Genomic DNA, 1,153,433 nt, shown 5'->3' with positions numbered 1-1,153,433 from the left:
TTTCGTTTTAATGTTTTATGTATTCCTTCAGTTTCCAAACACATGCACAGGTCCTTGAAGCAGTGTCAGTTCTCCGGGTGACAGATACAACAACACGTTGTAAATTATAATAAATTATATTACATGTTGCTACAAAGAAACAGCTGATGATTTATTATTTCTTTTGGAGTGGTCACTTTTTATTAAGTATAAAAGCTAATAACATAAAAGCAGAGATAAAATGAATATGTACCAGAGGTTATTAATATACAACCACTCAAAATACAGAAATATGTTTTTTTCATGTACACATACATGAAATAAAGTAATACCATAACAGAAGGGTGCTGTATCTGTGTTTAAAGAGGAGGTTGTTGGCAAACAGCACAGCTCACTTTTGCTGCAATGTACACAACTGATATATGCAGCACAGAGAGCTGGCACCGAGGGCTTACAACCTTAATTTGCCTGCAAGAAGGAACAGCCATTTACCTTCAGAGCACGTTCCTGATTGTTTTCAGCCGTCGGACGTCTCGTGTTGTTTGCTGAAGTCTGGTTCTGCTCTTTCAGACGATGAAGCTCCTGGTGCAGCCGTTTGCACTGTCACAAGGGAAGAATCCCATTAAGTAAAGGAGTTAGCATATTTTTTTAAACCAGGCCATATGAATTAATGTAAATAACACCACTGTATTCTCTCAAAGACAAGGGGTTTGTTTTTTGCAATGACAATGGTGGGGAAAATACAGTTGCATACAAATAAAATAATACTATTAACTTTGTTAATTCAGTTCCAATTTTCAATTAGTCTTATTATAAAGATTATTCTGAAAACATTTAGTTATACAAAATTAAGGTCAAACTATATTCAAGTTATTCTACCCACTGGCCAAATATTTTTAGTTACACACTCAATGCTGAATTAAAAGCATGCATCTAAATTCTCATCGAATTTTTAGTAAACCATAATAATATAGTCTATGATCAACTTCTTTTAATGTTTTAAAAACAAAAATGTGTTAAGGATAATCCAGATTTTTTTATTTATTTGAAACATTATACATAATAACTATAGCAACTATACAATAATATGTTGCAAATGACATGGCATTAGATGGGAAATTTGCTAAAGCAATAAAATATCAAACCAATGGTTCAGTAAAGAAATTAAAAATTATTCCTTACTTTGTCTATTTTAAAATGGTATATTTGAGTAATAATCAATACATTTGCATATTGATTAATAATCTGGACAATACGCTTTCTAGACAACTTGATAAATGGCTACTTGCCATAATGAATAAAAAATGATTCCTTTTCAGAGTGTAATCAAAATGCAGCTATAATCCATATTGATACTTCTTACTCAAACCTCGACTCTATCAACTGTAGCAGTACTTCCTTGTAGTAATATACAAATTGTTTGAAAAGAAAGAGTCTTAACAGTCTCTTGGTGTTGATTTAGATTACATGATGTTGATATAAATACATAAAATTGACTGTACACAGCTCATGCATACAAAATACTATATTAGGACATTTACAAATTAAACAGACTAGCCACAAAAAAATCAAGATATTTAAGGTTTAACCTGATTGCTGATTGCTTTGTTTTAGATAAATTCTGGGTGGCTGAGGAGATGGCTTGGGAGAAAAATTGTTTGCTGTATAAATGAGGCCCTGAGTTTGCATCAGCAGCAACAGTCACATGTCTGTAATCGCAGTTCTCCTTTGGCACAGTGGGATGTGAATACAGGAGAATGCCAGGAAGCCTGTGGTCCAGCCAGCTTGTCTCAAATCAAGTGGGAAATGAGGACTGACACCTGATGTCCTCAACACTCCACATGTATGCCATGGCATGGTCATGCCTCTACTCACTTTAATGAAAATGCAAATATATATGTATGTACATATCACACACACAGGCAAGAATATTCTGAAGATCTGATGTAGTGCTCACTGGCTCAGTGACAGTAGTCTTGAATGGCCATGTTCATTCTACCACGTGTTATGTGACAACCTAATCCACCTATCATATTTTTAAAATAATGTGAAAACTTTGTGACAAATCTCTAATTTTTATTTGGAGAGAACACATGATTATCATTACAGTTTATCTATTTTTTTAGCTCATAACAACAAATATTTTGTCTTCGTGGTAAAGACAAAAATTATGACCCATGAGAATAAATGACAAAAATATCAAGACAGCTTTTATTCTACTATGATCATATGTTTCAATTAATTTTATAATTACATGATTAAGTGCCAAAAATTAAAGACAAAATGACCTATGGAAGTTCAAAGGCAAAGTAAATAATTTCAGTTGTAGAATAAAAATTGATTTTCGTGAAATAGAGTAATAAGGATATAGACTTATTTCAGATATATTATCCTGTAAGAAGAAACTGAAGAAACAGAATGAAGGTAGAAGCATCAAGGGACTATTAGAAAAATGAAGATCAAAAGTTGTCTGACCCAAGGGAACTTTATCCATGATGTCTAAGCAGCATGGCTGTCTAAACTAGACCTGAAGATGACCACACATAGTCATGCTAACACTAAAGGGAAAAAATTCTCATGGTGCCCCACCCAAAGATAAAGGACTACAGGCAACCAATGAGAGCAGGAAAGTAGTCTTCCTTACTGGCTATCCAATAACAAGCGCTCATCCCTGAAATAATATACATACAAGCAACACTAAACAGGCTGAGCAGGCTGTATTTACATATTTACATACATCAACACACACACACACACACACACACACACACACACAGAGACCCCAATAAGTATTAAAAGAGGCCCTGTTTCTGAGAGGAAACAAGGTAAGTGTAGGGTGTGTAGGAAGGGGTCGGAGGGGGTGGAGTGAGAAGAGGGAAGGAAGAAAATGACGTAGTTATATTTTAATTTAAAATTTTAGAAGGAGTTGTCTGGTTACCTGTTCTTTTTATTACAGGAAATCTAAAATGACTTCAAAATAAAAACTTTTGCCACACACTTGAGGCAAAAACAATAATAAAACATATTCTTTGATTAAGATCTATGTGTTGAACTTATTTTCTTTGATAATGATTTGGATTTAATATTAATCTGAAATTCAGAAAGTTAGAGACAAGCAATTGTTCTAAAATAAGAACAGAATAAAAGCTTTTACTACATATACACTTATCATTTATATTTAACTATATGAAGATTTCTTTAGACCTACTTAATCCTATATGATTTCTTTATGTAATTCTATATTTTCCAAGTTGAATATACTTCCCACAATGAAATATTCACACATTTTTTTCCTTTTTCTTATTTTTTGTAAAGTCTTTTTTCTTGAAATTTATTTTGAAACTGGTTTAAATGTTTATCCACCAGCAGGTGTGATATCATATTGTTGTAATTTATGATTTTAAATATTTGTAAAATAGATAAAGATCTTAACCTTTTAATCTATACTGCAATTTTCTTTGGCACTTAAAATTTTAATTTGTGGTATAAAATATGAAGATAGAGATAATGACACAACAGAGACTTATACCTAGAGGGCGGACAGATAACAAATGAAAATTATAATAGTTTAGGTTATAAAAAATGAAACATATGTAACAAATATATTTCTTCTTGTACTTTGCTAATTTTTTCTAAAAAAAAAAACCCCACCTATTCTCAAGTGCTTTTTCATTAAACCAATATATATTAATCAATTACTTCGTTAGGTAGTTACATGTGATGAGGATATAGAATTTGACAAAGTAAATAAAAATATGCATGCTCAGAAAAAGAGAAAATGAACACAAAATATAGTACAATGAAGATGAAAATGTTACAGAGAAAAACTGAAGCTTGGGGAGTACTAAGAAAATAAGGAAATAATTTCTAATTTAAATAAAGACATAATGGAGAAAAAGATGTGTGAAAAGGGTCTAAAAACACGATGTAGTAAGATCTTTGTGCGACAGCATGTCTTTGTTAAGAGTGACTGAAGCAGAAGAAACAACCGTGCAAAGGCTCTGAGGTGGAAGCCTGTCTGATGTCCTAAGTATCAGCATAAGCTATGGCAGCAGAATAAGGCAAAACAGAAGAACAAATGAAATTAAAGCTGAGTTCCCTAGAAAGTCAAAGCTTTAACAGCTTGAAGCTATAACCTGTAGGCCTCAGAATCTACATCTAAAAGAGTGAGCTTGTATGTCTACCTCATAACTCTGGGGCTGCCATCACTAAGAGAACTGCTCTTTGCCTATTTCTGATTTCTTCTCCAATAGAACAAAAGGGCTTTCATCCATGGTGTCACAAAGTATAGAATTTCTGAAGTCTATAGAATTTGAAAACGACACCAGGTGTCCCATGATCTTATGGAATTATCATCTTTATGATGCAATGGCACTGTGGTTATTATGGTTTGAATGTAAAACAACCTATAAAGACTATGTGCTTCAGACCCATAGACGTTAAGTAACAAGGAAGACCCAAGGAGGAATGCATGGATCTCACTATGAAGGGGAAAACAGAACACACATCACTAGAGGATGGGGAGGGGATCTGGATGTGCTGGGAATGGGAACGCAAGTATACAGGTACACGGAGGATGGAAGGAGAGTTTAGGATGAGACAACTGGAATCAAAAGGCATCTCTGAGTCAGTTAGAAACGCAAGGCAATGCAAACTCCCAGGAATCTATGAGGGTGCCCCTTGCTAAGACTCCTAGTAATAGGGGATAAAGAGCCTGAAGCAGCCACCTCCTCTACCCAGTCAAGACATCCAGAGGAGCGACTGAGATATCAACCCAGCCTTTTGACCTACATACAATCTCTTCTGCCTACAAGAGGTGCTGGGGTAAAAGTGGTGCAGAAACTGTGGGATTGGCCAACTGATTTTTTCAGCTTGAGACCCATGCTATGAGGAGTGCATCCCTGCTACTGCCTAAAGGGCCAGGAACCAGAGCCTGGAAAGCACAGAGACCCATGATAGAACCATATAAGGACAGCAAAAAAAAAAAAAAAAAAAAAAAAAAGTCAATTAAATGGTTCCTAGTGATATTTTGCTGTACTCATATTTTGGTATCTAGCCTAACTGTCATCAGAAAGCTTTCACCCAGTAAATAATGGAAACAGATGTAGACACTCACAGTTAAACACTAGGTGGAGATAGGATAGGGAATCCTGTAGATAGGATAGGGAGGAAAAATTGTTGGAGCTAGAGGGATCAAGGACACCACAAGAAAAGCCATAGACTCAAGTATCAAGCCCACAGAGGCTGGACTGGCAACCAGAGAGCCTGAATGGGTTTAACCTAGGCACTATGCAGACACATTACAGCTGTGTAGTTTGGTCTTCTTGTGAGATTCCTAAGAGGGAGCAGGGGATATCTCTGACTCTAGTGCCTGCCTTTGGGACCTTTCCTCCTACTGGTCTACCAAAAAGAGGGGAGATGCCTACCTAGTCCTACTGCAACTTGATACATGTTGAGTTGATATCCATGGAATGCCTGACCTTTTTTGAAGAGAAATGGAAGAGGAGTGGAATGAGGAAGGGGAAGAGGGAAGATCAGGGGAATGACTGCGAGGAGAGGAGAGAGGCAAATAGGTTGGGATGTAAAGATGAATAAATAAATAAACATGGTAATAATTTTTAAAAATTTTTCAAATTACAAAGCAAAATTTCTCCCTTTGTTTAAAGATTATATGGACGAAAGAGAGAGAGTGATTGATTGATTGATTGATTGATTATGTGTTTCAAGACGTTGTCACCAGACCAGTGCAATTCTGGAAGTTTATGAGACCGTAGGATATGGGCTTCCTGATAAAAGTGTCACTGCAAGTGGGACTTTGAGCTTGATAGCATTGTCACATTTCCTGTCATTTCTCCACCTCCTGACTGAAGACTGATAAATCAAGGTGACCAACAGAACACTACTCCAGCCAGCATGCTTTCTTCCCTATGATAGACTGAGTCCCTTCTTCAACTGTAAGTCAAATAAACCATTCCTCCCTTAAGCTGCACCTTGTCAAGACAGAACAGAGACAGAAGTAACTAATAGGGATTATGTTTTAAAGGAGTTCATTCACATCAGCGATACATAAAAAAGTTACAGATAAAAAAAAAGAATATATTTGAGATTGCCCTTAAAATAATAGGAGTAATAAATGAAAAACATACTTTTGTTTTGAATTTCTGAAGTAGGTCTGGCTGTGTAGAAAAAGCTATTCTCCAACCCCTGATCCTGCTGCCTCAGTCTCTAGGCGCTTGGCTTATACATTTGTGACACAAAGTCTGACTTTAGAATTTAAAAGATAATTATGGGAGGATGAAATTCTTACAGAAATTCATGACAGCAGATCAATGATAACAAGAAAAAATATTTAACTTGTCAATGTAAATAGACATGAGAAAATATAACAAACAAAGAAAGCAAAACATAAAGAAGCCATGGTGAAATTTTATAAAACAAAGTCATTGTATAATAAATTTCTACTTATTGTCTTAGCTAGGGATTCCATTGCTGTAAAGAGACACGATGACCATGACAACTCTTACAAAGGAAATCATTTAATTGAAGCCTGGCTTATAGATCAGAGGCTTAGTCCTTTGTCATCATGGTGGGGAACATGGTGGCATGCAGGCAGACATGGTGCTGGAGAAGGAGCTGAGAGTTCGACATCTAAATCCAAAGCATCAGAAGAGACACTAACACTGGGACTGGCTTGAGCATCTAAAACCTCAAAGCCCACCCCGCAGTGACACATTTCCCCTAACAAAGCTACACATACTGCACCAAGGCCATACCCCCTAATAGTACCACTGCCTATGGGCCAAGCATTCAAACACATGAGTCTATGGGGAATGTACCTAATCAAACCACCACCTTAAAAAGTATGAATTCTTAAATATTTTATCAAATCCTGCTATAGTTACTTTTCTTCATGTTTTCTTTACATTTTAAAAGACTGGATAAATTTGCCTTTGCTTCCTAGCAAACAGTTCAGCAAAGTTGTTTCAGATTTAGTCACAAGAGCTATTTCTCTTTCTGTACAAATTGCTTTGAGCAGCAAGTCACTGTAACTGCACTGTACTTAAACATCTTACTACTTGGATGCTATTACTACTGTAAACTATTTGTTTACAGACAAAAACACCACACTCTTCCAGTGAAAGCAGACGGTAAACCTTGGTGTCACTGTGAATTCTGCATCCTCAAAAGCACTTGGAACTGAATATGCTTTTGTTCCTTTACATACTGGAAAAACTGTTTAAAAATCATGTTATATTTTAAAATGATAACCACAGTGCTTTTCCAACAATATGCTTAAAAAGAACTGAAAGAGAAGAAATAACTTGAAAAAAAAAACTAACAAAACAAATCAACAATTTAGGTTTCGATAGTTGTGATGGTTTGTATATGCTTGGCCCAGGGAGTGGCACTACAGAAGGTGTGGCCTTGTTGAAGAAAAAGTGTGGCCTTGTTGGAGTAGGTGTGTCACTGTGGGTGTGGGCTTTAAGACCCTCATTTTAGCTGTCTGTGAGTCAGTACTCTGCTAGCAGCCTTCAGATGAAGATGTAGAACTCTCAGCTCCTCCTGTACCATGCTTGCCTGGATGCTGCCTGTTCCCGCCTTCATGATAATGGACGAAACCTCTGAACCTGTAAGCCAGCCCCAATTAAATGTTGTCTTTATAAGAGTTGTCTTGGTCATAGTGTCTGTTCACAGCAGTAAAACCCTAACTAAGACAATAGTTTTATGAAGAAAGATTAAAAAGAAAAAATCATTATATACATCTCTGAAATGATAGTTGCTACCTATAATAGCTTGAATCAGAATGAGCCCAATAGGTTCATACAGTTGAATGCCTAGTCACCAGAGAGTGGCATTACTTGAGAAGGATTAAGAAGTGTGGCCTTGTTGGAGTATGTCCTTGCTGGAGGAATTGTGGCACTGGGACAATGGGGGGCTTTGAGGTTTCAAAGGTCCAGTCTGTTTCTTTCTCCCTATGGATCAGGATATAGAACTCATAGCTAGGTCTCTAGCACCATGCCTGCCTGCATGCCAACATGTTCCCTGCCAGGATGATAACAGACTGACCCCTGAAATTGTAAACAAGCCTCCAATTAAATGCTTTCTTTTTAAAGAGCTTCCTTGATCATGGTGTTTCCTCACAGGAAGAGAACAGTAACTAAGATGGGGGTAGTAGCAGAAAGTAGGACAGTGCTGTGACAGCCTGACAACATTGTTTGTTTGAGAAACATAGAAGACTGTGGGACTCTGGACTACATCAACAGTTGGCTGCTTTAAGCAGGGATTGGTGGGCCATACCTGTAGGAGCATGGAAAATGGTCATGCTAAGAATAATGTAGATTATGACATCCCACCTTGTGATGGTTTGTATATTCTTGGACCAGGGAGTGGTGCCATTTGGAGGTGTGGCTTTGTTGGAATGGGTGTGTCACTGTGGGTGTGGGTTTAATACCTTCACCCTAGTTGCCTGGAAGTCAGTCTTCCAGTAGCAGCCTTTGGATGAACACGTAGAACTCTCAGCTCTGTCTGCACCATCCCTGCCTGGATGCTGCCATGCTCCCACCTTGATGATAATGAACTGAACCTCTGAACCTGTAAGCCAGCCCCAATTAAATGATGTTTTTGGTTTTTTTTTTTTTTTTTATAAGACTTGCCTTGGTCATGGTGTCTGTTCACAGCAGTAAAACCCTAACTAAGACACACCTCAAGAGGTTGCATAGGGAAAGAAAATTAATAAGTGGCCTAGAGACCATTCTTACGATATTTTGAAAAAGTATGTGTCTATTTTCTGCCCTTGTCTGAAGAATCTGCCTGAGGCGAATTGAAAAATTTTAGCTTATTAACCTTGGCAGAGGAGATTTCAAGGCAGCCTAATGTTGACAGTATTGTGTATTCATTAATAGTCACTCATACACAGATCCGTAGTGAAAAGGAACAAGCTCTATAAAGAGAGATCCAAACTGTGCAGAGAAGAATGAGCACCACACAGTGTAATGGAGCTAAGTTCAGTGCTCAAGTAGATTTAAAAAAAAAATTAAAAGCTGATGCTAAGTGAAATAATGGGGGTGGTGACCTCAGAGCAAGATCCCACCCAGCTAAGCTTCCAATTTCTGAAAAGGAATTAAAAGCTTAAGCAAGGAGTAAACCATATACAAATATAATCGAACAAGTGAGCCAAATTTCAACCCCATTAAACAACAGAACTTGGCAGCTCTGGCCATATGATCCTGACTTTTGAGTCAAAGATTCAAGAATGTTGTAGAATCTCCTTTCTCAGCAAAGGAAAGCAACTGAGGCCAGACATTTGTCAGGGGTGTCCCTGTACAGAGGCCCAGAAAGGCCATTGTGTGAAGCTGTGAAAGTGAAGCCTGAATTGTGTTGGAGACTCCCAAATCTTGGACATGTCAGCATGTTGGGGTACAAAGAGAACTGCAGACTGAATGTGGAACCAGCCCGAGACAGACAGGTGTGAAGTCAACAAAGCTGAAATGAGTTGGGGGTTTTGAAGAGCCCTATCACATCAGACATGGAGATACAGAGTCTAGTTTTCCCTGTTGGATTTCAGACTTGGTGTGGTCCAGTACCTCCTCACCACGCTCCCTTTCCTCCCTTGGGAATAGCAACGTATACTCTGTGCAACAGTACATTGGAAGTATATGATCACACTTTGATTTTGACTTTAGAGGTGGCTATAGTTAAGAGACTGCTAAGAGTCTCAGAAGAGACTAAACTTAAGACTGTTAAACAATGTTGAGACTATGATAGACTAACGGGGGACCTTTGACTGAATGCACTTTTACATAATGATATGGCTAGAAGCCTACGGGGGTCGGAGAGTGCAATGTGGTGGTTTGGATAAGACTGACACCCATATTCATATATTTGAATGCACAGTCACCAGGGTGTGGGTCCATATGAGGAGGAGGAGGAGGTGTGGATTTGTTGAAATAGGTGTAGCCTTGTTGGAAGAAGTGTGTCACTGGGGACAGGCTTAGAGGTTTTAAAGCCCACAGCCAGTCTCATGGGCATTCTCTCTTCCTGCTTCTTGTGGGTCTAGATATAGAAGTGTGAATTATTTCTTCTGTCAAATGCCTACCTGCATGCTGCCATGCTCCCTAACATGATGATAATGGACTGACCTCTGAAACTGTAAGTCCTCAATTAAATGCTTTCTCTTATGAAAACTGACTATGTCCTGGTGTCTCTGCACAGTACTAGAACAGGGAGTAAGATGCTACTGGTTTATATGCATATGTATATAAAACATAACCAAATTGTTCAATCAATATTAACAGAACATTTGCTAGACAACATACAATATGCCAGACAAGAATATGTTTCTAAGTAGTTATACAAAGATACGCACACGCACAAACACACAGACACATACATCTATCATGTGAAAGTAAATAAAAAAGAGTTTAATAACTAATAAAGTAACTGTGGTCATGTTAAAGTATTAAATTATTCTGGAAACAGCATAAAGGTACATTTAATTATAAAACAAAATGATTAGTAAGCATTGTTATTATTTATTAGTAAAAATTATTAGAGGATACCAATATAATTAATATCATAAAATATTTTTAATTTTATTTTGTAAGCTGTATTCATAACAAGTTATTCATTCTATTCACATTCATACATGACTTATTGATTATATTAATAATTATAAAGTTATTTGAACCCATGACTATACATCTATCACAATATAATTAGAAACTAACTTGTGATAAGAAGGAGGAAATGGACATGCAAAGGGAGAAGAGAATAAAAAGGGTCACAATAGAGTGACGACGGGGAGGAGGGCTATCAAATATGTCTTCTATACATGACATGAAAGCTGAATACGTGAACTTACAGTAGGAACTTCACAAGACCAAGCTAGTTAAGATTCCAGCACAAATTGGGGGAGGGGCTTTCAAGACCCCACACCTAGCTGAAGAACTACTGGTAATTGAAGTCTGCTGAGGAGGAATCATTTTTCTTCAGGAAAATGGCCTATGCTACTTCAAGAGGGTGACTTATGCTTCAGTGAATGGTCCCACACCCATGCACATATGGACAACATTAATCAGACTCAGTGGGTTATATTTACATGTGTATGTATATATTTTATATTTTATGTAAAAAGTCATTTCTTTGAGATTAGCCATCAATCAAGACAAAAATAATATAAATATATCATATATTTAATATACATTTATATTTAGTTTTTTATATCATAGCTATATAGTATAGTTATAAATTTATATTGTGTTTTATATTAGTACGTAATATTTCAACAAGTATATTTATATTGTGTTTTAATATGATAACAATTATATATATATATATATGTGTGTGTGTGTGGACATGAAGCCTGGGGACGTGTGGGAAGATCGTGTGTGTGTATGTGTGTGTGTGTGTGTGTGTGTGTGGACATGAAGCCTGGGGATGTGTGGGAAGATCTGGAGGAAGTTGGTGGGAGTAGGAGGTGACATCATCAAGATGAACTCTTTATGCTGGAAGTTTTCAAAGAACAAATTAAAAATATTTAAAAACAAAAGAAAAACTGTATGTTCAGGAAATACATATCACCAAAGTACATCTAATACAGCTACATATGAAATTGTCACAGTGAATCTCATTTCTGTATAAGGTTTGGAAACGCTGGGTTGCCATTTCCTAGTTTTCAGATACTTAGGACAGTCCTTTAAAACTGTTTGCTATCTAAATGGACTTGAGGTTATAATTACATGAATTTGACTGAAAGTAGAAATTCCTTAATAATAGTTCCTCCTTAAGTTCAATAATAAATGTAAAAATTCCAGAACTGTTCTGAATTTTTCATTTTGATACCAAATCCATCATAAAAGTATTAACATTTCTGTAGTTTAATATGAATAATCAGAAAGTAATTAAAATGAAGAACAATATTTTATAACTGAAATGATTAAAATAAAGATAATTATGAAATTATCACATAAATGAGGTTTGATGAAGCTTATTAATTTTCTATAATCTCTTCCGTGCTGCAAAGGCCTTTATTTCTAAGGTGATTACTTTAGTTCCCTGGCTAGTGCAGCTGGAAGGGTGTGGCATTCTGATTCCTTTTTATGCACTGTGTGTTGCTGAACTCTGCAGTTAGCTGATGGTCAGGAAAACAAAACTCAGTAAATAATACCATTGTAATGAGTTGCTTCTTACGTAAACATGAGTGCATTTAAAAAACACAAACAATAGTCCAACTTAATGCAAAGTTGGCAGTTGCTGCATAAATGGACAGTGAAGCTTCGTGTACTGTTGTACAACAAGAGCTGAGTGAGTATTAGTGCTCACTGGATGCTGGCCACACTATAATTCTTTATTAAGCCCTTCTTCAGTTATGGCATTCTTGGAACCACTGAGGCTTCATTCTGGTTTGCAAACTTTGTTTGTTTGCCATAAGGAATGTTGAAATCTCCATAGAGCTGTCAATTACTTACGTGCTCATTGTTAATTCTCTTTTCATAAAATCTGTTGCCCAAACATTGTTAAATCCTAACAGAAGCCACTCTGAGTTCTAAGATTACAATGAGAGAAAAACTAAAAACTTTTTGCAAAAACCTCAGTAACAATCAGTTGCATCTTATATAAAAAGTCATTCTCTTTGAGAATAGCCATGGCACTCCTCTAACAAAAATGTAAGGTAATTCAAACATCAAGATTTTTATAAAGGAGTACACATAGCTCCAGCTGCATATGTAGCAGAGGATGGCCTCATCAGGCATCAATGAGAGGAGAGGTCCTTGGTTCTATGAAGGCTTGAGAGACGCCCCAGTGTAGGGGAATACAGGGTGGGGAGGTGGGAGTGGGTGGGTGGGTGAAGGAACTCCCTCATAGAAGTAGGGAGAGGGAGGGTGTTTCAGGGAAGGAGGGAAACTGGGAAAGGGAATAACATTTTAAATGTAAATAAAAGATCCAACCAAAAATATTATAGCTCAAACTTAATGTACAGCTCATTAGTTATATAACATAAATCCCAACAAGGATGGGAAAGGGAGGTAGGAAGACCCAAACATAGCAAAGATGCTGTTAGCTTTGCTAGCTGCTAGGAGATGAAGACTCACTTTTCTTCCCTGGTGTCATTCCCTGGACCACAATCCAGAGCAGAACCCACATCCAGGAAAAGGTGGTAGTTGGCTAAAACAAAATGAACTCAACTAGTTTAAATGGGGAATAAATATGAAGTTGGGTAAGTCAGACTGTGGGAATGGGCCTTTGAGGAGTTGGTGGAGAAGGGGAAACATGATCAAAATACCTACATGAAACTCTCAAAGATGTAATTGCAGCATCCTAAAATAAATCACTACACTCCGGCAGACTAATAGGCAACATCTGATAATTCATAGGGTTATCCCTAAGCTTTAAGTTCTGGTGAAAATAAAACAAAACCACGAGGGTCATAATTCACTGGAATTGATTTTTCTACAAAATTTCTGTGCTTATGAAAATTCTCCTCCATGAGATCAAAAATTCCTTTACAGTTTCTTAACGATTTGAACTTGTCATTACTAATGCCATCTCTATTTGTATTTATTGTCTATGAACGTTTCTTATCCACAGTTCTATTGCTGCAACACATTAGTACAGTCAAGGTAGGCAGGATCCATTATACAAATTTTAAAATACTACTTCTGGTATGATCTACATTTTTCCAGCTTCATGCTAATCCATTTATGACTAACTAGATTTCTACCTAAAACTCCATAGAAGTTTTGTTCACCTCAAGAATCAAAGCCTATTTGGTTCTCAAATTGAAGTTTCACTCTATTGGCTAATAGTCATAGAACTTGAAATGCTATATTCAATACAGCAGAAGAAAAATAGAGTTGAATATCATCCAATTCTGAACCATATGAGCTACAGTAATAATGAGCCTGTAAGATATGGCCACTGGTACAATAGTGGCACAAATGTCAAGTAAGCAACCAAACACTTTCAAAAATTTGACTTAAGGCTTTTTCTATTAGATGGAACAAATGATATGTGAGTAAGCAAACAGTTTTTTATTAGATTTAAGGCCCACTTAGTTGAAACCCACATTGTCAAGATGACCTTGCAATTGTGGGTAGACAGAGCTCATTGGCTCATTTGGGAAGCTTATTATTGTTATTCTGCTAAATGGACATAAAAATAAATGGCTATTCCCATAGATAAGTACATTATGTAACTCTCCTCAGAGAAACTTCTTGCAGTAGATAGTAGTTAACACAGAAACCTTTACAGTTTATGCAAAGAATAAGAGATTATGCAATGATCAGACCTAAATAGAATGTCAATAACACCCTTCTACTTAAGGCTCATGGATCTATGCAGAAGCAAGGGAGAAAAGACTTTAGGAGCTAGAAGTGATGGACGATTTCAAGGAAACAAACTTTTTCAGGACAACGGGGCATATGCAGCATATAAGTGCAAGGGCTGACAGCACGTACAAGGGCAAGTCAGAAAAAGTCTCAGAAACAAGTAAGAGAAGTGGACAAAGTCCCGCCCCTAGCTAAGAAGCAAGTTATAATTGACAGTTGTGAGAATGAAATTAAAAAAAAACAAACAAAAAAAAAACAATGTTTTTCAATGGAGTGACACTAGATGTATCAACCACGTCCCAGGACAGGCCCTGTGCTTAGTAGTCAGCCAATGCAAACAATGGATATTGAACTTTTTTCTCTTTCTCTCTCTTTTTTTAAAGAGAAAGAATATAAAGTTGGGCTAGTGCAGCAGTGGAAGAGGATCTGGGATAGGAAAAAATATGATCAAACTATATTGTGTAACATTCTTATAGAATAATAAAAACACTATTAACATATATTTTCTTATGGATGATAAAGTAAGAAAATAATGGCAAGTTGTTATATTAGAACATTGTTATTATGGGAAGCAGCATCCTGTGTGATTACTAGAACACTCCCTATGGACACAGATTTGCCTTTCCCAAACACATACTTTTGGCAAAAGAAATTTCTATGAAGTCACAGAATATATTATCTATAGACATGGTATCCTCACATAGCATTGCTTCTGATCAAGAAACTCACTTCACAGCAAATGCTGTAGGACAAGGAGGCTCAGGGAATTTACCTGGTTTTCCCACATTCTCACCAGTCTCTTCTGGCTCCCCATGCCCATGGATCTAACACCATCTCACTCATAACCTTACCAGAAATCATTTGGACATAAAAAGATCTAAATATAAAATTTACAGGAAATGCAAATAGAATAACTAAGTCAAGCCTTTTTAATAAAGTGAAGCTGACAGCCTTGAGATACCTGACTACAAAGTTTACAGTTACCAGGTCAATGACGCTGACATAGAAACAGAAAAAGAATCACTAGAGTAAAATGACTTAATCTGACACAGACACAGTAAAATGGAAAATTAATTGTCAGAAAATATCACCAGAGCCATTTAGTAGGAAAAAATATTTCCACCAAGAACCAGGTATTTGTCTGTCACACATATTAAAAATAAATCACAAAAATAAAAATTAAATCAACTTCAAAGAAGAAAGTATAAGAGAATATATTTGGACTCTTGAAGTAAGTAAATTTTTTTTTTTAGAAAAAAAAAAAAAGCGAAAATCAGTAAGAATGATAAAAAAAAAAAAAGCAAACAAAACAAAAACAAAACACATGAGTAGTTAGATTTGACCAGTAAAACCAAAAACTTCTATCCTGGGGAGATGGCTCAGAAGTACTCACACTGTCACTTTTCCGGATGATACACATTTAATTCCCAAGTCCTACATGGCGACTCGCAACCATCTGTAACACGGGGTCAAGTGAAGTTGATGCCTGTTGTGGACTGTGAGGGTACTGCATGCATGTGGTATATGGACATACGTGCAAGCAAAACACTCATATGCATAAGGGAAAAATAAAGGTTAATTTTTTTTGAAAATATTTTTAATAAAATAAAATGAACAGGTAAATAAATATGCTAGGAGAAAGTATGATCAATAAACATAATTCATCCAGAATCCATAACTCTCTATAAGCCAACAATAAAAAGAAAAATTGCCAAATGAAAAATTTGTAAAAGATTTAAAGAAATATTTCAAAGAGAAAAGCATGACTACTGGACAGTAAATAAATAAAATGTTCAACACCATTAGTCACTGAGAAATGGATATTAAATAGAGAATGTCATACCACTGCACATTTACTGAAATGACCATGATTAACAAAAGATTGATTAGTATATGTCGGGGGAAGTTGAACTTCAATTACTGAGTATAAAATAATGCAGTCTCTTCTATAAATATGTATATTTTATTTTGAAATTAGTATATTTCTCTTTTATGACTCAGGTATTTGACCAGGAAAAGAAAATATGCATCCACACAAAGAAATCCTTGTATGGGAACTGTCAAAGTCATTTTACATGGTAATAACTGGAATGATTGTAATGAGCATTTACAAAATACTGAATACAAATGTAATATTAAACAATGAACAATGTTACTTTCTAATAAAATGAATAAACTTATGGAAAAATGAATACACAAATATTTTGCTAACGAAATGATTATGTGTACATGAAGTTCTATAAATAAAAAGTAAATCTGTAGTTTAAACAGATCAGAGAAGCCCTCTGGATTGAGCAGGGGTAATGGAAAAGGATATAAATAATAGAAACCTCTTAGAATATTAAGACATAGAAGTGTTCTAGATACTCACAGGGATGTGGTGATATGAGTATAAGCATCAAATTACCCATTTAATAATTCCATGTTTTAGTTGTGTCTGTAAATTTTATCTAAAATCAACATTGTGAATGAATAAAAATCAGTTACTAAAAATAAAAAGTACTTTGATTTTTCTTTTTTTTTTAAATCATATTTTTTATTACATATTTTCCTCAATTACATTTCCAATGCTCTCCCAAAAGTCCCCCATACCCTCCCCCCCACTTCCCTACCCACCCATTCCCATTTTTTGGCCCTGGCGTTCCCCTGTACTGGGGCATATAAAGTTTGTGTATCCAATGGGCCTCTCTTTCCAGTGATGGCTGACTAGGCCATCTTTTGATACATATGCAGCTAGAGTCAAGAGCTCCGGGGTACTGGTTAGTTCAGAATGTTGTTCCACCTATAGGGTTGCAGATCCCTTTAGCTCCTTGGGTAATTTCTCTAACTCCTCCATTGGGGGCCGTGTGATCCATCTAATAGCTGACTGTGATCATCCACTTCTGTGTTTGCTAGGCCCCGGCAGAGTCTCACAAGAGACAGCTATATCTGGGTCCTTTCAGCAAAATCTTGCTAGTGTATGCAATGGTGTCAGCGTTTGGAAGCTGATTATGGGATGGATCCCTGGATATGCCCCTTCTTAGAAATGGGAACAAAACACCCATGGAAGGAGTTACAGAGACAAAATTTGGAGCTGTGACGAAAGGATGGACCATCTAGTGATTGCCATATGCAGGGATCCATCCCATAATCAGCTTCCAAACGCTGACACCATTGCATACTTTGATTTTTCAATGATAATTTAAAAAAACCTCTGAAAACTCAACTTCCTTTACATATTTATGAGTTATACACTTATCAGACATTTTAGATGGAATAAAATTTAAATATATGCATTAGTACATAATTTAATTGTATTTTACTAATATTGTCACAATTTTTACATGGAGAGATCAGAATAATGAATTAATATGAAACTTTGTTTTTAAGGGATCATACTAAAATAGTCTACTAGTAACAAAAAAAAAACCAGTGTTTTTCTGAATCTTTCTAAGGTTTTGACATTAAATATTTAAATTAATTCCAGGAAGAGGTTGGGGAGTCTGATCGTTTATGATCCCAAAGCTTAGCATTATGATAGAGAAGTCAAGTAGCAATTAATCAAGCAAACCTGTATGCAAATGTACAGGCAGAGCCAGCATCCTTTCCAATCGCTAGGAGGCTTGAGAACACTAGGTTTAGGTTGACACATGCAGGTCTCAAGACTAAAGACCAGGAGACTGCTAGAGAGATCTGCATCCTCCTGGACCAGCTGCAGAAGCAGGTGAAATATTTTAAATAACTATTTGTTTCTTTAAACAAAAAAATGCAATACCTGTGCCCATCTAATACATTAAGGTATTAAGTGAAAATTTTTCTCATAACAGCAGAGAATGAATAAAAAGCCCAGTTTGAATTTTGTAAATGGGTTTATAAAAGCTGCCAAGTTGTTTCTTCAAACGCCTGCTATACACTTCAGCACCCTTTCCAAATCCCATCTATGGAAAAGTGAAACCAAAGTAAGGTTTTACTTTTTTTTTTCTTTTATTTTTTTTTACTTTTTTCAATTAATCATTCCATTTATTTACATCTCAAATCATATCCCCCTCTGGGTTACCCCCTCCACAGCCCCACACTGCCCCCTTCCCTTTACTTCTATGAGGGCCCCCCCATCCACACCCGCCCCAATTCTGCAGTATTTAGTCACTCTTAGTATCAAACATGTTCAACAGGAGTTCCCAGTTTACGTCCACACTCTCTGCAGTCTTTTTTTTTTTGATTTTTTTTTTGATTTTTAATATTTTTATTACATATTTTCCTCAATTACATTTCCAATGCTATCCCAAAAGTCCCCCATAGCGCCCCCTACTTCCCTACCCACCCATTCCCATTCTTTTGGCCCTGGCATTCCCCTATATTGGGGCATATAAAGTTTGCAAGTCCAATGGGCCTCTCTTTCCATTGATGGCCAACTAGGCCATCTTTCTATACATATGCAGCTAGAGACAAGAGCTCCGGGGTTCCGGTTAGTACATCATGTTGTTCCAACAATAGGGTTGCAGATCCCTTTAGCTCCTTGGGTACTTTCTCTAGCTTCTCCATTGGGAGCCCTGTGATACATCCAATAGCTGACTGTGAACATCCACTCCTGTGTTTGCTAGGCCCCGGCATCGTCTCACAAGAGACAGCTATATTTGGGTCCTTTCAGCAAAATCTTGCTAGTGTATGCAATGGTGTCAGCGTTTAGAAGCTGCTTATGGGATGGATCCCTGGATACGGCAGTCTCTAAATGGTCCATCCTTTCATCACAGCTACGAACTTTGTCTCTGTAACTCCTTCCCTGGGTGTTTTGTTCCCAATTCTAAGAAGGTGCACAGTGTCCACACTTTGGTCTTCATTTTTCTTGAGTTTCATGCGTTTATCAAATTGTATCTTATATCTTGGGTATCCTAAGTTTTGGGCTAATATCCACTTATCAGTGAATACATATTGTGTGAGTTCTTTTGTGATTGTGTTATTTCACTCAAGATGATGCCCTCCAGGTCCATCCATTTGGCTAGGAATTTCATAAATTCATTCTTTTTAATAGCTGAGTAGTACTCCATTGTGTAAATGTACCATAATTTCTGTATCCATTCCTCTGTTGAGGGACATCTGGGTTCTTTCCAGCTTCTGGCTATTATAAATAGGGCTGCTATGAACATAGTGGAGCATGTGTCCTTTTTACCGGTTGGGACATCTTCTGGATATATACCCAGGAGAGGTATTGCTGGATCCTCCGGTAGTACTATGTCCAATTTTCTGAGGAACCGCCAGACTGATTTCCAGAGTGGTTGTACAAGCTTGCAATCCCACCAACAATGGAGGAGTGTTCCTCTTTCTCCACATCCTCGCCAGCATCTGCTGTCACCTGAATTTTTGATCTTAGCCATTCTGACTGGTGTGAGGTGGAATCTCAGGGTTGTTTTGATTTGCATTTCCCTGATGATTAAGGATGTTGAACATTTTTTCAGGTGTTTCTCTGCCATTCGGTATTCCTCAGGTGAGAATTCTTTGTTCAGTTCTGAGCCCCATTTTTTAATGGGGTTACTTGACTTTCTGGAGTCCACCTTCTTGAGTTCTTTATATATATTGATATTAGTCCCTTATCTGATTTAGGATAGGTGAAGATCCTTTCCCAATCTGTTGGTGGTTTTTTTGTCTTATTGATGGTGTCTTTAGCCTTGCAGAAGCTTTGTAGTTTCATGAGGTCCCACTTGTCAATTCTCGATGTTACAGCACAAGCCATTACTGTTCTATTCAGGAATTTTTCCCCTGTGCCCATATCTTCAAGGCTTTTCCCCACTTTCTCCTCTATAAGTTTCAGTGTCTCTGGTTTTATGTGAAGTTCCTTGATCCACTTAGACTTGACCTTAGTACAAGGAGATAGGAATGGATCGATTCGCATTCTTCTACATGTTAACAACCAGTTGTGCCAGCACCATTTGTTGAAAATGCTGTCTTTCTTCCACTGGATGTTTTTAGCTCCCTTGTCGAAGATCAAGTGACCATAGGTGTGTGGGTTCATTTCTGGGTCTTCAATTCTATTCCATTGGTCTATTTGTCTGTCACTATACCTGTACCATGCAGTTTTTATCACAATTGCTCTGTAGTAGAGCTTTAGGTCCGGCATGGTGATTCCACCAGAGGTTCTTTTATCCTTGAGAAGAGTTTTTGCTATCCTAGGTTTTTTGTTATTCCAGATGAATTTGCAGATTGCACTTTCTAATTCGTTGAAGAATTGATTTGGAATTTTGATGGGGATTGCATTGAATCTGTAGATTGCTTTTGGCAAGATAGCCATTTTTACAATGTTGATCCTGCCAATCCATGAGCATGGGAGATCTTTCCATCTTCTGAGATCTTCTATAATTTCTTTCTTCAGAGACTTGAAGTTTTTATTATACAGATCTTTCACTTCCTTAGTTAGAGTCACGCCAAGATATTTTATATTATTTGTGACTATTGAGAAGGGTGTTGTTTCCCTAATTTCTTTCTCAGCCTGTTTATTCTTTGTGTAGAGAAAGGCCATTGATTTGTTTGAGTTAATTTTATATCCAGCTACTTCACCGAAGCTGTTTATCAGGCTTAGGAGTTCTCTGGTGGAATTTTTAGGGTCACTTATATATACTATCATATCATCTGCAAAGAGAGATATTTTGACTTCATCTTTTCCAATTTGTATTCCTTTGATCTCCTTTTGTTGTCGAATTGCTCTGGCTAGGACTTCAAGTACAATGTTGAATAGGTATGGAGAAAGTAGACAGCCTTGTCTAGTCCCTGATTTTAGAGGGATTGCTTCAAGCTTCTCACCATTTACTTTGATGTTGGCTACTGGTTTGCTGTAGATTGCTTTTATCATGTTTAGGTATGGGCCTTGAATTCCTGATCTTTCCAAGACTTTTATCATGAATGGGTGTTGGATCTTGTCAAATACTTTTTCCGCATCTAACGAGATGACCATGTGGTTTTTGTCTTTGAGTTTGTTTATATACTGGATTACATTGATGGATTTCCGTATATTGAACCATCCCTGCATCCCTAGGATGAAACCTACTTGGTCAGGATGGATGATTGTTTTGATGTGTTCTTGGATTTGGTTAGCAAGAACTTTATTGAGGATTTTTGCATCAATATTCATAAGGGATATTGGTCTGAAGTTTTCTATCTTTGTTGGGTCTTTTTGTGGTTTAGGTATCAGAGTAATTGTGGCTTCATAGAATGAGTTGGGTAGAGTACCTTCTGTTTCTATTTTGTGGAATAGTTTGTGAAGAACTGGGATTAGATCTTCTTTGAAGGTCTGATAGAACTCTGCACTAAACCCATCTGGTCCTGGGCTTTTTTTAGTTGGGAGACTATTAATGACTGCTTCTATTTCTTTGGGGGATATAGGGCTGTTTAGATCATTAACCTGATCTTGATTCAACTTTGGTACCTGGTATCTGTCTAGGAACTTCTCCATTTCATCCAGGTTCTCCAGTTTTGTTGAGTATAGCCTTTGGTAGAAGGATCTGATGGTGTTTTGGATGTCTTCAGGATCTGTTGTTATGTCTCCTTTTTCATTTCTGATTTTGTTAATTAGGATGCTTTCCCTGTGCCCTCTAGTGAGTCTGGCTAAGGGTTTATCTATCTTGTTGATTTTCTCAAAGAACCAACTCCTTGATTGTTGATTCTTTGAATAGTTTTTCTTGTTTCCACTTGGTTGATTTCACCCCTGAGTTTGATTATTTCCTGCCGTCTACTCCTCTTGGGTGAATTTGCTTCCTTTTTTTCTAGTGCTTTTAGGTGTGTTGTCAAGCTGCTAATGTGTGCTCTCTCTAGTTTCCTTTTGGAGGCACTCAGAGCTATGAGTTTTCCTCTTAGAAATGCTTTCATTGCTTCCCATAAGTTTGGGTATGATGTGGCTTCATTTTCATTGAACTCTAAAAAGTCCTTAATTTCTTTCTTTATTCCTTCCTTGACCAAGGTATCATTGAGAAGAGTGTTGTTCAGTTTCCACGTGAAGGTTGGCTTTCTATTATTTATTTTGTTATTGAAGATCAGCCTTAGTCCATGGTGATCTGATAGGATGCATGGGACAATTTCAATATTTTTGTATCTGTTGAGGCCTGTTTTGTGACCAATTATGTGGTCAATTTTGGAGAAGGTACCATGAGGTGCTGAGAAGAAGGTATATCCTTTTGTTTTAGGATAGAATGTTCTGTAGATATCTGCCAGATCCATTTGATTCATATTTCTCTTAGTTTCTCTGTGTCCCTGTTTAGTTTCTGTTTCCATGATCTGTCCATTGGTGAAAGTGGTGTGTTGAAGTCTCCCACTATTATTGTATGAGGTGCAATGTGTGCTTTGAGATTTACTAAAGTTTCTTTAATGAATGTGGCTGCCTTTGTATTTGGAGCATAGATATTCAGGATTGATAGTTCCTCTTGGAGGATTTTACCTTTGATGAGTATGAAGTGTCCCTCCCTGTCTTTTTTAATGACTTTGGGTTGGAAGTCAATCTTATCAGATATTAGAATGGCTACTCCAGCTTGTTTCTTCATGCCATTTGCTTGGAAAATTGTTTTCCAGCCTTTCATTCTGAGGTAGTGTCTATCCTTTTCTCTGAGATGAGTTTCCTGTAAGCAGCAAAATGTTGGGTCTTGTTTGTGTAGCCAGTTTGTTAGTCTATGTCTTTTTATCGGGGAGTTGAGTCCATTGATATTAAGAGATATTAAGGAAAAGTAATTGTTGTTTCCTGTTATTTTTGTTGTTAAAGTTGGCATTCTGTTCTTGTGGCTGTCTTCTTTTAGGTTTGTTGAGGGATTACCTTCTTGTTGTTTCTAGGGCGTGGTTCCTGTCCTTGTATTGGTTTTTTTCTGTTATTATCCTTTGAAGGGCTGGATTCGTGGAGAGATAATGTGTGAATTTGGTTTTGTCGTGGAATACTTTGGTTTCTCCATCTATGTTAATTGAGAGTTTAGCTGGGTATAGTAGCCTGGGCTGGAATTTGTGTTCTTTTAGTGTCTGTATAACATCCGTCCAGGATCTTCTGGCTTTCATAGTCTCTGGTGAAAAATCTGGTGTAATTCTGATAGGCTTGCCTTTATATGTTACTTGGCCTTTTTCTCTTACTGCTTTTAGTATTCTATCTTTATTTAGAGCATTTGTTGTTCTGATTATTATGTGTCGGGAGGTATTTCTTTTCTGGTCCAGTCTATTTGGAGTTCTGTAGGCTTCTTGTATGTTCATGGGCATCTCTTTCTTTAGATTTGGGAAGTTTTCTTCTATAATTTTGTTGAAGATGTTTGCTGGTCCTTTGAGTTGAAAATCTTCATTCTCATCCACTCCTATTATCCGTAGGTTTGGTCTTCTCATTGTGTCCTGTATTTCTTGGATGTTTTGAGTTAGGATCTTTTTGCATTTTACATTTTCCTTGATTGTTGTGCCGATGTTCTCTATGGAATCTTCTGCACCTGAGATTCTCTCTTCCATCTCTTGTATTCTGTTGCTGATGCTGGTATCTATGGTTCCAGATTTCTTTCCTAGGGTTTCTATCTCCAGTGTTGCCTCATTTTGGGTTTTCTTTATTGTGTCTACTTCCCTTTTTAGGTCTAGTATGGTTTTATTCATTTCCATCATCTGTTTGGATGTGTTTTCCTGTTTTTCTGTAAGGACCTCTACCTGTTTGATTATGTTATCCTGTTTTTCTTTAAGGATTTGTAACTCTTTAGCAGTGTTCTCCTGCAATTCTTTTTTTTTTTTTATATTAAAAACTGGTTGCTGTTGCCATTACTTTTTTTTTATTTTTATTACATATTTTCCTCAATTACATTTCCAATACTATCCCAAAAGTCCCCCATAGCGCCCCCCACTTCCCTACCCACCCATTCCCATTCTTTTGGCCCTGGCATTCCCCTATATTGGGGCATATAAAGTTTGCAAGTCCAATGGGCCTCTCTTTCCATTGATGGCCGACTAGGCCATCTTTCCATACATATGCAGCTAGAGACAAGAGCTCCAGGGTTCTGGTTAGTACATCATGTTGTTCCAACAATAGGGTTGCAGATCCCTTTAGCTCCTTGGGTACTTTCTCTAGCTTCTCCATTGGGAGCCCTGTGATACATCCAATAGCTGACTGTGAACATCCACTCCTGTGTTTGCTAGGCCCCGGCATCGTCTCACAAGAGACAGCTATATTTGGGTCCTTTCAGCAAAATCTTGCTAGTGTATGCAATGGTGTCAGCGTTTAGAAGCTGATTATGGGACGGATCCCTGGATACAGCAGTCTCTAAATGGTCCATCCTTTCATCACAGCTACGAACTTTGTCTCTGTAACTCCTTCCCTGGGTGTTTTGTCCCCAATTCTAAGAAGGTGCACAGTGTCCACACTTTGGTCTTCATTCTTCTTGAGTTTCATGCATTTATCAAATTGTATCTTATATCTTGGGTATCCTAAGTTTTGGGCTAATATCCACTTATCAATGAATACATATTGTGTGAGTTCTTTTGTGATTGTGTTACTTCACTCAAGATGATGCCCTCCAGGTCCATCCATTTGACTAGGAATTTCATATATTCATTCTTTTTAATAGCTGAGTAGTACTCCATTGTGTAAATGTACCATAATTTCTGTATCCATTCCTATGTTGAGGGACATCTGGGTTCTTTCCAGCTTCTGGCTATTATAAATAGGGCTGCTATGAACATAGTGGAGCATGTGTCCCATGAGGTGCTGAGAAGAAGGTATATACTTTTGTTTTAGGATAAAATGTTCTGTAGATATCTGTTAAGTCCATTTGTTTCATAACTTCTGTTAGTTTCACTGTGTCCCTGTTTAGTTTCTGTTTCCACAATCTGTCCAATGATAAAAGTGGTGTGTTGAAGTCTCCCACTATTATTGTGTGAGGTGCAATGTGTGATTTGACCTTTACTAAAGTGTCTTTAATGAATGTGGCTGCCCTTGCATTTGGAGCATAGATATTCAGAATTGAGAGTTCCTCTTGGAGGATTTTACCTTTGATGGGTATGAAGTGTCCCTCCTTGTCTTTTTTGATAACTTTGGGTTGGAAGTCGATTTTATTCGATATTAGGATGGCTACTCCAGCTTGTTTCTTCAGACCATTTGCTTGCAAATTTGTTTTCCAGCCTTTCACTCTGAGGTAGTGTCTGTCTTTTTCCCTGAGGTTGGTTTCCTGTAAGCAGCAGAATGTTGGGTCCTGTTTGTGTAGCCAGTCTGTTAGTCTATGTCTTTTTATTGGGGAATTGAGTCCATTGATATTAAGAGATATTAAGGAAAAGTAATTGTTGCTTCCTATTATTTTTGTTTTTAGAGATGGCATTCTGTTCTTGTGGCTGTCTTCTTTTTGGTTTGTTGAGGGATTACTTTCTTGCTTTTTCTAGGGCGTGATTTCTGTCCTTGTATTGGTTTTTTTCTGTTATTATCCTTTGAAGGTCTGGATTCATGGAAAGATAATGTGTGAATTTCGTTTTGTCGTGGAAAACTTTGGTTTCTCCATCAATGGTAATTGAGAGTTTGGCTTTTCAAACTAGGCTGGAATTTGTGTTCTCTTAGGGTCTGTATAACGTCTGTCCAGGATCTTCTGGCTTTCATAGTCTCTGGTGAAAAGTCTGGTGTAATTCTGATAGGCCTGCCTTTATATGTTACTTGATCTTTTTCCCTTACTGCTTTTAATATTCTATCTTTAGTTAGTGCATTTGTTGTTCTGATTATTATGTGTCAGGAGGAATTTCTTTTCTGGTCCAGTCTATTTGGAGTTCTGTAGGCTTCTTGTATGTTCATGGGCATCTCTTTCTTTAGGTTTGGGAAGTTTTCTTCTATAATTTTGTTGAAGATATTTGCTGGCCCTTTAAGTTGAAAATCTTCATTCTCATCTACTCCTATTATCCGTAGGTTTGGTCTTCTCATTGTGTCCTGGATTTCCTGGATGTTTTGAGTTAGGATCTTTTTGCATTTTGTATTTTCTTTGATTGTTGTGCCGATGCTCTCTATGGAATCTTCTGCACCTGAGATTCTCTCTTCCATCTCTTGTACTCTGTTGCAGATGCTTGCATCTATAGTTCCAGATTTCTTTCCAAGGTTTTCTATCTCCAGCATTGCCTCACTTTGGGTTTTCTTTATAGTGTTTACTTCCCTTTTTAGGTCTTGGATGGTTTTATTCAATTCCATCACCTGTTTGGTCATGTTTTCTTGCAATACTTTAAGGGAATTTTGTGCTTCCTCTTTAAGGTCTTCTACCTGTTTAGCCATGTTCTCCTGTATTTCTTTTAGTGAGTTATTAAAGTCCTTCTTGATGTCCTCTACCATCATCATGAGATATGCTTTTAAATCCCAGTCTAGTTTTTCGGGTGTGTTGACGTGCCCAGGACTGGGTGGGGTGGGAGTGTTGCGTTCTGATGATGGTGAGTGGTCTTAGTTTCTGTTAGTAAGATTCTTACATTTGCCTTTCACCATCTGGTAATCTCTGGAGTTAGTTGTTGTAGTTGTCTCTGGTTAGATCTTGTTCCTCAGGTGTTTATGTTAGCCTCTATCAGCAGACCTGGGATTCTAGCTCTCTCCTGAGTTTCAGTGCTCAGAGTACTCTCTGCAGGTAGGCTCTCCTCTTGCAGGGAAGGTGCCCAGATATCTGGTGTTCGAACCTGCTTCCTGGCAGAAGTTGTGATCCACTCACAGAAGTCTTAAGATCCTGTGGAGGGTCCTGTGTATACCTAACGGGTGTCCGCAGGCTCTACGCCCAAGGTACCCCTGTGCTGGTGTGGACCAGAAGGGACTTGTGTCCCTGATCAGGCCAGGTTTTCTGCTTCCCTAATTAATGCAGTCTCAGGTCCCACGTGATTGGATTGAAGCAGATACTGTGTTCCACTCACCAGAGGTCTTAAGATACCATGACAGTTCTTGTGGGTAGTTGGCGGGTATCAGCTGACTCTGCACCCTAGCTACCCCCTGTTCGTTTGTTTTTTAAGTGGAAAATGGTGTGGTGAAGAATGTTTTATAGCTAAAGAAATACTGGGGGAAAAGGCAACACTAGATTATTGCACTATCATAGACTGAGACAGAAAAATACTGTCACAGATACAGAGCATATTTCAGAAATAAAGAAATGCCATCAATGCAATAGAATGGAGTTCAGTGACAGATCCGTGGAAAGTCACCTGACTTCCTACATGGTTCCATTATAACTTTATAAGCATGCGGTTATGGATCAAACCAACTACTATTCATATGAAGAAAATGCATAACTGGATACAAGAACCAACAGAACAGTGAGATTTATTCGTAAAGTATCACAGCCTTAATTAACTATATGCTGAAGACACAATAGACAACTCCTTGATCAATTTTACTTTATCTTACTAAATATTTTCATCCTCCCCCAAAACAGCTTTCCACAACAGCAAATATTGAGAGTGTCTGAGACCAAATAATGGAGGTCAGCCATGTCTTTCTGCCCATACCCAACCCATTTTCAAAGTTCTATTTATAGAGCTTTCAAAATGCTTTCTGAACGAGTTCCATTTTCTAGGCCTGGTTTTGCTCCTCTAAGAAAGACACCATGCATGCTGTCTTTACTGAGACCAGTCCAATGCTTTCTCTCTGATTTCTAGTTTAAACACTATTTCTCCTGCTGATGAGATCTACTTACAGGAAAATTCAGATCTGTCCGCTGCCTATGTCTTTACTCCATCACCTTCTAATGAAATCCTGATGTATAATTCTTCACATAAAATAAATTTAAAATTGAATATAAGTTCAAAGTATAAAGCTATAAACTCAAACACACTAGCTTCTTGTGCACATGGTACCATTGATTCCTTTCTGTCTGAAGGCGTGCATTCTCTATGTATTTCTGCATGGCTAAATCATTTTATTTTCAAAACATAATTCGTCTATTTACCTTAACAGAGTCCTTCTTTGATCACCTCATTAATTCCACCAACAGCCACAGTTCTTCTCCATTATCTTTTTGTTTTAATTATACCACTTTTTAATAATACTTTTATTTGCTCACTTTTTATATCTCATTACAAAATTATAAGTTCTACAAGAGTCAGAACTCTTTATCATCAGATGGTGATAACCTCGGGATTACTGCCAAGACCCAACATAAGGCACATAACTGGCACTGTGTAGAACATGAACAGATGGATAATATTTCACCACTCTGATTACAACACTTTGAAATTGATTGAAAACTGTCCATTTATGCATCAATTTAATAAAACTAATAAGCTCAACAGTTCATCAATTCAGCAGATACATATTTAATAGCTATAATATCAAAGGGCTATCACAGACAAAACAAACAAAAATAGTTCCTATCTTCATGATAGAAAATATGATAGCCATAAAAAATTTTTTTAAGATTTATTTATTTATTATATGTAAGTACACTGTAGCTATCTTCAGACACTCCAGAAGAGGGTGCCAGATCTTGTTAAGGATGGTTGTGAGCCACCATGTGGTTGCTGGGATCTGAACTCTGGACCTTCAGAAGAGCAGTCGGGTGCTCTTACCCACTGAGCCATCTCACCAGCCCCGATAGCCATAAAATTAACTAATCATAGTACAGTAGGGCAAGTGCTGTAACAGGGTACAAAGTGAAGTACAAGACGAAAGGACAGCATCACTCATAAAAGAAATGTTATGGAAGAAATATTCAAACTGGTCTTGAAATGAAGAACAGAAGGAAGACTAACCAGAGAATTATGTTCAGTGACAGGGGTAACTGTGCATAAAGCCAAATAGTTTTACAAAACAACAGGTCAGCGCGCTTTCCACAATGATTAAATGTCTTCCTCAGTTCTGTGTTCACATCTGTACTGGATGTTCGGGAGCTGAAGCATGGTGTGTTGTATGAGCACGGGCTTACTGGGAGACAGAAACCTGGCTAGGGAGCTGCTTAGCTGAATTTCTTTGGTTACTCCAGTGATAACCCTTTGGTTTCTCTCTGCCTTTTGTATTTGTCTGCTCTGGACACAAAAGAGCTATGACTTGGATTATTTCTTTTAGCCTAGGCAAAATAACAAAAAGTGTTATATCCAATATAAATTCAGTTATATAAGTTATTTAAAAATATTTTGGAGACTAGATAGCCCAGAAACATAGGGGAAGACTATTAGTTTTAGGGGAAAAAAACCAGGTAGCAATAAAATAACCACTACTAATGATATTCTACTTCCTGCTCCACCAACATCAGAGAAGTGTCCTCCTGCAGCAGATGGGAACAAATACAGAGAGCCACAGCCAGATATTATGCAGAGCATGAGAAACCTTGGAACACTCTGCCCTAAATGGGAAGTCTCCATCAAATCTTTCCCCTCAAAACTCAGGAAACTTCACAGAAGAGGAGGAAAGGCTGTAAGCATCAGAGGTCATGGAGGACACCAAGGGAACAAGGACCTCTAAGTCAACATGATCAAAGCTCATATGAACTTACAGAGATGGAGGCAGCATTCAGAGGTCTACAGGGGTCTTTTGCACACACATACACACACACACACAAACACACATATAATGGCTACCAGTTTAGAGTATTTATTTATGGGACTCCTGAGTATGTGAATGTATAGGTCTCTGAATCTTGTGTCTTCTCTTGGGATCTTAACTTTATTATGTTTGTTTTGTCCAATTCTGATATTATAGTTTTTGCTTTTATTTTATTATATTTGATTTTGCTATTTGTTTTATAATGAGAGAAAGAGAGGGAGTGGATCAGATAGATGAGAGGTGGTAGGAAAGGGAGGGCAGACTGGAATCAGGAACACATGTGAGAAACATCTATTTTCAATGAAGGGCAAAAAACCAAATGTCTCAAAACTAAGCAATTTTTAAAACAAACAAATTGAAAGAGTTCATCCTGAATTTAGATATTTGAAATTACCTACTCCTAGAAAGTATTGTAAGTTAAGATTCTTTGAATAGTATTGAGAGGATAGAGATATTTGATGCTCATCAAGCTTTAATATACTACCAAGATACCAAAGTACAAGATACTAAAGTAAAGGAAATCCAGGGAATGTTTAAACATTGCTAAGATGTTCTGCCTAGAAAGAGAGAAGCCTTGCAGTGCCTGGATTGTCCCTTTGTGCTTCAATCCTCGGCTGTCAATCATAGCCTCTTTGCTTCTCTGAAACTATTTCTGAGAAGCTTCGGCTCAAACCTGACAGCATAGACAAAGTCTCTATCTGTGGAAAAGAAGAATTAATCCAAGAGTCATTCCTATTATATCCACCACGTGTGAGCTGGGTATTAAACACTCATGTATACAGAAAATTTACCCCTTGCTTTCTTCATCCCCTCTGTACTGTAAGTCTCTGTGACAATGCGGTGGCCTTACTGTTTTGAGCACACTTTAGTCTACTCTCTAACACACTATTTAAATACTCTCTGGGTCACTTGGCTAACTTCCATATATCAACCCCCATTCCTACACACATGTCTCAAGGTCTAGGCTCTCAGCTAGCAACTAAGGTTCCAGCTGTAACCCAATTAATGAAAACCTACAAAACATATTCCACAAACTACAACTACTAAGTGAAGCCCATTTAAGTCCTTTTCCTATACCAGTAACAAAACACACAAAACTGGTAATGAGAAAAAAATTCCCCTTATTCACAGTTATAGAGTCTGGAGTATAAGACTAGGAAGCAGTATTTTTTTAGCCTTGGCTAAGGATCTCTTGTTGAGTCTAAACATGGTGGGAAGGCAGAAGACTAGCAAGCATTTGTGAAAGAGAAAAAAGAGGCAGTATTGAAGAAGCCAAACTTGGGTGAATCTGATCTTCTATTACCTACCCTAGTGCTGGAGAGACTGACTTTGGCCATTCTCATTTATGTCACTAATTTTTCTATGAAACCTTATCTATAATATGACAATACCCACAAAGTCCCTTACCAACATCACCACACTGTTTCATCAAGAGACCTGGTAGAGAAATAACTATATTCAAACGACAGCAAAGCCCAAGCTTCCTTATGCCAAGACTGCCTTTAGATTTAGGTATGTAAAAACTAACCTAAATCTAACCTAATGTTTCCACATCAGTTCCTGCTACTAATATAAATATTGAATTAGCTAATACTAATGCTAAAAATCTCCACCAGATATTATGATTCTGTTGTTGCTTATTTATATCTAACATGGACCCAGCTGTATCTCTTAGCACCATAGCAAACAACTAAAAAAATCAATAATATGGATATTTGAATATATTTGAAACAATTTATCTGTGAAATCATGAAAGTTATGCGAGCACCAATGGCTAGGGGGATATGGGATAAACTGAAAATTATCATTGATAAACTTCTTAATTTAGTAGTTTGGTTTATCTTAAGTTTACTTTATCTCCAGGGTTCTACAAAGTTCTTAAATATTTGAATCTGTGAAAATCCTTACACACACACACACACACACACACACAATTAATTAAATGGATATTTTATTTATGTATAATTCAAATGTTATCCCCTTTCCCAGTTTCCCCTCTGCAAACCCCTATCCCATCCCTACTTACCCTTCTTATGGGAGGGTGTTCCCCCACCGACATACCCACTCCTGCCTCACAGCCCTAGCATTCCTATATACTGGGGCATCAAGCCATCAAAGGACCAAGGGCCCCTCCCACTGATGCCATATAAGGCCCCTCCAGCTTCTTCAGTCCTTCCCCTAATTCCTCCATTAGGGTTACTGTGCTCATTCCGATGGTTGGCTGCCAGCATTCGAATCTCCATTGGTTGGGATCTGGCAGAGCGTCTCAGGAGACAGCATCTGCAATAGTGTCACAAACTTAATGCTTTATTAATGAGGTTTGGTTATGGGCCAAATGTGTCTTCTAAAGGAACTTTGGGCTACAGTGTGTGGCAGTGTCGGGAAGGGTAGAACTTATAAGAGATGGAGCCAAATGAAAGGTTTTCAAGTCATTTAGTGAACTGTCATTGGAAAAGATTAACATACATATCTTTGTGTAACTGTGGGACATTTATCAGATTCTATTAGAGGCAGCTGTTTCAGAAAGGGCAAAGCTGGCACACGAATCTCTCAAACTTTTTGTCTAACCATGTGTTGCTTTCCCACAAAGTACTTCAATTACTCAAAAGATGAGGCCATCCAACCTAGAATTTGCAGTCTACAAAGCTATCCATTAAGTAGTCCTCTTTTTGATTAAGTACCCAGCCTCACACATTTTGTTATGACAACAGAAAAAGGACTGAAGGCTATGGAATGATAAAGTGAAGGATCCAACAGAAGCATCTGGAGCAATGCAGTTCTGCTGTGTCTTCTCTGTCCAGGGATTTCAGCAATGTATGTAACATATGAGCACGAGCCAACCAAGTGATGAAGAAGGAAGAAGAGGTGGGATTTACGATGCCTTGTGGATCAAATAAATTGTTAATTATAAACACCAATTATCCTTCCAAAGAATTAAAGGTTTTCTATACTCGGCTGGAAAGAATTTGTTATAAATAAAAGTACAGTATAAATAAATGCTAACACTGATTTGAAATATAACTTATCAAATTATGAAATTATCATTGAGTAAGAAAATGGTCAGTATATTAAGAATGAGACTACAGTTTTCATGGAATTATGTAGAAGCAATGTGGCTAAAATTACATAATTATTTAAATAGCTTTAAAAGTAAAGAGATATCAATTTGGTATTTATACAAAACTCAAAATCTAACTTAATTATGACAAAAGTACGAATAATTTAAAGATATTTTACAAACATCATGCAAAACTTCTCAAAGAAAGGGAAGATCAGGAAATCATCACAGAGTTGAGGGGACAGGGTAGAAACAATGACTGCGACCTGGTACCAGGATTGATCCTGTAGCAATAAGATGTTAATTAAAAACTGGTGAAATCTGAATGATGTGGATTTGAATTAAAGTATCCACGTAGTTTCTTCTTTTATTAATAATATGTTCAATAATTCTTTGAGAATTTCATGTAATGTATTTTGATTATATTAACTTCCAACTTCTCCCAAATACCATCTCCAAACTCTCAACCACCCTACCAACCAAATTATGAGATCTCTTATTTTTCTCCATAGAGTCAGTAAGTGTTGTTTAACTATTTCAAAATTTTATCTTACACCCCTCAGATTGCTAAGATTAATTTTAAAAACTGACAGCCCACACTAGTAAGGACGAAGAGAAAGGGAAATACTCAACCATTACCAATCATCATGAAAACTTGTAGAGCCACTATGAAAATCAGTTCAGCTGTTCCTCAGAAGATGGGTATCAATCTACCATAAGATCCAGCTATACCACCCTTGGATATATACCCCAAAGACACTCTATCCTATGATAGAGACACTTGCTTAACCATGTGCATAGCAGCTCTATTCATAACAGCCAAAAACTGGAAACGACCTAGATGACTCTCAACAGATGACTAATGAAAAAGTAGCACATTAATAAACTGGAATAGTACTAACATGTAAAAAAGTAAAATAAAATTGACCCTCAGCTGCCCTGAAGTGCTTGCTAACCCCAGCAGACCTTCCACTAGCCTGTCACCTTTCCATCTACCTACATCAGACCTGCTGATCCAGAACCATACAGGTTGGATTCCATCCTGGCACCCATATTCCCTGACCACTAAATCCTCTCAGGCACTTCAAACTGCCCTGAGCAGCTTGTTATCCCTGCTGGACCCCTACTCTTCTTCCACCTCTTTACCTACTCTCATCAGACCTGTGATTCAGAACTATGCAGACCAAGGACACCCATCAGAGGCTTGCCACACCAGGATCATTGAGGTTAGGCCCCCTCCCAATACCTACTACAATAGGAACATCCAGGGATTAAAGTCATCCAGAGGGTTAAAGACCCATGAAAGAACACAATCAACAAAAGCCAGGGCAACATGATACCTTCAGAGCACAGCTACCCTACTATAGCAAGCACTGGATAGCCTAACACAACCAAAACACAAGAAAATGATCTTAAATCCAATCTTATAAAGATAGAGGCCTTTAAAAAGGAAATGAATAAATCCCTTAAAGAAACACAGAAAAATACTGGCAAACAGGTAGAGGCCTTTAAAGAGGAAAAAAATATATCCTTTAAATAAAGATAAATACAAAAAGAAACAGGTGAAGGAAATTAATAGAACTGTTCAAGACCTGAAAATGGAAACAGAGCAGCAAAGAACACACAAACTGAGTGAATCCTGGAGATGGAAAACCTAGGGAAGAGAACAGGAACAACAGATGCAAGCATCACCAACAGAATAAAAGAGAATCTCCGGCATAGAAAATACAATAGAAGAAAATGATACATTAATTAAAGAAAATATTACGCCAGGGCCAAGAAGTGGGAGTGGGGGTGGGGTGGGGGAGTGGGTGGAGGAGTGTGTGTGGGACTTTTGGGATAGCATTGGAAATGTAAATGAAATAAATACCCAATTAAAAAAATTAAAGAAAATGTTACATCTAAAAAATTCCTGACACCAAGCATCCAAGAAATCTGGGATACCATGAAAAAACTTAATTTATGAATGATAGGAAGAGAAGAAGGTGAAAGTCCCAGCTCCAAGGACCAGAAAATATTCTTAACAAAATCATAAAAGAAAACTTTCCCAACCTAAAGAAAGAGATGCCTATAAACATACAAGAAGCTTATAGAACACGAATGAGACTGAACAAGAGAGAAAATCCTCCTTCCACATAATAATCAAAATGTAAAATCTACAGAATAAACAAAGATTATTAAAAGTAACAGGTAGGGTTGGAGAGATGACTCAGTGTTTAAGAGCACTGACTGCTCTTCCAGAGGTCATGAGTTCAATTCCCAGCAACCATGTTGTGGCTCACAAATATCTGTAATGGAATCTGGCATCCTCTTCTGGTATGTCTTAAGTCAATGACAGTGTACTTACATATAGTGTAAGTACAGTGTACTTACATAAACAAACACATCTTTTGAAAAAGAGCTGTCTCCTGTGAGGCTATACCAGTGCCTGGCAAATAAAGAAGTGGATGCTCACAGTCATCTATTGGATGGAGCACAGTGTTCCCAATGAAGGAACTAGAGAAAGTACCAAAGGAGCTGAAGGGATCTGTAGCCCTATATGAACTAACCAGTACTCCCAGAGCTCCCTGGACTAAACCATCAATCAAAGAAAACACATGGTGGGACTCGTGTATATGTAACAGAGGATGGTCTAGCTGCATATGTAGCAGAAGATGGTCTAGTTGGCCATCAATGGGAGGAGAGGCCCTTGGTCTTGTGAAGATTCTATGCCCCAGTACAGGGGAATGCCAGGGCCAGGAAGCAGGAGTGGGTGAGTTGGGGAACAGGGGGAGAGGGGAGAGGATAGGGGATTTTCAAAGAGGAAACTAGGAAAGGGGATAGCATTTGAAATGTAAATGAAGAAAATATCTAATAAAGAATATAAAAAAAGAAACAGAATGACTTGTTTGTATTCAATGAATGACAATAAATTACAGTTGAACAACAACAAAAAAGAGATTTTTGTTTTTGTTTGTTTGTTTATTTTTTTAAGTAACCAGTAACACACAAAGGCAAACTATCAGAATTACAACTGCCTTCTCAACAAAGACTCTAAAAGCTAGAAGAGCCTGGACAGATGTTTTGCAACCTGTAAGAAACAAAAGATAACAACCTAGACTACTATACCTAGCAAAACTCTTAATCACCATAGATGGAGAAAACAATTATTTAGAGACAAATCCACTTTTAAACAATATCTGTCCACAAATCCAACCCTACAGAAAATTGAAGGAAAACTCCAAGTCAAGGAGGATAATGACTTCCAAAAAAACCACAGGAAATAAGTAATTCCTTACCAGCAAAAATAAGGGAGGCACTTAAAGAAATGCTCAAGGTCCTTAGTCATCAGGGAACTGCAAATCAAAACAACTCTGGGATTCCATCTTAAATCATGAGAATGGCAAAGATCCAAAACTCAAGTGGCAGCACATGCTGGTGAGGATTTGGAATAAGGGAAACACTCCTCCATTGCTGGTGGGAGTGCAAACATATACAACCATGTTGGAAATCTGGTGGTTTCTCAGAAAATTGGGAGTAGTTCTACCTCAAGACCCAGCTATACCAATCTTGGGTATATACCCAAAAGAAGCCCCACTATACCACAAAGACACTTGTTAAATTATGTTCTTAGAAGCTTTGTTTGTAATAGCCAGAAACTGGAAACAACCCATATGTCCCTCAAATGAAGAATGGATAATGAAACTGTGGTACATCTATGCAATGAAATACTATTCACCAATTTAAAAAAAAAAAAAAAAAGACATCATGAACTTTGCAGGCAAATGAATGCATCTTGAGAATATCATCCTGAATGAGGTAATTCAGACCCAAAGGACATGCATGATATGTACTCACTTATAAGAGATATTAGTCATAAAATATATGATACCAACACTACACTCCACAGACCCAAATAAGCTAAACAAGAAGGAAGGCCCAAGCTAGGATACTTGAATGTCACAAAGAAGGAGTAATAAAATAGATGTAGAAGGCAGATGGAGAGAAGAAACTGGGTAGGAGAGGGGATGGAGGAGGGATGGGGAGAGTCCACCCAGCAGCTGACTCAGACTGATCTAGTGACCCACAGCCAAACATTGAATGGAGCTTGGGGATCTTTCAGAAGAGGTGAAGAAATGACTGAGGGCCTGGAAGGGATAGGAACTTCACAGGAAGACCAATAGAGCTAACTAACCTGGACCCTTGGGGGCTCTCAGAGATTGAACCACCAACCAAATAGCATATACAGGCTGAATGTAACCACTCCCTTCCTCCAGCAACCCTGCCACCGCCCCAAAACACACACACACACACACACACACACACACACACACACACACACACACACACACACACACAATCAGATGTGCAGCTTGGTCTTCATGTATGTCCTGAACAACTGGAGCAGGGGCTATTCCTGAAGCTATTTCTTGTCTGCGGAATGGATTCTTCTATTTGGGATGCCTTGTGTGACCTCTGTGGGGCCTTGGAAAGACTTAATGTGCCAGAGTTGGGGCTACCTAGGGAAGGCTCCAAAGGTAGGGGCATAGGGGGAAAGATTGTGGGAAAGAACAGCAGTCAGGTGTAAAGTGAATAAATAAATTTAAAAAAGAGAAAAACAATAAAAATAATAAAACAAAACACATAGGTAATGGATGGAACTAGGAAATACCGAGTGAGGCAACCCACATCTAGAAAGACAAACATGGTATATATTCATGTATTTGTGAAGATTAGCTATTAAGCCAATGATAAGCAACCTACAATCCAAAGACTCAAAAAGATTCTATACAGAATAAGAGAACAGAGAGGGGTACATTTCTCTAGGAAGGGAAAATAGAACTTTTAGTTATAGATGTAGTAGGGAAAGGGGGCTGTAACAAAGGGTTAGGTGAAAGAAGTAAGGGAAGGTGAGAGAAGAGGAGAATGAGGGAGGGAATGCAGAAATAAACAGCTAAAGTTAAGGTCATTTCAGGGGTAGTATGGAAACCTAATGCAGGAGAAACCTACTGAAATATATATATATATATATATATGAAGGTGACCGAAATGAAATTGCCAAATAATTGGGGGAAACAGAAATAATTCCCCAACTGGAAGTCTCTTGGCACCAAATGAAGTTTCCAAAACTAGAAATGAGTCACATCTAATTGATTTACTGGCCAACAGCGTAGCCATGGGGATCCCCCAAACAATCCAGGCTATTGTCAAAGCTATAGCTCCTGTGCACAAATTGACAAAAAGTCCCTATTGATAAAGACACCTATACAAGTCTTCGAACATGGAGAAATCAAGCTATTGCCTACTTGCCTACTTAAAATACTCATCCCTAGCCCTAGGTGAGGGCTTTGGGAACCAAAAGATAGCAAAGGAGAAACATAAACCTCAACCCAGATACAAATCCTCTGATTTATAATGGTGTCCTGTGAAGCGTGAGGTGGAAATTTCTGGTTTCTTTGGAGACTCAGTCAGGTCATGTGATATTTTTCTGGAAACTGTCTTATGAGAGGATGTTTTTACTGAAGCAGATGCATGGGGTTTTGGTGAGAACAGACAGGTGGTGTTTTTCTGGATGTAACCTGGAAAATGGGCATGTGATGTTTTGCTAGAGCAGACACTTGAGAGAACATGTGATGTTTGGAAAAGGTATAAATATAAACCAACAGACAGCGGACAATGCTGTGTGGTATTGGTTCACCTTGCCACTCTTAGTTGGTCATCATTCCTTATGACTTTGTAGAGAAAAACACATTAAAGAACTTCTGCTGGTGTTCTTGTGGCTTCTTGGTGCTTCTGAGGACTCAGGCCTCCACAGAACCTTGAGGTTTCTGATTTGCAAACGGTGTTTGTAAGTGGATTGAGCTACTGCTGCTGATTTGTGTGAACTGAACTGCTGATATCCTGACAACACAGACTGGATTCACTCCAAAGAACTATTTGTCAGCAAATCCACACCCTCCTTTATCCTGTTAACCTTTCCTCTCCACTACCTCTGGCAGGTGGTGGGCTAGAAGGGAGGTTAAAGCACTTAAGAACACGTATTAAAGTAGGATTTGAAAAATAAGCTTCCAGTCCTGCCTTCAGGATATGCTAGTGCAATTCTGCCATACACTTTTGGGAGCAACCAACCAATATCTGATTTCACTTAAAGCCCACTCTATGAGATTGAACCCATACCATGGCATGAGTATAAATCTGAGATTAGATGAACCAGGGACCAAGGGAGAAAACAAATATTACTGTTTTATAATCACGTCTAATGGAGGTTACAATCACAGGAGAAGCTTCCTCCCACAGTAGATGGGAATGAAAATAAAAACCCACAGCTAGGTGGAGGTTCCTCTTTCTCCACATCCTCTCCAACATGTGTTGTCACCTGAGGTTTTGATCTTAGCCATTCTGATTGGTGCAAGGTAGAAACTCGGGTTGTTTTGATTTGCATTTCTCTGATGGTTAAGGACTTTGAACATTTCTTTAGGTGCTTCTCAGCCATTCGAGATTCCCCAGTTGTGAATTCTCAGTTTAGTTCTGTATTCCCTTTTTTGATTGGGTTGTTTTTTTTTGGTGATTAACTTTTTGTGTTCTTCATATATTTTGGATATTAGCCCTCTATCAGATGTGGAGTTAGTGAAGATTTTTTTCCCAATCTATAAGGTTGCTCATTTGTCTTACTATGTCCTTTGCTTACAGAGGCTTTTCAGTTTCATGAGGTCCCATTTATCAATTGTTGATCTTAGAGCATGAGCCACTGGAGTTCTGTTTAGAGAATTTTCCCCTGTGCCTATGAGTTCAAGTCTCTTTCTCACTTTCTTTTCTGTTAGGTTTAGTGTATCTGATTTTATGTTGAGGTCCTTGATCCACTTGGACTTGAGCTTTGTACAAGGTGACAAATATGGGTCTATTTTCACTCTTCTACATGCAGACAGCCAGTTAGAACAGCAGCATTTATTGAAGATGCTTTCTTTTTTCCATTGTATATTTTTGGTGTCTTTGTCAAAGATCAAGTGACCATAAGTGTGAGGTTTAACTTCTGGGTCTTCACTTTTATTCCATTGATCAAAAACTCAATTTGCACCGGGTGTGGTGGCTCACGCCTTTAATCCCAGCACTTGGGAGGCAGAGGCAGGCGGATCTCTGAGTTCAAGGCCAGCCTGGTCTACAAAGTGAGTTCCAGGACAGCCAGGGCTACACAGAGAAACCCTGTCTCGAAAAAAACCAAAAAACCAAAACAAACAAACAAACAAAAAAAAAAAAAAAAAAACCCGAACAAACAAACCTCAATCTGCAACACTGTTGGAGAGGATGTGGAGAAAGAGGAACACTCCTCAATTGCTGGTGGGATTGCAAACTGACACAACCCCTGGAAGTAAATCTGGAGGTTCCTCAGAAAATTAGAAATAGATCTACTTGAAGATCCAGCTATACCATTCTTGGGAATATACCCATCATGCCACAGGGGCACATGTTCCACTATGTTCATAGCAGCCTTATTTGTGATAGCCAGAAGCTGGAAAAAACCTAGATGTCCCATGACAGAAGAATGAATACAGAAAATGTGGTTCATTTACACAATGAACTCAGCTATTAAGAACGAAAACATCTTGAGTTTTGCAGGCAAATGGATGGAACTAGAAAATATCATCCTGAGTGAGGTAACTCGGACCCTAAAGGACATGCGTGGTATGTACTCACTAATAAATGGATATTAGCCAAAAAAAAAAACCCCAAAAACAAAAACACAAAACAAAACAAAAACAAAACAAACAAACAAAACCAAGCCAAAACATATCGAATACACAAGATACAGTCCACAGAACTCAAAAAGCTCAACAAGCTGAAGTGCCCAAGTGAGGACACTGCAGTCCCATGTGGGAAAGGGAAGAAAGCAATCATAAATGGGGAGAGAGTGAGGGACCTGGGAGGGAAAGTGGATAAGTGGGAGCGAGCTGGGGCTGATCTGATATTGGGTGAGGGAAAAGGACTGAAGTCCTGAAGGCCATCAGAAAGAATGCACCAGAGACCTAGGAGGTAAGAGACGCTCAAGACTCAAAGTGAGGAACCTTAGATGAAACAACCTACAGTGGGAAGAGGGAACTTAATAGAGCCCATCTCTAGCAGGAAGACAGGACATCAAGTGAGGGATGGAGTTACCAACCTACAGCCATATCTCTGACCCATAATTGTTCCTGTCTGAAAAAATTACAGGGATGGAAATGGAGAGGAGCCTGTGGAAAAGAAGGTCCAGTGGCAGGCCCAAAGTGGGATCCAGCTCAACGGGAGGTCCCAAGGTCTGACACTATTACTGAGGCTATGGGACCTATCATGACTGCCCTCTGAAAGATCCAACAAGCAGCTGAAAGAGTCAGATGAAGATCTGAATGAGGAAAGGTTGAAAGAAGCTGAGGAAAAGGGCGATCCTATAGGAGGACCAGCAGTCTCAATTAATCTGGACCCCCCAAGATCTTTCAAACACTGGATCACCAAACAGACAGCATACACCAGCTGATATGAGGCCCCCAACACACATACAGTAGAGGACTCCTGGGTCTGTGTTCATTCAGAGATGATGCACCTAACCCTCAAGAGACAGGAGGCCCCAGGAATTTAGAGGTCAGGTGGGGTGGGGGCTGGGGGCATCCATGTGGAGATGGGGCAGGGTGGGGAGGAGGTGTGGGATGTGGAGCAGAGGAAGGGTAGATGGGGGTGCGGGGAATGGAATATGGGGTGTAAAAAATAAATTAAAAATAAAATAAAATTTACAAAAAAAAAAAAAAAACGATCCACAGCTAGACAATATGCAGAGAGTAAGAGACCTTGGAATACCCAGTGCTAAATGGCATAGCTCTATCAAATCCATCCCCTCAGGCCTCAGGCCTACCTTTGAAAGAGAAAGTGAGGAAAGTGTAAGAAGCTTCAGGGAATGGAGAACACCATGGGGACAAGGCCTTCTAAACACAAGAGGACTGACACACGTGAACTCACAGAGACGGAGGCAGCATGCATGAATATGCACGAGATGGGGTCCTAGAGCCGAAAGAAGTGGACAAAGCTCATCATTCCCACTCCAGAAGCTATCTCCAATTGACAAACCACATCTGAATGAAAATTTAGTTTTATCCAGGGGAGTCTCATTGGGAAATCAAACTGCTCTCAAACGTAGACCACAGAAAATAAGCTGAAAAGCATATTTGGAGATTCCTTATCTAACAACGCCATATCATTTTTATTTTTCTTATTTTTTTCTCCTTAAATTTTATCTTTGAAATTTATTTTTATTTTTTACCCCACAGATCCTTTGCTTATGTATTATGACTTCCAGTTTTGGTTTTTTTTGGGGATTCCTGAGTGTGAATGAATGGGTCTCTGCATCTGTATCTGTTTCTAGTGGCTTACACTCTATTTGCTGTTTCTGTTTGGTTTGTCCTATTTCAATGTGGTTTTTTTTACTAATATATATATATACATATATATACACATACACATATACACACACACACACACATATATATATATATATATATATATATATATATATTACATATAATATGATATGATAATCTCTTGGGTGCCTGTTTGTTTTCTCATGAGAAAGAGATGGTAGATACAGATGGAAGAAAACATAGGAAAGAACTGAGATGAATAGGTAATTCCTTAGAAATTCTTGTAAAAAAAAATCAAAGTTTTATAACTGAAAGTAGAAGCAATTTTTATGATATTAATCTGCATTTTCACTGGATTGTAGATATCAATCAATGAAAGTGTTACCTTTTTGTGGAGGGTTTTTTTCATGAGGGAATGGGTAGCAGCCAATATTTAATCATGCAACATGCACTTTTTTTTCATAAACTTAGGAAGATAATTGATAAAATTTCTAACGTCTATACTCTATTTTCCAAGTAATTAGAAATATATTCAGGTATCTCCTAAGCAGTAGAATGATTTAAAATTAAATACACTTGGTAGTGAACAAAATTTTCAAAAGCAGTATCTGATTTATAAGATTATTTTAATGACATCTAGATTGGTCAGATTTACTTGTAGATCTAAAGATTCTAGTCAGGGAGTATGCTGGCATATGCCTCTCCTTCCACTGGAGGCATAAGAATCTGTCACCTTCACGGCCAGCCTGCACTACAGGCAAGTTCAGGGAAAGCTAAGCAGTAAGAAGTTGTCTACTGTCTTTCTAACCTGAGAGAAAGGCCCCAGATCTTAGGTATGGAGGGTAGCTGAGGAATGGAACCGTGGTAGGTAGAGAACTTCTGAGGTGGTGCAGGACTGACAGGATATTATTGCAAGAATAGTGTTTTGAAGTCTTGGAATGAGGAGACAGACACAAGAATATGGGTTGTATGAGAAATAGAGAGTCCTTATGAGCACTTAGCTCTCAGTTCAAGTGACCTCCCCAAAGTACAAGAGTAAAATTCAACTAGACCAAGACATACCTCTAGCCACAACAAAGAGCATAGCATCTGAGACAAAGAAAAGCTGAATTAATAGAACCACTTTATGAATTAGAAAACATGTAGTTAAGTGGTAACACAAACTAAAAGTGAAGTAGAAAGGTGGTCTTTAAACGAAGGCATACAGTAAAAGATGTAAAGCAGACGATGCAACCTTCCTTCCTAATGCTGCAACCCTACCTAATGCTGCAACCCTTCCTAATGCTGCAACCCTTCCTCTTTTTTTTAATATTTTTTATTACGTATTTTCCTCATTTACATTTCCAATGCTATCCCAAAAGTCCCCATACCACCCCCCCCCACACTCCCCTACCCACCCACTCCCACTTTTTGGCCCTGACGTTCCCCTGTACTGGGGCATATAAAGTTTGCGTGTCCAATGGGCCTCTCTTTCCAGTGATGGCCAACTAGGCCATCTTTTGATACATATGCAGCTAGAGTCAAGAGCTCCGGGGTACTGGTTAGTTCATATTGTTGTTTCACCTATAGGGTTGCAGTTCCCTTTAGCTCCTTGGGTACTTTCTCTAGCTCCTCCATTGGGGGCTGTGTGATCCATCCAATAGCTGACTGTGAGCATCCACTTATGTGTTTGCTAGGCCCCGGCATAGTCTCACAAGAGACAGCTATATCAGGGTCCTTTCAGCAAATGTTTGCTAGTGTATGCAATGGTGTCATCGTTTGGAGGCTAATTATGGGATGGATCCCTGGATATGGCAGTCTCTAGATGGTCCATCCTTTTGTCTCAGCTCCAAACTTTGTCTCTGTAACTCCCTCCATGGGTGTTTTGTTCCCAATTCTAAGAAGGGGCAAAGTGTCCACACTTTGGTCTTCATTCTTCTTCAGTTTCATGTGTTTTGCAAATTGTATCTTATATCTCGGGTATACTAAGTTTCTGGGCTACTATCCACTTATCAGTGAGTACATATCATTTGAGTTCTTTTGTAATTGTGTTACCTCACTCAGGATGATGCCCTCCAGGTTCAACCATTTGCCTAGGAATTTCATAAATTCATTCCTTTTAATAGCTGAGTAGTACTCCATTGTGTAAATGTACCACATTTTCTGTATTCATTCCTCTGTTGAGGGGCATCTGGGTTCTTTCCAGCTTCTGGCTATTATAAATAAGGCTGCTATGAACATAGTGGAGCATGTGTCCTTCTTACCGGTTGGGACATCTTCAGGATATATGCCCAGGAGAGGTATTGCGGGATCCTCAGGTAGTACTATGTCCAATTTTCTGAGGAACTGCCAGACTGATTTCCAGAGTGGTTGTACAAGCTTGCAATCCCACCAACAGTGGAGGAGTGTTCCTCTTTCTCCACATCCTCACCAGCATCTGCTGTCACCTGAATTTTTGATTTTAGCCATTCTGACTGGTGTGAGATGGAATCTCAGGGTTGTTTTGATTTGCATTTCTCTGATGATTAAGGATGCTGGACATTTTCTCAGGTGTTTCTCAGACATTCGGTATTCCTCAGGTGAGAATTCTTTGTTTAGCTCTGAGCCCCGTTTTTTTAATGGGGTTATTTGATTTTCTGGAGTCCACCTTCTTGAGTTCTTTATATATATATTGGATATTAGTCCCCTATCTGATTTAGGATAGGTAAAGATCCTTTCCCAATCTGTTGGTGGCCTTTTTGTCTTATTGATGGTGTCTTTTGCCTTATAGAAGCTTGCTGCAACCCTTCCTTCCTAATGCTGCAACCCTTCCTTCCTAATGCTGCAACCCTACCTAATTGTGCAACCCTTCCTTCCTAATGCTGCAACCCTTCCTTCCTAATGCTGCAACCCTTCCTTCCTAATGCTGCAACCCTTCCTTCCTAATGCTGCAACCCTTCCTTCCTAATGCTGCAACCCTACCTAATGCTGCAACCCTTCCTAATTCTGCAACCCTTCCTTCCTAATTCTGCAACCCTTCCTTCCTAATGCTGCAACCCTTCCTTCCTAATGCTGCAACCCTACCTAATTGTGCAACCCTTCCTTCCTAATGCTGCAACCCTTCCTTTCTAATGCTTCAACCCTTCCTTCCTAATGCTGCAAACCCTTCCTTCCTAATGCTGCAACCCTTCCTTCCTAATGCTGCAACCCTTCCTTCCTAATGCTGCAACCCTACCTAATTCTGCAACCCTTCCTTCCTAATGCTGCAACCCTTCCTTCCTAATGCTGCAACCCTTCCTTCTTAATGCTGCAACCCTTCCTTCCTAATGCTGCAACCCTACCTAATTGTGCAACCCTTCCTTCCTAATGCTGCAACCCTTCCTTCCTAATGCTGCAACCCTTCCTTCCTAATGCTGCAACCCTTCCTTCCTAATGCTGCAACCCTTCCTTCCTAATGCTGCAACCCTACCTAATTCTGCAACCCTTCCTTCCTAATGCTGCAACCCTTCCTTCCTAATGCTGCAACCCTTCCTTCCTAATGCTGCAACCCTTCCTTCCTAATGCTGCAACCCTTCCTTCCTAATGCTGCAACCCTTCCTTCCTAATGCTGCAACCCTTCCTTCCTAATGCTGCAACCCTTCCTTCCTAATGCTGCAACCCTTCCTTCCTAATGCTGCAACCCTTCCTTCCTAATGCTGCAACCCTACCTAATGCTGCAACCCTTCCTTCCTAATGCTGCAACCCTACCTAATGCTGCAACCCTTCCTTCCTAATGCTGCAACCCTTCCTTCCTAATGCTGCAACCCTTCCTTCCTAATGCTGCAACCCTTCCTTCCTAATGCTGCAACCCTTCCTTCCTAATGCTTCAACCTTTCCTAATGCTGCAACCCTTCCTTCCTAATGCTGCAACCCTACCTAATGCTGCAACCCTTCCTAATGCTGCAACCCTTCCTGATGCTGCAGCTCTACCTAGTGCTGCAACCCTACCTAATGCTGTAACCCTTCCTTCCTAATGCTGCAACCCTTCCTTCTTAATGCTGCAACCCTTTAATGCATTTCCTCAAGTTGTGGAGACTCCAAACTATAAAATTATTTTCATTGCTACTCATAACTATAATTTTGCTACTGATATGAATCATTACATAAATACCTGTGTTTTCTGATGGTGTTACATGGCCCTTGTGAAAGGCTTATTTATCCCCCAAAGGAGTCACAATCCACAGACTGAAAACCACTGATGTAAAGGAAAAAGATAGAGGACATAGGTCAAGTGCAATGAGGCAGAGAGATGCTGAAATTGCTAAGGATATGCAAAGTCCTCTTCTTGGATGATGTAGAGGTACATGAAAAGACAAGGAATTCAAATGTCCTCCATAGGTTAAAGTGTTACTAGAAAGTAAGAGTATTGCAAACCAATAAGAGGCTATTTGCTCACAATGCTCATGAAAATTCAGTTCAGTTTACAAGTTTGTATGAATTCCCCTTGCCATACAAAGATGTGAAATGGAGATTAAGTATGTTTTCATTGAACCTGTCAAATAAGACAAAAAAAAAAGAAAAAAAGGAAAACATGTTAATACTGAGCTGTTTCTCCAGAAACATGGCTAAAAGCACAAACTGCTGAGAAATAAGCGGTAGGTGATGAGTGCTTAGCCCTAAACTAGTCACTTATGGCATCTCCATGAGAATCGGGAACACTGTAGAACAAGGGTGTATAAATAACCTAAGGGTCTTCCACCCAAACACTAACCAGACCCAATCCAGCTTAGCTTCCACAATCAGATGAGATTGGTCCAGACTGCAAATAGATCCATATTTATCACCCTGCATAAAACTCAAGTCCAGTTAGATCAAAGACCTCAACGTAAAACCAGAAACAATAAATCTAATAGAACAATAAATCTAATAGAAGACAAAGCGGGGAACAGCTTTCAATACATTGGTACAGGAGACAACATCCTGAACAGAACATCAATAGGTCGAGCACTAGATCAACAATTAATAAACTGAACCTCATAAAATTGAAGTTTTTATAAGGCAAAGGACACAGTCAATAGGACAAAACCATACCCTACAGAATGGGAAAAGACCATCTGCACATCTTACAGAGGACTAATATCCAAAATATATAAAGAACTTAGACACCAACAAACCAACTAACCCAATTTAAAGATGGGGTGCAGAACTCAACAGAGAATTTTCAACAGAGGATCCTCTAATGGCTAAGAAACACTTAAAACTATGTCAACACCCTTAGTCGTCAGGGAAATATAAATCCAAATGATTCTGCGATTCTACCTTATGCCCATCAGAATGGCTAAGATTAAAAACTCAAGAGCAAGAACACGCTGGGGAGGAACACTCCGACATTGCTGGTAGGAGTGCAAACTTATACAGCCACTGTGGAAATCAATTTGGTGGTTTCTCAGAAAACTGGGAACAGTGCTACAAAGACCTAGCTATATCACTCTTGAGCATCTCTCCAAAAGACACCCCACCATACCTCAAGTGCACGTGTTCCACTATGTTCATAGCAGCCTTATTTGTAATAGCCAGAAGCTGGAAACAACACAGATATCCCTCAACCAAAGAATGGAGAAAGAAAATGTGGTTTATTTACACAACAGAATACTATTTGGCTTAAAAATAAGGATATCATGAAGTTTTCAGGCAAATGGATGGAACTAGAAAACATCCTGAGTGAGGTTAATCCAGACGGCAAAGGGCATGCATGGTATGTACTCACTTGCAAGTAGAAATTAGCTATCAAGTACTGGATAACCACACAATAATCCATAGACGCATAGAAGCTAAATAACATGGAGGGCCAAAGGGGGTATGCTTGAATCTCACTCAGAAGGGGAAATAAAATAGTCATCAGAGTTGGATGGATGGAGGGACTAAGAGGGACAGAAGATGTGGAGGGAATAGGGGGATTATCAAATGTAGGGAGAGCCAGAAAGAGAGGACCTGGAGAGTGAACTGATATTGGCAGTGGGTGGGCCAAATAGGGTACGTACGTAGGGAGGTGAAGTATCTCAAGAATATGCCAGCGACCTAGAATGGGAAGGCTCCAGGGGGTTTATGAGGGTGGCTCTTGCTGAGATTCCTAGAAGCTGGGAATATGGCAACTGAAGTGGCCCCCTTCTGTAGCCAGGCAGGACCCCTAGTGCAGGGATAAGGACACCAACCCACCTACAAAACCTTCCACCCAAAGTTTGTCCCGCCTACAAGAAGTTCAGGGACAGAGATGTAGCAGAGACCAAAGGAACAACCAACCAATAACAGGCCCAATTTGAGACCCATCTCATGAGCAAGAACCAATTCCTGACATTAATAATGATACTCTGTTATGTTTGAAGACAAGAGACTAGCATATCTGTCATCTAGGAGGCTCCACCCAGCAGCTGACCAAAACAGATACAGATACCCACAGCCAAACATTAGATGGAGCTTTGGGATTCTTGTGGAAGAGCTAGGCAAAGAACTGAAGGACCCAGAGGAAATAGGGACTCCATAGAAGACCAACAAAGCAAATAACATAGACATTGTGGGGCTGCCAGAGACTGAACCATCAACCAAAACAGCACAAATGGCCTGGACCTACCCCCAAGTCCCTGCACATTTGAGGCAGATGTGCAGCTTAATGTTCATGCCAGTTCCCCAACAACTAGGCTGAGGGCTGTTCCTGAATCCTGCCTACCTATGGATCCTGTTCCCTTAACTTGTCTGACCTCGGTGGAAGAGGATATGCCTGGTCTGCAGTGACGTGGTGTGCCAGGGTGGGTTGGTACCCAAGGGGCATCACCCTTATCAGAGAAATGAAGGGGCTTTCTGAGGGGGAACTGGGAGGAGAGGGGGGTCCTGTGATCAGGATGTAAAGTAAATACATAAATTAATTAATGGGAAAAAGGAACAAAGAGTAAGAAACGAAGGAGAGCAGCTGTGAAATACTTCTTAGTAAGACATAGCTATTCCAAGCAGAGGCTCACAGCAGCTGTGGATGACTGCACTGGTCTGAACAAGATCATGGGCTCTTCAGCAATCACACATGGGGGGAAAAAGATGCATGTAGCCCTCCCCCTCATTGATGATAATAATGATTAAGAATAAGAGAAAGAGAATATTGTGACTCCAACACCACACTCCAATGCATAGTTCCAATCCATTTTTAACAGAAAACCCTGGTTAAAATCTCTCTCTCTCTCTCTCTCTCTCTCTCTCTCTCTCTCTCTCTCTCTCTCACACACACACACACACACACACACACACACACACACAGAATCATGAATCTGGGAAAGTAATGGTAGTGGGCAGTGTAGTCAGGGATTAAAAAAAGATTCAGAATAGACAATGGAGACAGTAACCAAAATACATTATACAGAAGTAGGAAAGTGTTAAATACCAAAACATGTTACAAAGAAGAGAGAGGTGAGTTATACAAAAATTGGTGACGATTATTCTGCACAAAGGTAGCCATGATAGCTGAGGTGACAAATGGACACAAACGATTTGAGATTTAAAAAATGACTCAGCAAGATCCATTGGAACAGGTACTAAAGAAGGTGAAAACACCATGGAATCAGAGTTCAAAAAAAAAAAAAAAAAAAAACCTGACAAAACTGACCTAGAAGGCTGGAGGCCATCAATGAATATGCTTGAAATGGAGAACAATACTAAGAGCAGGATATGGCCACTGGCTACTGAGCAAACAGAGTGATATGGCACACATCAGATAAAGGAAATAGGAGGCTGGTAAAGTGGCAGGAGTAGACAGAAGAGAAAAATGGTGAGACAGATCCTAAAATGGTCACAGAGAAGGGGATGCAGTACCACCTATGTAGTGAGCACAGTCACAGCGTATGGTAAGGAGTATTTTCTTGTACATAATTTCAAAGTTGCGTTTGGGAAGGACAAAAGGAGCAAGACAAAATGCATTAAGGAGGAACCAGGGTACAGGCCCTGTGGTGCAGCTCTTAGGGAAACTTGAAACTCCTTAAGAGGACTGTGATAGACTGAGAATCCTCAGAGGGAAGGAGAGAGTTGAGCTAGAACAGGAAACTGGAACTATGTTCTTAAAAGAATATGCTCATTTTGAATTAAAATGTAACAAGTCAGGCAATAGGAATAAAACCTAAAAAACAAACAAATATCAACAATAAAAAAAAACTGTCTTATCACATGCAAAAGTGCAATGTAAGGAAGAAATGTAATATAAAGTGACTAAAGAATGCATGTGTATTTTATGGCAATTTAACATTTTATAAGATATTTTGTTTTACCAAGAAAATATTCACTAACATATTTTTAAAGAGGGTGCATATTCATAAAAGTGGTTCAAAATGGAAATATTTTAATATATTGAAATATTACTATTTGACTATACTAATTGACTATATACTGTAAAGTAATGTGAATTAGAGATCAGATAGTAACAAAGTATAATTTATGTGTGTGTGTATGTGTGTGTGCATGAACTGTCACAAGGAAATGCACATCTTTATATGATTAAATATTGTAAAAGGGAAGTAGAGAATATTTGTGCAAAATTCACTGTTTCGGGGTTTTAAAACAGAGAAGGCCCTGTGCACTTCTCTGGTAGAAGCAGTTACCTGAGACAAAGCCGCATCCCGCTCCTCTAGGACTGCATTCATTTCTTCTGCGGTTATTCTCTTCCTACACTCCTTGGTCTTGTAGATTGTATCCACAATCACAGCTCCATTCTTCTGAATAGCTATCCCAGTGTCTGCATTGTTTATTCTGTTCAGTAATTCCTGTAATGTCTACCAACACCATTATATGTTAGTCAGACATGAGGTTTTAATATATTTTATTTAATATAGGGTTTTAATTAATAGGCACATGTGAATTGTAAATTGACTGAGTGAAGTTATTGAATTTTCATATTGCAGCAAAGATGTACATTATTAGTGTGTCAATTCTTCTTTTTCCCACATCTTAGTTCTTGAAACCCACTCAATTGAACTTAAGCCTCTAAGATATAAGACTGACATCAAGAAATCTCCTCAGAGAATGGCTTACCATGTCATTTTCTTCAGGGTTAATATTTTCTAGCCTAGAAAAAAGGGACACAGAAAGCCTGATCAGTAGCATTTCTTTAGTGCGGCAAAATGAGTTCGCTTTTTAAATCTTTAGAACCTCAAGTAATTTCATTCGACTAGTCTTTAGAGCCAACCATGACACTGAACATATTAAAGTGGCACCTGCCCGACTCCATCTTTCAATAATGCTCTCTATCTTCTGCTCTGACTTCAGACTGTTAAGTTATTAATGTTTACTGCTATATATGACTACAAGGATCAATTGTTCATATGTGTTTAGATGAAGAAAGTTCCCCAGTGATAGAAGCACTCTTTCTCATCATGATATTTATTCCTGTTCTTTCAATTCTTATCAGAAACTATTTCCTTTCTTTCCTTGGACACTGTCACATGTAAAAACAAACCAAGCATTTTTCTTACAAAGTTTATGTTCCTTCAAACAATGGCAAATAATTACACTAAATTAAATCTGAAAATACACTGCTACGCCTGTGATACAAACACACCAAATACACAGGCTGACCAAAATTGGACCATATTTTTTTCCATTTTCATATTTTATGGAATCACTCAATTGAAAGAGAAAGACAATTCATCTCTTCATAAACACATTTTCTAAACAAATTGTTTTCTGAAATGCTTGTTAATATGGATGAATTAAATAAATGTACTAACAGTAACAACATTCTGAATGATATATCAGAAAACAGAATTTATGCAATGATTAATTCAAGTAAATTAAAAGACAAACTGTGATAGGTATTACTAAATGGCAGAGATTTAAAAGTAATCGATGTTATTTTAATATATACTAAAAAGTTACAGTTCAATTTCCTGTCTTCTGAGGCCCACTCATGTTGACTCTTGTGAGATTTAATAGTTATCACAAAAAGGAAGACAGGAAACATAATAAAGACAACTAGTAAGTATGCTGCAAAGTTGTTCCAAATGTCACAACTGGATAAAAAAAAAAAATCACTACAACCAGAAAAAGTGGTTGTTTTTAAACAGAGATTTAACAGAAAAACACATAGCAGGAAAAGCTAAGTCTGTACACACGGGCATACTATGAATCACTACTAAGATCTAGTGACCCTAATTAGACACAAAGAGCGGCTCACAAACGTCTAGTAGCTGCTTCAATCACATCGCCAGAAGAACAAATATTCTTGTCTTTTGTAGAGTTTCTCCAAAATAAATTACATTTCAAACATACTGCTTAGTAAGAGCTTGCTTGAAACAAAAATCAAAAGTAACCTAATGTTTTGTACTCATTTTAAAAGCACAGCAGAAATCTATAATACAATTTTGGTCCTTATGGTCACAGAGAAAGTGCTTGAGCACTGGTAGCATTTGCCGTCACATCCTGGTTACCTAGGAAAACTTTACATGGCGCCATGTACTGCACAACAGCACAGTGTGAAGCTTTTGCACAGGAATGAGACTATGAGCTGATCACTGTAATTTCCAAAAAATTCAGTAGGAATATTTCAAAATTTCATAATTATTAAACATAAAATTAAAGTGTCATTGGATTGAGGATAAAATTTACATTGGCTGACTTCTGGTAATATTTAAAATATTTTGATAACTATGTTATAAGCTTGAATCTTAGTTTCAAAGAATTATATAAAGCCAGGTGAAAATATAATATAGTTATGTTATCTGATTTGTATATCTGAGATACTTAGCAGAAGACAAGGTAGGTGAGATTTCTACATAAAGCTTACAGTGGTTTGAGGAGTACTGTAGTATTAAAAAGTCGTTAAATTAAAGAGAGAAAAATGAAGAATTCAAATGCTTTAAATCAATAAGTCATCACATTTTTGAAACATTTAAGATAATTGAATTTAGTCTATTATTAAAGTCTACAGCTAGTAATGAACAATTTTAAGTTAAAATTGATTTCTTATCAAAGGCTAAATGATCATTAGGTATGAGGACTTATCTTTCAGACCTTAAAGAATTTGTGGGATCAGTCCTAAAATAGCATGTAATGAGTTTTAATTTGCTATTAAATAAACTTGAACGGCTGTAGGGAGGTTTGTGTGCATCTGACATGCTAAGTGGAAGCACGCATAACCAACCACTTTGCTTTTTGTTCTCAATCACATTTTATTATCGTTGTTGTATTACTATTTAAAATTAATCTGAGAAAAGCTTAAAATTTATACATTTGTATATTTTCATGGAAACATAAATAAACTTAAATTAGAAAGAAAAGAGACTGCTGTTCCTATTTTGCTTATGAAATATTGGGGATGTGTTTCTTACAGACATCAAATGTTAATGACATAATATTATCTCAATTAAAATTAAGTAGAACAGGAATTAGTAAATTTTTCCTCTCTTAGGAGGCAGACACCAAATATTTTTGGATTAGCTCATATATCTCCTAAATCATGCCTTTGTAGTGCTGAAACATGTATATACAACAGGCTGAACGGGCTGCCTGGGTTGTCATGGCACTTTATGAACACATACAGGTTATAATATAATATCATCATTGTCTGTTTCTGACACATGGTATTAAGAAGTAAGACCAGAGCTGGGCGTGGTGTCGCACGCCTTTAATCCCAGCACTCGGGAGGCAGAGGCAGGCGGATTTCTGAGTTCGAGGCCAGCCTGGTCTACAAAGTGAGTTCCAGGACAGCCAGAGCTATACAGAGAAACCCTGTCTCGAAAAACCAAAAAAAAAAAAAAAAAAAAAAAAAAAGAAGTAAGACCAGGTTTAATGTTAATACATTATAAGATGCAAGTTAATATTTTGACATAAGATTCTGAATTGGATCATTCATCATCCTGCTAAAGATGAATTAAGAAGTCAACAAAATTATTTTCAGAAAAATTAAACTGAGGCCTTCAATACTGTACCACTTACTGTCATACCAAAATTAAACATTGAGTCTTTTCAAAAGAAGTAATATAAAACAAACAAAATATATAAGGTCTTCAGTTTTATATAAAATAATCTTTGGTTAATATAATTTAATAGAAGCATGTATGAAACAACAACAATTTCTGGTTTAATTACAGATTTACAGTAATAAATGATATATAAAATATAGTCAACAAACACTAGATTATCTCATATAGGGGCTTAGAAATATACAAAAGAATTTTAACCCTTTGTAAACTCATAATAATGCCTACTACAGTCTAACTTAACATAGTTAGGATAATTAGTTAAGAATTTCGCTGAAGTAACTGTCTGTGGGCTCAAGTTTCAATTGATTTCCTATAGCATGCAAATTCTGACTGACAACTTTGCAATCTAAGTGAAAAACCTATGCATGAAATGCCACATTTCTTAAGTTATCCCTTGATCCATCAATATTACTTTCTTCTTGTCTGAAAGTTAGGGCCAACAGTACGATTCAGAACAATAACCTCAAATGATAAAGAGTTTGTGATCCAAAAAATACAAATAAAAACATTTGAGCCTAGGAAAATGTCCTACAGATATAAACAAAATGATTTTAAAATATATTTATGGCAGTAAAAGTACTAGAATGGTTGATTACATGATTCTGTAATAAAAAAGTTGGGGGATCACATATGATTTAAGGCATAAAAAATTCAGAAGTTAAGACTGGCAAAGAGAGAGACACACATATAAATGGGACAACACAATCTAGTCTACAAAAAAAATCCCACATGCATATGACAAAATTATGTTTGACAAAAGTACAAAGAAAACTCTGATACAATAATAGGTAGGCTTTAATATGAAATGATTATGTTATTGAACCTGTCATTTGTATCTGATCATAAAGTGCCATGACAACCCAGGCATCCCACTCTCTAGCCTATTGTATATGCATGCTTCAGCACTACCAAGGCGAGATTTAGGAGGTAAGACCAAGAATATAAGCTAATCCAAAAATTATTTAGTCTATCTGACAGAAAAAAAAATTACTAATTCATCTTCTATTTAATTGAGATAATCTCATAATTACAAATGCTAATTTTAGTAATGGAATAAGTGAGTGTCACTATACAGAAAAAAGTAACAAAATAAGAACAAAGACATGTACCTTATACCTTTTGTAAAACCTAAAATTGGACCACATGTTGTAATGGTTTGAAACTGAACTATTTCCCACTAGGCTCATTTTTGTTTCCAAGAATGTTTCTGGTGACCGTGGAACCCATACGAGGCTAACCTTACTCAAAGTAGAGAACTGGAAACGGAACTTAAAAGGCTCTACACAACCCCCTATTCCTTGTACCTTCTGAGCCCTATCTGCAGCAGAGCAACCATCACTGCCAAATGCTCCTACTTCATGAACTGAGCCACTCCACAATGCACCCTCTATCATCAACTGTGCCACACTAAACCGGGAGCTAAAGTAAACTCTTGATTTCTTAAGTTGATTCTATCAAGTGTTGTGGTCACAGAAACACAGACATCACTAATATGGAAATCTAGTGCAGAGAAGTTGGTTTGTCATTGTAATAAATCTGTGATGTTCTCAGGTTTTTGGAACTGCTTTGTGGGAGGAATATACAAGAGTTACAAGATACAAACTGCAGTGACTCATGAATGCTATAAGTAGTATTTAATGAGTGATTCCGTTAGGAATATAAAGACCACATCACTAAGAGAAATTCACGCATTAAAAGCTAGGCTTGTGGGGTTTGAGGCTAGAGCAGGACTTTACTGGCAACTGAAATATACAACATTAGTGTTACCATTGGGTAAATAATTTATACCTGAGCACATCCTGAAAACCTGAGCAATGATGAATTTTAAAATATTGGACTAATTATTTGATGGGGAAAATATCAAGATAGGATAGTGCCTAGGCAATAGCATAGTCATTGCTGTCTCATCTTACCTAGATTTAGTGTAAGAATCAAGAGCAAAAGGCAGAGGAGTTGTAAAATACAACTTGGCTAGAAAAGGAGTGTATATGGGGTGGGGCTTGAGAGCCAAAAGGTACAAAGTCTATGAGTTAAACTAGCCAGTGTTATTAAATAGATTAGCACCATTAGAAGTGCTGTGTGTTTTCAACTGGAATAATAGGAAAGGCACTTCGTGAAAAGATGGTGTCCAGAAAGAAAGCTTCAGGGGTACCCTGCTTGGGCTGACCTTCCTAGAGCACTTCGGTTTCATTATACAGCCTTGGCTTGCCTAGAACTCACTATATACAGACCCAGCTGTTCTAAAACTCAAAGATGACCACCAGCCTTTGGCTCTGGAATCATGAGATTAAAGACATGCACAACCATGCTTGGGGTTAGGTAACATTTGTGCAGAGTTCAGAACTTGGTATCTTCCACTTGATGCTGGTTTTACAGACATCTAGTATGCATGTTATGGCGACTGTGGTGGTTTGACTATGCTTGGCCCAGGGAATTGCACTATTAGAAAGTGTGGCCTTGTTGGAGGAAGTCTGTCACTGTGGGGCGGGCTTTGAGACCTTCTTCCTAGCTGTCTGAGGACAGTTTGCTCCTTCCCTCCTCTGGATGAAAATATAGGTAGAACTCTTACCTCCTCCAGAACCAGGCCTACCTGGACACTACCAAATTTCGTGCCTTGATGATAATGTACAGAACCTCTGAACTTGTAAACCAGCCCCAATGAAATGTTGTCCTTTGTAAGAGTTGCCTTGGTCATGGTCTCTGTTCACAGCAGTAAAACCCAAACGGAGATAGAAGTTGGTACCAGACACTAGAGTATTGCTGTGATCAGCCTGACATACGTTCATTTGGAGGAATGTGGATTTGGGGACTTTGGAAAGCAGTGATATGCTTTAAGTGGGGCTTAATGAGCTATCCTAGTAGGAATATGGCGGTCATTGGTGGTGAGGATGATTTGAACGCTGCAGACCTGGCCCAAGAGGTTTCAGTAGAGAAGAACTTCAATATGTGGCCTAGAGATGTTTTTGTGGTATTTTGGTGAAGAATGTGGGCATTTATTGCCCTGGTCTGAAGAATCTACCTGAGGCTAAGGTTTATACTAATTGCATTGACAAAGGAAGTCTCAAAAAAGCACAGTAGAGACATTGTTCTCTGGCTTAGTCTCATGAAGAAATTCTGATCAAACAGCAAAATTAAAAAGAAATACATAAAATGTGTGCTTTAGTAATACATCTTATTAAAGGGCAACAGGAGTGAAATGGAGCTGGATCCTGTGTTCAAGGAGATAAACAGATTAAGGGAATGATGACTTTTGAGCAAAATCCCACCCAGAGAAGTTTATTGTTTATTTGTTTGCCATTGAACAAGGAATAGTTATATCACATTAGGATTATTATTACTTGGTTATTGTTTTTACTTGGACTTTTATTCTGGAGTGAATTACAACGCAGAGATGAAAGAAATGGGCTTTTGATTTGGGTCTTGAGGCACAGTTGCCAGGAGAAAGTTAGGTCCAGGCAAGGTGGTACCTTTATCTAGGAGACAAATTCAAGAAGATCTCTGAGTTCAAAGGCAGCCCTAGGCCAAATTATCGAAACCTACACAGACTTTATAATGCTCCTGATATTACAATTTTAAATGTATACGCACATTTTTAGTGACATTTCCATATGTTTCACACGTGCAATGGCTTCATCTCTCTCCTCGAGGGCTAACTGCAGTCGGCACATAATAGCTTCATCACGTTCTCGCTGTGCAAAATACACTTCTTCAACCAAAGCTACAAAACAAGAGAACTCATAATCAATTAAGAAATAATAGAGAAATTATAAATAAAAGTAATTCTATGTTAAGGGGTATTTATCTAATTAAGCTACCCTCAGTGAGTGACTTGTGGAAGCATTTTTAATCACTATTGCAAAATGAAAATATTTGGCATGTGTAAAAGGAGAAAAGATTAAAAGGCCTGGTCCCCATCCCAAATGTGTTTGTTAAAAACAATGAGACTCATAAATACTACAATTACATGTATATGTTATAGCATGTGAAGAACAAATGAACATTATTAAAATCAAATATGTTGCTATTATAATCTAGAAAAATCTCTGGTATACAATGTAAAGGAATTCAAACACAAGTGGAAAAGAAAACACATAAAAGTATTGATTGTGGTATCTTCTATAACAACAAAAACTCAGAAATCATCTAAATATCCATCAACACAAACAGGAAAGGAAATATTCAGAAAGAGATGCCTCCTGGCATTTGAAATCAATTATCTATGGGGAAGCAGACAAAAAGAAATACAATAGCAAGTTACAAACTGAGGCAAATTCACCATTGATGCACATGCACAACAGAACGGCAGGTCAGTCACTGAGATGGCGAGTGGACACTGCACAGGGCACACAACAGGAAGCACCTTTGATGCAAATTATATTACAAACGGCATCTCTTCCTCTTCTGAGAGCTCTGATGCTACTGACTTTCCAAATGTATGACTTTTGAAACCTTGCAAGAATCTTAAAATATTACAAAATGATAAGCAATATGGCCTTAAAGAAGTAGACAGCTGTCATACATTTTATTTAAACAGTCAAGCCATAAAGTAAACTTAGAAAATATGTAAAATATCTGGGCTGAAGAGATAGCTCAGTGGTTAAGAGCACTGACTGCTCTTCCGAAGGTCCTGAGTTCAAATCCCAGCAACCACATGGTGGCTCACAACCATCTGTAATGGGATCTGACGCCCTCTTCTGGTGTGTCTGAAGACAGCTACAGTGTATTTACATATAATAATAAGTAAATCTTTAAAAAATATGTGAAATATCATTTATTTTATAAAATAGGTTCATGTCACAGCTGTTAGATGTGAATAAAGCCATTCTAGACAGCTACTGGCTTACTTAACTTAAAAGTGTTGGTGAAGAAACATCCTGAGGAGAACCTACACCCTCCACTTTACTAAACCAGAATAACCCCTAATTATATTCCAAGCATCTGTCCATAGCACCCACAGATCAGGGCAGACTTCAACCCTCATCAAGGACACCTCTCTGCTGCAGACAGAGACCAATACAGAAGACCACAACCAGCCAAAATGAGAAGCTGAAGATCCCCAGTGATAGAACTACAAAAGAACTCCTGCATGTAAGGCTCAGAGAACACTGTGGAGGAAGGACATAAAGATGTAATAGCAAGAGGAACAGACAGGGAGTCTGCTGTGAGATTCTATCATCTGGTGACCCCTAAAATCTCACCAACGTGCCTGTGTAAACGTGACCTCTTTTAATGACATTGACATAAAAAGACATTCTCATATGAAGGGATGAATCCACAGACAGTAAATGCAACTAAAAGGAAATGGGAAAGAAAATCTTCAAATGGATGGAAAAATGATAAAAAAGAGGATATCGAGAAAAGCACCAGGGTAGCTAGGGCGCAGGGTCAGCTGACACTCGCCAGCTACCCACAACACCCGCCACAGGATCTTAAGACTTCTGGTGAGTGGAACACAGCTTCTGCTCCAATCAAATTGCGCATGGGACCTGAGACTGCATTAGTTAGGGAAGCAGAAACCGGCCAGAGGAGGGCCACAGGCCTCATCCGGCCGGATCAGCACCAGGGTAGCTAGAGCCCAGGGTCGGCTGACATCCACCAGCTACCCATGACCCCCGCCACAGGATTTTGAGACTGCTGGTGAGTGGAACACAGCTTCTGCTCCAGTCCAATCACGCGGGACCTGAGACTGCTCTGGTTGGTGAGAGAAAAATCCGGCCTACATAGGGCCATAAGCCTCTTCCGGTCAGAAAAGCACCAGGGTAACAAGGGCGCAGGGTCAGCTGACACTCGCCAGCTACCCACAACACCCGCCACAGGAACTTAAGACTTCTGGTGAGTGGAACACAGCTTCTGCTCCAATCCAATTGCGCGCAGGACCTGAGACTGCATTAGTTAGGGAAGCAGAAACCGGCCTGAGTAGGGCCACAGGCCTCATCCGGCCGGATCAGCACCGGGGTAGCTAGAGTGCAGGGTCGGCTGACACCCGCCAGCTACACACGACCCCCGCCACAGGATTTTGAGACTGCTGGTGAGTGGAACACAGCTTCTGCTCCAGTCCAATCACGCGGGACCTGAGACTGCTTTGGTTGGGGAGGGAGAAATCCGGCCTACATAGGGCCACAAGCCTCTTCCGGTCAGAAAAGCACCAGGGTACCTAGGGCGCAGGGTCGGCTGACACTCGCCAGCTACCCACAACACCCGCCACAGGATCTTAAGACTTCTGGAGAGTGGAACACAGCTTCTGCTCCAATCCTATTGCGCGCGGGACCTGAGACTGCATTAGTTAGGGAAGCAGAAAACCAGCCTGAGTAGGAACACAGGCCTCTTCCGGCTGGACCAGCACCGGGGTACTGCCAGCTACCCACGACCCCCGCCACAGGATTTTGAGACTGCTGGTGAGTGGAACACAGCTTCTGCTCCAATTTTTAAACAGTGACAACGACAACAACTAACCCCAGAGATTACCAGATGGAGAAAGGTAAACGTAATAATCTTACTAACAGAAACCAAGACCACTCACCATCATCAGAACCCAGCACTCCCACTTCGCCCAGTCCAGGGCACCCCAACACACCGGAAAAGCTAGACACGGATCTAAAAGCATATCTCCTGATGATGGTAGAGGACTTCAAGAAGGACTTTAATAACACAATTAAAGAAATACAAAGGAACACTGGAAAACAGGTAGAAGACAATAAAGGGGAAGCACAAAAATCCCTTAAAGAATTGCAGGAGAACACTGCTAAAGAGTTACAAATCCTTAAAGAAAAACAGGATAACATAATCAAACAGGTAGAAGTCCTTAATGAAAAACAGGAAAACACATCCAAACAGATGATGGAAATGAACAAAACCATACTAGACCTAAAAAGGGAAGTAGACACAATAAAGAAAACCCAAAATGAGGCAACACTGGAGATAGAAACCCTAGGAAAGAAATCTGGAACCATAGATACCAGCATCAGCAACAGAATACAAGAGATGGAAGAGAGAATCTCAGGTGCAGAAGATTCCATAGAAAACATCGGCACAACAATCAAGGAAAATGTAAAATGCAAAAAGATCCTAACTCAAAACATCCAAGAAATACAGGACACAATGAGAAGACCAAACCTACGGATAATAGGAGTGGATGAGAATGAAGATTTTCAACTCAAAGGACCAGCAAACATCTTCAACAAAATTATAGAAGAAAACTTCCCAAATCTAAAGAAAGAGATGCCCATGAACATACAAGAAGCCTACAGAACTCCAAATAGACTGGACCAGAAAAGAAATACCTCCCGACACATAATAATCAGAACAACAAATGCTCTAAATAAAGATAGAATACTAAAAGCAGTAAGAGAAAAAGGCCAAGTAACATATAAAGGCAAGCCTATCAGAATTACACCAGATTTTTCACCAGAGACTATGAAAGCCAGAAGATCCTGGACGGATGTTATACAGACACTAAAAGTACACAAATTCCCCCCCCGGCTACTATACCCACCCAAACTCTCAATTAACATAGATGGAGAAACCAAAGTATTAGACGACAAAAGCAAATTCACACATTATCTCTCCACGAATCCAGCCCTACAAAGGATAATAACAGAAAAAAACCAATACAAGGACAGGAACCACGCCCTAGAAACAACAAGAAGGTAATCCCTCAACAAACCTAAAAGAAGACAGCCACAAGAACAGAATGCCAACTTTAACAACAAAAATAACAGGAAACAACAATTACTTTTCCTTAATATCTCTTAATATCAATGGACTCAACTCCCCGATAAAAAGACATAGACTAACAAACTGGCTACACAAACAAGACCCAACATTTTGCTGCTTACAGGAAACTCATCTCAGAGAAAAAGATAGACACTACCTCAGAATGAAAGGCTGGAAAACAATTTTCCAAGCAAATGGTATGAAGAAACAAGCTGGAGTAGCCATTCTAATATCTGATAAGATTGACTTCCAACCCAAAGTCATTAAAAAAGACAGGGAGGGACACTTCAAACTCATCAAAGGTAAAATCCTCCAAGAGGAACTATCAATCCTGAATATCTATGCTCCAAATACAAAGGCAGCCACATTCATTAAAGAAACTTTAGTAAATCTCAAAGCACACATTGCACCTCATACAATAATAGTGGGAGACTTCAACACACCACTTTCACCAATGGACAGATCATGGAAACAGAAACTAAACAGGGACACAGAGAAACTAAGAGAAATATGAATCAAATGGATCTGGCAGATATCTACAGAACATTCTATCCTAAAACAAAAGGATATACCTTCTTCTCAGCACCTCATGGTACCTTCTCCAAAATTGACCACATAATTGGTCACAAAGCAGGCCTCAACAGATACAAAAATATTGAAATTGTCCCATGCATCCTATCAGATCACCATGGACTAAGGCTGATCTTCAATAACAAAATAAATAATAGAAAGCCAACCTTCACGTGGAAACTGAACAACACTCTTCTCAATGATACCTTGGTCAAGGAAGGAATAAAGAAAGAAATTAAGGACTTTTTAAGAGTTCAATGAAAATGAAGCCACAACATACCCAAACTTATGGGACGCAATGAAAGCATTTCTAAGAGGAAAACTCATAGCTCTGAGTGCCTCCAAAAGGAAACTAAAGAGAGCACACATTAGCAGCTTGACAACATACCTAAAAGCACTAGAACAAAAAGGAAGCAAATTTACCCAAGAGGAGTAGACAGCAGGAAATAATCAAACTCAGGGGCGAAATCAACCAAGTGGAAACAAGAAAAACTATTCAAAGAATCAACCAATCAAGGAGCTGGTTCTTTGAGAAAATCAACAAGATAGATAAACCCTTAGCCAGACTCACTAGAGGGCACAGGGAAAGCATCCTAATTAACAAAATCAGAAATGAAAAAGGAGACATAACAACAGATCCTGAAGACATCCAAAACACCATCAGATCCTTCTACCAAAGGCTATACTCAACAAAACTGGAGAACCTGGATGAAATGGAGAAGTTCCTAGACAGATACCAGGTACCAAAGTTGAATCAAGATCAGGCTAATGATCTAAACAGCCCTATATCCCCCAAAGAAATAGAAGCAGTCATTAATAGTCTCCCAACTAAAAAAAGCCCAGGACCAGATGGGTTTAGTGCAGAGTTCTATCAGACCTTCAAAGAAGATCTAATCCCAGTTCTTCACAAACTATTCCACAAAATAGAAACATGAGGTACTCTACCCAACTCATTCTATGAAGCCACAATTACTCTGATACCTAAACCACAAAAAGACCCAACAAAGATAGAAAACTTCAGACCAATATCCCTTATGAATATTGATGCAAAAATCCTCAATAAAGTTCTTGCTAACCGAATCCAAGAACACATCAAAACAATCATCCATCCTGACCAAGTAGGTTTCATCCCAGGGATGCAGGGATGGTTCAATATACGGAAATCCATCAACGTAATCCAGTATATAAACAAACTCAAAGACAAAAACCACATGGTCATCTCGTTAAATGCGGAAAAAGCATTTGACAAGATCCAATACCCATTCATGATAAAAGTCTTGGAAAGATCAGGAATTCAAGGCCCATACCTAAACATGATAAAAGCAATCTACAGCAAACCAGTAGCCAACATCAAAGTAAATGGTCAGAAGCTTGAAGCAATCCCTCTAAAATCAGGGACTAGACAAGGCTGTCCACTTTCTCCATACCTATTCAACATTGTACTTGAAGTCCTAGCCAGAGCAATTCGACAACAAAAGGAGATCAAAGGGATACAAATTGGAAAAGATGAAGTCAAAATATCACTCTTTGCAGATGATATGATAGTATATATAAGTGACCCTAAAAATTCCACCAGAGAACTCCTAAGCCTGATAAACAGCTTCGGTGAAGTAGCTGGATATAAAATTAACTCAAAAAAATCAAAGGCCTTTCTCTACACAAAGAATAAACAGGCTGAGAAAGAAATTAGGGAAACAACACCCTTCTCAATAGTCACAAATAATATAAAATATCTTGGCGTGACTCTAACTAAGGAAGTGAAAGATCTGTATAATAAAAACTTCAAGTCTCTGAAGAAAGAAATTCTAGAAGATCTCAGAAGATGGAAAGATCTCCCATGCTCATGGATTGGCAGGATCAACATTGTAAAAATGGCTATCTTGCCAAAAGCAATCTACAGATTCAATGCAATCCCCATCAAAATTCCAAATCAATTCTTCAACGAATTAGAAAGTGCAATCTGCAAATTCATCTGGAATAACAAAAAACCTAGGATAGCAAAAACTCTTCTCAAGGATAAAAGAACCTCTGGTGGAATCACCATGCCGGACTACTACAGAGCAATTGTGATAAAAACTGCATGGTACTGGTATAGTGACAGACAAATAGACCAATGGAATAGAATTGAAGACCCAGAAATGAACCCACACACCTATGGTCACTTGATCTTCGACAAGGGAGCTAAAAACATCCAGTGGAAGAAAGACAGCATTTTCAACAAATGGTGCTGGCACAACTGGTTGTTAACATGTAGAAGAATGCGAATCGATCCATTCCTATCTCCTTGTACTAAGGTCAAGTCTAAGTGGATCAAGGAACTTCACATAAAACCAGAGACACTGAAACTTATAGAGGAGAAAGTGGGGAAAAGCCTTGAAGATATGGGCACAGGGGAAAAATTCCTGAATAGAACAGTAATGGCTTGTGCTGTAAGATCGAGAATTGACAAGTGGGACCTCATGAAACTACAAAGCTTCTGCAAGGCTAAAGACACCATCAATAAGACAAAAAAACCACCAACAGATTGGGAAAGGATCTTCACCTATCCTAAATCAGATAAGGGACTAATATCCAATATATATAAAGAACTCAAGAAGGTGGACTCCAGAAAGTCAAATAACCCCATTAAAAAATGGGGCTCAGAACTGAACAAAGAATTCTCACCTGAGGAATACCGAATGGCAGAGAAGCACCTGAAAAAATGTTCAACATCCTTAATCATCAGGGAAATGCAAATCAAAACAACCCTGAGATTCCACCTCACACCAGTCAGAATGGCTAAGATCAAAAATTCAGGTGACAGCAGATGCTGGCGAGGATGTGGAGAAAGAGGAACACTCCTCCATTGTTGGTGGGATTGCAAGCTTGTACAACCACTCTGGAAATCAGTCTGGCGGTTTCTTCAGAAAATTGGACATAGTACTACCGGAGGATCCAGCAATACCTCTCCTGGGCATATATCCAGAAGATGTCCCAACCGGTAAAAAGGACACATGCTCCACTATGTTCATAGCAGCCCTATTTATAATAGCCAGAAGCTGGAAAGAACCCAGATGTCCCTCAACAGAGGAATGGATACAGAAATTATGGTACATTTACACAATGGAGTACTACTCAGCTATTAAAAAGAATGAATTTATGAAATTCCTAGCCAAATGGATGGACCTGGAGGGCATCATCTTGAGTGAAGTAACACAATCACAAAAGAACTCACACAATATGTATTCACTGATAAGTGGATATTAGTCCAAAACTTAGGATACCCAAGATATAAGATACAATTTGCTAAACGCATGAAACTCAAGAAGAATGAAGACCAAAGTGTGGACACTGTGCACCTTCTTAGAATTGGGAACAAAACACCCAGGGAAGGAGTTACAGAGACAAAGTTTCAAGCTGTGATGAAAGGATGGACCATTTAGAGACTGCCGTATCCAGGGATCCATCCCATAATCAGCTTCTAAACGCTGACACCATTGCATACACTAGCAAGATTTTGCTGAAAGGACCCAAATATAGCTGTCTCTTGTGAGATGATGCAGGGGCCTAGCAAACACAGGAGTGGATGTCACAGTCAGCTATTGGATGTATCACAGGGCTCCCAATGGAGAAGCTAGAGAAAGTACCCAAGGAGCCAAAGGGATCTGCAACCCTATTGTTGGAACAACATGATGTACTAACCAGAACCCCGGAGCTCTTGTCTCTAGCTGCATATGTATCGAAAGATGACCTAGTCGGCCATCAATGGAAAGCGAGGCCCATTGTACTTGCAAACTTTATATGCCCCAATATAGGGGAATGCCAGGGCCAAAAGAATGGGAATGGGTGGGTAGGGAAGTGGGGGGCACTATGGGGGACTTTTGGGATAGCATTGGAAATGTAATTGAGGAAAATATGTAATAAAAATATTAAAAATTAAAAAATAAATAAATAAAAGATAAAAAAAGAGGATATCATTAAGAATGTAGGAAAAACAACAAAAGTAGTAAATATAATGAATATAGTAAAGTATGCTGACTGCATTCAATAATTTTGTGGCTAAAAGCAAAAACATTGGTGGGGTTTTCAGTAAAAACAAATTTTCTTTCTTTCCTTCTCTTTCTTTTTAAACTTACTTTTATATTTTTACTTATTCACTTTACACTGCTCACTGCCTGCCTCCTGGTTTCCCTATCCCACAATCTTTCCCCCATCTTCTCATCTCCTTCTCCTCTGAGCTGGTGGGGCACCGTCTAGGTATTCACCCACCCTGGCAAGCCAAGTCTTTTCGAGGCTAGGCACTTTATCTCCGACTGAGACCAGACAAGGCAGTCCAGCTAGAAGATCGTATAGGCAACAGCTTTTGAGATACTCCCCTTTCTAGTTGTTCAGGATCCGCATGAAGATCAAGCTTCCCTATGGAAGCCTAGATCCTGCCTATATGTGATCTTTGGTTGGTGGTTCAGACTCTAAGAGCCCAAAAGGGTTAGTTAACTATGTTGGTCTTCCTTGTAGAGTTCTTATCCCCACAAATTTAATACATTAAAAGACGGGCTGTCTCCTGATGGAAATTCTAAGTTTTCAGTAGTTGTTCAGTCCCCAAGGCCAGATGTCTCAGCTGGTCTTCAGTATAAATTGGAATCCCAAAGAAACAGGCTCTAATATCAGCAAGGACTGCCTCAGCAGCAGGATACATGAACTTGCCAGTAAGACTGAGGGAGGGAAAGCAGGCAACAGCAAATAGCTTCCTTTTTCCATGTCCTTTTATAGAGGCTGCCACTAAAAGCAGCTTAGATTTAGGATAGGTCTTCATACATTAAATGATCCAGATTTGGAGTGGGCTTCTCAGGTCAAAGATTCAATCAAGAAAAATCCCTCACAAGTGAGGTCAGCTGCTTGGGTTTTAATTTATTCCAGATGTAGTCAGCTTGATAACAGAAATTAGCCATCATAAATCCACCCTTTGTCAATATGACTTGCAATTATATATCCTATATTTTCCTTAATTTCCAAATGAAAATAAGCAATTCATAATTATGCCCAAAGTTACATGACTATCCCTTGTACAACAATAAACACATTATATATTTAAAATAGATGTCAAATTCCCTTGAGGGACATTCTTCAATATCTTATCATTTACATATGATAATCACTGATAATATCTCTACTGATGTCACATTATATAATAAAGCCATACAGGACAAAAAACACAAATATAAGTTTAATATGTATATATTTATGTACAAACATTCTTAATGAAATACTACAGAAACACTCATATCAATTGTAATCATCATTTCTGCAATTGATCACATGGTCTTAATTGATAATTAACTATTATCCTCTACTACCCATTCTATATTTCCTCTCAACTCAGCAAGCACCTCAGCAGGTCTTGGCTCTTTTCCTAGAGGAATGAACTATACCTTCATTTCAGAAGAATATGTGCCTTTTGTCATCCTGGATGGATGGGATTTCTGTAGATTTCCATTGACTTTATAACCAGAGGACATAGTAGAACCAAGAGATACCCCAAAGGATCTTCCTTCCTCCAGACACAATCTTCCTTATCTCCAATGTTAAGAAGCAACCTAATTTTTCCCTGTTAGTCTGGATCAATCACTCTACCTAACACTGTTATTCATTTCTTAGCTTGTTGGCTTAAGAGAATAATGTAGCCAGGGGAAAGTCTGAGCTTCCAGTTCAATAGAATGTTTGTTGTGTCTCCTGGCAGAAACACTTCCCATTATGGAACCAAAACTTCTAGTCAAGCATAACTCAAGGTCATGGGAACAGAAAGCAAAAGCTTTCCTGATGTCTAACTAGGGTGATAGTCAGTGGAACTATTCCCTTTAGTGACCCTTAATTACTGGACCTGTGGATCCTGGCTATGGAAGAAACTTTACCATATAATGAATATAAATTTAAAAATTATACTACCTTCTGGAGAATCCTAGCCCAGCCCTCTAGGCTACTAACACCTAATTGGGCTCTGTGACTGTTGTCTTCCAAAGGCCATTCCATGATTCTGTCACACCAGTTGCTTCAAGTTGGTGGGCAACAGAGTAAGATCAGTGAGTTCCATGAGCCTAGGCCCACTACTGCACTTCTCTTCCTGTGGTGTAAGATCATTGGTCAGAAGAAATGATGTGTGAAATCTGGGACCATGGATGGATAAGGCATGGTAGCTTAGGTAGAAAACTTACACAGGAAAGACGAATCCAAAGCCAGGATAAGTATCTACCCCAGACGAATCCAAAGCCAGGATAAGTATCTACCCCAGACAAATCCAAAGCCAGGATAAGTATCTACCCCAGTAAGGACAAAGCACTTTCTGTTCCATGAAGGAAAAGGCCCAATGTAGTAACCCTGTCACCAGGCCACCGGCTGATCACTCTGGGGAATGGTGCCATATCAGGGACTCAGTATTGGTCTCTGCTGTTGGTGGATCTCAGCAGCAGCAGAAGGCAGGTCAGCATTGGTTATGAAGTCTATACATTCCCTCCACTTCTGCCACCATGGCCGCTGTATTCATGGGCCAATCAGGCAATGACAAGATGGCTGGATTAAGAGGCTGAATGATCAAAGAGGTCATTCTACTTGATTACTGAGCTCCTCAGCTGAAGGCACCTTTCAAGGAGCATCTGTAAGGAGCACAAGTGTCTTCCAATCCTTACACATTTGGAGAGATCTATCCACATACTTCACAGATAATCTTTCTCACTAATTTTCCACAATTCGGCTCTTTGTAATTCCCTGGCAATCCAGCCAATCCACTGACTACAGCGCATCGATCAGTGAACAACTGCACGTCTGGTTATTTCACCTTCCAAACAACATGTACAACCATATGTACTACCTGAGCTTCCCACTGTGGATATTTACCTTTACCAGGTTCTCTCCGGGGTGTCCCAGCAAGGCGTTGTAATGTACCTCCCCACTTCTGGGTGCTGTCTGCATAACAGTGTTCCAGACCCTCATCCTCTCCTCCTCAGTGAGCCAATCATAGGATACAGCTCACGAGGCAATAGCTTTCGCTTCTATTTGATAATGGGTTGCTGCTGTTCATGCCCTAAGTAATGGCTTGATGAGTCAGATACTCTCTTCATCATGGTGGAAAGCCCAGAGCACATGGTAACCTGATAGAGCATTGTTAAATGTTCATTTTTCCATTAAGGACCAGTAGCAGGCCACGAGCTGTCTCTCAAAGTGAGAACAACTGTCTGCAGATGATAGGTCATTGCTCCAAAATTCCAAAAATCTCTTCTGTAAGTCATTTATAAGGGCCTGTCTAAAGAGTCCAAATATCATCCCAATCTGCCACTGAGTCTATTGGATTATGGTGAGAAGCCTTTTCCTATTAGAGTCCCTACTCAATGCCAGAACCTTTCTGAGTCACCTGGTATATGGGTTGAAATGAGGAATGTTGTTTCCAGAATATAAAAAGGAACACTAAACATTGTGCTACTTTCTTGGTGGTTGGAGAGGCCAGGTGCAATAACTTTCCCTTTTTCTTAGAATGTGTCTATATGGTCTACATCACTGGACTCCTAAAAATTTGAATGAGTTCAAGGGCATGTGAACTTTGGATGGATGTATTTCCCATCCTCTGATGGACATATGCATTATCAAGGCAAAGTGGTTGCTATTTCCAGCTCTCTTGGTCCAATCACCATAATCTCAACAATATAGTAGATGGGTGTGATATTATGTCAAAGAGGCCAATGATGAAGATTCCTTCAAACAAGGTTATGACACAGGGCTGGGGAATTAATATACCGTTGAGGTAAAAGATATACTTCTGGGTTTGCCAACTAAATTGCTTCTGGTGGTCCTTCTGGACAGGTACCAAGACAAAGTCATTTGCTAGATCAATAGCTATAACCATCTACCAGATGTGTTAATCTGTTCAAGTACGCACCTAACACCTAGTACAGTCACTGCAATTGGACTCACTACTTGACTGAGATTAATAAATTGTCATTCTGCATGATCCATCTATTTTCTTCACAGTCTACATAGAAGAGTTAAAGGACGATGTTGTGGGAAGTACCTCACATTCCTCCAGGAATGCAATGATAGTCTTGGTTCACTATTTTTCCATTGGTTTAACTTTGGCCTTTCTAACCATAATAGCCTTCACTCTGCAGGTCAGGGAGCCAATCTGAGCACCCTATCTACTTCAAAGTATATCTATGCCAATTATTCATGATGGAATTGGAAGGAAAATCACAGAATGAGTTCAGGGACCAACTGAACCTACAATGAGTCAGACTTCAGCCAAAATTCCACTAATCACCTGACCTTCATAAGCTCTTACTCTAACTGGAAGACCCTAATGCTTCGTGGATTCTCACAGATTTAGTGTTAATTCAGAATAAGTATGCAATAGACTCAGAAAAGTCTGATTGTGTTCTTCCTCCCAGTGTACAGTTACCCTTGAAAAAAGACGGAGAAGGAAGGGAGAAAAGATAATAGTAAAACTCGGGGCCTGGAGAGATGTCTCAGCGGTTAAGAGGACTGACTGCTCTTCCAAAGGTCCTGAGTTCAAATCCCAGCAACCACATGGTGGCTCACTACCAGCCATAATGATATCTGATGCCTCCTTCTGGTGTGTCTGAAGACAGCTACAGTGTACTTATATATAATAATAAATAAATCTTTAAAAAAAGATAATAATAAAACTCTTAGGTATTTTAACATGATCCTTCCTCAAGGGTCCTGGAAGTCCCTTCAATCAAGGGGTTCTGGGTCTGCAAACTATCCCAAGTCTGGAGATTGGTTCACAGATAGAGATTCTCTATGGCCACAATCCAATGTAGCTTTAGTTATTTGAGTTTTTTTTTTCACAAATAAATCAAATAAAATGTAGTAGGTTTCTTATCTACCAAATGACTTGAAACACAATAAATGATTAGCCAGTATCCCACCATAAAAATCCCTTTGACTGTGCTGCCCATTACAGATACTACTGTGTGCTGTACAAATATTACTTTGCCTATGCTGCCCATTATGATAACCATGCTCATCATTGTCTTTGGTCAATCGATGTTTTCACTTCGTACCTGCTACTGTGGGGCCCACTTAACTCCACTGCATTTAGTTCATTCAACTGAGCAACAGCATCTGTAACCTTAAGACAGTGGTACTTTTTTAAATTATATTTTTTCACTTATTCACTTTACATCCTGCTCACTGCCCCTCTCCTGGCCAACCCCTCCCACAATCCTTCCATCATACACCCTCTGAGCAGGTGGGGACCACCTTGGCATTCCCCCATTTCAAGTCTTTGAGCACTTCAAATCTCAAAGTAGTGGTTCTTAACCTGTGGATCACAACCCCTTTGGGGATCGAGCAATCCTTTCACAGGGGTCACCAAAGACCATCAGAAAACACAAATAGTTGTAATATGATTAAAATTTTATGGTTGGGATCATCACAACTTGAGGGACTGTATTAAAGGGTGGCAGCATTAGGAATATTGAGAACTGCTGTGTTATAGGGAGATCTCATATCATCACCTAAGCTCTCCCATCCCTCCTGTTATGTAGCTGGCTTTTATCTATACTATTCTGCTTCCATGAATCAATGCATGATGTAATTTTAAAAGAAACTTCTATCTAGAAGGGGGGACCCTAAAATATTTACCTTTCCTTTTAATACTAACAACTGTCTTCCCATAACCATGGCCCTTAATAGCTTAGAAAAATAAAACATTGTCTTACATGGCATAGAAAGTTCATCAACCTTCTTTTGAAATAACTGAAGTAATTTTAGACACTGTGCAAGTATATAAAAGGACACTAATACAACCACTAGTGATTGTTTTTAAATTAGACAAAAACTTCTTGATCAAATAAGAACAAAAAAATCCTCAACAAATAGTATTTTCATTCCACTACTGTCAAAACACTTAACTGACATACTCAAAATAAGACTTCGCTCCGAATCATATTATAATGTGACTTAGGGCAGTAGAGTAGCCTCAGGAGTTAAGAGTAATTATTGCTCTTGTAGAAGACCTAGATTGGTTCCCAGCACCCACATTGTGGGTAACAATCATCTAAAACTCCACTTCTAGGGAATCAAATGACTACTTCTGACCTCTGTGGGTACCAGGCATGCATGTGGGGTGAGTGTGTGTGTGTGTGTGTACACACACACTCACATGCATATATATGTATAAGCAGGCAAAACACTCTTACACATAAAATAAGCAAATCTAAAAGTTTTAAGTGTGATTTTGACAATTTATATGTAAAAACAGAATTCAAAATAGCTCTTTTTAAATATTTTACAGTGGCAGCAAAATAAGAAAGAGAGGCAAAAAATAAACCTTACTCAATGTTCATTGCCAGCAGTATACCATGATGACTCAGTTCATACAAAATACTAGTATCTACAGAAGTGGATGCTCACAGTCAGCTAGTGGATGGAACACAGGGCCCCCAATGGAGGAGCTAGAGAAAGTACCCAAGAGCTCAAGGGGCCTGCAACCCTATAGGTGGAACAACAATATGAACTAACCAGTACCCCCAGAACTTGTGTCTCTAGCTGCATATGTAGCAGAAGATGGCCTAATTGGCCATCATTGGGAAGAGAGGCCCCTTGGTCTAGCAAACTTTATATGCCCCAGTACAGGGGAAAGCCAGGGCCAAGAAGTAGGAGTGAGTGAGTAGGGGAGCAGGGCGTGGGGGGAGGGTATAGGGGACTTTTGGGACAACATTTGAAATGTAAATGAAGAAAATGTCCAATAAAAAAAAAAAAGAAAAGCTTCTGCAAGACAAAGGACACTGTCAATAGGACAAAATGGCAACCCACAGACTGGGAAAAGATCTTTACCAACTCTACATCCCACAGAAGGCTAATATCCAAAATATACAAAGAACTCAAGAAGTTAGACTCCAGAGAACCAAATAACCCTATAATAATGAGGTACAGAGCTAATCAAAAAATTCTATACTGAGGAATTTCAAATGACTGAGAAGCACTTAAGGAAATGTTCAACATCTTTAGTCATCAGGAAATGGAAATCAAAATGATCCTGTGATTCTACCTCACGCCAGTCACAATAGCTAAGATAAAAAACTCGGGTGTCAGCAGATGCTGGCAAGGATGTGGAGAAAGAGGAACACTCCTCCATTGCTGGTGAGACTGTGGAAATCAATCTAGTTGTTTCTCAAAAAATTGGTAATAGTTCTCCCTGAGGACCCAGCTATACCCCTCCTAGGCATATATCTAAAGATGCTCCAACTTGTAACAAGGACACATGCTCCACTATGTTCATAGCAGTCATATTTATAATAGCCAGGAGCTGGAAAGAACCCAGATGTCCTTCAACAGAGGAATGGATACAGAAAATGTGATACATTCACACAATGGAGTACTACTCAGCTATAAAAAACAATGAATATATGAAATTCTCAGGCAAATGGATGGAACTAGGAAATTTCATCCCAAGTGAGGTAAAATCAGTCACAAAAGAATGGTATGTACTCTCTGATAACTGGATATTAGCTCCAAAGCTCAGAATAACCATTATACAACTCACAAACCTTATACAGCTTAAGAAGAAGGAAGACCAAATTATAGATGCTTCAATCCTACATAGAACAGGGAAGAGAAATAAAAAACAAAAAAGAAAAAAAACAAATAAAAATAAATAAATAAATAAATAAATAAATAAATAAATACAAAAAAAAAAAAAGAACAGGGAACAGAATAATCACGAGCTAGAGGGAGGGAGGGACCTAGGAGGAGGGGAGGGGAAAAAAAGGGACAGCAACAGTTATTGGAGTGACAGGAAAGAAGTTCAGAGTGTCAGAATATTGAATGGAAACATGTAGCAGAGGGAGATGGGCAACTGGGATAGCCACTAGGAAGTCCCTGACTCCAGGGAAGGGAGAGGTTCCCAGGAGCCAATGGCATCGACTTTAGCTGAAATACCCAACAAAGGGGAGATAAAACATGTAGAGACCACCTCTAGTAGACAGGCACAGCCCCCCTATTGAGGGATGCAGCCACCCATGCATCTCAAAATTTTAAACCCAGAAATTTTCCTATCCAAAGGAAAGACAGGGACAAAAAGTGGAACAGAGACTGAAGGAAAGGCCATCCAGAGACTACCCCACCTAGGGATCCTTCCCATCTGCAGACACCAACCCCCTGATATGGCTGTTCCCTAAGAGTTTCTACCAGCACCTGACTAATACAGATGCAGATACTCACAGGGAACCATTGGACTCAGCCACGGAACCCCAAATGAAGAGCTAGGGGAAAGGCTGAATGAGCTGAAGGGGTTTTCAACCCCTTAAGAAGAACAATATCAACTAACTAGTCCACTCAGAACTCCCAGGGACTAAACCACAAACCAAAGAGTATATATAGAGGGAGAAAGGACTCCAGATACATATGTAGCAGAGGATGGTCTTAACTGACATCAATGGGAGAGGAGTGCGTCTTGATGCCCCAGTGTAGGGGAATGCTTGAGGGGTGAGGCACGTGAGTAGGTGAATGGGTGGAGGAGCACCCTCATAGAGGCAAAGGGGGCGGAATTGGGGGGATAGTCTGGGGGGTTGTTGGAGGGGTGAGTGGAAAGAGGGATATAATTTGAAATGTAAATGAATAAAATGATTAATAAAAAGGAGAAAAACAAAAAGAAAAAAGAAAAAATACTAGTATTCTAATTTTTTACATTATATACTAATTATAATATGTAAGCTAGACAAGATGTAAAATATAGGTAAAATTACAAATCAGAACATATATATATATATATATATATATATATCACTCTGAATATTGTGCAAAACTTTTGTATACAATATAAAAATATTGGTTACATTTTAAAGGCCAACAGGCTTCTAAAAAGTTGACCAAATCTGGTTATTAAATTTACCTTGTTTATTAGATATGATATTCTAAATAGCTCATGTATTGCATGCATGTTACATATGATGGCACTCGATAAAAACCGTAAGAATGACAACTCATCTCTATGGTTAGAGCTAAAAGTGCCCATTCGGTTCTACACAATTAATTACAATAGGTTTAATCTTATAAAAAGTAGTTAAAATTCAAATATCTATATGTGTAATTAAAGATCAACGTGTACATATTTGAACATTAGATTTAAAATGCTTCAAACACATACAAATATGTTACATTCAAAAATCTAGTTATGGGACTAGAGAAATGGCTCCGCAGTTAAGAGCATTTTCTGTTCTTTCAGAGGATCAAGGTTTGGTTCCCAGCATCCACAACAGGTGGTTCAAGATGACCTATAACTCCAGGTTCAGAGGATCTGGGTCTGATGCCCTCTCCTGGCCTCTGAGAGTGTACAGAAATGAATGGGGTCAAAATACTAATGCAAATAGACATTTAAAAAGTTAAATCTGGTAATATAATTAATAAGAAATTTATTCAAAATTAAAGTATTGCTGAATGGTTGTTTTATCACAGTTTTTAGGTTTATATGAGATTCTCAGAGTTTATAAATCACCCAATTCTTTCTAGAATGCTATACTTTCAAAGGATCAATATACAACTCTCAAATATTTTTAGTAAAGAAAACTTAATGGTAAACACTGAGCTTTTCCAAGGTAGATGACTATGACAAAGTTCACTAGAAAATCAATATAGCATTTTAGTTGGAATTTGCTCATTAAACACCCACAGCTCTAATGCAAATTATGATGGAATGAATAAAGCAAATACGCATGCTTCTTTCTTTTTATTAAATGTAAAATCTACTGTTAATTGCATCTCGTATGTCATACAAACTTTTCTCCTTAACTATTAAATAGAAGCTTTAACAAAAGTCATTAGAGATTCTTTCTTTGACTTGAATAAATTTCAATATTTGTTCAGTAAAGGTTCACAGCAGTTAAATTACATTAACAAATATTATTAGCTACTATGTAAGCCAACCAAGTAAAATACTTATATTGTAGGTAAAACAAATCATTGGGTGTTTACAATAATATTTGGATATCTCCATTTTTAAACATGGTTATCAAATACCCTATAATTCTTACTCAAATGAGAAAGATTCCAAGAGGATCACCCTCACCCCACCACTACCAAGTACTCACATTTGTTTAGTAAGCTAATTGTTTTCTAATATGGGCAAGGGTAAATATGAAGAGGCTGAACCGCACTAAGTATGAGTTTATTGAGTCAAGGCAGAGTACATATTTCCTTAGCAGAACCCAAGTCTATTGACAAACCCATATTCTACAGTTTTCAAACCACTTTAAAAACACAGTAGGAAGAAGACAGTGTATTAAAAAAATATTCCAGTTTAAACACTGGATCATGATTCTCTAAGTAACATAATTTGAAGGATAGATATTTCTCTAAAAACATAACATCTGTGTGGTGGCTATTTAAATATTACAGGCTGAGTGTAAGCGAGAGAGGAAATCAGGCGAATTTCTCGTAATAATGCCAGTGAAAACAATCATCATCCTCGAGTAGACACAATCTGCAGAAAACGTGGTATTCATAAACAAGCCTTTCATTCTCTGAATATTTACTGTTGTGGTTTATATGAGGGTCAACAACTTTGGGAGACCCAATGATGTGAAATGGAGTCCTTCCAAATATGACAATTGTTTCATGAAATCAGCCCATGAATATTGCATACAATAGATATAAGACGTGTTTTACATATGTAATTTACCTTCCTTTAGCATAAACTGTTTGTCAAAACCTTGAAATAGAGATTCCCTGAGGCCTGAGAACTGTAAGGAAACCCCACCGCAGGTAGTCTGCGGGTTCTCTTGCTGCCATCACATTCAGAGCTGCTTTTGCAGAACAGACTCTTAAGGGACCCATCATGACTGCTCTCCTAAAAACCCAACAAGCAGTTGAAACAGTCACATGCAGATATTTGCACCTAGCCAATGAAGCAGCTGACCCCTGTTGTTGAATTAGGGAAGACTGAAAGAAGCTAAGGAGAAGCTGCAGGAGGACCAGCAGTCTCAATTAATCTGGACCCCAAGATCTCTCAAACACTGGACCACCAAAGAGTCATCATATACCAGCTGATATGAGGCCTCCAACACACATACAGTAGAGGACTTCCTAGTCTGTGTTCATTCAGAGATGATGCACCTAACCCTCATGAGACTGGAGACCCCACGGAGGTCAGGTGGGATTTGGATGGGGAGGAGGTGTGGGATGTGAAGCAGTCAGAGAGTGGATGGGGGTGCGAGGAATGGAATATGGAGTGTAAAAAATAAATTAAATCAGGTTCCACTCTCACCCCTACTGTCCCCCGCCCCATCTGCTTTCCCTCCCAAGACCTTCCCTCCCTCCCCACTTATGATTGCTTTCTTCTCTTTCCCAAGTGGGACTGAGGTGTCCTCACTTGGGCACTATAGTTTGTTGAGTCTTTTGAATTCTGTGGACTGTATCTTGGGTATTCTGTATTTTTTTTCTAATATTCACTTATTAGTGAGTACATACCATGCATGTCCTTTTGGGTCTGAATTACCTCACTCAGGATGATATTTTCTAGTTCCATCCATTTGCCTGAAAAAGTCAGGATGTCCTCATTCTTAATAGCTGAGTAGTATTCCATTGTGTAAATGAAACATAATTTCTGTATCCATTCTTCTGTCATGAGACATCTAGGTTGTTTTCAGCTTCTGGCTACCACAAATAAGGCTGCTACAAACATAGTGGAACACGTGCCCCTGTGGCAAGGTGGAGCATCTTTTGAGTATATTCCCAAGAGTGGCATAGCTGGGTCTTCAGGTAAAACTATTTCCAATTTTCTGAGGAACCTCCAGATTTATTTCCAGAGTGGTTATAACAGTCTGCAATCCCACCAGCAATGGAGAAGTGTTCCATTTTCTCCACATCCTCTCCAATCTGTCACCTGAGATTTTGATCTTAGCCATTTTGACTGGTGTAAGGTGGAATGTCAGGGGATTCGATTTGCATTTCTATGATCACTAAGAACTTTGAACATTTCTTTAGGTGCTTCTCAGCCATTCGAGATTCCTTAGTTGTGAATTCTTGGTTTAGTTCTATACCCCATTTTTTGATTGGGTTGTTTGGTTTTTTGATGATTAACTTCTTGAGTTCTTTGCAGAAAGAATGTAAACAGACAACCTCAGGAAATAGGAGGTTGGGGGGACCCCCGACCCAGAGTGCACCAGAGACCTGGAAGGTGAGAGACTCCCAGGACTCAAAGGGAAGAAACTTAGATGAAATGCCTAACAGTACGGAGAGGAAACTCATAGTGCCCACCTCCAACAGGAAGACATCATGTGAGGGATGGAGTTGACATCCTTCAGTTACATCTCTGACACATAATTGTTCCTGTCTAAAAGAATTACAGGGATGGACATGGAGAGGAGCCTAAGGAAAAGAAGGTCCAGCGACAGGCCCAAAGTGGGATCCAGCTCAAGGGGAGGTCCCAAGACCTGACACTGAGGCTATGGAGTGCTCACAAAAAGGGATCTATCATGACTGCCCTCAGAAAGACCCAGCAAGCAGCTGAAAGAGTCACATGCAGATATTTGCACCCAGCCAATGGACAGAAGCAGCTGAGCCCTGTTGTTGAATTAGGGAAGACTGAAAGAAGCTGAGAAGGGAGACCCTGTAGGAGGACCAGTAATCTCAAATAATCTGGACCCCTGAGATCTCTCAAACACTGAACCACCAAAGAGTCATCATATACCAGATGATTTGAGGCCCCCAACACACATACAGTAGAGGACTTCCTGGTCTGTGTTCATTCAGAGATGATGCACCTAACCCTCAAGAAACTCCCTGGAGGCCCCAGGGAGTTTAGAGGTCAGGTGGGGTTGAGGGTGGGGGCAACCATGTGGAGATGGGGTGTGGTGGGGAGCAGGTGTGGGATGTGGAGCAGTTGGAGGGTGGGAGGGAAGGGGTGGGAAATGGAATATGGAGTGTAAAAAGTGAATTACAAATAAAATTATATTTTAAAAAAGAAAATTAAAAATTAATTAAAAACAAAATTTAAATGAATAAAATAAATTGTTCAAAAGGTTAAAAAATTCTAACACAGGATTTAATTTTTCAAAAAACTATGAATTAAAAATACTTATCATCATTGTGTATTTCTTTATTTTCTATTTAACTGCACAGATTAGTATATATCACATCTATATTTAAAGAGAAAAGAATGTGCAATTAAAAAGAAGAGGCACTGTAACTGCATTGTCAATACAAGTAAGGTATGCAAGATGACAACCCTCATATGTTAAAATGTAGCAAGGTAGATAATAGATACAGATAGATCGATAGGTAGGTAGGTAGGTAGATAGATAGATAGATAGATAGATAGATAGATAGATAGATAGATAGGAGAGATAGATACATACATACATAGGAGAGATAGATGGATAGATAGATAGATAGATAGATAGATAGATAGATAGATAGATAGATGAGATAGATAGATAGATAGATAGATAGATAGATAGATAGATAGATAGATAGATAGATAGGAGAAATAGAAATAACGAATGATAGATAATAGAAGATAGATAGATAGATAGATAGATAGATAGATAGATAGATAGATAGATAGATGATAGACTTATGGAGTCTGTGAAGGTTTTTTTTTTAACCTTTTGTGGAGTTGTTTTTCTATTTTCACCTTTATGTGCATTTTGAAGAAAAAAAGCCATGATTTCCTGTGGTACAATGTTTATTTTCCACATTACCAAGTCAGGAGTCTTCATATGTGTGGATATGTACTCTATATTTTGAGAATTTATATTGTCTCTGAATAGAAAAACTGGGACTGTTAACTGTCAACCTCTTAACAATCACAATGAAACTTCTTTGCTCTTGAGAAAAGCAAATTTATATTCTCTACTATAAGAATGAACTAACTTTATGTGTAAAATAATTGAAATGGGAGTGTTCAGAAAAGAATGTATATTTAAAGAAAAGAGGCACTGTAAGCAATTGCACTGTCAATACAAGTAAGTTACTCAAGATATATAACCATTAAATTATATGTTAAATATACTAAGATAGATAATAGACATAAATGGTAGATAGATAGATAGATAGATAGATAGATAGATAGATAGATAGATAGATAGATGATAGACTTATAAACACGAGACTTAAAAACTAAGGAGTTCTTTTGGCTAAAATCCAATATTGTCTTTATTTCAGTTTAATTGGAAGAGGATCTCAAATTCATCTCCTCCATGAGATATCAGGAACCTGGATTTCTCTTTGTACCAAAGGTTAATAAGAAATGTGTCTGCAAAAGTCAAACAGCATTAAATACCAAAAACTGATTATTATTCTACAGGAGCTGTTCTGTCATTCATAATCTCTCCATGCTTCAATCGGCCACAGCTAATCTTTAATGGATGACATTCAAGAAGGAAAAAAACTAACACATAAAGCGGAGGCTCTATCGTGAGCTTTTAAGAAATAAAAAATAAGGCCTTTGAAAAAATATCAGTGTTTAGACATTATAAAATACTACTAAAATACTGTTACACAAAATATCCCCAGTATCTGTATAATAGTACTAATAGTAACACAAAGAGACAGTACGTGCAGGGCCAGGCCACAGGAATGTTAGAATGGAAAGATATTCAAATAAACAGTATGTGTTTAAAAGTAAACACCACATCACTAACATCAAAGAAATGAGTGGCTGCAATCAGGACACAGAATGTCTTACTGTCAAACTACATAAACACAATCTTTAAATGTTTGGTATTTAGGCACTGTTTTCAGTTGAAAAGAGATAATATAAAAGTGATGTTTCAGCTATTTTTCTCTAAAATACACAAAATATCTGCAGGTCATCAATAATTCTTTAAAATAATATTATACACGTGTGTACTTTAAATGAGTCAAAATGAATGCGTCCTCAATAGGCACAACAAACAAATACTCCTTAAATTAAACACATGGAGAGGAATTCCTTTTCCACTAAAGTCAAGTAAAATCCTGTTAATGGTACATTTCTCCTTTTCTTTCTTTCTTTTCTTTTCTCTTCTTATAGAGGTCAGTGTTTCAAAGGCAGGTGTATATAGAGCTCAGGCTTGCTCTGAACTCAAAGTTTGTAAGATCCAGCTAAGTCTTAACTAGAATCCTCCCAAATGCTAAGATTAATGGTATATATGGCCAAGCCATGTTTCTTACAGATATAACAAACTTTCTCATGTGGTAAGTTTCTCAAATAAGAAGCTGGATGAGAATGTGTGGGCAGCAGGGAGCCACAGAGACAGCCTATGTCTTAGTTTCTGGTTGAGTGGCCTGCTAGTGTATTATAGTCAGCCTTCAACATGAAACCTGTTTAAAAAAATAATAAAGATAACAAAATATCTTAATATATATTTAAAAAATAAAAACAAAACAAAGACAAAAACAAGCAAAAATGTGTACTTGACTGCATTTTATAAGTAGGCGATTTACAGTATCAAATCTTCAGAGATTTTGTGGCTTTTCACCACATATCTATAAAACAGGGAAGGTCAGAATGTATGGCTCCACCCACAAAAAGTGATCAATTGATTTTAAAAAGTGATTGTAATTAAATTTTAAAAATTGGTTTTCCTTATAGGATAATACTCTTAGTGCTGGGCAGCAGCAATGTCAACACAACAGCTAGAAACAGTGGTTATGCAATAATTAGAAGAGTACTAAATAATTTTTTTAAAAAAGGAAAATTGGGGAAAAAGAAAAAACTATGGCAGTCAAATTAAATAATAAATACTCTAACTACTATAAAGTAACACAGATAACTTCTCTGTAACACAGATTAGGTATAAACACAGAGCAGTTACCTGTTGTTAGGCTGAGCAAGAACTTACACAACTACAAATCTGATGAGCTTTCTAATGGTGTCCATTTGATGAAGAGCTCCAGAAAACAATATGGTGGCATTTATTGAGACCTTCTCTGAGTCACAAGAATTGGTTTGAAAATAAAAGACACCTATAACAGATTTCAACCAGTGCTGAGTGAGACTGTAATTACTCAAGTGAGAAAAATGTTGGAAAAATGTATGGTTCCAGTGTGGACACTTGGCCACACCAATATCGGTATCCTGTGCTGTGACTGAAAAGTGCTTGCAAGGTAGAAGGAAAAGCTTGACATTTCACATTTTTCTTTTAATCTCTGATGTGCAGTCAATACCTAATGTTCATAATGAAGCATCAATGTACAGTTCTTTGATTTCAAATGAAGTTTGCATTTTTTCTTAAAAACCATTTAGGATCTGGAAAAATATCAGAGGCCATGATAACAATGACATTTCTTCCTGAAAAGGAGGAGCAAGTAAAGACTAGGGCACACGAGAAGCCTTGTGGTGGCCAACACAACTGAGTTTCAGATGCTCATGAGAGCAAGCAGAATGATACTATTCACATCGTGTAAAGGTCTATAGAGAAACAAATGAAGCTAAATAACAACATACGTGAAGGTTTGAGATCATTATACAAAGCCAAGCATTTTCTGTGTTGTTTCTCTTATTTTGGATTCACAATTTAGCAAAATGCTATGAAATATATACATGTCAATAGTAATTTTTCTTAAACCCAATCTCCTTTTTCCAAAATTTCTAACATAATTTTCAGTGTACCTCCCTGAAGTGTATTCACAGTGAATCACTAATGGTGCTGTGGGTGGCAAAGGGCAGAAACTGTCAAGTATTTCCACTACTGCTCTAGATGTAGGCATAAAGACAGGGCCACCTTCTAAAGCAGAACCTTGACTTCACAGGCCAGCAGGCCAGCAGGTGCCAGGCCTTTCCTCGCTCACCACCCCAGGGTCCTGGGCATCCCAACTCGGCTTTATTTAAAGACCAACATAATTCATCTTTCATTCAACATATGTGCATAAATATGATTTTACCAAAATCATGTTACAAACGGTATTTTCTTACCACTTCTTTCACTTAATTTAGAGACAGGAAAGATTTTGCGTATCATCCAATTTTACTCAGAAAATTCTTAATTATTGTAACACATCTCACAGCATAAATGTATCATAATTCATTTAATACTTTCCTCACTATATTTTTTATTCTTTCTTTTTTTTAATTTTTTCGAGACAGGGTTTCTCTGTGTAGCTCTGGCTGTCCTGGAACTCACTCTGTAGACCAGGCTGGCCTCGAACTCAGAAATCCACCTGCCTCTGCCTCCCAAGTGCTGGGATTAAAGGCGTGAACCACCACTCCTGGCTAGATTTTTTTATTCTTATACTCAGAACTAACACAATAAAAATATTCTTATAAATTTTAACATTTAACATACTCTAAGAAAATGGCTACTAGAAGGGGATATTTATCACATATTAACAAATTTTAAAGCTACAAACATTTTTGCATCATATTTGCTATTTCCAACATTAGTTTGGTGTTCATTCATTATTTACTTTTATAGGGAATCTCTTTTGTAAAGATAAATATTTTGTTTATAAACATTAAAGTAGATCCATGCACATTCATCTTTATACTTCCACAGATACATATTTTAAATAAGATGTGTGAGGTGGAGATATAAAACACGAGCATCCCCTTACATGGACCAGCAGTTCCTCTGTGTTATAAGGAGTGGAGCATCACTGAGATGCACTCAGAGTCCCACAGTGCTTCTCTGTCTATTACTGTGCTGACGTAACTGCACTGTTTTCTAGCGTTTTGCTTTGGATCCACTTTATAATACTAGGAAGAGTATGAGTTTATCAAAATTTTGTATCCACTTAGAAATGATAAAAAATTTCAAGGATGCACCAGGGACAAAAGTTTTTAAGAGTTTCAAATCATTTTTTTTACCTTTTTACATTCCAGAATTTACCCCCATCCACCCTCCAACTGTTCCACATCCCATACCTCCTCCCCACTCCCTGTCTCCATGAGGATGTCCCCACCCTCCACCCACCCCCCATCTGACCTCTAAACTCCCTGTGGCCTCCAGTCTCTTGAGGGTTAGGTGCATCATCTCTAAATGAACACAGACCCAGCAGGCCTCTACTGTATGTGTGTTGGGAGCCTCATATCAGCTGGTGTATGCTGCCTGTTTGGTGGTCCAGTGTGTGAGAGACTTTGGGGGTCCACATTCTCCCTGTTTGCTTTTTATTTTTATCTCTTTAATTCACTGTATGTTTCAGAGGAACTATATGACCCTGTTATTTTTATCAGTTAGGTGAAAGTAAGACATTTAAAACTTTCTACACGTAGTAAAACAATATTCTGTTGTGAATGAAAAATATTACTAATAAGAACAATTGAATTCCATCCATTTTTGCATGTATTATTCAACTTGTTCCATAATGAATTCTTAAATACATAACAATAAATAAATATTTGAACTACATGCTAAACTGTATTATTCAAAAGTTAAATCGTAAATATTACTGCTCAATGAGTCTCTTCAAGAAATAGACTACTTAGTTATATAAAATCATTACTGTCATGATAGCCCCAAATATATTCAATTATTTTTGTACTACATACAAAATGTTTAAAAACCAAATCTATTTATTACAACACTGGCTTTACATTCATGTTTTAAAGTCAGGAAAGTTTTAAATTGTTTTAAACTTCTACTTGTTAATATATTATTAATTTTCCTTAAGATATATTCTTATATTTCCCTATCATCACAAAGAAACAAAAAGTTTATGGTTATTTGTCACTAAAAGACAAGTTGTCATCCAGTATCCAACTAGATTATTTATTTATTTGTGGTCATCTGAATTACATCATTACAATGGTATTTATTTAAATTACTTTCCACGGTGATTTGAAGATAAACTGCATTAATCATCTCTGTGATCTAAAATTCCCCAATTCTTTCATATATATAAAACCAAGTTAAGTATTTAAAATATTATGACCTGGATCTAAACACTGAATGATTTCATAAAATATAAATTGTTAATCATGAAATCTCTAAAATACTTCTATATACTTATTTATCATTTTACAAATTCTTACTTTTCTTAACAGAAAAATAGTGCAAGGAAAAGAATGGTTGCAATGGACTACATAGATGGAAATTCAAAATCCAGTGGCCAACTCTATTCCTAGCATACAAGTATGTTTTAAATTTTCTCTTTGCAAAGACCTGTGCGTGAGAAGATAGTTTCCAAAATATACGGCAGTTATGTACAAGATTAAACTGACACATCCTTTCTCTTTAATCTTAGGGAAACATTCCCTCTATCATCACCTGCATCATCAGATATTAACCTGTTAACTGCATGAAACAGGTTTTTTTAATCAAATGTAGGCTTCCAATGGTAATGAATATAGGACTACCTTAATAAAAAGGAGAAGTACTTCCTCTCTGAGAACTAAAACAGTAAGTGGTATTTGAACTGCTGGTTGAAAGGCAGAGACACTGGTAATCATGATTTCCCCTTGTTTGTTCAGGCCCTTCCAACAAAACAAACAACCTTTTTGTGATTGGATTGACATGGTGTTAACAATGCATTTAATGCCCAAATCAGTGTGAATACAGGTAAAGCCCTCACTAATACCAGTACCAGGATGTTAAAGCCACCTATTTTCTAAGCAGCCAAAAGGGAAAAAAAGCTTCTCCTCCCTTGGCAAACAAGGCAATGAGCTGGTCTCCACCAGCACACAGCACACAATCACCTTCGAGCTTACTGTGAACACTCATCCACTACCTGCAGTCCTTTCCGCAATGCCAGCCTCCGCGGCTTTCTCTTGGAGTTCCAACTTAAGCTTCAGTCTTCTCTTTTCTTTATCTTCCTTAGCCAATTTCTCTTGAAGCTAAAACACATTAGAAAAAAAAACTGTTCTTATCTAATAAATGCTTTCCATATATAAATAATTCTAACATAGGATTTTATTGTTCTTAAATCCTTATATAGTATTTAACTGTTTAAATACACTGATTTGAGAGGGCAAAATTAAGGTTGCAATATACTCTCTGAGTAACGAAAAACTGAAATTATAGAAAATGGAAAATATTAATCCACATGTATATGTGCAGACAGTCATAAAACAGGAATGTCATTCATTCCTTTGCCTTAAAGCAAAGGATGCTGAAAGACTCTACTAATCCTAAAATACTGGACCGTAGGATTACACTTCTCTTAGTCATTCCAATATTTGGAAACAAAATCAATTAAGATTATAATTTTAATATCTGATATAAACCTGACTGTGAATACTGCCTCAGCACATTCCATTTGAATTGGTACTGTCTGTCACTGATTTAAATATGGTATGTAAGAACTGCTAAATCAAAGTACAGAAAATATCTCATGCTCCAACAGAATGTTTCTTTTTACTTTCATCCATTCTTCCTTACATTTTTGTCATTTGTCTTGTTTCCCTTCAGAAACAATATTCAGGCTTCAGTCTGATTAGGTCAAACAACAAAATTAGTAAGGTCAGAAAACTGTATAGAAATTTTAACAGAACCCATAGGAAGTGAATATTGTTTAATAAAATTATTTACAGACCAGGGGAGTTGGAGTTAGAACCAGAGAAGAATAAACATTACATGTGCATTGAGCTGGATGCATGTAATGGTAGAGTAGGATCCAGGGCATATAACACCGTCTGCATCTTTGATGTGTGATTGCATATATTACTGACATGAAAGCATGTGTAGGTACTAAAAATAAAGAAAAATAAACAGAATAGCATGAAATTGGCTGATAATGTAGCCCACATTCCATAATGGTGAATCAAATGAAATATGAGTATTGTTAATAACATAAATTACAAGCAAAGATTTATGAAAATGGGTGATATTACATAAACCAAAAAAGCTTATTTTCATAGCCAATCACTTAACTAAATCATACCAGGATGACAAAGCAACACAAAGCTACCATTGAAGAATTAAAACATGAAATAAAACTGAATGCTAAAGGACAACAGAGAAAACTGGAACTGTAGACAGTTAAGACACTGTTTATAGCAATTAGACTTCTACATTTCTATACCTTTGTATTGCTTGCTCTGAGAATTTCCAATTCTTTTTGAAGATATGCTACTGATGTCTCTTTATTTAAGTCTGGGATAACTTGATGAGAAATCACAGGTTCATAATTCTTTCCACATTCCACAATACTGTAAATAAAGAAGATTTTAAATAATTAATATACATGATTCCATACAGGAATACATTTCTTATTAACAATGAATAAGAAAAGATACTAAAGTTTAAACTTTTATGTAGTTAACGTACGATGACTACAAAACAATAAATATATCAACAGATATACAGATACATCAATTTACAGATATATCAATTTACAATGGAAAAAACCACACAGTGATCCCAAAGAGACTCTGGTTCAGTCTGATTAGGTCTGGTTCAGTATACTTGACAAGAGTTCAGATTAGAAGCTATAAATGTTTTGATTTGTAGTTCTATTTGGGATTAATTTATATATTTTTTTGCTTTTCTGATAATGGAAACAATCATCTCCCCAATGTTATGAAAGGAGTATCATATTCACATTTTTATTATTAATTGAAAGACATTAAATTAATATCTATTCCCCAAAGAGTTAATAGTAAATACATTCTAAAAGACCCTGAAGAGACCATATCCAGAGAGGTTAAGCAAGGCCACTGATTGGGAGATGGAGCCACCCACTCATCTCCAAATTTTTAAACCAGAAGGGCTACTGTCTAAAGGAAATACAGGGACAAAGTATGGAGCAGAGACTGAAGGAAAGGCCATCCAGAGACTGCCCCACCTGGGGATCCATCCCATATACAGTCAGCAAACCCAGACACTATTGCAGATGCCAAAAAGTGCTTGCTGACAGGAGCCTGATATAGCTGTCTCCTGAGAGGCTCTGCCAGAGGTGGATGCTTTCAGTCAACCATTGGACTTAGCACTGGTCCTCAATGGAGGAGTTAGAGAAAGGATGGAAGAAGCAGAAAGGGTTTGTAACTCCATAGGAAGAACAACAGTATCAACCAACCAACCCCCCCCCCAAATTCCCAGGGACTAAACCACCAACCAAGGAGTACACATAGGGGGACCGATGGCTCCAGTTGCATATGTAGCAGAGGCTGGTCTTGTCTGGCATCAATGAGAGGAGAGGCCCTTGGTCCTGTGAAAGCTCCATGCCCCAGTGTAGGGGAATGCCAGTACGGGAAGGGGTGGAAGAACACCTTCATAGAAGCAGGGGGAAGGGGGATGGTAGAGGGGGGTTCTGGAGGGGAAACCAGGAAAGGGGATAACATTTGAAATGTAAATACATAAAATATCCAATAAAATAAAATAAGTATATATTTGGATTGCATGTGGTCCATAAGAAAGAAAGAAAGAGAGAAAGAAGGGAGGGAGGGAGGGAGGGAGGGAGGGAAGACTGCTTGGGAAAAAAAAACACAGCTGACAATAATCTCAACCTATAAGCAGGAAGTATAATGAAGAAATGAGAAAAAGTTGACTTGTTTCTGAGGTATTAAATATTAAGCACTGAGTGTGTGACCTAAGCTGGTCTTTGGCACTGAGTCTTGGGACAGCCAGTGAGCATAGGGCTCTCATGCCCCCTTACTGAATTATCCCACAGAGCTCTTGGCAGGAGCATAAGCTCTACCATTTACGTTTCTTATAAATATGTTTATCCATTCTCCCATCATCCTTGTCTCTATACCCTAAAATATACTCCCAATTGTACTTCAGTAAGAATCTGACACTAAGCAGAAGGAACACCAATACAGTTATTGATTTTATTATGTATTGATATCAATGAATATATCTGAACAATTTTGAACAGAATAGCAACTCCACAAAACTTTTAAAATAAAACTCCAGAAAATACAAAAATCAGAATTATGTTGTCGTTTTTAAGATCTAGTGTTATCTTTACTACACATGATTAATTATCAAAGTAGCATAATCTCACTCATAATAAACACAGGTATCATAGACTCAAAATTCTTCACAGACGATGACTTAAAGGCACAGAATATAGAATAATAAGAAAGGCAAAAGATAGATAGAGCACAGGATTACTCTAAAAGCATTCAAATCACCCAAAACAGAGTACATGGTGATGGAAAAATAAACACCTTTGGGCAGGTTTGAGCTTTAATGAATAATACACCATTTACACGAGTTTCACAAGTATCCTTATATGATAAACTCACAGAAAATAATACTGAATAGGAAACAAATTTCATTGCTTTCTTTAAACCCATCTTGTGCTATCTCTCAGCAATCTGGATACATTATATCAATACCATGGCAGTAATGGAAGCCCTTATAGAGACCTGAAATTGTTTATTAAACTAATTAACTATTTTATTTCTTTACATCCCAACTGTTGCTCCCCCTCCTAGCTCCCTCTCTCAGAGTTCTTCCCCCTTCCCCCGCCCCTTCACACTGAAATGGTTTCCAAGTCACTAGAACATTAAATTTATCTGACACCAAAAATGAAGAAGAGGGAAAATGTATTAAGGAAAGCATGTTGTTCCCAATCTTACTTTTTAGATGAAAACACTAAAATCAGCACGCACCTGCACTTTGCAGATGACCCTTCATCCGGACAAGGGCGGAGGACCTGAAAATTGCTGGGTTTTCTTCCTGGTAGTTCAAGGTCTTCAGATGGGTCTTCATTGCCTAATTCGTGCATGCTCTGCTCAGAATTCATAGTCAGCTGCTCATCTACTGGTGCCCGCTCACTTGCCACTGAGCTCTCTTGTGCAAGACAAATATGGCTATATCTGCATGAAACAAATGACACATGGTTTATAAAAGGACATAGCCACATAGGAAAATTGTCGAGTCAAACAACTATCCTCATGAAAACAAACTCATGGACTTTAACACAGTTCCTAGGGTCACTCTGCAAATTAAGTATGCGCAGTGCAGCATTTGCCACCCACATCCCCATGTCCCTGAGCAGAAGACATTTAGATCAGTGGTTCTCAACCTTCCTAATGCTGTGACCCTTTATAACACTTCCTTATGTTATGGTCACCCCCAACCATAAACTTATTTTGCTGTTAATTCATAGCTGTAATTTTGCTACAGTTATGAATTGTAATGCAAATATCTGATTTGCAGGATAGCTGATATGTGACCACCATGAAAAGATCATTCAACTCCAGAAAGTTGAGAACTCTTGTTTAAAGTAATAGCTTACAAGTCAGGCTCACACTACGACCTCAGTTTCTAAAACTTGGCAGAGAGGCCACACCTGGCTAACTGAATCAAAACCTCTGAAAGTGGAGTCAGCTTCTATGCTCTACATTGCCTAAATGATGACAGTTAATGTAGAGGAACATTAATTTAAACATATACTTAAAATAGCAAATATAAGAATATGATGATAGTGAATCAATACCATACAATGGAACTGTGATTCACAGCCTTAATAAGTGTATAATGCAGTACAAAATGTTTAACATATCATTTCCTGTCTATAAAATGTAAATTAATGAGTCGGGGTGCCTGACATTCCAGTAAAGATGATTTATTTCAGTAAACATCATCATAATATAAGATGAATGCAATAAATTTAACATCAGTGTCATCAAAAATACAATATATTATACAAACTACTGTGTATGCCTAATTATATCACAAGGTTACTTAAGTTGTATCCACTAAGAAATATTTATTTTAAAGAGATTAAAATATATCTCATAGAATAATAAAGTTTGGGAGAAAATCATCATTACTAAAATTAAAAGGTACAACTATGGATTGCAGCGTGTACTTTATTAACTCCGGAAGAAGTAATTCTTCACCTTTAAAAAGTAGCCTTGGTGATGAGCTTGGGAATCTACAAACAAAATCCTTTTGAGACACAAAAGTAATATTAACACAGAGACAAACTTTGGTACAAAAGTAACTCTCACAAAACTTCATTCTATGTTTCGTTTGTATTAACTGTAGATAATAAAAACTTCAAGTACAGATATTATTCATATTGGTAAATGAAAGACACATAACCAAGTTATTTTCATTCTCTTTGTTGGGGACACAGTTAGAAGAATCATTGTATCATAACTGCATACTGTGAAGTAACTGACAATTCAACATAATACTATCCAGAAATGTTATACTTAAAGATTAGCAATTAATTTTAGAGATCTGAAAACTCATCGTTTGCTTTATGTGTTTATTCACCATTCTGTTTTCCTGAAGTAACTGACATAAGAATGGAACCCTCAAACTCTAAAAAATCTTAGAGGCACAAATCAGACAGTCTATCATAAATAGGTCTAGCTTTATAACATAAATATATATTTCTATAAGTAAGTCAAAAAAGATCATTATATAAATAACAAAATCTCCCTTCAGAGACATTTCATTAAAAACCTTTATAGTCTTATGCTGTCCTTCTGTTTATGAGGAGCAAAGGCTCCTCATAAAAGAGGCAGGATAGGCCGTGAACACTGAGGTTATAAAAGCCCCCACATCCCTGTGACAACAACTCTTGTAATGTGTTAGATTTGTAAGATTCTGACCCTTTAAGAACAGTTATACTACTATCTACAACTTGGTCCAGTTATCTAATGTATGCATTATTAGGCCTACTTCAGGATCTTTCTCCATCCAGTGTTTTATTCTTAGTGTTCTGCTTTTATTGTTGTTCTTGTTTTATGTTTACAACACGTATAGTTTTTCTGCTGATTTAACCTGTCAGGTTATAAGACTCCTTGAATTCTTTGAGAATCGCCAGTGAGTATTTCTCTGTGACCATCATCCATTCCAAACTTCTGGAGGAGATAGAGAAGCTTCCAAATAAGATGGGATTTGGTTTCCTCCCAGATCTTAGTAGTGATGATACCTGAAGCAATAAAATGCACACATTTCTGACACTTCTTTTTAGTTTTTTTAAATTTATTTTATGTGTATGGACATTTTGCCTGACGTGTGTCTGTCTATGATGCATGACAAATGTACCACTGGGTGCCCAGCATACATGAAGGTCAGACGAGGGCACTGGACCCACCACAACTAGAGTTACAGTTGTGAATCACCATGTGGTTGCTGGGCCTTGTTACACTGATCCTCTGGAAGAGCAGTCACTGTTCTTAACTCCTGAGACATCTCTAACAGCCCCCATTTCTGAGACCTCTTCATTTTAATTCTAAAATGTTTTAAAGCAATGGTTTAGAGGTCATGGCAGGAGGATTTCTAGATAGTGAATTTCAGGCCAGCCTAGCTCCAGAGTAAGACCCTGTACTAACAATATCACCCTCCCTCAAAAGAAAAATCCAAAAGTTAATATTTGAAACATTTAATATATAAGGAACCCATACTGTGTGGTTTAGCTCTATATCTAATTTTGTTCAGTCATAAAACCTTTTAGATGCCTAATTTGAACTGTTCATCTGACATTTGGAACCTGCTCTGCAAATCAAACTATCTATACTCTTTTATTGAGAATTTAATTTTACTTCAGAGTAAACAAGGCTGATTTATAAAATCTTTCTGCTTGCCTGCCTGCATTTTATTTTTTTAACAAATCATTTTTGAGAAATGCTATCTCACCAAAATAGTGCTAAATATTGGAAAGGCTTTCAAATGTTCTTCTTTAGTACATTTCCCTGTATAAGTATTCAACCATTATACTGAAATTTTCATCTTTTAAATTCTACTACTTATTCAGTATTTTGATATTTGTTTGTGGAGACCAGGCTGTGATATATATACCCTGTGGCAGAGTCCTGAGACAAAATATGAGTGATGACCTGAAACCTCTAGTACAGACTCTAGCACAATTACCATTATAAAAATCAATGTAATGATTTGAGTATTAGAATGTAACAAGGCCCAGGCAAGAGATATACAACTGATTATATGTAACATATATGCATACTCAAAATGTATACTCTGGGAAGACTTATAAAGGTATTTGCTCCAAAATTTAAAAAGCAAGATTATGCAAATAAATGAACTGTCAAACGGTTAGTTCAGAAACCAAAAAGTTGACAGATGGCAAGAATAACACCTTAAGAAAACTAATCTTCAGGGATCGCTGTAGAAGATAAGGCAGAAAGATTTTGAAGAGCCAGAGGAATAGGAAGTTCACTGTGAAGTTGCATCTCCTGGAAATTTCAGAAGCTAGACCAATCAAGTCTCACCTCAGCAATCTGAGTGACTAAACATGAAATGAATTGCTAATGTAGTCTGGGGAGATCCTTCCAAAAGAATTACAAGCAAATAAGGACTAGTCCTCCCTAGTGAAGATCACACTAATTGGCTAGCCAAGACCAAATGGTCAGTCCTGAAAACGTGTACAAGTAATGGTAAGCAGACAGAGTAGCTTGGAGTTATGTATTCAGGAATATGCATACATATATCAACAAGAGAGCAGAGGAATACACAGAATAATTTAGAGGAGAAACAATGTGACTGTATCATAATTTCTCTCTATGTATAAATATATGACCATATATTACTATACAGTATGATTACATATATGATATATATTCTCATAAATATGTTGCCTTCTCATATGTGTATATATATACATATATATACGTGTGTGTATATAATATATATATATATATATTCATGTGTGTGTGTATGTATGAGAATCAGATGTGGTTTCAAGAGCCTGTAATCCTAGCACTTTTGAGTGGAAACAGAACTGCCACAGGACCAAGGCCAGCTTTGTCTTACTAAGCTCTAGGCCAGCCAAAGCTACAAAGTTAGATCTTATCTTTAAAAGGCTCCTAAATAATAGAATGTATTTTAATAATATTTTAAAGAATGTTAGCTACTAAAATCGAGGAGGAAAGTATCCTTTAATTGGGGATTCTCTGATAATTAAGAACTTTAACAAGCCAAGTATTTCTTGTATTATATTTGACTGAAAACTTCTAAAATGAGTAGCAGGGCAGAGATCAAGATGTGGCTAATCTAGAAAAAAAGAGGTGAAATGAACTACTGGTAGAGATACTTGGAGAAGAGGTAGTCAAAGTTAAAGATGCCGAAAATGTCACTTTTGGAGGCACCAAGGTCACTGAGAAATGGCAGGAAATAAAGAGGAAGAAATAGGAAACAAATGTAAATCTCTTCGGAGACTACAAAAGCATGTTGAAGAAGGAGACATAAAATTAAAAACACAATTGGTAATCGGTAAAACTCCTTCATTTTTTTCCATTTTAAAACTAACAAGCCAACAAACAGAGACTATCCTGCCAGCCCTCTGCCTGCATTCCTCTAGCCCTCTCTGACAGTCTACTCCTGTTCTAACTCTATGCCCTTCCACATTTGCTTTCCTGAAACCCTTGAGACTACATTTCAGGCATGAACTTAGACGTTTGGTAGTTAAGGTTGTAATCTACTATTTCGAATATATCTTGAAATGTTGTTATTACTATCTAATGCCATCACGGTTGTGTTAACTTATACTGCAACGATCTGGAACACTCTGGATAGCTCTCACCGGGTGTTTCTCTAAAATGCCATGTGGTGCTACTGCCAAAGGAAGTGTATGCATCTGGGCCTCCTGAGCAGAAGTGATGCTCACCTTTTGAAATCAGTACCTATTGTAGGGTAGCTACAATATAAACCTTGAAAATCTTGTCTCTCTAGAATGGACTTAGGCACCATTTCAAGAAATGATTTTCATGACTGAAATAATTCTGATTTTACTTATGAAGATATCAAGATTGTGAACAGGTTCCGTGTCAATGTGTTTAAACACTAGACTCCTTAACCAATAAATAATTTGGTATAAAATAAACCAAATTATGACACCATTTTCTTATTTAGAAAAGAAAGCTCTAACATTCTCTTTGGACTCACTTCTCCATACAATTACACAGAAATGTATAATATCTGATGCTATCCAAGAAATTATAATTCACAGCCCAAACTAAAAATTACTCCATGACTATTACACAGAAATGATAGGGTGGCTAGAATCAAAAGGGGATTCTCAGAAGCTGGGAAAGTCGGGCTTTGTAAATAGTTTGTGACAACTGGTATCTGTGTAAATGGATTTGATGGTCCCCTCGGGGGTCAATATTGTTTACAGAGCTGTTTCCTCCGGAGAGGCTGAACTAGAATCATCCCTAGGGATCCTACCAGGTTACTAAGAATAGCAGTGACCAAGTCACCTGAGAGCTCAAGAATAGAAAAAGACAAGCAAACAGAAGGAATAATGGCAAATATACAATAGAATAAATGAACCACTGTTTCTTTTTAAAGCTTCTTTTCTTTTTGAGACTATAATTACATCATTTCTCCCTTCTCTTTCTTTCCTTCAAACTATCCCCCATACTCTTCCTTGATATCTATTAAATTCATGGTCTCCTTTTTCATTGTTAGTGTGTGTGTCTGTTTGTGTCTGTGTGTGTCTGTGTGTGTACATAAATATTCCTAATATAACCCATTCAGTCTATATAAAGTATAACTTAGAATTCATACCAAAATTGACAGTAACAGGCAAGTAGTTTCTGTGCTTCTGACACCTGCAAGCAATTTATAAGCACTTCTTTAGATTCTGATTTGAGGGGGAAGAGGAAGTAGAAATTATTACATTTAGCAACTGATTCTATAAATATAACAATTAAGCCCTGTTGTTCATTGCCTTTCCTTCCTATGCTGTCTCCAGGTTTCTGCTATTAGATTACAAACGAGATATAGTGAAAGACTTGCCACAGTGTCTCACATTTTAAAGGCTCTTTACAAATGAACACTAGTTTCAAAATACCAGAAGACTAATAAATAGCTAGAGGCTCCTAATAACACCTGCTAGTTTTAAGTAATTTAAAAGTAAATGTATATATGTGTGGACAGATATGTCTATCTGTACAAAGATTACTTTGTTCAGTTAGTATGTATTTCCATGCTCTGTCTCCTTTTCTTCAGGAGTGGAAAAACAGTATCCCACATAGATGCTTACTACATGTGTTCCCCCTGACACACACAAAAGAGGAAGAAAAAACTATCAAAAATATTGCAGTAATTCCCTTAACAAGGGTAACCAGAGAACGCTTACTTTTTAAGCTTTCTTAGCTATAACTCCCACACACTGATGGATTGTGAGTTTCCAAGCAGAAGTACAGTTCATAAGGTGATTCTGAGAACAGGCTGAGGTTTAAATTCTTTTTTTTTAATTTTTAATATTTTTTTAATTACGTATTTTCCTCAATTACATTTCCAATGCTATCCCAAAAGTCCCCCATACCCTCCTCCCCCACTCCCCTACCCACCCATTTCCACTTTTTGGCCCTGGCGTTCCCCTGTACTGGGGCATATAAAGTTTGCGTGTCCAATGGGCCTCTCTTTCCAGTGATGGCCGACTAGGCCATAATCTGTAATAAATACTATTACTCACTAACTTATTTGTTCTTCTCACTGAATAGGTTAAGGCTGGGCTGGGTGGACAGCTCAATCAACAGCATTCTTGTTATGTAAGCATGAGAACCTGAGTTCAAATCCCCAGAACCCGTGTAAAGGCTGGCCATGATGGCATGAGATCGTGTCCCTAGTATGAGCCAGGTAGAGACAGGGGTATCTGAGAACCCAGTGACCAGCCAGGCTCACCAAAACAGTAGGCTCTAGCTTTGATTAGAGACCCTGTCTCAAAAACTACGATAGAAATCAACAGAAAAGCATACCACCATCAAAGTCTAGTGTTCACAAGCACACTTATAAGTGAGCACATACGTATGCACAGACAGACAAATATGAATGAATGAATGAATGAATGAGAGTTTGACCTTGAATTCATGATCCTACTGTCCTAGCTTTCCCATTGTTAGGATTTCAGGTATGCATCACATGTCTGGCTACTAACAAATTAACCTTTATTAATTTCCCTACCGGTAAAGTAGAAAAAATATCCCCCTCAAAAAGTGCTTAGGATCAGTAAATTATAGAAGCCTCTTAGCAAAGTATTAACACAGAACATAGACTCAATAAATATTATTTCCTTTAAATCTTCTCTGTGAACAGTTACATTCTCTATTTTTATTTCCAAATCTTCCCATCTTTTGGTGAAATGAGTACAAATGACATCAAATTCAAACTTAAAATTCTATTTTATTTTAATTATTTTTTTCTTAAATATTAAGAAAAGCAAAAATTATATTTATTGTCCTAATATTAATCCAACTTTTATATTGTACAACCACTCTGGAAATCAGTCTGGCGGTTCCTCAGAAAATTGGGCATAGTACTACCAGAAGATCCAGCAATACCTCTCCTGGGCATATACCCAGAAGATGTTCCAACTGGTAATAAGGATACATGCTCCACTATTTTCATAGCAGCCTTATTTATAATAGCCAGAAGCTGGAAAAAATCCAGATGTCAGCCGGGTGGTGGTGGTGCATGCCTTTAATCCCAGTACTTGGGAGGCAGAGATAGGCAGATTTCTGAGTTCGAGGCCAGCCTAGTCTACAGAGTGAGTTCCAGGACAGCCAGGGCTACACAGAGAAACCCTGTCTCGAAAAAACAAACAAACAAACAAAACCAACAAAAAAGCCCAAATGTCCCTCAACAGAAGAATAGATACAGAAAATGTGTTACATTTACACAATGGAGTACTACTCAGCTATTAAAAACAATGAATTTATGAAATTCTTAGGCAAATGGATGTATCTGGAGGATATCATCCTGAGTGAGGTAACCCAATCACAAAAGAAGTCACTTGATATGCACTCACTGATAAGTGGATATTAGCCCAGAATCTTAGAACACCTAAGATACAATTTGCAAAACACAAGAAAATCAAGAAGACCAACATGTGGATACTTCATTCCTCCTTAGAATAGAGAACAAGACACCCATAGAAGGAGCTACAGAGGCAAAGTTTGGAGCTAAGACGAAAGGATGGACTATCCAGAGACTACCCCACCCTGCAGTTCATCCCATAATCAGCTACCAAACCTAGACACTATTGCATATGCCAGCAAGATTTTGCTGAAAGGACCCTGATATAGCTGTCTCTTGTGAGGCTATGCCGGGGCCTAGCAAACACAGAAGTGGATGCTCACAGTCAGCTATTGGATGGAACAAAGGGCCCCCAAAGAAGGAGCTAGAGAAAGTACCCAAGTAGCTGAAGGGGTCTGCAACCCTATAGGTGGAACAACAATATGAACTAACCAGTACCCTGGAGCTCATGTCTCTAGCTGCATATGTAGCAGAAGATGGCCTAGTCGGCCATCATTGAGAAGAGGGGCCCCTTGGTCTTGCAAACTTTATATGCCCCAGTACAGGGGAACACCAGGGCCAAGAAGTGGGAGTGGGTGGGTAGGGAGCAGGGCGGGGTAGGGGATAGGGGACTTTCGGGATAGCATTTGAAATGTAAATGAAGAAAATATCTAATAAAATATTTTTAAAAAAAGAATGCAAACTTTATACCTGGGCACTGTATGCTCACACTGACTTTATATGTGGGTTTCATACTGACTATTTAAACATGGGCACTGTATTCCTATACCAACTTTATACATGGGTAACATATGCTCACACTGACTTTATCCATGGATTCTGTATGCTCACACTGACTTTATGCAGGGTACCATATACTTGCACTGACTTTATACGTGGGTATTGTATGCTCACACTGATTTCATACATAGGTACTTTATACTTATACAGACTTTATACATGGGTCCTGTATGTACACACTGACTTTATACAGTTATTGCATACTCACACTGACTATATGTGGGTACTGTATATTCACACTGACTTTATTTGAATTCAGGTTTCAAAAATCATGACTTAAGCAACATTATGAGTTTTAACAGTTTCTTTGCACATTTAATGCCCTTCGTGTAAGCTTCAACATATCTGCCTATATTATTTTTAGGTTATCCCTATACATATATACAGCAAAAATAAAATTATGCAGTAATCTTTTTGTCTATATTTCAATATCATCATCAAGTTAATAATAAACTTGTGGTTAAAAACATCACAAAAAAAGAATCACATAGATGTGTTCTCTAATCTTTATGGTCTTATATAAGACTCATCTGCAGACCCATTATGTGCCCATCTGCATATACTGAGTATAAAGTCTATTATACTCATCTCCTTAAAGTACATACTAAAAGAAAGTAAACATATTAGATTGTTTCATCATTGAAATGAATCAGTGGAAGAAAAAAATGACTTTTAAAAGCATCTCGAAGATATGTAGAAACCACATAGGCAGTAAAAATGTGTATTTGTGAATGTGGTAGCATAAACTAACTGGTAATCACATCACTCAAGATGCTGAAGCAGTGTGACTAAATTTGATGCCAGCCTCGTACTCCAGGTTCAAGACAAGATCTATTGCTGTAACTCAGTCACAGTTTGTGTAGCAAAATTCCCAGTACCCTGGAGCTCTTGACTCTAACTGCATATGTATCAAAAGATGGCCTAGTCAGCCATCACTGGAAAGAGAGGCCCATTGGACACACAAACTTTATATGCCCCAGTACAGGGGAACGCCAGGGCCAATAAAATGGGAATGGGTGGGTAGGGAAGTGGGGGGAGGGGGTATGGGGGACTTTTGGGATAGTATTGGAAATGTAATTGAGGAAAATACGTAATAAAAAATATTAAAAATTTAAAAAAAAAAGAAGAGGGAACAAAATTCTCACAGGAGAAAATACGAAGACAAAGTATGGAGCAGAGACTGAATGAAAGGCCATCCAGAGACTGCCCCACCTGGGGATCCATCCCATATACAGTCACCAAACCCAGACACTATTGCAGATGCCAAGAAATGCTTGCTGACAGGAGCCTGATATAGTTGGACTGAGCACGGGGTCACCAATGGAGGAGTTACAGAAAGGACCGAAGGAACTGAAGGGGTTTGCAGCCCCATAGGAAGAACAACAATATTAACCAACAAGACCTCCCCAGAGCTACCAGGGACTAAAACACTAACCAAAAAGTATACATGGAGGGACCCATGGCTCCATCCGCATATGGAGCAGAGGATGGCCTTGTCAGGCATCAATGGGAGGAGAGACCTGGAGGGCTTGATGCCTCAATGTAGGGAAATTTCAGGGCAGGGAGGTGTTGGGGGAGGGGAGTGCAATCTCATAGAAGCATGGGGATGGGGGATGGGATAGGGAGTTTCTGGAGGGGAAACCAGGAAAGGGGAAAACATTTGAAATGTAAATAAAGAAAATATCCAATAAAAGAAAAAAAGACTCACTGAAAACAAAACAAACAAAAGAAGAAGAGAAAGAAAACAGAAAAGAAAATTTGAAAAAATACTGAATAAAACTTACTAAGCACAAAGATGCTGCCAGATATTAAACAAGATTTAAAGGTAAATGATAAAGTATATATGTTATCAGGGGAAATGGCAAAGATTCAGGGAGACAAACAACAGAATAGCAAAAAGAGATACACAAAAGGTTGGTGGCAATTCGGTCCCAGTAACAAATTCTGTTAAGACCAGAACTACCCATAAGGCACTCATATCATTTAGAATGCTCAGTAATCACATAATCAAAGAATAAGAAACAAGTAATAGCAACATTGCAAACACTGCTGCAATATGCAATATAAAATCATTTTGAGATATCTTGCACCTTACATTCTTTTTATAGTATATTTACAGCATATTTCCCTGAAGAGTATCGATACAGCTATATAATTCTGAAAGCTTTTTGAAAGTTTTGTTAAGTCCCCCACCCCAAGCCTACAATATTGTCAAGAGTATTCACTTGGATACTAGAATTAGTATCAGGACAAATGCATCCTTTGAGCTCATCCTGGATGAGTAAACACATCAAAAAGAAGTGCTGAGGTGATTTATCTCTGATTATGACAATCCATTGATTTGGATTCAAATCACCCCTGGCTATTCACAGAAATAACTTTACTGGAATTTTCTTATTTTACTATGTAAGAGCAACTTCAAGTGGCAATCCTGCACTAACTCTTTATAAACTTTTTGTATCGACAAACTAAAATGGTCATAAACACAACAGTATTTAGTCTATAAAAAAGTTCAGATTTATAATCAAGAACTATTTATAATATATAAATATTCATAAAATTCTATCCTAAAATTTAAGATTTTTAGTTTTAATGTCTTTTTTTTTTGATGTAGTGAGTGAACAGACTAAAATAATGTAATCCATTTCCTAGTGCTTAAAATAGTTACACTAGAAATGAGGCTTTGTAAAACTCCTATCACCCTAATTAAAATACTAAAAATATTCTTTAACTTGAAGTAACTATTAAAACTGTCCCAAAAATTGATAAAATAGTACAACAGTAAGTTTTATTCTTTCACTTTCCTTGTCATGAACTATCTGTAATTTATAATATATTTCAGTTTTTCAGGCTTTCTCAAATTTTCTAAGAGTAATTCATGTAAGGTAACTAAAAACATGAACAAACTCGGTAGATTTTCAGCTTTTACAACAAGTAAATAAGTTTAATCATATTTTTGTCTTAAGTTAAATGGGTAGCTATTATAAACTCAAATTCTGATAGCATTCACTGGAGACAAAAACTCTTATAAGTATAAAGAGAAAACCAGATTTTCTTCCAGGTCCTTTTCATTTTGTTTAAGAATATCTTTAGAATCAGAAATAAAACAGATGAACCACCACTCAGATACTAATCGAGACTCACTGACATAAACCCCTACTTCTAATGGATGGATGATTGTGTTTGGTCTTTTGAAACTTTGAAGTATAGGTAAGTCTTGATCACACAAATTAATAAATCCTAAAGCTGGAGTTAACAATAACCATTACACCCAAATTCTGCAGCTTAGCCCAGCCAATTTTTCAAAAGGTCAGGTTGTGAACTGGAGAAGATCAGGGAGGTCCACCGCATAGCTTTGTTGCCAGGCATCTCTCGTCTGGATTGTTGCAGGCGTTTATTAGTATTCGTCAGCAGACTCAACAAAGCAAACAAGAAATTCAAGCACGAATAATAAAATGAAATGCTGCTATATAACCCTTTGTCATTCAGCAAATATGGGACTTTTTAGCTACATTGTTCCTAAACCTGGGTTACTACTTTAATTTTTCTCCACAGTGCTGACTGAATGAGTATGCATGTGTGTTAAATGCGCAGCTCCCCTAACAACTGCAGGACTGCCATTTAATCTGTTGGTAGATGGACCATTTCCTGTGGGAACCCTGGCTATGATTTCCAGATCCACCAAATAAATCTCAGATTAAGATTCCAAATGAAACCTGCCTTTGGCAGATAAAAAATGTCAAGATGGATATAAACAGTAAAATTATAAATTATCTAGGTGTTGCATGACAAACTAATGTTCAATTTTTTTTGTTGACATCTACTCAGATACCAAAACTATATGAGACATTCATCAAATGTCACACTTTCATAATACTGGAGGCATCATTAAAACTGTTTGACTAAGGACCTCAAAGTGTTTAAGCAGTAGCTCTAAAGTATATTTGTGCAAAGTAGAAGAATAAATTTACATATCAGCAGCAGCTCATAAGGGATGGGTAAATATTCTGTTTATCTCTTATTATAATTCAGGTTACTTTAAATACAAGGTTTTAGGAAATCATTATACTCAATAAGGCATTATTACATAATTTTCTATGCAAATGATGTGTTTTATTCAAATTTCCCATCATTAGTTAGAAAAACAAAAACAAAATCATAAACTACAGTGGTAGGAGGGCTATGGGGGCTATTTCACTAATGACTAGTGACTACTGCGCTGGTACCAGGCTAGTGACAAGAAAGCACCATTAGCCCGGGTAGAGGTGACATTTTAAACTTTTCAAAGTCCTTGGATCCTTGAGTCATTAAGATTTAAAAAGGAAGAAAAGAAAAAGAAAAAGAAAGAAAAGCCTCAGACTCGAAAGGTAAATTTGTTTTTGATAATGTGCTCATCTCAAATGACCTGAGAAGGAGCACAGGCTTTTTTAAAAAGGTAAGAAAAGGTTAATATAGACCATTTTAGAAGCAAATGGCGATTAAAATGCACACTAAGTCCCTGTTGCTCAGCTCTTTTAGAATCTCAGTAGCTCTAGAACTACTTCTTCAATGACCTTTTTAGGGTTGGAATGGAGTCTCTGCTTGTCTAACCGGAGCTAATATAACCCTGTCCTAATCTTAAAGTCTGTATTAGTTGATTATAAAATACAAACAAATGAAGATTTCTGAAGGAAAGATTCCACTAACGTATTTATTTTTCTGACTTCCAACTCTTAAAAACAATTGAATAAAAGTTCTTGGTGTTTCAAAGTTGTATACTACTTGGTTTTAAGAAAACAATTTAAATAATATAGTTAAAATAGATTTTTTCAAATTGTAATTTTCACTAAACTGGGAAAAATACAGAATACTTATTCTCCATTTCCAGCCTTAACGTAAGTATGAAACCTTAAGGATTATATTTGTATTGTGTCTTCTTGATCAAAAATGCTCCTAGTAATACAGATTGTATTATAAGAAAACTAATCCTAAGTTAGCTCTAACTACCCTAACATTCTAAAGCCTGACACTAAGACACACTTTGAAAAATACTTTTAGGGCAGTTGAGAAAATTAATTTAAAAGAAAATAACTATCTTATGCTTACCTTGTTTGTTTTGTCCTACTAACAATGCTCAAAGCAATGAACAATGCTAGTTACATTAGGCTACTAAGTTAGATAATTTCAGAACACAACAAATTAACAGCCACAACTGAAAAGAGGCCTAATTTACAATTTTAAAAATGTCAAATAACAAAACTTATACATGATTTTCTAGGCACCAAACATATTTTATCAATATGAAATGAGTAATTTTCTTTTTTAGTCCTTAATTTTTCAGGTACTGAAAGTTTATATTTGAATACAAGAACAAACCAAAATCTAAATATGAAAGGTAAAGTATGATTCTTTAAAAATTATTCTTTCTTACGCTTCTAATCAATACAATCGTTAGATATGACCAAGTGCTATCAATTTCACCTAACAGATTCAGACTAATTTGGGAGTATCACTGGATTCTGAATACAGAGTCTCACAGTCACTAAGCTCATGAGCTACATCACAGCCACCTTAGACTATGTTTAATTCACACACACACACACAGACACACACACACAGACACACAAAATCTACTTAACCAATTTCAACATTTTGAGGCCTGATGTTTAATTTTTTTTCATATTATCCTAACACGACAAAACAGACTGAAAAATAGTATCTGAAATTCTCCCCCAAAAGAATGTCCTATATGATAAGAAACCAAGGTAACAAAAGCTGGAATATTTTGGTAACTCCTTCAAAACTTTTTCTACTACTAGATACTTATACACAACCAATCACGCTGAGTACATGTACATTATACCATACAGCTTTGCCATCTAAGCGCAATCCGAGAAAGTTTCCCAAGGGCCTTCAACCCAGAAAGTCAGCCCTGCCAAGCCAGTTCTGTATTCTACCAGGATAACTCAGTAACTCACCTTAGTATCAGTATATATAATGTAAACTAATTTCCTCAATCAAAATAACAGTGAAAATCAGAACAGTATATTAATGACTATAAGAACACAGTATTGTTTTAAAAAGTCATGAAGTTTAATTTATTAAAATTAAAGATCCAAGAATAACATATGATGGGTTGTGTTATGAGTAAACATTGTGGGAGTACTCTAAAATAAAATGCAATAGCCAGAAATAAATAAGAATTTTCACTGAAGAAAAGAGAATATTATCTAAAGAAACTGAAGCAACAACTTACAAGCTCAAGCAGTATTTTCATGGCCTACCATTAAACTTGACAGAGTGTCCACATTTCAAAGTAGAATCTTAAGGGGCGGGGAGTTGGATTGATCTGGCAGCAGAAATTAAGGGAGGGGAAAGAAGATGGTCAAAATGTATTGTTTGACATTCTCAAGAATAATAAAAGTATTTTAAAAGTTAAAGAAAAGGGGGAGAATTATATCAATGGGACAGAAGTATGGGAAAGGAGAGCCTATGAAAGATGTATTTACCATTTTCTTCTTTATCAGAGTGAAGGTCATTTTTGTAAGCTGAAAGACCAAAAGTGAATTAAGAATTCTATATGGACAATTATAACCACAACTGATTTAAAGTGTTTTTTAATTTTGAGGAAAGAAGAAAGAGAGGGAGGCAGATACTCCTATTCTCTCAAAAGTTCCCCTTACGGAGAATTTAGGGTAGGTTTGGGGGTTATAACCAACATCCCACCGTGACCAGCATGTCTGTAGTAAAAGGGATTGTGCATATGTGGAAACAGGAGGGAGATGGGAACACTGTGGCATTCTCTCAGTTGGGGTGGAATCTGAAAGAAATGAAGCTAATAAGAACAACTGCCAAGAAATACTTTTTAAAAGAACCTACTACAAATTCATCTGCATGACATATTCATATCAGAAATGATGCCTGTGAAGTCAGTCCATACTAAATGTCATAACTACCCTGTTATGACATAACTGTTACCCTATACAAATAGTTTATACAGAATTCCGTTCTTCCACTGAGGCACAAGTAAAAACAGACTTATTCATACTAAACTTTAAAAATAAAGAAACACAGAATCTTATTAAATATACTAAAATAAATTATATTTTAGAAAACTACACTCTACGTCACTGCTTTAAGGCAGTGCTCAACCTACCTGATGGCGCGACCATTTAACACAGTTCCCCATGTTGTGGTGATCCACAATCATAAAATTATTTTGATTGCTTTCTATACTATGTTTTGAATCATAATGTAAATATCTGATATTCAGGATATCTAACATGCGACCCCTGTGTAAGGCTCATTTGATCCCCAAAGGGATCGTGACCTACAGGTTGAAGATCACTGTTCTAAGGGGAGAGTCCACAGTTCCTCAGGCAGCCAATCCTTGTTGGCCACCTGCCACAATCCTCCATCCCTCCATCTGATATTCTAGACGTTCATCTATAGAAGCTACTAGCACTCTGTTAAGCCAAGTCATATGAAGCTAAACAGTAAAGTTAATTACACTGCAGCCCTGCTCTTTATACAACTTTTAAAAATGCATAAAATCATAAAATAAAATTTTAAATTTGTACTAATTTGTACTTGTAGAAATGAATAGGTATTTAAGCCTGTATGCCAATGGTACTGGTCTAAAGGTTTTTACTGCAATCAGAATCAGTTATTACTGATTCTATATTCTATATACTATATTCTATATAAATACATATTCATATATTCTATATGAATTTTTGAGTTTATATTGTATATACTTCTTTGAAAAATCAAGTTTCTAGTGATATACTGAACATAAAATACAAATATAAAATTATTAAACTACTAATCATAAATGATATTGTTTATGATATTTTTGAACTTTTAATAAATTGATTATTTGTAGATAAGGAATATATCACAATTTATTTAAAGGCTTCATAAAATATGTCAACAATCTTTTATATTGTTTCTAGATCTCTAACCACTTTCATCACTTAAGTGAAAATGATATTTATCACATACATAACATATATGTTAATACCCATTAAATAACCTCACTTTTGTTTTGGAAATTGATATTCCAAATTTGATATTCTTAATAGCAATAAAGAACAGCCTCCTCATTAACCCACAAGTACGGTAAACATTACAAAACTTGCACCAAAGTCTAGGTGTGTGCTAAACAAGTAAATACAACTTACAGTGTGGAACTCTGCTTTTCTCACTCCCAAATCGGTGGTGTTCCTATCATTCCATTTTATTGAAATTAATAAAATGCAAGTGCAATGTGTCTTCTTTCAAACACAGGCAGCAAATAAAGTCACACTTACTTATTTAGGAAAAGCACATCATTGCTTACAACAAAGCCATTTATTAAATATAATTTAATTTCTACAGTTCAGAACAGAATGGCTATCTATCAAACTTGCAGTGTAAAGAAGTATATAATCATGATGTCCAAGGGATATAATTTTTCTACTAGCTATCTCACTGGAGGGAAACAAATATCTCCCCTAATTAATAACTGTTTTCTTTCTCCTTCCTCAACATAATCAATTACTTCACAAAACTGAGATTCTATTCATGATGATCAATGTTGTCATCATAGATGTTTTTCTAGTATGCTTCCTTAGTTGTCTCCTTATAAAATGTTAACAAATCATACTTGGAATTCCATTACAAGAACCAAACTTGACAACACATGAGAGGCCACATACACCTTGCAGAGACAAATAGGAGCTAGGCCATCGTTACGAGGCAGATGGTAGCACAGACTCGGCGTGTCAGCAAGGAAACGAACTCTGACTCAGAAAGAAGCTAACATAACACTTCAGAGTCATCGTCTGCCTGTTTCATTTACTAATTTATTTAAGACAAGGTCTCATGTCGCCCAGGCTGTCTTGAGCCCATTATGTAGCTAAGTATGGCCTTGAACTCCTGATTTGCTTGCAACTAGTTCCCAAGTGCTGGGATTATAGGTATACACCACTATAGCCAGTTTATTTATTTTATTGAAAAAAAAAAAACAAGAACCATAGCTGTATAAGATATTATCTAGACTAATTTTAAAATAGGAAGATAACAGTTGAATTTTAATTAATTTACTAAGATAATATTTCTGAAAATATTTTTGAACTCCAATCAAATGCAATAAGTAGATTTATTAGCATAAGCAGTTTGGGTGGTGGGTTTCCACAGTGTTACATAAGTCTAATGACTCCTGATGTAGAATCACAGACATTTTAAGACACTGAACCTAAAAAAAAAAGAAGTTTAAAGTTCTGTAGCCCATGGAGGGTTAGACTGAGAAAATGTGTAAGTGAACAAAGCTCCTATTTGTATAAAGTGAATACTAAATATGATTCTGTGAAACATTAAAACCAAAGATAATATTGAAAAATCATGAAATTATTTATTTATTGAAAAAAAAGAAAGAGTTCCACAATGTAAACAGAGTCCTGGTTTTACTTAAAGCTTCCTCAAGCTGGCTGATTCACACCACATCTTACCTTCAAATAGTAAGAAATATTCCAAAGACAGGAGATTTAATGTGTTTCTGATATGCACTGTAGCCTTTTTTAACCTTTCTTAGGGAACACTGACCCCTAAAGGTTCTAAATTTAAATAAATTTCACAATTTTCTAAAGGTAACTGCTACCTAGCACTTGTTAGCAGTGTGTGTGTGTGTGTGTGTGTGTGTGTGTGTGTGTGTGTGTGTGTGTGAGCGCACTATGGCAAATATATCTACCCACACATAATACATAAACCATTCCCAAATGATTGCTTGAACTTTATATCAAACCCATAGATCACACTTCTATGAAAGAACAACCCAAACCAGTATAAGAAATACTTGGGAATATATAATGCTATTCCAAATTACTATATATAAGAGACTTACAACTTCTTTAATATGAAAGAGGATATTGGTTCTATGACGTCCCATCGATACCAAAGCCTGTAGGTAAGTTTCTTAAACAAAGTGGCATAGAGTGCACATAACCTACAGCCACGCCTTCCCAGTACTCCAAGTCCTTTAAGGCTGATTGTAATGCATAATGCTACACAAATAGTCACCTTTCTTCAGAGAATAACTTGAAAGATATTCTGTACCTTTTCACTGCAGGCACAGTTTTCCTCAAACTGTTTTCCAGCCAGCTGCCTGGCTCTATGATGCACAGATATAAATAAAAACCCTAAACCACCAACCATAAAACTACCTACACTAACAAATGTTTACATACTTCCTGATGTTTCACTTTACTTTAAAAAAACAAAAAACAAAAAGAACCCTGTAAAACAGAAACTTTTAAGAATCCAGAAGATTGCATCAGTGCTCGTGTGGCTCTGCTGCTTCTAGGGATACAGACTCAGGCCATTCTTTTCATCAAGGTTCACTTCACCCGCTTAACAAAACTTGAAGATGCTTTTAAGCACCTTCACCACGTATTTCATATCTTCACACATATGGGAGGGGGGGTGTGGGGGGTGTGACAACTATAAAGAAAAAGAGGCCATAAGTTTGAGAGGGAGTGAGTGGAGATACATGAAAGGGGTTGGTGGAATAAAACAGAAATGGGAAAGTAATGTAATTATATCTTAATTAAAATCATATTTAAGAAGAAATACAAAAAAAGGCCACATCTGTATTTCTTATGAAATTTAAGGCAATAAAAAGACATGGCTGCATGGTATAAGTTTTAATTAGGCCACTTTTCTTTTACAAAGGTAAAATAAAATTCAATAAGATAATTAAGAATAGGCTTTAATATCTCTGTGTGATAGAACTTTAAGTAATCTAAGATTAATGCTGTGACCTTTAGGATCAAGATAACATGTGAGAGTTTACTGCGGAAGCATGCACTACCACAACACTGTCTGACCTAGGACGAGAGAATGTGAGTACGAGGCACATCATTATTTGTCTTATTTTATTTTGTACCTAAGTTAAGTGGTATGCCTTTCAGCTATTCAAAATAAGAAAGTTTGCTTGTTTACTTTAATAAGAGAAGAAAACATCCACAACAAATTAGTTCCAGTTCACACCAAAAATTCCTATCACAAACTTAAGAAAGTTGACCAATATTAAGTGCAAATAGTCCAGACACAAAACTATTATCTTTACAATGAAGCCATATGCATATACAATGTATACTACCACTTGAAACAAAACTCCATCAGTCACCTGAATTATAAACTCATCAAAAGCAGCCAAGAGTGTAAGACAATAAAGTAAATCACTAATGGCAGAATAAATAGAAAGTTTTAACTATGAAAATCAAAATCAAACAAAGAAGTCAGAAAACATATTCATAAACCACAGTATTTTCTACACTTCAAAACAATATGTAGGAACTTACTCGGTGATCATCAGAGCACCCCTTAAATTAGCTTCCAACCTTCTTTTCTCTAACTATATAGTAACGACTTTTATTAGAAGTAAAGTTCCCCAAACCAAGAGAAAAGACTGAAGTCTTTTAGTGAAAATCCTATTTTTACATGATAAAACTGAGATGAAATAAAAATAGATTCATTTAAAACATTTAAAGCTTAAACATTTTAAACCTTAAACTATATGTAACATGTTCAAAATAATTTATTTCCTAAGAATTACAAATGCCCAGAACTTTACTGGAATCCATATTAAACTTCCTATATATCCCTTTCCCCTTCAGCATTTAATAGCCTGCCTCAACATTTAGACTGTTACTATGTTTCTGTCTGCATACCTATGTCTTCTCTCTGTATCTCTGCCTGTGTCTGTCTGTCTGTAAGTCAATCTTTGCACATCTGCACATCTCTGAGCACTGCTGTCTCTGCAGATCTGACTTGTGTCCCTCAAGAGTTCCTCTGGGTGTGCCTTACTGTATGCATGCTCCTGCTTTTCCTTCTATCTCGGTCTGTACCCTGTGTTTCTCTTGTTGTGTACCCTTCCCTGTCCCTATGTACACGTTAATCTCCCTATCCCCCAATCTTCCATTCGGGGTATCTTTTGCCTCTTCGAGTTGCTATGCTTTTCTGTGTATATATACACGCCTGTGCCTTTCTCTTTTGTGTACTTTCTTCCCTTTCTCGATTTCACTGTATATTGCTGTCTCCTCCACGATGTGTGTCTCTCCTACTCCGGTATCTCTCCTTTTCTTTGAGCCACTGTGTCTTTCTCTCTGTGCACCTCCATGTGTATACCTCTGTCTTTCTGAGTCCTCCTCAAGTATGTCCCCTCCTCTGTCTCCTATGTCCCTTAGTGTGCCTCCACATGTCTCTGTCTCAATCATTGCCCCAGACACCTCCATCCTTTTATGTCTACATATTTCTTTTTCTATGTATCCTTTTTTCTCTTCTCTTCTTGAAGCCTTTTCTTTGTCTTTCTCTTTGTGAGTACATATGATTCCCTTGGGGTATTTGTGTATGTCTCTGTGTCTTTCTGTGCATCTCTTTTGCAATAAATCTCTTTGTGTGGGTCTCCTTTGTGTCTGTGTGTTTGTGTGTGTGTGTGTGTGTGTGTACATGTGTGTGTGCAGGTGCATGAGAGTGTGTGTACTTGTTATTCTAGAATAACATATTGGTAGGACAAACGCACTTGGTTCCATGCCTTGAACTGGGCCCACACCAAGTGCTTGATTGTAATACTGAGAATCTCACCTTCTGCCCAGCCCTTCCTCCGTGTGCACTTCTGCCCCTGTTTGCTCTGGCACTGTCTCTGCTTTTGGCTCCAAGACTGAAGCTAAAATAAAGCCATCTCTAGATAAATAAACTTAAGACAATATATCAAAACTCTCCTAAATCTTACCTTTATTTAACATACTTACAGGATAAATGGCTTTCTAAAACATCTATGGTAGGAAAATTAACTGTCTTTCAACAGGTGAAATTGAGTCTTTTTCTCAGAAAAATGTTATTTCTTCACAGATATGTTTTCATAAATACAGATTAAGAATGTTTTACACACCCTTCCTTCTTGGGTTATATAATTTATTTGACTTACTTCTCCAACTACAACCTCATGTGTTTAAAAACTTTATTATTTATGCTATAAACTTCATATCTAAAACTTCAAATTTATTGATTTGAATGTACTACACAGATATTCATATAAATCACTTATGACCTATAAAGGAAACTTGAGATTGCTATTCTATATTTTTTAAATCATAAACTTATGAAATCATTGGGATTTTCTTTTGTATTTGTTTAATAAACATGATAAAAATACAGGTTTTACTTCCTTCCTTCTGATTTTCCTTTTATCATCCTTTCTTTTTAAAGGAGAATGAAATTAGATTTACCTCGTAGCTAGAACCCTGTGTTCTTTAAAAAGTACTTAAATAAAGCTGTAGTAAGCTTCTCCTTTTCCAATTTTCTCTAAATATGTTGGTCTGGAGTTGGCAATCTTTCTCTAAGTTCCTCATTTACCTTTGGATTAGCTGAAAATATAGGAAGTTATTAATATCAGAGAAATATGTTCTAGTCAATGAAGCTATTTCCCTACATATTGCCCAAAAAGGTTAATAATAATTGCAGTATTTTAATAAGAGATTCATATAGCAAGACATGTAGAAAATACAGTCTTTAATAACCTCTGGAGTATTTTAAAGCATGTCTTACAGGCCTTAATGTGCTTAGTAATATACTATTTAAAACCATAATTTTATCCCTTTGCAATATACAGTCACTCTTCCTCATCATTTACCCAGCTAATGAATGCCAGCAATTAGTAAAATGTAATCCCATTGCACAATCATTTTAATGCTTTTAGCACTCAGAAAAGTAAACACCAAATTAATACTGCTCAAGCCATATCAGATCCTAGTTGGAAGCAGGCAATTATAGTTCAGCTCCTCAGGTGTAATTAAATGATTGGAATGATTTAGTTCCATAAATGCAAGTTAATTCATAAGCAAGCAACAAATATACTGGGAGTAATTACAAGAAACATTGACAGCCTAAGCAGGGCAGGTTTTTTAATAAGCCTGATGTAGTAAAATGCTGCCCTCTCCTGGGCAGATAAGTGAATTTCTCAGGGCCAAAGATTTCCACTTAAAAAAAAGTAAGTAAATGGCATGTTAATTTTTTACATTGTTTTGTATCTTACAAGCTCAGATAAATATATTGTAGTAGAGCAATTTATAGTCAATAAAATTAATTCTTCCCTCAGTAAAAACCTTTCAGTCTGAACCTCAAACGTACTGAGCAATTTCCAAACTAGAAGACGGCATGCTGTATAGCACTGACGGACTGTAAGTGAACCTTCTTGCACCCATTGGGATGCCCATGCTGGCGTATATGTCAAGACTAAGCTATGCTTTCACAAGCTGCAAGATCTGTGTGAAAAAAATGTAAATTGACTTGGTGTATTACGACTTTAGATCATGGCCTAAAATTGCTTTTAGTTCAATAAGATAAATAAATGACTGGCAGAATTGTCATAAGAATAATTTTAAGGATTATGCATGCTTGTATGTGCATTGGTACCATACATGTGTGCATGCCTGTAGAGACCAAAAGAAAGTGTCTGCTGATGCCTTGGGGCTGGAGTAGCAGGCAGTTGTTAGCTGCCCAGGCAGATGTTGGGAATCAAGCTCAGGTCCCCTGAAAGAGCAGCAAGTGCTCTTAACTATGGATTCAGTTAACAAGCGTGGGAATAATTTAAAACATAAAAAAAAAAAAAAAATAGGAACAGTACAGTAAATGCTGGTCTTATTTACAGAGTTCCCAACTTTTTACCTTCTTACCCTAAAATTAAGGAGGAACCAACTTAAGATGATGATCCTTAATGTCACACATTTAAGAACCTTCCTTATTATATTCTAAGGATGATACAGTCAATGTCTAAGTTAAAACATCTATTTATAGCCCAAGCTCTAACCTGTATCCCTTTGCATTTTCTGCAGGACTGGATGTGTTCTCTAATAAAATTCTGCAGTTACCACAAATGTTTGTCTTCAATAAATGCAAACAGATAATGTTTACCACTACACCATCATCCTTTGGGAAGGTAAAAAATTCTAAGCCAATGCGCTTCTAATTTGCTCTCAAATGCATTAAAATCATATTCAAAATAATTTCTTATGTAAACTATAAAAATAAATCAAAATATTAGAATGTCCTGCCACTAAGTTTAAAATGTACAGCACATTTTCTTTGACCTTGATGTCAGAATCTTATTTCCCAATTCATATCTTGTACACTGTAAGTTAATTGCTTCTGGAAAGTACTTATTATTCATGTAAAAATTAATGTGCCAATGTGTTTAAATCCTCTTAAATGACCATTCATGCATCTATCTTCTTTAAGTACCAATGAAATCTGTCAAAAGACATCAATGCAAAATGATCTCTAAGAAAGTTTTAATAGAGATTTTTTTTCTGCTAACACGATTTTCATATTCACCAACTTTACTTAAATTCCATTAATTTTTTAAGCTACTTTTAATAAATTCACCAAGTAAAAATTTTAGGCCTCATAGTCTGTCATTTGTGTTCCAGCTGACATTATGAATATTAATAACTGTGTTATCCTGATTAAATAGGCTTCATATGAAATCCCTGTAAACCCTATAGCTCAGACATCTCATTTTTCCAACTCTTTATGAATTTGGATTCAGACATTAAACTGGAAAAATCTTAAAAAGCAGATTTAATGGCACATTTGCATATTCTTAAGCAAAAAATTAGATGTTTTAGAGATCCAAACAATTAAGATATCCCTATATACTGTAACAGGAATATATGTCTATGAATGTATAACATATTTTACCCTACTATCCTTTTGAAGCTTAGGGTTAAGGATAATAAAATACTGATATTGTCCTTAAAAACTTCCTATTAACAACTTAGTTTCAGAAAAATATAGATTTACATTAAAGATAATTGAATTATTTTAGAGTAGGCAATCAGATAAATTCAGTTTAATAAAAAATGTTAACTTATAGACAATAAAAGTCAATTGCTTAATTATTAGTAATTTCAATAAGCAAAATAAAATTAACTTCAACGAAAATGATAAGTTGTACTAGAACTATTTTTGAAAAACTAATAAAATGAACAGTATAACATTATCATTTGTTAGTTAAAGTCTCCATCTAAAATTCCTAATCTCAGTCCTCCAAGTTACTTTGAATTCTCCAATGAATGAGTTTTGTTATAAAGAATAAAAGAAAAATAAAAAATTAAGCAAATGGTCCACCCCCTTTTCTCTTTAAACACATGAGAATCTCAGTTGTGACACAATTACCTACACATAAAAATGTAAATTGAAAATATTTAAACAAACATCTCTATGCTTTCAAATGTGGCTACCTGTGTTTTTACTCAGCACTAAAACACTTCATGAGAGAAAATTTGTTCATAGACTAGTCTGAAATTTCAGATTTGTCTAAAAAAAAAAAAATCAAAGTAATTCTAACATTTGACCTTTAAAAGTTAATACTTTTATAGAGAAGAGTTTTTAGAATGGGATCTCATTGTCCAGTGTTACAGCACCCAGGATGTTTTAATTATGCATATAGGTGTTTGGTTTGCCTGTATATACCGGCATGGATGCCTCAGTCCCTACTGAGGCCAGAGGAGGCATTAGATCCCCTGAGACTGAAGTCAGATGGCTGTCAGCCAGCACATGGGTACTGGGAACTGAACCCAATCCCCTGAAGAGCATCCATTGCTCTTAACCACTGAGCCATCTCTCCAGGCCCTGTAGAGTTTTTTAAAAAAAAATTATTTTAAATATGAAATAACTTTTCTTCATAACAACTACAATTTCACAAGTATGTTGGGGTTTTCTGTTATTTTTTTTTTACTGACTTTGACTGGTTGCATATTGAAAAAAATAATGTCCTCCTGATCGAATCATGAGTTTATATGTTAAATCTAAGTGTCAAAATAGCAATCATTTTTAATAATACAGTATATCCAACTATTAACTCCAGATTTTGTGTTTTCTAGATTGAGGTATGTTGACAGTTTCTTTATGGCAACAGTTTCAATAACTGACCAAAGAGGATCACCATGAATTCAAGATCCAATGACTTCTGTTATGTGATATGACATACGGACAATCTAAGCATATGCTCTACCTAGCTTTTCATCTTACTGCAGAAAATTCCCTCAAATATTATAATCCCTGGTGCATTCTTTTTCCAAAGGAATTTCTTTCAGCCAACTGCCTACTTACTGCCACACTGCAGCAATTAATGTTCCTCAAAAACAGGGGAACAAGAGGTTCAAAGGGAAAATATACAGAATAAATGTGGCCCTGGCCCAAACTGCTAAAAGAAAAAAAAAAGTTCACGTATTATTTGACCTTACAGTTCTAAAACTTAATGTGTTTATTTAAAAAATTGTGAATGTTTCTATGTAAAAAAAAAAAAATGATCACAGCAGTATCTCTAATATTCCTCTAGTCATTCTGGATTTCTATTCCACATACTCGCCTAACTTATTCTTGCTCTGATGTCTCTATACTCACTATTCCCTCAACCTAGACTCTTCTCTAGACCTCTGAACAGTTCTTCTCATTATTTAGGCTAGGACAAGAAGTCACCACTGTAGAGAGAAGCTGTCTACCCATCTTGTCCAAAGATGAAATTACCTACGCTGCTGTCTCTATGAAGCTAATTTAGGTAGGTTTTTTTTCTTTGTTTCTGATATATCTCAACAGCTTTATACATGGCTGTTACACAGAAACAGGCCCCTGACGTGTCTGAATCTCTACAGTCTTGGAGAATGTGCAATAAGCACTTGGTATGTGATGAACAGTTGCAGGGCGGAAAGAAGACAAATGGAACTGGAACGAGCATGAATTTCCATCAACAAAGAACTGGTCAAATAAAATGTGATCCAACTATGATATATTCAATCTGTAAGGTTTATACCATAAACATAAGAGCCATACATTTAATGTATGGAAGGTTCTTCTAAAAAATACTGTTAACAGTTATATACTAGGAACCAGATACTGCTCTAACAGACACAAAAGAAGAATAAAGCTAGAGGAGTTGGGGCTACATTCTGTCTTTCTGTTTTGTTTGAATCATTTGAATAAAGGTAGAACTTGGTGACTGTTATATCAATATTTCCTTCTGGGAGATTAAAGGAAAAAGTTATATGTGTGCTTTTAAAAAAAGAAAAGAAATATATTCTTTGTCAAAACAATACAGACAAATAGTATATGAATACATGAAAACCAAAAAATTTTAAATATATTTATATTTGAATATGCTTAAATAGGTACAGTATTTTTCTTTAAAATGGACACAAATAAAATTACTTGTTGTGAATTAACTATCTACAGAAAAGATCTTAGAGTTAGAGATGGTGAAAATCAGAGAAAGAATTGTTCATATCTGTAAGTATAATGTTATTTTACTGTGTATCTTCATTTTTATTTAAAATTTAAATATTTATAAGTAACTCTGTGATTTGCCTGGGAACCATTATGGCATCACATTCCACCAAAGAGAGCCAATACAAATAGAAAGTAAGCTATCTTTAATGACTCTCTTGAAACACTGAAAACATTATTGCCCAACTAGCCTTTTATACTTACAGTTTGTTAGTTATTTGCTTGCTTGGGTTATGTATATGAAAAAGCTCAAAACATATTAATAGCTATGTATGGTAGGGGTTCCTGGCATTTAACCAAGCTTGTATTACAGTCCTGAGGAATAAGTCTAGGGCCTGGCACATAGGCACGGACCAGTCATTGAGCTACATACCATCCCTTGGATTTTTTCAGCATGCTGTCCTTGAACTCTACATAGAGCAGGATGGTTTCAAATTCAAGTCTTTCTGGCTTAGGCCCCTGAGCAGAGGGATCACAGACTCATTTAAAAGGATATATCAAAATGTCTGACACAACTGTTTCTTAAAATTGTATTTCTTGGATCAACAAGAAACCTCTCCTCAGAATTCAGGAGTCGAAAGTTTTAAAATGTATAATGAAAATAAATTATTCTACATTATGACTATTTTGCTACATCATATAATTCCTCTTTAGTATGTTACTTTAGTCATAACAAGTTTCTTTTCTTTTCTTTTCTTTTCTTTTCTTTTCTTTTCTTTTCAAGACTACTTCCTATCAGTAAAGCCATTGTGATAAAGACTATATCTGTCAACTTGGCTAGATTGGCTGCTTAATCAAGGAATTTATGTCCTGAGGATGTATCTGGATAAGCCCACCATCTGAAATCAACAGACGAGGTAAAATAGACTGTCCTTCCTTATCAGTGGGCTGTACAGTCAGTCAGTGGGAGACCTGCAGAACAAAACGAAAGGCTGAGCACTACAGAGAGAAAACTGTCTGGCTGTCTTCAGACTACAATAGTCTTCACACTCGGTGCTAGCTTGTTTGGTCAAGGATGCTAGGCTTCACACTTGGAACTACACCATAAGGGCCCCTGGTCCTCGGGCCTACAGACTGGGGATGGAACTATGCTACAGGGCTTCCATACTTACCAGGGAACTGCAAATCATGTGACTTGTCAGCATTCCTAAAGCCAAGTGCCAATTCCTTACACTCTAAATCCCACGCATTCATTCAAATTCATTCATTCCTCTATCACCCCTCCCCTCTCTGAGCAACCCCAATAATCATGAGAGGTCATCAAATTAGGAAAAAAATGAACATCTACTGTTCTACATTTTCAAAATTTACAAAGAAAATGAACATATGCCGTTTTGAATTATGACTAATGCAAGTTACAAAAAACACTTGAAAATACATAACATGGCACAGCCCAGTGATTAAAAAAAAAAAAAAAAAGCAAAACTTTAAAACTAGTATTATTTTCACAGGGCTAATCATATACCAGGATTTTATAAAATATCCTGAAACGTTTTGCCCCAAGCCAAACTAAACTAAATCACTTAATCTACAACAGAATAGACTATAAAAACAGTCAGCATATAGAATAGTTTCTTGGGGGAACAAACAGCCTGTTTTCTTAAGATTCATGTGAGTGCCAAGTTCTGATGCAATGGCATACTCCTGCACACAAAAGCTTACATTGCCACACAACCAACTGGAGTTCTTGGCATAGCAAAGGTAAAAAGCATTAGAGCAAGTCAAATCAATCTCTAATGACAATTGTTAAGCACAGCCACTTGAAATCAAGTAAAACAGCTACCAGAGAAATCCTTCTAAAATAAATTTTAAAACTAAGCATAGAGAGTATCCAAATGACTCTATATCACAGTAATAACTAGTTTTCTCTCACTGAAAAAAAATCCACTTAATACTCCATGGTTTTAAAAGTTTAACTATAAACAGTAACCGAGAAAGATGTTAACAGAGGCATGTTTATGAGAATAGGCACAGTGCTAACTAATACAAAGAGTTAAACTGAGTCTTGAACATGTGAACAGCTACATAACTCACAGTGCTTAGTTAAGCAAGTCCCAAAGACAGCATAACCAACTTGTTTCTAATGAGCAGTGGTGCATGCAAGCTATGCATTTCACAGTGTCAATTGTAAAGCTTCTAAATTAATGGAATAAACTGCTAGGAACAAGGTTTAAATATACTAAAATAACTATCTGCATTATAGCTTGAATTTCTTATATAATAACAACAAGGTTGCAGCTAATACCATCCATATTTCAGAGAAACTACAACAACCTCAAGTATCTTTTAGAGTCAACTTAATAAACTAACAAACTATTCCATTAATAAAAAGTATGTATATGATCCGAAAATAGTTATTCTATAGCTAAGATTAAAATAATCAATGTGACAAGGAAAACCATAAATAAGAGGTCAACCTATAAGGGTATTTTTTTGAAGAAGAAGAAGAAAGAAAATGTAATTACAAATTAAATTTGTTATGATATCTCTGTTTTACCAAACTATAAAGAGTTTTGGAGGCTAGAGAGATGACTCAGTGGTTAAGAGCACTCACTGCTCTTCCAAAAGATCCTGAGTTCAATTCCCAGCACCCACATGGCAGCTGACACCTGTCTGATGTTGTCCTCTGGTGTGCAGATATACATGCATACAAAGTACCCAAATACATAAATAAACAAGCCTTTAAAAAAGGTGTTTCTTAGGACAGAGATGTACACATTCAATCAAAACTGTTTTTTTTTAATTTTCAAAAACTATCTCAAATTAGAAAATTAACTGAATTTAAAATATTACCTACAAAATTAAGGAATACAATTGTACAGAATCCAGAAAAAGTATTTAATAAATTAATTAATATATGCTATTTTTTCAAGTTCTTCATGTTTTAATATATAAATGATTGAGTACAATTAATGTAGCCCATATGCTCATGGGGACAAATCTAATAACTTATTGTGTAATGACATAAACTGAATTTTTTCTCTTTTAGCAGCCATCACCTGTATGAAGCTTCTCTTCTAGAATATGATCTTGTGACTCTTTCCTCCATCATGCTAGGATATTGTGTGGTATGGTCCAGTTGATTTATACACATTATTGGTTGAATGTAAAGTAGAGATAGTTACTATGCCAATAAGGTAAACTATTAAATTATTATTGATATTGTTGCTACACAAATTATATTAAAGCTAATATATATTTATATGCTATTTTAAAAAGACACCTTTCTCTTCTAGCACACTGCAGTCTTTCACTTTAAAAAGAGTATGCTACATCATTCCGGAAATTTAATTCATATAATGTGCAAATTTGTGAAACATAATAATTGCTACAAAATACTTTCTTGTATTAATAACTTGACATTTTGAGTTTTGTAAGAAAATCACTTATAAAACTACAAATAAGAAAACAGAAGCTGCTGATCCCTGTGGTTGAATTAGGGAAAACCTAGTAGAAGCTGAGGAGAAGGGCGACTCTGTAGGAGAACCAGCAGTCTCAATTAACCTGGACCCCCGAGATCTCTCAGACGCTGGATCACCAACCAGGCAGCATACACCAGCTGATATGAGCCCCCAACACACATACAGTAGAGGACTGCGGGGTCTGTGTTCATTCAGAGAAGATGCACCTAACCCTCAAGAGACTGGAGAACCCAGAGTTTAGAGGTCTGGTGGGGTAGGAGGTGGGGGTTGAAGATATCCTTGTGGAGACCAGGGGGTGGGGAGGAGGTATGGGATGGGGAACAGTCAGAGGGTGGACCAGAGGGGGATAAAGTCTGAAGTGTTAAAAAAAAAAAAAAAGATTAAGTAAAAAGAAAACAGAAAATAAATTTTAGCCTGTTTTAAGTATTGAAACTATTTCAAAATCAAGCAAATATTTATGTTTCTTGACAGATTTCTCAGCTCTATTATTCATATTTTAAAGATTTATTTACTTATTTTATGTATATAAGTACACTGTAATTGTCTTCAGACACACGAGAAGAGGGCATCAGATCACAATGCAGATGATTGTGAGCCACCATGTGGTTGCTGGGAATTGAACTCAGGACCTTTGGAAGAGCAATCAGTGCTCTTAAACACTGAGCCATCTTTCTAGCCCAGTTCTATTATTCTTGAGTAAGAAGAAAATAAGGAGAGACAGGAGCAGACAGAAGAATGTGGGGGTGTGAATCATTAAAAAAAAAAAAAAAAAAAAGTGTAGTTGCCTTCTGGTCTGAGCCAGTGCCCTAAGCAGACCTTGGTCTGGGCACTAGCTCGGTACCCAGTCCCACAACACCCAGAGGAAGCCCCACAGGATCATAGGTGCTCTAACTCTCCCAGGATCACAGGATCTCAGGAGCTTGGTCACACCAGGATTTCAGGATCCCAGAGACAGCTTGACTCCCAGGAGCTCTGACACACCCAGAAACAGCTGGACTCTGAGGAGTTCTGACACAACCAGAATCAAAGGAGACAATGAGGGCAGGTAGCACTGGAGATAACCAGGTGGTGAGAGGCAAGTGCAAGCAACAGAAACCAAGATTACTTGGTCTCATCAGGACCCAGTTCTAGCACCATAGCAAGTCCTGGATACCCCATCACACCAGAAAAGCAAGATTCTGATTTAAAATCACTTCTCATAATGATGATAGAGGACTTTAAGAAGAACATAAATAACTCCTTTAAAGAAATATAGGAGAAATGTTGGCTGAGTCGGTCTCACTGCTCCCCTCGGTCTCTTTTGGGCACTTTCCTGGTATAGGGCGATGACCATCAAAACTGAGGCTGCTTGAAGCACCCCCACCTGCTCCAGAATGAGGGGGATGGTAGCGGTTCTAATCACTTTTATGAAACCGTGAAGGATGGGCCTGAACAATTTTACTCAGAAGATTGGCAGCAACTCCCATGCATGCAAACACACTGAAGTTCAGTCCGTTTTGAAAAGGCGTAAGAATGCCAACCCCTCTCCTCCACCAAGTCCCTGTCAACAAATCAACCTGGGTCAGTCCTCCAATCCCGACACCAAACCCTTTGACTTTCACTTCTTGAAAGTGACCGGAAAGGGCAGCTTTGGAAAGGTTCTTCCGGCAAGGTACAAGGCAAAAAAAGAAAGCCATCCTGAAGAAGGAGGAGGAGAAACATATTGTCAATGTGAAGCAGCCTTTCCTGGTGGGGCTTCACTTCTCATTCCAGACCGCTGACAAACTCTACTTTGTCCTTCATTAATGGTGGTCCTACATTGACTACATTAATGGTAGAGAGCTGTTCTACCATCTCCAGGGGGAGCGCTACTTCCTGGAACCACAGGCTCGCTTCTTTGTGCACCTGAAACATCCAGCGTTCCCCTAACCATCGTTTATAGAAACTTAAAGCCAGAGAATAGTCTCTCAGACTCCCAAGGACACATCGTCCTCACTGACTATGGACTCTCCAGGGAGAATACCAAGCACAAGGGGACAACATCCACCTTCCGTGGCACGCTTGAGTATTTTGCTCCTGAGGTCCTCCATAAGCCGCTGTTTGATGGGACGGTGGACTGGCGGTGCCTTGTGCCTGTTTACATGAGGTGCTCTACGGCTTGCCTCGGTTTCATAGCTGGAACACAGCTGAGATGTATGGCAATATTCTGAACAAGCCTCTCCAGTTGAAACCAAAAATTACAAACTCAGCAATGCACCTACTGGAAGGCCTCCTGCAGAAGGACTGGACCAAGGGGCTGAGTGCCATGGATGACTTTATGGAGATTAAGAGTCATATTTTCTTCTCTTTAATTAACTGGGATGACTCCATGAATAAGATTACACAACCATTTAACCCAAATGTAAGCGGGCCCAGTTACCTTCAGCACTTCAGTCCCAAGCTCCATCAGCAGATCCCCTGACAGCATCCTTGTCACAGCCAGTGGGAAGGAGGCTGCAGAAGCCTTTCTCCGCTTCTCCTACACACCTCCCATGGACTCATTCTGAATGCTCCCTGGATGGTTCTGAAGGATTTCCTCAGCATTTTCTAGTGTTTTAGTTAGCCTTTGGTGGAGTTGCCAGCTGACAGAACATCTTAAAAGAATCTGCACACCTGGTGGCTTGGCAGTCTCGTCCACCCAGAGCACACTGCTTGACAGAAGCTTTCCAAAGAGCACATCCTCCTCTCAGCAAGCTTGTGAGGTCTTTATTTCTTTTCTTCCTTCCAACGTGGAGCTAGGTCTAAAGGAGCATGAAATTTCGGCCTGAGACAAACACCTTGGTCTGGATGGAAGATGCAAGTCTAAGAGGAAACCCCTGCAAGTCTGGAATATTCTGCAATGTGCCTTTTCTGGGGATGTTAGCTCCAAAGCTTTTCCTATTGCAGAATGTTCACTTTTGTTTGTTTTTGTTTCCCTTGCAGATTTCCCATGTGTGCAGTAGTGTAAGTGTGCTATGCCAGATCACAGCTGTTTTTGTTGTAAGCATCAATGTGACACTTGCAGGAAACTACAATGAGGGACATTGTTTCTTCCTCATTGGGAAGATAAATGTATGTGCAGACTGGCTTTTGTAAGATATAGTTAATAACTAAAACCTATTGAAACAGTCTTGCAATGACGAACATCCAGATGCTTAAGGAAAGCATTGCTGATACAAATATTTCTTTTTTGTTTTAAATATTTTTTATTACGTATTTTCCTCAATTACACATCCAATGCTATCCCAAAGTCCCCCATTCCCTCCCCCCTACTCCCCTACCCACCAATTCCCACTTTTTGGCCCTGGCGTTCCCCTGTACACGCATATAAAGTTTGCTTATCCAATGGGCCTCTCTTTCCACTGATGGCCAACTAGGCCACCTTTTGATACATATGCAGCTAGAGTCAAGAGCTCCGGGGTACTGGTTAGTTCATAATGTTGTTGCACCTACAGGGTTGCAGATCTCTTTAGCTCCTTGGATACTTTCTCTAGCTCCTCCATTGGGGGCCATGTGATCCATCCAATAGCTGACAGTGAGCATCCACTCCTGTGTTTGCTAGGCCCCGGCATAGTCTCACAAGAGACAGCTATATCAGGATCCTTTCAGCAAACGCTTGCTAGTGTATGCAATGGTGTCATCGTTTGGAGGCTAATTGTGTGATGGATCCCTGGATATGGCAGTCTCTAAATGGTCCATCATTTTGTCTCAGCTCCAAACTTTGTCTCTGTAACTCCTTCCATGGGTGATTGTTTCCAATTCTAAGAAGGGGCAAAGTGTTCACACTTTGGTCTTCGTTCTACTTCAGTTTCATGTGTTTTGCAAATTGTACCTTATATCTCGGGTATACTAAGTTTCTGGGCTAATATCCACTTATCAGTAAGTACATATCATTTGAGTTCTTTTGTGATTGTGTTACCTTACTCAGGATGATGCCCTCCAGGTCCAACCATTGCCTAGGAATTTCATAAATTCATTCCTTTTAATAGCTGAGTAGTACTCCATTGTGTAAATGTAACACATTTTTTGTATTCATTCCTCTGTTGAGGGGCGTATGGGTTCTTTCCAGCTGCTGGCTATTATAAATAAGGCCTTGATGAACATAGTGGAGTATGTGTCCTTCTTACTGGTTAGAACATCTTCTGGATATATGCCCAGGAGAGGTATTGTGGCATCCTCGGGTAGTACTATGTTCAAATTTCTGAGGACCGCCAGACTGATTTCCAGAGTGGTTGTACAAGCATGCCATCCCAACAACAATGGAGGAGTGTTCCTCTTTCTCCACATCCTCGCCAGCATCTGCTGTCACCTGAATTTTTCATCTTAGCCATTCTGACTGGTGTGAGGTGGAATCTCAGGGTTGTTTTGATTTGCATTTCCCTGATGATTAAGGATGTTGAACATTTTTTCAGGTGTTTCTCTGCCATTCGGTATTCCTCAGGTGAGAATTCTTTGTTTAGCTCTGAGCCCCATTTTTTAATGGGGTTATTTGATTTTCTGGAGTCCACCTTCTTGAGTTCTTTATATATATTGGATATTAGTCCCCTATCTGATTTAGGATAGGTAAAGATCCTTTCCCAATCTGTTGGTTGCCTTTTTGTCTTATTGACAGTGTATTTTGCCTTGCAGAAGCTTTGCACTTTCATGAGGTCCCATTTGTCAATTCTCAATCTTATAGCACAAGCCATTGCTGTTCTATTCAGGAATTTGTCCCCTGTGCACATATCTTCAAAGCTTTTCCCCACTTTCTCCTCTATAAGTTTCAGTGTCTTGGTTTTATGTGGAGTTCCTTGATCAACTTACATTTGACCTTAGTACAAGGAGATAGGAATGAATTAATTCCCATTCTTCTACATGATAACCACCAGTTGTGCCAGCACCATTTGTTGAAAATGCTGTCTTTCTTCCACTGGTAGGTTTTAGCTCCCTTGTCGAAGATCAAGTGACCATAGGTGTGTGGGTTCATTTCTGGGTCTTCAATTCTATTCCATTGGTCTACTTGTCTGTCCCTATACCAGTACCATGCAGTTTTTCTGACAATTGCTCTATAGTAAAGCTTTAGGTCAGGCAGGGTGATTCCACCAGAGGTTCTTTTATCCTTGAGAAGAGTTTTTGCTATCCTAGGTTTTTTGTTATTCCAGATGAATTTGCAGATTGCTCTTTCAAATTCATTGAAGAATTGAGTTGGAATTTTGATGGGGATTGCATTGAACCTGTAGATTGCTTTTGGCAAGATAGCCATTTTTACAATGTTGATCCTGCCAATCCATGAGCATGAGAGATCTTTCCATCTTCTGAGATCTTTAATTTCATTCTTCAGAGACTTGAAGTTCTTATCATATAGATCTTCCACGTCCTTAGTTAGAGTCACGCCAAGATATTTTATATTATTTGTGACTATTGGGACGGGTGTTGTTTCCCTAATTTCTTTCTCAGCTTGTTTATTCTTTGTGTAGAGAAAGGCCATTGACTTGTTAATTTTATATCCAGCTACTTCACCGAAGCTGTTTATCAGGCTTAGGAGTTCTCTGGTGGAATTTTTAGGATCACTTATATATACTATCATATCATCTGCAAAAAGTGATATTTTGACTTCATCTTTTCCAATTTGTATCCCCTTGATCTCCTTTTGTTGTCGAATTGCTCTGGCTAGGACTTCAAGTACTATGTTGAATAGGTAGGGAGAAAGTGGGCAGCCTTGTCTAGTCCCTGATTTTAGTGGGATTGCTTCCAGCTTCTCACCATTTACTTTGATTTTGGCTACTGGTTTGCTGTAGATTGCTTTTATCATGTTTAGGTATGGGCATTGAATTCCTGATCTTTCCAAGACTTTTATCATGAATGGGTGTTGGATCTTGTCGAATGCTTTTTCTGCATCTAACGAGATGATCATGTGATTTTTGTCTTTGAGTTTGTTTATATAATGGATTGCGTTGATGGATTTCCGTATATTAAACCATCCCTGCATCCCTGGAATGAAACCTACTTGGTCAGGATGGATGATTGTTTTGATGTGTTCTTGGATTTGGTTAGTGAGAATTTTATTGAGTATTTTTGCATCGATATTCATAAGGGAAATTGGTCTGAAGTTCTCTATCTTTGTTGGATCTTTCTGTGGTTTAGCTATCAGAGTAATTGTGGCTTCATAGAATGAGTTGGGTAGAGTTCCTTCTACTTCTGTTTTGTGGAATAGTTTGTGCAGAACTGGAATTAGTTCTTCTTTGAAGGTCTGATAGAACTCTGCACTAAACCCATCTGTTCCTGGGTTTGTTTTTTTTTTTTTGGTTTTTTTTTTTTGTTTGTTTGTTTGTTTTTTTTTTTTTTTTTTTGGCTGGGAGAATATTAATGACTGCATCTATTTCTTTAGGGGCTATGGGACTGTTTAGATCGTTAACTTGATCCTGATTTAACTTTGGTACCTGGTATCTGTCTAGAAATTTGTCCATTTCGTCCAGATTTTCCAGTTTTGTTGAGTATAGCCTTTTGTAGAAGGATCTGATGGTGTTTTGGATTTCTTCAGGATCTGTTGTTATGTCTCCCTTTTCATTTCTGAGTTTGTTAATTAGGATGCTGTCCCTGTGCCCTCTAGTGAGTCTAGCTAAGGGTTTATCTATCTTGTTGATTTGCTCAAAGAACCAACTCCTCGTTTGGTTAATTCTTTGAATAGTTCTTCTTGTTTCCACTTGGTTGATATCACCCCTGAGTTTGATTATTTCTTGCCATCTACTCCTCTTGGGTGAATTTTCTTCCTTTTTTTACTACAGCTTTTAGATGTGTTGTCAAGCTGCTAGTGTGTGCTCTCTCTAGTTTCTTTTTGGAGGCACTCAGAGCTATAAGTTTCCCTCTTAGAAATGCTTTCATTGTGTCCCATAGGTTTGGGTATGTTGTGGCTTCATTTTCATTAAACTCTAAAAAGTCTTCAATTTCTTTCTTTATTCCTTCCTTGACCAAGGTATCATTAAGAAGAGTGTTGTTCAGTTTCCACATGAACGTTGGCTTTCCATTATTTATGTTGTTATTGAAGATCAGCCTTAGTCCATGGTGGTCTGATAAGATGCATGGGACAATTGCAATATTTTTGTATCTGTTGAGGCCTGTTTTGTGACCAATTATATGGTCAATTTTGGAGAAGGTCCTGTGAGGTGCTGATAAGAAGGTATATCCTTTTGTTTTAGGATAAAATGTTCTGTAGATATCTGTTAAGTCCATTTGTTTCATAACTTCTGTTAGTTTCACTGTGTCCCTGTTTAGTTTCTGTTTCCACGATCTGTCCATTGATGAAAGTGGTATGTTGAAGTCTCCCACTATTATTATGTGAGGTTCAATATCTGCTTTGAGCTTTATTAAAGTTTCTTTAATGAATGTGGCTTCTCTTGCATTTGGAGCATAGATATTCAGAATTGAGAGTTCCTCTTGGAGGATTTTACCTTTGATGAGTATGAAGTGTCCCTCCTTGTCTATTTTGATAACTTTGGGTTGGAAGTCGATTTTATTCGATATTAGAATGGCTACTCCAGCTTGTTTCTTCAGACCATTTGCTTGGAAAATTGTTATCCAGCCTTTCACTCTGAGGTAGTGTCTGTCCTTTTCCCTGAGGTTGGTTTCCTGTAAGCAGCAGAATGTTGGGTCCTGTTTGTGTAGCCAGTCTGTTAGTCTATGTCTTTTTATTGGGGAATTGAGTCCATTGATATTAAGAGATATTAAGGAAAAGTAATTGTTGCTTCCTATTATTTTTGTTTTTAGAGATGGCATTCTGTTCTTGTGGCTGTCTTCTTTTTGGTTTCTTGAGGGATAACTTTCTTGCTTTTTCTAGGGCGTGATTTCCGTCCTTGTATTGGTTTTTTTTTTCCCTGTTATTATCCTTTGAAGGGCTGGATTCATGGAAAGATAATGTGTGAATTTGGTTTTGTTGTGGAATACTTTGGTTTCTCCATCTATGGTAATTGAGAGTTTGGCCGGGTATAGTAGCCTGGGCTGGCATTTGTGTTCTCTTAGTGTCTGTATAACATCTGTCCAGGCTCTTCTGGCTTTCATAGTCTCTGGTGAAAAGTCTGGTGTAATTCTGATAGGCCTGCCTTTATATGTTACTTGACCTTTCTCCCTTACTGCTTTTAATATTCTATCTTTATTTAGTGCATTTGTTGTTCTGATTATTATGTGTCGGGAGGAATTTCTTTTCTGGTCCAGTCTATTTGGAGTTCTGTAGGCTTCTTATATGTTCATGGGCATGTCATTCTTTAGGTTTGGGAAGTTTTCTTCTATAATTTTGTTGAAGATATTTGCTGGCCCTTTAAGTTGAAAATCTTCATTCTCATCAACTCCTATTATCCATAGGTTTGGTCTTCTCATTGTGTCCTGGATTTCCTGGATGTTTTGAGTTAGGATCTTTTTGCATTTTGTATTTTCTTTGTTTGTTGTGCCGATGTTCTCTATGGAATCTTCTGCACCTGAGATTCTTTCTTCCATCTCTTGTAAGCTCCGATCTATGGTTCCAGATTTCTTTCCTAGGGTTTCTATCTCCAGTGTTGCCTCACTTTGGGCTTTCTTTATTGTGTCTACTTCCCTTTTTAGGTCTTGGATGGTTTTATTCAATTCCATCACCTGTTTGGTCGTGTTTTCCTACAATTCTTTAAGGGATTTTTGTGCTTCCTCTTTAAGATCTTCTACCTGTTTAGCAGTGTTTTCCTGTATTTCTTTTAGTGAGTTATTAAAGTCCTTCTTGATGTCCTCTACCATCATCATGAGATATGCTTTTAAATCCGGGTATAGCTTTTCGGGTGTGTTGGGGTGCCCTGGATTGGGAGAGGTGGGAGTGCTGGGTTCTGGTGATGGTGAGTGGTCTTGGTTTCTGTTAGTAAGATTCTTATGTTTACCTTTCGCCATCTGGTAATCTCTGGAGTTAGTTGATTTAGTTGTCTCTGGTTAGAGCTTGTTTCTCAGGTGATTCTGTTAGCCTCTATCAGCAGACCTGGGAGACTAGTTCTCTCCTTTGAGTTTCAGTGGTCAGAGTACTCTCTACAGGCAAGCTCTCCTCTTGCAGGGAAGGTGCCCAATGGTGTTCGAATCTGCCTCCTGGCAGAAGTTGTGTTCCACTCACCAGAGGTCTTAAGATCCTGTGGAGGGTCCTGTGAGGACCTTGGGGGTGTCCAGAAACTCTGTGCGCAAGGAACCCCGGTGCTGGAGTGGACAGGAAGGGACTTGTGCCCCTGATCAGGCCAGGTTATCTGCTTCCCTAGTTAATGCAGTCTCAGGTCCCGTGTGATTGGATTGGAGCAGATGCTGTGTTCCACTCACCAGAGGTCTTAAGATCCCGTGGCAGATCCTGTGTGGGTCCCTGCGGGTGTCCAGAGACTCCTCAGGCCAACTATTTCTATTCATAAAAGAAACTTTACCAAAACTCAAAGAACACATTGCACCTCACACAATAATAGTGAGAGACTTCAACACCCCACTTTCAGCAATGAACAGATCATGAAAACAGAAACTAAACAGAGACCCAGTGAAACTAACAGAAGTTATGAAACAAATAGATTTCATATATATATATATATATATATATATATACATATATATAAACATTTTATCGTAAAACAAAAGAATATACCTTCTTCTTAGCACCTCATGGTACCTTCTCCAAAATTGACCATAAAACCGGTCACAAAACAGGCCTCAACAGATACAAGAAGATTGAAATTATCCCATGCATCCTATCAGATCACCACAGATGATGGCTGGTCTTCAATAACAACAAAAACAATGGAAAGCACACATACATGTGGAAGCAGAACAACACTCTACTCAGTGATAACTCGATCAAGGAAGAAATAAAGAAAGAAATTAAAGACTTTTTAGAATTTAATGAAAAAAATTAAAGCACATCATATCAAATCTTATGAGACACAATGAAAGCAGTCCTAAGAGGAAAACTCATACATAGCTCAAAGTGCCTCCAAAAAGAAACTGGAGAGAGCATACACTAGCAGCTTGACAGCACACCTGAAAGCTCTACCCCCAGAGCTCGTGTCTCTAGCTGCATATGTAGCAGAAGATGGCCTAGTCGGCCATCATTGGGAAGAGGAGCCCCTTGGTATTGCAAACTTTATATGCCCCAGTACAGGGGAACGCCAGGGCCAAGAAGTGGGAGTGGGTGGGTAGGGGAGCAGGACGGGGGGGGGGGGTATAGGGAAGTTTCGGGATAGCATTTGAAATGTAAATAAAGAAAATATCTAATAAAAAAAGAATTAAAAAAAAAAAAGAAGTAAATACACCCAAGAGGAGCAGACTGCAGGAAATAAGCAAACTTGGGCCTGAAATTAACCAAGTAGAAACAAAAAACTATACAAAGAATCAACAAAACCAGAAGCTGGTTCTTTGAGAAAATCAACATCACAGATAAACCCTTAGCCAGACTAACCAGAGGGCACAGAGTCAGTATCCAAATTAATAAAATCAAAAATGAAAAGGAAGACATAACAACAGAAAGCGAGGAAATTCAAAAAATCATCAGATCCTACTATAAAAGCCTATACTCAACAAAACTAGAAAATCTGAATGAAATAGACAATTTTTCTAGACCAGGTGCCAAAGTTAAATCAGGATCAGATAAACCATCTAAACAGTCCCATAACCCCTCAAGAAATAGCAGCAGTTATTAAAAGTCTCCAACCAAAACAAAGCCCAGGAGCAGATGAATTTAGTGCAGAATTCTATCAGACCTTCAAAGAAGACCTAATTCCAATTCTCCTCAAACGATTCCACAAAATAGAAACAGAAGGAACACTTCCACAATTCGTTCTATAGTGCCATAATTACACTTATACCTAAACTACACAAAGACTCAACAAAGAAAGAGAACTTTAGACCAATTTCCCTTATGAATATTGTTGCAAAAATACTCAATAAAATTCTAGATCTATGCCCCAGTATAAGGGAATACCAGGACTAGGAATGGGAGTGGGTGGGTTGGGGAGCATGGGGAGGGGGGAGGGGATAGTGGATTTTCGGAAGGGAAAATAGGAAAGGGGATAACATTTGAAATGCAAATAAAGAAAATATCTAATTAAGAAGAAAGAAAGAAAGAAAGAAAGAAAGAAAGAAAGAAAGAAAGAAAGAAAGAGTGAGTTAGTTTAGTTAACATGGTCATAAAGGATGAATTTTGTTTTTTTCCTTAATCACTTTACATTCTGCTCAGTGCTCCCCCTTCTCCTCTGAGTGCCCCCCCTTGTTATCTCTCCACCCTGGTACATCAAGTCTCTGCAAAGTTAGGTGCATCTTCTCCCACTGAGGCTACACAAGGCAGCCCAGCTAGAAGAACATATCTCACAAACAGCCAATCGCTTTTGGGATAGTACCCATTCCAGTTATTCCTGATCCACATGAAGGTCAAGCTGCACATTAGCTACATGTGAGAAGGCAGGCCTAGGTCCAGCCCATGGACGTTCTCTGGTTGGTGGTTCAGTCTCTGAGGGCCCCAAGGGTCCAGGTTAGTTGACTGCTGATCTTCCTGTGAATTCTTATCCACTTTGGGACCCACAATCGTAAAGGATGACTTTTAAAGATTGGTAAAATGATGTTCATCATTTCTGGCTAAGATTGCAATCTTCCATAACAAATTGTGTATTTAAAAATAAGAATGCATAGAATTCACTGTCCAGAAAAACTCACTAAACAATTTGTTCAAGAAACAACAATGAGCATTCTCTTCTGCCATTTTTATTATTTCATTTTATATTAGAATATCTAATAAGCGATATACACATGTAATATACTATAGACATACCTACCCCACAGGATTTCACAACATATGTCATTTACAGAAAAGCCTACAAATTTCATTTTAGCAAGAAGGAACTAAAAGAAAATGTGTTTAGTTGATTGCATGTATTTTACTCAAACATCTTGAAATTACTCCCTACCTTATATTTAACAATCAAGAAATGTTTAAGTTATTAACAATAGTCTAGTGCATATGACAAATAAGGTAAATACTCTGTCACCTTTAGCAAGCATTTTTCTCACTGTCTTATGTATTGTTCTGTTGGTGTGAAGAGATATCATTGCCTTGGCAAGTCTTGTATAGGAAAGCATTTAATTGGAGACATGCTTATAGTTTCAGTCTTAGTCTATTATCATCATAGTAGGAAGCATGGTGGCAGGCCAGTGTGGTCTCAGAGAAGTAGCTAAGAGCTACATCCTGATCCAAAGCCAAGGACTGGACCTGGTGTGGGCGTTTTAATGCCTCAAAGCCTACCCCTAGTGAAGTACTTCTTCCAAAAAGGCCATACCTCCTACTCCTTCTCAAAGAGTGCCACTCCCTAATGCCTAAGCATTCAAATATATAAGCCTATGGGAGCTATTCTTACTCAAACCACTACACTCACTAAGTTACTCAGAGGCCACATGCTTCACCTTGAAGAGCATCTTAATTACTTACAGTGTAAGTCATCATCAAATTTATTACCTGTTCATCTCATAACTTTAGGAATCCAAAATATTCCGTATTTTATTTTAAAGGACATACTCATTCTAAATGGTTCCTTTTTATAGAACCATATATTTCTTAAATATGTACAATAATTGCTAACTAATACAGTTATGAATACCCAAGATACAAGATACAATTTGCAAAACACATGAAACTCAAGAACAAAGACGAAAGTATCAACACTTTGCTCCTTCTTAGAATTGGGAACAAAACACCCATGGAAGGAGTTACAGAGAAAAAGAATGGAGCTGAGATAAAAGGATGGACCATCTAGAGACTGCCATACCCGGGGATCCATCCCATAATCAGCCTCCAAACGCTGACACCATTGCACACACTAGCAAGATGTTGCTGAAAGGACCCTGATATAGCTGTCTCTTGCAAGGCTATGCCGGGGCCTAGCAAACACATGAGTGGAGGCTCACAGTCAGCTATTGGATGGATCACAGGGCCCCCAATGGAAGAGCTAGAGAAAGTACCCAAAGAGCTAAAGGAGTCTGCAACCCTATAGGTGGAACAACAATATGAACTAACCAGTACCCCCTCAGAGCTCGTGTCTCTAGCTGCATATGTATAAGAAGATGGCCTAGTCAGCCATCAGTGGAAAGAGGCCCATTGGTCTTGCAAACTTTATATGTCTCAGTACAGGGGAACCCTAGGGCCAAGAAGTGAGACTGGGGCGGGGGGGGGGGGGGGCGGGAGTGGGAGGGGTTTGGGAGATTTATGGGGTAGCATTGGAAATGTAAATGAAGAAAACACCTAATTAATAAAAATAAAAAACAAAAAAGGAATCATAAATATGTATATTTATGATAAATAGAGTGATAGAGTGATAGGGACTATACAGTTCTGCTTCAAATTTTCAAACCCTTTTATCAATGTTTATAAAAACTAGATGTTGTAACTCATTCAGGCTGACGTAGAACTGACATGTGTTCAAGGTCAATACGTTCTACTATATTCCTTGCTACTGAGTGGAGCCCTGTCACCAAAAAGTTAATAATTGTAAAGATACATTTATATACACACTACTGTTTATTAATCAAGACAGAGTTTTAAAAGGATCATCTTTTAGGCAATGCCTCTAGGCATATGCAGGCTATGACATCATGATCTCCATATTCAAGAACCTTTATAAGGACCCTGACTGCTGACACATGAATGAAGATGGATGCCTTTGGAAAGAAACCAATGACTATACTTCAGCATACTGTCAGAAAGATAGCAGCAGAGAACCAAAATCTGTCTAATGTAAATGTCAGTACATTTTAGGATTATAAGCAAGCTTGTCTTGTGCCTAGTCAGAAACTGTACCTATTATCAAAGGTCACCAAGCAATTCTGAGTTCATAAAATTTCACCATGTCCTGGGTCTGTCACTCATTCAAATAAAGCCATTATATGTGCTGGTGTGCTTTTTCCCTCAAGGGCTCCTGTGTTAGAAGCTCAGTCTCCACGGTAGTAAGGTGGAAGGCAGTGGAACCTTTAAGAGGCAGGGCCCAAGCCAGGCATGGTGGCACACGCCTTTAATCCCAGCACTCAGGAGGCAGAGGCAGGCGGATTTCTGAGTTCGAGGCCAGCCTAGTCTACAAAGTGAGTTCCAGGACAGCCAGGGCTATACAGAGAAACCCTGTCTCAAAAACAAACAACAAACAAACAAACAAACAAACAAAAAGAGGCAGGGCCCAGTGGGAGGTTTTTAGATCATTAAGGGTCTACCTTAGGAAAATAATGCTTATTTCCTGGCATGGATTATTGAAAGAACAACCTGACTCCTCCCAACTCTTTAGCTGCCTATTTCACCATGATCACTCATCCCTGCATGTGTTCTTCACATTGTGGTGTTATCTACCATGAGGTAATACAGCAGAGGACCCTATGCAGAACTAGTACAGCCTCCAAATGCTGACACCATTGCACACACTAGCAAGATTTTGCTGAAGGGACCCAGATATAGCTGTCTCATGTGAGACTATGTCGGGGCCTAGCAAACACAGAAGTGGATGCTCACAGTCAGCTATTGGATGGATCACAGGGCCCAATGGAGGTGCTAGAGAAAGTACCCAAGGAGCTAAAGGGATCTGCAACCCTATAGGTGGAACAACAATATGAACTACCCAGTACCCCCCAGAGCTGGTGTCTCTAGCTGCATATGTATCAAAAGATGGCCTAGTTGGCCATCAGTGGAAAGAGAGGCCCATTGGTCGTGCAAACTTTATATGCCTCAGTACAGGGGAACGCCAGGGCCACGAAGTGGGAATGGGTGGGTGGGGGAGCGGATTGGGGGAATGGGTGGGGGACTTTTGGGATAGCATTGGAAATGTAAATGAAATAAATGCCTAATTCAAAAAACAAAAAAAAAAAAGGAAAGAAATCCCTCCACTGTAGAAGCTTCCAAATATATATATTCATATATACACATATATATGAAAGAAGGAAGGAAGGAAGGAAGGAAGGAAGGAAGGAAGGAAGGAAGGAAGGAAGGAAGGAAGGGAATATAATGGGGAGAGAATGCCCCAACAAGGCATCAATGCCACCAATTAAAACTTTCAGTGTTAGGAATGATGGGTTAGGTGGGCATGGTGGCACATGCCTTTAATCCCCGCACTCAGGAGGCAGAGGCAGGCGGATTTCTGAGTTCGAGGCCAGCCTGGTCTACAAAGGACAGCCAGGGCCATACAGAGAAACCATGTCTCAAAAAACAAAAACAAACAAACAAAAAAAAACAAATAAACAAAAAAAGGAAAGATGGGTTAGAGCTTGCTGACTCACTTTCCTAAACTGCAGACTACAACCAAGCCTATATTGCCAAGGCTACTGGTTACTCTGTACAACCTGATGGTAAAGTCTTATTTCTGAAGACATCACTTCCTTATGTCACTGAACATAGAGAAATTGAACTGGTACCCACTAGAAGTTTCAGTTCTATTGACTAGTGTTCATGATGCTGCAAGGTGCTCTGGATCCTACTAGAGGAGATGAGTAATCAACACTATCGTCCAGCTACAACCCTCAAGACCTCCAGTAACAACATTCCTGTAAGACATTCTGGTATAACAGTGTTCCATATCATGGCACTCATACCTGAAACCACTAATGGCACTCATATCTGAAACCACTAAAGTGGCCAAGAACCTAGATAGGTCATGGTCCCTAGAAGAAAACCTATTACCATTATTCTACTATAGGAACATAAGTATAAAGTGACTCCTAATGGCATATTGCTATGCCTATGTATCATGACCAAACTCCGATCAGAGAAGCTTCCTTTTGTACAGAATTAACACAGAGATCCACCAACTGGACAACATGGAGAGAGTAATAAGTTTTGGGACACTCAGCCCAAAATGGGATGTCTTTAAACCCATTTTCTCAAGGCTCGGGAATCTATGAACCAAAGGAAGCAGAAAGCTTCTAAGAGCCAGAGGTAGTCAATGACTCCAGGGACTCCAAAGAAACAGTGTCTTCCAAACACAAAAGGAGAGATACTCAGATATATACTCAGAGAAACGGACAGTGTATACAAGACTTACACAGATGCAAACCAACAAAACTCCCAGCACTGAAAAGGGATGTGAGTTTCACTCCTATTTGCAAATTGATACTGGATGGGAAAGAGAAACCCATTCTTCTTTATTGGTATGTCACTGGCTATATCAACTATACTCCAGGGCTGGCCTCATGCCCAGAAATGGATGGCTAACAATAGACTCATGGATTTTTGTGGTTGCTGTTGGTTTTATTCCTGTATTCCTGTTTGTATGTATGTATGTATGTATGTATACACTATATATGCGCATATATATGTGTAAATACATATGTATATATGTACATATATAGTGTATGTTTATGTGTGTGCACATATACACTTTTGTTTGGTTTGGTATTTAGAAGGAATATGGTTTTTTCCCTTGAGAGAAAGAGAGAGAAGGAAGGGAGGGAGGGAGGGAGAGAGGGAGGGAGGGAGGGAGAACATGAAGGCATGATGCTGAGTAGATAGGGAGGTAGGGACTCTGAAAGGAATTAGGAAGGAAGATTATGATCAAAATATAATAATAAATATAAGGAAGTTTCATGGCATTTCCCACTGAATCTTCTTGAATGTTCTCTGTGTAGTGGCGCCACTGCTCCTGAAGTAACTTCTTACGTGTAACAGTGATGTAAATTCCTGTGCAAATCTGTACTAACCTGTTCTCTCAGATGAGTAATGCAAACCATTCCTTTCTGTTTTGTTCAACTCAGAACCCATGCAGGGAAAGCAGTAAGCACAGAGCCACAGGGTCCAGGACAAACACTTACAAGTGGTGATATATGATAAACCATGGAAGGACCAGAGAGAACACTGAAGAGGCTGTGGCAAGTCAACAAACGTGGAACCCAGAAAGTACACAGGTATTTAGAAAGCTACATATTCCAGACCTGTAGTTTCCAAAATGTGTACAAAGGGTATACCCAAAAAAATGAAGCAAAGTTCATATTTTAAATTTTCATGGGAAACAGTGACACCTATTGAACACTGTATGAACTACTACTTCAATTACTTACTATTTAGCTATAACTACTTGCCTTGTAGTTATTTCACATCTTTCAGACCTGTTTGCTGTTCCTAGTGGAATAAAAAGCAAGCAACAGGGCTGGTGAGATGGCTCAGTGGGTAAGAGCACCCGACTGCTCTTCCGAAGGTCCAGAGTTCAAATCCCAGCAACCACATGGTGGCTCACAACCATCCGTAACGAGATCTGGCACCCTCTTCTGGAGTGTCTGAAGACAGCTACAGTGTACTTACATATAATAAATAAATCTTAAAAAAAAAAAGAAAGAAAGAAAAAAAAAGCAAGCAACATACTGGACAGCTCATGTGGCAAGTGCTTACCATGAAAACATGAGGACCTAAGTTCAATTTCCAGACCCAATAAAAAATTGCTACTCTGTGGCAGCAGGAGCTTGTATTCCCAGAACTGGGGAGGTTGAGACAGGAAGACCCCTGAGACTTGCTGGTCAGCCTATCTGGCTTAACTGGTGATCTGCAGGCCAATGAAAGAGGATGTCTCAAAGGAAGTTGGTGATATCTCTAGTATGACATTCAAGGTTGTCCTCTGGTTTTCACACACTCCCACACCTGAACACATTAACAGGCATGCACACACACATGCACATCTAATTACTACACAGAAATCACTCATGAACAAAAGATGAAGGCAGCAGAAAACAGCAAGAAAATATTACAAAGCCATCATGATAAAGAGTTTAGGAAGTAGAGTTTTAAAAATTCAGCAAGTGTAGAGACAAAGGCATTCAGAATGTCTCCCTCCAATACAAAGACTTAAACAAAACAATAACAAGGAGCTGCATCACTGGAGTATTTAAAAAAGAAAACCAAAATGCAGATGGTCTTAATAGCACAGCATCTTCTGTCTGATATGTACATCAAACCATCACTTATTATCAAAGAAATGAAAAGGAAACCATTGTATCATCTCAGTCAGAAAAGGTTACTATCAAAGACAAAAAGTACAGATGCTAAAGGAAATTTAGAGAAAGGGAGTTTTATATGCTGTTCGAAAAACACAAATTAGTACAACCACTATGGAAAACAAAGTGGAGTATCTGAGAAAATGAAAACCAAAATCACCATATGTCACAGGAACTCTTTCTCATATAGCTAAAGAAAACAAAATCAGACGTGTGAGATATCTGCACTCCCACATGTATTATACAGCCCTATTCTTTTTTATTAGATATTTTCTTTATTTACATTTCAAATGTTATTCCCTTTCCTAGTTTCCCCTCTGAAAATCCCCTATCCCCTCCCTACTCCCCATGCTCCCCAACTCACCCACTCCCTCTGTATACAGCACTATTCTTAGCATCAACAGGGAAACAAACTAGGTGCTTCCCACTGGACGAATGTATAAAGAAACTATGATTAAACACCTGGCTAGCTTTGTAGCTATAATGTAAGTATCTATAAATAAATACACCATCATTCGGACCATCATTGGTGGAATTAAATTAAGTGAAAGTAAGTCAGTCACAAAAGGACAAAAGTTCATGTTGCTACTTATATGTGGAAGCTAAAGTTCTTTAAGAATTAAAATATAGCCGGGCGTGGTGGCACACGCCTTTAATCCCAGCACTCAGGAGGCAGAGGCAGGCAGATTTCTGAGTTCGAGGCCAGCCTGGTCTACAAAGTGAGTTCCAGGACAGCCAGGGCTATACAAAGAAACCCTGTCTCGAAAATCCAAAAAAAAAAAAAAGAATTAAAAAATAAAGAATTTACCATAACCTAGAAAAACAAGAGGAACAGATAAAGAAAATTTCTGAGGTGCAATAAAGTGGTACATCTGCATAGTGAAATAACTAGGGCTGATAATAATTAAATGGCTATTTCAAAATGACTAACAAAGACGGTTTCAATGTCCCAACAACACAAATGTCTGATGTGATGTATACACCAATTTGTCTGATCCTCATCACACATCACTCATCACACATGTACTGTCATATTACACTGCACACCACAGATATATATAGCACAGCATTTCAATCACAAAGAAAAAGGTTTGGAACATGGAATCTCTTATTAATTTCATCTACCTGTACATATTTCCTATTATATTACATAAAATGTTATGAAATATTGAACAATACACTCTTTATTTACATCTGTCATTGTCTTGCCGAAAATTGGCGTGAACAATTAAAACCCTTCTTTTTCAAAATAATAGGAGAAAATTCAAGACTAACTTAATTTGTTCTAAGTTTAAATATGTGAGAAATTAAAATGACTTTCCTGGAAAGATTTCTAGGACACAAAAGTGGCAATGAGACAATTCACAACTCTCACTTTCCAACCTCATAAACCTTTGTTTCCTTTTGGCAGGCCATGCTGTATATTAGGATCTAATTACACTACCAGCAGAGGGAGATGTTCTTGCACATGGTATATCATAGCAACCTGTACTCTCTAACTCTAAAATGTGCTCGCTAACACTTTGTTGATAACTAACTTTAATAAAGATATTTTTAAAGATTTATTTTATGTATATGAGTACACTGTAGCTGTTTCCAGACACACCAGAAGAGGGCAACAGATCCCATTACAGATGGTTGTGAGCCACCATGTGGTTGCTGGGAATTGAACTCAGGACCTCTGGCAGAGCAGTCAGTGCTCTTAACCACTAAGACATCTCTCCAGCCCAATAACTAACTTTATGTTTAAAAGTTTAACATTATTGTGCTTGAGACAACTATAAAGCAAAACTGGACTTCCAAGTGTTAAGGGCTGTTTGTGTAATTGCCTGGCCTTGAACAATTTAGCAGAAGTTTTGTTGCTGTTGCTGTTGTTGTTGCTGTTACTGTTGTTGTTGTTGTTGTTGCTGTTGTTGTTGTTGCTGTTGTTGTTGCTGTTGTTGTTGTTGCTGTTGTTGTTACTGCTGCTGTTGTTGCTGTTGCTGTTGTTGTTGTTGCTGTTGTTGTTGTTGTTGTTGTTGCTGTTGTTGTTGTTACTGTTGCTGTTGTTGCTGTTGCTGTTGCTGTTGTTGCTGTTGCTGTTGTTGCTGTTGCTGTTGTTGCTGTTGCTGTTGTTGTTGTTGTATGTGAGATAGTAAGGTTAGCTGCTGATTTGGCTTCTGTTAACAGAGGCTTCTTGTGCTGGAGACAGCTAAGATTTACAAAGCAGAAGGTAGCTTTCTTGTTGCAGGTAACAGAATATAACTTTATGTTCTTTGCCTTTAGAATCCCACAGCAAGTGTGGCTAGGAGATACATTTGGGAATCTCAAGTCCCTGGGGTAGACCTTGTGCCAGTATTTTAATAAAAGTGTCTTCTTTGTTTAAAACTTAATTAATGGTCAGACTGGTGAATCCCTAATCCCAGACCCATAATAGAAATTGTATAACTCCATCCTATGTACCTAATAAACACTATTTGTGGGAGTTAGTCCATCAACAAGTCTACTCCTATAATAGTTTTGTTGCTTTAGTATTTTGACACTAAGTCTGGATGTAGTGTAGGTTGCCATGTACCACTGCACCAACTGCCAGTATTACAATTACCTCTGTACCAAATCATGTAAAGCTTTCCTGGGGATTTAAAACAACAACAAAAAACAAAAAACAAACAAACAAAACCAGAGTTGCCTGTCTCTTGTCTTAGCAACACGAGTGGGAGAGCATTTGGAGCGCGGGCTGGCAAAGAGATTCCACCAGTTGTATGAAAACGGCAGACAAGTTTGACATGGGGAAAATCACACCAGCTTTCAAAAATCCAAGCTGACAAAAACAGATGCAGGAGAGGCACACCCTGCCAAGCACAGAGACTCCTGGGCAGGAAAAGTGGAGTGCAATGTCCTAAAAGCCTAGGCTATAGGACGTCTTTCACCCCACCTCACTTGAGCCGGGCACCTCCAAGACCCCATCATGATATGGAAGAACTATCTACAAGATAGATATGAACCACAAGCTGCACTGTGAACCCAGGCACTCTGATGCCACCAATACATGGATTTCTGAAGGGAGACCTCTTACTAATTGTACTGCTAAATTAAGCACCTTTACCCTGTGATAGTATAGAAAACCACCTATACGATTGATGAAAACATACCTTGTACCACCCCCCCCACTGCCAAATAAAGAAAAGAAAAATCAGAGATATGCTGAACTGCCCACCACATAGATATGCTATGTAGGCAACTCAAGGCATACATAAGGAAGACAAATTGCTAACTGAATTGAATAATAACACAAACAAACAAAAGCCCCAGCAAACAGTAATGAGAATAAACAGGCCATAAGGAAGAATGTTATTACTTTCCCCAGGAGTACTCAAAATAAAAGGCAACTAACTCATTTGCTTAATTATGAAGACTAAACCAATGCTGACTTATGAAAAGCATTTGATGATTCAATCTGGGTGATTTGGAGGAAAGTGTAATGGCCACCCCTCCCACCCACCCCCTACCAACCCCCTTAGACCTTAGCATAACAGACTGTATGATGGAAATAGCATTCAAGCCATAAAATTCAGCACACAGACAGCACTAAGACCTAATCCACCAAATTCCATAGTTCTGAGAATATCGCTAAATGTACTAACCTTGCTTTTTAGATTCTGTAGTTCTGCTTCTAGCTAGTTCCTGTTAACTGAAGTATGTCAACCCAGGATATGTTTTTTGTGCTTAAAAGTCGACCCTGAGGGGAAAAAAAGCATCTGAAATACATGGTGTCTTGAACAATAGGGACTTACCGTCAACCAGTTGGAAGCAACCCAAGGCAGTAGCACCAGTCTATATTTGAATCAACAACTGAGAAGAGAGTTTCTCATGCAAGGCATTTCGGGTTTTGTTAGATAATCTATGGCCCTTGGGGGAAGCATTACATCCCAAGTGGGATAACTTTATTTTTAAAACTCTTTAAAAAAACAAACAAAACAACAGTACTACACGTTAAATCACAAATTGACCCTCACACACTGATACTGGGAGACTTCAATACACACTCTCACCAATTAACATGCTATCCAGACAAAAACCAGAGAAACGCTGGAGCTAACAGACGTTATAAATGGTCTCAACTGACATTTGCAAAATGTTTTACCCAAACACAAAGAATATGCCTTCTTCTCAGAAACTCATGGAATTTCTCCAAAATGACCACATAACTTGGATGTAAAGCAAGTCTTAACAGATACAAGTAACACCTTGCGTCCTATCTGACTATCATGAGTATCTACCAAGCTGGATATCAACAAGAACAAAAACAAGAAAAAGCTTATAAACTCATGGGAACTGAAAAACTCACCACTGAATGAAAAATGGATCAAGACAAAAATTAAGTTAAAAACTTAGGACTTTCTGAAATTGAATGAAAATAAATACACAATATATACAAATGTATATAAGAAGCAAGTTCATAGCACTAAGTGCCTGCATTAAAAAAAAAAAAAAACTGGAAAGATCTCATACTACTAACCTAGTAGCACACCGAAAACTTCTAGAATTAAAAAGAAAAAAAAAAAATCAAACCCAAAAGGAATTCAAACTTAGAGTTGAAATCAATAAATAGAAAAAATACAAAAAGAAAGAATCGGTTCTTTAAAAAAAAAAAAACAGTAAGATACAAATATGCTTATTCAAATTAACTAAAAGGCAAAATGGGAAAATCTAAATTTTAAAAAAACTAAATATAAAAAGGACATAACAAATACCAAAAAGTAAATCCTGAGAATTCTAAGAATATACTTTAAAAAAACTACTCTACCAAATTGGAAAATTTTACAAGATAGATACTTTTCTCAACACACACCACTTACCAATGCTAAATCAAAAGGCCAGGGTCAGATAATTTTCATGCCAAATTCTACCAGACTTTCAATGAAGTGTTAATGGCAATACTCCTCAAATTGTTCCACAATATAGAAACAGAAGGAGCTCTGCCAAATTCATTTGATGAGGACAGAGTTAAGCTTATCCCAAACCACATAAAGACCAAAGAAAGAAAGAAAATTACAGACCAATTCCCCTTATGGACATGGATACAAAAATTCTCAACAAAATTCTTGTAAATCTGGGATTGCAAGGTTGTACAACCACTCTGGAAATCAGTCTGGCGGTTCCTTAGAAAATTAGACATAGTACTACCAGAGGATCCAGTGCTACCTCTCCTGGGCATATATTCAGAAGATGTCCCAACCGGTAAGAAGGACACATGCTCCACTATGTTCATAGCAGCCTTATTTATAATAGCCAGAAGCTGGAAAGAACCCAGATGCCCCTCAACAGAGGAATGGATACAAAAAATGTGGTACATTTACACAATGGAGTACTACTCAGCTATTAAAAAGAATGAATTTATGAAATTCCTAGGCAAATGGTTGGACCTGTAGGGCATCATCCTGAGTGAGGTAACACAATCACAAAAGAACTCAAATGATATGTACTCACTGATAAGTGGATATTAGCCCAGAAACTTATTATACTCGAGATATAAGAGACAATTTGTAAAACAATACGTAATAAAATATATATATAAAAAAATTCTTGTAAATCAAATCCAAGAACACATCAAAAAGATCATCCATTATGATCATGGTAGGCTTCATCACAGATTCAGGAATGGTTCAACACGCTTAAATTGAAAAATGTAATACAGTAAATAAACAGGCTGAAAGACAAAATCCATACAATCATTTCATTAGATGCAGAGAAGACCTTTGAAAAATCTAACACCCTTCCATGCATGATAAAAGACCTTGGAAGATCATCAACATCAGGGAAATAACTAATCATAATAAGCAGCTTAGCCAAGCCAATAGCCAACATCAGCTTAAACAGAGAGGAACTGAAAGCTGATTCCACTAAAATCAGGAACAAGTCGAGTTTGTCCACTCTTTCCATATCTATTCAATATGGCTCCTGACGTTCTTTTTTTTTAATTTTTAATATTTTTTTATTACGTATTTTCCTCAATTACATTTCCAATGCTATCCCAAAAGTCCCCCATACCCTCACCCCCACTTCCCCACCCACCCATTCCCATTTTTTTGTCCCTGGCGTTCCCCTGTACTGGGGCATATAAAGTTTGTGTGTCCAATGGGCCTCTCTTTCCAGTGATGGCCGACTAGGCCATCTTTTGATACATATGCAGCTAGAGTCAAGAGCTCCGGGGTACTGGTTAGTTCATAATGTTGTTCCACCTATAGGGTTGCAGATCCCTTTAGCTCCTTGGTTACTTTCTCTAGCACCTCCATTGGGAGCCCTGTGATCCATCCACTAGCCGACTGTGAGCATCCACTTCTGTGTTTGCTAGGCCCCGGCATAGTCTCACAAGAGACAGCTATATCTGGGTCCGGCTCCTGACGTGCTAATAAGAGCAGTGAGACAACTGCAGGAGATCAGGGGATATAAACTGAAAAGGAAGAAATTGAAGTACCTTTATTATCAGATGATATATCAGTATACATAAGCTACCCTAAAATTTTCATCAAGGAACTTCAACAGCTGATAAAGTCTCAGCAGAACAGCTATATAAAAATTAAAAATTAACTCACAAAAATCAGTAGCCCTTTTATATACAAATGGCAAATGCACTCAATGCACAGGAGAAGACCTTCTGAACAGAATATTACTAGCACTAAGATCAAAAATTAATAAATGGGACCTCATGAGAGGCACTGCACAGCAAAAGACACTGTCATTTGAACAAAGCAGAAACCAACAGAATGAGAAAAGATTTTTGCCAATTACACAACTGTAGAGGGCTAGTTTACAATATATTTAAAAAAAAAAAAAACTCAAAAACTAGACATCAAGAAAACAAATAATCTAAAAATGAGGTACAGACCTGTCATGGTTTGAATACACTTGGCCCAGGGAGTGGCACAATTTGGAGGTGTGGCCTTGTTGGAGTAGGTGTGACCCTGTGGGTGTGGGCTTAAGACCCTCACCCTAGCTATCTGGAAGTCAGTCTTCCACTAGCAGCCTTCAGATGAAGATGTTGAACTCTCAGCTTTGCCTACACCATGCTTGCCTGGATGATTCCATGCTCTTACCTTGATGATGATGGACTGAACCTCTGAACCTGTCAGCCAGCCCCAATTAAATGTTGTCCTTTATAAGACTTGCCTTGGTCATGGTGTCTGTTCACAGCAGTAAAACCATAACTAAGACAAGACCTAAACAGAGAGTTCTCAAAAGAGGAACTCAAATGGTTGAAACACTTAAATGTTCAACATTCTTAGTCATCGGGGAAATGCAAACCAAAACCTACTTTGAGAGTTCATCTTATACCTTTCAGAATGGCTAAGATCAATAAAATAAATGACAGCTCATGCTGTTGAGGATGTGGAACGCTCATTCATTGCAGGTGAGAGTACAAACTTGTACAGCTACTATAGAAATCAATAGGGCAATTCCTCAAGAAGATGCCCATTGATTCTCCCTCTAGATCCAGCTATAGCACACTCATGTGCATATACCCAATGATGCTTCATACTAACACAAAGATATTAGTTTACCATGTTCATTGCTGCTCTATTAATAAAAGCCAGAAATTAGAAACAACCTAAATGTTTCTCAACTGGATAAAGAAAATGTGGTATATTTACAAAATGGAATACTACTCAGCGTTTAAAAAGATGATAGCATGAGATATCCACTTACAAGTGGATATTAGCAGTTAAGTCAATGATAACCATACAGGGTAAATATAGCATAGGGGACTGGAGAGTCCAGATAGATCTCAATAGGAAAGGGAAATAGAATAGATAATTATGGCCAGGTGGTAATGACTGGAATGGGAGGATTAAGCAGGAAAGGGAAGGGATTTAAAGGAGGGAATATAGGAAGAGATGAGGGGTAAGATGGAAATTTAATACAGCAAAAACTTTCTAAAATATAGAAATATGAAGATGGTCTAAATGAAATCACCATATGAGAGAGACAGAGACCCAACTGGCTATCTCTTGATACCAAACAAAGCCTCACCTAATGGAAGTGGCTTACATCTAGGTGTGTTGCTGGCTAAAGGGGTAGGTACTATGGGAATCAACAAAACTCCCACGATGTTGCCAAGACAATAGATTGCTCTCCACAAACTGACAGAAAGCCCCTATTTCTGAATACAACACCTACATAACTCATTGAATATGGAGAAGTCTGTCTGGTGCCAACATAGAGCCTTCACCTATCCCCGTTCTTGCACCCATGAACTAGAGTCTTTTCTACAGGAAGGTGTTCTGCAGTCTACATAACGAGAAACATAACCACCAAGCCAGCCGCAAACCCTTTGGTCCATAATTCTATCCTGTGTTCAAGATCTGCTAGAGCAATGGTGGCACAAAGCTTGTGAGAGTGATGTGTGATTTAATTTAAGGCCCATTCCACAAGATAGAACCCATACCCAACACTACTTGGGGACTGAGATCCAGAGGTTAGCTAGCCCAAGGACCAGGGTAAAACCAAATACTACTTGTCTAAAAGGCAAACAAAATGTAGAATATCCTAGAGATATTCTGCTCATGTATCAGTGCCTTGATCTGGCATCATCAGAGATGCTTCCTCCTGTAGCAGATGGGAACAAATAAAGAGATCCACATCGAAACATTATGTAGAGTGGGAGATCTTGGAACACTCAGTCCTAAACAGGATGTCTCTATCAAATTCCTCCTCGCAAAACTAAGGGAACGCTAAAGAAGGTATGATAAATATAAGAGCCAAAGGGAATGGAGGACACCAAGAAAACAAGGCCATCTAAATCAACATTATCAAAGCTCATATAAACTCAGAGATTGACAAAGCATGCACAGGGTCTGTACAGGTTTGCACCAGGTTCTCTATGTACATATTATGGTTTCCAATTTATTGTTTTATGAGATTCTTGAGTGTGGGAATCAGCGGGTCTGTGATTCTTGTAGCTTCTCTTGGCCATTTTCCCAAGAAAATGGGAAACATTGGTTTGACTTTTTCAACTTTGATGACATAGTTTTTGCTTTGTCTTATTACATTTTATTTTGCCATGTTTTGTTGTTCTCTCTCCAAAGTCTGCTCTTTTCTAATGAGACAGAAAGGCAGTGAGATCCTTCAGATGGGAGGGGAGTTGGGGAGGAAATGGGAGTAGTACGAGGAGGGGAAACCAGAATCAGGATATATTATGTGAGAGAAGAATCTATTTTCTTTTTCTTTTTTAGTGAGAGAAGAATCTATTTTCTTTTTCTTTTTTAGAATTATTTATTTTATGTATATGAGTACAGTGTAGCTGTACTCATATACTGTAGCTGTCTTCAGACACACCAGAAGAGGGCATCAGATCCTATTGCAGATGGTTGTGAGCCACCATGTGGTTGCTGGGAATTGAACTCGGGACCTCTGGAAGAACAGTCAGTGCTCTTAACCGCTGAGCCATCTCTCCAGCCCAAGAAGAACCTATTTTCAATAAAAGGAAAACTACATTACAAGTTAGTATGATGGCTGGGTAGTTAGAAGCACTAGCTGCTTTGCTGCAGAGCCAGATTGAGTCTCAAGACACTCACCTGATGGTTGATGAGCACCCAGTAACACCAGTTGCAGGAGATCCAATGCCCTCTCTTTATATCAGCAGACACCAGGCATGCACTGCCTAGGCCAGCGTGGCCCTGGTGGGGACACAGTGACATAGTTCTACCTCTGGGACAGGGCCCCGATGTGAGCCTCCATTAAGTGTTGAGGGCTGCTGTGGGCATAAGGCTTGTTTGTGTTATAATGTACATATTTTCTGGACCCACTAGCAATGGAAGACTCTTTCCTTCTAAGGCATGTCCTCTGTTAATGTTCATGATTCCATAATAATTAGAAGCAGCACAAGTCCAGGAGTTAAGGGTGTGGCTATGTCTCAGCAAAATGGTAAACACTGGGACCTTAAGGACAGGCCTTAAAGCTATGGGAAAGAGCTCTAAATACAAGAGTTCAAAAATCTATACTTTCTCAACTATGTAAAAACTAAGGATATAAAATGAATTATATGAGAGGCTTCACAGATCTAAAGGAACAGAGGTAGCTACATTATGAGCCAGCTTATCAGAAAGATATAAAAACAGACAGATACAAATGCAAGCAGATTCCTGAGTTCAAAGTCAGCCTGTGACACAGGGACTTCCAAATCCTGGCATGGTAGAAATGGTAATTTCAGGACAGGGTCCTACCCAACTAGCTTATCATCTGTGCTTAACGAAGGCAGATAGATCTCTGAATTCTATTGCGATGTTAAGAAAAAAAAAAATATATATATATAAAAATATATAATAAATAAATAAATATATATATACATATATATATATATATATATATATATATATATATATATATATATATGCTTGCTGTCTCCCAAGAATTAAAAGGCTGGGGTCATAGGATGCTGATTCATAATATAATCAAAAGGAAACATGGAGTAAATGACTAGATTAATATGTAAAATAAAAGACTGGATCTGTGTTCTTCAGGACATGAGCTATCCAGATAATTTTTTAGGATAAAAAGAGAGAACTGCTTAGAGAACAGAGACACAGACACACACACACACACACACACACACACACACACACACATACACAAGCAAGCAGGACATAGACAGAGAGACCTGTTAGAATAGCAAGCAAGCAGAATTACAGACAAATCTCCAGAGAGAAAGCAGAAGATAGAAGCAGACTGGAAAAGCTGTATCAAGCAGAACACAGGTCATCAGCTTGAACCTACAATTTGACGTCGAGTTCTTTTTGCTGTTCCTAGATACCCCATCTCATAAGCCCTCTTTAAATTGAGGCTGGTCAGCCGGGCGGTGGTGGCGCACGCCTTTAATCCCAGCACTTGGGAGGCAGAGGCAGGCAGATTTCTGAGTTCGAGGCCAGCCTGGTCTACAAAGTGAGTTCCAGGACAGCCAGGGCTATACAGAGAAACCCTGTCTCGAAAAACCAAAAAAAAAAAAAAAAAATTGAGGCTGGTCCTTGGCAATGCACATGAGCATATATGTAAATAGATAAAATACACACACATATGTGTGTGTGTGTATAATAAAACTGAAAAATATATTACTATATTACAGATCTACATTAAAATAAATTCATAAAAGTTTTAAAAAAAATAGAAAAGAAAAAAAAATTACCAGTGCTGGGCAGTGGTGGCACACATCTTTAATTCCAGCACTTGGGAGGCAGAGGCAGGCAGATTTCTGAGTTTGAGGCCAGCCTAATCTACAGAGTGAGTTCCAGGACAGCCAAGGCTACACAGAGAAACCCTGTCTGGAAAAACCAAAAAAAAAAAAAAAAAAAAACTTCATAAAAAACTTGAAATTTCAGTCTTTTTCAGTGCCTAATATATATCATATATGCATAGGATACAATATCCAGCCATCAAAAGAACTTAACTATTGATTTATGTAATAAATGATTTTCAAAACATTAAGTTCAGCAAAAGTAGCCAGCATAAGAGAAAAAAAACTGCATTTACAACTGCATTTACACAACGTTCGTGTTAACAGCGTAACTACAGTACTAGGCAACAGATGAGTATTTACTAAACAATGTGGGTACTAGAGAATCTGAGTAGAAAGGATAGCACACCAAGGGATAATTTCAGGTGTTGACTCACTGAGTCCTGACTACAGAAGTGTCTACATCAATCTTTAATTCATTAACAATTCTTAAGACTATATTCCCAAATTCACAACACATATTTTAAAAGAAAAGATTCCAGAGAAATACTTGTCAACTATAACTAAAGTAGTACCTGAAGGCAAACGTGTATGTGTAACAGAAAATTAACAAATTAAATATGCATAATGAGAAACATTTATAACAAAAGCAAATAAACCCTAACAGAATAAACAAATTTAAGGCCAGAAAATAATTAAATAAGAAATAAATATAAGGTCCAGGTATGGTGGCACATGTCTTTAACCCAAGGACTTGGGAGGCAAAGGCAGGTGTTTGAGACCAAAATGGTCTACAAAGTGAATTCCATATTAGCCAGAATGAAAAAGTGAGACACTCTCTCAGAAAATTAATTAATACACCACAAAGATTAATATTATTATGAAGACAGCGATGAACTAAGATAAGGAAACAGTCAAAGAGAACAATCACAAACAAAACAATATAAAGAATGTTAAAACATTAACATATTCATGATAATGTATTTGAAATTTTCCATGTAATAGATAAATCTTTAGGAAAATAATATATAAAAAAGTCACTCGGTAATTACATAAATCTTAAATAATTGTGTATCCATCAAAGAAATTAATCAGAAATAGAAAATCGCCCTGGGAAGAAGCATATTATAAAAATGCTTCAACCTTATTTGGAATTATTTTCACTTTACCTAAAAATAATTTACTCTTTGTTTAAAGATTTCATTTTAGGGCTGGTGAGATGGCTCAGCAGGTAAGCACACTATCTGCTCTTCTGAAGGTCTTCAGTTCAAATCCCAGCAACCACATGGTGGCTCACAAGCAACATAATGAGATATGACACCCTCTTCTGGTGCATCTGAAGACAGCTACAATGCACTTAATTATAATAATAAATAAAACTTTGGGCTGGAGCAAGCAAGCGGGGTTGACCGGAGTGAGCAGAGGTCCTAAAAATTCAATTCCCAACAACCACATGAAGGCTCACAACCATCCGCTCAGCTACAGTACAGATAGATAGATAGACAGACAGACAGACAGATGATAGATAGATAGATAGATAGATAGATAGATAGATAGATAGATAGATAGATAGATAGATAGATAGATAGAGATAGAGATAGAGATAGAGATAATAAATAAAAATAATCTTTAGGGCTGGGCGTGGTGGCACACGCCTTTAATCCCAGCACTTGGGAGGCAGAGGCGGGCAGATTTCTGAGTTCAAGGCCAGCCAAGGCTATACAGAGAAACCCTGTCTTTAAAAAAAAAAAATTACCTTTCCATGTGAGCGGGGAAATTCATTAAGACACAATGTATTAAAGGGAAGTGAAACTACAAGATGTGTAACAGACTATGTTAAAGGCCAACCCAGAGGGAAGCTCATTAGACTCAAAAAGATAACTGATAGGTTCAGGAGGTTCCTGGGATTCACCAGACTCACTAGGCTCCTCCTTCTCCTAGCACAGTAAAAGTAAGAGTCAACTCTCAGACAAGCTGAGTTCCAGCAGAGCTGTCTGGAAGGGATTCAGCCAACTGAACACTCATCAACCTGTGGAACTACCTGAAGGACACTTTCCAACATGCAGAGCTACCTGCAAGCTGTGCAGCTTACCTGAGGTTTCTAGCATTTGTGAGCTGTCATTATGCTTGAGTTGGCTTTAAGATGAAACTGTCTTTGAGTCATTTCTGCTCTTGTACATAACTCCTTACCCATATTCTTGTAAGTAACTGTGATGGTTTGAATAGGTTTGGCCCCATTGACTTCTATGTTGAAATGCTTGGCCCAATGACAGTGACATTAGGAGGTGTGGCCTTGTTAGAGGAAGTGTGTCAATGGGTGAGTGGGCTTTGAGGTTGATGCTCAGGCTCCCGACCAGTGTGAAAGAGAGCTTCCTCTTGGAAGCCTGCAGAAGACAGTCCCTGTTCTGCTGCCTGTGGATCAAGACAATGAACTCAAAAAAAAAAAAAAAAAAAAACCTCTCATACTCCCCAGCTCATTGCCTGCCTGCCTGCTGCCATGCTTCCCACCATGATAATGTTCTGAACCTCTGAAATTGTAAGTGAGCCCCAATTAAATATTTTCTTTTTAAGAGTTGTCTTGTTCATGGTGTCTCTTTACAGCAATGAAACCCTAACTAAGGCTTAACCCCAATAAAACTCACTGGCTTGGTCTATGATCAGTTCCCTACGTGTTTACATTTCTACAGGAATGTCACACAAATATATCATACATACATACACATATCTAAGTATATCTTTGCATGTATGTATACGTAAGTTTCATATGTACGGGAAAATGTAAACTACTTGTTTAACTCTGGCTTAGCTACTACAGTTCCATCCACTTTCCTTTGCATGATTTGGCTACATAAAACTCCAATGTGTATATATACCACATTCTCCTTATACATATCCAATTCTCCTTATATATATCCAATTTGTTGACATCTAGGCTGATTCTATAGCAGCATAAACCTGAATAAACCTGTGGTATGCTGACTTAGAGTGCAGTGAGTCATATAGTAATTCTATTTTTTATGAACTCCCATACCAATTTCCACAGTAATTGCTATAGATCTCTTGATCTTATTCCTACCTCAAAGTTTGCATCCTTTGATCCTTATCTCCTCCCATACTCCTGGTCACTTCTGGGAACCACCCATTCACCTCTCTAGTTGTCTTCCACTTTTCCGTATTTAATATATAAATGAGAGTACGGGATAGTCATCATTATGTTACAAACACTTTAAAACAATGCCAAAATGGTAACCATTAATGGAACTAAAATTCAAGGCAAATTAAATTCTTTTTTTTTTTTAGTTTAGAATTTTGTACAATGTCTTTTGACTATATTTACCTCTTCCCAGGCCCACCTCCTCCTTCCATATCCACTTTCTATTCTTTTAATTCATCAAGTCTAATTTGTGCTGCCTATATATTCCTAAACATGTGGCCTTCAACTGGAAGTGGTCAATATACATGAGGCAACACTCAAAGGACTTGATTTTCCCTCTCTCAGGGGCTGTCAACTGCCAGTAAGTAGTGGCACACGCGCACAAATATTTTACAAATATTCATTTTTATCAGAATATTCTATCACTTTCCAAACATTCACTTTAGTGTTTAATAGTCCACTGGATGGCAATAGCTTAGCTTTCTATTCTAAACATTAGTATAAAACCTTTTGGCAAGTTTTAAAAATACCACTAATAGTAAATGTGATATGTTAAAGAGTAGCCTAGGGCTGGTGAGATGGCTCAGCAGGTAAGAGCACCCGACTGCTCTTCCAAAGGTCCTTAGTTCAAATCCCAGCAACCACATGGTGGCTCATAACCATCCGTAACAAGATCTGACTCCCTCTTCTGGTGTGTCTGAAGACAGCTACCGTGTACTTACATGTAATAAATAAATTTAAAAAAAAAAAAAAAAGAGTAGCCTAAAATTTCTTGTCACTAATAATTACATGATATATTCTCTTGATTTTCCAAAATTATTTTGTGATTGTAAATACATTTTAAGAGAAAAATATATTCAAGGCTTTAATGAGAAAAATTTCTTCATTGTTTAAGATATATTTACAGGTAGACTATGAGCTTGCCAAACCAAGTAATTAGTAATCAGCATGATAGCATAGTTTTAAATAAGATTGTAATTCTAAATGATTAGCAAACAAAACAGACCATTAAAGATAATATACGGACTTTAATTGAAAAGAAGATCAAATTAATAATCAGAATGGAATAAGGACAATAGAAATTAAGATGCTGAAATTCTAAACCCAGTTTTTATCATTACAGAATTGTAAAAACTGACAGAATATTTTTGTACATTAACTCCAAAGCTTCAGTTCATTTACCCAAATGAATTACAATAATCCTGCCCACTGTGCCAGCTCATGCCAGGGAATAAAATGTTCTGCTTTGGAATGTTGTAAGGTAGAGCACACAGTATCTGCAGCTCCCAGGCTGGCAATAAGCTTTTTGACACAAATTATGAAAGTGGCTTAAATTTACATTAAATTCCGAAGGTAATAAAAGTATCGAAATACCAATCAGTTTCAAGATATGCTAGTTTAAAATTTATCAGAAAGCAATAATTAAAAAGAAATTTAAATTTATTTTAGATTGTATGTACAACTGAGACAATGAAAAACACCATTCTAATAGTCTGATTTGATATCTGTAAGAAATTACAATCCAAATTCTACCAAAGTAAAACAAGGCAAAATTGTTTTCAGTTATGATGAGTATTGAGATGCTTGTGCTTCACCAACAACTAACTAATACCTAAGCAATAACAACACACACAGATGAAAACAGTCCACAAATTACCACTTTTAAATGATATGACTCAAAATAATTGACAGAGTAGGAAAAAAGGATGTAAACAAGATAAAGTAAAATGAAAAAAATATACTAAATCTAAAAAAGTATATAAAAGCATCAAACCCACTCCCCAGACATAAACGATCCTAATATGAAAAGCTGTAACTTATAAACATCAAACACTTCTGGTGAAAAGAACCTGGGAAGGCAGTAGTTAAGGGCACCTGCCAAACAATTGTGAATCCAGAGTTTGGATTCCAGCATCCACATGTAAAGTGGAGCATCCTGGTGCATGCCTATAATCCAAGCCTTCTTGTCTCTTGGATGGAGACAAGATGAGAGTTTAGTTTTGTTGACCTGCACCTACCTGAACCAACGGGAGGCCTAGAGTCAGGGAAGAACCCTGCTACAAAAAAAAAAAAAAAAATAGAGAGCAATAAAGGACACCTAACACACGGGTGTGTGCATAAACACACAATCGTGAGTATTTGTAAATGTACAACTTAGAGGACAAACAAGGACATAACTGTAGCTGGACGCTTCACCACATCTCTTACTAAACTGGAGAGAGAGTAAGACCCAGATGAGTCAAGTTATAGAAAAGCTAATACTATGAATGATAAAAACCAAACTTAATCTTAGAATCATCTACTCTATTAGGTTTCAACCTTCAGCCCAGTGTTTGTCTCTGCCTAGCTCAGCTTTAACAAGAATCTTGCTTAGAGTTTTGAGGCTCTCACATCTTGAAAAATCTCATAAACCCTGGTTTGCCTTCATGATTGTCAGATTTAACCACAAATTCCCTCTACATGGATGATGTTTTCATCCAGTGACTCTGATCCTACTCCTAACCTCTAACTTTCCTTGTCCTTGATTTATTTGAAAAAAAGCCTGACTCTACATTTGCCCCCCCCCCCCACTGCAATGGCTTCTGAATAAAAATTGCTAGGAACTTTACTGCCCACTTGGCTTTAGAATACTGTCAGGGTTTGAATTTAAAATGTCCCCCTGAAGGCTTAGTTGCCACATAATGGATTATAAAGGTGAATGAATCTTGAGGACTCTTAGAGGAAGGGCTTGAACTGAGGAATGAGCCACTCAGGTCAGCCTTTGAAGGGTTCATGCTGTCCCCAACTTAGCAGCTGTGCTGAAACTAACATGCTCTCCCACAAGGTTTTATCTCCATCCAAGAATGGAGCCCAAAACACTGAAGTCAAAATAAATCTTTGTTTTTCTTGGGTATTATTTTAACAGTGACAAAACAAGCAAACAAACTTTACAGAATCCTTTTTTTTTGCACACATGACAGACATTTTATTAAGTTTTTTCTACACAAGATCAAATTGTTTAGCACAAATATGTTCAATTGAGAGGACAAACAGATCTAAGGAAGATGAAAGCTAAATACTTAAGTTAATCAAAAGGCACCGAAAACCCACCAGTTTAACTCCTACTCAGTGGTAGGAGGCTAAGGAAGATTACCTAATGTGAATGCTAGCAGTTACATAGCAAGAAGCAACTTTGTCTTACAAAAGATTGTGTTACAATAATCACTGAGTCCAGGATATTTGGCCAAGAAAGTATCAAGATAGCTAAAGGTAAATAAAGCCAACTGGAAAGGAATAGGTGTAGAGAATCTAAGCTATACAGTTAAAAAGATAGTAATGGGTTAGGCTTTTTCCTTCCAAAAATTAATTACTGCATTGAGTTACCTACCCCTGCCTTACAGGATGCTCAACTGCTGAACTATGTGTAAGGATGCTCAGGGTTCTTACTGTAGACCTCTGAAAACGTATTACTCATGGGCTAGCTTTGTTGCTAGTTATTCTGAATGAGAAAAAGCATTCCCATGCAATGGAGTCTGAGCTTTGTCAATCATGTCTTAAGGACCATGTGGAATACTCTCAACACCTTTCAAGAGCTGAGCTCAACTTAAAGCTGCAAGGCTCACAAAATAGACAAGAAAGCCAGGATCCAACAATGCAGGTAGGGCATCCTAGCAGTTAGTAACAATCTGTCTTTCTCCAATTTACAATAAATTCAAATTTAGCTAATGTGAGATGTAAAAAGCTATTCTGAAGCAAGCTGGGTTTTCTGCTAAACTCACCAATACCAAGAAAAACAAGGGGTGGGTTTGGTTTTATTTTCAAACTGCTTCAGAAGTTCTATTATAAAGGAACATGGCTGAACAGGTAGGAGACAGATTCTCCATTGTGGGTTCTCCTGATGGCTTCTGCAAGGATCATAGAGATGTCAATCACCTGTATTTTGGAGCAGTGCTTCATCTTGTCTTCCTGAGGTATGGTATTGGTAACTACTACTGCTTCAAAGCATGCATTGTTGATGCGAGAAATGGCAGGGCCAGAAAAGATTCCGTGCGTCAAGATAGCATAAACTCTGGTAGCTCCAGCTGAGAGAAGTTTGTCAGCAGCATGACAAATTGTACCGCAAGTGTCAGCCATGTCATCCACAAGTATAGCCACACGATCCTTCACATCTCCTACTAGTACCATGCGGTCTACTTCATTGGCCTTCTTCCGTTCCTTGTGAATCAAAGCAAAATCCACATTCAATCGGTCTGCAATGGAGGTCACTCTCTTGGCTCCACCAGCATCAGGTGAGACAATAGTACAGTTTCTCCACTCAGATATATTCTCCCGTATCCACTTTAGCACAGCTGGCTCTGCATATAAATTGTCCACCGGGATATCAAAGAAACCCTGAATTTGAGATGCATGTAGATCCATGGTGATAATATGATCCGCACCTGCTACAGATAGCATATTTGCAACAAGCTTAGCTGAGATTGGAGCCCGGCTCTTATCCTTCTTGTCTTGGCGGGCATAAGGGAAGCATGGGATGACTGCAGTAACCCTGCTGGCTGAAGCAATCTTGCAAGCATTAATCATGATCAAAAGCTCCATTAGGTTGTCATTTATCTCACCACATCCACTCTGAACAATGTAGACATCCTCTCCACGAACGCTTTCCCCAATTTCCACACAGGTCTCCTGGTTGCTGAATTTCTTAGTCACCACCTTGCCTAGCTCCAAGCCCAGGCGGTCAGCTATTTTCTGGGATAAGTCCTGGTGCGAGCTCCCGCTGAAGATTTTGATATTCGACATCTTGGGCAATTACTGTTCAGTGGTCACTGCCGTCACTGTCACCGCTTGCCTCCGCCGCCGACACTGGAACGGAAGTCAACAGGGAGCCTGAACACCAACAGTACCTCGTTGCTACTCCACCATCTACAGTATTTTTTCCAGTATATACACCACATTTTTCTGGTCAACCAGACCTGAATACATTTGTTAGAACTAAAAATCATAAAAATTGGTGTTATTTTTTCTGCTGAAATAAACTAGAAATCAATAACAAAAAGATCTAGAAAAATCCATTAGCAAACCCATAGTTCAAAATAGAAGTTAAATCTTAAAATATTTTTAAATAAATAAAAATTGTAAGATGATGTGTTAAAATTCATGATATGTACATAACAGTTCAATCTGAGAGAAATCTATAGCACTGAGTTCATAGACTCAAAAAGACTCTCATCAATACATGAGCCTCCAACAACAAAAAAGGTCTCTCTTTATCAAGGCCACAGTGGATATTTGAAACCATATATAATACTGAACAGCATATATATTATGGTATACTATACATACTTAGTTGTGATGAACTTAAGCACAATCAATCCAGAGCACTTAAAAAATTTAGATATAGTAAAATATTAATAGAACTAGAAATAATACAATAATCATAATTGTATACTGTTAGAGTTATTCTATAAACTTCACTTTATTAAACTAGTGTAATGTTTAAATGCATTCTAACTATCTGTCATTATATCCACAGATAAGTCAGTTCTCACTTTAACCAAGGAAACTTCTCTTTGCAAGACAGACCAGCACAGAAAGAAAACCAAACCTAATCAAAATACAGAGTTGTTGAGATAAATCTACAAAACTCCTGCTAACTAAGGTTCAGGGATCACTGGGGAAGTGGGAGAGGAAAGATTGTAAGAGTCAGAAGAGGGGCTGGAGTGATGGCCTAGCCGTCTCTGACTGCTCTTCCAAAGGTCCTGAGTTCAAATCCCACCAACCACATGGTGGCTCACAGCCATATGTAACAAAATCTGACTCCCTCGTCTGGAGTGTCTGAAGACAGCTACAGTGTATTCACATATAATAAATAAATAAATAAATCTTAAAAAAAAAAAGAGTCAGAAGAACAAGAAGTTCAGTTCAATGTGAGATTGTATCTCCTAACAATATCAGAAGCTATAATTACCAAGTCTCACCCAACACAGCTGCCTAAATATGACCTGAACAAGGATGACACCCGTAGACCTGCTCACATGGATAGGGTTGAGAGGGAACTAGACAAAGAACAGCAGGCAACTAAAGAATGCTGAGAGTGAGAGAAAGAGTTTCCCCAGGGAACAGTGTACCGATTGGTTATCCAATACCAAATGGAAACATACACGTAAGTAACATTACACAGACTGAGCAGGTTGTATTAATTATTACAGAGAGAGAAGAAAAAGAGGTCATTAATTTGAAAGAGAGTTGGGAGGAGAGTTCAGGAGGGTTTGTTTAGAAGGAGAAAAGAGAAGGGGAAAATAATGTAATGCTATTTGATTTTTTCTTTTTTTTTTTTTTCTTTTAATTGTTTTTAATCTTTTTTTACAGTCCAGTAGTTATCCCCCTCCTAATTCATTCTGCTCCCCTGTCTCCAAGAGGATATTCTCAGACCCCCACCCCACCAGACCTCCCCACTCCCTGGGGCCTCAAGTCTCTCCAGGGTTAGGTGTGTCTTCTCTCATTGAGGCAGACCAGGCAGTCCTCTGCTATATAAGAGTACTGGGGCCCTTATACTCTTGGGTTTGATTTTTTGTTTTTGTTTTTTGTTTTGTTTTGTTTTTCTGAGACAAGGTTTCACGTATAGCACTGGCTGTCCTTAGACCAGGCTGGCCTTGAACTCAGAGATCCATTTGCCTCTGCTTTCAAAATACCAGGATTAAAGGTGTGTAAATAACCTCTAAAAAGAATTTAAAAGTTATTTTAACACATGGATTATTTAAGTTCTCCACTTAATATTTTCTCTTATTAATCTCAGATAACAGACTTTATAAACTAGATAAAGGTGCTGGGGGACTATATTTTTAAAACTTCATAGTTTACATAATATAGACAAAAAAAACCAAACAACCCAAACTCATTTAAAACTAAACAATCAGTATCACATCAATGACAAGACAGAAACCCTGAAGAGTCTGTATGTATTAACAAAATCAAATTCATAATGTAAAAGTCTGACAAAAATAATTTGAGCCAACCTATTAAAATACCCTTAACTGCCTGGATATCTATTTTAGGAGGATCTCTGATCTAAATTGCTTGTTCTGGGGCCTGCTATACAGCTGTCAGTCAACACTGCCTTGGGCTTTTCCTAGATATATTTTTACTGCTTTATTTTAATAGACTGGAACTTCCAGAATTTTCAGAGGCTTTCTCTGTCTAGAAATGTCTTTAGCCTGCATCAATCTCACTGATTCCCAACTTTCTACTATAGGTGGGGAGTCTGAAAAGTCTTGCCCTTCAAAACTTTCAAATGGCTGCAACATTGTATTTCAGCAGCTGTAGTGCTAGCAAGAAGACTGGACTGGCAGAGCCAAAGCTCTTGTTTTGTACTGACAGCCCAAGTTCTCTCTGAAAATATTCAGGACTTCCTTTTTCTGCTTGATGTTAGCAACCTTCATACGCAGATGCCAGTCATAAGGTTTCTCTTACTTTAAGCACAAGCACAAGAAGACAGACTACAGTACAACTAGTTTTAATGAAGGTTTTGTGTTTGTTTGCCTTAAAAAGTTTAAACTAAATATTTATACTTTATAAATATTTATATATTTCAAAGAAAAAAGTATTCTCCCAAACATGTCTTAGGGCTTTAAATGTGAAAACTGTTTAAGTCCATGTCATGGTTTGCATATGCTTGGCCTAGAGTGGCACTGTTTGGAGGTGTGGCCTTGTCAGAGTAGGCGTGTCACTGTGGGCGTGGGCTTTTACTAGCCCTAGCTACCTGGGAGCCAGTATTCCACTAGCAGCCCTCAGATGAAGATGTAGAACTTTCAGCTCTGCCTTCATCATGCCTGCCTGGATGCTGCCATGTTCTTGCCTTGATGATAATTGACTGAACCTCTGAACCTGTAAGGCAGCTCCAACTAAATGTCCTAAACAGTCCACAATTTTATTTGTAGAAAACTTCTTACAAAAGGCAAAATGTGTGTGTGTGCAAGAATATAAACTGAAGCCGGGCGTGGTGGCGCACGTCTTTAATCCCAGCACTCGGGGGGCAGAGGCAGGTGGATTTCTGAGTTCAAGGCCAGCCTGGTCTACAAAGTGAGTTCCAAGACAGCCACGGCTATACAGAGAAACCCTGTCTCGAAAAAAAAAAAAAATAAAAAAATAAAAAGACTATAAACTGCAGTGCTGTTTACAATACTAAAAGATTAGCACATCCCAGTGCTCATGTAGGGGATAAAGGACGCTATCATCTCTATGGTAAAAGACCGTTAAAGCACATGCACCTTCAAAACAACAGAGTACAAAAGGGACAATAAAAATATGTAAGTAGTGAGATGATTCACCCAAGACTAAACTATTTAGTTGGGAGCATGAAGCTGATCCACTGAGTTTCAAAATATCCAATAGTGGGGCTGGAGAGATGGCTCAACAGTCAAGAGAAAGGGACCAGTACACTTCCCAGCATCCACACGGTGAGCTCACAATAGTCTTAACTCCAGTTCCAGTGAAGCCAATGCCCTCCTGTGGCCTCTGCAAACACCAACAAGGCTTACATGCTACACAGACATCATTTTTAAATGCTTAGCATATATGCAATTATACACAAGAAAACCAAAAGATGGCTGGCATAACTACATCAAAGTAGAAAAAGAAAGAAGAGGTCGGAAAAGACTTAAACATGATAGCTGTCTGGCACGGTGCCACACACCTTTATTCCCAGCACTTGGGAGGCAGAGGCAAGAAGATCACTGTAGGTTCAAGGCCAATCTGGTCTTCAGAGACAGTTCCTGGGCACTCAGGGATACACAGAGAAATTCTGTTTCAAATAATAAAAAAAAAAAAAAAATTAAAAAAAAGAAAGAAATACATCAACAAAATATCCAGATTGGTTCCTAGAATACAAAAAGACTAAAACAGAAAAAAAAAAAAATTAGTTATATCCAGACTACAATTTAATAAAAAGTATTATTCACTGATTACAACAGTGTTTAGTCAATATATTTATAGTTTATATAAGAGTTAGGCCTTTAATCCCAGCACTTGGGAGGCAGAGGCAGGTGGATTTCTGAGTTCTAGGACACTGTGGTCTACAAAGTGAGTTCCAGGACAGCCAGGGCTATACAGAGAAACCCCGTCTTGGAAAAAAAAAAAAAAAAAGAGTTAGTGAAGTACATTTGTCCATTATACCCATTGAATATTAATGTTAACATTAAAAGTATTATCCAGGGAATACAGAATTCTAGAAAGATAGAAAGATGTTCTTTGACTTCTGATGAATTACATCCAAAAAAATATATCAAAAAGGCATATAATACACCTAAGCTATCAAATACCAGAGCTGAACACAATGTACCAAAGACCACTAGTTGTTGGTTCTCCTCATACCACCTAGGAACTGCAGCTTGCAGCCACTGTCTAGTGTCATGAATTAGTATCTACCCCAGACTAAATAAAGATTAAAAATACAAATGCGGAGGCTGGCGAGATGGCTCAGTAGTTAAGAGTGCCGACTGCTCTTCCGAAGGTCCGGAGTTCAGGTCGCGGCAACCACATACATGGTGGCTCACAGCCATCTGTAATGAGATCTGATGCCCTCTTCTGGAGTGTCTGAGGACAGCTACAGTGTACTTATATATAATAAATAAATAAATCTAAAAAAAAAAAAAAATACAAATGCAAGATAGCACTTCTATTGACTATCAGTTTCTCACCATCCCAAAGGCAAAAAATCTTAATGTGAAAGATAGTAAGACAGAGACAATATATACTATTTTTTTCAGCTTCTCAACAAGACAAACTATTTTTTTAAAAAAAGAAATTGGACAAGGCTTTAAAACAAAAAGTATCACAAAGGATGAACTGAGTCACTGATAAAAGACGATGTCTGGCTTACAGAAAGATAGATTAATCATAAAGCTGTATACTATGAATAGCATGACCTCAAAAATTAGATATGTACATATACATATGTATGTATGTATGTATGTGTGCATATGTGTGTGTGTATATGTATGTGTGGATGGCTGGGTGGGTGTGCATCCAGGGAGAAATAGTCTCCATTATTACAAAAGGAGTTTTAACATATAGCAAATTGTCAGCACTTATTACTACTAAAACACATTATATATACAATCCATCCACTGACAAATCCATATCACTTGTGCAGACATATTTTATAAACAGCTACATACAGATTAGTAACAAGTTTTAGTGATTATTCATTTGAATAAAGAATTAAAAAGTCCATGTTTTATATACTTCTTTCTATATGAATTATATTTCACAATAAAGATTTTAAAAGTTATTATCAAGTTTTTTCTATTTTTCAAAGTTCATTCCACAGTAGCAAAATCCTCAAGATAAAATACAAAAAAGCCCTGTGGAATGGTGCCCTCATTTAATCCCAGCACTTGGGAGGCAGAGGCAGGATAATTTCCCTGAGTTCAAGTTCAGTTTGGTCTACATAGCAACTTCTCAAACAGTCATACTAAAAAGAGAGAATGTCTTAAGAAAGAGACGGAGACAGATGTTGGTATGTTTTAAGAAGAAACAAGAAGAATATTCAAGATTATGAACTACAGTAAACTGAACCCTGTTATAGTCTAGTTATTTCTAAAATGTAGACATATTACGCATAACAAAAGCAATCTCAATGTACATACACAAATCTAATGTAGTACTTTAAATTTATACTATATGACATACCTATATATATTAAAATTAAATTTCAAGACATAATTCTACTTCATAAAAATGCAATAAATTGTACACAGGACTTAAGCATGGTTTTGTAGGTTTATTAAGCTTTCAAACTTATCACGCAAAGATTTTTATTTTATACTGTCTTTGAAGAATAATGTACATGTCCTATTCATATTTGCTTTGCCATTATTACTTTTATCTAATGAAATAATTCATATTATCTCACTTTTACAAACTTTGCCTCCATTAAATAAATGTATTGCCTGGGCTGTAGAGATGGCTCAGCGGTTAAGCGCACTGACTCTTCCAGAAGTCCTGAGTTCAATTCCTAACAACCACATGGTAGCTCACAACCATTTGTAATGGGATCTGATGCCCTCTTATGGTGTGTCTAAAGAGAGCAACAGTTTATTCACATACATAAATCTTTAAAGTGTATATATATATATATATATTGCTAAATTATTTTCATAGGATTGGATCTAGGTTGGTTTCTTTCAATTTGACAAGACTACCATGACCAAAAACAAACATAGTGGAGGGTCAGCATCCATCGCCATCCAGGGCGACAAGGCAAAAATTCAAGGCTGGAACATGGTAACAGGAACTGAAGCAGAGACCAGGGAGTAACCTTGCTTACTGGCTTGCTCTCCATAGCATGCTTGGTTTGCTTCCTTATACAACTGCGGTCCAACCTGCCCGGGCTGAAAAAACCCAGTGATCTGGGCCCTCTCATATCAATCATTAATCAAGAAAATGTTCCCAATCTGATGGAGGCAATTCCTCCTTTCACTACCCTCCTCTCAAGTCACTCTAGTTTGAGGCACATTGAGGTACAGGATGGTAGCCTATGTAATGATTATGTAACTAACTGTCCTTTGATGTGAGGTTCATTCCAGATGGCAATACGAAACTTTGCCAAGTGAGGTAACTCGTGAGACAGGTTAAAGCTGTCCTTCTTTAGTTGTCTACCACCATCGGGAACTAACGGTCATCAAAACGCTCAAGGAGCCCTTCCAAAGGCCTATTCTCTTAGAAACCTAGTCTATCCTTTCTATCTTGTAGTTTACCCAACTTCAAGTACTTCACCAATACCACTGGGTGGTGTCATCCTCCAGTTAGAAAAACCAGCTCTTGGCCGGGTGTGGTGACGCACACCTTTAATCCCAGCACTCGGGAGGCAGAGGCAGGCGGATTTCTGAGCTCAAGGCCACCCTGGTCTACAAAGTGAGTTCCAGGACAGCCAGGGCTACACAGAGAAACCCTGTCTCGAAAAAAAAAAAAAAAAACAAAACAAAAAAAAACAAAAACAAAAACAAAAAGAAGAAAAAAAAAAAAGAAAGAAAGAAAAGCCAGCTCTTGAATGTAGTGAAGGCAGAGTTTGCAGCTGCATCTTACTAATGTAGGCGCCGGGCATACTAAGCTATACTGGGGTTCTCGCTCGCACTTTGAAGGGTGAGAACTGTGAATCGCTCAAGTGTCCCGCAAAAGCAGAGTGGATCCGCGGTCCCGCCAGGACTGAAACCCTAACTCGTCAAAGCTTAGAGGAAAAACAGCCCACAATTCTGAGTCAATGGTCGGCCCTTCTTAACTTTTGAAAGCCTATGACGCCATGAGGCCGAAACCTGGAGAAGGAGCCGTGTTGTCACCTGAGGACGCCGCGACGCGGGCCACGCAGCGCTCCTGCACCTCCAGGGGCCGCGGCCGGAAGTCCCGGGCGGGCTGCAGGCCACCCTGAGGTTCTCTCCCCTCCCCCAGCCGCTCCCGGTCCACGCCGTTACCTGAGGAGCCGCGGGATCCTTAAGCGCCCACTCCGCTCGCGTAGTTGCCCGGGCCTGTGGCGCCGCCACCGAGACAGCCAATCGTCGCGCGAGACGCTGCGCGTGCCCCTGAGTGACCAAAAAGAGCAGAGCGGGCGAGAGGAAGCGCGCGAGAGCACGCGGGGACAGGCTGCGCGCAGCGAGCATGCGCGAGCCCGCGGGCTGCCGCGGGGCGGGGCTTCCGGCGAGCTGGAGGGCTCAAGGATGGTTCCCCGCTGCTGGAAAGGAAGGCGACCTCGAGGTGGCGTTCTGTGGGAGGAGCTGACAACCACTGCGCGCTAACTCTGGGGAAATGTGTGGTTCACGGGCTCAGTCTCCCGTGGAGGATCTTCACTGGGCAGTGGTTTCCTTCTGTGTGCAGTGCTTTGGGGGGACAGAAGGAAAGGTCCTGCGAAGTGAGCCAGAATGAAACTTAGGCATCGGCCCATGGTTTCAGAAAAGCTTTAAGGCTGGTGACATTTTGACTTCAGGACTAGAAAGGGTGTGTTCAGAATGTTCAATCGCAGAACTTAAAAGAAAAGGCTGAACGCCAGGGATATTTTTAATGCGAAGTATAGGAGTAATGTGGAATTCTATTAGATGATATAACTGGTAATGATTCGCATATTTTTCTCCTTTTAAAGAAAGAGAAGTGGTGTCCCTATGCTGCCCTATCTAATCTAGAACTCCTGCACCCCCTCCCCCAGCCTTGTTGCTGAGACTACAGGCCACTGATGCTCTGGTTATTTAGTATTGAGCTATTGAAGTCACTTCAACTTACTTATATATTTATTGAGGGCATACTACATGCCAAGTAGTCTTCTGGATGCTGGGGTAACAGTAATAATAGTAATTTTTTACACCCACAGCAGAAAATTATATTTATTTTCTGAGTTAATAAACACAGTTCGTGAAAGACTTTATTTTGGCTTATAGTACAATACGAGATCCGTGTCCACCATGCTAATGAAGGCAGGATGGCAAAGTGGCTAGCCATCCAGTCAAAAAACAAGAGAATAGAAAATGGAGCTGGACTCTATAACCAAAAACCAGTGACCCATTTCCTCTAGCAAAGGTTCACCTTTCAGAAGTGTCACATACTCCACAAAGTAGGTGGCAGGAGGAATGAAGTATGGAAAAAAGGATGAGATGACCAGATGGAAATTATTTGGAATAAATAGAGCATAATACTAAAAAAAAAAAAAAAAGGTTTCATTATTTATGTAACTAATGACTAGTGCTAGTGACTTGTGACAGATTCAGGCTTTAAATGCATTTTTAAATTTTATTTATTACTTTACATTAGTCGGGGTTGAATCATATTTTATGTAAACAAACCACCACTAAAAAAATATGATTATGGTGGTACACATCTGTAATTCTGAACCTTTGAAGAGTGATCGTGAATTCCAGGACAGCCTGGGATACATAGCAAAAGTTTCCAAAAAAAGAGGCCACACTAACTTCTAAAATATGAGCCCTAGCCGGGCAGTGGTGGTGCACGCCTTTAATCCCAGCACTTGGGAGGCAGAGGCAAGCCAATTTCTGGGCTCAAGGCCAGCATGGTCTACAAAGTGAGTTCCAGGACAGACAGGGCTACAGAGAAACCGTCTCAAAAAAAAAAAAAAAAAAAAGAAAAGAAAAGAAAAAAATGAGCCCCCATAAAATGAAAAATTGTGTACTTTCAGTATACAGTAGTGTTCCAGAGATTAAGATAGCAAGGGAAGATCAAGTAAGAAAAACACTGAAATTCAGCACAGCAGACATAACATCTTGAAGCTCCAAATTCAACACCTGAATTCTTTGGACTCCAATGAGCTTGCACAACCCTGTGGGCACTAGCTCTCCTGCCTATAAGTCATGTAGCCTTCCATCCACACCTGCACCTCAGTGGATGTCCCACGGTTGTAGTATCTCCAACATCATCTCCCCAGCGTCATACAAGAGCCTCTCAGGACCTCTTCAGGAGTGAAGGGATTTGTGCAGGCCTGTGCTATAAAGTTCCAGAAAGCTGAGGAGACCAGCATCTTTCATGTGGCATCTTTCATGCCTGATAATCAGTGCCACTCAGACAAAACTGCCAAGTTCTTGGCCATCTTGGAATAGAGGTGCAGTGGCCACTGTGTACTTTTAAGGCTGATCTGAGAAAACATTGTAATGGGTGCTTGTTTTATGCAGAGAGTGGTATTCTCAGTTCACCCTCTCTCCATTCAGATGAATTTGCAAATTCTCAAGTTGGAGGCTTTGATGGTTGGGTCTTACTCACGGGACACCTTTGCTACTGTCCCGGTGCAAAGTAGATTTCTATTTAGTGCCACAGATCTCTTAAATGATCACAGCTGCTTTGTCAGCAGCCATTTCTTGTCTGCAGCTTTAAACTTGCTCACAAAATGGCACGTTTTTCATATCTTTATGTTCTGCTTCCTGCTCTTTCTCAGTGTGGACCTGAATAAAAGCAGTGGGAGATCATGTGTAACAGTCGTGCAGCAGGGTCTTCATGTGTGACTCGTACAGCAGGAGCAAGGGCTGTCTCTGCCTACACTGCCAGCCTTCCCGCTAACTGGACCGCCTCATCTCCCAGCAATAGAAGATGCGCCTAGTCTTACTGCAACTTGATATGCCAAGGCTTGTCTGTGGGAGGCCTGCCCTCTTCTGAGAAGGGAAGGAGGGAGGAGTGACTGCAGAGGGAGGGGAGAGAAGGAGAAGAGAGGAGGGAGGGGAAGCATCTTCGATCTGGGTGGAAATTAAAAAAAAAAAAAAAAAAAAGCCAGGCATGGCGGCGTACACCTTTAATCCCAGCACTTGGGAGGCAGAAGCAGGCAGATTTCTGAGTTCGAGGCCAGCCTGGTCTACAAAGTGAGTTCCAGGACAGCCAGGGCCATACAGAGAAACTCTGTCTCGAAAAACAAAAACAAACAAACAAACAAAAAAAGCAGTGAACAGTGGCCATAACATAGCCCTTTTCTGCTGTGACCAAATAGCCAACAACAAAAGCAACTTAGAGAGGCTTTATTTTGGTTTGCAGTACAAGACAGTGTTCACCATGGTGATGAAGGCAGCATGGCAAAGTGGTTAGTCTTCCAGTTAAAAAGCGGAGAACAAGTGGAAACTGGGCCCTACGACCAGTGACCCACTTCCTCTAGCAAAGGCTCACCTTCCAGGCGTCCCACAACTCCCTAACTCCAACAAGCCAGGCTTAGTCACGGATCTTTAATAAGCCACAACTAATAACGGGAGTCAGGAAAAAAAAATGTAATCAGCGTGGACAGAATGTGAAGAGGAACATGGAGAGCCAGTGACCTCTCCCCATTTCCCAAGTCTATTTCTAGGGCACTAATTAGAGGGCAGCAGGTAAGCAGGCCCAATCAAAAGTGTGGTTCTGCCCTTCAACATCAAACTCTTCTGCAAAGTGTTCTGTCAAGTTGATAAACCTGTGTGAACTCCCTTTCTAGGAAACAAGATCTTCCTCTAGCTGAATCTTTATGTTGTCTTCCATGAGACTTCTGGGAAGATTCCAAATTCTCAGGGTCCATTGCCTCAGTAGTCTGGTAGCCAAAAGGAAGGACACAAGTGTCTCTTTAGGATATTTCCATTCCCGCCATAACTGTGTTGCGTGAAATATAAAAAAAGCATCCCACGCTATTGCCAGCTAGGCACGGGCAGACCGCCTAGGTCTGTCTCCAGCCCAGCGGGCAGGCCAAGCCCATTTTTCCTTTTAGCCAGAGCCTGTCTCACCCACGCTAAGCTCCCATGGCTGGCTATTGCCACGCCAGCTCCACGCTTCCTAATTCCTGCTGCAGACGTGGATGTACTTTGGTACACACCCACTCTGCCGCCATACCTTTCTCTGGAACCCAGTTGAGTTGCTGCGTGAAGGAAAACACCACACAATCTTAGTTTAGAGTAAACAGGTAACACAATTCTACATTCTGTCTGCCTCCCTTCCCCCTTCCTAAAAGGAAATTCCTTTCTCCTGCCTCTCCTCTTCCTCTTCCAGACCAGGAAGTCCTGCCTACTCATCTAGTGATTGGTCCTTTGAAATCTTTATTCATTAGGGGAAGGGTCTGCCACATAACTGTAACAGGACTAAGTATTCAAGCATGTGAGTCTACGTCGGACATTTTATATTCAAGCTGTAGCAATTGTAAGGAGTGAGTTACCTGATGAAGATTTAAGGGAGTTTGTCAGCAACTCGATATTCCATTCACATGTAATGTGTTCTGGATTGGAATGAAGATAACAATTTAGAGTCACATACAGTAAACATAATAGCTACTATTCAAATTCCCTAATTGAATTGATTTGTGATTGTTCATGGTCTTGCTTCAGAGCACCCACCTATCGGTTTACAATAGTTATTCTATTACAGCTTGCCAGGCTAGACCCCCAAACACACACTTGCTCCCATTTCCTATAAAACCTTGCCCTACTGAGGATTCAAGGCTGCTCTGCCTTCCTATCCTGCTGTGTCAGGGTTGGCTTAGAAAACAGCCCAAGCTCGAGCTTGTGATAAAGAGACCCTAGTGCAGTTGCATCAGAAAGGGCTCATTGGTGGTCTTTTTGGAGTTTGCAAATACTTCAGGGCACAACAGAATCTCATAACATAAATTTCTCTTTACCGCAGCCTTTTTATTTTAAGACAAGGTCTCACTGTGGAGTCCAGACTGGACTTGAACAGCCTTCTCTCTCAGCCTCCCAGGTGGTAATGTACAAGTATGCATCACCATGCTGGGCTCTAGACTTTCTAAAAACAGTTTAAGCTTACAGATACTTGAACAGATTGTAGAGTTCTCGTGTTGCACTTTTGTTTCTCTATCTGTTTGCTTGTTTGTTTTTTCAAGACAGGGTCTCTTTGTATAGCCCTGGCTGTCCTGAAACTCACTCTATAGATCAAGCTAGTCTTGAACTCACAGAGATCCATCTACCTCTGCCTCCCAAGTGCTGGGATTAAAAGTGTATGCCATCACTGTTCAACTTCATGCTGCACGTTTGCCTTATACTTTCCTGTATTATTAAGTCCTTTCATTACTATGATGTATTTGTAATAACTGATGAAAAAGACTTGGGACTGACGAGATGGCTCAATGGATATGAGCACTGACTGCACTTCTGAAGATCCTGAGTTCAAATCCCAGCAACCACATGGTGGCTCACAACCATCTGTAATAAGATCCGATGCCCTCTTCTGATGTGTCTGAAGACAGCTACAGTGTACTTATTTATAATAATAAATAAATCTTTGGGCCAGAGTGAGCAGGGACCCAGAGAGTAGGATCAATCAGAGCGAGCAGAATTCCTAAATTCAATTCCTAACAACCACATAAAGGCTCATAACCATCTGTACAGCTACAGTGTACTCATATACATAAAATAATTTTTTTATTTTGTTTTTTTTTGAGACAGGGTTTCTCTGCATAGCCCTGGCTGTCCTGGAACTCACTCTGTAGACCAGGCTGGCCTCGAACTCAGAAATCCACCTGCTTCTGCCTCCCAAGTGCTGGGATTAAAGGCGTGCTCCACCACGCCCGGCATAAAATAAATTTTAAAAGAAAAAGACTGATACATTCTTTAGTGTTTTGAAAAGGAATGGCCCCCATAGGGTCCTATATTTGAATGGGTGGTCATTCGAGATTTGCTTGAGAGGGATTAGAAGGTGTAGACTGTGGCGTAGGGATGGCTTTGTTGGAGGAAGTATATCATTGGGGGTGGGCTTTAGGATTTCAAAAGCTAAAGCCAGGACCAGTATCTTTTTCTTCCCGATGCCTGCAGATCCAGGAGTAGAACTTTAGCTACTTCTATAGCACGGTGGCTACTTGTATGCCACCATGCTTCCTGCCATGAAGATAATGAACTAAACATCCCAGCTCCAATTAAATGCTTTCCTTTACAAGAGTTGCCGTGGTCATGGTGTCTCTTCACAGCAATAGAACACAGAGATGCATTATAACTTAAGTCCATTATAACTTAAGTTTATTTGGGTAAAGAGTGCGCACTCACACGGCGGTTCCACTGTTTTGTTATATGTAAAAGTAGGCCTTTCTATGCCCACCTCAGTTTCCAAATAATGATTGTTTATTTATAAGCTTTTGGTTGTAGAGCTAGGCATTGTTTTCCACTAGCTTGTAACTCAATTATTCCATTTATATTAAACTAAGTCCTGCCAAATGGCTAGTTAGTTACCTGTCTTTCCCTCCTGGCCTCCTTCTTCCGCATGTCTCGCTGACTGAATCTCCCATCTGACTCCCTCCCAAAGTTCCTCTCTTTCCGGAAGTCCCACTTTATTATTCTGCTTTTTGCTAGAGGTCATAGGCATTTCGTTTTAACCAGTCAGAAGGTGATGGGGAATACTGTTTGCAAAACACTAAGGCAGGAAATGCTCAACAAAACCAAAATGCAGCCTATAATCAGATCTCTGTTGGTTCAGAAATCAGTATTTGAATAATACAAGGATAATCTTTACCCAGTGTGGTGCACAAAATATTATTCCAACAGGTGTATGGTATAGAACAATTTGTTTTTCACCCACCTGCTGAAGGACATCCTGACCATTCCCAGGTTTGGACAATCATGAATAAAATTTCTATAGACATCTGTCTGACATATGTGGAAATATGTGTTATATTAATCTGGGTAACAAAACGAGTACACATTTTCTGAACCACTTGAGCAGAGTCACAGTCAGAGATCAAGTGTGACAAGCTTGACAAAGTCAAAATCATAAATATTGTTTTGGGACTAGAATGCAGAGGGTTAAAATAAGGCATAACATTGAGACATTTATTCAATAGAGCATTGAAATGCCATCAAATTGAATTTGTTCTTAATGCAATTGAAAGCCACTGCAGGCTCTCAATAGGAACTGTAATGGTCTATTTTACATTATTGAGAAACTGTGGTAAATAATGAGTAGAGAACAATCTAGAAGCTTTTCAGTAATCCAACTAAACTATAATATACCTCAACTAATGTGATGGTGGTAGAGATAGAAATTGAACAAACTTGGAGGAATTTTAAAAGTAAAACTTGCAGTGTGTGCTACTGGCAAGATATGAAGAGATTAGAAAATCTCTTCTAAAAAAAAAAAAATCTTCTAATCCTAGAGATAAGATTCCTGTGTTTTAAAAACATTGGGTGGATGGTGGTGTCATTTCAAAATTAGGAGAAGAAAGCAGAGGAAATGGTTTGGTGGGCTGCTATAAAAAGTTATGCCAACTTCAATGGATTTTTATTTCTACCTGTACCCAATTAAGAATGTTAGTCCATATTATTGGTTGTTTAATCCCAGAGCCTGGGGCATCAGTTGTTTCCTTTTACATCTGGTAACAAGAGTGGTAGAGTCATCAGTGTTGGATATTGGCTTTAAGACAGGACCTAGATGAGGTCACTTGAAGAGAAAATACTTAGAAACAAAAGTATCTGACAACAATCTCTGGAGGATTCCAATTTCTTTAAAGACTGCCTATAAGGAAAGGGTTAACAGAGAAGGATATGATTAGATTATTATCCAGAAAAGTATAGTGTCATAGTAGCCAGAAGACATAATGCTCAAAAAAGGGGAGTGATTAATGCTTTCAAATACTGCTGAGTAAGTTAATCAAATGAGGTCAGAGATATAACCTTTGGACTTAGCAACACAGCAGTGGTTGTTGACATTTCTTTCATTTCTTTCCATGAATTGTCCTGATAGAAAATTGCTGTAAAGATGTGGGAAATAAATTAGGTGAGGGTAGATATAGATGATACAATACATACACACATACACATACATACATTATACACACACACATCTTATATAACAATAATATATATACTCATATATATGTGTGTGTGTATATATATGAAGAAATCAGGGGCCAGGCAGTGGTGGCACATGCCTTTAATCCCAGCACTTGGGAGGCAGAGGCAGGCAAATTTCTGAGTTCGAGGCCAACCTGGTCTACAGAGTGAGTTCCAGGATGTCCAGGGCTACACAGAGAAACCCTGTCTAGAAAGGAAAAAAAAAAAGAAAAAGAAAAAGGAAAAGGAAAAAGAAAAAAAGAAGAAAAAGAAATCAGGGAAACAATCCCACTCACAAAAATAATAAAATACCCAGAAACATAAACATAACCAGGGAAACTAAAGACTTCTACAACATAAGCTTTCAGACATGAGAAAGAGAAACTACGGGCTGGTGAGATGGCTCAGTGGGTAAGAGCACCCGACTGCTCTTCTGAAGGTCCAGAGTTCAAATCCCAGCAACCACATGGTGGCTCGCAACCATCCGCAACGAGACCTGGCGCCCTCTTCTGGAGTGTCTGAAGACAGCTACAGTGTACTTACATATAATAAATAAATCTTTAAAAAAAAAAAAAAGAAAAAAGAAAGAGAAACTACAAATTCAGTACTCTCTCATAACTCAATAAAAATTCCAGGGCAGTTATTCATAGACATAGAAAAAAATCCTGCAAACTTCATAGAGTCACAAAAGACCAAAGTAACCTTGTTGGAAGTCTGCTTCCCTGACATAACTGCAGCCATTTTATTTCATGCTTGCCAGCCACTTCCATTATTGCTGAAGTTGACAACATACCCTGTAATGTTCTGAGGTTTCCTTAAGAAATTCCACAACCTGCCAGGCGTGGTGGCCCACGCCTTTAATTCCAGCACTCGGGAGGCAGAGGCAGGTGGATTTCTGAGTTCAAGGCCAGCCTGGTCTACAAAGTGAGTTCCAGGGCAGCCAGGGCTATCAGAGAAACCCTGTCTCGAAAAACCAAAAATGAAAAAGAAAAAAAAAAAAAAAAAAGAAAGAAAGAAAATCCACAATCGGCTGGGCGGTGGTGGTGCATGCCTTTAATCCCAGCACTTGGGAGGCAGAGGCAGGCAGATTTCTGAGTTCGAGGCCAGCCTGGTCTACAGAGTGAGTTCCAGGACAGCCAGGGCTATACAGAGAAACTCTGTCTCGAAAAAAAAAAGAAAAAAAGAAAAAAGAAAAGAAAAAACAAAACAAAAACAACAACAACAATAGAAGAAATTCCACAACCATAAGCTCCATTTTGAACCGAAAGGTCAGTTAGAACTGTGTTGTCAAGCCAGTCAAATAGCTTGAGTCAGATCCAATCAGTGGGCGGCACTTCCTGCACCTGCACATGAACTCATTGTGGGTTTGAATTTTAAAAACCATCCCAGGAAAATATTGACGGACTTGTTCTTAGCTCTGAGTCTAAGGCTGTACCACTGAACTGTCGTCCTTGGTGTGTATGTTCAATAAACTATGCTTGCTTAACTGAGATCAGATTTCTGAGTGGTTTGTGTGACGATTCCTGGACCCCAACAAACCAAAACAATCCTGAACAAAAGTAATACTGCAGGAAGAATCATACCTGATTTTGTGTTATACTACATAGCAATAGTAATAAAAACAGTATTTGTTGGTAAGAAGAAAACAGACATATTAATGGAGTAGAATTGAGTAGATAGGTGTAAGTCCAAGCAACTACACTCTAATAGTTTGGGCTCTCAAATTTACACAAACCTGGAGTCATCTGGGTAGAGAGAACCTGAAGAGCAGCTCTAATCAGATTGACCTGTGACCATAACAGTAAAGCATTTTCCTAATTGCCAGTTACTGTGGAAGGAATCAGGCCACTGTGGGTGAGCTTAGGCTACAAAGAAAGTTAACTGAGCAAGACGAGAAGCATTGTTTCTCTGTTGTTTCTGCCTCAAGCTCCTGCCTTAACTCCCTTCAATGTTGAACTCTTCAACAATGTTGAAGCTGAAATTGTTGGAGTTTGTCAGAAGACCCTCACTAACAAAGACCACAAAGATCACCATCGCTGCAAACCGCATGAGGATTTTTTTATTATTCTAACATGTTGGGGACTCTTCTCTTAGCACGCAGGCCAGAGGATAGACACAGAACAAAGAAAGAACACACTTTTTATACCTTTGTAAGGGACAGATTTGAGCAATAAGATAGCTGGCTTAGTCTCATTGGTGTAGCAAGTAACCTTTTTAGGCATTGATTGGTTTGCATAGTGACTACCTCTGGCCAAGTGACTCACTTTGCTTACCCCCATGGTGGATTATTATGGTTTGGTCAGCAAAGTAATAGTACACTTTGAACTTTTGGGTCAGCTATTAACGTCACAGCTTTTTTTTTTTAAACCTTTTTTTTTTAAAGATTTATTTATTATTATATCTACGTACACTGTAGCTGTCCTCAGACACACCAGAAGAGGGTGTCAGATCTCATTTTGGATGGTTGTGAGCCACCATGTGGTTGATGGGATTTGAACTCAGGACCTTTGGAAGAACAGTCAGTGCTCTGAACCACTGAGCCATCTCTCCAGCCCCATATCACAGCTCTTAATGTTACAGGGAATCCTAGCAAGGTCAGGGCAGTTTGTGGTCTTTTGTCAGAATTCAGTGTGGGGCGGAGGGGGTGGGCGGGGGGGAGGAGAATTCTTCTGAGAACTGTTATTTTTGTTATGGTTATTTTTCTGAGAACAGCTAATATTATTTTGGCAGCTTGCAGGCTTAATAATTTTGACTGCTAAAACTATGTTTTTACATTTGTTTAGTCAGCCAGCTTCCTTATCTGGCTGGCTCTGCACTTGGCCTGCTAGTACAGTTTGGAAAGTCCTTTTCAAAAGGGGAAGGTACTGAGTGGTCTTGAATTCATTTTGGATATTACAAAATAAATGCCCTTTCTTCTCCAAGTTGCTTTTGGTCATGGTATTTATCACAGCAACCAAAATCTATCTGCTTTTAAACAAAGATGCCAAAAATATATACTCAAGAAAAGACAGAATTGTTACAGGATGTTTGATCATACTGTGAATGAACCCCAAGATTGTGTTATTTACAAAAAGAAAAAGAAAAAAACTTGTTGTGGTATGGCTCAGCCCTAGCACACACCTTTAACCCAAGAGCTTTCTGTAAACAAGGCTTAAATAAAGTCAGCTCTAGGTTAAAAGGCAAAGCAAGCAACCAGCCAACAGGAAGTGAACACAAATAAACAGAAAGAAGGGCATTTCTGAAGTGTATTTAAGACAGCCTGGAGAAAGAACCTTTTTCCTTCTGGGATGAGAATGGAGTAGGAAGGTCAGCTGAGTGCTTTCTCTGTCTCTCTGAGCTACCAGGCTTCCACTACAGCATCTGACTTCTGTGTCATCATTTGGTAAACCATGGTTAAAAAATGGTTGCGATTTTTTGTTTATAAAACAACACAGCATCTTCAACAAACTAAGCTTTGAAAAGTTGAATATCAACATGTAGAAGAATGAAACTAGATCTTTTAATTTTTACCCTGCACAAAACTCAATTGCAAATGGATCAAGGACCTCAACACGAGACCTGATATTGAGAAACTACTAGAGAAAAAAGTAGGGAGTACCCTTAAACACATGTAGATAAGGACTTTCTTAAGGACTGCCATAGTCCAGGAAAACAGGATCAACAATCAACAAATAGGATCTTGAAAACTAAAAGGCATTTGTACAGGAAACCAAAGACAACTAAAAATGTAGCCTGTAGAATGGTGACAAATCCTTAACAGCTGTACATGTGACAGAGGGTTGGCCACTAGAATATATAAAGAACTCAAGAAACTAAATACCAAGACAACAACTCAATTAAAAAATGGGCAATAGGTCATAATAGAAAGTTCTCAAAAGGAGGAATACAAAATGCTGATTGCTATGCACGCTCCAGTGAAGTTTGCTTGGCAGGCCGAGAGGCCTGGGAGCACTCATGAGGCAAAGAGTTTCACTCACCGCCTGGAATTTGGCGTTCTCATAACCCATATACTCATACCCTATCCCTGAGTTAATCTGGTGTATGGATCCACGTGCTCTCTTTTAGTATTATTTTATTATAAGTGCCTTTTAAGATTGAATTCTGACATAGCTAAGCCTTTGCCAGTGTTCCGATGTCCCAGAAAAACCTTGAAGCCAAGACAAACTGGGAATTCAGTAGGAATTCAATGAGAAGGTTATCTATTCAATAACATTTAAATTCATTTCTAGTAGAGACAGTGAAACTAATTAGGCGTTACAAAGAACCGAGCTGGGAATAGCTCAGGGCTAGTCTGCAGAGTGATTACTTAGGACAGTAGCCAGTCTCACCCAAACACAATGGCCTAGCTAATAGGTGGGTTTTCCGTGAAAGAGTTAGGGAATCCCACTGAGACAGGAATCTTCACTACAGCCAGGTATAGCAGGCTACATTGCATATTAGAAACAAGTTGGTGAATTCTTCTGACAAATGGAGATTCTCCACAGTTACTTAAAAGTTATACTCATACAAGAATTTACCAAGGCCTAGGAAATAGGGGGGTTGTGGTATTGCACTATTCATGAGAAGGTCTGCTAGAGAAGAACCCCCTGGTGCTAGCTTTCACAAGGCTCAAAGGAGTAGCACAAATTGTGACTAGGGTGTGAAATCCTTACCTGTCATTAAGCTGACCCTAGGCAGGACTGCTTTATCTTTACTGTAAACATTTACCTGGTTCCTATAAGTCCTTTTGAAGTCATTCCTTTGTTTTGTGTCAGGTAACTTCAATGTACTTTGCCTGCTGTGACATCCTACCCCCTTTATTTTCTGTACTATATAAGACTGGTGTTCACTTTGTGACAATACATTCAGATTCTACACAATCTTGCGTGTTGATCGTGTTGATCTGTCTGTCATTCGCCAACTCTTTACCCATCTGCAACCAGAGACCCCAATATATGCAGACAAGGGACCAAGAGGGTCTGTGGCAGTTTATAAACTCTTAGAAGTGTTCAACATCTTTAACCATCAGGGTAATGTAGATTACAACTTTTCCCAATATTTCACCACACCCCATCTAGGATGGTCAGCATCAAGAAAACAAATGACAGAAAATGTTTCAATGGCTATGAGGAAAGGAGTTGCAGTCACATTGGAAATTACCTTGGGTTCCTTTTTAAACATCTAGAACCTAAACTACCATATAAATTATCTGAATAACTTAAAGAAGAGTGTATTCTTCTATAGACCTCATCTATGTCCACTTCCACTCTATTCATACTAGCTAGGAAATTGAGAAGCCTAGATAGCACCAACAGATAAATAACTATTCATATGGTTATATACAATGGACTTTTTATTGGGGTATAAAAAATAAAATAAAACTTCAAGAAAATGGATGGAAAGTGAATAAGGAAATGCTAAGTGAGGTAACCAGGTCTGGAAAGTCAAAGGCTGCATATTTTTAACATGTGGATCAAATATTGCAATGTTTTTAATTGGTTGTCTAAATTGGAACAAGAGATTGATGATATGAAAATAAAAGGCGGGAATGTGAGGCGTGGGAAGGTTTAAACAGGGGTGGGAAGGATGGGAGAAAAGATAAGTATATGGGAATGAGTAACCAAAACTGATGCTTGATGGAGAAGCCATGAAGAAACCCACTGTAATGGGTTAAATCCTAATGCCAGATGTGGAAAACCACCCTAGGAGTGCTTCATGGGTCCCCCACACTGTATAGGTTATACCCATTACCATCGGATGACCACCAGAACTACTTAGTAAGACCTTAGTTTGAGGACACACCTTGATCTCAGAATACAGAAAAACCATGCTGTAATTGAGCCGCAAGTTTCTTCCTACTGGCCAGTAACTGGAGGAGAAAAGTCAGCAACCATTTCTCAAGCTTTAAACCTTGCATGCTACAATGCCAACTTGCCAGGCAAGAGGTAAAATAGTAACATGACTGTTTCGGGGATAACTGTACTATTTTTCTGTTGCTGTGATAAAATGCCATTACCAAGGTCACTTATATAATAAAAAGTTTATTTGGGCATATGATTCTAGAGGGATAAAAGCCCATGATAACAGTGCAGAGCCATGACAGTAAGCAGCATGACAGGTATATATAGGATATAAGCATGAAGCAGAGTCTGAAAACTAGGGGGAAAAAGTCCCACCTTTTAAATTTCAAATTCTGACCCTGGTAATATACTTCCTCCAACAAGACTGCATCGCCTAGACCTAAGAAAACACCAGATGAGTAGCAAGTGTTCAAATGGCTGAGACTGTGGAGAACCTTTTTCATTCAAACCACCACAGTAACCAACAGATTTTTATTGGATCTGAGGCCCACTCTAGTGGTGGTGGTGGAGGTGGGGATACTCATGCCCACCACTTTGAACCTGTTCAAAGGCCTGAGGCTGAAGAAGTGATATGAACTAGGGGTAAAACTACCTCTTTTGTTTTGACATGTCAAACTCTCTCCTAAATATTTACCCAAATACTAGTGCTTCACTCAGTTTTGATCCAAGAACCTTCTCTCTGCAGTGAATGGCAGTTAATACAGAGACACATGCCTGCCCAAGGTGCGGAGAACAAGTGGCTATTGAATGTTTGGCATTAAGTGGGATACCGACATCACCCTCTTTAAGGCTCAGAGAATATCAGAGAAGAGGAAGTGGAAAGGATGTTGAATGAAGAGAGTTGAATGATAGAGAAGAGGACATAAAACACTGCTGTGGTGGTTTTAATAAAAGCTGTCACATATGTCCACAGGGAGTGGCACTATTAGGAGGTATGGCCTTGTTGAAGGAGGTATTGTCACTGGGGCAGGCTTTAAGATCTCATATGCTCAGATTACACCTTGTGCAGGGCATGGTGGCGCATGCCTTTAATCCCAGCACTCGGGAGGCAGAGGCAGGCAGATTTCTGAGTTCGAGGCCAGCCTGGTCTACAAAGTGAGTTCCAGGACAGCCAGGGCTATACAGAGAAATCCTATCTCGAAAAACAAAACAAAACAAAAAACAAATTGCACCTTGTACTGGCTGGTTTTGTGTGTCAACTTGACATAGGCTGGAGTTATCACAGAGAAAGGAGCTTCAGTTGGGGAAGTGCCTCCATGAGATCCATCTGTGGGGCATTTTCTCAATTAGTGATCAAGGGGGAAAGGCCCCTTGTGGGTGGGACCATCTCTGGGCTGGTAGTCTTCGTTCTATAAGAGAGCAGGCTGAGCAAGCCAGAGGAGGCAAGCCAGTAAAGAACATCCCTCCATGGCCTCTGCATCAGCTCCTGCTTCCTGACCTGCTTGAGTTCCAGTCCTGACTTCCTTGGTGATGAACAGCACTGTGGAAGTGTAAGCTGAATAAACCCCTTCCTCCCAACTGCTTCTTGGTCACGATGTTTGTGCAGGAATAGAGACCCTGACTAAGACAAGCCTATTGTGGTCTTCTCTTTCTGCTGCCTGCAGGTCAATAGGTCGAACTCTCAGCACCTTCTCCAGCACCATGCCTGGCCCTATGTCCCATGTTTTCCTGCCATGACAACAATGAACTAACCCTTTGGACTATATAAGCTGGCCCCATTTAACTGTTTTCCCTTATAAGAGTTGCTGTGGCAATAAAACCCTAACTGAACCAACTGTCTAATGCACATTACCTGGTCATGGCGCTCACTAGTTCTTGATTACTGGGGTTGCCTGCATAGGACACTAGAATGAGCCAGTAAACATTCAGTCACAGATGGGGAAAGGGCTCATGGGTCGCACCCAGTGACATAACCTTTGGTTAGTTACTCATGCTCTAGTGAACAGCTTCATGCCTGTCCCCACCCAAGTGGCCCTGGTTAAAGCTATTGAGTCACAAAGCAAAAACAAAAGATAGAAAGACACAAAAGTGATAGGGAGGAAGAGTGTGACTGGTAGTGGTAGAAGAAGAAAGAGAGGCAAAGGGACATATGGGGCCAGAATGTGACATGTAATAGTTCATATATGTATATATATATATATATATATATATATATATATATATACATACATACATATACATATATATATACATAAATATGTGTGAGTGTGTGTATGTCTGCCTACCTTCCTACCTATCTGTCTACCTAGTGCATCCTGCCTCCAGCTTGTGGCTTGTGACTCACTTAGTCTAGGTAGAGTGGGGAGTGGAAATCAGTATCTAAAACAAGTTATCCAGAAAAGCTTATATATCATATAGAAGGGAGTAGGGGAGTTTTTTTTTGTTTTGTTTTATCGATAGTATTATTTGAGGCTCTAAAATGGGCTTGTGTGTTGATGGGGGAGGGGTCATCTAAGAAAAAATAAGAAACCAATGATATGAGGTTTGGTATAACAAGAGACAGCCATTTTCTTTCTTTCTTTCTTTCTTTCTTTCTTTCTTTCTTTCTTTCTTTCTTTCTTTCTTCCTTCCTTCCTTCCTTCATTCCTTCCTTTCTTTCTTTTTTTTTTTTTTTTTTTTCGAGAGACAGGGTTTCTCTGTGTAGCCCTGGCTGTCCTGGAACTTAGAAATCCTCCTGCCTCTGTCTCCCAAGTGCTGGGATTAAAGGTGTGGGCCACCACCACCCGGCTGAGACAGTCATTTTAAAGTGAACAGTCAGTGCCACTTAGTACATTCACAGTGTTGTGGAGCCACCATCTTTATCTAGCTTCCAAGTATTTCCTTCAACCCTCTGTAGGTTCTCAGAATCAAATGAGTCACTTGTTTCAAACCATAATCAAACAGCAAATTAAATCTTATTAGTTGGAAATGGGAGCCCCCATGTACACATACCTAAGATAAAAATTGTTACAGAAGTTCCCTGAAGTGTTCTTTTATTTATAAGCTTGTAACAACACTTCCAGAACACTTTCCATTCTGAAGTTTCCCACAGGAGTCAAGGACAGCTGGCCTAATACACACAATAACTTGCATAATATGCTGTCTCTATAGCGGAACTGTTTCAGAACAAATAATATGAACTTCTCTCTTTTGCCTCTACAAATTTCTTCTTACCTCAATCTCGCTGGACTGACTCTTAGACCCCTGTGGTCTGTGTGTTCTGTATTATAATTCTCTCATTTAATCCCAAATAATTTCATTGCTTTTAGAGATGCTCTGCTATCATTCAGACAGATAGACCAAAAAAGAAATAAGGTACTTATTAAGTGGTCATCTTTTTCTTCTCTTTGCTAGCATTTTTGTCTAAGCTCTGCCTGACTCACTATAAAAGGGACTCCTTGCCCCCTCCTCTCTCTCTCTCTTGCTCTTGCCTTCTTGCTCCCTCTCTCTCCCCTCCCATTCCCCTCCCCCCTCTCTCCACGTGCTCCTGGTCAGCCTCTTCTCTCTCTCCCTCTCCCTCTCCCTCTCCCTCTCCCTCTCCCTCTCCCTCTCCCTCTCCCTCTCCCTCTCCCTCTCCCTCTCCCTCTCCCTCTCCCTCTCCCTCTCCCTCTCCCTCTCCCTCTCCCTCTCCCTCTCCCTCTCCCTCTCCCTCTCCTTCTCCTTCTCCTCCCCCCCAACTACCCTCTTGACTCCCCCCCTCCCCATGCCCTGAATAAACTCTATTCTACACTATACTGTTGCGTGTGTGGTCCCTCAGAGAGAAGGATCCCTCAGCATGGGCCTACCGAGGGACCCCCTTCCCCTACACCTGACTACACCTCCACAGAACCCCAGCCGGGCGGTGGAGGCACACACTTTTAATCCCAGCACTTGGGAGGCAGAGGCAGGCAGATTTCTGAGTTTGAGGCTAACCTGGTCTACAGAGTGAGTTCCAGGACAGCCAGGGCTATACAGAGAAACCGTGTCTCGAAAAAAAACAAACAACAAACAAAACCAAACAAACAACAAAACAAAACAAAACATATCCCCCCTCTCTTTAATTATTTTATTTTATTTTATTTTGTTATGAACACATCATATGATGCGAATCTCTACAGGTTTGCATCCCTCCTACTATCACAGGACCCTGCCCCTTGCGTTCTGCCACGTTGCTTTCCTATGCTGACCATCTGGTGCCCCTATACTTGAAATCTCTCCTGAGTGGGACTCCTGCGCTCTGCCCGCCAAGGCTGGCACCACCCCTGCCTGGCTGCTTAGCTCGCAGCCTCGGGAAAAACAGCTATGGCCCTGCCTGCTCTATTTGCCCCTGTTGCTGTCGCCACTGCCTTCTTTGTCCACTCTGAACACTATTGTAGCTGCTTTTGGATGTCCTTGTTGCCTGGCTGCCCGCCTCAGCTGCGAGAAAAACGGTTTTCGCCCTGTCCAAGAAGCCACATGCCTGTACTTGTTCACACTCGCCCACAAGGGCGTGTGAGTTCTCTCTCTCTCTCTCTCTCTCTCTCTCTCTCTCTCTCTCTCTCTCTCTCTCTCCCTCCCTCCCTCCTCCCCCTCTCTCCTCTCTCCGTCTCTCTTCTCTCTCTCCTCTCTCTTGGGAACTGAGCGGCTAGTCCCGCCACTGGCCACAAGAATACCCTGGCCACAAGAATAGTGCACAAGTTACTAGGATATGGGATGCTACTTCAGGCTCTCCCCGCCCCCCGCTCCCCGCCCCGCCCCCGCCCCCAAGCACTGGGTCGCTGCTTCCTGCTGCTAGGAGGAAGTCCCACCCTGCTCGATCTAAGTAAACACTCTGCACAACTTCCCGCTGCTGCTGTCACCGCCGCTGTCTCGAAATGAAGGCAGCGACAGCCAGTCTCTCTTGAGTGCCATCTGGCCTATTTTGCCTCCTAGCGATCTGTGCTTTTCAGACTGTGCAGGTGTCCCATGCCACCAGCCAGCCAGGGTATGCGAGCCTGGTGCCTCAACAGCACATACCGGCGCACCTGTCTCCGCGGCCCTGTCCAGCCAGCTCTCTTTACAATCCAGTTCATCTGCGATACATGCCTGTGCCTGCAGCCTCTTCTCACAGCCTGCCCACTGACTTTGTGTCACAGGCCTGGACCCACCTGGACAAGCTCACTTTCTGTCACCATGATCTTATGCCACTGCTGTCAGCTCTCTGGTCCACACCAACATTAAGCCAAGTGTTTCTCGACTACTGCAAAGCCAAATATTTCTCTGCTAATGCAAAACGTGTTTTTCTTTACTTACACCACATGTCAAAGTTACTTAAGATTTTCGTTCCGGGGCTGGTGAGATGGCTCAGTGGGTAAGAGCACCTGACTGCTCTTCCGAAGGTCCAGAGTTCAAATCCCAGCAACCACATGGTGGCTCACAACCACCCGTAACGAGATCTGGCGCCCTCTTCTGGAGTGTCTGAAGACAGCTACAGTGTACATATAATAAATAAATAAATCTTAAAAAAAAAAAAAAGATTTTCGTTCCTATCCTGTCTTGATAAATAATGATTTTTGCTACTGCCATTAAATTATGGTGTGCTCTATTCAGATATGACCAATTGATATAGCTCTCAATCTTGTCAGAAGTCTGCTAATTATTAATATACTTAAGTTTATGACAGACAGAATCTCCCAAGACCTAACAGCTTACCCCCAAGGTCTCAGAGGATATGGACACAACTACAAGAGGCTGCCTGGGTTGTGGTATGATAACCACTGAGAAACACAGTGGACAAAACTGGATACCCTGAGTTAAATGACATATATGGTCTAAATCAAGGTAAGCCATTTCTCACACTTGTCCATTCCACGGGAAAAAGAAAAAAGCCCTCCACCTTCTGGGCTTGAAAGCCAGACTGACTATGCCCACATTGCCATTGAGACCATCGAGACCATAGGGAACTGTTAGAACTATAGGTACATTCTGTCACTTTTAAAAATAATATATGACTGCTAGATTATAACTTATTCTTCCTCAGATATATGACTACATTGACAGCTAAGGTAACTGTAGCTTGACAGATAGAAAACAGACCTAGCTCTTCACCTAAACTCCCTTTCTAGGGATTAGTTCAGCTGTAAGCTTTCACAGATGTAATCTGTTATTTCTTACATAAACTCAGTTTCCATCAACTAAATGTTTCATATTTCCTCTTTTTTGCTATGTCACTGTCCTAACATTATTCGAGTTCTTATAAATTTGCCTAACTCTAATAAAACATTCCACTATACGATCCAACGATATAATCACAAATTCTTGTTCTTTCTGTTCCACAAAAAGCTCATCTTAAAGAATGTGTGTGTTATTCAGTCATGTTGTTATCTCTTTTATAAACTCATAAGCTACAGGAAACCCACTCAGACCTACCTCTCATGGACCAGATAGACTCCATCCAGATAAGTATATCTGCTAATCAATAGCCTACAGTTCCCACTTACTACCTATTCCAGAGGATGGGATTCCTCTGGGTTTCAAATGTACATCTAAGAAAAAAAAAATTCTTTCTCCTAAACGCACTTAGTCTTATTCTCTACCTATGATACATGTATGTGTGTACCAGCATCTTGTGAAGTCCAGCACTTACGACATCAAAGACAGCTCCAGAGACGTGACCTACAGATGCTCCAGCCTTCTCTCAGAGACAGAGATGCTTCTAGTGGACTTCTTCCTTCTGATCTATCCACAGACCCTGGGCAGCAAGGAAACAGCCAACTCTTCTAAGGCTGGACCAACATCCCCAACCCCATTTCCTTAGGTTTCCTAGAGACATGTCACCCCAAAGCCAGCAGTAATTAGTTGAAGATTACGACAACCCTATTCCTGCTCCACCATCACTTCCTCCTAATTTTTTCTCTTTAATTAAACCAAAATGGGGGACTGTTAGCATTTTGTTTAAGCTCTGCCCCACAGTTACCAGGCAACAGCTGGGTGTGTCTGACTCATTATAAAAGGGGCTGCTTGCCCCCTCCTGTCCCCCCCCCTCTCCCTCTCTTTTGGTTTTTTGAGGCAGGGTTTCTCTTTATAGCTCTGGCTGTCCTGGAATTCACTTTGTAGACCAGGCTGGCCTCGAACTCAGAAATCCACCTGTCTCTGCCTCCCGAGTGCTGGGATTAAAGGAGTGCACCACCACGTCCGATACCCCTCCTCTCTTTCTTGCTTTCTCTTGTTCTTCCCTTCCTGCTTCCACTTCTCTCCCCATTCTCCTCCCCTCTCTCTTTCCACGTGCATGATCATGCTCTCTCTCTCTCTCTCTCTCTCTCTCTCTCTCTCTCTCCCCTCTCTTTCTCCCCCCGCCCCCCTCTCTGCCTCTACTACTCTCTTGACTCCCCATCCCCATGCCCTGAATAAACTCTATTCTATACCATACTATTGTGTAGCTGGTCCCTCGGGGGAAAGAATGCCTTGGCATCCCTTCCCCCTTTCTATGTCTTTTTCTAAACACATCACTCTTCCCACATCCCTGCAACCACCAAGCTGATTTCTGACTGATGCATTTATCTGCTTGGATATTTCAAATAAGTGAAATTGTACAATATGTAGTTATGTGTGTCTGAATGAAAGAATTTCATAAAAAATAAGCCAGTTTTTCCCATTGTGACAAGAGAAAAATCAAGAATGTGAGTATAAATCTTGAAAGACACATCGATTTAGAGGTCAGAAGATGAAGCAGTGTTGACTGCCTCTGTCAGATGGATGGGTAATAAAAAAGACAAAATTAATAAACGGGGACAGGTGTTTAATGAACTGGAGATGAGAGTAGGTGAGGAAGTCTGAGGTTGTAAGATGGTCATCTCGAGAGTGGTAAGTGAATTGATTAATCAAATGTATATAATAAGGGAGATAATTTTGCTTCAACAGAGTTGTGAGGTTTTAGGAAAGCAGTAGAAGAGGGTAAGTGCAGAGAATTAATTATAATAACAGATCCTAGATTCTATTGACATGTTAAAGTGGGGAAAAACGTAGGATAGGTAGGTATTGAGAAATATCCAAGCCCATGTATTAGAATACTTGTGACAAAAAAAAATTGTTACAGTGTAATTCTAAAAAGTATTAGAAGTGTTTGGGGTGGCGATCACAGTTGGAATATTTAAAACCAGTATTTTATAGGTACTGCTGCCATGCTGATAACACAGTCCATATATTAAAAGCCAAGAAGTAGACTAAAGGTCTGGAGAGATGGCTTACTCAATAAAGTTCTTGTTAAATGATCAGAAGAACTCAGTTCAGCTCTCTAGCGTCCAATGTGAAAAGCCATGCACTGTGGTTTGTACCAGGAATCCTGTTCCCAAGAAGGTAGAGACATACGAACCTTTGCGGCTTATTAGCTAGCTAGTCTTGTTAAATCAGTAAGTCCTGGGCTCAGCACCAGACCCTGTCTCAATAAAATTAAGTGGAGAGCTAAAGAGAAAGACACCCAACATTGACCTCTGACCTCTACACACGTGATCATACACAAAACTGTTATTTTAGGCTCACTTTTGCTATTACAATAAAACACCCTGACAGGGGCTGGTGAGATGGCTCAGTGGGTAAGAGTACCTGACTGCTCTTCCAAAGGTCCGTAGTTCAAATCCCAGCAACCACATGGTGGCTCACAACCATCCGTAATGAGATCTGACTCCCTCTTCTGGAGTGTCTGAAGACAGCTACAGTGTATTTACATATAATCAATAAATAAATCGTAAAAAAAAAAAAACAAAAAAAAACCAAAAAAACAAAACACCCTGACAAAAGTAACTAAGGGGAGAAATGGCTTCTTTTTTTTTTTTAACTCAAAATATCAAGTTTTGGGGTTGGAGAGATGGCTCAGTGGTTAAGAGTGCTGTCTGCTTTTCCAGAGTTCCTGAGTTCGATTCCCAGCAACCACATGATGGCTCATGTGGAATCTGTATCATGTATCATATGTAATGGGATCTTCTGGCATGCAGGCATACATGCAGATAGAGCACTCATGCATAAAATTAAAAATACATAAAATCTTTTAAAAAAATCAAGTTCTGATCTGTTCCAGTGACAGAGTCATATTGGCAGAAGCTTGAGAAAGCTGCGAACATCACAACCACAGTGAAAAGCAGAGAGAAAGGAACCTAGGAATGAAGGCCAAGGGAACAAAGAAGCAAAACCCTTCTGTGTCTTTTCATCTGGGCTGCCACCAGAGGCATCACTGTGCATATAGGTCAGGTCTTTCCAAATGACTTAGGAACCCCTGTCTTAGTCCTCCACAGACATGTCCACAGGCCAATCTGGTGTCGACAGTCTCTCATTGAAAGTTTCTTCCCAGGGGATTCTAGGTTGTGCTAACCAGAGAACTATAACTAGCTGCCAAACATGAACATACATATACTGATATGTTTACAGAAAGATAGAGAGAGATAAGAGGACATGTTCTATGGAGGTGTGGTGAGGTATGGAGGAAGGGGATGTCTCAGTGGACCCAGGCGGAGGCATCCCTTCCCCCTGAGGGACCAGCCACACAATGGTATAGTATAGAATAGAGTTTATTCAGGGCACGGGGAGGAGAGTTAAGAGGGTAGTAAACGTCAGGTGTGGTGGTGCACGCCTTTAATCCCAGCACTCCGGAGGCAGAGGCAGGTGGATTTCTGAGTTTGAGGCCAGCCTGGTCTACAAAGTGAGTTCCAGGACAGCCAGGGCTACACAGAGAAACCCTGTCTCGAAACACCAAAAAAAAAAAAAAAAAAAAAAAAAAAAAAAGGTAGTAGAGGCAGAGAAAGGGAGAGAGAGAGAGAGAGAGAGAGAGAGAGAGAGAGAGAGAGAGAGAGAGAGAGAAAGAGAGAGAGAGAGAGAGAGAGAGAGAGAGAGAGAGAGAGAGAGAGAGACACTGGCCATGGCCATGATAAGCACATGGAGAGAGGAGTGGGGGAAGGGAATGGGAAGGGGAGAGGAAGAGCGAGAAAGAGAGAGCAAGAGTGGGAGGAGAGAGCAAGCAGCCCAGTTTTATAGAGGGTCAGGCCTACCTGGCTATTGCCAGGTAACTGTGGGGAAGACAGAATGCTAACATGCACACTACACACACAAAAGAAGTGGGCTAAGAAAAGATCACTGGAAATGAGGGAGCCTGTCTAGGAAGAAAATTCTTTATGTATCTCTGGCATCTGTGCATGTGCTGGACTAATGGTTGTTCTGGGCTGTTTTCTTAAGGACATTGTATAGTCAATAGTCTCAGAAGACAAATACTGCGTTTCACTTCAGTGTAGAGGACAGATAGGTTACTTGGTAGCAAATACAGACATTGTCTTCTTTGGGGAAAAGGTTGTGAAGTTTGCCAACACATTCCCTTTTACGTTTGGCCCTCAGTTCTGACAAACTCCACTATGTGTGCAGCGTTTGCTCAGGCATCTTCAGTGTCTCCATGGAGTTTGGGGGGAGAGACTTAAAGTGATGGAAGTTTAATAACTTCCATCATGAGGAATAAAGTTACAGATGTCTGCCCCAGGAAGCTCATATTTCCTGCCAAAATGTATGATTCTATAGCAATCTAAAATTAATTATCCAGGAAGAATATCTTTAATAGATTTTCAGGCAACATGGTGAAACTAGTTAATAACAGTACATTTTATTTGTTTTAAGTTCTAAGGACATGTGTTTCAAAAACAAAAATGTTAAAACTATGTGCTAAGCACCTAAATTTGGCCATCCCATGATGTACACATATTTCAATACAACACAAACATGATAAATATACAAAAAATGTCAATTAAAATGTTTATTGAAGAGCTGGGCAGTGGTGGTGCATGCCTTTAACCCTAGCACTGGGGAGGCAGAGGCAGGTGGATTTCTGAGTTTGAGGCCAGCCTGGACTACAGAGTGAGTTCCAAGACAGCCAGGGCTTCACAGAGAAACCCTGTCTCGAAACCCCCCCCCCAAAAAAAAAGAAAAACCAAAAAAAAAAAAAAAAAAGGTCAACTTAAAGACAAGGATATGGTTTTGAGTGGAGTTTAATAATATGGAAAATATGGAAATAGTCAATCACTTCAGAAGATTGTAAGGAAATGAATGTCTTCTAAGCGAAAACACCTTTCAGCTGGACCTTGTTGAGGCATTTTCTCAATTGTGGTTCCCTTCTGTCCAGTGTCAAGTTTGTGTCAAGTTGACATATAAACAAGCCAGCGGGGCCCCTGAAGTTTGATTCCCCTGGATTTACAAGATAGACTGGCAGAACTGACTTCAGCACACTGTTCTCTAACCTCCACTTAGACAGAGGTGTGCCTGTGAGCGTGGGAAAATGAATGAATGAATAAATAAATAACCAACCAAAATGCCATTCATAAAACTTCTTCAAAGAGAAAAATAAGCCTTTCCGTTTACAGGAGACAAATGAAAGAGCGGCCGAGAATTTATAAAAAGCCTTTGAATGTAAAATGATAGACTAAAAGCTGCCTCTGTATGCATGAAAAAGCCCAGGGTAGAAAAGGATTGATTTCATCCAAGATAGAGAGATGGGGGGCTGGTGAGATGGCTCAGTGGGTAAGAGCACCCGACTGCTCTTCCGAAGGTCCGGAGTTCAAATCCCAGCAACCACATGGTGGTTCACAACCATCCGTAACGAGATCTGACTCCCTCTTCTGGAGTGTCTGAAGACAGCTACAGTGTACTTACATATAATCAATAAATAAATCTTTAAAAAAAAAGATAGAGAGATGGGAGGAGTATTAAAATTAAAAGAAAAATGGTGATAAAATGGTGGAAAAGCAGAGAAACCCAAAACTGCGCGCTGAGGAAGAGCGACAGCTCACACTGCAGCTCCGGCTTCCCAGGAGAGGAAAGGAAAAACATTAATTTCAACCAAATGTCAGGAGGAGGCCCTGACAAAGGGATACTAGGATACGTCTGCAATTCCCATAAGCATCAAAACCCAGATGGAAAATTTGGTATGGCTGGTCAACTTTGGAGGCAAAACACATTTTATCACTCCCGTATCTCAGCAGCCTTTACACAGGTACTCTCTCTTTTTTTTTTTTCTTTTTTTTTTTATTACATATTTTCCTCAATTACATTTCCAATGCTATCCCAAAAGTCCCCCATACCGCCCCCCACTTCCCTACCCTCCCATTCCCATTCTTTTGGCCCTGGCATTCCCCTATATTGGGGCATATAAAGTTTGCAAGTCCAATGGGCCTCTATTTCCAGTGATGGCCGACTAGGCCATCTTTCGATACATATGCAGCTAGAGACAAGAGCTCCGGGGTACTGGTTAGTTCATCATGTTGTTCCAACTATAGGGTTGCAGATCCCTTTAGCTCCTTGGGTACTTTCTCTAGCTTCTCCATTGGGAGCCCTGTGATACATCCAATAGCTGACTGTGAGCATCCACTCCTGTGTTTGCTAGGCCCCTGCATAGTCTCACAAGAGACAGCTATCTTTGGGTCCTTTCAGCAAAATCTTGCTAGTGTATGCAATGGTGTCAGCGTTTAGAAGCTGATTATGGGATGGATCCCTGGATACGGCAGTCTCTAGATGGTCCATCCTTTCATCACAGCTCCAAACTTTGTCTCTGTAATTCCTTCCATGGGTGTTTTGTTCCCAATTCTAAGAAGGGGCACAGTGTCCACATTTTGGTCTTCATTCTTCTTGAGTTTCATGCGTTTAGCAAATTGTATCTTATATCTTGGGTATCCTAAGTTTTGGGCTAATATCCACTTATCAGTGAATACATATTGTGTGAGTTCCTTTGTGATTGTGTTACCTCACTCAAGATGATGCCCTCCAGGTCCATCCATTTGGCTAGGAATTTCATAAATTCATTCTTTTTAATAGCTGAGTAGTACTCCATTGTGTAAATGTACCATAATTTCTGTATCCATTCCTCTGTTGAGGGACATCTGGGTTCTTTCCAGCTTCTGGCTATTATAAATAGGGCTGCTATGAACATAGTGGAGCATGTGTCCTTCTTACCGGTTGGGACATCTTCTGGATATATGCCCAGAAGAGGTATTGCTGGATCCTCCGGTAGTACTATGTCCAATTTTCTGAGGAACCGCCAGACTGATTTCCAGAGTGGTTGTACAAGCTTGCAATCCCACCAACAATGGAGGAGTGTTCCTCTTTCTCCACATCCTCGCCAGCATCTGCTGTCACCTGAATTTTTGATCTTAGCCATTCTGACTGGTGTGAGGTGGAATCTCAGGGTTGTTTTGATTTGCATTTCCCTGATGATTAAGGATGTTGAACATTTTTTCAGGTGCTTCTCTGCCATTTTGTATTCTTCAGGTGAGAATTCTTTGTTCAATTTTGAGCCCCATTTTTTAATGGGGTTATTTGACTTTCTGGAGTCCACCTTCTTGAGTTCCTTATATATATTGGATATTAGACCCTTATCTGATTTAGGATACGTAAAGATCCTTTCCCAATCTGTTGGTGGTTTTTTTGTCTTATTGATGGTGTCTTTTGCCTTGCAGAAGCTTTGCAGTTTCATGAGGTCCCACTTGTCAATTCTCGATCTTACAGCACAAGCCATTGCTGTTCTATTCAAGAATTTTTCCCCTGTGCCCATATCTTCAAGGCTTTTCCCCACTTTCTCCTCTATAAGTTTCAGTGTCTCTGGTTTTATGTGAAGTTCCTTGATCCACTTAGACTTGACCGAAGTACAAGGAGATAGGAATGGATCTATTCGCATTCTTCTACATGATAACAACCAGTTGTGCCAGCACCATTTGTTGAAAATGCTGTCTTTCTTCCACTGGATGTTTTTAGCTCCCTTGTCGAAGATCAAGTGACCGTAGGTGTGTGGGTTCATTTCTGGGTCTTCAATTCTATTCCATTGGTCTATTTGTCTGTCACTATACCAGTACCACGCAGTTTTTATCACAATTGCTCTGTAGTAAAGCTTTAGGTCTGGCATGGTGATTCCACCAGAGGTTCTTTTATCCTTGAGAAGAGTTTTTGCTATCCTAGGTTTTTTGTTATTCCAGATGAATTTGCAGATTGCACTTTCTAATTCGTTGAAGAATCCTAGGTTTTTTGTTATTCCAGATGAATTTGCAGATTGCACTTTCTAATTCGTTGAAGAATTGAGTTGGAATTTTGATGGGGATTGCATTGAATCTGTAGATTGCTTTTGGCAAGATAGCCATTTTTACAATGTTGATCCTGCCAATCCATGAGCATGGGAGATCTTTCCATCTTCTGAGATCTTCTATAATTTCTTTCTTCAGAGACTTGAAGTTTTTATTATACAGATCTTTCACTTCCTTAGTTAGAGTCACGCCAAGATATTTTATATTATTTGTGACTATTGAGAAGGGTGTTGTTTCCCTAATTTCTTTCTCAGCCTGTTTATTCTTTGTGTAGAGAAAGGCCATTGATTTGTTTGAGTTAATTTTATATCCAGCTACTTCACCGAAGCTGTTTATCAGGCTTAGGAGTTCTCTGGTGGAATTTTTAGGGTCACTTATATATACTATCATATCATCTGCAAAGAGAGATATTTTGACTTCATCTTTTCCAATTTGTATCCCTTTGATCTCCTTTTGTTGTCGAATTGCTCTGGCTAGGACTTCAAGTACAATGTTGAATAGGTATGGAGAAAGTGGACAGCCTTGTCTAGTCCCTGATTTTAGAGGGATTGCTTCAAGCTTCTGACCATTTACTTTGATGTTGGCTACTGGTTTGCTGTAGATTGCTTTTATCATGTTTAGGTATGGGCCTTGAATTCCTGATCTTTCCAAGACTTTTATCATGAATGGGTGTTGGATCTTGTCAAATGCTTTTTCCGCATCTAACGAGATGACCATGTGGTTTTTGTCTTTGAGTTTGTTTATATACTGGATTACGTTGATGGATTTCTGTATATTGAACCATCCCTGCATCCCTGGGATGAAACCTACTTGGTCAGGATGGATGATTGTTTTGATGTGTTTTTGGATTCGGTTAGCAAGAACTTTATTGAGGATTTTTGCATCAATATTCATAAGGGATATTGGTCTGAAGTTTTCTATCTTTGTTGGGTCTTTTTGTGGTTTAGGTATCAGAGTAATTGTGGCTTCATAGAATGAGTTGGGTAGAGTACCTTCTGTTTCTATTTTGTGGAATAGTTTGTGAAGAACTGGGATTAGATCTTCTTTGAAGGTCTGATAGAACTCTGCACTAAACCCATCTGGTCCTGGGCTTTTTTTGGTTGGGAGACTATTAATGACTGCTTCTATTTCTTTGGGGGATATAGGGCTGTTTAGATCATTAACCTGATCTTGGTTCAACTTTGGTACCTGGTATCTGTCTAGAAACTTGTCCATTTCATCCAGGTTCTCCAGTTTTGTTGAGTATAGCCTTTGGTAGAAGGATCTGATGGTGTTTTGGATGTCTTCAGGATCTGTTGTTATGTCTCCTTTTTCATTTCTGATTTTGTTAATTAGAATGCTTTCCCTGTGCCCTCTAGTGAGTCTGGCTAAGGGTTTATCTATCTTGTTGATTTTCTCAAAGAACCAGCTCCTTGATTGGTTGATTCTTTGAATAGTTCTTTTTGTTTCCACTTGATTGATTTCGCCCCTGAGTTTGATTATTTCCTGCCGTCTACTCCTCTTGGGTGAATTTCCTTCCTTTTGTTCTAGTGCTTTTAGGTGTGTTGTCAAGCTGCTAATGTGTGCTCTTTCTAGTTTCTTTTTGGAGGCACTCAGAGCTATGAGTTTTCCTCTTAGAAATGCTTTCATTGCGTCCCATAAGTTTGGGTATGTTGTGGCTTCATTTTCATTGAACTCTAAAAAGTCCTTGATTTCTTTCTTTATTCCTTCCTTGACCAAGGTATCATTGAGAAGAGTGTTGTTCAGTTTCCACGTGAATGTTGGCTTTCTATTATTTAGTTTGTTATTGAAGATCAGCCTTAGTCCATGGTGATCTGATAGGATGCATGGGACAATTTCAATATTTTTGTATCTGTTGAGTCCTGTTTTGTGCCCAATTACGTGGTCAATTTTGGAGAAGGTACCATGAGGTGCTGAGAAGACGGTGTATCCTTTTGTTTTAGGGTAAAATGTTCTGTAGATATCTGCCAGATCCATTTGATCCATAACTTCTGTTAGTTTCACTGTGTCCCTGTTTAGTTTCTGTTTCCATGATCTGTCCATTGGTGAAAGTGGTGTGTTGAAGTCTCCCACTATTATTGTATGAGGTGCAATGTGTGCTTTGAGATTTACTAAAGTTTCTTTAATGAATGAGGCTGCCTTTGTATTTGGAGCATAGATATTCAGGATTGATAGTTCCTCTTGGAGGATTTTACCTTTGATGAGTATGAAGTGCCCCTCCCTGTCTTTTTTGATGACTTTGGGTTGGAAGTCAATCTTATCAGATATTAGAATGGCTACTCCAGCTTGTTTCTTCATACCATTTGCTTGGAAATTTGTTTTCCAGCCTTTCATTCTGAGGTAGTGTCTATCTTTTTCTCTGAGATGAGTTTCCTGCAAGCAGCAAAATGTTGGGTCTTGTTTGTGTAGCCAGTTTGTTAGTCTATGTCTTTTTATCGGGGAGTTGAGTCCATTGATATTAAGAGATATTAAGGAAAAGTAATTGTTGTTTCCTGTTATTTTTGTTGTTAAAGTTGGCATTCTGTTCTTGTGGCTGTCTTCTTTTAGGTTTGTTGAGGGATTACCTTCTTGTTGTTTCTAGGGCGTGGTTCCTGTCCTTGTATTGGTTTTTTTCTGTTATTATCCTTTGAAGGGCTGGATTCGTGGAGAGATAATATGTGAATTTGGTTTTGTCGTGGAATACTTTGGTTTCTCCATCTATGTTAATTGAGAGTTTGGCTGGGTATAGTAGCCTGGGCTGGAATTTGTGTTCTTTTAGTGTCTGTATAACATCCGTCCAGGATCTTCTGGCTTTCATAGTCTCTGGTGAAAAATCTGGTGTAATTCTGATAGGCTTGCCTTTATATGTTACTTGGCCTTTTTCTCTTACTGCTTTTAGTATTCTATCTTTATTTAGAGCATTTGTTGTTCTGATTATTATGTGTCGGGAGGTATTTCTTTTCTGGTCCAGTCTATTTGGAGTTCTGTAGGCTTCTTGTATGTTCATGGGCATCTCTTTCTTTAGATTTGGGAAGTTTTCTTCTATAATTTTGTTGAAGATGTTTGCTGGTCCTTTGAGTTGAAAATCTTCATTCTCATCCACTCCTATTATCCGTAGGTTTGGTCTTCTCATTGTGTCCTGTATTTCTTGGATGTTTTGAGTTAGGATCTTTTTGCATTTTACATTTTCCTTGATTGTTGTGCCGATGTTCTCTATGGAATCTTCTGCACCTGAGATTCTCTCTTCCATCTCTTGTATTCTGTTGCTGATGCTGGTATCTATGGTTCCAGATTTCTTTCCTAGGGTTTCTATCTCCAGTGTTGCCTCATTTTGGGTTTTCTTTATTGTGTCTACTTCCCTTTTTAGGTCTAGTATGGTTTTGTTCATTTCCATCATCTGATTGGATGTGTTTTCCTGCTTCTCTTTAAGGACTTCTACCAGTTTGGTTGTGTTTTCCTCTTTTTTTTTAAGGACTTGTAACTCTTTAGCCATGTTCTCCTGTAGTTCTTTAAAGTCCTTCTTGATGTCCTCTACCATCATCATGAGATATGCTTTTAAATCCAGGTCTAGCTTTTCAGGTGTGTTGGGGTGCCCTGGACTGGGGGAAGTGGGAGTGCTGGGTCCTGATGATGGTGAGTGGTCTTGGTTTTTGTTAATAGGATTCTTACGTTTACCTCTCGCCATCTGGTAATCTCTGGAGTTGTTATAGTTGTCTCTGTTCAGAGGTTGTTCTTCTGGTGATTCTGAGTATTGTCTGTCAGCAGACCTGGGAGACAGGCTCTCTCCTCTGAGTTTCAGTGGTTAGAGCACTCCCTGCTGACAAGCTTTCCTCTTAAAGGGAAGGTGTACAGATATCTGGCGTTTGGACCTCCTCCTGGCCGAAGAAGAAGGCGGAAAACAGGACCTTTCCCAGATGCTGTGTTGCTTTGGCAGGTCACAGAAGCTGTAGGCTTCTGTGGTGCACTCTCTCAGCTGTGCAGACTAACTTCCTAAGTTCAGTGGAGTTCTGGATCCAAGATGTGCTCCCTGCTCCTGAGGCAGAGGGCTCCTGTGCAGGGCAGACCACTGTCTTCCAGCTGGGAGGGTGCCGGATGTCTGCGGCCCCAAAAGGGTGCTGCCTCAGCGGCTCTGTGGCTCCCGCCTGTCCCAGAAGCTGTCTGCCTCTGTGGTCCTCACTATAACCTGTACAGACTAAGTTCGGCGGAGTCCCGGAGCCAAGATGGCGCTCCCTGCAGGGCAGATCACTGTCCTCCGGCTGGGAGGGTGCCGGATGTCAGTGGCCCCAAAAGGGTGCTGCCTCAGCAGCTCTGTGGCTCCCGCCTGTCCCAGAAGCTGTCTGCCTCTGTGGTCCTCACTCTCACCTGTACAGACTAAGTTCGGCGGAGTCCCGGAGCCAAGATGGCGCTCCCTGCAGGGCAGGTCACTGTCCTCCGGCTGGGAGGGTGCTGGATCCACAGGTACTCTCTTGAGAGGATGCCTCTGGTTTGAGACTGAGCTACCCTCTAAGCCTGAAAACACAAAACACTTATAAGTCAGAGAGACTAGTGACAGCCACAGCCTGTGGGTGGGAGGTGGGCACACTGAGTTCAGGAAGCAAAATGTTGTGAAGGGAATTATGGTTGATGGCTCTGCCCTCTGTAGCAAGAAGCAAAGTCCACCAGCCTGAGGCTAATATAGAACAGTAGCGGAGGATCTGCTGTCATGGCTTTCCAGACTGGAAGCGCCTCTCCACCTCAGGGCTTACTGTGAGTCGGACAAAGAACTCTTTTTTTTGTTTTTGTTTTTTGTTTGTTTGTTTGTTTTTTTTTTTTTTTTTTTGAGACAGGGTTTCTCTGTATAGCCCTGGCTGACCTGGAACTCACTTTGTAGACCAGGCTGGCCTCGAACTCAAATCCGCCTGCCTCTGCCTCCAGAGTGCTGGGATTTAAGGCGTGTGGCACCACGCCCGGCAGGACAAAGAACTCTTGATGCTGGGTCCTGTAGCCGAATTTTCCAGCTATTTTGAGGGTTCCTCTTTTTCACCATTTTCAACTGCCTAACACTAGGTAGGAGAGAAAAGAAAAAAAGGATCACAGGCAAAGGGGGCGGGGCTACCACCAGACTACTTCTCCCTGATTCGTGGTGTTCAGTAGCTTGGGACAAGTGGGATTGATTCTTGTGCCTTCTCTTGGACTTGTTTTCTTCTGTTAATTTATCTTCTCCAACTTTGATGTAATAATTTTTGTTTTTATTATTTATAGTTTATATTTTATTATTATCTCTTAGAAAGTGGATTTGGATAAGAGTTTGAAGAGGAACTGGTAGGAACTGAGAGGAAGGAGAAACCTTAATCAGGATCTGTTATGTGAGAAAAGAATATTTTCAATAAACAGAAAAGCAAGAGATATAAGCTCTCAGCTACTGCTTCACTACCATGTCTGCCTGCCCGCTGCCATATTCTCCTTCATGAGCGTCGTGGGCTCAGCCTCTGAAACTGGAAGCCTCCAATAAAATTTTTTCTTTTGTAAGTTGCATTGGCCATGGGATTTTGTCAGGCCAATAGGAAAACAACTAAGATAATTCACAAGAGACATTTAGAATCTCAAGTAGGCATGACCAAAATAGAACCCCTGTATTGTATATTATAATTAAAATGCTTAGGTAAATAAGCAATGTTAAACGCTGTGAAAGGAAATGCCAAGTCTTAAAGTGAGACTTGTCAGAGCATCGGACCTTTCAGCAGAAACCTTAGAAACCAGGAAAGCAGACGACGACATATCTCAAGCCCTGTAGGTAAAACCACTCCCAGATTAATATAAACCTGCAAAGTTACCTTTCAAAATCAATGGAGAACCTTGCAAGATAAGCAGAAGCAATTCATGACTATTGTGTCCACCTCGCTGAAGATGCCTAAAAGGAATCCAGCACACAGAAATCACAAAATCATCTCAGTCAATGCAGAAAAGACCTTTGACAAAGTTACATTTCCCTTAATGATAAAGCACTGAAGAAACCATGAATGGGGGCGGGGGACATACTTTAGTCTGTTGAGAGCTAAATATGACAAATATATGGCCTACATTATGCTAAATGAGAAAACTAAAAACATTTTTCCCCAAATCATCAATGAGTGAGCTTGTCCACATCCTTATTCACTAAATTTTTTAAGTAGATAGATTGTGTCATATAATAATAATAATAATAATAATAATAATAAATAATAATAATCAGTGGACCAGGAACCCTCTAAGAATCAGGGAAGTACTAAAATGTACAGTACACATGCAAATGTACAAATTTTCTGTCCTCTAATTCAAGGTTTCTCATCAAAGGTGCTGTTGGCAGATGATGATGATGATGATGATTTAAGATTTATTTATTATATGTGAGTCCACTGTAGCTGTCTTCAGACACCCCAGAAGAGGGCATCAGATCTCAATAAGGATGGTTGTGAGCCACCATATGGTTTCAGGGATTTGAACTCAGGACCTTTGGAAGAGCAGTCAGTGCTCTTAACTGCTGAGTCATCTCTCCAGCCCGGCAGATGATTATTTATTGAAGTTTATTATTATTATTATTATTGTTATTATTTTATTATTATTATTAGCCGGGCAGTGGAGGCGCATGCCTTTAATCCCAGCACTTGGGAGACAGAGGCAGGTGGATTTCTGAGTTCGAGGCCAACCTGGTCTACAGAGTGAGTTCCAGGACAGCCAGGGCTACACAGAGAAAATTTGTCTCGAAAAACCAAAACCAAAACCAAAACCAAAACCAAAACCAAAACCAAAACCAAAACCAAAACCAAAACCAAAAAAAATTATTAGGCATTTAACAGCGTCCTTGGTCTCTATCCAGTCGATGCCAAAAGTAACTCCCTCCCCATTTATAATATCAGAATTTGTCTCCAGATATTACCTAATATAGCCAACTTAATGGAAAACCTGATTTAGAATTGCTGCTTTAAACAGGAAGTATAATAGTAAAGTCTACTTAAGCTCATGAAATCCTAGAGTACATGGCCGAGGATTTCTTATTAACAGTTTCTTGTTTACAGGAGAGGGGATTAAAGTGTGAAGGAATTGAGACCTTTGCCCAAACTACCAGTTTATTTAAGGATATGTTGCATAGCAGAACAGACATATCTGCATTTTAAAACAGACGTCTAGGCACTATAAACTTGCTATAAACTGAATCAAGAATAGACTACAGTAGCCATCATGATCTTTTCATGATATCCTTCAAGTGATATCAACTTGCTCTAAGCTATGTCGTGGCTTCTCATAACTCCTAAAATAATAGCCACGGTCCTAGTTCTAAGATCACAGTAATGGGTACTCACATCCTTTTACTTTGCTCCTAATCACAGTCATGGGTATCCACAATTACTTGCTCCTAATGCTTTTCTTTTTCTTTAGATATTCCTGTATTTTGGCTTCTTAATTTTTTTCAAGCCTTTACACAAACATTGTTTTAGCAGGGAAGTTTTCTCTGTATAAAATAGCATGTTTGCTCAATCGTCTTACATCTAGGTAACAAAGAGAGGTGTCAGCAGGGTTGGGTTCCAGTGAGGCCTCTTGGCTTACAGGAAGTCACCTTTTCATCCTGTGTTCTCATGGCTTTCCTTAGAGTTGGAGAAAAAAAAGAGATGAGGAAGAGGAGAGGGAAGAAGAGAGGACGAGGACAAAGAGGAAGAAAAGAAGAGGGATCGAGGGAGGGGAGAATCTAATGTCTCTTCTTACAAACATGCCAACCCGTTTTACTCCTAAGTTCTTATTATCTAGCTTAGCTTTAGTTATCCTTGAGTACCCTTCTCAAACTTTGTCTCATCAGTATTTAGGACTATAATATGAATGGCAGCCTCGTTCAATTTATAAGCAGGTTCATATCTATCATTAAATTAAAGAAATGTTGACTATTTTCTTATTAAAATATCTTCCATGAGTAACAGCTCTGAAGGGAAAGGCTTCCCCGATGGAGGTGTTACAGCTCTGAGCATGGAAAGTTTCCCCTCTGCAAGAGTTACAGCTCTAAAGGGAAAAGCATCCTGGCAGTCCACAACCAAGGAACAGCACAAAGTCACACCACACAACAAACCTCCCACAAGAGATTTATTGGGAAAGACAAGAGGATGCCTGCCTCTGCTCCGGTGAGAGCAGCAGGGAACTGGGCAGGAGACATGCTTAGATAGGACTTCTTGGAGGTGGAGTTTTCCAAGATGAAGATTTTCAGGGTGGGGATTGGTGAGATTCCAAGTCCTGAGCTTGGGTCAAGTCCAGGGATCGGTGGGATTTCAAGCTAAGAGGTGAGTTTTCCAGTTTAGAGATTGGTAGGCTTTAGCGGGTTTTCAAACTCGAAAGTGAGCTTGGACCTTTTACCCTACACCTTCCCTTTTTCTATATTATTTTCTTAGGACTCTGTGATGAATAAGTCATCACACTTTATGATAGCCAACAGCACCCGTAGACCTTGTTCAGTTTTCTTTATTCTTTCTTTATGATCCTCAGACTGGGTTGTTCGGTTACCTGGCATCCTGGTTCTTTTTGTCAACTTAACAAACTTGAGTCATCTGAGAAGATCCTCAACAATGAACTGCATCCACCAGATTGGCCTCTGGGGCCATGTATTTGAGGCATTTTCTTAATTAATGATTGATATGGAAGGGTTTACCTCAAATACCTCTGGGCCAGTGGTCCTGTACAGGAAAATAACGGAGAGGTAGCCTAGCAAGCCCGGGGGAGCAAGTCAAAGAGCATGGTTCTTCTGCTGTCTGTTTCGGATCATACCTCGTGTTTCCTTGATGATGGACTGTAAAATGTACGGTGAAATTAATATGTTTCCCCCAAAGTTCCTTTTGGTTATGGTATTCACCACAGCAATAGAAAACAAGCTAGAACAGACAATGATAACAGGAGCATGGGTTACTACTGTGATGAACAGACTATGTGTCTCATTGAAGAGATGGTGGAGATTTGGTATACATAAAGCTTTTGAGTTCTCAGAACGTAATGGACTCTTATGGGAGTTGGAAAATACAGATATTATGAGAGACACTGCAAACAATGGAGGCCTGGCCTATGAAGTTTCCCCGAGAGAAGAAAGATTCTATCAGTGCCATTCGTGTGATGCTCTGTGTTATTAACACAAAGTGTTTGAAGTTTAAGAAGGAAGAAGAGATTGTTCATTAACAGTGATGTACTCTTCAACAGTGCTGTGGTGGTAAGTGGGGGCAGAAAAAAGTTAATTCTGTAATTTTTAACCGATTTCAGGCAAATAAATAATTTTAAAATATAAGCTCATTATTTCAGCAGTTTTCTTCTGAGTATCAGTACATTTAAACATTTTTTAAATAGTTTTACTTATTTACATTCCGACTGTTGCCCTCCTTCCTGGTCCCCCCTCTAAGAGTTCTTCATCCCATCCCCCATTGCCTTTGCCTCTGAGGGGGTGCTCCCTCACCCACTCCACTCACCCAGCCACACCCCCACCTCACAAGCCTCCTCCCCATCTCTCTTCCCTTAGGGATCAAGTCTCTATAGGATTAGTCACATCCTCTTCCACTGAGGCCAGACAAGGCAGTCCTCTGATTATATCATATATGCTGGGGGCCATGGACCAGCCCATGTATGCTCTTTGTTTGATGACTTAGTCTTTGGGAGGTCTGAGGGATCTGGAATAGTTGATTCTGCCGTTCTTCCCATGGGCTTGCCATCCTCTTCAGCTCTTTCAGTACTTACTTCCCTTAACTCTTGCATAGGGGTCCCTGACCTCAGTCCAATGGTTGGCTATGAATATCTGCATCTGTCTCAGTCAGCTGCTGGCAGAGCCTCTCGGAGGACAATGGTAGAAATATGATGAATTGCTGAAGAAATCTCAAACAGTAGGTAGGTCAAACAATCATTACTAGTTTTGTTACTCTAGACCTTGTAGTAGCTCCAGTGTAATCCTGGGCACATTTAGTTGCAGATAAAAACTCCTCATCAAGGAGCCAGGCATGTGTGGTGGCGCATGCCTTTGATCCCAGCACTCAGAAGGCAGAGACAGGCGGATTTCTGAGTTCAAGGCCAGCCTGGTCTACAGAGTGACTGCCAGGACAGCCAGGGCTACACAGAGAAACCCTGTCTCGAAAAACCAAAAACAAACAAACAAACAAACAAACAAACAAAAAAACTCTTCATCAGCAATCTTAGCTCTGTGTTTCTTGCTGACTCTGACCTTTACTGAGTTCCAGGCTTCAGCATGCTGTTACATATGGGACCTATTTCAGTTGCTGTAGAATTGTAAGACTGGACTATTGGGCCATTAAACCTTGCATAAATTTACTCAGAGAATTCTGACCTTGTCCAAAGGGGTTTAAAAAGAGGAGGCCTGGGCTGGCCAGATGGCTCAGTGGGTAAGAGCCCCCAACTGCTTTTCCGAAGGTTCTGAGTTCAAATCCGAGCAACCACACGGCGGCTCACAACCACCCGTAATGAGATCTGATGCCCTCTTCTGGTGCGTTTGAAGTTAGCTACAGTTAAATACAGTAATAAATAACTCTGAAAAAGGGGGGGGGGGTGGCTGGAGAGATGGCTCAGCAGTTAAGAGCACTGACTGCTCTTCCAAAGGTCCTGAGTTCAAAACCCAGCAACCACATGGTGGCTCACAACCATCTGTAACAAGATCTGACGCCCTCTTCTGGTATGTCTGAAGACAGCTACAGTGCACTCACATATAATAAATAGATAAATTTTAAAAAGAAAAAAAAATAGGAGGTATGTGTGTGTGTGTTTATTGTGTGTTGAGGGGAGTTCAATGAGACCACAAATCCATGTTCATGTTCTGAGGATAGGATATTGAGGAGTAAAAAGAGATCATGACCGTACAGCATCAACGTGCTCCCTTCAAATAGTGACTTGAAGGTATTAGATGTTCTGAGATAATCCAGGAGAGGTAAAAGCTTTGATTACAAAAGGGTAGGATCTCTTCCACTAGGTTCGACAGTCCATGATGAAGAGATGCTTAGTGTTAGAAGTTGCTAATGCTAGGGAAGTGCTTAAAGGTAAGGTTTCTACGGATGGATACATGGTTTGGTTGAGTGGGCACCTTAGGATATCCTACTTGTAACATTTTCATTCTGTATTTGGGGCCTGTGAGATGGTTCAGTGATAAAGGGAACTGTTGCAGCCTTCTGGTCCGAATTTTCTGAACTGGATTGCTGGGACTCACAAGTGGGAGGAGAGAACCCACTTCCTCAAGTTGTGTTCTGGCCTGCATTTGCTGTGGCTTGCATGCATCCACACATGAGTACACTCAACAAATAAATGCAAAAAGATTTTGTGGTTATTTTTTTTCTTTTTTCTTTTTACAAAACAAAGAAAGGTCTATATTTTACATACAAATAGAATTAACTTAGGAAAGGTCATTACTTTAGTTTTCTGTATGACAGAATGCACTTGGCCTGGGTTTACCATTTGAATCTGTAGTCCCACTGTTTTCAAAATGAAAAACTCACATAAATGATTGCTCCTTTTATCATCTTGAAAAACATAATTCCTGCTTTTCACAATGAAATGCTTTTGTAAGCTTTGAAATTTTGGGACTATGTCTAAAATGTGATAGATCCTCAATATTTGTTGAAGAAATGGTTTATATTGTATTTAAGATCCTATATTTTGGGCTGGCGAGATGGCTCAGGGGGTAAAAACACTGACTGTTCTTGCGAAGGTCCTGAGTTCAAATCCCAGTAACAACATGGTGGCTCACAACCACCCATAATGAGATCTGATGCCCTGTTCTGGTACTTATTTATAATATGTTATTTATTTATAATAATTTATTTATAATAATAAATCAATCTTTGGGCCTGAGCAGGGCTGACCAGAGCGAAGCAGAGGCACTAATCAATCCCCAACAACCACATGGAGGCTCACAACCATCTGTACAGTTACAGTGTACTCATATACAAAAAATAAATAAATCTTTAAAAAATCCTATATTTAATTAGTAAAATATAGTTCTCAAAACCTTTTATTTGCTTAGTGATAGAGGAGCAGGAGAGAGGGCTTTTTTTTTGTAACCAACTTAATTTTTGCCATTAGAGTTTTATTTTTATTTTTGATGATTTATTTTTGAGATTTTAATATGAGTACACGTTTCCCTTTTACTCCCTCCACACTCTCGCTTGGACTCTTTCTTGCTGTCTTTAAATCCATATTTTTTTCATTAATTGCTGCCCCAAGCATATGTTTATGTACATAATATACATTCCTAAATATAACCTGCTCAATATGTATAATATGACTTGTATGTATGTTTTCAGACCTGTCCATTTGGTATTGATGGATATTTTCAATCTGGAAAATTTTATTTTATTTTTTCGAGACAGGGTTTCTCTGTGTAGCCCTGACTGTCCTGGAACTCACTCTGTAGACCAGGCTGGCCTCGAACTCAGAAATCCACCTGCCTCTGCCTCCCGAGTGCTGTGATTAAAGGCGCGCGCCACCATGCCCGGCAGAAAATTAAAAAAAAAAAAAAAAAAAGAGAGAGAGAAACTATTTTTGTGTATCTGATCACGTAAGCAGCACATTTACCCAATTCCTCATGGTATGTAACTTTCCTAGTCAGGTGGTACAGGCACATAACAGTGTGTGTACATGTGGGGTGTGTGTCTGTACATGTGGGGTGTGTGTGTGTGTCTACATGTGGGGTGTGTATCCATGTGGTTTATGTGTACATGTGGTGTGTGTATGTGTGTGTCTATGTGGTATGTGTGTGTCCATGTGGTAGATGTGTGTCCATGTGGGGTGTGTGTGTATGTATGCATGTGTACATGTGGTGTGTGAGTGTGCATGTGTGTGTGTGTGTGTGAGCAGATACATGCAACAGGAGTGTTTGGTAGCTAGAGGTTCCTGTTGGGGATCTTCAGTTGTTCTCCATTTTACCTTCGGAGACAAGACCTATAACTGCACTGAACTGAACTGTTTGGCTAGACCTCACCAACCAGACAGCTCCAGGGATCTGCCTATCTTTGCCTTCTCAGCGCTAGGATTACAGACCCAGACGAATACTGCCTTACATGTGCAGGGAAACTGGATTTTGGTTCTTAGGCTTGCATGACAAGCACTTTACTGACTGAGCCATCTCCTCAGCTCACTACCACCAACATTTAATAGCTCAAAGAGTGAAAATAAGATATAAGTATTCATTTCGTATATTTCATTTGACATTGTATTATTTTAAATTGCACATACCCATGTTTTTGACAGAGAACAACGGCAGTTTATATGGCCCAGAATATATGTATTAAACACTACGTTTTAGAAATAACAACAGTGGGGTTTCCACAGTACTTTCTCTTATCATCTCCGGCCTGTCAGGGGTGTGGTGAGCATTCTAAATATCTGACTCCTGTGTTTCTCTTATACTGCAGTTTGCACCTTGTGGTTCACTAACAGGCACTAACTGGTACTTTTGTCAGTGATTCTAAAGGGCTAGTGTGAGTAATTCCACATTTTGTAGAAAGAAATAAGCAGGATATTGGTGCTCCTCTTTCACGTCTACCTACTGTCCCTAACAGAGAACTGCTTAAAACAGGTTTCAAGGCCCTAAGCCCAAAGAACTCGGCTTTCTGACAAGTCTGTCATATTGTGCGCAGCATGGTGACCCTGTGAACTGGGCACAGGACACTTGAATAACAAGGCCTTTATGGTTTTCAGTAAGTAAAACTCAGTTTATTATGCATGAAATAAAAGTCCAAAACCACTTCCCCCGCACAGTTACTGCACTTTGTAAGTCAGATCTGCTCTGATCTAGTTGCCGTGGCCTTCAATTTCTGGTTGACTAACTTGGAGGAATTTCCTCACTATCCCTTCTTTTGAATAGTACCGTATTTTAGCCTGCCTGGAGGGCAAGGGTCGCCCGCGGCTACATCACAGTCGCCGCTAGCTAAGGCAGCCCTTAGATAAGCAGCCAGCTAAACAAACTCCGCAGTAGGTCTCGATAGGCAAATTCATAAGCCCCTATCTTGAAGCTCGAGCCTGACCCACCGAGCTAGGTCAAGTCTACCCAGCCCCCAGTTGTCAGTGTTCCCCCTCCGGCGCCCCGGTGGAAAGGGCAGCCTCAGGCAGCGCTGGGCAAGTTCGGACCCCCTCCGCCGACCTCGCGGCGACTCGGTGCCCGAACCGCCGCCTTTAGCTGGATCGCAGCCACACCGGGAAGAGTTCAGCCCCAGGACCGACGGGGCCCGGTCTCCATCGGCGGCGGCCTTCAGAGGAGCTCGCTCGGGCAACTTGGTCACCCGGTCCCCTGGTCGCGAAGATGTCGGCCCCCAACGTCAGCTTGCTGCACGAGACCTCCCGGCAGGTCGCGGCCGGAGGGTCTGCAGGTAAGGCTGTCCGCTCGCTCCCCGCGCGCCCGCCGCTCCTCCGCCGCACCGCCCGACAACTGTCCCCCAGGCTCGCCTTCCAACCGAAGTTTTGTGTGCGAGTGCGTCCTCCTAAATCTTCCACTCTGACTCCTCTGCGAAGAGCCGAGGAGGCGAGCAGCCGGCGGCGGCGGCTCTTTTGGGTGCAGTCCCCACTAGCTGCTCTGCTCTCAGGTTCCCGGGGTTCTCTGTTCCTAGAGTGGAGCACGAAAGGATTCGCCAGTCCCTGAAACTTACTGTGACTTTGAGAAAGCTTCCCACTCCCGTCCTTTTCTTCGCTTTGACAGCTATTTTACACAAAAAAGGATTCAGTGCCAGTTCGGTCTTAAGTTTCTTAGCAAGTTTCTTCCAAGCCCTAATAGGCTAAAGAGGATCTTAGCATAGCTCTCTTCGCAGGGATTCTTTATACTGTGCGTCTTGGGGATCTATGCATGCCATAAATATATTAAAATTAAACGCTCGTGCTAACAAATGTAAACACCTTTGATGTAATGGACTCACATTAATCTGTGGAGAGACTGTAATGATGTGGGAGAGACTTTACAAAAAGATCTGTTAAAACCAGCTTGGTAGTAATTACTGTCAAATGCAACTTGGAAGAAGTTGCTCGCCATTAAATTATGCGTATGCCTAATTTTTAATATTTTTAATATTAAGCTGTAACAAGTTCATAAGTTTGGTTATTTTAATAAATTATTATAACAATGATAAATAGTATTAAGATTGATTAAAAGATACTCAATATATACTTAGTAACATTTACTATTTACTTCCAAGAAAATATGAACTTTTAAATAATCGACTGCTTCAAGCTGTGAGTAGTTTTATGTCATGAACTAGCTGCATTTCAGGGGTATCAAAAGCATCCAGATATGTCACATAATTTGCACACTTTAACATGATACAGTTATGAATATGAAGAACACAGACATACACACACATATATATATATACATGCTTGACCATAGGGAAAGCGAAGTTGGTTAACATCCCAGGCTGTGCCCAGTGACTTACAGGTATCTCTGTTGGTTTGTATAATCACAACATGTATTAGGCACAGTTAAACTCAAAGACTGTTAAAATAGATCAGACCTAATCCTGTTTTTGCTGCATATTTCTGGATAAATATTTGGCACAGATGCATTTATGTTTTTTTGTTTTTGTTTTTTTTTTTTCGAGACAGGGTTTCTCTGTGTAGCCCTGGCTGTCCTGGAACTCACTCTGTAGACAGGCTGGACCCGAACTCAGAAATCTGCCTGCCTCTGCCTCCCGAGTGCTGGGATTACAGGCATGGGCCACCACGCCCGGCATTGCATTTATGTTATTATGCATCGTTATTAATGTAAATGGAATTAATCAGTTAACATGGCTTAATGTTAAGCCATTTATAAGATAACTTTAAAATCGGCTGGTTGATTCCTATAGTTTACATTGTGGCACTGTTGATAGGTAAGAAGGATAATAAATGTTTTCATCACTCTGAAGTCATATTTTCTTCTACTTGGCCTTTAAAAGCATAATAACAAAAATTAAATTTATTGAAGCTGTAGTAAAGTAGGCTGAGCCTATTACATTACTAGAGCAAGGGCCAGAAAGAAAAAGTAGAGTTTTTATAAAACTAGGGTGTATTTGGATCTCTAATACTAGACTTCTGATTACTGGTGCTAACATGTCTCTCTCTGTGAATTATCATGGTCTTCAGGTCGCAAAGGTCAATGTCGTCCTCTAAAAGAAAGTTCTCTTATGGAAAAAAAGTAAAGAAGTGGGAGTGGTTTATCAGGAAGAGAAAAGTGTCTCATGGTATTCAGGGTCTAGTGCCATTTATTCCCTTGAGCAACTAGAACACTCAGGAGAAAGCAGGATGCAATGTTTCTTCATCTTGTCTATGCCAGTGGGCCATTACCCTCAAGGCAGGACTGTGTGTGTCTAGTCCCCAGGGAGGCCACTAGAGGGTGATAGAACCTCTGGAACTAGAGTTACAGACAGCTGTGAGACACCAAGTAGGAATGGAAGTTTGGTCCTCCGAAAGATCTGAACCACTGAATTATTTCTCTAGCCCTTATCTTCCTTTGACAAAGAGACATCTCTTTGGCATTCTGCCAAGCAGACTGGTGCGCCATGCCAACTGCCTTCTGTGGAGATGTACAAGGGGGTAAGGGTGCCAATTTGACAGAGATATTTCACTATGTGGTCGTAGAGACTGGAGAAGGTTTTTGTTTTTTGTTTTCTCTCTCACAATTAACTGTTGCTTTGCGGTTTTCCTTCCATGTATTAGAATTTGGTTTCCAACAGCTTCCAAGTATTCACGCTCCTGAATGATCTTCCTGGGGGCAGGGGTGGGAGGGAACTTGTAATTTTATTTTTAGTTCAAAATCCTAGTAATAGACTCAAAATTACCCAAATAGGAACCCACCTCTATCAATTAACAATAATCGCCTGTCCCCATTGGATGGGTGGTACAAACAGCTTGGAGATTCTCAAAGAAAAGCAGGAAAAAAAAGTAGATACACCATGAAAAGATTAATATATGTATATTATAATACATCACTCTTTTATTACAAGAGGGCTTGTGACATTTGCATTTATTTTTTAAAGATTTATTTATTTTATGTATAGGAGTGTACACTATAGCTGTACAGATAGCTGTGAGCCTTCATCTGGTTGTTGGAATTGAATTGAGGATCTCTGCTCCCTCTCTCTGGTCAGCCCCACTCGCTCAGTCCCTGCTCGCTCTGGCCCAAAGATTTATTTATTATTATTAATAAAGTACACCGTAGCTGCCTTTAGACACCCCAGAAGAGGGCATCAGATCTCAATAAGAATGGTTGTGAGCCACCACGTGGTTGCTGGGATTTGAATTCAGGACTTTCAGAAGAACAGTCAGTGCTCTTACCCACTGAGCCATCTCACCAGCCCCCAATATTTTCATTTAAAGACTGGAGGTATGCTTAGCAGCTGTTAACATGCATCTAATAGCATATATCTAAAACCTCTGTTAGGGTGTGCCATTATAGCTAGACCTTGCAGAATAGATAGAGCTTGCTACTAGTGACAACTATGTTTTGAATAAGCATAGCAAGCTTAGAAAGGAGGAATATAAAATATATAGTATATATAGGGGCATCAGGCAGTGAAATGGAGCTGAATCCTGTGTTTAAGGATATTAAATTGAATTAATGGATTGGTGGCCTTGGCAAGATCCTCCCCAGCTAAATTTAGATCCAGGAAGGGTGGTACACACCTGGAGACAGACATGAAAATCTCTGAGTTCAAGGTCAATTTACAGAGCAAGATCCAGGACAGCCAAGCTTTGGCATTGAAGGAGTTGGAAAAGAGGAAGCTAGTGATGTAAGAGAACAAGGGAACCATGTTCCAGCTCCTGCAAGCAGCACCTTTAATCCCAACACTTGGGAAGCAGAGGCAGGCAATTAACTCTCAGTTGAATTCCAGGCCAGCCTGGTCTATATAGTGAGACTCTAAAAAGGAAAAAAATGAATAAAAAGAAAAAGGGAAAAAAAAGTTCTCCCATAAACAAATAAAAAGCAATAAACAAAGAAGAAATATATAGTGGCATCTAGAAATTTGTTTAAAATGTTGGACTTCAGGCTTCCAAGTATGACTGACTGTACTGAATCTACATTCTAGGTAGGCTTCAGGTTATTGGCTTGTATTTTTATTTTAAAAGTACTGTGTTAGATCTTTGAGCAAAAGCACTCCCCAGAGTGAGAGGGCACAATTCTTATGGCAGAGGATTGCAAGTAAAATGTTTTTGGCTTTCACTGTGGATGAGAGTGGGCATGGAGGTGGGAAGAGAACGGATTGTGTAGCCTCTATAATGTACCCCTGTGTTGGCTTCCAGGGATACCTTCCATCCTTTATATTTCATTTGGTTCTGTTAAATAAGCTGTCGGCACTTTTATTTCCAGTGCCTGGCATATGTGCCTCTTGCTTTTCCCTCTCTCTGTTGAAATATTGACCACTTCCCTGGCTTGAGAATACCCTCTCCCTAATATTTTGCAAGTGATTTCCTCTTTAGGTTCTTCCAGCTTTAACATTCTCATTAACATGCAAATATGCAAATGTTAAACTAGCTAATGTCTATTGAATGCTAAATGCCAGTCAGCCCTGTGCTAAGGCCTATTGAATGTTAAGTGCCAATCAGTTCTAGGCTAAGGCCTTATCTTAGTTTAGATTACTAAACTAATTAAACTAGATTACTAGTTTAGATGACAAAACACCATCAACAAAAACCATTTGGGGAGGAAAGGTCTCACTTGGTTTATATTTCCATATTACTGTTCATTATTGAAGGAAGTCAGGGCAGGAACCTAGAGGCAGGAACTGATAGGAGGCCATGGAGGGCTACAGCTTACTTGGCTTGCTCAACCTACTTTGTTAGAGCACCCAGGACAACCAATCCAGGGGTGGTTCCACCCATAATGGTCTGGGCCCTCCTCCATCAATCGCTAATTAAGAAAATGCTCTACAGACTTTTCTACAGCTCAATCTTTTTTTTTTTTTTTTTTTTTGTTTTTTTGAGACAGGGTTTCTCTGTATAGCCCTGGCCTGTGCTGGAACTCACTTTGTAGACCAGGCTGGCCTCAAACTCAGAAATCTGCCTGCCTCTGCCTCCCGAGTACTGGGATTACAGGCGTGCACCACCACGCCCGGCTGTCTACAGCTCAATCTTATGGAGACATTTTTTCAATAGCGGCTTTTCTCCTCTCAGATGACTCTAGCCTATGTCAAGTTAACAAAATTAGCCAGCAGATGCCCACTGAGTGTGTAATGCCAGTCAGTTCTATGCTTCTCAGGAATTCATATCTTTAATCTCATGACTCCAGAAGGCAGATGACATCACAATTGCCATCACAGAAGAAGGAACTGACACACAGCGTTAGAGGGCTCATGCATGCACCCAATTACTCTCTGTTGCTCCTATTAATGCACATTTCTTAAAGAGCACTTATCTACAAGTACAATTCTTTAAATGTGTTCACGCAATATCATCCTTATCTAGAGCCAACATGATTCACTTTTATCCAAAATAAACTCCATTTATTTTAGTGGCAATTCACTCAGCGCATCCAACTGCAGCTGGGCACATTTTGGACTGAAAAGGGGCTCTGGTTGAGGGCCGAGGAGCCCGTGCTCAGCATTGGATTATCCTAAAGCTCTGCTTTATTATTATTTTCTTCTTTTCCCCTGCTACTTACAAATCTACCTAGGATTATCAGCAAGCATGACGAAAACAATCTCAGAATTCCTCACACCGGTTTGACTCCTAACATCCTTAGATTCAAATGAGTTCTAGGTGGCTTCTCCATCATTTACCCGGTCAGCTCTTCCTGGGTTCTAGGACCACTTGAGTCACTTCAGACAGAACCCTCTTCCTTATCCTCTTCTAAATGAAGATTTATTTTATTATTTTCAGTTATGCATATGTGTGTGGTCTGTGTATGGGCACGTGCACATGAAGGCCAGAGGCCTGGGATTTGGCCAAAGCGGGTGCTGGGGATGGAATTTCCACAGAAGTAGTTTATTCTTTTAACTGCTGAGCCTTCTCTCCAGCTCTGCTTCTTCTTTGTTAATAGTTTGTGCCCCTCTACATGTTCTAAAAGTCCATGGGGTTGTTCTTTTCTTTTTTCTTTCTTTTTTTTCTTTTTTTTTTTTTTTTTTTTTTTTGGTTTTTCGAGACAGGGTTTCTCTGTAGCCCTGGCTGTCCTGGAACTCACTCTGTAGACCAGGCTGGCCTCGAACTCAGAAATCCACCTGCCTCTGCCTCCCGAGTGCTGGGATTAAAGGCGTGTGCCACCACGCCGGGCGGTTTTTTGTTTGTTTGTTTGTTTGTTTGTTTCTTTTTTCTTTTTTTTTTTATTTTTCTCTCTCCACGTCACATATGATCCTTTCTGGTCCACTCAGATGCTTATTTACCCCAAACTCTCTTATTGACCCAAATTCAGAATCTCTGGAGTGCTGCGATGAAGTTGCACTGGCATCCTAGGAAGTCTTTCTCTTACAGGGGCCTGTTCGGTTTTCTTGTAAATTTACCAGTAGACTATACACACCCTTTCACGTTGGCAAACTTGGGGGGCCTCTGCAGTCTCTCAGAAACTTCCTCCTCAAGATTTCCAGCCCTACCCATAATGCTGCCCTAGACCTTATTCCTCCTGCGGTGGGTCACTGGGCTGGGAGGACACCAATTCTCCAACCAATTCTCTTTGTTCACCTACCCCAGCCTCATCCTGGTCCTTCGTGATTTGTAGGTATACATCCCATTCTTCATCCTCTACCTTGTATACATCTCTTCGGTTGAAATGAACTGTTCTGGAAAAAAAGAGTTTTCCAATTTTGTGTTAAGTACAGTTCAAGTACTTTGTAAATTGTAATCTCCTTAACAACCTTTTAGCAAATGAGTAAAGTGTCAGACCCTTCTGGGAGGGGAAACCCGAGATTCATGATTGGGCTTCAAGAGATTAATTCTGAGAGCATTTAAAATTATTTCTTATTCTAACAGGGAGAAAGTATGAGATTTTCAACCACAAATGGCTAAAATGATGTGGAAAAATTTTAAATCTTTTTTTTTTTTAAAGATTGGATCTTTTAATATCTTAAATGTTTATTTTTCATAGTATTTTTCCATTTTTATTCTATTGTAATGGTTTGAATATACTTAAAGGTGATGCATTAATGGTACATATCCTAGACGTCTTCTGGATTTTAATTTGTAGTAGGTAATAAAAGGGCTGATACACCAGGGGGTAGTCAAGCTTACATTTTTGATCAAGGAAATTTCTTTTTTAGAATGAGTGCAAAGGGGGCACACATGTGATTTGGATAAATGACACCTTTGGAAATTCGGGATTTGAGGAACTATAATTGTTTGATAATAAATAGCAGGTTGTAGTGAAACAGGTGAGCCCTTGTGACACATCAAAGGGAGGCTGGAACCCATTATCTGGATAATTAGGGAGAAAAAAAATTCCCCCTTATTTTAACCACAGAGGAGGAAGCAACCCTATTGCTCAAATTAATTATAAAATACCTTTAAGGGGTGTATGTTAATTATGAGTAGTTTTGTCTCTCTTTAGGAAAATCTAGTCTTCAAGAATATGCATTAAAGAACAAAACCAGGAGCTGAGTATCTACACTCGAAGAATTTCTCATTTTATTCTTGTGAATGAGATTTTAGAAGCTTTGCTACTGTCAGTATGTGGGCATTACTCAGTTGACATAAAACAACTTTCCCCAATGTTTTAGAATCAGGCTGCTAAATCAGCCCTTGTTCTCCCTTCCACCAGCTTGACCACAGAGGCTAACTCGTACAACGTTCATTTATTCTTGGCTCCACTTCCAAAGAGAGAAGTCATCACAGGTTCTAATAATTCTTAAGAATGAACTGCAACAGTACTAAGAACAACGTTTTATTTCAACTACTTAGTAAATAATGTGAAAAAAAATATTTCTGGGTCTAAAATCTTTGCCACTTCTCATAGCAATGTAATTTAATATTTCAGAATTCCAAAATCAAAAAAAAAAGATGCTACAAATCATTACCAAATACCTAAAACCTTTTTATTCCATTTCATTTTCTATTGTGCATGTGTGCATGTGTGTTTCTATTGTGTACATGCAGGTCCATGTAAGTCATGTGTCATGGCATGCAGATAGCAATTAGAGGACAACTTGCAAGAGTGGGGTATTCACTATTTAGTGGGTCCAAAGGATCGAACTCAGGCCACCAGGCTTGTCCTTCAGCCACATCCTGGCCCATTTTCAGATATCTTTATGATTTAAGTAGTGATGTCTTTAAAGTGTAAATGAAAAAAGACTGAATGAAAGGAACGAGATTCTGAAACTCCTACCTGAATTTCACACTAGAAGTAGACTGAATTCTTTCTTCTTTGTAGTGGTGATGTTTGAACTCTGGGCTTCCCATCACTGAACTGCATCCCTAGACTGTACTTGGACTTTCTCATCAGTGTCTCTTATCCCCTGGCTTTCATTCTGACATTGGTGTTATATCTAAACTGGAAAATTGTTATTTTTCAAGGAACTAGAATGTCTAAATTGTTGCAGTGTAGATGGTCGCTAGATCCTGATATGATCATAATTTTTATGCCTTAAAGATTCTTTAAGATCTGCATATCTTGGTTGTTTTTATTTTGATACAGGCTTATGTTAACTTGCTAGTGCTGACAAAACAACATCACGGGACGTTTATCCTTTCAAAATATTTGGGGCTAGAAGTCCAAAATGAGGGTTGTCAAGGCAGTCACTGTATGCTTCTCTTTCCTTCAGTCCTTGATTGTAGATTTGTTTGTCCAGTGTCTGAATCCATCCTCACACGACACCTTCTTCACACCAGTCTCTGTGTTTATGTCCAGATTCCCCAGCTTAGAAATCCCACTCTAATCCTGTACGTCCTCTTCATCTGCAAAGCTTTAGCCACAAAACTTTATTTTCGAATAAGGAAGGCCACATTCACTGACACCAAGGATTTGCACTTAAACATATCTCCCCTTCCCCCCTCACATACACATATATATGCACATACGTGTGTCGTGAATGTGCACATGGTGTGAGTACTATCACCCCTTCAGGAGTGTGAACCAGAGTTTGACCTTGGTGTCCTCCTCTGTCGATCTCCACCTTAGTTTTTGAGACAGGGTCTCTGACTGAACCTGATGACACTGTTTGGCCTGATGGTCTCTCTCCTGTCCCCTGAGATTCCAGAAAAGTGGCCTCTCACACACAGTTTTTCCCTGAAGGCTGAGGATTCAAATGCAGGTCCCCACGCTTGCCACATATGGAGTCAGTACCCCAGCTTCCTGGTATAGGAGCTCAGGTGGTCTCACGCTTCCCTTATATTGCGTTTCTCAAGGTCATATCTCATACCTCAATCTGGTTTTATGGTCTTTGTTCTTCCATTTCAACCTCTCTGAAAGTATTCTCACTTGATCTTCAACTTAGTATAATTGGTGGGTGTATTTTTACTCTTTTTGCTGAAAATTTTACCTGCCATTTTTCACATTTTTCATTCTCAACTTTATCTCATCATTGTAGGATTTCACACCTTTTTAAAATTTTCCCTTAATGTTGTTCTTGTGGTCCGTTTACAACCTTCTTCCTTTCTTTCTTTTGTTTTTTTTTTTTTTTTGAGACAGGGTTTCTCTTTGTAGCCCTGGCTGTCCTGGAACTCACTCTGTAGACCAGGCTGTCCTCGAACTCAGAAATCCACCTGCTTCTGCTTCTCAAGTGCTGGGATTAAAGGCATGTGCCACCACTGCCTGGCTACAACCGTCTTCCTATTTGCTCATTCATTTATTTTGACAGGATCTGTCTCAATCTGTAGCTGGGGCTGCCAGGCTTCTCACGATGCATGAGACTGGCCTTGAGTTTGTGGCAGTTCTGTAGTCTGCCTCCAGAGTTCAGATTTTTGCTGCTGTACCCAGTTTCTGAGTCCTTCACTGTCTCCCTTGCTGACTCTCCAGGCTTGTCTGTTACCGTCTTGGTAAAGGCCATCTGCCCTCTGGCTGACTTGTAACTCCTTACAGTGACTCCCAGGTCTATGTCTGCAACTCTGTTATTCCTCGAAGAGTGCCATTTATATTTTTAAAATATAATATTAATTTTTTGAGAAGTTCATGCATGCATATGATGTAGTTTGAACAGCCCGCCAGTTCTCTTTTCCCCACTCTTCCCAGATCACCCTTCACTTTCTACCCACGCCCACCTCTTGTCTTTAACCTGCTGAACTGAATTTGTGCCGCCTTACACTGATGGGAACTGGCCACACCCTTAACTTTTTGCTTCCTCCTACCGGAAGCTATCGGCTGCTCAGGGCTCCTTAGCTAGATGAGCGGGCTGATGAGCCACTCCCATCCACGTTGTACTTTTGCAGAGCCACACTGCTAAAGTATGCGATAGAAATTGATACTTGGTTAGGACTCTAGTGATTCTCAAAGACAATCTAGAAGTGTATTTTGAAATTACCACCTCAAATGCTACTTTCTCTTGTTGTATGGTTGTATTCATTGTGATTTTTGACTTCAGTCATTTTCATACTTTTTGCCAACTCAAGTAGTCATAAATGGATTGTATGTGTTTACTTAGCTGGGTAGATATTTTGTAGTTATCATAGTCAATAAGCATGATAAAATTAATAAAAACTGATAAGACAAATCTTATCTTCTTGAGTGCTGATAACACTTACTATTTACTGTGTTCACTTTGCTTAAATCACCTGTGTTAATTTGTGATTTCTTTTTTTTTTTGGTTTTTCAAGACAGGGTTTCTCTGTATAGCCCTGGCTGTCCTGGAACTCACTCTGTAGACCAGGCTGGCCTCGAACTCAGAAATCCGCCTGCCTCTGCCTCCCGAGTGCTGGGATTAAAGGCGTGCGCCACCACGCCCGGCAATTTGTGATTTCTTAAATAGGAGGAAAGTAAATCTCTGAGAAATGCTGTTTGTTCAAGATTAGTGACAAAGCATAGAACCCAAATTCTGCATTCTCTCTCTCTCTCTCTCTTATCTATCTATCTATCTATCTATCTATCTATCTATCTATCTATCTATCTATCATCTATATAACATCTATCTGTCTGTCTGTCTATCTATCTATCTTAATTTTTTTCACAGCTCAAACTCTCAGCTGCTGCTCTACACTCCGTAGGGTGCAGTGTGGGTTGAGAATGCTGCTTTGGGAAGTTGACTAGAGCAGAACATTACAGGATCTTTAAATATCAGACCTTAGCTCACGTGTGAGTCACCTTGCACAGAACAGATCTCAAGTATTTCACTTCTGTTGTCCAATACATATGCTTAGTTAAGGCTCTTCTAAGCCTTATCATCATATGTCATTCATGAAACCCTTATCCAACCAAGTAAGACGCATGCATGCCTTACTGTAAGATCTTCCCTACAGAACACACTGAAGCTTAGCCATGAGAAGGGAAAGAACCTTAAGTTTTTGAAGTGTGTGTATTTTCAACCCCCTACCCCCAGAATAATAGTAGCCAGTTTGTGTTAGATGAAAGAGTGGACTTAGCTTTTTGTATATAAGACCTATAGTATCGTAGAGTGAATATATATCTTCCTCTTCTGTGTTTTTATTTTTTAACAGAATTAGATGACATCCACAGTGAAATTATGCCCACAAAGAGTTTTATAGGATGAACGCATTAGGGAGAGAAAAGATGATTATTAGCATGCTAATATTTCTTCATTATTTATGGACCACAAAGAGTGAAACAATTGTAGAAAAGTGTTGTTTCTTTTTTGTTGTTGTTGCTGCTGTTATTGTTATTTTGGAAAATTATTGTAGTGAAACATGAAAGCACTTTGCTATAACCTAATACTATCTCCTGAGGTTCGAGGGTGAACAGGATTAATTTTGAGCTTTCTAGGAGGGCTAGAGGATCACAGTCATTCCTATCAAAATCTAAACCAATCCTTCTCTACTCATGCAGACCTATAGATGGCGCTGTCTTCCTATGACTTAGATGAATTGCTTAAGAAACAAGGTAGATTTAGATCTAGAGATGCTTACTTCTAATTAGACTCCATCATCACAAAGCATTTGGTACAGATTCATTCCTTCAGATGCCTTGCAGAGAATCTAGAACACTCTATAGTTGAAAGATACAAAGGACTATATTTTAGAATTAAAGCTTTCTTTAGTTAGAATTAAAGTATGGTTTTCAGTTATGTGTGGGAAAATAAGCTAGATGTAGAAATAGAAAAACCATTTCTATTTACTATAATATTGATTTTTTTTAATGGAAGTTTTTGCGATGTAATCCTGGGTCCAAAATTGTTGATCAATTTGAATAAATATCATATAGATTTTTTTAAAGATGTTATAGGTCACTTGAAACTTCTGGATTCTGTAACTGGGTTTTTCAAGGTTTTCATAGCTAGAGGGTGCATTATGGTATTAGTAAATTATAAACTTCGTCAGCAAGATCAGGAGTACCGAGTACACAGCTGTTTTATTTTTGCATCAGAGTCAGCTTTTGAGGATGTTTCTTGTTTTAAAGCAGTGGCATTTACCATAAGAAATTGAAGACATTGTGAATAATAATTGTCCTTAAATATAAATTTCAAATAAAAAATTACATTGATTCATACTGGGTTGTAAATTTTGTTTGTTAGGAAATACTGAACGTTGGTTTCTGTAAACACACCTTTAGCCACATGATGGCAGTACAGCTTTTTTTATGGCTTTTTAGTTTAATGATTATGAAATTAAACTTTTTCATCCTTTCTTAGTGAGAAATGCATGTGGGTAAGGGGTTTTGAGACAATTGTAATGAGGATAAATTCTGAAGGTGCTTAATAAAAGAAGGTAGAAGAGATTGGTTAGCAATTTGCTTATTGATTGATTGATTGATTGATGAGGCAGTTTTTAGTTGTAGTAAGAAACCATACTCTTCAAAATTGGGACTTTGATAATACCAAAGTGGTAAGTCTATTGGGAGTTTTCTCCCAGACAGCAATCAGCTCTCACCAGCACCTTGTTTGCTGATAAGCATTCAGTGGCTGCTGTTTAGATTAGAAGCTCAGCAGAGAGAAAGGGAAGAATGTAAGAACAAACCTAGAGATCTGGCATTCAAGTTCAAAAACAAAGCAGCAGCACTGTCTTTAATGCCAGTGTAAATGTTGTTGGATTTACATGTTCTGTAGTTAGAAGGTCCATCTGCCCTGTCAATAGCTATAAACTAATATCATATGAACTTACAATTTCTTCATGTCTACACTTACATCATATGCAATATATAATGTACAAAATTATTTTCAGTCTTCAAGTGTGTTTTCCACCATTACTTTGGTTTTTATGTTTGTTTGTTTGTTTCCTCCATTAGCTGAAAACCTTGCATGGTGAAGATCCTGCAAAGAGAGACTGCCTGTTTGGTAGAGATTGTATTTTCTTTATTTTGTGTCTCCTGGACAGCAAGTGGCTGGCTGACATCCACTCAGTTAATGTAGTGTTTTCTATAGAGCAATACAATTCCATGTTTATGTGTCTTTGTCTCTGCAGAATGACTATGTCAGCAGTAAAGAAAATAACTCCTGCTCTGGTGGCTCGGAGCCCGTTCACGACAGCCTAGCTTTCCTTGAGGGAACAGTCGGTGTTTGTTTGTTTGCTTTTTTTTTTTTTTGCTTTTTGCCAACTTCAAAACCTTTTGGTTTTGGAGCTAGGGTATATCTAAATGAGAGTGATTCTGTGTTAGCCAATGTGATTTGCTCTCTCTAAAGGAATGTCTGATATGTCATTGATAAAAGACTTAAGGTTGTTTGTATGCAAATATACACAGAAATGCTTTCTTTTCTTTCTTTTTCTTTTCTTTCTTTCTCTTTTTGGTTTTTCGAGACACAATTTCTCTGTGTAGCTCTAGCTGTCCTGGAACTCACTTTGTAGACTAGGCTGGCCTCGAACTCAGAAATCTGCCTGCCTCTGCCTCCTGAGTGCTGGGATTAAAGGCATGCATCACCACCGCCTGGCATACAGAAATGCTTTCTATTGTAAACTATTTTCTACATTCTATTACTTAAATAATTAGGAGGGGAGTATACAGTTTTGTAAAGTCTCTCTCTCTCTCTCTCTCTCTCTTGCTTTTTTTTCGAGAAAGGTCTCTGTATAGCCTTGGCTGTCCTGAAACTCACTCTGTAGACCAGACTGTCCTCGAACTCAGAAATCTGCCTGCCTCTAACTCCCGGTGCTGGGATTAAAGGCGTGCGCCATCACTGTCCAGCTAAGTATTTTGAAAGAGTGGATCATGTATTTTGGCTACACTGAGCTCAACCAATTCTCTCACTCTTGAGTTGCTGGAAGTAAAGGTTTGCACCTGGCTCTGTAGAGTCATTTTTTTTTTAATGGGTGTGTTGAGTCTTTAGAAATCATCCCAGCCGGTCGGCGGTGGTGCATGCCTTTAATCCCAGCACTCAGGAGGCAGAGGCAGGCAGATTTCTGAGTTCGAGGCCAGCCTGGTCTACAAAGTGAGTTCCAGGACAGCCAGGGCTACACAGAGAAACCCTGTCTTGAAAAACAAAAAAACAAAAACAAAACAAAAAGATGATTGAGATTTCTATTTGTAAAAGGTACAGAGAAAATACAAGTGAGTGTGTGCATTTGTGTGTGTGTGTGTGTGTGTGTGTGTGATAGTGCCTTAAGTACATGGATATTTTTACAGAAATGTGTTGCTTTAGGTGAATAGTTTGATATCAAGATGCATTTCTCTGTAGAATGTGCTCCACTTTTGAAAACACATATTAGAAGTAAGATAGTACTGATTAGAGCTTTAAGTCCCATAGCATTTAGGATTCTTCTTTTTTTTTGTTTGTTTTTTGAGACAGGGTTTCTCTGTGTAGCCCTGGCTGTCCTGGAACTCACTTTGTAGACCAGGTTGGCCTCGAACTCAGAGATCCACCTGTCTCTACCTCCCGAGTGCTGGGATTAAAGGCATGCACCACCATGCCTGGCTGGATTCTTCTTCTTCTTCTTTTTTTATATATATATATTTTTTATTACATCTTTTCCTCAATTACATTTCCAATACTATCCCAAAAGTCCCCCATACCCTGCCCCCCACTTCCCTACCCACCCATTCCCATTTTTTTGGCCCTGGGGTACTGGTTAGTTCATAATGTTGTTCCACCCATAGGGTTGCGGATCCCTTCAGTTCCTTGGGTACTTTCTCCAGCTCCTCCATTGGGGGCCATTCACTAGCTGACTGTGAGCATTCACTTCTGTGTTTGCCAGGCCCCCGCATAGTCTCACAAGAGACAGCTATATCTGGGTCCTTTCAGCAAAATCTTGCTAGTGAATGCAATGGTGTCAGCGTTTGGATGCTGATCATGGGATGGATCTCTGGATATGGCAGTCAGATTCTTCTTCTTTTAAAAGATTTATTTCTTTATTTTATGTATATGAGTACACTGTAGCTGTCTTCAGACACACACCAGAAGAGGGCATCAGATCTCATTACAGATGGTTGTGAGCCACCATGTGGTTGCTGGGAATTGAACTCAGGACCTTTTGAAGAGCAGTCAGTGCTCTTAACTGCTGAGCCATCTCTCTAGCCCCACATTTTGGATTCTTTTTTTTTTTAATATTTTTATTACATATTTTCCTCAATTACATTTCCAATACTATCCCAAAAGTCCCCCATAGCGCCCCCCACTTCCCTACCCACCCATTCCCATTCTTTTGGCCCTGGCATTCCCCTATATTGGGGCATATAAAGCTTGCAAGTCCAATGGGCCTCTCTTTCCATTGATGGCCGACTAGGCCATCTTTCGATACATATGCAGCTAGAGACAAGAGCTCCGGGGTTCTGGTTAGTACATCATGTTGTTCCAACAATAGGGTTGCAGATCCCTTTAGCTCCTTGGGTACTTTCTCTAGCTTCTCCATTGGGAGCCCTGTGATACATCCAATAGCTGACTGTGAACATCCACTCCTGTGTTTGCTAGGCCCCGGCATCGTCTCACAAGAGACAGCTATATTTGGGTCCTTTCAGCAAAATCTTGCTAGTGTATGCAATGGTGTCAGCGTTTAAAAGCTGGTTATGGGACGGATCCCTGGATACAGCAGTCTCTAAATGGTCCATCCTTTCATCACAGCTACGAACTTTGTCTCTGTAACTCCTTCCCTGGGTGTTTTGTTCCCAATTCTAAGAAGGTGCACAGTGTCCACATTTTTGTCTTCATTCTTCTTGAGTTTCATGCGTTTATAAAAATTGTATCTTATATCTTGGGTATCCTAAGTTTTGGGCTAATATCCACTTATCAATGAATACATATTGTGTGAGTTCTTTTGTGATTGTGTTACTTCACTCAAGATGATGCCCTCCAGGTCCATCCATTTGGCTATGAATTTCATAAATTCATTCTTTTTAATAGCTGAGTAGTACTCCATTGTGTAAATGTACCATAATTTCTGTATCCATTCCTCTGTTGAGGGACATCTGGGTTCTTTCCAGCTTCTGGCTATTATAAATAGGGCTGCTATGAACATAGTGGAGCATGTGTCCTTTTTACCGGTTGGGACATCTTCTGGATATATGCCCAGGAGAGGTATTGCTGGATCCTCCGGTAGTACTATGTCCAATTTTCTGAGGAACCGCCAGACTGATTTCCAGAGTGGTTGTACAAGCTTGCAATCCCACCAACAATGGAGGAGTGTTCCTCTTTCTCCACATCCTCGCCAGCATCTGCTGTCACCTGAATTTTTGATCTTAGCCATTCTGACTGGTGTGAGGTGGAATCTCAGGGTTGTCTTGATTTGCATTTCCCTGATGATTAAGGATGTTGAACATTTTTTCAGGTGCTTCTCTGCCATTCGGTATTCCTCAGGTGAGAATTCTTTGTTCAGTTCTGAGCCCCATTTTTTAATGGGGTTATTTGACTTTCTGGAGTCCACCTTCTTGAGTTCTTTATATATATTGGATATTAGTCCCTTATCTGATTTAGGATAGGTGAAGATCCTTTCCCAATCTGTTGGTGGTTTTTTTGTCTTATTGATGGTGTCTTTAGCCTTGCAGAAGCTTTGTAGTTTCATGAGGTCCCACTTGTCAATTCTCGATCTTACAGCACAAGCCATTACTGTTCTATTCAGGAATTTTTCCCCTGTGCCCATGTCTTCAAGGCTTTTCCCCACTTTCTCCTCTATAAGTTTCAGTGTCTCTGGTTTTATGTGAAGTTCCTTGATCCACTTAGACTTGACCTTAGTACAAGGAGAAAGGAATGGATCGATTCGCATTCTTCTACATGTTAACCACATTTTGGATTCTTAACCTTACTAAACGTGTACTGTTTCCCCTTCTAAAGCTAGCTTCCAGTGGGGTTTTATAAATTCTAGTGTGAAATCAATGAGATCAACTTATTTAGATGTTACATTATCTAGGTTTTTTTTTTTTTTTTTTTTTTTTTTTTTTTTTTTGCCAGTGAGATGGGAAGGTGCCAGCAACCAGGAATAAGGCAGAGCCCGCAGGACTGGATTAATGGGACATCACATCTAGAGGGCTTCGGACCTGCAGTTCTCCCAGCTGCACCTAGACAAGGACTGTTTCTTTTCTCACTGTAGTTGTGTGGGTTAAAACTGTGACTCTGTGGCAGTGCTCTTTGAACATCCTTGCCTGTGCCTCTCCTTCTCACCCATAAAATAGAGATATGGCACAGTCTACTTCAAATGCTTGTTGGCAGGACCCAAGAATGGACAAAAATGTAAATGTCCATTACATTTAGGGTACTTATTATTTAACCTTAAGTATCTAAGTGTCTTTTAACAGTTTTCTTTAAATTTTTACAAATGGTAGCTTTATATAAATATGTGCCTATATATGAACTATGATTCCGAATTTACTATATAAAATGTATTTTTCTGATTTAGTGTCTAGAAAGTTAACCTTATTTCATTGAACTCAAAATTCAGTTTCCTTCTCAAAGTTGGACATCATTAGTGTTAATTTTTCCTTTCACCAGTCAAAGTGATCTTTTTATTTCCTCAATGTAGTCATTATGCTGGTTCTGGAGATGTCTAAGTCCCATAGTAGGTCAAGGGGAGAAATTCTTTTGAAATTTTACTTTAGGTCAACATATGATGCTTAAATGGACTTACGGGATAAAGAATTTTGCTTAATTCATAGCGTCATAGTTACTTTACTAAATATTTAGGGTCTCCCCAAGATCATTTATTTTAACAAGGGATTTATGTTGTAGACATTCTATTATTTTTATCATTCGTAAGATTATTTGAGGTGTCAAAATTATCTAATATTATTGTGAATACATTTTCTTGATCATTATTAATCAAGGTGACAAATAAAGACCCCACCTTATGAAGTGTATTATTCCTGTATCCCTGGAGAGAAAAGATGACCCAAATGCTCAGGCAGGTCTCAAACATCTCTCCTTTCCTCCTGGTTCCTCCCATTTAAACAACACACACGCACACACACTCCACTCCTCCTTCCCCATGCACACCCACTCCATCACATACGCAGATGCATTAAAATAGTTCCTCTCTGGGCTCCAAGCAGCTCTCCTGTTATGTACATGCCAGCATTACTTTGTCACCGTGTCCATGAGCTGATTTTTCAAGTCTTTTCAAAACTGACACCCTGAATATCTATGAATTCACTCAGGAAACATTTCTTGAGTGTTCTGTGTCTGCCAAACCTTGTGCTAACAGGTTTGGTGGCTGTTCTGATTTTAACCATGTGGATTGTACTGTGAAGAAAGGGCGGTAACAGTTAGCCAAGCCTGTTTGCCAGAAGGCGTGGGCTTGATTCACCAGGCTTCACTACAAGTTGATATTTTGCTTTTGGAAGTTAGAAGCATTGCAAGAAAATACTGCCAGCTCCTTTTCCTGTTCCATCCAAACTTATTTTTTTTTTTTAAACTTGCAAAGGAATCTGAGTGTGTAAAACTTTCCATTATAAGCCACCTGTAAACTTAAAGCAGTCCAACTGTTTTTTCAGCTGCCTACAGCTCTGTTTCTCAGCTGACTAACACTGACAGATAAAGATGACTTTCCCCTGAGATGGGCTGTTCTGTTCCTGGCTGTTCTGTCACCACCAGGAGGGACAGCTCCCCGGATCCACAGGGAACATAGAAAATGCAGTTTACAGATGCAATCACATGCTGACTAGCAACTAAAATAATAATAGTCAAATAATGATTTCATTGTTCCTCCGTGTCCATGGCAACTGGGAGGTATGCAGTTAGGCTTAGACACTGCCTGGGATTTGTTCTTCCCCTCAGATACTATTGTTCTGAGAAAATTTACAATCCATTCTGACATTCAGGCTGAAGAGGTCAACCCCTACCCTACATTTACTATAGTGGTTTAGGATCCTGGAGGTAATTACTTTGTCTTTTATATTCACAAGCCCTTGTCTTTTTAAAGTTCTACTTCCTGGCTGTTTGTACCTCTTGTATAGTTAGTGATAGTCTCCGTGCTGGAATTGGACAGAGCTCTGTGGGTTCTGCCCTATCCAATTAACACCACTGAGACCTTAGACAAATTTCTGAATTTTTCTATTTTTCATGTTCTTATTTAAAAAAAAAACTTGTGATAACAACAGAATCTTTCTTCATAGGTTTTTGTAAGTTAAATGAAATAATACACATAAAATACATATTCTATTTATTTGGCCAAGCAGCCACATGAGCAATGAATGCTAATCTTCTGGGCAAGACTCCCAAAGCAGTGTTCTTAGCCTGGACACTTGGGAATCAGTTAGGTAACTTTAAAAGAGACTAATGCCAAGGCCACACCCTAGACAAGCTCAATCAGTCTCCAAGGATTGAACTAAGTACTCACCAGTGTTTAAATTGCTCCATTTGATTCCAGTGTGTAGTAGAAGTTGAGCAATACTGTGTTTAAGGGTAAGGCCTCACCATATTAATGTGCCCAGAAAAAATATGTGCATGAGAAATTTACTAATGATGATATTTTGATAAGAAAGTGATAAGATAGCTGGGCAGTGGTGGTGCACGCCTTTAATCCTAGCACTTGGGAGGCAGAGGCAGGTGGATTTCTGAGTTCAAGGCCAGCCTGGTCTACAGAGTGAGTTCCAGGACAGCGAGGGCTACACAGAGAAACCCTGTCTTGAAAAACCAAAAAAAGAAAGTGATAAGATATAGAAAAACACAAGAAGTGTTGCATGTTGGGGGGGGGGGTGTTGATTTTGAGCAATTGACTTTATTTTACTAAGTATCAATTCTAGATTTTTTTTTTCTTTCTCCCTTTTTGTCTTGCCACAGGGTCTTATTCTGTAGTAGTAGTTAGCCCGGAATATGAAGTCTAGACTGGTCTCAAAGTCATGATGACCCTGAGTGTTGAGACCATAGGTATGAAGCACAATGTCTAGGCAGTTTCTAGTTCCTTTATTCTATCAAGAGAATTCCATTATATTTCAATAGTCATTTTGTCTTAGTAGACATGTTAGTGACTTCAACTTTAAACTTCGGTAAGAGTTTAAAAATAAACATTTACTCTAACCCTTTTTCCCCTCGAGACAGGGTTTCTCTGCATAGCCCTGTCTGTACTGGAACTCACTCTGTAGACCAGGCTAGGCTGGTCTCGAACTCAGAAATCCTTCTGCCTCTGCCTCCCGAGTGCTGGGATTAAAGGCGTTCGGCAGTACTGTCCTGGCTACTCTAACACTTCATATTTGCTTCTCTGGATGGATATGCAGTTTTGAACTGAATGTATCACTGGCCATAATCATTACAGCTGTTTGCTAGGGTGGGCATTATTGTTGTTACTCTTCTGCATACGTTCTCCTTCAGTTCTGAGCAGTGCAGCGACGGTGGAGGTCAGAGACAAGCGTCGTTTTGAAGATGGGGAAACTAACACAGCTCAGTAGTAGACAGCTCAGCAGAAGCAGAGCGACACTCCCGAGTCTTACTCCAGAGTCTTCCCTGAAATCGGGAATTTGTGCAAATATGTGTTGAATTAAGTCCTAGTTATGCTTACCCACGGTAACCCACAGATCTTGCATTAAGGAGCTCTATACACGGTGCTCCGAATGCACGAGAGAACATGTGATTTGAAATTGCCGTGGCCAAAGCTAGCAACACCATTATATAAGCAGGAGAGAAAATGAGATGAAGACATGCTTCAGAAGGTCGTAACTACACCTTGTGAGGTCATTCATGTGATAGTCCACCAAACGCACCACAAACCACGGGACTGGTCTCCTTGGCAGCTGGGTTATCTGGTGATGTCTGCACCATATTTTATTTAGAGAATATATTTTATTTACTTTAGCTTTTCAACTTTCCATCTTAATACTGGTAGAAACTATCTTAGATTTGATTTGCTTCTATTTTTTTTTAATTTAAATATATAAGTGGGCTGGAGAGATGGCTCAGTGGTTAAGAACATTGACTGCTCTTCCAGAGGTCCTGAGTTCAAATCCCAGCAACCACATGGTGGCTCACAACTCTGTAATGGGATCTGATGCCCTCTCCTGGTGTGTCGGCTACAGTGTACTCATATACATAAGAAAAATAAATAATATTTCAAATGTTTTGTGTGTGTGTGTGTGTGTGTGTACCAAATTCATGAATTCCTGCCTGGTGTTTGCAGAAGGCAGATACCCTTGGAGTGAATTTAGTGTTTTACTTGTCTTTTGTAATTAGCTATATTCTTTTTCATTTAAAGCATAATACAAATGGTCAATAGATTGGTCTTCTTCAATTCTCTCCGAGAAGCTAGTGTTGCTTAGAAAATTATTAAGTAAAAAGATTCTGGTTTTAAATTTTCCCTTCGATACTTTACGATTGGAAATACATAGTTAAATTAGTCTTTCCTCTGAATAAAATTTTATCAGGTACTGTTGAAAATGAAGACATATTATCAAGCAACAAATCAATGAAATACCCCTTACCTTGTCTGAAACTATTTTAGCTTGATGTCAATAAAGTTTAAATTAGTTCAGACTTTTCCTATTACAATAAATGTTTCCTTTTTTAAATGCATGATAATCATAATCAAGACAAAATTTGTCCTGTTATTTATTTTCAAAATGATTGTACATGTTTAGCCGACTTTTGATTTAAATCCTCACTGATATATTGAAGACAGATGTTTAGATGACCTCATGTTTAAAGTACTGTTGTATTTGGACACGAGATTCAATTTTCCTTAAAATCTCTTCTCATAAGCTAAACTCTATGGTAGAATACACAAACTAATCAATGATTTTTCAGTGGGCTAATGCAATTCCTATATTTTGAATAAAAATTCTATCTTTTATGGAATTCCACATAGTACAAAAGCGTTGATTATGAAACAGCTGTTTACAAATGAAAATATTGTTTTTGGCTGGCCAGCTAAATGGGAAACAGATTTGAAAAGTTCCAAGAATTTGAATGCAAATTTACCATATCATTTATACTGAACCAAGAACATTGGTAAGATTGCAACATAGTTTATAAAATAATTCAGTGGAAGACTGTTTTGTAGTATATAAATATGAACAGTGAAACAGCTTTTTAAAATTTTTTTAAACTATTTTTTTTTTTTCTGTGTGAAAATCAGTGTAGAGCATGTGGCTAGTGTACTTCAGAGGGCTTTTTTTGGTTTTGTTTCTTTTTTCTTTTTTGGACTGATGAACTTTTTTTCTAACGTTTCAATGAAGAGAGATTAGCAAATGGAGCAATTAGCATGTATAGGCAATTGGATGTAATGCAAAGGACTTCTCAAACAGTTAGTTAATATCTAGGAGTAGGTATGCATGAGAAAGAGCTATTTAAGCATTAGCAAACTGTCAATTTTATCAACAAGCAAGACACTGTAGAGTTAAAGTGATATTTCTCTGGGAATTTTAATTTTTCATAAGTGATTTACCCAGAAAACCTTCACAATTTCTCCTTAAAATATTCTATTAGTAAATTTTGCTCCTTCACAGTTTTATACATGTACCCTGCGTATTTTGTTCCCTCTTTCCCAGATCGTCTATTTTCCTCACCCCCTACTAGCCACCCTCTCAATAAATATCTTCCTCTTTTCTACTGTTCCTCATACCGTTGCCTTTGTTATAATTATGTATAGCAGTAATCATGCAAGGATGCGGGCTTTTCATTAAGCATGCATTTAAGGTCTTGCCATAGCTACAAGCTTATTTCTTTTCTCTCTACATAATATTGTGTTGTATAGGATGCACAGCAGTTGGATTACTCATTCCCCTGTGGGAGGACACCTGCGTGCTTCTGAGGTTTGGCGATGATGGGTAAAGCTGCTGTGGCCATTAGTGTGTGTGTTCCTGTGTGAATATGTTTCATTCGTGTGTGTGTGTGTGTGTGTGTGTGTGTTCTTGTGTGAATATGTTTTCAGCTCACTTGGGTACATGTCTAAAGCATGTGATTGCTGAGTTGTTGAAATCTTGTTAAACGAACTTAACTCTGGTATAGAAATATGAAAGTCTTTGTTTCATATTAAAAGGATAATAGTTTCCTGTATTCACAAGGCTCAATTCTGGATAAATATCAATTGTATATTTCTTGCTCAGTTCATGGTCATGCATAGGTCTAAAAGGCTATTCAGATTCATATCTTTTTACCACCTACTTCTTTTGATGAATTCCAAAGTGAGATAAAGTCATACCTTGGTAAAATTGATGTCTGAAAAAAAATTTTTTTTTTAAATGGCAGACATAGCATGCAATAAAGTGACTGCTGAAGTGTGCTCAGGCAATTGGGGTGTTTCTCTTGTTTTTCAAAGTTTGTTTCTACGTTACTTTTAGTAGGGTAGAATTCTGTGTTAGCCGTGATTCAAAGCCTTTGATTAATCTGAGTCTTGGTGATGCACATCTATAATCTTAGTATTTTTGAAGCCAAGACTACAGGATTGGGAGTAGGTGACTGGTTTACATAATGAGTTCTAAGTCCCCTTGGGATACCTGTATAGTAAAATTTGTCTCAAAACCAAACCGGAATAAAAAAACATTTATTCAGATGCCATTGTAAGATTAGAGCAAAAACAGATTTTGAGGGACTTGTTAATAATTAATGGTAATTAAATGATAATAAAATTTTACAAATACAGAAAATGAGTGACTATTGCACACATGGTCAGTGATCGCCTTCAAGCCTGAACAGTATGGATTCCAAAACCTCATGAAAAATTGTAAGAATATTCCATCTTCTCTTTTCCACAGATGGTTAAGTTATTTTCAGAAAGGTGTAAATATTTATACTTGTCTGATCAATGATGTGGGTCCTTTAGGACTTACATTTAAAGAAGGCCTCTATGCGGAGTGAAGTGATTCGATAATATGATGTTGTATGGATTTGCTGAGGGTACAAGGGCAGAAGCTATAGAAGCAATGGAAAATATTGAGCTTGGCTTTGAGGCTCCTTTCAAGGAAACCTATCTGTAAACACTCTGTACATCTTTTTAAATGTCTTTCTGGACTATATGATTTTCAAATTCAGAACATGAAATCTAATGAAGTGCTTGCTGCTCTACAGTGAGGAAAGTTCTGTCAGCACGCATGCTTTGTAATCACAACCTTGCCATCAAAGACTCTAGGATCACTATTTTATCCAAGGCTGCTCAAAATTCTGTGATTACTTGAAATTTTTTTCACATAAATTGAAGATTGGCATGATGATTATAGAGACCCACTTTTCATTAATTTCTGTTATTATTTATTAAGCACCATCTTTTAAATCTCGGGAGTATAAAATATTAGCCATTACTGCCTTGTTCTATTGTGTGCATCGCTCACTGACACTATCCCTCATCTCTAGGGCCAGCCTTTTTCTGACCCTCGTGGTTTTGGTTTTATACAGTTTCCTGGCAGGATAACAACAATGGATGTTGAGACTCAGTCCTTCAACCTCCATTTAACAAACACACCGCGCATGTACGGTATCCCCTGAGCATGACACAAGAAGACAGCATGGAATATGGATGGTTGGGGCTAGATAATACCACCTACTGGTATATTCTATACTGGTATGGACCTCTTGGTTGAGGTCCAAATGGGAAGAACAGAATGTTTTTTTTTTTTTTTTTCCTGAGGAAGTAAAGCATCGTGTTGGCTGCCAGTAGAGAACTGAGGAAAGGCTTGGCTATTATTCCTGGAGCATGATTTAGAACCCAGGGCAGTGCCTATGTGAAAGAGAATGAATGACCATTGGTTTTAAAAAGCCAAAAATATAGGTTGGACTTGGTAGTTGATTAAATTTGGGTAGCTAACTGTAAAAGAGCCTCATAGATCTTGGGTGCTATTGGATTCTGATATTATTCATTATGACAGGGCCTGGAAAATTAGTAGCCCCATCCCATGTGTCTGAAGTTTGAATTATCCAATAAGTAGCTGGAAATTTGGTAGTTTACCAAAGATTCAACAGTTGGTGATTCTCAAAGCGTGACAGCGTGTCTCTGTGCACTGGGGATGTGTGTGCTGTGGTGAGTTTGTATGTCTTCATGTGTGGCCCTTTGTTTTGGTGTGTGTGTGTCTGTGCCTTGAGGTATATGATTGTGTTTGGATTCCCTGAAGACATTTTAAAACCACACCCTAAGGAGATAATTAACCATTCCCTGTACTAAATTCCTGCTAGACAGTAAATGTCCTCATTATCTGGCAGCGCCCATTCCAGAAGTGATTAACTTTCTTAAAGTCATCTACCATAAAGCCATAGTGCTATCCTCTAAAAAAAAACAAGCAACCCCCCAAAACAAACAAACAAACAATCAAAACCTGTCCTCGAGGTCCTTTACTCCCAAGCACCATGGGATAGGCCTTCCTTAAAAACTGTTCCTAAGCTTGATTCTCCTGTGGGGGTTGGGGACGGGGATGGGGGGTGGTGGGAGAAGAAGATTCACAGTTGGAGAAGTCAGAAGAAATAGGTAGGACCTTCCTAAACTGCCAGGACGGAAAGGGGCATCCGTTACTTAAGGCTTCTCTACTTTAAATTTGTAAACATCTATCCACTTATCCTCTCCTAAATTTTCAGGGAGATGTTAAGGCATTGTTAAGTTGTTAAGAACCAGGCTGCCTGGCTTCAAATCCCAGTGCCTCCATTTAATGTAGTGACATTTTAAAGAATTATGAAAATTTGCTTTCTCTAAAAAACACAGAAGTATCGTAAGAATGTGCTTTTCTCTTAAATCCCAGGTATAGGGATGTGGTACTGTTCCATACTGCCCACGAACAGCTGACTATGATTTGCCTCATGCTCTAGCAAATGCATGGTTTTACCAGCTGTAGATAATTTCTGCAATTGTGTAATGTTTGGAATTCTGGGAACTTTCCAGAAGGCACATAAACTCGAAGATCCCAAGATGGGGGTCAGTGGTTGTTGGTCCACTAGGGAGGTTGGTTTCAGTTTGTTGGTGACCACAGTCAAGAAACAAAAGGAAAGAAACTAGATTCAGAGATTTTCCTAATCTGTCTGCCCCCCCCCCCCCCGCTTCTTTAATGGAGGGTGGGAAAAAGAACCCAGAGTAGCAAAGACCAGCTGCAAGGTAACATCAAGTTCTATGGACCATGGAACATTCACATTCCTGTATTTTTGGATTCATGAAAACTGAAGTTTCATGGGCCTGCTTTAAAGGTTACAGTGAGTCAGTGCAAAAAAGTTTGTCTTCTGCATAGCGCTCAATTATTTTTATGTGTTGAAGATAAAAATATTACTAGTTCCCTATTTTCCTAATTACCTAATCTTTTTTCAAAGTACTCTACTAGCAAGATAGTATCCTTAAGGGCTTCATCACTTAGGGTTGAAGAGAATGAAAGGCTATTATGGAAATAATTATGAGTCTTCTCCCTCTAAAGCATTGTAGAAGTGAGTCAATCATAGAAATAGCTACTATCAGGATAAATAGCACTGGCTTTCCTAAGCCTAAGAAGAGGTCCCCAAACAAAGTGAAGTTCTAATTTGGATGGAAACTTCCTGATTCTTTGAAAACCACAGATCTAATCTGGTCTCTCCATATGACCTTCAATCTGTAATCTAGCAGGTTGATTCTAAGTATCAGACCTCTTTGCTCATTTTCATATTTATCTTCTTTACTTTCTCCCCATGTGAAATAGCTTTGTGAAAGACTGTCATCCTAAATTTTAATCTGACCAGTGTTTTTCCTCTTTGGCTGTTCATTAGAATCATCTGGAGAGTTAGGAGAGACATCTCAAGTACCAGGTCATGTCTGACATTAATTAAATCTGAATCTCAAGTGTCAGTGCTTTAAAACCTCCGCAGGTAATTCCACTGAGCAGGAAAGTGGACCACCGGTTTAAACTAGCTACCTATTCCCTGTGATTAATTTAGACAGTCACTCCCTTTTGAATTTACATTATGGTACAGGAAAAGGGCTGTGTGTCACTTTTCCCTCACTGCAGACAGAATACTGCTGATGCAGACAGTGCTTCACATCTCTGATGACTCTTTACATAGAGCTGCTGGTAGTTTTAGATAACCAAACCTAAAATGTAGTAGCGATCTTGGGATAATGCCTGCCATAGCAGAATGTTTACAAAAAAGCTCCATTAAAAAAAAAAAAAGCCAACATGTGTTTGACCCAATGACACACTCTAGTGTTTCACTACGCAGATTCCTGTATTGTTGCTTTTTCCATAAAAATCTCCAAATTCTGAAGTTATTCTCTATTATTCTTTGTTGAAGGATAGGGACATTTAAGTACTTATATTTAAAAAAAATAAGTCTAACATATATACATCAATCAGCATAAATTATAAATCTAGAGATTGCTAAATTATTCAGTGTACTAACTTGTGTAGCTACAGCTCTAAGAAACGGTCACATCAGTAGCCAAGACACCCCTGCCCCCCACTGTGTCCCTTCCTTTTCTCATGGCCTTCCCCTTTCTCCACAGCAGTAGGGAACTTAACCATGACCTTTTGTTCTTTGTGTGGTGCATCCCCTTAACTTTTTTCATTGAAGTGTATTTTGCTTGCCCATTAGAAGAAGCCTTTTACAATGTGGCCAAAGTCATCATCTCTTTTTCTATGGTTATTTTCCCCATCTGTTTAGAATTCACATCCACATTGCATTGTTGCCTCATCTAATCAGGCGGGAGAATGTCTCGAGAGTATGTGTGCCATAAACTACTCAATTTTGAGATGCAACTGCCAGCAGCTTAATGAGAAACCACCAAAGCTCCTTTGGCGATAAGTCCTTTGTGAAGCCTTTATTTGGGAGAACAGCGTAGTATGCGCAAGCTGCTATACATTCTCGAAGACAATTTCCTTTTATTGTTTGTTTATATAAGAGTTTTTGTCATGTTTGTATCCATGTAATATACTTTATTGCTTGTATTCATGTTTTTGCTTTAAGCACCAACATGTTGCTTATGCTTATTATAATGAGAAAAGTGAAAAACTATCAAGACAGAATCTGAATGTTAATACAGGGCATGCGTATTATCTGTCTCCCAAGAAGTATGTCATGATGTCACTTGCCCATTTCTCTCAGTCTGGTACACAATGAATCTAGACAGTTTTAATAGCAGGACTAAGTTTTGTTTTCATTCTTAGCAATTTTGATAGAATTATGACTGATATTGAGTCCTTACTTATCTTTAAAGTCTTTTAGCAATGCAAAAGACATTGGCCTTAAGAAAATTATTAAAACAAATCTTAAACAGATTTGGTGATTTTTTTTTTTTTAATTTCAGGAAAAAAACTAGTAACATAATTGCTGTACAATAAGATAAACAGAAATATATACTAAGTGGAAAAAACTTATCTGAGGATCAGATCATAAGAAATTTGAGACTCTGTAATAAAAACAAGGTCTTATTACTTAATCCCAGCTAACTTGAAATTTGCTATATAGACCAGGTGGCCTTGACACTATATACGACACTCTTAGCCAGCAGCACACTAGAATTGAACTCAGGACCTATGGAAGAGCATTCAGTGCTCTTAACTACTAAGCCATCTCTCCAGCCCTATAAATAATTTTCAGTCTCCTAATAATTATAATGTGAAATGGACAGCAGCAACTATAATCTGGTATCATAAGCAGAAATTAAGGATAAATGGTTTATTGTGGGAAGCCATTCCGGACTTCCTGGCCAGCCAGATGGAAACTGCTCCAGGCTGTAAACAAGCCCATGTTTGGTGGATGGCCCGCCCTTAATCCCTGATTGGCTGAGCAAGCCTGCCTGGTGAGGTGATGTGACCTGTGGTGGTTGGTGGGGGCATGGTTGTGGCTGGAGTGGAGAAAAACACTTGTAACCAGGGAGGCTGGGGGATTTGAAGAAAGAAGCTGCCTGAGTAAAACTGCTTTAAGAAGAACCGGTGGTTGCATTTTGCTTGCCGGTCGAGTTGGACGCAACAGTTTATGAATGTTTAAATAAATTATACAAAATAATTTCTTTCCTTAGCATTGGAAATGATCACACTCTATGTCAGTGGCTCTGGTAAAGCCACAGTGTTGCCAGATTGACTCTGGTGCATTGTTTTGTTGTTGTTGTTGTTTTTCAAGACAGGGTTTTTCTGTGTAGCCCTGGCTGTCCTGGAACTCACTCTACAGACCAGGCTGACCTTGAACTCAGAAATCCGCCTGCCTCTGCCTCCCAAGTGCTGGGATTACAGGCGTGTGCCACCACGCCTGGCTTCTGGTGCATTGTTAATTTAGTGTCAGTGAGTTGCCAGTGTGGAACAGCACAGCTAATGTTCATCATAGTCCTCGTTAATTATAATTATACCTGAATGTGGTATACATACAGCACATGTGCAGAGAGAACAGATACTGACCAGGCCAGAGTGGACCAGTGCCCTGACTTAAGATCAGAAGAAAGGATCAGACAGGCAATATTCTAATCACTGCCTTTGCAGTGCATCCAAAACTTCTGTCTTCTTCACCAAATGAAGAAGAGTAAGTAAAGTTGTCTACTGTGTGTGTGTGTGTGTGTGTGTGTGTGTGTGTGTGTGTGCATGTGCCACAGCCTGCATGTGGAGGTCAGAGGACAGTTTGTGAGACTTGTTTTCTACAACTGTGTAGGATCAAACTCAGAACCTCAAACTTGTTGACAAGCACATTTACTCTCTCAACCACCTCTCTAGCTTCAACTCCAGCTCTTTAACTTATGTATAAGATGGAACGGAGATATGATATAAAATTTTGAGACCATATACGAGCATATCTTTGAAAATGATTATGTCATTAAGTGGTCCAATCAGAATTAGAAAATACTATCACTTCTAATTAGAAAATAGAATATTTCTTTTGAATTGTTACATTTTTGGAGTTTCTTTTTGATACATACGCAACACAATGAAATGTATTTGGGGAACCTTAAATTAACTACAATTACTGTATATTCCAGCTGATTCTTCTGAACAGTACTAACTATAAACTTATAAATGTATTTAATTGGTATACAAACTTGGAGTTATTTGAAACAGAAAAAAAGGGTTTCTAACCATTGTAAACATCCACAGGGGACTGCTGGTCCTAGGCCGCATTAGTGGTGTGAATCTGGAATGTACCTCACAGGCATATGCTTTGGACATTGTGTTCCTAGCCTGCTATGTTATTTTAAAAGTTGTGCCTGGCAGAAATAGGTCACTAGGGACTGACCATTGAAGATTCTAACTGCCCCTGGCTCTGGCAATGGCCTCTGCTTCCTGGCTGGTCTCAGTGTAAAGTGCCCCTCCTCTTGCTCCTGCTGACAGAGGAAATCCCATTGCCATACTGAACTGAAACTGTGACCCAGATGGATCTTAACCTCTTATGTTGCTTTTGGGAGGTATTTTGGTCACAGCAATGCATCCCTACCCCAAAGAACAGTACTAATCATAATTCATAAAGTGGCAGTTTAGCATTTTCTGGTTGCCAGAAAATACTAATAGGTCTTTGAGTTAATTACTATGTTAAAGTAATATAATAGTTAAGACTTGAGTAATTGATTTTCTGCTTCTTAACCTAAATATAATTATTTTTTCTTAAAAAAATCACTAGCAGTCCTACTATTAACTTGAAGTTACTGTCAATGATTCGTCTACCAAATTATATAACTGAATAAAATCTAACCATCTGTAAAATGTTGGAGAAGTCACATTTGCTTTAAGTCATTTTGTGCTTCTTCCCTTTATTTCCCTTAAACCCTTATTTGAATCCAGAACTGCAGGACCTAGAAACCCCATCTTGCTGCTTTGTTTTATAGTGGCCTAGAAGGTAAAAAGAGTTTTTCAGAAAACACACTCTTAGCTAGCAGCACACTAGATAGAGGCTGATAGATTGGGGGTTTTCGGACCATTGAAGAATACTTTCATAGAGAATGGCAGAGAAAGCACAGACAGACGGTGAAGCTGTGTGGGTAGGGAGCTAGGAGAATCTAGGAGAGTTGCAGGGTGAGCGGGAAGACATGATCAAAATATAGTGTATGAAAACATTTAATTAACACTAAACCAAAATAGGATTTTGATTAATATGTGACTTTCTAATATTGATCAGTCTTTAAACAAGTAAATCATTTCATTCCCCAATTTTACATGCATGGAAACTGATGCCCTCCCTGAGTGGTACCTGCCCGAGGGCACATGGCTATTGAGGAGAATAACCACTACCAGAGATTTGCTAGCCTGGCATCTACCTATTCCCAGATTCTTCCAGCGCAATGGCAACCATATAGATCCCAGGCACTGTTTCCCCTAGACTTGTACACTGGTGACACTTCCAATAACAGATGGTCTTCCTAATATTTTCATCTTGGAAATCAAATTACCAAGCCCAAGAAGGAAAGCATTACAAGCATAGCCACATCAGGATTAAATTTTGTCTCTGCTACAGCTAACTATAGTTCATAGGGAAAAATCTACCTAATGGTGAATGTAAAGAGGTAACAGTCATAGGCCTTCAGTAACAAGCTCTGGACAGATGTCCTCAGGCAAGAAGACATGAAGTGGAACATTCATTTACCATTTTTGTTCTCTGCAGGAAAAACAAAAGAAAAATAATTTAAGAAAATATTATTTTAAAACCAATGTAACTTAATTTGAGGACTATAAAAAACCATCATGAAGAAAATTAAAACTGGTTATTCTTCTACCACCAAGTGATAATCATGATTATTTTGATATATTTCTTAGAGCTTTTAAATTATGTGTTTATAAGTATGCTTATAGTATTATCACGTGGATTTTATACAGCTTCATATTACATTATAATTATATGTCATTTTACATTATGAGTATACATTTATTTTTTAAATTAAGTTTTAGAATTTATTTTTCTAGAATTTTATGAGTATTGTGTTTACATTATTTTTCCTGTTCCTCCTCCTCCCTCCAAGTCTTACAATGTCACTTTCTACCCTCTCCTCAAATTCATAACCTCTTATCTCATGATTATTGTCTTACATACACACACACACACAAACATATGCATATATATACATATACACAACACACACACACACACACACACATATATATATATATATATATATATATATATATATATATATATATATATCAGAAAATGTACACAGCCTGCTGAATCCATGTTATTCATACATACATGTTTAGGGCTGGCCACTTGGTATTGGATAACCAATTAGGGAGTTCATTGCTAGAAAAGACTGATTGACCCTCTCAGCAATCATTAATTTTCATTTAAAGGTAGAGCACACTGACATATCAACTGGTATTATCATTGTCCAGGTCTTACTTTGATAGCTGTCTTAGCGAGATTTTTAATGAGTGCTGCTTTCCTGCCATATATAGAAGACATTATTATCTCAAAGCAGTCTTTTGGCTCTTAAAACCTTTCCACCTCTTTATCAGTATTCCCTGAATGACAGGGTCTCACTGTGTAGACCTGGCTGGCCTAGAACTCATTATGTAAACCAGGCTGGGTTTGAGACACACTTTATATTAAAGGGCATTAAAAGGTGTGTACTACTATGCCTGGCTTAAGGGAAACCTTAAGCAGTTTTTATTTAATCAACCCCCTGTTTGACAATATTGTATTGTTGTTTTCCACTTTATTTACTTACTTACTTGTTTATTTATTTTACTGTTAAATAGTAGAATTGGGGAGTTGGAGTAGAAGGAGTCTCTCTCATCAGGCAATAACATTGTTGATGGAGTTTACAATGCCTTTTTCTTGTTTTAAATTTGTCTTACAACAGAGGAAGTCACATTCTTTGCTGGAACATTCCTTTCTTATCAGTTATAGGTTCTTGTTTTCATTTAGTTGTTGACGAGTGAAACTGAGGAATTAGACAGACAATTAGTCCCAAGCAGACTCACCAGGCTTGGCTCCCTTCAGTGTTGCTACTCTCTATTTCCTGATCTTGGAGATTAAGTTACCCCAAGAAATAACTTGGACCATTTTGCAATAATCTTTATATTTTCTTTTCCTAAATGCTGAAGTCTTTAGTTACCAAAATGCTTTAGAAAACAACCAACTTACATGTTTAACATTCTTTTCACTAATAATAATAATGTAAGAATATCCTGAATTTCCTGATATCCATGAATATAAGACTTAAAGATTCACAGCTAATGCTCTATCCCAGAATTATTTTCTAGAGAAGTATGTGTTTTTTTCATCCTAGATTCTAAAGAAGGCATAGTAACAAATTGTTACCAAGTATGTACAGACCTATATCCAAAAGCATACAAATTAATTTTCAAAGGAGGAAGTTGGGGCCATGTAGATGTTATGATAGCTGACATTTGGGGAAATGCCTTCTGAATTATTGGGTCAAGAAAGCTGGTAAAACATGTAGACGATTTCTTTTCTTGGGCAAAAGGGAGAAGAAATGCAGACCTTCTGCTGAAGTGTCCCTGATATATAAAAACAGAGTTCCTTTTCTTCTTTCTAATCTACACAGAATTCAAATGCTGTAGCCATCACACTAGAATATGGCTACACTCAAAGCTTCCACATGGAGATATTCTGGCTGGGCACTGTATTGCATTTTGAATCTCTTCTGTATGACTAGTGTGCATGACTCTTGTCTATTTTCCTCACAAAGTAAGCAGCACCTTGACAGAAAGGGGTTAATTGGATTATACTCATTTGTCTGCCTAGCACTTAGCAAGCGCCTGTCTCATGCTAGCTGTCATTATTTCCTTTGGCACTAAAAGGAAAGGGATGCACTGCAGTCAAGCCTAACAGAGCAAGGCACCATCCTCACTGTTCTGAAGATAAGCAAAGCAATTCTGTTCCTCTAGAAATGAAAGCACACAGGTATGATAAAGGGAAAGAGAATGGCTATTCTTACTACGTAGGGGTCAAAAGTTTCATCCTGTCTCTGGGCTTTGAGACAGACGCCCTTGGTGAAGGGCGTGGCTTTGTTGCTGTTCTTGAAAGTAGGAGGCATTAGCACATGAGCCAAGGTGGCTGAGAAGGAAAGGGGTCGTCTCTGTCATTGTGAATTTTCCTCAGCATTTGATGAATCAGCACTGTCTGCCTAAGGCGAATTGCGCACTTTTACCCATGTAGCGTTGACTCGCTGTGTCTCTCTCACCTTATGTCTCTCTCTCTCTCTCTCTCTCTCTCTCTCTCTCTCTCTCTCTCTCTCTCGTCTTGTTTGCGTTGACATGTTCTTATATTCCCACTCAATGAACAATGAGATTATGAACACTAAATTAATTGAGCTATGTTCAAATAATTTATAATAATTCAGAGGAAACTACACTATGCATCGTGTAATCACCAAAAGAACAAATATCATAGAGGAGTGCTTCATTTTTCAGTGTTTTCATGAGCTGTATGTAGGATGAAGTGGGGTTGTTATGCTTTTTGAGCAGCATAACTACTGTGGAATTTGTAAGAAGGTTGAAAATCACTTTTAAAGGGTGCACGATCACTACAGGCATTACCCTTTGGGCATTTCCTTGGGTCGCTTAAGGTTAACAGGCCTTGCCCATAAAATGTTCTGCAAAATAAATATTTGGCCCATTTATGAGTTTCAGACTGTCCTCATCTAAGTGAGGGATCTTCACAGCACTCCCAGAACTCTTCTCAGCTTTCACTATTAAAAGGACTGACAGAGGGGTGGGTATACATGCTGATGCTTATACTAGTTAGGACATTTTTGTTCTTTGAGTTTCAGAATACATATTCTTTTATCTTTTAATATGATGATACTTCCGTATAACGCTCTGCCATTTCTGAACCTTTTAATGAGAATTCTTCTAATTTACAAATGTCAAGGAGAGGGAGCAAGGAAAAACCCCACTTCTCTCTCGGTGCCTTTCTTTGCCCATCTATTTCCACATAATTAAGGATGTACCTCATAATAGTACTTTATAGACAGCAGACAGACTGTGATGTGGGATGTCTTCTTTTCATAATATTTTTATTGATTATTTGGAAATTTCACATCATGAACCCCAGCATACTCACATCCCAGTTCTCCCAGGCCACTCCCCCTTTGCCCCTGCAAAAGAAGGAGAGCTAAGAGGAAGAGGAAGAGGCAGAGGAGGAGGAGAAGAGGGGGAGAAGGAAGAAGAAGAGAAGAGGAGGGTGAAGAAGAGGAGGAAGGGAAGAACATATTCACTGGAGTATTGTCAAACTCCCATTAGGCTGCCCCTTAAAGAAAGCAAACTCCTTCCCCACCCTCATCTCTGCCAGAAGCCATCAACTGTGGATATCTACGCTTTGGCATCCACATCACAATTTTGAATTCTCTTCAATGGCTTTCTGTCTAGGCTGTTACTTGGTAGGGGGTGGGGTGCAGTTAGGGGTTGTCACAGAGCCTTCTATGTCTTTCTCAGCTGTAAGTCTGTAGTCATCAATAGCTTCCTTGCTCTTTACACTCAGCAGGACCACGGATCATGGACTTATACGTGGTTTCTGCTGACAGCACCTGCCACAGACCTCAAGTGTTAGTAGAGATTGCAGACATGAGTATAGACCCCTGGGTGCATAGGACCACAGTTCTAGACATCACGGACTCGACTCAACATGGCCCCAAGGTGTCTGCACACTATGCTCACATCAACATGGCCCCATGGAAGCATAGTTTACGGAGATCCATATGGCCATCAACAGTAACTCAGGCCAAGGTCATCAACACAGCTCCCAGCTGAGAGGACCATGGACATCCACATGAACCTCAAGTTTCAACATGGCCTGGGACAGCCAAAGTGGCCTCCAGAGGCAGAACTGACATCCAAGATCTTTCTAGGAGGTCCAACCAGAAAAGAAGCCATTCTTCACCTGCACATCCTGTTCTTGCTCAGCACTAGGGCTTTCACATGGCTGGGCAGCGTGGCTGGAGGCTGAGTCAGAGCGCAAGCTAGGTTGTGGCTCACCACCCTGCTGGCCTACTCCGCAACGACAAGTTCTCCCTTCCGACACAGTCCTCTCTCTCATGAGTGTGCGTTTATTCAGGGAGCAGGTGAAACAGTTGGGTTGGTGGTGATGGACAACTCACCCATCTTCTGCTCTGCAGAGTTAAGTTAGCGTTCTGTTCCTTTTCTTATGAAACAGGAAGGACTGTAAGTTGCCCCAGGCTGCTTCAGAGAGCTAAAGAGCAGCAGGGAGGAACACAATGCCAGCACCACACCCCCATGGTAATTTTAAGGAGCATATTGTGTTTTCCTTTAGAAACAAAGTTTATAATGCCTTTTCAAGATAGGTTCTTTTGAGTGACATCAATTGCACATAAGTGTGTGTTTTTCATTAAAAAGCCTAAAGCCCGGCTTGTTTACAACAGTCTCATTAGACTTGGAGGTGGTGGGTGAGGAGGTAATTTGCTTCAGTAACTCTCACGGAAAGATTCCCAGTTATTAGCGGAAAAGGAAGCTCCCTCAAAGCTTGATTTCACGTCAAACTTTAAGAAGAACTTAAGTTTTGAGTTATTAAAATTAAAAAAAAACTATGAGATGTTATATTTTGCGGCTAAATGTAATGTAATTCTTAGGATTTATATGAAATATGTTTTTAGATAGATTTCCAGAAATGTTTTTTATTTTCTATTTTCTGTAGATCTAAGTACCGAGTCTCCAGCCACCATGTCAGAGCTCTGGCTCCTTAATGTTTGTGTCTTTGGCAAGCCTGGCTATGCATAGCTTTTTCCTTTGAGTCTAAAGACTTCCTTGAATTGAACCCCCACCCTGAAGGATGTGGTTCTGGTGTGTCACCAGAGTAAAGAGAGCCATCATGTCGATGAGTAACTGCCCCAGCAACTATTGTGACATGCTGTTTCCCTGGGTTCACACATGGATATCTCAGCACAAGAGGAAGGAGACATGTTTTGTTGGACAGGGTCAGGGGAAATCCTGCTCGGGAATGGAGAGGCATCTAACCTGGTTCTCTCAAGTCGGATTCTCTGCCCCTTCCTCTTTGCTTTGGAGCGGAGAATGGCTGCAATAGTAATAACATGTTGTTTGGGATTACAGCGGTTACAAATTAGTGCCTTTGTTCTTTGAAAAAATTGCATTACTCAAAAGTGCAGTGAAAATCAGCGTGTTGTTCTAGGGTACTTCCGCTAACCAAATGGCTATTTTATAATTTTCAACTTTGTTGCATTATACATAAGGTTTTGTCTTTCAAGTCGTATTATTATTTTAGGATTACACACCTATGCTATTACAGTCAAGAGAGTACATATGAACCTATACTACATAAAATTAGGTAAAGTGTATAAAACTTGATAAAATCTATGTTTTTTTCCCTTTTTGTCTTTATGTTGTTATGCAGCTTGTTATTTTGGGATTATTATTGTTGTTATTATTATTATGGTTCTTTTAAAGCTAGTCTTGTAATCTGGGCTAACCTGGAAATTGCTGTGTCGTGCAGGCTGTCCTCATATTCCTAATCCTCTCAACTCAGCCTCCCAAGGGTTGGGTTGTAGGATTATAGTTACTGTATCTGACTGTTTGTTATTTTTCAATTTACTACTTGTCCTTAAATATGTTTATTATAAGACACTATGTCATATCATACCCCCTCACATTTACCATACTTTTTGATCGTATCAAGTGCCCACATCAAGCAGTCGACCTACGTACCATGCGGGCTTGTGTGAATACACATCGTGATGTTGACACAAGTGAGTCACCCATTGTCTTCATCAGCTCTTACCCCAATCAGGAATCCAGTCAGTGCAGTTCCTCAGGAGCCACTTTCTCTTTCAAGCTGGATCCAGTCCTTACTTCCCATCACCCCCACTTTGGTGGTGACCTCTGTTTGGAACAAGGTCTCTTATCCCTTGCTAAACCTTACCTTTAGGAAGGGAATTGAGGCAAAGCAGGGATGACCATATATTTTGTGACTGAAAAGGGAGTTTTAAATAATTATTCTGAGTCAACAGACACAAAGTGGCATTGTCCAGATACACATTGTCACTGTACCTGAAACAAACAAACAACAACAACAACAACAAAGCTGTGATTTAATAGTTGATCAAACCAGACGAAGTTGCCTTTGTGGAAGGAATTTGTACTTTAACAGAGCTGAAGCTGTTAAATTAAAAAAAATAAAAAGTTTCTACTCAGGGAATGAATAAGACAGCCTTAAAACAAAGACAGGCTAATGAATTACTCTGCCTATGCTTAAGACTGACTTTGTATATTACCTTAGCATCACTTAAACACTTAAAGATCATCAAAATAAAAACTAAGTCTATTGATAATAGCATTAAAGGAACACTCACCAACTAATCATGCTGCAGCTTTAAAATATGTGCTAATTCAGTTAAACCTCATAGACACCACTTTTAGTGATAGGGCTTTCCTATAAATAACAAACATAAAAAGTAATCATGTGGTTGTTGAGATTGCTTCTTGTATTTCTGCATTTCAGAAGGAGATGGCAGTATTGAGCCTCGGCTCTGAGGCTCCACCATTTGAAGGAGCTTGCAATTCTTGGTAGGGAAAAAGTATCATTTTAGTTAAGCTCAGTTCATCTCCTGGGATTTTATTTTCTACCATCTTTCTTCTAAGTAGAACAGGAGAGTACTCTAATGAATCTTTTATTAAATCTGCTATAGAAGACTACTATTAAATTACTCATCGGCAGACGTCTAAGAATGCCAGCTTAAGGCACATATAGAAAACAACTTCTAAAATAAAACTGGGGCCAACTCTAAAATGCAGCGAGAGGTATGTTTATGATGTGATTATTTTCCTACGGCCTTGACAGGAAGAATTAACCTACATTCCCCGTCCTCAGTACCCTTTACTGAGCCGCATCGAATGGTAAATGAATTTGCTCTCTGGGAATACACTTCAAGTTTTCTTCCCTTTGAGGGAGAGGGCACTAGGATACTGCTAAGAAAGAGACTTTCTCCAGGGCTGATGCTCTGAAGAACTGTTTAGATGATGAGGAATTATTTACTTCCTCTCTCTCAGACCCACGGTTAAGCCTGCATTCCAAACCGAAGGGGAGGAAACGAGTGAACAGGAGGAGTAACAGTGCTCTTTGTCAATAGTCAAAAGGAATTGAGCAGTGCAATTTTAAGGCTGTAAATGACTGGAGAAAAAAAAAAGAAAGAAAGAAAGAAAAAAAAGAACACTACCGTGTTTATCACCAGGTCTTAGTAAGTTGTTTTTAAATGTGTAAGCCAAGATTAGCAAAGCAAGCTGCCATTGCCTAAGGACCTGAATGGCATTTGGAACAGCACCCAGTTCTGCAAGTTGTGTCTGAAACAGTTGTCCCTACCAGGCTTAAAAGAAGTACTTGAATGCATGAAATTGAAAGGTTTTTGAAATCTGGACAATTAAATAACATACACAAAAGATGTATAAGTGTTTAGTTTGGTTATCATAGATTGCAAGATTTTCTTTTGTATCTTACCTTTTATATGTTTAAAATTATTGTTGAAATGTTATGTGACAAATAATTTATGGATTTAGCTAAGCCAGCCATCCTGTTTGGTTTCCAACATAAGGGAAGGACCCAACAACAACATCTTCATTTCATATTGTTCCGATAAATTGAATGATATTATTTTTTTTTAACCAAAAGGAAATTTCTTCTGGACTCTTTGACTGTAGGTTTTGATCACAAACTTTGAAAATGAGAACATAGCTATTATTTTTTATTAAAAAGATATGTTCTGGTTAGTTTGGAAGGGCCTGACAAGCCAAGGCTTCCAACAGCATGTCCAAAACCTTAAAATGTAGTGCTGAAGTTAGAGGGAATAACATACTTTTTCTAGTACGGATGTGTATTAAGTGTTGTAAGAGGCGTATAAAGTGGCTCTATAGGCATTGCTAGGAAGCAATTCCTAGCCTCAAATCTACAACTAATAGTAGGCTTATTAAAATTAGATACTGTGTGATTGATTTAGGTATGGACAGTCACTACCAAGCTTCCCTTGAGAGACAGGTAGAAGCTGGTGGTTGTCGTTTCTGTCATGTGCTATAATTGAAGCACGCTGTCTTACATGTAACACATAGTCTCTAACGTTTACTGATCATGCCCTTGCTTGGCGGTATGTAGATGCTCCCTCTCTCTCTCTTCTCCCTCTGCCCAGCCTCCCACCCCCGTGTGTGTGTGTGTGTGTGTGTGTGTGTGTGTGTATGTATGCATGTGAGTGCGTATCTTATACTTGGATTGAATTCATGGCCTCATGACAAGTGAACTGTCAACTAAGCTATATTGCTACCCCACTTTCTCTTTGAAATGCCTTAAATTGTCTTTTTTGTCGTATATATTTGTGTGTGTGTGTGCACATGAAAACAGGTCCCCTTGGAAGCTAGCAGAGGCTGTTGGATGCCCTGGAGCTGGAGTTGTGAACTACCATGTGGGTGTTGGAAACTGAGCTTCCGTCTTCTGGTAGAGCAATATACATCCTTAACCACTGAGCTGTCCTTCCAGCTTCCAGTTCCTCTTCAAAATTTCTCATCCTTTGTGTGTTCTCATACACACACACACACACACACACACACATATATATATTCCTGTTTTCTGTAAATAAATCTACAATATGAACCTCTGCATAGATTGCTGATACTTAACTTTTTTCAATGTAGTTTTTAAGCAGAAGAAACATTTGAAATCTTTAAACACTTTGGCTGGAGTGCTGAATTGTTATTGCAGTCATAGTACCTGAAGCACTCATTCATTTTTTAGCTCAGCTAAAATATGGTAGTTTTGCAATGTGAGTAACCTTATGCTTTGCAGAGTGAAGCAAGTGAGTAAACTGGATGGTTTAGCCAGTCATTAGCTGTTCTGTTATTTTTCAGTCCTGGTGAGGATGAATGATGTCATCTGCATAATCTTCCTTAACTCCTTCTTCAACTGCTTAAATAGGGAGATAGCAAAATCAGATCCTTCTGGGAGGAGTTAACCCCTGTTGAGACCATGAACTTGAGTCTGTTAATTTCTGCATCAGGTAAAGAAACCACGTGAGAGTCCTTACATTCTTTTTCTCTTTCCTTTTTCTAGCTTAATAACCTGTCCTGCACTTTCCATGTTGGGTGCAGTAGAGGCTCATGTGTATCCGAGTTGATGTATGAAAGGGAGACAAAATTCCATGGAGTCGTTCAAATGTGCATTGTCTCCTCTGGAAGTTAGTGACGTGGAGAACTGACAAGGACCCGTCCTGTTTTCAATACTCTGTAGCATCAATTCTTGGCAAAGTTCAGTGGGACCTTGGCAAGGCTCACTTCCCAGACCTGGGCTTCATTATGGTGTATAAAGAGTCACCTCTCTTAGCTGGGCTTGTCTGGATATAGCCCCAGGGAAAAGACGCCAGAGAGTCTAGGACACTGGGGCTTAAAGACACTCTCCGAGATTGAGCGGTCAGAGGACGAGTGTTAGCCAAAGGCTTGATGATATGCTGGTATCTGGCCATCCCGCATTTGGAGCAGGATGCAGCTCTGGATAACAGCGTCATTGCCCCAGTTTCCTCTCAGCCATAGCAATCGCTCTGTTCTGCTGAAATGCCTGTCATGCTTAGATGGCTTGCATGACACAACTTTACCTAACCCTTTTTTTTTTTTTTTTAGCATGGCATAGAAACTTGACTTATACAGAGGGAGAAACACTGAACTTCTTATACTTAAATCCAGGAACGAAATCCAACAAGATTCTCTCCATAACAGGAACTTAGGCTGCGTTGGCCCTCATTTCTGTATGGTGACAATGAGAGTGGAACTTGGTGAAGTACTGATAATGTGAAATTAAACAGATTGTTTACTCACTGTTAGAAATAGCATGTCTTATTAGAGCAACCTCAGAGGACCATTACAGAAATGATTTAAGAATTTGGACAGCAACAAATAATAGAGTCTAATAAAACTAGATTTTTTTTATCTTTAAAGCTTCTAATATACTTGGTCTATTTAGAAAGCAAACACATTTAATTGTTTCCATTATTAACTATGTCTAGTGAGTTCAGCCTTTAGTTGCTGTGTAAATCTATGGCTCCTAGTTGCATTGCTTTGTTTCAAACATCATTTCAAATTAGAGCTTAATGTGGTTTGAAGGTCTTGCCAGAATCCTCATCCTGCTTTTGTCTGAGGCTGGTTGATTACTTTTATCTTTTCCAGCTTATGAATGCCAATATGCTTAGAAGAAGGCAAACCCAGCCCCGAGACCATTTGTCATCACACATTGATTGTTACTCTGTGTTTTCTTATGGCATACAGGAAGAAAGCCAAAGGCCTGAAGGAAAATGCAAGGTCAAGAGCCTACACATTTTTGCTACATCACAATGTTTGCCTATTTTTTTTTCTATACCATTTAAATGGCTTTCTACATAGTTTATTAAAAAATATGTGTATCCTTTTCAATGTTGGACTAAAATAGCTTTTAGATATCTCGGTAGCAAATGCCCATGAAAATAAAATACACCAAATGAAAGAGAGGAGCTGTGTTAGTTAGTTACTATTCTCCTGCTGTCACAAAATCTTATAAAATCAACCTGAGGAAGGGTTACATTTGGCTCCCAGTTTAAGGGGATACAGTTTCCTCTCGGTGTGGGAAGCACAGCCGTGGGGGTGTCAGTACTCAGGAAATAGAGATAAAGGCCGGTGTCCAGCTGGCTTTCTCATCTCTCTAGTTTTTATTCTGGTCAGGGACCCAGCCCATGGGTGGGGCTTCTAACATTCAGGGAGATATTCCCTTCTCAGTTCATCTTGTCTGGAAACACCTTCACATAGACATTCAGACCAGTGTCTCCTAGGCGACTCCAAATCCAGTCATATGGATAATGGAGATTAGGCATTTCAAGGCATAGTTTTAATCATTGCATGCATGTAATATTCTCCAAAGTACTAGAGAAAGCTTCTGCAGAAACAAATCAATTTCAATGATAAAATACAGTCATTTTTGCATATTTACATAGGCTGTAGGCACTGAGCCTCTGCACACCTGGTTGGTGTGCACAGTCTTTTTTTTTCATTTTTTAATGAGATATTTTCTTTATTTACATTTGAAATGTTATCCCCCTTCCTAGTTTCCCCTCTGAAAATACCCCATGCCCTCTCCACCTCCCCCTGCTCCCCAACCCATCCACTCCTGCTTCCTGGCCCTGGCATTCCCCTATACTGGGACATAGAACCTTCACAGGGCCAAGGGCCTCTCCTCCCATTGATGACTGACTAGGTCATCCTCTGCTACATATGCAGCTAGAGTCATGGTGATCCATTCACTCCCTCTCTATTTCATTGTCGAGAGGAATGGGATTAAAGAGTGTAGAACATAGTTGTATTTCATGCTTAATAAATTTCCATACCACACTCAACCACTAAATAGAATATCCAGGCAGAGCTATTTGTCATAACAAAAAGGTAATTTTAGCTGCACATAGTAGGAAAACAGCACATACCCAGAGTACTGTGGGACTGCAGTGTATGATTTCAGATTCCTGCTAAGATTTCTTTGGGCTTTTGAAATATGACCTACCTGAAATCTCCACAGAAACCCTCAAAACCATTTTACAAAGCTTTCTTAGTGTGACCTGACACTCTAAAACCCAATCTAGAGTTAAGACTCCCTGAGGATTTTAACCCCTGGAACAAAAAAGGCAGAGACCCTTAATGACCACTGTCTTTCTGTGCCTGTTTCTTTTACTTTCCTTTTGTAAGTAATTAATTAGGTAGGAAAAAAAAAACCTGTCTACTTGTTAGGGTGAAATCTAAGCTCTTGTTCCAAGGAGACCCTAAAATGTACCGGATCAGGAAAGGAAGAAGGCATTTAGGAGTTTCAGCCATAATTCAAGAAATCTATATTCTAATATTATCTGGCTCTCCCTAGAATATAATTCTCAGTTGCACAATAAAAGGTGAGTTATACCACTATATTCTCATCCCAACCTGAGTTGCAAAGGGGAGCGAAAACATCCTATTAATCATGATAGGACTAGAAATCAATTACACCGCTACCTTTCACACCCTGTGGTCTGGAGCTTTGTCATGAGACCACAGATTAAGTAATAAGGACTTTTGGATAGGTAGTTTGAACATAGCTTTGCGGATACGTAGTGATGAATATAGCTAAATGTGAGAGACAATGGAGAACATGTCACTGTGAGGAAGATGGAAGAAAGGAAGGGAGGGAGGGAGGCAGGGAGGGAGGAAGGGAGGGAGGGAGGGAAGAAGGAAGGAAGGAAGGAAGGAAGGAAGGAAGGAAGGAAGGAAGGAAGGAAGGAAGGAAGGAAGGGCGGGCAGATAGCTCTTTGAAGAACTATGAACTCTGCTGAAGTGCTGTGAAATGTCCGATTTTCCTTCATTTCTTTTCCTTTTATAACTCCCCTCTCCATTCTTCCTTCTGCTTGTTTGTTTTGAGACAGGGTCTCTCTATGTAACTCTGACTGTCCTGGAATTCTACGTAGACCAGATGGCATCAAACTCACAGGAGATCTGCCTGCCTCTGCCTCCCAAGTACTGGGATTAAAGGCCAGTACTCTGCGAGATGTGCTTGAAAATTTTATGCATACACCAGTTATATTTGGGTTTCTTTAGAGGAGAATGAACTGGAATAGATAAGAAGTATTACAGTTATTACAATAAATTTGTTCTTTATCATCGATACTGTTATTCAATTCTCTGGTTCTCAATCTAGAAGTGAGTAGTAGTAAAATAACAGACACTTTCTGGAGTGAGGTTCTAGCAAGCAGAGCATGGTTGTATTGAGACAGGGCCTTCACTTCATCCTTTCCTGTCCGAAACTCTGAACCTCATACAGTTGTGGGATTACTCTCTTTGTAGATTCTCTTTGCTGTCCACCTGGACTCACAGAAATGACCTTGGCTGTTCTGAAGCACAGTAGCTTGCAGTCTGGAACAAGGTACTTGAATCCCCGTTCTCATTTCAGCTACAGCATGGTCACCACGTCAGTTTCTCAGGTACACTGCATTAGCAAATTTTGGTCAAGAAGGGATTCTCATCCTATGCAAAGTTTAGTCTTTCTTTTGAAGCCAATATTAAGGATTAGAGAAGTTTTCAAAAGTTTAAAGCGTTTACATCTTTTTCTTAGGCTAGATTTTCTTCTCATTATAATGTATGTTAAATTTTTCTACAAGATCCTTCCATTAGTGATTTCATTGGTGTTCTTTAAAAACTGATTGGTATGTGTTTTTTCTTTTTTCTTTTCTTTTCTTTTCTTTTCTTTTCTTTTCTTTTCTTTTCTTTTCTTTCTTTCTTTCTTTTTCTTTTTTTTTTTTAATTTTTTGGCTATATACTGGCTTGGCATAGAAGAAACCAAACTCTTCCCAATAGTTTTAGTCTCCCTTCAACCAAGTTATACGTAACTGTTAGGCCAGCTTCTGTTCCTTCATTATGAATACTGTATCTAATTGTTAATATGTGTAGTTCCATAGAAGAAAAGAAAACCATTGCTCTGAATTCAACTGTAAGAATTATCAACAATATGGTAAAATAACTCATAAAATCATGATTGTGGGGAGATGTTATATGGGTAGAACCGACTCTGTCAAGGGGAGCTTGGCCTGGAGAGAAATCCATAAGAAGTCACACTGTCACCCACCCTTCTGAGCTTTTTCCTCCTTAAGTCAGCTTCTGCACCGTATCTTTATTATAACTTCATGTCTGTCATACTGATTTCTTTCTGCAAAAGCAAAGAACATGAACACTTCATATATGAACATTTCATACATATGAATAATTGGAAGGGCTTGTCTATTCCTTATCTATTCCCTGTTTCACGTAGGCTCAGCTCACTCACCTTCTTTCTGTAAGCCTGTCAGGTAATTTTGGTAAATAGCAGAATTGCCTTCATTTTAGTATCTTGTTTTGCATTTAATAATAAAACAAGTACTCTAGGGACTAGTTTTCTGGCTAATTCATGCTTGTGCAAACCACTGCAACCTCCTGACATAGAACATAAGTCATACCAGTTCAGAGGAAATGAACTGTTTGGCTCCCTAGGGTATGATTAGAAAGTCTGACACAGCATTCACAGGCTATTGCTTTACCATAATTAGACATTTTTTTTCACAGGTATGAAAATGGTTCTCATGGAAAAGCACATGTCAACATAAAGTCAAAAGCTATGGTTCCAGAATACCATGATGTTAAAAAGACTAACCAGGAAGTGTTTTTTAACTACACACACACACACACACACACACGCACACGCACACACACACACACACATGATTTTGCTTTGACATGAAATCTCAAGTGACGTTAATAATGTCACATCTCAGAGAAACAAAATTTGTACTTCTTCCTCATTAAATGGTATTTAAAATTGTTTCTTTATAACATCCGCTGGTTACCCACAGGAAAAAGTAGTCAACTATTCGACAGTTTCACAATTTACAGAAAGGTTCAAAGACCCCCAAATATATTTCACCTCTTCCCATTATTTCCGATTCTGGATGCTTCAAGAACCATGAGAAAACCCAGGCCTATAGCAACCACATGACTTGTTAGCTGTTGGAGCAGTTAGTAAGTAGATCTAAAACTAGCACACAGGGCACCCTGCTGTGCAGAACTAGTTGCTTTCAGAGAAAAGTTTCAGGTAAAGAGAAAATGGAATTTCAAAAAGTCAAAATTGCTTTGCTCTCTCTTGGCTTTCTGTATCTTTGGCTTTCATTTTATTGACTAAGAGGTCCATTTTCGCTGGAGCTAGACAAGGAAGAGAATGCCAAAAACCGGCACTTGCTGCTTTTATATGACAGTGGTTAGTGTTTTTCTGGTTCCTCTGCTTCAATCTTGTTTCTCTTGTTGCCTCAGGGGGTTTATTTCTTAACTGAAAGCTCTTGGACCAGTTATTTAACCTCCCTTGCTTCCATTTGTCCGTGAATTAGGGATAATGATGATAATTCATTATGTAGTTGTGTATATGGATTGAATGAACAGCATAGAATAGTACGAAGTGTTTAGTATGGATCGTATGTATTTGGTCAACTAAATATAAATGCTGACTATGATTATTATTTTTTAATATAGGAAAACCTTAAAGAACACTTTATGTTCAAAGAGCACTTTCCTAAATTGGTTATTAAACTATAATTTTGCCTACATTGTATTGTGCTTTGAATGGTCATTGCTGCAGTTATGAATGCCTAGATTAGTGCAATTGGGTGATGTATAATTTTTAAGAATTATTTTTATTTTATATATATGAATTTTTCATGCCTGCTGTTTCTGGGTCACTAATATGCAAGAGCTCACAGACCAAACAGGTCACAGAGTAGTCAGACGGGCAGTTGGACCCTCCATGGACTTCCTAAAATATTAGCAGTTAGTGTGGCATTAAGGTTGAGTACACAAGAGCTCAAGTCAGTTTTACTTAGAGCAGACTCAGGCTTGGTAGCCTCTTACCTATGTTGTCTTGAGCAAAACAATGATTTCTCTAAACCCTAATGTCCTTATCTGTAAATGTGGTCAGAAGTGGGGTGGTTGCAAAATAGTTATCTGTTTTATGTGCATGATTGATTACATAATGCATCAAAATCTCAAATCATAGTTGTTCAGTATGTGATGTGAGTTAAGTTTGTGCTTTTAGCCATAGAGATTTTTGCATTATTTTTATAAAATTAAAATATTTGTTCATGAAATAGCTTTTGGGAAAAAAAAACAAATTATTTTTATCCATTTTTCAATGCTTTAAACCTTCACACTGGTTTTAATTCCCTGTCACAGTTCATTCAGATGGCACTGATAAAATCTCTTCGATTTGATAATTTTGTGAAAAGCAGAAATTTATTCCTCATAGTTCTGAAGGTGGAGAAGGCTGCAGTTGAGATAACAATGGATTTATGGATTGGTCAGGGTTGCGGATAAATGGCATAATCTTGCTGAGTCTTCAAATAGTGGAAATGGAAAGCACCCTCCCTCCGGTTCTTATACCATTTATGAGGACCTCACGAATGACTTAATCATCTTCCCAAGGACCTCTATCTCTTCCTACTATTTGGTACACAAAAATATTCACACCTCAATGTTCTTGTAAACAGTGACTATTTAATAATTTAAATGTTAACATTTCTAACAAAATAAATGCATTACTATTCTGATAATAGAATCCAATGATTTCAGAACCCCCTCTGTGTCCATTCTTAGTTGGAGGAATTGGTCATTGGATGACCTACTCTGGATGTAGTGATGTTCCATGTAACAGATCTGATATGTACCCCTCCCTATCTGAATATGTACCATTCTCCTTCCAAGAGAGCAGTCTAGCTTTTACGTTGGTAAAACTAAAAGTCTGGCTTAGGGTTAGTTGTGGCTTGCTTTGTAATGAATATGAGTGGGAGCTAAAGACCGTGAGAGTGCTCTGGAAAAATTGCAAGAGCCTGATAAGTCCTTTATAACTGAGGGAAGTTATGGGAGATGCATCTTTGCTGTGTTTGGACATCCATGTATAATCACTGAACATTTCAGAATGCTGTCCTCATTTTTTACTGTTAGAGCTATACTTCAAATATTGGATGGAAAGCAATACATTTATATCCTCCTAATAATAAATCTTTGCTTCTTAACTTAGTTAATATAATTATCAAAATATGGATCATAGTTGATAACTGGCTCGTCTCAACAACTTATAAATAAGTGGTCTTTGATATGAGACTAGGCTGTCACTGTCTCCATTGTGAAATTTAGGGCTTTGGGGTAGTCAAATTAGCATGAAGAGCCTGGTTGGTTATATAGAAAGCTAGGGACAATAACTTGAGTTTTGAAGCAAGGACACTGAAAACAGTATTTGAATGTATCTTGGAAGTATCTGAAAGCTGTATCTCCTGTGTACTCTTTAATGTTGAAACAGTGACTCAGTTTCTCCAAGCCTTCATCTCTTCATAAGCATAAAAAATGACCCTGCCCATTGAAATAGTTTAATGAAATGAAGTAATATTTTACTAGAGCTAGAAACACAGTGGTGCTCTGTGGAGACTCTTTTCATTTTGAAGCCAAATCCAGACCATGCTTTAGATTTTGCCTAAATCCCTGATACAGGCTCTTGTGGTATTTAGAATCCATCAGTCAGTTCGGGACCAGGACCAGTTTAGAAGGCAAGAATCAGAAACCTCAGCTGTACATAATTTAGTGTAATCTCTTCAAATCCCTTACCCTCAGGGGAGAGGAAGCGACATGCTTGTCTTCCCTCCTCCTCCTCCTCTCCCTCCTCCTCCTTCTCCTTCCCATCCTCACCTTCCTCATACTCCTCCTTTTCCTCCTCCCTCCCGCCACCCCTAGCATTTAGGGTAGGATAAAAGATCCATTTCCTCCAGCACCTTCTTTCATACAGCACCTTGTACGCACATCCCTCCCTCACCAGGTGGGCACTGCCTTTTACCCTTCTATAATGCTTGTCATAAATATTGCTGAAATCTACATTGTGTTACTAAGTATCATTGTTTGGCTTTGATGAACACTGTAGCTCTTCTAGAAGATGAGCAAGATAGTTAAAATGGTTGGATCGGGTTCTAAAGTTATTATTTGACCTATGGCCTCTCTTCTGGTAGGATTTTTAGGAATAATAATGCCATAGCTCTGGGTGGTAAAAGAACAAGGCAAAGTTCTAGAAAAAAAAGCTACGTGTTCTTTACATAAAACAAAACCAAAAAAATTCCTTTAAAGAAACAGTTTTTTTTTTTTTTTACTAACAAGCCCTGTAATTCTCATATAGATTTAGATTATTTTTCAATAATTTTATATAACTATAGGCCTCATGACACTTTGGTCAATGACAGGGTACAGATGACAGTGGTGCCATGAAATGAGAGTGGAGCTGAGAAGCCTGGTGAGCTAATTTCATCTCAGCTGTTGTAGCAACAGTGAACACTGGACCACTTATGCTCAGTCAGTGCTGACATAAATAAACTTACCAGGCTCCAGCTTAGGAAATGAGCAGTGTGTACAATTATGCGGGCCATCTATCTGATAATAATGAACAACTGTGTTACTGATCTATGTATTTACTCTGTTATATCTTTCCATAGTCCTTATATTTTTTTTTAAAAAAGATTTATTTATTCATTTATTTTCTACATATGAGTACACCACCATTACACTCTTCAGACACACCAGAAGACAGACGCCATTACGGATGGTTGTGAGCCACCATGTGGTTGCTGGGAGTTGAACTTGGGACCTCTGGAAGAGCAGTCGGTGCTCTTAACTGCTGAGCCATCTCTCCAGCCCTAGTCCTTATATTGTATTTCTAAAAACTTAACACTACCTGCCTTATGCAAGTATTTCAGAAGATTTTATTTATTGTAGGAGATGGTAGTCTCATGAATGTTATTGTCCCTAAAGACCTCCCAGTAGCCGGAAATAGAGGTGTAAGGATGAAAGACCATGACATTGACAATCTTCACCTTGTGCAAGCCTAGGATAATGTGTGTGCTGTGTCTTATTTTAAAAAACAAAACAAAACAAAACTTTAAGATGTAGAAAAAGAAAACTTAAAATAGGAAAAAGTGGAACTCGTCACAAGCACAGTGGGAGAGTACGTGCTTTAACACCAGACAGCTTGAGCCCAGCAGAGAGAAAAGTAAAAATAGAATTTTGTAGACTCAAGATAGAAAGAAAAGAAAGATTTTCATGCATTTACTTGCTTTAAGCAGTGTTATTAGAACTGAATCACTAGTTAAAGGAGATTGAAACTCGATAAAGTACCATACAGGAACGTTTATTACCAAAGAACAAAAGTATTTTGTTTTGAATTTGGTGCAGCCTAAGTGTAGTGCTTCCTCCCCACTCCCAGGCTACCTAGGAGGAACTGCGGGACCTCCAATAGCTGTTCATGGACCGTGCATCTCATATCTGCGCCAAGGTCAACGTTTGTATCATAGTTTTGTAGCTTCTGTATGACTAGATGCATTTATTTTATTGGCAATACTTATTTTTTTAAACCTGTATCTTATGAATGACAGGCAAGATCTATGTTCCCAGACACTTATATTGTGTTCAGATACACTTACACTCACAACTGTGCTAAAAATGCCAGCAGTATTTAACACAGTAGCATGCAGTAGCCGATAACTTACCACTCAGGTGTATATTAGGCTATAAACAATATAGGTTTTTTAAAAAAGATTTATTCCATTTATATGAATACACTGTAGATGTCTTCAGACACACCAGAAGAGGGCATCAGATCCCATTACAGATGTGGTTGCTGGGAATTGAACTCCGGACCTCGGGAAGAACAGTCAGTGCTCTCAACCTCTGAGCCATCTCTCTAGCTCCTACTTGGTGGGTCTTTGCAAGCCTACTCTTTGCACAGTGGTGAAATTGACTTTTAAAGCATTTCCATAGACATTTGTATTATTAACTTTTGAGTATATTTGAATATTACTTTAAAGCTTGATTGATCAGGTAATTATCTTGTCTATTGTCATAATGAGTGCATTATAAAATGTACCACTATAAAGAAGTGCTTTAGTCTTTGTTTCATGGATGAGTATTTGACATGTGAAGAGATACACATAAAGGTTGTGATAAAGTTAATAAAAGTAAACACTGGGAGAAATTTACAAAGAAAGAAATAAAAAACGCCTGTAGTTAACTCATTACATACTTCTGTCTTTTGTTTCTACTGGGTTCCTCTAAATATGAGAGGATTTGTGAAATAGCAATTAGATCTATGTGGTTCTATAATCTGTTTGCCTTTTCATTTTATCATTATATTTTAATTTCACTTTAAAAACCTTGAAAACCTTCATTTACAATCCACCTTTATTCAACACATTTATTGAACTGGCTTTTCAGAATTTAAATATCAATTGTTTACATATCAGTACTTCTGTTTTCTACTCATCACACTGGGATAGGTGTCTGGGTTTTAAAAGCATGATCTGGAACTTTTCATTGGTGACCTTAGCCCAGATCCTCACGATGCTCTGCAGTCACCTAACAGGTAATGCCTTGCATGGAAGGTGACTTTATTCCTTTAGCATCTCGAGTATCTGTGTGCCCACACAGAGTCAGACAAGCAGGCTTCGGAAAAGTCAGAAACAGGAAGATGTGAGCCTGCTCATCTCCATCTGCCCTGTCCACGATGCTCAGAATGGGAAACTCACCAGTGAGCGACACAGTTCCACCTCAGTCTGAAGCAAGACCAATTCAGTGACACATAGCTGTCAAGCATCTAACCTGGGCTTGCTTCTAGGAAGACAAAGGAGACTGTGGCATGTACTGTGGGCTTTAGGGATCACAGTCAGACATGGCATAAAAAGAATGGTTATGTTGAAGAATAGAAAATGTGACAGAGGATGTGAAGAACTGTAAGGAGAGAAGAAGCCTTCCTAGAGGAGGTGGCACTTGCGCAGGGATGGATATTGTTACCAGAGAGCCAAGAGGCAAGGGGAATTTGTCCACAAGGCTTCTCTTTACATTTGGGAGTTATAGTGCTGTGTGTCCCCTGTTAAAGCATAAAAAGAGAAGTGTAGGATTTATAGTAAGCGAGGCCTAGGTTTTTATTGATCATGTGACTTTGGGTACTTTTTTTTTTTTTTTTACTTCTGAATCTGGAAATGTAGGGAAAAGGTTAAAGGAGGTACATAGAGGCTTCCAGCACAGAGCCTAGCATCCCTGGTGAACAACAGCAGGAACTAACACTTTGTTACATGACTAAAAACAGGTAGTTTACATGGAAGAGTGTCTTAAAGAGGGGAAAGTCCTGACGAGGTCTACCAAATGAATGAGGATTAAAAGTCAGCAGAAACCCATCCTCCTGGAGTTCCAATTTCATCTGCAGAGGCCAAGAGTGAGAGCCCTTAAAAAGACTCTGGAGGATTATTGAGACAAGTGCCTTGTTTCAAGGGAGTACGCTTGATGTGTTAAATGTAAACTACCCAGAAGCAAATGGATTAAATTTCCTTTCAGCAATGCATGGCTTAGATGTTAAGGGGGAAGAAACCTGTAAATGGAGGAGTCCACAGTCAGGAATGGCTGGTCACCTCTGCGGCGCACAGAAGAGGTTAAGAAACACTTCCGGTGAGGAGGAGGAGGAGGAGGATCAGGGACAGGATACATCCTGCTTTAGTCCAGCTTTGAGAATCACGTGACCATCACAGGTTTAAAAATATCCAAGATCCATGAAATGAATCCTGTGAAATCATGGCTGGGAAGAGCCATCTTTTCCATGTGGATCCCACAGTTCAGAAGAACTCTTTTAGTTAAAGGAAAGCTAAAACATCTTTTGTAACGAGTCTGCTTGGGAAGAAATGGTTGGCATACCTTACATGATCAGCACCTTGAAGAACTGCTGTTTACCAAGATGAGATGAGCCAGGCCTGGTGGCACAGGCCTTTAATCTCAGAACTTAGGGGGCTGAGGCAGGTCTCTGTGAGTTGGAGGTCAGCTTGCTCTACAGGGTGAGTTCCAGGACAGCTAGGGCTACATAGTGAGACCCTGTCTCAAGAAATAAAAAAAGAAATAGATGATTAACTGGTCCACTTGACACCCCCTTGTGAGGTGGTGGCATAGCTTTTAGTAGGAGCCTCTTTTCTGAAGAAGTCCATACTTGAGGATAAAGCTCCTTGATCAAGGGTTCATCCTGAGCTGTTCTTCTTATGGCTGGCAGTGAAGGAAACAGAAATCATGGTTCATAACCTTCTTCTAGGACACACTGATATGACCCCACTGTCTTAAGACTGCCCACTAAGCATCTCAAAGGGGTTACCACCTCCCAATAGTGTTTGGTAGTGATTCTTCAACACATGGGCCTTTTGGAAGCATTTTACATGTACAGTGCAAGACCAAGCATGCTGCAGTGAGCACCTCGTAGGGAGGTATATATCTCTAGATGCACACATGCTTATGTGTGTGTGGACATGTCTGTAACTGACATGTTTGTGTATATGTGTGAGTATAAATTTCTTTATTTGTTGAAAGATTCATAAAAGCGGGATTCATGGCTCAAACATATTTATTCTGACATCCTGATATATGCTTCCAAATTTCCCTCTAAATTTTGCTAATACATGAAATATCAGTGTTTAAGTATCTTCCTATCCTTACCAAACTGCTCGCAGTCAAATGTTTTTTTTTTTTTTTTTTTTTTTTAATAAAAACATCATGTTAGCTAGGTAGTAATGAGATCTACTTATTTTTGAACTTGGTATACCAGATTGGACTAAGCAGTCTCCAAACTTGAGATCGTCCTGCTTCAGTTTCCCAGTTCTGGGATTCCAGGCATGTGCTCCTCTGGGCTGGCTGTTTGTTTGTTTGTTTACTTTATTTTGATTGTGACTGTGTTAGCTTCATCTGAGGAGCAGAGCAACTGATCCCAGCATAACGACCTAGAAAACGTGCCCTGCATCTGATTCAGAAAGTGGTCTTTAAAGTGTAAATTGCACAACCGACTCCACACTGTTATGAAGAAGAAACATTTTCTACGGTGTACAGTCATTTTAGTATGCCGCTAATGACATATTACAGCCATAGAAAAATAACTGAAACAGGAAAGCACATTCGGATGTGCGTGACCCTTGGATGACGGTGTTTTATGGGATAAAGCATAGTTTTCAAAATGACTAGAGTATCACACAGATTTCCCAAAGCTTTATGGCAGGCTAAAGAGAGAATATGAGCTCATTTCAGATGATGGAGCTTACTTAAAATGTTTACTAAGGTGAATTGAGTCCTCAGTTCCATCTCCTTATGATTTTTATTGATACATAATTATTGCACATATTTTTGGATACGGTGTGAGATTTCAGTACATGTATACAATGTGCACTGGTCAGAACAAGGAGATTGGTGCTCCCAGATCTCTACTGTTATCTCATATTTGGAGCCTTTGAGGTCTTCTCATAATTATGCATTAAAGGTAAATTTATTTTGTGGGGAGAAATGGATGGAATTTCACTACCTTGGAAAAAGCAAAGTCGATGGTGATTCTGTTGTTTGTTAAGGAAACCATGGGTTATTTTTCATTTCTCAATTATCCTCTATCCTTCCTTCCTTGAAGTCCTCTCTCGTCTGTCTTCTAAACAGTAGGTATGGCTGTTTTGAACAGGACATCTTTCTCCAGTGGATTTTTTTTTTTCTGCTAGGGGCTAATTACCAAAGCAGTTGGCCACCTGTGAAAGTAATTAGTCACTTGTCAGTTGTTCTGAGGTCAGGCAGTTGCAGTTACCATTCATTGTAATGTAGTCCTGCATCCACAAATAGTAATGCTTACTAAACCCACCAATAAAGCAAGGAAGGGCCGGGCTACTGCTTTAAAAATCTGGCTTGTTAATAAATGAAGCTTGAAGCTTTTGTGATACAGGTTTTATAAAGTAAGAAACTTGTCAATGAAGGAAATTACGATGAGTAAGTAAGTTCTTAATTAAGATAACTGTGGTGAGACCTCTATGGTGTGTTCCTGAGTGAGCAGCAGTGGTGCAGGACCCATCCTGCTAAGTCATTCTGTCACGACTGTGGTATGCTGTTTACTGGTCCACCTGAGAAACTGAAACCTGTTTTACTAAGTGAAGACAAGTATCCATCAGTGGCTGATATATGCCAGTCATGATGCCCTGAACTAAAGCATAAGGTGAGCAAAACATAATTCAATGAAATTATCCCCCTCCCATTTGTGTGTGCACACAGGTGTGCATGCCTGCATCCATGTATGCCTTTGCTTATGTTAGGAGCAGAAAGGAAACCAGCAGGTAAATACATTAGGGTTTCTTGGGTATAAGAAAAACAAAACTTTACCCAAGCTCTAAATAATTAACATGATTTATTAGCTATTTAATTGAAAAAATAGGGTGAAGAAATACGAACCCTTTTTAGCTGTGTAATCCCACCAAGGGCCCAGTTTCTTTCTCCCTTTGGCTTTCTATAATGCCTGCTTCATTCTGAGGCTGGGTCCTCAGGATCCGTCGCTACTGTAGGCCCATTTTGCTTGATGTACTCAGCAAATATCTCTGATATGTCATTTGCTCAGACTGAGTCTTGTCCTTGTTTTTGAAGGAATCACTGTGACCAAGGGGATGACATACACCAATCAGTTTTAAAGCCTGTATCCCCCTCGAAAATGTGTGAAGGAAGTCTGTGGCCATATACTTCATCAATTAACTTGCAAACACCCCAGTTCACAGTTAGGCTATGCCTTTTGCTTTTCTGAGAAAAACCTCAGACAACTGCAGAGGGGAATGTGAGGGGAGAATATATCCGTAAACGTCGTACGTGCAGTTGATATTCATATTCATAGATCCCATGGTTCTTAATTTACATCATCACGACCACCATGTCTCTCTCTGTAATGTCCAAATAAAGACTTGGGATGTTTCTTGGTTATTTACAATGTGCTGAGTAGTGAAAACCTTGAGCCATCTGATGTTGAACAGGATAGTGCATGGCTGTCTTCTCTCAGCTCCTGACCTTTCAAAGATCTGTTCAGCACCACATTCCTCTCATCTTTGTACTTGGAGCATGATTGCATTGCTTACAGAGACCTCCAAGTGTGCTGCTGAAGTGCTGTCTAGTGTGTCTAAATGTTAGACTATGTTGTTCCTTATAGGAACACCATGTGGTAGGGGAGCTTCACTCTCCAACATGCTGTAGTCCTGCAGTCGGTTGTGAGTTCTGTCTTGAAGAATCAACAATTCATTGTAAATAAGGTCCTTCACAGAGGGCCATGCATTAAATAAGGTTTTGGTTTGATTGAGTAAGAAAAATATTTGACCTGTGGCCCAGAGGAACTTTGCCTTCTATTTCTTCCGAGTAGTTCAGGAAGAGTTAACTCAGTGTTCATGGTGACTTTATAGAGACTGAAAGCATCAAAAAGCATGAGAATTAACCATCTGTCTGATGACATCTACACAACAGAGAAAATAATACCTTGGTTCACTGTCAGAGCCAGGATTTAAATATAGCACGTGAAGATAGACTAGTAATCAAGTTCTGTTTAGTCCCCGAGTTGAAAGGTAAGAGTTTGGAGTGTTTAGGTAATATGAAGGACCACACCTATCTGTCGCAAGCTGTTTCTTCATTGGGACCCTGCTGGTCACATCTCTGTCAATTTCTCTGTGATGGTAGAGCAGGATTTACAGCCTTCAGCTAAATATCCAGAGCTATGTAACACTAGCCTTGTAGGATGGGGCGAAAATTAGCATGTTAAAATCCACAGTCTTGTCGCAGACCACATTTTTACCTCCCTGTCCTTTGTCACATCCAAACCAACCAAAGCAAAGCTCTGAGCTGCAATGGGAGAGCAAGAAGGTCGATGCTCACACCTGGGTGCCACTGGGGCTGGATAGAGGGTGTCTTCAGGGTGCAGGGCTGTTAGCCTCCTTCTCTCGGACTTCCGTTACTCTAAATCTTGGGGCTGAGTTGCCAGCAGCAAGGATGCTGACTGAAAACTGTCACAGCAGCAATCATTACAGTCTGGGGCCAAGTTTGACTGCAACATATGTCTTCAATTTTAATAGCTCAGTTCCCCAGATGCCCTAAAGGAGAATATTGCCTGAGAAGGAGCTTTTCATGTAAGAATAATTTGTGTTAAGTAGCTCAGTGATCTGTTTGTTAGGTTAGAGCTGACAGTTTGTTTATATTTCTAAAGGGGTATGATGAATGGGGGAGAAGTTGATGCTAATTAGCCCAAATTGTTCCTAAGAATGTAGAGGCCTTTGCCAGTTTCATTGTTTCTGTTTCTTTGCACATTTTAAATAATTGAATGGAGCTCAGACCATTCATCATCATTTCAGGAAAGATGGAAATAAATGAATTTAGCAAAGGCCTTGCATGCGTGATGGAAGGTGTCACTTTAAAGGGCAATTAGATAAGACATCAACTTGGGCTGATGCAGACTAGTCTAACTCATTGGCATAAAATATCAAACATCAACGTTTTCATTTACTTCATTAATTATCTCTGTCATCATAGAAGGATATAGCTTTTCGATTTGAAGCCCCCTCCCAACCCCCACTTCCTTAAAGAAGTAGCTGTCTATACCAAATTGAGCCCTCAGCTTCTGGACAGAAAGGATGTGTGTCGACATCTCATATGAAATCTTCCTTCCATTCTGTGGCATCAAACAGCACAAAGCAAGTTGTCTGAAGATGAGGTCCACACCTGGCCAGGGTGATTTTGACAAAAGAAACACATGGGGCTTCATATAAATGTATGAATTGTACAGTGAGAGGCAACCTGCTAGTGAGGTGGTTTTTGAAGAATTCTCCTTTTCTTATTTCCCTATATGTTAGATTTCATAGTGATACAATCCGAATTCTAGGATATTGCTTCTGTGTTGACCCAACACCTCTGTGTAATTAAAGGAATATGAACGGATTATTTCATAAACATGTAGAAATATAAATATATATATGTTGTGAATGCATATATTGAGAGTGGAAATAAAATTGAACTAAATTTAGAAAGTTTATGACTTTTCCCCCTATATTTTATTCCTCTTTGAAAGACATTCTTTTTTAATTTATGCACATAAAATACCACAGGAAGAGATGGTATAAATTTGTGGACTGTGGAGAATGAGAGAACATTTTTGAATCAGAATCTTTAAAAGGGGTGAAATTTGAGTATGATTAAGTTAGGAAAAAGCCTCGCTTAGAGCGGAAGTCAGAGACTCTGTATACATTATGGGCATGTCATGGCTTTTAAAAAGTTATGTTAGACTTCTATACAAATTGTGAAGGAATTTGTATAACCCCAAACAAAATTCTGTGTGGTTCTGAACTCTTAAGTAGGAGAGAGACAAAGAGACAGAGACAGACAGACAGAGAGAGAGAGACACACACACACACACACACACACTGTGTGGGTGGAGGTGGAGGTGGGGGTCCGGGAGAGAGAATGAGTGAGTAGTGGAGTTAGAATTCTGGTCAGAAGCAAGCCTTACTGTTGGCGGCCTGGTCATTAGCACTGCCTGGGTGTTTTCTTGATCAGTAATTTTCTTGGGAGGAAATGATCTTATGACTTATGCTGTCTATGCCACGTTTGTGCATATATGCCCTGTAATTGGCATTTATTAAGGAGACCTTCAGTTTGATGGATGACTGTCAGAGCTGTGCTTGCTGGCTTTGAAGAACATTGATTTGCTTGAGTTTAGTTACATTAACTCATTAGAACTCTGCACTGCTTCAACCACTCTTTATTTACTTTCTCATAATTAAGATTTTTGAACAACTGATTTCAGAGGGTTGGCAGGAGCCCACTCTGCACTTGGAGATTTAGCCTGACAGACAGGTTTGCAACAAAATAAATATCCACATTAGGAACCTATAAGTTTTAAAAACAAGTTTTCTATTAACTAATTATAAATATAAAATGACTAATTATCTTTATACCATTAGTCACCTTGCTTCTAATTTCTTATAGTGAAAATCCTACAAAAATAATTTGTAAGAATAGTTTAAAATCAAGTTGCTTAAAATTAGAGCTTGTAAGTATCATGGTATATTAGCAACAATGTAAAAAAATAATTAGGAAAGTGAAAGATCATGTAATATAAAGACATAACCTAAAATATAATGTATACCAATATTTTATGTAAATAACCAAAGTAATGACCTCAATTATATTTTTAAAGTTTATTTTCATTTTTTTCAATTATATGTGCTGTAAAGGATAGGTGCATAAAAATACAGGTTCCCTTACACATCAAATGTGTCAAAGCTCCCTAGAGCCGAAGTTACTGAAGGTTGTGAACTACTTGACATAGGTGCCAGGAATTAAAAGAGATCATTTATAAGATCAGGATGCAGTCTGATACTGGTGAGCCGTATTTTCAGCCCCTCAATTGTATTTTTAAAGGTTAATAATAATAATACAATATTATACAATCATTATTGTGCGTATAATATATAATTATGTAATAATACTTTTTATATTAATAATTTATTGTCTGTGTATCTCTGTGTGTGTGTGTGTGTGTGTGTATGTGTGTGTATGTGTGTGTGTGCATGATGTGAGTCTAGGCTTTGTTCTTCCAGAGTGGGTCTGTGCATAGAACTCAGACTACCAGGCTTACACAGCAATTGCTTCTCCCATTTGACTGTTGCACCTGCTTCTCAACTGTATTTTAAATTTGATGATATGAAAATCACCTAAGCAGTGCTGACACAAAGTTAAAAGTCCTCCTTAGGTTTTTCTTTTGGGACCCCCAAAATAGTGCCTTGGAAAATTAAAAACAAAATAAAACAATATTTTCTTTCATAAATATATTGGTGGAATACAGCATGCTCTCCAATTGGGATGAAGTGCCTCCTACTCGTTGTCTACAGGGCACACGGTGGCAAGGTATTTGCTTCTTCAGATACATTTAAGTTGATATCTACCAAAATTAAACCACTGTGGAAAAGGATATGCTTTTACATAAAGCAAACATCACTGGCGAGCATTTGCCCCAAGGCAATAGGTTCACTCTTTGCTGTCTCTTTTGTGAGTTGAAGCTAGCAGATAAGTTGATAATCTTGAAGTTAGTAGCCTTGGAAGTAGACCTGTTTCTTACAGTATATGAACCCCAGGTTCCACAAGAAAGTAACATTTAACTTGAATGAAGAAGAAAAATTAAAAATCTTATTTTTTTGTGCAAATGGTCTTACATGGGGTAATAATTTGTAGAAATGTTAGGTAATGAGTCCTTGAAGTGATGTTATAGGATGTGTCTATACTGAATAGGCCTGAATCACTGGACCAACCTTCACAAGCAAAAGACAAAACAAAACTCAAATGATTTCAAGTCACTGAAAATTCAAGAGTTCTTTACTCTCTAAATGGAACTTGAGAACAGAAAAATGATTTATTTTCTTGCCGTTGAAGAAAATCTTTTAAGCTTAGTGATAAAATTCATGCATCCGTATTTCAGTTAGATAATACAAAAATGTAAGTACTTAGCTTCTTACTGGATCTAGGATAATTAATAATGAATACCAGGTTTTTGCTCAATTAAAGGATGTATTCATGGATCAGACCCTGTTTTTTAGAGGTTGGCATTATTCAAAAGAGCCTTTAAAAAGCAGGTTGAGGAAGAAATATGTGACTATTTGAGAGTTATCACTTTGTCTATGATGGTAAATATATCCATACATGCAAAGCCTCAACTAGAAGAGTCTTTCTGCCAATTTCATATTTACAGTATGTGTTTGCATTTAAAAATTTTAACTGACATAATATAGATAACCAAGATTTCAATTTTAAATTACTTTTCTTTGAACATAAATCAATGATTAGTACTTTTTAACACTGTACTATGTAACAACCACTGTTTTAAGGACCTCTGCCCTGGTTATCATCACAGTTACTTGGTGTGGGAACTTTAGTGACTGGTTTTTGAAGGTGATGAATACTGAGTTGTAGAAAAGATGAAAACTTGGCTAAGGTCACACAACCAGTGAGTGGCAGATGGGATGAACGTCACTATCTGAGCCTGCATTGGAGAGTTAAATACAGACATCGAATATCTGTTTTCTTGCCTCTTCAGTACAAACTTTAGTTTGGTTAAAGATTTAGACAGAAACATCTAAAATCACTGTCTTAGTCAGGGTTTCTATTCCTGCACAAACATCATGACCAAGAAGCAAGTTGGGGAGGAAAGGGTTTATTCGGCTTACACTTCCATGCTGCTGTTCATCACCAAAGGAAGTCAGGACTGGAACTCAAGCAGGTCAGAAAGCAGGAGCTGATGCAGAGGCCATGGAGGGATGTTCCTTACTGGCTTGCCTCCTCTGGCTTGCTCAGCCTGCTCTCTTATAGAACCCAAGACTACCAGCCCAGAGATGGTCCCACCCACAAGGGGCCCTTCCCCCTTGATCACTAATTGAGAAAATGCCTTACAGTTGGATTTCATGGAGGCATTTCCTCAACTGAAGCTCCTTTCTCTGTGGTAACTCAGCTGTGTCAAGTTGACACAGAACCAGCCAGTACAGTCACCGAATGTAGTATTAAACTCCAGAATGGTTTTCACGAGACTATGACTGATGGTTTGAATGCGAATGGCCTCCGTATGCTCATTTATTGGAATACTTGTTGGAACTGTTTGGGAAGCAGTAGGAGGTGTGTCCTTGTTGGGGAGGTGTGTCACTGGGCTGAGCCATTCCCAGTTAGCTCTCTCACCCCTGTGTTTGTGAAACAATGTAAGCTGCTCTCAGCTATGGCTCCAGTGTTGTGCCTGTCTGCCTGGTGCTTTACTCCCCACCAGGTCGGTTACAGACACTAACTCTTTGGAACCATGAGCCCCAAGTTTAATGCTTTCTTTTCTAAGTGCCTTGGTTATAGAATTTTGTCATGGTAATGTAAAAGAAACTAAGACAATGTCATTATTTTAAAAGGCTTTATATAGTATAAATATTATCTTAACACGTCTACACATGTATTAAATATTTTATCTTAATTTCATATTTTAGCATATGAATAACATAAGAGTTGTTGGTTAATGGTGTGGAATTCCATACTGTGTGAAAGGAATATGATTGATCTATTTCCATTTACTCAATAGCTGTGATACTGATCATATTGTAACAGATATTCCATGTTTAAAAACCATTATTTTGAAAAAGTTGAAAAGCAACAGTAGTTAAAAACAATTACACCTCAAGAAGTAGTTTCTAAGTTTTTTCCAAGTTTCCAAAAGTATTTTAAAGTTTGTTGTAGAAGGCCAGCAGTATTTAGGTTCAATAAGCAAGACTGGTTTTTCACCACTACACTCAAATAAAAAATTTAGAGATAATCTAGGCTTCATTAGCATAAAAATGCTTATAGAGTTTTTGTCTTTTTGTTTTGCAAACTTTAAGGGAGAGACCTTGTAAAAGTTGAGCCAACAGTAGCTCATAAAGATTACTGAAGATAATGAAAAGATACAAAGTACCATCTATGTTGGATTTAAACTCCTAGAAAAACTGGTATCCTGATACCGTTGCATTTTCTAAGAAGAATACAATGTTACTAGATTGTAACTAGGAGTTACTCTGATGAAGCCAAGGCAGAGAATCCATGTGCTTATCACAGGGTAATAAAAACCTCAGTACTAAGTAATAAGAACCCAAAAATAGATTTTCTTTTATTTGTACTTTATTAATTAGTTTTTAAAATTACAGATTTAGTACATGACAAAGTAGGAGAAGAATCAAAGAACCAGACCATGTTGCACTGTAATTTCTATACATGTGTGCACGTAGAAGGGTCATAGATAATGAACAGGTACATTTCTCAGTGAGAGTTATGGTCTCCCGGGATACCATGGGGTATTAAGATGACATGACATATCATGTCGGCGTTGAGAGTAGAGTGCATATGAAAGGAGACATACATATAGAGATCAAGGGGTAAACTGTGGACAGAGGAGTCTCAGTAAGCCGGAAGTGTGACAGATACAACGATGACTTTTGACCGAATCTATTGCTCTGAGGCTCATGAGGAACCACTATGTCTTTCTGTAGAATCGTACATGATTACTTGTAAGGTTTTTTTTTCCCTCACACACAAGGAGAAACCACTATAGGAATTAAAATAGGGAAGTATATAATTTAATTTGTTTTAAAACAAATTACCTTAGATGATGTGTAGAAAAGGATTCACTTTTTTTTTTTTTTTTTTAAAGAATAAGAAGGACTGGTGAGATGGGTCAGCAGTTAAGAGCACTGACTGCTCTTCTGAAGGTCCTGAGTTCAAATCCCAGCAACCTTATGGTGGCTCACAACCATCCATAACAAGATCTGACACCCTCTTCTAGAGTGTCTGAAGATAGCAATAAATCTTAAAAAAAATGAAGACCTAAAAAAGAAAAGTGTTTGGAAAGGGGTTTATTATTAGAAAGTACCAAGACTGTTACTGCCCATTCTCCTGTCCTTTTCTTTCCTCTAAACCCTTCCATATACCCCTCATTGCTCTCCTTCAAATTTATGGCCTCTTTTTCTTCATTGGTTATTGTTATATACATTTAAGTATTTGTATAAGCATATATATTTTAAAGGAATAAATCCAACTTGCTCAGTCTGTTTAATGTTACTTGTGTGTGTGTAATATACATGTGTAATATATATTACACACACAAATAATGTATATATATATATATATATATATATATATATCACATATATTCTCTTGGGAAGACTATTTCTCTTGCTCTCATCATTCCTTGGTTATCCATAGTTCTTGCAAGGCCGAGGCCTTGTGAGCTTCATTCCATCTATGTTAGCAAGCATATCGTTATAGTCCCTGTTCAGTTTGTGTTTAGGTAGTCACATTGATGGCACTTGATAGGTGTATCTTCTGAAATTCCTAGAAGACACAATCTTATAGCAAACTCTCTGCTCCTTTTGCTTTTGCAATCTGTCTACCCCAAGTTATGCAATTATCCCCGAGCCTTGGATGAAGGATCTGTGTTGTAGATATGTCACAGGGAACTGGGGCTCCACAGTTTTATATTTTGAGCAGTTTTTTTTTTGTTGTTGTTGTTGTGTTTTGTTTTGTTTTGTTTTGTTTTTGGTAATGGTCTTCATCTGTTGCAAAGAGAGGTTTCTTTGATGAAGGGTGAGGACTACACTTATTTGTGGGTATAAGGATAAATATTTAGAATTCAGTTAGGGATTGTACTAGCTTAGTATAATGGAGGTAATAAGTTTTCCTTCAAGTTCCATGACTTCATTAGCTCTTGTGGTTGCCTAGTTTTTATTACCAGGTATTATTTCTGCCTTGTCCAATTAGAGAGCCGTTGTCAAGGATGTGTGCCACTAGTGCAACCGTAGGGTTATTGTGTCAGGAAGGCTGCCCTTGGTTGCTCCAGTCTTTTGGAAGCTTGAATGGTGCCTTCTAGTAATATGAAAACGTGTCCTCAGGGGGAGACATTCAGGTCAGGTCACACTTAAAAACCTCTAAACCCTTTGTCTAAATGCATGGTGGGTTTAACATTAAGTCAACTTTTCACAAACTTCTGCACTCAGACCAGAGGAAGGCTTTGATATTCCCATGATGCTGTGCACATACTTTGAACATTTCTGAGTCTGATCAGGGGAAGACTTTGCTATTCCCATGGATATGAGGTATTGGGTTGTTGACATGGCCATCATCAAGTCAATCATATACACTATTTCAGGGCTTTCTCTGTGGCTGTGCACATATTTTGAACATTTCACAGAAGAGAAATCATTTCATTATTTATTTATTTTATTTTTATCCCCCCCCCCCACCTAGACACACACACACACAGACCAATTGGAAGTAAATGTTTTTTTTCCCCCTGTGGATTTTCAAACATCCTTAAAGTTCCTTATTGCTCTATGTCTCTTTTTGTGTTGCCCTCCTTCCCTAGGTAAGTCTCTCTTTTTTCCCTACTGTCTCTCTAATTTTCTCATTCAAAGTGCCTGTGTTCTGTGTTCTGTTATCCTCTTTCTAGAGCTCTTCCTTCACTATAATTCTCTTTACTTTCCTGTTATAAAGCTTCAGAGCTCGTATTTTCATATACGAGTTATTTATTTCTCTGGGTTTGAGTCACTTCCTTCAGTATATTTTCTTGTTGTTGCTCAGTCATCTTCTGTGAAATGACAGTAGTATATTTTATTTATCCCTCCATTAATTTATGAACAGCTGTTTTTTTTATTTTGGGGGCTTCTATGAACATGCATATATAAGCTTTAATATAGACATATGTTCATCTTTTTGGGTATATATCTATGAATAGAATTTCTGGATCATGTGGCAGCTCTATGTCTAATCTTTCAGAAACTTCCAGGCTACTCTCCAAAGCGCTTTCTTCTTTCTATATTTCCCATAGCAAGGTATGAGATGTCAAACATCTTCTCTTTATCCTGGCTAACAGTTCATATTAGACTGATGTGTATGGAGTGATAGCTCATTGCAGTTATGGTTTTCATTTTCTTGTTGTTTTACGGTGTTTACTGTTTTGGTTTTCTTGTTGACCATGTACCTATGTAACAAATATGTGCTTATGTATGAGAACATTTTCTCATTTTGTTATTATTTGCCCATCTGTCACTGAGTTTGCTAGTATTTCCATGTTCCAAGTGTTATCATTTCTCTCTCTTTTCACACTTCAATTTTAAAGCAATGATGAGTTTAAAGACATTGAAATTAGCACTACGTTATGAAGTTGAGTGATATTTAAAGTTGAGTATGATAAATTCTTCAACTTAGATTCCTTCAAAGACAGTTTTGTCTAGTCTGCTTTTCCTGACTTTCTCATTTTATATTTTGAGCACAGGTAAAACATATAACTTGATATAATGTTGGAGAGCCTGGCAGCCATAGCTTTGTAGTTACACCAACCACAAGTTCTGTAGTCCATCTGCTAGTACTTCTGAGTGACAGTGACCACTATTAAAAATCCCTTTGTGAACACAGATTTAATGGATTCTTCCAGAAATATTAGAATGAACAGTTATATTAAAAGATAGGACTCAGTGTTTAAAGTATTTAGAATACAATCAATAAAGACATCGATGAGGGCTAAATGGTGGTATTTAACAAGGAAGCAATAAAAGGACACCACCATTCGTCTTCTAGGAGTTAGAAAGACAGTAGGAGGCACCATGTGATGGTTTAGAGCACTGCTTATCAAGGTCAGCTTGTCCTGAGAATCACATGGAGTGCTTGATAGAGCATACTTTTGTGGTGACCCCAAGCTAGGATTCCATAGGTTTTCATTTCTGGTAAGATCCCAGCATCTGTTAATATTGCCAGTCCACGGAGGACTGATGTGGGTAGCCGGCTTTGAACTCAGAGAGTTCAAAAGAGTTCAAGTCAGAGTTGGCTTTATTTCTGTTTGCTCGCTTCCTAGCTGTGTAACCTCGGACAAGCTAGATGCAGTCATCCCTCCTGTATTTGCAGTTTTACAGTCTACAGTTTCAGTTAGTGTGATCAATTACTTTCCCAGAATATTAATATTTGTCTTGATGATTTCAAGTAAGAGATAGCTTTTCTATTAACTTTTATTAAGCTATGTTAAGACAGACTGGTTATATTACTATTATGCTTTTCATTGTAATTTATTATAGCTAATATCTTACTTATCATGATATATGTAGAATTTTGTGCTTTCCATCATCTCAGCATCCACTAGGAATCTTGGACAGGAGGGTTCTATTGTACTTTTTATTTTACATCTAGTCTTATCCCCATTTCATAAAATGGGATACAAATCCTTGTTAGACACTCACACACATATACACATGGTATATATATATATATATATATATGTAAACACACACACACATATATGCACACATATTATCTGTAGAGAAACAAACTAAAATAGTTTTGATTGTGCCTGATATTATTGTAAAAAAATATGTATTATTCTCCTTGTCATTTGAAAATATAATTGTTGGTAATATTGATAAATCTTGAACATGTTTCAGATGTAGAATTGCCAGTCAGGTCTGGAAACATGACTACAACTTCATTGTCTAGAATGGCACACTAATGACTGGCAAACAGTAGACTCAATGCTTGGCTGAATAAATGATTAACTGTACTGTGTACACAGGAAAATGTGATTGTCATCCTATGGTGCTTGTTTATTTTCAACATGTACCTTTATGTGCATGTCCAATAGGACCCAGAGTCAATAAGATTCTATGTCTTTATTATGAACAACTCGGTTTATTAAGCCAGTTAGGCTAGATTTAAGCTTGCATTCGATGAATTATTTACATTTTATCTTTCCTAGTGTTTCGCTATGCAATTAAGTTGAGATAATAATCCTAGTGCAATGTTTAATTAGAGATCAGGTAAATATGTAGACACATACTTTAAAATTTAGTTTTATTTAGTTTACTGAGTGCATTGTATCTGTGTTTAACACTAGTTTACAAAATATCTTTTAATATTACTAAGTCAACACGTTAAGGGAAAAAAAAGACAGGAATAATATCAGATCAAACTATGACAAGTAAAGACCTTTACAATGAAGTCAGGTCATATCACATTTAGTTAATTTATTTTTATTTTGTTCAGTAGCTACTTCATTCCCACATGGTAAAGTAGGTATTTGAAGATGGGAAAGGCAGCAAGCATTTTTGAATGGCTGCTGCTCTATTGTGCACTAGGAAGTTAGTGCATTCGAATTAATTCACTGTGAATAGAATCACTCTGTTTTAGTTTTGGATAACTAATGTTTAAAGGACACAAAGAGAAATGTGTGAAATCAAGTTTCTTGTTTCAGGATTTAAACAAATCCCCCTTCCTTTTCACCACTCTTCTTGCAAAAGTCATGTCTATAGATCTATCACTGTAGATGCTCTTGAATGCTAAGAGCAAGTTGGCAATAACCTAAACAAAACTTGCATCAAATATACCTATTCTAGTGAACAAAGCTTTGAGCCACAGCACACATCTTGGGTGCTAACTATGAGTAGCTGCTTGGGTACTGCGGCTCATTGCTGCTGCCCAGAATCGAAAGATAATATTTTAACTGAGAATAAGTAAAGATGCAAACAGTAGTTTCTGCTGTGGTTGCATTGCATTTGCATCATTGTGAAGTTGAACAACTGTGAATCAAATCACAGCAAACAAGAAGCCATCTGTATGTGATGGTCCACAACCATGACAGAGCCACATTTTGTGGTTTCCTAGCATGTTATTAAGACATCCTATGTACTGGAGAAACGCTGCTGTCGTAATTGAATGTGATAATTCTTCCTGAACCTTTGTTTATTCACGGTGGATCTAATCCATTCCATGACTTTTCATTTCTATGTAGCATTGTAAGCTTCAGCTGCTGTATTGGAATTAAACACTGACAATATTGTAATCACTAATTATTCCTATATTTTATCGCATTAAAGGAATAGTAACACAGCTGATCTGCTTATAATGCTTCTTGCCTTAATAACACAGTCTGTCCCTTGGTACTAGTGCACTTTTAGCATAAATTAGACCACCACCACCACCAGAAACTGGCATTTGATGTCATCTTGGGAAATGGGGGCTACTTAGAGATGCGACACAAACAAGGAGCAAAGCATGGGGTGTCTATCTTCATGTCTGTTGCTGCGATAAAATAACCTGAGAAACAGCAGCTTTAGGGGGGAAGGATTGCAGTTCCAGGGTATAGTCATTATTGTTGGGAAATGAAAAATGCAGGACCTCAAAGTCGTTTGTCACATCACAGTCAAGAGCTTGCATAATTGTTGGTGCTCAGCTTCCTCTATGCACTTAGGCAGTCTAGGATCTCCTACTTAGAGAATAGTGTCAGCCACATCAGGTGACAATCAATGTGGTCTCCTCACAAGCCATACTGATCTATACAGTCCCTCACTGAGATCTCTTCCAAGGTGAATCTGAGTTGTATCGAGTTGACAGAACTAACCACCATACGGTTAGGGATGGAATGCTAGTTATAGAGTGAACCCACTGCAGGTGGTATGATATTGTCTGGGTTACACGAGGCTCATTTTTACCTGAGTTGTGTCATCTTCCATGAATTTTAAATAATATTGTATTTTCTAATAGTTATAGCTATTTCAAGAGGTTGTGACTCTCCTCCCATTTAACAGCAGAGGAGACATTTTCAAGTATTAAATGAGTTAAAATAGGTCATTTTAAAATATTTTCTCATCCTTCCAAATAAGGTTTAGAAGAGTTCATAAAAGAGTTCGGCTGGAAATCTTGTCAGTGTCAATAGTAATAAGCATCTTTAGAATGAGAATTAAGAGGTGGCAAAATATTCTTACAGCTTTGTAGCACTTTCAATATCCTCCTACATGTCTTGAAACTTAGTGAGCAGATCATGGATAAGAAGGCAGAGACAGTGGATATCCATATCATTGCCCAATCTTTCAACTATAGCCTCAAAACCAAGCTTCTTATTGAGCATGGAAATTGACCTTGCTCCCTTCCTGTTCACTTACTAGATTTGGTGAGGCTTATGAATTTGGCAAGATGCTTTTGTGCAGCCAGATTCGGTTTCTCTCTGAGCTGGCTCGTAGTTCCTCTGTATCGAGTGTTTCAGCTATTGATGATTATACAACAGATCATGTGGTCTGGCTGTGTTGGTAAAGAAAGGAACAATTAGCAAACACCTTCTCTTCTTTAACTAGCAGTCATTAAATACTAACAGCAGTGGACCAGGTTAGTAAGACTAACATGGTCCCTACCCTTAAGCTAACAGAAAATAGCAGAAAATACTAACCAGTTACAACAGTATATGGTGGTTGATAGCACTAAAAGGGCAATTGCAAGGATTTCTGGGGACTTGATCAGGGAAAAGAATGGCATGTATGAGTAGCTTTTTTTTTTTTTTTATTTTCCCCAATATGGCTGTTACAAGAAAATGCCTCAACCTTAACATTTTATATATATATATATATATATATATATATATATATATATATATATATATGTGTGTGTGTGTGTGTGTGTGTGTGTGTGTGTTATTTTCTACACTTTAGAGACTAGAAAGTTAAGACTGGCACTGGCAGATTTGGTGTTTGACAGGGATGGTATTCTTTCTGGCTCCTAGGTGGCTCCTTCTCACTATCTCACATCCTGGAATGGGCTAGATTGTTCTCTAGGGTCTTTTATAAAGTCACTAATCCCACTCTTCACCTCTTAGACATAAACAGCTGCCCGATCTCTAATGCCATCACCTTGGGAATAGGTTTCAACATAGGAATACTGGGAAAAATAAAGTATATTAGCATATGAATAAATTATATTTATATATAAGTATATATACATATATTTATATATTATAACAAAAATAAAAAATGTGTATCACTATGAGATGCTTCATTATATCGGAGAGAAGCAGTGAGAACAGGGTTTTAGTTTAAGTATTTGATATTTTCTAAGGACTGAAGGAAGTATGATGAATGGAAAGTCACAACCACCACTCTGGAAAGGGAGTACAGTGAAGCAATGAATATTTTATGTCATAGCCAGATACTTGACATTTATTACGAGGATAAGGAAAATTACTGAAGGGCTTAAGTTAGACTGTCATGTGGCTAATGTTTGAGAATCACTCCAACAAGTGAAGCCCCAAGCGCACGGAAGGAAAATGGATCAAATGGGAGAAAAGGTGGTGAGCATGAGACTGGTCAAGGTGCTGGTTCAGTAAAACTTGTCAGAAATAGCCATACATTAGGGTCCTGGTTATGGAGTGAAAATATAGACACATGCAAATGAAAGTGATACCAGGGAGGAAGATTGGCAGGACTAGTCTTTAGTTAGATAAAGCAAAGGAGGCTGGGCAATTCTTGGATTAATTATTCAGACACAGGAGAAAGCTCAGAGTTGGGAGAAAGGCAGGGAAGGAGGGCTTGGTTCAGTTCTGAACATGATATGTTTAGGGGCTTATTAGCTGCTGACTAGATGTCCATTAAACAAACAAGTAGTTCTTGATATTAGCAGATCTGGGCTGGGGGTTGAAACAGAAGGAGGGAGATGGTCAGTGTGTGTGTGTGTGTGTGTGTGTGTGTGTGTGTGTGTGTGTGTGTGGTGAGGGAGGTGATTAAAGGGCTGCATGTTCATAGAGGCACTAAGACTAGGAAAGCCTCATGGAGCATCGAACCTGAAAGGACCTTCTTGTAAGACACTATTTAAATATAGCATTAGATGGAAACACATTTAAATTGCATGTGTGTGTGTGTGTGTGTGTGTGTGTGAAAAGAGGACTTGTGAGCCTAACCTACCTAGGCTTCTTCCAAAATAGATTTCCACCCCTACCCCATCAAGTTGTTATACAAATTCCAAATCATGTGGTTAACTTGATTTTAAAACATTTAAAAGCATGCAATGAGAAAAATAGAAAATAAAGAAAAATAAGTCACCAAATAATCTAAGAAAAAACAATTAAATCTAGTATAGAGTCAAAGCAGCCACAAGAGGGAGTGTTGCCAAGAGTCAGAACTGGCCACGAAGGACCTGGTTTTTTCCCACTCCTTGTACCTCTGACTTCTCTTTCTCTTTCAGTAAACTCCTTTCCAGAGAGGGATCTGTAGTGTCCCTCACCTTAAGCTCACAGGTGTGTGGCAGAGCCAGGAAGAATAACAGCTCCCAAGGTACTCTTCTTTAACTAATTGGAAAGGACTTCTAAGGGCGAAGCCACTCTCCGTCTTTGGGACAAGCCTGTGCCCACACAATCCTGATTGTTGGTGTGATGGCAGTGAGGCTGTTCCTCTCTCAGCCAGGCATATCATCCAGCTTTGTTTTTGTTTCCCCTCTGGAAAGATAATGTGGTTTACATTCCTTTAGAAGTCCTGGCTATCAAAAATTTTGAGGTCTGCCTAACTAGGGAAGTGAAGGAAAGAATGTCAGCTAACGCAGTGGTGAAACTCAGGAGTGTGCTCTGTAAAGCACTCCTCACTTTTCCTCTCCTCCTGCTTGTATATTAACCACAAATTATCTGCAGGCTTTAAGTGAACCTCACAAGAAGACAGCAAGAAAAATGCAAAGCATCTCAAAATCTCCAAGAAAGTCCTGGACTGACTTGCTTGAATGATGATCATCTGTCTTAGTCACTTACTGACTCCTGTTGACAAATTTTAAGAACTCAGGAAACCTAACAGAAGAAAAGTTCCTAACGTCTCTAAGGCAGCATTTCAATGAAGAGAATGCACATGAAGGGCCAGAGCACAACAAAACTGCCCTCACAAGTACTTGGATATTGATAGTTTATAGACAACTCCCAAGTATAGGAAAATAAATATCTTTATTTTGAAATTTAAGAAGATTCTAAAATGTGTTTGTATTTAAGTCTTTTGATTTAGAAAGAAAGAAAGCAAACGCCTCTTGGGATGGGTTAACATTGAGGTTCCTGCTCTCAACAAACAGGTCGTAATATGCCATCTTCTTTAATCACAATAATTGGGATTTATGGACCATTATGTTAATACTTATTTTGGATATAGACAAAGTTCACAAACATACATATATATATATATATATATATATATATATATATGCAAACATCCCTTTAATTCATTAGGAAATATTTTATACTATCTAAGATTTTAGGCTCAACAACACATTGTCACAGTGTAAGAATGAGAGAAGGCTGTGAGTACTTTAATATGGGGTTTGTTCCTTCCACATCTTGTCTTTCTCTTGAGGTGCCTTCCATGTTCTAGGTCATATGACCCAGAATTCATTGCTCATATGCTCTGGACATTTTCATGTGGTTATAGATTGTGTCTCGGTATATAACTCACTGTGAAGATAGTCAAGTCAAGAAATAGGCAAAGAGAAAGCAAAGAAATTCAGTTAAAACCCAGAGAACTTTATAATGCCGAAAAGTAAGTAAAAACAGATGTTTCGAAGTTTTGAAAATCAAGACATTATTTTTTGTTTCCATTGAATTTTTAAAAGCATTATAAATAAGCTTTGAAGCAATACAAGATCCTCTGTTTGTTTTGCTGATAGCATCTTTTCTAAAAAGAAAACTATCGATGCATGCTTAAGTTAGAGTCTAAATCATACCTCAATATAGTGAAAGGACTGACTGTATTTGCCAGAGTATGCTGCTGCTGTCCTGAAATTGCTTACAAGGTCCGAGTCACTTATCAGTCCATTTGATTAGATCTTTGGAGCCTAATTTTAAACAGGCTAATGTAAGACCTAATATTTCACCATTCACACGCCTTACACTTAGTTTTATATTTCTTGCTGAGTATATTCTCTGTAAAAGCAAAAACTCGTTTTCTTAGTCTGTGTAGTTTATTCTTAAGAAAATTGCTGACAAGTTTGACAGTGGGCCTAGCAGTCTGGACCTCTTCCTAGCTTCACTCCCTTTCTTCAGACTTTAGGATGCCTCACAACGTGGTCTCTAGATAGGGATGCTACCTCAAATGAGCTGTAATGCTTGAGTTTGAATCCTGAACCTACGGCCTGAACAGCTCGTGGGAACTCTTACTGCCAGAATAAGGTGCTTGTTGCTTCTAGCAGCATAAGTCTGGCTTCAGGCAGCTGCCCATCTTTCCCTTCTCCAGTAGCCCCATTGTGTGCAGTCACGGAATGTCTTCCAGCTGTGAGAGAATGTCCCGGGCTCAAAACTGCATCCCTGCTGAGTATCCTCCCAGGGTCTAAACCAATTGTGGAAATGACTGGCTGCTAAAATATGGAACAAGGGAAATCAGTTCATATCAACAACATAAACTATCATCTGTCTGTTATTACATTCATTCAGCTGGGTCACATATGACTCAATAATCAAATTACCACCCTATATATCTCAAATCTGTACATTCATTCAAACACCATGTGGACATGGGAAAACAAAGGTAATCTAAAATGTCATCTCTTTATTTTTTTTTTAAAAAAACTATGTCTTCTTTTCTGTTGTACATAAGTGAAAATTCATGTAAAAATGTGAACACTATAAAATAAAATAAGTTAAGGTCCTCAGTGAGCCCCTTCCATAATTTGACATGCTGTTAACAGTTTGATACTTAGTTATTGCTTCTTCATATAATACATTATTCTATTGTTAATATTGTACAGATGTAATTGTCTATTAAATTTAAGTGATTTTAAGTGAAATTTTGTTTATAATGCATTAATATAGGTCTTCAAAGGTGAATAAAATTTAAGTGGAGAAATACAATGTAATTTGTTTTCATTATTTATGCCCCAGCTTGGTTAAAGCAGCATTTGAAATATACAAAAAACAAACAAACAAACAAATAAAAACAGTGCAGGGAGAGGAGAGGAGAGGAGAGGAGAGGAGAGGAGAGGAGAGGAGAGGAGAGGAGAGGAGAGGAGAGGAGAGGAGAGGAGAGGAGAGGAGAGAATCTGGCCACAACCATTCAATAAGTAAACCAGTAAGAAAAAGGAAATAATCAGAAAATTGAAATGTAAAGTAGTATTGGTGGAAAGGTTTACCAGATAGCCCACTGGAAGGCAAAGGTGAGGAAGATCCTGGGACTGAAGCAGAACCAGATAAAGAACTAACAAAAGAGTATAGAACATCCAGGCCTGACAATATGCAACCGGTACTGCCCATGGTTATTGCTAATGTGCAAGAAGCAGTCTGCCTACTAGGTTATGTGGCCTTAATAATGGGCACTAAGCTCAAAACTGTGCTTGGAGAACTGGATGCTGGGGAAATAAATAACCAGCCCTCCAATTCCCTTTGCCTTCATAATCTCGGGGGTGAGTCCCACGGGCTGAACCGAGTTAGAAGGCAGAAGGCAAATGTTACAGTTGGCAAGGAAGAGGAATGCCTCTTTCTAAGCCAGGGCTCAATAAGGACAAAGCCATGTTCAGCTGAAGTGCCAAAAACGTGGAACTCAACAGCGAAGAGCCAGACAAGTTGGGTTGGCATCTGCCAGGTGCTGCATAAGCTAGAGATGAACTCAGACCTCAAGATACAGCTGTAAAAACTCAACATCACAGCTGCCAAAGAAATTAGAGTTGGTGGTGGTGGGAAAGTGATCACACCACCAAGTTCTTCAGCTGAAATCTCTGCAGAGAACCCGAGATTGCTAGTGTGTGAATTGGAAAAAAAAAATAGGGAGAGTCATGTCGATTTTATTGTTTGGGGTAGCATTCTGCTTAAGCCAACTTGAAAACATGTCCCAGAAGCGATTCCACCTTTGAAGACTTTTTTCCAAGTGACACTGTGTGCAAGGAGATCGTTGTGAAACTGCACAGCCCCAGCTCATAACGTTTCATTTAGACAGTGCAGTGTGTAAGAGGCTCATGGGCAAGCATGTTAAATGCGAACTTCCAGTGTTGATTGTAAACAGAAATGACAGAATAAAGCATCACTGACAGTAAGCCTGAGATTTAAGGCAGGCTGAAAAGGTGGGGAACATCGGCTGTGGGGGATGGATGAAGAATGTGTAGGATATCAAGTTACTTATTTTTAGCTCCTTCTGGAGAGCTGTCCTGTCTCATTTTCATTCAGTAGTGTGATGTTATATATCACAAAACCCTACACAACGGTAGTTTCAACTCTGGAAGAGTTCTGACTCACTAGAAGTATCTTTCTCATTATAGGACAAAATAGTTTTTCTTTTTACCACAATTGGATTATTTTATTGGTAGGATGCATCAAAGGAGGTGAAAATGTTTGTCTATCTCTGTGTAGTTATGTGGAGAAACTCTTTCTCTGTATTTTCCAATCTAAGCACCACCTGACACAATCAGATAAAGATGAGCACTGTTCTGGGGAGGTAGAGACTGGGTCTAGTAGAAACTGGTTCCAGACAGGATAGATGAGGGGGGTTCCTAGGACTATTACTAGAAATATCTATGTGGGCTATATCATATATGCAAAAATGTTTTTTTCCACCCTGTGGGCAAAGGGCAGAAGGCTTTTTGTTTTTGTTTTATTTGGTTTGTTTCACAACAGATAAGTCTGAAGAATACAGGAAATCTGGAGAAATAGTTACATTCTGCAGTTAGTCAGGGAGCAATAAACTCACAGGAAGGCAGCACTCATCGAGTCCAAAGATGGCAAGTCAGCACTTTTTCTTGAACTGATGCCAAAGTGCCCATGGCAGGAAATTAACCTGGGTGAAGATAAGAGAGCCTGTTGGCTCCAGGAATGGCAGGAGGGAAGAGCATATTTGGCAGGGATAGGCAGTAATGAATGTTTCTGGGGGACCAACCAAGAGTGACATGTTGTCTTGGGACAAAGTGGTCACATAGGTATCAGTATTTTCTATCATTGCTGCCAATCATGCCTTTGGGAATTAAAGATGCCACATGTGACGGTAGCTGGGTTAACCCATACCTGCATGTGTGGGACCATTGTCTAACTAGCAGCTTCTTATTAAGTTTGTTTCTCAAGTGCTGTCATTGAGATTTTTCTTAAGATTATGCCTCTTTGTCCGGGCATGGTGGCGCACGCCTTTAATCCCAGCACTCGGGAGGCAGAGGTAGGATTTCTGAGTTCGAGGCCAGCCTGGTCTACAGAGTGAGTTCCAGGACAGCCAGGGCTACACAGAGAAACCCTGTCTCGAAAAAACAAAAACAACAACAACAACAAAAACCCACACCTGAACTGGAGAGTGAGATTCTGTCTCACGTGAGATAACTTCATGATACTTCCTGATGAGAATTTGCTTTTGGGCGGGCCCAAATGTGTGTGCAAACCACAGTGAGGATACCTGGGTGAAACAGGCTCTCAGAATTTAAAAAAAGCATGCTCAGAATGAAAGCTTTGTATCTTGGTCTTCAAAGTATTGTAATGCTTTTAACATCTCTGAAGTCATGTTGTATTTACTGATTTTAGCAGCCTTGAAATTAATTAGTAAAACATTTTTCTCTTTTAGTGATACATTAAACAGGGTGGTGCACTTGACGGTTAATGATATTTTAGAGTTGAGGAAATAAAAATTAGTTGAAAAAGTAGAACTCTGAAAGGGCATTTGTGAACTCAAGTTTTTGTATTTTTCTAGTCTGCTTTGGGTAACCATAACATATCTCTGGAAATTTTTATTTGAAAAGGTGAAACCTGCTAATTATGCTCTGATTTGCACATGTACCAGATTTATTTTTCCTTATGGCTCAATTTGGCCTAATTTGTGATGTTTACCAAAAATACCATGTGAAGTAAAACATTCTGAAGTTTCATTCTGGCTCAGGGTTGGTTTCATTTATAAAATCTTTAATGGATAAGGGAACCAGAAAATGGCTACAAGTGAGCCAACCACGAGACATTGTCTTTATTGAGTGTATTCTAGAAAAGAATTTAAAAAATTAATAACAAATAGCTATTTATCCAGTGTTTTCAAGATCTCTGAAAAATTTTGTCTGATAGGCATGGTTTTCTGGTAATAGCTCTGATGTCTTGTATTCTTCCATAGCATTAACTTAACATGTTTTTCCATTTGCATCAATACCATGTAAACATCTTTGCTTTGATTCTATACTTGCCAAGAAACCTTCTGAGTTAGCTTTCCAGGGGATTTACATCCTTGAAGATCGATTGGAGGGTTCGTAACTGGGTAATCACTTTGGAATGTGGCTTAATGCGAACACAAGCTGACAGATATTCTAGTACTTCGTCCTGTCTCTGTACCTTAACTTGTCTTACAAAGATATCTTGATTTCAAGTTCATTCTGCTTCCAAAGAAACAAGCCCATTTTGGGGCCTCATGTGAAGAAGCTTTACCCTAGAAAGGCTAATGTGGCAGCTTGTCCCACGGGGAAGACAGCCCGGGATTAGGGGAGATGAGCCTGACAGGAGTCGCTTGCTTCTCACTTCTGTACTCTGTCTTTATTGACAAGCACAATTTCACCCAAAGCCCTTCTTGATTTTGCTGTATGTGGTGATTCCTCAAGTATCTTAATCATTTCCAGGCTTGCTTAGAAATTGTTTTAGAATAAACAATCTCTCTTTATACTCATTATGCCCTGTCCCAGGAACATGATGTACACTTCTGGTAAGCAACCCTCAATGAAGACATGATTAAACTAAGAGTCCAGAGAAAGTTAACTAACATGAGCAGGGAAATAGGCCTCTATACTGATTAATTAGCTGAAGTTGGTGAATTTCTTTATTAAACATTTTTTTCTGAGTGTAGCAGAAAAAGAAGAGAGCTCTATTTACAAAGGAAGAAGGCTGAGAAAGGGGATATGAATAAAATCTATAAAATTATGGAAACTATGCTTTCTTATTTATTAAATCCGGATATACTAGGACTCAGGGCACTCTCAAAAGCTTAAATGAGGTCTACAATGAATAGAAACTTGTGGAATGCATTATCCCAGGATGTGGCACAGATTGAAAACATAAAGAGATTTATTAAAAGTCTAGATAAGCTCATGGATAGCAGATTGAGGAGACAATGACATCTTGGGGTATTCCACACACTTGAAGGAGGTCAGCCCTAATCTTCCATCACATGTCCCTTGATGTGCCCATCAAAAGAAGGTGAATGAGCATGGGTAAGATATATTAGGGTCTGATTAGGCCAGTAAGGCAATTGCTAAATGTGGAAAAATTGAATCCATTGTATTACTCAGATTCCAGAGAAAATTACTGCCTGTGAGTCCTAGGGCAGTGTTGTGCAGAGTCTCCATGGAGCAAGAACCTTCCCAGTGGTCCAGGGCCATCTGATCTTTGTTATCAGAAGAACAACGTACAATATGTTGAGTGCAGGCAGGATTAGGGATTCTTTCTTCCATAGACCGCCATGTTGCTTGTGTCAACCCCTCCTCCCCTTTTTTTTAAACGCAAATGACCAGGGTTTTGTCTCCGGATTAATGTGTAATAAATGGGATCCAGTAATATATGTGTGTATATATAACAGAAATAAAAGTTTCCTTTAAGTTATATATTTCCTTTTAAAATGTTCCTGGAAAAAGGTCCTCTATTCTTTTATTTAAAGCAAATCTGGAAATGTGGTAGAAATATTTTTGTAGTAATTTTTTTTTTTTACAAATAAATTTTATTGGTATCCTTTGTTGTCTCTCCCAGTATGAATTAGTTCCTTGCATGATTTACTTCTGTTTTCAGCTGAGAAGGCTGCAAGTAATTTTGAGTCAGCCTGCAGCCGTGCTGTTAGGATGCGTGTGGTACGGCCTCGCACCTCCTAGTTTCATGGATGAGAATAATAGTTTTTTTCTTTCACGAGTATGTTGGCATGTTTTAAAAGGGCATCTCCACATGCATGCATAAACGTATATTTGCATACACAGGGGGGAGAGAATAATATAAAACTATGAGGGGATAATCAATTGCCGACATGGCCCTTGCCTTACTGCCTAGCACTCTGCAGGATAGCATACCCAAGCTATGTTTTCAATATTTTGTGGTTGCAGATACTGTGCTCTTGAAAACTATAATGTCAAATATGAAAAGAATGAATTAATATCCTTATATATTTTTTATATCACATATAGTAAAAATGACTATCTTAACTTTTAATCAAATAATTCCTTTTAGCTAGTTTGTAATCGTTTGCAAGCCTCAAGAACTAGAACAGAAGATGAGATTTGATTTCAGGTCTTTTTCCCATCATGTTGATAGCCTTTCTTACATATGCTACATAAGGTGTGCATGTTAGACAGTAATAAGACATCATATCTGAACCATGCATACCTCTGGTTTTGTAACTGAACAGGCTAAGGAATTATACTTAATTACCAGCATCTGGAAGCATTTTAAAACCTAAAATAGGTTTCAATCTATTACCAATTAAATCACATTGAAATATAGATAGGAAATGATTTTTTTTCATATAACTAAGTGGTACAATTGCAAAAGATATTGTCTTAATATTAAAGAGCAACAGAAGCTAAGGAGGAAAAACATAAAACTTTCTAAGAGATTCATTTCAGGAATATTTTCAGTTAAAATTATCATACCACAGATTCTTGTGTTTCTAGAATATAAGGAACATGGTATTGTCCATTATTTGATCTGACCCACAAAGAACTCCGGGTGAATTATCAATCCCACCTAATAGGAAAAGAAAGGAGTCTCAGACACCCCCCCCCCCCCCCCCCGCCCACGCGGGCCTCTTAATTTGCATCCCGTCTGTCTGGTTTCTCTCTATTCTCTTTACCTATCTCACCGCCTGAGTTACATCTTCACTACCTAAAGGCTTTCTGAAGCATCCAGTGTTTGCATATTCACGTGCTAAGGGGGTGACAAAGGAGCTCTTTTCTAGCCTGTGGTCAACCTGTGTTCAAGTCCGAGGGCTGGCAAACTTTCCCTGTAGAGGACCCGTACCACTGCCCCAACTCTACCACTGTTGCTTATCTCTGCTGTGTCCTAAAAACAGTCAACAGGCATAGTTACCACAAAAACAATGAGCACCACCATGCTCTAACTTCTACAAGAACAATTGGTATGCCAGATTCAGGCGCCAGTCAGAGTTCACCACCACTCACCGTTACAGTGCAGGCCCCTAGAATGTGGGGAAAGGGTCAGGGGCTCTAAGCATTTGTAATAACACTCTGAAGATTTAATTTTATATTTCAGTGATATAATATATTCACAAGTAAGTCTGTGTACACGTGCCTAGCTTTACGTTTTGTGCTAGGTCAGGTTGAGAGACTGATGGTCCGAATGCTCACGCTCTTGCTGCGTCTCTGCTTTTCCTCAGGCTCTCGCTCACGCTCATGGGGTGGGAGCATTGCCTCTCATGCCTCCCGACAGCTCAGGCTGTCCATCTGGGATCACTTTGCTGCTTCTCTGAAATTCCGTACTCCGTGCCTGATGCTGGGAACATCCCTATATTTTTCCAAGAACATTTTTAGTGTGTGTGTGTGTGTGTGTTAATGCAGTACAACTGTAAGTTGACAGCTCTTTTCTGTCAAATCTGTGGTGTTTAAGAGTTAATTTGTCCCTCTCTCCTATGCCTGCCTTCACTGTTTCTCATGGTGTAAAGTACTTTTATAATGCTCTAAGTGAAAAGTTGGCTTTGTATGCCATCTTTATTTACAGTGTCACCGGGACTCATGAATTTGTGACCCATGGCTTTCATTCCATTGGTTCTAAAGTATTGTCAGTCAGCTTTTCAGACTTTATTTCCATTATTTTTCCTTCTCTTTTCCTAGAAACTTGGTTAAGTATCTACTAACCTCATTCCTCAGCCCATGTACTCTGATCTCTTTTTATATTGCATTTTCCTCATTGTCTTGGATTTTGAGTAATTTCTCTGTGTTATTTTTATTTTTTCTTTTCTTTTTTAAAATTAGATATTTTTTTTATTTACATTTCAAATGTTATCTGCTTTCCTGGTTTTCCCTCCAAAAACCAACTAGCCCCTCTCCTCCCAAACCCCACCAACCCCCCCACCAACCCACCCACTCCTGCTTCCTGGCCCTGGTGTTCCCTTACACTGGGGCATAGAGATTTCACAGGTCCAAGGGTCTCTCCTCCCATTAATGACCAACAAGGCCATCCTCTGCTACATATGCAGCTGGAGCCATGAGTCCACCATGTGTACTCTTTGGTTGGTGATTTAGTCCCTGGGAGCTCGGGGGTACTGGTTAGTTCATATTGTTGTTCCTCCTATGGGGCTGCAATCCCCTTCAGCTTCTTGGGTCCTTTTTCTATCTCTTCCATTGGGGACCATGTTCTCAGTGCAATGGTTGGCTGAGAGCATCCACCTCTGTATTTGGCAGGCACTGGTAGAGCCTCTCAGCAGACAACTATATCAGGCTCCTGTCAGCAAGCACTTATTGGAATCCACAATAGTGTCTGGGGTTGGAAATTGTGTATGGGATGGATCCACAGGTGGGGCAGTCTCTGGATGGCCTTTCCTCCAGTCTCTGCTCTACACTTTGTCTCTTTAACTTCTTCCGTGGGTATTTTTTTTCTTTTCTTTTTTTTTTTTTTTTAAGATTTATTTATTTATTATATGTAAGTACACTGTAGCTGTCTTCAGACACTCCAGGAGAGGGCGCCAGATCTCGTTACGGATGGTTGTGAGCCACCATGTGGTTGCTGGGATTTGAACTCTGGACCTTCGGAAGAGCAGTCGGGTGCTCTTACCCACTGAGCCATCTCACCAGCCCGGTATTTTTTTTCTTAATGTACTGTTTTCTTCATTTGTATCTAGAGTGCAGTTGAATCCATCTATCAAGTCTTTTAAAAAAATTCATTTCAGCCGGGCGTGGTGGCGCATGCCTTTAATCCTAGCACTCGGGAGGCAGAGGTAGGAGGATTTCTGAGTTCGAGGCCAGCCTGGTCTACAGCGTGAGTTCCAGGACAGCCAAGGCTATCAGAGAAACCCTGCCTCGAAAAACAAAAAAAACAACAACAACAAAAAAAAATTCATTTCATTTAGGAATACTTTGAAGCATTTAAAACTTATAGGTTGATTTTAAAATATAAACAATAAAATGATCACTTCTGAACCTTATCCCTAGATCCACCTTTTACCAATACTTTACTTCGTTTTACCAATTTCCCTTTTTGTTATGTATAATCACATAATTTTATACACGAGTATATGGGTATAAGTGTATACATGGACTCATTATGAACCACATATGTGTATATGCCCATATTCATGACTTCCAATGTTTATTTCTGAAGAACAAAAATATTTCGTATAACTATGGAAACATATGATATAGTTATCAATATCAATACACTTTTACATGGTAAAAGTAATGATTTTAAATATGTTCCTAGAAGGTTTCCATGTGACAAATGACATCACTATTATATGTTCTGTTTTCAGTCAACCACATCTTGTTCTTGATCATATTTCTTTTTCCTCAAGCACCATGCGCAGACACAAGCGATCAGGTATTTCAAGCAATTCTCATTGATTTAAACTTCTTCAACCTGGAACACTGTCCAAGCCTCGCTTTTTATCTTTCATGACAGTTACATTTAGAAAGACTATGGCCCCTGTCCTGTTGCTTTTTAAACAGAAAATTCCTGAAGGTTTGCCTACTGTTAGATTTGTTTCTCATATGAAGGTTCGTTAGTGGTATCATATCTTTGGTAGCACATTATATCTAAAAGTGGTGATAGGAATTATGATCAAACACGTAGGTTACATTATTCCTCTAATATGTCATTATCCTCCTCCCTTGATGGTAACATTTTATGATCTCAGGAATATCCTTCTCCTTAGAATCTTCCATTTAGTTGGATTTATTATTTAGAAAGGTTGCTTGTCTGTGACACGTGATACCTCAGTTATGGCAAAATCCATTTTTTGCTTAGTTGTATTTGATAACTCTAAAGCACGCGTTCAGTTCCTTTCAAACCAGCAGGAGCGCACTTTGATAAGTTTCCTTCCCTTTGGATTTCACGCCCTGCTCTGTTTTACAACCTTCATTCAGTATGGTGGAATTTAGGACTATTTGTCAATGACACAGTGATTGAGGCTGTAAAGATCAGTTTCTGCCTGTTGCTGTAGTTAGGTTTTTTGTTATATATTATCTGTTCTAAGTGATGCAATTTTGTCTGAAGCTCAAGGAAGGGCCACTATCTAGTCATGGCTTCTGTGGACTTTTATCTCTGCTCCTTCTGTCACAGCCAACCCTCTTTAGACTCTCCATGGGATTGGAAAGTGATGGAGTGAACTCGCTGTGTGATCTGTGGAGGAAATAATTTGTTGTTGGAAGGCTCTTCGGTTTCTTTCCCCACCTTGTTGCACCCAAACTTCAAGTTCTGTTTCCCCGGCTGTAAACTGTCTGCTATATATATATTTTTTTCCTAAGTTACCTCCATGAAATATGTCCCTGGGCAACAGTATCTAAGTTTGCTTCTCTGAGTTCTGCATCAGTTACTTGAGCTTGGTTATTCCTTACACATTTCAGCTTTCCAATAGGCTTAAGAATTTGTTTTTTATACTTCATTTAATATTATTTCAAGTGGGAAGTCTCCTCACAGACCTAGGCTACCATATTTTCCCATAGTGGGATATCTACACTCAGTGTTCTTGATTTTTTTTTCCTGCTTCTCAAATCCTTATCTATCTCTCAAGTCCAAATTAAGGCATCACCTCTTCCATTAAGAGTTCTTTGAACAATTCCTTCCTCCAATGGATTATAAATCAGTATTTGCTAATGTTAGCTGGCTCATGTGTGCAAACAGTATAGGGCTGATTTTGCTTTCCTGTGTTTTCAAAGAAGGTGGGGTGCCAAATTCATTGAGAACAGGCACAGTGTTTTATATCTCCTGTATCTGCAGGACCTAGAGCACTGGGTGATATATAAAAGAATATATGTATATGAAATGAGTAAAAAGTAAAATCAGATCTCACTTTCTGTGCTCTTTGGGGAATTGGCATGTTTTACCTTTATATCTCCTTGCTTAGTTTGATGTCCATCAGTCATATAAATATCTAATAATTATTTGTAGAAAGATATCCCTTTATAAACATGGAATTGAGAAGGGTAATAGATAGAGTGATTAGTAGATATAAAGACTAGGAATTGTGGCTTGATTCGCATAGTGTGGTATTGGTGTGCTCACTAGTTTTATGTTAGCTGTACTCAAGTTAAAGTCATCAGAGAGAAGGGAGCCTTATGTGAGAAAATGCCTCCATGAGATCTGGCTGTAGGGAAACCTGTATGGCATTTTCTTAATTAGTGACTGTTGAGTGCCCAGCCTATTGTGGGCTACTAGTCCTGGGTTCTATAAGAAAACATGCTGTGTGAGCTAAGGTGAGTAAGCCAGTAAGCAGCACTCCTTTATGGCTTCTGTATCAGCAATTACCTCCAGTGTCTGGCCCTGCTTGAGTTCCTGCCCTGACTTCCTTCAGTGATGAAATACTATATAGAAGTACAAGCCAAACATCCCCTTTCCTCCCAAACTTGCTTTTGTTTATCACAATACTGGTGACCCTAAGATAGCCATGGTGTAGGCAATAGTAGCCAAATTGCTATAATGGTGAAGGAATAAGATCTGGTTGTGTTTTGTTTGTTTATTTATTTTTTGTTACCAAATAGAAGTAAGTTTGGTATGTTTGGAATTTCACAACTTTTGGTTGGAAAGTATTTAGAGAGAAGGCAGCATTGAACAAATTCCAGATTTAGAACAGGTAGGCAATAATTATCTTATTCGAAATTCTCTAGAGCATCAGAACCAATAGGAAAGAGGTTGATTATAGACATGTTTGTAGATATAGGAAAAGAAGAGATTTATTAGAAGAAGTGGGAGCAGGAGAGATGGCTCAATGGTTAAGGGTTTGCAGAAAATCTGGGTTTTGTTCCTAGCACCTACATGGTGGGTGGCTCACAGCTTCCTATAACTCTAGTTACAGGAGATCTAATTCCCTTTTCTGACCTCTGTGGGCACTGCATGCATGTGGTTCACAGACTTGCATGCAGGAAAAGCACGCATAAAATTAGTCAAAAATTTAAAGATTTATCTCACCTGTTTATGGGTCCTGAGAAGCCCTACACATGGTTGTCTGCAGCTTGGGACCCTGAGATATCCAGCAGCATGGCTCAGCCTGAGTCTGAAAGATCGGATATGGCAGAACTGATGATGTCAGTCAAGGTCTGAAGCCTCCAACTCTAAGCCACCCCTGGTGTAAGTCCTAGAATCAAAGTTCCAGAGAGCCTGGAATGTCACTGTCTAAGCCAGAGTTGTTAAGACTCTAGGAAAGAAAGAGAAAGGAAAAGGGAAGGAAGCAGAGGCTGGTGTTGAGATCTTGTGTTTGCTTTGTCCACCTCTCTAGTCAAGAAGGTGGTGTCTGCTCACATGGCAGGATGATCGTCACACCCTGACCCATCAGATTCCTCTAAACAGCCTCACGGACACACTCAGCTGCAAGGCCTTACTACTTCTCTAAAGGTTTCTCAATCCGGTCAAATTGGCATTTCAAGGTGACTTTCACAGTGATATTCAGCAACACAAATTGACAAAGTCTTTGGTTTTCATTCAGGTCCTAACACCTGATAATCATGTAGTGGTGGTGTGTGTTTTGAGCCTAGCAACATCTAAGCTCATGCTTACCATGAGGCCAGTATCTTTTGTATTAGTTCTTGCACCAAGGCCTAAGTTCTCTGCAAAGAGATTTTTCTTCCTACCAGTCCCACTCTTAAACATTTAGAACTTGACTCCTCCTAACTGGATTCAGCTGGCTGCCCCTTCCCCATAGGTTCCAGTTATGCCAAAAGCTCCAAAGTCCTATACCAACCAGCTGTTCTTGCTCTGTCTTCACAGTGGGATCCTAGTTGGTGACTTGACTATAATGCTTTCTTGCTCCGTTATGTCTTTCTCTGTGTTTACTTAGGGATGAGAGACAACTGACATCCTCTCTAAGGAAGCTAGTCTTGTAGCCCATGGACTACACTCCCATAGTTCATCTGAAACTTCAGCATTTTGCATTTAATGACATGCTTCCTAATTTTTTTTGTGTCTTTCCTCTTTCAAATCTTGGCTGTTGGTTTCTCAAATACCTTGAGTGTTCATCTTCAGTTCTCCCTGGCAGCCCAATGATCGAGTCATGGCACTGGCCCTGCATGTAAAACCTACTTGTTGACCGGTTGCTTATAACACAGCAAGCATCTGAATAGCTCTCAAATCTTCAGCTCTTCCTGCCTCTCCACCGATAAAAATCTCAGGATATTCTAGGAGTTGGGTTGACCAGAGGGTCATTTTGGTTGGCTTTTTTCAGTCTTTGCTTTGCAAATGGCTGCATGTTGCAGTTTAGCAGCTTTGGTCAGTTAAGAATTGAAGTCTGTGAGTGGCAGCACCAGGATGACAACCGAAGCACAATGGCCATGGGTTAGGACGACTTAGTCTTTTGATTCTTCTCTGAAAACACAGACACAGCATCGTTTACCCTGTAATAGGTAAAGTACTGTAGGATGTGGTGTTGATTTCCTTTCCTGGCTTCCAATGGCTATAGATTTGGTTTAAATCAACACATTGGTGAAAGCTATACCAATTGGATTTGTTTAATCCATATGGAGCTAAAAAAAAAAAAAATCAAAGACTCACCAAAACAAAGTATTTTATTACTTCTGTTCTGTTTACAGGTCTCTCTCAGTGTTTTATTTAGACAGCTACAGCTACTTTGTACATAGCAGAACCTATCAGTGGATTAGAATATGTGGGGTGTCTACAGGGGGGACGTGTTGCTCTGACCATTTTCCCATGGAAATCTTTGCCAGCCCTTACAGTTCCCTGGTGCGTTAAGTCTACTTTTGGAGGTGGCCTCCCCTTAGGCAGCCATTCCTAAGAGCCTTTCAAGAACCTAAAATGTTGCCATTGGACCATTTCCCAGAAGGAAATTGAACCACAATTTTTTTTGAAGTGCAGGGAACTCTCTACTAGGAGTATGTCATGTGTCTAGACATATTCTGATGTGTTTTTCATTACAATAATGCAATAACACAAGCTGTACCAAATGATAGGGTAAATTCATTAAGCTTGTTTTCTCATCCGTTTCTTACACAACACTCAGTAAAAGGACAGAAATGAACTACCTACATGGGGCATATCATTTTTTCCCCTTTCCTTTCTGATCCCTTTGAACTTGATTCCCTTTCTCTATCATCCTCTCTCTCTCTCTCTCTCTCTCTCTCTCTCTTCCTCCCTCCCTTCCTCCCTCCCTCCCTCCCTCCCTCTTCTAAAAAGGGTTGAAAAGTCAGAGTTTATCAATTCTACCTTATTTTCTCAGTTGATTACAGAGGAGCAAAGACATCATCCTGGACTGACTAATACAGAACTTGGGAATTACAAATAAATCAACAGATGCATGAGGGAGAGAATGAAATTTAACTAAGGAAATTGGGGCCTCTGCTGCCATGAAGAAAATAAATGAGACAATGTAGAGTCATTATAAGAGGACTGGGTGGTCCACAAGAAAGAGGCCAGATTGTGCAAACTGACATTTGAGGAATCAGCCTGAATGTTGTTCCTTGGGAGCAGTGGGTATCACAGCAAAGTGTGCTTTATTCGTGGAATGCCTGAGCCTTGGCAGACAAGGGAGACTCTGAAATATAGGAGGGCTTAACCTCCTCGCCTCCAAACTGTGCTTCCTATTTAGAGTGGAAAGTTCAGGAACCCTTGCCTGAGAATCTCCCTGGCATCTCAGCTAGACTGCCCCTGCCCTAGCACGGATCACAGCACACCTACAGGGAAAGAGTTTCTTTTCTAACTGCCTCCTCTGACTTCCTTGTGGAAACAGTAGCTAGAGGGCTTCAGTTTAAAAAGTAGCAAGGACAACTATCCTAGAAACAAAAAGACTCCTGGCTCAGGCCCCCTTGTGAAGTTTGGATTTTTTGTTCCATGGTCATAAGCATTGGAATTTCTGGCTTTGGGGCTCTCTCTCTCTCTCTAAGGTATATTTCCTTCTCCTTACCCTGCCTAACTTCCTAAATTCTACTTTCTGTTTTGTTTCAGAGTACAGCTAACTCACCAAGCTTTCCCATGTAGTGGCTTCCCATTTTTAATGCAACATTTTATCAACTCTTTGAGACACTCATAAATGTGTATAATGTATTTTGATTTATCCCTACTCCTTTATTCCTTCTGGACCCACCCCATTTCCCTCCCAACCTCAGGTCCTAATTTTTTTTTATCTAATAACTCAACTGAGTTAAAACTGTGTTTTTCATATATACCCGTGTATGATGCACAGCCCTCCCCTGGGGCAAGGTGGGACGTACCAGGGACACTCACTCTCAAACAAAACTGGCTTTCATTGGCTCTCCCTGTCACGAGCAGCCATCAACTATCCACACCTCCTCAGCTAGAGGTAGGATCTTGTGAGCCTCTCCCTACCCTATGCTGAAGGGCTAAGTGCATTGATCTTGTACAGGTTGTGTGTAGGCCACCAGAGACTCAGTGAGTAAATGAGTGAGCACAGTGGTTAGGCCATGTCCAGAAAACTCTATTTGTCTCTAGTTTTTGCCTTGCAGGTGGGTGGCGTCTCCCATTTTCTAATGTTAAGAGAGCTTGGAGTCCCTCTGACAAGGTTGCTGCCGTGGCCTATGAGCCACACTGACCTTGGGCTCTGTTACACTTGGCATACTTAGGCTTTATTTTCATGGGTTTATATTAAAGAAGTAAATTGCAGTGTTTTTGAAAACAGGAAAAAATTCACATTAGATCAAATTTCTGACTTTTCAATGAAACATTGGAGGACTTGGCAACCAATGGCTACGTAGGTACTCTATCTCAGTTCAGCATAGTTTGTCCCCGCTATGCTTCACTGTTATAATTATTCTTAAGGAAAATCTTCATCAGCTCAAGATGCTGTATCAAAAACTCCGTGATCTAGAAGGTTTACGAGAAACGCAGATCTTACAGTTCTAGAGAACAGAAGTCTGAGGTCTGGGCGCCAGTGTTTGGCGAAGGCTATCTTCCAGAAAGAAAACTAGACTTTGAGGTGTCCTAATCACGAGGACTCTAGTTCCTTGTGACCTGAATCAGGTCTCACCACTGCCCTTTTGAGGTTAGTTATTTTAACATGTGACTTTTAGGAGAACACACCTATTCAGTCAACTGTATAAAAAGAGAGAAGTAAAATGCATCTTTTAGCTAAATGATTTCTCTGGCCCAATGCCTTCTAACCTTGTTTGCCCACTGCTGGATCTCATTAGCAGCACTTGAACTTGAGACTGCTCTTCAGAGCTTCCTGGAATGGAGCCTGCTGCTTATTCACTCCTGGGTCTTGAACCCTTTCTCAACACACTTCTAATTTCTACTGAGCCCCACTCCTTAGTGTTAGTAGCTTAGCTGGTCATCTAAGATACCTAGTGATTATGCCATCCGGTGGCAAACTTTGCAAGAGGCCATCCCAGAGAGCAGATGCATTCCATGGAGGGCCCGTTTGTTGTATCTATGCAGATCTGTTTTATATATATATATATATATATATATATATATATATATATATATATGCCTAAAATGTGCCTTGAGTATTTTTTCCTGGTGGTAGATATTAAATCAGGGTTATATTTTTCATACTTTTTGTTCATCTAAGTCCTCTCAGATGGAACTAAAGCTGTATTTTAAGAACCCAATTCTATTTCCTGTAACTCACAGAATGATTGCCCTCCGAAAAGGGGTGTGTGTGATTGGTGTAGTAACATAAAGAGGAACGTTATCACACCATATATAATACTAATAGACATAAAATAAAAACTAATAAACCAGTAAAACAAAAGGGAAAACAAGCTGATAATCTAGTAAATATAATAGTCAGTAATGCAGACTCCAGAGCTATGCACTTTTAGATTCACATTCCGGCTCTGCCACTACATAGGTGAATATTACATTCAATAAGTTACTACACCCATGACAGTTTTTTCAAATGTAATATAATTAAAATATGTATATATTCACAAGGTTTGCAAAAGGGTGGAAATATGATACTATTTTACGTGTCTGACAGTTTGCCTACATTTGTGTCTGTGTTCCACATATGTGCCTGTTACTATGGGAGGTCAGGAGAGGGTGCTGAATCCCCAGGAACTGTTATCAGATGGTTTTAAATTGCCATGTGGATGCTGGGAACTAAATCCAAGTCCCTAGGAAGAGCTGCCAGTACTCTTAACTGCTGAGCCATCTCTCCAGCCCCATGATATTTATTTTAAAGCACTTGATTCACCACAAGCACCCTATAAGTGTTGCAGTTAACTATTTCTGATGCAAAGTTTCTTCTGTTTTGTTTTTATTTTTAAGATAAGTTTTTACTTAGTCACTATATGTAGACTAGGGTTTCTTTGAATTCATTGAAATGTGCCCGCCTCTGCTTCCCTAGTGCTGGGATTAAAGGCATGTGCCATTATGTCCAGCTGCTGGACAAAACCAAAACCAAAACCAAAAACACCCAAAAAACAAAAAAAACCTTAGCATACAAATCAGCTACCAACTTCAGCCGGGTTTCACCATGTAGGTTTCATGTCCTTGTAAAATTTTCATAGAAGCAGGGGGAGGGAAAATGGGATAGGGGGTTTCCAGAGGGGAAACTGGGACGACACTTGAAATGCAAATAAATAAAATATCCAATAAAAATCCTAACATCCAAAGAGGGTAAAAATCAATTTATGGTTTTGGATATTGTAATAAAGCGCCTAATTAGCATTTTCTAGATGAGATAAGTGGAACTCAATCTAGACAGTATAAAGCCAGACGATCCCTTTCATTACCATCTGCTGTAATCCTTCTACCTTGCATCCACAGCCATCTGAATCCATGTAGGAAAAAATATAACTAACATTTTATGAAATAGTCAATTATTGTATCTGTCAGGTCAGGACTAAGAAAGACAAATGAAAGTACTATTTTACATTACTGAGAGTGGAGTTAAAACAAAGATTTCCAAAGATTTCCACCGGAGGAATCTTGCTTAATAGTTTTATACACAGTTGCAAAAGAGTTGTGTCTGTAACAGTTAAATGTCTACCAAAAGAGTTAACACACTCTATTGGTAATAGACAAGCTATGGGTGCATTTAGTAAGTATGGATCATATTTCATTATCATCAATAAATACTCTCTGAATTGATTTTAATAGAAATGTATGAATATGTACATGTTAGTAAGTATAGAGAATAATTTCCCATTAATATGGTCCATTCACTTTTTTTGGAATTTTGAGACTTTTGAATGGACAGAGTGAGGCTTTCTGTCTCCTTTAGACTGGGATACTGCTAGCTATTGGACCTCATGAACAGATCCTAATTTGACAGTTGTGTGGGTGTGATCATTTCTGTGTGGGAAGAAAGCAATTCATATACCAATGATAAAATTGCAAACCACTCTGGATACTGTGATGTTTGGGCTAAAGGTTCATCTACATAAGCATATAAAAGTGGCAACACTGAGGACTGAGGAGAAATGTTTTGTTGAGAAAATGTTAGTGAAAGTATGGCAATCTATGATCTTAAGCATTTCCAAAAGAAGCCAGCACTGGGAGCCAGAGATGGGTGGAGAAAGTGGGAGTTCAGATTGGTTTACTCTCATTTATACATGAGTGAGTATTAACCAGAAATAGTCAAGGCTACATACTTTTTTTTTTTTTTAAAGGATTGCTGAATGCCTGTTGGTTTAATCAGGAGAATTTCATATTATTTTTTTATCTTGTACTATTTGGTTGAGTATTTGAAAAGAAAGTTAGGGGGAAAAAAAAGCAGTGAAACCCCCTCAATTATAATATTTTTTGTATTTTTGGTAGTTTGACTTGTAAATATTACAGTTTAAATTTATGCCATAATTAGTTTGTCAGACGAGGAAACTATTATGTAAGGGACATGATACTCAAAACCCATATGTAAAGTTTTTTAAGTCCCAACTGTCATTGTATTATAGATGAAAGCCAAACAACACTGTTTTTTAAAGAATGAGATGAAAGGAGGTGAGGGGTACTCAGTACTCTAAAGGCTAGAAACAGAGAGCCCGTGACTACAGAGAGGGTGTCTCGGCCATGTGTGCATTATCAGGATTCTGAACCCAAGGAAGAAAATGGAGCTACATTTTTCCATATGTAATGGCAGAAATGCAAAGGGAGGGGCTTTTGCATTAAGTTGAAAATAAAAATATAATCAAAACTTGTTAACTCTTCCATAAAATGGTCTTTAGCTTACTTTTATGAGGGAGTATAAGGAACAAACTCTAGTTCTCAGTGTGTGCCAATTCATCCACTGTTCCCAGAGAAGGGAGTGAAAAGATTATAAAGGGTTTCTGGTCTCCTTGGATCTGGGCTGCAGTCAGTACCATGTCCAGATGAAGATTTTTCGGAAGTTTGTATGGGAGAAAGAAAAGCCCGATGGTTTGGAAAGGTGTGATGGATATGGATGAGTGCTTGCCCCTCGTGTGTGAAAATAAATTATCCTTCAGTGTTGACTTGGCTGCAGACTCCAAGTCTGTGTATAGCTGGAGGTCAGCGCACAGCAGGGTGGCCAGAATGCAAGGAAGAAAACTGTTGGGCCCTTCATGTATGGGTGGATTGAATCATAGACATGAAGATGTATTAAAGATGGAAATGTGTATGTTTATATCTTCTTAGGGACAAATAGGATTCAATATATTACCAAATTTATAATCCTTACAAAACTTCAATCTCTTCCCTTGGGCCTTTGCCTAATCTTTTAAAGAACAAGCAGCTATGGAAATTTTTGTTCCCAATTTGCATTGTGGATTCACATGTCTAGCTTCTTTGTTGGAGAGGATGGGGGATGGGAATTGAGAGACTGGGCTCAGTTAGGCTGTATCCTAGAAAGTCTGCAGCATATTTTGGAGTATCGAGCTCTCAGAGTAGTTGGACTTCCATGCCTGGCAACTCAGAACTACCTGGATGGATGCTTTAAGAAGCATGGGTAGATACCATTAGCTTCCTCATCTGAAGAGGTTCTAAGAGGTTCTTTGCCTGCCTTCTTTGGTCAAGCAATCTGTTGAGTTTCGAAATCTCACCATACTTCAAGATAAAGGAATGATATTCCACCATTTCAAGGGAGGAGGAATTTGGATTTAATATGTGTCCCTTACAGGTTCCTGTGTTTGAATGCTTGTTTTCCAGCATGACGGGAATCAGTGGAGCCTTAATCAAATGTGGTCTGCTCTGTGGAATTCGTAACCCTTAGGAAAGAATTAGTAAAATAACTAGTCACACCAACCCCTGCCTTCTGCCCATGCTCTGGGTGGTTCTGGTGGGAGCTTGGAAGACCTGAGCATTCCTAGAAACAGAGACAGTAAGGCGTCAGGTGGGAACATGAAATCTTGGGGATTATGATAGGGACCATTCATGTTAATATTCTGACAAAGAATCAGCCTATGCTTTATCAATATTCTGAAGATACAAGTGTAGCTTTTTAAAAAGTAATGGCCTAATTGATTGGCAGAGAAAATTTTAAGACAGCATGGCATGCCGACCCTGCCATGGACATTACCCATTGCTTTTATCAAACGTTACAGGAAGGATTGCACAGAAAAGGCAGAACTGAAAGATTTGAAGACCGTGCATTGTGAGAGTGAGTGTGAATGCATTTACAGTTACAGAAAAGGCAAGTGAAGACAGTTGTTACAGAAACTGCTGCCATTAAAGAGAAGCCTCCAATGTTGTACTAGGATGGTAAGAATAACCCATTAGGCCCTGTTTATAGCATTCCAGGGTTTCTCTGGCCACAGCTCCAGACTGTCCCACATTCTTCTTGCAAACCATTTCCAAAGGCCTAAGAATCACGTGGTCATGTTTGTCAAAGCAATAAGCTTATTCTCGGGATCCACATCTGTGCTGATTCCCTTTCTTTTTCTGTGACCAAAAATACTGACAGAAACAACTGATCTATCTTGGTTCACAGTTTCAGAGGGTATACTCTATTCTGGAGGGGGAGGCACTGCAGAGGCCCGATAAAAGGAACACGTAGCAGAAGCTTCCTCACATGAGGTAAGAGTTCACGCTGGAGCCAGAGCCATTTGGCTGCTTTATTCTCCTTGATGATCTTCCAGCTTCTGCCTACCACGCACATTAAACCCAAGGCCTTGTGTTCTAGGGTTTTATTACCACTGAACATTGTTTTTAGGCACAACATTTTCTTCTAGTTCTCTATTATGTATAATAACTTTAAATACAATAGATCACAACAAGGAAGCATTCTATTACATGATATGGTTTTATAGATTAAGGGCTTAGCTGGGGAATTCTTTTGCTCCAGGCAGTATCAGTTGTGGTCACTTGGTGGTATTCAGCTGTGTATAAATTTGAGAAATTCTCAATTGGGATTGTCAACTACAACTATCTAAGAAGAGATATCAGTTCAGACTTCCCAGAGAAAACATTCCAAGAAAAATAAATTTGGAAAATGCTTGGGATATTGTGCATCAGACTTTGAGGTTAGCTCAGTGGTAGAGCACACTCCTAGTATTTGCAATATCCTAGGTCAGCTCTCTAGGACTACTCACAGAGAATGCTACTGTCTGCATTTCTTACTCAGATGATAACAAACTAGCTCATATCTGAGGGAAATAGAAATAGATTTCATGTCCTATTTCATAGCAAAGAATTTTTTGGGAATCTAGAATTTATCACATTTACCTTACAGTGACCTAAATATTACTAATTCATGGATCTTAATATATTCATGTGTTTTAATCCTTAATCCTTGGTAGGTCTAATAATATTTTTGTTGTTGTTGTTGATGGTTTTTTTTTTTGTTTTGTTTTGGTTTTGGTTTTTCGAGGCATGGTTTCTCTGTGTAGTCCTGGCTGTCCTGGAACTCACTCACTCTGTTGACCTGGTTGGCCTTAACTCAGAAATCCGCCTGCCTCTGCCTCCCAAGTGCTGGGATTAAAGGTGTGTGCCATCACTGCCTGGCTCTAATGATATTCTTATTCTCATATCTTTTCCTAGTATGTGACATCTTCTAGTGTGTATGTGCATGTGTGTGCATTTCTGTGGGTTTGTTCTTGTTGTGTGTGTGTAGTAGTAGCAGTAGCAGCAGCAGCAGCAGCAACAGCAGCAGCAGCAACAGCAGCAGCAGCAACAGCAGCAGCAGTAGTGGAGTAGTAATAGTGGATAGGTGTGTGTCTATGAGTGCATGCATATTGAGGTAGGCTCTTTCATTGAACCTGGAACTCACTAATTAGCTAACCTAACGCGCCAGCAGTCACTAGGATTCTCCTTGACTGCACATTCTAGTGCTGGGATTACAGGCAGACATTGCCACACACAGCTTTTTATGTTAACATTGGAGATCTGAACTCTGGTACTCCTGCTTGCATAGCAAGCTTCTTATCTGTGGAGCCATCTGTTCAGGCCCCAAGACCTTCAGTTTAAGGCCAAAAAGAAAATACTGAATACAGTTATTTTGCATATATTTTACCCATTTTCTCAATAAAAGTGGTTGAACAATAACCACACTAACAGAATGTATAGTCACGTTAACCTCTTTCAACTCGTATTTGGTATTAGTTGGACATTAGTTGATGTCTTCCTAGTCATTTGATTTCATAGACCTTGTTCTCTAGGAGTCTCCTCTTAAGAACACAAGGAAGTAGCGCTTTGCAATTATTAGGTGGCATAAACAGCATGTTGGTGCTTACCATATTTGAGTTAGTTGAGACTTTGGCAAAATGCTTCACTCTTTTCCTTTTTTGGTTCTCATGAAAGTGTCACTCTATTTTCATATGAGAGGAGGCATTGCTTTCTGAATATTCCTTCTTTGGCGAGATGGAAACACTTCTGCCCTCCCCTTGTAAATCGCCAACAACAAACAAAATTCTGCCAAAGTTAGCCTGGGAAGCCAACAGTTTTATTGGGCTTATTTAGAGAGCACGAGTTAGGGGATGCTGACAGGAATTTGGGTGACCCTAAAGCAGCCACAGCATTGAAAGTTTTCATATCTGCATGGATGACAACTTTTCCCATAGATGCTTAAAGAGGCAATTAACCTTCCCCAATCTATATACTGTTGCACTGCCAGAGACCACAAAGCCATGTGCAATCAGTGCAGAATTATATACAAATTTCTGGAAGATTCAGGAGGAGTGTCCTGAATATCACACAGAGGGTCCAGTGGCCTTCCCTTTTGTTCTGTGGGAATATCAACATTCTATAGGCCTGAGCCTGACACCCCTCATGCAAGAGCACAGCTGCTCTGATAAAAGTGGCAAATGGGTTTTCTCAAAGGGCTGTGTCCTACAACAGCTACTGACAATCCTGGCAAATTAATTTTTTTCTACTAAATAGGCATTTATTTTTGCCTGGATGCTAAGAATATTTTTAAAACTGTCTCAAGTCAAAATAGTCACCTATATTGGCATATAACTTATCTGATGTAATTCCTTTAAGGAATCCATCAACACTTGTGTTTAGATTATAAAAAGATAAGTTATATATAGGCTAAAATGTTACTTTTATAGTTTTGCTGATGGGTTTTTAAAGTTTGAAAAAAAGATGTTTCACTTGATGTGTAATTCAGAATAGCACAAATTAAACATGCACTTACAAAGACCCTTTAAAACAATCTGAGACATGGAAACTTTGAAAGGAAATTCTAAAATGTTTTAACAATTTGTGTAATATGTTTCTGTGCCTTCCTCTCAATAACCAAAGATAACAGGGCAGAGGTGGGTGGAGCCAGGAGTCTGTTGTTTGGAGGTGGTCGGTCATCAGATCACCTGGCACACAGCCAGGTTTGAACCTCTGGCCTAAAGTTGGTATTGTCATTTTTTTAAATGTTTTATAAAATTATCACAGCATTACATTGTGATTTTTAGTTCTTCACTTAAATACCTTTAAATGCTCTATCAGACTTGTACTTTAAAGCTGTAGATTCAGCTGTTTGTCATGTTAACAGAAGTCAGAGCCAGACTGGGTTGCAGGGCTGGGAGGAGGCAGTGGACATGGGGTCCCACCCTAGCCAAGAAGGTATTTGCAGTTGATTTGGGCTGCCAAAGGAAAATCACACTGGGTGTATTAACCACGCCTCAGGAAAGTTCCCATGCCCAGGAGTTGTTGGTCTACACAAAAGGAACTCAATGGTGTTTTTGTTGATTGTTTTTTCTTTTCTTTTCTCCATTATTGGTCTTTTCCTTGTTTTGATTTCTGTGAATTTCCTTTTTTTGTTGAGAGAGAGAGAGAGAGAGAGAGAGAGAGAGAGAGAGAGAGAGAGAGAGAGAGAGAGAGAGAGAGAGAGGATGTAAAATGGAGTAGATGGGAAAGTGAGGAGAGCTCTGTGGGGGTAGAAAACAAGACCATTGAATTAAAAAAATTATTTTTGGTTAATTTTTGCATAATATGTATTATGCACATAGCTTATCTTTTGAACATGGCAACAACAATTCTGTGTTTAATTTATACAATGGTAGAACTTAAGAGTCAAGCATGAGTCATGTGGCCCCTTCCTTAAGGGTTGTGTTTCCTGCACATGTCCACTGACCCTTCACCCTCTCCTGCCCTTGAGCCTCTGCTTACTCCCTTTAGTCAGGGGCTGGCAGTAGATGAGACAGGTAGGAGAATGGGCATTTATCCGCCGCTTCTCCACTTATCTGATCTCTGGTTTGATTGTGTTTACTGGACAAATCCAAAACTTCTACCCGGTAACCTTTTCTATTATTAGCAACTGTCCTCATGGGATTCTGGCACTAGGTTAGCAGTATGAACAGCTTTGCTTATTTCACAGAATTTTGAATGCAGATGTTTCTCGTGTACAGCTGATGAATTAGACAAAGAGACTTGCTAAGCAGAGAGAAAGAACAAGTTTTCAACCCCAATTGCCATTTTGAGTGAGAGTATCCACACAATGCCAAAAATGCCGATCTCTCTGTGCTGCCTACCTAAACAGTTACATTGCCCTTTTGACTTACTTAATATATACAGGACAGATAAAAGATGCATGAATGCCATGAAAATCAACATGCTTTTACTGCTACCCAGTTTATTTGATGCAAAATTCTAAATGTTTAATTCATAGACACACACTGATTATAAATCTCTGTATGTCCTAAGAATGTTTCTGTAAATGTACAAGTTGTGTTCCTGTGAGAGTATATCACTTAGTGTTCTCTCTCTCATATATACATATATATATATATATGTATATATATATATGTATATATATATATACAGCCCTGGGCCTACAAGGAGGCCAGAGCCGTCTGGTTCTTAGGCTCTTGGGCACCCAGGTGCCATCTAGCCCAGGGTCGAGGGGGAAAGGAGGGGAACTCTGCTGGATCTGGTGGAGAGAGTTCTTGGCTTGTCAGTAGCAGTGAGTTTGAACTTAGTCTTGATGGTGGCTATGGCTGGGAGTGTAGAAAGGCCTTTTACAGGAGGTTAGACACAGGCTCTTTAAGCAAAGACTTTCTCCATTGCTCCCTACGGTAGATTTCGGTGAAAAGAGACAGTCCGTGGTTTTAAGGCATTTATCGTCATGGCAGAAAGTGGATGAGTAAAACTGTATACCCTTTCTCAGGGCGGGCCTGAGGTTAAATACCTTTTGCAGGGAGGAGTGTCTGGGAAGGAAAGATTAATTCGACAAGTCCTTCAGGCCTTTAGGTACCTCATTAAAATGGAGATCCTGAGCCTACATGATCTGTGGTCATTTCCTCTACATGTGGAGGGGGTTGGGCGTTGCCCTTACAAGACTCCTTACATGGCTGATGGCCACAAATCTAGGAAGGGATGCGGGGGAGGGGCTGTAGCTACATGACAAGAGCCGGGTGCCTAGGAGCCGGGCAAAACGCCTTTCAGTCCATTCAGGGACCAGGCTACCTTTCATGGTCCTACAGTTTGTGGAATTTGTCATTGCCCGAATTACTTCATATGGCAGCCAATTAGTGTTGCAAAGATACATGAAGAATTATATGTAGTATTTTAGTGAGTATGGCTTCACATAATAACATAATATTTGTCGCAGTTTACTACTCTCCAATATAGTGAGTGCATCTGGTCATTAAGCATTGGGATTTTTGCTCATTCAAATCTAAAGTGAGCTGTGCTCTAAATATAGAAACCTTATCCCACTTTTATAGAAACTAATATAATGTTTTTTATAAGCTGAAATATAATTTTATATAATAAAATGAGTTATTAATGTAAATTTTATGTTTTTTGTTCCTTTTATAAATTAGAGCACTAGAAAATTACAAATTATATATCTGCCTCAAGTGTGTTGCTTTTGTTAAAATTCTACACACACACACACACACACACATATATATATATATATATATATATATATATATATATATATATATATATATGACTTGGGATCTTACTACAAGCCATGGAGAAATAGCTATCTTCCAGCTGTTGGCTGTCACAGGCTTGTCACTGTGGATACATATATGTTTAAGTCTGATGAATAACAGATATATTTCAGGCGCAAGGTACATGCCTTTATTCTACAAAACTAAGACATAGGAATTTAGCATTGCTTTTTCCTTCCTCCAGTCACATGGTTGGCTTTAGGTAGCAGTTGGTCGAGATGCATGAAGCAGTAATTTTCCATGTATAAGCTACTAGAAAGTGGTGGTTAGGATGTGAGGAATGGAACAACCTCAGGGAGAAATAAACATTTGTGTGGTTTATGTTCATCTTACAAATCCTAAATATGTTGCTATGCTTTTGGACTCTCAAGAGACAGTATTTTTCTAGTAAATTCTTTGTGGCTTTTCCCCCCTGATATTACATTGAATGAGGAATAGAAGTAATGGACACCTTTTAAAACCCTTAATAATTGTACAAATGTCATACACATTAAAAGAGATTTTTCTGAATGGGTTTGTGAAGAGTGTATTTTTAAGAATATTTTTTCTGTCTAAAATATAAAGACAACTTCAATTATTAGGTAGTTATGGTGGCTCTCATACTTTAATTTTATTTTTTTCCTAAAATATTACTAGTCTATATGTTTATATATTTTTAAATACTGTTATTAATCCAGCACCTGCTCTGGATAATAGTTAATAGTCTGGACAATGTTTAATAGTTCTGTACTATTAATTAATTTGTATTGTTTTACCCAATTCAACCTGACAAAGACCATTTTGGAGTCTGGTATTGAAGGCTCATGTACTTTGCATGAATTCAAGAAAGTTTTGCCTCTGTCACCACATATAGATATCAATAACCCACGTTTGTTTTCCAAGAGCAAACCAAATCTAAAACCCCAATACTGCAGTTTGTTTTTTAATCAGCGTGGACTTCTTTAGTGTTCCATTTCAAGACTCTGCTGGGAATGATTTGATAGCTCTTGCTATATTGCCCAGTTTCTGTTTCTGGAAGGATTGTGCTGTGCTGTTTGATAAAGAACGACTCAGCCTTCACTCCTGTATTTTGCATCAGCATCTGGGTTTGGTGAGACCTGGAGCCTCCTGCCTGTGCCCTTTAGTCCAGTTCCAGCAATGGGCCTTGCTCTGATCTTCGCTGCACTGACACTTCAGGGCTTGTTTCTCTTATTGCTCCCTAATTTTCACCTTGGTTCCAGCCCCCCAGGAGTTGTTTGCATTGGTGAACCCCTGTTAGTGCACAAAATGTACATTGCAGACATGCAACCCTCACCCTGGAAAAACTGTTTCTTTAGTCTGCTCCAGGGCTCTGGGCTTCACATGGAGATCGGGTTCCTCCAGTATGCAGTGCACTATTTAAAAAGTCATGTGGTTTGGTTCCAGATAGGCTTGGAGTTAACACAACCACAACAGTGTGTATTCCCTTAGCTTCAAGGTCTCTCAAACTCTGACTCATGGGAGACTTTGAAAAGCTTTGGGCGAGCTGCTAGCACAGTTATTTCACAGGTCTTGCATGAGAGATCTCTCTGGGATGTATGCTGTTGAGCTGTGTGTTTGAACTGTTAAGCAGCTTCTTTGCACTGTGAGGTCGTAGAGCAAGCTCTGCAGAAGGCCAAACAAGACTCCACTGTCCTGTTTGCCCCTGTTTAAGGCAGACCCAGAGCATCCTTAGAGTAGAAACCAGGAACTTTAAATGTGGCAGAAGCAGTTGAACTTTTGCAGCTACTCTCAACAGTGCCACTGTGTGCTTTAATTGTTTTCTTCTTTCCTTTGGGACCTGACATTCCTCTTTGCTGTACAGTCTGATGGCAGCATAACTAAAGTCCGAGCAGAGAGCAGACACAGATGCCTGTGAGCTTTCACAAAATATTCATGTCATTAATTAAACAGATCTAATCTTATAAGCTTGTTGGCACCTGGTATTCAACTATTAGTAAAGAAAGTTTAGGAGTTGACCAGAAGTTTAATTATCAAAAATGACTATAGAAATTGATATTTAACATGTCAACTCTCCCTTTATTCCAAATATACACAAATCAAAGAATAGAAAAAAATCAGTTTTAAATGCCACCTTTAAGCTATTAAACTTTTTCTCTACCTAAATACCTGCGCCTCATAGGGCAACCATGTTCTTCTGTGTGGTGGAGGAGGAGTATACATTTATATACTATAGTCCATGATTGTGTGAGCCAAATCTAGAGTTGGTTGTTCTTATCAAACAGGTAAGTGAGAGTAAATATGCTCCAGCTTAACCTTCCCCATAGCACTGAATCTGGTACAGCGTGGGAACTAACATGGACGTATAGCATTGCAGAAGGTGAGGGCCCTGTAGCTCTGCCACTCCTGGGCTGTACCACTTAGGACAAGTACTTGTTTGTGATCTTGTCATTTCATTTGTCAGTGAAGACCATAGTATACTTCTCTAATAATGTCTTTGTGACCATTGAAATTAATTTATCTACAGTCTTAGACTAGGACTTGGCAGAAATAATCCATTAGTAAGACAATATTTGTTGTCCCAAACTATTGAAACTAAAAGACTAGCTGGGTGCAGGGACACATACCTGAAATCCTGGCTTCTCAGAAGGCTGAGGATGGAGGATGGTTTTTAACCCAAGACCTGTGTGATGTAGTGATATTCAGTCAAAAGTAAATTGGACATCAGCCTTGTACTTTATATTTCCAAGTGCCAATAAGTGCAAATTGCTGTAGTGCTCTGGACAGCATGCTCTCCATTAGTGCTCTGTTGCCGAGAGGGGTAGGTCATTTCTCAGCTATTCTGGAGTTGAGAAATAGTGACTCTTCAAGAATCTCAGTGTGGGTTGATTAGAGATTCAGATAGAGAACCCAGGCTTCCTAACTCCTCGTCAGGTGCTGGACAGCGATCAGGATGGCTGCTGGGGAACAATGGCTTGACTGTTCACAGGCTGACCTTCCAGGTCCAAATGGAGATTCCAAAACAAACAAACATGAGTTCTTGTTTTTGTTACCCTGGGGTGGAAACTGCTTGAGACTTTGGGGAATTCAGTTCATTACTTTGAGTCTCTGACTGTCTCAGGCTCTCTTGCAGCTGAGTTCCTGTCATGACTTTGTAGTCCTCCATCAAACACGCTCCTCACTCTCTAGCACTGAGGTCTTAGTGAAGGATTTGTTGTCCCCAGTACTTAAGCTTCCCATCCAAATTCACATGCCCTCATACACTCGCCTAACATGTGAAAAACTGCAGACTTTACAGAAAAGAGTTACAGGATCGATCAGTTCTGCCAAAATGATTTCCACAAGCCTTTCCTTTATTATTGTAGTCACTTAACTGCCTTTCTTATTGTAGTGTAGATTTTTTTATAGTCTCTAGCAATTTTCAGAGGAGACAGTAGGCTGTAGACTTAGAAAAATGCTGGTAAATGTTAGAACCATATGACCTGTTCCTTGAAATCAGTCTTTGGGGACTTTGTAGAAAAGACCCTTTACAACCAAATGTTCTAAGACACTGGACAGTTGAGACACCACGCCTTGTGGTACAAAGAGAGCATGGCCTCCTTTTTTGTGTCTCACCAACTGAAAACTGAAAAGAATATCTTAGATGTGTTGATCACCTTTATAGTAAAAGACCAACTAGGTTTTTCCATCGGAATAAGGTTTGGGAAATGCCAATCACGAGACCTTTTTCTCATTTGCCAGGAGAAAATGAATTGGTGAATAAATGCCTTAGCATTGAGGGTTGGGGTGCAGGTTCCCTAATCTAAAAGCCAAAGACCACAGACATCACTTCTTAAGACAGAGCTGCATAAAGAACATTTTTCATTAGGAAGCCTAAAAATTTGCCTTTCCCTCTTCTCCCTTGAGCCTGAAGTCTTTCTCAGTTTTCAGTGACTCGTAACATTTCCCTTTCCTTGGAAAACCCAACACTATACATCAAAATTCAAGTTTAAACTGAAAACAATTAAAACTAACAATCAATTAAAAATTAATCACTTTACTCAAAGGCAGAGTTCCTACAAATATTGAGGAAAATATTTTGATGTTATTCTAGAAATATTCTGGCAGCAGTGAGATTTCTACTTGTAGATAAGTATACTTTTAGCTCAAAACTAAAATTTCTGCTATTGGTTTTCATCAGGAGAAATATGTTTGTAATTAAATAATAGAAGTAAATATGTAGTTTTGTTTTCTTGCTCCAGGCAGACTATGTCTATGCAACCGAACTTTGTCTACAAGTTACTGTGTAGCCCAGGCTAGCCTATAGAACCTTTAGCTCCCAATTTCATCTCCATAAGTGCTAAAATTATAGGCATTTTCTGCCATGCATAATAGTTTTCCTTTTTATATATTGAGAAACTAAAGTTATTAGACAACTTTAAAAGAGAAATATCAACACATTGTGAATTAAAGGATATCCCATAACAAAATGGAAAAATCACCTTCGGTCTTTGCTTGACCTTTCTTGGAGGACTTTGATATATTGGCTTTATTTGCTCACATGTTTACTATGTGCTAGATTTTAATCTTGCTGCTTTAGATAAAATGGAATATAAAATACCACCTTCTGCCCTTAGGATGATTGTAGGATATAAGGAGACAGCTGTGAAATGAGGGCTGTGTTAAAGAGGAAGTGGAGAGCTAACAGGTATTTGCATACCAAATGCACTAAGAGGCAGTGGAGGAAGTAAGAGGAGGAACCATCTTGTTAAGAAGGTGAAGATAGCAGATAGGTGTGTTTGAGGGTGCACGTATATTGATAGACAGAAGCAGGAACACTTGAGTTGTGTCTGTGACTCAATGTGTGGCTAAAATGGGATTACCCCAGAGTCCAAGTCACTGGATGCTAGTTCCCAAGTTTTCCTAAAATAATGAATTATATGAACAGAGTTTGGTTGATGGAGTGATGCTGTCAGTGCTGAAGTCTTCCGTGTTGGATTTTTCATGGTTAAATAAATGGAGATGCCTCATGAGGAGTTTAATATATTGTGAAAAAGATCTGACTAGGTGTTACAGATGCTAGGCTCTAGCATGTTGGAGGAAATACAAAGAAAAGAAAATGAAAGCATGAATTGTTATAAAAATTCACACATTTCTTGGTTTATGTAATGACTGTGTAAACACATACTTCCCTAAGTTCACAGATGGGCTGGTAACTCAGCTCTGTGTGAAAGAGTGATTGCTGTGCAAACATGAGTACGCAGGGTCGAACCCCCAACACCTACATGGTCAACTGTGCTTGTAACCCAGTGCTGTGGTACAGACACAGCAGGGTGCTTGGAATTCTCTGGCTAGCCAGTCTAGCTGAAAAGAAGAGCTTGAGGTTCAATGAGAGACCTTGCTTGCCTCAGAGAGTAATATGAAGAAAGATAGAGGAGACCTCTGGCCTTTACACATGTGCATGGGCATACATACCCACACACTTCCATACAAGAAATAACGTTTACTGAAATACTAATATTCTTTGATCTTTTATGACGCAAAGCACTTTCCTTTTATAATTAATCATCTTCTTTAAAAGAATTATGAATACTAAAATTTCTTAGGAGATGTGTAATCAATATTTTGATTGTCAGTAAATGCCTCTGGACCCGAAATTACATTATTGTTTTCTATCTTGAAAAAGAAACTTATAGGGTTGCAGACCCCTTCAGCTCCTTGGGTACTTTCTCTAGCTTCTCTATTGGGGGCCCTGTGTTCCATCCAATAGATGACTGTGAGCATCCACTTATGTATTTGCCAGGCACTGGCATAGCCTCACAAGAGACAGCTATATCAGGGTCCTTTTAGCAAAATCTTGCCGGCATATGCAATAGTGTCTGTGTTTGGTGGCTGATTATGGGATGCCCTATAGGTGGAACAACAATATGAACTAACCAGTACCCCCAGAGCTTGTGTCTCTAGCTACATATGTATCAAAAGATGGCCTAGTTGGCCATCACTGGGAAGAGAGACCCCTAGGTCTTGTAAACTTTATATGCCCCAGTACAGGGAATGCCAGGGCCAAGACGTGGGAGTGGATAGGTAGGGGAGCAGGGTGGGGGGGAGGGTATAGGGAACTTTCAGGATAGCATTTGAAATGTAAATAAAGAAGATATCAAATAAAAAAAAATTAAAAAAAAAGAAACTTAAAGCATTTTTTTTTTTTTTGCAGATTGTTAGACATCATTTGGTAGATTAAGTCCATTGTTTTCATTTCATTTTTAGAGTTGTCCACTTAGAAGAAATGGAGAGTGTTTTGGAAGTAATGATATGATATCAAATATAAAAACTTTCCTGCTCCACATAACTTAATAATTTTGCTGTTTTTGGAAATCAGAATAGACAATTTTCTATGTCCTCAAAAGCTTCCAGCGATCTATGTGGCAGTGGAAGCCAAAATTTCCACGTTCTGCACTGTGTTTGCTTGCCAGCTTTAAAAACATATCAACAAGCTAGGAGGATCAAATTTACAGTCTGTTTTTCTATGGCAAGCAAAGGTTACCCCTGGATGCAGTGTGGGGGAGATTACAGAGGACAGCAGTTATGGGGAGCCTGTCCCTCAGAGAAGTCATTTCAACCTTAGCCTCTAAACTTGATTTGGGGGAAAAAAAACGGCTTCACTAGATTTTCTGGACCTCCTTGCAGTCGTTTGCCTTATGGTAATCAAGTTTGAAGGTAGAACAATATGTAGAATTTTTAGATCTAATATACCTCAGGATGGCTTTTCTGGCTTTGTGGGAAATGCTGTTTAGAGATCAGAACTGCTAATCCTTTAGTCAAAAAATGTATTCAGTTTGTCACCTGCTAATATTCTATGATGTATAAAATTAGGGAAATGAGTGCCTCTTGTTCTGGCTGACTGTTTACTTACTGTGCATTTAACCCCACTCCTGAACTTTCATGAATTCTGTCAAAATAGTATTACTAGGTTTGAAGTGGGAGTAATTTACCCCTTTTACATATTTCTTTCAGAAAACAAATGCTCCTACCTATAAACTTCTATATGTCAAATCTATGTAGTGTTAGTAAATCTAAATCATGACCACTTCCACATCAGTTATTTAAGAGTCACTGAAGGTTGATTTCACAGACCCTAATGATAAACTCCCAGATGCTGTATATATTCTTAATTCGCAATGAATGGGTTCTTAGATCCCTCCCTTGGAAGCACTGACTCTAAGGTTAAGTACCCCCCCCACCTTACTTCAAGAATCTATCAATTTAAGATTATAGATAAATATGAACCAATGTAGCTAATTTTCCCACAAATACAGCAACTCTAATAGATTTATTTGAAGTCATATTCTTATATCAATTATCTTCTTCTTGCACTTATGAATATGAGAAAAAGTCTATCTTTATCTCCAAATGCCTGTGTAGTGTAAGCCATATGTTTACCCATCTAGTTTCTGAATTTTTCTAAACACTTCCACTTTGAATTCAGATATTCAAATGAAGATGGCATCTTCCCTAACTCTGTTTTCATTCTTTAATCCAATTCCTATTTGTCTAGATACTAAACATCAAATATAAGAATCTTTTTGGATGAATTCTTTCTTTATTTTTTTTATTTCTGAGATTATAACTCCCACATTTCTCCATTCTATAGCAATGCCGTTTTGTTTTCTTAACTGAATCACGTTACGATGCTAAGATTGAAGAGATCTCTCTTAGGGAAAGGGATGGCTGTAACTGCTGTCCTCTGTGTTCTGCCCACAGTGCATCCAGGGGTAACCTTTACTTACTCTAGATAAACAGACTATAAATTTGATCTTCCCAGTGCATACAGGCATACATGTTGGCAAAGCACTCATAAGTAAGTAAATTTACATAAAAAAAACTAAAAAAATTTAAGATATAATTTACTCATCTTACCCAGTGTGGAAGGTCCTTCATGTTGTATTTATCTACCACATGTCATGGCATTCACTCTGAACCAATAATAGCTCTTTGACCTCATTTCTTGTGCATCATACCCTCCTCAAGCATAAGTTTCTCTAAGAAGCCTTCTGAAACCTTGAATCTGACATGGTTTTGGTAAGGTTTCAATTTCCTGTAATCACTTACATTATGGAATAAATTTTGTCATTTGATTAGTCAGTTTTCTTGCTATTGTGACCAAATACTCAAAAAGAAACCTCTGAAGTTAGAGGGTTTTGTTTGACTTATGAGTTGAGGGAATTCTGCATGGTGGGCATGGTTGGCAGCAGGGATATGAGGCAGCTAGCCACACCGTGTCTGCAGTTGGGAAGCACAAGGTAGAAGAAAGTATGGACTGGTCATAAAACCTGAAGGCCCTCCTCCAGTGACCCTCTTCCTCTTAAAGATTCCACAACTTTCCAAAGCAGAGTCACCAGCAGGCAAAAAATGCTCGAAAAATTGAGCCTATAAGTTATATGCCACCTACAAACCACAGTAGTCATAATCATCAAGCTATTTATTTCAGATGCATTTATATTAGGTACCAGATAAGTTCCCTGAAGTCCAGCTGCTAGTGCTGTGTATTCCAGCATCCAGTACAGCAGCTATCATATGGAAAGGCCCGGTAAAGGCCCCCAAGATAGACACATCCTCCCAACAGAAGACTAGTTAGTAATATAAGCAAACCTAGTAGTGGAATATGCAACAGCACACATGGATAACATAAAAAGTATATACCATAGAGTCTTGTGTAAATTTGAACAAAATTAAAATTAATTTGCTGTGACATACATAAATTTGTTCAGAGGGATTAATAGCAAAGGAGGATGAGAACATTTATGAGGGAGAGGAATATTTTCCTGAGAATATTGAGTATAGCAGTAGTTTAATGAACATATATTTATAATACACATATAAGTGGTTAAAAATATCCAGTTTGTTACATGTTAGTGATACTTCAAGTTAAAGATCACACTTCAAAGAAAAGGAGTGACCCCTCCAGTGTATGCCTTTAAAAGTTTTTGAGATAGCACCTCAGTGACTCAGGTAAAGAGAAAGGAAGCTATTTGTTAGAACATGTTTCCCCCCTTACCTGGGCACTGGCACCCTACCTGATCATCACTGATGATCCCATCCACCCACCTTACAATTACGGTTCCTCACTGAAATCCTATATGATTACTATTCCCTGTTCCTGAGCCAGTGTCAGAGGCAATGTTTGGGGCACAGAAAGTAGCTAAAACTGTGGCTCATGCCCTTATGAATAATAGTCTAGATGAAACAAACAACAAAAAAAGGATGTGCGTAAGGGCCTCTTTTTGTTCATTCGTGTGGGTGATGGGACATGTGCACCGCAGTAATGCCTGGTGTCTGTGAATCCAAGAACAGGATTTTTGTATGAAAGAAAATACTCTGGGAGCCTCTTACTAAGAAAATCATTCCACCAAACAAATGAAACGATTTCACTTTATGGTCTGTAATACTAGAACTAAATTCAGCATGCTTTTAAAGCCATGGGGAATGCTCTGTTCACCCCTTACACATGATATTCTTATTTTATCACTCTCCCCTAAACTCTCTTACCATGAGATAGAGACACCAAAGCCACAACAGAAAGTAAGGATTAAAATAAACAGCTCCCTAAGTGTGAAATCACAGGTGCATGTGGGGGCCCACGTGTGAGCATCTGGGTGTGTGTGGAGGCAAGAGGTCAAACTCAACCAATATTCCTCAAGCTGTCTTTCATCTGACTTTTTCACATGGGAGCTCTCACTGGGACTGGGGACTAACCAGGGTGACAAATGAGCCCCAGAGATCTGCCTGTCTCCACCTCCCCTGTACTAGGATTACCGTCGTGTGGCACCACGACTCTTCATGTGGGTTCTGGGGATTGAACTCAAGCCCTCAAGGTATCCTAGCAAATAAATCAGCAACTGAACCATTTCCTAAGCTGCCAAAATTGAAAACTCTTAAAGAATGAATTATTTGGGACAATTAATTTCAACAAGTGTAAATAGTACCATATATTGCTATAGGCGGGGGGTGTAGAAATTATTAAAGTCACATAACTGACTTCGGGGAATTATTGTAGACTGTTATAACAGGGTGGAAGAGAAGACAAGAAAGACAAATTTTCAGATATTCTCTTGCTAGCTCTGCTTTTCTGTATCACTTTAGAAACTAAGCACAAGGTTGTGACTAATATATCTGACTGAGGATAGAAAACATTACATGGTCATTTATAAACTCTTAGCTTCCAAATGCAACTAACAGAACACAACAGGCAGGAACAAAAGGCCATCATTCATGGAAAATTACCTGGAGAATACAGAACTGTTTTTCTGAGCCATCTTTCCCATCCATGTGCAAACGAGATTGTTGAAGTTTTTCAACTGAACAGAGCCATATGGGGTTAGTTTGGAAGATGATTCTGGCAGTATTTTGAAGGAAAACGTATATGCTTTGACACTGATGATCTGTGAAAACTTCTGGGCTCAGGGAACGTAGAGCCACAAGCAAGAGATTTTAAATGTTCCTGAAGTGTGAAATGTGCCAAGAATCAGATACTGGTGGAACATAAGTAGACAGGTCCCTGGGAAGAAAAGGTCTGAACATTGGAAAGACAAAGAGGAACCAGCAAAATCTTTGCTAAAGAAAAGATGTCATGCAACAAGACCAAATAAAAGAATAAATGTGACTAATATGAAAACCAAGGAGGCAAGGTGGGGATGGGCCAAGGAATAAGGAAAGAGAGAAGGCCCTTTAACCCGTGTGGTGTCAGATAAGGACTCCTGTGATGAAGACTTTGCATCTTGCCTGTGGAGAGGATCCTGCTGAAATTCACAACCAAGTCACTGCTTTTAAAAATAACCAACCATCTGTGGTTAGATCAAGGTGATAGTTCCGTGGAACTCAAGAGTTGGAAACAAAAAGGGATCCTCTGGGGGGCGGGGGGAGTGAATCAAGATTGCTACAATGCAAGACTCACCAGATATCAAGAGATTATGCCAAATGACAGAAGTTGGAAAAGAGTGTGTGCGCCAGACTGGTGCCACATGAAGCCAGTATGTTGGCTCACACCTATGATCCTATACAGACGGGCTAAAACAGGTTGATTCCCTTGAATTTAAAGCCAGCCTGTCCTACAAAGTACAAAGTGCAGCACCCATTGCCTCCAAAAATAGATAGATAGATAGATAGATAGATAGATAGATAGATAGATAGATGACAAATGATTAATAAATAAAAATGAAGCAAAGAAATAAAGGGTAAGTAACTCGTCTCTTAGAGAAAATATGTGAAAATTAAGTGGGTTATGTTTCAGCCAAGAACCCTCAAATAGTTCCTTAACACCACTACAACCACCTCTAGCTGTTGGCTACAGCCACCTCCTCCGCTTTTACTTGACACTATCTCTAGACTTCCAACTTGTCGTAATGAATATCCTAGGACACATTGGAAAATGATTTGACATTCCTTTATGGAGAGAGAAAACATCTCCTAAATCTTCTTTCTGGGCCACCTGTTAAAGCAGTGACAGGGCAAGCTAAGTAAACAGGAAAGCCAGTGTCCCCTGGTCAGACACCGAGCACACAAAGACTGATTTTCTGCATGGTACATCACTGAGGATCCACATCTGAACATCTGCTTTCTCAGCCTCCCTTCTCCCTTGATGTGTAAGCTCTCAGACATTATTCTTTGCTCTAGTGCAAAGGCTCCCTTTATCAATAATAAAATGGAACATCGTTTAGCATATGAATGTAAGAATGAGGGACACCGAATTTTCCCCAAGTGTAGGGGTGGGCAGGGAGTAATGCAATTATTTGTCTGGGTCCTAGGGTATAAATAATCTAAAGAATGCATCATAGAGACTTCAGCATTGTAGCCAATTTTCAAACTCAGAAAATACTCCATCTTCCTTGTAAATCTTGGGTATGTATGATGCAGACACTGACAGAGCAGGTGAATTTTAAGACATTGCAGCTAACAGACAGGAATGGTGAGCTCTACCTATCTTGACAGGAACAGTTTTGGGCCTCTGTATCTCACTTTTCATTCTAGATCTGCAGTTAACTTTTGATTATACTACAGTCTAGGCAGCAGAATCCAACTTGCTAACAGTATAAAAGGAGGAAAAATAAAAAGGACCTCTGGCATTTCCTGTTGCTTGGAAGCTGTTTGGCTTTCTGCATTAGTATTTAGTGTTATCATTGGCCAAGCACCTTTGCTGGGTAGAAAAATACTGGTGCAAATTTTACTGGTAAGGTGGGAATAGAAGTCATAAAAATTCTCAATTTCCCTTTTAAAAACTTAACTCATTTGTCCAAGAGGAATGAACACAGAAGGACAAGAGATTTTAAACTTCCCGTACATCTGGGCACAGCCTTGTATTTTGACTCCAAGCACAATAAAACAACCTTACTTGCTGGTGGTATATGACATAATGACCCAAATATGTTTTTAAAAAATCATTTATTGCTGTACATAAACAGCAAAGTTAGCGCAAGGGATGATAAAATAACACGGGTAATTCTTCCCTGTGCTGGGAACCATCGGCGGCCCATTAGGATTCCAGATGTAGCTCTCCCCCATTTGTTTTCCAATGTCTAGTGCTTAGACCCTTGGTACCTTGACGGTGGTTGTCAAGCATGTTGGCTTTTCAGCTTGAGGTCTTCCTTGGAGAAACACACTGATCTGGCCCAGGGCTATAAAGCACACTATTGTCTTGGGCCCAGTTTGTTGAGAATATGAGACCCAGGGCAGCCTCCTGCCAAAGGTCAAATACCAGTTTGACCCAAGTTCCTCAAATCAACACTAGACCTCCCCCAAATAAGAGACACTTCAGCTCTTCTTGCCAAAGAGAGAGAGAGAGAGAGAGAGAAAAGTGGTTTTATATTTTTATTGCTGTAATATTAGGATTACTATTTACTGGAGCACTGATAAACATAAGAACACTTATTGCCACTCATGAAAAAAAAAAGAGGGGGGCATAATGCCAGAGTCATAAATAAAAAAAAAAAAGAAAAAAGCCTTATATCAATGTTTTGGACCCTGTAAAGAAGCAAATTCCAAGTTCAAAAGACATTCTATGGAGCAGTAGTGGAGGGCAGTGGTAAAACTGCTGTACAGATAGAATCACTGTATTTTAGGCAGAGAAAGCAAGCAGCTAAAAATAGGACCATAGCTAATTTAGCTAGCATTCATACTGCCAAAAATGCATGTCTGAAATCAGGTGGGTGTTTCTTTATGAGCCACTTAGCCAAATATAAAGTTTATAGCCCAGTCTTGTCCAGACTCTTGCAAAGATTCAGAGCATCAGTTTATTACAGGGCTACTATTAAGGATGCTTAAAATTCCCCAGCTTTGCATTGCTCACCCCAGGGGGCTAGCCTTAGCTAGTTATGATTGGGTCTGGCTCAAATACTCTTACTAGGTAGGGGTGTTAAGTCTTCAACAAGACAGTTAGGCCTGTTATGGGGAGCCGAATGTTCCTCCTCATGGGGAGCGGGACTCCCTCCTCCTGTGTCCAACAGCAGCACCCCGGTTTGCTTGTTACCACTATTCACCTGTGCCCTAGCTTAACAAATCAAGGGAAATAATGCTTAAAGCAAACAAAATAAATAGCAGATGGTTGAGTGTACGCTGGGATGAATAAATTATGACTGTGGAGGAAAAAAGAGCCAGTGAATGCACACGAGTGTATTTGTCGATGACATACAGGATGCTCAACACACTGACCTCAACATGTACCAGGTCCACCACCATTAATCACTCCACCTAATGGAAGCCAGAAATTTAAAGAGGAGCCCAGGGGATCTGTGGCCCCTTGGAGTGGGAGAGGGAGGTGAGAAAGTCAACGAGATGCAAAAGAAATACAAATGGCCAAAGCAGCTCCAAAATACCAAGCACAAGATGGCAGAGGCTTCCTCATGCCCTAGAAACTCAAATGATTTTGGACAGAGAACCCAGCAGGTGGATTATAGTCATCTGAAGGACATGATCCTTTTTGGTAGATTCATTCTTTTAATAAATACTGAATTATCCCTCCAGGATAGCAGCATGCCATTTGTAGATTTTTTTCTGAAGTGTTCAATGGAATACAAGTCCTCTGTATCTTAGCAATTTAACGGTTTATCAAATCTGTCACCAAGAGAAACCACAGAATACCTTCAACATCAAGTTTCTCTTCTACATTTGATATTAAAAATAATTTAAACATAATTTTATAAAATCTGAAAAAATAGCCTTCTTCCAGGTCTCATTGATCCATGGTTCCTTATCACTTGAACAATATTCTTACATCCATACTTCTGGACTAAAGGGATTAGGGTTCCTTTATATCCATCAACATACTTTTGATAGTTCCATCAGAAGTCATTAAATAGTAAGAAAGGTGAGAGTAGAAAAATAACTGTAGCCGCACTGAATGATTTTCATTTGGGTATGAATAATTTGCCACATGACAAAACGAACAGCTTGTAAACAGACTTTGTGTGCAGGCTTGAATATTCTTTTTTCTTGCTGACTTTCATTTACTTAGAAAATACTCTACAAAGATGAAGACTTTTAGGCAAAAAGAATGCAAGTGTCCAATGTTTCAGAGTTTATAAATGGAAAGATTCTGTCACAAGCTCCACAGTGGTTGAATTCAGAAGATACTGCACTAAGTGAAACAAGCCAGTCACAGAAAGATACTGTATAGTTCTACTTATAGGACGTTTCTAACACAGTAAACAAAGGTAGAATGGCGGTTGCCTGGGGCTGGAGGAGGAGACAGACTGTTGATACCTCATGGTAGAGTTTTAGTTTTGTAAAATGGAAACATTCTAGAGATAACATCATACAACAATATGAACATACTTAATGTTAATTTACTGTATATTTAAAATACTTTAAACGTAATTTTTAGATTTTAAGTAATAAAGTTTTAAAAAGATGAAAGACTTTAGCTTCTTTTGATACTGATTAGAATGGTCTATGCATGATAATGGAACCTTTTTCAGTCTTCCAAAAGCACAACACACATATAATCTAAAATAAGCACATTGGTTTCACCTGAATAACAAAATAACTCAACACACCCATATATTTATCACAATTGTAATTTTATAACAACAGTTAAATTATAACCATAGATAAAATTTCATTAATATTGTTTCCCCCATCCTTTTTCTTTTTCTGAATATTCCAAAACTATTGAGAGGTTAAATTACAGTCTAAACACTTCTTTCAGGAATTCAGAATATCTTGTTACATAAAAATAGTATATGGAATTTAAATGTTATATTTTTCATAGTGCTTTGAATTCTTCAAATATAGAACACCAATAGCTACATGGGAAAGACTACAGTGACATCTCGCAATTACAGGAATAGAAATGTAGAGTGGCCGGGCGTGGTGGCGCACGCCTTTAATCCCAGCACTCGGGAGGCAGAGGCAGGCGGATTTCTGAGTTCGAGGCCAGCCTGGTCTACAAAGTGAGTGCCAGGACAGCCAGGGCTATACAGAGAAACCCTGTCTCGAAAAACCAAAAAAAAAAAAAAAAAAAAAAGAAATGTAGAGTGGAAAGGACCTGCCTTGATATGCCGAGGAACTACTTGATTGTTATGACCTGATTTTTTAAAGGGGAACATCTTTATTTCTTACAGATAAAATAAGAGGTAGATTATCTTTTAAAACTTGATTTTTTTTTTTTAAATCACTGCTGGTCACCAAAAAGAAAGAGCCATTCTCACCCAGTGATGATGTAAATTCCTGTCTCAGGGCCTTGTTATGTTTATATGTTGAATAAAATGGTGCTACTGAAAAGATAGTTGCTTATTTTGGCTAACTCAAGAATCTTACAATTTGAGAGTGGGAAAAGATATTTTATTATAAAACATTTTGATAGGTTAAACTCAAAGATAAATTTCACATAGTAAAGCCCTAGTTATCTATATAGTTGCCACTATTTATATAATATGAAAGTGAAATATTGTTTCACATCTCAAATATCATTCTGATATCTGGGGGAAAAGAGAACCTGCATTTGCTTTTTATGCTGTGATGAAATACATGATGTAATCAGCTTAAGAAGAGGGAAGCTTTCTTTATTGGTTGGTTCATGATTTAGGACTATTTGGACCAAGGCATAGCCATGGTTGGAAGGAGAGGAGTGTGGCAGAGCAAGTATGCCTATTTTGTGAGATCCTGGAAGCCAACAATATAGAAGCGGGATAGGAATAATGTCCTTTTTAAAGAATGTGGGTTCATGGTTTAACTTCTTAGGTTCTACCTTCTAAAAGTTCCACCACCTCCTGACACTGGCATGGCTGAAAACTAAGCCTTTAACATTACAGACTTTGGGGGACGTTCCCAATCCTGACTATGGTACTGCTGGTGATACAAAATAACTTGTGTTAAGTCTGAAGAGCTTTCTGGGTTCTTTACCAGAGCTAGAATTTGGTTCTATTATGTTCTCGTTTTATACTCTAGAAAGCAATACTTAACAAAATAATTTGAACTAAGAAGTTACTTGGTTCTTTTAAGGTGTGCCAAAGAGTCATTTTATAAAGGAATAAAAGGAAAACAGAGAAATTGGAAAATATATAATGAAATGGTTGCATGCAGTACTGCTGAGCGAATGGAACAGGCACCACTCAGCGTTTACGTGGAAGCTTTCTTCCCGGTCGTCTGTGTAGGCCATCTATCTAATTTCCTCTCATCTTCTGTCTCTGCACAGATGTTATGCCATCCCTCAACAACCACGGGAAGGCTTTCTCTCTTCAAAAGTTTGGAGTTGATGGGAATTGGCTCCTTGTTAGGGTCCAGAGGAAGACAGGGAGGATGCTTAAAGTATTACAATCCTTGGAAACTTCTATCTTCTGCTCCACTTCAGGCTACCACGTGCTACACTATCAAGTAGTGGTGACACTGGTTAAAGGATTCCTTGCCAGTGAGTACCACTCATGACAGGAGGTCTTCATCATAGCGGTCAGCACTGGTGTCAACTCTCTCCCTCTCCACAGAGGCTGTTCTTTCTGAAGCTGAACATAAGGACAGGACAATGTTGCCTAAACCAAACAAAGATTTTAAAAAAGCGTTTATGTTGATTTAATAGTCGAAGGACTATGAAATTTATACCAAGATTCTGTCAAGAAAGGGCATGGGAGAAATAGACTATAGAATCTTAATTGATTAGCCCAGAGGGGAAAAAAAAGTGTACTTCGGATTTCTGAGTTCAAGGCCAGCCTGGTCTACAGAGTGAGTTCCAGGACAGCCAGAGCTACACAGAGAAACCCTCTCTCGAAAAACCAAAGGAAAAAAAAAAAGTGTACTTATGTGGGACTAAATATAAAAGGTGAAAATTCAGAGAACATTTGTCCCCAATGTGGAATTCATAACTTTACAGCAACAAAATGATTATTCAAAAGTTGAGCTAGAGAGAAATAGGGTCTCAAAGGAAACATTTCAGAGTAAGGGAAGGGATTTCAGGGCAGAAAGCTGTCCCTTCCACATAGGAAATGACTGCCACCCTAATCATACTAGTGGAAACTGTCACAGGGAGACTCAAGACTGACCTTGTAATTTAGTTCAACAATTAATGGGTGCTGCTTGAAACTGCCCAGTTTTCCTTACGTTTGCATTAATGATATTTACCTGTTCACAGAGACTCATTCAGTAAGAGCTGTGCACATGCTTTTAGTTTTTTGAAAGGAAAGTCCTGGCTGTGTGGTGATAGAAGTATTCTTCTCTTTCCTTCTTAAGGATCTTTTTTTTTTTTTTTTCTTTCGAGACAGGGTTTCTCTGCATAGCCCTGGTTTTACTGGAACTTACTTTGTAGACCAGGCTGGCCTTGAACTCAGAAATCCGCCTGCCTTTGCCTCCCGAGTGCTAGGATTAAAGGCATGTGCCACCACACCCGACCCTTTTTATGGATCTTAGTTATTAGTCTTAACTGTTTGAAAGGAAAAAAAATAAAATTGTTCAGTTTCTTCTTAATCTTTAAGTAAATTATATCCTTCTATGGAGTTTCACAGCTCAGTTTTTAACTAACGAGCCTAAACATGATATGTTATTTTATTTAAAAGTAAATTGATATCAAAAAAGATACAGAGCTAAGAACATGTAACTGTTGTTTGTTTCTCTGATGTGCTGCAAAGCATTATTTGGACTAATTGCCAAGAACTAGTGAGAAATATAATTTAGACTCAGGAAAGCTGCAAACCTGGGTCCCATTGGAAGGTAAATATGTCCTGCATTGTGTCGGAAACAGTAATTATCAGAAGAACATCTGAAACTTTCCCCTTTGCTTTAAACTACTTATGCAACTGCTCTCAGTATGATGTACTATTTATTGAGAACTGAGTTAAATGTACATAACGGAAACAAAACACCCATCGAAGGAGTTACAGAGACAAAGTTTGGAGCTGAGATGAAAGGATGGACCATCTAGAGACTGCCATATCCGGGGATCCATCCCATAATCAGGTTCCAAACGCTGATACCACTGAATACACTAACAAGATTTTGCTGAAAGGACCCAGATATAGCTGTCTCTTGTGAGACTATGCCGGGGTCTAGCAAACACAGAAGTGGATGCTCACAGTCAGCTATTGGATGAATCACAGGGCCCCCAATGGAGGAGCTAGAGAAAGTACCCAAGGAGCTAAAGGGGTCTGCAACCCTATAGGTGGAACAATATGAACTATCCAGTACTCCCCCCAGCTCGTGTCTCTAGCTGCATATGTATCAGAAAATGGCCTAGTCAGCCATCAGTGGAAAGAGAGGCCCATTGGTCGTGCTAACTTTATATGCCCCAGTACAGGGGAACGCCAGGGCCAAGAAGTGGGAGTGGGTGGGGGACTTTTGGGTTAGCATTGGAAATGTAAATGAAATAGATACCTAATAAAAAGAAAGAAAATACACTTAAAATATGACTAATGAAGGAACAGTCTATAATGTAATATTTTACCAGTGTTTGAAAATCAGTTAATGTTACTCTGTATTAATATTTACTACTTCAGTGCTGGGACATGCTAGGCATGTGCTCTATCACAGAGTTATCTCTTTTTCCTATACATATACATGTAAGTAATTTATTAGAGTTCCGCATGTGGAAGCACGTGTGTATGTTAATATGTGTGTATGTTTGTGTGAGTATCTGTATGTGTGCTTGTCTATGTGCATGCCTGTGTGTGTGCATATTTGTGTGTCTGTGTGTGAGAGTGTGTATGACCACACGTGTGCATGTCTGTGTGTAATGTGTGAGAATGTGCATGATTGTGTGTGAGTGTGCATGTATGTGAGACTGTGTGTGCATGTGAGCATGCAGGTGTGTGTGGAGGTGTTGCTAGAGTTTGAACTTACAGTTTGCACATAACTGGCAAGTGTCCAACCATATAACAACATTCTTACCCCTGAAATATTTTTTTTAATATTTATTTTTACTATCCTTAGTTATGTGAATGTGTTTGGATATGGGTATGCCACAAGAGTTCAAGTAGTGCAAGAACTGTATGCGCTCATACTTGTATGTGCCGAGCTATCTTCCCAATCTTCTGGGTGGGTGAATTATTTTATTCTGAATATTGCAAATCATAGAAATCTCTTCCACGAGTATATCCTTTCACTCTGCTTCCTTATTAATAATTGTTTTTCTTCTAAACCATCACTGGTATGCCATGGATTCATTGAAAAACATTTGTACTACCAGAGTAGACTTCTCTAGGGGCATAAAAGGTGGCTATTCTTTGGTTGCTCTTCATAAAAAGTTCTCCATATAAAAATTATCTTTTTAGTTATTTGGAAATGAGGATATATCATTTCAGCAAAATTTGAAAAACACTATTTTAAAGTTAATGCTAGAATATTTTTATCAACATAGATACTAGAGGTTCTTACTATAATGTAATTATATATTGTGCAATTATGTCTTGGAAGATTTAATCAATTAGTATTTGAAAACGCTTATAGGTAAAGTTTTTAGAAGATTACGTTTCTTGAATTCTTTATACAGTGGAATTTCTGATGCTACAGTAAATTAAAAAGTTGGATGATTCTCATGTGAGCTCTTATTTCACCAATACAGAACAACCTTGAGCCACACTAGAGCAATAATTACTTAACCTAAATCAGAGACCAGCCCAGGCCAGACAGCTGGTTTCATTTTGTTAGGAGATCCATTTGATTTACTCTTTGAGTCAGCTTTCATTACTGCAGAAGACAGAACTCCACTTGAGTTTTTAACCCTGAATTCTCTGCCTTGTTTGCTGCCTGCTATAAAATTGCATGGTTGAGCTGCCACAGCCGCTGCACACACGCTCAAGCTACTGTACGTCTGTCTGCAGGAGCTCCACCAACGCTTGGAAAAGGGGGAGCTTCCCAAAAAGAGATAAAATCTGGGTCCTTCTCACAGCCGTACCAAAACAAAAGAACAAAAAAGCAAAACAAAACAAAATAAAAATCCCTGACTGTGGGAGTCTAGGGATAACTATTTGGAGTTGATAACTGATTTGAGTTCCTTTAGGAGCAAAAAGAGCCATCTAAAAAACAGTCAGTTACAAAGCACTGTGTCTGTCATTGCTTAGTCATCTTGAAAACTGGACAAATGGATATCAGAGACTCAAGCAAAAAAACTCATTTTAAATATCAGTTACCGGTAGCTACATTTATCTATCTATCTATCTATCTATCTATCTATCTATCTATCTATCTATCTATCTATCTATTCATTTTAAAGCTTTATTTATTTATTTTATGTATGTAAGTATATACTGTAGCTGTACAGATGGTTGTGAGCCTTCATGTGGTTGTTGGGAATTGAATTTTTTAGGACCTCTGCTTGCTCCAGCCAGCCCCGTTTGCTCCGGCCCAAAGATTTTATTTATTACTATACATATGTACACTGTAGCTGACTTCAGACACACCAGAAGAGGACATCGGATCTCATTACGGGTGGTTGTGAGCCACCATGTGGTTGTTGGGATTTGAACTCTGGACCTTTGAAAGAGCAGTCAGCCCTCTTACCAGCTGAGCCATCTCTCCAGCCCTACAGATATATTTATTAGGTATCAAGTAATGACCTTTAAAAACTTGCCTTATATGATATCGTGTGTCTTCATTTAAATCATGACTCAAGTCCACATGGACACGAGGATATACTAATATTTCTTATGCGGTTCTTATAATCCCATGAGTGTGGTTTTCCAGGTTCTAATCTTAGACTTGCGATGTTGTAGTAAGGTAGCTTAAAACACTTGGTAAGATTGTTGTCATTTGGGTAAAAATCTCTTGGATTTGATGGGTATGATCACCTCTCTTACCTCGAAACTGCCTGTACTCTTTATATAAAGCCACCAGGAAAATAAATTCTCTGTGGCAATATAGAAAAATGTAAATGGCATAAGCCGCAGTCTGGCAACTATAGCCTTCTGCCATAGAGGACAGTATTCCTGTCTGGAGTATATAACATTCTATCCTGTTGTGATCCTGTAGCTCTGTCATTTGTTCGAGGAGATCCTGCGATGTTCAAATAGTGAAGAAATCACTTAATGTGTGGGTCTCAGGGTATATCCTGGTCTTAAGGAGTGTACACCTGTATTAAAAGTCTTACCACACTCTTTGATATATTTCTGTTGACTACACCGCTTCCAGATTTTTACAGTTTTTCTAAAGGGAGGGTTTCATGGTCAAATAAATGTTATAAATTTTTCTGGTAGTGGCGTTATAAACATGGTAATACACCATGATAATATATTGTAACTCTGAGCTACTTAGAGAAAAAAAAGCTACTTGATATAGTTTAATTTATTGTTTTTGAGTATAAGACACTATATCACTTTATTTGATACTATAATATCTCATACAATAACTCACAAAACTTTTGATATTGCTTTGTATTGGGCATAACTATCTAGATAATCTGATTTTGTATTTTCTCCAAACACACAAATATACACACACACACACACACACACACACACACACACAGAGCAGTGCAATATTGTGGCTAGTTTTAAAAAATGTGGATTGCTTTCTTAGTACCACAGAGAAAAAATATGTAATAAATATAAACATCTAAAAATGTTGGGGGCAAGGATATTCTTCTTGAACCTATTTTGAAAAAAAAATATCTTAGAGGACTTGTGGCTGCCAAGCAAGAGATGTACTTATGAAGTTAGCAATGTGACTAGGGTTCTTTATAAATGCCTTTCTAAAGAATAATTGTTTTCTTATAAACCAAGTATGTTGATGGCACTACCTTTTTACCAACTCATATAATATATTTGGAAAAGAGTCATAAGAAATGCTAAAACTAATGACAATCAAAAGAAATATTTGCTCTTTGCAGCATAATATGACTGTCACTTGAAACTGAACTTTCTAGTTCTATGCAGCAATCCACCAGAGAGAAAGCTGGCTGAAGGTCGAGTTTTTACTTACGAAGTTTAGTCTTTGAAAAGAAAACAAGTGTCCTCTAGTTGCTGCCCATTATCTAAAACACAGTGGATTTACTGACTGATGTGTGGATTAGCTCCTGACCCCAGTCGTTAAGTTGTAAACAGCTGTGTATACCGTCTCAGGTTTAATCCGTTTGCTTCAAGGGCTGAAAGTTGCCACCTCATTTTTATACACACCAATTTGAATATGTATTAGCCCCTTTGATATTTCCCTTTTTCTCTTCTGTCTTTATTTTTTTAAAGATATATAAACAATAAATGTTGAAATTGCATCGGCAGCAAAGCAAATCAAGGAAGCCTCCGGCTAAAACAACTATGTCTGCAGTTCAACCTTTTCACAGTCAATTTAATAAAATATGATTGACGTTTGATAATAACTTTGTCCTTCAAGAGTGAAGAGGAAATCTGAAGAGAAAAGGAGTAATTTTAAGGAATGCGAACTGAAGTCTTTCTCTAGCACAGCTGTGCATTATATATGTCTTTTCATATTTTCATTATAAACTAAGTTTTTCATTTGGTATCAAAACAATCATTTGAGCCTCACAGGTGGTGAAATCTGAACAAAAATTAGCTTGTTATGATGATGCTGATCATGTTTACTAGCTGCAGAGTGCTAGCATTGCCTGCCGTGGTGATCATGAGACCACCATCACCATCAATACCCATAGGTATCTAATATCCATGGGCACTATAGTTTCTAAAGTATTTCATGCTTGTTGTCTCATCCTTGCAAGAACTGCAGGCCTTTGGACAAAAGTGAAGGGAAGATAAGTTGAGTTGATCATTCTTAGGTAGTTGATGACTGGAGACAAGACTTGTCTCTTTCTTCATGCTGTCCAATGTAATGAAGTTCCCATTCTATCTGATTGTGAGTTTTCCGTGAACAATTTGTTTGACTGTTGTTGACTTTTAAAAATACTTGTCATTTCTTTAAGCCTTTATAGTATAAATGACTCTGAATGTATGACTATTAATTTTGAATACAGTAAAAATAACCAATGTATTTCTCAGTTCCTCTTGGTTAATAGTTACTTGTAAATTGACAAATCCTCAAGCTGTGCTCTCTCATAAAACAAAGGCTGTTTTTTCAATTTCAGAAGCTACACACACACACATACACATATCAAGTGGCAAGGGGTTAAAGGTCAAATATTAAAATTTTAAATCTGTATCTTAGATGGTTGAGTAAGTTTTTCAATTAGACCAATACAAATGGGCCAGAACACAAAATTGTGCTAACAAAAATATACTATAGATAATATAGTTGGTGGATTAATAGTTTTATCCTTTGACAATCTTTAATGTTCAGTAATGATTTCTCTTCATCTCAAAGGATAAACAGATGGAAAAGTTCCACTTTGCTTCTCATCTAGAGGATCATTCAGAGTTAATTTAGAGAAACAATGTCTAAAATTTGAACTTAATAGTTCATGGTGCTGACTGTTGAATTAAGAAGAGGCCAGGCTCACTACATTAGTGGGATACGGTCCTTTAAGTGTCCTTTAAGTTATTAATATACTGCCCTCAGCTGATCATATTTAGATTCAGTGGCATTTGTATGAGACTCTAAGGATTTGAATGCAGTTTTTGTTTTGAATGTCAGAAGTGTATGGTGCATGTAGCATGGCTACAAAACAGATGGCTGTTCAAATGGAAAGCAGGGAGAGTATACGGTGGCCCACAGAGGTCACCTTTCCATTCACAAAGCTGTGCATTACTCTGAAATGATGGATTAGTTCAGTTAGGCAAAATTTTGCTTACTCATTTAACCCAAATTAGCACATTTTCTGTCCTCAGTGACCTGGATAATTACTTCATTTTACTGCTGTCCTCTGTTTATGGTGGCCTGGCCTTAGCCAGCAATTAACATGACCTGATTGCAATTTGTCAGTCCAAATCAATTTAGCAAATCAATTTATGGAACTCCTAGTATATGTTAAGCACTCTACAGCATTATAATATTCTCAGGTTAGCAAATCACTGTTCTGCCTCTCTTAGGCTTGGCAGACTAAACTGACAAAGAAGAAACAAATGCGTCTAACCATTTCAGTCCAATACTTGTGCTAAATTATTATCGGGGAACAGCTATTCTGTGAGGACACGCACAAGACCACACTGTTCAAAGTCAAAGAAGCTTGACTTGAAATAAGTGTTAGCAGGAGTAAAGGGGCTCGGAAGGGACCTCTGGAGTTTTCAGCATTCATTGTTCACATTTGAGACTGAAAGTGTTGGGTGGCTAAGACATTGAAGTTCTTTACCACAGACGCAAAAATCGTTTTAGAAGAAAATGTAGTTACTTTTAAACTATAGATGAAGAAAGGGGAATCCTTTGGTTTTAAGTTTCTCATCTATTGCTAAGGTAAGCTGGTGTTCTTTCCAGCAGAGGAAGTAACTATGAACTCTTGACCAAAGGTGCAAGGAAATTGGATCTTTTAAACACATTTTTTTTAAGGTCCCTCTTGAACTTTAGCAATGGAGCACCAATTTAAAACAAACAGACCATTCTTAAAGCAGCAAATGGGTGCCCAATTGTGCCCTAAGGCTTTTTCTTTCATTAAAAATGTTCAGTCTGAAGTTTTCTGTCAACACAGAGAAGTCCCTATGTAATGTCTGCTAGGGAAAGAAACATTGACTTTTGGAAAACTTGAAATAAGACAATAGAACTCCCTTCCAGAAAACCAACTTCAGCAAGTAATTGTAAACGTCACTTCAGCTTTCACCAGGGGACTAAAATTGTCCTGGAGGTGTGTTTAGTCTATAAGCAGGCAAAGTTTGAAGATTAAAATGGTGGTCCAATGGATAAAACAAAGGAGCATGTAGGAAATTATCTTAAATCAGTGATCATGCCTGCAGCAAGGGTTCCTTTGGTTTAGTAATTGCTTGCTAGTATTTTAAAGCTAAAATATGATATTGACCAGTGATTTCCAGTGTTTTCTTTGAGCATATTGTGCAGAAATATTTGTTCCAAAGTTTTCCCTCATTCATTGCATTATAAATCCCAGTGTTAGTTTTCTGAATATTTGAGTATAGACAACAATTCTTTCCTGAGACTACAGATCTGAGCAAGGCCAAGCATCTCAGATTCCAGACCTCATCAGCCCATGATTAGAGTAACATCATAGGAGGATTAATCAGAAATGTTTGCATAGGCAGAAGATCTGGAGAAAACTCAAAGCAAATATGTTACACAAAATAAAATAAAATAAAAACAACCTATAGTAGTCTATGATTGAGATGATGAAATATGAGATCATGGTAGTAGAAGTGAAAATTGAAAAACAAAAGACCCTAACAAATAAAAAAGAAAAACACATGAGAAAAGCACGAAGGGAAGATTAGCCTAGTCTGGGAAATAACTGAACATAAGCACAGTAAGATACAGGGAGGAGGTGGAGTACCAGCCACAGAAGTGGACAGGAAGAGGAGTTAAAGAGCATTTGAGGGGATAGGTTGGAGAATGGAATGCTAGTTTAAGGCCAACTGGAACAAACTTCTCTAAGACATTGATGAGACAGGCACTGCATAAGCAGACACTAGCAGAAGAAGTGCTGGCTAAATACAGGTGACTACATCCCATATGGAACTGAGCCGCCAGGAGCCATCTCATCTGGGATATAGAGTTGTCTTCCCCAGTCCTCGTAAAAATTGGTTCAACCTGAACACATTATTTGAGATTTTCATAATGGACTCTGTTCTCTAATGCGGTCAGTAAGGTTATAAAAATGCAAGCTGCTCCTCCAAGCGACTTTGACAAAGAGTAAAGTTTGCCTTTGTCCAGAACTCCACACAAAAAAAAAAAAAAAAAAAAAGAGAGAGAGAGAGAGAGAGAGAGAGAGAGAGAGAGAAGAAAAGAAAAAAGAAAAAAAATGGAAATGATCATCATTACAAACAAGCTTTTATAAAAGTATGCTCTGTATTATACTCATCGTATTTATTAACCATCCATTTATATATGATCTGCAGTATACAAAATATACCAGAGATATCCAACTTTATTTCTCTTTACCAGTGTTTGGTAAAGAACTTTTACTCTTTCGAATAAGAAAGGCATGTAAAACCCTTCAGAGGTTTACTTAGAAATGACACCCTCCTAAATGTGTATGATCGTTCTGCTTCTTAACCATCATTCAGCGTACTCACACATGCATGTGTTCACCTGGGCTTGCACGTGTATCTGGGGGTGCAGATGCATATATGTGGAGGTCAGAGATCAACCTTAGGTGTCATCCTCAAGACAAGGTCGCTGGCTGGGAGCTAGAGCTCACTGATTAGGGAAGCTGGCTGGCTGACCATCAGGCCCCAAGGACCAGCCTTGGCATAGAGAGGGGTTCTGAGAGATGGGGTGTCTGGGATCGGCAAAAACAAATGTCCCAAAGTCAAATCATGGGCCCAAGGGAGTGGACTAGGTTAGGCTGAGACGGCAGTCTCTCTCTCTTTCTCCCCAACCCCACTGTGTGTGTGTGTGTGTGTGCGTGTGTATTCTGCTCTGCTCTGCTCTAGAGAGCTTTTTCTTGCTGTTCTAAAAACTCTGGTTAAGGCAGCTCTCTCTGCTAGTAAAAATTCTAAAAGCTATCTGGGTAGCTCATGGGTTTTCTGACCAAAGTCAGAAAAGCTGCTATTAAAAAATTCTTGGATCTTGTGACCAAGTCAAAAATCCTGTTAGGAAAAAATTCTTGAAGAGCTGTTTTTGCTCTCCAGAGATCTCCAGATAGCTCAGCTCTCCCTTGAGAAAATTCTAAAGAACTGCAATTGCTTTCTGCCAGCTCATCTCCAAAGGCCCAGTTTTTATTTACATATCAATTCAGTATTCCATTTTTCCTTTTGATGATCCTATGAATCAACATACTGTGAGCCCAGTCCTCCCATTTTTAGGACACTGCAAGGATACATTTTCTTTTAACACTGCAAAAGAGTTTGCCTGCCTCTGATAAGTACAGATAATAAACTAGTTGGATGAGACCCTGTCCTGAAATTACCATTTCTCCCACACGTGGGTCTAAACTCAGGGATCTGCCTGCTTCTGTTTCTATCTGCCTGCCTTTGCATATTTCTGACAAGCTGGCTCTTCGTGCAGTTGCCTTTGCTTTTTTAGATGTGTGAAGCCCTTCATAATTCATATTGCATCTTTATATTTTTGCATAACTGAGAAATAATACATTTTTGAACTCAAGTATTTAGAGTTATTTCCCATAGCCTTAAGGGCTGTCCTGAAGGTCCCAAAATCTTTACCATTTTGCTGAGACATTAGCCACACCTTCGACTCCTGGACTGATGCTATCTCAGATAATCTTGGAGTCGTTAATGTTAACAGAGAGGACATTTCTTGGAGTAATGCGAAATATATACATTATTACACAAACAACCTTAAGTTCACAGCAAGCCATTAACACTTGTGAAGGCTCACATGGGGCCTTCAAACCCAGGGGCAGGAACCATGTCACTTTGTCCCCACCAGGGTCACTCTGGGCTAGGCTTTTTGTGAGGAAGGTGAAGGTTAGACTCATGTCTTTGTGCTTGTTTAGCAAGCACTTTACTGACTAAGCTATCTCTCTAGTCCCTAATTTAACTGTCTTTGAAGATGTTCTGTTTACAACCCAGTCTCTAAAAAAGACTTTAGCCTAGCATCCCTTTTTCTCTACCAAGGCACAACAGTCACTGGGAGAAAGTAGACACACCAGCTGTCAGAAACTCTTTTTCTGGAGCCTATTTTGATACCAAACTCCCCCCCCCCCCCCCACACTTCTGGCCCTACCAATTTGCAAGTTGTGCCAGCCTAACCCATGCAGGGATTTAAAGTCTTTTAGTAAGCTCAGACTGTTGATTTACAGAGCTGAAGTCTGCCGAGGAATCATTTGTAATGGGATTCTCTGCTCCCTGGAGAGACATTACACAGTAAAGCTGTAAATTACTGAAGAAAGAGGAGGGGGAAGAGGAAGGAAAAGGGAGTGTACTCTCTAAAACTAAGACATCTATTGGTCAGAGCATCATCTTTTAAGTTTTTTCTCTTTTTACCATAAAAGTAAGTGGTCACTCTGAGAAAAGAGTGGCTATTTAAGAGATTAAGTTGCAATTGTTTTCCCATTTGCTAAGTTCAAGATATTTTTACTTTACTGATTTACCAGTTGTCTATTAGTATATTCTCCATCCCTACCCCCAGGACTTTTCTATAGGCATTGGTTTTAAATCTATATGGCACTGTTTCAGAACCATTTGCAACCAGGAGTCATCCTATCAGCCTTTTGACCTTTCTGTATTATCCCTGAATCACACTACAATGCTGGCTTGCTTAGGGTAATGTACAAGGCGTCCTAAATACAGCATTCTGAGTGAAAAGGCTCTAAATGCATTGCCAGTGCAGTGCAACTGGCCAACAGAGAGTAGATGACCTCAGGAAACGTCTGGCTTAACAAATGTATATCTTTAAATTGGAAATCTAATTATTTGCCTTAGATTTGCACTGCTGGGAACTTAATGCAAGACCATGTTAAATAAACTTATTATTTCCGTTTTTCATTTAACCTGTGGGTTGTAGTATGACCAATCTGTTTTATATCCTCAATCAACAGATGATTGTATTTGGTAATAATTTATCAAGAATAAAAATCTGTTTTTGAAACTAATCACCTCATGTTAGGTCTGCCCTTTTTCAAAACCACCATCTGATATTCATTTTGTCTGCAAGACAAACATGCTGATGAAAACGTGTATACCACAGGATACAGCCAGTGGAATGAAGCATTTCCACTCTTTGTATATATTTAGAACATTTTCTGTTTTCCCAACAGATGGACCAAATTTTAGTATTAAAGAAAAAAAATCAATTTTACATAGTACAAACAAATTGAACAAGTACACTGTGTATTTCTGATTGCTTTGTAACAGCATGTCCATTGGAATTTGGGGTCATATCAGGTCATATCTAAACTCCATAACTTAAGAAAAATGTGAGTTTTCCATATAGAAATCCACAGTTAACTAGTGTTTTTTTTCCTTCAGATTAAAAACACATCTCCAAATAAAAAATACTAGGCTTTATTATAAATATATTTCAAATACTTTTGAAGTTTTTTAATTTAGTGACATTTGTTTATATACTAGTATCTTTAAAAGTTTTGTTTGTTTTTCTATAAATATGAAACTTAACTATAAGAAGTCCACTGTACCAAACAGATTATAATCATTTTTTTCTTTTATTGTTTAAATCAGATGATTCTGCCCCTCTGCTTATAAGGTAGTTGCAGAGACTTTTATCCAGCCCAGTTTTAACACTAGTGTCTTTGGAAAATTATCCAATACTTCCCAAAATATATTATTTTTTAAAGTAAGTTTTGTTTGCTTGTTTGTTTTATGTTTTTATGGGGGTAATAGAAGAGAGGTAGTAATTTGCTTGACTTGTGCAAAACCCTGGGTTTCCTCCCATAACCTCCCCTGCAAAATTTAGTCTATGTGAAGTTACACTACATGTTTACATGCACTTTTCCTGCATATTCAACTTCAGTTAAAATTATACATATTTCATCTCCTGTATTTTAGACTGGCCTTTCAGATATTTAATAATGAGGAGATTTGCACTGGATTTCTATACTCTTTCTTTATTTTATGCCATCCATTAATATAGATCATAAATTTAGTGGTCCATTCCTGGTCTTCTAAACATGTTGTGGTTGGTAGTAACAACAAAAGCAACACAAAGCAACAACAACAACAACAGCAACCCCCATAGTCGTTCATAGTCAGTCTACTCTCACTTTTTGAAACTCAGTGTCTCCTACTTCTTAGATCCCCTTCATCAATGTTCTTCTTAATGTAGAATTATTTTCTTCATTACCTCCCTCCATGCATTCCCTTACCTTCAGGCCTTAATGCTGTTTTAGAAGGTGGTTTTCTAACTCCTCAAGCACGATTCAGAGATCCCTTGTATGTGTTGTGCATATCACATTCAGAGCTTTAGAAAGACAGGTGGGAAGTAAATCATTTAATTTTAAGAATGCTATATGAATGACTTAGTAGACTGCAATGAGGAAGATAAGGAGAGGCAGGCTATTTGCTGGAAAATGAGAACCATACAAAACCATGAAGAGTTGCAAACTCAGAGGAATACAGAAAGCTCCTATGTAAAAACAAATGGGTGTGTTTTAACAGCAGAGAGGAGGCTACTTGAAAAGAGTATAGAAACCCAAAACAAAACAAAGCAAAACACAACAACAACAAGTTAGATAGTGGTAGTGTAAGGAAGGGTTCATAATTCGCCAAATAATGACACCCTGGAATCAAATAGTCTGTAAACCAAAGGGTGTTTTACTGTGCAGAAGTCCAGCATGCTGAGGTCTCTCGTTACCAAGATAGAGAGACAACCAAGTGAGCTTGCAGGTCTGTTTTAAAGCATACTCGGGGATTTTGGATAACTGACCTCCATCTCTAGGGACATTCCATTACTGGGGCATGGGGGCTGGAAACTGTTGCTGAGGAAGTCTGGAAACTGTTGCTGACCCATTGTCCTTGCCTCAGGCCAGGTGGTGGAGCACCTTCTGAAGCCTAGACTTGCCTGGACTTGCCCAGTTCTTGAAAACAGAGATTTAGGACTGAACTGCCTGACAATTTGAAGCCTGTCATGGAGTCAGTCTGTGTCAGTAGCTTAGGTGGTCACTGACCATTGGAAGTTGATAAGCAATAAACTGTTTGGTTTGTTTGTTGTTTGTTTCATGAAGGACCATGAAACTTACTTTCAAATCATAGATCCTTGGAGTGTTTCTAATCATTGTCTCTCTTAAATGGTTCTTTGAAACCTGAATGGGAAAGTACTAAATCACATTATTAATTGCTGTTATAAAATTAATGCCATTGATTGGAGGGGCTGTTAGTGTTACAATTCAGAAAGTAGTAATGGATCAGGAAAAGACTACAGATTCTGTAAGTGTAAGATGCAGAAAGATAAGACCGATATAAAAAAATGTAAAAAGAATTTAAATATAGAAATTTTCAAAATGGAAAAAAAAAGGGTCTTAGACAATGGCAATGATAATGGCAATCATAAGGAAGAGGTAAGTTAGACTGGACAGAAGGGATATGAACAAGAGGCTTAGGCCTCCTCCCTTCATAGTGAGCATAATGAACAACTAAAAATCACATATATTTATGGGCTACAGTGTGATATTTTGAAATATTTATATATTCTGAAATCAATGCTTTAATCAAGCCAACTAACTGATCCACCACATCACAGCCCAAATTTCTGGAATGAGCAAGCAAGTAGACAGAAGTGGCAGTGAGCAAGAGAGGGATGCTGTTAGGGAAAGGGCAGCAGGTCTGAATCTGAGTTTCACAGTAGAGATTTTATATTGGCCCCAAATAAACAGGTCTGACAAATACCCATACATGTATTTGTAGGAAATGAAAAACTCACTTTGTGTTATTCTGCTAATGCTCATTTTGCTTAAAAAATGATATTAGCATTCTTTTTTAAAGATTTATTTATTTATGTATATGAGGACACTGTAGCTGTACAAATGGTCGTGAGCCTTCATGTGGTTGTTGGGCTCCGGTCAATGCCACTTGCTCTGGTTGGCCCCACTGGCTCCGGCCCAAAGATTTATTATTATAATTAAGTACACTGTAGCTGTCTTCAGACGTGACAGAAGAGGGGGTTAGGTCTCATTACAGATGGTTGTGAGTCATCATATGGTACTTGGATTTGAACTCAGGACCTTCCAAAGAGCAGTCAGTGCTCTTACCTGCTGAGTCACCTCACCAGCCTTCTTTTATATTTACAATATAGCATTCTTTTACATTTATAATATAGATCTACTTGATCACCCTTTAAAGTTACTATGTTTGTGCAATTTTATTCTTTTTAAAATTTACTTAATTCATTTTATTTATTTTGTATCCTGACCACAATTTCCCTCCCTCCTCTCCTCCCATTCCTCCTTCTACCTCCCTTCTTATATAAAAGGTTTATTTTTATTGTTTTTCATTATGCATTGTGGTGTGTGTTTGTATGTATATCTGTGCACATCTGAGTCCCGGTGCCTTCAGAGACCAGATATGTCAGCCAGATCTTCTAGAAGAAGAACAAGTGCTCTTAAAAACTAGGTCATCTTTCCAGTCTGTTACTCTTAATTTAATCATCAATTTTTTTGTTTTTTGTTTTTTGAGACAGGGTTTCTCTGTATAGCTCTGGCTGTCCTGGAACTCACTTTGTAGACCAGGCTGGTCTCGAACTCAGAAATCTGCCTGACTCTGCCTCCCAAGGTGCTGGGATTAAAGGCGTGCGCCACCAACACCTAGTCTAATCATCAATTTTAATATCTAACCATAAGTGGGTGTCATTAGAGTATCACACATATTTTTATAGTATAGTTTTCAAAAATTAGAACTTCTGCATTACAAGGTAAACAAATTTTGGTTAGAAACTGCCACACTGAGAGAGTTTATATACATAATTCCATTTATAGATAGAGTCAGCTTCCCAACACTGAGCAGCGTTGCCATTCTGACAGTGGGGATAGTAAGTTAAACACAGACCAGCTTTCATGTGTTTTAAAGTGGTTGGTTTATTATGAAGACTAAGCACTTTAAACCAAATATCTGCTTCTTAAGTTGGGAAATCTTGCTGTCATGTACATGCAAACACCACTCTAAAAACAAAATGTACATTAAATGATAGAACTGAAATTATTAGTATCATAATTGGATTAAAAATTGTCAAAACTCTGCAAAGTACTACATTTCTTTCTGATGACAGCTTGAAACTGGTGTTAACTTTTCTATGCTAATTGACAGTGATGGTTGAGTTCTACCTGTATAGTTTATATTGTTGGCAGGCATGTTTTTACTTGGATATATAATTTAGCTTATAATTGCCTAATCAGCTCATTCTTAGGGTGCTAGTGGCAAAAGTTCCCATAAACTTGTTGTGGTGGTGGTTGTTGTTGTAGGCTTAGAGAATGTGAAATGTCTTCCATGGACTCCCGTGTTTGGGGACTTACTCCACAGATGGTGACACTGTTTGGGAAGGTTATAGAATACTAATTAGGTGAAACCTTGCCTGGCTTTATTTCCTGTTGGCTCTCTACTCTGGGCTGCTGATGTTGTTGCGTGACCTGCAGCCTCATGCTCCAGTCAGCTATGCCTTCCCTGTTATGATATGCTCTATCTCCTCTGGATCAATAAACCAATGAAACCCCTCCTCCCCTAAGTTGCTTTGTTCAGGGCATTTTATCACAGGAACAGAAACAAAATTAATCCACTATATGGTTTACATGTAAAAATAGCACCGTTGTTACTACAAGATGACATGAAAATAAATTTGATAGAAGTCACTTTTAAATCTAGTTCTTCAATCTCAGTAGTATTACTATATAGCTTATATGTCATGTTGCCCTTTAACTTCAATGATCACAGACAAAACACACCTTTGAATTTAATATCCTTTATTTCACTCTATACATGTTGCCCAACTTCTAGGGAATGCTCATTTTCATCTGGCTAAAGCATAGTTAGACTGCTGTAGGAGAAAATCAAAAAATTTTGAAAGTAACTAATTCTTACTGATGGTGTTTTACTTAGTTTATGAGATAACTGGTAGTCATTATATGAACTGAAGATTCAAAGGACTGAAAAAAAGCATACACAATTATCTTTAACTCTGTGCCAGCAAAGACCTGGCTAATGTAAATACGACTCACCTGTTAGAAAATCACCGACTGCTCTTCTGGAGGTCATGAGTTCAAATCCCATCAACCACATGGTGGCATACAACCAGCTGTAATGAGAATCAAATAAAAAAGAACCTGCGGAGCCAGGAGCAAGTGAAGTAAGAGGGAGAAAGGGGAGGGCAGAAACTAAATAAAAAAATAAAATCTAAAAAAAAAAAAATAAAATAAAATCTAAAAAAATAATAAAGAAAGAAAGAAGAAGAAAAAGAATAATCTAAAAAAGAGAGAGAGAATATAATATATTCATTTCTTTGTGGTGATGATAACCTGCATTTAATATTGGTAATAGTGTCTATCAATACATGCCATAAAGGTGTGTTAATGGTGATCTGATGTTGGTGATGGGGTGGGGGCTCTACACCAGTTCTTACCAGACACTTTAGTGCCTGCATCTGCCTTACCACATGTAAGACACCAAGTTTCTGATGACCTGTCCTTGAGTTCACGGTAAGTACATGAAATTGGAATGTTTGGTGTGGTTTTATTCCACACTGTTGAGGTTCTACATTGTATTCTCTCAGAATTACTGGTGTGGAAGTGTACACTGCTTTTATATTGTCACAACCCACAGTTTAGAATTATGTAAGAACATTCTAAGACTGTTACAATATTTTAATATTTTATTCTTTAAGTTGTATCTGAAAACATCTCCTATGCCATGCTTTTTAGACTCCTATTCTGACTGAAGCATTCCAAGTGCTGTGTGTTCCTGATGCCCCTCTCAGGCACTCCTTGCCTTCTGCCTGCTGCAGTGTGCTACCAACTGCATCATTTGACAGGCATTGGTGTGTGTGTGTGTAATTATTTTGCATTTCTGTTACTGTTGGGATACAAACCTATTGAGGAAAATTGTAGCCTTTCAAAAATGTACACATCAATTTCAAATCATTTCATTTTGCCAATAGGAGATCATAGAATTCTTAACATCAAGTAATGCCAATTTTAAGTAGTGGTTATATCACAAAGAATTATTAGTTTCTTCATACATACACATATGTGAAGGTTTGAAATTATACATTGATGGCAAATAACCATACTGCAAAAAATTGCTATTGAAATTAAGTATGGTGTTTCAAGTACCATTCTATTTGATTTTATTTGTCTCATATTTATAAATCTTCTCAAAAAACCAATCATATATTGTCTTTAGTTTGTTTTTCTGATAAGGAATGTAAGGATAAAAGAGGTAGTAGATAACAAATGACATAGTGAAACTTAGGCCCAAAATGTGGCTGTTGTTTTTTCTATATTGTTCATACCAAATTCCCAATGCTGATGTCACCTAGACTAGATAATATTTGATTTCTAGAAGCATTTTTCCATGTTTTGTTAAATTTTTAATGTATATTGCTATTTAATGTAATGCTATATTACTGAACTTTTCTCTAATTATCAATAATAAAGATTATAATGGATTTTGGCCTATCTAGGCCAATATCCAATTGGCCTATCTAGGCCAATCTAGGTACAATAATACCTGTGCTAACTGGACCACTAGATAATGTCAAGACATCTATTCATCTATTGCATTAATCAGTCATTCTGTGGTTAGAATGATAATTTTATTAGAAAATGAATACATTTCTTAGAGAGTAATGGAATTAAAAGATTTTTGTTATATTTGAATACCACACATTAATTCAAGATGCCACCAAGGATGGCAATGATCTGTGTCTTTCCAGCTCTCTTTTCTTTCCCAATAAACCTGCATTAAGATTTTCTTACATCGGGCGTGGTGGCGCACGCCTTTAATCCCAGCACTCGGGAGGCAGAGGCAGGCGGATTTCTGAGTTCGAGGCCAGCCTGGTCTACAAAGTGAGTGCCAGGACAGCCAGGGCTACACAGAGAAACCCTGTCTCGAAAAAAACCAAAAAAAAAAAAAAAAAGATTTTCTTACAAGAAAACCAAAACTATCTACATATCAGATTTGTTTCTTCCAAATGAGCTATATGAAGACGGCTACTGGGGTAAATGAATGGGTTCTGTGATGTTGGCAGAACATATTTAAAAGCTAAAGGGGGAAAAGGGTTAATAAGCGAGGCTTCCTGTTTGTATTGCTGTATGTTCACCTTATCTGGAATCCTGGATTCTTATTAAATGCTTAAGCTCCATGTACTTCCTCCTACAGACATACTACTCCTTCACACTAGGATTGCCTCATAGTTGCTTGCTGGGATTTCTTTGCTCACACAAAACAGAAATTGTGATATAAAACAATTGTACTTAATATAAGATTACCTTGATGCAGATCTTTGATCTAATTTGGTTGCACCGGAGACAACAACGTTAAAGAATACAGCTTAAAATGGAAGAAAAATTATCATTTAAAGGATTCCTCCTTTTTCTCACTGTCATGCTGTCCTAATTGGTGATGAGCATCTTATATGAGCATCTTATCTCTTTATAAAGCCATCTTAGCTTGATACAACATAGTTAAAACTATGAAGTACTGTCTAAAATGTGAACTAGGAAGTTGTGGTGGGTCTTTATAACATGTAGTTTAAAAATCAACGCCAATTTGTGTGTGATGGTGTACAACTCTTTTGTCTAACAGTGAAGAGGCACAGGTAGGAGAATCTTGGGTTGAAAAGGGCAGCCCAAGATACATAGTAAGATCCTATCTAAAATCACTAAGTCAATGTCAGGGGAGGCGCCTCTCTGATTTCCAGTTGTGATGGTGGATGACTGTGAAGTTGGGGGCTACACTTTCCTGCTGAAGTGGCTCAGGTCCACTTTTTATCAAGATGTAGGTGAACAAAGCAGTTTCAATGCAACATCTATATTTAACTTGTATATGTCCCATGAAACCTTGGATAGAGATAGAAAAGGCAAATATCCATTATTCTAACTCAGTTAACTATAAAACGAATAACTCGTGGGTCAGAGAATACATGCAAGGGATCTTTAGAGCAAGTAGAACCTAGCAAATTGACTGCATAGTCTCCCTTTTAATAGTCAATTTCGGGTACTCTGACAAGATCTACAGTTCTTTGGCCTCCTAAGTTTTATGAAGCTGGTGAGTAAAAAATGATATTTAGAGTCTGAGCAACGTTTATAAAGACACATTTTCAGAATACCCAGAAGTAAATGCAGACTCTCAGTAGCAGGTATTGCAAATGATATTCAATCTACTTTTAAATATGTCCTGGATTACAATTCTGTTGAAAGGTTGAAAGGATGCATAATTTAATATACTCTTGATTGTCTCTTCCTTTAAACTGTGCTTGTAAAATTAAGATATATGAATAAGCTCCCCCCAACCCCTTATCTAAAGAAGTGGATTTCTTGGGCAAGGCATGCTAAGTGCCATGCCTGACATTTCTGTAGTTTCAATTCCAAAATGAATCCCAGGCCACCAGGTCGGCCTTCTAGCCAAGGCTTTTGCCCGGTCAGTTTCTAAAAATGCAGCGCTTAGTCTGTCCACGCGAACACAGGGCCAGTTCTTGGAATTACATCCTGCCATCTCACAGGAGAGCACACTGCAACAGATGATTCACGATGTCAATTTGACTTCATGATTTCTTCAGTCCATGTTTCTTTGTCTCTATCATCTAACCCTCTAACCACAAAATCAGTCTCAGATGTTTTCGTGATAACTGATGGGGCCCAAGATGATGTTGTTCCTTTACTTTAGAAAACTAGAACTATCCCATTTTGACTGTGTTGAAGAGTAAGTAACAAGTATTACTGGGGAAAAAAATGACAAATTCAAAAGCATGAACTACTTCTTTGGTTCTAAACCTTTATCACTTTTCAGACCTGACATTGTTTTATAGAACGGGACCTGCAGTAAAATTAATGTGTTCTTTGTAAGACTGACTAAGTTTTAGAAACAGTAAAACCTTTGAGGAAATAGGAATTAGAGAAATCAAGGTATTTGGCATTCTGAAGAAGTTTTTTCGAAATGAAGTCAAGGTATCCAGATCTTGTGGTTACTGTGCCCTGGCACCTTCTAGTGAGTCCTGCTTTGCACAAGGCTTTCCACAGTAGCCGTGTTTCAGCGAGCCAATTAGTAACTGTACAGATATATTTGGTTGCACTTTAAGGTTCAAATTTAATGAGGGATAAGGAAAGTAGAGCTATTCTACTTCAAAATAAAATGATGAAACTAATGATAACATTTTTATTGTCAGAAAATACTATATAAAGTTTAGGAGAAGGCACATACCCACCATTTACTATAAATAGCATATTGTGAATCATAATTCACAAGTGTCTAACATATATACATAGCCATATTTATAAAGAAACACTTGTTAAAAACCATTTATGTTTTATTTAATGTGTTGGTGTTTGTAAATTTTTGACAAGTGTTTTTTTCCATCTTTTCATTAATTATTTAATTTATTTACATTTTAAATGCTGGCCCCACTCACAGAGTTCCCCCCTCTGTTTCACCTCTGAGAGAGTGTCTTTCCCCCCAACCCCAGTCCCCCCTACCTTGGGGCATCAAGAACAGGATTAGGCGCATCCTCTCTCTATGAAGCCAGACAAGACAGCCCTCTGCTCTCTATGTGCCAGTGGCCTCAGATGAGCCTGTGTATGTTCTTTGGTTAGTGGCTCAGTCTCCAGGGGTCCTTGAGGGGTCCAGGTTATTTGACACTGTTGGTCTTCCTGTGCAGATGCTTACCTCCTTCAGTTCCTTCCATCTTTGCCTTAATTCTTCCATAGGGGTCCCTAACCTCCAGCCTATGCTTTACTGTGGGTATCTGCCTCTGTCTCAGTCAACTGCTGGGTAGAGCCTCTCAGAGGACAGATATGCTAGGCTCCTATCTGCAAGCACAACACAGCATCATAGTATCAGGGGTTGGTGCTCCCCACCTCAGATGGATTCAAAGTTGGATTGGTCACTGGTTGACTATTCCTTCAGTCTCTGCTCCATTTTTGTCCCTGCATTTGTTTTTTTAGACAGGAGCAATTTTGGGGTTGACATTTTTATAGGTAGATTCATGTCCCCATTCGTCTACTGGGGAACCTGTCTGGTTACTGGAGGTGGTCACTTCAGGTTCCATATCCCTGCTGTTAGGCATTTTGGCTAAGGCTAGCAGGATTGAGTCCTTGCAGCCTCCCTCATCCCAGGTCTCTGGGACTTCCTAGAGATTTTCCCTACCCCACAACCTGATTGCTATACATTTTCATTCATTCTGCTGGCCCTCTGTGCCTGTCTTCTCGTCTCTCTTCATACCTGATCCTGCCCCACCCTATACTCCTCACCCCTTCTCCCACCCAGGTCCCTCCCTCCCTCCCTCCCTGTGCCTCCTGTGACTCTTTTGTTCACCCTTCTAAGTGGGATTCAAGCATCCTCATTTGGGCCTTTCTTCTTGTTTAACTTTTTGCGTCTATGGGGTGCATCATGAGTATTCTGTACTTTTAAGCTAATATCCATGTCCTTTTGGGGTCTGGGTTACCTCACTCAGGATGATATTTTATAGTTCTATCCATTTGCTTGCAATATTCACGATGTCCTTTTTTTAATAGCTGAATAGCACTCCATTGTGTAAATGAACCACACTTTCTGTATCTGTTCTTCAGTTGAGGGGTATCAGGGTTGCTTACAATTTATGGCTATTATGAATAAAGCTGCTATGAACATAGTGGAGCATAAGTCCTCGTGGTATGGTGGAGCATCTTTTGGGTATATGCCCAGGAAATGGTATGCTGTGTCTTTAGGTATAACTAATTTCAGTTTTCTGAGAAACTACCAGATTGTACAAATTTGTAATCCCACCAGCAATGGAGGAGTGTTCCCGTTTCTCTAAATCCTTGGTAGCATGTGCTATATCACTTGAGATTTTGATCTCAGCTATTCTGATTGAGGTGGAATCTCAGGGTCTTTTTGATTTTCACTTCCCCTATGACTAAGATGTTGAATATTTCTTTAAGTGCTTCTTGGCCATTTGTGATTACTCTATTGAGAATTCCCTGTTTAGCTCTGTACCCCATTTTTTAAAATTGGGTTATTTGGTTTTTGGACTCCTACTTCTTGAGTTCTTTATATATTAGCCCTCTGTTGAATGCAGGGTTAGTGAAGATCTTTCCCAATTTTTAGGCTGCAATTTTGTCCTATTGATAGTATCCTTTGCCTTACAGAACCTTTTCAGTTCCAAGAAGTCCTGTTTATCAATTATTGATCTCAGAGCCTGAGCCATTGGTATTCTGTTCAGGAAATTTCCCCTGTTCCAATGCATCCAAGGCTCTTTCCCACTTGCTCTTCTATTACATTCAGTGTATCTGGTTTTATGTGGAGGTCCTTGATCCACTTGGGTTTGAGCTTTATACAGGGTGATAAATATGGATCAATTTGCATTCTTCTACATGTTGACCACCAGTTAACCTAGCACCATTTGTTGATGATGTTTTTATTTTTCCACTGGATGGTTTGGGCTTCTTTGTTAAAAATCTCTAAGTATGTGGGGATACTTCTGGGTCTTTGATTCGATTCCATTGCTAATCCTGCTTGTTTCTATATCAGTACCATGCAGTTTTTGATCACAATTGCTCTGTAGTACCGCTTGAGGTCAAGAATGATGATTTCTCAAGAAGTTAGTTGGTAGGACAGACATTTTTACATGTGAATCCTTCTGATCCATGAGCTTGAGAGATCTTTCCACCTTCTGAGATCTTCTTGGATTTCTTCAGGGACTTGAAGTTCTTATCATACAGGTCTTTCACTTGCTTGCTTAGAGTTACACAAAGGTATTCTACATTATTTGCGACTTTTGTGAAGGGTGTTGTTTCCTTACTTTCTTTTTCAGCCTATTTAACCTTGTATAAGGGAGAAGTACTAATTTCTTATTATATTATTATTATTATATCCAGTCACTTTGCTGAAGTTGTTTATCAGCTGTAGGAGTTGTGTGTCAGAATTTTCAGCATCACTTATCATATCATTTTCGAAAAGTGATGCATTGATCCCCTTTGTTGTTTTATTGCTCTAGCTAGAACTTCAAGTAGTATATTGAATAGTTACTCTGGAGCCTTGTCTTGAACATAATTTTATTGGGATTCCTTCAAGTTTTTCTCCATTTAATTTCATGTTGACTATTATTGTCTTGCTGTACATTGCTTTTATTATATTTAGGTATGTGCCTTGAATCCCCAATCTTTCCAAGACTTTTAACATGAAGGGATGTTTGTTTTTGCCAAAGACCTTTCAGCATCTAATGAGATGATCATGTAATTTTTTCTTTGAGATTGATTATTTAGTGGGTTACATTGTGGATTTTCCTATATTGAACCATCCCTGAATCCCTGGGATGAAGCCTACTTGATCATGGTGAATGATGTGTTCTTGCATTTGGTTTAATAAGAATTTTACTTATATTTCCATGGATATTCATAAGCAAAATTGATCTGAAGTTCTCTTCTTTGTTGGGTCTTTGTGTGGTTTATATTTCAGGGTAAATGTGGCTTCATAGAATGGATTAGGTTGTGTTTCTTTTTTATTTTTTTTTTTATTTCTAATATTTTTATTACATATTTTCCTCAATTACATTTCCAATGCTATCCCAAAAGTCCCCCATAGCGCCCCCCACTTCCCTACCCACCCATTCCCATTCTTTTGGCCCTGGCATTCCCCTATATTGGGGCATATAAAGTTTGCAAGTCCAATGGGCCTCTCTTTCCAGTGATGGCCGACTAGGTCATCTTTCGATACATATGCAGCTAGAGACAAGAGCTCCGGGGTTCTGGTTAGTACATCCTGTTGTTCCAACAATAGGGTTGCAGATCCCTTTAGCTCCTTGGGTACTTTCTCTAGCTTCTCCATTGGGAGCCCTGTGATACATCCAATAGCTGACTGTGAACATGCACTCCTGTGTTTGCTAGGCCCCGGCATCGTCTCACAAGAGACAGCTATATTTGGGTCCTTTCAGCAAAATCTTGCTAGTGTATGCAATGGTGTCAGCGTTTAGAAGCTGCTTATGGGATGGATCCCTGGATACGGCAGTCTCTAAATGGTCCATCCTTTCATCACAGCTACGAACTTTGTCTCTGTAACTCCTTCCCTGGGTGTTTTGTTCCCAATTCTAAGAAGGGGCACAGTGTCCACACTTCGGTCTTCATTCTTCTTGAGTTTCATGCGTTTAGCAAATTGTATCTTATATCTTGGGTATCCTAAGTTTTGGGCTAATATCCACTTATCAGTGAATACATATTGTGTGAGTTCTTTTGTGATTGTGTTACTTCACTCAAGATGATGCCCTCCAGGTCCATCCATTTGGCTAAAAATTTCATAAATTCATTCTTTTTAATAGCTGAGTAGTACTCCATTATGTAAATGTACCATAATTTCTGTATCCATTCCTCTGTTGAGGGACATCTGGGTTCTTTCCAGCTTCTGGCTATTATAAATAGGGCTGCTATGAACATAGTGGAGCATGTGTCCTTCTTACCAGTTGGGACATCTTCTGGATATATGCCTAGAAGAGGTATTGCTGGATCCTCCGGTAGTACTCTGTCCAATTTTCTAAGGAACCGCCAGACTGATTTCCAGAGTGGTTGTACAAGCTTGCAATCCCACCAACAATGGAGGAGTGTTCCTCTTTCTCCACATCCTCGCCAGCATCTGCTGTCACCTGAATTTTTGATCTTAGTCATTCTGACTGGTGTGAGGTGGAATCTCAGGGTTGTTTTGATTTGCATTTCCCTGATGATTAAGGATGTTGAACATTTTTTCAGGTGCTTCTCTGCCATTCGGTATTCCTCAGGTGAGAATTCTTTGTTCAGTTCTGAGCCCCATTTTTTAATGGGGTTATTTGACTTTCTGGAGTCCACCTTCTTGAGTTCTTTATATATATTGGATATTAGTCCCTTATCTGATTTAGGATAGGTGAAGATCCTTTCCCAATCTGTTGGTGTTTTTTTTGTCTTATTGATGGTGTCTTTAGCCTTGCAGAAGCTTTGCAGTTTCATGAGGTCCTACTTGTCAATTCTCGATCTTACAGCACAAGCCATTACTGTTCTATTCAAGAATTTTTCCCCTGTGCCCATATCTTCAAGGCTTTTCCCCACTTTCTCCTCTATAAGTTTCAGTGTCTCTGGTTTTATGTGAAGTTCCTTGATCCACTTAGACTTGACGTTAGTACAAGGAGATAGGAATGGATCGATTTGCATTCTTCTACATGTTAACAACCAGTTGTGCCAGCACCATTTGTTGAAAATGCTGTCTTTCTTCCACTGGATGTTTTTAGCTCCCTTGTCGAAGATCAAGTGACCGTAGGTGTGTGGGTTCATTTCTGGGTCTTCAATTCTATTCCATTGGTCTATTTGTCTGTCACTATACCAGTACCATGCAGTTTTTATCACAATTGCTCTGTAGTAAAGCTTTAGGTCTGGCATGGTGATTCCACCAGAGGTTCTTTTATCCTTGAGAAGAGTTTTCACTATCCTAGGTTTTTTGTTATTCCAGATGAATTTGCAGATTGCACTTTCTAATTCGTTGAAGAATTGAGTTGGAATTTTGATGGGGATTGCATTGAATCTATAGATTGCTTTTGGCAAGATAGCCATTTTTAAAATGTTGATCCTGCCAATCCATGAGCATGGGAGATCTTTCCATCTTCTGAGATCTTCTAGAATTTCTTTCTTCAGAGACTTGAAGTTCTTATTATACAGATCTTTCACTTCCTTAGTTAGAGTCACGCCAAGATATTTTATATTGTTTGTGACTGTTGAGAAGGGTGTTCTTTCCCTAATTTCTTTCTCAGCCTGTTTATTCTTTGTGTAGAGAAAGGCCATTGATTTGTTTGAGTTAATTTTATATCCAGCTACTTCACTGAAACTGTTTATCAGGCTTAGGAGTTCTCTGGTGGAATTTTTAGGGTCACTTATATATACTATCATATCATCTGCAAAAAGTGATATTTTGACTTCATCTTTTCCAATTTGTATCCCTTTGATCTCCTTTTGTTGTCGAATTGCTCTGGCTAGGACTTCAAGTACAATGTTGAATAGGTATGGAGAAAGTGGACAGCCTTGTCTAGTCCCTGATTTTAGAGGGATTGCTTCAAGCTTCTCACCATTTACTTTGATGTTGGCTACTGGTTTGCTGTAGATTGCTTTTATCATGTTTAGGTATGGGCCTTGAATTCCTGATCTTTCCAAGACTTTTATCATGAATGGGTGTTGGATCTTGTCAAATGCTTTTTCCGCATCTAACGAGATGACCATGTGGTTTTTGTCTTTGAGTTTGTTTATATACTGGATTACGTTGATGGATTTCCGTATATTGAACCATCCCTGCATCCCTGGGATGAAACCTACTTGGTCAGGATGGATGATTGTTTTGATGTGTTCTTGGATTCGGTTAGCAAGAACTTTATTGAGGATTTTTGCATCAATATTCATAAGGGATATTGGTCTGAAGTTTTCTATCTTTGTTGGGTCTTTTTGTGGTTTAGGTATCAGAGTAATTGTGGCTTCATAGAATGAGTTGGGTAGAGTACCTTCTGTTTCTATTTTGTGGAATAGTTTGTGAAGAACTGGGATTAGATCTTCTTTGAAGGTCTGATAGAACTCTGCACTAAACCCATCTGGTCCTGGGCTTTTTTTAGTTGGGAGACTATTAATGACTGCTTCTATTTCTTTGGGGGATATAGGGCTGTTTAGATCATTAACCTGATCTTGATTCAACTTTGGTACCTGGTATCTGTCTAGGAACTTCTCCATTTCATCCAGATTCTCCAGTTTTGTTGAGTATAGCCTTTGGTAGAAGGATCTGATGGTGTTTTGGATGTCTTCAGGATCTGTTGTTATGTCTCCTTTTTCATTTCTGATTTTGTTAATTAGGATGCTTTCCCTTTGCCCTCTACTGAGTCTGGCTAAGGGTTTATCTATCTTGTTGATTTTCTCAAAGAACCAGCTCCTTGATTGGTTGATTCTTTGAATAGTTCTTCTTGTTTCCACTTGGTTGATTTCGCCCCTGAGTTTGATTATTTCCTGCCGTCTACTCCTCTTGGGTGAATTTGCTTCCTTTTGTTCTAGTGCTTTTAAGTATGTTGTCAAGCTGCTAATGTGTGCTCTCTCTAGTTTCCTTTTGGAGGCACTCAGAGCTATGAGTTTTCCTCTTAGAAATGCTTTCATTGGGTCCCATAAGTTTGGGTATGTTGTGGCTTCATTTTCATTGAACTCTAAAAAGTCCTTAATTTCTTTCTTTATTCCTTCCTTGACCAAGGTATCATTGAGAAGAGTGTTGTTCAGTTTCCACGTGAAGGTTGGCTTTCTATTATTTATTTTGTTATTGAAGATCGGCCTTAGTCCATGGTGATCTGATAGGATGCATGGGGCAATTTCAATATTTTTGTATCTGTTGAGGCCTGTTTTGTGACCAATTATGTGGTCAATTTTGGAGAAGGTACCATGAGGTGTTGAAAAGAAGGTATATCCTTTTGTTTTAGAATAGAATGTTCTGTAGATATCTGCCAGATCCATTTGATTCATAATTTCTGTTAGTTTCACTGTGTCCCTGTTTAGTTTCTGTTTCCATGATCTGTCCATTGGTGAAAGTGGTGTGTTGAAGTCTCCCACTATTATTTTATGAGGTGCAATGTGTGCTTTGAGATTTACTAAAGTTTCTTTAATGAATGTGGCTGCCTTTGTATTTGGAGCATAGATATTCAGGATTGATAGTTCCTCTTGGAAGATTTTACCTTTGATGAGTATGAAGTTTCCCTCTCTGTCTTTTTTAATGACTTTGGGTTGGAAGTCAATCTTATCAGATATTAGAATGGCTACTCCAGCTTGTTTCTTCATACCATTTGCTTGGAAAATTGTTTTCCAGCCTTTCATTCTGAGGTAGTGTCTATCTTTTTCTCTGAGATGAGTTTCCTGTAAGCAGCAAAATGTTGGGTCTTGTTTGTGTAGCCAGTTTGTTAGTCTATGTCTTTTTATCGGGGAGTTGAGTCCATTGATATTAAGAGATATTAAGGAAAAGTAATTGTTGTTTCCTGTTATTTTTGTTGTTAAAGTTGGCATTCTGTTTTTGTGGCTGTCTTCTTTTAGGTTTGTTGAGGGATTACCTTCTTGTAGTTTCTAGGGTGTGGTTCCTGTCCTTGTATTGGTTTTTTTCTGTTATTATCCTTTGAAGGGCTGGATTCGTGGAGAGATAATGTGTGAATTTGGTTTTTTCGTGGAATGCTTTGGTTTCTCCATCTATGTTAATTGAGAGTTTGGCTGGGTATAGTAGCCTGGGCTGGAGTTTGTGCTCTTTTAGTGTCTGTATAAGATCCGTCCAGGATCTTCTGGCTTTCATAGTCTCTGGTGAGAAATCTGGTGTAATTCTGATAGGTTTGCCTTTATATGTTACTTGGCCTTTTTCTCTTACTGCTTTTAGTATTCTATCTTTATTTAGAGCATTTGTTGTTCTGATTATTATGTGTCGGGAGGTATTTCTTTTCTGGTCCAGTCTATTTGGAGTTCTGTAGGCTTCTAGTATGTTCATGGGCATCTCTTTAGATTTGGGAAGTTTTCTTCTATAATTTTGTTGAAGATGTTTGCTGGTCCTTTGAGTTGAAAATCTTCATTCTAATCCACTCCTATTATCCATAGGTTTGGTCTTCTCATTGTGTCCTGTATTTCTTGGATGTTTTGAGTTAGGATCTTTTTGCATTTTACATTTTCCTTGATTGTTGTGCCGATGTTCTCTATGGAATCTTCTGCACCTGAGATTCTCTCTTCCATCTCTTGTATTCTGTTGCTGATGCTCGTATCTATGGTTCCAGATTTCTTTCCTAGGGTTTCTATCTCCAGTGTTGCCTCATTTTGGGTTTTCTTTATTGTGTCTACTTCCCTTTTTAGGTCTAGTATGGTTTTCTTCATTTCCATCATTCGTTTGGATGTGTTTTCCTGTTTTTCTGTAAGGACTTCTACCTGTTTGATTATGTTATCCTGTTTTTCTTTAAGGATTTGTAACTCTTTAGCAGTGTTCTCCTGCAATTCTTTAAGGGATTTTTGTGCTTCCTCTTTACTGTCTTCTACCTGTTTACCAGTGTTCCTTTGTATTTCTTTAAGTGTGTTATTAAAGTCCTTCTTGAAGTCCTCTACCAACATCATGAGATATACTTTTAGATCCGTGTCTAGCTTTTCCGGTGTGTTGGGGTGCCCTGCACTGGGCGAAGTGGGAGTGCTGGGTTCTGATGATGGTGAGTGGTCTTGGTTTCTGTTAGTAAGATTATTACGTTTACCTTTCGCCATCTGGTAATCTCTGGGGTTAGTTGTTGTCGTTGTAACTGTTTAAAGATTGGAGCAGAAGCTGTATTCCACTCACCAGCAGTCTCAAAATCCTGTGGCGGGAGTCGTGGGTAGCTGGCGGGTGTCAGCCGACCCTGCGCTCTAGCTACCCCTGTGCTGGTCTGGCCGGAAGAGGCCTGTGGTCCTACTCAGGCCGGTTTTCTGCTTCCCTAACTAATGCAGTCTCAGGTCCCGCGCGCAATTGGATTGGAGCAGAAGCTGTGTTCCACTCACCAGAAGTCTTAAGATCCTTTGGCGGGTGGTGTGGGTAGCTGGCGAGTGTCAGCTGACCCTGTGCCCTAGCTACCCCAGCGCTTTTCTGACCGGAGAGGCTTGTGGCCCTATTCAGGCTGGATTTCTGCCTCCCCAACCAAAGCAGTCTCCGGTTGTGTTTCTTCTGCTTTTATTTTGGAATAGTTTGAAGAGTTAGAATTCTGCACTAAAACCATCTGGTCTTGAGCTTTCTTTGGTTGGTTTTTAATGACTGCTTCTACTTCCTTTGGGGTTATGGGACTGTTTAGATAGTTTATCTGATCTCAATTTAACCTTGGTATGTAGTATCTGTCTAGAAAATCATCCATTTCATTTAGATTTTTCAGTTTTGTCAAGTACAGGCTTTTAAAGTAAGATTTGGTGATTTTTTTTTAATTTCCTCAGTTTCTGATTATGTTAATTTGGATGCTGTCTATGTGTCTTTTAGTTTGGCTAAGGGTTTGTCTATCTTGTTGATTTTCTCAAAGAATTCTTTGTTTTGCTGATTCTTTATATTTCTTTCTTTATTTGTAATTGATTCATTTCACCCCTGAGTTTGACTATTTTCTGCCATCTACTCCTCTTGGCTATGTTTGCTTCTTTTTGTTCAAGAACTTTCAGGTTGCTGTTAAGTTGCTAGTATACGATCTCTCTGATTTCTTTATGAAGGCAAACATTTTCTTCTTAACACTGCCTTCATTGTGTACCACAAGTTTGGGTGTATTATGTCTTCATTTCATTGAAATCTAGAAAGTCTTTAATTTCTTTCTTTTTCTTCCCTGACCAAGTTATGATTGAATAGAGAATTGTTCATCTTCCATGAGCATGTGGGCATTCTGTTGTTTCTGTTGTTGAAGTGATCTGATAGAATGCAAGGGGTTATTTCAATTTTCTTATATCTGTTCAGGCTTGTTTTGTGTCCAATTGTATGGCCAATTTTGGAGAAGGTTCTGTGAGGTGCTGAGAAGAAGGTATATTCTTTTGTTTTTGGGTGAAATGTTTTGTATATATCTATTGTATTGAAAGACCCACAACATGAGGACTCCCTCAAGCTCTGACTCAGGAGAGGCAACATCCCAAATCACTCACAAGAAATGGTCTTGATGCAAATTGCAAGAAGACTTTTATTTCAAGAGTGCTCTTGGGCCCACAGTCATACACCACACAGGGGTAGAGGACAGTGGCGCCCCGAGATGGGGTGTTTAAAGGAAAAAAACCACAACTCAAGGGGGTGGGAAGGGCATTGTTGGAAAATACCAAAAATACCAGTTAAGAGTCACGAGGGAGTGGTAGTCACAAGAGTCACAAGGAATATCTGGTAATTGTGCAGTTATTTCTCAAGACAGTTTATATGAGCCCCTAACAATAGCACATTTGCATAGTTGGTTCCAAGAATGGTCAGGGTGGTCCTTTTTGAATAAACACTTCCAGAACCTAGGAAGCAAGCAGGTAAGTGGAGGAATGTAGGTATCTGTTTTATGATTAGCATGCCTTGGAGCAATGAGTCACAAAGGTCACATTCTCAAACCTGGGCCTAAAGGCCTAGTTTTCTTTTTTGTTTTTATATTACATGTTTTCAGTATGTCTCTGTCTCTGTTTAGTTTCTGTTTCAATGGCCTGTGAATTGGTGAGAGTGGTGTTGAAGTCTCCCACTATTATTGTGTGTGGTTCAATGTGTGTGTTGAGCTTTAGTAAAGTTTCTTTTATAAATGTAGGTACCCTTGTATTTGAGGCATAGATGTTCAGAATTGAGACTTCATCTTGGTGGAATTTTCCTTTGAGTATGAAGTGTCCTTCTCCATCTCTTTTGCTTAGCTTTGGTTGAAAGCTTATTTTATTAGGTATTGGAATGGCTACTCCAACTTGTTTTTTGGGACTATAGCTTGGTAAACCTTTTTCCTGCCCTTTAAACTGAGGTAGTGTCTTTGTTTCTAAGGTATGTTTCTTGTATGCCACAGAATGATGGGTCTTGTTTAAGTATCCAGTCAATTAATCTGTGTCTTTTTACCAGTGAATTGGGTCCATCAATGTTGAGAGATACTAGTGACCACTGATTGTTAGTTCTTGTTACTTTGTTATTGGATGCAGTACTATGAGTTTGTGATTTTCTTCTTTTGGGTTTGTTGTGAGATGATTAATCTTTTAGTGTTTCCTTGGGTGTAGTTACCCTTCTTGTGTTTTCCTTCTAGTGCCCACTGTAGGGCTGGATTAGTAGACAGGTATTATTTATAGTTGCTTTTGTCATGTAGTATCTTGGATTTTCTATTTATGGTTACTGACAGTTTTGCTGGGTATATTAGTCTGGGCTGGCATCTGTGTTCTCTTGTGTTTTCCTTCTAGTGCCCACTGTAGGGCTGGATTAGTAGACAGGTATTATTTATAGTTGCTTTTGTCATGTAGTATCTTGGATTTTCTATTTATGGTTACTGACAGTTTTGCTGGGTATATTAGTCTGGGCTGGCATCTGTGTTCTCTTAGGGTCTGCAAGACATGTGTCTAGGACCTTCTGGCTTTTACAGTCTCTGTATGGGTCTGTCTTTATATTTTATTTGTTCTTTTCCCCTTGCATGTTTCAATATTCTTTCATTGTTTTGTATACTTAATGTTTTGATTATTAAGAGGATTTTCTTTTCTGATCCAGTCTATTTGGTATAAATGAAGGCCATCTCTTTCTTTAGGTTAGAGAAGTTTGTGTCTATGATTTGCTGAAGATTTTTTTCTGGCCCTTTGAACTGGGAATCTTCACCCTCTTCTATTCCTATTATTATTATTATTATTATTATTATTATTATTATTGGGTTTTTTGAGACAGGGTTTCTCTGTATAGCCCTGGCTGTCCTAGAACTCAATTTGTAGACCAGGCTGGCCTCAAACTCAGAAATCTGCCTGCCTTTGCTTCCCAAGTGCTGGGATTAAAGGCGTGTGCCACCACTGCCCTGTTATTCCTATTATTCTTATGTTTGGTCATTTATTAATTTTCTAAATTTCCTGGATTAGTGTTAGGCACTTTTTACATTTGGCATTTTCTTTGACCAATGTATCAGTTTCTTCTTCGGTATCTTCTATGCCTGATATTTTCTCTTCCATCTCTCTGTATGTGATGCTTGCATTCTTAGTTCCTGTTCTCTTTTCTAGGTTTTCTGTCTCCAGTGTTGTGTCCATTTGTGTTTTCTTTATTGCTCCTATTTCCATTTTTAGGTCTTGGATCAGTTTGTTAATTTCTTTCACTGTTTGATTTTCTTTTCCTATATTTTTTTCAGGGATTTGTTTCTTCTTTAAGGGCTTCTAATTGTTTGGTATTTTCCTGTAAAGGAATTATTTATATCCTCTTTAAAGGCCTCTATTATCTTCATGAGATGAGATTTAAGGACAGATCTTGCTATTCAGGTGTTAGGTTATGCAGGGCTTGCTTTAGTAGGAGAGCTGTGTTCTGTTGATTATGATTCTGAGTTTACCTCTTACTGTCTCATTGTCTCTGGTGTTAGCTTGCCTGGGGTTTGGAGCAGGCCTCCCAGGAGGCATTTAGCACTATGTGTCCTGGTTAGAGCAGGCCTCCTGGTAGACAGGCAGAGCTGTGTCTCTGGTTTGAGCAGGCGTCCTATGTCCCTCCTTGATGATAGGAAGGGCTGTGTGTGGGGGTGTGGGTGGGTGGGGAGTAGGAGTGGTTTTGGGGTGTACCAGTCTGACTTGAGTGCAGGTGAAGGTTTGGTGCTTGCTCTTTTTCTTAAAGATTTGTTTGTTCATTTATTTATTTATTTGTGTGTGTGTGTGTGTATGTGTGTGTGTGTGTGTGTGTGTGTGTGTGTGTGTATGTGTGTGTGTGTATGGGTTTGTATGCCTGTGCATGAATATACATGGAAATGTGCACACAAGTGCCCCGGGAGGCTATTAGAGGACATTGACTCTCTTGGAGCAGCAGCTATAGGCAGTGTTCCTGACTGCTCATGCTGGGAACTCAACCTGAGTCCTCATCAGGAACAAGTACTACTAACCTCTGAGCCTCTCTCCAGGCTCTAGTGTAGTGGTTCTCAACTTGTGGGTGGTGACCCCACCAGATATTTTGCATATCAGGTATTTACATCATATTCATAACAGTTATAAAGTTACAGTTATGAAGGAGCAACACAAACAGTTTTATGGTTTGGGGTCATTACAGCATGAAGAACTATATTAAAGGGTGGCAGCATTACAAGGGTGAGAGACACTGAGCTAGTGTTTGTTTCTTATTCAAATCTGGGTTAACTGGTGTTTTAGACCCATGAACTAAGATTCATACTATTTATCTACCCAATTATTTTTTACAGAGAGAATTTTTTTCTTACTCTACAAACCACAATGGACTTAATTTTGCAGAAGAAAGAAGTTCAAACAACAAAGCAAGGTCATAATGGAGTTACAATGGCCATAGGCTTTGATTTACTATTATACATGAAGTACAGGATGTTCATGCTCAATGTTATAAATCTTTTCATTAGCTGATAGTCTACTTTAATTCCATATGCACTAACTTGGAATGTAAAGCTATGGAAAAAAAAAACAACCTTAAGTTTGAATTATATACCGGGTATGCATGCATATATATGAAAGGAATATAATATACAGAATAGGAAGATAATGGAAAAATATACACAAAGCAAATGTAATCCATAAGCAAACTGTATTAAAACCAACATTTATGATAACTGGCCAAGTAAACTCAATTTTAACCGATATTATCCTTATATTTCCTCTTTTGCACAAAATCCTTTATTAAAAACTTGCACCTCACTTATGATATGACTGAGGTTATTTAATACTGGCAAGGCTCTTAGACAAGATGTCCCCGTGCCTAGCACACAGGGATCAACAATCCCCAAAATAGAAGATTACGTTGGATGTGCCTCCTGAGCACTTATGGCTTTTCTGACCTGATTTCTTCAGATTTTTCTTTTTATCATGTTGTGAAGGGGCGTGTGTGTGTGTGTGTGTGTGTGTGTGTGTGTGTGTGTGTGTGTGTGCATGCCCTTGGATGGCAGGGAGTGCACATGCATGCATCCTCAGGTGTTTCTGAGGAAGTTAGCCTGTAAGCAGGGGAAGGGAAGATGCAGCCTTCCAGAGGTGCAGCAGCTTGGCCCCTGCGCTAGAAACACCCCCCACCTTCCCCCCAACCTCGCCCCAGAAGCCTTGCCCTGTTCTCACTAGACACAGGAGGTAGCCAGAGGATGACTGGAACAAATCTGGAGTTTGTTTTGCTCAGAGGTGTTTACCTGATCATTAGCTGTTTGGTGGCACAGAAAATGTTCAATCCATCCATCTTCCTGTCTAGTGACCTTTTCTGTTAGCCCATGAGTTATGTATTTTCAGTAACTTAACCCGTAACCTTGGCCCAGGTGCTCTCCAATGCTTCACTAACATGAAAGGCATGTGCTGACTCGGTAAGCGGTTTTATTTCTGTCTGAGACAGGTTTTAGTTTAGCAGATAAAACATTCTTGACATCTTTAATACCCTTTATAGGGTCTTCTATAAATAATAATTGTCAGTCAACAGTTTTTTCCATAAGCACTGAAATGTTAAAATAGAGTGAGGTGGGTGGCTACAGGTTGTTATTGGAAAATAAAAACCACCTATTTACTTGTTTTTCCATCAAATGCCTCATTCATTATTTTGCCATTTTGAAAATGGTGTTGTAATGCCACAAGGGATATGTGGCACCAATGAGCTAATCATAGTCAAAGAAAACATATACTGTAAGAGAATATGCAGACAGATCATTAAAGCTTAGTGTGTAGAACCTTTAAGTTGGCATTGGTTGGCATGATACACAAAGCAAAGGAACATAGTACCTATGTGATTGGCAGTCAGAGAGATTTGTAAAATTTGAAGGGGACACTTTATAAATGGATAAAATAATCAAGGAAGTGAATATCTTTTTAGGTCTTATTTTAAAGTAAGTGTGTGTGTGTGTTTGGTATGGATTTGAGCATGTAAGTACAGTGATAGGCTAAGTAAGCCAGTTGAATGTATCAGATCCCCTGGACCTGAAATTACAGGTGATTGTGAGCCACCTCATGTGAGTGCTAGGCACTAAACTTGGATCTTCTGCAAAGGTACTGTACATAGTTTTAACTGATCAGCCATCTTTCCTGTCTGCAAGGTGTGCATCCTAATGTGCAGTTAGATTAGTGCTCCTGCACGCTAGCCCCAGAAAGCACGGAAGACAGAAGCAGTTGAACACAAAGGCCCTGAAGCTGAGCTCTGTGTATTTTAATCTCCATTGCTCCTACCTGAATTGAGTTTGTTGCCCTCCCCTATGTGTCCTCCCACTCTGGTACACTTCAAGTCCCTGTGAGGCTAGGCACATCTTCTCCCACTGAGGCCAGACAAAGCAGCTAAGTTAAAAGAGCTGTATACGCAAGCAAGATTTTGCTGAAAGGACCCTGATATAGCTGTCTCTTGTGAGGCTTTGCCAGTGCCTGGCAAATACAGAAGTGGATGCTCACAGTCATCCATTGGACGGAGCACAGGGCCCCCCAATGGAGGAGCTAGAGAAAGTACCCAAGAGCTGAAGCGGTCTGCAACCCTATAGGTGGAACAACAACAATATGAACTAACCAGTACTCCCAGAGCTCATATCTGTAGCTGCATATGTATCAGAAGATGGCCTAGTCAACCATCATTGGGAAGAGAGGCCTCTTGGTCTAGCAAACTTTATATGATCCAGTACAGGGGAATGCCAGGGCCAAGAAGTGGGAGTGAGTGGGTAGGAGAGCAGGGTGGGGGAAGGGTATAGGGGACTTTTGGGATAGCATTTGAAATGTAAATGAAGAAAATATCTAATAAAAGAACCCTCAAATGGCTAAGAAATATTCAGCCTCCATAACCATAAGGGAATGCAAATCTAGTTTTGATTCATATTGAGATTTACTTTGAGATTTGATCTTACTACTTTATGAATCCCTAAAATTAATAATAAAAGTAACAACTCATGAAAATAAAAAAAGAGCATATCCCACTGGCCCACTGACAGGCAACAGCTTTTGGGATAGCCCCTGCTCCAGTTGTTCAGGACCCACATGAAGACCAAACTGTATCTCTGTTACATGTGTGCAAGGAGGCCAAGGTCCAGCTTGTGTATGTTTGTTTGGTGGTTCAGACTCTGAGAGCCCCCCCAATCCAGGTTGGTTGACTTGGTTTGGTCTTCCTTTGGTGTTCCTATCTGCTTTAGAGTCACCGTTCTTCCGTCTTTTCTAACATCGGAGTTCCCAAGCTGCATCCACTGTTTGGTTGTGGGTGTCTGCAACTGTCTAAAACAGTTACTGGGTGGAGCCTCTCAGAGGACAACCATGCTACACACTCTTGGCAATCTCTGATCTCTTCCTGTCTAGATTGCCTTCTCTAGAGTGCTGTTTAACCAGAACCATGCCTTTCTGTAACGTTTTTAGACTGGCCTCTTCACTTCAATAATATGAATTTAAGGTTCTCCCTTCCCTTCCCATATATTCCCACCCCTTCCCTCCTTCCCTTTCCTGAGAATAACATTGAAAAACAACGAATAACATTCCATTGTCTGAATGTTCTACAACTTTAGCTTCCAAAGAGTTAGCAAATTGTCTTCCATTACAGCTACACCATTTTATGTTCCTACCACCAATGAATGAGAATTCTGCCTACTTCCCTTTCTTGTCACCATTTTGCTATGGACTTGGGCCATTCTGTTTATAATAACTCTTGTTGTTTCCGTCTGCTTTTCCCTTGTGGCATAGGATGCAGAGCACCTTTAATATGCTTATTTGCCATCACATAGCATCCCTGGTGAGACATCTCATGGTCACACATTAGACTAAATGCTGTCTAGAGCTATTATGTCTAAATCATCCATAATGATACACCTTAACCATAATGATACTTATACACCTCATACATATTCTGAAAGCACATTTATTCCTAACCAGTGTAGTAAATACTGTCTCACACCAAGTATGTGATGTGCACTTGTTATCAACAGGCAAGCATGAAGCATGTCCTCCTGAATTCTGTCTTACACCTGGCCTCTCTTCTCCCTCTTTGCTCTTTGTGACTTATAGGGAAGTGCCTCCTCTCTGAAGAGGAGCACCACAAGAGCACAGGCTGCCCCCAGAGCCTGTAGCCTTGCAAGGTGCAGGCTGCCCCAAGAACCTGGCACTTAGGATCCAAATGCAAGATTGCTCTATGTTTCTGAATTACATCACTGTTTTCAATTTTTGTACCCACAGTGCTGGGGAGGGGCTCCGTCTTTCATCCTGAATGTGTTTATCATCAGGGTTCCCACAACATAATCCTTCCCTGACTTTGCTTTCATTCTAGTTCTGAGAACAAATTGTCCTGTGGTTCCTTCGGAGCACTGCCTGCCTCCCTACTGTGATTTAGCCTGTCTCTTCTAGCCTCTTACCTCCCCTTCCCTTACTGAAGTCAGATGCAGATCAGCAGGAGTAAGTGAGACTTCCTTCTTTCCTTTTAAATGAATTGCTCCTTACTTTGATTAATTTTTCATTTCATTTTTATCCATACATTAGTGTTTGAAGACACAGTGAGGAAACAGCTTTTAATATCATCATGTTATTGTTCTTCAGTGAAACTGAAGGCATGGCAAAGTATAAGCTAAGACAGTTTTCTCCAGACGGAAAAACCTCATGTTTCAAAACTATGGTCCTATTAATTTCTTAACAGTTCAATGTCCCACAATATACCCCAGGAGATACAAATGTTGGTTCAGAGAGATGCTTGGTTAGATATTAGATCATGAAACTGTAAAGTTAGAGGCCCAGGGAAGAAGTACCTTAGTCCTGGATGCCACTTGAGAACATAAACAATAGTGAGAAAAGGAATAAAAAGTATTACAAATTATCCCACATTTCTGTCTTTCTCACAGAAGGTATGTATCCTGAGGACAATAGAGACCTATAGCTCCGAGTCTTCTGTTGAGCAATAATTGTTTGACTTGAGGAAGGTTGAGCCTACAGACTTGCATGCTGTTGTGGCAAATGTCTCCATCTCAAATATGCACTGGCAATGAAAACACAACTCAATTAATATGAATCCATGCTGTGTGCCTAGATTGGGCAGATCTACTGCTACACTACCATCTTCCACATCTGTGAGACCCCCTTAGAACTTGTGGTTTCTCCAGGCCATGTGCTTCTGCTCCGTTCGTTTTTCTTCTTCCTCCTCCTATGTGTCCTCTCCCTCTTCCATTTTCTCCTTCTCCCCTCCATCTTCTGTTCCACCTTCCCTTTTTTTCTGCCCAATCATCAGCTCTCCTTTATTTTACAAATTAAGGTGGGAAGCAGGTTTACAGGAAATCACCTGAGTGCTGACTCATTCCTCCTTTGCAGTCACTCACAGGAGAATGGAATTAACATCAAATATAATTATCTTCAGTGCTATCCACAATGGCATGCTCTAGGCCAGTCTCTCCCACTGAGCTGCATGCCCTGTCCTGGAACTTACTATAATAGTTACACATTCCTGTTTGCTATGACAGAGCACCTGACAGTGAGGGATAGCAATTTCAAACCCCTATTTACTGTTGTATCGAGATTGGTTTGTTTGTTTGTTTGTTTGTTTGTTTGTAGAACTCCCAGAAATTATGATTCTTAAAAATATTTTTTAGGTTTTTGAATATTAAATACTTATGAGTTTTATTTTAATGCATAAAATTTCATTTTTACTTAAATTATTTTAATAGCAGCATATAAATAATTGTAGAATTCAGGGACAAAATTAATTTTGACAACTTCTATGCAGTTATGTATTATAAATTATCAGTTTTCTATTCTATATTATGCTCCATCAATTGTCCATGTCTCAAACTGAAAAACTTGACTCTTATCTTCATCCAATTAGTTCATTTAATTATACTTTTGTGCATTGTCATTTCCTTTTATTAACAGAGTTAATTATATATAATAAATATTCTACAAATGGGAAAACCACAACAGAAGCAAACCAGTATAGTTTTGGTAACCCAGAGTACAAATTATACTAAATTATATTAAAACAAACCCTAAAGTAAACTACACTTTTTTTTCTACCTTGTGCTTACTAGATCTTGTTCTTGACACTTTACCTATATTGTGCCTAATTTGCAATTTTCTATAGATGGGGGAGTATGGGTTTGATTGTTTGCTTTCTTAGGCTTCTCTTGCTGTGATGAACACCCTGACTGACAAGAGCATCTCTGGTGGAAGGGCTTTCTTTGTCTTACCTATTTACAGTTCATCCTGAGAGAAGCTAAGACAGAAACTCAGGGCAGGAGCTTGGAGGCAGAAACTGAAGCAGAGGCCACAGAAGAATGCTGCTCGCTGCTTTGCATATCCTGGCTCACTCAGTTTTTACTTTTTTATAGTTCTCAGCGATATTGTGGTATAGCAAAAAAAAAATGAGCCACTGTAGGCAGTCTTACCCAGGAAATGGGATGGTCAGTCAAACTCAGGGTCCAGCACAGATCTTGTTGTCAGTTATGAAGGCTTGGACTGTATTTACATACTTATTTGCAATTGCACTTTTATTTATTTTTTTATTTCACCTATTATATCTTGACAAATCCAAATAATAGAACTAATAGGCAGATAGTTTCCTATGGAGAAGTGTAAAAAGATACTCATTCTCAGAGGGAATACACATTGAAGGAAAATATATGATAATTATGTTAAAACCCATAGACCTGACTCAGCCATATGTTTTGAATGAATTCAAAACATTATGCTTTTAAAAGGATCCTCCGAGTACAGAGTCCAATTTGCCAAGTCCTAGATAGGTTGTTAATGGCTATGGAGCTTTGCATTCATATTTAAAATTGCCATGTTTGGAAGACACTGTTTTACCCCAGGTCATTGCACTTCCAATTGCAAGCAGAAGTAAAATCAAGTGTTCGTTCCTTTCTTGTAAGTAGCCTCTGAGCTGCTTTCAACTCCTTTTCATCAAAGAAAATATCTTCCTGGTATTTATTTGGGGTAAAATGTGATAATAACAACTCTAATTCTCACTGTATATTTTTATTCTCAATGAACTTGTTTCAAGAACTTCTACTGTTTCTCAAACTTAGTATATCTTATATGTTGCAAAGTCGGGGGGGGCGCAAGGGACTTCAAAATTGCACAGATAACCAGCTTTAATCATTAATAATAATTATAAAACTGTGAGAGGCTTGAAATGGCCAAGTATAGCTCAGTGATTTGTTCTTTCTTGGTTATACCCAGCACTGATGATCCAAGGAGGTAGTTACATCATGGACTAATGTTGGGGTTCTCCAAGGAGAAAATAAGTTGACAGCTTTACAAGCAATTTACTGGATAAAATAAAGACCAACTTCATAGGTGAGGTCTCTGTGCAATTGCACAGAACCTTTTGGTCAAAACGCTACAGGGTTAAGTGTGTGCATTATGGACTCTTTGTATCTCTCAAATTCATAACAGATCCTAAGTCTGTAGTATTAGGAGGTAGGGTCTTGAAAAGTCACAAGGGTTCAGGATATATTGAGTTGGTTCCCATACAAGAAGAACATAAAGAGATTGTCTTGCTTTCCTCGATGTGAGGATATCATGAGAAGACAATGGTCTGCAAACTCGCAAATGCATTCTTGCTACATACCAGACATGCTAGCACTTGGACTTCTATCTAGCCCTTTATCATTGTGAGAGATTATGGTCAAAGCTTCCAGTCTATATTTTGTTACAGCAGCCTGAACTTTGATATTAAGTCCAAATATTAAGGATTTGATATTAAGATACTTTGCTATTATTATTTTGAAATTCTTTAAACTTTTCAAAGAAGAGGCACTGTATTTTTATTTATCTATTATTCTACCTCTTCATTTATTTATTTATTTATATTCAAATTATATCACAGTTCCTGGGTTGAAAGCATATGGAGGAAGGTTAAGTGGAAACGTCATTTTCCACAGCAGATCCATGTTCATAGGGCACTGGAGATTTCTTATGCCAAATCTGGCAGTCAGAAGAGTGTCACTCAAGATCCAATCACCTCAGTATCACTGAGCAGTTGAGAAGGAACTTCTAAGTCCACACTAAGTCTAAGATGGGAGTCAGAGCACTCTTGTAGCCCAGTTCAGTCACACACTGTGGCTAGAGTTCCTCAAAGTGCAATCTCATGAAGCAGTTAAATATTCTCCATTCCCCTGATCCCGGTTGAATCTAAAATCTTGGAAATAACGTCAGTATTTGTAGTACTTCTACACTTCTGTATTGCTGCTGCCCTGAACTGTCAACAACAGCTTAAAGCCATTTCTGTCTTACTAATCCGTCAGGAGTCAGACATGCATTTGGTTGGCCAACACAGGCGCTGACAGGGTAACCTTCTTTTGTGGCAGCTTTAAGAAAGAATGCAGTGTGTTGTCTTTCCACTTTCTGGAGGGCTCTGGGATTTCCACACTCCTCGGCTCCTTTCTACATATTTCCTGTATCTGTTGAGCCTTTCTTCTGCAGTTAGGAATCCCCTAAATCAAAGCTGGGAAATTTGCTCTGATATAAAACAAAACAAAACAAAACAAAACTATATTTCGCCTACTTTACAGCCCACATTAGCCCTCCATCTAACATCTTTACAGGCAATACAACAGAATTGAATATTTTTAGGGCCTGTTACTTGCTATATTTCTTTTCCCTGGAAACTCTCTTCCCCAAATTTCTCCCTCATTTTCTACAATTGACATTCTTTCTGTAAGAGAGTATTTTGTTTGATTTGAAACCAACTAGGTAATGACATTTTGTAACATCTACAACAAATCCTATAAGTGTCAAATAAATGTGGGAATGAATGGATCACTGAGCAAAACATTGTTTCATTTCAGACCAATGGTAGGACCAGAAAAAGCATTACCATACATTCACTGCTTGCGTCTAGGTTACCTTTGTCTCCTTTCCTTTGAAGGTAGTGCCTTTGGAGTGAGGATCTACACTAGCTTCCACTGGGGAGTTTGTTAAGAAGTCTGAAGCTGAGTATTTCACATGTCACTTATATCAGTATATTGGGCTGGGACCAAATTGCTGCTCTTTTTCTGGAGTTCCCTGTCCAGTGTGTGTTCTGGGACCAAACTCTAGTCCTCTGCAGGAGTTGTGACTCCTTTTAACCTACAGAATCTCTCCAGACCCCTGTTGGTATTTAAAAGGATTCTAGGTAACTCCAATTCGTAGGGTTATGATGTTTTATATGTCCTAAGCCATGTGCCTTATATGTTAAACTTGGGCAGCTACAATTTAATAGTTCTTTAGAGAGATTTTCACAGTAGATGTTCTTTGTGTTGACTTGCTTTGCTTTTTAATGTTTTAACAGAATGGTGATTTTGTTTGTCACAGACAGCCCATCATGACCTTCAGTCTGACTTTAATGGCATCAGTAACTAATTTGGGTTTTACAATCAAAGTTATTTACTCATATTTTCTCAGCAGAAGACAAAGTCCCATAAAAACCTGAAAAAAAAAACCTATTGCTATTATAGGTAATAGGAGCAAAAAAAGTTAACAAACCAAGCTGATATTAAAATTGTACAAGTGGAAAAATAATGCATAACTAGAAGGCTTAACGTAAGAACTTTTGGGGAATCCACAATTATAAATGAGAAATTGTGGGATATTTTCTTTATTGTTAAGTTCCTATGATCCTAAGATTTTCTAGTTATTATATTAAATTGGATAAAACAGCACTGCTTTAACACACTTGGTGAGTGTAACAGAACATAAAAATAATCCCAAAGACTACTCAAGCCAGACGTGAAAGGGTATCATTTCCGACAAACTTGAGGAGCTGCTTGACCGGGTACTGGGGAAACGGAAAGAGGGCTTCCTTCATTTGCTTATTTAACTATTTTAAAAGACATAATTAGTTCTATTAAATTATTGCTGCAGAGGAAGGATAGAAACCTGAGAACCAGTGAAAAGAGGGGGCTATAAAGGCAATGTTAACTCATCTTGAAAATTTCAAGAGCTACATAAAGTGGCCAGCACACAAGGCCATGCTGGCTTCCTTTTGTTTACTGCTGCGGACTGAAAAGAAGGTCCGTGGGGCTGAAGGTAGTATTGATTAATGAGCCTGATTTCACTTGAATCCAGGATTTGGAGGTGAGCAGCTATGGGCAGATGTACAGAGGTGATCAACTGCTTTCTGTGCTCATTGTCAGTTGATGGCTGGTTCACTTAGTAACTCAGACTCCCATCATACCTACTATATAACAGATTTTGTCATAAAGCTGCCCAGAAATAACAGAGAAGCATCCACCTACATATTATGTTGAGACCCCTGCTTTATTTTCTTCAGTGACTATGAAACATTTAATGGTCATTTTATTGAAGTCCTGAATAGGAACTGTGGAAAGGAAGTGTCTGATTGTATAATCTCTTCATTCTTACAAAGACTTAAGTTTCTCCCCCTTTCTCTGCCTTTTTTTCTGCTCTTCTTTCCTGATGGGAATAAACAGAACAGAGTCTGTTCTTTGTCTGCAGCCATCTCTAAGCCATCGCTTTTTCTCTTTGAGGCTTCTTTCCACACCGTGAAGCAGATAGATAATATAACTGGGGAAAACACAACTTCCAGTCACAACAGCTAAGCACTTAGCTTTTTATTCACGTTTTTCTAATGAGTAGTGACTGATACAAGTCAGTTAGGAGAGAGAACATCTTCATAGAGCACTGTTGTGAACTATCCTTTCATGGGTACAGAGATGCTCATCTCCTTCCAGTAAGTGGAATGCCCTGTGTAGACTTACTTCACTCCTGCAATGCTCATCTAGTGTAGTAAGTGTAGGTCAAGGATTGTCAGCCGCAGTCAGGGATACATGGAAATGCTTCTTTCCCTCCTTTTAAATTTACCATGAAGTATAGGTTCCTGGGACTTTTTTACAAAACACAAAAGGCTGTATTTGTTCCACATTAGTTATCATTCATGATGAATACAATAATTTAAAAAAATGTATTGTCTGAAAATGAACATAGAAATCCCTCATAACTAATTTGTCTGTTTTGCTTCGGTACAACCTCAATCAAAATGGAGTTAATCAGGAGTGACCTCATAGGGTCAGTAACTCTAAAATTAATTCTGGTTTTAATGATATATGTCTCTAATTTATACCTTAAAAGTGTGGACCACCTGTGTTGTTGATGGGCTGTGATCATCTTGAGACCTAAGGGATTTCTACCAAGAGAAAACCCAGACACGCAGGATACATGTTTCTTTAAAGTGATGCTATAAAATTATTTTCTCAATTAAATCTAAGTGATTCACTTTTTATTTTTAAAGCCATAAAACTTGTGGCTTCGAGATGATTGAATATATGTTTGTGATTTGTTTTCACTGGCCTCTTTCCTTATTACCCTTCTCCAGTGACACCATTCCTGTAGCATAACCACAAGACTTAAAGTGCATTTTGTAGACAGGACCCCATTTGGCATTAGGCTATAGCTTGCAGTAATGCAATTTTATAGAAAATAGCAGTATTAATTAGCTGTGTTCTGGTAAGCTGGAAGGACATGTTTATGATTATTGTCTAAAGCCAAACAGGAAAATGTAAAAGCAATAATAAATATGTTCTTTCTCATTCCAGTATACCAGCTTAGGCAAAATTTTGACTGGAAAAGCATAAGTGAGTAATTAGATAATTGCTGCCTTGATTGAGCTTAATAGGAAACATTTCAATTAGGCTAAAACTACACAGAAAGGAAGTGGTTTTTTTTTACAAAGGGAAACATTCCTTGTCATGCAACTGTCAGCTTGTGCCCACACTAAGAGATGGGATTAAGTGGATCTGTGCAAAGGAAACAAAAAAAGAAATGATTGCTGTAATTAGACCTATACTTAAACATTGTGTCTTCTGATAGAATTTCTTGATGATTCTAACGTTGATAACATAGCCCCTATCAATGCCTGTAACAAATTAGTGCCTTAAATCTACCACAATGCAAGTTCCTGGGGAAAGAAAGTCATAGTTTTCCCATCGTGCAAAGACTAACATTCTAGAGTTGCGGTCATCTCTGAGCCACCTGCATGCTAACCAATAATCAGAAAATCCATTTGGGGCTCGTTTGCATGGTTAATAGATTCTCCCTAGCATACCTGGAGTGTGTATCTGTTTGCTGACTCAGGACCCGGGCCAGATGTTAAAAGGTTCCTTTCTCGAGTGGGTATCCTAGCAACAGTACTATTCTTAGTACCCTGGGGCTTGAGGTATTAGTATGACCTCTCTGACCTGCTGTCCACGGAGAGGTCTTTATCAATGTAAACTTTTGACGAGTTCATTGCTTCACCCAAAGGCCATTTTAAGTTCTTCGGTTTGATTTAGTTACTTCATGCCTCAACCCCTGCAATGTCACACAGACTGACGAACACACAGACAATGACTCCTTAATGTTGTTTTGATACTGCTTGTTAAGCCAGACACAAAGAAGCCAGGATATAAAACACTAGGCCACTCATTAGGAGGTGAAGATGTTAAACATTCTTGACTTGCCTGTAATAGTAGTGGCTGATAGCATGGACTTTGAAAACCAATAAGGCTGGTTTAAAATGTGGGCTCTGTTACTACCTGTGATCTTAGAAAATGTATTTAAACTTTTAAAATCTGTTTCTTGGTCATAAAATAGGGATAACCATCACCTCCCTCTATAGATGTTGGTGGGAAATTTACAAAGAAATCCTTGTAGCACTCTGCACAGCTCAAAATTCTCAACTGCTAGTTTGACTATAGAGCACCGATTCTTAAGCGAGCCAGTGCTTTTGAAATCAATGATACCAAGAGTTCACATTTCTATGTTCTTCTCCTATGATAAGCAAGTCCATAATTTTGAGAGCTGTGTGCCTCCATCATTTCTCTTCTGCTTCATCTTGGTATAATACAAAGCCAGTATGCAGTTAGAGGAGCCAAAACCAAGATGAGCTGGTCTCCATTAACAGTCCTCCCAGCCTGATGAATGCTGCCTGCTACCTCCCACCATGGTCCATAGCTCTGTACATAAAGCAGTCCTCATCGGCTTCTACCCAGGTGAAGCCTGTGTGTGTGTGTGTGTGTGTGTGTGTGTGTGTGTGTGTGTGTGTGTGATGTTCTCTGGGTGCTAATGATCAAAAAGTCTCTGTTTGACTATTTACATTATTAGAACTTTAACATAAAACAGGCTTCAGCCGTATTTAACTTTTACAAGAGTCCATCTGAAGGGACAACTGTAAAATGTTTGGTGGAGTGGTTTGCACTGATGTGTTTTCCAGCACATGGGAGCAAGAACTCCAAGTCCACTGACCACAAAATTAAAAAGCCTGGGACAGGGCTGACATTACATTCTCAAACTGGGGTCAATAATTTGTAGTTTGCATGATAGCCATGGTAGTGAAAGTTTCTTTTAAGGATAATTTATAAGCATTTCATTTCCTCATACAGAATTATTATTTTTGCCTGTCTTTAAGACCAGCTATAGTAGGTTGAACTGAAAAGCATTTCAGACTCTCATTTCGTGTCTACACCTGAAATGGTTTGTCCTTCTCTGCTAAGGTGAGCTAAGAGAGGTGTACTTGGAGGGAGACCGGAAGAAGTGCTGTTGGGGGCAGGGAAGGATTATGGAGTTTGACTGGCTTGGCTTTTTGGAAATTGCAGCTAGAAATTTTTCACAGTCACTGTCTTTTTGTGCCTAGACTGTGATGAGCCATTCCAGTCTGAAATTTCAAGTGGCAGATGCCGATCTTGTATCAAGACTTAGTGTTTGGTGCTGAAGGATAGGAAATGCTTGTCTTTTTCTAGTGCATTTTTTTCATGTGTGGATCAGCATCCAGCACTACATCTTGGGGTGAGGAGAGGTGGTGGGCAGCTGGGAGGAGTGAAGGGAGGGGAAACTAGTCAAGAGGTATTGCATGAAAGATGAATATGTTAAGAAAAGAAAGGTAGCCGGGCGTGGCGGCACACTCCTTTAATCCCAGCACTCGGGAGGCAGAGGCAGGCGGATTTCTGAGTTTGAGGCCAGCCTGGTCTACGGAGTGCCAGGACACTCCGCCCAGGACAGCCAGGACTATACAGAGAAAACCTGTCTCAAACAAAACAAAACAAAACAAAACAAAAAACAAACAAGCAAACCAAAAACAACAACAACAACAAAAAACAAAAACCCCAAACCAAAAATAAATAAATAAAAGAAAGGAAGGAAGGAAGGAAGAATCTATCTATCTATCTATCTATCTATCTATCTATCTATCTATCTATCTATCTATGAAATTCTTTCTCTTGAAACCTCTTTGACAACTCTACTGTGTGAGAGCAACTTGGGGTCTGCAGGAGGTTTAAAATAAATATCAATGGTGATATTTTCCCCATGGTCACTCTCTTTTGCTTGCTCCTCACCCCACCCCCACCCATGCATACACACACACACACACACACACACACACACACACACACACACACACACACACGGAAAGTTATATGCTCATATCCTAACTTGTCCCACTAGAGAGTCAATTACAAAAGGTTGGCCATAAATCTAATCCAAGAAAACCAGAAGGAACTGTGGTACTGGATACCAGGGAGCTCTGGATCCAGCATGAATGTTCAGAACATGTCAGCTGGGAACCCAGGGCCTGAAGTGATATTTTAGGCCTGTGTTTTCCAGTGAGGCCCTAGATGAACAGAAGTCAATCTGGTGTCTTTATATCATTAGTTTCCCCACCCCCAGCTTCTTAAAAAGTTAACACTGTACCATTTTAAAAGTTCATTAAGAAGCTGCTCACTATCAAAATTCAATATTAATCTCATGGTTTAATGACATCCATTTCTGAGCTCTTAAACATCACCCCTGTCTCGATTGTATCCCTCAACAATTTTAACATCTAGTAACCCCACTCCAGTGCTTAGATATCAGACACTAAGGTGAGGGATCCTCATGCAGTTGATAGTAATAATAAGGTTAGGTCTGTACAGGTAAGCATTTGTGTGTGGCTACTCTCTGAGAACTTCCTTTTCAAATCATCTGCACCTCTGCTTGTAACTAGTTTTGTAAACACAGACAGTGAGGCCACCTTAGTGTACCACAGAAGAAAGGGACTGCACCCTAGCAGAACTCACTTGCTTTAGGAGTGGAGCAAATGCCACACACTCTTTGCCCTTCATTCAGCAAGAACCAAGACCCTGTTTTCTCATCCTTTAAAGACAAAGTAGCAAGGACTCCTTGAATGGCTGCAATTGCTTTAAATATAATTTCTATTTTCTCTTAGAAAATAGAAAGACAACTTTCTCTTACATTTCTCTTGCAACTTTTTCTAAGCATTTAGAATACATCCTGGAAATATGCAACACAAACCTTCATCCTGCTATTACCAAACCATGTGATATTTAGTAAGTAACTGACATTCTTTCCATTGAAACCTGAATTTCTTTACTTGTAAATCTGTAAGGGCAGAGTGTTTAATTACAGATTTAGATGACCAATTCCAGCTCTTACATCACAAAATCTAGGAACCGAGTTATCCATCAAACCTCAACTTTGGCTGCAAATCAACATTGGCTGGGGAGCTTTAAGAACTTCCAGATACTTGAGCCCATACAAAAGAGATTCCGATCCAATAAGTCTTCATGTGATTGTTAGAACTTTTTAAAAAGTAGATGTGTAGCCAGAAATGAAGGCCTCTGCAATAGATAATTCGATCATTGCCAGACTGTACTGTGTTCCTAGGCAGAGCAGTCTGATATAACTAGTTCAATAACAGTGAAATCTATCTATGGAAACCTAGCATTTGAGCTTCTATTGCCTGCAATCCCCTACATATCCTCCTCTTGTCTGGCACTTTGAAAGCCCGACTTGTTCATACTCTGCGTACCCCTGAATATCCCTACCCCTGCTGGTACTTCAGATTACAAACTTGCAAACATTCACTATATCAACTAAGCAGGTCATTGACTGATAGCAGAGTCAATGTGCCTGTTGCAGCACCCTACATTAGTTTGTCTAGTTCTTTAAATAGTCTCGTGTATTGAAATTTATGCTTTATAAAAGGATTAATTAGGTGATGAATAAGTATTTGGCATTTTAAGTGAGTCCAACAAAGCTTATCTTCTTTATTAGAGAAGGAAGGACCATGTATGATCTCAGAGTTGCCTCTTCCCTAGGACATGCTACCACAGTGTGTGGGAGGAAGGCCATTCTGTACAAACAGGTCTCTCCATGTGTTCCTCTGATCCTCTTTCTATGCATTTACCTGGAGGACCAGCCTGGTGCCGTGGTCTTTGTAATGCAGTAGCCTACTGACTTTAAACTCCAGGGAAACAATGAAGAGGAGCACTGTCATGTATTTCTTAACAGCAAGGGTATCTCTGCGTGTCTGTTGAGTTTATTATTATGTGAATAATACAGAGCATAGGTATACAACCTGATAGTAGTCACAAAGGGATTAAAACTTAGGAGACTCTTGTCAGATGTGTGATCTATCATTTATCAGTATACTAAAGTGTATGATCATGATCAAACACATATGAAAGAATTACAGTAAGGAGTAAGGACAAAGAGAGAAAGGACAGGTTCTCTTACCCAAGAATGTAGTATAGACTTATCCTTTTCTGCTCAGAAGAAATTTGGTAGCATATATCAGAAATCTTAATTTCATTCACCTTCTTTGCTCAAGTAAATGTACGTCTAGGATTCTTACCTAAGGAAACAGCACCATGGGCTAACACTGATAAACACAAATGTGCTTCAGACTATGATATATAGCAGGAAAAAAAAAATAGAAACAACCTACTTAGCGAAGGTGAATAGTTCACTCTATGTAAGTACATCCATATGATTAAATATTATGTAGCATTAAAATAATGCTGATGAAGAGTTTTTAATGAGGTGAAGAAATACTAATGATACATTGTGTGAAAAAGATACAGAACTATATGGTATGATCTCAGCAATGAAAATAAAGGATGTAAGATTAAAAAGAACATGTTAACAGTAGTCGTGTGTAGGTCATAACATTATAACATTTAGTATTTTCATTTCTATATTTAATTTTCCTCAAATGATAATAAAATTATTTTAATAAGTGGACAACGTTAACATATTCTTACAAAATTTTTACTAGTTGATTAGATAGAAAGATTATACAAATATAAATTATGGTGGTAGAATTAAGGACTCAACTCTAAATAAATGGAAGGCTACCCACCAAAATTTCATTTTCTTTGGCAAAAACCCATCTTGTTGTTTGGAGTTTCTTTCCCCATGTGCCAAATCAGGGTAATCTGGAAAAGGATGTTAATAGCCCTTTAATCATTATGATACAAACTGACCTAATCTTATCACAATATTGTTAGATTTTATATAATATCTTGTAGTTCAAGGGCATTGACACTTTGGTAAAGTAAGTAAAGAAAAAAATAAAGTGAAGCATTTAGACACAATTTCAAAATATTGTGACTTAGCTATGCCAAAGGACTCTATGCTTTATACTAGTGAATATGGACAAATGATTCCTTTTTTTGCAGTGCTGGAGTTCAGATGCATGGTCTCTTACACTTTAGACAGCACTCTGCCCCTGAGCTGCACACCAAACCTCTGGATCTGAACCAATGAGATGCATAAGAAGCAGGAATTCCTGGGATTGCAAGGAGCAGAAGGAAGTCTTTCAGGAGAAAAACAAAGAATTAAAGAAACAATTCTACAGCATAGAAGATAGGCAGAACCAAAGAACACCACACCCTAAAAATAATCTTTCTGTAGAACCCAAAAGAACTGACCTCAGCAGTCAGTACTGAGATTGGAAGAGTCAGGCTGAGGCTTGTTGTAACAGGAGCTTGATTAGGATCTAACCTACGAACCTGGATTAACTGGGCTCTTCTGCATGGACTTAATAAGGATTACACAGGTAGTGAACTGGACTCTTGGCAGAAGGAAATACAAATCCCCTCTCTTGGAAAGCAACTTCACTGTAGGATTTCAGGATTCTCCCAGATCAAGTCCAATTAAATATGAACTCATCAGGCTCTGCCTAGCAACCAACCCGGTGTGAGTTGATTAAAGTCAGGACACTGACTACATAAAGGAGAACTTAACGAAGGTGTTGATGCATTCTGGGTAATGGAATGAGACTTCTCTCAATTTAAATGAAAGTAAGAAAATACATTTGTTATGTTGTAGTGAATTTTAGGTACCATTAGGTACTTAAGGATAGGCAGGTAGGCAGATTGGTGACAGACAAATGTAAGATATCTATATGTAGATGTGTAAATAGCTCTGTATCATGCCTATATCTTGTTGGTCTTATTGAAAGACCTATTAGTAAAGGCGCATTTCCTAGATCTTGTTTTCTAAGTATGATTTGCCACTAAAAAGACTAAGGGCTTTCTGGAGAACCATATGATTTCAGAGTTGAGGCAGAAGCTGTGTATGTTTGGTATGTTTAGTAAGAATAAACTCAGAAAATAACTGGGACATGTTAAGAGGAAATTTAAAGCAGTTTGAAGAGGCTCTGGCCCAGTCTGGACCAACGTGAGGATTATAAGTAAGCATCGTATTAGTAGATAATGTCACATGAATATTAATAGAAACCCATGAATCTTCCTTGATACAAATGAATGAATAAATACATGAAGAAAAGAGAAGACTCTTTCTTACAGTGCAGTGCTACTAAATGTAGTGTGGTATAAATTTTAAATGATGGCAGCTATTATAATACAAGTTAATTCAATGAGAAAACACTAATTTGACATAATCTGCTTTGTATATGATCTAGAATAAACATACTACTCCCATGCATCATGCAGAATTAAGCAATGTATATAACAAAAACACCAAAGACAAGAATAGCCTCTGGAAAATAGCCAAAGGCAAATTAAAGAAGAATGCACTGGGCATGCTGGTGCATCCCTTTAATCCTAGCACTTGGGAGGTAGTGACAGGTCTATCTCTGTGAGTTCAAGGCCAGCCTGGTCTGCAGGGCATGCTCCAGGGTTGCTGCATAGAGAATTTCTGTCTCAAAAGCATGATGATGATGATGATGATAATAATAATAATAATAAGGAAGAAAGAAAGAAAGAAAGAAAGAAAGAAAAAGGAAGGAAGAAAGGAAGAAAGACAGAGAGAGGGGGGGGGGGAAGGGGAGGGACAAGGGGGAGGGAAGGGGAGGGGAAGGGAGAACCAAAGTTGAGCAATAGTAGACTTTTCAGCAACAATGCAAGCCAGGAGGTAGTAGCATTGCAATTTTATAATATGAACCTAGAATTTTCTAACCTGACAAATTATGATTTAATAATGAGTGGAAGTGCCGGGCGTGGTGGCGCACGCCTTTAATCCCAGCACTCAGGAGGCAGAGGCAGGAGGATTTCTGAGTTGGAGGCCAGCCTGGTCTACAGGAGTTCCAGGACAGCCAGGGCTACACAGAGAAACCCTGTCTCAAAAAAACAAAAAACAAAAAAATAATAATAATAAAATAAAATTAAAAAAATGAGTGGAAGTAAACATATTTATTGATTTTTCTTTTTTCTTTTCCCTCCTTCCTTTCCATCTTTGTTTTGTTTTTCTTTGTTCCTTTCTTTTTCCTTCTCTCTCTCTCTCTCTCTCTCTCTCTCTCTCTCTCTCTCTTCCTTCATTTCTTTCTCTTCTTTTTAAAGACAGAATCTTTAGTCTCCACTATGTACCCTTAGCTAGGTAGACCAGGCTGGCCTTGAACTCATAGAGATCTACCTGCCTCTGTCTCCCAAGTCCTAGGATTAAAGGTGTACACTACCACATCTGGCTCATATTTATGGATGAAAACATAATTTAGCAGTAGTGGTGGTATGCACTGAGCTGAGTGTCTTCTTTCCTGCCCACCCTCCAAAAAATTATGTTGTTGAAGTCCTAGCTCATACTACAACAGAATGTGACTATGTTTGGAGACAAGGGCTATAACTAGATAACTAAAAGAAATGGGGGCATTCTGATGGCTCTGTTTCTGTCTGACTTTCATTCTTAACTTTTTAGAAGCAGATTAGATACATAAACGGGGATATATATACAAGGCACAGATATGTGTTCAAAAAGTAGTGAGAAGAAAGCAGTCTTTGGAGAAACCAGCTTTGTCAGCCTTTCATCTTAGATCTCCAGGCTCCAGAGCTACAAGGAAATAACTTTCTGTTGTTTAACTCTCCCATATTCTGGCATTTTGTTATAGCAACTCTAGCTCATTACTAACACAATGAAAAAAATTCCTGCTTTTGTAGGCATTCTTTATATTTCGAGAAAGAATGATTTCATCACAAGTATCTGAGATGAAGGATTGTGAATAAATATAACCCCAAATATCACAGAAAGCAGCAGTGGCATGCACTTTGAACCTTTGGAGCAGAGAGCAGTAGCTTAGAAACAGATTATGCCTGTCTTATGTTTTTGTCTGCTTGGCCTATGTTGTGACTTTCCTCTGAATAGTAATGGCTTCACAATGTGCCCCAGCCTATCTACAAGCCACTAGAGAATTAGAACTGTTAAGGGGAACAATATTGCAATATTACTGAGATAGTCCCAGGGGGTGAGGTTAAATGTTTCACTTCCAGCTAAATTTTCCTTTCCCCATGGATAACCTTAGAGGATCAAGGTTGATTTTTTTTTCCTAATGAAGCCAGTTTTACTATTTCTATTTAATGGTATTTCAGTTTTAAAATTTCGCAGCCTCACCTGGACTTACAATAGGGTCAGAGTTGATAGAAGTGATTTTCAAGCTGTTTTTGTCAACTTGACACAAGCTGGATTCGTCTGGGAAGAGGACATCTCATTGGAAGAATTGCCTCCATCAGCACGTGGGCACGTCTGTGCAGCATTTTCTTGATTAATGGTTGGTGTGGGAGAGACCAGCCAATTATGTGTGGTACCCGCCCTGGGCAGGTCGGTCTTGGGGTAGATAAGAAAGGCAGCTGAGCCAGTAAGCTACACTTTTACGAAGCCACAGAGAATTCAACCAAAACAGGTATTTATGTGTACCAAGGAATGTCAGATCATGCCCTTTCATCACACTTAAGCTTGACCTAAGCTAATGAGACATGTTTCACACTAACAAGTCGCAAATGAGAGCAGGAAACATGGTTTTTAAACTTAAGAACTTCTAGGCGTGTGCTGAGAGAATGCTCGCTTTCCTGTCTATGAGCTGAAAATTCTTGGATAACTCTGTTGAGAACCAGTGAAGAATGAAGCCGTCGTGTCTGAACATCCCCTCCCTTTTGAGTACGCTCTCTCACATATGCTCTTAGGATCATTCTCTCAGATAGCATCTTCAGCAGTTTCACACGGTGACAGTGTCATTACAACTCTCTTCTACCACACTGTCACATAGCCTTACAGAGGCAGCTAAAGGCCAGCCATGAAGTGCTCAGCTTCCAGCTGCCTTTGCCACTATTCTGTAGTCGCTGGACTGTATTACTATATATAATGAGATCAGAAAGGCAAAATAATATAAACCTGGCAGGAGAAGCCTTGGAGGTTTTTTTTTTTTCCTAGAATTTTTATTACTGCATGTTAGTATCTCCACCAATATAGCATATGACAAGCACCCACAAATATTTGTGAGATAAGCTAGTTATAAGTGTGGTAAGCCGGCTGTGGTTCACCCTTCCATATCTAATTTTAAGTTGGGAAAAAGGCAATAGTGCTAAGATGTGACTTCATCTGTATGGACATTCACTGAAAACTCTCCCATTAACACACACTGTTGGACAGAAATCCATACCATGTCCTTAGGTTTTATATTTAAGACTAGTATAAAGAACAATAAATCTCTTTAAAAACTCATGTTGGCTTCTAAGCCTAGATACACTTAATCTTTGACAAAGTATGAAATTTTTGGAGCATTATTCTTATATATTCCTTTGGGCTAATTTTAAGAGGGAAAAACAAAGTATATGTTCTTTTGTTTGTTTGTTTGTTTTTGTTTTTGTTTTTCCAGACAGGGTTTCTCTATATAGCCCTGACTGTCCCTGAACACACTTTGTAGACCAGGCTGGCCTCGAACTCAGAAATCTGCATGCCTCTGCCTCCCAAGTGCTGGGATTAAAGGTGTGCGCCACCTCTCCTGGCCAAAGTATATGTTCTTAAAATGCAGATGTGGAAAATGAAAATACTACAAACCCATTTGTCCTCTTCTAATAACGAGCATATTATTTCGTTAGGTGTACCCACAGAGGCTAATTTTTCAAAAGTGATCTACTTAAGCTATGACCCCTTTAATAACAGAATTAATGAATTCTTTGTTTTGTGTGCATAAGCCCAATAGAAACCAGGCTCCTGTGTTGTGATGGTTGAATGCTATTGAGCACTAATGTGTTAGTTTTGTGCATGGATGCTCATTCCCTAAGGAGGGTTCTGAGTGGGAGTGAAGCTGCGAGTGTTATGCATTGGTCACTTCTATGTCTTCGGTGATTCATAACCTTCAGTTGTGCTACATTTTGAAACAACTTCCTCTTAGCATAAAGTCCTAAAGTTTAAAGGTTCTAAGAATTGGTTCTGAAGTTCATTTTGGAGATAAAATTTTGTTACCTACAAATAATAATCTCACATTATAACAGACATTGTGCTTTTAGGTTATTTGATTTTGGGGATTACTGTCATCAGGAGATAATTGGAACAAGCATCAGAAACAATGTTTATACACAACCCCAAAAAAGACAGATCAGTGAATTTTAAAAGAATAAATTTAGGTAATACATCCGTAAGTCTGTGCACTAGAGTGGCCCAAATACTCACTTCACTAGTCAGTCTGTACAGGCCCTGCCTACATCTTATTGAATAACCATAAAAAAACAAAACAAAACAAAACAAAAACCCCTATACTTCTTGAATGGTCTCATCCCACAAGCCACAGAGCATGTCCCCAGACTCAGGGTTTGCCTAGATCTGAGGGTGCATTCAGAGGATGCCCTGTCTCCACGCCCTTCAGGGTTTTATAGTCTTTCTACAGGAAATGTTTTTGTTTGATTGAGAACTAGCTTCTGGCAGCAAACTGGGGAGTGTGTTTTAACTTCAGTTTGCGTCTCTGTGGTCTCAGAGTTGCTGCGACAGCTCTGCTCTGCAGATCTTTCCTCCTGAACAGAGTATTCCTCACCCATCGTCAGAGATGAGAGTGCTGTATTTCATTTACACACAAAGGTTAAAAGTAGGGTCTGGAGGATCTGAATTATTGTGTGACCTGTCATTTCTTTAGCTAACTAAAAGTTGTTTAGACAATGTATGAAAGGTTTAAAAACTATGATCTCAGCTGGTTATTTAGATTACCTTATAGTTTTCTATATTAATGCACTGTTATTTTTGGCTGACTTATTTTCTAATATAATAACTGGAAAATAACCCAACATTCTGCTTTGAGTACCTTGAAAAGACCAGGTACTTGGCAAAGACTTGTGTCTGGCAAAGATCAGCACAATGCTGTCTAACCTGTTCGAGTGTATTGTTAGCTTAAGACTAAAATTAGCTGGTTGACAGAACCAAACAATGATCCTAGTTATCCGCCCAATTAACTGTCAGTGAATGGCTTAGGCAACAGGATCTTGTGAGTCTTCCCAGAAGAGACACTTCAATCGAGGTTGAGAGTAGCCAAATCTAACCAGGAGATGGTGCACAGTGTATAAAACTCAGTTTCCTAAATCAAGCACTTATACCTCGTATGAGGTATCCGGGCATTATATTTGCAGTTTTGTGTTATGGATGGTCTTGAACCTGACTTTAATAATAAGTGCCATCATAATTTAGAATTTAAATGGCTATATAAACCTTAACCGTCAAAACCACCATCTTAGAACTAACTGTTGGAATAGATCTTTTAGAGTTAGTTTGTGGTGATAACTTGGTACTTAGCCAAATGCTGTACAGCTTGATTTTGTTGTTGTCAATAGTTGTCTGCAGATGTCATCCAATATTTAAAACACTTGAGTACTCAAAGGCAAACTTTGTGTATCATTGAGGAAGGTGTAGTTGCAGGGGTGTGTGTGTTGTGGGGGTTATAAAGAATGAATGGAGAGGTAGCTTACTTGGTAAATAAAGTGTTTGGCTTGCAAGCATATATAGAACTGAGCTTCATTCCCCACTATGAATCAATTTAGAATAAAAAAATTAGGTGTGGTGGGGCTTGTTTGTAATCTCAGCACATGGTGAGAGAAGATGGACAGCTTTCTGGGACTGGATGAACAACAGGCCTAGCCTGATAGGTAAGCTCTGGGCCAGGGAGAAACCCTGTCTCAAAAGAGGATGAGAAGTGCCAAGAAAGACATCCAGGGTTTTCCTCTGGTTTCCACAAACATATGTGTTTGAACATATATCCAGATATAAGCACACATGCACATACACACACAGGCATATGAAAGGAATACCCAGCAGTGAAATTTTAAACATGCTAAAGAGAGAAGCTAATAAGAATACCACTGTGGATCGCCAACTGGATGGTTCAGCAGGTCAAAAGTCCAGGGACCCTTAGTTCAATGTGAAATGCATGGCAGAAGCAAAAACCCATCACAAATACACACAATGATGATAATATTATAAGCGATAGGTACTCTGCAATACACATTCACATTACATTAAAAATCATATAGAGACACATATAGAGACAGAGACAGACAGAGAGACAGACAGACACACAAACACACACACACACACACACACACACACAAAGAAAGAGAGAGGAGAGAGAGAGAGAGAGAGAGAGAGAGAGAGAGAGAGAGAGAGAGAGCAAGCTGTCACCAGCCCCTATGCATTCACAGGCGTTTGGAAGACCTGGGCCTCCATTGCAGAGCTAGTCCCTTTTTTGGGTTTTATCCTGCATGATTTCTGGTGGTTTTGTAACAGAGCAGGGATTTTAAGCAAAACTTCTCACAATCCTTTGCAATTTGCTCACACATTGGAGCATTTGTTACCTGCCTTTGGAAGACAATGGAGGACAATACTAATAATTGTATAATGACATTCCAATCACAGTCTCCCCTTCCTCCTCTTCTCCCAGCCCCCACCCCTATCCATCCACTCCTCTTTTCTTCAGAAAAGGACAGGCCTCCCATGGCCATCAACCAGTCCTGCATGTAAAGTATCAGTAAGAATAGACACCTCCTCCATTAAGACTGGATACAGCAACCCAGTATGAGGGAGGAATCCTAAAGCTGGCAAAAGACTCAGAAGCAAGCCTTATTCCTACTGTTAATAGTCCCTCAATAAGGGCAAACTAGATTCTATTTGTTTGCTTTATTCTTTTCTGGGGGGAGTGGGGGGTGACCTAACTTCTGCCTGTAGGACACAAGTCACTGCAGGACACAAGTGACAGACTATACAATAAAACATTAGGTCAGAGTAATAAGCTAAAGGAGGGTGGTTCCAGTAACTAAATGAAATTAGAAAAAAAAAAAAAGACAAAAACTATGGATGCCTTGAAAGCTTGAGAAGCAATTCTTAAATAGATGAGTGTGATGTGCTGAAGAAGAAATACAGCTTTCGTGAATATCTTGTTCTTGTGCACATTGAGAGGGCATGCTTTTGAAAGATGAATATTTCTTTAATTACATGTATGGCAGAGTACCTGTGCTCTGGCTGGAAGATGACTTGAGCTACTGAGGTGATGACTGGCCATTGGGAAGGGCAGGATCTGTGTTTGTGGGCTGCAGAGTAGGAGGAAAGGATGGCAGGTGCTTTGCCTGGAGGCTTTCAAAAGCCAAAGGATGAACTTGCACAGGGTGGCAGGCAGGTGTGGCCTCAAAAGTAAGGGAAGTGTTCCTGGGGTGCAGATCCTGAATGACATGTCTCTTCTGCAGCCTAGGTTCTGCTCTTCTGCCTGGTTGCTGGCAAGTGACTCAGCATTTCCAGGAGCCATGTCTTGCGTCAGCTTCACCTATGGGTGAGGGCCGCTTAAAGCTAAGACAGTCAGGGCGGTGAGGCCAGATCCTCTCATCATGTCCTACATTCATTGCACTGGCAAATTCTGCATTTGCTTTAAAGAGACCAGTAATTATTTAATTTCAGTGATGCCTAAAATGTGGGCTAAACAAAATCAAGTGATTTCATAGGCAACAACAAAGAGAAGCTGTGAGCCTTTTGAAATATTTGGAATAGGTTAAGATTTGCCTGCTGAAATTACTCAGGTCCACAGGGAACGTTCTGACCACCACTTAGATTATACTGATCTTGACTTCATGTGTGCTCATATGACTTGCACATGTGAAGGACACCCACCACTTGCTGGGACCTGCCCACAATCATTGCCCGTCTCCTTTCTCCTATGCTGCATGATTGGTGGTCTGCTGTACACTGTGCAGATGTTTCTCCTGGGCTATTTCATGATTATTTTTCAAGTGGCCTCTTAGCCAAGGGATGGCAGGTCAGCACATGGAAACATCTGCTCTGACCATTTTTCTAAGCAAACAGCAGATGGCATTGCTGTTGTCCTTTTGATCTGGAGCAAAAATTCCCAAGCCTGAGGTGTTGGTTTACATTGACTGCCTGGCAAGGAACTGCCTGAGAGCTCAGTTCGCCTCCCCCAACAGTAGCACTTCTTACAGATGTTTGCTCCGCAACTCTCCTGCTTAGTTTGTTTCTTTCTGTGACTCTACCCTTGTGGGATGTCATGAACTTTGATTCTCCCTCCTGTGACTGTTACTAAGTCACTGCATTAACAATTGTTGTCCTTCCAGTGTCTCCCATGTGTTGGGTCTGGGGCTACCAATAGTTCTACCAAGAAGGAGAGAGTAACAGGTCTAGGTCACCAGAGGATTTATTTGAACCCTGAATGTCCATGGCCCATAGATTATCTGGAAATGGATGCACCATCAAGCTCTTTCCAGTGACTTCTCAGCCAAAGACCATCTTGATACTACATTTTAGCTGCTGGGCTTGTAAAACTTAATGAATATACGTGTGCACCCCTCGAGCAATGACTTGTACAAATATCATCTGTATTAACAATGCAAGTACTCAAACACACAAGATCCTTCTTTAATGCTTTAAATAGAGGATAGCCTTTGGGAGAAAAAAAAAGATGACTTTCTTAGATTTTCCATTGGTTTATATTGATTTCAATGGATACTTTTATTGTTATGTGACTTTAATGAATTTGATGCACACCCGTGTTCTCTACTGCATTTCATTTGTGGATGTTTCTTCTTTGGTTACTATTCATCTTCTGACTTTCCTTCTTCTACCATGTCTTGTATATCCAACTATTCCAGGAATCACCAGTTTCCTTATTTAGGAAATAAAGATGATTGAAATATTTTCCACATAAGGTTGTTGTAAGGACTAAATTAGATTGTGTGCTAAGAAAGTGCTGTAAAAACTGGCATTGTCATCACCATCCTAGAATCAAATTCATCCCCATCAGCTTCATTGTCATTATTGTGTTATTCTAGCACAGGAGGTTAGAGGACCAAACTAGACCATTTCTCTAGGCAGAAATCTTGAGTACTTATCTAATGTCTTCCTTCTGCTCTAGGTCCAGAGTTCATTGACTCTTATTACAATATTTCTTGTTGGGTTTGGCTTTTGTTGTGGCTCTGATTTTCTCTTCTCTTTCTTTCTTCTCTTCTTCTCTTCTCTTCTCTTCTCTTCTCTTCTCTTCTCTTCTCTTCTCTTCTCTTCTCTTCTCTTCTCTTCTCTTCTCTTCTCTTCTCTTCTCTTCTCTTCTCTCCTCTCCTCTCCTCTCCTCTCCTCTCCTCTCCTCTCCTCTCCTCTCCTCTCCTCTCCTCTCCTCTCCTCCCCTCCCCTCCCCTCCCCTCCCCTCCCCTCCCCTCCCCTCCCCTCCCCTCCCCTCCCCTCCCCTCCCCTCCTCTTCTCTTTTTCTTCTTTTCCTTGGTCTCATTATTTAGGCCACATTGAAATCAATCTTTGTACTTATTTACAAAAGAAAAAGAGGCATGTCTTTCCCAGAAAAACTAGAGTATATTTAATCATGCTTCGGAATGTCCCATTCTTCCTTGCATATGACCAATTTGCTTCAGTTGGCCTCAGAGCTCTGCCTCCTTCAGCCTGTGTCTACGGCATGCATAAACACAGCATGGCAGGCTCACATTCATGCACTATGTGCATGCTGCTGTTGCTTAAGATGACCAAGTGTTCCCTATCAATTAATAACAATTTGTATCCTTTAGAAGTCAGCCAAGAGATCCGTCCATTGTTCTAAAATATTTTATAGCAAAATATTTGGTAGCTCAGAAAATATATGCTTTTTTTTTTTTTTGTAATCACCTGACGTTTCTAGGTAAAAATGAAATGCACAGGACTGGTGGGTTTTGTTGTTGTTATTGTTGCTTTTGAGACAGGGTCTCATGCATTCCAGGCTGGCCTCAGAACTGGCTATCTAACTGATGGCTATACTGAACTCCTAATCCCCCTGCCTTCACCTCCAATGTGCAGGGATCATCCTTCTATAGCTCAGATCTGGCTAAATTAGTGCTACTCCTGTAAGGCAAGATCTCAGATCTGCACAATTTGTTAAAACACAGATCTTTATGCATGCCCCTTTTTATTAGCAAGTAAAAAGGGAAGCAGAGAGGGGATCTTAAGAGAAGGAGTGACTCACATTTCTGACAAGACAGGGCAGCTACCAGCTGACTGTGTGGAAACAGAGCTGGAGCGTGTGTGCGAGCATCTCAGTCACTTCAGGACTCAGGATTACCAAGATCAGTAAACCTTAAGTACTGGTGATTAGTTTATGTAACACTGGAAACACAGATCTCCTCCTGTTCCTTCAAGCAGCCCATCCCAATAGCCTTTTATTTCACTTCCAATCATTTCTTTTGGAGTTGGTAAAAATCCTCTTATTACAGTGTTTTTATTGTTTCTTCTATGAAAATTTAGAGTTATGTCAAATAATCTTTTAAAAATACATTTAGAATGTATGTGCACGCACATGCACATGTGCACTGACACACATGAATGTTTATGTGCCGCAGCAAGTATGTGGAAGTCAGCGACCAATGTATAGGAGTCAGCTTTTTCCATCATGTAGGTTCTGGAGACTGAGCCAGGTTGCAAGGTTGTCCACAAGTACCTTTGCCTACTAAGCCGTTTTATCAGACCATCTCAAACATACATATCCATTTTTAACTATGTTCTTTCTTAGTGTAAGAAATAACATTTGCCTGTATCCTTGTAAAAATTTTGTTTTGAAAATTATTTTTGTCCAACGTTTCCTTTTGCCTTAGTCAGCCTCCCACCCATCTTTCCCTATTTTCTTTCTTTTTCCTGTGAGGTCAAAGTACACCTCTCCACTCATTATCTGTTCTTAAATCTTTAAATTTTATTTTATAATCAAACTAATTTAAATCTATACTATATTCGTTGTCCTTTAAGTTGAGTTTTCCCAGTTAAGAATTTCCTTTATCTTAATTTCATGTTCACTAAATCAATAAACTGAAAATCTATTAATTTTCAGCTGTAGAAGATTGGCTTTCAAATTGGCTTCTTCCTGTCTCCTGAGTTAACTTCCTCACCCTGCTGAGCACCATCTCACACACGTGTCCCACAAGCATGAGGAACTTATCCACCCTGTTTCATCCTCACCTGAAGCTGTGGCATCTTCCCACTGTATGCCTCCTTTTGTTCTGTGTTTAACTGTGTTTCACCACATTCCATGAGTCATCCCGTGCTGTGTTACATATGTGCACACGCACATAAGCACAGGCACAGACACTATCGTGCATGTATACAGACATACACACTCACATGTGCACTCACACATGTAAGCACATTCAATCATGCACACATGCCAGTAAACACACATGCATACATACCTGCCCATATGTATGCACACACACACATACATACACATTTGCACAGATACAAGCACACACATGTGAGTAAACAGACACACACATGCTCACACACACACAAACTACACATTCCATTTTTCTTGCCCCTCATGTTCCAGAAACTATAGCTGTTGGAATTTTCTTCCTAAAATATAACTTTAATAGTTTTTTTATAAGCTCCCAAACTTTTTTTTTCTTTTATGATGTATGTCTCATTTTCTTTTTTTCTTTTTTCTTTTTTTTTAATGTTTTTTTATTACGTATTTTCCTCAATTACATTTCCAATGCTATCCCAAAAGTCCCCCATGCCCTCCCCCCCACTTCACTACCCACCCATTCCCATTGTTTTTTGGCCCTGGCATTCCCCTGTACTGGGGCATATAAAGTTTGTGTGTCCAATGGGCCTCTCTTTCCAGTGATGGCCGACTAGGCCATCTTTTGATGCATATGCAGCTAGAGTGAAGAGCTCCGGGGTACTGGTTAGTTTATAATGTTGCACCTGTCTGAAGAATGCATTCACAATTTTTTTAATTGGATATTTTCTTTATTTACATTTCAAATGTTATCCCCTTTCCTGGTTTCCCCTCTGAAAAACACCCAGCCCCACCCCCACACCCCCTGCTCACCAACCCACCCACTCCAGCTTTCTGGCCCTGGCATTCCCCTATACTGGGCATAGAGACTTCATAGGACAAAGGGCCTCTCCTCCCATTGATGACTGTCTAGGCCATCCTCTGCTGCATATGGTTGGTGGTTTAGTCCCTGGGAGCTCTGAGGGTACTGACTAGTTCATATTGTTGTCCCTCCTATGCAGCTGCAAACCCCTTCAGCTCCTTGGGTCCTTTCTCTAGCTCCTTCATTGGGGACCCTATGCTCAGTCCAAGGGATGGCTGTGAGCATCCACCTCTGTATTTGTGAGGCACACATTTACAACTTTGATGACAACAATCATCTAGATTTTCGTCCCAACTGATCTCTGTTTTTCCTGCAGGCCGGTCTCTGTAATCTGTGTTTTCTTGGCAGTTTTACATTTCTTCGGTTTTATTGTGCTTCTCTAGTTCATGCCATCCATGCCTGACTCCTGAGTTGTTGTCTCTGAACTCTCTGACTCTCCCAATCTTGGTGACTATTTTGAGCATGCTCAAATATCATTTTCCACGAAGCCACCTTTGATTATACTGCCTTGTGTCCTGCAAATGTGCTGCCTGGCCAGTCAATTTGCCCTCTTCCCTGGTCTGTCAGCAAACACCTTCCTTACCTTATTTATAATTTGATATATCTATCTGGTTTTATCTTTCTGCCTATAACTTAATATCCTTGAAGGTTAGGACCTATTTATATATGTTTGCTGCTTGGTAAAGATTTTTAGCTATCTGTGTATTCTAGTTAAATGCACATAATTAAAACTTAATCTCCATATTCCCGTTTGTGTATGTGTGTGTGTGTGTGTGTTTATTCTCTTTCGAGACATGGTCTTCCATGTAACCCAGGCTGGCTTTACACTCATATAATTTAGCCAGAACTTCTGGGGCTTACTTAACTGTACCCAGCTTTGTGTCTTCTTTAATAACATAATAATCATAAACAGTCTTTCATTACTGTATAATACTATGAGACTCATAATTCTCCCATCTTCAGAAAAGCCTGGTACTTTGAGCAGGAACAAGGGAATTAATCACTCAGCAGCTTGCCATTGTCACTGCTGTGCTAACTGGGAAATGTGGAAGGCACTCAGAAAGTTTCCCAGGTTATATCAGCTCCTTAGCTTCTTTTACTTGAACTATCAAAATCTCCGTTTACTGTCCTGACACCTTAGCACTGGAGAGGCTAAAGCAAGAAGACCAGCCTATGCTGTATAAAGATATCTTGTCTCAAAACAATCAGCAAGCTGACGATTTTGAAGAGCTTAATTTGCTTATGTGTTTATCTCCTCTGCTACAAGGAGACAGTTGAGTCACTTTGGGCAAGAGCCAATTAAATACATTCAAGGCAAGGGTATTTAAGTATGCAAATAGTATGTAAAATGCAAAGATGCTGTGTATTTTAAGGATTTCTTCTATGGGGTAGTGCTGGGAATTGAATCCAGTACCTTCAAAATCTAGGCATTTGCTCTATTTACTGAGCTATCCTCAATTCAAAAAAAAAAATCTTGAAAAATTATTCAAAGAATTAAACATTAGTAATATTCCTAAAAGCAATTTATCACCTTTCCTTTAAAGTCATCAGGAAGCTATCTAAATGCAACTATTGGGCTGAGTTACATGAAACTGAAAATAGTTGATAACCGAAACCCACTCACTTCAAATGGCTCAGCCTCTGTAGGCATGGACTAAATCTTTGGACTTAGTGCTGAGTCCTTCTGGCTTGTTTTTGTTTTTGTTTTTGTTTTGCCCTATACTGGCTCTTTATTTTAATTGTCCTTTGACTCACCCTGTGATACTAACATACTCATTAGTAATGTTATTCTTCAGTTATTATTGGTAATTATTGACTTAATTTCTTTTTGTTATTGGCACATAATTAGTCCATAATTATTTGGTTTTATTATACTAGTAATTAAAATATAAAATTAATTGAAGGTTTCCTTTACGTTGAAGCTGTTCTAAAGGTATACACATGTATGAGGTAACTTCAGGTTGGTGCATTCTCAAGTAAATTATGATTTGTGGCTCATCTATCCACTCAAGATTAGCGATTCCGTAGCCAAAATTTCCTTTTCTTATTTTATTTGTTTGTTTGATTGTTTGTTTGCTTTTGTTTTGATTGGATCTTACTATGTTGCCCTGACTGGCCTGAAACTCTCCAAGACCTGCCTACCCCTGGTTCCCAAAGTGCTGGGATCAAAGGTGTACACCACCACCACCACTCCAGGTTCAACCTGTTTCTTAAACACCTATCCTGGACATCCTGTGGTAAGGAGCTATCATATCTCAGGGAGAAAAGATATGAAACCTACCCAGTCTATGATCACTGTGCTGTATGGTGATGATCCCGAAACACAGTTATAAGAATTTCTTCTTCATATTATAAAAAAAAAATTGTTGATGCATCATATTGTTTTTTTCTCCTGGAATTTTCATGGCTAAGGAAATTGAGTGAAATCCAAGAAGACAAGTCCATTAAATTAATACTAACTCTCAACAGTTTTATAAAAACTTATTTGTCTATTTGTTCAAGGCTAGCAGAGACAATCACCTTTGTAGCCTTGCCCAAAGGTGCTAACACATTTCAACTGGGAAGGGCATGGACCAGCAGAATTCTGCTTTCCTTCTTCTGCCTAGAGCAGAAGAATGAGGCCAGTGCTCAGCGTTTGGCTTTTCTCTAACACTCCTCTCAGTTTGAAGAACTAGAAACCACGGTGTGAATTCAGACATCCTTATGCCAAGAAGACTGCAGTCTGTGGTTCAGCCTCATTTCATGAAGTTCTGTTGACTGTATGGGAAACAGGCTCTAAGATAAGGTAGGAAAATCCTGAATAGTCTGCCGCTAGCTCTTAGAAAAACACCCCCCCCCCCCCAGCCTAAGGAGCAGAAGGTCTGGAATATCAACCCCAGGCATCAAATGAAATATATTTATTTGAATAATTTGTGTTGGTTTGGTGGATATGCCTTATAATTTTTAACTTAATTGGATTGTTGTGAAAAGTATTTAAAAGGTTGAAATCTGAATCTTCAAATGTTTCGACTTTGCTCATTTCTAACACCATCCTTTGGGTTTTCATGTCTCTGAAACTTTATGGTTAAAAAGAAATTAAATCTTAGGTGACCTCTAAAGGCCTATGATCTTATTTGACTTGTTAATTCTGGTTTATTGAGAAGACCGGGCTTCTGGCTGCGTCATGCAGGGATTGGACTGTATTTCACGGTATATTCTTTGATATGCGTACAGTAAAACACTAGACCTTAAAATACAAATCCCTGGCTGAGCTTCTTCTCCCTGGGAAAGAATACATTTTATGACCAGATGGAATGGCATCATGTCTCACTGTTGGGGTAGCTCAGAAAAGATAACATCATGGAACGATTTCCATTCTCATCGGCAGGCTCCTTAGTTTAGTCAGGTGCTGTGACTTGGACCCAACACTGAGCTGCAGCTCAGGAGACAAAACAGTTGGAAAACTCGAAGAACGGCTCTAAGGGTCAGTGAAATTTACTGTGGGCAGCTGCTGCTTCAAAGCCGCTCTCTGTGCAGAAGCCTATTAAGGAGTAGTAGGTTATGTCCCCGCCGTTTCCCCCAGCGTGATGGATGACGCTCTGACAAGAGAAAAGACTTCCTGTTTCATGGAGGTGGCTTTTGCTCTGTGCGCCTAAGCTCCTTTCTCAGGCTTTCTCCATCCCTTTCTAACCATTGCATTCACTGCTCCACTACATGAAATAATAACCTGGAACTGTCAGGAATGATGGACTGTGACTCACCAGTGAATACCTGTCAATCAACAGGACCTCCCACCCTCAGGATTGGGGTTAGCTCTGCTCTCTGGCTATGAAAGGAAAGAACCCTACTGCATGTGGATTAATAATTGATGTAAATTTAGAATTTGCTCCACGTTTTCTCTTTTTCTTTTTCCTTCCTTCAGGAATATTTGACTTTACTTCATGGTGTGAATATTCCTTACCGGCCTACCCTCCCATTCCAGTTTATGCACACTTATTCATTCCTTTGAGCACAGATGCACTAACTTGGCTATGCATACCTTTCTGATTGCTTTACTTCTTAATTGCTTCTCAGCTTCCCATTCTCAGAGCTCTCAATGTCCCGATTTCTTGGGGAACGTTCAAGGGATGTCATTTCAATAATCTGATACTGAGAATTGTAACACATACACATAGAAATGCACACCCCAATACACTATGTCCTCCTTCCTTATCTCATTTTGATGTCTCCAGTATCCACCACTCAGTGCCAGTCTGTTGTTGCTGGTTACCATGGACATGTAATTGGTACATCATTGAGAAAGTGGAAACTGTTATTACATCTAGTTCATATGCCTTGCGATGCAATAGTAGCAAGAGGCACCTTTTAAGAGTGAGACAGATTTGCTTGCTTGGCAACAGACAACATCTGCCTGCAGTCCCTCCCTAATGGGTGGGGAGAGGCTATGTGCAATTTACAAGACCAATACAACTCTGTCTTACCAACCCTATTGAGTAATGGTTACCAAGTAGGATTAATAGCTTGTGTTTAAACAGAAACTTGCTACATTTAGAGTCAAAAGTTACATAGACAAGAAGCCCTACTAAGACTTATCATGTAAAAAAGGCAGGACATAAAGACCAGTAAAGAAAGAGTTCATTGTGGGAATGTGAGAGACAGATAAATATGCAGACATGCCTGACTCTTTCCTAGGCTGGAGGGTCAGGTCTATGGCATGACCTATAAGGCTTGGCCTTTACTCTCCACAAACCAAGATAAAAACCAAGTTATCTTACAAGATTCAAGGTAGACGAAGATATATCTAGATTAAGCGAAAGAGTTACTTTTCAGAGAAATAAAAAATCACAGGGAAATGTCTTTTTGTTGTATAGAGGGTTTCATTGTCTGTGGAATCCCTTGAGGGGAGTTTTTTCCTTGCTATCTGATTCAGACATTTGTTGTTTATTTACTCATTGCAGAATTCCACAAAGGTCATTGAAGGAGGTGCCAAGAAAGGAGGTGATAGTGAAGAGATAAGGCTCTAGTCCCTCCCAAATCTATCTGATTTGAAGAAATCTACTACTGAGTTTGCTAATTGTAAATTGCCAACGTTAAGAAACTTTCACACAGGACAGATGAGAGTGGGTAGTCAAGTGTAGTGCCGGGGAATCAGAAACAGTGAGTGGTGAGGTATAAGAATCATGCGCACACACAGAGAGAAGTGGAGACGCTTCCTGTGAACCGCTCAGTGACAGAACTAGCAAAATCCGGAGCTCTTGACCCTGACTCTTGATTGGAAGAGGCACTCACTCAGGACACGCAATAGTTTTTGTTTCTGATATCTGAGCTGAATACATTTAAAAACAAAACAAAACAAAACAAACAAAACAAAACATTCTAATGAGTCCTTTGAATAACTCAGGAATTTAGTAATTTGATTTATGTTCATGTTTCTTGGAGGTCATTTCTCCCTGCACCAACTGGTGTGATGTTTGTGAAGTAATATTGAAGGGCACACCTGCTTGTGACACAGACACACACAGACACACACAGACACACACAGACACACACACACACACACTTTTCTTTCTCTTTATCTTGCTTGGAAGTGCTTTCTTGAAATACTTCTCCTGGGGTAGCAAGTGAGGGAGATAAGACACCTTGAAAATGTCACCTGTTGTTAGTCGTGACCATTGCTTAACACGCGTGCAGATGGTGCTTGTGACTCTCAATGTCTGCAAGCCTTCCCTTACCAACACCTTGTGTCGCTCTTATCCCGCACCCAAAACCTAGTCACAAATTGCTGTCAAACGCTTAGGAATCTAACATTATTTCTAACAAAAATTTATTTGAATCAACCCAGAAAGAAAATAGTTCTCTCTAAGAAATACTGGCCTTGATCCAGAATATTCTACTTTTATTTGTAATATGAACCAATCATAATATTACAGTTGATTGTTTCAACTTTTGTTGTCTTCTTTTAAAAAGAACATTAGTGTGTATTGTACAAAGTGTTATGCTTCCTAATACTATTTATTGTTCAACTTTGTACTTTGACCATAGTCACTCTGCCATTTTTGTCTATCCCACCTGTCACCAGTTTCTTTTCAAACTGCTCCCATTCAACACTCACATCACATGTACCTGCATGTGCATTTATGTGTGTGTGCCTGTGTGTGTCCACACTCTATACTTATAAGCTTAAAACAAATGAGCCTCTTTAAGAGTTGAAATTAGATGTTCTGTAAGTCCCACTACTTCATGAGATCTATATCTTTTATTAAAATTAAGAACTCAATTTCTTAAATATTTGTGTTTTTCTCCTTTTGCTGCCCTAGTCACTATAGCAAAGAACTGAATCAGCCTATACATGTTATCAACAGATGAATTAATAATGAAGTTTTAGTGTGTATCCATGTATATATATATGAGTGTGTATTTATGCACATATAAACACTATTCAGATGTAAAGAAACCTAGCATATTATACATATATATGTACACACACACTGTATATATATATATATATATATATATATATATATATATATATATTATAACAGAAAAGAAAACAAGAAAAGCTAATGACTGTGGGTAAGGAATGACTGAATGAAGGTAATGGACATAAGTTATGAAGAAAGATATAAATCGAATTTTCTCATTCTAACTCTGTCATGGATTTCCCAGTTTTGGGTGGTGGGTAAGTACTTGAAAATATATTTGATAGAGAATGTGTGAAATTCCGCACAAGACCCAAGAGCTTCTGAACTTCCACTTCTAACTGATTAGAAGTTCATTGATATGCTTAGGGTTTGTGTCTGGTTCATTTTGGTGTGGTTTTTTTATTATAGATTTTTTTATAATAAGTTAATTTAAAAATAAAGGGAATAAAAATTGTAAGAACTGAATTAGTAAGAATTTGTAAGAATAATGAATAAATTAATTTGGAGCCAGTAGGAAGGCTCTGTGGGTGTAAGTGTTCACTGCCGAACCTGAACTCGAGTTCTGTCCCCAGAACTATACAATGAAAGGAGAGACCCAATTTTCCAGTGTTGTCCTTTGACCTCCAAAAGTGCACTGTGTCACATGTGTGCCCACACATCAGCACATGCACACATACACAATGTAAAAAATTAAATGTGGAGACATTTTAAGGAATTTTTAAATGATTAAAAAAAACACTTGTACTGGACAGTGGTGGCACACACCTTTAATCCCAGCATGAAGGAGGCAGAGGCAGGTGGATCTCCAGCCTGATCTACAGAGTAAGTTCCAGAACAGCAAGGGCTACACAGGGAAACCAGTCCTAACATAAGTAAATAAGTAAATAAATAAATAAGCAAGCAGTCAGTCAGTCAGTGTGATTAAGAGGAAACATTAAAAATAAAACCCAAATCTCTAAGATAAAATTGAGTGGAGTGAGAAAAATATATAATATTAGTGTGTGTATATAACAACTGTGGAATTGTAAATTTATTATGTTGTGTATAATGTAAAATAGGATGGCCTTTGATTGAAACATAGCTGTATCTTGTGGATCAGCATATAACGGGCTAATTGAATTTATCCTCAGTTTAATACTTTCTGGAGATGCTAAGGGGGAAACTAAGCTAAGAGAAATTTGGGGGGAAAATCAAGCTAGCATTCTAGCAGGCAGTGGATCCACACCCCTGTAATCACCTTTAAATTACCTTGAGCTTTCAAATCTGAATGGGGATTAGAAAACTGAAAGACAGAGCTGGAGCTAAAGTAGAACAATAACTTAGATAACTTAGGAAATATATATAACAATCCAAATGGAAAGAGAAAATTGAAGTTTCAAGTCAGAATGAGATTGATGAACCGGAGCTAAGAAAATTGTTGCATTTCCCATCATAAGCACATCTGTAATTTTGATTTAATAAAGCCAAGTAGATATGTACATAATGGATAGTTTATAATTTTGAAGTGTGCAACTAAATTATAGTTCCAAGAGATCACACTAACTGGAATTATCTGATTATACACAGGTACCAATTCAATTGCTAATTATAGCTACTCTTGCTTTATGCCCAAGAGCACCCCTTGAGTGTTAGTGGCGCACAGTCAGGGTACATTGAGTGTTGGTGGCACACAGTCAGGGTACTTTGCCCTTTTCCTGTGCCTCTAGCAGGAAGATGATTAGAGCTTGACTGGTGTTAGTGTGGTACTCCCAGAATTATTCTTCCTGTCTTCTAATGGAGGAAACTGCTTCCCATGGATATAATTGAGTTGTTCAAAGACTGCAAGTAGTTCTCTAAGGGGCCTACAAAGCCTCTTATGATTTCAGGGCTGGGCTCTTTCACCCATGAGATCAGCACTTGAAGGAGGTACTCCATGATGGCTTCCAGCAGAGAGCAGTCATATGAACCACATAAAATTAAGCATTCCTGAACATCCATGAGGGATCTGCTTTGTAGAGTCCCTAATGAAAGGGTTCACCAAGAAAATGAACGCAGATACAGAGAGAAATGCTTAGTCTACTGTGTAGAGTTGCTGACAAGAATTTTATGTTCATTGATTTGTACTTAATATGTGGATTATTAACAAGCTATTAATTCACAAGTTAGGATGAGTATACTTAGAAATGGTTCATTGATATTTGATTTCAGTCCATGATAGTTAATTTATAAGAAAGTGGTAAGACCATTTTCATTACAACATGGGGTTTTTTGTTTTGTTTTGTTTTGTTTTGTTTTTTGTTTTTTGTTTTTTTGTTTTTTGAGACAGGGTTTCTCTGTATAGCCCTGGCTGTCCTGGAACTCACTTTGTAGACCAGGCTGGCCTCGAACTCAGAAATCCGCCTCCCTCTGCCTCCCAAGTGCTGGGATTAAAGGCGTGCGCCACCACGCCCGGCATTCATTACAATGTTTACCTATTGTCTTTTTTTTTTTTTTTTTAATGGACTCAACTATGAAATCTCATACATATGTACAAAAGAAGCTTTGGAAAAGGAAGGCGGCAGTTACCCTCTGAAACCCAGGGAAGTACAGCCCGTAAAGGGTTCAAAGGAGAGATGGAAAAGACATGAGAGCAGCAAAAACTACGCTCACCAAGTGCCTGCGGCGTGTGTCTACTGTAGCTAGAAACTCTCTGCACAGGGGACGTCCTCGTGTCATCCCTGAGGGGTGCAGAGTCACGAGGTCAAAGGTTGCACATGCCTCTTTTCTGCAGGGAGGCATCAAACCTCACTTTCTACCAAGGGAATTCTTAGAGCCAGGGAAAGGCCTCTCTGGCCATGGATGTTAATTCTGACCCTATGCATGGCTTTGTATCTCTGTGATAAAAGAAATAGAGCTATTATTGTCCCTGCACCAATAATCTATTGTTTTAAAATATAAATTTTCTCATTAATCTGTCAGCTGTAAATACCTTGTCTGCTGACATGCTGCTCAGAGTCACCCTAAACTGTCAAAGGCCATTTTATACCCTCTGGCCACGTGAGCTAAGTAGTGAGTTTGCATGGCCTTAGGGAATAAAACAGGAAAGGGGGCATTTTAAAAATAGAACAAATGTAATGCCTTTTTCACTTATCTTTGCTTTAACTTCTTTAACATACTGTGTGTGTCTGTGTGTGTGTGTGTGTGTGTGTGTGTGTGTGTGTGTGTGTGTGTGCACTATGTGTTTGTAGAAACTATAACTAGAAGAAATGAGAAAATATTTCTGGAACATTTAGACTTTTTTCAATCTCTTTAATGACTCAAAAATAAAAAAGGCCATAATAAGACTTTAAATGCTGCTGCCAAGTCAGGTCTCACAATCACTTTCCTGCCAAAAATCTGAACATACTTCTATTCATATTAATGGTTCTATCCAACTGCTAACAGGAAATTTCTGGCTAATTCAGAACAATATGTCTTTTAACTTCTACCTCCAGTTCTAGAATCATTAAAGGACCATTAGCATCATATTATAATTATAAATTATTAAAGGTACATTTCATTGTGTTTGATAGGTCTAGCTTCACCAAAGAATCTATTACCCTCAGGAGACAAGACAGGCCAGTGAATTATGTTATATTTTATTATTACAAATCAAGCTAGCAGATAAGTTCTACTTTACTTTTTAGATAAAACCAACTTCTGTATTAGTTCTCTAGAGTCACAGAACTTATGGGTCTCTGTATAGTAAGGGAATCTGTTGATGACTTACAATCTGTAGTCCAACTTCCAACAATGGTCAGCAGCAGCTGTGAATAGAAGTCCAAGGATCTAGCAGTTGCTCAGTCCTACAAGGCAAGCTGTCAAAGAGGAGAGAGTGGACTTTTCTAATCATTTCTAGATTCTTCAGTAACTGTGTTAAATGTGGTACTCTTTACCTGTGTTTTTAAAACACCATGCCTGGGAATAGATTGAACCCTCTATAATGAAACACGGATGCGAACAAAAATACCAACTGAAGTGTGTGGACTGTGGTAGCAGGAAAGAACAGGATGAGAAGTAGGAAAGGTTGAGGATAGTGGTTGTCCTCGAAGTCACTACACTTGTCCCAGATAGCATCTGACAAGAATTCAATATAGGGATATGGTATGTTTCCAAGAAGGGGCAAGGCTTTTTAATGACTGACATGAGGCTCTAATTCTCCTGCTAGCACTGTCCCTGGGGAAGTTGTATTTCCAGTGTTGAGAGGGACCATGCCAGTCCTTCAGATAGCTCTTCCTAGTGCACTAGCTTGAGTCAGTGTTCAGGGAGGTAATGTGCTCTGTTTGTCGTGGTATTCATGTGCACAGGGTAAAGGCATTGTTTTCCAACTGTAGAAGGACACGCATTTCCCTTCCCTTCCCTCACAGTGACCCACATTCTTAAGGGCCAGCTGCAGATCTTACTACTTACCAGCAATGGAGCTGGGATGGTAGAAAGGTCAACGTTACTAGAACTTGCAGGATGAGACTGAAGCCACGGACACTAAGGGAGCCAATATGAGGACTGGCTTTAAAAAAAAAAAAAAAAGACCAGTCACTCCATGGACCATGCCCCTTTGAAAGAACTTCTGGGACCTGTTTAATTAAGGTCATTTTTTTTTTCTCAGCAAAGTTTCAGAACAGGGTAGAAGTGTGGTTCTTGAGTGTCCTTTATAGAAAATATTCAAGAAAGGCTTAAGCTACAATAACTAGTTCTCTTACAGTAGTGAGAGCATCCCATGTAAGAATTTATCAGAATTCCACATGAGCAATCAGGTCGCTGTGTTCTACACTTATGGACTTCCCTCTTCATAATGACTGGGGCAAAGCAAAAGTCATCTGTAATTAGAGTGGCTCTATGCCTGAAGCATAGAGCCTGAAGATGGGTGTATGCCTGTTTAGATCAACGTTTCCATAGATATTGGTGCTTATTTGGGCAATGACCATGTTTGGTGCTGGTAAACAGGGCTACGCACATAGCTGTGGTTCATCGCTCTATGAATCTTGTGCTATAAATTGCAGGGAATTCAGGGAATGATGAGGAGGTCATATTTAGAGAAGCTGAGTCTCAAAATGCAAGAAGGACCAGGATGAATTAAGCATGGGGCAGGAAGGAAGAATCAGAAGAGAAGGTGAGGCGGTGCCATTGGCGGGGAGACTGGAGGATGAGACAGATGCAGTTGCCTGTGGTGACTCTCAGCCCTTGGAAGGCTGAGCTAGGAGGATCACCATGTCAAGGCTAGCCTGGCCTACAATAGCAAGATCCAGACTAGCCTGGTCTACATGAGACCATATCTCAAAAAACAAAAGGCAATTTATAATTAAATGGCATTTGAGATACATAATGAATTAAGTATAAATCTTACTATAATTTGAAAAGTCTGAGTCCATTTCCTATTCCCACCATGTCTACGTATTCCCTTCCCCTTTTCCTTTTCACCCCCATCATTTGCCTCAAACGTGGTAATATGGCTTTCAGTTTAATAAAAGCTGAATTTTCTCAACTATTCATTCTCCCTATTATCCTAGGAATTCTGAGTGAATTTCTCAATTCCCCAAACCATGGTAACACATAGTTAATTGCTAAAAATAATGAAATGATACAATTAGATAGGAATGGCATCCTGATGATTACACAAAGAGCAACAGAGTTAGCTGTGAAGCTAGATAATGGTTGAAGTTTGCATTAGATAATATGATTACACATTTTCCTTCTAAATCACAAAATCAGAAAAGGTGCATCTGTGAACCTGTCCAACACAGTCGTAGATTTCACATCCACCCCGTCTCAATAGTCTAGCAGGAACAGTGCACTGTCATCATTGAACAGGTGAAAAATCTAAGAACCAGAGAATTAAGTGAGCTGCTGGACAGTATCTGATCAGCTACTAGCAAGAGGACCCCAGCCCATTTCTTCTGGTTAAAAGTGCAACGGTCTTTTTTCCCATGCACTTTTATTTTCTTCCAGAGGAAGACAGGCATTCAGGCTACTCCTTGATCACTGGTTTTATTACTTTGTAAGTCTATATGGTGTGTGTGTGTGTGTGTATGCTTGTGTGTGTGTTTGTATGTGTATGCTTGTGTGTGCATGCTTGTGTGTGCATGTGTATGCTGTGTGTGTGTGTTTGTATGAGGAGGACAGAGAGCAACCCTGGATTAGATCTTTCCTTTACTCCTTGTTATGATATTTGCTACTGTGTACACTAGACTAGCTGATCTGCCAGCTCCCAGGTACTGCCCTGTCTTTGCAGTACAATGGTCCTAACAGTACCAGAATAACAGATATGTACCACTATGCCTGGTTTTGCATGGGATCTGGAGAATCAAATGTGGGTCCTTACACTGTGGCAAATTCCTTCCTTAGCCCTGATATGTTATTGCTAAGCACAGGGCCATGTATCATCTTTCATATGATTACTGAGAAGCAACAGGAGTCATAGTCTAATCTACAAATCTAGATGCAAGAAATTCATACAGTCCCTGAAGTTAAAGTGGATGAAAATATCCGATAAAACAATTCCTTCTCTTGTCATCTTTTGCTCCCTCGTGATCTGTGACTGGATTATGCCCACCTTCCCTTCCTTCCTTCTTGGCTTTATGAGGAGCTACACTTACTAAGAGGCCTAGGTCCTAAGAAACCTGGACAGACAGACAGTGCACGTTCTTCTGGTTTAGAAGCTTTATTTCGCAAGCTGTAAAAACAGATGGAAGCATCACCCCTCTGCCTGCATCAGTATAGCAGGCTAGGAACTGGAATGTTTAGTAACTTCTCAGAGATGCTCGGGAGGGGAGTGTCCTGTTTTGAGTTAGTCCTGTTGGATGCAGATGGCTCAGGGTCCAGAAGTCAAACCAGTTCCCTCCACCATCCTTCACTTATCTTGAAGCCTACACTGATGGCAGTTTTTGTTTTTTTGTTTTTTTGTATTTAGCAGGGGCCACATACTTCCTTAGACCACCAGCCAAAAATGTCCTGTGAGTGAGTCAAGGTAATGTGACCACTCTATAAAGCATCTTATTGAATGATAAAATATTCAACATAAACAGTTCATCGATCCAAATTTTGGAGGCGGCACCATCACCATCCTCCCTTTTGTTTTCACGACTATTCCTATAATTTGTGCCTTAATGTGGCTAGAATCCTCACATAAACTCATAGATACCGATTAAAATGATTCTACGTCAGTTGAAGCCCTTTCATCTACATAATGTAGATATGTGGTATTTTACGGTTAGTAGAATAGACGGGTGAATTAATGAGTGAATGGATGCTGTGAAGTTGAAGGCAGTTGATTAAATTAACAGAGGTTGGACTGGTTTTAGGGATAAAATCCTGAGCGACACTGGCCTGGTGCTGTTTGGTGACACAGTAAGGTACAGTGCGCATTACCAACCTCATTAAGTTCCAAATAAAACTCTATACTTTACACCGTTTCTACAGGAGGTTTTATTAGATTTCCTTAACTGGTGTCATATTTTTTGGCCAGGGCATTTTTAACCAGCTTCACATAAATAAAGTTCTATTTTGTCACCATGTCATAGTAAAATAAACTGCTTGTACTACGCATCCCTGCCAAGGCCAGAGCAGACGGGGAAAGGATATAAATGTGTCAGTATTCAGGGGGAGAAAACACATAAGTGCACATGGCGACTCTCTTACCTCCGAGGCGCAGCATGATGCTAATTCACTTGGGTGACATTTAGAAAGCTACCCCCAACATAAATAATGTACATATAGTGGGGGGTATCTCTGACAGACACCAAGTTGAAAAAAATGGCCTGAAAGAATGCACATCAGATTTTACAGGTGCTGGGGACGTTAATGTACAGTGATGAATGACCTTTGTGCCGGAGGCTGACATAATGCTGACTGGAATGTTTTGTTTATATTTGGGATCACGTTTATTGACCAGCACCGAAGGCTGGGACCAAGCTGGGATTTGAACATTCTCTACTCTCTTTTCTTTCTTTTTTTCCTTTCGTGTAAACTGTTTTCTGTCTCCCTCTCCCGCACACGCAGCAGTCCCTAAGCTGTTTCACAGATATCATCCCAGAAGATGGATTACTGTCTTAAAGAAAAAAAAAAAGTTAGAGTTAAGTATTCATTACCAGAGGTGCTATTTTTGATGGATAAGGATGAAAAATTAAGCAGAGAAGGGTTTTTAAAGCTACATTTATCATATATCTTTAATCTTAGTTTGTCATCTCTAATGTGTCTACAGTTAAGCTGCTCATGATTAATAGTGAGAGGGCCTGTAGATAAAAATCACAAAAATCAGAAATGTAAGAGAACGCTAAGTCAGCCATGCCATCTGAGTCATAGCGAAGGCTTGTCTCCATATCAGCCTCTCCAGTGTGCAGAGATACAAAGTTACAGTGATGGGAACTTTTACATATAGACACCCAGAGATAATTTCTTTTTGTCACTAAGTGTGGAAAATGATCAGCCTTTGGGATTTTTTTCTAAGTCCTTCTCAGCACAACATTTCTCTCTTAATGTAAGCTACTGCGTCCAATTCCCATAACTCCTTGAGTGAGGATGAGCTGTCACCATTGTACCAAGTGTGGCTGCCAAGTTAGTTTTGCTGTGTTGTTCTTTCATTGCTTTTAGTCATTTGCTCACTTGTTTACACTGTCATTTATTCATTCACTTGACAAATATTCACTAAATATTTATACTTTCTCAAATTTCCAAAAGGATATGGAGATGTAACAAAGCTCTTACAGATGGTTTAAAAATGATAGGATCAATAAGGCAGGTACAAAACACGCTGAACACAAAATCAAAGAACTTCCAAGTCCTTAAGAGGTGGCAGCATGCACAACGGGCAGGTCAGAGAGAGAACCGATCATTAGCTTTCATGGGGAATCTCTGGTTCTAGGCCTGAGAAGTGGTCATTTCTGTGCCGAGCCTTAAAGGGGACCTGAACTCCAGAGACCAGGACAGAAAAAGTTGTGCAGGTGCAAAGAAGACAAAGAAGGGCAGGAAGGAAGAGAAGGAGGCGACTCTGGGAAAAGTGGATGCATCTGCCACGGCACTGTTTCTTGAACTCACTTAACATCCGCTCTGTGGTGTCCTTTAGACTCTATGGAATTATCACATACTATAGTCTCCAGACTGAATAATGGCTTGCTTGCATTATGTCAGGATAATCTGTAATATGTGATAAGCATATATAATTTTGCCAATTAAAATTAGATAATATGAATGTAAAACTTCTTAAAGAAGATGAAGCAGTAGAAACTAAGTTAGGACCACAGAAGCAAAGACCTAAGAGGCCAAAGACCTTAGTCTATAGTAAGTAATGAAGAATGGGAAATCTTTCTCAAAAACACCTTTGGCCCCAATTGTACCAAAAGGAAGTGCTGTGTATGATTGGAAGAAAGAGATCTCAGATGATGAAGCCTCAAGGAGAAGGATATGATTCTTGTTGAGGAGGCTGGAGAAGCCCCAGCAGATCAGAAACATGTTGACTGGAGGCACTGCAGTGTGATAGACCTCCAGGCTTTAGCCACAGAGTCGGGGAGCTAATAGACTTAGGAATAGAATAGCAGGGACTGGATAGTGGGCTGAGTTCTATTTCTGCAGAGTTCTGTTGTGTTCATCTTCAAATCCTTGACTTCTAACACAGTATAGAGGAGCATTGAATCACAGTGGTACTGACAAAAGCTAGTTTGCTGTTATTATGCCTGAAGTAACATTATATCACTGACTCACCTCTTTCCTCTGCCCCAGTTCCTCCCAGTGACCTTCAGACAAACACTCTTGTAGGGTCATACTCTCAACTTTACATTCTCTTTGACTGTATTTGTTATATAAATATATGTGTATACACAAATCTGTTTATCATCTGTCTGTCTGTCTATCTATCCATCCATATATTCACAGAGAGAGAGCCTGCTGAATCTGTTTGTGAGTTTACGATTTCAAGGCTGAAATCTTTTAGTTTGATAGTTTAAAGTACTTTATTTTTCCAACCAAACTAAGCATAACACAGGCTGAATATTCCTCATCTGAAATATTTGAGGTCTGAACTGTTGCATTATTTTATATTATTCTTAATCTCCAGAATATATGATAAGCTGTATTGTGGCAAGACTTGAGTTTAAACACAAATTTATTTGTTTTGGGTACATCTCAAGCGCATGTTCTGTAGATCATCTTATTTAGTATTTTTAGTTTGCCTACCTTTTGAGTTCTATTCATCCCATGAGATAGGTACATGTGTAGAATGTTTCACTTGCAGAATTGGTGTTCAAAAGTTATATATTTTGGAACATTTCCTATTTGGGATTTTTCATTAGAAGTGGTCAACCTATATTTGAAATATATGCTCTAACACTGAGAAAAAATATGCAGAGGACTTTGAGCCAAAATTAGTTTCTGTCAAAAAGAAGCACTAAAATTTTAAGCCACTTGCTCATGTTTTAAAGTAAATTGTTTAAAAGATTCTGCCACATATTGAATGTAAAACTTCACTTTGTAGTAACTCACATTTTTCAGTGTGGAGCTAAGGCTTGTAAGCATTCATATCCTGTTTTGTGCTCTGTTCATTTTCCTCTGTATTCTAGTTTTCTGGCTTCTAGAGACTTTAAGATCATAACTGGTGTGTAACAATTTTCCATGTCAGTGTCACTGCCAGAAATAATGTTAAAGAGATTGAATTCAACACTTAGTATTTATCCCAGTTTGTTATTTCCAAAAGAACCCCACTATATCCTGCCATATTTATATAAAACTCAAAGGTCAATGATTAATAAGCATCTTAAAGCTCTAGCACTGTTGGTTAGTGATCACTTACGGGGCATCTTGTCATCATTAACTAAATATTGTCTGACATTCAACCTTTGATAAACAAAGCAGCATTTAGACACAGACCATGATATAGGCACCTGATACTTCAAAAGCTTAGATAAGTGCAGGCCAAAGTAGAATAGCCAAATGATAAACATGAAATTCCACACCACCACAGAAGGAGCCAAAGAACCCTGGGTTTCCACAGCTTGATGACAGATGAGCACCCACATCTCAATGTTTTGGAAATACCCAGGCGAGGTGTTTTGAATATTGCTTTCTTCCCACTGAAATGTGTCAGCGTGGACACTGTGGTTTTAGGAGGTGTGGTCCTTTTCCTTAACACTATGTTCCTTTGGACTGAATAAAAATAAAGCTCTTGTATTTACTAATGAGGCACATCTTTTTTGCTTTTCTTCTTGTTGTTGTTCTTACTCTTAATTATTGTAGGGTCACATTTATACTCCAGGATTCTGCCAGCTGTGGTACATATAGATCTGGCCTTCTGTTTAGCAGTTTGCTTCTAATTGTGGTTCACTTTCTCTGAAAGGATCATCTGCCATCTATTTGTGCATCCTTCATTTAATAACATTAAGTTCCATTAATAACACTAGAGTTGCATATTTGGGAAATTTATCCACAGAAACTATAAAAACATGCAAATATAAGAGCCTTTAGCAAGAACAAACAATAGATATCTCTTCCTTTACCCACATTGATTGTTTCCTGCTTCACTGTTAAGACCTGAAAGGAAGAATAGAGTCAGTGGTGTGTGATTTGCTATTTGTATGAGGGGCTAAATGTATTTGTGTCTGCACAGGTAGAGACTAGAGGAAAACTTTAGGTGTCATCTTCAGTAATGCCATCCACCCTTCTGAGACAGGGTCTTATTTGGGTGTAGATCATCAGTTAAGCTGGGTTGACTCCGGACCAGTGAGCCCCAGGCACTGACATTACACATAAACATGTGCTACTGTGCCCGAGTATTGGGAATCAAACTTTGGTATTAGTGCCTGTGGGACAAACACATGAGCGATTGAGTTATCTTCCCAACTCCCTGGCAGCATCCTTTTCAGACTGGTCCAAATTACCCTGCTAATAACTGAGGGAAGCATGAAGAACAATGAAGCCATTGCAGGAGTCTGCTGTATATTTTATGTAGGGTTCTAAACACAGCCCTGGCTATTGGAATCTTTGGATAACCCAAAAATCTGTATCAGAATCTCTGTATCTGTCCTGGTGTGCTTGTGTGTGTAAGTGCATGTGTGTACGTATGTGCACATGCATGTGCATAGTGGAATGGTCAGTTTTAGATGAATAATAAATGGTTTATCTCACAGTTATAATTTTTCTTTCAAGACCATCTACTCTACATTAAAAAAAAATGTAATGTTGTTAACTGTGTCTCCGTGTTTCCTAAGAGATCTCTCCTCAAATTTATTCTCCCCGATGATGCATTTCTTTGCCATGTTGCCTCCTCTTCATCCCGTCTGACTTAATATGCACACATGACTATATCAGTACAAGTGCACACGTGTTATCTGTGTAAATTTCAGCCTTGCTTCTTTCTAATTCCTGGTTTTATCTTTCCAGCCACAGGCACTGACCATTGTTTGAGTTGTATTTATTTTTGTTATTTATATAAAAAATTCACAACTTAGCTGGGAAATTTTATGATCATTAAAATTTAAGTAGATCTAGCCTATTTTCATATTGTATAATGATTTATCTAAAATGCAGAATTTTAAAATATGATAGCGGATGTTTTAAAGATAGGTCTACAGTTTAAGTCTCAAGGAAAAACCTTTAGGGTATTTGGGAACATTTTATAGGTCAAATAATCACGTCCTTCATTTTGAGGATGAAAAAATGGGCTCAAAGCATGCATGTGGCTTCTTAAAGATTGCTACCTAAGTCTACGTTAGATTAACCTACAAATTATATTGTTTAAGTGTCTATATGTTTAAATTGTTGTTAATGTTTTAAAATATAATTCTTACCCCAAAATCAATCTTTCCCTTGCACAAATATTTAGATAAAATAATTTTGCTGAGTGGACAGGTCTGTAGAAAGAGAAAGCATGTGTTTCTTTTATGGGCTGCAGTCACATGGCTAGTGTAAAAGATCTGTGCTGGTTCATAATGGAAGCCTATGCAAACTTAAGCCAGACAAAATCCCAGCACAGAGCCGGAGGGTGTTCCTGAGCTTGCACCGCTGGCTGAGGACCTGCAGGCCGGCCGTTGATAGATGCTGGAAGATGCAAACTTTGTTCTTTTAAGATGCGCCTTCTGGGGGCTCACCATGTCCCCGGGTGACCTCACACCCAAGTGTGTATGAATGACACAAATTGGACTCATTTTTTAAAAGAAGACAGATAATTGGGTAGATAGGGAAGGGGTACGCAGATCTAGGATGGGTTGGGGGAGGGGTGAATTTTGAAAGAGAAAGATTTTTAATGTTTCTTTCTCATTTTACAAATACATCAGTTTTATCAGGTTAAGGTCCAATGGTTGACCTTGTTTAACCTTAATTGCTTCTTTAAAGGCACTGACTGCAAATATAGTCATATTGAAGAGGTGAGGAGGATTCAATAGGAAGGAGTTAGCAGAGGAGGGCACAGTAAGCCAGCTCGCTTGTTGGATAATTAGCTTAAATAAATAAAAAAAAATCGGTCCTTTTTGACAATGAATTTTCCTGGTCTAGGGTTTCTGAAAATATATTCTAAGGATATCAATTTCTCAGATATTCTTTATAACAAGATTTGTATGGCTTAAATAGATTTGGAAAACGCTGCACACTCGGAGAGTCACATTGTATATTAGCATGTCAAAATTTCTGAGATATATTTCAGAAAAAAAGCCATTTAATTTTATTTAATCCAATTTCTTTCTATATATTGAATGCAAAGTCAGTCCAGACCCCCTCTCCCTGTTAAAAATACAAGTCTGAAGCTGAATATTTTTTACTTTGGACAATGTATCCATACCCATATTGAAATTAGAGGAGCATTAACTCACTGGCTTTTATTTTTTTCCACTTATTGTCTTGACTTCACTCTATACTACCAGGAAACAGGATGCTATACACAGACATTTCTATAGAAACAAAACCAAACTTGATGTCATGGTGATAACAACAAAACTTAAAATCCTGTCTATTAAAAGAGAAGATTAACCTTATACATATGGAAACCATATGGAATGGAGAAGGCTTTTTGGTGTATATAAGTTTGGAAATTGATAAAAAAAATTAGAGATGAGAGAAAACAGGAGAGAGAATTCTCAAGAATACCTGCAGCTACTGTGAACACGTGGCCTCTTCTCTTCTGTGTTTAAGGATACATTTAAAGCTTGTTTTAAACTGGTTTGTGCATTAACACAAGCAATCTTTGGCTCTATCCACGTTGGCAGAAAAGGTGGGCGTTCACTCTTCCACATAGACAGAGTCAATGGGATTTTGCAAATTTTTTCTTTGACAATTTATCCATTGGTGGGCACGTAAAAATCAGTTAATAATTTTGTTCACTTTCTAAATAATTTAACCACACACAGGATTCTAAATCCTTCACTGAGATACAAAAAAAAAAAAAAATTTCACAGTGTGTCAACAGGATGTCTGGGGTAAATGTTCACCATCAAAGTCAAGGGGAGAAAGAAATGGTCATGTAGGTGACTCTAAGCCAACTGAAAGGTTCAAAGGATGAGATGGTTTGTTTTGTTTCAAAACTGCCTCAAAGGAACATACCTCCTGGGTGTGGTTTTAAAATTTTTTATTGTTTCTCCTTTATGGCGAGCCTAGGGAGAAAATATGGGTTTCTAACTGGAGCCTGGACTCTAACAGAACTCACCACTGATTAGAGGTCAGCCCAGAGCTGCTTCTCAGTCTAGCTAAGCCTTATTTCCCTTGTCTGTCAAATGTTTTGACAACATGTCCTGTAAGTTCACACTCACTAATTGTATTCCCTACTGTTCGTTAAGCCAAATTTTCCAGCAGAAATTTAACACAGACTTGCCACATTCCTCAGTTGAACTTTTGAGTAGTCATATTCAAAATTACAAACAGATAAAATTGATAACCATTTATTTTACCACAGTCAATTAAAAAAATTTGAACATAACATATAAATGTGGGGTTCTGCATTTTGCCTTTAATATTAGGTCTATGAAAGTGACTTCTCAGAGCTTGTCACAGCTTAGACTAGCCATGCTCCAAGTCACATTTTAGGGGCTCAATCTCCGCTGTGGGTAGCTGTTGGCATAGCTGCAGCATAGCATTACATCGGGACAACTGGACAGCCCAACTCTCTGTCATGACACCTTGGAGGGACTTTATTTTTTCTATGTTGACTGTCTTGGAACATTCGCCTGGAAGTTTAGCATTCCATTATCTTCACACAGGCTTTTTTTTTTCTAGATGATTCTATACACTATTTTCATACTTGTTTATTTATAACTACCAAACAATTCTCTCGGCAAACTAGTCAGTTATATCAAGCTGTCCTAGCTAGGTTTGTAACCCATCTCTGCTAAGACTAATAATAAGCTAAGTAAGCATTTGTATCTCCATTTAGCATCTCAACTCATGTCCATTTACATATATATGGAACATACATAAATCTTTGTTCTCTTTATTGAAATCATATTACCCCAGTTGAGTAGGGTGCAGTTTGCCAAAGTGAGGCATTTGACTCTTACACACAACCCGTGCCTTCGTTGTGTTGGGCATTTCATGGGCTTCTGGTCATGTTTGGGTTTCAGTGCACATGTACGGTAGAGTTGAAATTGTATTTATGTATATAGAAACCAGGACTTCTGAATTGCCATGTTCCAACTTTTCTCAAGATGGAAGACTTCCTTACTAATACTACACATATTCTATATCCTTCTTAAAATAATCCAGACTTGGAAATGATCACGACCCCTCTTGAGATGAAGAAAATGAAAATTAAATTTACCAAGACTGAACATGTCTGGAATCTCACATTTATTTTCACATACATATTGCTTAGAATAGAGAATGCCTTCAATATGTTTTGGGTGCAATGATTCTAAGTCTTAAAGAGCAGTCTCTTCTAAGGGGAAAATGAATCTCACATTTCTGAGTTAATAAAACCTGAGCCGACTTTGCTATATATGCTCAGTGTATTGTTAATATGTTCTGAGCATCACACTGGAGAGAGAAAGTGTGAGTAGCTGACCCAAGCCCTCTGGGTTTAGTGACACAAAGGTAAGTCAGACTGAAAACATCATCCAAGCCATGTGTCTGTCTGAGAAAGAGAACATTTTATGACAGTGTGCGCCCTGCATTTCAGAGCAGACATGGTAAATCTTAGCAGAGGACCACCACTGTGCGTGAGGGCCAAGAATCCAGGCTTTATTTGCGGGATAATAAATGACCGCGGCTGTGGAAAGAACTCAACTGCTTCAGACTGGCCAAAGACAGACCGTCTGAGTCCAACCCCCCCCCCATCCACCTGTACGCACCCCACCTTAGTCTTCGGCTGTTAAGCAGAAGTGCGTTTTTGTCTTCCAGGCTGAAAGGCCCTTTAGTTTAAATTATGAAGTTTCTCTGGTTTTCTTTTTAAAAGTAAAATAAATGCTGTAGTGGCTACTAGTGTAAGAAGTTGTTAAAATACACAGGTTCTGCCCCATTTCCTGCGAAACTCTGTGACAAGAATGCTTGTTTATTGTTACTTGGGCTGAAGCTGAATTGTGCAGGTAGACGAGGCGAGCTTCCCTCTCTCCTTCCCTGTGCATTTCATTGTCACTTGCAGGCTGTCCCCGGAGTCTGTAGATAGAACTGCAAAGCCTAAAGTGCCAAGCAACTTAGAACACTGGCTGTCACACTGGGGTGGACTGAGGAGGGCTGCAGCCTATGGGGTAGACTAAGTTCCCAGAGCTTAAAAAAAAAAAAAAAAAAAAAAAAACAACAAAAACCAGTCATTGCTCAAGGGGAACTGTTTCCAACATCGAACTGTTACAGGACAGATGGAGAAAGTGGAAATTTGTGTTTAATGAACACATAGAAAAATATGAAAATCTGCTCTGAGCACAGGTTGGTTTGAATTAATAATTCACTTCCATTATCTGTCAAGTTGGATTTTATGGGCAGGCCATGGTGTGCTGAAACAGAAAGGAGTATTAAGGTTGCTGGGGTGGCCATCTTTCATGGGATTGCTAGTTGGACAGTTGCTGAGAAAAAAAAATGGCTTTTCTTGAATTTTAATTAATTGGCCAGCTGAGAATTATGATGACGTGTTTGAAATAATGATTTATAGGAGGAAAGCTCCCCGTTCCCAGCATTTAGCAGATCTTTTTAAAAACTCTGATCCCACCAGGCAGGCAGCTGTATTTATAGAATTTCGGGAGGTGACTGGGTAATGTCATTATAAGATTTAAATATACAAAAAGTAAAACTTTGCAAGATTAGTTATATATTGATTGGAAGTGTTAAAAAGTAAAGGTAGCGGTTTGGAACAGGGGGGAAAGTTTTGTGTTTGTTTTTGAGTTTTTGTTTTTCCCAAGACCTTTGCTTGGTAAAAGCAATGCTAGAGCCCTTGCTTCCGTAGACTAAAATTGGAACATTTCAGAGATTAACAGGCAAAGATCACATAAAAAAATTTGTGAATCATTTCATATTTTGTTCTTGCCTGCAGATAAAATCAATAAAGTGTTCCCCATATAAATAAGAGAGCAATGAAGAGAAATGGAGAAACAAACAGGATTTAGCATGTTCTTAGCTGCTATGGACTGGATCTTATATAAAGCACCATATATTTCAGTTTGGAACTTAGAATGAGTTTACACAACAGTAAACTGGTGGGAGAATCAGTTACCGACAAGGAACCAAATTTAGGGCTCCAAGTCTCGGGTCTGTGCTGTGGTTTGTCGTCTGAAACTTCACTTACTTCACGGAACAAAAGCAGGAGCGGTAACCTGCCTTGGAGGGAAAAAAGGAGTTACCTGTGACCTCTTGGAACTTAGAAACACTTTATAAATGCCCCTTAGACATATTAAACAGGGCAGTCATGGTATTTGTGTATAGTAGGCCCTGGCCCTTCCAGACAGAAGACTGGGACAGATGCCTTGTTATCATATGCAAAATTTCCTCATGGCAGTTTGCTTTTCTCTCCAGTGCAGTTTATTTAAGCCTTGGTCATTTCTCAAGGTCTAGCTCTTGCTGTGCAGAGTCTTTCCTGGTGTTCTCCAATCCAGCTCATTCCAGGACAAAGGCAGAGTCATCTAGACTCCCACAACAATCCCTCTAAGTCAGCTGTGACAATCATCTTGTCTTGTTACTTGCCACACGCGTGTCCTTCCTGGCTCCTGTTTCTCTTCACTGCCCCTAGGTCAGGACCCATAGGTGGCAGGTTTTAGGATATTGCCCCAACCACTGGGACACCTCTTCTTACCTCTGGCCACTCTTGAGCAAGTGGCAGAGGTGGAGAAGGGGCCCTGGCTTTGTGCTGCACCCAGAGTAGGAGTGTCCTTGTTTCTTTGAAATTGGAATCTCAGAGGTGCTTGGCTCATTCCTTAAAGGAGACCCTTTATTCTCATTAGGATCTCATTAGTTAGGATCTACCTTGCCCCTTCCTTTCTCCTTCATTTTATTGATTATAAATGTAGTGATGATCGTTTTATATTTGATACAAAACGTCTTATATACTAGATTTTCAACGACTCATCATCTTTGCTACCAGGAGATAAGACTAGTTTTCTTAGCCTGCTTTCTGAGTGTTGGGCTTGTATTCACTGGGAAACACTGATGGGAAGTGTGATGTAATGTCCTGCTTCCGTTTCTCAAGAAGCCATTCTGATTAGACTTTGCAGTACTTTCAAGTCTGGACTGAGCAAGCTTTGGGCTTACACGAACCTAGGGGCTCCGTGTAAATGGGCAGCCCTTAACTAAACCAAATTTACAGGAAGTGATAGGTTTTTGAAAGTGGAGAGGATTGTTATTAAAGCCTCGTCTCATTGGGTGCATAGGATAAGACATATGAACCTTAGGTTGAACTATAATTAAAGACAACAAGGCAAGGCTTATCCACGAGCAAGAATGTGCTCCTGGACAATTCTCATGTATGAAGGAAACTTTAAGCCAACTGTCTATGTAAATGCTTGATGAACTAAAGAAAATCTAGCATCAATAAGAGAACACTTACATTTTAAAAATCAAAGTCACTACTCAGTTACAGAAACTTGACTCCCCAATTACCACCATGCAAGCCCAGTATGAACTGGCCCTTCTGTGTCTGTGCAAAACAGTTATTACCCATCCCCCAACCACCACAAATATAGGCACAAATTAAAACTTGGGAAACGAACTAACATCCATACATTAAAATCTTTTCTTTAGGGAACCATAGATGCTGACAGTAAGGGGGGACCCTAGCGTGAGTTTATTTGATGAGATGAGCTGATGTTTCTCTCCACGACAGATGTAACAGTTATTATGTCTTTCCTTCTGTCAGCCTATGAGCTCATTGGTCGCTTCTGAGAAAGAAACTTCCATAGAAATAGCCTTTCCCCAGTCCCTAGGATGAGAGTTTAGTGGGGATGGGGCCCAGGGTTTACATTTTTCTATTTAACATGTCACAAATGGAAAGTGACTATCCCCCTACATGTAATGTTTGGCAATTTTAAAACTCCAAGTTTAGTCCCAACTAGTCCTAAATATTGTTTGGTGACTTATGACCAGATAAAGACAAGACTTCAAGCATACAGCATGTTACTTAATTTCATAACTTTTTTTGGCTGGTTGGAAAGAGACTAGTGTGATCCTGTTTGGGTAAACATACGATGGAAAAGGGCATTGCGTGATCCTTACGTTTATTGTGACATTCCCCCCCGCTCCCCCCCCACTGGTTGCATCCCTCCCCAACGCTTTCACCACCTTCCAAGATTTCTTTCTTTCCCTGCAGAAGATTAAAGTCACAATATTTTGTTGCATAACTAGACACAATCACTGAAAATACTTTTTATTGGTCTTTCTATCAAATATATGTGATAAAAAGCCTAGATTAAAATAATTAAAAAGTTTTCCACAGCAAGCCTTCGAGGCAAAAGCAGAAAACTGTAGTACCGTCTTTCTCCACTAGGTGCCAGCACGGCTCTGCTTCCTGTTCCAGTCCCTTCAGGGACAGTTTTCTTACTCCCTGGTTATTAAACTCTTGTACCTGCGCAGACAGTATTTTTATTTGTTTACTTTGTTCCTGGAATTTTAAAAATTTAACCAAAATTATTCATATCACAATAATTTATTGCTGAACATTTTAGATAAAAGAATAAAAGCATGTGCTGTCCCATTGAATTCTAGGAATTGGAAAATGAATTTAGGTCTCAAAAAGCAATTTCCTTTCTTGTTCGACTTTTGTGAGTTTAGTATTGATCATAAAAGATGAGCCACGCTTAAAATAAGTGAAAATAAAGAACATGTGTAATATAAATAAACGGAAAATGATGCTAAAATAGTTGCAGCATATTGAGAGCAAAATTTTCCAAGTTTTGTTTTTGTAGGGTTACTTTTGAAGTTGATACAGTTGTTTTTATCTTGGTGTTGTGAATATAACTTCATACACCTTTGCTTTGTTTCATCTAATTATACTTTAACTTAATTTGGAGAGATTCTCAACATGTCACACATTTTTATGCAAACTTTTGCTTGTTATAGCAGGTTGGAAGCAAACCCTAAAATAAGCATTTAAAACACTTATTACACACACTTCTAAAAGGTTTCCTTATTTCCTTGAGTTTCTTGAAACAAACCACGAATTTTTTCTAAATTCAACAAAAGTTCAACTTTATTTAATTTTATATATTCTAAACTACACAGGGAAAACACAATATAAAAATTTTATGCAGCAACTAAGTATACACAAAGACCTTCATTATAGAAATCACCACTAAAGCCCCAAGCAATAAGATAAAATCACTTATCTAAAGCTGGGATCTATGATTGAAGATTTATATTAAAAGTACTTGATCTTCATTTGAACTTCTTGATGGAGTCATCTTGATATTTTAAAGGCTAGTTCTGTTAGTGTAGTATTTCTGTTTCCATTGTCAAATACATAGAAGATATTTTCTCAGCACTATTTTGTGCAATTTAAAAACAAAGAAAGTCACAAAATGTGAGCATCTTAGAGTGTATATTAAACTAATGTAATGAATAGATTTTTTTTTAAATTGATAGAGGATTGCTTTCATGCATTATGGGATAGCTGGCTGATCTCCCTGGTTGTGTGCGCTTCAGGAAAGACTTTGCTGTGTCCTCCCTGGTTCCACGTTACTTTGTTTCTTTGTGTCAGAATTCTTGTTTTGTTTTTTTTTTTTTTAAAGCTTGGTTTATTCTGAACCTCTGTGCTGACATCCACAGTACAGCATTCTCTTCTTTGGGTTCATTTGTTCCTTTGATTCTGCAGAAGTATCTGCGTTCTTAAGAAGGAGAAGGGACGGGATGAAGTGCTGCTTAATCTGAAACAGAGGTCCTTAAACTCCGTCTCAGAAGCAAGATCAAATGACCTAGCCAGTCATTCTAGATCTGCATTTCCTTCCCAGCACTTTTCTTGGGTTTCTCAGATCAGCCCAAATCCTGGTTGGAATACTGCACCCTTCCCCAGTATCATACAATCATGATATGGTCCCGGTTCTTCTGTCCAACTTCAAAGATGCTCATCTGTACGTTTGAAATTCTTTGTTGTTGTGTTCAATAAAGAGATTTCAGCGTTGAATTCAACCCAGACCACAGAGTGATTAAATTCATTGTTTTTGATATGTTGCATGGTAAGATATTGTGTAATCAACTTGCTTGTAATTTTGCAACTTATTTTCTTAAAAGAAAAATAGCCAGGCTGTTAACTCTGTATGGTAGTTTGAAAATGCAGAGAGCATCCTGACTTTCTGTTAGATTTCAGCATCTGCAGTGTAACACTAGTCGTGCCTTTAAAATCAAAATGTTGTCATCTTCACTATTGGCCCACAGTTTTAAAAGTTTTGGTTTAAAACTCTACCTTGGTTTTAAGAAAAATATCTTAACCTACACTCCAAGTTAGTAATTTTTTTAATCTCAAAGAAAATGTCATTAAGACCCTGTGGCTTAGTTCTTTTTAATTCAGAAGTAAACCATGAAAAGAAGTCAGTTGTTTCAAACACAATTTGGTTATTTTTTCTTTCTTTTTTCTTTTTTCTTTTCTTTTTTTTTTTTAGCTCTCAAGTAGTTTAGACACATGGGAAATTGTGACTTAATGTGTTATTTCAAAGCTGCGACTGATAACAATTTTCAAATTTGACCTTATACCAGTACTTTTATGAAGCCGCCACAATAGGCCCTTGGGAGGGCACATTTTAAAAGTACATGTATAGACTATGTGACAAAATACACTTGCGCATAGGTAGGGTGATTTTATAAAGTTGACCTTGGTTACACTATATGTATATACGTTCAGTGAATAGAAAAGTCTCAGTAGAAAGTGGCATGGGAGAGACACAGATGCGAAAAAGGCATTTGGAATAGCTATAAACTAGATGTCCCTGCTTGTTTGAGTTCACATTCGTAGGAAACAATGCTGTGCATAGCTTCTGATCGTTCATTCTACCGTTTTAACGGAGCTAATTTTGTTTAAGGATTTTGTGCACTTTCCCCCCAAACCCTTTCCATTTTCATTTTATAAACTTAATAAACTGAAAGTTGGAGTCTATGCTCTATCTATCTATCTATCTATCTATCTATCTATCTATCTATCTATCTATCTATCTATCTCCCCCTCAAACAAGCCATTAGTCTTTTGAGTATTTAAAAAAAGTCTTTTTTTTTTTTTTTCTTTTTTTAATGGGACAACGAGGGGCATGTTGCAGTGAATGACGTTGGGTTCCGGGAGACTGAGCAAGGGAACCTGGAGATAGCATGTCAGGGAGATTTAGGGGGACAACAAGGTGGCTATGGCTAAGAGAAAGAGGAACACAAATCATGTTTACCTGACAGCCATTTGCCGAGAATGCCTGCCGTCTTCAGGAGCAGTGCTTGTGAGCATATTCATCATACCATAGTCAGAGCCCTCACAAAAGGAAATCTTCACTATGGAGATGGAGCCGCTCTGTTTACACTTCATCCCTCTGCTTCCAAGGTTTTTGATTAGGAAAAAATGAGCTGCCATCTCCCTACTTCTTAAAAACAGGTGAACATGGCTTTCTTGTATTTTCCTGTGAATGAGTCTGACCACAAATTTAGGTCTACTGAAAATTGTTACAAATTAGACAGAAATTTTCAGAAAACCCTCACTTTAAAGCAAACATGTAATTCCTCCTCTTAAACCACGGCTTGTTTGAGGGTTTCTTATTGATTACAAACATTCCTAAAACAAATAATGCACTGTATTAATGTATCTAAGACACGTCACAAAGTTTCCATCTACTCAAAACCTTTCAGAAGTACAAGATGACCAGAACAAGTACAATACAAAGGGTCTCATCCCAGATCTCAACGAGGAAAATAGATGTCCAGAGTCATCGTGTGTGTGTGTGTGTGTGTATGGATGTTTTAATCATCATATGTACTGAAACACACACATCTTCAATTGACTGATTTTTGTCAGATTTTGTTTGGAAGTTTATGAGATGAACAAAAACTCTTTGCAGTTGATTCTGTTTGGTGTTTAAATGAGTAAAATAACCAGATGCAATCTCTGGATTGCAATCAAATCTGACCGTCTGTTCGCTGACCCAATGGATTGTTACTATGTATGGGAAACACAAAACCCATAAAGCGGGCAGGAGCAAGCCTGGTTGACTGTGTGTAGGGTGAGCTGAACGGGATGCAGACGTCTAAAGGGAGTCACCGCAGATCCCCTGGCCTCCTTCTCTGCTCCTATTACCCAGCGCTCCAAAGACTCAAGCACTGCACACAATCAAGGTAGACCTTCCCTTATGTGGAGCTCTGTCATCCTCAGCAAGGAAACGCTGCCAAGTTGGAGCCCTCCATCGGGAGATTCCTGTGGGATCCTGGTTACTGCCCGGGGCACAGGCTGCTCTGTTCCCAGCAGAGCTGCTGTGCTGCCATACAAGGATCTGCTTAAGTTTAAAGTCTATGTTGCTGTGGGAAGACTTCTTCAAGTGCTAGGAAGGCAAGAAGGGATTCAGTTCTAGGCGTCTGTCACCAGGGTGTGTTTGACAAAAATAAGCCCAAACACTGGTAAAGAGGCAAGAGGCTCAAGCCATGCATGCTATAGCAGCTTCCTAAGAACCAGGATGGGGGATGTGCTGGACATATTGAATGCTCATAAGAAAATAATAGTGATCCTCTCTCAAGGACGTGTTTGAGTGAACAGGCTGATCTAGAATGGGACCTACTTAGTTAACCTATGCATGCTTATTATCACTTCCTTTGTTTACTAGCTGTTCTAGGGAAACCATTCAAAGCAGTAGAAATGTCAACAAACCAACAAAAGACCCTTTTCCTCTGGGCCTGTGCTTTGGCACTTTGTATGACTTCTTGCCCCTCAGTTTGCACACTCTGGGCGCTCTGTTTGGCTTGCTTTTCTGGCCTTTATTGTACTCTTTGCTTGCAAACACACCACCCTATGCATATCCCTCTAGCCATCTCTACCCTGTTTCTCTATTCAAACTTGTTAGCTTTTCATTTTCTTCCCAGTCCGAGACTACGATGTGGTGACTCACTTTATCTACTGCTTTTAGCCATTATATATCTTTCCCCATAAGTCTCATCAGGACACTGGGCAGGTTCGGAAGGAGGTTTACCTGAGTGATTGCCCATACACTTAACAGTTGATGACAAGAGAGCCACCCTACTGTGCTTTCCCAAGGAATCTGCCCCAGCCTGAAAGATATCCCTCTCAACAAGAACAGCATCTCCCATAGCTCCTGGATGGGAAGATAGCGAGGACTGCTATAGCCTTAACATCCTTCTGACTTACTCAGAGCAGCTGCTACAGTACAAATGCAGGGTTTTGTCAAGAGACAGGCTTTCAATCAACTAGCCAAAGAAAACTCAGCAATGCCCCAAAGGGAAGCAAATGCTTAGCAAACTCGCCCCCACCCAGCCCTCAATCCTTGATTTCTCTCTGTCTCCCTAGATAAAATGTTATAGCATCTCTCCTCATTATACCAGCAAGCGAGCTCTGGCTTGGCCCGTGTATCTGCAGCCACAGTGCTAGAAATGAGGCCCCAGTAGCAGGAATGCAGGTGGCGGGCTGAACGGAAGCCTTTGATCTTGTGCCACGCGGGCATTCACTCTGATGCTCAGTGAAAAATTTAGAAGTCTTCTAGGATATCAAATTCACAAGTCACATGATTTTCTTCTTCTTGGTACATATGCTAAAGGGGGGGGGGAGCAAAAAACAAAATTAATTGTAAAAACAAAACCAAATCCACTGTGCATACCTGTGTGGCTGTTCTTGATCTCCCTGCTGGCTAAAGAACCATGAGGAAAGAACTTACTTCACAAGTGCCCTGAACACAACTATGGATCAAGTCCTAAGGATGCAGCTCCCAAGGACGCCTTTGGGAGAGTTTCATTTGTTCAAAGAGGTTCGTTCTGGTTCGTGATTCTATTCTTGACTTGCATAGTCAACATTTCCAGCACACCTCAGTTGCCAAACATGGAAAAGATGCTAGTGGCTTTGAAAGCCAATGCGGAGTGTTAGTGGTCACTTAAAAAGCCTTATCTGTCTGTCTTGGTCAACACAGAAACTGAGAAAAGGCAAATAGTCCCCTTGCTGGCGAGGGCATAGGAGATGGAGAGAGGATGTGCAGGGGGCTGGGAATGGCTGTGAAAAGCATTCCAGTCGGTTCAGGTTCCTCCCCAGCCCTAATGAGATAATAGCTCATCCAGTCAAGCGCTTTCCTTACCTCCAGGAAGTCCCACACAGGTAAATGAAGAAATTATTTGAAGAGGGATCACGAAGGGTGTGGACTGTTTGTGATTCAGCTTGGGAGAAATGCAGACGTGAGTTTCTTTGGCTTGACTGGGGTTGATTTTCCCTGATGGGGCTCGCTCAGCTTCTGTGATTATTGGTCCTAGGTTTTCAATAGTGGTAGTGTGAATAGATTTTTTTTAAAAAAAATCTGGTACCAGGAATAGAATAAAACAGTTTAAGTGACAGCCATTCTATCACTTAAAAACAAATCATTGATTTCTGGACATTCAAGCCATCGGAATTTTACTTTACTACACGTCCAGGCCTCTTTTAATAGAGAATACATACACATTTGTCCTTTGAAAGGATAGCTTTATTTATTTCATAGACCCTTGTCATTAACAATGACAGACATGGCTGAGAGAGATTTGTGAGCATAAGGGTTAGGCAGAGCAGCCACCATTATGAGTGCACTTGAAGCGACACACCTGGCCTCCAGGGTCTTTGGCTAGATCTATAAGTGATGGTTCAAATATGGTATAGTCTGATATATTAAAGAAAGCAGCAGTGAGGTAAAACTTGCGAAACGAATAGGCTGAGTGTTAAAAAACAATGGCACCCATGAAGTCATGGGGATTTATTCTGTTAAAATAGTCACAATGAGGACAGGCATTGGGTGCTGTCTATACGAAGCTCTTTGCTTCTAAAAATATTACACTGAACTCTGAGTGGTCAGATAGATAGTCACAGCATTCAGAGTCAGTCTGAGCATAGAGAACTGTTTTAAGGCAGATGTCATATCATTAGGCCAGTGGTAGAGGCACAGGCAGGCTCCCTGAGCCAAGCCTTGAATCAGTTGAGAGCTTGTCCAAATCTTGTTCCGTTTGGCCAGATGCACTGACATTAAAAAGAATGGAAATTTGATTAGGACTTGAAGTTAAGCTGTAGGAGATTCTCGGAGACCATCACGAGGCTTAGGTGTGGCAGCATTTTAGAAGATCTGTAGCAGTCCAGGGTTTAGAAGTAGCAATGGTGAACTATGGAATTCAAGCTAGCCGGAGAGTCAGGCAGTATCTATATACTATGACCTTCTCTATTTACAGTCTGCTAAGTAGCATGGCAGACTTTCCTCTGTCTGCTTACAGCCCTTTCGAGGAGGACAAGGAGCCATGGGGGTGCAAGCAGTGTGTTAGCTCTGGGTTTGTCTCTTTTCCCTTCCTCCCCTTCCCTCCTGAAGGACAGTACCTGGAAAACACAATAAGAGCTTAATAAATGTTAATGTACCTTGAATAAAACTTGGTAGTAATATGATCCCAGACATAAAAATGTTAACTTCCATACTGTTCATATCTGCATATATGTAAAGTCTAATCCCAGAGCAACACTGGGGATTTGATATATTATTTGATATAACAGTATTTTATAAACTAATAGGAACATTTTGTCACCTTTTCACCCGGTAAGTTCTGAGGGATTGGAAGTCAAGTGGGAATGGCATAGGAGCTGGGATATTAATTTCAGCCACCAGCTGGTAGCTAGTGAGTTATAGCTTTAATAAAAGGGAAGAGGTAATTCTCAGGAGATGCCATTCTCTTAATTTTTTATTTTTTTTTTATTTTTTTGATCTACCAAGATAAAAGATACAGTTTAGGTGTAAGGGGAAATACGATTCGAAGTTACTTAAAACCTTGGACTGTGTGGCTTAGAAAGTTGTGTAACTTGGTAGAACCTGTGGCTTTGCCTGTGATTCAAACCTTCAGTGACAAGAGATTAGCCTTGTCAAAGAGATTCATTCACCTTTAAAGAATCATGTGATGTTCCAAGATCCTAAACCCCAGTAAAAGGCATCTGCCATGTTTCAGATTCAGTGTGGTTTTTACGGAAGCCCTAAAAGATCTCCAGTACTGCAAATTGTACTTGTTGTCCAAATAAACCCAAGGAAAACATATATTTTGCTTACGGTTTCAGAAATTTCAATCCACCAACCTTGTCTATGTTGATTCTGGGCCTAGGCAAGGCAGCTCATCCTGTAGGAGGCTCTTCCCCTCTTGGTGGCCAGCAAGCAGAGAATGGCAGCAGGAGTCAGGGGCCTGGTCTAGTTAGGGCTCCCAGGGTCAGGCCTGTAGGGATCTGCTCCCTCCAACCAGGCCCCGCCCGTTTCAAACAATTCGGGCTTAACTCACTGTGGATTATAAAAACATGATTTGAGTATTAAAAACAGCCCAGTTAAAACTGCTGGGAGACGGCTAGGTCAGTTCAGCGCTGCTGTGCCAAGCACAAGGATCGGGATTTCAGTGGTTAAAAGCACATGCTGCTCTTGCAGAACCCCGGCTCCGTTCCCAAGCAGCCACATGGCAGCTCACCTTAGGTCCAGAGGAGATGATGTTCTTTTATGAACACTTTGTGCACATTGTGCCCAGACAGACGAGTCATTTTAAAACTAAATATGGGCTCAGATGTACTGACACTCTGTAAGCTGAGGCAAGAGGATGATGTTGAGAGACTAACATGGGCTACATAGTGATACCTTGTCTCAATAAATAGCACATGGTCATAGATAGGTAGACAGCCAGTCAGCCAGCCAGCCAGCCAGGCAGGCAGACAGGCAGACAGACAGACAGACAGACAGACAGACAGACAGACACAGGCAGACAGACACAGGCAGTTAAAAAGTTAAGACTGGCCAACACAGGTAGGGGTCAAGCTGGCATTTGCTTTGCCTTAGTCCAGACTTACAGGCAGAAAGTTAGCATCTTACACATTGTATCTTTCAGTAGATCAGTTCCACAGCCAGTGCTCCTGAGCACATCGCACCAGGGTGTGGCCTTGTTTATTTATCTTACCTTCTTTCATCTTGGGACTTGAATTTCCATTAGAATAATTCCAGTAGGCTTTAGACTTTAATGTGATTTTATATGGCACTACTAAACAATACCTAATATTTATTTAGTGCATTTTTAAGGTTGAAAGTAATTAGTATGCTTTTACTTATCTAGTTCACATGTAAGGAATCTTAGAAGTTGACAGATTATCTCTATTTTATAGTTAAAGAAGCCAGAGTCACAAAGTAGTGAATTTGCAAATGGTCTGTGTTGCAGGCACACTCATGACAAGTTTTCTTGCCTTTCTCTCTCTGGGGACCTTGTTGCCTTGCTATACACTATAAATACATTACACAGTGTATAATTTTACTATCCTCAGGTCCATCAAGTTTAATGGGAGAGCCTGGCGTGGTTCCTAGAGCAGGATCATGTACATGATAAATATTTCTTTATAAGATGATGTGTTTGGGCTTATATATGGTTTACAGATTTTAAAAGTAACAAAAGGGAGTTGTCTCATTTAATTTTGTTTCACCTATATCTAATGTAATCCCTGGCACATAGTAGGTACTTGTATTTGTTGAGAAAATGAAAGCGCCACATTGGAAAATAATGTGACAACAAACAAGGATTAAGTGGGATGAAATGGAAGTACCGGAAGTACCGCCTCACTCAGCAGGAAGTGCTTAAGTAAGACAGTCTCCCTCCACCATAAATCCCTGGGTTCTTGCTGGGGATCAGCCACTGGCCCGGCCCAGGAGAATGTGTCTGCCCTGACTTATGGAGCCGAGCCGTTGGTTTTGGAGCTGAAACGGCCATTTGAAATCATTTAAGCCTTCTCCTTTTAAAAAATATTGTTTTTAGTAGAGGAGGAAATTGAGATTGTATTTCATCTTGCTTTTAGGAAACAGAAATTACCGTGCAGACAAATTTACTTTTGAATCACTTTATTAAATTACTGTGAGGCACATATATATTTTTGATTTATACAAAAGAATTTGCAAGACTGGGGTGCAGAAGGTTTAAATGACTCTTTGGGGTTACATATTAAATCCTTGGCATAATCAAATGATTCTATTTAATAAATTAGCAAAGGATGTCCTTTTAAAACATGTTCCCTCACGCAAATACATTGTGAAAGTCTCAGAAATCCTTAAGAATTCTTTAAACTGTAATCTGGGATCATCACCCACGTAAAAACCTAGAGCAAAGCCTGAGGTGAGGTGTCCTAGGTAGGTGGCTTTCCTGTTTATCAGTCAGTTACCAAAGCCTGTTGATCCAAATTCTGTATCTTGAATTAACCTGCATCACTATCCTGGGCTCTTCATTTCTACCTGCTGTCCCTCCTGTAATCACTTCTCCATGCTTTAGGCATTCTGACAAAGTGTCTCTCCAATCTGTTCATGGGTCCCCCTGCCCTCTGCCCTCGGATGCAACATAATGTCTTCCTCACAGTGTCCTTCCATGTCTTCCCATCATGCTCACAGTCTGTCTTTACTCTCTAAAGAAATAGCCACATTTATCTACGTATGCACTGCAAACCAAGTGGGATTTTCTCTCATCTTTGCATGTTTGCAAAGGCTTCTGCTAGCATAGCTCCAACTCCTCCTGCTCCCAGGCATGCCATCATTCTCCTTCCCAGGGTTCTGACCAGAGTGAGCACCTCTGACAAGATTCTCGTTGGACTCTGATTTGAAACATTAGCAGGAGAAGCAACTCCCCACTCACTGCAGGAAGATATATGTGTGTTTGCTGCATAAATACAAATGCTTGGCTTCCAACAATTCATTTATGACTTTAAAAGATACCTACTGGAGGGATGTGGTCCTAGGCGCTTTTACTCTAAATGGTTGGAGGAAGAAAAACAATTCAAGAGCACTGAGCTCTGGAGACAAAAATCCAGAACCCATGGGAGCTCAGAAAAGAAGTCTCAACATTAGACAGAGCTTCCTGGAAGCTGTGCCTTTAAAGTGAATTTTGAAGAATGAGTATGAGTTACTTAAATGAAGAAGTGGGGGAGTATGTATTATGAGCTAAATAAAAAGTGTGTGGGCAAACACTGCGGAGGTACCTACCTCTGCAGCATGCCTCAAGAGTTTATTTGCAGAAAAGTCAGTGTAGCTAGATGGACATATGGGAGACATATGGCAGATAACGAGACAGGAGAGTTTAATGGACATCAAGCAACCGAGGCCCTCAGTACGAGAGTGAGGAATCTGAACTTCATTATAATAGTTATTGAGAATTGTCAAAAAATTTTCATATAGGCATGTGAGAAGCTTGAATTTTTTGGTTAAAAGAATGGTTGTGGTGTGAAGAAGAGAGGTAGGGTTGAGTTTCAGATGATGGAGCAGGAGTCTGGGGAGCCAGAGATAGATGGGATAAAGCGATGGATAGTACCGTGCAGTTTCAGTATTAAACACTGTTAAAGTTTGGTATAAGGCTGTGCCATGTAAAGGAGCAGTGGTAGCTGGAATCAAGCAGTACTCAGAGGGCGAGCCCAGAATGTGGCCATTGACTAGGTGAGTGAAACTCGAGAGCTGAATAAGACTCTCAAGTTTATTGATTTTAGCAACTTGTGCAGTGATCAGGCATTAGTTAAGCTCCTACTGTGTATTATTCCAAAATTTTACTCGTTTTAAAAGCATCAGCAATAGGATAATGGTTTTATCCTGAAAAGATGACAAATGTTGACTTTAGTGGTCCTCAACACACAAAGCCAGTTTCTTATCATTTCCTGATCCACTTGACAGATGGGCTCAACAAGGCAGTTCTTACTTCGAGTTCCTCCCGCAGTGTAGCTAGATGAAGTGAGAGCTACCCAAAGATGCTAATCCACATGCCCAATGACTGGCACTGAAGGTTGGGCTGTTAGGCTGGCCTCTCCACGTGACTACTTGGGGTTTCTCACATTAAAATTGACTTGTCACAGAAGGACATGTTCCCCAGAAGCCAAGCGAAAACAGCAAGCTTTCTTAGAACCACAAGCTGAAATTCATGGTACCTTAGTCTGCAGACAAAACAGTCATCAGCTAAGCATGTAAAATAATCGATCTGGATACTGGTTGGGTATATAGAGAAGAACACGTGTGGTCTATACCAGCCTCTTGCCACAACCGTGTTCACATTATCAGCGTACCTCCCACCATTTTCCCCTAATCATTCTTGTGCATATGAAACAATGGCAGGCAAACTCCAGGAATTTGAGAAACATTCTAAGTTATCCAATGTTTTGGACTATCTATATTGTATTGATTTTATCCAACATTTTAGCCCCATCCACTCCTTATACACCATATGACCCTGTAAACTCCCTATAATCACACACACAAACTTCCTTTTAAAAACTAGTTTTCTCTGATTAGAAAAACAGGCACATTTTAAGAAAAATATATAAATAATTATGATGTCTACTTTGTTTTTGTTTTTTTGTTTTTTGAGACAGGGTTTCTCTGTATAGCCCTGGCTGTCCTGGAACTCACTCTGTAGACCAGGCTGGCCTCAAACTCAGAAATCTGCCTGCCTCTGCCTCCCAAGTTCTGGGATTAAAGGCATGCGCCACCACGCCTGGCTGATGTCTATATTTTTTAATTCCATCCAAGTCATGGATAGCCAGTAACCTAAAGAAAAAAACAAAACAAAACATACTTAAATAGTACTAATCTTATTCATAGATTTCTGTGAAAAGCTCTATTAAAATCTACTTGACATGCAGTCTATGCTTCTGAGACCCTTTTTTAAAAAATAGGACCAAAATTTCCTTGGAATGTGAGTATGATGTTACTCCATTCATCCAACATCGTTACTATTTTCCTGTTCCCAGGTGTCATGTGACGTGAGACCACCTCACTCTTTGCTATACGCTTTCATATTTAGAGTTTATTTTTCAATTAATTTCTTATGGAGATCTTAGACTATATGAATAAAGATACTAGTGCATTGCATTTTCTATTTCCGAAAGATGTTATATATTTGTCCACTATATCCAGAAATCATTGGCAATTGGTCCATGGTGACTTGAAACTTTAAAACAATGCTCCAGAGTATAAGAATAAATGCGACATTTCTGTGTGCAGGTATTTCCAACAAGCTCTCTATTATGCAGGATGAGGGAATTCTTTCTCCAGCTACCTCAAAGTGCTGTTGATAGTTATAGTGTTGGGTTTTGCCCTCCCTGGCAAATAAACTCTTTAGACAACAAAGAGAACTGTTCACATTTCTCCAGAATGACTTTTAGCCAAGAAAATGGGGTGCATTTCGGGAAGAGAATTTTTCTTTGCAGGGATTTTATTCTGATTGAATAGCCAGATGGAGAGTCACGGATTTGAAAATGTTTAGCTGAGCAATTCAGCATTCTCGACTGGGTTCCACAGCAGGATGCCAAATAAAAATCACAATCTGAGCTGTTATGAATTAATGAGAGTCTACAATACACATACCTACTTATTCTGACCCAGACCCTAGTGTGCATGCATTGTGGGTAACACATCTGAGGATAACCGTAGATCCGTAATGTACAACATTAACCTCCCATTAGTTTGCCATAGTAAAGTTTGGGAAAGTGCTTCCATTATTTAAAACGAAAAACAACACACTACTTACAAGCTTAATCCTGCCATAAAAATTGATTGAAATTTGGCACAAAACAAAACAAATAGTAATCAAATTAACCAAATTTTATTTAGAAGCAAAAAACTGTTGCATTTAATGCCTCTGACATCATTCTTAAGGATATTAGTTCTCTGAGATCATTCCTCGGGATATTAATCTTCTGCAGAGGACCTGTTAATTTCCCATATGTGACAATTATACATTTTTATTCTGTGACCATTTCTAAGACAAGTGGATTATTTTGAGTTGTTTTAAAGATAAAGGAATCAGCTCAACCCTGGCATTATGAGCCAGGCAGTACCCGTGTCGGGTAGAGAGAACCGTGCCCTATAAAGTTTAGATGCTCTAAGAAGCAAACAGGAGTTCTAGGCATCTGAGATGTTCCTAAGAAATTATTATCTTAGAGCCCTGTCTGCCATTTCTGCAGTTATATGCGGGTCACAAAGTACATTGATATAGGCGGACTTACATTTAATGAAGGAATAGGGAGACGTTGTTTTTCATGTACTGCCCCTAAGACTACTGGCTTCTACTTTCAGACAGGATAGGCCAGGTTTTCAGGGTTGATGCTGGAGGAGCTTGTACAAAGCAGGGTTTAAGTTAATGGTAGTGCCTGTTCCCATGCTCATATTAGGTGAGGCACTATAGAAGCACTTCCTAGGATAACACACACACACACACACACACCGAGTAAGTCTTGTCCATATTAGTAGAGTAGACATTTCTTCATCACCAAGCTACATAGAACACCAGAAGTGCCAGTAGGTAAAATAGGGGTACAAATAGAACTTTCAAATTCCTTGTACTTTGTATGGATGCCCCCGGGATCTGCTGGAGCCTTATCAATCTCCTCCGTGTTTCATAGATCAAGGTGAGGAGAAGTCCCTGCATCCCATCACCTCCTAGTCTTCGGAATACCTGTCATGGAGGGGAGGCTTGGAAGAGAAAATAAGTGAGAGGCTATAGATTTAGGGTCTCCTTCTGGTTGATGCATCTAAAGGCTCACTGAATCTTTCTAATTCAGTTGACTAAAATACCAGTTTGATGAGTTCAATAATTTGAGTATTCATTGTGAGTGGTATCCGCTAGGAAATATCCCTACTTGGCCACAATGAAGAAACAAGCTATATCTCACAAAAGTTTGGTGATGATAACTTCAGGTGGTATGAATTCTGATACACTCACCAGGCTAAATTTAGTTGAAAGCATGGTGGATGGCTTTCGCAATTCATCTGTTATGGATACAGCATTCAGAAACTAAGGTACTATATAATGACTTACTCCATATGTGTCAATTAAATACCCATGATTGCATGTGCTACAGGTATAAACAACGTCCTCCACACCCACATCATTTCCCTCATCCAGATCTCTGTCACACACTGAATTTGGTGGCTTCTCTCACTCATGTTACCCTTCAGGACTGCCTCTTGCCTGTATCATCAGTCTTCTTACTAGGCATTTCAGGAGCACCACCCAACTTTTTGTCGACATCATCGTTTAAAATCCCACCCCCTCTCATTGCTCCCTTCTCAGGATCTTCCTCTGCTCACCCTCAAATGTCTCTGCTTACACATATCTTTGTTTTCTCTTATACTGCATATGTGTGCCTGTCCTGTCTATAACATTTTATATCCCAAGCTCAAGTTTTGATATTTCTTGTTTCCCATTTTCAACTAAAAATATTTTCTGATTTGTTATGTTTTCTTAGTGATGAGTTATTTTAGTCTGTGTTTATTACTTTCTGGATATGTAGAGATTTTTCCAGACATGTGTGTCTTTATTTTGAAATTGTAATTCTAATTATTCCTTTCTTCCTTTGTTCCTTTCCTTCCCTCCCTCTCTGTCCGTCTGCCTGTCTGTATGTCTTTGTCTTTTCCCTCTCTCATGAATGTGTTTCACTGAGCTATAGCACAAATGGGACACTTATAATAGCGAATAAATTAAAAAAAAATATTTTCATATCTGCTTCTGGGAAAGAACTAGTTAACATTCTGCCTGTTTACCCCTGATTTATTCTTATTGATTTTTAAGTGTTAATTTATTCTCTAAATAATTATCTTGTTTATATTTATTACAAATACTTTTTTTTTTTTTACTTTTTAAACTATGCTTTTCTTGACATTTTTGATGTAATATAACCGAATATAGCTATTTCTTGAGACAAGGTCTTGTTGTGTAGCCCAAGCTTGCTTGGAACTTCCTATGTAGCCCAGGATATCCTTTAACTCACCATCCTAGTGTCTCAGTCCCACGAGGGCTAGTGATTCACATGTGTGTTGCTCAGCTTTCTTTTGTATTCCCTTTATTTGTACAATGCCCTCTGTTTCTCGATCATGTTCCTGGTGATACTTTTCCATCAGTTTTCTAGAAGACTTTTATGGTTTTGCTTTTAATGTTTAATTTTATAATCCACCCTGACTTGATTTTATGTATGATATAATGTAGTGGCTAGACTCATTTTTTCCTTTGTATATCTAGTCGTCGCAGCACTGTTTCCTGGAAAGACTTTTCTTTCCCAGCTCCTCCTCACAGGCATCCCAGTTGAAAGTCATAAGATTCTACCTGCGCGTAGACTTAGTTGTGGAATTTAAAATACTGTTATAGCAGTCTGTTTCTTGTCTCAGTATTTTCTTTTTATTATTTTCATTTTATCATTATCATTATTGTTTCTGCTCTCTCTGAAGGTTCCCTTCCCTTGTTCCTCCCAGCACCACCCCTCCAACACACACAAACAAATCTCTAAAGGGTCACAAAATCAGAAACCATAATAAACAAGCAAAAAGCACGTAACGTTTTTTTTGTTCTTTTGTTTTTTTTTTTTTTAAAACTTGCCCAAAGAAAGCACTATGAGAAAAAAAAAATCTACAAACCCACCATGGTTTTGTGTTGGGTATTTACTGTTGGGCATGGGGCATGCCGTCTGCCCTTAAGAATGGTTTGGATATCCAGTGAGACCGTTTTGGAGACATATAACTTTTCCTCTGCAAATGGTTATCAGTTGGAGATAGCTTCTGGGTTAGGGGTGTGGACTTGTGTTTACTTCCCCTCTCAGTTCTGGGACCATCTGTCTTAGACATGTGCAGGCCTGGTGAGCATCTCCCACAGTCTGTGTGAGCTGTTAAGTTCATCAGATCTGTTGTGTCTGAAAGACACCATTTCCATTGTGTCTTCCCTTCACTGGCTCTCACAAAATCTTTCTGTTTTCACTTCTATATAGTTCCCAGGGCCCAAGGTCTCTCACTCTCTGCATGTTGCCCAATTTTGGGTCCTTGGATCAGTTTCCATCTCCAGCAGGAGGGAACTTCTCGATAAGGGCTGAGTAAGGCACTGATCTATGAGTTTAGCAGAATGTTCTTTGAAGTTATTTTAGTTCTGTGTTCCTTAGACAGCACGGTAGTATTTGGTTCCCCCATAGGTCCATGGCTTATCCGGCTCTTCACACAAGCAGTGTCCAGCATGGGTTTCATCTTAGGGACAGAGGCTTTAATCTACTCATAGAATACTGTGGTTGGTTACTCCTATAATGTGTGCACCACTATTGCACCATGGTACTGTACAGACAGGTCTTTGGTTTGTTCGTTTGTTTTATGACCATAGGTTTTTACACCTTGCTGAGCAAGCATTCCTACTGTGTTTCTTAATATGATATCCTTAGCTAATCTTGCCTTCTACATTGATTTTCACATGAACTTAACTACTAATGCATCACTTTCTAACACATCATATTTTTCTATTTAGTTTTCCCTGCGTAGGCTTCAATATGCCCTCAACGTAGAAAGGGCTCAACATATATAATCTGAATGAGCAAATGAAATACTACATTCTTCCAAGGGGAAACTGTAGGTTCTTCTATCTTTGACTCTTTTTGTTGTTGTTGTTTTGTTTTGTTTTGTTTTTCGAAACAGGGTTTCTCTGTATAGCCCTGGCTGTCCTGGAACTCATTTTGTAGACCAGGCTGGCCTCGAACTCAGAAATCCGCCTGTCTCTGCCTCCCAAGTGCTGGGATTAAAGTAGTGTGCCACCACCTCCCAGTTATTTTTGACTTGTATACAGAATATGACTCTTAAAGTTATTTAACAACAGACTCAATTCACTCTCAGTTGGAGCATGGTCCATTGAGTTACAGTTTCTGGTTTGTATCTGAGAAGAGGTTAAGGACAACATCACAGAAAGACTTGAGTTTTAGGGACAACCAGTTCTAAAAATCTGTGCTACTGTGCTACTCATGCAAGGTTCAGGGCTAGCTCCCCCAAGTGCTATAGCCATTGAGGTATCAGGGCTAGCTCTTCTGCTCTTATAACCCCAGGACCAAGCTTCCTCACTACTCTAGGTGGCAAAGGGAGAGGGCATCACCCTGCACCCACATCACCTCATGGCAGAAAAGTGGCAGGGCCAGCTCTCTGGCACCCAGCTCTCCCACACTCTTGCTCTCAAGACTGGCCCTCCTGCATCCTCTCCACCAGGGCCAGTGCTCCTGATTGCTGCAGTTGATGAGGGACAAGTGGGGCACTGCCTCACCCCTCCACCCATGCCACCTCACTTTTGATGAGTGCCCTCCCCCATCGGGGACAACTCTGCTGTGCTGTCCAGGCAAGGTGAAGGGACCATTCTTTCCAGTGAGAGTGGTGGAGCTGTTGAGGAGTAGAGATAGCTCTCCTGAGCTCGTGACCCAGTGGGTCGCTTTCCTGACCCCAGTACCTGCTGCCGCCAGTAAGAGATGGGGCCACCTGTCCTGAGTGCTGCATCCAGGGGTGGGGTCAATTATGCACAGCCACTGGACATCCAACTGGTCCCTGGTTGCTGCTCTGACCAGGAATATCTCCATGTTCTCTAGTGAGCTGGAGACATTGTAGCCACTCATTCTGACATGGCTTTTAGTGGGAGTTCAAGCTGCAACCTCACTGTGCCTCCAGGTGGCAAGGCTGGCCACTCACAATAGGCTACTCCTCTCTACCCTTGAGTCTCCAGGAAGGTCTGTGGGTAGCATGGATTTCCATAGGTCTCTGTCTGTCTTCCTCTTCCTGCACTGTGCTGCCTGTATTTGATTTGATTTTTTTTTTTTTTTATGAGTCCTAGACAGAAGACAGCTTTGGCCACCAAGCCATGCATCAAGCTAGGACTAGTCGGCCATCACTGGAAAGAGAGGCCCATTGGACACGCAAACTTTATATGCCCGAGTACAGGGGAATGCCAGGGCCAAAAAAAATGGGAATGGGTGGGTAGGGAAGTGGGGGGGGGAGGGTATGGGGGACTTTTCGAATAGCATTGGAAATGTAATTGAGGAAAATACATAATAAAAAATATTTAAAAAAATGAAAAAAAAAAAAGAACGGACTGCTGTCAGCTTTGCCCCTTACTGATAAAAGAACACCACCACCAAGGTGTTTCCTTGCTCACAGATAGAAAGGACTGTTGTTATGTTTTAGTTGTCTATTTGTAGAGAGAGGGAGAAAGAAAGGCTGTGGATTTGAGTGGGTGGGGAAATAGAGAGGATCTTTGTAATCAGAATATATTGTAGGACAAAAGCAATTTTCAACTTAAAAAGATTAAGTGAATTTGTTTAGAAATTCTGTTAGGATAGCTGCCTTCATTAGAAAGAATATTTGACTTGCTGCAATTGAAGAACCATGTAAATATAAGCATAGTTAAACTGGTTTGAATCCATATTAAAATATGAACATATTTGAGCCACCTGTGTATTTACATTTTGAAGGGAGCATTTTCTTATAGCTTCCTATGGAAATAAACGGTAACTGATACCAATATTATTTTACCCAAAACTTTAGTATTTTCACTCATTTATTTCTTAGCAAGGGGGTATGTTGATTAAGAGGACATAAATGAAATTAGAGAAAGAACTTGTCCCACTTTCTTAGCACAGCAACACTTGCTTCTTCAGCGGTGTATTCTGTGCTTGTGTTTATTTGACTGATTTCCAGAGCTGAAATTAGCAATCAGAAAAGAAAAGCTTGGAGAACTAACAAAACAAAATATCTTCAGGACATCTGTACAGAATGAGAGCTTTCATGGAAGTGTGATTTCACCACCCGAGCGCAGTCCACGGGCGAGGGCTCGGCTTTCATCTCTCAGTGTCGTTTGTGTTCTTGTCTTTAGGTATGAGACATGATGATGCGGTCTGTGGCCTTCAGGGAGAAAACATTTTGATTGCAAATCAAGAGAGTATAGTACTTCAATTCAATCAAAGTTTCTACTGTCTATTTCTTAGCTTCTTGAATAATAACCTAATGTGGCCTCTGGATATTGCAAGTCTTTTGAGCACAGACAGGTAGATAGATGGATAGACATCTAGATAGATAGATAGATAGATAGATAGATAGATAGATAGATAGATAGATAGATAGATAGATTTCTTGGTTTTCATGTTTTGGGATTGGTAATTTTCTAGGCATATACCTAGAAATAGCAATTGAACTAGATACAGCTATACTATCCATATATGTATCTGTAGTGTGTGTGTGTGTGTGTGTGTGTATGTGTACCAAATATCAAGAAGATTTTAAACCTTTTCAGAGAAAGAGCAATTGCTTTTCTATTCCACAGTGATGCCTTCTTCCATGGACAGCTTGCTATGCCTCTAAACAGTTAACATGCACCTAGAATTGATCCAGTTCACCTAAAGGTAGCCTATAAGTTTTAATCCAAAAGTATTCGTCTATATATTAGTTATGTTCAAACATGAACAAAGAAACCTAGTGAGGATCCCTTAGTTTCAAACATAGCAGAAGCTGCTCATCTGAACTGACGTAGTTTAAAGTATACAGCTAATTTCCCTGATGTATTTGGAGACAATCTTCAATTGGGATGTTGAGAATGAGAGCTTATCTCTAAGATCAGTATAAAACTGTGAAACCTCGGCTTGGTCTCTCTCTGGACTGGTTTTTACTGTCTGTTTCCCTCAGTTTTCACTACTATTTTTCAGACTGATCACATAAAACCTTCTTTTCACAGAGGAGAGTTGTTTTTAAAAAAGAGCGAAAGAAAAATTTATGTGTCTTACACTTAAAAGGATCTTCTGGACTTTTCCTTTTTATGGCTCCTCTCTTTCCTCTTGTTTTAGTTTTTTTTTTTTGGTGAATGTTTTTCATTAGTTATTTTTAAAGGTAATAAAGATGTGTGACAAAGTTATAGTTTCTGCATTTTTCCTATTTTTATAGTTGTATTGGCTTCTAGTCATCTACATTGAGGAGTCTGACATTTATTTGTATCCAATTGGTGATTTCTAGAAAATGGCTATAGATTCACACAGTTATTCTTGTCCTCGGTAGAGCTGGCCCTTTCTCATTTTTCAGTTTGGGAAACAGTCTTGTCTCAAGTCCAGCCAATTCCTGAGATTTAGGTCAGGAGTGCGTAGTAAATTTTGTTTCTCAGAAAGGATTTAAATCAACTCAAGGATGATAGCTTTTCAATAAGATATTTAGGAGATTGGGAAGCTTGATAAATACCTACTTATCACTTCAATTTTAGCACCATGAGAGAAGCCAGGGCATCCTGCACACTGCCTTGATCATGGTGAGGACATTTGTCTCCGGAGTGGGTGACTGAGGGGGTCCGACTGTAGCAGGGCTGTTTGTTGACATCTGGAACCTAAAGTCTGCTGAACATCTGCTGTACTGATGTTCCACGTCTTCAGCAACGCTTCCAGTTCAGTCTCTATAGTAAATCTTATGGCACAGGGAAGCCAAGAAACTCATGAGGCCTTCCCATTTTATTTTTCTTTGTAGAGAGCATATGCCTGCATCACAGAGTCACAGAAGGCATCTATACCTCTTCCCCAAGGCCATGTGCTTTGAACACTGTTAATTATTCACACACACACACACACACACACACACACACACACACACACACGATACAGAATCACATACCTATCCTCTAGAAACTCTTTTAAGTGTGAAATGGCAAAAAAGCAATAGGCACATATGCCACTCTCAGCTTTTCAGATGGTAATATTCAGCATCTTTTAGTTGGGCTGTAATTTAAAATGAAATCCAGGGGCTGGGGGATAGTTCAGCAGTTAACAGTGCTTATTGCTCTTGCAGAGAAGGGGAGTTCAGTTCCCATGCTAGGCAGAGCTACAGGGGACATGACATTCTCTTCTAGACTCTTTAGGGCACCTGGATATACAAACACACACCGTTAAAAATAAATACAAACATAATCTTTTTCAAAATTAAAGCCTACAATTCCTGACACCTCAACTGTATCTGTAAATACTTTTAGACATTTCTGATAGTGTTTGATGAACTAAGTTTGCTTTATAGTTTCTGCCCTGTTTATGTAGCTTTGACTCTAGGAACTGCAGCATTTTTTAATCAGATGTTTAATCTGTCCAGCACTACTAAATTACTACTCTGCACCATGCATTATGTTGGACACTGTGGACAGAAACATGGCCAAACAGGTCCCAGTGTCTGAGGAGCTCTCAATTTTGTGAGGAAAGGTGCAGATGCGAACCCCTACCTTGATGCCATTTCGAAGGCAGACAAGCAACATAGGATATTCCAACCCTTGATGATCAGAAGGAAAGGGTCATGCAGGAGCCTCACTGAGTCTAGAAAGCAGGAGGATGTCTGAGGGCTGGAAAGGGACAGGGTTGTGGGTAAAGAACTAATGGAAGCTTTGGCGGATCTCTTGTTATTGGTGGTTAGCAGTCACTGAGGAAGTAGAACAGAGAGAACATTCTATGTGGAGAGAAATGAGACTTGAAACAGAAAGAGCCCAAATGGAAGATATGATTTAAAAAATCACAAAGACTCACCTTTGGTCTAGCAGGTAGAAATGGAAAGAAGGGCAGAGATTTGATTAACAATTGCGAAGGGCTGGCCTCCATGAGTGCTGGTTTCTGGGTGAACTGGAGGCAATGGGGATGTTTTCTAGGGCTACTAAATGCCACACTCCTTGATTTTCAGCCTTTTGATCTGCATTAATCTGCTAAAGTAACCACTGCTCACTGAGAAGTGGTTTTTCTGAGAATGGCTGGGAGCCTCATTTATCTATGGGTATAAATATAAATATTTAGAAGGCTGTTCTGACACTTTGCCCACTTAGCAAAAACGGTAGTAGTAGTAGAAGATCCATCCCTATGACCCAGGACCTCTAAAGATACCAGCTTTTGATTGGTTTTATGTTCACAGTACCAGGCCTGAGTTTCTAAGTATGGAACAGGCCTCGAATCCAGTCAGAACATGGTTGGTTATCTCATAGTAGCAAGCTACTGTTGCACCAGTAGGCAAATCTTGTTAAGTAGGTGGTTGGTGGAGTAGCTCAGTGGGTCATAGTTGATTAGGAATGTGGATCACTTTTCTCCCACAGTAGCTTGCATAGCTAGCATATTCTGGCACTATGAAAGCTATTTGGCAGGGAGGAGACTTCAAGGGTAGTTGAAGCTTGATTTTTCTGTTTTGTAACCCAGGCTCCTATTGTCACTGTCCTTCGAGTCCTATTTATACCCTCCAAACATCACGTGTCTTGCCTTAGCAAGTGCGTCTGTCTCAGCTGACATCACTCTCCCAATCAGTCCTTGGAAGTGGCAAGAAACTGCAGCACACCAACAGAAGATTTTTTGGTGTTTCTTTTTTTTTTTTGGCTTTTTGAGACAGGGTTTCTCTGTGTAGCCCTGGCTGTCCTAGAACTCACTCTGTAGACCAGGCTGGCCTTGAACTCAGAAATCCGCCTGCCTCTGCCTCCCGAGTGCTGGGATAAAGGCGTGGGCCACCATGCCTGGCTGGTGTTTCTTTTTATGGAGTCCTGAAAATGCAGCTCAACTACACAATGTAAGGAGGACCAAAACATGCGTGTTGTTAACAAAGAATCCTTCATCATGTTCTTTTCACATACCGACTTTAGCAGAACATCCTTTCACCTGTGTCTGCTTCAGCTAAATGTTCCTTTACATGTTTGCCCCAGCAAAACACCAACTGCCTTTCCAAAGAACCCTTGTTTCCACTTCACAGAGGCAATGGCCTTAATGCCTAAAAGAGATGCCTGCCTTATGGGGAAGTTCCCCAAACATGGTTCTAGGACTTTTGTTTAATAATATGTCTTGCTGGGCGGTGGTGGCACACGCCTTTAATCCCAGCACTCGGGAGGCAGAGGCAGGCGGATTTCTGAGTTCGAGGCCAGCCTGGTCTACAAAGTGAGTTCCAGGACAGCCAGGGCTATACAGAGAAACCCTGTCTTGAAAAACCAAATATATATATATATATATATATAAATATATATATATATGTCTTCTTGTGGGGAGTACCATCCAGTCATATGCAATGCCTCCATTCAAACTTGAAAAAAATATTTTAATTGACCTACAAAATACTAGTTTTCCACCAGGCTTTTCCATTCCTTCCTACTTTTAGGTAACCTCTCTCTCCATCACCACCTGATTCTCTCCATCCCACTTAACCCTTTCCATTCATCAGCATGCCCCATACTTTACTTCCATAGTTCATGTATTTTGCTACCCCTTCCCCTCTTCCTTAAGACCTCTTTCCCTCTTCCTCTCCAACGGCACCTTTCTAATTTCTTGGTCTTTACAGACACACCAAGTCATACACAATAGTCTAAAATTCTGAGGCCAGGATTCACATATTAGAGAGAACATGTCTGTGTGTCTCAAGTGGTTTGCTAGTTTTACATGCAACTCGATCGTGATGTGCAATTAGAGAACAGCTTTTAAAGTATTGCAACAGACCCCAGCATCTTATTTACATTATCTGCAGTTGCTAAATGGCGAGTTTGACTGAAGCTGAATCAAAACAATGCTGGAAATACACTGTGTATTAAAACAATACCAATAGCCAAGAGATAAATAAATTGAAAAGAAAGGACAAGGGATAAGTATGCTTATTTTCCCCGATGATGAAGAAGAATATTAAACACATTTTTAAAGTACAATGAATAGATAGCCCAAATGAGAAGTGATATCTTCAAGAGGTGACTTCTGAGCACCTTCCCATGTCCTTTTTTTATCCCCAGGATACCGATGTTAAATAGTATTTATCTGCAGAGGTCATCATAGTGAAGACAGACCAGATTGCCTTTCTCTGTGAATTTTTCTCACACAGTAGAATTGTTTCCATCCATGGCTCCTGCTGTTGTTTTTTATTGGACAGCTACCTTTTGTCCTTTGTTTTCTCAAGTAGTACCAGAACTTTTGCACATTCCTTCGCCTTTCCAGCTTTTCTATGGAAATCCCCATGAGCCCATTTCAGACCCAAGAAAAACTTCAGGTATGCAGAAACCAGTGTCTCTCCAGCCTTTGGCTCCTGGTCAACGTGCCTCTGACAAATTATTTAGAGATGCTGATTAGGTTTCGTGGGGTCCTGACCTTCCAGGTCTTGGCTGATTTGTCATGCAGTTATTGGTCATTTTCCAAGATCAGCAGGAGGGGCAGTGCTGAGAGAAGCCATCTATAGAACATTACTTGGCCTGAGACACAATGCTGACCTCTTGTCATTAAGGGGCTATGGGGCCAATCACAGCCAAAGTTAACGTCTGATGCTACCTCTAGGACAGATATATCACAGCAGGAACCTCCATAGCTGGTCAATTAAAGTCAGATGTTCCACCACAAGAAGGGACATGGCATGTGTCACAACAAACTAAAGGGTCTAAGGCTTTCACTTGGGAGGGACAGTTTTCCTCATATAGTCACATGGTTCTTAATTAAAGGAGCTTGTGCCTTGAAACATGAACAGTATCATTTTCTGGTTCGATAGTGCAGCATTATGTTTGGTGGGCTTTATCCGATTATTCTCTCTCTCTCTCTCTCTCTCTCTCTCTCTCTCTCTCTCTCTCTCTCTCTCCCCCCCTCCCCCCCTCTTTTGAAGCGTCTCAGGACCTGCTTGTCCAACCCCTCCCCTCCCCCTTTCTGCTTATGCTTTTGCTATATTTAAGAGAGAATGTGGGAATTTGCCCTTGTTAAAGCCATGTTAATTCTAGACATGGCTTTACATGTTGACATTTCCCAGTTCGCTCACAGCTCGTACTAGAATTCTGTTGAAACTGTGCCACGATGCACTGCCAGCAAGTGGGAGTGGTGAAAAATACGAGGAAGGCTAGTGACGGCTAAAATAACACAAAAGAGCAGCGCTGTCATCACCTGTGCTGACAATGCAGACCTTACTAAAAGCACCACGGGAAGACCCCTGTGTATCGGATACCTTTTTTTTTTTTTCCGAGGGATAGTTTCTGCATGGTTCTGATCATTTTTAGAGTAAGAAAACTAGTGAGTTTTTGTTTCTTCAAAGAAACGACTCTCCTTACATTAAACAAGCTGACCCTAAGTGGTTTACCTCCTCCTCATATTTATTTTTATTTAAAATGCCGTGTTGCTATTATTCCTTTCAGTTTGAAATCAACTTTCAGTTTCTTTCCTTTGGGGAGAAGACAATCCTTCAGTCCTTTAAAGTACTTGCTTTGTGTGATAGCCAAATTTTAAGGAAATATAAATTAAAACCACTTGCAACGATTAAACCTGAAACTAACAAATACTTCCATGCATGTAACATAACTAATTTTTTTTCTTTTACTAACATGACTGTTTAGTGCAAGATATTCTATTTGTAAAACGTTTGCACTTGGCTCATCATGAAAGGTGTTTTTTCCCCCTCCTGAAAAATACCAATTAGCCCTGATTTTTATGTTGTCACTTCATGTTCTTTTTCCAATGCAAAGAAAAAATAAACGAAACATAGATGTTGATCTTAAATATCAAAAAATCAAACCAGATGAAGAAAAAAAAATGCATTACCCTATGTACTCGTGGAAATTAAAATACAAAGAGCTCCAAAGAGCCCTGCTTTATGTAACGCCGCTGGGAAGAGCATGTTTATATTATTCATCCTCCTCTGTAGCTTCCACTGGCAGCCAAACGCTGCCTCTCAGCTGTGGGAGCTTCCCGCCCCGGGACTGCTGACACTGGGCAGTATTGGAAAGTGTTTCTCAAGCCCTGAATGAGCCAGACGGAGACGATACTGTCTGCTGAAGCCAGGACAGAAATCGCTTATTAATTTCCATTACGTTTCATTACGGTGATTACAAGCCGTCAGGTGTAATTGAACCTGGATGGAAAGTGTACGCGTTCATTCTGAGCTAAAAGCTTACCTGGATGTCTTCCTGAGTTTCAGAAAGTTTGTATTCGTTTATTCTTGCCCCACTTCTGTTGATTTCATTCAGCTGTGTGGTAAACTTGAATTGGAAAAGCAGTGTGCTAAGAAAAATCCTTATATAATAGCAAGTGTGCTATGTGATTTTGGTAACGTGACATAGTCATATACTATGAATTTAATGTCTCTACGTCTTTTGACACTTTTAGAATAGGAAGAAGAAGGAAGCTGTGCGCGACAGTGATGATTCATGAAATCCCAGCTTATCGGATTGTGAAATGTACACTCATGAAATATACACTCATGTGTTACTTTCCATTCAAATTTAAACATCTAACGTTGCATTTAAGATGATCAGCACTTAGTGGTTGTGGATTAATTCATTCTGACCCATAAGAAGGCTTTTCTGCATTTATCTTAGGCTATGGATGTCTTCATTCAGACACAGCCTCTGTTTTCTGAGATGAATTGTGGAAACGGTGGGTGGCAGATGTCTCCTGAAGCACTTTCTTCTGCATCACAGCTCAGTCCAATCATCACTAACTTCTCCTTCCTCCAATGGCAGCTTTCATTTTAATTAAACAATATACAGACTTCTGTACCAGCTTTTGTATTGGGAATTTTCCATTTTAAAAATTATTTTGTGATCTTTGAGCTTCTATTGCTAATTGTTAAATGATTTTTAAATAGAAATAGGAAAAATTATTTCAAAGTAATGAAAACATAGGCTTTTTACTATTGTCTATAAACAGAAGGACCAAACTTTCTCAACTGATAGTAAATAGAAGAATTACTCAGGTAGGTTTCTGGGAAGAGGATCAGAAATGTCTGGAGGAGACTTGGGTATTTGTTCTTATACTAACATCTATGACAACACAGATAATGGATGTCTTTTTCCAGTGCACTCATATGCCAGCTTGGATAGGAGAGAAGGAGAGGCAGACATGTGGATGAAAAAAATTAGAATTTAACACGAAGCATGTTTAGTATGCTTCTCATAATTTAATATGAGAGATCCAGTGGGCACCATTGAGGCTGGCTTAGAGCAGGTGTCACCCGTGGCCACAGGTACCTCACCTGGTGCATCTTAAACAGTGTTCAGTGGTGAATGTCTGTAGCCTGTGCAGTGTGCACATTTTAATATGATATTTGTGCAAAACAAACATGTTAGCTGTTTGTTGGATGTGTGAACAAGTGAGTCATAGCATTGTTACAAGTCTTTAATCCTGTCTAGAAATGGGTTCTTAAAGTCAAATGAACAGTTCATTTAATGCATGGTAAAGTTTTAAATCTTAGGAAACATTTTTGGATTTGATGTAAGAATAAATAATAGAAAATACATATAGTATACCACACTGAAAGGACAGTCTGTAAATACAGGTTTACAACAGTAAATGCTTGCAAACACATAAGTAAATGCCAAATAACTTGGGTTTACTCTGCTGCAGCAATGTCAACCTAGAGGACTAAATGTTTGAGAGCAGAAACCGGGAGGAAGCTTAGAGGTGTTTTGCTGTTTCTCATGGCTTAGGTTTCCCGGGGCTCATTTGCTCAGTTCTTTTGCTGGATTCATTTGGAATCCTTGCCATTGCAGTCAGATGGTGGTAGGACTGCCACAGTCCTGACAAATGCCACACACTGGGGTGTCTTAGTGGTCTTCCACAGGCCACTGCAGGTGGCTGAAACCTTTCTACACATGGCAGGTGGCTCCCCCAAAGAAGAGGTCCACTGAGAGCAGACACCCCTGGAACAGCAGCTTAACAAACCCCTGCTTACATTACATATGCTAACCAACCGTCAGCTTGTGCAAAGTAAGCCTCTAACTAGGTGCAGGAGGGGGCTGGATCAGACTGGTTTATAGAGAGGTGTGGTTGACTAGCGACCCCAAGATTGGATCCCAAGTTCTTTCTGGGAGTATCCTTAAGGGCCAGTTAGTCATTCTCCCTGTGACTCAGTCTTCTTGAAGTGCAGGGGCAAATGTTAGGATTCTTTTTAAAGGCTTCCTGAGAACGGTGCACAGTCATCAATGAGATAACCAATTATACGTATGAGATACATTGTGCATAAATGCTCATAGTAAAGCCAGCCAGGTTTAGTAGTGGAGGGAGTACTAGTTTCAGCCATAGGAACAGAATCATTACTGGTAGCAGTGCTTGTTGGAGTGACAAGAAATAGCAGCTTAGCTACAGTATCTATCTCATGGCAACAGGTGGAAGGCTTTAAAAATGGAATCTATGAAATGATCATCCTTAAGAAAAATAACAGTGTAGGATTTTTCTTTCTTTTGGCCATTTTAAAAACCACTAAAGCTTCTACCCCACTACAATGGGATAGAAAGCACACACTGTGAGATAGATACCATTCATTTAGAGAGAAAAAAATCAGAATTTACAAAGCACCTTGGATGTACCTATGATAAAAGGAAGAGTGTGACCAGAATATATTTCATACACATATGAAACTGTCAAAAAATTAATTTAAAAGGAATTAGTTTAAAGTGCTTTTCCTGGTTCACTGACAAAGTTTACAGATCATTAGCTTCTTGACAGGCTGCTCAATGCAGAGACAACTGCAATTCGAAACTAAGCCACCAACCCAGGCCTGCTTAGCTCTTCATGATTGTTTAAAATAGGGACACAAACATAGGTTAAGAAATTATTAATATTTACCCTTTGGGATCAAAAATGTTTGTTCAAAAGATGCTCGCTGCTGAGAATGTCAACCTGAGTATGACTCCTAGAACTCACAGGATGGAAGGAGAAAACTGACTCCTGAAAGTTATTCTCTGACACAATGAGTGCCCCAGGCACATGAGCATACACACACACACACACACACACACACACAAACCTATGACAACTCCCACAGGTCCAGACATGCACATGTACACACACATGTACAAAAGCAGGCATGCACACATGCACATGTACACATGCATACACATGCATGTATGTACACACATATGCATGCATGCACACACACATATGTACACCACCCCACACCACTATATAAAGAACCATGTCTCCCCAATGTGCCTAGGTCATAGGTAATAACCTCAGACTTATTCCTCAAGCTCCACACGAACGTTTTAGTGTCTTCCCCCCTAATCATTTTCTTCTCCATACCCCACACTATTTCCCAACTTCTGGCATCTGTTTTATGAAGGTAATGTTTTAAAAGTCTCCTAATTGGGCGGGAACCTCTCTATACTCTAGTTCTGCTGGAAGAGTGATGCCGGATAGTTCAGATGAGGACCTCTGCCTTCCACCCCAGATAAGCATCCCCTGCATTTGGGCCTTTCTTTTCCATACCTGAAAGATTCACTCTGCTCCCTGTGATGATAAAGGCCGTCTATATTGGTAATGCATCATAGATACTAATAGTAGTGTTTGTTGAAAGAGAGAATTCCCCAGTGTGTGGTCTATTATGTCTTATGGAGAAATGTCTGTTGCATTTCTTTAAAATCTCAGATGATTTTTGTATTTTTATTGCTTCCTATTTTTACAATGAAGTAATATTTTAGTCAATTCATTTTATCTCTCCAAATAAGAGAATGTAGCAGTGAGAAATGCCCAGCTAGACGAGTGTTGGATTTATACCTGTGGGTATCTCACAACCACAAGCTAAGTGAAGCTCCACCTGCCAGCATTTAAGTTCATGTAGAGAAATCTGTTTATGAAGAAAGATAAACTATAGATCCCTCAAACGATATCATAGGTACTTATCTAGGAGTCTTTGCATTGTGTTTATATTTTTACAAAGTGTGTGTTTCTTTGTTTCATGGTATAATTAATGATTGCTGCTTTGCTGATGGTGTGTCAGATGTATGTAAGAGGGGGCTCTGAACACTTACTTGGTAAATTTAGAAGAGAATAGCACTCAAGAATTTCTTTAAAAATAAATGTGTTTTTATTAATTTCTTTTAAATTTGCCAAAATACTTTCTGGATGTCAAAGTATATTAAGACCGACTAGGATAGTGGGAAAGAATCTGAAAGTTTGCTTGCTGAATGTAAGCTGTAGGGTGCTGAATCCATTAGCTGGCAGCTTTTAATTAGAAATTAGATAAATGTTGCAAATTAATATTTGCCTTGCAAAAAATGCAGGAAAAAATATCAAATCATGTCAAGACATCAGTGTTCCTTGAAGTTCTGTGTTGGGCCATCTCTCATTTGCAGATTCATTCTCAATAGTCTCATCCCCTCCCAGGACCTGGGTGATCCTGACATATACATGTCTCTCAAATAAGGATCTTATCATTTGGTACCCAGCAGTTCCTCACTCAGTGCCTAGCACCCACATCCACAGTTCTCTGCTTCACATGCCCATCCCTTCTGCCCCGTTTCTATTATGAATTCATACTTTCCTCCACCCTCATAACAGCGGAGCGCCCCCCCTCCCCCGGCCTAACCACCTTTCAGACCCCTCTGCCTAATACCATCACAGCAGTGACTGAATGCTGATTTGAACTTGGGAAGAGGAAACATTCAGGCTCAGCAATATCTAAGATGAAATCATTCAGACCACGTTGCTCCTGGGTTCACCACTCTTGGTTCCACCTGAGGCTTCATTCTCTGCAGAAACAAAGACCTGCCGCTTTAGAGTACATAAAAATGTATGCCACGAGCTAAATGCACTCTCATAGGGCCTCAAAAGGTTTGAAACAGTGGCAGTGCCTTTTTAATATGCTACAGATGGCTAGGTTGGTAAGTTTATGTTAGTTCAAACTGGTAAGTTTCTTTGTGAAAACACACACACACACACACACATACATCACATCAAAAATGATCACTTTATTTGTCCTTTCTTTAGATTTTGACAGCTGGTAGTTTGGACACAATGTGTAGTGTAAAGGTGAACTACTTTTTAAATATTTACTGGTGCTATATCTGTTTATACGCTGCACATCTAGGTACACGGTAAACATTCAAAAGTAGGCCCTAGTTGATTTTCCGGGCCTTCTACAGCATCCCAATAAGTGTTTATATTAGGTCAGACTTTGCAGTGTCCACCGCATTCCTGCAGCTATAATCCCTCCATTCCCTCATACGGTCCTGTGAATTAGGCATGTTCTCTAGAATGCCCAGCCTCGACCCAAGAGAAAGTGATGGTTAGTACAGGGTATGTGTGGTTCTGAGCCTGTAGTGGGTTATCTGATAGCCAGAGGCAGGACCTGTTCACTCACAGTGGGGACTGGGACTTGTCTCTAACATATTCTGTAGATCCATTGTTAAGGGCCACTGTGGACCTTGATAGCCATGTTTACTGTTGTTGATAGAGATCAAATGATTTGCCAGAACTCCAACCTTTTACTTCATCATCTGTTCATGACACTTAGACACCTTGGCCGTCTGCAAACAGTCTCACAGTGCCAAAATACTTCTTGATTTTAAGGTTTTTAAAGTAGAAACATTTTTTATAAAATCATAGGGATATGCCCAAGTTTTCTCAGTTCAAGTTCTTTCGATCATAACAATGTGTATATTGCAATTGACCTTGTGAGTGTTTGCTACCTTTAGCACTCGGTAGCAAAGCAGTTTTCAATCTGAAGAAACACTCTATGGTCTGGAGAAACACTGCCATTCTCTCACTTCCCAGCAGACAACACTTAAAACAAACCTGCCTCCACGTTATTTCCTCTCTCTCAAGCCACACCCTGGACACTCTTCCCTTTTCTCCACTCGTCTATAGCCTATAACTTGAAACATATCCAATTCTCAGGTTTGGCGACGGTTCAGGACCAAGGGACAAGGTCACAGAGATTATAGACTGTTGAATGTGTGACGAGGCGGCTCATAAAGACTCTGGTCAGATGTCCTTCATTTGCCTTTAATTAACTACAGCTGCATTTTATGTTGCAAGCTGATCTTTGATCTGTTTTCCCCTTCAGACCTCTGTGCTCAAGGTAGTTAAAAACAAACTAGGAGGCCAATTTTAAAGACAAAAAGAAAAAAAAAAAGAAGAAGAAGAAGAAAGAAAAAAAAAGAAAGGAAAAATCCCTCCGGGATAATCAAGTGACAGTTGAAGCAACCATGAGCTGTTAGCTTTATTCATTAGAGAATTTTAAACATGTCAAGAACTAGAATAATGTCCCTGCTGTTAGAGCAGCTTCAACAATGAAGATTACAACAGCTTTGGGACACATGAGTGGGCAAACTTTCTCGTGAAAACAGTTTATTGAGGAGCATTTTACTACAGTGGCACCGCATCTAGCTTACACAGTTTCACAGGAGAAAGATTGGTTCAATATGCATTGTGAACGCCGGACCTCTAATAAGAGTGGCAGATTTATTGTTCAACCTTGCTCTAACCCAAATGGCCCCTGCAATTAGGTTTAGAAAAACGTCCTGCAGGTTCTCCAGTAGAAGTGTCTAGCCTCTGCTTTTTTCACAGAGCTTGTGCTGAGCCAGCTATAGTGCATGATGCAGCCTGGGTTTTAGCGTGGTAATTACCATATAAACTCTGATGTCTTTTGTAGTTTTGTGTCATTGACAAACTCTTCTTCCACCTTGGAAGAATGCTGCAGTCCCACCAACTTTAGAAAACATTAGCCGGGCGTGGTGGTGCACACCTTTAATCCCAGCACTCGGGAGGCAGAGGCAGGCGGATTTCTGAGTTCGAGGCCAGCCTGGTCTACAAAGTGAGCTCCAGGACAACCAGGGCTAAACAGAGAAACCCTGTCTCGAAAAAAAAAACAAAAAACAAAAAAACAAAAAAACCAAACAAAAAGAAAGAAAGAAAGAGAGAAGAGAAGAGAAGAGAAGAGAAGAGAAGAGAAGGGAAAAAGAAAACATTAGATCCTGTAATGAAGTCTTGAACAGTAGCTTTAGAAAGATGTTAGGCAGGAACCGATCCCAATCACAGCCAAGTGGTGTGTTTCCTGTGCCATGTTTCCCAGTCGTTGAACTCCAAAGCAGCATTCTCATGGTTGCGGAATGTTGGATTTCAAAGGGAACTCCACTCCACGCGCATTCATCACTCACCACTGTATCTTCTTCACAGCGCTCTTCCTCACTGATGCCAGAGAAGACTTGGCCTTGCCACTTCTACTGTAACCCTCGACATCTAAAGGAAACTAACACCATTCTGTAGTTGACAATATTTTGTGTCCTTAAAAAGAGATGTTGATGCCCAGGACAAAAATAAGAGGCCTTTTTTTAAAAGTAGCTAATTCACTTAGGTTCTGCCAAACGATATATATTCCATCTATGTCTCTGTACATGTGGACCTGCCCACCATCAACCAAAAACCGTTGCGAGCATTTCCCAGTCTACAGTGCTCACCTTACCATATCACCTGTCTCTTTCTTGGACCTTAGAATCATGTCAGGGATCTTGTCATTTCTTTCTGATAGAGGACTTTTTTTTTTTTGGTGAAGAATTCACCCATGGAAAAACAATGTCTGTGGGAAATGTAGACAGTTGTCCTCACTAACTGAATATTTTCTTATTAATATAATTTTTGCTGATTCTTTTTGATTTTCACATCATGCACCCCAATCTCACCCATTTGTCAATTCTTCCATATCCATGCTTCACCCTTATAACCTCCCCCAAAATAAAAAATAATATATCTAACTATTTTGTGTTTGGATTTTCTAAGAACAAAAACAGAGAAAATGTAAAAAAAAAAAAAAAAATCATCAAGGAAACCAGGTTGGAAGCCAGATGTGAGTGGGGAAAGCTCAGCTGAGCTTCATTCCAGTTTGATCTAGAGCTCTGCTTCCTAATTTAGCAACTGACCCTTTAATGCAGTTTCTCACTTTGTAGTGACCCCCAACTGTCAAATTATTTTCATTGCTAATTCACAACTGTAGTGTTGTTACTATTATAAACTATAATGTGAATATCTGTGTTTTCTGGCAATCTTAGGTAACTACTGCAAAAGGGTTAGAAACCCCAAAGGGATTACTACCCACAGGTTAAAAAATGACTTCCTAGAGGAAGGTTTTGTTTTGTTTTGTTTTAAAGGAAAAGAGAAATCTGATTTTAAAAATGAAAATTCATTCTCAATATTGAAAACAAACTCAGTTTGAAAAGAACACCCCTGGGGTGCAGGCAGGGGACGGCTCAGTGCTTTGCTTCCCTAAACTTACTTCAGGAGGCTCACAGATAACTTTAACTTCTGACCTCCCCTAGCATGAGGCACTCAGTATGCGTTCCCACATACACATACAGTCACACATATACATAAAATAAAAATAATAACCACATCTATAGACCATCTTTGAGACATGGGGATCAAACATTTTGATTGCTAACTTCCTAGGAAATCTTCATTGTTAACTTGACACACTTGTGAAGAAAGAACCTAAATTGAGGGATTGCCTCCATGAGATTGGCTTGTGGGCATCTTTATGGGATATTTTATTGGTTGCTCAATGATGGAGGATGGCCTACCCCACTGTGAGCAGTGCCACCCCCGGCAGGCGATTCTCGGTCTTATAGGAAAAGGTAGGTGAGCAGACACGGAGGTGGAAAGCCAGCAAGCAGCATTGCTCATGGTTTCTGCTCCAGTCCCTGCCTTGAGCTCCTGCCCCAGCTTCTCTGGAAGATGGAGCTGTAAACCAAAGAAACCCTTCCTTCACCAACAAGCTTTTGGTCAGTGTTTTATCACAGCAACCAAAACCTAACTAGTCCAGGGAAGCTAGGAATGACATGACTCCTCAGAAGAAGACAGCTGATTCTGCGTTCCCACAGATGACACGATGTGACCAGAACTGATCACATGACAGAAGATGGTGATAGAAGTTTGGCACAGCAATCTGTGTGACAAAATGACTTCCCCCAGGCAGCTCTGTGACAGTGATAGGACAGTGATTGTCTTTATGATTTAGCGGAATGAACTGAAAGTTGGTGAGTAATTACTGAGCATTTGAGGGGCATAAGTCTTTGGAGAAATTGTCAAAACTTCTTGCCATAAAAAATCCATTAAAACAAAACTCCCAACGTAAAAGTTTTAGAAACACGTGGACACTTTGGTCTCCCCAAAGTCCAACCACAACTTAAGAACCTCTGAGCAGGTCGATAAGAAACTGTAATTAAGATTCAGAACCTATGTGCATGTTTGTGTGTATGTGTGCGGTATGTACATGTGCTGTGGTACATGTGTTGTGCTTGTGGTATGTATATGCATAGCAAGTGTGGTAGACACATGATGTGTGTGGTGTGTGTGTATAATGTATGTGTGTTGTATATGGTATGCATAGAGTATGTGTGTGGTGTTGTATATAATGTGTAGTGTGTGTGTATGTAATATGTGTGTTGTATGTGGTATATGTATGGTATGCATATAGAGTGTATGTATGTATGTGTGTGCTTGTGTGTGGTCTGCTGTGTATGATGTATAGGGTATGCGTAGTGTGCGTATATATGGTATGAGTATTGAATGTGTTGTGTGTGTTTTTTGATAAGGTTTGGTCTACTGCTATGTATTGTAGTGCTAAATTCTATACCTGAAGGTGCTGAATTTAGTACAGTTTTTATGCCCACTTACACAGATGACAGTCTAACAATTTCCTTTTAAGAAACCAGGGATAATTTTAGATAACATGAATTTTCAAAACACTATGAACTGTATAAAGCAAAAGAAAAAATATAACTTAACTCAATGTATCAGAACTTGTAATATTCATTATATATGTATATATGTAAGCATATATATTTTCACTGCTAAATCCCAAAAACTATAAAACATATATTATTTTCACTTTTCTTTACTAGTCATGCCAAATCATTAAACAATCCCACTAAATCTCTAAGACTTTTGAGAAAGTTTTGTCTTTACTTTATTCTTATGGATTTACTTTATTCTTCATATTATTATATGTGTCACAAAATCAAAATCTGATACCTGTCAAATTTAAATGCGGAGACCCGAAACAGAGAACACAAGACACACACACTTAATCAGTTCATTATGTAGAAAACTTCAATATGCAAAATCATATCCCCTAAAAGAATTTTGCAGCTTTTAGTTAGTTATGTAAGTCATCTGCTAAATGCATAGTCACAGGGTTCATGGAATTTAAATTCCTGTCACATACACTGCATGGAAGACCAATGCACCATACAGATGACACCTGACAGAAACTGAAGCCTTAGGTTCACATTCAGAATTTAGAACTTGTCTTCTAAAACATATCTTCCTGATATTTAATTTAGGAGCAAAATAAAATAAAAATAACTGTTTTGACACAATGATTCAATGTATTTATAAGAACAGTGTGGTATTTCAAACACATGTACAGTGTTTGTGTATTTATTTGTGTTAAAAATGTTCAAATTTCGCACAACCCTCTTCCAGTCAGAAAAGCACCAGGGCAGCTGGGGCGCAGGGTCTGCTGACACTCACCAGCTACCCACAACACCCGCCACAGGATCTTAAGACTTCTGGTGAGTGGAGCACAGCTTCTGCTCCAATCCAATTGCGCGGGACCTGAGACTGCATTAGTTAGGGAAGCAGAAACCGGCCTGAGTAGGGCCACAGGCCTCATCCGGCCGGATCAGCGCCAGGGTAGCGGGAGCGCAGGGTTGCCTGACACCCGCCAGCTACCCACGACCCCCGCCGCAGGATTTTGGGACTGCTGGTGAGTGGAACACAGCTTCTGCTCCAGTCCAATCACGCGGGACCTGAGACTGCTCTGGTTGGGGAGAGAGAAATCCGGCCTACATAGGGCCACAACCCTCTTCCGGTCAGAAAAGCACCGGGGCAGCTGGGGCGCAGGGTCTGCTGACACTCGCCAGCTACCCACAACACCCCCCACAGGATCTTAAGACTTCTGGTGAGTGGAGCACAGCTTCTGCTCCAATCCAATTGCGCGGGACCTGAGACTGCATTAGTTAGGGAAGCAGAAACCGGCCTGAGTAGGACCACAGGCCTCATCCGGCTGGATCAGCGCTGGGGTAGAGGGAGCGCAGGGTTGCCTGACACCCGCCAGCTACCCACGACCCCCGCCACAGGATTTTGGGACTGCTGGTGAGTGGAACACAGCTTCTGCTCCAATCCAATTGCACGGGACCTGAGACTGCTCTGGTTGGGGAGAGAGAAATCCGGCCTACATAGGGCCACAACCCTCTTCCGGTCAGAAAAGCACCGGGGCAGCTGGGGCGCAGGGTCGGCTGACACTCACCAGCTACCCACAACACCCACCACAGGATCTTAAGACTTCTGGAGAGTGGAACACAGCTTCTGCTCCAATCCAATTGCACGCGGGACCAGAGACTGCATTAGTTAGGGAAGCAGAAAAACGGCCTGAGTAGGACCACAGGCCTCTTCCGGCTGGACCAGCACCGGGGTACCTTCAGCTACCCACGACCCCCCCCCCCCCGCAGGATTTAGAGACTGCTGGTGAGTGGAACACAGCTTCTGCTCCAATCTTTAAACAGTGACAACGATAACAACTAACCCCAGAGATTACCAGATGGCGAAAGGTAAATGTAATAATCTTACTAACAGAAACCAAGACCACTCACCATCATCAGAACCCAGCACCCCCACTTCGCCCAGTCCAGGGCACCCCAACACAACCGGAAAAGCTAGACACGGATTTAAAAGCATATCTCCTGATGATGATAGAGGACTTCAAGAAGGACTTTAATAACACACTTAAAGAAATGCAGGAGAACACTGCTAAACAGGCAGAAGACAATAAAGAGGAAGCACAAAAATCCCTTAAAGAATTGCAGGAGAACACTGCTAAAGAGTTACAAATCCTTAAAGAAAAACAGGATAACATAATCAAACAGGTAGAAGTCCTTACAGAAAAACAGGAAAACACATCCAAACAGATGATGGAAATGAACAAAACCATACTAGACCTAAAAAGGGAAGTAGACACAATAAAGAAAACCCAAAATGAGGCAACACTGGAGATAGAAACCCTAGGAAAGAAATCTGGAACCATAGATACGAGCATCAGCAACAGAATACAAGAGATGGAAGAGAGAATCTCAGGTGCAGAAGATTCCATAGAGAACATCGGCACAACAATCAAGGAAAATGTAAAATGCAAAAAGATCCTAACTCAAAACATCCAAGAAATACAGGACACAATGAGAAGACCAAACCTACGGATAATAGGAATGGATGAGAATGAAGATTTTCAACTCAAAGGACCAGCAAACATCTTCAACAAAATTATAGAAGAAAACTTCCCAAATCTAAAGAAAGAGATGCCCATGAACATACAAGAAGCCTACAGAACTCCAAATAGACTGGACCAGAAAAGAAATACCTCCTGACACATAATAATCAGAGCAAAAAATGCTCTAAATAAAGATAGAATACTAAAAGCAGTAAGAGAAAAAGGCCAAGTAACATATAAAGGCAAGCCTATCAGAATTACACCAGATTTTTCACCAGAGACTATGAAAGCCAGAAGATCCTGGACGGATGTTATACAGACACTAAAAGAACACAAATTCCAGCTCAGGCTACTATACCCAGCCAAACTCTCAATTAACATAGATGGAGAAACCAAAGTATTCCACAACAAAACCAAATTCACACATTATCTCTCCACGAATCCAGCCCTTCAAAGGATAATAACAGAAAAAAACCAATACAAGGACAGGAACCACGCCCTAGAAACAACAAGAAGGTAATCCCTCAACAAACCTAAAAGAAGACAGCCACAAGAACAAAATGCCAACTTTAACAACAAAAATAACAGGAAACAACAATTACTTTTCCTTAATATCTCTTAATATCAATGGACTCAACTCCCCGATAAAAAGACATAGACTAACAAACTGGCTACACAAACAAGACCCAACATTTTGCTGCTTACAGGAAACTCATCTCAGAGAAAAGGATAGACACTACCTCAGAATGAAAGGCTGGAAAACAATTTTCCAAGCAAATGGCATGAAGAAACAAGCTGGAGTAGCCATTCTAATATCTGATAAGATTGACTTCCAACCCAAAGTCATTAAAAAAGACAGGGAGGGACACTTCATACTCATCAAAGGTAAAATCCTCCAAGAGGAACTATCAATCCTGAATATCTATGCTCCAAATACAAAGGCAGCCACATTCATTAAAGAAACTTTAGTAAAGCTCAAAGCACACATTGCACCTCATACAATAATAGTGGGAGACTTCAACACACCACTTTCACCAATGGACAGATCATGGAAACAGAAACTAAACAGGGACACAGTGAAACTAAGAGAAATTATGAATCAAATGGATCTGGCAGATATCTACAGAACATTCTATCCTAAAACAAAAGGATATACCTTCTTCTCAGCACCTCATGGTACCTTCTCCAAAATTGACCACATAATTGGTCACAAAGCAGGCCTCAACAGATATAAAAATATTGAAATTGTCCCATGCATCCTATCAGATCACCATGGCCTAAGGCTGATCTTCAATAACAAAATAAATAATAGAAAGCCAACCTTCACGTGGAAACTGAACAACACTCTTCTCAATGATACCTTGGTCAAGGAAGGAATAAAGAAAGAAATTAAGGACTTTTTAGAGTTCAATGAAAATGAAGCCACAACATACCCAAACTTATGGGACGCAATGAAAGCATTTCTAAGAGGAAAACTCATAGCTCTGAGTGCCTCCAAAAGGAAACTAGAGAGAGCACACATTAGCAGCTTGACAACACACCTAAAAGCACTAGAACAAAAGGAAGCAAATTCACCCAAGAGGAGTAGACGGCAGGAAATAATCAAACTCAGGGGTGAAATCAACCAAGTGGAAACAAGAAAAACTATTCAAAGAATCAACCAATCAAGGAGCTGGTTCTTTGAGAAAATCAACAAGATAGATAAACCCTTAGCCAGACTCACTAGAGGGCACAGGGAAAGCATCCTAATTAACAAAATCAGAAATGAAAAAGGAGACATAACAACAGATCCTGAAGACATCCAAAACACCATCAGATCCTTCTACCAAAGGCTATACTCAACAAAACTGGAGAACCTGGATGAAATGGAGAAGTTCCTAGACAGACACCAGGTACCAAAGTTGAATCAAGATCAGGTTAATGATCTAAACAGCCCTATATCCCCCAAAGAAATAGAAGCAGTCATTAATAGTCTCCCAACTAAAAAAAGCTCAGGACCAGATGGGTTTAGTGCAGAGTTCTATCAGACCTTCAAAGAAGATCTAATCCCAGTTCTTCACAAACTATTCCACAAAATAGAAACAGAAGGTACTCTACCCAACTCATTCTATGAAGCCACAATTACTCTGATACCTAAACCACAAAAAGACCCAACAAAGATAGAAAACTTCAGACCAATATCCCTTATGAATATTGATGCAAAATCCTCAATAAAGTTCTTGCTAACCGAATCCAAGAACACATCAAAACAATCATCCATCCTGACCAAGTAGGTTTCATCCCAGGGATGCAGGGATGGTTCAATATACGGAAATCCATCAACGTAATCCAGTATATAAACAAACTCAAAGACAAAAACCACATGGTCATCTCGTTAGATGCGGAAAAAGCATTTGGCAAGATCCAACACCCATTCATGATAAAAGTCTTGGAAAGATCAGGAATTCAAGGCCCATACATACCTAAACATGATAAAAGCAATCTACAGCAAACCAGTAGCCAACATCAAAGTAAATGGTCAGAAGCTTGAAGCAATCCCTATAAAATCAGGGACTAGACAAGGCTGTCCACTTTCTCCATACCTATTCAACATTGTACTTGAAGTCCTAGCCAGAGCAATTCGACAACAAAAGGAGATCAAAGGGATACAAATTGGAAAAGATGAAGTCAAAATATCACTTTTTGCAGATGATATGATAGTATATATAAGTGACCCTAAAAATTCCACCAGAGAACTCCTAAGCCTGATAAACAGCTTCGGTGAAGTAGCTGGATATAAAATTAACTCAAACAAATCAATGGCCTTTCTCTACACAAAGAATAAACAGGCTGAGAAAGAAATTAGGGAAACAACACCCTTCTCAATAGTCACAAATAATATAAAATATCTTGGCGTGACTCTAACTAAGGAAGTGAAAGATCTATATAATAAAAACTTCAAGTCTCTGAAGAAAGAAATTATAGAAGATCTCAGAGGATGGAAAGATCTCCCATGCTCATGGATTGGCAGGATCAACATTGTAAAAATGGCTATCTTGCCAAAAGCAATCTACAGATTCAATGCAATCCCCATCTAAATTCCAAATCAATTCTTCAACGAATTAGAAAGTGCAATCTGCAAATTCATCTGGAATAACAAAAAACCTAGGATAGCAAAAACTCTTCTCAAGGATAAAAGAACCTCTGGTGGAATCACCATGCCAGACCTAAAGCTCTACTACAGAGCAATTGTGATAAAAACTGCATGGTACTGGTATAGTGACAGACAAATAGACCAATGGAATAGAATTGAAGACCCAGAAATGAACCCACACACCTATGGTCACTTGATCTTCGACAAGGGAGCTAAAAACATCCAGTGGAAGAAAGACAGCATTTTCAACAAATGGTGCTGGCACAACTGGTTGTTAACATGTAGAAGAATGCGAATCGATCCATTCCTATCTCCTTGTACTAAGGTCAAGTCTAAGTGGATCAAGGAACTTCACATAAAACCAGAGACACTGAAACTTATAGAGGAGAAAGTGGGGAAAAGCCTTGAAGATATGGGCACAGGGGAAAAATTCCTGAATAGAACAGTAATGGCTTGTGCTGTAAGATCGAGAATTGACAAGTGGGACCTCATGAAACTACAAAGCTTCTGCAAGGCTAAAGACACCATCAATAAGACAAAAAAACCACCAACAGATTGGGAAAGGATCTTCACCTATCCTAAATCAGATAAGGGACTAATATCCAATATATATAAAGAACTCAAGAAGGTGGACTCCAGAAAGTCAAATAACCCCATTAAAAAATGGGGCTCAGAACTGAACAAAGAATTCTCACCTGAGGAATACCGAATGGCAGAGAAGCACCTGAAAAAATGTTCAACATCCTTAATCATCAGGGAAATGCAAATCAAAACAACCCTGAGATTCCACCTCACACCAGTCAGAATGGCTAAGATCAAAAATTCAGGTGACAGCAGATGCTGGCGAGGATGTGGAGAAAGAGGAACACTCCTCCATTGTTGGTGGGATTGCAAGCTTGTACAACCACTCTGGAAATCAGTCTGGCGGTTCCTCAGAAAATTGGACATAGTACTACGGGAGGATCCAGCAATACCTCTCCTGGGCATATATCCAGAAGATGTCCCAACCGGTAAAAAGGACACATGCTCCACTATGTTCATAGCAGCCCTATTTATAATAGCCAGAAGCTGGAAAGAACCCAGATGTCCCTCAACAGAGGAATGGATACAGAAATTATGGTACATTTACACAATGGAGTACTACTCAGCTATTAAAAAGAATGAATTTATGAAATTCCTAGCCAAATGGATGGACCTGGAGGGCATCATCTTGAGTGAAGTAACACAATCACAAAAGAACTCACACAATATGTATTCATTGATAAGTGGATATTAGCCCAAAACTTAGGATACCCAAGATATAAGATACAATTTGATAAACGCATGAAACTCAAGAAGAATGAAGACCAAAGTGTGGACACTGTGCACCTTCTTAGAATTGGGAACAAAACACCCAGGGAAGGAGTTACAGAGACAAAGTTCGTAGCTGTGATGAAAGGATGGACCATTTAGAGACTGCTGTATCCAGGGATCCGTCCCATAATCAGCTTCTAAATGCTGACACCATTGCATACACTAGCAAGATTTTGCTGAAAGGACCCAAATATAGCTGTCTCTTGTGAGACGATGCCAGGGCCTAGCAAACACAGGAGTGGATGTTCACAGTCAGCTATTGGATGTATCACAGGGCTCCCAATGGAGAAGCTAGAGAAAGTACCCAAGGAGCTAAAGGGATCTGCAACCCTATTGTTGGAACAACATGATGTACTAACCAGAACCCTGGAGCTCTTGTCTCTAGCTGCATATGTATCGAAAGATGGCCTAGTCGGCCATCAATGGAAAGAGAGGCCCATTGGACTTGCAAACTTTATATGCCCCAATATAGGGGAATGCCAGGGCCAAAAGAATGGGAATGGGTGGGTAGGGAAGTGGGGGGCGCTATGGGGGACTTTTGGGATAGTATTGGAAATGTAATTGAGGAAAATATGTAATAAAAATATTAAAAAAAAAAAAAGAGAGCAACACAATGAGCCTTCTCCTGACACACAGCTAATGGTATTTGTATCTATAACTTTACTCAGTTGTTCATCCATCCACCTCAACTGTATTATTATGAAGCAATACAAGACATTCTGTCATTCTAACTATAGATATCTAATTCAATGTAATCATTAAAAGATCTGGATCACTTATCACAAAAAAAAAAAAAATTCAGGTGACAGCAGATGCTGGCGAGGATGTGGAGAAAGAGGAACACTCCTCCATTGTTGGTGGGATTGCAAGCTTGTACAACCACTCTGGAAATCAGTCTGGCGGGTCCTCAGAAAATTGGACATAGTACTACCGGAGGATCCAGCAATACCTCTCCTGGGCATATATCCAGAAGATGTCCCAACCGGTAAAAAGGACACATGCTCCACTATGTTCATAGCAGCCCTATTTATAATAGCCAGAAGCTGGAAAGAACCCAGATGTCCCTCAACAGAGGAATGGATACAGAAATTATGGTACATTTACACAATGGAGTACTACTCAGCTATTAAAAAGAATGAATTTATGAAATTCCTAGCCAAATGGATGGACCTGGAGGGCATCATCTTGAGTGAAGTAACACAATCACAAAAGAACTCACACAATATGTATTCATTGATAAGTGGATATTAGCCCAAAACTTAGGATACCCAAGATATAAGATACAATTTGATAAACGCATGAAACTCAAGAAGAATGAAGACCAAAGTGTGGACACTGTGCACCTTCTTAGAATTGGGAACAAAACACCCAGGGAAGGAGTTACAGAGACAAAGTTCGTAGCTGTGATGAAAGGATGGACCATTTAGAGACTGCTGTATCCAGGGATCCGTCCCATAATCAGCTTCTAAATGCTGACACCATTGCATACACTAGCAAGATTTTGCTGAAAGGACCCAAATATAGCTGTCTCTTGTGAGACGATGCCAGGGCCTAGCAAACACAGGAGTGGATGTTCACAGTCAGCTATTGGATGTATCACAGGGCTCCCAATGGAGAAGCTAGAGAAAGTACCCAAGGAGCTAAAGGGATCTGCAACCCTATTGTTGGAACAACATGATGTACTAACCAGAACCCTGGAGCTCTTGTCTCTAGCTGCATATGTATCGAAAGATGGCCTAGTCGGCCATCAATGGAAAGAGAGGCCCATTGGACTTGCAAACTTTATATGCACCAATATAGGGGAATGCCAGGGCCAAAAGAATGGGAATGGGTGGGTAGGGAAGTGGGGGGCGCTATGGGGGACTTTTGGGATAGTATTGGAAATGTAATTGAGGAAAATATGTAATAAAAATATTAAAAAAAAAAGAGAGCAACACAATGAGCCTTCTCCTGACACACAGCTAATGGTATTTGTATCTATAACTTTACTCAGTTGTTCATCCATCCACCTCAACTGTATTATTATGAAGCAATACAAGACATTCTGTCATTCTAACTATAGATATCTAATTCAATGTAATCATTAAAAGATCTGGATCACTTATCACAAAAAAAAAAAAATTCAGGTGACAGCAGATGCTGGCGAGGATGTGGAGAAAGAGGAACACTCCTCCATTGTTGGTGGGATTGCAAGCTTGTACAACCACTCTGGAAATCAGTCTGGCGGGTCCTCAGAAAATTGGACATAGTACTACCGGAGGATCCAGCAATACCTCTCCTGGGCATATATCCAGAAGATGTCCCAACCGGTAAAAAGGACACATGCTCCACTATGTTCATAGCAGCCCTATTTATAATAGCCAGAAGCTGGAAAGAACCCAGATGTCCCTCAACAGAGGAATGGATACAGAAATTATGGTACATTTACACAATGGAGTACTACTCAGCTATTAAAAAGAATGAATTTATGAAATTCCTAGCCAAATGGATGGACCTGGAGGGCATCATCTTGAGTGAAGTAACACAATCACAAAAGAACTCACACAATATGTATTCATTGATAAGTGGATATTAGCCCAAAACTTAGGATACCCAAGATATAAGATACAATTTGATAAACGCATGAAACTCAAGAAGAATGAAGACCAAAGTGTGGACACTGTGCACCTTCTTAGAATTGGGAACAAAACACCCAGGGAAGGAGTTACAGAGACAAAGTTCGTAGCTGTGATGAAAGGATGGACCATTTAGAGACTGCTGTATCCAGGGATCCGTCCCATAATCAGCTTCTAAATGCTGACACCATTGCATACACTAGCAAGATTTTGCTGAAAGGACCCAAATATAGCTGTCTCTTGTGAGACGATGCTGGGGCCTAGCAAACACAGGAGTGGATGTTCACAGTCAGCTATTGGATGTATCACAGGGCTCCCAATGGAGAAGCTAGAGAAAGTACCCAAGGAGCTAAAGGGATCTGCAACCCTATTGGAACAACATGATGTACTAACCAGAACCCTGGAGCTCTTGTCTCTAGCAGCATATGTATCAAAAGATGGCCTAGTCGGCCATCAATGGAAAGAGAGGCCCATTGGACTTGCAAACTTTATATGCCCCAATATAGGGGAATGCCAGGGCCAAAAGAATGGGAATGGGTGGGTAGGGAAGTGGGGGGCGCTATGGGGGTCTTTTGGGATAGTATTGGAAATGTAATTGAGGAAAATATGTAATAAAAATATTAAAAAAAATGTTCAAATTTCTCTCTTAAAGTGCTAGAGAACATTTGAACTTGGTTCTCTTTATATATATATATATATACACATATATGTACACACATATATACATATACATATATACATATATGTGTGTGTGTATATATATATATATATATAAAATGTGTGTGTATATATGTGTATATATATATAATATGTGTGTGTATATATATTACTAATGGAATTTCATTTGACAAATGAAGTGAAAGAACATAAAGCTGTCTTAATAATCATTCCTTAGGTATAATTTTCTATTAACTGTTACTTCAACAATTAAATTAAAACCTAAGCTAATATTTTAACACTTCTTAAAAACCAGTGAGGAGCTGGTCATGGTGGCTCACATCTTTAATCATAGCACTTGGGAGACAGAGGCAGGTGGATCTGTGTGAGTTCTAGGCTTGCCTGGTTTACATACTGAGTTCCAGGGCAGGTAGGACAAAATGACACTGTCTAAAAAGAAAGAAAAAAGTCAATAAGGATTCTAAAAGCAAATGGCCTAATTGAATTTTTTTGTTACATATTTTATGAAATTCATGTTTTTATGCAGTTTAGGCTGTTTATGCATATGAAGCTCAAGCAATATACATATTCCTCTATTTTTTTAAGTCGTTCCTGATGATTTGAAATTTGGTATTTTATTGCACTTATTCTATAAAAAGGAAAAGCATCTTCTACCTAATTTCACCACACTTGGGTTGTTTATCATCTTTTACCTCACATTTGTTTTTATTCACTCAAATTCTTCTACTTCTTTAGGATTATTTAGAACAATTGTCTCAATGACTTGGTTAGGGTTTCTGTTGCTGTGAAGAGACACCATGACCATGGAAACTCTTATAAAGAAAACCATTTAATTGGGGCTGCCTCACAGTTTCAGAGGTTTAGTCCATTGTCAGCATGGTGGCATGTAGGCAGACAAGGCGCTGGAGAAGTTGCGGAGAGTTCGACATCAGAATAGGTAGGACACAGGAGAAAATGAATCATACTTCCTCCAAGGCCACACCCACTTTGACAAGGCCACACCCACTCTCACACCTCCTTACAGTGCCACTCCATATGAATCTATGGGGCCATTTCTATTTGAACTACTCACACTCACCTTCACCTTGTTTCAGGGGAAATTAGCTGATGTGCCTTTAACTCATTTCTAAATCTTATGTATCAGTGTTCCAGTCTTACCATCTTCCTTTCTTCTTTCTTCCTGCCCAGTACTCCTGTCTCCTAAATTCCCCTTTGGATTTTCATCTTATGACCTCATGCTTTGGAATTTTTTTTTCCATGAAGCAGTGTTTGCACACAGATGTTCTGTAATGTATAGCATATCTTGGCTGGAGAATGGAAATTTAACTTCTGTAAAGTGCTTTGGGATACACTTTTATGCAAGATGCTATGCCAAATTGCACTGTGGATTGTAACATGCAGCCAGTTACCTGTGTTTTCCCTCCAGGAAGCAGTTTACAGTTTAATAATTACAATGCCCCATTGCAATGGCTCCTAGAATTATTCTGGTAAACCTTTGGCAGGGCTTGTGTGCTGCCTGTTTCTGTACACCTTTCCTGATATGATACTATTAGAATTTTAAGTTTATGTCAGCTGGCCTTATCCATAAGTTACCATATATCATCTTATGAAGTGCATGTGCATTTAAAACTTGAGTCATTTCCTTTCCTTTCCAGCTTGCTAACCTCATAGGGATATAGAATAACCAAGCTATAGACTAGACCCCCTAGCAGGAAAGTGATTTTTGAGACATACTATAGCAATTCTGCCTAATACCTTTTTCTTGCATCATTAGAATTGTGGAGAGTCAGTTAATTAGGGTCAAAACTTCATGAAATGTGAAGAATGTTACTTAAACATCACAAAAACAATCTCATAATTTTTCAGATTTTTGAAAGTAAGTATTGCAAGAAGATATAAAAGAGAGTCATCCATCCAGAGACACAAAAGTTCTTCCAGTCAGAAGTTTCCTTCCAATGGGCTGGCGACTGTGACTGGCCAGAGAGTCATATGACTAAAGTGCGTCAGTTAGAGCTTTTCAAGAACATTTTCTGTTGAAGCCAGGACAAAACGAGTCCCCTTGTGTCTTGTAAAAAAGACAAGATGGGAACTGGGGGCCCCTGAGATTCTTGTACTCATCTGTGTTAGAAAGCACTGTACCCAAAGTGGAAAACAAGCCAAGACAAAGCAGGAGAGGGAGGTGTTGAGGACTTCTTAGAGGCAAACAACCTCACCAGTTTCTTAACTTCAATTATGAACCAGCAGATTCCACTTTTGTACTTAAACCAATTTGTGTAGAATTTTGTCTCAAACGCCAAGGGTCTAGACAGATGATTTTTGCTGGAATGGACCAGCTAAATGTCACACAAGTTCTTCCCACTTCTCACTAGTAAGACAACAATGTGTTCACACTGGAGAATGTCATTTTAAGATGGGTAGCATCTTTTAGTGTCTCATGTTGCATGAAACAAATATTGAATAGATTACACTGCAGCACAAGAAGCAAGATTCTTTGTATTCTGATAATGACCTTTTAAACTCATTGTTCACTTTAATTATTATGTCATTGCAGAACCATAATCATAGATTTTTCACAAGGAGATTCAATCTCCCTCCTGCTTTTGACTCCATTCTGCAACTCTCAAACCCATTCCAAGGCAAGATGGGGTGTAAGTGCAACTTGAGTGAACCCTTGGAAACTTCTGGCCCTGAACTGGTAGATACATAATGATTCCCTTTTCTTTGGAGGTGGGAAAGGTAGCCCCCTGTGATTGTTTGTATATGCTTGGCCCCGGGAAGTGGCACCATTTAGAGGTGTTGCCTTGTTGGAGTAGGTGTGGCCTTGTTGGAGGACATGTGTCACTGTGGATGTGGACCTTGAGACCCTCATACTAGCTGCCTAGAAGTCAGTCTTCCCCTAGCAGCCTTCAGATGAAGATGTAGAACTCTCATTCCTCCTACACCATACCTGTCTGGATGCTGCCATGCTCCTGTCTTGATGATAATGGACTTAACTTCTGAACCTGTAAGCCAGCCCCACTTAAATGTTGTTCTTATAAGAGTTGCCTTGGTCATAGTGTCTGTTCACAGTATTAAAAGCCTAACTAAGGCAGAAGTTGGTACCAGGGACTACACCTCCATGGCTGATGTCAAAGCAATATTGAGATCTCCACCTCCTTTTAAATCTTTGTTAACTGCAACAAACTTCTTTCTCCTGGGCTAGTTCCAGTCCCTATTAGCAACCTTCCTCAGCAGATATCCCAGGACTCTGACATCTTGAACATCTTTGGGTCTATAAGTCAGCTTCAACATTACAGCTTTGTGTTTCAATGTCATGATCCATACATGATTTTCTGGATTCCTCCAAAGGTCTTAGTTCACATCTCCATCTCCGCCCTCTGTAGTACTCTAGGTTCTGGTTCACTCCACTCCACTGCTGCTGCTGTTCTTGGCGATCATCCCATGGTACTGGCATCTCCAATATGCTGGGGTATTCAACTGCAACTGGGCTTCACCAATAGTCTCTCATAGGCTCTTTTCATGGTGCCAAGGCTCAACTCCTTCAGACTTGGGCCATCATCTGCAACTGAGATGCACCTTCACCAATGACCTTCCATGGTCTCTCATAGTGCCAAGCCTCAGCTACCCTTCATGGCCCCTTTATCCCTCAAAACCAGTACCACCTGGTGATGCTTACACATTACCAAGTCCAGCTAAAGCATAAGGTACAACCTTGGCTATCTCTAGAACATAGGATTCAGTTCCATTCTACTTCCTCATACCCCTTTAATACTCAAACCATATATTTTATATTTTTCCTTTCTAAGCTTGCTATGCTGTTCAAAATACTTTTCATGAGACTTAACTAGAACAAAGTCTCTGCTGGGCTTTTTTGAGTCTTCCTTTGTCAATGCAGTTAATATAAATCTCTTTACCTTAGCTTTGGGTAGTCTCTTCAGACAGGGCAAAATGCAGTCATTCTTTTCAACAATATATCACACACAACAGTCTTTTGGCCACATACTAAAATTCTTCTACTCGGGAACCTCTAGAGCCAGGCTTCCACAGTTCAAATCACCCTCAGCAACAATTCCTTCCAATTCCTACTAGGATGGCTCAGTAAGCCCCACTTAAAGCATTCCACTGCTTTCCAAATCCAAAGTCCCCAAATCCACTTTTTTCCAGACAAAAGCATGGTCAGGCCTATCACAGCAATAGGATTACAGTTGAGCGACTGAATAAAATTCAGAAGAGACTTTGAACATTGTTGAGACTGCTATAGAACCCAGGGACTTTTGAAGTTGGACTAAATATATTTTGAGTTATGCTATGTTTTGGTATGGATCCCATAGACTCATATCCCCAATTAAATGCTGTTTTTTTAGAGGTACCTTGGTGATGGTGTCTGGTCACAGCAGTAAAACCCTAAGTCACCCCTCTGTACTCAAATGATAAGTTGAAATTAGTATAGTGCTATTGTGTTCATATTCAAGAAAATGGTAAAAGTCCACCTTATATGCACATTATCTATAACTTGCCTTAATCTTTTTGACCATTGGGATGTGTTTTGAGATATTATTTGCAGTTTGTATTCTGGCAATAAACTTGTATATATTTATTGTAGTACCTGAGCACAATGATGCCACAAGAGCCATCACAGCCGTGGTCCCTCCTTCCTGCCTGTGTCTGCTGTACAGTACCACCAAAGCAGCTGTCAGTCAAAATAGGTTAAATTCCTCAGCCTGCTGCCATCATGAAGTGCCTCCACAGGAGCTGTCCATGGTGGTATCGTCTCTTCTCCAGCCTCCCCAAGTAGCTCAGTAGTAAGGGCAGCTCAGCTAAAGCAACCCATGACCAGCAAGGTCTTCCCATCCCAACTCATGGGCCCGATATAGGAAAAGGGGTGAAAAAAAAGCCCCCAGTCCCTGAGCAGAAACACCCACCAGTCCTTTGGTTTCTGCCTCCCACATTTTGCAGCCAACGACCAAGACTTTAGTTATGTGACAACATACAAAAGATGCCAGGAAGTGCAGCATCCTGAGATTGCATGGTGCAATTGTTTTCAGTTAGGGATTCCCACATGGTACATTAGTGTTTAGATCACTACAGCGTAAGGAAGCACATATGCTAAAGTCATGTCAGAAGTACTGATCTTTGCATTTCACACTGGTGGTTAGATACAGGCACTGGGTATACACAGAAATCAGTCTCCTATGGTGAAATCCAGTAACAATGTACCTCACAACACCAGTGGAAACTCTTTATCTCTGCCTTCCCACTCCTTGGCTACCCTGCAGAATTCCAGAGCAGATTGTCAGAGTTTTCATCTCCATCCACCAATAGATTCTTTTAGCTCAGACATGTTATAAAATACTTGATAGAACTTTGAAATACCTTTCTTATGGGGATTAATTAAAATCATTAAAAAACTTAATTAGCTGGGCAGTGGTGGCACACACCTTTAATCCGAGCACTCAGGAGGCAGAGGCAGGCAGATTTCTGAGTTCGAGGCCAGCCTGGTCTACAAAGTGAGTTCCAGGACAGCCAGGGCTACACAGAGAAACCCTGTCTTGAAAAACCAAAACCAAAGCAAAACAAAAACAAACAAACAAACAAAAACCCCAACAACTTAATTAATATACCATCTTGCTTGAAAATAGATTATAATTCTTCCAAAGTGGCTGTGTTTTAATACTTAGCATTTGGACTTCTGCGTTTGCTTATTCAACGGCTTCATTCTGCATTTCTTCTACTTCTTCTATATGTCTATATTAACATTTCTTTCAGGCATACACATTTTCAGGTCATTATAGAATTTCAGTTAAATAGATTCAAAGGACTCTTGAAGAGCAAGGTTAATCCAAGAAGAGCACCTGCTGAGGCCAGCTCTGGGAGTTCTTGTTTATGTTCCACACCTGTTGTTGTTTTTCACATACCTGTTACCAGTCAATCAGAATTTGGTCTGCTATCTGCTAGCATTTTTATTAAAAGTGGGTATGAGTCCAACACAGGAGATATAAAGTTTTAAAACCAAGACTGCATTACTGTATATTAATAAAAGTGTTATATACAAACACTCCTAACATAACTCCATCTCTTTCAGCATCTCCCCTTCCTGGTACCGAGATGCTGATTCATCATTGCTCCAGCGTCACATCCTCACATCCTTTGTCCAGCTTCCGTTCAGTGGTTAAGCATTTATTCTTTTGACCTTTCTCTTCTTCATATCCACTTGGCAAAAGCTCATCTTGATTTTATCCTACTCTTGCTGTGTCTTTCCCAACATGACTAGAGGTTTCTGGTAGAATAACACTAGTTGCATAGATATTTGGGCCCTGGTGTTGCCAGATGATGATCCTACATTTTTTCTAACTCAGCCCCGTCCTCACTCCTACTAAGGGCTATTTCCTATACTCTCTGATGTCTTCTTTTGATCATCAGGCTTAATTGATGGCTTTTCTTCCTAGTCCCTCAATAAAGAAGAAAAAAGTAGAGCCAATGTCTGAAACTGCCCCATGTTCAGAGTAGGAACTCAGAGTATTTTGAGTAAAAACCCTCCTAGGCACAGACTTTACCCATATCCTAGAGACTGATATTAATCCTAGTACCTGTACAGTAGCAAGGAAGCATCCCAGTGTGCTGGTTACGGTGAAGGTACAGAGGCAAACATTGCCCAATGAGCTTGCAATTGAAACATTAAACTGAAACCAAGCATTGATCTCTATTTAGTCAATATTTTTATCAGTAGTAATATATATGTATGTGTGTGTATATATATATATATATATATGTATATATATATATATATTGAGAGAGAGAGAGAATGTCACTGCAGATAAATAATGTGAAATGTCTCCCTCTTGTATAGAGCTTACTCTTTTTAAAAAATTTTTTTATTAGGTATTTTCCTCATTTACATTTCCAATGCTATCCCAAAAGTCCCCCATACCCCCCCCCCACTCCCCTACCCACTCCCACTTCTTGGCCCTGGCATTCCCCTGTACTGAGGCATATAAAGTTTGCACGACCAATGGGCCTCTCTTTCCACTGATGACCTACTAGGCCATCTTCTGATACATATGCAACTAGAGACATGAGCTCCGGGGTTACTGGTTAGTTCATATTGTTGTTCTACCTATGTCCCAGTAATGCTGTTCAGTTGGTAGCTGCATGAAGGATGCTTTAATCTTTGTGAGTTGATCATATGGAATAAAAACTAACCAAATTAATCGGCATAGTAGAAATCCTGTGCAGCTGAACCTAATGTATTGGTGATTGTGTAAATGGAAGAAGTCTCTAAAACGGAATCAGCTTTTTCTCTTCCTCCACAAGTCAGACCTTGACAGGAATGTGGTTTCTGGAATAACCTGGAATAACTTAGTAAGCTGAACCTCATGGGAGCTTGGCATGGAGTCTGGTTTGAAATAACAGCTCAAAAGTAAGTTGTGTAGCATTGGTTCCAGGTCATTCAACAAGTATAAAATTAAGAGTTAACACATAAAGATAAGTGAGATTAATGAAATGAAGGAAATCTTGGCTCAACATTAGGGAAAGGGTACGGCAGTAAGTGTTTCAAAACCAGAAATCATTCACTGTATCGTGCTGTATATGACCGCAAGTCATGCTACTTGGGATGAAGGGAAACTTACCACTCCAGTCTGCCTTTCCTTTGATGGCAATCAGGTCAGTGCCTTAGAGAAAGAAAGAATTCACTGCTTAAGACTTAAAACCCAAAAAACTTTTAGTGAGATTCTGTAAACACAAGTTAGCTGACTTTTCTCTTCCTGTAAGGGTCTCACACTTTAGAAAGGAAAGGAAATTATTTGTTTTAGAAATGGGAAACTTGCTATCATTTGTGTCTCTATGTGGTCAAAATACTAGAAGCATCTTCATCATAGTGTAGCAAAGAAATTTTAGGTATGGTGCTTAGATTGCAGGGGTAAAAATTCATAAGAAACAAAAACTTTGATATAAGACCTTAATATTTTTAGTGAATTATGCTAAACAAATAGTATGAATTTCAGATTGACTTTTTGGTGCCTGTGAGAACTTATGCAAGAAGCAGTAATAACAAATTATTGGAGGATTAGAAAAAGCACTGTTCCTCTCTGTATAATCATTTGAAGTCTATTTGAACACAGGCTGGGTAACAGCATAGATTTTGGCAAGAATGTGCTAGAATTTGTTTGATAATCAGCTCTCTGGATTACATGCAAATGAAAACATTGCTTTATAACAGAAATTGCCCATCTCTTTAATATAAATCCTTTTCTGGCACCAATGTCAAGTTTCCTCTGTGAGGGAAAGGGACACATATTGACTTGAAAGCATTGGCATCAACACAAGGCCTGGTTGTAGCTCTTCTAAACTAGATGCTCCTAGATATGCATTTATCATTCTGATTCACATCAGGGCAGAAAAGTCCCCGGAAGTGGGCAGGGCTTCATAGATCTGACTGTAGACCTCATGTTCATTCTGTAAGTGACCCTCTCCTCTATGCCTCATGGAACTGAAGCCTCTTTTGACTTGTATCTAGGTTTTGATGAACTTCGACAACTTGAACATTAAAAAAATACCATATGGACTTTCTTTTTTCTATTATATATTTCTCTTTAAAGCCACTTTTTTTGTATACCTCTGGAAAGATTTCACCATCTGCCAGATAATTCACAGCTTATTTTTTTCCTTGGATTGTACTGTATTGTGTAAAGCTCTTAGCTTTCAACAAGGGAATAACACTCCTGGGAGTGGAACCTGCATCTAATTGCATGTGGAGCTTTCTTGGGGTATTATACAGAGTTACATTGTGGGAGAGTGGAAGGATGAAGCAAGGGGGAAGGAAGTTCAAATATCTTCTGTTAAAGAATCAATCCGTCATTTAAAACACATTGTACTGAGCTGAAATTGAGCACAAATTAATTAACCAAAAGACATAAATATTGAAAAACATAATTAGTAATAGTTTAATAATTTTCAATCTGCTTTTTTGCCTTAAAAGTAAGATTTGGAAAAAAAATCACTTATTTGTAAAAGTTTTCTCTCTTCCAAGTCATAGAGGTTAATGTGTTCATACGTCTTTAACTCTGAAACACATCTCCATACGTTCTTAGGCAGGGAGGTTGTCAACTGTGACAGTCTAGAGAATGCAATGTGGAAACTATTGCATTCCCTGCAATCATGTGCTGACAGCAACTGCTCAGTGTTAGGTTCTTAAAAAAAAGACAAAACACACATTCATGTTAAACCTGTATGGTTTCACTTCACATTTTTTGAGGGGCGATATGGTTTATCCAGACACATAATCTCAAAAAATCTTTCCAATTTGCCAAACGTGTTGCCTCGTTGGCCAAGTCAGTGTGCATCATGTGCCAGTTACTATACCACAATGCTAGAGCACCTTAGCTGTTACTGGGGGGAAGTGTAATATATTTGATTTCCCTTTATGAGACTCACATTGCTTATAATCCAGTGGGGCTACCACATTTTCTGGGCAGGCTATCAAATAGGATGCTGTAATGATTTGCTTGACTAGTGGAGTAGATGAAAAAAAAATACTAGTTCTGTCTGGAGCTGTTCTATTTTTGAATTGGAAATTTGCACAGCATGAAGCCATTCCCCCACAATCCTCTCTAGATGTTAAAATTGTTTAACACTTTAAGATTTAAAAGTATGACACAAAATCAGTTAAGTAAATGGATGAAAGAGCATGAATATCAGAAAACAAACGTGGGGTCTGGGACTTAGTAGATTCTTTGGCATGACAGAAGGAAAGCAGAGGTTTATGGTGGACCTGGTAATGGAGGAGGGACTCCTGCTTGCTTGGTTCTCAGCACTGTTCTGAAGTTCTTTGAAATGGGGAGATATTTCCTGCTTAGTGAAATGCTAGCTACCAAGGCTCTTGGCATTAGCTCATCCTACTTAAAAAAAAAAAAAAGACATGAACTCGACATCTATTAGTAATAATTTTTCAGTTCAGCTTCTACTAATGGCACTTTATAGACAAAAAAACAAAAATCCCCAAATTCATCTGGAATCATAAAAGGCCCCATATAACCAAGAAAATTTGATATAAAAAGAATTAAAGTAGGCAACTTATTACCTATGATCGCTAACCTTGGTAGTCTGCTTGACCACATCTGGAATCAACTAAAACATGAGCTACTGGGCACGCCTGGGAGGAATTTTCTTGATCAGATCATTTGAAACGGAAAGACCCACTCTAAATCTCAGCCACACTTTCAGGTGACAGCCCAGATGAGTAGACATGGAAGGAAGCTTTGCTGTCCTCTCTTTCCCTGGCAAGTCGATCTATCCTGTTTCTGTGCTATTGCTTCACCAATATAAAGCCAGCTTCTTTAAATTATAACATAGATTGAAGACCAGTAGCTTCTAGGAATCCTCCAGTCCTCCAGTCCTTCAGGACTAGGTTAAGATTACAGAAACAAGAGCATTATAGACTGAGCAACTACTGGATTTGCAGGCTCTCTGATGTGAGACAGCCATAGCTGGACTGCCTGGACTGCATTCTGTAAGCCAATCTAATAAACCCCTTATATATAACATATATATATATATATATATACTCATACCCATCAGTTCTCTTTCCTTAAAGAACATGGACTCATATACTACCTGACTTTAAAATGTATTCCAAACCTGTAGTAACTAAAACACCATGGCATAGGCATAAAAGCTGACCAATGGAATAGGCCCAGGAGCCCATAAATAACCCTCCACATTAATAATGAGATAACTTTTGACAGAGGTGCCAAGAGTGTGCAATGCATGCACCTGTTTCTCCAGTAAAATGTGTTTCACTTGTAGATGGCCACACACAGAGAACAATGAAATGGGATTGGAGCAGTCTTTTGCATGAAATGGTGACTGCCATCACCAGCACTGTATGTTGAACATTGCTGGAAGACGAGATTTCAATAAGATTGCTAAGTGTGAAAGGTTATGAACCAGTAATTAACTTTAATTAACTCTTCCAATGATTTGCAATATATATATATATATATATATATATATATATATATATCACACCAGCTCCCATACAAACACAATCACCTAAAAGTAAAAGTTGCAAAGCAAGTATTATCATAGTTTATAAAACTATCATGAATTCATGAATTATATAGTATGGTAAATTCTTAAAATACCACACCCTGCATGCCACTGGAAAGGAAAGTGGTCACAGTGCGTCACTGCACAGTTCAGCTTCCACGTCAACATTAGTACAAGCGTGCGCTATGGAAAGGCACATGTTCCTATGTGTGTGTGCATGATTTACCAAAGTATAGCAAGCTAAATGCTATTTCAACATATTTAATTCACCTGAAATTGATTTCTATTGTAATATTATATAAGTGGAATATATTACCAAATTGTAGAAAACAAATAATGAAATGACCTAGTCAAAAATAAGTGGAATAAATTTGCAAAACTTTGCGATCCAAAGTATGTAAAAACATTATATCCTTAAATTCAAAATTATGACGGTAGCTCAAGGATCATTCAACATTGTTCTTTAATCAGTTGTGCTCAAGGCTTCTTTGGGGTGCTCAGTTTGTCTCTCTTGTCCCTTCACCCTGCTATAAAAAGGGTCACTGGAGCATGTTGTCATATAGCTCCAGAGTGAAGGCAGAGTGGGGTGGGAAGGAGTCATAGAATGGCTTCCGTTCTCTGTGCTTCAGGCTTACCAGGGTTAACATGACGGCTCAGACCATACCATCCATAGTCTGTCTGCTGATGCAGTGACACACTTGCTGTTACTCCCTTTATGTGGCCAGGTTCTAAAGGGAGGGGTTAAAAAGTGAGTCAACTGCTCTGTGGAGCACACATTGAAATGGTCTGGAAAGTAAGAGCAGTCCATTCCTCTCTGAAGAGTGATGACCTGGATGTGGCTTCTTGCTTCTAGCTCTGAGGAAAAGCCACATCGTCAAGTCATGAGATATCTATCTATCTATCTATGGTTCTTGGCACAGTAATTGAAAACAGTAAGAATTTCTTGGTAACACACACACACACACACACACACACACATCTTTTTTATAGAATATCCCAAATGCAAAGAATACACAAGATTAGTTAAAATTGCTTATGCTTTCTATTATTAGTCTTATAATTACTATAGCATACATCCTTGACAAGAGTCCACAATAATTTGGGGCAAAAATAAATTACTATATAATTATTATATAATTGATGCAAACCCAAAAACATTTAAATAGCAGCACCAGTCACTGAAACATGGCTTCATGAAGGTTGCCTTCCTCACTGTGATACTTCTGTGGTGACCTTTGAAGACCACCCACCCTTGGTTCTGTATCAGGATGGGCTTCAGCACCCACTACAGTATGTTTTACATACCCAGCTCTCAACAGTCACTTGCCAGTTCATTAGATACCTATTGGCTTGCACCCTGCCAACACTCACATACCAGCAGAGCATCTGTATATGCTCACTGTATTGCAATTCTCTATCCAAGTACCCAAGTACTTCATCCAATTCTGTTTTACAACTACTTCCCCATCCTTATCTGCTTATTTGTAGGAAGCTCGAACTAGTGAAATAAATATCTAATAAATAGCTGCCAGTTTACTTTATTTTGAAGACTGGTTAGCATAATCACATATGCACAGACTCCAATCAATATTGATTTACTTATTCAACAAATATTTACTGAGCTTATCGAGTGCCTGCCATTGTGCAAAGTGGTGAGGATGGGAAGATTAAGTGACAGATACATCATCTACCTGCAGGTAGCCTTCAGCAAGGAGACAGAATGCAATGCCAAGCAAGGTCAGGCTACTGTTGGAGACATAGCCAAAGACTCCATGGCAGACCTGAGTAGGTCTTCTGCAGCTCATCTTCAGTTTAAAGAAACTGGATTCTCTCTCTCTCTCTTTCTTTCTTTTTTCTAAAACATACAGAGGTAGACAACAGGAACTTGAAAAATGCCAGGAACAGCCTTGTATTATTTCTTTTACTGTTGGGTGCTATGCCCCTAAGTCACCTTGTACAAGACAGCTGTCTCAGCCCAAAATCTGTATTCTACAGCAGGCAGGAAGGGTGATGAGAAGAGCAGCAGAAGGGATGGAAATGGGGCTGGTGATCTCTGAGGGTGTGTGATTGATTGTCCCAGTAGATTCTCAGAAAAGATGAAAACTGGGAGAAACATTTATAGGAGGATACTAACCCTCCCTCAGTTATATTGGTTTAGGTGAAGACCAATAATTGAACCAGTTCAAAGAATGCGACATTGTTCTAGAAATACAAATTACAGGTTCAGAGATGTGATGGTTAATCTTGCTGGTCAGCTTGCCATACCTGGAAAGATAGAATACCAATGAAGAATTGCCTCAGTCAGATTGATCTGTGGGCACATGTGTTGGGCATTTTCTTCATTTTCTCATTCTGCTCATACATTTCAAGTTTAAATGCAAGCATGAAACATTCATCAAAAAATCTACAGAGCACTTCAGAAAATATTTCTTTTCTGTGATCATAGTTAGGAGTGTGAGGAGTCCTCTGTTAAGAGCAGGCCCATTCTCTCTTTGCATCTTCTGATTTTCTGTGAAGTCCTGTACAGTTGTATAGAGGTAATACCTTTATAGTGAGAAGCAAGCTTAGTGGTCACAAACACACCAAATTAACATTGAAATCCAATTAGAAACTTATCTGTTTTCCGTGTGTCTATTCCCTTTACAAAATAGTTCAGAAAAAAAACAAACAAGCTTGAACTTATTTAAAGGGAAAAACAATTCCTTTAAAAGAGTAATTTGCCAGCATTTGCCCTTGAAATGGGAACTTTTACTATTTCTAAAGTTCAAGTCAGAAAATGATTAACAACAACAACTTTACTTAGAGGTAAATCCCTCTTCCCCCAATATTAGTATAAAAGACAGCATTGAATCTGTCATTGCCAAATTATTAGTGAATGCACAGTTCAGATTTGCTGGACATTTTCTTCATTTTCAACTGATGGAGAAGAGCCCAGTGCAGTATGGGTGGTACCTTCTCAAGACAGGTGGACCTGGCCTATAAACACTTGCTGAGAAACCAATTGGAGCATGCCGGTAAGCAGCATTCCTCCAAGGTCTCTGCTTTGCTTTCAACTGCAGGAGTTCTTGCCTTAGCATCCTTCAAGGATGGACTGTAACCTGTAAGCTAAACATCTTCTTCACCAACATTGCCTCGGTTAGTGTTCTCTCAGAGAAAGCTAGGGCTAACCATGTCCTTCACAATCCACTGGGATTTCATTTAAATCATAAAGTAGTCACATCCATTAAGGTGTGGTGAATCTGCCAAGGGGAGAAAACAGTTAAAATAAAATTGAAAACAGTTAGAAAAGGCAAAATTTGCATTGCTTGTTTACACTGTTTCTTATTCACAAAACATCCTTACTGACTACTGATGCATTTAATAGTAATCCTTTTTGCTTGTCGTGATAAATCAATCATTTTAGGATTCTTACAAAAAGTATTTGGAAATAAATATTTTAGTTTATCTAGGTTCTTTTGCATTCCTTTTTCATTCTTTGTCTCTTTTTTCCTCCTTCCCTCCCTCCCTCCCTCCCTCCCTCCCTCCCTCCCTCCCTCCCTCCCTCCCTCCCTCCCTCCCTCCCTCCCTCCTTCCCTCCCTCCCTTTCTTCCTTCTCTCTCGCTCTTGTTCTTTCTTTCCTTTTTTCCTCTTTCTTTTCTTATGAAAGAGTGTCACTATGTAGGCCTAGCTAGCCTAGAACTCACATGTAGACTATGTTGGCCTCAAACCCACTAAGATGCACCTCACTCTGTTTCCCGAATGCTTGGGTTAAAGGGATGGAGCACCAAGCCCGGTTACTTTTTTTAATCTTTAATTGAACATTTAAATAACCCTGGACTTTGTTAAATAAACTGCCAACTCAGTTCTGTGCCTCCTCCTGTGTATCATTATTTGTTCTTACGTGTCTGTTCTCTTTGCTAGGCTTAGTCCTCAATACTGAACACACAGGAGGCAACCAATATGAAATTTCTGGGTGAATACATGGAACTTTGATGAAACCTGGAGATTAGAAAATAGCTTAACTACAAAATTATAACATATAGTCTATGGGAAAGTAGAACAATTTTTCAAATAAGAAAATGACTTTATATTTATGTAAACTTATTCCCCATGTAGTGCTATTAATTTTAATTGGTGGTTGGTGCTGTTGGTTATTTTAGTAAACATTTTGGGTGATACAACATATGGTGCTGTTTGGCATTATTTTTTCTTTCCTCTAATGTTGAGAAAGTAAGAGAGGCATTGTGTGCATTCTTTGGTAAGCAATCCTGCCGGTCTTGTTTGTAGAACCTGACTTAACTGATGACTGTGGTGGTCCTTGGCAGCCATGCTGTCTTGAAGGTTGAGTTTCCAGGGACAATTTTGTTCACTGGACTCTGGCTTTATGCTAATTAGCAAACCTCAATTTTGAAATGTATGTTAAATGGGCGTTTGTTGAATTTAAGAATAAGGGGGCACAGAGTTTTAGATCTTGAATTTATTCTGGACCACGTACTCTTTCCATTTACTGATAGGGAACTGATAACCTCATGGAAAATGACTGTTCCTTAGAGGAACCAGGGAAACAATTCTGGTTACTTCATTCTTCCAGATGAATGTAAAGTTCTAAGCGAGGATAATTGTATGGGAACATGACAAGATGCACCAGTGCTTTCTTGAGTGATTCAACTTTCTTAATAAAGATAAAGGCTTGCTCCAGAGGCTTGGTTGCTGTTCCTCAGAGCCCAGCCAGCCCTGCTTCTTTGTGTCTTTCTCTTCTTTGGGAAACCATGTTTGTTAAAAGCCCATGGTCCTAACCATTACCCACTAGGAGAACACATAGCTTCTTGCAGATGAAACTATAGAAAAGTTTTGTCTTCCAGAGAAACTGCTAGTTTATAAATTATCAGCTTATTAATGTATCCAACAGTAGGGGCTTAAGTAGTTTTACAGCTTAGCACCCATAAAACTAGCTGTAATATTTATAAGCATTACAGTAACAATAATCACATCAGTCAGTTCACTCGGCACTTCTGTGTAATGATGACCATTTAGCATATGTTATCATGGGCATGTACAGCTTAGTGCTGGTACGCATTGCCAGTCTCTGTATAAGTAAAGGTTATAAATATGAAGCTCATTTTCCCAGAGGCCACATAAAATTATAGTATTTGTAGGTAGCTTCTTATGCCACGTACATCTACCACATTTGCAAACTAAGTCAATTTGAGTTTGGCTGTGATTTAGATTCCCAACCCATCCCATATTTATACACAGGAATGTATTTATAGAGAGTTTATATGTATAGACATGTAAGAATTTATCTTTATTACCAAAGATCAATTAGTTAAGAAAGTATTGGTGCAGCTGGACAACTTGTTCTTACTCCACACATCCAGATTTGCTTAAGAATTTACATTCATCTGGAAATAAGAATCAGTCAGAATTCCCTGATACCTCTAGGGAGGAGTCATTTAACCCCGAGAGGCATTAGTTTTTTTGTTTTTGTTTTTGTTTGTTTGTTTAGTTTCTTATCAGAAACTGAACCAGGAATACAGCTCAGCGTGGTGGGGCCAAAGCCTGAAGAACTAGGTTGGATTACAACCGACATAGTGGAAAGAGAAAACTGGCTCTTGTAGATTGTTCTCTAACCTCCACATACACTCTATAATATTTGTGCCTGTAGGTACACGCGCACACACACACACACACACACACACACACACACACACACACACACGCACGCGCACACACTGAACAAAAGCTTTGCAATCTGTGGCAGCTTAGGAAAATTACTTAATCTCGCATACTCCAGCGTCAATCATCTTGTCTATAAGATTCTCATACACATTGTCAATTTGATATATTTCCTTTATTAAGCTAATGGTATCTAATACCTGCTTTATCAAGTAAGAGTCATAGTCATCTTTATTTTGTGGATGTTAGACCTAAGCCTTAGGTTGTGCCAAGTCAGTGGGAGATCTCTGACTCCTCCCCTTTCTTCCCGCTTCTCCTTAGACTTCCCTGCTCCTGGGTTGGGATACAGAATTTCTGTTTAATTATTTGTAATTTTGTGTGATTATGTGTTTCCCCACCTCCCTGCCAGAGTTAAAAGAAATACTTGATCACATCTTTATCCCATTGAAATAAATTATTTGATAACTAGCGACTTCTAGTAGCTGTTCTGTCCAGTGTTCTAAATTTTTTTTAATAACTGAAAATAGATTCTTCTATCATACAATGCATCCCGACCACAATTTCCCCTCCCTCCCTTCCTCCTTCCCAGCTCCCCACCACCCCCCTTCTCCCTGAGATCCATTCCACCTCCACCTAAAATCTTTGTTGTAATCTTAATTTTTAGGAATCACTAGGTGTCTGTGTGTTCATTGACATTTTCTTTATTATCTTTCAGGTCTTGTAGAAATTTGCCTGATGCATCCTCTCGATGTGGTGAAAACCAGGTAAGGTTTTGCATGAACAAGTTTTATTGACCTTGGCTGATAGCCAAGTTAAGATCTGTCAGAACACTAAATGCTAGAACTTGTCCCAGGCCGGTAGCTTCTCCCTATAATGGCATCTAAATTTGCTTTTCAAAGAAAGTACCACTTGACAGATAAAATGTGAACAGTGAGAAGCATCTTTGGTGAAAGGTCGTTGGAGGGTACACAGCGCTTTCTGCTGTCACAGGCCAGTTGGAAGGTATGATTTGTGATACACTGCTCCATGAGGCTAATTCATCAAATTGGTGTAAAAACTTAATGTTATCTAAAGAACGATGACAGCAGCTTTTCATTTGGCATTGTACATAATAGATTGATGTCTAATAGTCAGCATTTTTATTTCAGGTGAGCTTTGTAAATGACATCTAAAGAATTTATTCCTATAACTCTGTGCCAATGCAGAATGCTGCATTTCCATGAAGATGCTCTAGGAAGGAGAAAACCTAGGTCATTGTATTGAACCTATCTACCAGGAAGAAAAACAATATAAAAGGCAAAACCAAAAATAACAAAACTGTACAGTTTAATCTGACCACAGTAGAGGCAGGGATGGGGGGCACAGAAGTCTTTAATTTTTTTTTTTTGACTTGTAATATGTCATTTCCCCTTTACTTTCTCCCTCCAAACTCTTCCATATATACATTCCTCATGTGTTCACTTTCAAATTCAGGGACTCTTTTTTCTTTTATTATTATTGGTCATCCCCCACCCCCGCATAATGTCACTTGTGTTTATGTTTTGAATAACCAATTGGTAAACTTTTTTCTGGGGGAGGAAATTTTTATAAGTTTATAAGTTTAAAATCTGGCTAAATTATTCATTCACCTTTTTTTTTGAAATGACAAGATTTTAGTGTATAATAAATATTTCCCTATATTTGCATCATATAAAACCTAAGTGATAGGGCTAAGCCCCTGATAAAACCCTGTTCAAGTGGGAGGTTTATTGGGGTAGGTGATACCGAGGCAGCCTCTGTGAGAAAGGAAAGCAGAGAGTTGGGGCAGGGAGAATGTAATTTTTATTGGGACACTGGCATATGTGCAGGACATGCAACAGGAGTGACAGTGTCACCTCTTAGGCAACTAGAGCTGACAAGTCTAGTCGCTGGATCCCTAGAAAGCTGGCTGTAAAGATGTCTGATTGTTGTGGGGTCACATTTAGCTGTCCATGGACGTGCCTGATTGCTAACGCTAAGAACAACACCAGCTTATGTTGTAGCCTCCTAGCAAATGTTACAACACTAATTCTGTGGTTGAACAAATCATTGCTTCCTTGGTTAGGAATTACTTGGTGAGTCAGATTGGTCATTTGATGGATATTATATTTAATTTACCTAAAGATGCCTCTTAATTTAAATTTTCTTAACTCTTTTTTCTTAGATATATTCTTTATTACATTTCAAATGTTATCCTCTTCCCTGGTTTCCCCTCCGAAAACCCACTATCCCATTTCCCCTCCCCCTACTCCTCAACCCACACACTCCTGCTTCCTGTCCCTGGCATTCCCCTATATTGGGGCATAGAACCTTCACAGGACCAAGGGCCTCTCCTCCCATTGATGACTGACGAGGTCATCCTTTGCTACATATACAGCTGGAGACACACGAGTCCCACCATGTGTTTTCTTTTGTTGGTAGTAATACCAGGGAACTCTGGTATTACTGGTTAGTTCATAATGTTGTTCCTCCTATGGAGCTGCAAACCCCTTCAGCTCATTGAGTCCTTTCTCCAGCTCCTTCATTGGGGATCCTGTTCTTAGTCCAGTGGATGGCTGTGAGCATCCACTTCTGTATTTGTCAGGCACTGGCAGAGCCTCTTAGGAGACAGCTATATCAGGCTCCTGTCAGCAAGCTCTTGTTGGCATCCACAATAGTGTCTGGGTTTGGTGGTTGTATAAGGGATGGATTGATTTAATGAATGTGTATGTGTGTAAATGTGTGTGTGCGTGTGCTTGTCATGTGCATTCCATGGCACACTCTTTAGACACAGTTATTGGACTCAGTGAACAACTTATGGGATTGAGTTCTCTTTCCACTCTGTCAAGTCCATAAATCAGAGTCATGTCATCAGCCCTGGTAACAAGTGTCCTCACTCACTGAGCCATCTGGCCAGACTTTAAGAGTGGTTGATGATGAAAACAGGAGAAAGTGATTTTTACATGAAAATAATATCAGAGATTAACCAAAAGCCATTTAGTTCCCATATGTTGGGAAGCTAGGAAGTTCAAGATCAAGGTTGGGACCCTCTCCATTCTTACTGCAAGCCCTCTTTTCCAGTTCGAAAACATGGCACTCTCGGGCAGAGAAGCTCTGTAGTCTCTTATTTTCCTTGTGTAGTCCTTGATTCTGTCACGGTGACTCCATGCGAACCTATCACCTCCCAGAGTCAGCGTTTAGATGTTACTACATTGGTGGTTTGAGTTTGGGCAGAATGCAAACAATCAATAGCTTCAAGATATTAAATGAGAACAAATCACAGATTATACCCAAATGAGGGACATTGACCTCTACACCATCTCCTGGGGGGGGGGGGGTTGAAAGAGAAAGCAAAACCTACTGATATTTTCCCCTTAGATTCCTCTAACCATCTATGAAGCACCAAGATGTTACTGCTAGTCTTGCTGAGTATAGATTTTCTTTTTATAAAGCAGAGTTTCCTTAAGCTTAGAGAAATAAGAACAATCTAATTAATGCATGACACTAAAATTATGATCATTCCATCATTCCTACGGTCTTCAATCATCCACTCAACAGTGAATGCTCAGTATCATACTGCAGGTTCCAGGATAAACATACTTTTAAGAGTCTCCAATTCTATGAAGAGTCTCATCGACATAAACCTCAAGAGTTACCACGTTTCCTTTGGCTGGATTTGAATTATACATTGCTTGAAATACATTTACCAAGTGACTTGTGCCTTACATGTTCTTTGCCATATATCAATATTCTTATAAAAATAACAATTATTAATTGGGATTGGTTACGTTCCATTGCTTATCTTGAAGAGAGAAGGATAGCACCACCATTGCAGGTGTCCCAAAAGAGTTGAATGATAAATGACAGTTTACCTGTGTGATAGCAGAAGTTATACCGAATGAACACCCTATTTACAGCCTAAGCTTAATAATATATGTAGAACTTCTTTTGCAAGTGAAATGGACTATGTGAGACTTATAGGACTTAACCACTCAGCTACTAACAACATAGCCAATGGGCAGAAACAGATAAAATTGCTGGGCTCTTCACTGTTATGGTCTGTAAGAGATGAGTTCCTTTCTTAAAGTGTAAGACATGACTTAAAGTGTTTTGGGAATTAAAAATTAGAAAGGAAAATTTGTAAAACACATGAAACTCAAGAAGAACAAAGACCAAAGTGTGGACACTTTTCCCCTTCATAGAATTGGGAACAAAACACCCATGGAAAGAGTTACAGAGACAAAGTTTGGAGCTGAGACGAAAGGATGGACCATCTAGAGACTGCCATATCCAGGGATCCATCCCATAATCAACTCCCAAACGCTGACACCATTGCATACACTAGCAAGATTTTGCTGAAAGGACCCAAAGATAGCTGTCTCTTGTGAGACTATGCAGGGGCCTAGCAAACACATAAGTGGATGCTCACAGTCAGCTATTGGATGGAGCACAGGGCCCCCAATGGAGGAGCTAGAGAGAGTACCTAAAGGAGCTAAAGGGGTCTGCAACCCTATAGGTGGAACAACAATATGAACTAACCAGTAACCCCCCCTTCCCCTGGAGCTCGTGTCTCTAGCTGCATATGTATCAGAAGATGGCCTGGTCAGCCATCATTGGAAAGAGAGGCCCATTGGTCTTGCAAACTTTATATGCCTAAGTACAGGGGAATGCCAGGGCCAAGAAGTGAGAGGGGGTGAGTGGGGGGGGGCATGGGGGACTTTTGGGATAGCATTGGAAATGTAAATGAAGAAAATATCTAATTAAAAAAAGGAAAGAAAAAATTAGAAAATTGGAACACTACATAGAAACCTCGTGAATGCATGTGGTTTGTGCATGAAGACTCTCAAAGTTATCTTTTGGAAACATTTACTGACAACGTTTTCAGTTAGAATGCCTTCTTTTTATTTTCAACTTGAGGAAAGGTTTTATTTGGCTTATGTTTCTATATTGCAGTCCATCATTGGATGAAGGATAGGAAATGAAACAGGTCAGGAACTGGGAAGCAGGAGTTGATGCAGGTGCCATGGAGGTGTGTGCTTTCTGACTTTCTAATCATGGCTTGTTCTGTTAACTTTCGTAAAGAACAGAGGCTTAGGGAAAACACCAACCATAATGGACAGGCCCTCCCCCTTCAATCTCTAGTCACAAAAATGTCCTGCAGCCAGATATTACGAATGCATTTTCTCAATTGAGGTTCTCTCCTTTCAGATAACTCTATTTTGTGTCAATTAATGTAAAAGTAGTTAGCAAAGAACCATTTGAGTTTGATGGCAATTGACCTATTTGATAGGCCTATTGGAAACCAAACGTGTATCTTTTTGAATATATAAAACACATGCCTAAATATAGATGTTTCAGTAATTTGGAGCTAATTCAAGTTACCTCCATGTTACCTTAAGTTGGATATTATGAAAACTATACTTCTTGAGTTAAGGATAGAATAGGAAGATTTCCATCTTCCATCTCTGTAGCTCTCCTGAATTAGTTTGGAAGTGAGACACAACATTAATTTTTTTCTCAACAGCATGGCAAATAAACACAGGAAAATAATTTACTGGTGTTGTTGAAAGGCAAGCTGAAGCCAGCTGTGATATTTAGTCTAATTCTGACTGTGGATAGTTTCTTTTTTTTTTTATTATGAGAAATACAATGTTTAATAAACAGGCTTTAAAAGTACAATTACTAAAAAGAGATAAAAGCAAAATCCAACCATGAAAACCAAACAAGAACATATAACTTCAGCAAAACCTAAAAAAACCTGAAGTTGTTGGGTCTTATGGTTGCTGGTCTGCTCCTGTTCGTCTTTACCATTCAGGTTCAAGTCAACCAAATATTTCTCAGTGAGAGCACAGTCAATTTGTACTTCCTCGATCTCTCGCTTCAGTGTGTCGGACATCTTAGTAAGATTCTTCTCCATCATGAGCCAGCTATGTAGGTTTCTGGAAACACCCTCTGCATAGTAAGATCCTGCAGCCTCCTCTTATCATTCTTTTTTTTTTTTTTTAAGATTACTGTATTTCTTTTCTCTAGTAGAAGCACAGAGATCTAACCATGAGGTACTCTTGCTACAACAGTCAGTAACTGAACCTAGGCAAACTTCAACTTTCTTTTTTTTTTTTTTTAGGTATTTTCCTCATTTACATTTCCAATGCTATCCCAAAAGTCCCCCATACCCACCCCACCCCCCACCAAACTTCGACTTTTAATCTAACCTAGGAGGTTATAGGAAGTAAAGGATTTGGAGGATTACATTATATCTTTATTTTAAATTATGTGTTATTCCCTCAGGTTAAATTCAGATATAACAAGTTCTTAGTTAATAAGAGTGGCAGCTTCAAAATGTGTACTGATCATTCATTCTCTGGTGGCATTTGTATAAGGGTCTTTCACCAATTAAAAAACTTCCAAAAGGTTTATTTTAGCATGATTTTTTTTTTTCACCACAGTGTGGCCACATTTCCTGATCGTGATTATATAAAAAAATTGATATCAACAAAAAAACAGGTGAAAATCATCATCCAGGTACTAAAATAAACAAATTAATTATACATAGAATGACTATTTATATTGGGAATTTAAAAACCATCAACTAAGATATATTCACAACCAGATGCATGCGGCATTCGGAATGTTTCAACAGGATAAAGTCTGACGTCAATCCACTAGAACCAGTTTGGACAACCTAAAGTACTCATTCTTTATAATGAGTTCTCCAAGGCAATTCATACTACAGCACGAAACAGTTTGAAATTGGAATACATTCATACCAAGGGACACAGAATTATTTACAGAGAGGAAAAATATTTTCGAATAATAGGAAAGAGGTGTTTATCATCCTCTGTTCTTCATTCAGTCAAGGAAAGGATGAGACACAGTGGAAGTCAGAAAGGAAAGACCAGGTTCTGTAAAGTAAACCCTTTTATCCGACTTTCCTCCGGCACATGAGATATCACAGGCAGGAAGTAAGCCATATCCACAGGTCAAGATTAACCAGTGCATCAATCTTCAAGCCAGAATACCTAAGGGAAATGGAGAAATGCTGAGAACAATGTAGGCATGAGCCCTTCTGCCCAGTGCCTGTAACAATGCAGAGGTCGCTCCCCATAGAGAACACACCATTACAGCGCAGCCCGCCACAACAGCCAGCATTCAGTGGCCTCCAGTCTCATTTCCTAAGTTAGTCTCATTCACTTTTTGATTCATCAAAACAATAAGTGTTCATTGTATCAAATTTAAATAATGCTCTTGTGTCAGCCAAGACAGGTTAGGTTCTAACAGGCCTGAATTACAGGAGATTCCAGCACAGAATCTTTTTCTAATCCCCACCTCATGTCCAATATGAACAGATGCCATAGTCCATTTCAGCTGCTGTAATTAAATACCATAAACTGAATTCTTGTAATCAAAAGAAAATGTCCAGTTATGGGACCTGGCTTCTACAAGTTTCTTTTCTCTACAGGTTTCATAGCTGTCCTCTGGAGGAGGCCTCTTTCCTCATTCACAGACAGCATCTTTTCATTTGGTTCTCATATAGCAGAAGAAGAAAGATACCACCTGGAGTCACTGTTATAGGGACACTAACCCTATTCACTAGGGCCTCCAACTACTCACTTCCCAGGATCCACCACTTCACACCTTGGAGAAGTCAGGATTTACACACATGGATTTGGGAGATGGAACCCATTTAGAACGAAATAATGGTGCACGATGCTTGCTTAAGTCATTCAGGCTGGCGGAACCTCCACTTCACTGTGCTTTCCATTGTACATGGCAGAAAGTGGAGAGCCCTATGGTCTCTTTCTGCTGAGAATTATGATTCATATCTACTCATTTGACCATACGTAGCCAACCAGCAGTAGAAGTACGATCATCCTATTTGATTGGGAGGATGAAGGTATCAAGATGCTGTAGACACTCAGGTCCATTCCTAGCTGTATGCAAAGAAACATCACCAACTTACACTTACTAGTTCCCCTTTTAGACGTGAAAACATGATGGCTTTAGCTGCTTCTTTTAAAATCCACTCCCACATTTCTAAATGTTCTGCTCATCCTGACATTGGTTTCAATCATGCTTTTGCCCTAGTTCATGTCCTGTGTGGAATCTCCAAAGATAACCTTTGGAAACAGAGTCTCTGTGGATATAATTAGCCCTGGAGAAGTTATATTAGAGTTGGGGAGGCTATAAATTCAATATACTTCCTATCCTTACAAGAAGAGACTCAGATAGAGAGAGAGAGAGAGGGGGAGAGGAGTGAGTGGGGGAAGGAGGTTTGGAGGGAGACCGGGGGGGAGAGAAGTCACATCCAATGAAGGTGGTCATTGGAATTATGCACCTGCATGCCAGTGCAAGTGTTGCTTCACCAGTAACTTACAGAGACAGAGATGGTAGAATAGAAGAGATTTAGGAACTAATTCAGGATGCTGCCCTATGTTATCATTTTTAAATATTACTCATGATACGTATACCCTTCACCCTCCATGGTAAAAATGCACTCAATTAATATCACTTATTGTCTGTTTCATTGTTTGTCAATGCAGTTGTTTATAGCCAAGCCAAGGGATGATCAATGACCCGATCTCCTGCAGTTGGTTTCTTTTCCTTTTCATTCCTCAGCCTCTGCATGGTTGTTGCCAATTCTTATTTCTCCCAAGATGCTTCTTTAAGTTTCTTCCCCGTTCAATCTTCAGAGAGTAAGCCGCTAGGTCTTCAGTTAAGTGAGCAAGGAGACATTTATAGACTTCCCAAAAGTTCATTTTCCCCCAATTACATTTAAATGCCATCCATGGTATCGGATTTTCCAATATTTTCCAAAGGGCTTCGAATGCCCTTTGCTGATGGCTCCCTCCTTGAGTACTTTGGGTGTAGCTCTCTCTGCTCTGCTCATGCTGACCTCCATCCAATTCCTCTTTTCATTTCTGTTGTACAAAAGTGTGTTGACATCACACAGCTATAGCTATTTCTTGCTGTCCTCTTTGTTCTTATGAGTTTATACTTATTTTGTAATTCCCCTACTAACTATATTTATTAGTCAGAGCCAAAGCAGGAGAATCCACCCACTCTGAGCATTCAAAACAAAGGGAATTTAATGCAAGGAATTAGTTACTCAGATGCTAGACCTGTGTAGGATCCAACAAAAGTCTGTGAGGCAACCCAGAGATTAACAGTAGAGCCACAACCCCAGATTGGCTAAACAAAGCAAAGAGGTGTTACCATCATCCCGGTAATTATGGATGGAGCCTCAGAAGAGAAAGAGCCACCAACACATCCTCTACCTGAGGCCAACAGGAACAAGGCCAGGGCTCTGGGTTCTTTCTTCTTACCACCTTCAGCTTCCCACCACCACTGTACCATCTTGTTGAGTCATGGTATCCTGGGAGGTACTGAAGCTTTGCAGTGATCATTCCTTCTACATTAGAACAGGAAGAAAAATCAAGAGATAGATCTAAACAAATAGAACCAGAATTTGTACACTGTCACTTTTTAAGCTTTCTTTAATTTATAATTTTCTCTATATGATATTATTGCCACTCCAAATCCTCCAAGGTCCTTCCTACCCACCCCCATCCATCTTTATAGTCTTTCTCTCTGTCTCTTTAAAAAAGCAAGAAAGAAAACAAACAAACAAAAAAAAAAAACAAAGGAAGAAAGAAAGAGGAAATCAACATAAACAAAAAGACAAAAACACCAAGCCAAACAAAAACTACATACAAAAACATGAAGTCTGTTTTGTGTTGGCCAATTACTGCTGGGCATGGAGTCTGCCCTAAAGTGTGGCTGATATACCCAGTGACACTCTACTGGGAAAAAATGTTTTGTTTTCCCTTTCTTGGAAGGTGTCAATTGTAAATACTTTCTTTGTCAGGGGTAGACTTTGGGTCTACTTCCCATTCCCCTTGCTGGGACTTCGTATGTTTTGAATTTGTGTTGATCTGATGGTGTTAAGACCCTACTGGAGCTTCAGCTTACTTATGTCATTAAACCTGCAGAAATCAAGCTAGTGTGCAACTAAAAGCACCCATGGTGCTGAAAGTGCGCGACTAAAAGCTCCATTCCTACTAACACCCATGGTGCTGGGCGTTACATTGCGTCCCTCCAAAGAAAAGAAATAATCACCATATCACCCAGCTACAAACCCTGTGACCTGCATCAGCGACCCACATACAAGATATGCAAGATTTGTGTCATGGTGCAATCATGAAACAAATGTTATGGGTGTGACCCATAACAATCACTTCTTGTTTGAACTTAAGGTACTTGTTGATACAGAACCCATTCTTGACACTGTTAAAATGATCAAGGGTCCCTTAGGGAAAATCTATTACCATTATTCTCATAAAGGAACATATCAATAAAATGACTGATAGTGACATATTGCTTTATCCATAGACCAGACTATTGCTCAACCCTCATAAGAGAAGCATATTCTTAGAGAAGATGGTGATTTTTTCCTTCTTTTTTAAATATTAGATATTTTCTTTACATTTCAAATGTTTCCCCTTTCCTTGTTTCCCTTTAGAAAGCCCCCTATCCTCTTCCCCTTCCCCCTGCTCACCAACCCACCCACTCCTACTTCCTGGCCCTGGCATTCCCCTACACTGGGGCATGGAGCTGAGAAGACGGTGATTAACACAGAGACCCACAGCTAGACAATGTACAGAGAGAGAAACTCTAGGACTCTCAGCCTTAAATGGATTGTCTTCAAACTCCCCCCTTTAAGGCTCAGGCATCTATATGGAAATGAGTAGAAAGAGTGTAAGAACCCGAGTGGTTGATGACTCTAAAGAAACAATGTCATCCAAACACAAGACTCATACACATGTGCACATAGAGACAGCATGTAAAAGATCTGCACAGGTTCATTTTAGTAAGCTTCGAAAAATGCAAAAATAAGCATGCATTTCCAACCAATCATATTGAACCAAAACTTATGTTACATCTAAAAAGATGATATTTTATAACCCCACCGAGAGGGTCAGGCATTGTACTGCTTCCTTTATATAGGAAACAACTTGTTCTGCTTAAGGTAAGTATGGCTTCAGGTATAGAAAGACCATCGTGGTCAGAGGCTATCCAAATGACCACAGGTTTGTTTGAGGTGTTCCCACTGAAATTTAGCAAAGAATATTTACTGAGGTAATGAACACATTACAGGTGCATCGAGTCAAGGTCTCTTTTGAAATTCTCTCTAGAGATTGGCCTTTATAGTGACTTATAATTTTGTTTCTACTCCAATAACCTCTGCATAATTGTGTTTAAAGTCTTTCACTAAGACTCTGACTACAAATAGTAGAAAAATCTATTTCTTCACTTGGAAGACTAGAAAAATCAAAGGTCCACAGTTTTCTATTCTCCTGGGTTTAAGGTAGATAGTCCATAATAGTTCTTTTTCCTGTATCCATTCAGATTTCCTTTTTTCTGAGCAGGTTTCATTATGGGCCGGTGCTTTCACAGGGTGAGAGCCTCATTGGCTCCCTGCTGCTTCCTGCTCAAGTACTCTTTCTGCTCTAGAGCAAGGTTGTCTGGGTTTGAATCCTGACTCCTTTACTCATCACTTGTTTGGTTTCCTTAAGTTAAGGAGCTTGACTGAGCCTCAGTTTCCTCTAATTGGAAGCAAGAATAGCATCCACATCATCCTGGAAATAATTGAGCCACACACAAAAGGCACACACATGGGCTTGGACACACGGAGTAGCACATACACACACACACACACACACACACACACACACACACACACACACACACACAAAGTATTGTGTTTGCTTCTAGGTTAGCAAAGAAAGGGGAAATGTGAAGAAAAATGGAGTTTTTAAGGTAGCCAGGGAAACATATGGCAATATACAAAGTATAGGAGAGGGGAAACGTTTAATATGGAGTCAAGTGGTTTCAAGTTCCAAGCCGGAAAAAAGCGTGTTATATGAGCACTCCATTTAAACCCTTCCACAGAAGGTGTTTGCAAGCAGAGAAGTCTCCTGGGTCTGAGGGCAGGAGAGCATTGGTTTAGTGCTTATGTTCCTACTGACGTCATTCCACACATTCCACACATCATCTTAGCTGCGTGCTGACATTATTACATATCCCCAAAGACTATCACAGTACCTGACCTCCAGGAGGTGTCCAGTGAGTGCTGTTAGATGAAAGAATAAAATAGTATTCATTAATAATCAGAAATCGCAATGCCAGCTATGTAACCATTCTGGACTATGTAGAAAGTTAGTAACAGGCAGATGTATTATCTTTGTTGAGAAATGTAAGATTTCATGGAAGAGCCAGAAAATAGAAGTCTATTGAAATAGAGGGAGTGGCATGGTAGTCAGGAACATTTCAAGCCTGTGGTAGAGTTGCAGACATTAACATGGGGGTAAGGAGGTTTCTTTTGGGAGTGTTCAGATGAGAAGTAGGTGAACTAAGTCAGGAGAGAGGACAGAGGTGCTGGAGTTGCATAAGAAACGAGCTCTGCGATGTGAGGCCAAATGTGAAACTTCATCCCAATCAGAGCCAGAATATGGACATAAACTGCAGGACTCATTCATGACTTGTATGTTTTCTAAGATCCACATTTGAAGAAAATAAACAAAAGAGGGTAAAATTAACATTAATAACATAGCTTACCAAACCTATGTTTAAAATATTGCCTTAAAAACGTACCAATAGAATGAAATGATTTCCAATCCATTTCTACACTAGGTCATTAAATCTGGAACCCATTTCACATGTAGATTCACATCTTAGTACAGATTAGCTAGCTTGCAATAGCCACATGGGGCTATGGCTCCTGGATTCCATAGCACAGGCAATTCTATAGCATGCTTTGGGATGAGGTGCTATGGGAAGAAGAAGTCCTTTTGTGGTGATAAGGACAACTGTTCACTGATTCCCTCATAAGAGCATCCTCTCTTAGAATGGGCTGACAATGGCCCACAAGTAGGATTCCAGTTTGCATCGGGGTAGGGGAGGAGTAAACTGCATATATATTTGTAGGTTTGTGTCCCAGTTCTGTAAAGAATCTCCTTTCTAAAAAGTGTTAATCATCTCACTCATCCGTGGCCTTGTTCATTTCATTTATCTGAATGCTGTCCTCAAAGTGTGCAGAGGTGGAAGGGGAAAGCTCACCTTGTAGACCAGGTTCTCCGGTTTGCGAGTTAATATGGAAATATATGTTTCTAGAGCCAGAAATGATGAATTTTTGTCCTACTGAGTGGAGTCGTGGGGGCAAAGCTAAGCACCAGGGGAGAGAAGAGCAACAGCAGCTACTGCTCCAGGAAGAAGATAAATAAAAGTCTCTGGTGGTTAAGCATGACTGAGGGACAGAAGCCTGTCACAAACTTTATTAAGGATGAAATCTGAGGACAGGCAGTACTGAGCTTTGTGGGGAGTTCAACAGAGACCAAGGCGCCAGGACTGGGAACATCCACAGCCCCATTGACCAGAGAGGAAGCAGACATAGAAATGGCTTTTAAAGTGAGCATTTCAGAGGTTGGAGAGGGGCCACTGAGAAGCCACTGCAGCCAACAGAACAGAGGGTGGAAAGGAGGAACGCATCTCTTTCAGTACATTGTTTTGTTTTTATGCTAAGGAATCCTTTTAAAATAAGAGCCTTGGGGGAGTTAAGATGGGGTATCCAGTAGCACCACCACACCCTAAATCATAAACAAGCATCCGGGGAGGTGATTTTCAGGTGTTAGTGACTGGCTAAGGTTATAAAGCAGCGACTGTACACTCAAGGCTAGGCCATGGTTATGGCTGACTTGCCACTATAGATAGACAACTGGGGTTAGATCACGATTGTGGCTTCTTCCTAACCATGGGAATTAAGTGTCTAAAGCACAAGGAGTAGATCCACATTTGCTTAAAGTGTATTTTTATTGAGACTCTGTCATGTAGCTAGGACGATCCGTGGCCTGTGTAATGGTATGAAGAGGTGACAGTAGCCTGTCCATATGACTTGGGTTTGGAAGTTGTTACCATAGTAGGATGCTGTGGTTTGGATCTGTAATGTCCCACAGAAGCTGGTACTGCTATTTGGAGGGGATGGAAAGGTTGGAAGCTGGGTCTTTTTGGAGAACATTCACTGGTGTTGTCCCTTTGAAAAGAATCTGATAGCCTCTACTCTCCCCAGACAGGTCACTCTCACAGCCCGAGTACAGCTTTACTATATGCCCCCTTCCATCATGACAGCCTTGTCCCAAAGTGACAGGGCCAATGTACTAAAGTCTCAGAAGCAAAAAAAAAAAAAAAAACAAAAAAACAAAAAAAAACCCAATATCAATCTTTTCTTCATCTTTAAATGGTTTCTTTCTCATATTTTGTCCAATCAAGGAAGGCTAACACATGTAATTCCCCTGGGACTGCTTTTATTTAGCCAAAATAGTTTTAATGTTTCCCATGTCAAAGCAAGAAGATATTAGATTATGGGGAGCCTTGTAACTGTATTGACTATACCATCAATAAATATTTGTTAACAGTCAAACTTAAAAGGTACAGAAGATGGAAGTGCAGATAGTTGGAAGGAATAAATGTGCATTCCTTGGCACACCATACAGCTACTTTGAATGTATGTTAAGTAAATACATGCTTTCTAAAATAGCATTTGTGCTATTAGGGAGGTGGCTCAGTGGACAGAGCTCTTGTTACAAGTGTGAAGTATAGAGTTTTGATCTCCAGAACCCATGTTAAAGCTAAAAAAGTGAGCTTTCTTAAGGAAGCTAAGGTCTCCTGTCATCCTCGATCTTGGGAAGTATAGACAGGTTACCAAACCAGACAAGATGTCTAGCTAGATTAGCTGGAATTGGTGAGCACTTGGTTCAAGGAGAAACCCTGCATCAAGTGGAGAGAGATTGAGGAAGACAGGCAACATCAACTTTGTGTCTTCATGTTCATGAGGGCTCGTGTGCACACACACACCTTCCCAAGCACCTGCATGCATATTTATCCCACACATACACACCTCACATACAACTCAAACATACCTACAAATATACAGGCCACCCCCAAAATGTCATTTGTCCCCAAGCAAGAGTGTTATTTCAAATTCATCCTTATCTATGAATTCACACACAAAAAAACTTTAAAATATCTCACAGTTTTACAGGGAGTAATATGACCTAAGAATGACCCTGAAACTAAAAATATATATAATCTTATTTTACACATCGTTACAGAATACTGCATGTCTACATTCCCAGTTTGTATATCTCTCTGGAGCAAGGCAATGGATTTGGGGTTGATAGACCATGAAAAGTTGTCATTAAAATGATGTCTGGGATTTTCCCTTTGACAGCATCCCCCCTTCTTTAGGACAGCATGAGCTTTATCCAAGTTCCAGTAAGCTCAGAAGGAGGCACAAGGAAGTCTTGGCACTCTACTTTCCTTGCACTTTAGTGGTCCTGCTGAGCATATAAACTTAAGCAATAGACTGGCTTGGTGAACATAGCTGCCTTGTCCATATGGAGGAGTCCACATGTGCTGGCATTTGCTGCCTCCGAACAGTGTGATTATTTCTCCAGCGCATAGCGAGGAAGACAAAGCAGACTCGAGAAGACTGATGCATTGTGGGGAACCAAACTCACAGATTTTCTCAAGAGCTCCTGGAACTATGGACTAAAATTATCTTTCAGGAGAAAATTCTTGCTTAAAAACAAAATCAAACCAATTCTTTAAGTTTCCATTGTAACTGACTCACTTTCTAACCCTAATGTGTTCCCAAATATATCTATTATCCTCATCTACCTATCAGTCAGCCTTGCTATCTAATGGAACTAGTTTTCAAATCACTTCTTAGAAAAACATGCTTTTTTTTAATGAAATATGTTACATAATATTTGTAAACTAATCTCATTAATTTGCCCTTAGCTAAATTTTTTTAACTAGGTCCATCAATATCACAAAGGCCATTATGGTTCAACTCCTTAGCCTTAGAAGAGTCCTTCCTTACTGACAAGACGTTCTGGGTACTTCTTACCTCTTTTCTTTGCTTCACTTCAAAGGTATCCAGGTCAACTCCAAAAAAAGCTGCTTCTTATTAGAAACAAAATTGCCCTATCATGTATGCCTGCTTTTTAGTGGCCCCCACAATCAGCAGGTGCCTATCCTAAAAGGGCTAGAATATTCCTTACAGGTACTATTGTGAGACAGGAAAGGGGGCTTGAAAAAGCTTGTGGAGATGGCAGCAGAATCTATAATAGGAAGGGAAGGAAGAGGGAAGAAGGTCCCGTCAGGAAGGGTGGAGACAGGACAGTAGACACATGAATAAGGAGGAGGAACTGCATGTGATGTGTGTATTTTTTTAATCTTTCTTTCATCAATACTATATTTACATAACATTTATGTTGTATTAGATACTATAAAAAGGAAACAGAATTATTAATTATTTTTCTCAATGCTGTGACAGGAACAAAAAGTCAAGTGTTACCTAGACATGTTGGTGTGTACACACCAGTAATGCCAGCACCCAGGAAATAGAGGCAGGGCAATAAGCAGTTCAGGGCTAGCCTTAGGGTAAAGTAAGTTTCAGGCTAGCCTGGCTACTCTATCTCAATAGAAAAGAAAAATGTGCCATGGAGTAAAAGTTTTAGATACATACCTAGGTTCTCCTGTTGTGTGAAAAGAGATGACTGTATACGCATAGAGAGAGGGATGCTTGAGATGAGAAAACTGTAGCTAGCAATATCCGGTCTCTTTACCATGTCTCCAGGAAAGCTGACTTTCAGTTGTATGTTTAGTAAGAGTCAAGCCTAATGAAGTAGAAAATTGGAATTCTGGTCCAGTTGGAAAAGATGGCTACCATGGCTATCTTAGGAGACTGTTTTCCTTTGTGTAAAGCAAGAATACAATTTCTAAATTACTTTCAACAAACATAAATTTGATGCTAATAATATAGTATGCTAACCACAAACTTTAACCAAAAAACTATAAAGTGTGTAACTTTCTTGGAAAATTGATGAATTCCCAGAATATCCTTGTTGGGGTAGATAACATAGCCTGTATTGCTTTTGGTTTGTAGTTGGGGCACAGCTGAGATTTAGTTCTGACATAATGAAGAAATTTGTAAGATGATAAATAGAGCTGGCTACAACTTGCATGTCCTGGGCCAAGTTCCTGCAGAAAAAAAAATGTTCCATTTGGGGGTTATTGAATATTTTCTCCAGTGAAACTTTGGTATCTAGTAGGTTACATATCTCACTATTGCAAAAATAAATCTGAAATTAAATATATTACCATATTTAACCTATTATAGCTAACTTCTTGTTAGATATAATTCAGCATTGCTAAATACTAAAAGAAGAAAACTTGAAATTTTAAATTATCTCTGCCTTTATGTCTTTTGAAATCATGGAATTTGAAATAATATCTGCATTTAGGTCTTTTGAAATCCTGACATTTGAATTGGTTAGAATTCCGTTGCATCGTCAAGGAATATCAGGTTATCATCAGACATGATCGTATCAATAGTTATGTATCATCTCAGAGGAGGCCATATGGGAAGGTCATGTTCTGAGCACACGAGATCAGCATTTCTATGTCAGTACTCTAGGCTCTAGCTAAGTGAGTCAAGAATAGAGCTCATGGATTTGATTCCTGAGAATTGAGAATATCCCCCCCAAAGCCTTGGGAGTGTCTTCCTATATAATGTGGCGTGTTTTCTGAGCTGTTTTCACCTCTGCCTTCCTGAAGCAAGTGGGCTCAGAGGCCTCCTGTGTCTGCTGCCAGCATTCTCCGCTGGATGCTGCTCTTTGCTGCCATGATGAAAATACCTCCCATAATAATCTCCTAGATAGCACTGATCAAACACATACACCCATTCGAAGAAAGACAGGTTAGCAGACTTTATTTTATTGCAAATAACAAATCCGGAAGGAGTAGCTGGAGTTACCTCATATGGAGCAATCACTGAGCTCATGGACACTCAGAACAGGTGTTATAGACAAGGGCAGAGATGAGGCCAGTGAGTAGAGCTCTAGTCAGAATGCTGATGTCATCATTCAGATCATTCAGTGTGTGTGTGTGTGTGTGTGTGTGTGTGTGTGTATGTGTGTGTATGTGTGTGTGTGTATATATATATATATTAAACATATATACTGTATGCATATATACATACATACACACACACACATTCGCCTTCTAGAAAGCCTGTTCCTGGTAGTACTTATCTGCAAACTTGGCAAAAATTCCCCTAAATTGTTGCCTCAAAAATCAGGGAAAGCCCACTGTAGCATTTCTAGCTCACATCACCCCCAAGCATCATTCTAAGTCATGATGCCTGTTGGGATGCAGAGACCCTGTGGCTGGCATTTTGCATCAGCCTTGCCACGCTTGGGAAAGGGCCCAGGACCTAAGTGTAAGAATGATTATTTCTGCCTTGGGTTAAAAGTTTTCTTCTTAGTGGTCAAAGGGAAAGGCCAGAGACAAGAGACCGTGCCCTTAGTGGACACGAAGCAGAAACTGGTGAAGTTGGAAGACAGAAACTTATTAATATGGTGAAATAAATTTTCCAAAGGCCTTCACACCATTAATATCACTGGGTGAACACCACTGAATAGCAAAGTGACAACGTCCACTTTAGCCAAGTGAGGCATCTGTTTGCCAAAGCTGGAATGGCCGAGGCAGATCTGCCCATTCTCCCATTTTAATGCATGTCAGTCTACAGGTACAGTGGTTTGCTCAGGAACAACATGTAGAATGGGGTCATTTGTTCTACTCTATCTCTGTAATATAATTAGTGAATTTCAAGTACTGACATTTAAGATAATTCACACTCCTCAATGGAGCGGTATTTTTCTCGTACTGAAAAAAAATGTATACATACAGTATATTCTGATCATTTTGTTTTTATTAACATCTCCTCAGGTTCCACCCTTATAAATCCTTCCTCCCATTACCCCATACCCTTTACTGAGGGGAAGGGGAAGCCTCCATTGGGGATCACCCAGCCCTGAGACATCTTGTTCCAATAGGACTAAGCACACGCCCATTGAAGCCCAACCATTTCAATCCAGTGGCAGGCAACAGAGTCAGGGATAGTCCTCACTCCAATTGTTAAAGGACCCATATGAAGATCAAGCAGTATATCTGCTACCAATGTATAGAGGGTATAAGCCCAGCCCTTGCATGTTCTCTGGTTGATGGTTCAGTCTCTGTGAGCCCCCATGGGCCCAGGCTATTTGACTCTGTAGTCTTCTTGTGTCCTTGATCCCTCTGGCTCACTCAATCCTATCTCCCACTCTTCCACAAGATTCCCCAAGCTCTGCCTGATGTTTGGCTATGTGTCTCTGGATCTGTTTCCATCCTTTGTTGGATGGAGCCTCTCTGGAGACAGTTATGCTAGGCTCCTATCTGCAAGCATATCAGAGAATCATTAATAGTGTCAGGGGTTGGCTCTCTCACATGGGATGGGTCTCAACTGGGGCAATCATTGGTTGGCTGTTTCCTCAATCTCTGCTCCATCTTTATCTCTGCTCATCTTGTAGACAGGACTTGAAGGTTTTGTGGGTTGGTTGATGTCCTCCTCCCTCCACTGGAGGTCCATCCTGACCATGGGAGGGGAGGTGGCCACTTCAGTGTTCATATCCTTAGCTGGTAGAAATCTAGGTTTGACTCCATAGTTTCCTGGGAGAGTCCTTATCCCAGGTCTGCAGCTAATACTGGAGATGCCACCCCCCAACTGATTTTCATTCTCACTCCCAGCCCTCTCCTGCCCCTCTCATCTGATCACCACCCCATTATCCTCCTCATCCCCTCTTTTACCCAGTTCCCTCTCTCCATCCACCTCTGATGAGTATTTTATTTCCCCTTCTAAGTGAGATTCTCATATCTTCCCTTGGACCCTCCTTATTACCCAGTTTCTTTGCATCTATGTATTATAGCATGGTTATACACCCAAAAGACACCTCACTATCCTACAAGAACACTTCCTCAACTATGTCATAGCAACTTATAAGTGGACATCAGCCATTAAAGAACCCGTTCCTTCTACAGTAGCCATAATTTACCAATAATGTCTTTGAGTGGAGGTGGACCTTCCTGAGCCCTTCACCCATCCACATTAGGATTTTGGCTGACTTGATTTTGTATATTTTCTTCACATACCATCACTTCTCTTCATGCATGTATGCATCATTCCCATCCAGCCAATAGGACTTCACTGAGGCATCTCCTACGTGGGCCTTACGATATTCCCACATCCTCTTCTATGATGTGGAAAAGCTTTTTCTGAAAAACAAACAGAATTACTACAGAAGTATCAAGCAGGAAACAGTCCAATCTGAAGCAAGTAATGTATCATATATGGAAGTTATGCTTTCTACTCTTCATATTGAGGCAGAGTGTAACCTGTGCTTTGGAACGGGTAATCTAGGAACATGTTTTGGGATTTTGCTGATATCTGGTCCTAAAATGTTTCTGTTTCCTTGATATATATTGAAAACCTAGGTAAATTATTTGACTTTATTTTTAGTGCTGAAATAGGGAAACGATTAAGTTAAATAAGAAAAAAAAATGACCCTGAAATTTGTCCTCAAGTTGCAGAATTGGCAAAATGCTGGTGCTTTCTATTTTGATTTCTCGGTGTATAGGAAAGCTGTCCCTGTCCAGATGCTTGCCAAGTTCCGAGAGAGCACACTGGGGTGTTTGCTGTGCAGCACAGGAAGATAGCCTGGGTCTTGTGTGCGGGTGTTCCAGGTTTCAAGCTGTAGCAGGGGAATGGGAGAAGAGAAGGAAACATTCCCAAATTAAACATTACTTGCAGGAAATGAGCCAGAACACCTGTGAGAGGTCAGGGTTCAGAAAATACCAAACTCAGAGTTCAATATTTTGATCTCACAGCACAAAAGAAAATGGTTAGAGAGAGCAAAGGGAATCTGGAGTCTAACCAGGGGGGACTTGAGAATTAAGACTCTGTCATTCTGAAGGCCTTTTCTCCCAGGACTCTATGAGGCTTCAAAATGTATTTTCAGGACTGACATGGAAAAGTTTTGGTGGTCCCTTTGCTTAAATATCAAGTTGAGAAGTTATTTATCTCTTTCTTTCAACTCCCAGAAGATCACTTGTGCATTCTTTGCCAGGTTCTTACAAGGCTCTTAGGCTGGGAAGGCGGCTGTCCAGCAGTTTGTCCAGCCGTTAGTGACGAGGAGACAGTGCAGCCCTGAAACACTAGGAATTGACTTCTAGGGAGAGAAGAGATTTTGCTAAATGCTTCTTCATGGGACCTCCTAGGGAAATGGAGGGTGTTTTTCCATCTCATTTCCCAGCTCCTAACTTCTCTGAAATGGGCTTGATTTTTTGCCAGGTGTCAAATTATAACCTCCCTTGTCAACCACAAATGACTAACGATTAACCTATGACTATGGCAAAGTTTGAAACTCACATTCACATTGTAACTTTCTGGCTACATTGTGTTTTCATAAATTGTGAAAAAAATTCTCTCTCAAGCCAATACAAACAAAGACTTAGAGTCTTAGTTGCAATGCTCGCTCACAGTTTCTGACCCTGTAGGTCTCGAGGAGAAACAAGACTGAGCTGCTGCGGACCCACCTTCAGGCCTGCTGCTGGCCAGCCCAGAAAATGACGCTAGTGCCCCTCTCCTGGGGAGAGTTAAGTGATGTCAGAGGCACCGGGCAGAGCAGCATTTGACCCTTAAACTGCTATACAAGCAGCTGTTTTCCTCCTTCCACCATTCCCTGGGAATCCCAACAGTTGAAAGAAATCTCTGGTATTCTGTGCCTTTTCCCCCCTCAGATAAAGTCAACGTTTCCGTTAATTGAACGATGCTCACTGGTCATTTGCTGAGAGGGTGATAATTCTCACAAAGCCTCTTCATTGTTTTCTTTTCTATCCATTTTATGGAAAAGGAGCAGGGTCTCAGCAAGTTCCCTCCATATTTACGCCTGGCCCCGCTGTGTGCGCGTTGAGAGCTCATAAAAACAAGCCTGCCTGCCAACCAGCAGTTGGTAATGGGAGCTGGAGCCTCTTTCTTCAAGGTCACCTGTTTAAATAGACTCCCATGGTGCTGCCTAAAAGGCCTTTCCATCCCAGAGCTACTGGCTTGCTCCCTGCCTGTGCTTTAGGAAGCAGCTCCAGCATGGTCCTGTCCCCACTTAGCAGCTTGTCCTGCTGTTCAGCTCCCTAGCATTTGATGAAAAGCACTGGAGACCAAAACCAAGCTGTCCCAGACCCCAGGCCTAAGTTGGAGCTTATAGACGACATTATGAAGAATTTCCTCATTAATAAAAGCAAGCGTTTACATTCAATTAGGCTCTGGGTTATGTTACGCAGTCATCACACAGTGACAAATATGTAAAGATTCCCAGGGAAATGGAATGACTATAAAAAGGCATCCTGTAAAAAGATGCCAAGCACCCACTTGTCTGGGCAGCTTTTGAATCCTAGAAAGTAGGAATTAGAGGTCTTCATGCCCTTCAGGCTCCATATATCTACTGTTGGGCATTTCAGCTAAGATCACTCACACTGACTCCTGGGAGCCTCCCCTATTCCAGATCTCTAGGACTTCCTAGAGATTCCCCCTACCCCTCACCCCCGACCCTTGGTAGCTACAGATTCATGATATTCTTGTTTCTAAGAGCTGAATAGTATTCCATTGTCTAAATGAACCACATGTTCTGTTTCTATTCTTTGGCTCAGGGACATCTGGGTTTCTTCCAGTTTCTGGTTATTAAGAATAAAACTGCTGTGAACATAGTGGAGCATGTGTAGTAGCCAGATAGGACCCCCCCCCCCAGTGGAGGGATAGGGATACCAACCCACCTATAAAACTTTTCACTAAAAATTTGTCCTGTCTAAAAGAAATTCAGGGGCAAAGATGGAGCAGAGACTGAAGGAATGGCCAACCAGTGACTGGCCCAACTTGAGACACATCCCATGGGCAAGCACCAATCACTGACACTATTAGTGATGCTATGCTGTCCTCTGACAGACTCTACCAGCAGCTGGCTGAGACAGATGCAGATACCCAAAGGCAAATATTGGGTGAAGGTCAGAGACCCCTATGGGAGAGTTAGGGCAAGGATTGAAGGCCCTGAAGGAGATAGCAACCCCACAGGAAGGCTAACAGTGTTAACTAATCTGGACCCCTGGGAGCTCCCAGAGACTAAGCCACCAACCAAAGAGCATACACGGGCTGATCAGAGGCCCCTGGCACATATATAACAGACAACTGCCTTGTCTGGGCTCAGTGGGAGAGGATGTGCCTAATCCTCCAGAAACTTGATGCACCATAGTGGAGGGATACCCACCACAGGGGGACACCCTCTCAGAGACAAAGGAGAGGGGAAGAGGAAGGAGGAATTCTCTGAGGGGGCATTGAGAAGGAGGAGGGACAGCATTTGGGATATAAATTAATTATTATAATAATAGAAAGAAGAAGTCTTAGTGTAGTGCTAGTGAGCTTCCTTGGCAGACATGGTAGTCAAACTTCCCCAGACTACACGAAGAGACAGCAAGCCAAACTCCTGCAGTAGTTGTGACACTACTTGGTTCTTTCCATCTCTTTCCACATCTTCTGCATGGGGTAAGCATTTAGTTCTATATCTTCCATGTCCCTCTATCCCATAAGCAAACCTTGTTATTTCTAGAAAAATCCTCTTGTTCAATAGACGTGTCTTGTTACCACCACCAGAACAGCTATGTCCCAGAGTGTGGGCTACAGAGACTTCCACACATCACTCACCCATGTGCCTGGCTTGCTGCCCTACTAAGCTCCAAGCTCCTCTCCAGGGTGGCTCTCAGTCAGTGATGTAACAACGGATGGGATATACATCCAGCACTCATGGGTACTTCGACTTTAGCACTGCAGAAAGATTGTCACCCCAGCTAACAAAACCAGCAATACAGGCACACACCCATGCACAGAGGCATGTATGGGAATGAGTGTGCGCATGCGCACACATACATATGCCCAAAACTCGCTCTTGCAAACCATGTCTGAGAAGGTAGGACTGACTAAAAGCTAAGATCCGGATCAAGACTGGCCAGACAGCTTCAAAATCAAAGACTGAAGTGAGGCTAGAAACAACATACAGAAAGACAAGCTGAAGAGGGAAAGCAAACAATGCCAGCAGTTCCTGGGTAGGGTCATAAAGCTCTAACTTCCTCTTCGGACCAACAGCAAACAGAGGGAGTCACCAATCAGTAAACATTCCTTACCACAGTAGTGTGGATTTGTGTTCAAAGACACCAGATCGGTGCCGACTTGTCCTCCCTGTTTTCCCTCCACCCAGCTTAATGGGGATCCTAAAGAAGTCTCCTTCCTTGTAAGGTTAGCCAGGCTTTCTCAATCCCAGCTCTATTGACACTTTGGGTTGCACAGCCCTTTGTTTCAGGATCTGTCTTGGGTGGTTAGGAATGTTTTACCAGTGTCCGCTGGTGTCCTTACTAGATGCCAGTCATATCAACTTAGCAGGCAAAACCATCTCTAGACAGTGCCAAAAATTCAAGACACAAAATCACCTTGTCCTCCTATTGAGAACCACTGAGTTAAACAAAGGAATTAGTCCATTGGCCTAAATGAGACACAAATAGTATGTGACAAACACCATGAGCCCCAGCAAGGCATCCACCTGATTCAGAGGGCATGATGCTCAGAGGATTGCTCCACAGACAAGGATGCCTGTGATTCCCAGTGTCACTGACCTGAAACACTGGCTAAGGCCTAGGTGGCTGGCACCCAGCACACAGGTACTCTTTCCGTCTGCCTGTCATGAAGACCAGTCATTTACAAAAAGCACTTAACCCAGCTATACACGACGCAGGGACATTGTTCAAGCCCCTTCCTTCCATTTTAAATTCTCATCTCCACACCTTCCTCTTGACAGCCAGTGTTTTCTGGATTCTTCTTCAGAAGTTTTAGCTGGCCATGCATTTATTTATTTTTTTTTAAACCTATTGTCCACCAGAAGCATCTCAGACTGTTTCTGCTCTTTGGTCAAACTTTACGTCTGACTGTCTGTTCCTGGAGCTCACTCCCATGCCCAAGAGCCAGGGAGCACTAACCAAGGAGCCAGCTTCAGGATGCCAGCTAATCCTCCGACTTACGAAACAAACTCCCGAGCCGCACAATGCCAACGGGTGTCTAGTCCGGTAACCGGGATCTTATTGCATCACTGATATTATTAAAAAATTAGTAAGGTATGGTGATATAAAAGCAAGCCAGTATGGTGTGTGTGTGTGTGTGTGTGTGTGTGTGTGTGTGTGTGTGTGTGTTTTAATTTTGTGCAGGTCCTGGGAAATGGCTCAGACGGTTAGGGCATTTAGCCTGAGCTCAATCTCCTGACTCCCACAAGTTGTTCACTGACCCCCCCACACACACACACACAATGTACATAGGAAATGAATAAATACATTTTAATAATTTCGGTACAGAGTGCACTCCTTTATTGTCTTGACAACTTTCACCACCTTGACTTCAGCGAAAGGTCGAAAGGTCTAAGCGTAGAAAACTTCTCCCATCCTAGGAAAGCACAAAGCTTACCATGTACCATCTCCAACACACACTTGTCTGATGATGATGCGTGATTCCCCTTTCTTAATAAAATCAATTCCTATCTCCTTAGAATGACATATAAGGTCTTCTGTGTCCCACTCTGCCTCCTTCCAAAACTCACCGTGTATCTACAAGCTCTGATGTACTTATATTTAATTCACACCAAACTGCCATTTATTGCTTTCTAAACACAACCTGTGAGTGTGTACGGTAGTGATAACAGTGATGGGCAGTATTAACTAAGTCACTTGGCTTTCATTGTGTGCTCTACCCTGTGCCTTGCTATGTAGTCAATCTTATTCTAGCCAAGAAGCTCATGGATGAGGAACATTATCACTCCATAAGACTGTGAAGCTTAGTTCAAGAAACAAAAGAGAGTCTCAGAATTTCACCTCAGCCAATTAACCTTTATTCTGTAGCATTTATGTTGTCCTCAATTATTCCTGCCAGGGAGCTCTTCCCAGGGGCAGTTCTTTTATCCCTGGAGGACCAGCTCAACTCTAACCATATCTGTGGATCCTCTTCTCCATCTCTAGGGGGATTAGCCGTTCCTTTCTGGTGCTAGATAAAACTCTATGTGCCTATGTGTATTAGAGTGTTAGAGTCTTATAATGACTACTGTTGCAATGGAAGGTCACACTGCATATGTACCCGTACTCCTAATATCTAGTACTGTATCACAGAGGAAGTGTGATAACTGAGTTATCACACTGTATGCCTGCTACTTAGGTATCCAACTGTGTGGCTGATATCACAAAGGTCATGTTATATTACTGAATGAATGAATGATAGAATGATATCCCAATTTTATTGCCTGTACACAGCTCATGTCAGTTATTAATGGTCAACCCTGAGTTGAAATCAACATTTAAACATATACTGGTTCCTGAAGTTAAAAAAAAAAATTTCACCTATACATTTTTGTATGAAAATGGAGGAACAGCCATCACCATGGGCTGTGCTTTCTAATTGAAATGAAACTACAATGTAGACACATAATGCAACAGTGTTTGTTGGAGGGTCTCAGGGGATACCTAAGACCTCCAAATATAGGGTGTTGGCTGAAGAAAGTCCCAGAGGTCAGATCCTTCAAGAGCCGTGGTATTTGTCACTGGCCCAACAAAACCAAACAGCTCCAGCCATTGCAACTAATTTTTCTTACGTGTGTTGAGCAGAACTGAGGGAGACCAGATGCTGCCAGCTAGGCTGGGAGCAAGAGTCTCGGAGGTGAGGGAATCAAGGTGGCACCTGGCAAAAAGATTTCTAGTTGCTAGAAGGGAACATTCTGATACAAAATACCAAGTCCTGTTCTTAAAAGTACCAGATGTTAGCAAGGGCCAGTAAGCAAGGGCTCGGAAGAAGGTGGGGAAGGAAAGCAGCATCGTCGGGACAGCTGGCCTTCACTCGGGCAACATCTCAGATTCTGTGACTTTGGGGTTGTTGCAGGAAGATTTTAAGGGAAGCAGATTCCAGTAGAATATAATTCTTACTTTATTGTTAAAGTCTTCAAATGGACAATTTAATTATCCTGCTTTCCCCTTGAGCATACATTGTTTTGCTTTTATTGTCAGTTCACAGTAATATTCTGTTTTGGTTGCTGAGATGATCTTATGGTACAACTGCTTTCCAAGCACGGTTGTGTTTTTTTTTTTTTCCCCAATAGAAAAGTCACAATTTATTACTAGGGGTATATGTTCTAGCAGATGTAAATTTTTCCTATTTCAGTGTATGGAAACAATTTGATCCCATTTCATGTTTATGATATTCATTATATTCAAATTTAATATATTTGGTTTCCATGTAAAAATTTAGGACTATTTCCTGTATGGTTTCTTAATGTATATATTTAAACCTGAATGTGGTTAGCTGTGTATTTACCTTGGACATATTAGCATAATGATTTTTTTTAAATCCAAAATGTCATTTACTGTAGGAAATACATAAGAGTATCCCACAAAGGATAGTGCGACCATATCCTAAGCACACACAAAAGAAGACAATATGAATTTACAATTTTATGTAAAGATATACTTCAATTTTTTTAACTTTAAAATACTCCATAATTTTGTGGAAACTGCATATTTCACAGAATATGTGCATTTGGGGAGTTGTAAAGAAGTTGAGTCCAAGTACATCATGCTAGGAACTACAATTATTATTTCACTATTGCATAATGCACAGGAATTACACAGACACTTTAACTCCTGTCACTTTACGATTGTGCACAAAGTATGAACAGACCACAGGACACTACGCAGGTGTGTCTGCTTGTCATAGTTTCTTTGCCTAAATACCAGTGGTATGCAGAACCCCAAAAGCAAGTGAACTCACCTTTGCTGAGAGGTGGAAATGAACCCGACATGGTTGCCTTCTGTGTGAGTGCATTTGCATTGTTGGCGGTGTCTTTCTCCGTGGAGTGGAAGATGGAGTAGAAAGCCCATTCAGCCGGATCTGCAATGCGTGTGTTTCCAGCCATCTGCACTTTGCAGCCACAAAGATAACCTGATGTTGATGGGCTTGGAAGGGGGAACTAGATCTAGATTATTATTATTTAAAATATGTCACAGTGTTTTCATTTATTCCTCAAAACATTTAATATGTTTAGTTTACTTCTGAATTACCATATTCAATATTAAGGAACATTCTTTTTTTTTAATTTTTTATTAGGTATTTTCTTCGTTTACATTTCCAATGCTATCCCAAAAGTCCCCCATACCCACCATCCCCCCACTCCCCTACCCACCCACTCCCCCTTTTTGGCCCTGGCGTTCCCCTGTACTGGGGCATATAAAGTTTGCAAGTCCAATGGGCCTCTCTTTCCAGTGATGGCCTACTAGGTCATCTTTTGATACATATGCAGCTAGAGACAAGAGCTCCGGGGTACTGGTTAGTTCATAATGTTGTTCCACCTATAGGGTTGCACTTCCCTTTAGCTCCTTGGGTACTTTCTCTAGCTCCTGCATTGGGGGCCCTGTGATCCATCCAATAGCTGACTGTGAACATCCACTTCTGTGTTTGCTAGGCCCCGGCACAGTCTCACAAGAGACAGCTATATCAGGGTCCTATCAGCACAATCTTGCTAGTGTATGCAATGGTGTCAGCGTTTGGAAGCTGATTATGGGATGGATCCCTGGATATGGCAGTCACTAGATGGTCCATCCGTTCGTCACAGCTCCAAATTTTGTCTCTGTAACTCCTTCCATGGGTGTTTTGTTCCCATTTCTAAGAAGGGGCAAAGTGTCCACACTTTGGTCTTCGTTCTTCTTGAGTTTCATGCGTTTAGCAATTGAGGAACATTCTTAAAGTAGCTGAGCTACCTCAGGAAATGACGCTTTGGAATGTGGTCATCAAGGTAAAAGTGTAGACAACAACACTAGTGTTTGCAAAGCAACTCCACATGGGATCCTGGGAAAACTTCTGACTTCTCATTTGATAAATAATAATCCAAACAAAAGAAAAAATGAAAAGTGAAAGAGAGAACTTTAACCAGACATGGTACCACTGGGAGTAATGGTGTCAACACTCTCTACTTCCCATTTTTGTACAGCTTATCAATTTATTTAATAAGCAATCGTATTCAATTGTTCAATGCTAGTTTTATATAAAGTGTTTTGTTGCCTAGCAAATCACATTATTCATAAAAATCAGTCTGCCTTATCCCAAGCTGACAGGTGTCCCAGCTCCTTAAAATGATCCAGTTTCAAGCTCCTGAGACAGTCAATGTGATTCTCCTTCCTGGGTTCTTAATAATTGCTCCCTGATTATAGAAACTCATGGGTATCAACTTGTTAGGCAGACTCTAGTTAAGGTAAAGGAATTCTGATCAGTTTGCTTAGAATTGTCTCCAGCTGTGCAGGTTTCCGTCCTTGCTAGAACAGAAGCTAGCCAAACTCTCCCTTAATTGCTTGCCGCTTTTTCTTCAGCCACTGAAATTAGGTGTGATTGGGCTCTAGCATCATGTGACGCATATGGCTCCCAGGTAATCTTACATCCTCATTTTGAGCATAATAAAGACCAAGTTTAATAAACTATTAATGACTCCAGCAAACAAAGCATGCTTATAACAAGAACATTCCCCCTTAGCCAGAGATAGTGAACAAGTCTCTATCAGAGCATATGCTGCGCTGTAAACCTGAAACCTTACCGTGTTGGATGGGGACTGTAGCGTGTCCTGATCTAAATCCCCATTTTCACCACTACCATGAGTAGCAGAGAAAAATCGGTGGAAGCCACGGCTTTCTGTCACCTGCAACCCTGTGTGTGCTCTCTGGATTATTCATTAAGACTGAAGCTGTACTCTGAGAGACAGAGTCCTGTGGGGCACAATCAAGACGAAAATATTGCTTTCCATAGATGCAGACCCCCTGTTCTGCTTCTTTGGCTAAATGGTGCTAAAAATCTAATCCAGGAACAAAAATAATCCATTCGTGCCCTGTTAGCTTGGTTAGCTGCCCAGAGAGCACAGGTAATGGAGAATTTAACACTTTACAACAAGCCACAGTCTGTCAGTCAGTTTTCCATAAAGATTACAGGAACCCCTGTGAAAGGCAGTAAAATCGAATTCAGTAGCTTTCTGGGATGCAGCCCTTTTTCTCTGAGAAAGGTGGTGACAGCGCTTTCTTCTGCTGGTGCAGCCTGTTGGAGTGTAGGAAATGGGACAGGCCTGAGTCTGATTACAGATCCTAACACTGTGACTTACTGACCATGTGACTTGGTGATTGTTTACCTGGTCTCTGGCTTTGTAATCGGCAGAGTGAGAGGGTTGTCATCCAATCCAGTGGCATGCCTGTGTCACAAACGATGGAAGGTGTCAACTGCAGTGTAGTTTCTGTCAAAAGCCAATTTCTTGTAGCAGTCTATAATTTTCTGTAAATGCAAATTGATGTGATTGGAGGCACGCATGCATAGCCCTTTTTTTTGTTTTGTTTTGTTTTGTTTTGTTTTGTTTTGTTTTGTTTTGTTGGTTTTTTTTCTCTCTCTTAGGGAGTGTGTTTGGACATAGCTCAAGCTTCTCAGACACGCCTGGCCCCAGCATGCTCTGTGGCTCCCTACAGCTCCACTGCTGCATTTCTCCCTGAGCTCAGGGCCCCAATGCCGGGCTCCTGTTTGCACCTTGCCCCTGTTTCATCTCTACTTGGAACACTGTGTTCTTCCCATTTCAACTCCTTCTGCTTGGTAGATTGCAGGCTTTCCTAACAGAAACACACCATGCTTTCTGGAAGGGGCCTCCTCCAACCTGCCCCCATTTTCCTCCTGCTCCGATGAACAATCCCCTTCTCTCTTACTGCTCTGCACACCAGACTGAAGGTGCTGTGGTCACAGGGATGTGTGGTGCTGACTTGCTCCTGGATACGCCTTATAAACTGTACAAAAATAAGATTTGACTAATTAGTTAACTAGCATATTAATAAGAAAATAGGAGTAAATAAAATAATATTGCCTTTCAGAGTCTAAGCCCTCGGTTGGGCATGGTATTGCATGCCTGTAGGGTTTGAGGCATAGATCCAGGAGGATCTGGAGTTCAAGACTAAGGTCTACAACCTGAGCTCAAGGGTGGTCTAATTGTGAAACTTTGTGGAAAAAAAATAAAAGGTCTGAGCTTTTGATTATGAGCAATTAACTGAGCAGGTTATCAGACCTTAAAAGTTTGTTGTGGCCTTAATGTGAGTTTGAGCAGGGAACATCTCTGGATACTGATTTTCAACGTTCTCAGAGACCTAACTAAACTATTCACACATATCAGTATAGGCCAAAGGTTTAAAATTGCAGTTCCTGTCTTACTTTATTTTGTGTCACCTAAAGTTATTATCAGAGTGTCGAGTCCACAAAGAGCAACCCCAGAAGCGCTCATCTTATTGCAGTGATGTAAAAGGAACTAAGATCTTCCTTACCCCTTTACAGTGGCAATTGTAAAATAGTTTATGTCAACCATACTGCAGTGATCACGAATCTCTTCTTCTTAGACCAGTGGTGATAGTTTCTGCTTATGCTGACATATAGCTATAAAAAGCCCTCTCATCACCGGTTCCTCCTCACTATCAGCATGCCATGTCACAAACATGCCTGTCGTCCCATTGTATCCTGAAGGATTCATCAAGGCAGGGCTCCATGAGAAGATTCCCTAATGCCCCTTCCATGCCAGATGTGAAGAGATGAGAACAGATGCAGAGCGGCAGGTGGTGATGGGAGAGATTAGTGAGGTGCTGTCTACGGACATTCCTCAGCTGGTTCACAGCAAACACAACTGACCATGTTTTATATCTCAAGATGATTTTAATATTGCCTTCTGCATCATAAGATATCTCTTTTGGTGCCCAGGGAGAGGGCTCAGTGGTTAAGAGAATCAGCTTGTTCTTCCAGTGGACCTCAGCCCCGCTCTCCACATCCACACTGGGAACTTCACAAGAACTTGTACTTCCAGGTCCAGGGAATCCAAACCCTTCTTCTGGCTTCAATGGGCACTTGCATACCTCTGTCTCTGTCTCTGTCTCTGTCTCTGTCTCTGTCTCTGTCTCTGTCTCTGTGTTTCTGTCTCTCTGTCTTTCTGCCTCTCTCTCTCTCTCTCTCTCTCTCTCTCTCTCTCTCACACACACACACACAGTTTTTTTTTATTATTACGTATTTTCCTCAATTACATTTCCAATGCTATCCCAAAAGTCCCCCATACCCCCCCCCACTTCCCTACCCACCCATTCCCACTTTTTGGCCCTGGCGTTCCCCTGTACTGGGGCATATAAAGTTTGCATGTCCAATGGGCCTCTCTTTCCAGTGATGGCCTACTAGGCCATCTTTTGATACATATGCAGCTAGAGTCAAGAGCTCCGGGTTACTGGTTAGTTCATAATGTTGTTGCACCTACAGGGTTACAGATCTCTATAGCTCCTTGGGTACTTTCTCTAGCTCTTCCATTGGGGGCCCTGTGATCCATCCAATAGCTGACTGTGAGCATCCACTTCTGTGTTTGCTAGGCCCTGGCATTGTCTCACAAGAGACAGCTATATCTGGGTCCTTTCAGCAAAATCTTGCTAGTGTATGCAATGGTGTCAGCGTTTGGAAGCTGATTATGGGATGGATCCCTGGATATGGCAGTCTTTAGATGGTCCATCCTTTCGTCACAGCTCCAAACTTTATCTCTGTAACTCTTTCCATGGGTGTTTTAATCCCAATTCTAAGAAGGGGCACAGTGTCCACACTTTGGTCTTCGTTCTTCTTGAGTTTCATGCGTTTAACAAATTGTATCTTATATCTTGGGTATCCTAAGTTTTTGAGCTAATATCCACTTATCAGTGAGTACATATTGTGTGAGTTCCTTTGTGATTGTGTTACCTCACTCAGGATGATGCCCTCCAGGTCCATCCATTTGGCTAGGAATTTCATAAATTCATTCCTTTTAATTGCTGAGTAGTACTCCATTGTGTAAATGTACCACATTTTCTGTATCCATTCCTCTGTTGAGGGGCATCTGGGTTCTTTCCAGCTTCTGGCTATTATAAATAAGGCTGCTATGAACATAGTGGAGCATGTGTCCTTCTTACCGGTTGGAACATCTTCTGGATATATGCCCAGGAGAGGTATTGCTGGATCCTCTGGTAGTATTATGTCCAATTTTTTGAGGAACCGCCAAACTGATTTCCAGAGTGGTTGTACAAACTTGCAATCCCACCAACAATGAAGGAGTGTTCCTCTTTCTCCACATCCTCGCCAGCATCTGCTGTCACCTGAATTTTTGAACCTAGCCATTCTGACTGGTGTGAGGTGGAATCTCAGGGTTGTTTTGAGTTGCATTTCCCTGATGATTAAGGAAGTTGAACATTTTTTCAGGTGCTTCTCTGCCATTCGGTATTCCTCAGGTGAGAACACACACAGTTTTAAGAAGATAGCATACTTACATTTATCAAAAAACTTTAAATACTTCGGAGCTCCACATATATCCCATGTAAACTTTATAACTTGCAAATCTCTTGTACTTGTATACTTGCTAGGTGGAAAACAGAGGACTTGTAAGTTATGAAAGAGAATTTACTATAAACCAAATGGGCCTGTACTAAGAGAAAGAGCAAAAAGTCAGATTTTATTTGGTTGTAAAAGCGACCCTTCAAAATGGTCAAATTTAAAATCCCCTAAAGAAAAAGAAATGTTAGCATAGGAGATTTGTAACATTCCGGACAATCTGATTCAGCTCTGTTTCATAGTTTATTAATCTATTTATATGTGAAAAAGTAGTGGATGTTCTGCTTTAAACTACCATCCCACAATCAGGTATTACGGAAGTCATTACTGAAATAAGCAATGCAATTTGAAATACACAACCTATTTTCCAGGACATAGGACTGCTATTGATTCTGTTCACAAATGTCTTTTGTAAGCGAAAGAAATCTGTTGACCATTTAGGGATAAGAATGGCTTGACTGCACTTCTACTGAGAGGGGATGAGACGCTGCTCTTAGCCAAGTTCCATTTTGAGGAATTGCATTCCACAAACCCATGTGCTACAAGGAGTTCCATGGAGATTCCACATCCTCTCTCTTGCTCTGTCCCCCTTGCAGACGGCTGCTGACAGCTGTTGGACAGCTGAGGCAATTCACCTCCAAAGTTGCATAATTTGGAAAGTGCTTTGGGATCCATTGAGTTGAAAGGTTGTTAATTATGATGATTTATGACACTGGAAACCAATCTGGGCCCTGACAGTATGGAGAATATACTTAATGTGTAATTCTTCTCCTGTCCATTGGAAAGTCCCCAAGTACAAGACAAAAAATTATTCTCGTTTGGCCCTATGAACTGGATCCATGGTTGTGTCAAAGAGAATATCACTGACTTTTAGAGTTAGAACAGGAACTTAAGAAAAGAACATCTGGAGGTGTGTGTGTGTGAGTGTGTCTGAGTGTGTGTTTGTGACTGTGTTTTGTGTGTATTTATGTTTGTGTGTGTTGTTTGAGAGTGTGTGTTTGTAAATGTGTGTGAGTGTGTTTGTGAGTGTGCGTTTGTGTGTGCATGTGTGTATGTGTGTGTTTGTTTTTAGTCGCACCTTCAACTATCTCAAGCTGTGATGTTCTTCTCAACCCTGATTCTTCCATTTGCCCACTTCACATCTGTGGTCCCTACAGTATTTGTTCCTCCCCAGTGTGCCCTCCCCCTCACTTGCTGTTTCAGGCTTCATCATCTCTTCTCTGGGGTCTGCCTACTCCTGTTCATCCATGCTTAATGCCAACCCACCCACTGTTTCCAAGGTATCCCCCGGAACAATACATGTTAAAGAGCAGAAAACTGACTTTCAATTCTTTCCGTGCCCAAAAGTCCCCTCACAGGGCGACCCTTGGGCCTTCTTATGATGACATTCTTTGCTACATCAGGCCAGTGCACCCTCTGTTACCACCACATCAGGCCAGTGCACCCTCTGTTACCACCACATCAGGCCAGTGCACCCTCTGTTACCACCACATCAGGCCAGTGCACCCTCTGTTACCACCACATCAGGCCAGTGCACCCTCTGTTACCACCACATCAGGCCAGTGCACCCTCTGTTACCACCACAGATGCTGTTTGACCTTCCCTCCAAATGCTGCATCCTTGGCTCAGGTTTGGAAAGCCTTAGAAAATAGAAATCCCCTGATAAAGGGTCCCCTCTGGCTGCCACTGCCCAGCAAACACCCAAGTGCACCTCACGTGCACATTTTCTATCCACTTCTCCCAGGCAGAAAAATGTGATTGTGGCAGTCCTTAAATATATGACATCTGCCATAGTTAGGGTCACTACTGCTGTGAAGAAACCCCATGACCCAAAGCAACTCGGGAAGGAAACCGATTATTAGGTTTACAGATCCCTAGTCACAGGCCACTGAGGGAAGCCAAGGCAGGAACTCAAACTGCAGGAACCTGGCGGCAGGAGCCAATCCAGGGCCATTAGGAATGCTGGCTCCTCATGGCTTGTTTAGGCTTCTTTCTTATAGAACCCAGGACAGCCTGCCCAGAAGTGATACTACCCACAATGGGCGGGGCTCTCCCAAATCAGTCACTAATTTAAAAGGAAAAAAAGAAATGTCCTACAGGCTTGCCTACAGCCAGATCTTACAGGGGCATTTCCCTCCTCTCAGATAACTCCAGCTGCGTCAAGTTAACAGTAAACTATTGATTGAGCACAACACCCTTCCATTTCAGACCTATCTCTCCAATCACATTACGCTTTACATAATCTCATTTCTGTTTCCATAGTTTACGAAGTCAATACTGACACTAAACCAATGGCTTGTTAGGTTTTATGTTAAGCCACTGAACAATATACAAGTTTATCTAGCAACCGAATATTTTAATACAAGTATGAATGAGCTAGAAAAGTAGATCAGTTAGTAATGTGCTCATTGCACTAGCAAGAGAATCACTAACCAGTCCGTGGGATAAGAGCTTGGGAGGGTACCATGTTCTCTTAATCCCAGCGCTGGGGGAGGGGAGAGAGCTAGGCTAGTCTAATCAGTGATTCCCCCCCGCAGGTCCCAGTAGGAGACCCTACCCCCCAAAATTAAGGGGCTATCTCCTGACAAATGACACATGAAGTTTATATCTAGCCTTTAAGTATGTGTTGGGGTGGGGTGGGGGTGGCACACTTCAGGTAAGGTTTTGCTGCCAGATAGGTTTATGAGAAAAGCACAATTTTTTTAAAATTTGAATTTAGGTATTTTGAGACTGATATCACTATGTGCTTTCCTATTTGTGATTTCTTCATCTCCTTCCTTCACATAGAAACTCTCAGCAGTGGATTTGTCCTTCACCACCACCGCACCGATGTGTAACACTGTGTGTGAGCTCAAAGTCATTAGTCAAATGGGCAGATGGACAGATGGACAGATAAATGTGGGAATTAAAAGCTTTCTCATGTGAAAGAGAGGCTGCACATAGAGACTGTTAGTTAGCATTTCCTGCCTTTATTCTTGTCTCAGACTGTGATTCTCATTGGTATACTTTGGTTGGATTCTGCCTTGCTCCCTGATATTTTACATACTTAGCAAGTAATGTTTTCATGTAAGAAATTAGGTGTGAATCTGTTGAAGAAAATTAAGATTCAGAGAGTTCACTGAGTTGCAAGGTAGAGTAGTGTGGGTTGGAGGTTATCATTAATTCTTTGCTGGAGTCAAGGACAGAGGGCTAAGGTAAGTCAATGTCCAATCACCATGGTTTAGAAATATATCGCTTCACACTCCACTTTACTACCCACATCCAGGACTAAACTATAAACTTTTATTTCCCTCAGACAAGCCCCCAAAACATTTACCACATTAAAAATGAATTATCTGTTATACTCCAACCATAAACCAGATAATAAACAGAGGCAGAAATTATGACCTCTGAAGAACTGGGAGGTGCCAATGTATGATCATAATATCCTGCCCCATAAATCTCTGAGTTCATATTTGTGCTGAATTCGCGGCCTTACCTACTGAGAAGATATCTAAATGTACAGCTATTGTTTTATAAAAAATAGGTAGAAACCAGTAAGAAGTGTTATTTGTTAGCAGAAGAGATTTGAGGCAAATATGATAATTTGGCAATCAATTCGATTATATTCTTTCATAAGATTTTTTTTAAAAATCTAAAATAGCTCATCTTGAGGCCCTCCTCAATGTGGAAATATTCTCTGTGTGCCTGAACATACCACTGCCTCCTGCCTTCACATATTTCATATTCCTAGGCATAGGCAAGAATGTCTCTAGCAAGGTTTGACTTACAACATATCAAAGTCCATATGCTATGTCACCGAGGCATCCTGTCTACTATAATTTTAAATGGATGTCAGGGGTATCACCATGAATTCACACAGAAAAGTTCTATAGATTTTTTTTTTACATGAACTCTGAAAATAAGTCAGTTTCAGAAATCTATCTACTCTTATGTTGCTATTGTACGCAATTAGTTCATTTCTAAATTTAGAACATTTAGAAGTGATATAAGTGATTTTAGAAGTGACATCCACAATTGATGTTCAAAAGTGTGAACTTTTCCAGGGTTAGAATTTGCTAAATCATTGGCTTGTGTTGCCTGTGTATGTCCCTAGTAAGACAGAGAAGACTTTTGGCAGCCCATTTTTATACTATCATGTGATTGCAATAGGTCAAGCCTGACATGGTGTTGAAAGAGCGTTCCTTTTGCAGATAATTAATGAAATGCAGCACAAAAGCACACCATCACCTAATAAAACCATCAGCTTGTGAGAAATGTTTACAGCCCTTCTCACAACTCCCCCCACCTTGGATGTGGGCACGTGGAATATTACATTTCACGTAGGATGTGGCTTTCCGTGCTCTTGTCTCGGCTATGGGAAGTCTGGGTAAGGAAACCGTTAGCTGTTGGCCAGTCTCAGGCTCCTGGTTTAAAATGACCAGGGTCCGTTACTTCATTACTGTGATGAATGAGGTTTCTTCGGACCAGGAGATGCCATGACCCTCTGTCCAGATTTTCAAATGGTGCTGATGCTTCTCATTAACCCAGAAGCCTTTTATTACAAGGTTCACAGCCTGGGTTCTGCTCACTTGAAGTAACAACTGGTGTCGGGGCAGGAGGGCAGTGAGGGTCTCCTAAATTCCTCTTCAGTGTCCACCTGACTGGGCAGCTCAACGTTTTACCTCCTGCCTCACTGGATAAAATAAAATAGATGACTGAGCCCCCAGGAGTCCTGTTTCTCTTTTGTCTTGGTCTCTTCTTGGAGCTTCTTTTGAATGCCACAGCCAGCGATACAGGATCTGTGGTTTCCTCCCTTGAATGCTGCTGGCATTGCTTGTCCTGCGTGATAAGAAAGCCCACAGAAAGGAACAGCAGATGGTGCTGAACCACAGGGGTCCCACCAAGAGTGGCAAAGTATCAGACACTTGTCCTCGTATTTTTCTAATCACAGAAGAACTGTAAATTACATAGAATAAGTTCTTAAGACATGTTAAAAAAAAATCACACCAAAGACAGTGACTAAGCTGACCAATGCTGAGTTGACATGCTGATAGCATTAATACCAGAAAACATCAGAATTTTTTTTCTTTGCCCATCAAGGATCAGCTGACATTGTCTATCTGCTTAGTGTCATATGCTGAATAAACCACAATGTCACCTATGAAGCAATTTTTTGTTTGTTTGTTTTTGTTTTTTTAGACAGGGTTTCTCTGTGTAGCCCTGGCTGTCCTGGAACTCACTCTGTAGACCAGGCTGGCCTCGAACTCAGAAATCTGCCTGCCTCTGCCTCCCGAGTGCTGGGATTAAAGGCGTGCGCCACCACACCTGGCTATGAAGCAATTTTTAAAGAAAACTTTTATATTGAACTTGAAAAAATGGCAAAGAACCAATTAATCAAAATCAAATTGTGTGCCCCGAATGCTTACTCCAGAGGGCACCACGCAAGCTTTCAAAGGAAGGAAGCAACCTACAGCCCAGGCCAGCTAAGAACCCTTTGAACCACCTCAATGACCAGCATCTGCAATGACCCTAAGGATGCAGGAATGGTACACACACCGTGGCAGTAACCAACAGTTCTCTAAGTAGCCTTAAATCTTAATCAACAAGAGAGATACCATGCCTGGTACTGGAAACCAACTCAGGGCTAGTGAAGTTATGGATATTGGAGTAGAACCTATAACCACTACTTTTACAAATCAACACAATCCCTAACTGCATTCTAAACACACATCCTTATACACACAGATAAGTGCGGTACGCACTCCTTATAAATACCAAGAGTGAATTTATGGAATGTGGTTTTGTTGGAAGATGTTTTGGTTCTTAAAAGAAGTATGCTAGGGCTGGAGAGATGGCTCAGTGGTTAAGAGCACTGACTGCTCTTCTAGAAGTCATGAGTTCAAATCCCAGCAACCACATGGTGGCTCACAACCATCTGTAATGAGATCTGATGCTATCTTCTGGTGTGTCTGAAGACAGCTACAGTGTACTTCTTATATATATGATAAGTTAATTAATTAAAAAAGAAGTATACTAAAGTTCTTAAGCATGGGATGTAATTTGTCAAAAATATGTTATAGACCTATAACTATAGACCTATATCTATACAAAAAGACAGACAGACACACACACACACACACACAGAGGAAGGAAAAGAGAGAGAAGGGAAAATAGTATTGGGAAAATGTTAAAAATTGGTGACTCTAGATAAATACATTTTATATATGAGACATTACATTTATCTTTACAGGACTGTTTTAACAACTACAAATTATGTAAGTTAGGTGAATATCCTTATAAGCTTAGTGATAGCTGCTGCTGCTGCCAGTCATACACGGAGTGATTTATTGATGAGCCATTCCTTCCTTGGGTCAACTACAGAATTTCGATAATATTATATTTGATAATGATTTTTAAATTAATAATATCTGTCCAGTGTTAAACCAAGCTCCAGCCCACATGATACCACAAAATATCCTCTGGCAGTTTCTTCTTGCTCACTTTTCTGGGGTCAAGCTTCTCTGAGAGTAAGACTGGGGTGTCCAGGTACCTCCAACTCCCAAACCCATATCCTCCAGCCTCCCCAGGTAGGGGCCTCCAGGCTGCAGCAGCACAGTGTGTGTTCTAAGTGGGGTCTCTCTGTGATTTGCTGTGTCTTTTTCTCAGCTTTCAGATTTGTCCCACTTTAACCTTTTCCTAAGTGACTATACTGAAAGCTAAGGCTTCCTCCTCCCCTTATCCTATCTTCTACTCAAACCTCCTTCATCAGTGCTGGCATAAGTTAGGGAACATGCACAGCTGGGAAGAATCAGGATTCCCTTCCTTCCAAACCCAGAGCTTAGACCTACAGAGTCATCCGAGGCCTACCCCTCTAGTTCTGCCTTTCCTATCCTCTATGGCTATCATCCCTTTAAGTGATGGAACTTGGTGATGTGCAGTGGCTGCAAGAACTCCATCTATATATCTAGTTTTCCAAAAGAAAACAGAAGGAAGGCAGAAAAGACAAAGGTAACAGGCTCCCCGAGCGCATGAGCTGTCCTAAGGGAAGCTCCTCTAATCATTTCTGGTTTAAAAAAAGAATCTCGCCTTGTCTGTAGATACACTGTTGGCCTAAACAACATGAAGTAAATCATTAGAAAGAAAAGGAATACCACTGTGTATTGATACAGAACTAAAAATCGGTGTGACAACATGTCAGTGTGTGGAGTCACATGTTTGTTACGTGTGGACTCTGAGAGAGAAAATACGATCTCTCTCTACAGCACCTTACCCACTGTGGACTTACAATTTGCTTTAAGGAGACGAAATGTGTGTAAAGAAAACCTATAGAGAAGAGAGTTTGGCACTCATATAAATGGACCTCAGAGAAAGGAGAGAACAAAGTCCTCAGACTAGTTTTCTGGTTTTGTAGATTTCAATCAAAGTTTTCAGTAGAGAATTTTCCAAAGGAAAGAAACTGAACAAATAAAGCATAAAGGAGGGACCTGAACAGGGAGGGCAGCGTGAGGTGATCACCAGGGCTCATTTACCAGTCTGCTGTGACAGGTGGATAGAGGTGGGTGCTGGAGGATAGTGGACCCCTGGTGCGTCTGGCTCTGGTAGACTTAGACGTAAGAGAACCACTGTGGGTTCTTGACCAGGTATTAGTAGGAGAAAGTCACATTCAAGGTAGAAAACATCAAAAAAGGTTAAAGCTATTTAATAAAGATAGTCGTAAATTAACATATGCCTCATACGGAAAAATCTGTGTAAATTCCAATGGAATGGGAAAGCTGAAAGCCGCTGCCAGGGGAAATCTGTGAGAAATGTTCAGAAAACTAGGTCTCTTCTCAGTCACACTGAAGGCTTGACTCCCACAGCCTTACCTTGGTGATAGCCTAGGTAATAACTTAATAGAGATAATTTGATTTTAAAAACCCACTGTGCTTCGGATAAAGGGGAGTGGACACAACGTCCCTCCCCTAACCAAGAAGTTATTTGCAATCATGGCTGGAGGGACAGGGAAAATACGTTTTCTTGAGCGATGTGACCCTGGGTATATTAACTAACCACATCCCAGGTCAGGCCCTTTGTTGGTGTGGTTTTATTTTGTTTGTGGCTTTCTTTCTCTCTCTCTCTTTCTTTCTTCTTTTTTTTTTTAAAGAAAGATAAAAAACTTGAAATGGGGGATCTAGGAGGAGTTGGGGAAGGAAAAATACTAATCTTTTGTATAAAATATATTGTATGAAAACAACTGAAGTGTGTATTAGAAACCCCTCTGTGCCTTTACTGCTGTCCGAGTTCACTTCTCTCCGGAGGTGTGACAGTGAAGGCTGTGAAGGAGCATTCCTGTGGTGCTCATCCTATGTGGCCCACTTCCTTCTGGAAGCCTGCCTTTGTGCCTTTGTGCTGCTGTGTAAGGGCTGAGGGCAGGATGCTTCCTGCTCTTCTTGTCACTGTCAGGCTGTCATCTTCTGGAAGTCCTATCTGTCTCTCCATCCGCATCTCCAGGACACAGGTGTTCTTCCCTGTTGGAGACCCTTTTCCTGGGGGTCCTTGTCACCCGTTGGCAGGATTTAATACCAAATACAGGGATGGATCATTTTCACACTGATGAATTTAGCTTTTGGAGCCAAAGGTGTCACTTAGTGCTAGAGGGTGGCATTTTACAAATTGAACTACATAAACATTAATTTGGTCCCCCCTTGTCAGTTTTTAAGTTATGAAGATGATTGTCAAAGTCGTGTGGACACCACAGTGTGCTGCTAGTGTTGGATATCTCAAAGGTTTCTCCAATTATAGAAATGGGAACATTACTTATGTCTGAATTTTGGGTTGAGAGATAAGTGTTTATGAGTCAAGTATAAGGCTTTGTAATGCAACCCGTTTTATATAATTTTAACAAGAGCCCCTTCATGTTTAACTGTAAATGCATTTTAATTAAGGTTAATAACTGTCATATGGAAAATGGTAAATAATCATGAGTAAGCGACCGTGGATAAACTTCCAGTGAGTACTTTAAAAGAAACACCAAGTGAAAATCTACTAAACACAGTATTTACAGTAATTATGTAGATTAAAGAATGTCGCTCAGCTGAGTGCTTTTTGGCAGGTTAGAATACACGCTGCACCTGAAGTGGAGCAAGGAAATGCTGCAAACACTGTAACTATTAGGAGCCTAGTGTACTTAACTAATTAAAACGTCTATTGAGATGGAAAGACGTGTCTCTGCTGACTTCTACTGGAAACCCACATTCTGCATCATCGTCGTGTCACATGACCATGAACAAGAACGTTGGCTAGGGCACAAATTATCTTATGATAATGTACAAAGGCTTTTGTGTAAAGCCGTGTAAATCTTCTCTCAGGACGGTTTTCTCATAACTTCCAATCTCTCTGAAATAAAAATGTTCATGTCTCTTAAACTGACTTCCTGTGGACCAGGCCACGTTTCTAAGATACAGGACTTTTCCTACATCTTGATTTGAACACCTTAGACCTCAGCAGGCTGCAGCATGTCAGGAAGAGACCAAGCTAGCCGAGCACTGTAAATCCACACAGCAGTGCTTTTCAGTTAGCAAAAGATGAGGAAGCTTGACATACATCTGGGATTCTCTGTTCATCAGATGAACTTTCTGTTGGGAAGGTTCTCCTAGAGGCAGAGCTGGGGGAGGACCCTGAGACTTGTACACACTACCCACACTAGTCACCCTTAGTCCCTGCATCCTACCTCCCGACTATGGCTGTGATCAGTCACCCGCAGGGAAAGCCGCAACAGCAGCACACCTCAGTCATTCCTCTTGGACCTGGAATGGTGATGTGATTTGTGGAGGCCGTCTGCAGGCCCTGCTGTCCTGGGACAGAGTAGTGGAGATAGCAGTGGAGAGTGGATCTTTGGACTGGAGAATTAGTTCACAAGGAAAAGCACTGGGACAAGATGGCACGGAATCAACGTGAAATCATAGAACCCGAAAATTTTCCAGTGCAGCAAGGTCAACCCCAGCTCTGGAAGACTAGACCAGTGTGGACACAGAGTCTCTAATAGACCTAACAGACAAAGGAGCAACCGATCCAGGGAATCTACACCCCTGCAAGCTCTCTAATCAAGTCGGTCTGACAGGGTAATCCCTGGGCCCAACAACACTCAACTCACTAGCCTTTCTGCACACACTGGATGAGCCTCTAGAACCCTCAATGACGTCACCAGGCTTGTAACCTCACTGCCACCAGACATCTCACCTTGTATTCTCACAGATCCTGCACTACCTTCGCTTTCTCTCAACACCAACCTGCCCAGGTGGTCACTTCCCAGTGTCAGATGAGACACCCCCACTCTTCTTGGGTTTAGATTGCTGTGTATGTGCGCATATGCTTCATCTCTTCAGAACAGCTGCCCTTCAAAACACTCTTCCCAGGCTTCCCCTGCCTTCTGATGTCACATGACTTCCCCTGGACTTGCTTAATCAGCCATTTCAGTCACGTATAACCCTAAGTTCCATGCCAAGGTCTCTGGCCTCACTACAACTTGGCAAACTTCAATTATTATTTTTATTTTTGAAGACCCACTCTACTTCCTCTGCAAGTTCTCTCCTGGCTAGACCCTGCAACATGGTTCTCCAGAGACATATCGCCCATCACTCTACAAATGGATTTATTTTCTTATCTCCTAATGTGACCTCTTTCAAAAGTCCTCTGTACTGACATAACCTGAGTCTTCACTTGCTTTTTAAAATTCGACTTTTCTTTTAAAAAGAAAAGAAAAATCAATGGAATGAAATTGAAGATCCAGGAAAAAATCCACACGCCTGTAGATACCTATTTTTTTTCCACAAAGATACCAAAAATACACCTTGGAAAAAGCATCTTCAATGAGGGATGCTGCTTGGATTAGATGGTTGTCTATAGAGGAATGTATGTAGACCCTACTTATCACCATACATAAAACTCAACTCCAAAGGCATCAAAGACTTCACCATAAGACCAGATCACTGAATCTGATAGAAGAGAAAATGGGGAATAGCCTTTAACTCATTGGCACAGCAAAGGACTTTCTGAATAGAACACGGTTAGCACAGGCACTAAGATCAACTTAATAAATTGGACCTCATAAAACTGAAAAGCCTCTGCATAGCGAAAGATACATTTATGCAGGCAAAGCATCAGCCTATAAAATTGGGAAATATTTTTCTTATTATAATCCAATGCAGAATTAGTATCAAAAATATCTGAAAATTTTAAAAAAATTGGATATTAAAAATCAAATAACCCAGTTAAAAATGGTATACACAACTAAGCAATGCGTTCTCAAATGATGGGACACAAATGGCTCATAAACACTTAAAGAAGTGCTCAACATCCTTAGCCATCAGGGAAACGCAAGTTTAAATAAAGTACTTTGAGATTTCATTTGGCCAAGTCAGCATGGCCAAGATCAATAAAATAAATGACAGCTCCTGTTGGTAAGGGTATAGGGAAAGGAGAACACTTATTCATTTCTGCTGGGAGAACAAATCAGTGGGGCAGTTACTATATTCAGCTATATCACTCTCAGGCATGTAACCAAAGACCTCTACATCGTACTACAGAGATACTCGTCCTTCGTACTGCTGCCCTATTCGTAATAGCTAGAAATTGGAAATATTCTAAATGCTACCAACTGATGAAATGTTAATAAAAATTGTGATGCATTTACATGATGGAATATTATTCAGTTGTTTAAAAAAAGAAATTATGAGATTTACAAGTAAATGGGTGGAGCTAGAAAAAAAATCATCCTGAGGTAACCCAGACCTCAAAAGACAAGCATTGTATGTTTCCTATCCTCTGTGGAGGTTAGCTTTTAAGCCCTTAGAATACATACTACAAATGGAATTACCACAAGGGTTAAGGGCCTAGTAAGGTCCTAGGGTAAAGGAAGGGACCTCCCAAGGAAGGAGAAGTAGAACATATTGTAATGGAGAGACAGGGAGGGAGCCTGGAGTGGGTGGATTAAACGAGGTGAGGAACGGAAGAGGAAGGGGGAAACATAGGGAAGGACACTAAAGTCCACTTGAAGGGCCATATGGGAACCTATTACTATAGAAGATTCCGTGTATGTGTGTGTGTGTGTGTGCAAGTGTGAAATAAATCTAAATGGTATCATCAAGTGTTGAAGGAGACAAGGCTCCAATTAGACATCTCTCATTACCAAGTGAAATTTTCAGTGGTAGCAATGGGATTTACCTAGTTGGTTGATTCAGTGCCCAAAGGTATAAAAATCCCTGAACATGTTAGGCTATTGCCAAGGCTATTGGCTATTTTCCACGAACTGATGGTAAGACCTTATTGATGAAGACAACATTAACAGATCTCGTTGAACGTGAAGAAGTCAACCTGGAGGCTTCAGCCCCACTAACTAAATTCATGTTACTGGAAAGTACTCTTCATACTACTAGAGAAGAAAGGTAGCAAGCTTTCCAGTTATAAACCTGTATCCTATAATGGCAACCTGCCTGCAAATTACGCTAGTGTAACAGTGGCACAAACATCGAAAGAGTAACCACCTCTCTGTGATTGTATTTAATACACTCTCCACAAGACGGAAGCCATGCCTAACCCTGCTCAGGTGAACAAGAACCTGAGACCAGATAGGCCATGGCCTAGGAGAAAACAGATACTACTGTTCTGCTAAAGGAACATAGCAATCAAATGATTTCCAATGACATTCTGCTATTCTCATAGATTAGTGTATCGTGAGGCCATCATTACAGAACCCTTTCTTGTAGTCTATGTGAACTAGCATACCCACAACTGGACAGTATATTGAGAGTGAGATTTTGGGGCCCTCCGTCCTAACTGAGATACCTTAATCCAATCCCTCCCCTCAGGGACCATGAAACTATGTTGAAAAGCAGGCAGAAAGATTCTAGGAGGAGAGGGGGTGGATAACTCCTAGACAACAGTGTCTTCTAGACACAACAGGTGTGATACACACAGGAATTCACAGAGACTAAGTTAATATGCAGAGGACCTATACATGGTCAAGCTGACAGGGTCACAGCACTAAGAGGGAGAAGCTGACATGTGCTCCCATCTTAACTCTAGTTGGCCAACACAAAATGAACTCAATGGTGGTTGTGTAGACTTTTTGTCTCGTTTTGTTTTGTTTTGTTGTCTTTGTCTTACTGGTCTTTTTCTTGTATATTATGGCTTCTTGATTTTGTGGTTTTGGGGAGTTCCATATTTTTGGGTTTTTGGGGGCAATGGTTTGTTGTTATTTTGTTTACTTACTTGTGTTTTTTATAGCTAGAAAGAAAGGGCTTGGATTAGGATGGTGGAGAATTTGGAATGACCTGGAGGGAGTTCAGGGAGGAGAAAGCAGGATCAAAATATAGTGTATGTACTTTTTCTCAATTCAAAAAATTAAAATATATTTTATTTTATAGTCTAATGTTTTAAAATATCATATGCGATTACTTTATTTATCTAATTACTACTTCCTTTCTCCCTCTCTAGCTCTGCCAGTGTCCCTGGGCTCCTCTCAAAACTCTAACTTCATTATTATTATTATTACTTATTATTATTATTATTATTTACAATAGCAGTGTTGCTCATATGTATCTGTGCTTAGATCTGACCATGTAGATAACCTATCAGGGATCACCCCTAGAGGAAACTGATTCTCCCTACTTCAGAAGCCATTAATTGCCTGAAGCTCTTCATGTAGTGATGTGACTAGCTTTTTTTTTTTTTTTTAAGCATTATTTGTTTATGTATGTGAGCACACTGTCACTTTCTTCAAACACCAGAAGAGGACATCAGATCCCATTACAGATGGTTGTGAACCACCATGTAGTTGCTAGGATTTGAACTCAGGACCTCTGGAATAGCAGCTCAGCTAACTAGATTTTATAGTGCTGGAAAGTTCTATGCTTGCTACCAGAGGACAAAAATAATCATCAGGTATGAATGCTGTGAGCCACAAGAATGGCTGGCTGGTCATCAAGACAAGCATGCAGATGCAAGGGTGGTGTGGCTGTCAGGAGAATAACCAACCACTTTCAGATTGGATTGTAAGAGCCAGGGGTTATAAATAAATACAAGGCAGGGCGGCCATTCATAGGAAGTAGCATGTCTGTGACACCATGCACAAAACCTGTTCAAGCCTAAACCAGATCAAATCCTAGGGATCCTCTGGAGGTTGGCTGTGAAGCCCCAGCCCTAGCTCAGGGGCTATGGGCAACTTACAGCGTCTGGAAGAGGAAGAGTCAGTTTTCTCTAAAATATAACCCTTAGTAAATCAACCCCAATCCAGCAGAAGACCACATCTAAGATTATTTGGGAAGAACAAAATTAGTCTTGATGGATTTTAAAAAATAGACACAAATTTGGATGTGTAGGGAAGAGGGTAGATCTGGGAAGAGTTGTATGAAAGCAGTAAATATGATCAAAACATGTATGAAGTTCTCAAATCACTAATAAAAAATAAAACAAAAGCATTCTTGTTTCTCACATTTTAAGGCAAAAATATATTTTGTGTTAATTTTTCTCATTATAGAGTATCCCCTTTTATAAAGATAACCACACTTACTGCTTATATATATAGATAGATAGATAGATAGATAGATACATATAGATATATATTTTTTTCTCTGACACCCATTCAGTTCTTCACTCAGGTTCCAGATGCCCACATCCATGGTTCTCCTCAAACTCCCTTCTCCAGTGCAGATGTATATGGTGCTTCAGTGTTGGAAGCCCAGAAATCGATGGAGACATCCATGCTTGACCATGGCCCTGTGAAGTACTCTATATTCCCTATATCGTGTTTCATTGGAGCTTCCAACACATTTGTGTTTGAGAGTTACAGGCTCTGTTAGTCAAAGAACAAACATGAAGTACAACATTATCATGGACCCAATTCTGCAATCTTCATGCTGACAAGAAAGTGAACTTTTAGCAGCATTATTTACTTTCTTAATAAGAGCAAATTTTTTTACAGACATGTACTGATCTATACAATAAGATCACTATTTTGTATAAGATTGAGCTTTGTACCAACAAATATCAATGAAGCCCTAAATAATATTAATCGTCCAGCTGCAGTTTAGTAACAAATAAGAAATGTAGCAGCTCTTACTTTGAAAGCAGTTATCCCATTCAGTGACAGAGTAGGTTCTTTTTTTGTTTTTGTTTGTTTTGGGGTTTGGTTTTTTTTTTTTTTTTTTTTTTGGTTTTTTGGTTTTTTGGTTTTGGGGTTTTGGGTTTTTTTTTGTTTTGACAGGGTTTCTCTGTATAGCCCTGGCTGTCCTGGAACTCACTTTGTAGACCAGGATGGTTTCAAACTTAGAAATCTGCCTGCCTGTGCCTCAGGAGTGCTGGGATTAAAGGTGTGCACCACCACACCTGGCTACAGAGTAGGGTCTTAATAAGAACATTCTTAATCTATAGTAAACATTCATAAGTTATAACTTCCTGGTTTACCCCTTAGATTGTTCTGCTCTGTTCATTGGATAGAGTCAGAAAACTGCAATAAAATGTAGAAATTGCTTAGTCCATTTGGAAAGTAGTCACTGAGTGTCTAGTCTGAGAAGACAGTAGAGGGACTCAAAGGTAAGATATCATGAACTCCTTGCCCTAAGGAAGTATAGCCAAGTAGAACTAAGATACCTAAGTAGCAGAACACAGACCACGGTGAGTACAGTTCAGAGAAGGGAGAGCCATTCCACAGGAAGAGCAAGCTTCCTTGCAAAATCCAGCCCAGTAAGGTAGAGGAAAGCACAAATTTTGACATCTATGAATATCTCCATTATTTGACAAAATATCTGTTCATATTATGTGCATCAGGAATCTCTCTGGACATGTTGCAATTCATTTTAGCAAATTATTGATGATATTCTGATCCGTGTAAGTTTGCTTCTAAAATATCTTTCCCATGTTTACTGTTTCTGTTAAGACTTTCCTACCTTTCAGCTTTGTGTCCAGTTAGTCTTTATGGCCTTGGGATGTTTTCTGCAGGGAGGCAGGGCCCTGTGGAGACAAACTGCCTTGTGTTTCCCAGTGGGAGGTCGGGCTCTTGCAGACAAGTTTAATAGACACTCATGCACCAAGAAGATCTTATCTCCTGTCCTATTGCTTTGGGGTCACTTGCTGGCTCACATTATATTGGGAGGTAGGGGAGAGAAGGAATAATTTGTTAATGTCTCCTAGGATGAACTTGGTCGGGAAGGGAAGCGTACCTACTTTATAAACACAAGTGTTTCCTCGATAATCCCTTGGCAGGTTCATTATCTTCGAAGCCCCGGGCAATGGTTAGCCTATCATGAAAGGGAAATTTAACCCTCAGCATGAAATTAATCCTCAAAGACTTATGCTTGCTCAGTCTAGAAATGAATACATTTTAAGTGATTTTATAATCCCTGACTCTTTCTTTACGTGGAGGTGCTAAATTGTTATGGAGACATTATAGCCCATGCTAGGAAATTGATTTTGGTTTGCTTAAGAAGACTGAACAAATCTATAAGAATGGAGGCTGATTTTCTTCCAGTTCCTCCTTACATAAAGTTGTAAGCCTGATGTGTTAGAATCTGGCTATCTCTTGAGTATTAGCAAGGTGATCATGTCTGTTCTGTGTTTTGCCCAATATGTGTGGTAAAAACATTAAAAAAAAAATCACTTGTCACAGAAGCTCTTTGGTACAGCTAATACACATGCACACGCACACCCATCCACCCCATGAAATGCTGTGAGAATGTCAAGTGAGTGGGAATGGTTTTGAGTGAGAGGACCTTTACCAGGGTTTTAAGAGCATCAGGAAGTGTGGCTGATCCAGTTCCTGCTTCATCAGGCAGGGCTTTGTTCTTAGCCTTACTTTATCTTTCCTTCCAAGCTGGATGGGCAGTTAAGGATGGAGAAGGAGGGAAAGTTTGCAGTTAGAAGATGATGGCACTGAGCTCTTGTTTACTGAGAAATAAAGATACCGTGCAAAATATTCCTATTTTCATAGTAATCCACAATACAATCCTGAGAAGGCTAAAAAAATACAAAAAACTGGTTAAACCTTGCCCATTTGAAATTTAACACCCACCCCCTCAACACGCACAACCATGAGAGATGGTTGCAAAGCAGCTTCTTGCATTTTAGGGCAGTAATGGTTCATTGTTGGGCTGTAAGACTCACTGCTCACTGCACTTTAGGTTGCTGTTAGTTCTCTGTATGTCCCCATTGCCAATTGATCCATACCTCCCCATTGCCAATTGATCCATACCTCCCCAATAATGCTTTAAACACAAGTGAGGAGTGCTGGAAAGAGGGCTCAGGAATTAAGAGCAATGGCTGTTCTTCCAGAACCTTGGAGTTTGATCCTGGCACCCACATAGCAACACACAACCAACTGCAATTGCAGCTCCAGGGAATCTGACGTCCTCTTCTGGCTCCCGGGGGCACTGCACACGTGTGTACACACATACATGTAGGTAAAATGCCCATATGCATCATTTTTTAATAAAAAATAAAGATAAATATGAAATAAATGAGAAAATGAACAGTGGGAACTATTGACTTCTTTATTTCTAGATATTTCAAAAAAAGAGAGGTCTTTTCCAAATGTAGAAAGTTTGTCTAGTTTTCTGTTTTGATTCAGCAAATACACTTTTCTTGGCAGTCAAATTCCGTTCCATTCTCTATATCGCACAGTTGTAGAAAGATCTGTTTAGAGTGCAAAGCTTACCCTGTAAAGGAAGTGGGACCTCCAGGGTTCCTTACCTTAGCTCACCCCTTGTCAAATTTGCACTCCAGAGTTTTTGCTCTTTCATGCCTGACTGACCAGTTGTAACTGGCTTGTTTTGTTCCTATTGTTTCCTTTTGGTTGGCATAGCTGTCCCTTTTGGTTGGCACTCAGGAGCCATTCCTGCTACTGTGAGGAAATGGAATTGGTCTAGCAGTCTCCCCTCTGCAGAGTCAGTTTTGATGGATGGCAATGCCCTCTCCTAAGTAAATAGAAGTCGCCTGTTTAAATAGTTGATGCCCCTCCCTGTCTAACATGCAGGGACTTCAGTTTTCCTCTACATGTGACTGTTTTCTTAAACTTTTTAGAATGTCTCGCCTAAGCTTTCAAAAGCATAAATCTCATGGTTAAAGAAAAGGTGTCAGTCACCACTGCATTTGTGTGTCTACTCTAAAGTATCCTCCGTGCAGTCTTCTGTCGGTGGGAAACCTTGCCCACAGTTCCAGAGCTGCCTCCTGCCACACCAAGCTCACCCCTTCATAGACTGCCCCCATCTCATTTACCTTCCAGCCCATCAGTTTGGCTTGTATATATTATCTCCTATATGTGTTCATTTATTTTCTGTGTACATGTGTAAAATTATGTTAGTGCTTCTGTAGATTTACTTTGAATTCTCTTCTCATTGCCTCTGCTTTTTAAAAGTACTTAAATTTATTATCTGGGGATACTGGTACATAGTTTGTTATACACTTTATAGATGCACTGAAAATTTGACTTTAATAAACATGTACAAAATAATTTTTTAATGAAATGGCTTTATTTTTCAATTTGAAGCAATGTGAAATTATTCAAACATTTACTAAATGAATACTGACTTTAGAAATTGAAAGTAGGCCCTCATAAAATGTTCTTTATTGTTTAATCACACACAAAATAAGAGGTAGACTCGACTTTGTTTTCTGATATTTGTTTAGACATCGTAAAGCCTGCCACAAGACGTCCCTTTGAAGTAACGGTTTTCACAAGGGTAGAAACAGTCATTTATAGTGTTTAAAAAATAATCTTAAAAAGGCATAAAGTTGCAAACAGGTAGTAAAAATTTGTTGCAAAGTATGTTCTTTTGGGTGCCCTAGAATGTCTCACTGTTGGCATTTGTTTACAATTTTGTTTTTTGTTTTTAATTACTTCCAAATTGTCCACCTTCGGAAAAGCATGAAAGGTGTAATAATTGTGCATTGGCTCCATTAAGTTAATACAGAATATTATGGAAAATGGTTTTCACTCTTGAAAATCCCCCTTCAACTATAAAAGTGCAAATGAGATTGTCCCTGCTGATTTAGGCAGACCCATGAGCCTCAAAGCAATTGGATATTTATAAGAAAATTCCAGACATAGCCGTGCCGCTGTGATCCACGTGACCCAAACACTCCAGGTTTTGTCTCTTGTACTGTCTGAGGAAAAACAAAAGAGACATACAATCTCTATTGGAGGAAGTCAAATCACTGCTGTGGCTTGTTATGGTGAATCATATGGGCTGTTTTATAGAATCACTGAGTTTATTTAGAGGAGAGTGCCTTCTGCAGTGTCACGGTGTTGTCTCCACTAACAACTGCAGCTACTTGCCCTGGGTTCTCAGAAACTGACCCTCCCCCTGGTCCTGGAAGGGATTTAGATTTCTATGTCCACTGCACGTTTACCAAACTAACAAAGACACTGGAACGGAAGGAAAGCATATCTGCGTATTGATCTCTGATTCTGAACTTGGAGCAATTGTTGCTGCTGTCTTTAACTGTAGCTCACATGGCTGGAAGGAAAGGACTATTGTGTAATTAAGAGTCATTTCAATTCTCCTAATTTGATTGGGAATCTAATTTAGTAGATTACTTTTGGGTTTTTCAGGAAACATTTTGCCAGCCTTATAGGCACTGCACCTTCATGCCAAGGTTGAGACATCTCATAAAGATTTGTCTAAAGAACACCAACGGGGCCACGTGGATCTTTTCAGCTCAAAGCAGGCCTCATAAAATTATCTCGTTGTAGAACCTTTTTATTTCAAACCTATATAAATGACTCAAGTAGTGAAGGGACTTTACAATTAGTAACATCAAGTTTCTGTGAGGAAAGCAGAATTTAGAAAGTCAGGGTTGAACTTTGATATTTTCTTAACATATCTATTCCATGTTCCATGATGTCACCACACTTACTGATAAGAATACACACACACACACACACACACACACATATATATATACATATATATACATATATATATACATATATATATTCAGGAATAGCTCTTTGGCCTTTAAAGTAAAAAGTTCCAAAAAATATATAATATGATCTAGACATATATAATGAATACATTTAGAAGTACCTATGTTTAAAAATATAGTACCATATTTGATAATCTAAAATAAAAGCAAGTAGTAGTTCTCAAAAAACAATGAAACTATATTTATTGGAAAATAGTCTACCTTTCTTACATTTAAATATAAACAAATTAAATAAAATGAAGTCAGTTCATCTCCTTGGTTGCACCTTTGAACTGCTTAGTCACCACAACAATTTAGGGTAGAGGTTTTAGGTTTTAAGTGAATTTTATTCAAAACTGATATATTTTAATGTCTTCTTATAGTATATCCTCATTTTTAAAGGAAAAATAAAAAAACAAAGAAAAATACCTTTCTAAGTCTCAAATCTAAGTATCTAAAGAAAGAAACTTGCATAAATAAAATGTTTTTCTGCTGGACTGTTCTTTCTGTTTTAACTATGCATGTGTGTGCTATGTATGGATATGGGATGGGGGGGGGAATCGAAATCATTTGACCAGCTCTGACTTTTAGAAGTTAATAAGCACTTCTCAATTTGTATTAGCATGTAAAGACTTAGAGTCCAAAAAGCATTGTACTGAGAATATGTGTTCTTCAACACACATAATGTGCTTTCTGAGGTAAAGAAGACCACGAGACAGGAATGTGGGGACAGACAGAAGCAAGCAGGTAGTGGAAGAGGCATAAAAGGACAATTTTCCAAGAAAATGTGAGCTTATTCTATGTAATGTCCTGTTTTAAGATGCCTAGACATACTTTCCTGCCCCTGATGGTATCCCCTTACCTAGTGGTTCTCAACTTCCCTAATGCTGTGATCAATTACTACAGTTCCTCATGCTGTGGTAACTCCCAACCATAAATTTATTTTGTTGCTACTCATAATTGTAATTTTGTTACTGTTATAAATCCTAATGTAAATATCTGACATACAGGATATCTGATATGTGACCTCCAAAGAGGTCGAAACCCACAGGTTTGAGAACTGCTGCCCTAAGCAGTTCCATGTTAGAATGCTTACCAAAGACTTAGCCTGAAGTTTTAATTATAATATGACCTTGCAGTAACCAACACAAAAGACGTGGTGCCCTCAGATTCTGATGATGTGAACAGAATTTATATATGAGTTAATTGCAATGCTATGGGCAAAGAGTAAGGAAACACTAGGAATAATGCAACCCTTGGGGACAGCGACAGGAGCTAAACTGTCACTACCTCTAAACCCAAAGGTATGCATGTAGAGAAAGGGGACAGGTGCCCCAAAGATGCAAGTCTCAGGGACAGCTCCTTGGCAGGAGCATGAATTTCTGTTGGCAGGGACAGCAGACGTGGGGAAGTATCACAGTAAGGGACCCTCCTTCCTTCTCTCTCCTGTCACCTGCCACAGTTCCTCATTGAGCAAGTCTAACTGGAAGACAGATAACATAGGAGCCTTATGACAACCAATTCTAATAACCTTGTAGACCTGGGGAAGCAGAGCTAGATACTTACCACCTAGTGTTGCAAGAAAAAGAACCCAGTGGTACAGGCTGGGCAATCATCAGAGTATACCAGCTTCAGGGTTGTGAAGAGGCTGGGAACATGGATGCCTGGAGGGAATCAGTCTACAAGGAAAACACAGGGAGAGTATAATGTTGACTTCCATGTTAGTAAAAACAAACCCGAGTAGCCACAAACACACTGATTTCAGTGATTTAACACAGTCTATGACCCATACAATGACCGGCGCAGGTTAGTCTGGGTAACAGGATGTCTTCTGTACCATGTAGTTTTCAATACAGTGTCTTTACATCTTGTGGTTCTGCACTCAGTAGAACTTCCAAGCAGATGACCTGGTCTAGATATAAGATGCATCCTCTAAGATAAATCTTTCAGGCTGTCTTAGTCAGAGTTTCTATTCCTGCACAAACATCATGACCAAGAAACAAGTTGGGGAGGAAAGGGTTTATTCGGCTTACACTTCCATACTGCTGTTCATCACCAAAGGAAGTCAGGACCGGAACTCAAGCAGGTCATAGAGCAGGAGCTGATGCAGAGGCCATGGAGGGATGTTCCTTACTGGCTTGCTTCCCCTGGCTTACTCAGCCTGCTCTCTTATAGAACCCAAGACTACCAGCCCAGAGATGGTCCCACCCACAAGGGGCCTTTTCCCCTTGATCACTAATTGAGAAAATGCCTTACAGGTGGATCTCATGGAGGCATTTCCTCAAATGAAGCTTTCTCTGTGATAACTCCAGCTGTGTCAAGTTGACACAAAACTAGCCAATACAATTGAACCCTTGTCAGCTTGACACACAAACACATCACTAGTAAGTCTCAACCCTTACATTCTTATTCATCCCCAAGGACTAAATAACTTTAAATGTCCCACAGTCTTTACATATTCTTAAAATTTCAATCTCTTTAAAATATCCATCTCTTTTAAAATCCAAAGTCTTTTTTACCATTAAGTCTCTTAACTGTGGGCTCCACTAAAATAGTTTCTTCCTTAAAGAGGGAAAATATCAGGGCACAGTCACAATCAAAAGCAAAAATCAATCTCTAACCATCCAATGTCTGGGATCCAACTCAGGATCTTCTGGGCTCCTCCAAGGGCTTGGGTCACTTCTCCAGTCATGACCTTTGTAGCACATGTGTTGTCCTCTAGGCTCCAGATGCCTGTACTCCACTGCTGCTGCTGCTGCTCTTGGTGGTCATCTCATGGTACTGGCATCTCCAAAACACTGCATGACCCATTCAGTCCTGGGCCGTCAACTGCAACTGAGGCTGCACCTTCACCAATGGCCTTCCATGGCCTTTCATAATGCCGAGCCTCAGCTGCTCTGTGTGACTCCTTCATGCCTTCAAAACCAGTACCACCTGGGAGACCCTTACACATTACCAAGTCCCGCTGCAGCAAGAATACAACCTTGGCTATCTCTGGAACACAGTCTCTTTGTGCTTTCAGAAAACACTTCCCAGAAGATGTCACCTCAACGATGCTGGTCTCTTCTTAATCACCACTAATTTCTTAGCTCCAGCTAACCAGCATCAATAGTCCCAGTAATGCAAAAGTTTCACTTTAGTAGTTCTGGTATCTTGTTAATCACAGCTGATTCTTCAGCCCCAGCTAACCAAAACCACAGAATAATCAAACTCCAAAATAGCAATGGCCCTGAAAAGAGTCTTTAAGTTTCCCTCTGAAATTTCACAAGCCAGGCCTCCATCTTCTGCACTGTTCTCAACATTATCTTCCAAACTCCTACACAACATCTGACAGAACTCTTAACACCGAATGGATCTTCTAGCCAAAAGTTCCAAAGTCCTTCCACAGTCCTCCCCAAAATATGGTCAGGTTGTCACAGGAATACCCCACTCCAAATACCAATTTGTCTTAGGGTTTCTATTCCTGCACAAACATCATGACCAAGAAACAAGTTGGGGAGGAAAGGGTTTATTTGGCTTACACTTCCATACTGCTGTTCATCACCAAAGAAAGTCAGGACTGGAACTCAAGCAGGTCAGGGAGCAGGAGCTGATGCAGAGGCCATGGAGGGATGTTCCTTACTGGCTTGCTTCCCCTGGCTTGCTCAGCCTGCTCTCTTATAAAACCAAGACTGCAAGCCCAGGGATGGTCCCACCCACAAGGGGCCCTTCCCCCTTGATCACTAATTGAGAAAATGCCTTACAGGTGGATCTCATGGAGGCATTTCCTCAAATGAAGCTTTCTCTGTGATAACTCCAGCTGTGTCAAGTTGACACAAAACTAGCCAGTACACAGGCAAAACAGAAAAAAATACGAATGAAGCTCCACTTAATTTTATTGAAAGCCTCAGTCCAAAATTGACACATGACACTTTGGCTTATTCTACCTATAGGGCCAGTTACATGACCTACCCATAGGGCCAGTCACATGACCTAGTCACACACTTGCTTATATAGAGAACAGGATGTGCTTTGGATTAGGTAGTTGTCTTTAGTTGAATAAATACACATAGACATGCATAGCACACACAGACATGCACACACACACACACACACACACACACACACACACAGAAGGGAGAGTGAGGGGAGTGGGAAGGGGGAAGGGGGAAGGGAGGTTTCTTTGTTTTGTTTTGTTTTTTAATCAATTCTGCCACAGATCATAGATCCTGGTGTTATTCCATATCAGTCTTAGGTTTCAGAGACAACCTTGTTATGTCTTCTTGTTACACACTAAACAACCATTTTATCCCCTGTAATTGACCCTGAGACTTGTCGGCCTTATCAGCCAAGACCCTTGGTTAAGGAAAGTCCCAATAGAACAAATTACCTACTTATGTTGTCAAACTTCTAGAAGGTTTAAAATTTGAGATACAGAATATCTTTCACTATCTTATTTGAATACCAAAACATGGTATTACCAATTCTATGCATATTATGTCAAAAATTTTTAAATCACTTTCAGAAACCGCATGGCTTTTGTTTACATTTGTTTATATTTGCTATTATTATTATTATTATTTTGTGAGGGGAGGAGGAGAGGTGCTGTGATTGGAGGTATGGTGTGTGTGTTTGTTAGTGTGAGTATGCCCACATTTTCTTGCTAGTACACATGGTCATGTGCACGGGAACATGTGGAGGAGGACAGATGTTAATTAGAGATGTCTTCCTCCATTGCTCTCCACTTTCATTTTTGGAACATTGTCTCCAACAGAACTAGAGGCTTAGAGGTTGGTTAGGTCAGGCCAATGAGCTTCAGTGATCTGATGCCTGGCCCTACATCCACAGCTGCCACCACAGCACTGGTGTTACAGGGACAGGTTTCCATACCTGGGTTTTATGTGGCATCTGGAGATCCAAACTCAGGTCTGCATAATTTCATGGCAAGCCCTTCACTGTCTGAGCCATATCTCCAGCTCTTGCATTTATTTTTAATCCGCACAAAATTGTATGCTCTTGTCCTAAAAACGTGTTTTAATTATTGAGGTAGTCAAAACCCAGCACAATGCAAGCAATACTTGTAAGAGACATATTTCTTCAACAAAAAAACAAACAAACAAACAAACAAAATTCTCAGTCAAAATTATTATTTCAGACACCTTCTGGGTAGATGTAGCTACAGTGAGAAAAATTATAAGGCCTAGAAATTAAAGAAACAACTCTTACTGGATAACTGTACTTAGGAAGCACTTGGCAGGTGGCAAAGAAAAGAAATTGCTGAAATTAAATAGATTGCCAATAAAACAAATGATTAATCCAAGAAGTTACAGCAATTAGAGTGTCATTTAAAATAAAATTTTAAAAAAGAGGCCTTTGATGTAGCACCTTCAAATATTTGATGATGATTTCTTTTGGGCAAAATGAAAGTGGCCAGAAAGATGGACAAAGTATGGTGGTGAAACCATACTAACTTCAGGTGTGCCCATGGAAGATAATATACAAGGAACAGGTGCCAATAGCCAAACAGAAAAATGAACGAGAAAGTCATCCCTTGCAGAGTTAAGATCCAGTACCTATACAAGTTTCTCTTCTAGCATTGCATCGCTGTTCCAAATAAGTAACCACCTTGTTTGGCAGTTTGTTGTCTTCCAAATTACTCAACCACTGAATTTTGTATATGTGAGTACCCAGAGGAGTATTGAGAGACAAGATACCTTGTTTTCTGATCTATTACCCATATCCCAATCTAGTCTCCATCTAGATCAGATGGCAGTAAATGATACTACCCAGAAATACTGGATTTAGGCATAAACAAAAGAATAAAGTCAGAAATGCACGTCATCTTCCAGGTGTGGAGAGTGAATCTCTTCTATATGCAGAAATAAGATGTAATAGTTTGAATTGTCAACTTAACACAACGCAGGATCATTGGGGAATAGAGTCTCTCTGAGGTACTATTGGTTAGCTCAAGCTAGTCTTGAGCATGTCTGTGTGGAATTGTCTGATCACATTGAGGTGGGAGGAACCCTTCCCTCATTCCCTAGGCAAGGGATTCTGACCTATATAAAAGTGGAAAAGTTGAGAATAGGCACTTATTTGTTTGTTTGATTGTTTATTATTGCTTTTTTTTTTTTTACTATAAATGTGACTAATTAAAAAAAAAAAAAGAAACACATTTCTTTGGGCCAGTCTTCATGTAGAACATTCTCTTGACATCATGTAGAGTTGTAGATATATTGACTTCACCATTGGAGAGACTCAGCTCTGTCTGTGCTTTATTTTAAAAATTGTGTACAAGAGAATGAAAATGGAAGGGGGCCCCTGCCAACTCTCTTATAAATTACATCAAGATCTGTAGGAGATTTCAGAGCTTGAGGCTGCAGCTGTCCAGTCATTTTTGCCAGGACTTGACCTAACACTCATGAGACGCATGAGCTTCCTGGTTTCAGAAGGTGTAGTGGCTTTTATCTGAAGAAACATACAGGAACAGAATTCACAACACAACCACAGGAACAGAGAAGGAACTATTTAGGCACGTTAGATATGCCCTGTGCCACCAGCCTTATCTGCTCTATCAGTTATAAACTAGATCTAAATTAGGTCTTGTTCGACTTCAAGGGGCCATGGAACACTTTACAAAGTCTTTGGAGTGGAGGGATTCAGAAGGGATCAGAGTGTGCAACAGCAGACCTTCTTTCCAAATGGAGGACAGATGGAGCCACCATAGGTATATTACCTGGTGTCTCCACCAGAACCTATGGGCAGCAGTATTTGTAAGGGAGCATCAGGTGGCTGGCTTTTCCTTCCTTTTGTCACAGCTCATTCTTAGACAAAGTTCAAACCCAACCAGAGGCCGCGTACCTCTGGCATAGAACAAAGAAACAAACCACATGCCATAACGATCTCTGTACATGCAAAAGTCTGTTTCAAAGGCCAGACAGTAATGGCCGTGGACTTGACTCATGAGATGCCCCCTCCTGAGCCCTCACTAAAATCCAGGGCCAAACTGTGTTTTCTGGTCCTTGGCCCATTTCTGATTTCAAGTGATGGAATAAAACATACCACAGGAATGGACACAGGAGACAGAGAGTGGGAGAGCCTGAAGTGAGCAGGGGGTGAGGCTTAGAGGCAGATATGCTAATATCCGAGAAATCCTTCCTTCTCAGTAGAGGAATACAGAGAAGACATTGCACAGTAAACAAGGAATCCGAGAAGTTCCATGAGGCCATTAGTGTGAGGCCTCCTCTGCTTAAGCCTAGCCAAGACAGAGAAGAGCACAGCAGGATGTGGTAGCACACACCTGCAATCCTGGCATTTGATAGGCTGAGGCATGACAATCAACAGTTTGAGGCCAACCTGATCTAGAGAGCAGGAGTTTCCTCAGAAACAAAAAGCAAGATGAAACAAAGAAACAGCAACAAAAGACATAGCTGGCCCTGAGAACCCTGTGTTGGGTTCCTTGTCCTACGGGGAAGGCAAACAAAAGCATTACTAACAAGGGTAGCTTACCTGATATTAATGCTTTCACATTACATATTTGTCCCTGCTAGGAGTGTCAATTTTTCAGGTCAATAATTTAGCTAAGACAAGTATAACATTTTGGTTGTCCTGTTCATCACTGACATACAGTAAATTTTACTTTGCTTGAATTCATACAAACTTCACTATTAAGGAATATCGTTTGTTCTTTGTTACCTGTAAGAAGAAAGATGAAACTTCCATCTATCTAGTCTTCCACCCAGCCTTCCTGCTCGTTAGTACAGTGTGGATGAGGACAGCTGTGATGGACCTATGAACGCATCCCAACAGAACCAGAACCAGATGCTTCACCCCTCACATGTTCATTGTAGATGGGTCCCATTTCTAATGGATGTTCTCTTCTGTTCAGCACTTAGCATTCTAGAACTTAGGTTGCCCAAGATCTCCAATCATCTGGATTCTAATTTGTAACACAATCATCCAGATTTTACTTTGTAACACAGACTTGGTTTTAAAGGTAATTATGCTGTAATATGCAAAGTTATGTAGAAGTTGCTAATTACAGTAAGATCTGAGCTTTATAAAATCAAATGACTTGAACGGCCTTACAGTGTTTCGTTGCTTGCCAAAGTGCCTACCTGTAATACTGCCAAACTATGAGTGGCCTTTCATTAAGCATCTATTTAACTAGTGAAACATAGTTTCCTATACATGTTCTACAGACAGGTTAGGCCTGCTCCTGAGTCAAATTAATTCATGAATCCCTTGAATTGCTAGAGTTTAGAACATTTAAAGTAGCCTTTAACTTGATACTTGAAACTGATAAAACCTCACCCTGTTGAATGGGGCTGTTTTGAACATAAGTTCATAAAATAATGGAGTATTCAGTATGAAAATAGTTTAACTAGGGAAAATAGTATGTGTGTGAAAGAGAAAAGGGTAGGGGAAGAGAAAGGAGGGGAAGGGAGGTGAGGGCTTGGGGAGGGAAGAGAGCAAGAGATGAGAAGGAGAGTTCAGTAGTTGCTGTTGGCCTTGACAGTGTTCTCTAGGCACACACTAGAGACCCATACACTTGGAAATAATTAAAAATATTCAATAGAAGCTAGATATGTTGATGTTTGTTATGTTATAATACTGGTCCACTCCACCAGAAGGATCACAAATGTCTCTGTTCTTTAAGCATAACATCATCTAAACCTCCCTACAAGGACATCCGTCCACCCATCCCACCTCACTGTGACAATTCTTCCTCCACCCATAGTCTCACATCCTGCCACATGAGGAAGCAGATTAAATGAACAGGGTCTTGGAAGGCTGCTTTTTTCACCACACTATTGGGAATCCAGATGCAAAGATCAATAGCAGGTAGATGATATACAAGTCCCATTATCTTCTTACCTGAGAGGAGCGGTTGCATTGGCCACTCGCTGACCAGGGGATATATTCCTAGTATAGAACCCAAGGGACCTGCTCCCTCTAAGTCTGACACATTTAAGGCCCAAGTTAGTACTCTTGTTTTGTTTTTCAAGTGATTATAAGCACACACTACAAGAAAACTGAAATTAAAGGACACTCTGATATCAGAAAACTTATTTTAAATTGCACTAAAAGCTAAAAGGGATGTATGCATAAGCATTGATGGATATTTCTTCATGACTTGAGGTCCTGTCCACCTATAATGTGCCTTTTCCCTCATTTGAAATGATCACAATGTATGCAAATCTTAGTGACCCATAAGGTCAACCTTGATTAAAATAAAATAATAAAATTTTCATTGTAGTATGTCTCAGCCCAAGCACACAACTTTAACCCAAGACCTTCTGTTTATCATAAAAAAATAGTCATTGTGGTGTGGCTCAGCCCTACTAGTACACACTTTTAATCCAAGAGTTTTCTGTTTAATGTAAACAAGTAGTTGTGGTGTGGCTTGGTCCCATCACACACCTTTAACCCAAGAGCGAAATAAAGTCAACCCTAGGTCAAGAGGCGGAGCAAGCAACCAGCTGACAGGAAGTGAACATAAGTAAGCAGAAAGGAGAAACAGAGTTGAAGGGCGTTTAAGACAGAGTGGAGACGGAGCTTTTCCTTCTGGGACCCTGGTGGAGTAGGAAGGTCAGCTGGGTGCTTTCTCTGCCTCTCTGAGCTAGCAGGGTTTCACCAAGCATCTGGTTCCTAAGTCTTCATTGGTAAAATTGAATTGCTGGGATTTTTGTTTTTAAAACAATTTTCTCCTCTATGATAAGCACATTTTCTTCCTGATTTGCCAACTTTAACATCTCCACTGAAGGAGATTCTTCCCAACATCCATGCTCAGGAATGCAAAGAACACACTTGCTCTTTAATACTTCTTCTCTGATAGACTTTCTTATCAATGCTAAATAAACCATACCATGGACTCATTTGATCCATTCTAATAAAATGCAGTAATCTCTCAGGTCTCTGACTCTGTGTTCTCTAGCTCTTTGTCTCACTGACTCTGGCTCAGGGTCTCTAGTGTATAATTAGTTTCCACAAAATGGCTCAGTTCCCAGAGCCAGTGAGGGGTTCTGGCAGATTTGACCACATTTTAATTTTGTTCTGGAAAACTTTTATGGTAGCCAGAAACCAAGTCTCATCTTGAACTGTAGCAAGCTAAATCTAACACCTAAGGACGGTCTCTGTAGTCAAGTAGACTGTAGTAGCAGTGATGCTAGAAATAAGCTTATATACAGGGAGGGAGACAGGAAGGACAGGTAGAAAAAGGATATGACCAGCTTTTGTGGAGGTGGGTGTTAGCGAATTATTTTTTGGAATATGGGGAAGCTATGAAATGCATTAAGTATGATAAGTTTAATATTTGATGACTGAAATTAATGCAGCCTCCTCTATTTTTGTTACCTTTCTAGTAAATTCTGTTTCTGATCTCTTCCCTCATTCTCAAGTACGAGCTAGTTACATGCTAAGTAACCACTGCAATGGCTAGCCTAGATCAACATACTTGTAAGAATGCTGAGAGGGACACATCTGGGTGAAATTATCTGTTGGCATTAATTATGAGGTCTGATTAAATGTGTGTGTGTTTGTGTGTGTATGTGTGTGTGTGTGTGTGTGTGTGTGTGTGTATACATATGTACACTCAGACTGGCCACACTACAACCTGATTTTAAGCATAGTTTTGTTTCGATTTTGTGTTTTGTTGTTGTTGTTTTGATGTGGCGTATGTCTTACAAAACAAAATAATTGAAATTCATGCTGGTGAAGCCTTCATTTAATTGAGACCAGTTTATGCCTAGAGCACTTTAATTATACAGCCATGTTAATTAGTCTATTTTATTATTTGTGGCTTAGCATTATTAGATTAGGTCGTAATCTCTAGCGATCATTTGCCTTTGAGTTGTTAACTAGCATGTTGTCATTAAACTAAGTTTTAGAATTAGATCATCAATGCTCTTAGTCATACTCATGAAACCACATAAACAATTGGAAAAATTGGTGCCCGGTGGTACAATGAACCTTATCACAGTTCATTTTTGCGATATTATATATTTCCATAGGATCTAAACTAGAAATGCCTTATAATGATGCAAAATAGTCAAAAGGGGATATAATATACTTTACTACACTAAGAGACACTGAGTAGATGTTTATTGTAACAAAATGTGTGGTTGGCAAGAAATGAACCATTTATAGGATACTTAACTTACTGTTAATTATAAATTGTAAAATATACAGCTACAACATATTAGCCTTTAACTGTTCCTGGCTCCTGTGAAGAGCTACAGGTAGACATACCTAGGATCACAGAAAATTACTTAAAATATAATGAGGCTATTAGGACTGATCTGATTTTTTAGAGAGATATTTTTTTTGAAGCTCTGTTTTTTAAAGTGTTCCAAATTACATGACACAGAGAGTTTTCTTTGCTTTTGAAGCTTTGCCAAAATGCCACGGCCTTATCTGTAGTAATTATCTAGGCCAACAAGTGCCCCAGGTTACATATTTTTTTCAAATTATAAACAGTTTTATAATAACAGAGAAATGGATTGGTCTCATTCAGCTTTGCAGATTCTAAGCCAAACCATAGCCCAGTGCACCTGTGTGTACTAAAGACATATGAGACAGGCATAACGGCTTGGCAGACAGAAAAGAAGAAAAGGACTAACCGACAACCGGGAGCATTCTCTCTCCTCAACGTTTTAGAACAATGCATAGCCAAATATGTATGGGCATAGCTTTTGAGTGCCAGTCGTCAATCACTGCTCAGCCAGAGTACAACACTGCTGGACCTGCTAGCTTTACTTTAGAGTGTTACCTGATGTCAGGCTGTGACCATGTGTCCAGTGGGCACATGCAATGCCTAGATCCCAGGTGAACCACACTCCAACTCTCTAGTGGACACACATGCCAAGCTGTTTTGGAGTCGATTACTAACATTGAGCCTATGTTCCTCTGTTTCTTCTATCCCAGAGGACAGAATTCATAAACCATTCATCTTTGCTTCCCTAAAATCCTTATCTCTTACCCCTCTACAGATGGAAAAATCTCTGTTAGTTTTAAGGCCATACTCTATATCCATCCTACATGGCTTAAAGACTCTTGAACTTTTTCAGTTTCCAAGACAAAGTTATATGTAGTTTAGGTTATGATACTTAATCTAAAGTAAAACAAAATATTCTTGACTAGATTTTCAAAAAAAAAATCACATGGATACTCACTAGTGACTTAACAAGTGAAATGTAAGGTATGGATAGAGATGAGTGTTTGGAGGATGCCATTTTCTGGGCTTACAAAAGATTCAGAGAATGGTTTGGGCAGGCACATATGCCGTGGTACCTGTCAGCACATACACACGTGTGCACGGAAATGCATAAATAAATGTAATTAAAGATGAAGAGAACCATCTTTTAGAAATCATCCTGAGTGCCCGACCACCTGCATGACAATTTTGCAAGGATGGTAAGTGTGGGTCCCCAAAGTATGTCTCTCCACAGGAAGGGAGCATGTCATCTGTCATCAAGTGATTTTTTTCAGGACCCAGGAAAGGAGTGCATTTGGTGGGAAACTGTCTATCTCTATGCAGTATAGGGCCTTTCCCCAAATGTGAGGTAGATACATAGAAATACGTTTCAAAGCCTCTGACATGCCTTTGCCTGTTTGATCTGACATTGGCGGTGTTCATCCGATGAGCAAGAAAGCAAACATACTCTGTAAGAGCAACATCTTATTTCAGTAAGGTTGACTAATTACAGTGACTTAAAATCTTTATTTAATCTTCCCATAGTTATCCTTTTAATGTGTTCTGTAATTGCAAACCCTTTGGTCTGTTAATCTCTGATTCATTAGTGGGCTCCTTAAGTGTTTATTAAGAAGCTCATGTAATATTCTGGTAATTACTAATAATCTCTGTTCATAGCACATTTACAAAGATCTCTGCAGGGAGCTGCATTAGGGCTCATCAGCACATAACAGGCTGCAGATCCTATTAGCAGTATTGTACTCCTGAGAAGTAGAGAGGACGTATACAGTAGCACAGAATGTCCTTTCTCTCTCTGACCAAGAAACTCCAAAATTAAATCCGACTGTTGTTCTTCCTCCAAAATTCAGTATTCCCCTGCCGTCTGATGTTCTGCCGTTTCACTGAGGAGAAAGGCAGACAGGGATTGCATTACACATCACTAGAATTATAACTGGGGATGCCTAGTCTGTGTCTCCAGTGTGCCTCATCTCCTTTGACACAAGGGTGCAATTACTGTATGGGCTAATGCGTTGTGGTGGCATACAATGCCATTGAAGGAGAACAAAGTGCCACTTAGAGCTTTGGTACCCAGGATCTCTGCATCCCCACCCTGAACAAAGCCAACCCTTGCCACCCCCTTCTTGGAAGCAAAATCCCTTTAATAGAGGACAAGCTTTGACAGACAACACTTCAAAGTAAAAGTGATGATAAGCAGAGTTTGGTGTGAATGGTTTCTGAGGGCCAGGTCCAATGGGAAAGAGGACAGGAAAGAACACTAACTGCTAACCGAGAAGGTGACCTTGCGGAGGTGATACCAGAAACCAACACCGACCATCACTCAAATCCACCTGGGTTTGGCAACTGTGCAGAGAGATGACTCACAACAGCTTTTGCCCCCAAATTTTCTTCAGCCCCCTCCTCCGCAAATGCTCACCAAATAACCTCATTAAAAAGTACTCTGGGAGCTAATGACGTGGCTCACTGGGTCATCTCCAGGCCTGAGCATCTGAGTCTGATCCCCTGGAACCACACAGTAAAAGAAGAGACCAGACTTCCGCAAGCTGTCCTCTGACCTCTGCATGAAGGCAGGTACATGCACATGTAAACACATACACACACACACACACACACACACACACACACACACACACACAGAATTTAAAAAGTTAAAAGCAAAAACAAAACCCCAAATTAAAATGAATAAAAACTTGAAACAGAGCGTGTAGCGTGCAGATATACATGCATTGCTTGGAGATAACTCCACCCCTTTATCAGTCCAAATCTTTGCGGTTAGATGCTATCTATTCTCACAAAGATATAAATATATAGTGTATACATCCTGCAACCTTTAATCCTTTGGGAATGAGACACTGCACAAACCTGACAATATTTCTGCACAGATTTTGACATTTTTAAACAGTTTCATCCTGAGTCTTTCAAGACAGCAAAGCCATTTCACTTCTCATTGACATCTTTCTTATGGCTGTGTCTCAGAAGTACTCTAACGTGCTGAAGCATTGCATCTCACTGTCTCCTTAAAACCTGCAAGAGTTTTAAATGGCTCTTTCCAAACACATGTCTAAGAGAGTGGGGCCTGCACAACCATTTCTTGAGTCTGTGAAAACAAAGGCACTACCATGCATCAGGTGGCTTGTATGTGGACATTTCGAGGCCCTTCCTGGCCCTGGTAGTTACTATAGTAACTTGCTTAGTACTCCCGCTGGAGCAGATGCTAGGGCCCATTTCTCCCATTGCTAAGTGCAAGCAATCTTGCACAGGCAGGCCCCATGGCTGACTGTTCACCTTGGCTCCTTTGCAGAGCTCTAAAGGTTTGAGCCATGTTCCTTTCCATTGTGTTTGATTCTGAGTGGATGTTAGGCACCGATCTCAAATGTACTGTCCAGTCTGTGTCTTTGGCAGCAACCATTCTTTCTACTAAAGGGAGTTACTTGGATGGAGAGTCCGCATGTGACCAAACTACGCTTACAAAAACAATAGAGAGGTCCAAGTTTTTCTTCTCAACAAAAGTGAGAGAGAAAGAAACTTACTCGAGAATTGTGTCCCAAAGCATAAAGAGAATTTATCAGCACAAAATGCAGCTTGGAAAATGCTGAGATTATGCAGAAAGGAGGAAGGAAATTGCTGGTTTACATGACTGCATTGTAATTATATCAACTTAAAACAGCTTCCTCAGAACTGATAGCTCTCTCATCAGATTAAGTCATGTGTTGTGGAGCTAAAATTCACCCATGTTCCTGTGCAGAGTGCAGCATGCTGTCTCTGAGATGTAAGTAGGAAAGGTGTTGCTCTCTGACTTTGGTGTGTCTGGCCTCTGACTGCTTCTGTCTGCAGAGTAGAAAGTGCTCTGAGCCTTGCTGTTAACTGCGCCCTCCCTCCTCTGCATTGCTCATGCAGTGCAGCTGTGGTCATTTGGCCTCTGTGTCTCCTGCCTGCCAAGAATGCGGGATCATTCATTAGACCACCAGCTTCTCCATGAAGCACTCCCAACCATCCCACTGACCACTGGTGAGTGCCTGCTCTGAAATGGGACTGAGAAGTAGTGAGTGAGGTTCAGTCCAAAGACATCAGATCCTTGCCTTCCCTTTCTACAAAGTACCGTCTTTTGTCAGCAACAGTCAACCCCCAGGAAGTTCATCTTCAGTATCAGGATAGTGAGTGACTGGCATCTGACATCCCAAAACGCCATTTCTAGGCATTGTTATTTGCATTGATATCATCTTTTTACCTGTCCCCTTAACCTAACCACACGTTTCTAAAAGATAGAACCATGTCTAAAATACAGAGCATACACCCTAAAGAGTGGATAGGACACAGTAGTACATGTGACACAATAATGCTCAGTAACTCACATTAATTGAATGTAAAATGGATTGCAATTGTTACTTTTTATTCTGGAAAAGAAAAGGGTATTTCACCTAGGTAGTAAATTGCCTATATGTCTACAATATCTGAAGTTATCAATACCTTAAACAAAGCTGCAGTTTCTTAACCTCGGAGTCAACAAGAGGTTAAAATCGACCAGAATTTGGATGTGCCCTTATTGGCCCATACGCTGACTCATAGTTCTGTCTAAAAGCAGGGTCACCCATCTGTAAGGTGGCCACCCAGAGAGCTGAAATGCTTAGCTACAGAGCTGAGGAAAGATAAATGCTCTCTGCAGGGCTTTGACCTTTTCTCTCTTGAGTACTCCCCATCACCACCCCCATAAGCCTGATTAAGTCTGAATGCATCCTGAGCAAACCACCTGTGTTAGCAGAGTGTGTGGTGTCTTCCTGAAGGAAACCCGGGCAGGTTGCAATGCTTCCCTCATTTCTCCATTAGGAGGCACAGCTTTCCCTCAGTGGCCTTTGTTCCTCTCCCCACCTGGCCCGCTTTCCACTAGTTGGTTCTATTTCCCTTTTGAATCCCTTGAGGACCAACTCAAACCCTTTCCCTTTCCTGAATCTCGTGCTGAGCCTTTGCAGAGAGCAGTAATCCCACCTCCAGTCCCAGTCTGGAGCACCTGGACCACATGATACCGGTGCTGCTTAACATTTCAGGTGTTTGAGGTTAGCAGGGACTCTTAAATTTTTAGTTCAGTTTTCTTGCATTTCTTTCTTATACTTGTTAAAAGTGGACATAATGTGCAGAATAATTGTGAACATCCTGTTTCATGTGGCACACGTTAAGAAAAAGCTTGGCAGATTAGAAGAAAAGCATCAACAAAAGAACGTGACTGAGGTAAAAATGTATTTAGTGGATGATTTTTACAGATATTGTGAGAAATACATATGTAATAAAATGGTTTTTACAGTAAATGAATATGTTGTAAGTGATTCTCAATAGAAGAGTCTCATTTCTCAGCAGAACTGAGAAAACTTTTAAGTCCCAGCACTGAACTCAGGCTACAAATGTGCACATGTGGACGCTTATTTGCATAAAAGCCAAAATCATATTTTGGCATTTGGTCTGTATACTTCAGTTATTTGTCGTACAAACCTATATATAATTCTCCTATTGCATTGATTTCTGTGGAGTGTTAAACTATTTTAAAACACGAAGTTATCTCATCTACATGCTATAGTCCAGAAATGTCCAAACCATCAAAGTGTGTTCTTATACTAGACAGACCTCTTACTGAGTGTTTCAAGCCAGTGGTACATACACACAGATGTGCCTCTGCATCTTAAACAGCCCGAGTAAGCCAGCTGTTTGAGCTCATACTCTCCTGATAAGTTCTATATAATTTAGTTTTTGTGTATGCATGTATGCTTGTGTGTGTGTGTTCATGTATTCCTATATATGTAGGAGCACATATATGTGCAGAATCACATGTGCACGTGCAAATGAAGGCCAGGGAAAACCTTGAATGTCATTCCTCAAGTTCAGTCCGCTTTGATTTTTCAAGGCAGGGTTTCTCACTAGTTTTGGGCTCACTAAGTGGGTGAGAGTGGTTGCCCAGTAAGCCACAGGAATCCTCCTGTCTCCACCTCTCCAGTGCTAGAAATCCAAGTGAGTACTACCATGCCTGGCTTTTTCACATGGGTCCTGGGGAATGAAGGTGGGTTCCTAAGATTTCACAGCAAGGGATTGATAGGCTGAGCTATCTGCACAGCTCTGCACAATTTAAACTTAAGAATGTAGTTCTTGCTCAGAAACTAAGCTTCTAAACTGATCGTGCCAGTGTGCCTGCAACTTTGACTAAAAGCCCCACACAATTAAGATGAACATGACATTTTAAAGTTTCACAGTAGTCAGCCCACTGTTGTGGAGTATTACTTTCTGGGTTAAAGATGAGCAGAACGTGTTAAAATATAAACCAAAAATGAGTTAAAGACAAAAGAGACTACCCCAAATTCACACATGTCTGCTGCCTCTGCATTCTGGCAAGTGCATCATATGGAGGTTCATACAGCCTTCACAACTGTTCTCTACTCTACAGTCCCATTTAAACTACTATGTCAGCCAATGAATACTATTAGTTTGGGGATTTGTTTGTGCCAGGAACTTTCCTGGGAGATTCAACTGACACATCCCTAAATAGATGCAACCTTGCTCCCCCAAATGATCAACTTTCCACTTTATAGAACCCAGGTAATTTCAGCTTTACTTCAGTTGCCCATTGAGTTCAAGCAGCATGAAGCATTCACTTGTGTCTGAGATGAGTCTGGGTTTTCAGCATATTCCCCCAGGAACTAGAACTTCAAAGAACAGAGAAGAAGAAGAAGAAGAAGAAGAAGAAGAAGAAGAAGAAGAAGAAGAAGAAGAAGAAGAAGAAGAAGAAGAAGAAGAAGAAGAAGAAGAAGAAGAAGAAGAAGAAGAAGGAGGAGGAAGAGGAGGAGGAGGAGGAGGAGGAGGAGGAGGAGGAGGAGGAGAAGAAAGAAAGAAAGAAAGAAAGAAAGAAAGAAAGAAAGAAAGAAAGAAAGAAAGAAAGAAAGAAGAAAGAAGAAAAGAAGGAAGAAAGAATAAATAAGAAAGAAAAGAAGAAAGGAAGAAGGAAGAAGGAAGAAAGAAGAAAAGAAAGAAGAAAGAAAGAAGGAGAAAGAAGAAGGAGGAGGAGGAGGAGAAGGAGGAGGAGAAGGAGGAGGAAGGAGAAGGAGGAGGAAGGAGAAGGAGGAGGAAGGAGAAGGAGGAGGAAGGAGGAAGAGGAGGAGGAGAAGGAGAAGAAAGGAGGAGGAGGAGGAGAAGGAAGAAGAGAAGAAGAAGAAGAAGAAGAAGAAGAAGAAGAAGAAGAAGAAGAAGAAGAAGAAGAAGAAGAAGAAGAAGAAGAAGAAGAAGAAGATATGACTACCATAATGATAATAATATGGAAAATATCTTGAACTAGATAATAAAAGGGGTAATTCTAAAAAGTAGCTACAGGGGAAAAAAGGAAATAGATTGAATTGTGGCAAGAAGCAGAGGAGGGAGAATGACTTTGAAGCACAGTTTAGGATAAAAAGATAAAACTGAGTGATGAACAGACTAAATAAACAGGAGAGTGTACTGAAAGTGGCATGTAGTAAAATGAACATTTATTATCACATCTTTAGAAATAAACCCGAGAGCAAACACAAAGAAAAGGTAAACTGTCATGTTGTTTCTGCCTTCGGTGCACTACAGTGGAAGATAAACAATGATACCGTGAAAACAGCAGGTGACAGAGGACAGCTTTCAGAAATGAAACCATCTTCCCCGAGCAACAGCCATGTGCAGACCAATGCACTTGTGCAGAGACCTTGCCATGGTGATGTCACGATGGTAAATCGTAGCCTGACATGCACCTGCAAGGCCACAAGCACCTGTCTGGCAGAATTAGTTCCAAGTTCACACTCAGAATCTAACTTGTATTAATCCCCCTGTCCTACTAAACTTTGTATTAATACCCATTGTGGAACGTTAAGTAAGGCTTGTACTATGTATTTTTTTTCATACACATCTTCAGATTATTCTTTCAGATGAAGACAATGTATGGTATCTGTGCATGATTTTCACACACACACACACACACACACACAAAATCTAAATGCCCTGAGTAAGAAACAGAAACCTGAGCTCTCATAAAGTACAAATTAATACCAATAAGGTAATAACAGAAATAAGGCAAAGGTTATATAAGAACAATAAAGTAATAAAATCTATAGTAATGATGAAAATATTTTAAATTACTCTGGAAATGCTACATTTTTAAAACTTTAAAAACAAGGAAAGTTAGCGAAATTTTTAATGTGTGTTTATTCTGTTGTTGCTTGATTTCTTTCTAGGTTCCAGGTGCAGAGAAGTGTAACAGACCCACAAAGTTATAGAACTGTAAGAGGCAGCTTCCAGATGATCTTCCGAACAGAAGGGTATGTGATGCCTTTTGTACAGGGTCTGTATATTGATATGGTCATTTTAATGTACTTGCACTTGACAAATTTTCTTGTTTTCCATAGTTTGCTTTCCTGTCCTAGTCTTACTAGGGAAAACATTCTGGAAAGTGTGCCTTCCTATTTTTATAAAATAATTTCCTAATTTGAATGAAAATCAAATATGTATATAGTAGAAACTACTATAAAGCTATGAAGTTTTCTTATTTGTATTATCTAAACTTAATAGCTATTTTTACTGTGGGACTTAAATATAATGTCATTCTTCCTCTTTAGCCCTCCTCCATTCCCTAGAGTCAGCCACTCACTCACAGAAACGCTTTCTACCAGGAATTCCTCAGTGACTGTCCTGGACTTAGAGTCATGTAGATATTTTTACTGGCCTTCCTGTCTCTTATTACCATCTCTCCAGACTTGTTCTTAGTCCTGTAGAAGCCTTCTTGCAGGAGTCCATTCCTAGTCCACCTTCATTGCCAGGAGACTCCACCTCTTGGTGCAGATCCCAGACTCCCTCTCCCATGGTCCCTCTCAGCCTTTCTTCCTAGTCCATCTCCAATCCCTTATCACTCTCAGACCTTCAGAAGCACTGTCTCTCTCTGGGACCGCAAAGCCACCACATTTGCCTAGGATCCAAAGCAAGGAACAGACAATGCCCAGATACTGACCCCGAGAAACACTCAAATGATGTAACTCCAGATGCTTAGGCCCCTGCACAAAACACCAACACGTCCGTGCCAAGACAATCTGCCTCCTCTAGAAGTCAGAAACCTTATTGCAGCAGGCCCTGAGAAGTGCAATTCAGCTGGAGCACAGAGAGGGACTTCAAAGATAGAGGTTATGAATATACTCAAGGACTTCAGGGAAGACTGGATAAACCCCATAGTGAAGCCTGTGAAAGCTCAAAAAGTCAAAATAAGACATGAAAGCAGAATGTAACAAAGAAATAGAATCACTAAAGAAAGCCCACCCTGAAATAAATCTGCAAAAATTAAGGGCATCAAACACAAACCTCAGACGTAAGACTCACTCAGGGATTATAAAGCATGGAAGAAAGAATCTCGGGGGGAGGTGGAGGACAAGATGAAAGAAATGGATCCCTTGGTCAGAGAAAATAATGGAACTAGGAACCACAAAAAAAAAAAAAAAAAAAAGAGGAGACATGCAATGTTTATCTTTCTGAGTGTGGGTCACTTCCCTCAGAACAGTTTTCTAGTTCCATCCATTTACCTGCAGGTTCCATCACTTCACTTTCCCCTTGCAGCTGAGTAGTACTTCACTTTCTAGATGGACCACATTTGCACTTACGTTTTCCTATTTTATAGCTATTGCAAACAGAGCAGCAGCAAATATGGCCACGCACATCTGTATAGAGGGATGAGGAGTCCTTTGGGAGTATGACAAGGAATACTGTGGCTGGGCCATGTGGTAGATGGATTTATAGCTTCTCAGGGGGTCGCCACAGTGACTTCCAGAGTCACTGCACCAGTGGTAAAGCGTAGGTCCCCTCCTTTCTCCATTTCCTCATCAGCATTTGTTATCAATTGTTGTCTTGATTTCAGTCACTCTGGGTTAAGATGAGATCTACTGTGTGTGTGTATGTGTGCACACCCATGTGCACATAAACCGAAGCCTGTGCGTAGCAATCAGAGGACCACTTGTGGAAGCTGGTTCTCTCTTTCCACCATGTAGATTCCAGGGACTGAACTTGGGCTGTCGGGACTGTCAGCAAGTGCCTCTACATCAGTGGCATTTTAAATAGGATCACTATACATACTCTGAATTCACCATGCAATTCTACGAAGTAGAACAGATAAAGGAACTAGGACTTAAGAGGTTAGCAACAAGTGTTAGGGATGTATTGGATGCAAAGCTAGATCTACTTAGGCTGAAAGCCCTGGCAGTTCACCATTGAATTCAATTCCTCATTTGTCAGGTGACACTTTCAATGCCATTTTGCTTAATTATTATTTCAGTAAAAACTCTATGAGGGATATCTCGCCATGCCAACATAATTTATTTATCTGTGTACTATAGTTTATAAAATGAATCTCTTTGTGTTTTTTCCCACATTTTCACTATTATAAACAACATACTCATTTATATGCTTACATATTTTATATACTTATGAACCTATAAGACCAAATGTTATGTACATTTTATTTTACATATACTAAGAAATTATTATTTTTATATGGACTGGCATTGTGCCCGCAATATTTAAAAATTTTCATTTCTTCCCATTCTCAAGTGGGACAATATGAATATTTGGGGAATCTGTCAGTAACATGCATCTCCTGTTCACCATCTGATACATAAAGAAATGAAGCTATATTAAATATTACTGGGGCTCAACACAGTTTTAAATCATTAGGGTCATTTCTTGCATGAATTAGTGGTTTGTAGCTTTTACCCATTTCTCGTGGATTAGTCCTTTTTTATTATTACTAACTTGTAGGAGGTTAGTATAGATTATATTGTATACAAAATTCTTTGTTACGTATATCAAAAGCTTTTTTCCTCATGTGACGTTTATCTTACAACTGTAATCTATTAGTGGTTTTAGAGTTTATGATGTTCCATATCATGATTTTGGTGGCAATATATATTTTTCCTTTGAGCAGAATAGCACACTAAAAAGAATTTAAAAAAAATCACATTCTCAACTACAAGATAATAAAGTTTTTCTCTGGCATTTTATATTGACATTTTTAATTCATCCAGCAATTCTTGCTATAGTCTTGTGTATAAGCATTATATTTCATTATTAAATGATTAGTCAATTATCCAAATATCACCTGAAAGAAACCCACCCTTCATTTACTAAGAGTGGATTCTACACTCCAATTAACAAACTTGTATGTGCTCACTATCTTGGCTTTGGACACTGTTTCCATGTCCTGTTGTTTCCTTGCATTGTCTAACTGTGTGCAGGCATCATGCATTCTAACAATTTATCTCTGCCAGTACCATACTGTTTAAATTATTGTATCAGCAAAGAATTGGGGGACCATGTAAAAACAAGTTTTGTGGTATAAAGTTCAAATCCTTGTCATGGTATGCAGAACTGTTACTATCACATGGACCTTCCTCTTTAGGCTCATTTTCATATACAGATATGCTATAGGAAAAGCCAACAAACAGCGTGTAGGCTTCTCATCTCTCCATCGTAGAACTTTAGCATGTTGTCTTTCTGAAATTCCTAATCCATCTTCTTCATTCAATAATAGTGACTTCACATTTCATCACCCCTGACCACCTTTTCTCTGGCACATGCTAGATCGTTCTCCCTCCGTCCCCATATATATGCTGCATAAAATATGCCCTATCTTGAGCATCCTAAACCCTCAAAATATGTTTCCCTAAAGGTCATTTCTCATTTAGCTTTGCATTCCCAATGCAGTGTTTGGTCTGAGGAGAGACAGCATAAGTCTACTAAACAGGCAATACTCACAGCTGAAGTCCTCACAGCGGTACTGCACTGCTGTAAATCACACCGAGACAGTGAGTCATGCTGAGGGCCACACTCTGCGATGTGATAACAAGGAGCCAGACATTGCCAGTGTGCCTGTATTGATGACAAGGACTATAACTGGTGCTTGTCTTGTTCAATAGATATATAAAATTAAAGAAATCATAGAGTATTATTTAGTCACCAAGACGTCCCTTTACAGGAAGAGTCCTGTTAGCATTAGCAAGCTCTGTAAACTGTAATGGATATCTCTGAATTAGATACGGGTGATCCTTAGCCAGGCTCTTTACTTCATTTATGTTTTAGGGAAAACTGATGTCTCTGCTTTGATATCAAATAATACAGCAAATGCACAGTGTGTGTGGTCCCTGTAAAACAAAATTGGCCTTTTCCTATTCTGTATATATAATTGCTTCTATAGCAAATTGGCATTTCTCTGCAGTGCCTGTAGATCTGGGCATGCTGTTGCCCAAAGATCAGAGGGCTCTGTTCTTAGAAATGGAAATATTTGTTAAATAAATAAAAAAAATTACAAAGGAAAAGGCAGCGTGTAGGTTTTGATGCCCAACACGACCACTTAATAGCTTTAAACTAAATAAAGACCAACAAACAAAACTGAATAAAAGTAAGCCTTTTAATATATACTGTTAATCTTTTCTTACTAAAAGTAAGAGATTTTTATTCCCTTACTTGGTTTTTTGAGTGTACAGTGTTCTCAGGCATGGTTTCCATATTCTGGTGCGTAGAGGCCTGCTTGAGATCCGGGAGGAGAGCTCTGTTTCATTTGATGATCACATTTCTCTAGGTTAAAGGTGGTGAAAGCTTAAAGACTAAAATCTTCGTTTGCCTAGGTTCTGCACACCCACATTCCTTGTGTAGGCATAAAGAGGGGTCCTTACTATTCTTCTCAGCAAAGTGTCCAGATTTCGGCATACTATAAAGAAGACCATGCTCAGACACTGCAGGCTCTGTTCCTTCTACTCTGCATTTTCTTCTTAAACACATAGCTTGCATTTTTGTTAAAGATGTAGCCTTTTTTTTATTCCAGATTTAAAGAGTCACTTAATTTAATTTTCTTTAAGCTTTATAAGTGCCGGAAATTTTCATAGTTTGTAATTCTCATAACCTGCTTTCACCAAAGAGACTGCTGCATCTAATGTAAAAAGGGGAACTCAGAAAATGAATGTAAGAAAGAGATTTGTCCCTGTCACTGTGATTCTCATTCTCTCTCTCTCTCTCTCTCTCTCTCTCTCTCTCTCTCTCTCTCTCTCTCTCTCTGTCTCTCTCTCTCTCTGTGTCTCTCTGTCTCTCTCTCTCTCTCTCTGTCTCTCTCTCTCTGTCTCTCTCTCATCTCAGAAGTAAACTATCCAAATAGATCCATCTACTGTAATACAGTAATCCCAAAAGACAAAGGGCACCACCAACTTGATTAGGGGCCTTTAAAGCCACTACGTTTCACATGCAAGCTTACCTGAACATCCATGACTGGCATCCCTGTCTCTGTGTGTCCCTGCAGAAGGTGATCCTTACAGGAGAAGATGCTATTATTACTCCTCAGCCGAGCTGAGCTCTGCAGAAGGAAGCAGGAGGGGGAGAGGAGGGCTGAAATGTTCCAATTCAGTAGAAAGAGGTGGAGATTATGTTAGTAAACTCAGGACAGTCTGCCCACCTCCACCCCTATTCTTCCGCCATTGCTCTAGTGTCTATTCTTCCTGAAATAAAGAGAAAACTGGGAATTTAACAGAACTTAACTTATCCTTATAGGACATGGAAAGAGGACATGGAACAATCTGTAACGTCATCAGCATTGCACACAGTATACCAGGGTTTCTCATATGTTATTGTCAAACACAGCCTATCAGCACATCATCTTGTATTTTTTCTGAGGTTACTGAAGATCGGGGAAGATAATGACCATGTCATAACTATGTTTTTTCTACTATACTGTGTTGCTTTTCACTAAAAGAGCACATTTTATTACTTATTGATTAGAAAGAAGATGATATAGAAATAGTAGGTATTATAAAGTTACGATTTTCAAGTAGCTATTATATAATTTTTTGGCATTTCTGCTTTCAAATCACACAGCAATTTAAATCATCCTTTGTCTCTTCCTCAAGTGACTATGAAAGCCCCCAACAAGTAGTCTATATTCAGTCAAGCAAATCTGGGTGATTCTGTGGCACCCCCCCCCAAGCCCCTGCAACTCAGGACTTAATCCAATCATGCCACATTCCTTGCAGCCAAGGGCATAAGTTCGTGGTTTTTAGTCAGTCAGCTCTCATCTTGTACGATCCTTAGCTCTCTTATGACAATAATTCTTGGGCACTGGTATGCTCAAGGCCAGTAACTAGGAAACAAGTAGGTCAGATTAAACTCAGCTTCAAATGAGAAACATGTTGATTGCTGGTGCCTTCCGAAATATGGTATTCTTCAGAAAGTATTGCTGTAGAAAATATGTGGTTGCTTTGGGGAGAGCATCGGAACTGTGTTTTGCTTTGCGATTTGTTTTCCGTAACCACTGATGCTGCACCAAATATCATCTTACAATCAGAGCACTTGGTGATTATAATATTTTCTAGTTAAATGACATTTAAGGCCTCATTTTATGAGCTCCAGCATAATTGGCTAATTTGGTAAACTCCAGATGTGTGAGATAATGTGCCACTCATTTAAGTGCCTTTCAGACGGCATAAATGGCACAGCCCCAGGAGGTATAATCACTCCTTCTTGTTTTCATTAAGAAGAGGAGTGAGTGGCTGGTGACACAGACAAAGGAAGGAGGATTCTGCCAGTCTAAATCAACAACTTGGTATGATTTGGAGGTTCTATTTTTCATCAGTGGACTCACACAAAGACCTTCGGCTAAAGTGTCTCAGTGAGTCTCTCCTTTTCAAAAAGTGGTTTGCTGAACCACTAACATGGCTAGCTGGCTCTCAAGCGGTCTTGGAAAAACAGATCTACTCAAGAAAGTGCCTTGAAACTGCCACTCATCTTCTGTAAAGGGAAGCATTGGTGCTGAACAGACAGGGCCAAAAGCTAACTCATCCCAGAGCTGTGAATTGTAGTTCTTTTGGTAATCAATAGCTTTACCACCTAACAGGTTGCAGCTTCCCAAGGTCCATTAGTCAATGCTGCTGCTTTTTTCTTTTAAGAGAAATCAGCTCATCCATCCAGCATTGCTAAGCTAACCTAGAATAGCTGGCTTCCTCATCCTGTGCCTAGACACTCTGACTGTAGATCTCAAAATATGGCACCAAGCAGACTGAAGCCATTGACTTCTTCTGTTTCTTCTACTTGGAAAAGGAAGACAAGAGATGCTTAATTATGGATGACATAGATGCAGTGTTATCTTTCTTAAATGATCTCTGTTCCTTTGACAGGTTGTGTGCATGTCTCTCAATATGATGTACTGAAGTATAAACAATTTGTCAAAGAAATACAGCTCATTGAAGAATGATAATGCATATGTATCATCCACAATTGAGCATTATTATCTGTCTTCTTTGATGTCCTCGGGGGATTGACACCAGGATAATTGACTCCAAGATGCCAGCAGTTATCCTACATAGGGGTTTAACAATACAGGATAAAGGAGTTGATATTCTCTCTTCATTGCTGATCTCATGCCGTTCTGGAATAGTCGTTTGATACTGGCTTTGTTTGTCACACATCTTCCAGATGGAAGAGGAAGGCTCAGACACTCTCCCTGCAGTATTGTTGTATTTACAACTGTAGTCTGGCCTCTACCATTTATGAAATGTGTCCATGTGCATTACTACACCTGATACTCACAAGTAGACAGGTGGGAAAGGTAATTGTAATTGTAGTTTTCTCACCACCTCAAGTATTTGTATATCTTGTGTCTACCCTTTTGAATATCTTGTCATCTTATTTTTATTTTTTCTGTTTTTTTATTATTTAAATACATTTTATACATCAGACATTAATAATATTGAGTATTTTGAGAACCAAATAATGCATAAAATATTTGTTCAACTTTTATATTCATATCCTTTCATATCCTAAAAATATCATCAATGAACATTTAATACTATCAATACCTGAGGATCCTAGGTCTAATGTTGAATACTAAATTGTTTCAAAACATACAAAATATTTTTTGGGAATTAAGCATAGTATACAAGCATAAAATAATAACAGTGAATCACTTTAAAATATATTCAAAAGCCCTTCTATGACACCACCTGACATAGTGAGAGAGCATTTAAAATGCATTACATACCTGTGTATAATGTATAATTATAAGTTTACTTTAAAAATATTATCAGTGTTTCTAAGAGAGAATTATTTATCAGTACATACAAAAACTCCTTGAAGTTAAACATTAAGAAAATGCTGATTTCAAGCACAGTGAGAAAAATTATCAATAATATTTCCATGATGTTTGTCAAACATGATTTTAATATTTTCAGCTACTAATATTCAACAAGCTGAAAAATTATTTTAAGATATATTTTATTGTTGTCTTCCTTTTTATTTCTGATTTTGTTAATTTGCATACTGTCTCTGTGCTCTCCCGTTAGTCTGGCTAAGGGTTTATCTATCTTGTTGATTTTCTTAAAGAACCAGCTACTGGTTTTGTTGATTCTTTGTACAGTTTTTTGTTTGTTTGTTTGTTTGCTTCTATTTAGTTGATTTCAGCCCTGAGTTTGATTATTTCCTGCTGTCTACTCCTCTTGCATGTATTTACTTCTTTTTGTTCTAGAGCTTTCAGGTGTGCTGCCAAGCTGCTCTCCAGTTTGCTGTAAGCTCTCTCTGGTTTCTTTTTGGAGGTACTTAGAGCTATGAGCTTTCCTCTTACCACTGCTTTTGTTGTGTCCCATAAGTTTTGGTATGATGTGTCCTCATTTTCATTAAATTCTATAAAGCCTTTAATCTTTTTCTTTATTTCTTCCTTGACCAAGTTATTGTTGAGTAGATCATTGCTCAGCTTCCATATGTATGTGTGCTTTCTGTTGTTTTTGTTGGTATTTAAGACAACAAAATCGGTGATCTGATAGGGTGCATGGGATTATTTCAATCTTCTTGCATCTGTTGAGGGCTGTTTTGTGACTGATTATATGGTCAGTTTTGAAGAAGGCACCATGAGGTTCTGAGAAGAAGGTATATTCTTTGCTTTAGGATGAAATATTCTATAAATAAGTGTTATATTCATTTGGTTAATAACTTCTGTTAGTTTCACTGTGTCTCAGTTTCATGTGCATCCATTGCTGAGAGTGGGGTATTGAAGTTTCCCACTATTATTGTGTGAGGTGCAATGTGTGCTTTGAGCTTTAGCAAAGTTTCTTTTATGAATGTGGATGCCCTTGCATTTGAAGCATAGATGTTCAGAATTGAGAGTTCATCTTGGTAGATTTTTCTTTTGACCAGTATGAAATGTCCTTCCTTATCTTTTCTGATAATTTTTAGTTGAAAGTTGACTTTATTTGATATTAGAATGGCTACTCCATCTTGTTTCTTGGGACCATTTTCTTGGAAAATTGTTTTCCAACCAATTCCAACTCTGAGGTAGTATCTGTCTTTGTCACTGAGGTGGGTTTCCTCTATGCAGCAAAATGTTGAGTCCTGTCTAGGTCTCCAGTCTGTTAACCTATGTCTTTTTATTGGGGAATTGAGTTCGTTGATGTTAAGAGATATTAAGGAAAAGGGATTGCTACTTCCTGTTATTTTTATTGTTAAAGGTAGAATTATGTTTGTGTGGCTATCTTCTTTTGGATTTGTTGGAAGATGACTTTCTTGCTTTTTTCTAGGGTGTAGTTTCCCACCTTGTGTTGGTGTTCTCCATCTATTATCCTTTGTAAGATTGGATTTATGAAAAGATACTGTGTAAATTTGGTTCTGTCATGGAATATCTTATTTTCTCCATCTATAGTAATTGAAAGTTTTGCTGGGCATATTAGTGTGGGTTGACATTTGTGTTCTCTCAGGTTCTGTATCCTCCACAGAATCTTCTGGCTTTCATAGTCTCTGGTGAGAAGTCTGTTGTAATTCTGATAGGTCTGCCTTTTATGTTACTTGACCTTTTTCCCTTACTGCTTTTAATATTCTTTCTTTGTTTAGTGCATTTGGTGTTTTGATTATCATGTGACAAGAGATATTTCTTTTCTGGTTCAGTCTATTTGGAGTTCTGAAGGCTTTTTGTACATTCATGGCCATCTCTTTCTTTAGGTTAGGGAAATTTTCTTCTATAATTTTGTTGAAGATATTTGCTGGCCCTTTAAGTTGGAAATCTTCGTTCTCATATATACCCATTATCCTTAGGTTTGGTCTTCTCATTGTGTCCTGGATTTCCTGGATGTTTTGGGTTAGGATCATTTTGCTTTTTGTATTTTTTTGACTATTGTATCAATGTCTTCTATGGTATCTTCTGCGCCTGAGATTCTCTCTTCTATCTCTTGTATTCTCTTTTTAATGCTTGCATCTATAACTCCTGATCTCTTTCCTAGGTTTTCTAACTCCAGGATTGTCTCCTTTTGTGATTTCTTTATTGTTTCTATTTCCAGTTGTAGATCTTGGATGGTTTTGTTCATTTCCTTCACCTGTTATCTTATGTTTTCCTGTAATTCTTTAAGGGATTTTTCTGTTTCCTCTTTTCTGTTTTTTTTTTCCCCTTACCTGTGTTCTTCTGTATTTCTTTAAGGCAGTTATTTATGTCCTGCTTAAAGTCCTCTATCATCATCATGAGAAGTGATTTTTAGATCAGAATCTTGCTTTTCCAGTGTGATGGTGTATCCAGGGTTTGCTATGGTAGGAGAATTGGCTTCTGATGATGCCAACAGTAACCTTGGTTTCTGTTGCTTATGTCCTTATGCTTGCCTCCTGCCAACTGATTATCTTTAGTGCTACCTGCTCTCACTATATCTGACTGGAGCCTTCCTTCCTGTGATCCTGATTGTGTTAGAACTCCTCAGAGTTCAGCTCTCTCTGTGATCCTGTGATCTGAGATCCTGGGTATGTCACAGCTCCTAGATGTCAAGCTGCCTCTGGGACCCTGAGATCCTTGTGTGACCAAGTTCCTGGAATCATGTAATCCTGTGATCCTGTGGCCCTGGGTGTGTTAGAGTGCCTGCTTTCTCTGGTTGTTGTGGGACTGACTGTGGAATTCTCACCCAACATCTGCTCAGGACACTGGCCTAGACAGGAAAGAACTTGTACCACTGGTCAGGTGGAGTTCCTGGGTGCCTGGGTCCAGCTGGTCCCAGTTACTCCTTGGTGTTGGGGCAGATGTGTCCTCCTCACCTATGATGCTATTAAGTCATCTTTTGATAACTTGTAATATCAAATATACTATAAATATGTTATACATGATTATGCTACATCATTTAAGAGAAAACAACCAAAGGAAAGTCTTTATTTATAATCAATACAAATATATAGTGTGTCTTAGTTAGCATTACTATTCCTGTAATGAAACACCATGACCAAAAGCAAGTTGGGGAAGAAAGTTAAGTTGGCTTCCAAATCATAATCCCTCTTTGAAAGAAGTCAGGACAGGAAATCAAACAGGACTGGTACCTAGAAGCAGAAGCTGGTGTAGAAGCCATGGGGGAATGCTGCTTGCTGGTTTGCTTCTCTTGACTTGCTCAGTCTGCTTTCTTGTAGAACCCAGGACCACCAGCCCAAGAATGGCAACACCCAACATAGACTGGACCATCCCCCATCAGTCACAAATTAAGGAAATGCCTTACAGCCAGGTCTTATGAAGGCATTTTCTCAATTGAGGTTCCCTCCTTTTAGATAACTCTAGCTTGAGTCAAGCTGATGTAAAACTATCCCAAACACAGTATTTTTAGATTTTTGACCTATAGTTTATTGATTCCCTAGATACAGAATTTGTACATATAGATGGCCAGTTGTAATCTCTTTTCCTAAAAAAAAAAAAAAAAAAAAAAGAAAGAAAGAAAGGTTGTGTGGCTAACAATTTGAAGTTTTGGTTGACCAGCAATTCAGTGTTGTGCATAATTGGAGAAAGGGTAAGAAGAAACAATATCTTTTAAAAACTCAATGACTTATTTCAATTTAAAAAACAAGACAAACCCTTGAATTGTGTTATATCACCTGTCCTTTCTTACTTGCCAGATTATTTGTCACCACTGCTCAGTTGGGGTCAGCTGCTCTGGCTGGTAATGTGGAGTGGGACTTCCCCAATCTCAACAGTCAGAGAACAGATGCTGAGTTTTCAATATCCAGTGAACATAGTTCTATCTTTCCATGACCCAGGGATCTGCCTCCTTTTCTCATAATCAGGGTGTGGTATCAGCCAGCTCCTAGACCTTCCTGCTATCATCACTGCAGATCATGAGCTGACAGTCAACCCAGATGCCTGCAACCTTGCAGTGACGATGATTTCTGACTTAACCATCTGGTCCCCAGTAAGGATTTAACTGTTGCCACAAGATAAGTGAAAACTTCTGTAGTAATGTCAGCCCATAAGCAAGGGCTGATTAAGATACCAAACACAGCCTCTCTACATGCTTAGTGCTGACAGCAAGAAAAAGTTTCTAATAGACTAAAAATGTCATTTTGGCAGGGAAAAAATGCTTTTACTCAAACCAAAATTCATCTTCAGATAAGAATAAGGAAGAAAAGTTTCTAAAAGCATTGTTTTTCCTGGGCCCAATTCTCTAACCATAGGACATCCCTAGGGATATACAGGGAAATAGCAGGATGGTTCTTTTCTATGCCTCACTGAGCTCATGCAGATTTGGGATCGGTCCATGATGTTAGCTGTGTTTTTTCACACATGTCCTCTAGGTGATTTGTAACCTGAGGGAGGGGAAAGAAGACTCAGACACTAGAACTCCAATAGTGATATATTTACAACTGCATTCTTGCCTTTTCAGGTTGTAAAATGTGTCTACATGTATTACTGTACCTAACACTCATAAGACCTTATGGGTAGATATATAAGACATATACTTGCATTTCCTTTATGAGCAAAGTGATAAGAAGTACCAGAAGTTGTAGAGAATTCATCCATTAGATGATGTTTGTGGCAGGTGGTATGTCTAAGTCTTCTTCCCACTCTATGATGCTGTCTACTTTGTAAATAACTTGAGAATTCTACTAGTAGTAAGAGAAGCAAAGCTTCAGATGTAGTCTTCCCTATGTGGGTTTAAAGCATTAACATATCCCATTAACTGGGTGAATAGCATATAGGGGGTAGGGAAGAGATATGACTGATTATAAAGGGGGGGTGTCTCTGGTCATAGGGAACTTAGGTGCAAAGGTGTTTAAAAGAAGATTGGACATGGAGAATAGCACCATAAGATACATTTAAATTTTGTTAGATAATGAAGAGAAATGAAAAGAGTAAATAAAAGTGGACATCATGTACTCTGAAGAATGATGCTATTGTCTCATGAGACTGAGATAAAGGTACATGATCATTTCAAAATAATGTCACCAACTGTAGGTTGAAGTTGAGTCTTACTGAACAAACAGTACAGACATACAACTTGTTGGTATTTTTTCCTAAGTTATAATATTGAGTAATAACCATTAAAACCTTATGAAACATGAGCTACACCACTTATTTCCAGTTATTTGGATAAATAGAGCCAGAAGAGAGTCCAAAAAATCATAGGACTGCCATCGATGTCACTTAAACCTGGGGAAAATGTCAGTCAGCTGTTACATGAAATGACTTTGCTCTTCTGCTAATCAGCCCTGTGCTTGTAATTCTACTTGTCTGACAACAGAGTACTCACAGGAAAACAAAGCCCTGGGTAGCAAGAATGCTAATGAGATTTTAATATTGGTGATAGAATAAGCAAATTAGTAAATAATTCCATTTAATAAACATTATTGTTATATGGATATACACAAAATTCAAAACAAATAAATATTCTTAATATAATATGTTTATGGATCCTTTATATCTAGTTTTATCTTACGCAGACAATATATGCATCTTAGGTTCTAGCTTTTCTGAACCAACTGTATTGGGAAGAGGGATAGAGAGAGAGATAAAGAGAACAGAGGGTTAAAATATTTTGGAAATGCTTAAGAAGAGGTTGTAAGTTGATTGTTAAACTGGCTTCTAAAATTTCTTAATTTAAAGATCTTCCTATGTTATAAAAGAATCAAAACCAATAATTAGAGTAAAAACCATATGCTGGATTTACTATGTAAGAAAAATAAATTTCCAGAGACAGGTAGTCTTTTAAAAAGCCAAATCTTTAAAAATGTTAAAATTTAATCCATTAAATAACAGGACATACTGATGCCCAGAATCTGACTTCATTTAGTTCCCAGAAATAAACATGTGTTTATTCCAAGATGTTTCTTAAGGACACTCCTTTGTCCCCATGACCTGGTTCTGACTACAATATATTTTCAGTATATTTCCTAGAGGCCAACACAGGCTTCCTATCTTCCATTACATCGTGAGATACAATGATTATAAGATGTGCTATTATTCTTAGGAAACAAAGGCACTGACAGTTAAGTTAGTTACAACTCCTTAACAATGGACATGGCTGTTGAGTAAGGAGAAGTTTGGGCAACTTCCTAGTTGTACTAATGACTAGTGATGGCTAAATACTGTTACATACTCAGACATTGTAAATGTCTGAATTTTAGAATTTCTTTTATTTATTCTTTAACAATTTTATCCATGTACCAAGTGTATCTTGATGCTATCCACTCCCAATTCCCTCCCCCACACCATCACTTTTACCCCTCGCAACTTGTCCCCCATTCTACCTTCTTGCATTCTCCTTTCTTTTCCCATGACCCTAATTAGTGGTACCTGCTTATTGATTTTGTTAGCTTGACTTGTGCAGGTCTCATACAGGTTTTGTGCAGGTAACCACAGCTTCTGTGAGTTCATGAGGGCACCCACCATGGCATGAGAAGACAACATTCCCTTGTACCTGGATCCTCTGGATTGTCCTCTCTTTTGCAGTCTGTCCTGATCTTTGGAGGAGAGTTGCTATAGATGCCCCATTTAGAACTAAGCAGTCACAGAGCACTTATTCTCAGCACATTTAGCAGTTAAAAGTGGTTGTATTAGCTACTTCTCACTGCAAAAAAACGAAGCTTCTCTGGCCAGGGTTAAGGACAGCACTAATCTGTGTGTGTGTAGACAAAAATATCTAGAAAGCAGCTTGAAACTATGCCCACTTTCCAAGACAACAGTAGTAGGTTCCACGCTTAGGGTCTATGACCTCCTGAGTCTTTAATGTTTTCATTGGTCCATGTGATTGGCAGTCACTAAGATGATCTCAGTGGTCATCATGTGTGTGTATTCGCAGCTTTGTATAATCCTTTCCTTTGAGCATGGGCTGGAATTATTTAGTCTCTTCTAATAAAAACAAGATAGAAGAAGTAATGAGATACCACTTCCAGGGTGAGTGATAATGGCAGTGTCTTCCATAATGAGGGATCCCTTCTTAGGCTCTTTGTTCTTGGCCTTTTGATTTTTCATTGCTGTGAGTTGAGGTGCCCTGTGAAGAAGCCCATGTGTCTAGAAACCAAGGATGGCTCCAGCTATTAACCAGTGAGGAAAGGAACCCCTCCCTCCTGCAAGATAACGAAAATAACTGACCTTTGAAATGAGTCTTCCAGAATCCCTTACATAATCTGGTTTACAACCAATGTGAGTGTCATCTTATGACAAACTCAATAAGAGACAGTTAGTGAAACTTTTTCTTGACTCATGAACTATAGAAATTATGATGGTAAGGTTTTGCAGTTAAATATTGGGGGAAATTTGTTGCATAGAATATTCTACTGGTGCAATATATAAAAACAAATCAAAAGTCTTGACGTGATGTGTTTATGGACCCTTTATAGCTTGTTTGAGATTTTTAAGTTTTATTTTACCAAGTGACATATTCATATTAGATTGTAGGTTTTCCAATAAGAATGTCAAACCGTGTGTTCTGGTTGTAAATATGGGTCATAACCTTGTTTTTGAAATTTCCTTTATTAAAAGGTGTATTATTAATTATTTGAGAATTTCATACAATGTATTTGGATTGTATTCATCATTTTCCCAGCTCCTCTCATCTCTCTGACCTCATCTTCCTACCCACACAACCTCAAGGGTTTTTTCTTTCTTTAACCCATCAAGACTAATTTGTGTTGTCTAGCTACTCTTGGCATGGAGCCTGCCCTAGGGTGTGGTCAATCTATCAGCGGTAATATCTTTAAACAAAACTGACACTATCTCTCCCAGCAGCTATCAAATGTCAATACTTTCTCAGCTAATAGTGGGATTATATGTGTACTTCCACCATTCATGTTGGGAGCTATGGCTTGATCTTGCACAGATTGAGTGCATAATGTCACAACTGCAACAAACTGCCCTATTGTGTCTGGAAAACATTGTTTTTAAAGTTATTCATTATTTCTTGTCCTTACAGTCTTTCTGCCCACTCTTCCTGACCCTTAGGGTAGACGGGTGTAATATACACCAAGAGATTAAGTACTCCATGATTTTTCCCCCTCTGGTCAATGACTAGCAGATGGTCTCTGTGTTACTTACCATCTACTACAAGAAGATTCCCTAAAGAGAGCTGAGAGTTTGCAATACCAAGGGGCCTCTCTTCCCTGTGATGGCTGACTAGGTCATCTTCTGCTACATATGCAGCTAGAGATATGAGCTCTGGGGGTACTGGTTTGTTCCTTTGGTATTGTAAACTTTATATGCCCCAGTCCAGGGGAATGCCAGGGCCAAGAAGCAGGAGTGGGTGGGTAGGGGAGCAGGGCAGAAGGAGGGTATAGGGAACTTTCGGGATAGCATTTGAAATGTATATAAAGAAAATATCTAATAAAATAAATTAAAAAAAGAGAGAATAACCACTGGAACCATACACTAGACAACTCTAGGAATGAATCCAGGAATAAACCTTGCAGGTGCGAGAGAGAGAGAGAGAGAGAGAGAGAGAGAGAGAGAGAGAGAGAGAGAGAGAGAGAGAGAGAGAGAGAGAGAGAGAGAGAGAGAGAGCTAAGAGGCACATCTGTGGGTGTAGCAATAAATCCTTAGTTGTTTTAATAGTGTATCCATTTATCAGAAAATATTGAGCTCTTCCCTAAGGACTATTACCAACCAACCTACAGGTTCTTGGCCTCATTCCTGATGCCTGGTACGGATTCCATCTCATTGAGTGGGCAGGCTTTAGATGTAATCAGAGACCTGTTGGTTCCACCAATTACATTCTTGCCATTGTTGCACGAGTGCTCATTTCTGCTCAGGTCAGCCACTGTTGTAGCTTACAGGGTTCAAAGTTAGGTGAATCCTATGATTATATCACTCCTCTGCTAGTGATCATGGAACCATCTGGAACTAGGGAAGCAAGATAAGAGGAATGAAGCTCGTGATTCTCAGCCACCAGGTGCCTTTCACCTACACCCCTTCAATACCTATCTTTCTATCCTGCTTCAATTCACCCTTTGTAACTTCAAGCACTTAATCTGAATGGTTCACAACTGCCAAGGTTCCATTTTATGAAGCTTTTCACTCTTAAAAGGGAATAAAGTCTAATATCAAGGGGTTGAAAGTCTCAACATGGTTTATCTAAGTGAGGAGAACACAAGAAGGCCCAAGCTTGGACCTCTGGAGGATCTTCTTGATTAGGAATGTAGAAGAAACAATGTCATTGTGTGAGACATCATACTGCACAAACAGTAACGTGTAGAGTTCACTGCTCTGCCTACACTAAAAACAGAATCAAAACAGAAACCCACTTTGATTTATGGCTTTCTCTAGTCTAATAAGTGATAAAACTTCATAAAACTACTCCCACATTGGAGCATGGAATTTGGGTAAACTAAATCTGTGTTCTTGGGCATAGTCTTTCAAATATGGCTTCAAAATGAACTCTCTCTTATCTTTTAAAAGACAGGGGTAGAGAAGAGACCTTTTCTACATGAGGTTCCTGAGATGTTAATAAATCATCAAAACACAGAGAACAATCTGACATAGATTTAGCTTGGGTAGGAAATTATTAGAGGAGTGAAGAGCACATTGCTCAAGTTAAGAGCATGTACAGAGCATTTCACCATGACCAAGGTGACTGCCCCTGTGCTTCCATCAAGGCTTTGTAGAGTGGTTGTCCTCATCATCTTCATTTTGAAGTTTAAGAGTAGGACCTCTGCACTTGGAAGATGGCTCTTCACATCTGGCACTTGCTGCCACACCTGACCTCTTAAGTTTGTTCCCTCAGACCCACATGTTACGTGAGAACCAATTGACTTCCACAAGTTGTCCTCCGACTTCCAAATGTGCACCACAGTATATAATAAATTAATTTTAAAAAGTGTTTTTAAGAGTAAAGCCTCTTGGGCTGTAAAAATAAAATAGCCTTTTGATGGTTATTCAATGAAAATCAATGCCAGACAGATGGCATGCACTTTTAATCCCAGAACTTGGGAGGCATAGGCCAGGGGATCTCAGATTTTGAGACCAGCCTAGTCTACAGAGTGAGTTCCAGGACAGCTACATCTACACAGAGAAATCTTTTCTCGAAAAACAAAACAAAACAAAACAATGAGAAAAAAAGAAAACAAGAGAAAATTAATGCCACGTTTCTGTTACTCCACTTTGATTCTGTCGCCATTCAAAGTGGAAATATTGCTAAATTTCATAACCATACATATACAGTCAAGCTGTACTCATATAGAAAATAGAATCAAATCAAAACAAATATTAAAAAAATTCCTGAACAGAACAGCAATGGCTTGTTCTGTAAGATCTAGAATGGACAAATGGGACCTCATAAAATTGCGAAGCTTCTATAAGGGAAAAGACATTGTCAACTAGACAAAAAGGCTACTAACAGATTGGGAAAGGATCTTTACCAATCCTAAATCAGATAGGGGACTGATATCCAATATATATAAAGAACTCAAGAAGATGGACTCCAGAAAATCAAATAACCCTATTAAAAAATGGGATACAGTGTTAAACAAAGAATTCTCAACTGAGGAATACCAAAAGGCTGAGAAGCACCTGAAAAAAATGTTCAACATCCTTAATCATCAGGGAAATGCAAATCAAAACAACCCTGAGATTCCACCTCACACCAGTCAGAATGGCTAAGATCAAAAATTCAGGTGACAGCAGATGCTGGCGAGGATGTGGAGTAAGAGGGACTCTCCTCCATTGTTGGTGGGATTGCAAGCTGGTACAACCACTCTGGAAATCAGTGTGGCGGCTCCTCAGAAAATTGGACATAGTACTACTGGGAGATCCAGCAATTCCTCTCCTGGGCATATACCCAGAAGGTGTTCCAACTTGTAATAAGGACACATGCTCCACTATGTTCATAGCAGCCTTATTTATAATAGCTAGGAGCTGTCCCTCAACAGAGGAATGGATACAGAAAATGTGGTACATTTGCACAATGGAGTACTACTCAGCAATTAAAAACAATGAATTCATGAAATTCTTAGGAAAATGGATGCATCTGGAGGATATCATCCTGAGTGAGGAAACCCAATCACAAAAGAACACACATGATATGCACTCACTGATAAGCGGATATTAGCCCAGAAACCTAGAATATCCAAGATACAATTTTCAAAACACATAAAACTCAAGAAGAAGGAAGAACAAAGTGGATACTTCGCTCCTTCTTAGAATGGGGAACAAAATACCCTTGAAAGGAGTTACAGAGACAAAGTTCGGAGCTGAGACAGAAGGAAGGACCATCCAGAGACTGCCCCACCCTGGGATCCATTCCATATATAACCACCAAACCCAGACACTATTGCATATGTCAAAATGATTTTGCTGACAGGACCCTGATATAGCTCTTTCTTGTGAGGCTATGCCAATGACTGGCAAATTACAGAAGTGGATGCTCACAGTCATCTATTGGATGGAACACAGGGCCCCTAATGAAGGAGCTAGAGAAAGTACCCAAAGCGCTAAAGGGGTCTGCAATCCTATAGGAGGAACAACAATATGAACTAACCAGTACCGCCCCCCCACCCCAGAGCTGTGTCTCTAGTTGCATATGTAGCAGAGGATGGCCTAGTCAGCCATCAATGGGAGGAGAGGCCCTTGGTATTGCGAAGATCATATGCCCCAGTACAGGGAAATGCCAGGGCCAGGAAGCAGGAGTGGGTGGGTTGGGGAGCAGGGTGGAGGGAGGGTATAGAGGGCTTTAGGGATAGCATTTGAAATGTAAATGAAGAAAATATCTTTTAAAAAAAATGCCTTAAAATAAAAGAAAATGCCATGACTGTCATGGTGTCATTGAAACCATGATAATTTGTCAAGTTTTAACCATCATAGAAAGAGAGTATTATTACTTAATGTTGTGCAGGTATTTAAAGATGAATGCTAGTTTGGGGTATATAGTTTTTTAATTTATGGGATCCAACTTTGTGATATTGGGGGATCTCAACAGGGAATCTTGGAAGGACCCAGTGAAGTGCACATCAGTACATTTCTATTGCTTTATATTTTCCTGTCTTTGCTGTCATTCTTTTTATGACATTTCCATCATCATGGGAGAAAAGCACAAATAGTTAATATGAGAGGTAAACAATGGAATATTCAAATTTGGGAATCATCTCTCTGTCTCTCTCTGTCTCTCTGTCTCTCCCTCCACCCCCACCCCCCGTGCACACGCTCACGCGGGCTCGTGCGCATGTGTGTGTGTGTGCTGGTGCATGTGTGAGTATATTATGTGTGGAAGACAGACCTCGGACTGTGGTTATTGGGCACTGTTCACCTTGTTTTGGAAACGGCCACACTCTCTGCTCGGGAACTCACCATTCAGGGTAGGCTGGCTGGCCAATGAGTCCCAGGGATCCTCCTCTTTCTGCCTTTCGTGCTCTGAGATTGTAAGCACACAACACCACTTCTGGCATTTTTATGTAGCTTCTGGGAGTTAAGCATAGATCCTTGTGTTTGTTAGGCAGGAACATTATGAACTGAAATAAGTCCCCAGCCCCCAGGCAGGGACTTCTTAATGTTATTTTTATTCTGATAAACTGTATGTAACACAAAAGTTATCATTTTAGTTATTTTTTAAAACATACAATTTGATGGCAACAAGTATTTTAATAGTTGTGCAGCTGCTCACCTCTAGACACCTCTTTAATTTTGCCAGACTGAAATTGTACCCATGAAACAATAATTCCCCATTCGCCCCATCCCTTCTCACAGACCCTGCCAGCCACCACTTTACTTTGACTCTTCTTTATAGTTTGTGTAATATTATTATATTATTGTGCAATATAATATGTTATAAAGCATTTGTCCTTTTATGATGAGTTGACTCGTTTCACTTAGCATAAGCTGTTCCACATTTATCTATCTTATAGCATGGGTCAGAATTTAGCTCCTGTTTAAGGTTGAATGTCTTGTCAGAAGTTCACGCTGCACCTTTTTCTATATGCTCACACCCAGTGTCAATGTACGTTTGTGTTGTTTCCACCTCTGAGCTATTGTAAATGTTACCTTTTATATCATGGGTATAGAGATCTGCCAAGACCCTGCCTGCTTTCAGTTCTTTGGGAACAGTAACTGTGAGTGGAATGGCCAGATTCTATAATTCTCTGTGTAACCAATACTTTTTTTAAAAAATTTGTAATAAATATTTTCAAGAACATGGGGGTTGTGATTTTTAACAGAGACTTGAAAACTGTAAATAAATAGATCAAAACAAAGAAGTCTCTCATAGAAATATTAAAAACATTATAATGTAAAATATTCGAACCACAAGTGTTCAAGCAACGTGGTATATTAACATTCAGTTTGCTAATCATTTTATAATCTTGAGTATCAGACAAGGCACTGTATATAAGCATATCAGACAGCATGTAGTATGTGGTAGTAGCTAAGCAAAATTGCACTTAGTTGATTGTAGAGTTACAATAAAATAATAATTCATATGCTTTTAGGATAAATCATAATATTTTATAAATACTAATTTCAAGATAATAAAACAATATTATTAGCTTGCCAGGTGCCAGGCACCTTGCTAGGCGCTTTGTCTACACCAATTCATGTTGTCATAGCAACATTGTCATTGATGAGGAACTGCAATTCTTTCCATTCTATTGCCAAGTCAACCAAATCCAACACATTTATGTAACTTGTACAGTTACTCTTTGTTTGTAGCATTTGGACTCAGGTGACTTGAGTCCAGATATTGACTGCTAGTATTTTAAAAGACACACTTTTAAAATGAGTAAATTATATATTTTTTTGGCTAGATAGATGGTTGCTATGCTTAGAAAAAAAGTAGTAACTGGGGAAATCAAATTTCTCAGTGACATCTTCCGAAGAGCTTACCTCATCTTACAATGTGACCTTTTCTTTTTTTCTCATCTTCTCCTTCTTCTTTTTTTTTTTTTTTTTAAAAAAAAAGCTGCTCCTTCATGATGATATGGACACTACTGAATATATTTTGGCATGGGCTTGGTTACGCATGTCTGACATGGGAAAAATACCACCGTGCTGAACAGAGTGTCCTGTCTTTCTCCTTAAAGCTTCCATTGCTCAAGGCCACTAGATACGAGCCATGGGCTTAAACCTGAGCCTCTCATTTCCTCCTCTCATGTTTGTGGATCTCAATCTCAGAATGCTGACATTTTACCTTCCCTCCACCCCTGACCCCACTCCTTCCTCTGCACCATCACCTGTCTGAGGAGCTTAATCTTTTTCCTATACCTTCTCAGAACACGATGCTTTTGATGGCAGCCATCCCCAGGAATGGGGACATTCCTTGGGGAAATCCACTTTTATTCAGTCCTGGCAGGGAAAACCATACAGTGGTTACTAGAACAAAGGAAGTATTCATCCAACCTGAAGATTCTCAATATTTTTGCCTTCAGCTTTCGTTTTTTCAAACCCTTTGTTCACCCAGTTTACACCCCTAAGTGACCTAGCTCTTATTTTCACCTTATCTTGGATCTTCTAAGTGTAAAACTCCCTCTGTCTTTGTCTCTGTCTCTGTCTCTGTCTCTGTCTCTGTCTCTGTCTCTGTCTCTGTCTCTGTCTCTGTCTCAAAACAAGCTACTCGTTTCATAGAAATAATTACAATGAACAGTGAACAGCTCTTTTGTGATTGTGGACAATAATCATTGCAACTTAATTATTTTTTTCTGTGCAATATCCAATTTAATGTTTACAAATCCCGAGGATATAGGGGATAAAGGACAAACAGCATAATTTTACCTAAATGTAGTCACTGGCAGCTGTTCTGTACTTTATAACTTTCCTTACCAGCCTCATAAGAATACCTAGCAAGCAGAGAGGGCCTCCCATATAGACTCTGTCCTCTACTGGGCAGCACACCCACACAAGGAACAGAACCCAATAGCCTTTGAAATGCTTGACTCTACAGTAAAATGATGCTTCAACAACAACAACAAAAATAACTATTTCAGTTCCGTGAAATAAAATAATCTGTTAATGTTAAGGAACTCCAAAGGTGGGCACTTCAGCCCTTGGAAAGCACATGCCAATACCTTCACATGCCCTCACAATCAGGACCATTCTGGATTATAGGGAGGAAGAAGAAAAGACACCAAGACTAGGAATGGACTTTCCAGACAGGAACAAACTGCCCCTGTGGGAATTAAAGATCTTCAAAGTGCTCCTTTCATTGAACTTGTCTCTCTTCCTTCAACAAATGGACACATCACACATAAAACTTAATTGAGAGAAACTCAAGTCAGGGTCTAGCTTACCTGAACAGGGCAGGTTATAGCATCCCATCACAGCAACACCAGGGTGCTAACAACACACTGACTACCTTATATTGCATGATATGGAACTTGTAATCACCACTTACTACCTAGAGGACCATTTATTTAGAATTTCAACAGCTTCCCATTACACTCTGCCATGTGGTTCCACATCCACGTTTTCTTTTCCTGTGTTTGCTTTAAGAGTCGGCACACATATTGACAATTCTTTGACAGAGAAGGAAAAGCCACCAGGAGTGTATCTGTTTATTGAGGACTGACAGCTTTATAGCGAACATAAAAATAATCTAATGTTTATTGGGGCAAATGTTTGGGCTGAGGATTATGTAGAACTACCAAGTAGAACAAGACTATTCAGACTTCCCAAATAAGGTTTGTGATCTCCTACATAAAAAACACTTTGTGCTGATTTCCCCAATTCTCTTCCCTTCTTTCAACCCACCACCTTCTGCTACGCTTCACAAATTATGTTACAAGAGGGGTCTTGACACAAATAAATTATAAGGTAAAAAAGAGGGAGATGCGACTTTTCAGAGACCTGTTGCTATTAGCCTCTATGGTCCAGACACTCCTTCCCAAGAACGGTGAAGCAAAAGGAAGATTTACACAGCTCATCAGACGCCATCCCTGCTCCTGGTTTATGGCACTTGTAGATAATAAGAGCCCGAGAACCTCTGTTGTTGGTTTGACTTGTTGTTTTTATGTCTTATTCATTGAGAGTGGAAGGCAGAATCATTTGAAGCTGTTCTAAACTCACTGAGGACGGTTGAAGAATATGAATTCTGTTTTGTCTTCTGCCAAGTATCAATACTAGAGTGCTGTTTTAATTTTTATGAGCCATTAGAAAGATTTTTAGATGCTTCACTGTTTTCTGTAGATGGAAAGGTTTCTGTGTGAAGTGATCCTTTAGGTTAAAAGGTTAATTACTATATTGTTATATTGGTAGTGCTTACCTTCATTTTAATTAATATAATTATCCCTAAGCTTCTTTCCTTCTAAAATATAAATGAAAAATGTATATTCATCCAGCACACCCTAGTGAGAGTCAGGCAAGCAATCACTTCTCCCTTTCTCACACTCCCTTTCTCAAGCCCTTTCCTGATGTCGTTTTCTGTCAAGTAAATTACAGCAATAAATAAATAAATAAATAAATAAATAAATAAATAAATAAATAAATAAATAAATAAATAAATAAGACAATAAGGGTCACAAGGAGTGGCTGCAGAGCTAGAAACGGAGAGCGGGTTTCCCAGCAGAACTGACACCGTGTGGCTGCTGAATAAAGAGCCCTGATATTTTCTGCTCTATCCACTGGTAAAGCTTACCCGTAAGTGTTCAGGATTCAGGTACTTCGGTTTTCCATTGCATCACAAGAATTAAACATCCCCATGGCTGTTTGTAGGTTGCTGCATGTCTACTTGTGAACAAGCTGAGGAGAATCTAAACATGCTAGGGTCTTGTAACAGCTGTATTGTGCCTTTCCAAGATGTTTTGTTCCAGGTGGGTACCTAAAACAAAGGAACACTTCACAGCAAGGGAATAGCGAGCTACCCAAGGGTCAGAACCCCATGTCCCACTGCTGTTGTCCTTGGAACCCGACAGAAGTTCTGGATTGCACATGGATTTCAGCAGCTATTTGTTAGATTTGGTCCTGGAAAAAAAAAAAAGAAAGAAAGAAAGAAAGAAAGAAAGAAAGAAAGAAAGAAAGAAAGAAAGAAAGAAAGAAAGAAAGAAAGAAAGAAAATGACATATTACCTTTTTATTTACAAAGTAGAACATGTAATACATTCTTTAGTAGATGAAACTTATTCTTGAATCTTTTCTGCATCGTGCCATGATAGTGATAACTGCTACATTTTAACGTATTAATTGCCTTAACATGAAGGAATTACTAATTAGCTGGCAATTAAGGAGTACATGGAATTTCCTTTGGTTCCTATGAAGTCGATCTGTTGATTCTTTTTTTTTTTTTTTTTTTTTTAAGGAGGAAAGGGTTTATTTGCTTTACTTTTTTTTTTTAAAGTTTTGGTCTCATTTACTTTTTTTTTTTTAGGTATTTTCTTCATTTACATTTCCAATGCTATCTCAAAAGTCCCCCATACCCTCCTCTCACTCCCTCCCCCCCCCACACACACACACACTTCTTGGCCCTGGCTTCCCCTGTACTGAGGCATATAAAGTTTGCATGACCAATGGGCTTCTCTTTCCGCTGATGGCCAACTAGGCCATCTTCTGATACATATGCAGCTAGAGACACGAGCTCCAGGTGGGTACTGGTTAGTTCATATTATTGTTCCACCTATAGGATTGCAGATCCCTTCAGCAACTTGGGTACTTTCTCTAGCTCCTCCATTGGGGGCCCTGTGATCCATCCAATAGCTGACTGTGAGCATCCACTTCTGTGTTTGCTAGGCCCGGGCATAGTCTCACAAGAGACAGCTATATCAGGGTCCTTTCAGCAAAATGTTGCTACTGTATGTCAGTGTTTGGAGGCTGATTATGGGATGGATCCCCAGAGCGAAGACCAAAGTGTGGACACTTTGCCCCTTCTTAGAATTGGGAACAAAACACCCATGGAAGGCGTTACAGAGACAAAGTTTGGAGCTGAGACAAAAGGATGGACGATCTGTTGATTCTTAGGAGCCAGCTGACTCAGGAGCCTGTGGACCCACTGATGTCTCTTGTGCTAAGGTCTGCATCTTATCTCTCATGCAGATGTCATGTCTATTACACTCCCTGTGGCTACCACAGTGTGAGCATTTTGAGTACAGGTGTATAGCTTCAGAAGAATTCTGAACCGCCCCTGTCCCCAGCTCATCTTTGTGAAGTGTCTGTTGCTTTCAGACACAGCTCAAGGCACTGATGTGGTTTTCAGTTCCCCTCTAAGGATTTGACCCCCAGTTCTTTCTTTAGGTTGCTGACAGTCATCCGGACAAACTGACACACCTCCTGCCAATCATCCTGGCAACAAGAACTGATAATGCCCAGCAGGGGTGTGAAAGGCACAAGTGTGTGATACAGAGCTCCACCGTCCATCTCAGATCCATACCGGTCCCGGTTTTAGCAATAAATTTCCTCAGCTTTGAGCTTCTGTGATCAGAAATCTTGGAGGTTTTACAAAACTTGTTACAAATCTATCCTTATATCCAAGTACAAGTGACTGGCATTTTACTTTTCACTTTCTATAGGATGTAGGGCTTCGCTGGAATCTGTTAAGCTCTCAGAGTTGTCACACACAGGCATACAGCACTCTCACCTCAGGATGCTGGGTTTTGAAGTTGACTCAGGTAGTATAAGAAGACCACGCCCTGGGCAACACTCTACTCTTATTAGGTTAGTGTACTTATTGTTTAAACCTGACTCTATGGATCAGGGCATTTAGGATCCTTATGCTCTCAGGACAAGGTCACAAGTATGCTAGAGACGTGTACTACTTGGCAGCACTTCAAATCCCTGTAGCAGAAAGAGCAATTTAAAATTATTTTTTTAAAAAAAACTCCGTCTCTAAGATTATCATAATAGCTATAGTCTTGTTAGAGTGACCTAAAACATTTCTCATTTCCCTATCATTGACAGAGTCACACTGAATGAGATTTTCACTAGGATTCCCAAGTGGCACCAGATAAGAAACAAAGAGCGTATGATAAGAACAAATGCAGTGCATTCAGAAAAACACACCAAAGTAAACTTTGAAATGGCTCATTTTATAGTGTTGATTTTGAGTCAGTTTCACATATGTACTGAGTGACTAACAGAGTGAACTTTTAATTTTTATTCCTTAGACATGACTCTCATTTTCCTAGAGTCTTTATAACCCTGTCAGTAAACAGCTCTGCAGCTACATTTTTGATTCATTGCATAATTATATTTTCTAATCTTGTTTTAATCTGGGGAAAGCATATGACATAATAGGGTTGAAACCTAATTAAAAGACTCATGGCAATTCATTTATTAAATGTTATTATAAAATGAGGACTAACTTTTCTCTTTTATTGTTGTAAGGAAATAAAAGTACCTTTACCGAGAAATGAAAAAGTGCACTTGCTAACTAGGAAATGCTTTAATACTTACTTCTACTCCCCTGTTAATGTTCCAAGCACATGTCCTTGACTGTATGATGTGGTCACTGTCTACCTTGTATCTTATAGACTTCACACACACACACACACACCTTATTGTGCACTAACTGAGAACTTCATCCCTCTTAACCACTTCCTTTCTGTAGTGCTTTTAAATTTGTATCATATTCTATTTTCAAGTCTGCATCCTTTTCACAGCTCACTAGGTTAAATGTGTCTCACAAACTTCTTTCCTTTGCTGCTTTTCCTTTGCTTTCCTTTTTTTCCTTTGCCAAAAAAAAAAAAAAATGTTTTCTACATCTTTACTGATCTTCACAATGAACATTTTAACTCCGGGTCTCTTAAAGGCATGTGTGAGTGGATGAAACTCTACTGTATACATAGAGCCAAGCCAAAACTTGCCATGTGAAAGATAAAGCCAGAAGAGAATAAAGGCCATGTGTCAATACAGAGGACAAGACTGACTGCAGCTATTCTCCCCTTGCTCGGTGTTTATACTTGTTTCCATGGAAACTGCACGTGGATTCCTGAGGATTGAATTTGACCCTGGGGATGTACACAAGGAACTTTAGAACATTTGCTCCATTAACGTGGGGCTCATCATCCACTTAGGCTTGTCTTTCTGGACTCCTGACTGCAAATAGCACACAGTGTATGAGACTACCATGCTGTTCATGTTGGGGAAGAGGGGGCGCTTGGGGGAGGGGTGTGTGAGTGAAGGATTATGGGAAGCTTCCATTCCTCACTGAGGCAGTAGCCTGTTTGGCTTCCTAATCCGTACTTCCTTGCTATGCAGACATAAGAACCCTCCGCTTATTCTGTTCATATTTTCTGTTTAAGAGACATTGCCAAAAACAAAAACAGCTTGCCCATCTGTGTCTTCTTTTCCCTCCTATCTGCATCCTACCTTTCTTTTCTTTCAGCTGACTTAGAGATTTCTGGTTGCGTGGGAATCTGTTGCAAGCACCTTTCCATACTGAGCCATCTCACCACACCGAAGTTGATAGTTTTGTTTTACTTGGCTCAGACCAAGAGAAGTAATGGCAATTATAAGTCGTCATTTTAGAATGTGAGAGGCCTAGAGGAAGGCAAGTCTCATGGGGGAGTGGGGAGCAGAAAGAAGCATTTTAGTAAGGGAGAAAGTACGCAGAAAAGCAACAGTGAGCGCTTTGAACTGATGAGTTAAACGCTAGAGTTTTAAAGACCAAAAATTCATGGAAGAAGTGTGGAAATGAAGTTTTAAGTATGTGTAGGTTGCCACTTCATGCTACCGACTCCAGAGTTTCCAGGGAGCTGCTAGTTGAATGGCGTTCCATGCGCCCATCATTTCAGGCAGTTCAGACATTTCACGGCTTATTAGCAAATTGACTGGTTACAAACCGGTTTTTCTAATTATTTAATACTTGGCCAACAGTTGGATGGGGTAGAGGTGTGCTGCGGCTCTTCATAGTGGGCTTCAATGTGGTCTGCCCCCCTTAATAGGAAACAGTGGGAGCTGGGTGTGTAGAACGTAGGCTCTCAGCCATCAGAAAAATACTGCTAGAAGCATGGATTTTACAGGATTCTTAAAACCTCTTCAACAGGATCATGTTTGGGTGGAGATTTCATACATGTGACTTCCCTTCCTTAAAGGTCTCTCTCCTAGAGTGTAGGATATTACCCTACTCTATCCTTGTCAGGACCAGAATGCTACTGGCAAAACTGTAAGTTCTTTAGCCATATGCTTTCGAGAGGGTAGTTGCTGACCAAAATATAACTCCTAGTACCCCCCCACACACACACACACACACTGAGAATACTTACCTAGTTTTATGAAAAGACTTTCATTCTGTTGCAAAACAAAAGGACAAAATCTAATTGCTTTCTAGGGCTTTTTATTAAAGTATAGCGTAAAACAGGGGTGTGCAGTTCAGTGAGTTTTCACAAGCTGAAGACTGTGAATGAGCGCTCATACCAAGGCAGGCTGTAGCTCCCACAGGCCTCTGCCCTCTCCTTCCAATCACTTCCCTGCCCCACCCCCACAGAAGGTAAGGACCATACCCATGTTGACTTTTTTTAGTTTTCAAATATGCCATAGTTTTCTCGCCAGGTTTATTGGCCGATGTTTTGTGGGAGAGCAAAGGGGGGTGGCTAATCCCCTATAGCTGGCTTCTTTGCATTGTGGGATTTTCCTAGCTGTTAATTATTAACTTTTCCTTAAAATAAAACTTGCATTGTGTGGGGAGAAAAGCCTCGTGAGCGCAGTGCACGTGATATAAATCACTTTTATGTCTGCGAAACAGCTGAGTTTACATTTTTATTACATTGTTTGAAAAAGTATCTTTTCATCTGGAAAGAATCAGTTTAAAATGTGATTGTCAACACACACACACACACACACAGTGAAGGTTTTCTGTTTAAAATGGCTGCCAGTTGAGCTAAGGACTATTATTAGATTTTTGTTTGTAGATACTAGTAACTAAAATGAGTTTTCGCTGAGACTTTCCAAAGAATGTCTTTCTTCTAAAAGCAGATAAGGTTTTTTGTTGTTGTTGTTGTTTTGTTTTTTTGTTTTTTGTTTTTTGTTTTCATAGAGAAAGTAAGTAACTGAGGGGTGGGCTTATTACCATAAAGAGCTCTGTGCTTTCCTGAGAATGGTGATGTAGCTAGCTGTATGAAGTCAAACTTAAAGCAATGTCTGTTTATATAAAGTGTTGTCTAAATTGAATAATTTACTTTGAAAGGGATGTGTATTTTGTTCCTAATTAGCAAGTAGTGCTAATTTTCCTCTAAAACGTTTTCATTTAATTCTGAAAGAAAATATACTATAGTTCTTTTATATTAGCCATTCTTTTATATGTATAATGAAAGTCTGTAGCTCTTTGGTATGCCCACTAATTATATGAGATTTACCTTGAATGATAAGATGGAAAACTAAGTTTAAACTTTACTGGTAACTGACAATGGCATGTTCACTGGCACCTTGGAAGATGCTGAGGACACCGAGCGCACATCCTCTTTGTACACAACAATGCCAGAGTGTGCAACTTTATTTTCATTCAACTCTGCCTGCTTTGTAGGTTTAGTTTTTGAAACACAAGGCAGTCATCAGCCTATGTACATCTTAAACCAAACTTTGAAACTATGATTCTTCTATGGATTTTTTTTTTCTTTAAGCAGAGGAGTAATGTAGGCTCAAAAGTGTCACAAGCTATTTGGAGAACAAAGGTTCTCCATAATCCATAACTGAGTCAACTGTAAAAAATGATCTAACTACAGGCAGAGCAGACAGCATCCTGACTATCTGTCCAAAATACGTTTTGGATCGAAAAGACGCCGTGCATCTGATGTTAAATCCATGTTCCTTCTTACATGCTAAAATGGAGTAAACTCACCATCCCACGTGTGACATGGCAGGAGTAGATGTCTGGCCACTAGGAAGGCCAAGGGAGGGGTGTGGGAAACTTTCCAGATTTAAATATAAGCCACCCATCCTCAAAGCTTGGACTACAGTCACTGAGGGTTTTGCACAAATTTGAGCCCTTGATGCTGATAACGTATTTGGTTTGGGTGTTTCCTTTGAGTTAGTAATACCCACTGTTCTACTCATCACCAAAAATGGATTTCACTTCAGCAAAGTGGCTTCAGCCAGAGCATTTTCCTTTTTATCCGCTGTCCTTTTACCTCCTGTCACAACAGCTTAAGTGCTTTTGAATGCGCTCACAAAGCAGGAACAGACAAACTCTATATAGGCAGAGCCTTTTCCCGGCCTCTCTTTGCCGGGAAAGTTTGTAAGTTTTCCTTAAGCATTTTTCTCTCCTCCCTCTACCCCCACCCCCTCACCTGTGTACAGATGTGTTTGTGTTGGATGTTAGTCATGGGATGTGGTGGATGCTGCCTATATCCATCCGGGAGCCTGAAAGAACTGAAATTTCAAAAAAGGACTCTGAAAATGAAACCACAGTCGCTACTTTAAATACCTTTAACTGCCATGATTTTCTGGAAAAGAAGGGTCAGGCTCCTTCTGCCTTTGGTCCATCTCTGGTTTCTCCTGAAGATATCTGCTTTTGTTCTCTCAGAAAGAAAGAAAGAAAGAAAGAAAGAAAGAAAGAAAGAAAGAAAGAAAGAAAGAAAGAAAGAAAGAAAGAAAGAAAGGAAAGAAAGGTAATTCAGCTACCTTTAAAGCATTTTTATTTCTGCCATAAAAGTAGCGCTTTTATTTCTCTTATAAATTTAATATTTATATGCATTGTACTTATCAGCCCATAAATGAAATTAAGTGGGCAATGTTAACATTCAGTCAAATATTAATATCTCATTGAAATAAGACCCATGAACAAGAAAAACAAGTAATTATTTTCTGGGAAATCTATAGATATTTGGTTAAGACAATAAAAATGAGCAAAACCATATCTCCAAAGTTTCTAGTTTCACCTAGAATTTATTAATTTGACAAGTCCCTTAAGCCATACCCACCCACCCACCCCCAGTTGTTAGAAAGGTGATATTCTCTAAGTCAGCAGAATAACTAGAGAAAAAACATGACTTACTCTTCTTGGAAAACCAAACCAGTAAGACAAGTTTAGTTCTCTGGGGTATGAGGTCCTCTCAGAAGAGGAGAGGGGTAAGCAACCCCAACACGGTCTCTTCAGTATCAACAGAACCCAAAGATTCCCCACCAGGACACCAAACAGATGTATATTCCTTAGTTAGCTGTGAAAATATGAAAATAGATACTTTATAGTCTTCCAAAAGATGTTCATCAGGGCAAATAGATTTGAGGTGCAGCGTTGCCTCTGTGCTTATCCTTAATTCAAGGCAGCCTGGTCCTTGGGCTCCAGAGATCCGTAAAGGAATGGGTTGTGAGAGTCAGCATCCTCTTTACCTGCAGGACCGTAGGCCACTCTTTGTTGAAAATTCTTGGCAGTGGCAGCAGTTTGCAGTTTCAGATAAGAGCTTCAGGTAGTGCCCTCCATCAGAGCCTTGATGACAGACTGTGGAGAGCAAGTTTTCTCAGGTGCTCTGCTTGCTCACTAATCCTTCAGTGCCGGCTCCTCCAGCAAGAGAGAGGGACCCATCAGTAATGGACATCAGCCATTAAGCTCCTAATATTTGTCATTTATCAGGTTACCGCTTTGTTACTCCCAAGTGATGAATGGGTGCTGTGATGCCTTAAGAAAATAAAGCAATGCTATAAATATGCCCAGGCTTACGAGAGCGGCCGCTTTATTTCTTCCGTGTCTTGAGAAGTAAACTCAAAGTATTCCTGAAATGCTTGGCTTTTCACTTCAGACTCCACAGTGCAATGTGCTTTACGTTAGTGTTTGTATTTGCCCAGAGTCCATATCAAACAAATTACCGTCGTAGCATCCACTGCATGTTTCAGCAGGGTTTCATACAACTCAGTTTGAGCTTTGCACAGCATTCTGATTAAAGCAGACCTGCTTGCCAGGCACAGTTCCCCGAAACCCTTTGCACTCACACGGATGGAAATCAAAAAGGTTAGGGCGATGTTAAAAATAGCACGGCCTTTCCTTAAGTGATTCTCTGCATTCTTTACGCCTATGGGGCTTGGTATGTTTTGACGTCACAGGAGGAAAGAATAATTTTAAGGACTTCTTGCTGCCATTTGGTAGGTTTCAAAAAACTATGTCACACTTAACACTGTTTTGCACACTACATTGACATCTGTCTTGTTGATGTTTTTTTCTAACAATTGCCTGGAATAATGCTAATTCTCTATAAGACCGACCTTACCTTTACTTTCATCTTTTCCTAATCAAATGTTAATTTCTGCATTAATGTTTGAACTTCTCTAAGAATGTTGACCATGTTTCAAAGCATCCAGACACTGAGGCCTAAAGCTAGTATACCTATGTGTGCTCCAAAACCGGCTGAGTTTTCACACACCGTTTTTGTTGTTCTCTTTTTGAAATCTCATTGTGTTTAAAGGGGAAACCAATGGTGGCAGGTCCCAAGGTAAGAGAATAAATGAATTCAGCCAGGAGTTGAATAAATCTGTCTCCTAATGCCCACCATAGTTTCCACTGCCTTTCAGGGTATCCCGGGGGGGGGGGGGGAAGCTCCAGAGCTGTTCAGCTGAGTCTTATAATAGCACCTATTCTCTTCCTTCTTAACTACTGCTCCCACCAACTAGTCAAGTACCCCAAAGCAGGTACCTGAAATTATGTGTGAATACAGCCCCTTCAGGGCCTTGAATAAATGCAAAAGCTCACCGTTCTGGGCTCTGCCCCAGCACTGTGACTTTCATTTTCAAGGTGCTTGGTGTTGCTTTTGTAACCCTCAAGCAAGAAAAAAAAATCTTATGGAGGACAGTGGCTGTGTGTGTGTGTTTATTTTACTACCATAGGCTCATAATTGCCCAAGAGGTGAGGGGCCTCCCTTCCATCAGCTCTAATTGCTGCGAAGGCCCCTGAGCCTCTACCAAGGTCTCAGCATAGCCTGGAACATTTCCTGTAAGGAGGCTGGAACCTGGGGTGCAGGGCTATGTGCCAAAGTCTTTCAACATTCCCAACCCCCATCTTTATACAATTTCCCCATCCATTTCTAGACTGTCCTTTAAAGAGCATTTCAAAGCTTCAGGGGCATCTAATACTCTACAGGGAACAGCTCAGGACCTTGTCCGCAGGAAAGAACCAGGCTCATCTCAGGACCCAAGAAAAGTACTTTTACATTGAGAATACTGTACAAGTTAAACTCCTGATGAATTTAAACTGGACCTGAAAATGATGTCTCTAGGAACTGAGACACAAATTAGGAATGAGCTGGCATGGATTTTGTGATGAAGCCTGATTAATTTTCGTATGAATCTGTTTTAACAGATTGGCCTTATTGTGAAAATACTACAGAATGTTTTTAGTACATGACCTCTGAAAAAGATCATTACCTCTGGCTTGTTGGGTGTTTAAGTTCAAGTATTCAAACACAATCTTAAAAAGAAAAAGAGGAAAAAAAAACTAGTATATCAATAGTATTTGAAGAACACTATAAGGGCTTGAAACGTGCCAAACAGCAGGGAACAGGAATAATGTTTAATGAGAACCTATTCTGGTGCTGGGTCCTTTACACACATTACATTATCCGTTCTTCACAACAACCTTTGAGGTGGGTTTTATTGTCCCCATTTTATAGGTGGAAACCGAGGTGCCCGAGGTCCCACAGCTAATAAATAAACCCATGCATGTCTGATTCCAGAGCCCACGCTCTCTCCTGTTCACCAGGGTGCCTTCCAAGAATCAAACCCACAGTTTTGCTCTTAAATGACAAGAAATGCCACGCCCGTCCTTCAGAAATCATGTCCAGTGGCACCACGTTCTTTTCCTACCAAAATGCCTCACTTATCAAAGGAAAACTTCAGTATCCGTATCCAGCTGGTCTCAGGCCACATAATTTGCACATTAAGCAGATTAATAAAGGCTTGTGAGAGCACCCCAACCTCACTGCAGTGGGACTGTGTAATATAAACATGTATTAGAGAAACAAGAGCTCAGAAATCCATTTTCCACAGGTGTTACCTATACATGTCTGTTCTTGCAACACTCGTTATTCTTCTTGCAGGGTAACTCCACTTGGCCCCCAGAATGTGCTTTCATCAAAAGAATGCTTTGCTATAGGACCTAGCCTGCAAAGACAACCAACTCAAATCAGAGTTCAACTATTCAGGAAACTGACACACTGATGTATATAACCTGTTCTGCATATTGTAGTTTTAAACCATGTAACAATGATAATTCTAATAATAATTTGTATTCCAGCAGCGCCTTTTGGCAAGAAGCTCAAACAGCTTTATGGCTATTGTCTCAATAATCCTCTTGCCATCCCTCTTAGTTAGTAAAGAGAACCAGGTACATTTTCCCATCACATGCAAGTTACTCTCTGGGTGCCTGGCAGAGAGGTCTAACAGACCATTTCATGCATGTTAATGATCCAACAAACATTTTTGTTTGTTTGTTTCCTTGCAAGTAGGTCTGCAGCCCTGTTTGGTTGTGTTTTGTTGTCAAATATAAAACCCAAACAGAATCAGAATTCCCTGTGTTCAACATAAGAGGGCTCACATTAATGCCAGAGATGGGTGGTCAGGTCACAAATTAATTTCACAGATTTGTTCCTATATATAGGGACTGATGGCATTTGTGAGATAGCTTTTGTTTCCTAAAATGATAGAAAAAAAATGCATTGATACTCTGTTGGATAACCTTTCCCCTAACTACCAGCCTACCTGATAGCTTTTGAGGCCAAAGAATTATTGAAATAATTCATTAATCGGTCTTTTCATGTGGGAGCCAGGAATAGTGAAAGTATAGGGCATTCCACAGAGCATCTAAAAATATTTTCTCTAAAGCAGTACTACACTTCTCTTCACACTACAGAATTGCTTTATTTTTAAGTGAATACTGCCTGCCGTGTGTGTGTGTGTGTGTGTGTGTGTGTGTGTGTGTGTTTGTGTGTGTAGAACCCAGAGATCATCTGTAAAATGGGATCAGCCTGTTAGTAGAGTCAGGGAATAAGATGACAAATGCCTCGCACTCGTTGAGCGCTCTGTGTTTCTGTTCCCACCTCTTCTTCCCTCTGATAGAGAAAAGAGGAACGAGGAGCCAAATCACTATCATCTGTTTCTTTGACCTCTTGTTTTGCTACTAGACATCATCTGATTGCCCTTAGCATATCAGTCCACTATGAAACAGAACGGCTTTGCTTCATGCTGTGGACACATGAGGTTGCTACTTCTAGTGAAGTCCTTTGCAGTCCATCTCTCTCAATGAAAAGATTTTGGTTGATCTTGAAGACACCAGGGCACTGGGCATAGTAATCCAGGCAGTTAGGAGACTGAGGCAAGAGGATTCTGAGTTCGAGTACAGACTAGAAAAACAAGGGATGGTGGTGATATCTGCTATGGAAAGGACCATGTCCTTCTTAGAAGAGCTCTGGGGTCTCCTACACTGAGCCAAAGTCATAGGAGAATGAACTTGAAATGTCTGCAGCCTGGGGAATAAAAATGACAAGGGTCAACAAATCATGTACGCTGCACGGGTATATTTATTTCTATTAGAAACTATTAAAACTTCTTGTTTAACACACCTGATTTAAAACATTGTTTCTTGTGCTCAGAGTCAGTGGAGATCAGATGTGTCTATGGAATTCTGTACTCAAAAATACCACAAGCCATTAATAAAATGGCTTAATAGAAACACTAATCTGTCCTTTGGAACTCACGGCTGGTGCCTGGGCTCTGTGCTTAAAACTGATAACTAAAAACGACACCCAAGAGCCCACTTTGGTCTTGCCTACATGGTGGCCCTAAGAAAGACACTTAAATGCCCACCACAGTCCCTCTATTCAGGGCTGCCAGAAGGAAGACACCCAAGTACCTACTACAGGCACCACAACAGTGGACAAAGGAGTGATGGAGAGATGGGAAAGATAGGAGTGTGTGGTGGAGAGATGCAAGAGGAAGCAAAGCTGCAGGGTTCATACACTGTGGAGAAAAGTGGAACTGGAGACTCAACAGCAGTGAAGAACAGGCAGATGTGAGGAGACCATGTCGAGGTCCTAACTCAAGCTGCTCCCAAGAGCCATGTGGAGTCTGTGGTCCTGCCGCAGCTGGGGTTTGTGTCTATGTCTGTAGCCCAACTACTACCAAAAGCCAGGCAGATATCTGTGGTATGGGTTGCCACCTGAGACCATGTGGATATCTGGGGGCCACGTTGCCACAAGAGGATATGCTGACCTGAGTGGTCTACACTACCACCTGAGGTGATGGAGACCTCTGGACCCATGTTGCTGCCAGAGCCCAGATCTGGGTCCTATGGCAGCAGAAGTCTGTGTAGATGTTCCAGGCCTGTGTTACCATCAAAGGCCATGCAGATGCCCCTGAACTGGACTGCCACTGAGGCACTGCGCTGAACTGGTCCTAATCCTCATCAGTCACCACACTGAGGAGAGCTGGCCCTGCCCCTCACCTGGGCAGCACAGTAGAGATGACCCTGATCCCTGATGGTAGGGGGTGAGGGAAGTAGGAGCAGGGAGCCAACCCCACCCCTAGTCTGCTGAGGGGTAGCTTGAGCAAGGGAGGGATGCCCTCCCCCTACCTTACTCCTTGACACCTGTGGCAGGCAAGAGAGCTGGCCCTGGGGTCATGAGAGCAGGAGAGCTATCCCTGCCCTTTACTAGCTGAAGCTCTTTGGAGAATGGGGTCCTGAATTTCACCTGGACACCAGGATAGAGCTGGCCCTGGTGGCAAAGGTGCAGGTGAGCAGGCTGAGGACATAAAAGTAGGAGAGCTGACCCTGCCTCTTGCTCACTACGGCATTAGATGAGCTAGCCAGAACAGTGCTGAAGAGCTCACCATGGTGGTGTGAGCACAGGAGAGCTGACAGGCTGGCCAACTCAACTACCTTCCAGGTCTAGATCCAGGGATTTGAGTTGATCCACTCCATCATCTACCCCATATATGATCTACTGGAACACATGCAGGCTTTTGGATCTCCTGGACCTCCGTAACACAGGGCAACAACACAAAATCTTAAAAGAGTCCTCATGTGGATGCAAATATTGATAGTGTAGCAGAAGCCTTAAAACAGACTAATGACTCATTGCAATAAGCATTTTCAAGTAAAGATGTGTGGGCAAAAGGGTATACTGTGTAACGCCACCGCTTCCAGGATGAGATGATTATAATGATAATGATTGTTATTGCTATTACTACTTCTTATTTTATTTTCCTTTGGAGGTAGCTTGCAAGGACAGTGGTCAGATACAAAGCAATTGGGAGGTGAGTGGGATTGGGGTGCATGATGTGAAATTCACAAAGAATCAAAAAAAAGTTAAAAAATTGATTACTATGTTCACAAAATGTCTGATAATCTAGATAGTCATATTGTTGATTGTGAGGAAACTTTTAACCAAAACAACATGCAAAGCTCTGAGCTCTTGAATTGTTTATCTTAGAAAAGCAGTATAAATTGGGACTGTCTCGCTGACTGAAGACTCTAGAGGAGGGAATATATTACAGGACGTGTACTAATTCATACTTACTGTGTAAGAATAATATCAATAAGGATAGAGGTCCCCCCCCCCCCCCCCCGCTGGTGAACTGGGTTTGATAATCACTCACAGACAAGTGAGTTTATTCACTGTGAAGACGTTCTGAAACACTTCCGTTGGGGTAAGGATCTAAAATTAAACCTGCTGAAGAGGGTCTTAAGAATGGTTTTACGCTATCTGCATCATTCCTCCCCAAGTAAGGTGCATTATTCCTTCCCCCTAAGGTAGTATACCTACCTCAAGTGCCAAGATGGACCCTTCTCAGCTCAGGGTTCGCCCGAGGAGGAACTGAGAGTGTAGTAACCAAGTATCAACTTCCCAAACTGTGGATCATGCTACCCAGGAGACCCACCTCTCCCTTGCCCCACCTGAGATGATGACATCAATGTGTCTGAGTGACTAGGAAAGGATGGGAACTGGAAAGAGGCTTGGCACTCACAATAAACAGGCTTAAAAATCCAATAAATGGCTACTGTTGGCGGCTTCCAGGACTCCACGAGGAGGCATGCCCGTGAACCACGTAGGGAGGATGTCATGCCTGTCAACACGGCTACAACTGGTCCATTGGCTTTCCCAAACACTATGTATGCTACACCCCACCACAACTGTTTTTTTTTTTTTCCAGGTGGCTCAAAAGCATATACAGTCCTCTAGTTCAGCTATACAAGACTGGATGAATGCACACAATCTTGTTTCAAAGCACTACTCTAGCACATGATTCTCATTACCTAGAATGGCTTTGCAAAGTTGAAACAAAGCCTACAACTGTCAGAATCCTCCACAGTGAACAGCAAGAGACATCCAGTGCGTGCAACCACAGAGAATGTGGATCCCTGTGTGGCAATACAGTCAAGACATATTTCTTCTGCACCCAGTCAATGAAAACTGGAGGAAATGAGTGCCTTTTCAAGTACAGAACACAATATGAATTCTTTAAAACTAGAGGAAAGAAAATCAAGGAACCACGATGCCACCGGTGAACACAGTGACTTTCCAGTAACTGATCCCAGAGAAATGGAGACAGTAGTGTCTGGCAAATAATTTGAAATAATTATTTTTATAAGTCCTATAAAGCTACAAGCAGCTACAGTAAATGTCTTAGGGTTTCTAATGCTGTGATGAAACACCATGGCCAAAAACCTCTTGGGGAGCAAGGGGCTTATTCAACTTACACTTCCACATCATGAAAGAAAATCAGGGCAGGAACTCAAGCAGGGCAAGAACTTGGAGAAAAGAGGAGCTAGAGGCCATGGACAGGTGCTGCTTATTGGCTTGCTCCTCATGGCTTGCTCTGCCTGCTTTCTTATAAAATCCAGGACCACAAGCCCAGGAATAGCACCACCCACAATGAGTCAGCACTAAAAAAAAGTACCTAACCTTACAAACAAAAGTCCCAAAAAACAAAAGAAGAAGATCCTACCATCCACGAGATTGCAGGTGAACCTAGATGACCTTTTGCTTAGAGAAACGACTATAGTTCAAAGACAGTTACTTACACATGACATATGAAAAGCCCATAAAAAGCAAGGAATACAACAATAGCTGTGAGAGGCTGGCATGCAGGGGAGCCAAGAAAACGTTGATCAAATGGATTCAATTCATGTTTTAGGATGATCAAGTTCTGATGCAAACCTCATATATAGCATTTTCACTGCAATTAGTTATCACGTGTTAAACACTTAGAGTTTACTGAGAATAGAAGTTAGGTTATCACACAGTAACCCTCTGAGACAGTGGGTATTTGAATTAGCTCGATCATAGAAATCATTTTACAGTGTATTGATTATGCTATATCACTATACTGAAATACCTAACAGTTAAAAATGAGATAAGATTCCCTGTAGATCTTTTTATTTGTGGTTTGGGTGGACCATCAAGGCAGCAGGGGCATGTGACAGCGGCACGCCTTCAGCTCATTTCAGACAGGAAGCAGAGAGGAAGCAAGAAGTTCATATGGACAAGAGACAACCCCCCCCCCTCCCCAAAGATCTTCCTAGCTATCTATTTCCTTCAGTTATCCAACATCTAATGTTTCTAGAATCTTCCAAACTATCACCTATTGGGGATAGATGCTCTAGTACAGGACCTGTTGGGGGATGGTTTCTATTTGAACCATAGCATACAGTATATGGATGCTTTAACTATCTTACTAATAGACCTTAGGTATAAACTTTTTTTTTCAATCATACGTCAATAAAACAGGAGACATTCGCCTTGACTCCCCCAGTCTAGAGCTAGTTATGTTTCCTCCTGGCTCGCCATTCTAATCAATATAATGGACTGATGGTAAAACCACGTCCTCTGCACATTCTGAACACAGTCTCCCTGCATCTTGTCTTCCTCTAAATGGTTTGAACCCAGAAGTAACAAAGTTAACAGTGAAGCAATGCCCTCAATAACTCACAACCTAAATTTAAGTCTGATCCTAATTTAACTTAAACTTGATTGGGCTAAATGGATAATGTTTCAGACACGAAAATACTTTATCTTATCCCAGTGTAGAAAAAAGTTACAAAATCCTGTAGTTTCTGTCACTGTCGTCTCAAGCTCCGCTTTGTCCTCTATGCACCATTTCTATGGAAATATATTTAGAAGCAAAGAGAACACCATAGGCAAAAGTGTGGAATATGAGAGTATATTTTATATTGTACAACAGTACAGAGATCTGATGTGTGAGGTAAATATGAAGGATACAAGGAACCCAAGGGAGGGTAGACAAAGACAGAAGATAAAATAACCCATATGCTAACGCTGACAGCCTTACAGAGTCATTGAAGGCCAGAATGTGGACATTTTTCAAATGTATAGTCAAAAGCCTCCGGTTTGGTTTTGGATCACCCACAATGATCCAGGATGATCTCTTCTTGAACAGTTCATTTAACTATGGCTTGTTTGCAAAGACACTATTTCCAGTTAATGTCCAACTCGCAGATACTAAAAGTTAGGACTCAGACACTGTGGCACCATTACTGAACTCAGAAAAGAGGTCAGCTTAGTTTCACGTTGGAAGGACATTAAGCCACATTTTAGGTGAGAAGGGAGGGACTGGTGTGGCAGTGCTGGCAGAGATGTGTATTTTCACAGGGGGAGAGGTCTTTAAATCTTGGCAACAGGATATGTGAAGGAAAACAGACTTTAGAGGTAAGGAGTTGGCTAGTAAGAGATATCTTCCCTGATAACCAGTATTTACTCTGTGAAACAGAAGCCAAGACTATCAGATGAGAGTAAAGAGACAACTTCAGAAAGGCGGTATGAAGTTTACAAATAGCACCTTGAAGAACGGGTGAGATAAAACAAGAGCATCATTAAAGACTGTCAGGAGTTGGCCGAGCTTCCATCTGGCATGGGAAACATACAGGTGATGGAGCACAGCTCTCAGGTCATGTTGCCATTCCCAAGGGTTTGAGAGGCAAAGAAGTCAGTTGATGGAAAACTTCAATAGGTGATGGATTGACATGCTCATAGACTGAAAGAAGTAATACTATGAAATTGGCTGTCCTACCAAAAGCAACGTACATATTTAAGGCAATCCCTATCAACATACCTTTGCTATTCTTCTCAGAAATTGAAAATAGCAATTAGATAGCCCAAACAATCCTATGCAAAAAGAATAATGCTAGATGTACCATCATATTTAATTTTAAGTTATACTACAGAGTCATAGTAAAAAAAAAAAAAACTGATGTTTCTAGCACAAGAACAGGTATATTAATTCATACAAGAGGATAAAACATCCAGCTGTCAACCAACAAAGCTATAGCCAGCTGATTTGGGGCTAAAAAGGACAGCCCCTTTAACAAACAATATTAAGAAGTAGAATATCTAACAGGTAGAAGAATAAAACTGGATGCTTATTTTTCACCTTACATAAAATCAACTATAAATGGATCAAATATCTCATGCAAAGAACTTAAATTCTAAATTCTAAAATTCTAGAGGAAGCAGAGGAAAGACTCCAAGATCTGAACATAAAAGGGATTTTATGATGAGGACTCTATAGTCACTCAGTAAATAGTGCCAACAGGAACTCATCAACCTTTTAAAGAGGCTTCGGTACAGCAGGGGACAGAGTTAAGTGACAGGTAGGTCTGCAGAACGAAAAATGTTTATCAAATGTATGTCTGATAAAGGATCAATATCTAGAATTTAAAATACTCAAAAAACTAAGCAATACAAATGGAACAACCCAATCAATAAGTGGATAATTTGCAAAGGTTGAAATTCTAACAGCCAATAAGCACATGAACGATTCTTCAACCACACCAGCCACCAGAGAGATGCAAATCAAAACCACATTGAGAATCTGTCTTACCCGAGTCAGAATGTCAGTCCCTAAGAAAACAAACAACAACAAATTCTACATGGGATATAGACAGAAAGGAAGCTTTATACACTGCTGGTGGCACTCTAAACTAGTCTGCCCACTGTGCAAGTCAGAATGGAAGTGATAAACAAATTAACGAAAAACTAAAAATAAACTTTCCCTATGACCCAGCTATACTGCTCTTGGCTATTGCTCCAGGACTCCAAGTAAACGTATCACAAAGACACTTTCACATCGATGTTTTCTGCTGCACTGCCTGCAACAGCTAAGTTATGGAACCAACCTAAGTGTCCAACAACGGGAATAAAGAAAAGGTGGCATAGATTCACAATTGAACTTTTAGCATTATGTCAGTTTCAGGAAAATTGATGCAACTGGAGACAGTCATAGTATGTGAACCAGTGCAGTTTCAAAATGACAAACAGTATGTGTTTTCTCTCAGTTGTCCTAGAGTTTATATAGTCACATAAATCAAAAAATCTCTATAGAAAAGGAAAATCAGGGAGAAAGTAAGAAATTAGAGCATAGAAGAATAATGAAGACATTTGTTCAATCAATACACTCAACTTTCAATGTGTGTATGTGTGTGTGAATGAATTTTAATTATATAAATTAAGTTTATAAATGGTACCCATTAAATTCTTAAATATTAATAGGTTGAGAGTTATGCTTAAAAAGGAATAGAAAAAATATACAAAAATAAGACAAAAGGAGAACTGAGAAGCAGTTCCAGTTGTCCTGAGTGGGAGAGATAGGAGGAGCTGATATAGATGAGGATGGGGGGGGGTGGCAGAACAAAGCAGGAAAATGTCCCCAAGTGTCTCAGATCCAAGAGATACAATGCCCAAGCCTTGGGAATAGGCTGCTAAATTGAGGTGGTGGTAAAGAAATTTGAAGTTAACTTATGAAAGAAATCATGGGTGTCAGGTAGAGGTGTGCGATGGGTTTGCTGTTAAAAATTACAAGTGAAAAAATTACAACTAATATTGAGGAATGCAAACTGGAAGAATTTCATTCCCCATGAAATGTGGACAGCCTACAGAGAGTTGCTGGCAGCCATGAACACTGGGAGAAAGCAGTGGTGGTCTTTTTACCTGAGAACAGGAGAGAAGAGTCAGTTTGTAGTTGTCTGTTCATGAACATAAAGAAAGGCATTGTAGGGAGGAGCATTAAGCATGGTATCTAGATACCTGAAACTGTCACATCAAGAACAAATAATCTAAGATATTAATATGCATTAATTTATAATAACGCTATGGGAACTCAAGTTACCTTTTTGACTCTGGGATGACATAAGACCACCAAAAGCAACTTACAGAAGGAAGGGTTTATTTGGGGCTTACAGTTCCAGAGGGTGGGTCCACAGTAGTAGAGAAGGTATGGTGGTATGTGGCCAAAGCAGCTAGCTGAGAAATCAGATCTTTAATCACAAATGTGAAGCAGGAAAAGTGAACTGGAAGTGGGATGAGGTTATAAACACTCCAGTCTGACCCCAGTACTTCCTTCAGCAAGGCTGTACCTCCCCATAACCTCCCCACATGGTGGTACCAAATGGGAACCCGGTGTTCAGCTATGAAAACGTATGGATGATATTTCTCATGTAAACGATGATACTTCTCATGTAAACGCCCGCAGTGATAGAAAGAAGAATGTATTGAGACTGCTTCATGGAGACAGTGTTCCTTGAGATGAACCTTGAAAGATAGTGTTTACGTGAATATAAAAACAAAACAAAACAAAAACTAAGAAAGAAAAAGCTGTCTGTCTTTTAATGTTAGTTTGGGTTTTATGCCCTTCATTCAGCCTTCCAATTTAGCTCTCCTGTCTCTGCCAGCAACCTCAACAATGGAGAAGTTCTCCTTCTCTGGGTAGTCCAACACCAAAGCCAGTATCTCTCTTTTAACTTAGATTCTCCTCAATTCAAAAAATTATGTAAATTAGCTGTAGAAACATTTATTCTAGATGGCTGAACAGACTTTAACGTCCCTGGCTGCTTTAAATGGTATATACGATCTAATGGTGAATCGATTTAATCACCTGGGAGCCAATTTTAAGGATAAGTTTGAAATTTATTCCCCTGACCCCTTTTCCCACTGTTGATCCCCAGACACCAACCACCCCTTACCAAGCTGAACATCCTGGTTTTAATGACTCCTATGAGAATCAACTTCTTTCCAAAGAGTTCACTGGAAGTAAGCTGTTGTAGAAGGAACTCTATGCAACTCGTGTTCATAAGACCAACATACACAATAGTTATATTTATTAAAACTGTTATACTACAAAAACAAAGTAATATTGTACATGAATTAAAATAGTTCATTAAAATAGTTGAAATAGTGTATAGTTCCTGAAACATTTTTTTTTTATTTTAGCTTGTAGCAGTTTTGTATCGGTACCTTGGCATAACAGTTGACACAACACAACACGTATCACAGAGGAACAATGGTTTGTAAATTCAGTCTGCATCCTCAAAGGCCTGAAGGCAGTATGCAATCTTATTTTAAGTTTTTGGTTTTTGTCTAAAATTCTACTTTAAAATAAACAACATTTGTTAGTTCTATGGCTGTAGAATCTCCTTTCTAACCGAGAATTTGCAACTCAGAAGTTGTTATTAAAATCTCTATAGCTTATTGTCTAACCTTTTCCTCTGAATGGCTTTCCCTGGGAGTGATCAGAGGAAATAATTTCACTTTTTCTGCTTTTTAAAGTAGTGTCTCAAGTGTCACAAAGATTAATGTCTGTTAATATATAATCTGAAGCAATGTATAGAAACCTTCAATGTGATCAATGAAATCAAGAACATATACACCTACAGAGTCATTAATCTTATCTTCAGAATGTTCCAAGGCTGAGTTCTTTCTATATAGAAAGCACTTCTATATAGAAGCACTTGATAAATTAAACAACTAAGTCTTATGTACAGAAACCTGGAGTCTAATAGAGGGCATTATAATAAGAACACAAATCACTACAATAAATGGCAGAAAGTGACAGGCTGCTTAAGGAACACTTAGAAAACATTCCTAGAGATTGCCTATGTAAGGGGAGGAGGGAGGAGCGCCTGGAGCTGGCAGCTGTGAGGCCTTCCCACCTGCTCCATGGAGGCATGCACGTTAGCCCAAGACATCTACAACTACGCATCTTATGGGCACTGAACTCACCTCACATTTATTGCTGAAGCATCAGTGAATGCCTTTGGAACTTACTACACTTCTGTCTTTCCCTGATGCTATGCAGAGGTGGGGTGGAAGCGTTTATATGTGTATAATATAATGGTGAATTGTGTGTTGTGGAACCACAAAAAGTTGTTAGATAAGTACCTCAGATTCTCTAAAATTCAGTCTTCTTGTCTCCCACACATGGACAACAGAATGCTGTCTAGGGATAATTCCTTATTATTCTTAGGACCAACAAAAGTGTACCCATGGTGCATCCAATGTGCTCTAGACCACATGACTGTTCTGTTTTCTATTGGTGCACTGCTTTTTGTCAACACAAGAATCTGAAAATTGTGAACAAATATATATCTTAATTTTTAATGAAATAGTTACATATGATATTTTGACAATTACCATCTTTGAATTTTTAAATAATTTGACCTCTTGGGACAAAGGAATAAATAAAATCAATATATTTATTTTTCTTTTTTAAATCATTCAAAAATAAATATTCAATAATTATGTATTACTTTGACTTTAAATTTTCCTAACACATTCCCTTTGAGATTAATGAAGTCTGAGATTGAGTGTGGAGCACTCACCCACCACACATTCTATTTCTGACTTAAGGATTATGTGCCCTTCAGTGTTCTCCCCAGATAAACAGTGTTTGATTGGACCTTAGTGACATGGATACTTTATACAGTGAGCTTCGCATCCCAGCACTGTCTGCTAAGACTAACTCATCACTCAGCCAAGACACAAACATTCCACTTGTTTAGCTACACAGTGACTGATTTTTTTTTTAACATCTCAAAATCTGTCATCATGCACAGAACCAGGCAAAGTATTTAAAGTTTATTTTGAAAGAACATAAAATCCCTGAAGAATGCTGGAAGATGTGAAATACTTTTTTAGTTTGCTGTTAAATGTAAAATATTCTTTCTTAGCAGTAGTAAAGAGACCTATTACCTGATTTTTCTCCTGAACAGTGTTGGGCAATTACAATTACTGTATTTGCAATATAACTTTTTACTATGTATACTCAAGACAGAGATTCATATAGACAATGGCTGTGTTAGTTTAAAGTGTGTTTTTTCTTTAATTTTTACTGCTCTTTGGATTGAAACAAAGGAAGATGCAGTTTATGATCGTTTCCATTCCCAACAGCAACCTGGATTTCTCACCCCAAATTATGTAACACTGAACTGCCAGAGAGCTGTGCAGGAGAGTCTTGGTATTTGCCGATTTAACACTCTAGGTTTTGAATATTTGCAATCGACCATGAAGGTTTGTGATGTGTTAATTGGCAGTTTTGCTGAGGTTCAAATTCGAATCATATGTACTTTGAACCCAGTGAGTGACTGAGGGACTGGTGGGTTAGCCCTGCAGCCAGGATGCCGCCTCTCTCTCCACTCAAACTGTTGTTGCTGATGTTGTTGCTGTTGTTCTCTTTTCCTGACAGGAAGCATCTCCTAAGTGATTAAAATCTTGTTGTCTATGAAAAACTAAAACAGGTCATCACATGAAAGGCCAAACATGAAGCTTTCAATAATGTTTGCTTGGTTTGGGGAAATGGTGTATCATGAGAATAAGTGTCTCAATGAAGATTATTGGAAAATGCTGAAGTCTAGATAAATACTTCCACGGGTGTGCATTTAGACATCTTGTTTTTCACGTCTTTGGATTTATCCCTTGCAACTAGCAAGACTTTATAGATATGTATTTCAGATGCTCTGGATGAGATTTTTAAGGACTAAAATATTTCCTTGGCTTTGCTACATTTGCAATATGTCTGCTGAGCCTCAGACAAAAGTCCCATGAGGGCTTTCAGTGCGAGATGTTCCTCTGAAAAGCCCCATAGCACTCATGAGCTATGTGTGCATCATGCCACCACAGTCCAGCAGCACAGACGAGGAAAGGGAGGTCTTAGGCTTTGGCAAGCTTTCCCATTGCTTGACTCTAAAGACGATCCTCCCCCGAATGCTGCCCTGAGCTCAGACTTTCGCTCATCACCCATGGGCATCTACAACACCAGGGAGAGGCCAGTGGTCCCAAAACACTATACTGTATGTGACAGTATGTTCTTATGGTATGTGGCATAATAAGAAACAATTTTTGCAAGGCTTGTGTTCTATTTAAAGGGCTAGTATTTATTAATACATTTTGTGTCAAATGAATTTTAATGAAACAGCAGATAGTGATCAGTGGTTTTGGCTTTTATTATTTCTTATTTGGCAAGATTAAAACCTAGCAACTTTACATAAGAGTCCCTAAAGTTCTTGAAATTTTTCTTAGCTGGGAGTTGAGTAAACTATACATGGCTCTAAGACTGTACAAAAAGACTCTACATCTAAGTAGAGTAGACTTCTGAGGAGCCCTCAAGGTTGTCTTCACAAACAGGAACAGATACAGTGTGGACTCAGATTCTTTTACACAAAAGCATGTGAGTCCCTGGGTTGCCCTTAAACCCATCTCCTCCCATCAGTGTCACTCAAACTATTGGACCAGCTGTGTTTACATATCTCGAGCCATTCAAAGCAAGTGATCTTTGTTCCAGTAACAATGGAGGGAGGAGCACTCCGTATTCATAAGCACCATCAAAACATCCATTCTTGGCTTTCACCCAAAAATGACAATTGTAAAAAATAAGATTGGGTCAGTGATTTATTTTGTACTTTGCCTGTGTAATGTTTGCATCTCTGTAAGCCATTTGTGGTATTGGGATAATGCTCAGGTTGGAAAATTAAGAGAATTGGGTAATTTTTTAAAAAGCATATTAAAGTTTACATATAGTAGTTATGCGAAAGAACAGATGAATTGCCAGATAACAAATCTTGTACTACCTCTTGAATGGCTCTTGACAGCCTATGTCTTCACCTGCTGTTCACCAGAATGGAATGCTAACATAGCAGTTAGTGTGGGGTGTGTGCAGCACCTAAGGTCTGATCCCCAGGTAGGGTCTTTGTACTAGGTTTACTTGATATGGAAGATAAGTAGACTAGCCTTACATTGAAGCATAATGTGGACATCAGTGTAAAAGTTCAACAAAACAGATAGACAGAAAATCAAGATGGCTACATGATTGATATAATACAGACAACATTTTGTTTCTTTTGTTTTATTGAGATAGGGTTTCTCTTTGTAACCCTGGTTGTCCTGGGCTCTGTAGACCAGCCTGGCCTTGAACTCATGGAGTTCTTGCTTCTGCCAAGTGCTGGGATTAAAGGGATGGGCTACCACACATAGCTGGCCAACAAAGTTTTAAGACTGGCTATGTTCATAACATAATTATGTATGGCAAAATGAAACACAGGCAGCCTCCAAAGTTGCAATGCTCTCAGTATAGGCAACCTAAGTAAGAAAGACATAAATCACATCTGATTTCCTCATAGAAACAGTTATATTAGAGGATTATATGCCTCACCAAGAGTCTGATGCCAACATTTTATAGAAATCACCAGAAATCACAAATAATCAACAACAAATGCTATATATACAGCAGAATGCTTTTTCAAGTACCATAAGCCAAGCAGGGAATTTTGTCAGGTCCCAGTCTTAGAGACCATTTCTACCTAGACTGGAGTCTGCTGACTGAGTTGAAGATAGATTCTAGAAAGTTCTCTAAAAAATATGTGGCCCCCATCAAGAACACAAAAGTCACTGGTTTGAAATAACAAATTAGTGTCCTTTTTCACACAAGGCTCTATAATAGGTTCTACAAAGAAGAAAATAATGTTCCCAAAGAGGTATAAGAGTAAGAAGTTTTAATTAAAGAAACGTATACACGACCATATCCCTTAAATAGCAGCACACATGGTCTTTCATATTCTGAGAGTTGTTATTGTTTTTTCCTGTCATGAACTCCTTTCTTATAGAAAAAATATAAATATATGCATTTTTTAAAGTATTTTAAGCAGCTAAGCAAAGTTCAAGCATCCTATTAGAAGAAAAAGGTAATCATGGGCCATACAAACTTAAGTTTCCATTCTTATTAGGCCTTCTGAAAACATAGAAATAAGCCAAAACAAAACAAAAACAAACACAAAACAAAAAAAAACAAAAACCAAAAACCATGTCCAATGCTTTCATCTTGAGATTTTGAGTATTTTAGCTATGTTTCATAAACACTGGAGCTCAAAAAAATTTATCAAATGTTGGTTGATGAAAATTTCCCAAATTCTGAAAAAAAAAATCAAAATTTGTAAGATCCTTAAAACTGAAATTCTTGGAAAGCCACTGAAAACTTCTTCAGAGAAAAGGCCTTCAGCTCATGAGAATGCTGAAGGGTGAGAACAATCTGCCTGCCCTGGTTAGTCCCAGAGAGAGGCACCAGCTGCCAGTGCTGGGAAAGGAAAAGAAACACCCAGGACAGCTCGGCAGGAGACTGAAGTGGCCTGAGGCTCGTGGTCTAGAGAGCGCTGCTGTCTAAGGAGTGTGTCTTGTCTCAGCTTCCTCAGGATGCAGTCCCAGATGGAGGAGATGCACTCCTCTCAGGGTCAGCGGCAACCAAACCAAGTACCATTGCACCACGATGCTGGGTGAAGGAAATAGTACACCAATCTAGCATGTAGGATTGGAGCAATGATTACCACAGCTACCCCTTTCTAGGTACTTAGCAAGTGGCACACACTCCCTTGGTTCATGCTTTATACTCTAGGCAACCCAGCTTCTCTTACTATCTCACCTAATAGATGAAAGTTAAGATTGGAACCCAGATCTTCCATTCAACCAAAATTAATCTGCAGCAATATGCCCCAGCGTCAACAGAGTATTGATGTAACAAGATTTCTCCAGAATCGATGAGAAAGACTGTGTAAGAAGAGATTGTAGGAACAGAATAAGAAAGTTACACAGTGATACTGTGGGGGGAAAATGTCATTAATAGCATTTTAAAGCAATTTTTAATAATTAAAATATAACCAAAGTGGGAGTCAAGCTAAGTCATTGTCACTTTTCTCTTTGTTATTTTAAAGCTTTAAAGTGACCCAGTTGTTGTACACCGCATTCCTTTTGCCTAGTAACACTGATGTGAGCTCTCTCTCTCTCTCTCTCTCTCTCTCTCTCTCTCTCTCTCTCTCGTTGCTCTTTTTTAAAGGATGGCTGGATCAGTGTACCACCTCCTTCTTGATTAAGAGGCTGGGTCTCAGGCTCCTCCTTTGCCATTTACAATCTAGAAGCCAAAGTGTGATAAAAGCCACTAAGCAATGGCAATTTCCAGTTTGTGATTCCAGGGCCACAGGAATGTGAACCACCAGTCAGGGTGGGGGTGGGGGGATGCTGCAGGTTCTTAGAGGGAAGATCTTCAGGCTGCTGCATGTCCTCCCAAACTGCAGCATTCAGTGAAGCAATGCATGGCCTCAGCCCAGATGTGAGTCAGGTCTGCAACAACCCAGTCACAGTAGTATTTGCAGTGCCAGATGTCCAGTGTAAGAGAGTTAAGACTGCAGATCCAAAGCATGTTTTACCACCTCCTTAGTGAGACAATCCTTCATGATTACCTCATTATTCATCACCTCCCTGCAGATACCATCAGACTTGATTTGCTGAGCTAGAAATCCGTGTAGGTGTCATGTGTCAGCTAAACAGGCTTAGTTACAATAGAGCCTGACTAGCTTTCACCTTGGCCTCATAAAATGTGGCATGTGTATTAGCATAATGGATTAGGAGGTAAAGAGCCTCAGTACAGAAGTGAGTAAGTGTGGTCCTGGGGTTTACAGACTTGATCTTCAGTGCATTTGACTCATTCCAACGTTTCAAGATTAGAAGGCCTTTTTCCCTGTCCAAAATAAGTAGTTGCATATTCATCTTTCCAGTGTTGATACTGGATTTACCAAAGTACCATACAGAATTTAGGAAGTGGATCTCCCACCTCTCTCCTTGGCAAATAGTACTGCCCCAGTCTAAGAAGAAGGTCGTACGCATTCTGACCTGAAATGACCGTCATGCAGCCACTCTATGAGGTTAGAAACAAGTCAGAACTCACTGCAATGGGTCTATGCAGGACCCACAGAGGCGAAACATCCCAGTGGGTAGCATTTACACTTGTGAAGATCATTCTTCTAAATATCATGAAAAGCTCCAGATAGCATTAAAAATAACCTCTGATCTAGAAATGGGAAGCCCCCAAAAGGCTAGCCAACATAGGAATTACCAAACACAAATAAAGAAATTAAGATGGAGTTCCAAATAACAAATAGGCATGGGTGTTTTCAGTGTGCCTGATATTAGGCTGTAATTGTTTATGCTTAGAGCAACATCAATTGTAGCTAAATAGTTTTGAACTAGATATTACCCCACAGTATTGTTTTGAAAATGCTGTCAAGAGAACCTGAGTAAGATATATAAGAATTCCGGGTACCACATATTGTACTGAATGAGCTATAAGCATGACCACAGGTGACCTTCATGTCAGCCTTTACAAGGTCCCCTTCTTACATGCAAGGGGGTTCTTTCTCTAGATCTTACAGTCTGTCTAGAAACTGCAAGACTTGACCCTTTCCACTTTGCCACACGATCTCCTCAGCACTGGAAATATGGATTTGTGGGTAAAGCAGAGCAGGGAATGGGTACGTGTTAGCTTGAATCCCAGGAGCCAGAAAGTATGGATCGATTCCGAAAACAGAAAATAACCTGCTTGGGGTAGGAGTTTGTTGAAAGGGGGTTAGAGGATAAGCTGGGAAGAGATCCAGGCTACAGCAGGGCTGAGAACCCTGGCTGAGAATGGATAGATACTTCATTTCATATTAGTGGCAATGGGCCATCAGAGACATTGAACATTGCAGTCATATGACCAGACCCAAACCACCGGTTCACCAGTTTGACTATCATCTTTCTTTGTTCAAACCCACTGCAGGAAATACACTTTCAAGTGGCACCTGGTACAAGCATATTTAACGATACATATTTTGATGGAGACAAAAAATGTAAAACCTAATACCTTTCCCATCTGCAAGATACTGGCATTTGCTGTGAAACTTTGTTCTATTATTTTATCTTCAATTGATTTTTATTTTTATTTTATCTATCTATCATCTATTTATCTATTTATTATTAGTGCCTGCTCTCTGGCACTTGTCCACTAAATCACTGGTGCTTCCAGTTGTCTTTTGCTGTGTCATGAGCTACCCCAGAACACTAAATCTTCAAAATGACCATGTCATTCTGTTCAGTCCTTTGTACGTGAGGAATTCTGGGAGGGCTTGGCTAGGTGTAGCCTCTTAGCTCCACATGGGACTTGGAGGCAGCTATAGCTGAGTGATGTCTTCCAACACAGTTTCCTTGCTTGCACATCTGATCCCTTGACAGCCCCTTTGACGCTTTGCTCTGCTTGCATGGGGTCTCACCTTCCAGGGTGGCTTCCTGTGTCCTAAAGGCCCTTAGAGCAGGACCACCTTGGCATCCCCTGTTCTTCCACAAGGTGCTTCAGAAGACCAAGAATAAGCATCGCAAGAGGCAAGGAGAAGTTTCCCGTTGTGTAAGGCCTGGAGATTGGTCCTGCATAACTTTGTCCAAAAGCTAGTCATAGAGTCCACCCACATTTGTAAAGAAGGGGTGTGGGTGTTCATGCCTCTCAACCAGTCTTCATGAATGGTCTCATAAAAAGCAACCTTACAGCCAGTAACCTTACAGCCAACCATCCTATTCTTCCTTCTTCTGATGCGTACATAATGACATTGGCAACTCATAAGTAGGGAACCTTCATGCTTGCCCTACTAGGCATCTTCCATATAAACAGTATTTTTGGACCAGGAGAGCACTGTCTCTCCTCTCAGTGAAACCTGTGCTTGTTGGTGTTTCTGCTTGTGGAATGTGTGATATTAGACTGCTGCCTGAGCTTCTGGAGACCTGAATCCATCAAAGCCATGTTGAGTGATATCCCCCTGTCTCTGACTCTCTCTCTCTCTCTTTCTGTTTCTTTCTGTCTCTCTCTCTCTCTCTGTCTCTCTGTCTCTGTATGTCTCTCTGTCTCTCTCTGTCTCTCTCTGTCTCTCTCTGTCTCTGTCTCTCTCTCTCTCTCTCTCTCTCTCTCTCTCTCTCTCTCTCTCGTGTGTGTGTGTGTGTGTGTGTGTGTGTGTGTGTGTGTGTGTATACTGAGAACGGATATGCAATTCTTACCTTTGTCTCCAAGGAATTTGTCATGGAACATACATGTGAGAATAACTCTTCTTGGACTGGCTTTTCTTTTCTCCTGAACTGTTTGTTTATAAATCATGGCTGACCTCCCCAGGACACAATTTCTATTGCAGGCTCAGGCTGGGTTGGAGGAGAAATCTCATGAAAGGTAGCCTCCTACCCCAGAGCCATAACCTTATCACTGTGCAAGTGAGTGCTCCTGGCCGGGTCTAGATCATTTTCTTTCTCGGAAGGCTTCGATGTCTGCGGTAAAGGGTGTGGTATTTGCTTCCTTTGTTCTTCTGAATGTGCTCCAGTGTGTTTGGTTCCAACATGAGCACCACTTCTAGTCAAGCAAGGACCCAACAGCAAAAATGAAAACAGTCTATGTCAAGTTCCTGCTTCCCTCCACCACCAATGATCCAGGCGATGTAGCAAGAGTTTATTTTCATTAATTTTCTAAAGTTTATTCATGCATTGCATAAAATGGGTGTCTCCCCTATGCATATATGTCTGTGCACCACCTATATCCTGGTGTCCAAAAAGGGCTAATGAGGACATCCAGTCCCCCAGGAATGGAGTTACAGATGGTTGTGAGCTACCATGCATATGGGTACTAGACATCTAACCTGGGTCCTCTGGAAAAGCAGCCACTGCTCTGAACCTCTGAGCCATCTCTCTAGCCCCATAAAGTATTTCTCATTCAACACAGCAACTCGGTATCCTTTCTGTTCGCAAAGACGGAGGTCAATCCATTATCTCAGGCACCTTCTAGGCTCAGCAGGGTAGCACTCTAAATATTTGTCAAATCAAAAAAGAGAGAGAGAGAGAGAAACTAAATGAGTGGGTGAAGAAAATGAATGTAACACTCTGTAAGTCATCCCAGAGAAAAATCCATAGCTGAGCCTCTGTAGTAATAACTAAACCCCACAGCAGAATCAGCCTATGCAGTTGTCATTCGTTGTCTGGAAGTCTATACTAAGTGTGCTTCAGTTAACATGTTTTACTTGTGTTTAAAATGACAGTGTTCATCTCTGAACATCTGAGACTCAGTCTCTTTGTTTGGCAATATTCAGCTGCTTTTAGCAACAAGAGGATAACTATGACAAGATGTTCGCCTTATAGTATTTGTAACCTCATGTGTCATGTAAACACCGGGCTCTATATAATTTAATAATGAGTTTATCTTTGCTAAACTGTCTGAATAAGCATGTTGGATTAACTCAAGATAATGGTGTATTCTTGTGGTCTATTTTATGCTATATATATAGGCTAGTACTAATAGTTACTAAGGGCTTACTGAGTACCAGACACAGATGTACGTTCTTTATTAACATTGTCTGAACTAATCCCCATAACAACTCACAGGCAGCCATGATGACATGCCATCCCAATGACAGATACTTTCAGAGTGAAATCTTAGAAATATCCTCGTTCAAAGCTACATAGCTACAAAGCACCAGAACTGGGATTGAACAAGAATCGAGCTCCTGCTTCAAAGCTTGGACGGGCCTGAGTTACCCTTCAGTCTCTGTGATAAAATATTTCAGGTGATTAGCATTTATTAAAATAAGGAAAAATAATTCATTTTGGCTCATGATTTCAAAGGTGCAGTTAGATGATCCTTTTGCTTTGAGTTTGTGGCAGACATTACATCATGGAGAAGTATGTATTGGGAAACTAGCATCTCAGGGCCATGGAGCAATGAAAGAGAGAAGGGGAAGCAGAGACTAACATGTCCTTCCAGAGTGCTCTCCCAGTGGTATACTTTCTTCCACCTAAGGATCACTTCTTAAAAGTTCTACAGCCACCTATAGCCAAGCAAACAGACTGGGGCCCAAGCCTTCAATACATGGGCCTTTGGGGTCACTCAAAGTGAAGACTATAGCATCCAAGTTATATTAGATCTGAGAGTAGCACATATTTCCAAACTCATATTACTCTGCAATGTTCAAGAAAATAGGAGCTCTCAGAATACTCCATGTCACTGGCATTATACATATCATTTCAAATCCATGTGATTTATGTGACTTTGGGCAACTCTCATAGCTGCTGTCTATTCCCACTGGGACTGGAGCAATGTCCCCACAAGGAAGTAAAGGATACCTTGCCCTGGCACTGTGGCTGAGCTCAGACTCATTCGAAAGTAGAACTGAGAAAGTACCTCAGGATGACTCTGAGAGCTGAAGGACAGCTAACCTGATGTCTTACAGACAAAAGAGCCATGCTCTAGTACGACTTGTCATTGGTGTGATCCATGTTCCTGTAGTGGGTGTGACAGGTCCGTTGTGATATCAGCTGATGAGGGAGCACCTCACTTCCGTGCGAGGTGAACTAGCTGGTGCCCCCTCCCCTGCACCCCAATCTCTCCTAACCTAATCCTTGCAAAGATAATTTATAATCAGTCATGGCTATTTATAATTTGAAAGATAAAAATAAACAGATTGGGCAAGGGGCAGTACACTCTCTCCACTCTTGTCTATATTCTGATTCAAAACAGTAATATAAACAGAAGTCTGGAACAGGGAGGAGCAAAAGAACAAAGTAAAATTGAGCCCAGATATATCTATACAGGATAAATAACCAGCACCTAATAATGAGAATGCATTGAGCCCTGGAGTCTTCCTTTAGATGATTAGATAACTTGATCAAACTTTTCTTTTTTTTTTTTGATTTTTAATATTTTTATTACATATTTTCCTCAATTACATTTCCAATGCTATCCCAAAAGTCCCCCATAGCGCCCCCCACTTCCCTACCCACCCATTCCCATTCTTTTGGCCCTGGCATTCCCCTATATTGGGGCATATAAAGTTTGCAAGTCCAATGGGCCTCTCTTTCCATTGATGGCCGACTAGGCCATCTTTCGATACATATGCAGCTAGAGACAAGAGCTCCGGGGTTCTGGTTAGTACATCATGTTGTTCCAACAATAGGGTTGCAGATCCCTTTAGCTCCTTGGGTACTTTCTCTAGCTTCTCCATTGGAAGCCCTGTGATACATCCAATAGCTGACTGTGAACATCCACTCCTGTGTTTGCTAGGCCCCGGCATCATCTCACAAGAGACAGCTATATTTGGGTCCTTTCAGCAAAATCTTGCTAGTGTATGCAATGGTGTCAGCGTTTAGAAGCTGATTATGGGATGGATCCCTGGATACGGCAGTCTCTAAATGGTCCATCCTTTCATCACAGCTACGAACTTTGTCTCTGTAACTCCTTCCCTGGGTGTTTTGTTCCCAATTATAAGAAGGTGCACAGTGTCCACACTTTGGTCTTCATTCTTCTTGAGTTTCATGCGTTTATCAAATTTTATCTTATATCTTGGGTATCCTAAGTTTTGGGCTAATATCCACTTATCAATGAATACATATTGTGTGAGTTCTTTTGTGATTGTGTTACTTCACTCAAGATGATGCCCTCCAGGTCCATCCATTTGGCTAGGAATTTCATAAATTCATTCTTTTTAATAGCTGAGTAGTACTCCATTGTGTAAATGTACCATAATTTCTGTATCCATTCCTCTGTTGAGGGACATCTGGGTTCTTTCCAGCTTCTGGCTATTATAAATAGGGCTGCTATGAACATAGTGGAGCATGTGTCCTTTTTACCGGTTGGGACATCTTCTGGATATATGCCCAGGAGAGGTATTGCTGGATCCTCCGGTAGTACTATGTCCAATTTTCTGAGGAACCGCCAGACTGATTTCCAGAGTGGTTGTACAAGCTTGCAATCCCACCAACAATGGAGGAGTGTTCCTCTTTCTCCACATCCTCGCCAGCATCTGCTGTCACCTGAATTTTTGATCTTAGCCATTCTGACTGGTGTGAGGTGGAATCTCAGGGTTGTTTTGAGTTGCATTTCCCTGATGATTAAGGATGTTGAACATTTTTTCAGGTGCTTCTCTGCCATTCGGTATTCCTCAGGTGAGAATTCTTTGTTCAGTTCTGAGCCCCATTTTTTAATGGGGTTATTTGACTTTCTGGAGTCCACCTTCTTGAGTTCTTTATATATATTGGATATTAGTCCCTTATCTGATTTAGGATAGGTGAAGATCCTTTCCCAATCAGTTGGTGGCTTTTTTGTCTTATTGATGGTGTCTTTAGCCTTGCAGAAGCTTTGTAGTTTCATGAGGTCCCACTTGTCAATTCTCGATCTTACAGCACAAGCCATTACTGTTCTATTCAGGAATTTTTCCCCTGTGCCCATATCTTCAAGGCTTTTCCCCACTTTCTCCTCTATAAGTTTCAGTGTCTCTGGTTTTATGTGAAGTTCCTTGATCCACTTAGACTTGACCTTAGTACAAGGAGATAGGAATGGATCGATTCGCATTCTTCTACATGTTAACAACCAGTTGTGCCAGCACCATTTGTTGAAAATGCTGTCTTTCTTCCACTGGATGTTTTTAGCTCCCTTGTCGAAGATCAAGTGACCATAGGTGTGTGGGTTCATTTCTGGGTCTTCAATTCTATTCCATTGGTCTATTTGTCTGTCACTATACCAGTACCAGGCAGTTTTTATCACAATTGCTCTGTAGTAGACCTTTAGGTCCGGCATGGTGATTCCACCAGAGGTTCTTTTATCCTTGAGAAGAGTTTTTGCTATCCTAGGTTTTTTGTTATTCCAGATGAATTTGCAGATTGCACTTTCTAATTCGTTGAAGAATTGATTTGGAATTTTGATGGGGATTGCATTGAATCTGTAGATTGCTTTTGGCAAGATAGCCATTTTTACAATGTTGATCCTGCCAATCCATGAGCATGGGAGATCTTTCCATCTTCTGAGATCTTCTAGAATTTCTTTCTTCAGAGACTTGAAGTTTTTATTATACAGATCTTTCACTTCCTTAGTTAGAGTCACGCCAAGATATTTTATATTATTTGTGACTATTGAGAAGGGTGTTGTTTCCCTAATTTCTTTCTCAGCCTGTTTATTCTTTGTGTAGAGAAAGGCCATTGATTTGTTTGAGTTAATTTTATATCCAACTACTTCACCGAAGCTGTTTATCAGGCTTAGGAGTTCTCTGGTGGAATTTTTAGGGTCACTTATATATACTATCATATCATCTGCAAAAAGTGATATTTTGACTTCATCTTTTCCAATTTGTATCCCTTTGATCTCCTTTTGTTGTCGAATTGCTCTGGCTAGGACTTCAAGTACAATGTTGAATAGGTATGGAGAAAGTGGACAGCCTTGTCTAGTCCCTGATTTTAGAGGGATTGCTTCAAGCTTCTCACCATTTACTTTGATGTTGGCTACTGGTTTGCTGTAGATTGCTTTTATCATGTTTAGGTATGGGCCTTGAATTCCTGATCTTTCCAAGACTTTTATCATGAATGGGTGTTGGATCTTGTCAAATGCTTTTTCCGCATCTAACGAGATGACCATGTGGTTTTTGTCTTTGAGTTTGTTTATATACTGGATTACGTTGATGGATTTCCGTATATTGAACCATCCCTGCATCCCTGGGATGAAACCTACTTGGTCAGGATGGATGATTGTTTTGATGTGTTCTTGGATTCGGTTAGCAAGAATTTTATTGAGGATTTTTGCATCAATATTCAAAAGGGATATTGGTCTGAAGTTTTCTATCTTTGTTGGGTCTTTTTGTGGTTTAGGTATCAGAGTAATTGTGGCTTCATAGAATGAGTTGGGTAGAGTACCTTCTGTTTCTATTTTGTGGAATAGTTTGTGAAGAAAGGATTAGATCTTCTTTGAAGGTCTGATAGAACTCTGCACTAAACCCATCTGGTCCTGGGCTTTTTTTGGTTGGGAGACTATTAATGACTGCTTCTATTTCTTTGGGGGATATAGGGCTGTTTAGATCATTAACCTGATCTTGATTCAACTTTGGTACCTGGTATCTGTCTAGGAACTTCTCCATTTCATCCAGGTTCTCCAGTTTTGTTGAGTATAGCCTTTGGTAGAAGGATCTGATGGTGTTTTGGATGTCTTCAGGATCTGTTGTTATGTCTCCTTTTTCATTTCTGATTTTGTTAATTAGGATGCTTTCCGTGTGCCCTCTAGTGAGTCTGGCTAAGGGTTTATCTATCTTGTTGATTTTCTCAAAGAACCAGCTCCTTGATTGGTTGATTCTTTGAATAGTTTTTCTTGTTTCCACTTGGTTGATTTCACCCCTGAGTTTGATTATTTCCTGCCGTCTACTCCTCTTGGGTGAATTTGCTTCCTTTTGTTCTAGTGCTTTTAGGTGTGTTGTCAAGCTGCTAATGTGTGCTCTCTCTAGTTTCCTTTTGGAGGCACTCAGAGCTATGAGTTTTCCTCTTAGAAATGCTTTCATTGCGTCCCATAAGTTTGGGTATGTTGTGGCTTCATTTTCATTGAACTCTAAAAAGTCCTTAATTTCTTTCTTTATTCCTTCCTTGACCAAGGTATCATTGAGAAGAGTGTTGTTCAGTTTCCACGTGAAGGTTGGCTTTCTATTATTTATTTTGTTATTGAAGATCAGCCTTAGTCCATGGTGATCTGATAGGATGCATGGGACAATTTCAATATTTTTGTATCTGTTGAGGCCTGCTTTGTGACCAATTATGTGGTCAATTTTGGAGAAGGTACCATGAGGTGCTGAGAAGAAGGTATATCCTTTTGTTTTAGGATAGAATATTCTGTAGATATCTGCCAGATCCATTTGATTCATAATTTCTCTTAGTTTCACTGTGTCCCTGTTTAGTTTCTGTTTCCATGATCTGTCCATTGGTGAAAGTGGTGTGTTGAAGTCTCCCACTATTATTGTATGAGGTGCAATGTGTGCTTTGAGATTTACTAAAGTTTCTTTAATGAATGTGGCTGCCTTTGTATTTGGAGCATAGATATTCAGGATTGATAGTTCCTCTTGGAGGATTTTACCTTTGATGAGTATGAAGTGTCCCTCCCTGTCTTTTTTAATGACTTTGGGTTGGAAGTCAATCTTATCAGATATTAGAATGGCTACTCCAGCTTGTTTCTTCATACCATTTGCTTGGAAAATTGTTTTCCAGCCTTTCATTCTGAGGTAGTGTCTATCCTTTTCTCTGAGATGAGTTTCCTGTAAGCAGCAAAATGTTGGGTCTTGTTTGTGTAGCCAGTTTGTTAGTCTATGTCTTTTTATCGGGGAGTTGAGTCCACTGATATTAAGAGATATTAAGGAAAAGTAATTGTTGTTTCCTGTTATTTTTGTTGTTAAAGTTGGCATTCTGTTCTTGTGGCTGTCTTCTTTTAGGTTTGTTGAGGGATTACCTTCTTGTTGTTTCTAGGGCGTGGTTCCTGTCCTTGTATTGGTTTTTTTCTGTTATTATCCTTTGAAGGGCTGGATTCGTGGAGAGATAATGTGTGAATTTGGTTTTGTCGTGGAATACTTTGGTTTCTCCATCTATGTTAATTGAGAGTTTGGCTGGCTATAGTAGCCTGGGCTGGAATTTGTGTTCTTTTAGTGTCTGTATAACATCCGTCCAGGATCTTCTGGCTTTCATAGTCTCTGGTGAAAAATCTGGTGTAATTCTGATAGGCTTGCCTTTATATGTTACTTGGCCTTTTTCTCTTACTGCTTTTAGTATTCTATCTTTATTTAGAGCATTTGTTGTTCTGATTATAATGTGTCGGGAGGTATTTCTTTTCTGGTCCAGTCTATTTGGAGTTCTGTAGGCTTCTTGTATGTTCATGGGCATCTCTTTCTTTAGATTTGGGAAGTTTTCTTCTATAATTTTGTTGAAGATGTTTGCTGGTCCTTTGAGTTGAAAATCTTCATTCTCATCCACTCCTATTATCCGTAGGTTTGGTCTTCTCATTGTGTCCTGTATTTCTTGGATGTTTTGAGTTAGGATCTTTTTGCATTTTACATTTTCCTTGATTGTTGTGCCGATGTTCTCTATGGAATCTTCTGCACCTGAGATTCTCTCTTCCATCTCTTGTATTCTGTTGCTGATGCTCGTATCTATGGTTCCAGATTTCTTTCCTAGGGTTTCTATCTCCAGTGTTGCCTCATTTTGGGTTTTCTTTATTGTGTCTACTTCCCTTTTTAGGTCTAGTATGGTTTTGTTCATTTCCATCATCTGTTTGGATGTGTTTTCCTGTTTTTCTGTAAGGACTTCTACCTGTTTGATTATGTTATCCTGTTTTTCTTTAAGGATTTGTAACTCTTTAGCAGTGTTCTCCTGCAATTCTTTAAGGGATTTTTGTGCATCCTCTTTATTGTCTTCTGCCTGTTTAGCAGTGTTCTCCTGCATTTCTTTAAGTGTGTTATTAAAGTCCTTCTTGAAGTCCTCTATCATCATCAGGAGATATGCTTTTAAATCCGTGTCTAGCTTTTCCGGTGTGTTGGGGTGCCCTGGACTGGGCGAAGTGGGGGTGCTGGGTTCTGATGATGGTGAGTGGTCTTGTTTTCTGTTAGTAAGATTATTACGTTTACCTTTCGCCATCTGGTAATCTCTGGGGTTAGTTGTTATCGTTGTCACTGTTTAAAGATTGGAGCAGAAGCTGTGTTCCACTCACCAGCAGTCCCAAAATCCTGCGGCGGGGGTCGTGGGTAGCTGGCGGGTGTCAGGCAACCCTGCGCTCCCGCTACCCCGGTGCTGATCCGGCCGGATGAGGCCTGTGGCCCTTCTCAGGCCAGTTTCTGCTTCCCTAACTAATGCAGTCTCAGGTCCCGTGCAATTGGATTGGAGCAGAAGCTGTGCTCCACTCACCAGAGGTCTTAAGATCCTGTGGCGGGTGTTGTGGGTAGCTGGCGAGTCGATCAAACTTTTCTAACTGCAATATTAATCTACATTTTATATGTCATTTTTTATTAGTACAGGCCTATTCCACATTAATTCTTATGTTACTTTTATGCAAATGCATCCTAATATCAGGAGACTGGAATGATGATTCATGAGCTGGCCCTTCTCCAACTTGCTGTGTGGCCTCTGAGAAATCAGTGAATATCACTGAGTTGCTACTGTTGCTACACAAAGCACTTTATGATCCCCTATGAAAATTTGTGGAGATTCACTGAGGTACTATGTAGCAGTCTGTGCATGGGAGTGAGATGGAGTAAGCTAACTTTATGAGAAAGACAAAGAGATTACCAAATGGTTTGTTGGGTGATTTATTTTTGCTGTTGTACTTTTTTTTTTCAATATGCATCTTTTGAGGGGGACCATGGTGGGGGGGGTGCAACCACTCAAGGAAGTTGCCTGAAGTAAATGCTGTCATGAAGAACACGTCTGGCACCAAGTAGGCCACTAATGTGATATGTGCTCAAGAGAACAAATAGAGCCTGAGAGGACCAGAGGCACACCCCCTGGTTGGCTGTGCCAACCTAAGCAAGGCGAAAACACTTAGGGCTTCTGTTTGGATGCACAAACTGAATGGAAGGCAGCGTGTATAACCTTTCAGGAGACGATGGCGAGGGTTGAGCTCCTCAGAGGCACAAGATGAAAGAGAAGAGGAACATCTCTGTGGCTGTAATTAAAGAAAAGCTTTTAACCCTGTCTAGACATAGTTGGTCTTCAAGGAACAACCTTTATATCCTCTAAGTATATGCCAAATAATTTTGGCAAGAGTGAAAATTAATGATGAGGGAAACTTACCTCTTCTTCCTTCACCTCCTCCACTTCCTTCTTCTCTCCTCTCTGTCTCTGTCTCTCTCTCCATACCTTTCCTCTTTCATTGCTGCCTATGGAACCAACAAGGTTACAAAATTTAAAAATACCATGGTTGATGCCTTGATGCATCCTAATAGGACATCACTGTCACCGGCATCTCCTCCTTCTACACAGTACATTGTATTTCTCTTTATTTCATCTCATGAGGATCATTTGAAACGCTACAGTGTTTTGTTTGCTGTGAGAGCATCTCTCCAGAGTATAGATCTCATGAATCAGCCTGTACGCAGACAATGTGATTCCCTTCATATTGATTTTTCCATTAAAGACACATTTATATTAGTTCATTTAAGTTGACCTCAGCCTCAGTTATTCTTATGTGAGATATGATCGCACCAGTCTTCAGCATAGTAACTGAAGCTGGTGAAGCTGAACCAATGTTCCAGAGAAGATCTGATGAAGGTGAAAAAGGTGTAACCCTTTAGGAACCTGTGGGCTCACACCACTGGTAATCTCTGATTTGATAGCAAATATCATTTCAAGCACCCAGGAATTTCTGGCTCTTCTCGTCATCTAGGACCTAGATTCCAGACTGTTCAGATCTCAGTCTTATGCACCTGCTTGTATTCCTTGTGATGAGGGTGAGTTCTTTCCTTGCTTTTCAAAATTTTTAGGAAAATTTCACCCTTAGACACTTTCCCTTCAGAGTCCTGAAATTCTTTACTTGTTTTGTTTTCTTCTTAAAAGATTATAGCTCCTTCAATTTGCTTCTCTTCCATACTCATGGCTCCACACAGAAAAGGCCTCCATTCTCTTTCCTTGAGATCCACTCTGCTCCATTGATTTTTCCCCTCTCCCTCCCCACCCACCCTTGATAGAATAATTGAGAAGAAGGCAATACTCTCTTAAAAACACATCTTGGCATACAATATCATCAGTAGATTAAAAAAAGAAAAAGGATTAGATGGGAGGTGAAAAGGTTTTCCAAAAACAAAATCACAATGTGAGGTAGCTCTCTGCTCCAAGATGCTCTAACTAAGCTACTCTCTGTACAACAGACAAATCTTGGGTATTTAAGCAAACTCTCAGGGAGTCCATTTGGAGCTCTCAGAACCTTCCTGAAGACAGGCAGAGAACTATGCTTAGACCAGTGTTTACCTTTTCACTCCCACTAAACTTCAAAGATCAAGCTCTCCTTGCCTATTAAAACAATGAAAAGTCCATTGTATACTTCCCCCCAAAGCATTGATTCTGTACAGTCTTCCTTCCTGTCTTAGTTTGGGTTTCTATTGCTATGACAAAGCATGGTGACCAAAAAGCAAGTTGAGGAGGAAAGGGTTTATTCTGCTTACATTTTCACAGTACTCATTATCTTTAAAGGAAGTCGAACCAGGAACTCAAACATAGCAGGAACCTGGAGGCAGGAGCTGATGCAGAGGCCATGAAGGGGTGCTACTTACTAGCTTGTTCACCATGGCTTGCTCATCTTGCTTTCTGATAGAACCCAGGACTACCAGCCAAAGGATGGCACCATCCACAATGAACTGGACTCTGTCAGTCAATCACTAATTAAGAAAATGCTCTATAGCTTGATCATATGTAGGCATTTTCTCAAATGAGGTTCCCTTCCTTCAGATAACTGTAGATCGTGTCAAGTCAACAAAAACTACCCAGCATCTATCCTTCTTTCCTTCCTTCCTTCCTTCCTTCCTTCCTTCCTTCCTTCCTTCCTTCCTTCCTTCCTTCCTTCCTTCCCTCCCTTCCTCCCTCCCTCTTTCCTTCCTTCCTTCTTTCCTTCCATCCATCCTTGTTCTCTCTTTTCCTTTATCTCCCTCTCTCTTTTCCCTCTTTCCTTTCTTTCTTTCATATTATTTTTTACAGCTAAAGAAACCAACCACAGAATAATTAAGGTAATTTAGTTCTTCCTGATAAAGGTGCTTTGGGCTGGCTTTGCCAAAATAGGTGGCTTTGCAGAGCAAAACATTGCCTAAGCCCCTGTCACAAGTAAGGTCGTCCCTACTACTCCTCCAATATGGTCCTAGGTGATGTGCCATAAAACTGCTAGATTCTTTTCTCTGTACCTCCGGGGGGTGGGGACACACACACAAGAGGAACACTGACTTATTTCTTGTCGTAACAATAAAACTGCCCTGGGTATAGCAGTTAGCTTTCCTAACTGCATCTGTCACTGTCGTCTGGAACTGAGAACTACATGGTGACTGAAATAACACAAAAAGGCATTTTCTGCTTGTGTTCTCTGAGAGATTCTGTAATCTTGGCATTTCTCCTTCTAAGATGTAGTTGTCTTCTCTGAAAAACAGACATGAGGTCACCTCAGGCCACAGGGCTCTAAGAGAGCATGCATCCTGGTCTCCCCTGTAACCAAGATTGTCACAACAGCAAAGATGTATGTAGAGCATCCTCATCAGGGTAGTCTTGAAGACAGAGAATTTGAATTCAAGTAGCAGAATTTCCATGTCAGTATGGAGTTATAAGGACTTTGCAATGAAGCTATTTACAAGGAAACAGTCTCTCTGCTTTTTTGCAAAAGAAACTCTGCACACATTGAACATTGCTTTCCCCAGACTCAGAAGACAACTTTGCTTGAAAACAAAAGAGACTGAGACTAGGAACGGTGCCCACTCAAAAGAGCACATTCAGATAAAAAAGAAAACATTTCTTCAGGGATATGTAAACCAGGCCTGCTGAGGCACGTCTGCACTCCAAGGGCTTTGTGCAGTGTAAAAAAAAAAAAAAAAAAAAAACCCTCTGTAGGAGTTCTGCACTGGGGGCTGACAGATCACCGAGGAAATGTCAGCCTGAGCCTCCTCCCAGAGCATGTGATGGTTCAACACAGAATGGCATCCCAGAGTCCAGACTGAGTGTGAGAAAAAAAGAAACCACACATATCTGGTTGCTGGCCCAGAATTGGGGCTGAATTCACACTCTAAGCCTTGATGGGGTTCACTCATTCTTGCTTGAAGTGGATTTCACCAGATTCAGTCTGGTCTCTTCACCTTCTTTCAGTATGCATCTAGTTCTCAAAAGGAGGTTCCCATGTCCTTGTCAGACTTTGGGAACCATAGCATCTCTGTTCTCCTCTGAGAATGCCCAGGGAGTTACCACTGTCCTCCTCTTCAAGGTTGGCTAACCCAAGTAGATGACTTTCATGGTCCAAACATAGCTAACCCAGTAGATAAGAAAACTTGTATTTCTGCTTTGGCAATTTTGCCTTCAAAACAAAATCTTCTCCAGTTCTCTATATGTGCCCAGAGAGCTGACATAATTGGCTATGCTGGTAACATCTGAAATATAAGCATCAGAAATGTTACTCCCCTTTCCTGGGTCATGCCCTATGCCCAAAGCAGGTCATGCTCAAATTCTCAGGTTCATCCTGACTAGACCTGCCTGCCTGAGGGTGGAGTATGGCTTACCAACACAAAGCTAAGTGCTGCCACAGCAGACCCCATGAACTTCTAGCAACAGTGTGAAAGCTTACACAGCTAAGTCTTCACAGCAACAAGTGATTATTCAGCAACAGTACACTGAGAGAGAAGAACTGGGGCTGAAGTGTGATTTGGGCTCTCTGTTCCACCTGGAGCTCCTGTGTTCATGACTGAATATGCACTTTCCTTCCCCTTAGTGAGAAAGCCTGTCCATCCCAGGATCCATCTGCACCTTCCTGACATGACATGCAACTCTATTCTATGAAGGGCGTGCCTTATCCTGCGTGTGGCAACGAATGTTGATTCAGTCATTTCACCACTGGTGTGACTCTCACAGAGATCAACAATAACCTTTGGGCTACAAAAGAGTTTGCTTTCGCACATAAACCAGAAATTCCAGGAGGAGCTACTGGCCACTTGAATATCAAAAGATACAAGGGAATACAGTAAGAAAGCATAGCTTACCAATTACTAGCTCCATCACCAGCAGTGTGTGTGTGTGTGTGTGTGTGTGTGTGTGTGTGTGTGTGTGTAAGTTTGGCTATAAACAGAATCTAGAAACCAACTGTGAGTCTGTAAAGGTTCAGGTTAGCTAGTCTTTTTTTTTTTTTTTAAGTGTAGCCTTTATACCAGGAAGTACCAGGAGCATAACAAAAAAAAAAAAAAAAAGACTCGGCTACAGGCTAGAGAGATGACTCTGCAGACAAGAACATTTACTGTGCCTGCAGAGAATCTGAGGTCATTTCTCAGAAGCTACTGCACAGCTCACAACTACCTATAACTCCAGCTCCAGAAAATCCAATATCCATTCTGGCCTCTCAAGGCTCTGCATTCCTGTCCATACAAACTAGCACACACATATACCTGTGATTAATTAAAATAAAAATAAAAACACTTAAGAAAAGACTAACTTAGGTAACTATTTTAAGAACTGATATAAAAGATGTCCAAAATATTAAGATCAAAAATGAGACAGTCAAGCGGGCATGGAGTCTGGTCTTCTTATAATCTCTTTAGTTCTGTATGTTCACATGCTTGATCTACACAGAAGGTTCATAATCTCCGGGGGAAAAATGGTACCCAGAACGGCTACAGAAATTATGAGCATTTAGAAATGCTAAAGCACTTTAAAGTTGCTATGATGTGTGCTGTCTGCTGAAGCTAGGGCAAAAAAAAAAAAAAAAAAGAAGAAGAAGAGCTTGCTTGCTTTTAAATGTCTTTGGATGCTTTTTGTAATTATTCTAACAGCTTTTTCTTCTTTTTTTTCTTTTTTTTTTATTGTGTTTTATGGAAATAGTGGCCTTCAACTACTGGATGCTAGGAAACATTATTCCTCTATCACTGGATGCTTTAGAGCCACATGGGTGGACATAGGAAGAGATTGCCACTCACTTCTGCAGCTCTTTCCGTCTCTATCCTATCTTTAATTTTTTCCTTTGAAATTTTATTTTTCAGTGTGTATTGCTTTAATGTTTAAACATTTGGAAAGGTTTAGATTTGTTTTTTAGAAAATGTATCGGGTTAATGAGTTTGTCTGGTGCATTCTTCGATTGTTTGTCCTAACACCTCACCTCAGCCACGAGAGCAGAAATGGCCCAAGCTTCAAAATGAAGCATCTCCTTGAGAAGGTAAAAGAGAGCCAAGAGAAATGAGAAGGTAGCAATAAATAAACAAAGACTGCCCACATAGTGTAAAAAAGAAAAGAAAAGAAAAAGAAAGAAAAGGAAAAAAAGAAAAGAAAAGAAAAAGAGAAAGAAGAAAAAGAAAAAGAAGAAGAAAAAGAAAAAGAAAAAACTTTTTCTGCATCCTTGAGCACAGCTGGAGTGTGAGGTTCCCTCACAGATGAGAAAGCAAACTCCGGTCTCATTAAAACCTCCTCACTGGATTACAGACTCCAAATCCTCTGGGGAGCCTTGTGAACCACGTAATGTTGCTCGCTTTGCATCCTCAATTATGCATCTTTGATTTAGTTGATCGATGTGAAGCCTGTGCCTAGCCAAGCAATCCCCCGGTGGCTGCACATGTGAAGAGGGGGGATGCAAAGCCCCGTCTTCCAGCTCCATCTGGCACAGGCTCCCAATCACTCAGAGCATCGATTCTCTATCCACCTTCTCCCAGCCCTTTTTCCTCCTCCACCCAGGCCCTGGCATGGATTGGATGAACACACCCGCTTATACTCGAGCCCACCCTTCCCTTGGAGAGACTCCCAAAGCAAATGGGAATGGTGTGCTGATCAGAGGGACCACCTCCTTTATTAAAGGATGGCACTGCCCCAGCATTCCATCAAGCTTTTCAGTGTAGAAATGAGGCTAAATTCTGGCTCTTCCCCAGGACATGGCTGCCAGGATCATATAGAGAAACATCTGGCGGGACAGTTTGAAGTGCTTGGCTTGGCCACGAAGGAAATCCACTTTCAACCCCGTGTTCCAGGCTCCCATTTGCCTTCCTGGTTGGAGATGCCACGCTTGCTCCAGAGAATTTCATTTGCCTTCCAGGGGAAGAAGTGAAGCTCTGGGGGCCTTGACTGTTGTTACTTGTATGACTGAATACCTGACCTGACCAAGAACAGCGTCAGGGAAGAGGAGTTTATTTTGGCTCCTGATCTGAAGGTGCGTTATATCACGTTATATCACGGCAGGGAAGAGTATCCAGCAGCAGCATGAAGCAGAATCCTCACATCTGACAGGATCAGCAATCAGGGACCTGACAGAACGTGGGGCCGGGCGGTAAACCTCAAACCTCCAACCCCCGAGTGACCTGCTTCCTGTAGCTAGATGGCATCTCCTAAAGGTTCCCAAACATCAACGCCAGCTGAAGATCATGTGTCCAAACACTTGCATCTGTGGAAGATATTTTACACATATGATAACAACCCATAGGGTCCGAAGTGGCTCTTAGCATGGCTTTGTGGCCATGCCACAGCCACAGAGCACTGACAGGGATGAAGGAGGAAGCCATGTGACTGTGCTCCCATGAGGCTCACATAAGTGCCCAGGTACACACTGCTCACTTTTGGAGCAGCACTAGGTTTTCATGGTTGGCAGTGACTAGATTCTCCTTGGCAGAAGTGTTACAGTTTCTTCTATAAATAGGGAGTCTCTGCACTTGTGGTTTCTAGACATTTTTCTAAAATGTTGACAGGTAGCGAATTTGCCCCAGTTCTTCATGTTGAGGGGACTGGTTTGGAACATAGTTTTTGAAGGAAATGACATTCTCTGATTTATGTTTCTTATAACTTGTACTTTTTGGTCATTTTAAAAATTGTATTATAGTGTACCTAACAAAATTTTCAAGTTTAGGTATTTTAAGTGTGTATTTCAGTGATATTAAAGGCATACACATTGCTGTGCAACCAACACACCTTACATCCCCAGGATATTTCCATCTTCTCAAAATGAAACTCTACCCACGCCTCCCATTCTCCAGTCTCTGGCAACTGGCATTTCCATCTCTTTGACTTGGTTTCTATAGGCATCTCATGTAAAGGGAAATACACAACATTTGTTCTTTAATATATAACTTATTCCATGTAGTATAGTGTCTTCAAATTCATCAGTGTTTTGGTGTGCCTCAGAACTGCCCCCCTTTTAAAGATGAATAATTCTCATGTATTTATATACTATAGTTTTGTCTCACTTTCACCTCTGGGTTATTAGGAACAATGCTTTTATTTTATTTTATTTATGAGAATTCTCTGTCACATTACAATATTTTGATCAGTGACAGACCACATGTAGGACTGCAGTCTCATGAGGTCACAATGAAGTGCAATTATAATACCTGATGATGCTGTGACCACTGTAAGGTCACAGAGCAATGTATTACCCATGCCTTTTGTGTTGTTGGACTAAACACACCTCATAAAAGTATAGTGCATAGCAGCTGGAGACACAGCTCTGTAGTTAAGAGTGCATACTAGTCTTGCAGAAAACTGGAGTTTGATTACAGCACCACCCCCTCAGGTAGCTCATACCCATCTGCAATGCCAGTTCCAGGGAGAGCCAATGCTTCTAGTCTCTGCAGACATCTGCACTTATATATACATACACTCCCACACACCACACACACACATGCTTAATTGAAAATAAAATATATCTTTTTAAAAAGTATAACACATGGAATTATTTAAAATGTATATTCAGTAATTTAAAAATGACTATATTTCTGGTTTTCAAGTTGCATGTGACTACACGGTATTTTGTCATTATTTTAGGGTGTACTGTTTTTTAAAAGGTTATTGTAAACCAGTGACCTCATACATCTTTCACTTACTTCAAGAATCTCTCAGTTACATCAAAAGCCCACATAAGGAACTGACTTAGACTACACAGCTTTGATAAACCTCACCATGATGCTTGCCTGGCTCTATTAAAAGGTCATAGACTCTTTGAGCATAAAGAATGTGTCTGCCTTGTTCACATCTTAGACCTGATCTATATGTCACATGGCAGATACCCAACTATTTAACAAATAGGAATGGATTTATTGATTCAGAAATATTCAAGCTCCAAATACAGACTGCAAGTCAGGCACTCAAGTTTTGTCTGAGAAAACTCAATGACATCTGCCATTCAGTCATCTGTGGAAAATATACCTGTCTTCCTTGTCTCACAAGCAAAATTATCTGGATTAATAGTATGTTGTGGCCAATTCTTTCTAGCGTCTGGACTTGACAATTAAAAAAACTGAAGCATGTTTGCTACTTGCATGATAAAACTAGGTGTACTGTAGATATTTACTGTGTACTAGGTACTGAATAAATACTGGAGATAGCGACAAATGGATGGGGCTGAAAAGTCCATGCATGATACTGATTTGAGGGGATGGGCGGCGGTGGGGAGGTTGTAGAAGGAATCGAGATGGATTGTGACAGACAAAGGCTCTGATGGGAAATAATGAAATCCTCATCAGTGGGAAAGTCTCACAACCTTCATTTTTTTTTTCAGCTCAGCCATCAATTAATAAACTAAATCTACTGCCACACACACTTCCTGTGCGGTATCGATGCTCTGGGTATCAGCCACCCTCAGAGCATCAAGAGCAGTCAGACCCCTTGTAGGTTTATTCCAAAAAGCATGGGTGAGGTTGTCCTACATTGTTCACCTCATAGAGCCACAGGTACAGTCCTGCTGGCCATGCAGCAGTGTGACTCCCTGCTGTGTGTGCTGTGAGAAGCACTGGACTCTTAGCAGAACGAGGAGAGTGCTCTCATTTAAAATCTGGCCTGTGTTGTTTAAATAGAGAACATGCTTTTGCCAACTGAGATTCCTCTCAGTCTTAATAGACAGTGGTGGGATGAAACATTAATCTCGTTTGAAAAGTTGTAGGCAGGATAATAACCTGGCATTGGTATGCCTCAGTGTTGTTCTTAAAGAGACATAAAAGGGATCCCAGAGGTAGGCCTCAGATCAGCAAAGTGCACAGCCAGCCAGTCATTGGAGGTTGCATTATTGCTACGTGTTCGGTGAAGGTAGCTGGTAGCATTCCTGTAGCAGGCTTGGAGGACAGAAAAGGCTGCCACACAAGCACAGTGCAGAGCAGCAATCAGAAGTCGGCTTTCCCCAAGTATGAAAATACTCCCGCAAAGAAAGCAGGGATGGATAGTCTCTGGGGACAAAACAGTTTGACTTGCTTCCTGCAGATAGATACTTGGGTAAGACCAGCCCAGGTGTATTTATGCTTTTGAATATATATTTCGTGGGCCTTTACACCAGAATTAGGAGCGGTATTCCCAAACCTCTCTCAGATTTACCAATTCAGAGTCTCAAGAGGTGAAGCACAATAAAATAGATGTTTTAAAGATGAAAAGCTTCTCTGAAAAGCCCCCACAAGTTTCCTTGGCTGACAGTCACACCTTCATATCTCATACAATCACCAGCCAGGAAAATATGTCCAAGGATTATGTCAAACACACCAAGGACAGAGAGTGTCCCCTTTACTGAACACATGAGCTCAAAGGTGTGAAGCTGGAATCTGTTTTGCTGTCACAGTGAAGAGTACTGGAGAGGGCAGGGGTAGCAGTAGCCTTTGACCACAGCATAGTTGCTGGTGGGGACGGCGACTCACATGGGGTTTTGTATTCCTTGGTTGCCTCTTCTTTAACTCAACTTTTATGTATTATATCAAATGTCAAAAAAAAACTAGTTTTCCCCATTAATAAGCATTTTTTTGACATCTAGAAGGCACCAGAGAAGCCAGACAGAATTGAAATTTGGGAAGAAAATGAAAGCAATTGATTTTAGGATAATTTAAAATGCCACATATAATTTTTTTTTTGGATCACATACCACCAGCATAAATCGCTGGCATATAAGCCTTGCTGGTGTGTTATTGCTGTGTAGCCTTTACTAGTATAGAACTGAAATGACTATATAGCCCAGGTTATCCTCAACTTCCGAACAGGGTCATTCACACCTGTAGGTATAATGCATCTAACCTTTTATTCAACAAATAGTTGCTGAGTAGCATCCAGATGTTGTATTTGGCCCTGGGGAGACATCATCAAATAACAGACAAAAAGCTCTGTTCTGTCCCCATGGAGCTGATATCCTTAAGGGTGTGACAGAGAATAAATCAGTCAGACAAGCTGGTTAGCATGCTGGAAGACATAAGTTCTATAAAGAGAAATAAAGCTGATAGAACACAAAAGTAACACCTGAGTAGAATTGCTGGAATTTTGATAGAGGAAAGTCGAGATCAAATCTCCCTGAAAAGAGAACACGTGTGCAAAGATGGGGAGAAAACGAGCAGTGAGCCATGCAGACATGGAAGGGCAAGGACACAGAGGAGGCATAGCATGTGAACAGATACTGGAGTGAGTGTGCCTGACCCAAGAGCAACAGGAAGGAAATAAATGAGGCTGGAGGAAAGTGAAGACAGAGCAAAGAACTCATGGGTTACAGGGAAGATGGATCATAGGACAGGCTAGAAGAGGGAACATGGTGCATGGACTTAGGTTTTACTTTGAAGAGAGGGAAGAACAGTGGAAGACTGAAAGATGGGAGCCATCTGATCCATTTTTTTCCTTTTTTCATGTTTTTTTAAATTAGGTATTTTCTTCATTTACATTTCCAATGCTATCCCAAAAGTCCCCCATACTCTCCACCCCCACTCCCACTTCTTGACCCTGGCATTCCCCTGTACTGAGGCATATAAAATTTGCAAGACCAATGGGCCTCTCTTCCCAATGATGGCCGACTAGGCCATCTTCTGATACATATGCAGCTAGAGACACGAGCTCTGGGGGGGGGGGTGGGTAACTGGTTAGTTCATATTATTGTTCCCCCATAGGGTTGCAGACCCCTTTAGCTCCTTGGGTACTTTCTCTAGCTCCTCCATTGGGAGCCCTGTGATCCATCCAATAGCTGACTGTGAGCATCCACTTCTGTGAGCATCCCCGGCATAGTCTCACAAGAGACAGCTATATCTAGGTCCTTTCAGCAAAAATCTTGCTAGTGTATGCAATGGTGTCAGCGTTTGGAGGCTGATTATGGGATGGAGATTCTACCTCACAACAGTCAGATTAGTTAAGATCAAAAATTCAGGTGACAGCAGATGCTGGTGAGGATGTGGAGAAAGAGGAACACTCCTCCATTGTTGGTGGGATTGCAAGCTTGTACAATCACTCTGGAAATCAGTCTGGCGGTTCCTTAGAAAATTGGACATAGTACTACAGGAAGATCCAGCAATACCTCTCCTGGGCATATATCCAGAAGATGTCCCAACCAGTAAGAAGGGCACATGCTCCACTATGTTCATAGCAGCCTTATTTATAATAGCCAGAAGCTGGAAAGAACCCAGATGTCCCTCAACAGAGGAATGGATACAGAAAATGTGGTACATCTACACAATGGAGTACTAATCAGCTATTAAAAAGAATGAATTTATGAAATTCCTAGGCAAATGGATGGACCTGGAGGGCATCATCCTGAGTGAGATAACCCAATCACAAAGGAACTCACACAATATGTATTCACTGATAAGTGGATATTAGTCCAGAAACTTAGAATACCCAAGATACAAGATACAATTTGCAAAACACATGAAACTCAAGAAGAACGAAAACGAAAAAACTTTGCCCCTTCTTAGAATTGGGAACAAAACACCCATGGAAGAGTTAAAGAGACAAAGTTTGGAGCTGAGATGAAAGGATGGAACATCTAGAGATTGATCCTTTTTTTTTTTTTTTCACTGTGATAACACCATTGAGAACATCTCTTGACAACAGGCTACAATGAAGGCCAGTTACACTTATTCAGGGCTGGTCATGACTTGAGTAAAGGCCTGATACTTTCCTCCAGGTGAAATATATTCATGACTTAGACTAGGACAATGAGCAACAGAAGGATGTGTTCAAGGCCTCTAGCCTGAGTAATGGTAAAGGAGGCGTCACTTTCTGTTAACTGGCCTGGAGACAGTTGAGAGTGAAACAAGTGTGTGGAGAGAAAGATCTGTAACTGCTTTAAACATGCTAACTATGCAGTAACCATGAGCTAGTCAAGTAGATGGTAGCTGAAGGTATACCACCCTTGTCAGCATATGAGTGATGACTAAGGTCAAAGGACTGGATGGCAGTAATCTGGCATTGTTTTTCAAGGGTTTAAGAACTACCCAATTCATCCAACTAGTGGTTTTCTAGCACATTAAAGGAATTAAGCAAAAAAAAAAAAATAGTTAAACTCCATGCATCACAATAATAATATGAAGTTATCACTTTGTCAAAGTAATATGGAAGAATGCATACTCAGAACCCCACAGAGTGTGTGCATATGGGTTTTAGCTTATTAAATTCACATGACTCAGGGACTACCCATTGATGTTGGTTTAGTCAGCTGGTAAGAACCCAAGCCCTTAACAATTGGAACAGAGGTCTATCAAAGACAACAGGAACTGCCCTGGCTCAGCTTCTCCAATCAAAACCCAAATATCTTAGCTCCTCCTAGAAACTAAGCAAAGCTTGATCAGGGGCCGTGCTCTGATCTCATGCCACCATTTCCTAGCTCTTTTACTTCTTAGTCTGTATTCTCCTAAAGTGGAGATGCTACCATCTACTTCACGTAAGCCTTGAATAGAATAACAATTGTGAAGTATTTTACAATTACCCTTTTGATTTCTAACTTGGTCCCCAATAGTCTTAATTACAATAAAAGTCCAGAGTGTCCCAACACTTTTTCTTTGCAGACTTTTAGTAAATTGAAAGGTGACTAAATCAGACTACAACTTGTAATTTTAGAAAGTTCCTGGTCCAGTGAATAGTTAGTAGTGATAATTGCTGAGTTCTCGTTAACTCTGAGACCACCAGGGGGCACCTCAAGAAATTAACTTTGAAAAAGGAGTACACTAGTTGAAGACTGTAAGGAGCTTGTGAACTTTCAAATAAGACCTGCACTTTGGAAGCAGAGAACACGGTGCTCTTGATATACACATCTTACGATTTAAATTCCTTGCTCACAGCAAAATTCCATACAGGCTGTGAATCCCTTGGACTAGGTCACATACTTGGGATAAGATTGCAATTGTGAAGGACATCTGGGTCTTTCTTCTTCAGCTGCAGTCAAATATGACCCTGCTGCTAGACCAGGCTATTAAATCAAACAACTAAGTCATTTCCAGAGAACAGGCATAGTGGATGCCTCTATTTTAACAGTGATGTTGGAGAATTAGTTTGTTAACTCTGTTGTACCAATTCTTTTTCTCATAGTGGATAAATAGATAATGTATAATTGAGCCAAGCTGATGGCTAAGTTGTGTAGCTTCATAGCCCCAAATCACATTGCCTTTATTGACAAGTAACCTTGAATTACTAGTAATAAATGACTAGAAGGTTTATTGTTTCTTCAGCATGTTATAACTTTAACTAAATAAAGTAAGTAATTAGATGCATAATGTGTATTCTATTCAGTTAAAATTATACAAGTCAAAAAAATTATACAAGTCACTCAGACTATTGATACAGATCTAAGTCAGATATGTGGATCTGTCTATCTACAAATAGATCTATATGTGTACATGTCTAGATTATATATGAATATATGTACATGTGTATGTATTTAATATTTAAATATCACCTAAATGTTCCTACATGCTATATCTAATAACATAATATTTAGGGTATCACATTCACCAAACAATGTAGGCCAAGTACAGTAACAAGAATGGAGTTTTTGTTCTGCCAAGTCTGAGAAGTCTTCATGGAGAAAATAAAAGTGTCAGTTAATATAGGACAATGGAACTACTGTGTTAACATGTGGGCCTAGAAATAGGTTTAACACAACATATTTATGAATGGATAGATGAATGATAGTCACTTCATGAATGGGAAAGAGAGAAATTAAATACAGAGGACAAACTATAGATGAGAACACAATGTTTTCTGAACAGAACAAGGGAATCTCTCTGGAGACTTATTTACCAGTGGCCTTACTTACCAGGAAGCTGGCCAATGGAGAACGTGCCAGCTTATCTTTGCTTTTCTGTTTTGCTTTACTTTGTCTTTCTGTCCCTTTTCACAGTCAGTGCCTCCATATAAGGGAAAGACTGAGTCTTATTTCCAAAGAGAAGAGTGCTCATTATGAGCAAGGTAATTTACTGTCACCAACAAGTGATATATTTATTGTGTAGCTGGTTATAACTAAGTCTTCTGTTGAGTGATAGGGGAGTTAACACCTGCATTTTACCAGTGTCATTCACCACTCTGGTTGCTTCCCAAGGCTATTTTCACTTTTTCTATCCTTAGCATTTCCTTCAGGACTCTGGACATGAATGCTTTCTCCCTTGGCCTGAATGGAGCAGCCTGCTTAGTGAGTAGAGCTCTCTGCCAGCTTCCCAGGGATGGAGCCACAGACCCACCTCCTAAATGATAAAGACAGCCAAACTTATCTTTTGTGCTTTAGAAAGGAGAAGTCATAGGTTTTTGTTTTTGTTTTTGTTTTTGTTTTTTTAGACACATTAGAAAAACTTGAATTATTCTGATAAATTCATACTGAAGATTCAACTTTAAACATGTATTCATAAAAAACTTTAAAGAATTCTTCTATATCACCTACAATCAAATTGGTATGGTTTAAATAAAAAAAAATCAAAGGACTATAACCAGAAACGTTATTCAATTAATTCTCAGTAATGGATTAATAAAAATTATTGTCTATGAGACCCACCACTGGACAAAGTGCAGAATGAGAGACTTTGAGGGTTTGTTAATGAGAGTCTTAAATGGGGTTTATTCATTTAAGCCCTCTCCTCAAGGCTCAGGGATCTATTCAGAAGAGGAGGCAAAAATACTGTAAGAGCCAGAGCTGGTGAATGACTCCAAGGAAAGGGTGTCTTCCAGACATGACTGGAGTGCGGCAGCACACAAAAGGCCTGCACAGGTTCCAGCCAGCTGGGTCCCAGCACTAAGAAGAGGAAGTGGACACAGGCTCCCATTGCTACCCAGAAACTATCTGCAATTGATAGCTGCCAGCAAAGGAACTCAGTTTTCTCCAAAGGATTCTCTCTGGGTATAGTGACCACACTTCCTGGGAAGCCCCATGACCAGAACTCAATTGTATTTTTGTCTCATTTTGCTTTATTTGGGCCATTGTTGTTGTTCTCTCATTTTGCTTCTTTATTTTGATGTTTTTGGGGTTTTTTTTAATGTGGCTATCTATTTGTTCATTGTTCTTTTGTTTTTGTTTTGTTTTTTTTTTTTGAGAGAGAGAGAGAGAACATAAACTTGGGAAGTATGGAGGCAGAGAAGATCTGAGAGGAATTAGGAGAGGGGAAAACATGATCAAAATATATTGTATAAAATTGTTTTTCAATTAAAAATTTTATCTGTGTCTGAAGACCTAATGTGAATTGAATAGTGAAAACTTTTTATTATTATTATTATGTTTTTGGTTAGAACTAAAAGTTTCATCACGGTGGTCTTTATTGAGTTGGTTTTTGGTTGGTTGGTTGGTTGGTTGGTTGGTTGGTCTTAATTGTTTTGCTTTTCTTAAACAAAGAATCCACTTAATTTAATACTTCTAAACTGTTTTCTTTTCTTTGAAAGATATACCATTTTCCCACTCTACTGACTACATGAAAATGACCCCAACTGCCCCTAAAATGTTTTTAGCTTCAAATCACAGAGTCTATGTCATTCAAATAACACTGCTGTAAAACCTCCTTCTGCTAACTGAAGGGGATGGCAACCCCATAGGAAGACCAACAACATCAACTAACCTGAACCCCTGGGAGCTCCCAGAGACTGACTGACAACCAAAGAGCATACAGGGGCTGGTCCATGGTTCCCAGCACATATGTAGCAGGGGACTGTCTTGTCTGGTCTCAGTGGGAGAGCATGCCCCTAATCCTGTAAAGACTTGATGCCCCAGGGTGAGGGGGATATGGAGGTTGGTCTCTCAAAGGCAAAGGAGAGGGTGGATAGGGGAGAAACTCTGAGAGGGGGACAGGGAAGGACAATATTTGGGATATAAATAAATAAAATAGTTAATTTATACTAAGTAAACAAACAAACAAACACTCCTTATTTCCATCCTGTGAATTACTGAGACTTGTGGGGTGTAAACAATGTCAGATAACAACCTAACATGTCACGTCTGATATACCCTGCCCATCCAGGATTGGAAGCCATTCACACATAGTCCAGGACTGGACGAAGGCCTTGCTGTGTTAGTTACACAGCGACTGCATGTGGATGAGAAACTAGGGTGTAACAGTGAATAAAAACCTTCAGTCAGCTTTGTATCGGGAGAGCTTTACAGGAGAATGATGTGAAGGGAAAGGGGAAGAAAACCAAGCAGCACAAGATCCCTGTTTCAGCACAACTTGGAGAGAATGACTGATTTGGGTTGGTCTTGTTGCCAAAAGGGATGACTCAGGCGTTCCAAACCAGAGCTGGAAATCAGGAGGATGCCTGAAGCCTGAAGGGAGAACAAATTGTCAGGATGTGATTGACCGTAAGGCTTCAAAATCAACTGCACCAAAGATGAGCTTGGACAGTTGCCCAGAACACAACTGAATGGTGATGTTCATTTAGGCCCTGACTGTGGAAATAAAATAAAATGTAGTGATTGTACTCTGTTAGACATACAGATGTGCTCACGCTTTCCAATTTCCCCAACTGGGGATCTGGTGTCGCTCTCCCTGTCGCTGCTGTTTCATGCTTCACCTGTATTGCTGTAGCTTTGGATGCTTACTGACTGCCAGGTACTTGGCAAAGAAGTAGGCTCCAGGTGGAGGTAGCCTTCTCATGGCTGTGTGCATTGCAGGTGGCTGGGGAAGGGCTTTTCACCTTGGAAATGATTTCTGTATTTGCGTTGCAGTCTCGGAGAGTGTGTATGTCTGTGCTGGCCTTTCCAGGGTTAACTGTTCCTAGATTTGGCCTATGAATCTGGCCTCTTTTAAGGCATGATACCATTTTTTTCTCTGGGAATACCAGAAGAAGACTGGGTTTGCATGGCCAGGAGAAGATTTGCCTCTCTCTCTCTCTCTCTCTCTCTCTCTCTCTCTCTCTCTCTCTCTCTCTCTCTCTGTGTGTGTGTGTGTGTGTGTGTGTGTGTGTGTGTGTGTGAGCTCACATGTGTGTTCCAGTTCTGCACATACATCCTAAAGTCACACTCCACCTTATTTGGTTGGTAAGAAGTAGGAGTTTGAGGCAGTTTCTCAGGTAGCCCCGGCTGGCCTGGAACTCACTGGGTTCTTAAACCTCTGATCCTCCTTCCTTCCTCCCTCCCCAGGGCTGTGATTGGAAGTTGTGTCTCTACACCCATTTCTTGGAGCATTAAGGATCATAACTAGGTCCATGGATAATGAGCAAGCACTCACAGGAATCACACCCAGGAAGTTGTACAACCCAGCACTCTACCCACTTCCCCAGCCTCTTGTGTTTTGAGACAGGGTCATTCACTGAGCCTGGAACTCTGTCACTAGGTTAACTGGCCATTGAGTCCCAGGAATCTGCCTCTCCAGAGCTGGGATATAAGCTTTTCTGTGGGCTCTGGGGAATCTGAACTCTGGTCTTTATGTTTGCATCTCCCCAGCCTTAAGCTGGAAATGTCTTTTATCTGCTATTTCCTTGCTTAATGAATGCTTTCTTTAAAAAAAAAAAAAAAAAAAGGCAAAAAACCAAAAATACAAAAAAAACTTATCAATTGAATTGATAATAAGCTTTCTGATGTCTGAGGTTTGCCTCTCTGTAAAAGTCAGTCTCAAGGAAGCTACACTGCTTTTCTTTGTCTTGAGAAACCACAAAGAAGGAAGTAGCCCTCATTACTGTCCCTAACACAAAGCCTCCTGAAAGCAACTCAGAAAATGTCTCAGCCTGACTGTAAGAGTCCAGCTCTATAGAACAAACAAGTTTCTGATAAGTAGTTTTTACATACTGTATTTAAAAACAAAAAAACAAAAACCACTGAAACCAGCAAGGTGGTGACTCAGGCAAAGAAGGGGAGGGTAGAACGTGAGATTTCTTTCCACTCCTTATTATAAGTTTCTCCACCTGAGTCAGACTTGGAGAATGTTGGGCCCTGCCCCGTCTTTACTCACTCCTCACCACAGTCTAAAGTTTTCAGGAGCTAACTTAAAGCAAGTGGGGATTTTTCCATCTACCCAAGTGGAAACGGTGTTGTAAGATACTCGAAGGTTTATTGGTCTCTATCTGGATACTTGTTCTCTTCATGTCTAAAGTTTAGTTTAAAATAGGATAACCAAAACCTGTCCCTCATAACTAGCAACAGCAGGAAAGTGTCTTTGAAGGCTTGACTTGCTATAGGTGAACCACCAAAGCTGACGCAAGCCAAACAAAGGATCCCACATCTCCTCCGTTCATGCAGTCTCTATCTTTCATTGGTTCTTTGATGACCTTTTAGTCACCCATATGTCAAATTGTATTGTACCTTAAAAGCAAGATAGGAAGAAAAGTGAGGTAAACTTACTTCCTGCTCTTGGCACAAACGTGTTTTAAATAAGCTACGTGTGAGCTGTGTCTTTGGGAAGAACACGTGCAATGTAGTTTTTGATCTTCGTTTTATAGATGTACATAAGTACTACAAGGCCTGTTTTGATTGTACAATTGAAAACAAATGTGATCCAAATTCGTAGCACTCTGTGTCTAACAGGTTTGTAAATAACAGCTCTCGTTAAGCATGTGACATGCTAAGCATTGTAAGCTAATGGCTTTGGAAACCTGGAATATCCTCACATTTATTATGGCTTTGGTCTGCTAATAACCCATTTTGCACTGTATCCTTGGGCTCTCTCATAGGCTAAGGTTGTAATACATCATGTGTTCTCAGAAAAAAAGGGAGCCTAATCCGTTTATTTTGCAATGACCTCAGTCACTTTCTGCTAAGTGCTTTATTTACTGCATTGGTTTGAGCTTTATTGCTGTGAAGAGACACCATGACCAAGGCAACTCTTATAACAGAAAACCTTTAATTGGGTCTGGCTTATAGGTTCAGAGGTTTAATCTGTTATCATCATGGCAGGAAACACGGCAATCTGCAGGCAGACATAGTGCTGGAGGAACTGAGAGTTCTATATCTTGGTCTGAAGACAGGAGACTGAAATTCCACACACTAGGAGGAGACTGAGTATAGAAGACCTCAAGGCTTCACCCCATAGTAACACATGTCCTCCAATAAGACCACACCCACCCCAACAAGGCCACACTACTAGTGCCACTCTCTATGGGACAAACATTCAAACATATGAATCTATGGGGGTCAAACCTATTCAAACCACCACACTTAGAAATTAACAAGTATCTCTAATAAAAGTATTGCTTAAGAATTATGGTTTCAAGGACTGGAGAATTGGCAGAACACTAGTGAACTGTCCTGGCTAATCTTCCAAAAGACCTGATTTGATTCTCTAATTTTTGCTCTGAAACAGCAAACCAAACTAATACAAGCCAGAAGCACAGGAAATTGACAATGCAGGCAGTCAAAGACAAGGGTAGAAAAATATCTTTCACAAAAAACGTCATTCCTTTTTTGAAGTTTTGAAATCTGTGTATCATATTTTGCAAAAGGAAACTTTAATCAACTATCAAATCAAGCTAGAGAGACAGTATCCGCTTGGGACTTTCTCACATTCTCCTTTCCACATTTTGTATGTAGCTCTTCCTTTTGTTCCAAGGGACAATTCTAACAGGTTAAAAAAAAAATCTTTAGAGGACATGGTATCAAAGGTCTGCAGAAAGCCATGCTGGCTATTGGTACCTTAAGGAGTATTTTCTGGATCCACAACTCTGGACTATTAATAGTCAGCATAGTTCAATTGTATTTAGGTAAATTTTTTACTGCAGATTTTACAGGGTATCTCAGAGAATTAAAATCAGAGGTAAATATCCAAAAGTTGTCTATATATAACTAAGTTTAAAGAAATCTCTATTGCCGATTCATATACCCAGCACCAGCATTCTCTTCCTTTTCTTGCTTCCAATCTTCCTGAATATCGAATTGGTATCCATGACAAGAGGAATCCAGATTACTTCACTTCCTCCTCCTCTTCCTCCTCCTCTTTCTCCTCCTCCTTCTCCTTGTCCTCCTCCTGCTTCCCTTCCTCCTCACAGCAGATTGGCTTCTTCCAAATAACAGAAGCATGTCTACTGTTGCTTTGCTGGTTTTATGTTTCAGAGCTTTAACCATACCAAGCAAGATGACTGTTCATTACCAACTTCTAACTCCTGGAGAAAAGCTCAGATAGGACTAGCTTGAATTGTATTAAAGAATTAGAATACCCTTTGGGTCCATTTGAACAAGGTGTCTAGCCATCTCCTTCCTCCCAGATGTCTCATACTGTGTAAATAAGTTGGTTCCCATGATTTAAACAGACTGGGTGTGGTAGTTCCTCACAGAAGAAGTGCTGGCATGACCATCGGTACATGGCTACTGTTGCATAGATAGTGTATGCAAACAATGCAGGAAATTGGGTGATTCTAGAGTCCCATTTACTAGCTAATGTTGCCTAGGATCTTTTAGAATGGTTAAAACTGTGTTGCATAAAGTTCAGGATGGTGGGACAAGGTTACTGTACATAAAAGGAGCTTAGCAGAGAGAAGAGGAGGACACAGCCATGGAACATCGCCAACATGAAGCAGAGGGCCCTGGACCTCCTGGCTCTTTACACATTAAACCCTTATGTTTCTCCCAGCTGCCTCTCTGTTCCCTCCTGCCTTACACCTCTTTTTAATATTTTCTCCCAAATGAAGTCCTTGTGTGTTACTTATAAGTCAGTCCTCTTCCAGAAAAGCCACACTGTACTTGAGACAAACATCTAAAAATAAGGAAAATCTTGTGTCCCCTTGTTCTTTTCTTGGGATCACAGAATCTGGTGATTTAAAAAGACCAACCTTGAGAACCATCACACCCACACATTGCCAAATCTCACTTCTGGTATCCATGACAAGAGGAATCCAGGCAGCTTGACCATATGTCAAAGTAGAACCTACCACTTTTCAGGAAAAGCCATTCACTCTTTAGACTGGTTATCCTATTAGAAGTACTACTTTCAAGAACCTCCAGCTGGCTGAAGTTCATCTTCCTTTGCTGCTTCCATCTCTTGGTGCCAGTTCTTCCACCTGGAAACAGAGGGTTCCAGTATCTTCCCACCATGTCTTTCAAGAGAGCCACTCTGTTCACTGCATTGCTATCGAAGATTATTGTCGCAATTCAGCATCTTTTCAAACTGTTCTCTATTTCTGTAATATAGGACATCAAGTCCACCATTACCGTGAGGATTTTCTTTTTAAAACTTTGCTTATGTATTTCTCTTACTTCCCCCCTCATATCTACTAGTAATTTTTCAGATATGGAAAGACCTGGACAGAAAGAACAATACTAGTCACTGCTTTCATTATAGCTAAAGAACCTCCAGTCACAAAAATTATTGTTCCCAGTAGGAAGACCATACCTGTGCTCTCATGCTCAAGAGTGGAGAGTAATTTGGTTAAATTAAGTTTAAATGATTAAAAGGTATTTAAGTTTTACAAGTGTGCTGCCAGGAGGAGGGAGTGTTGTGAAAATTTAGGTATCAGTAGTTAAAATTGGGATGAAATGGGATGTGGCAATTTACAAATTCTTATAATTCTTAAAATTGAGCTTTCTTTATTTCTAATACTAGCACTCATATGCTCTATTAAGTCAAAGCCCGTGAGCAAAGTAAACCTATATCAGGAGTCACACTTAACAAGCTTTTGTTTTAAGTGCAAAAAGAACTTGAAGGTAAGATTCCAAAGAGCAAACGACCCTGGAGGAACTAACAGTTTAGAAACTATAACACAATCCTTTGCTCCCTCCTTAAGGGTGCCATTTAAGCCAACGAACTGATAAAAGCAAGAGACTACAGTGTTGGGGTGGTGTCATAGTCAGAGTTTCTATTCCTGCACTAACATCATGACCAAGAAGCAAGTTGGGAAGGAAAGGGTTTATTTAGCTTACACTTCCACATTGCTGTTCATCACCAAAGGAAGTCAGGACTGGAATTCAAGCAGGTCTGAAAGCAGGAGCTGATGCAGAGGCCATTGGAGGGATATTTCTTACTGGCTTGCTTTCCCTGGCTTGCTCAGCTTGCTTTCTTATAGAACCCAAGACTACCAGCCCAGGGATGGTACCACCCACAAGGGGACCTCCCCCCTTGATCATTAATTGAGAAAAATGCCCCACAGCTGGAACTCATGGAGGCACTTCCCCAACTGAAGCTCCTTTCTCTGTGATAACACCATCCTGTGTCAAGTTGACACATAACACTAGCCAGTTCAGGTGGGTAACACAACATGGGAGGTTAGCTGAAAGAGGCTCATAATTTTTTGTTCTAGAAACATAAAGAAAAGCAGACTCAATTTGAGGAAGTGGGAGTGAGGGTTGGAATCATTCAGAGGCACTTCTGACTCATGTAAAACAGACATAGTAGATCTCACTCTTATTTGTAGCCACTTAGGGACTCATCAAGAGGAGAGTTACTTCAGAAAATAGAACAGGATATTCTATTTCTATAATTATAATATCAATAAATTCTATTTTATTTTAGTCTAAATTAATTAGGCACAGTAGCCTCAATGCTGACATCGAGGGACTTTTCCCCTACCAATCTTCATAATCCTAAACCTGGCCCTCCTCCTTCTTGCTCCCCTCCTACTAAGGGAGTTCAAAAATACACATAACAAGCGAAGGATAGAATGGGTGACCTAACCCCACAGACTCAGAACTAACCAGTAAAGTGAAAATTAAAGGTTATGCTGCCTTGCTGACCTCACAAGGTTCAATCCACTGTGTTTGGGTTTAACCCTAATCCCATTTGGTTACCAAATTTAAGGGAATAAACAGCCTCCAACAGCTTGAAGTGGCCCACGACACAGAGAAAATAAAAACCCCTTAGAGTGAGAAGAGTCTGTGCATCGATAGGTAGAGTTTGTGGCCACATTTCTCAGGCTACTCTCAACAATCCAGACCCAGGATCACTTAGCCACCCTCCTAGTGTCATAAGGGCATAGACAGGATTCTTATTGTCACTCTAGAATTACAAACTTCATACTTAGCATTCTGGATTGGATATTCATTTTCTTTATTCATAAACAAAAGCAGAATCACCTAAGTGTCAATTTCCTTACTTATATAAAATTATTTTCTTTCTCCAATAGGTTGTTTGGCTTTTACAAGGGAATTATCCCACCCATTTTAGCTGAAACACCAAAAAGAGCTGTCAAGGTAAGTACTGTGTGCTTTCCCTCCAAATGTCAACAGAGGTCGGCAATAGCTTCAGTACCAAGGCACCCATGGTAATCAAGAGAAGGCTTCATTCACTTCCCTTAACTCACATCACTTAAACACTAAAAATTTTAATGCAGAAATTATAGGATAATACTTATCATAATTAGACTTGGACTGTCTCTCAAATATAAATATTTGTTTGTAAGGGTTTTTTTTTTCCAGCAAAGGTGTAATGAGGAACACACACACACAAATAAAAAAACAGTGTCTAAAACTCATTTAATTAAATCACAAATCCACAAAAATGCTTGGACCTTTTCTCAAGCAATTCAGAGATATCAATTTGGAGCAATGAATATTAAAGAAAAACATGTAGAGTATCCTGAAATAATTTCTGTCTTATGAAATAGACTACTTATTTGTGGATGGTTATCAAATAATATTTTTAACAAGTCAACTTTTGCTCCCTTTAATATCTTCTGTTAAAATTCTCTGTTGTTGTCTACAGAATTCTTATTTGCATTTCTTTAATGTATAACTCTGGAGATTTGTGCACTATTTGTTGGCGATCAGGGCACGACCGAGAATGTGTGCCAGACCCTTGAAGGATAAAAGACCTGCACACTGTTTCCCATGTGTTCTTCCAGGCAAAACTCCTAGTTGCAGTGGCTCTAACTGGCATGGCTCTCCCATCCACCCCCATCACTGACATCACCAAATGCAGCTTTGTCTTTTTATAAAAATAGCCTAAGAATAGACATAAAGACTTCCTTTCCAACTTTATGCCACTTATTTTAATGACATCAAGCTTTTTCACATACTCAATTTTTATCCCCAATATTCCTGAAAAGCAAGAAGGAGCAGCTTACACACTGTGACTGAGTAAGTGAAGAGGTTGACTGGGCTTCAAAAACATGATGAAGTAACTAACATATATACACAAACATCAAACTTTTGCATTATGTCAAATAGTAATGTAATAGAATTTAGTCTCAGGTCTCAAGTTCAGAGAAGAAAGCTTCCCAGCATGCTCCCCCTATAACCGTGTTGTCTTTGTTGCCCTGGTTTTTTGTGCTTTCCTTGTATTATTGCTTCAACCCAAATTTCATTACGAGGATCGGAATCGCAGTCGAGGATCTGGAAAAAGTTCACCAAAGTACACAAAAGGGCTGAATTGAATTATGAAATGGCTTCACTTGATAAAAGATTGCCCAAGTAAACAAACAGAACAGAGTTCCTGTTCAAAAGGAAAGTCACTTTGTCTCCCTGGAATAATATATTCATTTGTTCAGTGTTTTCCATGTGTAAATAAAGTGAATTGTAATTAGCCTTCTTCCTGTAGCCATTTCCCTTAACGCTATATATTGGAGACAATTTACACTTTAAGAGGATTAAGTTTTATCAATGTTGAACAATCTTTTACAAAAAGAGAAAGAAAAAAAAAACCTGAGCTTTGTAAAACTGAGTAAGTCTGAAAAAAACCATAACAAAGCAGTGTTCCATGCCAGAACAATGGTTAACAGATGAACTGCTGGGCAGCTGGGTCTGGTGGATGTGTCCCAGACATCTTGTAGCAAGTAGATTTTACCTTAAAATTATTGAGACATATGGTAAGTACGTTGGCTTTTTAAGTTGAAGTTATAGTGAAGTGTATCTTTGCCAGATGGATAACACCAGTTTTTCAACACAAATTATGAAAACATTCATTTTATAGATATTTATCCTAGGATTTGTGAGGAAAGCAGCCCCCTTATTATAACCATTTCATACCTCATAAACTATTTCATTGTGTGTCATCGAAGTTTGTCTCAGAAAAAAATATTCAAAAATTGCGGGGGGGGGGGGGGGCATCTACATGCATATACCATGCAGGTATGTCTCCCTTGGGATGAACACTTTAGTTACAATTGTTACTATAATCAGAAACTGACAACTTTATGCTTGTCTGTATTTTATTGTTTGAAATGAGGTTCATCATTATAGTAGTAAGACTTGTAAATAAATTAAATTTCTCCTTTCAACAATGAATGCAGAATCAAACTGCAATCAATGAACAGAAGGGAAGACTTGAGCAGAGGCACTGGGAGGTGGCAGACAGCAAGTTCTGGCTTCTATTCCTGCAGTCTTCTATTTGGCATCCCAAGGCTAGAAATGAAATTGTTTTCTGTGTTCAAATCTCCAAGGACTCTTTACCATGACCAAACTAAAGAGGGTTATAAACTGTGAAGGCTTCTTGTTCCCTATTGTGTTTCTGCACCTACTGTGTGCAGAACATAGTTGGTGTATAAATGAGTAAATGAAACAGGAAGAAATTTATAGGGAAAAGAATTTGTATGTGGAGATGATCTCTTCCATTTCTCCAAATCCTCATATTTATTATTCAAAGTTTCTTGAATGCCAAGACCTCACTTCTGATTGGGATACAGTAACAGGACCAGATTAACTGTCCCACATGAGCAACAGCATGAACAGTACCAACGAGCAAAGTACATGAAACAAGGGTTTTGTCTTCGAGACACTGACATCACATAATAAAGGACACTAACATCTGCGAGAGAGGAAACAAACAAGGTGGGCCCTATGAGTGACCCAGTGTACTGCCCTGAGCAGGTTTTTAAGGCCCTAAGTAAGGAGAGGAAATAAAGACCGAAACCAGTAGTGTCCTTAGTTCAATCAGACTGTAGGAATAGTAATGTTTCTAGAGTTGATGAGATGGGGGAAGAAGGGACTGAGGTCTTCAGAGAAACCCTCTCAAGTATTCAGCCTTAGAAGCCTGTGAGAGAACTCCTACCATCCAAGAAAGGACAGACTATCTAAGAGATCAGAGGATCCTATGATAGTGCACAGGGCTAGCAGGAGTCCCTGTGCCTGCCAGCCACTCTGGAAAGCCTGTTTTCCAAGGGCAATGAGAAGAGTGCTCAGAAGGATCCTGCCCTAAGAGTGGAGATGAGCACTTCTCATTGATTAGAAGATTCGAATGGCTTTCGCACAACCCAACTGTGTCTGAGCACAGAATAGCCAGGATAGTAGGTGTCTCAATGGGTTGGTTAATGAGCACGGTCTGAAAAGAAAAAAGAAAAACAGAGACAGAAAAATGAAGGACTAGAATTGTCCCCAGGCATCCACTTGGAAAGCCTCATAAGTGTGGATAGAGTTATGGGCTGAGTCCACATCCCTAGACTTCTTATCATTCCAGTTTTGTCTTTAATCTTCAAAACAGCAGAAAGCCCGAGAGGGAAAAAAGACAAACACACATTGAACAAACGCATCTCACACCATAAATTCCTAAGGAAATAGGGATTTCCATGAGGCCTATCACCTCCCAAAACATTCAGGACCCAACACCAGCATGGAGAAATGCTTCCAAGATGATGCATAGGACAGGAAAGTCAACACAGCGACTAATGTGATGATGCTCATGAGTATGTGCTGGCCTTTTTTTTTTTTAACTAGAGATTGAACACAGGACTTTACTAGGCTAGGAAAGCACAATCACCATGACTGAGCTGCAGCCACAGCCCACAGCCTACCCCAGTAGCTCTCAACCTATGGGTTGCAACCCCCTTGAGGATCAAACAACCCTTTCACAGTGCTCACCTAAGACTACCAGGAAACACAGATATTTACATTAAGATTCATAACAGTAGCAAATTACAGTTATGAAGTAACAATGAAAATACAACAACAGGAGGAACTATATATTAAAGAGTCTCAGCATTAGGAAGATTGCCCTACCCTCCTGTTTGATAAAATTGACATCTGGATTCACTACAGTAGCACATACAAGTAGCTCAAACAAACAAACAAGCAAAGAAACAAAATCCCTAAGACTACTTCGTTTTTTCCTTCCAGGATGAATTCTAGAGTTTCTACTGTTCTCTTATCAAAACAACCCAGGGGGGGCGGGGGATCAGCAAAGCACAAGTGTGTGCTAAGTTTACTGTATTTCTAGTGCCTAGAATGGAAGGAATGTAATAAACATTTAGTTAATTGAACAAATAAAACCCTTGTTCTAGGAAAGTCTATGTGCATACTTCATCTGAAACACCACGGCAACGTTCTCGTTCTTTAAAATAAGAAGAGTCAATCTGCTGCTAAATGACTCTTGGGTTACCCCAGGATTCCAATGGTCATGTACCCAGGAAACACCTCTTTCTAATAATACACTGTAACTAGTCCCCAAACTTCATTATTTTCTTTTTCTTGCCCTATTTTACTAGGCTTTAAAGTAATAGCATGATTTATCATCCTATTTCTTAGTTCTTATGAATCAGATAGTACAGATCCTAAGAATACACCTTATTATCATTGATGTTGGTAGTAACTCAGTTCAGTGCTCAGGCACAAAATACCCTTCCCAAGCAGAGTTCTTTCCCAAAATATAGAGTACAGGGGAAGAAAAAAGAAATATATTATATGAAGGAATTATTTCATTTTGTCGAGAAAAAAAATGTGTTTGTACAACTCGGTACCGTCTTCTGAAGTTGCCAACAATGTCATTCTGTTAATGATCCCTTCTTCAGTGTCACATTCTTAAGATCCTAAAGGAAGGAATAAGGTTGATGACAGTCTGTCACTGAGGCAAGGGGGTAGACCAGATAACCTTGATGAGCCCTATCCTAGTTTATCATGGCATCTTTGCGATCACTTAATGTTTAAAAATTCCATGGAGCTGTCAGGAGAACAAGCATTATACATGTCAGTTAAGGCTGAGAAGTGGATGTCTTCTACAAATGTGTTAGAAAATGGGGCATTTTCTTGGAAAGTGGTTCATCGAGAATGCATACAAGGATTTCAGGTCTCTGAGCCTATAATTTTGAATCACTGCCATAAGAAAGAAGTCTATTGATGTCTGGGGAGACTGCAAATGCTCATGGTAAATGGAGGTTGTATGGTTCATTTACTGCTATAAGGGATTCCATCAGATTTTCTGTAAGTTATTATAACTACATTTGAAAAATGTGAATGTTAAAATGGGATCTAATAGCAACTGCCCCAGACAGGATTAAAAGCTGTGTTAGATGGTTCATCATTTTAAAGTACTGATTAATATAATGATTTACTGAGGGTCTTTCAGCCAATTAGAGAGTTTGTTGCAGGAAATTGTTATAAATCTCTAGGTTTGGTTTTGTTTCACAGTTTTCTACCTTTGAGCTGTACAAGAAATTTCTGGGCTATATGTCACTATCACCAGGACTGGTAAGTGAGAATATTTATTATACTTAAGTGTGTATGTTATTTCATAAAGCAAAATCCAGAAACAAAAACTCTTTTGATTCCCAAATCCCAGCTACTAAAATATGAATTTGAGTTATTCAATGTTCAGCTACTTGTTGAAAGCTATCTTCATAATAACTCACAATCTGGCTATTTTATGGCTCTCAGTGATGAATTTATGATAATAATGATATGTCTGGAAAGGTCTCTATGAGATATGGTCAAGAATATAAAATAAAGACTACATTCACCTTTAGAAACCAAAGCATGCATTTGTTTACTTACACACTGCATGTATCTATTTATGCAAAAGTCAACATGCCTAAGATTATTTCCTAACAGGTCAGTTTCCCAGCTGTTGCAGAAGCTGTAGTAAATATAGGACCTCAAGTCACTTGGGATAAAATCACTCTGTGGTCAGAGGCAGACTGAGGGCCTTTTATTGGAATGACCGTGAACAGCTCAGCCGGGAAGAATAGCGGTCCTACAATGACACAGCTCAGGTATTTCACAAGGCTCACTTGGTGACTGGCCACTGCCCTGTGCCATTGCTCCCTGCTTGGTGACTTTGCTCCCTTTCATAAAGCGTGTTAAATTCTGTTGACCAAATATGTGTGCACTGAAAGCAAGCAACTGCATGACCCTCCCCCTCCCCCGAACCTGCAAAGGAAACCGTGAAGCCGCTTATTGTCACTCTATGTGGCAATGAAACTCTGAGCCCTGGGAAAAGCCCTATTTGGTGGCTAAAACCTCAAAATTCCACTGGAAAGGCAATGATCTTGCCTCTAGCTCTTTAATTATAGGTGTGTCTCCATGTATGGTGGAGTTGCAGCTGATAAAACTTCTGTAAGTCAAAAAGTATGGGGTACATCCAACCCACCAAACTTCACAGCTAAGCGGCAGAAGACATGATAAAGAATTGGTTGCTGACTTTTCCTGAAGGGACAGACAGCTGAGAATTGTAGTTTACTTCTCCTACCCAGCATCATGCACTCTTATAGCACTGCTGGCCTAGGGGATGATCAAAATCCAAAGTGTGGACTGTGTTTTATTTCTGCATTGTCATAAACAACAACGACAACAACAATAGTGTATATCAAGCTATTGTGTATCGGGAGCCATATATCCTTGTCTCATAAAGTTTGTCTCAGAATGTTTACTTTGACAAACAGACTGTCAAAGAAGAAGTATTTCTTATCCTCAAAATTCTTACATGCCCACTTTCTAGAAAGAAATCCGTTTCTAGACAAAAGCTTCCAAACCAGCCTCTGGACTAAATGGGGTAACGGCAAGGCAGGCTTAAATTCCAAGCTTGGAGCGGTGGCCTCACACCTTCAATCCCAGCATTCAAGAAGCAGAGGCAGCAAATGGATTTCCATAAGTACAAGGCTAACCTGGTCCACATAGTGAGTTCTATGTGGAACAACGTATATAGATATAGATATAGAACAACTAGAGATAGATGGTGAAATCCTGTCGCAAAAACAAATATGCATGTGTGTATGTATGTATGTATGTATGTATGTATGTATGTATATGCATGAATGTATGTATGGAAATGTGTCATTATGTAGTTTTTCACAGTATTTTTCCAAAACTCATTCTTAATTCTGGAAACATCTTGAGGAAAAAAGAGATTAAAGACGTCCCAGTGAGAGTAAATAAAACAGAGTCTCCGGATGCCTAGCTGGCTGTTTCGGAGACTCTGCAGGTCTTTTGACTCAAGATTTGAAATGGAAAAGTATTTGGCCATTCTATCTCCTATAAATGAAATTGTGTAGACCGTATCTGGCCCTTTTCTTTTCTTGAACTCATTTACTCTGGATTCCTGTTTGATACAGTGAGGCACTTAGCCATTAAATATGCCCTGGTGCTCACACAAAAGCCAGGGAGACTGGAAACCTGACAGCAAAAGCATGTCTCTGCAGCAATCCAAGTAACACGATCTGCTGATATCTGATCAATTCTTTTGACAAGGGACTGCTGAGCACTAGTTCTGACAGCAAATGTAGCTAAGCTTTATAGAGGGACAAAAAAGTGAGTTGCTTAGAAGATTGCATGTAGTGAGTAATAAAAACCCAGCATCTGGATTTTAACTTTCCCAGTCAGAAGAGTTTGAAACTTTTTTTCCCCGCCCCCTCCCTGCTTTTTTGGACTCCATGATAAAAGTCTGAGATAAATGAGAAAATATTTGGTCATTTACCCTATACAAATTATGCTTAAGATTGTAACGAAGTGGGATAGATACATGGAAAACATCACTAGTATTCCATCTCTCCTAGAATCTGTGTGCAGCTCCATTCTTCCTCTTTTCCACAGGACACCAGAGCAGCCATGTTTGGAAAGTGATTTAAAAGTTCTTCCATGCACGACTTGACCCCTGTAGAGAAACAAGAGTCACCATCTCTATTTTACAGTTGAGGGGATGGGAGCGTCCAGAGTTCTGTGGTTGGCATACAGCCGTAGCAGCACAGAGAACCTGTGTGACCACCACTCCTCCTGACCTGTCTCTCTGTGCCTACGCTTTGAAGTGTCGACTGGATTTCAGCCTCCCAGTCCCCTGGACCTCAGCCAACCCCACCTCCACTTTAAAGATACAGAACATTTATTACCCCCATCTTTCTTCTCGTCACTTATTTTGGAATTATTAGAGACACTAATAAGAATAAGAAGCATGTGAAGCCAGGCATGGCAAGCATGGCACATGTTTGTAATTCCAGTTTTTGAAAGGCTGGGGCAGGAGGATCACTATGAGAGTCCAAGAACAGCCTGGACTCTAAAGGTCTTGTCTCAAAAACTGAAAGAAATGAATGAATGAATGAATGAATGAATGAGATAGAAGATATCCATTTCCCATGTGTTTTTATTCCTCTATTTGGACACAAAACTGAGCTTCCCGGGATTAGTTTAATAGCAAGAAATTTTGAAGGGTAAAAATCTCTCTCTCTCTCTCTCTCTCTCTCTCTCTGTGTGTGTGTGTGTGTGTGTGTGTGTGTAAGTATGTATGAATGTCTGTTGATTAATTATTATCCTTGTTTTTAATGTGCATTTTCTGGAAAACTTATAGGTTGTCTTTGTAGAATAAAATTATATGAAATTTTTATTTTATATTACTAATACTTTTTGAGATGATGTCCCTTTATGTAGTCCTGGATATCCTAGAACTTGCTATGTAGAACCAGGCTAGCATCACACTCAAGAGATCTGCCCTCCTCTGCCTCCCAAGTGCTGGGGTTAGGCTTTTATTGCTGGAATTCAACCCATCAACAAAAAGAACCTGGCATGCAATCATCCTTTGAGAAATGTTCTAGATTTTAGTGGAGCCCCTCCAGAACAACCTAGATATTTTTAATCCGTTTTTATTACTCCGCTTCTGGGTGCAAAAATAGAGTAATCACTCCTTGAAAAACAAAAAAAAAAACAGCTGAGATGTAACTCAGTGTAGAGCTTTGCCTACTGTGTGAAAGGCCCTGACTGTGAGCCTCGGGGTTGAGAATAAAATAGAGACTGAATGAAAATAATTTTGTTTGTTAATAATCTTTAGCAGTAGCTCTAAGAATATGACTATTCATTTGAATGGTTCCAGTTATGAACCTGGAAGGTGGCTTCTTTTTTTTTCTTTTTCTTTTTTTGGTTTTTCGAGACAGGGTTTCTCTGTATAGCCCTGGCTGTCCTGGAACTCACTTTGTAGACCAGGCTGGCCTCGAACTCAGAAATCCGCCTGCCTCTGCCTCCCGAGTGCTGGGATTAAAGACGTGCGCCACCACGCCCGGCTGGAAGGTGGCTTCTTAATAAACATTTTATTTGCAGTTCTGTTCAAAAAATGCATCTAAGTAGAGATTTAAAAATGGAGCTCTTCCTTTACAATTTAAACTCATTATAAACATGATGATGTTTTAGGACCCACCTTTAACCAATCAAACAGCCTCCACTTTTGTTAAAGGAAAGCAACATTGTTGATGGGACTTTGACATTTTATTTTGAAAACACTAGGATGTGGTTTGTGGCTTCTGTAATTTCTTCTCCTTGAATTGTCAGCATCTAATCAAGAATTCAAGCTGTTTAAGTAATAGTGTATGGTACACTTGGAGGGTTTCTTCCTTGTTGTCCTAACTTCTGCTGCACTGCATAAGAAATAGAATGTTTAGTCCAACAGGCATGATCAGTTGTTTTAAAGCATTGATTGACTTATTTTTCTAGACATTTCTCATCGCTGGCTTAGGATCGGGACTAACAGAAGCTGTCGTGGTTAACCCTTTCGAGGTGGTAAAAGTTGGCTTGCAAGTCAATCGGAACTTGTTCAAAGAGGTAACCAGTTCATGTTTTCCTACTGTTAAGGGAATCTAATAAAAAGGTGTGTGTATGCATACATAAAATTATAAACCCTCATACACTTACAAAACCAGAAAAACATCCTTTAAGAAGTAGAATAAGAAAAAGTCGATTATATCCTGCAAAGCATCACAAATCCATTAAGATGTGATAGATAAACAAGCAGATACATTTTTTAGAGTGCTAATGAAAGTTATAGTGACTTGGTAGAACTTTCCCCTAAATTTACTTTTACAGGACATGAGAAGATGCTGTAGCAAACTCACTGAGGTGATAGCATTATTATGCTTTTAGAAAGATGAAGTCATTTTTTTTTAAATTAGCTCACTCCTTTCTTCACCCCACCCATAACCCACCCCAAAAGTTTCTGATAATCTGTCAAAATTGTCTTTGGGTTAAACCTGAATGAGCAAGTGTTGAAGCCTGCATAGACGTCACCACTTGCACAATGATGGCTCTTGACATCTAATCACTGATACGCAGTGTTCCATGTAGACAGCTTCTCTTGGTATGTTCTGCCTTCACTTCCTTCTGGTTACCTAATAATTCCCTTTACACTGCCAACTCTCACAGTTCCTGCTGTATTCTTTTTGGATTCTAAACACAAAGCACAGGGGAAACAAGGGGATTAACATTCCAGATCCCTTTCTAGCCTTTAAGTTCATAAGTGGGTAGCATGTGGTATGGATTGGTCTGGGGTGTCTGCTGACCTGGATTTTTCTACTGAAAAAAAAAAAAATATATATATATATATATATATATATATATATATATATATATATATATATATATATCCCTACCTACTACTTAAGCAGCTGGTAATGGGTGGAGACCCCCTCATCACCAGCCCACTTCCTGCCTGCTGATAATGCCTGGGAGGTTCCTGACAGCTTCTTTGGCAGGGGAGTTGGGATAAAGGGGCCTTACTCACCTGTTTCTGCCAAGACCCAGAGTAGGGGAGATTGGGAAGGGTAGGGCTGTTGTACCAGATGGTATCTACTCAGATGAACTCAATCTAATCCAAAAAGTTACATTTTGGTTTGGGGGGTTGGGATTTTTGCTTTTGTTTGTTTGTTTGTTTGTTTGTTTTGTTTCCATGGTTTTCTGAACATCAGAAAGGCCTGAAAAAACTCTCAGTGTAGCCCTAGATTTTTTTTTTAATGTTCTGTTTTCCAGTCTTTCTAGATTAAGGGAAAATGAAGGTGAAACTTAGGAATATAAAAGGAGAAGGGTCCTTTTCAAATGCCCCCATCAGCAGGTAGCGTCTAAAACAGTTCCCATGAAATCAGCCTAAAAAAACTAGTTTATTAGAGTAGGAAAATGACCAGCAAGAAGAAAATTTTGGAGTTCACCACTCAATGCCTTATTTTGCCCATGAGGAAGCTTGTCCCAGAGCAAGGGGAGCCAAGGAACAAACAGGTTTTCAGCTGAAGGTCTTTGTCCAGGCAACATGTGACACAGAAACCAAAACAGGGAAGAGTACCAAGGAACACTCACTAGAATAAAAATAAGAAGTGTCCACAGGACTGTGTTTATTCCTAATGTTCTTTGTGTCTCTCTGGCTCCCAAGGAGAGCCCAGGTAAGAACTCAGGCTGCACACACCAATCCTTTGCTAGAGCATGGTAAGCACCATGCCCACACAAAAACTTTCTGCACGTGAGCACAGTCCAGGACCTTTTGTGCAATCCATGTAAACTGCTTGTGTATTTCAGTCATCCTTTAACTGAGGGATAGAGGGAGCTTGCTAGGAGTAATTTATTTTACAGAATTCACCGAACTATACCTTGCCTCATATTTACTTAGGATAAAATTTACTTTCTGCATTATAAATATTTCATAAATGTTGACAAATCAGGATTTAACAAAATGACCATGACTGTCATTTAGATGATCTAGACCAGGGTTTACTCACAGTAACTCAGGAGCTGAGCTAAGGTTTCATTTTGATGTGATGCTTTCTAGGCAGTATCACACAAATTGAAAATGCACTTAGCAGTGAGGGTAACCAGGCATGTAATAAGCCATCAACTGCCCATAGGTCCCCAGCTAGAGATGGGGGCTCATAAACCCCCTCTCCCCATGCTAGAATGTCAACGAGTTTGATCTTGTTCAGGTGTCTTGCGGGCAGCCTCAGCTGCTGTGAGTTCAGGGGCGTGATAGTCCTGTCACGTCCAGAAGACAGTTTTGTGAGTGTCCTCCCAACCCTGGCTCTTATAATCCTTCTGTCCTGTTTTCCATGATAGTCCCTGAGGCTTAAGAGTGGGTGGAATATAGATGCCCTTTTCTTGGCTGAGCATTCCATGGAGAATTATGCGCTGAGCTTCTACCAACCGTGAACTTCATTAACCAGAGTCTACACAGAGAAATTTCTCTGAAGAAGTCTGAGAGGTACATTCTACAAGTGGTAGCAGATTCACCCATTGGACCTGGGTAGCAGATTCAATCATGGGCGCATGGAAGATTTACAGTGGCAGGCATGGGTTTCCTCCTGCAGCATCCAACAAGAAAGTGCTTAGTTACCTCCATCATATTTATGCCACTGTGTTTTTAAAATATTTATTGACAAGTTGTGGCTTTTTTAACATACTATTCATTTCACCATCCTGGTTACTGATTGGCAGATATTTAATTTTTATAAGTTTTCATGTATTCTAGATGTTAACTATGAAGCATAGCTAGAGGAGATTTCTCTCCTATTCTTTAGGTTGCCTGTTCTCTGCAGATAGTTTCATTTGCCATGCAGAAACCTCTAGTTTCATGTATTCTCATTCATTGATTCTTCGAACTATTTTTATAGTTTTATGCAGGAGGGTTTTATGCAGAAAGTTATTGAACATACATGCACATATTCAAGGGTATTCCCTGTATTTTCCCCTATAGAAGTCGCAGAGTTTAAAGTTTTAAATTAAACTCTTTTGTTTTACTTTTAACATTTTTTGTTTTATTCTGTGCACAGATGCTCTGCCTGCATGAGTCTCTGCATCACATGTATGATTGGTGCCGGCAAAGTCCAACACCACTTCCTGATGTGCTCTCTTTTTTCCTTGACTCTTTGGGCATAGTTATATGGGTTTGTTTCTTGCTCATATATCCGATTGTTCTACCTTTCTGATTTTATGTTGACACCGTGTTCATTTGTCACTGTACTTCTGAGGTATACTCTGAGGAATCCTTATCCACTATTGGTGAGAGTGTAAACTAGTACAATCACTGTAGAAATCAGTATGGAAGATCCTCAAAATATTAAAAATAGAGTTACCATGTGACCCCCATACACCACTTGTGGGCATATCCATGAAAGATGCTATAACCCAGCACAGATACAGTTGCACAACCGTGTTTGTTACATGTGCTATTCACAACAGCGAGGGAAAGGAACCAACTTAGATGCCACCCAAAAAAAAAGAACCCTTACAAAAATGTGGCAGCTATGAACAATGAGTGTTTTACTTAGTTTATAAAGAAAACCAAAATAATGAAAATTTGAGCAAAATGAATGGATTTAGAATCATATTAAGTGAGGTGACCCAGTCTCAAAGACAAAAAGCTCATGTTTTTTTTCTCATACTAAAATCTAATGCTTACAAATGACAGGTATAGACTAGGAACTGGATAGGGGGCCACAATAGTGGAAGGAAATGTTTTGATGGGGAGGAAAAGGAGTTTCATGTGGCATGAAAATGCCAAGCAGTCTACTAAGGATAAGGAGAACGCAAAAGGGAAGTGGGGTGCCGGTGGAGAAAGGGCAGAAGGAGACAAAGGCAAATTTTGATGGTTGGGGTATTTGGAGACAAGGTAGAAACCTAGCACAGTGAAAACTTCATGACACCTAAGACCATAACCCTATAAAAGACTCCTAGTAATGAGGGGCATGGAGCCTGAACCCCCACCACCACCATCCTCTGAAACCAGGTAAGGCCTCAGGTGGAGGAATTGGAATAGCAACCCACCCACAAAACCTTAGGTCTTCAGTTTGTCCTGCCTTCAGAGTTTTCTGGAACTGCAGCCTAGTATAATCATCATCAGAGTGTAGAGAAGCCCCACACAGCAACTAGTGCGAGCAGACACAGAGTTCAAGAGCCAATCATTAGGCAGAGCTCAGGGGATCCTGTTGAGTAGGTGAGAACGGATTATCAAAGGAACCAAATGGTTCAGGAATTCCACAAGCTCACAGAATCAACTGACCAGGGCTTATGGGGTCTAGCAGAGATCAGGGAGTCTATAGGCGTCTGACCTAGATCTTCTGCATATATGTTAGGGCTCAGTAGCTTGAGGAATTCCTAACAGTGGATATAGGGTCTATCTATGACCCTTTGCCTGCCTGCTTGTGGAACCCTGTTCCTCCTACAGTGTTGCTGTGTCCAGCCTTGATGTGATGATGTATGCCTGGTCTTATTTTAGCTTGTTATGCTGTATTTGTCTGATGACCCTGAGAGATCTGTTCCTTTCTGTGGGAAGGTGGAGGCAGTGTGAATCTGGTAGAGAGGGGAGGGAGGGTAAACTGCAGTCAAGATGTAATATATTAGAGATAAATAAAATTAAAAATAAAGTAAAAATAATAATGAAATCTACCTTTCCGTAACTGTGGTGGTTTTATTAGGTATGGTCCCCATAAACTTATGTGTTTGAATGCTTGGCCCATAGGAAAGGGCACTCTTAGGAGGTGCAGCCTTACTGGAATAGATGTGGCCTTGCTGGAGTAGGTGTGGCCTTGCTGGAGTAGGTGTGGCCTTGCTGGAGTAGGTGTGGCCTTGCTGGAGTAGGTGTGGTCTTGTTGGAGGAAGTGTGTCACCGTGGGGGCAGTCTTTGAGTTCTCCTATGCTCAAGTTCTACCCAGTGTAGAATCCAGTCTCTTCCTTGCTGCCTGTGGATCAATATGTGGAAATCAAGGCTCTATTTCCAGAACTATACTTGCCTGCATGATGCCATGCTTCTTGCCATGATGATAATTGACTAAGCCTCTGAAATTGTAAGCCCCAATTAAATGTTTTCTTTATATGAGTTGCTTAGGTAATGGTGTCTTTTCACAGCAATGAAACCCTAACTAAGACAGTAACTAATAATTGTTTTTATCTATCTGAGTATAAAATGATGAATACTTTTAATAAAATGCCCAAAAATTATATCTTTCTGTTATGTACATATGTATGTATGTATGGAAATATTACAAAGAGTAATCCAGACTCTAGGGCAGTCAGTTCTGGCTCAATAGAAACATAATTCAAACCATATTCCCTAGTAGTAAAATGAAAAAAAGTGAAGAGAACCAGGTGAATTTAATTTAATAACGTATTTTACATAACTCAATATATACAAAGTATTTTTAGAAAGTTATCTTTTTAGATCAATTTCAGAAGTTTAGATTAATAGGAAAAACAACAAAATCCACCCTTCTATCTGAATGTCTTCCTTATTGTCAACATCACCCACCAGAATAACTCATTACAGCTAATAAACCTCTATCAGCACATTACCACCCAAACGGTGTAGCTTACAGTAGGGCTCATCCTTGGTATTGTCTATTCTATTTGTTTAGATAAATTTGTGACATGTGTTCACCATAAAAATATAATACTCAGGCTTGAGAGGTGACTCGCTGGGTAAAGAGTTGCTGCACTGAATTCAGTTCCCCAAAACCCATGTAAGGCCAGACATGGTAGCACACATGTATAATCGCAGCACTCCTGTGATGAGATGGGATGTGAGACCGTGGGTAGACTGGCATGTGAAGCAGTAGCAGAAGAAACCTTGTCAAATAAGGTGGAAGGTGAGGACCAACCCCTGAGGTTACCTTCTGACCTCCACACATGTACAGCAGCACAGACGTATCTACACATATGACTGTGCATTCATATACACACATAAATCATAAGCACACACAGATGCGAATAAAAATGTAATGAGAGGAGTCTTTGCTGCTATCCTATTGCTTTGAAGAGACTCCATGACTAAGGGAATTTATAGAAAAAGGCGTCTAATTGGGATTTGCTTATAGATTCAGAAGAGGATTAGTCCATTGTCATCAGGGCAGGGAGCACAATAATAGGAGGGGAGGGAGAAGGAGAGAGAACGAGAGAGAGGGGGGAGGGACTGTGCCTCTCCCCCATTTCCAGTGACTTTCTTCACAGGCCACACCTACTCCAACAAAGGCCACATCCCCTAATCCTTCTCAAACAGTTGCATGCCCTGGTGACTAAGAATTCATAGATGAGTCCCTGTGGGCCATCCTCACTCAACCCCCACAGCGCTGAACACTTTCACTGTCTCCTCTTCTCCTCTCTGTTCCGTTCACCTGTCTCTCGATCCTAGTCCCTGAGAACTGCTTGAGATTTTTTTTTTTTTTTACTTTTTCATTCCAACACCGACTATTTTCATTTCAACACTTAATCAGTGTAAAAGCTATATAATATTAGTTCCTTACTAAAATTTTACTAGAGTATTTTGAGTGCTCAGTGGCCAAAGTGGGTAGTTGCTTCCACATAAAACAGTGAACGTCTAAATAAATCCCTGTAAACTAACGAGCTGGCTTTAAAGAGGGGACTAAAACGATGCCAATAATGCTAAATGTTTAAGTCAAGGACTTTTATAAATAGTTGAAAGTCTTGATATGAGATGTAGTTACACTTTCTCTGTGAATAGTTGCTTTTAAACACAGTACCTGCTCATTGAAAAAGAAAAAAAATACAGAAATGCATAAGGAAAATATGTATTTGCAAAGAAATGTATATAATGTCTCTGCCAAGGTCAAGGCCCACCTTTGGAGAACTCTGCTGTTAACTGGGTAGGAATGGCTTGCTGGCCCATCTTGGGGGTCAATCTTGCACAATTCAGGTTTCATAACTTCATTTATAGTAAGAATACCCATTTTTTCCCTGCACTAATTTCTAACAAGGTTTAAACTTTGTGAGCAAATTTTTTGCAGAATATATATATATAATCAGAATGGGAAGCTAACTAGAGAAAAAGCAAAGCTGGCCCATGGTTTGGGAAATTCACAGGAAAGCTCCTGCAATAATTTGTACCATTTTCTAACAGGATTGCCTTGAACATAGTACTTGCAGTTCCCCCAATGGCAAAAACATGATTGTCAGGGAAGCAAGGCCTTTTGGTGTAGAGGTTAGAAGCACACCCTGGAGAGACTTCTCAGTCTACCTGGTGCCCTCATATTTCCTACTCTTCTGGTACACAAGGATATTAAAATGTCCATGTTGGTGTCCGAAGGTTCAAGTACACAAATGTACATAATTAAATGTGTATGATATATGAAGCTGCTAATGCAATGTGTGTATAGTGATGATTTAATAAATGTGGTGGATATTATAGCATTTTTTGTGATAGTTGAAATGTGATTATGTACAGAGAGATCTTCACAAGAGTCTGGCAAATAGTAGGCATGAACCATTGATAACTATTCATGGGTGTGAGTTGACCATATAAGTCCTTTAGTTCAACAAGAGACAGATTTATCATGAAATATTGTACCCCTTAATATTGAGCAGCTGCCTCTAGTCACCAAAACAAATTCAGCATACTTAATGATGGCCAGTCCTTTCTCTGTCCACTTTAAGTCATTCTTGGATAAAAGTACCATCAATTCAGACTGAATTCTTCTTGTTACTTCATTTCACTTTTACTTTGCTTATAACTGACATATAATTGTACAGATTTATTGGCTACACAATAATGGTTTTATAAACACACACATATAATCATAATTAGATCACAACCTATTCGTGTTTATTATTTATTATTATAAGAACAATTTTGAAATGCTGAATACAATATTGCTTACCATAGCCACTCTACTATTAAACAGAACATTAGAATTTGTTCCTACTATCCAACTGTAGCATGGAAGTTTCTTTTAAAAAGTAAAAGCAAAGCTATCAATTTATTCAACAGTTCCAAAGAAAATAAAGCTTGGTGTGGCAGTGCATGCCTTTAACCCCAGCACTCGAAAGGCAGATGTAAATTTCTTTGAGTTCAAGACCAGCATGGGATGTGGATTGGGGGGGGGTGTAAAATATGGAGTGTAAAAAAATTAATCAATTAATTAATTAATTTAAAAGACCAGCCTGGTTTATGTAGCAAGTTCTAGGCCACCAGAGCTGTATAGTGAGATCCTGTCAGAGAGAGAGAGAGACAGAGAGAGAGACAGAGAGAGAGACAGAGATTGAGAGAGAGAGAGAGAGAGAGAGAGAGAGAGAGAGAGAGAGGAAGAGAGGGAGAGACATTAAATCAGTATGCCAAAGAAATAGTCTCACCCTCATATCAATTGCAACATTTTTTTATAATAATCAGGATATGTAGTCAACCTAAGTTCCCACTGACAAAGAATGGTGAAATAAATACAGCACACACACACACACACACACACACACACACACACACACACACGCAAAATGGAATACTAGCCAACCACAAGAAGGAAGAAATTCATCCTTTGTGGTAACATTGATGATCCTGGAGGACATTATATTAAGTGAAATAAGTCAGACTCGAAAAGACAAATGCCACATGGTCTTAATTGTATGTGAACTCTGAAAAAGTTAGGACCATAGAAATATAGAGTATTAAAGTGGTGACCATAGCCTGGGGAGCAGGGGATAGAAAAAGAAGGCAGTTGGTGAGTCAGACTTCTATTCTAGCCAGATCAGCCTGCTTTCAAGCTGCTTACAGGTTTTAAGTTCCAGTGCAGGTCAGTATCATTAAGAGAAGGAACTCTTGATCTGTTGGCTGTGGACTACAGCAGCAATTAGTGATGAAACTAGAAACATTGGAGGCCATTTAAGAAGACCTTGGCCACCATCAAGAACCTCTTCCTCTGCAACGGTTGTGTGGTGTGAACATGGATTCTTCATCACTGTTCACTCCGGACAGTGGGTTCCCAGAAGGCTGAATTCATTTTCAGTCAATCCCAGCTACAGTTGTGGAAGAACAGTGTATGTGTGGTCTACATGCAGAATGACCAGCTGGGTCCACACTTTATAGAGAAGCAGGGATGGGCTGCCCGGTCGAGGCTTCTTCTGCAGTCAGATAGCTCTTGTCCCGCCATCTGTGTGAATTTCTCAGGCATCCTGTCTATGCTCCTTGCTGCCCTCATGTCTGGGATATGAACTGCCACGGAACCCAACACGGACTATTTTGAATTTTCTTATTTCCTCAGCCTGAGGTGGTGAATCAATGTGATCTTTTAAATAAGACAATTTCCAAGAAGTTCCCACAGCTGTGAGGGAGCCGGCTGCAGTGGAAGGGAGCCTAAGAAAACAGCAGGCTATGCTGTGTTCAGTGCTATGCTTAGATTCTCCTAAGCACGGGTAGAGTGCTAAAGATACGGTAGAAGGACCCCCGTCTGTCCGTCCTTGATGCACAAAACATAGTCTAGGAGGAGGTGTGAGGTGTTAGTGGATGGCATCACTAAGGAAGGGCCAGAACCCTCTGAAACCTGGGGTCCAGGGCAAAGGCCACCTAGGTCCAAGGGCTGGCTGAATGAAAGCAAACCTCCCTTTTCAATGATCCTGGTAGTTGAGTGAGAGGAGCCACAGTGTGGGGACTCTGGTGCCATTCCATCAGACCCTCTCAGGCAGGCGGACATTGTACTGACTCCCAACTCTCCCCGTTGTGCTCCCTGCGGTCTAGCAGATTCTTTAGCCAGTCAGAAATATGTTACCCACTAAATACGCCTTCCCACCCGGTTTAACCATAAACTATTCCAGCAATGTAAAGGAAATTGTGGTTCCTCTGGTTCCTAACATCGCCCTCACATCCTTAGAACTCATGTATAAAACATTTCGATCGGTGTGCTTGTCTTCCTTTGCTCTCTTAATTACCACCACATCGTTTAAGGGCCATAATCCCTGCCGCACTTCTGTCAATTCCAACGCCAGAACCTTGGCCAGCATCTTAAAACTTGCAGCAAGTAAAGCAAACTGGTCTCTAATTTAAATATGCTTGACCTTCTGTGGGGAGCAAAGTAAGCGCAGCTTTGTCATGCTCCGGTTTGGTTCAGTGGGTATAAAAACATGTTCAGATAAAACTGAGATAGACCCATATTTCCCCCTGTCCTTCAAACTAAACCTAAGTAAAGAGTTGTTCGCATTTGTAATCTCTTTGGCTTAGAACTAAGCTTGCCCATGGATTTCTGTTTTGGAGGTGGTTCACTCTTCCGGTGTTGCCAGAAGTGTGACTTTGTAGCTTCTTCCCTCAGTACCTTTCTGTCTCTACCTGGATGCCTTAGCTTGTTGTCTGTGTCAGGAGCAGTGCCCCCATCACTTATACTAAGCTCAGTGATGTTTGGCATGCTCTCTGCTAGTTTGGAAAATGTGACTTTTTTCCCCGGGAGCAAAATCCTGTATGAATTGCTTCCCAGTTTTTCTCTCCCCTTTGAAATCTACTTCAAAGTTATTATTTGGCTAAAGGGTTATTTTCCTTCCCTGAGGTCTATAGGATTTGCCCCTGATGTGTGGCTGGGACACAGGTTTTCCTTTTCCTTTGTCTTTTTTGTCTGCATTGCACATGAACATAATCATTCTCACCCCCAAATATTAAACCAAACCTTTAGACAATTGAAAAGGCCTGTCTTGCTTCTATTTAGTCTTTAAAGATATCTAATCCCAGAAAGAAATGGTCTTCTACCTACTTGCTCTGTAATTGTAATTTTAAGGCTTGATGAACAGATAGCAAATGGGTAACCGGTGGTGAATCTTTGAAGACAGAATATTTTAATTAGTTCAGGATTTGCTTGTGGTTTTAGATAATACTACTAAATATAGTTCTGCACACTTTATTGTAGAGTCTCAATCTACCAGAAACCAAATTAGATCATATGTATGTATGCATGTATGTATGTGTGTATGTATGTATGTATGTATGTATGTGTGTATGTATGTATGTGTGTATGTATGTGTGTGTGTATGTGTGTATGTATGTATGTGTGTATGTATGTGTGTATGTATGTATGTGTGTATGTGTGTATGTATATATGTGTATGTATGTGTATGTGTGTATGTATGTATGTGTGTGTGTATGTATGTATGTATAATCCCAGAAGGCTTAGTGATTACTTTCTCTGTAGATAATCAACAAATCCTTTATTAAACTTAATTATACTAGGGTCAGCATAAGTACGTGTGTTTCCTGAGCAGTTCTTTTAAAAAAGAAAACAAGAAGTTTGTGACATAGAACTAGCGGGTGGCTGTGTTTAGGAAACGTTAGAATCCAGTGATGGAATTGCCGACATCCATGATGCAGATTTTTCTCGAGTCACTGTATGAGGCACTGCCTAGCCACTATTTAGCACCTAAATTGTTCTTTTCAGTCTGATGTAGAGGGAGAACAGAGAATTCATTCTTATAGTTATCTTTCAATGAAGCCATCAAGTTGCCTCTCTATTACCATCCACAGAAAATACACTTTAGTCTTTCACTTTCCTGGCGGTGCCAGGTTCCCTAGATTTTTATTTTCAAAAACCAAGACTTTAAAGCAATAATAGCTCCCATTTATACAACATCTATATGCCAGACACTGCAAGGTGCCTTACATGATTTTCCCTTTTGCTTAATATTGGGAATGTGTTATGTACAGTTATAAACTACTAAAGCAATCTATATTGCTTTCATAAATCAAATAAGAGATCGAGAGCAGGAAAAGTCCTAGCCGAGCACACCCATTTTCTCTCATTGTACCCTGCTAGTAGTCAACATGTAACGTCATCTGCTTTTTCCTACACTAATCTGAATTTCAGACCCTCCCAGTAGCTCTGTCATGGTAAGGTTTGTCCCTATTTTGTAAGTAGAATAAGATTCTTCATGTTGGTAATTCTAAGGAACTGACCGTTAAACACAAGCATCACTTCTGAGCCAGCCATGTTGCTTCTGTTGAAATCAAGAAGCCCAGATAATCAACCATTCTTCCCTTCAGTTCCATGGGATCCAACATCTTCTTCTGACCACTGTAGGCACCAGCAATGCATGTGGTACACATATATGCATACACATAGTCAAAATATTCATATAAACAAAACAAAATATAAATAAATAAGTACAAGAAAAAGAGACTAAAGACAATCGCATTGTGCTGGAGGTATCTTTTGTTTTCATAATCATACCCAGTTAAAATAAACTACAGTGGTTAATTAATGCAATATCTAGGCTAAAATAAATGTGTACTTTGAAGCACAAATGCTTCCTTTCACATACATTTTATTCCTATGTGGAAGGAAGGTTTTTCTTTCTTTTTTTTCCTCCTTTCAAATTTATGGAAATGCTTTAAGACCTGATTTGAGTAATGACATGTATAGAAAGCTGCCTATCTCCTGAAGAGCCAGCATATTTTCCTACCTAAATGTGGCAACTGGGTTTCCCTTTCACGAAGCTGTGTTTCTCCCAAGGTTAACTTACAGAGCCTCAATCCACTGAACAACAGCAACAAAAACCTCACCATGTTTGCTTTCCAGCCTCCTGATGCTACACAAAGCAACGTTCCTGCTCACTCAGCATTAAGATACCCCACCACTCATCTTGCCGATGAAGGAACACAACTGTGTTCTCAGAGCTCTTTTCTTGGCCTTAGAGGTGGAGGAAACTAGCTACATCATGTGCCTATACTACTGGCCACATCCTGATAGCTATGTACTCAGGAAACAATGCCTAAAACCTCTGTCTGTGATCACACACGCTGGTCAGAGCCAACTCTGGTCAGTAGTTAGATGGAACAACTCCAGGAAAAATAGCCCAGGCTGTCATAAATGATCTTTGTGATTTGTAGGTAGTCCTGGGCTCTCAAAGGGTAAGGGATAGTGCCTCAGTGGTACCTGAAAGCAGAATTTAGGAAAAAGATCATTTCCTCTCTTAAATGTAGTCTTTGAACTTTTAAGTTTTATTATTTAAATTAATTTCATTGCATATATTTGAGATTTCCAAGATAATGAATGTCTAGGGATGCTAATAGATAATAAGGTGGTTACAAGGCAGGAGAAATGGCTCTTCCAGAGGAGTCGGGCTTTAGCACCCACGTTTGGCGCCTTACAATTACTTACAACTCCAGATCCAGGGTACATACACAATGTACTTTTCTGGCCTTTGTGGGCACCTACACAGACGTGCACATACACACACAGGAGAGGTGAATACACACACATCAATAAAAATAAGGCTTAAATAAAATGATTACTACACTGAAACAAATCAGCACATCATCTTACATATTTTTTACATAACAAGAGTAACAAAAATCTACTTGTTTAACAAGTAGCACCCACCCCATCAAAGTACAACTTTCTCCACAATGGTTCGAACCTTCATCCTACATATCTGCTCTTCGTTGACCTACATCTCCCCACTTCCTATACTTCTCTCATGCCCTGGTAATTATGGTTTGATTCTCCATCTCTGTATATACGGCCTTTTGGGTTTGTTTTTAGATTTTGCTTATATGGATAGCACAGAGGCCATAAAGTCCTACTGCACACAGAGGAGCTGTTGGCAACTGATCGCCGAGAGGGAGGTAACGTCAGTTTTCTTCTGGGGATGCGACTCCTTTGTGGCAGACATATGCCAGTAAAACTTCTCAGAAAAAAAAAAAAAGTGAAACCACACAAAATGTTTCTGTGTTATAGATTGTTTTATTGGGGTTCTTCTTTTTTGACTAAAACTCTTTTTTGTTTTGTTTTGTTTTGTTTTGTTTTGTTTTGTTTTGTTTTTTTGAGACAGGGCTTCTCTGTGTAGCCCTAACTGTCCTGGAACTCACTCTGTAGACCAGGCTGACCTCGAACTCAGAAATCTGCCTGCCTCTGCCTCCCAAGTGCTGGGATTAAAGTCATGCGCCACCACTGCCCGGCTTGACTAAAACTCTTAAGGACATTTTACCATGAATTTTATTCCATAGTTCAATTAGTGGAACCTTTTGATAATGTGTGCAAAAAATATAAGCGTAGTTCTCCAAATCAAAAATAAAGCAAAGTATTACTGCTCCATTTCTAGAATGTAAGCGAAGCACTATCTATGCTAGATCTTTCGTGTGGTCTATGGGAGCAATGGGCATTCAATATGTCTGGAAGAACAGAGATTTCCATCATTAGCATTTGCCAGTCACCAAAGTCAGTTAAAAACTTGGAGTCGGGCGCTCACTCCTGTCATCCCAGCACTGTAGAGAGACTTACCTATCAATATCATCGACATCCTGTAACACTACCTACATCCCAATCCACTTGTTTCCCCATAACACAGCTCTGAAGCTGTTGGGGGATGTTACATTTAGGAAACTTAGAAGGCAGTTGGTCCACAGTCGGTAACTAAATACAAAAATTGCACTGAATCTAAATTTCCCAGGGAAACTGACCTGATGCCTGGACGGACAGTGCTGGAGTCATTTGGCTGGTGACACTAATCACCCACCATTCCATTTTGAAAGGGAAGCCCAGTAATCAAATAAGTTTAGTAAAATCCCTTGTGTTTACAGAGATCTAGTCAAAATGATCCTACATTTTACTATTTAATGCATCCAAGTGGAAGTCATGTTTTCCCATTCTAATTGAATATTTGCTTACATGTGTGTGACACAGGATCCCTGAATGAAGCAAAATATAGTCTAGCATACTCCTAATTCTTTTTAGGTACCGGATATATATATATATATATATATATATATATATATATATATATATGTGTGTGTGTGTGTGTGTGTGTGTGTGTGTGTGTGTGTGTGTGTGTATAATAACTTCAACTTTCATGAAAAAAAATTACAGAGGGTATTGTATCTGCTGCCTGTGGTGATTGGGAATAGTGAGCCCTGAAAATCATATCACCTATTACAAGGATAAGCATTAAGGAAAAAAAAAAACACTTAGATGCAAATTCTGGTCAAGCTATTTGTGAGCAGCATTTCCTTAGGAACTCTGCTTCATTAGGCTTGGTCCTCTCTCTTAGAAACTGATAGTATAGGGTGCCTGCCACCAATTTTATAGGGTCAGTAAGAAAAGCAACTTAACTCATTAGGATCCCAGAAACGAGTCAAGGGTTCAGGCATCTCTGCATGAGCTCTGACATTACCACCTGCTTTGTGATGTCAGGTATCTGGTACACTGAAGCCCCACAGTAGAGATTCAGACCGTGTGCTCCTCCATTGCCAACATTCATTCTCTCACAGTCCTTCTTCCAGTGGGGTTACCAAATAGTGACTTCTCTTTTTGTAAATTAATTAATTTACTTATATCCCAAATGCTGCCTATCTTCCCAGTTTCCCAACCCCACTCACCTTCACAGAGCCCTTCTCCCCATTCCCCTCCCCTTCTCTCTGAGAGGGTCCCCCCCCCTTGGTATTCCCCATCCTGGCACGTAAAGTCTCTGCAGGATTAAGCACATCCTCTCCCAAGCAGGCCAGACAAGGTCTGTTAGGGAACTGAATCCACAGTTTTAGGATCAGGCCCTGCTCCTGTTGTTGGTACACGTCTGCTACATATGTGCTGGGGGTCCTCATTCCAGCCTATGTACCCTCTTTGGTTAGTGGATCAGTCTCTGGGAGTTGCCAGGGGTCCGTGTTAGCTGACTCTGTTGGTCTTCCTGTGGAGGTCTTATCCCCTACAGGACCCTCAGTCCTCTCCCAATGCTTCCTCAAGACTTCCTGAGCTCTGTCTAATGTTTCACTGCAGGTCTCTGCATCTGTTTCAGTCAGCTGCTGGGGAGAGCCTCTCAGAGGGCAGTTATGCGAGGCTTCTGTCTGCAAGCATAAAACAGCATCATTAATATTGTGAGGGATTGGTGCTTGCCCATGGGATGGGTCTCAAATTGGGCCGGTTATTGGTTGGCCATTTCTTCAGCCTCTGCTCCATCTTTGTCCCTGCATTTCTTTTAGACAGGGCAAAGTTTAGGTCAAAACTTTTGTGGGTGGGTTGGTGTCATTATCCCTCCACTGGGGGTACCTGCCTAGCTACAGGAGGTGGCCTCAGGTTCCATATCCCTACTGTTAGGCACCTCAGCTAAGGTCACCTGCATTGACTCCTGGGAGCCTCCCCCAGCACAGGAGATTCACCACCCCCAACCCTCACCCCTGAAACTGCAGATTTCCATTAATTCTCCTGTCCCTCTCTTCTGTCTCTCCCTACACCTGATCCTGACTCCTCCCTCATACCCCTTCCCAGCCCCTCTCTCAGCCAGTTTCCTCCCTCCATCCACCTCCAAAGACTCTTTTATTCCCTCTTCTAAGTAAGATTCAAGCATCCTCACTTGAACCTTCCCTCTTATTTAACTTCTTTAGGTCTATGGGGTATATCATGGATATCCCGTACTTTGTAGCTAATATTCACTTACCAGTGAGTACATACTATGCATGTCCTTTGGGGACTTGGTAACCTCACTCAGGATAATATTTTCTAGTTTGATCCATTTGCCTACAAAATTCTTGATGTCCTTGTTTTTAATTGCCAAATAATATTCCACTGTGTAAATGAACCACATTTTCTCTTTCCATACTTTGGTTGAGGGACATCTGGGTTGCTTTCAGTTTCTGGCTATTATGAATATGGCTGCTATGAACACAGTGGAGCATGTTTCCTTGTAGTATGGTGGAGCATTTTTGGCTATATGCTTAGGAGTGGCATAGCTGGTTCTTCAGGTAGACTTTTTCCAATTTTCTGAGAAACTGACAGATTGATTTCTAGAGAAGTTGTACAAGTTTGCAATCCCACCAGCAATGGAAGAGTGTTACCCTTTCTCCACATCCTTACCAGCATGTGCTGTGGATTGAGTTTTTAATCTTAACCATTCTGATTGGTGTAAGTTGGACTCTCGGGGTCATTTTGATTTGCATTTCCCTGATGATTAAGGACTTTGAACATTTCTTTAAGTACTTCTTGGCCATTCAAGATTCTCTGTTGAGAATTTTCAGTTTATCTCTGTATCCCATTTTTTAATTGAGTTATTTGATTTGTTGGAGTCTAACTTTTTGAGTTTTTTATATATTTTGGATATTAGCCCTCTGTCAGACATCTGGTTAGTGAAGATCTTTTCCCAACTAGTAGAGTGCCATTTGTCCTATTAATATATTTGCATTTCAGTTTCATAAGTTCCCAGTTATCAATTATTGATCTTTGACACACTGGTGTTCTGTTCAAGAAATTGTCTCCTATACCAGTGTGTTCAAGGATATTTCCCACTTTCTCTTATATTAGATTTAATTTATCCAGTTTTATGTTGAGGTCCTTGATCCACTTGGAATTGAGTTTTGTGCATGGTGATAAATATGGATCTATTTGCATCTTTCTACATTCAGACATTTACTTAAACCAGCACCATTAGTTGAAAATGCTTTCTGTTTTCCACTGTATGGTTTTGGCTTCTTTGTCAAAAATCAAGGGTCCATAGGTGTGTAGGTTTATTTCTGATTCTTTGATTCTATTCCACTGATCACCCTGTTTGTCTCTATACCAATGTCATGCAGTTTTTATCACTATTGCTCTGTAGTACAGCTTGAGATCAGGGATGATGGTTCCTCCAGAAATTCTTTTATTGTTCAGGGTTGTTTTAGCTATCATGGATTTTTGTTTTGTTTTGTTTTGTTTTGTTTTTGTTTTTCCATATGAAGCTGAGAGGTGCCTTTTCAAGGTCTGTAAAAAAAAAATTGTGTTGGAATGTTGATAGGAATTGCATTGAATCTTGTGATGGTTTGTATATGCTTTCCCCAGGGAGTGGTACTATTAAGAGGTGTGGCCTTGTTGAAGTAGGTGTGTCACTGTGGGCTTGAGACTCTTACCCTACCTGCCTGGAAGTCAGCCTTCCACTAGCAGCCTTCAGATGAAGAGGTAAAACCCTCAGCTCCTTCTGCACCATGGCTATCTGGATATTGCTATGCTCCTGCCTTGATGATAATGGGCTGAACCTCTAAACCTGTAAGCCAGCCCCAATTAAATATTGTCCTTTATAAGACTTGCATTGGTCATGGTATCTGTTCTCAGCAGTAAAACCCTAACTAAAACAAATCTATAGATTGCATTTGGTAAGACTATCATTTTTACTAAAACAATAAGACAACCAAAGGAGATCACTGGGATAAAAATTGGAAAAGAAGAAATCAAAGTATCACTATTCACACATGATATTATATAGTATACATAAGCAACCCAAAAAATTCTAACCCAGAACTCCTACAGCTGATAAACAAGTTCAGCAAAGTGGATGGATATAAAATTAATGCAAATAATTCAATAATTCCCCTTTAAACAAATGATAAATGAGCTGAGAAAGAAATTAGGGAAACAACACCCTTCACAATAGCCACAATTACTATAAAATAGTTTGGTATAACTTTAACCAAACAAGTGAAAGATCTGTATGACAAGAACTTCAAGTCCCTAAAAAGAGAAATTGAAGGAGATATCAGAAGATGGAAATATCTCCCAACCTCATGGATCAGTAGGACTAACGAAGTAGGCACTTCTTAATACCAGGCAGCCACTCCTTGCAAGGGTATGTAGGACCTACAGCTGCCTGCAAAAAGGAGAGCAGGCACTGATGTGAAGTGCCATGCCAGGAGGAGCCTTAGCTAGTTCTTGGATTAGTTTGGATCTTGGAAGAAGTGGATCTTGCATACATTTCTGGAGAATTTCGTCAGGATCCAGGAATCTGAGAAAAGAAAAGAACAGACAAAGGTGTACGGAGAAGCATGTCCTTCCTCCCCCTCCAACCAGCTTCACCTTTTCGCTTTATGTGTGTGAGTGGTTTGCCTGCAGTTATATCCATGCACTGTGGGTGCTAGGAATTGACCCCAGGTCCTCTGTGAATGCAGCCTGTCCATTGCCACTGTTTTAACTAGCAAGAACTTTGTATCCATTATTTTATTATCATAACTTATTACTGCCAGTAGTAACTGGTGTTCTTATTAAAAAAAAAAAAAGTAAACAATGGTGAGGGCTTACATTGCAGTCAGTCCATAGACTTAGTTATTGTAACAGCAATCCTATGAAGAGGATTCTGTTATTATCCTTGTTTACAAATAAGTGGCATTGAAGATAAATCAGACAGGGTGAAATATGGTGAAATACTTACCAAAGTTAGTAAACGATGTTGCTGAGCCTCTGACCTGGGACTGTCTGACTCGAGAGTCCTGTTTCTAATTAGTCTGTTAGGCTCTGAAATATTTAATTAACAGTTACAGTTCAAACTCACAAATATGAGTTCAAAAATCTGAGTTTCAGTTTATTGTACAACCCAGTACATATGAGTGAATCTCATGGAATGGTCAGTCAACAAATACCATTTGAATATTTCACTGAGATATGTTTTCAAAATAAGAAGAAACAATACTATCCAAATTAATATTTAAATTTAGTCATCTCAATTCTGATGATTCAATAAGCTGTGGACATTTTTAATGGTCATACATTTATTTATTGCATTTCTATAATTAGACATTGGCAAATTTCAGATTATTCTAAACATTACTTTTCAAATTTTTGCGTGGAGACTGAAGGGTAATATTTTATCTCCATTAATTTATTTACCTATTCACTTTACATCCCAATTGCAGCCCCTCTCTCTCTTCCCAGTCCCCCTCACAAAGCCCTTCCCCATCACCTCTCCCCTTCCTCTCTGATAAAAGAGAGACACCCCACCCCCACCTTGGTACCAACCTACCCTGGCACAGCAAGTCACTGCAGGCATAACCAGACAAACCAGCCCAGTTAATGGAAGAGGATTCATAGACAGAAAACAGAGTCAGGGACAGTCCCTGCTCCAGTTGTTGGGGGACCTGCATGAAGGCAAAGCTGCACATCTGCCACATTATGTGTAAGGGCTTGGGGGGCTTAGGTCCAACCCATGCTTGCTCTTTTGTTGATGATTCAGTCCCACAGGTTCGGGTTAGTTAACTCTGTTGGTCTTCTTGTAGAGACACTAACCCCTCCAGGTTCCTCAATCATTCCCCCAATTCTTCCACAAGACTCCCTGAACTCTGTCTAATGTCTGGCTGTGGGCATCTGCATCTGTTTCAGTCAGCTGCTCAGTGGAGCCTCTCAGAGGACAGTTATGTTAGGCTCCTAGATGCACATACAACAGAGTGTCATTAATAGTGTCAGGGACTGGTGCTTGCTCATGGGATGAGTTTTAGGTTGGACCTGCCATCAGTTGGCAATTCTCTCAGTCTCTGCTCCATCTTTGTCCCTGCACTTGTAGGTAGGAAAGATTTTCAGTCAAAGTTTTTGTGGGTGGGCTGGTGTCCTTGTTATTTAGCTTCTTTGGGTTGGTGGATTGTAGCCTGGGTATCCTGTATTTTACAGCTAAAGTTCGCTTACAAGTGAGTATATACCATTCATGTTCTTTTGGGTCTGGGTTACTTCACTCAGTATATTTTCTACTTCCATCAATTTACCTGCAAAATTCATGATGTCTTTGTTTTTAATTGCTGATAGTATTTCATTGCATAAATGAACCACACTTTCTTTATCCATTCTTCAGCAAACTATGGTTTTTAAACAGCAAAACCCTATCCAGACTATTTGAAGAGCAGTGGTTTCCTTATTTTCTATAATATCCTTTGAACCTGGGTATGGTAATATACATCCTTAATCCGAAAACTTAGGAGACAGAAGCAGGTGGATTTCTGTAAGTTCAAGGCAAGCCTGGTCTACATAGTGAGTTCCATAACATAACTACACAAACAAACAAACAACAAAACAAAAAAAGAATATCCTTTGAAGAGATGACTCAGTGATTAGGAGCACTGGTTGCTCTTCCAGATGACCCAAATTCAGTTCCTAGCACCCACATGGTGCCTCACAACCAACTATAATTCCAGTTCTAGGGGATCCTAGGCTGTCTTCTGGTCTCCTTGGGCTCTCTCTCTCTCTCTCTCTCTCTCTCTCTCTCTCACACACACACACACACACACACACACACACTACAATACAGAGACCTACATGTGGACAACTACATGCAGACAAAACATTTAGATCCATAAAATAAAAATTAGTGGAAATTAAAAGCCCCCTCCTGCCCCTGGAATGTTAGATGACAGAGGATAAAGAAGAGGAGGAGATCACACTTGCATCTGGGACTACTCATGTCTGCCCTGTTCCTCCTGTCCCTAAGGACTCCCTTATCCTTCCCTGACTCTGTTCTGCCTTCCTCAGAGGGAGCAGAAGCTTATGTAGCTTGCTCAGCACCTCCAGACATGAACTGGTAGACAACTTCTCATCACATTTTGGAACTGAAATAATTTGGGTGTTAGTCAACACACCAAAGCACACATAAAAAGGCCTCACTGTAGAACACAGAATAGACTTTAACCTCAAGAGAATTTTCTCGGTTTGTGAGATGAATTTTGTTGCTTCAAGGTACATTCTCTTGTGGTGTTTTCACATTACAAAGAAGGGCTTGCTTAGGGTGACTTCTTGTGATTAATCCTCATAAATAAAAAGAGATAGAGCTAATTATAGAATTGTAGCTGGTAGGAACTTTTAAAAAATATATTAGTGAAAACTATACCATTTACTATATAAATAAGCACATTTAAATGTATTTTGCTAATCACATAGCATAAATTACCAGTTGGGTGAAAAGCCTTGGTTGCTTTTCTTCCCTTCTATTCAGCTGCTGGTGTGGTTTTAATTGCAAATAATAGGGGAATACTTTGAATCAAAAGTGTGGCACACTGCTGTGGCCATTGCAGCATCATGTTCCAACAGAACACTGAGCGGATGTCATGTGAGCTTGTCTCAGGAGGGAAAAGCTAAAAGCTAAGAGGAGAAGAGGGATCTCCTTTGTGAAGTAACTCCAAAGAAGAGACAGTCACTCGTACTATTAAACATGTGTGTGAATGCTTATAACTGTACTGCAATGAACTGTAAATCTCAGAGAGAATCAGAGTGCACTATTTAGCAAGCTCCAAAGGCAACAGCAGATTGGATTCCAGCAGGCAAGGTATTTCAGTCTTGGTAATAACCACAGGGTTGGAAAGGAACAAATTAAAGATAACCTCTTACTCCCAGTTCCACTGGTTGATGAGGTATCACACTCAGCAAGTCACATATACACTAATCGCCCACCTATGTGAAGAGATGTTTATCCACGGTTGGTTTCTAAACTAGCATGAGTTAAAATCACTGAGGCAATGGATTTGAAATGAATTTTAAAATTAGCTTGGGGAAAAAAAAGCATAATGTATAAAATAAACATTCTAGATGGAGTAGCCAAGAATAAATTCCTTTTGGATGACATGGAGTTATGAATTATTAACATATCTATATGGATAATCTCTCCTTTAGAGTGGGTAATCCAGAACTGGATACAATTATTTACATGTTGAAATGATGGTAATTATTACATGACATTAGTTTTATTAGCTCCACAAAAGATTGTTTTTCTTTGCTAACAATTCTCTATAAAGTCTGCTGTTGTACATAAAGTTTTGGGGGTCTAGGGGGCTGGGAAGGAGATCTAGTTTTTTGGGTTTTTTTTTCCTGTTTTGGAAAATAGTTTCCAAATAATTCTGGCATGAAAGGGCATTAGTGTAGTAGTTTGTTGTCTCCCATGGTCCCAAAATGATGTCTCTTGCTCGGTTTCTTTCTTACACAGCAACCATCTACTTTTGCTTATGCAAGACAAATCATTAAGAAGGAAGGCTTGGGGTTCCAGGGCCTCAACAAAGGATTGACAGCAACTCTGGGACGTCACGGAATTTTCAACATGATTTATTTTGGCTTCTATCACAACGTCAAAAATATTATTCCATCCAGTAAGGTAACTATGCAATCATTTAAGTTCTGTTGGGTGGAAACATATTAATGTTTGTAGCTTTGTCTATAGAGTATTTATCATGTCCAACCAAATTCACATCCATTATCAATTTGCCCCCATCAGCCTATGTGTTGAGTGCTGTTATGTCCCTTTCAAATCCAGAAACTGAGACTTCTGAAGGTCAGTAGAAAAGCTGAGTCTGAACTCAAGTCTTGACGGGGAGGTTAATCTCCACGAAGAATATCTCACATAGATATTTTCCATTCAATCGCTACTAGAAATTTCTACAAACATCATAATCACTTCATTTCTACCTCACTCATATCACTTTCCCAAAACCGTGGAGTTGGGTTGGTTTGTTTGTCTTTGTTTTGTTTTCTTTTGTTTTGTTTTGTTTTGTTTTGTTTTGTTTTGTTTTGTTTCATACTCCAAATCAGTTGAGCTCACAAGGGAAAAATAAGGTTATATTTCAAATGGTAGGTTAATACTCACTGTAAAATTACTTCAGTTAATTTAGGTGCGAGGTAAACCATTCCTCTGGAGTCGTTTGCTCTTATTATAATATAAAAATGGTGGTTATTCCATTATCTCTTAATGATAACCTACCATAGCCAAAAGTCTCCCAACTCCTACACATTAAAACTGCCTATGGTGTAGCTGTAAGCACACACCCCAGTGTTTTCCCTCCTTGGAGTTTGACATTTATGATTACGATTCTGCCTTTTAGACTCTGACAAAAGCAGTTCACAGAACATTAGAGAGGTGGTTAAGTCCTTCATTTCTCTAACTACCAAAAGACTTCAGCCAGCTGTAAAGTACCTACAATAAGTTGGTTATATAATGATTTACAAAAATTAAATACTGATCTATCATAATACATTACAACTTTATTTTAATGTATAGTTATTAAGGTAAAATGAAATTATTTTTTATTTAAGAAATCTGAGATCAATAAGATATATATATATATGTGTGTGTGTGTATATATATATATATATATATATATATATATATATATATATATATAGTCACATGTTACTAGGTATTTTTTAATGGAAGGGGAACAGTTGGGGACAGAGGAACCAGCAAGGGTTAGAAGGGATGAGAGAGGCTAGTCGTGAACGTGACCACAGTGCTTTCTATACATGCAAGTGACTATCAGAAATAATGAAAGAATCCACAAGGAGTAGCTCGTGCGTGGAATCTCAGTGCACTGGCGGCTGAGGTAGGAGCTTCAGCACTCCCTGGAAGCCAACCTGAGCCACATAACAAGGCCTTATCTTTAAAACACCAGTAAGTAAATATCTACAACTTCAAACTTTTCTCTGGAGTGAAGCCGTCTACAATTAACTTAGTATATAAATAAAAAGGACCAGAAACCTAGCAGTTTCTTTCTTTTAATAAATAAATAAATAAATAAATAAATAAATAAATAAATAAATAAATAAAGGCAAACAACAGACAGAGCCATTTTTCTTGCCTGTTTGCAAATCAACTTTTGTTACTAATACGAACACAATGTTTTATTTCAATAAGCACTGTAATTAAGCACCTCTCATGGGTTAAAGAGATGGCTCAGCCATTAAAGGCTAGGCTCACAACCAAAATGTCAGGTGCTTCTCTCTGTATACCAGGCACTCTATAAAGTGTGCCCTTTCCTCAAAGACGCTCTCAAGAAGCCAGGAAAAAGGCCACTGAACAGGCATATTGAAAATGTTTGATTGTATTTAGACGAGCAATGTGTTCAGAGCCATTAGTTAATAATACTTCTTATTCGTGTATGAAAAAAAAATGCTTTTTACAAACTCTCAAATTCCATTTTTCTAAATTTGGACTGCTATTCTAAAAACAAATCCCATCGCATTTTTTTAACATGTTATAAATCAATGTTGTCTAAAAACAATGGGTTTTTCTAGCATTTATCCCTCCAGCATGCCAAGTTCTGCACTGCTCTCACCCCTCAGTCCCTTTTATAAAGCACACATAAAAATGGAAGTTAATAAGGACAGAGGCTTTTCATGGATTTTTTTTCCCACTGCTGTGTCCTCAGAGATTAAAACAGTTCCTAGTACAGTGCAGGTCCTCAGGAAATCTATATTAAACGAATCACATGAACGAAGGAAGAAATGAATGGAAAGGGTGTTTCCTTTCACTGCATACCTTAGGGATACCTTGGCATTTGAGAGAACCACTATATTAATTGGTGTTAGTGTATAGGAAGCTGGAAGGGAGTTTACAGTTGAATGGCTTAGAGCTAGAGTGAGTCTCACCCTAATCAAACAGAACCCCAAGAAAAAGAGAATAGCACAAGAGGGTCTTTGTATCCAGGAGGTGAGATGTTTGGTTTTGGAAATGCTTCTTAAAATGGAGATTTTCACATTGCTGAGATAAGTTTCCCTACACTACCTCAGTAGACTGCCAAAGCAGACATTTTGGCAATAGCCAAAATCTTAATGACCTCTGCGGTATAGACAGGCTACCACGGTGCAGAAAAAGCTCCAGAGAAAAGAACGGAAAGGCATGGCGTGAACTGCTTTCCCAAGACTCCCTAGACTCCGTTATCTGTCCAGTGTGTGTGTGTGTGTAAATCTGTTTAGTAAAATGTCAATAAGTGTTTAACAAAGGAATTTTCTTTTAGCTAACATTCCCTGTGTTGAGACTAGACTAATAAACAAAGGCTTAATTTATTAACAAGGACCCTGAGGAATATTAAGTTCTCTCCCAACTCTTTAAACAAAAGATATGAGCTGAAAAGATGGCCCAGCGATTAAGGGCACTTGTTGCTATTGCAATGGACTCAGGTTCAATTCCCAGAACCCACATGGCAGCTGACAACTGCCCTCCGTGGCCTCTGTGGGTAAGTGTGCAGTGTACATAGATGCAGGAAAAGCACTCATGCACATGAAATAAAAACTAACAAGAAACATCTTTTAAAGATATATGTTTATTAATGTTTTAGCTTTTTATGCTTAGTCATTTTTATTGGATATTTTATTTTACATTTCAAGTGTTATCCCCTTTCCTGATCCCCCCAGCAACCCCCTATCCCATCCCCCCTCCTCCTGCTTCTATGAGGTTGTGCTCCCACTCACCCATTCCCACCTCCCTACCCTGGGACATGAAGCCTTCATGGGACCAAGGGCCTCTTCTCCCATTAATGCCTGACAAGGCCATCCTCTGTCATATATGAGGCTAGAGTCATGGCTCCCTCCATGTGTACTGCTTGGTTGGTGGCTTAGACCCTGGGAGCTCTGGTTGGTTGATATTGTTGTTCTTCCTATGGAGTTGCAAACCCCTTCAACTCCTTCAGTCTTTTCTCTAACTCCTGCACTGGGGACCCCATGATATGTTTTAGCTTTTTTGGCACAGTCCTGCTCTGGACTTGAACCTCCTATATAGGCAGAACTAGCTTTAACCTCGTGATCCTCATGCTTCAACCTCTTGAACAGAATTGGAAGTGACTTTTTAAATTTGTGCTATAGTTCTATCAAAATAAAGACTCAAGGCCAGACTTTTCACCCTCTCCCACACTACTCAAAGTAGCTTCTGATAAGGAAGCTGTGGAAATGCTGGCTATAATTATTTTTAAAAGTAAATGTTGCTAAGTATGGTGGCTCACGCCTATAATTCCAGCACTTAGGAGACTGAAGCGGGGGGGGGGGGGGTTTGTGGACCTGGGCTAGCTAGTGAGTTCTAGGGAAGCCTCAACTACAAAATGAGACCCTGTCTCAATATACAGTGAAGGGCCAATAAACCCTACTGTAACCCTTTCTACACCTTTTCACTAGTGGAGAAAGCCAAGAAATTGCTCCCTAGATATCTGACTATCAATGCTTTGAAATCATAATCTTTGGGCACCATACCAGTTGATGATATTTGCTATGCGGGCTCAGAATTTCATTCCCACACTTTAGTTCCCAAACTAAAATAACGTGTTCCTTTTTTGTTTAATGATCTTGGCACTTGGGCCCCGTATATGGGTGGGTAGGAGGAATGCTGTGCATAAAGTCTGGGGTGATCAGGTCTGAATGTCACTCTAACATTTTATTTTCTGAGTGATTGACAGGTGGCAGACCCCGTGGTGAGTACCAAGGAATACAGAAATGAGAAGCTGTCATAATCGAGGGCTTTCAAGATAAAAGAGAACAATCAATAGCAAAACCCACACACACAGTTATGAATGATCCCCACCTGGAGTCAGGAAAGGCTTCTTCCCTAAGGAAATGAATGGCGTTGGAGCTGACAGGATCGCCCTTAGCCAGAGACAGAAATGGATAGAAGTATTGTAACATATAGGACATACAGGGTCAAGGCTCTAAATTGGGAGGGGGTTGATGGCCCTGGATAAATGAAAGATACCCCATGTAATAAATGCAAAAACGTTAGGCCAGGAATATGGCTATATAAGGCCACACTGACCATTGTAAGATACACTGAGAATTGGTGTCTTTACCTAAAAAGCAAAAATGTCTTCATTCATTATCTATTGTTATAGAAAAACACTTGAGACTGGATAATATATACAAAAGAGGTTTATTTGGGTGTCACATCTAGTGAGGTTCTTCTACCTCACAGTAAAATGGCAGGGGCAGAAGAAAACCCAGAAAGTACACATGCATACTTTGGGGAACAAAAGAGTCCAAGCACTTCACAATAACCCATTCTCAGAACAGTACTGATTCTTTTCTAAAGGAGAGCCTCCGTGATCCAAACACCTCTGAAACTGCTCTCCACCTCTCAGAACCATCACCCTGGCAATTAAATCTCAAAATCAAATTTTAAGGAAATAACATTTTCTAGACACAACAGGGCCAACCCACATTTAAACTCACCTAGACTGTGACAGCATGCATAAGACGTGCACAAGCTCAGGCCACACAAAACACCTGCACAAAGTGGGGAGGTGTGGTTTTGGTGCCTTTTTTTTTCTTTTGCGTCTGCATTTCTTTGTTAAGAGTGAGTAGTTAGTGAACACAAAAGGAACTCAATGTTTGGGGTTCTTTTGTGGACCTGTTTCAGTTTATTTTGGTGCTTTTGGGTTTCTTGTTGGTTTGTTTCTTTGTTTTTCTTATTTTTTTTTTAAATTCATTCTTGTGAGGTTTTTCTTTTTCTAAAACTAAAAGAATGGAGGAAGAGTCAGAAGGAGAGAGAGTGCATAAAAATGGGTAGGTAGGGAGATGGAGACAATCTGGGAGGAATCTGGGAGGGAAATGTGATCAAAATATATCATGTAACAATGAAAAATGATCCCAAAAAATGATAAAGAAGTTGGGTGGGGGGAAGGTCTGAGAGAGTTTGGGGAGAGAGAAGAATGTTAATAAAACATAAGAATTTTTTTAAATTATAGAATCAGTTGGAATGAGGGAAAATATCCAAACCAGAGTAGCTAGGAAGCCAACAAGAGAGTTTAGGCACAGGAATCGCCTGCTTACTTTGGTTCCAGTGGGAAATGGGTACAGTGCTCCTGGGAGAGAAGGGTGGGATGCGTGCTTGGAGACTGTCCCAATCTGAGAACACAGGGACTGAAGACCAGTGTCGTAAAGACAGGAAAGAATGAGAAATGTACACGATGTGGTGGTAGAATATATGGACATGCTGAGATCATATGTCGAGGTGATAAAATTTATACTTAGATTTTTTTTTTTAAATTGGCAGCTAAAAGGGTAATGATGCCCTTCACTAAGGAAAACATGCTGAGAGAGAAACCAGCTGGTAGAAGAAAGTATAGGCTCAATCAGGAAACTGAGTCTAACTGTGTTTGGGACTGCAGCAGACAGACATGGAGTCTATTTGCTGGATGTGGGTTCTGGGGTTTGAGAGAAGGGGTCTAAGTTGGAGATACACAACTAAAGCATCAGTTAGTGTCCATGGGAAGAGAGGGCCCCATTTGGTCATAGTTAAATGACCTTGAGCCAATCACTTTGCTGCTCTGAGCTGCAGGCATTTCATTTATAAAATGAAAAGCTATGGTTGTTCTTTATATTGGGTAAGTCACTTTGAGAATTAAAATAAACAATATACAAAGTAGTTTGTAAATGTTAAGACACCATAAAAGTGCTAAGTGTGGTGGTGCTGATGACGACAGTGGGAGGCAGGAGAGGTGCTGTGGGCAGCGGTGGGCACAGTTAGCATGTAGAACTTCGTGAGGAGGTTTTCCCTGGGACTATTCTTTTTGCACTTAAATGAACACTATGTTTTCCTTGCCTAGAACAAAGTCATTGATTTTATGTGCTCTGTAATCTAAGCCTGACTCAAAACTGGGAAACCACTATTCTTTACATCTAAACCATAATAAATCAATCCTTTGTGAAGGGGAAGGTATGATAATCATTAAAACATGTTGAAGGACGTCATCGTGTTGTTATAAAGCACGATGAGGAGGTGGTGCTGGTGCTCCTTGAAGGCATTATCCCCTCTTGGCTGTAGGCAGGCTGCCTTGCCATTCACTTTGGACAGCCTGTTTACGGGGTATTGTTTCAGTCCCTTCATCCGGCAATTGCTCGTTCTCTTGTTCCAAGGGAACTTGAGATTTCATCAGCTCTGACTGGCATGATCTATTTCTAGATTTTTCTTTAATTTTTTTTAATCTCTAATGCTTTGCTGAAATTTTTTTCCATCTTCAAAGGATTTGATTTTGCAAGAAACAGTTCATAATCATTAGCTCAGAGTAAAAATTGAGATTGTGTGTGTGTGTGTGTGTGTGTGTGTGTGTGTGTGTGTGTGTGTGTGTGTTGCACAAACAGAAACAGAGACACAGTGACAGACAGAGATTGGCCGTTGAGTATAAGAAATTGGGGAAGTCATCCTTATACATTCTCCTAAACAGTGGAAAGCTTTTACTTTTAATGTGCATTAATTTTATAATAGAAATAAATCAATAAAAATTTTAATGGGGACTTTTAAAACAGGTTGTCCAAGTCACTTTTGAATATTTTAATCAATTGTAAAGTATGTCTGCAGAGGTAAAATAGGAATTTGAAACACTAAGCCCAGATAATTCAGGTCAGATTTCTAAGCCAAAACCCATTTAACTAGCTCTTCAGATTGGTGGTCTCTGGTACATAAATATTTCAAATATCATTATTCTGACTTTTTATTCCATTTCACTATTAAAACCACTTTTGTAGGCTTTATTATTTTACATAATTCTCATCATGATAACTCGTTTTCTGCTAAGACCAAGTGGGAAGTTAGGGCTCAAAAGTGAAAATTACTAACATAATTAATCTAAGCCAGATACCAAAATTCTTCAGTATAGCCTGTAATGTCCTAACTAATTCCCAACTCCACATTTTATTTTATATTTTGTTACACATAAATGATCTCTCTAAAAGGATTATAACATTTACTGGCTGGACAGCTGGCTCAGTAGTTAAGAGCACTTTCTAAGAGGCCCCAGTATGATTCCCAGCACCCCTGAAAGGCAGCTCGCAATCACGTGCTAACCCCAGCTCTCCGGATTCAGATGCCTCCAGCGTCCTCTCATACCTGCACAAACCTTGTGTGCTTGTGTGTGCATGTGTGCATGTGCATGTGTTTTAAAACAATTAAAGTCATTTTTAAATAATGAATTTTTGAGCAAGTAAACTAGCTAAAATGTCCAGACTATATAACAAAATTCTTCTTCATTCTTTTTTTTTTTCATTTTTTTAATTAGATATTTTCCTCATTTATATTTCCAATGCTATCCCAAAAGTCCCCCATACCCCCGCCCACTCCCCGACCCACCCACTCCCACTTTTTGGCCCTGGCGTTCCCCTGTACTGGGGCATATAAAGTTTGCAAGTCCAATGGGCCTCTCTTTCCAGTGATGGCCGACTAGGCCATCTTTTGATACATATGCAGCTAGAGTCAAGAGCTCCGGGGTACTGGTTAGTTCATAATGTTGTTCCACCTATAGGGTTGCAGATCCCTTTAGCTCCTTGGATATTTTCTCTAGCTCCTCCATTGGGGGCCCTGTGATCCATCCAATAGCTGACTGTGAGCATCCACTTATGTGTTTGCTAGGCCCCGGTGTAGTCTCACTAGAGACAGCTATATCAGGGTCCTATCAGCAAAATCTTGCTAGTGTATGCAATGATGTCAGCGTTTGAAGGCTGATTATGGGATGGATCCCTGGATATGGCAGTCTTTAGATGGTCCATCCTTTTGTCTCAGCTCCAAACTTTGTCTCTGTAACTCCTTCCATGGCTGTTTTGTTCCCAATTCTAAGAAGGGGCAAGTGTCCACACTTTGGTCTTTGTTCTTCTTGAGTTTCATGTGTTTTGCAAATTGTAACTTATATCTTGGGTATTCTAAGTTTCTGGGCTAATATCCACTTATCAGTGAGTACATATCATTTGAGTTCTTTTGTGATTGGGTTACCTCACTCAGGATAATGACTATATAACAAAATTATTCTTCTTCAATTTTTTTTGATATTTTTTGTTTGTTTTGGTTTTTGGTTTTTTTTGGGGGGGGGTTTTTTTGTTTTTTTTTTTTTGTTTTTTCCGAGACAGGGTTTCTCTGTATAGCCCTGGCTGTCCTGGAACTCACTTTGTAGACCAGGCTAGCCTCGAACTCAGAAATCCACCTGCCTCTGCCTCCCGAGTACTGTGAGTGTGCACCATCATTCTTACCTGAAACCTGCCACTGCCTCTACACCCCTGCTGGCCTTCACATCTATACTTTGTAATCTCTAGACACAGAACTATAGACGTAGCCCTGGAAGAACTGAACTTCACCAGTTTGAAATGATGCCCTGGGCTGGATTCTGTCAGGTATTTTTTAGGATCTGGCATTAGTGTTTGTAGAGTAAGTAGCTGCAACCCAGAAAGGCCGTTTGGGATATTAACACAGAACTCAGTTAGTGGGGCACTCATTCACATCTTGCAGAAATAAAACAGAATTCCAGCATGAAGAATTATTCTTCCTCCCCAGAAAGAGTCTATCACGTCTCATAGTAAAGCCCACTTGAAACAAATATCCATTAACTTAAATACTGACATCCTTTTTTTCAAACAGCTACAGGTGTAAGTTTTCATTGTAAAAAAGAAAAAACCTTCCATTCCCATCCCACTGTGGGGCTCCTCATAGTGTACTATTTGTTATGGTGACACACAAATTAGAATCCTAAGATAAAGTACTCCAGGCCTCTGATGATTTTGTTCTCTATTTCTATATCTGCTTTTTCTTCAGCTACTTTCATAAGTAAAATATTAGTAGGTATCAACTCTTTAAAATAATAGCTGTCAGAAATACTAAACTGTGTTTTTTAGTTTGCCTTCCAACTAAGGATGTTTTCAGGTATTGTGCCAAAAATAACAGAGGTTTTTTTGTGTGTTAAATTCTGTCCTGATATAAATTGCATGTGTGGGTTGGAGAGAACAATTTTTCATCTATTCAACATTTCTTGCTTAATAAACCATCGAGGCCTGCCCCTATCATTGTTTGAGACAGCATTAAGTCAAGCAAAATTTGTTTTCTTCTGATACAGCAGCCATAGAAGACTGCCTTCCATGGATGCAAATACTTTTCTTGTTCTTATTATTATCTTTCTTTTTGCAAACCCCATAGAAAGAGCCAGCCGCCCTTTGGTTTATCAGCAGAAACATTCAGTGGTGTTGGCTGCATGATTGAGAGCTACTTCTTTCCCTAAGGTGTACATTGAGCTGAATGGAAAATACACATCTGCGTTTGAGTGGAGAACATACACTGGGCTGTTTGTATTTTGAAGAGAGGGCTCTCAATAGAATTAGATGATGGTAGGGTTTAATTTATGACAGTTCCTTTCTCTGATTCTGCCTCACTTGGTCATCGGTCTTTCCAATCATGCAGCAATGGGAAGGGCAGGAACATTAAACTTTCATTAAGAACAACTCTCCTTTCTATGGACCACTTGGGGGAAATTATAAGTACATCGTTTCTATGAAATTCCAGGATATGTGACAAGAAGCTGTGGTAAAAGAGTATCTTTCATTGGCAGTTTTCACAGACTCCCTGGAGTGTATGTGTTGGGAGAAGGGAGTATGGGGGAAGGCGGAGAGGAAGGGGCAGGGATTCAGACACTTTCTTAAATAAACGTCAGACAAAATTTTTTCCATTCAGGCACCACCCAAGTGGGTGTAAATGAAACACAAGTAACCTAAGTCACCAGCGGATCCATTCTATCTGTGCATTCAACAAGCATCAGTGGTGCCATCCACCATGCACCAAGCACAGTCTTTCTAAGCATCTCCACTGCCCCTGCCTTAGTGGGGTTTACAGTCTAATGGAAGATAGTGGGGTTTACAGTCTAATGGAAGAAAGTGGCAATAAACCCATTATCAAGAGAAACTGAGTCTTCTCCATTGCAGTAAGTGTCATGAAGATGGCTAGAAAGCTGGGGAAACCTGACGAGCTCTCTAATCTCAATGCATGGTGAAGTAGGGTAAGGAGGGAGAGAGGCCCGACTTCAGTAACAATGTGCAGGCTTGCAGTCACGATGAGAATTAGCCATGCCAAGGCAAAGAGCATGAGGCAAACAGAGCAAACACGGTGTTTCTGCTCTAAAGCAGGAGAGTGAGGGCCCTGGGGAGAGACAGAGCTTGAGGGCTGCTGGTGTGGAGAGAAGCAGAGGCAGCAACTGCAACCTGGACTGGGACATTCTAGAGATGTAGGTGTAAGATAATTTATTCCTCTTAAATGTTTTGATCAGTGGCTCTATCAACATATGTTACCTAAGCAAGTGTGGGAAGTTTGCATGAACAAAGATACAGAAGTGGAATCTCAAGGCAGATCCAACCCAAAGCCTTCTGCTTGATCATCTGCCTAGCAAATCATCTCAGCCAGGCCCCTGCCTTGATGCCACAACCTTCAGAATTTTGTCTTGGGACTTCTGGTTGGCTAGTTTTCCTAGAAGTCGGTGTTTACATTGAGGTAACGAACAGACAGAGCATGCCAAAATATAAAAACCCAACTGGCTTCCAAGTGTAAACACTGGCTTCTATTTTGTATGATAATACCCAAAGACTTATTTAGCTCTCTGAAGGTATTAGCTAACCATGTAAATGTATGGGTAACACGTAATTACAAAGAACATATTGTATATGAAACTTACACAAAGCAATCAAGTGATACCTGTTATGCTTAAATCATAAATCATTTTGACATTTTGTACATTTTATAACTTGAGCTAAGTGGCTAAGGCCTTGAAAATTATTTTACATTTCGGAATACTTTAAAGAGCAGATAGCTTTGTCGGGGGAAGGAATTTTCATGGCTATTTTCTGAACAGCTACATTTAGATGCAGCACTCGTAACAAGACTTTGATTTCATTCCAAAAGCCAGAGCCCTGCAAGGATAGAATCTTGGGAATACTCCACATTCCTTAAAGAATGCTTATCAATTAAACCATCTCATTCTAGTTTAGTGACCTTTTGTGGAGCGGGGAGCTAGCGTTTCCCCCAAATTATCTCACATGAAGAGAAAACAAACACTCTAATAGATTCTTCTGATAGCTGTCAAGTGGAAACAACTGTATTTTTTTAATTAAGCTTCAATAACAGATTTTTTTTTCCACTGAGGACAAAACAGTATGATTGGATGATATCAGAAGAAAAAAATGCTTTTGTCAAAAGTTTGTGAACAAAGCAACAGAGGGGAGCCGAGGTTAGACAGAATGGACGGGTATATGGAACACCAACTACAAAGGGAGCCCAGGTTAGACAGAAAGAAAGGGTTTATGGAACACTAACCACCCCTCGTTGACATGGACCCATTGAGACCAACATCTATAATACAAATTCCTTCTATAAAAAGAAAGAAAAACAGTTCACCCTCACACAGGCTGCTCCTCATTCAGTCACCAGGAGGCAACTGTGATTTCAACACACCACATCATTTCCATGGCCACCACTGCCAGCTGTGGGGACAGCAATGATGAGCTGCTGTTATTTGCCTTGTGGTCATGACCAGGTGCTTAACCAGTGTGTATAGGTACCTCCTAGTGATTTGCTTCTGAACCCGTGGCTCCTTTGTCTATTGTGTCTTCTCATAGGAGAGCTAAAGCCCTGGTTAAACATCTACGCTGGGCCAGGCCTGGTATATCTGATGAGGGGTGTGACATGGTATATCCTTTTCCCTTAAAAGGTTCCAATGAAGATACCCCAAAGAGTCCAGTGCCCATCTCTACAAACTTCTACTAGAATGAATGCGGGCAATCAAAGGTCTACACTCATGCTGTTAGTCTTTTTTTTTTTTTTTTTTGTATATCTCTTCAAATGTGTGGGTACACAAGCCCTTGAGTCTTCTTTGTTGGAATTATCTGTAATAAATCTAGTGGTGTGGTTCTCTGTCTGGTCTGTCTCTTTCCACTATAAGGTGCATCCAAGGTGAAACATTGCCTGTTTCAGAGTTAAACACTGCTATAATTTTGAGATGACCAACTCTGAATACGTATCATATTATTGTTTTGAAATCTTTGTCCATGCATATAATGATGTTTTTATCAAATACAGCTTCATTTTGCTCTCCACAAACCCTCCCCTATCACCATACTACTTTTCCCTCCAAACTTCCTGTGCTTATTTTTTGCTTTATTAAAATATAATTACATCACTTTCTGCCTCTCTTTCCTGCCTCCAATCCCCACGTCACCCTCCCTTTAACTTCTCTCATGCCCTCCCTCAATCCCTCTCAAGTTTATTTTTTTCTTGTACTTATATTGTTATATCTATATAAGCATAAATATATAAATAGCAACCTGTTCAGTCTGTTTAGTGTTGCAGATGTGTCTGTGGGCTCAGGACAGACCATTCAGTATTGGATAACCTATTGCTGGTTCATCCCTGAGAACGACTAATACCCTCTCTTTCAGCAGTTACTAGTTGCCTAGAGTTCTTTGTCCAAGGGCAGGGCCCTATGTCCTATGTAAGATTCCCTCCTTCCAGCTTATCTTGGATATTGTCAGCATCATTGTACAGGTCTTTTTTCGGCAGACATGTTGTTGAGGTATCAGGAGTGAAGCTTCTGTGTCATTTCAGAAGGCAACAGTCTTACAGCAAACATCATGGCCCTCTGGTTTTTACAGTATGTCTGACCCTTCCTCCATGATTTTCTCTGAACCTTCGGAGTCATGTTTTAGATGTATCCATTGGGACTTGTCACCCTCAATCAGTTAATCATCGCATTTTGACCAGTTGTGATTTTTTTTTTGTAATGGTCTCCATCTGCTACAAAGGGAAGCTTCTTTGATAAGACTTTGGTATAATTTTTTAACCCATTGAGTCCACTTGGTGCTGTGTGTCCTTGGGTGTATAGCATCTACTGGAGCACGGGCAGCCTCTCAAGAGCCACATCTCTAAAGAAGACTGACTCTCCCTCTCGCAGAAGCAATCAGTTGCCAGTAGCTCCTCAGTATGGGTAGAATTCCATCCATGCTGGGCTTTCAGCGGCCTTGATCTTGGTCTTGTGTGAGCGAGCAGTCATAACCATTATGAGTCTGTATGTGTAATTGTGTTGAGTCAATATGTTATGTCATAGCACATAGAATGTGCTGTTGTGTGGAGGAAATGTGTTATGTCGCAGTCATACACAACTTCCAGCTCTTACAATCTTTCTGCTCCTTCTTTAACAATTTTTCCCTGGACTTTATGGGGAGGGACATGATGTAAATGTTCCATTTAGCCTATCACTCCATAGTCTCTTATTCTCTATACAGTGACCAGCTCTGTAGTGATCTCCATCTACACAAATCTATAGGTATAACAATATGAATTTTTGGAGAAGTTTATTACTTTAGCAGAATAATAGCATTAGGTTCTCTGCTCAGGCCTCTGACTAACTGGCCATGTTTTTTGTTTGTTTCTTTGCTGTGCTTTGCTCCCCACCTCCACCCCTATCTAGTGGTATCAGGCCTGAGTTGCATGCTGACAGTTGGTTTTAAATCCAGTTATAAAATGGTTGAGCAGGTCTATAACATCGATGCCATTTCTGCATCATAATTGTCATATCTTGCTAGGTCAGTTGTTATTGGATCTTGATAGAACAGGTAAAGCTGTTGGTTATTTTTCTCCTGTAGCATTGTATAACAGCACTTCCCAATACCATGAAAGCTATTTAACAGGGAAGAAGTGTCCAGGTCCACATGTTCCACTATGTTCATAGCAGCCTTATTAATAATAGCCAGAAGCTGGAAAGAACCCAGATGCCCCTCAACAGAGGAATGGATACAGAAAATGTGGTACATTTACACAATGGAGTACTACTCAGCTATTAAAAAGAATGAATTTATGAAATTCCTAGCCAAATGGATGGACCTGGAGGGCATCATCCTGAGTGAGGTAACACAATCACAAAGGAACTCACACAATATGTACTCACTGATAAGTGGATATTAGCCCAAAACTTAGGATACCGAAGATAAAAGATACAATTTGCTAAACGCATGAAACTCAAGAAGAATGAAGACCAAAGTGTGGACACTGTGCCCCTTCTTAGAATTGGGAACAAAACACCCATGGAAGGAGTTACAGAGACAAACTTTGGAACTGTGACGAAAGGATGGACCATCTAGAGACTGCCATATCCAGGGATCCATCCCATAATCAGCTTCCAAACGCTGACACCATTGCATACACTAGCAAGATTTTGCTGAAAGGACCCAGATATAGCTGTCTCTTGTGAGACTACACCGGGGCCTAGCAAACACAGAAGTGGATGCTCACAGTCAGCTAGTGGATGGATCACAGGGCTCCCAATGGAAGAGCTAGAGAAAGTACCTAAAGAGCTAAAGGGATCCGCAACCCTATAGGTGGAACAACATTATGAACTAACCAGTACCCCGGAGCTCTTGACTCTAGCTGCATATGTATCAAAAGATGGCCTAGTTGGCCATCACTGGAAAGAGAGGCCCATTGGACTTGCAAACTTTATATGCCCCAGTACAGGGGAATGCCAGGGCCAAAAAACAATGGGAATGGGTGGGTAGGGAAGTGGGGGGGAGGGTATGGGGGACTTTTGGGATAGCATTGGAAATGTAATTGAGAAAAATACGTAATAAAAAATATTAAAAATTAAAAAAAAAAACAGAAGTGTCCAGGTCAGTACAATCTTGATCTTTTCAGGTCCTATGACTGAATGTTTATAATGCCTTTGGCTTCAGCCTCAAGGAAATGAAAGCCTTTGTCATAGCACATCTCAGCCCTCCACAGTAATATGCTTCTAAACCAAATAAAAAAAATCAAGTTCTTCAGAGAAGTGCATATACTCACAGGTCATGTGAGTTCTCATCTTTGCTTGATGCGTTACCAGGAGAAACTAAAGGGTGGTAACTGGGAGGAAGAGAGAAAATGTAGGTTGAGCTGACATAGGTGGGAAGATTCTCAGACAAACTTTCAGTATTCAGATTGATGTCCTGAGTCCCCTTAAATGTAAAGCTGCAAGCCGGGCGGAGGTGGTGCACACCTTTAATCCCAACACTTGGGAGGCAGAGACAGGCAGATTTCTGAGTTCGAGGCCAGCCTGGTCTTCAGAGTGAGTTTCAGGACAGCTCAGGCTACACAGAGAAACCCTGTCTCGGTAAAGACAAAAAAGAAAAAGAAAAAAAAAAATAGGAAAGCTGCATTGCTGTGCTCTCCTCAATAGCAGACGTCCTGCGATTTCCCAAACCACCAGTCCTCACTAGTTAAAAAAAAACCACTCTCCCATCTTCTTCAACCCCTCCTTCTGGACTCTTTGTGGAATGTCATCTTAAAGCCACCAGAACCTAATCACAAAGGTCTGTGAGATGGACAGCGGTTTTTTGTTTACCAAGCTAGCAGCCAGCAGGTCAGTTACTACAAAAGGCATCAGAGCCCAAGCCACAGAAGGTAAAGGATAAGGGGATGACTCTTCATCAAGACAGTCTCATAATAACCTCCAGTACCATTGCCTTAGACTGCTGGTGTGTCTTTAGCTGATGACTGTACAGTGTGAATTAGATGTTTTCATTAATAACAAATATGTAGCATTTTGATCATTAAGTGCATTTGGGTCATAGATCACACTTCTGATGACTCCTTTTGTGGAATTTTCGTAAGTGCCAGGCAGTGGTGGTCCATACTTTTAATCCTGGCACTTGGGAGGCAGAAGAGGAGGCAGGCAGATCTCTGAGTGAGGCTAGCTTGGTCTACAAATACAGTTCCAGGACAGTCAAGGTAATGCAGAGAAAAATTGTCTCAAAAAAAAAACAAAAACAAAAACAAAAGAAAAAACAAAAAGAAAGAATATAAAGAAAAAGGAAGCTTCAAAAGTAAAATTTAAAAAGAAGAAGGAAAAGGAAGAAAAGGAAAAAGAAGAGAGAGGAGGAAGAGGAAGACAACATACAGGAAAAGTTTCCTAATTAGTGACAAATTATGGAATCCTGTTAGACATTATTTTGCTTAAATTTTTTTTCATATGGATATTTTGATTGCATTATTTTCCTTCCTTTTATTTCTCCCAGATCCTCCTACCCCATGGTCTACCCACACAACTTCAAGTTCTTCTCTCTCTCTCTCTCTCTCTCTCTCTCTCTCTCTCTCTCTCTCTCTGTCTCTCTCTCTCTTCCCCTCTCCCTCTCCCACTCTCTCTCCCTTTCCCTCCCCCTCTCTCTCAAATAGTGAAACACAAACAAACAACAGATAGAAAACCAAAACAGACAAATTTTAAAAAGAAGAAAGAATTAACTCTACCACCACATGAGTATTTACTTACATAGTTCCATGCTCTCATGACTGTGTTAAGCAGCCGACACTGAATTCAGTAAAAGTCCCTCAGATTTTCATAGACTCTGGGATTTTACTTTCTCCTTCTAAAGCTTTTCCTTGGTCTGAGAAATAATGTCTGTGGATGTTGACTTGGGTACATCTAGAGATGCAAGTACACCTGTCTCTACAATTGCTGGCTAGGCATGGCAGTCTCAAGGATCCTCAATACATTGAACTTATCATTTTTCCATAATAGACCCCTTTGGGCTCATTCAAGTTTATATCCAGTTAGGAAATTAAGGAACTTTCCATAAGACTCAGAAATCTCACCTGCTCAGGAATGTTATGAGGATTTAATACATAGAAATCACAGTGCCTGCCACACAGTGAGTATCTGATCATCTTCCTTTTACTCCAGTCCTTGAAATAAATGAATGCAACTGAAAATCCAGGTACGAGGAGACATAATGGACCATCCTTTTAGCTAAAACATGGTGATTGGCAAGAACGATGTTCCTTCACTGACTCCACAGTGGCCAAGCTTTTAAGAAGCAAGAGCTAGATTCTGTATCACGGATTTCAACACGTAAACTCCAGGAGTGATTTCCCTTTCCCTGTCACATGTTTCCTTCTGCACTCTGCTCATCTGATCGCATTGCGTGGATGACTGGCCATGCACACACTCCATCCTGCTCTGGATTTATTGAGCTACATACATCCTTGGGTGGGCGCCCAGGATCTTGCAAAAGAAGCTGAAGACTTAATTAGTAAAGGTCTGCACAGAGGCTACCACCCAAGCTCATCTCTGCTGCTGAGTCAAGGCAGCTCCATTCAGCTTGGCTTTCCTTACCCATGAGCACTTGCTTCAGCATGGCCACTGCTCCTCTCCACCCGCATCGCCCAGAGCTCACCTGAGGTCAGTGGAGCAGACTTCTGTGCTGCTTACTTCCCTCTCTCTCCCAAGTTCCTAAATTAAGAACTCCTTATTTTGCCTGGCAGTGGCAGCACATGCCATTAATCCCAGCACATAGAAGGTAAAGGCAAAAGGATCACTTTTTTTAAATCTGTGTATAAAACTTTTTTAAAATTATTTTTATTAGATATTTTCTTTATATACATTTCAAATGCTATCCCGAAAGTTCCCTATACCCTCCCTCCGCCCTGCTCCCCTACCTACCCACTCCTGCTTCTTGGCCCTGGCATTCCCTGTATTGGGGCATATAAAGTTTGCAATACCAAGGGGCCTCTCTTCCCAGTGATGGCCAACTAGGCCATCTTCTGCTACATATGCAGCTAGAGGTATGAGCTCTGGGGGTACTGGTTAGTTCATATTGTTGTTCCACTTATAGGGTTGCATACCCCTTCAGCTCCTTGAGTGGTTTCTCTAGCTTCTCCATTGGGGGCCCTGTGTTCCATCTTACAGATGACTGTGAGCACCCAGTGCAAAGTAATAGCCCATAGAATCTTTTCCCTGGGATGCCTCTACTTGCCTGTTAGATAACAAGTACAATGCATGCTCTCCCTGCCTTACACCTATCTTACAGGGAATCTCACCACTTTGAGAAAATGGAGAACATGTCACTCCATAGGTATGAAGCAATGACCACATTCAAAGACTAAGGTTGGGCTTCATTCTTCATCATCACTGTCCTTGCCCCAACCCTCCAAAGTCCTGAGAATACAAGCGGGCTGTCCGTTACAGCAGCAGTCCATATGGGTTCAGCAGTGTTGTACTGCTGAGGGCTGTATCTGTACCATCCATAACCCTGGGCAGGCAGCATCTATAACCCTGAGAACAGCCTTGGAGAGAAGTGCTGTCACCTAGCCACAAAGAGAGTACCAGACTGTAAGGCTTGGCGTTGATAGGATAGATGCCTTCTTTGACCACAACCGCAGTGCAAGTGAAACTTTCTTGTCTCCGGGAGGACTCATTCATCCTCCCTGCCCCAATCCCTCCCTCCCTGCTTCTTTTCTCTCCACCATCCTCTTTCCTTGCCTTTCTCCCTTTCTCTCTTTTCATTCTTTAGAGTTCTAGTTACAACAATCCTCCCACTTTTTAAATTACATTTACTTGTTTATTTATTTTGTGTACAAGCACAGGTGTGGACAGACAAGGCAAAAGAGTTGTAATGCATAGTTCAGGACCTTGTGGACTCACAACCTGCTGTGAAAGATAGCTATGTGCAAAAGAAACCAGACATAAGATGGTCAGACTGAGGGTTGTGGTTAAGACAGTATCTGGGATTTACAGAAGAAAAATTTCTGATGTAAAGATCCCAAACTTGCTTGCACATGGTGGTGTAGTGAGGGCATGGGAGCCAAGGTGAGAGTGTTGGCTGACTGTGGTCCACCAGCCCTAACTGGATTCTAGCACAAAACAGATTATGAAGGCCAAAGAACAGACTGGCCGTGGATTCAGAGACCAGTTGATAAGAGATATTATTTTGGCCATACCACAAGAACATTAATACCCACAAGCGTAGTGACTGACACCCCTCTCCATTTTGCCTATTAAGAGCACTAAATTTACTGGTTTCCAACATGGGTCTTAATATCTCATTCATTCATTCATTCATTCATTTGGAGTGTGTGTGTGTGTGTGTGTGTCAGTGTCTCGCAGGCATGTGTGTAAAGGTCAAAAAACAATAATCAAGGGTCAGTTCTGTCCTACCTACCACCTTGTAACATTCAGGTTTCCAACTCAAGTTGCCAGGTTTGAGTCTAAACAAGAGCCTGTACCTGCTGAGCCCCACATAAAACCATCTTCAGTCTTCTTCCCACAGAGGAAGAAAGCTGATCTGGGAAGTTAAGATAGGTCTGAAGTGGGATCCAGACTTCACAGCTGTGTTTAGGAGCTACCATGGGGTCTTTCCATCATGCTGGGGACAAGGGTTTGGCAGTATTTGTGCCAGCAAGCACAATGCTGGCATGGAGGTCTGCACGGTCTCAGACTCCAACAGTGTCTCATGCACAGAGTGCTTCTCTTGGTGTGGTAGATTAACGTCCAACCCCTCCCTCCCCTCCCTCTCCCCCAGTCCTTGACAAATAGATCAAGAGATAGGAAGGACTGGATGTTTGATGAGGTCCCCTGACCCTCCCATCCAGCTGTGCATACAGATCATCGTTTCTGCCATCATCCTGAATAGGAAAAAAAAAGGCGGGGGAGGGGATTTCAGCTTAGTCACAGGGACACTAGGAGAGCATTTGTTTACAGGATGTTTTATGTTTAAAGAAAACATGGTTCATGAAGCTGCCAAGATGGCCAGGACTTGCCCCTAACCCTGTCTCCCTGAGTTCCATACCTAGAACCTACACGGCAGAAGAACTAACTCCTGAAAACTGTTTTCTGACCCCCACATACTTGCCATGGCATGAGTGAACACACATGTATAGACTAGCAAATATATAATATTTGTTTAAGAAAGAAAGCATGGTTCACTCTAGCACTCTGCTTTCTGCCAGTCTTACATAGCACTCAGAACACTGGGCATGCACCATCGAGTGCATGAATGATGTAGCCGTCAAGGACCCCCCACCCCCACCCCGTGCACTGTGCTCTAAGGGGTTTAATGACTCATCCTTGCTCAGACAACTTGAGCAGGTGCTAACTTTGCCCCCTCAGGAGCTCAGGTGCTTCTGTATAGCAATGCAGGGCAGCATCAAGGCATTCTTCTCTCCTTGTAAAAGGGAAAGACTAGGGATGGAGAATTATTTAAACACAGCTCAGCCGTTCGAGGTCCCAGCATTGTTTCTCCTGCAGAAACACCCTGTTGATTTTTAAATCCCTTTAAAACCCCTGGCACCTGTATGGCCCACATCCAAACAGTATTACCTAATCCCTTGCTCTTGCTTTTTATATTTAACCTCACAGGCACTTCAGTGATTGTGACCCCTGGTTTAGTTGAGAATTTAGGGCCCTACAGAAATATTTCTTCTCCCATGGAAGCTAGAATCACATAGTGCTCAGACCCCGATATAAGTAAGAACGTATCCATTCCCATCCCTCACCACCGCCATTTTCTTATCCAAGAATGGATATTCACAAACATACGCACTTTACTTCTGCTAGATTAGAAAGAAAAAGAAAAGATGTAATCGCAGGACCTGTGGCTCCAGGGTGACAATGACTCTGAAATATGGATTACAAGAGTCAGAGGAAGGTGGCGTGGGGTGGCTGTCAGGGTCAGCCACTCATAGTATCTGATACAGCGTCCTTTCAGGACAAAAACGAAGGCTGCAAACATAATGAGAACTTCCCAGCAAATTCATTATAACAAAGAGTAATGCAAGTTCTCTGGCCACAAAAATAGACCCAAGAAAAGTGACTCCCATGTAAGATCTAATTAAATCCTTTGATGTCAGAAAGCAGGGCAAGGAGGATTGGAAAGTCAAGTCCCACCAACTCACATGGGGAAAAAAAAAAAAGGAGTTTCCTTCTCTTCTTCCTTCTCTTTCTCTTTCTTCTTCTCCTCCTTTCTCTCTCTCTCTCTCTCTCTCTCTCTCTCTCTCTCTCTCTCTCTCTCTCTCTCTCTCTTCCATTCCTTCCTGACCCCTTTTCTTCCCTTCCATGAAGGAAGAGTAAGATTCAGGAACAATGGGTTGTAAATTCTTGAGCCAATTAGCCCAGTGACTTACTACTGTTTCTAATGCACAGAATGTCACAGGCTGTTTTGCAGCCACCCCAAGTCGGTTTGTTAATAACAGGAAGCTAGCACTTCTCAGTACAGTGGATCAAGCTACACGTGAAAATAAATGCAAAAAATCTGGAGGGGACTAGCAGCAGACCAGGGGTAGCCTTGATTTAATTTAACATTCGGGGTCCGCACACATGAGCGTTTTAGTAGGCTTCATGGTGGAAGTTGCTGTCATTTGTAAAATATTCTGGCCAATTAGCTAATAGTGTGCTTGGATTTCTCCTGTTTTGATACAGTAATACTAAGTACATTGTGAAGCCCAATTATACAAATCATCCCCATATGCCGTACCAGTCTTTCTTTATGAACTGTGTTTATAAATCCTGTGTGAGGAAATGTGTACTTCAGCAATTTAGACCATGTGTAAAAACATAGCCAATGGGATTGTCAAGAAAACAAGTTCCAGCCTAGGAAATCCTAATGTGCGCGGCTGGAATAACAGGAGGGTGCCGGGCGGGCGAGGGCTATGGGGCGATGGGGCAATGGGGCGGGCGGGCGATGCTCTCTCTGCTCACATACTTCTCACTTTACAGTGTTTAACCAATTTAAGAGCTTCCACTTCCCCTTCTGTTGTTTTATTCTTTTCTTTTAGGATCCAACCTTGGAGTTTTTGAGAAAATTTGGGATTGGTTTTGTCTCAGGGACAATGGGCTCAGTGTTTAACATCCCCTTTGATGTTGCGAAGAGTCGGATCCAAGGGCCCCAGCCAGTTCCTGGAGAGATCAAGTACCGTAGCTGCTTCAAAACAATGGAGATGATCTACCGGGAAGAAGGGTAACAGATCCTTGCTTTAATAAGTATGCAAGGGTCAAGGATTGTTAAACTGCTCTCTCACATTTGTCTGTTTTGATGAGAGCCAGTAAGCCTTCAGAGGCTGGCCTTATGTCTAAGGAAGTCTGTGGAACAAATGACAAGTTTTGCAAGGCCACACAATAATGAGACATTGGCAGTGTCCTCCCACCAGCCTGATCGTGCAGAGAGGCACGACTATATAATATGCTGAGTATTTGCCTGAGAATGCTCAAATAAACTCTTTAGCATGTTTAGCATGATGTTATTGTATATGTCCTATTGGCATGCAGGCGGAATACTTGTCTTCCGACTAAAAATCTAATCAAAATATTGTCTTAATTATGTCCTCCTAAGAGAATTAAATATGAGCATTCTAAAATCTGGATTCTTAAACTTTTAAGTCTTTGCCTTTTTCTGATCTTTTTTCCTAAGTTTTAGTTTCTGTCTCTTCTCTCCCTCCCTTTTCCACCAATATTCTCCAGTAAACAAGTGATACTTTATTATTTTGATCTAAACTGCATCATATTTCCTAATGTGAAGACTTGGCTTGTGGTCTTTTAAATTCAATTACAAAAGTCATTTTGCCCATATACACAGCTGTCTTGAAAGCAAGAACCATCTCACTGATGAAAGTCAAATTTCTGATTGGACAAGACCAACACAGCCTGTAATAAAGAGTGATTAACTCTGTCCTTCATTCAATTTGGCACAGCAAATACCGAGCCAGATACTGTTAGGTTGGGGGGGGGGTCATTTCAAGCGGTTTCTTGGCAAATGGAGAGATACTACCGATTTCCAGAATAAGAAATGCTTTCTTTTTTCTGTTACAGGATTTTAGCCTTATACAAAGGCCTGGTCCCTAAGGTGATGAGGCTTGGACCAGGTAACAATGACCTCACTATTTATGTCCTTCCTCCTCTACTGTCCTGGCGTCTCTACTGTCCTGGCGTCTCTACTGTTCCCTGTGTAGATCTGAAACACCACAGGAGTTTACCACACAGGGAGGGAAGGAAACGTTGAGGATATCACCTGTTCAAGATACTGCAAGCATCCATCAGAAACACTCCACCTTTGTTCATAAATGCTATCTGTGGCTTTGCTGTAAGCCAATGAGAGCTAATGCCAAGCTTAAGTCAATAGGAAAAGGTCCACACATACTGAAGCCAGGGTAAACTCACAAGTATACACAATAGCTTCTGGCTAAGTGGAAGATTTCACAGAGAAACGAGTTGATAAAACTCTCCCTTGGGCGCCAGTCTCGCTTCTGCCTCCCCTTCATTTCCAACAGATAAAAGGAAGAGAAATTACTTCCCTGAGCATCAACGGGTCCCTGAGCTTCATTCCCAGTCACTTCTGTGGAGTGAAGCTGTTCAAGGCTGCTCACTTATCCCAGCCTCCCTCAGTTTAGTAATGGAAAATCCTGGCTTGGGGGACCTATCTGAGGACAGGAGACAGAGGGAGGAGAAAAAAAAAAAAAAAAGCCTGTCACCCTCCACAGGGAGAGGCAGCTGCCTCTATGTAAATAGATAAGAAAATAGCGGCTGGAGACTCAACCGCCTGGGCAAATAGCTATGGATTACAAGCCACCCTATGATTAAGTATGAACATATGTTCTAGACCACACATCTGGTTTTTTTAAAACCAGATCATGTGCCCATCCTTAGACATCCTGGTAATCTTCTCTAGGGCACTCTCTTCTCTCTTTGCCATTCCTCAATTTTAACACTGATGTACCCCCGGGCTCACACATAGATGTTTACAGTCGCATCTAAATCTGGAAAACTAGCCTGTGTTCCCACCGTAGCTAAGGGAGTGTAGAAAACGAAGCTGGAGAACAGTTCACACTTTTGTGTATTCAAAAAATCACCCCCGCGCATCTCCATCTATTACCCCAGCCTCTGAGAGCCTTTAAACATGGATTTTCTCTTCGTACGTGAGATCTAAGCCTGCCTCCACTTAATCATCAGCCCACGTGTCAAAGCCAATGCAGGAATAAAACATCAGGAATAGTGTACTTTTCCCTCACCAGACAGTCAAGACTGGAGAGTAGGCCTAGTGTTAATGGAGCATCACAGGACCAAGCCCGAAACCACCTTCTCAAAAGAGTAGGGAGAATGTAGCTAAAATGGTAACTGATTGGAACCTTGAACCAGAACTCTTAAATAATCTGCCCCCAAGTTCTGTAAGAGGCTTCCACGTGTCTACTCGGGTTTTTTTTTTTTAAATGCTTCTGTGTGAGCTATTCTAAGTTGCTCCGGTGTCTCGTGCAACAAAAAGTGTCGCTGTGTTACCGTCCAGCCTCAACCAGATTGTAAAGGGCCTAAAGCAAGCCCCTGGCCTCTCCTGCATTTCAAAAGTGCAAGTCCTAGGGAGTAAGTAAGAGGAGAAAGGTAGGACTTTGAGTTAACACCAATCAAAGTTAAGCTAGAAAAAAAGAAGATAGTATAAAAGAAAATGGAAGCCAAGGAGATGGCTCAGTGGGCAAAGGGGTGTGTGGGGCGGGGATCTAAAATAAAATTCAAAAACTAAAGTTAAGATACACAGAGTGGAGGTCAGCTAGATCATGGGTAGAACATAGAGCTAACAGTCAATGAGTTTAGTCCCCAATGCCACAAGTAAAGAAGGAAAGGAAGAAGGACGGAAGAGAGGGGACTAAAGAGAGTGGAGGGAGGAAAGAGGAAGAAAAGAAAGCAGGCAGGTGGGGGAAGGGAGCATCCTTCATCCTAGAGAAACATTTCATCTTGTTTTTTAAGTTCCTTAGCAGCCCTACATAGCCAACAATGAGATGCCACCTGCAAAAGAGTCCAGCTTGATTTCTGCTCTAGATCTCACTAGACTGAAAACTAGTCTATCTATCTATCTATCTATCTATCTATCTATCTATCTATCTATCTATCTATCTATCTATGTGTGGCTCTTTGTCTCTCTCTGTCTCTGCTCTCATCTGTCTCTCTGTGAATCAATCTCTCTCTCTCTCTTTCTCTCTCTCTCTCTCTCTCTCTCTCTCTCTCTCTCTCTCGCTCTCTCCCTCTCCCCCTCTCCCTCTCCCTCTCCCTCTCCCTCTCTCTCTCTCTCTCTCTCCCTCTCTGGGGTTGGGGAGTGGGTACATGTGTGTACGTGTGTGTGTGTGTGTGTGTGTGTGTGTCTACTTTATATTGTAAGCAGTTAGTAAAAGTAAATTTCATGATCACATAGACATTAACAACTGTCTGTGGGGCTGCTGCTTGTTTGTTTTCTTGTTTGTAGTTTTAGAATTCCAAGAAAGCTGTATCAGCTGATGGGAGTTTATTAGAGTATCTTCATGGGTTAAAAATGAAAATTACAGGCAGATAATTATCTTTGGTTTATGGTTATATAAACATGTGCAGCCGGTAGATTTTTTTTCCCCAAAATCATATGTCAGTGTGTGCAAAATAGCTAAGATCCAGATCAAGATCCTTTTTTTTCCAAGAGAAATCAACCTTCTACTCACACAGCCAAGCCTGTTTTCAGTCATGCTCGGAGTATTTGTTCACATTTAGGTTTGTTACTTTCTTTTTCTCTCACACAGTTAGGCCATTCTAAGTTACGAGACACATCCTGTTTGCTCTATCAGGTAGAACACAGGGAGAGCTAGGCAGATGGCTTGCCCCAGTGTGCATGTATCCTATATCCTCTGTGCTTATTCTCCTGAATCATATTCCTGTTTATGTTGACAGCCAGCCATGTCACAGCCAGTTATACAATATTCTCATCAGTGATAAGGGCAGTCCCATGCCACCCAACTCTACTTCCAAATTTCCAAGTTCAAGCTGTATATTTGAGGCAGATATGTAGAATAATCTTAGCTTTCAACTTCCTTTTCCTAAACAAGAGTTTTTAAATATTCAGAAAGTAACTTCCAAACAGCACAATCCAGTTTAAAAGCCAAACTCAGCTGTCAAATCATGATCTTGGAGAATTCTTTCTTGAATACACCCAAAGATGATGCCAATTATGTCTGGCAAAGAGAAATCTATTGCCTAGATGTGAGGAATCTGAACATTTTCATTTGCAGAAAAGTCCCATGCCTTTTTTTTGACTAAATATGTCTTTATTTATTTACTTTTTTTCAATTGAAAGTTCTTGAAAAAGAATCTGATGAGAAATGATGAAAGTTGCAAAAACTCAGAGGGAAAAATGTATTTGGAGACTCAAGATGGTCTTGATTTTGCCCTGAGAATTTTCCATAATCGTTTTCTATCTGTGTATCAGAGTCACTGATGATTCTGAAAGTCCCCAGTCTCCCCAGTAAGGCCCCCTGAGACTTGGTGGCACAGGGTTGGGCTGGGGGGAGCAGTGTCCACAACCCTTCCCAGGACTGTGATGAGCTGTAGCTCTCTTCTGTTCCAGGCGGTGGGGTGATGCTGCTGGTGTATGAATACACCTATGCATGGCTGCAGGAAAACTGGTGACGGACTGAGAAGCGCATTCCTCTTGACATAACAGCTCTGCATCCCCAGGAAAAGAAGATAAGCTAGACACACCCGTTAAGAGGGGAAGACAGCGTGCTCAGGAGCAAAGCCTGTTCCAGTGTTTTATCAATTTTTAGACAAATTGACATGGTAGTTTGGGCCATATACATAACACAAGTCAAAATTTAAATATATTTTATAAGGATTTACTTTTCCATTCGTTATATTTTAAAAGAGAAGTAAGAAAAATGTAAACACACGGAAACAGCCTTGTAAGAATGTTTAATTTTGTGAGTGCTGAGTTAAAATGTGAATCTATTGGTTTTCTTTAGTAATTAATACACCCTCAGGCTCTATTTCTCTAAATGTATTTTATACTTCACATGGTGACTTAAGTATTTTAAAATCATGCTATTTGAAAATTTTTATTAAAAATAGAATACATGATATTATATTAAACTTCTTTAACATAGTTCATTTTGAAAACAAGATTTGGGGCTGGTGAGATGGCTCAGTGGTTAAGAGCACCCGACTGCTCTTCTGAAGGTCCAGAGTTCTAATCCCAGCAACCACATGGTGGCTCACAACCATCCGTAACGAGATCTGGCGCCCTCTTCTGGAGTATCTGAAGACAGCTACAGTGTACTTACATGTAATAAATAAATAAATCTTTAAAAAAAAGAAAACAAGATTTGTTACTAAATTTTTTTGGGGTGGGGGGGCTTCTCTGTTGCCTGAACTTGCCTCCAAACACCCATCTTTAAAAAGGACGTAGGGAAATAAAACTATCTCCAGATTCTTAGGTTTAAGTCACACTTTTGACATATAAGACTATTTAGAATATTAACGTGTCTACACTAAGTGGCAAACGTTTCAAAAGTGAAAACACATTCTTTAGCATTTCCAAGCACTCTTGCACTAATATGCACTCTGGAAAAAGAAAAGAAAAGATAGGGTTTTTTTTTTGTCTTGATCTACCCAAAGCTTATTCTTATGTCTGCAGTGCATAATGAGGCTTCTCCAGTAGCTATGGTCACGAAAAGAAAAAGATCGCAACATGTTTTAGATGACGCCTGTTCTTAACTACTCCTGTGGGGTATTTCTGCTAGAGGCAATCTCACCACCAAAACATTTTGAAAATAAACAGTGAAGATGACATGGTAATTATTTGTATTTATTAACTTAGAGCATCTGAAGTATAAAAATAAAAGGCTTTTGACATATGCTATATACATACAGAGCCTTCTGCTGTACATCTTTCCCAACATGATTTTTTTTTTCTTTTTCATTTGTATTTCCGCCCAATATTCAATATGTGGGTCATTAAAGCACAGAGAGCCAGGAGCCGGAAGAGTGGGTCTGTGTTGCATGGCTATTTTCTGTCCTGGAAGGTGATACACACTAGAGTCCTCTGCAGGAGAGCTAAAGGCACACAACAGGGCAAAAAAGGAATTCTGAAGAGTGCATGTGCCAACTTAGAAAATGTTCCCCTCTGAGGAGGAGCTAATGTCAGGAGGAGGCTGGTGTTAACAGCAACAGGCTTGCAGATCTAGCAGGCCCTACCTCACTGTGTTCTTGTTCTTGGTTGTTAATGTGGCTTCAGTCAGAAGTGGCTATGAATTGCCAACACCGTTTTCCATTGTCTTTTAAAATTGTTCCCTGTGGATTTACCATTATCAATTAGAGACCTGGAGAGAGGAGCGAGAATGAAAAAGAAAACTCTGACACCGTTAATATTAATTTCTTAAAATACAAAAACCAGAAAAATATAAATAACAATAAGCCCTCTTAACTTAGATAAGGAAAATAACATTATCAGTTATGTTTCCATACAAGCAATTGCTATTTTGCAACATCCCAAATAGTCACCTAAAAACCAATTAGATATAGAATAATTCTGTGCCTTAAGTCAGATTTTCTGGGTAGCAGGCAAGTTTCTGTACTGCATGATTTGAAAGTCCCCACCAAAATATTGGATTGGATCTTAATGCTATTTGGTTACAGCCTGTCTTCTCACCACATGGGAATGCCAATTGTCAGTGGGGAGTTTTACAACATCAAAGGGCTTCTATGGCCCTGAGAGTTTATCAGTTCTGGCTCCTTCTGCTTACTCTTCTCCTAAAGTTATAATCCTCTTTGTAGCAACGAGTGTTGGTTGCTTTAAAAATAAATGCAGCATAAAGCCCTCTATAAGAAATCTCATAAGACAACTCTCTACGCTGTTTCCAGGGGGGTTGGGGGGGGGATGTGTGGGGGACCTAGTTCCTTGAACACAACTGCATATCACCTAGTTGGGCAGTGGTGGCGCACGCCTTTAATCCCAGCACTCGGGAGGCAGAGGCAGGCAGATTTCTGAGTTCGAGGCCAGCCTTGTCTACAGAGTGAGTTCCAGGACAGCCAGGGCTACACAGAGAAACCCTGTCTCAAAGGAAAAAAAAATCCATACCTGTTTAGTTATTGAATGGAATTAATACCGACAGTACATTAATATCTCAATAGATGAATGGTGCCAATATTATAAAAGTAAAATTTAACCCTATTTTGCCAAGCAGCAGAAGGAATGCAGATTGTAGAATCTTGCCCAAGAAAATGAACTATTATAAAATAAAACATATAATCACATGGTCACACACATTGCATGTCCTGTAGCTCTGTTCATAACATTAAAGTAAAAATCAAATTGGTATAGAAAGGTTTAGCAGCTAATCTCTGTTCTGTAATTCTATTTAAAAAAAAATTTGCTAAAAAATTAAATAGCATTTGTATTTCTGATGCCAACACCAATTGACCTACATGCGAAACATGCTTCAGTACGCACTGTAAACTTCACAGCAAGCCATTGTTACTACATTCATTAGAGAAGAGTTCTCCATCTCCTTTTAAGTTATCAGACAAATGTGGGGCTGAGATTGCTGATCACACAGGTAAGCCAACAACAACAGTACAATTTCATTTCACAGTGGTTTTCCATCACATAAAGTTCATTTTAAGTGTTGTTGCAAGAAAGAAAGAAAGAAAAAAAAAAGACAAAAACCCATTTCACATTAGATGTATTCCTAGTGACTTCTGTTAGAGGATTGTGGTACAGGTATGTTACAGCCTTTTGTTGTCCTGTGCTTGACATATGTGTTGTTTGACTGGGATACAAACTAAAGCCTGACTTGTTTTATCTATGTTTTGAGTCCTCTGCCATAGGAAAAAAAAAAAAAGTCTCCTTCATGAGATGCTGAAGCCTTTACTGAGTACACACAACCTGGGGCAAGTCCAGGCGCAGGAGCCCAAGTGGCCCACCACCAAACAGAGAAACACATCACCAGCAAGTCACCTTTGCAAAGGAAGAAAGATAAAAGAGAGGTGTTGGTGTTGGTGGAGGGGTACCCCATGGAATGAAGACATCCACATCCATATTTACAAGGTCATAGAAATACAAACATTACTGTATTGGGAACCAAGTCAAAACAACCAAAGGAGCAAAATTCCAATATTGCTTGAATTCTATACATATTTCTCAACAAAATACATCATCTCTTCAAAAGAAACGAAAGATCACACAAGTCAGTTATTGATTAGTTTCCTAATGGTGAATTAAAGCTTATTTGGTCACCTTATTTGATTAGAGCGTATCACATAACTTTTTTTTTCTACATCTGTTTTCCTTTATTGATTTTGCAAAATCTCAACAATTGCACGTTTCGAAAGTTCAGGTTGATTTAGAATAAATATACACGTGTGGTTTTACCAAAGACAGACCTACGAAGTTCCATAAGCCCTTTGAGGGGAATAGGTTTCTTCTCTGTGTTAAAACAGTGTGCGGGCAACACAAATGTCTCATTCCACCTTTAGAGTTGCTTTTATTTTTAAATCCTAAAGTTATGCCAGGTTTCCTGGAAAAAGGGAAGTTACAGCAAAAAAAAAAAATTTAAGTGTCATCAGCACAAAGATTATGAATCCATGAAGCCAGCTCTTGAGGCAGTAAAGCTGGACCACTGGAGGGGTGGGGTGTGACGAGAGGGAGGATGCGCTAGGAGGGGAGACCGGAAGTGGAGCTGCCAGGAGTGGACACTCCCATCAGAGTGCAGAAGCGGTCACAGAATGGCTGCCTTCCCTGGCTGCCTGCATTCCCTTGAAAGCCAGCGATGCGGGAATGTCACAGTTGTGGGGGGACAGTGGGGTGCTGCCTGCATGTTGCCACCCGTGTCCAGCAACATAACCAGAAGGAGCAGCACTGTAGGTCATGTAGGGTGACACTTGGGCTGGTGTAGGGTAAGGAGCCATGCTGGATGCTGAGACAAAACTGCTCACAGCTGGGAGACCATTCGGTGCCTGAGAGAAAGAGAGAAGAAACGAAAGACAATCACATTACAGTATTTAACATCTCTCCAGTCCTTAGACACAGAAAACAAATCCCGAGGGAGTTAACAACCCTCTGGTTCTACATTTGGGCTGTCTTTTTCCCCCTAGACTTCCTTTTAACCTTACTTTGACCTAAGGGTATCTATCCTGTCTTGCTCCTTAAACACAAGACGCTCTTCTTTCTACAGACGGGTTTTGGAAGCTACAACCAGCAAAAAAAGGGAAAAAAAAAGTTATTCTTACTTTTGTGACTTAAAAATACACGCAGGATGAGTAGGCTGAGAAAAAGTCAACTGAGATGAAGTTCTCTGGAAGTCTGCTCAGCACTCCTCTGCCTCTGTCAACCTTCCCGGCACTTGCTAACTTTTGGAGCTTTGTGACAGACCTGTCTCCTGTAGCTTTCATTTCCAGGAGAGAAGGGCAGAAAGTGTGGCCTGCTGTGTTAGAAACTCAAAACGGACAGATCTTCTGTTAAATGAACCATGGGCCATGTTTCAAGATATCGTGTTGAAAACGCCACTTGGACAAGGACATGTAAACTCGGGATTTTTCTAGTAGGGGTTTTTGCTATTGGTTTTCTTGTTGTTTTGGGTTGAAGTTTGGTTTTTGTTTTTGTTTTGTTTTTTAAGTTTGGAGATTTTTTTTTCACAATCAGAAAGGAAATTTTCTCCACAAATATGAATGAATATATGCAGTTTTAAATTGGAAATTTTACATTTGCAAAGTCCAGGGTTTTTTTTTTTAAGCCATATGTACAAATCTCTTTAAAGGAGTTTAATGTGAAATCTTTGTTTGCAAACAAAATGCAGCAGCTCTGGCAGGCAGGCTTGCTTGGAAACCAGTGCTTTCCTGGCGTCCAATAAATCATTGTTGGTATCGTTACTATTAACAACACCAAAAACACCCTGGTGTCTAATCCCTCTCTGGCATGGATGCTCCCCACCCTTTTTCAAGTGGTTCTTTTCTTTTCCTCCCAGTTTCTACTCTGTTTAAAGATAAAGAGTAAATCTTGTTTCCTGGTAATGACATGAACAGACTAACATGCCAACATATTTCCTAAAGAAAAAGTAACATAAATGCAGGAATTATATTAGAAAACGTGATTTAATCCACAGAGCTGAGTAAATCAAACACATTTTAGATGCTTTGTCCAATTAAGTTAGGACATAAATGATGCTTTTATTTTGTATACTCAGGACATTGTATACACCAACCATGCAGTCCCTCAATGGGCTGTATCCCTTAGCACTCCATCTCAGAAATTATTTTCGAATTAACTCATTTTTACCTTCACCTCTATAAGAGCATAATGGTGATGTCTAATAGCCTATTTTCTGAATGTAAAAGGAATGTCTATACACACTTATATACATGCACACATGTATATGGTACATTATATGTGGCTGTACTCATAGATGTGGCCTTACTCATAGATTCTAACAAAACCTCACCTTATATTTTTGGTCTAAAAGGACACTACCTTATATTCTTCTGTTTGTCATTGTATATTCTTTTAAAAATGGAAGATAAAAGAAAAGATCCTTGAGTACCTCCTATATCCAAGACACCTAGAAATATCCAACATATTTTATAAAATTATAAAGATTAATAAACAGTAGCTCATCCTGGCAGTAGTGGCCCACACTTTAATTCCAGCACTCAGGAAGCAGAGGCAGTTAGATTTCTGTGAGTTCAAGGCCAGCCTGGTCTACAGAATAAGTTCCAGAACAGCTAAGGCTAAACAGAGAGATTCTGTGTTCAAAAACAAAACAAACATACACACACACACACACACACACAGAGGGAGGGAGGGAGGGAGGGAGGGAGAGAGAGAAAGAGAGGGAGAGAGAGAGAAAACTAATAATAGCTCATTAATATATCAGAATATAATGTAATATTCAATTGGAATTTAAATGTTTTTGTTTGGATTTTTGTTAGCTAGAGCTGTTCTGGAATTCACTATGTAGACCAGGTTGGCCTCAAATCATAGAGATCCTGCCTCCTGCCTCCTGCCTCCTGCCTCCTGCCTCCTGCCTCCTGCCTCCTGCCTCCTGCCTCCTGCCTCCTGCCTCCTGCCTCCTGCCTCCTGCCTCCTGCCTCCTGCCTCCTGCCTCCTGCCTCCTGCCTCCTGCCTCCTGCCTCCTGCCTCCTGCCTCTGCCTATCAAGTACTAGAGTTAAAAGCATATGCACTGTTATGCCCAGCTTTTGTTTTTGCTTTTAAACAGGGTCTCACTAAGTACCAAGGCTGGGCTCAAAATCATTCCCTGTAACCCTCAAACGAGAGATCACAGGTATATACGACTATACCAAGATGGCATTAAAATATATTTCCACTCCCCCCAAATGATGTCCTTTTAGGTAACATGCAAAACAATTAAAAAGAAATGACTTCATATCATTGTTCAATAAAACTGAAATTCTTTCTTCTTTACAAGGAGAGTTAGAAAGTTGATAGCCATATATGTAAAGTTCCTCACTCTTGTCTGATTCTATAGTGTCTTCTCTAGTCTGCCATGGTGCTTGCTTCTTCTAGACAGTCAGAAGGACATGAAACATACTCAAACAGCAGCACTATTAAAGCAATTCTTCCCTCTCCTGAAACTCAAATCTCTTTATTAGATTGTTTTATTTTTCAGGAGAAAAAAATCTTTGTGTCCCCTTTTTAAGATTAACTAATCGTGTCTCAAAGGAACTTACTTTAGAGTTCTTGGAGAATGAAAATCTCGGTGGCCATCAAATTACAGGGGCAAGTGGGGTGTAGTCTAGCATGACATGGAAATTTTTGCTCTAATTGCTTTTATTCACTATTTTATTATTTTATTTCCTCAAAAATTGTGTTAAAAATTAGTTTGGAATTAATCATCCGCATAGAATTATTATAGAAAGGTATCCACAGCTGTGTTTGAGCCCTGTCTAACACTAATTAATATTTAATACTACTAGTACCAATGTGCACCCAGATAAACAAAATAAGAATGCTAAGGCCTGGTAGTACACCTTAGTAGCTATAGCTTAGTGTGCATATAGCCCAGGTTCAATCTCCCACACAGGAGGAAAATTAGCTTTTATATAATAGAAAACTTTACATTTGGTGCCTAGTGCTAAAAGATTTAATATGTGTGGCATATTAATGATCTATCTAGCAGAAAATGTCTGTTGTTGAACTTTATTTTCTATCAATCCCCGCCTATTGGTGGGTGCAGGGGGCACAGTTTACTGCTATGGCCTCTTTTGTGGTGTGTCATAAGCTGTTCTGTTGTCCTGTCTATAGTCTGCTTACCTGGGCCCACATATGTGGGCCTACTTTCATATTTGCTCCATAAATTTGTTCATTTATCAAATATAATAATATCCTATGAATCTTTATATCTACCCAAGTTCTCATACCTAAAACACTAAAGTTAACTTCGTGTTATTATGTGTAGTAATAGTGAATGTTTCAAGGTTCTCAAAATACCACCATATTTACTGATTGTCAATTTAGTAGTTCAATTCCCTCTGTGTTCCAGAAAGACCCAAGAGAGAGCAACAAGTTCAGATAGACAGCTTCATCTCATTCATGAAGTGTGTGTATGTGGGGGAGGGGGAGTGGCACACAGTGGTCACATGAAGGAAGAGAAAGGATAAGAAACCCTCAACCTTAGAAGAGTAACTCATGTCTGACTTGGCTGGGACAATGGGGTGCGCGCGGTGGGGGGGGGGGGTAATTCAGGTTTCAAAATCTGGGGAAATGGTTAGGGCAATAAACAAGAAAACACAAATGTGCTTCCAAATGCCCCCACCCTCCCGCCATCTTGACCATCCATTTATTCCAGTATCTCAATAAATACCAATTTTCTCTCTATTAATTTTGAAACATGATATTAGCAAAAGTAATAAGTCTCTACTGGGTAAAGTGATCGTTCTTTATAAAGAAATCCCTGAAAGGGTAACATTTTCCACAGCAAAGGAAAACAAGCACAGGTAGCATTGGTGTTTGTTTATGCTTTCCTGTGAAGGAGTAAACTTAACTGTGAACTCCCCAAATCTGCTCAATGTTTCCAGTGAAGGCATGTAATTAATCTAAAAAGCTAGTTAGGTTCCCAAATGTACACCATAAATATAGTAGGAGAAAACATGTTAAATTACACTGTTTAATTGGATTGTAAATATGATTTATAAATCAACCAACATACGGAATCCCAGGGGAAAAGTAAACAAATTTTCCACATGAAACCCTGCAATAGGAATGCGATAGAAATCTCATTTTTGAAAATGACTTTGCCTAAATATTTCATAAATAAGACTTCAACCCATCGACCTACTTTTCACATAGATCTTCCAAGAAAGCAGTAAGAATTCTTTCCACTGAAAGAAGTCTGTAATTCCCTCCCCACAGCCAGCTACCCTCCACTTAATTTTGGAAATGAGATTTATTAATACAAAGTGAAACAGATAAATTGCGTGTCCCAGAGGAAAATAAGTTTTCTATGTTGAGTTGTCTCAGGAAAGGAAAAGGTTTTATCTCATGAGCACTGGAAGAAATCAAGGAAATCAAGGAAAAGACTGAAGGTGTAATATATGTAATATAGCTTGTGTTACTGAAGGTGTAATATATGTAATATAGCTTGTGTTACTGAAGGTGTAATATATGTAATATAGCTTGTGTTACTGAAGGTGTAATATATGTAATATAGCTTGTGTTAAATGATCACACGGCGGTACCAGCAGACGGTTGGAGGACAGAGACCTGCCTCAATCATCCTGTAGGCTCACACAAGGGGACACAGGAGAGACATTTTATAAATGACTTACCAAAGACTTGTGAATGGAAAAGATAAGGTTCTCTTGTTTTAAGAACAAAATAAGAGTTTATCACCCACCACCCTATCATAAGACAAGCATTTACTTCAAGCAAGCCAAATGAATAAAGCTGTTGGCAAAAGTAAATAACAGTTCCAACCAGCCCTTCGCTGTTTGATTTATACTTGTTCCATGTATTCCTTCAGCTCTAAGAAGATAGAAATGTATACATACCCAAACACTTGTGAGTATGAAGAGGAGGAGGAGAAAGAGGAAGAGGAGGAGGAAGAAGAAAAAGACAAAGAAGAAACTGATATGGCAACTGTCTGGAAATTAGAAGTTAAAGACTATTTTTCAAATTCTGGAAATTGTCCACTCAACATTTTCTCTCTTGAAGAAAATGCAAATAACAGCCCAGTGCCAGGTTCTCTGCTCACAGTCTGTCTGTCTGTCAGCCACTCATCAAACCCATGTGTTCTTGGCCATAAAAACAATTGTGCTTCACATATAGTTACAACATCAATTTCACAAACAAACAAACAAAAAAAACTGCATCTGAAAATGAGCAGGTATTTTTGAGGAATTATTTCTCCAAGATTGTCTTTCAAACTGCAATTCTTCCCTTCTTTATTTTGTAATGACCCTAATAAAACAAGCCTGGTAAAATCTAGTGACAGTGAGAACCAGGGATCAACATTCATCTAAGAGAATGACTTTTTACCTAGGCCCAAATGTCTCTAGGTTATAAGAAATGTGATAAATAAATGTGTAATACCTAATTTTTTCCCTAAATTTTATGTGTCTAAAATATTAAAATTGATATAGCCTTACATTGATTTGTTTAATTATACTTTGTATTCTCTTGACATACAGCAAAAATTATGTGCACCGGGTACAGTGCGATGCTTTTATCCAGGTATTCATTGTACAATGATCAAATCATTTAAAATGTCAGTCACCGCAGACATCGTAAGATAATAAAAAAAAAATTTACAATCCTTAAATCTAGTGACATTGAGCTTAAGGTCTTCTGAACTCTCAGGGTTTCTTTTTTTTTTTTTTTTTTGGCTATCTCACATGACACACTTTGTTGATATATAATTATTATCAAGTTTGTTAAAAAAATACTACTGGTTGAAAGTTAATTAAAAATCAGACCATCGTTTTCATAAGTATGACAAATTTCAAAGACTGCTAGCATTTGACTAAAGTCTCATTCTCTATAAAGTTATAAATTAATTTATCAAAAGGTAACTTTGCTTGGTGTGAAGGAAATTCCAAACAGCTTCATTTTTATCTTCATGAAATTAGCATGTCCTGAAAAAATGAGTTTTAAATTTTTTGGATTTATCTGTTTTTAATTATCAAACAATATTTTTCAATTCTCCACGAGGAAATTATGTTCAAGATGCTTCAAGTGTATCATCATCATGCACAAATGAACACTTTACGAGATTTTAGGTTAGACTCCATTTTTAAATTAAGCTCTTGTCACCAGTTGCTTAATTCAGAGCATTTTTAGTGCAAGTATTTATAGACTCTTCTCTATTCTAACATCTCAATTGCTAACTAATGTTATAATAACTTTGCTGTCTCTATTAACATATTCAACCCCAAAATGAAGAAGCTGGGGATTTGTAACTCTACCATTCATGTTTCCGTAGCCTACCTACCAGGTAAGCCATATGTGTTTGTTCTGAGGAAACAAGCCAGTGTAGACTAAACTTTTCATAAACTACGCATTTATTTATGAACTGGGTGAATAAAATCAATTATTAATTTTACCAAATTCCATGGAAAAGAACAGATATAGCCCAACACCTATGGCTGTCCATCTCACTTTTATCCACTTGATCGCTTTAAGTCAAATTTTTGTGCTTTCATTTGACTACATAGAAAGAACAAGTAGACAATGCTTCCTTTACAGACAGAGGAGGCTAAGGATTTCCTTTTCTCAATGTACTTCCTTACTTACAAATGTGGTTGAATAATCCAAGATAAAGAAATATTCTCTCCTAGTCAACAATGAGTTCTGAACCGGGAGTCCCATATGAGCTACAAGGCGTTAATGTGTAAGATAAACTCAGACATTCAAAACTAATTTTCAAACATGTTAAGTAGGTACATGTATGACTAAAATGTGCATGCAGTTCTGATTCCTGGCAATCAGGCATCTTTGCAGTTTATTGAGAATAGAAAGTCTAGATCATGGTGGGAATAGTATCAGTGTTCAGGTTCCAGCTTATTCTGTAGTCATTTTACAGGTGTCTTCCAAGAAAGCAAACTCTAAACTCTGAGTCTGAACTCTCAGTCTCCCCCCCCCACACACACGTGCACACCAGAAGGAAACCAGCATTAAAGGATATCACAGTAATTAGTTACAACTGCAAATGCCCAAAAAGCATTACAGGCAAATTTCTTCAGCTTTCCTTTCTCAAGGACATTCAAGTTTTGCTGGCCACAGGGGAAAATGGTACCTAAGTTAATTTTTTATCAGAATATATTGACAATACTTTGTGTGGTAGTGGGGAGGGGGGACGTGTAACATTAAAATTAGCTTTAGAATATTTTAAGAGAAATACACACATATGCAAATCCTATGTGTTCTTAGTTCCTATGAGTTTTTAATGTAATTTTACACCAAATTAATGTCTAACATGAAGAGTTTGTCTCCTTAACATATCTTTAGTCTTCATCCTAAGAGTAGCCACTGATTCATGTTGTGCTTAGAAACTCTGAAGGTTTTATGATTGTGTGTCATTTGAAGCATCAACCTAAATGGCAGAATGGGATAACATTTCAGTAAGGGCTTTTTAAATATTAACGTGATATAAATATCCTTTTATCTGGGGCCCTGTTCTCTTAAGTATTATAATATTTAGAACAACATTTATTTGTCTGCCCCCTTTCCTTGAATTATTTGCTTGTATAAAACCTCATTTACTACTTTAAAATTCTTTGTGAATGATTTTTAATGAAACAGCATTTACTTGAAATGGTATTTATTTTAAATAAGTTGTAAGTTTAATTTTGAAGCATATTATAAATTAGCCCTTTATAAACAAGCCTCACTGACAGGTACATCATTCAGAGAGGGAAATGAAAGTAGCTATGAAGGTTTTAGATGAGGAAGCTGCTGTTTATGTAAAAAAAAAAAACGGAATGTACTGACTGCTTGTGGGAACTGAAGCTAATTTTGAACTCTGAACTTCATGGTGTGACTCCAGACAGCACTGAGCCCCTGTTTAAAATGCCTGCTACTGTTCTCCAGTATAAAACCTCATTTTACACTTTGTGTACACTTTCTATTGTCTGTCACAAATGTTTCTTACTACGAATTTTCTAAACAATGTATATTATGAATATCACTTGTTTTTTAAAAGCCCATCTCTTGCTGCCATTTTTAACCAGGGAGGTTACTTAATGAATGTTTCTTACCAGCCATATAGTTGCACTGACTCTTGACTTTGGGACTATTAGTTCCTTATTTTGAAAATGAAGAAAGTCTAAGAAAATGAAGAGTCTCTAACTGGGTAAACAACTTGCATAAGAAGCTGTGGTGCTTAAGGAGCTTTCTAATCGTGGTGCTGAGAGTTACAGGCAGGTCTTTGCGAAAGGAAATGGTGAGTTTGCTTATAGAGACCTCGTGAGTATTCTTTACAGTGGAACCAGACTTAGAAAAGCGGCTCGCTCTCTCCTTGCTGTTTTTTGGTGACATTTGCAAGGAAATTAGCGACTAATGAATTCTGACAAACCTTGAGAGAGACGAGGAAATCAAAATGTAATTTGTTAACGACAGTGATGATTAGGATAACCCCTCAATAGATAAGAATAATAAATTCCAATAAATAAAACTGATTTTTGAGAAGACATAAAAAAAAGTTTTAAGGCTTTAAAATAAGACTAAGTACTATAAAGCTTTGGAGGTGGCGTCTACTTCGGGAATACCGTACAGTGCCTTGAAGTTTTGCCATTTGGGTTTTGAACTCTTCATTCTAACATACTGACGAATTTGGACTCACACTTTCGTGTGGCGGTTGCTTAATTCTTCTCAAGGAGGGGGGAAAAAAGGAAAAACCAGTGTTTTAAATTTTCTTTCAGAGAGTAGAAGGAGGGGGGCAGGAGGGGGGAATTAAACGGTCCACAGCCAGTCCGTATAATTTGAGGTTTTCTCACTAACCTCCCCTGGGAAATTACGATGTGACCTTTAATCGGGAAATGGTAACTTTATTACATTTATCTGGTTGCCCCTCTTCCATTCTTGCTGGACGGACAAGCTGGTGTCAGCCAGGACAGGGAGCTGTCTGTGCACAGGAGCCCGCAGCCTCCCACAACTCTTGCTTGAGACCTCCAGGCGCAGCCCGCTAGCGGGGCGCCGCTCTGAACCCCAAAGCCTGGCCGTGCCAAAGCTCGGCCTTGGCTTGACTAAACCTAGCTGGCCTGGAAGGGCTGGGGGCCACAGGAGCGGCTGGATGCCAGGCTTTTGCCCAGCCCTAGGCCCAGACTCAGCCAAGCCGGGTTCCGCCTCCGGGCCCCAGAGGGTCGCCAGCCGGGGCTTCTCCCCTTCGAGGCATCCTTCACCCCCCCCCAACCCCCCACACCAGGCAGCCGCCTGGCCAAGCCCTCTCCTCCTCACCTGGCCGTACTTGGCTTCCTGCTCCAAGGCTCCCTTCTCCAATCCATTCACTGCGTGCGGGGCGGCGGCAGGGAAGTTGTTGCGGCCCAGGCTGCTCCACTCCTCCACCTTGGGGCTGTGGTAGGGGGAACTGTCGCTCACTCCTGAGAAGGTAGAAGAGAGATTTCAGGCGGGGACTCAACCCGCGCCCCCCTCCTGAGACAAGACCACAAAGGTCCTAGGCTAAGACCTTTGGTCAACTCCCCTGAACTAGGCCTCCTAGGGACGCTGGGCCTAAGCACAGACTCCTCGGTTTTCAGTCTAGGGCCTGGAGACATTTTAATGGCCTAAAAGTAGGCCTGAGTTAAGTTTCACCCACGCCTGACGGAAGTGTTTTTGTTTTTTAATTTTTTTCCCCTTTCTTTTTTTTCCTAAGTCAGCATTAGATTTCCTTTCTCCCTTCTTGATCTCCCAGGGAATGGATTGAAAGAGATTGTTTTTTTTCCCCCAAACAGAAGAAAAACCCAAAGTTGTGAAGTGGGAAATCTGTTCCTCATCTCTGTCCCTACTGAAGGAGAGAGGCAAAGAGCTGACGTTGAGGAGGCCTGGCCCAAGTGTGACCTGGTTGATGCTCAGGGACAGGCTGAAAAGTGCTCACTACACTGTGGGGATCTGATAGCTATGTCAATAAGACAGAACAAAAGACCCGCAAAGTCCTTTGCAAACAAATAACTAAGTGATGCCCACAATACATATGCAAAATCTAAGTACATAGATTCCCACATTGTGTGCCTATAGGACTTCCTTACTTTCTCTGCTTCTGCCTCTGCTTGCTAAATGATATGCATGTTTATATATGCATATAATTTAGAGTTATATGCATATTATTTTTAAATAGCTAATTCTAGAAATACTGTAATTGTTAATGGTAGAATTATAAAGAATGGGTTTTTTTTTTACACGTCAGAAAGAGAAAATGAAATAAAATGTTAAGAAAATGAAAGTAGAATTTAACATTAAAAAAATGACCAAAGCCAAGCCATCTGCCAAACTTTCTGTTCTTAAAGGAGATACAGACAAAATAATAATAATAATAATAATAATAATAATAATAATGATGATGATGATAATAATAATAATAAGTACAGTTATGCATATTGGAAAAAAGATATTTGAAGACTACATTCATCTAGTTCTGCTTCTTGACTCTGCATAGAAGTGTGACAGTGCCATTTATACTTGATTTTATACACTTCCCTCTGATACAGGTGCTTCAAAGAGTGGTCACTTGGAGAAATTACCTTTTTATATGCACAGATTTGTCAGAAACCTGTTTGTTTAAAGGTGACATCACAAATAGACAACAGTATCTACGTGGCGGCATCACTGCCTTCTATATCTACCTGACATTTGGTCTGGTTGCAGGATTCCCCAGAGGTGGGAAGTTTTCTTTTCAACTGTCAGCTTATTTTCACTCTGTCTCCCCCTCCAAAGAAGTAGATTGTGCTCTTATTTTTGCACCAGAAAGCCATCACTGATTCCTAACTGCCTGCTGGTCTTTGCCGTCCCAGACAAAAGGCAGTCGGTGGGCATAAGCCTGAAGTTATCTTAAGAAATTGAGATCCCCCTGTGAGCCCCCATTTCTGCTGATCTCACACTTTCCCATGAACAGGGGCTTCCTTTAAATGTCAGTGAGGTCAGCTTATCCTATAAATCAAGGGCAACGTCTCCAACTAAGGTTCCAACCAGTTCCAAATAACCCAGAACGTTGCTCTTGTCAATTTGCAGTCAGAAGACAAGAAGATGGGAAATCGTGCACTGTTTAATTACTTTAAAAGGTAATTGTGCCAGTGTGGTGGGAACCTCAAAAAGCAAGAAATTAGCACAGGAAATATCTTTCTTTTTCCTATTTAATTTTTCCTCCTCCTGTCTTAAACTTTCCACTGAGCAGTTAGGCAATAAGGCGAATAAAACGATTTAACTTTCTTTTTCTCCCTATACCAAGAAAGAACCTAATGTCTTTTAAATGTTATCTTTAACAGTACAATAAAAAAGAAAACAAACTCAAGTCTCCCGGGAAAGCCGGACTGTATGGTACAGAACACTCCAAGATCTTTCTGAACAATCACAACAGACGTCCAGGACAGAGCAAGGTTCCGGCACAGAAAAGGAAAAAACACTGCTGGAAACTTTGCAGGAAAGGGGCGCGCAACCACTAGCGTTTCCTAGTTCCGGAGGACCCTAAGGAAAGCAGGAGGCTTGGGGGAGCCAGAGACAGCAGCCGAATGGACAACAGCGAATCACCTAGCAATTGTCACCTTAACTACTGGGTTGATAATTAACGTCTGTTAAGGGAGGTGGGTGGGAGGTAAGGAGAGAGAGAGAGAGAGAGAGAGAGAGAGAGAGAGAGAGAGAGAGAGATCCTGGACCTCCATTTCCAAGGAAAATGAAGTGAAGCATAAGAATGAAACCAATTAGGTGACATTTGAACTTCCTGCCTGAGCAAATTTGCCCTGATTGCCAGAATCCGAGAATAATAATACAATTTCCAGAGTGTGCGGGACTCGTAGCTGCGGCATCTGATTCGTAAGCAAGCTGCCGACAGTGGCTACCTACAACCCGCAGCCCCAAGCCTGCTAGGGCCTCCTCTTGTGCTCCCCAAATCGCCAGGCTGCGCTCTCCAAACAGTCTAGCCCGGCTGAGGCTGAGTGCGCGAGAGGCGGGGGAGGGTGGAAAATGCGAACCATGTGTTGGGGATGGGGGGGGGGTGTTATGGGTCTGGTAGTTTGAGATGAGGCTGGAGACTGTGTGTGTGGCAAGGAAACAGAGGGGCAAGAGTTTCAAGTTAATGAGATCAGGACACCCCCCTGGGAAGACTCCTTAGGTTTCCAAAAGAAAAGAGCCACAGGTGGTGGGATAGACAGTCGCTAGAGGCCGAAGGTACTGGGGTTCCCGAACGCGTGCAGGAACCCACTTCGCTTTGCACACTGCCTCTGAGCTCCTTACCTTGGTCGGTGATGGAGCGGATGCCCAGGATGTCCGTGACCGAGTGAGAGGAGGGCCAGGTGCGCGGCAAGGCCACCGATCCGGGGATGGCCGGCACCCCAGGTGGTGTAGGCACCTTAGCAGCTGCCGCCGTGATGGGACTGGGATACGAGTAAATGTGGTTGTAGGGCAGCGCGGGCTGCGGCGCGGGCTGGTGCTGCTTGTATGAGTCGTAATGACCCTGCTGGGCCAAGTTGCCGATCTTGTTGCGCAGAATCCGGCTGATGGAACTCACCGAGGGCACGTTGTACTTGTCGCACACGCCATCCGCCAGCAGGCGGTCCCGGATCTCCCAAGCGAAGATGCCTGGGTCCCTCTGCTTGTAAGTCCGGATGTGTTTCACCACAGTAGGGGTGGTGACCCGGGGCTTGCTCCCCCCAATAGCTCCCGGCAAAATCGAACCGGTCTCGTTGTAGCGCGCCAGGATCTTGCTGACGCAGCCGTGCGAGACCCGTAGCTGGCGGCTGATGTCACAAGGTCGGATGCCCAGTTGGGCTAATTCCACGATGCGAAGCCGAATGGCGTTGGGCAGCGGCCTTCCGTTCACGAACACTCCTCCCAGCTGGTTCACCTCCCCGAAGGCTGGCTCTGCAAAAGGAGCACAGAGCGCGCCACAACGCGCACCAACGGCTTGGGACAGCCGCCTGCCACCCGGCCTCCAAGAGCGTCCAGGGGCAGGGTTATGACACCCTCCTATAAGGACTGGGGTTGCCCCGAAACAAGACTGTTCCGGCCTGAGCCAAACGTCTCAAAACAAGCTGGGGCCAGACCTTGCTCCTACTTTGCGATTCCCAACAACAAACAAGAAGAGAGACCCAGGGCAACTCCGGACACTTAAAACTCTCCGAAGCAGGCGGGGGAATCGGTTCTGAGGCTCCAACGCGCCCCTCTTTGCCTGCCTGGTACCAAAACGCTCGCCCCCTGCTCCCCTCCACCTCCTTACCCCTCCCTTCTGCGGGGTTAGACGCAGTCCAGGGAAAGCTGGGGGGGGGGATGTTTTTTGTTCTGTTTTGCTTGCACGTGTAAACACGTGTGCAACAAAACTTGGATTGACACTGGAGCTGCGAGATTCGCCAATGCCACGGCCCTCTTCCCTTAAATCGCAAAATGGCATCAATTGTCACTCAGTGGCTCTCGCAGAACCCTTTTTGCCGCTGACCCTTGGAGTGTGCTTACAGCTCGTCGGACGCGGTCTGAGTCAATACAGCGGGGTGGTGCGCCTCAGCTCCCTCCCTCTAGCCCTCGCCTGCTCGCTCCCTCCCTCCTCGGATCTGACAACGTCCCCCATCAGCCACTCACCCATTGCTCCGAGCAGTACACCAACCCGGCCCCAGTTCCGCACTCCCAGAAAGAAACTTTTTCCTTGTTCTCACTGAGCCGGCCTGTCGCTGCTCCAAGCCGAGGGTGCCTTGGCTTCTCCCCGGGAGGAGGCGACAAGAGTGCCAAAGGAAAGAGTAAAAGGAAGTCTGTGCCCGGCTGAAAGAGGCTTGAGTTCTGCATTTCAATCTAAGCAGCAACGTGGGCTGGGCTGAGCAGGGCCGGGCAGCTCAGTCTATCACTCACTTGTGACACACCCCAAAAGAGGTGGGCCCGCGGGCAATCTGCGTTGTAATTGGTGCAGGCCGGTGAATGACAGCTCAGTCCGGGAAACTCCTTCCGCCGTCTGTTTCTGGCTGGCTCCGCACCTGGGTGACTAAATACAATGAATAAGAGTATTTGACGTCTTCCCAGGGGCGCCCGCAACAGAGTGCAAAATCAAGCTGATAAAAATGCTGAATAAGCGAACAGAAGCTTTGGTCTCAGTTTGAATAACTTTAAGTGGGTAGAGACCGAGGACACCTCTTGGGGAAAAGATGAACTTGTCAAATTGAAATTGGAGGTTAGAGCTCTCAGAGAACAAGCGGGCACAACCGTTAAGGGATGACTGAGAACTACCTGTCATGCTGACCTTTGAGGGCTGTCAGAATCTTGTCCACAAATTCTATCTCCTTCCAGTTCACTCAGGATGGGGAGAAGTCGAGTGGAGGAGACGCTTGAGGTGTAAGGACAAGAGACTCCTTTCCCGTACCACGCCCGAAGTGATTAGTCCAGCAGTGAGGGGCTAAACCTCAGTCAAGCAGGATCCTAGCAGAGGCCAGGTGCTGTGAGGAAACAATTTAAAAACCAGACTAAAGAGGAGCACAGGATGTCCACGGGAAGGAGGGTTGATTCCCGGAGCGCCGGTGGCAGAGGCCACGTCCATCCCATCCCACCCCCTTGCATCACTCACCCAGGACGCAGGATCCTGGTTTCCGCGTGTAAGAATTTGCCAGGCAGGGTTCTCAACACCAGTGAGCCACCTTGAAAGGTTTGATTTTAAATATGAAAGTCAGCCCCAAGGAGGTACCCGCTGAGACTGCCTCTGAGCATCTGTGTGTAATTCCCCGCGGCTTCAGTTTGGCTACCAGAGATGCTGTGTGATTCTGCCTACCTGGGGATTTTTCACTTTCATTCACCAAAATCCGAAAAGGATAGAACAATTTGGGACAGAGAAATGCATTTATTTATGGAGACAAGGTTATGACGTATGTGAACGAAATAAGGAAGGGAAGCATTGTGAATGGATTTGGGTAATTGTGTGACACCGGAAAGTGGATGATATTACTGCGTCTCCATCACAACTGCCCTCTCTTTTACACACATCCAGGATGTAGGATGATGCGCGCACTCTCCCGAGGGTTCTGCACACAAAGAAATCAGAGGAATCCCAGTCTTCACCAGTAAATGACAAGAGCCCAGGACGTCTAGTAATCAGTCTTGCTTCTGTGCTGGGTGTGCACCCTGAATTCAAGTTACAATCAAGTTAAGGATTGAAAGATCACTTCAAATGTCTTTTATTGCAGTCAGGTATTTCCACAATGAGGCTTCACAAATAGAAATACTTGAACATAGCCCCCCTTTTATGTGTTGGTTTCAGATGTTCGAAGTCATTTCAAGGCTCGACTTTGTGGTTTTATCCTTGTCTCCACTCAATACTTGTATTTCGTAGCAGTCTGGTGCTTTATAACAAGGAAAGCCAAGATTTCAGAAGCAACCCCAGCCCCATGCTAAAGTATAAATTACTTGCAACTCAGAAACTGAGTGGAGATCAGAACTTCGCCTGAGACTTGCGCACAGAAGATATTATGTTCTGCTCCTTGATGAGGAACCGTCATCCTCACGGGAACCCGCGCAAGAAGTGTTCTCTGAGTGTGCTCTTTGCTCTACTTCGGTGCACCCACTGAGTATTTCACACCCTTCTGAACTGGTGTACAGAGATAGTGCCCCAGCCCGTGTGGACTGGCAAGATGTGGTGTCCTAATGAGAATCTAGCTACATCAACCCGGAGTGATCAAGAGACCTGTGTGTCTAGTTTGGGGCTTAGTACACAACATCTACTGCCGACCCCTTTAGCTGTCGCACACTTCTCTTGCTCTTGCACAGGTCTACTGTTGGCCATCTATCGTTTTCTTCTATCTGTTGGACCTGGCTGTTGGTGATCTCCCTGGGCATGCGCGGACAGCATTTTACTGGGTCTCCTCAGTGTCCCTCAGGCTCTCCTACCAGAATATTCTTGGAGGCCCAGAATGAATCGACCTTGGGCACTTTGGGCCACTTTCAGCTCCCATGACCACCCGGTGCTTAGGGACCTTATAAACTGGATGCTGGAATAGAGGAGAGCCATATCATCTCCAAGAAGGGGCCTGTGAGGAAACTTCCCTTCCCAAGCAAGGGCACACAGTGCCCTAGGGGTCAAGCAGCCACTGATCCCTGGAGTCTTAGCAAAAACCAGGAGGGTGGAGATGTGTGAGGTGAGAAGCAAGGAATGAAGGAGTGGGTAGAAGAGGGTAGGAGATGGAGAAGAGAGTCCTCCAGTGAGCCCTAGTGGACATAGAGATACAGAACTTCAAGAAAGAGGAAGGGTCACTGAGGTCCAGAGCCCCTGGTTACTGAGATCTGGATCCAGGAGGTCATGAAGGAATCAGGAGAATTTTTACTAAAAGGAGAAATCTAAGACCAAAACCAAAGCACAACCAGAAAGGCCTGCAGCTGGCTCGGGCCAGAAGGAAACCAAGCCTTTCTCTAGACTCCAAGGCCTCCTCTGGGGCGACCCCTTCTCTGGGTAAATATTTACTCAGTAGGAGACTGGAAGCTAGAGGACCAGAGGGTGTGAAGGAGGAGGTTACACCAGGATTCTACACACTTGGCACCGGGCAGCCCACTGTGGAAGCCAAGCCCAGAGATGCAGGGGCAGCTAGGCCCGCACAGTGCTGCGGAGCTTTATCTCCAGGGCTTCTCCTCCTCTGTTGAACTCAACCCTGCCTCCAACGACCCAGGCTCAATGCTTGTAAAGTCTTCATAAATCTGTCAGTGGTCCCAATGCCACGGGTCCGCCACTTGCGGTGCACCAAGTCCCTTCGGGCACGAGCGATGTCTGAGGAGAGATGCGCAGGAAGTGGAATCTAGCTCCTTCCCAAGGCCGCTCACAGAGTATCCGGGCAGCTGCCGCCAACGGAAGGCAGCACTCTAGGCTGTGTGTGAGCACTCAATTGAATCTCGGTGAGTACTCGGCGGGCGTCTGTGTCTGTGTAGGTCGACTGCGACCGTGGAAGAGAAGGGAGGGGGAGGGGGAGGCGCGAGAATGGAAGGGTCTCTTTTTCTACTCGCGGTTGAGGTGAACACAGGAGTTAGAGCAGAGTATGTAGGCACCGAACTCTGCAACTTGTCCCCTGCTAGGAGCATACTGGGTCGAGCAAGGTCCAGGTCACTATACCCTACCAAAGCTCCTTGGGAAGCAGCCAGTGTCCAGGACAGCTTCTGGACATGGATTTAAAAAAACAAAACAAAACAAAACAAAACACCACCACCAACAACAACAACAAAACAGTACTGTGAGTTCTTGCAGCTGTCTGGGGGAAGTTTACAGGCAAAGGCTGGACCTCGAGTTGAGTTCCTCTACAGCACGCCTATGTTAGGTGAGTGTGGCATTGCACTTGACTTTAAAAAAAAAAAAAAAAAAAAAAGCAACTAGACTCCTTCGGATCTGACCTCCCAGTTAGGGCCCAGCCTTGCAGGGTCAGTGTTCAGTGCACCCACTAAGCTCCCCAGTAAGTGTCAGGGCAACCGGCGCGCCCCGCAACCACGGTCAGGCCAGGTTCACCCAAGAAGGCTCGCCCAGCAACTCTATGTCCCAAGCAGCGAGTGGCAGCAGCTAGAAGAAACAAGCACTGGGGGCTGAGGACGGAGCCAGCCTACAGGGGTCTTCTGACAGGGAAGGATAGGGTAGCGCGAGAGGGGCGCTCACACTGACCTGATGGCCTTGGCTCGCCGGCGACGACGACGCTGCGGACGAACCCGCGCAGCCAGAAGCTTCAGGGGACTTCACTTAGAGCTCACTGACTCCCGAAGCGTTGCTCACTGGCTGTTCAGCCTTCCGCCAGATGGAGGAACCTCGCATACCGAGAAGGTTTCCTCCTCTGCGGCAGGTGAGGCTGCGGGAGGGTGGGCAAGAGCTGGGAAGACGTCCCCGGAGAGCAGGGGCTGGACGGTCGCGAGGAGCCAGTGCTGGAGTCCAGCGAGCGCTTAGCCCGGCTCGCTCCTTCCCAGGCCAGGGGAGGGAGGGGCCTGTTGCGGCCTGAAACCCACTTTTCATTCTCCGCCTGCCTGTTTCCGATCAGCCGGGGTTGGTTTTTCTGTTTGCTCACTCCTTCTGTTACAATAAAAACAATCGACATTTCTTTTCAGTTTCCCCATATTAGCGTCACTCAGTAATTGTTCTCCACCTTCAGGCCCCCTCCCGCTTTGAAGGCGAGCGGGGTTGCCGGGGTTCTCATACTGTATCCGAGTCTATAAGCAAATCTTCCCTAAAGACTTTAAAGTAAAAATAAATAACGGCCCGGGAAATTGCCGTGACCCTAACATCACTTTCTGAACGCAAATTACATCCATTTTTCAGTTTTCAACAGTGGAATTGCTTTTAGAAGGACGGCTTTGAGCCTCCTCTGGTACGATTGCGTTTGTTTAAGAGAGAGAGAGAGAGAGAGAGAGAGAGAGAGAGAGAGAGAGAGAGAGAGAGAGAGAGAGAGAGAGAGAGAGAGAGAATGAGAATGTATTTTTGTTCAAGGAGTCCTTGCTGAGGAACAGCAAGTGCGTGCATGAATCGGGTCTCTACTGAGAGATAGCGACTAGGAGGAGTCTTGGGGGTCGGGGAAGGCCCCGTTGACCCTGTAATTGTCCAGAGGAGACCTCGCTTTTGCCAGGGTTGCAATTTTAGTAGTGAATGTATGATGGCGAGGAAGCTGCCTTTGGTCATTCAATGACCTTACGCTTCCACTCGACTTTGAGAGCTGCAGCTCGGGGGCGGGGAGTGGGGAGAGGGGAAGCAAAGCTGCGGGGTGTTTAGTACAGTGGTTTGTGAGCTTCCCCATGGGCGTTTGTTGTGCTAGCTCAATGAGGCAGCCTCCTGGAAAGACCCTATTAGCCTAAAGCTTTCTGGAAAAGATAAAGGAGAACCAGGCTGCGCCTCTAGTTCTGATTTCAGGACAGCACTTGTGAAGGCCGGGAATTGAGTGCGGGTTACTGTGGTCAGGTTATGCTCTATGCAGGGTTATCGGAAGGTCGGGGTCGGGTTTGCTCACAGGCTACGGGATCGAAGAGCACTTCTTATTAGGGCCAGTCGGTAGCCCTAAACTACCCAAGCTTTGGATGGGCGCGAACTATTGACCTAGGGCCAAACCGCTTTAGACACGATTTATGGCATTTGAAGGTTCATTTATGGCATTTGAAGGTCAGCCCACAAGAAGCATCAGGTCAGTCACTAGCATATTCGTTGATGCGACGACCTAGGAGTACATCATTGCACGTTCCCTCCAGACAGTTGGTGACAGGATGATGTCTTTGCACTTAGACCCTGGACAGTGAGGTAGAATCTCTCTGTCCAGCAGTCTCTGTGCTCTCTCCCCTAGCAGAGCTCAGAGTCCCGCGGTATTATCTCCGCTATTTCCCCAAAATAAAAGTAGCAGGCCGAGGTGGAGAGGCAGAAAGGGAGTTGTGGAAATTTTCTTCAGGTCCCCCCCCCCCGCCCCCTTTAATGTCTTTCAGACTTCAGCCAGAGTTCCCTTCACCCCGGCACCTCATCGCAGCGCCACCTACAGGCGCCGGATTGACTCCAGCGCCGACAAGTCTGGGAAGGGTGTTTGCAAATCGAAGGCTTCAATTCACCATAACTTTGTGCTGAATTCTAAGTCGCGCACCGCGCCTCGTCACGCGCCATCGGGTTAAACCCAAGCACCGATCTTTTCACGTTACTGGAAACACCTATCTCCCTCCCACACCCTACATTGCAGGATCCTTCACCGCCCTGGGGTGGGGGTGGGGGGCACTCGGGGTCATGGATTTTCCTTGCTCTATGGGCTGGGAAAGCTAAAAACTGAAAAGAAGCTCCTCTAAAGGAAGGGAAGAGAATGGTGGACTGGTTCTTTGCTGGCTCATCCCACTATTTAGTGAGAGGCCATGAAGTCAAACGTGATAACCTTCAAAAGCGGCAGTGGCCTTTACAAGGATAAAACACGCGTGTAGATCAAATGTGAACACCTAAGACATTTAAAGAAGGCCGCATTACATACCAAGCAAGAAGAAAGTCTGAAGCCCAGCTAGGCTCCTACTATCCTAGGCTCTTTCCCCACTCTCCTGGAATAGCTCATTACTAAAGGCCCCAGAAACGAAGAAAAGACACCGTACTGCAGGTGTCTACAATGGGAGTAAACACTCTATACTCCCTCCACATCTTAGACAGATGTGACAACCTCCCCTAAGCCAAACCCCAGAGCCTGTCAAAGAGGACCTGCTTGCTGGGACTCCTCACTATGGACAGAATGCCATCTGAATAGGTCAGGGTTGACCAGAAGAGAGCCAGAAAGCGCGCTTGGATTCCAGCTGTTTGCTCTGACCCTCCCTAAGACTTGTAAACCAGGGGCAAGAAAGCAGAGTGCAGCCAGAAGGGGGACAAGGCATCTTCCAACGGTGCCCAGCCTCATAAGCAAAAAGAGGGCCAAGGCAAAACCAGAAGAAATTTTGTTCTGCAGCTCAATTTATTTTGCGACTGGCATGACCTGTCCACGGGATGACATGTCAACATGTCAACCAAAGCACAGAAAATATTCACTTTTGCTTTTCTGGGGATCTGTACTGGTGTCGCTTGTGTGTTTCTCCGTGGGTCACCGGAGCACTATAGTGGGAACAAAATCAGGCGGTGCCCTGAAACAATACAATTAGAACTGATTATTAATTAACACAGCTAGTGGGCCCGGGTGACCTGAAAGTGCCCGTGGTAGATAAAGTTAGCTGCTTTCTCTGCGGAGTCCCTGCTACCACCACCTTCCTTTCCTGGAGATGCATGGAGAATCCATTTCAAGTCTTTCCCTCCTTGCATTACTCTGAAGACAGCGTGGAGATGAACTATTTTATGTTTAAAACATAATGACAAAATGACTTTGGTGGGCTCTGGGAGACGTGGCAATCAAGCGAAGAGAAAGCGATTTTTCCTGGATTGGGAGACTTGCTTTAGCTGTGGACCATGGGCGAATTCCTTCCGTTGACCCCCTAAATGGGAGATGAGCAAAGTCACTTCCCAGTTGACTAGATTGAGGACATTTCAAACAGGTATTTTCGACTGAATTTCCAGTCCAGACTAGGATGTCACAGCCCGCATCTTGGCATGGGTCACCGGAGCCCTGCAGGCTTCAAGCAGCTTAACAACGGTCGACCCACCTGCATCGGGTCTCCAGCCAGGTGCCAACAAGCAGCGCTTCTTCTTGCTGCCTGCCCTTGACTCTCACTGGAGATTGGACAGGAGCAGGTAGGACCTTCTATTGCAGATTGTCCGCCCCAAGAAACTCCCTTCTATGAGACCAGAGAAAACTTTTCCTTCTTACTTCTGCCAAAGCCTATCTAAAAAATTCCAGCCAAGCCGTCCCTGCTAAGGAGCCCACCTCCTCACTTTCTTGCAAGAGGCTCTGTCAGTGGCTTCTGAGCGAATGGGAGATGGTAAACCCATCCATCCCTCTACTACTGAAAAACGGGATCTCTGGGGAAATCGCTGAGGAACACACACACCAAGCAGTTTTCAACAGAAAACCAAAGCTAGGGAAAACACACAAAACGCCCCTCCACACATCTAATTCGTCTTTTAATAAACTAAGATTATACAATACAGTATCATACAATTTCAGAGTAAACGAATTTCGACACCAGGTGCACTAGCTTTTAAGGTTCCCGGTTGAAGTGGATTGCGGACATTGCATGATTTACCTTTCAATAACAAAATGTTGTAAGTTAGTGTGTATTAGCTCACATCTTTTTATTCTCTTGCAGAGCTGAGGACTGAACCCAGGGCCTCATACATGCTGGGCAAGAACCCTTCTACTAAGAGCCCAGTTTGCCTACATTCTATTTTAGTTGAAAACCAAACAATAATGTTGACTTTTGCTCTTTGCACAGACACAAAAAAATATTTTAATGAATATTATTTATATAATGAAACAATAAACACATCTAATAAGACTGCCTGTGCAGTTTTAAACAGATACACAGATGTTTAAGAGCACATCTTAGTCAGGTAGCATATGACAAAACATTTAAATTTAAAAACCAAAACAAACAAACAAACAAACAAAAACCAAACAAGCAAACAAAAAACTTAAGTGAGAAGGGTGGGCCCAGAACACAAAAAGTAAGAGAGAGATATCTTGAGGGAGAGTTTAGGAAAATATCCGAGGGTGTTAAACAACAGGAACAATTCTCATAGTTCTTTACTTTTGGTACGAATTCTTATTAAAGTCTGTCTTACAGGAGGTTTTGGGGTATTGAAGTGCTGTTGTTTGGATTCTGTTGCTTCTTTCTATCCAGCCTAGAAATAAAATGGTTGGGAGGGGGTGGGGTTGTGGTGACTGGGGCCCCAAAGTTCGGAACCAGTGCCCTGCATATATTACAGCTGTGCCAGTATTGCCAATCTGGGCAGGCTCTCTAGGTAGATCTGGAGGGCTGGGGAAAGAAGGGATCTATTTCCTGCAGGGTCAAGACAACAGCCCCAAGCAATAGGTAAAGGGTGAGCCACTATTTAGGCTAGAAAGCCAAGGTCATAGCTACACAGGACTGTTTTAAAGCCCCCCTAGCACCTCTTGCAGGACCAGAGGTGTGAATCTGATGTTCTGGCGAGCTGACAACACAAATTCCCTTAGCAGTTTTTATTTGCCAGAGTGATTCTAATCCAGGCCCTTTGGGATTTCCTTCTGCCACAACACATGGTTCTGTTCTTAGAGACACCCTTTCACTAGGGGGAGAAATAATGATCCCATTACTGGATGTTGGGGGTGGGAGGGAATCATTCATAATGCCAGTTTAAGGCAAAACAAAAACAAAATAACAAAAACAAACAAACAAACACACAAAAAACCCTGAAAGTCAAAGAATAGAAAATTCAAGATTCTGTTGGTTGGGTTAAGTCCCCCTAGCTTCCTAACTGTGTAAAGCATGGGACATTTACAAGTCTTCCTAGCCAGGCTACTCTAGCATCCAGGGCAGCTGCCATTACCACTGTTGTTTAAAAGGAAAGGCATCCCAGCCTACAGCCCGGGCAGATTCCTTTGGCAATGTAAATGTATCAAGCCAGCAGATTCCAGAGTCACTAGATGACAGTGTCACATTGTATGTACGGGGAAATAGGTTTAAAACTAAAGATAGCAAATTAGCTTATAATTCACATCTTAACCGTCCATTTAAAAACAACAACAACAGAGATAGAAACAGGTGGCCGTTACTTACAGACATCTCAGATCTCTCAGCTACAGAATGTTTGTTATTCAGAATCTGTTCTAGACATTTCTTCAACCCTGACAGGCACACACACAAAGAAGTTCCCATGGGGGAACTAATATAAGTAGTGGTTTTTCACTTTCTCGGTTTTTGCATCCAAAGTGAGCCCCCTGCCCCCAGAGAAGGATCTATAGTAGAAAGTTATGCTATTTATTAAAGTTCTGGAAATTCCAATATAGCCAAATTATTTAAAGAGTATGACCTCCAAAATCAACCTCCCCTGGTCTCTTCTTTTAATTCAAGGGTAGCTAAGATGCTATCATTTGGAATTAGACTTATTTTTATAATATTTAGCTGTGAGACAAAAATTATCTGAAGAGCTGTTGTTTCTTCCACAGCAGAAAAGAAGAAAGAAGAGAGGACAGAAAACACAGGGTTAACCTTGTAGTTTCCCTGTAAGATGAGCCATGGCTTCTGGCCATAGCATGCATATGATCAGTGTGTTTCATCATGGAACTGCTAAGGCACGTGAATGTTTGGGGATAAAGGTATTAGGTGCATAGAAGACACCATTATTTCTATTAGAGCAAATTAGTCTCATTTAGAAAATGTACCCCTAGGCTTAAAAAAAAAAAAACAGTATGCTGAATTCTATAGAAGGAATGAATGACACACACTCGGATGACACTACATAAAAGTGCATTTCCTCCCATCTTCTGGGAAAGTTTCTTGTGTCAACAAAATGATGAGGGCAAAGTTATACAGTCTGGACAAGTCACTAGAACCCAAGGTATAATTTGAAGTTCCATAACTCTACCACCCAGCTGTCATAAAAATTACAAACAAATGTATTTATAAGGCATACTGAAAACATATTTCTCATCATTGACTGAAACTTTAATTAACTAATCATCCAGGAAGGCAAATGAAAATACTTAAAAAAAAAAAAAACACAACAACAGTATCTCAGAACAGAATATAAGCAGCTGAAGTGTGTGCCTGGCTGTACTTTACAATCTCTTTAAAACTGAGAAGTGTTTTAGGAATCCCTTGAGGGACTCTCCATATCTTCCCTGGAATAGGCAAAAAGGGACAATCAGAAAAGTAAGTCCAAGTGAGTAGTTTTTGAAGAGCTGAACATTGAAAATCAATGCTTGCATAAAAATACCTAGAGGTTGCTAGTGAGTATTAATGTGACCACAGTGTGAGGAGTCTGGGTGGCCTTTCTTGAATAAAGAATATTTATTCTGCAATGGATGCTGAGGGTGAAAGATCTATTTTCTGTAACTGTTTTTTTTTCCAGAGATAGACCTTTCATCACCTTCTCCAAGAATCTAGAAAAAGCACAATGGACACTTGGATTAATAACAGGAAGGTATATAAACACCAACATTATTTTTTTTGCTATCGTGAAAGATATACTAATGCCAATAGGTTTATGCACTCATGTGGGTCTCAATACATAAATGTAGCCATCTCAGTTATAAAGGCTGTCAGCTTCTTCCTGAGGACAGCCCATGGTGAGATGTCAGCTTCTTCCTGAGGACAGCCCATGGTGAGAGTTTTCACAAAGTGCCCCAAGCTCAAAGGACTGAATTTAAAATTCCTATTCCTGCACTTTTTTCAGTTCAATAATTCAAACCTAGGGTCCCATACATAATAGTCAAAAGCTCTACCACTGAGCTGCATCTCCAGTCTCTGATGTATGTATTTCTAAGCCTGACAAAAATACCATACCCAGTCCAGAGGCTATTTGGTTTGCCAGCTTCCTCTCCTCCCACTCCTGGAAGCTGATGCTAACCTGAAGAAACACAACCTCTTTCTTGATGCGAGGCAACACTTGGACCTATGCACATGGAATAGAAAATGTCAACTCAGAAGCACCTACCAGCTCTTTGTGAGTGTGTGTGTGACTCTCTCTCTCTCCTCTCTCTCTCTCTCTCTCTCTCTCTCTGTGTGTGTGTGTGTGTGTGTGTGAGTGTGTCTCTCTCTGTGAGCAAGTGTGTGTATGTGTGAGTCTCTCTGTGTGAATGTGTGTGTGTGTGAGTATGTGTGTGCAAGTGTGTGTGTGTTGGGCCCTGGGAAAGCCTTTCCAAGGCTTCTTCCTATATTTCTCTCTCCTTTTGATTCCCTTTCTGTGAGGTGCTGCCTTTCTCTGCCAAGCACATGCTCACTCACCATTATGAAGAAGAAAGTAGAATTTTGCATGAGAGTTTGATATATTTTTTTAAGTTGTTCTTTTCTGGTTTAAAGTCCATGAAATCCCCCAAATATTTTAAGGCACACCAGGAAACTAAGCATAACATTATCAAGATGAGTTCCAGTGAGGTCATAAACTAGTTCCCCTTTTCCATTTAGATTTCTAAACCACCACAAATGCATAGATGCTTGGATCTATCTTGAAGCTTATATTTTAAACAACCCATGAAAAATGTATCCAGACCTCTACATGTTGGAGAGAAGTTAGCACACAGCTAACACAAGGTCATCCCTACCATCTGTCATTGCTCAGAGATCCCTTTGCCCTAAAACGCAGGTAAACTGGCCCAATGTATACAAAGCATTTACAGAGCAGGAGCTCCAGCCAGACCTAAGTGGAACCAGGTAGGCTTCTCTACGGTACCAGTGTTCCCTGGCTGGCTTTCTGATCTGTGCCTAAGTCCACAGTGCAGTTAGCTGAACCACACTCATGTTTTTGACAAAGCCTGATTTAGTTTCTCTCCTGTAGGCTTCTTGGTAGTCAGGGCAGTTGCCTTCCTCCAAACTCATAACTGAGGGGAGAGGAATCGCTAACTCTCCATTTATCTCTCCATTCCTCTGTGCCCCAATTGGACTGTTAAACAGCTCACTCTTCAGGTCACATGACAAACATGTGGCCATTTGCTCCTTAGACTTACAACACAAATGGCCTTAACGACTCTTAAAGATGATTCACGGGTCTTCCATGGAGAAAAAAAACACTCATCCAAGTTTGAGGTTGGGTCATGTTCTACAAATGGATGGTTGGAGCTAAGCCATAGGTGCTGTTAGCATCCTCACTGTCACATCTACAGGTAAGAACACAGCATAGATCTCATTGTTTATTTGTAGACACGAAGGTCAGGGTGTCAAATTGCAGATTTTGGGTCCTCAATCAAAGGCTGCTGTGTTTAGCCTCCTCTAGTTCCTTTCTCCACTTATAGGAAGGAACAAAATAAAATGTTTTGTGGAAGTTTATATTGAAATGAGGTCAGGTAAACTAATGACTGCTTGGTATTTTATGGCAAGTTTTATAACCTTGGAGTTGCTATAACTTTCAAACGATCATCAATAAAGTTTTATTGCGAAAGGGTCGCCATGTGTCTGAATGCTTTTGCACGTAGTAAAGGCAGACTGCCCCGTTGGCTTAGCTCACCAGCTCCTTTTCACCCCAGCCATAAAGACTTTTTTTTTTTGAAGGTTGAAAAGTCTTCAGGTCTCTCATCTTCCTCAGGTCAGGTTGGCAATTCAGGAACTTCGTGGAAATTATTCACTTGGGGTTAAATTGCTGCATACAAGCATTTTTCAAAATTATGTAATGAGAATTTGAAAATTTTAAATTAGCTTTCCTTGTTGTTTGAAAATGGGTCTCACCATCTAGTCCTCGATAGCCATATAGGCAAGAGGGTGCTAGAGGTCTTGGATCCCCACCCCACCCTTTCACTCTCCGTCACTGCCTCCCTAGTACCTGGATTACAGGCCATCAAGCCTGCCCTTAAAATAGGACCATTTTAATAATATAAATGACAGTCTTGAAGGAAAGTTGATAGCTTGTTACAGAAGCATGTGTTTTGAATGGTATGTCACATACATAAGGGCTGTCATTAAATAATTGTGTGTTTAAGTACCATAATGGTCTCAAAGATGAGCTACAGTATTTGAGGCTCTTAATGACATCAGAGAATCTTAACAATTCTGGAGGACTTACATTTCTTTCTTACTTGAATTTAGCTGAAAGAGGTAGAGGGCAGAGTTGCAGGGGAACACGTGGGTTGGGGGTTGGTTGGTAAGGAGCTGGTGAATGTGACTTAGGCTCTGTTTTTTGCACGTTTTTTTCTAACACATTCTAAAGAAGACTTCCCAGGGTCCCAAGACCTCAGTGACTCCACAGAGCAAGCTCCGGCTCCAATCAGAACTCTATCCTGTGGATGCTTCTTTATCTATAGTCAAATCGCTGTGGAAAGGAAGAATCTGAGACTAATGGATGGAGCAAACGATCTGATAGCAACTTCAGTCGTCTACTCTCCGGCTACTCTGTCAATGAAGTGTTGCAACTCGTGTGTGTGTGTGTGTGTGTGTGTGTGTGTGTGTGTGTGTGTGTGTGTGTGTGTTTTCAAAGTGGTAAACGGAGGAGAGAGGAAGCTGGATATAGGCGGGAGTACACTTGTGTCATCTTGGGATTTGAGTATGCGAACCTCCCTGCAGCAGGCCAGTCTCCCCGTGAAAGAAGGACCTCTGTTTCAGATGTTTATATTTCTCATTCAAACACTATCCTTAGCCACCCCCACTTTGCAGTAGCTCTTCAGAAGAGCGTGGTGAATACCGCCCCCTCCCGGACTGCTGGACTTTCCTTTGCACTGCGAATCTGCTTCTTCCAAAGTCACCCTGAATCAGCGCTCATTGTGCTTCCCCCCGCTGTGAGTTTGAGTCCTCAGACTTGAGACCTGGCCCCGGACCCGGACCCATCTGCCACCTCTGGACGACCAGAACCTCTCGTTGCCCCCGTGCTCCTGGTCCGGTGCTGAGCACGCGGGACCCACGCAGACCACCAAGGCCTTAATCCCAGTTCTTACAGTCCTTAAGTTTGGTGGTTACCTAGGGGCAGTCTGTGGCCGGCTCACAATCACTCCTCAGGTCATCGGTCCAGTCCCTACTGGGGTCGCGGTACCACGAGCCGCCGCAGCCCAACATCAGCGCCGGGCACACTAGCAGCCGGAGCATCTGGACAAGGACGTGCAGGTGCAGGCTGGAGGACCGCTGAGTGATGGGCACTTGCTAGATTCTGAGATCCCTATAGGTCAAACTCTGCAGAGCAAGCGAAGTTGCGTGGCTGAGATCCGGTAGGGCTTTGAGCTGCGGGCGGTTGACAGAGGGAGTGGGCTGTGGCGCCATCTCCCGAGGAAACCTGCTCCATCGCAGCTCGCAGGTAGCCTTAGCGTGCTGCGACAAATTACCTAGTGTAAACTGACTAAATCCAACTGAAGGTTGAGAGGAATCTCCCATACCCGCAATGAGTTGCCAATCTCCACCGCCGCCCGCCCGCCCCCACCTCAGGTTCCACTCCACCCCTGGAGGAAAGGCAGACGAAGAAAAAAAAAATACTTTCTGGAAATGTAGGATTCTCTTCTCTCTCTCAAGGATTCACAAACGGAGAAGGCTCACTCCCCTCCTAAGGCAGGTTTCAGGAGTCAGGGCAAGCGCCTAAAATCTCTTCACTTCCTCCTCAGAGAGGAACCCAGCTCTCCACCTCTTGGGAGAAAAGTTTCTCTCTGCAAAAACGGTATAATGTTTCTTGAAGCAATGTCCTAAACAATAAATTGAGTGTGTGATGGGAGGAAGGCAGACACTAACAAAATGTGTAGCCTCCCCAGAAATGCAGAAAGAACCGTTTTCAAGATTATGTACCTGCTAATAATTACAGCCCATCTCTGCTCACAGCTACCGCATGGCCAGCGTTGCTTTCTCTGGCTTCCACACTGCCTCGTATTGAAGTTGAGCTTCCTTTAAGGATTACTGTTCTGGATCTTCCTAAGTACCATTATAAAAATCGGCAGAGGGCTGGAGAGATGGCTCGGCGTTAAGAGCCCTGGCTGCTCTTCCTAGAGGTTCTGAGTTCAATTCCCAGCAACCACATGGTTGGTGGCTCACAACCATCTGTAATGGGATCTGATGCCCTCTCTGGCATGAAGGTATACACCCAGATAGAACACTCATACATTAAATAAATAAATCTCCCCTCCCCATTTATTTATTCACTTTCAGCCCTCCCTCATCTTCCAACCCTCCACGCTCCCTTTCTCTTCTAAAAAGGGGGACGGCCCCCTGGGTACCAGATGACCCCGGGACATCAAGTTTCTGCAGGACTTGGCACATCCTCTCCTAGTGAGACCAGACAAAGCAGCCCAGTTAGAACAGGATCCACAGGCAGGCAACAGAGTCAGGGTAAGCCCTACTCCCCACTGTTGGGAACTCACATGGGGACGTATGTGACATATGTGAATATGTGACATATCTGTTACATATGTGAGGAGGCCTAGGTCCAGCCGGTGTCTGTTCTTTGGTTGGTGGTCAATCTCTGGGAGCCCCCAAGGGTCTGGGTTAGTTGATTCTTTTGGTTTACTTGTGGATTGCCTATCTCCTCCAGGTCCCTCGATCCTTCCCCCAACTCTTCCACAAGACTTCCTGAGTTCTATCTAATATTTCCCTGAAGGTCTGCCTCTGCATCTGTTTCTGTCAGCTGCTTGGTGGAGCCTCTCAGAGGACTGTTATGTTAGGCACCAGTCTGCAAGCATAACAGAGTATCATTAATAGTGTGAGGAATTGGTGCTTGCCCATGGGATGTGTCTCAGGTTGGACTTGTCATTGGTTGGCCACTCCCTCAGACTGCTCCATCTTTCTTCCTGCCTTCTTGCAGGCAGGACACATTTTGGGTCAAAGGATTTGTGGATGGGTTAGTTCCCTTATCCATCCATTGAGAGTCCTGCCTGGCTAACTCACTTATACATTAAATAAATAAATAAATAAATAAATAAATAAATAAATAAATAAATAGTCTTTTAACAAATCAGCAGAAGTGGCTGGGAAGATAGAATCTCCTAGTGGGATACAAAAGCTAGGCCCTCTATGGGTTATATTGTTGTTAAACTCATTCTTTCATCCTACCCTGGCCTGTGAAGACCTTGCTAACCTGTAGAGTTTGAATCTTAAATGACCCACAAAGGCCCTTGTGTTGGAGGCTTGGTCTCCAGCTTCGCAGTAGTGAGAAACAGTGGAAAATCTTAGAGGTGGGACTTTGTGGGAGTTTTAGGACTTAGAAGAGAAACTCTTGAAGGGAATTTTGAGACCCTGGTCTCTTCCTCCTTCTGTTACTGTCTTTTACTCTCCAGCCATCAGGTGACCAGCCATACTCCACTATGCCATGCTCACCATGACCTGCTGCCAACTGACCATAGAGACCTGGGAGCAAAAATAAATCTCTATAAGCTGACTCTCTTGGGTATTGGTTAACGTGAGAAGCACTGACTGTCTGTTTTAAACGTTGGCCAAAAAGGTTCAAATTCCCATTTTCATTAGTCCAGAAAGACACACTCATATTCGTAGTACTTGTATTAAGACCCTAAAGTGTGTCAGGTACTGTGTTGGGTGCTGGAACACAGTGACAAGGAAGAAGCTCATGGCTTCATAGACAAGCTGGACCACTTGGTTAACACAATATTGCCTTCATGGAACAGGTAGGATGGCTCTGGAGGTAAGAGCACAGGCTATTAAGCCTTATGGCCTGAGTTCAATACCCAGGACCCACATAGTTGAAGGAGAAAAGAAAATTCCACAAACTGTCCTCTGACTTCTACACATGCCCTGTATTAGGTTTCAAACCTGGGAGAAATGGCTGAGGTGCCTACTTAACATGTCAGATCAGACTTGCTTGCTACAAGGTTCTCTCTGCATCCTTTAGTCCCTTCCTGCTTCACATGGCTCATGGTCACGTCCACTCTGGTCTCTGCCAGATGTCCCCCTGCCTCTGGCTATAAACCTTCTTTTCTTCTCCGACACACCCAGGACCAGTCATGTCCCTTTCCTTTTTTATTTCTTTTTTTTTCTTTTATTGTGTAGTGGTTAAGAACACTTGTTCTTGCAGAGGACCCAGGTTAGATTCTCAGCACCCATATGGTAGCTCACAACCAACCATGGTTCTAGGGGACCCAATGCCCTCATCTGGGCTCCAGGGCACTGCATGCATATAGTCCGCAGCCATGCATGCGCATGCACACACTCACGCACTCTCGAGCATCCTCTTACCCTCACAGAGAAAGAAGGGGGGGGAGCAGGAGGAGAAGGGAGTTGGGAGAGAGAGAGGAAGGAAGATGAACATAACTGTGATTGGCAGAGTACACTCTGTCCGTGCTCATAACCGGCTAATTCCGATTCGGAGCTTACATCTCCACTTCTCATCCTTCTCGAGGAACAATGTCCTCATTTACGTGGGAAAAAAACCAAACAAAAACAAAACATCTTTTGATGGCCAAAGACAAATCATGAGGGAAAGCCCTGAGTCACAGATTTCGGTTCTCCCACAGAGCCTCCCACAGAAGCTGAGGGCTGTGGCGGATCTGGCTTCAGGCACCGTTCCTTTAACCTTTCCCTGCCACTCTTTCAGAGACCTCACTTCCTGCTTCGGTGGAAGCCACAAACCACAAGCTCTTGCAAGGCCAATAAATTTAATTTCCTCTTTTGATAAGACTGCTGGAATGAGGAAATCCTTATGTCGTGTTTGCACTTTTTGCAGTCTAACGGAGCACATTTGCATATATCCTTTCTTTTACCAATCTTAGGGCTCTTCAATAGTCTGCAGATGGAGATTAGGAAGAACAGGGGGATTCACCCCAAGTAGAAGGGAGCAGAGTCGGTATACTTTACTCATGAATTGTAGAATTCTGAAATCCTTTTAAAGGTAGTCTTGGGCATAATTTAGTCTGTGTGACAAGAATTGAACAGCTCATTTGTTTATCCTTTGAAAATTTTTTTTATCTTTTAAGCACAGTCTGTGCCTTAGGCTCTGGGCTTAGTACCAGAGATACAAGTGAACCATTGCCCTGAGGATCTTCAGAGATGAGTGAGGGGTGGGACATGCAAATACACAGTAACACTGAGGTAATAGGTTAGAGAGACGAGTGAGTCAGTATTTAAGAGTACTGATTGCTCCTCCAGAGGATTCAGGTTCAATTCCCAGAACCCACCTAGCAGCTGACAACCATCTGGAACACCAGAACCAGGAAATCCCACTTCTTTTTCTTGACGCTTTGGGCATCAGCCACACACGTGGTTCACAGACATACATGTAAACATAACACCCAAACATATAAATAAATTAACAAGTACATTTTTTAAAAAAATGTAAAGATTATAGGTTTAGACATGAAATGCTATAGACTGTAAGAGATTACTTAAGGGTATCTTCAGGTTGATGAAAACCATTGGCATGTTTTCATGATAAAAGAAAGTCATGAGAAACATGATAAAAGAAAGACAAAAAATCTTTGAAAAAAGGAGCTGACCTTGGTGGTACAAGCCACAGCATTCAAGAGGCAGAGGAGTGAAGGATGTCTCAAGTTCAAGGACATCCTGGTCCCAAGATATAAAGTAATGAGAGTCATTAATATAATTCATAGATTTGTTAGGCAATCTGTTCTTCAAGGAGGTGGTTGAAATTTCTCTTATTTTCTCAAATAGGTAGAATGCGGATACTTCAAGCTATGTGCACTGACTCATGCTTTTGATTCCAGCATTTGGGAGGCAAAGGCTGGAGGATTGACTGCCGTGAGTTTAAGAAGAAGTCTGGGCTACTTAGTGAGACTCTGTCTCAAAATGTCCCAAACCAAACTTCTCTTCCCACCCACTATTTAGTGACAAAAAGTTAAGGTTCCAAAATTAAGGAATTTTGAGTAATGAAATTCCTTAGTGAGAACAGTAAACTATCTTCTTAAAAAAAAAAAAAAGAAGAGCCACCCCAAAGAGATGAATGCTGAAATTTATTCATGGATCCAATCAAAACATTCTTCGTCATCTATGTAAGGTGTAAGAAATGTTGATGGACAATGACTTACAATAGTGCTACACTCCTCTAATTCCAGTACTTGGAAGGTGGAGTCAGAGGGAACTCTGGGTTTGAGGCCAGCCTCTGGTCTACGAAGTGAGTTCCAGGACAGCTAGGGCTACACAGAGAAACCCTGTGTTGAAAATGCAAACTAACTACCCACCTAGAATGACTATTTTCACTTGTTCCTAAAGTTTCTTAAAATCCTGAGAACTCATGCTCACTCTCTTTATCTTTGATTGTTCTTTGTCTCCCAACCGTCTAGCACACCCCCTAGGATGTGTATGTTTTCACGATCAAGTATATGATTTTACTTACACAGTGTTCGGAGAAGTAAGCCACCATATGGCTAACACAGAAGGTTACAGAGTCTCACATGCTATCTTCATAGCATCTTCCCCTCTCCCATGTGGAACGTGTACTGGTTTCTGAGAGTCATAAATATACACTTGGTTTTTTTTTTTTATTTCCTTTGCGAATACCCAAGGAAGATACAAATAAAACATGCACTTTGCATCTCTGGTGTTGGAAATAATTAGGGGTCAGAGTGAAGTGTCAGTACACATGTGTGACTCACACTGTAAAGTGAGAGAGGTCTCTTCCTATTCCTCACAGGCCCTTTCAGAAATAGTCTCTCTCTCTCTCTCTCTCTCTCTCTCTCTCTCTCTCTCTCTCTCTCTCTCTCTCTGACAGAAGCTGCCTTAAGGTTTCAATCAGAGATTTGCCATCCATAGCACACAGGTGTTAAAATTTGATCTTAATTTGTATGCATTGTTATGATCCAAGACGTGCTGTCCTGACCCCAGATGCCCATGAGTCACTCTTGTGAGGCTGGGAGAAATTAAAAACACAGGTTGTGCTGTGTTTTTAAGCCAAGTCTACCTGAAACAGGTGTGCTTGAGGAAATTTTCAGTTATATGAATCACTAGACTTAATCAACCAGGTTTCTTATCTATGGAACCTCTATATTTCTGATTAAATCCTGAAGGAAGGCAGAGAAACCTATTGGCAGAACTGTATTTTGCACTTTGGGGTAAATGTAGGTAAAGGAAAAAGAAACTCAGGTTCAGAGCAATCGTGCAAAGTCTAGCCAACCCCTCCTCCTGCACTATACATAATCAACACTTTGAGGTTCTGAGCTGTTCCTGTAGTTGGGTATACAACTCCATCAGAACATGTATATTCTGCTTGGCTACAGCTTTTCTGCACCATCAGTAGTTCACACAGAATTATTCCAATGATCTTGTGGCCAAATCCTAACACTGGTTATACCATGAGGTTGGAAAATGCTTGTGTTTACTATTTCCTTTAAATAAGCATACTTTGGGGCTGGGGAGACTGCTCAGTGGTCAAGAGCACTGGTTGCTCTTCCAGAAGACTCAGGTTTAATTCCCAGCACCCATCTGGCTTATACCCATCTGTAACTCCAGTCCCGGGAGATCTGCTGCCCTCTTCTGGCCTCCACTGCCACTGCACATGCTTTAAAAAATAAGCATAGTTTGCTCGTGTAATTATACATAAAATAAGGTATATGTCTGTGTAAGTGTGTTTGTGGACAAGTATATACTTGTTTTGATAGTATATATATTTAAAATAACTAAGTGATGACCCTGCTTGTGCAGATAAAAAGATAAGCATTAGTAGGAACAGAGGTTTTCAACTGATCCTATCATTTATCTCCCCTTCCATTAATGCCAAACATTTACAGGTACACCAACTAGTTCCTAATCAAAATTAAATCAAATTAGGAACACAAAATGTTTACTGAGCACTTAGGATGGGTGTGCAGAGCAGGGAGAGCTAACCCAAGGGATCTGTTGTAGCTGAGGTAGACCTCATGTAGGGACAGAGCAAAAGGCTGGCCCTGAATCCGATTCTCCAGCAAGGGCCAGGTTGTTTTCGTACTAGAGGCTCCCCAAGAGACCTGATAAATTCTGGGCCTCGTTCCAGGTGTTCTAATCTCTGAAACTATAAATGTCACGTCACCCATTTAATCGGATTCCAAAAGGGCTTCTTGGCACACAGATACGGGAACTTACCGTGGCAGGTCAACTACAAAGATGGAACAGTTCATTGATCAAGGCTTCAGATGAAACTAAAATTTGCTATAAGAAAACTGTGATAAATCTAGTATTGCTTAAAAGTCTCCATCCGAAGCAACAGGCATAAGGACAGCAGTCAGTTGAGTGCCTCTCCTGTGTAGTGTCTGCCTTGTGAGTTCAAAGGGAGCAGCTCAGCCCCAGAGGGAGGGCCTCTGCTCTGCTGAGGAGATATTTATGGGGCTGTTTCGGCATCTAGGATGTTCCTATTTTACTCACCGTTTGAATCTCCAGATATCCAGGGCCATAGGAAACAGAAGATTTGAGGCCTTTTGAAAGCATCTTTGTTTTTATCCCATCACTAATGATCAAGTTCATGTTGTTGGCATTGATTTGGAATTGATGTCATTAATCAATCCTACTTGCAGGACTTAACCTATAGAGAGATCTGAAAAAGGCCTTTATAAATACCTTAGGTAGAGTGAAGGTTGGGTAGCTATGAAGCTAATTTAATAAATATCACAAAAGAGTATTATGTGTGGCTCACATGGTGCTGATTAGCAAGATACAAATATTCTTCCTCAGTTCAGGTTCTTTTTTTCTCCTCTACTGATGTAGACCAGAAGACACCAACTCGCTCATTTGTGGGGGTCTGACTTTCTTTACCTATCCCACAACCTTAACCTTGCAACCACACGGAAATACGTGGCAGCATCAGCACCCAGACTTTCCAGTCGCCAAGTATCGTACATATGTGCATAGCATGGTATCCATAGACAATCGAGTTCATTGAACAAAGAACCATGCGTAAAATTTCCCTCCTGTATTCTGTGTTCCCGAGTTCTTTCTTTATTCTAAAATATTCATGTAATTAAAAAAAACCCTGTTTTCCCTTCAAAACATTTTATAAACTATTTTGTGTATTAGAGAAATATTTTGGTTATGCTTCGTTTAAGATGAGACTGTATTATACACCTATAGATTCAGACTTCTATTGGAGACTTTAAATTGGTTCTTTTGCTATAAAATTTACCATTATCTCATTGTTTTAGTACATCTTAAAGCAGTCTGATGCACATTTCATTCTTATATGTGCCAAAAATATGAGGCATGTGTCATGAAATCATATTACTATCCTACCTAACCAATTTTTTCTTGGTATCTTCCAAATTTCAGGCAATGTTTAAATTTCCAGGATTATGTAAAAAGCATCTGTTAGAAGTCATTGTTTAACCCAAAATACACACATTACCTGGTGGCTGCCTCTTACACGTATCTTAATATTCTGTCCTCTCTCTTCTATAAGCCATTGACTTTACCAAAAGTCAACTGTAATGCTGACTGCTTCAGTAGTCTTTTAATCTAACTAAATTTAGAACACAATTGAAAGCAAAGGTATCTACTGTGATAATTTAAGAGACATTCCTTGAAACAAGTTAAAAAAAAAAAAAGAGGCCCAAATCTTTGGGTGATACACCTATGATCTAAAATTGAATCATGTATGATTTGTCATCTAGATCTAGCCTTTATACTAAACTTTCTTACCTTTTAGGGGATGTGTGAGAGAATAGGCATGCTAGAATGTGGTTTCAAAAAGTGTGCTAATTTCTATGGTAAATTGTTTGTTAGTAAGGTTGATTGTATTCTCAACAGTGACAAGTTTGGGTCTGGCTGGCTGTAACACTCCCAGGGTTTGGCAGAGCCTGGCACCGTTTAGTGCTCACAGAATATCTGTTGAGTGAGTGCGTGAATAAATGAACATGTGTTGTGCTTCACCAAAGTGTGACAAAGCCTTGAGCTGACTAGCACCTCGGGCTTTACAGATCTCCTGTGTATAGCCTCTCATTTGATCATGCTACAACCACATAAGACAAACACTGTAATCTCCATTTAACAGACAAGCAAACAAGATGGAAGTCATTATTCAAGCATGTGGTAGGCATAAATAAAAGTGGGACTGGGTCCCACGGTGTTTTCTTTTCATCAGCTGTCTGACTCTTTGCACAGCTTCATACACTGAGTTAGGGCAGACGCGCACAGCAAGGGAGAACTTGCAAAGATTCTTAGATCATTTGCTCTCTTCAGGAACCAATCAAATCAGGAGTAATTGTCTCAATTTTATAGAAGAAGAAACTAGACCCAAGTCCTATCATTATTAAGGAAAATGGCTAAGGACCCCAGATTTTTACTTCAGAATCTTTTGGTTTCTACCATACAATTTGTTCATCTTCTAATAATGTGTTCCTGCCTTTCTCCATAATGTAGATCCAGTTCCTTTGTCCTTCCTACATCCTTGGCATGCTCGGACCTAGTTAGGGAATGGATCACAGCTTGTAAACATGTTGGACTTCCCTCTCATTTCTGTCACTCTGTTCCTAGCATGGCAGTTTCTCCTCTGCCTATGCCTATTCTCAGACACAGATGAAGCCTGCTCTCACGGTGCTGACCGGCTGAGCACTTCGCTAACCTGTATTTTGGATGCCTCTTTGTATAATGGGAATGAAGAAGTGAATACATTACAGATTTTGCTGTTTCTCTGGTGTGAGTTATTATGCAGGTGAAAGGCTGATATTAGTTATATATATATATTTAAACCAAGTAGTAAAATAAAACGCTACTCATACTCAGTCTCAGTAAGTACTTGGGGAGGTAATGACAGCTTAGATATTAATAGGATGTTGAAAATTTGATCATTTGGAGAAAATGTTTGTCCCTTTGGGCACACACACAAGCACACACGTATGTACGCACGCATAGCAAAACCTATTGCTTTCTTCTTAATAAAACAAAAACTTCGCCAGCCATTCAATTTCTTTAAAATCTTCCAAAGGAGTTGAATACATGAATTTCTTCAGTTTTATCTTGAACTGTCTCAGTGACAGGGAAATACAGGATTCGGGTATCTACCCACACTGCACCTTTGGAAAGATACTCTCAAACACTGGCAAGATTTGTATTGGAGGAAGGACTGGCACATGGGACCGTTTTAACTACGCACGTTCTTTTATGGGTTGTGGGTAGATATTTTCAATGTGCTGTTTTCCTAAGTTTTATGGAGTTCTTGGACCTTGTGGATATAAACATCTGGGAATAAATGGCTAAATGTGAGAAAAACTATATGCTATATTTCCCGAGAAGAAATATATTTCTGTTAAAATATATAATAAATTATACACAATGGAAACGATAAGTCAGCAAGTATACCATCAGCACACAAGCCAAATAAATGAAAACAATTTTAAATGAGAGTCCTTCTAGAGACTGAATGTAAATGTCCCACTACGCTGTATCTATTTACATGTGGTCAGGTCACGCGGATGCCTGTCCTGGAGCATGCGCATAGGAGCTTTGGTGGATGCCTGGTAAAGACGACTAGTTAGGGACAGAATGAAAAGATTCCGTCACTGAGATACTTCTAGAATTAAGCTGAGAGGGTAACTGAAAGTTAACTTCACGGCAGTCACTTTTGGAGTGACGGAAATCAGTGTGTAACGGGAATTCTTCTTGGAAAGTTGTCCTGATGACTTTTCTTCCTCAACTCTTGGTACTGTGGTTCAATAACTGGAGAGAGCTTTCTAGCGCTGTGTTCTTTTCACAGTCTCGCTTTCTTCCTTTCTATGTCCCTTTCTCAAACAGCCTGTGGGAAACGCTCATCTACTTCAGCTTGTAGGGATTGGAGACGCCATCTCCTATGCTATGGCAGCGCCCACACAGCCTGTCTGCGGGGGTTTCTGCTCAGCCCGGTTGACCTCGTTTCTACACCCATTCTCAGCTGAGCATGCGTAGTAATCCTTCATCCCCTCTGGCGCTGCTTAACCAGCTTTCCAGAGAAAAGTGTTCTTCACCGTTGCGCTTTGTCTGGGACAAGCTTTGTGAAGTCGCGCAAGTAGGCAGCTAGGAGAAAGAGTTAATTCTGTCCTTGGTGGCTGCAGCCCTAACAGAACTGTCATCATATAATAGAGCCCAATATAACAGAAGCGCAGATACTTATGGGAGAATTGAGACTTAAGTTTTATGCAGCTTTGATTTCACTCTTCTGATTGAAATGGATCCAAGCTGAGCAACGTAAGAGGTGACAGAAGAAGGAGAGGAAGTGCGAGTAGAGGAGGACAGGAACACATGTGCACATTCAAAACCCTAATAGGATTGGGTGAGAGCCATTGCATACCTGGCCCACTGCAACAGCAAAGTCTGGTTTCAGCATCAGGAGTGGGGTTTGCCATCTGGAAGGGATTTCATTCTGTGATTACCTTTGGACCGCAATGCTTGTTGGTTCTTTACTAACAAGCACAGACCCAGAGAAAGCCTTTCATGCTAACAAGCAAACAAGCCGTCCGTCTGCAAATTTCAAAACCAGAGGCAGGAGGCGGATGTGAAGTGGGTCAAAACTCTGCAGCTTCTCAGGGGAAAAGAAGTTCAGAGAGAGAGAGAGAGAGAGAGAGAGAGAGAGAGAGAGAGAGAGAGAGAGCTTTGTCCTTCTAAACCCCTTTTCACAGCACATGGAAATGAACAATTATTCTATACACCATGTGTCCACTCTGTGGAATGTGGCTAACTGCCCTCAGGCAAGCAGTGGAGAGTCTTAAATCTGCTCAGCAAAATGTACCATGCACAAGCACTGTCTGTGGGCCATCTTCCACTAGAGCAGCTGGGGCCTCCAATCCCAGCGAGAAAAACTAAGAGCATAGTCCTTTTCTCTGTGTGGCCTCCCTCAGAATGGAGCAAAGGGCTTATGCAACCCTGGCCATTCACTTTCACAAAACATCCGTTCCAAATGTGGACAGGAGCTGGTGACAAAGGGCTGTAATCCCAGCACTTGGAGGCAAAGCAGAAAGGTCTTGCATCTGAGGCCAGCCTGGAAGACATAGTGAGATTCTGTATCAAATAAATAAATAAATAAATAAATAAATAAATAAATAAATAAATAAAGGACTAAATAGATATTAGAGAAGTTGAAGTTGTTTTTCCCATTCTAGAATGGTTTATCCCTCAAAACTTTCTTTTAATAATCTGTTTAAATTTTTTTTAAAAACGTTTAAATGTTTTTTAAATGGATGTTTTTTGTACAAAATATACAGATTCAGACTTATCAACCACATTTAAATATGTACCTGCATCTTACTCCTCTGTGAACCTGTCCTTATCTTCTTAATTGTTTATCAATACTGTTTGAATAAAAGCAACATAGTTATAAAACAAGAGCATTGGTAACACTGTTAGATAAGCTGTTTGCAAATTGCCACTTAAAAGGGTAGAAATAAATGTCCTGGCGAGGCTGGTTGTTTGTGAGACAAAAGCACACACTTCAAGAGCAGCTAGTGGATAAGTTGCTTGCTAACCTTGAACACTTGATGTTAGAATTATCTCTTTTCAGTGAGATGTTTTGAAACATCACCACATTTTAATAGTCTATATTGTGGTTTTATCCATTCATTCATTCATTCATTCATTCATTCATTCATTTTTAAGGCTTTTTGAAACAGGGTCTCTTTGTAGCCCAGGCTGTTCTGGAACTCACTATGTAGACCAGGCTAGCCTCAAACTCATGGGGATCCACCTGCCTCTGTCTCCTGAGTGCTGAGATGGATGTAGTTTTAAGTGCAAAAGAAGACAAGACTTTGTTTTGTCTGACAGCACAGAATTTCCAAGTCTATGGAGTGAAACCAGTGGGTTATTTAGAGATTTCCTACAGCTATTAACTAGTCACTAGTGAAGGGATCTGATGTTTGTTTGTTTTTGCTAGATTGATTTGTCTGTATAGCCCTGGCTGTTCTAGAATGTTCTCTGTAGATCAGGTTGGCCTCAAACTCAGAGATCCACCTGCTTCTGCCTCTTGAGTGTTATGATTAAAAGCATGTGTCAGCACCACATGGCTGGGATCTGGTTTTTAATGCAGAATAGATTATCCCATCCAACATACAGAGCATGTTTTTTTCAGAAGTGAAAATTTTAGAACCTGCCAAATACAAAATAAATATCATTCAAGCATACTCACAGGCACTAAGTCACAGTAGAGTCCTTATTCTAGAATGTTGCTTATCTTACAGAAAATAAGGCATAGACACTAAGCCTCGGGTGCCTGAACATCCCTGTTCCAGGCAGAGAACTTCACCAATGCCCACTCCCATAAATAGGAGCATTTATAGGCAGACACTTGGCTCAACGTTATCAGACAGCTTCACTATAGTCACAAGAAATTCACTGTGTCACATTTCCACAGGCAAGATTTCTCATACACCATACATTTCAGTCTTGAAATATGGAATTCCCCCCCCCCAAAAAAAAAGAGTTCATTTTTTAGGATCAATGAATTTAGTCATGGTCCTAAACACTCAGATCCTAATTTAGCAGAACAGAAGTTCTTCCTTGGCTTCACGACTTTGTCTTGCTGTAGCTGTGTTTGATTTGGGTGTCCATCTCACGTTCTATCAATGCTAAGTACATACAGTATATATATAGTAATGATGTGTCTATGTACCGACAAAGCTTCAAAAAGAATACACATGCTCATTAAAGCATGATGAAACAAGCAAAATGTGTCCAGACTGCACCAGCAGGAGTGGAGACTGCTGCTCAGCCTTATCAGGGTATGGGGGGGGAAAGCTGGATTTTATCTGACTGTCTTGGCAAACAGAAAACACTGGAGGACTTTTGACTAAATTGTTATAAGTTACTACCCTATTCATGAAAGGCTGTGGGCCATACTTTTATTAAAGCTTCAATTAAAATAGCCATCTCCGAACCAATAAGCTTTGCTTCTTGACTCAGCTGGAGTCAGGGTATCTTTGAGGTGATTCTGCCCAGCATAAATGACAGCAGAAGCAGCCTCCTCTGCAATATTGTCTGGCCAGCGCTCGTGCACCACCATTGTCCCTTCACGTCCACCCTGAGTGGAAAGTTTCATTGCACGGGAATGAAGCTTCAAACCATCACCACCTTGGGGTTCCTTCACCACAAGCAATACGCTCCAGAGAGGGCTAGGAGGCAGGGATCTACGATCAAATTTCTGTTGAACAGAAGAAAGCTTGTTTTTTAAAGTTTGGGTTTTCCAGCTATAGCTATAGAACCTACCCAAGTCAGAGATCCAGGACCCTCTACTTAGAAAGCAAAACCTGGTGAAATGTCAGAAATTCCAGAGGCATCCGTGAAAATAGATATTATTTTCTGAGAAGTTTATGGGTCTTTGACATCAGACTCCTCTTCGCTGACCTCCTGCTTTGACGAGTTTAAATTAGCCAGGGTTGTTTCCCCAGAGTCTTGCACAATCCCAGTGAAGCAGAAAAATATGTCACATACCTTTTACATTTAATATACTAATAGAGTCAAACTACTGCCATGTACTAATGAGGGCTTAGGTAACTCTTCCTTCCTAAGAAATTGTCTAAAATTATGTCGAAGTAAAATGAGTTAAAATGTCACTTAAGAATGCTTAATTCCACATTTGTGCTCCTGCACAATTCAGCTGAATCCCCTAACCTGAGAGAAAAAATGGTTAGAAAAAATATCTTTTTTATTAGGTATTGTCTTCATTTACATTTCCAATGCCATCCCAAAAGTCCACCATACCCTTCCCCCCCACTCCCCTACCCCCCCACTCCCACTTCTTGGCCCTGGCATTCCCCTGTACTGAGGCATATAAAGTCTGCACGACCAATGGGCCTCTCTTACCAATGATGGCCGACTAGGCCATCTTCTGATACATATGCAGCTAGAGAAACGAGCTCGGGGGGAGGGGGGTACTGGTTAGTTCATATTGTTGTTCCACCTATAGGGTTGCAGACCCCTTCAGCTCCTTGGGTACTTTCTCTAGCTCCTCCATTGGGGGCCCTGTGATCCATCCAATAGCTGACTGTGAACCTCCACTTCTGTGTTTGCTAGGCCCCGACATAGTCTCACAAGAGACAGCTATATCAGGGTCCTTTCAGCAAAATCTTGCTAGTGTATGCAATGGTGTCAGCGTTTGGAGGCTGATTATGGGATGGATCCCCGGGTATGGCAGTCTCTAGATGGTCCATCCTTTTGTCTCAGCTCCAAACTTTGTCTCTGTAACTCCTTCCATGGGTTTTTTGTTCCCAATTCTAAGAAGGGGCAAACTCCTAAACCTGATAAACAGCTTCAGTGAAGTAGCTGGATATAAAATTAACTCAAATAAGTCAATGGCCTTTCTCTATACAAAGGATAAACAGGCTGAGAAAGAAATTAGGGAAACAACACCCTTCACAATAGTCACAAATAATATAAAATACCTTAAGATCTGTATGATAAGAACTTTAAGTCTCTGAAGAAAGAAATTAAAGAAGATCTCAGAAGATGGAAAGATCTCCCATGCTCATGGATTGGCAGGATCAACATTGTAAAAATGGCTATTTTGCCAAAAGCAATCTACAGATTCAATGCAATCCCCATCAAAATTCCAAATCAATTCTTCAACGAATTGGAAAGGGCAATCTGCAAATTCATCTGGAATAACAAAAAACCTAGGATAGCAAAAACTCTTCTCGGGCTGGTGAGATGGCTCAGTGGGTAAGAGTACCCGACTGCTCTTCCGAAGGTTCAGAGTTCAAATCCCAGCAACCACATGGTGGCTCACAACCATCCGTAACGAGATCTGGCGCCCTCTTCTGGAGTGTCTGAAGACACAGTGTACTTACATATAATAAATAAATCTTAAAAAAAAAAAAACGAAAAAAAAAAACTCTTCTCAAGAATAAAAGAACCTCTGGTGGAATCGCCATGCCTGACCTAAAGCTGTACTACAGAGCAATTGTGATAAAAACTGCATGGTACTGGTATAGTGAAATATCTTTTTAGAAAGGATGTTCTGCAGAAATTGTCCTCATCAATTCACCTTCTGAAGACATTCCTTTGTTTGTTTGTTTGTTTGTTTGTTTGTTTGTTTGTTTGTTTTTGAGACAAGGTTTCTCTTTATAACAAAATTGGCTGTCCTGGAACTTGTTTTGTTGACTAGGCTGCTTGGAAATCACAGAGATCTGCCAACTTGTGCCTCCTGAGTTCTAGGATTAAAAGTGTGCATCACCACCTCTGGCCTGAAGACATTTCTAACTGAGATGGGATTTCCCTTTAGTGTGATGAAACAGGATACCACCTATAGGTTGTCACACAGGGGGGAGAACCCAACACTGTTGTTCAGTTTATAAAAACTAATAAACTGCAGGCAGGGGTAGACTTTGTAGAATTCTTGTCCCAGGCTGACTGGTAGAAAATAAAACTGAGTTCTGCTCTTGGAACAGTACTTGGCCAAGAACTTCAGAAGAACTTGAGCAAGGCTCTGGGGGAATGATTCTAATTTAAACCCATGCTTCAGCAAAGAGGAGCTTGGCCATTTCCCACAATACTTGTCTTATTGTTGTGTAATCCCTTTTATTTAATTCCACCCAAGCCACTGGTAGAAATTATTCTGATCCCTCACCCCTGATATTTTATATATGAGCGAGTGGAGCTTTAGGGAATGTTCTTATCCGCAGTCAAAGACAGAAAGAGAGTTCAAACCTAGGGCACAGGAGAGTGTGAAAGAATATGCTGCATGTGAGCTGTGGTTCTTCCTTCAGTAAACCACGATATAACTCAGTGTTCCCTAGGGTTTGTCTATAGCTGTATACGTGGATGCTATTCATGCAAACATGTCGGTTTGGGAGTTTTCTAAAAAGATGGCTGTGGGAGGAGTTGTAGCCTCGTCAGTAAAGTTGTTGCTCGAGCATGAGAATCTGAGTTCAATCCATAGAATCCACATAAAAAAAATAATAAAATAAAATAAGCCAGGCACCAGTCATGAGATGGCTCAGCAACTAAGGGCAGTGAGATGGCGCGGTGACTAAGGGCACTTGCCACCAAGCTTGAGGACCTGAGTTTGATCTTCAAGACCCACGTGGTACAAGGAGATAACCAACTAGCAAAAGTTGTTCTCTGACCTCCACGTGTGCACTGTGGTACACACACACACACACACACACACACACACACGAAAGAGTAAATAAAACAATTCAGGATTATTGCTATACACTTGTAATCCCAGCATGCTGTGTATATATGTCTGTGTGTATCTGTGTGTCTGTGTCAGCCTATGTGTGTAATAGTGTGTGTCTGTGTGCATGTGTGTTTATATGTATCTGTCTATGTCTGTATGTTTGTGTGTGTGTATGTGTCTCTGTGTGTTTATGTGTCTCTCTCTCTATGTGTGTGGTCAGGCAGGTTGCCAGGGTGCTCTGACCAGGCAGCCTTGCCTAATAGAAACCTCCAGGGCCATAGAAACTGGAAAGTTGACTCAGAAATCAAGAGCACAGACTGCTTTTATAGAGGGTCTGAGTTTGATTCCCAGCACCCTTGTGAAGTGCTTTACAACAGTCTGTATAGAGAGACAATGAAAAAAGAGTCAAGGGTTTCATCAATAACCCACAAGGACTTAAGGTCTAGCAACAGTCAGGAAAGTCAGTTTTTAACTGAGCAGTGAGATGTTTACAGAACTGACTGTCCCGACTTCATCCAAATGAAAGGCAACTCCCTAAATGACCTCGGGATTTCTGACAGTCGAAAACGAATGTAGTAACTACTTGTTATTTTTTAATTCAAACTGAATTTCAAAGTAGTTTTCCCCACATCATAGATAACTAATGAGCTTGTGCAGGTTGAAAGGGCCTTAAAGCCTGACCCCTGAGTGAGTTTAAGAATAGCTGGCAAGAAGCTGGGTAAAATCTGTCTTCCTTGGGTTTCCCAGTTCCTGGCCCCAATCCTGCTAGAGGTGGGTCGCAGTCTCAGAAGCATCCTAGTGCATCCATCATTGTTAACTTAGATTTCTCAGCTGGCTCCCACTCTATTTACTATGGTGTGCATGTATCAGTTGGTCCAGGAGAAAATGGAACCATATAGTAAGTTATTGTGAATAAAGAGCTAGGTCTAAGACAGAGCTGATTGCAGCTGCCCCTCTTCCCATTCCCCCTCTCACACAGCCCTTTCTCCCCCCCCCTTCTTTTAGATCAAGCTACACATTGCTTCTTATGTGCAGGAAGACCTAGGTCCAGCCCATGTACACTCATGGGCTTGGTGCTTCAGTGTCTGGGAGCCCCTAGGGTCTAGGTTAGTTGACTCTGTTGGTCTTCCTGTGGAGTTCCCTTCAGGGTGAGAACCCTCCAGGGGGTTCCTCAATCCTTCTCCCAACTCTTGCCCAAGAATGTGGGTCTTTGCTTCTGTTTCTGTCAGCTGTTTGATGGAGGCTCTCGGAGGACAGTTATTCTAGGCTCCTGTCTGCAGGTGTAGCAGAGGTAACAGAGTACCACTAATAGTGTCAGGGATTGGTGCTTGTCCGTGGGATGGTTCTCAGTTGGGACAGTCATTGGTTGGCCATCCCCTTAGTCTCTGCTCCATCTTTGTCTCTGCAGTTTTTGTAGGCAGGACAAGTTTTGGGTCGAAGGTTTTGTGGGTGAGTTGTTGTCCTTATCCCTCCACCGGATTTCTTGCCTGGCCACAAGAGGTGACCACTTCAGGCTCCATATTCCCTACTTGCTAAGAGTCTCTGTTAGAGTCACCTTCATAGACTCTCTGGAGCCTTCCCCCATTCCCAGGACTCTGGCAAATCCTAGAGGTGCTGGAGAGGGCCAGGGGAATGAACAGAAATCAGCCGCAGCGGTGGGGTGGGGTAGAGAGTCCATTCTCAATGCAAAGCCAAACATCTTTAAAATCTCCCCTCACAACTTCAGCTACCATCAGACTATTTTCACTTTTTCAGGCTGACTATTCCCTCAAACTCTTGGTTCAGGACCCAGTCTTTTCCCTGTCATTCCATTCCCATCATTCCTGACCGTTTTTCTAGTATACATACACCATTTCACTGAGGTCACAAACTAGTAGGTTGGGACCACAAATGGCATGCAGGCTGTTTTGTTTGGCTTCCTGATAATGAAGGAATTTTGTACATATTTGGTGCCACAGCTTGATGGTACAACACTTAAAAGTCCTGGTTTTGATCTTTGGAATACAAAAGAAGATTTTTGCACAAAAAAAATCCAAATTTAGGAGTAGACTTGAAAACTGGTTAGATCCTGCCACAATGGACCCACATTCTAGCAGTTGGTGGGATTAAGGTGAATCTGAGCCTTTGCCCCATCTTTGGAGTCACAGGTGCTAATCCTTCACTGCCACTACTCTGTCCTCTCCACCAGTTACATCCGTGCCCTGCTGTCCCCTGCCAGAACCTCATCTGTGCACTCTTTCTAGCCTCAGTCCTTGTGCCCCATGCTGTGCCCAAGCTGGAAGGGAGAGAGTGTGCAGAGTAGACAGTGCCAGGATATTTTCGGAGGAGATAATGAAAGGAGAGAGATGGTGGAGACACGGGATAAAAATGGTTATGACTATTACATGTAGAATTGCCCTTTTGATAAAAATTCAAAAGGGGAAAGTATAGATTCTTGCTCTTCTTCCTACAAAACTTACTCGCCGTGATTTCTGAGTCACAGAAACCTTGGCTGAGGCCAGAGCTGGAAAAGCAGCTGGGGACTTTTGGGGACTTGCCCAAGTCAACACTGTTGAGGGCCTGAGAGATGCTTGTGTGCCACAGGAGCTTGAAGTGTGCAGCTGGAGGACACTGTTTCTGTGAAGCGTCCTGACTCCCTCTGTTTTCACAAGGAAACCAGGAACGGGCTGATGGGTTTGCTCTGGCAACGAGATGAGGCACTGACTTAGGCAAGGAAGACCAAGGTTTATTATGATTGTGTAAAACCCCTAATTGCCACTTTGGAGAGAGCTCAGGTTTAAGATTCGTGTTCTGTTAGCCAAGGGCCTCTCTTCCTACAGAAGCTCTGCAGCTAATTAGTGGCTGGGCATCTTGAAAGAAATGGCCATTTGTTTTATTTTTAGTAAAAGCAGCTTGGAGCTTTCCTGACTTCTGCCTGTTTTCATTTCTTCTGGCTACCAGTGGATGTTAGAGGGAATGAGCTGGCCAGAACTAGTCAGTGCAGGTTAGCCTCTACCAGGGGCCTGTTTTGTTTCTGAGGGAAAAGCATGCCTTCTCTAGCTCTTCAGTTAGCCCCATCTCACTGGAGCCAGATTCTAAAGACAGTCTCCATAAGAAACTCAGAGCCTTTCCCTTGGCGGAATAAATGCCAAGACTAGCATGGACAATGCGGTTGTCTCTGTGACAAGGGACTGGAGGTGTAGGAAAGACTTGGGACATGTAGCTATTCACTAGGTGTCTTTACTCTGTCCCCATACTCACCCACCACACTCTGGACCCTGGGGAGCTCACCTGTGTGTACCACATCAATTTGTTCCATGGCCCCTGCTTTCCCTGTGGGTTAGGTAAATGCAGCACACTGGTGGGAAACTGGAGGGGTGGTAGTAGTATCTACGCCCTGGTATCCATGCAAAGACCCTCCTCAGAGTTGGTGATGCAGCTTGGTTACAGAATGCTTACTCACCACATCCCAGGTCCTGTGTTTCATCCCCAGCACTGGGAAAATGATGTACATGCTCACTATAGATTCTAGCAGTCATGCCTTCCCTCTTCTCTTTGGTTGCTGCATAGAGGAGCTCTACTAAAAGTAGCAGCTACCTTGTAGATAGATTGTAGGGTAAAAGGTCTGAGCTTACTTCAGGGTTTAGAAACTCACCCAAACTTATCAATACCTGAGCAAACAAACAAACAAACAAAACAACCCATCAACCCCTGAGCTCAAAACCCCACTATGCCCCAAATTCAGGACTTGAAAACCCACCAGTTCCCACCCTGGAAAACTCTACCTTCAAGAAACTCTATATAAGCCTGACTTGAGCTCAGCCCCTGCTGTTTCTCACCTGAGTAGTCAGTCACACTCTTTGTCTCTCCCAGTAAATCTCTTTTGTGGGGTTTGTTGTGCTATGTGGTAATCCTTGGCTCCCAGCTGTCAGGAAACCTTTGCCCTCAGAGCTGTAACGCTTACATAGATGATGAAACATTTCTCAAGACCATCTTTTTTTTTTAAAGATTTATTTATTTATTATATATGAGTACACTGTAGCTGTCTTCAGACACTCCAGAAGAGGCCATCAGATCTCATTACAGATGGCTGTGAGCCACCATGTGGTTGCTGAGATTTGAACTCAGGACCTTCGGAAGAGCTCTTACGCACGGAGCCATCTCCAGCCCCCCTCAAGATCATCTTAATTTGATTGTGCCATCTGTTTCCTGCAAGAAAAATGGGGTACCGGGCTAAACAGAGAAGACTCAACTGAGGAATCGTGGATGGCCAATAAGCACTAAAAGAAATGTTCAGCATCCTTAGCCATCCAGGAAATGCAAAGCAAAATGATCCTGAGATTCCACCTCACACCAATCAGAATGACTAAGATCAAAATTTCAGGCAACAGCAGATGCTGTTGAGAATATGGAAAAAGAGGAACACTGCTCTATTGCTGGTGAGATTGCAGGCTGGGACAACTACTTTAGCAATCAATCTGGAGGTTCCTCAAAAAATTGGAAATAGTTCTACCTGAAGACCCAGATATACCACTACTGGGCATATACCCAAAAGATGCTCCAACATATAACAAGGACACATGCTCCACTATGTTCATAGCAGCCTTATTTATAACATCCAGAAGCTGGAAAGAACCCAGATGCCCCTCAATGGAAGAATGGATACAGAAAATGTGGTACATTTACACAACAGAGTACTACTATTCAGCTATTAAAAATAACAACTTTATGAATTTTGCAGACAAAAGGATGGAACTAGAAAATATCATCTTGAGTGAGGTAACCCAGACCCAAAAGGACATATATGATATGTATTCACTAACAAGTGATTATTAGCCCAAAAGCTCAGAATACCTAGGATATAACTCACAGACCATATGAAGCTTAACAAGAAAGATGGCTCAAGTGTGGATGCTTCAATCCCACTTAGAAGGGGATTGAACAAAATAATCATGGGATTTAGAGGGAGGGAGGCATCTGGGTAGGAGAGAGGAGCGGGGGGTAGGGGAAGGGTAGGTTCAGATATGGGAAGAGACAGGAGATTCCTCTGGTCCAAAGGGCCAGAGGAATACATAGTAGTATGTAGCAGTGGGGAAAGGAAATGAGGGGGGAGGGACCACTAGAAAGTCCCAGAGGCCAGGGATGTGAGAGGTTCCCAGGACCCAATGGGGATGATATTAGCCAAAATACCCAACAGAGGGGAGATAAATCCTGAAGAGACCACCTCCAGTAGATAGGCATGGTCCCCAGTTGAGGGAAGGGGCCACTCACCCATCTCAAAAGTTTTAACCTAGAATTGTTCCTGTTTGGAGGAAATGCAGGGACAAAAAAATGGAGCAGAGACTCCATGAAGGAAAAGCCATCCAGAGACTGCCCCACCTTGGGATTCATCCCATCCCCCATGCGCAGACACTAAACCCCCTACACTATTGCTGATGCCAAGAAATGATTGCAGACAAGAGCCTAGTATGGCTGTCCTCTGAGAGGTTTTGCCAGTACCTGACTAAGACAGATGCAGACACTCATGGCCAAGCATTGAACTGAACCTGGGGAGCCCAATGGAAGAGTTAAGGAAGGACTAAGGGAGCTGAAGAGGATTGCAACCCCATAGGAAGAACAACAATATTAACTAACCAGACTCCTCAGAGCTCCCAGAGACTATACAACCAAAGAGTACACATGGGTGGGTCCATGGCTCCTGATACATATGTAGTAGAGGATTGCCTTATCAATCAATGGGAAGGAAGGTCCTGTGGAGGCTCAATGCCCTAGCAAAGGGGAATGTTAGAAAAGTAAGGTGGGAGTGGGTAGGTGGGTGGGGGAGCATCCTCTTAAAGTCAAAGAGGAGGGGGAAATGGAATGGGGGGTTGTGGATGGAAGACTGGTAAGGGGGACACCATTTGGCATGTAAATAAATAAAATAATCAATAAAAAAAACCTGAACTGAAAACAGAAAGAACCTAGAACAGTGATACATAGGTACCACCCATCACAACTGGATCTTCTGGAGCAAGGCTCTCTTTCCTCAGAAGCAAAGTAGCATCAGACACAATTTCTGTGTGCAAAGAAGAGCCGTTCTCCCACCAGCACCAGAAGTGGTGGGTCCAGTGTCGACTGGTAGAACTGAATGGTTCTAGGGTCCCACCCCCTTCTGGCAGCACACGCCCACTCTAGACTAGTCTCAGTAGGAGGTCTCAGCATGCAAGCGGTTCAGGGTGCAAACATTCCAGACAGGAAGTCACAGTTGTTAGATTTTCATACACTGATCAATTGTTCATAAACACTTGTATTTGCACACACTGGAAACATTTGAACTTGGGCCAGAGGAGGGCCTTGCCATTCCCTTGGGTCTGAGGCACTGGTCCTTGACACTTCTATGCCCTTGTCAACAACACACATTAACTGAAGGCTTCCTCTGCCAACTACAATTAGATCGGCCTCTGGCAAGTGTTGGAACAACAGCAAAAAACAGAGTAATGGAGTCTGTAAGAAGTGGATTGTGTGTTTAATTCATTTTTCTTTTAAAATATTTTTATTTTTAAAATTATAAAATAATAATGACACGATTTCCACCTCTTTCTAAATCCTCCCATGTGCTCCACCCTTGTTCTCTTTCAAATTCATGGGCCTCTTTTCATAATTGTTTACACACACACACACACACACACACACACATGAACACATAAATACAACCTGCTGAGCTTGTATGATATTATCAGTTACATATAATCTCAGGGCTGAACCACTTGGGATTGGACACCCAATTAGGAAGCTCTTCCCAGAGGAAGATCATTCCCCTTGCTCTCAGCATTCCCCACTTGCCTGTATGTCTTTGTCTAGAGTTGAGATTTCCTCCTGCTATGTTAGCATGTCTACTGGTGTCTTCATTGTTCAGGTGTTGTTAGGTAGCCACATTGATGGTACTTCGTGTGTGGAGCCTCTTTGACACTTCTAGGAAACACAAAATTCCTGCTCCTCTGGCTTCTGCGCCCTCTTCCTGAATGATCCCTGAGGCTTAGGTGCAGGAGCTGTAGATATATCTGTTATCACTGGGCAACACATAATCTCTTGTTCTTCACATTTTGGTTAATTATAGTTTTTTTGTGATGCTCTCTGTCTTTTCTGAATAGTGTTTTCTTTGGTGAGGGGAGAGGACTACACTCACCTATGGGTTTAAGGATAAATGTTCAGAAGGTAGTTAGGGATTATGTTATTTTAGCTAGGTGGCAGTTGTAGGTTCTCTTCTAAGGTCCATGAGTTTACTCAGGTAAGGTAGTTGCCTAGGTTTTATTTTATCATTGTTGTGGTTTTTGTTTGTTTGTTTGTGTTTTGGTTTGGTTTGGGTTTTTTTTGGTTCACTAGAAAGTTTTTACTTCAAAGGAGAAGACTTCTGAGGGCAATATGAGGAGACAGAACCATACTTCCAGAACCATTTTTCTCTTTAGACATCATGAGAGCTCATGTCTTTTTTTATTTTTTTTTAATTTTTAATATTTTTATTACATATTTTCCTCAATTACATTTCCAATGCTATCCCAAAAGTCCCCCATAGCACCCCCCACTTCCCTACCCACCCTTTCCCATTCTTTTGGCCCTGGCATTCCCCTATATTGGGGCATATAAAGTTTGCAAGTCCAATGGGCCTCTCTTTCCATTGATGGCCGACTAGGCCATATTTTGATACATATGCAGCTAGAGACAAGAGCTCCGGGGTTCTGGTTAGTACGTCATGTTGTTCCAACAATAGGGTTGCAGATCCCTTTAGCTCCTTGGGTACTTTCTCTAGCTTCTCCATTGGGAGCCCTGTGATATATCCAATAGTTGACTGTGAACATCCACTCCTGTGTTTGCTAGGCCCCGGCATCGTCTCACAAGAGACAGCTATATTTGGGTCCTTTCAGCAAAATCTTGCTAGTGTATGCAATGGTGTCAGCGTTTAGAAGCTGCTTATGGGATGGATCCCTGGACACGGCAGTCTCTAAATGGTCCATCCTTTCATCACAGCTACGAACTTTGTCTCTGTAACTCCTTCCCTGGGTGTTTTGTTCCCAATTCTAAGAAGGGGCACAGTGTCCACACTTTGGTCTTCATTCTTCTTGAGTTTCATGCGTTTAGCAAATTGTATCTTATATCTTGGGTATTCTAAGTTTTGGGTTAATATCCACTTATCAGTGAATACATATTGTGTGAGTTCTTTTGTGATTGTGTTACTTCACTCAAGATGATGCCCTCCAGGTCCATCCATTTGGCTAGGAATTTCATAAATTCATTCTTTTTAGTAGCTGAGTAGTACTCCATTGTGTAAATGTACCATAATTTCTGTATCCATTCCTCTGTTGAGGCACATCTGGGTTCTTTCCAGCTTCTGGCTATTATAAATAGGGCTGCTATGAACATAGTGGAGCATGTGTCCTTTTTACCGGTTGGGACATCTTCTGGATATATGCCCAGGAGAGGTATTGCTGGATCCTCCGGTAGTACTATGTCCAATTTCTTGAGGAACCGCCAGACTGATTTCCAGAGTGGTTGTACAAGCTTGCAATCCCACCAACAATGGAGGAGTGTTCCTCTTTCTCCACATCCTCGCCAGCATCTGCTGTCACCTGAATTTTTGATCTTAGCCATTCTGACTGGTGTGAGGTGGAATCTCAGGGTTGTTTTGATTTGCATTTCCCTGATGATTAAGGATGTTGAACATTTTTTCAGGTGCTTCTCTGCCATTCGGTATTCCTCAGGTGAGAATTCTTTGTTCAGTTCTGAGCCCCATTTTTTAATGGGGTTATTTGACTTTCTGGAGTCCACCTTCTTGAGTTCTTTATATATATTGGATATTAGTCCCTTATCTGATTTAGGATAGGTGAAGATCCTTTCCCAATCTGTTGGTTGTTTTTTTGTCTTATTGATGGTGTCTTTAGCCTTGCAGAAGCTTTGTAGTTTCATGAGGTCCCACTTGTCAATTCTCGATCTTACAGCACAAGCCATTACTGTTCTATTCAGGAATTTTTCCCCTGTGCCCATATCTTCAAGGCTTTTCCCCACTTTCTCCTCTATAAGTTTCAGTGTCTCTGGTTTTATGTGTAGTTCCTTGATCCACTTAGACTTGACCTTAGTACAAGGAGATAGGAATGGATCGATTCGCATTCTTCTACATGTTTTTTTTTTTATTACATATTTTCCTCAATTACATTTCCAATACTATCCCAAAAGTCCCCCATAGCGCCCCCCACTTCCCTACCCACCCATTCCCATTCTTTTGGCCCTGGCATTCCCCTATATTGGGGCATATAAAGTTTGCAAGTCCAATGGGCCTCTCTTTCCATTGATGGCCGACTAGGCCATCTTTCGATACATATGCAGCTAGAGACAAGAGCTCCAGGGTTCTGGTTAGTACATCATGTTGTTCCAACAATAGGGTTGCAGATCCCTTTAGCTCCTTGGGTACTTTCTCTAGCTTCTCCATTGGGAGCCCTGTGATACATCCAATAGCTGACTGTGAACATCCACTCCTGTGTTTGCTAGGCCCCGGCATCGTCTCACAAGAGACAGCTATATTTGGGTCCTTTCAGCAAATTCTTGCTAGTGTATGCAATGGTGTCAGCGTTTAGAAGCTGATTATGGGACGGATCCCTGGATACAGCAGTCTCTAAATGGTCCATCCTTTCATCACAGCTATGAACTTTGTCTCTGTAACTCCTTCCCTGGGTGTTTTGTTCCCAATTCTAAGAAGGTGCACAGTGTCCACACTTTGGTCTTCATTCTTCTTGAGTTTCATGCGTTTATCAAATTGTATCTTATATCTTGGGTATCCTAAGTTTTGGGCTAATATCCACTTATCAATGAATACATATTGTGTGAGTTCTTTTGTGATTGTGTTACTTCACTCAAGATGATGCCCTCCAGGTCCATCCATTTGGCTAGGAATTTCATAAATTCATTCTTTTTAATAGCTGAGTAGTACTCCATTGTGTAAATGTACCATAATTTCTGTATCCATTCCTCTGTTGAGGCACATCTGGGTTCTTTCCAGCTTCTGGCTATTATAAATAGGGCTGCTATGAACATAGTGGAGCATGTGTCCTTTTTACCGGTTGGGACATCTTCTGGATATATGCCCAGGAGAGGTATTGCTGGATCCTCCGGTAGTACTATGTCCAATTTCTTGAGGAACCGCCAGACTGATTTCCAGAGTGGTTGTACAAGCTTGCAATCCCACCAACAATGGAGGAGTGTTCCTCTTTCTCCACATCCTCGCCAGCATCTGCTGTCACCTGAATTTTTGATCTTAGCCATTCTGACTGGTGTGAGGTGGAATCTCAGGGTTGTTTTGATTTGCATTTCCCTGATGATTAAGGATGTTGAACATTTTTTCAGGTGCTTCTCTGCCATTCGGTATTCCTCAGGTGAGAATTCTTTGTTCAGTTCTGAGCCCCATTTTTTAATGGGGTTATTTGACTTTCTGGAGTCCACCTTCTTGAGTTCTTTATATATATTGGATATTAGTCCCTTATCTGATTTAGGATAGGTGAAGATCCTTTCCCAATCTGTTGGTGGTTTTTTTGTCTTATTGATGGTGTCTTTAGCCTTGCAGAAGCTTTGTAGTTTCATGAGGTCCCACTTGTCAATTCTCGATCTTACAGCACAAGCCATTACTGTTCTATTCAGGAATTTTTCCCCTGTGCCCATATCTTCAAGGCTTTTCCCCACTTTCTCCTCTATAAGTTTCAGTGTCTCTGGTTTTATGTGAAGTTCCTTGATCCACTTAGACTTGACCTTAGGACAAGGAGATAGGAATGGATCGATTCGCATTCTTCTACATGTTAACAACCAGTTGTGCCAGCACCATTTGTTGAAAATGCTGTCTTTCTTCCACTGGATGTTTTTAGCTCCCTTGTCGAAGATCAAGTGACCATAGGTGTGTGGGTTCATTTCTGGGTCTTCAATTCTATTCCATTGGTCTATTTGTCTGTCACTATACCAGTACCATGCAGTTTTTATCACAATTGCTCTGTAGTAGAGCTTTAGGTCCGGCATGGTGATTCCACCAGAGGTTCTTTTATCCTTGAGAAGAGTTTTTGCTATCCTAGGTTTTTTGTTATTCCAGATGAATTTGCAGATTGCACTTTCTAATTCGTTGAAGAATTGATTTGGAATTTTGATGGGGATTGCATTGAATCTGTAGATTGCTTTTGGCAAGATAGCCATTTTTACAATGTTGATCCTGCCAATCCATGAGCATGAGAGATCTTTCCATCTTCTGAGATCTTCTATAATTTCTTTCTTCAGAGACTTGAAGTTTTTATTATACAGATCTTTCACTTCCTTAGTTAGAGTCACGCCAAGATATTTTATATTATTTGTGACTATTGAGAAGGGTGTTGTTTCCCTAATTTCTTTCTCAGCCTGTTTATTCTTTGTGTAGAGAAAGGCCATTGATTTGTTTGAGTTAATTTTATATCCAGCTACTTCACCGAAGCTGTTTATCAGGCTTAGGAGTTCTCTGGTGGAATTTTTAGGGTCGCTTATATATACTATCATATCATCTGCAAAAAGTGATATTTTGACTTCATCTTTTCCAATTTGTATCCCTTTGATCTCCTTTTGTTGTCGAATTGCTCTGGCTAGGACTTCAAGTACAATGTTGAATAGGTATGGAGAAAGTGGACAGCCTTGTCTAGTCCCTGATTTTAGAGGGATTGCTTCAAGCTTCTCACTATTTACTTTGATGTTGGCTACTGGTTTGCTGTAGATTGCTTTTATCATGTTTAGGTATGGGCCTTGAATTCCTGATCTTTCCAAGACTTTTATCATGAATGGGTGTTGGATCTTGTCAAATGCTTTTTCCGCATCTAACGAGATGACCATGTGGTTTTTGTCTTTGAGTTTGTTTATATACTGGATTACGTTGATGGATTTCCGTATATTGAACCATCCCTGCATCCCTGGGATGAAACCTACTTGGTCAGGATGGATGATTGTTTTGAAGTGTTCTTGGATTCGGTTAGCAAGAACTTTATTGAGGATTTTTGCATCAATATTCATAAGGGATATTGGTCTGAAGTTTTCTATCTTTGTTGGGTCTTTTTGTGGTTTAGGTATCAGAGTAATTGTGGCTTCATAGAATGAGTTGGGTAGAGTACCTTCTGTTTCTATTTTGTGGAATAGTTTGTGAAGAACTGGGATTAGATCTTCTTTGAAGGTCTGATAGAACTCTGCACTAAACCCATCTGGTCCTGGGCTTTTTTTAGTTGGGAGACTATTAATGACTGCTTCTATTTCTTTGGGGGATATAGGGCTGTTTAGATCATTAACCTGATCTTGATTCAACTTTGGTACCTGGTATCTGTCTAGGAACTTCTCCATTTCATCCAGGTTCTCCAGTTTTGTTGAGTATAGCCTTTGGTAGAAGGATCTGATGGTGTTTTGGATGTCTTCAGGATCTGTTGTTATGTCTCCTTTTTCATTTCTGATTTTGTTAATTAGGATGCTTTCCCTGTGCCCTCTAGTGAGTCTGGCTAAGGGTTTATCTATCTTGTTGATTTTCTCAAAGAACCAGCTCCTTGATTGGTTGATTCTTTGAATAGTTCTTCTTGTTTCCACTTGGTTGATTTCGCCCCTGAGTTTGATTATTTCCTGCCATCTACTCCTCTTGGGTGAATTTGCTTCCTTTTGTTCTAGTGCTTTTAGGTATGTTGTCAAGCTGCTAATGTGTGCTCTCTCTAGTTTCCTTTTGGAGGCACTCAGAGCTATGAGTTTTCCTCTTAGAAATGCTTTCATTGCGTCCCATAAGTTTGGGTATGTTGTGGCTTCATTTTCATTGAACTCTAAAAAGTCCTTAATTTCTTTCTTTATTCCTTCCTTGACCAAGGTATCATTGAGAAGAGTGTTGTTCAGTTTCCACGTGAAGGTTGGCTTTCTATTATTTATTTTGTTATTGAAGATCAGCCTTAGTCCATGGTGATCTGATAGGATGCATGGGACAATTTCAATATTTTTGTATCTGTTGAGGCCTGTTTTGTGACCAATTATGTGGTCAATTTTGGAGAAAGTACCATGAGGTGCTGAGAAGAAGGTATATCCTTTTGTTTTAGGATAGAATGTTCTGTAGATATCTGCCAGATCCATTTGATTCATAACTTCTGTTAGTTTCACTGTGTCCCTGTTTAGTTTCTGTTTCCACGATCTGTCCATTGGTGAAAGTGGTGTGTTGAAGTCTCCCACTATTATTGTATGAGGTGCAATGTGTGCTTTGAGATTTACTAAAGTTTCTTTAATGAATGTGGCTGCCTTTGTATTTGGAGCATAGATATTCAGGATTGATAGTTCCTCTTGGAGGATTTTACCTTTGATGAGTATGAAGTGTCCCTCCCTGTCTTTTTTAATGACTTTGGGTTGGAAGTCAATCTTATCAGATATTAGAATGGCTACTCCAGCTTGTTTCTTCATACCATTTGCTTGGAAAATTGTTTTCCAGCCTTTCATTCTGAGGTAGTGTCTATCTTTTTCTCTGAGATGAGTTTCATGTAAGCAGCAAAATGTTGGGTCTTGTTTGTGTAGCCAGTTTATTAGTCTATGTCTTTTTATTGGGGAGTTGAGTCCATTGATATTAAGAGATATTAAGGAAAAGTAATTGTTGTTTCCTGTTATTTTTGTTGTTAAAGTTGGCATTCTGTTCTTGTGGCTGTCTTCTTTTAGGTTTGTTGAGGGATTACCTTCTTGTTGTTTCTAGGGCGTGGTTCCTGTCCTTGTATTGGTTTTTTTCTGTTATTATCCTTTGAAGGGCTGGATTCGTGGAGAGATAATATGTGAATTTGGTTTTGTCGTGGAATACTTTGGTTTCTCCATCTATGTTAATTGAGAGTTTGGCTGGGTATAGTAGCCTGGGCTGGAATTTGTGTTCTTTTAGTGTCTGTATAACATCCGTCCAGGATCTTCTGGCTTTCATAGTCTCTGGTGAAAAATCTGGTGTAATTCTGATAGGCTTGCCTTTATATGTTACTTGGCCTTTTTCTCTTACTGCTTTTAGTATTCTATCTTTATTTAGAGCATCTGTTGTTCTGATTATTATGTGTCGGGAGGTATTTCTTTTCTGGTCCAGTCTATTTGGAGTTCTGTAGGCTTCTTGTATGTTCATGGGCATCTCTTTCTTTAGATTTGGGAAGTTTTCTTCTATAATTTTGTTGAAGATGTTTGCTGGTCCTTTGAGTTGAAAATCTTCATTCTCATCCACTCCTATTATCCGTAGGTTTGGTCTTCTCATTGTGTCCTGTATTTCTTGGATGTTTTGAGTTAGGATCTTTTTGCATTTTACATTTTCCTTGATTGTTGTGCCGATGTTCTCTATGGAATCTTCCGCACCTGAGATTCTATCTTCCATCTCTTGTATTCTGTTGCTGATGCTGGTATCTATGGTTCCAGATTTCTTTCCTAGGGTTTCTATCTCCAGTGTTGCCTCATTTTGGGTTTTCTTTATTGTGCCTACTTCCCTTTTTAGGTCTAGTATGATTTTGTTCATTTCCATCATCTGTTTGGATGTGTTTTCCTGTTTTTCATTAAGGACTTCTACCTGTTTGATTAGGTTATCCTGTTTTTCTTTAAGGATTTGTAACTCTTTAGCAGTGTTCTCCTGTAATTCTTTAAGGGATTTTTGTGCTTCCTCTCTAATGTCTTCTACCTGTTTAGCAGTGTTCTCCTGTATTTCTTTAAGTGTGTTATTAAAGTCCTTCTTGAAGTCCTCTACCATCATCATGAGATATGCTTTTAGATCCGTGTCTAGCTTTTCCGGTGTGTTGGGGTGCCCTGGACTGTGCGAAGTGGGAGTGCTGGGTTCTGATGATGGTGAGTGGTCTTGGTTTCTGTTAGTAAGATTATTACGTTTACCTTTCGCCATCTGGTAATCTCTGGGGTTAGTTGTTGTCGTTGTCACTGTTTAAAGATTGGAGCAGAAGCTGTGTTCCACTCACCAGCAGTCTCAAAATCCTGTGGCGGGGGTCGTGGGTAGCTGGCGGGTGTCAGCCGACCCTGCGCTCTAGCTAGTCCGGTGCTGTTCCAGCCTGTGGCCCTACTCAGGCCGGTTTCTGCTTCCCTAACTAATGCAGTCTCAGGTCCCGCGCGCAATTGGTTTGGAGCAGAAGCTGTGTTCCACTCACCAGAAGTCTTAAGATCCTGTGGCGGGTGTTGTGGGTAGCTGGCGAGTGTCAGCTGACCCTGAGCCCTAGCCTCCCCGGTGCTTTTCTGACCGGAAGAGGCTTGTGGCCCTACGTAGGCCGGATTTCTGCCTCCCCAACCAGAGCAGTCTCAGGTCCCGCGTGATTGGACTGGAGCAGAAGCTGTGTTCCACTCACCAGCAGTCTCAAAATCCTGTGGCGGGGGTCGTGGGTAGCTGGCGGGTGTCAGCCGATCCTGTGCTCTAGCTACCCCGGTGCTGTTCCGGCCAGATGAGGCCTGTGGCCCTATGTAGGCCGGATTTCTGCCTCCCCAACCAGAGCAGTCTCTTTTTTTTTTTTTTTTTAATGTTTAAGATTTATTTATTTTATGTATATGAGTCTGCTATCTCATTCACACCAGAAGTGGGGATTGGATCCCATTGAGGATGGTTGTGAGCCTCCATCTGGTCGCTGGAAATTGAGCTCAAGACCTCTGGAAGAACAGCCAGTGCTCTTAACTGCTAAGCCATTTCTCCAGCCTATGTCTTCCTTAAAGTGTAATTTTATGTAATGTCCCTATCCTCTCATGATAAGGAACCAATTTCATGGTGAGCCATGCAACACATGGTACCCTATATTGGTTTCCTACAATTTTAGAGACATTGATCTCTACTTTCCTCTCATGCAACATCCACTCCTGGAAAGGAGGCTCTGGAACATTACTAGATGTTAGTCTATGGTTATTGAACCACTTGTTTGGATATTTCTCTGAGAAGAAGTTTCCCTCTCTGCAGACACTCTGCCTTGTAGAGAGAACATCTTGGGTACTGTATGGACATAACACCTATCAATTAAAAAGCCCATGGCCTATGGCTTAGGTACAAGATACAAGGTGGAACATCCGGGAGGAGAAAGAATTCTGGGACAGAGAAAGGTGAGATATTCGCCCAGAAGATGTGAAAAGAAGGACACGTGGTACCTGAGCACAGGTAACCAGTCACACAGCCGAAGGTAGAATAACAGAAATGTGTTATCTTAAGTTAGGATTCTAGTCAGAGAAGAGTTTAGCTATTGGGTCAAGGTATTTGTAAATACATTTTGAGTCTGAGTCTTATTTCTGGGAGCATGGACCTGGCAGGCAGAACAAGGGCTCAACTTCTAGACTACCCCTGAGCTTTTCTTCCTCCCAGGATAAGCTCTGGTCTTTCATGTGTTCAGTGAAGAATCTGGGAAGCTTCTCCTCGTCTTCTTTACGTGCATATACATAATCCACACTGGAAGTCCTTCCATGTAAGCAAAGCATTTTCTTCTTAGTTCAGCAAAAGTCAGTTCAAGATGCTTCAAAGAATCAAGTACCATGCTGAAGCTGGTGGATGGGGGCAAAATTAATAGAAATAAATGGGTTTTCAATTCAAATCTAAATCAAATCCTTCCAAAATTAGTATAAGAAAGATAACTCTACTCATTACATGAGGCTGTTATTTCCTGATAGCTAACCAAACAAGAACATTGTGAGAAATTATTAAACAACAATCCCCATAATCATAGATGTAACATTCTCAACAAAATACCAAGTCAAATCTGGCAATATATAAAAGTAATCTGGAAGCAACCAGATGTCCCTCAACCAAAGAATGGGAAAAAAATGGTTCATTTACACAATGGAATACTATTCAGCTATTAAAATCAAGGATATCATGAATTTTGTAGGCAAATGAATGGAACTAGAAAATACCATCCTGTGTGAGGTAACACAGACCCCAAATGACATGGGTAGTATGTACTCACTGATAAGTGGATATTAGCCAAAAAGTATAGGATATTCATGATACACCCCACAGACTACAAGAAGTTAAACAAGAAGGAAAGTACAAGTGAATATGCTTCAATCCCACTTAGAAGGGGCAACAAAATAATCATGGGAGGCCGAGGGAGGAAAGGAAATGAGTAGGAGAGGGGAGATAAGGGAAAAGAGGCAGGATCAGATATGGAGGAAAATAGGAGAGAAGTCCAGTGGGCCAAGAGAATAAATGGAAATATGCCACTGCTGGAGTAGGAAGTAGAGGGGAAGATCTAGAAAGTCCTGAAGACTGGGATGTGAGAGAAACCATGACACTCAATAAGGGTAACCTTAGATGAAATGCCCAACATTGAGGGGATGGAACCTGAAGAATCCACCTCCAGTAGTTAGACAGGGCCCCCAGTGGAGGGATGGGGACACCAATCCACCTCAATTTTTTTGACTGAGAATTGTTCCTGTTTAAGAGAAATGTGGTAACAAAAATGGAGCAGATTGAAGGAAAGGCCAACCAATGACCAGTCCTACTTGAGATCCATCTCATGGGCAAGCAACATACCCTAACACTATTACTGATGCTATGTTGTACTTTCAGACAAGACATCTAAAAAAGATATAATGAGGAGGAAGACATTTGAAAAAAAAATCCAAATTTCTTTCATAATAGAAGTTCTAAATAAATTAGCAATAGAAGGAAACTCCCAAACCCAAGGAGGGGCTTACAATTAAAGATTGATCCTTAATTATCTTAAGTCATGAAATGTAGGGTTAGTGGGGTCCTGTGTCTGCCCCACCACAGGGCACGGCTGCTAGGGAGGCAGGACATGGGAGTTTTAACTTCCTGTTAAAACTTCCACAGTCACTGGATGGGAGGGTCCCAGGCTGTGGGGAGCCATGGGACCTGGAGGCTGAGGGGGAGAAGAGAGGGAGCTCTGGCTGGTCCCTCAGGAGAGTCTTTGGCTTGTTGGCCTTGGCTGGTTTGAGCTTGGTGGCAGCTGTGGCTGGGAGCACAGAGAGGCCTTCTACAGATGGCTCTGTAGGTGAAGAAGGCCTTCTCCATGGCTCCCTACCGCGGATCCCGTTGAAAAGAGTCAGTCCATGGTTTTAAAGCATTTATTGTCATGGCAGAACGTGGATGAGTAAAACTATACCCCACTTCTGAGGGAGGGCCTGAGGTTAAATACCTTTTACAGGGAGGAGTCTCTGGGAAGGAAAGCCTAATTGGCTAAGTCCTCCAGAACTTTAGGTAGCTCATTAAAATGGAGATCTGTCTTGAGTCTATGTGACTATGGGTCATGTCCTCTACCTGTGGAGGGGTTTGAGACATTGCCCTTATCTGACTGAAGGTAACAAATCTATGGAGGGCTGCAGCCTCACAACGCTGGTACAATAGAGGCACAAAACGATGTGGAAGTAACCAACCACTATCTGACTGGATTTAAGGCCTACACTATGAGATGGCGCCCATCCCCAACACGGCTCAAGTGGCCAAGTAGCAAGGACCTCTAGAGATATTCTACTATACCCAGAGATCAGTGTCTCACTCAGCCATCCTCAGAAAAGCATCCTCTTGAAGTGGATGGAAACTAATACAGGGAGCCACAAAGGGACAAGGTGCATGCAAATTGTTGGAACGAGAGATGTTGGAATACTTAGTCTTAAATGGGATGTCTCCATCAAACCTCTCCTCTTGGGGCCCATGGAACATGGCAGAAGGGGAGACAGAAGGACAAGCCAGTGGGGATAGACAATACCAGGGAAATAGTGTCTTCCCAACACAAGACTGAGGCACATGCAATCCCATAGAGACTATGGCAATGTGCACGTGGCTTGCACAGGTCCAAGCCCCATGGATCTCAGTGTTGCTCTCTGAGAGCTGTGGACATGAATTCCATTCCTAACCAAAAAGCTCTCTAATTAGCAGCCATTTGTTAACTCCAACGGAGTCTTACTGGGTAAACAAACCGTTTAATGTCAAGCCCTACGCCAAGCAGCAAATGGACAACACAAAACAAATTCATTGGTATTTTTGGAGATTCTTTTAAAAATCTCATATTACTTCATTTGAACATTTTTGGTTTTTACCTTACTGTTTGCTTGATTGTAGGTTATAGATTCTGATTTTGTGTTTTTATTTTTTATTTCATGTGTGTTTGTGTGCGTGTGCATGTATGTGTTTCCTATGTTTTTCTTTTCTTTGACTTTTTTATCTTGTTTTATTGGTTGGTTTGTTTTCTAAAAAGAAAGAGAAAGATGGCTTGGGATTGGGTGGTTGTGGATTGGGAAGAACCTGGGAGAGGGGGGAGGGGAAGCTGAGTGGGAGATGGGGGAGGAGAACCTAGGGTCAGAATATATTGTCTGGAAAAAAATATTTTTGGGAAGGCAAAGAAATCTAGAATTTTTCCCCTGGGAGGCTTCTGTCTTCTGTCTGAATTATGGCTTGTTGGGATAATCCATTTAAAAACTTTGCTTACTCAGTAGGACAGAGCATTCTTTGTAGGAAACAAGAAAGGCGAGGGGTAATCAGGGGTCATGACATCTTCAAAACTGTGTGATTTCCCTTATCTGGAAAAAAAGCAAGGAAATGTGTATCTCTCTCTCTCTCTCTCTCTCTCTATATATATATATATATATATAATCTTATATACAATTAATCCTAGTATTCTCAATGAAATAAATAGGGAATATGGGTAAAAGAAAGAACTAAAGCAAAAAATTATTTTCAATAAAAATCAGGATGATAGGATATAAATGCAGTAATAAAAATAAATTTTTGCAATCAAGTAGCAATAGGCAGTTGAAGTTGAAATAGCATCTATGAATTAACACCAAATTCTCAGAGACAAATTTAACAAAATAAGCAGAAGGTCAATATATACATAGAGAGAAAAAAATCAAAGATATAAGTAAATACATATATATGTGTATATGTATGTATATACACACACATATATATGAAAAAGGAAGCATCTACTGTATTAGGTTCTGATATGACTCATCATAGGCATTAACTTTAGCTATCTCTCTCTCTTTTCCATCACAAAACCTTAGCACAAGGCTGGTGAGATGATTCAGGTAAAACTGCTTGACACTAAGCCTGATGACATGAGTTCAAATCCCCAAGACTTACTTGGTGGAAGGAGAGAACCCACTCCTGAACGGTGTCCTTGAACCTTCACATGTGTGCTGTGGCATGTATTCATGCCCCCATGTAAATAAATAAAAAATATAAAAATTGACATAATTGTATATATTTAGTGGTATAAGATGTTAATTTGGTAATATATACAATCTATTGGGGCTTAGAATAATTAGTACTCCCATCTCCTTAAACATTTATCACTGGTTTATACTGAGAAAAATCAACCTCTCTCCTAGTTATTCTTAAATGTTATATGAATTTTCCTGGGGAGACATAAACAGGAAACTAGGAAAAAGACTTTACTCAAATACAGCCTGGTTTATTGGGTTACATACAGGATCATGTGGGACTTAGAGGACACGGAGAAGCCCTTGAGCAATGGATAAGCAACCACATCCCTAAAGAGTCCCACCAGTAGCATGGAAACCTTAAGAAAAAAAAAGTCCCCAACTGGACATCTCTCATTACCAAATGAAGTTGCCCACTCTAGGAATATTATATCTAATCTAGTTGTTAGCCAAAGGGACCTCACAAGACCCTCCCAAACAACCCAGGTTATTTTTAAGGTTATCAATTGCATCTTCAAAGAATCCCCCAGATGATGTACTGGTAGCTACTGTAACAGAGCTTCCCCCCGTCCAATTAATTTTGCATCTCCTGTATCACATTGAGAAGTAGGAAGGACTCATAAAGATCTCATAAATACCATCAGTCCCATGAGTTCTCTGAGCCCCATGAACTTTAACACCTCAGTGCTAATAGCCCTTATCTCATGAGTGTCTCGCACAGATGACCACAGTTTCCCTGATATAAGATATTGATGGTCACGTCCCACCTGTAAGTAATAGACCCAAGGTCCAGAGATCTGACACAGACATTAAAGGCTAGGCTCACCACTAAACAGAAATATCTTCACAGCATTCTAGCCCTTCCTTTGACTCTTCTATTCTCCCTGCTCTCTCTTCCATGGTGATCCACCCATGCTGGAGGGTGTTTCAGTGTTCTATTGCTGTGAAGAGGCACCATGACCAAGGCAGCTTCTACAAAGGAAAGCATTTAATTGAGAGCTAGCTTATAGTTTCAGAGAGAGAGAGTCCATTATTATCATGGCAGGGAACATGGTGGCAGGCAGTCAGGCATGGTGCTGAAGTAGCTGATCTTCAAGCCACAGACATGAGAGAGAGAGGAGAGAGAGACAAACTATGCCTGGTATGGGCTTTTGAAATCTCTAAGCCACCCCTAGTGACACACCTTCACCAACAAAGTCACACCTTTTGACCCTTCTCAAAAAGTCCACCAACTGAGACCCAAGTATGTAAATATATGAGCCTACAGGGTTCAAACCACCACAGAGGTTATTTTCTTCCATTTTGGAATGCTGTGACATGGTGACAGTTTGGACTATAGATATTTATTCTCAGTAGTCTGGTCCCTTTTTAAGTCTGTGCAGTAACTGTCTTCTACTTAAAAAAAAAAAAAAAGAATTTCCTTCCATTATGTGTAACAGTAGCTGTAACCTAGAAGACAACTTGATAGGCAAAGTATATACATTTAACCAAACAATAATAATAGCCTTGTTGTTGAGGCCTATCATTTATTGTCCCAGTGAGAAGTTTTGCCTAGGCATATGCTACCAAACATAGATATCTTCTGTGGAGAAGACCTTATATCTGGTTTAAAAACAGTTGGTTTCACCTTGTCTCTTGCCCTGGAAAAACACCATAAACAAGGCAACTTATACAAGAAAGCATTTAATTTTGAGGTTCAGGTTAATTTAGGGTCTAGAGTCCATGACTATCATGATAGGAAGCATGGCAGCAGGCAGGCAGGCATGGTACTGAAGAAGCAGATGGGAGTTATATCTGGTCCACAAACATGAGGCAGGGAGAGGGAGAGAGGGAGAGAGGGGGGAGGAGGAAAGAGAGGGGAGATGAGAGAGAGGAAGGAAAGAGAGAGAGGGAGAGGAAAAGAGGGGAGAGGGAGAGAGAGGGAGAAGAGGAGAGAGGGAGAGAGATTGAGAGAAAGGTAACTGGGTACAGCGTGGGCTTTTGAAACCCCAAATCCCAACCCCAGTAGCACACCTCCTCCAACAAGGCCACACCTCCCAGTCTTTTCCAAAACAGTTCCATCAACTTTGAACCAAGCAGTCAAATCTATGAGCCTCAGAGGAGGGGGGATTCTCATCCAGACCACTTCACAACCACAGCAGTCAGGGCACTCTTTCACTATCTGGCATGCTGATAGCAGAACACGCAGGATGTGGAGTTGAACAAACTGTTGGAAACAGTTCTTTCCTTTCAGTCTTCTGGTGCCTACCAGCTCTACAGATACCAGGCATTGGTGGGGGGTGGGCATAGCTTGATTTCTACAGGTTCTAAAATCAGAGCACGTATTGTCTCAGCAATAGGAACTTATCACCCAGTTCTGATGTGCAATCAGCAGCCGTGACAACAGCCTGTACTGTTTGGGTGACCTCAGAGTCCTCCCTGTCCAACAACTCATAGGAAGGTGGCTGATGTCTGGCACTAGGATTTTCATACAACTTACAACTTCTGGGATGATCCTTTTTACAGGATGACTTTTTTTTTTTTAAGATTTTATTTATTTAATGTATGTGAGTACACTGTCACTCTCTTCAGACACACCAGAAGAGGGCATCAGGTCCCTTTACAGATGGTTGTGAGCCACCATATGGTTGCTGGGGATTGAACTCAGGACCTCTGGAAGAACAGTCAGTGGTCTTAACCGCTGAGCCATCTCTCCAGCCTGTGACTTTATTTTAAATGCAGTGTTTTGCTGGTTTTTTTTCTTTTCAGATGCTTTTCCAAATCTATAAGGTATTCAAGGGCTAGCATTAAATCATGAAACTTTTAAAGAAAGGTTTATCAGGGCCTCTGAGAGCCCTCTACCATCTATTTCAACCAAACGCAAGGTGGCCTTGGGACTTAGTAGCTAAGCAATTCTAAGAAAATGTTAGCACATTCCAATACAGTTTAACCAGATGCCACGACCTATATCATGTTTCTTGGTCAATGTAGCAATATCGGGTACAGCAGCATAAAGGTGAGGCTACCACCCCATGTGAGGGTCTCCATGATCCACAGTCATTCTTCATAAACTATCTGGCATCTCTACCAGTCACACCTGGCTGCTATAAAGAGTATTGGGCTGGAAGAATAATTTCCCAGCTTTATAGTTTCCCATCTCACCAAACCATACCTGACTGTCCCTAGTTTATACCACTAGGAAGAGGTATCTAACTGTAAGGTAAGTCCCAATACATCCATCTGTCTCCAGTATATGTTCTTTTAAGGGAGAAACATATGCACTATACTTTACAAGGAGGTACTTTTCAACCCCTGGGACAAGCTCAGTTTTTTCTACCTGTACTTCTTGACCTCCATATCCACCTTTGCTGCCCATTGCTCCTAGGGGTGGTATGGATTAAGATATACTTAGTTACAGCATTCAAAGTCTGTGTGCTATGTGCACCAGCAGGGAACCCATGAATCTACAAATCAATTGGGATCTCTGGTCACCTTGTATGATTTTAACTGCAGGTGACCTTGGTCTGTATGACAATGTCCCTCATAGATTCATACACTTGAATGCTTGGTAACCTGTTAGTGAAACCCGTAAGGATTAGGAGGACTGGCCTTGTTGGAGGAGCTATGTCATTTAGTGAGTGGGCTTTCAGATTTTAAAAGCCATCAGTTTCCAGTTAGCTCTGTGTCTCTGTATCCAACCTATGATGAGATGCAAGTTCTTGGCTACTGCTCCAGCACCATGCTGTCTGATTGCTGCCATGCTTCCTGCTATGATGGTCATAAACCCTATTCATCTTCTGAAATTAAACAAGCCCCAAATTAAATGCTTTCTTTTACAAGCTGCCTTGGCCATGGTGTCTCTTCACAGAAAATAAAAAGTAACTAAATACAGTTGGTACCAGGTCTTGTGCTGAATGAGATAAGGAGAAATGGGAATAAAGCTATCGGCTCCTTCAGGGAAAGACCCCACACAGCCAATCCTGCAGCTTGTATAAGAAAAAGCCTAGGAAATGATCTGTTCCTAAAGAGCACCTACAAAGTGAAGCCTGTGCAAATGTAATTCAAGGAGGAGTCAGAAGAACTTGGCAGCAACAGCCTTTAGAGCAGAAGGATACGGGAGGGAAGGAGCTGTTGAATCTTCCACTGTGGTTAGGGAAAGCCACTAAGGCCAGAGACCCCCTGTGTAGGTTAAACGGAGGATCCGGAGGATCCGCTTGGGTCTTGGGCTGCTCGGCGAGGCAGGACTCCGGAAGTTTTGACTGCTTGTTACCATGCTGGGCAGGCGTCAGGCTATGAGAAGCCACAGGATCCCGCTCTGGGGGTGGGGAGCATAGTCCTCGGTCTCTGCAGACTGCTGGAGTTGGCTCAGAGGTTCCGGACCTGCACAGAGGCTGAGGACATAAAGTTCTCAGACTCTTGAGCACCACAGATGCCCTGGATGTTGCAGAACTGCTGAGAACAGAGTGGGAGCTGGATCTAGCCCAGGGTGAAGGGAAAAGGGAGGGAGGAGAGCTCTGACTGGGTCCTGCAGGGAGGAGAGAGTCCTTGGCTTGCTTGGGCTTGACTTGGTGAAGTCCATGGCTTGGAGCGCAGAGAGGCTTTCTGCGGGAGATTAGACGAGGCTCTTTAGAAGAAGACCTGCTCCATTGCTCCCAATGAGAAGAGACAGTCCATGGCTTTAAGGCATTTATTGTCATGGTAGAGAATTACAATGAGTAAAACCGTTCCCCACTTTCACAGGGCGGGCCGGAGGTTAAATACCTTTTGCAGGAAGGAGGGTCTGGGAAGGGGAGCTTAACTGGATAAGCCCTTCAGGCCTGTAGGCACCTCATTAAAGTGGAGATCTGTCTTGAGGCTACCTGATTTGTGGTCACGTGGAGGGGCTTGGAGCATTGCCCTTACATGGCTGATGGCCATAGAATTATGGAGTGGAGATCTGGGGCCTTGTGTCAGGAGCCTGGTATTTAGGAGCGTGGCAAACCGACTACCGTGCCTTGCAAAGTTATCTGCAGGGTCTCCAGGGTTTTAAACCTAGCTCAACCAGAAACCAGGTTGCTTTTAACGGTCCCACACCCGTGCATGTATTCCCTGAGAGGCCATTGCATGGAGCTCTGAAAGTGAAGCTTGGGTTACATTGGAGACCCCATGATGTTGGACATGCCAAAGCCATGGGGAATCAATCTTCTGAGGAGAACTTGAATGCGAGTGACACCAGCCCAAGCGAGAGGAGTGTGTTGCAGTCAATAAGACTGGAAAGAGTAAGAGATCTGATGAGCCATCTAAGCCCTTTGACTTTGGACATAGAGCTACAGGGTTTGGTGTTGGATGGTTATCATAGCAATATAGATTCATAAAACTCGTATGCCAGCAGTCATTCCTTAACCAGCAAATTCCCCAAATAACTACACTGAGAGTAAGATTCATTAAAACTGCCTTGAGTCAAATACTGAACAATTATGACTCCATTCTAAACCTCCAAGCTGGTCAGGCTTCCTCTCAGACACTAATATCTCCATATTGCTTGCATTCTGTCTTCCTTTCTTGTTCCAGTTCTCTTCTCCTGATGCTTTCCTCGACCTCTTTCATGGCTTTCCTCCACTTCCAGTCTCTACCTTATCCTCTCTAAAGCTCTGTATTGGCTCATTGGCTTTTATTGGCAAAGCAGAGCATGAATGAGGAGCAATGTTTAGACAAACCTAAGAGGAGCTTCTAAGAATAAACAACAAAGTCACGTCCAGATTGAAACCAGATAGTGGTGTAGAGAAGTCAACAGTTGAACTAATACCAGGGTAGACTTTACACAGTGTACAAAAAACATTTTGCTAACAGTTTGTAGCTTGTCCTGCTCATGTATGTCAGAAGTATGTAATTTGCTCTTTGATTTTACATGTGGCTACAGTTAAGAGATTGCCAGTCTCAGGAGAGATTAGACAGTCTTGAGACTGTGTAAGACTATGAGGTCTTTGGAGTAAATGCATTTTACATTATGATGTGGCTACAACTCTATAGGGTCCAAGGAGTGAAACGCGTGTCTCCTCACAGCAATAGAAAAGTAACTAAGACATTATCCACACATCCATTCCTCAGGGTAATTTATCTGTTAATTGTGCAAGTTCCCCCTGTGCAGATACCACAGTCCTTATTTTCATGTCTTCTCACGAGTAGCAAGAGCCTTATGACTGCCTGTGCAGCCTCATTCCATCTCAACTGCAAAGGAAGGCTGCCATTGTTGGATTTTCCCAGAAGATACTTTATTCACACGTACCATTGATTCTGTCAGCCCCGGTTATTCAGACATCAAATAACCCGTGACTTTTCAAGACAAAAAGAAATGTCTACCCATCCCAGATACAGAAAGAGAACCAATAAAAGACCCACAACGCGAAGACTCCCCCACGTTCTGACTCAGGAGAGGCGACACTCCAAATCACTCACGAGAAATGATCTTGATGCAAACTGCAAGAGGTTTATTCAGGAAAACCAGTGCACTGGGGACGATTCGTATCCCACACAGGGGTAGAAGAGTCGACTATGAGCTCAAGGGGTAAGGGGTTCATATAGACACAAAAACTGCAAACACCTGGCATTGGGCTATAGAAAGGCAAAACCCGAAAACACCTGGCATCCTGGAACAATGGGGAATGTTCTACTCCCTGCCATTAGTGAGGTAATTTTTCACACTCTCTCAGGATCTTTCAGATTGGAGAGAGGATGTCCATGAGGGCATCATGAGAGCTCACGAGCCCTGGGAGTCACATGAGTCTCTCAAACCTTGATTGTCCCTCCATGAGGAAATGTCAATCCAACCAGTAGTATAAGGTGATCACTATTGCTCTGATTCAGACAGAAATGATCATGGCCAATCCAAAGAAAACAACTAAACAACAATGTAAGGGTTATAATGAGCTACAGTGACTCTATTGTGCTGTAGAACTTTGGAAACTATTATTCTTTTTTAACTATGTTTTCTCACTGATATTATCTCCCTTTACCCCTACTTCTTACCTGTTCTTCTGAAGATGATTGCTATCTTCTATAAACTCAACATTTTTAGCTTACACATATAAGAATGCATAATATTCATCATTTTGTGCCTAATCTATTTCTCTTAACATAAAGGTTTGCACTTTACTGATAATGCTTATGGGAGTGTGTGCTCTTACCAAAATCTTCCAACTGGACACTAAAGAGGAGAAACTTTATTGCATATGTTATTACTTTGTAACTTTAAATTAAAAATTAAGTAAATGCAGGGTTCTTTCTATATTTGATTTGCAACTAGTTTAGCTTGAAATATTTGATTAATATTTTTTAGCTTGAAATATATGATGCTTATAATTAGAACTAAAATCTAATCACTTCACTAAAATTTACCTAAATTTACTCATACAGACTAAAGAAAATATTACCTCCAATTTCTTCTTTCTTCAGCCCTGTGACAGAAATTCAGTAAAACATTTATGGATTTTTGCCTTTTTCTGTTTAGTCTGAACTCTAGCTCTCACATTCAGCAATGGATGGTGGAGATGCAGTCACTCAGAAAGAAAGAAAAGTATGTTTTGAATGGTTAATATACCTTGCATACCACCATTCCTTATTCATAGTGGAGAAATGAACCCCCCCCCTCTGTGTGTGTGTGTGTGTGTGTGTGTGTGTGTGAGTGTGTGTGTGTGTGTGTGTCTGTGTGTGTGAGTGTGTGTGTGTGTGTGTGTGTGTGAGTGTGTGTGTGTGTGTGTCTGTGTGTGTGAGTGTGTGTGTGTGTGTGTGAGTGTGTGTGTGTGTGTGAGTGTGTGTGTGTGTGTGTGAGTGTGTGTGTGTGTGAGTGTGTGTGTGTGTGAGTGTGTGTGTGTGTGTGTGAGTGTGTGTGTGTGTGTGAGTGTGTGTGTGTGTGTGAGTGTGTGTGTGTGTGTGTGTGTGAGTGTGTGTGTGTGTGTGTGTGTGTTTGGGAATCAAACCCAAGGCCTTGCACATGGCTGGCAAGTACTCTATCAGTGAAGCCACATCCTAACCCTGACAGAGGCTTTGGAGGGCTCTGTTATTTCCGGAATGTTATCTTGAATCATATAAAATAATTTAAAACTTTTAAGCTTTGTTTCCCTTCCTATGACATTGGGAAATGGTATCTTCTTTGTGGGGTGGCTATAAAAATTACGTAAAATAAAATATTCCAGTTAATCTAGCGTAGGGAATATTTTCCCCCCTCAATACTAGCACTCCTCATCATACTCATTACTTGCCTTGATAAAGAGAGCTTAAGGAAATCTAGTGCGGCTTGTGGTCAAAGCAGATGTGCAGCTTTGTCTTCATGCAGGTCCCCCAACAACTGGAGCCTGCACTGTCCCTGAATCTGTTGCTTGTCAGTGTATCCTATTCCCCTAACTAGGTTGCCTTGTCTGGCCTCAGTGGGAGAGGATGCTGCCTAGGCCTGAAGTGACTTGAGGGGCCATGCTGGAGGGATACCTGGGGGTCCTTTCCCTTCTCAGAGGAGAAGAGGAGGGAGATTAAGGAAAGGGCCTGTGAAGGGGGAACTGTGAGCTGATGGGGTGCAATCATGATGTAAAGTAAATGAATGAATGAATGAATGAATGAATAAATAAATAAATAAATAAATAGGAAAATGGGGGAGGTGAAATGGGAGTTGAGATGGCGATTTAATTTTGATTATAACCAAATGTTCTATGAAGGACTTAGAGCAAGTTACAAAAATAAATATAAGTAAAGGCTAAAAACAAACAGAGGTTGGAAACGAAGAGAAGAAAATTAGGTAGAAAATATCAGCATTGATGCGAAGCAGCGCAAACTCTAAAGTTCTGATAATTGCTGTGAAGCAGTCACACTGAGATTGACAGCTCACACTCCTCACTGGCTAGGAGCAGACTGAGTTTTGAGAAGCCTGCTTTTTCCCTTACACCTCCAGAGATCTCACCTACAGGAACCATTCTTGCAGTGGACGGTTTCTCAACCAAAATTCCCACAAAGTGACCATCAAGTCTCATAAAGTTCTTCAGTGTAGGTCAAAGCAAGCATCCACACCAATTAAAAAAAAAAAAAACAAACAAAAAAAACCACATGGCCTAGTGTGGTCTTAAGGAAAAGCTTGAAAACTTCTTACAAGACTGTTTGTCTGTCCTTTCAAGCCAGACTCTATAACTACTTCCTGAAACTGGCTTTTCACAAGCATTGGAGAACAGAGAGTTCAAAACGGTGATTTCCATCAGAAATTTGAATCTGAATATTTTGAGTTTTTATTAAGATAAAACAATTTGAGCTAAGATTTTTGGGTTAAGAGTTTTGAATAATCAAATCCCTTTGTTACACGAAGGAAGGGTGCAGAGCACACTATGGGCAAGGTCAGAGAAACTCCCAAGAAAGAGTGCTGGGAACTCCAACCCATCACAGAAAGGGCCTCTCATTTGTAAACTACAGCCCAAGTCCTGGAAAGTTCTCAGAGCATATGTTAGCAACCATCTACCATAGGCACCGAAGAAATCTCAACAAAATCTACATAGCGTTTCTAATTTTAAGTTGTGTAAATTCTGGTCAAACACTTCAAGATGAATTAGTTGCAGATCATATTGTCAGATACTGAAGTGATTTGACCAGTGGTAGGGAGCTGTTGGATATAAGCCACATGAAATATGTAGCCCATCTGCCAGGGATAACAAATTCAGCTTGGAGTAGTTGATCTTTTCTTCTGGTGACATTTAGCTAGCAAGATGAATTCTTAGGATGCTTTTATAGTAATGAGAAAGCTCTCTTGAAGGAGATGGACTGGATCATTTTGAAAGAAAATCAGACCCAGACAGCTACCCAGAGGGGTAAGGAGATCACCTAAGAGGCACACAGGAAAGCCAAGCTGAAAAGGAAGCCGGGAGGCAAATTTAGTCAGAGGAGACACCTGCTAGGTCAGCTCTCCATTGGTGATCTGTCTCCAAGGGACCCATAAATTCCACCGAAGAAAATGAACTGAGATTAAGAACTATGCGGGGACTTCCATTCTCCCTCAGTGGAGTGTTTGCTTACTTCATTATTTATAGTGGAGGATCCTGTTAGATAGTCCAGGCTGCCCCAAAATTTACTATTTCCCTGTGTTAGCCTCCTGTGGACAATAATGTTCAGATCTTATATGGGATTACAGTCATGACCACCAGAACTGGATCCCTGCAGCTCACCTTTGAATGTTTTATTTTCTGTACTCTTTTGAGGTACTGGAAATCACACCAGTGCCTCATTATGCTAAGCATGTTAGTAAGTCACATAATAATGTTGATATCTGTCGAAATATGCGGACTCTGGCATAGAAAGGAAAGGAACTGCTGAAGAAAACCTGACATATTCAAATGTTACTTTAAAGGCATATTGTTTAATATTTACTCATGTATATAACGTGATTTGATCAAATCTACCCTCATTCTTTCCCCGTTCATGTTCTCCCCTAACCCCCTCCACTTCCCTCCCAACTTTATACGCTCTCTTTTTTTTCTTTTTATACCCATGGAATCCATGTAGTGGTGCCCAGATTTTAAATAACACAAATAGTTGTCAGCGAGTACATGGGGCTGTTAAAGCTTAAATTTAAAAAGTTATCATCATAAGTGGTGGAAGGCCCAGAGAGTGGACAGCCCCAGGGTGACTACTCTGATAAAGGGAATGAGCAACACCCAAAGGGGAGCGTTGGGTCCAAACAATTACTTTTAGAAAAATGAAAAAAAATCCATATATGGGTAAATCTAAAATAGGTTGTATTGTTTGTAGAGATCAAGACAAATGAGAAGGTTGGTTGTATCTTTCTTGTCAGAGACAATAATGTTCAGACCAAAAAAAAAGTTCAGTTGAAGGCATGCACCGGAGACCCTGGATATGCTGATGTAACACATATCTCCAAATATCAATGACTTAAACTGCAAAAGCCCAACACTCGTTTATATAAAGTCTTTTTAAAGGTCACATTGATTCCAGAGTCAACTGTCCTTACTAAGGTCATGAAGCAGTCCACATTGCTTTGTAATCATTTTATAGACAAGTGATATATTCTCTGTCTCTGTCTATCTGTCTCTCTCTGTCTATCTGTCTCTGTCTCTGTCTCTCTGTCTCTCTGTCTCTCTGTCTCTCTCTGTCTCTCTCTCTCTCTCAGTGTGTATGTGTGTGTGTGTGTGTGTGTGTGTGTGTGTGTGTGTGTGTGTGTGTAGGCCCAGGACCAATTAGGTTATCTTACTGGCTAGTGAACCCTAGAGATCTATCTGTCTCTCTCTCCCCAGTTCTGGGACCAGGAGTATACAGCGCCACACTGGACTTTTGTATATGGGTTCTGGGGTTGAATGGCAGGCACTTAACCTACTGAACTTGCCCCCAGCCCTGAGAAGTGATAGTGTTTTGTTCCTCTTACATTAATTGGTCACTTCATTGTGTAGGAAAGTGCAATCCCCCTGACATTTGGGGAAAGAGACCTGGTATTTCCAGCAAGCTGGGTGATGACCAACAGGTGTCTCCACCTCCTTCTTCAACTCTGCCTTAAGCCTACATTCATTACCCTTGGGGAAAGTTTCCAGGACTGATTGTGGGATGCTATGCTTCAGTTCCGCTCTTCCTTTCTGAGTGGCAAAGCTACTTTGCACTCTCATGACTGTTTCAGTCTCTCCTCTGCAAGTCAGTGTGGTCCAGGTGGACAGCGTGAAAGATGACCTTTGACCATGTCAGGAAGTAGGGAACAGGACTCATGGGTGTAGGGTGGTGTGGGGGCTTTACAGAACATATGACTAACATCAAAAGCCAGACCTTGGAACCAGACTTGCAGGCTTAGATTTTTTCCAAAGATTACTTTATTTAGGGTTCTTAAATGCTTCAACCTCCCTTCTGGCCCACTGACCAGAGGTAGGGGAATAAGAAATAATAAGAAAGAATAAGGAAAAGGAGGGTTGTGGGCCTGTCTAGAAGTAGTTCTTTGGGGGTGATTCCACTCTTCTTTGTTAGGATACCAGCAGTCCACGCCAATAGCACACATCAAACAGGAATCAGTAGCAACAACTGGATCGAGCAGAAACAGAAAGGTTCCGCTAAATCAGCTCGAGTTGGGGGAGGCGGCAAGAATCGGCCGGAATATCATGAAAAGTTCTTCAGCATGTTTCTCTCTGTGAAATGAAGACTAGAGAAGACCAGCGAACCATTGCATGGCCAGCGATGCCAGAGCATCCTCTTATTGTTTATAGGGTTCCACTTGCACTCTTTCCAAACACCATATGTCCTCTCAAGGGTCCCCTCCAGCAAAGGTCACATGCCCTCTCATGGGACTCTTTCAACAAAAATATCCTCTCACAAGACAGCTTCCTCAAAAACATCATGTGACACAAGTGATCTTCCAAAGAAACCAGAAATTTCCGCTTCACAGGCTAAATCTGTTCCTGCCTTCTGTTCTACGGGAGTGAAGGTGTTGTGTCTTGGGTAAAAAAGAAGGAAAATGCTATGTTGTTAGGTTGACCCAGTAGCTGGTCTATATGGTGAATAGAAGAAAATCTGTATTTATGGTCAAATAACTTAGCATTAAAAGAAATAAAATCAAATGCTAATGATATCGTAACTAACCACTGGGTGTTTTCAACAACTGATTATTTATCTCCTATATGTGGGTGTTTTGCTTGTATGTAATATGCGCATTATCACATCCATGCAGTGCTCACTAGAGTCCCTGGAGGTGGAGTGAGGGGCGCTTGTCACCACTAGGAGCCCCCCAAAAGCAAAGTGACAGAAGACTGAGACAGGTTTGACAACAGGTATATAAATATAGTAAATAGGAGGAAGTAATCCTAGTCTTTGTTAGAACAGTGAGGTTCCGTCCTTTGCAACTATTTATCATGATACCTCAAAACAGCAAGAAGATACAAGCTTGAGGGTTACTAAAGCAAAACCCACTAATTACCCTGACTTAACACTAAAGACTGTATCAAATGATCACATTGAACTTCAAAAATATACATAATCATAAGTCATTAAAATATTTAAAAGAAAAATATTAGCTGTATATCTGATATAATTTATTATTCGTTGTTATAACTCTCAAAGAAACTGCAGACACGGTTCCTCTACAGGCTCCTCCGACCTTTGACAGTGCTCTCCGTGGAGAGTCTGGCGCACACACTTCTTGGGACACAAGGAGAGCATCTGTGATTATATTTTATAAACCATGACTCCTGGCCTTAGAGATGATAACCCTCCCCAGTGTCCCGTGCTGCTCACGCAGACGCGGCATCGCAGATCAGAGAATCCTTTGGGAAGCTTGCCCTGTCTGCTAAACACACAGAAAGGCTTTCAATTCCAGCAGGCAAAGCAAGGCCGGAAAGAGGTGGGTTGGATTGGTGGAGGAAGATTCTGGCATAAAGAGTCGAACTGAGTTATGTAGGAAGATGTGTTTAAAGCCAAGGTGGAAAGAATGAAAAACATGTTTCAGAAAAGAAAATGAGGAAAAAAACGTCCTGAGGATTACAGGGACTATCCAACCTCTCCAAACAAAATTTGGGGTATTTTTACATGGAATTCTTGCAGGTTGTAGGCTGAGCTCTAGGGGGCAGCAAAGACACAGGTTTCTTTGATAAGAACTCCACATTCACAAACGCTTAGAAAGCTTTCTAAGCATTAGAGCTTAGAAAATTGTAATGTCAAATTAGCTCAGTCCTGTACTCTTATATAACAGGAGGAGGCTTTGTAAGCTGAAACGACTTCCTAAGATCGTCAGTTAGAAGATAGTGTAGGCCGCCCCCTCAACCCCCACCCACTCCACATTCTTTAAATGTGTTTTCCTGCCTTTAGTCAAGGTTTAGAGACAATCAATGTGTTTTCATCCTGAAATCATTGCATCATTATGGATATTTGAGTTTAAACACATATTTCTGCCCGGTGACAAAGGACTGATTGGCTTGGGTAAGCCCGAGGCTGGTGCTTTTATATTGCCTTAATTAAACTTGGACAGAGGGATTCTCTACACCGAGCCAGATTAAATTTCCTCAGCCAATACTTCCAGGCTTTGGCCTCTAGATGGCGACAAAGGACCTCTGCTTTGCTTTCTCACGTGTCCTTGAGGACCCCTGATCTAGAAGCTGAGGCTCCTCTAGACCCTTCATGGACTAACATAATTTCTCCTTAGCTAAGCTAATGACCAGGTACCCACTGCTCGTTTGCTGTAACTATTTTCATTACGATTCTCTGCCAATGTCTGTTATTAAACAGGTTTTGCTCTCTGTCGTGTCGTATGTTTGGCAGGGTCGTATTTAGAAAGAAGAATATTTTCATTGATTTTTAGACCTCATAGCATTCATGTGACTGTTGCCTCTCGTCTTTCCTGATCCCGTTTCTGTCTCTTACCCTCTCGCCCCAGGCCAATCACCTTGCATGACTCTACCTCCCACCCTTTACTCCCTCCCCCCCCCCCCCCCACACACACACCCGGGGTTGCCACGCACTGATTATTGAATGGTACTAGCTTTGAGTAGGTACTAAGGACCAAACTGAAAGGAAGAGAAAAAGGACGAGAGTCTTATAGGTTGGAAAAGGGAAAGGGTGGTCTCTTACACATTGAGTTTCTAGTTTGGTTGATACAGGATGAGAAAATCATTTTAGGAGGGGAATCCAACCGTGTGTGTGTATGTGTGTGTGTGTGTGTGTGTATTCATGTAATGACAAAAAGTAACTGTTAACAGAAAGTGGTCGAAGGGAGTCATGAAGAGCTTATGAAAATAAAGAGCTGTGAATTCACCTGCACACTGCAGACCTACTAGGTTCCAGCCACTCGAGGTGGACCATTATGTCTATTGACCAACACCTAAGCAGACTGCATTGTGAACCACTGTCTCAAAAGTGCTGAAGGACTTTTAAGATCAGCTGACTGTGGAGATAAACACCCCCACCCCCATCATGCTCTGATTGACTGGTCTGTTAATTGATTTCTATGGCTGAACTTGAAGTCTTAAACGGTTCACAAATAAACAACCATTGTGTCTCCCACAGTCTACGCTTAATCCTCTTCCCCTTGCCAGCAAGAATCCACCATGTGTGTGAAGACACGGGAGAAGGGAGGTTAGAGCATGCACTTCAACGTCATTTACAGTTATTCCCTCCCCAACTCCAAGTCATTAAAATATGACTTTAAACCCTGTTCTCTAGGGCTACAAATTCTCAAAAGGAATTGTACAAGTTTGCACACGACTGCCTTGCACACGACTGCCTTGAACTTCATAGTGTGTCATGAGTAAGTCCTCACCTCAGGGCACACTTTTCACAAAAACCCGGTTCTAGGGATGGTGAGATGACACAGCAGGCAAAGGCAGCAGCTGCCAGGCCTGATGGCCTGAGTGTGAGTTCCTAGAACCTGTGTGTTGATTCAAGGCCAGTTTTTATGAAGGGAAGGCTGCTCTTAAGGGATTCATCCACACATGGCTCACAGGAAGGAGGGCTCACTGCAACTGATTGGATTAAAGGGGCCCCTTAATGTCATAGCTCCTCGAGCACTCGTCACCTCTGCTGGTGACTGACAGAGGTCTTCAAATCATCTGTCATCATGGAAAGTACTTGGCAAGGAATTATTGAGAATTCAGAGCCTCTGGGATTACAATCAGTTGAGCCTATAAATAGAAAGGCTCCCCAATTATCTCCCATAAAGAGATAGCCTAATGGCTCCTGTATAGAGCAGAGGTTTGCAAACAGACACAGCTACATATAAGAGCTAGGAAAGATACGGGAAGGATGCCATGGAATTTAAGCAAAATATGAAGTTGAGTCTATATTTTGTCTTTTTAAAACTACAAGGAGAACAGAATGCCCTTGGCATTAATAAAATATCACTATACCTCAATATTTAAAACACTAAGCAAGAAGCCTTTCATGGAGAACTGAAGCACAGCCATGACTAATGGGAGTCGCAAATTAAATGAAGGCTGAGGAGAAGATACAATGTTCCTATTTCCACAGATAAACTAATCTGGATATTCTAAAGACTCCTTGCTTTTCCTAGAAATTCAACTGCTTGACTCAGCGTCTTTAGAGAGTTTGGCATTTGATGTGGGCTCCAGGATTATTATAGTTTAATGTTTGGGATATACAAGAAAAAGATCTCCTTTCTCTTCCCTACCCTGCCCTCAGTACCAACTCTCCTGTTATATTGAGCTGGGCAGAGAAGGGGAGGGAAGCCGGACTGAAGGTTTGAATGCACCACTCTCTTCAGCATCTGTGACACTTCACACCCTCCCTCCTTGAGACAGGGGCAGGAATGGCTGCCTCCATTTCACTGGGAGGAGGGTGAAGCTCAAAAGGGTGAATGGCTTCTGGCCACCCAGAAAGACCTCAGCAAAGCCAAGATTAGGACACCAGGGTTTTTGATTTCTTGGTTCCCCTCTCTCTTCTTTATTCTTCTTTCACACGTTGACCCGAAACTTCTTTTTTGTTGTTGTTGTTGGTTAAAAATATGCCTCTCACTTGTTTTATAAGCACAAGTCAAAAACTATCCCATCAGCCAGGTCCTGAGTGGGACTTTGTCTTCTGTCATTTACTTTTTTGACATCACAAGGAGCTAAGACTAAGTCTCTGTGCTGGGAGTGTGGAGGTGAAAGGTCATCTCCCTGCTCATCCTTTGGTGAGTTGTCAACTAGTCTCTCACCATTGATCAATCAACCCCTGACCACCAACTGGTCATGGTGTTGCTCTCTGATTCTGTCAGAGCAAGACTCTTATTTTCGGTCCATCTGCCCCATCCACCACCACCACCCCAAACCCCCCTCCCCCCGCCCCCCAGCCCTCCCATTTTTCCCACCATTCTCTTTTGGTCACACTCACTCTGTTCTGCCTGATGCCCACAGTTGTGTTAATTCTAACCTCAGGACTTAAATGGGAGCTTTCAGCTGTTGTGGAAACCCCCATGGATTTGCACTCAGCACAACATGCACTGCTATTGCTTACCCACAAATGTGTGGGGGGTTTTGTTTGTTTGTTTTTATGCATTTGAGACAAACGGTGGCTATGCCAAGGGTTAAAATTTAGGAGGAAACTTGAAGATCATGAATCAGCCAACTTGCTTCTCCAAAATAAGGAAACATCCAGAATGGGTTTAAATGGTTCTTTTTGGTTATACAATTACAGATAAAATATTATGAACCAGATTTCTGACAGTTAATGTACTATTTTCTCCCAAATGAAGCCAACAGCTTCTACTTATAATTCTTTTAAAATGATATTTATTTAATTTTTTTATGTTTTACAAAAGGGTACATTTTTTATTTAATTATTATACATTTCAACTTTATTAGTTTATATCATATAATAGCCCATATGGTACACTTGAAGTACTTTCCCCTAAACATAAAGTCATATGTGTTCAAAATATAAAACTTAGAAAGTGAAGAACTTTCTAAAGAAAAACTTACCCAATGTCACTGATCAGAGACCATCATAGTCAACATTTTAGTATCTCGTTGTGTGGTTTTTCACTTACATTTTACATTTTGGAGATGCTGTTGTTTCTAGATTTTTTTTTTTTTTTTTTTTTTTTTTTTTTTTTTTTTTTTTTTGGTTTTATGAGACAGGGTTTCTCTGTGTAGCCCTGGCTGTCCTGGAACTCACTTTGTAGACCAGGCTGGCCTCGAACTCAGAAATCTGCCTGCCTCTGCCTCCCGAGTGCTGGGATTAAAGGCGTGCGCCACCATGCCCGGCTCTGTTTCTAGCACATTTGAGAGTTTATTGTGAAACTGGTGTTTGGAACAGTTTTAGGAAATGGCTCAGTGACGACTTGGAACAGTTTAGAGCCAACAAAATTCATTTTTATGCCAGTGTGCAAATCCCTCTTCACTTTCAAGACCCATCTATGGCATCTTTGCTGGTAGGTGCTATAAAACACTTATTTTTTTTTCTTTCAATTGACAGAAGAAAATGGTGTCATATAACAAAACACTGAAGTGGGGTTGCTTTCACCACAGATGATTTTGGAACTACAGAAGTCTGACTTCCACTCCAGATTTTATTTTCAGTTGCTAGCACACACAAATGCATGGGGGGGGGGGCAGGGATAGAGGAGGATGGAGAACTAAGAAGAAGACAGGAACCTCTAAAGCTAGCATTAAATACCAATTATATACATTTCCCTTATCACTGGAGTTGGCCCCAAAACAGTTCTTTAAGCATTTTGTAGCAAATGAGTCTTACAACATAATATAAAAGATATAGGATCTTTCATGGAATGGTGAGATCTTGGGAATGAGTAAACTGTGCCTTTTGTTTAATAAGAAAAACAAAGTTTATTACACCAATTAATTGATCAATTGTTTGACTAATTGAATTATTCTCTGACCTACACACACACCCTGGTGCCTGCAAGTACAACCACATGCACTCATAGTACACACACACATACACACACACACATGCACTCACACAGACACACACACAAGCATAACAACAACAAATACATGTAATAATAAAGTAAGTAAACTCCACAGCTTATCAGTTGGATTTTCCATTTATTTATGTTAATTAGGCCCGGCTCTTCCTGAGTGCCAAGGACTGGGTGGATAAGGTTTTGTAGCTCCTCGGGCACTGCAGATGATGTGAAGTTAGTGTGAGGAGTAGGCCTTTGCCTCAATAGATCTGCTGTCTGTCAGTGCTGATCAATCTGTATAGAAGGCATAAATGGCAACCACTCCATTGCTCTCATAAAACTGGTGAAAGCAGAGAGGCTGCACGATGATGACATCAGAGGAGCCGGAGTTTCAGCAAGCTGAGAGCAGGTCTGACATTCTAGGGATCTGACCTGACCACTACAGCTGCGTATAAGGTTTTCAGTACGGCTTTCCTCCTTGGTCAGTATCATCAAACACCTCTTGGTGTGGAGCAGGTCCCTCCCCAGCATGGCACTTCATCTTACTTCTGGTATTGCTTTTCAGAAAAGGAGCAAATATGGAGACAAAGTGTGGAGCAGAGACTGAAGGAAAGACCATCCATTCAGAGACTGCCCCACCTGGGAATCCATCCATATACAGTCACCAAACCCAGACACTATTGTGGATGCCAAGAAGTTCATGCTGACAGGAGCCTGCTATAGCTGACTCCTAAGAGGCTATGCCAGTGCCTGACAAATAGAGAGGTGGATGCTTGCAGCCAACCATTGGACTGAACACAGGGTCCCCAATGGAGGAGTTAGAGAAAGGACTGAACGAGCTGAAAGGTTTTGCAACCCCACAGGAAGAACAATAGTATCAACCAACCAGTCCCCACCCCCAGAGCTCCCAGGGACTAAACAAACAACTAACCAAGGAGTACACATGGAGGCACCCATGGCTCCAGCTACATATGTAGCAGAGGATGGCCTTGTCAGATATCGATGGGAGAAGCAGCCCTTGGTCCCGTGAAGGCTCGTTCCCTCAGTGTAGGGAAGTTCGAGTGGGTGGATAGGGGAACATCTTCATAGAAGCATGGAGAAAGAGATGGGATAAGGGTATTTGGGGGGGGGGACTTGGAAAGGGGATAAAATTTGAAATGTAAATAAAGAAAATATCCAATAAAAATTAAACAAACAAACAAATAAATTAATGAAAAAAGAAGTCTATGACCAGTTCTTGAGCCCATTCCCGGCTTCTGGGTCTTGCTTTCTCTTTTGGAAGCACTATGGTGCCCTGATTTTTTCTGTCATGGTTTTTTCAGGAGCCCATCTACAAGAGTCTCTGAGGAAATGACGCAGTAAGTGTTTTCCTGATTGATAGAAGTCTTCAAATTCTTAGCTGATATTCCTTTCCTGGGCACAGAAGACATTTAGCAGAGGTCAGCCAGATGTCAGGACAGCAAGGCTGAAGAGCCACAGAGAGTATGAAGAATTCTCAGACTGGACTTAGGATATTAGAAAAACAGAAAGTGACAGTTTGGAGCCAGCTGCCGGGCCATTCTTGCAACAGCATTGGCACATATTGTGTGGCAATATTACACACATCCTACAGGAGTTTCTGTATTTTCATCTATAAAACGGTGATATCGAAAGCATGAAGAAAAAAAAACCTAGCATGACTATGATAAATGAGATTTCTTTTATAAAGTGTCTACCAAGATGCTTGCTGTAGGGCCAGTGAGGTGACTCAGCAGGCAAACACTGTCATCACGAAAGCCTGGCAACCTGGCCTCAACCTTCAGAACCCATGTAAAGACTGAAAGAAGGAACCAGGGCTGGAGAGATGGCTCAGTGGTTAAGAGCACTGACTGCTCTTCCAGAGGTCCTGAGTTCAATTCCCATCAACCACATGGTGGCTCACAACCATCTGTAATGGAATCCAACGCCCTCTTCTGCTGTGTCTGAAGACAGCTACAGTGTACTCATATACACAAAGTAAATAAATACATCTTTAAAAGAAAAGAAAAAAAGGACCCAACTCCACAAGGTTATCGACCACTGCATGTGCGCTGTGGCAATGTACCCTGTTCCCCACACACTCACACACAGTCATAGTCATGAGTAAATCGGTTTTAAATTTAAATGCTCGGGAGAAAGTCATTGCTTTGTACGAAACGAATGGCCTGAAAGAGGCGCTCACTGGTCCCAGAACACAATGAAGAGCTGCAGGGAGAAATCAGTCCATCTGGAAGATTCTTCCATTGTCAGTGTCAGAAAGATAACAGGAAGAACCTTGTGACACATTCATATCAAGAAAAGACTATGAAATCTGGTGTGCAAAAACTAATGAAAGAATAAGGCATTCTGGTTAAATAGTCTGGTTAATAAGAGTTCTTGTCAAGATAATTCCACATAATGGAAGCATGATACATGTTCCTTGACTGTACCATATGGTTATGTAATATCTCTCTCTCTCTCTCTCTCTCTCTCTCTCTCTGTGTGTGTGTGTGTGCACGCACGCACGCACGCACTTCCCACATGCAGATAAAATGTGATCATCTCTCAGGTTCCTGCTCCTGCTAACATGCCTTGGCTCCCACCACCACCACCACAGACTCTAGCCCTCTGGAAACATATACCAAAATAAATTCTTCCTTCTGCAAGTTACACTTGGTCATGTTATGCACATCGACAGCAACAGAAGAATGAGTAGTTGAAGCTGATACCAAGAGAGTGGGGCCGTTGCTGTGAAGAAACTAGCCATGTCTTTTGTGGTGGAATGTGGAAAACTTTGGATCTTTAGACTAGAGATGTGGCTGAATGCTGTGAGCAGAGTCTAATGGGCCATCCTAGTAGAAGCCTAGAAGACAGACAACAAAGCTGAGGGAAATACAGATGGTGAGGGTTCAGTTCATGAGGTTCCAGAGGGGAACAAAGAGTCTAATCAGCACCTATGACAGACGCTGTTCATGCTGCACTTGGGCAAAGAATATGGATGTTTTCTGCCCATTTCCTAACAACTTATGTGAGGATAAATTAAAAAGCAATAATCTAATTTGCTACAGAGCATAACATTGAGTATGTGAATTGGTTGTTGCTGATTGCTTTATATAGTTCTACAATGAATAAGAGCAAGTCTGGCAGGAAGAAATATTATGTGTGCATCTGAGAGAGGAAAAGAATACTAGGTGAATGGGGCAGCCAAGGTGTATTCTGGGAGAGAGGCTGTGATTGTTGAAATTAGCATTATTAACACCCCCCTACTCTGCTTCAAAACAGAAAAGCTCTCCCCAGGACAAGACCCCACCCAGCTAAAGCCTCAATTTATGAGAGGAGAGAGCCTGAGTGTTTCCTCCTAGAGAACAGTTACTCAGGAAAGCCGTTGCTCAGGTGGCCTGAGCTAGTGAGCATCCACCCCAAACTGACTGTCAAACTTTCATGTAGGACTGGATTTGGAGGCAAGAAATGGGCAAGATTTAGAGAATTGTAGATTTCTTCTTATGGTTTCTGAAAGTCACTGAGGCCAGGCAATGTGTAGCAAAGTTGGAGTGCTCATGAGATGGCCCTGAGAGGCCATTGTGTGAGACTATAAGGAAGAAACCTGAGTTGTGATGGAGAGAAGAGACCTTAAGATGTTGGAGATGCCTTGAGACATCAGCCAAGGAGAGCTCCAGACAGGACACCAAGCCTTGCCAAAAAACACCAGCCTAACAAGGGAAAGGCACGGAAAGACAGTTTCCAAAAAGCTCTAAAAGATGCAAAACTCTGCTCATATTAACCATAAGATTTCATTATGTAGCCACAGCTGGCCTGGAGTATCCTGTGTAGAGCAGGTTGGCCTCAAAAGCACGGAGATCTGCTTGCTGCTGTTTCCAGAGTGCAGGGATTAAACCTTAGCATCACTAAGCTTGCCCCTGCCTACAACTCAGTCTCACACTTCTCACTCCCAGAACTACAGGAGAACCAAGTTACATTGTTTTAAGCACTGGAAAATTTGAAACTATTATTTTAATCAATTAGTTAAGTAACTAATTAATTACTATCAGGGTGCATAGAAGTGTAGAGGTGAAAGAACTGCTTTCAGAAGAAGGTCATTGCTTTCCACCTGTTGAAGCTGCTCTCCTTTGTTTCCAAAGTGTGTTTCAGACCAGCTGGCCCAAAGCTTTCAGCTGATTCTCCTTCTAAGTCCTTATAGGAATTCCAGGATGCATCCAGCGTTTTACATAAATTCTGGGCTTCAGAGTTCTCAATTAGGCCACCAGGCAAATTCTTACTGCGGAGTCATCTCCTCAACCCTAAAATACACAAAATGTTCATATTTTGTTACTTTTTCCCATAAAAGCATTTTGTTACTTTTTTATACATTTTGAGCAGGGTGGGAATCTCACTAGGTATCCTTGGTTGGTCTGGAGCTATGTAGACCAGACTAGCTTGGAACTTGAACTCATAGAGAGTCACCTGCCTCTACCTCCAGAGATGCTAGGGTTAAAAGTGTGTGTCCCTTGCTGGCCTAAATAGTTTTATATTTAAAGAAAAAAAAAGTTCCTTAGTATACTTAGAACTATACCTATTCATTTAGTATTTCACTCTTCTAAGGAATGAGATTTTACTGGGAGACTGCCTATATCAAGTGATAGAACAAAAATTAATTGCTAGTTACCCTAGAACTTTTCACTCTTCCAGACTCACATTCAGTGCAAATAACCCTAAGGCAATTTACCATCCTTGTACAGGAAATTCCCTGAAATGACTAGCAAAGGAATATGACCTCTTCCCTTACTCCTCATCCAGACAGACACCCTTGTTTTAAAACTTTTGCCCCTTTCTCATTAAATTAGTGGTTATTTAGACCTTCTAGAATTACTAAAATCAGGTATCATTTTGAACAAAAATGCTCTTTTTTCAGTCCTCTAGGACGACCTAAAACTCTAAGCATGAGAAAGTTCAGTTTGCCATTTATTTACAGTCTTTATCAAGCAAATAATATTCATATTTTGAATTATGCAAATAAGCATTTACATGATAAATCGTAATTGCTCTCAGACAGCTGTTTATAATTGGGTAAATGAGACACACTTTAAATTGTCTAAATACATACTTACCCATGTTTACATATTTATACACGAGACTGTTAACTATTCTGAATCAGCTGTTATCACCTATTGTGTCCTACTCACTTCAAGGGGAGAGAACTTTGCCCCGAGAGTCAAAGGACTGCCTTTCTATCAAAGCCAAGCTCTCTCTCTAACCCTCCTGTGGCATCCCACAATACCTCCAGCAGGAAGTGGTTTTATACTGTTCCGATGGGTAGGAAATTAACTCACACTTATATTCGTCCCTAATTAGGTACACTAGAGCAACACACAACTATAGTTCTTTAGGATGTAATGTTTTACCATCTAAAACAATCCATTTGCATTATATTCAATTGTTTGTTTTTCGAGACAGGGTTTCTCTGTGTAGCCCTGGCTAACCTGGAACTCACTCTATAGACCAGGCTGGCCTTGAACTCAGAGATCCGCCTGCCTCTGCCTCCTGAGTACTGGGATTAAAGGTACCACGCAGCTCAGTAATTTATTTTTGTATTAACAACTCCCTCTCAAAAATAAAGGGTGTCTGAAGAGGCTTAAAATTTAGTAAGGAAGGGGAATTAACACATTTGAAATATTCAAGGAGCAACTAAGAGAAGACACTTTTGACTGTTGGAGGCTTAGATTTTTGTCAAAACCTACTTTTAGTTTGTAAACACTTCGACTTCCCTTCCCTCCCCCACCCCCCACCAGAGGTTGAAGAAAAGAAAAATTAATAGAAAATGGGGGGGGGGCGGGCTATGGACCTGTTTATAAATAGTTCTTTGGGGGTGATGCCAACCTTTGTGGTCAGCAGTCCAATCCACTAGCAAAACACCAAACACAAATCAGCAGAGGCAATCCAGTCTACTCTGCAAACACCAAACACAAATCCACAGCAGTGTCTCAATACAGAAGACACTGCAAGACTCCACCAGTTGGCATGAGCCCAAGGAAGTGGCAAGAGGCAGCCAGAGTACTTCCAGAAGTTCTTGGGTGAGTTTCTCTCTAAGAAGTCAGGACAGGTGAAGATCAGCAAAGGAAGCAAGGTAAACCAATGCAAAAGTGTCATCAGCGAAGACCAGCCTCAATGAGGCCTAATGAAGACCAGCAACGAGTTGCTGAGCATCATCCACTGTCTGGTGGGTTATACTTATACCCTTGCCAAACATCACATGTCCTCTCAAGTGTGTCCGCTCTAGCAAAACATCACATGTCCTTTCACCAGACAACTTCCAGAAAACCACCACTTGTCTGCTTCGGCAAAACATCCTCTTAAGTGTCCGCTTCAGCAAAATATCATCTTATAGGACAGTTTCCAGAAAAACATCACACGACACAACTGAGTCTCCAATGAAACCAAAAATTCCCACTTTAGACTATAGAATGAGGTGGGATGTGAGTCCTGAGTTTTAAAGGTAGGCGGCCAGGGAGCTCACTTCTCTCTGCAGTGCTGACTGTTCAGACTCTGGAAAGCAGGCACAGGGGAGGAGGGGGGAAAAAAAAGAAAGAAAAAACATCTCTTCCCAGTTCATTTGCATATCTTCCAGGAAAAGTAGTGTGAGTGTCATCGACCTTCTTCATCATTGTTCCCAGTGAGCAAAAATTCTTCCCCCCCTTGAAGCTCCTATAATCCTACTACATTTCCCTTTGCTTTTCTTAAGCAATCGGTATTGATATGTTTATGTTTCTTTCGAGAAAAGTATACTTATTTCTAGTTCATCTGCGTCGACTCTTACATACAGCTTCATATGTGCTGAAGAGAAAAAGACTTTACTAGAAGATGTTGTGGGTGAATCAAGATGATGCAATGTTACTTCAGGGCTTCACACACTAGAAAGTGTACATCCGGAAACACAGAGACTTGGTAGGGTGGGGGTGGGGCAGCTGTAGAGGCCCTGAAAGTGAAAACACCAGCGCTCCCTCTAATTGCCGAAACATGGTGAGAGTGTGCAGATTTGCTAGACAAGAAGCAACAAGGCCTGGAGCTGAACACCAGAAGATGGAGAGTGTGGGTACCATCGCTAGATGGAAGAAATTTCTTCCAAAAGGAGGCATTTGTCTCCTTCTGTAAGGGAAAGATAAGCTACTTGTGGACTCAGTGTATGGAAAGCTTAAGTGGACAGAGCCATAGGCTAAAGAAATCTGAGCTCCCAATCTGGCTCTTGAAAAACTGGCCAAATTATCCACATTCTCTCTGTGTCTCTGTGTCTCTCTTTCTCGTGTGTGTGTGTGTGTGTGTGTGTGTGTGTGTGTGTGTGTGTGTCTATGTGTGTTTTCTTCTTCTGGAAAAGAAGGACTAAGCTAAAGTTCTTTTCAGTTATGTGACTTAATGAACCTAAACATATCATGGGACATCATAAGGGTAAAACTAACTTCTCCTTATATATCCCACTTCCCTAAATCCATTAGTATTAAAGCAATTATTAGATAAAATTTATTTATATAGTTAAAGCTTATATAATAAAATATAATAGCAATGATAAGAGCATTAATTAACATAATTAATACAGCACTTATTAAGTGTGGGAAGGCACTGTTCCTGGTGCCTTACACAGAATCCTTCACTAAAACCAGAACACTTGTATTATTTCTATTTTATATGTAAAGAAACTGGTGTCATGTGCAACTTGACTCAGGCTGTAATGTGTGACCCAGATTTTAAACCTAATCCTAGTATGTCTGTATGATTCCAAAATGTGGTAGGTGTTAGAAAGAATACTCAGGTTGCCTAGTCGAGTCTATCCTTTATGTCTGACTAGATAAGTCTTAGTACTAGCTCATGCCTGGTACTCAGGAGTTACATACTGTATATTTGTGGATTACAATTTAAATTTCTGCCTCAAGAGAGATCGGTAAGCTAAGGATAATGAAGCTATGTGGGTGGCAGCCTTGCAGTGGGGACGCAGGGCTTGTATATTTGTGTAATTCAATTGACTGGAGTCTAGTTAGCGCTCATCAGTCTCAGTAATAGGCTTCCTTTTCTCCAGGAATGTGACAGCTGGCCACAGCAGCCAGCAAGCAGACCTATTGATATTTTTGTTGTCTTTGGAAGAAAAAAAAATGTCTGTGGATACAATGTAGCATGGAATGAGACAATTTTCTGTCCATCCTGGTAGGACCCTGGGTGGCTAGCCTAGCCAAACCACAGGCTCCAGGTCTCTGTCAACCCCCAGAATTGACTGGAATCACCTTGGGTGGTCGCTCCCAAGCCCATTGTGCACGTGGGGCTTTCTGCCTATTGACATTAGGGGGTGCACCCCCACCTTCCCTTTGTTTCATCCCCGATTTAAGACTCATTTGTTCTCAGTGGCTTTTAACTGGTTTTCAATCTATGTTCATTGCTAAGGAGATTTAACTTTAAAAACTGCACCTTTTAAAGGGGTTTCTGTGCCACCCAATTAGCCTTGTAAGAGACTAAGTTGTTTGGAAACAAATATGACTTAAATCATGTGAAATCACATTCTGCTGGTCACTGAGATGCTAACAAAACCCCAACAGGATTCTGAGACATTAGTTGCTGTCCCTACACTGATGTCTGAAATATGCAGGCCCCAGGCTCCTAAGCCAGTATCTGAACAGAACCACAAAGCCATCTCTCTGCTTCCTGGTGGGTATTGCGGTCCATAAATGTTCAACCTGACTGCACCTTGTCCTTTTTCCTACCTTCCAGCTGGGAAGGTGGGCTATTCTAGCTTTTGTAGATCACCAAACCCCTCTATCCTTTCAGCTTGTCACCTGGGCCTCCATTCATGCAACTACCTCATATCGGTTAGGGACACTAGCCCTACCAGGTGTTACTCCCCATCCCAGGCTGCCCTTAGGAATATCCGTGTGATCAGTCATCTGATGGGACAACCAGGATTTGCTCTGACTTTTCTACCATTTTAATAATAATAATAATAATAATAATAATAATAATAATAATAAAATCTCAATAACAAAATCTGAACCCTGAAAAGAGAAAGTTTAGTTCTTTTATTTTTAGTCCATAAAACAAATGATTAAAATTTCTGGAACCAGAGTAGTGTTTATTTTATCCTTAAAGAAGAAACCAGAAAGGCAAATTTACAAGGGAAGGCTTACCAACGATACTGTGTGACTCCTGGAGTTCCAACATCTGGGTTGCTGCTGGGTTTATTGACAGAAGATCAGTTCATAATGCATAAGGAATGGTATGTTTAGGTCCATATTATATTTGATTTGCTCCTTCTAATGTTGTTTTGGAGCTTAATCCTTTGGCTTAAAGGGAACACGCATACAGGGTCGCGGTGAGTTTATTGAAAGAAATGACTGATTCTCAGTCATCATTGGGTGCTAGGCACCAGTAGTTCACTCAAGAACAGCACGCTTGGAAACAATCCCTGATACACAGCCATGCTTGCCACATTTATTTTTTCCTGTGGCTCAGAAGTTCTCATGAATGAAGTCAGAACTGAAAGCGAGTAGTTTTAGAAACAAATTTTCATAGAAAATATTGATTACCAAAGAAACAGTCTGATCCTAAAGCAAAAATATACTCTATTCTTATTCTTTTTCTCCCTCCACTCTCAAAGTCACCTGAACTCTTATGGGATCAGCAACCCCAGAAATTAAAAATGGCTTAGATGACAAACAGCCACAGCCCAACTGAAAAATCTCTTCTGTTTAAACAGGATACAATGGATACAATAGAGCAACCCTACAGAGGGACCTTATCTGCTCCTTCTTTGATAATATCCCAAAACTGTATATGACTTTCAGAACAGCGAGTCTGCTCTCTCTTCTCTGTGTAATTACACTGTTGCTTTCTTTGTGGTATTTACATTAAAAGAATAAAATTTTGATTTTGCTCAAACAACAAAACCAAAGAAGCAGCTATCACGCAAAACACCTACTTCCATCAACCAAGGGAGCAACTGTGTTTGAAGTACAGACCCAGAATGTGTGTGTCTTGATGCTGTAGCCATCTAGGATAGTCCAGTATGAACAGCCTGATGCGGTGTAATGAGCCGGCAGTGCAAATGAGCAATCAAGACACTCTGCCCAGGGTGGACGTGTCAGTCACTGATCCTTATTGCTCTTAGTTCATGTGGACTGTGACAGAGGCGTGCTGGAAGGAGAATGGCCGTAAACCTAAGGGGAGAGACGTGGAGTTAGTTCTACGTTAAATGAGAGCTTGCCAAAAAAAAAAAAAATGGAATAGACAAAAAACAAAACAAACAAACAAACAACCCGGAAGTTTTCTGAGGTGCTTTCCTTTCCTCGGGTTGCATGTGACAAAGCAAAAAGTGATGTTTTAAGGATAAGCCAATTGTATTTAAGGATGGAGACATTATACAAGAAATGCATTCTGGAGAAGAATCTCTAGATTTTTTTGTATATTTCCCTTAAAGCTCAAATCAACTCAGAAAAATATATGATGCATTTATTACCTTAGAGATAATGAAACTATTATTTTTGAAGCCATCTGTAAAAAAAAAAACATGGTTTTACCAGACATGAAGATTGTATTAAATACATAGTACATACATATTTTGAAGTTTGGGAGACTATGCTTAAATCAAGTAATTTCTAAGTTATTTCCTAACTGAAGTAAGTCCAATTTACAAGTAATTGTCTTCGGTTGGTTTTATTGATGTCGATAGTAAAATGTTTTATATGTTTGTTGTAATTTCTTTATTTATTGGTTGATTTGGTTGGTTCAAGAAAAGACAAGCAGAAACAATAAGTTTCAAGGAGTCCTAAACACCTTTCTTCATCCCTGTCTTTGATAAAGCTAAACCTAAAATGCGCAGTATTTAGCCTCGTCATTTATATCTGTGTTTGCCTGTAGGCTCCAGAGGCAGTTTCCATGGAAGCCCACCGTGCCCAGAAGCAGGGTGAGTGGAATGCCTCTCCAATGAGGGACTTTTCACTGGCAGTGATAAAGGCCGAGAGAGAGCCTCCTCCACACAAATGATTGAAAAACAGAACACGAAGGACATTTTTATTTTTGTTGTTCCCTTTGTGTGGTATGTGACTTTAGGGTAAACACCCATTTACTCAGGAACACAAAGGCAGGCACCTATGCTGGGTAAGGGGTTCCCAGAGCTGCAGGAAAACACATAGAGGTTTTTTTTTTCTCTTTCTTTTTCCATTTTGTTGCAGGACATTTTTCTTACCTCCCCTTGAATAGGGAGAAAGTTTTTTTTTTCTCCCAAAGGACAATGGAAGAATAAACTAAATAGCACAACTTGAGAGAGTTTGAATGCCAAAGTTTATCTCTGGTAGTTGATTTTTAAAAATATAAAACCTGAAGGGAAAAAGAAGCACTGTCATGTGGAATCTTCCACCCATGCTTTCTCCCCTGAAGTCGTCAGACTGTAGCTTTAAGTGAGCTTACTCTTTCCATTACCTGATACACCGTTCTTTCTAATTCTGTCTACTTTGGGGGCCTTTCTTCCTTTAGGTCCTCTGGGGCTACCACAGTCTGTCTTCAAGGCTCGCCTTAAGCTCCAGCTCTCCTGGCTATTCTATCCCGACTCAGGATAAGGGTAAGTATGCAGTGAAACATTCTCAGAAGTTCCAAAGCTAAAGTGACATTCTTGTTAGTGCTGTCAACATTGAATCTGTGAATCTTTAGTCCTTGAGAAATTGCCTTAATAAACTATCAACAAACACTTATCTAGAATGGCTGGTTTGGTATGGTTTAAACTGCTGCCAATAGAAAGAATAATATCCCACTTTAACTATGTGCAGCAAATTTTTGAAGATGACCTCAAAACAGAGTGAAGCTATTTTTAAGGGCCTTATTACAATGTTTTTATACTCTATGGCTAGCTTGTTTTAAAGGCTTCAACTGAAGTACTAGTGGTTAGTTTTCAGCATGCACAGTAAATTAGTCTGTGCAAGGTACTGGTCATAAAATGTGGCTGGAGTCCATCTTCCTTGTCTATACATAACACCATACATAGTGTGATCTTCTCTGTACATAACACCAACTGTGATTGATCTAAAGCCTGGATCTTTTGTTACGTAAAACTCAGTAAGAATTCTGTATTTTATAATCTATAGTTATACCAGTCAAAGTAAATATATATATATATATATATATATATACACATACATATACATACATATATATATACATATATACATATATGTATTCTATGATATAATTTACTTATTTATAGCAGTCATATATATATATATATATACACATTTAATAAAGTATAACAAAGTAAACCTTTAACAAAAAGATGAAACAAAAGTAAGAATTTTAGATCTAGACAAATAATATTTGGCATACTGTATAGCTATTTTAATTCTGACAATCTACAAACCATGTAAGAACAAATACTTTTATGCCACTGGAAGGCATGAAAATGATTAGAATTGTCAATAAATAAACCAGTTTTTAAAGTTAAACTCTTACTTGTTGAGTTTTGAGGAAGAGGAGTGCAGGCACATTTAATTAAACAGCTTTAAATGAGAAGAACCATTTTACTGAATATGTTTATGTATATATAGAGAGATGTAAAATGCATGTATAGTGTCTACTTAATCTACTGGATGAACATAAGAGAAAAAGAAAAACCTTTTCCCTCAGAGACCAGGAACAACAGCACCAGCAATGGAAAAACCTTACTTTAAAAGACTTATAGAGCATCTCATATATTGTTACTTGACACTAAGCAATAAAGTATGTCTTTAAAAAGATGTATTTATTTACTTTATGTCTGAGCACACTGTAACTGTCTTCAGACATACTAGAAGAGGGCATCGGATCCCATTACAGATGGTTGTGAGCCACTATGTGGTTGCTGGGATCAGGACCTCTAGAAGATCAGCTAGTGCTCATAACCACTGAGCCATCTCTCCAGCCCTCCTTTGCTATTTTATCCAACAACTGATAAAGAGGGGAGAGCAGCTGCTGTGAGGTAAAATGCCCTGGTAGTGGAGGGCCCTCTGTCTGTCAAGACGATTCCACAGCATTGCCTCTCCCCTCACCATATAGAGTTGCAGAAATTTATGAAACAGAAAAAGAAGGAGGAGGAGGAGAGGAGGAGGAGGAAGAGAGAGAGAGAGAGAGAGAGAGAGAGAGAGAAGGAGGAGGAGGAGGAGGAAAGAGAAGGGGGAGGAGGAGGAGAAAGAGAAGGAGAAGGGGGAGAGGGAGGAGGAGAAGAGGAGGAGGAATTTCCTAGTAGTACCTTTTAAGCATCCGCTGTGATAAGCATCTTTGTGTAAGATTTGAAATGTGTGAATGGTTCAAACATTCTCAGCATATCACACCTCCAAAGATTAAAACTTACTCCAGTTAGGATGTACTAGACCCAACTACAGAGAAACAAACCCTCACAATTAAGCAACAATCCTCACAAACTGTGCTGCATTGCTGACTAAGACACTAACCAACATTTGAAAATCTAGAAAAAAATGCCCCATAAGAGAGATAGATATTAACTTATAATTCCAAGAATCTCTTGTGTATGGTGCTGGGGAAGGATGCGCACACATGTATCTCCAGTATGCAAAGAGTTCTTCTCACTCTTTTCCTACTGGCCTAGTAGGAATGATTTTCTACACCTAAGCCTTTCATTCTCTGAGGTAGAAGAGGCAGTGAAGAAAGTCCCTTCCTCTAAGGAGTGCCTCCTCTCTTCTATTTTTTTTTTTTTTCAGAAGGCATAGTTTGCATGGGACAACCTCCTCAGGTTGTCCTGTTTTTGGGTGCAGACTCTGGGAAAGAATGGATATAAAGTTTCAGAAAAGAACCCTAGGAAGAAGGTGAATATTCAAGGATGTGTTTGAGCAGGGAAATGACCGGGCTCTGTATGACCAAGAAGTGTGACTTTTCCCAGGACAAATACATGCACACAAGGCTGGGGCTGGAGAATGTGAAGCGGGAACTGATATTTAGAACACATCCCAAATCCAAGTTCTCTCTCAGAACACAACGGCTACAAAGGGGATGCAGAGCGTGGGAGCCAAAAGCAAATATTTGATGCTGAAGAGCTCTTAAGAGCTGAAGAGTGTCATTTGCTTATTTCTACATGTCAGTGTGGTTTTAGAATGTTAAATAGATTAAAAGGCTAAGAGAGGTCAGCCATCCCAAGGAAGACTCCTGTATATTTCCTATCCTGCTTCTTCCTAAAATTGTTAACTGTGGGGCCACAGTCATCTGGAGAGTCCTTCACAAACCGAAAAGTTAACACACAGACTCCTAGAATGTCCTGCAAGGTGGATCAGAGTCTACTGACGATGAATCCCAGCATAGAGAGGTCAGAGAAAATCGAGAGGGAATGAGAGTCAGAAACTAATAGTCTAAGAAATTACCAAATCTATTCGTCTTGGAAGAAAGCAGGAGCGGGGGTAGGGGACAGATCGGAGATAGAGAATCTCAAGATTGTCTATTTTGCCAGAGGCAGAGGATGCACAGGTTTCCAGGCCTGAGCGGCTTCACCTGGCATAGCTTCCAAGTTCACAGAGTCTGGGAATCTACACTTAGGCTTCTCTAAAACTCTACCGCCTCCCGCCAAATCTCTGGCTCCCGCAGGAGTTTTCTCTGCATAAAGGTCAGCACAATCATTTCAATTTAATCTCATTTAAAAAGACATAACTAATAAATCTATTGCCAGGACCACAGAAAGACAGCCAGCAGAGTCGATCGATCTCCCAATCCCATTGAATCCCATTGAAAACCATGACAACACCGGACAAGCTCCGATTTATCCCAGCTAGCTAAAGCGCATTGTGAGCAGACGTCAATCACGCATTATTCCGGACTGAACAAATGCAAAATCTTTGCTGGAACAAATGCTTCCAACAGGTCCGGGCGTCCCAGCTCTATTTCCCCTTTGTTTGTGGCCTAGCAGTTGGCCTGTAGTGGGCTAGCCTCCGCCCGACCACCCAGCGCGCGGTGCCACCGGCCACTTTAGGCACGCTTGGTAGGACCGCAGCTGGGGGTGGACGCAGGCTGGGTGAGGCGGGGGTGGGGGTGGGGGCGCCACGCCCTTGTCAGGTTCGAATTCAGCCTCAGCAAAGCCCGGTTTTCAGATGTGGCTACCCAAATGTAGCTCTCATTCCTGAAATTTAGAAACCAGGTACCCAAATAACTAGCTGGATAGAAAAAGGCTTCTGAGACCGCACTCAAGCGCTAGACTGAAGCCAGAGGAAGACTAGAAAGGCCAACAGAATGTGCCTGCTGCTGCCGGATTCTGCCCTCTCCTACCTCCTCCACCCGCCTTCCACGTGGATCATTTTATCTGTGTCCCCTTGGTGACTAGAGGATCTGGGAGACATCTCCTGTCAGGCACATTTCTTTTGGGCAGGCCTGCCGCTAATTCTGCCTATCCGCCCATTCTGATGAAGCTGTGGTGTGGTCTGCTACACTGTGAGCAGTGAGTAAAGAAGACCATTGATTGTCCCTTCCTATGCTGCTAGCTGGCACCGACTTGGGTGATATGGAGATGAAGGGCAGGGACGAAGCCCTAGTGACAATACCAAGGAAGCTTTGGTAGGCCATCCTAAAATCTGCTACCTCCCTTGGGTCCTAGAATGGAGGAGCTCAGCCACAGAGTCCCAGAATCAGGATCCATAGAGGCCAGACCAGGATGAGCATTTCGGGACCTGGATTTTGGCTTTTTTGCTGGCCTGAGGAGACAGACACAGGTCCCAAGCTCTCCCACAGGCTTCCAGCCCTTTCAGACTGTGGTGTGTGTGTGTGTGTGTGTGTGTGTGTGTGTGTGTGTGTGTGTATGTATGTGTGTGTAGGCTCCTGCAAAACCTGTGCCCCAGACATCTGGAAAGACCAGGCCATCCTCTGATATCTAAGGAATGCTACCAAAAAAAAAAAGTGCGCCAGTTTAACGTAGTTATAAATCACTTTCCAAATAATTACGAGAAACTACTATTCCAGCAGGGAAGCTCCGGGGTGAAAAACAAACAAAGAATAATAAAGTCGCCCCACCCTCCCCAGCTCTACCACCCAGCCCAGGCCCCACGTCAGCCTGAGAGGAGAAGGAAGCTGGGGCTCAGTTGGGAGGACCGTGGTCACTCTTCGCCACCCAAGATGTTATTCACTGGTAACAATCCCCATTATCTGTCCCCACTTTGGTCTAATCAGACAATCGCTAATACCAGGCCAGCTTCCTGCGACCTCTGGGAGGTAGTCTTGCAGAGGGGGCGGGTGCCGGGCGGGGCGGAGCGGGGAGTGGGGGGGGGGGGTCGGGCGGAGATGGCACCTTCCGGATTTGCCCCGGCTTCGCTCCAGCACTCATTCAGGTACTTAAGACCCTGGACACCCCGACCGCGGTTTTCAAAGCCCTCCAAGTGGCAAGGGCTGTTAATATAAATAGGGATTCCTCCCGCAAAGGTGCTTACGACTCAAGGCCAGCGCGTGGCGAGCGCCTCGCACTTCCATCCTTAGGAGCGGCGTCCCCAGCTGTCCCTAGGTCCCTAGCCTACCCTGCCCCCCACCTTCTTCCGCTCCTCGGCCATGGCCACCTCTGGACGTCTTGGCTTCACGGTGCGCAGCCTCCTGAATTTACCCGAACAGGATGCGCAGCCCAGGGTGAGGCGCGAGCAACAGACGTGCGTTCCACAGACCGCCGCCTGGCTGGAGTCGGAGCGCAGCCACTACCTGTGTGAGTGAGCCGGGACTGCGGCCGGGGGTGGGGAGTGCGGAGGAGGGACCCAGCCAAGCCTCTGGGGTCAGGGATGGAGAGTGGAGATTCCCAACCCAGAATCAGGTTCCTTCCACCCTAGAGCAAGAGCAAAGCTCTGGTGGTCCTCAAACCGACAGGTGGTGCGTCTGGGTCCACACATCCTGAGAGCAGATCTTGGACCTGGACTGCTGAGGAAGGTAGTGGTTTTGGTGTCTGGTGATCCGAAAAGATCAAGATATTTAAAGATTTGAAACCTTCCTTTTGTGTCCCAGGGCTTTGCTAACTTTGTCAAAACAGAGGTGGCCGGTATGGGTGACTCAGCTTGTGGGAAACTAGTCTGCCAGCTCAGTTACTGTTGCGACTCCTTTAAGAGAACCCCAGGGTGGGTTTCTCTGGGGCATCATCTCAGGTCTGCCGATTACTCTTGTAGTATGGTTGAGGTCCTAAGAGTAGAGGACGTGGGTACCCAGATGTGAATACAGCAAAGCAAATGGGTCGCAAAACCCGGAGCAAGAGAATAGGGACTCCAGGTGAAGACGAGGGTGGGAGACAGGTCCCAGACACCCGCAGAGGCTGGCCTCTCACCAGGCGACATCTGCTTTGCTTTGTGGTTCCCAGCCTCGGATGAGAGCGGCCTGGAGACAAGCCCTGCAGACTCGTCGCAGCTGGCTTCCCTCAGGAGGGCGTCCCCCAGCTCCGACCGGGAGAAGAGGAGGAAGCGGCGGGTGCTGTTCTCCAAGGCCCAGACCTTGGAGTTGGAGCGGCGCTTTCGGCAGCAGCGCTACCTGTCGGCGCCCGAGCGTGAACAGCTGGCTCGACTCCTGCGCCTCACGCCCACGCAGGTCAAGATCTGGTTCCAGAACCACCGCTACAAGCTGAAGCGAGGGCGAGCGCCTGGGATCACAGAGCCTTCGGATATGGCAGCATCATCTGATCTGCACGCCGCTCCCGGCCTGCTGCGCCGCGTAGTGGTACCCGTGCTGGTTCACGACGGGCCAACGAGCAACAACGGCAGAGGTGAGGGGACCTCTGCCATGCCCCAGGACAAGTGCAGCGCACGCCCGGCCACTGCGTGTCCGGTGCCAGGCTACACCGCCTTCGGACCGGGCTCGGCCCTAGGCCTCTTTCCAGCCTACCAGCACTTAGCACCACCAGCTCTGGTCTCCTGGAACTGGTGAGGCTGCTGCGGAGTGCCTAAAGCCACCCTAGACTTGGGACATTGCTGTTTGGTCCACCGCAGTAGAGCTACAGCCACACCGAAGTCAGGACCCTTGCAGGAGCCCTTCTTGAGTCCTGGGTCCCTGGATTGACCTAACCAGCAATCGCAAACACACACACACACACACACACACACACACACACACACACACTGTCACCAAGACTCCGGATGGTTGCCCCGGCGCCAGTCCCAGAGCTAGATTTTATTTCTTGAGCATTATTTGTATATTTTAAAATAGCGACTTGTATGAAGCAACTTATTTTTAAAAAAGTGTTTTCCCCTTGACTTGTTGTGCTAGATTATACTGTGGAGGGTTGGGTCCCTGGCGCTCCTGCCACTAAAGGGATGGAAACTGGTTTCCCTTGGCTGGAGGTGGGAAGACCATTTACACTGAGACCCATCACCGGTTATACTGTAGGTCAGAATAAAGTCCCAACAAGACTTTGGCAAGGAAAGGGAGTAGGAGAGGCAACGGAGGCAATCTGGGCGTCTCTGCAGGGTGAAGCTGGGGATTCTTTAGTCTCTGGCTCAAAGACTGAACGTTTATCCTGCCCCTCGAGCAGGGTCCTGACTCAAGGCTGTTTCCAGAACTTGAGGATTGAGGAGCCTGGAACCAAGGAACTTTGAACATACAGTTAATGCCATGAGCGCTTCAATATGCTGTGGTTTCCTGCCTCCTCTACCCGGCAGTGATGGGACTGGCTAGGGAGGGTATTGAAGAAATATAAAGGGCCACAGAATGACCTGCCCAGGGCACTGTTTCCAGGCTACCCTAGGGAAAGAAGGTAATGCTAGGATTGCTATGCTGGGGTGTGGATCGGCTAGTAAGAGTCCAGCAGTGCACACACGGAATGATCTCCTTTCCATTCCAGGCCTCGGTCTGCGCCTGTTCTTTTCCTGAGTATATAGAGAGGAAGGAACTCCAGGGCAGGCAGTCGCTGTCTCTGAAGCTGTGACCTTATCTCTGGAAACCCATTTCAGAAAGAGGAGAGGAGAGAGGTGTCCAGTTGGTCCAGGAACAGGGACAAGGCCCCTGATGAGGACTGAAGAAAAAAGCATTAGGCTTGGTAAAGGTCCTCGATTTCTTGTCCAAAGAGGAAGAAGAGGAGGAGGAGGAGGAGGAGGAGGGGGAGGAGGAGGGGGAGGAGGAGGAGGTATCAAGGTTGTCACCTGGAATGGGGGTGGGTGGATGGTACATTTGGGTCTCAGCTGCCTGTCACCTTGTCTTCCATATGGATGTGGCTATCTTAGAAGAATCTCCATCCTTAAACCTCCTTTTGTGCTGGATACTGAAAAAGGCATTGTCAGGCCTAAAAAGGACCTAGACAAAATCCTCACTGTTTCAATTCAGAACTCTGTTTAATCAATCCCTGGAGACAATGTAGTGGGTGTTAGGCAGGACAATAGTATCTTTTTAAACCTTGTGGCCTTCAGGAAGACAAAGGGCTTGAATTTTATGGGCTTACAACTTCAATTAGAATAGTGCCAATGTGCATGGGAGATTATCAAATTTGTATCATAAAACCCTTTTCTAACAAATGATTGGTAGGGAGGGAGCCCCAACATTGTAAGACATATATTGGGACCTGTAGGAGCTTCTCTGTTAGATTTGGCTGAGCAGATGTGAAAGAAAGAGAGGAAGGGATTTCTGAGGAAGGCCTGGGTTGGGATTTGTAGCTGGCTGTGAGCTTGGCTCTTCCATGCTCTTCCTGCATGAATGGGAGAAAGTTTAGAAGAGACCTATTCAGCAGATCTTGGACCCTGTGGAGTGGGAAGGGTCTATAAATGTGAAGTCTGAAGAAAAAAGGGGTGGGGTCTGTAGGGAGGCTGATTTAACCAGGGTGTGGGGAAAGTGTACTCACATCCAGATTCATCATGGTCCTAAATGGTGAGCCAAATTTGAGTCACAGCAGGATGGACCCAGTGAGCCAACTGTGCTCTGGGCAGGAAGGGGACAGTGGCACCAGCAGGCATGATATACAAACTGTTAGTCTTTTATATTCTTTTGCCATTGGCCAGAAAGTCCTTCCTTTAGAAATAAAAGACCCCATGGAAAGAGAAAAATGCATCCACATCTCAAGGTTTCATTTTAGAGACTCGGGTTGGCATCTATGCTCTTCTGTCCATACCTATGATCAAATAGAAAAGCGCTCATTTCCTCTGTGGCTCAAAATCTGAATCCAAGTCTTTTCTGCCAACAGCTGTGAAGACAGTCAGGGGCTCCCTTTCCACAGGGTCTCCCTCCCCAGAGCAAGTGTCTGATCCTGCCATCCACCATGGACATGACAGGATAGATTCACACTCAAAAAGCGTGCAGTGAAGTTTGTTGTGTTTCCAGGTACATTCATAGCTGATCTCACAGAAACCTTACACACACACACACACACACACACATACCTGGGGGGGGGGAGAGAGAGAGAGAAAGGAGGGGGTAAAGGATCTTGTTTTACAGACAAGAAACTGGCACAAAGTAATTATAAACCTCAAAGGATGTTACTATTGTCCTTAGTTTACCTCATATTTAGCCACCCTCCAAGCTTCCCCTAAGTAGGACAGTTGTCACCTTGTATATTTTATGCAGCTATCATACATATGGACAGGCTGCAAGAGCAAGCTGGAAGCTCTCTACATAACTCAAGGCCACTCCTGAAGCTGATCGCAGAACCCAGTGACTTGCTACCACTTATAACTCTCCCCTGTGTGCCAGAGGACAGTCCAAGTATTTTTGCATATAATATAATGTTTCCAGGTACATTCATAGCTGATCTCACAGAAACCTTACACACACACACACACACACACACACACACACAGAGAGAGAGAGAGAGAGAGAGAGAGAGAGAGAGAGAGAGAGAGAGAGAGAGAGAGAGAGAGAACCTTCAGTTTTGCCAACCTCATGTTCATACTTAAGAGTCTTAAGGTCAATGAGATTGTAAGTAGTTAATCTAGGGCTAAGGGGTAGGCTGAGAACTTTAGATTGTGTGTGTGTGTGTGTGTGTGTGTGTGTGTGTGTGTGTGTGTGTGTGTGTGTGTGTGTGTGATGGGCCAGAGGTTAATGTTGGGTGTCTTATTCAATTGTTTTCTATATGAGTTTATAAGACAGGGTCTCTTCCTGAACATGGAACTCCCTGACTCAGCTAGTCTGGATGGCAGGCAATCCCCAGGAATTCCTCCTGCCACTACCCTTTCATAACAAATGACTTAACTGAGCCATCTCACAGGAGCCTTTAATCACATGGTGGTAATTATTTTTGCAATCTTTTTGTGTTAGGATTTTCATTCAACAGCCTTGGTTCCCTTCCCACAGATGTTTCCTTAAAGACAAGTTCTCTAGCATCTTTCTGTCTCTGTCTGTTTTGTCTCCACCAACCCCAGCTCCCAAACCTCAGGCTTTGGGACACAGCCTTTGTTTTACCCTGTCTATCTGCGTTCATGTCTCTGTCAGTGAGATGGAGCTCTTGTACAGGCCATGGTATTCTCCTGTGACTATCATTCACTGTTCTTCTTTCAGCAAAAAAAAAAAAAAAAAATATCTGTTGCCGCTACCTTGACATCAACTGTAAGCCCAGTGTTCAGTAGTTGTTGCTGAGTCTGGTAAGCTCCTTGAAGCTGTTCCCAACCCCCATGCCCAGATCCCAGCGGTGCTGTGTGACTCGGGCTTGCTTAGTCCTTTCCTTCCTAGGTCTCCAATTTAATCTTTATTATTAAATATCATCCTCTTCACACATCCTCGTGTTCCTTCCATTGTAAACATTTTCACTTCATCTCACTTAAATCTCTCGCTGGTGGAGATTGCAATTTTCACTTCAATTTTCTTTCCTTGTTGTTCAGAAGATCTCACATCTTAGCACATCTCTTATCTGGTCAATTTAGCACTTTAGTATCTTAGATAATGTGCTACTGAAGGGTGAGAAAGAAGTTATTTGAGCCCAGGTTAACCTACACCTTCGCTTTTAACAATGGAGTTTTATTATCCCCTTGCCTTGGTTGATACAATTCATTAGCCTCTCTGTCTCTCTTTCTGGCCCCTCTCTGTGTGAGTCCCTCTCTTCTCTCTCTACACATGCACAGACACACACATTAAAGCAATTTTGCCTTGTGAATAAGATACACAAGCACATGGCTGTAGACTCGACATGGTTGAATATTTGGTTAACTGTTCGTCTGCCATGAATGTTTCAGCTAAATAGAGTAAGTTGTCAGTGAACGTGAATAACAGATAGTCAAAGTTACCTTGAGAGGAAGTGGGTCTTTACCTCCAGGCGTAGCACTTTCTGCAGATGTGGCTATATTATTTAGTGTTCAAATCTGCCTGAGAAACTGCATCTCTCAGGACCACTTATATTTCCAAGACATTTGGAGGTAGAGACTTCTAAATGACTCCTTAATTATTTTCAGAATTCTAATTCTTACCTGTTCACCTCTCTCTCTGGCCCCCTGGTCACATGCACAATAACCAAAAGGCATTCTCCTTTCCTCCTTGTGCCTGTCACTCATATTGCTCAGTCTGTAAGTTCACTAAAGAAGGTGAACAATGCTTCGATGCTGAGCCCTGCAGTGATGATTTGACCTTACAGGGAAACCAAGAAGAGTTGCGTAGGCATTGGTTGAACACTCTGGTGCTCCTTTTATTCTAGCTCCTTTCCAAATGTTCAAGGTTAGATGTTCTCAGATTTTCCAGTCATGTCTAGTACACAAGCCTTAGTGTTTATTCTGAAATGAAAAAAAAAAACATTACAAATTAGAAGTAGAAATAGTTTTCACATTGATAACCTGCTTTGGGACAAACAAGAAAAACAAAAACCCCAAGCCCCTTTAGGTTTCTTTTAAGTTTGGGTCATTTCAAAACCGACTGCCATTCCACATAACTTCAGTGAGCAGGGTGTGACAGAGGGGACATCTGAGGGACTGGTCATGCATAACTTCCTCCTGTATTCTGACTGGGTGGTCTTGTATGAGTAACAGGTTTTTAAATGCTTTTCTTCAGCTAAAAGCTCTGAATTAGATTCTCTCTTTTCTACTCCTAATACCAAATTGCCCTGTTGTTCTTCTTTTTTTTTCTTCCTCTTCTTTTCTTCTGTTCCTCTTTTTCTAGCCTGGGGATTGGATGGGATATTTGGAAGAATTCTCTAGGAAGAGGAATGTAGGCTGTTTGCAAATTAAACTGACAAAGTGTCAAGGAAATCCATTCAAAGGGCCCTTGACTCTCACCTAAGACGCCTTCTTTCTGTTGTGTCTTCCCCTGAAGCTTTGCTGAAGGATAGCACACTAAGGAGCAATTCCTCCAGCCCTAAAGAAGTCATCAACTTAGGTTAAAATGACCTCTTGGGAGGTAAATTCTCAACTCGAAGCAATCCTGAAACACCACAAGCCCTCAGGATCTGATACAATCACATAAGCAGACACACAGATACAACAAGATTCAGATGTAGAACGAGAGTCAGGAAATGCCAGGGAGGATGAAAAGCAGGGTAAGAGTGGGATGCAGGGTGGGGGGAGGGGGCAAAGAACCATTTACTTTTAGGGGGAGCCGTTTTACTGCCGAATCTTGGGAATAGACTCATCTATCTGTCTGAATACACCACCCTGCCAGCTCTCTGCCAGAAACATTTAACTTCTAATGCAAGTTAAGATGAAGGGGTAGTGTGGATTTTTTCTATTGTTCATCTATGTGGTAGAACATAAGGCCTATTAATCTAGGACTGTACGGAACACCAAGAATTAACAAAACACAAAAAAAGCTCCTAGAAAAATTTCTAGAAGAAACCATAAATATCTTTCACCTCTTCACTGAACTTGTTGTTTGAAAACAAAAAGTACATGTATTCTCAAATAATTTATGTAGGCCTAGCAACAAAATGTGCTAAGTCCAGTAACTACATTTAATTATATCATTATAAAATGCATATGACACACATGTGAGTGGGTGTGGACACCTTGGGAGGCTTTCCCTTACAGAGAAAATCTCTGATGCAGTATCCCACCTGTCATCTTGCTTTTCTTGTTCTGAAAAATGACAATTTTTTTTCACTAAGATAACAAGGAGAGCACAGAAATGCATAACTAGGTTGTGTTCCTAATTCTAGTAATCTTCACAATAGCATTTGTTTTCTCATCGATGATGCAATGAATCGGGGACTCAGGTAAAGTGTTAAGTGTAGAGGGGAAATCTCATCTGTATCACTGCAAACTATGACCATCAAGAGAAAAGGCTGGGGTCAAACTGGCTCGGAAAGAACAATTCCCCTTTATTCTTCTGTTTCCTCTTCTCTGTAGTTTCAGACATTCCCCATCTATCAAGAGTCATGCACTGGAAATAACACACTTGGTTTTGTCATTAACAAGGTAAAAACTAAACTAGGACCTTAAAAAAAAGAATATGGAGAGAAGCAGATGTTTGCTTCTTCCTTGGTGGGATAGGAGTTTAAACAAGACTGTAAGGTTTCTGGGAAGAGTCTATAGGTACTAGACTATCACCCTCCTGAAGGCTCCCTGGCTGAAAACACACAGCCCTGAAGTCTTAGCACATAGTGAATTTTAAGCTGAGTTTAGGATGCTTTTTGTTGCTTTCAGTACCTCAGGAGGACATGTTGCAGTTTGTATCAATCTAACTTCTTCCCGTAATTCCCGTAATTGTCACCACAGAGTGCCGGAGAGACTTGATTTGTAGACTGCAGAGCCTGAGAAAGCTGGTGACACAGAGGTATCTGGGCCCCCAGGAAGCAGCAGCAACTGATGATGTCTAGGGGGTGGGGTGGGGCTCTGGGAGCTATTTTGTTCTGTTAGACCATCACACAAGCCCAGACAACTAAATGACTGGCCTTATTTTAGATGTTTCATCCACTAACAAGAAAATGTTTCTGTGAACAACAAGAAAATAATTTGTGCAACAAAGGAAGCAGTCAACAAAAGGAAAAGTATCTTACAGAATAGAAGGAAAACACAAGATATATAGATGTGTGTGTGTGTGTGTGTGTGTGTGTACAGTATCCTAGATATATGAAGGGCTTATACCTTTCAATAGCTGAGCAACAATAATACAATAATAACAACAACAATAAACCCATATAACAAAGGGACTTGAATTGACATCCCAGAATAAACACAGATGCTCAACTAGTGTATGGAAAGGCACTCAACATTGCAATCATCAGAGAAATGTAAATCAAAATCAAAGTAAAATATTACCCTCTGCTTATTAGTACCGTGGTTTATCCAAAAAAGGGGGGGCATAGGGATGGATGGCTTAGTGGATGGAGGTGCTTTCTACCAAGCCCAACAACCTGAGTTTGTTCCCTAGATTCCACATGGTGGAAAGAGAAAGCAGACTCCTGTGAGCTGTCCTCTGATCTCCATACATGCCTCAGGTTCTGAATAAAACACACACACACACACACACACACACACAGAATAAATATAATATTTAAAAAAGAAAAGCAATAAAGTGAGCAATAAAATAAAGAAGAATGGAAAGTATACCCATTATGAAATATCTTACTAAGGGGGCTGGAAAGATGCCTAGGTGGTTAAAGGCACTGACTACTCTTTCAGGATACCTCAGTTTGATTCCTAGCACCCACAGGCTAACTCAGATTTTTTTTTTTTGTAACTTTGGATCCAGGGGATTTGACAGCCTTTCTGGCTCCGCAGGAATCAGACACACATGTGGTACACAGACATACATGAAGGCAAAGCACCCATACACACAAAATCATTTTTTAAAAAATGAGAGGAAGGTTCCTCAAAACTTGAAATGAGAATGACTTCTGATCTGGCAATTCCATTTCTAGGCATATACGTCAAAAGAAAATTAGTATCAGAATCTTGAAAAGGTATGTGTGTACATCTCACGTACACTGCATTATCTATAATAACCAAGAGGCATAAATAACCTAAGTGGACACTAGTGGGAAAGTGTTGAAGAAAGTGTTATACACACACAACCCTGTGAGGGGGTGTATTATTAAACCATAAGTAGAAGAAGCAAATCCTGTCACGACATTGACAAACCTGGGGACACTAAGCTAAGTGAAACAAGATGGAGGGAGAAAGGCAGATGCTGTAAGATTTCTTTTATATGTGGAGTCTAAAGAAATCAAATTCATAGGCACAGCTGGGAATGATGGTTACCAGAGTACCAGAAACTTGGAGACATATATGATGATGAACCACTCGAAGGGGACAAGCATTTCTATAAGATGAATGATCACTGCGTAGCTAAGGTATTGCAAGAGTGGTAACAGTTATAGTAATTAACTTGATTGTGGCAACCAAACCGCACATTTACTATCTTGAATATCATTTTTGGTCATTTAAACTTTCTTTAAAACTTAAGTAATTGTTTTATGTAAGAAAGGCAAAGGCCAGAATTATCTACCAAATGCATAGATTTATTTTTTTCTATTAATCTTTTCAGTTGTATCTTATGAGGCCAAATGAAGTCCCCTGTGTTTGCTTTACCCGGGCCATACTCTTCCATAGCTTGTGGCTCCCGCTCACCATTGTCCTGTCGCAGGACACAGTGTGTAATTATTATGCACAAAGTCTTGGCCTCAGTCCCTCAAACCGGAAAAGTTTCCTTGTCTTCCTTTTCTTTTTTTTTTTTTTTTTTTTTTTTTTTTGGTTTTTCGAGAAAGGGTTTCTCTGTGTAGCCCTGGCTGTCCTGGCACTCACTTTGTAGACCAGGCTGGCCTCGAACTCAGAAATCCGCCTGCCTCTGCCTCCCAAGTGCTGGGATTAAAGGCATGCGCCTAGGAAATCTTCGCCAAGACCTCCTTTGTTCACACATCATTTTTCCTTTATCTTCCTTCCCTCTCTCCCTTCTGTCTTTCTCCTCTTCTTCCTCCCCCTCCTTCCCTTTTTAGACAGGATATTACAATACCAGGACAATAGCTCAGGTTGTCCTGAAATGCAACTCCTCCTAAGTGTTGAAGTTTCCAGGTGTGAACCACTACACACAGACAAATGCACATGTGTTTATAAGTCTGGGACCTACAGCCATGTACAGGGAGTCTACTGTGTTTTCTTCCTGAAGCTATAACATCCTGCCTTGGAATATTTGGAGCAATTTTTGCTAGGAAATGCTCTCCTATACAAGTCACAAAACTCTTTTGCTTTCTTCAAGTGGTTTCAATTTCTAAATTCATTTGTCTACATATCATTTCCAAGCTAATTGGAAGAAAAATAAGGAATTCCCATGGATCCAACCAATATAAAGCTGGCTGTCCTGGAACCCACTCTGGAGGCTAGGATGGCCTCAAACTCATAGAGATCTGCCTGCCTCTGTCGCCCAAGCACTGGGATGAAAGGTGTGCACCACCTCAGCTCTGATAATTCCTTTTCATTTAAGTTTCCTGTGCACTAAGAAATCTTTAGTAACCAAAGTCATAGAGAGCTTTTTTTCTGGAAGCTTAATACATTTATATCTTATATTTAGATCTACAACGCAATCAATATTTAGGTCTTATAACTCATTAATTTTTGTTGGGAAACAAAGTTTGAGATTTCTTTCTATTCACATATCTAGTTCCCGTCTCAGCTTGTCTCCATATACTTTGGTTCCCAGCTGTTACCATAGTGACTATCCAGTTGTTAAAAACTATCCCATTTTGATATCCCTGTGCACTCATTAAAAATGAACTGAGGAAAAGCACCTGGGTAGCTAGGGCGCAGAGTCGGCTGACACTTGCCAGCTACCCACGACCCCCGCCACAGGAATTTGAGACTGCTGGTGAGTGGAACACAGCTTCTGCTCCAGTCCAATCACGCGGGACCTGAGACTGCTCTGGTTGGGGAGGCAGAAATCCGGCCTACGTAGGGCCACAAGCCTCTTCCGGTCAGAAAAGCACCAGGGTAGCTAGGGCCCAGGGTCGGCTGACACTCCCCAGCTACCCACAACACCTGCCACAGGATCTTAAGACTTCTGGTGAGTGGAACACAGCTCCTGCTCCAATACAATTGCGCGCAGGACCTGAGACTGCATTAGTTAGGGAAGCAGAAACCGGCCTGAGTAGGGCCACAGGCCTCATCCGGCCGGAACAGCACCGGGCTAGCTAGAGCGCAGGGTCGGCTGACACCTGCCAGCTACCCACGACCCCCGCCACAGGATTTTGAGACTGCTGGTGAGTGGAACACAGCTTCTGCTCCAATCTTTAAACAGTGACAACGACAACAACTAACCCCAGAGATTACCAGATGGCGAAAGGTAAACGTAATAATCTTACTAACAGAAACCAAGACCACTCACCATCATCAGAACCCAGCACTCCCACTTTGCACAGTCCAGGGCACCCCAACACACCGGAAAAGCTAGACACGGATCTAAAAGCATATCTCCTGATGATGGTAGAGGACTTCAAGAAGGACTTTAATAACACACTTAAAGAAATACAAAGGAACACTGGTAAACAGGTAGAAGACAATAAAGAGGAAGCACAAAAATCCCTTAAAGAATTGCAGGAGAACACTGCTAAAGAGTTACAAATCCTTAAAGAAAAACAGGATAACCTAATCAAACAGGTAGAAGTCCTTAATGAAAAACAGGAAAACACATCCAAACAGATGATGGAAATGAACAAAATCATACTAGACCTAAAAAGGGAAGTAGACACAATAAAGAAAACCCAAAATGAGGCAACACTGGAGATAGAAACCCTAGGAAAGAAATCTGGAACCATAGATACCAGCATCAGCAACAGAATACAAGAGATGGAAGAGAGAATCTCAGGTGCAGAAGATTCCATAGAGAACATCGGCACAACAATCAATGAAAATGTAAAATGCAAAAAGATCCTAACTCAAAACATCCAAGAAATACAGGACACAATGAGAAGACCAAACCTACGGATAATAGGAGTGGATGAGAATGAAGATTTTCAACTCAAAGGACCAGCAAACATCTTCAACAAAATTATAGAAGAAAACTTCCCAAATCTAAAGAAAGAGATGCCCATGAACATACAAGAAGCCTACAGAACTCCAAATAGACTGGACCAGAAAAGAAATACCTCCCTACACATAATAATCAGAACAACAAATGCTCTAAATAAAGATAGAATACTAAAAGCAGTAAGAGAAAAAGGCCAAGTAACATATAAAGGCAAGCCTATCAGAATTACACCAGATTTTTCACCAGAGACTATGAAAGCCAGAAGATCATGGACGGATGTTATACAGACACTAAAAGAACACAAATTCCAGCCCAGGCTACTATACCCAGCCAAACTCTCAATTAACATAGATGGAGAAACCAAAGTATTCCACGACAAAACCAAATTCACATATTATCTCTCCACGAATCCAGCCCTTCAAAGGATAATAACAGAAAAAAACCAATACAAGGACAGGAACCATGCCCTAGAAACTACAAGAAGGTAATCCCTCAACAAACCTAAAAGAAGACAGCCACAAGAACAGAATGCCAACTTTAACAACAAAAATAACAGGAAACAACAATTACTTTTCCTTAATATCTCTCAATATCAATGGACTCAACTCCCCGATAAAAAGACATAGACTAACAAACTGGCTACACAAACAAGACCCAACATTTTGCTGCTTACAGGAAACTCATCTCAGAGAAAAAGATAGACACTACCTCAGAATGAAAGGCTGGAAAACAATTTTCCAAGCAAATGGTATGAAGAAACAAGCTGGAGTAGCCATTCTAATATCTGATAAGATTGACTTCCAACCCAAAGTCATTAAAAAAGACAGGGAGGGACACTTCATACTCATCAAAGGTAAAATCCTCCAAGAGGAACTATCAATCCTGAATATCTATGCTCCAAATACAAAGGCAGCCACATTCATTAAAGAAACTTTAGTAAAGCTCAAAGCACACATTGCACCTCATACTATAATAGTGGGAGACTTCAACACACCACTTTCACCAATGGACAGATCGTGGAAACAGAAACTAAACAGGGACACAGTGAAACTAATAGAAGTTATGAATCAAATGGATCTGGCAGATATCTACAGAACATTCTATCCTAAAACAAAAGGATATACCTTCTTCTCAGCACCTCATGGTACTTTCTCCAAAATTGACCACATAATTGGTCACAAAACAGGCCTCAACAGATACAAAAATATTGAAATTGTCCCATGCATCCTATCAGATCACCATGGACTAAGGCTGAGCTTCAATAACAAAATAAATAATAGAAAGCCAACCTTCACGTGGAAACTGAACAACACTCTTCTCAATGATACCTTGGTCAAGGAAGGAATAAAGAAAGAAATTAAGGACTTTTTAGAGTTCAATGAAAATGAAGCCACAACATACCCAAACTTATGGGACGCAATGAAAGCATTTCTAAGAGGAAAACTCATAGCTCTGAGTGCCTCCAAAAGGAAACTAGAGAGAGCACACATTAGCAGCTTGACAACATACCTAAAAGCACTAGAACAAAAGGAAGCAAATTCACCCAAGAGGAGTAGACGGCAGGAAATAATCAAACTCAGGGGTGAAATCAACCAAGTGGAAACAAGAAGAACTATTCAAAGAATCAACCAATCAAGGAGCTGGTTCTTTGAGAAAATCAACAAGATAGATAAACCCTTAGCCAGACTCACTAGAGGGCACAGGGAAAGCATCCTAATTAACAAAATCAGAAATGAAAAAGGAGACATAACAACAGATCCTGAAGACATCCAAAACACCATCAGATCCTTCTACCAAAGGCTATACTCAACAAAACTGGAGAACCTGGATGAAATGGAGAAGTTCCTAGACAGATACCAGGTACCAAAGTTGAATCAAGATCAGGTTAATGATCTAAAAGGCCTATATCCCCCAAAGAAATAGAAGCAGTCATTAATAGTCTCCCAACTAAAAAAAGCCCAGGACCAGATGGGTTTAGTGCAGAGTTCTATCAGACCTTCAAGAAGATCTAATCCCAGTTCTTCACAAACTATTCCACAAAATAGAAACAGAAGGTACTCTACCCAACTCATTCTATGAAGCCACAATTACTCTGATACCTAAACCACAAAAAGACCCAACAAAGATAGAAAACTTCAGACCAATATCCCTTATGAATATTGATGCAAAAATCCTCAATAAAGTTCTTGCTAACCGAATCCAAGAACACATCAAAACAATCATCCATCCTGACCAAGTAGGTTTCATCCCAGGGATGCAGGGATGGTTCAATATACGGAAATCCATCACCGTAATCCAGTATATAAACAAACTCAAAGACAAAAACCACATGGTCATCTCGTTAGATGCGGAAAAAGCATTTGACAAGATCCAACACCCATTCATGATAAAAGTCTTGGAAAGATCAGGAATTCAAGGCCCATACCTAAACATGATAAAAGCAATCTACAGCAAACCAGTAGCCAACATCAAAGTAAATGGTGAGAAGCTTGAAGCAATCCCTCTAAAATCAGGGACTAGACAAGGCTGTCCACTTTCTCCATACCTATTCAACATTGTACTTGAAGTCCTAGCCAGAGCAATTCGACAACAAAAGGAGATCAAAGGGATACAAATTGGAAAAGATGAAGTCAAAATATCACTTTTTGCAGATGATATGATAGTATATATAAGCGACCCTAAAAATTCCACCAGAGAACTCCTAAGCCTGATAAACAGCTTCGGTGAAGTAGCTGGATATAAAATTAACTCAAACAAATCAATGGCCTTTCTCTACACAAAGAATAAACAGGCTGAGAAAGAAATTAGGGAAACAACACCCTTCTCAATAGTCACAAATAATATAAAATATCTTGGCGTGACTCTAACTAAGGAAGTGAAAGATCTGTATAAAAAAAACTTCAAGTCTCTGAAGAAAGAAATTATAGAAGATCTCAGAAGATGGAAAGATCTCCCATGCTCATGGATTGGCAGTATCAACATTATAAAAATGGCTATCTTGCCAAAAGCAATCTACAGATTAAATGCAATCCCCATCAAAATTCCAAATCAATTCTTCAACGAATTAGAAAGTGCAATCTGCAAATTCATCTGGAATAACAAAAAACCTAGGATAGCAAAAACTCTTCTCAAGGATAAAAGAACCTCTGGTGGAATCACCATGCCGGACCTAAAGCTTTACTACAGAGCAATTGTGATAAAAACTGCATGGTACTGGTATAGTGACAGACAAATAGACCAATGGAATAGAATTGAAGACCCAGAAATGAACCCACACACCTACGGTCACTTGATCTTCGACAAGGGAGCTAAAAACATCCAGTGGAAGAAAGACAGCATTTTCAACAAATGGTGCTGGCACAACTGGTTGTTAACATGTAGAAGAATGCGAATCGATCCATTCCTATCTCCTTGTACTAAGGTCAAGTCTAAGTGGATCAAGGAACTTCACATAAAACCAGAGACACTGAAACTTATAGAGGAGAAAGTGGGGAAAAGCCTTGAAGATATGGGCACAGGGGAAAAATTCCTGAATAGAACAGTAATGGCTTGTGCTGTAAGATCGAGAATTGACAAGTGGGACCTCATGAAACTGCAAAGCTTCTGCAAGGCTAAAGACACCATCAATAAGACAAAAAAACCACCAACAGATTGGGAAAGGATCTTCACCTATCCTAAATCAGATAAGGGACTAATATCCAATATATATAAAGAACTCAAGAAGGTGGACTCCAGAAAGTCAAATAACCCCATTAAAAAATGGGGCTCAGAACTGAACAAAGAATTCTCACCTGAGGAATACCGAATGGCAGAGAAGCACCTGAAAAAATGTTCAACATCCTTAATCATCAGGGAAATGCAACTCAAAACAACCCTGAGATTCCACCTCACACCAGTCAGAATGGCTAAGATCAAAAATTCAGGTGACAGCAGATGCTGGTGAGGATGTGGAGAAAGAGGAACACTCCTCCATTGTTGGTGGGATTGCAAGCTTGTACAACCACTCTGGAAATCAGTTTGGCGGTTCCTCAGAAAATTGGACATAGTACTACCAGAGGATCCAGCAATACCTCTCCTGGGCCTATATCCAGAAGATGTCCCAACCGGTAAAAAGGACACATGCTCCACTATGTTCATAGCAGCCCTATTTATAATAGCCAGAAGCTGGAAAGAACCCAGATGTCCCTCAACAGAGGAATGGATACAGAAATTATGGTACATTTACACAATGGAGTACTACTCAGCTATTAAAAAGAATGAATTTATGAAATTCCTAGCCAAATGGATGGACCTGGAGGCCATCATCTTGAGTGAAGTAACACAATCACAAAAGAACTCACACAATATGTATTCACTGATAAGTGGTTATTAGCCCAAAACTTAGGATACCCAAGATATGAGATACAATTTGCTAAACGCATGAAACTCAAGAAGAATGAAGACCAAAGTGTGGACACTGTGCCCCTTCTTAGAATTGGGAACAAAACACCCAGGGAAGGAGTTACAGAGACAAACTTCGTAGCTGTGATGAAAGGATGGACCATTTAGAGACTGCCATATCCAGGGATCCATCCCATAAGCAGCTTCTAAACGCTGACACCATTGCATACACTAGCAAGATTTTGCTGAAAGGACCCAAATATAGCTGTCTCTTGTGAGAAGATGCCGGGGCCTAGCAAACACAGGAGTGGATGTTCACAGTCAGCTATTGGATGTATCACAGGGCTCCCAATGGAGAAGCTAGAGAAAGTACCCAAGGAGCTAAAGGGATCTGCAACCCTATTGTTGGAACAACATGATGTACTAACCAGAACCCCGGAGCTCTTGTCTCTAGCTGCATATGTATCGAAAGATGGCCTAGTCGGCCATCAATGGAAAGAGAGGCCCATTGGACTTGCAAACTTTATATGCCCCAATATAGGGGAATGCCAGGGCCAAAAGAATGGGAATGGGTGGGTAGGGAAGTGGGGGGAGCTATGGGGGACTTTTGGGATAGTATTGGAAATGTAATTGAGGAAAATATGTAATAAAAATATAAAAAAAAATAAATAAAAAAAGAAAAAAAAAAAAAAGAAAAAAAAATACTTAAGTCATGGAGAATAAGCCATTAGCCAGCATTCCGTCATAGTCTCCAGGTTTCTGCCCTGATTGTATTCCGTAACTATGATCAGGATATCTAAGCTAAATAAACCCTTCCCTCCACAAAAAAAAAAATATTAAAAATTAAAAAAAAATAAAAATAAAAATGAACTGAGGCCGGGTAGTGGTGGTGCATGCCTTTTATCCCAGCACTCAGGAGGCAGAAGCAGGCAGATTTCTGAGTTCGAGGCCAGCCTGGTCTACAAAGTGAGTTCCAGGATAGCCAGGGCTACACAGAGAAACCCTGTCTCAGAAAAAAAAAAAAAAGAACTGAGAATCATGTAGATCTGTTGTTTGGACCCTTGCTCTACCCATGTGATCAGCGTGACTGACTGTACTTTCACCAAAACACACTTCTCTGATTGCTCTGGCTTACAGAAAGGCACAAAATTAGGTAAAGAAAATCATGAAATGTTGTTCTCTAGAATTGTATGCTGGGTAATTTGCTTATAAAATGCCATTTCCAATAAGCGTTATCAACTTGTATATTTAAGGCTAATGGAGTTTGGGTGACAATTAATTGGACTTTATAGCCCCACTTAAGAAGCATTCTTATTTTTATACAGATACATTTATCCTCATAGATATTAATCTGCAAAGAAAGAAGAAAGAAATGGGAATTCATATACATGTCTTTAAGGATGCACAGATAATAAAAAAATAAACCCAGGTCTCAATACTTGGGAGACAAAGGCAGGCACAGATAGGTTCCTTGTGAGTTCCAGGCCAGCCCAATATACAAAGCAAATCCAAATAAGCCCAGGCTACGCAGAAAAACCCCGTTTCGACTAATAAATAATAACAACAATAATAGTTTTAAATTATCAAAATGAAAATGGGTATTACAAATCCTCTGTGAGAGAAGTCAAAATAGAACAGACCTAAATAAAAAATGGGGCTGCTAAATTGGACTAGCCTATACTCTTAATGACTTCAAATTGCTGGACCAAAGGCATGCTGTGTTGGGAGAGAGGCTTTGTATTTGTGTTAAAAGGAAAGAAGAAAAGATTTTGGACTCCTTCCAAAGTAATAAGAAGCAGATTTGATGGCGGGAGACCCCCTGAAGATCTCATCTGAAAGCAGGAGAAAAATAAAAAAGGACCAACTACACTGGGAATGTATATTACTAACCATCGATTGAAACAACTCTGGAACTGACTGGGTCGTATATATGTCTCTGGCCCAAACTTCATCTTGTGTGGCCAATAAATCTCACTGGCTACAAGATTCTCACGACTTGCTATTATATACCATCCTTTCAGATGGCATGATTGGAGGTTTATATTGCAGTTTGATCATATGATCAGATTAACTTCTAGAGAAAGTCAGTTGTCTTTCACCTGCTCGAACAAAGTGCAGGAAAAACATTCTTAGTTGATCTGTGCATCCTGCATCTTCCACACAAATGTCTTTATAGAACTGTGTTCTGCTTATAAGGGTTGTATTTTGCAGAATGGAAGACCAGGAGGGCAGCCCTGATACGAATCACCCTAGAGGATCCTGAGACGCTGAGACCTGCTGTTCTAGTTCGCCAATAGATCCTGTCACAAATTGATGCTGTTTCCAGAAACTAGCTTCTAGAACAGCTTCAAAAAGGACTGCTAATCCCAGATGACCTCAGTTCATCCAGCCTTCCAGACTGTTCCAATCAGGACTTCAGTTAAGCCCTGAACTTAATCAACACATAGAGACCAGACAACAAATGATACCAGCTATCTTTCCTTTTACTTAACCATTTCCCCAATATTCTTTTGGGCCCCCAAACAGGAATTCTTCACCCTAATTCATCAGAAAACAATTATGAGAAAACTGCCATCCTAATCCTATAAATTGGGGTGGATGGTTTTGTTCATTTTATGAGTTATAGATATGTTGTGATTTTAGGAGAATATTACAAATAATTATGGTCTTGGATAGGGAGGAATTAAAATAGAAAGCTTATACTCCAGGATTTATATCTTTCCTTTCCTCTTCTCTATTCTTTATTTCTTAGATTAAGGATAGGGGGCTTAAAGAAAAGGGGGTATAAAAATTATAAGGCATTAGACAAATAGGCACAGATTATTGAATTTATTCTTAAACCAAAAATATTTTATAGTCATAATCTTATAAAGATCTTTATATTTTATGCAAAATTGACTTTATATTGTGTTACATTGGAACAGAATTTTATATATTGATACAGAAATAAAGTTATTTTTGATGCATTGGTATAGATTATTGTATATTGATACAAATTAAGGTTATTTTATACACATTATATATATATGTGTATATGTGTGTGTGTTCTCAATGCTTATTTGAGGTGTTGTACTTATATAATTCTGAAAGATGCAATATAAAGCTCTAGTCCTTTTGAAAGCTGCTATTACAAACTTTTAGGGATGATAAAAAATTTCAAGTTATGAGCTATTAGGGATAGTTAAGAAATACAAATTACCAGTCCATGTATGCTCTTTGGTTGGTAGTGTAGTCTCTAGGAGCTCCCAGGGGTCCTGGTTAGTTGAGTGAATGTTGGTGGGTGAGTGGGGGCAGGGAGGAAGTGCCTTCTCAGAGGCAAAGGGGAGGAGGGGTGGGGTGAAGAACTCTTGGAGGGGGACTGAGAAGGGGGCAACATTTGAAATGTAAATGAATAAAACAATTTAAAATTTTTTTAAAAAAGAAAAATTAATTGTCAAACTAGTGGTCATATTAGATACTAGTTAATTACAATAAAATGTTTTCAAGGTTATTAACATAATATATGGCTAAGAATAAATGATATTTGACAATTCAGATAAACTATAGATAGTTGGTCTTCAAAAATCTCAGAGATCCACAGAAAATGGCATTTTAAATTATTTCATTATTAAAAGATCTTTTGACCATGAGACATGTCTGCTTCTGGCAGTGGTTCCATTCCAAAGAAGATGATGAGTATCAATGACACCCACATGGAGTTACTTCAATTGTGGCAAGTTAGCCTCTGGGCAAAGAAAATGCCCATGTTTCAACTATAGACAAATCTGCCCAGAAAGGACAAACAGATGCAGCAAAGTCAATTGCCAAGCTCTGCCGATACAGGATAAGCAAGTCCTTTATAATTCCAACTTCACAAAAGGTCTGATAGATATACTAGGCCAGAAAGCTAAAGGTGGATGCTCCAAAATTATAGAGAATATTGGGGAATTGTCTAGGCAGTCAACTGTCTCTGTCATTTCTATAGTTTTTGGAAGCTATATCCCTAAACTTCTTGCATATCAGGTAATATTTACTCCTTCTCAGGAATCTGATGAGGTTGAAGTCTAGATAGCCATAGTCCTACTGTAAGCTTAAGTTGTTTAGGATTTAAGAAGATGTTCTAGGTCTAAACCAGGTTTTTAGGTTAATAATACAACTTGGGATAAAAGTTGAGGTAGATACAAAACATTGAAACCCCAAGATAGGATAGGTAATAAATTTTTTCCTTAATTGGCAAATAGTATGGACTGGATATTATAAATGTGTATCACACCTTATAGTTTTCATAATTGTCATAATTGTATTCAACTTGTATTTAAAGGAAAAAGAGCCTTTTATTGGACTAAAAATGGAAATTGTATAGAGAATATATTATGAATCACCTATCAATTAGAAGCTTCTGGTCTATGGCTTAGGCAGGAAATAGAGGTGTGACATCTGGGAGGCAGAGAGGATTCTGGGATAGAGACAGACACATGAGATGTGCCTAGGAAGATGTGAAGAGATGCATGTATGGTACCTGAGCACAGGTATCCTGCCAGGTGGCAAAATGTAGATTAAAATAAATGGGTTCTTTCCAACTTCTGGCTATTATAAATAAGGCTGCTATGAACATAGTGGAGCATGTGTCCTTATTACCAGATGGAACATCTTCTGGATATATGCCCAGGAGAGGTATTGCGGGATCCTCCAGTAGTACTATGTCCAATTTTCTGAGGAACTGCCAGACTGATTTCCAGAGTGGTTGTACAAGCTTGCAATCCTACCAGCAATGGAGGAGTGTTCCTCTTTCTCCACATCCTCACCAGCATCTGTTGTCACCTGAATTTTTGATCTTAGCCATTCTGACTGGTGTGAGGTGGAATCTCAGGGTTGTTTTGATTTGCATTTCCCTGATGATTAAGGATGTTGAACATTTTTTCAGGTGCTTCTCAGCCATTCGGTATTCCTCAGGTGAGAATTCTTTGTTTAGCTCTGAGCCCTATTTTTTAATGGGGTTATTTGATTTTCTGGAGTCCACCTTCTTCAGTTCTTTATATATATTGGATATTAGTCCCCTATTTGATTTAGGATTGGTAAAGATCCTTTCCCAATCTGTTGGTGGCCTTTTTGTCTTATTGATGGTGTCTTTTGCCTTACAGAAGCTTTGCAATTTTATGAGGTCCCATTTGTCAATTCTTGATCTTACAGCACAAGCCATTGCTGTTCTGTTCAGGAATTTTTCCCCTGTGCCCATATCTTCGAGGCTTTTCCCCACTTTCTCCTCTATAAGTTTCAGTGTCTCTGGTTTTATGTGGAGTTCCTTGATCCACTTAAATTTGACCTTAGTACAAGGAGATAAGAATGGATCAATTCACATTCTTCTACATGATAACTGCCAGTTGTGCCAGCACCATTTGTTTGTGGTACATTTACACAATGGAGTACTACTCAGCTATCAAAAAGAATGAATTTATGAAATTCCTAGGCAAATGGATGGACCTGGAGGGCATCATCCTGAGTGAGGTAACCCAATTACAAAAGAACTCACATGATATGATACTCACTGGGATATTAGCCCAGAAACTTAGAATACCCAAGATACAAGTTGCAAAACACATGAAACTCTAGAAAAATTAAGACCAAAGTGTGGTCACTTTGCCCCTTCTTAGAATTGGGAACAAAACACCCATGGAAGGAGTTACAGAGACAAAGTTTGGAGCTGAGACAAAAGGATGGACCATCTAGAGACTGCCATACCAGGGGATCCATCCCATAACCAGCCTCCAAACGCTGACACCATTGCATATACCAGCAAGATGTTGCTGAAAGGACTCTGATATAGCTGTCTCTTGTGAGGCTATGCCAGTGCCTGGCAAACACAGAAGTGGATGCTCACAGTCATCTATTGGATGGAACACAGGGCCCCCAATGGAGGAGCTAGAGAAAGTACCCAAGGAGCTAAAGGGGTCTTCAACCCTATAGGTGGAAAACAATATGAACTAACCAGTACCCCAAGAGCTTGTTTCTCTAGCTGCATATGTAGCAGAAGATGGCCTAGTCAGCCATCATTGGGAAGAGAGGCCCCTTGGTCTTGCAAACTTTATATGCCTCATTACAGGAGAACACAAGGGCCAGGAAGTGGGAGTGGGTGGGTAAAAGAGTGGGGGAGGGTATGGGAGACTTTTGGGATAGCATTTGAAATGTAAACGAAGAAGATACCTAATTTAAAAAAATGTAAAAAATAAAAAATAAAAAAATAAATGGGTTATCTTAAGTTACGATCTAGTCAGGGAAGAGCCTAGCTATATGGCCATGGTATTTGTAATATATTTTATTTCTGAGAGCATGGGGCTGGGAGCCAGAACCCACATAACGTATACATTTTTATACTAAGATTTCCAATATGGTTGCTTTTGAATTTCTGTTTATTTTGAATAATGTAACAGTGATCATTTGGTACAGGAGCCTTTTTCAAGATTCCTTTTAACATCCTCTCCATGCTTTATTCGAAACATGATCTCACTCTTAGGCTATCTCAGTTGACTTAGGATACCCTTACGGTATTGGGACACAGATTCATACACTGTTACCATGTACCCAGTTATTGTCTCAAACTTGGCATCTACCTGATTCTAACTCCCCAGTGCTTGGATTTACAGATGTGTGTCTCCATGCCCAGCTTATGGTTTAATTTTCTCAGGTCTGTACGAGAATGGAAATATGGATCACACAGAAGATCTATTGTAAGATTCTGAGGAACCTTTAACATTGTTAGTCATCATGGCTACCAACTGCCACTCCCACCAACATTGCATATGGCTTCTGCTTTCTCCTTTCTTGTCAGCACTTGTTATCTTCTGGTTTTGGTTGTAGCCATCCTAAAGAGAGTGAAGTACTATTGTTGTATTTTTATATTCATTTCCCAGATGACCTTATTTTCATCATTGGTTTATAAACTATACATGTTTTGTCTTTTAAAAACTAGTGGGTGACCTAGGGATTATGATATACATTTTAATTAGTCTTTGCCTAGTTGTGTGAAGTGAAATGCTCTTGAATGGTATATGAATCTGTGTCCCAATAACCTACAGTTTATTCTATGTCAACTGAGAGTAAAAGAGGGTGTAAAATAGAATTAAAGAAATGATGACCAAAAATATCCAATTTTGTTGAAAATATTTTTGAAAAGCTTATATATCTAAGACCCCCAAGAATAATAAAGATAAATTAAACTACTTCAGGCATAACAGAATCAAGTTGCTGAAATCCACTGCCAATATAATAAAACTTTAAATCTTCCAGGGACTAGAGACATATTGTGTTGATATAAACATAAAGAATGATATTTTCTTAAAATTTACACATATATGAAAAGAATTACCAGATAGTAGGAAGACAATGCCTCAACTAGACCTCTTATGCTAATAAGTAAAACTCCCAGTAACAGGAGTAGGTTATGCCTTATTGTGTTGTTGGCCAAAGGGTCCTATGTTCAGGAGTGGTTGGTCAACACAAAATGAAGTCAATGTTTTTGTCTGTTTGTTTGGTTGTTTGTGGACTTCTCATTTCTTTTGTCATTTTTTTGGCTCTGTTTTGACTTTTGTTTTTTCTGGGAGTCTGTTTGTTTATTTGTTTGTTTTTGTCCATTTTCCTTTTGGTTGGTGGTGTTTGTTTAAATTCAGATCTGATAAAACTAACAAACCAGGGGATCATTGATGTAGAAAAAAAAATGGCTTGTTGCAGTTTTCAAGAAGAAGACTAAAAATTAGACAGAGAACCCTGTGGGAAGCACAGGGACTTCCTAGAAACAGAGACTGTATCAGAAGAGAATGGGAGGAGCCCACACTGGACTTTCATGAAAGGGATGGAGTGCACAGGACAAGATCCTGGATGCTTGAATACCAGGCAAGTCAGAGGGAGCTGGCTTGTAGAGGACCCTCTTCTCCTGCATATAAGACGTCCTCTTGAGGTAAGTAAGTTGTTTGCTGTCCTTGGGTACTGGCAAAAGGCAGGCCTCGACGCCTCATAAAACATAGAAAACAAAGTATGCAAGACAGGCACAACTATGGCAACCTGACTGTCTCAAAAAGGCTTAACAGCACTGGGGGAATGAATGAGACACAGAGTCTGGAGCATTTGGTCCAGATAGGAGTCCAGAGGCTGAGCTTCAGAGAACAGCAGTGAGTGGGTCGCCTTTCCCTCTCAGCTGGGTTGTGACTACCTCCTCTCTGCTTTGAATTATTCTTCTTTTCCACATACATAGACATCAGTGTTATTTACATGACCCACATTATATTGCTTTTTTTTACATACTGAAAACCTAGCAAGTGGCTACTTAGAACATGTTGAATCAAGTCCCAACTTCCTAATAGTTAAAATACAGCTATTAGTCCCATTCCTTTACCACTCCCAACAGTGTCAGATTTATTGAATTTCTCTGATTCTTTTATTTTTAGTTTATTTTGAGATGGGGGAGGGGCTGTCTCACTACTCAGGGCTGACTGACCAGGAAGTCATTAGGTAGACCAGGATGGCCTTATATTCATCGAAGTCCATCTGCTTCTGCCCCTGCCCCTGCCTCCCAAGTCCTGGGATTGAAGGCACAGGCCTCCATGCCCAGCCTTTAATCCTCCTAGGTCTTTTAGCTCACGAGGCTCTTCTTTACAGCCCTTCACACTTGTTCATGCTGTTCTGACATCACAGGATCCTTCCCACCTTGATTTAAACACATGCCTCACCATCCCCCAATCCTGGCTCCAGCTCCAGCTCCAAGGGTCACACCCAGACTCCACACAGCACTCTGCTCTCTGCCACAGATATGGCCACCCTTCTGTATCTTCTCATTCACTTCTCTCATTTGCCACAAGGACAGAGACCACATAAAGGATACCTTGTATTCACTTCTGTATTGTGACTCTGAACACAAGGCAGCCCTCCGGGGAACATGGTCTAAATGCCTATAAGTGAGTGGAGCCTAGTCACTCTAGGACCAGCAGAAGCCAGAGCTGGGATGCTGGCTGGAGAACTTCCTCAGTCTTCTAACACTTCTTGGGGGTGTCTTTGGGGGGGGGGCTGGGAGGTGATACACCATTTCTCACCTTGAATTAGAACCAAATTTCTCTCCAGGGGAAGAAAGAAAACACTGTATTTCCATGGGAGATTTCATCTCAAAAAATTCACTCTGGATTTTTTTTCTTTTTCTTTATCTTTTTCTTTTTTTCTTTCTTTCTTTCTTTTTTTTTTTTTTTTTTTTTTTTTTTTTTTTTTTTTTTTTTTTTTTTTTTTGCTCCTTATGCCAAACAAGCTATCATAGCCACTGGTGGCAGTGAATGCTCTCTCCTTCCAGTCACTTGACAACAACCGATGAAGATAAATAAATGGCTGTGCTTGAGAGAACATGAATCACGACAAACCCAGTGTTGTCAAGGAACAATAAAAATTCTCATGTGTTGCAAATAACCCTTGTGAAATTCTCGTCATTTTTATTTTTGGCATTAGAGCTGACATCGTTACTTTTCTGGTTCTATCTTATAAGCCATGTCTTCCAGAGAAAAATAAAGAAATGTATTAAACAGCATCTGGAAAAGAAATCTTCAGTGGGTCAAGAAACCTTAAAATAGGAAAAGAAGTTCCTCAAACATCTGCAAAGGAACAAGAGATGGGCGGGGGCGGGGGGACATAAAGAGTTACAGTGCACTTTGTGTGGGGTCGTGGTGGTGGTGGTGGAAGTGGAGGAGGTGGTGGTTGTGAAGTGTGTGTGTGTGTGCGCGAGAGTGTGTGTATGTGTGTACATGTGTGTGCATGTGTGTGTGCATGCATGTGTGTGCATGAGTGTGTGTGTGTGCATGTGTGTGTGTGTGTGTGCAATCCACGAAGGTCTCAGTCCTCAGGTGCCTTCCAGTTTTTGTTTGAGAAGGAATATCTCAACAGCCTACCAACTGAGTCATAGCCCCAAACTCCAGAGAATTTTAATTGAGTTCTGGCCCAGAAAGTTGGCCTGAAATTGCAACAGGATACACTAAGCTAGCCAGCAGGAAAATCGGCTATGTAATCGTGGTAACTAAAAAAACCTCCTTCCCTCCCCCCTCCCCTCCCCTCCCCCTGTCCCTCCCACTCATCCTTTTCATGCATGCATATACACCACCAGGCTAATTTATATCATGTGTATTTTTTTAAGCAGCGTCCATTCACAAGCTACTTGCCACTTCTCAAGGAAACGTTGACTATTAAATGGCAGATTTTTATCTTCCTCTTGTAGTTTCTTTTACAAAAGGAGACTCTACAACATTAAAAATTTATCTTGTTTACAGCTTTCTCAGCACTGCTTTCCCCACCCCCATGGCCAGGAGACATTCCAGAAAGTATGGGACTCACCAATGGTATCACCCCATTATCACAGAATGATCCGGTGCTGGCGCACCTGCACTCTGAGGATGTCTTAGGAACAAATGGTCAGTGGGGAGGATGGTCAGTACCAGCTGTGAGGGAGGGAGTACGTGTTCTTCCTGAAGAAGACAGAATTTAGGGAAATCCCATCTAACTGTAAATATTTGCCTTCAAATCTCCAACACCTGCCAGAGGGAGTGTGGATGGATGTTATGCTCAGGGCAGATTCCAGGGAATGTCCTGGATACAGGCAAGGCCCTGAAAACCATTTGGGGATTTTAGACAAGAGTTTGTGCATCTTTGATGAATTACAAGCCTAACTCACAAAGCTCTTTTCACATCTGAGATTCTGTGACGCTATGATTTATCCACCCAGCACTGTACATGGAAAGGGTCAGCCACTGTATTTATTACCCCAAGGACTCTCTGGCTGTGATTTTTTTCCACCTTAACTACACTCCACTAACACAGCCTCTATGGCAGCAAAAAGGGCTCGAGAGCCTGCTCTGATGTCTGTGCTTCTGTGCAGTTCAGTGAGCTTGGGATGAGGATGAAGTAGGGAGGAGTGTGTCTCTGCTGAGCACCCTCCGGGCCACACTGTGATGCAGAAAGCACTAGGAGGTGAGAGATCATCATTCACTTGCATGTGTGTATGGTGTAGGCATGAGTATATGCCCATGCATGTGTGTGTGTGTGTGTGTGTGTGCATGCTTCGGAAGAACAAAGGTCAATGTTGGGCATCTTCCTCCATCATGCTTTACCTTAGTTTTTGACACAGAACCCACTAAACCCAATGCTTACTAACTTGACTGGATTATCTGGCTACCAAGCCTATGAGAGCATCCTGTCCAGCCAATGAGATCACACAGGTACAACTTGCCATGTCCCTGGCTTTCATTTGGTGCTGGGATCTAAAGCGTGTACTGAACACTTTCCTGCCTATTATCATCAGTTCACTTTTTAAAAAGGATTTTATTTATTTTATGTATATGAGTACACTGTGGCTGTCTTCAGGCACACCAGAAGAGTGCATTGGATCCCATTACAGATTGTTGTGAGCCACCATGTGGTTGCTGGGAATTGAATTTAGGACCTATGGAAAAAAAAACAGTCAGTGATCTTAATGGCTAAGCCACCCCTCCAGCCCCATTAGTTCACTTTTAATGTCATTTTTCTTACTATGCTTTGTGTTTCTAGCTTTTGATATTGTAAGCTTGTATCTTTAACTGCGGATTTTAGGAATTTCTTTTTCCCCTGGCCCATCACCTATATAACAATACACATTTTTCATACTTGGATGTCTGTCTCTCTTGACTATGCTAGCCAAATTGAGGTTTAGGTAAATGTTTTGTCAAATGGCAAAATCTCTGGTTGTCATAGTTTTAAATCTATAAACCCTTTTTTATTAAAAAAAAACCAAAGTCATGATTATTATATATAATCAGAAGTACATAAAGCCAGTCATTCAAATGCTATGTGATAGTCTGTTTTCCTATTGACAAAATCTGCATAAGTTCTGAAATAAGGAAAACTGGGTTCAAATGTAGGCTTTGCAGTTTTCTGCTGCGTTGTGGTCTTTAATATCTCTTTAAGAGTGAGTTGAGAGTGAAGCTGGAAAGATCCCAGAAGCCCCTCAACAGAGGAATGGATACAGAAAATGTGGTACATTTACACAATGGAGTACTACTCAACTATTAAAAGGAATGAATTTGTGAAATTCCCAGGCAAATGGATGGACCTGGAGGGCATCATCCTGAGTGAGGTAACACAATCACAAAGGAACTCACACAATATGTACTCACTGATAAGTGGATATTAGCCCCAAAACTTAGGATACCCAAGATATAAGATACAATTTGTTAAACCCATGAAACTCAAGAAGAACGAAGACCAAAGTGTGGACACTGTGCCCCTTCTTAGAATTAAGAACAAAACACTCATGGAAAGAGTTACAGAGATAAAGTTTGGAGCTGTGACGAAAGGATGGACCATCTAAAGACTGCCATATCCAGGGATCCATCCCATAATCAGCTTCCAAACACTGACACCATTGCATACAATAGCAAGATTTTGCTGAAAGGACCCAGATATAGCTGTCTCTAGTGAGACGATGCCAGGGCCTAGCAAACACAGGAGTGGATGCTCACAGTCAGCTATTGGATGGATCACAGGGCCCCCAATGGAGGAGCTAGAGAAAATACCGAAGGAGCTAAAGGGATCTGCAACCCTATAGGTGGAACAACATTATGAACTAACCAGTACCCCGGAGCTCTTGACTTTAGTTGCATATGTATCAAAAGATGGCCTGGTCGGCCATCACTGGAAAGAGAGGCCCATTGGACTTGCAAACTTTATATGCCCCAGTACAGGGGAACGCCAGGGCCAAAAAGTGGGAGTGGGTGGGTAGGGGAGGGGGGAGTGTACTTTTTGGATAGCATTGGAAATGTAAATGAGGAAAATACCTAATAAAAAAAGTAATTCCAAAAAAAAAAAAAAAGAGTGAGCTGAGAGTTAAGTATGACAGCACATGCAAAGACCAGTGAAGGCTGGGGTTGTTGCCCTAAGTAGGGAACTTTGGGGGGGAAGGGGGGTGAACATGTCTCTCACTCTCTTCCCTGTGGCAGACTTTTATTGATCCGTTTTAATGCATTGTTTGTTTACTTTATTGTGAGGCACTGGGAGTGGTGCCCAGGGTCTCATGAAGGCTAGCCAAATGCTGTACACTCCATCTGAAGAAGAAGGAAGGGAGGGAGGAAGGAGATAAGGAAGGTATATATACATGTGTGGGGTGGGCCAGATCTGATGACCTGATGTTACCTGATTTAAGACCTTTAAAAATAGCTTATACTTTCTATGATTTTTTTTTTCCTAGAGCTGAAATGAAATTTGAGGAAGACTGAATCTTTGTTAAGAAAAGTGAGGCCAGCAGACCACTCCCTCGTTGATTTCTGCGGTGCTGTTTGCTTCAACCTCTAGAGGGCAGCATGCCATCAAGGAAACTCACCAGGAGCCCAGTTTAGATGACCGGTTGTCTGAAGTGGAGTCATGTTGACCTTAAAGAAGGGAGAAGGGGGCTGCCTGAAAAATCCCCGAAAGATACAATACCAAAATGTAAGCAACCATTCATTATAATTTCTAATGATTATTAAATACTAGGTTATTTTGAACCCATCAGGTGAATACCCCGGTAAATAAATAAATCTGATGAATGTGGATGGTTACCTGCAGGAAAGAAGTCGCTAAGGAAGAAGCAGGTGATTTCTCAGACCAGGTTCCATCTTCAAAAGTGACTTCCAGCTGTGACCTCATCTCTCCAGACTCTTCAAACCTGTGCATCACAAGCTAGGAATAGAAGCCCCAGCTCTTCCTTACTCCATACCACCTACTTCCTTCAGTTAATTCTGGGCTCATTTTAGTATAGGGACCCAAAATCACTGTCTTAGTCAGGGTTTCTATTCCTGTACAAACATCAGACTGCTTTTTCTTTCCAGAGCTGAACCCATGCGTGCCAGCAGCTTGAAGCTCAGGGATTTACTTTTATCAACATGAAACCCTCTGCCTCCATCTCTCTCTCTCTTGTTTTCTTCTGAAATTTTTTTCTGATTTCTAAAAAAAAAAATATGTTTTTAATTGAAATAGCATTCATCACTTGCTGTCTTAGTCAGGGTTTCTATTCCTATACCAAACATCATGACCAAGAAGCAAGTTGGGTTTATTCAGCTTACACTTCCACATTGCTGTTGATCACCAAAGGATGCAGGACTAGAACTCAAGCAGGTCAGGAAGCAGGAGCTGATGCAGAGGCCATGGAGGGATGTTCTTTACTAGCTTGCTTCCCCTGGCTTGCTCAGCCTGCTCTCTTATAGAACCCAAGACTTCCAGCCTAGAGATGGCACCACCCACAAGGGGACCTCCCCCCTTGATCACTAATTGAGAAAATGCACCACAGCTGGATCTCATGGAGCTACTTCCCCAAGTGAAGCTCCTTTCTCTGTGATAACTCCAGCCTGTGTCAAGTTGACACAAAATCAGCCAATACAGTCACCTACATTTGGGATCTTGATCACTGATTCGGGGCTTCTAGTATTAATGTCACTTCCTTCACTTAACTCTGTTGTAACCTGTTCATTCAGAATGGGGAAGAGCCACAGCTACACCACAGGAAAGCCCTGGAACGCAAGCTTCTGGGACCATCCACCCCTGCATCTCTTGGGCTTACACAGAGGCATGTCTTACATCAGAGGGTTTTGCTCTGCTCTCTGGGATATTCAGGATCTCAGTCTAAACTCACCCACTAATCAGAGCCTTAGGATTGTAATATGCAAAATGAAGGCTGCCAAGTGCCTTCCCTACTTTCTACGGATGCAGATACAGACAACTAGGCAATTTGATGCCAAGATCATCTTGGAGAACACAGAACAAGATCACATCTATTCAGAGGCACATCTTTGATGTCCCTACACACCAACTCTGGGTGCCTTGGATAGTTGGTGACTACTGTCATTTTCAAAAGATATCTAGGACCGGTTGGGATAAAAGCTTTCATGTATATGTGGGCTGTTGTCAAACAGGACACTAGAATATTTCTTTTATGAAAAATAGCTCTTCCAATACTGAAAGGCAGTATCCATTAATTCACTCGAACATTATTTTCATAAGCAAATATGTTTGAGAAAATTAGCAAGCAAATGCATAAATAAATTACCTACATTGAAAGCTGTTACTGGCAGGTATGATAACATGTTTCGTGTTCACTAGTTTCCATTTCTTTTGAAGTGAGTTTATGGCTGCCTGTGTTTATGTCACAGGTGGTATCCTCACCTGCTTCATTAAGGCCTGTTTAGAATACAGTTCTAATGTAGGTTTTATTCCATGTAAAGCCACCTAGAGATAATTTTAAATGATCAGATCGACTAACAAACACGTAATCAAGGAGCTCTTAAGATTTTATTAAAATTCAGGTCTTTCACCATTAGCAAACCTGCTTCATTAACATATTAATAGATAATGTTCCTGCTCATAATTAGCGTGGATTTTCTTTGCATCACATTGTAGTTGAAAGAATTCAGGTGGGGTTGTGTAAAGTTGTTTTTTTTTTTTTTTTAATTCCTGCTAACAAAGCACCTGGAAGCGCCACTGAATCCTTCTGACCACGGTTTGCATTTTCATCTGCTTCCTTCTCCCCACGTTCTCCTTATTAAACTCAGTTCTATGATTGATTTTCCCCATAGCCAGGCCACTATGAATGACAATGGTAAGCCACGAAGCACAGCAATCTGGCCCACTTACTGGAGACTGAATCCTACCTGCAAGAGAAATTCTAGGCTCAAAAATAGCTAAGCTTTGAGAGACGCAGGCATATGAAAACCTTAACCTTTTTCTTTAATAGTATAATTCAAAAGTCCAAGTTCTTCAAGTTCTTCACTGTTTCATACCTAGAACAGTGACTGGAGTTCATGTGGATGTCTCTATAAAAAGAGCAACATCTGCCCCCCTGCCCCCAAGCTGCTGCTGAAGGCTGTGTTTGTGTCTGTGTCCCTGCAACAGCAATGACCTGTGTCTGTGTCAATGTTTGTGGCCCATGTTACCACCAAAAGCTATACAGTCATTCCTGGTGTGGGCCATGTTGATGTCAGAGGGCTTTACAAACCTGGCCCCACCTCTCACTGACTGCAGCATTCAGACAAGCTGGCCCCATCCCTCAACTGGGCACAGTGAGAGAGAGCTGGCCCAGTGGCACAGTGTGGTCACAGGAGAGCTGTCATGTCAACCAATTCAGCTACCAAGCAGGCCAAGATGCAGGTTCTGAGTTGGCCCACCCTAACATCCACCCCATTTATGAACTGCTGGAGCACAGGAAGGGCCAGTCCCGCAGAACCAAAGCGGCAGGATCTCCATGACACAGGGCAACAACAAGATATCCAAGAGGGGTCCAGGTAAGGATCTAGTATTAACAGTGTAGCAGAAGCCAGAGGCCTCAAACCAGACCAATGACTCATTGCAATGAGCATGTTAGCAAATAAAATTGTTTGAGCAAAAGGTACACTCTGTGACACAATGTGACACACTGCAACTCCTATGGCAAGATTTTTTAAATTTATTAACAGGTTGCAAAGGGCAGAGGGCAAATATGAAGATACTGGGAGATGAATAGGATTGGGGTGCGTGATGTGAAATTCACAAAGAATCAATGAAAAGTTTAATAAAAAAAGCGACATCCCTTCCGAGGAATGGTATCTTACAAGGAGAAGTGATTATCTGTATTTCAATAACCACAGAACTTGAAATGGCGTTATTTTGAAATATTCTAACTGAAGTAATGCACTTGAGTAACAATTAAGACTAAGATCAGGATCATACTTGAAGGGCCCAAATTAAATAAAATAGAAGATAATATATACGTTAAAACTAGCCATTGTCTTCTAACGTGGCCTTTTAAACAATTGTCCAGTTCTGTTTATCACAACCTTTCTGAAAGTCATGGTTTCCACTGACTTTGAGTGCATCCTGACATCAGGTGGACACTGCCACCATGGTCCAGGTCCATGGCAACCTCTTACCTGGGCCAGAGACAATAAGGAGCTTGCACTGTGGCTCTGTACTGTGGAAATGGGTCCCAGTGTTTTCAGATCTGACTCATTTTATCTAGAAGCAAGTTCAGGCCCAGGTATGTTTAGCAACCTTCGATGCCTATCATCTTGCACAAGGCACAGCTGAGCACAATATCAAGGCTTTCTGATACTTTTGGGGGGGGGCTACATTTCTTTCTTTCAATGTCCCACGCTAGCTTTCCCTTCGACAGTGATAGAAGCAGAGGGTATCTGTTCCATCCAGCACAGGGTCCAGTAACCCCATGTGGCTACGGAGCACTTAACATAAGTAAGGCAACTGAGGGACTGGATTTTTCTTTCATTTGATCTCAGTAAAATTTGGCTAGCCACACACAGCTAGTGGCTACTGTGTGGGCTGCAGAGATTTAGCATAGTCTGTAGATGAGATTCAGTTATCAGTTATCAGTGAGCTAGAGACCTCTGGTGGAAGGTAGCGTCACCTACAAGACACATTAGACGACTTGTAAGTAAGGTGAGTGACTGTTGTTTAAAAACCAAGCAGACATTTCTGAGCTGCTTACGCGTTTTAATGCTAGCACCACCACAGAATGTGTTGTGGAACTTCTCTGTACAGTAAGGGATGAAGTACTGAGGAATGTCAAAGCTGATTGTGCTGATTAATGGCCACTGGGTGGTACCAAGTTCTTATTGGGCTTATTAACTGACACTGGGAAGAATCAGGGCTGACTGAAAATTGTTACATTTTAGATCGTCACGGGAGCAACACATTTCAGGAGTTCTCAGGACAGACAATGACTTATTCTTCTGGACTGGAGACAGTCTCAACATGTATTCAATAAATCGAGAAATGATACTGTAGACTGACTGAAGTCTGTGCTGAGTTCAAGACAACAGCTGCTTGGCTATCCAACTAGAAAACACATGCCAAAGTTGTTTGAATTCTTGTATTAGGTTAAAGAGATGTTACTCCTTACTGCTCTTACAATGTGTTCCCTAAAGTGATGCTTGCTGATAAATTTGCATTTCTGACACTATTATCTTCCACATTGCTTGTTGCCGCCACCTCCTCCTCCTCCTCCTCCTCCTCCTCCTCCTCCTCCTCCTCTGTGTAGCCTTGACTGTCCTGGAACTCACTCTGTAGACCAGGCTGGCCTCCAACTCAGAAAGCCACCTGCCTCTGCCTCCCAAGTGCTAGGATTAAAGGCATGCACCACCATTGCCTGGCTTCAAAACTCTTTTATGGTAATAAAAAAAACTACATATTTCAGTTTGGAGAAGACTGTTGGGATTTTGAGAGGAACTGAATTAGATGTGCATTTCAATTAGGAAAAATGTGACATTTGAAACATCTCCATGTCTAAGGTGCAGTATGTCTTTACATTTATTTGTGTCCTTAATAAGATACTATGATTACTATCTATGGCTTTGGCTTATTTATGTATAAGCACATTTTAGTTCATTTTCTTCTCACTTTTACCATCTGAAACTGACTCTTCCATGGAATACAGGGTACATCTAGATAGTAATGTCAAGGCCAGCCAGATCTGCATAGCAAGACTCTTTATCAAATAACAATAATAGTAATAATAATAAATAACAATAAAATGAAAATAAATTAATTACGATTGAATACGATAATTTAGTCCCAGTTTTAATCGACTATTACTATATTTTCTTTGAACTTTATAATCACCTACTTTACAAAATACATTTCTTAAGTCTAATCAATTTAATAGGATCTCACTGATTTTCTGGGTATGTAATCAAAACATATCAGGTTTTTAAAAGTAGGTTTGGATATTTTAACTTGGCAGGGGAGAACTTATGTCAGTTAAAAACTCAAAAATCATAAATGATGGATCTGGCAATATAAACAGTTTAAATTTCTACATAACAGTGGCAGCTAGTATACACTGAGTAGGATCTTATGAAGTTTATATTAGAAAGTGCTCTGGATATACTAGATAGATGCTACTTTTAGCATCTTTTAGAGTCATCTGGCAGTTTGGAGCACTGACATTTTGAAGATGGAGACAAAAGGATCGGAAGTTCAAAGTCACGTGTGACTACGTAATGGATTCAAACCTAGCCTGGCTATAAGATCCTGCCTTGAATAAATAAATTGGGTAAATTGTGATAAGAACGCGATCAGAGTCCTAGGCTTCTAACAATGAAAGTCCAGTACTCAATTATTTAATACCTTATTACTGGGTCAGTGAGATGCCTCAGTGGTTAAAGGCATTTGCTATCCAGCTTGAGCGCCTGAGTAGGATCCTACATGTGGAAAGAGAGAACTGGTTCCAGTTAGTTTTCACCTGACCTCCACATATGCATGTGAACACACACACACACACACACACACATCAAATCTCAAAGTACCTTTTTTTTCCCTGCTATTCTGGCTTTAGCACTGAAAGCCCGGCATGCCTGAGAAGCTCTCGACCCTAGAGAGAAGACGTTTGCCATCGTCACCGAGAGAGCTTTTGACAGGTAGAGACATTAAACAAATAAATGCCAATTATCAGTAAACAGTCGAGCTTAGGGAGCCTGTTCATCCATTTTCCCATCCCTGCACGTTCACTGCAGTCTGGCTAGAAGCTAGCGAGCTGGAGGAGTGGCAGATCATCTCTGCCAGAACACACTGGAGTTCAAAGCCCCAAACCCTTGCTTCACACTCTTATAGAAGCGTAAGAAACCACTGATGGACAGTAAGAGCCTTTACCTCTGATTTGCCTCTACAGCTTAAGGTTGGAAATTACTTTATGCGACGAGAAGACCCTTCAGCTTAAAATGTGATATGAAGTCGAATCCTCTTGTGGCACGCTTCGCTCTCCCACTTGTCTGGGAACAGGAGGATGAGAAGCGCACTTACTCGGTGGAAGAACGACAACGGTAAATGCACAAAACTGTCATACGGTGCCCTTTGAACATTATTTTTCTTCTGAAACTGAACATATCTTACCTCTCTTTTTAAACAGACTAAGTAAGAGAGCACATCCGGAGATTATAAAAAAAGTGAGGGTTGTCGTTTTCGTTTTCTAACCTTGCAAGACACATGGTGGCTGTGTGTACTCCTTGACCCTGCTATTATAACGTGAAAGCAAATATGAAGAAGAAGCCACACATGTTTTTAATATACACATATAAAACACAGACAACAGAAATTGGTCTGTGGGACACAGCTTACTACCCTTGCTTAGGGCAGTGACTCTCAACCTTCCTAATGCTGTGACCTTTAATACAGTTCCTCATGTTATAGTGACCTGCAACCATAAAATTATTTTCCTTGTTACTTCATAACTGTAATTTTGCTACTGTTATGAATCATGATGCAAATACCAGAAATGCAGGATACCTAATATGCGACCCCTATGAAAAGTTCCTTCGACTTCCAAAGGAGTCAAGACCAGTAAGTTAAGAACCGCTGGCTTAGAGTCTTGTTGATTGACCACTGGACCTCATAAACTAAGACTGTTAAATAAAAGAAATGAAAAAGGAGTTGAAAATTATGCTGTTCTCTTTTTGGATCCAATACAGCTGGACTATATAGTGATACCAACATATGGCGATATATCTGCATATCCTTGAGTTCTTCTGCAGATTTAATAACTATAAGTTAATATCATGTACTTGTAGCATTTTAGCTGACAGGAGAGCTGACAATAACATGTAAAATGTAATTTCAAACGTAGTTTTTCAATGTCATTTACACTATAGTAAGATAGAACTAAATGTTCAACAGAGTAAAGAATGACCTCACTATGGACGAAATCAGGGATCAGATCTTCATTTCAGTGGCCTAAGGGTCAGTGAAAATGTCAATCAAGAAAAAAGGATGAACACTGAGGCACACTGGACAAGTAGGAAGATGTAATGGCTATTCCTGCTTGTCAACTTGACTACATCTGGAATGAACTATAAGTCAGAAGTAGAAGGCTCACCTGTGATCCAGATCTTGAGGTTGGAAGACACAAGTTTCTGACCTGGGTAGTGGCATGGAGGGCTTGAGTCATAGTGGCCATGAAAAGCTTAGGCCCAGAAAAGGTGGTACATGCCTTTAATCCCAGGAGACTAAGGCAAGGAGATCTGAGTTCAAGGTCAGCCTGGGACAAGGCAAGTCCCAGATCCAGGTGTAGTGGTACACACCTTTTATCTGGGCTACACCCTCTGCTGGAGATTTACAAAATGACATTGGAAGAAGGAAGATTTGTTCTTCTTCCTCTGCTTGCATTTACTTGCCAGAACGTCTATTGGAATCTGTCTCTACACAAGACCAGCTGAAACAACTAGCCTCATAGAACTGAGAAACTGCTAGATCCTGGGACTTCCCATTCACAGCTGACCATTGTTGGGTTAGCTAGACTACAGACTGTAAGTCATAACAACAAATTCCCTTAATATAGAGAGACTATCCATAAGTTCTGTGACTCTAGAGAACCCAGACTAATACAGAAGACATAGCATTCTAGGTTGAAAATTCCTTCATAACTTGCTGGGGTGAGTTGGAGTTGTACCAGGAAACGACTACAGAAGGAAACAAAGTACTCTGCTATAGCCACCGATTCTCTGCAAGACTGCATATCAGCACTAGAATACCACACTTGAACCTGAGATCTAATTTGGCTTTGGTTTTGGTTTTTTGCTTGTTTTGTTTTGTTGCTTTGGAATTTTTTTTTTTTTTTAGTCAGTTGGTCCAAAAAAGAGCTCAAGCATGTGTTTTGTTTCATTTTGTCTTTCTGAGAAAGGATCTCACTAGGCAGCCCAGACTTTTATGGAACTTGATCTGTAGACCAAGCTGGCCTCAAACTCAGACATCCATCTGCTTCTGCTTCCCGAGTGCTAGGATTCAGGGTGTGAACCACTATGCCTGATTGATTTCAGGTTGATTTTTTTAAGACTTTATTTTAAGTTAGTGTTTTAAAAAGAGATATGTGTCTTTTCATTTAGACATAATGTTTAAAGTATTACCTAATATATATTATTCTGTAGAGGGATAATATAAGTTGGGACTCAATAGAACAAGCTATTTCCATACTAAAATATGCTGAGTTCACTTTCTATCCTGCTCTTTTATTATGCTGGCTGAAAAGAGACCATATGTAACTAGCAGAGGTCTAGATGGGGTTGGGAGAACAAACACACACACGCACACACACACCACACACACACCACACCACACCACACACACACACATTTTGGATTGCTTGCAAAACATATTAAAAGGTTTTTCTTAAAATGCTTCTTTTAAACTTCAAAAAAGTAAAATTTAAAAAGTACCCTCAAAGTAAAGAAAGGGCCTTCCCTACTCATTTAATGTTAGTTTTCCCAACATCAGCTACCCACCTTGGCAATCCCAGATGTGGGCGCTGCAAGCAGAACCTGAGTCCTCTGCAAGAGCAGAAAGTACTCTTAATCACTGAGCTATCTTTCCATCCTTCAGGCTCAGCAGGTAAGAACACTGGATACACTTCCAGAGGGCCAGAATTCTATTCCTAACACTCACATCATGGCTCAACAACCATAACTCCAGTTCTGGAGAATCTAATACCCTCTTATGGCCCCCATTGTCACCAGGCATGCACAAGGTGCCCAGACACACATGGAAACAACACACTCATACACATTAAAAAGTGAATAAACAAGTAAATAAACATTTAAAATGTGAGGTTAGGACATGGCTTCATAATATTAAATTCTAGATGTCAGGCCTTCTGAATAGTGGCTGTGAGTCCAGGCTGGTGAAAAGCTCTTTTGTCTGTGAGGGTGAGCTAATAAAAGAAGCAGGAGCCCATGCTGGTCTCACACCAGCCGCAGCTCTGAGGAGTACTAAGTGCTCCTCATGTGGTGCCTTCACTCTACTGTGGGACACTTGCTTTCTTGGGAGTAAGAAAAGCCCACATATAGCTGGGAAGTGATTGGCGTTCACCAGGGTTTGTATTTCTCGTGTAGCAGAACAGTCCTGAAGGGGTTAAGGACTCGGCCGATGATTTGTCTTCATGTATCCTCAGCCGAGGATACATGAAGGCACGAGCAAACACACCAGCACCAATGTTGTCTTAAATACGGAAACACCCGGAACTCCAATTATTTATACTACTACAAATTAAGTAAATGCCAGCAAAATAAACTGCATTTTCTCTCCACAATACACTGCATTTCCTATATCCTATACTGTGTACCTAGTGCGCATATAAATATTTTTTCTATTTGAATTCAGTCACTCATGTAATGACATTAAAACCTATATATTGCAGAATTCAATTTATATGAGATGGCTAAGACTTATAAAGAGAAAGCAAATTAACAGTTGATTAGGCCCAAGAGTTGGAAATGGAGGTTAAACTCTAATGGATATTACGTTTGCTTTTTGTTTGTTTGTTTGTTTGTCTGTTTATTTGTGCTGATGGAGATGGTCTGATAAGTGGACTGTTCAGATGACTATCTCACAACTCTGAAAATATTAATTTTCATGAATTAAATATAATGCATTTTATTAAATTTATTAATTATTTTATTAAAGTATGAAAACTTTTAAAGAATTATTTGTTTATTTTATGTGTATGAGTACACTGTAGCTGTCTTCAGACACACCAGAAGAGGTCATCAGATCCCATTACAGATGGGTATAAGCCACCATGTGGTTGCTGGCAATTGCACTCAGGACCTCTGGAAGAGCAGTCAGTGCTCTTAACCGATGAGCCACCTCTCCAGCCCACAAAAAAAAAAATTATAAAAAATATCCAATCAGAATGTCTTAGTTCGTTTTGCACCATTTTCTTTTTTTTTTTTTGATTTTTAATATTTTTATTACATATTTTCCTCAATTACATTTCCAATGCTATCCCAAAAGTCCCCCATAGCGCCCCCCACTTCCCTACCCACCCATTCCCATTCTTTTGGCCCTGGCATTCCCCTATATTGGGGCATATAAAGTTTGCAAGTCCAATGGGCCTCTCTTTCCAATGATGGCCGACTAGGCCATCTTTCGATACATATGCAGCTAGAGACAAGAGCTCCGGGGTTCTGGTTAGTACATCATGTTGTTCCAACAATAGGGTTGCAGATCCCTTTAGCTCCTTGGGTACTTTCTCTAGCTTCTCCATTGGGAGCCCTGTGATACATCCAATAGCTGACTGTGAACATCCACTCCTGTGTTTGCTAGGCCCCGGCATCATCTCACAAGAGACAGCTATATTTGGGTCCTTTCAGCAAAATCTTGCTAGTGTATGCAATGGTGTCAGCGTTTAGAAGCTGATTATGGGACGGATCCCTGGATACAGCAGTCTCTAAATGGTCCATCCTTTCATCACAGCTACGAACTTTGTCTCTGTAACTCCTTCCCTGGGTGTTTTGTTCCCAATTCTATGAAGGTGCACAGTGTCCACACTTTGGTCTTCATTCTTCTTGAGTTTCATGCGTTTATCAAATTGTATCTTATATCTTGGGTATCCTAAGTTTTGGGCTAATATCCACTTATCAATGAATACATATTGTATGAGTTCTTTTGTGATTGTGTTACTTCACTCAAGATGATGCCCTCCAGGTCCATCCATTTGGCTAGGAATTTCATAAATTCATTCTTTTTAATAGCTGAGTAGTACTCCATTGTGTAAATGTACCATAATTTCTGTATCCATTCCTCTGTTGAGGGACATCTGGGTTCTTTCCAGCTTCTGGCTATTATAAATAGGGCTGCTATGAACATAGTGGAGAATGTGTCCTTTTTACCGGTTGGGACATCTTCTGGATATATGCCCAGGAGAGGTATTGCTGGATCCTCCGGTAGTACTATGTCCAATTTTCTGAGGGACCGCCAGACTGATTTCCAGAGTGGTTGTACAAGCTTGCAATCCCACCAACAATGGAGGAGTGTTCCTCTTTCTCCACATCCTCGCCAGCATCTGCTGTCACCTGAATTTTTGATCTTAGCCATTCTGACTGGTGTGAGGTGGAATCTCAGAGTTGTTTTGATTTGCATTTCCCTGATGATTAAGGATGTTGAACATTTTTTCAGGTGTTTCTCTGCCATTCGGTATTCCTCAGGTGAGAATTCTTTGTTCAGTTCTGAGCCCCATTTTTTAATGGGGTTATTTGACTTTCTGGAGTCCACCTTCTTGAGTTCTTTATATATATTGGATATTAGTCCCTTATCTGATTTAGGATAGGTGAAGATCCTTTCCCAATCTGTTGGTGGTTTTTTTGTCTTATTGATGGTGTCTTTAGCCTTGCAGAAGCTTTGTAGTTTCATGAGGTCCCACTTGTCAATTCTCGATCTTACAGCACAAGCCATTACTGTTCTATTCAGGAATTTTTCCCCTGTGCCCATATCTTCAAGGCTTTTCCCCACTTTCTCCTCTATAAGTTTCAGTGTCTCTGGTTTTATGTGAAGTTCCTTGATCCACTTAGACTTGACCTTAGTACAAGGAGATAGGAATGGATCGATTCGCATTCTTCTACATGTTAACAACCAGTTGTGCCAGCACCATTTGTTGAAAATGCTGTCTTTCTTCCACTGGATGTTTTTAGCTCCCTTGTCGAAGATCAAGTGACCATAGGTGTGTGGGTTCATTTCTGGGTCTTCAATTCTATTCCATTGGTCTATTTGTCTGTCACTATACCAGTACCATGCAGTTTTTATCACAATTGCTCTGTAGTAGAGCTTTAGGTCCGGCATGGTGATTCCACCAGAGGTTCTTTTATCCTTGAGAAGAGTTTTTGCTATCCTAGGTTTTTTGTTATTCCAGATGAATTTGCAGATTGCACTTTCTAATTCGTTGAAGAATTGATTTGGAATTTTGATGGGGATTTTGCACCATTTTCACAGAGTACCTGAAGCTGGGCATTTTCTAAGAAAAATGAGATTTATTGCCAAGGTAAGAAGGCTCATATCAAGCTAGGGTCTTCATGTTATGTCACACCCTCCAGCCTGCTCTGAGTGGCAAGGGCTGTACTCCATCTATAAGGGCATCATTTAGCCATCCCCTGAGGTCCCACCTCCTCCTTACTGTTGCGTCAGGATTAAGCTTTTAGAACACTAACTTTGGCAGGTACACTGAAATACAGCATGACTAAGGGAAAGGAGGTAGCCACCAGGGCTGCTAGGGTCAGCAGAACTGGAGCCCCTCCCCCAAGTTTCCTCAGGAATGCTGTGTGGTCAGTACCAAAAGTTTTAACACATAAAATTTGTCTGTCTGGCTGAAGGAGCTAGAGTTTAAAAATAATCAGTATTGTAAAGCTACGCGTAAATGAGCATTACCCATTGCTATCCTTGGCTATTACGGTAAGTGAGCTTTATCAATCATTGGCTATTACTGTACACCAGGTGCTTGACTCAGTGGTACACACGCACATCCTGTTATTACTATGATCATTACAGAATGCAGGTGAAAAAAAAAAACCTGAGGCTCACAGAAGTGAAATTTAAAAACCTGCTCAAGCCTTCACAAATAGTAAAATGATTTATATCGTATGTGCATGCATGTGTATCAAACTCCATACTTCAGCAAAGGTGAGATCTTGGGAAGTGTCTTCTGTAGACTGAATCTGAGAAAACAGTGACGAATTGGTGTTTTTATTTCAGCAAAATCGTCTTATCAATGACGAAGCAGTTGCTTTTTCTTTTTTAATCTTTGTTCACAGGCATGAACGCATGATATAAATAATTTTGTTCCCAGAGTGTAGAATCTTTTTTTCTCTGGAGTATAAAATGCACATTAGAGATTTAACTCATGACAAAGGAAAAACATGGCTTATTACTATTCAATTTCAGATGACCACTGTGTTGAGATTTGTCTGTCTTTGATCAAAGGTCCATCCCAAGAAGGTTAGTTTTGTGAAATTTCCTGAACTGTGTTAAATAGCAGCAGCACATAGCTCTGGCGTGAATGAGGAGCAAGAGATGAGCTGGGCACTAAAGCATGGTGTCTTAGCAGTTGCTATTTTGATACTTTGTCAGTATTGGTCCAATGGCAGGAAGAGAAGGCTCATAAGAGATTACATGGGAAATGTTGTCTGGGTAGAGAACTGAGTGCCTGTTACATCTGTAATTATATGTGGCATTTTGGCTCTGTAATTAAATTCAAAACAAGTCACATGTAGAAATGCATTAAATTTAAATGCCGTTACAAAAATGAATAAAATGAGCTTTCAGATTTATGAATATGATTTGAATAAAGATTGTCATTCACTCAAACCAGCAGGGTTTATGGCCGCAAAAATGAACCGAATTTAGCTGTGATGAAGGCACTGGGCTTTGTGCCACCAAACACTATCATACAGAAGATAATTGCAGTAAGGAGAAAAATTCAAATATTAAGTTAAAGATGGTCATAGTTTTCATGTATTTTCTACGTGGTTTAAATTATGTTGCGGAGAATAATATACAATACTTAGTAACATAGAATAGGATTTTTCTCAGTCCTTTGCAAAGTAGCCCAGTGTAGGGGGAACTGTGCAGCTGCCTCTACATAAATGGGGGCGGGGGGCACAGCCTCAAACGGATCTCCTGCAGGAGGACCTAATTGAGGACTGCCTGAGAGACTGAGAATTGCTGACACAGGCATTGCCAGCCAATCTGGAACTGCTGTTTAGAAGAGATGCTTTCTTGGGACCAATGGTGTGTGGGTGGAGGGTATTAAAGATGCTTGCAGCCGTGCTCAGAGGAGCTTGCTCCTTCGCTCTCACCTGCTCCCCCAGAGTCATTGATTCTGCACCACCTCAACTCCAACCACCAAGGGCCAGTATGGTCGGGCAGTGGACGGTCCAGGGCACAGGCAGCAGCCCAGGATAAAGAAGAGATTCATTCAAATTGGCATCAAAATCACAATGATGTAACAATTGCCTGAGGCTCACTGGCAAGTTTTGGTTATAAAGGGTTTTTGTATCAGGCATGGTGGCACATTCCTTTAATTCCAGCACTAGGGAGGCAGAGGCAGGCGGATTTCTTTGAATTAGAGGTCAGTCTGGTCCACATGGTGAGTTCCAGGTCAGCCAAGGCTACACAAAGAAACCCTGTCTGAATAAAAACAAAAACAAAAGTTCTGTAATTTGTTGTGTAACTTTTATCCCAGCTGTGACAGAATCCCGAGAAAGCAGCTTAAGGAAGGGAGGGGTTTATTCTGGCTCACAGTCAGGGCCCAGCCCATCAAGGTGGGGAAAGCAAGGCAGCAGGACCTGAGTCAGCTGCTCACATCAGGTCTGTAATCAGGAGGCAGAGAGAGATGAACGCTGGCTGCACTCAGATGAAAATAAGAAAGTTTGGGGCTGGAGAGACGGCCCAGTGGTTAAGAGCACTGGCTGCTCTTTCAGAGGTCCTGAGTTCAATTCCCAGCAACCACATGGTGGCTTATATATCTATTACACTGAAAAAAAATTGAAATAGCAGTAACATGCAGCAATTACCAAGAAAGAAATGTGTGAAGAAATGCCTTGATAAGAGAAATACAAAGTGATGCAGGATTTTACAGAGTGGCTCGTTCAGATCCACGAAAATCTGAATTAATTTAATCTTGTAGTCTTAATTCTAATCTATCACAAGGGGATAGTAATAAAATGAATTTATACTCATGGCCTTGACTGTTTCAATATTAATTATAAAAGAAAAACGGAGAATGATGAAATAATAATCCAAACAAAAACTGTTAGGCAAGCATTTATCTGCCTGCAAAATATAGTAATTTTGTTTTTAAAATAGAGTATAGTGTGAAATGTACTTATCATTTAGTATAGATTCAAGTAAAGATATAAAAATTATGTAACCCACACTTACTACCAAGGAAAACATACTCCAGGCTAAACCACTGAATGAAATATTCAAAAATGCTATCAATAATTGAATTTGAGTGGTAAAAAGGATTTTGTCTTCTGTTCATTCCTTTTAACATTTTAAGTGAGCAGAAATGTTAAAATACAAAAACCCACAAAGGAGTCAATCACCAATGTACAGGTCTGTCTGTGATGGCAGGAAAGGAAGTCGTACTCTCTGTGGACTTCAGATTTCCCAAATCTGTGCACCCATGTCCTCACCTAGAAAGTGGCGCTGTGCTTCTACATAAATTCCATAGCGCTTTCATAGTTCTGTAAGTATTTTGCAGCTGCTTCAATTTTATTGCTTCTAAAAGAAATTCAATAATTCCCCATGTTTTACTGTTCCCACTGCAGAGTTAGAACACATAGTCCCATGTACTATGCAAAATTCTGTTTCTATGATTTTCTGGAAAAAAATATTAAGATAATTGTGAAAAAATAGACCTGTGGTTGCTAGAGGAGAGGAAGGGAGAGAAAGGTGACAGCAGGCTGGGAGAGGGTCAGTGGGTAAAGTGTTGCTCAAGCAAGGGGACATGAGCTCATATACCCAGGACACTTGTAAAAGGCCAGACACAGCCATGTGTGTCTGTAACCCCAGCACTGGGGGAGCACAGCAGCCATGGGCAGATCCTGGGGGTAGGTGACCACTCAGTCAAGCCAAATGGCAAGCTCCAGGTTCAGTGAGAGACCCTGTCTCAAAATAACAAGAAGGGAAAGCAGAGAGACCAACCTGTGGGGCATGGCCCCCACAGGGATTGCGGATCAGATGTCCTGTGTCTCAGATATTCACATTGCAATTCATAACAGTAGCAAAATTACAGTTATGAAGTAGCAACAAAATGATTTCATAGTTCGGGGGGGGGGGTCTCCACAACCTGAGGAACTGTATAAAAGGGCTGAAGCATTAGGAAAGTTGAGAACCTTGCCATAGAAGAAGGCAGTAAACATTAATACCAGGTCTGGTGTGTGTGCCTGCATGCATACATCACTAACACACACACACACACACACACATACACACCACAGGAGAGATTAGGGAGTGACAAAACTATATTGTGTCTTATTTCTGGTTGTGACTTTACATGGATATGCTTTGGCAAAACATAACTCTGTGCCACAAGGACTGCACTTAATTATCTGTGAGAAGACTAAATGGGGAATATAAGATGTCTGAACAGGTAAAGGCGATTGCAGCTCAAGCCTGACACCTTGAGTTTAATCACTGCATCTCAGGTAAAGAAGGAAGGAAGAGACCAACCTCCACAAGTTGTCTTCTGGTCTTCAGCTCACTCACCTACACACAGTATGCATGTACACACAGTGCATGTGTGTACCCACACAGCCATGATTAAGCCACAACTTTCTTTGGGACATTTAGACTTGTCTGGTGCTTGGGAGTTTCTGGCAGACATCTTCTACTATCTCATAACAGAAATGTGTTCCTTAAGGATAGCTCGGGCACAGCAGCCACGTTGACGACGTTTCGGTGAGTTATGATTCTCCACAGGGATGGTGCTGAATAGTCCTGTTAGTGGGCTGCACACCCCGGGGAAGAGGCTTGAAGTCAGGCAGTAGTGACTTCGTTCTTTGCAAAGGCTTCTATGCCCCTGGAGTTACTGGTCCCCTTACCTCAGCACTAAAGTTTGGTCTGGATAAAGAAAAACAAACAAACAAACAAACAAACCAGGAAAACTAACATTGCATAGGATCCAGGCTAGCATGCTAGAAGGAGCTGGGAAGTTTCCCACACCTCATCTCATCCTCTACTCACACCTTCTCAAAACAAGATGCTATTATCCCTCACTTTTCAGGTACAGAAACTGAGGCTAGTTGCGATTAGGTAACCCAAGAGGAATGCTTTCAGAGGCCTTTATTCTTAACTGAATCTTACATTATCTAGGCCTACACAACTGACTCCATGTTCCATGTGCTATGTTGGCTCAGAGAGGAGCCAGAGTCCTCCATTGGCCCCGACTGCCCTCACTGCTTCTGTCTAAAGACCATGCTGGCACTTAAGCAAACAACCCTTGTCTTCTGCAGTTTGGCAGCTTTCTGCCTTCGAGGATTAGAGTCTTGGCAGGCATTCATGAAGAGACTATTCAGTAGTTCAAAAGTCTCTGGAGGTGGAGACAGAGATGAGAGAAAGGAAAGCAGAAGTAGAGAGCAGACGTATCTGAGGGTTTGGGGAAGGCAAAGATGGTGAGGTATGATGAGGAGCCCCGGGAAAAATCTTACTATGTTGTCATACACACTGAGCTAAGTTTTCAGTTTACACATCATTGAAGAACTAGGTTTTGAGTTTGTCGCTCAAGGTCAAGCGTGCAGAACAATCTGGCCAGAGATGTCAGAGCTCAGCACGTGTGATCTTAACTCTGTTTACCGTTTATATTCTGAGGAAAAACTTGGAGCTAAACTGAAGATGCAGAGTGTGGAAGAGGCTTATGTGCCCCCACATTCTGATGTCAGAGGGCTTCTATCCATCACCCAGGTAAGCCTCCCGTGGCTCCACCGGTCTTCACTGCAACAAATGTGAGTGATCGTCTGTGCATGGTGAAAATGTAGATGTCACTGACAAAAGCCATGTTAAGCTGAGGTCCTACTTGAGGTCTACAGAACACGCTTCACTGCTGCTCAGGTCTCTCATCTTCCCACACTTCTGGGAACATGTTAGAAGCACCCGTCCTGTACCTTTATGACTTTGTGAGGTCATGTGTCTAGCTTAGCCTGTGAATCATGAACAGAAATGAAACGATACTCTTCTAGATCTGATAGTTGTTGCCCTTGCCAGTGAGACGGGCATCCTGTGAGAAGATTCCTTCTCTGACAGCCTGGGTCCCTGCATCACTACAAAGGGAAGCCCCCACCAAGTCCTGATGGATGTGTTGATTTGAGGCATGCTTATTACTGCTGCATGGCCTACTCAGACTGACAGATGCCTATAGGTTCTGTGTGATGTTTGCTGGTTTTGATGCCTTGGCAGGATCAGAATAACCATTGATGACCTTTATTTCTGGTTAAACAGGAGATATTCTACCCCTTTAAGGAAATGTGATATAAAATGCCTCAAACAAAACATACAGCACTATGGTAGAGATGATCTAAAAGTGAACTGTCATGCTGGGTAGTGGTGCTGTACACCTTTAATCCCAGCACTGAGGAGGATCTCTGTGAGTTTGAGGCCAGCCTGGTCTACAGAGTGAATTCTGGGCAGGACAACCAGGGCTACACAGAGAAACCCTGTCTCAAACAAAACGAAACAAACAAAACTATCTAAAGTTCTGTCACAGTAGGAAAACAATTGAATTAGTTCTTTTATCTTAAAACAAGTGAATTAAACTTCCATTTCCTTTATTATAATGTTTCTTTAAGAAAAGCACAGTGAGCATGCTAGCTGCATTCTTGTGTCCCAGTGTGTGTGTGTGTGAGCTCTCAGCTGGTCTGCCTGAGCCTCCTTGAGCATGAACCCTGGTGCCTTGTGAGGCCCCATTTCTACTCTGACAAGATGAAAGAAACAATCATGAACCAGGAAAAACTCACCAAACTGCAGGCACAAATACACACTGGTGGAGAAGGAGCTGCTCATAGAAAGAAGGAAGATCACAGAACAGTCACAGCAGATGATAGAAAACTCACAGGCTGTCTTAGTCAGGGTTTCTATTCCTGCACAAAACACTATGACCAAGAAGCAAGTTGGGGAGGAAAGGATTTATTCAGCTTACACTTTCGCATTGCTGTTCATCATCAAAGGAAGTCAGGACTGGAACTCAAGCAGGTCAGGAAGCAGGAGCTGATGCAGAGGCTATGGAGGGATGTTCCTTACTGGCTTGCTCAGCTTGCTTTCTTATAGAACCCAGGACTACCAGCCCAGGGATGGCATCACCCACAATGACCCCTCCCACCCTTCATTACTAATTGAGAAAATGCCTTATAGCTGGATCTCGAGGAGGCATTTTTTCAAGGGAGGCGCCTTTCTCTGTGATAACTCCAGCTTGTGTCAAGTTGACACACAAAACTAGCCAGTACACAGACAATATGAAGCTTATAAGAAGGAAGACCCAGGTGTAGATACTTCATTCCCACTTAGAAGGGGGAACAAAATAATCATTAGAAGCAGAGGTTGGGAGGGATCTGGACAGGAGAGGGGAGAGGGAGGTACAAAAGAGGGGACAGGATCAGGTATGGGGGACGACAGCATAGAGGCCCAGAGGGCCAGGAGAATGAATAGAAATATTTAGCAGTGTGGGGTGGAGGGCGGGGGGGGGGAACCTCTAAAAAGTCCCAGATATCAGGGGTGTAAGAGGTTCCCAGGAACCAATGGGGATGATCTTAGCTGAAATGCCCAACAGTGGGGAGATAGAACCTAAGGAGGCCACCTCTAGTAGATAGACATGGCCCCCATTTGAGGCATGGGGTCACCCAGCTTTCTTCAAAATTCTTGATTCAGAATTGTTCCTGCCTAAATGCAAGGATAAAAATGGAGCAGATACTGAAGGAAAGGCTACCCAGGGACCAGCCCAACTTGGGATCCATCCCATGCACAGGCACCAAACTAGTAGACACTACTACTGATGCCACGTTGTGCTTCCAGTCAGGAGCCTAGCATGGTTGTTCTCTGAGAGGCTCTACCAGCAGCTGAGACAGATGCAGGTACTTATAGCAAACCATTAAATTGAGGTCAAAAACCCCTATGAAAGAGTTAGAGGAAGGACTGAAGGAGCTGAAGGGAATTGCAACCCCATCAACTAATCCAGACTCCTCAGATCTCCCAGAGGCTAAGCCACCAACCAAAGTGCATACATGAGCTGGTCCTTGTTCCCCACTACAGATGTAGCAGAAGGCTGCCTTGTCTGGCCTCAGTGGGAAAGGATGTGCTTTATCCTGGAGAAACTTGAGGTCCTAGACTAGGGGGATGCTAGTGAATTGAGGTAGAAATGTGAGGGGGGGGAGTACCCTCTCAGAAGCAAAGGAGGTATGGGGTGAAGATCTTGTGGAGGGTGGACCAGGAAGGAGGCAATATTTGAAATGTACATTATTTATTAGTATTAGTATTAGTATTATTTATTCTGCAGTTCTCCTTAAAGAAGTTATAGTTAACAGTATCTCTGGTATTGAAGATGTGAACATGTTTACAAACCAAGGAACAGTGATCCATTTTAACAGCTAAAGTTCAGGCATCTCTGGCAGCAAACACCTTCACCATTACAGGCCATGATGAAACAAAGCAGCTGACAGAAATTCTTCCCAGCATCCTAAACCAGTTTGGTGCAGACAGTCTGACTAGTGCACAGCCCTCTGTGCACTAGTCTTGCCAGGAGAGAGCTGGTCTCCCAGGAGTGCTGACAAAGGCTAACAGACTCACAGGAGGAACAAACTCCAGCCAGAAACAGCAAGAACATCTAACACCAGCGATTACCAGATGGCAAAAAGCAATTGAAAGAATCTTACTAAGACTAGTTGAAGCTCTGCCCAAACAATCTGTGGATGGAAAAGCACCACTTACTCCTGGGGGGTGGGGAAAAGGGGAGAAGGAGGAGGAGGAAAAAGAGGAGGAGGAGGCAGACGAATTGAGGCAACTTCTGAAGAAGGTGACACTTGAATAAGTTATAGGGGTTGCTGTTTTATATCATGGTTGCTTTTTAAAATCACCCTGGGACTCAGGTGAGATTGCCATTTTTCCTCCAGTGACTCTCTTAGGCAAGTCCACTCAGGAGCACACAGGCTGAAGGAGTGGGCAGACCAGCTGGGACAGGGTCCTACGGGCCTACATCTGCACGCAAGAGGTGGGGTTGTCCTGCAGCCCTCTGTGCACTAGTCTTGCCAGGAGAGAGCTGGTCTCCCAGGAGTGCTGACAAAGGCTAACAGACTCACAGGAGGAACAAACTCCAGCCAGAAACAGCAAGAACATCTAACACCAGCGATTACCAGATGGCAAAAAGCAATTGAAAGAATCTTACTAACAGAAACCAAGACTACTTGGCATCATCAGAACCCAGTACTCCCACCACAGCAAGTCCTGGATATCCCAACACACCAGAAAAGCAAGATTTGAATTTAAAATAATATCTCATGTTGCTGGTAGAGGATTTTCAGAAGGACATTAATAACTCCCTTAAAAAAATACAGGAGAACACAGATAAACAGGTAGAAGCCCTTAAAGCAGAAACACAAAAATCCCTTAAAGAATTATAGGAAAACACATCCAAACAGGTGAAAGAATTGAACAAAAGCATCCAGGACCTAAAATTGGAAATAGAAACAATAAAGAAATTATAAAGGGGGTTCCCAGATTCTGCCAAGACTGGTCTGCGCAGGTGAGAGTGTGTACTGCAGAGGCTAACAGCTTCTGGGACAGGCGGAAGCCACAGAGCTTCTGGGGCAGACTGTGTTTCAGGCTCGAGACATCCGGGCACCTTCCCTGCCAGAGGAGAGGAGTCTGGCCCGCTGAGGAGAGCTGTACCACTGCATCTGGGGGAGCCATCTTGGTTCCTGGATTCTACCTAGACTAGTCTGCACAAGGGAAAGTGTGGACTACAGAAGCTAACAGCTTCAGGGTCAGGCAGAAGCCACAGAGCTTCTGGGGCAGACCCTGTTTCGGGCTCCAGATATCCGGGCACCTTCACTGCAGAGGAGAGGAGTCTGGCCTGCCTAGGAGGGCTTTGCCACAGCATCTGGGGGAGACATCTTGGTTCCCAGATCCCGCTGAGACTACTCTGCACAGGTGAGAGTGTGGACTACAGAAGCTACACAGATTCTGGGACAAGCCCTGTTTCGGGCCTTCATCTTCTGCCAGGAGGCAGGTCCAAATGCCAGATATCTGTCCACCTTCCATGCAAGAGGAGAGCTTGCCTGCACAGAGTGCTCTAACCACTGAAACTCAGGAGAGAGCTAGTCTTCCAGGTTTGCTGATCAAGGCTAACAGAATCACGAGAGGAACAAGCTCTAACCAGAGACAACTATAACAACTAACTCCAGAGATTACCAGATGGCGAAAGGCAAACGTAAGAATCTTACTAACAGAAACCAAGACCACTCACCATCATCAGAACCCAGCACTCCTACCTCAGCCAGACCTGGATACCCCAACACACCCGAAAAGCCCGGATTTAAAAGCATATCTCATGATGATGGTAGAGGACATCAAGAAGGACTTTAATAACTCACTTAAAGAAATACAGGAGAACACTGCTAAAGAGTTACAAGTCTTTAAAGAAAAAGAGGAAAACACATCCAAACAGGTAATGGAAATGAACAAAATCATACTAGACCTAAAAGGGAAGTAGACACAATAAAGAAAACCCAAAATGAGGCAACACTGGAGATAGAAACCCTAGGAAAGAAATCTGGAACCATAGATGCAAGCATCAGCAACAGAATACAAGAGATGGAAGAGAGAATCTCAGGTGCAGAAGATTCCATAGAGAACATTGGCACAACAATCAAAGAAAATACAAAATGCAAAAGGATCCTAACTCAAAACATCCAGGAAATACAGGACACAATGAGAAGACCAAACCTATGGATAATAGGAGTAGATGAGAATGAAGATTTTCAACTTAAAGGGCCAGCAAATATCTTCAACAAAATTATAGAAGAAAACTTCCCAAAACTAAGGAAAGAGATGATCATGAACATACAAGAAGCTTACAGAACTCCAAATAGACAGGACCAGAAAGGAAATTCCTCCCGACACATAATAATCAGAACAACAAATGCACTAAATAAAGATAGAATATTAAAAGCAATAAGGGAAAAAGGTCAAGTAACATATAAAGGCAGGCCTATCAGAATTACACCAGATTTTTCACCAGAGACTATGAAAGCCAGAAGAGCCTGGACAGATGTTATACAGACACTAAGAGAACACAAATGCCAGCCCAGGCTACTATACCCAGCCAAACTTTCAATTACCATAGATGAAGAAACCAAACCAAATTCACACATTATCTTTCCACGAATCCCACCCTTCAAAGGATAATAACAGAAAAAAAACAATACAAGGACAGAAACCATGTCCTAGAAAAAGCAAGAAAGTAATCCTTCAACAAACCTAAAAGAAGACAGCCACCAGAACAGAATGCCAACTCTAACAACAAAAAAAATAAGAAGCAACAATTACTTTTCCTTAATATCTCTTAATATCAATGGACTCAATTCCCCAATAAAAAGACATAGACTAACAGACTGGCTACACAAGCAGGACCCAACATTTTGCTACTTACAGGAAACCCATCTCAGAGAAAAAGACAGACACTACCTCAGAGTGAAAGGCTGGAAAACAATTTTCCAAGCAAATGGTCTGAAGAAACAGGCTGAAATATCGAATAAAATCGCCTTCCAACCCAAAGTTAACAAAAAAGACAAGGAGGGGCACTTCATACACATCAAAGGTAAAATCTTCCAAGAGGAAATCTCAATTCTGAATATCTATGCTGGAAATGCAAGGGCAGTCACATTCATTAAAGAGACTTTAGTAAAGCTCAAACCACACATAGCACCTCACACAATAATAGTGGGAGACTTCAACACACCATTTTCATCAATGGACAGATTGTGGAAACAGAAACTAAACAGGGACACAGTGAAACTAATAGAAGTTATGAAACAAATGGATTTATCAGATATCTACATAACATTTTATCCTAAAACAAAAGGATATACCTTCTTCTCAGCACCTCATAGTACCTGACCTGTACTACAGAGAAGTAGTGATAAAAACTGCATGGTACTGGTCTAGCGACAGACAAGTAGACCAATGGAATAGAATTGAAGACCCAGAAATGAACCCACACACCTATGGTCACTTGATCTTTAACAAGGGAGTTAAAACCATCCAGTGGAAAAAAGACAGCATTTTCAACAAATGGTGCTAGCACACCTGGTGGTTCTCATGTAGAAGAATGCAAATTGATCCATTCCTATCTCCTTGTACTAAGGTCAAATCTAAGTGGATCATGGAACTCCACATAAAACCAGAGACAGTGAAACTTATAGAGGAGAAAGTGGGGAAAAGTCTAGAAGATATGAGCACAGGGGGAAAATTCCTGATTAGAACAGCAATGGCTTGTGCTGTAAGATCAAGAATTGACAAATGGGACCTCATGAAACTGCAAAGCTTCTGTAAGGCAAAAGACACCATCAATAAGACAAAAAGGCCACCAACAGATTGGGAAAGGATCTTTATCTATCCTAAATCAGATAGGGGACTAATATCCAATCTATATAAAGAACTCAAGAAGGTGGACTCCAGAAAATCAAATAACCCCATTAAAAAATAGGGCTCAGAGCTAAACAAAGAATTCTCACCTGAGGAATACCAAATGGCTGAGAAGCACCTGAAAAATTGTTCAGCATCCTTAATCATCAGGGAAATGCAAATCAAAACAACTCTGAGATTCCACCTCACACCAGTCAGAATGGCTAAGATCAAAAATTCAGGTGACAGCAGATGCTGGCAAGGATGTGGAGAAAGAGGAACACTCCTCCATTGTTGGTAGAATTGCAAGCTTGTACAACCACTCTGGAAATCAGTCTGGCAGTTCCTCAGAAAATTGGACATAGTACTACCGGAGGATCCAGCAATACCTCTCCTGGGCGTATATCCAGAAGATGTTCCAACCGGTAAGAAGGACACATGCTCAACTATGTTCATAGCAGCCTTATTTATAATAGCCAGAAGCTGGAAAGAACTAAGATGCCCCAAAACAGAGGCATGGATACAGAAAATGTGGTACATTTACACAATGGAGTACTACTCAGCTATTAAAAAGAATGAATTTATGAAATTCCTAGGCAAATGGATGGACCTGGAGGGCATCATCCTGAGCGAGGTAACCCAATCACAAAAGAACTCACATGATATGTACTCACTGATAAGTGGATATTAGCCCAGAAACTTAGAATACCCAAGATACAAGATGCAATTTGCAAAACACATGAAACTCAAGAAGAACAAAGACCAAAGTGTGGACACTTTGCTCCGTCTTAGAATTGGGAACAAAACACCCATGGAAGGAGTTACAGAGACAAAGTTTGGAGCTGAGACCAAAGGATGGACCATCTAGAGACTGCCATAACCGGGGATCCATCCCATAATCAGCCCCCAAACGCTGACACCATTGCATACACTAGCAAGATGTTGCTCAAAGGACCCTGATATAGCTGTCTCTTGCGAGGCTATGCCAGGGCCTAGCAAACACATAAGTGTAGGTTCGCACTCAGCTATTGGATGGATCACAGGGCCCCCAATGGAGGAGCTAGAGAAAGTACCCAAGGAGCTAAAGGGGTCTGCAACCCTATTGGTGGAACAACAATATGAACTAACCAGTACCCCCCCCCCTGAGCTCGTGTCTCTAGCTGCATATGTATCAGAAGATGACCTAGTCGGCCATCAGTGGAAAGAGAGGCCATTGGTCTTGCAAACTTTATAAGCCTCAGTACAGGGGAATGACAGGGCCAAGAAGGGGGGGGGACTTATAGGGTAGCATTAGAAATGTAAATGAAGAAAATGCCTAATTAATAAAGAGAAAGAAAAGAAAAAAAAAAAGAAATCATAAAGGGAGAAAACTTTGGAGATAGAAAACCTAGGAAAGAAATCAGGAGCCATAGATGCAAGCATCACCAACAGAATACAAGAGATAGAAGAGAGAATCTCAGCTGCAGAATATACTATAGAAAGCATTGACACAACAGTCAAAGAAAATGCAAAATGCAAAAAGATCCTAACCAAAAATATCCAGGAAATCCAGAACACAATGAGAAGACGAAATCTAAGGATAATAGGTATAGATGAGAAGGAAGATTTTCAACTTAAAGGGCCAGTAAATATCTTCAACAAAATTATAGAAGAAAACTTCCCCAACCTAAAGAAAGAGATGCCCAGGAACATACAAAAAAGCCTAAAGAACTACAAATAGTTTGGACGAGAAAAAAAAATTCCTCCGGTCACATAATAATCAAAACACCAAATGCACAACACAAACAAAGAATATCAAAGGCAGTAAGGGGAAAAGGTCAAGTAACATATAAAGGCAGACTTATTAGAATTACACAAGACTTCTCACCAGAGACTATTAAATCCAGAAAATCCTAGACAGATGTCATACAGACCCTAAGGGAGAACAAATGCCAGCCCAGGCTACAATATCTGGCAAAAATCTCAATTACCATAGATGGAGAAACCAAAGTATTCCATGACAAATCCAAATTTACACAAAAGCTTTCCACAATTCCAGCCCTTCAAAGGATAATAAAGGGAAAACTCCAAGACAAGGAGGGAAATTATGCCCCATAAAAAGCAAGAAAGTAATCCTTCAACAAACCTAAAAGAAGATAGCCACAAGAACAGAATCCCAAATCTAACAACAAAAATAACAGGAAACAACAATTACTTTTCCATAATATCACTTAATATCGATGGACTCAGTTCCCCAATAAAAAGACATAGATTAACAGACTGGCTACAAAAACAGGACCCAACATTTTGCTGCATACAGGAAACCCACCTCAGGGACAACAACCTCAGAGTAAAAGTCTGGGCAACAATTTTCCAAGCAAATGGTCTGAAGAAACAAGCTGAAATAGCCATTCTAATATCGAATAAAATCAATTTCCAACCCAAAGTTATCAAAAAAGACAAAGAGGGGCACTTCATACGCATCAAAGGTAAAATCTTCCAAGAGGAACTCTCAATTCTGAATACCTATGCTCCAAATACAAGGGCAGCCACATTCATTAAAGAAACTTTAGTAAAGCTCAAACCACAATTTGTACCTCACACAATAATAGTGGGAGACTTCAACACCCCACTCTCATCAACGGACAGATCGTGGAATCAGAAACTAAACAGAAACACAATGAAACTAACAGAAGTTATGAAACAAATGGATTTAACAGATATCTATAGAACATTTTATCATAAAACAAAAGGATATACCTTCTTCTCAGCACCTCATGGTACCTTCTCCAAAATTGACCATATAATTGGTCACAAAACAGACCTCAACAGATACAGAAATATTGAAATAATCCCATGCATCCTATCAGATCACCACGGGCTAAGGCTAATCTTCAATAACAACATAAATAATAGAAAGCCAATAAATATACACGTGGAAGCTGAACAAAACTCTACTCAATGATAACTCAAGGAATAAATTAAGACTTTTTAGAGTTTAATGAAAATGAAGCCACAACATACCCAAACTTATGGGACACAATGAAAGCATTTCCAAGAGGAAAATTCATAGCACTGAGTGCCTCCAAAAAGAAACTGGAGAGAGCATACACTAGCAGCTTGACAGCACACCTAGAAGCTCTAGAACAAAAGGAAGCAAATTCACCCAAGAGGAGTAGATGGAAGGAAATTATCAAACTCAGGGCTGAAATCAACTAAGTGGAAACAAAAAGAACTGCATAAAGAATCAACCAAACCAGGAGCTGGTTCTTTGAGAAAATCAACAAAATAGATAAACTTAGCCAGACTAACTAGAGGGCACAGGGACAGTATCCTAATTAACAAAATCAGAGATGAAAAGGGATACATAACAAGAGATTCTGAGGAAATCCAAAACATCATCAGATCCTACTACAAAAGACTATACTCAACAAAACTGGAAAACCTGGATAAAATAGGCAATTTTCTAGACAGATACCAGGCACCAAAGTTAAATCAGGATCAGATTAATGATCTAAACAGTCCCATATCTCCTAAAGAAATAGAAACAGCCATTAATAGTCTCCTAACCAAAAAAAGCCCAGGATCTGATGGGTTTAGTGCAGAGTTCTATCAGACCTTCAAAGAAGACCTAATACCAATACTCCTCAAACTATTCCACAAAATAGAAACATAAGGTACTCTACCCAGTTTGTTCCATGAAGCCACAAATACTCTGATACCTAAACCACACACAGACCCAACAAAGAAAGAGAACTTCAGACCAATTTCCCTTATGAATATCGATGCAAAAATAGTCAATAAAATTCTTGCAAACAGAATCCAAGAACACATCAAAACGATCATCCATCATGATCTAGTAGACTTCACCCCAGGGATGCAAGGATGGTTCAATATACAGAAATCTATCAACGTAATCCATTATATAAACAAACTCAAAGACAAAAACCACATAATCATTTCATCAGATGCTGAGAAAGCATTCAACAAAGTCCAACACCTGTTCATGATAAAAGTCTTCGGAAGATCATGAATTCAAGGTTCATACCTTAACACAATAAAAGCAATATACCTAAACACAATACAGCAAACCAGTAGCCAACATCAAACTAAATGGAGAGAAACTTGAAGCAATCCCACTAAAATCAGGGGGTAGACAAGGCTGCCTGCTCTCTCCCTACATATTCAGTATAGTACTTGAAGTCCTAGCCAGAGCAATTCGATAACAAAAGGTGATCAAAGGAATACAATTTGGAAAGGAAGAAGTTAAAATATCACTATTTGCAGATGATAAGATAGTATACATAAGTGACCCCAAAAATTCCACCAGAGAACAACTTCAGCAAAATAGCTGGATATAAAATTAACTTAAACAAATCAGTGGCCTTTCTCAACACAAAGGATAAACTGGCTGAGAAAGAAATTAGGGAAACAATACCATTTACAATAGTCACAAATAATATAAAATACCTTGGTGTGACTCTAACGAAGCAAGTGAAAGATCTGTATGACAAGAACTTCAAGTCTCTGATGAAAGAAATCGAAGAAGATCTCAGAAGATGGAATGATCTCCCATGCTCATGGATTGGCAGAAGCAATTTGCAAATTCATCTGGAATAAAAAAATTTAAGGAGTAGGACCACAGGCCTCATCCGGCTGGATCAGCGCCGGGGTAGCGGGAGCGCAGGGTTGCCTGACACCCGCCAGCTACCCACGACCCCCGCCGCAGGATTTTGGGACTGCTGGTGAGTGGAACACAGCTTCTGCTCCAATCCAATTGCGCGGGACCTGAGACTGCATTAGTTAGGGAAGCAGAAACCGGCCTGAGTAGGGCCACAGGCCTCACCCGGCCGGATCAGCGCCAGGGTAGCGGGAGCGCAGGGTTGCCTGACACCCGCCAGCTACCCACGACCCCCGCCGCAGGATTTTGGGACTGCTGGTGAGTGGAACACAGCTTCTGCTCCAGTCCAATCACGCGGGACCTGAGACTGCTCTGGTTGGGGAGAGAGAAATCCGGCCCACACAGGGCCACAAGCCTCTTCCGGTCAGAAAAGCACCTGAGCAGCTGGGGCGCAGGGTCTGCTGACACTCGCCAACTGCCCACAACACCCGCCACAGGATCTTAAGACTTCTGGTGAGGGGAGCACAGCTTCTGCTCCAATCCAATTGCGCGGGACCTGAGACTGCATTAGTTAGGGAAGCAGAAACCGGCCTGAGTAGGACCACAGGCCTCATCCGGCTGGATCAGCGCCGGGGTAGCGGGAGCGCAGGGTTGCCTGACACCCGCCAGCTACCCACGACCCCCGCCGCAGGATTTTGGGACTGCTGGTGAGTGGAACACAGCTTCTGCTCCAATCCAATTGCGTGGGACCTGAGACTGCATTAGTTAGGGAAGCAGAAACCGGCCTGAGTAGGGCCACAGGCCTCACCCGGCCGGATCAGCGCCAGGGTAGCGGGAGCGCAGGGTTGCCTGACACCAGCCAGCTACCCACGACCCCCGCCGCAGGATTTTGGGACTGCTGGTGAGTGGAACACAGCTTCTGCTCCAGTCCAATCACGCGGGACCTGAGACTGCTCTGGTTGGGGAGAGAGAAATCCGGCCCACACAGGGCCACAAGCCTCTTCCGGTCAGAAAAGCACCTGAGCAGCTGGGGCGCAGGGTCTGCTGACACTCACCAACTGCCCACAACACCCGCCACAGGATCTTAAGACTTCTGGTGAGGGGAGCACAGCTTCTGCTCCAATCCAATTGCGCGGGACCTGAGACTGCATTAGTTAGGGAAGCAGAAACCAGCCTGAGTAGGGCCACAGGCCTCACCCGGCCGGATCAGCGCCAGGGTAGCGGGAGCGCAGGGTTGCCTGACACCCGCCAGCTACCCACGACCCCTGCCGCAGGATTTTGGGACTGCTGGTGAGTGGAACACAGCTTCTGCTCCAATCTTTAAATAGTGACAACGATAACAACTAACCCCAGAGATTACCAGATGGCGAAAGGTAAACGTAATAATCTTACTAACAGAAACCAAGACCACTCACCATCATCAGAACCCAGCACCCCCACTTCACCCAGTCCAGGGCACCCCAACACACCGGAAAAGCTAGACACGGATTTAAAAGCATATCTCCTGATGATGATAGAGGACTTCAAGAAGGACGTTAATAACACACTTAAAGAAATGCAGGAGAACACTGCTAAAAAGGAAGAAGACAATAAAGAGGAAGCACAAAAATCCCTTAAAGAATTGCAGGAGAACACTGCTAAAGAGTTACAAATCCTTAAAGAAAAACAGGATAACATAATCAAACAGGTAGAAGTCCTTACAGAAAAACAGGAAAACACATCCAAACAGATGATGGAAATGAACAAAACCATACTAGACCTAAAAAGGGAAGTAGACACAATAAAGAAAACCCAAAATGAGGCAACACTGGAGATAGAAACCCTAGGAAAGAAATCTGGAACCATAGATGCAAGCATCAGCAACAGAATACAAGAGATGGAAGAGAGAATCTCAGGTGCAGAAGATTCCATAGAGAACATCGGCACAACAATCAAGGAAAATGGAAAATGCAAAAAGATCCTAACTCAAAACATCCAAGAAATACAGGACATAATGAGAAGACCAAACCTACGAATAATAGGAGTGGATGAGAATGAAGATTTTCAACTCAAAGGACCAGCAAACATCTTCAACAAAATTATAGAAGAAAACTTCCCAAATCTAAAGAAAGAGATGCCCATGAACATACAAGAAGCCTACAGAACTCCAAATAGACTGGATCAGAAAAGAAATACCTCCCGACACATAATAATCAGAGCAACAAATGCTCTAAATAAAGATAGAATACTAAAAGCAGTAAGAGAAAAAGGCCAAGTAACATATAAAGGCAAGCCTATCAGAATTACACCAGATTTTTCACCAGAGACTATGAAAGCCAGAAGATCCTGGACAGATGTTATACAGACACTAAAAGAACACAAATTCCAGCCCAGGCTACTATACCCAGCCAAACTCTCAATTAACATAGATGGAGAAACCAAAGTATTCCACGACAAAACCAAATTCACACATTATCTCTCCACGAATCCAGCCCTTCAAAGGATAATAACAGAAAAAAACCAATACAAGGACAGGAACCACGCCCTAGAAACAACAAGAAGGTAATCCCTCAACAAACCTAAAAGAAGACAGCCACAAGAACAAAATGCCAACTTTAACATCAAAAATAACAGGAAACACCAATTTCTTTTCCTTAATATCTCTTAATATCAATGGACTCAACTCCCCGATAAAAAGACATAGACTAACAAACTGGCTACACAAACAAGACCCAACATTTTGCTGCTTACAGGAAACTCATCTCAGAGAAAAGGATAGACACTACCTCAGAATGAAAGGCTGGAAAACAATTCTCCAAGCAAATGGCATGAAGAAACAAGCTGGAGTAGCCATTCTAATATCTGATAAGATTGACTTCCAACCCAAAGTCATTAAAAAAGACAGGGAGGGACACTTCATACTCATCAAAGGTAAAATCCTCCAAGAGGAACTATCAATCCTGAATATCTATGCTCCAAATACAAAGGCAGCCACATTCATTAAAGAAACTTTAGTAAATCTCAAAGCACACATTGCACCTCATACAATAATAGTGGGAGACTTCAACACACCACTTTCACCAATGGACAGATCATGGAAACAGAAACTAAACAGGGACACAGTGAAACTAAGAGAAATTATGAATCAAATGGATCTGGCAGATATCTACAGAACATTCTATCCTAAAACAAAAGGATATACCTTCTTCTCAGCACCTCATGGTACCTTCTCCAAAATTGACCACATAATTGGTCACAAAACAGGCCTCAACAGATATAAAAATATTGAAATTGTCCCATGCATCCTATCAGATCACCATGGACTAAGGCTGATCTTCAATAACAAAATAAATAATAGAAAGCCAACCTTCACGTGGAAACTGAACAACACTCTTCTCAATGATACCTTGGTCAAGGAAGGAATAAAGAAAGAAATTAAGGACTTTTTAGAGTTCAATGAAAATGAAGCCACAACATACCCAAACTTATGGGACGCAATGAAAGCATTTTTAAGAGGAAAACTCATAGCTCTGAGTGCCTCCAAAAGGAAACTAGAGAGAGCACACATTAGCAGCTTGACAACACACCTAAAAGCACTAGAACAAAAGGAAGCAAATTCACCCAAGAGGAGTAGACGGCAGGAAATAATCAAACTCAGGGGTGAAATCAACCAAGTAGAAACAAGAAAAACTATTCAAAGAATCAACCAATCAAGGAGCTGGTTCTTTGAGAAAATCAACAAGATAGATAAACCCTTAGCCAGACTCACTAGAGGGCACAGGGAAAGCATCCTAATTAACAAAATCAGAAATGAAAAAGGAGACATAACAACAGATCCTGAAGACATCCAAAACACCATCAGATCCTTCTACCAAAGGCTATACTCAACAAAACTGGAGAACCTGGAAGAAATGGACAAGTTCCTAGACAGATACCAGGTACCAAAGTTGAATCAAGATCAGGTTAATGATCTAAACAGCCCTATATCCCCCAAAGAAATAGAAGCAGTCATTAATAGTCTCCCAACTAAAAAAAGCCCAGGACCAGATGGGTTTAGTGCAGAGTTCTATCAGACCTTCAAAGAAGATCTAATCCCAGTTCTTCACAAACTATTCCACAAAATAGAAACAGAAGGTACTCTACCCAACTCATTCTATGAAGCCACAATTACTCTGATACCTAAACCACAAAAAGACCCAACAAAGATAGAAAACTTCAGACCAATATCCCTTATGAATATTGATGCAAAAATCCTCAATAAAGTTCTTGCTAACCGAATCCAAGAACACATCAAAACAATCATCCATCCTGACCAAGTAGGTTTCATCCCAGGGATGCAGGGATGGTTCAATATACGGAAATCCATCAACGTAATCCAGTATATAAACAAACTCAAAGATAAAAACCACATGGTCATCTCCTTAGATGCGGAAAAAGCATTTGACAAGATCCAACACCCATTCATGATAAAAGTCTTGGAAAGATCAGGAATTCAAGGCCCATACCTAAACATGATAAAAGCAATCTACAGCAAACCAGTAGCCAACATCAAAGTAAATGGTGAGAAGCTTGAAGCAATCCCTCTAAAATCAGGGACTAGACAAGGCTGTCCACTTTCTCCATACCTATTCAACATTGTACTTGAAGTCCTAGCCAGAGCAATTCGACAACAAAAGGAGATCAAAGGGATACAAATTGGAAAAGATGAAGTCAAAATATCACTTTTTGCAGACGATATGATAGTATATATAAGTGACCCTAAAAATTCCACCAGAGAACTCCTAAGCCTGATAAACAGCTTCGGTGAAGTAGCTGGATATAAAATTAACTCAAACAAATCAATGGCCTTTCTCTACACAAAGAATAAACAGGCTGAGAAAGAAATTAGGGAAACAACACCCTTCTCAATAGTCACAAATAATATAAAATATCTTGGCGTGACTCTAACTAAGGAAGTGAAAGATCTGTATAATAAAAACTTCAAGTCTCTGAAGAAAGAAATTATAGAAGATCTCAGAAGATGGAAAGATCTCCCATGCTCATGGATTGGCAGGATCAACATTGTAAAAATGGCTATCTTGCCAAAAGCAATCTACAGATTCAATGCAATCCCCATCAAAATTCCAAATCAATTCTTCAACGAATTAGAAAGTGCAATCTGCAAATTCATCTGGAATAACAAAAAACCTAGGATAGCAAAAACTCTTCTCAAGGATAAAAGAACCTCTGGTGGAATCACCATGCCGGACCTAAAGCTCTACTACAGAGCAATTGTGATAAAAACTGCATGGTACTGGTATAGTGACAGACAAATAGACCAATGGAATAGAATTGAAGACCCAGAAATGAACCCACACACCTATGGTCACTTGATCTTCGACAAGGGAGCTAAAAACATCCAGTGGAAGAAAGACAGCATTTTCAACAAATGGTGCTGGCACAACTGGTTGTTAACATGTAGAAGAATGCGAATCGATCCATTCCTATCTCCTTGTACTAAGGTCAAGTCTAAGTGGATCAAGGAACTTCACATAAAACCAGAGACACTGAAACTTATAGAGGAGAAAGTGGGGAAAAGCCTTGAAGATATGGGCACAGGGGAAAAATTCCTGAATAGAACAGTAATGGCTTGTGCTGTAAGATCGAGAATTGACAAGTGGGACCTCATGAAACTACAAAGCTTCTGCAAGGCTAAAGACACCATCAATAAGACAAAAAAACCACCAACAGATTGGGAAAGGATCTTCACCTATCCTAAATCAGATAAGGGACTAATATCCAATATATATAAAGAACTCAAGAAGGTGGACTCCAGAAAGTCAAATAACCCCATTAAAAAATGGGGCTCAGAACTGAACAAAGAATTCTCACCTGAGGAATACCGAATGGCAGAGAAGCACCTGAAAAAATGTTCAACATCCTTAATCATCAGGGAAATGCAAATCAAAACAACCCTGAGATTCCACCTCACACCAGTCAGAATGGCTAAGATCAAAAATTCAGGTGACAGCAGATGCTGGCGAGGATGTGGAGAAAGAGGAACACTCCTCCATTGTTGGTGGGATTGCAAGCTTGTACAACCACTCTGGAAATCAGTCTGGCGGTTCCTCAGAAAATTGGACATAGTACTACCGGAGGATCCAGCAATACCTCTCCTGGGCATATATCCAGAAGATGTCCCAACCGGTAAGAAGGACACATGCTCCACTATGTTCATAGCAGCCCTATTTATAATAGCCAGAAGCTGGAAAGAACCCAGATGTCCCTCAACAGAGGAATGGATACAGAAATTATGGTACATTTACACAATGGAGTACTACTCAGCTATTAAAAAGAATGAATTTATGAAATTCCTAGCCAAATGGATGGACCTGGAGGGCATCATCTTGAGTGAAGTAACACAATCACAAAAGAACTCACACAATATGTATTCATTGATAAGTGGATATTAGCCCAAAACTTAGGATACCCAAGATATAAGATACAATTTGCTAAACGCATGAAACTCAAGAAGAATGAAGACCAAAGTGTGGACACTGTGCACCTTCTTAGAATTGGGAGCAAAACACCCAGGGAAGGAGCTACAGAGACAAAGTTCGTAGCTGTGATGAAAGGATGGTCCATTTAGAGACTGCTGTATCCAGGGATCCGTCCCATAATCAGCTTCTAAACACTGACACCATTGCATACACTAGCAAGATCTTGCTGAAAGGACCCAAATATAGCTGTCTCTTGTGAGACGATGCCGGGGCCTAGCAAACACAGGAGTGGATGTTCACAGTCAGCTATTGGATGTATCACAGGGCTCCCAATGGAGAAGCTAGAGAAAGTACCCAAGGAGCTAAAGGGATCTGCAACCCTATTGTTGGAACAACATGATGTACTAACCGGAACCCTGGAGCTCTTGTCTCTAGCTGAATATGTATCGAAAGATGGCCTAGTCGGCCATCAATGGAAAGAGAGGCCCATTGGACTTGCAAACTTTATATGCCCCAATATAGGGGAAAGCCAGGGCCAAAAGAATGGGAATGGGTGGGTAGGGAAGTGGGGGGCGCTATGGGGGACTTTTGGGATAGTATTGGAAATGTAATTGAGGAAATTATGTAATAAAAATATTAAAAAAAAAAAAAATTTAAAAATTAAAAATTAAAAAAAAAACTAGGATACCAAAAACTGTTCTCAACAATAAAAGAACCTCTGGTGGAATCACCATCCCTGACCTCAAGTTGTACTACAGAGCAATTGTGATTTAAAAAAAAAAAAAAAACAAAACTGCATGGTACTGGTATAATGACAGACAGGTAGATCAATGGAATAGAATTGAAGACACAGAAATGAACCCACACACCTATGGTCACTTGATCTTTGACAAAGGAGCTAAAACTATCCAGTGGTAAAAAGACAGCATTTTCAACAAATGGTGCTGGCTCAACTGGTGGTTATCATGTAGAAGAACGCAAATTGATCCATTCTTATCTCCTTCTACAAAGCTCAAGTCTAAGTGGATCAAGGGCATTCACATAAAACCAGAGACACTGAAACTTATAGAGGAGAAAGTGGGGAAGAGCCTCAAAGATATGGGCACAGGGAAAAAATTCCTGAACAGAACACCAATGGCTTGTAATGTAATATCAAGAATTAATAAATGGGACCTCATAAAATTGCAAAGCTTCTGTAAGGCAAAGGACACTGTCAATAAGACAATAAGGCAACCAACATATTTAGAAAAGATCTTTACCAATTCTAAATCCAATAGAGAGCTAATATCCAGTATATACAGAGAACTCAAGAAGTTAGACTCCAGAGAATTAAATAACCCTATTAAAAATGGAGTACAGAGCTAAACAAAGAATTCTCAACTGAGGAATACTGAATGGCTGAGAAGCACCTACAAAAATGTTCAACATTCTTAGTCATCAGGGAAATGCAAATCAAAACAACTCTGAGATTCCACCTCACACCAGTCAGAATGGCTAAGATCAAAAACTCAGGTGACAGCAGATGCTGGCAAGGATGTGGAGAAAGAGGAACACTCCTCCATTGCTGGTGAGATTGCAAGCTTGTACAACAACTCTGGAAATTAGTTTGGTGGTTCTTCAGAAAATTGGACATAGTACTACTTGAGGATCCAGCAACACCTCTCCTGGGCATATACCCAGAAAATGCTCCAACATGTAATAAGGACACATTCTCCACTATGTCATAGCAGCCTAACTTATAATAGCCAGAAGCTGGAAAGAACCCAGATGTCCTTCAACAGAGGAGTGGATACAGAAAATTTGGCACATTTACACAATAAAGTACTACTCAGCTATTAATTTATGAAATTCTCAGACAAATGGATGGATCTGGAGGATATCATCCTGTGTGAGATAACCCAATCACAAAAGAACACACATGATATGCACTCACCTATAAGTGGATATTAGCCTAGAAGCTCAGAATACACACAATACAATTCACAAACCACATGAAACTCAAGAAGAAGGAAGACTGAAGTGTGGATACTTTTATCCTTCTTAGAAGGGGAACAAAATACCCATGGAAGGAGATACAGAGACAAAGTATGAAGCAGAGACTGAAGGAACAGCCACCCAGAGATTAACCCACCTGGGGATCCATCCCATACACAACCACCCAAACCAGACACTATTGTGGATTCCAACAAGAGCTTGCTGACAGGAACCTGATATAATCAGAGTCTTCTGAGAGGCTCTGCCAGTGCCTGACAAATATAGAAGTGGATGCTCACAGCCATCCATTGGATGGAGCACAGGGTCTCCAATAAAGGAGCTAGAGAAAGTACCCAAGGAGCTGAAGGGATTTGCAGCTGCATATGAACAATATGAACTAAGCAGTACCTCCAGAGCTCCCTGGGACTAAACTACTATCCAAAGAAAACACATGGTGGGACTCATGGCTCCAGCTGCATATGTAGCAGTGGATGGCCTAGTCAGTCATCAATGGGAGGAGAGGCCCTTGGTCTTGTGAAGGTTCTATGCCCCAGTAGAGGGGAATGCCAGGTCCAGGAAGCAGGAGTGGGTGAGTTTATGAGCAGTGGGGAAGTGATAAGGGGTTTTCAGAGGGGAAACTAGGAAAGGGGATAACATTTGAAATTTAAAGATAATATCCAATAAAAATAAGTAAAGATCAAAAACAAGCAAACAAACAAAGAAGGAAAGAAAAGTACAGTAAATTTATGAATAAGTTCTTTATATTAAAAGAAACAAGTTAATAGGGCATGGTTAGTCCCACCTGAAATCCCAGAATATGGGAGGCAGGAGAACTTGTGGCCAGACTGGGCTGCATAAAAACCTAAGGCCAACCTAGGCTATGTAGTAAAACCTTGTTTCAAAAAGCCACAGCTAGGCCTAGATGCACAGTCCAGCAACCCCAGCTACTCTGGAGATGGAAACAGGAGTATTATTAAATTCAAGGTCTATCTGAACTGCAGGGTGAGTTCAAAGCCAGAGCACACAATTCAGTAGACCCTGCCTCGGACTAGACAGTGAAAAGAAGCTGGACAAATCATGCTTTGCACAGTGTTTGTGTATCTTAACATAAGGCTTTAGGTTCAAAGCCCAGCAACACAAAAAGTGTCTTAACATGCTAATGTTTACAGTTATCACAACTATCATTTATGCTATAATCTGATTCAAGAGCATACAGGGAAAAGGGATTCACACTAAGCTTTGTTTGCTCTAACTTTCACACTTGCTGGCACCGGCAGCATTTCTTTGAAGCTATTCATCATCCATAACTCATGTTTTTATAATCTTATAGATCCCTAAGTGAGGAGGGACATAGGTTTCACTCTGGCAGTGAAAGGTTCTGAAGAGTGACAAGGCTCCAGATGCTTGCTCCACGAGTCACAAAATGTCCTGGTGATAGTCCCCAGACTCGATGCATATCATATACTCTGAGATGCTCCTCAGAGCCTTCCAGTTTGATCTTTTAACGGCCACAATTTTCCTCTATATTGTGTAGACACCAATCTACCACTCTCTTACAATTAATATTTTATCCCTCCAAGTAATTATCTTATTGCTTTATAGACAACGATCTAAAGGTTTCTAGATTGTGTATGTATGTGCAGTGTATGCATGTATGTTTATATATGTGCACAGGTGTGCTTATACACAATGGAGGCCAGACAATGACACTGAATATCTTTCTCTTTCTCATTCTTTCTTCTCTTTCTTCTCTCTCTCTCTTCCTTTCTTTCTTTCTTTCTTTCTTTCTTTCTTTCTTTCTTTTCTTTCCTTCCTTCTCTCTCTCTCTCTCTCTCTCTCTTTCTCTTTCTTTCTTTCTTTTATTTTTCAAGACAGGGTTTCTCTGTGTAACCCTGGCTTACCTGAAACTCTCTGTGTAGACCAGGATGGCCTTGAACTCAGGGATCCGCCTGCCTCTGCCTCCTGAATGCTGGGATTAAAGGCATGCGCCATCACTGCCTGGCCCTTAATGTCTTTCTTAATTGTTGTCCACCTCCTATTTTTGAGACAGGACCTCTCACTGAGCCAGAAGTTCACTGTTCAGCTAAACTGCTTGGCCAGTGAGGCCCTGGCTTTCCCTATCTAAGTTACCCAAATACTGGGATTACAAATTAGCATCTCTATGCTGGCTTTATCATGGTTGTTGTGGGTCTAAGCTTTGGTCCAAATCCTTGCACAATAGATACTTTATCCCTGCATCACCTCCCTCCCTAGTTCTGGAATTTCTTTACACCTAAAAAACATTTCATATTTAGCAAAACACTCCAAATGCAATAATACATTACTTATTTTGATTCTGTGGACAAGCCAAACAGTTCCTTTCCTTGTTTCCTGGGACACATAATATGCCATTACCTTTAGCTGGATTGTCAGCTGGACTGAAAGATGCACAGTGTGACCTTATTTGTGTGTCTAGTAGTTGGTCCAGGCTGTCAGATAAGGGAATGTGTAGCCTCTCATCCTTCAGTAGATTACAATGGACTCTTATTTTTGTTACTGTTCCAAGAGAGGACATTCTCCCATAAATTATGGCTTCCATCAAATTCTGCCAGTCACAACAGAGCCCTGTTGACTGACGGAGTGAGGGAAAGACTATATTTTTCCAGTGGAAGATGCTGCCAGAGCTGTGCAATGCTTTTACCCCTACTATCCACCTCTGCATAATTACTTACATCCCTCTTACAAACATCCAGTGCTGAACTCCTCCCATGCTCTCTGAAAGTTTGATGGAGCTCAAATACCTGCTTCAATACCTCACGTGGATCTGCATCAGGTATGGACAAAGCTCCTTCTATGTGGCAGCCACTATCTAATGATCAATCAATCAACTAAAACAAATCAAGCAAACAACTTCAATAAACCCCGTAGTAAATACTTGGGGAGGGCATGTTTTCTGTTTTGACTCTTTAGTTCTGCCCTCATAAATTGACTGAGGTGTGATAAATTAAAAGCACTTCGTGGATAGTTCTAGCCCATGAGCTACATTCCTGAGCCTTAAACTAGAGGAGGCCTGAGCTGTCCCACCAGCAGTGTGTACCAGCTGTGTGCCATAGTACTGATGACCCATCATCCCGAGTCCAGCTGAGTCTATTGTTGACTTAATCTAAGGGAAGTCAGCAGAGGGGAAAATGCCCAGATAACAATAAATACAGGCATGAGTTTTGAGTTGTCGGTCAGAGTCTCCTAAATGCTAAAGACTGTTGATGTAGCTGTAGCTGTAACTGTAGCTGTTGCTGTTGCTGTTGCTGTTCCTGTTCCTGTTGGTTGCCTCACAGAGGTGGAAGGTAACTCCATATTGCTGTAGACATCATGTATTTCAGGCACAAGACCCAGACGACCTAAGCTGGACCTGAGTAGAACCCCTCATCCCTGAGCACTAGCTCCCATGGTACCAGAATCTGCTTCCAAGGGAGGAAAGTAAACAGCAGTCCTCCCGAGCCTGTGAGCCACAATGGTCAGCATGGCACAATAACCCTACAGGAGCAATAACACCATTCATACCTTCAAGGAAGCCAACAACTCTCTAATCTGAGGCCTGCACAAGAGGGAAGCCTAGTTAATTACCCACAGCTAACCTACAGCTGCCACTTTACAAACCTAGCTAGTAGTTAGCCCTGACATTATATAGAACAGGCAACATGTAATTAGTAACACACACATACGTGTGTGTGTGTGTAGCAATAATAATAAAAAAATGAGGCAATGAAAATGGGGTGATACATAGGAGGTGTTGGAAGAAGGAAAGGGAAGAGGAGAAAGACGTAATTATAATTTCAAAAAAGTAGAAAGTATTTACAAAAGGAATCTCTGGTACAAGTACTGGCATAGTTTTGTTCATTTTCAGCTATCTTTGATCACTTGTTTTCTGCATACATAGAAATAAAACAGTCAACAGCACAAATTGCTTGAAGGAAAAGCAAACTGTACTTCTGTAATCCGTTTACATTGTATGTGAACATGGTGACTCACAACCATCTGTAACTCCTGTTCTAGGGCATCCAGTGCCCTCTTCTGGCCTCCATGGCATTACATGGTGCCATGTGTGTATGCAAAGAAAATACCCATATATGTTAAAATAGTTTTTTTAAAAAGAAAGTAAACTACAGTAAACTAAAGATGCTCCTTTTTTAGAGATTTATTTATTCATTTTATGTATACGAGTACACTGTCGCTGTCTACAAACACACAAGAGGAGGGCATCGGATCCCATTATAGATGGTTGTAAGGCAAATTGGTTGCTAGGAATTGAACTCATGACCTTTGCAAGAGCAGTCAGTGTTCTTAACCGCTGAGCCATCTCTCCAGCCCAAGATGCTCTTTTTGTTTTTCCCAAGATAAGATTTTTCTGTGAAACAGTACTGATTGTTCTGGAATTCACTTTGTAGACCAGACTGGCCTCAAACTCTCAGAGATCCACCTGCCTCTTCCTCCAGAGTGCTGGGATTAAAGGCATGTGCCACCACACCTAGCTCTAAAGATGAGTATTTTAATGCTAAATACCATTTGTAGGAACAGTGACAGAAATGGCAATTACAACATTAAACATAATTCTTTAAATTCTCAAGTAATAAACTACAGCTGAAGAGAGAAAGAAAAAAAGAAGAGAAAAATACTAGGTGAATGCTAGTTTGGTAATATTTAAAATTACCATAAATACAGCTAGGGCTGAGATGTAGCTTAGTGATAGAACATTTACTTAGAAAGTACAGAGCCCTGGGTTCAATGATTTGCACTATAAGGCAAAAAGTCCAAATATATGTATATGTATGTACATATACATGCATATACCTATACATATTAAACATTTATACCATATACTTACATATTATATATACATAAAATATATTCATGTAAATATATATTTGGATATATATTTGGAATATATATATATATATGTATATATATATATATATATATATCACACCTTGTCATGGTCAAATCTCTTAAAATCTGTTTGAGCCAAGAAAATACCTTTATTTAACAGTTAATTAAGATATTTGTGCCAACAGTAGTAATAATCTTGATTGAGTACTGGAAGCAAATTATGAGTGGGGAAACTCCTTTCTGGTGTGTAATAATACAAAGTATAAAGCTGCCTGTCAGCTATGTGCTTTCAATCATTAGCTGATGCCCCACATGCTGCTGCAGGGGTGTGCCCGCTTTTATTCTTTTCCACTCTGCTTCTCAGATCGGATGCTTTATATTGATCTGTTTTCAAGCTGTTCTGCTGTTTCCAATTTTCTCTTTAGCTCATACAGTGATTTGTCTTTTTCATGTAAGATGTTACAGTTGTTTAGTTTCCAAATTTCCACTTGCTTTTTAAAAACAGGTACTATTTACTTGAAAATATTCCCTATTTGTTTAGTTGCTGTTGAAATATTTTGTCTTTGGATATAAATATGTAAGAAGGGGCTGGAATTAGAATGAAGGAAAGAGGGAGGACACATTTTAGTACACTTTCTTACCATTTCCAAACCTTGGTGACCTTGAGGTATATTTTGATTAATTGTATTCTCTTATCTTAAGAATTATTTCATGTTTTGTACGCCAGTATTTTAATTACAGCATGCCATTATGATGACTATATTTCAGAATGCCTGAATTCGTCTATTCTAGGACTTTAGATAGTCTTTCTGCCTCCAACTATAACATTTGATATTTCACATAAAAGCATTGGCCCTTTGGCTTGTCTTCCATGTGTTCTGTGCTGGGCCCTGCATATGAGATAGCTTGTGGAGCTAACTCTCAACTAGTGAATACTTCTTCTGTTCGTCGTTCTGCCTGCTTTGAACAACTTTCTGGTGCCTTCAAGTAATGACAGGAGTGTGTGTGTGTGTAACTGTTATCTTGGATGGGCCTAGCCTGGTATAAGGTGTTTTTAATTCTGTAATCAGAGCATCCACTCAAACATATGCACTTAAAAAGTGTTTGGTGCTTCTTGTGCACTCTGAAGCTTGAGAACTGCCGTGTTAGACAAACTTCTGTGTTTAACTTTGTCTTTTGAGAAGTTGTTCTCCTTCGTCCAAGGAAGCTCAGCTCTTCAGGCACATTAGTCAGTCTCCTTTAAAGCTGTAAGAAAGTAACATAAGCCTGGTGGCAATATTTTCCCCAGAGTGAGTCTGTTCAATGCTATTTCCACAAAGTGACTGACAATTGTTAGTTGAAACTCAGGGAAACATTGTAACAGAGTGGAAATAGCACTGCTAGCCCATAGTACATTGGCTTTAAATGTGGTAATGTAGAAATCCAGTAACATAAAAATACCTAGATGACTCCTTAAGATGGTAATAAAATTTGTGTATATAATTTGATAGAGCAATTTTATACACATTACAGTTTAAGAATTGGGCTAGAAGAAGGGCGGAGCAGTACAAAAGTCTGAGTTGTAAGTGGATTTCAAATTATCTTTCTGTCAGATAACTCTCCAGTTCTGAGATGTGAATGGTGGAAAGGCAAAGATTGCTCTTTGCTTGTTTGGTTTGGTTTTTGCAGCATGCTCACCCTCTACAACTAAGGCTTGTCAGCCCTCCTGCTTCACCCTCCCAACTTCTGGGATCACAAGCCATACCCAGATGAAAGTTCTTTAATGTTACTCTTCAGTTAGATCATGGTTTCTCTTCTATTTTAGAATTCTTGTTCACAGCAAAAACTTGCTCTGATACTTATTAGCTACGTAATATCCATCCGTCTGGGTCTTGGCTTCATCTATAAAACCTGGGGAAATGGGCCAATGAGATGGCTCAGTGGTTCAGAGCATGTTCTGTTTTTGCTCTCCCCTCATACCTGCCCTCTGCCCTTGTGATCTCTCCTCCAATAGGGAAAAGAATCCCATTGTGAAGCTGTAGTGTGTCACAGTGTGTCCCACAGTATACACTTTTGTCCACAAGTCTTTGCTTGCAAATGCTCATTGGTCTGGTATGAGGATTCTGGCTTTTGCTACACTATCAATACTGGATCCTTACTGGAACTCCCCTCGGATATCCCGTTGGTGCTCTGTGTCAGGGAGATCCTGTAGTTTGCGGATCTGTAAAACTGGCCCCTTCACACACGCCAGCAGTTCATCCACAGGGTAGATGTTGAAGTGGGCCAATTCAAACTCCTGAAACTGGGCCGGAAGAGTATGTGAACTGGTTAGCTATGGGCTCTCCTGCTCTCATGCCCTTGGGGCCAGCTCACCAGCAATCCCTGCTACCAGTCTACCCTTCTGTCCAGGTAAGGTGATGGGTCCACTCTCCCAAGTGAAGAGGGTGGGGTTACATCTCTCCCTTGCCCATGTCACCACAAGGCAAACAAGTAGAGGGGACAACTCTCCCATGCTCATACCCTCAGGGCCAGCTTACTCATGTCCCCACTACCAAAGTCAACTCTACTGTGCTGCTCAGGCAAAGTGCAGGGTCCACTTTCCCAAGTACTGCAGCTGTTGAGGGGCAGGGCCAGCTCTCCCACTCTCACAACCCTAGGGCCACTTCTTCCTCAATGCCCAGGTGAGGGTTGGGGCCATTTCTTCACAGCCTTCAGATATTAACCCATCCTAAGGCAGCCAGACCAGGGATGTCCTCCTAACCTTTGATGATGTTTCAGGGCCATGGACCCAGATATGGCCCACCAGTGGCAGCACAGGCCAGGACCCCACCATGGTCCCAGGTGGCATCATTGGCTACTCACATCAGGCTGTTCCTCACTAACTTCAAATCTCCAGTTCTGCCTGTCTTCATTGTGCCCACATCCTTCTATTTGTCTTTCTCTTCCATTTTTTCACTACTTATTTGCCCCTTTCAGAGGGAACCAGGGTCTCTGAGTGTCTGGGGTTTTCTCAGGAGCTGTCTCAAGGGTGTTACACCCTGCTCATGCATTATGGCACCAGGAAGGGGTCATTTTGAGGATGGTCTGCCCCCAGCCCCATGTATGTGCCTGACTGGTGGTCATCCCAGGCCAGCTCCCTGTCCAGGCCAGACTGGCAGTCATCTCGGGTGGGTCCCAGGCAGGATTCTTCTAGTCTTCGGCTTGCTCCTAGTCCTGGGAGCTATAGGGGCCCATGCAGCATAGGACTGGGGGTTATCTCAGGCTCACTTTTCTCAGGGAGTGTTAGACTACTAATCATTCAGATGCTCGAAGGTCAGAACACTGAGTATAGACATAGCCTCTCTCTACTCTGCCACCCACTGATGTACATGTGACCCAGCAGTCACACCTGCAATGCCTTTAGGAGCAGGCACAAACTTTCCAGTTAGGCATCGGTGATACAAGCCTATAATTTTAGTGCTCACAAGGCTGAGAAGAAGAGCTTAAGGTTGGGCTACATAGTGAGAATATGTCTTGAAACACAAAACAGTGTCGAGGAGATGATTCGGTGAGTAAGGGTGTTAAAAGGATGCTTGCTATATAAAACTGATGATCTCACATTGATCCCTGGAATCCATGGTAGTGGCAAATTTCCAAGACACACACACACACACACACACGCATAATATTAAATAATTTTTATATCAAAGTCTGGATGGAGTTTGTGGAGACTCTAGTAAGCCTTTCACAATACTCCTTGATCTTACACATCCCTGGAGTCAGTGGAAACCAGAAGACAATGGAACATCTTTAAGGTGCTGAAAGGAAAATTATGCTGTCACCCATTGTGGTGAATTGAATATGTTTGACCCAGGGAGTAGCACTATTAAGAGGTGTGACCTTGTTAGAAAAGGTGTGGCCTCATTAGAAGAAGTATGTCACTGGGGGTCTGGATTTTAAGACCCTCCTCCTAGCTGCCTAGAAGCCAGTCTTCTCCTGATTGCCTTCAGATGAAGATGTAGAACTCTCAGCTCCTCCTGCACCATGCCTGCCTGGATGCTGCCATGTTCCTGCCTTGATGGTAATGGGCTGAACCTCTGAACCTGTAAGTCAGCACCAATTAAATGCTGTCCTTATAAGAGCTGCCTTGGTCATGGTGCTTGTTCATAGCAGTAAAATCCTAACCAAGACACCTATAGTCCTATATCTAATGAACACGCCTTTGGAAAATAAAGATGAAATAAAAACATTTTCAGATGTGCAAAGTCTGAAAGTGCAGGAGCTGCTGGCTGCAGGGAAGGGAGGATCAGTATGTGCCCCAGGTAGGTCACCCATGCTCTAGTGGGTGCTCCTGCACTCTGCATATGACCAGCCCTTATTGAATTAAAGGGCTCTTTAAAAAAATGTAAAAGAAGTGGTGTTTGCCTCTAATCCCAGCACTTGGGAGGCATGGACTGGCATAGCTCTATTATTTAGAGGCCAACCTGATCTACCCAGTGAGTTGGAGGCCAGCCATAGCTACTGAGTGATAGTCTGTGTCAAAAATTTAAAAGTATGAAAGTGCAAGGGGCATGTTTCTGGGTGGAATGAGAGAGTTGGCAGGGAGACTTGGGGGGTATTATTAAAACACTTTGTTTGGAAATCTCAACAAATAGATAAAATATTAATAACTATCAGATTATGAGATTAAGTAACAAGCTCCATCTCACACACACACATGCACGTGCACACACACATGCATGTGCACACACACACATGCACGTGCACACACATGCACACGCACACACACACACACAGAATTATTACTTATTTTAGATACAAGGTCTTACTATGGAGCCCAAGTTGGCCTAGAACTTGCCATCTTCCTGCCTAAGGTTTACAATGTTGAGATTATAGTGATGCGCCATAGAAACCAGCTGTGTATTTTGCTAAGATAACACTAATTTCCAGGATTGAATCAAGGTACAACAAGAACACTTATAAATACACACTTATAAAATAATATATAAGACAAGTGGTAGTGGCACACACTTTTAATTCCAGCACTCAGGAGGCAGTGGCAGAAGGATTTCTGAGTTCAAGGCCAACCTGGTCTACAGAGCAAATTCCAGGACAGCCAGGGCTACACAGAGAAATCCTGTCTTGAAAGAAACAAAATAAATTAATTAATTGGTAATTAATAATAATAAATTGGTTGTATAAGTTACATATACTTATTTATGAATTTATATATTTACAAAATATGTTTTATCTAAATGTTTTTAATGTAGAATTTTAAAGAGAAATCTAAAAAATCTAAAAATGTAGAAAAATTCTTTTCTCTTTCTTTTTGGTGTAAAATAAGGAATACCTTTGTTTTACAAAGCTAGAAGGGATTTTGAAGTTTTCCAGTGAGAAACTTATCTAATAATTTCATGTTGACCCTTTTTGGCCTCAATTCAGCCATAGGTAGAATTACTAGATTGAAATCCATCATCTCTTCTAGAACATAGTGTGATCTACTTCTAATTTAAACTTGGCTTTTGCTGCCACAGCCTGGTTGAACCAGAATACCAGAGAGGAACATTGGCACACTGAGAGAAGGCATGGAGAGGACAGACAGAGTGACGGAGAGGACAGACAGAGAGGACCAGCAGCCTCTTCCCCATTCGCATTCTCATCTCCTTTCTCTTTGGGGCAATGGCGCAGCCATGTGTGGAGGACAGTACAGAGGTGACCCAGATCCAGATAACACTGCCTTCCTTCTCACTGATCTCAGCATTGTGCTTGGAAACCCATAGAAAAACTCTCAAAAGTAATTCTTCTAAGAGAAAGAACATAACTCTAGCAAGAAAATAAGGGCTTACAACGGGAATGGAAATTCAGGAGGTAGGGACTAAGTTGTGTGATATAAAAGACTCCAGTACTTAGAAATCCTTGAGAGGTAAGTGTGGGGGCTGGTGAGATGGCTCAGTGGTTAAGACTGGTTGCTGGTCTTACCAAGGATCCCAGTTCCGTTCCCAGAGCCCATGTCCACTGGCTCACAACCACCTGCATCAGAAAAACTGGTTCCCTCTCCCAGACTGTGGGAACTTGAGCTCATGTGCACACACCACCACACAGACATATGCATATGCACACAGTAAATATAGAATGGTATTTTTGTGTAAATATAAAAATAAAACAAACCTTTAGAAAAGAAACACAGAAAGGCTAACTGTGGAAAATAAAGGCTATAAACATTTGCTGTAGAGTTTATATTTAGAAGTATGATATATGACATCAATAATATAAAAAAAAAATGGAAGGGAGAAGACAGAGGTGTGTGGTTGCCAGGTTCTAGTATGACATGGAGAGGTATAGTACTTGAAGGTAGACTATGACAAACTCAATATCAAAGCAACCACAAAAATAGCACACAAAGTTAGAATTTGTGTTTTTGTTTATTTGTTTGTTATATTATTTTGTTTGTGTTTGTGACAAGGTTTTACTATGTAGACCAGGCTGGTCTTAAGCTTACAGATTGTCCTGTCTCTCTTCAGAGTGTGGACTTTAAAGGTGTGTGCCCTAAACTAAACTAAGAATTTTTGCAGAAGCTAAGAGAAATTGCAGGAAATTATCTTCTTATAAAAAAAATAGTGACAAGAAAAGAGAAGCTAGGTGGTGTCTCAGATAAAATAGAGACAGCAAGATGGCAGATTTCAACCCAACAGTACCAGTGCTGAGGATGTAGCTCAGTGGTAGAGCCCTTGCCTAGCACATCCAAGGCCCTAGGTACACAGCACCTCCCCCTCTACAAATGCACAATAAGCCTAATCACGCAGACAAAACTGCTCCAAGCATTCCAATTAGAGGTATACAGGTGAAGGCTGCCAAGGAGACAAAATAAATAAGTAAAAGCAAAATTCAGCTATATGCTACTCGCAAGAACCCACACTAATTACACAGACGTGGATGGTCTAAAAATAAAAGGAGGAAGAAATATATTCCAGTCTAAAAGTAAAAAGAACTCTATATTCATAGTTACAAAGAAAAAAAGACTTCTGAAAGCGGTAAACCAGCAGAGAGAAAAGCAGGATCATTCCACAGCAATAAAACCCTGAATTCAAGAGGCCCCGGCAATTCTAAATGTTTATAAGACCCATGAAAGAACTACAAAATAGACAGAGCCGGCGCTGTTAGAACCACAAGAACAGAGGAGAAGCTCACAATTACAGCTGAGGATTTCTACGTCCCTCTCAATAACTCATGAAACAAGTGGGCAGAATTACAGCAAGTGTCTGAAAGTCTTGAATAACTTGGGAAGCAAGCTGACCCAAATGACAGTTATAGAACACCCTGTTCCACAGCAGTGTGAACGTGCTGGGCAAATGTATGGACACATCTACCCAAGATAGGCCACATTCTGGGACATTGAACAAATTCCCTGCAAATCTGAAAAGATTCTGGTCAGACAAAAAAAACATAAGCTCTCTGATCACAATAAAATCAAATTAATGATTAATAGTCACAGCATCTCTGGAAAGTCCACAAATGTTTAAAAATTAAGGAGGCTCAAATCACATAAATTATGTCAAAAGACTTCAGAGAAAGTAGATCCCAGCACTTGGTAGGCTAAGAAACTAAAAGCACAGGTTTAAGGCCAGTCTAGACTCTACTCTGGCTAAACACATAATGAAGATGAATCCCAGGGATTTTTAGTTTTGTGGCAACAGTAAGATTAGAAGTCTAAGGTATAAAGGTATATTTTTGTTTATTGTTTGAGAAACATATGTATGCAGTGTATTTTGATCAATTACCCCTACACCTTTCTCTCCAACTCATCCTATACTCAATGATCGCAGATTAATTCATTCATGCATCATTCATTCATTCATCCATCCATTCATGTATTCATTTGTCCAAGTACTTCTTGAACAACACCCCCCAAGTTCTGAGTATCAACTTTAGTGCAGAATTACAGAATGGAACATGCTAGCCTCATAAAATATATTTCTCAAGATTAAAGTTCTTCTTAATTTATTTATTAAAAGTGATAGAGAGGAATGGAGAGATGGCTCAGAGGTTAAGAGCACTGACTGCTCCTCCAGAGGTCCTGAGTTCAATTCCCAGCAACCACATGGTGGCTCACAACCACCTGTAATGGGATCATTTGTAATGCTCTCTTCTGGTGTGTCTGAAGACAGCTACAGTGTACTCATATACATAAAATAAATATTTTTTAAAAAATGATAGAGAGACCCCACCTATTAAAATGTATGGGATGCAGCTAAAGCTGTGCTCAGATGAAAAGTTGTACCACTCACTGATGGTGAAAAAAAACCTTCACCAGCTGACATGATCCTGTAACCCAGCACGTGGGACGAGAGGCCGAGGAGCACAAGTTTGAAGACAGGTGTGGCTGCTTAGTGAGATTCTGTCTTGAGGAAGAAGGGTGGGGGAAAAGGCTGGGGGTCGGGGAGATCTTTTAGTGAGCTCACTTGTGACCTCAAGAAAGATCCTAACCAATCTGCAGAGCCTATGTCTGCTACCTTAAGAGTAGTTACAAAAGGGAGTTTTGCAGGTAAAAAAAAGAATCCTTTGTTGAGGCTGTCTTCCTACATTGGTCCTCAATACCACCAAAAGCATCTTTCGAGAGAGAGACACAGAAAGGCATGGGTGACATTATGTAAAACTGGCTACAGATTGGAGAAATGAAGTCACAAAGCAATTAACAGCAAAAGTGAGAAGGGACCACCAAGGAAACATCCCAGGGCCTGTGAAGAGTGTGCAACCTGCTGACACGTTCACTTCAGACTCTGGCTCCCAGACCGGTGATCTTTTAACACTTCAAGGTTGTTCTAACCCGTTACAGTGGCCTTAGGAAACTAGTATCCCTTCAAGTGAATTGTCTTACCTTCTGCTCAGAAATGAACAAGCACATTTTGGTATAACTATAAAAGAGAAATGTGGCACCAGAGAGATGGCTTAACAGTGAAGAGCACTGGGTGCTCTTCCAAGGGACCCAGGTTCAATTCTCAGCAACCACCTGGCAGCTCACTCCTATTTGTAACACCAGTTCCAAGGTGTTTGATACCCTCTTCTGGTCTCTGTGAGGAACAGACACACATGAGGTTCATAGACAAGTATACAGGCAAAACACACACACACACATATATATTAAAATTTAAATTTAAAATGTAATAGTTCTCAAGAATCAGAAGAAAATCTTCTTTAAGCATCAAAATTGATATGCAAAACTGTTGATGATAATTATAATAAGTGAATAAAAGACAAAATAGTTTGATTTCATTTGTGGAAAAATCCTAAAATGTTACACACTGTACTATACAGTGTATGTGTATTACACCACGGTAATTGCGTAGTGACAGGGATGAGAACATAGAAGAAGAGGAGATATATATTATAAAGGGACATTAAAAACCTCTGGGCATTGGTTATTATGTTTATTTTCTTACTTGTGCACAAATTTTCATAGATGTACATGAAGGTCAAAACTTACTTAATTTTATACCTAAAAATATAGGCATCTTAGCATGCATCCATTATAGTCCGATAAAGCTGAACAAAGTGTGGACAGGTTAGGTCATCTATGGACTAGGTTAAGGAAAGATAAGATGGAGATGGGGGGGGGATTTGTCTGTGGGCCTAGGTAGCACTATGAATTGTGGAAAGGACTGTGCTCTAAGCTGGAGTAAGCTTTGTGGCTAAAACAAGAGCTAAAGATGTGGCAGCCAGGGATGGATGGTAATGATTATGGTGGTGAAAGAAGAGAAGCAGTTATGAAGACCTGGGGCTGGATTTAAGAGACATCCAAGATGAAGAATGAGCTGCTGTGAGCTGAGCTGGGCACTACTAATGCTTGTCTGTTGAAGCCCTAAGCTACTGCCATTGTATTTAAAAGTAAGGTCTTTAGGGTGAGCATTAATCCACATGTTACTATGACTGGATACCTGCCGATAGTTATTATAAAAACAACAGAAATGTGTTCCTCAAAGTTCAAGGGGAGATATAACCTATGATCAAGCTGACAGAATCTGATGGAGGCCTTCCCGTTGCACCCTCTGGAGGAGATGAATGGGTGGTGCCAACACCATAGAGAAACATAGGGGCAAGCTGCCAGATGACCCATGGCATCTGTGCTGTAAGGGACTAAAGCCCACTAAGCAGGAAGAAGCCATCTTAGCCAAATACACTCTTGAAGGCATCATCTTTTAATCCTCTAATATTGATGCTATCTGGATTTTAGAAGGGATACTTTCAAAGTGCAGCAAGATGAAATAAAATCATGAGCATGGAACTGGAACCTAACAGAATAAAGCCATGGTCTTATAAAAATGTGTGTCTCTCAGAGCTGTAGCAATGGCTCACCCACTAAGAACACTGGCTGCTCTACTAGACCACCTGGTTCTGTTTCCAGCACTCACAATAATGGTCAACAACCTTCTGTAACTCCAGTTCCAGGGGATCTGACACCCTCTTCTGTTCTCCACAGGCAGTGCAGGCATTTGGTACAGAGACCGACTGTCATACAGACTAAACACCAATACACATAAAATAAAGATGAATAAACCTCAAAAATGAATCTTTCTTTATTGTGCAGAAGGTGATCACCTACAAACCAGAGAGAATACTCAACAGAAAAGAAATCCTGCTGGACCTTCACCTCGAGAGTGAGGAAGGAGGAAGAGCACCTACTGCTGTTACTGAGGACCCAAATTAGGTTCCCAGCACCCACATGACAATTCACACTTAATTGTATGTGACTCCAGTTCCATATATCTTCCTTGACCATTGCAGGGCACAAATGTGGTGCACATACATACATATGTACATACAAGCAACACACTCACACAAAACTACACAAATGAATTAATCCTTTAAATAAAAGCATCTGTGGTGTAAGACACCCAGTCTGACCTTTGGTTACAGCAACCCAAGCTGATTATTAGGAGAGTTTAGTGGAGGAGTCAGATGATGGGAGCAAAGACCGTTAGGATATACTAATGCTGTTACTGAAATATAAGCACAAGCAAGCATCAATCAGCAAGACAGCCTTCGTAAGTTCAGACTGGAATGAGTCAAGCATAATAGACATACACAAGAAGAAAAAGTCTGGGGCTGGAGTGATGGCTCAGTGGTTAAGAGCACTGACTGCTCTTCCAGAGGTCCTGAGTTCAATCCCCAGCTACCACATGGTGGCTCACAACCATCTGTAATGGAATCCAATGCCATCTTCTGGTGTGTCTGAAGATAGCTATATACAGTGTACTCATATACAGAAAATAAATCTTTATTTTTTAAAGAAGAAGCCGTCTGGAAGGTAAATCAGAAGTTATATTGGAAATATGAATTTCAGAACTTTTCAGAAATGATAGCTGGGCCATGGGGATAAATATTTAAGACAGGAGTCCAACAATGGACCCTGAGAAGAAATGACAGGAGACAGAAGAAGGGGATTGTGGCAGAGTGGTGACTTTGAAAAACTAAAGTCTCTACTGAGTTTCAAGGTAAGCCCTTAGTTGTAAGCCCTGTGCCTGTTGAAAGCATTGTATGTAGTTACATACTTTCAATCTACAATGGCACAAAGTAAACATTTCCTTCCAGAAGGGAAAAATGCAGGCATAGGAAGAGAAGACCAAAGCAGAACAAGACTAAAGACCAGCAAGGCAAGTGACCCATGCCAGATGTCCAGCATCTAGGGCTGTACTACGAGCATTGTTTAAGTTCCCATAGGTTGGGCAGTCCCATCCATATTCCCTGCGATTTACAGCACAGATGCTGCAGAGGCTTCCTGGGGAGCAGCTCTTCTTGTTACCTCTAGTTTCCTTGATAGATGTCCATGGTCTCTGCAATATAGTCTCCATTGCAACTTTGACATCACCCTCAACTCCACACCTGAGCTCCAGGCAGTCCCCTCTGCATGCTACCTACTCTCTAGATTCATCCACTTTGTTGTTTCCTGAGCCTAGCCAGCCTCTGTAGACCAGAACCCTTGCATTCACTATGCTCGCACACCCAGCACTGTATGGGTCGTGTTATGTTCTGCTACCAGATTGAGAAGTAACCAAGCCCCCTTTCCCATGGTTGCAATGGCCTCTGAGTACCTCCACATGTGGCTCGCCTTAGGGAAACCCTTTCCCAGCAAGCCCTTTTCCAGAACAGCATTCCAGAACTCTCTTTTGAAATAAAAGTTACTCTGGTGACTTCATATTTTTATACCCTGGAGATTTCCATTGATAGGTCTGACCCCCAAAAGACCTTTCCTATTGTCCCAATATGAAATATGTGGCTTCTTTTAAAATTTTTTGATCACTCCTGCCATGTTCTCTACTCTGTCCACCTAAAATGTGCCCTTTTCTTAAGCCTGCTCATTTTCACATATTTCTGAGTTATTTCTTGCCCCTGGTTCTCAATGTTAGCCTGACTAAAAAGCAAGCAGAAATAACTGTGCTCTGGCTTGAAGGATCTACTGTCATAGCCCAATCGAAGGATACACTGTCAATTAGCCCATAGGATTAGCCTATGGATGTGTCTGTAGGTGGTGCCACCCCTGGGCAGGTGGTCTTGGTTCTTACTTAGGTGATGATAATTCTAGAAAGCTTCTACCTTCAAGAGTTTTGGCAGCTATTCTATTAGAGCGCCCAATGTCAGGCCACCCAGCAAGTACCTCTCATTTCTTCAGGCTTTGGAAATGCAGAAAGTAAAAGCCACTTCACCACCAAATGCATGTCCACTTGCCCTCAGACTTGAAAAGCAAATTCCTGTAACACAATTATACATTAAAGCCTAATTAGATGAAGAATTTAGGTATTGCTGTGGCTTCTCCAGTCCTGATTTACAGAAGGTGCCTTGTTAATTCTAAGTCAATCACGAACTATATTGCAAAAGCTTCGAGTACACCTATGAAAAGCCTGACACGTTGAACTAGTGTGTAATATGATAAGCAGTTGAGAGGATAGGTGGAAGGTTAACCACCACCAGTCTCTTTCAACTTACCAGTCTTTCTTTCCATGACCCAATTACTTGCAAAGCTTCCCCAAGAGGCTGTAGAGATACATTTCTATTGGTGACCAGTAGAGGGCGCCGCGGATCGCATCGGTCTGCATCTGTCAGGCTTCAACACCTAGACAGCGAAGAGGAATCCAGACTGTCGGGCAGAAATCACCAAAGCGGGCCTGGGACAGTACGGTGGAAACTTTTCGTGAGGGCAAGTGTCGGGTAGGAGGGAAGAGGAAAGAAAAGAGAAAGGTTGCAGAGGAGAACTGGAGAAGGGAACTCCGTTGTAGCGACTTCACAGAAAATAAAGCATACTACAGGCAACAAAATTTGAAACGTGATTGAAGGCTGAAAGGGGGATCAGTCAGCTAAAGCTGAATGAGAGATACTGGAAATGTAGCTCATTTGCAAAGCGCTCGCCTGGCATGCGCGAAGTCCCGAGTTCCAACCGCAGCACCCAATAGCAATAACAAGCAATTTATAATATAAAAAGCTAAATGAATGTGCCCAGGTCCTGGGACAAAGCAACCGCGCCTTCCTGAGGATCTTTGTTAGCGGTCAGCACCTCTAAAACACTCTTTAGAGTAGTGCTGACTGGCTGAGGTTCTCAGTCCCCATCTCTCACTCCTTCAGAGGAGAAACTGAGTAAGGAGACCTGACCATTTACTCTGAGTGTGCCCAGCGCTGTCTGCGCCCTGCTCCAAGTTCTCATTTCTGTCTGTCAGATCTCCGTCCCCCTCATTTCAAAGTATGATTTAGTGCTTGCTTCCCATTTCTTTATCATCCACCCTTTAGATTCATTCCAGCCTCAAACCCCGTCCCTACAGGGGGCCTCCCCGGAATTTGGGAGCCCATAAGGGCTTTGGTTACAACTTGGGACTGAGACCTAAAGGAAGAGCAAGGGAAGAGAGGACTCCTCCACCACCCAAGGCCTGGGAGGCAGGGAGGGGGAGGACTCTCTGGAAGGACTCTCTGATGGAATCTCATTTCCACAAGAGCGTCCTCCTGTCCGAGAGGGAGATGCTGTGATGGTCCTTCCAGCCCTGCACAGCTACACAAGCCGCACAAGCCATGACTTTGATATCTCAAAGGTTTTAAGCCAAGAAAAGAATTGGCAGTAGGATCTTTTCCTTACAACACTCCAAAGCTGTCCTGATTCTCAGCCTGCCTAGTGAGGGCCCCAAAGAGGCTTTCAAAGCTTGGGAAAGCATAGGAGGGGTCTTGGAAAACTTTTCAGAAACCAGCCATGTTTGGAAGGCACTCCTTGGATCTCTGGGTTAGAGAATAGCAAACCCCCTCTCCCCACTTTCTGTTGTTCTTGTGCCAGGTTGCCTCCACCCCACTCTTTTAAAAAATTGTGTGTGTGTGTGTGAGAGAGAGAGAGAGAGAGAGAGAGAGAGAGAGAGAGAGAGAGAGAGAGAGAGAGACTTCATGTCTATATGCACTAAGTGCATGCTTGGTTCCTGCAGAGACCTGAAAAAAAGGCATTAGATTGCTTGGAACTGGAATACAGAAGGTTATGAGCCATAAATCCTGTGCTGGGAATAGAACCCAGGTCTCTCTGAAAGTGTCCTTTACCACTGAGATATCTCCCCAGCCCCATCAAGTCCTCCCAAGCACAGCACAGCAAAGATGCTCTACCTGCAGTAGCTATCAGAGTCTTGGGTGTTGCTTCTTACAGAGCATTAGAGGCTTGATCCCCAAGTTTAAGTCTGAAATACTGAATGACAACAATTCATTGTGCTAATGTGTTTAAAGACGATCGAACTCCTGCACAGCATCTCATCACCGATTATTTAAGTCACTGACACAGCAAAGTAGGAAGTTGTATGAGGCAGGCTTCTGCCACATCCCCACACACAATGTGTATGTGCACATTCATGCATGTGTCCATGTGCATGTATAAAGGGATTTGCTCCAAGGGATGGTGGAGCTCACATAATCAGAAAGTGGTAAAGCCTGGTCTCAGACACCAAGGTTTCTGAGCTCTACTCCGGGGCATCTCCATCCCCTCCCAGCCCCCCAGCACTAACCTAGCTAAACCGGGACACAAAACTTCACTAGGACACGCCCCCTTTCTCAATGCTTGTTACAAAGTAATTATACATCACTGCAGTGATCTAGCACTAATATGGAAGCTTCAGGTGGAGACCTGCCATAGATAGATTGTTAATGGCTAAATACTCTGCCCTAGCCCACCAAATATCGGATACAGCATGGGTTCCAAGAGTAGTTGCTAAGTGAATCATGAATTGTAAGATAACATTTTGAACTTTGCAGCATTAGAAGGAGCATACCTAGTGCCCTTGGCAGATGTGAAGGGTTTCATGGGAGTTGGAAGTAAGCAAACTGAGGGGTAGGTGGCAGGTGGTAGATCTGGTTTGGACATCCTCTCTCTAGCTTTCTACCAGTGAGCTTTCAAAAAGACATTGGAGAGGAAGAAGGAAGTGTCCCTCTGCTACTACACTGTGCTGCAAAGACTAATGGTTACTCTGCTCTTCTGGTGAAGCCTGAGTCTCTGCAGCCCTTTGATTCCTAAATAGTGAGATTAAAGAGGTCCCTTGAGGCTGAACCTTATGAGGGCTGAGCTCTGTCCTGCCAGCCACAAGGCTAGTCTACTGACAGCACAGGAGGCACCAGCCATGAGGGGTGGACTAGGTTTTCAAGAATTAATCCACAGCTACAAGAAGGGAAAAAATATCTCTGGTTTAACCCGAGTGGGTCCTGTTCAAGATGAGTCAGAGAGGCAGCATGCTCTTTAGTCAGAAAGACTAACCTGGTGAGAACTCTCAAGATCTTTGCGTGGATGAGTTCAGAGATAAATAGGTGGCTCCCCTCCACCACCACCTCTCCACCCCCAAAGGCTCTTGAGAATTCATCTTGTGGATATCAGTGCTCACGGGAAATAATCCAGAATGGTGGGTGTTTATGAAGGGGCAGAAGTATGAGAAGTCCATTTGCTTCAAGTCACAGAGTGCAACAGAGCCCCTCACCCCCAGTTCTAGATAGGAGCTGTTGGTGTTGGTGCCAGCAGGAGAAGTTTGAAGCTCAGTCCAGTTCCCCTCCCCTTCAGGGTAAAGCATGGGGGTTGCCAGGCGTCACTCCCCTCTAACTCTGACTGAAGCTCAGCACCTTACCTAGTGCTGTGCGGCTGGGGATGGGGCCCCTGGCTACAGTAGGGCTGAGACTCAGCTTGTTTACAGTCTCCCAAACTGGCCACCTGCTGGTGTTTTTGAAGGTCCGGGCTGCACGGCCCAGAGACTGTAGAAGACTGAACAAACCTTTCACTCCAGACTAGCAGGCCTCTGAAGAAGCAATGGATTTGATATTAACCACAGACACAGAAATATCGACCTTGGTAGTGAGCTTAATTTTCTTCCCTCAAAGCTTTGGGCGTGTTTTGATGTGTCTGGTTTTGCTTAAATCTCACCAAAAAACCTTCTGAAGAAACCTTACCTCCTTCTGTAAGTGGCACTAAAACGGGGAGAGACAAATGACACTCTACACTTGGTGTTTCTATGACCACCAACAATTATAAAATAACGGGGTTAAAGGGAGACGGAGGACCAGGGACTTCCTAAGACGATCCCGTTCCCAATGCTAGCAGGTCTGGGTCGCGCCTTCAGACTAGGTCTGCATTATGCTTTGCCTGCCCTTTCCGTCGTCGTTCACTTGATCTAGCGTAGCTTCCCCTCCCTGCACTCTCGACACTGTAGACCAAAGTGCTGTAGATGGGGTCTGAGCTCATCTTGAGAGCGCCCCCCAGAGAAGTCCCTGGGAAAGGAGAGAGCCAGAGCTCTGCTTTCCACTTGTCCTTAGCTACACGAGACACAACGCACCTGGCCGCTTAAAGTCGGGGTTCCTTGCTTCAAAGCCACCTCGGGGGCGGTTCGAAAATGCGGGCCCAGATGGGAGGCCCGCTGGTGCCCAGAGCCTTCCTTCCCTTCACGATGGAGGTAGGTGGTGAGGAAAGCTAATGTTAGTATAGTCGTCGGCTTTGTGTTGAGGGAGTAGAGAGCACTCTTCAAGGAGAGATCTTAAAAAGCAAATAAAACAACTTTCCATACTATAATTGCTATTAATGGAAAGAAACCTACCCTGCTGAATTAAGTAGTTCAAAACTGCTTGTTCATTATCGGGAGCTCCCTCACTACAAGGAGGGGAAAGAAAATGTGAAAACAAAAACCAAAATCAAGAAGCCTCCTTGACTGGCCGCCGAAGTGTCTAGGAGGCACCTGCCGGGCCAGGAAGCATTCCGCCCTCCCAGCCTCTAGCGCTCCAAGAAAGCTCGAACAGCAGACAAGCAAAGCCAAAACAAAAACAAACAATAACGAAAACGCTTAAATTCCAAGGAGAAAAAAAAAAAAAAAACGGAGGTGGTCTCCAAATCTGTGCCATGCAGGGCTTGGCTGGGTAACCCACTTAGCTGCTGATCCTGACCTGGTAACAGCAATGAGGCTGACGCCCCCGGCCCCGCTAGGGAGCACAGCCCACAGCTCCCCCTTGCCAGGCGCCCAAGGACCCTCAAGGCGCGGGGCTCACACTTGAAGCCTGGGAACGCTCAGACAGGAAACCCACTTCCTCCTAAGCAGTTTCTTGCTAGCCGGATGAGAGGCGCCCAATTGAAGCAGAATGATCCTCATCTACTAATATCCAGCGTGGCCACAAAGCGACCGGCCATTTACGCCGCCACTTTAGACAAAGATATTTGGTTATTCCCGGGGAAGCAAGTGCACTTTTGCATGGCTGAGCTCCGGGAGGAGGCGAGCCTCAGCCCAGCCTCCCGCCCGCTGGGCTGCGGGCGTCGAGATATTCGCCTCCTCCCGGACAACGAGTTCCACCGGGGTTCAGACTCAGTTCCACTCTGCAACGGATCTGCGGGCGCTCACGCGGCTCCCCGCCCGGGCTTCCACTGAAGCATCGGAAGGGAAAACTGCGGGGATCTGAGCTGGGGTGCTGGGACTGGGATGTCCTCGGAAAGACAGCACCAGCTTCTGAAGCCGAAGTATCCAGGCCATGGGCAAGGGTCAGGGGCACCAGGTTTGTTCGAGATGGGGCAACTTCCGTGGTGGACTCTCCTGTTAATCCCCCGCACCCTTAGCCTCGTAGCTCAGAGGGCCAGCGGTGTACTTGCCTGGGCCGGCAAAAGGGGTGGAGAAAGGGAGCGGCGGGGTGGGGTGGGCTGGGGGGGCTGGTCCGCTAGGGAGCCAGGAGCTTGGTGGGGGGTGGCGCGGGGATCGGTGACAGCCTCCCGGAGGCAGTCGTTCCCTTACTCAGCTCCCCCTCCGCCCGCTGGGATTCTCTCGGGTAAGGGGAAAGGGGGCGGGGAGCAGAGGTGTCCCTCTGACGGCGGCGGCAGAAGAAGCAGACAGACTGACAGACACATAGACCAACAGTGCAGCCCCAGGGTTCATCCCCAGACTCGCACACTCTTTTGGTGGTGACTGGGGCTCAGCGCAGCGAAGCCCGATGTGGTCCGGAGGCGGTGGGAAGGCGCGGGGCTGGGAGGCCGCAGCGGGAGGGAGGAGCAGCCCCGGCAGGCTCAGGTGAAACCCCGCTCCCTGCTCCTCAGCCCCCTTCTCCCCCAAAGGCCAGCCCCTGACCCCGGAACCCCGACCGAATTGGACCGCGGTTCCACTTTGTAACTCCCCAAGTTGGTTGCAAAGCAGTATTCACCTTCCGTTCTCCTTTCCATCCCTCCCCTTGGGTTATTCTCTACCCCACCTCTGGCCCTCCCGCTCCCGGTTCCCTCCTCCTTTCCCTCCCCCGCCTTTTCCTCGCGCGCCACAGGCACCCCACAAAAATGGGGGTGGGGGTGTCCAAGGGAGGGGGAAAGTAATGCTTTGGTTCTCTCTCTCTCTCTCTCTCTCTCTCTCTCTCTCTCTCTCTCTCTCTCTCTCTCTCTCTCTCTCTCTCTCTCCTTCTTTCTCTCTTTGAGACCTAAAAATCTTGACAAGTGAAGCTTAAAGGTGTTTACCTTGTCATCAGCATGTAAGCTAATTATCTCGGGCAAGATGTAGGCTTCTATTGTCTTGTTGCTTTAGCGCTTATGCCCCGCCTCTGGTGGCTGCCTAAAACCTGGCGCCGGGCTAAAACAAACGCGAGGCAGCCCCCGAGCCTCCACTCAAGCCAATTAAGGCGGACTCGGTCCACTCCGTTACGTGTACATCCAACAAGATCGGCGTTAAGGTAACACCAGAATATTTGGCAAAGGGAGAAAAAAAAAGTAGCGAGGCTTCGCCTTCCCCCTCTCCCTTTTTTTTTCCTCCTCTTCCTTCCTCCTCCAGCCGACGCCGAATCATGTCGATGAGTCCAAAGCACACGACTCCGTTCTCAGTGTCTGACATCTTGAGTCCCCTGGAGGAAAGCTACAAGAAAGTGGGCATGGAGGGCGGCGGCCTCGGGGCTCCGCTCGCAGCGTACAGACAGGGCCAGGCGGCCCCGCCGGCCGCAGCCATGCAGCAGCACGCCGTGGGGCACCACGGCGCCGTCACCGCCGCCTACCACATGACGGCGGCGGGGGTGCCCCAGCTCTCGCACTCCGCCGTGGGGGGCTACTGCAACGGCAACCTGGGCAACATGAGCGAGCTGCCGCCTTACCAGGACACCATGCGGAACAGCGCTTCGGGCCCCGGATGGTACGGCGCCAACCCAGATCCGCGCTTCCCCGCCAGTAAGTGAGGCCGCCCCGCCGCGGGGCCGCGGGCTGAGCACCAGAGACGCGGTCGGCGCGGCCCGCGAGGTGCGGCGCCCGCCGGTGGCGCTGGGCATCGGGGTGGGCAGTCGAACAGCCTTGTGTAGGAGTGGGGTGAGGGCGCTGGACTTTCTTCCCCCCGCTGGGCAAGGGTTTCAAAGGAGGCACTTAGAAGAGTTGGGGTCCTGCGGACGGGTGCTAGCACCCGACCACCGCAGGCACCAAGGACAGACTTGATGCTGAAGACTTCAGGGAGCTAAGGGAGGCCCACCCGGGACTCGGCTAGGGAGGCTAGGAACTCGGGCCAGAGGAGTTAGGGACCAGGAGGAGCGAGTAGAGAGAGCCGCCCTGCTGGGATGCATCCCGGGTGGGCTGCCTCGATTTCTAAAAGTCTCCCTCTGGGTGGGTTGGGAGGGCGCGCAGCTCTGGAGGAGGCTCTACGTGGGTCGGGCGGGTGGGTGCCCTCACCTAGAGCCTGCAAGAGAGAAAGCCAGAGAGGCCAAGCGCCTGGAAGCTGGGGCGTTTGTAAGTGAAAACTCCCTTTTGTTAAGCTTCTGAACTTGGGGGTCTACCGTCTGACCCCAGCTCTCTGCACCCTTGGGTCTCCCACCTGGCTTGGGCACGAAAGGAGTCAAAGCAACCCTTTTCCCTCACTGCACATTCTGGGTCTAAAGGGACACTGACACCGATGAGGAGTAGCTAGACTTTAAACCCTTAAGCAGTTCGACGGCACGGCCCGATAGCTGGGCCTCTTTTGGGAAAGAGCACTAGGCGGCCTAGGTGAGGAGGATGCCGTCGAAAGTTGGGGCCGGCGGGCCAAGGGCACAGAAAGCGGGGTTGCCCCGGACCCGGCCCCAGCCGACCGCTGTGCGTTTGTCGCTTACAGTCTCCCGCTTCATGGGCCCGGCGAGCGGCATGAATATGAGCGGCATGGGCGGCCTGGGCTCGCTGGGGGACGTGAGCAAGAACATGGCCCCGCTGCCCAGTGCGCCCCGCCGGAAGCGCCGGGTGCTCTTCTCCCAGGCGCAGGTGTACGAGCTCGAGCGACGTTTCAAGCAGCAGAAGTACCTGTCGGCGCCGGAGCGCGAGCATCTGGCCAGCATGATTCACCTGACACCCACGCAGGTCAAGATCTGGTTCCAGAACCACCGCTACAAGATGAAGCGCCAGGCTAAGGACAAGGCGGCGCAGCAGCAACTGCAGCAGGACAGCGGCGGCGGCGGAGGCGGCGGTGGCGGTGCGGGATGCCCGCAGCAGCAGCAAGCTCAGCAGCAGTCGCCGCGCCGGGTGGCCGTGCCAGTCCTAGTCAAAGACGGCAAACCCTGCCAGGCGGGCGCCCCTGCCCCGGGAGCCGCCAGCCTGCAAAGCCACGCGCAGCAACAAGCTCAGCAGCAGGCGCAGGCGGCGCAAGCGGCTGCCGCGGCCATTTCGGTGGGCAGCGGTGGCGCGGGTCTAGGAGCACACCCAGGCCACCAGCCGGGCAGTGCAGGGCAGTCCCCGGACCTGGCGCACCACGCAGCCAGCCCCGCAGGGCTGCAGGGCCAGGTCTCCAGCCTATCCCATCTGAACTCCTCGGGCTCGGACTATGGCGCCATGTCTTGCTCTACCTTGCTTTATGGTCGGACCTGGTGAGACGTGGGATGCGCTTGAGCCCCGCGCGACCTCAACGCTTCCCCTCTGCCTTCCGCAAAGACCACCATTCGCCCGCTGCTCCACGCGCTTCTACTTTTCTTAAGAACCTGTTTATGTTTAGACCAAGGAAAAGTACACAAAGACCAAACTGCTGGACGACTTCTTCTTCTTCTTCTTCTTCTTCTTCTTCTTCTTCTTCTTCTTCTTCTTCTTCTTCTTCTTCTTCTTCTTCTTCTTCTTCTTCTTCTTCTTCTTCTTCTTCTCCTTCTCCTTCTCCTTCTCCTCCTCCTCCTCCTCCTCCTCCTCCTCCTTCTTGTCCCCGCTCCTCCTTTTCTTTCTCCCCCTCCTCTTCCATGTTTTCTTCTTCTTTCTTCCTTCATCTTTCCCCCTTTCCTTTCTCTTTCCTATCTAAAACTTGCGGACTTTTTGTTTTTTTACATAAAAAGAAAATAGAAACAGCCAAGCAAATTCAACCCTTTACGGATTCTTTAAACAGAGAAGGACAGAGAACAAATTTGGGGTGTCTTTCTGGTAGTTCAAATGGGTTCGCAAGCTTAGGCATGGCACAGTTTTGGAGCCTGTTCTATGCTTCCATGGCCCTGAACTCTAAAGACGGAAAACTTTCTGTGGATGCACCCTGCCAGCAAAGTGAGCTTGCTTGTAAATACCAGGATTTTTCGTTTGTTTGTATGTTTCAGAAGGGAGGACAGACGCTGGAGATAGGAAAGAGTCTTCAGCATAACCCATTTGTACCTGACACAAAGGAAGTGTCCCCTCCCAGGCGCCCTCTGGCCCTACAGGTTCAGTCCAGGCTGGCCTTTCAGAAAATTGTTTTAGGTTTGATGTGAACTTGTAGCTGTAAAATGCTGTTAAAAGTTGGACTAAATGCCTAGTTTTTAGTAACCTGTACATTATGTTGTAAAAAGAACCCCAGTCCCAGTCCCTAGCCCCTCACTTTTCAAAGGGGCATTGACAAACCTGTGTATATTATTTGGCAGTTTGGTATTTGCAGCACCAATCCTTTTTTTTTTTTTTTCTGTTGTAACTTATGTAGATATTTGGCTTAAATATAGTTCCTAAGAAGCTTCTAATAAATTATACGGATTAAAAAAGATGTTTTTTTTTTTCTGATTAAAACCCTTTTCTTTTTGTTTGGTTTTGATTTGGCTTTTAATGGGTTCGGGAAGGCGGTTGGAATTAAACCTGATGGGATCCAAATTCGTGGGTTTGAGTTCAGCATTCTGACTCAGGTAAGGAAGTCAATTCCAGAGTTTCTATTCAAAAGAAAAAGGAATTTTGCTCAGTTTTGAACGTTAGTGGAACCAAAACTTAAGCAGTCCCGAGACTATTTCATAGAGAGTGAAAAGTAAACTAGTTCTCAGGAAGGGAGAAGTAAAGGAAGAAACAGGAAAAGGGGGGCTTTTTTTTTTTAAGAGTCAAGCTTTCCTGGTTTTGTTTTTGCTTTAGTTTTGTTTGTTTCCGTTTTGGGGGGAAGCCTCAAAAGCTGGTTTTACACATCTGAGCCACCCACTTAAAATAACTCCAAAGGAACCATCAGTTTTAGTAAATAGATTGCTTTTGTACATTTGCATGCCAAACCTGTATTTCTAATTCTCACCCAAACTCCTCACCCTTAGATTCTGTTTGGTGGCTGGTTTCCAAAAGTAAAGAGTTTCTGGGTTTTATTTCAACACTCTAAATGAATAAATAAATAAATAAATAAATAAATAAATAAATAAATAAAGATCCTTCCTGCTCGGGGATCACCAGCTCCCCCTGACCCCCAAGAACTCTCCTTCGTGTATTGTCTCCATGTGGACTTGGTGGCCAGCTTAGGCATGCCTCTCTCTATCAAGACATTGGGGGCTGAGCTTTCTTTATCCCAGTACATTCCATATCTGGAGACATAAATCATTTTAGTAACTATTCTTTCTCCTATCCCCAACTCTCTACCAATTCTCCAAAACAAAACCAAAATCATTTTAACCGCCCTCATCCCCACCTCTGACTTTCATCAGATACATAAAATTGGGGGAAAACCATTCCAGTTGTGGTGGGAGTCGTAGAAGAGTAGTTAAGGGCAGAGACAAAAATTATAGCTCCTTGGGTGAACTGTTGTTGATTTGTATGGTCGCCCCTGGCAAAGTGATACAGGCAAGGCAGCCTGTGGGCAGCAGATGCCAGGTGCCTGCAAGGGTCTGTTATGGCGATTGATGAGCTTTTAGTACAAGGTCACTCTTCACTGAGATATTCAACTATCCCATCTTTCCTCTTTCCATCATCTTCTATCACATTCTGGTTTCAGTTTTTCTCCACTGCATCTCTCCCCCAGAATCTTGGGTTTGGTTTGGTTTGGTGATTGGGTTTTGTTTTGTTTTGTTTTGTTTTAAACACATGGACTTAAATCTGACAGTCTTTTCGCTGATGACCAGGGAATTTCTACCTTGTCGTGCCTTAGTAATGGAAGCTGGTTTCTCTTCCTGAGAAAACCAGTCCTGCCTTTTGGGATATGGCTTCTCATAGCTTGAAGGTACTCTGATATTCTGAAAGGACAGTTGGTTGACTCTCCTGAGAGCCTACAGGTTATGTGTGGGGTTCCTCTTAGCAGACCTCACATTTTGGAAAAAAAAAAAAAACGAAACCAGGAAAGTGTAATTATTTCTGTTGGTGCAAGGAGTGCAGGCAGTGGTTGTTCAGGAGAGGCAGGTGTTGGCAGCTGCTGTTCAACTCCTAAGTGAGGGTTGAGTTTAGCCCGACCAGTTCCACTGGCCAGCACAAGCCCAGACAGGGACAGGGCCTAGCCTGCTCTAGACACAAGCTGCCCTGGCTCTCTGCATTGTAGAAGAGTAACAATATGAGGGTAATGTAGCACTCTGTCTTATCTTCCTTGGGTTAGTTGGAGTTCCTAGCAAATACATTCTTCCCCAGCCGGTTTAGCTTGAAGTCTGTTTACTTGTGCCCCCCCCCCCCCCAGATAGGTGAATTCAGAGGGCCCTGGCAATGAGACCCAACAAACTGGGCTTTGGTCCTCTCTTGTCATCATTCACTCTGATTCCCTCAGCTCCTACCTAGGGAACAAGTGTTAGCTACAGAAGCAATCTTAGGATGCTGACTGGGGCGTGTCTCTTTAGGAAACTAGGAGCTGGGTTTAAGGTGAGCTGGGTTCAAGGTTTAAGTCCCCACAGTTTGGGGACACCTACCACCACACAATCTGCAACCTGATCAGCATCTAGAAGAGGTCTTCTCTTATTTAAGCCTTTCAAAAACTCAGGCTCAGGTCGGTTCTGACCTCCCAGGAAAAGAAAAAAACATTCTGGAGATGCCCTGGCACTGAGCTGGTGGAAGATGGGCAAGCTTTCCCAGTGAGCTGATAGAACAAATGCCCTAGAAACTGCCCCCTGACAAGTATCCCACCCAACCCAGACCGCGATGGCTCAGGCAGTGGGGGGATTTTGCAGACAGCATCCTCCTCTTTGCTCCTCTCCCCCACCCCACCCAACCCTGCCATGTAAACACGAGGACTTTCTCGAGAGCCCTGGAGAGCCGCTCTAGTGGCTTCGGGGCCTGAAACCCCAGGCTTGGCTTGTTTGATGTTTAGCATCCCAAAGCGGCTCCCCACCCCCGCCCCAGCCTGGGAACCCCGAGCTCTGGGGCCGAAGAGAAGGGGAAGCAGTTCTCTCAGCTGGAGGGCGGTGGATTGGCTGGGCTTAGAGAAGTGGCGAAAGCTACAGGACAGAAGCGCCCTGAGTGGGAGAGAAAAGGATCCCGGGTTGGTGCGGCCATCCACTAGGATAGAGGTTGGGTCCTAAAGGCCAAGAGGCAGACGAGGAAAGAAATGTCACAGTTTGTGGGAATACACTGGAGATAGGGCCTAGTCAGGTGGAGATAGCTTGGAGCCCACGAAAACAAGGTAAGCGGTGTCTGGGTCCAGTTAGCGAGCATCGAGACCGAGACCGGCGTTCACGTCTGCGGGGCTATCAGGGCCTCGAGGAGACAGCGCTCCCTGCCACTGCTTAGTGCTTGGCCTTTCGTAGGGATGGACTTGCTTGAGAGTCTTCCAAGAGATTTTTAAGTGCTCTGGACTGGGAGCTCCATTGGCGATGTTTGGATCTGGTTTTGATTTTGAAAGCCCAAGAAGATTCGCAGACTTTCGAGGCCGCACACTCTTCGGGCTGCCCGGAATCTGGGCAGCAATGAGGACTGAGAAGCTGTCTCAAGACCTGAGTCTCTTCTCAGGCGATCCCAGATAAGAGGAAGGAGAGAGAGGTTTTCTGACTTCCAACTCATTAGGGACCAGGTAAGGTCAATGCTTTCTCTATTATGTCTTTATCTTAAAAGCCGGCCAATTTAAGATGGGGTGGGGGTGGGAGGGATACAGAATCTGTGTGAACCATGCTGATATAGGCTAAATGGCTACTGCCTGATGAGCTAAAGTAAACCAGGCAGGAGTTCATTTTTTATAAACAACGAGTTGGGGACGACGTCTTCAATCCGCTAGTATAGCTTCTCCTCCTTCGCATCCCTCCCCAGTTATTAGAGCGAAGCCGGGTGAGCAGACGGTTTTATTAGTGGGGAAGTCCATTGGGAAATGTGAATCTGAGATAACATGATCCTTCCGCTGTTTAGAAGCTTGTTTCAAACGAAAAGACATTGGTATTGGAAGGGATGGAGGTGGTGTTTCCCTTGCTCAGCCTGTTCCCAGATGCCTGGAGCCACCTTCATCCGGTCCTTGCTACTTTACTGGTTGTGTGTGCTTCACTGTACCATTGTGTCTCTGGGGCTTCAGCTCACCTTCAGTGGCACCCAGTTTGGGATCCTGCCTCAACAAAAAGTTTTCTGGTGTCTCCTCAAGTGAGTGGCTTTTGGAAGGTGTGGCCTCTCTGCAGTTACCCTCTCAGCGTCCCAAGGAATTGGTATGGGTGAAAGTAAAGTATGTATTTTATTGAAGGGCTTAGTCAAGGGCAGCATGCATGAACCCTCACCCCTACCCCACACATTTGCATTTCTGAACTTTCTTTGATGATGATGTCTTAAAGGAATGGAGGAAGAGCTAGGTCAGCGAGACTGCACAACCGCTTGCCACATCTGAAACCACAGCTGAAGTGGTGGCTGCATTTCTTTTTGATAGTGACCTAATGCCAACTTGGAGAGTATCTAGGTACACCCCTGGTCTCTGTCCTTCTCATTTGATAACTTCCCATTTTATTTCTGCTTCCTAGATATTTATCTTTATTGTTATGGCTTCTTGCATAATTTTGGGTAACATTTTCCTATTTTAATGTCTTTTTGGTTGGGGGTAGGGGTTCCCAATGTAAGTTTATTGCTGCTGTGTCGTGCCTGAAAGATAAATAAAAACAGAAACAAAACATCGTCAGTGTTAGGACTTGGTAAATTACTCCTTTCCCCTGATTTTAAACATCTGTTTCTACTTACTCTGTATGTAGGTACAAATGTGATGTAGGTATAAATGTGAAAATGGGTGTTTTTATTTATGTGTGTATGATTTTACATGCTTATTCAAAAGATTTTCTAAAAATGAAATTCAAGTACAGAACTGGATGTTACAGAACATATTAGTTAGATAGAAAAAAATTGAATGTATCTATTACCTCAAGACACCAAATGAAGCCTAGTTTCCCTTAAAGATAAACAAAAATTCCTTATTTTGGCCCATTTTCAGCTGGGATGTTTATTTCTTGTCATGTGAAACTCTAGAAGACTGCTTGTGCTCAGAGATGTTGACATCATTTATTAGCAAGGTGCCTGAGACATATCTGTGCACAAGACATCTTACTGGACTGGCAATGTCTACTCATAGATGAGTTGGTAAGAATACTTCCACATAGCAAAGAAAATCAAAACAAGAAACATTTCTGCATTTTATTGATATCAAAGGGTCACTTTGTGTGGGTCTAAACATAGTAGTGGAAATAAGAGCGCCTGTCTGCCTTACTGTTGGTGAAGAGTGAACAAGGCAAACCCTACCCATCCGTGTTCTAGGAAATCTTGTCTTTGCTAGTTAGCACTCAGTTATCAGGAGCAGAGGTTGTTGGTGGAGTGTCTCATTTCTAGGACATTGGGTGATTGCTGTTAAAATTTATTTCAAAACTGTGAGAAATTATCCTGCATATAATGGGAAGAAACCCTTGGGTGCCCCCCCCATGACCCCCACCCTGCCACTTACTGTGCCTGAAATGATTCTGTGAGAAATCACCCGGAAATACCACCTTCTTTCAATTCCCACTTCTCAAAGATGTTGCTTGAGGTTTCCAAAGTGCTAGAGACACAGGCTTATTTAATCTGCATGCCTACTGATTTATCTCATCTCCTACGTACACCGCATACCATGAACACAGGGATGTAAACCTGAGAATTGCCTTAACAATCCTCTGAGCTAGCTGCCTGTTATGCCCTAACTCAAGATACCCAGACAATATTTACTGAGCTGACTATCCTGCCTAGGCTAGAAAGTTGTTAGAGCCCCATAGATCTTTCCCGGAGAACCAGGTTTCTAAATAGCAGAGGCAGGCTACTTCAGAGGATTAATTATCTCTCCAGACCTGGCCACTCCTTGGTGCCTCAAGGTCTGCAGGCCTGTGTAGGGGAAGACAGGAGGTGGGAGGGCAGAAGACTGGCAGCTTATTTTATGTCATGACTTTGCTGGGGGTGGGGTGGGGTGGGAATGCAACCCTGAGTCAAAAGCATGCAGGCATCCCTGCCTCTGGCTAGCCAGCCAGAAGTTGTAGCTAGTTAGCACTAGCATCACCCAGTGTCATTACTTGGCTGTTCTTTACTGCTTCCTGGCTACAATGCTGAGGCTAGCAAGGGTTCAGTCCATTTGGAAAATGCTGCATTAAACCATATCCACATTTGATAGAACGGGTAAAGCTTGGACAACCATAGAGTCAGTCTATCTGCTTCATACTGACATTAAATAGAAGAAAAAAAAAATCCATTGGGAATACTTAACAAGATGCTCACTCTTCCATAGCCTATCATGCAGCACGAGATGGGGATAAAGAAAAAACATCTGGTATCTGTGGTGTTATCCAACCACCTTAGTACTCACCTTCCTAGAGGAAACCTTTCTAGCAAGGACAATGCCACAGCAACACAAAATTAATTTTTAAAAAAATCTTGCCATGGCTTGCCACTCAGATTCTATGGGTTGTGTGACTCTGAAAGTTGGGAGCCTACTGATAATGTAGTTTTTTATTTTATTTTATTTTTTTGTTTGTTTGTTTGGGTTTTCTTCTTCTTCTTCCTGGAAAGGCCAGGAAAGAGCAGAGAGGACTGGGGGAAAAAAGCTAAGGAGAGAGGTGAGAAGATCTGTGCCTGGGCAAAGTGTGTGCTTCTGTCCCTAGTTGTGACATCTGAGAGGTGCTAGATTCAGTGAGTGGACCCAAGTGTTGTGGTGAAGTGGATCAAGGCTGGGTAGGGAGTGTGTGGTTTAAGGGTTAATGATGGTGGAGCTGGTCTGGGGGTAGCTGGGAGGAGCTGTGGGTATGGTGTGTGAGCTCTGGGCCACAACACAATGGTAACGTAATTATCAGGCTGAAATGTGTTCAAATGGCAAGAAGTTGCAAAACAGATAGGTCTTCCAGAGAAGAGGGTGTGCTGGTTACAGAGGCCCGCAGCCATCATCCTCTTTTTTTTTTTTTTCCCAATCCATTTTAAACAAGAGGATCTAGTGAGTGATTCTGATTCAATACACATAATCAGTTTGCAAGTCTTATTTCCATTTGAAAACAGGGCCATTTGCAATCATAAGAGCCGGACACAGAGCGCATTAAGAGCAGATGATGGGCGACAGAATCCGTAGGCAAGGACTAAATATTTTCTTCTAGTCTCAGACCTATGCATCTTTAGTTCCAGTGTATCACCTGTGAGGCTTGTGGGTTTCTAGTCCCAGTGTAACATGAACGAAATATTCCTGTTGGATATATGACTTACTTGCATAAAAATCGGGATTCTGGAATCAGAAAGGGGGCGGGGGATGGCCAGAAAGATTCCATGTTAATTGTGTTCCGCCTTGCTGCTTACCACTAGGTAATACCAGTGTTTTTAAAATGGTGTTGCCTCGGACTAAAGTTCACGAACTTGAACCATGCCGCCCTCTACTTGCGTAGGATACCAACCCCAGACTTGAGGCAGAGGTGCAGAGCCTGGGAGAAAACCTGGGGGGACAACTCGGCGACCTTGACCTTGCAATTCCACAGCTCAAGACATGGGGGCCCTCTGCGGTCTGATGGCTCCAAATTGGTTGTCAGGGTTTCATTGAAAAGTATGAGATCTTGAAATCTCAGAGCTGTTTTACGATGTTTCATTCAGAACCAAGACAAGCGGCTGGCAACAGTCTCCGGCTTTCTGCCTGCTCCCCTCTCCTTCCAAATTCTGCCCAGGGCTTCACGGGAAGCCGCTGCTGCAGCACCTAATCCACAGCCTCAATTCCCCATTCGCCCAGTTCACCATCTGCCCCACCCAAGCGGGTCAAACCAGCTGTGAGTCTCAATTTTTGTTGCTCCAGTCTGACTCCACGATGATACCCCTCCTATGCCTTTAGAAACCACATATGCATTCCTGGTGTGAGCAAGAGTAGAAACTCCGATGAATTCTGAACCCCAGAACATACACATATTAATTCATTAGGTCGGGATACCGATCCAAGAGTTTAACTTGGAAGGATTGCAGCAGCAGCAGCAGCAAACAATAACAACAAAACTTAAAAAAAAAAAAAAAAGCCAGGGGGCGGGGCGGAGGTAGAGGGTCGGGTGGAGAGATACTCAGTGTTAACAGCACCAGCTGTTCTCTCTGAGGACCCGGGTTCAATTCCCAGTACCTACATGGCAGCACCGTGCCTGTCACTCTAGTTTCATGGAATCCAACTCTCTCACACATAGTTGCAGGCAAAATACCAGTGCATATAAAATAAAAATAAATCATTAAAACTTTACAAAAGAAAAATCCAAACCAAAAGTTACCATAGCTGTTTTGATGGGGCAGAAAAAAGACAATTCAGTGTTTTCTCGAGTGAAAATAACTAACTTTCTAACAGTCTGCAACTCTAGTAATAGAGTGTACCTCTTGTGTACCTCCTTTTAGTTTCAAATGGAGGAGGATAAATGGTGAATCTCAGATCGGTGTTTCTTGAACAAGTGTAGTTTTAGAATTCTCTGTAAAGTGTGAAGGTCTCAGGAGAACCAATAGAGTAGTGATAGGGGAGGGTTTCAGTTTTGCTCAATTTTCTGGAAAACTATTCAAAAATCAGAAATGAAGAAGACCCCAGTATTCTCTTTAACAGGCACCAAAGACCACAAGAATCTAAAGACCTCACCACCCCCAGAGCTCCTCCACCACCCCCAGAGCTCCTCCACCACCCCCAGAGCTCCTCCATCACCCCCAGAGCTCCTCCATCACCCCCAGAGCTCCTCCACCACCCCCAGAGCTCTCTATTTTTTTCTCCCCAGAACCTATCCTATGGATACAATTGTCTAGGGGCACAGTCCACTTTGGGAGGAGGGGGTGAGGGAGAAGTGAGGCCTGCTCAGCAGGAAGGGTTCAGACTTTCCACTTCTGCAACCTGGGAGGACAGAGATCCTACAGCTGGGAGGAGGTGAGTATGAGGCTGGGATCAGCAGAACCCAGACTAGTCTTTTCTATTCTGGGACAGAGTGGAGAGTGGGTTTGGCTGGGTAGTACATAGGAACATGGTAACATAGAGCCACAGAGAGCCAGAGCAGCCTCCTGGGGCAGGAAGCTGCAGCTACGCAAGAGATTCACAAACTCACAGCAAACAACAGCAACTCTCGAAGTGGAGGCTGATTTGTGCTTATCCCATTTTGGGGGGCCAAAGGTATCAGGATTAGGATTTCTAGGCCAAGTCTTTAGATGTAGATAGACCTTGAGGGAGGAAAACTTGGCCTGCCTTCCCCCAGGAGTCCCAAGGACCACCTGCAGGTACAGATATTTTTATTCTTGTAGTTAGATGCGACTTTATTGTCACTTTTTCTCCCTGTCCCCTTTACTCTCCATTTCATCATTTCCCTGCCTGTTTTACTTGCTTATTTATCCAATTGCAGACTCAGAGCTGCAGTCTTATTTTGTAGGCAATTCAGTGTCATTTTCTTAATGCCACCACTAAAAGGAAAAGCAGATACATTGGATGGGGTAAACTGTAAGAAATAAAAGCCAGGAAGGTCTACCTGGGAGGGCACTGGGAAGTAAAAAGACCAAAGAGTGGCCAAGGTCTGCCTGTCAGGGGACATGCAAGAAACATGACAGGGAAAGCCTAGAGAACAGGCTAAAGAAATCCCAATAATACCAGGAACGGTAGAGGGAGGAAAGCCCCACAGAAGGCAAGTCTAGGCTGTGCCCGAATAACACCAAGTGGAGGTGGGGGCACATCTGTCTGGAATAGTCTGAGACGGGAGGAGCAACTCTAGAAGATACTGCCAGGGCTTGAGAATAAGAAACATCTTGGCAGGACAAAGCAAAGTATCCTAGTCTCAGCCGCAAGCCCACCCCTTCTAGTCCATCTTGCTAATCCCACTTGACAACACTGTGCTCTGTCTCCCAAGAAGGTACAAATTAGTGGTAACCTGGGAGCAAAGGATGTAATTGTGGGGAGAGATGACAGTAGGTTCTTAAAACAAAACAAAACATTTTTTAAGAAAGAAAGAAAGAAAGAAAGAAAGAAAGAAAGAAAGAAAGAAAGAAAGAAAGAAAGAAAGAAAGAAAGAAAGAAAGAAAGAAAGAAAAAGGAAGAAAGTAAAAGAAAGAAAGAGAGAAAGAAAATGGCTTCTGGAAACTTCTGTGGAAACAAACAAACTTTCTTGGAAACATATGTCCCGTTACACCCCTCCCAAGTTGGGAGGCATGCTTTTGAAGAGACTTGAACCCTTTTAGTTCCTGCAAGCATGACCTGGAGGGAACCCTCTTATGAAGGGCCACCCAGCTGTCTAGGAACAGTGTGGGAAGATCGCCTGGGTCTGAGACAGGATCCCACATCATAGCCCCCACTTTGGAGTTCTAAGCTTCCCAAGATGGAAGACCTTGATCCGTTGGGGCGGTGTTTTGGCAGAGGCTGACCCCCACCCCAAAACAATCCAGTTAACCAAACAATAATGACAACAAAATAACGGGCTAGGGCCAGCTGGCTCCGCAGGGTGCACATAGTTTTTGAGCCCAAAGACTGTTCGGGTCTACTGGGAGGGTTCTATGCAGCTACAAGGAAGTCCCCACCCCACTTCGGCCCCCTTAGGGGGCATCTCTGGAGCGCTGGGGCACCGGGACCCTTTCTATTTTAAGGGTCACACACGCTGTGAAGTATTTTAGCTGCATCACAACCTTTTAAATACCCCAGCATGACACTGACTGCCTGAATAAGGACCTCATTTGGGTGGTGACCGGCCGAAGTGCTCATTTGAGACGCTTGGGCGGCTGTGAAGCACCGGCTCGCTCTGCGCCGGCAGGGCCAGCAGGGTGAGGTCTCCGGGAGGGATGGCGGCGGTGCTGGCCGATCTGGGAAGGAGGGAAGTGGTCCAGGCTGCGGGCCGTGGGCGCCTTTCCGCTCAGCTCCAGTAGCCTGAGGTCGTGCGCGTCCGGAGCACAGACTGGGGCGGCTCGGCTGTCGGGCTTTTCTGTGGAAGAACCAGGCTCTGGGGAACAACTCCACCCGACTGGAGCGCATGCAGCTCACACTGCCTTTCCCGTTCCTAGTCTTTGATACTTTTGGAAGCAAAGATTTCCTTCCATCTTTTGGGCGAATTTGTTTCATCTCTCCTAAATTCAGAAACGGAGTCTTCAAAAGTCTTAATGTGTGTGTGTGTGTGTGTGTGTGTGTGTGTGTGTGTGTGTGTGTGTGTTTGTTTGTTTCTAGCGTTCAAATGAATGCGAAGCCACGGATCGAATCCTGTCGCTCATTTGGGGTTCGCGTCTCCCGGTATTTCACACGGAAAACAAAACTTGGGTCTCTCTTATTTGTAGTTGTCCTTAACCTTTACAGCAACTGCTGTAGATGCTGCTCTGTCCATTCTCTAATAGATTTTACCAGGGACGGGTGACAGAGAACTGATTTCTTTTCTATTAGGGTTTAGCACATCTTTGTTGAAGGCCTGTAGAACGACCAGGGATTAGATTTGCATCTCTTAGACGCCCTGTGTGGTCTTTGTGCGAAGCTTGTAACTGTTAAAAATGACTTGTTAGGAAGCGTGTGGGCTCTCAGCGCTCTCCTTTTGACATAAGGATTGAGAAATTCAGATTGGCCCTGTAGGATTTAGCCTGCAGATTCCACCTGAACCCTAAGCAATTAGACCTTAATCTCACTGCAATCATATTTGAGTTAGGATTTGTTGCGCTTTGTTTACTTCAATTAAAAGCAGTGGAATAATTTTTTTTTTCCAGCGTCTAAAGTGAAATCTTCAGGAATAATACCTCAGGACTTCTTAGAAACGGTTTTGGTGGCGATAGGGGATTTTCTTGTGAGCTTTCTTTCTGGCCCTCTTGTCCTTCCCCTCCCCCATTTAAATTATTCCTCTCCTGTTGCTCGCTGTAGTTGCGATCATCTTTCCAGGGGTTGAATTCAGGTCGCGACGGACCGCGTCCAGAGGATACCAGCAAAGAAGGGTGCCCTTGCCCGGAGTGCACGCGGGGGTCGGTGGGGGGAGTCCCAACCAGGGCGCCTGCTCCCAGCTCCACGTGGAGCTTCCTCGCTAGTGCGCGCCCGAAGGCTGCTGCCTTCGTAAGCCCCAGGCAGTGGACACCCACCCGGCACCGCGCCGGTCCTCTTGCGATGGATCAGGGTACCGTCATCGTAGCTCAGGACCATGGAGGACCGGTTCTCACAGTCCCGGAGCCTGGTGGGATGTTGCCTTCAGGCTAACCCGGCTCCCTGGGGGTCGGATGGGGTGGGGCAATCCTCGCTGGTTGGGATTTGGGTTTAGCTTCCGGCCTAAGTCTGGGCTGCCTACAGTTGGCCAGCACCAGGTCTTCCTTGGCCAGGTCCTTTTCTGCACTGGTAGCGGCCTGGCTAGTTTCTGCCCTCTGTCTCCCTAAAGCAAACCAAAGATTCTCAAACACCGAGCTAGCTTCTCTTCTGATCGCCACGCTCCAGAGGCTCAAAGCCTCCAACCAGGCTGAGGGGAGCTGGTCACTCAACCTTCCAGATCTGAGCTATTTAGTCCTTAGGCCGCTCTAAGGGAGTAGCCTGCAGTTATTGTCAAGTCAGTAGAAACCAGGATAGGCGGGGAGTTTATTACCTTCATTGTTTAATCTAGTAAGGCTGCCACTTTGATTTGCTTAGAATATTTCTTCACTTGGGAGATAGCAAGGATTCAGAATTATGACTTCTCCCATTTTGCTCCACAATTTATGGCTCTTGCTCTTCTTAGTTCGTTTGATTCTCTTTACTAAATTGCCTTTCCCAGATAATACTAAAGACAGCCAGCACAGAAAGTAAATGCGAGAACTTCTAACAAGGAGGGCTTCAATACCATTTATTTTTGATCCGATAGAGGCCCGCGCCGCTTTTAAAGGTCACTCTTTAACTTTTAAATAGTTCTTTTGTGACTACTTGCTCAGGGAGGAGATCTTAATTTTTTCCCCCTTTGTTTTTGAGTCCGTCAGAACGAAAAGTTAACTGATACTGTGACTGAAATTCTTTAAGGAGGAAGTACTTGCGTACACTGAGTGTTAAGTACTAAGTGTAGAGCAGTACTTACTGGTTTTAGAAAGAAATTCTTTAGGACAATTGCTATTGCTAGCTACTATGAACATCATTAAGACTGTTTAGGCATCCAAAAATAATTCAGGAATTCTTTTCTGAACTTGGATGTGGAAGACAGAATATAGTTTAAGAGAAAGAGGGAAGGGGGGCAAGGCTATAGTGCTAATCTGTCTGAAATCTACCAAGAGAAATCTTGATGGACTACTGAGGGAGGACCCCAGCTTTAAACCGGCTCTGTGTATAGTTTAGTGGACCCTTTCATTTGTGAACAGGATCTGTATCAAAACCCTAGTGTGACCATGACAATTGGGTAATCACACGCAAGGCATCTTTGCTAATGGAGAGATTCTGTAAATATGTTTCTAGTGAATACAGAGATAACAGTCACAGTGAAAGGGTCAGGTGCCACAAATCATAGATTACTCTGCCAAGGGTTGCCAGCCATCTGAGGTTTGGAAGGACATTAACTGCCTTTGCATTCTCAGAATACTCTCCTCCGTTGGTGATTTCGCTTACTTGACCCTACTTCTGTTATTAAAAAGCTGGCAGGCACAATCAAGGGCAAGCAGGTTGGCTACCTACCCTCCTGGCAGCTCTCCAATAGTCCCATTTAGCTGCCAGGAGAGAGACAGAGGACTGAGTCATCAGTCATGTAATCCTGAAGTAGCATCTAGAAGGTACCAGGAAAACTTTCATGGCAGTTCACAGGTCCCCTGTTCAGCTCTGCTTCTGTATCTTCCGCATCAAATTTGGAACAGATGGGGGAGGGGGGAGGATTCATTCCTAGGAAGGACAGGGAGGGAAGTGGCTTAGATAATGAAATGCTTAAGCAGTTCCTTGAGAAAGTAAGTTGTGTCTTTATAGAGAGCCTCAGCATTGAAAAGTCCCACAGAAGTCGGATTCTGGTTACTGATGGGAACAGAACCCAGGAATTCCCCTTGTTAGGCAGCAGTGAATACAAGTGCAGAGAAAATCAAGTGCTGTCCATAAAATCTGGAGCTACTTCATGTCAGCTGAACAAATTTCTGGCTTACAGCATTTGCTTTAATAAAGGTTGGTTTTTTTTTCTCCCTTCCTTTCCCCCCTAAATCCATTAGAGATTAGGCACTGAACTTTCAGAGAAATGTGAAATTGGGATTATATCAAAAGATTTTTTCCTAGCTCAGGTTTAAACAAGCTAGTACTTGGCAGACAAGAGGCTTTGTAAAATCAAAATACATGTCTTTCACATATCAGTGCTCTGTACAGGAGGCTACAACATGTAGGATGCACCAAGAGAAAGTTCTACCGGTGAGAAATGGCTGCGTAGGTCTCCTTGGTTCAGAGGAGAGACTCTTTTCTCATAGGCTTATTTGGAAGTGGTTTGGGGACCTCAAATTCGGTATCATCACCAAAGGAAAAGCCATAAGTTACTAATAGGCACCAAGACAATTCCGTGGGTGCCCATGGACTTTTCTCAGGGTACAGGTAGGCATGAGAGAGCTTTTAACACTTTTGAACAGAAAAAGAAAGGTACAATTCGCTGAAGTGTGAGTGTTCAGGAGAGCTAGCAAGATATATCCCTTAAAGAATATTTCTACTATTCTAAGTGGGTCTCTAGATGTAAAATGTAAAAAAAAATTAAAAAATTAAAAGCCTCCAAATTTAATTTTCCAAAATTATGTTATCACATTAGTATATTCTTAAGGAACAAAGATAGACATTAGTCATCTACATTACCAAAAAGGGGGAAAATATTTTAAAACCAGATGACAGATATATGCCTTATAATTTAAACGATACTGAATGATGAACAATCTTCCATGTTCATTAAGCAAAAAAGAAGAGAGAATGTCTGTAAAAGTGAATAAAACAGGCTTTTATTGAACAAATATGCCTAACCCCCCATTTTATTAGCTGATAATACAAATCATTACTGGCTCTTGTGCTGAGAGTCATTTTAATGTAATGAATTCATTTTAGACCCTTAATAAAGCAGAGGCTAAAGTCCTCTTGTGACTTTGGGAGGAACTTTCAAGTGGCCCCACCCAAGTTGAAGACATACACTCTTTCTTGCTTCTTAAGTTATGAAGCAGAAAGTTTTGCTCAGGTGCTTTTTCCAGTTTTCCTAACACCCTTCCAGATAAGGTTTCCTTTCAAGATAACAGAGAACAAAAGGCAAGAAGAAATTTAAGCATGTGTGACTTAGGTGGTCACAGTCCATGTCCACAAATTAAAAGTGATAAAGCAACCAGACATAATTTTTGTTTATGTGTGTGTTGTTTATACCTTGGATTGTGCCTGATTCGCAGTATTTGTTGAACACTTTCTTTTTTTTTGTTGTTTTTTTTTCTAGATTTATTTATTTACTATATGCAAGTACACTGTAGTTGTCTTCAGACACACCAGAAGAGAGCATCAGATTTCGTTATGGATGGTTGTGAGCCACCATGTGGTTGCTGGGATTTGAACTCGGGACCTTTGGAAGAGCAATCAGTGCTCTTAACTGCTGAGCCATCTTACCAGCTGTTGAACACTTTCTTACTCAATTCATGAAACTCAATTCATGAAATACCCTTATTATTTTGCTTGTAATTCTTTTCTTCTTCTTCTTCTTCTTCTTCTTCTTCTTCTTCTTCTTCTTCTTCTTCTTCTTCTTCTTCTTCTTCTTCTTTTCTTCTTCTTCTTCTTCTTCTTCTTCCTCTTCCTCTTCCTCTTCCTCTTCCTCTTCCTCTTCCTCTTCCTCTTCCTCTTCCTCTTCCTCTTCCTCTTCTTCTTCTTCTTCTTCTTCTTCTTCTTCTTCTTCTTCTTCTTCTTCTTCTTCTTCTTTCTTCTTCTTCTTCTTCCTCCTGTCCCCCTTCTCTTTCTCCTCCATCTTCCTCCTTCTTGTTCCTCCTTCCTCCTCCTCTACCTCTTCCTTCTCTTTTTTATTCTAATTTTGAGACAGGGTCTCAGTATAGAGCCCTGGCTATCCTGGAACTCTTAGGCTGATATCAAAGTTACAGAGATCCTCCTGTCTCTGCCTCTTGAGTGTGGGGACTAATGATACGCACCACTATGCTGGACTGTGGTATTTTCTTCTTTTAATGTTAACAAAACAAATAAGATTTTAGGCAGTTTTGATAAATAAAAACAAACAAAAATGACAAGAAAAAAAAGTCCATCTTTTGCCAGTTGGTAAGAGAGAAACCTGGTGTCTTCCTACCTGAATTATGATTGGCATGATACTGTTTTGTTTGAAACAAACAAAAAATTCCAGATGTAACATAGCAAGGATTTTAAAAAAAGAAATAACTTGGAAAACCTTAATCTTTTATTACATTTGAGATGTAAACTCACTGCAGAACGCCCATCATTTAAGACCTTACCATCCTAAAGAATGACTTCTTCTGAAGCAATCAAGTTCACAAACACGGTACCTCTTTATCAGATAAATTTGGAAACTGATTGGCATGGCCTTGTTAACTAAAAAAAAAAAATAAATAAATAAATAAATAAATAAATGCAAGCGCCGGTTGTTATTCACAATCCCACATAAGGCTGTTTTTAGGAAGGTGGTCCAGTGACCACAATTACACACTGCACTGTGTTCCCGACCTCCATCCCTACATGAGTTCTCTTCACAGCTTAGTGTGTAGCTTGGGGCACAGTGGAATCAATGGAGTGAATGGTGGTGGGTTCCTGAGTTTAGAAGGTGGCCTTAGGCCTGTTCCTTCTCTTAGCCCAATGAGCTACTGGAAGACCTCCTTGTTGATTTAGAGGCCTGGCTCAAGATTCTTTACAGTTTTGAAGGGTGAGCATGAGGGTGTCATTTCATGTCATCATTCACTGACGAATAGGAAAGTATCATTTCAAGTGGAAAATATATGTTTATGTACCAAGCACATCCCTAGCATCCCTTAAGCAGTCTCTCATAGCAGACATTTGTATCTGGGTGGTGATTACCCACCAAGAAGGACAATCCTGGAAAGAGGCAAACAGTAATAGTGACAGTACCCCAGAAAGACTAAATCTTACCTCTGCGTTCCAGTTGGTTAAAGCACTCGATGTACAGGTGGTGTTGATATCTAAATAAGCATTTACAGACTTCACAGATTCCGAGTAGGCTTTCAAGATGTCTTCCTAGTAAGACATGGGGGGGGGGTACAGTTGTGTACTCTCAGCACTTGGGAGGCTGAGGAAGGAGGATCAGCTGTTCAAGGTCAACCTCGGCAACATCATGAGTTCAAGGCCCGAGCTACAAGAGACTTGTCTTTAAAACCAACCAAAAAAAAAATAAAAAATAAAAAACGAATGGAGCCACTAAGAGAAATCTCTTTACCAATGTCTAGAACAAACACTGGCTTAAAAAAAAATAATTCAAGAATTCACCTCTTCATTCACATGAAGGCAGGAGTTGGTATTCGCAAACCTGATATCAAAGTTCAATTCACGACCATGGGAAAGTGATTTAATAGTTCTACTTGGGAGAAGTGGTTGGTAAAAATCTCAAACCAAGTTGTTTCATTCTGTTGTTGATACATCCAGTTTAGAAGTTATACTAGAAAAGCTAGGGGTATCATCCCAAGACAGATGTTGTCATAAGAAAATACAGAAGTCTAGGTATCGACTCATTTATTCAGCCAATAAATATTAATCGCATGCTTACCCAGTCAAAGTACCAAACATGGAGAGAAAGCTAGATCTTTGATCACAAAAACACTGTGTGAGCAATATAGGAGAAGAAGAACTGAGTGGGTGTGTATATTTTTGTAATGGAAGACTAGTAGTGTAGTTTCAGGAAGAAGGCTATAGAAGCCAATTGACTTGTCTGATCATTTAACGGTTTAGTCTTTGAAAGACGTTGAGGGAACTTGCTGTATCTCCCTGAGCCAACATTGGATCCCTCCTAATGTTTACGCATTACTTCATCTTAGTGCTTTTTATTTACTTAGACTTAAAAAAAACAAACAAACAGTTTTAAGGAGGATAGAAGCTTGGCAGAGATTACCCTTCAAGGTGTGATTTAGATACAATTCCATCTTTTTTTCTCCATGCTTGCCTCACGGAGCTGCCATTAAGGTAGGATGCTGGTTGTTTTGAAGTGGTGGACTGACTCACTGCCCCCATGGTCATACTGTATCCACGGATGAACAAATACAGGAGTGGAATTTAGTCACTTTCTACGTCTACTCAGATCAATGGACAATTTAAGCTATAATGTTCCAGTATAAGATGATTCTGTTTGACTCAGGTCTTAGAAAGGGTAGTAGCCTACCAAATTATAGCAGTTACAATGGCAAAAAGTACGAAGCTGCTAATAATAGCTCCTCATTTTAGCACGTGTATGTCTTTGGAAACTTCCTGTTACATAATGCCTCTGCCCCCTCTCTTGATTAAAGGCTGTGTACCTTAGTCATATATCTCCTAGCGCTCTTGGAGCTTCATGGGTTTGTACCTACAAAACGTTGTAGCAGGACCATTACTATGCCTCAGAGACGTGCAGGGGGCCCCGGGGCAAATAAAAAAAATTGTTTTTGAATGCACACCATGTGTGAAGTTGATGAAAATTCATGACATCTCTATCAGGGCTGTTTCAGCTTACGTCAACAGAAAGGTGAGTGCAAATAATTTCATTTAATATTTTAAATTCTGGACTCTTTCCCATTGCAAAGAATCCATGCAAGTTCTATGTTTTGGCTCTGTTCTGTTTAGTTAGTCTGATTTTAAAAAGTAAAGAAAACAAAAAAACAGTTCCTGATTGTTTTTTAGAACTTCTCATTTGCCCAGATATACAGTCTTTAAAGAGGAACTGAAACGTGGCTTGGGAATATAGTCACCAAATGCAAATATGCAAAATACACTCGAAAGACCACATGAGGACCGTTAACATTTATTACTTTTTTTTTTAAGGTGTAGAAATGTCTTCAAATTTATCTTTTAAAATAGAAATAAAATATTCGAGAAACTCTTAGAAAATAAAAAAAACCAAAGGCTGCAGATATAGTGATCAGCTGTTATTAAGTAAAAATCTATTGAAAGCCAGATAAAAGGCATTGTGTAGTGGGTCCCCGACGAAAACTGGGAAAACAAGAGCATCACAGTTAATTAGAACCAATCAAGGGGATGCTTTGCAACACCTTTCACACCAGTGCAACATCTGATCTCCATAGTCTACATTTCCCACAGTTCTGTAGAAAGAAGGATGGGGAGAAAATGTTTGACTCATTACACTCCACGACACAGTTGAATTTCACTTTCTTTTAATTCTTTTAAAGTAACTGTTATGGAAATAAAATCTTGGAAAAAGAATCCCACAAATGTCATTTTATGTGTGCTTTAGGATAATCTGACTTAAATTTTGTTTTAATTTTACATGTATTTTTGTGTGGGAGAAAAACACTTATTTTAAAAATAAAATTTAGACCATAAATTTGAGTTATTAAATACTTTTTGTATAAGTACTAAGTAGTGGCGAGGAACCGAGCCTTTCTTGAGTCACAAGAGTCCAGGGATATTATGAATGATTAATGTACTGCAAGTAAGTATCATGTTACATTTCTTCTTGGATTAACACAGTACTGAACTAAGTTAACCATGTAACAACAACATCACACATTATCTTAAAAAGAACAGATAGGACTGAACACTATCCCATTTTCACAACTTATTCAGTGTTTGCTTCTACCCAGAGCACATTAAGTTTCAGTTGATTTATAATTCTTAGGAAAAAAGAAAAAAACATCACCAGGGGAATAATACTACTTTCAGGCTGTTTTCAAGAAGTTCACAGTGTGTTTGTTGTAAGCCATATTTGGTTTCTTTTTCATTTTAAAATTTTTGCCATGTAGCCCACATCAAAAAAAAAATCTGCGTTTTTGTTATTATTGTTAGTCATCCAATAGGAAAGGTGAGTGTTGTGAACCGCCAAGGTACTTCATAACATTTGAAAAATGACATAAGGAAAATTATGCACACGTTTTGACAATAGCTGGTTGTCAAGTTTTGCCCTCTTTAGAAAGCTAATTTGTGAATGGGCTAGCCTGTTTTGGAGGCAAAACTAGGCATAAAACTAGTGCTGTAGATGTAAGTGAGATGTCTTAGGTAGGCACCCACGTCCCGGTCCCCAGTGTTTACAAAGCATTGCTTGTTATTGAAGATGCTCTCAGACTCGGCAGCTACCTCCTGGTAGATTGAATCATGCTTTGGAAGAAAGCTAAAGCTGTCTGGTGTGCGCTGTTTAGTTTTTATTTATTTTGCTCTGGTCTGCATGTTGTCTCCTCCTACAGCACGCAAGATGTGGTGTTCCCCCTCTGCCTCATCCCCAGATCTCAAAAAATAAAGTAAGGAAAAGTGAAAGGCCTTTGCTAAATACTCCCTTTCTTGAAAACACATATGCCTGTAGAAAGAAAGCAAGTTCCGAGAATCCTCTTCTCTCTAGTACTAAAGTTTCTTTTCCTCTTTGGACAGATTTATTCCCCAGCACAGCAAGAGGAAGCGCCTGTGACCCTTTTCAAACTTACTCTCCACTCCGCTTATGGAGACCATCAGCTGCAGGACAAATATTTTAGTTTGGATATGCATGTCACAATTAATAATAAAAAGGTACGTTGGGGTGTGATTTCTTTTTCCTTCTAAGCACACAGTCACTCTCACAAGATGGCTGTGTTTGTCCTCCAGGGAGAGCTGCGAATTCTGCTCCCACACAAACTGCTTTCTAACTATAAGCCCACAATTTGATTAGTAGGGATTGGGATAATCATGGTCTAAAATGTGCATTACAAAAACTCTGCTTATCCCTAAAAAAAAAATCAGTATTTCTTAAAGCAAACAATTTAAGTAGAAAAGTCATTTGATAAAAATAATTGGTTCAGCTGAGACAGGGCTCACATTCTTCTGCCAGATAATGCTTCAGTGGCGACTCTACCCTCAATGGTATTCATTAGACACAGTTCTCATTCAGCTTTAAGTCCTGGGGTGGGGGGAGTGGATTAGCTTAAAAATAATTTTAAAGAAGTAAACAAATGCAGGAGTAAGGAGGAATAAAAATCTCTATCACACCGACTTTATGTCATTTAGTTCCTTAAAAATTGTCTCAAGGGGTAGGAGTGTCCTGCGTATAGTGCCGGGACAAGGATGCCTTTTAAACTGGAGAACTTAAAGAAGTTTGCTTAGCAGATGGTAGGTTAACTGAGCCATAAAAACGATCCAGATTGCAATATTAGGAGAGAACCTAAAATTGTATGAACTTTAAAAATTGTGTTATACTAGTCTTTAATAAATAGCACCTTTGGAATTATGGTAAAACTGTCACGAGCAACTTCTGGGACTCTCAAGTCCAGGAGAATATTAACTTTTTTAAGTTTTGTGGGTTTTTTTTGTTTTTTGGATTTTTTGGCTTTCCTAACTGGGAGAATTAGGAAAAATTACATACTTTAAGATTGTCTCCAGGCAGTGGTCCTATATAGATGGTATGTCTATAAAGCAAAAGCTTATAAACAGATTGACTAACAACTATACTGTTATGATTACTATTGTTTGATTTGGTAGATAGCCAACCAATATACAATGGGTATAAAAAATTGTGCAGATTCTTAGCAATATCACAAAATGTTCTTTAACTAGTTCAGCATTTAATTGAAAAGCCCCTTGCATGTGATTCACTCAGCCATCTCTCTTCAGACTTACATGCACTTAAATTTTACAGATCAGCTAATGTTTTTCGCTACACATTGTATCAAGGTGAAGACAGTCTGTGGCAAGCTAAACTGAGTTCATGACATTTAACACTATTTTTAGTTGTTCTAATTCAGATACAATGCTATTGTCAATTTGCTGAAGTTACAAACATTTTTTACTGAAACATCCCAGTATTGAAAACAATACTATGGTGCTGATAATTATTCACTTTCTTGGCTACTTTATCTTACACACTTTTTAATCTTTTTAGAAACACAATTATGCATTATTTTAAAGGGACAAGAAAATAAATGCAGTTAGGACCCAAAATGATCTCTTTTACTCTGGTGAAAGGAAATTCAACCCCCTTGTCAGGGAGTCCCTTCCTTGAGTTCAGTGTATCTATCTTGTATATAAAGTGAGTTGACAAAATTAACTAGTGAACACAAAGCAAAATGAGAAATCAACGGAGAGAACAGCCAAGCAGGAACAAGGAAGAGTCTCAGGAAATGATATTTTCCCATCAGTGGATAGGCATGCATACATTAAAGGTATAAAAGGCAGCAGGAGGAGAAACAAAAGCTGAACGCTAAGGATCCTGCAAGTCTGAATTAACAAATGGGGGAAAAATGAAATCATTCTGCTTAAACTTGCTCACCAATAAAAGGAGCACCGCCTTTGTTAAATATGCTCGGTGTGATTATCAAGCAAAATTTTTTTCTCCCAGACATCTATGAATAAAACATGCAGTTTGAGCATTAGGTAAACAAACAATAAATGGATGAGTTCAGTTGCAACATAACAACATTTTATTTAGAAAACATATATAATCATATTTGTATTGGCAATCCAAATTTAATGACTTCTTTGAGTAAAGGCACAATGCCTTATAAAAACAGCTACTGCTTATTTTTCGCCCACCCCCACCCCCCATTTTGTCAAAGAGATTTTAAAGGTCTCTGCTGAACTGTACATATAGGAAGTCTGGTTATTTTGGAAATTTTTCTTTTAAGTCATCTTAATTGCCGTTTACACATGCTGCCATACAAACAAACGAACAAACAACAACAAAAACCTCATACATTTCCGGATCAGAAGAGAAAATGTTTCTAGTCGGTGTAGTTTGGGCTGATTGAGGCAAAAACTGCAGCTGAATAGCACTCTTTGGCTTATTAGCCATTTCATTAACACATCTGTAAAATATGAATGAGAAGGAACCATTTACAATAAGGAAGGCAAACAACAGAATGAATTTCCTCTGTTGGTGTTTTATAAGACTGTTAAACAGAAAGCAGAGGGAAGAACTCTCTTTAGACGATGTCACTTAATTAAGTAAAGCGTCCTAATCAGGGTCCCCTCCAATTGTAATGACTGTAGGGAGTCAAGTACATCTCTGTCTATATTAGAGTATCTAACTGCAATGATTTATTGATATTTATTTTAGAAGTACAACACAAAAGCAATAAAACAGCAGAGGCAGGGGAGAGGGAGTGTGCCCTTGCTTTCTGAGGTGCGGCAAGTACACTTTGAAAACATTCCTAATTTTAGAGAGAGAGAGAGAGAGAGAGAGAGAGAGAGAGAGAGAGAGAGAGAGAGAGAGAGAGAGAGAGGTTTTGCTTTTTAAAATCAGAGCACACCTCTCAAGAAAGGTGTTACTTTCTCCCCCGCATTTGATTTTTTTTCCCCACGTGTTCGCTGCAACGTTTCTTTGTCCACCGGGTGAATCATTGATTCACTTTCTTCACTGCAAGAATCGCTGCAAATGAGTGGATGGGCACCTGCTGTTTTCTGCAGTGACATTACTGGATTGCCTTCGACAGTGATGTTAGGCTTAAAATACGGCTTCTCTGTATGGGAGAGAGCTTCAGGGAGGGAGGGTAAATACACTGTATAGGCAGGCAGACATTGGCTGCCCTCCAAGTTGCACACAGCATAAACCTGTTTATCTGCCACATTTCACAAATCTCAAAAACACATGAATAATCAGGCAAGCCACTGGATAAATGATAATACACACTAGGGAACCTAACCAGTATTCTGATGAGAGGCTACTAGGGTTCTAAGACAGTGGTACAAATAGACTTGAATTGCAGAAATAGTGTGTGCTAGAGTTGATTAGTGGTTCAAAGAAGAAAACAGCTCATACTAAAATAAATGTGAAGAGCTACCTCAGCCCTGTAGGCTGGGCTTGGTATATTTACGTGCACGCTTTCTGGATAGTGGAGTTAAATAAAATATGTACTCTCGTTCACAGGCCATTCCAATGATCAGTGCCAGTGTGCCTCTGGGCTTTACATTAGCTGTTAAGATCATTTATTTCTAGTGGAACAACAATGTGAACTAACCAGTACCCCCAGAGCTCATATCTCTAGATGCATGTGTAGCAGAAGATGGCCTAATCGGTCATCACTGGGAAGAGAGGCCCCTTGGTCTTGCAAACTTTATATGCCCCAGTACAGGGGAACGCCAGAGCCAAGAAACGGGAGTAGGTGGGTAGTGGAGCAGGGCAGACGGAGGGTATAGGGAACTTTCAGGATAGCATTTGAAATGTATATAAAGAAAATAACTAATAAAAAAAAAGATCATTTATTTCTAAGAACTCAGATCTAAGTATTAGAGGACAGTGTTCTCCAACTCAAATTTACACCAACACAACCACCTGAAATCAGATGGCCAAACGGGCTGTCCATTTCAAAGGAGCAACTTTTCTAACACAGCTGCATTTTTATAAAAAAACCTTCAGAACATGAATATTTGTGTATTAAAGGAACTGGGGAAACTAGACTTCCTCTCTTTCTTTCTCTCTTCCTTCCTTCCTTCCTTCCTTCCTTCCTTCCTCCCTTCCTCCCTCCCTCCCTCCCTCCTTCCCTCCCTCCCTCTCTCTCTCTCTCTCTCTCTTTCTTTCTTTCTTTCTTTCTTTTTCTCTTTTTCTCTCTCTCTTTCTTTCTTTCCTTTTTTTGTACTTCTTTGTTTTGCTTTTAGTTTCTATTCGTTCTTCTTGATTTGCTGAGCCTGTTGCCTTACCCAGGGATCACTGGGCACTGGCATTCAGCTGTAAAGTAGAAGCTTTCTAAGTTTGCAGGTGCTCATCTTCAAAGCACACTACAAAAACCCTGAAGGTTATTTATAAATAATAGACCTGGCTGTAATTACAGTGAGATAAATTATTTGCTTAATATGCCTATATACCTTTTTGTTCATTTGTCTTTTATTTATTTATTTATTTATTTATTGAGACAGGGTTTCTCTGTCTGGCGATGGTTATCCTGGAACTCCACCTTTAGACCAGCCTGGCCTCAAACTCAGAGATCTGCCTGTCTCTGCTTCCCTAGTGCTGGGATTGAAGGCATGTACCACCCTGCCTGGCTATCAATTATCTTTTAATGCAGACACCACCTTACTGTAAAACATGTATGCTTCTCTACATTTTAAATGCAAAATCCTCTTTCATACCAAAGAGTCATAATCCAACAAGGTCAAATTACATAAACACTGCACACTCTATGATGCTTTTCTTTCTTTTTTCTTTTTTCTTCTTTCTTTTTTTTTTCTTTTTTCTTTTTTCTCTTTTCTTTTTTGGTTTTTCAAGACAGGGTTTCTCTGTGTAGCCCTGGCTGTCCTGGAACTCACTCTGTAGACCAGGTTGGCCTCGAACTCAGAAATCTGCCTGCTTCTGCATCCCAAGTGCTGGGATCAAAGACGTGCGCCACCACTGCCTGGCTTATGATGCTTTTCATACTACCAAAAGTAAATTTACTAAAACTCTCCAAACTTGAAATTTTTGTTAAAATATAGGCAAAGGCATCATTATTTTAGCATCAGGTAGGCGACCTGCAAATTGATGTCCCAAATGATATTCTGCCACATTTGAGCTTTTTGATTAAAATCTTGACCGAAAAGAGTGTATGTTGAGTGTTGAGTTTACAGCCAGTTGTACTGGCCAAGATGTTTTTCTTGCCTTGTCATTTTCAAATATATATATATATATATATTTGTCTCATGCTCTCTCTCTCTCTCTCTCTCTCTCTCTCTCTCTCTCTCTCTCTCTCTCTCTCTCTAAGATACAGGACCAAGGCAGACTGAATGGCTCCAATTATCAAAATGTGAAAGCATGAGTCGGAATCTACTACTTTTTGTAAGACTACTCCGAGGAGTCTCTTCTTTAGCCAAGCAGTACTGGGCCGTGAGAACATACCCACAAAGTTGAAGTCAGCTCTGTGAGCCACGGAGATTTCCCCAGCTCTGTGAAGCCCTGTGAAGCAGAGTTTTCGGAAGTGATGATTATTTTGAGTAAAAAATGATCACCAGACACCACATAACGTATACACCAAAGGAACTCAAGAAATAATAGCTGCTGTAAGTGAACACTGCAGCTATAAAAATAATATATAAAACAACTGAAATAAGAAATTCCTTTCCCCAGGGACGACTGTTAGAAATGGCCTTTCATATTTTTAACAGACATTTTTAATTCCCATGTAAGTGTGAGGGTTTTTGCTCTGTTCTGTTTTGTTTTGTTTTGTTTTTAGATAAAACAACACTTTTATTAAAATGCTTAATTACAAAAAAGCAACTTGGAAAATAAAACTGTCAGAGGCAAAACAACAACAACAAAACCTAAACCAGTACTCAGGAGGCAGAGGCAGGGGATTTCTGAATTCGAGGCCAGCCTGGTCTACAGAGTGAGTTCGAGGACAGCCAGGGCTACACAGAGAAACCCTGTCTCGAAAAACACCAAAAAACCAAAAAACCAAAAAAACCAAAAAAAACCAAAAAACCAAAAAACCAAAAAAACAAAAAACCAAAAAAACCAAAAAAACCAAAACCAAACCAAAAGAAAAAAACCCCAAACCAAACCAACAACAAAAACAAACAAACCAGGCTGTTTTAAAGATCAAGGGGCCATTGAATGGAATCAAAGACCTTATAAGTGCTGGGTAGTTGGGGTAAGGGGGGCTGGTTCCTTTTGTGAGTATGGGAAATCACTCAGAGAGCCACAATGCAGGTGCAGTAGGTACTGAGGGGGATCCCCTACACTTCTGTGTCGGTAGGGGAGTGAGGGGTAGCCTCTTCTTCCTCCTCTGACTCTCCGGAAGAGTTGTTCCGGGCAGGTATCAAGGCACCACAAAGGCTATCAGGCCTTGGAGCTGAGATACAGCGTAAGGCACCGAATGGAGGTGAGGAACAGGAGCTCTGGTCAGGTGACCTGCTGGGGAAAGAATGGGGACCTGGAACACGGAACTTGCTATGGATGCATGCTTTCTTTTAAAGAACAAAACTGAACAGAACATATGCTGTTTTAAGTTGGACTTTTATTCACTTAGCAATGATGCTGGCCGTTGCTCTACTTTCTACACAATGAGGTTTACCTTGTCCTAGCAGCTGCAAAGGATGTTATATAAGACAGCATTTTATAAATAAAAAGCCATTTAACATACTGATGGAAAGTTATTTTACTTAATTTTTGCCTTTAAACATGATGCTTCAGTAAACATACACGCTATGTGTGCTCTTATAAGTGAACCAGCAGAGTTAATTCCTTGAAGCAGCATAAAAACACATTTGCAGTTCTCGAATGTTATCACTTCCGTGCTGACGCAACCGAAGAAGTCTTACCAATTTACCTTTCTCTGACAAGGTTTGAGGGATTTTAGCAAGGGCTCAGATGAGAGCTGCGCACAGGATACCTCATCTGCCCTTCCGGTTTTTTTGTTTTTTGTTTTCAAACCTGGATAAACATAGTTCGCTTGCTTCTGTAATGACTGATGAAGACCTTGCGGAACGAAAGAGAATATTCACTGTAGTCAACTTGCTGGGTTGAGCCTCTAAAGCTGTGGGGACTGCGGCTCTGGTAAGGAGCATGCGTGTCAAACATGGTTGCTAGGTCTGTGCTTTTCCTAGCCTTTTGCTAGCAACTTCCCTAAGTATGAGAGCAGCAGAGCAAAACCAGGAGCATCCACAACAACCTGGGTGAGAAGCTAAACTCAAACCATGTTGCCTGCCCCTCCCCTCTCCTTCCCCTGCCATCCATCCCTGAACAGGTTCTACTTTAAGGGTACCCTCACCTTTCCCCCAGTCTTGGCTTGGATTCTAAGTATGTGCTATTCTCTGTCTCCCTGGCTTCCTCAGGCAGGAGCGCTCTAGGCTCTGCCTGCCCCTCGGTATTCAGCCTCCTGTGTGATTAACCCAGAGGTTGGCCTGACATTGACCCAGTCCCCAGATGGAGGAGTCACCTTATCCTTGAAGCTGTCACTCTTTATTCGGCACTTTTATCTTTATCAGTGCTGTTTTCATCTTGAAATATAAACGCAGGAACGCCTCAATCTGCATCTCAACCTAGCCCCAGGCTGAAGGGTTACGCCAGTGTTATCAAACACTAAGGTAGGACCTTTAGTTTGTATTCAGCATTAGCAGACTAGGTATTCTCATGAGAAATGTGGAGCAAAGAGAAGTGAAACACTCTCTGTCTTCTAGAAACATAAAACCCCCAGGAGGCAGATAGCAATAAGCAAATAATTAAATAAATGTAGGCCACTCTTTGATAAGTGTTAAAACATACCCAAATTAAAATCCTATGACATCTCAATTCTGAAAACATATTTCTACAGATAAACCTGTGCATAAAAAAATAAGGGGGAATTGCTCAGTGCAGCATTGCATGTTCTAGTCAGAGTCAAGGGGCCTTTTGATTATTAACAAGGACAATCTGACAATTAGGAAATGCTCTTCATGGGATAACATGGAGTGACCCAAGATAAATTTCATGTGATTAGAAGCAAACAATGGAACATGTGTAATGTATGTTTTTCTCTGTGGAAAAACCTGTGAAATAATGTGTATTACTGCTTATTCATATATCCAGGCTTGTGCCGTGGACAATTCAGTCAATGGTGACTCACAGATATGGCGGTAGTCCCACAGATTACCATGAGCTGGAAAGTTCCTACAACCCAGTGATGTCTTAGCCACCATAGCATAGTAACTCCCATGCTTGTCGTTACGTTGGTGCAGACAGACCTATGCCAGCTACATAGAAGTAAGTATGTGTGTAATACTGGATATCGATGATAAAGATCATGGACATGCTAGGCCAGATGTTTTATTCTGCAGTGTCCTCTTCAGTAGAAGAGAGTGCGTTAGATCTCATTTCACTCTAGAAGTGAGTTTCACGTTCATCTCATTTTCTGCCTGCATCAAGTTAGTCTGAACAAGTTCACTTTATATGGTTCATTTGGTGGCAAAATTGCTTAGTGGTACATTTCTCAGAAATAATCTCTATCATTAAGTGACATGTGAATATATAAAAAAATATTGGAAGACACCCCTCCCAAACAAAATAGTGCCTATGGGGGTATTAGAGTCAGGGGTTAAAGGAAACTTTTAATTTATATTTCTTAGTGTTATTTTAATTTTATTATTTCTCATCTTACATGTTGTACTGGCTATTTTTGTGTCAACTTGACACAGCTGGAGTTATCACAGAGAAAGGAGCTTCAGTTGAGGAAATGTCTCCATGAGATCCAACTGTAAGGCATTTTCTCAATTAGTGATCAAGGGGGAAAGGTCCCTTGTGGGTGGGACCATCCCTGGGCTGGTAGTCTTGGGTTCTATAAGAGAGTAGGCTGAGCAAGCCAGGGGAGGCAAGCCAGTAAAGAACATCCCTCCATGGCCTCTGCATCAGCTCCTGCTCCCTGACCTGTCTGAGTTCCAATCCTGACTTCCTTTGATGATGAACAGCAGCATGGAAGTGTAAGCCGAATAAACCCTTTCCTCCCCAACTTGCTTCTTGGTCATGATGCTTGTGCAGGAATAGAAACCCTGACTAAGACACATGTATACATTTTATTGTCATATATTAATTATAAATGATAATGGGTTTCATTATGACGTATTCACATATGTGTTTGCTATATTCATCCTTTTTTGCCACCTCTCCCATTTCCACTAAGTCCCTTCCTCTGCTCCAACTAGTCTCCCTCTCTCTTTCCCTCCCCACCCCCATATGTTTCATTCTGCTGGCTTACAAAGGCATGGGTAACAAGGACATGAGCAACTTACTAGTGGCCACACCACTGAAGACAATGTCTCCTCCTTCCTCAGAAACTAGTACCTACTTATGAATCTTCATAAGGGGTGGGGTCCTATGAGTCCCTACCTCCTAGAAACCATTAGCTGCTTATAAATCCTAAGGGAAGGTTGGGCCTCTTTAGTTTTCAACCATTTGGATGCCATCTATACAGAAACATCATATTAAATACTTTTACATTTTAGAATAAAATCCATTTCTCACAGACTGTTTCCTTATATGTGTGTGGCTACCTTAATGGGGGATAAAGAATTTTACTGGATGAAGAAGGTCTGATCAGAAGGCAAAGGGAGCCCTGAATCTTATTACCTATCCATAAAACCCACTGTCTATTTTGAGCAGGTCTAGGGGGAAGAATCCTATATAAAGTTCTCAAAGATGCAATTTCTCATGATCAGAGCACTCCTTAAGACAGGAGAACTGTGTTAGGAGCAGCAGTCAGCCTTCAGCCTGTCAGCAAGGCCATTATGAGTGGCTGCCTCAGGTTTCTCACAAGAACCTGCTCATGAACAAGGCATGGCCTGCTTAAGCTTCCAAGATGAACAATGGGAGGACTCTCTTCTTCAAGCTTTAAGTTAAAAAAAGGCCTTATGCAGAATCGCAACGAAGAGAAATTAGCTGCCTTCCCATCAGGCTGCTGCTGTCCTTTAATAAGAATATGCCCCACAAATTTCCCAGAACATCACATTAAGGTGATTTGGTGAGAGGTATTGGGATGAAATTAGATCTGGAGAATTCTTTGGGCTCTTCCATGAACTGAGATTAGGATGTTTGACAAGGTAGTGGTAGAGAATTTTTTAATGAGAAAAATACTGATGATTTATTTCATGATTCTAAATGACATTGTCAAAGGAATATGAAAATCTGAAATCACTACCACGTAAGTCACACAAGGACAAAAGCGAAGAAAACTTCAGATCCCTACCAAGTCTCCTCACTACTAATTTTCTGTCTTTCCAGCTCCTTTTAGCCGCCCCTCAGAAGACCTTATCTAACAGACAGCCTTGGTGTCCTAAGACACTAGTGTCAAATGGCTGGAGGTGTGGAGGCCAGTGACTCTTGACTCCTTGGCCTGCCCCATTCCGCCATTACCTCTCAAAAACATTTGTGTTTCAGTGGAATGAGAGTTTCAGATGCGATTAAAATGTCCATGGCGCTTATCTGGCCCACATCTGGTGTCAGTTTCCTTTCAGGGAAACTAGTAGTTCGTTATTTTATTTTTATGAACTTATTGTGTAAATGCGAGCCTGTTAAGTGAGTTATTGCTAGCAATCAGGACCATTTGTTACATAACATCAGTAAGAAGGACTCAGGTGGAAACAACTCTGATTGTGGGTGTTTAGTCCCAATGTGCATCAGTTGTAACTCCTTAAATGTATTTCTTCTAGCAGCTAATTTGAAATACTTTATCAGTGAAAAATCTTGACACAACAGTTGTACAAACATACATAGGAAAACACGAGGAAATTAAATCAGACTTATAATGTAAACCTGAGAACGATGGCTTAATTTGTACTCACTTTGTAATTTTAACTAAATATTGTGGTAAGTAGTTCTTACTTAAATCCTAAGTATATGGGCATTTATTACACACAATATGAAAATACTTCAAGAGGCTTGTGATTAACGCTGTGGTATTCAAGCATAGTTTACAGTGACTTTCAATCAAAGACAAAGGGCTCAAGCAGATGATGAAAAAATGTTGAAAAGATGTGTGTGTGTGTACACCCAAGGACTTAACTCAGACCTGCTCTTACTAGCTCGGTTCCAGTTTTTCCCCCTAACAAGCATTGCTCTAGCTTGACACAGGGCTGTGCTTAGAAAGGAGTGGCCAGACTAAGCACAGGATGACCTAGTTAAGTTTAATTTCTGAACAACAATGAATATTTTTCATACATAATTATGTTCCAGTCATTTAATGCAGCTTGCTATGCCAAAAAATAGTGCTTATTAGAAAACCAACTGAGAACCTTGTACTATTATTTTTTTCTAGACATGGCAACTCTATCATAGAGGTGCTGAAGAGTCCCCACATCGCCTTCCCTGCCTTCTGTAGCTTAACTTGCATTTTCTCAATCATGCACACATTGACCTGAGCATCACATGCTCACTCTTTAAAGGATGATGGCTGGAACATTGGGAAACCCTCAATCCAGATGTCAGTCCAGCGTGATGGTGTGATTTTTATTAGTTACTGCTTGTTATGCTTTGGGTGTGCTTTGTTCATGTGGTGGGAGCCTACCTATTCAGTGTGGCCAGGAAGAGGTGGTGGGATCTTTAAGAAATAGGCTTTCAAAGGTGGTCATGACACAAACCTTTAATCCCAGCACTTTGCAGAGGCAGGCAAATCTCTGCGTTCAAGGCCAGCCTGGACTACAGAGTGGGTTCCAGGACAGCCAGGGCCACACATGGAGACCCTATCTCAAAATATAAAACCAAAACCAAAACCAAACCAAACCAAAAAAAAAAAAAAAAAAAAAAAAAAAAGAAGTAGGATATCACAAGAAGCTGTTAGATCATTGAAGGCACTGCCCTTGGATGGGATATGACAATTCCTATGGACTCTGGGTTACTTCTAGTGACAGTGAGTTATCGCAAGAGCAAGGCCAACCTCTGAGCACCTAAATTGCTTCCTGTCTTAGGGTGCCATCTCCTTCCTTCAGAAGTAGACTCATTGTTTTGGTGGTGACTTCCAAGGGAACTCACCAGAGCTGATCTGAAGTCAGAACCAGTGTTATATGACATTGCTCCCAGGGACATGAAGAAACATCTACTGTCACTACATATGGAACCAACAAAAGCCAAAGTAAGGGTATCACCAAAGTCCAATTGGTAAGTCCAATAGGGTACTTTGGGGGGGTTGCTTACAGGAATATGGGTGAGGGGTTAATACAGGAGCAGAAGCAACTCAAAGACAGCTGCACCACCAATCTTACCCCAGAATGGGTGACAGATCAAGGTAATTGGAGTCCTGGGGGATACTGCACACCCTCAGACAGTTCTCCATTTGTTGAGTATTCTTTCTAGGTGGTTCAGTTGGTTTGAGTCTCTTCCAGCCAGCTTGGCTGGACTTCGTTATTTCCAGAGAGCTCTGCTTCTCTGATTCTCTCATAGTCCTCACTGCCAGAGGGAGGAACCTAGTGAATCTGGTGAATTTTAGGGATTTTCTGAAGCCTTTGATTTGCTTGTTTCCTGAGCTTAATGAGCTTTCCTGGAAGATGGCATGTTTCATCTTCCCTAAAAACATCCTATGCCTTCAAGAGCTTCCTTCCAAGATAAAAGCTGGCTACAGAGGAACTCGTTATGCTCTGGAATCTCCAGAACATTCTCTCTCTCTCTCTCTCTCTCTCTCTCTCTCTCTCTCTCTCTCTCTCTCTCTCTCTCTCTCTCTCTCTCTCTCTCTCTCTCTCCTTGAATTTGGATGCTAATAATAATCCTTTAAAAGTGGCACTCTTAATGTTTGGTGCCACTTGTCAAAGAGCACACAGATGTGAGATGAGGTTCCTCTCAGATTAAGTCTACACTCATGGATTGGTTTCTTGGTGCTCTGGTGAAGGTGGCTACTCAAAAGCTTGACTTAATATTTTCTAAACCAGGCCAACTGATAGCACTACAAGTGTCCAGCCACCAAAGAAATGGGACGTCAACGTGGTAGAATAGAAACTGAAACATGTAGAACTGGCAGATTTTAGATTGAGTCTTGGTTATTCATCTCAACTCTCTGTGAGAGCCTATACAGTTCATTTAACCTTCATGACTCCAGGTTTTATTTTCAGTAAAATGGGGATATTAAGGTAACTGTAGGGCAAGAAAGTAGGTGTAGAAATAATTTGTAAACTTCAACTACTATCCAGATGTTAGTAGTGGTTGTTGATGATGATAATGTGAGAGATGATGGTCCAGAAAAAATTATAGAGAGTCAGTAATATATGTATGTATATATGTATATTTAACATACTCATATACATTATGTTAATATTAGATACGACAATGCTAGAAGTTGAATTTCTAGCTAGCTAATTACATGTATTTTAGAGATTTTTTTATAGAAAAGACTCACTTTTATTTTTTAAATACAAAAAATGAAACATAATAAAATAAACCAAAACTATGACATCAAAGTTGAAGATAAACCAACAGGAGGAAAAGAGCCCAAGAGAGGGCATGAGAATCAGAGTTCCACTTATTCTCACACTCAGGAATTCCTTAAAAACTAAACTGGAAGCCATAATAAATACATTGAGGACCTTGTGTGAGCCACTGCAGGCCCTGTGCATGCTGCATCAGTCTCTGTGGGTTTATATGAGCTTTGATCATGTGGATTCAGAGGCCTTGCTCTCTTGGTGTCCTCTATCCCCTCTGGCCCTGACACTCTTCCCACCTCCTCGTTCTAAAAGGTGTAACTTAATGTGACACAAGGATGATATTTGCCAACAACTTGACTAAATGCCTACTGGATGCCCACCCCTCACCTCATTTCCCTGTTAGCTTGGATTGGATTTACATATACCTGCCTTCTATCCCAACTTTCTGATACAATGATCACATTTATCTTGTAGGGTTCTTAGCAGGATTAAACAATGCCATCCCTCCCAAGCAAGCTCTCACAGTTTGCTCAGGATGCTAAGAGAGAAACTGAAGCTTCACTTGTGACTCACCATTTATTAGTGTTATGCTCTCACCTGGATTCCTCAACTCTCTTGGTTGAATTAATTCTGAATGAATCTCACGAACACGAAGCACACGATGGGTCATTCACTGAAACGCCTGCGGCAGACCCAGTGAAGAATGGCTCAAATGTGAGTCCTGCCTGCCATGTGACCTGGGAGGTCACAGAAAGGAAAATAAAGAAGTGATTCATACTCAGAGCCCCAAGGATATTAAACGTTCACTCATCTAACTGGAGCTGAACCAGTAGTTTACCCTAAGGAATACAGACACAACAATGCCATTTGCATGTTTCCGGTCCATTTGAGCTTAAAACAGTTTTGGGGTTTCCAGGAGACAGGGAGAAAGAATAGGAAGTTATTGCTTAGAGACTACAGAGGATTCTTCTGGGGTAATGAAACAATTTGGGAACTAGAGAAAGGTGGTAGCTACACAATATTATGGATGTCCTAAATACCACAGGGAAAAAAATAACTTTCAATGGATAATTGAATGTTCTGTGAATTTTTATTCCAAATGGTACAGGACTAAGAAATTTTCCCTAGGTTTATGTTCAAAAATTGAAGCCTGGGTTTTTTGGTTTTTTTTTTTTTATATGAACTCCACCCACAATTTATATTCTCAGAATAATTTATGTTCTTTAAATTGCAACAAAAAGGAGCTGGAGGGTTGCTCAGTAGTTAAGATCACTTTTTATTCTTGCAGAGAACCTGGGTTCAGTTCCCAGCACCTACCAGGTGGCTCATAACCATCTATAACTCCAGTCCCAGAGCAACTGATATCATCTTCTGGCCTTCTTGAGTACTAGGCACACATGTAGTGCACACACTTATGCAGGATAGCACACACACACACGAGCAAAAATAAAAATTAATTGAAACAAAAGATTATTACCCACACGTCTACCTCAGAATAGAATCTTCCTAGACTTTTAAAAATTACTCATTTGTATTTAATGTGCATTGGTGTTTGCCTGCATGTGTGTCTGTGAGAGGGCACCAGATACCCCTAGAACTAGAGAAAAGTGGTAACAGTTGTGAGCTGCCACGTGAGTTCTGGGAATTGAAAATCTGGGACCTCTGGAAGAGAAGCCACATGCTCTTAACCCCTGAGCACCTCTCCAACCCCCTCTTCTTAGATTTTTAACGTATGTTTTTTATTTTGTTTTTCATCTTTGGAGTAGTTTTCTCTTTCTTTTCTTTTCTTTTCTTTTCTTTTCTTTTCTTTTCTTTTCTTTTCTTTTCTCTTTTCTTTTCTTTTCTTTTCTTTTCTTTTTTCCTTTCCTTTCCTTTCCTTTCCTTTCCTTTCCTTTCCTTTCCTTGCCTTGCCTTGCCTTGCCTTGCCTTGCCTTGCCTTGCCTTGCCTTGCCTTGCCTTGCCTTGCCTTGCCTTGCCTTGCCTTGCCTTTCCTTTCCTTTCCTTTCCTGTTTCGTTTTGTTTTCAAGATAAGTTCTCACTTTGTAGCTCTGGATGTTCTGGACTCACTAGGTAGACTAGGCTGTCCCGAACTCACAGAGATCCACTTTTCTTTACCTCCCCGGTGCTGGGATTAAAGGTGTTTATCACTATGCCTGGCTTAGAGCAGTGCATATTTATGTATCTGAACATTATTGAGAGAGAGGATGTGCAATAGTGGTGGTTTAAAGATATCATGGGATGTCTGCTAGACATGGAACTGTAAAACTGAATCTCACAAGTGAAAGTGTCCCAGTGTCATTCATGTGAGGCCAAAAAAAAAAAAAAAAAATGCAAAGCATGCAACCAGTGTTGCTCACGGGGACACCTCACTGTTTAAGAGAGATGGCAACACATGAGCCAGATGGAAAGGGCTGAGGACAGGACAGGAACACTGTAGGTAATCAGAGTTTGGGCTTTGAAGAGGCTAATCGAGCAGAGGATGCATAGCTGGAAGGAGTAAGGCATGAAGACTATCTAACGTCCCTAGGATGCATCAGTAGAAAGAGAAGGAATAGGGCAGGTGCTAGATGGAGAACCCTGAGAATGGCCGAAGGTGGGGGGGGCAGGGGGCGGGGTCGAGTGAAGGCTCATGAAGCACTTAACACGAGGCTGCAGGGTAACTGCGGTTCCTTCCATTCTCTATGCACCGCCTGCCCTGTTTTGTCTCATTTTATGTGTATCTGCCATTGCTGTGCTTGTGTTGGTTTGTGCTTCTCTGGTTTCACCTCTGAGGTTTATAATTACCTATGAAAGTCCAGGTGGATCCCTGGGTTTAGAAACTTGTAGAGCTGGGCCTCATGTCTTCTTCCTTCCTTAACTGCATCCACAAGTGTGTCAAACAAGGTGTCTCATGTCACACACATTCGCGCATGCATACACACAGACACACATACACACACACACAAATATGCACACACACACACACACACACACACATTTAATTTGTGTGTCAGGATTGTGCTATATAGCCCACATTGTCCTCTGAGAAGCCACGATCTTGCTTTCTCCATCTCCAAAGCACTGGTTACACATATGTGCTATTACATTTGAATCCATTTCACCAATTTTCTACTTGTCAGCCACATTTTGCAGTGACAGGTTCCTAGTTAGATTCAAGTCATTTTATGTGCTCACTTAGATCATACTCAAAACATTCTTTTTTTTTTTTTTTTTTACTAAGCTGAGGTGGGGTGTTTCTGTTCACCCCAGAAAGAGGCTCTCCTCCTCTCCAGATAGCCTTCTTCCAGTTGCTATCTTTGATGATTAGAAACAGTTCCTAATGAGGTTCAAAGCTTTCTCTTTCCCTTGACTTAGTTTCATATGATGTGCCCTAGTTCCTTGTTGCTTACCTCTAAGCCACATCTACACCATCACTTAGGACTGCCCTCACTTCTCTCAACTTTTTTTCTTTCAACTTTTTCCTGCACTTCAGGAAAATATTCTTGAAAATACTGTGTGCTCTTTTAATGCTGCTGTGGCAATCAATGTAAGATAAGCAGTGGTTTTATGTTAAAGCCTTAAACCATTTCTTAAAAAGACTTATTTTATGTGTATGTGTGTATGTGCCGTATGAGCATTCAGATGCCTTTTGAGGCCAGAGGAGAGTGTCGTGTCCTCTGGACCTGGAGTTACAGATAGTTGTGAGCCGCCTGATGCTGGTGCTAGGAACTGAACTTGGGTCTTCTGCAAGAACAGCAAGTGCTCCTAACTGCTGTGCCACCCTCCTGGCGCTCATTAACTCTTTGTTGTTTGAGACAGGGTATCTATATGTGGCCCTGCCTGTCCTGGGACTTGCTATGTAGACTTGCTATGTCTTGGAACTTGTATGCTATGTAGAACTCACAGAGATCCTCTGCCTCTGCCTCTGCCTCCCAAGTGCTAGGATTAGAGGTGTATGCCACTACACCAGTGCCATAACTATTGTTATTATTATTATTATTACATCTAGATCAGTGATTCTCAACTTTCCAATGCTGTTCCTTGTGTGGTGGTGACCCTGAACCATAACAATTTTTTGTTGCTACTTCAAAACTATAATTTTGCTACTGTTATGAATCATGATATAAATATCTGATCTGCAGGATATCTGATATCTGACCCCCCCGACCCCCCACAAAGGGTTTGCAACCCACAGGTTGAGAACTGCTGGTCTAGATACTTCATCTTAGCATGACTCTAACTTTTACCTGACTGTTTTTCCCATATTCAGGCACACAGGCACCTGTATGTTTACACATCCTTGCCACATTGGTGATTGTTTGCTGTATTCAGTTTGTAATAGGAGAGCAGTTGTAAACATTTTTTTAAAAGAGGAATGAGGAGCTACTTTCACATCAAGAATTAGAAGTAATATTTGTTTTTTTTTTCACCAACAGATTAACTTTTCAAGTACCATTGATGTGGCAAAAAGAATGGGTTAACGAATTGCACTTACCTTTTATACTTTATTAGCACTATTGTCTCCTTCATCTTAAAAATATTAATCTGCTGATTGTTTATTGTATTTCTATGCTAATTGATCCAAGTCAATCAAATTCCTGTGTTTTGAAGATTTAGTCCAAGGAAGGCCTACTGATAGACGAATAACAAGGATTCAGGAAACGCAGATAAGGGTTATTAATTCTACTCGGTGGACAAGCCACCAAAGAGCCTAGGATAACTATACTGAAAGGATAAAGACCGAAGCCTATTTTTATACAGGCTTAGAAGAACGGACCAGTGAGGACCAAGTGAGACACACAGTCTTTAGTGAGGCCAAGTGTAATGAACCAATGTGTCTGCTCACAGTCGGGGATACCTGTGTTGTAATGTACTTCTCTCACCCAGTGGCAGCTCTCAGAGGGGTGCGGCAGCCTCTGCTCCAAACTTCTGCCTCCATGTTCGCTTGACTTGGCTTCGCTATGTCACCTTCCTGTCCCCTAGCCGTGCCTCAGGTTCCAGACTAGTCCTCCCTTTAATCATAGACGATGATGGCTCACAATGGCTTCTTGAAGAGCTTACCGAGTCTCTCATAGCCTGTCACCATGGGTTTTGTGCTGTGAGACCACAGGCTCTGCGCATGACCGGCAGATCTCTTAGGAACCCGCCCACCATCGTTGGTACGATTCATTCACAGGATCTCATCCTCTTGCTACTACCCTGTGCTGCAGCTGGCTCAAGTGTCCACTCTCTGACCCTACAAGAAAGCCTATGTAGACTCCAGCGAGAATTCCATCTCTGTCTGGTTTATTCCCACTGAAGAGAAAAATAACTTTAACAGCAACAACAAACGCTTCTTCGATTGTTAGCCTTTTCATTCCTGGCCCTGACACAAAGAAACTAGTATTCTGTCTTCCTGGCACAGGCCTGAGGTAGGGGAAAGAACAGAACCCGTGTCATCGTCCCTTTGTGGGGTGAGGATGAAGGGGAGCCGGGGCTGTCTGGGAGTGATGCTCCTTACCCCTGCAAAGTAACAGATGCTACTAGACCATTTTTAAAAATAGAGATGTGGACTTTGGTCTTGGGCAGAAAGTTCACCATACTGCCTAGTTTCCTGTTCTTTATTAATCTAACCAGTCTATCTCTGTTTTACTATTTTCCAGTCACTGGATCAGTCCACGTCAACCTGAACCTGAAAGCCAAATATCTTTCCCTCCTTTGTTAGGTTCATGTTACCCTGAACCTGTGAGCTCAGAAGAAATTTTCTGGTTATCTGGAGCCGGCAGTTATTCATTATAGCTCCCCACCACTGACTGACTGAGGGTTAATTATCATCAAACATCTATCTGCCCACGGTGAGCTACAAGCTATGCCAGGTGTTTGGTGAATAACACTAATGTAATTTATTTTACTGTCTGATTTTCTCACGGTAATCAGGTAGCAAAAATTATGGATTGGTACTTAATTTTTTATGAGGCCTATGACCCATTTCATTGATATTAGATTTTATTTAGTCTTTAAATATTTAATGTGTGTGTGTGTGTGTGTGTACGTGCATATGTGTACATGATGTGTGTATGGAGAGCAACATGTAATGACATACATGTGGAGGTCAGAGGACAATTTTGTCAGGTTTGTTCTCTTTTTCCATCTATGTATGGGTTCCAGAGACCAAACGTGGAGCTCAGGTTGTCTGGCTTGTGTAGAGTTGCTTTGACTCCAGAGCCACCTCCTCAGACCATATAGTAGATGTAGCCTGTTTTCAGTTTTTCTTCTGGAACTACTCATGTTCCTGAGCACGAGTCACATACCCATACCCTTTGCCCTTACTCACCGGGGTTCGCATATATGCTTCAATACATTTTCACAGAGAAGGTGACTCTATTTCTGACCTGTGTTTAGTTTTTATTCTTAGTTAGTTTTACTCTTTTGATGGTTAAAGTGTATGTAATATATTTGATCATTTTACTTCGCTTCTGATTTCTCCCTCTGGCTCAGTTTTAAGAAACTAACGGACTATTTTTTTCCTTTAGGATCCTGTTCCTTACTCCCTTTGAGAAGGACTCTGACATCTCCTGGATTCTGAAGCCCAAGTCTCCCAAGTTTTTAAACACAGTGTATTCATGAGGGTGAAATGCTTGTGAGAGGTTACCGTAGCATTTTATTGACCCCCTCAGCCCCATTAATTCTGCCCTTAGCTGTATTTTTGCTGTTCAAAGGGTTTGTGGCTTGGATATCATTCATACTCAGCTTCACTCAATTATTTACTTATTTTCACCCACATTGACTCATTCATAATTCACTATATACGGCACGCAGACTCTAGGTTAGCTCTCAGTGATCCCTGCTCCCTGATGCTCACCCTTGAGTGTGAACAGGTTCTATGGCTTGCTTATATCTATAGCCTACGAGGAGGGTGGTAAGGTGTCCTTCCTGTGATTATGTTACACAACATAAGGATGCGTTTCTAGGAGACTCACTGTTGCTATCTCAATGAATAGCAATGCCATGGAAGCGCACACAGTGTGGCAGCTCAGCAGACTCGGCCATTAGTTGGTAAGAAGCCTGGATCTCTGCTCTTGAAACCACAGAAAATGAGTTCTGCCAAGAGCTTGAGTGAGTTTGGAAGATATTCCTTTCCCAGTCAAGCCTACAGTCTGGAATGGTTGGAAAGACACGTTGCCTGTGACTTTATGATGCCTGAAGCAGAAGGCCTGTCTGACCTTATGTTAACTGTGAGATAATACTGGTTGTTTTAAACCACTAGGCTGTGGTCATTTGCCTTTCAGAACTAGAAGATAGTCATTTGATGGTATCCACATGCTCCATGCTGTATACACACTGTGAGGGCTTGGAGTGCCACAATACCCTAAGACTATAATGTTGCCTGCACTTTACAGATAGAGAAATCAGTTTGCTTCAATGCGATTCATGTCTCAACTTAAGCATGGTTTAAGTTACATCTTCTGAGATACAAATACATTTAAGAAACATTCTCCTTGGTGTACACTGACCATAAGATGAGTGGTATGCTAAAGTCTGCATTATTTGTAAAGAAACTTTCTCTGGTTTTTATTATTTTTAATAGATATATGACATATACCTTTGTTTATCTCACAGAAATAATATTGGATACATAATAGGAAAATTTCTCCTTTTTTTTTTTGCTCAAAGCAATAGCTATAAACTTTCTAGAGGGAGGACATTCATGCCAGCCCACTCCATACTTGCCTGGTGCCTTTCCTGGAATCAGAGCCTCCAGGTAAGATTTAGGATGGACAAGAGTTTGGATTCAGCATTCAGTATTTGATCCATGACCTAATTTTCCCACTAGAATCAGGTGTAGGAAAAAAAATTAGGAGTTGAAGAGATTTAGGAAAAACCAAATTTTTGGAGTCCTATTTGCTTTAGTGTTTGAGGAGTTGCTGTGGAATTGTGTCCCCAGTGCTGTGTCTTCTAATGAGAGTCCTTTCAATTCTGCATTTATCAGATGCTAATTATTCATACTTCATGATTGAGGATTTGGAGTCGGAGACTCACCTGCAATATTTGGGATAGCAGTGGAGATCCATATCAACATGGAGTTTATTTATACAGCAGCTGGTGCCAGTCACAGCTAATGATAGAACTCCAGTTTAATAAAAAGACCCCCAACTGAGTATAACTATCTCGAAGAAAGTATACTTATCAAACAGCTTTCAATCAGTTCAAGAGAGACACCTTAATTGTGAAGAGGAAGAACTGCGCAGCGGTTGTCACCATGCCAACTTCAGATCGATGGCATTGCCACTGCTCTTGGTACATATAGCCTTGCCTATGTCCTTAACTGCATCAACATCCTTCCTGTTGGGATGAGATCTTTGTTTCAGCTGCTAGCGTGTGATGAGGCTTTTAATTCGTTACACTATAATATCCCTTCGTAAAATTTAAATGCGTAATTATAAAGGTCAATATCTTTTCCTTTAATTAAAACTTCTATTTCTTGTTACCAGAAATCAGTGCTTATGACATTTTGTATTTTCAAAAATTATTGTGTTGAAATAAAGCTACACAAACAAAATAAAATTATGGCGATTCCACTCTAAGAAGAGATGACTGAGTAAATGATAATCTGACTTCTGTGCGATTATGTGCAAGAAGAATGCATACAATAATCCATTAAAGGGAAACGAAGAAAAGGAAGGTTTACTCTGGCAGGAAGAAATTACAATACTAAGGGAGAATATGATGGAAAAATCCTTTTCTTTTAGTAGGAGGGAGTCATCTAGCTTATTTAAAGATCTCTGGTTTCGGTGATGCAGTATGGAGCACCAGGGGCGGCTACACAGGTGAGAGAGGAAGGGGAATGTGCAAAGAAACAGGCTAAGAGGCTAAAGCTCCAGAGGGTGCCTGCTGTGGTGCTCTTTGCTCCTTTCCAGTCTGCCTCCTCTTTCTCTCTCTCCTCTCTTGCTGTCTGTATTTGTTTATATAGATAGAAACTTAGGAACAGAAATACTGCACAGAAAAGATGCACTTATTTCTTATTTTATGAATATGGGTGTCTTGCCTGCCTGGGCACCACATGTGTGCAGTATCCTTGGAGGTCAGAAAAAGGTTTTAAATTCCCTGGAGCTGGAGTTACAGATGGTTGTTAGCCACCATGTGGACACTGGGAAGTGAGCCCTGGTCCTCTGGAAGAGTAGCCAGTGTTCTTAATCCCTGAGCCTTTTCCTCCAGCACACACAAACTCACCTTTAGGCACAGAATCTCATACTGTGAAGCATGTAGGATATTTGATCTCATTTCCCTCACTTTATATATTCATTCATTAAAACGATACATTTTTGTTAGGTTTGGGCGTGTGTCTGATGCTATGTGTTAGGTTTACAGTGTGTTATTTCTAGCTATCTATTGATTATACTTTAGTGTGAGAGACAGAAACTGGTCTAGTAATCACATCACTGCAAATCACAGCATTCTTTTTTTTTCTTTTAAAGATTTGTTTTATTTTTATTTTTTTATTTTATTTTTTTTATTACATATTTTCCTCAATTACATTTCCAATGCTATCCCCAAAGTCCCCCATAGCGCCCCCCCCACTTCCCTACCCACCCATTCCCATTCTTTTGGCCCTGGCATTCCCCTATATTGGGGCATATAAAGTTTGCAAGTCCAATGGGCCTCTCTTTCCAGTGATGGCCGACTAGGCCATCTTTCGATACACATGCAGCTAGAGACAAGAGCTCCGGGGTTCTGGTTAGTACATCATGTTGTTCCAAAAATAGGGTTGCAGATCCCTTTAGCTCCTTGGGTACTTTCTCTAGCTTCTCCACTGGGAGCCCTGTGATACATCCAATAGCTGACTGTGAACATCCACTCCTGTGTTTGCTAGGCCCCGGCATCGTCTCACAAGAGACAGCTATATCTGGGTCCTTTCAGCAAAATCTTGCTAGTGTATGCAATGGTGTCAGCGTTTGGAAGCTGTTTATGGGATGGATCCCTGGATATGGCAGTCTCTAGATGGTCCATCCTTTCATCACAGCTCGAAACTTTGTCTCTGTAACTCCTTCCCTGGGTGTTTTGTTCCCAATTCTAAGAAGGGGCATATTGTCCACACTTTGGTCTTCATTCTTCTTGAGTTTCATGCGTTTAGCAAATTGTATCTTATATCTTGGGTATCCTAAGTTTTGGGCTAATATCCACTTATCAGTGAGTACATATTGTGTGAGTTCGTTTGTGATTGTGTTACCTCACTCAAGATGATGCCCTCCAGGTCCATCCATTTGGCTAGGAATTTCATAAATTCATTCTTTTTAATAGCTGAGTAGTACTCCATTGTGTAAATGTACCACATTTTCTATATCCATTCCTCTGTTGAGGGGCATCTGGGTTCTTTCCAGCTTCTGGCTATTATAAATAAGGCTGCTATGAACATAGTGGAGCATGTGTCCTTCTTACCGGTTGAGACATCTTCTGGATATATGCCCAGGAGAGGTATTGCTGGATCCTCCGCTAGTACTATGTCCAATTTTCTGAGGAACCGCCAGACTGATTTCCAGAGTGGTTGTACAAGCTTGCAATCCCACCAACAATGGAGGAGGGTTCCTCTTTCTCCACATCCTCGCCAGCATCTGCTGTCACCTGAATTTTTGATCTTAGCCATTCTGACTGGTGTGAGGTGGAATCTCAGGGTTGTTTTGATTTGCATTTCCCTGATGATTAAGGATGTTGAACATTTTTTCAGGTGCTTCTCTGCCATTCGGTATTCCTCAGGTGAGAATTCTTTGTTCAGTTCTGAGCCCCATTTTTTCATGGGGTTATTTGATTTTCTGGAGTCCACCTTCTTGAGTTCTTTATATATATTGGATATTAGTCCCTTATCTGATTTAGGATAGGTAAAGATCATTTCCCAATCTGTTGGTGGTTGTTTTGTCTTATTGATGGTGTCTTTTGCCTTGCAGAAGCTTTGCAGTTTCATGAGGTCCCACTTGTCAATTCTCGATCTTACAGCACAAGCCATTACTGTTCTATTCAAGAATTTTTCCCCTGTGCCCATATCTTCTAGGCTTTTCCCCACTTTCTCCTCTATAAGTTTCAGTGTCTCTGGTTTTATGTGAAGTTCCTTGATCCACTTAGACTTGACCTTAGTACAAAGAGATAGGAATGGATCAATTCGCATTCTTCTACATGTTAACAACCAGTTGTGCCAGCACCATTTGTTGAAAATGCTGTCTTTCTTCCACTGGATGGTTTTAGCTCCCTTGTCGAAGATCAAGTGACCGTAGGTGTGTGGGTTCATTTCTGGGTCTTCAATTCTATTCCATTGGTCTACTTGTCTGTCACTATACCAGTACCACGCAGTTTTTATCACAATTGCTCTGTAGTAAAGCTTTAAGTCCAGCATGGTGATTCCACCAGAGGTTCTTTTATCCTTGAGAAGAGTTTTTGCTATCCTAGGTTTTTTGTTATTCCAGATGAATTTGCAGATTGCACTTTCTAATTCGTTGAAGAATTGATTTGGAATTTTGATGGGGATTGCATTGAATCTGTAGATTGCTTTTGGCAAGATAGCCATTTTTACAATGTTGATCCTGCCAATCCATGAGCATGGGAGATCTTTCCATCTTCTGAGATCTTCTATAATTTCTTTCTTCAGAGACTTGAAGTTTTTATTATACAGATCTTTCACTTCCTTAGTTAGAGTCACGCCAAGATATTTTATATTATTTGTGACTATTGAGAAAGGTGTTGTTTCCCTAATTTCTTTCTCAGCCTGTTTATTCTTTGTGTAGAGAAAGGCCATTGACTTGTTTGAGTTAATTTTATATCCAGCTACTTCACCGAAGCTGTTTATCAGGTTTAGGAGTTCTCTGGTGGAATTTTTAGGGTCACTTATATATACTATCATATCATCTGCAAAAAGTGATATTTTGACTTCATCTTTTCCAATTTGTATCCCTTTGATCTCCTTTTGTTGTCGAATTGCTCTGGCTAGGACTTCAAGTACAATGTTGAATAGGTATGGAGAAAGTGGACAGCCTTGTCTAGTCCCTGATTTTAGAGGAAATCACAGCATTCTTGAAAGTGCTTGTAGGCAAAATAAGAGAGCTCTCTCAAGTCCAGTGTTGGAGAATATATGGGAACACGGCTGGAAAGAGTAGAAATTACTAATGTCATTGGCTATGCTCTACAGGGCAGATGCTGGGCTCAGTCAAGTGTTCTCTTAGTACTCACAGCTAGACTGAGGAAGCCGAAGGACCTATGAGCTCCTGTCCTTCCTTGCAATATGGTTGGCTGGTGGCTGACAAAGATTTGCAGGAATAATGAAGCTCTTGGGGAAGGGAAAGCAACACTCAAGTAGCCCCAGTAGGACCAATCAACCATGCCGCAGTAGGGTTTGGCAGCGTCTTCACGGCTATTTGGTTGTGAAAGGGCCAGTCCCGAATGCACATTCATTTCCATTACAACCGTCTACCAGACTTACCTCTCATTATAGAAGCAACCCCAGATTGAAATATCACTATTGAAATTATTAGTGGCTATAGCTCTAATCAAGCCATTCTCCTTTTAGGGGACTCAACCAAAGGGCACAGAAGAACAGTGTCACTGAGGTCACCTTCTCTACGGAGACCCTGAAGAGTAGGGTAGAGGAGATCTGACTGACTAGAGGTTCATATACTTCACCTAGAATATCCAACAAGTACATGGCAAGTTAGCATCTCTCACCAACGCTGGGAAGCTTTGCCGACATTGATGCCTCCCTCTGGGAAGCACCCGCCATCAGGCAAGCTCATGTCCTCAGCAGCATCTGGTGGGATGAGCCATGCTGTCCTTATAATCCAAAGAAAGCTGAAGTCATAGTCAACATTAGTTTGGAGTGATTTTCTTTCTTTTCTTTTTTGGTAAACAGGTTTGCATTTTCATTATGTTTATGATTTATTCACATGCACAACATATTTTCATTGATGTGGTTTTTTTTGTACAGCTTATTTTTCTTCCTCCTTTTTCTGTCTCCTCTCACTTATCTCCTATCCTGCATCTTCTACTCCTATTAGCATCTGTGCATTGATTTAGTACTTGTCTGTGAGAACACTCAATCCATTAACAATACACATATATAGTCCTGTGGAGAAGTTTTTGTAGAGTATTGGTTTTGACAAACATGATTATTTAAATATATTCTTTTCCCATTTTTTGTTTTGTTTTCACTACTAACTACTTTAGAATAATGAGCACCTCCTCAAGGTAACTGTTATAATGGTACTTTATTTTGTAATTTTTCCATGATGTATAACCATGACTTAGTTTTCAGTTTCCTGGAATACTAAACAATGCCATAGCTGACCTTGGATAAGTGTCCTTCTGTACTGGGGCTTTTATTTGTACAAGTGGATTCCAAAAGTGTGTGTTCTAGGTAAAAATTATGTGCATATTTAATTTTAATAAATGTTCCCAGATTTTCTTTCCAAAAAGGACTGTAAAAATTATTGTTTCCAACAGTAAAAATGAGAGTTCCCTTTGCTCCTACACAAAAATGATAATTATTACTCTTTTATGCCTATTTGACTGAGAGCCTTAAACCTCATGGTACCATATTTTCTGTTTTCTGAGTGACTGACTTGTGAGTTTAAATGTCTTCTCAAAAATCTGTAGGCCTTCTGGTTTTGTTCCTGTGTGAATCAAATTTATTTATTTATCTATCAATCAATCTAGTTTATATCTTGAAAAATTCATATATTAATTTTTTTTAGTTATTTGAAACATGTATACCTCAAGACACCTTGACTTTTATGGCTTCTAAGTTTACCGACTAAGTTATAGAACTTTCCTCACACACGCGTTTTTGAAGCACATCTGTCTTTTTCTGTTTTCCTTTTTGGAGAGGGAGGTTTGAACCTAGACCCTGGAACTTGCTGAGTGTTCTCCACACTGAGCCATAATTCCATTTCAGTTTGTTTCTGTACATTTTTAAACCCTCTGAAATTATTTTGGCATATAAATTCAACCTGATTTTCTATAGTCTTTTACCCACAGGATGTAGCTTATTGGTAGAGAGCTGTTTGGAGTGCACAGGGCCCTCGGTTCCATCCTCACTCAGCATTGAGAAAGAGATACCACAAATGAACCAAACTTCCCATTTTCACCCACTAAGTTGGACTGTTGTCTTTATCACATATTAAATTCTCATAGATACTAGGGTTTATCTCTGGGTTCTACATCCTGCTCCATTCATTTGCTGTAAAATCTTCTGCAGACACCTGATTGGATATTAGCATTTTTGTGATATCTAGTGTTTGACAAAAGCATGTCCCTCTTAGCTTTCCTCTCTAAAAATTATCTTGCCAAGTGTTTCTTTAGGTCAAGTAGTTTAGTGTAAACAGAAGCTGGGGGTGGGGTGTTGAGGAGCAGGCTGCTTGAGGCCAGCCTCACTCTTCTTGTCTTGGGAATGACAGAAGCACCCAGTGGGAAGCCACTTCTGTGGGTTCAGGTTTGTGCTACAGTTCAGCAGAGCTACCCCAGTATCCCATGTTTGTACTACTAGGAACAATGAAGTGTGGCTGCCTTTAAGTCACAAAAGTTGTGGGGTGACTTGTGACAGCAGTATCATCTAGCTCATTCCTACAATGAAACTGTGGTGATGATAATACAAGCATGAACCAGAATCAGGACTCTGTTAGACGAGGTCACGAGTCATAGTAGTGAGGTCAGTCATAGTAGTGAGGTGACATATCCTGAGATAGAGAATGTTCTTTTGTTGTATAGTTTAATTTCAGGTAGTTGAGAAGATAGGGCTCAGCCCTGCCAGCTCATCACTGCACTGTACCGCAATATAAACAAACCAACTCACAAACAAACAAAGGCAACAAAACAGAATGCCACAATCATTAAAACAAGGGCAGAGACTTCATGGGGGAGGGGAGGAGGAGGCTGCATAGCTAAGGCTAGCTTTAAGCTCATGCTTCTTCAGCCTCTGCCTTCCGAGTGCTGGAATTAAAGGTGTGCACCACAATGCTGAGCAAAAGGCTTTTAGAAAATTGTACTCTGGAGTGTATTTATGCATATATGAGTGCCACTGTTTCCATGCAGAAGTCAGAAGGCAGTATGTTTGGCTGCAGGTTCTCTCCTTCTACCAAGTTTGGCTTCAAGGCTCAAACTTGAGGAGCAAAACTTGGTGGCAGGTGTCTTTACCCACTGGTCAATCTTACCAGCCCCAGAAGGAGGACTTATGACCAAATCTGAGCTGTATGTGTGTTTCAATTTGATCACAGAATTTAAAACATTAGGAGGGGAGGTTGGAGAGGTGGCTCAGCAGTTAAGAGCACTGGCTGTACTTCTAGAAGACATGCATTCAATTCCCAGCACCCACATGGCAGCTGACAACTGTCTGTGGCTCCAGTTCCAGGAGATCTGACACCCTCACACCAATGCATACAAAGTAAAATTAAAATAAATTACTTTAAGGGAACAACCAGGGAGGTTTTTTTGTTTTTTTGTTTTTTTGGTTTTTTTTTTTAATGCACATACTTCTGGCTTCTCTTGAAAAAAAATTAAAATTTTATAGCTATAAACTCTCATTTCTCCATGAGTCTAATCTCTGGAGCTGTGACTGCCTTGGAGATCACCAGGGTACTATGAGACAGTCACTACCCATCTTATCTACACCAGCTTCACTGGTCTAATTGCGTTTTCTATTGGTTCACAGCTAAGTAAGGATACATAGGCATTCATAGTGAATGGAAACTTGATGATTCCTTCAACAAGAGAGTATCATGAACTCTAAGATGCAAGAATGATAAAGTACTATGGTGGAGCATCGATGCTAGGCCATGTAGCATCTTTGTGATATAACCAAGTCTGTAGAGAAAAAGACAAGTCTCTTCTGCAGAAAGCAATAAAAATAGCACTTGGATACCTCAGCAGCCATTCTCACCATCCAATCAGGTACAGACCACACGGACTAATTAATTCTCCCACAGGGTGAGGATTCCAGAAATACCTCTAGTCAGGAAAAAAAGAGTTCAAGAAAACATCTGCAAAATCTCTTGTCTCCTCGGAAGAATTTTAATACAACAGGCTTCGAGTTCTCATTAAAACCTGCAAACAGAACCTCCCCCGTCTTGCTCGTTCAGGATGTGGGGGGGGGGGGGGGGGGCAGAACAGACATGCCTAGAATCTAGATCACTAAGTGTATAACTTCTAGGCAATTGCTGGAGCCTCACCCAAAACCATTTACATTTACATCCCTGGAAACTCCTCTTGATTTTGTCCATCATTTTGACTTCAATTTTACAAAAAGATACAATAATGTCATTTCGCTAGCCCCTTCAGGGTCTTCTAGGATAGGGGTTAACTATCCTAGAAGTTTTCAAAGGCAGAATTTTCCAGTACAAGCATGCCTCCTGCTACATGTTCAACCAATGAGACAAAACAGCACCTGAAATTTATTCCAACTTTACTTTGGATTTGTATGGTACCTTCCTGCTCTTTTGGTTTCATGATGATGATATTTTGTTTCTTGTTTGATACAGGCTCTTCCTATACACCCAGGCTGGCCTGGAACTTGTGACCCAGCTGCTTCAGCCTCTCAAGTGCTAGGATTACAGGCACACAGCCGTGCTTGACTAGTTATGTCTAATTTATTCAAGTCTATTTTCTCCATTTATTTCTTTATTCATTTTTCAGCCTGATCACAGCCCCTCTCCATCTTCTCCTTGAAGTTCTACCTTTACATCCCCTCCCCATGCCCCTATCCATTCTCCTGTGAGAAGGAGAGGCCCTCCATAGATGCATACTTACCCTGCTACATCAAGTCACACCAGGACAAAGTGTATCTTCTTCTATTGAGGCCAGAGTAGGCAGAACAACTATGGGGAAAGTGGGATCCAAAGGCCCACAACAGAGTCAGATGCATCCCCCGCTCCAGTTGTTAGGAACCCACATCAAGACCAAGCTGCACATCTACTACAAATGTGTAGGGTCCTAGGTCCAGCCCGTGCATACCATACTCTTTGGTTGATGCTTTAGTCTCTGTGAGCCCAGGTGAGTTTACTCTGCAGATCTTCTTGTGGTGTCCTTGGCCACTCTGGCTCCCTCATTCCTTCCCCTCAACTCTTCCACAAGATTGTCCAAGCTCTGCCTTGTTTGGCTGTGTATCAGCTGCTGGATACAGCCTCTCGGAAGACAGTTATGCTAGGCTCCTGTCTGAGCAGAGCAGAGTATCATCATTAGTAGGGTCAGGGGTTAGCCCTCTTCCATGGAACACATCTCAAGTTGGGCCAGAATGGCCATCATTGGCCATTCTTAATTTAATCCAAGACCTGGGAAGCAAGGGTGAGCTGGAAGTTAGCTTCAAAGTAACAAAGCTTCAAACAGGGTCTTGTATGACCTGGCATTGAGGGTAGGCTGGAGTCCCCTCTGAGCTATCTCTCTCTGGTTGCTGACATCTTAAAAGTCAAGAAAGAGGGCCATTGAAAAGTAACATTGACAAGTCAGAAATGAAACTTTCCCCTCATGTTGTCCCCCTCCCTGGATTTTTTTTTATGCCTTTGGAAACTTGCATTATCAGTGATAAATTAAGATAACTTTTTCTTTAAATATAGTAAAGATCATTGCCAGAGATCTATAAATAGAATAAGTAGATGAGCTACATGATCTGCTCTTCTATCTTCATTCTAGTCATTGAGAAAGCTGTTTTTCTGTTATTCTGGGCTAGCTTTTGTTTAAAAAAAAAAAAAAAACCACACCGGAATCTTTTACAAATGAAAGAAATGTGTATAGTATGCAAATTCAAAGTGTGCTGTCCTCATTCACCCAGTGGGATTCAAAATAAGCCCCAACTTGTGAACATATTAAAGCAGATTGAGACGGATATTAGCGGGATTTGGAAGGAGAAGCACTCCAGTCAGTCAAACACGCTAGGCAGGAGAACTTTGATAATGTTGTTTTACTGATAATTACCTGCCGGCTGTCACCTCAAAGTGGGATTTCATGCAGGTTCCAGTATTTAAATATTACGTTCAGAGCCAAGCCTGCACAGACACTTATACCAATCTGGCCCTGTCCATTTTATTTCACAATTATCTGTGTCTTTCTTCGTGAGAAGCAATGCAGTTAACTCCCTTTTAATTGTGTTTGAACTGTGTGGGCTAGGGTACCTCCTTCTTCCCTGGTTCACAGTCTTCTCTCATCAGTAGACTCCAGAATTACTGGAAAGCAGACATGCGTGACTAGCATGAATAATCCTCTGACCTCAGAAACTGGTCACCAGGCAAAGCACACATCTTACACCTACACTAAGCACCGGTGGTTTAAGGAAGGAGCAACTTACATGGTCTACGTAGGCTGCTAGTGCCCACTGGTATTCCAGCCCAACAGAGGACTTCCTTTTCTCTACCACAGCCCCCCACTCACCCACTTTCCCCCTCATACTGAACTCCTAATTAAATTTAACAGTTTCAAGAGTTTAAACTGTATACCTTTTTAATTGTGTCCTACTTTGTATTGGCTAATGCACAAGTCTGAAAATGGATATTACAGCTTTTTATGATATAATATCACCCTAATTGGTGCTTCATAGGCCGTGGCTGAATTCTTTTCAATTAAGCTCTAACATACAGTAACTGTTTCTCTCTGCAAATGCTGGAAAGCCATTCACAAGAGAGGACTGGTACTGCACAATTCCGAAGTACCTTAATGTGTCAAAAATGTTTTGTGAAGAAAGCTACACTGTAAATGCAATCACCTACATTGGTGTTCCCATTGTTAACCGGGAGTGAAAGTATTGCTAATTGTCCCGCGTTTTAGCTGGGTTTTTAAAGCATTATGTAGTAAGTACACCGGAGGGTCAATTTGTGAAGTGAAATACTTAGCATGCAAAGCGTAATACAAGACGCTGTGCAATACTTGACCTCTCAGTGTAATAAATGCAGCGGCGAAACGCTGTGCATTCAGCATGCACTGAATAGAGCCTTCGCAGTGGAACAAAACCAGAAAATGTTCTCTTCATTCCTTTTTTTTTCCACTAAGCGAAAATTATTCTTTATAATGGCCATTGCAGCAATTAGCTGGCATTTGGTAGAATAAATGTGCAGAAATAGCAATTTCTTATTTTAAATGAGATTTTGTATGGAGCCAGCAAATTACTTGAGGTATATGAATAATTGTGCCTTAGCTTTATGCTACAGAATAGGGTGTGGGTGGGGGATAAAGATTTCCTATTTGCAGTTAAATGTTTAGACATTTTATTATTTTAATTTCACTCACAGTCTGCCTGGATTGACCCTGCTTTCCCATTGATCATTTCACGTGCTCCTAGAAGCAAGTGTGCAGATGGTGGGAGACTCCCAATTAGTGCACGGTGGTTTTTATGAATGTGACATGGAAGTGCAATCAGGTCTGCTGTGGAAACACTGGCAGTATTTAGTGTTTGGTACCCTAAATCGATACAATGTAATAATCTATGTGGAATGAATGCTTATCAATGTTCTCCGTGGTCAAATGCACTGAAAACTTCATTAAATTTTTATCTGAAGTTTTTCACCTTATTGAAATGCATCCGTCTAGGCATTCATGATTCATCTAATTAGCCTTAAGTAGGGCATTTTTTCCTCTCTCTCAAAGTGATTCAGTTAATTATGTCCATATATTCATAATTATAAGGTGGATGAGTTGGGTAAAACTGAAATTATGAAATCTGCAGAGAGATTCCATGAGGTTTATAATATGGAATACAGAAAAGGAATAAAGAAAAAAAAGTCAGAGCAAAGAAATACTTTAAAAACACCCTCAGCCCACCCTCAGCTGCTTTCTCACAGGTTTATGAATTTATTTATATATCCAGTTGTCTGTAATACAGCAACTCCCAAAAGCTACACTGAGGCAAGCACAGAGAGAATATTGTAATAAACAGGAAAAATACTAAGAACACTTGGAAGATGCCTTTAAATGTTATTATTTTTATTTTAATTTAAGAATGTTTCAAGATGTTACCTGGTCATTTCAAGATTACCTATTCAGTTTTAAAAACGTCTCTTTTGTCCTTCGACTGCCAGTCCCCGGTTCTCTTTCCAGATGACACCATTTTAGCCACTTTCTTGTTGAGTTTCTCTCTTTCCACATGTTGAAGTCCTTTCTTGGGGCTGTTGAGGTGGTTCAGTGGTTAGGAGTGTATTTTGCTCTTGCAAAAGACTGGAGTTCCATTTGCAGCACCCAGGGCAGGCAGCTCACAACTCACAAGTGTCTGTAACTCCAACTCCTGAGGATTCTGAGCCCTCTTGACCTCCATGGGGACTTGCACTCATCCACCCGTACCCCCTACTCCCCAACTAAAATAAAACCACATCTTAAAGTCCTTTATTTCTTCACGTATGTGCTAGCACATCTTTAAACAATTTCATCATTATTTCATATATATGGGTGTTTTGACTGCATGTATATGGTACATGCATGCCTTAGGCCTATGAAGTCCAGAAGAGGGAGCTGGGTCCCCTGGAACTGGAGTTACAGATGTGATGGACCATCATCTATGTGCTGGGAATTGAACTCTGTCTTCTGGAAGTGCCTTTAACCACTGAGCTATCTACCCAGCCTATTATTTACATGCCGTAATTACACATATTCTGTATATTATCTTAAGATTCAAAACTTTAAAAAAAATCTCTAGGTAGATTTTTCCCCCAGTTCAAGAATATATATATATAATATAGTATATATTATATAATATATATATGTATTTGGTCTTAAAACGTCTGTGTTATTTCTTCACACAGTTAAAGAAGAGCTCACCAGAATTTTCATTTTACTTAAGGCCTGTGTGTGCACAAGTATTTGATTCAGACTAATTTTCTTTCTCCTATTGAGTCATGCCAAGAATTCTTCTGCCAAATGCTGTAATGAAGGTACCTGTTAGCAAAATAATGCATCTCATCTGCTAAGCCTGACCTGTGCCACTGTGAAATTGGAATTACCCCCAATTAGTTATTTTAGTCTGGTCCTCAGTAGTGATGTTCTCACGGAGCGAGCAAATGTCAGCCCTTCACTGCTCCACAAACAAGGCTCCACGAGAGGTCCCAAGCTGCTTGCTGTGCTCTTCCACTGCTGTCTTTGCCTGCTCAACGTATTTAGCCAATTGCATAGCCACTGGCCAGAGAGAGCCCAGCATTTCCCTTGCCCGTCCTAGCTCCTCGTACTGTTTTCTCAATGGGGGAAAAAGCACAGCACAGTAATTTAGGTTTAGTGTTCAAAGTGGTTTGGAGTAGATAGATCCGGGACTGCGAGAATAAACTCAATTTAAAAATATGTATATGAGATGGCTCACTGTTAAGAGAGACTGCTTTTTTTCCCAGATAATTTGGTTTTGATTTCCAGCACCCACATGGCAGCCAACAATGTCTGTAACTACAGTTTCATAGAATCCAGCTCTTTTTTTCTGGCCTCCGAGAGTCCTGCGCACACATCGTGCACAGATGTAAATGAAGGCAAAATGTTCATTTATTCTGGCCTGGCGGTCCTGGGTGCTATAAGAAAGCAAACTGAACAAGCCAACAGGAGCAAATCCAGAAATAGCACCTCTCCATGACTTCTGCGTCTCCTGCCTTCAGGTTTTCTGCCTTGAGATCCTGTTCTGACTTCCCTGGAAAATGGACTACAAGCTGAAAAGTGATATAAACCCTGCCCATTCCAAGTTGTTTTATCACAGCAGCAGAGACCCTAACTAAGACAATGAGCAAATAAGCTGGTAAAATTTATTCATTAAAATTATTTTCACTAAAAATATGTGTCAGATTCTGTTGATCTATTATATATGGTGATGCGCTATGGGAACAAGCATTCTATTCTCTGGAACACAGCACCAAGCTTTTCTGATATTCATTATAGGCAACATCTAGGACTTTGTCTGAAGTGGAAATCCACTCAGACACAGTCAGGAGGTGGCACTTGTTACTTTAGTCACAGATTATGGGGAGACCATGGAACTCAGGCTTTTCTTACGTGGTTGTCTTGTTAGGGTTTTACTGCTGTGAACAGACACCATGACCAAGGCAAGTCTTATAAAAAAAAAAAAAAACATTTACTCGGGACTGGCTTACAGGTTCAGAGGTTCAGTCCATTACCATCAAGCTGGGAGCATGGCAGCATCCAGGCAGGCATGGTGCAGGAGGGGCTGAGAGTTCTACATCTTCATCCAAAGGCTGCTAGTGGAAGACTGATTTTCAGGCAATGAGAGTGAGGATCTTAAGCCCACACCCACAGTGACACACCTACTCCAACCAGGTCACACCTATTCCAACAAGGCCACATCTCCAAATAGTGCTACTCTCTTGCCCAAGAATATACAAACCATCACACATGGTGTAGGAATTAGTGTGACTATTTTAAAAAACACGAATCAAACAACCTCAGAATATACATCACCGAGGAGTGTAAATTTCTGAGCTAGAACCTTTCACCTTCTTGTCTTAATGAGACAATGATAATTCCCTGCCTCTGTCTCTCTGTCTCTGTCTGTCTCTGTCTCTATCCCTCTCTGTCTGTCTCTCTCTGTCTCTCTGTCTCTGTCTCTCTCTGTCTGTCTCTGTCTGTCTGTCTCTGTCTGTCTCTCTGTCTCTGTCTCTGTCTCTGTCTCTGTCTCTCTCTTTCTCTCTCACTTTTCCAGGGTAGAGTTCTTAGAAAGATATCATTTAACAACAAAGGCTATTAGAGGTAGGCAGAGAAGATTCAAGTGGTCTTCCCATTTGAATCAATATTCCAGGCTTTGAGCTTATTTATGAACAGTTTTGTCCTTCTATTAATATTTTAAACATTAACAATTCCATAGTACCAAATTACCACAATATAACTTTGGACATGTGGTTAAGTCATTCCTGATGCCCTCTTAAGCCTCCCTCTTCACATTGTTTTGTGGTCTGAAAACTTCAAGGGACTCACAAATCCACAATGCGTAATATATATATAACTGTAATACACACACAGATGTGTATGTATATGTATATATGTATATGTATATGTGTATATGTGTCTGTCTGTCTGTCTGTCTGTCTGTATTTGTCCTATCAGTTCTGTTCCTCTGAAGAACCTTGACTAACATATTTCTGTTATACCTCATTCCTTGAGACATGGCTAGTTCTAACAACATTCCTTCTCTTTGGGCAAGAGATAGTGTTAATAGTGGGTGCTATCTTGGAGTTTCTCATGGGTTTCTGTCTCATCACAAGTGTATAAACTCTAACAAGCCTCACCCAGTGGTTCTCAATATTCCCAATGCTGCAACCCTTTAATACAGTTCCTCATGTTGTGATAAACACTTGCCTTAAATTTATTCTGGTGCTATTTCATAACCGATTTTTCTACTGTCCTGAATTTCAATGTAAATATTTGATATGCAATTCTGATGGGGTCACGACTCGTCAGGTTGAGAACCACTGGCCTAACCTCTTTTCTTTTTTTTTTTTTTTTTCCTTTAAACAGACTTTCTAGTTACTTAGCAGGAGAAGCTAGTGTACTTTTAAAATTAAGAAAAATCTAATTACTATTCTTGAGAGTTTTATGGCAAGATCTACAGTGAGCTCTTAAGCATTGTATCCCTTGGTCCTTCCAGTGAGTGAGTCCTCAGCAGACAGATGGCTGTTCAGCTCGAGGTGAGGGGCCTGAACTCTTCCTACAGCTATTGTAAGACTCTTGGAAGGCCTGCATACACCAGAATCCATCCCCAATCTTAGTCTTCTGGGGGGGGTGGTCAGTCTCATAGCCATTCTCATTCCCACATCTCCGTGGGTCACCTGTAGAATAATTCATGCAGGGGATATTTCTATACCTTAATGGGAATCACTTACGGAAAGGAACCAAGCTGCGAGGTAATCAGAAAAATATATTATTTTCTACCAAAAACAATTGCCAGAAAATTGTCTCCTTAACTCTCTGAGCAGTGGGGAAAGGGCAGTCAGAGAACTAAAGGGAGAGGCACTGCTGCTGCCGTAGCCAAGAGGAATGAAGACCCTGGAACTTCTTTCTTGAAGGAGAGCACATGCACGTCTAGGGGAGCAGGAAGTGGGCTTGTGACTGGGAGATGATGGGCTCAAGTATGAAGGAGACCTTAGCCCACCTGAAGTTGTGATATCCTGAGGCCCATGTGCAAAACGAATCCCTGCTGACCCATTTCAGTTCAGAATCCAGCCCCTGTGAACTTCTTGAACATCAAGACAGTGAAAGGAAGAAATGAGTGAACAGTGATATTTCTTAGCTTGACACAAAATTGCCAATATGAGGGAGAGAGTAAAAATACACTCAAGGCATCAAGTCAAATCCCGCTGGGGTGCCTCTTAGGTGGTCCCTTCAAATCTTACTGATTTTTGTGTTATCGCTAGTTGTTCTTATATTCTGGGTACAAAATAGTCCAGGGAAGTTACTGAAACATGTGTGCCCAGATTGTATTCCCTACGATGTAGTTTTGGAGTAGGTTCCTACATTCTGTGTTTTAGAAAACACTCAAAAATAGTCTCATGTCTCTACCCAAAAGAAGTGAACTATAAGTCAACCCACGAGGTAGGGGAACGTTTTGGGAGCTCACATCACATGGACCTATAGTTCCATCACACCTATTAGCATCTCCCGTCAGGGATGCTCTCTTGGGAGAGCTGATCATGCTGAACACTGCCAGAAGATTCCTGGATTCATTCAACACTTCTGGGGAAACTTTGAGGCAGGACTTTTGGTTCTCCAATATGTCCCCTCTGAACATAATCTAGCAGGTCTTCCTGGGCAGAATCCACTTGGGGTGCTGCCAGGTTAGCTGCCTGAGAAGTGTCTAGTCATTCAGATTCCTCATGCACAGGACTTCCTAGCTATGTGCTGTACGTGAGCCTGAGCTTTTCTTAGGCTTCTCTCCTCTTCTTAGAAGACTCCCATCCCTCAGCGTTGCCTGCCTCATAGGCCAGTTCCCCCCAGAAAGTGCCTTTTTGGCCTTGTGAACTTGTTAAATGGGATTAGTCCACTAATGCCTGCCCCTAACTTACAAGCTCTATGAAGTCAGGGCTTCTGTGAGCTCATTGGGGATTGTGTTTCATTTAGGTCTAACTTGCTTAAAAATAATTATCTGAATTCAGTTTTCTAAATGATACTGACTCTCTTAGCAAAAAATTCTTTATCGTAATAGATTAATTTTTTTTGATCTGCAAACCACATAAGAAATTATATTGGGTATTGTGTTTTAGCAGGTTTGTTGACTTCTGGGAAGTTTAGTCAGTTGGTCTTCATTTGATTTTCATAATGTCTTTTTGAGAATACTTAATTATTAAAACTGTAAGTCATAGAATGGTTTAGCTTTTAGAGTATATATTTAATATTCAGGAGAGGATTTTTTTTTTAAATCAGCAAATAAAGCTTTAAGGTTAGAACCTGGAGTTCTGACATTCACGCCATTAAGTAGGAAATCAATAGAAAGGTTCAGTGCAGCCCAGCCAACATGAAATACAAAGCACCGGGGGTACTAACTGAGACATATAAAGTGAAAACCAATATACTTTTGAGGTTTTGGTGAAAGAATGTAGAAGGATTAAGGATGAGGTTATAAATGCCATTCAGAAAGATGGGGAAATGGAACAATCTGACCCCATGTGTAATGATGAAATTAAAAGTTTTTAATTGCTAGAGACAAAGTTAAGTTCACCATGCCACCTAGCAATGACAGAAAGAATATTAATCATAGATCATAATTTGAAAGAAATTAGACAATGGCAGAAATTAGAAGTGGCTGAAGATAAAATGTTCATTTCTTACTTTCCAACAAGAAGTTGAAATAGTTCTCCCTCGTTGTCATGAACCAAAAGACTTGAAATTAAAGGACAAATGTGTTCAGAGATGTGGGAAAGAGTCCTGGAGGCTCGGAGGGACTGATGAAATGGAGTGAATACTTAGACTTCAGTTTTGATTCCTATATTATCATAATACTTACAAAGCAAGCCACATGACAGACTTGCAATATTGGTTAAAAACACAGAAAATGCTCAAAGTTGGGGAGATTAAGAAGAAAGAGGCTAAGAAATAATGATGCAAGGGAATTGTATACTATGGATTAATTCTTGAGTTTTCTTGGGACTTAAGATGTAAAATAATGAAAGCAAGCTTGTACGTGTTAGGGACTGGAGAAACTTTCAGTAAAGAAAAAGAAATCTATATAAGGTTTCTAAGAACAATAAGCATATGAACAAAATATCTAGAAATGTTTTATGAGTACAAAATGCACTTAAATCATAGAAGCCAAAAGTAGAATGATGTCTGCCTGCAGCTGGAGAGGCAGAGGGGAAAAGTGGGATGAAGGGAGCTATCCATCAAAGGATGTAAAATGCCCACTTGACACTAGGAGAAAATAAAATAAAATAAAATAAAATAAAATAAAATAAAATAAAATAAAATAAAATGTCAAAATTCACTTAAAGATTGGCATTTCAGGTGACAAGACATGTTAATCATTTCAAATTGCAAACACATCTTAAATGCATCAACACTGTACCCTAGAAACACATATAATCACACACAAACATAGGTAAATAAAAGAACATGTATTTTTTAGTTTTGCAATAAAATTACAAATTACATAATATCTCTTTTCCTTTTCTTCTCCCAAACTTCCCGTGTATCTCTCTCTGCTCTCTTTCAGATTTATAGCCTCTTTTTTTCACTAATTGTGCTTGCATAAATACATGTATACTTATATGCATACATATTTCTAAACATAACCCGATCTGGCTGTATAATGTTACGAGTGTATATGTTTTCGTGGCTGACCATTGGAACTGGACAGCCAATCAGTGTGCTCATCCGTGGATGAACCACTTCTGCCCTGGCTTTCTTCGGTTACCTATAGTTCTTTGTGTCGGGTTGAGGCCTCATAGGCTGCTCCTCATTTGACATGTATTCTTAAGGAGAGTGAAGTATCCTTAGGTTTTGATAAGTTAACTTTTCCCCAAAATGCTGCTCTCATGGGTAATTGAAAACCAAACTAAAAAAAAAAATCCAATACTGAAAATTTTATACATAGTATTTTGAATGATTATACTTGAACCATTTGACAAATCATTGATTCTGTAGATTTGAAAGTTCACATTTGACCAGCTGGAGATTTTCTTTAATTTGGAATGCTGGTTAAATTCACCAATATGTCTGAAGTGTGTTTCAATGCCTGTCTGTGCAGGAGGTACAAATAATTAATGAGTAAAAAATCTGAGGGAACCACAACAGGAGACAAATCTGTCAGAGTAACAGGATCAAGGCGTTCAAGTCCAATATGGAGTAAGTTCTTGCCTAGCTATTTCTTGTTACTAGTGACACAACTATAATGCAAATTACATATTTTGTTCCAATTCTTTGACTCTCATAAAATGGGTTAGCCTTATTACTATCTGGGATTTGGCGTTCATTTCACTGGAAAGGTAACTCCATTCCATACAGAGATAGTGAGCACTTTATCAAAAGGCCAGGCTGATGCATTGTTACATACAGTTGTTTAAGAATTTCGTTATAATAAAACTCCAAGGAAGCTAATCTCAACCTTCCTAATGCATAGCCCCTTAATATAGTTCCTCATGGGATGGACCATCTAGAGACTGCCATATCCAGGGATCCATCCCATAATCAGCCTCCAAACGCTGACACCATTGCATACACTAGCAAGATTTTGCTGAAAGAACCCAGATATAGCTGTCTCTTGGAAGACTATGCCGGGGCCTGGCAAACACAGAAGTGGATGCTCACAGTCAGCTATTGGATGGATCACAGGGCCCCCAATGGAGGAGCTGGAGAAAGTACCCAAGGAGCTGAAGGGATCCGCAACCCTATGGGTGGAACAACATTATGAACTAACCAGTACCCCGGAGCTCTTGACTCTAGCTGCATATGTATCAAAAGATGGCCTAGTCGGCCATCACTGGAAAGAGAGGCCCATTGGTCATGCAAACTTTATATGCCCCAGTACAGGGGAATGCCAGGGCCAAAAAGTGGGAGTGGGTGGTTAGGGGAGTGTGGGGGACTTTTGGGATAGCATTGGAAATGTAAATGAGGAAAATACCTAATAAAAATATTAAAAAAATAAAAAAATATAGTTCCTCATGTTATGGTGACCCCCTAGCCATAAAATTATTTCACTGCTACTTTATAACTGTAATTGTGCTACTGTTATGGATTGGAATGCAAATATCTGACATGTGACCCCTGAAGGTTCCTGACCCACAGGTTAAGAACCACTGCTCTGAAGTTAAGTTCCTGTGTATGTGACAAACTTCATTATAATAGAACATTTCAAACTCTAAAAGGTAAGTTCTAGGGTATGGGATACTCGCTTTACACCCCATTTTGAGGCGATTGCCAGAGAGACTTGAGAAAAGCAAGTAGAGAGGAAAAGGATCCTGTCAGACCCCTTGTGTCACCCCACGAGTCCTGAAGGAGTTCTCAAAGAAGTAGCGTCCCAGGGAGTGACACAAAGCTGAAATCTTTCTTCCCCCTCTGACTCTGTCAACTCATCTCCTTACCTCTGTTCAAAGCGGAATGGAAGTGGGGTAACAGCAAGTCCAGCCCAGGCCAGATGGACCAAGACAGGGGAAGAAGGTATGTAGGAGTCATGTGAGCACCTTGGGTACAGCCTCCACCCCACCCCGAGCTGGTGTGGGCCTAGTACAGTAAGAGCAAGGGGCTTTTCCTGTGCAGTGAGTTGGAATTAAACATGCTAATTTGAGGTCTCTTTCAAGTATTTAAAAAAAAAGACCCCATTGGCCTTTAATTCTCTTGTATTGCATCATTTAATGTAATGTTATTTATATATGAAGCATGTTATGCTTATTAACCAATGTGCAAAAATCTAAAGTACAGATTTTCTGTAATGGGCTAATTACAGGACTTTAAAGCCACCTACTGAGTTTTGCTGAGCTTCACAACAGGTTCACTGAACTGGATAAATTTATTCAAACGTGTGGAAATGAACCCCATTCTATGTGCAAGGGTACTGGGAAAACACACAAATTATACCTCAATACCAGTTTAATGGGTCAAACAGTGAACCTGAATACTGAACTTCTCTACATCTTAAAATACTGGGGGAGCCTGCAGTAAAAGGGGAAATGCCCATTCAGGGGGACTTCCCCCTGTTTGTAAACAGCAGCAATAAAACAAAGCTGCTGGCAATTAGGAGACAGTCTTGACTCCCTGAGGTGGCTGCCTCTCAACGACCTTTAAAACACACAACTTTCATAACCGACCCCAGCAAGGAAGGAGGGATGAGGGCCCAGCAAGCGCAGGCTCAAGCCAAGCGAGGGACAGCTCCTTCATCTCTCCTGAGAGAACTAGAGCAGGCATGTTTGCTTGGGTTCAGTTTAGAAGGACTTGCATCATGGAATGTTCCCTTAGAAATATACGGAAGGTATAAGTTTGGGTGGAAATAAGCAAAACCCTCAAGTCCCCCTACCCCCATGCCACCTCAGCTCAAAATAACGGTTATCCATTGAGCATGTGTTCTTGTTACTACTTTGGTGTGAATGGATTGAACCCAAGGTGCAGAATGAGCTAGGCCAGTGCCCCACCACTGGACTCTGAATCTAGTCCTTTGCATTGCTCATTAATCCATTCTCGGTTGTTTTAAATCTGAGAGTGCCAGAGGACCCCCATCGCATCTTCCATTGTGAAAACATACAGTGGCCCAGGGAAGAAAATGATGAAGGAGGTGGTCTGTTTAAGAACTTGGTCAGCAACAGAGTTGAAAGGAAAAGTCCCCATTTTTCTTCCTAGGCTGCATCACTGCCAATTTATCTCAAGTCAGATAAATTCACACACACACACACACACACACTCAATGCACACATGCAGATACACACACATTGCACACACACAGACACACACACCCAATGCACACACCCAATACACACACACCCAATACACACACACCCAATACACACACACCCAATACACACACACCCAATACACACACACACAGACACACACACACATGCACACACACACGCACACCCATGTTTGCTCATTTATATGCCTGAGATGAAGACAGACATTGCTTTTATTCTTTGATAGGCTCCTGTAGTAGCGATCTATTAATTTTGTCATGAAAGGGAGAAAGAATATCATTTCCAAGTCTGCAAGAGTTCTAGTCTTATCCTCGGGGCACCTTATTTACAATGTACAATGTACACCCCATGGCTGACAGTTGGGTGTTGATAACCTAATTCATGCTTTTCTCTCCAGGGAAACCCTGGTGTGCCCAGCTCTGGAGGCAGCGAAGGCAGGAAGGCAAGGATTTTTTTTTTCTTCCTCTGCAAGTGCTGCATGTACCAATAAAAAAAGAGTTCTTCAGAAAAATGAGGTGTGACGCAGGCCAGCTTCACCAAGACCCTCGGACCAAGAAATAAGAATTTAAATATGAAATACTAAAATCTAACACATGACTGAAACAAAATAAATGGTATACCCCTGAAAGCATTTGAGGTAATTAATCAATGCCGTGTTTGCACATATCATTAAATATATTATACTCAGTTTAGATTTGATTTCTATGCTCCTTTTATAAAGAGTTAAAAGAAAATACATTTGAATTCATGCTGATACTGAAAACATGCTCCTAGCTTCTAGGTTTTTTTTGGATTTCAAATCATTTCCATTAACAAACAGCTATTTGCCCTCTAATAAAATATGTCATTATGCTTTATTCACACTGCACAAAAGAATCACTGAAAAATCGCCCCAATGATGGCCAATAATTACACATTTTGCTCCGGTGCTAGAGATGAAGAAATCTGTTCATTGGGGAAAGCAGGTGCCGGGGCACCAAGCTAATCGCCAATGTGTACCGTGGTAATTAGCTGCTGCGATTGCTAAAATTAACAATTAGCTAACATGCAATTCTCTTCTTTGCAGGCTGCAGTTTACTTTGTATAATCCTTGCATGTTCTTAGTAATTACTCTGACAGCTTATTATTTTTATTTTTTCTGGTTTGAACACAGCTTTAACATTTGCATCGGGCAACCCAAATGTTCAACAGGCAGAAGAGGAGCATCTGCTTGGCTAGGCGTTTTTCTGAGGCACACATTTGGTTGTTTTCTGAACTTTTCATTGTTGGGAAGGGGAGCGGTTGGGGCGAGAACTATGATTCTTTTATAACTATTGTTCATCTTTAGGGCCTCCCCCCTCCCCAGGACAGCACACTTAGGCATCCCAAAGCTTTTAGAAGAAAAAGTGCCCCGTCAGTGGCAATTCAGACTCTGGGGAACAACTTCAGGGACGAAGTGCCACAGTCAAGCTGGTCAAAACATCTTTTCATTCTTCCTCCCTGGAGTGTGTCTTTGGCAAATGCACTCACTGCCCTCCGCCTCCTACACGGGCCCCCTCCACTCCACTTACTGAGGGAGAAAATGTAGCATCCCGTGCAGACCGCTCCTGTGGGGAGCTATATGCTGAGATAATGTTGCAGGAGGCTTCAAGGGAATAAGGCCTCAGCCTATACATGAAAGAAAAATTAAAAAGGAAATTAAAAAGCAAGAGCGGGGTGATTTGCTTCTAGAAAACCCACAGGAGAAAGAAACGTCATGAAAATTCTTAAAGGATTCAAGGGAGATAAACTGTGGCAGCAGATTTAGCCAGCTACTCTACCAAGTTGCGTTAGTTTCCTGTGCTGGCCAACACTACCATAGAGTTCGTGGCACAAGCAATATAGATGGCTTACCTTACAGTTCTAGAGGCCAGTGTCCAAAATGGGCCCAACTGGATTAAAATCAAGGCATCACCAGAAATCTTGGGAGAAATCTGGCTCTAGCTCTTAGAGGCCACAAACCACTCCTTAGCTCAAGGTTCTTCAAGGTCAATGCCATTATAGTTCTCACACTTTTTCTGTAGTCATGCTTCCCCGCACAAGGAATGGTTAGTTAGTTTTAAAGATCCATTTGATTATACCAAGCCTATTTGCTCTGAATCCTTAATTCAATCATATTTATTCTGTTCCTTGGGCTGTGGAAGATAACATAGTGACACATTCTGGCGATGAGAATATGGACACTTTAGAAGGCCATTATTTCCCTACCACATAAATGGAATTTAAAAATACCCATACAGCAAATTTGTATGTTTCCATGGTCTTGAGTTGTACATTTGATGTCAGAGAACTGAAATATTTAGGACGATGGGAATGGAGCCATGAACTTGTATGATCTCTGTGGATTTGTTATTCTTTTCTTTTTTTAAAGATTTATTTATTTTATGTATGTGAGTACACTGTCACTGTCTTCAGACATGCCAGAAGAGGGCATTGGATCCCATTAAAGATGGTTGTGAGCCACCATGTGGTTGCTGGGAACTGAACTCAGGACCTCTGGAAGAGTAGCCAGTGCTCTTAACCACGGAGCCACCTCTCCAGCCCTATATTTGTTATTTTTATGGCCCTCCTGTGCCTTAGCTGACCCTCAGAGTCAGTCACTGTGTGGCTCCCAGGCTCCAGAATCTAGACAGTCCTTCTCCCTCTTGAGGAGAGTGAGTGAGCCTTTTAGAGTACAGGTGTGGCATAACTGAGAGCGAACCCCTGCCCACTGTGCTTTATAATAGTCTGTCTGCAACATGCTGATTTACAGTGAATGGCTGATGTGGTTTCTGTCCACAGTAACATTAAATGATTTTCTTCAGTCCCATTGAAGCCCTAATTTCCAGAACCTAGTGACTGAAAAGCAGAGTTCCCAAGGAAGAAGTTATGAATTCAGTCTGTCTACCTGAGAGTAAAATAGGTCTTGGATGAGCCCAGAGAGTCTGAGCCTGGGAACCTGTTGCAAGCTGTAGAGGTTGCTGAGGGCCTGTCTTAGCAGGACAGTGCAGGGAAATGGGCAGAAGTTTGGAACCAGATTGTACAGGCTGAGCACAGAGACACATTCTGTTTGCTGAATTGAAGAAGTGGAATGAGTAGAGACTTCCTACAAGAGTTGGGTTGGCAGCCAATATCCTGAGAGTCAAGCCCCACTGACCTTAAAGAAAACAACACTGCAGAGTCTCAGTTTTCTTTGCCAAATGGCAAGGACAGAAACAATGCTAAGGATTACCTTGTTTCATAAAAATCTATTCGAAGCAGAAATGTCAAATGCTTTATAAAATAAGTCGTCAATTCGATTGTTTATATAGTGAACTATATTTAAATTCATATATTTAAAATAAAATCCTGTCCAGCAAAGAAAAAAAAAAAGTATTGTCCACTCCCATCAGCACATGGATTCTGTTAAGTGAGCTGCCTGTGTAAGCTATGGCTCTTAAAGCCAGCAGTGGACTGAGCGATCTTCAGGGAAACCTGGCAACTAGCACAAAACTAAATCTTATTAAAGGGTCAAGGTGTGTGCAAACCAAGATCCATGAGTACTGTGCATGCACACACACATGAGAGCACACATACAGAATGCAGGCACACACACATGAGAGCACACATACAGAATGCATTCGCAAAGATCTGCCATCACTTCTTCACTGTGACTCCTTATTAGTTCTGGGTTTGGGGCTTTTGTTTTATTTTTAATTTATAGATGAGGATGCAGAGGTGCAGGCATAGAATATGGGATCTTGAGATAGAAAAGAAAACTGCTGAGTCGTACTCTGGGACTGGATTCTCTTCACTACACATTCCCAGCTAGTGGGGGCAGAGAAGGAAGATGTTGGAGCAGTGGAGCCCAAAGGGTAAGAAGGGGAGAAGGAAGAGGGGCTGGCATCATTTAGGAAATAGTGAAGCATATGTGGTCCTTATGAGCCCTTTGTGAAACAAGAAACATCGGAGAAGATTCTCACAGCGGGTGTCAGTGAATTGAAACGTGGGCACCATCTACTAAATGTCATCCAGTCAGGGGTAACTTGAGGTGACAGAAACTGTCTGAACTTCACCATGAAGTTGTAAACTATAAATGTATAGAAATTTTGTCTATAATTTAAAACGAAAGAAAATAGTCCTTTCAAAAGAGGAAGAAAAGTCACTCAAAAGGGGATGCAAGGGCAGTGGGCCTCATTCTAGAGAGTTTTTGTCAATAAAACCGAGTCAAGTCCACCCATGTTCTAATTAGTTAAGTTGCCTCGCTGTGAAGTGTTGCACAGTAGATACTTCACTCCTCACGAGTCCACAGAAGGAATTTCATAGTTAGCTGCAAGTAGTGTGCCAGGGGACACATGCCTCATAGGTGCAACCCTGAGGACAGTCCTCCCTGTCTCTATCTCTAAGCTGTTCTGCCTTGTCCTTTAGTCTCATCCCACCCCCTAGGACAGAAGACAGTCCACTGTTGTAGCATACAGCATGATACTGGATAGTCCATTTGAAGGAAAGATTGTAGTAAATGCATTACAGGTTCATGGCAGACCAGTAGTGTCCAGGGTTAGGATCAAGTGGAAAGAACATGAATATGGAGGTGTGTGCATGTGTCAGGGACTCTCAGAAAGGCTTACAGTCTTCTTACGAGGAGTGTAGTTCAGCTGCAGAACGCTTGCTTTCATGCTTGAAACCCTGGATCTAGCCACCACTGTCACATAAACCAGGAAATGTCCTACTCTCTGGCAATCTCGGCACTACAGCAGTGGAGGTAAGATGTTCAAGGTCATCTTTGATGACAAAGTGTAGTGAGCTTAAGGCTGGTCTTGGATACATAAGACCTTGTTTTAATCCACCCATCCATCCAACTAACCAACCATACTTACATACCTACCTACATCATCCATCCATCCATCCATCCATCCATCCATCCATCCATCCATCCAACTAGCCAACCATACTTACATACCTACCTACATCATCCATCCATCCATCCACCCATCCATCCATCCATCCATCCATCCATCCATCCATCCATCCATCCATCCACCCACCCACCCATCCATCCATCCATCCATCCATCCATCCATCCATCCATCCATCCATCCATCCATCCATCTCATTTTCTGTCTTGACTGTTGTTCAGTTGGTGTGAGTCTCAGTTTCTGTCTTTCTTTTTTTCAGCTGGGTCCTCTGAAGAGTGGCAAGTGCTTTTAACTTCTGAGTCATCTCACCAGCCCTGAGTCTCAGTCTTCATGGGAGCTTAGTTCTTTCCATTTCTATGTAGAACATAAATCAGCAGTACTGGATTTGTTCCCTGCTTCAATTCAGAGCAGCAATTGGCTTGTTTGTTGTTTTTTAATTTATTTATTCATTCACTTTACAACCCAATATCAGCCCTTCCTCTCCTCCCAGTATGCCCTCATCAAATCCTCCTGCCCCCACCCCCATTGCACCTTCCCTTTCTCTTTTGAGATGGGGAAGCCCTCCTGTAAGTGTTTTACACACACACACACACACACACACACACACACACACACACACCAAGTCGCTGCAGGACTAGGCACATCCTCTCCCACTGAGACCAAACAAGGTCATCCATTTAGGGACAGAAGATTCACAGGCAGGCTGGCAAGCAGGCAGGCAACAGGCTCAGAGGTAGCCTCTGCTCCAGTTGTGGAGGATCTGCATCAAAACCAATTTGTTTATCTGCTACATAAGTGCACTGGGCCTAGGTCCAGCTTATTCTTGCTCTTTGGGTGGTGGTCCAGTCCCTGGGAGCTCCCCTGGGAGCCCCCCCAAGGGTCCAGGTTAGTTGACTCTGTTGGTATTCCCTGTCCTCTGTGGGTCCCTCACAATCCTTCTCCCGACCCTTCAGTAAGATTCCCCAAGCTTCATTGAATGTTTGGGTGTGAATCTGCATCTTTTTCCATTGGCTGCTGGGTGGAGCCTCTCAGAGGACAGTTTTACTAGGTTCCTCTCTGCAAGCATAATAGAGTATCATTAATAGTGTCAGGGATTGGTTCTTGCCCATGAGATGGGTCTCAGTTCGGGGCAATCACTGGTTGACCATTCCCTCAATCTCTGCATTATCTTTGTCCCTGCACCTCTTGTACACAGGACACATTTTGGGTTGAAGTTTTTGTGGGTAGGTTTCTGTCCTTATCCCTCTACTGAAAGTCGTGCCTGGCTATAGGAAGAGGTCACTTCAGGATCCATATTCCCCATGGAGCAGGTGCTTTCTCTTCCTGTATATTCACTTTCCCAAGGACCCTGCCACTTTTCTCGCATAACTCATAAAGTCAACAGAAGACATCCAGAACGTTGCCGCTGCCTTAGCACCACAGCACCCGCTCCCAGTATCAACTACTCTTTGAATAAGCCCAGGATAAGGATGTGTGTAGAAAGGATAGAAGGCAGAATGAAAGATCACAGAGTAGAGTGGTTAGGGCCAAGGCATCTGTTGTGGTGATGGACTAAGCAGGTCTGTTCTCTGTCCACCTTACTCTCCATTCCCTCCTGGGAAATCTCATAATCCAACAAGGGTTACAAGAAACAAAATACTCTAAGTTATAACACTGGGTTTTAAAAACATCAGAGGGTTTGGAAAGGTAGCCCACTCAGCAAACTGATGCACAAACATAAGAACCTGCATTTAGATCCCCATCACTCATGGAAGGCCACACATAGCACATCATCCATACAGGTCCAGGCCTGTAATCCCAGAGCTGGAGAAAGAGACAGGAAGAACCCTAGGGCTTGCTGGCCAGTTAGGCTTGCCAAACCGGTAAGGTTCAGGTTCAGCGATAGAGGAAGGCACCTGGAATCCACTCCTGGTCTCTACATGCATGTGAACATGCATGAACATATACCCATATATATACACGTGTGCACACCACATACACAAATATTTGACCATATGAGATTGATACTCTAAAATGAATATGTGAAAGCAAGCAATAGTTGAAAAAACCCTGAGTGATTTCTATTCTAATAGTAATTATAGTGTATAGTCCTTGCATTTTGAGGTTTCCTGCGTAAAAATCAGTACCAGTGATATCATTGATTTCTACCTGCACCATGATTGACCATTCTGTGATTGGTGGGTTTCTCTTCATGTACAAACTGTTCAGGTTATTATTTTATGCCTACAATCCCAGGTACTGAGGATATATCAATACACAGAGGGTCTCTCTCCCTCTTTCTTTCTTGCTCTCTCTCTCTCTCTCTCTCTCTCTCTCTCTTTATATATATATATATACATATATATATATATGATTAGCTTACATATTATGATATAAAATTATTATACACACATATATGTATATATATATATTTTTTTTCTAAATAGAAATTCAGCTTTAAACCTTACCATTAGACATCTTCATACCAATGTGGTGGATGACTGAACAAGTGGCACCATTTATAGGATACAAGGTTATAATACGAATCTGTGAACTATAGAAGAACCACTATTCTGACTAACTAATGAGCTTTTTAATGATGAGAAACAGATAAAGCTTGAAAATGCAGAATGCTTATCAAGGACCTCAGACAATAGCAAAGTGGAGCAATTTAGAAGTACTTACCCGGGCCACTGCTGTGACAGTGAGAAGTGAACTATCTCCTTTCATTTTAAAGCAGTGCTTTTCATACATGGAAGCAATTTCTATATTTTCTTAACTAAAATTAAATGCCCTGGTATAATCCTCTTTTCAATGGGGTTGAAAATATAAATAACATATTGATAGCACTCGTGAGAGGGTAAGAGCAAAGCCCTCTACCAAAGGGAGAATATCTGAATACCAGCAAGGCATCCATGAAGACTGCAGGTGGGGTCCTCAGTGAAGGCACTGTTCCTCCAGGTAGCTTTAAATGCAGGGGTACTTCCTCGGGTAGGTGGCCAGGCTCTGCGAGTCCTGACTCAGCCTCACCATCTCCTGTCTTTCACAGCAAGGCGGACTTCCTGGGAGACAATGTCACATACGCGCATGCGCGCGGGGCCTGTCTTTGCTCCTGGGCGTTGGGGCATACACAGCAAAAATAACACTTCTCCTTGATCTTAAATGCCTTCCCCTTGAACACAGAACTCCAGCCACCTCTGTCAGGTGGTCCTGGTATGGAAGATGTAAGCTGTTTCCGAGTGTCTAAGGTCTATAGCTTCCATTGAGAGCTGACCTGCTCTCCTCTATTTTAAAACTAAGTCTAAATTCATACAACCCAAGGCTAAATTATGGGCTGGGCTCTGCTGGGGGTTTTGCTTGCTGTTGTTAATAAGGAACTAGGTTACACTTCTCTTTTATTCCCCAGGATGTGGACTCTCCAGCTGACTGACTTTTTTTTTTTGTTTTTTTTTAACTCTCTCTCTTGGACAATGGGAAGGCCCACAGAGAGAACAGAATTCAGACATTTTGACACACAGGATAGTCCCACTGGCCATGGCAGTTTCTTTTTAAGGGGACAGTAATTATTTTAGTCATTTTTTGTAATAGATTGTATTATGGAATTTGCATACATTTGTTTCATTATGATTTCTTCTCATCTATCCTCCCCCATGTCCTCCCAGTCCTCTGCTTCCTTCCCTTCCCTTCCCTTCCCTTCCCTTCCCTTCCCTTCCCTTCCCTTCCCTTCCCTTCCCTTCCCTTCCCTTCCCTTCCCTTCCCTTCCCTTCCCTTCCCTTCCCTTCCCTTCCCTTCCCTTCCCTTCCCTTCCCTTCCCTTCCCTCTTCTCTTCTCTTCTCCCTGACTTCTCCTCCCAACCCCTTCCCTCCCCTCCTCTTCCCTCTTTTCTTCCCTTCCTCCCCTTCCCTTCCCTTCCCTTCCCTTCCCTTCCCTTCCCTTCCCTTCCCTTCCCTTCCCTTCCCTTCCCTTCCCTTCCCTTCCCTTCCCTTCCCTTCCCTTCCCTTCCCTTCCCTCTTCTCTTCTCCCTGACTTCTCCTCCCAACCCCTTCCCTCCCCTCCTCTTCCCTCTTTTCTTCCCTTCCTCCCCTTCCCTCCCCTCCTCTTCCCTCTCTTTTCTTCCCTTCCTCCCCTTCCCTCCCCTCCCCTTCCTTTCTCTCCCTCCCTATCTTTCCCTTTTCTGTTTTCCTTTCACTCATATCCTACTATGCTCTTTCTCTTAAGATCTCTTTGTATCCTTGTATGATCCCATTTCTAGTTTCATCTCTCTCTCTCTCTCTCTCTCTCTCTCTCTCTCTCTCTCTCACACACACACACACACACACACACACACACACACACACACAACATAGATAGATAGAAGAATATGTGGTATTATCTGAGTCTGGATCCCTTTTCATAACATAATGACCTTCACTTACATCCATTTTCCTGCAAGTCTCATGATTTTACATTTCCTTACAGCTGACTAAAATTCCACATTTTCTTTATCCACTCATCAGCCGATGGGCATCTAAGCAGGTTTCATTTTCTGACTACTGTGAATAGTGCAGCAGTAAACATGTATGTGCACCTCTCCGTGACATGTTTACCTAGAGTCCTCTGTGTGTACCCAAAGCATGTATGCCCAAGAGTGGTATAGCTGGCTCACGGGATAGCTTTGCTTTCCATTTTTTTGTGGAAGCTCTACCCTGGTTTCCCTAGTAGCTACAGCAGTTTACACTCCCCTACAACAGAGAATAGGGTACCTCTTTCCCCATATTTGTTGTTTGTTTTCTTAGTGGTTACCATTCTGATGGGGTGAGATAAGACTACAGGACATTTTCATTTGCATCTCTGTGTCGGTTAAGGATGTTGAATACTTTCTAAAAAGGTTTTGGGCTGTTCATTTGATTCTTATGAGACTGTCCACTCCATTTATAAGTCTATTTATTGACCATGGTTTAGGGTTTGGGATTTTTATAGTTCTTTATATGTCCTGGATATTAATCCCATCTGATGTGTAGTTGGCAAAGACCTTTTCCCACCCTGTAGGCTCTTCTTCACTCTGGTGTTTCTCTCCTCTGCCGTGCAGAAGTGCTTGACTTTTAGGCAATCCCATCTGACAATAACTCTTTTAAAAGGCTTTTGCATTAATTTATATATTTATGTTTGTTAATGTGTGTGCATGTGTGTGTTTATGTGTGTGCATGTATGCTTGCATGTGTGCGTGTATGTCCATCCAAGCACACAGAACACTTGTAGAAGTTACAGGACTATTCATAGGAGTCAGTTTCCCTCTACTGTGTGCACTTCAGGGATGGAACTAAGGCTCTCAGCCTTAGTGGCAGGTACCTTCACCCAGTGACCAATGTCACCCTGTCCTCATTTGTCAGTTCTTGGGATGATTTTCCAGTAGTTTCAATTCTCCATGGTGAGTAGGACAGTCAGTGTGTGGAGGAGCAGGGATAATTGTACATGTAGTGCTCTTTGATACAGAGACAGTGAGATACTGTGGCTAATGTGTCAGCTCTGGAATTTGAATGTTAGCTCTACAGCTTCCAGGCCTTCCAACTTCAGGCAGACGGCTTAGTCTCCAGGAACCTTGTTTCCCATCTACCATGAGACTGAAGCAGAAACTCAGGCAATATTGGCCTCGCCCATGTCTGACGGCAGAGTGAAAGAGTCTAACCAAGAAGAAAGTGTGAAAGCGAGGTCCTGCCAGAAGCTGCCCTGCCCTGGATGTTTAGTCAGGACATCTCTGTGCTTGTGTCTAGCCTCCCTCTCCTCCACCTTTGACGAGCTCATGATCTCATTTCTCTTCCTTGTGTACAAACCCTCTGCCCTCTACAGACTCTCACTGAATCCTCAAAATCTCCCTGGCTTGGAAAATGAGCCACTCTGCATTTGGACTTACTAATTCTGAGTTTAGTTCAAATTACTTTTGCACTAAAACACAAGTCCTGTCTTGTCACTCAGTTATGTCCTGTACTTGGATTGATTTGTCTTGCATCTTGTATTAATTTGGGCTTTCCAGATAAAATACAGAACTAGTTAAACCTGGGTTTCAAGTAAAAACGAAAAAGGGTTTTCACAGAAGTATATAGTACAATATTTGTGTTATCTGTTCAGCTTGGTGAGTTTAGTTAACGAAGTACAAGCTAAGAGACATAGCTTGACTTTGCCGTCTGCTCTCGGGAAGATTATCTTCATGAAATTGTACATGTCTTGTAACTAGATTTTTTTTAATGCAATAACAAGAATCACAATTTACTGAGTGTTCTCCTTTGCTTTTTGTGGTTCAGGATTTCCTCCCTCCCTGTGCCATGGTGTTGACTATGTTCACATCTTACTGAAGGAGAGACACCAGAAGAAGCAAAATCTTGAGAAGGTTTGAAGGACATCTGTGTGCTTCGTGGCTCTCAGGACAATGAGAGTTGTGTGCTGAGTTCAGGCACAGGTGCCACCAGCTGAGTCCCATTGCTCATTTCTCTTCTTTCCCCTTCTGCTAGGACTGAAATGCCAGGCTGTTGGCCACTGGGGTGGGGCTGGGGCATGAGAGATGGTTAAAGCAGGGGGCAGGGGCCTGTGGGCTTGTGCATTAGAATTTAGGAGTCTTCTGGATTTGGGTGGGAACATTTGTTTCTTTGTATTCCCCGCTCTTTCAATAATGAGTGTAGGCAACGAAGACAATCATTTCCAGTACCTGTGGTCATCCAGAGAAACCAAAGATTCAAAAAGGTAATTCATCAAGGTTACAATAAATAACCAAACTTCACTCACTCATTGCTCCTTCAAAACTCACAGGACTTTGCTGAATGAAATGGTGAACTCCCATTCAATCTCAGGGAGGCAGAGACAGGCAGAGCTCTGTGAATTCAAAGCCAGTCTGGCCTACATAGTGAGAATCTGACTCAAAAAAAAAAAAAAGCAAAATGTGACAAAAATTACAGGAATTACTACACTCATCCATAGATGAGTTACTTAAATCAGTAAGTTATAATAACAGTAAGTAGCAAATATAATTTTAAAAATATTTTGCTAACTTTACTTCTGTATAACTGGTTTCTTTGAAATCCTAGCTATTTTATTTCCTCATATGACACTATTCTGAAGACTAAGTGTATAGCTCAAGGATGGAACAGGTGTATTAAACTTGTACAATATCCTGGTTTCAAGAACTAGAACCAATGATAGTACTCATAGTAATACTACTACTAATAAAGTGTACGGTGTTCATATTATGAGAGGGTTCCAATGTTTGTATACCTTCGTAGGTGTGCAAGTACATGTGTGCATAGTGTGTGCACATTCACACACACACACACACACACACACACACACACACAACTTGGACCGAAGAAGAGCTGATCTTGTGAACATATAATTTACTTTCCAGAACAACTTCCAAACAAAATGGACACAAACTGACTTCGTTTTTTTTTTTTTCTCTTCTAAATTAACTATGAAAACTACAGGCATTCTTATTATGATTCCAAGTTGACCTTTATAAGTCAACCTAAATTTTATTTCCAAAACAAGTGTGGAATTCTCTTGAAGTCTGAAACCTCTGAGGAGACGTGGAGAAGTAAAGAAGGCTGCAGACGTGGTGGGGGCGGGGTAAAGAATTAAACCAAAACTCAAGGTAACTTTTCACTGTTCTGTTTTTGAATCATCAGTCAGCACCACTATGAAATCCAAAAGCACAAAAGCTGTTTGAAAGAAAATGTTAATTATATAAAATGCGGGTAGCATAGCCAACCTGTGTGTTGGATGCAGTTTCTGGGCTCAGGAAAAGATGGTTTCAACTTAGCACAGAGGTGACTGATGGACAGGGAATTTTACTCCCCACGCCCCTTTGTCATGTGTGAGCTTCCAAGGGCTTTGGGAAGGAGGAGAGGGAGGCAAGGGGCCTAGAGATGGGATTGAGTGCTGGAAAATGGGTTGCTTGCTGGGTGGGAAGTGGGGGGTGCCTGGGCTTGGCTTGGGAGGATGAGTGTGGGGAGCTGAATGAAAGCCTGGGGGTTGGACCTGGGGAATAAAGCCACGAAAGGACTGGTCTCATTAAAGAATCCATTTCCCATTTTCAGCAGTTTGCTACATTAACAAGCTGAGCTGTGAAAGGATTAGATCCGCTAAGTGAGCGCCTGTTCTGTGCACCATTGCAAAACACATTTCAGAAAGCCGCGGATTCGCCTTAAATGAGTATCTGCTGGAGGAGCAAAGCCCTAGGAAAACAAAGGGGCACGCAGGGGTAAGCTAATAATTCCCGCTGTGCTTTGAGGGCAATGAAATGACTGCAGCCCTGAGAACTTTTTCTCCCTCCCCTGCAGTTGGTATAAACACAAGGGCCATTTTGATGATCGTATTGACACCTTAGCAACAAGTGTTTCCCAGGTGCCAACAAAATGTCACTTCCCTAAGGGTTAAACGAGCCACAAGACGTCCTCCTCAAATATTACTTATCTGCGCACATTTAGTATGCACGCCCATTAATCGAAACAATGCGTGTAGATTCATATGCTGCCTACAAATACTCAAACGGTCTAAGAGCAAATCTACCGCCAGCAGCTTCACCCCACTCTCTGCTTTGACTGGGAGGGGAAAGCCAAGTTTGGAGCTGGGTCTAGCCTGACTCAGGCCTTAACTTGCAGTCTTGCTATTCTAACCCCTTTTCTCGATCTGCTTTTCAGCACGTCTAGGAGCACACAGCTCAGAGCAGCAGGGAAGTTGCTTAGCAAAGGGCCACCCACTTGCCTATTATTCCTTCCTCGCCTGCGACATGACACAAGAACAAAGTAGACATTAACCGCTACATTAAACCCAGAAAGAACGTAATCAGTAACCTGTTATTCCCTTAATAAAGGGAAACGCATGCAGTGTGAAATCCAGAAGACTAATCAATAGCCGAGGACAATGCAATGTGCCAAACAAATTGCAAATCAATTAGAATCCTTGTTTTCTTTCAAATGGTTCACTATATCTAAAGCAATTACTCCTTCATTAGACCTAATTTAACAGCATGACTGCCTTGGCTACAACTGGCAGCGTCTGGCTATCAAATGGAAGAATGGCAGCTTATTTCTGTCTGTCTGTGAGTCTAGCACCAATCAAAAAAAAAAATTGAATTCCTTTATAGGAGAAAAACTTTTAATGAATGAATGGATATTTGTTTTAATCAAAATAGCAATACCAGGATGACGGTTCTCTGCTGCCCCGCCTCAGAAAATGGATAGGATTATTGAATGAAATTAATTTTAAATGTTTTTCTTCTTTTAATGTCAGCTTCAAATAGACACCAAAAAAAAATATTGGCATTTTAGTATGTACAGTCCTTTCAGTTCTTCAGACCTTAATATACATCTCTTGACATAGTTTCAGGAGTTCTTTTTCATTTGAAGAAATAAAGTTTTTAAGTATTTTGGAGTATTCTAGATAATTATCAACAACAAAAACTCAAAAGTTTTAGTTTGTTTTATTATAAATGCTATTTAAAATCATTTTACCAAGACAGGTTCATCTCTGGGACATTTCAGCCAAGAAGGGTGAGTTTTGATGAATTGACAGATGTAACCACATAGAGCAGCCCTACCACCTAATAAGCCCCCTGGCCCCTGGAAACCCCCTCCCTCTCTCTGGCCCCAAGGGATCTGCTTTCTATCAGCCCAATTCACTGCTGAAAACACTTTCCCATTCTGTGGAGACATGGGACTAGGAACGTAATTGAAATAGAGCTTAAAAAAATAACTTAGATTGAGGAAAAGGTTGAAGGCATCAAGCAAAGAACTGAATTTAAAGACGATGGACTTCTGAAATCAGATATGCTTGAAGAGATGAAACCATTTCCAAAACTGGATACAACATTCCTAAGAGAACTGAGGAAAAAAAAAAAAAACTTGTTAACCACAACTTGTTTTATATATAAATCTCAGAGCTGGATACTCTTCAAGAAATAGTCACAGCTTCAAGAATTTCTCCCACTTAATTTCCCTATGTTATTTCCCTTTAACTGTAAAAGCAATAGGGTTTGGTTATATGAAATAACAATATCACAAAATTATTTAAAAAAAAAATAGTAAGGGATTTCATGTGTCTATTTTCCCCCACCCCCCCCCCAGTAATTTTCAAAGGTACTCAAAGCTGTCACCCATCCAAGGATGTTCTTTACAGCATTGTGGTAAGAGCAAAGCCCTGGGAACCCTAAGCATTCCAGCCTTAAATTAAGTCACACATGAGCCGGACTCCTTTCCTTCCTTTGCTTTCCCTTGTAGCAGCTTTTCTCCCCTCCCCTCCCCCTAATCCCTCCTCTCCACCTCACATCAAATGGCTTTTTATTCTCTGTATCCTTCGCCTTTCTTCTTTTTTTCTTTAGAGCTCAGTGCAGAAAAATTCTTGCATTGAGGGTACCCATATCTTTTGCAGGCCAATCAACCCAGTTCCCATCTCCTACTCCTCACAAGATACTGTTTTTCCAAAGCCCCCACATTCTTCACATCAATCCGTGCTACCCCCTGCACCCTGGTTTGCCCTCCTTAACCTCTCACTGTTAACACTGTCACTCAGTCAAATTATATCTTGTTCCTATTGTTTCTGCTAACAGTCATGATTTAACATAGTCTGCAAATCAATTAATCAATGAGCATTCACTGAAGGCCTTCTCCCCACCTCCCCATCCCCCACCCCCACCCACATTGGCTGGTTCCAAGTGTAGATTTGTAACTGTAATGAAAAGCATTTGGATAATGGGAGGGGGTTAGCAAGAGGAAGTTAGGATGTTTAATTACTTTCTGAAGGTGGTTTAGTTTGGAGGTTAGATAAAGCAAAACCTGAGATAAAGAGAAGGGGGACCTTCTCACTGTCTCTGTGTTGGGGATGGGGTGGGGGTAGAAAAGAAAACAGCTCGGTCCTAGCACCCATGATGCTCCAGTTCCAGGGCTTAGCCAAAATAGGGCATGGTGATCTTAGGAAGATGCTGTGGCTATCTCAGGAGGTTTTGTTTTCTTTCTAAATTTAACCTCTTGCTATTTGTGTTCTTCTGACTTGTGTCTGTGGAGAATGTTTGTGCAAAGACACAGAGGTCTCAACTCTCTATGTGTACCCCCATGGCTGTTTGTCACATCTGCAAGACAATGATCAGTTTGCTGGTAAATGCACATTTAGGGATAGTTTGTCACCAGGAACTCACCCAGTCCTAGTTAAGAAGGAGAAAAAGTGTTGATCTCCTACTGCTGTTATGGAGACCACTGTACAATAGAGCACTGCTAAATTCTCCTGAGCCCTTCTTCTGAGGGAAGAGGCGACAAGCTCCAAACTCTGAGATCAAGGAGAAAAATCTTTTGGTTTTCAGGCAGTTTCCTAAGGAAGAGAAATCATCAGACTTCAATAAGCTCCAACTTTTACAGGTCAATCAACTGGTCTCCCATGTCCTTCCACCTCACAAGGTACCGGTTGCTCATAATTTCATAAAGAAAGAACTCCGTGCTCATAATGTTAGATCCTGCAATATTACATTAGTAGATCAGTATATAAAGCCAATGCTGACAGTTCAAATGGCTTTGCAAAGCTACGCCCTGCCCAACCAGGACCTCTCAGATGGCTACAGTTCCTATATTTCATGTCACTATTGCTCATGGCATGGAGACCTGATTCTTGTTAATGCACAGATAAAAGCCATACGAGAATGGCCACAGAACAAATGGAGCCTGCCCTTCAAAGTAAGCGCTGCTTCTTTGTGGCTCCACTATAGAAAAAGTGAATAGCTGGGACTTTTGGAAACTTTCAGGGTACCAACTTTTCTTCCCCTATCCCCACTCCTGGGAATAATCATTCTGATTGTTGGCTATTTTTTCCTTTCATCTCTTACTGACTATTAATATACGTATTTCTATCTGTCATGGCTGAATGCTTAACTAATACAGTTCTTCATACAAATGCAAACCTCCTGTTTACCAGACGCCGGTGACTGTGCGTCTCACACCAGAGTGGCATTATTCAGCTTCAGTTGCTATAGCATTTTCAAGAACCTCTCAGTTCTTGTCATAAATTATCTTTAAGTGAAAAAAGCTCAAAGGAGGTCCGTAGCAAACTGTATCAAATAATGAATTTGTAAGTGCTGGAGGAAAACACTTGTCTTACTTACACTCTTCTCCTATCGATTGTTCGGCGACCCTTCTTGGGGATACAGATGAGCATAACCCTGAAAAAAATGTTTGTGTTGTCTTTCTTTAACTGGCAGCCTACGGGCTGCATGATCTAATAAATATTGGCAGGGCCAAATGAAATAATATAGAGGAGCTTCTCTTCTTTAAAGTCCACAGACCAAGAGACTCTTGTTACTTGTTAATATCTCCATCAAACACTGAAGTGTTAACATATGCGATACGACCACGCAATCAAGGAAGGACCGATTTGTTGACTAATTAAACCAACACAACAAGCTCTTTAGCACCTACAAGTGACAAGTTTAGAGCAGGCAAGTGGAAACTCTCAATTGAGCCCCCTTTTATGAGACTATCATGCCAAATTCAATTCTGACTGAGTAGTATTTGAACGCACTTGACTTCCACCATGTGCTGACATGCTTACAATAATTCATCATGGGTGACAATAGCCCAATATTACAGATTTATGATATATACAAAACAGTTACAAATAAAATGTAGCCCTTACGTGTGTCTGCTTCCCTCACCCACTGCCTATTGATATTATAATTAATGGTCAATTACTCATGGAAACGAAAACAGAAAATAGTCATTACTGGTTTGAGTCATCATTGGAATTAAAAAAAATAGCAATCTGGAAGTAAATAAAATAAGACCATTTTCACAGTGGTTAGCATTTTGTTTTTTCTCAACATAAAAAAAACAGGATAGCAGCCTAGTATTCATAATTCATTTTAGTAATGGGGATGAATTAGTAATATTTTTAGAGAAACTGGGTGTCAATTAAGTTTCCTTATAGGCCAAATGCATGTTTTATATTCTGCTTCCTTATTTATAAAACAAAGCTACTCACTAGTCTATTTCAAACAATATCCAAATCCTTGGCTTTTTTATGGCCCCCTTTTTGACGCCAATTAAAAGGGAACAGAGCCCTTTCTAGATTGTTTTGGGCGTGTAATTGGTCTCTTTCTTTGCCTTCCTCTACACAGTTACTTTTTTGTCTTTATACTTGCACATATCCAAGATTTCTGTATTCAGTTCTGAACATTTTACTGACTTTCTTGTCAGCTGGACAATCCTGCTTGCGGTTAACCAAGAGTTGACTCCACCCGTGTGAGTATCACACTCTTATCTATAGGTATATGAACCACGTTTCCACCCATACATGCCTATCATCAAAGAAGACTCGTCAGTAGTAAGTGACAAATTACAGAAAAGTTATAGGTCTTGGCCACTTAACAGAGTCTAGTGCTAAGAGCATGTGTATAATGTGTGTGTATATTTGTGTGTGTGTGTGTGTGTGTGTGTGTGTGTTTGTGCATTCCAGAGTTGTAGGTTGTTAGCTTGTTCCCTGGAATTGATGTCTTCTGTATCCCACTATACAGAAGCCCAGGGCCCAATACCTGGCTGGATAGAAGCCAATAAGACACCAAATCAATTCACAGCCATCTATAAGGTTGACTTTCAGGTTCTAAGTGACCATCAAAAGAGCTTGCTGGCAGTTGCTTTACCGTGTAATGAAAATACCTGCATTGTCCCACCTCCTGTGCCCAGTGGAAGTTATACACACACACACACACACACACACACACACACACACACACACACCACATACACACATCACACACATGTCACATACACATCACACATACACACACATAAACATGCAGGCAGGCACACATGCACACGCACAGACACACACACATCATACACATACACACATACATCACACACATACACACACATCACACACATACACACACATCATATTAACACACATACACATACATACACACACATACACACACGCACACACACACACACACTCACATCACCTATAACCTCAGAGAAATGCTTTACTTATGTTCCTGTAATACAGATTATTTTTAAGACAATTTCTTACTATATATCTCAACCTTTGCAATCTTCCTGAGTACTGAAACTGCAGGGACAAGCCACCATGCCTGACTTTTAGAATTTTGTTTATTCTGAGGAAATAATGTAGTCATGTAACTAAAGAACAACAACAAAAAAAAACCAAAACAGTATAGCATGCATTATGTGAAAAGACTTGCATTAGGTGTATAATATTTCCTATAGGTCACTGTTGTGTAACTTAGTGACAGTCACTTTCTTGCTCATAACTCATAGCTTTATCCCTGTCTACTCTTCCCATCTCCTCCTTACAAATATTCCTTTTATATTCATTTATTTATTTATTGAGTGGGAGCTGGGCATGTGCACACCACAGTGTGGTGGTGTAGAGGTCAGAGGACAACCTGTGGGAGTCTGTTCCTGTTCTGCCATGTAGATTCTGATGATGAACACCAAGTGTTGTCAGACTTGGTGGCAACACCTCTTCCTTATGAACTACCGCACAGATTCTCACTCCCCCACCCCACCCCACTGCTTGCTTGGTTATGTGTGTGTTTGTGTGAGTATGATGTATGTATTTTGGTGTTTCAAGACAGGGTTTCTACAAGTAGCCTTAGTCTTCTTGAAACTTGCTCTATAGACCAGTCAAATCTCAAATTTAGAGATCTGCCTGTCTCTGCCTCCTGAATTCTGGAATAAAAGCATGAACCACCACTGCCTGGCAGCCTATCTCCTCTTTTGATAAATGCATTATTTCTTTTCTAGTTTTTCTTTCCTCTCTTATTTTTTTTTAAAGTTTTTCTTTATTCTTGAGAATTTAATAGATATTTATTCTTAAATAGATTGTAGACACTTGCCCTATTTCCTCCCGAATAGCCCCTAACTGAACATATCTCCTTTCTATCTTCCCACTTATAGCCCACTAAGTTAGTGCTGCCCATACGTGCATATGGTCACCAACTAGAACATGAGAATCCCATCAGTAGCCACATCACTAAAAATGAATGATTTCCCTACCCTCACAGAAACTATCAACTGCCAGTAGGTCCTTGGAGAGGAACAGGAACTAAAGATCATCTACCCCATCTATAGTAGAACTTGGGTTGGCTTCATCTGGTGCAGGTCTTGTGCAGGTTACCACAGCTGCTTTAAGTTCTGGGGTGTGTTAGCCATGTCCAGAAAATAGCATTTCACAGCATCCCTCCATATCCTCCAGGTATTACTGTTCATCTTCTTTGGTGGTCCTTTAGCTTTGGTGGGGTGGGAGGGCATTGATATAGGCTTCTTGTTTAGGGCTGACGCTTGATCTCTCCCTCTCAGCACTTTGACCAGTTGTACATCTTTCCATCAACTGCTGACACTGCCCCCAAAGAACTTCTCTGGCCAAGGTTGAAATTGGTCCAGGTTTATGGGTATAACAGAAAGCATTTGACAGCATGACCACTTAATAAAATAACTACTGCAGGTTCTACCTAAGGCTTATAACTTCCCTAGCCACATATTTTTGACCAGGATTACATTACCAAGCAGGAAATAGCCCTCCCTGGAGCAGCTCTCAAATCCACTTAGAAAACTGTTACCCTATTGAACTAGTTGGTCCATCTTTCCTGACAGGTTGGTATGCAGCATGTGAGATCCAGCACTGGGTAAAAACATTTGTGTCTCTTATTTCCCAGGGGACTGCATAGCACTCTCCAGCTCTATGAAAGCAAGTTATCAGGGAGAAAGTTTCCTTGTTGGTTTGAGACTGGTTCCTTTATGTCCTGCAGCTAACATGTGTAGGATCTTAACATGGAGTTATGGTAAGTGACCAAGGGCAATGGTAAACTCGTGTTGTTTTGGAGAGTGCTGGGGCCTCTCTGATCCCATGCCTTGTACTGTGACATTCACTTAATTACTCATGTATTCTGGGAGTTTCCATCCATGCAAAGTAATTCTGGTGAAACACTTATTTTTCATATATACAAAAAAGTTGTATTTCGAAATTAGCTTACTAACTAGTGGGTTTCCATCGGCCTTTCCCAATCCTTAGTTTTGGTGAGCACTGTTCTCTTATCTCTTTGCAGGGACCTGAGATTGCAGACATGCACTATCATAACGCTTGATCTTTTATTTTTTTATTTCTTGTGTATGTTTCCAAATGTCCTTTTAGCAAGTGTAAACATGTATGCATGCATGAATGTATGACTATATGTACGTATGTAAGGATGGGGTATTTTCTGTTTTTCCCTCCACTGCTTAACCAAAATTAGCATGCTGCTTGTTCTTCTTCCTTAACAGTGCACCGTGGAGATACTTTCAAATCAGTACAGAGGGGCAAAGCTGTATAGTACAGCACAGTGACAAATCTTTGTCAAAGATAAGATGTTGCTCCTTATCACAGCTTTTTCCAGGAACCCTATGCACCCCTATGCAGCCCTCCTATTTAAGGGAACATCATTTAGAATTTCAAGAGCAGATGAATACATGGAAATACATGGAGAAGTATCAGAGTATTGAAAGGAAAAGTACGACTGATGTTCTGGTTCATAGCCTTTTGGTTTTATGAGTAGGGACTGTATAAAACATACTGACGTATGAAGTACGAGGCAACCCAGTGGGAGATAAAGGGCCTTATGGCGACTTGATATGGCTTGGTTGGTTGATGTCCATGGGAGGCCAGACCTTTTCAGAATAGAAAACAGAAGCAGAGTAAGAGTGGATGGGGCACAGAGGAGAGGTTGGGGGAGGGGCTGGGAGGAGAAGGAAAACTGTGGTCGGGATGTAAATAATAATAATAATTATTATTATTAGAAGAAGAAGAAGAAAAGGAAGAAGAAGAAGAAGAAGAAGAAGAAGTACTATATCATATAATTATAGCATTTAATGATTATTATATACCATACTAACAAATGTCATCTATTTATCTACTTTTAGTTCACATAATATGTTTTAGGTAGTTAGGAGTTTCATTGTTTACAATAGCTTCTGGCTTACAGACCAGTAGAAGGTAGGTACAGAAAGTTCCTGCTTCTTCCATGGCCTTCATGGATTTTACTTGCTACATTGTGAATAGTTTTGCAAATCCTGTAGCTTGCTTATAAAGGTATTATTATCAAATTCCATCTCATGTAAGTACAACTTTTAAACAGTCCCACAGAGTTGGGGCTGATTATGGTCACATTCCTTATGTTAGTTATTATAAACAGCAATGTGATCACTATCTTTCTAAATTCATCTTTTCACAGATTTATGATTATTTCCTAGAACAGAGTTGCACCAAAAGACAGGAGATCCCCACCACAGATCCCCACCACAGATCCCCACCACAGATCCCCACCACTGATCCCCACCACAGATCCCCACCACAGATCCCCACCACAGATCCCCACCACAGATCCCCACCACTGATCCCCACCACAGATCCCCACCACAGATCCCCACCACAGATCCCCACCACTGATCCCCACCACAGATCCCCACCACAGATCCCCACCACAGATCCCCACCACAGATCCCCACCACTGATCCCCACCACAGATCCCCACCACTGATCCCCACCACAGATCCCCACCACAGATCCCCACCACTGATCCCCACCACAGATCCCCACCACAGATCCCCACCACTGATCCCCACCACTGATCCCCACCACTGATCCCCACCACAGATCCCCACCACAGATCCCCACCACTGATCCCCACCACTGATCCCCACCACTGATCCCCACCACTGATCCCCACCACAGATCCCCACCACAGATCCCCACCACTGATCCCCACCACAATCCCCACCACAGATCCCCACCACAGATCCCCACCACTGATCCCCACCACTGATCCCCACCACTGATCCCCACCACTGATCCCCACCACTGATCCCCACCACAGATCCCCACCACTGATCCCCACCACTGATCCCCACCACTGATCCCCACCACTGATCCCCACCACTGATCCCCACCACAGATCCCCACCACAGATCCCCACCACTGATCCCCACCACAGATCCCCACCACTGATCCCCACCACTGATCCCCACCACTGATCCCCACCACTGATCCCCACCACAGATCCCCACCACTGATCCCCACCACTGATCCCCACCACAGATCCCCACCACAGATCCCCACCACAGATCCCCACCACTGATCCCCACCACAGCCCCTTTTAGCTTTTGATACATATTTTCAAGTTGGTTGGATCTACTTGGAAAGATACACAGAATGGAGAAACCTGGAAAACTCGCCAGCTTCAGGCTTTTCTTTAATTTTTTTCTCAGTGTCTCAGGTAATCCGGGCTGGCACAAGACTTGCCATGCAGCTGAGGATGGTCTTGAACTTCTAACCCTCTTGTCTCTCTCCCTTTAAAGTGCAGAGATTACAGGCAGGTACCACAATGCCTAGTTTTATGAAAGGCTGGGGAATCGAACCTCGGACTTGGTGAATGATAGGCAAATGCTCTAACAGCTGAGCTACATCGCCTGCCTTAGAACTCAAGGTTATTAAAGTTTTGTCTACTTGTTTTGTTAATTTACCTTTATTTTAGATCCAAAGATGCTCTAAGAAAATAGGCCACTCATCGAAGTGATTGGGAAATCCCGAATCTTGACAGTGGGAATCAGCAGGTGGAGAGAGCCCCTAGTGGTGTGCAGAGCCCACTAGGGAAAGGCTAGGGGATGTGATCTTTACTACCAATATCTCAGAGTATGGGGCTTTACTGTAGAATCTGCGGACCCAGGACAACTCTTCATATAACAGTGGAAGGTGTGGGATGAAACTCACCCACAAATGTCACCTGTCAACAAGGAAACTCACATGGTCCTTAGAAAAAGCCAAGAACATATAGAAATACCTCGGTAACGCCAGCAGTTCCCAAAGTAGGAGCTCAGTCAGTACCACTTGTTTTAAGATCATGAAAATATTTATTTTAATGCATATAACATTATCTTATTTTGTTCCAGAAATAATTAAGACACCATAATGCTTTTTAATGTGATCCTAATTCAACAAACAGTAACAAAAATAACTTAGAATTTTTTACACAGTATTTTTGTTAAACAGAAATCCATACCATTTAAAGTGAAAACCTGAAACACAGGTAGGGCAAAACTATGATATGCAGCATCCTGGGAAATGATGCTACATGTAGATACAGGAATCTTGAAAAGGCACAAAAAGTTTTCAAGTGTCAACTTGAGTCACTTTAAACTTTTTAAAGAAGGTACCTAATTTTAAAAAATGTGACAACTCTTTTTGGACTTGTAACCATCACTACAATGCAATTACTCTTTGTAGCAAATGACTCTGAGTTTCATAGATTGGCTTCACGTTCTTCATGGAAAGGATATATGTATTGCAGGTTAGACCATAGTGATTTGAAGGGCTATCTATGAGTCTCTGAACATGATAATCATGTATACTATAACTCCTTTGTTGTTTAAAATATGCTGTTCACTTTAAATAAAAACACATCAGGAAGAGAACCCTCAGTTTATAGGTTGGTGAATTGTTTCAAAGATAATTTCAGTGCATTGGAAAATACAGTAATTTCCTTTATAAACAGGGCAATAAAAAAGTTTAGTACAAGAGGGAAGTATCAGGATTTTTGTATGTACAGACACGCACATTTTCATTTTTGTTTTTAGATGCAAATTACTGAGAAAAGGGATGTCTTCATGCTTGAAAACTGAGAGCTTAGTTTTTTTTTTTTTAAAAAGCCATTAATTTTAGTTTCCTTCGAGGTCCAGAAGAATTTTTTTCAGATTGCTGTTGAGATCAGATGGTCTCTAAAGAAATCAATCTAATTTCAATAGAAGAGCTATGCTGTGGTGGGATTTTTCATGTAATCCAGTTACTAAATGACACCAGGGCTACTTTGATGTAAAAGAAGAAATGCAGACACCACTGCTCTCTAACTTTTTCATTTGCACCAGATCAGCTAACCCAAAAAATCTTTCCCTAAAGAGAAAGGATGCATTTTCCATGATCAAAGAAAATCAACATTAATAAAATAATATGGCACCGACATCGAATGTTATTTATTTGATGGCATAAACATAGAGCTAATGCCCTAAGTGAAAGCCACGGGAGAAGCGGTGAGGTGTGGGATGTTCTCTCAGCTCCTCACGCCACAGGTGCTTCTGGGCCCCTTGACTCAGAGGGGCCTGCACTCTCATGATTTGGCAAAGAAGAAGGAAGTCGTGAATAAAGAGGGCTATCATTAAGTCTAAATTTGAAAATAATCTTTCCAGTGCAAAAGGTGAGGAAGCTCCATTCTTATTACAGCCCGCCCACCCCCAATAAAAGTTTTCAGCAGTTCTATCTAGCAGATACAACAAAATCTCTCTTATTGACACATGGCTGCACAGGCTTGTAAGATATAAGAACAAAAAGAAAGAGAGATTCTATTTCTCAGACTGTTCGATTACAATTCCCAGTTAACAATTCTTTGCTTCCTTCATCTCTGTTGCTTCGTGCCTTTCCTACAACGGTGCCTTTAATCAGACACATGAGAAGGCACTTTCTAGGAGGTTCTTGATAGCTGTAACTTGTAATTTTGAGATGTCTTCATCAGGCTTTACAAATTGGATTTTTTTTGAACCACAGTAATTGGTGTTAAGATGTGCTCACTGAAAAAAAAAAAAAAAAGATATTATTTGGCAGCCCCAAGATGGCCACAAGGCACACCCCAGGTACCAATTGGGCACAGTAGTTAGAGTATCCATATGAGAGAATATCAAGCTGCCTTTTGTTAAAAACTGTGCTATCTGAAGGTCAGTCATGATATTGATGTGAATTGTTAATGCAAAAAAAATCACAGAAAATCTATTCTGGAGCCAAATATGAGTGACCAAGGATGGACATGGAGTTGGGCTGTCTCAGGTTTTATTCTCCAAGGAGGAAGCAGTTTCATAGACGCAGAATGAAGAGAATGGAAATCTAGGCATTGAAAAAATGCATCCAGTAAAACAGCCAAGGGGCAGTAACCGCAAGATGGGGGAAATCTCTCCCTAGGGCCTCTGATGTGACCTGATGACAGCCTTAGCTTTCCAGTTGGCAGAAGCTAGTCTGGTAAGTTATTAAAATTCTAAAAGTTTTTTTTTTTTTTAACCTGTGAATGACGGGATGCTAAAACTGACAGAGGTGGGCAAGAAATGGCTTTTGGGAGCTAAAGCTAACCAGAGACAAAGTGTATTTAAACTCTGAACCTGAAACATTCCTGCCTCTCTACATCATTGTGCTACTAACGTTTTGGTCTTTGCACACTCAGCTCTTTCCAGGAATTCCTGTCACAGAGGAGACACTGTATTGTGTTTGCTCTAACCCGTAGACGACACGTTCACATTGTATAAAATAGAGACACTTACAAGAAAAGAGTCACCACATTTCATCACCTTGAATCAAATACTCTGAAAGTGTTTGTTTATGTTCCTCTACTTCTTCTCTGAGCACATGTGTGCATATTCATGCGCATCACTAACATATAGTCCCATGATGTCTGCGCATGGGTGTATTGAAATCAATGCCTTCTCTGATACACAGATAGCATACTATATGTACTCTGTTACATAGCCATATTGACAGTCCATGTTGACATATATTTGTGCATTTGAGAGTTTCAATGGCTTGAAAAAAACAGAATGAGGTAAAAGTGACTCAAGAAAGAGTGGATGGCCACGCTCAATATTCCTTGCCAGCTCATTTTTCTTTTTTACTCTCCTGTGATGTGTTTTCTAAGCCAGATGAATTATAATGCCAAGTTCTTCTACCTACACTTGTCCAAAGTCACCAGTAAGCACTACTGTACCCGTGTTCTGACTCATGAGCTGTATTCATCTGGAACACCTTTCTTACCTTTCTAATTCTAGAACACAATACTTTGCATAAGTTTGAGGAGAAAAAAGAAATCCCTCAACAGATGCCATTATTCTCTATTCCTAGTAGATTAACTAGCTCAAAATCTCTCCCTAAAAAGAAAGAATATAGTCCCTGTGATCAAAGAAAAGCAACATTAGTAAAATAACATTAGTGCTGACGAGAAATGTTATTTATTTGATATTACAAGTGTTGTATATTTTGACATAAAGATTAGGACCTAGTCTGAGGTGTTCCACGAGTGTTTTTAAATAATAATTAATATTAGGTGCTAATGCCTGGAACTGGGCACTTCACAAATTATTTCAGAAAACAACTAGTTTGTTATGTCCCTAAAATTGATGTAACAGTATAGCAGATTCTTGATACTTCTCTTTTCTATTGTATCATAATCAGGCATCCTTCCCCAGTATTCTCTATGCATAGTTCTAAAACTATGGTAGTAATTTCATACCACATCACCACTAAATGTGTGCTCTTTAGATGAAGAACTCTGGTTGACTTATATCTCTCTAGTGCTTATCCAGACTTCAGCACTGAAAAGGCATCCCCAAGCTACAGTCATATTGCCAAGTCCCTACCACATGGCTTCATTTCTTCATGTGGTGCTTTGCTTAGCTTCTCCTGATAGAGCTAGGCTTAAAGTAAATGGGTCAGAAGGATTTTAAAGAAAAAAATATCAGTCGGTAATAAAGTGTGGTCATAATAAAACTGAAACCTGACTTTTTTTTCCTCATTGAGAATGATCAGCAAGTTTTCAAACCCTCCGGAGCATAGAGGCAATGGAGGCAGGCATCTATGACAGCCACATGTGCCAGAAACATACTTCACTGCATCAGAGGCATATAACCAAAAGCAATTATATGTGCACAAAATGTTATCTGTGCAATAACGTTATGACTGGCCATTCCCTATTCAACATCATGACACATGTAGCTCTTGAACATCTCACAGGCAACATGCCCAGAACAGTGTCCCTACTCAAACAGGGACCTTCACTACCCATGAGTGGTGTTCATCCATCCCTGCTGTGATCGATAGTTCTACCTTCCTGCTGTGATTGTCGGTTCTACCCTCTTAATTGTTTAGGTTGCAAAGCTTAGGTTCATTATCAACTTTTCTCTTTGGCAAACCACATCAGTAAATTCTATGAATTCTGTGTTTGAGGTATATCTACAATCAAACTACATCTTACCCACTCCAGTACTGCCAGTTAGATTACGTCACTGGCCTTCTCTTTCCTTTTCATTTACCATTTTAACCATTCTCTCGCCAATCTCTTGTGTACTCATGACCCACTTTCATCTATTCAAGCAGCACTTAGTGGTCTTTTCCCAGTACATAAGTCAAATGATCGAATCTCTTGTCTACTCCCTTTAAAGTCTTTAGGTAGTGATTCCACATATTGAGATCTTCTCTTCCTTTCTTGACTTTTCTTACCCAAGCAGCCATATTGGCCTCCTTCCTCTGCTTCCTGCAGTTCTTCCTGCTTCTGCCTTAGGATCTTTACACATACTTCTTTGGCTTAGAGTATTGACCCAGATACATGCATCATTCTAGTCTTTATGTAAATACTGTATTTTTGGTGAGGACTTACTTGGCAGCTCTTAGCTATGGTAGATTGGAAAACATGGCCATAACTTTTCTACAGCATAGAATGTGAGCTGGACTGTGACTGACAGAATGTGGTGATACGATACCTAGGCCTCAGAGTCTTCCTGACAGAATTCTAGACAACACCCAGTGTCCTGCCCATTCCTTAGCCAATCAATGGGAGTAGGCTACTCTCTTACTAGTAAGGCTATCAGAGCAGATACCTTTGCTCTCTTGAGATGACCTAGGGACCATGTAAAGAAGTCTGTTCCAGACACTGAAGGGTGACAACTGACATCATGGCGGAGGTTCCAGACATGTAAGGGACATCATATTACATTCTCTAGCCCATGTTACATTGCAGACCTCTACTGTCACAGAACTAACTTAGCAAAGATTTGTAAAAGAGCCTTCCAGCTGATCATAGTCCTAACCATTGACACATTGAATTGTGAGAAATAGCTTTAGTGGCTTGCTGTTTGGAGCCACTATGCTTAAGGATATTTGCTACGCGGTAATAGAGAGTAAACAAAAGCACTGGACTGTTCTAACCTTTCCTGGTGTGTTTTCTCACTGTTGCTTGTGGCTGGGATGAAAGTCCTGTGAGGACAGAGATGATTTTCTACATTGTACTCACTTCTGTGTTCAGTATCTAATACAGTGTCAATCAATAGACTCTCAATAAATATTTGTTGAGTGAATAAATGGATAAGCAAATAACTAAGTATATATGTGGGAAGGGTCTTACACATCTGTCAGTATAGTTTTTTCACTTTTAAAATGACATATCTGATAACTACAAAGAACAAGTAAAAGTGTCAGAACTGGGTCATTGTAACTTCTTGCTTCTACCATAAAAAGATTGACTTTCTGTATCCATTCCTCTTTTGAGGGATATCTGGTTTTTTTTCCAGCTTCTGGTTATTATATAAATAAGGCTGATATGAACATAGTGGAGCATGTGTCCTTATTACCACTTGGAACATCTTCTGGATATATGCCCAGGAGAGGTATTGCTGGATCCTCCGGTAGTACTATGTCCAGTTTTCTGAGGAACCGCCAGACTGACTTCCAGAGTGGTTGTACAAGCTTGCAATCCCACCAGCAATGGAGGAGTGTTCCTCTTTCTCCAAACCCTCGCCAGCATCTGCTGTCAGCTGAATTTTTGATCTTAGCCATTCTGACTAGTGTGAGGTGGAATCTCAAGGTTGTTTTGATTTGCATTTCCCTGATGATTAAGGATGTTGAACATTTTTTCAGGTGCTTCAGCCATTCGGTATTCCTCAGTTGAGAATTCTTTGTTTAGCTCTGTACCTCATTTTTTAATGTGGTTATTTGAATTTCTGGAGTCCAACTTCTTGAGCTCTTTGTATATATTGGATATTAGTCCCTTATAAGATTTAGGATAGGTAAAAATCCTTTCCCAATCTGTTGGTAGCCTTTACATTTACACATCGAGTATTACTCAGCTATTAAAAACAATGAATTTATGAAATTCTTGGGCAAATGGATGTATCTGGAGGATATCATCCTTAGTGAGGTAACCCAATCACAAAAGAAGTCACTAGATATGCACTCACTGATAAGTGGATATTAGCCCAGAAACTTAGAGTACCCAAGATACAATTTGCAAAACACAAGAAAATCAACAAGAAGGAAGACCAAGGTGTGGATACTTCATTCCTCTTTAAAATAGGGAACAAAATACCCATGAAAGGAGTTACAGAGACAAAGTTTGGAGCTAAGACGAATGGATGGACTATCCAGAGACTACCCCACCTGGGGATCCATCCCATAATCAGCCACCAAACCCAGACACTATTGCATATGCCAACAAGATTTTGCTGAAGGGACCCTGATATAGCTGTCTCAAGTGAGGCTATGCCAGTGCCTGGCAAATACAGAAGTGGATGCTGACAGTCATCTATAGGTTGGAACACAGGGCTCCCAATGGAGGAGCTAGAGAAAGTACCCAAGGAGCTGAAGGGGTCTGCAACCCTATTGGTGGAACAACAATATGAACTAACCAGTACCCCTAGAGCTCGTGTCTCTAGCTGCATATGTAGCAGAATATGGCCTAGTCGGCCATCATTGGGAAGAGAGGCCCATCGGTCTTGCAAACTTTATATGCCTCAGTACAGGCGAATGCCAGGGCCAAGAAGTGGGAGTGGGTGGGTAGGAGAGCAGGGTAGGGTGAGTATAGGGAACTTTCAGGATAGCATTTGAAATGTAAATATAGAAAATATCTAATAAGATAAAATAATAAAAAAGTTTGACTTTTCACATTTACAAAATTTTTTGTGCATTGAGAGCCTTTGCATATGAATTTGAATTTTATTATTTCTAATGACAAGATCATAGTTCATACTAGCTTAGTGAAAAAGAGGCAATAGAATTGATGGATTAATTTAGCAGGGAAAGCTGGGAGACTGGACTTTATGCTATGGGTCAGTGGCTCAAATGCCATTATTGAAGCTTTGTCACATTCTCTCAACTTCTCCGACAGGCTCCAGCACTAGTAGATTCATAATTCTAAAGGACAGAGCGAAGTCTTTCCTGACAGAATTCTAGACAACACCCAGTGTCCTGTCCAGTGCTCATTCCCAAGCCAATCCGTGGGAGGAGGGGTGCGGCTACTCTCTTATTAGTAAGGACTTAATTATGGGCCTATTGCTTCAGATGGAATTGAGGAGCAGAAGCAGCCTCTTCTCTGTATAGAACGGGTTTCCTTGGGAAAGAAGGGTTCTGTTACCAAAGAGTGAACAATCTAAACATGCTAAAACCCCAGAGTCCACTTACACTAGTCCGCTAACTGTAGACTCATTGACAGCAAGAAATGGGTACTCATTTTCCCCTCCGTAAAAGGGCTAGTAATACCACAGGGAATATTTTGTGTTGAATGGAAAACAAGCTGAAGTAATGACCAATAAGTGAGGAAAGAGGAGAAGAGAGGCAGGAGGAGAAAGAGGAGATAGGAGAAAGGTAAGGAGTGAGAGAGGAGGAAGGGAAGGAAAGGGGGGAATGGAAGAAAGGGGGAGGTGAGGAGGATCAAGAGGAGGAGGAAAGAAAGTGGGTGAGAGAGGAATTATCAAGCTTGCTTGAAGTCTTTCACCTGACTTTAACCGGCAATCCACGCCACAGGTTTAGCATTTACAGATGGCGGGGGAGGAGTCTCAATTCTTGAGAATCCATCAAATAACTATCCATGGCTGCATCCACATCTGGAGTAAAAGTTGAAGTGCTTCAGGAAAGCCTGCAACGAGGAGACAGATGGAGTGGAGGGGAAGAGACTAGGTTTTATTAGGAAAAAATCACCATGTTTAACCAGGATTCTAAGAACAGGCTAAAATGGGAATCTACATTGTCCATTATAGGGCAGTGCCGAGACGGGAGAAGAGAATCAATATGCCTCAGCGATGCTTAAGAGATGCTTTTCATCTGGGAAATGGTCTTAGGACCACTTTTGCTATTTTGAAATCTGGCCCAAGCACTTCTGAGAAGATGACCTTTTATATATTGCATTTTGCAGAGAACTATATAGAGTTGGATACAATATCTTGACCTAAAGGGGAAAAATGAAATAGGAAGAAAAATGGTGTTTGCAGGTTTTCAACCAAAATGCAGTTCATGACAGACGAGAGATGCGCAGAGGCTACAAACTTGGCCCAGTAGAGCAAAGTGGCGAAATATCATTATCTGAAGGATTCTAGACATCTGCCTCATTTTGCATGAGACACAGTCAGCAAGTGACTTGGGGCAGGGACTTGCAGTTCTTTAAAGCAACTTGTCAATTCTTGGCTTCCTCAGCTTGGCTTTGGATGGGAGGGGCAGCTGAGGAGAAAAGGTTACTGATTTCCGAAAGGTTAGAGGTTCTTTCCTTTTTTCTTTCCCTTTAAAGAATAACATTTCAGCTTGATATTATTTTAGTATTTACCACTCTGTATTGTCTTAGACCTCATCTTGGCAAAGGGCTCCTAAACAACTGCCATTTTTAGCATCGCTGCCAAAAGGCGCCGTTCACAATAAAGCATGCTGAGCTTTGGCAGGAAATCAATAAAGTGAAAATCTGTTCTCATCATCCATACATTTACCATCACAATCAACAATCAAAGGCAAGACCTGGGTTCTTTATCCACAGGCCCCAGCCTCCCAATTTTCTGCTATGAAAGGCAGCATAAATTAGAACCCTTGGTTCCTGTTAGCTGGGCTTAATGGGTATGATTTATGAACCATTAAATGAGGTTATGTAAATTGATCCTTAGCAGAATGCTAGCGCCCAGGTGACAGGTGCAGCATGCTCGTCCACAAGGGTTCTGCACAAATCAGATTTCAGTGACATGCAGTTTGAGGAAAGAGAAATATGTTGTCAACAAGGAAGTGATTTAAATAGTGCCCTGGGTTCGTCAGCAATTATGCCTTTCTTCTTAATTGCTGCAAACTATATAAATTCTAATAGGAAATAAATTAGTAATTTACCAGTTAATGACAAGGGTATAAAGGAGAAGGGCTTAAATATTTTAAAAGCCATATTACCAGCGAGGCCATCCTCTGCGGTGATTTCACTGAGGCTGTTAAAGTTGAAGAGATGCTTTAAAACAGGAGTGTAAACTTTGACACATGACAACTACACTTGCAAGCACTGCATCAGAAAGTGACTGGATGCATGTTTGGAAAGGCACTTATAGAACTGGCCCCGGAGATGTCACAGGGGTTTTATTTTAATCATCATTTATCATTCAAAGCTAAAAACAAACGGTCTTTTTTTTTTTCAGCAACCTTGAGATAAATAAGTTGTTTTATATTTAAAACCGTTTTGGCAACCTGGCCTCTGATTGGCCAAGTAATAAATGTATAGCTCCACGATGAGAGAGAGGGAGGGCAATGTGACTGGCGCTGCAGTTTTCTCTGGCTCCTGGGCTTCAACAACAGTCAATAACTTACTTCCCGCCGTACATTTGGTTGTACACTTGGTTACGTTAAGGGGCAAGCTTTATGCTTGATTGTGAACCCTTTAGTTTCAAGATCCAAAGTAAAACCTTATCTGGTGGAAAAATGAGTCCCAAGAGAGCGTGTATAAATTAATCAGTTCTGAAAATGAAAGGGGGGGAACCTCAAATCTATTCCTCTGTCTGCACTTGTCACTCCCAGTGAGAAGGCAATGGCCCTGCAAGACAGGCTTCTCCCTTTAAAGTCAATATCACCCCCCAGCTTTTGTCTGGAACTATTATTGTGCCTGTTTCCATGAGGCTGACCCCTGTAAGAGGACACATATGGATGCGATAGTCATGCCCTGGCGTCCCTGACGGAGCCTATTAGAGCTCCCCGACAGGGGGTCTCTAACACTGTTTTAATAGGCATTTCTGCTGCGCAAGTGGAGTTGTTTATGGACAGGGGAGATGATTTGACCCACTGTGGTGCTATAGGAAAGAGCTACGAAAGGGCAAAGGTCAGATGTTTAAAGAGGCTTGTGACTGTAGCCTACTTGGAGAGGCTCTCCCCAGTGAAGGAAAATGCTGAGATGTCATTTGTGAAGTAGAGAAGAGGCCACAATTGAAAAAGTATAAAACAACTGACATCTCCCGATGAGCTCAGTGCTGGTGGGTAAAGATAACCTGGAGTTGAAGGAGTGTGATAAAAAGGAGTCTTGTAGCTACTGTGGGAAGGACTACTTCAGAATGCATGCCTCCATGCGTGGCAAGGCCCACTGGCTATTTCAAATATTAACGCCGCTACTAAGTGTGTGGATGTGGACAAGTTAGCGTACCTTCTAAGGTTCTGAGTAACAGAACTGTCCCGAAGATTAAAGCTATGCATGAAGGAACTGACACATAGCAAGCACTCATTGGATGATTGGATATATGGATATGGAGATGTGGATGTATATGTACACTACTTGTGATATTAAACCACATGTGTATATACACATGTACTCAGAGTCTTTCCTCTTAAAGCTGAAATTTAAAAGGTGTCTACAGCATGGGGTCGCTCTGAAGATTGAGTCAGTTGTGTATAGGAAATGCCAAAACAGAAGCTGGTACATCACTATGTGTACAGCATCCTTATGATGACAGTGATTTTACATCTCTTGTCTCTGCATGTAAGTATTCATCGGCCTGCCTGGGAGAGGGTACTAACTTATGGTAAGCACCCAACCAGGCATGAGGTATTTTTTCACACACTGTCTAGATCTACAGTGTGAAGATTCCGCCCTCTCTACATATGGTGTGACTTAGTGACATTAAATAATTCATCAACGTTGTAAGAACTCTGCTATGCTAAATGAATGAATTCTAGCATTGTATGTGTAGTGAACAGAATGGAATTATGAAGATTTAGATACATTAAATGAATAGGTTCTACTTCAATTTTTTTTTTTTTTGATTTTTCGAGACAGGGTTTCTCTGTATAGCCCTGGCTGACCTGGAACTCACTTTGTAGACCAGGCTGTCCTCGAACTCAGAAATCTGCCTGCCTCTGCCTCCCAAGTGCTGGAATTAAAGGCGTGCACCACCATGCCCGGCACTTCAAATATTCTTAACAACAATACAATCACACATGTATGTGAACACCAGAAAACTTTTGAAACTGGCAGGTGGGTTTGTACTTTGCTTATGGAGAAAGGATCTTGGTTATTTGATAGATCAAAGCTCATTGAGGTGTTCATACCCAATTTATGCAATCATTTGCATTATTGCTTATACTCTAGAAAAAGAAAATCTACTACAAAATAAAACCACATAATTTATCTAAGAATATGGAAAAACAAATGCAGAACTAGTTTAGACTGAAACCACAGTTCAACTATGTTGTGATGCCTCACAAGGCCGGGAGAAAACAGCACAGACCTGGGGGGAGATGGACAGGAACCGTGCTAGCAGGATCTCACCTCCAAACCATCTGAAAGTGCTTGGCTTGATCCCTGTGCTCTTTAAATTTTAGTCTCCATGCTCATAAAAAAACAGATTCTTATCTAACCCACACTCCCCCAAGACCTTCAGTTTCCTTAAGATTGCTCAGGAGCCAGCACAGGAGGAAGTCTGGAAAACAGAGTCCAGCTTCTCTTGAGATGTTACCAGTCTCCAGAGTCAGCTCTGGGACTTTGGAGATGTTTTCAGCCCTGCCATTCTGAGTCTCTTTACAAAATTATAGAGTGACATTATGGCCCCAGGCTATACTGAAATAAATTTCTATTCAAGCAACATCTCTTGGGTTCTGTTCTGTGTAAGATGCTAAGTTGGCTGTTGAATAAACAACCTCTCCCTCCTGAAAACACCATCTCACAAGAGCTGCCTGCTCCTCCCCTCCCTGCTTACTCTCTCAAGATGCATTTCTTTCAGGAATTGTGCTTTCAACTCACTTAAAAGCTAGAATGTGAAATGTTCTCCAAAGGCTCTTAACCTTTACACAGCAGTCCACCATTTCCTTGAAGAATATTTTTATCCCTACCCTATCTCCAAGTCTTATCTGTGTACTTTATCTTGTGAACACAGCTCTGTGCCCTAAGTAGCCTAATGCATTGGAAAATGTTCAATGAATAATCCAAAAGTGAACAGCCATTGCCCCTTGGGTGGCGGACTCCAAATATTCTCAATATTATCTGCTTGCCGTGTGAGCCCCAGCCTTTGCTACCCCCACCCTGACTAACTAGTCTAAGAAACTTACTCTATAAGAAGGCCTCACTAATTGAGCCAGCCTTCCTAATTGTGCTTTGATTCTGTGGTGATCAGTCTCTGGAAGTCCAGCAGATCCTCCATCATTGCTTCTTGTTAGAAGCTCCCCTTCCTCATTTCTAGGAAGAGGAACCAACAAAAATATGGATTCCAGAGAATGTTGCTGCTGGAGGATGGAATGCAAATGAAGTATTGTCTTCATAGGAGAACAAGAAAAAGAACAAAGCCTCAGACATACTTAGAATCTGCCTTTTTAGAATGGCATGGTGGCAGGTGCAGGAAGGTGACTCAGTGATGTAGCGATGCCTGCCAGCAAGCCTGCCAATCTGAGTTCAAGTCCCACACATGGGAATCACAGAAAACTGATTCCTATGAGATTGTTCTCTGACTTCCACACATGAACACAGACACACACAAACAATAAACTAAAATGCAATAATTAGGAGAAAGGATGCCGCAGTATTTGAAAGGTAAAAGTATCATATTGAAGGGATGTTAAAATTTAAAAGACTGTGAAGATAAATCTTATTACATCTTGAAAAATTCAGGGATTCTGAAGGTCCAATATTCTCAGAATATCTGTGGACACTTCTACTTGTAAGAAAAATAAAACAATAGATAATTTTGACTGGCTATTCTAGAAGCATGCATGTATCTGTGTGTACCTTTTTGTGTGGAATTATCTCAGTTTAACCATGAGAATCAATGTCTCACTACTCTAGCTGTGTGCCAGTGTCATCTGAAAGTGACACTTAGTGAGATCTAAAAGGATGACATAAACATAGGTGAATTTGTCTTTAGAGATTCAGAATTACTTTTGCAAGGATCTGACATCCATGGTTTTTAAAGCATCCCCCGCCATGAACATTTTTAGCTTGCTAAGGGTGTTGAGACCTAATGAGTGTCACTCAGCCTCCTGGTACAGTGTAGTAAAAAGATGATAAGCTGACGGCACACGTGGAGTAAGTTGTTCTATGTAGTTGTTCTATGTAGTCATTACTTTCTTGGGTTGACAAGTTCACTGCATGGGCCTATTCTAAAATAATATTAACTTTGACCAAAATACATTGAACTTCAGCAAAAATAGAACTTAACACAACTGCCATCTTTGTGAAGTCATTGTCTCCCCTCTGGATAAATGTCCTGCTTTAGTAGAGCTGCGGTGTACCACAGTTACCTTTAGCAAATCCGAAGCCCTGATAAACATATGCTTGATGTAATAGATAAAATCAAGCCTTCTAAGTCAAAGACTAAATAGAGCGCCTCATTTTTTAATTGAAAAGCTAATGCCTACTGTAACAGGATAACATGCTTAGTCCTGTGGTTTGCTCTGAAATCATTTTACCCTTGCTTTAGGTCCAAGCACACAGTCAATATCACTGGAAAAAAAAAACCACCCTTAGAACTGGATCCCCCTTCCATCCCAATGCATACACAGCCTCCCTCCCCTTCAATCCATTAAACATTCATTACCATAGGCATCTTTAAATCCTCTTTTGCGTTATTTCTTTCTCAAGAGCTTCCAGGGGCTTCCTAGTGTCAATCATTTTAGCATATCTAGCCAGCTCAGCTTTCTGACCCTAAGTAATCATTATTTTTATTACTTCTTAGTGTAGACCTTTCCCTTTCCCAACAAGGCCAGCAATATTCATGGTTATTGTTGGGTCATACTTGTCCTGCCTAGATCTCAATGCCTTTCCCACTTCTGTCTTGAAACTTTGGCAACTGTGATCTGAAATGCAACCCTGAAATAGTTGTTTGACGATGAAATAGATGAACTTCTACTCTGGTCTTCCCTCTGGTTTCTGTCAATGTTCTTGTTGCCCCCAAAGACATTCCCTACTCCCATTTGAATCCTACTCTAAACCATGACACAAAGTTTCTACCTTCAAGGAAACCATCATGTTCTTGGTCTCATTTCACACAAAGGGATGGACTAACCAGCCTATATTGTTCTCATCACTTTGCAGGGTCCTAGATTGTTATCTAGGATTCCATATCATTGTCTACATTATAACTTCTTTGAAGTAACTATTTAGCATCCCTCTCAACTTTGAGAAATGACAGGCCAAAGGGCTGATTCTCTTCTGAGGGAAATAACATACATTTCTCTGCTGGGATGAGAACCAGTGAGCTTTTAGATTTTATCAGGAACTGTGAGAATATAAGAGCCAACCACTGTACTGTGTGCTGAGGCAAAGATAGTAATAAGGCTGAGCACACCAACCAGAAGTGGGGACTGGAAAGCCTCAAGCTGCATAGCTGTGTTTCTCAGGCTCTGTGGGCCTCATTTCACAGAAGGTTTGAATTCATGGGCTCCATTCCCCTGACCCCTTGCAGTCTCCTCCTGTTACTTAGCCCAATGTTCATGCTTAGAAGTGTGTGTGTGTGGGGGGGTGTTCTTTACTTCTGCCATAGGACCCTATAATACAGGGGCCTCAGACCTGGACTGAGCTTCCTCCGGTGCTGCCACACTTCTGATTTTGAGACAAAAGATTCAAGCTTCACTGATTTTAGCAAGGGATTTCAATGGCATTTTTGTACTTTCAGATTTGCTCATGGCTCTAAACTTTCCCTGGGTGACTTCAATATCCTCTTCTCCGCATTGTTTAGTCTCAATCCATTAACTATAACTGGTAAATTGGTAAAATTTTAAGGAAAACAACAACTTGAAAAAGGTTGGAAGAAATTTTGACTATCACTTCTCAACTTCTATTGACGTTCTATTAACTTTCCCTCCTAATTACTTTTGTAAATATATAAGATCTGCTATTAACATAAAAGTAAGGCTGTTGTGATGGCTAAGTTTTATCTTCTAGATACAATATAGAATTGCCTGAGAAGAGAGCCTCAGTATGCAATTGTCTTGTTGGGTTGGATTATGGGAAATTCTCTTTATTACATTGAGGTAGGAAGATATGCCTACTCTGGGTGTCACCATTCCCTAGACAGGAGATTCTGGATTGTGGAGAAAATAAGCTGAAAAAATAGCTTTTATTTATTATTCTCTGTTCTTTGCTATGGATACAATATGACTGAAGTTTGACTTCCCCACAATAATGCACTGTAATGTGGTGGAGTTGTGAATCAAATAAACTTCTTTCTTCTTTAAGTTCCTTAAGTCCCTTTTGTTAGGGTATTTTGTCACAGTACCAGGAAGCAAAACTAAGACAAGGGTGTACATATTATGGAAATAATAACAGATTTCTTTAGTACAGATAAAATCTGTAATCTGCCAAACAACATTGAAACTAAAAATACATGAAGCAGTATTGTACCCCAACTCCCATTCTGTCTTACTTTTCTGTCTATTGCTTCCCTTTCTTCTACTTCCTTATTTATCTTACTTTGGATCTTGTTGCTCTTGGTATACATATACCATATTAAAATTTTATAATGTAAGGTATCCATACATAAGCAAGGCTCATGCAGTTGACGTCTTTAAGGACGGTGTAAGAAGCTTGACATTCAGTTGAAAGATTTCTAATAAGTGATTTCTGAAATTTAACATCAGAATAGTTTCCTATCAAAGTAAAGTAAGGTATGCTTCTAAAATCATGTTGACAGCATAAGACAGCTTCAGCATAATACTTTTAATTTTCTTTTTAAAAAACAATGTTCTGGCATGTTCTTCTTAAGGAATAAACCTCTAACTTGCATTTACATAATTCCATGGGACTATTAGTTCCAGGGATTTTTTTCCTAAGGAATCTATAGCTATGTTGTTTAAACTAAAAGATTCAGGCATAGAAATATGCTATCATGTATCTGGAAACCAATTTCTATAAAGTATGTCTGGTTATATATAAAATATAATAAAAAAATTAATATAAAACATTATTTCACTATAGCAAAGTTTTATTTATTACAATATGTATGTGTGTATGGAATGTGTGCATGCATGTGCTTATGTGTGTGTGTGTGTGTGTGTGTGTGTGTGTGTGTGTGTGTGTGTGTGTGTGTGTGAATATAGGCACATACATGTATTTGGAAGACAACTTTCAGGATTCAGTTCTCTTCCTTTCACCGTGAGATTCAGGGATCTAACTCAAGTAGTTCACTGAACCATTTTATCTGCCCTCCAGAAGGATTATAAACATCATTAGTCCATTCCTCCATCCTACATCCCTAACTGTAGAAGATTGCTGTCAAAGATGAAAGCCAAGAGCTGGGGGTGTAACTTAGTGGTAGAGCGTACACTCAAAATGCCCAAGGGTGTAAGTTTAACTGCCAGCATCCATACAATATAAATGGCAAATGTCAAAACCCTCCTTCTCACTTTTAGATTAGTAATATGATTTCAGGATATTAATCTTTCATCCTTGTATTGATTAAAATTTTCAACAAAAGTTGACTAACACAGGCACTCTAGGCAAGTTATTGCTCTTTCTTGGGGTCTACTTAATAAGGTTATTTTACTAGTATGTCCTGTACCTTAGATACAGGTATAGAGCTTAGATATAGAGCTTAGATACAGGTTCCATTCTAATTACTGCAATGCCAAAGTACAATATACGTCATTCATACACTGAAAGGGGTTTTAAGTCATGAATCTATCATAGAGCAGTTTGAGAACCTTGGTCCAAAGAACAGTTTATGAATATGATGAATGTCGACCATACTAGTAGGCATAATGTTCCATGACCTGCCTTTGTAGAGATCATAGATAAAAGTACCTTGGGGTTTGTGTAAATGACATGCAAATTTGGCACACACAGTTTCAAGCCTTTGTCAAAAAAAAAAAAAAAACAAAAAAACAAAAAAAAAAACCTGATGTTTAAGCTGAGGCTTCAAACGTGAGGAAAAATCAATTGGTGAAGGCAAAAGGATGTTCCAGTCAGCAGGAGAAAGGATGGAAATCCCAGAGAGATGGATGCCTGGTATATCCAGGGAACCAGGAGGTCACTTCAGGGGAAGACAATGGGAAGAGATGAGGCTAGGGAAGTGGGTAGGGACCTGGGTGTGAATGTTCCTCTACATCAAATTAAGACCTTTCCTCATTTATTCTGGACAATAGGGCATCATGAAGACCTCTAAGTGACTTAACTACACTTATAGTATAAAAAGTCTTCCATCCATAGGGATTGGGTGCATTCTCCGTATTTCCTACCTGTTATGTGTGTTCTGCTATGGGAGTGGGTGATGCCCCTATTCTTAAGCATGGAGAACACTGCAGCTCTGTTGGTTTCCTCTTAGAAACACACCCATTCCCCTGACCCCATGGGTCCTGTGGATCCTATCAGGATTTTTTAATTTGGCTCATTATCTTTTTTTTTTTTTTTTTTTTTTTTTTTTTTTTTTTTTTTTTTTTACAAAAGTCTTAGTATAAAAGTTGGGTGCTCAGAGAGGGCTGTCTCCGTCACACTGAACTACAGCATGATGGCTTCCATCTGCTCCACTCTTGCTCCCCTTTGCCTGTTTCTTTGTAACATTGTTCATGATTTGGAACTAGAACTTTCCAGAGGGATTTAAACAATCATTTCCTCACTTGTTTTCAATAGCATAGTCATTGCCTATGCTAAGATATGTTCACATCACCTTCAGGACAGCCTGAGCTGGGGAGACTTGAAGGTTTGCTCACAGTCACATGGGGACAGACCCAGGAGTCCAGGCTAGGGTAACAGCTATGGAGTAATTCTACAAACATTTATGAAATATCAGTGAGATCAGATGGTAGAAAAGGGAAAATCCTTGAATCTCCAGAGTTCAGGGACTTTCAGAGTCTCCAAAGGAATCGAAAAGAACTATTAATGGCTGCTAATGGAAATCATGCAATAAACAATCTCAGGAAGATTGCTCCACAGCCATATAAAGGCTTTAAAGCTATTATTAGTAGTTAAGCTGCAACAGTGCAATAAGCAGAAAAAGAATACTGATTTACAGCCTGGGAAAGGATTTCAAAATGTTGCAATCAAAAGCAAATGATCGGTGGGTTTTAGAAGTGGAGCAATTCCTTGTTTGATGGTGATCGCTCAACTTAAATAATTCTTCAGTTTCAAAATAGTGTAAAAGTAGGTTTAAGGTTTGAGTGACACCGAATCGTCAAAGTCGAATAAGATTTTAGGATAGTGCCGATAAATATGCTATAACTAGATGTGGGACTACATAAATCAATGAAAATATCTTGCATGACCCTTATTGTGCTTAGAAAAATAAAAATGATAACCTTAAAATGCAAGCGGCAATGGTCAGTTTATGAGTTCTTGTCTACGTGGAGTATCCATCTTGATTATTAGTCCCTCTTTGTGAAGTGTTGCTGTGGATTAGATGGGATCATGGCAGAAGGAGTCCACAGCATATTATCAGGGTGACGTGGTTGATCTTGTCTGTCACTACCTGAATAAACTCTGAAGCAAGATGTGTCCTCCATCCTATGGTCATTTAGCAGTGGCTGCTTCTGACAAGTTCCGTTTGTGCTTCAGAGAGAAAGGGGAGGAGAGATGTTTGCACAACCATATCCAGGAGGAATCTTTCCTGGTCCATCTGTTGTGATGTCATCTCAGGATTTTCAGCGATCTCGTGTGTTTCCTGGTTGTCATGATGAACAGATCTTTACCAGCACTTAGTGACTGACACACAACATAAAAAGGACAGTCCTGCATAGAGAAACATGGAGCCTCACTGCCCAGCTGAGACAGAATATAAAGCCCAATGTCATGTCAAAGAGTTTAGATTTTAGTCTTAATAATAATAATTTTTTCTTTCTTTTTTTTTGTATTTTAAATTTTATTCACTTTACATCCCAATCACTTTCCCTCTCCTGCTCCCCCTACCACAGAGCCTCCCTCATCTCCCCTTCTCTGAGAAAGTGGAAGCCCCCTGAGTATTCCCCCTGTGCCACCACATCTCTGCAGGCTAGACACTTCTTTTCCCACTGAGGCCAAACAAGACAACATGTTAGGCGAATGGGTTCCACAGGCAGGCAACACCTTTAGGAGTAACCCCTGCTCCAGTTTCAGAACCCATATGAAGACAAGCTGCATATCTGCTGGGGGCCTAGGTCCAGCACCTGCCTGATCCCAGGTTGGTGCTTCAGTCTCGGAAGGCCCCCAAAGGTCCAGGTTAGTTGACTCTGTTGATTTTTCTGTGGAGTTTCTTTCCCTTTTGGGGCCCTTAATCCTTCCACCAACTCTTCCATTAAGAGTCCTAAAGCTTCATCCATTGTTTGACTGTGGGTGTCAGTGTCTGTCTGAGTCAGTTGCTTGGAGCCTCTCAGAGAAAAGCCATGCTAGGCTCCTGTTTGCAAGCATAACCGAGTATCATTAGTCGTGTTAGGGATTGGTGCCTGCCTATGGGATGAGTCTCTAGTTGGACTGGTTATTGGTTGGTCATTCCCGCAGTCTCTGTTCCATCCTCCATCCCTGTATTTCTTGTAGGCAGGATAAATTTTGGGTCAAAAGTTTTGAGAGTGGGTTGGTGTCCCTATTGCTACACTGTGGTTCCTGCTTGGCTGTAGGAGGTGGCCTCTTCAGGTTCCATATCCCCACTGCTGTGAGTCTCAGCTAATGTCACCCCATTAATTTTTGAGAGCCTCCCCTATCCTAGGTCTCTGTCATGACCTCAAGATGCCTTCCACCTTCCCCACCCCTACCAGCTACAGATTTCCACTCATTTTCATGGCCATCTGGCCATCTCCCCTGTCTCTCCACACACCTGATCCTGAGGCTCTCTTCCCTCCTTATCTCCCTTTTCACCTAGTTCTCTGCCTCCTATAAATATCTTATTCCCCCTTTCTAAGTGAGATTAAAGCATCCTTGCTTGGGCCTTCCTTCTTATAGCATGGGCATCCTGTATTTTATGGCTAATATCTACTTATAAGTGAGTACATACCATGCATGTCTTTTCGGGTCTGGATTACCTCACTCAGTATGATATTCTCAAGTTCCATCCACTTCCCTGCAAAAGTCATGATGTCTTTGTTTTTCATAGCTGAATACTATTCCATTGCGTGGTTGTACCACATTTTCTTTATCCATTCTTCAGTTGAGGAACATCTAGGCTGTTTCCAGTTTCTGGCTAATATGAATAAAGCTTTATGAACATAGTTGAGCAAATGTCTCTGTGGTCTAGTGGGGCATCTTTTGGGTATATGCTCAGGAGTGGTATAGCTGGGTCTTAAGGTAGGACTATTCCCAGTTTTCTGAGAAACCCCCAAATTGATTTCCAAAGTGGTTGTACAAGTTTGCACTCCCACCAGCAATGGAGGGGTATTTCCCTTGTAGAGCATGACCCATGGGTCATGATGCCTTTGGAGATCACATATTAGATATCCTACATATCATATATTTACATTATGATTCATAACAGTAACAAAATTACAGTTATGCAGTAGTAACAAAAATATATTTTGTTTTTTGTTGGCTGGGGAGGTCACCATAACATGAGGGACTGAATTAAAGTGTTCCAGCATTAGAAAGGTTGAGAACCACCGGGCTAGAGTGACTTCCAGATTTTTTGGCTTAGTCAGTTGTCTGGGAAGTAGATCTAATTACTGAGGCTAGGAACATGGGCAGAGGAAGCAGGGCACAAATGGCTAAAAAGCTGACACATACACACAAAAAAGTTCACAGCTCACACACCAGCATGTAGGTATGTTTCCAAGAGAGGGTTGGGATGCACTGAATAGGTCCACAAAGGAGCCTGAGAAGACCTTAGAGAGCATCAGGAATAGGGGGCAGCATGGACACGCACAGAGAATTTTGGATTATTCAAGGTCAAGTTTTAATCTAAGGCGGGTTTTCCCGCTTCCTACTTAGTGTGTTCACAGGAAACACCAATTAAGATTAATTTCAACATAAGTAAAACATAATTAGCAAGATAAATTTGCTGCCAAAAATATAATGAACTCCAAGATGAAATGTAAAATGCTTTAAGCTCACTTCTCTGATATTTTTATCTGATATTTAATCCTTTTTTGGTGTGTAGTTTTTGTAGATATACCTATTCACTTGTGTGTGCTAGTGTTTGTGTGTGTGTAGGCCAGAGGCCATCCTCAAGGTTCTTAGATGATAACCTCTTTCTTTTTCCTGAGACAACAGCTCTCACTGGCCTTGAGCCTAATGATTAGGTTAAACTGGCTGCCCACTGAGCCCCAGAGATCTGCCTGTTTCTGCTTCTGCATGAGCAAGTGAATGCCATGGCAGACCCTTACCAACAGACTCCTCTCTCCAGCCCATGACACTTTATCTTTGTTGATCCTAAAGTCACACTAAACTGAAGCAGTAAACATTTTAGAGATTTCAAGCTGCTCAGCAACAGAAAAATTTTCTTAAAGGCTGTCATGGTTTCAGTTGTCAACCCGAATTATCCAGATATTACACATTTTATTGCTCTTTTTTTTTTTTTGCTTTGCATTGAATGGTTAAGAATTCAGAATGAAAATTTTCAGCCCACCTCTAACAACAGTATATGTGATTTTGTGATTTTGTGGTATGTTCTCTATAGAATTTCATTTTGGTTTCTATATAATCTCTGTTGTTTTTGAGACAAGATCTTACTGTGTATTTCTTGGTAGGTCTGGAACTCACTATGTAAACCACAGTGAGTTGAACTTTCCGTGATTCCCATGCTTCTGGGTACTGGGATTGCTGGTGTGCACATCACATGTGGCAAAGACATAGTCAAAGACAGAACAGTTCTTTTGTAGTTACAGGAAGTTGAACTATGAGCTTGCATATCTTGGGTAAGTGCTCTATCACTGAGCTCCATGCCGGTATCTTTCCCCATACTTTATGTTTATTTGATTTCCAAAACTTTAAATCATATTCACTCACTCTTTCGATGAATGTTTACTTGGCACCTTCTACGAGTCAAATACTTATATAGATATTGGGAGTATAATCAATTATAAAAGAGGAACAAAATAAAGGTGGATATTGATTTAACTGTCCAGGGAGAAGTAGATATAATGTAGTGAATATGCAATATATTTTATCTAGTATGATAAGAACTTCATGGAAAAGTAAATGAGAAATATCTAATCCTTGTGCTAAGACTGGGATACCCTGTAAAGGCTCCTATGTACTACCACCAGAAACAACCTTCTTCCAGCAAGCCAGCATACTGACTATGTTGGATGCCTTATCTCACAGTACTGGTGCCCAGCCTATGATATGATAGATCCATGCGTCCTGTGCTGGATCTGGCATCATGCCCTGGGGCTGCAGTGATGCTGGTTTCCCCTGTCTGGGGCTTAAATCAATATCCACCTTTATTTTCTGATTGAAAATTCTGCAAAGTCTTATGGATAAATATATCTTGTTTTGAATATGGTCTTAGATAGTCTGTGTTTGTAAGAGCTCTCTGTCTGAGGTCCAATTATACTATTCAATAAACTCTAGAGAGAGATAAGGAGATAAAAATAAAAAGAGAGAGACACAGAAATAGAGAGAGAAACAGAGGCAGAGACAGAAATGAGACCGAAACAGAGATGAGACAATGACAGAGAGAGAAGGGAGCGAAGAAGAGGCAGCAGTGACAGTAAGAAAAGCTGGAGGACATATTTATATGAACAGAAATTTAGTAAGAAGAGAAAAATAGAGAAGTCAGGACCCGGAGGAAGGGCTTTCAAAATACAGGATGCCTACACTGGTTCAAGGTCACTTGGGAAGAAAAGGGTTTTATAAGCATTCAATGCTACAGAGAAGTCAGGAAGATTAAATATTTGTTGCATCCAGTATATTTGGAGACACCAGGCGTTATAAAACCTCCCAAGAGGAACGTTAACTGTGTCCTGAGGATACGATGCAAAATGTTAAGGCTTCGACAGTCTCTGGCAATTGTAAGCACTGGGGCAATGGAACCAGCAAGCACAAGCTAGCTTCTTCACCTGTGGAAAATAAAGGGAAAGGGCGAACTAGGGTGGTGCCTTGAAAAGAGTGAGACAGGGTGGCACCTTAAGGGAACGGCAGGATCAGGGAAGGGTTAGTACTTTTCTGAATGACCAAATGCTTCACCTGCATGCATCTCTCATCATAACAGACTGACGAGATGTCGCTGTGCTGTGGTTGCTTGGCGCTGGGACAATGCGTACAGTCAACATTCTGAAATGTTTCTTTCTTTAAAGGGCACTTGAGTCATAGCCTAAATTTTTAGGAGGGGCAGTGATTTCTTATCTGCCATATCTTGATCAAACTTTAGATAGCCTTAACCTAATATTTGAAAAGTGAATAGTTTAAACTCATTTGTCGAGTTGTTCCTTTGCCCTGAGGTAATAACCAAACAGTTACAACCAAACAGAGTTTTGCAAGCAGAATATCTACCTTGGCAGCAACTGCCACACTGGCAGCTGTTCTGGGTGAAAGTCACAGGCTTGGCTTTGAGTCAAGAGCAAGCTCAAAGGTTGAAGATTTCTCTAAAGTCTTCCTGCACCTACAGAATATAGGATGGTATTCTAGGTAACAAGGCAATGGGGCAAAGACTTTTCTGGTGGCATCTGAATATCACACACACACAATTTGTTGTTGCTGAGACCCAAGCTTGCTCAGAATGAGATTTGGGGATTTTGGTCATTGTGTTTCTAAGGGGGAAACATGCAAGAAATCCTGAATGGTGTCCCTGGATTGTTGGCTTGGCTGCCTGAGTCTGATACCTCTGCGGACTGTGATCCCTGCTGTCCTCCATTGACTCCGCTATTGCTGAGTGCTGAGGTCTGGTTCCCTTTCATCCTTTCTGTGGATGTTTGTCTCGCACTGATGTGTTTTCTTCATCACCACTACTCCGCCTGATACTTTCTATCACTTTCCCCTCCCTGGCTCTCCAAGGACCTGTTTTAAGTCACTGGATGGGGAATAAAACTGATCCTCATGGCAGGCAACTTCAGTGAATGTTTACTATGCCCCAGATGCTCTTCCAACTGCTCTGCATGAATTATTTTTTTCATCTTTATTATTGGAAATGTTTGAGGTAATGAATTTGCAGAGGAAGGATCAGGACAAAGAGTTTGGGTAACTTTCTCACTGTCACAGAGCTAGGAAGTTTGAGAACTGAGAGTCCAGCTTCAGAGCACAGGTCTTAACTCTATGCTATCCTGACTCTTGTCCAGATTTAGTTGAAAAGTAGCAGGACCAAAGTAATTCCCCTATGCCACCTGAAGTCAGAAGCCCAGGAAAGCACTTGGCATTGGGAGAGTCACGATCCAGACATGGAACCTGGCAAATGGCCGAAGTTGGCGAGAATGCTTCCCTCTACCTAAGGGGCTAGGGTCCTGATCCAAACTCCAAAGAAAGCTGTTCCTTAAGATGGCTGCACAAGTCTAGGAAATGCTGAGTCACCTAGTGGGAGAGGAATGGGGTGGAGATTAAGACTTTTCCTGCCAGTCCAATAGCCCCTGTTGTTTTTATTGGCCAGGATATTTGTAGGATAAGCCTCCCATCTTTTAGGTGTTTATTCATTTTTGAGACTGGGTTTTGTATTACACAGGCTCGTTACTATGTTACTATATTACTCTATTACTGTGTTATTCTAATACTGTATTACTCTGTCACTTTATTTTGGTATTACTCTAATACTGCAATACTGTATTACTCTATTACTGTAATACTGCATTGCTCTATTACTGTATTACTGTGTTACTCTAATACTGCATTGCTCTAATACTGTATTACTCTACTACTGCATTACTGTAGGCTCAAGTGATCCTTTCACCTCAGCTTTCCCAGGAGCTAGTAGTATAGACATTTACCCAGTTCTCATTTTGAAAATGTCACACTATGAGTGTTGTTAAGACCTTCAAATAATCACCAAACGTAAGACCTTCTACAAAGGTAGAAGCCCTCATATGTATAGCTTGAGAGAGTCTCTTCAGAAGATGTTGAAACTCTCATCATAATGCCTAGGAATGTGACCTTATTTGGAAATAGAGTTTTAGCATTATGCTCAAGCACAAATGAAATATTAATGGAGGAGGGAGGGCCGATCAAGTATCACTCTGTATTTATGAAAGGGGAAATTTGAGTACAGAGACAGGCAGAAAATACATTTGAAGATAAATGCAGAGCTTGGGATGGTGCATCTGTAGGCCAAGGGAAGCAAACTCCAGCATTTCGGTGAGAAGCAGCTTTCAGATAGAGCCAACCTTGTGGACACCATGATTTTGAATTTCTAATCCCCAGAAATGTGAGGCAATACATTTCTGTTTTAAATGTCTTCTCATTAGTTGTTTTTTATTTCTTTTGATTTTTATTTTTGTTTTTTTTCCCCCTCTAGCCCTGATAAGAAACTAATGCACACCCTAATACCAAGATCCCATATCTATACCTAATTAGGTATGACTGAAAGAGTCCAGGCTAGAGTTTGTGCCTGCAAGTCACAAGGCTGTCTCGGGGACCCATTAAAAAAAAAAAAAAATATATATATATATATATATATATATATATATATATATATATATATATATATATGTTACATATTACACAGGCTTGTAACTGTGTTATTTGAAAGTGTATTACTCCTAGGCTCAAGTGAAACACACACACTGTCTCAAAATGAATAAAAACAAACACCTAAAAGATGGGAGACTTATCCTACAAGACTTCCATTCTCACCACTCTCTGGTTGCCATTTCTACTGATGCCAGATATTGGGATAGTTAAAGCCATAACTGTAGGACTGGCCTTGGCAATAAAATAAAATAAAATAAAATAAAATATTTAAAAAAGGGTATTATATAGTGTTTGTAGAAATACCTATCAATGCTGTCAATTTGTCAATAGCTGCCATTATTTAAGAATACAAATGAAAGGAGACAGTAGAATCCACGGATATGTTGGTACCAACTAGAAGTGTCAGAAGTCTCATCAGTTCTACTGCTATGACTACTCTCAAAGGTTTGAGAAGACTCTGAGAAGAGGGATGAGGGCTCTGAGAAGAGGGATGAGGGATCTGAGAAGAGGGATGAGGGATCTGAGAAGAGGGATGAGGGCTCTGAGAATGGGGATGAGGGATCTGAGAAGAGGGATGAGGGCTCTGAGAAGAGGGATGAGGGATCTGAGAAGAGGGATGAGGGATCTGAGAAGAGGGATGAGGGATCTGAGAAGAGGGATGAGGGCTCTGAGAATGGGGATGAGGGATCTGAGAAGAGGGATGAGGGATCTGAGAAGAGGGATGAGGGATCTGAGAAGAGGGATGAGGGCTCTGAGAAGAGGGATGAGGGCTCTGAGAAGAGGGATGAGGGATCTGAGAAGAGGGATGAGGGCTCTGAGAAGAGGGATGAGGGCTCTGAGAATGGGGATGTGAAATGTGAAAAACTGGAACTGCCAGTCTGCGTAAGCACATATCAACAAGCCTCCTCAGAATCAAATTTCATGCCACACCTGTGCCCAAAGTTCAAATCAAGTCGGGGTCCACACTACCTCAAATCAAGTTTTCCCTGGGACAGAAAAACAATACCAAACATGGTCAGGCACAAAGGCACCTGAGGATTCCCTTTCCTTTTATCCAAAAAGGTTTCCAGCAGCATGTTCACTTGTATAAAGCCCATGCTTGCGTATAAGCAGGTATGTTTCTGCTGGCGGACAAAGATTGCCAGGAGGGTGCAGCTTGTCCTACTGCCAACTCAACCTTTCTCTCCTCCGCTGCACAGGATGGGCTTCCCAGTAACCCCAAGGCAGCTTCTGATTCTACAGTGTCACAATTTTGTTTGTAGTCTCCCAACACTCCTGTAGTTATACAAAGAACACACAATTTTCAGCACACCCTAAAACAATCATTTTAGAAACCAGAAAAAGCGAATTGCCGTCACAGTGAAAATACACCCCATGATAATTTAGCATCCTACCATTAAATAAATTTTTAATAATACTCATATAATTATTAACATTATTCAATACCTCTAATAATTAGGCAAACACTGGCTAGGTAGTTACCAGCAGATATGAAATGGGAAGGAGGAGAGAGAAGACACAATTACCCCCGTCTAGGCCATTTCTGTTTCCATTCTTCTTGCAGCTTCAGAGTATTTTTTTTTTTTTTGCAACCTTCCTGCCCAGAACTTTTGTGCCATTCACTTAAGCATTGTTGGAACAGATGCCTTACTCCATCGCTCAAAAGAACATGCCTCCCCAAAGATCAAAATCTGTTTTATCCACCAAGTCCACACATAGGAGCATTTTCTTTATCGTTATAATATTATTGAAATTTAAAGGTATTAAACATTTTTAGTGATGGTCGCTATAGAAATCTTGCCTCTAACAAAGAGGGGGCCACATAATAGGACTCTACCTGCCAATTGCAGGGGACAGCCGAGACTTTCAGTGAATGGACTTTGTGCTGACAGGCTCTTAAAAAGATTGTGTGTGTGGCCTTTAGCCCTTGAACATGGCAAGCATTTTCCATGGGTAGTAGCCTTGAAAACCCTATGGCCCATAACAAAAGGAGAATTTCCCTCCTTTTATGGGGTCAAACATATGTCTCATACTTCCCTGTCAGCCCTGACCACAGACAAGACCCTTTCATAGTCAGCATACATAAAGCCTGTAATTATCAGCTACAGGTAGTGGCCACCTGCTCATGGAATAGACAGAAATGGAAAAGTGGGGGGGGGGCTGTAACAAGAATGCTCCTTTTGAATCAGCCCCGAGAGGCCCTGCCTCTGAGGGTCTTAGAATAGATGGGACTTTAAATCAGCCTCCTTTTGCTTACTGACCTAGCAATTTCAGAGGCAGGAGGTAATCAGACATAGACAATTGTAGCTCCGAGAACTTCCCAAACATATCTGTGGAGGCCGTGGATCCATTGAATTCCATACTACTGTATTCTCTGGGCTAACTGCATGCTGCTTTTGGGCCCTGGTTCATTTGTTTACTATTCATGCTGGTGTTTAATTACGCTTCTTTAGGACCCAGGACTCATTCTTTCAACTCTCAGGAGTGTTGTCTGCTGAGGAGCCATAACCGAGCTCCTTGCCAGGAATCATCTTCTGCCCCGAAGAACTGTTAGACACAGGCATGGTCTTTTTCTGTGATAGCCCATGTCTGTGTTAATTCTGTGCATAAGTAAGGGCTCACCTCTTATCTGAATTCTGGAAAACACTGAAGGGGCTTTCCAGGTTCAAAGCTCCCATGGGGATCTCTAATGTTAACTGAGCTGGAATTCAATTTCTTTCCTTGCCTGTCACCTCTTTCACGCCCTTACTGTTATTGGCAGCATTCATTCCCCAAATAAACTATCTGCATATAACCCAATATAGATTTAGAAAATGTATTTCATATTTCAAGTCTTACATAGTAAAACAGACGTTCAGAAGATCATCATTATTCTGATGATCAGAACTTTCTGTGTATCAAATGTAGACTTTTGAAATGAAAGGATCCAGCCATACCATGCCAGCCTCCCATGTGACCTTCATATAGACTGACTTGAGACTTGCCCAATCCATTAGACTTTTTCTGTAACTCTTAGGACTACCTTTCTGTAGCTTTATTTTCATAGTTCTTAGTCACTTCCGGATTTCTAAAATAAGGCTTAAAATACAATCTTTTCGACATTTCCCTTTGATGTTGGGCAAGGATAAAAGTTTCAGTTAGACTGAAGGAATGAGTTCAAGAGATCTGGTATACAACACAGCAAACATCAATGTACAACATTCCTGGAAATCCCTAAGAGTTACATTCTAGGAGAACCCATCACACAAAGGCTGTGAAGTAACAGGTATGTTTATTCTGCTGGATTTAGCCTTCTCATAATACATATAAACCTCATGTATAATTACTATATGCCAATAAAATACTTTTAAAATAAGAATGGCTGGAGTTTCCTTGCTTTGTGAGATGAGTTGTGATCAAGCTCTGTATGAGTTAAGCAACTGCAAGGATCCCGTAGAACTCCTCTTAACTTAATTTTTTTAACCCATGAAATGGAAACAATAACAGTGATTAATAGGGCTGTCCTCAGGATGAAATGAGATAACGTATAAAACATCGTCAGCCAGGGCACAGAGTAACACGTGAGTAAATTTTTGGTTGGCCTATAATTATTAGATTAATAAGAAAGATATCCTGGAGATCAGAAAGGAGACATACAGAGGGAGATGTATGTTCTCATGTTCTCTCTCTCTCTCTCTCTCTCTCTCTCTCTCTCTCTCTCTCTCTCTCCCACACACACACCTGTGTGTGATAGATTGCTAGATAGATAAATAGATACATAGAAAGATCAATAGATAGATAGATACATAAATACATAGAAAAAGTGTTTCCTTCTCAGCTAGAATGGTAGTCTACCTGCCTGGACAGGTTTTATCACCAACTTCATCCAGCCTAGAGTCCCCTGATAAAAGGGAACCTTAACTGAATTCCCTCTATCAGATTGGCCTGTCAGCATGTCGGCATGTCTGTTATGAATTGTGTTGGCTGCTGCCTGCTGTATGTGGATCCAGTCCACTGTTGGTAGCACCATCCCCTAAGCAGGTGGTCCTAGGCTGGATGAGAAAGGGAGGTGACCATGACCATGATGGACTGTTGCCTGGACACCTAAGTTGAAATAAAACCTTTCCTCCCCTAGATTGTTTTTTACCTTTTTTGGCCAATGCTTTATCACGCCAACAGGAAGCAACTGGAACTCACTAACAAGGAATGGCAGCAACAGCGGACTGGAAAAGTCTGCCTTCTTGACCTGTTGAGGTGACCATCACTAGCGAGAAATGACTGACTCTTCCCTGGACTCGAGAGGGAGAGTGTGCCTTTAAAAGTGCTATGCCTTTAAGAGGCATGGTTTCTGCTTATATTACACTGCCGGAAGGTGTTCGTAAAAAAAAAAAAAAAAAAAAAAAAAAAAAAAAAAAAAAAAAAACCTATCGTGAGAACTAACAACTGCCAATGGCAAGGTAATAGGAAAAAAAAAAAAAACATGTGTTTTAACATATCCAACCACTGCTAAAGGCATGTGTCTATTGTGAGCTATAGGTGTGAGGATGCAAGTTTGGAGTAAAAGGCTCGAAAAAGGTGTAATAGGTCTACTAGGGAGAGGAAACCTGTGCAGGGAAGCTCATACACATTGGGAGACAGATACCCAATCAGATTTTTAGGTACCTGGCCTTCCCCTAACACCCTATAGACTCTTAATGAAGTCATAATTGTTCATTAATGCTTGCTGTGTAAACAAAAATTTTTATGGACACATATAAGGACTGCAGAGCTCCCTCTTGTTGGTGGGAAAGGCTGGCCTGCCTGGAGAACCTTCCATAAAATCCCCTGAGATTCATTTCTTATGGTATGGCTGCACATTCACTCCTAAGTTGGATTGCCTCGAGAGGTCAAGTGTTTGTTTGATGCTTTTTTCTCTAGTGAAGGTGCATCAAGTAGGAAATAATGTTCCCAAGTCATTCAACAAATAAAACAAACAAGGACTATGTGACTGGATGCTGTGCTGTGAACTCAGGAGGTGACACCGAGGCTTAATCTACTCTTAGCTATTGGTTTAATGAGAAAGACAGAGGAGGGAGATTGTGGCAAGGGATGTGATGGGGATTTACAGACAGAGCTACAGGGGTACATAGGAAAATACACATAAGGAGAGACCGCAGGCCCAGGGAGAAACAGTACTAAGAGACGCATCCCACTCTAGTCAAACAGTTCACTGAAAACATTGGTTTCATAATCAATACTGAAGCAATCAAGGTATAACCATTTTGAGAAGTAGAAGTATTTGAATATTGTTTTCTTTCTTTTTTCTTTCTTTTTTTCCTTTCTTCCTTCCTTCCTTCCTTTCCTTCTTCCTTCCTTCCTTCCTTCCTTTCTTTTTTGCACCTATTTCATCTCATGGCATCTGTACAAATAACTTATTTCCAGAGAATTCTGCTCCTCAGAGAGAAGTCCTGGGGAAAAATACTCTACAACTAATACATTTTTCAGAGAAGAATTAAAAGGGAAGAGACGGTTAATTAGTAAGAAAGGAAGAGAGTCTTGGATGAGCGACTAGTTCTCCACAAGCATGATGATGTGCGCAGACAAATTGACTTCCTAATGAGCTTGCTTTGGTACTGTACAATGAACAGAATCACTGTAAACCCGGAGCAGAAAGAAGATTTTAGAATAAACAAACGTATGCTTTGGGGCATAGCATTTTAACCTAGCTCTTCAAGTTGTTCAGCTTGACTCTGCAGTAACTAAAACAAGGAGTCTTAAAGCAGAGAGGGTTATAGATTTCAGGTAAAAATCTATCCTTGATATACGTTCAGAAAATGACATGTTTATTCCAGCATGCCTTAAAGTCATCAGAGCATCGTCAAGTTTTCCTTAGAGATAGTTGGAGGATTTTTGTTTGGTTTTTGAGACAACAGAGATAGAACCTGGGGCTGGCTTGTCGCATGCCCAGCATGCCTGATCCCACCAAGCTGGCCTCGACTCCATTTTACTTTTTACATTGACACAGGATCTCCCTAAGTTGCTGAATCTAGAATGAACTTCTGATAGCCTTGGGGGGTGGTGATTACAAAAGAATTTAAATTGTATTGTCATATAATAATAAGTTATTAGTTCATACACTTTTTGTGATCATAAACCATGGGGAAAGAGAGAACAGGGAAGGATCTCTGTATAATCTGAAATATACTCAAAAAATGGAATAGGAAATTATTAAGATGTTTGCCATATTTATATTTAAAATTAGTTCTATTTTCAGAGTCTACTACTCATTTAGAAAGCAAATGGACCCTTTTATTTCATGAGGAAAATCAGCCTTTTAAAGATATGCCTAGAGTCATCACACTCACATGCTTTAGAGTCATAATGTACGAGTCTATAAACAACTAATATCTACGTCATAATTCTATCCTTCAGATAAGACATTGTCAGTCAGTGTGACTCTGGGCCACTTGAAGCCTGTTTAACTACAAGTCTCTTACTGACTTATTAGGATACCAGGAATTCCATTACCATAGAACTTAATTTCTTCAGACTAAGGAATTTCTCAATACTTTAACTCTGTGTTGAAGGCCCCTTTTCCCTGCTCCTATAGCATGCTGTCGCCTCGGTCAGTAAGTTTCTATGAGTTTTCATTGTCTCCTATTTGCCCCCTTAGGACCCAGCTCCTTCCAGAAGGTGCTGTATTGCTGTGTCTTGGTGACAGTTCCTGGTTCATTCCTCAAGTTCAGGCACAAAGAAGGCTCTTGGCAAAGTATTAATTGTATGGAGAAGTGTTACCTGAAGACAAGACCTATTGCTCCTATTCCAACTGCTGAGAAGTTGAACTTTGGAAGTGGGAAGGCGTTTTGTAAACCGTGGGCCACACTTTTACCACCAGGATGCAGACTGATTTCCTTCAGATGATTTTCAGGAGGGAGGCTCTGAGGGTCGACATATGTTGGCCTGAATCTCCTCTACCTGAGAAGGACAATGCTCTCTGATTTACCTTCAAGTTGCTCACATCCTAAGGATTCCAACTTCTGGCAGAATGGACTGTTATTTAAAAAAAAAAAAAAACTAATGAGAAATGTATCACTTTTGTTAAAGAAAACACAGTGATGAATGAGTGGGGAAGATTATATAGGGGTAAGAAAACACAGAGAGTGAGTGTGTCCTAATCGCTCAAATAGAATCTCTCAGCGACTCCATAGTCTTTGGTCAATGACACTTCTCTATAGCAGATGGAGTTCTTTGGCACAAGGCTTTTTGTCCTTGTGAAAGACATGGCTTCACTGTCTAGGTTGCAAAGAGAATGTTTTAAAACTGGACTAATTGTCATTAGTTTCCCAGGAGACCATTTGGTTCTGATGCTAATTTGGGTGCCTGACTTGTTTTCAGTGCAAGTAGGGCCTGATATTCCAAAGGAGAAAGAGCATGGCTGTCTGCTTTGGGACAGTGCCCACCAAGAGGGTGCCAGGCTTGGCGTGCCAAGTGGACTCACAGTTCCATCTTATGATCAATGCCAGTTGGCACTAGCCTTCTCAGTTGCAGTCACCATAATTTAGGGCTGAGAGACGGAGGATTATTCTCAGTTCTGACCCCAGCAGAGTAAAGGTCGGGCCCAGAAAACACTCGCTGCAGTCTGATTAGATGGAGCTGACAGGTTTGAGCAAGATAAACAGCTTAGATCTTGGAATGGTTTCCTGCTTAAGAAATTTCTTTTTATCTCCTCCCTCAGATGGAATGGTGTCCCTAGAGGGTGTGGGTACCCAGGGCTACCTCTACCTTGGCATCTGCAAATGAACTATATTTACATTTCTGTGGCTTTCCCTTTTGGTGAGTAGAAATTCGGTGATGATGGCATTGGAAGGTGTGGCTTTACACACCAAAGAATGTAGCTCTTACCTAATGCCTTTTATGTTCCCTAGAGAGGCAGCTTGTTTGTGTATCTCAGCTACATGGGTCTGGTTGAGAAGCTGGTTTGTTAGCTGTTCACAACCGTACTGCTTTTGCTTGGCTGTCCACAGATCACACACAGCCCCTCAAATTCTCAGACCTGCTCTTATAGCTTTGTGCTATAGACCTAGGTGAAAACCCACTGAAGTGCCATGCGACCACCAAGTACAAACCCTGACCTCAGGGACTGATTTCTTTTTTTTTTTTTTTTTTTTTTTTTCATGCAACAGCTTCTTGTTCTCCTTCTTGCAGCTTTTCTTTTCTTTTTTTTTTTTTTCTTTTTTTTTTTTTTTTTATTACATAATTTCCTCAATTACATTTCCAATACTATCCCAAAAGTCCCCCATAGCGCCCCCCACTTCCCTACCCACCCATTCCCATTCTTTTGGCCCTGGCATTCCCCTATATTGGGGCATATAAAGTTTGCAAGTCCAATGGGCCTCTCTTTCCATTGATGGCCGACTAGGCCATCTTTCGATACATATGCAGCTAGAGACAAGAGCTCCAGGGTTCCGGTTAGTACATCATGTTGTTCCAACAATAGGGTTGCAGATCCCTTTAGCTCCTTGGGTACTTTCTCTAGCTTCTCCATTGGGAGCCCTGTGATACATCCAATAGCTGACTGTGAACATCCACTCCTGTGTTTGCTAGGCCCCGGCATCGTCTCACAAGAGACAGCTATATTTGGGTCCTTTCAGCAAAATCTTGCTAGTGTATGCAATGGTGTCAGCGTTTAGAAGCTGATTATGGGACGGATCCCTGGATACAGCAGTCTCTAAATGGTCCATCCTTTCATCACAGCTACGAACTTTGTCTCTGTAGCTCCTTCCCTGGGTGTTTTGTTCCCAATTCTAAGAAGGTGCACAGTGTCCACACTTTGGTCTTCATTCTTCTTGAGTTTCATGCGTTTAGCAAATTGTATCTTATATCTTGGGTATCCTAAGTTTTGGGCTAATATCCACTTATCAATGAATACATATTGTGTGAGTTCTTTTGTGATTGTGTTACTTCACTCAAGATGATGCCCTCCAGGTCCATCCATTTGGCTAGGAATTTCATAAATTCATTCTTTTTAATAGCTGAGTAGTACTCCATTGTGTAAATGTACCATAATTTCTGTATCGATTCCTCTGTTGAGGGACATCTGGGTTCTTTCCAGCTTCTGGCTATTATAAATAGGGCTGCTATGAACATAGTGGAGCATGTGTCCTTTTTACCGGTTGGGACATCTTCTGGATATATGCCCAGGAGAGGTATTGCTGGATCCTCCGGTAGTACTATGTCCAATTTTCTGAGGAACCGCCAGACTGATTTCCAGAGTGGTTGTACAAGCTTGCAATCCCACCAACAATGGAGGAGTGTTCCTCTTTCTCCACATCCTCGCCAGCATCTGCTGTCACCTGAATTTTTGATCTTAGCCATTCTGACTGGTGTGAGGTGGAATCTCAGGGTTGTTTTGATTTGCATTTCCCTGATGATTAAGGATGTTGAACATTTTTTCAGGTGCTTCTCTGCCATTCGGTATTCCTCAGGTGAGAATTCTTTGTTCAGTTCTGAGCCCCATTTTTTAATGGGGTTATTTGACTTTCTGGAGTCCACCTTCTTGAGTTCTTTATATATATTGGCTATTAGTCCCTTATCTGATTTAGGATAGGTGAAGATCCTTTCCCAATCTGTTGGTGGTTTTTTTGTCTTATTGATGGTGTCTTTAGCCTTGCAGAAGCTTTGTAGTTTCATGAGGTCCCACTTGTCAATTCTCGATCTTACAGCACAAGCCATTACTGTTCTATTCAGGAATTTTTCCCCTGTGCCCATATCTTCAAGGCTTTTCCCCACTTTCTCCTCTATAAGTTTCAGTGTCTCTGGTTTTATGTGAAGTTCCTTGATCCACTTAGACTTGACCTTAGTACAAGGAGATAGGAATGGATCGATTCGCATTCTTCTACATGTTAACAACCAGTTGTGCCAGCACCATTTGTTGAAAATGCTGTCTTTCTTCCACTGGATGTTTTTAGCTCCCTTGTCGAAGATCAAGTGACCATAGGTGTGTGGGTTCATTTCTGGGTCTTCAATTCTATTCCATTGGTCTATTTGTCTGTCACTATACCAGTACCATGCAGTTTTTATCACAATTGCTCTGTAGTAGAGCTTTAGGTCCGGCATGGTGATTCCACCAGAGGTTCTTTTATCCTTGAGAAGAGTTTTTGCTATCCTAGGTTTTTTGTTATTCCAGATGAATTTGCAGATTGCACTTTCTAATTCGTTGAAGAATTCATTTGGAATTTTGATGGGGATTGCATTGAATCTGTAGATTGCTTTTGGCAAGATAGCCATTTTTACAATGTTGATCCTGCCAATCCATGAGCATGGGAGATCTTTCCATCTTCTGAGATCTTCTATAATTTCTTTCTTCAGAGACTTGAAGTTTTTATTATACAGATCTTTCACTTCCTTAGTTAGAGTCACGCCAAGATATTTTATATTATTTGTGACTATTGAGAAGGGTGTTGTTTCCCTAATTTCTTTCTCAGCCTGTTTATTCTTTGTGTAGAGAAAGGCCATTGATTTGTTTGAGTTAATTTTATATCCAGCTACTTCACCGAAGCTGTTTATCAGGCTTAGGAGTTCTCTGGTGGAATTTTTAGGGTCACTTATATATACTATCATATCATCTGCAAAAAGTGATATTTTGACTTCCTCTTTTCCAATTTGTATCCCTTTGATCTCCTTTTGTTGTCGAATTGCTCTGGCTAGGACTTCAAGTACAATGTTGAATAGGTATGGAGAAAGTGGACAGCCTTGTCTAGTCCCTGATTTTAGAGGAATTGCTTCAAGCTTCTCACCATTTACTTTGATGTTGGCTACTGGTTTGCTGTAGATTGCTTTTATCATGTTTAGGTATGGGCCTTGAATTCCTGATCTTTCCAAGACTTTTATCATGAATGGGTGTTGGATCTTGTCAAATGCTTTTTCCGCATCTAAGGAGATGACCATGTGGTTTTTATCTTTGAGTTTGTTTATATACTGGATTACGTTGATGGATTTCCGTATATTGAACCATCCCTGCATCCCTGGGATGAAACCTACTTGGTCAGGATGGATGATTGTTTTGATGTGTTCTTGGATTCGGTTAGCAAGAACTTTATTGAGGATTTTTGCATCAATATTCATAAGGGATATTGGTCTGAAGTTTTCTATCTTTGTTGGGTCTTTTTGTGGTTTAGGTATCAGAGTAATTGTGGCTTCATAGAATGAGTTGGGTAGAGTACCTTCTGTTTCTATTTTGTGGAATAGTTTGTGAAGAACTGGGATTAGATCTTCTTTGAAGGTCTGATAGAACTCTGCACTAAACCCATCTGGTCCTGGGCTTTTTTTAGTTGGGAGACTATTAATGACTGCTTCTATTTCTTTGGGGGATATAGGGCTGTTTAGATCATTAACCTGATCTTGATTCAACTTTGGTACCTGATATCTGTCTAGGAACTTGTCCATTTCATCCAGGTTCTCCAGTTTTGTTGAGTATAGCCTTTGGTAGAAGGATCTGATGGTGTTTTGGATGTCTTCAGGATCTGTTGTTATGTCTCCTTTTTCATTTCTGATTTTGTTAATTAGGATGCTTTCCCTGTGCCCTCTAGTGAGTCTGGCTAAGGGTTTATCTATCTTGTTGATTTTCTCAAAGAACCAGCTCCTTGATTGGTTGATTCTTTGAATAGTTTTTCTTGTTTCCACTTGGTTGATTTCACCCCTGAGTTTGATTATTTCCTGCCGTCTACTCCTCTTGGGTGAATTTGCTTCCTTTTGTTCTAGTGCTTTTAGGTGTGTTGTCAAGCTGCTAATGTGTGCTCTCTCTAGTTTCCTTTTGGAGGCACTCAGAGCTATGAGTTTTCCTCTTAAAAATGCTTTCATTGCGTCCCATAAGTTTGGGTATGTTGTGGCTTCATTTTCATTGAACTCTAAAAAGTCCTTAATTTCTTTCTTTATTCCTTCCTTGACCAAGGTATCATTGAGAAGAGTGTTGTTCAGTTTCCACGTGAAGGTTGGCTTTCTATTATTTATTTTGTTATTGAAGATCAGCCTTAGTCCATGGTGATCTGATAGGATGCATGGGACAATTTCAATATTTTTATATCTGTTGAGGCCTGTTTTGTGACCAATTATGTGGTCAATTTTGGAGAAGGTACCATGAGGTGCTGAGAAGAAGGTATATCCTTTTGTTTTAGGATAGAATGTTCTGTAGATATCTGCCAGATCCATTTGATTCATAATTTCTCTTAGTTTCACTGTGTCCCTGTTTAGTTTCTGTTTCCATGATCTGTCCATTGGTGAAAGTGGTGTGTTGAAGTCTCCCACTATTATTGTATGAGGTGCAATGTGTGCTTTGAGATTTACTAAAGTTTCTTTAATGAATGTGGCTGCCTTTGTATTTGGAGCATAGATATTCAGGATTGATAGTTCCTCTTGGAGGATTTTACCTTTGATGAGTATGAAGTGTCCCTCCCTGTCTTTTTTAATGACTTTGGGTTGGAAGTCAATCTTATCAGATATTAGAATGGCTACTCCAGCTTGTTTCTTCATGCCATTTGCTTGGAGAATTGTTTTCCAGCCTTTCATTCTGAGGTAGTGTCTATCCTTTTCTCTGAGATGAGTTTCCTGTAAGCAGCAAAATGTTGGGTCTTGTTTGTGTAGCCAGTTTGTTAGTCTATGTCTTTTTATCGGGGAGTTGAGTCCATTGATATTAAGAGATATTAAGGAAAAGAAATTGGTGTTTCCTGTTATTTTTGATGTTAAAGTTGGCATTTTGTTCTTGTGGCTGTCTTCTTTTAGGTTTGTTGAGGGATTACCTTCTTGTTGATTCTAGGGCGTGGTTCCTGTCCTTGTATTGGTTTTTTTCTGTTATTATCCTTTGAAGGGCTGGATTCGTGGAGAGATAATGTGTGAATTTGGTTTTGTCGTGGAATACTTTGGTTTCTCCATCTATGTTAATTGAGAGTTTGGCTGGGTATAGTAGCCTGGGCTGGAATTTGTGTTCTTTTAGTGTCTGTATAACATCTGTCCAGGATCTTCTGGCTTTCATAGTCTCTGGTGAAAAATCTGGTGTAATTCTGATAGGCTTGCCTTTATATGTTACTTGGCCTTTTTCTCTTACTGCTTTTAGTATTCTATCTTTATTTAGAGCATTTGTTGCTCTGATTATTATGTGTCGGGAGGTATTTCTTTTCTGATCCAGTCTATTTGGAGTTCTGTAGGCTTCTTGTATGTTCATGGGCATCTCTTTCTTTAGATTTGGGAAGTTTTCTTCTATAATTTTGTTGAAGATGTTTGCTGGTCCTTTGAGTTGAAAATCTTCATTCTCATCCACTCCTATTATCCGTAGGTTTGGTCTTCTCATTATGTCCTGTATTTCTTGGATGTTTTGAGTTAGGATCTTTTTGCATTTTCCATTTTCCTTGATTGTTGTGCCGATGTTCTCTATGGAATCTTCTGCACCTGAGATTCTCTCTTCCATCTCTTGTATTCTGTTGCTGATGCTTGCATCTATGGTTCCAGATTTCTTTCCTAGGGTTTCTATCTCCAGTGTTGCCTCATTTTGGGTTTTCTTTATTGTGTCTACTTCCCTTTTTAGGTCTAGTATGGTTTTGTTCATTTCCATCATCTGTTTGGATGTGTTTTCCTGTTTTTCTGTAAGGACTTCTACCTGTTTGATTATGTTATCATGTTTTTCTTTAAGGATTTGTAACTCTTTAGCAGTGTTCTCCTGCAATTCTTTAAGGGATTTTTGTGCTTTCTCTTTATTGTCTTCTTCCTTTTTAGCAGTGTTCTCCTGCATTTCTTTAAGTGTGTTATTAACGTCCTTCTTGAAGTCCTCTATCATCATCAGGAGATATGCTTTTAAATCCGTGTCTAGCTTTTCCGGTGTGTTGGGGTGCCCTGGACTGGGTGAAGTGGGGGTGCTGGGTTCTGATGATGGTGACTGGTCTTGGTTTCTGTTAGTAAGATTATTACGTTTACCTTTCGCCATCTGGTAATCTCTGGGGTTAGTTGTTATCGTTGTCACTATTTAAATTGGAGCAGAAGCTGTGTTCCACTCACCAGCAGTCCCAAAATCCTGCGGCGGGGGTTGTGGGTAGCTGGCGGGTGTCAGGCAACCCTGCGCTCCCGCTACCCTGGCGCTGATCCGGCCGGGTGAGGCCTGTGGCCCTACTCAGGCCGGTTTCTGCTTCCCTAACTAATGCAGTCTCAGGTCCCGCGCAATTGGATTGGAGCAGAAGCTGTGTTCCACTCACCAGCAGTCCCAAAATCCTGCGGCGGGGGTCGTGGGTAGCTGGCGGGTGTCAGGCAACCCTGCGCTCCCGCTACCCCGGCGCTGATCCAGCCGGATGAGGCCTGTGGTCCTACTCAGGCCGGTTTCTGCTTCCCTAACTAATGCAGTCTCAGGTCCCGCGCAATTGGATTGGAGCAGAAGCTGTGCTCCCCTCACCAGAAGTCTTAAGATCCTGTGGCGGGTGTTGTGGGCAGTTGGCGAGTGTCAGCAGACCCTGCGCCCCAGCTGCTCAGGTGCTTTTCTGACCGGAAGAGGCTTGTGGCCCTGTGTGGGCCGGATTTCTCTCTCCCCAACCAGAGCAGTCTCAGGTCCCGCGTGATTGGACTGGAGCAGAAGCTGTGTTCCACTCACCAGCAGTCCCAAAATCCTGCGGCGGGGGTCGTGGGTAGCTGGCGGGTGTCAGGCAACCCTGCGCTCCCGCTACCCTGGCGCTGATCCGGCCGGGTGAGGCCTGTGGCCCTACTCAGGCTGGTTTCTGCTTCCCTAACTAATGCAGTCTCAGGTCCCGCGCAATTGGATTGGAGCAGAAGCTGTGCTCCCCTCACCAGAAGTCTTAAGATCCTGTGGCGGGTGTTGTGGGCAGTTGGCGAGTGTCAGCAGACCCTGCGCCCCAGCTGCTCAGGTGCTTTTCTGACCGGAAGAGGCTTGTGGCCCTGTGTGGGCCGGATTTCTCTCTCCCCAACCAGAGCAGTCTCAGGTCCCGCGTGATTGGACTGGAGCAGAAGCTGTGTTCCACTCACCAGCAGTCCCAAAATCCTGCGGCGGGGGTCGTGGGTAGCTGGCGGGTGTCAGGCAACCCTGCGCTCCTGCTACCCTGGCGCTGATCCGGCCGGGTGAGGCCTGTGGCCCTACTGAGGCCGGTTTCTGCTTCCCTAACTAATGCAGTCTCAGGTCCCGCGCAATTGGATTGGAGCAGAAGCTGTGTTCCACTCACCAGCAGTCCCAAAATCCTGCGGCGGGGGTCGTGGGTAGCTGGCGGGTGTCAGGCAACCCTGCGCTCCCGCTACCCCGGCGCTGATCCAGCCGGATGAGGCCTGTGGTCCTACTCAGGCCGGTTTCTGCTTCCCTAACTAATGCAGTCTCAGGTCCCGCGCAATTGGATTGGAGCAGAAGCTGTGCTCCCCTCACCAGAAGTCTTAAGATCCTGTGGCGGGTGTTGTGGGCAGTTGGCGAGTGTCAGCAGACCCTGCGCCCCAGCTGCTCAGGTGCTTTTCTGACCGGAAGAGGCTTGTGGCCCTGTGTGGGCCGGATTTCTCTCTCCCCAACCAGAGCAGTCTCAGGTCCCGCGTGATTGGACTGGAGCAGAAGCTGTGTTCCACTCACCAGCAGTCCCAAAATCCTGCGGCGGGGGTCGTGGGTAGCTGGCGGGTGTCAGGCAACCCTGCGCTCCCGCTACCCTGGCGCTGATCCGGCCGGGTGAGGCCTGTGGCCCTACTCAGGCCGGTTTCTGCTTCCCTAACTAATGCAGTCTCAGGTCCCGCGCAATTGGATTGGAGCAGAAGCTGTGTTCCACTCACCAGCAGTCCCAAAATCCTGCGGCGGGGGTCGTGGGTAGCTGGCGGGTGTCAGGCAACCCTGCGCTCCCGCTACCCCGGCGCTGATCCAGCCGGATGAGGCCTGTGGTCCTACTCAGGCTGGTTTCTGCTTCCCTAACTAATGCAGTCTCAGGTCCCGCGCAATTGGATTGGAGCAGAAGCTGTGCTCCCCTCACCAGAAGTCTTAAGATCCTGTGGCGGGTGTTGTGGGCAGTTGGCGAGTGTCAGCAGACCCTGCGCCCCAGCTGCTCAGGTGCTTTTCTGACCGGAAGAGCTCTTGCAGCTTTTCTTACAACAACTCCCCTTACAACAGCTTCTCTTACTACTTCTAGCCTCTACTTAGGGCAAGGGCTAAACTCAGGGACTGATTTCTTAGACAAGGGTGTTTGCTTATACCTCAACCACATCCCCTCGCACCTAGCATACATTGCCCCGTATGGATACTGATCACTTGAAATGTGGCTAGTCTGCTTTGAGATGTGCTGTTCAGTATAAAGTAGCATGCTTCTGAAGACTCATTATGAAAGATAATATAAATTATATCAATACTTATTTGTGTGGTCACTTATTAAAGTGATCACGTTTTAATGAATTGGGTTAAATATGTAATAAAACAATTTCACTTGTTGCTTTTCACTCTTTTGAATGTGACTACTAGACAATTTAAAAATTAGTGAATCGTATTATTTCTTTATTAGACAGAGCTGGTCTAGAGTGAATAGCATATACTCATTGATTCTCTTTGCCTTTGTTTTTTTTGAGGGCCTGATGTGCTGAAATGGATCCCAGCCTGAGATTCTATTCCCTGAGAGTTCCCAATCTAGCAAACAAACACATTTCCCCATCAAGAGCCCAGAGTGGGTTCTAGCAAGGCCAGTACATAGAACACTAGGGAGAATGCTATGGAAGCCCTTGGAAAGATACTGGTAGATATATGATTATGCTGACTTCAAGGAGTGAATTTTACAACCAAGTAGTTTCAGCAGTCAGAGAAAAAGATGGCACAGATGCAGGATCAAGCTTGTTATGTGATCAGGGCACAAATAGTTCGGCTAGGTGCAGGTAAAGCCAGGAAGATAGGTCAGGGTTCAAGACTATAAAAGACTAGAGTGCTACAAAGTGTTTACAGTTGGACTGTGAGTCAGATGTTTCCTAACTCTAGTAAGCAAAAGAATAAGTGGGGATTGAAACATGACATCCTGGCTGGAAAGAGGTTCAGTGGTCATGAGTGCACGCTGCTCTTGCAGAGGACCAGAGTTTGGTTCTCAGCACCCATGCTAGGCAGTTCACAGCACCTGTAACTCCAACTCCGAGAGATCTCTTCTAGCTCCCTAGGGCATCAACACTCATGTACACACACATGCACACATGCACACATGCACGCATACTCACACATGAACACATGAACACATACAGAAAGACACAGAGAGAGAGAGAGTTTAAAAGAAAATAAATATTTGAAAAATGTCATTTACCTAGAACTTTGATCTTAAGAAGTTTCACCTTAGAATAAGCATTTGATTAGCATCCCAGATGGAAACCCCACTTCAAAAAAACAATACCTCAAACAAGGAAAGCCTAATTAAATGCTGACAAGACCATATCTGCATTTAGAGAAATGGCTGCAAGAATACAAAGGAAATGAATTGGGAGTGGACTTCTGAGAGCATTTTAATTACCAAAGTCAAAAAAAAAAAAAAAGGTCTTTGTCTTAGTTTGTCTCAGTCTATACCACAGACTTAAATGACAGCTATTTATTCTTCACATTACTAAAGGCTGAGAAGTCCAATATCAAAATACCAGCTAATTTGGTTATATATGGGGACCCTTCCTCCTTTTCTACTTGAAGAAGGATGTTCTTTGTACACTCACATGGGAGAAAGACAAAGAAAAAAAGAGAGGGAGGGAGAGAGAATGAGTCATATCTTTCATGCTTTTATGTATATGGACACTAATCTCATCTTGAGGGTCTCATTCTCTTGACTAAATTACTTTCTAAAGCCTCCAGCTCCAAATACTATACATTTGAGACTTAAGGATTCAACCTATGAATTTGGGAAGTAGAGGGTAGATTGGTATGAATGTATGTAATTCCCTCTGAGATACAAACATTTCATCTTAGAGACAAGCTCATTAAGACTCATGATGTGAACAACTCCAAAGCCCCAGGAAGTCCCTGAAACTGACTAGATACACTAGACCCTTTTGTTTCTAGGGTTTTATACAATGCAGTAAGGATTGCAGAGAGACAATCTCAGACAAGCAGAGCTGCCTAGAAGAGACCCAGACCTACTGAACTGTCTGAAACATTCTCCAACCTGTTGACCTGCCAGGAAATTGTGTACTGAACTCCAGATTGCCAGGTTTCATAAGTCATCATGTATGCTAAGGTGAGCATTTGTTGAGGTCTTTGAGTCATTTCTACTCTTGTAAAAACAAAACAAAACAAAACAAAACAAAACCTTTACCCCTACTCTTGTAAGTAACTTCATTAAGACCCATTGGTTCATCAAGTTGGACTTTAGTGGTATCCTTACTTTGGTATGTTATTGATTCCCCATCTGGAGTGAATAGACATTTGCTCCTGTATTCTAAAGAATAACATCACACAAATGATACAACATCCTGTCAATAGGAATCTAAGGCAATGGAATTTCAGATGGAAACAGTGATGATGTCCAAAGAGACTTAGGCAGTTCTATAGCCTTGTTGACATTGGTCCTTGCTCTTGTAATTACTTCTTGCCCTCCTATCACCTCTGGGCACTGGCTTTGTGCTTGGGAGCTGGAGAGAGGAAGATGCTTAGGGCTTTTGGCTGGCAAATCTAGATGAGTGATAAGGTTGGGTTTCAGTGGAAGACCCTGCCTCAAAAAGATCTGCACAAGATCAAGGCAGTCAAAATCCTGGCATGGATGGAAAACAGACTCTTCAAAGTTCTACCCATAGTTGAGGAGATATTGGCAATTAAGAGCTGCTAGGGGATGGAGAGTCAGTTTTCTTCAGGGATGCAGCCCTGAGAGGCTGCCCACACTCTGGTAAAAGGTCTTATACCCATGCATTTATAGGCAGTTTTAAGTGAACCTAGAGGGTTTTAAGAAAAGAGTACATCAAGTAGGGGAGGAAAAGTGAATGGATAGGGATGCAAGTAGAGAAGAGGAAATAGGTGGTGAATTTGTAGAACACATTATATGCATGCTTGAAATTCTCAAAAACTAATACTAAGGTGGAGAAGAGATTGAAGAAGACATCCCAACAGCAGCTTCTGACTCCACCAACACATACACTTGTATCCCATGTACACACATGAGCATGAATAGACCCTCAATGAACACATGCACAGTGAATGATAGTCCAATTTTTATTTGCCAGTTTTGTTTTGTTTTGGTCACGTATCCCAGACTGGCCTCAAAGCATTTGTAGCCAGTATGACCTTTATTCCTCTGCCTTCCTGTCCATAATGCTGCGATTATAGATCATCACTGCCAAGCACATTAGTTTATGTGGTACTGGGGGCTAAATCTAGGACTTCCTGCATGCAAAGCAAGCCTAAACTCAGCTACATCTTCAGAATCCAAGGATTGTTTTTAATCTCAATTCCCAAGGTAGTTCACTTTTTCCAGCGACAGATTTTAAAAGTAACAAGATTAATTGGAGTTCTGAGGCTCAACAGGAGTTAAACCATATGTCTGTGCCAAAAATGATATATCACCTAATACCATGATGAGGAACATACTGATTCTCCTTTTCTCTAGGTCTTAGCTCTGGTCAGGCTCAGACACTCAGTGTAGGGGGAAACATGCCCCGTGAACCTTTAAAGCTGAATGAGAAGTTACAAGATAGGTTGACAAGTATATTGAAAACCATGATACATTATAAGAGATGTAAAATTAGCAAGGACCATATTAGGAATAACCATTCAATTAAAAGCATTAGACAAGTGTCATTTTTAAGTAAAGAAATTAAGAGGACACCTTATCTCATATCACACTCAAAATAAATTTTAAGTGATTTGAAAATTTAAACATTAAAATATAAAGCTGCAGTAGAAGAATGTGCCGTCTATATGAGATAAGGGAGTGCCCGAGTTGGCCTTTTCTGCCTGCTCCCCTTCCCCCCTGATACATATAAAGGACACAGAAGACAGCATCTTGTCCAATAATCAATTGGGAAGTCCAAAATACCAAAAACACTGCTGAAGAATCTTGGATCAGGGCACTTTGGATCAGATTTAAAAGACCTGGCCCTGCTCTTTTTGTGGCAACTCTTAAGTGGTTAGCCATGTCAAGATGAGGTAGAACACCTGGCTGTCAAACGCACCGAAGTGGACAATGACCCCAAGCTTAGTATTCTCTACAAGAAGCACATGGCCATAGAAGTAGCTGCTGATGTTCTGGGTAGAGGATGGAAGAGTTGCATGGTCTGATCCAGTGGTGGGAATGACAGAGAGGAAGCTTAAGTGTGTTCACAGACACATTGTACATAGCATCTAAGTGTTTTCAACTTAGTTATTGTAAAGAAATGAGAGAGGGATATTCCTGGACTGACAGATACTACTGAGCCTTGGAGGGTGGGGTCCCAAAGAGCTAGTGTAATCTGAAAGTTTTTCAGTCTCTCTAATGAAGATGATGTCCACCAATATGCTGTCAGAAATCCTTAAACAAAGAACGTAAGAAGCCCAAGACCAAGCACCCAAGGGTCTTGTTACTTCATGTGTCCTACAACACAAACATCAACACATTGCTCTGAAGAAGCACCAAGGAAAATGAGGAGGAGGCTGCAGAGCATGCTAAACTTTTGGCCAAGACAATGAAAGAATCCAAAGTAAAACCCAGGAACAGTTTCCCAAGAGACATGGGCTGTCCTCACTGAGAGCTTCTACTTCTAAGTCTGATTAAGTCAGAAATAAGAGTCTTTAAGAGTCACAAATAAACAACCAGACTTTGAATCTCAAAACAGCGAAGACAAAAATCCTGCCCCTCACCTCAGTTTGAGAATGAATGGCTTTCAGCACCACCATTGCCAACCAACATAGGGTGTTGGCTGGGGTTTATGCTGTAGCACATTATACCTATATGCAGCACATTAATCTGAACCTATATTCTATCTATAAATTTTCCCAAGATCGATCTATCTATCTACCTATCTACCTACCTATCACCTATCATCAATCTACCTATCATCTATCTATCTATACATTTCCTCAGGAAACAGGCAACTTTCTTTCTCAGAGTCTATTTCCCACAAACCTTCTCTAAGACAGTAGACACCTAGAATGGAGCTAGGAGTCTCAGCCATTTGAGAGAAACAACAAGAAGACTACATATAAAGATTATAGAAATGGTTTGACTACTTGTTGGATGTTATTACTATATTTAAAAGAGAGTGAAAGATGAAAGGATAGTTCATCACTAACTCAAGGGGGAGTATGAAAGTCAGTGGGCTCCTTGGCCACATGTCATTCTGCTTTCTTACAGCTAGAGGTCCAAAAAACCCTGGGGCCCATGATCTGGACTCAGTTTTAGGGGTGGAAGAGTGCCAAAGAAAGAACTTTTGAACACCAGAACATGTCCTACACCAGTATCTAGAGCTTTATAGGGAGTGGGATTCTGAAACTTGAGGTGGGGTCATAGGGGTTGCTGCTTTTAAGAACACAGAAAATGGATCAGGCTGAAATGTCAAGGCCTGCTGAAAGGAGACCACTCTACGTTTTGCTAATGGCTAGTGTCTCTTACTCTTCACTCGAGATGCTGAAGGCCTCTGTTTGCTAGATCACACTAGGCCTGCTGAGAATCCACCTATATCTTCTTCCAGCAACCAGGCTAAAATTGAGGATCAGTGAGTTACCACATGATCCAGCCAGGGAAGCGCGGAGCCTATAAGGAAATGGAAGCCAAGCTAGTGCCCCAGGACCCAAAGAGTCGGGACAGAGGGACAGAATGCAAAGCTGGACAAAGGAGTTTTAAAATATAGGAGCATTCTCCAGAAACATAAGTCTTACTTCCCAGGAAGGACCCCAGGAGACAATGACAGCATGATGGAGGGAAGTTGGAAAATGTAAGGGTCTAGATTTAAAAGTGAAGTGCTTGACAAACAGTGAGTGAGAATGTCATCACAGATAGATGGCATAAAAATAAAATAGGTCCCAGTAAGTGATATGTATCAGGGATATCTGCACAGAGCTCTGGTCCCTAGAGCAATAAGGTATGCAACCAAGGGGCAGACCATTACTGCTGAGCAGCTTGGTGAGGGCTGCCTTCTGTGATCTGTGAGTCAGAGAGGATTTTTATTATAGAACTGCCAGTCATAGGACAGTGGTGATGATGTCGAAACTATGCTGTCAAAAGATTAATGCTGGGTATGGCGCACCCACCTATAATCCTAACACTTGAGAGGCTAAGGAGGGAGAATGGAGAACCTGAGGCCAACAAGAACCGCACAGGAGACTCTATTTTCCAATGGGCGAAATGAAACCGGTTGCAACAATGAGCAATCCTGCAGGAGCTGCATTCAGATGGGTTGACACTAAAAGAGCTGTGGAGACAATTAGTAAGACGCAGTGTTCCCAGGGGCAGGGTAGAGGAGCAACTGGCAAGGACGCTGCTTCATTTGCACACCAAGAAAGAGTGATGGAGATGCTGAGGGCAGCCAACTCAATGGGGGCAAAAAGTGGTCTTTTCTAGTTTCTGAGTCTGAACCAATTCTCAGACACTTGAGCCCACTTGTCAACTGAGAGGCTTTGGCTGAGCAGCATCATGGATAGAGTACAATGCAATGATTACCCAGGCTCCCCCCCCCCCAAAGCATCTTATGACCATATGCTAAAATAACTGCAGAGTAGATAATAGAGAATATGCATATTTTTATGATGATTGGATATCGGATTTAAGTCGACAATGATACCTAGAGATCTCCACTGTTTGAATAACGCTCGGGTTAGTGGGGAATGTTAGAGTCATATGAAGTATGAGGCCCTAACCACTTCATTCTGGCCATTGGCACTGAGACTCAGTCAGTGACTATTCTGATGGCCCATGAATAATTGTTTGTGGTGAACGTAGTTGGCAGCTGGAAGAACCCTCACCTTGGCTCATCCTATAAAGTGAGTTATTAAACATGGGAAGTCCAAGTGGAATCCTTTGACACCCCCCCTCCCCCCGTTTCTCCACTTACCATGTTATCGGTCAACAGCATGATCCTACTTGAGGAGAATCACAGAACACTGTCACCTTGAAGACAAAGGATGCGAGGGTGCATGGTGTGTTTTTGCACTCCCGGCCTGATTTTTAACTGCAAAATAACACACACAGAGGTCATGGTCTAAAAGCAGCATGGTGATGGTGCTCTGGGGGGTCCATAGCTCTCAGAGATGAGAACGCCAGTTTAGGTGCCTAGATGGGCAGAGCTTCTAGCAAAGGTGAAAGGAATCTAGAATGGGTAACAAAATAGGGAAATTACTCTCAGCTTGTGGCCCTCAAGACTGAATACAGCAGCAGGAGCTGGTAATGCTGCTATTTCTTTTCCTTTCATGATTATATACAAAAAAGCAATGCTAACCAGAATCCCGGAGATCCTGCTTCTACGTGGAAGGAAGTGGCTGTGAGAAGCAGGCGGTTCCAATAAGGCACATGTTGCATGTGGTGGACCCTTCCGCACTACCCTGCACGTTTCTTCTGCACGCGTTCTCCCTAGGTCTTAGGAAGAGTTAAATTTCTTCTCTGGAAATTTCCCTAACCAAAGTAGACAGTCTCACTTGAGGTTATGTCCCTTCTATCACACAGATGCCATTCAATGACCACTTAAAAGCCAGGCATCCTTAACTACATTTGGGACAATTCTGAAAGGCCATTCTAGCCCTGGGGTTCTCCATTGTACTGGATGAGAGCTGTAGTGCAAGTACATGCATCACAATGTAATGCTCTCCGATGAGCCTTGCAAAGATAGGAACACCCTCTCCTTCCCCAAAGCACCCAGCCCAGAGAATTCCTGCACGCAATGTCCGTCCAATCGCGAGTCTATTTCCAAAGAAACTGATATTAGTTTGCAGCGCCTTTGTATAGTCATTGCAAAGGGTGTGTGTTTTCCAGTGGAATTAAAACAGTGAAAGGGCATGCTCTAGGAAGAAGTCTTTACCCAGGCCTTGTTTATGCCTCACCTGACCTACTTAAATAGATCGCATAGATAGAGTGGGAGCTGCGTCACACTGAGATATGCAGCTTTGCATGGTTCTCAATAGGAGTTTTCAGTTTAGCATTGCCCTGATGTTTCTAATTTTTATTAAAAACTCCAAGAGCTTCGGCTCTCTAGATACCTTAAAAGCCAAGCATAAAGCATTGCTAACCTGGAGAGAGGGAGAAACCCTTTCTTGCCTTCTGTCACTCAGCATTTAGTAGGGTTCAGGCAAACAGTGAGTTTCAGAGCTAAGACAATCCTGAAGGGTAGCACATTGATGCGACTGGAGACAAAACCAGACAGGCACAGGGGAGATTGCTTGTAGCTTATAATCTTTCTTGCTGTCTCATTAAAACATGGGTATTAGCGAGAATCTCTCGATTTTATCAGACACATCCCTCCACAATGTATTTTGATGCGTAAGTGAGACTGACGAAGGCCCCCTTGTTGGCTTGGGATGGTACTGTAACGAACAAATTGGAAACTAAGAGTAAAATGCAATCAGCAAAAAGAGCAGCTCTTCCTCTTTGCTCGAAGCAGCTCAGTCTTCAGGTTACTGTCTAGACTGTTGTTAGCCCTGTCAAGCATCAGCAGCTGGCCCCACAGCCACCCTTGCTAAAGTCCACAAGTAAGTGGCAGGTGATCTCCACAGGCTTTTAACAGGCTATCAGGTCACACACGGTACTTTTCTGAGAAAAACTCACTTATGTATCTCATCACTGATCAAATTCAAGTACTTTATATTTACAGTTTAAAAGCCCAAAATGGGTTAGTTTATCATAGCCCAGGTTCATGACACTGATGCATGCACTCGTGCCGAGTGGCTATGAGCTCGGTGCTCTTCGATTTAAGTGCAGGAAGCTTTTATTTTTGAATTTCTACCTACTCATGGCAATACATCAAACAATCAGTTTTAATATCTTTAGGGTTAAGTGCACTCATGTAATTTAGAATTAAATGATTTTTATTAAGCACTTTTTACAGACTATCTACATGCTATGCAACTCCACAGTCTAAGGATCACGGTGACTGGTAAAGCAGCAGCCCCCATGAATTAGGGAAACATTAGTGAAATGCATTTTCTGAATACATCACAGAATGCATTCAATATTAAGTAACTCAAATGTCACAAGGATTCAAATGAAAATTTCCCCCCTACAAAGCAAATACACAGGAACCCTGTGGGCTATATTGGATTTTAATAGTGGCACTTCCCTGGTTTGTGGCCTTTCTGCTTCTTCGGTCCGACATGCCCCTAAAGTCTATCCTCACCATCCAGAACTCAGTTTGTAAATCTCGAGGAGTGATTTCTCTTAGATGCGGCTGGGAAGGGAAACAGGAAGAAGTCAGTTTACCCAAGTATACCCTTGGGAAAAAAACTGCAGTCAAACTGCTTGCCAGCAGAGGGCAGCACACATCTGTGGCCTTGCACATGCTCAGATACCCTTTGGGTATTCCCTTTGAAGGTCAACTCAAAAGAGGGGCAGGGTATTGTAGCAGGAGTCACCAGCACACCATGTGGTTTATATCATCCAGTTTCAACCAGATCATATCTCCAGCTTATGGTGACCAGGACAACTCAAGGAAAAGATCCTCTTCCCTTCCAGCCAGCTGAATGTGGGTTGTTGTAAATCATTTAGAGACACACCTAGGCTAGGCTTTCTCTAAGATTTTTGGATGAGTTCTCTTATTGGTTGTTCAAAGCGGTGTGGTCAATCTTGAAGCCATATTCTACACACAGAACAACAAAATCGGACCCAGAAGATAATATTTATGTATATTTGTGCATATATGTATGTATACATGTATGTATAAATATGTGAGTGTATATATGTGTATATATATATATATATATATATATATATATATATATATATATATAAAGCATATATATATACACACACACATATATGTATAAAGAAGAGGGTATCAACTTGAAAGTGAAAGAACATGGGAGGAGTTTAAGGAAGGGTAGCTGGGAGGGGCTGGAGGGATGAAACAGAGAGGAAATGATGCCACTCTCTTTCAATTAAAGACAATTTAAAAAAAAAGACTTCAGAAAAAAATCACAAAGATTTAATTTTTGTTCAGAGGGCTCTTGTGTTTTATTATGGGGCCCTGGGGCTTATAGGGAGATTCTCTTCCCCACCCCCACCCTCAAAGACAAATCTTATCTAGATATTTAAAAGAAATTATTCAATTTGTGTGTGCATGAACAAGAAACCCTCTCTTTACCTGTAGAAAGGTATCTACAATTAAAAAGACCTTAAGAGGAGCCATCTACCCCATATGAGCTAACACCCACTTCAGCTAACTCAAATGATTGCTTTTGGAAGGGCTTCTGATCTCAGCTATAAGAGAAAAACATTTTTTCAGTAGATTGAGCAAGGGTTGGTGCTAATAGGGTCCTTAAATTCTAGGGCTAACTCAGGTCAATTGATACATTGTTTCCTCTATGAAGCATTAGTTTCGTAAGTTGAATGATCATTGTAACAATTGTGCTTGCTGCCAGGATGACACATTTCTCAGCAATGAGGAGAAGATGTTGTTGCTAAATATTTCTTCAGGAAATGAAGTCGTCTTCTGGGTACTTCTGAGTGACAAACATCAGCACACCATCCCATCACAGTGATGTTACTTGAGTTTGCAAGTGAAAACTCCCAAAGGAGTCACAAGACCTCCCCTCTAGAGGGTTGGGGGCGATGATGGTTGCTCACAGGAGGGCCCCTGGGAGAGTTGAAGAGAGATCCAGAATAGATACTGAGGTGACAACACAAGGGTCGGGACTAGGACTCGGGGAATTCAAAACATATACAGAAATAGAAAGAATAGCCTAGTAAATTACCATGGTTTGAATAGTTAACACTACCAAGATATCCATGAGCTTACCTTTTCTACAGTACGCATTTCCACCTGCTATGCTGGATTATCCTAAAATATCACTATTGATAGTACTGTGCCGATTTAATTTTTATGTAGTCAAGTTTACTAGGTTTTTGTTTTTGTTGTTGGGATTTTTTTTTTGCCAGTATTTGGATCAGGTTGAGACCTCTCTCTCTCTCTCTCTCTCTCTCTCTCTCTCTCTCTCTCTCTCTCTCTCTCTCTCTCATACACACACACACACACACACACACACACACACAACCTTTGGTACTGTTCTAAAGATAAGGGAAATGAGCTCTAGAGTCCACAGTGGCCCAGTTTATAGAGAAGGGAGATCAAACCTTGGCAAGCTGAGGCAGGTCTCCTCATGACCTGTGCACCATGTCTCTGCCTAGTGAGCCTTCCACAGGTCATGATCACACTCATGTTTGTTCATGCTTGGCTGCTGAACGGTGAAATCACTCCGTTCCAGGGTGGCTGCATTTACAAGCCTGTGAAGGCAGTGCACCGTGAAGGGGAGGCTGCCCATAGATTCCCTTGAGATTATCACGAAAGCCCCTGCGCCCTGTCTGAAGGCACTCTACATATTTGCATAGATGGACTCAAACATGCATGTGGGAACATATGCAACACAATCACACACCAGATGTCAAAAGAGCATCCAGGAACTTGTTTGCTCATTATTATGTCACCTCAGCATGAGTCAGTAAACACATTTTCAGTTACCTGGAACCTGGATTGGATACTACTGGTTTTTTTTTGTTTGTTTGTTTATGTGTTTAATTGCTTTGTTTTGTTTTTAATTTGGTTTTCTAGAGAACAGTATACTTTGATTATATTTGTGTTTGTAGGCAGATGACAATGACCTATTTAATCAATACATCTAAAGGCTAAGGGGTAAGCTATATTATTCAGGTTCTTCAACAAAGCTTATGCTAATTTAACTCGACCTGTAGCATTTCAGGTTAATATGATCTGGATGACATGCATCATTTTTAGAAATTGATGTTTTTGTTGCTGGTTTCTCCTGACATGTCTGAGCTATAATATGGAATGTGATACTTCTTCAACAAAGAAGGTAATTCTCACTAGTGAGGGTAATTAATGGCTATTTGATCATATCACAGCATAGAAACGATGTTTTTGCCACACAATAGGTTTCCTAATTGGTGAACCAAGGATGACCACGTTCATTTTCTGCCCATAGAGATTTCCTACTGTGCATGACATTATCTCTTAATACTGTGCTCACAGCAAATGGTGGTCATAGCTAGTAAGAAAATTAATTTCCGTGCTTCAGTGATCATTATAAAAGACCTAATAATGCTAATTTAGGTTTAGGATGAATCATCTAATTAGTTAATTATGTAGGACCTCGCCGTCAGCAGCCCACAATGGAGTGTGCTGTGTTGTAGGTGTTTGATAAAGATGAACAACAATACCAAGGGAAAGGAAATGGATGCACACTCACCCCCATAAGTGTGTGTGATGTTTATAGTTCCGAAAGCCCAAGCAGAAGCAATTGTTTTGCGCAGAATCAGAACCGAACATGCCGCCCCCCCCCACCACCAAGGTAGTTATTTCTTCTCTACTTTAAGATAAAAAGAATTAATGGTCTCCTTTTTAGCTTTATAATCCTTTAAAAATTTGATTTAACCATTTGGTTTCTGAAGTTCAAAATACTGCTACAATTTTATTACCATTTGGTTTTTCCTAAGGGAACAAAAAAAATCTACCATGGAGATGAAAATTACCACGACCACCACCTGTCTGATTTCTCTTAGCTGCAGCATCACATCTAACTTATAAAATGTATATGTAGGCCGTGATAAAAGAGAGTAAGTTTCTAATTTTAATTAGCGTGCCTTGCTGGTGGTCCCACACAGCCAGAGACCTGGAGAGGATAGTTATTTCTCCCCTTCCAGCTTCTGTTATCACACACTAATGGGTTTTTGTATTTTCATTCTGCCTTCATGTGAGAAGTACTCTGCCCCCTCCGTGGCTTTAGCTGCTTTTCCTAGGTCTTACCAGACATCCTGATTCCTCCCGGGGGGTTGGAGAGAACAGGGCAAGGACCACCACAACCAGGATATCACACGTTTCTTATTTGAATACAACATAATTGCCAAGGAAGAATAGAAATCTACCTTTACCAATGGGGTGAATTGAGCCTTTTCTAACTGCCAGCTTGGAATAACTAATTTAAAATGTTTTTGTGTTACGAAAAGAGAAAGTATTGAACATGAGTACAATAAAAAAAAAAACTATCTGATGGTTGAATGGAAGTTCAATACTGTCTTAGAGTTTGCAAAACCACAATAGATTTTCTTTCTGTCAATTCGAATATTCATAGGTCATCCAGTCTGGCCTTCTACCACAGTGAACCTATAATTCCTTATTTTAAAATATTAATTAACTTTTAAGCATAAGTCCTTTAGTTCTGGATCCAGTGGTGCCTATATGAAGGAAATGACATGACTGGGGTGAAGAATGGTGTGTCTTGGAATAGGTATTGTTTGCCAAGCTGTAGCCAAGAGCCCTACAGAAAGCAGAAAAAGACATTATAGAAGAGTGAGCAGACATTTTTACAAGGTCACTTTATTCAGACTGGAAAGTGGCCAGCACAATGTCATTATTTACAACAGGATCTGGGAACACTTGAGGAAATTACAGACCATTTAGTTTTGATTCCATTGTGGGGGGCAAAGTCTTAGGAAGTATTTTAGGAGATTAAATGGGGAACCCTGAGAAAAGCACAGCTTGATTAAGGGTAGCCAATGCAGCCTCCGAAATGAAAGTCATGCTTCGATAATTTTTTGACTTCTTTAAGAAAGTGAATGCCAAGAAAAGCAAATGAACGCTTTAAAGCTCTCTACTCTGGATTTCCAGGAGATGTTTGTTCAAGTTTTGCTTGACGAGTTCACACACACAAAGAAGTGGTTTTTGTTTTTTAAATTGGAGAAATGCTGAGCACAAAGATTAATTGTGCATTATATTAATTTTAAAATAGGAAGGAATCAAGGAGATACATCACAGGACCAGAAGAATGTTTGCTGAGACAAAACCCCATTGTACCCTCTAACAGCATCAGCTCTCTGCTTCTGTGCATTTATAATGTGGACTTTTCCTATAAGGTAATGAAAAAAAGAAATCGGGGATATTCCAAAGCTATATCTGTTAATACAAAGAATACTGATTTAGATTCATCTAAGTTCACAGAAAACTACACAAAAAGAAAAAAATATCTAATAAGACGAGCTTCTAGGTTTCTAGTAAGGAGGAAAACATGTTGGGCTTAAAGTCTCAGATCTAACAATCATGGAACTCCTCTTTGGATAAGAGAGTCAAATTCTCATGGAACACTGGCTTGATGGGCAAGCCGTATGGCCTCAGGAAGGCAAAGGGAGGCCCAAGCATCTTCTGGGCCCAAGAAGGATTTGCAATGGATGTCATTCGGTGTCCCAGTTCAGGTGAACTGTAGGAGGGAGGTGAATAGGCAACCTGGAGTGCATACACAGAGGGTTAGCCAGAAGCAGGTAGAAAACTGATCCAAAAAGGAGCAAATGGCATTAGGGTACTGCAGTATAAGTTCTCCAGGCCTTTTCTTCATTTCTAAAACACTATGGTCTTAAGGAATCCTCCAAGAGTCGTTCCTAATTACACAGAAAGGATGTGCTGGGTAAACCATGAAGGCTACCCAACATGGTCTACAAGGCATGACCAGGCAGCTGGAGGACTTGTTCACAGATGTCATTTATTGAATATTTATGATGCCAGGGAAGTATATATATATTTTTAAGAGCCATGTTCATTTACCTTAGCATTCCCTCAAGCCAGAAAAGTGGATAGTTATTATAACTATATCCTTTGGCAGTTGAAGAAACTGGATTAGAAAGAGGCTACAACTTGCCTAAGATTCACACAGAATGGAAATGAAAGCTAATGGAGCCAGTTATTTTAAGCCACTGTACAAAAGTCCTAATTCACCTGGTTATGATTCATCTGAGGTAGTGACAATATAAAAACATTTACTCCAGGGTCCTCTGCTGCAACTCTTTGGAAGTATATTCTAGGATAAGTCTAAAGGGGAAAAAAATTACACCCAATGCAAGCCTTTATTTAGAAGTACTGTGTGAGAAATGGAAAGTCCTAATACCATGCTGCCTTCCAGGAAACCAGCTTTGTCTATCAAATTTTGGCAGCTGTCTGTAAGATGGGGAGGGATATGTTTGCCCCCCTATCAGAGGGCTGTGAGCCTGGAGTCTCATGGTGGCATTTCTGCAGGAGGTTGCAGCTATCTGCTTGCTCCAAAAATAACTCTTGGGTTAAAATGGGCCTTCTCAATAAGCCAGTTCAGAGAACCAGCAACGTTTTGCAGTAAGAGCAATAGAAAAAGAAAAAAAAAGACAGAAATGTGTAGAATTATCAAGGAAGAAATTCCTTCTGACCAAAAAAAAAAGGGGGGGGGATGGAGTGGGGTGGGGTGGGGGGAGAATACAAAATAGAATAGGGAGTATCTGAAAACATCAATTCTGGGGTGGCTAGAATTGGTTAATGCTGTGGATCACACTGTAATTTCTCATCCTTGGTGGCTTTGTTAACTGAATTCTCAAACAGATACGCGGGTCTTTTGTTGACTGAACAATGAATACATTTTAATATGTAATCTGTTGTTTGCTATAAGAACTCTAAAAAGATAACATGTTTAATTAAATGCATCAGAACTTCAGAGGTATCAACACACTCTTCAAAGGATCCAGGGGGAAACCAAGCAATTACACATTCAAATGAACACACCCATAGTAGACTAGAGATTATTAGTTGTAAACACCTCAATCAACTCAATGAGTGTTTTCTGAGCCCCCTACTACTCCATGATGCGCTGGGACTATTTCTGTGAGGAATAAAAAGATGAGTCCAACAAGCCTTTGTGTTAAAGGAGCATCATTTATTAAAGGAGATAAAAAGGACAGGAATGGCCACAATCCAAGTTCTACCACCAGGAAAGAGTATCACTGGGTCTTTGGGGAGTTCAGATGGCCTCCAGACTCTTAAAATCTCCTTACAGAGATGATGTTTGAGGTGAGACTAGAAATGTGAAGCTTTTAGAGATTTATTTATTTATTTATTTATTTATATATTTATTTATATGACGAGTATTCTGTAGCTTCAGACACACCAGCAGAGGGCATCAGATTCCATTACAGATGGTTGTGAGCTACCATGTGGTTGCTGGGAATTGAACTGCGGACCTCTGGAAGAGCGGCCAGTACTCTTAACTGCTGAGACATCTCTCTAGCCCAAGATGTTTTAAGGCTTAGAAAATTCTCATTTTGAGTCTTTTATCTTCTCTGCAAGATAAAGATAATAATAGCACTCACAATAATGTTTACAGGGTCAACCCAGTGTTATAGCCAGTTAAACAATGGCTGATTCTCAAAAGCTGCACTCTTGCTGCTCCCTATTATTGACTCTAGTGTTGCCTTCAAAGACTCTAAAGTGATAAAGCATCAGTCTTATAAGGAGCCACACAAAGGTAGACCAGAAGTACGAATGTTCAGTGTGCTTGTGTTGAGTCCCTGACTATTTGCATATTGGTGCTATGTGTGGAGGCTTACCAGAGGGGTTACCTCCTGCCTGTGAGTAGAGGGTAAGAACCATAGCATTCCTCTTATTTTGTCCAGTAAAACTCCTGTCAGCTATCTGAACTCTTTTCAACCTACTGTCCTAGTTTGGTTAGGGTCTGTATCATATCACCACCTCTCTAGAGCACTGAACATTTACTCTACCTGACCACTCAATGTCTAAGTTTTTTTTTTTTTTTCACAAAATCTGCTGTTCTTTTATCACACTGCCCTCAGATTAACTTTCCTAAAGTTCGGCTCACACCATTTTGATCAAAAGTCTATCATGACTCCCTCCTTGTCTAAACAGACATTATGAACCCCAAAGTCTTCTATCTTAGACTCATCCCAGTATAGACAGACCCAATGCATTGTCTCGTTGTCTAGCCTTAAATCCCATGCTATTCCTATGTCTTCACATTCACTGCTGTATCACTTACTGAATAAAATACTCAGTCCATAAGTCAACATATATGTAGCAACCACCCTTCAGTGCCTGCCCAGTTCAACTTCAACCCTCACCAGCTGGCTTTATATATCATTTGGTACTAGTCCTAGTTAAGCTCATAGGTATATTCTTCAGGATAAGTAACTTCAGCTGCTTACAATTTAATCCAACTTGATACAATATTACTTCATGTATTGACTTTTGCTTATTTTAGGCATTTAATAACATATAATTACATATAATATTTGATAATAGTATACTATTTATTAACTACTTTGTATCTTACACTATTTAAGTCTTTGTATGCATTATCTTAGTTTAATATCTCAAAAATCCTCTGGAATAAATATTAAGATTAGCCCCATGGTGTATGCAATGAGTTGAATGAAAATTACCCCCGTAGGTTCATAAGTTTGAATGCTTGGTCTTGAGTTAATGGACTGAGTTGGAAAGGCTTAGGATGTATGGTCTTGTTGAAGAAGGCCTGTCATTGGGGGTAGGCTTTGAGGTTTCAAGACCACACAACAAGCTCAGTCTCTCTCTCTCTCTCTCTCTCTCTCTCTCTCTCTCTCTCTCTCTCTCTCTCTCTCTCTCTCTGTGTGTGTGTGTGTGTGTGTGTCCATCTAACTTGCAAATATGATACAGCATACTCTCGGCTACTGCTCCTGTGCCATGCCTGCTTTCCTGCTGATACTCCCCCACTGTGATGGTCATGGACTCACCCTATGAACTATAAGCAATCCCCCAATTAAGTGCTTCCTTTTATAAGTTGTCTTGGTCATAGTGTCTTTTCACATCATTAGAAAAGTAACTAAGACAGAGGATAAACAGACTAAGACACAAAGAGTAATTTGTTCAAAGTTACAGAACTAATAAATTGAACTCAAATGATTTTACTTCTTTTTGTTTGTTTGTTTTTTAATTTATTTTTTTAATTAGGTATTTTCTTCATTTACATTTCAAATGCTATCCCAAAAGTCCCCTATACCCTCCCCTGCCCCACTCCCCTACCCACCCACTCCCACTTCTTGGCCCTGGCATTCCCCCGTACTGAGGCATAGAAAGTTTGAAAGACCAAGGGGCCTATCTTCCCAATGATGGCCAACTAGGCCATCTTCTGATACACATGCAGCTAGAGACACAAGCTCTGGGGGTACCGATTAGTTCATATTGTTGTTCCACCTATAGGGTTGCAGACCCCTTCAGCTCCTTGGGTACTTTCTCTAGCTCCTCCATTGGGGGCCATGTGTTCCATCCAATAGCTGACTGTGAGCATCCACTTCTGTGTTTGCTAGGCCCCGGCATAGCTCTGATGATGCCTGTAGTCCACACTACACTAGCTCCAATATTATAAAAGATATTTTTTACAATCTATAACCTCTTTTACTCACTAAATGGCTTTTATTTTAGGCTCTTCCTTTCAAAAAGTGCAAAGACAAGGTTCAATGATAAACCCACATTGTCTAGTGAGGCTTAAGAGCAAAGATTTGAGAATAATAGCTCATTCTTCCTTAGCAATGTAAACACCTCAGAAACACAGCCTTTTAGTGAAAATAAGGGTAAGCAACTGGAGATGTGGTCTGGGTATTTTTCAGTATGTGTCAATGGTGAATTCCTAATGTTAATGGACAAACCACGTGGCTACACAACACAAGTAACAAAACAGGGGCATTGTGACAACTCACTGCTCTTTTTTGGATTTATGCTATCACATGCCAGGTCCAAACACATATTGTTTTGCTTGAGTCTCTGCCTCAGTGATTTAGACAGACCGTTCCATCCTGCAGAAATTCTTACCTGACTTTCTTCAATAGACATATTCACTCCCCAGTTTCTGGGAAATGTTTCAGTCTTGGTTTTTGTCCAACTCACCAGAGAAGAGTTTGGGTGCACACAGTTTACCTGGGAGATGATTCTAGGAATCGGGAATAACAGAGTGGGCAGAGGGCAATAGAAGTCCATTGTCAGGGGATTATTGGGCAGAAGTGACAAAACTGGCTGTGCCTCGGGGATCTTTCAGATCACCCCAGCACCGCTCTCTGAAAGGCAGAAGACTAGAGTGTCTGTCTGCTGTTCTGATACCCTATTGGTTGAGAATGTAGTGGAGACACCAACCCTCCCCCACATTTACCACCTTTGAGAGCAGACCCAGTAAGTTCCTATGCCTTTGAGAAGGCTATGGGGCAAAAACAACAACAACAACAACAACAATACCAATTTTTTTTTGAAATGTAAAATGTGCTGCTCTGAGTCTGAACTAGCTTGAAGACTCACCATAGCCATGCCTGTAATCAGTGGCAGGTGGAGAGGACCTAATATGAGCCCGAAATTTTTCTCTTATATCAGGTGGAATTAATATGATAAAAGTCTTGGAAAGATCAGGAATTCAAGGCCCATACCTAAAAATGATAAAAGCAATCTACAGCAAACCAGTAGCCAACATCAAAGTAAATGGTGAGAAGCTTGAAGCAATCCCTCTAAAATCAGGGACTAGACAAGGCTGTCCACTTTCTCCATACCTATTCAACATTGTACTTGAAGTCCTAGCCAGAGCAATTCAACAACAAAAGGAGATCAAAGGGATACAAATTGGAAAAGATGAAGTCAAAATATCACTCTTTGCAGATGATATGATAGTATATATAAGTGACCCTTAAAATTCCACCAGAGAACTCCTAAGCCTGATAAACAGCTTCGGTGAAGTAGCTGGATATAAAATTAACTCAAACAAATCAATGGCCTTTCTCTACACAAAGAATAAACAGGCTGAGAAAGAAATTAGGGAAACAACACCCTTCTCAATAGTCACAAATAATATTAAATATCTAGGCGTGACTCTAACTAAGGAAGTGAAAGATCTGTATAATAAAAACTTCAAGTCTCTGAAGAAAGAAATTATAGAAGATCTCAGAAGATGGAAAGATCTCCCATGCTCATGGATAGGCAGGATCAACATTGTAAAAATGGCTATCTTGCCAAAAGCAATCTACAGATTCAATGCAATCCCCATCAAAATTCCAAATCAATTCTTCAACGAATTAGAAAGAGCAATCTGCAAATTCATCTGGAATAACAAAAAACCTAGGATAGCAAAAACTCTTCTCAAGGATAAAAGAACCTCTGGTGGAATCACCATGCCGGACCTAAAGCTCTACTACAGAGCAATTGTGATAAAAACTGCATGGTACTGGTATAGTGACAGACAAATAGACCAATGGAATAGAATTGAAGACCCAGAAATGAACCCACACACCTATGGTCACTTGATCTTCGACAAGGGAGCTAAAAACATCCAGTGGAAGAAAGACAGCATTTTCAACAAATGGTGCTGGCACAACTGGTTGTTAACATGTAGAAGAATGTGAATCGATCCATTCCTATCTCCTTGTACTAAGGTCAAGTCTAAGTGGATCAAGGAACTTCACATAAAACCAGAGACACTGAAACTTATAGAGGAGAAAGTGGGGAAAAGCCTTGAAGATATGGGCACAGGGGAAAAATTCCTGAATAGAACAGTAATGGCTTGTGCTGTAAGATCGAGAATTGACAAGTGGGACCTCATGAAACTACAAAGCTTCTGCAAGGCTAAAGACACCATCAATAAGACAAAAAAACCACCAACAGATTGGGAAAGGATCTTCACCTATCCTAAATCAGATAAGGGACTAATATCCAATATATATAAAGAACTCAAGAAGGTGGACTCCAGAAAGTCAAATAACCCCATTAAAAAATGGGGCTCAGAACTGAACAAAGAATTCTCACCTGAGGAATACCGAATGGCAGAGAAGCACCTGAAAAAATGTTCAACATCCTTAATCATCAGGGAAATGCAAATCAAAACAACCCTGAGATTCCACCTCACACCAGTCAGAATGGCTAAGATCAAAAATTCAGGTGACAGCAGATGCTGGCAAGGATGTGGAGAAAGAGGAACACTCCTCCATTGTTGGTGGGATTGCAAGCTTGTACAACCACTCTGGAAATCAGTCTGGCGGTTCCTCAGAAAATTGGACATAGTACTACCGGAGGATCCAGCAATACCTCTCCTGGGCATATATCCAGAAGATGTCCCAACCGGTAAAAAGGACACATGCTCCACTATGTTCATAACAGCCCTATTTATAATAGCCAGAAGCTGGAAAGAACCCAGATGTCCCTCAACAGAGGAATGGATACAGAAATTATGGTACATTTACACAATGGAGTACTACTCAGCTATTAAAAAGAATGAATTTATGAAATTCCTAGCCAAATGGATGGACCTGGAGGGCATCATCTTGAGTGAAGTAACACAATCACAAAAGAACTCACACAATATGTATTCACTGATAAGTGGATATTAGCCCAAAACTTAGGATACCCAAGATATAAGATACAATTTGCTAAACGCATGAAACTCAAGAAGAATGAAGACCAAAGTGTGACACTCTGCACCTTCTTAGAATTGGGAACAAAACACCCAGGGAAGGAGTTACAGAGACAAAGTTCGTAGCTGTGATGAAAGGATGGACCATTTAGAGACTGCCGTATCCAGGGATCCATCCCATAATCAGCTTCTAAACGCTGACACCATTGCATACACTAGCAAGATTTTGCTGAAAGGACCCAAATATAGCTGTCTCTTGTGAGACGATGCCGGGGCCTAGCAAACACAGGAGTGGATGTTCACAGTCAGCTATTGGATGTATCACAGGGCTCCCAATGGAGAAGCTAGAGAAAGTACCCAAGGAGCTAAAGGGATCTGCAACCCTATTGTTGGAACAACATGATGTACTAACCAGAACCCCGGAGCTCTTGTCTCTAGCTGCATATGTATCGAAAGATGACCTAGTCGGCCATCAATGGAAAGAGAGGCCCATTGGACTTGCAAACTTTATATGCCCCAATATAGAGGAATGCCAGGGCCAAAAGAATGGGAATGGGTGGGTAGGGAAGTGGGGGGCGTTATGGGGGACTTTTGGGATAGCATTGGAAATGTAATTGAGGAAAATATGTAATAAAAATATTAAAAATTTTAAAAAAGGAATTTAATTCTTTGGATTACTTATAAATAACCCCATAGTAATATCATCTTCAATAATTTCATTATACTGCTCTTTCCTATTTAAACATTTTGATAATATATACCAAGATACTCTATTCTTAAAATAACATGTCTGGGTATTATTGAGCTTATTGGATTTTAAAATAAATGTCTGAAGGCACAGTTAAAGATGATGGTTAAAAATAAGCTGGGCATGGTGACACATGCCTTTAGTCTCAGCACTAGGGAGGCAAAGTTGATTTCTGTAAATTAGAGGTCAGCCTGGTCCATATAGGAGCTCCAGCCCAGGGAGGCCTATATAGTAAGACCCTGCCTCCTCAAAAACTTGCAAATACAAATATGAAATGTTGTAATACCATTACAAGGACCTTAATGAAGACACAGAAGATGGCAGTTGGCAAGAGTGATTGTTTTTCGGTAATTGAGTTGAGTTTCAGTCCTGCAGCCTCAGGACTTCTCTGTTGGCTTCTCCTACGTGGAACCACTCTACCTCAGGAAAGAAGAAAAGGCCTCCAGGGTCCCACACCCAAGTAGAGCCTATATACACTCCCATAAATGGGGCTGAGAGAAGACTCCCCACTTCTCAGTGCACTGATCCAGGACTTAAGAGTGTGTGACAGGTGCTCAGTAGAGGGCTGGAAAATGGAAAAGTCTTGCTCCCTTCTTAGGACGGCTTTCCAGTTAGGGTCTCAGGCAAGAGAGAGCCCTGTATTCTTGTCTGGAGTGGAGTCTCCTCCCTAGTGATTTAGACAGAAGGCTCCATCCTGAATACCCTCTTACCTGACCTTCTTCAGCAGACGTTTCTTCGTTTGGCCATTTGCATTTAGGACCAGTGCCTGAGATCTTGAATGTTTGTTTGGGTGGCTTTTCTCTCATTTTTCTTTTAAAGTCTTGGCTGTTTTACCAGAGTGGTTCACCAAAACTCTTTGTACTATCATGGCAGAGATTAATTGAATATTTTGAGAAAGGTCTCTCTATGTAACCTTAGATAAACTAGAAGTCATATAAACCAGACTCATCTCAAATTTGTGAACTATCCTCCTGCCTCAGCGCTGGCAACTTGAGTTAGGACTGGGCCAGTTTGCCCAGTTTCAGAAGTCAACTGAGAACAGTCAGTTGAATAGAGTCAGGTCTGAGCATGCAGTTCAGTTGCTAAGTGTCAGACTCCTGCACTATTCATAACTCCAGCCCTGCCTAAATTCCCACCATTTCTTTTCTTAGCCTGGAACCTCCCTGCCCTCAGCATCAGCATGGCCCAGGGCTTGCTCCCTATCTCCAGCAATACTGCCTGGTTTATTTCTCTTTCACGTAATTATTCAATGATCCTTTTTTGTTTTAAATAAGGTCATCCCTTTGCCATTCTAACAAAAGAGAAATAGCAACTCTCCCCTTCCAGATATCCGTCCCCTCCAGCACTCATGATTGTTGACTGTCAGATTATAGTCTAGATTTGTCACAAAGTCGCTACAGTAATCTAGTACTTAGTACACATGAACACACATGCAAGCACATGTGTGTGAGCACACATGTATGTCCATGTGTGTATTATGTATGTGTGTGTGTATGTATATGTGGAGGGGTGAGGAAAGGAAGGCTATGCATTTGAAAAAGTGCAAGGCAGATATACGAGAGGGTTTGCCAGGAGAAAAGGGAATGGGAAATGAAAATTATACTATAATCTTAAATATATATATATATATTGCTCTTACTATTGAATAGTAGGCCTTAGAATTTTTATTGTGGCAATAATCTTGGCCCCTGTATTTATTAAATTATTCAGTGCCATCCTATTATTATTAATAGTAACAATTAACAAATTAATTAAGATGTTTCTTCTACTTCCAGGTGTAAAGAGTGAGATTTGGAGGCAGTAAATACAGACACTGGAGAGGCACAAACCGCACCACTACTTGACTAGACTTCCATTTGTTCTCATTCCTCTTGCTCTTGGAAATTTGTTTCCAGAAAACCGATTCAACCAACTCTAGTTAATGTGCTAAAAGATATTGACAGGTGATAATTGGAGTTAAGATTCCAAAGTCCTTATATTTTAATAGTGTAATCTTTAAAAAAATCAAACATGTTCAAGAGTCAGGCAACTTTTCAGATGTGAAAATCATTTTTTAAAGAATCATTTATTTTACGTATATGAGTGCACTCTTCAGACACACCAGAAGAGGGCATCAGATCCCATCACAGATGGTTGTGAGCCACCATGGGGTTGCTGGGAATTGAAGTCAGGACTTCTGGAAGAGCGGGCAGTGCCCCTAACCACTGAGTCATCTCTACAGCCCTGAGATTTTTTTTTTAAGAGGGATTTGATTTATGTATGCTTGCTTCCTCTGCTCATGACTATTCAGTGGTGTGCACTGAGTTAAATGGGGCAGAATGGCCAGCAGTGCACAGTGCTGCACATTCCTTAGCTTACGGGTATTGTAGTAGGACAAACAAGTGGGACATCAGCCAACCTCAACAGAAATTACCAGAAACCCAGTCACATACTGAAAAACACACCTTTGACTCTAAACTGGAACAGACCATCTATTCAAGTTGACATTCTTAAATTCTGTCTGTGGAATACTTCTCTACATAATACAAAAATAGGCTTATACCACCAACTGAATGATAAATATTATCAATGGATACAGCAGATGGCAGGATTAAGAATATATATATATATATATATATATATATATATATATATATATATATATATACACACATATTGCACAACTCAGCTCCTAACCCCAGATCCATCCCTGCCCTCAGCTCCAGAATGCTAGAAGATAGAGACAAAAATGATTCTAATTAATTTTATAATTTCTGGTGAAGATGAAAGGAGTCAATGTATAAAGTGCCTAGAAAAATATCCTGCTAAATATTCTTTGCTAGGTGATGATCCAGGCCATGAATCTCTTGAGGGCGAGGAAAACTATTTAATTACTCTTTAGCTGTACTTACTACTGTCCTTTATCTATAGGAAAACACCAGCAAAATGGTTATAAATGAGTAATGGGATCAACTTATGTATGAGAACTAAAAAATGATTACAGGTCTGGTGAGAAGGTTCGGCAGGAAAAGGAGCTTGCTGCCAAGCCTGAGGACCCGAGTTCAATCCCTAGAACCCACATGATGGAAGAAGAAGCAGACTCATGCAAGCTGTCCCTTGATCTCCGCATGTAGACAGTAGCATGCAATACTGCCCCTACATAAATGCAATAAAACTCACTTAGACTTATGAATAATACAGTTACTAAAATAAAATGAAACTGTTTTACAGGCTGCCCTGTGTGAACTCTGCTAGTATTTCCTTTTGGTTCCCAGCCAAGAGCTTTGGGAAGAGGCTCCCATTACTAATTACTCACTGTAAACTCTAGTATTTTCTCTGAGGACAGACAATTAAAAGCTGAGAATGCTTATTAGCCCAGAGTTTGTGTGAAAGTTACGGAGTCCTAATTCTATATTGCTCATAAGAAAGGAGTGTGATTAGCTTTCTTAGTCATGACCCAAGAAACTGGGCCTTTCCTGAAAACCAGGGAGACAGGTAGCACAGACAGGCAGCTGTAGAAATATCAAATTCAGGCAACATCTCAATTTCTGTCTATTATCTAAAGGAACAAGTGGTTTAATAAGACTGTATTAAACAATGGAGTGTAAAATTCCAATAGGACAAGATACTTAATGAAAAGAATTTTGACATAGGAGAGTCTCCATCTCTTCTGAGGGTTAGATGTGAGATAAAAAGAAAGCAATCAGTTAATTCCCCCTGCTTGGAAAAGAGCTAAAACCTAACACAACCTCAGAGTGACTCATGCTCGCTAACTCTCAATTAAAGCAGAATATTCCTGTTTTTCAATCAAAAATATGTAAAAAAAAAAAAAAGTGTGTGTTTTCTCTCTTTCTATTGCTTAAGAGTCTTCTTGTATTGGCTTGGGGGAGAATAAAGAAGTCTTGGATTGTGGGAACCATGGTAAGAAGTGATGTAGCAGAGGGTTTTGAAAGGACAATTTTGAAACGAGAGTTTGGAAAAAAAGCTATTAGTAGCTTTGATGATGAGAGACAAATACAAATACTATCTATATACTAACGGTGTACTATTTCCTATCTCCCTTGACTCTTACAGATGTTCTACCAGATAATATGCCAGATCTTACAGATGTTTCAACACAGAGATTCTGCTACCTGCCAAGTGATTTTGTTGTCTCAGTAGGATTAATGGAACTTCCTGGCTTAGGATTGTACTTTCTGAGAGACCTGGGTGCTTAAAGCAAATCCCAATATACAAATTTGATGTTTAAAGAGATTCAGTCTTAGAAAAGGAATAATTAAAATTCAAAAGGACTTCCCCCAGCACTTATTTTATATCCTTTGTTTGTGAAGAGCTACTTGATTAGAGGCAAAGAAGTATAGGGTGTGTGCTGGCAATCTCACACCAGAAAAGAGAAATGAAAGGGAAGACAATCCGCTTCTTACTGCTGTCTGTCCTTTCGAGATATTCTATATCACCACCACCTGGAAGGCAGAAATGGAGCTGCTTCCTGGACAGCAAGCAGACTTTTCTTCGTGAGTGATATAATAAAGATAAAGAACTAGTAAGATTCCCGGCTGGGTTCAGATTTGCCCTTAGCTTCTAAAGACTGGGAGTCCCCTACTGGGGCACACACATATATGTCCTGTGTGTTCACCTAACACCGTATCCTAGTGACACCCTTGTTTACTGACCAGTTAAAAACTGACAGTTTCACAGTCAGACTGAGATGGCATGCTTACATGTCACTGTTTAGCATTTAAAACTAAATCTGACTTCCAAATAAAACTATGAGGAATTGCACACTAAAGATATTTTTCTTCTTTCAGAAAAAAACAAACTCTCTGGAAAGCCTGGAACTTAGGGCTGTGAGATGGTTGACAGTTAAAGGTTTGTTCGCCACTGTGATCACTGGAGTTCAGTCCTGGGAGCCCACATGGTGGAAGAGAGAACCCACTTCTGCAAGTTGTCCTCTGACATCCTTGAGGATGTGTGTGCATACCTTCCTCAATAAAAGTAATTTAAAAATAGGTGGCTCTAATAAAATTGTACTGGTCTTTTGATGCAGCATTTTCCTACTGGGAATGGTAACACATGGGCTACGTGGAATAAGAAACTTACATGTTCTAAGCTAGTAACACGCTACATGTCAAGGCATGGTTTACAGTAGCAAACTTGAAAACATGATAAATGGACAGGAATAGGAAGTTATAAATGTGGCATAAAATATCATGTACATATTCCTTGTACTAGAATATAATCACTGAAAATATATAATCACTGAAAAATATGTTAGAAAGCAAGGTTTTTAAAAAATATTTCAAATAGATCGTAAGGTTTACTTCAAAGGATGACTATAAATAGTAGTTCTCATATTTAAAATGCACACATACATTCTAACAGAGAAAGAATGAACATGATCTTCACCAAAGTATTAATAAGGAGCCTACATAGTGAAAATCTAGATTATTTTGGTTTTCTAATATTTGATGTTTCCTAAATTTTCTGTTAAAAATATTACAATTACGAAAGGACAGATAAATAAAACTTACTAGTCACAATAGAAGTCTCTCACATACTTGAGTTTGTCACTAAGAGGATATGCTAGATAAATTTTCCCTCTCTTCCTAAGATTTCATAATTTTGTCTTACGATTTATAAAAACTCGTGGACATGTCTAACCCAAACAAAAATGGACAGAAGTGCTCAGCAAAGCTTTCTTTCATGACTGCAGAGGCTGTTCTGACTAGATCATCAGCCCACTGGGGACAGGCACGATGACCTTAGATTCCCCTGCTGGGTTGAACAGTGCCTCTATTTTTACCAGCTCTCAGTGAATCCATTTAAACTGCTCCGAGTTGGAGCTAATTGCTATCGGTATCCTGCAGAGTCTCCTATGAGATGTACATAAATTATAATCTGCCAAAATGAGGCTCCAACACTGTTTCCGAGGATCAAAATTAAGGACTCACTGCTATCATTTTGCTAACTGGGAATTAGATTTAAAAAGCAAAACCCAATCCCCAGTGTTGATCTCACAGCGGAATGGATACAAAGAACTCCTTTTTTTATTGTGTCTGAGGTGCTAGTTTCTAAGGTAGTTTTTCAATATATTCTTCACTTTGATCTCATCCACTATGATCCAATATAACTACAGTGAACTGGATAAACCATCAGAAGAATGTAGCAGGATGGGACAATTGTCGTGATTTAAAGTGACATCCACTTGCCTACCCCTTCATCCAGTTGTATTTCAACAGAGGCATATTTTCCAAGTTAAATTATTTTTTTTAATAAGATAAGAAGCCCTTATCTCCAGGCATGCTTTTGCACTCACTATCATTTCCGTCGTTTGAATCACCCACACGAGTTCAAGGAAATCGCCGTGAATATAACAAGTCCTTATCCCCGTCCCGGCTATTCTGTGCACCTAGTTTATTGCCTTACCATCTGCCCTTCACTTCTGGAGGACTTTCAATAAAGCCGGAGCCAGAGTAAATGCAGATACCCCACTGCTATCTATTTAGCTTTCATTAAGTGAGTTGTGCAGTGCTCGGGCGCTGTCTCAAAACCAGCCCGTCATCTAAGAGTATTTACATAAGACTCTTTGCATTATATTCCAACCTCTGCAGCACTAGTATTAACTACTGACATCTGCCAAGTCTGACTGGTAAGTGCTTTACAGTATCAATTCATCCCAAGCAAAAAGCATTTCTGAGTGCTGCAGTGCTCTTGTTAATGCCAATAAGAAGTATCGAGGCTCATATGACACCTAGCAGAAATTAGTACCCACATTCAAAGAAAAGTCTTTGTTATTTCCCGGAGTATTATGTGGACTTTATTGAGATGACTGCATCTGACACCTGCTGTAATATAAAATGCAGCTATAATTAGCCAACTGATGCTCACTGCAGTTTAGGTCGAATCCCTTCTGTGGGAATTATGCTTTAAAATATTCAGAGCTCCAAGTGGCTCTCATTACATTTAATTTTAACTTAGAATTAGGTGGTCTAGAAAAAAAATTTAGGATTGTAATAGCCCCCTGCTGAATGCCACACAGCAATGTGAAAACCCATAGGGTTTTTCCCCCCTCTAAAAAAAAAATGAGAACAGCAGACTACACTACAGCCTTCAATGGAGTCTGGCTTTGCTTAATTGTACTTTTGCTCTCATCAGTCTCTCCTCTTCAGAGCAAGCTACAAAAATTGCCTGAATAGCCAAAGAAAAGTTTCCCACAGTCACTGGCCACAGAAAAACACCATTGTCCTTCCTCACAGTTTGATGGACAACATTTCTATAAATGGGTAGCCAGGCCATCAATGGTAGCCTTGCTGAAAAGGCAAAAGAAGAGAACGGATCCTGCCAATATCTGACAAAGCATGTTAACACATAATCAGGCATTCACTAGTCAGGCAGCTGCCCCCGGGACCTTCATCACACAGGTGCCTTTAAGCCATTTCCTATTCACAGATAAAGGAGAAAGCAGGAGATACCTGGGAAAGGAGCAGTCTATTATGGCTCGCCACATGTCCATCTTCTGAGCTGTGTGTCTGAAAAAGGCCAGTGTAGCTGCAGCCAGACATCACAGAGCAGCAGCAGCAGCAGCACACAAAACCCACAAACTAAGCTGGGGGTCTTTCCCCAGCTCCCTCTCCCCTTAGTTTCTCACGAGGTGAATGTGTGTGTGTGTGTGTGTGTGTCTCCATGGTCTGATGAGGACATTTCCCAAAGACCACCGTACACTGGGCTAAAATAAACACCTAGTTGAATCAGTTCATCAAGAGCACCTTATCACTTTCCCAGTTGGTTCCAGCATATACAGACTCATAACCTGGATTCCATCCCCGCATGCACACATATGCACATGTATTCTCCGTTCCAAGACCTGTGCTTAGTAATGTGAAAGTGGTGATGTCTGCGAGGTTCTTCTGGGTCAACCTGTGGGGAACCCCAAATAAACTTCAGGGAACTGGTGACTGATCACTCTTTATTTCTTCATTACCACTCAGTCTAAACACTTCCCCCACACTATAGATACAAAAGTGCTTCAACACTCACTGATCTAAAGGCTTACTACCCGCATATATCAATACCACACACAAACATGTGTGTGAGTGCACCCGCATGCACATGCACACACACACACACACAATTAAAACAACTTTCCTGATACCTGCCCTTGTGAAATTTTTAAATTAAAATTTAACATTGCCATTCTAAAGTTGTGAGATATGATTTTTAATCCTTATTTCCATTTTCATTTACCTACCATATTATCAAAGAGCCCACACTTACAGTATTGCATAAATTTGAAGAAACAACCTTGGGAATATAAACACAATCCTGAAAAGTGAGGACATCCTTAAGGGAGGATTTAAATCTTAAATCCTTAATACACTCGGAACCACAACTTTAAAGTCCAGACTAAGCGCTCTAGAAGTACTGGTGGACAACAAAATCAAGATAGTGGTTTAACATACAAGATTTCAACTACCTTTGCAAACAAGTGGCATCTATTGTAGACACTGCTTCATTACCTGTAGATGGGGGTACAGTGTTCACTGCAAACAGTTTTGAAAAATAGGCAACTCTGAAACCTTTGCCCTTAGAGGAAGAAAACACATATGCTAAGTGAAATGAAGCCTATAAATGTTCATGAACACTTTAGAAATGGCACACTAGATTTACCAATTTGAATTTTATTATTTTCTTTTCATGGGCTTTTTAATAAAATAAAGTTACGAGGTTAACTTTAGGATCTGTTAATTTTGCAAACATTAAAATACGAATACATTAAACCTTTTCTTACCATTTAAATTGAGACCACCAATAACTGTATGTATGTATATGTATATATATATATATACATATATACATATATACATATATACATATATACATATATATATATACATATCAATAACTGCCATTGCTTCTAGTATACCCTTGTGCTACATGCTTCTGTTGGTCCCTTTCTTGGCATGAAAACACCCAGGAAAAGCCATTTATTATTTTTAAAATTATGTGGCTGTGTAGGTGTGTGCATGTAGATGCCCATGGAGGCTCAGAGCATTCAATCCCCTGGAGCTAGAGCTGGAAAGAGCTGTAAGCTTCCTGACATGGCACTAGGAATTGAACTAGGGCCTTCTGCAAGAGCAGTTCAATGCGGCTACCTGCTGGGCTGTCTCTCAGCACCAAGAAAAACAGTGTAGACAGAGGAAAGACTTTTTATTCTGGCTGAGAGTTTCAGCAGTCTCTGTCAATGACTGCTTGGGCTCACTCCTTTTAGGCCTGACATTAGCCAGATTATTTCGAAGAGGAACAGGTCATGATGCAAAGTAGTTCCTGCCATGGCAGATAAGATGGAGGAGGGAAGGGAAGGAGGGAGGGAGAGAAAGGATGAGTCAGGGGTGAGCTAGCCCCTTCAGAAGCATGCATCGGATTCCTTACTTCCTCCACTATTTAAAGATGCTCATCTCCTTTTTGCTCATGCAGCTATGAATCCATCAATAGATTTAACCAACTTTACTCATCCACGGACGAAGTAAACGTCGTTGTAATCCAATTGCCCTTCTTGCAGAAGACGGTGCAGCAGAATAATTGAAAGATCCAGAGGCTCATCGCTCTGAGATTGTGTCTCCTCTAACACCAGAAGCTCACTAACATGACTGTGTGAACAGGAGCTGAAAAGGGGCAATGTGACCTGCTAAAGGGACAGGAAGGAGAAAAGTCCAGGAGACCTCAACCCCATACGAAGAACTACAGGCCAGAAGGAAGGTTGATGCTGAGAGAGAGGTAGTCTTCTCCAGGAAAAAGCATGCTAATTGGTTATCCAATATGAAATGCTCTGTCCCTCAAAAAGTTTTAATCAAGTTTATTATTTTGTGTTAGGCCACTGACTGGGTTCAAATTCAAATCCTGCTACTTGTAGAAACCCAGTTTCCTACCTGTAAAATGGAACAATTAGTAGTGCTTGCTTCCCGAGCACAGTTATAAGGATTGAATGCTAAGTGTATGTAAACTGTACCCCTTTCCCAAAACATAATTAAGCCTCATGTGTTAGAGGTTTGTGGTAAATGATCAGATGCAGGATTGTGAAGGTTCTAAGGTCCCCCGAGCCTTAGGTACAAATATTCATACAAGTAATATCATTATAGACTGAGCAGCTTGTATTTATGGGTTTAGGAATATATATGAATATACATGTTCATGTAACAACAATTAATGACAAAAGAGGTCATGAATTTTAAGGAGAGCAAGGGAAGGGGGTGTACTGGGAGTGTTTGGAGGGAAAGAAAGAGCAGGAGAAAAAGAGGTAGTTCCATTATAATCTTGAAAAACATTAGGTAGGTTTTTGGCAATTTTTTCCTCAATATTGTGTAATTCTCTATCGTAAACTCTGCTTTCCTGTCCCAATGTCAGGAAGTTGGACATGCTGTTATGTCAGGTTTAATGTTCCTGCTCATAGAAAACTTGATTTGACTTGATGTATGTCCTCAGTTGTCAGGTCCCCCTTTGCTCCAGTTGAGCAAGTCTAGCTAAGGTCACCTCCTACCTTGCTCATTCTCATGCCTCGACTTCTAGTTGCTGCATTTTTAAACTAGAATACTTTCTCCTTCCTTCCTTCCTTCCTTCCTTCCTTCCTTCCTTCCTTCCTTCCTTCCGTTCCTCTTCTTCCTTCCATCCTCTCTAAATTTAACATTTAATCATATGCCATCACCAAGAAAGTTTGAAAATAACGTTTCCCATTCCACTTAGCATCAATCTTTTGCTTAGTTTAATCTTTCCTTACTGCATTACCATATGGCCTATTGCCATGTGGCTGATTGGTGTGATGGCTGAATTGGCTATATCATTCACCAACGTATAACCCTCTTGACAGCAAAGATGACAACGACGATGATGACGACAACAACAACAAACCAAAAATGAATCCATAATTAAAAAGATAGTCTCTTTCTCTTTTAAGACAACAGCCTTACCATTTAGTCTGTGCTAGGCTCTAAATTGCAGTCTTCTTGCTTCAGCCTCCTAACTCCTGTTATGAGAGGTATATACTATCACCTTGACCTAGAAAATGAAAACATCTCTACTCAAATCTTGCTTCAACAAAAGTTGAGGAGTTGCCATTTAAAAAAAAATAGATAGTTATAGGAATCTGTAACACACTGCATAACCTCTGACCTTTCTTCATCCTAGGTACATGATTGGCCTTCCTGACTCCTGTTTGAAATTATCATGGCCACATAATTTACAATAGTCAATTAATGCCATCGGAAGTAATGAACAGCATGTTGGGGGAGAAGCTTTGATAGCCCCAGTGCTATTTACCATTTCACTTTTTCATTGCTGTGGTAACTGTGGAAGAACAAAAGGAGGCCCTCCTCAGCCAAGGTCTTCAACTGACAGTAATGGAGAACAGACAGGGTCAGCTCACAATGGCCACAAACAAAAAGGAAGAAATAAAGTTGACTTAATCTTGTTGGAAGCAGGGATCCGTCCCATAATCAGCTTCTAAACGCTGACACCATTGCATATACTAGCAAGATTTTGCTGAAAGGACCCAAATATAGCTGTCTCTTGTGAGACGATGCCGGGGCCTAGCAAACACAGGAGTGGATGTTCACAGTCAGCTATTGGATGTATCACAGGGCTCCCAATGGAGAAGCTAGAGAAAGTACCCAAGGAGCTAAAGGGATCTGCAACCCTATTGTTGGAACAACATGATGTACTAACCAGAACCCCGGAGCTCTTGTCTCTAGCTGCATATGTATCGAAAGATGGCCTAGTCGGCCATCATTGGAAAGAGAGGCCCATTGGACTTGCAAACTTTATATGCCCCAATATAGGGGAATGCCAGGGCCAAAAGAATGGGAATGGGTGGGTAGGGAAGTGGGGGGCGCTATGGGGGACTTTTGGGATAGCATTGGAAATGTAATTGAGGAAAATATGTAATAAAAATATTAAAAATCAAAAAAAAAAAGATAATTATAGCAAGCCAAGACCCAGGAGGGGGACTGCCTCTGCTCAGGTGTGAAGCAGGAAGGAAGTGAGCAGAAGACAGGATTTATATAGAATTTCTTAGGAGGCAAAGCTCTCCACAGTGGCCTGATCTTGACCCTGGTTTGATTCTGTTGCAAACTCTGGTCTTCAGTTTGGGGTAAAGTCAGATCAGGGTGTTCTTCCTTTAGCCCTGATCTCCAGGTCAAGTTGGAGTCAGTTTTTTTTTTCCTTTGTCCTTTTACCTACACTGGCTGTCCTGCAATTCACTCTGTAGACCAGGCTAGCCTCAGAGATCCACCTGCCTCTCTGCCTCTTAAGTGCTGGGAATTCATTGAATTTTTATTTTTTATATATATATATATATATACACATACATATTATATATAATTATATATAAACATATATATATATTATATATAATTATATATAATATTGGAAATATATATAAAATAAACTCCACAATATTTAATCTTTCTTTTGAGGACCACAATTTCTCTCCACTTTTTTTTTTTTTTTTTTTTTTTTTTTTTTGGTTTTTTTCAAGACAGGGTTTCTGTCCTGAAACTCACTGTGTAGACCAGGCTGGCCTCGAACTCAGAAATCCGCCTCCCTCTCCACTTTTAATGTGCTCGAATGATATTTTCTTAATGTTTTTTGTTAGTGGGATCTTTTCTCAATCAAATACTTGGGTGCTCTTAAAACACTGAAGGTGACTACTGTTGGCTCTCACACCGAGGCAATGAAGATATTCCCTTTGTAAATTTTGTAACTCCTTAAGGGTTGCAAGTGGCCAGGCCCCTGCCTGAGGAACTCCGGTGACCAACTCCTGCCCCTGACATCCCAAATGGTCTAACAGCTGTACGGCATAATACTAAGAGGCATAATAGCAACAGAAAAACACAGAGATTCAGGTTTTGTATGGCATTGAAGCCTTCACAAGGAAATGAAAGAGCAACAATTAAACCACCGAGGACACTAAACTAAAGAACTAATCTGCATGTTTCTGTGCTGGGCTAAGTGAGGGCCAACAGTGTGAAGAGCTATGATACACCAAACAGGCTGTGCCCGGAGAGCAACAAGGACGGCGGCTGTCACAGGAACATCCTGCAATGGCTTGAAGGGAGGTCCAGAACCTTCGAGGTCAGATTAAAGCCTACAAGAGAGCACCAAGGACCTTCCTTGTTTCTGCTGTGTGGCCTCCCTTCCCCCAGCCTGGAACCTGCCTGCTCAAGGGTGGAGCTACCGGCTCATTCGTCCTGCCACGCCCACTGCTGGAACCTGCCTTTGCTGCCTGGAGTCACATACGTGTTCCTCCTGCTACTGGACCCTGAGTTACTTGGCGGGAAATTGGGTTCCCTCCCCCTTCCTTTATAAACTGAGTGTCTGGAATTAGTAAAATTGAGCCTAGATCAGAAAAAAAAAAAAATCTTGTTGGAAGCCACTAAGGCTTATTACTAAAGTGTAGCAAATTCTAACCTGACTGATAGCATTGCTTCCTCATGTCAAGACGGGGAGTATGAAAATACAGAAGAAGACCTAAAACAGAGGAAGTGGCAAAATTGAAGCATCTTTGAATGTGACCCCCAATCTAACAATTAAGCATTTCCTTCACTGGAGCAGTGTTTTTTCCACCTACTTAATGCTGCAGCCTTTTACTATAGTTCCTCATCTTGTGCTGACTCCCAACCATAAAATTATTTTGTTGCTACTTCATAACTGTAATTTTGCAACTCTTGTGAATTGGAATGTAAATATTTGTGTTTTTCAATGGTCTTAGGTAACCCTCATGGAAGGGTTGTTCAATCCCCAGGGTAGGGACCCAGGAGTTGGAAACTGCTGCTCTGGGGTGGTAGGTGGAAAACCATGGCTGACAGAACCTCTAGTCACTGCATTGCTGAGTTCTTCAGCTTCTTCGCCCTGCATCTCCTGTAGTGTCTGCTGTCCTTTCTAGTTCCATGCAATATTTTGACGTTTTATACTTATTACAGTCTTTACGAAACTATGAACCACTGAAGATTTAGTGGTGGATCTTTCAAAGGATATGTTGGTATCAGATATAATATGAGACTCACATCATTGAAGGTACAGTTGCAAAATTTTTTTGTGTATTTTGACCTTTTCTGTTGCCATATCCAGGGAATCCACATATGAAATTGTAGATTTGACTTTACTAATCCATTTAAGAGTTGCCTTCAATCAGCCATGGTGTGTGTGTGTGTGTGTGTGTGTGTGTGTGTGTGTGTATTTCTAAAGTTTCAGTTATGGACTCTAACTTACTCAGCATTCTGACTTTACTTTTACATTCATTCTTTTTATATATCAGGATGCTGACAGACACATTGCCCCATGCATATATCTTCAACGCATATGAGTACCATGTGCTTATGAATAATGAAATGATTAAACAGCATTATGAAAAAATTGCACAACTGTTTTTTTTTTAATTTCTCACTCTTGAGGACTCTGCAATATTTCCTGCTCCATATTAAGTTTGAGAGCTTCTGAGAAGTATTCTTCGAATTCCAGTCTTTGGAAAGAATAATAATTCAATTAGAGTATCTTAATCAAGATGATTACTTTATGATAATGATCTTACATGGCTAAGACGTCGCACTTACACTGCACTTCCATGTAGCATTTCATTTTAACAAATTCCAAGAACCATCCATGACTTTATTGTTGTACCTGATTTTTACAAGTTCTTTATCCAAGAACCTCTTCATTCTGAGCTGAAACGGGGAAACGATTTCAGAGTGGAGTGAACCCAGGGTAAGCTGAAAAACATGACAAAACGAAAGACAACGGAACAAGATGAAAGCAAACCAGAAACCCTCATTTACAGTCTTAGAATCAGCTAAGACGCCAGCTTTTCATAGATCCCCATCATTCCCGAGGAGTTTCACTGGTGAAAGTGAATCCTTCATAACATGGTTCACACTAAGATACTAATTCTTCCCACAGGACGAGGGGAATGACATTCCCACAGGCAATGTCACCAGCACTGTTTTAAACATTTTACTAGCTGAAAGATGGGCCAGCCAAATTTCCAATAACTTCATTTATTCACATGGTAAGCCATAAATAGGAATAGTGCTTTAAACTGTTTTCTTCTAATTATAGAAAATGTATTCTAAAACAATGACGTTAGGGCTAGCAAGGTGATTTAACGGGAATCGACACTTGGTGCCAAACCTGACCACTCCTGAAATCTACAGGGTAGAAGAGAACTGACTTCTGCAAGTTGTCCTCTAGACTCCACATACATGCTGTGGCATCCTCTCCCCTGAAAATAAATAAATGAAAAACTAAACCTGAAACAGATAACTCATTTTCCAGCCCTAATTATGGCATTCCATTGATCAGTGCTCATTCAACTAATATTAACTGAATAGAGATGACAAAACCCCTGCTACTGCGGGGAGAAGAAGGACTAGGAATGTTATAGTGGTAAATAATGCTAGCACTCTCAAGAGAGCCTAGTGTGAAAAGTATCAAAACTGCCCTTAAAAAAGAAATAGTGAGATTTGGGTATTGGGAACTACGGGTGTGGTGGGTACAAAGGCCAATCAGCTACTACACTTTTAACACACCATTGCCTGAGAAGATGCTTGCCACGGAGTTGATAGTCTGTTACTTTATGGTAGACATAAGGGAAAGTGAGAGAGCACAGACTAGTGATCTTCGAGTTTCTCAGTAAAGTAGGACGGTTATTATCTGGTGAGAAAGGAAAGGGTAAGTAGGGAATTACATGTGTGAACAGAGAGGGACTTGAAGCACCTGCTAAGGGAAGTGTGCTGGGGAATAAATGGAAGATCAATATCTAGGTTATCAAGCAGCAATGAGAACCCAGTAGCGGTGGGATCGATTGACTTTGTAGTAGGCCGGGGTATATATATGGCGGTATAAATTTCTTCATGAGTACAATTGCAACAAAATTCACCATGGCATCAGTAAAGGATCAGAGAAGTGCATAGCAGTCAGGTGGTGTCTGAAGGTAAGGATTGCTTTGGAGGAAAGAGAGATTTAATAAATACAGAGCAGAGTTCCACATTTTGCTAGACCCAATAACTTGGTATTAAATGATAGTTATATTAGTACCCCCATAAGAAAATGAGTTCTCCTATTCGTTTCTCACAATACTTTCCTATGTAACTTGAAGTAGATGTGGCATTAGTGAGTCGCTTTTAGAATTCCTTTGTGTCAGAATGTCTTCGGGTACACTCTCTTGGGATGAACTTCTCTAAGTGTCATGAAATCAGAGAATCTTAAAGTTAAGATATTGCAAAATTAATTATGAGGTAGTGGTATTTACTTTTCTGTTGTGATATTTTTGAAAATCTCATACCACGTAGCCAGTAATTTCCCTTTTAAAAAAATAAATGAAGCCCCTTTAGGGAATGCTAAGCATACAAAATTAAAGATCAGTGTCTACTGACTTGGCTATTGTTTTCACTGTGTTGCCATTATAGACTTAAATTTACACGTTGCATATTTCTTGTTAGCATATTTGTAATACTTAGAAAAACATAGTAAAGTGGCATATGCTATTCAAAAATGATATTATTGAATACATCACAATGTTAAAGTCAATTACGTCAGAATTTAGTATTTTTTATTTTAACCAATTTTCCGGCACCTGTTTGTTCCTCTGTTTAAGTGGAGCCTATGTTAAGTGAATAGATGGTGAACTTTTTTCAGTTTTACTCTCTGAAGAAGTCAGGTAGGTGAGGAAAATGAGAGTAGGTAGTCTTCAGGAAAATAGTATTCCATAGAATAGGAGCCCAGAAACACTTTAACATATGGCGAATCTTTTACTTTTGGATTGCCATAGCTTCTGTGTCCCTTGGAGGGTGGACTCGTTGTCACCAGGAACTTGGTCCCCAGGATAATATTAGGAGAATGTTTTGAAGCCTTTAGGAGGTGAGGCTTCATAAGAAGTCGTTAGGATATCAGATACACTACCCCACAAAGGACCTCGGGGCTCCTGTCTTGTTATGTACTCTCTGAGCACACATCCTTACCTTCCATGATGTCATAGAGCTGAAAGACATGGCTCTCATCAGAATTTCAAGTATGCTAGGTTCACAGAGTCGAGTCTCTAAAACCTTCAAACCAAACAAGTCTCTTCTTCATGCATCACCTGTTAGGTATTCTGTTTTATTTAAAAAAAATGCTGACTGATACAAGAACCCTAAATTCCCAGGACAGGGCTGAATTCACCCCTCAAAGACTGATATACTTGTGTATCTGTATATCCATGAGGTGGATGTAGCTGATAACACTCACAGTCAAATCCCCATAGTCTATCATAATCAGACACATAATGAATGTAGTACGAAGGACCCGAGGAGGCCCGAGGGGGTTAGCTTCCTTTCTGAGTGACATTTTCCTAGGCAGTGTGTGGAAAGGGTCAGGCACTGAACAAAACATCTGCAATTTAACAACTGTCTTAATAATAGCTCATGTTATTAAACACCAAAGAACTTTTGGAACTACTCACATTAAAAAAATTTAGAAAATTGCATTCAAATTATAGGTAATTTACATATGAAATCACTTGCAGTTAATGTGTTGCTTAATAGGCATACATTTGTTCATGTACATTTTAATATTTTCTCTCTCCATGGTTTAACAAACTCACCTTTTAGAGAAAATCAACATAAAAATTCAATAAATCTTTATTCCTTTGTTTCCTTATTATTTATTTTTAGGAAGATAATGCCATTTCTCGGACATAAGGAGGTAAAACCAGCCTAAGGAATTTTATTTTTGCCTTTGAAACAGTTAGCAATAAAGACAAAGGAGATGATCCAGTTTATCAAATTCATGGAGATTTCCCAAGTGTTTCAGAAATCGATCTGTATTAACAAAAAACAAACGAGATAAAATTGTCTGAAAAGTCAGTATTCTATGTGAGAATTCAAAGGATGAATTATCTTTTCTTTCAGTTATTGATAATGACAATAATTTACCTTACCATTTCTGTATGTTTCAGTATTTCTTTCACATTGTTTATTTAGAATGATATGAAAATTATGCAGCTAGAGTTAAATCATTGATTTTTCCTATTTCTTTTGTTATTGAGACAACCAGTAGTCATTATAGAACATTTAAGTGCAGCGAGCTATATAGGAGAAGGTCACTCTAAAGCAACCGTAGTTAATACTTTGGTGATGTTCCTTTTATTCATTTTTCACATAGCTATTCCTGTGTAGAAATAAACAGTCTCTAGATCATTAATCACCCTCTCCCCACTGGAATGGGTGCGTTATCTTTGCCTCTGAAAATAGTTCAGTAACAATATATGGTATTTCTAGTTTTCAAACACTCATAAATAGATGATATTTCAAGACCTTGTTTCAAGGTCCTCATTTTCCTAGAATGAATTATGAGATTATATTTACTAAATACTAGAAACAACCATAGGGGTTTTCTGCATATAATTCATCCTAGTGCTTTTGAGAATAATTCTATTTTCGCATCTCTTAAAAATGCATCAAAAGCCTGGCAGTGATGGTGCACACCTTTTATCCAGCACTCTGGAGACAGAAACAGAGGTAGAGGCAGAGGCAGAGGCAGAGGCAGAGGCAGAGGCAGAGGCAGAGGCAGAGGCAGAGGCAGAGGCAGAGGCAGAGGCAGAGGCAGAGGCAGAGGCAGAGGCAGAGGCAGAGGCAGAGGCAGAGGCAGAGGCAGAGGCAGAGGCAGAGGCAGAGGCAGAGGCAGAGGCAGAGGCAGAGGCAGAGGCAGAGGCAGAGGCAGAGGCAGAGGCAGAGGCAGAGGCAGAGGCAGAGGCAGAGGCAGAGGCCGGCAGATCTCTACAGCCTATTTTATAGGTGAATTCCAGGATAGCCAAGGCTACACAGAGAAACTGTGCCTCTAAAACCAACCAACCAAACAAACAAACAAATAAAACACAATAACAAAAGAAAGAAAGAAGCATCAGAAATTTCTTCCTGCCTCTTTTGCACGTTTAGGACAAACCTTATAACCACAGCTTGCCTTCTCCTCTCATGTTTTCTGGTAAGATAAAAGATCTATCTTTTTAATCTTGTAATAGAGATTTGAAGGACATGTTTTTAGTGTTTTTTCAAAGTTAGATATATTCTTTAAAACGTCACCATTTTTTCCCTTTGCTTTCATAACTCTCTTACCTTTTGCATCACGGTGTAATAAAACGCAGACAACATACTGGCTCTTCTTTCTCTTTTTCCTTTCTCTTTTTTTCTTCTTGTTACTTCTTTTGGATAAGATCTAAGATTCTCACTATGTAGCCCTAGCTTGCCTGGAACTCATGCTGCAGACCTCTCTGGCTTTAAACTTCACAGAGATCCGCCTGCCTCAGCTTCCTGAGGGCTGGGATTAAAACTTTGCATCACCATACATGGCTGTGGTTTTATTCTTCTTCTAGTAGAAGTTCAAAGAGCAAAGCTGAATGTTGAACATTAAAATTCTAGATGAAGATGACAATATGAATGGCAGCAACCAAACGCCCGGAGAATCGCTTGTGTTCTTGGAACACTGTGCTCAACATTGTGCCGAACGCTGTGCTAGACTCTGACGACAGTGACTCAGTAAAGAATATGCTATTGAGGAGAGAGGTGAAACTGATCATCTTGTCAAGCTAGGACTAGGGAGGGGGTGAACTTAATGTCGGCAGAACGTTTAGTTTTCTCTTAAATAAATTTGGAATATAAAGAAAACCCTGGCTAGTTATTCAGGGGATATACCAAAAGACACTCAGACCTCCAGAGTATTGTAAAATCTATCTTTAGATACCATTAAAGGTGGAAAAGGTAATCAACAAGAAGAAACAGAGCATCCATAATAGTCTCCTTTGCAACTAAAAGTAAGAAATGCCAGCAAATATGGCAGATGGGAATATGAATGAGAATCAAAGCAAACCATCAGATAACTTAAGAAAAATGACCCAGATAGGCATGTAACAATTTGAGAAGATAAGATTGCTAAAAGGATCAGAAATAAGCAATCCAAAATAAATGTCTCCCCTAAAACTGACCAAAAGATATCTCACTGAATCTTTATAACATCTCCTGGAGTCAGGCCCCACTGTTCCATCCTACCTGATTATATAAGAGGCTAAGAAAATTTCCACTGTTTCATGTGAAGTTATTTCAAGAGCCAGGATTCCAATCCTAAAGTCCTTAGACACTACCAACTGCCTCTTCAGAGTCTTTCAGATACAAAACACTTAGAAATGAGGCAAAGCAAGCACAAAATAGAATGCTAAATGTATCTTGTTTACTTATATTCAGTCCTACTCCTTCATCTTATATGAAAACATAAACACTGTAATAACGCATTTGGTCTTTGGAAAGGCATGTACAAATAAGGTTTCCCTTGTATGCTGTCTTTGAGATAACTCAAAGGGTTGCCTCTAATCATTCTAATCTTGAATGATTAGAGGGAAGCAGAACATTTGAGGCATCAAGAAACAGCAACAAGTCAAAAGACAGTAAAACCGAAGAGACTGTTAGGAATTTGATCAGACTGGACAATTGTAAATATATTTTTGAGATAATGTATGTAAGGAGGGTATTTGGAGATCTGGTTGAAATGGTTATATTGTGAAGGAAGTGCGGACAAAATTTCCTGTAGAAGATTCACCTTCTAGACGTTAATGTTATTGGAATGTCAATTACCAATGTGGAGGGTTTGGAATGTTGCAGGTCCAGAACCTAATTACAAATCATCTTGGGCTTTTGTCCACTTCATGTCCATTTACTACCAACCTCTGCATGTGACCTAACATCTTTATGACTATTAGCAAGTTATTTGGAATATACAAAAGGACTGCTAGCTTCTACCAACCAAAGGCTAAGAATGCTGTCAGATAGCGTTCAAGGTCAAGAACTGATTTCTCTCTTCCCTCTAACTTGATGCTTCCACTAATGTTATCTGAAAAGTGCCTTGAGCCGGGCAGTGGTGGTGCACACCTTTAATCCTAGCACTTGGGAGGCAGAGGCAGGCGGATTTCTGAGTTCGAGGCCAGCCTGGTCTACAGAGTGAGTTCCAGGTTAGCCAGGGCTATACAGAGAAACCCTGGTTCAATACAAAACAGCAACAATAACAACAACAAAATGAAAAGTGTCTTGATTTATGGATTTCTTTGTTCTGGTTCTATAAAAATTTGATGAAGCTGCCATCTCATTTGAACACAGAATTTGGGTAACCTGAATCTGTGTTTCTGGGACATGGTCACTCATACTTGGCTCCAGAATAAGCTATCTTTTAACCCCTTTGAGGAGAGAGTTGTAGTTTTGGGCATCAACAGTAGTTAGATTGACATCAGCAGGCTATTGAGGATACATGCCCTTCCTCATAATCTGCTTTGGATCTCACATCCCATTTCCCTGGTAACGCTGTGAAGGAAAACATTATAGCTGCTCCTCCTTAGAATCCACGAAAGGATGGTGCTGCCAGAATACAGACCTAACATACTTTTGCTTATAAGTGAAGGTTGACAAACAGTAAGTAATGAATAGGAGGCTTAAGCAGTGCACTTGCAAATAAGTTCTTAATTGTCACTCCACCATAAGGTTTTCTCCAATTCCTCTTTTAAAACATGGATTTATTCCCCTGCCAGAGAAGGGATGTGTGTGAAACGTGAAAATTAAACTGTATATATTTAAATAATCTGCAGATTCAAATATGCAAAGGTAAATTAAAGATAACCTACACATTTAGAGGAAAATCAACTCATGCGCTCCTCATTTCTTAGTCAGATTCTCAGTGTCAGCCTTCTACCCCATAGACAAGTACCAGTGGTAGCTGCGAGAGTGGGGGAGACAAACAGGCCAGTAGTAGTTAAAAGGTTAATTAGCCTAAATTTCTAGGTTTTATATATATTTAATGGGTAAGAAAATGTGTCTAGTCAAGAGTAAAGATACACTCTATGATCAATGCTCTGTCACATTAAGGTACATGGCAATGGGGATCCATCTGCCAAAGTATGGCTTTCTTTTCCTCTGCAGATATAACATGATTGCCATCTTGAAGTAAAGACTATCTTGGCTAGGTAGCCATAGCAACTAATTGAGCAGAGCAATACAAAAGTAGCTAGGTGTATGTGTATGGTAATGGAGCTATTGATGCTACCTGGTAAATGGAGAAGGGGAAAGTTAGCAGGATGCTCACCCAGGAGTCTGGATATTACCGTATCTGGTTCTCTTGCAGCTACAAGTGATCCTGGGAGCAGCTGGAGTATATAGGAAAGGAAGTGAAAAGTTAACAGAAATGGGGGCTTAATGATTCAGCTTCCATGAGGTCATTGTCTATGACAGAGTGGGAATTTGTGATAATGAAGCTATTTTGACTTTACACACACCTCTGAAAGGAACCCCTCCCCTATGTCCTGTAAGCAAACCCCATAAACTCATTGAATCACCAAGATGGACTTTGTTGGTCTGTTGTTGGTGTCCTATCCGGGTAAACAAGTACTTGCTCTCATTACCCCAGGGAAAGTTACTACTACTCCATCTTGAGTTAATATTAGTTCATACCAGAAGCCAGTTAGATGGAGATCTGAGGGGGAAAGGGAAAAAGGAACCAGTCCTGAGATGGAGCTTACTTCCTGAATGTCGATAAAGGGGTAAGCCCTATGACCACATGTAAACAGGCCAAAGCACCAAACTGGCAAGGCCATCTCCCTGCATGAGCCTACTCACAATACCCTAATGTGTCCTGGGTGTGTCCATAGTATGACATAAAGCCTTAGCCAAGGGCTTCAGAAGAGTGAGGAAAAGGGAAGAAGAAAAACATTTTTTTGCTACAGAATAACTGCGCGCGTGCACACACACACACACACACACACGGGAGATATTGCATAGACAGGGTAAGACTTCGATAGCTGCTATAGTATAGTTCGGATTGTAATGTTTCTCAAAGCCTGTAAGCTCCTCAGAGCAGTACTGTATGGGTTACTTTTCTGTTGCTGTGACAAAATACCATGAACAAAGCAGTCCTTGGGAGGCAGAAGCAGGCAGATGTCTGTGAGTTCAACACCAGCCTTGTCTGTATACCATGCTCTAGTCTAGCCAGGGTTACACAGTGAGACTATTTTTTTAATCAAATGCTATAAATAAATAAATAAATAAATAAATAAATAAATAAACAAGCAAACAAACAAATAAATAAATGCCTTTAAAAAAATTGAAATTAAGAAAGCAGCTTGGAGAAGAGGGCTTTCAGCTCCAGAGACTCCGTCAGTCATGGCAGGGAAGGTGTGGAGCTTGGTGATGGCTTGGCAGCCGGGAAACAGAGATCACATTCCATCTGCACACAGGAAGGAGAGAGAAAACAAAGCTAAGAAGTGGAGCCAGGCTATAAATTTCAAAATCTACACTTCCTTCAGCAAGGCTGGAACACATAACAGTTCTGAAATCTTCTCCAACAGTGCCGTCCGTGGTGGGCAGGCAATCATGCACATGAACACGTGGGGCATGTTTATTTATTTATTCTTAATTGGATATATTTTTATTTACATTTCAAATATTATCCCCTTTCCTGGTTTTCCCACCTCCTGGAAACACCATATCTCATCCTCCCTCCCCCTGCTTCTATGAGGGTGTTCCTCCACCCACCCACACGCTCCCACCTCCCCACCCTCGATTCCCCTACAATGGGGCATCTATTGAGTCTTCATAGGACCAAGGACTTCTCTCATTGATGCCTGACAAGGCCATCCTCTGCTACATATGCAGCTGAAGCCAGGTGTACTCCTTGGTTGATGGCTTAATCCCTGGGAGCTCTAGGGGTCTGGTTGGTTGATATTGTTCTTCCTGTGGGATTGCAAACCCCTTCAGCTCCTTCAGTCCTTTCTCTCCCTCCTCTATTGTGGACCCTGTGCTCAGTTAAATGGTTGACTGCAAGCATCTGTCTCTGTATTTGTAAGTCTCTGGCAGGACCACTCAGGAGACAGCCACATCAGGCTCCTTTCAGCAAATACTTCTTGGCATCCACAATAGTGTCTGGGTTTGGTAACTGTATATGAGATGAATCCCCAGGTGGGACAGTCTCTGGATGGCCTTTTCTTCTGTCTCTGTTCTACAGTTTATCCCCATATTTGCTCCTGTGAGTATTTTGTTCCCCTTCTAAGAAGGACCGAAGCACCCACACAAGTCTTCCTTCTTCTTGAGTTTCATATGGTCTATGAATTGTATCTCAGGTATTTGGAACTTTTGGGTTAATATCCACTTATCAGTGACTGTGTACCATGTGTGTTCTTTTGTGACTGGGTTACATCACTCAGGATGATATTTTCTAGTTCCATCCATTTGCCTAAGAATTTTATGAATTCATGGTTTTTAGTAGCTGTGTATTAATTACTCCATTGTGTAAATGTACCACATTTTCTGTATCCATTCCTCTGTTGAGGGACATCTGGGTTCATTCCAGCTTCTGGCTATTATAAATAAGGCTGCTATGAACATGTGTCCTTGATACATGTTGGAGCATCTTAGGTATATGCCCAGGAGTGGTATAACTTGGTCCTCAGGTAATACTATGTACAGTTTTCTGAGGAACTGCTAGCCTTATTTTCAGAGTGGTTGTACAAGCTTGCAATCCCACCAACAATGGAGGAGTGTTCCTCTTTCTCCACATCCTTGCTAGCATCTTCTGTCACCTGAGTTTTTTATCTTAGCCATTCTAACTGGTGTGAGGTGGAATCTCAGGGTTGTTTTGATTTGCATCTCCCTGATGACTAAGGATAATGAACATCTTTTTAGGTGCTTCTCGTCCATTCAAGTTTCCTCAGTCAAGAATTCTGTTTAGCTCTGTATCCATATTTAATAGGGTTATCTGATTCTCTGGAGTCTTCTCGAGTTCTTTGTATATATTGGATATTAGTCCCCTATCCGATTTGGGATAGGTAAAGATCTTTTTCCCATCTGTTGGTTGCCTTTTTGTCCTATTGACAGTGTCCTTTGCCTTACAGAAGCTTTGCAATTTTATGAGGTTCCATTTGTTGATTCTTGACTTCAGAGCATAAGTCATTGGTGTTCTGTTCAGGAACTTTCCCCTATGCTCAAGTATTCGAGGCTTTTCCCCACTTTCTCTTCTATTAGACTCAGTATATCTGGTTTTATGTGGAGGTCCTTGATCCACTTGGCCTTGAGCTTTGTACAAGGAGATAAGAATGGATCAATTTGCATTCTTCTACATGCTGGCTTCCAGTTGAACCAGCACCATTTGTTGAAAATGTATTCCCCCCCCCCCCCCCACTGGATGGTTTTAGCTCCCTTATCAAAGATCAAGTGACCATAGATTTGAGGGTTCATTTCTGGGTCTTCAATTCTATTCCATTTATCTACCGACCCATCTCTGAACCATGCAGTTTTTATTGCTCTGTAATACAGTTTGAGGTCAAGAATGGTGATTCCCACAGAAGTTCTTTTATTGTTGAGAATATTTTCACTATCCTGAGTTTTTGTTATTCCAAATGAATTTGAAATTGCTCTGTCTAACTCTATGAAAAAATGATTTGGAAGTTTGATGTGGATTGCATTGAATCTGTAGATTGCTTTTGGCAAGATAGCCATTTTTACTATATTAATCCTGCCAATCCATCAGCATGGGAGATCTTTCCATCTTTAAAGATCTTCAATTTCTTTCTTCAGAGACTTGAAGTTCTTGTCATACAGATCTTTCACTTGCTTGGTTAGAGTCACACAAAGATATGTAATATTCCTTGTGACTATTGTAAAGGTTGTTGTTTCCCTAATTTCTTTCTCAGCCTTTTTATCCTTTGTGTAGAGGGGCATGTTTCTCATTCAAAACCTGGCAGGTTGGATTGAAGAGGATGGAAAAGACTAGAGAGAGGCCTTTGGGTCACTGAGGATGTACCCATGAAGATGAGAATGGACCTCCAGCTCCTTTCTCATTTTCATTTGTTTCCAACCCATGAGATGGGGTGTTTTGCTCTGCCACATGCCCTGACTGTGATATGCTGACTTGCTACAAGCCCAAAGCAGTGAGTTGGGTCAATCATGAATAGAAACCTCTATAACTGCATAACTGTGGGCCAAAGTTAAACTTTACTCTTTATAAGTTAATCTTCCAAGGTTATTGATACCAAATTTTGTTAAAGCATGATGTATGCATCTCTCAACTTTTGTATAAGTATTATGCCCATGCAACTCATTTAAAAATGCAAGGTTTAACCCCAGTCCTTTTCATAGGTTCTATAGCTAAGTATTTAGCTTAAGTTGTTTAGGGAATATAAGTTAATAATCAGACAGTCAAACTCATGGTCATATTAGATACTAGTCTGGATTATCACAGAAATATGCATTGTGGGTTAAACTGATGGTAAATAGATAGAAACAGGCAACATTTGCTTACTTAGATATGCTATGAATAGATAGATAAATGGTCTTCAAAAAACCTCAGAGACTCACAGAATATGGCATTGAAAGATTTTTTTTTTAAATTAATGTCAGGCTTTTTTGACATTGAGACATGTCAGCTCCTGGCAGCAACCCATTTGACTTGGAAGATGTGACAAGATGGACACATGGTACCTGAGCACAGGTAACCAGCCATGTGGTAGAATATAGCTTAAAATAATTGGGTTATTTATGTTATGATTTAGTCAGAGGAGATTCTAGGTATATGGCCAAAGTATTTGTAAATATATCTCAAGAGTCTTATTTCTGGGAGCTCGAGGCTGGGAAGAAGAACAGGACCTAACTACTACATAAGGTATTTGTAACAGTAACTGAAAGACTGATAGTTTCTGGCCTTCAGTTTCTGCTTCTGTTTTACTTAGTGCCAGACATCTTTGCTCAGAGCATGCATAGACATGCTTAATCTAATTTAAAACATTCCTTTAGAGCTGGAGGGATGGCTCAGTGGTTAAGAGCTCTTGTTGTTCTGGCAGAGTGAACTCTCAGCACGCACATCTGGCAGAGTGAACTCTCAGCACGCACATCTAGAAGCTCAATACCCATCTGTAATTCCAGTTCCAGGGGATCCCACATTTTCATCTGGCCTATAATAGCACCAGGCACACGTGTGGTGCACATACATACATACATGCAAGCAAAACGCTCACACACATAAAAAAAAAAGAATGAAAATAAATAAATCTTTAAAATCCTGTTTTATTTACCTGACTCAGAAATATTATTAATCCCATGTAATAACCTCATCAGGCACAACTTCAACTCATAACTCCTGCCACGGCGGGTTAGTAATTATTATTCTAGCTGCTAATGCATTGCACTCTTCTAACAGAAAATTATTTAATTTTAACCCTAATTATGATTAGTCACACATATCTTAAAGCTAATCATGAGGTAAAAGAAGTTATTGATTTATTGATGATTTTTATGCAAGTATTTTAAGCATTATGTGTTGAATGACATAATCATAATTTGAAGTAATAAACACAAACTTTATTGAATGCTTATTGGATGCCATGATGTTTTTTAGTTGCAGAGAGAATATCTTGTGTGCTCTATGGAAGCATCACCTGCCAACTGAAAGGCCTATGGCCTATGGGAAAGGGTAGAATAGAAGATGAGATATCCGGGAGACAGCAAGCATTTTGAGATAGAGATAGGTGCTGGAGATTCGACCGTGAAGATGTGACTGGATGGACACATGGTGCCTGAGCACAGGTAACCAGCCACACAACCAGAAGGTTGTAGATAGAGTCAATGGGTTAGCATAAGTTATGACCTAGTTAGAGAAGAGCCTACCTGTATGGCTAAAGTATTTGTAAATATATCTTGAGTCTGAATCATATTTCTGGGAACCTGGGGCTGGGAGGAAGAGCCAGTCTTAACTTCTACATTTATTTTATATATACCAAAAGATCTATTCTTTATAGGAACCATGCAATATGGGACTGTTGTTATTCTCATTAACCAGACAGGAAAGATGTCCTAGTTTTGTGTAAATTGTTCAGAGAGCCCCTTAGTTGACAGATGAAATCGACCATATCCTAAAGATGTTCTGAGAATTTCTATTTTTTAATTGGATATTTATTTCATTTACATTTCCAATGCTATCCCAAAAGTCCCCCACAAGCTCCCCCACCCACTCCCCTACCCACCCACTCCCACTTCTTGGCCCTGGCATTCCCCTGTACTGAAGCATATAAAGTTTGCATGACCAATGGGGCTCTTTTTCCACTGATGGCCGACTAGGCCATCTTCTGATTCATATGCAGCTAGAGACACGAGCTCCGGGGGGCAGGGGGGTGTTGGTTAGTTCATATTGTTGTTCCACCTATAGGATTGCAGATCCCTCCAGCTCCTTGGGTACTTTCTCTAGCTCCTCCATTGGGGGCCATGTGATACATCCAATAGCTGTCTATGAGCATCCACTTCTGTGTTTGCCAGTTCCCAGCATAGTCTCACAAGAGATAGCCATATCTGGGCCCTTTCAGCAAAATCTTGCTAGTGTATGCAATGGTGTTAGCGTTTGGAAGCTGATTATAGGATGGATCCCCGGATATGGCAGTCTCTAGATGGTCCATCCTTTCATCACAGCTCCAAACTTTGTCTCTGTAACTCCTTCCATGGTTGTTTTGTTCCCAATTCTAAGAAGAGGCAAAGTGTCCACACTTTGGTCTTCGTTCTTCTTGAGTTTCATGCATTTAGCAAATTTTATCTTATATCTTGGGTATTCTAAATTTCTGGGCTAATATCCACTTATCAGTGAGTACATATTGTGCAAGTTCTTTTGTGATTGTGTTACCTCACTCAGGATGATGCCCTCCAGGTCCATCCATTTGCCTAGGAATTTCATAAATTCATTCTTTTTTTTAATTTATTTTTTTATTAGGTATTTTCCTCGTTTACATTTTCAATGCTGTCCCCAAAGTCCCCCATACCCACCCCCCCAATCCCCTACCCACCCACTCCCCCCTTTTGGCCCTGGGGTTCCCCTGTACTGGGGCATATAAAGTTTGCAAGTCCAATGGGCCTCTCTTTGCCGTGATGGCCGACTAGGCCATCTTTTGATACATATTCATTCTTTTTAATAGCTGAGTAGTACTCCATTGTGTAAATGTACACAATACACATTTTCTGTATCCATTCCTCTGTTGAGGGGTATCTGGGTTCTTTCCAGCTTCTGGCTATTATAAATAAGGCTGCTATGAACATAGTTGAGCATGTGTCCCCCTTACCGGTAGGAACATCTTCTGGATATATGCCCAGGAGAGGTATTGCGGGATCCTCTGGTATTACTATGTCCAATTTTCTGAGGAACCGCCAGACTGATTTCCAGAGTGGTTGTACAGCTTGCAATCCCACCAACAATGGAGGAGTGTTCCTCTTTCTCCACATCCTCGCCAGCATCTGCTGTCACCTGAGTTTTTGATCTTAGCCATTCTGACTGGTGTGAGGTGGAATCTCAGGGTTGATTTGATTTTCTGGAGTCCACCTTCTTGAGTTCTTTTTATATATTGGATATTAGTCCCCTATCTGATTTAGGATAGGTAAAGATCCTTTCCCAATCTGTTGGTGGCCTTTTTGTCTTATTGATGGTGTCTTTTGCCTTGCAGAAGTTTTGCAATTTTATGAGGTCCCATTTGTCAATTCTCAATCTTACAGCACAAGCCATTGCTGTTCTATTCAGGAATTTTTTCCCCGGTACCCATATCTTCGAGGCTTTTCCCTACTTTCCCCTCAATAAGTTTCAGTGTCTCTGGTTTTATGTGAAGTTCCTTAATCCACTTAGATTTGACCTTAGTACAAGGAGATAGGAATGGATCAATTCGCATTCTTCTACATGATAACCACCAGTTGTGCCACCACCATTTGTTGAAAATGCTGTCTTTTTTCCACTGGTTGGTTTTTGCTCCCTTGTCAAAGATCAAGTGACCATAGGTGTGTGGGTTCATTTCTGGGTCTTCAATTCTATTCCATTGGTCTACTTGTCTGTCGCTAAGTTAGCACAACACGGTAGCATCAAACCTAGTGACACATCAGAATAAAACCAAGCCCAGATAGTGGTGGCACAGTCTTTTAATCCCAGCACTCGGGAGGCAGAAGTAGGTGGATCTCTGAGTTCCAGGCCAACCTGGCCTACAGAGGGAGTAGTAGCTAGGGCTACACAGAGAAACTCTGTCTCAGAAACAAAACAAAACAAAATGACAACAAAAACTAAATCCAGAATAAAGCAACATATAAAACATATAAAGAGGGGTCCCTCTGAGACCAGTCTGCACAGGTCAGCTCAGGGAGTGCAGAGGGTGAGCAAGCAGACTGTAGAAGTGGCACAGCTTCTGGGAGAGGTAGAAGCAACACAGCTTCTGGAATAGACCCCCTTTTGGGCTCCAGACATCCAGGCACCTTCCCCAACAGAGGAGAGGTGGCCTCCCTGGAGGGCTCTGACCTCCACAGCAGGTGAGGGAGCCATCTTGTATCCTGGGTCCCTCGGAGACCAGTCTGTGCAGGTGACCACACAGACTGTAGAGGCAACACAGCTTCTGGGACAGGCCCAGTTTCTGGTCTTTGTCTTCAAACAGGAGGCAGGTCTGAAGGCCAGACCTCTGTGCAACTTCCCTGCAAGAGGAGAGCTTGCCTAAAGAGAATACTCTGACGACTGAGACTCAGAAGAGAGCTGGACTCCAGGACTGCTGACAGAGGCTAACAGAATCACAGAAGGAACAGGCTCCAGCCAGAGACAACTATAACAACTAACACCCCAGATTACCATATGACAAAAGGCAAACTTAAGAATCTTACCAACAGAAACCAAGACCGCTCACCATCATCAGAACCCAGCACTCCTACCTCAGCCAGTCCTGGATACCCCCAACACACCCGAAAAGCAAGATTCCGGTTCAAAATCATATCTCATGATGCTAGTAGAGGATTTAAGAAAGGCATTAATAACTCACTTAAAGATTTACAGGAGAACACTGGTAAACAGGTAGAAGTTCTTAAAGATTCACAGGAAAACACTGCTAAACAGGTAGAAGTCTTTAAAGAGGAAACACAAAAATCCCTTAAAGAATTACAGGAAAATACAACCAAACAGGTGATGGAATTGAACAAAACCATCCAAGACCTAAAAAGGGAAGTAGAAACAATAAAGAAAATCCAAAGTGAGACAACTCTGGAGATAGAAACCCTAGGAAAGAAGTCAGGAACCATAGATGTGAGCATCAGCAACAGAATACAAGAGATAGAAAAGAGAATCTCAGGTGCAGAAGATTCCATAGAGAACATGGGCACAACAATCAAAGAAAATGCAAAATGCAAAAAGATCCTAACTCAAAACATCCAGGACACAATGAGAAGACCAAACCTATGGATAATAGGAGTAGATGAGAATGAAGACTTTCAACTTAAAGGGCCAGCAAATATCTTCAACAAAATTATAGAAGAAAACTTCCCAAACCTAAAGAAAGAGATGCCCATGAACATACAAGAAGCTTACAGAACTCCAAATAGCCTGGACCAGAAAAGAAATTCCTCCCGACACATAATAATCAGAACAATAAATGCACTAAATATTAAAAGCAGTAAGGGGAAAAGGTCAAGTAACATATAAAGGCAGAATTATACCAGACTTCTCACCAGAGACTATGAAAGCCCGAAGATCCTGGACAGATGTTATACAGACACTAAGAGAACACAAATGCCAGCCCAGGCTACTATACCCAGCAAAACTCTCAATTGCCATAGATAGAGGAAACCAAAGTGTTCCATGACAAAATCAAATCCAAATAATATCTTTCCACGAATCCAGCCCTTCAAAGGATAATAATGGGAAAACACCAACAAAAGGACAGAAACTACACCCTAGAAAAAGCAAGAAAGTAATCCTTCAACAAACCTAAAAGAAGACAGCCACAAGAACAGAATCCCAACTCTAACAACAAAAATAATAGGAAGCAACAATTACTTTTCTTTAATTTCTCTTAACATCAATGGACTCAATTCCCCAATAAAAAGACATAGACTAATAGACTGGCTACACAAACAGGACCAACATTTTGCTGCTTACAGGAAACCCACTTCAGGGAAAAAGATAGACACATGCAATTCCCATCAACATTCCAAATCAATTCTTCATAGAGCTCGAGCAATTTGCAAATTCATTTGGAATAACAAAAAACCTAGAATAATGAAAACTATTCTCAACAATAAAAGAACTTCTGGGGGAATCACCATCCCATCCCTGACCTCAAGCTGTATTATAGAACAATAAAAATTTTATGGTATTGGTACAGAAACAGGTAGGAAGATCAATGAAATAGAATTGAAGACCCAGAAATGAACCCACACACCTATGGTCACATGATCTTTGACAAAGGAGCTAAAACTATCCAGTGGAAAAAAAAGACAGTATTTTCAATAAATGGTGCTGGTTCAACTGGAGGTCAGCATGTAGAAGAACACAAATGAATCCATTCTTATCTCCTTGTACAAAGCGCAAATCCAAGTGGATCAAGGACCTCCACATAAAACCAGATACAGTGAATCTAATAGAAGAGAAAATAGGGAAGAGCCTCAAACACATGGGCACGGGAAATTTTCCTGAACAGAACACCAATGGTTTATGCTCTAAGACCAAAAATGGACAAATGGGAACGCTCCCTCCTCCTCTTCTCTCTCCTCTTCCTCCAGCAGCCACCAGGGACCTGGAGATCTACCAGCTCAGAACCCCCACAGCCAGGTAGGATAAAGGCAGAGGAGACAGCATGGCAGGCACAGGGTTAGAAGTAGATGCTGGGCCACCAACTCCTGACCCCCAACCCAGCCCTGTGACCCTGGGTGCTCGCTCAGTCCCTAGTACCGCCGCCCCCAGATCCCTAGACCTTCTAACTCCCAGGTCTCCTCCAGCCCCAACAAGAATCCCCAACCTTCTCCACCCTCAAACCCTTCCCTTGTCACTATTTCCTGATCAGATCTGCTTTCTCTACCTCAGTGTTCCCAGTCAAAGTTCCTGCCCCAGACTAAAACAGACACAATATGCTACCTGTGGGGACTAGCCTGCTTCAGCTTCTGCAGTCAACTATTTCCGGCCCCTGGATACACCCAAGGTCAGCCTGGGAACCACTCTAAGTTCCCTGGCTGTACAAAGTCCCTGAGTTCCAGAGCTGACAGTCAGCAGAGACTGGAGGAGGGGGCCCCCTGCACCACAAGAGACTGTTAAGCTCTGCCAGGGAGAGAAGGCCAGGGAAGAGAGAAAGAGGCCTTATTTACACCCCATCCACCTACAAACCCATCTATCTACTCACCACCCACCCATCCACCAATCCTGGTTTCTGCTGTTCTGGGGCTGTCACACAGTCTTAGGCAAGCTGTAGCCCTGGCTGTCCTAGAACTCACTCTGAAGACCAGGCTGGCCTCGAACTCAGAAATCCACCTGCCTCTGTCTCCCACGTGTTAGGATTAAAGGCGTGAGCCACCACTGCCCGACTGGCATGCTGGATGAATGCTCTACCCACTGAGCCCACCTCCTCCCTCTCCCTCCCCGCTCCTTCCTCTCCCTTCCCCTTCCCTCCCTCCCTCTTTCTCTCTCCCCAATTTCCCCTTTCCTCTTCCCGCTCTCTTAAAAATAATTACTTTTATTTTTTGTGTCATTTGTGTTATTTGTATCTTGAGACAGGGTGTATCACTATGCTGACCAGGCTGGCCTGGAACTTACCTAAGCTGACCCTGATCTCCTGGCCTCAAGAAATCCTCCTTTTGCTGGGCAGTGGTGGCACACACCTTTGATCCCAGCACTCAGGAAGCAGAAGAGGGTGGATCTCTGAGTTTGAGGCCAGCCTGGTCTACAGAGAGAGGTTCAGGACAGCCTGGTATGCACAGAGAAACCTTGTCTTGAAAAACCAAACAAACAAGAAAAAAAAACCCACAAGCAAACAAGAAAGATGAAAGAAAGAAATCCTTCTGTCACAGCTTTTCAAGTATAGCTTGGACAAGAAGCTGCTGCCCTTACATGGTAGAGGCAGGAAGATCAGAAGTTTAAGGTTATGCTGAGCTACATAATGCAAGACCCAATCCTGTCTCAGCAACAAAAAAACAAGCAAATAAAACACAACTACTGTGTTTAAATTAAAAAAAAATATATGAGACCTCAGAAAATTGCAAAGCTTCTGTAAGGCAAATGACACTGTCAATAGGACAAAATAGCAACCAACAGGTTGGGAAAAGATCTTTGCCAATCCTACACCTGATATAGAGAGCTAATATCCAATATATACAAAGAACTCAAGAAGTTGGACTCCAGAGAACCAAATAACCTTATTAAAAATGGGGTAGAGAATTAAACAAAGAATTCTCAACAGAGGAATGTCGAATGGCCAAGAAGCACCTAAAGAAAAAGTTCAACCTCCTTAGTCATCGGGAAAATGTAAATCAAAACAACCCTGAGATTCCACCTCACACCAGTCAGAATGGCTAAGCTCAAAAACTCAGGTGACAGCAGATGCTGGCAAGGATGTGGAGAAAGAGGAACATTCTTCCATTGTTGGTGGGATTGCAAGTTAGTACAACCACTCTGGAAATCAGTTTAGTGGTTACTCAGAAACTTGGACAAAGTATTACCTGAGGAGCCAGCTGTACCACTCCTAGGCATATATCCAAAAGTTGCTCCAACATATAACAAGGACACATGCTCCACTGTGTTCATAGCAGCCTTATTTATAATAGCCAGAAACTGGAAAGAACCCAGATGACCCTCAACAGAGGAATGGATACAGAAAATATGGTACATTTACACAATGGAGTACCACTCAGCTATTAAAAACAATGACTTCATGAAATTCTTAGGCAAATGGATAGAACTAGAAAATATCCTGAGTGAGGTAACCCAGTCACAAAAGAATACACATGGTATGCACTCACTGATAAGCGGATATGAGCCCCAAAACTCAGAATACCCACAATACAATTCATAGACCACAGGAAGCTCAAGAAGAAAGAAGACCAAAGTGTAGATACTTCTTAGAAGGGGGAACAAAGGAAATATGGAGACTAAGTTTGGAGTGGAGACTGAAGGAAAGGTTATCCAGAGACTGTCCCACCTGGGAATCCATCCCATATATAGACACCAAACCCAGGCACTATTGTGGATGCCAAGATGTGCATGCTGAAAGGAAGGAGCCTGATATAGCTGTCTCTTGAGAGGCTCTGCTGGAGGCTGACAAATACAGAGGCGGATGCTTGCAGCCAACCATTAGACTGAGCATGGAGTTCCCAATGGAGTAGTTAGAGAAAGGACCCAGGTAGCTGAAGGGGTTTGCAACCCCATAGGAAGAGCAACAATATCAACCAACCAGAACCCCCAGAGATCCCAGGGACTAAACCACCAACCAAAGAGTACACATGGAGGGACCCATGGCTCCAGCAGCATATGTAGTAGAGGATGGCCTTTTGGGGCATCAATGGAAGGAGAGGCCCTTGGTCCTGGGAAGGCTCCATGCCCCAGTGTAGGGGAATGCCAGGGTGTGGAGGCTGGAGAGGGTGAGTGGTTGGGGGAACATTCTCATGGAAGCAGGGAGGAAGGGGGTGTTGGATAGGAAGTTTCTGGGGTGGAACCTGGGAAAGGGGATAACATTTGAAATGTAAATAAAGGAGATATCCAAATTAACAACAACAAAAAAAACCAGGTAAAATACTAAAAGAAAAAAAAAAGAAAAGGAAGGAAGGAAGGAAGGAAGGAAGGAAGGAAGGAAGGAAGGAAGGAAGGAAGGAAGGAAGGAAAGAAAGAAAGAAAGAAAGAAAGAAAGAAAGAAAGAAAGAAAGAAAGAAAGAAAGAAAGAAAGAAAGAAAGAATCCCATTTCTTAGCAATGTCATGTTGGGGGTTAAGTTCTAACAAGGGAACTTTAGGTGACACTAAAACCATAGCTCTTAGCACAATAGAACTGATGAAATTCAGTGCAAAAGAGAAAACATTAAAAGCAGTCATAGTTGGGGTAGCCACATAAACACCAAGAGGAAATACAGTGAAAACAAGTCATTGAAGCACTGAAATATAAGAGCACAGAAAGAATTTCTTTCCCCAGAAATTATATATTAAAAAAATTAAAAGCAAGATAACCTTTCAAAAAAGCAACTTTTAGATATTGCATTTTTGATAGCATTGTTAACATTAATTAATTAACATGTACATATTAGTGAGGTTCATTGTCATAATTCAGTACATGTATTTATTAAGACAATTTCAAATTCAACCTCACATTACCTACCTCTCCCCATTGTTCCTAACCATTAGCAGTCACTATAATGTATAGTCTGACTTTGTAAACTTCAACATGAGAAGTCATGCAGTATATACTTTAAGTGCCTGGTTTATTTAAGACGATGTCCTTCATCTCCATAAATCCTGTTTGGGGGATGAATGATATTTTATTGCATATATATGTATTTTACACATCCCAAGCTTCATCATTCATATATCCAATTGATGAGTGCCACAATCAGCACGGGCTCACAGGTATCCCTTTGTTATGTTGATTTCACTTTCTTTGAATATATGCAGAAAGTGGGATAGCTGGATTATACATACTGTAGATCTATTTTTAGGCTTAGTTTTTGCTCAACCTCTATGACGTACTCCATAACAGCTTTTGGTGAATCATGTTATCATCTTCGGTGTGTAACAACTTCTTTTTCTCCACATCTTTTCAGCTTTGTCAGTTTTTAAATTTTGATAGCAGCCATTCTAACTGGAGCAAAATGATATATGCCTTTGCAATATTTGTTTGTTTGTATTATAAGACAAATTTCACTATATTGTCTAGGTTCAAACTTACAAGCACAAATGATCCTTCTACCTCAGGCAAGGTGGGGAATCGAGGGGTGTACCAGATGCAGTACTGTAGGTTTGAGTTTTGTTTCCCTGATGATAAATGAATTGGAATTTTTTCATAAATTCATTGGCCATCTGCATTTATTCTTTACAGAAGTATATATGCAAATCATTTGGCCATGTCTTATTTTTCTTTTGCTTTCTGTTTATTCAAGACAGGGTTTCTCTGTAAAGTCTTGGCTGTCTTGGAACTCACACTGTAAACCATGCTGGCCTCAAGCTTAGAGATCTGTCTTTCTCTACCTCCTGAGTTTTGACCATGTTTTAATTAGTTTATTTGATTTTTTTGTAAGTGTTTTCAGTATTTGTAAGTATATTCATCATTTGCAGATGACTAGTTGGCAATTTTTTAATATTATTTTTACTCTGTTGGAATTTCCTTTTGTTGCACAGAACCTTTTACTTTAAATATCATTTGTCTCTTTTGTTTATGATTTTCCTGTGTTTCTAGCACATATAAAAAAAATCATTGCCTGTACAAATGTTTTGAATTGTTTCCCTGATTTTTTTTCTTTGAATAGATTTATAGTTAAAGCTTCCCATTTAGGTCTTTGATTGATTTTTGAGTTGATGTTTGGGTAAGATAAAAGATACAGACCAAATCTGAGTCTTCTACATACAGATATACACTTTCCCCCAGCACCGTTAGTTGAATAGGCTGTTGTTTCTCTGCTGTATGTTTTGGGTACCTTTGTTAGGAATTAGTTGGCTGTAGATGTGTTGGGTTGGCTCTGGGATCTGTATTCTGTCCATGAGTATTGATGTCTGATCCTATGTTAGTACCAGATTGTTCCAGATATTATAGATTTGTGGTATATCTTGACATTAATTATTGTGGTGCCTCCAGCTTTATTCTTGTTGTTCACTATTGTCTTGGTTCTTCAGGGTCCTTATATGTCTACATAAACTTTAAAATTGTTCTAGCTCTGGTATTTTCATAGGGATTGCATCGAATGTACAGATTGTGTTGAATAGTGTAATATTGGTAATAAACCCCACTTAAAAAACAAAAACAGCCGCACTGTTGTACCCATGGCCACCTTTGAGGAGGTGAGCGTGCTGGGCTTCGAGGAGTTCAACAAGGCAGTGAAGGAGCATGAGGGCAAGACCATTTTTGCCTACTTCAGTGGTTCTAAGGATACCGAAGGGAAGAGCTGGTGTCCAGACTGCATGGAAGCTGAGCCAGTCATTCGAGAGGGGCTGAAGCATGTTACCGAAGACTGTGTGTTCATCTACTGCCAAGTAGGAGACAAACCTTACTGGAAAGACCCAAATAATGACTTCAGACAAAAACTAAAAATAACCGCAGTGCCTACACTACTTAAATATGGAACACCTCAAAAACTTGTGGAGTCTGAGTGCTGTCAAGCCAGCCTTGTGGAGATGATCTTCTCTGAAGATTAAGATTTGATGACCTTGCCGGACTGTGGTGGCACATGCCTTTAGTCCCAGCACTCGGGAGACAGAGGCAGCTGGATCTCTTTGAGTTTGAGGCCAGCCTGGTCTACAAGTTGAGTTCCAGGACAGCCAGGGCTGCATCATAAAACCTTGTCTGGAAAAACCAAACCAACCCAAAAAAGCCTGATGATTGCAGTTTTGTATTGATTGCCTGGTTTGTTTAAAAGCAGCCGCATAATTGCTTTGAATTGATGAGTAAATGATGTTATTAAATCAGTGTATATCTAAACAATAAAGAATTGAAATACAAAAAAAAAAAAAAACAAAAACAAACAAACTTCTGATCATGATTGGACCTGAAGGAAGACTTAACATGTCAGTTGGGCCAGCTCAATCACCACCAACCCCTAGGAAGGTGAGTTAACCTTAAGCCAGGTTCAGGAGATAGAATGATTAGTCCTGTCATAAGATACTAAATGAGAGTGCCCTTCCAAGAATTTGTGCCTGTAGTTTAGTAGTTCAAGGCCACAGCCTTGTATCCTAGACCTGCTGCTTTTCTCAATTATTCAAAATTATTTAGATAAGCATAACTTCTTTTCTTCTCTTTTATGTGCATGTTTTCTTTAACACCTTGGACTTTGCACAGCATTCAGGGCTTCTTTCCTCTGAAGCCTCCCCTTTGCCCTGGCACTGCTTGTCTACCATATCCTTCCTCCATGATGGCTTAAATGGCTTGGCTTCTTTCACTCTTCCCTCTATCCTCCTCCTCCAGGTAGCTTCTAGGTTTTAGAGATGGCTAGTCCTAGGAGATGTTCTTTAAAACTCTAATAAAAACTGTTCTTGGGCTTCATTTTGAGGCCATGCTTAAATTTTTTCATTAACAAGACAAAGAACCCGAATCAGGGAACCCTGATTTCTTTTGTATCATCCGGTAGCCACGAAGGAACCCCAGTAGTAATGTTAATATGGCCATTTATCAGTTGTTAATATTTTCACTGAAGAAGGTTTTCCTACTTTAGTGTGTGTCTTCTATAATTTCTTAGATGAGTACTGATTTTTTTTTTCAGATGTCTCTCATATCCTTGGTAAACATATTTCCTTTTAATTTTGTCTGTGGCTGTTGTAAATGAGATTTTTAAATTTCTTTCTCAACATCGTCATTGTGGGTGTGTAAAAATGCTATTGACTTAAAAGCTGCCTTCAGCATTCTGCAACTTCCTTTAATTACTTTATCAGTTCCCTTTCATACATACTGTGTTCAGTTTCTTTAACCACAAAAGAACACTGAATTTTATTTTTTCTACATCTATTGAGATGTTCATATGAATTTTGTCTTTTGTTCTGTTAATGTGGTGCCTTATATGTTGATGTCAAAACCACAGCATAAAGGGAATAAGAGATAGTTTGTACTGAGTCATTCTGAGTGCTCATGGCCTGGGAACCCACACTTAGGTTACCCCAGATTCTATGTGCCAATGTGGAAGCTGTTTCACAGGGGTTTATGGTTTTGTAGGGCAAAAATGTCACAAATCAAGGCAACTTTAAAATATATTAGTGGGTACAGCAGAGAGGCAGGCACCAGAGATGGAAGAGCTATTCTATAAGCCCAGGATACTGTTTAATGACATTATTAGCTCTTGGATCGGCAGACGTTAGTGTTCTTCTAAGTTAATAGTTTATAAGAGGTTTTAAAATTTATTATCATGAGGTGTGGGACATGGAATGGCTGTTCCAGAAGGCTAAAGCTAGACCAACAGAAAGTACTTAGCCTTGGAACCTACAAAACTCCATTTTCATCACAATACTGAAATTACTCTCATGTCATTGGTCTTTGCAGACATATAAACTCCTTCCAGGACTCTCTTGCTCAAGTGGGACACAGCTTCATTTAGGGGTTTTTGTTCACAGTATTTATTGATCTGTATATGTGTGTGTTCTAGTTTGCTTTCCTACAGTAGCAGTGTTAAACTGCTACTGTTTAAGAAGAGGCTGTAATTGTTAAGATTAGCCCCACTAAAGAGAAGCCGGGTACCAAGCATTGGAAAAGGCAGTCTACAAGCCTTTGCAGCAAGACCCCATCCAGTTAAAATTCCTCATTTATTTAAAGCAAAGAGTCTAAAAGGTTTTCTACCCCTAGAATATAAACTCATCTACAGATGTGATCCAAGGGGGTAACAATCCTTGCCAAGCTAGCACTCAAACTTGGCAGTGCCATCCACATGGTACTGGTTTGGGAAGCATGGAAGTTGGAAGATTGGCAGGGTGTGGGGGTTGATGGGTGGGGGATTAGGGGTGGATTCTTCCTCCATGGTTTCAGAGAGCCACTGAAACCAAGCAATGTGTTCCTGTAAGAAGAAACCACCCTGTGAAAGTGTGAAGGTAAGACCTGGGTTGCCATGGAGACCCCAAGATGTTTGAGATGCCAAAGTGTGAAACATCTGCTAAGGAGAACTGCAATATGAGTTGAACCCATCCAAAAGTGACAAGTATGGTATATATGGTAGAAATATTATTACTTGCCTTTTTTTTTTTATTTTGAAGTTAGTATTGTCTTTGTATTTATTTTGTTTGCTCTTTATTTCAATCAGAGGTAGTTAGCCCAACAAGGACTCACATTCCCTAAGTTTGAATTTTCCCCTTTGAACAAGCTAGCCAATAGTGTTAGCTTGTGAAGTCCAGCACTCATGAATGGGATAAGATGTAGTCACTACCTATGCCAAAGATAAAAGATAGAAGTCATCTTGGCTAAATGGTCATTCTTGCTGCCCAGTCTGGGGTGTGGTGTACCTTTTTAAAAAAAGAATTACTTAGTTGGGCTACTTTGGTTTTGTCCCCATGTTCCTTTGTAGGGCACCAAAATTATTCGGTATTTCTAACACAGACAACAAAGCAAGAGGAATAGAGCTATCTAAGTCCTTTTAAACTGAAGCCTGAATATTGGACCTGGAGCTATAGGTTTTGGTACTTAGCTGGGTTCCTGTCTTGACTTGGTCAGTCTTTCCCTGCTGTACCTCCAGTTCTTCCTTTTGGATAGGGAATATATATTTTAATAAGAATGGTGATGATGGCTTTCTAGTTAGGGTTTCTGTTGCTGGGTGGAAATGCCATGACCAAAAAGCAAGTTGAGGAGGAAAGGGTTAATTCAGCTTACACTTCCATAATACTGTTTATCTTTAAAGGAAGTCAAGCCAGGAACTCAGACAGGGCAGGAACCTGGAGGCAGGAGCTGATGCAGAAGCATGGAGGGGTGCTACTTAATGGCTTGCTCAACCTGCTTTCATATAGAACCCAGGACCACCAGCTCAGGAGTAGCACCAACCACAATGGGCTGCTGCCCTAGCCTAGACTTGTCTATCACTAATTAATGGGGGCTATCCCAAAAGCTGTTGCCTGTACATGGAATATGTTCTTCTAGCTGGGCTGCCTCGTCTGGCTTCAGTAGAAGAAGAAGCACCTAGCTTCACAGAGACCTCTCAGAGGAGAAAGGAAAGGGGAATGCAGGAAGCACTCTGGGAGGGGGTGACCAGAAGAGAGGCAGTGAGTGAAATATAAAGTGAATAAATAAAAAAATTAATTTAATTTAAAAAAGAAAGGAAATGCCTTATGGAGGCACTCCCTCAATTAAGGTTCTCTCCTGTTGCAGTAAATCTCCAACCAAAATATGCCCAGCAATGAAAACACAACTCAGTTAATATGAATACATGTTGTGCACCTATATTGGGCAGATCTACCGCTACACTACCATCTTCCACATATATGAGACCCCTTAGAATTTGCAATTTCTCCAGGCCATGTGCTTCTGCTCTGCTTTTCTTCTTCTTCCCCCACTTCCATTTTCTCCTTCTCTCTCCCCAACTTTCACTACACTTTCCCTTTTATCTACCCAATCATCAGCTCTCCTTTGTTTTAAAAATTAAGGTGGGAAGCAGGTTTACAGGAAATCACCTGAGTGCTGACTCATTCCTTGTTCACCACCACTCTCAGGAGAACAGAATTAACTTCAAATATAATTAGCCCCAGGGCTATCCACAACACTCTCCTTTCAGACAACTCTAGTTTGGGAGTTATACCAGCCAGCACAGAAGGCTATCCACATTCATTCTGAAAGTATAACAAAGCAAAAACAAAATTCTAGGCCTTTAGGCCCAGGCTTGGGAATGTGACCTCTGTGACTTAATGCTCCAAGATATGCTAATCATAAAACAGATAGCAACATTCCTCCACCCACCCGCTTCCTGGGTTGAAAGAGTGTTCATTCAAAGAAAGTCACCCTGACCATTGCCAGAACCTGCTATGCAAAAGTGCCATTGTTAGGGGCTCTTAGAAACTGTCTTGAGAGAAATTGCTTATTTCAGAAATTGCTTATTTCTGAGATTAGTGTTTGTGTGAACACTACCAGGAACAATTACCAGGTATTCCTCGTGACTCTTGTGACTTTGCACTTCCTTGGGACTCTTAACTGGTATTTTTGGTATTTTCCAACAACGCCCTCCCCACTTCCTTGAGTTGTGGTTTCTCCCTTTAAATACCCCCTTATCCAGCTACTCGGGGCGCCACGGTCCTCTACCCCTGTGTGGTGTATGTCCGTGGGCCCGAGAGCGCTCTTGAATAAAAATCCTCTTGCAGTTTGCAGCAAGACCGTTTCTTGTGGGTGATTTTGGGGTGTTGCCTCTCCTGAGTCAGAACTTGGGGGAGTCCTCACATTGTGGGTCTTTCAACTCATTTAAGGAAAAATTGGGCACTTTGAATTTTTCTGTCCCCAGGGAAAAGGAACAGCAAGACCTGAATTTTTAAAGAGACCATTGAACAGCACTCTTACTATCTGTTACAATTTTTCCCTGAGAGATTGATTTCTTTTGTTTCTTTTCCATCTTACAAGTCTATTTTTTTAGACTGTTTTGTCTATTAGGCAAATGAGTTGAGCTCAGTGAGTATACACAGTAGCTTTACCTTTGTTGATGGCTTCGCTTTCCACCATTTCAGTTACTTCTGGCAAATCATGACTGAACACACAAACACTAATCTCAGAAATAAGCATGTCACAATTAAAAGCTGCAAGGGATGCCGAGTAATGTGATTATGCTTATCTAATTTAGCTCTATATATTCTGTCTGAGGCATGAACGATCCTTCTGTCCAATGTGTCTATGACACGTATGTTATTTGCCTGTTATTCACTTACAACTATCTCAGTTACCAGAGCAGCCATGGTGTCACAGTGCTTATGTTCAACCCAATAGTCATCCCACAGCATAAGACTGTGGCATAGTGTGACACTGGCAACCCACACATGCCGAAAAAAAACTGTCAAAGACTGCCTCTAAGTGAAAGATGAAAGTTCTCAATAAGGCAAGAATAAAGTCTATATAGGCTGAGATTGCTTAGATCTACGGTAACCAAGGACACTTCAATGTTTCAGGCATCCACTGGAAATCTTGCAATATACCTGACTCAGATAGGAGGGACAATTGTGCTGAGCAACTCTGTACCAGAAACTATGCAACAGTGTGAAATACTTTAGCACTGAGAGAAACCTGACATGTCATTGTAAGAATCTTGGACCTGACCAGTAAGTGATGTAGAGCCAGAGGCAAAAAAAAATCTTTATTTAATTTTCTGCACTAGAACAAAAAGTTGTATTTTTTTATTCACATATTTTTAAAAACACAATATCTTAGGTATTTTTCTGGGTGATGGATTATTTGATGGAGCTCACTAGAAATGGCATTTAGGGGAGGGGTAAGGGAGATAGCCTAGATTTCATTTCTAGTTTCTGTCTTCTCAGTTGCTTCTTGGCATAAGCTTGCAGGACAGTAAGAACATGGTCTCTAATGCCAACTCCGACACTCTGAATCATTTCTGCTGAGCAGCAGATTTTCAGCAACCCACTTCATAAACTGTAATTAGTTTTCTATAAAAGGACAAATTATTCCCTTTCTAAATTTCAGTATTATAATTTTGCTATACATTAGTATCTATACATTTCTGTCTGCACTGAGTCCAAGGGAATCCACATCTTTTCATCTGAGAAAGCCTTCTACTTAAAAATAGAAGTTTTTATTATAAAAGAAGAAAATAAGAAAACTATCTGAAATGAGCTCACTGGGTATCAGGAAGGAATACAAGATGTTATTAGACAGAAGAACCAGTGCATAAAGGAGTTAACAAATTCTGGCTATGGTGGGACATGCCTTTAATCCCAGCATTTGGGTGGCAGAAATGGGTGGATCTCTGAGTTTGAGGCCAGCCTGGTTCCAGGAGTTCCAGGAGAGTCTCAGCTAGATAGAGAAACACTCTTTAAAAACAAAAACAATGGAACAACAACAAGAAGAAATCAAGTAAGACTTGGAATTTGGGGCTGGAGAAAGATCTCAGTGGTTAAGAATGCAACTATTCGTTTTTTGCAGAGGGCCAGAGTTTGATTTTAGGCCCCAATGCTGGGCAGCTCACATCCCATGCCTCTGGCTTCCTTGGGTAATTGTGCATGAGCAGGAGTGCTTGCAGTCACCACAAAGAAAACAACGAGCAGCACCTTAGTCATTCCCAAATGTGTAATAAAAAGTCTTCTACTTAGTTTTTTAAAAAATCTGATTTCATTACTTGGTACAGAACAAGGACTCTTAGACTCCACATTACAATTGTCACCCATTAACCAGAAACTCAGAGACAAAGTGTGTTAACATTGCGATGAATCATGAACTTCTATTACAGATATGAGTGACTTGAATGAGAGGGTGCTTGAATCTTGTGAAGATCGTATTGTCAAACCTAAGTTTACATCTTTCTGCTAACAAGGAAACAGACAAGCTTTCTCAAGATCCTGTTAAACCTGATAATACCAGAAGTCTCTGGATATAAGTGAGTAAGAGGCTCCTTAGACAGGTAAAAGGAGTTCTTTCATTTTTACTCTCCTTATCCTAGTGTCCCTTAATTCCTTATTTCTTCCTTTATTCAGTCTGCTCTCTAAGGATAGACTACCCATTAACTTCATACTTCTACTTCCTGTATGCTAAATGCACTCAACTATCATGAAGAAGAGTTTTAAATCGTTTGTTTGCTTGCTTGCCTGCTTGCTTTTCGAGCTTTGTTTTCTTTGTGTAGCCCTTGCTGTCCTGGAACTCACTTTGTAAACCAGGCTGGCCTCATAAGGGATTTACCTGCCTCTACCTCCCTAGTGCTTTGGGATTAAAGGCCTGAGCCACTGCCGCCAGAGTTTTAATTCTTTTATCCTTTATCTTTTAAGCTTGTTTTAAAAATTTAATAGAGCTGGGCATGGTGGCACATGCCTTTAATCCCAGCACTCAGGAGGCAGAGGCATGCAGATTTCTGAGTTTGAGGCCAGCCTGGTCTACAGAGTGAGTTCCAGGATAGCCAGGGCTACACAGAGAAACCCTGTCTCAAAAAAAAAAAAAATTAATAGAACTCTACATTATAAAATTATAACTTTTTTCGCTAAAATAAAGCTATACTAATAATACACGACAAGAGTCGATTTAGTTTTATATCCTAATTTGAAAGAGTGTGGTTACATGGAATAAGTTGGTCTTTCTTTCTTTCTTTCTTCCTTTCTTTTGTTTTATTTTGTTTTGTTTTGAGGCAGGGTTTCTCTGTGTAGCCCTGGCTGTCCTAGAACTCACTCTGTAGACCAGGCTGGCCTCGAACTCAGAAATCTGCCTGCCTCTGCCTCCCAAGTGCTAGGATTAAAGGCATGCACTACCACTGCCCGGCTGGTTTATATTTCTATTGGATTTATACTGAAACAATTTTAAGATCAAGCGTCCAGTGATTGCACTGAGAACCCGTTGCATGTCAGAACTTTGACATAAACTATTTTGCAGGTGTAGTCATCAATGTCGTTCTATGGTAGGAAAAAGAAGCATAATGTAGCCCTTGTGTTCTTTTTAAATTCCTCATATCAAACAGTCTTATAGAGATGAAAATGTTCTATCCAGTAACGATCATCCTGGCTCAAGTTTCTAGTAATTAGAAAATTGTAAAACACTGCTCCATCACTGACCCGCAATCTTTTTCCAAGACAACTCCACCACAGCCCTGTTAACATTTTAAATTTTATAGCGGAACTCAAATTCTAACACTTAACAGTAAGGCTCTGCCAACATTCACAGGGAGCATCTAAGGGCCAAGTAGGTTTCTAAACCAAGGTGGACCACAGAAAACACCACCAGACAGAAGGTCCAGCTTCACATTCACAAGTTCCCTCGGAGCACAGCTATCCTTGCTCTTGATTGGTCTTCCTGTGTGTCTGTCACACACAGAGGGTGGGGCCTATCCTCAAGCTCTAAGTAAGACGCTCTAGTTTTACGTCATCTCAGTGCGACGAGATCCGCGAGGGAGGGGTGGGGTGAGCGCTGTTCCCGGTGGTTGGGGGGCTGCTTTGAAGGTGTCATGGCTGCTGCTGCGGAGCTTAGTTCCTCAAGCGGCAGCGAGAGGAGCCTGGAGCAATGCTCCAGCCCCCTCCTCACCCGCGAGGTCCTCTGCGAAGTCTTTCGCTCCTTGCACACCCTGACAAGACAGGTAAGTGGGGGTGCGGCGGGGGACGGGGTGGGTGGGGAGGGAGAGCATCCCGGTCCTTGTCCCCTTAGTTCTCTCGGAGGCGGGGGTCGCGGAGCCCCGCTAGCACGGTGTGTGCCGCTGGTGTGCCGTGGCCGGGCTGTGACCCCGGGCCCAGCTGCCTGGGACCCGGAGATGCCAGCGGCACGCTCAATAGCCAAGGTCTGGAGAAAACTGGGGTCCTGGCGCCGAACGCTTGCCCCCCAAAATGCCTAAAAGGTGATGAGGGTGAAGGAGGCTCCTGGCGATCACGATCCTTTTGCCTCCAGTGTATTTATCGTAGAAACTCACTGGTTAATATGGCCTGAAACTTTTCCTAGCGCCATCTCCACTCCTTGGGGGTGATTTACTCCGGGTTTTTTGTTTATTTGTTTGTTTTTCTGTTTTTTGTTTCTCTTGCCATTTATTGCATCTCTTACTCTTTTAGACGGGGAGGGATATATAAGGATTTCCACAATTTCATTTGTAGTATACCTAAATTTTAGTGTGAATTGTTGGATGAGTTATGTGTGGCCACTTCTAACTACATTACCACTGTCGTGAGGCTTAGCTAATTGCTCTTTACAGAAAATGTCACAGTAAACCTGGATTTTAAAAACTAGGTTACACTTTACTATATAGTCGTGATGTAAATGAGGCAATGTTTAAATAAGGAACAAAAGTATGTTTGCCTGCTTTTAGAAGAGTTTTGTGTCAAACATGTTTCCTAGTTTGTTTGGGGACTGGTTATAGTGCCTGAAATGGACACAGCACACATTTATGTCAAGGACAGTGGTACCTGTGAGAATAGGTCATTTACCTGATTTGTGAGGATTATTTTTAAAATCCTTAGTTGGAAAACCTTAGTAAGTTTATTCTGACTGGCAAACTACTTGAGTTGTACATTCTGTTTGGTGTTACTGGACTTCGAAAAGTTAAAAAATTTAAACTCAATTGCTTGATAAGCAGTTAGGAAAAAAATTGTTACAAAGTCTTAAGCACTTTCCTTATTAATATTTCAGTAGTAACATCTCAGATCTTTAAATAGTTTAAAAGTTAGAGAACTTTTTGGCGTGGTTGTGGAACTTAAAGATTATTCATTTATATTTCTAATGTCAAGATGAGAAAAATCTTCTCAAATATTATGCTTAGAAATTGCAAAATAATTTACATTGATAAATTATTTGAATTATAAAATACCTAAATTTTGCATACTGAGTTTTTAAAAATTATATAAATTTATCTCAAAGGTTCAAATGGAAAAATGATTAATCTTAACTTATGCCACCTGCCAAAAATGTGTAGAGAAAATGAAGTTTTTGTAACAGTAAAGGGACCTTTAAACAAGTGTCAAATATAAGATTTTTTAAAAAATTAATTAGATGCTATTTTAGTAATATGTATTTTAAGATGCATGATTAAGGATGAAAGCCATCCACACTTATAATGTGTCCTTTTGCAACAAATTAAAAGGACTTTTAAGATGTAAATTGTAATATGTCTAAGTTCACCTTAAGTATCATTGAATTATTAGCGCTTTTCCATAGAAAGTGTAAAACTGAATTGTTAAAAAGCATTTTTCCTTCAAATGCAACTAATGTGTTTCTACTGAACATACATGATTGAGTAGTCAGTGTTAATAGTGTGTTAATAGAAAATTTTGAACGCCTGATTACTGCCCTAAGGATTATGGGATAAAAATTCATAGAATCCATATGTTACTGGGGAATTTGCTGAATGAATAATTGGATTATTTGGGGGCCATTTTTAAGTTAATTTGTCACCTTACAGTTTGGTTTCCATAAAAGATCAAGTGTCTCCAGTTGCCTTTGAAAGCTTCCATAATTCTTTCAAACTGATGTGAGAATATGATCCAAATATTAAGATTTCTTTCCTATAATTATTTTCTCTAGAAAGGGTGATGCTTTGCTTTGGTTTAAGGTTTGCCTGCTTATTCCCCAAACATAAATCTGCCAAGAGATCTAGAGTTGATTGTGGCAAGAGTAATGAGTTGTAAGAATAAAACACAAGACATGAATTGTTGTCCATGGAACTAAAGAGATCTCAGGTTCCTATGTTAAGCACTCTACTGTATAAATGATGGATACAGAAACCTGCTGCCTAAGACCAGGGGCATCTGAGTCCACATTTGACAAACATAAAGAAATACGGAATTTTACATAGGCTATACTGACATAGGTAAACTTACACTAAGTTAAGATTTGACGGTAAGATTACTAAGATAACTGCATTTACTATTGAATATGAAAGTAATCCATCAGCACATGTCTTGGTTTTTTATTCTTACAGCTCTTTAAATTTGTATTTAAGCTCATGAAACATGCATCTTTACTTTGTAGAAAATATGACGTAATTCCTAATAAACTATTATTGCAAAATAAGTACAATTGACTTGTTTCCACTTGAATTGTGTCTAGAAAAGTTTTTATAGTGATTCCCTCCTACTCAGTCAAGTGATTACAGGTGGAAGCTTCTCCCTCTAAAGTTTTGACTGATTTTGATATTAATTTTATATTCAGCTTCTTGGTAGTTTTCTGGATATACTTTTGTTCTAATAAATCACTACCTGGTGAGAAGTTTTCATGTTATGAGACATATCTTTCTAGAAAGCCCTTAGGAAACACTGGACATTGACTTTTGGCTTTGTTGTACTGCTGTGGGAAAGTACTTGGTTTTTATCTCAATATTTTCATAACTGATAGTTTAATTTTTATTTGAAGTAGTTACTGTCATCTGTCCCTATGTGTGAATAATCTTAAGTCTTAAATACTTTTTTTAATTGGTTAAGTTTGAAAACAATAGAAATGATTGAGAAGACATCAGAGTAATGATATATTTTAGGCATGTGTTTGTGTGATATGTAACAAAGAGAATACACTTTCTGGACTGTCGTAGTTGATCTTCGTCTGTTGAATGCCTAGTTGGGATTCAGTAGGATTCTGACTAGGGCAGACCTATTTTTGGATACCTTCCAGTGGTATTTAAGATATCAAAGTATCAAAAGAGGTTTATCTTTCATGGATGGCTTTTCAAAGATGGCCCCATTATACAGACATAGGAACAGAATTAAAATAGTAAGACATGTTTTTATTTTTTATTTTCAGAGCTGTGCCTTTTGGCTTTTTAAAATGGCAACTGGGTAAAGCATTTTATTATATCATTGAAACTTAGTAACTTTGAGCAAAACAGGCATGCATTACTCCATAGAAATCTTATTTTTGTGATAATCCCAGATATACAGCTTAATCGTGTAATTTTTGTGATGTTGCTGGTTTGCCTCTTTGAAGCTTAACCTCAGAGATGATGTGGTGAAAATTACAATCGATTGGAACAGGCTCCAGAGCCTCTCAGCATCCCAGCCTGCACTGCTCCTTACTGCACTTGAACAACACGTTTTGTATTTACAGGTAAATTTCATATTAGAAATATTTACTGGATATTGGAAATAGAAATTACCTATAGTTAAATTAACTGGAGTATTTTTCAGTTCTACCCCCAACATTCTGTTAACAGTATTATTAATAAAAGGTTACTAAAATCCATATTGAGTCTAGGTCTGTTAATTTCACTAGTGATCGGAATAGTTATGAGAATATAGCCCAAAAGGCCAATGTGGGTATGAGATTGAATAAATGCAATTCTATTCAATTCTAGGCTTTGCTGAAAATTCAATACAGTTCATCTATGGTGGGTTATAATTAAGCAATAAGACACGGCAGGTGTGAGTCATGCTATGATAATGATTCCATGCCTTGGGTGAGTTTGGAGGCTCATGGAGTGCTTTCAGTGGTTCAAGAAGTGGCATTATCCCAGCAGGATACATCCTGGAGTGTCTATTGCAATTAAACAGTTTCAGCATAGTTTTAAAAAGAAAGTAATTTCTGTGACATTAATGTTTCATCTTAGTGAGTAGCCAGTCACTATTTCATCTTAATAATTTGAAATAATTTATCCTTTATTGGAAGTCAATATTGAATTATTTATAATGGTATTGTTACATTTTTAATATTTCAGTTTAAGAAATGAACAGTATTATAACCTTGCTGTTGTTGTTTAACATCTCTGCAAGTGTAATTGATGTGAGTTGGAGGTTTTCTCTCATCAGGATAAGCAGAACTGCTTTTTCTGGTCACTTTACCCTGTTGAAGATGTTAGAAGATTTCAGAAGAGTACTTTCTGGGATGTTTAGCTGTGTTTCATGATAAAAATAACAGTTAACACTTTGTTTAAAGGGCAAGTGATGAGCTATAGAACTCAAATGTGGACCATATCCTTGTGGGGATGACGGGAAAGGAAGTGAATTTCCATTATGAAGACATATTTTTTTAACCTACTGTAGTTGGAATGATCTGTTTCCAACTTGTATAGCATGTTTTGTTTCCTTTCTTTCTTTTTATCTCTCTCTCTTTCTTTCTTTCTTCCTTCCTTCCTTCCTCTTTCTTCTCCCTGTGTGCATTTTCTTTTGTGAAATTTCATCTCATGACCCAGTAAGATATCATACTATGACAGAGAAAGGCTGACTATTCACTCAGGGTAACACCTATATACTTCATATCCATGCTCTCTCATTCATTTTGGCCAACTGTACTTTGAAGTGGTGAGTCTCAGCGATACAGTGATAATGCAGGGCTTTGCTGAGTGAGCACTGCTCTCCTGCTAAGGAGGGAGAACACTCAGCCTAGTGTTCTGAATGACATGTTAATTAAGAGGCATCCAGGCCAGAGTCTGGGGCTTTGATTTAGCACAAAATAAAAGATGAATGACAGAATGATTTCCTCAAAGAAAAATTTAAATGTCCTCAGGTTTTCTTTCTTTTCTTCTTTTTTAAAAATAAATGTACAGTAAATGATAAGGGCAATGTACAGTCGTAGAAAACAGCAAACCTGTGTGTGGTCAGACCTGTGTGTCCTTATATGCCAGCTTTTTATGTTTAATAACTGATAATATTCATTTCTGTAGCAGCAGCTTAGATGAATCTATCACCAGCTGAGATGGGTTTGAACCTGAACAGATGTAACTGTGTTCTTTTCAGCCTTTTTTAGCAAAACTTCAATCTTTAATTAAAGAAAATTCAGCAGCTACAGAGATAAGACAGACAGAAGCAGAGACCGAGAGTGAACTAAGAGCCAGACATCCCACCGGGGCCCTACAAGATGAAGGGAAGCCCAAATACTGTGATTCAGGAGACCTGAAAAAGACACAAATCCTTTTTGACCCAGAAGTAGTTCAGATCAAGGCTGGAAAAGCAGAAGTGAGTGTGGACTGACGGGTACACGGGTCAGGGGAACATTACTTTGAAAAGTTCTGTTGTGTTTAGATTGTTAAATTATTTGTTGTTTTAGATTGACAGACGAATATCTGCATTTATTGAGAGAAAACAAGCTGAAATCAATGAAAACAACGTCAGGGAATTTTGCAATGTTATTGATTGTAATCAAGGTAACTACAAGTTTGGGTTTTTTTAAACAGAATTTTAAACATCTTGACAACTGCTATAATATTTTGTTTCAAAAACATATAACATTAAGAACAAGATTCTATTTTGCAGGTTTTTAGTTGGTAATTAAGGCAGTAGAATTTTCCTTTATTTAGTAATGGGCTCTGTTGCCAAGCTGATTTTCATTTTGGTTACGTAAAAAATCCAAGTGAAGGCCGAACTCTAGAGACAGATGTTTACCACAGGTCCAAGAAGATCAAAGTTCCTTTAGAAAGTGAAGGTGAAATGTTGGATGGCAGAGTTGTTCAGATTCACTGTTAGGAGAGAACAAAGCAATATGAGCTTCAGGTCTGTACCTGTGAAATCATGTGAACTCAGTGAACCTAGTAGCACTATTAGCATTCCTCACAAGGGAGCAGTTTTCTCCTGACTCCTGAGTTTCATGGTGGATACACCCAGCTTGCCATGAAGACCTGTGGAGCCTCAGCCCCAGGCCTCTCCCTTTTCACACTGCTGTTTCACCTTTGCCATTTCGCCTCCGTCTCCCTTTCCTCTTCACTTGGGGCTACAGTGTTTCCAGGTCTGCAGAGGACCTGCAGAACCCCATAGACTGTGTAGATTGCCACAGATCATAACCAGTTAGCCTTGTAATAACCAGACTAAGTAGTTCTTAGAAAAAAATTATGAAGAAAGGTTTGTAATTGGGTTGACCGTTTTTTTCTTACTGCCATTAATATCTCTTAATTAATGATTATAAACATGAAATGACTCATAATCACATTGATATGTGACACTCTTAACATAATACTGTGGGCTCACTGTGGATTCTAAATTAAACTTTTCTGCTGTTAACTTGTGTGGATCCCTAGAATTAGCTCTTTAGAGCAGGTGTAACAGTGGCAAAATCTCAGGTGTGGCAATCCAGCTGTACACGCCTCAAGAGAAAGGGTTTGTTGAGGGAGCAAGGACATGTGTCACTAATGTTATTCCTCTGTTCCTCCTGCTAACTCTATTATTATAAACCACCAGGGGATAGAAATTGACAAGAATTGAAATGCTCAGCAGGACTCCTAAGCCCATTCAGTCCCTTGCTGGCTCAAAACAGTGCTAGCCAGAATTGCTGTGGAGAGTGACGAGCATTCCCTGTCCCCACACCATGCTGCATGCTCTCTGATGGCTCTGTGCATTTGCAATGTAGCCCTGGAATGGATGGTAGCTTTTTAAAAAAATCCCTTAGACCAATGAAAGACTAGAAAGACTAAAGAAGTGTAGACCCCCTTACATATATTTTGAGGTATTTCCAAGGAAAAGAGAATGAGTGTTTAATCTTTAAATATAAATGATTAAGTAGGTTTACAATTTTATTTATAGTTCAGTTTATCACAGGTCTGTTAGACTCAAGCTTAAAAAATACATTTTAATGTGTTGCTGTATTTTTTAAAGACCTTTCAGTTGGTCTAAGAAAAAAGCTCAGTTTTTAAAAAATCAGATTTTATGGAATAACAAAGGATTTTAACTTACGTCATATGCATTTTTTTTTACAAAATAATATGGGAATTTAACAGAAAATTTACAGCCAATGTATAGCTTTACTGTTACTTTAAGCATTAATCTGTATTTCTATATGTCATTATTTTATATAATGTGTTCATATATAATGATTATGCTAATATTTAATAGTATAGATTATTTTAACATATTTCTAATTTCTTTTTTATTAATTATTTGTTGAGACATAATTTGGAAGAAATTGTAGTTTTCACTTTGGTACAAATATTAGAAACATTTTCACAGCATATTTTTCCCAAAATCACAGTTTTTAAAAAGTAGGATTAAAAGGAGTTTTTTGATTAGGAATTTTAAAGTTTGTATTGCACTTAAGCTTTCATTGTATATTGTACTTACGGTTTCAGGGCCTTTTGTTAAATGTGGAGTTCTGAGATAAAAAGTCTGAGACAGACAGTCAATCCCCCTGGTAGATGTCAGTAGTTTGTTATGAACAAGGATGCTGAGAAACTTTGTAAGATAATTTGGTAAAGTGGGTTCTGCTTATGTGATAGAGTTAGAGTGTGGTGCTATATAATATATGAATTATATAATGGTTCTTAGTAATCTGTGGGGTTCTTAGTAATTGATTTTCATTAAAGATTATTAGAAGTTATTGCCACTCAGTGGTAATAGTTTTCTATATGTAAATCTGAACACTAGGTACAAATATTACATGTGATTCAATCCAGGGGGTGAAGATCACTCAAACTATTCCTGTATGTCACAGTAATGTTATTACTTTTATTTTAAATTCTCTTATGAATAAAATGTGAATTATTAGAAGTTTAATATAATCTTGTAATCTGTAATTAAGAACCTATTTAAACTAAGTCTATCCAAATTCCCCCTAGAAAATAGTTGTGCGAGAACTGATGCTGTCTTTACTCCTTATCCTGGATTTAAAAGTCATGTAAAGGGTAAGTAAGTGGCCACCGTTCAGTGTCCCCATCACTGCAGAAGTTTGTTACAGCCGCTTTACAATGTGGAGTAAGAGTGCCTTTCCCATCTAAACTTTATCCTCAAACTAAAGCTTCTGCTTCTGCTTTTGCTTTGCTTTGCTTTGCTTCGCTTTTCCTTTCCTTTCCTTTCCTTTCCTTTCCTTTCCTTTCCTTTCCTTTCCTTTCTTTCTTTCTTTGTTTTGTTTTGTTTTGTTTTTTTTACCATTATGGAAAGAATATAAAGTACTGTTTAGGAGAGAGAATTTCTGTTCTTGAAACATCAATTTAGATAGGCTTAAAAGCGTCTTCACTTAGTTTCTAGAGTTGTGAACACATATGGACCACAGACTAGACCTGAAGGAATTGCAGGGTCAGGTCACAAACCTACAGGCACGCTTCGCGACTGTGGCAATCAGGCGGTAGAAGAACGACTCCAGAATATTGAGGCTCACCTGCGATTGCAGACAGGTAAGTGGAGAGCTGGGTCATATCTGTGATGTGTCTTTGCAAGTCTTAAGGGAATTAGGTTCATTTAGATTCCAGGTTTTCCTTGAAAATTCACTGTAAGCCATCATTCTAGGTACATAAAGCAGCCAAAGAATCTATAAGCTTCTTGGTCCTTATGCTCCTATCCTTATACTTCTCTCTACTTGGGAAACAGATTCTAAATAAATCTTTTAGCCTCCGTTTATTAAAGTTACAACAGAAGATGAATGTAATATTTTACTATGGCCAATTTCGGAAATTGTCTGACAACTCTAATTATTATTAGTCACCAACTATAAAATATGGATAATTGTGGTCTTGGTCTTCTATGCACTCACAGACAATAAACATATAAATGAATAAATGCCTAGGGAAAATGAACCCATATTTATTGAACAGTACTGTTAGTCAGTGTGAACATGCCACGCCTATGCCAGCATAGCACTTAATAGTTCTCTGTGGAGGCGTTGTGCTGTCACTATTGGAGAGCTAGTAAGACTGAAGTTCAAGCATTTGCCCAAGACTTTATAGGAAATGACAGTTGGGGGTTGATTCTCCTCCTAATGCCCCTAGATGTCTGACTTCCCTCTCTCCATCTACTGCTGTAGATGAAGTGTCTGTGACCTCTGTCTTCGGTTGTCAATGAACTTCCTCCTAGAGGTCACTTTTCATCCTGTAGCCAAAGCGAAGTTTTTCAGGCTCATATCTGATAACTGTTTCTACCCTAGGTAAAACTTCTTTAATAGCTCTCTGTTGCTCTCATACGTATAGCAAGCTCACCACTTACCAGAGAGCCTGTGGTGCTCTAGACCAGGGAGGCTGCATGTGAGGTTGAAGGAGTAGAAAGAGTCAGGATGTAGTAGTGAGCTTGGTGTTTACATCATATCTTTAATACACCGTGCCGTCCTCCTTGACCTTGATGAGGAAAGCCCTTTAAACATTGTTCTAGGCCAAAGGAGAAAGTATACCATGCTAGAAGGAATAGAAGCTGAAGAAAATGATGGGACATAGCACAGTCATCAAGTGGGACTGTCATCTTCTCACTGCACGATTTCCCTCCTGAGTACCAACACCTATTAGAAACTAGTCAGTATCTCAGAAGGCGAATCTCACAAAAAACTGTAGCAACATGGGAAGCAGAGGCAGCATTTAGAATGCAGAAGTCTCAAATTTGTCTCAAAGAATGTAGAACAGCACTCTGAGCTAAGGAGTTCAATTGATTTTGCTTTCATCTGCTTATTTTCTTAAGTTTTAAGTGTTTTGTTGTTGTTGTTATATAGAAGTGTATTTGCATGATATTTTAAAAATAAAAATGATAAGAAAACAGAACTATTAAGATTTTAGCATTTTCTCCTATGTATTTAGGTGGCCCAGTACCAAGAGACATCTATCAGAGAATTAAAAAGCTTGAAGATAAAATCCTTGAATTGGAGGGCATCTCTCCTGAATACTTTCAATCTGTAGTAAGTATTAATGTCTTCTAAAAACAAAGTGATATTTTAAAGATTTCCACTATGTAATAATGTACTCATTGATCCACATGTGAAACACTTTTAAAATAAGAGATGGAGGAACTCAGTACTCTGAGGGTGATTATCTGCCTCTTTAAGAATTCTGATTCTGAATATTTTACAGTGTAGGGACCCTTGTCCTCACCTATGGAAATTCTGTGGAGCCATCTTCACATTGTTTTCACTTAGCCTTTGGTGGTCCAGCTTGTGACTCTGTGGCGGCTGTCTTGTGACATAGTCCTTTGTCTTGATGACCTGTCCCTCAGGACCGTCTCACTCAGCTCATAAGTAGCTACATTTCTCACGGCTGAACAGGCCATGCCTGGTACTCTCACTCATTTTTCTTAGACGGGCCTGTATCTGTATAATTCCTCCGCTCTCTCGTTCGTTCACTCATTCATCCATCCTTAACCCCCTTTCTCAAGGACATGAGAAACAGTTTTCCTAATAAGTACCTTCTTTGGCACATCAATATTTCAGAAAACCCACGGCTCACTGCTTCCCACCATCTTCTGATGACATACTTCTCTTCTTGTTTTGTTGTTTGTTTAAGTTCTGAGACAGATTCTCACTATATAACCTGTAGCTTGAACTCTCAAATATTCTGTGTCAGCTTCCTTTCAAGTCTACTAACTAACCATCAGCCACGCCCTATGCATTTATTTACTTACTCACTTGATGTCTAGTCCATTCTGTGTGTCCCAGTGATGAACTGTGGAGAGGTTCAAAGGAGAGCAAGAAACAGATGTGGGCCCAGGAGTGGTGGCACTCATCTTTAATCCCAGCACTCAGGAGGTAGAGACATGCGGATTGCTGAGTTCGAGGCCAGCCTGGTCTACAAAGTGAGTTTCAGGACAGCCAGGGCTACACAGAGAAACTCAGTCTCAGCAAAGCTAAAAGAAGAAAAACAAGAAAAGAAAGATGTGGAAACATAAGTGATTGGTTCTCTAGTATGAGCAAGCACTGTGAGAACATAGTGTATTTACCTTGTATATATACTGTTTTCAAGTATTGTGATTCAAAATTAGCCTTTAGGAATACTCATAAAGTTCGAATCTTTTAAATATACTAGCACACTTCAGTCTTAAAAACTTTGAATTGCTATCTTAAAACATTTCCATGTTCACCGGTCAGATTTTAAAAATAATTGCATTAAAAGATTCAACACATACCAGGCAGTGGTGGCCCACGCCTTTAATCCAGTGCTTGGGAGGCAGAAACAGGCAGACCTCTGAATTTGAGGCCAGTCTGGTACAGAGTGAGTTCCAGACAGCCAAGACCACACAGGAAAACCCTGTCTCCAAAACCAAAAGATGCAGTACCTGTTGATGCTTTTCATAATTTTCTGCTTTTTATAATACCTTATTAGGGAGTTTGGTTTTTAACAAATGGAAAGAATTTTAGTTCTCATTTTGTTCCATGAATCAAATATAATTTTTTTCCTATTAATTTTTACTTTTTTATATGGTATGCTCCAATGATACTCAGGATAGTCAACCTCTATCTAGTTTCTAGAAGATCCTACAAGTTTAGAATCCATATACATGTGAATCTATATAAAAACATTTCAAGTAAAATCTTTTCATACTTCAGAAATTCAATTTACAACAAAAGATCAATTCTTAAGACATATAGGACTCAGTGTTTACTTATATCCTAACTGGAGAAGCTAAAATATAGTCCACATTACTCTGTAGAGAGAAGGGCATATAGACTTCTTGGTTCCTCTCAGTGTGAAGATAACCCTTGATCTAGCTTTACTCCAGGCGAGGTGTATGGCTAGAGAGGACTCACTCTGTTATAGAATGTCAGCATAAATTCTTTCCCTTTGGCCTTGTGGCATATCTGTGCATAGGTCTATAGGACAGTTAGTCTCTATGCTTAAACCTTTTCAGTTCTGTGCTGGCAACTTGCATGTCCGCTCTAGTACTAATCTGTAGGATTTCTTCCACTCAGAGACATAATTTTAAAGATCTAGAAATCCTCTTTTTACATAGCGCCACTGTTTCCTAACTTGTTCCCAGCTCTCCTCCTGTGAATGCATGACTCACCTGGCTGATGTGTGTCTGTTTCTAATTCTTCCTTCCAATGCAGCTGTGGAGTCAACAAGCCTCATGTCTTGGAGTGTGGTACCCACTTCTCACTCTCTGGGTTTCAGCCAGCTTCTCAACACAGATTATCTCAACTGCCTTAAGTATGGGTCATATAATTTAGAAACTTATTTATTTCTGTCTTCATTCTCTCCTCTACTTTTAAATTGACATTCCACTAAAAAAGATCACCCCTCCAGATTTCCTCATTTCTGTTAATGATAGAATCATTTTACTAACCAGAAACTGGACTTTTCCTTGCTCTCTTCCCATAGCTAATTATCAACAGCTGTCAGTTTTTCTCTGTTTGTTTCCAGTCCTGTCCCCATCTCAGGATCTTATTTCCCAGCTAAGCTAGTATAGCACTGTCTCCTCATTCTTAGTTGATCTCTGGTCATTAAAATATCATAAATCTTAACAATTACTGCTTCACAAGCCACTTCCCTGCTACATGCTTTCAATGCATCCCTGCCTGGAAAAGACAGAAACGCTTCTGGGTACAGCATTGAAGTTTCTGTGACTTCTACTTAGTGTAGAACAGATCCACAATAAACTAAAAACCCAAAGAGTAAGGTCGTGGTAGTCTGTTTTTTCATTAACTAAATCCATACTAAGAATCTATGAACTAGACTCAGAGTGAAGGTCTCACTGGAGGATCTGCTACAACCACACTGTCTTATGACATCAGTTCTAGTGTTAACAAGAATTGCACTAAGCAAGAATTGCACTAAAGCTGACCTTTAACTGGCATGAACAAGTGGACAAACAGTAGGCATGGCTGATGCTTAGACTTTGGAAAGTGTATGACTCTTGCCTCAAAGCAATGTCTAGATGTAACTCCTGACTTTAAGGGACATGTCAGAGGAAGAGAATGCTAAATTTAGGCCAATCCATACCGTATGTTCAGACTGTAAAAGTGTGTGATAGACCTGAGCCATGAGTGAACATTTGGATCCAGTTGGAAACATAGGTAAATACAGCTCCCTGTCTGAAGTGTTAGAAGGCTTGAGTGGGAGTGAGATTGGAGTCAAGGGATCGAATTTAAATATTATGTCATTGTTCATGCTAGGAAGACGTGCAGGTCTAAATTGTGGCAGAGAAAACATACTACACATATAAAATTACCTGCCCTTACAGCTGGGTAACAGAAGGTGGTCTGTAGGAGGTAGCCCCTTACCTCTGAGTTGCCTTAGTGCACAAGTTGCGTTGTACAGTAATAGGATCATCTCTCATTAGGACACGGGCTTTCTAAAGTTAGCTGTAAATTACCTGCTAATGTGAAATACAGTGAAGAGACATTTGTGGGTTATCTGTGTGACTGTTTTTGCTGGTTAAGGGAACGTGTAAATATTTTCTCTCAAGTGTAAAACTTTGTTAAAATGTTTACCTTTATACTCAGATGTCCTCATACCTAAAAAATCTATACATTATATGTACTGCATCTAAACATTCTTGTGAAATAACTGTAGTCACACCTAAACTAAGCCCCACACACTCAATTCACTGTGCTTTTAAGTCATTGATCCACTGCATACCTGTTATCATTCTGGTATTTTTTTTATTTTGGTTTTATGATAATGGTGTGATTATTCATGACACAGAGCTATTAGTATTCCATTGATTAAATTGTTGGCATCACACAGGAAAGTGTTTCCATGAGTATCTAAAAAGCTACTTTTCAGGTAGGTAGGAGTCTGAAGTGGACAGGGTAAAGTTACGCTCCGCCTGTCCATGTGCCCTGCCATAGGCACCCAGCTCAGCCTGGCAAAGAGAGGAGCAGACTTATCTGAGCTCTATTATTCCAAGTCTAATCATTCTGGCACTTAATGACTGCTATGTAATATAGCTGCTCATACGAGGCGTGCTTAGGTGGTATTTAGATCAGCTTTTGGCATGAAAGGGAATCTGAGTTTTAATTTCTTCTAATCTTTGTGGTCATGTATGTTCATTAAAAGTTCTTCTATGCAGCTAGAGACACGAGCTCTGGGGGTACTGGTTAGTTCATATTGTTGTTCCACCCTATAGGGTTGCAGATCCCTTTAGCTCCTTGGTTACTTTCTCTAGCTCCTCCATTGGGATCCATCCCTGTGATCCATCCAATAGCTGACTGTGAGCATCCACTTCTGTGTTTGCCAGGCACCGGCATAGCCTCACAGGAGACAGCTATATCAGGGTCCTTTCAGCAAAATATTGCTGGCGTCCATCATTGGGAAGAGAGGCCCCTTGGTCTTGCAAACTTTATATGCCTCAGTACAGGGGAACGCCAGGGCCAAGAAGTGGGAGTGGGTGGGTAGGGGAGTGGGGGTGAGGGTATGGGGGACTTTCGGGATAGCATTGGAAATGTAAATGAAGAAAATACCTAATTTAAAAGAAAAAGTTCTATGTACATTCATCATGGATTTTTTTGTTGTTGTTGTTTTGTTTTGTTTTTGTTTTTTGGGGGGGGTTGTTTTGTTTTTGTCAGATATGTTCATTTAGTAATTTGACACCCAATGATTTCATTACATCATAGTTCAAAAGGCTGAATAGTTTGTCTCTGTGAGTCCTGTCAGCTTAATGAGAATCTAACATTCAGGCCAGCGTGCATGTGCATATACACCACCAGGGACTGAACCCTGCCCGGGCTGGACAAGTGTTTTACCATTGTGCCATCTCTTTAGCCCCACTACAAGAAATATGAATTTAAATCGACTCATATAATATGGAAATTATAAAACAACGAGAACACGGTTTTCAGGATTGATGTAGTTGCAAAGTCAAGACTTGAGTTCTTGCTCCTTTTGGATCTGTTAGTGTCGGCTTCTTCCATTGATACATGGCAAGGCTGCTATAATTTTTAGGTATTTTATCTAGATACAGCAGTAGGCCATAGGAACCTTTGTTTCCTCACAAGAGAAGTTTGCAGAAAAGTTCTCCTTAATTCCCAGCAGACCCTCCTTACTCATTGGCTACAATTGGGCCATGTGCATGTCAGTTTCTAAGCAAGAACATTGGGGTGAGGTAGGCACAGCCTTGAGTCACACAGAGGGACAGAGTGCTGCTTGCTTAGACTGGCACAGTGCCTTCCATGGTCACAGATAGCTGTCTGCACATATGCATGTGTTGTGTGTGTTTACTTCTTTCTCAGTATACCAAGTACCCTTTGTCTCTAGCCACTGTTGCTTCTCTTGGGAGGGTCCCAGGAGCTCTGACTCAGACTTGTGAGAAGCTGCTAACTAATGGAAAGGAGGGATTTTCCAGAGAGGAACTTGCTGTTACACTGCTATATACTATTTGGGACAGTGCTCTCCTCTGTGGGGAACTTTGTAGGCAGTGCCTTGTAAGTGTGGCGATGTGCTTGGGGTTCTCAAATGCTTTCTGGGTCTCTCTCCCACAGTCTTATGTATGGGAAGTCATGCGGATGTTTTCTAAATAGTGATTATTTTGTTACTTTTAAACTAGAACTTCTCTGGAAAAAGAAGAAAAGTCCAACCACCTCAAGTAAGTCATTTTGTCTTCCTTTGAGCTTCTGAAATAATTAATGAGTGTTATACCTTATTAATAAGTGTGTCTACTCTTGTTGCTTTTAGGTCATACCTTGTCAGACTAGGTTGAATTAGGGAAGTCATTTTATTTTAAGACCATAGAATGATTTCAATAGGCTAATTAAATAAAAAAAATCTTCACCTTATTTTTAATAGAATATTTGGGTTAGAAAAACTTAAATGCTGGAATAACTTTAGTCTCCTCCTATTTGGCCTTTTATGAGCACTACTGGTTAGCATTATCTAAATCAAAAAGAGGTGCCATCGCCATCATGTCTAGGGAGATGGCTTAGTGGGAGAGGGCTTATATAGCATATTCAAGACCCTGAGTTCTGAGCCCTGGCGCTGCTTCAGAGGCAGAGCATAGTGGTGTGGGTGTAACTACCTCAGCACTGGGAGGCAGCAGCTCTCAGGCCAGCCCTGCTAGCCAGTTAGCTCTAGGTTTATTGGAGACCCTGCCTCAAAAAGTGTGATGGGGAAGAGTTGTGGAAGATACCCACTGTTAGTCTCTGGCAGCTATAGGCTTATGTATCCACAAACACATACTCTGTGTCCCCTGCACATACACAAAGGCTAATTGCAGCTTAGCCGTCTGTCCAAAATACTTTCTTAGTTGAATTAAAATAGTATAATTTTGCCAGCCTTAATGATGTAAATTAAAGTTGGAAAAAACTTAAAATTTACTGTATTTTTAAATATTATGTTGCTACTGTGTGTGATGATATATACCTGGAATTGTAGTACTCTGGAAGATGAGGTGAAAGGGTCAGAAGTTCAAGGCCAGCCTGAACTACATAGTGAAGCCCTGTCTCAGCATGCCCTGTCCCACAAGGCAGCTTATTACATACTTACTGTAAAATTTTGAGTCAGTATTTGAGAGCAGCCTCTGTTGTAGATTAGTTGGTCCTTTAGAAGGAAAGGCCTAGGCATTTTAGGCATCTAAGCTGATCTCCAGTGTATGGTTTTTGCTATAGAGTATGAGTTCACAGGGTTTTTGTTTTGTTTTTTTAAAAAAGCTTTTATTGGTCTTTCAAAGCACAAAAACTCCAGAAAAGCTTTGTCATTAGGGGAGAAACGCAGGTCAGTATGACACTGCATTTATATATGCATTTGGTCTATGTTGCTAGGATGAAATCCAGGGCTTCACACATATCAAGCAAACGCCCTGTGCTGAGCGTTTACAGTCCAGAAAACAAACAAAAAACCCAGAAGCCTTGTTAATTTAAGCCTCTAAATTATGGCACTGTCACTATACACAGCTGTCAGCCTCAAAATTATTATACAGTAATATGCTGCTGAATAGTTAGGTATTTATAGTTCACTTAGAACTTTATCTGCCTTAAGAAACTTAAGTCTTATTCAGCAATTTGTGTTTCTAGCAGAACTATTCACTGGCTGAACTGGATGAGAAAATTAGTGCCCTCAAGCGAGCCCTGCTCAGAAAGTCGAGAGAAGCAGACTCCATGGCCGCTCACCTCCCGTGAGACCACTCTTGTCACATTGCTTTCCTTTAAGATGCACATGCTTAACTATTTGCATTGTATTCATCAACATAAACTTGTCTGACAGCAAATAGTCAGATGCTGCAGTGTTTGGAAATGACGTACATCTTGACCATTGCACTGTTAGAACTTATTCCCTTCTGTTTTAAAGGAGGCATTTTGGATATTAAGCAACTTAATTTGAAAGAACTTCTTTTGGTGGACTACCAGAGATTATTATTTTGATAGTGGTATTTAAAAGGACTTTATATTTGTAACATTGATTAACCTTTTTTTTTTTTTAGTTTATATTAGTACTTTGTACATAGGCATTTAACAAACATTTATTGACAAAAAAATAAAACAAAAACTGACAAATGCATGTGTATAAACTTTTTCATGTCTTTCTTACTGTAAATAACCACTTGACCGGTCTTACCGCCTTCTTGGCTGTGGGACCTTGAGGGGCTTAATCTCTGTGTGCCCTGATCTATAAAAAGGATGATGCCACGAAGAACAGTGAGCTGGACTGGCTGTCCTGAAGGAGTAACATGGTAAACGTTAACGTACTGCACATCTGTCTTTGGACAGTATTAAGACATCACAGACAAGTTTGTTGCCACAGCTGGAAACAACACCTAAAAGATGCAGCTGCAGCTGTGTCCCGTCTTACAGAGCAGCTACTTGAGAATTGTTTGAATGCAAGAACTAAAATTGTCCTTGGATCGCCTGTAAAGAAGAGGTTAAAAATGAGCATGACTGGAAGAAGCATAACTAAACATCATTAGGATCACTAGTTCTGCCCATAACTCACCCTGTGTCCTGTTCTCCCTCTGCATGTCTTCTCCCTCTCTGCTCTGTCTTTACTACATTTACACAGTCAGGATAGTCTCTCTACTGACTGGTTTTTCCAGCCCTCTCTACTTGAAGAGTGATAAAAAAAAACCTCTATGTTTTTTGTTTCCCCGCATGAACTGATAGTATAGTTCTGTCTTTCTAACTGCAACCCCTTCTAGTGGTCTTTGATAAGCTTTAGTACACTCAGCTCTTAGAACCTCAGTCCCAAGAACCACTGCTTCCTGTCAAGCCTGCAACCTGCTGCTGAAGCCAGGGCTAATGCCTTGTTGCTGTCAGCAGGGTAAGAGTTTGTCAGCATGAGCTCCTAGTCACTCTTCTAGAGCTGGTAGACTGTCAACCTTTACTCCTTTCTTTAGTGCATCACTCACTGGAGTGATTCCGGGAGCTTAGGGAGGCAGATGGCTCCCATAATTCAGGCTACCAGATAACCATCCTCCACCCCACTGCTGCTTCCCAATGGCCTCAGGGACAGCAAATCCCCTCCTCCCTACTCAATCCCAGGTTATACTTTATCAAGTGTTTCATAAGGGATTGGGTGTCCCTAACATATGGCTGCAGCTAGATATTTACAACTGGGTGTCTCGGACCCAATACTGAATGGGTTCATCAGAGGCACCTGTCTAGGAAGTATGCCTTTCTTGCTTCCTTGAAGTAGTTCCTGCTCCAAACTTGGGTTCTGTGGGTACTATGAAGTCATGACCTAGCTCTTGGTTTCCAATGCTCTTCTTTCTATAATATCTGAAAAAGCGTTTTGTTCATTCGTTCGTTCGTTTGTTTGTTTGTTAATATGAGTCATCTGTCCATCCCAGAATACTGACATCTGGCTTGATAAGATCTCCAAGCACAAAAATTGTTATATCTGGCCAGGCCTTTAGGGAATCAATGCCACAAAGAAAATGGACTGAAACCCCTGGCCTGTGATCTATACTGATGAGCATGCAATTGGCCTTTATATAATTTTCAATTTGCTGAGAAAAAATTTTAGTGACATTAACTGAAAATATTATATGATCCTAGGGACAGCATCTCAGCCCATCAAACAATATATTTAGGTGTTATAGCTATAAGAATTGATATTTGGGAGTCAGTGATGACTCAATGTTAAAGAGTTCTTGCTTTCGCCGAGGACCAGGGTTTGGTTCCCAGCACCCACACAGTAGTTCATAACAGTATGCAGTGGCTATTCCAGGTCATCTGATGTCCACTTCAGTCCTCCGCAGGCACCAGGTTTACACTTAGATATATGCAGGCAAACACTCATACACAGAAAAATCTAAAATGTTAAAACTGATATTTTATAACTAAGTTAGATGCCCCTAAAAGGACAAAATTTATTCCAATATAGGTTCTTTGGACTCTTGTAAGATCTATTTTCAGACCTTAATGATTTAATTTTCCTTACATCTTTTTGAAAACATTTTGATTTTTTTTAACCCCAGGAATTAATTATAACTTATCCTGAACTATGCTAAGACTAAAGATGAAAGTGAAATCCCTTCAAAAGAGAATGCAGCAGCATCATAAGGGATGCTTTGTGATCACTCCTTGTTTCACATAGCCCAGAGGACATTGCTGAAGACAGTACATCTGGATAGACCTCATCCCAACTCCCAAGCCCTCTGCTTTCAGTTTTGTTTTGTTTTGTTTTAAGCATAATGATAAATTCTAAAAGAGAAAGCAGGATTTTTCATGACTGTAAAAGGAATCAGAAGGTACATTCAAAGGCTCTAAAGATGGAGTCTCTCCAGACTCAGTCTTGTGAAGTGAGCATGTTCCACCTTGGCTTGTGGCAGGCGATTGGCAGGTAGTTACAGTCAACCATCATGACTCATGCCAGACATGGACACTTTCGTAACCAAGGAAATAAGAAAACTTGTGCTTACTGTGTCTGAACTATTTTACTGGTTTCAAACAAATGGCTTAAAAGTCTTGATAGTTCTATGAGTTATTCAGAAAATGACTTTAAATACATGTACTTCTTAAAAATCTTAAGATTTATTAGAACTAGATGGTAAATTATGTTCATTTTTCCTGTTATGTTGACAGCTAAATAGACTTTAAAATCTCAAGATTCTGTAAAATTCATGTACCTAACATTAAACTTTTAATAGTTTCTAAGTTAAAATTATATCTATATGTAAGCAAATAACTTTCAAAGATTTTTTTTAAATGATCCCAAGAAACTTAAATATGCATGGAATTGCTCCCCTGAACATGCTTCCTTTAGGAAGCTTTAGTTGGGAATAATGAATTTTTAAAAAGTGAGAAAATTCTCAGAGTGCAAAGTGTGTACACGGACAAGCTTCTGCGTTTTTTAGAGTCTGGCAACCTACTTTCTGTGTCTGAAGGGGAGATTCGGCCCTAAAAGGAAAAGTGGAGTCAGCTGAAAAAGAAACTTAATTGTGTATTTCTAAGTAAAAGAAGTGTCTCTAAGGACCTCATGTGGTACAGTTCCAACCACGTGACATCCTGGACGTAGGCAAAATTACAAAGGAGGCAAAGGTCAAAGCGTGCTGTGGGGGAGCAGAGAATCTGGGGCGAGTAGGCAAAGCAGAGAAGGGTTAAGGCACTGGAGAGAAGGATCTAAAGGGATGCGTTGGCATCAGTATACTTTGGTTTTGTTTGGTTTTTTGTTTGGTTGGTTTGGTTCTTTATGGAAGGACAGCCAAGGTTCTCTATGCAACCTTGGCTGTCCTTGATCTTGCTCTGCAGACCAGCCTGGCCTTGAACTCAGAGATCTGTCTGCCTCTGCTTCCTGAGTACTAGGATTAAGTGTGTGAGCCATCAATGCTAGCACATTGGTGTACTTCTGTCTGAACCCAAAGAATAAATAACAAACACTAAGAGTGAGCCCCATTGTGAGGAAGCTATGCGTTCTTGGTGATGGTGACACTTCTATCTAAGATCAGCTGTGCCCTGCGGACCACCTGAGGAACAGGCCATGCAGATGTAAACTCAGATTCTAAGTTTTTCTGTACATCTCAAACAAAACAGCCTTACAAAAGTAAAGTCTCAAGTATGAATAATGACACTTTATAAAGAATAAAAAAATACTTCAAATGTTCTTAAATTTACAGCGTTTGTAAGCAGATCTGGGCTTAAATGGTCTTTCCAGGTTGCTCTGTGTGCCAGGGACAGTCACAAGTAAATGTTTTGTTTCATTTTTTTTCTGAGCTATTTGGAATTGGGAACCTGAATATTAAGTTAATTTTTGCCATTCTAAAATGTTGAAATTAGGAGTCCATTAAAATATGTAACATTTCAAATATACAGAAAAGTACAGAAAAGATTATATTAAGCAGCTACATCTTACTACCCAGATTTAACCTCCCAGATAGTATCACCTGCTACATTTACATCAGGCTAGCCAAGGCTCCAAGAGCTTTATCTTAAATAACATAGAATGACAAAAGAACTAGGTCAAATATAAACGTGGGCCACCCCCACCCCATCCTTTTTACCCATTTCCCCTGCTCCTCTCCCATCTCACTCTTGGGATTGGATCCAGGGCCTCATCCATGTTGTGTAAGCACTCTGCATGCCTCCCTCCATGCTCTATCTCTGCTTTGTGTGTATGTACGTGCACTCTAGAATAGATAGCCTTTCAAGCACTTAACTTCCAACCTTAGAAAACAAGCCACCCCCTGGATCGATTAGAACATAATTTTAAAACAGATGGGTTAGCCAAGTATTTGTTGCAGATTAAAGGAGCCCCACAAATGGTAGACATGAGTAGAGTTAGGTCCAACACTCATGTTCATGTTTCACTGGCAGCTCTGTTTCCTATATCATCCCCCTTGATTCCAGCCTGTAGTCCCTAACAGCCTGGGGACTGTACTTTCAAAGTCGCTGTGCAGCTAAACTAAAACTCCAGGCTTCACACGGCAGCCAGGTAAATCACAGTCCTTCCCCACTGATTTCTCCCTTCTCAGAACCTTGATCTTACCTTCAGTAGAAAGATGAGCAGTAGATGAACTATAATGGCAACGAATAAGTGCAGGAAAGAAGCAAAGCAATGCGTGGAAGGTCCTAGCTCCTGACCACTGTTTACTTTTACAAAGAAAAATCAGAAAAGGAGGAATTAAAAGCCAAAAATGTACATGTAGGCAAAACACTCAACACACATGCACTGAGTTTTAAGGAGAAGCTACTCTGAATATGGCCTCTCTCTCAGAGTATCTTGCTGTATGGTGGTCCCTTTCTTTGTGCTTATGTGAGAGGACAGTGGATGAGGTGAAAGACATGAATGTTGACACACAGTAGGCTCTTACGAAAGCACCACTGGAACACCAGCCCTGCAACTGTACATCTGAAACAAGAGGCCTCCCCAATGGTGTCTAGGGGAAGTGTGCACAGCGTGGAGAAAGGTTGAACAAAGACACAGCATGTTTGGGTGTAGTAAAGTTCAAGATTTCATCATGCTGCTGGAAACTTAAAGCTGTCACGGCTGGAATTTTCCATGTAATATTTTTGGACAGGGACTGAGTATCGGTCACTGGAGTCACAACAAAGCCTCAGGTAAGGGAGATGACATTATACTGATCCATGAAACAGGTGACATTTCTGCCATATAAGCCCACACCAGTGTCTGTCTCTTCCATATGCCTGTCAGCAGTCCCAGGTGCTTCTTTTAGAACTATTGGAAACTTCTAGAAAAGCCCCAAGAGCATATTAAAGAGAACATAGAAATAAAAACGCCGAGAAAAGCTAAACATTATTAGTGTTTGTATAACTTCTCGTCGGTGTGGCCAGGGAGTTGCCAGAACTGACTTAGGGATGAGGTTTATAAACAAAGAGCAACCCACATTGGTTATTTCACTACTTCTAGTTCAGCAACACTGCCACTTGAGGACCTAGTTTCTTCCAGGTTTCTGCCCTTACAATTTAGGCTACCTCCAGCTGGGCTCAGCGATGCTTCCCCCAACTGCCCCACCACCACCACCACCACCAACTTCAATTTCCATTCTCCCAGCCCTTTCTTGCTCCCTCTGTGCCCCTACACCTGTAGCCAAGCAGGACTTCCAATGGAGGGAGGGGAACACCAAGCCACCCATAAAACCTTCCACCCAATTTGTCCTGACTACAAGTATGCAGGGATAAAGACAGAGCAGAGACTGAGGGAATGGCCAACCAATGACTGGCCCAACTTGAGTCCTATCCCATGGGAGAGAGCCAACCCCTGACACTGTTAATGATACTCTAGCAGACAGGAGTCTAGTGTAACTGTCTCCTGAGAAGCTTCATCCGGCTAAGGATGGAAACAGATGCAGAGAGCCACAGGCAAACATCAAGCAGAGCTCAGCGACTTTTGTGGAAGAATGGGGGAGAGAATTGAGAGAGCCAAAAGAGTCAAGGACACCACAAGAAGACCTACAGAGCCAACTAACCTGGGCCTGACTGGGGCTACAGTGATAGTCATGATGAAGGGCTTCGAAAGTCTGTTGTCATCTGTCCTAATCCAGGTGGTATCTGCGAGGTTCACAACTAAGGAGATACTGAAGTTCAACATAAGCAAGGTCTAACCCGGCATGGGAAGATCTTAACCATCAGTATCAATTGTTTTCTCCGTCAATCAATGTTGGGTACCTTAGTTAGCTTTCCACAAACCCATGTCATCCTCTCAGAGCCTCTCTGCTTCCAATATTCTAAAGCTCTTTCACGGAGCCTCTTAGCATTTCTCCACTCCTGATGAACTTGGTTGGACTGACCTGTGATGCTCGGCCCTGTCCAGAGAGAACCATAGGAGAAGTGACCTCATTTCCTCTCACACCAGCTCTGTAGGTCAGGGTCTCTAGGTGAACACAGCGCCTATGGCTGTAGCTGTGACCTCTCTGTGTCACCTGGCTGCTGTGGGAGGCCTGGACTGGGCAAACCATCTCTGCCCCTAACATTCTCTCTTGCAGGACAGAAAAGTACCCTATTTAGCCTACAGGGTGACAGCCAAGCCCTGGGACAACTTGATTTTTCTGTGCTGAATTGTTTTATCGGGATGCCTTCTTACACTGACCCTCTGGCTTTAAAGACTTGCAGAACTTTCTTTAGCACAGAATTTGGCTTGACACTTTTTTTCCCCTCATGCATGAATTTGCCACATTTGTTTTCTAGTAACCCAGAAAGACCTCTTTCTCTGTTCTGGTGTTCTCCTCCAGCGTGCTCTCCCCCTTTACAGACAATCTTTACATGCTGGTCTGTTTACTTAGATCCTGTAAATTTAGCCTTATTAATCCTGGCCCACTAACAACTCAGCATAGCTCCTGATCTCCACAGCAGTCTCAAGGTCCTTGCTGGATCCAGTTTCTCATCAAACCTCTGGTGAACACTGTTCTCTCACCATATGTATACACACACACACACACACACACACATTATACACAGGCACACGCACAAAATTGATTCCTAACCCATGTTTATTACCTGGCTTCCCTGGAAAACCATCTCCCCTGAGCTGTTTCAGCACAAGAGCAAGATTTAGTGTATCATTAAAAAGCTTTCTTTTTCAGAATATTTCTTTTCCACTGTTTTCAAGAGCTAGAGGGTTTTTTTTTTTTAAGTACTTGTGGAAATAGAAAAATTGTACAGAGACTATCTTATGTCTGTATGGATTGGCATATGTCAATAATAAATCTGAGGAGGTGGGACATCCGGGAGGTAGAAGGAATTCTGGGATAGAGTCAGGTGTGAGAGATCTGACAGGCAAGTTGTGATGAGACAGACGCATGGTGTCTGAGCACAGGTAACCAGCCACATGGCAGAATGTAGATTAAAGCAGATGGGATATTTTAAGTTAGATCCAGTAAGAGTAGAGCCTAGCTACATGGCCAATGTATTTATAAATATCTTTTGAGTCTGAGTCTTATTTCTGGGAGCTTGGGGATGGAGAGAAGAACCAGAACTAACGTCTACAAAGCGTTTCTATGTCTCCCACTTTTACTAACTTTTACCCATCCTCATTTTGCTAACTACTAATTTTTGCACATTAAATATATAGATTTGGGCATGAATGCAGTTGGTTGCTATCAGTTATCGTTTATCTTTCCCAATGTACACCACTCTTGTGGCTTGCAAAGTAGAGAATTCCAATAAAAGGGGAAATACTGTGTCAAAAACAAAAGACATCTAAATAAAACAGGCTGAATTTTTCAATCTGGATTTGTTGTCGTTGTTATTGATTTTCGTTTTGTTGTTGTCTGGGGCTTTGTTTTTTGCTAGAAGCCAAACACAGATAGATATTAGATTTAAAGCACATGAATTAAATTTTTCCCCAAACAGCAAGAAGACCATCTGGCTGAATTCTCTGTTTCAATAAAAGCTCTAGAAACTCCAACCACCCTGTTCTCCACTTACACATTCAGCCTAGTTCATTGTTCAGCTGGCATGCGTGGAGGGCAGTGCCAGCCACTGAGAGAAGCGAGTAACACAGTTCTCGCAGAGGGAGGATGGATGTCAGCACAGATATGACTAAGAGGTCAGTGAAGGGGGCCAGAGTATCGCCCCAACAGACTTGTGCATCGGAGGAGAGCTCACCCTGGCTACCGGCTGCAATGCAGTGAATGGCTGGGGATCTTCTGGTAGTGGTTATGACAGAAAGGATTTTAACCTTTAAACTCGTAAGTCTCAGAACATCAATTCCAGAAAGAAAAAAAAGTCCACTTGATGAAACTACAGTGAATATATTTGAAATGCCTTCTTATAATCTGCTTAAATATAGTTTCTAAAAGTAGCTATACTAAAAATGTAAATTTTTATTTAATTTTGTATTTTAATGATGGTTAAATGGTACACACACACACACACACCTGACTGAAACTAAAACTCTGATGGACTTTTCATACATTTTCTCATGAGATGTGCGCCGTAAGCAGAGGCTATTGTATCTGTATCCCTGTGTGCAGAGAGGCCTTCAAACTCAAGGACAAGGAGTCAAAAAGGCAGGATGGCTTTACCTGACTCTGTCTTCTCTCAGGTCAGTATTCTTGCCCGTTCAGAGAGAAGAAATTTTATTTACAGTGGGTCTACATTGTGATTAGGGGAGAGACTGAGGTGGTCTTTGATCAAAACAGAAGAAGGGGGTAACTGGTAAATTGAAATTATGAAAATGACCCATTTTTTATTGCAGCATTGCAACTGGCATCTCAAATGAAGAGATACGGAGTTCATCAAGCTTGGATTTTTTTTTTTTATACAGCACAGCACAGCCGCATCATAATTTCTAGCAAACAACATAATTCCAAAGATGCCCTTCTTGATGAAGTGCTAATGTAAAAGAAGAAGTGTCACAGGAAAGAAACCCACCAATGAACTTACTGATACGACCCCTCGCATGCCCTGGTATCTGGCAATGACTGGCAAACCTCTGTCAGTTCCATCCTCTCCACAAGCAGGTCAGCAAGACTGTGCCCCGGACTCTGAAGTGAAGTCTGTCTTTGAAGGGGAGCTGCTCACCTTACATCATGGCTCTGCTACGACAAGGGCACATTCAGCCTTGTTTGGACAGCTTACAAGTTTGTCACCCACAGCACGAGTCCTGATGAGGGCCGGATGGGCAATTTCTCTTGACGCAGAGACACCTCACTCCTAATTAGTAGAAACCTTGGATTAACTTGGCTGAGTCACGAGTCACCTACTCCATTAACTATGACAAACTCCAGAGAATGGAACACAGAACCAGTGGTGTTGACAGAAACAGTGTGGACTGTCCCGGACAGCCTGTCTCTACAAAGGTGCCTGCAAGTACGTGAATTTTAATAAAGAGTCTAGGGCTGCTTGTCTACTACTATGCCCCAGGGTTGTGTATCCAGTCATTGCTCAGTGCTCTTTATATAAGGGTTGAAGATATGAGAAGGAAGGCCTAGAGGCTCATCCTTGAACTAATGCTTATTGGATAAACTTCTCACTGTCAAAAAGTGCCTTAGTTGTACAAAGTGGTAGTGAAGGTCACATACATCTTCCCGTGGGGCAGGATTGTAAGCTGTATGTGAGCTTTTACTTCCCCAAAATGAAGTAAAAGCTTGTTCTTCTATGTGTATCATGATAACAAGGAAAAGGAGAGAGAGAGCGCATGATAAACACCAAGCCATTGTCTTTGTCCTTCTGAGCCTTCTTAGAGGTTTGTATATAGCCCTGCTCAGGCAGGCAGCTTGATTAGACAAGTCTGTCCTAAGGTGGCCTTTACTTGCCTTTTTAAATTTTTTTCAGCACTGTGGTAGAACTCAGGGCTCTGCAATGCTAGACTAGTGCTCTGCCATTGAACTAGCTGTCATTGAAAAAATATTTTTTTTTTTCCTGAGAGACTCAAAGTCTAATTGACATTATTTATCTGGAAACTCTAAAGCAGCAGACAGTACCCTGGGTGAAAACAGAGGAGGGGAGGGAGCAGTGCCTCACAGCGCCACCGCGCAGATAATGAAAGCTCTGCCTGACTTGTAGCCAGGTGATTTTGCACACCAGACATAGGTCTTTCGAGGAGCTAAGTGTCTCCCTCTGTTTCCGTCACGCTATTAGCATTCAGAATGTCATACATGCTTAAAAACGCTTTTCCTTAAGCTGTCCCATTTTTCAATTACTAAAGAGCTTCGAGTTTAAAAGTTCAGCAACAAAAAGAAACCCCATCATGCTCCCACCTAGGACATGCGCCTTGTCTAATGGGATGGAACAATCCCACCCTTTTAGACACGTCGGGCACTTTATTGAAACACCCAGCTGCCCTGCTTCACACTTGGACTGGACTGGGCAATAAACCTATTCGATCTCTCTTTTATTGTCTGCTTCAGGAATGCATGCAAGCTTTCCTTTTTTGCTATAGGAACAGGTTTCTTCTTTGCAGTGTAGGAAGTGATTCACCTCTAGGAGGCTAATTTCTTATAGTTGAGTGCAGGATCTTAATAAATAAACCAAAAAGTGAAGTGCTGTTCTGAACAGCCCTCACACCAGCAGGGAGACTCTGTGAATGAGGAACCATGGAAGACTGTTCACCGCACACCCATTTACTCCCAAATACTATTTGGAACAGCACTGGATATTTTGAAATAAATTATAAGTGATTCTTCTTTCTGTATTAATTAAGAACTTACACTACTCCTCAAGTGTTTTAACTCCCCCAGTGCCAACCAACCCTAAGTCCTCTGGATTAATCCCAACGCATGAAGAGCTTTGAAAACACAACAATCACAAGCAACAACCCAGAGTGATTAAGAAATCAAGATGTGTGCAGGTGCTGCGAGAAAGAACTCACACAGAGAGAGGCAGCACATTACAAAGATTGCCCAGACATCATCAGAACACACTACAAACTCAAGGCTCAGAATATCATACATCGCTATTGCATCTCACCTTTAGATGCGTGTGTGTGTGTGTGTGTGTGTGTGTGTGTGTGTGTGTGTGTGTGCCAGAAGAGGATGGCAGGTGTCCTCCTCTATCACTCTCTACATATTCCTTTTGAGGTAGGGTCTCTCCTTGAATCTGGGACTCGTGTTTTCTTAGCTAGGCTGGAAGACAGCGAGTCTATGACTTTTCTCTCTTTGCCTTCTTCTAGGATAGCAGATGTGTACAAGATGCTCAGTTGTTACATGGATATTGATACCCAAACTCTGATTCTCATACTGTCCAGCGAGAGCTCTTAACAGCTCATCCATCTTTTCTGCCCCATATCTCACTAGTAGACGCAAGTTTGGGGGAGAGAAGCACAGGAAGAATATGAAAGAGCATCTCTCTTCACAGACGCTGAGCACATAGAAAGCGCTCAGAGAGCAGGAAGCAGTGCTAAAAGGAGAAGATGAGCCGGGCAGTAGTGGCGCACGCCTTTAATCCCAGCACTTGGGAGGCAGAGGCAGGCAAATTTCTGAGTTCGAGGCCAGCCTGGTCTACAGAGTGAGTTCCAGGACAGCCAGGGCTACACAGAGAAACCCTGTCTCAAAAAACCAGAAAAAAAAAAAAAGAGAGATGAAGATGAAAATAACTTTCGTGTGCTCATTTTATATGGGAGATCTACAGAATGAATAAGAGAAGAAAAGAATTTTTTTTGTCCAGGCTGGGGACAGCTGAGGTGGGGGGGAGTCATTTAAGTATCAGTCAGTGTACACAGCCTCGTCCAGCTTAACAAATGAGCCACCAATAATTCTCCCTGTGCCAACCAATCTCACCTTCCCCCTTTCCTCCCCCCTCCCTTCCCTTCCACCTCTCCTTCCTCTCCTCCCATTCCTCTTCCTGTTCCTCTTCCTCTCCCTATCACTTTTCCTCTCCCTATCCTTCTCCCCATCCCTCCCCCTCCCCCTGCCCCTCCCCCTCTCCCTCTCTGAATTACAAGCCTGTCTCCTTATGCATTTGCTTACCTCGGATAGGAGAACTGGTAGCAAATGTTTTCATCCACAGCCATTCTGGATTTTCAGCCCAGTTCTTCATAACTGGAAGCCTCCTTGACAGAGAGGGACAGGCAGTGATGTTGATGCATCTAAATGGACAACTGTAACCAGAAACCTGAGTCACAACACTTTTCAGCAATGGTTGTCAGAATAGCTGTGACGCTGGATCAGTGGCCTTGTGAAGTCTTCCCTTCCTGGAAGAAGGCCACCCTCCACTCCTAAATGGTTCTCATTTGCTTCCTTTACCCCAAATAAAATTTTTCTTTGTTGATATCTTAAAATAATTTTTGAGAGTTTCATAAATTTGATCAAACTCACCCCCACATCCTCTTCTTGATATTCCAGATCCACTCCTACCCTCAAACTCTGATTGGCAGGATCATAACAGATAGTTTTATGAATCTTTATTGACAAACATCCAGTGAAAAGCTAAACTGTTTCCTTTGGTTTCCTTTACGTCGAGCCTCTGTCCACAGGCTCAGTGCCAAGTTCTTAAACGTAATACACACTGGCTTCACCCCTACATTAGCCAGCACACACTCACTTCTACCTTAACACAATGGAGCAATTGAGTATTTCAGCTAGAGTTCTAGAGTAGCAATAAATATCAGCCAATTTCATGAAATAATTTACCCAGGACAGAACAAACCATTTCCAAATGATCCCTTTTGTCGACTTCCAACTAAACTATACCGTGCCATTGACAAAATATTCATTATAACCAGGAAACAAAGTATTGTTTCAAACCTATCGTGTACAAATTATATAATTTTTCAAGGTTAATGAGTCTAATTTACTCATCTCTGGTTAGGAGGGGTGATATACGGTGAACAAAACATAAGGGCTTACCCATTTTACTTCTGCTGTTGCGTCGTCCACATTTGTTTGGCTTTTATGTCCATGTAATTGATTTGTATAATTTTGTCCAAAGCTGATGGGCAGCTGCTCATCACCACTTGCAAATCATTTAGATTATTATTGTTCTAATGTTTATTCAAGGCCAAATGGAGAGAACACAAAAGGTGTGATGTTCAACTTAGCATAACAATATCGTGAAAAATTTCTATTTGGTTTCAGCAGCAAAATAGATTCTCACTACCAATTTGGCTCGCAAGTGCAGGTGAATTGCTTCTGTCCATGTGGCTGGACTAGCTGCCGAAATTAATTATGGCATCATCTTCTAGTTCTACAATACAAACACTCTAACAGGAGAATAAAGGAATAGACATATTCGTAATACTTGATATTAAATTTTATGAAATAGACTTATACCTTCCCTACTTTTGAAACAGCTAATAAAAATGACAATTATGTGTTAAAAAATAAATGCTATCAATTTGATGATCCAGAAAACCATAATCCACTGAAATACTTCTCTGCCAGCACTGTCCCTGATATTTTTCAACGCACAAAGCTTTTAGGAACACATTGTGTTGTCTCCCGAGTTCTTATAGTCTTATGTTCACGGCATCACGGGAATCCCACAGTCCCTGTAAAGTGCCTCTCCGCTGCCTTTGCTGGACACTTACTATACGAAGACTTACAGAAGGTAGAGCAAGTTTTAGGGTCGGTTCTTACTAGGTAAATAGCAGCAAATGGCTTTTCATTTGCTTTCAGTAGCTAATTAGAAGTGTCCCCCCCCCCCAAACCCAGATCACTTAAAATACTCATAAAGTCTGGAAGGGTATTTTAAGTCCAAGGTATTAAGGAACAAGTTAGTCCATGATGTCACAAGGACATTTGAGATGCCTATATGAAGACACTCAGCTTATAGGCGGTGTGTTTCAGAAATGGAGAGGAAAGGAAAATTGTCTTTAATCATGTTCTAAAGACCATTTGGCAGAGACATGTTAGAATATCATCAATATTACTTTCATTTTTTCGGACCTGAGTAAAAACTACTTGTGGTTTGAATGAGGAATGTCCCCCATAGGCTTGGCTCCTACTTGCTAGCACTGTTTGGAGGGAGGGAAGTGTAGGTGGTGCAGCCTTGTCAGAGAAAATAATTCACTGGGGGTAGACTTTGACATTATATAACCTCACTTGACTTCCAGCTTGTTTTCTCAGCATCATGTCTGGGCTAGCTCCCCCAGTTTTGGGCCATCCCTGCTGGCCATGATAGACTCTAATCACTCTGGAACCTTGAGCCAAAATAAACCCTCTCTTTGATAAGCATCTTTGGTCCTGGTGTTTTATCACAGCAGGAGAAAAGTAACTAGTATACTACAGTTCCCAGACTTCCTTGCAGTTAAATAGGAACCTCAAACCCAGATTCCAGTCAGCCCATGGGACGGAGCAGAAGTGACCGGAGGCAGGGTGTTAGGTGTCTCCTAGCCTAACCACAACCCTGCCTATGCTTTCTAATGGGATTCTGAAGCCAACCCGATTTACATAGGGAAATATGTCTACTTTTTAAAGTAAAGAAGTTATTAAATAATTTAAGCATCTCTCTAGACCAGAAAGCTTGGTGACTCCTTGCAGGGTGAACATTGACAAGGCAGTCCAATGAAAAACGATGAGCAAGCACCACATTTACTGAGCAGAGCGCTCTGTTCCTAAAAGATCGCGTGTACACAAAAAGGTCTGCTTGTAAAACATCCGTTCCTTCCTGACAGCAGGAAGAAGATACACTAATAATAACAGAAGGGCTGTTTAAACCTTCCAACATCTATAATGGATTCCTCTTTGCTCTTGATGGTGGTAAAGGCCAGAGTCTCTGGAGCCGCCAGTTCCCTGTTCTGAATGTTGCTATTTCTTTGAGGCATGCTGTTGGTGCTGATGGTCAAGGTGAACATAGCTGAATCAGGAACACTTCAGGACATCCCCCAAACTGCATTTGTAAACAAAACCCTTATTGTTTTCTTTTTGTGATAGCCCCTAGACAAAAACACTTTAGTTATTTTAACTTTTCTATTCATTTATTGAAAACAATTAAAATTTATTAATAAAACAATTAGAAAATCAATTCTAATAGGTTACTTCATATATTCATTCTCTTGAAGTCTATTATTTATGCCCTTGTCACAAGTACCTATTACCAGACTATTTCTCCAAGTGGAGTACTTTTTGGTTTTACAGAAATATAAATGATGTCCTGCTTTGTACATATTAGTATCTCTAAAAGCTCAATTGAAAAGGCTAGTTGTTACAGTGATGGTTAGGAAGTTTTACCACTTGTTCTAATTTTTTCTATTTATGAATTACTCCCCTTTGAAATATTTTATCTTATATTTAATATATCCTGATCCTTTGCTTAGAAAAACCCATTGCCACCGTTTTCAATTCTCCCATAAGTTCCATGAACAACTTCATCTTACAAAATGCTAGCACTACAATGCAATGTTAGCCCAGAGATGAAAATATATATATTAACCTTTTCCTCTTAAGTGAATAATTATTGGCTAAAGAATATCTGTTTTGTAGCAGGCTTTAAATGGAATGGTCTTTAATACCACATGATAACCTGGGAAAGTGAGTGAGCTTTTCACTAGGGCGTATAATCCTCTAGGCGGAAAAAAAAAAAAGAAGAAGAAGAAGAAGAAGGAGGAGGAAATGTGTTAAGACATAATTAAATACTTACTTTTTGGGGAAATATAGGGAAGGAAATTCATCTTTTGTCAAACACACTTTTGTTAACCCAGAATTTGCCAGAGTTATTGCATGTCAAACCTAGTCTATTCCTTATTCATTTAAGTACCAAGAATGCCTGCCTATTGTTCACAGCTAGTTTCCGCCTGGGAGACAAAACAGCTAGTTGGAGAGTCAGCCTCGGTCAGTGTCTATTTAGGGCAAAATGTCAAAAAAGAATGTCCTGCATTTGGGGCTCGACAATAATGGACATGGCTAAATCAGAAAATTAACAAAAGCAAGTGAACAGCTTTTTACATTCTGAAGAACATTAGATTCTAGTGTCCTTTTTGTTCCGAGCATTGTGGCTTAACCCTCTGAAAAGACCACCTGTGGGCAGCCATTTTGCGATTGTATTAAACGCATAAAAGAACGCTTTCCAAAATAACCTGGCATTATTATTCACTTATTTTATAGTAAATCTGCATTCAAAACCCACATTACATGTGAGGCTTTGCTCTTGAGTGAAATTTAAAGCTATACTTTTGATATAAATGCATCCTCAAATGCAGATGCAAGATTTTATGGTCAAACTTACAATACTTAAAATGGGTTCAAGGAAATCTTTGATACAGCAATTAGACCATCCGTTAGGTAACGGAGGAGAAACAGTGGAAAGTGATGCACACCAGACAGGGAATCCTGAGGCAATGATACAAAACTGATAGCATATTATTATTAGGCTGACACTAAGAGGCCTGTGGCAGTTGGAGAAAATGGCTGTTGTTTATCAAAAGAACGTGATACCCTCAGCACTGCTAGGCACATTATTTCCCCAGTCCAACACCTCCGTGTTAAGGAAGAGGAAAACCGTATTTGAGGTGTGCAGACTTGGCAATCATGCATGCTAACCAGCCTTTCCCTAAACAAAACACAAATGAAAGCATTAAGCCCATCTGATGAAAAAGATCGTTGGCGGTACAGGTGACATCTAGTAAAATAGAGGCCGAATGTCCTGAAGGTAGAAGAGAAACCGTTTCTGACAGACGTCACCTCGCTGCAGAAAGACTGCTGGCTGTGGCACTTTCTCGTGAGTATTTAAGAATGTGCTTTAACATTAAATGTGATAGAAAGTTTTCTAGGGTACGTGAATAAATGTTCTGAATCTTTGACCCAGGTCTTAGTTTTGTGCCTACTATAGGAGGGTTTGGGAACACGTCCGGTGTTCCCTAAGTTTTGGTGACACACAAGCCTGAGGAATTGATGCCTTTTTTTTTTTAACTTGAAAAGCAAAATGACTTTCAAAATAAATTTTTTAAAGAGTTTACTTTAAAAAACACTTTTACTTATTAGGGGGACACACACACACAAATACATATGGATTTATTTCACATAGAGTACACTGGTCTCGAACTCAGCACTGCCACAGAGGTTGGTTTTGATCTCTGGCTGCTACTGTCTGAGTCTTCCAAGTACTGGGATTACAGACCTGTGTCACCAGGCCCAGCTCTCAACATATTTTAAAGAAATTATCTTAGATAGTTTTTAAGTCTATTTAAATATTTTTTTTTAGTTCAGCTTAATTCTAATTAGATTATGACTCTTCTCTACTCCAGGTAATTTACTTAAGTTATTTAAAGCTTGTTCTATTTCAGTAGCTGTAGGCAAACTGTATGAGCAGACTGTATTATCAGAAAAAAAATGACACTCCATTGTCATTCAGATACGCCATAAAAGTTTTTCCCTAAGCTTTTTTTTTTTTTTTAAGTTTTCTTTTACTCACAGTTGTTGCTTGGGGCACAGAGAGGTGGTTGCTGCTGCTGCTGCTGTTGTTGTTGTTGTTATATTTTTATTATTTAAAACAATTTTTAAATTTAAAAATATTTTGATTGTCCTTTTAGATCCTTCCCCCCACCCAACTTTAAGGTCTTTATCAAAAAACAAAAACAAAAAAAAAAAAAACAAATACAACAGCATCCCCCTTCCCAAAATACAATCAAACAAACAAACATAAAACAAGCCAAAACAACGCCAAAATAGTTGTTACTTTTATACAATTTTAAAACAGTGAAGATGAAATTCTATGTTCTATGACAAGTGAACTTTCCCTATGAGGAAGGGGAAAGTGGTTTCTTAGTTCTAAAGTGGAGAAGACTCTGGATGGTCATTCCTTCAGTCTCTGCTCCACACTTTGTCTCTGTAACTCCTTCCATGGGTATTTTGTTCCCCCTTCTAAGAAGGATCAAAGTATCCAAATGTTGGCCTTCCTTCTTCTTGAGTTTCATGTGTTTTGTAAATTCTATCTTGGGTATTCCGAGCTTCTGGGCTAATATCCACTTATCAGTGAGTGCATACCTTGTGTGGGGTTTTTTTGTGTGTGTGATTGGGTTACCACACTCTAGTTCCATCCATTTGCTTAAGAATTTCATAAATTCATTGTTTCTAATAGCTGTGTAGTACTCCATTGTGTAAATGTACCACATTTTCTGTATCCATTCCTCTGTTGAGGGACATGTCGGTCATCAATGGGAGGAGAGATCAATGAGAGGAGAGGTCCTTGGTCCTGTAAAGGTTCTATGCCCCAGTATTTCAGAGGGGAAGCCAGGAAAGGAGATAACATTTGAAATGTAAATAAAGAAAATAGATGATGATGATGATGATGATAATAATAATAAAAAGAGGAGAAGACTAAGGAAAAAAAGAAGTTTCCAAGATATTCATTAGGCAGCTATCCCATTTTTGACTCATGGGCAGTATTTTTTCATAGTCATTAATTCTTCAATAAGCTTCTTAACTAAAAGAAACTTAAAATATAAACTCTGAATATTTAGTCCATAGATTTTTTTAACTTACAGATTTTGAGAATTTCACACATGAATACTATAATTGCACTGTTTCCCGTTGTCTCCTCCCTGCAACAACTTTGCTGTCCTGCCCCGCCCTCAACCAATCCCTTTAAATTCATGACCCAAAGAATAAGTTCATTAGAAGTCCCTTTCCAGGTAGATATAAAGGAAAGCCTTTTGTTTTCCTTCTCATAAATAAACACACTCAAGTCTACTTCTTTGACTTCACATTGTTAGAGAAATCTCAACCTCTTCCACATCTACAAACTTTCCTAGTTTTCAAGAACATCTATTGTTTTTTCAGCTTCAGAACATAGCACAGCCTCAAAACGCAAGCATGCAGAAGACTGTCCGGAAAGCAAATGTTCAAGAACAAAGAGGATATCACAAATGAGAGAATCCTGGGGTATTGAATGCACACTCAAACATCACTGCCATGCACCCAGAAGCTCCAGATACTGCCGCCATCTGCCAACGTTATATTTTACTTTGCCTTGGGCTGGACAGATGGCTCAGCTGTAACCAGCACTGGCTGCTTTTGCAGAGGACTTGAACTTGACTCTCAAGCATCCAGCATCAGCTCACAACCATCCAGAGGGATCGGATACCCTCTTCTGACTTCCAAGAGCACCAGGCACACCTGTGGCACACACACATGCACATGCAGGCAGAGACACCCAGCACGTAAATAAAATAAATTGAGGAAAAAAATTATAAAATTTAGTTTGTCTCTTCCATGTTTCACTCTCTAGAGAGCTCTGATTTCATGACCCTGGGTAGAATACACATCTCTCTTCTGTAAGAAAAATCCCATGAAAAGATGATTAAGGACAAGATGCCATAGTCATGTCCCAATCCACAGCTATAGACTCTAAAGCCAGCGATTTTGCAACTCTATAGTACAGCGCTATGGGTCATGTCATCCAGTGATCAGATGAAAACACACAATTGTGTTGTCTTTTACAAATACCTTCATAGGCAGAATCACAACCTGTACAGAAAATGACCATGAGCTGCCTGCTTGCTAACAAGACCGAGCCTCACTAGTTTAGTTATACAAAAATCAAGATAGAAACTTGAGTTGGTATCCAAAAGTAGGTTAGACATGTTTTTATAAAGGAGGAGATGACTTTTTATGAAAACCACAAACTACTGAAACCACAAAGGTTAATAAGTGGGTAAAGGAAAAGGAGAGATGAAGAAAATGAGAAGCTGAAGGAGCAAGAAGGGATCTAACGGAAGGCACTGTTGACTATTCCCGAGCATCAGAGACAAACCTTAGAAACCGGGAACTGTTGCAACATTAGAAGGAAATTATTTAAAAAAAAAAAAGCATGTATACTACATAGTAAAAAGAGAAAGAAAATAAGAAAGAACTGGGAAAAAAAGTCTTTCAAGATTTCCACAGAGCACATCTGTGAGGGGAAAAAAATTCAACCAAGAGAGAAAAGAAGCAGTGAAATTGAAATTTCTTCCAAAGGTGTCTCATCTTGACGGCTCCATTGTGCCTTCCCTTTCACACCGAGACTTTAATTTTGCATTCCCTTTGTCCGTCTTGAGGCACACATCTAGTTTATTCTGTTTCTTTTTCTTTTAAAGGTCTCCTTATTGGCAAAAAAAATATAAAAAATGAAATAAGGAATGAAACTCAGGCCTTTGCATATCTCTTTTGTCCCGAGTTTAGGAAGACGCTGGGTCCCGCACTAGGACACAGGCTGGGTTCTTAGCTGTACCCAACAGCTGCCACCGTTTTCCTAGTCTTCAATGCACTCTTCTGACCCTAATGCCAAAAGACCCAGTATTACAAAGCCACCACTAATCATTAAAGCAACTTCTATGTGATTATGGAATAGAATATAGTCACTTATAATAAGTCAGGTTGCTAGGGCTGTAGTTCTAACTTGAGAACATTTTTATTTCTAGCCTAAAGACCTATCCCAACTGCCAGGAAGGTTGGGACCTCAATCGGAATGAGAAACTCATTTTAGGAGACCTACTTGTCTACAAATCATTGCTCAAATAAAGCCACATTGAGATTTTACTCTTCAGGGATGCATCCTTGGCTCTTGCTGGTTTACCATGAGGCCATGTGACCTCACCAGTCTCCTTTGCAGCTTGGAGTCAATGCTGAGCTTTGGTAGGATATCTAGCTCTTTGTTTCCCTAAAATCCAGCACATGGGGAGAGCACCAGGATCCAGACAACGACAACAGGATCACCAAATGACTCTCAGTCCTGTTCATGCTACCTGAACAAGGAACCATTTTATAGTATGTCAATAATACTCTACTTAGCATAGATATGCAAGCAAGTGGACCTATTTTCTTCTGCTAACTCTCAGCACACAGCATTTACTCAGGCTCCATAGAGAGAAGACACCAGCAGTCAGCTGATGACATCAGGCCCCACAAGTATATTCTCCATATGAATATTCCTCCAGGTAAGCTCAGGTTGTAGCTTTATACCGAGCTTTACACCGAGCGTCTCTCTGGTTCCCATGGCAACCCTTCCTACTAATGTTGAAATGCTATGTCAGGGTTAATTTTGTTTGTGTTTTCTTTCCTTTCTGAAATGAATTGTTGATGTTGCGGTGTTTGCACATCCTTCAACTTGTGCAGAATTCACAGCCGGATCTTATAGGCCTGGATACAATCAGGTTGCTGCAACATCTAAAAGCCGACTTATGCATTCGTGCTGATTAAACCTGCCATTTAACAAAAGCCCCTTGCATTTCAGAATCCACTTTTCTCCTTTTGCCTTTTCTTAATTACTATAGTAGAAAACTCTTTTTAGGGCCAAATTCAGCTAAACCTTTACTTCTGTGGTAAGCACATGCTTTCAATGTGTGCATACATGCAGCACTTGAATGGTGTGAAAGAATCTAGAAGCACATATGTGCATCTAGAAGGTTCTACTAACTTCCCTTTGCTTTCCAATTTATTACTTCTTCAGATCAGCATAGAAATGAATTAATATTAATTATGAGCAGAATCTTACAAATCATTTTGTTTGTGTTTTCTTTCCTTTCTGAAATGAATTGTTGATGTTGCGGTGTTTGCACATCCTTCAACTTGTGCAGAATTCACAGCCGGATCTTATAGCCAGATCTAATACCAATATTTTAAAAATCACTTCTTTGAACATTCTTTATAATAAATTTCTGGGGGAAAAAACCCCACTATTCTCATTCCCGAGAGGGAATTTGTTGTTGCCCTGGTTGCCTGTGATAACACCTCTTTATTTAGCTCTTTTTCTTTCCAGAGTATCACCCAGGGGCACACTGATTTAGAGCACTCACACTTACAGCTGAGGTTGGTTGTGCATTTTTGTTTCTCTGATACAGTTGTTTATTCTTTCCGATTTAAAACAATGCCCTAAAATTGCATGCATTTAATATGCTTGTTTTTAAGAGATTAAAATCCTTCATTGGCAAAGTCACCTGCCAAGGGGTCATGTGCTAATGTGGCGACATTAGTAGAGCGTCAACTTGAGTAGAAGAGCCAGAACTCTGTCCTGGAATCACCCACCTCTGACATGCAGCCAGTTCTTGAGTCAAAGCGACAGCTGTGCAAAATGCCACCCACTAACCCTGTACACCTGGTTAACGCAGAAAGAAAATGGAAATACTTTGCCTGAAGGGATGTTACAGAAGTGTGGCTGACTCTCTGAGGAATGTGATCTGAAAACTCAGGGTTAAACCTTAACTAATAACAAGAGATGGATAGGGCCATTAATTGCAAAGCAAGGTCTGCCACTGGGGCTGAGAACAGAGTCCTCCTACATTAGCATAGACCCTGGGAAACAAGACTAAGCTGATTCTCTTCCCATGCCCATCCAGCTGAAGGCTACCAGGAACTCAGAACCTGGTGGGCTGAAACAGCAACCTGCTGAAAAGAAGCTCCTGGCTGCTCCTGTGAAGGAGTGGTAAGGGTAGGGGGAAGCTAAATCTGACAGGCTTGTTAAGCAAGGGCCAGGTAGATACTGTGGAGGTGGTCTTCCTTGTGGGGTGTTCTATTAACTGTCCACACGGGCAGGAATTGTCGCTCTTAAAGCAGTTCCTGATAGAGACATTCAAACTGTTAATGAAACCCCATCTGTATTGGGGCTTCCAAGGGGCAGTGGAGGCAAAATTAATTAGTTTCAAATGTGAGACTTTTTTATTTTCAAAGAAGAAGAGCCACAGTCTAAACAAATGGCATTTGTAATGTCCTGAAAAGACACTATTATAAGAAATGGGGAGGGAAGAAAGGAGGAAGAAAAAGAAAGAAAAGAAACACCTTTAAGCAAACACTACTTTCTTTTAAAAAGTAACACAGTGGCAGGGCTTTACATACGTAGTTAAGTCTCATTCTGGAACTACTGCCATCAAAACTCTGCTAACAGGAAATCACAAAGAATATGGCGTTTCTGTTGAGGTGTGTTAAGGTCGATTTCTAACTAGATAATACATTGAGTAGTAGTTTTTACCTACAAAAGATAAATTTATGACTCATTCCGGGCTTAGGAAGGGCAGGCTAGGGCCAAGAAATTTGTTTTACAATGCAGAAATCATATTGCTAAGTCTTTATATTTATCATAAGACCAAGACTGGAATCCAGACTGTACAAAGTGTAACTTGATTAGGAAAAATACCCATGGAAGGAGTTACAGAGACAAAGTTTGGAGCTGAGATGAAAGGATGAACCATCCAGAGACTACCCCACCTGGGGATCCATCCCATAATCAGCCACCAAACCCAGACACTATTGCATATGCCAGCAAGATTTTGCTGAAAGGACCCTGAAATAGCTGTCTCTTGTGACACTATGCCAGTGCCTGGCAAATACAGAAGTGGATGCTCACAGTCAGCTATTGGAACACAGGGCCCCCAATAGAGGAGCTAGAGAATGTACCCAAGGAGCTGAAGGTGGAATAACAATATGAACTAACCAGTACCCCCAGAGCCTGTGGCTCTAGCTGCATATGTAGCAGAAGATAGCCTAGTCGGCCATCATTGGGAAGAGAGGCCCCTTGGTCTTGCAAACTTTATATGCTGGAGTACAGGGGAACACAAGGGCCAAGAAGTGGGAGTGGGTGGGTAGGGGAGTAGGGCGGGGGCAGGGTATAGGGAACTTTCAGGATAGCATTTGAAATGTAAATATGGAAAATATCTAAGAAAAGAAAAGAAAAGAAAAGAAAAGAAAAGAAAAGAAAAGAAAAGATTGATAGAAAGAAAGAATGACCTCACTGGAGCTGTGGAGATGGCTTGGTGCTGGTTACCAAGCTTGAAGACCTGAGTTCAGGCATGCCTACCCAACTACGCGCGCGCACACACACACACACACACACACTTACTTGAACCTAAGACTGTAATGGCAGAAGCAACACTGGTTAAGTTCTCTGATCTCTCTCTCTCTCCTTCTCTCTCTCATTCTCTCTCTGTAATAAAAGCTTTTTTGTTTGTTTTGTTTTTTTTAAGAAAATTGCCTCATTTATTAAAAAACTCACTCCAGTCTTTTTTCCCTTCCGTCCTCATTTAAAATGACCTGTCCAAGAAAGGAAAGATGCGCCCACTTGACAGGCCTCCTTCCCAGAAGGGTTCTGCTGGCCATTGTAACTGTGTGGTCCTGGAGTCACTCCTTCATCCAGAGTTCTGGGCACCCTGACACTAGCAGTAGGGTGTCAAAGTGTACAACTGAGGCTTCCCTACACCTGTGAACAGGATAGAACAAAGGCGTCAACAGGCCACCCTGGGAGCTACTGAAAGTGAAAGGCAGCTGGTGGGCAGTGGTCATTTGGTTAACATTTTTGAGGGCTGCTTCTGAGTCCTCTGAAAAACTACCCCTTAGCAGCTCTGTCTGAGCCAACCTTCAGTGGACTCTGGTGGGGGCGGGGGGGGGTAGATGCTTGAAGGACTGGGTCATCCCTGCAGAAAGTGACCACCGTGCACATCTGGAAAGAGGTGACAGTCATGCATGCTGTTAGAGCTAATGAGCCAAACAGGGACACCTGGGGATGGAAGAAATTAATTACAAATATATGCTAGCAAACTACCTGTTAGTGTCTACCTGTGAGCATCTAAGACTAAATGGCGCCTAATTTCTGCACTTTCCCTTTGATCACACAAGCGGGCCCTGGGAAATTTCTGATGCCTTCTTTTCTTACAGGTCCCCCGCGCGCCCCCCCTCCCTTCCCCAGTCCTTAATGGAGATCTTGAACTGCAGAGCCACCGTGTCAGAACTCAGACGGTTAACATTCACTCCTTGCTGTTTTATTGCATATTACTGTGCGCGCCTGAGCAGCGGGAGCAGATTCGGGCAATTACAATCAAGTCAGGGCACACGCCGCGGCAGAGCAACACGAGCATGATGAGGATACTGATGAGGTACTTATCGAAAACCCCACATCATCCACACTCATCAGCCACAACATGTCACCCCAAATGAGGCATCAGCTGCCTTCAAAAGGCTCATTGCACCGTGTTTACCGCTTCCCTCGGACCCACTTTTGATTTTACGGTCAGAACTGGGTTCAAACAGCAGCTGTCTGGCAAGAGCGGGTCTGGGCTCCTCACAGCTTCCCCAGAGTCGCCAGGCTTTGTCTGGGGGAGCTTTGGGGAACAGAGGCTGGCAGGGGGAAGAGGCGTGCGTGGGAAGGCAGAAAAGTGTCCAGTTCCGTTTCTCTCAAAGAGGAATCCCTTTCCTAGAAGGGGCCCTTGATTAATTTCAAGCACTAGCACACAGTGGTGGCCTAATGGGGGTGGGGGAGGAACACAAAATAAGGAGCCTTTCACAGATCTCCTTAAAATAGTGACGGGGTGGGACCTCTCACGCAGGCAGAAGTCCTAGAAAGGTCAATCCCATTGGAAAAGACAGATCCAACCAGGAGAGCCAGTCAAGTGGTAACAGTTCTTAATTCTTTCATCATCGACTCGTTCTCTGCCGGTTGGGGGGAGCATTCATTAGCAGCTTATAGAAAGACTTTATTCTCAAATCCCTGGTTTCCTGCTATAGGCTGAAGATGTATTCTGAGTAATACTCAAAATTATTTTATACTGCTCCAGTCAATGCAACTAGCAGCTAAACAGACAGGGTAAAGGGTGTGTGTGTGTGTGTGTGTGTGTGTGTGTGTGTGCGGTGGTGGTGGTGGTGGTGGTGGTGGTGGTGGGGTATAACATTGTATACATTGCAAAGAGAATACAAATGTTATTTGCTCTTACCCCCAGGGTATGCCTTCCTTACTAGGAGAAACATACCACTCTGAAACTTCCCCTGCATAAATTTTTATCTATAAATGTTCTTTGGTAAATATGCATACATCTAGGCAAGTTGACTCAAATACCAATAAAAGGCACGCAGACTCAAAATTTAAGTTTGGGGAGATATTTCAGCTCCCCAATCCACGGTTCTCTACCGAGTGTTCTCCCAGCTGCCCAGAACAGTGCCTGAGTCACAGACTGTAGTGGTGGGATGTGGCAGCAAGCGGCCTGAGAGAAAGATGGGCTTCCCTTCTCCCTTATGCGGTCTACACTGGAAACATAGCCATAGGTAGTGCGAGGTTCCACAGGAGGGTGAGGAGATCAGCTGCGTTCTGGGAGACAGTGCAACCTGGGAGCCACCAAATAGAGCTTTGTGCCCTGACAAAGGTCCAGGGTCCTGGGACTTACAAGCAAATCTAGTCAACTGGGCTGAGGGGCTCTTCTGGGTGGTGGATGTCAGGAGCTCTATACCTAGTCAGCTAAATGAGAAGCACTGCTTCTTCCTCCCTCCCCACCTCTCTCCTGTCTGTCTCTGTCTGTCTGTATTCCTCTCTCTGTCTCTGTTTCTGTCTCTCTCTGTGTCTCTCTCTGTCTCTGTCTGTCTCTTTCTCTCTCTCTCTGTCTCTCTCTCTATCTCCCTACAGGAGTTGTCATTAGTTTTTTTTAATGTTAATTTTTTATTAGATATTTTCTTCATTTACATTTCAAATTCTATCCCCTTTCCTAGTTTCCTCTCTGAAAGTTCCCTATACCCTCCCATCAGTAGGTTTTTGCTGGCATTGTAACATCTTTACAAAAATGGAGGAAATTAAATGAGTAAGAGATATAGGCTTGAAAACTATTTTTAAAAAGAAATGAATTTACTTTTTTAGGAAGTAATTTTACCTAGTCTTAGAAGTTGCAGTGAGGCTGCAGGGAAGGCTTCCTTGACCTCTGCAGTATGCCTCCATCTGCTTCAAGGTTGTGCTGGTTTTCTTTCCATATAAGGTTTCTTTTTCTTGTAAACCTTCTACATCTCCCTTCAGGCCTCTGGCCTGACAATACTCTGGTGTGACCCTTCTAGCTAAACCCATTTAATTCCTGGGAATGCTTTCCAAAGCCTACAGGTTTGCATTGCACATTTGGACTTGAAAGAAATCCCTATGACTTGATCTAGACTGCAGAGCACAAACCCCAGAGAGGCCCCTAGTGTTGCCAGCACAGAACAGAGGCAAGGGGGGTAAGGGGGTGGGGTGGGGGACAAACGGATGCTAGCATTTACTATCATTATTTTGGATTCCTTAGTGCTTCTGGCCTTGAAACCCTGAGACCAGATACACATTAGGGTGATGACCAATGGAAAGTACAAGGGAGAAGAAATACAGAAAAGAATTGGGTGGGCACCATAGGAAAGCCAGAGGACTTTGGAAGGTTTGATTAAAAATTAACTCAGTTCTCAGATTCACGCATTCCTACTGCATCTTGACTATGACTTATTTCATAAGTGATAACTCATTAACATTTCACTTAGAGTATTTTCTTCCTGGGGTTTGTTAACTTTGTGCTGTTTCTTTATAACACAGAGACAGAACGAGTAGAGTTCAATAGTAAGTTATGAAAAGGCATGAGAAAGTAACCAGATGTAATCCTATGGACTGGCACAACCTTTCAAAATGTTGGCAACACTACCTACACTCTTAGCTCTAGGAGGTCACAAACGTTGCTCAGAATTTCTCTAGGAAATGTCAGCATCATAGGCATGGTGTGTGTTTTTAAATTTTGTGTAAGTTGAATGCCTCAACCATATTCTTACTGATGGGAAGTGGACAGGAAACAGTTAAAATGTAAAATTAAGATAACAAATTCTAGGCAATTATCCAGACTTAGTGAAAAAGAATTAGAAGAATTCGACCTCACTGGTTACTTGATTAGTCATCTATCTTATTTGGGTGTTTAGAAATCTAGAAAAGAAAACTCAGCTATGCAAGATCCTTGCTAGTTGCTTCTCTTCCCGCACACAAGAAAGAGACAGCTTGCATGTGTGTATATGCATGCATGAAGCATGCTCTTCTGGAGAGAGGGAGAGAGGGAGGGAGAGAGAGAGGGAGAGAGGGAGGGAGGGAGAGAGAGAGAGAGAGAGAGAGAGAGAGAGAGAGAGAGAGAGAGAGAGAGAGAGAGAGAGAGAATGTTTTGTGTATCTTTGTGGGGTCATCAGGTAACGCTCTTTGTGATGCACATTCTAAATTAGGCTAAAGGGATGCATCTTTCAAATGCAGATCATGTTTGCATCAGAAGAGCAATGAGAACACTTGTCAGTTTCAGAACATTTATGTGCTAGAAGTACTGTTAGCAGAAGAGCAGTTTAGATAAATTCGAGACTTTTTTTTTTTTTTTGCTGATCACAAACACTAAGCTTCACACCTGAAGCCCTCAACCCCCTGGGGCGCTCTAATCCTAGCCCCATTCACCCTTAGAGACTCCGAGTGCAGCGCCTCGGCTCTCAAACCTTTGATTGCCCTTAGTTTGAATGCCACCACCTGCAAAAATGCCTTTTTATTCCCTCTGAGCCTCTCGAGAAGGAAGTAAAAATGATAATTCATGACAAACATTAATTAATTGTTTACAAGATGATCTTTTCTTTTTCCAACTTCTGTTCGGCAGACATGTTGAACTGCAAGATCCCACTCGCGACGCCAGAACTCGTCAAGAGGTCTGTATTGTTGTTTGGCACCGAGGCGTAGGACCCGCCACAGGCCATTGTTTCTCCAGCTCAAGTGGGCCTGTCTGGTTCGCCTTGGAAGAATGAGGGTGACATGCGTGAGTTCCGTATTATAAAAGGACTGCTGGTTCTAGGGAGAACAGGAGTTTAACGCTAATGCAGAGTAAATAAACAGTTTTCACCACCTCTTTCTCCATGTGAGTTTTAAAGGTCAAGGGCTGCCATTGCGGCGTTTTAAAAGCTTCAAATTACATTTAAAGAAGGTATCACTAAACTCACAGGAGCCTTATCAGAATTGAGGAGCCCACTGTCTGGTCCTTGAATTTCTCATCCCTGGAGGGTGGGTTGTAAGAAGAATGCAGATGTCCCTTTGTCTCACTGTCTCTGCTATCCTGAGAAGTGCTCAGAGGATTCTGTTCAAGGCCTTCCCAATTTTCCTCCAAAGTAAAGACAGTACTGAGATGCTTGGATTTCAGACTTCTGTACCATACAGGCCAAACATGTTGGACAGACAAGAATCAAGACTCTGATAGCCTTTTGAGACAAAAGTTCAGAGGCAAAGAACCAGTCAGGTTCCTGTGAACCCCACAGATGTGTATTTGAGAGATTAAGAAAGAAAGAAAAAAGGCAGAGGGAGATTTCTTTTTTTAAATTAAAGAATAAAAAGCTTACTTCAAGGAAGTGTAGAGTCACCAGCAGAAAGACTTCCTCAGACCCAGGTTTTCAGATTTCAAATTACGAGCCCTTAGATCACGGCTGCCGAGCGAAAAATCAATTCTATATTTTCTGAGTTAATACTAAGGATTGCACTTAGCAGACACAGAGACTAATAAGGTATGCAGAAAGAGTAAGACAGCGTGCGCGAGTGCACACACACACACACACACACAAATTCAGGCCTTGGTTTTGGCCATGATCCAGCACAATGATGTTTCAACCAGATTTTGAAGAAAAAAAAAATCAATAACATCTGTGGTATAATGGTTAATTAAAGCAACCCTTCAGCCGGGCTCAGGAGGAGAGGCTCGGCCTGAAATTCAGACAGCCAAAGCTTGATTATCAGGAAAGAATGCTTTTTTAGCTATGAGTGGCTAGGCCAAAAGCTGCAATGTGCTGAAATGGGGAGAAAAAAAAATTGCTTTTATTTTAACTTTCTTTAAGTAATCAATACACGCTTTTTCACCTGCGCTAGAATACTGCTCAGCCCCAGAGCCTGTTACTCCACTTCAGCATAAATTCCAGCTACTGTCTTTGGAACCTGGGGTTTAAAAGACGCCCCCAGACCCTCTAAAGCCAAAGAGAAGAATATGCAGGTTTGGGCCTGTGTCCTTGAGACCAGTTAAAGCTGGGGCTCTAGCAAGGTCGGAAGGGTTTAATCTGTAAGCTGTGCTCAAAGCTGACCTGACCTTGGGGTATACAGAGGTCACAGCTAAAGAACCAAGGCTACACAATAAACCTACTACACAGCCTTAAGGAAGCCAGGGCAGCCGGGCTATCTCCTCCCTCCTTTTTTTGTCTTCCTATTTTGAGTGTGACCCTAGGGATGTTTTCTTTCCCATTCAAAGGACAAAGGTTAAGGAGTCAGCAATGCCACGCCCTAGCCTTATAGGACAAAGTCACCAGGTGACTCCTTCAAAAGAAACTATTTGGCAACACTGTCTCCTTGGCCTTTGGGTCCGGTCACTCCAGGAATAGCACCTAGTAGAGGCTGCACTGCCCCATCTCAAGACACATTTGCAAAACTGTATTGTCTTCTCCCTGTTACACAAGTTGCTGCCAGAATATTGTATGTGGCTTGCCGGTGGTCTTCCCCCCACCCCCTTTATTCAGCACATTTCTTTTTTTTTTCAGTTCCAAGCATGTACCCACCCCTGTGCTGAGTGGCTCCTGCCCAAGGAAGCTTGTATTTTATTTAAGAACTGTGCACTTACGAATGAATAATAGATAGCATATTGGGAACATATCTCGAATGGAGTAGTATGGGGGACAGTTAAGAATTCTGCAGCTCTTTCCAGTCAACTGCACTCAAGACAGGCAGAGTGAGGGCTGGAGCTTTAAGGAGCAACGTCAGTGGAATAGAATATTGGGGGCTGAGATGAGGGAGAGAAAGGTAAAAGGGATCTTTACGATTTCTAAATAGTTACATAAATTACAGGGAGTCGTTCTCAGAAGGATGCGTGCTGAAGAACTGAGGCCAATGATTTACAAAATCCTCAGAGCTATGCTTTGCATTTTATTTCATCCTCCTCCCGTTGAGCACCATCAGGACCAGAGATAAATGCCTTGTTGGACCTGACCCAGGGCTGTAGGCCTGTGATTCAAGCTACTAAAGAGGCTGAAGCAAGAAAATCAAAAATGTTAAGGCCTGCCAGAGTGAGTTCAGGGCCAACCTGTGTGGTGAGAGCCTTTCTAAGAACTTGTAAAACGTGAGAGGGGGCTTAGAAGACAGCTCAGGAGTAGAGCCCCTGCCTAGGACCCACAGGATCCTAGGCCAACCCTCAGCTGCACTAAATACCACTAAAAGAAACCACCTTCTTCATTTCTAACACCACTAGTTCTTTCTTTCATGGGATCCACATACTGAATGTTGAAATTCATCGTAGCTTCTCAAAACAGTACAGTCCTAGGCCTTGGCTTTTTCTCCCTAATTTCTAATTTTTATCTTAATAGTTTTCTTTTCATCTTTCTCCAGGTAGTTGAAAAAAATTCTGTTCTTTTCTCTACAACTTTCAAAATCTAAATGTAAAGGAACCAAGAAGCTGACCTGCCAACGTCTTGTGCATTCCAGTGTACCTTAGAATTAGTACTTTTTATCTTTAAAAAATATTGCTCTTCCATTCACTGTGTGATTTTGCACAAAAAATACAAGTTCTCTGGGTTTCAATTCCACATTTGAAAAAATAAGCATAACCTCAACGTGTCCCCATACTTTGATCTTGCAAAGTGTTGAGAAACACACCTAGGACCTTAAGCCAGTATTAAATCACAGTCATCACAATTTATTTACCATGTCATTTTCTGACCTCACTTATCTTTATGATCACCTTGTTGGTTATTTCTATTGCTTCAAATAAAACATCCCAGCTGTGCAGCTCAAGATGTCCACACTTCCATATGGGTGAATTCTCAACCATCATGCACGTTGAATTAAATCCCCCACCCCTTAAATACACTAGCAATTCATACTTTGAGCCAATTAGTTAACTTTAAAAAAAAAACATTTAATGGTATAAGAGATTTATGTATTTTACTTTGTATGTGTGGATGTTTCATGTGCATGTGCAACAGCTGCATACCTACCCTGTAGTGACATTTTTTTTTTTTTGAGAATTCTGGAATATTGGTTAAGAATGTGCTTTCATTTTAATCCTAGGTGGGGGGATGTCCGCAGCAGCTGACTATGATTTGCCTCGTGCTCTAGCAGAAGCACGTTCAGAGCTGTGTGACATCTGGAACTCTGGGAACTTTTCAGATGATACATGAATGCCTAGGAGGCAGGGTGGGTGGTCAATGGTCATTTAGGGAGGTGGGCCGTAGTTAAAGAGAGAAATTAGATTCAGGGATTTCTCTCTCCTCCATCCTTGTTCCTCCCCTATCTAGGGTATGAAACCAGGTGGATAAAAGGTGGGAAAACGAAGAAATGGCAAAGTAGCAAAGTCCAACTACAAACACCTTTGGAGGCAAGAGGCTTGGATCCCCTGGAACTGGAGTTTCAGATGGTGGAGGGGATGGAGCCCAGGCACTCTGCAAGAGCAGCGAGTATTCTTCATGTCTGAGTCATCTCTCCAGCACCTACATTTTAATTTCATTTCTCACTTTAAAAAATATCTTTTAAATTATGTTGCCAAATTGTCTTCCTTAGAAAAGGAATGGCATTTGCTATCACACTGTTACACCTTCCACGTAGCTTCCATGACTTTATGGCTTGAGACCGCTTCCATGCACTCTTATATCTGTCTTCCTTATTTGGCCTTTGTGCCTTCTCTTGTAAAGTTAGAATAATTGCAAATTTTTGCAGCTATTTGGTTAAAGGCATAGCTTTCATTCTTTTTTTTTTTTTTTGAATAAGGCTGTTATAAGCAGTTAAATAAAAAAAAATCAAATGCTCATTTCTAAGCAATTATCAATTTAGGCACCATGCTAGCTGCTGGAAATATCAAGGTAAGAATTGTTTCAGCTGCTATTAACAGAAATCACTACCTGGCTTAAATTAAGCACACTTAGACTCATTCTCTTCTTGCGTAAAATAAGATAAAAGTTTGGCAGTTTAGGCTATGAGGTTTTAAAAGACTACCAGGAATCCTGAAGTTCCTCTTTTACCTTCCCCATTACACCTCATCATAGAAGCTTGTTGGCTATACATTGGCTACTACATCTCTATCCAAGACATGGTGAAAGATGGATCTAAGTCCCTTATCCCATTAGGGAAGGGACTTCTTCCCTAAAAAGTCTTACTTATCTATCCTTATCTATTGCTGATTAGAATTCTATTGGCTATGATCAAGAGGTGCTCCAAGTTCAGCCTCATGAAGGACAGGCAAACTGTCCTTCCACTGAACTGTTGTGCAGTGAAATGAGAACAGTGGCCTGTTCAGTGTGAAGCAATTGTTTTGTTTTGTTTTTTTAAATCTTTACATATTGACTGGATTCCGTCTTCTATAAGGACTTCCTGTTCCTTTCTACTTTCTGTTCCCACCCATATTCCTTCCATGTCCCAGCCCCCACCACCATCACCACCACCAGCTGAATTGGCACAGTGATCCTCTCCAGAAGAACTTGGTTTGCAGGGCCTTCAGGGCTTTGTAGTCTCACCTGCAAGTCGCAGAGCCACTTACTGGAGGGCAGCAGTGAAAGTTGATTACCTCTGACGAGAAGGTGTGGCTTGGGAAGGGTTCTGTCATTGCTGGTAGGGGGACTTAAACCGTGTTTTGAAAGGCCATTAAACAATTCCCAGCTCCTTACCACTGAACTCCTTCCCCATGTCTACCCATGGGGAGAGAATGGCTTCCCCAAGCTTCTCATACTGTGCTTCCAACAGCACTCAACTCCAGACTCATCTTTTAACCTCTCTGATCCGTGTTTGTTTCCTTTTATAATGGTCCTACCTGGCAACCCAGAAAACGGACAAGAGTGAAAGTATTTTTAAAACATCAATTTAGTGTTTTTCCAAAGTCCTTTTAAATCGTTAAGTTGGTTGTACGATGTCTTTTCTATTCGTTAAGGAAAAATTAGAATAATATGTGAACTTTTTGGCAGAAAGAATTCGCATGCTAGTAAAGACCAAACTAAGGTAGTAAATGCTTTGTAAATGATACTAAATGTATGCCTTAATGTATCTACACTTATATAAACATAAAGGCTTATATGTTCATTAATATATTTTTATTAGGACTGCTGAAGGAAGGAAAGAATATAGCTTCTGTTTTTTTGTAATTAGAAAAGAACTATATTCCCATATGAAATAAAAGGATGCGTTTCCATGGGAAAATAGAAAGACAGACACAATAAAGTGTTTATTTCAAACAGAGAGGCAGCTCATAAATGTTAGGGAGCATGTGAGCTGAAAAATCTAATAACAGATATGCTGAAGAATAATTCATTCATTCAACAAAGGTAATCTGTGAGAGGTAATGGGAAGAGAGTAGGAAAGAGGCAGAATGGAGTGAATAATACAGACAAGGTGAAGCTGACCTGTCGCCAAAGCCTGCAGCTTGCATATCTAAAGCCTGCAGGTCAAATAAATTTTGTCACTACATTTAGTTCATTTCTAAATGAAACTAATTTAACTTTTATCTCTTAGATTCATTTTACTTAGAAAAACACAATGGACTCCTGGCCATTTAGCTAGTAATATCATCAGCTAAGGACCACCTATCACAGAAGATCTTAATCTTTAGAGACTTGTGTTCTATCTTTGAAGTCCAACCATTGTATGCAAAATACATCATTGGAACTAAGAGGCATCCCTAGCACTGTTCATCTCAAAAAGCCTGTTACCTATTAGCAAATTAGTATAAATACGAGTCAGAATGTAAGTAGTATATAGAATAGTTCCCACTTCACAAAGATAAGCAACCAACATTTCTTACATGGCATTCATTCCAGAGAAAGGAAGGAGTTGGGGTAATTAGGGCTACAATGAAATGGGAGAAACTTTTAGCTTACAAAAATGTGTGAGTAGTGTGCCTTTTATTACCTTTAAACTGTATCGTAGAGTCAACTTGTCTTAGACCTGCTGTGTGGTGTGTCTACTCACTGTTGGATATCCTTGCGCATCATACGTAGATCCTGACTTAGGACTGTCTATGGGCCTTACCATTCAGAGTCTCTAGCTCTCAGACTCAGCACAGATGGAATCTGCAGAACGGTTTCACTCCTACCTTCACCTGCTCGTATGAAGTAAAGGGTGTGCGTGTTTTAAACCTCAGGTGACTCCCTCTCTAATGTCTTAGGCACCCATACTCTGATTATCCACTCCCAACTCACGAAAAGACAGAGAAAAACACTGTGAACTGACTAAAACTTAACAGTTCAGTGTGAGCATATCGAAGGGATTGATTTTTGTGAATTTCAAGACTAAGGAAGCTTTTAGGGGAAACCAGCAAAGAGCTTGTGCTCTATCTCATCAAAGAAAATAACCTTCCATTCCTGTGACCCACACTTCTGACTGGCTTATACTACAACTGCTCCCATGTGCTCTCTCTCTCTTGACTAAGAAAGATTTTCTCTTCAGACATGTTAGTTCAGCCTCCCTACGCTTCCTCCTGCCTTGAATAGGAAGGTGAGAGAGCAGATGTTTGACCACGTGGGCACATGTGTGAGGATGAGAAGCCAGCATCCCAGGTGTGCCATAGCAACATGGCAGAAGTCAACAGGAGTGACCATCTCTGACAGTCCTGAGAGTGTGTGCCTGAGACGTGAAAGACTATGTACCCACAAATCATGCTGGTCATTCTCTGGTAACACAGAAACTGGTTAACAGGGACATGCCTCCACTTGGGTTAGCTCCACTCTCAATGTGGACAAAGCTGTGGGCAAGCTTCCCACTATTTTAAAGTAAGTTGTTTTTATTTCCCCGACTATTAATGTCATTAATGTGCCTTGTGAAATATAAAGAAAGGCCAGTGGTACCCCGGGGAAGTCTAAGATCACCTATAATCTCCCTAGCCAGAGATAATAACCAATAATGTTTTACAGTGTGCACTGCTCTGCATATAATCACTTGTATCTTATTTTTAAATTTTAAATTTAATATTTGTTTCGCTATGTTTCTACTTTTCAATATATAATATTTCTTCTGTATTCAGATATTTGCCTGTGGTGTTATTTTAATGGCTATATGTCATATCATTATGTGGAAACATTAGCACTTATTACTTATTTTACTATGGGTCATATATTTCATCTCCAAATTTTCAGTGTTAGAAACAACCCCAAAGTCATTCATATGTAACCAAAATTATTTTATGTTCATAAAAGCAGTTTTGTTAATGTCAAAGATATATACATATATGTGTGTGTATGTATGTACATATACATACACATATACATGTGTGTGTATATATATGTATGTATATATGTATATATATGTATATACACACACACACACACATATATATATATATATATATATATATATATATATATATGTAGAGAGAGAGAGAGAGAGAGAGAGAGAGATATTTAAAAATCACAGAGTGATTTTTCACATGGTGACAGGCATACATGCAAACAAACTTTCATTACATAAAACAATAAAACACAACTTTAAAACAGTATCCTGTGGTACTACTTGAGTTGTAACACATACATTACACAAGCATGCTACACATTACAGTATGCCATAAACCCAGAACCTTTTAAAATCAATAAGCCAATACAAATTCCATCAATGAATTCTACACTCAGAAAAAAAAAAGGCAAAACCTTTCATGTACAAAATGCCTAACAGGTCGCCCAGCCAAACACTGTACCTAGGCTGGAAAGAGAAGCTGTTAACATAGGCCACAGCCTAAAATCTGCTTTCAAGTCAGAGCCTTGTGGAGAAGCTGATAATGAGCTCTTCCTGGCTGGCTGTGCCCTTTGTACCAGCAAATAGTATTTTACAGCTCGGCCCCAGGACCAGTATCTGGTGACCCAGTAGAACAGTACCCAAGAACGTTTTTTTTTAGAAAGCTAGACAAGGGTTTTTAGCACTGTGAGATAGGAGCGTTCAGGAACTATGACATCTGCCTTCACACACTTTGGTGACACAAAAGACTCTAAATGGATAGTTGTTGGTGGCACACTTACACAGGATGACCAGCTTTCTAATTACCCAACTTACTCGTTTTCCCCCCTCATCATTATAATCAGTTCCTGATATTATCTATGTATTTTAAACATAGAGTCACTTTAAAATTCAGCCGAATCCTTTGTGCACCCGTTCGTCACTCAATGCTAGAGTTTAAGATTTGGTCCTTTTTTGATGAAAGGAAGCATACAGTTCTCTTGATTTTTTAGCCCATCTAAAATGAAAGAGAATAAGCTGTCAGCAAGAGGAGGTAATTTAGCCAGAATTCCTGTGCTCTGTACTTGAGCTATGAACGGTCTTCGTAAGGGCCTTGTGCACTTTTAAACTTTAATAACTCTGGTTGTGCGTGTAAGAGAAACAATCTGTAAATGGCACTCAAAAGTAAATGTATTAAATTTTAGGACAACTACATTACACAATTGCACACAATATGTACTCATTTCAGTTCCTGTGACAAATGAAATGTGGCCAGCAGAATTGAAGTTCACGACAGCTCTAAGAAGAAAATTGAATTTGCCTTTAAATTCCATTTACAGTTTACTATCATGTCTACCGCGTATGCTTTTGAAGTTAAGTTTGGAAGTGGCATAGAGACTTTATAAAGATCCTGTACTTGAATTCAATGATAAGTATAGTTAGAGAGAACATCATATCATCTCTTAGCAAAAATAATATACCTGCTTACTTTGGATGCTTTTAAAACAGCTTCAGAGATAGAAGGCGTGAGTCTCCCCAGTTGGTACAATGTAGTAAACAAGAATGAGACGGAGTGTCTGAAGCAGGAGACTAGCTCTCAGTGTGGGCAATAGCTTGCTGAGTGATTGAGGAAGCTCAGCTTTCTCCCATCTTTTAAGGTTTTTGGTTTTGTTTTTAACCCTATACTAAAAATAGGATTACCCAGGCCACCAACTGAAGATGAAATGGAGTTTATAAGTGTGAATGTAGACAAAAAAAAAAAGGAATTCTCTATACTTCTCCATTTAAGTCTATCCTAGTATATCATAAGAACAAATCATGAGGACACACACACAATAAAACACTAATCTTTTCTGCCTGTTTCAAAACAGGAGGTTGCTAAATCAAAGACCCCAAGTCTATCAAGAAAAAAAATCGGGTGTGTGCATTTGGAAAGAACAGGAATGAGGCTACTCTTCAAGTCCTTGTTGAATACACAGAGCTGGGAAGAATTATGCAACCTGCAGATTGCTTTGGCTGGTCTCTGTGTGCTTTGCAAAGTGATTCATTTCCTGTATTTGGTCAAGATAGGGAAAAGTTGGGCACACACAAATGTGATGTAGCTTTTGATCAGCAACGTTTATCAGCTAAGTGGGTAAGATTTCATGATAGGTATGGAGAGCATTTAGTGCTTAAGATCTAGGCTGGCCGGAGAGAATGCTGGATCCCAAAGGTGTCCACATTTCGAGCTCCCACTTGGGGAAATCTCTTCTCTTCCTTACGGCTTTCCCAGAGAGACCTTAGCATTCTGCTCAGTCACCATTGTCCATAAAGGAATCTGAAAAACACCCTCAATCTGCACTGAGCATGGCTTTCGATCCACCAATGGCATTTCATTTTAACACAAGAGATGTTTAAGAATTAACCCTCTAAATCAACGATTTCAGGGAACTCTAGGTAGGGTTGGAGGAGAATTTAGGGAAAGTGAATTCAAAGGGTCTGGAGGGTTTATGAAGCCTAGCATTTTGGACTGGGGGAGTCCTCAGTGGATAGCACACTCAGTAGCTAGCCTTCATCTGATGCCAGCCAAGGGTCACATGCAGAATTTTAGAGGCAGCCTGAAAATGTGGAAATGCAAATGTTTAAGCGACTGATATGCTTTTTGTTTTTTGAAGAAATAAGAATGCAGATGACAGCCGGGCATGGTGGTGCACGCCTTTAATCCCAGCACTCAGGAGGCAGAGGCAGGTGGATTTCTGAGTTCAAGGCCAACCTGGTGTACAGAGTGAGTTCCAAGACAGCCAGGGCTACACAGAGAAACCCTGTCTCGAAAAACCAAAAAAAAAAAAAAAAAAAAAAAATGCAGATTACTCCTAAGAAGGTTTTCTCTGCAGTGCTAAGCAAAGCTATGGCTACCCCAAAACTTGCAGAAGCAGTAACTATCCTAATTGCTACAATCACTGAACCTGGTCTCTTAATCCAGGGCTTAAACGTGAGGGGTCCTTGATTCAAAAAAAATAGAGGAGTTTCTCCCCTTAGTAGGGCTACATTAGACAATCTTTGTACCTTCAAAAGCACAAAAAAGAAAAAACTCCTCTTCTGTGTTGGGACTAGTTTTGAAATGTTTTGTTAAAGTATTGGGACTACTGAAATACATTAATGTTTCCATCCCATTATGAAGCTCTTCATTAGGAGATTATAAAAGAGTGATGTGTTCATTGAACTATTATCTGATTTGAACAATCCGTCGAAGCTCTCATGGTTGGCTTACCTTATACAAAATTGTGCCGAGCCCTTTTGTGAATGGTATAGATACCAGGATATTTTAAACCAAAGACCCCGTCAAATGCAGCACGACTCCCAAATGCCAGATTCTGAGTTCTTTCTTCAAGTTGTCATCTGTGAGAGGAAAGTCAATTCATATTTTTGTCACCAGCAGAAATACTTACAGGCTGTCCAGGAAATTTACAGCATCTGAAACTTTTAAAAGCTTTAGATACATTCAGCCAGCTAATTAGATTTTTTTCTTCCTCTTCCTCTTCCTCTTCCTCCTTCCTTTTTATATTAGCCAGCTTTATAGGTTCGAACTTATTTGAACAGAAATCTGGGAAATTTTGTTCTCACCTGTGTTAAACCCAAAGTGCTGGTGTCAGCAATTCTAACCCTTGCTTTCCCACCTAATCTCTCCTAACTCCAGTTTCCTCCTCCATTATGAATGAAATTAAGACAAAAACAGAGACAATAGGACTAATGAGTATCACTAAATTGGCAGGAAAAAATAGCCTACAAAATGCACGCACGCACGTATGCACCCTCACACACACGCACGCACGCATGCAGGAAGTACCATAGTCCGGAAGGAGAGGCTCTCGCGGAGCGGGAACGAAGAGAAACCACCTTTTCCATTGCTTCAAGCGTCATCCTGGGGAATTCTTCTGGCATCAACACTCAGCCCAGGTGGAGGCCCGGAAAATGCACTTGAACTATCTCTGTGCATCTCCTTAATGAAGTGTCTAGAAACACCCAGCTTCCCAGTACTTGAGGCAAATAGGGCATCAACAAGACCCACACTTGGGAGAAGAAACACTGGTCCTGACCAACTTTTCTGCCTTTGTTGGGTCCGAAAAACCTGGGTCAGCCCTACTGTGTCTCCAGCTGTCACAGCATTTGGAGAGACAATGTAATGCTGGGCACCTGAACTTCCTAAAAAGCCTTTTTTTTTTTAACAATTCTTGTTCCACGATCCTTGTGACACAGTAAGATGTTAGAGAAATGGATTTGGTGTCAAGAATGATTTTTGCACATTGAATTTGGCCGTGAATGTGAGGGTGTAGAAAATCTTGGGTTAGTGTATATTCACAGAGTATTTTGGAATTTGGAGTAGATTTTATAACACACGAGGCTACCATAAACACCCCAATACCTGATTTAAAAATCTCATCTCTGTGGTCTTCGAGCTTGAATAGTTGTTTGTCAGAAATATTTCTACTCCCTAGCATGCATAGTCCATCTATGGCCCAAGTTAAAATCAGCCTCCTTGAAATTATCTTTAAAATCTGGCAGGACAAAGTACATTTTTATTATAATAATATCCACTCACATTTATTGGAGAAAGCTTAGAAAATATAAAAATGAAAATAAAACATTAAGTGTTACAATAGCACTCCAAGATAAATGGGGTTCTTTGATATTCTCTCACACAGTGTCTATAAACTATTATATTAAATATTCCACGTTTTATCATGATTTTCAAAATTGTTTTCCAGGAATCTGAAAGAATTTCTTTAAAAACAGCTTCCCAAATGTGTTATTTTAAAAACCTACAATAAAGTTGAATTTTGTGGTAAACAGCCATGTAGGCACCACTTAAAACAGTGGTTCTCAACCTTCCTAATGCAGTCTTATCTTTAATACAGTTCCCCATGTTGTGATGACCTCCAACCATACAATTATTTTCATTGCTACTTCATAATGCTTCTGTATGAATCATAATGTAAATATCTGTACTTTCTGATGATCCTAGGTGACCCCTGTGAAAGGGTCATTCGACCCTAAAATGGTTCACTGCCTTGGCTTCTATCATTACTGCCTGGCAGTGTTTGCCAACTTGAGTGAATAACCAGTCAGTTCTTGTCTCTTCAGCCATGGATGAATCAAGTTTCTCTTTCATGCATTTCAAACTGCAATTGCCACTTACACTTCATCCTAAATATTTTTAAGAGTTCATTGTTTTAACTGGAGTTCAATGTGAACATGTGCTTTCCAGGCAAGATTTACATATGAGGAATTGTGAAAGTCTTGTGAACATACACTCTTTTTCTAATGTATTTCTGACACTCCTATAAAGATTAGAACTTTAGCAGCAAGCCCAGAAAGGACCAGGGTTGCTTTCTGCAGAGTCCTGACTGGCCTTGAACTTGGAATCCTGGGGCCACAGAGGTGTACTGCTCTGTGCAAGGCTTATTTCTTTTAGCATAATGTCTTTTTTTTTTTTTTTTTTTTTATTACATAATTTCCTCAATTACATTTCCAATACTATCCCAAAAGTCCCCCATAACGCCCCCCACTTCCCTACCCACCCATTCCCATTCTTTTGGCCCTGGCATTCCCCTATATTGGGGCATATAAAGTTTGCAAGTCCAATGGGCCTCTCTTTCCATTGATGGCCGGCTAGGCCATCTTTCGATACATATGCAGCTAGAGACAAGAGCTCCAGGGTTCCGGTTAGTACATCATGTTGTTCCAACAATAGGGTTGCAGATCCCTTTAGCTCCTTGGGTACTTTCTCTAGCTTCTCCATTGGGAGCCCTGTGATACATCCAATAGCTGACTGTGAACATCCACTCCTGTGTTTGCTAGGCCCCGGCATCGTCTCACAAGAGACAGCTATATTTGGGTCCTTTCAGCAAAATCTTGCTAGTGTATGCAATGGTGTCAGCGTTTAGAAGCTGATTATGGGACGGATCCCTGGATACAGCAGTCTCTAAATGGTCCATCCTTTCATCACAGCTACGAACTTTGTCTCTGTAGCTCCTTCCCTGGGTGTTTTGTTCCCAATTCTAAGAAGGTGCACAGTGTCCACACTTTGGTCTTCATTCTTCTTGAGTTTCATGCGTTTAGCAAATTGTATCTTATATCTTGGGTATCCTAAGTTTTGGGCTAATATCCACTTATCAATGAATACATATTGTGTGAGTTCTTTTGTGATTGTGTTACTTCACTCAAGATGATGCCCTCCAGGTCCATCCATTTGGCTAGGAATTTCATAAATTCATTCTTTTTAATAGCTGAGTAGTACTCCATTGTGTAAATGTACCATAATTTCTGTATCCATTCCTCTGTTGAGGGACATCTGGGTTCTTTCCAGCTTCTGGCTATTATAAATAGGGCTGCTATGAACATAGTGGAGCATGTGTCCTTTTTACCGGTTGGGACATCTTCTGGATATATGCCCAGGAGAGGTATTGCTGGATCCTCCGGTAGTACTATGTCCAATTTTCTGAGGAACCGCCAGACTGATTTCCAGAGTGGTTGTACAAGCTTGCAATCCCACCAACAATGGAGGAGTGTTCCTCTTTCTCCACATCCTCGCCAGCATCTGCTGTCACCTGAATTTTTGATCTTAGCCATTCTGACTGGTGTGAGGTGGAATCTCAGGGTTGTTTTGATTTGCATTTCCCTGATGATTAAGGATGTTGAACATTTTTTCAGGTGCTTCTCTGCCATTCGGTATTCCTCAGGTGAGAATTCTTTGTTCAGTTCTGAGCCCCATTTTTTAATGGGGTTATTTGACTTTCTGGAGTCCACCTTCTTGAGTTCTTTATATATATTGGATATTAGTCCCTTATCTGATTTAGGATAGGTGAAGATCCTTTCCCAATCTGTTGGTGGTTATTTTGTCTTATTGATGGTGTCTTTAGCCTTGCAGAAGCTTTGTAGTTTCATGAGGTCCCACTTGTCAATTCTCGATCTTACAGCACAAGCCATTACTGTTCTATTCAGGAATTTTTCCCCTGTGCCCATATCTTCAAGGCTTTTCCCCACTTTCTCCTCTATAAGTTTCAGTGTCTCTGGTTTTATGTGAAGTTCCTTGATCCACTTAGACTTGACCTTAGTACAAGGAGATAGGAATGGATCGATTCGCATTCTTCTACATGTTAACAACCAGTTGTGCCAGCACCATTTGTTGAAAATGCTGTCTTTCTTC

The 1,153,433-nt window shown here is 40.5% G+C and overlaps 6 protein-coding genes, 1 non-coding gene and 3 pseudogenes across 14 annotated transcripts in view; 6 read left to right on the top strand and 4 right to left on the bottom strand.

Moving 5' to 3' along the window:
- The window catches only part of Mipol1 (mirror-image polydactyly 1), a 301,756-nt gene extending 136,399 nt beyond the window's left edge, over positions 1 to 165,357 (bottom strand). The window contains exons 1-8 of the mRNA XM_021178974.3: positions 165,251 to 165,357; positions 89,863 to 90,069; positions 87,327 to 87,453; positions 86,034 to 86,139; positions 57,705 to 57,834; positions 51,169 to 51,202; positions 50,739 to 50,909; positions 472 to 579 (exon numbers count right to left, since the gene is read on the bottom strand). Coding sequence (XP_021034633.1) covers positions 472 to 579; positions 50,739 to 50,909; positions 51,169 to 51,202; positions 57,705 to 57,834; positions 86,034 to 86,139; positions 87,327 to 87,453; positions 89,863 to 89,996 — 810 coding nt within the window. The 5' untranslated portion in view covers positions 89,997 to 90,069; positions 165,251 to 165,357. The remainder of the gene's footprint in view (positions 1 to 471; positions 580 to 50,738; positions 50,910 to 51,168; positions 51,203 to 57,704; positions 57,835 to 86,033; positions 86,140 to 87,326; positions 87,454 to 89,862; positions 90,070 to 165,250) is intronic.
- Positions 121,821 to 123,029, top strand: LOC110306844 (serine/threonine-protein kinase Sgk1 pseudogene; annotated as a pseudogene).
- On the bottom strand, positions 153,733 to 165,420 carry LOC110306845 (ribose-phosphate pyrophosphokinase 1 pseudogene; annotated as a pseudogene). Of its 2 annotated transcripts, XR_015045222.1 has the most exons (3): positions 165,251 to 165,337; positions 161,476 to 161,583; positions 153,733 to 157,646 (listed from the first exon to the last, which is right to left on the bottom strand). The product of XR_015045222.1 is annotated as a ribose-phosphate pyrophosphokinase 1 pseudogene, transcript variant X2 (transcript). The 2 variants fall into 2 exon arrangements; XR_002379317.3 differs by lacking the exon at positions 161,476 to 161,583 and having other exon boundaries at positions 153,735 to 157,646; positions 165,251 to 165,420.
- A 41,270-nt stretch (positions 165,421 to 206,690) lies between these two features.
- On the top strand, positions 206,691 to 697,191 carry Slc25a21 (solute carrier family 25 member 21). 2 transcript variants are annotated; one of them, XM_085830388.1, is made up of 11 exons: positions 207,142 to 207,217; positions 251,875 to 251,953; positions 478,905 to 478,953; positions 550,965 to 551,048; positions 637,608 to 637,674; positions 642,817 to 642,876; positions 647,095 to 647,202; positions 669,790 to 669,954; positions 691,924 to 692,105; positions 692,954 to 693,006; positions 696,495 to 697,191. In XM_085830388.1, the coding sequence occupies exons 3-11, from the start codon at positions 478,925 to 478,927 to the stop codon at positions 696,554 to 696,556; spliced, it is 810 nt and encodes a 269-aa protein (XP_085686514.1). In that variant the 5' UTR covers positions 207,142 to 207,217; positions 251,875 to 251,953; positions 478,905 to 478,924; the 3' UTR covers positions 696,557 to 697,191. The 2 variants fall into 2 exon arrangements, with proteins under 2 accessions (XP_021034839.1, XP_085686514.1); XM_021179180.3 differs by lacking the exon at positions 251,875 to 251,953 and having other exon boundaries at positions 206,691 to 207,217.
- Positions 697,192 to 700,492: 3,301 nt separating this feature from the next.
- Positions 700,493 to 715,800, bottom strand: Pax9 (paired box 9). Of its 2 annotated transcripts, none has more exons than XM_021179350.2 (6): positions 715,622 to 715,800; positions 715,288 to 715,493; positions 714,652 to 715,045; positions 713,314 to 713,940; positions 710,329 to 710,471; positions 700,493 to 700,879 (listed from the first exon to the last, which is right to left on the bottom strand). In XM_021179350.2, the coding sequence occupies exons 3-6, from the start codon at positions 714,653 to 714,655 to the stop codon at positions 700,625 to 700,627; spliced, it is 1,029 nt and encodes a 342-aa protein (XP_021035009.1). In that variant the 5' UTR covers positions 714,656 to 715,045; positions 715,288 to 715,493; positions 715,622 to 715,800; the 3' UTR covers positions 700,493 to 700,624. The 2 variants fall into 2 exon arrangements, with proteins under 2 accessions (XP_021035009.1, XP_085686263.1); XM_085830137.1 differs by having other exon boundaries at positions 715,301 to 715,493.
- An 85,220-nt stretch (positions 715,801 to 801,020) lies between these two features.
- Nkx2-8 (NK2 homeobox 8) lies at positions 801,021 to 802,367 on the top strand. The gene is made up of 2 exons (XM_021179726.2): positions 801,021 to 801,168; positions 801,808 to 802,367. The coding sequence occupies exons 1-2, from the start codon at positions 801,021 to 801,023 to the stop codon at positions 802,365 to 802,367; spliced, it is 708 nt and encodes a 235-aa protein (XP_021035385.1).
- Positions 802,368 to 876,745: 74,378 nt separating this feature from the next.
- On the bottom strand, positions 876,746 to 876,877 carry LOC115032852 (small nucleolar RNA SNORA17). The gene has a single exon (XR_003838511.1). It is a non-coding gene; the product is annotated as a small nucleolar RNA SNORA17 (small nucleolar RNA).
- A 14,514-nt stretch (positions 876,878 to 891,391) lies between these two features.
- On the top strand, positions 891,392 to 894,750 carry Nkx2-1 (NK2 homeobox 1). Of its 2 annotated transcripts, XM_085830136.1 has the most exons (4): positions 891,392 to 891,464; positions 892,469 to 892,613; positions 892,712 to 893,097; positions 894,005 to 894,750. In XM_085830136.1, exons 1-4 carry the CDS (start codon positions 891,392 to 891,394, stop codon positions 894,748 to 894,750), a joined length of 1,350 nt encoding a protein of 449 aa, XP_085686262.1. The 2 variants fall into 2 exon arrangements, with proteins under 2 accessions (XP_085686262.1, XP_021035169.1); XM_021179510.2 differs by lacking the exons at positions 891,392 to 891,464; positions 892,469 to 892,613 and adding an exon at positions 891,894 to 891,970.
- Positions 894,751 to 1,084,235: 189,485 nt separating this feature from the next.
- On the top strand, positions 1,084,236 to 1,084,907 carry LOC110307432 (thioredoxin domain-containing protein 17 pseudogene; annotated as a pseudogene).
- Positions 1,084,908 to 1,092,955: 8,048 nt separating this feature from the next.
- On the top strand, positions 1,092,956 to 1,110,589 carry Mbip (MAP3K12 binding inhibitory protein 1). Of its 3 annotated transcripts, none has more exons than XM_029484831.2 (9): positions 1,092,956 to 1,093,145; positions 1,096,469 to 1,096,588; positions 1,098,214 to 1,098,432; positions 1,098,524 to 1,098,620; positions 1,101,018 to 1,101,083; positions 1,101,420 to 1,101,572; positions 1,102,956 to 1,103,053; positions 1,108,633 to 1,108,671; positions 1,110,098 to 1,110,587. In XM_029484831.2, the coding sequence occupies exons 1-9, from the start codon at positions 1,093,017 to 1,093,019 to the stop codon at positions 1,110,197 to 1,110,199; spliced, it is 1,023 nt and encodes a 340-aa protein (XP_029340691.1). In that variant the 5' UTR covers positions 1,092,956 to 1,093,016; the 3' UTR covers positions 1,110,200 to 1,110,587. The 3 variants fall into 3 exon arrangements, with proteins under 3 accessions (XP_029340691.1, XP_021035001.1, XP_021035002.1); XM_021179342.2 differs by having other exon boundaries at positions 1,110,095 to 1,110,587; XM_021179343.3 differs by lacking the exon at positions 1,102,956 to 1,103,053 and having other exon boundaries at positions 1,110,095 to 1,110,589.
- Positions 1,110,590 to 1,153,433: the final 42,844 nt, after the last annotated feature.

The sequence above is a fragment of the Mus caroli genome, unplaced genomic scaffold, assembly GCF_978045245.1.
Source record: "Mus caroli unplaced genomic scaffold, Mus_caroli_1 scaffold_14, whole genome shotgun sequence".
In the NCBI taxonomy this organism is placed as follows: Eukaryota; Metazoa; Chordata; class Mammalia; order Rodentia; family Muridae; genus Mus; species Mus caroli.
Note: the sequence above shows the minus strand (reverse complement) of the source record. Positions and strands in the feature narration are given on the sequence as shown.

What these genes read in the sequence shown, in the direction of transcription:
- Slc25a21 (XM_021179180.3), top strand. Translation starts at nt 207,151, where the DNA reads ATGTCGGCCCCCAACGTCAGCTTGCTGCACGAGACCTCCCGGCAGGTC. An exon ending in CTCGATGTGGTGAAAACCAG is followed by an intron (nt 478,954 to 550,964) that starts GTAAGGTTTTGC and finishes ATTTCTTTCTAG; the next exon opens with GTTCCAGGTGCAGAGAAGTG. An exon ending in ATATTATTCCATCCAGTAAG is followed by an intron (nt 669,955 to 691,923) that starts GTAACTATGCAA and finishes CTTTTCTTTTAG; the next exon opens with GATCCAACCTTGGAGTTTTT.
- Pax9 (XM_021179350.2), bottom strand. An exon ending in CCGCTCCATCACCGACCAAG is followed by an intron (nt 710,472 to 713,313) that starts GTAAGGAGCTCA and finishes CTACCTTCTCAG; the next exon opens with GAGTGAGCGACAGTTCCCCC. An exon ending in AGGAAGCCAAGTACGGCCAG is followed by an intron (nt 700,880 to 710,328) that starts GTGAGGAGGAGA and finishes TCTTTCTCTCAG; the next exon opens with GCACCGAATGGTCTCCCAGC.
- Nkx2-1 (XM_085830136.1), top strand. Translation starts at nt 891,392, where the DNA reads ATGTCCTCGGAAAGACAGCACCAGCTTCTGAAGCCGAAGTATCCAGGC. An exon ending in GCAAGGGTCAGGGGCACCAG is followed by an intron (nt 891,465 to 892,468) that starts GTTTGTTCGAGA and finishes TTGTTGCTTTAG; the next exon opens with CGCTTATGCCCCGCCTCTGG. An exon ending in CCAACAAGATCGGCGTTAAG is followed by an intron (nt 892,614 to 892,711) that starts GTAACACCAGAA and finishes TTCCTCCTCCAG; the next exon opens with CCGACGCCGAATCATGTCGA.
- Mbip (XM_021179342.2), top strand. Translation starts at nt 1,093,017, where the DNA reads ATGGCTGCTGCTGCGGAGCTTAGTTCCTCAAGCGGCAGCGAGAGGAGC. An exon ending in TCAAGGCTGGAAAAGCAGAA is followed by an intron (nt 1,098,433 to 1,098,523) that starts GTGAGTGTGGAC and finishes TTGTTGTTTTAG; the next exon opens with ATTGACAGACGAATATCTGC. An exon ending in ATTTAAAAGTCATGTAAAGG is followed by an intron (nt 1,101,084 to 1,101,419) that starts GTAAGTAAGTGG and finishes GTCTTCACTTAG; the next exon opens with TTTCTAGAGTTGTGAACACA.
- Nkx2-8 (XM_021179726.2), top strand. Translation starts at nt 801,021, where the DNA reads ATGGCCACCTCTGGACGTCTTGGCTTCACGGTGCGCAGCCTCCTGAAT. An exon ending in GGAGCGCAGCCACTACCTGT is followed by an intron (nt 801,169 to 801,807) that starts GTGAGTGAGCCG and finishes TGTGGTTCCCAG; the next exon opens with CCTCGGATGAGAGCGGCCTG.